Source organism: Schistocerca cancellata, unplaced genomic scaffold, assembly GCF_023864275.1.
Source record: "Schistocerca cancellata isolate TAMUIC-IGC-003103 unplaced genomic scaffold, iqSchCanc2.1 HiC_scaffold_718, whole genome shotgun sequence".
Taxonomy (NCBI): Eukaryota; Metazoa; Arthropoda; class Insecta; order Orthoptera; family Acrididae; genus Schistocerca; species Schistocerca cancellata.
Window position 1 is genome coordinate 2,316,275 of NW_026046729.1, and position 1,153,433 is coordinate 3,469,707.

Sequence of the window (1,153,433 nt, forward strand, 5' to 3'; positions counted from 1 at the left end):
CTTCTTTGCTGCATTCCTCGCGCCCTCGAATTGACGAATAAACACAGAAATTGCGTTATTATGAAAAACTATGGATTCTATGACGTCTCCTTCTAAATCGAGGAACGTTTCTATGGAAACGACAGGATTTTCTTTAGGGATACGACTATCTCCTGTCCGATGCACTATTCCTTCTTTACTGCATTACTCGCGCCCTCACACTGACGAATAAACACAATAATAGCGTCCCTATGAATAAATATGGTTTCTACGATGTCTCCTTCTAAATCGAGGAACGTTTCTATGGGAACGAGAGATTTTTCTTTTGAGATACGGCTATCTCCTTTCCGATGCACTATTCCTTCTTTACTGCATTCCTCGCGCCCTCACTTTGTCGAATAAACACAGAAATTGCGTCCCTATGGAAAACTATGGATTCTATGACGTCTCCTTCTAAATCGAGGAACGTTTCTATAAAAACGACAGGATTTTCTTTTGGGATACGATTATCGCCTTTCCGATGACTATTCCTTCTTTACTGCATTCCTCGCGCCCTCACATTGACGAATAAACACAGAAATTGCGTCCCTATGAAAAACTGTGGATTCTATGACGTCTCGTTGTTAATCGAGGAACGCTTCTATGGAAGCGACAGGATCTTCTTTCGGGATACGGCTATCTCCTTTCCGATGCACAATTCCATCTTTGCTGCATTCCTCGCGCCCTCGAATTGACGAATAAACACAGAAATTGCGTTATTATGAAAAACTATGGATTCTATGACGTCTCCTTCTAAATCGAGGAACGTTTCTATGGAAACGACATGATTTTCTTTAGGGATACGACTATCTCCTTTCCGATGGTCTATTCCTTCTTTACTGCATTCCTCGCACCCTCACACTGACGTATATACACAATAATAGCGTCCCTATGAAAAAATATGGCTTCTATGACGTCTCCTTCTAAATAGCGGAACGTTTCTATGGAAACGATAGATTTATCTTTTGGGATACGGCTATCTCCTTTCCGATGCACTATTCCTTCCTTACTACATTCCTTGCGCCCTCACATAGACGAATAAACACAGAAATTGCGTCCCTATGAAAAGTATGGACTCTTAGAAGTCTCCTTCTAAATCGAGGAACGTTTCTATGGAGTCGACAGGATTTTCTTTTGTGATACGACTATCTCCTTTCCGATGCACTATTCCTTCTTTACTGCATTCCTCGCGCCCTCGAATTCACGAATAAACACAGAAATTGCGTCCCTATGAACAACTATTAATTCTATGACGTCTCCTTCTAAATCGAGGAACGTTTCTATGGAAACTACAGGATTTTCTGTTGTGATACGGTTATCTCCTTTCCGATGCACTATTCCTTCTTTACTGCATTCTTCGCGCCCTAACATTGACGAATAAACACAGAAATTGAGTTCCTATGAAAAACTATGGATTCTATGACGTCTCCTTCTAAATCGAGGAACGTTTCTATGGAAACGACAGGATTTTCTTTTGGGATACGACTATCTCCTTTCCGATGCACTATCCATTCTTTACTGCACTCCTCGCGCCCTCACACTAACGAATAAACACAATAATAGCGTCCTTATGAAAAAATATGTTTTCTATGACGTCTCCTTCCAAATCGAGGAACGTTTATATGGAAACGAGAGATTTTACTTTTGGGATACGGCTATCTCCTTTCCGATGCATTATTCCTTTTTTACTGCATTCCTCGCGCCCTCACATTGACGAATAAACACAGAAATTGCGTCCGTATGAAAAACTATGGATTCTATGACGTCTCCTTCTAAATCGAGGAACGTTTCTAGGGAAACCACAGGTTTCCTTTTGGGATACGACTATCTCCTTTCCGATGCACTATTCCTTCTTTACTGCATTCCTCGCGCCCTCACACTGAGGATTAAACACAATAATAGCGTCCCTATGAAAAAATATGGTTTCTATGACGTCTCCTTCTAAATCGAGGAACGTTTCTATAAAAACGACAGGATTTTCTTTTGGGATACGAGTATCTCCTTTCCGATGACAATTCCTTCTTTACTGCATTCCTCGCGCCCTCACATTGACGAATAAACACTGAAATTGCGTCCCTATGAAAAACTGTGGATTCTATGACGTCTCGTTCTAACTCGAGGAACGTTTCTATGGAAACGAGAGATTATTTTTTTTTTTTTTTTTGGGATACGGCTATCTCCTTTCCGATGCACTATTCCTTCTTCACTGCATTCCTCGCGCCCTCACTTTGACGAATAAACACAGAAATTGCGTCCCTATGGAAAACTATGGATTCTATGACGTCTCCTTCTAAATCGAGGAACGTTTCTATAAAATCGACAGGATTTTCTTTTGGGATACGATTATCGCCTTTCCGATGACTATTCCTTCTTTACTGCATTCCTCGCGCCCTCACATTGACGAATAAACAAAGAAATTGCGTCCCTATGAAAAATTGTGGATTCTATGACGTCTCGTTGTAAATCGAGGAACGCCTCTATGGAGGCGACAGGATCTTCTATCGGGATACGGCTATCTCCTTTCCGATGCACTATTCCTTATTTGCTGCATTCCTCGCGCCCTCGAATTGACGAATAAACACAGAAATTGCGTTATTATGAAAAACTATGGATTCTATGACGTCTCCTTCTAAATCGAGGAACGTTTCTATGGAAACGACAGGATTTTCTTTAGGGATACGACTATCTCCTGTCCGATGCACTATTCCTTCTTTACTGCATTACTCGCGCGCTCACACTGACGAATAAACACAATAATAGCGTCCCTATGAAAAAATATGGTTTCTACGATGTCTCTTTCTAAGTCGAGGAACGTTTCTATGGGAACGAGAGATTTTTCTTTTGAGATACGGCTATCTCCTTTCCGATGCACTATTCCTTCTTTACTGCATTCCTCGCGCCCTCACTTTGTCGAATAAACACAGAAATTGCGTCCCTATGGAAAACTATGGATTCTATGACGTCTCCTTCTAAATCGAGGAACGTTTCTATAAAAACGACAGGATTTTCTTTTGGGATACGATTATCGCCTTTCCGATGACTATTCCTTCTTTACTGCATTCCTCGCGCCCTCACATTGACGAATAAACACAGAAATTTCGTCCCTATGAAAAACTGTGGATTCTATGACGTCTCGTTGTTAATCGAGGAACGCTTCTATGGAGGCGACAGGATCTTCTTTCGGGATACGGCTATCTCCTTTCCGATGCACAATTCCTTCTTTGCTGCATTCCTCGCGCCCTCGAATTGACGAATAAACACAGAAATTGCGTTATTATGAAAAACTATGGATTCTATGACGTCTCCTTCTAAATCGAGGAACGTTTCTATGGAGACGACAGGATTTTCTTTTGTGATACGACTATCTCCTTTCCGATGCACTATTCCATCTTTACTGCATTCGTCGCGCCCTCGAATTCACGAATACACACAGAAATTGCGTCCCTATGAACAACTATTAATTCTATGACGTCCCCTTCTAAATCGAGGAATGTTTCTAGGGAAACCACAGGATTTCCTTTTGGGATACGACTATCTCCTTTCCGATGCACTATTCTTTCTTTACTGCATTCCTCGCGCCCTCACACTGACGAAAAAACACAATAATAGCGTCCCTATGAAAAAATATGGTTTCTATGACGTCTCCTTCTAAATCGAGGAACGTTTCTATGGGAACGAGAGATTTTTCTTTTGGGATACGGCTATCACCTTTCCGATGCACTATTCCTTCTTTACTGCATTCCTCGCGCCCTCACATTGACGAATAAACACAGAATTTGCGTCCCTATGAAAAACTACGGATTCTATGACGTCTCCTTCTAAATCGAGGAACGTTTCCATGGAAACGACAGGATTTTCTTTTGGGATACGACTATCTCCTTTCCGATGCACTATTCCTTCTTTACTGCATTCCTCGCGCCCTAACAATGACGAATAAACAAAGAAATTGCGTTATTATGAAAAACTATGGATTCTATGACGTCTCCTTCTAAATCGAGGAACGTTTCTGTGGAAACGACAGGAATTTCTTAAGGGATACGTCTATCTCCTTTCCGATGCACTATTCCTTCTTTACTTCATTCCTCGCGCCCTCACATTGACGAATAAACACAGAGATAGCGTCCCTATGAAAAACTATGGATTCTATGACGTCTCCTTCTAAATCGAGGAACGTTTCTATGGAAACGACAGGATTTTCGTTTGGGGTACGATTATCTCCTTTCCGATGCACTATTCCTTCTTGACTGCATTCCTCGCGCCCTCACACTGACGAATATACACAATAATAGCGTCCGTATGAAAAAATATGGCTTCTATGACGTCTCCTTCTAAATCGAGGAACATTTCTATGGGAACGAGAGATTTTTCTTTTGGGATACGTCTATCTCCTTTCCGATGCACTATTCCTTCTCTACTGCATTCCTCGCGCCCTCACATTGGCGAAGAAACACAGAAATTGCGTCCCTATGAAAATCTATGGATTCTATGACGTCTCCTTCTAAATCGAGGAACGTTTCTAAAAAAACGACAGGATTTTCTTTTGGGATACGATTATCGCCTTTCCGATGACTATTCCTTCTTTACTGCATTCCTCGCGCCCTCACATTGACGAATAAACACAGAAATTGCGTCCCTATGAAAAACTGTGGATTCTATGACGTCTCGTTGTAAATCGAGGAACGCTACTATGGAGGCGACAGGATCTTCTTTCGGGATACGGCTATCTCCTTTCCGATGCACTATTCCTTCTTTGCTGCATTCCTCGCGCCCTCGAATTGACGAATAAACACAGAAATTGCGTTATTATGAAAAACTATGGATTCTATGACGTCTCCTTCTAAATCGAGGAACGTTTCTATGGAAACGACAGGATTTTCTTTAGGGATACGACTATCTCCTTTCCGATGCACTATCCCTTCTTTACTGCATTCCTCGCGCCCTCACACTGAGGAATAAACACAATAATAGCGTCCTTATGAAAAAATATGTTTTCTATGATGTCTCCTTCTAATTCGAGGAACGTTTCTATGGAAACAAGAGATTTTACTTTTGTGATACGGCTATCTCCTTTCCGATGCATTATTCCTTCCTTACTGCATTCCTCGTGCCCTCACATTGACGAATAAACACAGAAATAGCGTCCCTATGAAAAACTATGGATTCTATGATGCCTCCTTGTAAATCGAGGAACGTTTCTATGGAAACGACAGGATTTTCTTTTGGGATACGACTATCTCCTTTCCGATGGTCTATTCCTTCTTTACTGCATTCCTCGCACCTTCACAGTGACGTATATACACAATAATAGCGTCCCTATGAAAAAATATGGTTTCTATGACGTCTCCTTCTAAATAGAGGAACGTTTCTATGGAAACGATAGATGTATCATTTGGGATACGGCTATCTCCTTTCTGATGCACTATTCCTTCATTACTGCATTCCTCGCGCCCTCGAATTCACGAATAAACACAGAAATTGTGTCCTTATGAACAACTATTAATTCTATGACGTCTCCTTCTAAATCGAGGAACGTTTCTATGGAAACTACAGGATTTTCTGTTGTGATACGGTTATCTCCTTTCTGATGCACTATTCCTTCTTTACTGCATTCTTCGCGCCCCAACATTGACGAATAAACACAGAAATTGAGTTCCTATGAAAAACTATGGATTCTATGACGTCTCCTTCTAAATCGAGGAACGTTTCTATGGAAACGACAGGATTTTCTTTTGGGATACGACTATCCCCTTTCCGATGCACTATCCATTCTTTACTGCACTCCTCGCGCCCTCACACTAACGAATAAACACAATAATAGCGTCCTTATGAAAAAATATGTTTTCTATGACGTCTCCTTCTAAATCGAGGAACGTTTCTATGGAAACGAGAGATTTTACTTTTGGGATACGGCTATCTCCTTTCCGATGCATTATTCCTTCTTTACTGCATTCCTCGCGCCCACACATTGATGAATAAACACAGATATTGCGTCCCTATGAAAAACTATGGATTCTATGACGTCTCCTTCTAAATCGAGGAACGTTTCTAGGGAAACCACAGGATTTCCTTTTGGGATACGACTATCTCCTTTCCGATGCACTATTCCTTCTTTACTGCATTCCTCGCGGTCTCACACTGACGAATAAACACAATAATAGCGTCCCTATGAAAAAATATGGTTTCTATGACGTCTCCTTCTAAATCGAAGAACGTTTCTATAAAAACGACAGGATTTTCTTTTGGGATACAAGTATCTCCTTTCCGATGACAATTCCTTCTTTACTGCATTCCTCGCGCCCTCACATTGACGAATAAACACTGAAATTGCGTCCCTATGAAAAACTGTGGATTCTGTGACGTCTCGTTCTAAATCGAGGAATGTTTCTATGGAAACGAGAGATTTTTTTGTTTTTTTTGGGATACGGCTATCTCCTTTCCGATGCACTATTCCTTCTTTACTTCAATCCTCGCGCCCTCACATTGACGAATAAACACAGAAATTGCGTCCCTATGAAAAAATATGGCTTCTATGACGTCTCCTTGTAAATTGAGGAACGTTTCTATAATAACGAGAGACTTTTTTTTTTTTTTTTGGATACGGCTCTCTCCTTTCCGATGCACTATTCCTTCTTTACTTCATTCCTCGCGCCCTCACATTGACGAATAAACACAGAAATAGCGTCCCCATGAAAAACTATGGATTCTATGACGTCTCCTTCTAAATCGAGGAACGCTTCTATGGAAACGACAGGATTTTCTTTTGGGGTACGACTATCTCCTTTCCGATGCACTATTCCTTCTATACTGCATTCCTCGTGCCCTCACTCTGATGTATATACACAATAATAGCGTCCCTATGAAAAAATATGGCTTCTATGACGTCTCCTTCTAAATAGAGGAACGCTTCTATGGAAACGATAGATTTATCTTTTGGGATACGGCTATCCCCTTTCTGATGCACTATTCCTTCTTTACTGCATTCCTCGCGCCCTCACATTGACGAATAAACACAGAAATTGCGTCCCTATGAATACTATGGATTCTATGAAGTCTCCTTCTAAATCGAGGAACGTTTCTATTGAAACGACATAATTATCTTTTGTGATACGGGTATCTCCTTTCCGATGCACTATTCCTTCTTTACTGCATACCTCGCGCCTTCGAATTCACGAATAAACACAGAAATTGCGTCCCTATGAAAAACTATGCATTCTATGACGTCTCCTTCTAAATCGAGGAACGTTTCTATGGAAACGACAGGATTTTCTTTAGGGATACGACTATCTCCTTTCCGATGCACTATTCCTTCTTTACTTCATTCCTCGCGCCCACACATTGACGAATAAACACAATAATAGCGTCCCTATGAAAAACTATGGATTCTATGACGTCTCCTTCTAAATCGAGGAACGTTTCTATGGGAACGAGAGATTTTTCTTTTGGGATACGTCTATCTCCTTTCCGATGCACTATTCCTTCTCTACTGCATTCCTCGCGCCCTCACATTGGCGAATAAACACAGAAATTGCGTCCCTATGAAAAACTATGGATTCTATGACGTATCCTTCTAAATCGAGGAACGTTTCTATAAAAACTACAGGATTTTCTTTTGGGATACGATTATCTCCTTTCCGATGACTATTCCTTCTTTACTGCATTCCTCGCGCCCTCACATTGACGAATAAACACAAAAATTGCGTCCCTATGAAACACTGTGGATTCTATGACGTCTCGTTCTAAATCGAGGAACGCTTCTATGGAAGCGACGGGATCTTCTTTCGGGATACGGCTATCTCCATTCTGATGCACTATTCCTTCTTTGCTGCATTCCTCGCGCCCTCGAATTGACGATTAAACACAGAAATTGCGTCCCTATAAAAAACTATTAATTCTTTGGCGTCTCCTTCTAAATCGAGGAACGTTTCTATGGAAACGACAGGATTTTCTTTTGGGATACGGCTATCTCCTTTCCGATGCACTATTCCTTCTTTACTGCATTCCTCGCGCCCTCGAATTGACGAATAAACACAGAAATTGCGTTATTATGAAAAACTATGGATTCTATGACGTCTCCTTCTAAATCGAGGAATCTTTCTATTGAAACGACAGGATTTTCTTTTGGGATACGATTATCTCCTTTCCGATTACTATTCCGTCTTTACTGCATTCCTCGCGCCCTAACAATGATGAATAAACACAGAAATTGCGTTATTATGAAAAACTATGGATTCTATGACGTCTCCTTCTAAATCGAGGAACGTTTCTATGGAAACGACAGGAATTTCTTAAGGGATACGTCTATCTCCTTTCCGATGCACTATTCCTTCTTTACTTCATTCCTCGCGCCCTCACATTGACGAATAAACACAGAGATAGCGTCCCTATGAAAAACTATGGATTCTATGACGTCTCCTTCTAAATCGAGGAACGTTTCTATGGAAACGACAGGATTTTCTTTTGGGGTACGATTATCTCCTTTCCGATGCACTATTCCTTCTTGACTGCATTCCTTGCGCCCTCACACTGACGAATATACACAATAATAGCGTCCGTATGAAAAAATATGGCTTCTATGACGTCTCCTTCTAAATCGAGGAACGTTTCTATGGGAACGAGAGATTTTTCTTTTGGGATACGTCTATCTCCTTTCCGATGCACTATTCCTTCTCTACTGCATTCCTCGCGCCCTCACATTGGCGAAGAAACACAGAAATTGCGTCCCTATGAAAATCTATGGCTTCTATGACGTCTCCTTCTAAATCGAGGAACGTTTCTAAAAAAACGACAGGATTTTCTTTTGGGATACGATTATCGCCTTTCCGATGACTATTCCTTCTTTACTGCATTCCTCGCGCCCTCACATTGACGAATAAACACAGAAATTGCGTCCCTATGAAAAACTGTGGATTCTATGACGTCTCGTTGTAAATCGAGGAACGCTACTATGGAGGCGACAGGATCTTCTTTCGGGATACGGCTATCTCCTTTCCGATGCACTATTCCTTCTTTGCTGCATTCCTCGCGCCCTCGAATTGACGAATAAACACAGAAATTGCGTTATTATGAAAAACTATGGATTCTATGACGTCTCCTTCTAAATCGAGGAACGTTTCTATGGAAACGACAGGATTTTCTTTAGGGATACGACTATCTCCTTTCCGATGCACTATCCCTTCTTTACTGCATTCCTCGCGCCCTCACACTGACGAATAAACACAATAATAGCGTCCTTATGAAAAAATATGTTTTCTATGACGTCTCCTTCTAAATCGAGGAACGTTTCTATGGAAACAAGAGATTTTACTTTTGTGATACGGCTATCTCCTTTCCGATGCATTATTCCTTCTTTACTGCATTCCTCGTGCCCTCACATTGACGAATAAACACAGAAATAGCGTCCCTATGAAAAACTATGGATTCTATGATGCCTCCTTGTAAATCGAGGAATGTTTCTATGGAAACGACAGGATTTTCTTTTGGGATACGACTATCTCCTTTCCGATGGTCTATTCCTTCTTTACTGCATTCCTCGCACCTTCACAGTGACGTATATACACAATAATAGCGTCCCTATGAAAAAATATGGTTTCTATGACGTCTCCTTCTAAATAGAGGAACGTTTCTATGGAAACGATAGATGTATCATTTGGGATACGGCTATCTCCTTTCCGATGAACTATTCCTTCCTTACTGCATTCCTCGCGCCCTCACATTGACGAATAAACACAGAAATTGCGTCCCTATGAAAAGTATGGATTCTATGAAGTCTCCGTCTAAATCGAGGAACGTTTCTATGGAGGCGACAGGATTTTCTTTTGTGATACGGCTATCTCCTTTCCGATGCACTATTCCTTCATTACTGCATTCCTCGCGCCCTCGAATTCACTAATAAACACAGAAATTGTGTCCTTATGAACAACTATTAATTCTATGACGTCTCCTTCTAAATCGAGGAACGTTTCTATGGAAACTACAGGATTTTCTGTTGTGATACGGTTATCTCCTTTCTGATGCACTATTCCTTCTTTACTGCATTCTTCGCGCCCCAACATTGACGAATAAACACAGAAATTGAGTTCCTATGAAAAACTATGGATTCTATGACGTCTCCTTCTAAATCGAGGAACGTTTCTATGGAAACGACAGGATTTTCTTTTGGGATACGACTATCCCCTTTCCGATGCACTATCCATTCTTTACTGCACTCCTCGCGCCCTCACACTAACGAATAAACACAATAATAGCGTCCTTATGAAAAAATATGTTTTCTATGACGTCTCCTTCTAAATCGAGGAACGTTTCTATGGAAACGAGAGATTTTACTTTTGGGATACGGCTATCTCCTTTCCGATGCATTATTCCTTCTTTACTGCATTCCTCGCGCCCACACATTGATGAATAAACACAGATATTGCGTCCCTATGAAAAACTATGGATTCTATGACGTCTCCTTCTAAATCGAGGAACGTTTCTAGGGAAACCACAGGATTTCCTTTTGGGATACGACTATCTCCTTTCCGATGCACTATTCCTTCTTTACTGCATTCCTCGCGGTCTCACACTGACGAATAAACACAATAATAGCGTCCCTATGAAAAAATATGGTTTCTATGACGTCTCCTTCTAAATCGAGGAACGTTTCTATAAAAACGACAGGATTTTCTTTTGGGATACAAGTATCTCCTTTCCGATGACAATTCCTTCTTTACTGCATTCCTCGCGCCCTCACATTGACGAATAAACACTGAAATTGCGTCCCTATGAAAAACTGTGGATTCTATGACGTCTCGTTCTAAATCGAGGAACGTTTCTATGGAAACGAGAGATTTTTTTGTTTTTTTTGGGATACGGCTATCTCCTTTCCGATGCACTATTCCTTCTTTACTTCAATCCTCGCGCCCTCACATTGACGAATAAACACAGAAATAGCGTCCCCATGAAAAACTATGGATTCTATGACGCCTCCTTATAAATCGAGGAACGCTTCTATGGAAACGACAGGATTTTCTTTTGGGGTACGACTATCTCCTTTCCGATGCACTATTCCTTCTATACTGCATTCCTCGTGCCGTCACACTGATGTATATACACAATAATAGCGTCCCTATGAAAAAATATGGCTTCTATGACGTCTCCTTCTAAATAGAGGAACGCTTCTATGGAAACGATAGATTTATCTTTTGGGATACGGCTATCTCCTTTCTGATGCACTATTCCTTCTTTACTGCATTCCTCGCGCCCTCACATTGACGAATAAACACAGAAATTGCGTCCCTATGAATACTATGGATTCTATGAAGTCTCCTTCTAAATCGAGGAACGTTTCTATTGAAACGACATAATTATCTTTTGTGATACGGGTATCTCCTTTCCGATGCACTATTCCTTCTTTACTGCATACCTCGCGCCTTCGAATTCACGAATAAACACAGAAATTGCGTCCCTATGAAAAACTATGCATTCTATGACGTCTCCTTCTAAATCGAGGAACGTTTCTATGGAAACGACAGGATTTTCTTTAGGGATACGACTATCTCCTTTCCGATGCACTATTCCTTCTTTACTTCATTCCTCGCGCCCACACATTGACGAATAAACACAATAATAGCGTCCCTATGAAAAACTACGGATTCTATGACGTCTCCTTCTAAATCGAGGAACGTTTCTATGGGAACGAGAGATTTTTCTTTTGGGATACGTCTATCTCCTTTCCGATGCACTATTCCTTCTCTACTGCATTCCTCGCGCCCCCACATTGGCGAATAAACACAGAAATTGCGTCCCTATGAAAAACTATGGATTCTATGACGTATCCTTCTAAATCGAGGAACGTTTCTATAAAAACTACAGGATTTTCTTTTGGGATACGATTATCTCCTTTCCGATGACTATTCCTTCTTTACTGCATTCCTCGCGCCCTCACATTGACGAATAAACACAAAAATTGCGTCCCTATGAAAAACTGTGGATTCTATGACGTCTCGTTCTAAATCGAGGAACGCTTCTATGGAAGCGACGGGATCTTCTTTCGGGATACGGCTATCTCCATTCTGATGCACTATTCCTTCTTTGCTGCATTCCTCGCGCCCTCGAATTGACGAATAAACACAGAAATTGCGTCCCTATAAAAAACTATTAATTCTTTGGCGTCTCCTTCTAAATCGAGGAACGTTTCTATGGAAACGACAGGATTTTCTTTTGGGATACGGCTATCTCCTTTCCGATGCACTATTCCTTCTTTACTGCATTCCTCGCGCCCTCGAATTGACGAATAAACACAGATATTGCGTTATTATGAAAAACTATGGATTCTATGACGTCTCCTTCTAAATCGAGGAATCTTTCTATTGAAACGACAGGATTTTCTTTTGGGATACGATTATCTCCTTTCCGATTACTATTCCGTCTTTACTGCATTCCTCGAGCCCTCACATTGACGAATAAACACAGAAATTGCGTCCCTATGAAAAACTGTGGACTCAATGACGTCTCCTTCTAAATCGAGGAACGTGTCCATGGAAACGACAGGATTTTCTTTTGGGATACGACTATCTCCTCTCCGATGCACTGTTCCTTCTTTACTGCATTCCTCGCGCCCTAACATTGACGAATAAGCACAGAAATTGCGTTATTATGAAAAACTATGGATTCTATGACGTCTCCTTCTAAATCGAGGAACGTTTCTATGGAAACGACAGGATTTTCTTTAGGGATACGACTATCTCCTGTCCGATGCACTATCCCTTCTTTACTGCATTCATCGCGCCCTCACACTGACGAATAAACACAATAATAGCGTCCTTATGATAAAGTATGTTTTCTATGACGCCTCCTTCTAAATCGAGGAACGTTTCTATGGAAACGAGAGATTTTACTTTTGGGATACGGCTATCTCCTTTCCGATGCACTATTCCTTCTTTACTGCATTCCTCGCACCCTCACACTGACGTATATACACTATAATAGCGTCCCTATGAAAAAATATGGCTTCTATGACGTCTCCTTCTAAATAGAGGAACGTTTCTATGGAAACGACAGGATATTCTTTTGTGATACGGCTATTTCCTTTCCGATGCACTATTCCTTCTTTACTGCATTCCTCGCGCCCTCGAATTCACGAATAAACACAGAAATTGCGTCCCTATAAACAACTACTAATTCTATGACGTCTCCTTCTAAAACGAGGAACGTTTCTATGGAAACTACAGGATTTTCTGTTGGGATACGGCTATCTCCTTTCCGATGCACTGTTCATTCTTTACTGCATTCTTCGGCCCTTACATTGACGAAAAAACACAGAAATTGGGTCCCTATGACAACTATGGATTCTATGAAGTCTCCTTCTAAATCGAGGAACGTTTCTATGGAAACGACAGGATTTTCTTTTGTGATACGGCTATCTCCTTTCCGATGCACTATTCCTTCTTTACTGTATTCCTCGCGCCCTCGAATTCACGAATAAACACAGAAATTGCGTCCCTATAAACAACTACTAATTCTATGACGACTCCTTCTAAATCGAGGAACGTTTCTATGGAAACTACAGGATTTTCTGTTGGGATAAGGCTATCTCCTTTCCGATGCACTATTCCTTCTTTACTGCATTCCTCGCGAACTCACATTGTCGAATAAACACAGAAATTGCGTCCCTATGAAAAACTGTGGATTCTATGACGTCTCGTTCTAAATCGAGGAACGCTTCTATGGAAGCGACAGGATTTTCTTTCGGGATACGGCTATCTCTCTTTCGATGCACTATTCCTTCTTTGCTGCATTCCTCGCGCCCTCGAATTGACGAATAAACACAGAAACTGCGTCCCTATAAAAAACTATTAATTCTTTGGCGTCTCCTTCTAAATCGAGGAACGTTTCAATGAAAAGGACAGGATTTTCTTTTGGGATACGATTATCTCTTTTCCGATTACTATTCCTTCTTTACTGCATTCCTCGCGCTCTCACATTGACGAATAAACACAGAAATTGCGTACCTATGAAAAACTACGGTTTCTATGACGTCTCCTTCTAAATCGAGGTACGTTTCCATGGAAACGACAGGATTTTCTTTTTGGATACGACTATCTCCTTTCCGATGCACTGTTCCTTCTTTACTGCATTCCGCGCGCCCTAACATTGAGGAATAAACACAGAAATTGCGTTATTAAGAAAAACTATTGATTCTATGACGTCTCCTTCTAAATCGAGGAACGTTTCCATGGAAACGACAGGATTTTCTTTTGGGATACGACTATCTCCTGTCCGATGCACTATCCCTTCTTTACTGCATTTCTCGCGCCCTCACACTGACGAATAATCACAATAATAGCGTCCTTATGAAAAAATATGTTTTCTATGACGTCTCCTTCTAAATCGAGGAACGTTTCTATGGAAACGAGAGATTTTACTTTTGGGATACGGCTATCTCCTTTCCGATGCATTATTCCTTCTTTACTGCATTCCTCGCGCACTCACATTGACGAATAAACACAGAAATTGCGTCCCTATGAAATACTACGGATTCTATGACGTCTCCTTCTAAATCGAGGAACATTTCTATAAAAACGACAGGATTTTCTTTTGGGATACGATTATCTCCTTTCCGATGACTATTCCTTCTTTACTGCATTCCTCGCGATCTCACATTGACGAATAAACACAGAAATTGCGTCCCTATGAAAAACTGTGGATTCTATGACGTCTCGTTCTAAATCGAGGAACGCTTCTATGGAGGCGACAGGATTTTCTTTCGGGATACGGCTATCTCCTTTGCGATGCACCATTCCTTCTTTGCTGCATTCCTCGCGCCCTCGAATTGACGAATAAACACAGAAATTGCATCCCTATAAAAAACTATTAATTCTTTGGCGTCTAATTCTAAATCGAGGAACGTTTCTATGGAAACGACAGGATTTTCTTTTGGGATACGGCTATCTCCTTTCCGATGCACTATTCCTTCTTTACTGCATTCCTCGCACCCTCGAATTGACGAATAAACACAGAAATTGCGTCACTTTGAAAAACTATGGATTCAATGACGTCTCATTCTAAATCGAGGATTGTTTCTATTGAAACGACAGGATTTTCTTTTAGAATACGTTTATGTCCCTTCCGATTACTATTCCTTCTTTACTGCATTCCTCGCGCCCTCACATTGACGAATAAACACAGAAATTGCGTACCTATGAAAAACTACGGATTCTATGACGTCTCCTTCTAAATCGAGGAACGTATCCATGGAAACGACAGGATTTTCTTTTGGGATACGACTATCTCCTTTCCGATGCACTGTTCCTTCTTTACTGCATTCCTCGCGCCCTAACATTGACGAATAAACACAGAAATTGCGTTATTATGAAAATCTATGGATTCTATGACGTCTCCTCCTAAATCGAGGAACGTTTCCATGGAAACGACAGGATTTTCTTTTGGGATACGACTATCTCCTGTCCGATGCACTATCCCTTCTTTACTGCATTTCTCGCGCCCTCACACTGACGTATATACACAATAATAGCGTCCCTATGAAAAAATATGGCTTCTATGACATCTCCTTCTAATTTGAGGAACGTTTCTATGGAAACGATAGATTTATCTTTTGTGATACGGCCACCTCCTTTCCGATGCACTATGCCTTCTTTACTGCATTCCTCGCGCCCTCGAATTCACGAATAAACACAGAAATTGCGTCCCTATGAACCACTATTAATTCTATGACGTCTCCTTCTAAATCGAGGAACGTTTCTATGGAAACTACAGGATTTTCTGTTGGGATACGGCTATCTCCTTTCCGATGCACTATTCCTTCTTTACTGCATTCTTCGCGCCCTAACATTGACGAATAAGCACAGAAATTGCGTTATTATGAAAAACTATGGATTCTATGACGTCTCCTTCTAAATCGAGGAACGTTTCTATGGAAACGACAGGATTTTCATTAGGGATACGACTATCTCCTGTCCGATGCACTATCCCTTCTTTACTGCATTCCTCGCGCCCTCACACTGACGAATAAACACAATAATAGCGTCCTTATGATAAAGTATGTTTTCTATGACGCCTCCTTCTAAATCGAGGAACGTTTCTATGGAAACGAGAGATTTTACTTTTGGGATACGGCTATCTCCTTTCCGATGCACTATTCCTTCTTTACTGCATTCCTCGCACCCTCACACTGACGTATATACACTATAATAGCATCCCTATGAAAAAATATGGCTTCTATGACGTCTCCTTCTAAATAGAGGAACGTTTCTATGGAAACGACAGGATTTTCTTTTGTGATACGGCTATTTCCTTTCCGATGCACTATTCCTTCTTTACTGCATTCCTCGCGCTCTCGAATTCACGAATAAACACAGAAATTGCGTCCCTATAAACAACTACTAATTCTATGACGTCTCCTTCTAAATCGAGGAACGTTTCTATGGAAACTACAGGATTTTCTGTTGGATACGGCTATCTCCTTTCCGATGCACTGTTCATTCTTTACTGCATTCTTCGCGCCCTTACATTGACGAAAAAACACAGAAATTGGGTCCCTATGAAAACTATGGATTCTATGAAGTCTCCTTCTAAATCGAGGAACGTTTCTATGGAAAGGACAGGATTTTCTTTTGTGATACGGCTATCTCCTTTCCGATGCACTATTCCTTCTTTACTGCATTCCTCGCGCCCTCGAATTCACGAATAAACACAGAAATTGCGTCCCTATAAACAACTACTAATTCTATGACGTCTCCTTCTAAATCGAGGAACGTTTCTATGGAAACTACAGGATTTTCTGTTGGGATAAGGCTATCTCCTTTCCGATGCACTATTCCTTCTTTACTGCATTCTTCGCGCCCTAGCATTGACGAATAAACACAGAAATTGCGTTCCTATGAAAAACTATGGATTCTATGACGTCTCCTTCTAAATCGAGGGACGTTTCTATGGAAACGACAGGATTTTTTTTGGGATACGACTATCTCCTTTCCGATACACTATCCCTTCTTTACTGCATTCCTCGTGCCCTCACACTGACGAATAAACACAATAATAGCGTCTTTATGGAAAAATATGTTTTCTATGACGTCTCCTTCTAAATCGAGGAACGTTTCTATGGTAACGAGAGATTTTACTTTTGGGATACGGCTATCTCATTTCCGATGCATTATTCCTTCTTTACTGCATTCCTCGCGCCCTCACATTGACGAATAAACACAGAAATTGCGTCCCTATAAACAACTACTAATTCTATGACGTCTCCTTCTAAATCGAGGAACGTTTCTATGGAAACCACAGGATTTCCTTTTGGGATACGACTATCTCCTTTCCGATGCACTATTCCTTCTTTACTGCATTCCTCGCGCCCTCACACTGAGGAATAAACACAATAATAACGTCCCTATGAAAAAATATGGTTTCTATGACATCTCCTTCTAAATCGAGGAACGTTTCTATGGGACCGAGAGATTTTTCTTTTGGGATACGTCTATCTCCTTTCCGATGCACTATTCCTTCTTTACTGTATTCCTCGCGCCCTCACATTGACGAATAAACACAGAAATTGCGTCCCTATGAAAAACTATGGATTCTATGACGTCACCTTCTAAATCGAGGAACGTTTCTATAAAAACGACAGGATTTTCTTTTGGGATACGATTATCTCCTTTCCGATGACTATTCCTTCTTTACTGCATTCCTCGCGAACTCACATTGTCGAATAAACACAGAAATTGCGTCCCTATGAAAAACTGTGGATTCTATGACGTCTCGTTCTAAATCGAGGAACGCTTCTATGGAAGCGACAGGATTTTCTTTCGGGATACGGCTATCTCTCTTTCGATGCACTATTCCTTCTTTGCTGCATTCCTCGCGCCCTCGAATTGACGAATAAACACAGAAATTGCGTCCCTATAAAAAACTATTAATTCTTTGGCGTCTCCTTCTAAATCGAGGAACGTTTCAATGAAAAGGACAGGATTTTCTTTTGGGATACGATTATCTCTTTTCCGATTACTATTCCTTCTTTACTGCATTCCTCGCGCTCTCACATTGACGAATAAACACAGAAATTGCGTACCTATGAAAAACTACGGTTTCTATGACGTCTCCTTCTAAATCGAGGAACGTTTCCATGGAAACGACAGGAACTTCTTTTGGGATACGACTATCTCCTTTCCGATGCACTGTTCCTTCTTTACTGCATTCCTCGCGCCCTAACATTGACGAATAAACACAGAAATTGCGTTATTATGAAAATCTATGGATTCTATGACGTCTCCTCCTAAATCGAGGAACGTTTCCATGGAAACGACAGGATTTTCTTTTGGGATACGACTATCTCCTGTCCGATGCACTATCCCTTCTTTACTGCATTTCTCGCGCCCTCACACTGACGAATAATCACAATAATAGCGTCCTTATGAAAAAATATGTTTTCTATGACGTCTCCTTCTAAATCGAGGAACGTTTCTATGGAAACGAGAGATTTTACTTTTGGGATACGGCTATCTCCTTTCCGATGCATTATTCCATCTTTACTGCATTCCTCGCGCACTCACATTGACGAATAAACACAGAAATTGCATCCCTATGAAATACTACGGATTCTATGACGTCTCCTTCTAAATCGAGGAACATTTCTATAAAAACGACAGGATTTTCTTTTGGGATACGATTATCTCCTTTCCGATGACTATTCCTTCTTTACTGCATTCCTCGCGATCTCACATTGACGAATAAACACAGAAATTGCGTCCCTATGAAAAACTGTGGATTCTATGACGTCTCGTTCTAAATCGAGGAACGCTTCTATGGAGGCGACAGGATTTTCTTTCAGGATACGGCTATCTCCTTTGCGATGCACCATTCCTTCTTTGCTGCATTCCTCGCGCCCTCGAATTGACGAATAAACACAGAAATTGCATCCCTATAAAAAACTATTAATTCTTTGGCGTCTCCTTCTAAATCGAGGAACGTTTCTATGGAAACGACAGGATTTTCTTTTGGGATACGGCTATCTCCTTTCCGATGCACTATTCCTTCTTTACTGCATTCCTCGCACCCTCGAATTGACGAATAAACACAGAAATTGCGTCACTTTGAAAAACTATGGATTCAATGACGTCTCCTTCTAAATCGAGGAATGTTTCTATTGAAACGACAGGATTTTCTTTTAGAATACGATTATCTCCTTTCCGATTACTATTCCTTCTTTACTGCATTCCTCGCGCCCTCACATTGACGAATAAACACAGAAATTGCGTACCTATGAAAAACTACGGATTCTATGACGTCTCCTTCTAAATCGAGGAACGTTTCCATGGAAACGACAGGAACTTCTTTTGGGATACGACTATCTCCTTTCCGATGCACTGTTCCTTCTTTACTGCATTCCTCGCGCCCTAACATTGACGAATAAACACAGAAATTGCGTTATTATGAAAATCTATGGATTCTATGACGTCTCCTCCTAAATCGAGGAACGTTTCCATGGAAACGACAGGATTTTCTTTTGGGATACGACTATCTCCTGTCCGATGCACTATCCCTTCTTTACTGCATTTCTCGCGCCCTCACACTGACGTATATACACAATAATAGCGTCCCTATGAAAAAATATGGCTTCTATGAGATCTCCTTCTAATTTGAGGAACGTTTCTATGGAAACGATAGATTTATCTCTTGTGATACGGCTACCTCCTTTCCGATGCACTATGCCTTCTTTACTGCATTCCTCGCGCCCTCGAATTCACGAATAAACACAGAAATTGCGTCCCTATGAACCACTATTAAATCTATGACGTCTCCTTCTAAATCGAGGAACGTTTCTATGGAAACTACAGGATTTTCTGTTGGGATACGGCTATCTCCTTTCGATGCACTATTCCTTCTTTACTGCATTCTTCGCGCCCTAACATTGGCGAATAAACACAGAAATTGCGTTCCTATGAAAAACTATGGATTCTATTACGTCTCCTTCTAAATCGAGGAACGTTTCTATGGAAACGACAGGATTTTTTTTGGGATACGACTATCTCCCTTCCGATGCACTATCCCTTCTTTACTGCATTCCTCGCGCCCACACACTGACGAATAAACACAATAATAGCTTCCTTATGAAAAAATATGTTTTCTATGACGTCTCCTTCTAAATCGAGGAACGTTTCTATGGAAACGAGAGATTTTACTTTTGGGATACGGCTATCTCCTTTCCGATGCATTATTCCTTCTTTACTGCATTCTTCGCGCCCTCACATTGACGAATAAACACAGAAATTGCGTCCCTATGGAAAACTATGGATTCTATGATGTCTCCTTCTAAATCGAGGAACGTTTCTATGGTAACGAGAGATTTCACTTTTGGGATACGGCTATCTCTTTTCCGATGTATTATTCCTTCTTTACTGCATTCCTCGCGCCCTCACATTGACGAATAAACACAGAAATTGCGTCCCTATGAAAAACTATGGATTCTATGATGTCTCCTTGTAAATCGAGGAACGTTTCTAGGGAAACCACAAGATTTTCTTTTGGGATACGACTATCTCCTTTCCCATGCACTATTCCTTCTTTACTGCATTCCTCGCGCCCTCACATTGACGAATAAACACAGAAATTGCGTCCCTATGAAAAACTATGGATTCTATGACGTCTCCTTCTAAATCGAGGAACGTTTCTATAAAAACTACAGGATTTTCTTTTGGGATACGATTATCTCCATTCCGATGACTATTCCTTCGTTACTGCATTCCTCGCGCCCTCACATTGACGAATAAACACAGAAATTGCGTCCCTATGAAAAACTGTGGATTCTATGACGTCTGCTTCTAAATCGAGGAACGTTTCTATGGAAACGACAGGATTATCTTTTGGGATACAACTATCTCCTTTCCGATGCACTATCCCCTCTTTACTGCATTCCTCGCTCCCTCACACTGACGAATAAACACAATAATAGCGTCCTTATGAAAAAATATGGCTTCTATGACGTCTCCTTCTACATCGAGGAACGTTTCTATGGAAACGAGAGGTTTTACTTTTGGGATACGGCTATCTCCTGTCCGATGCATTATTCCTTCTTTACTGCATTCCTCGCGCCCTCACATTGACGAATAAACACAGAAATTGCGTCCCTATGACTAACTATGGATTCCATGATGTCTGCTTCTAAATCGAGGAACGTTTCTATGGAAACGAGAGATTTTACTTTTGGGATACGGCTATCTCCTTTCCGATGCATTATTCCTTCTTTACTGCATTCTTCGCGCCCTCACATTGACGAATAAACACAGAAATTGCGTCCCTATGGAAAACTATGGATTCTATGATGTCTCCTTCTAAATCGAGGAACGTTTCTATGGTAACGAGAGATTTCACTTTTGGGATACGGCTATCTCATTTCCGATGTATTATTCCTTCTTTACTGCATTCCTCGCGCCCTCACATTGACGAATAAACACAGAAATTGCGTTATTATGAAAATCTATGGATTCTATGACGTCTCCTCCTAAATCGAGGAACGTTTCCATGGAAACGACAGGATTTTCTTTTGGGATACGACTATCTCCTGTCCGATGCACTATCCCTTCTTTACTGCATTTCTCGCGCCCTCACACTGACGTATATACACAATAATAGCGTCCCTATGAAAAAATATGGCTTCTATGAGATCTCCTTCTAATTTGAGGAACGTTTCTATGGAAACGATAGATTTATCTTTTGTGATACGGCTACCTCCTTTCCGAAGCACTATGCCTTCTTTACTGCATTCCTCGCGCCCTCGAATTCACGAATAAACACAGAAATTGCGTCCCTATGAACCACTATTAATTCTATGACGTCTCCTTCTAAATCGAGGAACGTTTCTATGGAAACTACAGGATTTTCTGTTGGGATACGGCTATCTCCTTTCGATGCACTATTCCTTCTTTACTGCATTCTTCGCGCCCTAACATTGGCGAATAAACACAGAAATTGCGTTCCTATGAAAAACTATGGATTCTATTACGTCTCCTTCTAAATCGAGGAACGTTTCTATGGAAACGACAGGATTTTTTTTGGGATACGACTATCTCCTTTCCGATGCACTATCCCTTCTTTACTGCATTCCTCGCGCCCACACACTGACGAATAAACACAATAATAGCTTCCTTATGAAAAAATATGTTTTCTATGACGTCTCCTTCTAAATCGAGGAACGTTTCTATGGAAACGAGAGATTTTACTTTTGGGATACGGCTATCTCCTTTCCGATGCATTATTCCTTCTTTACTGCATTCTTCGCGCCCTCACATTGACGAATAAACACAGAAATTGCGTCCCTATGGAAAACTATGGATTCTATGATGTCTCCTTCTAAATCGAGGAACGTTTCTATGGTAACGAGAGATTTCACTTTTGGGATACGGCTATCTCATTTCCGATGTATTATTCCTTCTTTACTGCATTCCTCGCGCCCTCACATTGACGAATAAACACAGAAATTGCGTCCCTATGAAAAACTATGGATTCTATGATGTCTCCTTGTAAATCGAGGAACGTTTCTAGGGAAACCACAAGATTTTCTTTTGGGATACGACTATCTCCTTTCCCATGCACTATTCCTTCTTTACTGCATTCCTCGCGCCCTCACATTGACGAATAAACACAGAAATTGCGTCCCTATGAAAAACTATGGATTCTATGACGTCTCCTTCTAAATCGAGGAACGTTTCTATAAAAACTACAGGATTTTCTTTTGGGATACGATTATCTCCATTCCGATGACTATTCCTTCGTTACTGCATTCCTCGCGCCCTCACATTGACGAATAAACACAGAAATTGCGTCCCTATGAAAAACTGTGGATTCTATGACGTCTGCTTCTAAATCGAGGAACGTTTCTATGGAAACGACAGGATTATCTTTTGGGATACAACTATCTCCTTTCCGATGCACTATCCCCTCTTTACTGCATTCCTCGCTCCCTCACACTGACGTATATACACAATAATAGCGTCCCTATGAAAAAATATGTCTTCTATGACGTCTTCTTCTAAATAGAGGAGCGTTTCTATGGAATCGATAGATTTATATTTTGGGATACGGCTATCTCCTTTCCGATGCACTATTCCTTCTTTACTGCATTCCTCGCGCCCTCACATTGACGAATAAACACAGAAATTGCGTCCCTATGAAAAACTATAGATTCTATGACGTCTCCTTCTAAATCGAGGAACGTTTCTATGGAAACGAGAGGTTTTACTTTTGGGATACGGCTATCTCCTGTCCGATGCATTATTCCTTCTTTACTGCATTCCTCGCGCCCTCACATTGACGAATAAACACAGAAATTGCGTCCCTATGACTAACTATGGATTCCATGATGTCTGCTTCTAAATCGAGGAACGTTTCTATGGAAACGAGAGATTTTACTTTTGGGATACGGCTATCTCCTTTCCGAAGCATTATTCCTTCTTTACTGCATTCTTCGCGCCCTCACATTGACGAATAAACACAGAAATTGCGTCCCTATGAAAAACTATGGATTCTATGACGTCTCCTTCTAAATCGAGGAACGTTTCCATGGTAACAACAGGTTTTCTTTTGGGATACGACTATCTCCTTTCCGATGCACTATTCCTTCTTTACTGCATTCCTCGCGCCCTCACATTGACGAAGAATTACAGAAATTGCGTCCCTATGAAAAACTAGGGATTCTATGAAGTCTCCTTCTAAATCGAGGAACGTTTCTATGGAAACGACTTGATATTCTTTTGTGATACGGCTATCTCCTTTCCGATGCACTATTCCTTCTTTACTGCATTCCTCGCGCCCTAACATTGACGAATAAACACAGAAATTGCGTTCCTATGAAAAACTATGGATATTTTGACGTCTGATTCTAAATCGAGGAACGTTTCTATGGAAACGACAGGATTTTCTTTTGGGACACAACTATCTCCTTTCCGATGCACTATCCACTCTTTACTGCATTCCTCGCTCCCTCACACTGACGATTAAACACACTAATAGCGTCCTTATGAAAAAATATGGTCTCTATGACGTATCCTTCTAAATCGAGGAACGTTTCTATGGAAACGACAGGATTTTCTTTAGGGATACGACTATCTCATTTCCGATGCAGTATTCCTTCTTTACTGCATTCCTCGCGCCCTCACATTGACGAATAAACACAGAAATTGCGTAACTATGAAAAACTATGGATTCTATGACGTCTGCTTCTAAATCGAGGAACTTTTCTATGGAAACGTTAGGATTTTCTTTTGGGATACGACTATCTCCTTTCCGATGCATTATCCCCTCTTTACTGCATTCCTCGCGCCCTCACATTGACGAAGAATTACAGAAATTGCGTCCCTATGAAAAACTGTGGATTCTATGACGTCTCCTTCTAAATCGAGGAACGCTTCTATGGACGCGACAGGATTTTCTTTCAGGATACAGCTATCTAATTTCCGATGCACTATTCCTTCTTTGCTGCATTCCTCGCGCCCTCGAATTGACGAATAAACACAGAAATTGCGTCCCTATATAAAACTATTAATTCTTTGGCGTCTCCTTCTAAATTGAGGAACATTTCTATGGAAACGACAGGATTTTCTTTTGGGATACGACTATCTCATTTCCGATGCACTATTCCTTCTTTACTGCATTCCTCGCGCCCTCTAATTGACGAATAAATACAGAAATTGCGTCCCTCTGAAAAACTATGGACTCTATGATGTCTCCTTCTAAATCGTGGAATGTTTCTATTGAAACGACAGGTTTTTCTTTTGGAATACGATTATCTCCTTTCCGATTACTATTCGTTCTTTACTGCATTCCTCGTGCCTTCACATTTTCGAATAAACACAGAAATTGCGTACCTATGAAAAACTACGGATTCTATGACGTCTCCTTCTAAATCGAGGAACGTTTCCATGGAAACGACAGGATTTTCTTTTGGGATACGACTATCTCCTTTCCGGTGCACTATTCCTTCTTTACTGCATTCCTCGCGCTCTAACATTGACGAATAAACACAGAAATTGCGTTATTATGAAAAACTGTGGATTCTATGACGTCTCCGTCTAAATCGTGGAACGTTTCTATGGAGACGACAGGATTTTCTTTTGGGATACGACTATCTCCCTTCCGATGCACTATCCCTTTTTACTGCATTCCTGGCGCCCTCACACTGACAAATAAACACAATAATAGCGTCCATATGAAAAAGTATGGTTTCTACGACGTCTCCTTCTAAATCGAGGAACGTTTCTATGGAAACGAGAGATTTTACTTTTGGGATACGGCTATCTCCTTTCCGATGCATTATTCCTTCATTACTGCATTCCTCGTGCCCTCACAGTGACGTATATACACAATATTAGAGTCCCTATGAAAAAATATGGCTTCTATGACGTCTCCTTCTAAATAGAGGAACGTTTCTATGGAAACGAGAGATTTTTTTTTTTTTTTGGATACGTCTATCTCCTTTCCGATCCACTATTCCTTCTTTTCTTCATTCCTGGCGCCCTCACATTGACGAATAAACACAGAAATAGCGTCCCTATGAAAAACTAAGGATTCTATGACGTCTACTTCTAAATCGAGGAACGTTTCTATGGAAACGACAGGATTTTCTTTTGGGGTACGACTATCTCCTTTCCGATGCACTATTCCTTCTTTACTGCATTCCTCGCGCCCTCACACTGACGTATATACACAATAATAGCGTCCCTATGAAAAAATATGGCTTCCATGACGTCTCCGTCTAAATAGAGGAACGTTTCTATGGAAACGACAGGATTTTCTTTTGTGATACGGCTATCTCTTTTCCGAAGCACTATTCCTTCTTTACTGCATTATTCGCGCCCTCGAATTCACGAAGGAACACAGATATTGCGTCCCTATGAAAATCTATTAATTCTATGACGTCTCCTCCTAAATCGAGGAACGTTCCTATGGTAACGACAGGATTTTCTTTTGGGATACGATTACCTCGTTTCCGATGACTATTCCTTCTTTACGGCACTTCTCGCTCCATCACATTGACGAATAAACTCAGAAATTGCGTCCCTATGAAAAACTATGGATTCTATGACGTCTTCTTCTAAATCGAGGAACGTTTCTATTGAAACGACAGGATTTTCTTTTGGGATACGACTATCTCCTTTCCGATGCACTATTCCTTCTTTACTGCATTCCTCGCGCCCACACATTGACGAATAAACACAGAAATTGCGTTCCTATGAAAAATTATGGATTCTATGACATCTCTTTCTAAGTCGAATAACGTTTCTAGGCAAACGACAGGATTTTGTTTTTGCGATACGACTATCTCCTTTCCGATGCACAATTCCTTCTTTACTGCATTCCTCGCGCCCTCACACTGACGAATAAACACAATAATAGCGTCCCTATGAAAAAATATGGTTTCTATGACGTCTCCTTCTAAATAAAGGAACGTTTCTATGGAAACGAGAGATTTTTCTTTTGGGATACGACTATCTCCTTTCCGATGCACTATTCCTTCTTTACTGCATTCCTCGCGCCCTCACATTGACGAATAAACACAGAAATTGCGTCCCTATCAAAAACTATGGGTTCTATGACGTCTCCTTCTACATCGAGGCACGTCTCTATGGAAACGACAGGATTTTCTTTTGTGATACGACTGTCTCCTTTCCGAAGCACTGGTCCTTCTTTACTGCATTCCTCGCGCCCTCACACTGACGAATAAACACAATAATAGCGTCCCTATGAAAAAATATGGTTTCTATGACGTCTCCTTCTAAATCGAGGAACGTTTCTATGGATACGAGAGATTTTTCATTTGGGATACGGCTATCTCCTTTCCGATGCACTATTCCATCTTTACTGCATCCTCGCGCCCTGACATTGACGAATAAACACAGAGATTGCGTCCCTATGAAAAACTATGGATTCTATGACGTCTGCTTCTAAATCGAGGAACGTTTCTATGGAAACGACAGGATTAATTTTTGGGATATGATTATCTCCTTTCTGATGACTATTCCTTCATTACTGCAGTCCTCGCGCGCTCACATTGACGAATAAACACAGAAATTGCGTCCCTATGAAAAACTGTGGATTCCATGACGTCTCCTTCTAAATCGAGGAACGCTTCTATGGAAACGACAGGATTTTCTTTCGGGATACGGCTATCTCCATACCGATGCACTATTCCTTCTTTGCTGCATTCCTCGCGCCCTCGAATTGACGAATAAACACAGAAATTGTGTCCCTATGAAAAACTATTAACTCTATGGCGTCTCCTTCTAAATCGAGGAACGTTTCTATGGAAACGACAGGATTTTCTTTTGTGATACGGCTATCTCCTTTCCGATGCACTATTCCTTCTTTACTGCATTCCTCGCGCCCTCACATTGACGAATAAACACAGAAATTGCGCTCCTTTGAAAAACTATGGATTCTATGACGTGTCCTTCTAAATCGAGGAACGTTTCTATGGAAACGACAGTATTTTCTTTTGGGCTACGACTATCTCCTTTCCGATGCACTATTCCTTTTTTACTGCATTCCTCGCGCCCTCGAATTGACGAAAAAACACAGAAATTGCGTCCATATGAAATACTATGGATTCTGTGACATCTCCTTCTAAATCGAAGAACGTTTCTATGGAAACGACAGGATTTTCGTTTGTGATACGGCTATATCATATCCGATGCACTATTCCTTCTTTACTGCATTCCTCGCACCCTCACATGGACGAATAAACACAGAAATTGCGTCCTATGAAAAACTATGGATTCTATGACGTCTCCTTCTAAATCGGGGAACGTTTCTATGGAAACGTCAGGATTTTCTTTTGGGATGCAACTATCTCCTTTCCGATGCACTATTCCTTCTTTACTGCTTTCCTCGCGCCCATACATTGACGAATAAACACAGAAATTTCGTACCAATGAAATACTATGGATTCTATGACGTCTCCTTCTAAATCGAGGAACGTTTCTATGGAAACGACAGGATTTTCTTTTGAGATACGGCTATCTCCTTTCCGATGCACAATTCCTTCTTTACTGCATTCCTCGCGCCCTCGAATTGACGAAGAAACACAGAAATTGCGTCCCTGTGAAAAACTATTAATTCTATGGCGTCTCTATCTAAATCGAGGAACGTTTGTATGGAAACGAAAGGATTTTCTTTTGGGATACGGCTAACTCCTTTCCGATGCACTATTCCTTCTTTACTGCATACCACGCGCCCTAGAATTGACGAATAAACACAGAAATTGCGTTCCTATGAAAAACTATTAATTCTATTGCGTCTCTAACTAAACCGAGGAACGTTTCTATGGAAACGACAGGATTTTCTTTTGGGATACGGCTATCTCCTTTCCGATGCACAATTCCTTCTTTACTGCATTCCTCGCGATCTCGAATTGACGAATAAACACAGAAATTGCGTCCCTATGAAAAACTATTAATTCTATGGCGTCTCTATCTAAATCGAGGAAAGTTTGTATGGAAACGAAAGGATTTTCTTTTGGGATACGGCTAACTCCTTTCCGATGCACTATTCCTTCTTTACTGCATTCCTTGCGCCCTCACATTGACGAATAAACACAGAAATTGCGTCCCTATGAAACACTATGGATTCTATGATGTCTCCTTCTAAATCGTGGAATGTTTCTATTGAAACGACAGGTTTTTCTTTTGGAATACGATTATCTCCTTTCCGATTACTATTCGTTCTTTACTGCATTCCTCGTGCCTTCACAATTTCGAATAAACACAGAAATTGCGTACCTATGAAAAACTACGGATTCTATGACGTCTCCTTCTAAATCGAGGAACGTTTCCGTGGAAACGACAGGATTTTCTTTTGGGATACGACTATCTCCTTTCCGGTGCACTATTCCTTCTTTACTGCATTCCTCGCGCCCTAACATTGACGAATAAACACAGAAATTGCGTTATTATGAAAAACTGTGGAATCTATGACGTCTCCTTCTAAATCGAGGAACGTTTCTATGGAGACGACAGGATTTTCTTTTGGGATACGACTATCTCCCTTCCGATGCACTATCCCTTTTTACTGCATTCCTGGCGCCCTCACACTGACAAATAAACACAATAATAGCGTCCATATGGAAAAGTATGGTTTCTACGACGTCTCCTTCTAAATCGAGGAACGTTTCTATGGAAACGAGAGATTTTACTTTTGGGATACGGCTATCTCCTTTCCGATGCATTATTCCTTCTTTACTGCATTCCTCGTGCCCTCACAGTGACGTATATACACAATATTAGAGTCCCTATGAAAAAATATGGCTTCTATGACGTCTCCTTCTAAATAGAGGAACGTTTCTATGGAAACGAGAGATTTTTTTTTTTTGGATACGTCTATCTCCTTTCCGATCCACTATTCCTTGTTTTCTTCATTCCTGGCGCCCTCACATTGACGAATAGACACAGAAATAGCGTCCCTATGAAAAACTAAGGATTCTATGACGTCTACTTCTAAATCGAGGAACGTTTCTATGGAAACGACAGGATTTTCTTTTGGGGTACGACTATCTCCTTTCCGATGCACTATTCCTTCTTTACTGCATTCCTCGCGCCCTCACACTGACGTATATACACAATAATAGCGTCCCTATGAAAAAATATGGCTTCCATGACGTCTCCTTCAAAATAGAGGAACGTTTCTATGGAAACGACAGGATTTTCTTTTGTGATACGGCTATCTCTTTTCCGAAGCACTATTCCTTCTTTACTGCATTATTCGCGCCCTCGAATTCACGAAGAAACACAGATATTGCGTCCCTATGAAAATCTATTAATTCTATGACGTCTCCTCCTACATCGAGGAACGTTCCTATGGTAACGACAGGATTTTCTTTTGGGATACGATTACCTCGTTTCCGATGACTATTCCTTCTTTACGGCACTTCTCGCTCCATCACATTGACGAATAAACTCAGAAATTGCGTCCCTATGAAAAACTATGGATTCTATGACGTCTTCTTCTAAATCGAGGAACGTTTCTATTGAAACGACAGGATTTTCTTTTGGGATACGACTATCTCCTTTCCGATGCACTATTCCTTCTTTACTGCATTCCTCGCGCCCTCACATTGACGAATAAACACAGAAATTGCGTCCCTATCAAAAACTATGGGTTCTATGACGTCTCCTTCTACATCGAGGAACGTCTCTATGGAAACGACAGGATTTTCTTTTGTGATACGACTGTCTCCTTTCCGAAGCACTGGTCCTTCTTTACTGCATTCCTCGCGCCCTCACACTGACGAATAAACACAATAATAGCGTCCCTATGAAAAAATATGGTTTCTATGACGTCTCCTTCTAAATCGAGGAACGTTTCTATGGATACGAGAGATTTTTCTTTTGGGATACGGCTATCTCCTTTCCGATGCACTATTCCATCTTTACTGCATCCTCGCGCCCTGACATTGACGAATAAACACAGAGATTGCGTCCCTATGAAAAACTATGGATTCTATGACGTCTCCTTCTAAATCGGGGAACGTTTCTATGGAAACGTCAGGATTTTCTTTTGGGATGCAACTATCTCCTTTCCGATGCACTATTCCTTCTTTACTGCATTCCTCGCGATCTCGAATTGACGAATAAACACAGAAATTGCGTCCCTATGAAAAACTATTAATTCTATGGCGTCTCTATCTAAATCGAGGAACGTTTGTATGGAAACGAAAGGATTTTCTTTTGGGATACGGCTAACTCCTTTCCGATGCACTATTCCTTCTTTACTGCATTCTTCGCGCCCTGACATTGACGAATAAACACAGAAATTGCGTCCCTATGAAACACTATGGATTCTGTGACGTCTCCTTCTAAATCGAGGAACGTTTCCATGGAAACGACAGGATTTTCTTTTGGAATACGATTATCTCCTTTCCGATTACTATTCGTTCTTTACTGCATTCCTCGTGCCTTCACATTTTCGAATAAACACAGAAATTGCGTACCTATGAAAAACTACGGATTCTATGACGTCTCCTTCTAAATCGAGGAACGTTTCCATGGAAACGACAGGATTTTCTTTTGGGATACGACTATCTCCTTTCCGGTGCACTATTCCTTCTTTACTGCATTCCTCGCGCTCTAACATTGACGAATAAACACAGAAATTGCGTTCTTATGAAAAACTGTGGATTCTATGACGTCTCCGTCTAAATCGTGGAACGTTTCTATGGAGACGACAGGATTTTCTTTTGGGATACGACTATCTCCCTTCCGATGCACTATCCCTTTTTACTGCATTCCTGGCGCCCTCACACTGACAAATAAACACAATAATAGCGTCCATATGAAAAAGTATGGTTTCTACGACGTCTCCTTCTAAATCGAGGAACGTTTCTATGGAAACGAGAGATTTTACTTTTGGGATACGGCTATCTCCTTTCCGATGCATTATTCCTTCATTACTGCATTCCTCGTGCCCTCACAGTGACGTATATACACAATATTAGAGTCCCTATGAAAAAATATGGCTTCTATGACGTCTCCTTCTAAATAGAGGAACGTTTCTATGGAAACGAGAGATTTTTTTTTTTTTTTTGGATACGTCTATCTCCTTTCCGATCCACTATTCCTTCTTTTCTTCATTCCTGGCGCCCTCACATTGACGAATAAACACAGAAATAGCGTCCCTATGAAAAACTAAGGATTCTATGACGTCTACTTCTAAATCGAGGAACGTTTCTATGGAAACGACAGGATTTTCTTTTGGGGTACGACTATCTCCTTTCCGATGCACTATTCCTTCTTTACTGCATTCCTCGCGCCCTCACACTGACGTATATACACAATAATAGCGTCCCTATGAAAAAATATGGCTTCCATGACGTCTCCGTCTAAATAGAGGAACGTTTCTATGGAAACGACAGGATTTTCTTTTGTGATACGGCTATCTCTTTTCCGAAGCACTATTCCTTCTTTACTGCATTATTCGCGCCCTCGAATTCACGAAGGAACACAGATATTGCGTCCCTATGAAAATCTATTAATTCTATGACGTCTCCTCCTAAATCGAGGAACGTTCCTATGGTAACGACAGGATTTTCTTTTGGGATACGATTACCTCGTTTCCGATGACTATTCCTTCTTTACGGCACTTCTCGCTCCATCACATTGACGAATAAACTCAGAAATTGCGTCCCTATGAAAAACTATGGATTCTATGACGTCTTCTTCTAAATCGAGGAACGTTTCTATTGAAACGACAGGATTTTCTTTTGGGATACGACTATCTCCTTTCCGATGCACTATTCCTTCTTTACTGCATTCCTCGCGCCCACACATTGACGAATAAACACAGAAATTGCGTTCCTATGAAAAATTATGGATTCTATGACATCTCTTTCTAAGTCGAATAACGTTTCTAGGCAAACGACAGGATTTTGTTTTTGGGATACGACTATCTCCTTTCCGATGCACAATTCCTTCTTTACTGCATTCCTCGCGCCCTCACACTGACGAATAAACACAATAATAGCGTCCCTATGAAAAAATATGGTTTCTATGACGTCTCCTTCTAAATAAAGGAACGTTTCTATGGAAACGAGAGATTTTTCTTTTGGGATACGACTATCTCCTTTCCGATGCACTATTCCTTCTTTACTGCATTCCTCGCGCCCTCACATTGACGAATAAACACAGAAATTGCGTCCCTATCAAAAACTATGGGTTCTATGACGTCTCCTTCTACATCGAGGCACGTCTCTATGGAAACGACAGGATTTTCTTTTGTGATACGACTGTCTCCTTTCCGAAGCACTGGTCCTTCTTTACTGCATTCCTCGCGCCCTCACACTGACGAATAAACACAATAATAGCGTCCCTATGAAAAAATATGGTTTCTATGACGTCTCCTTCTAAATCGAGGAACGTTTCTATGGATACGAGAGATTTTTCATTTGGGATACGGCTATCTCCTTTCCGATGCACTATTCCATCTTTACTGCATCCTCGCGCCCTGAATTTTGACGAATAAACACAGAGATTGCGTCCCTATGAAAAACTATGGATTCTATGACGTCTGCTTCTAAATCGAGGAACGTTTCTATGGAAACGACAGGATTAATTTTTGGGATATGATTATCTCCTTTCTGATGACAATTCCTTCATTACTGCAGTCCTCGCGCGCTCACATTGACGAATAAACACAGAAATTGCGTCCCTATGAAAAACTGTGGATTCCATGACGTCTCCTTCTAAATCGAGGAACGCTTCTATGGAAACGACAGGATTTTCTTTCGGGATACGGCTATCTCCATACCGATGCACTATTCCTTCTTTGCTGCATTCCTCGCGCCCTCGAATTGACGAATAAACACAGAAATTGTGTCCCTATGAAAAACTATTAACTCTATGGCGTCTCCTTCTAAATCGAGGAACGTTTCTATGGAAACGACAGGATTTTCTTTTGTGATACGGCTATCTCCTTTCCGATGCACTATTCCTTCTTTACTGCATTCCTCGCGCCCTCACATTGACGAATAAACACAGAAATTGCGCTCCTTTGAAAAACTATGGATTCTATGACGTGTCCTTCTAAATCGAGGAACGTTTCTATGGAAACGACAGTATTTTCTTTTGGGCTACGACTATCTCCTTTCCGATGCACTATTCCTTTTTTACTGCATTCCTCGCGCCCTCGAATTGACGAAAAAACACAGAAATTGCGTCCATATGAAATACTATGGATTCTGTGACATCTCCTTCTAAATCGAAGAACGTTTCTATGGAAACGACAGGATTTTCGTTTGGGATACGGCTATATCATATCCGATGCACTATTCCTTCTTTACTGCATTCCTCGCACCCTCACATGGACGAATAAACACAGAAATTGCGTCCTATGAAAAACTATGGATTCTATGACGTCTCCTTCTAAATCGGGGAACGTTTCTATGGAAACGTCAGGATTTTCTTTTGGGATGCAACTATCTCCTTTCCGATGCACTATTCCTTCTTTACTGCTTTCCTCGCGCCCATACATTGACGAATAAACACAGAAATTTCGTACCAATGAAATACTATGGATTCTATGACGTCTCCTTCTAAATCGAGGAACGTTTCTATGGAAACGACAGGATTTTCTTTTGAGATACGGCTATCTCCTTTCCGATGCACAATTCCTTCTTTACTGCATTCCTCGCGCCCTCGAATTGACGAAGAAACACAGAAATTGCGTCCCTGTGAAAAACTATTAATTCTATGGCGTCTCTATCTAAATCGAGGAACGTTTGTATGGAAACGAAAGGATTTTCTTTTGGGATACGGCTAACTCCTTTCCGATGCACTATTCCTTCTTTACTGCATACCACGCGCCCTAGAATTGACGAATAAACACAGAAATTGCGTTCCTATGAAAAACTATTAATTCTATTGCGTCTCTAACTAAACCGAGGAACGTTTCTATGGAAACGACAGGATTTTCTTTTGGGATACGGCTATCTCCTTTCCGATGCACAATTCCTTCTTTACTGCATTCCTCGCGATCTCGAATTGACGAATAAACACAGAAATTGCGTCCCTATGAAAAACTATTAATTCTATGGCGTCTCTATCTAAATCGAGGAAAGTTTGTATGGAAACGAAAGGATTTTCTTTTGGGATACGGCTAACTCCTTTCCGATGCACTATTCCTTCTTTACTGCATTCCTTGCGCCCTCACATTGACGAATAAACACAGAAATTGCGTCCCTATGAAACACTATGGATTCTATGATGTCTCCTTCTAAATCGTGGAATGTTTCTATTGAAACGACAGGTTTTTCTTTTGGAATACGATTATCTCCTTTCCGATTACTATTCGTTCTTTACTGCATTCCTCGTGCCTTCACAATTTCGAATAAACACAGAAATTGCGTACCTATGAAAAACTACGGATTCTATGACGTCTCCTTCTAAATCGAGGAACGTTTCCGTGGAAACGACAGGATTTTCTTTTGGGATACGACTATCTCCTTTCCGGTGCACTATTCCTTCTTTACTGCATTCCTCGCGCCCTAACATTGACGAATAAACACAGAAATTGCGTTATTATGAAAAACTGTGGAATCTATGACGTCTCCTTCTAAATCGAGGAACGTTTCTATGGAGACGACAGGATTTTCTTTTGGGATACGACTATCTCCCTTCCGATGCACTATCCCTTTTTACTGCATTCCTGGCGCCCTCACACTGACAAATAAACACAATAATAGCGTCCATATGGAAAAGTATGGTTTCTACGACGTCTCCTTCTAAATCGAGGAACGTTTCTATGGAAACGAGAGATTTTACTTTTGGGATACGGCTATCTCCTTTCCGATGCATTATTCCTTCTTTACTGCATTCCTCGTGCCCTCACAGTGACGTATATACACAATATTAGAGTCCCTATGAAAAAATATGGCTTCTATGACGTCTCCTTCTAAATAGAGGAACGTTTCTATGGAAACGAGAGATTTTTTTTTTTTGGATACGTCTATCTCCTTTCCGATCCACTATTCCTTGTTTTCTTCATTCCTGGCGCCCTCACATTGACGAATAAACACAGAAATAGCGTCCCTATGAAAAACTAAGGATTCTATGACGTCTACTTCTAAATCGAGGAACGTTTCTATGGAAACGACAGGATTTTCTTTTGGGGTACGACTATCTCCTTTCCGATGCACTATTCCTTCTTTACTGCATTCCTCGCGCCCTCACACTGACGTATATACACAATAATAGCGTCCCTATGAAAAAATATGGCTTCCATGACGTCTCCTTCAAAATAGAGGAACGTTTCTATGGAAACGACAGGATTTTCTTTTGTGATACGGCTATCTCTTTTCCGAAGCACTATTCCTTCTTTACTGCATTATTCGCGCCCTCGAATTCACGAAGAAACACAGATATTGCGTCCCTATGAAAATCTATTAATTCTATGACGTCTCCTCCTACATCGAGGAACGTTCCTATGGTAACGACAGGATTTTCTTTTGGGATACGATTACCTCGTTTCCGATGACTATTCCTTCTTTACGGCACTTCTCGCTCCATCACATTGACGAATAAACTCAGAAATTGCGTCCCTATGAAAAACTATGGATTCTATGACGTCTTCTTCTAAATCGAGGAACGTTTCTATTGAAACGACAGGATTTTCTTTTGGGATACGACTATCTCCTTTCCGATGCACTATTCCTTCTTTACTGCATTCCTCGCGCCCTCACATTGACGAATAAACACAGAAATTGCGTCCCTATCAAAAACTATGGGTTCTATGACGTCTCCTTCTACATCGAGGAACGTCTCTATGGAAACGACAGGATTTTCTTTTGTGATACGACTGTCTCCTTTCCGAAGCACTGGTCCTTCTTTACTGCATTCCTCGCGCCCTCACACTGACGAATAAACACAATAATAGCGTCCCTATGAAAAAATATGGTTTCTATGACGTCTCCTTCTAAATCGAGGAACGTTTCTATGGATACGAGAGATTTTTCTTTTGGGATACGGCTATCTCCTTTCCGATGCACTATTCCATCTTTACTGCATCCTCGCGCCCTGACATTGACGAATAAACACAGAGATTGCGTCCCTATGAAAAACTATGGATTCTATGACGTCTCCTTCTAAATCGGGGAACGTTTCTATGGAAACGTCAGGATTTTCTTTTGGGATGCAACTATCTCCTTTCCGATGCACTATTCCTTCTTTACTGCATTCCTCGCGATCTCGAATTGACGAATAAACACAGAAATTGCGTCCCTATGAAAAACTATTAATTCTATGGCGTCTCTATCTAAATCGAGGAACGTTGGTATGGAAACGAAAGGATTTTCTTTTGGGATACGGCTAACTCCTTTCCGATGCACTATTCCTATTTTACTGCATTCCTCGCGCACTCGAATTGACGAATAAACACAGAAATTGCGCCCCTATGAAAAAACCATGGATTCTATGACATATCCTTCTAAATCGAAGACCGTTTCTATGGAAACGACAGGTTTTTCATTTGGGATACGGCTATCTCCTTTCCGATGCACTATTCCTACTTTACTGCATTCCCAGCACACTCACATGGACGAATAAACACAGAAATTGCGTCCTATGAAAAACTATGGATTCTATGTCGTCTCCTTCTAAATCGGGGAACGTTTCTATGGAAACGTCAGGATTTTCTTTTGGGATGCGACTAATTCCTTTCCGATGCACTATTCCTTCTTTACTGCTTTCCTCGCGCCCACACATTGACGAATAAACACAGAAATTGCGTCCCTATGAAAAACTATGGATTCTATGACGTCTCCTTCTAAATCGAGGAATGTTTCTTTTGAAACGACAGGATTTTCTTTTGGAATACGATTATCTCCGTTCCGATTACTATTCCTCCTTTACTGCATTCCTCGCGCACTCACATTGACGAATAAACACAGAGATTGCGTACCATTTAAAAACTATGGATTCTATGACGTCTCCATCTAAATCGAGGAACGTTTCTATGGTAACGACAGGATTTTCTATTGGGATACGACTATCTCCTTTCCGATGCACTATTCCTTCTTTACTGCATTCCTCGCGCACTCACAACGATGAATAAACACATAAATTGCGTACCAATGAAATACTATGGATTCTATGACGTCTCCTTCTAAATCGAGGAACGTTTCTATGGAAACGACAGGATTTTCTTTTGGGCTACGACTATCTCCTTTCTGATGCACTATTCCTTCTTTACTGCATTCCTCGCGCCCTCACATTGGCGAATAAACACAGAAATTGCGTTGCTATGAAAAACTATGGATTTTATGACATCTCCTTCTAAATCGAAGAACATTTCTATGGAAACGACAGGATTTTCTTTTGTGATACGTCTATCTCCTTTCCGATGCACTATTCCTTCTTTACTGCTTTCCTCACGCCCTCACATTGACGAATAAACATAGAAATTGCGTCCCTATGAAACACTATGTATTCTGTGACGACTCCTTCTAAATCGAGGAACGTTTCTATTGAAACGACAGGATTTTCTCTTGGGCTACGACTAACTCCTTTCCGATGCACTATTCCTTCTTTACTGCATTCCTCGCGCCCTCGAATTGACGAATAAACACAGAAATTGCGTCCCTATGAAAAACTATGGATTCTATGACATCTCCTTCTAAAAAGAAGAACGTTTCTATGGAAACGACAGGATTTTCTTTTGGGATGCGACTGTCTCCTTTCCGATGCACTATTCCTTCTTTACTGCTTTCCTCGCGCCCACACATTGACGAATAAACACAGAAATTCCGTCGCTATAAAAAACTATGGATTCTATGACGTCTCCTTCTAAATCGAGGAATGTTTCTATTGAAACGACAGGATTTTCTTTTGGAATACGATTATCTCCTTTCCGATTACTATTCCTTCTTTACTGCATTCCTCGCGCCCTCACATTGACGAATAAACACAGAAATTGCGTACCAATGAAAAACTATGGATTCTATGACGTCTCCTTCTAAATCGAGGAACGATTCTATGGAAACGACAGGATTTTCTTTTGGGATGCGGCTATCTCCTTTCCGATGCACTATTCCTTCTTTACTGCATTCCTCGCGCCCTCGAATTGACGAATTAACACAGAAATTGCGTCCCTATGATAAACTATGGATTCTATGGCATCTCCTTCTAAATCGAAGAACGTTTCTATGGATACGACAGGATTTTCGTTTGGGATACGGCTATCTCCTTTCCGATGCACTATTCCTTCTTTACTGCTTTCCTCGCGCCCACCCATTGACGAATAAACATAGAAATTACGTCCCTATGAAAAACTATGGATTCTATGACGTCTCCTTCTATATCGAGGAATGTTTCTATTGAAACGACAGGATTTTCTTTTGGAATACGATTATCTCCTTTCCGATTACTATTCCTACTTTACTGCATTCCTCGCGCCCTCACATTGACGAATAAACACGGAAATTGCGTACCATTGAAAAACAATGGATTCTATGACGTCTCCTTCTAAATCGAGGAACGTTTCTATGGAAACGGCAAGATTTTCTTTTGGGATACGACTATCTCCTTTCCGATGCACTATACCTTCTTTACTGCATTCCTCGCGCCCTCACATTGACGAATAAACACAGATATTGCGTTCCTATGAAAAACTATGGATTTTATGACATCTTCTTCTAAATCGAAGAACATTTCTATGGAAACGACAGGATTTTCTTTTGGGTTACGGCTATCTCCTTTATGATGCACTATTCCTTCTTTACTGCATTCCTCGCGCCCTCACATTGACGAATAAACACAGAAATTGCGTCCCTATGAAACACTATGGATTCTGTGACGTCTCCTTCTAAATCGAGGAACGTTTCTATGGAAACGACAGGATTTTCTTTTGGGATACGACTATCTCTTTTCCGATGCACTATTCCTTCTTTACTGCATTCTTCGCGCCCTCGAATTCACGAATAAACACAGAAATTGCGTCCCTATGAAAAACTATTAACTCTATGACGTCTCCTTCTAAATCGAGGAACGTTTCTATGGAACCTACAGGATTTTCTGTTGGGATACGGCTATCTCCTTTCCGATGCACTATTCCTTCTTTACTGCATTCCTCGCGCCCTCACATTGACGAATAAACACAGATATTGCGGCCCTATGAAAAACTATGGATTCTATGACGTCTCCTTTTAATCGAGGAACGTTTCTATGGAAACGACAGGATTTTCTTTTGCAATACGATTATCTCCTTTCCGATTACTATTCCTTCTTTACTGCATTCCTAGCACCCTCACATGGACGAAGAATCACAGAAATTGCGTCCTATGAAAAACTATGGATTCTATGTCGTCTCCTTCTAAATCGGGGAACGTTTCTATGGAAACGTCAGGATTTTCTTTTGGGATGCGACTATCTCCTTTCCGATGCACTATTCATTCTTTACTGCTTTCCTCGCGCCCACACATTGACGAATAAACACAGAAATTGCGTCCCTATGAAAAACTATGGATTCTATGACGTCTCCTTCTAAATCGAGGAATGTTTCTTTTGAAACGACAGGATTTTCTTTTGGAACAAGATTATCTCCTTTCCGATTACTATTCCTTCTTTACTGCATTCCTCGCGCCCTCACATTGACGAATAAACACAGAAATTGCGTACCATTGAAAAACTATGGATTCTATGACGTCTCCTTCTAAATCGAGGAACGTTTCTATGGAAACGACAGGATTTTCTTTTGGGATACGACTATCTCCTTTCCGATGCACTATTCCATCTTTACTGCATTCCTTGCGCCCTCACATTGCCGAATAAACACAGAAAAAGCGTCCCTATGAAAAACTATTAATTCTATGGCGTCTCTATCTAAATCGAGGAACGTTTGTATGTTAACGAAGGATTTTCTTTTGGGATATGGCTAACTCCTTTCCGATGCACTATTCCTTCTTTACTGCATTCCTCGCGCACTCACAACGATGAATAAACACATAAATTGCGTACCAATGAAATACTATGGATTCTATGACGTCTCCTTCTAAATCGAGGAACGTTTCTATGGAAACGACTGGACTTTCTTTTGGGCTACGACTATCTCCTTTCCGATGCACTATTCCTTCTTTACTGCATTCCTCGCGCACTCACATTGGCGAATAAACACAGAAATTGCGTTGCTATGAAAAACTATGGATTTAATGACATCTCCTTCTAAATCGAAGAACATTTGTATGGAAACGACAGGATTTTCTTTTGTGATACGGCTATCTCCTTTCCGATGCACTATTCCTTCTTTACTGCTTTCCTCACGCCCTCACATTGACGAATAAACACAGAAATTGCGTCCCTATGAAATACTATGTATTCTGTGACGACTCCTTCTAAATCGAGGAACGTTTCTATGGAAACGACAGGATTTTCTTTTGGGCTACGACTATCTCCTTTCCGAAGCACTATTCCTTCTTTACTGCATTCCTCGCGCCCTCGAATTGACGAATAAACACAGAAATTGCGTCCCTATGAAAAACTATGGATTCTATGACATCTCCTTTTAAACCGAAGAACGTTTCTATGGAAACGACAGGATTTTCTTTTGGGATGCGACTGTCTCCTTTCCGATGCACTATTCCTTCTTTACTGCTTTCCTCGCGCCCACACATTGACGAATAAACACAGAAATTCCGTCCCTATGAAAAACTATGGAATCTATGACGTCTCCTTCTAAATCGAGGAATGTTTCTATTGAAACGACAGGATTTTCTTTTGGAATACGATTATCTCCTTTCCGATTACTATTCCTTCTTTACTGCATTCCTCGCGCCCTCACATTGACGAATAAACACAGAAATTGCGTACCAATGAAAAACTATGGATTCTATGACGTCTCCTTCTAAATCGAGGAACGATTCTATGGAAACGACAGGATTTTCTTTTGGGATGCGGCTATCTCCTTTCCGATGCACTATTCCTTCTTTACTGCATTCCTCGCGCCCTCGAATTGACGAATTAACACAGAAATTGCGTCCCTATGATAAACTATGGATTCTATGGCATCTCCTTCTAAATCGAAGAACATTTCTATGGATACGACAGGATTTTCGTTTGGGATACGGCTTTCTCCTTTCCGATGCACTATTCCTTCTTTACTGCTTTCCTCGCGCCCACCCATTGACGAATAAACATAGAAATTACGTCCCTATGAAAAACTATGGATTCTATGACGTCTCCTTCTATATCGAGGAATGTTTCTATTGAAACGACAGGATTTTCTTTTGGAATACGATTATCTCCTTTCCGATTACTATTCCTACTTTACTGCATTCCTCGCGCCCTCACATTGACGAATAAACACGGAAATTGCGTACCATTGAAAAACAATGGATTCTATGACGTCTCCTTCTAAATCGAGGAACGTTTCTATGGAAACGGCAGGATTTTCTTTTGGGATACGACTATCTCCTTTCCGATGCACTATACCTTCTTTACTGCATTCCTCGCGCCCTCACATTGACGAATAAACACAGAAATTGCGTTCCTATGAAAAACTATGGATTTTATGACATCTTCTTCTAAATCGAAGAACATTTCTATGGAAACGACAGGATTTTCTTTTGGGTTACGGCTATCTCCTTTCCGATGCACTATTCCTTCTTTACTGCATTCCTCGCGCCCTCACATTGACGAATAAACACAGAAATTGCGTCCCTATGAAAAACTATGGATTCTATGACGTCTCCTTCTAAATCGAGGAATGTTTCTTTTGAAACGACAGGATTTTCTTTTGGAATAAGATTATCTCCTTTCCGATTACTATTCCTTCTTTACTGCATTCCTCGCGCCCTCACATTGACGAATAAACACAGATATTGCGTACCATTGAAAAACTATGGATTCTATGACGTCTCCTTCTAAATCGAGGAACGTTTCTATGGAAACGACAGGATTTTCTTTTGGGATACGACTATCTACTTTCCGATGCACTATTCCATCTTTACTGCATTCCTTGCGCCCTCACATTGCCGAATAAACACAGAAAAAGCGTCCCTATGAAAAACTATTAATTCTATGGCGTCTCTATCTAAATCGAGGAACGTTTGTATGTTAACGAAGGATTTTCTTTTGGGATATGGCTAACTCCTTTCCGATGCACTATTCCTTCTTTACTGCATTCCTCGCGCACTCACAACGATGAATAAACACATAAATTGCGTACCAATGAAATACTATGGATTCTATGACGTCTCCTTCTAAATCGAGGAACGTTTCTATGGAAACGACTGGACTTTCTTTTGGGCTACGACTATCTCCTTTCCGATGCACTATTCCTTCTTTACTGCATTCCTCGCGCACTCACATTGGCGAATAAACACAGAAATTGCGTTGCTATGAAAAACTATGGATTTAATGACATCTCCTTCTAAATCGAAGAACATTTGTATGGAAACGACAGGATTTTCTTTTGTGATACGGCTATCTCCTTTCCGATGCACTATTCCTTCTTTACTGCTTTCCTCACGCCCTCACATTGACGAATAAACACAGAAATTGCGTCCCTATGAAATACTATGTATTCTGTGACGACTCCTTCTAAATCGAGGAACGTTTCTATGGAAACGACAGGATTTTCTTTTGGGCTACGACTATCTCCTTTCCGATGCACTATTCCTTCTTTACTGCATTCCTCGCGCCCTCGAATTGACGAATAAACACAGAAATTGCGTCCCTATGAAAAACTATGGATTCTATGACATCTCCTTTTAAACCGAAGAACGTTTCTATGGAAACGACAGGATTTTCTTTTGGGATGCGACTGTCTCCTTTCCGATGCACTATTCCTTCTTTACTGCTTTCCTCGCGCCCACACATTGACGAATAAACACAGAAATTCCGTCCCTATGAAAAACTATGGAATCTATGACGTCTCCTTCTAAATCGAGGAACGTTTCTATGGAAACGACAGGATTTTCTCTTGGGCTACGACTATCTCCTTTCCGATGCACTATTCCTTCTTTACTGCATTCCTCGCGCCCTCGAATTGACGAATAAACACAGAAATTGCGTCCCTATGAAAAACTATTGATTCTATGACATCTCCTTCTAAAAAGAAGAACGTTTCTATGGAAACGACAGGATTTTCTTTTGGGATGCGACTGTCTCCTTTCCGATGCACTATTCCTTCTTTACTGCTTTCCTCGCGCCCACACATTGACGAATAAACACAGAAATTCCGTCCCTATAAAAAACTATGGATTCTATGACGTCTCCTTCTAAATCGAGGAATGTTTCTATTGAAACGACAGGATTTTCTTTTGGAATACGATTATCTCCTTTCCGATTACTATTCCTTCTTTACTGCATTCCTCGCGCCCTCACATTGACGAGTAAACACAGAAATTGCGTACCAATGAAAAACTATGGATTCTATGACGTCTCCTTCTAAATCGAGGAACGTTTCTATGGAAACGACAGGATATTCTTTTGGGATGCGGCTATCTCCTTTCCGATGCACAATTCCTTCTTTACTGCATTCCTCGCGCCCTCGAATTGACGAATTAACACAGAAGTTGCGTCCCTATGATAAACTATGGATTATATGACATTTCCTTCTAAATCGAAGAACGTTTCTATGGATACGACAGGATTTTCGTTTGGGATACGGCTATCTCCTTTCCGATGCACTATTCCTTCTTTACTGCTTTCCTCGCGCCCACACATTGACGAATAAACATAGAAATTACGTCCCTATGAAAAACTATGGATTCTATGACGTCTCCTTCTATATCGAGAAATGTTTCTATTTAAACGACAGGATTTTCTTTTGGAATACGATTATCTCCTTTCCGATTACTATTCCTACTTTACTGCATTCCTCGCGCCCTCACATTGACGAATAAACACGGAAATTGCGTACCATTGAAAAACTATGGATTCTATGACGTCTCGTTCTAAATCGAGGAACGTTTCTATGGAAATGGCAGGATTTTCTTTTGGGATACGACTATCTCCTTTCCGATGCACTATTCCTTCTTTACTGCATTCCTCGCGCCCTCACATTGCCGAATAAACACAGAAATAGCGTCCCTATGAAAAACTATTAATTCTATGGCGTCTCTATCTAAATCGAGGAACGTTTGTATGTTAACGAAAGGATTTTCTTTTGGGATATGGCTAACTCCTTTCCGATGCACTATTCCTTCTTTACTGCATTCCTCGCGCACTCACAACGATGAATAAACACATAAATTGCGTACCAATGAAATACTATGGATTCTATGACGTCTCCTTCTAAATCGAGGAACGTTTCTATGGAAACGACAGGATTTTCTTTTGGGCTACGACTATCTCCTTTCCGATGCACTATTCCTTCTTTACTGCATTCCTCGCGCCCTCACATTGGCGAATAAACACAGAAATTGCGTTGCTATGAAAAACTATGGATTTTATGACATCTCCTTCTAAATCGAAGAACATTTCTATGGAAACGACAGGATTTTCTTTTGTGATACGGCTATCTCCTTTCCGATGCACTATTCCTTCTTTACTGCTTTCCTCACGCCCTCACATTGACGAATAAACATAGAAATTGCGTCCCTATGAAACACTATGTATTCTGTGACGACTCCTTCTAAAACGAGGAACGTTTCTATGGAAACGACAGGATTTTCTCTTGGGCTACGACTATCTCCTTTACGATGCACTATTCCTTCTCTACTGCATTCCTCGCGCCCTCGAATTGACGGATAAACACAGAAATTGCGTCCCTATGAAAAACTATGGATTCTATGACATCTCCTTCTAAAAAGAAGAACGTTTCTATGGAAACGACAGGATTTTCTTTTGGGATGCGACTGTCTCCTTTCCGATGCACTATTCCTTCTTTACTGCTTTCCTCGCGCCCACACATTGACGAATAAACACAGAAAGTCCGTCCCTATAAAAAACTATGGATTCTATGACGTCTCCTTCTAAATCGAGGAATGTTTCTATTGAAACGACAGGATTTTCTTGTGGAATACGATTATCTCCTTTCCGATTATAATTCCTTCTTTACTGCATTCCTCGCGCCCTCACATTGACGAATAAACACAGAAATTGCGTACCAATGAAAAACTATGGATTCTATGACGTCTCCTTCTAAATCGAGGAACGTTTCTATGGAAACGACAGGATTTTCTTTTGGGCTACGACTATCTCCTTTCCGATGCACTATTCCTTCTTTACTGCATTCCTCGCGCCCTCGAATTGACGAATAAACACAGAAATTGCGTCCCTATGAAAAACTATGGATTCTATGACACCTCCTTTTAAACCGAAGAACGTTTCTATGGAAACGACAGGATTTTCTTTTGGGATGCGACTGTCTCCTTTCCGATGCACTATTCCTTCTTTACTGCTTTCCTCGCGCCCACACATTGACGAATAAACACAGAAATTCCGTCCCTATGAAAAACTATGGAATCTATGACGTCTCCTTCTAAATCGAGGAACGTTTCTATGGAAACGACAGGATTTTCTCTTGGGCTACGACTATCTCCTTTCCGATGCACTATTCCTTCTTTACTGCATTCCTCGCGCCCTCGAATTGACGAATAAACACAGAAATTGCGTCCCTATGAAAAACTATTGATTCTATGACATCTCCTTCTAAAAAGAAGAACGTTTCTATGGAAACGACAGGATTTTCTTTTGGGATGCGACTGTCTCCTTTCCGATGCACTATTCCTTCTTTACTGCTTTCCTCGCGCCCACACATTGACGAATAAACACAGAAATTCCGTCCCTATAAAAAACTATGGATTCTATGACGTCTCCTTCTAAATCGAGGAATGTTTCTATTGAAACGACAGGATTTTCTTTTGGAATACGATTATCTCCTTTCCGATAACTATTCCTTCTTTACTGCATTCCTCGCGCCCTCACATTGACGAGTAAACACAGAAATTGCGTACCAATGAAAAACTATGGATTCTATGACGTCTCCTTCTAAATCGAGGAACGTTTCTATGGAAACGACAGGATATTCTTTTGGGATGCGGCTATCTCCTTTCCGATGCACTATTCCTTCTTTACTGCTTTCCTCACGCCCTCACATTGACGAATAAACACAGAAATTGCGTCCCTATGAAATACTATGTATTCTGTGACGACTCCTTCTAAATCGAGGAACGTTTCTATGGAAACGACAGGATTTTCTTTTGGGCTACGACTATCTCCTTTCCGATGCACTATTCCTTCTTTACTGCATTCCTCGCGCCCTCGAATTGACGAATAAACACAGAAATTGCGTCCCTATGAAAAACTATGGATTCTATGACATCTCCTTTTAAACCGAAGAACGTTTCTATGGAAACGACAGGATTTTCTTTTGGGATGCGACTGTCTCCTTTCCGATGCACTATTCCTTCTTTACTGCATTCCTCGCGCCCTCGAATTGACGAATAAACACAGAAATTGCGTCCCTATGAAAAACTATGGATTCTATGACACCTCCTTTTAAACCGAAGAACGTTTCTATGGAAACGACAGGATTTTCTTTTGGGATGCGACTGTCTCCTTTCCGATGCACTATTCCTTCTTTACTGCTTTCCTCGCGCCCACACATTGACGAATAAACACAGAAATTCCGTCCCTATAAAAAACTATGGATTCTATGACGTCTCCTTCTAAATCGAGGAATGTTTCTATTGAAACGACAGGATTTTCTTTTGGAATACGATTATCTCCTTTCCGATTACTATTCCTTCTTTACTGCATTCCTCGCGCCCTCACATTGACGAGTAAACACAGAAATTGCGTACCAATGAAAAACTATGGATTCTATGACGTCTCCTTCTAAATCGAGGAACGTTTCTATGGAAACGACAGGATATTCTTTTGGGATGCGGCTATCTCCTTTCCGATGCACAATTCCTTCTTTACTGCATTCCTCGCGCCCTCGAATTGACGAATTAACACAGAAGTTGCGTCCCTATGATAAACTATGGATTATATGACATTTCCTTCTAAATCGAAGAACGTTTCTATGGATACGACAGGATTTTCGTTTGGGATACGGCTATCTCCTTTCCGATGCACTATTCCTTCTTTACTGCTTTCCTCGCGCCCACACATTGACGAATAAACATAGAAATTACGTCCCTATGAAAAACTATGGATTCTATGACGTCTCCTTCTATATCGAGAAATGTTTCTATTTAAACGACAGGATTTTCTTTTGGAATACGATTATCTCCTTTCCGATTACTATTCCTACTTTACTGCATTCCTCGCGCCCTCACATTGACGAATAAACACGGAAATTGCGTACCATTGAAAAACTATGGATTCTATGACGTCTCGTTCTAAATCGAGGAACGTTTCTATGGAAATGGCAGGATTTTCTTTTGGGATACGACTATCTCCTTTCCGATGCACTATTCCTTCTTTACTGCATTCCTCGCGCCCTCACATTGCCGAATAAACACAGAAATAGCGTCCCTATGAAAAACTATTAATTCTATGGCGTCTCTATCTAAATCGAGGAACGTTTGTATGTTAACGAAAGGATTTTCTTTTGGGATATGGCTAACTCCTTTCCGATGCACTATTCCTTCTTTACTGCATTCCTCGCGCACTCACAACGATGAATAAACACATAAATTGCGTACCAATGAAATACTATGGATTCTATGACGTCTCCTTCTAAATCGAGGAACGTTTCTATGGAAACGACAGGATTTTCTTTTGGGCTACGACTATCTCCTTTCCGATGCACTATTCCTTCTTTACTGCATTCCTCGCGCCCTCACATTGGCGAATAAACACAGAAATTGCGTTGCTATGAAAAACTATGGATTTTATGACATCTCCTTCTAAATCGAAGAACATTTCTATGGAAACGACAGGATTTTCTTTTGTGATACGGCTATCTCCTTTCCGATGCACTATTCCTTCTTTACTGCTTTCCTCACGCCCTCACATTGACGAATAAACATAGAAATTGCGTCCCTATGAAACACTATGTATTCTGTGACGACTCCTTCTAAAACGAGGAACGTTTCTATGGAAACGACAGGATTTTCTCTTGGGCTACGACTATCTCCTTTACGATGCACTATTCCTTCTTTACTGCATTCCTCGCGCCCTCGAATTGCCGGATAAACACAGACATTGCGTCCCTATGAAAAACTATGGATTCTATGACATCTCCTTCTAAAAAGAAGAACGTTTCTATGGAAACGACAGGATTTTCTTTTGGGATGCGACTGTCTCCTTTCCGATGCACTATTCCTTCTTTACTGCTTTCCTCGCGCCCACACATTGACGAATAAACACAGAAAGTCCGTCCCTATAAAAAACTATGGATTCTATGACGTCTCCTTCTAAATCGAGGAATGTTTCTATTGAAACGACAGGATTTTCTTGTGGAATACGATTATCTCCTTTCCGATTATAATTCCTTCTTTACTGCATTCCTCGCGCCCTCACATTGACGAATAAACACAGAAATTGCGTACCAATGAAAAACTATGGATTCTATGACGTCTCCTTCTAAATCGAGGAACGTTTCTATGGAAACGACAGGATTTTCTTTTGGGCTACGACTATCTCCTTTCCGATGCACTATTCCTTCTTTACTGCATTCCTCGCGCCCTCGAATTGACGAATAAACACAGAAATTGCGTCCCTATGAAAAACTATGGATTCTATGACACCTCCTTTTAAACCGAAGAACGTTTCTATGGAAACGACAGGATTTTCTTTTGGGATGCGACTGTCTCCTTTCCGATGCACTATTCCTTCTTTACTGCTTTCCTCGCGCCCACACATTGACGAATAAACACAGAAATTCCGTCCCTATGAAAAACTATGGAATCTATGACGTCTCCTTCTAAATCGAGGAACGTTTCTATGGAAACGACAGGATTTTCTCTTGGGCTACGACTATCTCCTTTCCGATGCACTATTCCTTCTTTACTGCATTCCTCGCGCCCTCGAATTGACGAATAAACACAGAAATTGCGTCCCTATGAAAAACTATTGATTCTATGACATCTCCTTCTAAAAAGAAGAACGTTTCTATGGAAACGACAGGATTTTCTTTTGGGATGCGACTGTCTCCTTTCCGATGCACTATTCCTTCTTTACTGCTTTCCTCGCGCCCACACATTGACGAATAAACACAGAAATTCCGTCCCTATAAAAAACTATGGATTCTATGACGTTTCCTTGTAAATCGAGGAATGTTTCTATTGAAACGACAGGATTTTCTTTTGGAATACGATTATCTCCTTTCCGATTACTATTCCTTCTTTACTGCATTCCTCGCGCCCTCACATTGACGAGTAAACACAGAAATTGCGTACCAATGAAAAACTATGGATTCTATGACGTCTCCTTCTAAATCGAGGAACGTTTCTATGGAAACGACAGGATATTCTTTTGGGATGCGGCTATCTCCTTTCCGATGCACTATTCCTTCTTTACTGCTTTCCTCACGCCCTCACATTGACGAATAAACACAGAAATTGCGGCCCTATGAAATACTATGTATTCTGTGACGACTCCTTCTAAATCGAGGAACGTTTCTATGGAAACGACAGGATTTTCTTTTGGGCTACGACTATCTCCTTTCCGATGCACTATTCCTTCTTTACTGCATTCCTCGCGCCCTCGAATTGACGAATAAATACAGAAATTGCGTCCCTATGAAAAACTATGGATTCTATGACATCTCCTTTTAAACCGAAGAACGTTTCTATGGAAACGACAGGATTTTCTTTTGGGATGCGACTGTCTCCTTTCCGATGCACTATTCCTTCTTTACTGCTTTCCTCGCGCCCACACATTGACGAATAAACACAGAAATTCCGTCCCTATGAAAAACTATGGAATCTATGACGTCTCCTTCTAAATCGAGGAACGTTTCTATGGAAACGACAGGATTTTCTCTTGGGCTACGACTATCTCCTTTCCGATGCACTATTCCTTCTTTACTGCATTCCTCGCGCCCTCGAATTGACGAATAAACACAGAAATTGCGTCCCTATGAAAAACTATTGATTCTATGACATCTCCTTCTAAAAAGAAGAACGTTTCTATGGAAACGACAGGATTTTCTTTTGGGATGCGACTGTCTCCTTTCCGATGCACTATTCCTTCTTTACTGCTTTCCTCGCGCCCACACATTGACGAATAAACACAGAAATTCCGTCCCTATAAAAAACTATGGATTCTATGACGTCTCCTTCTAAATCGAGGAATGTTTCTATTGAAACGACAGGATTTTCTTTTGGAATACGATTATCTCCTTTCCGATTACTATTCCTTCTTTACTGCATTCCTCGCGCCCTCACATTGACGAGTAAACACAGAAATTGCGTACCAATGAAAAACTATGGATTCTATGACGTCTCCTTCTAAATCGAGGAACGTTTCTATGGAAACGACAGGATATTCTTTTGGGATGCGGCTATCTCCTTTCCGATGCACAATTCCTTCTTTACTGCATTCCTCGCGCCCTCGAATTGACGAATTAACACAGAAGTTGCGTCCCTATGATAAACTATGGATTATATGACATTTCCTTCTAAATCGAAGAACGTTTCTATGGATACGACAGGATTTTCGTTTGGGATACGGCTATCTCCTTTCCGATGCACTATTCCTTCTTTACTGCTTTCCTCGCGCCCACACATTGACGAATAAACATAGAAATTACGTCCCTATGAAAAACTATGGATTCTATGACGTCTCCTTCTATATCGAGAAATGTTTCTATTTAAACGACAGGATTTTCTTTTGGAATACGATTATCTCCTTTCCGATTACTATTCCTACTTTACTGCATTCCTCGCGCCCTCACATTGACGAATAAACACGGAAATTGCGTACCATTGAAAAACTATGGATTCTATGACATCTCGTTCTAAATCGAGGAACGTTTCTATGGAAATGGCAGGATTTTCTTTTGGGATACGACTATCTCCTTTCCGATGCACTATTCCTTCTTTACAAAAATTCCTCGCGCCCTCACATTGCCGAATAAACACAGAAATAGCGTCCCTATGAAAAACTATTAATTCTATGGCGTCTCTATCTAAATCGAGGAACGTTTGTATGTTAACGAAAGGATTTTCTTTTGGGATATGGCTAACTCCTTTCCGATGCACTATTCCTTCTTTACTGCATTCCTCGCGCACTCACAACGATGAATAAACACATAAATTGCGTACCAATGAAATACTATGGATTCTATGACGTCTCCTTCTAAATCGAGGAACGTTTCTATGGAAACGACAGGATTTTCTTTTGGGCTACGACTATCTCCTTTCCGATGCACTATTCCTTCTTTACTGCATTCCTCGCGCCCTCACATTGGCGAATAAACACAGAAATTGCGTTGCTATGAAAAACTATGGATTTTATGACATCTCCTTCTAAATCGAAGAACATTTCTATGGAAACGACAGGATTTTCTTTTGTGATACGGCTATCTCCTTTCCGATGCACTATTCCTTCTTTACTGCTTTCCTCACGCCCTCACATTGACGAATAAACATAGAAATTGCGTCCCTATGAAACACTATGTATTCTGCGACGACTCCTTCTAAAACGAGGAACGTTTCTGTGGAAACGACAGGATTTTCTCTTGGGCTACTACTATCTCCTTTACGATGCACTATTCCTTCTTTACTGCATTCCTCGCGCCCTCGAATTGACGGAAAAACACAGAAATTGCGTCCCTATGAAAAACTATGGATTCTATGACATCTCCTTCTAAAAAGAAGAACGTTTCTATGGAAACGACAGGATTTTCTTTTGGGATGCGACTGTCTCCTTTCCGATGCACTATTCCTTCTTTACTGCTTTCCTCGCGCCCACACATTGACGAATAAACACAGAAATTCCGTCCCTATAAAAAACTATGGATTCTATGACGTCTCCTTCTAAATCGAGGAATGTTTCTATTGAAACGACAGGATTTTCTTGTGGAATACGATTATCTCCTTTCCGATTATTATTCCTTCTTTACTGCATTCCTCGCGCCCTCACATTGACGAATAAACACAGAAATTGCGTACCAATGAAAAACTATGGATTCTATGACGTCTCCTTCTAAATCGAGGAACGTTTCTATGGAAACGACAGGATTTTCTTTTGGGATGCGGCTATCTCCTTTCCGATGCACTATTCCTTCTTTACTGCATTCCTCGCGCCCTCGAATTGACGAATTAACACAGAAATTGCGTCCCTATGATAAACTATGGATTCTATGACATCTCCTTCTAAATCGAAGAACGTTTCTATGGATACGACAGGATTTTCGTTTGGGATACGGCTATCTCCTTTCCGATGCACTATTCCTTCTTTACTGGTTTCCTCGCGCCCACACATTGACGAATAAACATAGAAATTACGTCCCTATGAAAAACTATGGATTCTATGACGTCTCCATCCATATCGAGGAATGTTTCTATTGAAACGACAAGATTTTCTTTTGGAATACGATTATCTCCTTTCCGATTACTATTCCTACTTTACTGCATTCCTCGCGCCCTCACATTGACGAATAAACACGGAAATTGCGTACCATTGAAAAACTATGGATTCTATGACGTCTCCTTCTAAATCGAGGAACGTTTCTATGGAAACGTCAGGATTTTCTTTTGGGATACGACTATCTCCTTTCCGATGCACTATACCTTCTTTACTGCATTCCTCGCGCCCTCACATTGACGAATAAACAGAGAAATTGCGTTCCTATGAAAAACTATGGATTTTATGACATCTCCTTCTAAATCGAAGATCATTTCTATGGAAACGACAGGATTTTCTTTTGGGTTACGGCTATCTCCTTTCCGATGCACTATTCCTTCTTTACTGCATTCCTCGCGCCCTCACATTGACGAATAAACACAGAAATTGCGTCCCTATGAAACACTATGTATTCTGTGACGTCTCCTACTAAATCGAGGAACGTTTCTATGGAAACGACAGGATTTTCTTTTGGGATACGACTATCTCTTTTCCGATGCACTATTCCTTCTTTACTGCATTCTTCGCGCCCTCGAATTCACGAATAAACACAGAAATTGCGTCCCTATGAAAAACTATTAACTCTATGACGTCTCCTTCTAAATCGAGAAACGTTTCTATGGAACCCACAGGATTTTCTGTTGGGATACGGCTATACCCTTTCCGATGCACTATTCCTTCTTTACTGCATTCCTCGCGCCCTCACATTGACGAATAAACACAGATATTGCGGCCCTATGAAAAACTATGGATTCCATGACGTCTCCTTTTAATCGAGGAACGTTTCTATGGAAACGACAGGATTTTCTTTTGGGATACGACTATCTCCTTTCCGATGCACTATTCCTTCTTTACTGCATTCCTTGCGCCCTCACATTGCCGAATAAACACAGAAATTGCGTACCATTGAAAAACTATGGATTCTATGACGTCTCCTTCTAAATCGAGGAACGTTTCTATGGAAACGACAGGATTTTCTTTTGGGATACGACTATCTCCTTTCCGATGCACTATTCCTTCTTTACTGCATTCCTTGCGCCCTCACATTGCCGAATAAACACAGAAAAAGCGTCCCTATGAAAACCTATTAATTCTATGTCGTCTCTATCTAAATCGAGGATCGTTTGTATGTTAACGAAGGATTTTCTTTTGGGATATGGCTAACTCCTTTCCGATGCACTATTCCTTCTTTACTGCATTCCTCGCGCACTCACAACGATGAATAAACACATAAATTGCGTACCAATGAAATACTATGGATTCTATGACGTCTCCTTCTAAATCGAGGAACGTTTCTATGGAAACGACTGGACTTTCTTTTGGGCTACGACTATCTCCTTTCCGATGCACTATTCCTTCTTTACTGCATTCCTCGCGCACTCACATTGGCGAATAAACACAGTAATTGCGTTGCTATGAAAAACTATGGATTTAATGACATCTCCTTCTAAATCGAAGAACATTTCTATGGAAACGACAGGATTTTCTTTTCTGATACGGCTATCTCCTTTCCGATGCACTATTCCTTCTTTACTGCTTTCCTCACGCCCTCACATTGACGAATAAACACAGAAATTGCGTCCCTATGAAATACTATGTATTCTGTGACGACTCCTTCTAAATCGAGGAACGTTTCTATGGAAACGACAGGATTTTCTTTTGTGATACGGCTATCTCCTTTCCGATGCACTATTCCTTCTTTACTGCTTTCCTCACGCCCTCACATTGACGAATAAACACAGATATTGGGGCCCTATGAAAAACTATGGATTCCATGACGTCTCCTTTTAATCGAGGAACGTTTCTATGGAAACGACAGGATTTTCTTTTGTGATACGGCTATCTCCTTTCCGATGCACTATTCCTTCTTTACTGCATTCCTCGCGCCCTCGAATTGACGAATAAACACAGAAATTGCGTCCCTATGAAAAACTATGGATTCTATGACATCTCCTTTTAAACCGAAGAACGTTTCTATGGAAACGACAGGATTTTCTTTTGGGATGCGACTGTCTCCTTTCCGATGCACTATTCCTTCTTTACTGCTTTCCTCGCGCCCACACATTGACGAATAAACACAGAAATTCCGTCCCTATAAAAAACAATGGATTCTATGACGTCTCCTTCTAAATCGAGGAATGTTTCTATTGAAACGACAGGATTTTCTTTTGGAATACGATTATCTCCTTTCCGATTACTATTCCTTCTTTACTGCATTCCTCGCGCCCTCACATTGACGAATAAACACAGAAATTGCGTACCAATGAAATACTATGGATTCTATGACGTCTCCTTCTAAATCGAGGAACGTTTCTATGGAAACGACAGGATTTTCTTTTGGGATGCGGCTATCTCCTTTCCGATGCACTATTCCTTCTTTACTGCATTCCTCGCGCCCTCGAATTGACGAATTAACACAGAAATTGCGTCCCTATGATAAACTATGGATTCTATGACATCTCCTTCTAAATCGAAGAACGTTTCTATGGATACGACAGGATTTTCGTTTGGGATACGGCTATCTCCTTTCCGATGCACTATTCCTTCTTTACTGCATTCCTCGCGCCCTCACATTGACGAATAAACACAGATATTGCGGCCCTATGAAAAACTATGGATTCTATGACGTCTCCTTTTAATCGAGGAACGTTTCTATGGAAACGACAGGATTTTCTTTTGGAATACGATTATCTCCTTTCCGATTACTATTCCTTCTTTACAGCATTCCTAGCACCCTCACATGGACGAAGAATCACAGAAATTGCGTCCTATGAAAAACTATGGATTCTATGTCGTCTCCTTCTAAATCTTGGAACGTTTCTATGGAAACGTCAGGATTTTCTTTGGGGATGCGACTATCTCCTTTCCGATGCACTATTCATTCTTTACTGCTTTCCTCGCGCCCACACATTGACGAATAAACACAGAAATTGCGTCCCTATGAAAAACTATGGATTCTATGACGTCTCCTTCTAAATCGAGGAATGTTTCTTTTGAAACGACAGGATTTTCTTTTGGAAAACGATTATCTCCTTTCCGATTACTATTCCTTCTTTACTGCATTCCTCGCGCCCTCACATTGACGAATAAACACAGAAATTGCGTACCATTGAAAAACTATGGATTCTATGACGTCTCCTTCTAAATCGAGTATCGTTTCTATGGAAACGACAGGATTTTCTTTTGGGATACGACTATCTCCTTTCCGATGCACTATTCCTTCCTTACTGCATTCCTTGCGCCCTCACATTGCCGAATAAACACAGAAAAAGCGTCCCTATGAAAAACTATTAATTCTATGGCGTCTCTATCTAAATCGAGGAACGTTTGTATGTTAACGAAGGATTTTCTTTTGGGATATGGCTAACTACTTTCCGATGCACTATTCCTTCTTTACTGCATTCCTCGCGCACTCACAACGATGAATAAACACATAAATTGCGTACCAATGAAATACTATGGATTCTATGACGTCTCCTTCTAAATCGAGGAACGTTTCTATGGAAACGACTGGACTTTCTTTTGGGCTACGACTATCTCCTTTCCGATGCATTATTCCTTCTTTACTGCATTCCTCGCGCACTCACATTGGCGAATAAACACAGAAATTGCGTTGCTATGAAAAACTATGGATTTAATGACATCTCCTTCTAAATCGAAGAACATTTCTATGGAAACGACAGGATTTTCTTTTGTGATACGGCTACCTCCTTTCCGATGCACTATTCCTTCTTTACTGCTTTCCTCACGCCCTCACATTGACGAATAAACACAGAAATTGCGTCCCTATGAAATACTATGTATTCTGTGACGACTCCTTCTAAATCGAGGAACGTTTCTATGGAAACGACAGGATTTTCTTTTGGGCTACGACTATCTCCTTTCCGATGCACTATTCCTTCTTTACTGCATTCCTCGCGCCCTCGAATTGACGAATAAACACAGAAATTGCGTCCCTATGAAAAACTATGGATTCTATGACATCTCCTTTTAAACCGAAGAACGTTTCTATGGAAACGACAGGATTTTCTTTTGGGATGCGACTGTCTCCTTTCCGATGCACTATTCCTTTTTTACTGCTTTCCTCGCGCCCACACATTGACGAATAAACACAGAAATTCCGTCCCTATGAAAAACTATGGAATCTATGACGTCTCCTTCTAAATCGAGGAATGTTTCTATTGAAACGACAGGATTTTCTTTTGGAATTCGATTATCTCCTTTCCGACTACTATTCCTTCTTTACTGCATTCCTCGCGCCCTCACATTGACGAATAAACACAGAAATTGCGTACCAATGAAAAACTATGGATTCTATGACGTCTCCTTCTAAATCGAGGAACGTTTCTATGGAAACGACAGGATTTTCTTTTGGGATGCGGCTATCTCCTTTTCGATGCACTATTCCTTCTTTACTGCATTCCTCGCGCCCTCGAATTGACGAATTAACACAGAAATTGCGTCCCTATGGAAAACTATGGATTCTATGACATCTCCTTCTAAAAAGAAGAACGTTTCTATGGAAACGACAGGATTTTCGTTTGGGATACGGCTATCTCCTTTCCGATGCACTATTCCTTCTTTACTGCTTTCCTCACGCCCACACATTGACGAATAAACACAGAAATTACGTCCCTATGAAAAACTATGGATTCTATGACGTCTCCTTCTATATCGAGGAATGTTTCTATTGAAACGACAGGATTTTCTTTTGGAATACGATTATCTCCTTTCCGATTACTATTCCTTCTTTACTGCATTCCTAACGCCCTCACATTGACGAATAAACACAGAAATTGCGTACCATTGAAAAACTATGGATTCTATGACGTCTCCTTCAAAATCGAGGAACGTTTCTATGGGAACGACAGGACATTCTTTTGGGATACGACTATCTCCTTTCCGATGCACTATTCCTTCTTTACTGCATTCCTCGCGCCCTCACATTGACGAATAAACACAGAAATTGCGTCATTATGAAACACTATGGATTCTGTGACGTCTCCTTCTCAATCGAGGAACGTTTCTATGGAAACGACAGGATTTTCTTTTGGGATACGACTATCTCTTTTCCGAGGCACTATTCCTTCTTTACTGCATTCTTCGCGCCCTCGAATTCACGTAGAAACACAGAAATTGCGTCCCTATGAAAAACTATGAATTCTATGACGTCTCCTTCTAAATCGAGGATCGTTTCTATCGAACCTACAATATTTTCTGTTGGGATACGGCTATCTCCTTTCCGATGCACTATTCCTTCTTTTCTGCATTCTTCGCGCCCTCACATTGACGAATAAACACAGAAATTGCGGCCCTATGAAAAACTATGGATTCTATGACGTCTCCTTCAAAATCGAGGAACGTTTCTATGGAAACGACAGGACATTCTTTTGGGATACGACAATCTCCTTTCCGATGAACTATTCCTTCTTTACAGCATTCCTCGCGCCCTCACATTGACGAATAAACACAGAAATTGCGTCCCTATGAAAATCTATGGATTCTATGACGTCTCCTTCTAAATCGAAGAACGTTTCCCTGGAAACGAAAGAATTTTCTTTTGGGATACGGCTTTCTCCTTTCCGATGCACTATTCCTTCTTTACTGCATTCCTCGCGCCCTCACATTGACGAATAAACACAGAAATTGCGTTCCTATGAAAAACTATGGATTTTATGACATCTCCTTCTAAATCGAAGAACATTTCTATGGAGACGACAGGATTTTCTTTTGGGTTACGGCTATCTCCTTTCCGATGCACTATTCCTTCTTTACTGCATTCCTCGCGCCCTCACATTGACGAATAAACACAGAAATTGCGTCCCTATGAAACACTATGGATTCTGTGACGTCTCCTTCTAAATCGAGGTACGTTTCTATGGAAACGACAGGATTTTCTTTTGGGATACGACCATCTCTTTTCCGATGCACTATTCCTTCTTTACTGCATTCTTCGCGCCCTCGAATTGACGAATAAACACAGAAATTGCGTCCCTATGAAAAACTATTAACTCTATGACGTCTCCTTCTAAATCGAGGAACGTTTCTATGGAACCTACAGGATTTTCTGTTGGGATACGGCTATCTCCTTTCCGATGCACTATTCCTTCTTTACTGCATTCCTCGCGCCCTCACATTGACGAATAAACACAGATATTGCGGCCCTATGAAAAACTATGGATTCTATGACGTCTCCTTTTAATCGAGGAACGTTTCTATGGAAACGACAGGATTTTCTTTTGGAATACGATTATCTCCTTTCCGATTACTATTCCTTCTTTACAGCATTCCTAGCACCCTCACATGGACGAAGAATCACAGAAATTGCGTCCTATGAAAAACTATGGATTCTATGTCGTCTCCTTCTAAATCTTGGAACGTTTCTATGGAAACGTCAGGATTTTCTTTTGGGATGCGACTATCTCCTTTCCGATGCACTATTCATTCTTTACTGCTTTCCTCGCGCCCACACATTGACGAATAAACACAGAAATTGCGTCCCTATGAAAAACTATGGATTCTATGACGTCTCCTTCTAAATCGAGGTATGTTTCTTTTGAAACGACAGGATTTTCTTTTGGAATACGATTATCTCCTTTCCGATTACTATTCCTTCTTTACTGCATTCCTCGCGCCCTCACATTGACGAATAAACACAGAAATTGCGTACCATTGAAAAACTATGGATTCTATGACGTCTCCTTCTAAATCGAGTAACGTTTCTATGGAAACGACAGGATTTTCTTTTGGGGTACGACTATCTCCTTTCCGATGCACTATTCCTTCTTTACTGCATTCCTTGCGCCCTCACATTGCCGAATAAACACAGAAAAAGCGTCCCTATGAAAAACTATTAATTCTATGGCGTCTCTATCTAAATCGAGGAACGTTTGTATGTTAACGAAGGATTTTCTTTTGGGATATGGCTAACTCCTTTCCGATGCACTATTCCTTCTTTACTGCATTCCTCGCGCACTCACAACGATGAATAAACACATAAATTGCGTACCAATGAAATACTATGGATTCTATGACGTCTCCTTCTAAATCGAGGAACGTTTCTATGGAAACGACTGGACTTTCTTTTGGGCTACGACTATCTCCTTTCCGATGCATTATTCCTTCTTTACTGCATTCCTCGCGCACTCACATTGGCGAATAAACACAGAAATTGCGTTGCTATGAAAAACTATGGATTTAATGACATCTCCTTCTAAATCGAAGAACATTTCTATGGAAACGACAGGATTTTCTTTTGTGATACGGCTACCTCCTTTCCGATGCACTATTCCTTCTTTACTGCTTTCCTCACGCCCTCACATTGACGAATAAACACAGAAATTGCGTCCCTATGAAATACTATGTATTCTGTGACGACTCCTTCTAAATCGAGGAACGTTTCTATGGAAACGACAGGATTTTCTTTTGGGCTACGACTATCTCCTTTCCGATGCACTATTCCTTCTTTACTGCATTCCTCGCGCCCTCGAATTGACGAATAAACACAGAAATTGCGTCCCTATGAAAAACTATGGATTCTATGACATCTCCTTTTAAACCGAAGAACGTTTCTATGGAAACGACAGGATTTTCTTTTGGGATGCGACTGTCTCCTTTCCGATGCACTATTCCTTCTTTACTGCTTTCCTCGCGCCCACACATTGACGAATAAACACAGAAATTCCGTCCCTATGAAAAACTATGGAATCTATGACGTCTCCTTCTAAATCGAGGAATGTTTCTATTGAAACGACAGGATTTTCTTTTGGAATTCGATTATCTCCTTTCCGACTACTATTCCTTCTTTACTGCATTCCTCGCGCCCTCACATTGACGAATAAACACAGAAATTGCGTACCAATGAAAAACTATGGATTCTATGACGTCTCCTTCTAAATCGAGGAACGTTTCTATGGAAACGACAGGATTTTCTTTTGGGATGCGGCTATCTCCTTTTCGATGCACTATTCCTTCTTTACTGCATTCCTCGCGCCCTCGATTTGACGAATTAACACAGAAATTGCGTCCCTATGGAAAACTATGGATTCTATGACATCTCCTTCTAAAAAGAAGAACGTTTCTATGGAAACGACAGGATTTTCGTTTGGGATACGGCTATCTCCTTTCCGATGCACTATTCCTTCTTTACTGCTTTCCTCACGCCCACACATTGACGAATAAACACAGAAATTACGTCCCTATGAAAAACTATGGATTCTATGACGTCTCCTTCTATATCGAGGAATGTTTCTATTGAAACGACAGGATTTTCTTTTGGAATACGATTATCTCCTTTCCGATTACTATTCCTTCATTACTGCATTCCTAACGCCCTCACATTGACGAATAAACACAGAAATTGCGTACCATTGAAAAACTATGGATTCTATGACGTCTCCTTCAAAATCGAGGAACGTTTCTATGGGAACGACAGGACATTCTTTTGGGATACGACTATCTCCTTTCCGATGCACTATTCCTTCTTTACTGCATTCCTCGCGCCCTCACATTGACGAATAAACACAGAAATTGCGTCATTATGAAACACTATGGATTCTGTGACGTCTCCTTCTCAATCGAGGAACGTTTCTATGGAAACGACAGGATTTTCTTTTGGGATACGACTATCTCTTTTCCGAGGCACTATTCCTTCTTTACTGCATTCTTCGCGCCCTCGAATTCACGTATAAACACAGAAATTGCGTCCCTATGAAAAACTATGAATTCTATGACGTCTCCTTCTAAATCGAGGATCGTTTCTATCGAACCTACAATAATTTCTGTTGGGATACGGCTATCACCTTTCCGATGCACTATTCTTTCTTTTCTGCATTCTTCGCGCCCTCACATTGACGAATAAACACAGAAATTGCGGCCCTATGAAAAACTATGGATTCTATGACGTCTCCTTCAAAATCGAGGAACGTTTCTATGGAAACGACAGGACATTCTTTTGGGATACGACAATCTCCTTTCCGATGAACTATTCCTTCTTTACAGCATTCCTCGCGCCCTCACATTGACGAATAAACACAGAAATTGCGTCCCTATGAAAATCTATGGATTCTATGACGTCTCCTTCTAAATCGAAGAACGTTTCCCTGGAAACGAAAGAATTTTCTTTTGGGATACGGCTTTCTCCTTTCCGATGCACTATTCCTTCTTTACTGCATTCCTCGCGCCCTCACATTGACGAATAATCACAGAAATTGCGTCCCTATGAAAAACTATGGATTCTATGACGTCTCCTTCTAAATCGAGGAACGTTTCTATGGGAACGACAGGATTTTCTTTTGGGATACGACTATCTCCTTTCCGATGCATTATTCCTTCTTTACTGCATTCCTCGCGCCCTCACATTGACGAATAAACACAGAAATTGCGTCCCTATGAAAAACTATGGATCCTATGACGTCTCCTTCTCAATCGAGGAACGTTTCTATGGAAACGACAGGATTTTATTTTGGGATACGATTATCTCCTTTCCGATGACTATTCCTTCTTTACTGCATTCTTCGCGCCCTCACATTGACGAATAAATACAGAAACTGCGTCCCTATAAAAAACTATGGATTCTATGACGTCTCCTTCTAAATCGAGGAACGTTTCCATGGAAACGACAGTATTTTCTTTTGGGATACGGCTATCTCCTTTCCGATACACTATTCCTTCTTTACTGCATTCCTCGCGCCCTCACATTGACGAATAAACACAGAAATTCCGTCCCTATGAAAAACTATAGATTCTATGGCGTCTCCTTCTAAATCGAGGAACGATTCTATGGGAACGACAGGATTTTCTTTTGGGATACGACTATCTCCTTTCCGATGCTCTATTCCTTCCTTACTGCATTCCTCGCGCGCTCACACTGACATATATACACAATAATATCGTCCCTATGAAAAAATATGTTTTCTATGACGTCTCCTTCTAAATAGAGGAACGTTTCTATGGAAACGAGAGATTTATCTTTTGGGATGCTGCTATCTCCTTTCCGATGCACTATTCCTTCTTTACTGCGTTCCTCGCGCCCTCACATTGACGAATAAACACAGAAATTGCGTCCCTATGAAAAACTATGGATTCTATGACGTCTCCTCCTAAGTCGAGGTACGTTTCTATGGAAACGACAGGATTTTCTTTTCGGATACGATTATCTAGTTTCCGCTTACTATTCTTTCAATACTGCATTCCTCACGCCCTCACATTAACGAATAAACACATAAATTGCGTACCTATGAAAAACTATTGATTCTATGACGTCTCCTTCTAAATCGATGGACGGCTCCATGGAAACGAGAGGATTTTCTGTTGGGATACGACTATCTCCTTTCCGATGCGCTATTCCTTCTTTACTGCATTCCTCGCGCACTCTCATTGATGAATAAACACAGATATTGCGTCCCTATGAAAAACTATGGATTCTATGACGTCTCCTTCTAAATCGAGGAACGTTTCTATGGAAACGACAGGATTTTCTTTTGGGATACGTTACCTCCTCTCCGCTTACTATTCCTTCAATACTGCATTCCTCACGCCCTCACATTGACGAATAAACACATAAATTGCGTACCTATGAAAAACTATGGATTCTATGACGTCTCCTTCTAAATCGATGAACGGCTCCATGGAAACGTCAGGATTTGTTTTGGGATACGACAATCTCCTTTCCGATGCACTATTCCTTCTTAACTGCATTCCTCGCCCCCTCACATTGACGAATAAACACAGAAATTGCGTAGCTATGAAAAACTATTAATTCTATGACGTCTCCTTCTAATTCGAGGAACGTTTATATGGAAACATGAGTATTATCTTTTGGGATACGGCTTTCCGATTCACTATTCCTTCTTTACTGCATTCCTCCCGCCCTCACATTGACGAATAAACACAGAAATTGCGCTCCTACGAAAAACTATGGATTCAATGACGTCTCCTCCTAAATCGAGGAACGTTTCTATGGAAACGAGAGGATTTTATTTTGGGATACGGCTATCTCCTTTCCGATTCACTATTCCTTCTATTCTGCATTCCTCGTCCCCTCACATTGACGAATAAACACAGAAATTGCGTACCTATGAAAAACTATGGATTCTATGACGTCTCCTTCAAAATCGAGGAACGTTTCCATGGAAACGACAGGATTTTCTATCGGGATACGACTAACTCCTTACCGATGCACTATTCCTTCTTTACTGCATTCCTCGCGCCCTCACATAGACGAATAAACACAGATATTGCGTCCCTATGAAAAACTATGAATTCTATGACGTCTCCTTCAAATTCGAGGAACGTTTCTATGGAAACAAGAGGATTGTCTTTTAGGATACGCCTATCTCCTTTCCGATTCACTATTCCTTCATTACTGCGTTCCTCGCGCCCTCACATTGACGAATAAACACAGAAATTGCGTCCCTACGAAAAACTATGGATTCTATGACGTCTCCTTCTAAATCGAGGAACTTTAATATGGAAACGACAGGATTTTCTTTTGGGATACGGCTATCTCCTTTCTGATGCACTATTCCTTCTTTACTGCATCCCTCGCGCCCTCACATTGACGAATATACACAGAAATTGCGTCCATATTAAACACTATGGATTCTATGACGTCTCCTTCTAAACCGAGGTACGTTTCTATGGAAACGACAGGATTTTCTTTTGGGATACGACTATCTCCTTCCCGATGCACTATTCCTTCATTACTGCAAGCCTTGCGCCTTCACACTGACGAATAAACACAATAATAGCGTCCCTATGAAAAAATATGGTTTCTATGACGTCTCCTTCTTAATCGAGGAACGTTTCCATGGAAACGACAGGATTTTCTATCGGGATACGACTATCTCCTTATCGATGTACTATTCCTTCTTTACTGCATTCCTCGCGCCCTCACATAGACGAATAAACACAGAAATTGCGTCCCTATGAAAAACTATGGATTCTATGACGTCTCCTTCAAATTCGGGGAACGTTTCTATGGAAACGACAGGATTTTCTTTTAGGATACGATTATCTCCTTTCCGATGTACTATTCCTTCTTTACTGCATTCCTCGCGCCCTCACATAGACGAATAAACACAGAAATTGCGTCTCTATGAAAAACTATGGTTTCTATGACGTCTCCTTCTACATCGAGTAATGTTTCTATTGAAACGACAGGATTTTCTTTTGGAATACGATTATCTCCTTTCCGATTACTATTCCTTCTTTACTGCATTCCTCGCGCCCTCACATTGACGAATAAACACAGAAATTGCGTACCAATGAAAAACTATGGATTCTATGACGTCTCCTTCTAAATCGAGGAACGTTTCTATGGAAACGACAGGATTTTCTTTTGGGATGCGGCTATCTCCTTTCCGATGCACTATTCCTTCTTTACTGCATTCCTCGCGCCCTCGAATTGACGAATTAACACAGAAATTGCGTCCCTATGATAAACTATGGACTCTATGACATCTCCTTCTAAATCGAAGAACGTTTCTATGGATACGACAGGATTTTCTTTTAGGATACGATTATCTCCTTTCCGATGTACTATTCCTTCTTTACTGCATTCCTCGCGCCCTCACATAGACGAATAAACACAGAAATTGCGTCTCTATGAAAAACTATGGATTCTATGACGTCTCCTTCTAAATCGAGTAATGTTTCTATTGAAACGACAGGATTTTCTTTTGGTATACGATTATCTCCTTTCCGATTACTATTCCTTCTTTACTGCATTCCTCGCGCCCTCACATTGACGAATAAACACAGAAATTGCGTACCAATGAAAAACTATGGATTCTATGACGTCTCCTTCTAAATCGAGGAACGTTTCTATGGAAACGGCAGGATTTTCTTTTGGGATACGACTATCTCCTTTCTGATGCACTATACCTTCTTTACTGCATTCCTCGCGCCCTCACATTGACGAATAAACACAGAAATTGCGTCCCTATGAAAAACTATTAACTCTATGACGTCTCCTTCTAAATCGAGGAACGTTTCTATGGAACCTACAGGATTTTCTGTTGGGATACGGCTATCTCCTTTCCGATGCACTATTCCTTCTTTACTGCATTCCTCGCGCCCTCACATTGACGAATAAACACAGAAATTGCGTCCCTATGAAAAACTATGGATTCTATGACGTCTCCTTCTAAATCGAGGAACGTTTCTATGGGAACGACAGGATTTTCTTTTGGGATACGACTATCTCCTTTCCGATGCATTATTCCTTCTTTACTGCATTCCTCGCGCCCTCACATTGACGAATAAACACAGAAATTGCGTCCCTATGAAAAACTATGTATTCTATGACGTCTCCTTCTCAATCGAGGAACGTTTCTATGGAAACGACAGGATTTTATTTTGGGATACGATTATCTCCTTTCCGATGACTATTCCTTCTTTACTGCATTCTTCGCGCCCTCACATTGACGAATAAATACAGAAACTGCGTCCCTATGAAAAACTATGAATTCTATGACGTCTCCTTCAAATTCGAGGAACGTTTCTATGGAAACAAGAGGATTGTCTTTTAGGATACGCCTATCTCCTTTCCGATTCACTATTCCTTCATTACTGCGTTCCTCGCGCCCTCACATTGACGAATAAACACAGAAATTGCGTCCCTATGAAAAACTATGGATTCTATGACGTCTCCTTCTAAATCGAGGAACTTTAATATGGAAACGACAGGATTTTCTTTTGGGATACGGCTATCTCCTTTCTGATGCACTATTCCTTCTTTACTGCATCCCTCGCGCCCTCACATTGACGAATATACACAGAAATTGCGTCCATATTAAACACTATGGATTCTATGACGTCTCCTTCTAAACCGAGGTACGTTTCTATGGAAACGACAGGATTTTCTTTTGGGATACGACTATCTCCTTCCCGATGCACTATTCCTTCATTACTGCAAGCCTTGCGCCTTCACACTGAAGAATAAACACAATAATAGCGTCCCTATGAAAAAATATGGTTTCTATGACGTCTCCTTCTTAATCGAGGAACGTTTCCATGGAAACGACAGGATTTTCTATCGGGATACGACTATCTCCTTATCGATGCACTATTCCTTCTTTACTGCATTCGACGCGCCCTCACATTGACGAATAAACACAGAAATTGCGTCCCTATGAAAAACTATGGATTCTATGTCGTCTCCTTCAAATTCTGGGAACGTTTCTATGGAAACGACAGGATTTTCTTTTAGGATACGATTATCTCCTTTCCGATGTACTATTCCTTCTTTACTGCATTCCTCGCGCCCTCACATAGACGAATAAACACAGAAATTGCGTCTCTATGAAAAACTATGGTTTCTATGACGTCTCCTTCTAAATCGAGTAATGTTTCTATTGAAACGACAGGATTTTCTTTTGGTATACGATTAACTCCTTTCCGATTACTATTCCTTCTTTACTGCATTCCTCGCGCCCTCACATTGACGAATAAACACAGAAATTGCGTACCAATGAAAAACTATGGATTCTATGACGTCTCCTTCTAAATCGAGGAACGTTTCTATGGAAACGACAGGATTTTCTTTTGGGATGCGGCTATCTCCTTTCCGATGCACTATTCCTTCTTTACTGCATTCCTCGCGCCCTCGAATTGACGAATTAACACAGAAATTGCGTCCCTATGATAAACTATGGATTCTATGACATCTCCTTCTAAATCGAAGAACGTTTCTATGGATACGACAGGATTTTCTTTTTGGATACGATTATCTCCTTTCCGATGCACTATACCTTCTTTACTGCATTCCTCGCGCCCTCACATTGACGAATAAACACAGAAATTGCGTCCCTATGAAAAACTATTAACTCTATGACGTCTCCTTCTAAATCGAGGAACGTTTCTATGGAACCTACAGGATTTTCTGTTGGGATACGGCTATCTCCTTTCCGATGCACTATTCCTTCTTTACTGCATTCCTCGCGCCCTCACATTGACGAATAAACACAGATATTGCGGCCCTATGAAAAACTATGGATTCTATGACGTCTCCTTTTAATCGAGGAACGTTTCTATGGAAACGACAGGATTTTCTTTTGGAATACGATTATCTCCTTTCCGATTACTATTCCTTCTTTACTGCATTCCTAGCACCCTCACATGGACGAAGAATCACAGAAATTGCGTCCTATGAAAAACTATGGATTCTATGTCGTCTCCAACTAAATCGGGGAACGTTTCTATGGAAACGTCAGGATTTTCTTTTGGGATGCGACTATCTCCTTTCCGATGCACTATTCATTCTTTACTGCTTTCCTCGCGCCCACACATTGACGAATAAACACAGAAATTGCGTCCCTATGAAAAACTATGGATTCTATGACGTCTCCTTCTAAATCGAGGAATGTTTCTTTTGAAACGACAGGATTTTCTTTTGGAATACGATTATCTCCTTTCCGATTACTATTCCTTCTTTACTGCATTCCTCGCGCCCTCACATTGACGAATAAACACAGAAATTGCGTACCATCGAAAAACTATGGATTCTATGACGTCTCCTTCTAAAACGAGGAACGTTTCTATGGAAACGACAGGATTTTCTTTTGGGATACGACTATCTCCTTTCCGATGCACTATTCCTTCTTTACTGCATTCCTTGCGCCCTCACATTGCCGAATAAACACAGAAAAAGCGTCCCTATGAAAAACTATTAATTCTATGGCGTCTCTATCTAAATCGAGGAACGTTTGTATGTTAACGAAGGATTTTCTTTTGGGATATGGCTAACTCCTTTCCGATGCACTATTCCTTCTTTACTGCATTCCTCGCGCACTCACAACGATGAATAAACACATAAATTGCGTACCAATGAAATACTATGGATTCTATGACGTCTCCTTCTAAATCGAGGAACGTTTCTATGGAAACGACTGGACTTTCTTTTGGGCTACGACTATCTCCTTTCCGATGCACTATTCCTTCTTTACTGCATTCCTCGCGCACTCACATTGGCGAATAAACACAGAAATTGCGTTGCTATGAAAAACTATGGATTTAATGACATCTCCTTCTAAATCGAAGAACATTTCTATGGAAACGACAGGATTTTCTTTTGTGATACGGCTATCTCCTTTCCGATGCACTATTCCTTCTTTACTGCTTTCCTCACGCCCTCACATTGACGAATAAACACAGAAATTGCGTCCCTATGAAATACTATGTATTCTGTGACGACTCCTTCTAAATAGAGGAACGTTTCTATGGAAACGACAGGATTTTCTTTTGGGCTACGACTATCTCCTTTCCGATGCACTATTCCTCCTTTACTGCATTCCTCGCGCCCTCGAATTGACGAATAAACACAGAAATTGCGTCCCTATGAAAAACTATGGATTCTATGACATCTCCTTTTAAACCGAAGAACGTTTCTATGGAAACGACAGGATTTTCTTTTGGGATGCGACTGTCTCCTTTCCGATGCACTATTCCTTCTTTACTGCTTTCCTCGCGCCCACACATTGACGAATAAACACAGAAATTCCGTCCCTATGAAAAACTATGGAATCTATGACGTCTCCTTCTAAATCAGGGAATGTTTCTATTGAAACGACAGGATTTTCTTTTGGAATTCGATTATCTCCTTTCCGACTACTATTCCTTCTTTACTGCATTCCTCGCGCCCTCACATTGACGAATAAACACAGAAATTGCGTACCAATGAAAAACTATGGATTCTATGACGTCTCCTTCTAAATCGAGGAACGTTTCTATGGAAACGACAGGATTTTCTTTTGGGATGCGGCTATCTCCTTTTCGATGCACTATTCCTTCTTTACTGCATTCCTCGCGCCCTCGAATTGACGAATTAACACAGAAATTGCGTCCCTATGGAAAACTATGGATTCTATGACATCTCCTTCTAATTCGAAGAACGTTTCTATGGAAACGACAGGATTTTCGTTTGGGATACGGCTATCTCCTTTCCGATGAACTATTCCTTCTTTACTGCTTTCCTCGCGCCCACACATTGACGAATAAGCACAGAAATTACGTCCCTATGAACAACTATGGATTCTATGACGTCTCCTTCTATATCGAGGAATGTTTCTATTGAAACGACAGGATTTTCTTTTGGAATACGATTATCTCCTTTCCGATTACTATTCCTTCTTTACTGCATTCCTAACGCCCTCACATTGACGAATAAACACAGAAATTGCGTACCATTGAAAAACTATGGATTCTATGACGTCTCCTTCAAAATCGAGGAACGTTTCTATGGGAACGACAGGACATTCTTTTGGGATACGACTATCTCCTTTCCGATGCACTATTCCTTCTTTACTGCATTCCTCGCGCCCTCACATTGACGAATAAACACAGAAATTGCGTCATTATGAAACACTATGGTTTCTGTGACGTCTTCTTCTCAATCGAGGAACGTTTCTATGGAAACGACAGGATTTTCTTTTGGGATACGACTATCTCTTTTCCGAGGCACTATTCCTTCTTTACTGCATTCTTCGCGCCCTCGAATTCACGTATAAACACAGAAATTGCGTCCCTATGAAAAACTATGAATTCTATGACGTCTCCTTCTAAATCGAGGATCGTTTCTATCGAACCTACAGGATTTTCTGTTGGGATACGGCTATCTCCTTTCCGATGCACTATTCCTTCTTTTCTGCATTCGTCGCGCCCTCACATTGACGAATAAACAAAGAAATTGCGGCCCTATGAAAAACTATGGATTCAATGACGTCTCCTTCAAAATTGAGGAACGTTTCTATGGAAACGACAGGACATTCTTTTGGGATACGACAATCTCCTTTCCGATGAACTATTCCTTCTTTACAGCATTCCTCGCGCCCTCACACTGTCAAATAAACACAATAATAGCGTCCCTATGAGGTAATATGGTTTCTATGACGTCTCCTTCTAAATCGAGGAACGTTTCCATGGAAACGACAGGATTTTCTTTTGGGATACGGCTATCTCCTTTCCGATGCACTATTCCTTCTTTACTGCATTCCTCGCGCCCTCACATTGACGAATAAACACAGAAATTGCGTCCCTATGAAAAACTATGGATTCTATGACGTCTCCTTCTAAATCGAGGAACGTTTCTATGGAAACGACAGGATTTTCTTTTGGGATACGACTATCTCGTTTCCGATGCACTATTCCTTCTTTACTGCATTCCTCGCACCCTCACAATGACGAATAAACACAGAAATTGCGTCCCTATGAAAAACTATGGATCCTATGACGTCTCCTTCTAAATCGAGGAACGCTTCTATTGAAACGACAGGATTTTCTTTCGGGATACGGCTATCTCCTTTCCGATGCACTATTCCTTCTTTGCTGCATTCCTCGCGCCATCGAATTGCGAATAAACACAGAACTTGCGTCCCTATGAAAAACTATTAGTTCTATGGCGTCTCCTTCTAAATCGAGGAACGTTTCTATGGAAACGACAGGATTTTCTTTTGAGATACGTCTATCTCCTTTCCGATGCACTATTCCTTCTTTACAGCATTCCCCGCGCCATCTAATTGACGAATAAACACAGAAAGTGCGCCCCTTTGAAAAACTATGTATTCTATGACGACTCCCTCTAAATCGAGGAACGTTTCTATGGAAACGACAGGATTTTCTTTTGGGCTACGACTATCTCCTTTCCGATGCACTATTCCTTCTTTACTGCATTCCTCGCGCCCTCGAATTGACGAATAAACACAGAAATTGCGTCCCTATGAAAAACTATGGATTCTATGACATCTCCTTCTAAATCGAAGAACGTTTCTATGGAAACGACAGGATTATCTTTTAGGATCCAGCTATCTCCTTTCCGATGCACTATTCCATCTTTACTGCATTCCTCGCGCCCTCACACTGACATATATACACAATAATATCGTCCCTATGAAAAAATATGTTTTCTATGACGTCTCCTTCTAAATAGAGGAACGTTTCTATGGAAACGAGAGATTTATCTTTTGGGATGCTGCTATCTCCTTTCCGATGCACTATTCCTTCTTTACTGCATTCCTCGCGCCCTCACATTGACGAATAAACACAGAAATTGCGTCCCTATGAAAAACTATGGATTCTATGACGTCTCCTCCTAAATCGAGGTACGTTTCTATGGAAACGACAGGATTTTCTTTTCGGATACGATTATCTAGTTTCCGCTTACTATTCTTTCAATACTGCATTCCTCACGCCCTCACATTAACGAATAAACACATAAATTGCGTACCTATGAAAAACTATTGATTCTATGACGTCTCCTTCTAAACCGATGGACGGCTCCATGGAAACGAGAGGATTTTCTGTTGGGATACGACTATCTCCTTTCCGATGCGCTATTCCTTCTTTACTGCATTCCTCGCGCACTCTCATTGATGAATAAACACAGAAATTGCGTCCCTATGAAAAACTATGGATTCTATGACGTCTCCTTCTAAATCGAGGAACGTTTCTATGGAAACGACAGGATTTTCTTTTGGGATACGTTACCTCCTCTCCGCTTACTATTCCTTCAATACTGCATTCCTCACGCCCTCACATTGACGAATAAACACATAAATTGCGTACCTATGAAAAACTATGGATTCTATGACGTCTCCTTCTAAATCGATGAACGGCTCCATGGAAACGTCAGGATTTGTTTTGGGATACGACAATCTCCTTTCCGATGCACTATTCCTTCTTAACTGCATTCCTCGCCCCCTCACATTGACGAATAAACACTGAAATTGCGTACCTATGAAAAACTAATAATTCTATGACGTCTCCTTCTAATTCGAGGAACGTTTATATGGAAACATGAGTATTATCTTTTGGGATACGGCTTTCCGATTCACTATTCCTTCTTTACTGCATTCCTCGCGCCCTCACATAGACGAATAAACACAGAAATTGCGTCTCTATGAAAAACTATGGATTCTGTGACGTCTCATTCGAAATCGAGGAACGTTTCTATGGAAACGACAGGAGTTTCTTTTGGGATACGATTATCTCCTTTCCGATGACTATTCCTTCTCTACTGCATTCCTCGCGCCCTCACATTGACGAATAAACTCAGAAATTGCGTCCCTATGAAAAACTATGGATTCTATGACGTCTCCTTCTAAATCGAAGAACAGTTCCATGGAAACGACAATATTTTCTTTTGGGATACGGGTGTCTCCTTTCCGATGCACTATTCCTTCTTTACTGCATTCCTCGCGCCCTCACATTGACGAATAAACACAGAAATCGCGTCCCTATGAAAAACTATGGATTCTATGACGTCTCCTTCTAAATCGAGTAACGTTTCTATGGAAACGACAGGATTTTCTTTCCGGATACGACTATCTCCTTTCCGATGCGCTATTCCTTCTTTACTGCATTCCTCGCGCCCTCACATTGAAGAATAAACACATAAATTGCGTATCTATGAAAAACAATGGAATCTATGACGTCTCATTAAATCGATGAACGGCTCCATGGAAACGACAGGATTTTCTTTTCGGATACGACTATCTCCTTTCCGATGCACTATTCCTTCATTACTGCATTCCTCGCGCCCTCGAATTGACGAATAAACTCAGAAATTGCGTCCCTATGAAAAACTATGAATTCTATGACGTCTCCTTCAAAATCGAGGAACGTTTCTATGGAAACGACAGGATTTTCTTTTAGGATACGATTATCTCCTTTCCGATGTACTATTCCTTCTTTACTGCATTCCTTGCGCCCTAGAATTAACGAATAAACTCAGAAATTGCGTCCCTTGAAAAACTATGGATTCTATGACGTCTCCTTCTAAATCGAGGAACGTTTCCATGGAAACAAAAGGCTTTTCTTTCGGTATACGACTATCTCCTTTCCGATGCACTATTACTTCTTTACTGCATTCCTCGCTCTCACATTGACGAATAAACCCAGAAATTGCGTCCCTATGAGAAACTATGGATTCTGTGACGTCTCATTCGAAATCGAGGAACGTTTCTATGGAAACGACAGGATTTTCTTTTAGGATACGACTATCTCCTTTCCGATGCACTATTCCTTCTTTACTGCATTCGTCGCTCTCACATTGACGAATAAACCCAGAAATTGCGTCCCTATGAGAAACTATGGATTCTGTGACGTATCATTCGAAATCGAAAAACGTTTCTATGGAAACGACAGGATTTACTTTTAGGATACGACTATCTCCTTTCCGATGCACTACTCCTTCTTTACTGCATTCTTCGCGCCCTCGAATTCACGAATAAACACAGAAATTGCGTCCCTATGAAAAACTATTAATTCTATGACGTCTCCTTCTAAATCGAGGAACGTTTCTATGGAAACGACAGGATTTTCTGTTGGGATACGGCTATCTCCTTTCCGATGCACTATTCCTTCTTTACTTCATTCCTCGTGCCCTCACATTGACGAATAAACACATAAATTGCGTATCTATGAAAAACTATGGATTCTATGACGTCTCATTAAATCGATGAACGGCTCCATGGAAACGACAGGATTTTCTTTTCGGATACGACTATCTCCTTTCCGATGCACTATTCCTTCTTTACTGCATTACTCGCGCCCTCACATTGACGAATAAACACAGAAATTGCGTCCATATGAAACACTATGGATTCTATGACGTCTCCTTCTAAACCGAGGAACGTTTCTATGGAAACGACAGGAATTTCTTTTGGGACACGACTATCTCCTTCCCGATGCACTATTCCTTCATTACTGCAAGCCTTGCGCCCTCACACTGAAGAATATACACAATAACAGCGTCCCTATGAAAAAATATGGTTTCTATGACGTCTCCTTCTTAATCGATGAACGTTTCTATGGAAACGAGAGATTTTTCTTTTGGGATACAGCTATCTCCTTTCCGATGCACTATTCCTTCTTTACTGCATTCCTTGCGCCCTAGAATTGACGAATAAACTCAGAAATTGCGTCCCTATGAAAAACTATGGATTCTATGACGTCTCCTTCTAAATCGAGGAACGTTTCCATGGAAACAAATGGCTTTTCTTTCGGTATACGACTATCTCCTTTCCGATGCACTATTCCTTCTTTACAGCATTCCTCGCTCTCACATTGACGAATAAACCCAGAAATTGCGTCCCTATGAGAAACTATGGATTCTGTGATGTCTCATTCGAAATCGACGAACGTTTCTATGGAAACGACAGGATTTTCTTTTAGGATACGACTATCTCCTTTCCGATGCACAATTCCTTCTTTACTGCATTCTTCGCGCCCTCGAATTCATCAATAAACACAGAAATTGCGTCCCTATGAAAAACTATGCATTCTATGACGTCTCCTTCTAAATCGAGGAACGTTTCTATGGAAACGACAGGATTTTCTTTTGGGATACGACTATCACCTTTCCGATGCACTATTCCTTCTTTACTGCATTCCTCGCGCCCTCACGCTGACGAATAAACACAATAATAGCGTCCCTATGAAATAATATGGTTTCTATGACGTCTCCTTCTAAATAGAGGAACGTTTCTATGGAAACGAGAGATTTTTCTTTTGGGATACGGCTATCTCCTTCCCGATACACTATTCCTTCTTTACTGCATTCCTCGCGCCCTCACATTGACGAATATACACAGAAATTGCGTCCCTATGAAAAACTATGGATTCTATGACGTCTCCTTCTAAATCGAGGAACGTTTCTATGGAAACGACAGGATTTTCTATTGGGATACGATTATCTCCTTTCCGATGAATATTCCTTCTTTACGGCATTTCTCGCAGTTTCGAATTGACGAATAAACACAGAAATATCGTCACTATGAAAAACGATGGATTCTATGACGACACTTCTAAATCGAGGAACGTTTCTATGGAAACGACAGGATTTTCTTTTGGGATACGACTATCTCCTTTCCGATGCACTATTCCTTCTTTACTGCATTCCTTGCGCCCTCACATTGCCGAATAAACACAGAAAAAGCGTCCCTATGAAAAACTATTAATTCTATGGCGTCTCTATCTAAATCGAGGAACGTTTGTATGTTAACGAACGGATTTTCTTTTGGGATACGGCTAACTCCTTTCCGATGCACTATTCCTTCTTTACTGCTTTCCTCACGCCCTCACATTGACGAATAAACACAGAAAGTGCGTCCCTATGAAACACTATGTTTTCTGTGACGACTCCTTCTAAATCGAAGAACGTTTCAATGGAAACGACAGGATTTTCTTTTGGGCTACGACTATCTCCTTTCCGATGCACTATTCCTTCTTTACTGCATTCCTCGCGCCCTCGAATTGACGAATAAACACAGAAATTGCGTCCCTATGAGAAACTATGGATTCTATGACATCTCCTTTTAAACCGAAGAACGTTTCTATGGAAACGACAGGATTTTCTTTTGGGATGCGACTGTCTCCTTTCCGATGCACTATTCCTTCTTTACTGCTTTCCTCGCGCCCACACATTGACGAATAAACACAGAAATTCCGTCCCTATGAAAAACTATGGATTCTATGACGTCTCCTTCTAAGTCGAGGTACGTTTCTATTGAAACGACAGGATTTTCTTTTGGAATACGATTATCACCTTTCCGATTACTATTCCTTCTTTACTGCATTCCTCGCGCCCTCACATTGACGAATAAACACAGAAATTGCGTACCAATGAAAAACTATGGATTCTATGACGTCTCCTTCTAAATCGAGGAACGTTTCTATGGAAACGACAGGATTTTCTTTTGGGATGCGGCTATCTCCTTTCCGATGCACTATTCCTTCTTTACTGCATTCCTCGCGCCCTCGAATTGACGAATTAACACAGAAATTGCGTCCCTATGGAAAACTATGGATTCTATGACATCTCCTTCTAAATCGAAGAACGTTTCTATGGAAACGACAGGATTTTCGTTTGGGATACGGCTATCTCCTTTCCGATGCACTATTCCTTCTTTACTGCTTTCCTCGCGCCCACACATTGACGAATAAACACAGATATTACGTCCCTATGAAAAACTATGGATTCTATGACGTCTCTTTCTATATCGAGGAATGTTTCTATTGAAACGACAGGATTTTCTTTTGGAATACGATTATCTCCTTTCCGATTACTATTCCTTCTTTACTGCATTCCTCACGCCCTTACATTGACGAATAAACACAGAAATTGCGTACCATTGAAAAACTATGGATTCTATGACGTCTCCTTCTAAATCGAGGAACGTTTCTATGGAAACGACAGGATTTTCTTTTTTGATACGACTATCTCCTTTCCGATGCACTATTCCTTCTTTACTGCATTCCTCGCGCCCTCACATTGACGAATAAACACAGAAATTGCGTCCCTATGAAACACTATGGATTCTGTGACGTCTCCTTCTAAATCGAGGAACGTTTCTATGGAAACGACAGGATTTTCTTTTGGGATACGACTATCTCTTTTCCGATGCACTATTCCTTCTGTACTGCATTCTTCGCGCCCTCGAATTCACGTATAAACACAGAAATTGCGTCCCTATGAAAAACTATGAATTCTATGACGTCTCCATCTAAATCGAGGAACGTTTCTATCGAACCTACCGGATTTTCTGTTGGGATACGGCTATCTCCTTTCCGATGCACTATTCCTTCTTTTCTGCATTCCTCGCGCCCTCACATTGACGAATAAACACAGAAATTGCGGCCCTATGAAACACTATGGATTCTGTGACGTCTCCTTCTAAATCGAGGAACGTTTCTATGGAAACGACAGGATTTTCTTTTCGGATACGACTATCTCCGTTCCGATGCACTATTCCTTCTTTACTGCATTACTCGCGCCCTCACATTGACGAATAAACACAGAAATTGCGTCCATATGAAACACTATGGATTCTATGACGTCTCCTTCTAAACCGAGGAACGTTTCTATGGAAACGACAGGAATTTCTTTTGGGACACGACTATCTCCTTTCCGATGCACTATTCCTTCTTTACTGCATTCCTCGCGCCCTCACGCTGACGAATAAACACAATAATAACGTCCCTATGAAATAATATGGTTTCTATGACGTCACCTTCTAAATAGAGGAACGTTTCTATGGAAACGAGAGATTTTTCTTTTGGGATACGGCTATCTCCTTCCCGATGCACTATTCCTTCATTACTGCAAGCCTTGCGCCCTCACACTGAAGAATATACACAATAACAGCGTCCCTATGAAAAAATATGGTTTCTATGACGTCTCCTTCTTAATCGATGAACGTTTCTATGGAAACGAGAGATTTTTCTTTTGGGATACAGCTATCTCCTTTCCGATGCACTATTCCTTCTTTACTGCATTCCTTGGGCCCTAGAATTGACGAATAAACTCAGAAATTGCGTCCCTATGAAAAACTATGGATTCTATGACGTCTCCTTCTAAATCGAGGAACGTTTCCATGGAAACAAATGGCTTTTCTTTCGGTATACGACTATCTCCTTTCCGATGCACTATTCCTTCTTTACTGCATTCCTCGCTCTCACATTGACGAATAAACCCAGAAATTGCGTCCCTATGAGAAACTATGGATTCTGTGACGTCTCATTCGAAATCGACGAACGTTTCTATGGAAACGACAGGATTTTCTTTTAGGATACGACTATCTCCTTTCCGATGCACAATTCCTTCTTTACTGCATTCTTCGCGCCCTCGAATTCATGAATAAACACAGAAATTGCGTCCCTATGAAAAACTATGCATTCTATGACGTCTCCTTCTAAATCGAGGAACGTTTCTATGGAAACGACAGGATTTTCTTTTGGGATACGACTATCTCCTTTCCGATGCACTATTCCTTCTTTACTGCATTCCTCGCGCCCTCACGCTGACGAATAAACACAATAATAACGTCCCTATGAAATAATATGGTTTCTATGACGTCACCTTCTAAATAGAGGACGTTTCTATGGAAACGAGAGATTTTTCTTTTGGGATACGGCTATCTCCTTCCCGATACACTATTCCTTCTTTACTGCATTCCTCGCGCCCTCACATTGACGAATATACACAGAAATTGCGTCCCTATGAAAAACTATGGATTCTATGACGTCTCCTTCTAAATCGAGGAACGTTTCTATGGAAACGACAGGATTTTCTATTGGGATACGATTATCTCCTTTCCGATGAATATTCCTTCTTTACGGCATTTCTCGCAGTTTCGAATTGACGAATAAACACAGAAATATCGTCACTATGAAAAACGATGGATTCTATGACGACACTTCTAAATCGAGGAACGTTTCTATGGAAACGACAGGATTTTCTTTTGGGATACGACTATCTCCTTTCCGATGCACTATTCCTTCTTTACTGCATTCCTTGCGCCCTCACATTGCCGAATAAACACAGAAAAAGCGTCCCTATGAAAAACTATTAATTCTATGGCGTCTCTATCTAAATCGAGGAACGTTTGTATGTTAACGAACGGATTTTCTTTTGGGATATGGCTAACTCCTTTCCGATGCACTATTCCTTCTTTACTGCATTCCTAGCGCACTCACAACGATGAATAAACACATAAATTGCGTACCAATGAAATACTATGGATTCTATGACGTCTCCTTCTAAATCGAGGAACGTTCCTATGGAAACGTCAGGACTTTCTTTTGGGCTACGACTATCTCCTTTCCGATGCACTATTCCTTCTTTACTGCATTCCTCGCGCACTCACATTGGCGAATAAACACAGAAATTGCGTTGCTATGAAAAACTATGGATTTAATGACATCTCCTTCGAATTCGAAGAACATTTCTATGGAAACGACAGGATTTTCTTTTGTGATACGGCTATCTCCTTTCCGATGCACTATTCCTTCTTTACTGCTTTCCTCACGCCCTCACATTGACGAATAAACACAGAAAGTGCGTCCCTATGAAACACTATGTATTCTATGACGACTCCTTCTAAATCGAAGAACGTTTCTATGGAAACGACAGGATTTTCTTTTGGGCTACGACTATCTCCTTTCCGATGCACTATTCCTTCTTTACTGCATTCCTCGCGCCCTCGAATTGACGAATAAACACAGAAATTGCGTCCCTATGAGAAACTATGGATTCTATGACATCTCCTTTTAAACCGAAGAACGTTTCTATGGAAACGACAGGATTTTCTTTTGGGATGCGACTGTCTCCTTTCCGATGCACTATTCCTTCTTTACTGCTTTCCTCGCGCCCACACATTGACGAATAAACACAGAAATTCCGTCCCTATGAAAAACTATGGATTCTATGACGTCTCCTTCTAAGTCGAGGTACGTTTCTATTGAAACGACAGGATTTTCTTTTGGAATACGATTATCACCTTTCCGATTACTATTCCTTCTTTACTGCATTCCTCGCGCCCTCACATTGACGAATAAACACAGAAATTGCGTACCAATGAAAAACTATGGATTCTGTGACGTCTCCTTCTAAATCGAGGAACGTTTCTATGGAAACGACAGGATTTTCTTTTGGGATGCGGCTATCTCCTTTCCGATGCACTATTCCTTCTTTACTGCATTCCTCGCGCCCTCGAATTGACGAATTAACACAGAAATTGCGTCCCTATGGAAAACTATGGATTCTATGACATCTCCTTCTAAATCGAAGAACGTTTCTATGGAAACGACAGGATTTTCGTTTGGGATACGGCTATCTCCTTTCCGATGCACTATTCCTTCTTTACTGCTTTCCTCGCGCCCACACATTGACGAATAAACACAGATATTACGTCCCTATGAAAAACTATGGATTCTATGACGTCTCTTTCTATATCGAGGAATGTTTCTATTGAAACGACAGGATTTTCTTTTGGAATACGATTATCTCCTTTCCGATTACTATCCTTCTTTACTGCATTCCTCACGCCCTCACATTGACGAATAAACACAGAAATTGCGTACCATTGAAAAACTATGGATTCTATGACGTCTCCTTCTAAATCGAGGAACGTTTCTATGGAAACGACAGGATTTTCTTTTTTGATACGACTATCTCCTTTCCGATGCACTATTCCTTCTTTACTGCATTCCTCGCGCCCTCACATTGACGAATAAACACAGAAATTGCGTCCCTATGAAACACTATGGATTCTGTGACGTCTCCTTATAAATCGAGGAACGTTTCTATGGAAACGACAGGATTTTCTTTTGGGATACGACTATCTCTTTTCCGATGCACTATTCCTTCTGTACTGCATTCTTCGCGCCCTCGAATTCACGTATAAACACAGAAATTGCGTCCCTATGAAAAACTATGAATTCTATGACGTCTCCATCTAAATCGAGGAACGTTTCTATCGAACCTACCGGATTTTCTGTTGGGATACGGCTATCTCCTTTCCGATGCACTATTCCTTCTTTTCTGCATTCCTCGCGCCCTCACATTGACGAATAAACACAGAAATTGCGGCCCTATGAAAAACTATGGATTCTATGACGTCTCCTTCAAAATCGAGGAACGTTTCTATGGAAACGACAGGATATTCTTTTGGGATACGACAATCTCCTTTCCGATGAACTATTCCTTCTTTACAGCATTCCTCGCGCCCTCACACTGTCAAATAAACACAATAATAGCGTCCCTATGAGGTAATATGGTTTCTATGACGTCTCCATCTAAATCGAGGAACGTTTCCATGGAATCGAAAGGATTTTCTTTTCGGATACGGCTATCTCCTTTCCGATGCACTATTCCTTCTTTACTGCATTCCTCGCGCCCTCACATTGACGAATAAACACAGAAATTGCGTCCCTATGAAAAACTATGGATTCTATGACGTCTCCTTCTAAATCGAGGAAAGTTTCTATGGAAACGACAGGATATTCTTTTGGGATACGACTATCTCCTTCCCGATGCACTACTCCTTCATTACTGCAAGCCTTGCGCCCTCACACTGAAGAATAAACACAATAATGGCGTCCCTATGAAAAAAAATGGATTCTATGACGTCTCCTTCTTAATCGAGGAACGTTTCTATGGAAACGAGAGATTTTTCTTTTGGGATACGGCTATCTCCTTTCCGATGCACTATTCCTTCTTTACTGCATTCCTTGCGCCCTAGAATTAACGAATAAACTCAGAAATTGCGTCCCTTGAAAAACTATGGATTCTATAACGTCTCCTTCTAAATCGAGGAACGTTTCCATGGAAACAAAAGGCTTTTCTTTCGGTATACGACAATCTCCTTTCCGATGCACTATTCCTTCTTTACTGCATTCCTCGCTCTCACATTGACGAATAAACCCAGAAATTGCGTCCCTATGAGAAACTATGGATTCTGTGACGTCTCATTCGAAATCGAGGAACGTTTCTATGGAAACGACAGGATGTTCTTTTAGGATACGACTATCTCCTTTCCGATGCACTATTCCTTCTTTACTGCATTCGTCGCTCTCACATTGACGAATAAACCCAGAAATTGCGTCCCTATGAGAAACTATGGATTCTGTGACGTCTCATTCGAAATCGAAAAACGTTTCTATGGAAACGACAGGATTTACTTTTAGGATACGACTATCTCCTTTCCGATGCACTATTCCTTCTTTACTGCATTCTTCGCGCCCTCGAATTCACGAATAAACACAGAAATTGCGTCCCTATGAAAAACTATTAATTCTATGACGTCTCCTTCTAAATCGAGGAACGTTTCTATGGAAACGACAGGATTTTCTGTTGGGATACGGCTATCTCCTTTCCGATGCACTATTCCTTCTTTACTTCATTCCTCGTGCCCTCACATTGACGAATAAACACATAAATTGCGTATCTATGAAAAACTATGGATTCTATGACGTCTCATTAAATCGATGAACGGCTCCATGGAAACGAAAGGATTTTCTTTTCGGATACGACTATCTCCTTTCCGATGCACTATTCCTTCTTTACTGCATTACTCGCGCCCTCACATTGACGAATAAACACAGAAATTGCGTCCATATGAAACACTATGGATTCTATGACGTCTCCTTCTAAACCGAGGAACGTTTCTATGGAAACGACAGGAATTTCTTTTGGGATACGACTATCTCCTTCCCGATGCACTATTCCTTCATTACTGCAAGCCTTGCGCCCTCACACTGAAGAATATACACAATAACAGCGTCCCTATGAAAAAATATGGTTTCTATGACGTCTCCTTCTTAATCGATGAACGTTTCTATGGAAACGAGAGATTTTTCTTTTGGGATACAGCTATCTCCTTTCCGATGCACTATTCCTTCTTTACTGCATTCCTTGAGCCCTAGAATTGACGAATAAACTCAGAAATTGCGTCCCTATGAAAAACTATGGATTCTATGACGTCTCCTTCTAAATCGAGGAACGTTTCCATGGAAACAAATGGCTTTTCTTTCGGTATACGACTATCTCCTTTCCGATGCACTATTCCTTCTTTACTGCATACCTCGCTCTCACATTGACGAATAAACCCAGAAATTGCGTCCCTATGAGAAACTATGGATTCTGTGACGTCTCATTCGAAATCGACGAACGTTTCTATGGAAACGACAGGATTTTCTTTTAGGATACGACTATCTCCTTTCCGATGCACAATTCCTTCTTTACTGCATTCTTCGCGCCCTCGAATTCATGAATAAACACAGAAATTATGTCCCTATGAAAAACTATGGATTCTATGACGTCTCCTTCTAAATCGAGGAACGTTTATATGGAAACGACAGGATTTTCTTTTGGGATACGACTATCTCCTTTCCGATGCACTATTCCTTCTTTACTGCATTCCTCGCGCCCTCACGCTGACGAATAAACACAATAATAGCGTCCCTATGAAATAATATGGTTTCTATGACGTCTCCTTCTAAATAGAGGAACGTTTCTATGGAAACGAGAGATTTTTCTTTTGGGATACGGCTATCTCCTTCCCGATACACTATTCTTTCTTTACTGCATTCCTCGCGCCCTCATATTGACGAATATACACAGAAATTGCGTCCCTATGAAAAACTATGGATTCTATGACGTCTCCTTCTAAATCGAAGAACGTTTCTATGGAAACGACAGGATTTTCTATTGGGATACGATTATCTCCTTTCCGATGAATATTCCTTCTTTACGGCATTTCTCGCAGTTTCGAATTGACGAATAAACACATAAATTGCGTACCAATGAAATACTATGGATTCTATGACGTCTCCTTCTAAATCGAGGAACGTTTCTATGGAAACGTCAGGACTTTCTTTTGGGCTACGACTATCTCCTTTCCGATGCACTATTCCTTCTTTACTGCATTCCTCGCGCACTCACATTGGCGAATAAACACAGAAATTGCGTTGCTATGAAAAACTATGGATTTAATGACATCTCCTTCTAATTCGAAGAACATTTCTATGGAAACGACAGGATTTTCTTTTGTGATACGGCTATCTCCTTTCCGATGCACTATTCCTTCTTTACTGCTTTCCTCACGCCCTCACATTGACGAATAAACACAGAAAGTGCGTCCCTATGAAACACTATGTATTCTGTTACGACTCCTTCTAAATCGAGGAACGATTCTATGGAAACGACAGGATTTTCTTTTGGGCTACGACTATCTCCTTTCCGATGCACTATTCCTTCTTTACTGCATTCCTCGCGCCCTCGAATTGACGAATAAACACAGAAATTGCGTCCCTATGAAAAACTATGGATTCTATGACATCTCCTTTTAAACCGAAGAACGTTTCTATGGAAACGACAGGATTTTCTTTTGGGATGCGACTGTCTCCTTTCCGATGCACTATTCCTTCTTTACTGCTTTCCTCGCGCCCACACATTGACGAATAAACACAGAAATTCCGTCCCTATGAAAAACTATGGATTCTATGACGTCTCCTTCTAAGTCGAGGTACGTTTCTATTGAAACGACAGGATTTTCTTTTGGAATACGATTATCACCTTTCCGATTACTATTCCTTCTTTACTGCATTCCTCGCGCCCTCACATTGACGAATAAACACAGAAATTGCGTACCAATGAAAAACTATGGATTCTATGACGTCTCCTTCTAAATCGAGGAACGTTTCTATGGAAACGACAGGATTTTCTTTTGGGATGCGGCTATCTCCTTTCCGATGCACTATTCCTTCTTTACTGCATTCCTCGCGCCCTCGAATTGACGAATTAACACAGAAATTGCGTCCCTATGGAAAACTATGGATTCTATGACATCTCCTTCTAAATCGAAGAACGTTTCTATGGAAACGACAGGATTTTCGTTTGGGATACGGCTATCTCCTTTCCGATGCACTATTCCTTCTTTACTGCTTTCTGCGCCCACACATTGACGAATAAACACAGAAATTACGTCCCTATGAAAAACTATGGATTCTATGACGTCTCTTTCTATATCGAGGAATGTTTCTATTGAAACGACAGGATGTTCTTTTGGAATACGATTATCTCCTTTCCGATTACTATTCCTTCTTTACTGCATTCCTCACGCCCTCACATTGACGAATAAACACAGAAATTGCGTACCATTGAAAAACTATGGATTCTATGACGTCTCCTTCTAAATCGAGGAACGTTTCTATGGAAACGACAGGATTTTCTTTTTTGATACGACTATCTCCTTTCCGATGCACTATTCCTTCTTTACTGCATTCCTCGCGCCCTCACATTGACGAATAAACACAGAAATTGCGTCCCTATGAAACACTATGGATTCTGTGACGTCTCCTTCTAAATCGAGGAACGTTTCTATGGAAACGACAGGATTTTCTTTTGGGATACGACTATCTCTTTTCCGATGCACTATTCCTTCTGTACTGCATTCTTCGCGCCCTCGAATTCACCTATAAACACAGAAATTCCGTCCCTATGAAAAACTATGAATTCTATGACGTCTCCATCTAAATCGAGGAACGTTTCTATCGAACCTACAGGATTTTCTGTTGGGATACGGCTATCTCCTTTCCGATGCACTATTCCTTCTTTTCTGCATTCCTCGCGCCCTCACATTGACGAATAAAAACAGAAATTGCGGCCCTATGAAAAACTATGGATTCTATGACGTCTCCTTCAAAATCGAGGAACGTTTCTATGGAAACGACAGGATATTCTTTTGGGATACGACAATCTCCTTTCCGATGAACTATTCCTTCTTTACAGCATTCCTCGCGCCCTCACACTGTCAAATAAACACAATAATAGCGTCCCTATGAGGTAATATGGTTTCTATGACGTCTCCTTCTAAATCGAGGAACGTTTCCATGGAAACGAAAGGATTTTCTTTTGGGATACGGCTATCTCCTTTCCGATGCACTATTCCTTCTTTACTGCATTCCTCGCGCCCTCACATTGACGAATAAACACAGAAATTGCGCCCCTATGAAAAACTATGGATTCTATGACGTCTCCTTCTAAATCGAGGAAAGTTTCTATGGAAACGACAGGATTTTCTTTTGGGATACGATTATCACCTTTCCGATGACTATTCCTTTTTTACTGCATTCTCCCTGCCCTCACATTGACGAATAAACACAGAAATTGCGTCCCTATGAAAAACTATGGATCCTATGACGTCTCCTTCTAAATCGAGGAACGTTTCTATGGAGGCGTCAGGATTTTCTTTTGGGTTCCGATTATCTCCTTTCCGATGACTATTCCTTCTTTACGGCACTTCTCGCGCCCTCACATTGACGACTAAACTCAGAATGTGAGTCCCTATGAAAAACTATGGATTCTATGACGTCTTCTTCTAAATCGAGGAACATTTCTATGGAAACGACAGGAATTTCTTTTGGGATACGACTATCTCCTTTCCGATGCACTATTCCTTCTTTACTGCATTCCTCGCACCCACACATTGACGAATAAACACAGAACTTGCGTCCCTATGAAAAACTATTAATTCTATGGCGTCTCCTTCTAAATCGAGGAACGTTTCTATGGAAACGACAGGATTCTCTTTTGGGCTACGACTATCTCCTTTCCGATGCACTATTCCTTCTTTACTGCATTCCTCGCGCACTCACAACGATGAATAAACACATAAATTGCGTACCAATGAAATACTATGGATTCTATGACGTCTCCTTCTAAATCGAGGAACGTTTCTATGGAAACGACAGGACTTTCTTTTGGGCTACGACTATCTCCTTTCCGATGCACTATTCCTTCTTTACTGCATTTGTCGCGCACTCACATTGGCGAATAAACACAGAAATTGCGTTGCTATGAAAAACTATGGAATTAATGACATCTCCCTCTAAATCGAAGAACATTTCTATGGAAACGACAGGATTTTCTATTGTGATACGGCTATCTCCTTTCCGATGCACTATTCCTTCTTTACTGCTTTCCTCACGCCCTCACATTGACGAATAAACACAGAAAGTGCGTCCCTATGAAACACTATGTATTCTGTGAGGACTCCTTCTAAATCGAGGAACGTTTCTATGGAAACGACAGGATTTTCTTTTGGGCTACGACTATCTCCTTTCCGATGCACTATTCCTTCTTTACTGCATTCCTCGCGCCCACACATTGAAGAATAAACACAGAAATTGCGTCCCTATGAAAAACTATGGATTCTATGACATCTCCTTTTAAACCGAAGAACGTTTCTATTGAAACGACAGGATTTTCTTTTGGAATACGATTATCTCCTTTCCGATTACTATTCCTTCTTTACTGCATTCCTCGCGCCCTCACATTGACGAATAAACACAGAAATTGCGTACCATTGAAAAACTATGGATTCTATGACGTCTCCTTCTAAATCGAGGAACGTTTCTATGGAAACGACAGGAATTTCTTTTGGGATGCGGCTATCTCCTTTCCGATGCACTATTCCTTCTTTACTGCATTCCTCGCGCCCTCGAATTGACGAATTAACACAGAAATTGCGTCCCTATGGAAAACTATGGATTCTATAACATCTCCTTCTAAATCGAAGAACGTTTCTATGGAAACGACAGGATTTTCGTTTGGGATACGGCTATCTCCTTTCCGATGCACTATTCCTTCTTTACTGCTTTCCTCGCGCCCACACATTGACGAATAAACACAGAAATTACGTCCCTATGAAAAACTATGGATTCTATGACGTCTCCTTCTATATCGAGGAATGTTTCTATTGAAACGACAGGATTTTCTTTTGGAATACGATTATCTCCTTTCCGATTACTATTCCTTCTTTACTGCATTACTCACGCCCTCACATTGACGAATAAACACAGAAATTGCGTACCATTGAAAAACTATGGATTCTATGACGTCTCCTTCTCAATCGAGGAACGTTTCTATGGAAACGACAGGATCTTCTTTTTTGATACGACTATCGCCTTTCCGATGCACTATTCCTTCTTTACTGCATTCCTCGCGCCCTCACATTGACGAATAAACACAGAAATTGCGTCCCTATGAAACACTATGGATTCTGTGACGTCTCATTCGAAATCGAGGATCGTTTCTATGGAAACGACAGGATTTACTTTTAGGATACGACTATCTCCTTTCCGACGCACTATTCCTTCTTTACTGCATTCTTCGCGCCCTCGAATTCACGAATAAACACAGAAATTGCGTCCCTATGAAAAACTATTAATTCTATGGCGTCTCCTTCTAAATCGAGGAACGTTTCTATGGAAACGACAGGATTTTCTGTTGGGATACGGCTATCTCCTTTCCGATGCACTATTCCTTCTTTACTTCATTCCTCGCACCCTCACATTGACGAATAAACACATAAATTGCGTATCTATGAAAAACTATGGATTCTATGACGTCTCATTAAATCGATGAACGGCTCCATGGAAACGACAGGATTTTCTTTTCGGGTACGACTATCTCCTTTCCGATGCACTATTCCTTCTTTACTGCATTACTCGCGCCCTCACATTGACGAATAAACACAGAAATTGCGTCCATATGAAACACTATGGATTCTATGACGTCTCCTTCTAAACCGAGGAACGTTTCTATGGAAACGACAGGAATTTCTTTTGGGATACGACTATCTCCTTCCCGATGCACTATTCCTTCATTACTGCAAGCCTTGCGCCCTCACACTGAAGAATATACACAATAACAGCGTCCCTATGAAAAAATATGGTTTCTATGACGTCTCCTTCTTAATCGATGGACGTTTCTATGGAAACGAGAGATTTTTCTTTTGGGATACAGCTATCTCCTTTCCGATGCACTATTCCTTCATTACTGCATTCCTTGCGCCCTAGAATTGACGAATAAACTCAGAAATTGCGTCCCTATGAAAAACTATGGATTCTATGACGTCTCCTTCTAAATCGAGGAACGTTTCCATGGAAACAAATGGCTTTTCTTTTGGTATACGACTATCTCCTTTCCGATGCACTATTCCTTCTTTACTGCATTCCTCGCTCTCACATTGACGAATAAACCCAGAAATTGCGTCCCTATGAGAAACTATGGATTCTGTGACGTCTCATTCGAAATCGACGAACGTTTCTATGGAAACGACAGGATTTTCTTTTAGGATACGACTATCTCCTTTCCGATGCACAATTCCTTCTTTACTGCATTCTTCGCGCCCTCGAATTCATGAATAAACACAGAAATTGCGTCCCTATGAAAAACTATGGATTCTATGACGTCTCCTTCTAAATCGAGGAACGTTTCTATGGAAAACAACAGGATTTTCTTTTGGGATACGACTATCTCCTTTCCGATGCACTATTCCTTCTTTAGTGCATTCCTCGCGCCCTCACGCTGACAATTAAACACAATAATAGCGTCCCTATGAAATAATATGGATTCTATGACGTCTCCTTCTAAATAGAGGAACGTTTCTATGGAAACGAGAGATTTTTCTTTTGGGATACGGCTATCTCCTTCCCGATACACTATTCCTTCTTTACTGCATTCCTCGCGCCCTCACTTTGACGAATATACACAGAAATTGCGTCCCTATGAAAAACTATGGATTCTATGACGTCTCCTTCTAAATCGAGGAACGTTACTATGGAAACGACAGGATATTCTATTGGGATACGATTATCTCCTTTCCGATGAATATTCCTTCTTTACGGCATTTCTCGCGGTTTCGAATTGACGAATAAACACAGAAATATCGTCACTATGAAAAACGATGGATTCTATGACGACACTTCTAAATCGAGGAACGTTTCTATGGAAACGACAGGATTTTCTTTTTGGATACGCTTATCTCCTTTCCGATGCACAATTCCTTCTTTACTGCATTCTTCGCGCCCTCGAATTCATGAATAAACACAGAAATTGCTTCCCTATGAAAAACTATGGATTCTATGACGTCTCCTTCTAAATCGAGGAACGTTTCTATGGAAACGACAGGATTTTCTTTTGGGATACGACTATCTCCTTTCCGATGCACTATTCCTTCTTTAGTGCATTCCTCGCGCCCTCACGCTTGCGAATAAACACAATAATAGCGTCCCTATGAAATAATATGGATTCTATGACGTCTCCTTCTAAATACAGGAACGTTTCTATGGAAACGAGAGATTTTTCTTTTGGGATACGGCTATCTCCTTCCCGATACACTATTCCTTCTTTACTGCATTCCTCGCGCCCTCACATTGACGAATAAACACAGAAATTGCGTACCATTGAAAAACTATGGATTCTATGACGTCTCCTTCTAAATCGAGGAACGTTTCTATGGAAACGACAGGATCTTCTTTTTTGATACGACTATCGCCATTCCGATGCACTATTCCTTCTTTACTGCATTCCTCGCGCCCTCACATTGACGAATAAACACAGAAATTGCGTCCCTATGAAACACTATGGATTCTGTGACGTCTCATTCGAAATCGAGGATCGTTTCTATGGAAACGACAGGATTTACTTTTAGTATACGACTATCTCCTTTCCGATGCACTATTCCTTCTTTACTGCATTCTTCGCGCCCTCGAATTCACGAATAAACACAGAAATTGCGTCCCTATGAAAAACTATTAATTCTATGGCGTCTCTATCTAAATCGAGGAACGTTTGTATGTTAACGAACGGATTTTCCTTTGGGATATGGCTAACTCCTTTCCGATGCACTATTCCTTCTTTACTGCATTCCTCGCGCACTCACAACGATGAATAAACACATAAATTGCGTACCAATGAAATACTATGGATTCTATGACGTCTCCTTCTAAATCGAGGAACGTTTCTATGGAAACGACAGGACTTTCTTTTGGGCTACGACTATCTCCTTTCCGACGCACTATTCCTTCTTTACTGCATTCCTCGCCCACTCACATTGGCGAATAAACACAGAAATTGCGTTGCTATGAAAAACTATGGATTTAATGACATCTCCTTCTAAATCGAAGAACATTTCTATGGAAACGACAGGATTTTCTTTTGTGATACGGCTATCTCCTTTCCGATGCACTATTCCTTCTTTACTGCTTTCCTCACGCCCTCACATTGACGAATAAACACAGAAAGTGCGTCCCTATGAAACACTATGTATTCTGTGACATCTCCTTTTAAACCGAAGATTGTTTCTATGGAAACGACAGGATTTTCTTTTGGGATGCGACTGTCTCCTTTCCGATGCACTATTCCTTCTTTACTGCTTTCCTCGCGCCCACACATTGACGAATAAACACAGAAATTCCGTCCCTATGAAAAACTATGGATTCTATGACGTCTTCTTCTAAATCGAGGTACGTTTCTATTGAAACGACAGGATTTTCTTTTGGAATACGATTATCTCCTTTCCGATTACTATTCCTTCTTTACTGCATTCCTCGCGCCCTCACATTGACGAATAAACACTGAAATTGCGTACCAATAAAAACTATGGATTCTATGACGTCTCCTTCTAAATCGAGGAACGTTTCTATGGAAACGACAGGATTTTCTTTTGGGATGCGGCTATCTCCTTTCCGATGCATTATTCCTTCTTTACTGCATTCCTCGCGCCCTCGAATTGACGAATTAACACAGAAATTGCGTCCCTATGGAAAACTATGGATTCTATGACATCTCCTTCTAAATCGAAGAACGTTTCTATGGAAACGACAGGATTTTCGTTTGGGATACGGCTATCTCCTTTCCGATGCACTATTCCTTCTTTACTGCTTTCCTCGCGCCCACACATTTACGAATAAACACAGAAATTACGTCCCTATGAAAAACTATGGATTCTATGACGTCTCTTTCTATATCGAGGACTGTTTCTATTGAAACGACAGGATTTTCTTTTGGAATACGATTATCTCCTTTCCGATTACTATTCCTTCTTTACTGCATTCCTCACACCCTCACATTGACGAATAAACACAGAAATTGCGTACCATTGAAAAACTATGGATTCTATGACGTCTCCTTCTAAATCGAGGAACGTTTCTATGGAAACGACAGGATTTTCTTTTTTGATACGACTATCTCCTTTCCGATGCACTATTCCTTCTTTACTGCATTCCTCGCGCCCTCACATTGACGAATAAACACAGAAATTGCGTCCCTATGAAACACTATGGATTCTGTGACGTCTCCTTCTAAATCGAGGAACGTTTCTATGGAAACGACAGGATTTTCTTTTGCGATACGACTATCTCTTTTCCGATGCACTATTCCTTCTTTACTGCATTCTTCGCGCCCTGGAATTCACGTATAAACACAGAAATTGCGTCCCTATGAAAAACTATGAATTCTATGACGTCTCCTTCTAAATCGAGGAACGTTTCTATCGAACCTACAGGATTTTCTGTTGGGATACGGCTATCTCCTTTCCGATGCACTATTCCTTCTTTTCTGCATTCCTCGCGCCCTCACATTGACGAATAAACACAGAAATTGCGGCCCTATGAAAAACTATGGATTCTATGATGTCTCCTTCAAAATCGAGGAACGTTTCTATGGAAACGACAGGATATTCTTTTGGGATACGACAATCTCCTTTCCGATGAACTATTCCTTCTTTACAGCATTCCTCGCGCCCTCACACTGTCAAATAAACACAATAATAGCGTCCCTATGAGGTAATATGGTTTCTATGACGTCTCCTTCTAAATCGAGGAACGTTTCCATGGAAACGACAGGATTTTCTTTTGGGATACGGCTGTCTCCTTTCCGATGCACTATTCCTTCTTTACTGCATTCCTCGCGCCCTCACATTGACGAATAAACACAGAAATTGCGTCCCTATGAAAAACTATGGATTCCATGACGTCTCCTTCTAAATCGAGGAAAGTTTCTATGGAAACGACAGGATTTTCTTTTGGGATACGATTATCTCCTTTCCGATGACTATTCCTTTTTTACTGCATTCTTCGCGCCCTCACATTGACGAATAAACACAGAAATTGCGTGCCTATGAAAAACTATGGATCCTATGACGTCTCCTTCTAAATCGAGGAACGTTTCTATGGAGGCGTCAGGATTTTCTTTTGGGTTCCGATTATCTCCTTTCCGATGACTATTCCTTCTTTACGGCACTTCTCGCGCCTTCACATAGACGACTAAACTCAGAATGTGAGTCCCTATGAAAAACTATGGATTCTATGACGTCTTCTTCTAAATCGAGGAACATTTCTATGGAAACGACAGGAATTTCTTTTGGGATACGACTATCTCCTTTCCGATGCACTATTGCTTCTTTACTGCATTCCTCGCACCCACACATTGACGAATAAACACAGAACTTGCGTCCCTATGAAAAACTATTAATTCTATGGCGTCTCCTTCTAAATCGAGGAACGTTTCTATGGAAACGACAGGATTTTCTTTTGAGATACGGCTATCTCCTTTCCGATGCACTATTCCTTCTTTACTGCATTCCTCGCGCACTCACAACGATGAATAAACACATAAATTGCGTACCAATGAAATACTATGGATTCTATGACGTCTCCTTCTAAATCGAGGAACGTTTCTATGGAAACGACAGGACTTTCTTTTGGGCTACGACTATCTCCTTTCCGATGCACTATTCCTTCTTTACTGCATTCCTCGCGCACTCACATTGGCGAATAAACACAGAAATTGCGTTGCTATGAAAAACTATGGAATTAATGACATCTCCTTCTAAATCGAAGAACATTTCTATGGAAACGACAGGATTTTCTTTTGTGATACGGCTATCTCCTTTCCGATGCACTATTCCTTCTTTACTGCTTTCCTCACGCCCTCACATTGACGAATAAACACAGAAAGTGCGTCCCTATGAAACACTATGTATTCTGTGACGACTCCTTCTAAATCGAGGAACGTTTCTATGGAAACTACAGGATTTTCTTTTGGGCTACGACTATCTCCTTTCCGATGCACTATTCCTTCTTTACTGCATTCCTCGCGCCCACACATTGGCGAATAAACACAGAAATTGCGTCCCTATGAAAAACTATGGATTCTATGACATCTCCTTTTAAACCGAAGAACGTATCTATGGAAACGACAGGATTTTCTTATGGGATGCGACTGTCTCCTTTCCGATGCACTATTCCATCTTTACTGCTTTCCTCGCGCCCACACATTGACGAATAAACACAGAAATTCCGTCCCTATGAAAAACTATGGATTCTATGACGTCTCCTTCTAAATCGAGGTACGTTTCTATTGAAACGACAGGATTTTCTTTTGGAATACGATTATCTCTTTTCCGATTACTATTCCTTCTTTACTGCATTCCTCGCGCCCTCACATTGACGAATAAACACAGAAATTGCGTACCATTGAAAAACTATGGAATCTATGACGTCTCCTTCTAAATCGAGGAACGTTTCTATGGAAACGACAGGAATTTCTTTTGGGATGCGGCTATCTCCTTTCCGATGCACTATTCCTTCTTTACTGCATTCCTCGCGCCATCGAATTGACGAATTAACACAGAAATTGCGTCCCTATGGAAAACTATGGATTCTATGACATCTCCTTCTAAATCGAAGAACGTTTCTATGGAAACGACAGGATTTTCGTTTGGGATACGGCTATCTCCTTTCCGATGCACTATTCCTTCTTTACTGCTTTCCTCGCGCCCACACATTGACGAATAAACACAGAAATTACGTCCCTATGAAAAACTATGGATTCTATGACGTCTCCTTCTATATCGAGGAATGTTTCTATTGAAACGAAAGGATTTTCTTTTGGAATACGATTTTCTCCTTTCCGATTACTATTCCTTCTTTACTGCATTCCTCACGCCCTCACATTGACGAATAAACACAGAAATTGCGTACCATTGAAAAACTTTGGATTCTATGACGTCTCCTTCTAAATCGAGGAACGTTTCTATGGAAACGACAGGATTTTCTTTTTTGATACGACTATCTCCTTTCCGATGCACTATTCCTTCTTTACTGCATTCCTCGCGCCCTCACATTGACGAATAAACACAGAAATTGCGGCCCTATGAAAAACTATGGATTCTATGACGTCTCCTTCTAAATCGAGGAACGTTTCTATGGAAACGACAGGATTTTCTTTTGGGATACGACTATCTCGTTTCCGATGCACTATTCCTTCTTTACTGCATTCCTCGCACCCTCACAATGACGAGTAAACACAGAAATTGCGTCCCTATGAAAAACTATGGATCCTATGACGTCTCCTTCTAAATCGAGGAACGTTTCTATGGAGGCGTCAGGATTTTCTTTTGGGTTCCGATTATCTCCTTTCCGATGACTATTCCTTCTTTACGGCACTTCTCGCGCCCTCACATTGACGACTAAACTCAGAAAGTGAGTCCCTATGAAAAACTATGGATTCTATGACGTCTTCTTCTAAATCGAGGAACATTTCTATGGAAACGACAGGAATATCTTTTGGGATACGACTATCTCCTTTCCGATGCACTATTCCTTCTTTACTGCATTCCTCGCACCCACACATTGACGAATAAACACAGACCTTGCGTCCCTATGAAAAACTATTAATTCTATGGCGTCTCCTTCTAAATCGAGGAAAGTTTCTATGGAAACGACAGGATTTTCTTTTGAGATACGGCTATCTCCTTTCCGATGCACTATTCCTTCTTTACTGCATTCCTCGCGCCATCGAATTGACGAATAAACACAGAAAGTGCGCCCCTTTGAAAAACTATGTATTCTATGACGTCTCCTTCTAAATCGAGGAACGTTTCTATGGAAACGACAGGATTCTCTTTTGGGCTACGACTATCTCCTTTCCGATGCACTATTCCTTCTTTACTGCGTTCCTCGCGCCCTCGAATTGACGAATAAACACAGAAATTGCGTCCCTATGAAAAACTATGGATTCTATGACATCTCCTTCTAAAACGAAGAACGTTTCTATGGAAACGACAGGATTATCTTTTAGGATACGGCTATCTCCTTTCCGATGCACTATTCCATCTTTACTGCATTCCTCGCACCCTCACATGGACGAATAAACACAGAAATTGCGTCCCTATGAAAAACTATGAATTCTATGACATCTCCTTCTAAATCGAGGAACGTTTCTATCGAACCTACAGGAATTTCTGTTGGGATACGGCTATCTCCTTTGCGATGAACTATTCCTTCTTTTCTGCATCCCTCGCGCCCTCACATTGACGAATAAACACAGAAATTGCGGCCCTATGAAAAACTATGGATTCTATGACGTCTCTTTCAAAATCGAGGAACGTTTCTATGGAAACGTCAGGATATTCTTTTTGGATACGACAATCTCCTTTCCGATGAACTATTCCTTCTTTACAGTATTCCTCGCGCCCTCACACTGTCAAATAAACACAATAATAGCGTCCCTATGAGGTAATATGTTTTCTATGACGTCTCCTTCTAAATCGAGGAACGTTTCCATGGAAACGACAGGATTTTCTTTTGGGATACGGCTATCTCCTTTCCGATGCACTATTCCTTCTTTACTGCATTCCTCGCGCCCTCACATTGACGAATAAACACAGAAATTGCGTCCCTATGAAAAACTATGGATTCTCTGACGTCTCCTTCTAAATCGAGGAACGTTTCTATGGAAACGACAGGATTTTCTTTTGGGATACGACTATCTCGTTTCCGATGCACTATTCCTTCTTTACTGCATTCCTCGCACCCTCACAATGACAAATAAACACAGAAATTGCGTCCCTATGAAAAACTATGGATCCTATGACGTCTCCTTCTAAATCGAGGAACGTTTCTATGGAAGCGTCAGGATTTTCTTTTGGGTTCCGATTATCTCCTTTCCGATGACTATTCCTTCTTTACGGCACTTCTCGCGCCCTCACATTGACGACTAAACTCAGAAAGTGAGTCCCTATGAAAAACTATGGATTCTATGACGTCTTCTTCTAAATCGAGGAACATTTCTATGGAAACGACAGGAATTTCTTTTGGGATACGACTATCTCCTTTCCGATGCACTATTCCTTCTTTACTGCATTCCTCGCACCCACACATTGACGAATAAACACAGAACTTGCGTCCCTATGAAAAACTATTAATTCTATGGCGTCTCCTTCTAAATCGAGGAACGTTTCTATGGAAACGACAGGATTTTCTTTTGAGATACGGCTATCTCCTTTCCGATGCACTATTCCTTCTTTACTGTATTAATCGCGCCATCGAATTGACGAATAAACACAGAAAGTGCGCCCCTTTGAAAAACTATGTATTCTATGACGTCTCCTTCTAAAACGAGGAACGTTTCTATGGAAACGACAGGATTTTATTTTGGGCTACGACTATCTCCTTTCCGATGCACTATTCCATCTTTACTGCATTCCTCGCGCCCTCGAACTGACGAATAAACACAGAAATTGCGTCCCTATGAAAAACTATGGATTCTATGACATCTCCTTCTAAATCGAAGAACGTTTCTATGGAAACGACAGGATTATCTTTTAGGATACGGCTATCTCCTTTCCGATGCACTATTCCATCTTTACTGCATTCCTCGCACCCTCACATGGACGAATAAACACAGAAATTGCGTCCCTATGAAAAACTATGTATTCTATGACGTCTCCTTCTCAATCGAGGAACGTTTCTATGGAAACGACAGGATTTTATTTTGGGATACGATTATCTCCTTTCCGATGACTATTCCTTCTTTACTGCATTCTTCGCGCCCTCACATTGACGAATAAATACAGAAACTGCGTCCCTATAAAAAACTATGGATTCTATGACGTCTCCTTCTAAATCGAGGAACGTTTCCATGGAAACGACAGTATTTTCTTTTGGGATACGGCTATCTCCTTTCCGATACACAATTCCTTCTTTACGGCATTCCTCGCGCCAAAACATTGACGAATAAACACAGAAATTGCGTCCCTATGGAAAACTATGAAACCTATGACGTCTCCTTCTAAATCGAGGAACGTTTCTATGGGAACGACAGGATTTTCTTTTGGGATACGACTATCTCCTTTCCGATGCTCTAATCCTTCCTTACTGCCTTCCTCGCGCCCTCACACTGACATATATTCACAATAATATCGTCCCTATGAAAAAATATGTTTTCTATGACGTCTCCTTCTAAATAGAGGAACGTTTCTATGGAAACGAGAGATTTATCGTTTGGGATACTGCTATCTCCTTTCCGATGCACTATTCCTTCTTTACTGCATTCCTCGCGCCCTCACATTGACGAATAAACACAGAAATTGCGTCCCTATGAAAAACTATGGATTCTATGACGTCTCCTTCTAAATCGAGGTACGTTTCTATGGAAACGACAGGATTTTCTTTTCGGATACGATTATCTAGTTTCCGCTTACTATTCCTTCTATACTGCATTCCTCACGCCCTCACATTAACGAATAAACACATAAATTGCGTACCTATGAAAAACTATTGATTCTATGACGTCTCCTTCTAAATCGATGGACGGCTCCATGGAAACGACAGGATTTTCTGTTGGGATACGACTATCTCCTTTCCGATGCGCTATTCCTTCTTTACTGCATTCCTCGCGCACTCTCATTGATGAATAAACACAGATATTGCGTCCCTATGAAAAACTATGGATTCTATGACGTCTCCTACTAAATCGAGGAACGTTTCTATGGAAACGACAGGATTTTCTTTTGGGATACGTTACCTCCACTCCGCCTACTTATCCTTCAATACTGCATTCCTCACGCCCTCACATTGACGAATAAACACATAAATTGCGTACCTATGAAAAACTATGGATTCTATGACGTCTCCTTCTAAATCAATGAACGGCTCCATGGAAACGTCAGGATTTTCTTTTAGGATACGACAATCTCCTTTCCGATGCACTATTCCTTCTTAACTGCATTCCTCGCCCCCTCACATTGACGAATAAACACAGAAATTGCGTCCCTATGAAAAACTATGGATTCTATGACGTCTCCTTCAAATTCGGGGAACGTTTGTATGGAAACGACAGGATTTTCTTTTAGGATACGATTATCTCCTTTCCGATGTACTATTCCTTCTTTACTGCATTCCTCGCGCCCTCACATAGACGAATAAACACAGAAATTGCGTCTCTATGAAAAACTATGGATTCTGTGACGTCTCATTCGAAATCGAGGAACGTTTCTATGGAAACGACAGGAGTTTCTTTTGGGATACGATTATCTCCTTTCCGATGACTATTCCTTCTTTACTGCATTCCTCGCGCCCTCACGTTGACGAATAAACACATTTATTGCGTATCTATGAAAAACTATGGAATCTATGACGTATCATTAAATCGATGAACGGCTCCATGGAAACGACAGGATTTTCTTTTCGGATACGACTATCTACTTTCCGATGCACTATTCCTTCTTTACTGCATTCCTCGCGCCCTCACATTGACGAATAAACTCAGAAATTGCGTCCCTATGAAAAACTATGAATTCTATGACGTCTCCTTCAAATTCGAGGAACGTTTCTATGGAAACGACAGGATTTTCTTTTAGGATACGATTATCTCCTTTCCGATGTACTATTCCTTCTTTACTGCATTCCAAGCGCCCTCACATTGACGAATAAACACAGAAATTGCGTCCATATGAAACACTATGTATTCTATGACGTCTCCTTCTAAACTGAGGAACGTTTCTATGGAAACGACAGAATTTTCTTTTGGGATACGACTATCTCCTTCCCGATGCACTATTCCTTCATTACTGCAAGCCTTGCGCCCTCACACTGAAGAATAAACACAATAATAGCGTCCCTATGAAAAAAAATGGATTCTATGACGTCTCCTTCTTAATCGAGGAACGTTTCCATGGAAACGAGAGATTTTTCTTTTGGGATACGGCTATCTCCTTCCCGATACACTATTCCTTCTTTACTGCATTCCTCGCGCCCTCACATTGACGAATATACACAGAAATTGCGTCCCTACGAAAAACTATGGATTCTATGACGTCTCCTTCTAAATCGAGGAACGTTTCTATGGGAACGACAGCATTTTCTTTTGGGATACGACTATCTCCTTTCCGATGCACTATTCCTTCTTTACTGCATTCCTCGCGCCCTCACATTGACGAGTAAACACAGAAATTGCGTCCCTATGAAAAACTATGTATTCTATGACGTCTCCTTCTCAATCGAGGAACGTTTCTATGGAAACGACAGGATTTTATTTTGGGATACGATTATCTCCTTTCCGATGACTATTCCTTCTTTACTGCATTCTTCGCGCCCTCACATTGACGAATAAATACAGAAACTGCGTCCCTATAAAAAACTATGGATTCTATGACGTCTTCTTCTAAATCGAGGAACGTTTCCATGGAAACGACAGTATTTTCTTTTGGGATACGGCTATCTCCTTTCCGATACACTATTCCTTCTTTACTGCATTCATCGCGCCCTCACATTGACGAATAAACACTGAAATTGCGTCCCTATGAAAAACTATGGATTCTATGACGTCTCCTTCTAAATCGAGGAACGTTTCTATGGGAACGACAGGATTTTCTTTTGGGATACGACTATCTCCTTTCCGATGCTCTATTCCTTCCTTACTGCATTCCTCGCGCCCTCACACTGACATATGTACACAATAATATCGTCCCTATGAAAAAATATGTTTTCTATGACGTCTCCTTCTAAATAGAGGAACGTTTCTATGGAAACGAGAGATTTATCTTTTGGGATGCTGCTATCTCCTTTCCGATGCACTATTCCTTCTTTACTGCATTCCTCGCGCCCTCACATTGACGAATAAACACAGAAATTGCGTCCCTATGAAAAACTATGGATTCTATGACGTCTCCTTCTAAATCGAGGAACGTTTCTATGGAAACGACAGGACTTTCTTTTGGGCTACGACTATCTCCTTTCCGATGCACTATTCCTTCTTTACTGCATTCCTCGCGCACTCACATTGGCGAATAAACACAGAAATTGCGTTGCTATGAAAAACTATGGAATTATTGACATCTCCTTCTAAATCGAAGAACATTTCTATGGAAACGACAGGATTTTCTTTTGTGATACGGCTATCTCCTTTCCGATGCACTATTCCTTCTTTACTGCTTTCCTCACGCCTTCACATTGACGAATAAACACAGAAAGTGCGTCCCTATGAAACACTATGTATTCTGTGACGACTCCTTCTAAATCGAGGAACGTTTCTATGGAAACGACAGGATTTTCTTTTGGGCTACGACTATCTCCTTTCCGATGCACTATTCCTTCTTTACTGCATTCCTCGCGCCCACACATTGACGAATAAACACAGAAATTGCGTCCCTATGAAAAACTATGGATTCTATGACATCTCCTTTTAAACCGAAGAACGTTTCTATGGAAACGACAGGATTTTCTTTTGGGATGCGACTGTCTCCTTTCCGATGCACTATTCCATCTTTACTGCTTTCCTCGCTCCCACACATTGACGAATAAACACAGAAATTCCGTCCCTATGAAAAACTATGGATTCTATGACGTCTCCTTCTAAATCGAGGTACGTTTCTATTGAAACGACAGGATTTTCTTTTGGAATACGATTATCTCCTTTCCGATTACTATTCCTTCTTTACTGCATTCCTCGCGCCCTCACATTGACGAATAAACACAGAAATTGCGTACCATTGAAAAACTATGGAATCTATGACGTCTCCTTCTAAATCGAGGAACGTTTCTATGGAAACGACAGGAATTTCTTTTGGGATGCGGCTATCTCCTTTCCGATGCACTATTCCTTCTTTACTGCATTCCTCGCGCCCTCGAATTGACGAATTAACACAGAAATTGCGTCCCTATGGAAAACTATGGATTCTATGACATCTCCTTCTAAATCGAAGAACGTTTCTATGGAAACGACAGGATTTTCGTTTGGGATACGGCTATCTCCTTTCCGATGCACTATTCCTTCTTTACTGCTTTCCTCGCGCCCACACATTGACGAATAAACACAGAAATTACGTCCCTATGAAAAACTATGGATTCTATGACGTCTCCTTCTATATCGAGGAATGTTTCTATTGAAACGAAAGGATTTTCTTTTGGAATACGATTTTCTCCTTTCCGATTACTATTCCTTCTTTACTGCATTCCTCACGCCCTCACATTGACGAATAAACACAGAAATTGCGTACCATTGAAAAACTTTGGATTCTATGACGTCTCCTTCTAAATCGAGGAACGTTTCTATGGAAACGACAGGATTTTCTTTTTTGATACGACTATCTCCTTTCCGATGCACTATTCCTTCTTTACTGCATTCCTCGCGCCCTCACATTGACGAATAAACACAGAAATTGCGGCCCTATGAAAAACTATGGATTCTATGACGTCTCCTTCTAAATCGAGGAACGTTTCTATGGAAACGACAGGATTTTCTTTTGGGATACGACTATCTCGTTTCCGATGCACTATTCCTTCTTTACTGCATTCCTCGCACCCTCACAATGACGAATAAACACAGAAATTGCGTCCCTATGAAAAACTATGGATCCTATGACGTCTCCTTCTAAATCGAGGAACGTTTCTATGGAGGCGTCAGGATTTTCTTTTGGGTTCCGATTATCTCCTTTCCGATGACTATTCCTTCTTTACGGCACTTCTCGCGCCCTCACATTGACGACTAAACTCAGAAAGTGAGTCCCTATGAAAAACTATGGATTCTATGACGTCTTCTTCTAAATCGAGGAACATTTCTATGGAAACGACAGGAATATCTTTTGGGATACGACTATCTCCTTTCCGATGCACTATTCCTTCTTTACTGCATTCCTCGCACCCACACATTGACGAATAAACACAGACCTTGCGTCCCTATGAAAAACTATTAATTCTATGGCGTCTCCTTCTAAATCGAGGAAAGTTTCTATGGAAACGACAGGATTTTCTTTTGAGATACGGCTATATCCTTTCCGATGCACTATTCCTTCTTTACTGCATTCCTCGCGCCATCGAATTGACGAATAAACACAGAAAGTGCGCCCCTTTGAAAAACTATGTATTCTATGACGTCTCCTTCTAAATCGAGGAACGTTTCTATGGAAACGACAGGATTCTCTTTTGGGCTACGACTATCTCCTTTCCGATGCACTATTCCTTCTTTACTGCGTTCCTCGCGCCCTCGAATTGACGAATAAACACAGAAATTGCGTCCCTATGAAAAACTATGGATTCTATGACATCTCCTTCTAAAACGAAGAACGTTTCTATGGAAACGACAGGATTATCTTTTAGGATACGGCTATCTCCTTTCCGATGCACTATTCCATCTTTACTGCATTCCTCGCACCCTCACATGGACGAATAAACACAGAAATTGCGTCCCTATGAAAAACTATGAATTCTATGACATCTCCTTCTAAATCGAGGAACGTTTCTATCGAACCTACAGGAATTTCTGTTGGGATACGGCTATCTCCTTTGCGATGCACTATTCCTTCTTTTCTGCATCCCTAGCGCCCTCACATTGACGAATAAACACAGAAATTGCGGCCCTATGAAAAACTATGGATTCTATGACGTCTCCTTCAAAATCGAGGAACGTTTCTATGGAAACGACAGGATATTCTTTTGGGATACGACAATCTCCTTTCCGATGAACTATTCCTTCTTTACAGCATTCCTCGCGCCCTCACACTGTCAAATAAACACAATAATAGCGTCCCTATGAGGTAATATGTTTTCTATGACGTCTCCTTCTAAATCGAGGAACGTTTCCATGGAAACGACAGGATTTTCTTTTGGGATACGGCTATCTCCTTTCCGATGCACTATTCCTTCTTTACTGCATTCCTCGCGCCCTCACATTGACGAATAAACACAGAAATTGGTTCCCTATGAAAAACTATGGATTCTCTGACGTCTCCTTCTAAATCGAGGAACGTTTCTATGGAAACGACAGGATTTTCTTTTGGGATACGACTATCTCGTTTCCGATGCACTATTCCTTCTTTACTGCATTCCTCGCACCCTCACAATGACAAATAAACACAGAAATTGCGTCCCTATGAAAAACAATGTATTCTATGACGTCTCCTTCTCAATCGAGGAACGTTTCTATGGAAACGACAGGATTTTATTTTGGGATACGATTATCTCCTTTCCGATGACTATTCCTTCTTTACTGCATTCTTCGCGCCCTCACATTGACGAATAAATACAGAAACTGCGTCCCTATAAAAAACTATGGATTCTATGACGTCTCCTTCTAAATCGAGGAACGTTTCCATGGAAACGACAGTATTTTCTTTTGGGATACGGCTATCTCCTTTCCGATACACAATTCCTTCTTTACGGCATTCCTCGCGCCAAAACATTGACGAATAAACACAGAAATTGCGTCCCTATGGAAAACTATGAAACCTATGACGTCTCCTTCTAAATCGAGGAACGTTTCTATGGGAACGACAGGATTTTCTTTTGGGATACGACTATCTCCTTTCCGATGCTCTAATCCTTCCTTACTGCATTCCTCGCGCCCTCACACTGACATATATACACAATAATATCGTCCCTATGAAAAAATATGTTTTCTATGACGTCTCCTTCTAAATAGAGGAACGTTTCTATGGAAACGAGAGATTTATCGTTTGGGATACTGCTATCTCCTTTCCGATGCACTATTCCTTCTTTACTGCATTCCTCGCGCCCTCACATTGACGAATAAACACAGAAATTGCGTCCCTATGAAAAACTATGGATTCTATGACGTCTCCTTCCAAATCGAGGTACGTTTCTATGGAAACGACAGGATTTTCTTTTCGGATACGATTATCTAGTTTCCGCTTACTATTCCTTCTATACTGCATTCCTCACGCCCTCACATTAACGAATAAACACATAAATTGCGTACCTATGAAAAACTATTGATTCTATGACGTCTCCTTCTAAATCGATGGACGGCTCCATGGAAACGACAGGATTTTCTGTTGGGATACGACTATCTCCTTTCCGATGCGCTATTCCTTCTTTACTGCATTCCTCGCGCACTCTCATTGATGAATAAACACAGATATTGCGTCCCTATGAAAAACTATGGATTCTATGACGTCTCCTACTAAATCGAGGAACGTTTCTATGGAAACGACAGGATTTTCTTTTGGGATACGTTACCTCCACTCCGCCTACTTATCCTTCAATACTGCATTCCTCACGCCCTCACATTGACGAATAAACACATAAATTGCGTACCTATGAAAAACTATGGATTCTATGACGTCTCCTTCTAAATCAATGAACGGCTCCATGGAAACGTCAGGATTTTCTTTTGGGATACGACAATCTCCTTTCCGATGCACTATTCCTTCTTAACTGCATTCCTCGCCCCCTCACATTGACGAATAAACACAGAAATTGCGTACCTATGAAAAACTATTAATTCTATGACGTCTCCTTCTAATTCGAGGAACGTTTATATGGAAACATGAGTATTATCTTTTGGGATACGGCTTTCCGATTCACTATTCCTTCTTTAATGCATTCCTCGCGCCCTCACATTGACGAATAAACACAGAAATTGCGCTCCTACGAAAAACTATGGATTCAATGACGTCTCCTCCTAAATCGAGGAACGTTTCTGTGCAAACGAGTGGATTTTATTTTGGGATACGGCTATCTCCTTTCCGATGCACTATTCCTTCTATACTGCATTCCTCGCTCCCCCACATTGACGAATAAACACAGAAATTGCGTACCTATGAAAAACTATGGATTCTATGACGTCTCCTTCAAAATCGAGGAATGATTACATGGAAACGACAGGATTTTCTATCGGGATACGACTATCTCCTTACCGATGCACTAATCCTTCTTTACTGCATTCCTCGCGCCCTCACATAGACGAATAAATCAGAAATTGCGTCCCTATGAAAAACTATGAATTCTATGACGTCTCCTTCAAATTCGAGGAACGTTTCTATGGAAACAAGAAGATTGTCTTTTAGGATACGCCTATCTCCATTCCGCTTCACTATTCCTTCATTACTGCGTTCCTCGCGCCCTCACATTGACGAATAAACACAGAAATTGCGTCCCTATGAAAAACTATGGATTCTATGACGTCTCCTTCTAAATCGAGGAACTTTAATATGGAAACGACAGGATTTTCTTTTGGGATACGGCTATCTCCTTTCTGATGCACTATTCCTTCTTTACTGCATCCCTTGCGCCCTCACATTGACGAATAAACACAGAAATTGCGTCCATATTAAACACTATGGATTCTATGACGTCTCCTTCTAAACCGAGGTACGTTTCTATGGAAACGACAGGATTTTCTTTTGGGATACGACTATCTCCTTCCCGATGCACTATTCCTTCATTACTGCAAGCCTTGCGCTTTCACACTGACGAATAAACACAATAATAGCGTCCCTATGAAAAAATATGGTTTCTATGACGTCTCCTTCTTAATCGAGGAACGTTTCCATGGAAACGACAGGATTTTCTATCGGGATACGGCTATCTCCTTACCGATGCACTATTCCTTCTTTACTGCATTCCTCGCGCCCTCACATAGACGAATAAACACAGAAATTGCGTCCCTATGAAAAACTATGGATTCTATGACGTCTCCTTCAAATTCGGGGAACGTTTGTATGGAAACGACAGGATTTTCTTTTAGGATACGATTATCTCCTTTCCGATGTACTATTCCTTCTTTACTGCATTCCTCGCGCCCTCACATAGACGAATAAACACAGAAATTGCGTCTCTATGAAAAACTATGGATTCTGTGACGTCTCATTCGAAATCGAGGAACGTTTCTATGGAAACGACAGGAGTTTCTTTTGGGATACGATTATCTCCTTTCCGATGACTATTCCTTCTTTACTGCATTCCTCGCGCCCTCACGTTGACGAATAAACACATTTATTGCGTATCTATGAAAAACTATGGAATCTAAGACGTATCATTAAATCGATGAACGGCTCCATGGAAACGACAGGATTTTCTTTTCGGATACGACTATCTACTTTCCGATGCACTATTCCTTCTTTACTGCATTCCTCGCGATCTCACATTGACGAATAAACTCAGAAATTGCGTCCCTATGAAAAACTATGAATTCTATGACGTCTCCTTCAAATTCGAGGAACGTTTCTATGGAAACGACAGGATTTTCTTTTAGGATACGATTATCTCCTTTCCGATGTACTATTCCTTCTTTACTGCATTCCAAGCGCCCTCACATTGACGAATAAACACAGAAATTGCGTCCATATGAAACACTATGTATTCTATGACGTCTCCTTCTAAACCGAGGAACGTTTCTATGGAAACGACAGAATTTTCTTTTGGGATACGACTATCTCCTTCCCGATGCACTATTCCTTCATTACTGCAAGCCTTGCGCCCTCACACTGAAGAATAAACACAATAATAGCGTCCCTATGAAAAAAAATGGATTCTATGACGTCTCCTTCTTAATCGAGGAACGTTTCCATGGAAACGAGAGATTTTTCTTTTGGGATACGGCTATCTCCTTCCCGATACACTATTCCTTCTTTACTGCATTCCTAACGCCCTCACATTGACGAATATACACAGAAATTGCGTCCCTACGAAAAACTATGGATTCTATGACGTCTCCTTCTAAATCGAGGAACGTTTCTATGGGAACGACAGGATTTTCTTTTGGGATACGACTATCTCCTTTCCGATGCACTATTCCTTCTTTACTGCATTCCTCGCGCCCTCACATTGACGAGTAAACACAGAAATTGCGTCCCTATGAAAAACTATGTATTCTATGACGTCTCCTTCTCAATCGAGGAACGTTTCTATGGAAACGACAGGATTTTATTTTGGGATACGATTATTTCCTTTCCGATGACTATTCCTTCTTTACTGCATTCTTCGCGCCCTCACATTGACGAATAAATACAGAAACTGCGTCCCTATAAAAAACTATGGATTCTATGACGTCTCCTTCTAAATCGAGGAACGTTTCCATGGAAACGACAGTATTTTCTTTTGGGATACGGCTATCTCCTTTCCGATACACTATTCCTTCTTTACTGCATTCATCGCGCCCTCACATTGACGAATAAACACTGAAATTGCGTCCCTATGAAAAACTATGGATTCTATGACGTCTCCTTCTAAATCGAGGAACGTTTCTATGGGAACGACAGGATTTTCTTTTGGGATACGACTATCTCCTTTCCGATGCTCTATTCCTTCCTTACTGCATTCCTCGCGCCCTCACACTGACATATATACACAATAATATCGTCCCTATGAAAAAATTTGTTTTCTATGACGTCTCCTTCTAAATAGAGGAACGTTTCTATGGAAACGAGAGATTTATCTTTTGGGATGCTGCTATCTCCTTTCCGATGCACTATTCCTTCTTTACTGCATTCCTCGCGCCCTCACATTGACGAATAAACACAGAAATTGCGTCCCTATGAAAAACTATGGATTCTATGACGTCTCCTTCTAAATCGAGGTACGTTTCTATGGAAACGACAGGATTTTCTTTTCGGATACGATTATCTAGTTTCCGCTTACTATTCCTTCTATACTGCATTCCTCACGCCCTCACATTAACGAATAAACACATAAATTGCGTACCTATGAAAAACTATTGATTCTATGACGTCTCCTTCTAAATCGATGGACGGCTCCATGGAAACGACAGGATTTTCTGTTGGGATACGACTATCTCCTTTCCGATGCGCTATTCCTTCTTTACTGCATTCCTCGCGTACTCTCATTGATGAATAAAGACAGATATTGCGTCCCTATGAAAAACTATGGATTCTATGACGTCTCCTTCTAAATCGAGGAACGTTTCTATGGAAACGACAGGATTTTCTTTTAAGATACGTTACCTCCTCTCCGCTTACTATTCCTTCAGTACTGCATTCCTCACGCCCTCACATCGACGAATAAACACATAAATTGCATACCTATGAAAAACTATGGATTCTATGACGTCTCCTTCTAAATCGATGAACGGCTCCATGGAAACGTCAGGATTTTCTTTTGGGATACGACAATCTCCTTTCCGATGCACTATTCCTACTTAACTGCATTCCTCGCCCCCTCACATTGACGAATAAACACAGAAATTGCGTACCTATGAAAAACTATTAATTCTATGACGTCTCCTTCTAATTCGAGGAACGTTTATATGGAAACATGAGTCTTATCTTTTGGGATACGGCTTTCCGAATCACTATTCATTCTTTACTGCATTCCTCGCGCCCTCACAAAGACGAATAAACACAGAAATTGCGTCCCTATGAAAAACTATGGATTCTATGACGTCTCCTTCAAATTCGGGGAACGTTTCTATGGAAACGACAGGATTTTCTTTTAGGATACGATTATCTCCTTTCCGATGTACTATTCCTTCTTTACTGCATTCCTCGCGCCCTCACATAGACGAATAAACACAGAAATTGCGTCTCTATGAAAAACTATGGATTCAGTGACGTCTCATTCGAAATCGAGGAACGTTTCTATGGAAACGACAGGAGTTTCTTTTGGGATACGATTATCTCCTTTCCGATGACTATTCCTTCTTTACTGCATTCCTCGCGCCCTCACATTCACGAATAAACACAGAAATTGCGTCCCTATGAAAAACTATGGCTTCTATGACGTCTCCTTCTAAATCGAAGAACAGTTCCATGGAAACGACAATATTTTCTTTTGGGATACGGCTATCTCCTTTCCGATGCACTATTCCTTCTTTACTGCATTCCTCGCGCCCTCACATTGACGAATAAACACAGAAATCGCGTCCGTATGAAAAACTATGGATTCTATGACGTCTCCTTCTAAATCGAGGAACGTCGCTATGGAAACGACAGGATTTTCTTTCCGGATACGACTATCTCCTTTCCGATGCACTATTCCTTCTTTACTGCATTCCTCGCGCCCTCACATTGACGAAGAAACACATATATTGCGTATCTATGAAAAACTATGGAATCTATGACGTCTCATTAAATCGATGAACGGCTCCATGGAAACGACAGGATTTTCTTTTCGGATACGACTATCTTCTTTCCGATGCACTATTCCTTCTTTACTGCATTCCTCGCGCCCTCACATTGACGAATAAACTCAGAAATTGCGTCCATATTAAACACTATGGATTCTATGGCGTCTCCTTCTAAACCGAGGTACGTTTCTATGGAAACGACAGGATTTTCTTTTGGGATACGACTTTCTCCTTCCCGATGCACTATTCCTTCATTACTGCAAGCCTTGCGCCTTCACACTGACGAATAAACACAATAATAGCGTCCCTATGAAAAAATATGGTTTCTATGACGTCTCCTTCTTAATCGAGGAACGTTTCCATGGAAACGACAGGATTTTCTATCGGGATACGACTATCTCCTTACCGATGCACTATTCCTTCTTTACTGCATTCCTCGCGCCCTCACATAGACGAATAAACACAGAAATTGCGTCCCTATGAAAAACTATGGATTCTTTGACGTCTTCTTCAAATTCGGGGAACGTTTCTATGGAAACGACAGTATTTTCTTTTAGGATACGATTATCTCCGTTCCGATGTACTATTCCTTCTTTACTGCATTCCTCGCGCCCTCACATAGACGAATAAACACAGAAATTGCGTCTCTATGAAAAACTATGGATTCTGTGACGTCATATTCGAAATCGAGAAACGTTTCTATGGAAACGACAGGAATTTTTTTTTGGGATACGACTATCTCCTTTCCGATGCACTATTCCTTCTTTACTGCATTCCTCGCGCCCTCACATTGACGAAGAAACACATATATTGCGTATCTATGAAAAACTATGGAATCTATGACGTCTCAATAAATCGATGAACGGCTCCATGGAAACGACAGGATTTTCGTTTCGTGTACGACTATCTCCTTTCCGATGCACTATTCCTTCTTTACTGCATTCCTCGCGCCCTCACATTGACGAATAAACTCAGAGATTGCGTCCCTACGAAAAACTATGAATTCTATGACGTCTCCTTCAAATTCGAGGAACGTTTCTATGGAAACGACAGGATTTTCTTTTAGGATACGATAATCTCCTTTCCGATGTACTATTCCATCTTTACTGCATTCCAAGCGCCCTCACATTGACGAATAAACACAGAAATTGCGTCCATATGAAACACTATGGATTCTATGACGTCTCCTTCTAAACCGAGGAACGTTTCTATGGAAACGACAGGATTTTCTTTTGGGATACGACTATCTCCTTCCCGATGCACTATTCCTTCATTACTGCAAGCCTTGCGCCCTCACACTGAAGAATAAACACAATAATAGCGTCCCTATGAAAAAAAATGGATTCTATGACGTCTCCTTCTTAATCAAGGAACGTTTCTATGGAAACGAGAGATTTTTCTTTTGGGATACGGCTATCCCCTTCCCGATACACTATTCCTTCTTTACTGCATTCCTCGCGCCCTCACATTGACGAATATACACAGAAATTGTGTCCCTATGAAAAGCTATGGATTCTATGACGTCTCCTTCTAAATCGAGGAACGTTTCTATGGGAACGACAGGATTTTCTTTTGGGATACGACTATCTCCTTTCCGATGCACTATTCCTTCTTTACTGCATTCCTCGCGCGCTCACATTGACGAGTAAACACAGAAATTGCGTCCCTATGAAAAACTATGTATTCTATGACGTCTCCTTCTCAATCGAGGAACGTTTCTATGGAAACGACAGGATTTTATTTTGGGATACGATTATCTCCTTTCCGATGACTATTCCTTCTTTACTGCATTCTTCGCGCCCTCACATTGACGAATAAATACAGAACCTGCGTCCCTATAAAAAACTATGGATTCTATGGCGTCTTTTACTAAATCGAGGAACGTTTCCATGGAAACGAAAGTATTTTCTTTTGGGATACGGCTATCTCGTTTCCGATACACTATTCCTTCTTTACTGCATTCATCGCGCCCTCACATTGACGAATAAACACAGAAATTGCGTCCCTATGAAAAACTATGGATTCTATGACGTCTCCTTCTAAATCGAGGAACGTTTCTATGGGAACGACAGGATTTTCTTTTGGGATACGACTATCTCCTTTCCGATGCTCTATTCCTTCCTTACTGCATTCCTCGCGCCCTCACACTGACATATATACACAATAATATCGTCCCTATGAAAAAATTTGTTTTCTATGACGTCTCCTTCTAAATAGAGGAACGTTTCTATGGAAACGAGAGATTGATCTTTTGGGATGCTGCTATCTCCTTTCCGATGCACTATTCCTTCTTTACTGCATTCCTCGCGCCCTCACATTGACGAATAAACACAGAAATTGCGTCCCTATGAAAAACTATGGATTCTATGACGTCTGCTTCTAAATCGATGGACGGCTCCATGGAAACGACAGGATTTTCTGTTGGGATACGACTATCTCTTTTCCGATGCGCTATTCCTTCTTTACTGCATTCCTCGCGCACTCTCATTGATGAATAAACACAGATATTGCGTCCCTATGAAAAACTATGGATTCTATGACGTCTCCTTCTAAATCGAGGAACATATCTATGGAAACGACAGGAATTTCTTTTGGGATACGACTATCTCCTTTCCGATGCTCTATTCTTCGTTACTGCATTCCTCGCACCCACACATTGACGAATAAACACAGAACTTGCGTCCCTATGAAAAACTATTAATTCTATGGCGTCTCTTCTAAATCGAGGAACGTTTCTATGGAAACGACAGGATTTTCTTTTGAGATACGGCTATCTCCTTTCCGATGCACTATTCCTTCTTTACTGCATCCCTCGCGCCATCGAATTGACAAATAAACACAGAAAGTGCGCCCCTTTTGAAAAACTATGTATTCTATGACGTCTCCTTCTAAATCGAGGAACGTTTCTATGGAAACGACAGGATTCTCTTTTGGGCTACGACTATCTCCTTTCCGATGCACTATTCCATCTTTACTGCATTCCTCGCGCCCTCGAATTGACGAATAAACACAGAAATTGCGTCCCTATGAAAAACTATGGATTCTATGACATCTCCTTCCAAATCGAAGAACGTTTCTATGGAAACGACAGGATTATCTTTTAGGATACGGCTAACTCCTTTCCGATGCACTATTCCATCTTTACTGCATTCCTCTCACCCTCACATGGACGAATAAACACAGAAATTGCGTCCCTATGAAAAACTATGAATTCTATGACGTCTCCTTCTAAATCGAGGAACGTTTCTATCGAACCTACAGGAATTTCTGTTGGGATACGGCTATCTCCTTTCCGATGCACTATTCCTTCTTTTCTGCATCCCTCGCGCCCTCACATTGACGAATAAACACAGAAATTGCGGCCCTATGAAAAACTATGGATTCTATGACGTCTCCTTTAAAAATCGAGGAACGTTTCTATGGAAACGACAGGATATTCTTTTGGGATACGACAATCTCCTTTCCGATGAACTATTCCTTTTTTACAGCATTCCTCGCGCCCTCACACTGTCAAATAAACACAATAATAGCGTCCCTATGAGGTAATATGGTTTCTATGACGTCTCCTTCTAAATCGAGGAACGTTTCCATGGGAACGACAGGATTTTCTTTTGGGATACGGCTATCTCCTTTCCGATGCACTATTCCTTCTTTACTGCATTCCTCGCGCCCTCACATTGACGAATAAACACAGAAATTGCGTCCCTATGAAAAACTATGGATTCTCTGACGTCTCCTTCTAAATCGAGGAACGTTTCTATGGAAACGACAGGATTTTCTTTTGGGATACGGCTATCTCCTTTCCGATGCACTATTCCTTCTTTACTGCATTCCTCGCACCCTCACAATGACAAATAAACACAGAAATTGCGTCCCTATGAAAAACTATGGATCCAATGACGTCTCCTTCTAAATCGAGGAACGTTTCTATGGAAGCGTCAGGATTTTCTTTTGGGTTCCGATTATCTCCTTTCCGATGACTATTCCTTCTTTACGGCACTTCTCGCGCCCTCACATTGACGACTAAACTCAGAAAGTGAGTCCCTATGAAAAACTATGGATTCTATGACGTCTTCTTCTAAATCGAGGAACATTTCTATGGAAACGACAGGAATTTCTTTTGGGATACGACTATCTCCTTTCCGATGCACTATTCCTTCTTTACTGCATTCCTCGCACCCACACATTGACGAATAAACACAGAACTTGCGTCCCTATGAAAAACTATTAATTCTATGGCGTCTCCTTCTAAATCGAGGAACGTTTCTATGGAAACGACAGGATTTTCTTTTGAGATACGGCTATCTCCTTTCCGATGCACTATTCCTTCTTTACTGCATTAATCGCGCCATCGAATTGACGAATAAACACAGAAAGTGCGCCCCTTTGAAAAACTATGTATTCTATGACGTCTCCTTCTAAAACGAGGAACGTTTCTATGGAAACGACAGGATTTTCTTTTGGGCTACGACTATCTCCTTTCCGATGCACTATTCCTTCTTTACTGCATTCCTCGCGCCCTCGAACTGACGAATAAACACAGAAATTGCGTCCCTATGAAAAACTATGGATTCTATGACATCACCTTCTAAATCGAAGAACATTTCTATGGAAACGACAGGATTATCTTTTAGGATACGGCTATCTCCTTTCCGATGCACTATTCCATCTTTACTGCATTCCTCGCACCCTCACATGGACGAATAAACACAGAAATTGCGTCCCTATGAAAAGCTATGTATTCTATGACGTCTCATTCTCAATCGAGGAACGTTTCTATGGAAACGACAGGATTTTATTTTGGGATACGATTATCTCCTTTCCGATGACTATTCCTTCTTTACTGCATTCTTCGCGCCCTCACATTGACGAATAAATACAGAAACTGCGTCCCTATAAATAACTATGGATTCTATGACGTCTCCTTCTAAATCGAGGTACGTTTCTATGGAAACGACAGGATTTTCTTTTCGGATACGATTATCTAGTTTCCGCTTACTATTCCTTCTATACTGCATTCCTCACGCCCTCACATTAACGAATAAACACATAAATTGCGTACCTATGAAAAACTATTGATTCTATGACGTCTCCTTCTAAATCGATGGACGGCTCCATGGAAACGACAGGATTTTCTGTTGGGATACGACTATCTCCTTTCCGATGCGCTATTCCTTCTTTACTGCATTCCTCGCGCACTCTCATTGATGAATAAACACAGATATTGCGTCCCTATGAAATACTATGGATTCTATGACGTCTCCTTCTAAATCGAGGAACGTTTCTATGGAAACGACAGGATTTTCTTTTGGGATACGTTACCTCCACTCCGCTTACTATTCCTTCAATACTGCATTCCTCACGCCCTCACATTGACGAATAAACACATAAATTGCGTACCTATGAAAAACTATGGATTCTATGACGTCTCCTTCTAAATCAATGAACGGCTCCATAGAAACGTCAGGATTTTCTTTTGGGATACGACAATCTCCTTTCCGATGCACTATTCCTTCTTAACTGCATTCCTCGCCCCCTCACATTGACGAATAAACACAGAAATTGCGTACCTATGAAAAACAATTAATTCTATGACGTCTCCTTCTAATTCGAGGAACGTTTATATGGAAACATGAGTATTATCTTTTGGGATACGGCTTTCCGATTCACTATTCCTTCTTTAGTGCATTCCTCGCGCCCTCACATTGACGAATAAACACAGAAATTGCGCTCCTACGAAAAACTATGGATTCAATGACGTCTCCTCCTAAATCGAGGAACGTTTCTGTGCAAACGAGAGGATTTTATTTTGGGATACGGCTATCTCCTTTCCGATGCACTATTCCTTCTATACTGCATTCCTCGCCCCCCCCACATTGACGAATAAACACAGAAATTGCGTACCTATGAAAAACTATGGATTCTATGACGTCTCCTTCAAAATCGAGGAATGTTTATATGGAAACGACAGGATTTTTTATCGGGATACGACTATCTTCTTACCGATGCACTATTCCTTCTTTACTGCATTCCTCGCGCCCTCACATAGACGAATAAATCAGAAATTGCGTCCCTATGAAAAACTATGAATTCTATGACGTCTCCTTCAAATTCGAGGAACGTTTCTATGGAAACAAGAGGATTGTCTTTTAGGATACGCCTATCTCCATTCCGATTCACTATTCCTTCATTACTGCGTTCCTCGCGCCCTCACATTGACGAATAAACACAGAAATTGCGTCCCTATGAAAAACTATGGATTCTATGACGTCTCCTTCTAAATCGAAAAACTTTAATATGGAAACGACAGGATTTTCTTTTGGGATACGGCTATCTCCTTTCTGATGCACTATTCCTTCTTTACTGCATCCTTCGAGCCCTCACATTGACGAATAAACACAGAAATTGCGTCCATATTAAACACTATGGATTCTATGACGTCTCATTCTAAACCGAGGTACGTTTCTATGGAAACGACAGGATTTTCTTTTGGGATACGACTATCTCCTTCCCGATGCACTATTCCTTCATTACTGCAAGCCTTGCGCCTTCACACTGACGAATAAACACAATAATAGCGTCCCTATAAAAAAATATGGTTTCTATAACGTCTCCTTCTTAATCGAGGAACGTTTCCATGGAAACGACAGGATTTTCTATCGGGATACGGCTATCTCCTTACCGATGCACTATTCCTTCTTTACTGCATTCCTCGCGCCCTCACATAGACGAATAAACACAGAAATTGCGTCCCTATGAAAAACTATGGATTCTATGACGTCTCCTTCAAATTCGGGGAACGTTTCTATGGAAACGACAGGATTTTCTTTTAGGATACGATTATCTCCTTTCCGATGTACTATTCCTTCTTTACTGCATTCCTCGCGCCCTCACATAGACGAATAAACACAGAAATTGCGTCTCTATGAAAAACTATGGATTCTGTGACGTCTCATTCGAAATCGAGGAACGTTTCTATGGAAACGACAGGAGTTTCTATTGGGATACGATTATCTCCTTTCCGATGACTATTCCTTCTTTACTGCATTCCTCGCGCCCTCACATTGACGAATAAACACAGAAATCGCGTCCGTATGAAAAACTATGGATTCTATGACGTCTCCTTCTAAATCGAGGAACGTTTCTATGAAACGACAGGATTTTCTTTCCGGATACGACTATCTCCTTTCCGGTGCACTATTCCTTCTTTACTGCATTCCAAGCGCCCTCACATTGACGAATAAACACAGAAATTGCGTCCATATGAAACACTATGGATTCGATGACGTCTCCTTCTAAACCGAGGAACGTTTCTATGGAAACGACAGAATTTTCTTTTGGGATACGACTATCTCCTTCCCGATGCACTATTCCTTCATTACTGCAAGCCTTGCGCCCTCACACTGAAGAATAAACACAATAATAGCGTCCCTATGAAAAAAATTGGTTTCTATGACGTCTCCTTCTTAAACGAGGAACGTTTCTATGGAAACGAGAGATTTTTCTTTTGGGATACGGCTATCTCCTTCCCGATACACTATTCCTTCTTTACTGCATTCCTCGCGCCCTCACATTGACGAATATACACAGAAATTGCGTCCCTACGAAAAACTATGGATTCTATGACGTCTCCTTCTAAATCGAGTAACGTTTCTATGGGAACGACAGGATTTTCTTTTGGGATACGACTATCTCCTTTCCGATGCACTATTCCTTCTTTACTGCATTCCTCGCGCCTTCACATTGACGAGTAAACACAGAAATTGCGTCCCTATGAAAAACTATGTATTCTATGACGTCTCCTTCTCAATCGAGGAACGTTTCTATGGAACCGACAGGATTTTATTTTGGGATACGATTATCTCCTTTCCGATGACTATTCCTTCTTTACTGCATTCTTCGCGCACTCACATTGACGAATAAATACAGAAACTGCGTCCCTATAAAAAACTATGGATTCTATGACGTCTCCTTCTAAATCGAGGAACGTTTCCATGGAAACGACAGTATTTTCTTTTGGGATACGGCTATCTCCTTTCCGATACACTATTCCTTCTTTACTGCATTCATCGCGCCCTCACATTGACGAATAAACACAGAAATTGCGTCCCTATGAAAAACTATGGATTCTATGACGTCTCCTTCTAAATCGAGGAACGTTTCTATGGGAACGACAGGATTTTCTTTTGGGATACGACTATCTCCTTTCCGATGCACTATTCCTTCCTTACTGCATTCCTCGCGCCCTCACACTGACATATATACACAATAATATCGTCCCTATGAAAAAATATGTTTTCTATGACGTCTCCTTCTAAATAGAGGAACGTTTCTATGGAAACGAGAGATTTATTTTTGGGATGCTGCTATCTCCTTTCCGATGCACTATTCCTTCTTTACTGCATTCCTCGCGCCCTCACATTGACGAATAAACACAGAAATTGCGTCCCTATGAAAAACTATGGTTTCTATGACGTCTCCTTCTAAATCGAGGTACGTTTCTATGGAAACGACAGGATTTTCTTTTCGGATACGATTATCTAGTTTCCGCTTACTATTCCTTCTATACTGCATTCCTCACGCCCTCACATTAACGAATAAACACATAAATTGCGTACCTATGAAAAACTATGGATTCTATGACGTCTCCTTCTAAATCGATTAACGTTTCTATGGAAACGACAGGATTTTCTTTTGGGATACGTTACCTCCTCTCCGCTTACTATTCCTTCAATACTGCATTCCTCACGCCCTCACATTGACGAATAAACACATAAATTGCGTACCTATGAAAAACTATGGATTCTATGACGTCTCCTTCTAAATCGATGAACGGCTCCATGAAAACGTCAGGATTTTCTTTTGGGATACGACAATCTCCTTTCCGATGCACTATTCATACTTAACTGCATTCCTCGCCCCCTCACATTGACGAATAAACACAGAAATTGCGTAGCTATGAAAAACTATTAATTCTATGACGTCTCCTTCTAATTCGAGGAACGTTTATATGGAAACATGAGTATTATCTTTTGGGATACGGCTTTCCGATTCACTATTCCTTCTTTACTGCATTCCTCGCGCCCTCACATAGACGAATAAACACAGAAATTGCGTCCCTATGAAAAACTATGGATTCTATGACGTCTCCTTCAAATTCGGGGAACGTTTCTATGGAAACGACAGGATTTTCTTTTAGGATACGATTATCTCCTTTCCGATGTACTATTCCTTCTTTACTGCATTCCTCGCGCCCTCACATAGACGAATAAACACAGAAATTGCGTCTCTATGAAAAACTATGGATTCTGTGACGTCTCATTCGAAATCGAGGAACGTTTCTATGGAAACGACAGGAGTTTCTTTTGGGATACGATTATCTCCTTTCCGATGACTATTCCTTCTTTATTGCATTCCTCGCGCCCTCACATTCACGAATAAACACAGAAATTGCGTCCCTATGAAAAACTATGGATTCTATGACGTCTCCTTCTAAATCGAAGAACAGTTCCATGGAAACGACAATATTTTCTTTTGGGATACGGCTATCTCCTTTCCGATGCACTATTCCTTCTTTACTGCATTCCTCGCGCCCTCACATTGACGAATAAACACAGAAATCGCGTCCGTATGAAAAACTATGGAATCTATGACGTCTCCTTCTAAATCGAGGAACGTTTCTATGGAAACGACAGGATTTTCTTTCCGGATACGACTATCTCCTTTCCGATGCACTATTCCTTCTTTACTGCATTCCTCGCGCCCTCACATTGACGAAGAAACACATATATTGCGTATCTATGAAAAACTATGGAATCTATGACGTCTCATTAAATCGATGAACGGCTCCATGGAAACGACAGGATTTTCTTTTCGGATACGACTATCTCCTTTCCGATGCACTATTCCTTCTTTACTGCATTCCTCGCGCCCTCACATTGACGAATAAACTCAGAAATTGCGTCCATATTAAACACTATGGATTCTATGACGTCTCCTTCTAAACCGAGGTACGTTTCTATGGAAACGACAGGATTTTCTTTTGGGATACGACTATCTCCTTCCCGATGCACTATTCCTTCATTACTGCAAGCCTTGCGCCTTCACACTGACGAATAAACACAATAATAGCGTCCCTATGAAAAAATATGGTTTCTATGACGTCTCCTTCTTAATCGAGGAACGTTTCCATGGAAACGACAGGATTTTCTATCGGGATACGACTATCTCCTTACCGATGCACTATTACTTCTTTACTGCATTCCTCGCGCCCTCACACAGACGAATAAACACAGAAATTGCGTCCCTATGAAGAACTATGGATTCTATGACGTCTCCTTCAAATTCGGTGAACCTTTCTATGGAAACGACAGGATTTTCTTTTAGGATACGATTATCTCCTTTCCGATGTACTATTCCTTCTTTACTGCATTCCTCGCGCCCTCACATAGACGAATAAACACAGAAATTGCGTCTCTATGAAAAACCATGGATTCTGTGACGTCTCATTCGAAATCGAGGAACGTTTCTATGGAAACGACAGGAGTTTCTTTTGGGATACGATTATCTCCTTTCCGATGACTATTCCTTCTTTACTGCATTCCTCGCGCCCTCACATAGACGAATAAACACAGAAATTGCGTCTCTATGAAAAACTATGGATTCTGTGACGTCTCATTCGAAATCGAGGAACGTTTCAATGGAAACGACAGGAGTTTCTTTTGGGATACGATTATCTCCTTTCCGATGTCTATTCCTTCTTTACTGCATTCCTCGCGCCCTCACATTGACGAATAAACACATAAATTGCGTACCTATGAAAAACTATGGATTCTATGACGTCTCCTTCTAAATCGATGAACGGCTCCATGGAAACGCCAGGATTTTCTTTTGGGATACGACAGTCTCCTTTCCGATGCACTATTCCTTCTTAACTGCATTCCTCGCCCCCTCACATTGACGAATAAACACAGAAATTGCGTACCTATGAAAAACTATTAATTCTATGACGTCTCCTTCTAATTCGAGGAACGTTTATATGGAAACATGAGTATTATCTTTTGGGATACGGCTTTCCGATTCACTATTCCTTCTTTACTGCATTCCTCGCGCCCTCACATTAACGAATAAACACAGAAATTGCGCTCCTACGAAAAACTATGGATTCAATGACGTCTCCTCCTAAATCGAGGAACGTTTCTATGCAAACGAGAGGATTTTATTTTGGGATACGGCTATCTCCTTTCCGATGCACTATTCCTTCTATACTGCATTCCTCGCCCCCCCCACATTGACGAATAAACACAGAAATTGCGTACCTATGAAAAACTATGGATTCTATGACGTCTCCTTCAAAATCGAGGAATGTTTACATGGAAACGACAGCATTTTCTATCGGGATACGACTATCTCCTTACCGATGCACTATTCCTTCTTTACTGCATTCCTCGCGCCCTCACATAGACGAATAAACACAGAAATTGCGTCCCTATGAAAAACTATGAATTCTATGACGTCTCCTTCAAATTCGAGGAACGTTTCTATGGAAACAAGAGGATTGTCTTTTAGGATACGCCTATCTCCTTTCCGATTCACTATTCCTTCATTACTGCGTTCCTCGCGCCCTCACATTGACGAATAAACACAGAAATTGCGTCCCTATGAAAAACTATGGATTCTATGACGTCTCCTTCTAAATCGAGGAACTTTAATATGGAAACGACAGGATTTTCTTTTGGGATACGGCTATCTCCTTTCTGATGCACTATTCCTTCTTTACTGCATTCCTCGCGCCCTCACATTGACGAATAAACACAGAAATTGCGTCCATATTAAACACTATGGATTCTATGACGTCTCCTTCTAAACCGAGGAACGTTTCCATGGAAACGACAGGATTTTCTATCGGGATACGACTATCTCCTTACCGATGCACTATTCCTTCTTTACTGCATTCCTCGCATCCTCACATAGACGAATAAACACAGAAATTGCGTCCCTATGAAAAACTATGGATTCTATGACGTCTCCTTCAAATTCGGGGAACGTTTCTATGGAAACGACAGGATTTTCTTTTAGGATACGATTATCTCCTTTCCGATGTAATATTCCTTCTTTACTGCATTCCTCGCGCCCTCACATAGACGAATAAACACAGAAATTGCGTCTCTATGAAAAACTATGGACTCTGTGACGTCTCATTCGAAATCGAGAAACGTTTCTATGGAAACGACAGGAGTTTCTTTTGGGATACGATTATCTCCTTTCCGATGACTATTCCTTCTTTACTGCATTCCTCGCGCCCTCACCATGACGAATAAACACAGAAATTGCGTCCCTATGAAAAACTATGGATTCTAAGACGTCTCCTTCTAAATCGAAGAACAGTTCCATGGAAACGACAATATTTTCTTTTGGGATACGGCTATCTCCTTTCCGATGCACTATTCCTTCTTTACTGCATTCCTCGCGCCCTCACATTGACGAATAAACACAGAAATCGCGTCTGTATGAAAAACTATGGATTCTATGACGTCTCCTTCTAAATCGAGGAACGTTTCTATGGAAACGACAGGATTTTCTTTCCGGATACGACTATCTCCTTTCCGATGCACTATTCCTTCTTTACTGCATTCCTCGCGCCCTCACATTGACGAAGAAACACATATATTGCGTATCTATGAAAAACTATGGAATCTATGAAGTCTCATTAAATCGATGAACGGCTCCATGGAAACGACAGGATTTTCTTTTCGGATACGACTGTCTCCTTTCCGATGCACTATTCCTTCTTTACTGCAATCCTCGCGCCCTCACATTGACGAATAAACTCAGAAATTGCGTCCATATTAAACACTATGGATTCTATGACGTCTCCTTCTAAACCGAGGTACGTTTCTATGGAAACGACAGGATTTTCTTTTGGGATACGACTATCTCCTTCCCGATGCACTATTCCTTCATTACTGCAAGCCTTGCGCCTTCACACTGACGAATAAACACAATAATAGCGTCCCTATGAAAAAATATGGTTTCTATGACGTCTCCTTCTTAATCGAGGAACGTTTCCATGGAAACGACAGGATTTTCTATCGGGATACGACTATCTCCTTACCGATGCACTATTCCTTCTTTACTGCATTCCTCGCGCCCTCACATAGACGAATAAACACAGAAATTGCGTCCCTATGAAGAACTATGGATTCTATGACGTCTCCTTCAAATTCGGTGAACCTTTCTATGGAAACGACAGGATTTTCTTTTAGGATACGATTATCTCCTTTCCGATGTACTATTCCTTCTTTACTGCATTCCTCGCGCCCTCACATAGACGAATAAACACAGAAATTGCGTCTCTATGAAAAACAATGGATTCTGGGACGTCTCATTCGAAATCGAGGAACGTTTCAATGGAAACGACAGGAGTTTCTTTTGGGATACGATTATCTCCTTTCCGATGACTATTCCTTCTTTACTGCATTCCTCGCGCCCTCACATTGACGAATAAACACATAAATTGCGTACCTATGAAAAACTATGGATTCTATGACGTCTCCTTCTAAATCGATGAACGGCTCCATGGAAACGTCAGGATTTTCTTTTGGGATACGACAGTCTCCTTTCCGATGCACTATTCCTTCTTAACTGCATTCCTCGCCCCCTCACATTGACGAATAAACACAGAAATAGCGTACCTATGAAAAACTATTAATTCTATGACGTCTCCTTCTAATTCGAGGAACGTTTATATGGAAACATGAGTATTATCTTTTGGGATACGGCTTTCCGATTCACTATTCCTTCTTTACTGCATTCCTCGCGCCCTCACATTGACGAATAAACACAGAAATTGCGCTCCTACGAAAAACTATGGATTCAATGACGTCTCCTCCTAAATCGAGGAACGTTTCTATGCAAACGAGAGGATTTTATTTTGGGATACGGCTATCTCCTTTCCGATGCACTATTCCTTCTATACTGCATTCCTCGCCCCCCCACATTGACGAATAAACACAGAAATTGCGTACCTATGAAAAACTATGGATTCTATGACGTCTCCTTCAAAATCGAGGAATGTTTACATGGAAACGACAGCATTTTCTATCGGGATACGACTATCTCCTTACCGATGCACTATTCCTTCTTTACTGCATTCCTCGCGCCCTCACATAGACGAATAAACACAGAAATTGCGTCCCTATGAAAAACTATGAATTCTATGACGTCTCCTTCAAATTCGAGGAACGTTTCTATGGAAACAAGAGGATTGTCTTTTAGGATATGCCTATCTCCTTTCCGATTCACTATTCCTTCATTACTGCCTTCCTTGCGCCCTCACATTGACGAATAAACACAGAAATTGCGTCCCTATGAAAAACTATGGATTCTATGACGTCTCCTTCTAAATCGAGGAACATTAATATGGAAACGACAGGATTTTCTTTTGGGATACGGCTATCTCCTTTCTGATGCACTATTCCTTCTTAACTGCATTCCTCGCGCCCTCACATTGACGAATAAACACAGAAATTGCGTCCATATTAAACACTATGGATTCTATGACGTCTCCTTCTAAACCGAGGTACGTTTCTATGGAAACGACAGGATTTTCTTTTGGGATACGACTATCTCCTTCCCGATGCACTATTCCTTCATTACTGCAAGCCTTGCGCCTTCACACTGACGAATAAACACAATAATAGCGTCCCTATGAAAAAATATGGTTTCTATGACGTCTCCTTCTTAATCGAGGAACGTTTCCATGGAGGCGACAGGATTTTCTATCGGGATACGACTATCTCCTTACCGATGCACTATTCCTTCTTTACTGCATTCCTCGCGCCCTCACATAGACGAATAAACACAGAAATTGCGTCCCTATGAAAAACTATGGATTCTATGACGTCTCCTTCAAATTCGGGGAACGTTTCTATGGAAACGACAGGATTTTCTTTTAGGATACAATTATCTCCTTTCCGATGTACTATTCCTTCTTTACTGCATTCCTCGCGCCCTCACATAGACGAATAAACACAGAAATTGCGTCTCTATGAAAAACTATGGACTCTGTGACGTCTCATTCGAAATCGAGAAACGTTTCTATGGAAACGACAGGAGTTTCTTTTGGGATACGATTATCTCCTTTCCGATGACTATTCCTTCTTTACTGCATTCCTCGCGCCCTCACCATGACGAATAAACACAGAAATTGCGTCCCTATGAAAAACTATGGATTCTATGACGTCTCCTTCTAAATCGAAGAACAGTTCCATGGAAACGACAATATTTTCTTTTGGGATACGGCTATCTCCTTTCCGATGCACTATTCCTTCTTTACTGCATTCCTCGCGCCCTCACATTGACGAATAAACACAGAAATTGCGTCTCTATGAAAAACTATGGATTCTGTGACGTCTCATTCGAAATCGAGGAACGTTTCTATGGAAACGACAGGAGTTTCTTTTGGGATACGATTATCTCCTTTCCGATGACTATTCCTTCTTTACTGCATTCCTCGCGCCCTCACATTGACGAATAAACACATAAATTGCGTACCTATGAAAAACTATGGATTCTATGACGTCTCCTTCTAAATCGATGAACGGCTCCATGGAAACGTCAGGATTTTCTTTTGGGATACGACAGTCTCCTTTCCGATGCACTATTCTTTCTTAACTGCATTCCTCGCCCCCTCACATTGACGAATAAACACAGAAATTGCGTACCTATGAAAAACTATTAATTCTATGACGTCTCCTTCTAATTCGAGGAACGTTTATATGGAAACATGAGTATTATCTTTTGGGATACGGCTTTCCGATTCACGATTCCTTCTTTACTGCATTCCTCGCGCCCTCACATTGACGAATAAACACAGAAGTTGCGCTCCTACGAAAAACTATGGATTCAATGACGTCTCCTCCTAAATCGAGGAACGTTTCTATGCAAACGAGAGGATTTTATTTTGGGATACGGCTATCTCCTTTCCGATGCACTATTCCTTCTATACTGCATTCCTCGCCCCCCCCACATTGACGAATAAACACAGAAATTGCGTACCTATGAAAAACTATGGATTCTATGACGTCTCCTTCAAAATCGAGGAATGTTTACATGGAAACGACAGCATTTTCTATCGGGATACGACTATCTCCTTAACGATGCACTATTCCTTCTTTACTGCATTCCTCGCGCCCTCACATAGACGAATAAACACAGAAATTGCGTCCCTATGAAAAACTATGAATTCTATGACGTCTCCTTCAAATTCGAGGAACGTTTCTATGGAAACAAGAGGATTGTCTTTTAGGATACGCCTATCTCCTTTCCGATTCACTATTCCTTCATTACTGCGTTCCTCGCGCCCTCACATTGACGAATAAACACAGAAATTGCGTCCCTATGAAAAACTATGGATTCTATGACGTCTCCTTCTAAATCGAGGAACTTTAATATGGAAACGACAGGATTTTCTTTTGGGATACGGCTATCTCCTTTCTGATGCACTATTCCTTCTTTACTGCATTCCTCGCGCCCTCACATTGACGAATAAACACAGAAATTGCGTCCATATTAAACGCTATGGATTCTATGACGTCTCCTTCTAAACCGAGGTACGTTTCTATGGAAACGACAGGATTTTCTTTTGGGATACGACTATCTCCTTCCCGATGCACTATTCCTTCATTACTGCAAGCCTTGCGCCTTCACACTGACGAATAAACACAATAATAGCGTCCCTATGAAAAAATATGGTTTCTATGACGTCTCCTTCTTAATCGAGGAACGTTTCCATGGAAACGACAGGATTTTCTATCGGGATACGACTATCTCCTTACCGATGCACTACTCCTTCTTTACTGCATTCCTCGCACCCTCACATAGACGAATAAACACAGAAATTGCGTCCCTATGAAAAACTATGGATTCTATGACGTCTCCTTCAAATTCGGGGAACGTTTCTATGGAAACGACAGGATTTTCTTTTAGGATACGATTATCTCCTTTCCGATGTACTATTCCTTCTTTACTGCATTCCTCGCGCCCTCACATAGACGAATAAACACAGAAATTGCGTCTCTATGAAAAACTATGGATTCTGTGACGTCTCATTCGAAATCGAGAAACGTTTCTATGGAAACGACAGGAGTTTCTTTTGGGATACGATTATCTCCTTTCCGATGACTATTCCTTCTTTACTGCATTCCTCGCGCCCTCACATTGACGAATAAACACAGAAATTGCGTCCCTATGAAAAACTATGGATTCTATGACGTCTCCATCTAAATCGAAGAACAGTTCCATGGAAACGACAATATTTTCTTTTGGGATACGGCTATCTCCTTTCCGATGCACTATTCCTTCTTTACTGCATTCCTCGCGCCCTCACATTGACGAATAAACACAGAAATCGCGTCCCTATGAAAAACTATGGATTCTATGACGTCTGCTTCTAAATCGAGGAACGTTTTTATAGAAACGACAGGATTTTCTTTCCGGATACGACTATCTCCTTTCCGATGCACTATTCCTTCTTTACTGCATTCCTCGCGCCCTCACATTGACGAATAAACACATATATTGCGTATCTATGAAAAACTATGGAATCTATGACGTCTCAATAAATCGATGAACGGCTCCATGGAAACGACAGGATTTTCTTTTCGGATACGACTATCTCCTTTCCGATGCACTATTCCTTCTTTACTGCATTCCTCGCGCCCTCACATTGACGAATAAACTCAGAAATTGCGTCCCTATGAAAAACTATGAATTCTATGACGTCTCCTTCAAATTCGAGGAACGTTTCTATGGAAACGACAGGATTTTCTTTTAGGATACGATTATCTCCTTTCCGATGTACTATTCCATCTTTACTGCATTCCAAGCGCCCTCACATTGACGAATAAACACAGAAATTGCGTCCATATGAAACACTATGGATTCTATGACGTCTCCTTCTAAACCGCGGAACGTTTCTATGGAAACGACAGGATTTTCTTTTGGGATACGACTATCTCCTTCCCGATGCACTATTCCTTCATTACTGCAAGCCTTGCGCCCTCACACTGAAGAATAAACACAATAATAGCGTCCCTATGAAAAAAAATGGATTCTATGACGTCTCCTTCTTAATCGAGGAACGTTTCTATGGAAACGAGAGATTTTTCTTTTGGGATACGGCTATCTCCTTCCCGATACACTATTCCTTCTTTACTGCATTCCTCGCGCCCTCACATTGACGAATATACACAGAAATTGTGTCCCTATGAAAAACTATGGATTCTATGACGTCTCCTTCTAAATCGAGGAAAGTTTCTATGGGATCGACAGGATTTTCTTTTGGGATACGACTATCTCCTTTCCGATGCACTATTCCTTCTTTACTGCATTCCTCGCGCCCTCACATTGACGAGTAAACACAGAAATTGCGTCCCTATGAAAAACTATGTATTCTATGACGTCTCCTTCTCAATCGAGGAACGTTGCTATGGAAACGACAGGATTTTATTTTGGGATACGATTATCTCCTTTCCGATGACTATTCCTTCTTTACTGCATTCTTCGCGCCCTCACATTGACGAATAAACACAGAAATTGCGTCCCTATGATAAACTATGGATTCTATGACGTCTCTTTTTTAAATCGAGGAACGTTTCCATGGAAACGACAGTATTTTCTTTTGGGATACGGCTATCTCCTTTCCGATACACTATTCCTTCTTTACTGCATTCATCGCGCCCTCACATTGACGAATAAACACAGAAATTGCGTCCCTATGATAAACTATGGATTCTATGACGTCTCCTTCTAAATCGAGGAACGTTTCTATGGAAACGACAGGATTATCTTTTGGGATACGTTACCTCCTCTCCGCTTACTATTCCTTCAATACTGCATTCCTCACGCCCTCACATTGACGAATAAACACATAAATTGCGTACCTATGAAAAACTATGGATTCTTTGACGTCTCCTTCTAAATCGATGAACGGCTCCATGGAAACGTCAGGATTTTCTTTTGGGATACGACAATCTCCTTTCCGATGCACTGTTCCTTCTTAACTGCATTCCTCGCCCCCTCACATTGACGAATAAACACAGAAATTGCGTACCTATGAAAAACTATTAATTCTATGACGTCTCCTTCTAATTCGAGGAACGTTTATATGGAAACATGAGTATTATCTTTTGGGATACGACTTTCCGATTCACTATTCCTTCTTTATTGCATTCCTCGCGCCCTCACATAGACGAATAAACACAGAAAATGCGTCCCTATGAAAAACTATGGATTCTATGACGTCTCCTTCAAATTCGGGGAACGTTTCTATCTAAACGAGAGGATTTTCTTTTAGGATACGATTATTTCCTTTCCGATGTACTATTCCTTCTTTACTGCATTCCTCGCGCCCTCACATAGACGAATAAACACAGAAATTGCGTCTCTATGAAATACTATGGATTCTGTGACGTCTCATTCGACATCGAGGAACGTTTCGATGGAAACGACAGGAGTTTCTTTTGGGATACGATTATCTCCTTTCCGATGACTATTCCTTCTTTACTGCATTCCTCGCGCCCACACATTGACGAATAAACACAGAAATTGCGTCCCTATGAAAAACTATGGATTCTATGACGTCTCCTTCTAAATCGAAGAACAGTTCCATGGAAACGACAATATTTTCTTTTGGGATACGGCTATCTCCTTTCCGATGCACTATTCCTTCTTTACTGCATTCCTCGCGCCCTCACATTGACGATTAAACACAGAAATCGCGTCCGTATGAAAAACTATGGATTCTATGATGTCTCCTTGTAAATCGAGGAACGTTTCCATGGAAACGACAGGATTTTCTTTTGGGATACGACTATCTCCTTTCCGATGCTCTATTCCTTCCTTACTGCATTCCTCGCGCCCTCACACTGACATATATACACAATAATATCGTCCCTATGAAAAAATTTGTTTTCTATGACGTCTCCTTCTAAATAGAAGAACGTTTCTATGGAAACGAGAGATTTATCTTTTGGGATGCTGCTATCTCCTTTCCGATGCACTATTCCTTCTTTACTGCATTCCTCGCGCCCTCACATTGAGGAATAAACACAGAAATTGCGTCCCTATGAAAAACTATGGATTCTATGACGTCTCCTTCTAAATCGAGGTACGTTTCTATGGAAACGACAGGATTTTCTTTTCGGATACGATTATCTAGTTTCCGCTTACTATTCCTTCTATACTGCATTCCTCACGCCCTCACATTAACGAATAAACACATAAATTGCGTCCCTATGAAAAACTATGGATTCTATGACATCTCCTTCTAAATCGAGGAACGTTTCTATGGAAACGACAGGATTTTCTTTTGGGATACGTTACCTCCTCTCCGCTTACTATTCCTTCAATACTGCATTCCTCACGCCCTCACATTGACGAATAAACACATAAATTGCGTACCTATGAAAAACTATGGATTCTATGACGTCTCCTTCTAAATCGAGGAACATTTCCATGGAAACGTCAGGATTTTCTTTTGGGATACGACAATCTCCTTTCCGATGCACTGTTCCTTCCTAACTGCATTCCTCGCCCCCTCACATTGACGAATAAACACAGAAATTGCGTACCTATGAAAAACTATTAATTCTATGACGTCTCCTTCTAATTCGAGGAACGTTTATATGGAAACATGAGTATTATCTTTTGGGATACGACTTTCCGATTCACTATTCCTTCTTTACTGCATTCCTCGCGCCCTCACATAGACGAATAAACACAGAAAATGCGTCCCTATGAAAAACTATGGATTCTATGACGTCTCCTTCAAATTCGGGGAACGTTTCTATGGAAACGAGAGGATTTTCTTTTAGGATACGATTATCTCCTTTCCGATGTACTATTCCTTCTTTACTGCATTCCTCGCGCCCTCACATAGACGAATAAACACAGAAATTGCGTCTCTATGAAATACTATGGATTCTGTGACGTCTCATTCGAAATCGAGGAACGTTTCGATGGAAACGACAGGGGTTTCTTTTGGGATACGATTATCTCCTTTCCGATGACTATTCCTTCTTTACTGCATTCCTCGCGCCCTCACATTGACGAATAAACACAGAAATTGCGTCCCTATGAAAAACTATGGATTCTATGACGTCTCCTTCTAAATCGAAGAACAGTTCCATGGAAACGACAATATTTTCTTTTGGGATACGGCTATCTCCTTTCCGATGCACTATTCCTTCTTTACTGCATTCCTCGCGCCCTCACATTGACGATTAAACACAGAAATCGCGTCCGTATGAAAAACTATGGATTCTATGACGTCTCCTTGTAAATCGAGGAACGTTTCTATGGAAACGACAGGATTTTCTTTCCGGATACGACTATCTCCTTTCCGATGCACTATTACTTCTTTACTGCATTCCTCGCGCCCTCACATTGACGAATAAACACATATATTGCGTATCTATGAAAAACTATGGAATCTATGACGTCTCATTAAATCGATGAACGGCTCCATGGAAACGACAGGATTTTCTTTTCGGATACGACTATCTCCTTTCCGATGCACTATTCCCTCTTTACTGCATTCCTCGCGCCCTCGAATTGACGAATAAACTCAGAAATTGCGTCCCTATGAAAAACTATGAATTCTATGACGTCTCCTTCTCAATCGAGGAACGTTTCTATGGAAACGACAGGATTTTATTTTGGGATACGATTATCTCCTTTCCGATGACTATTCCTTCTTTACTGCATTCTTCGCGCCCTCACATTGACGAATAAATACAGAAACTGCGTCCCTATAAAAAACAATGGATTCTCTGACGTCTCCTTCTAAATCGAGGAACGTTTCCATGGAAACGACAGTATTTTCTTTTGGGATACGACTATCTCCTTTCCGATGCTCTATTCCTTCCTTACTGCATTCCTCGCGCCCTCACACTGACATATATACACAATAATATCGTCCCTATGAAAAAATTTGTTTTCCATGACGTCTCCTTCTAAATAGAGGAACGTTTCTATGGAAACGAGAGATTTATCTTTTGGGATGCTGCTATCTCCTTTCCGATGCACTATTCCTTCTTTACTGCATTCCTCGCGCCCTCACATTGACGAATAAACACAGAAATTGCGTCCCTATGAAAAACTATGGATTCTATGACGTCTCCTTCTAAATCGAGGTACGTTTCTATGGAAACGACAATATTTTCTTTTCGGATACGATTATCTAGTTTCCGCTTACTATTCCTTCTATACTGCATTCCTCACGCCCTCACATTAACGAATAAACACATAAATTGCGTACCTATGAAAAACTATTGATTCTATGACGTCTCCTTCTAAATCGATGGACGGCTCCATGGAAACGACAGGATTTTCTGTTGGGATACGACTATCTCCTTTCCGATGCGCTATTCCTTCTTTACTGCATTCCTCGCGCACTCTCATTGATGAATAAACACAAATATTGCGTCCCTATGAAAAACTATGGATTCTATGACGTCTCCTTCTAAATTGAGGAACGTTTCTATGGAAACGACAGGATTTTCTTTTGGGATACGTTACCTCCTCTCCGCTTACTATTCCTTCAATACTGCATTCCTCACGCCCTCACATTGACGAATAAACACATAAATTGCGTACCTATGAAAAACTATGGATTCTATGACGTCTCCTTCTAAATCGATGAACGGATCCATGGAAACGTCAGGATTTTCTTTTGGGATACGACTATCTCCTTTCCGATGCACTATTCCATCTTTACTGCATTCCTCGCGCCCTCACATTGACGAATAAACACAGAAATTGCGTCCCTATGAAAAACTATGGATTCTATGACGTCTCCTTCTAAATTGAGGAACGTTTCTATGGAAACGACAGGATTTTCTTTTGGTATACGTTACCTCCTCTGCGCTTACTATTCCTTCAATACTGCATTCCTCGCCCCCTCACATTGACGAATAAACACAGAAATTGCGTACCTATGAAAAACTATTAATTCTATGACGTCTCCTTCTAATTCGAGGAACGTTTATATGGAAACATGAGTATTATCTTTTGGGATACGGCTTTCCGATTCACTATTCCTTCTTTACTGCATTCCTCGCGCCCTCACATTGACGAATAAACACAGAAATTGCGCTCCTACGAAAAACTATGGATTCAATGACGTCTCCTCCTAAATCGAGGAACGTTTTTATGGAAACGAGAGGATTTTATTTTGGGATACTGCTATCTCCTTTCCGATGCACTATTCCTTCTATACTGCATTCCTCGCCCCCTCACATTGACGAATAAACACAGAAATTGCGTACCTATGAAAAACTATGGATTCTATGACGTCTCCAACAAAATCGAGGAACGTTTCCATGGAAACGACAGGATTTTCTATCGGGATACGACTATCTCCTTACCGATGCACTATTCCTTCTTTACTGCATTCCTCGCGCCCTCACATAGACGAATAAACACAGAAATTGCGTCCCTATGAAAAACTATGAATTCTATGACGCCTCCTTCAAATTTGAGGAACGTTTCTATGGAAACAAGAGGATTGTCTTTTAGGATACGCCTATCTCCTTTCCGATTCACTATTCCTTCATTACTGCGTTCCTCGCGCCCTCACATTGACGAATAAACACAGAAATTGCGTCCCTATGATAAACTATGGATTCTATGACGTCTCCTTCTAAATCGAGGAACTTTAATATGGAAACGACAGGATTTTCCTTTGGGATACGGCTATCTCCTTTCTGATGCACTATTCCTTTTCTACTGCATTCCTCGCGCCCTCACATTGACGAATAAACACAGAAATTGCGTCCATATTAAACACTATGGATTCTATGTCGTCTCCTTCTAAACCGAGGTACGTTTCTATGGAAACGACAGGATTTTCTTTTGGGATACGACTATCTCCTTCCCGATGCACTATTCCTTCATTACTGCAAGCCTTGCGCCTTCACACTGACGAATATACACAATAATAGCGTCCCTATGAAAAAATATGGTTTCTATGACGTCTCCTTCTTAATCGAGGAACGTTTCCATGGAAACGACAGGATTTTCTATCGGGATACGACTATCTCCTTACCGATGCACTATTCCTTCTTTACTGCATTCCTCGCGCCCTCACATAGACGAATAAACACAGAAATTGCGTCCCTATGAAAAACTATGGATTCTATGACGTCTCCTTCAAATTCGGGGAACGTTTCTATGGAAACGACAGGATATTCTTTTAGGATACGATTATCTCCTTTCCGATGTACTATTACTTCTTTACTGCATTCCTCGCAACCTCACATAGACGAATAAACACAGAAATTGCGTCTCTATGAAAAACTATGGATTCTGTGACGTCTCATTCGAAATCGAGGAACGTTTCTATGGAAACGACAGGAGTTTCTTTTGGGATACGATTATCTCCTTTCCGATGACTATTCCTTCTTTACTGCATTCCTCGCGCCCTCACATTGACGAATAGACACAGAAATTGCGTCCCTATGAAAAACTATGGATACTATGACGTCTCCTTCTAAATCGAGGAACAGTTCCATGGAAACGACAATATTTTCTTTTGGGATACGGCTATCTCCTTTCCGATGCACTATTCCTTCTTTACTGCATTCCTCGCGCCCTCACATTGACGAATAAACACAGAAATTGCGTCCCTATGAAAAACTATGAATTCTATGACGTCTCCTTCAAATTCGAGGAACGTTTCTATGGAAACGACAGGATTTTCTTTTAGGATACGATTATCTCCTTTCCGATGTACTATTCCTTCTTTACTGCATTCCTCGCGCCTTCACATTGACGAATAAACACAGAAATTGCGTCCATATGAAACACTATGGATTCTATGACGTCTCCTTCTAAACCGAGGAACGTTTCTATGGAAACGACAGGATTTTCTTTAGGGATACGACCATCTCCTTCCCGATGCACAATTCCTTCATTACTGCAAGCCTAGCGCCGTCACACTGAAGAATATACACAATAACAGCGTCCCTATGAAAAAATATGGTTTCTATGACGTCTCCTTCTTAATCGATGAACGTTTCTATGGAAACGAGAGATTATTCTTTTGGGATACGGCTATCTCCTTTCCGATGCACTATTCCTTCTTTACTGCATTCCTTGCGCCCTAGAATTGACGAATAAACTCAGAAATTGCGTCCCTATGAAAAACTATTGATTCTATGACGTCTCCTTCTAAATCGAGGAACAGTTCCATGGAAACGACAATATTTTCTTTTGGGATACGGCTATCTCCTTTCCGATGCACAATTCCTTCTTTACTGCATTCCTCGCGCCCTCACATTGACGAATAAACACAGAAATCGCGTCCCTATGAAAAACTATGGATTCTATGACGTCTCCTTCTAACTCGAGGAACGTTTCTATGGAAACGACAGGATTTTCTTTCCGGATACGACTATCTCCTTTCCGATGCACTATTTCTTCTTTACTGCATTCCTCGCGCCCTCACACTGACGAATAAACACATAAATTGCGTATCTATGAAAAACTATGGAATCTATGACAACTCATTAAATCGATGAACGGCTCCATGGAAACAACAGGATTTTCTTTTCGGATACGACTATCTCCTTTCCGATGCACTATTCCTTCTTTACTGCATTCCTCGCGCCCTCACATTGACGAATAAACTCAGAAATTGCGTCCCTATGAAAAACTATGAATTCTATGACGTCTCCTTCAAATTCGAGGAACGTTTCTATGGAAACGACAGGATTTTCTTTTAGGATACGATTATCTCCTTTCCGATGTACTATTCCTTCTTTACTGCATTCCTCGCGCCCTCACATTGACGAATAAACACAGAAATTGCGTCCATATAAAACACTATGGATTCTATGACGTCTCCTCCTAAACCGAGGAACGTTTCCATGGAAACGACAGGATTTTCTTTTGGGATACGGCTATCTCTTCCCGATGCACTATTCCTTCATTACTGCAAGCCTTGCGCACTCACACTGAAGAATAAACACAATAATAGCGTCCCTATGAAAAAAATGGATTCTATGACATCTCCTTCTTAATCGAGGAACGTTTCTATGGAAACGAGAGATTTTTCTTTTGGGATACGGCTATCTCCTTTCCGATGCACTAATCCTTCTTTACTGCATTCCTTGCGCCCTAGAATTGACGAATAAACTCGGAAATTGCGTCCCTATGAAAAACTATGGATTCTATGACGTCTCCTTCTAAATCGAGGAACGTTTCCATGGAAACAAAAGGCTTTTCTTTCGGTATACGACTATCTCCTTTCCGATGCACTATTCCTTCTTTACTGCATTCCTCGCTCTCACATTGACGAATAAACCCAGAAATTGCGTCCCTATAAGAAACTATGGATTCTGTGACGTCTCATTCGAAATCGAGGAACGTTTCTATGGAAACGACAGGATTTTCTTTTAGGATACGACTATCTCCTTTCCGATGCACTATTCCTTCTTTACTGCATTCCTTGCTCTCACATTGACGAATAAACCCAGAAATTGCGTCCCTATGAGAAACTATGGATTCTGTGACGTCTCATTCGAAATCGAGGAACGTGTCTATGGAAACGACAGGATTTTCTTTTAGGATACGACTATCTCCTTTCCGATGCACTATTCCTTCTTTACTGCATTCTTCGCGCCCTCGAATTTACGAATAAACACAGAAATTGCGTCCCTATGAAAAACTATTAATTCTATGACGTCTCCTTCTAAATCGAGGAACGTTTCTATGGAAACTACAGGATTTTCTGTTGGGATACGGCTATCTCCTTTCCGATGCACTATTCCTTCTTTACTTCATTCCTCGCGCCCTCACATTGACGAATAAACACATAAATTGCGTATCTATGAAAAACTATGGATTCTATGACGTCTCATTAAATCGATGAACGGCTCCATGGAAACGAAAGGACTTTCTTTTCGCATACGACTATCTCCTTTCCGATGCACTATTCCTTCTTTACTGCATTACTCGCGCCCTCACATTGACGAATAAACACAGAAATTGCGTCCCTATGAAAAACTATGAATTCTATGACGTCTCCTTCAAATTCGAGGACCGTTTCTATGGAAACGACAGGATTTTCTTTTAGGATACGATTATCTCCTTTCCGATGTACAATTCCTTCTTTACTGCATTCCTCGCGCCCTCACATTGACGAATAAACACAGAAATTGCGTCCATATGAAACACTATGGATTCTATGACGTCTCCTTCTAAACCGAGGAACGTTTCTATGGAAACGAGAGGATTTTCTTTAGGGATACGACCATCTCCATCCCGATGCACTATTCCTTCATTACTGCAAGCCTTGCGCCCTCACACTGAAGAATATACACAATAACAGCGTCCCTATGAAAAAATATGGTTTCTATGACGTCTCCTTCTTAATCGATGAACGTTTCTATGGAAACGAGAGATTTTTCTTTTGGGATACGGCTATCTCCTTTCCGATGCACTATTCCTTCTTTACTGCATTCCTTGCGCCCTAGAATTGACGAATAAACTCAGAAATTGCGTCCCTATGAAAAACTATGGATTCTATGACGTCTCCTTCTAAATCGAGGAACGTTTCCATGGAAACAAAAGGCTTTTCTTTCGGTATACGACTATCTCCTTTCCGATGCACTATTCCTTCTTTACTGCATTCCTCGCTCTCACATTGACGAATAAACCCCGAAATTACGTCCCTATGAGAAACTATGGATTCTGTGACGTCTCATTCGAAATCGACGAGCGTTTCTATGGAAACGACAGGATTTTCTTTTAGGATTCGACAATCTCCTTTCCGATGCACAATTCATTCTTTACTGCATTCTTCGCGCCCTCGAATTCACGAATAAACACAGAAATTGCGTCCCTATGAAAAACTATGGATTCTATGACGTCTCCTTCTAAATCGAGGAACGTTTCTATGGAAACGACAGGATTTTCTTTTGGGATACGGCTATCTCCTTTCCGATGCACTATTCCTTCTACACTGCAGTCGTCGCGCCCTCACATTGACGAATAAACACAGAAATTGCGTACCTATGAAAAACTATTAATTCTATGACGTCTCCTTCTAATTCTAGGAACGTTTATATGGAAACATGAGTATTATCTTTTGGGATACGGCTTTCCGATTCACTATTCCTTCTCTACTGCATTCCTCGCGCCCTCACATTGACGAATAAACACAGAAATTGCGCTCCTACAAAAAACGTATGGATTCAATGACGTCTCCTCCTAAATCGAGGAACGTTTCTATGGAAACGAGAGGATTTTATTTTGGGATACGGCTATCTCTTTTCCGATGCACTATTCCTTCTATACTGCATTCCTCGCGCCCTCACATTGACGGATAAACACAGAAATTGCGTCCATATTAAACACTATCGATTCTATGACGTCTCCTTCTAAACCGAGGTACGTTTCTATGGAATCGACAGGATTTTCTTTTGGGATACGACTATTTCCTTCCCGATGCACTTTTCCTTCATTACTGCAAGCCTTGCGAGTTCACACGACGAATATACACAATAATAGCGTCCCTATGAAAAAATATGGTTTCTATGACGTCTCCTTCTTAATCGAGAAACGTTTCCATGGAAACGACAGGATTTTCTATCGGGATACGACTATCTCCTTACAGATGCACAATTCCTACTTTACTGCATTCCTCGCGCCCTCACATAGACGAATAAACACAGAAATTGCGTCCCTATGAAAAACTATGGATTCTATGACGTCTCCTTCAAATTCGGGGAACGTTTCTATGGAAACGACAGGATTTTCTTTTAGGATACGATTATCTCCTTTCCGATGTACTATTCCTTCTTTACTGCATTCCTCGCGCCCTCACATAGACGAATAAACACAGAAATTGCGTCTCTATGAAAAACTATGGATTCTGTGACGTCTCATTCGAAATCGAGGAACGTTTCTATGGAAACGACAGGAGTTTCTTTTGGGATACGATTATCTCCTTTCCGATGACTATTCCTTCTTTACTGCATTCCTCGCGCCTTCACATTGACGAATAAACACAGAAATTGCGTCCCTATGAAAAACTATGGATTCTATGACGTCTCCTTCTAATTCGAGGAACAGTTCCATGGAAACGACAATATTTTCTTTTGGGATATGGCTATCTCCTTTCCGATGCACTATTCCTTCTTTACTGCATTCCTCGCGCCCTCACATTGACGAATAAACACAGGAATCGCGTCCCTATGAAAAACTATGGATTCTATGACGTCTCCTTCTAAATCGAGGAACGTTTCCATGGAAACCAAAGGCTTCTCTATCGGTATACGACTATCTCCTTTCCGATGCACTATTCCTTCTTTACTGCATTCCTCGCTCTCACATTGACGAATAAACCCAGAAATTGCGTCCCTATGAGAAACTATGGATTCTGTGACGTCTCATTAAATCGATGAACGGCTCCATGGAAACGACAGGACTTTCTTTTCGGATACGACTATCTCCTTTCCGATGCACTATTCCTTCTTTACTGCATTACTCGCGCCCTCACATTGACGAATAAACACAGAAATTGCGTCCCTATGAAAAACTATGAATTCTATGACGTCTCCTACAAATTCGAGGAACGTTTCTATGGAAACGACAGGATTTTCTTTTAGGATACGATTATCTCCTTTCCGATGTACTATTCCTTCTTTACTGCATTCCTCGCGCCCTCACATTGACGAATAAACACAGAAATTGCGTCCATATGAAACACTATAGATTCTATGACGTCTCCTTCTGAACCGAGGAACGTTTCTATGGAAACGACAGGATTTTCTTTAGGGATACGACCATCTCCTTCCCGATGCACTATTCCTTCATTACTGCAAGCCTTGCGCCCTCACACTGAATAATATACACAATAACAGCGTCCCTATGAAAAAATATGGTTTCTATGACGTCTCCTTCTTAATCGATGAACGTTTCTATGGAAACGAGAGATTTTTCTTTTGGGATACGGCTATCTCCTTTCCGATGCACTATTCCTTCTTTACTGCATTCCTTGCGCCCTAGAATTGACGAATAAACTCAGAAATTGCGTCCCTATGAAAAACTATGGATTCTATGACGTCTCCTTCTAAATCGAGGAACAGTTCCATGGAAACGACAATATTTTCTTTTGGGATACGGCTATCTCCTTTCCGATGCACTATTCCTTCTTTACTGCATTCCTCGCGCCCTCACATTGACGAATAAACACAGAAATCGCGTCCCTATGAAAAACTATGGATTCTATGACGTCTCCTTCTAAATCGAGGAACGTTTCTATGGAAACGACAGGATTTTCTTTCCGGATACGACTATCTCCTTCCCGATGCACTATTCCTTCATTACTGCAAGCCTTGCGCCCTCACACTGAAGAATAAACACAATAATAGCGTCCCTATGAAAAAAAATGGATTCTATGACGTCTCCTTCTTAATCGAGGAACGTTTCTATGGAAACGAGAGATTATTCTTTTGGGATACGGCTATCTCCTTTCCGATGCACTATTCCATCTTTACTGCATTCCTTGCGCCCTAGAATTGACGAATAAACTCAGAAATTGCGTCCCTATGAAAAACTATGGATTCTATGACGTCTCCTTCTAAATCGAGGAACGTTTCCATGGAAACAAAAGGCTTTTCTTTCGGTATACGACTATCTCTTTTCCGATGCACTATTCCTTCTATACTGCATTCCTCGCGCCCTCACATTGACGGATAAACACAGAAATTGCGTCCATATTAAACACTATCGATTCTATGACGTCTCCTTCTAAACCGAGGTACGTTTCTATGGAAACGACAGGATTTTCTTTTGGGATACGACTATCTCCTTCCCGATGCACTTTTCCTTCATTACTGCAAGCCTTGCGCCTTCACACGACGAATATACACAATAATAGCGTCCCTATGAAAAAATATGGTTTCTATGACGTCTCCTTCTTAATCGAGAAACGTTTCCATGGAAACGACAGGATTTTCTATCGGGATACGACTATCTCCTTACAGATGCACAATTCCTACTTTACTGCATTCCTCGCGCCCTCACATAGACGAATAAACACAGAAATTGCGTCCCTATGAAAAACTATGGATTCTATGACGTCTCCTTCAAATTCGGGGAACGTTTCTATGGAAACGACAGGATTTTCTTTTAGGATACGATTATCTCCTTTCCGATGTACTATTCCTTCTTTACTGCATTCCTCGCGCCCTCACATAGACGAATAAACACAGAAATTGCGTCTCTATGAAAAACTATGGATTCTGTGACGTCTCATTCGAAATCGAGGAACGTTTCTATGGAAACGACAGGAGTTTCTTTTGGGATACGATTATCTCCTTTCCGATGACTATTCCTTCTTTACTGCATTCCTCGCGCCTTCACATTGACGAATAAACACAGAAATTGCGTCCCTATGAAAAACTATGGATTCTATGACGTCTCCTTCTAAATCGAGGAACAGTTCCATGGAAACGACAATATTTTCTTTTGGGATATGGCTATCTCCTTTCCGATGCACTATTCCTTCTTTACTGCATTCCTCGCGCCCTCACATTGACGAATAAACACAGGAATCGCGTCCCTATGAAAAACTATGGATTCTATGACGTCTCCTTCTAAATCGAGGAACGTTTCCATGGAAACCAAAGGCTTCTCTATCGGTATACGACTATCTCCTTTCCGATGCACTATTCCTTCTTTACTGCATTCCTCGCTCTCACATTGACGAATAAACCCAGAAATTGCGTCCCTATGAGAAACTATGGATTCTGTGACGTCTCATTAAATCGATGAACGGCTCCATGGAAACGACAGGACTTTCTTTTCGGATACGACTATCTCCTTTCCGATGCACTATTCCTTCTTTACTGCATTACTCGCGCCCTCACATTGACGAATAAACACAGAAATTGCGTCCCTATGAAAAACTATGAATTCTATGACGTCTCCTACAAATTCGAGGAACGTTTCTATGGAAACGACAGGATTTTCTTTTAGGATACGATTATCTCCTTTCCGATGTACTATTCCTTCTTTACTGCATTCCTCGCGCCCTCACATTGACGAATAAACACAGAAATTGCGTCCATATGAAACACTATGGATTCTATGACGTCTCCTTCTGAACCGAGGAACGTTTCTATGGAAACGACAGGATTTTCTTTAGGGATACGACCATCTCCTTCCCGATGCACTATTCCTTCATTACTGCAAGCCTTGCGCCCTCACACTGAATAATATACACAATAACAGCGTCCCTATGAAAAAATATGGTTTCTATGACGTCTCCTTCTTAATCGATGAACGTTTCTATGGAAACGAGAGATTTTTCTTTTGGGATACGGCTATCTCCTTTCCGATGCACTATTCCTTCTTTACTGCATTCCTTGCGCCCTAGAATTGACGAATAAACTCAGAAATTGCGTCCCTATGAAAAACTATGGATTCTATGACGTCTCCTTCTAAATCGAGGAACAGTTCCATGGAAACGACAATATTTTCTTTTGGGATACGGCTATCTCCTTTCCGATGCACTATTCCTTCTTTACTGCATTCCTCGCGCCCTCACATTGACGAATAAACACAGAAATCGCGTCCCTATGAAAAACTATGGATTCTATGACGTCTCCTTCTAAATCGAGGAACGTTTCTATGGAAACGACAGGATTTTCTTTCCGGATACGACTATCTCCTTTCCGATGCACTATTCCTTCTTTACTGCATTCCTCGCGCCCTCACATTGACGAATAAACACATAAATTGCGTATCTATGAAAAACTATGGAATCTATGACGTCTCATTAAATCGATGAACGGCTCCATGGAAACGACAGGATTTTCTTTTCGGATACGACTATCTCCTTTCCGATGCACTATTCCTTCTTTACTGCATTCCTCGCGCCCTCACATTGACGAATAAACTCAGAAATTGCGTCCCTATGAAAAACTATGAATTCTATGACGTCTCCTTCAAATTCGAGGAACGTTTCTATGGAAACGACAGGATTTTCTTTTAGGATACGATTATCTCCTTTCCGATGTACTATTCCTTCTTTACTGCATTCCTCGCGCCCTCACATTGACGAATAAACACAGAAATTGCGTCCATATGAAACACTATGGATTCTATGACGTCTCCTTCTAAACCGAAAAACGTTTCTATGGAAACGACAGGATTTTCTTTTGGGATACGACTATCTCCTTCCCGATGCACTATTCCTTCATTACTGCAAGCCTTGCGCCCTCACACTGAAGAATAAACACAATAATAGCGTCCCTATGAAAAAAAATGGATTCTATGACGTCTCCTTCTTAATCGAGGAACGTTTCTATGGAAACGAGAGATTATTCTTTTGGGATACGGCTATCTCCTTTCCGATGCACTATTCCATCTTTACTGCATTCCTTGCGCCCTAGAATTGACGAATAAACTCAGAAATTGCGTCCCTATGAAAAACTATGGATTCTATGACGTCTCCTTCTAAATCGAGGAACGTTTCCATGGAAACAAAAGGCTTTTCTTTCGGTATACGACTATCTCTTTTCCGATGCACTATTCCTTCTATACTGCATTCCTCGCGCCCTCACATTGACGGATAAACACAGAAATTGCGTCCATATTAAACACTATCGATTCTATGACGTCTCCTTCTAAACCGAGGTACGTTTCTATGGAAACGACAGGATTTTCTTTTGGGATACGACTATCTCCTTCCCGATGCACTTTTCCTTCATTACTGCAAGCCTTGCGCCTTCACACGACGAATATACACAATAATAGCGTCCCTATGAAAAAATATGGTTTCTATGACGTCTCCTTCTTAATCGAGAAACGTTTCCATGGAAACGACAGGATTTTCTATCGGGATACGACTATCTCCTTACAGATGCACAATTCCTACTTTACTGCATTCCTCGCGCCCTCACATAGACGAATAAACACAGAAATTGCGTCCCTATGAAAAACTATGGATTCTATGACGTCTCCTTCAAATTTGGGGAACGTTTCTATGGAAACGACAGGATTTTCTTTTAGGATACGATTATCTCCTTTCCGATGTACTATTCCTTCTTTACTGCATTCCTCGCGCCCTCACATAGACGAATAAACACAGAAATTGCGTCTCTATGAAAAACTATGGATTCTGTGACGTCTCATTCGAAATCGAGGAACGTTTCTATGGAAACGACAGGAGTTTCTTTTGGGATACGATTATCTCCTTTCCGATGACTATTCCTTCTTTACTGCATTCCTCGCGCCTTCACATTGACGAATAAACACAGAAATTGCGTCCCTATGAAAAACTATGGATTCTATGACGTCTCCTTCTAAATCGAGGAACAGTTCCATGGAAACGACAATATTTTCTTTTGGGATATGGCTATCTCCTTTCCGATGCACTATTCCTTCTTTACTGCATTCCTCGCGCCCTCACATTGACGAATAAACACAGGAATCGCGTCCCTATGAAAAACTATGGATTCTATGACGTCTCCTTCTCAATCGAGGAACGTTTCCATGGAAACCAAAGGCTTCTCTATCGGTATACGACTATCTCCTTTCCGATGCACTATTCCTTCTTTACTGCATTCCTCGCTCTCACATTGACGAATAAACCCAGAAATTGCGTCCCTATGAGAAACTATGGATTCTGTGACGTCTCATTAAATCGATGAACGGCTCCATGGAAACGACAGGACTTTCTTTTCGGATACGACTATCTCCTTTCCGATGCACTATTCCTTCTTTACTGCATTACTCGCGCCCTCACATTGACGAATAAACACAGAAATTGCGTCCCTATGAAAAACTATGAATTCTATGACGTCTCCTACAAATTCGAGGAACGTTTCTATGGAAACGACAGGATTTTCTTTTAGGATACGATTATCTCCTTTCCGATGTACTATTCCTTCTCTACTGCATTCCTCGCGCCCTCACATTGACGAATAAACACAGAAATTGCGTCCATATGAAACACTATGGATTCTATGACGTCTCCTTCTGAACCGAGGAACGTTTCTATGGAAACGACAGGATTTTCTTTAGGGATACGACCATCTCCTTCCCGATGCACTATTCCTTCATTACTGCAAGCCTTGCGCCCTCACACTGAATAATATACACAATAACAGCGTCCCTATGAAAAAATATGGTTTCTATGACGTCTCCTTCTTAATCGATGAACGTTTCTATGGAAACGAGAGATTTTTCTTTTGGGATACGGCTATCTCCTTTCCGATGCACTATTCCTTCTTTACTGCATTCCTTGCGCCCTAGAATTGACGAATAAACTCAGAAATTGCGTCCCTATGAAAAACTATGGATTCTATGACGTCTCCTTCTAAATCGAGGAACAGTTCCATGGAAACGACAATATTTTCTTTTGGGATACGGCTATCTCCTTTCCGATGCACTATTCCTTCTTTACTGCATTCCTCGCGCCCTCACATTGACGAATAAACACAGAAATCGCGTCCCTATGAAAAACTATGGATTCTATGACGTCTCCTTCTAAATCGAGGAACGTTTCTATGGAAACGACAGGATTTTCTTTCCGGATACGACTATCTCCTTTCCGATGCACTATTCCTTCTTTACTGCATTCCTCGCGCCCTCACATTGACGAATAAACACATAAATTGCGTATCTATGAAAAACTATGGAATCTATGACGTCTCATTAAATCGATGAACGGCTCCATGGAAACGACAGGATTTTCTTTTCGGATACGACTATCTCCTTTCCGATGCACTATTCCTTCTTTACTGCATTCCTCGCGCCCTCACATTGACGAATAAACTCAGAAATTGCGTCCCTATGAAAAACTATGAATTCTATGACGTCTCCTTCAAATTCGAGGAACGTTTCTATGGAAACGACAGGATTTTCTTTTAGGATACGATTATCTCCTTTCCGATGTACTATTCCTTCTTTACTGCATTCCTCGCGCCCTCACATTGACGAATAAACACAGAAATTGCGTCCATATGAAACACTATGGATTCTATGACGTCTCCTTCTAAACCGAAAAACGTTTCTATGGAAACGACAGGATTTTCTTTTGGGATACGACTATCTCCTTCCCGATGCACTATTCCTTCATTACTGCAAGCCTTGCGCCCTCACACTGAAGAATAAACACAATAATAGCGTCCCTATGAAAAAAAATGGATTCTATGACGTCTCCTTCTTAATCGAGGAACGTTTCTATGGAAACGAGAGATTATTCTTTTGGGATACGGCTATCTCCTTTCCGATGCACTATTCCATCTTTACTGCATTCCTTGCGCCCTAGAATTGACGAATAAACTCAGAAATTGCGTCCCTATGAAAAACTATGGATTCTATGACGTCTCCTTCTAAATCGAGGAACGTTTCCATGGAAACAAAAGGCTTTTCTTTCGGTATACGACTATCTCCTTTCCGATGCACTATTCCTTCTTTACTGCATTCCTCGCTCTCACATTGACGAATAAACCCAGAAATTGCGTCCCTATGAGAAACTATGGATTCTGTGACGTCTCATTCGAAATCGAGGAACGTGTCTATGGAAACGACAGGATTTTCTTTTAGGATACGACTATCTCCTTTCCGATGCACAATTCCTTCTTCACTGCATTCTTCGCGCCCTCGAATTCACGAATAAACACAGAAATTGCGTCCCTATGAAAGACTATGGATTCTATGACGTCTCCTTCTAAATCGAGGAACGTTTCTATGGAAACGACAGGATTTTTTTTGGGATACGACTACCTCCTTTCCGATGCACTATTCCTTCTTTACTGCATTCCTCGCGCCCTCACACTGACGAATAAACACAATAATAGCGTCCCTATGAAATAATATGGTTTCTATGACGTCTCCTTCTAAATAGAGGAACGTTTCTATGGAAACGAGAGATTTTTCTTTTGGGATACGGCTATCTCCTTTCCGATGCACTATTCCTTCTATACTGCAGTCGTCGCGCCCTCACATTGACGAATAAACACAGAAATTTCGTCCCTATGAAAAACGATGGATTCTATGACGTCTCCTTCTAAAACGAGGAACGTTTCTATGGAAACGACAGGATTTTCTATTGGGATACGATTATCTCCTTTCCGATGAATATTCCTTCTTTACGGCATTTCTCGCGGTTTCGAATTGACGAATAAACACAGAAATATCGTCACTATGAAAAACGATGGATTCTATGACGACACTTCTAAATGGAGGAACGTTTCGATGGAAACGACAGGATTTTCTTTTGGGATACGTCTATCTCCTTTCCGATGCACAATTCCTTCTTTACTGCATTCTTCGCGCCCTGGAATTCAAGAATAAACACAGAAATTGCGTCCCTATGAAAGACTATGGATTCTATGACGTCTCCTTCTAATTCGAGGAACGTTTCTACGGAAACGACGGGATTTTTTTTTGGGATACGGCTATCTCCTTTCCGATGCACTATTCCTTCTTTATTGTATTCCTCGCGCCTTCACATTGACGAATAAACACAGAAATTGCGTCCCTATGGAAAACTATGGATTCTATGACGACTCATTCGAAATCGTGGAACGTTTCTAGGGAAACGACAGGAGTTTCTTTTGGGATACGCCTATCTCCTTTCCGATGCACTATTCCTTCTTTACTGCATTCCTCTCGCCCTCACATAGACGAATAAACACAGATATTGCGTCCCTATGAAAAACTATGAATTCTATGACGTCACCTTCAAATTCGAGGAACGTTTCTCTGGAAACAAGAGGATTATCTTCTGGGATACGTCTATCTACTTTCCGAATCACAATTCCTTCTTTACTGCATTCCTCCCGCCCTCACATTGACGAATAACCTCAGAAATAGCGTCCCTATGAAGAACTATGGATTCTATGACATCTCCTTCTAAATCGAGGAAAGTCAGGATATTTTTTTTAAGATACGGCTATCTACTTTCCGATGCACTATTCCTTCTTTACTGCATTCCTTGCGCCCTCACATTGACGAATAGACACAGAAATTGCGTACCTATGAAATACTATGGTTTCTATGACGTCTCCTTCTAATTCGAGGAACGTGTCTATGGAAACGACACGATTTTCTTTCGTGATACGGCTATTTCCTTTCCGATGCACTAATCCTTCTTTACTGCATTCTTCGCGCCCTCGAATTCACGAATAAACACAGAAATTGCGTCCCTATGAAAAACTATTAATTCTATGACGTCTCCTTCTAAAGCGAGAAACGTTTCCATGGAAACGACAGGATTTTCTTTCGGGTTACGACTATCTCCTTTCCGATGCACTATTCCTTCTTTATTGCATTCCTCGCTCTCACATTGACGAATAAACACAGAAATTGCGTCTCTATGAAAAACTATGGATTCTGTGACGTCTCATTGGAAATCGAGGAACGTTTCTATGGAAACGACAGGATTTTCTTTTGGGATACGATTATCTCCTTTCCGATGACTATTCCTTCTTTACTGCATTCCTTGCGCCTTCACATTGACGAATAAACACAGAAATTGCGTCCCTATGAAAATCTATGGATTCTATGACGTCTCCTTCTAAATCGAAGAACGTTTCCCTGGAAACGAGAGAATTTTCTTTTGGGATACGGCTATCTCCTTTCCGATGCACTATTCCTTCTTCACTGCTTTCCTCGCGCCATCACATTGACGAATAAACACAGAAATTGCGTCCCTATGAAAAACTACGGATTCTATGACGTCTCCTTCTAAACCGAGGAACGTTTCTATGGAAACGACAGGATTTTCTTTTGGGATACGACTATCTTCTTTCCGATGCACTATTCCTTATTTACTGCATTCCTCGCGCCCTCACATTGACGAATAAATACAGAAATTGCGTCCCTATGAAAAACTACGGATTCTATGACGTCTCCTTCTAAATCGAGGAACGTTTCTATGGAAACGACAGGATTTTCTTTTGGGGTACGGCTATCTCCTTTCCGATTCACTATTCCTTCTTTACTGCATACCTCGCGCCCTCACATTGACGAATAAACACAGAAATTGCGTCCCTATGAAAAACTATGGATTCTATGACGTCTCCTTCTAAATCGAGGAACTTTTATATGGAAACCACAGGATTTTCTTTTGGGAAACGGCTATCTCCTTTCTGATGCACTATTCCTTGTTTACTGCATACCTCGCGCCCTCACATTGACGAATAAACACAGAAATTGCATCCCTATGAGAAACTATGTATTCTATGACGTCTCCTTCTAAATCGAGGAATGTTTCTATGGAAACGACAGGATTTTCTTTTAGGATACGATTATCTCCTTTCCGATGACTATTCCTTCTTTACTGCATTCCTCGCGCCCTCACATTGACGAATAAACACAGAAATTGCGTCCATATGAAACACTATGGATTCTATGGCGTCTCCTTCTAAACCGAGGAACGTTTCTATGGAAACGACAGGATTTTCTTTTGGGATACGACTATCTCCTTCCCGATGCACTATTCCTTCATTACTGCACGCCTTGCGCCCTCACACTGATGAATAAACACAATAATAGCGTCCCAATGAAAAAAGATAGTTTCTATGACGTCTCCTTCTTAATCGAGGAACGTTTCTATGGAAACGAGAGATTTTTCTTTTGGGATACGGCTATCTCCTTTCCGATGCACTATTCCTTCTTTATTGTATTCCTCGCGCCCTCACATTGACGAATAAACACAGAAATTGCGTCCCTATGGAAAACTATGGATTCTATGACGTCTCATTCGAAATCGTGGAACGTTTCTATGGAAACGACAGGAGTTTCTTTTGGGATACGCCTATCTCCTTTCCGATGCACTATTCCTTCTTTACTGCATTCCTCGCGCCCTCACATAGACGAATAAACAAAGAAATTGCGTCCCTATGAAAAACTATGAATTCTATGACGTCTCCTTCTAAATCGTGGAACGTTTCTATGGAATCGACAGGATTTTCTCTTGGGATACGACTATCAACTTCCCGATGCACTATTCCTTCATTAGTGCAATCCTTGCGCCCTCACACTGACGAATAAGCACAATAATAGCGTCCCTATGAAAAAATATGGTTTCTATGACGTCTCCTTCTTAATCGAGGAACGTTTATATGGAAACGAGAGTTTTTTCTTTTGCGATACGGCTATCTCCTTTCCGATGCACTATTCCTTCTTTAGTGCATTCCTCGCGCCCTCACATTGACGAATAAACACAGAAATTGCGTCCCTATGAAAAACTATGGATTCTATGTCGTCTCCTTCTAAATTGGGGCATAGTTTATATGGAAACGAAAGGATTTTCTTTTGGGATACGGCTATCTCCTTTCAGATGCACTATTCCTTCTTTACTGCGTTCCTCGCGCCCTCACATTGACGAATAAACACAGAAATCGCGTCCCTATGAAAAACTATGGATTCTATGACGTCTCCTTCTAAATCGAGGAACGTTTCTATGGAAACGACAGGATTTTCTTTCCGGATACGACTATCTCCTTTCCGATGCACTATTCCTTCTTTACTGCATTCCTCGCGCCCTCACATTGAGGAATAAACACATAAATTGCGTATCTATGAAAAATTATGGAATCTATGACGTCTCATTAAATCGATGAACGGCTCCATGGAAACGACAGGATTTTCTTTTCGGATACGACTATCTCCTTTCCGATGCACTATTCCTTCTTTACTGCATTCCTCGCGCCCTCACATTGACGAATAAACTCAGAAATTGCGTCCCTATGAAAAACTATGAATTCTATGACGTCTCCTTCAAATTCGAGGAACGTTTCTATGGAAACGACAGGATTTTCTTTTAGGATACGATTATCTCCTTTTCGATGTACTATTCCTTCTTTACTGCATTCCTCGCGCCCTCACATTGACGAATAAACACAGAAATTGCGTCCATATGAAACACTATGGATTCTATGACGTCTCCTTCTAAACCGAGGAACGTTTCTATGGAAACGACAGGATTTTCTTTTGGGATACGACTATCTCCTTCCCGATGCACTATTCCTTCATTACTGCAAGCCTTGCGCCCTCACACTGAAGAATAAACACAATAATAGCGTCCCTATGAAAAAAAATGGATTCTATGACGTCTCCTTCTTAATCGAGGAACGTTTCTATGGAAACGAGAGATTTTTCTTTTGGGATACGGCTATCTCCTTTCCGATGCACTATTCCTTCTTTACTGCATTCCTTGCGCCCTAGAATGGACGAATAAACTCAGAAATTGCGTCCCTATGAAAAACTATGGATTCTATGACGTCTCCTTCTAAATCGAGGAACGTTTCCATGGAAACAAAAGGCTTTTCTTTCGGTATACGACTATCTCCTTTCCGATGCACTATTCCTTCTTTACTGCATTCCTCGCTCTCACATTGACGAATAAACCCAGAAATTGCGTCCCTATGAGAAACTATGGATTCTGTGACGTCTCATTCGAAATCGAGGAACGTTTCTATGGAAACGACAGGATTTTCTTTTAGGATACGACTATCTCCTTTCCGATGCACTATTCCTTCTTTACTGCATTCCTCGCTCTCACATTGACGAATAAACCCAGAAATTGCGTCCCTATGAGAAACTATGGATTCTGTGACGTCTCATTCGAAATCGAGGAACGTGTCTATGGAAACGACAGGATTTTCTTTTAGGATACGACTAGCTCCTTTCCGATGCACTATTCCTTCTTTACTGCATTCTTCGCGCCCTCGAATTTACGAATAAACACAGAAATTGCGTCCCTATGAAAAACTATTAATTCTATGACGTCTCCTTCTAAATCGAGGAACGTTTCAATGGAAACTACAGGATTTTCTGTTGGGATACGGCTATCTCCTTTCAGATGCACTATTCCTTCTTTACTTCATTCCTCGCGCCCTCACATTGACGAATAAACACATAAATTGCGTATCTATGAAAAACTATGGATTCTATGACGTCTCATTAAATCGATGAACGGCTCCATGGAAACGACAGGACTTTCTTTTCGGATACGACTATCTCCTTTCCGATGAACTATTCCTTCTTTACTGCATTACTCGCGCCCTCACATTGACGAATAAACACAGAAATTGCGTCCCTATGAAAAACTATGAATTCTATGACGTCTCCTTCAAATTCGAGGAACGTTTCTATGGAAACGACAGGATTTTCTTTTAGGATACGATTATCTCCTTTCCGATGTACTATTCCTTCTTTACTGCATTCCTCGCGCCCTCACATTGACGAATAAACACAGAAATTGCGTCCATATGAAACACTATGGATTCTATGACGTCTCCTTCTAAACCGAGGAACGTTTCTATGGAAACGACAGGATTTTCTTTAGGGATACGACCATCTCCTTCCCGATGCACTATTCCTTCATTACTGCAAGCCTTGCGCCCTCACACTGAAGAATATACACAATAACAGCGTCCCTATGAAAAAATATGGTTTCTACGACGTCTCCTTCTTAATCGATGAACGTTTCTATGGAAACGAGAGATTTTTCTTTTGGGATACGGCTATCTCCTTTCCGATGCACTATTCCCTCTTTACTGCATTCCTTGCGCCCTAGAATTGACTAATAAATTCAGAAATTGCGTCCCTATGAAAAACTATGGATTCTATGTCGTCTCCTTCTAAATCGAGGAACGTTTATATGGAAACGAGAGTTTTTTCTTTTGGGATACGGCTATCTCCTTTCCGATGCACTATTCCTTCTTTAGTGCATTCCTCGCGCCCTCACATTGACGAATAAACACAGAAATTGCGTCCCTATGAAAAACTATGGATTCTATGTCGTCTCCTTCTAAATCGAGGAACGTTTATATGGAAACGACAGGATTTTCTTTTGGGATACGGCTATCTCCTTTCCGATGCACTATTCCTTCTTTACTGCATTCCTCGCGCCCTCACATTGACGAATAAACACAGAAATCGCGTCCCTATGAAAAACTATGGATTCTATGACGTCTCCTTCTAAATCGAGGAACGTTTCTATGGAAACGACAGGATTTTCTTTCCGGATACGACTATCTCCTTTCCGATGCACTATTCCTTCTTTACTGCATTCCTCGCTCTCACATTGACGAATAAACCCAGAAATTGCGTCCCTATGAGAAACTATGGAATCAATGACGTCTCATTAAATCGATGAACGGCTCCATGGAAACGACAGGATTTTCTTTTCGGATACGACTATCTCCTTTCCGATGCACTATTCCTTCTTTACTGCATTCCTCGCGCCCTCACATTGACGAATAAACTCAGAAATTGCGTCCCTATGAAAAACTATGAATTCAATGACGTCTCCTTCAAATTCGAGGAACGTTTCTATGGAAACGACAGGATTTTCTTTTAGGATACGATTATCTCCTTTCCGATGTACTATTCCTTCTTTACTGCATTCCTCGCGCCCTCACATTGACGAATAAACACAGAAATTGCGTCCATATGAAACACTATGGATTCTGTGACGTCTCCTTCTAAACCGAGGAACGTTTCTATGGAAACGACAGGATTTTCTTTAGGGATACGACCATCTCCTTCCCGATGCACTATTCCTTCATTACTGCAAGCCTTGCGCCCTCACACTGAAGAATATACACAATAACAGCGTCCCTATGAAAAAATATGGTTTCTATGACGTCTCCTTCTTAATCGATGAACGTTTCTATGGAAACGATAGATTTTTCTTTTGGGATACGGCTATCTCCTTTCCGATGCACTATTCCTTCTTTACTGCACTCCTTGCGCCCTAGAATTGACGAATAAACTCAGAAATTGCGTCCCTATGAAAAACTATGGATTCTATGACGTCTCCTTCTAAATCGAGGAACGTTTCCATGGAAACAAAAGGCTTTTCTTTCGGTATACGACTATCTCCTTTCCGATGGACTATTCCTTCTTTACTGCATTCCTCGTTCTCATATTGACGAATAAACCCAGAAATTACGTCCCTATGAGAAACTATGGATTCTGTGACGTCTCATTCGAAATCGACGAACGTTTCTATGGAAACGACAGGATTTTCTTTTAGGATACGACTATCTCCTTTCCGATGCACAATTCCTTCTTTACTGCATTATTCGCGCCCTCGAATTCACGAATAAACACAGAAATTGCGTCCCTATGAAAGACTATGGATTCTATGACGTCTCCTTCTAAATCGAGGAACGTTTCTATGGAAACGAGAGATTTTTCTTTTGGGATACGGCTATCTCCTTTCCGATGCACTATTCCTTCTTTATTGTATTCCTCGCGCCCTCACATTGACGAATAAACACAGAAATTGCGTCCCTATGGAAAACTATGGACTCTATGACGTCTCCTTCTAAATCGTGGAACGTTTCTATGGAATCGACAGGATTTTCTCTTGGGATACGACTATCAACTTCCCGATATACTATTCCTTCATTACTGCGATCCTTGCGCCCTCACACTGACGAATAAACACAATAATAGCGTCCCTATGAAAAAATATGGTTTCTATGAGGTCTCCTTCTTAATCGAGGAACGTTTATATGGAAACGAGAGATTTTTCTTATGGGATACGGCTATCTCCTTTCCGATGCACTATTCCTTCTTTAATGCATTCCTCGCTCCCTCACATTGACGAATAATCACAGAAATTGCGTCCCTATGAAAAACTATGGATTCTATGACGATTCCTTCTAAATCGAGGAACGTTTATATGGAAACGACAGGATTTTCTTTTGGGCTACGAACATCGCCTTTCCGATGCACTATTCCTTCTTTACTGCATTCCTCCCGCCCTCACATTGACGAATAAACTCAGAAATAGCGTCCCTATGAAGAGCTATGGATTCTATGACATCTCCTTCCAAATCGAAGAACGTTTCTATGGAAACGACAGGAAATTTTTTTTAAGATACGGCTATCTACTTTCCGATGCACTAATCCTTCTTTACTGCATTCTTCGCGCCCTCGAATTCACGAATAAACACGGAAATTGCGTCCCTATGAAAAACTATTAATTCTATGACGTCTCCTTCTAAAACGAGGAACGTTTCCATGGAAACGACAGGATTTTCTTTCGGGTTACGACTATCTCCTTTCCGATGCACTATTCCTTCTTTATTGCATTCCTCGCTCTCACATTGACGAATAAACACAGAAATTGCGTCTCTATGAAAAACTATGGATTCTGTGACGTCTCATTGGAAATCGAGGAACGTTTCTATGGAAACGACAGGATTTTCTTTTGGGATACGATTATCTCCTTTCCGATGACTATTCCTTCTTCACTGCATTCCTTGCGCCCTCACATTGACGAATAAACACAGAAATTGCGTCCCTATGAAAATCTATGGATTCTATGACGTCTCCTTCTAAATCGAAGAACGTTTCCCTGGAAACGAGAGAATTTTCTTTTGGGATATGGCTATCTCCTTTCCGATGCAATATTCCTTCTTTACTGCATTCCTCGCGCCATCACATTGACGAATAAACACAGAAATTGCGTCCCTATGATAAACTATGGATTCTATGACGTCTCCTTCTAAATCGAGGAACGTTTCTATGGAAACGACAGGATTTTCTATTGGGATACGACTATCTTCTTTCCGATGCACTATTCCTTATTTACTGCATTCCTCGCGCCCTCACATTGACGAATAAATACAGAAATTGCGTCCCTATGAAAAACTACGGATTCTATGACGTCTCCTTCTAAATCGAGGAACGTTTCTATGGAAACGACAGGATTTTCTTTTGGGGTACGGCTATCTCCTTTCCGATTCACTATTCCTTCTATACTGCATACCTCGCGCCCTCACATTGACGAATAAACACAGAAATTGCGTCCCTATGAAAAACTATGGATTCTATGACGTCTCTTTCTAAATCGAGGAACGTTTCTATGGAAACGACAGGATTTTCTTTTAGGATACGATTATCTCCTTTCCGATGTACTATTCCTTCTTTACTGCATTCCTCGCGCCCTCACATTGACGAATAAACACAGAAATTGCGTCCATATGAAACACTATGGATTCTATGGCGTCTCCTTCTAAACTGAGGAACGTTTCCATGGAAACGACAGGATTTTCTTTTGGGATACGACTATCTCCTTCCCGATGCACTATTCCTTCATTACTGCACGCCTTGCGCCCTCACACTGAAGAATATACACAATAATAGCGTCCCAATGAAAAAATATGGTTTCTATGACGTCTCCTTCTTAATCGAGGAACGTTTCTATGGAAACGAGAGATTTTTCTTTTGGGATACGGCTATCTCCTTTCCGATGCACTATTCCTTCTTTACTGCATTCCTTGCGCCCTAGAATTGACGAATAAACTCAGAAATTGCGTCCGTATGAAAAACTATTAATTCTATGACGGCTCCTTCTAAATCGAGGAACGTTTCTATGGAAACTACAGGATTTTCTGTTGGGATACGGCTATCTCCTTTCCGATGCACTATTCCTTCTTTACTGCATTCGTCGCGCCCTCACATAGACGAATAAACACAGAAATTGCGTCCCTATGAAAAACTATGAATTCTATGACGTCTCCTTCTAATTCGAGGAACGTTTATATGGAAACAAGAGGATTATCTTTTGGGATACGCCTATCTCCTTTCTGATTCACTATTCCTTCTTTACTGTATTCCTCGCGCCCTCACATTGACGAATAAACACAGAAATAGCGTCCCTATGAAAAACTTAGGTTTCTATGACGTCTCCTTCTAAATCGAGGAACGTTTCTATGGAAACGACAGGATTTTCTTTTGGGGTATGGCTATCTCCTTTCCGATGCACTATTCCTTCTTTCCTGCATTCCTCGCTATCACATTGACGAATAAACACAGAAATTGCGTCCCTATGGAAAACTATGGACACTATGACGTCTCCTTCTAATTCGAGGAACGTTTCTACGGAAACGACGGGATTTTTTTTTGGGATACGGCTATCTCCTTTCCGATGCACTATTCCTTCTTTATTGTATTCCTCGCGCCCTCACATTGACGAATAAACACAGAAATTGCGTCCCTATGGAAAACTATGGATTCTATGACGTCTCATCCGAAATCGTGGAACGTTTCTATGGAAACGACAGGAGTTTCTTTTGGGATACGCCTATCTCCTTTCCGATGCACTATTCCTTCTTTACTGCATTCCTCGCGCCCTCACATAGACGAATAAACACAGAAATTTCGTCCCTATGAAAAACTATGAATTCTATGACGTCTCCTTCTAAATCGTGGAACGTTTCTATGGAATCGACAGGATTTTCTCTTGGGATACGACTATCAACTTCCCGACGCACTATTCCTTCATTAGTGCAATCCTTGCGCCCTCACACTGACGAATAAGCACAATAATTGCGTCCCTATGAAAAAATATGGTTTCTATGACGTCTCCTTCTTAATCGAGGAACGTTTATATGGAAACGAGAGTTTTTTCTTTTGGGATACGGCTATCTCCTTTCAGATGCACTATTCCTTCTTTAGTGCATTCCTCGCGCCCTCACATTGACGAATAAACACAGAAATTGCGTCCCTATGAAAAACTATGGATTCTATGTCGTCTCCTTCTAAATCGAGGAACGTTTATATGGAAACGACAGGATTTTCTTTTGGGATACGGCTATCTCCTTTCCGATGCACTATTCCTTCTTTACTGCATTCCACGCGCCCTAGAATTGACGAATAAACACAGAAATTGCGTCCCTATGAAAAACTATGGATTCTATGACGTCTCCTTCTAAATCGAGGAACGTTTCTATGGAAACGACAGGATTTTCTTTTGGGCTACGAATATCTCCTTTCCGATGCACTACTCCTTCTTTACTGCATTCCTCCCGCCCTCACATTGAGGAATAAACACAGAAATTGCGTCCCTATGAAGAACTATGGATTCTATGACATCTCCTTCTAAATCGAAGAACGTTTCTATGGAAACGACAGGATATTTTTTTTAAGATACGGCTATCTCCTTTCCGATACACTATTCCTTCTTTACAGCATTCCTTGCGCCCTCACATTGACGAATAGACACAGAAATTGCGTACCTATGGAAAACTATGGATTCTATGACGTCTCCTTCTAAATAGAGGAACGTTTCTATGGAAACGACAGGATTTTCTTTCGTGATACGGCTATCTCCTTTCCGATGCACTAATCCTTCTTTACTGCATTCTTCGCGCCCTCGAATTCACGAATAAACACACAAATTGCCTCCCTATGAAAGACTATTAATTCTATGACGTCTCCTTCTAAAGCTAGGAACGTTTCCACGGAAACGACAGGATTTTCTTTCGGGTTACGACTATCTCCTTTCCGATGCACTATTCCTTCTTTACTGCATTCCTCGCGCCCTCTCATTGACGAATAAACACAGAAATTGCGTCCCTATGAAAAACTATGGATTCTATGACGTCTCCTTCTTAATCGAAGAACGTTTTCATGGAAACGAGAGGATTTTCTTTTGGGATACGGCTATCTCCTTTCCGATGCACTATTCCTTCTTTACTGCATTCCTCGCGCCCTCTCATTGACGAATAAACACAGAAATTGCCCCCCTATGAAAAACTATGGATTCTATGACGTCTCCTTCTAAATCGAGGAACGTTTCTATGGAAACGACAGGATTTTCTTTTGGGATACGACTATCTTCTTTCCGATTCACTATTCCTTCTTTACTGCATTCCTCGCGCCCTCACTTTGACGAATAAACACAGAAATTGCGTCCCTATGAAAAACTATGGATTCTATGACGTCTCCTTCTAAATCGAGGAACTTTTGTATGGAGACCACAGGATTTTCTTTTGGGATACGGCTATCTCCTTTCTGATGCACTATTCCTTGTTTACTGCATACCTCGCGCCCTCACATTGACGAATAAACACAGAAATTGCGTCCCTATGAAAAACTATGGATTCTATGACGTCTCCTTCTAAATCGAGGAACGTTTCTATGGAAACGACAGGATTTTCTTTTAGGATACGATTATCTCCTTTCCGATGTACTATTCCTTCTTTACTGCATTCCTCGCGCCCTCACATTGACGAATAAACACAGAAATTGCGTCCATATGGAACACTATGGATTCTATGGCGTCTCCGTCTAAACCGAGGAACGTTTCTATGGAAACGACAGGATTTTCTTTTTTGATACGACTATCTCCATCCCGATGCACTATTCCTTCATTACTGCACGCCTTGCGCCCTCACACTTAAGAATATACACAATAATAGCGTCCCAATGAAAAACTATGGATTCTATGATGTCCCCTTCTTAATCGAAGAACGTTTTCATGGAAACGAGAGGATTTTCTTTTGGGATACGGCTATCTCCTTTCCGATGCACTAATCCTTCTTTACTGCATTCTTCGCGCCCTCGAATTCACGAATAAACACACAAATTGCCTCCCTATGAAAGACTATTAATTCTATGACGTCTCCTTCTAAAGCTAGGAACGTTTCCACGGAAACGACAGGATTTTCTTTCGGGTTACGACTATCTCCTTTCCGATGCACTATTCCTTCTTTACTGCATTCCTTGCGCCCTAGAATTGACGAATAAACTCAGAAATTGCGTCCCTATGAAAAACTATTAATTCTATGACGTCTCCTTCTAAATCGAGGAACGTTTCTATGGAAACTACAGGTATTTCTGTTGGGATACGGCTATCTCCTTTCCGATGCACTATTCCTTCTTTTCTTCGTTCCTCGCGCCCATACATTGACGAATAAACACCGAAATTGCGTCCCTATGAAAAACTATGGATTCTATGACGTCTCCTTCTAAATCGAGGAACGTTTCTATGGAAACGACAGGATTTTCTTCTGGGATACGACTATCTCCTTTCCGATGCACTATTCCTTCTTTACTGCATTCCTCGCGCTCTCACACTGACGAATAAACACAATAATAGCGTCCCTATGAAATAATATGGTTTCTATGACGTCTCCTTCTAAATAGAGGAACGTTTCTATGGAAACGAGAGATTTTTCTTTTGGGATACGGCTATCTCCTTTCCGATGCACTATTCCTTCTTTACTGCAGTCGTCGCACCCTCACATTGACGAATAAACACAGAAATTGCGTCCCTATGAAAAACGATGGATTCTATGACGTCTCCTTCTAAATCGAGGAACGGTTCTATGGAAACGACAGGATTTTCTATTGGGATACGATTATCTTCTTTCCGATGAATATTCCTTCTTTACGGCATTTCTCGCGGCCTCGAATTGACGAATAAACACAGAAATATCGTCCCTATGAAGAACGATTGATTCTATGACGACACTTCTAAATCGAGGAACGTTTCAATGGAAACGACCGGATTTTCTTTTGGGATACGGCTATCTCCTTTCCGATGCACTATTCCTTCTTTCCGCATTCCTCGCTCTCACAATGACGAATAAACACAGAAATTGCGTCCCTATGGAAAACTATGGACTCTATGACGTCTCCTTCTAATTCGAGGAACGTTTCTATGGAAACGACAGGATTTTCTTTCGTGATACGGCTATCTCCTTTCCGATGCACTAATCCTTCTTTACTGCATTCTTCGCGCCCTCGAATTCACGAATAAACACAGAAATTGCCTCCCTATGAAAAACTATTAATTCTATGACGTCTCCTTCTAAAGCGAGGAACGTTTCCACGGAAACGACCGGATTTTCTTTCGGGTTACGACTATCTCCTTTCCGATGCACTATTCCTTCTTTACTGCATTCCTCGCGCCCTCTCATTGACGAATAAACACAGAAATTGCGTCCCTATGAAAAACTATGGATTCCATGACGTCTCCTTCTTAATCGAAGAACGTTTCCATGGAAACGAGAGGATTTTCTTTTGGGATACGGCTATCTCCTTTCCGATGCACTATTCCTTCTTTACTGCATTCCTCGCGCCCGCACATTGACGAATAAACACAGAAATTGCGTCCCTATGAAAAACTATGGATTCTATGACGTCTCCTTCTAAATCGTGGAACGTTTCTATGGAATCGACAGGATTTTCTCTTCGGATACGACTATCAACCTCCCGATGCACTATTCCTTCATTAGTGCAATCCTTGCGCCCTCACACTGACGAATAAACACAATAATAGCGTCCCTATGAAAAAATATGGTTTCCATGACGTCTCCTTCTTAATCGAGGAACGTTTATATGGAAACGAGAGCTTTTTCTTTTGGGATACGGCTATCTCCTTTCCGATGCACTATTCCCTCTTTAGTGCATTCCGCGCGCCCTCACATTGACGAATAAACACAGAAATTGCGTCCCTATGAAAAACTATGGATTCTATGTCGTCTCCTTCTAAATCGAGTAACGTTTATATGGAATCGACAGGATTTTCTTTTGGGCTACGAATATCGCCTTTCCGATGCACTATTCCTTCTTTACTGCATTCCTCCCGCCCTCACATTGACGAATAAACTCAGAAATAGCGTCCCTATGAAGAGCTATGGATTCTATGACATCTCCTTCCAGATCGAAGAACGTATCTATGGAAACGACAGGATATTTTTTTTAAGATACGGCTATCTCCTTTCCGATGCACTAATCCTTCTTTACTGCATTCTTCGCGCCCTCGAATTCACGAATAAACACAGAAATTGCGTCCCTATGAAAAACTATTAATTCAATGACGTCTCCTTCTAAAGCGAGGAACGTTTCCATGGAAACGACAGGATTTTCTTTCGGGTTACGACTATCTCCTTTCCGATGCACTATTCCTTCTTTATTGCATTCCTCGCTCTCACATTGACGAATAAACACAGAAATTGCGTCCCTATGAAAAACTATGGATTCTGTGTCGTCTCATTGGAAATCGAGGAACGTTTCTATGGAAACGACAGATTTTCTTTTGGGATACGATTATCTCCTTTCCGATGACTATTCCTTCTTTACTGCATTCCTTGCGCCCTCACATTGACGAATAAACACAGAAATTGCGTCCCTATGAAAATCTATGGATTCTATGACGTCTCCTTCTAAATGTAAGAACGTTTCCCTGGAAACGAGAGAATTTTCTTTTAGGATACGGCTATCTCCTTTCCGATGCACTATTCCTTCTTTACTGCATTCCTCGCGCCATCACATTGACGAATAAACACAGAAATTGCGTCCCTATGAAAAACTATGGATTCTATGACGTCTCCTTCTAAATCGAGGAACGTTTCTATGGAAACGACAGGATTTTCTATTGGGATACGACTATCTTCTTTCCGATGCACTATTCCTTCTTTACTGCATTCCTCGCGCCCTCACATTGACGAATAAATACAGAAATTGCGTCCCTATGAAAAACTACGGATTCTATGACGTCTCCTTCTAAATCGAGGAACGTTTCTATGGAAACGACAGGATTTTCTTTTGGGATACGACTATCTTCTTTCCGATGCACTATTCCTTATTTACTGCATTCCTCGCGCCCTCACATTGACGAATAAATACAGAAATTGCGTCCCTATGAAAAACTACGGATTCTATGACGTCTCCTTCTAAATCGAGGAACGTTTCTATGGAAACGACAGGATTTTCTTTTGGGGTACGGCTATCTCCTTTCCGATTCACTATTCCTTCTTTACTGCATACCTCGCGCCCTCACATTGACGAATAAACACAGAAATTGCGTCCCTATGAAAAACTATGGATTCTATGACGTCTCCTTCTAAATCGAGGAACTTTTATATGGAAACCACAGGATTTTCTTTTGGGATACGGCTATCTCTTTCTGATGCACTATTCCTTGTTTACTGCATACCTCGCGCCCTCACATTGACGAATAAACACAGAAATTGCGTCCCTATGAAAAACTATGAATTCTATGACGTCTCCTTCTAAATCGAGGAACGTTTGTATGGAAACGACAGGATTTTCTTTTAGGATACGATTATCTCCTTTCCGATGTACTATTCCTTCTTTACTGCATTCCTCGCGCCCTCACATTGACGAATAAACACAGAAATTGCGTCCATATGAAACACTATGGATTCTATGGCGTCTCCTTCTAAACCGAGGAACGTTTCAATGGAAACGACAGGATTTTCTTTTGGGATACGACTATCTCCTTCCCGATGCACTATTCCTTCTTTACTGCATTCCTTGCGCCCTAGAATTGACGAATAAACTCAGAAATTGCGTCCCTATGAAAAACTATTAATTCTATGACGTCTCCTTCTAAATCGAGGAACGTTTCTATGGAAACTACAGGATTTTCTGTTGGGATACGGCTATCTCCTTTCCGATGCACTATTCCTTCTTTTCTTCGTTCCTCGCGCCCATACATTGACGAATAAACACCGAAATTGCGTCCCTATGAAAAACTATGGATTCTATGACGTCTCCTTCTAAATCGAAGAACGTTTCTATGGAAACGACAGGATTTTCTTTTGGGATACGACTATCTCCTTTCCGATGCACTATTCCTTCTTTACTGCATTCCTCGCGCTCTCACACTGACGAATAAACACAATAATAGCGTCCCTATGACATAATATGGTTTCTATGACGTCTCCTTCTAAATAGAGGAACGTTTCTATGGAAACGAGAGATTTTTCTTTTGGGATACGGCTATCTCCTTTCCGATGCACTATTCCTTCTTTACTGCAGTCGTCGCGCCCTCACATTGACGAATAAACACAGAAATTGCGTCCCTATGAAAAACGATGGATTCTATGACGTCTCCTTCTAAATTGAGGAACGTTTCTATGGAAACGACAGGATTTTCTATTGGGATACGATTATCTCCTTTCCGATGAATATTCCTTCTTTACGGCATTTCTCGCGGCCTCGAATTGACGAATAAACAAAGAAATATCGTCCCTATGAAAAACGATTGATTCTATGACGACACTTCTAAATCGAGGAACGTTTCTATGGAAACGACCGGATTTTCTTTTGGGATACGACTATCTCCTTTCCGATGCACTATTCCTTCTTTACTGCATTCGTCGCGCCCTTACATAGACGAATAAACACAGAAATTGCGTCCCTATGAAAAACTATGAATTCTATGACGTCTCCTTCTAATTCTAGGAACGTTTATATGGAAACAAGAGGATTATCTTTTGGGATACGCCTATCTCCTTTCCGATTCACTATTCCTTCTTTACTGTATTCCTCGCGCCCTCACATTGACGAATAAACACAGAAATTGCGTCCCTATGAAAAACTAAGGTTTCTATGACGTCTCCTTCTAAATCGAGGAACGTTTCTATGGAAACGACAGGATTTTCTTTTGGGATACGGCTATCTCCTTTCCGATGCACTATTCCTTCTTTCCTGCATTCCTCGCTCTCACATTGACGAATAAACACAGAAATTGCGTCCCTATGGAAAACTATGGACTCTATGACGTCTCCTTCTAATTCGAGGAACGTTTCTACGGAAACGACGGGATTTTTTTTTGGGATACGGCTATCTCCTTTCCGATGCACTATTCCTTCTTTATTGTATTCCTCGCGCCCTCACATTGACGAATAAACACAGAAATTGCGTCCCTATGGAAAACTATGGATTCTATGACGTCTCATTCGAAATCGTGGAACGTTTCTATGGAAACGACAGGAGTTTCTTTTGGGATACGCCTATCTCCTTTCCGATGCACTATTCCTTCTTTACTGCATTCCTCGCGCCCTCACATAGACGAATAAACACAGAAATTGCGTCCCTATGAAAAACTATGAATTCTATGACGTCTCCTTCTAAATCGTGGAACGTTTCTATGGAATCGACAGGATTTTCTCTTGGGATACGACTATCAACTTCCCGATGCACTATTCCTTCATTAGTGCAATCCTTGCGCCCTCACACTGACGAATAAGCACAATAATAGCGTCCCTATGAAAAAATATGGTTTCTATGACGTCTCCTTCTTAATCGAGGAACGTTTATGTGGAAACGACAGGATTTTCTTTTGGGATACGGCTATCTCCTTTCCGATGCACTATTCCTTCTTTACTGCATTCCACGCGCCCTAGAATTGACGAATAAACACAGAAATTGCGTCCCTATGAAAAACTATGGATTCTATGACGTCTCCTTCTAAATCGAGGAACGTTTCTATGGAAACGACAGGATTTTCTTTTGGGCTACGAATATCTCCTTTCCGATGCACTACTCCTTCTTTACTGCATTCCTCCCGCCCTCACATTGAGGAATAAACACAGAAATTGCGTCCCTATGAAGATCTATGGATTCTATGACATCTCCTTCTAAATCGAAGAACGTTTCTATGGAAACGACAGGATATTTTTTTTAAGATACGGCTATCTCCTTTCCGATACACTATTCCTTCTTTACTGCATTCCTTGCGCCCTCACATTGACGAATAGACACAGAAATTGCGTACCTATGGAAAACTATGGATTCTATGACGTCTCCTTCTAAATAGAGGAACGTTTCTATGGAAACGACAGGATTTTCTTTCGTGATACGGCTTTCTCCTTTCCGATGCACTAATCCTTCTTTTCTGCATTCTTCGCGCCCTCGAATTCACGAATAAACACAGAAATTGCCTCCCTATGAAAAACTATGGATTCTATGACGTCTCCTTCTAAATCGTGGCACGTTTCTATGGAATCGACAGGATTTTCTCTTGGGATACGACTATCAACCTCCCGATGCACTATTCCTTCATTAGTGCAATCCTTGCGCCCTCACACTGACGAATAAACACAATAATAGCGTCCCTATGAAAAAATATGGTTTCTATGACGTCTCCTTCTTAATCGAGGAACGTTTATATGGAAACGAGAGCTTTTTCTTTTGGGATACGGCTATCTCCTTTCCGATGCACTATTCCTTCTTTAGTGCATTCCTCGCGCCCTCACATTGACGAATAAACACAGAAATTGCGTCCCTATGAAAAACTATGGATTCTATGTCGTCTCCTTCTAAATCGAGGAACGTTTATGTGGAAACGACAGGATTTTCTTTTGGGATACGGCTATCTCCTTTCCGATGCACTATTCCTTCTTTACTGCATTCCACGCGCCCTAGAATTGACGAATAAACACAGAAATTGCGTCCCTATGAAAAACTATGGATTCTATGACGTCTCCTTCTAAATCGAGGAACGTTTCTATGGAAACGACAGGATTTTCTTTTGGGCTACGAATATCTCCTTTCCGATGCACTATTCCTTCTTTACTGCATTCCTCCCGCCCTCACATTGACGAATAAACACAGAAATTGCGTCCCTATGAAGAACTATGGATTCTATGACATCTCCTTCTAAATCGAAGAACGTTTCTATGGAAACGACAGGATATTTTTTTTAAGATACGGCTATCTCCTTTCCGATGCACTATTCCTTCTTTACTGCATTCCTTGCGCCCTCACATTGACGAATAGACACAGAAATTGCGTACCTATGGAAAACTATGGATTCTATGACGTCTCCTTCTAAATAGAGGAACGTTTCTATGGAAACGACAGGATTTTCTTTCGTGATACGGCTATCTCCTTTCCGATGCACTAATCCTTCTTTACTGCATTCTTCGCGCCCTCGAATTCAAGAATAAACACAGAAATTGCGTCTCTATAAAAAACTATTAATTCTATGACGTCTCCTTCTAAAGCGAGGAACGTTTCCATTTAAATGACAGGATTTTCTTTCGGGTTACGACTATCTCCTTTCCGATGCACTATTCCTTCTTTACTGCATTCCTCGCGCCCTCTCATTGACGAATAAACACAGAAATTGCGTCCCTATGAAAAACTATGGATTCTATGACGTCTCCTTCTTAATCGAAGAACGTTTCCATGGAAACGAGAGGATTTTCTTTTGGGACACGGCTATCTCCTTTCCGATGCACTATTCCTTCTTTACTGCATTCCTCGCGCCCTCTCATTGACGAATAAACACAGAAATTGCCCCCCTATGAAAAACTATGTATTCTATGACGTCTCCTTCTAAATCGAGGAACGTTTCTATGGAAACGACAGGATTTTCTTTTGGGATACGACTATCTTCTTTCCGATGCACTATTCCTTCTTTACTGCATTCCTCGCGCCCTCACATTGACGAATAAATACAGAAATTGCGTCCCTATGAAAAACTACGGATTCTATGACGTCTCCTTCTAAATCGAGGAACGTTTCTATGGAAACGACAGGATTCTCTTTTGGGTTACGACTATCTTCTTTCCGATGCAATATTCCTTCTTTACTGCATTCCTCGCGCCCTCACATTGACGAATAAATACAGAAATTGCGTCCCTATGAAAAACTACGGATTCTATGACGTCTCCTTCTAAATCGAGGAACGTATCTAGGGAAACGACAGGATTTTTTTTGGGGTACGGCTATCTACTTTCCGATTCACTATTCCTTCTTTACTGCATTCCTCGCGCCCTCACATTGACGAATAAACACAGAAATTGCGTCCCTATGAAAAACTATGGATTCTATGACGACTCCTTCTAAATCAAGGAACTTTAATATGGAAACCACAGGATTTTCTTTTGGGATACGGCTATCTCCTTTCCGATGCACTATTCCTTCTTTACTGCATTCCACGCGCCCTAGAATTGACGAATAAACACAGAAATTGCGTCCCAATGAAAAACTATGGTTTCTATGACGTCTCCTTCTAAATAGAGGAACGTTTCTATGGAAACGAGAGATTTTTCTTTTGGGATACGGCTATCTCCTTTCCGATGCACTATTCCTTCTTTACTGCATTCCTCGCGCCCTCGAATTGACGAATAAACTCAGAAATTGCGTACCTATGGAAAACTATGGATTCTATGACGTCTCCTTCTAAATCGAGGAGCGTTTCTATGAAAACGACAGGATTTTCTTTCGTGATACGGCTATCTCCTTTCCGATGCACTAATCCTTCTTTACTGCATTCTTCGCGCCGTCGAATTCACGAATAAACACAGAAATTGCGTCCCTATGAAAAACTATTAATTCTATGACGTCTCCTTCTAAATCGAGGAACGTTTCTATGGAAACGACAGGATTTTCTGTTGGGATTCTGCTATCTCCTTTCCGATGCACTATTCGTTCTTTACTGCATTCCTCGCGCCCTCACATTGACGAATAAACACCGAAATTGCGTCCCTATGAAAAACTATGGATTCTATTACGTCTCCTTCTAAATCGAGGAACGTTTCTATGGCAACGACAGGAATTTCTTTTGGGATACGACTATCTCCTTTCCGATGCACTATTCCTTCATTACTGCAATCCTTGCGCCCTCACACTGACGAATAAACATAATTATAGCGTCTCTATGAAAAAATAGGGATTCTATGACATCTCCTTCTTAATCGAGGAACGTTTCTATGGAAACGAAAGGATTTTCTTTTGTGATACGGCTATCTCCTTTCCGATGCACTATTCCTTCTTTACTGCATTCAGTGCGCCCTAGAATTGACGAATAAACACAGAAATTGCGTCCCAATGAAAAACTATGGATTCTATGACGTCTCCTTCTAAATCGAGCAACATTTCTATGGAAGCGACAGGATTTTCTTTTGGGCTACGAATATCTCCTTTCCGATGCACTATTCCTTCTTTACTGCATTCCTCGCGCCCTCACATTGACGAATAAACACAGAAATTAAGACCCTATGAAAAACTATGGATTCTATGTCATCTCCTTCTAAATCGAAGAACGTTTCTATGGAAACGACAGGATATTTTCTTTAAGATACGGCTATCTCCTTTCCGATGCACTATTCCTTCTTTACTGCATTCCTCGCGCCCTCACATTGACGAATAAACACAGAAATTGCGTCCCTATGAAAAAATATGGTTTCTATGACGTCCCCTTCTAAATAGAGGAACGTTTCTATGGAAACGAGAGATTTTTCTTTTGGGATACGGCTATCTCCTTTCCGATGCACTAATCCTTCTTTACTGCATTCCTCGCGCCCTCACATTGACGAATAAACACAGAAATTGCGTCCCAATGAAAAAATATGGTTTCTATGACGTCTCCTTCTAAATAGAGGAACGTTTCTATGGAAACGAGAGATTTTTCTTTTGGGATACGGCTATCTCCTTTCCGATGCTCTAATCCTTCTTTACTGCATTCCTTGCGCCCTCACATTGACGAATAAACACAGAAATTAAGACCCTATGAAAAACTATGGATTCTATGACATCTCCTTCTAAATCGAAGAACGTTTCTATGGGAACGAAAGGATATTTTCTTTAAGATACGGCTATCTCCTTTCCGATGCACTATTCCTTCTTTACTGCAATCCTCGCCCCCTCACATTGACGAATAAACACAGAAATTGCGTCCCTATGAAAAAATATGGTTTCTATGACGTCTCCTTCTAAATCGAGGAACGTTTCTATGGAAACGAGAGATTTTTCTTTTGGGATACGGCTATCTCCTTTCAGATGCACTAATCCTTCTTTACTGCATTCGTCGCGCCCTCATATAGACGAATAAACACAGAAATTGCGTCCCTATAAAAAACTATGAATTCTATGACGTCTGCTTCTAATTCGAGGAACGTTTATATGGAAACAAGAGGATTATCTTTTGGGATACGGCTATCTCCTTTCCGATGCACTATTCCTTCTTTCCTGCATTCCTCGCTCTCACATTGACGAATAAACACAGAAATTGCGTCCTCATGGGAAACTATGGATTCTATGACGTCTCCTTCTAAACCGAGGAACGTTTCTATGGAAACGACAGGATTTTGTCTTGGGATACGACTATCTCCTTCCCGATGCACTATTCCTTCATTACTGCAAACCTTGCGCACTCACATTGACGAATAAACACAATAATAATGTCCCTATGAAAAAATAAGGTTTCTATGACGTCTCCTTCTTAATCGAGGAACGTTTATATGGAAACGAGGGATTTTTCTTTTGGGATACGGCTATCTCCTTTCCGATGCACTATTCCTTCTTTACTGCATTCCTCGCGCCCTCGAATTGACGAATAAACACAGAAATTGCGTCCCTATGAAAAACTATGGATTCTATGACGTCTCCTTCTAAATCGAGGAAAGTTTCTATGGAAACGACAGGATTTTCTTTTGGGCTACGACTATGTCCTTTCCGATGCTCTATTCCATCTTTACTGCATTCCTTGCGCCCTCACATTGACGAATAAACACAGAAATTGCGTTCCTATGAAAAACTATAGATTTTATGACATCTCCTTCTAAATCGAAGAACGTTTCTATGGAAACGACAGGATTTTCATTTGGGATACGGCTATCACCTTTCCGATGCACTATTCCTTCTTTACTGCATTCTTCGCGCCCTCACATTGACGAATAAACACCGAAATTGCGTCCCTATGAAAAACTATGGATTCTATGACGTCTCCTTCTAAATCGAGGAACGTTGCTATGGAAACGACAGGAATTTCTTTTGGGATACGACTATCTCCTTTCCGATGCACTATTCCTTCATTACTGCAATCCTTGCGCCCTCACACTGACGAATAAACATAATAATAGCGTCTCTATGAAAAAATAGGGTTTCTATGACATCTCCTTCTTAATCGAGGAACGTTTCAATGGAAACGACAGGATTTTCATTTGGGATACGGCTATCTCCTTTCCGATGCACTATTCCTTCTTTACTGCATTCCTCGCGCCCTCACATTGACGAATAAACACAGAAATTGCGTCCCTATGAAAAAATATGGTTTCTATGACGTCTCCTTCTAAATAGAGGAACGTTTCTATGGAAACGAGAGATTTTTCTTTTGGGATACGGCTATATCCTTTCCGATGCACTAATCCTTCTTTACTGCATTCGTCGCGCCCTCACATTGACGAATAAACACAGAAATTGCGTCGCTATGAAAAACGATGGATTCTATGTCGTCTCCTTCTAAATCGAGGAACGTTTCATTGGAAACGACAGGATTTTCTATTGGGATACGATTATCTCCTTTCCGATGAAAATTCCTTCTTTACGGCATTTCTCGCGGCCTCGAATTGACGAATAAACACAGAAATATCGTCCCTATGAAAAACGATGGATTCTATGACGACTCCTTCTAAATCGAGGAACGTTTCTATGGAAACGACAGGATTTTCTTTTGGGATACGACTATCTCCTTTCAGATGCACTAATCCTTCTTTACTGCATTCGTCGTGCCCTCATATAGACGAATAAACACAGAAATTGCGTCCCTATGAATAACTATGAATTCTATGACGTCTCCTTCTAATTCGAGGAACGTTTATATGGAAACAAGAGGATTATCTTTTGGGATACGCCTATCTCCTTTCCGATTCACAATTCCTTCTATACTGCATTCCTCGCGCCCTCACATTGACGAGTAAACACAGAAATTGCGTCCCTATGATAAACTATGGATTCTATGACGTCTCCTTCTAAATCGAGGAACGTTTCTATGGAAACGACAGGATTTTCTTTTGGGATACGGCTATCTTCTTTCCGATGCACTATTCCTTCTTTCCTGCATTCCTCGCTCTCACATTGACGAATAAACACAGAAATTGCGTCCCTATGGGAAACTATTGATTCTATGACGTCTCCTTCTAAACCGAGGAACGTTTCTATGGAAACGACAGGATTTTCTCTAGGGATACGACTATCTCCTTCCCGATGCACTATTCCTTCATTACTGCAATCCTTGCGCCCTCACACTGACGAATAAACACAATAATAGCGTCCCTATGAAAAAATAAGGTTTCTATAACGTCTCCTTCTTAATCGAGGAACGTTTATATGGAAACGAGAGATTTTTCTTATGGGATACGGCTATATCCTTTCCGATGCACTATTCCTTCTTTAGTGCATTCCTCGCGCCCTCACATTGACGAATAAACACAGAAATTGCGTCCCTATGAAAAACTATGGATTCTATGACGTCTCCTTCTAAATCGAGGAACGTTTATATGGAAACGACAGGATATTTTTTTTAAGATACGGCTATCTCCTTTCCGATGCACTATCCCTTCTTTGCTGCATTCCTCGCGCCCTCACATTGACGAATAAACGCAGAAATTACGTCCCTATGAAAAAATATGGTTTCTATGACGTCTCCTTCTAAATAGAGGAACGTTTCTATGGAAACGAGAGATTTTTCTTTTGGGATACGGCTATCTCCTTTCCGATGCACTATTCCTTCTTTAGTGCATTCCTCGCGCCCTCACATTGACGAATAAACACAGAAATTGCGTTCCTATGAAAAACTATAGATTTTATGACATCTCCTTCTAAATCGAAGAACGTTTCTATGGAAACGACAGGATTTTCATTTGGGATACGGCTATCTCCTTTCCGATGCACTATTCCTACTTTAATGCATTCCTTGCGCCCTCACAGTGACGAATAGACACAGAAATTGCGTACCTATGGAAAACTATGGATTCTGTGAGGTCTCCTTCTAAATCGAGGAACGTTTCTATGGAAAGGACAGGATTTTCTTTCGTGATACGGCTATCTCCTTTCCGATGCACTAATCCTTCTTTACTGCATTCTTCGCGCCCTGGAATTCACGAATAAACACAGAAATTGCGTCCCTATGAAAAACTGTTAATTCTATGACGTCTCCTTCTAAATCGAGGAACGTATCTATGGAAACGACAGGATTTTCTGTTGGGATACGGCTATCTCCTTTCCGATGAACTATTCCTTCTTTACTGCATTCCTCGTGCCCTCACATTGGCGAATAAACACAATAATAGCGTCCCTATGAAAAAATATGGTTTCTATGACGTCTCCTTCTTAATCCAGGAACGTTTATATGGAAACGAGAGATTTTTCTTTTGGGATACGGCTATCTCCTTTCCGATGCACTATTCCTTCTTTACTGCATTCCTCGCGCCCTCACATTGACGAATACACAGAAATTGCGTCCCTATGAAAAACTATGGATTCTATGACGTCTCCTTCTAAATCGAGGAACGTTTATATGGAAACGACAGGATTTTCTTTTGGGATACGTCTATCTCCTTTCCGATGCACTATTCCTTCTTTACTGCATTCCACGCGCCCTAGAATTGACGAATAAACACAGAAATTGCGTCCCTATGAAAAACTATGGATTCTATGACGTCTCCTTCTAAATCGAGGAACGTTTATATGGAAACGACAGGATTTTCTTTCGTGATACGGCTATCTCCTTTCCGATGCACTAATCCTTCTTTACTGCATTCTTCGCGCCCTCGAGTTCACGAATAAACACAGAAATTGCGTCTCTATAAAAAACTATTAATTCTATGACGTCTCCTTCTAAATCGAGGAACGTTTATATGGAAACTACAGGATTCTCTGTTGGGATACGGCTATCTCCTTTCCGATGCACTATTCCTTCTTTACTGCATTCCTCGCGCCCTCACATTGACGAATAAACACAGAAATTGCTTCCCTATGAAAAACTATGGAATCTATGACGTCCCCTTCTAAATCGAGGAACGTTTCTATGGAAACGACAGGATTTTCTTTTGGGATACGGCTATCTCCTTTCCGATGCACTATTCCTTCTCTACTGCATTCGTCGCGCCCTCACATTGACGAATAAACACAGAAATTGCGTCCCTATGAAAAACGATGGATTCTATGACGTCTCCTTCTAAATCGAGGAACGTTGCTATGGAAACGACAGGAATTTCTTTTGGGATACGGCTATCTCCTTTCCGATGCACTATTGCTTCTTTACTGCATTCCTCGCGCCCTCACATTGACGAATAAACACAGATATTGCGTCCCTATGAAAAAATATGGTTTCTATGACGTCTCCTTCTAAATAGAGGAACGTTTCTATGGAAACGAGAGATTTTTCTTTTGGGATACGGCTATATCCTTTCCGATGCACTAATCCTTCTTTACTGCATTCGTCGCGCCCTCACATTGACGAATAAACACAGAAATTGCGTCGCTATGAAAAACGATGGATTCTATGTCGTCTCCTTCAAAATCGAGGAACGTTTCATTGGAAACGACAGGATTTTCTATTGGGATACGATTATCTCCTTTCCGATGAAAATTCCTTCTTTACGGCATTTCTCGCGGCCTCGAATTGACGAATAAACACAGAAATATCGTCCCTATGAAAAACGATGGATTCTATGACGACTCCTTCTAAATCGAGGAACGTTTCTATGGAAACGACAGGATTTTCTTTTGGGATACGACTATCTCCTTTCAGATGCACTAATCCTTCTTTACTGCATTCGTCGCGCCCTCATATTGACGAATAAACACAGAAATTGCGTCCCTATGAATAACTATGAATTCTATGACGTCTCCTTCTAATTCGAGGAACGTTTATATGGAAACAAGAGGATTATCTTTTGGGATACGCCTATCTCCTTTCCGATTCACTATTCCTTCTATACTGCATTCCTCGCGCCCTCACATTGACGAGTAAACACAGAAATTGCGTCCCTATGAAAAACTATGGATTCTATGACGTCTCCTTCTAAATCGAGGAACGTTTCTATGGAAACGACAGGATTTTCTTTTGGGATACGGCTATCTCCTTTCCGATGCACTATTCCTTCTTTCCTGCATTCCTCGCTCTCACATTGACGAATAAACACAGAAATTGCGTCCCTATGGGAAACTATTGATTCTATGACGTCTCCTTCTAAACCGAGGAACGTTTCTATGGAAACGACAGGATTTTCTCTTGGGATACGACTATCTCCTTCCCGATGCACTATTCCTTCATTACTGCAATCCTTGCGCCCTCACACTGACGAATAAACACAATAATAGCGTCCCTATGAAAAAATAAGGTTTCTATAACGTCTCCTTCTTAATCGAGGAACGTTTATATGGAAACGAGAGATTTTTCTTATGGGATACGGCTATATCCTTTCCGATGCACTATTCCTTCTTTAGTGCATTCCTCGCGCCCTCACATTGACGAATAAACACAGAAATTGCGTCCCTATGAAAAAACTATGGATTCTATGACGTCTCCTTCTAAATCGCGGAACGTTTATATGGAAACGACAGGAAATTTTTTTTAAGATACGGCTATCTCCTTTCCGATGCACTATCCCTTCTTTGCTGCATTCCTCGCGCCCTCACATTGACGAATAAACGCAGAAATTACGTCCCTATGAAAAAATATGGTTTCTATGACGTCTCCTTCTAAATAGAGGAACGTTTCTATGGAAACGAGAGATTTTTCTTTTGGGATACGGCTATCTCCTTTCCGATGCACTAATCCTTCTTTACTGCATTCTTCGCGCCCTCGAGTTCACGAATAAACACAGAAATTGCGTCTCTATAAAAAACTATTAATTCTATGACGTCTCCTTCTAAATCGAGGAACGTTTCTATGGAAAATACAGGATTCTCTGTTGGGATACGGCTATCTCCTTTCCGATGCACTATTCCTTCTTTACTGCATTCCTCGCGCCCTCACATTGACGAATAAACACAGAAATTGCTTCCCTATGAAAAACTATGGAATCTATGACGTCCCCTTCTAAATCGAGGAACGTTTCTATGGAAACGACAGGATTTTCTTTTGGGATACGGCTATCTCCTTTCCGATGCACTATTCCTTCTCTACTGCATTCGTCGCGCCCTCACATTGACGAATAAACACAGAAATTGCGTCCCTATGAAAAACGATGGATTCTATGACGTCTTTTTCTAAATCGAGGAACGTTGCTATGGAAACGACAGGAATTTCTTTTGGGATACGACTATCTCCTTTCCGATGCACTATTCCTTCATTACTGCAATCCTTGCGCCCTCACACTGACGAATAAACATAATAATAGCGTCTCTATGAAAAAATAGGGTTTCTATGACATCTCCTTCTTAATCGAGGAACGTTTCAATGGAAACGACAGGATTTTCATTTGGGATACGGCTATCTCCTTTCCGATGCACTATTCCTTCTTTACTGCATTCCTCGCGCCCTCACATTGACGAATAAACACAGAAATTGCGTCCCTATGAAAAAATATGGTTTCTATGACGTCTCCTTCTAAATAGTAGAACGTTTCTATGGAAACGAGAGATTTTTCTTTTGGGATACGGCTATATCCTTTCCGATGCACTAATCCTTCTTTACTGCATTCGTCGCGCCCTCACATTGACGAATAAACACAGAAATTGCGTCGCTATGAAAAACGATGGATTCTATGTCGTCTCCTTCTAAATCGAGGAACGTTTCATTGGAAACGACAGGATTTTCTATTGGGATACGATTATCTCCTTTCCGATGAAAATTCCTTCTTTACGGCATTTCTCGCGGCCTCGAATTGACGAATAAACACAGAAATATCGTCCCTATGAAAAACGATGGATTCTATGACGACTCCTTCTAAATCGAGGAACGTTTCTATGGAAACGACAGGATTTTCTTTTGGGATACGACTATCTCCTTTCAGATGCACTAATCCTTCTTTACTGCATTCGTCGCGCCCTCATATAGACGAATAAACACAGAAATTGCGTCCCTATGAATAACTATGAATTCTATGACGTCTCCTTCTAATTCGAGGAACGTTTATATGGAAACAAGAGGATTATCTTTTGGGATACGCCTATCTCCTTTCCGATTCACTATTCCTTCTATACTGCATTCCTCGCGCCCTCACATTGACGAGTAAACACAGAAATTGCGTCCCTATGAAAAACTATGGATTCTATGACGTCTCCTTGTAAATCGAGGAACGTTTCTATGGAAACGACAGGATTTTCTTTTGGGATACGGCTATCTCCTTTCCGATGCACTATTCCTTCTTTCCTGCATTCCTCGCTCTCACATTGACGAATAAACACAGAAATTGCGTCCCTATGGGAAACTATTGATTCTATGACGTCTCCTTCTAAACCGAGGAACGTTTCTATGGAAACGACAGGATTTTCTCTTGGGATACGACTATCTCCTTCCCGATGCACTATTCCTTCATTACTGCAATCCTTGCGCCCTCACACTGACGAATAAACACAATAATAGCGTCCCTATGAAAAAATAAGGTTTCTATAACGTCTCCTTCTTAATCGAGGAACGTTTATATGGAAACGAGAGATTTTTCTTATGGGATACGGCTATATCCTTTCCGATGCACTATTCCTTCTTTAGTGCATTCCTCGCGCCCTCACATTGACGAATAAACACAGAAATTGCGTCCCTATGAAAAAACTATGGATTCTATGACGTCTCCTTCTAAATCGAGGAACGTTTATATGGAAACGACAGGATATTTTCTTTAAGATACGGCTATCTCCTTTCCGATGCACTATCCCTTCTTTGCTGCATTCCTCGCGCCCTCACATTGACGAATAAACGCAGAAATTACGTCCCTATGAAAAAATATGGTTTCTATGAGGTCTCCTTCTAAATAGAGGAACGTTTCTATGGAAACGAGAGATTTTTCTTTTGGGATACGGCTATCTCCTTTCCGATGCACTATTCCTTCTTTACTGCATTCCTCGCGCCCTCGAATTGACGAATAAACACAGAAATTGCGTCCCTATGAAAAACTATGGATTCTATGACGTCTCCTTCTAAATCGAGGAAAGTTTCTATGGGAACGACAGGATTTTCTTTTGGGCTACGACTATGTCCTTTCCGATGCTCTATTCCATCTTTACTGCATTCCTTGCGCCCTCACATTGACGAATAAACACAGAAATTGCGTTCCTATGAAAAACTATAGATTTTATGACATCTCCTTCTAAATCGAAGAACGTTTCTATGGAAACGACAGGATTTTCATTTGGGATACGGCTATCTCCTTTCCGATGCACTATTCCTACTTTAATGCATTCCTTGCGCCCTCACATTGATGAATAGACACAGAAATTGCGTACCTATGGAAAACTATGGATTCTATGAGGTCTCCTTCTAAATCGAGGAACGTTTCTATGGAAACGACAGGATTTTCTTTCGTGATACGGCTATCTCCTTTCCGATGCACTAATCCTTCTTTACTGCATTCTTCGCGCCCTGGAATTCACGAATAAACACAGAAATTGCGCCCTATGAAAAACTGTTAATTCTATGACGTCTCCTTCTAAATCGAGGAACGTATCTATGGAAACGACAGGATTTTCTGTTGGGATACGGCTATCTCCTTTCCGATGCACTATTCCTACTTTACTGCATTCCTCGTGCCCTCACATTGGCGAATAAACACAATAATAGCGTCCCTATGAAAAAATATGGTTTCTATGACGTCTCCTTCTAAATCGAGGAACGTTTATATGGAAACGACGGGATTTTCTTTTGGGATACGTCTATCTCCTTTCCGATGCACTATTCCTTCTTTACTGCATTCCACGCGCCCTAGAATTGACGAATAAACACAGAAATTGCGTCCCTATGAAAAACTATGGATTCTATGACGTCTCCTTCTAAATCGAGGAACGTTTCTATGGAAACGACAGGATTTTCTTTTGGGATACGACTATCTCCTTTCAGATGCACTAATCCTTCTTTACTGCATTCGTCGCGCCCTCATATTGACGAATAAACACAGAAATTGCGTCCCTATGAATAACTATGAATTCTATGACGTCTCCTTCTAATTCGAGGAACGTTTATATGGAAACAAGAGGATTATCTTTTGGGATACGCCTATCTCCTTTCCGATTCACTATTCCTTCTATACTGCATTCCTCGCGCCCTCACATTGACGAGTAAACACAGAAATTGCGTCCCTATGAAAAACTATGGATTCTATGACGTCTCCTTCTAAATCGAGGAACGTTTCTATGGAAACGACAGGATTTTCTTTTGGGATACGGCTATCTCCTTTCCGATGCACTATTCCTTCTTTCCTGCATTCCTCGCTCTCACATTGACGAATAAACACAGAAATTGCGTCCCTATGGGAAACTATTGATTCTATGACGTCTCCTTCTAAACCGAGGAACGTTTCTATGGAAACGACAGGATTTTCTCTTGGGATACGACTATCTCCTTCCCGATGCACTATTCCTTCATTACTGCAATCCTTGCGCCCTCACACTGACGAATAAACACAATAATAGCGTCCCTATGAAAAAATAAGGTTTCTATAACGTCTCCTTCATAATCGAGGAACGTTTATATGGAAACGAGAGATTTTTCTTATGGGATACGGCTATATCCTTTCCGATGCACTATTCCTTCTTTACTGCATTCCTCGCGCCCTCACATTGACGAATAAACACAGAAATTGCGTCCCTATGAAAAAACTATGGATTCTATGACGTCTCCTTCTAAATCGCGGAACGTTTATATGGAAACGACAGGAAATTTTTTTTAAGATACGGCTATCTCCTTTCCGATGCACTATCCCTTCTTTGCTGCATTCCTCGCGCCCTCACATTGAAGAATAAACGCAGAAATTACGTCCCTATGAAAAAATATGGTTTCTATGACGTCTCCTTCTAAATAGAGGAACGTTTCTATGGAAACGAGAGATTTTTCTTTTGGGATACGGCTATCTCCTTTCCGATGCACTAATCCTTCTTTACTGCATTCTTCGCGCCCTCGAGTTCACGAATAAACACAGAAATTGCGTCTCTATAAAAAACTATTAATTCTATGACGTCTCCTTCTAAATCGAGGAACGTTTCTATGGAAACTACAGGATTCTCTGTTGGGATACGGCTATCTCCTTTCCGATGCACTATTCCTTCTTTACTGCATTCCTCGCGCCCTCACATTGACGAATAAACACAGAAATTGCTTCCCTATGAAAAACTATGGAATCTATGACGTCCCCTTCTAAATCGAGGAACGTTTCTATGGAAACGACAGGATTTTCTTTTGGGATACGGCTATCTCCTTTCCGATGCACTATTCCTTCTCTACTGCATTCGTCGCGCCCTCACATTGACGAATATACACAGAAATTGCGTCCCTATGAAAAACGATGGATTCTATGACGTCTTTTTCTAAATCGAGGAACGTTGCTATGGAAACGACAGGAATTTCTTTTGGGATACGACTATCTCCTTTCCGATGCACTATTCCTTCATTACTGCAATCCTTGCGCCCTCACACTGACGAATAAACATAATAATAGCGTCTCTATGAAAAAATAGGGTTTCTATGACATCTCCTTCTTAATCGAGGAACGTTTCAATGGAAACGACAGGATTTTCATTTGGGATACGGCTATCTCCTTTCCGATGCACTATTCCTTCTTTACTGCATTCCTCGCGCCCTCACATTGACGAATAAACACAGAAATTGCGTCCCTATGAAAAAATATGGTTTCTATGACGTCTCCTTCTAAATAGTAGAACGTTTCTATGGAAACGAGAGATTTTTCTTTTGGGATACGGCTATATCCTTTCCGATGCACTAATCCTTCTTTACTGCATTCGTCGCGCCCTCACATTGACGAATAAACACAGAAATTGCGTCGCTATGAAAAACGATGGATTCTATGTCGTCTCCTTCTAAATCGAGGAACGTTTCATTGGAAACGACAGGATTTTCTATTGGGATACGATTATCTCATTTCCGATGAAAATTCCTTCTTTACGGCATTTCTCGCGGCCTCGAATTGACGAATAAACACAGAAATATCGTCCCTATGAAAAACGATGGATTCTATGACGACTCCTTCTAAATCGAGGAACGTTTCTATGGAAACGACAGGATTTTCTTTTGGGATACGACTATCTCCTTTCAGATGCACTAATCCTTCTTTACTGCATTCGTCGCGCCCTCATATAGACGAATAAACACAGAAATTGCGTCCCTATGAATAACTATGAATTCTATGACGTCTCCTTCTAATTCGAGGAACGTTTATATGGAAACAAGAGGATTATCTTTTGGGATACGCCTATCTCCTTTCCGATTCACTATTCCTTCTATACTGCATTCCTCGCGCCCTCACATTGACGAGTAAACACAGAAATTGCGTCCCTATGAAAAACTATGGATTCTATGACGTCTCCTTCTAAATCGAGGAACGTTTCTATGGAAACGACAGGATTTTCTTTTGGGATACGGCTATCTCCTTTCCGATGCACTATTCCTTCTTTCCTGCATTCCTCGCTCTCACATTGACGAATAAACACAGAAATTGCGTCCCTATGGGAAACTATTGATTCTATGACGTCTCCTTCTAAACCGAGGAACGTTTCTATGGAAACGACAGGATTTTCTCTTGGGATACGACTATCTCCTTCCCGATGCACTATTCCTTCATTACTGCAATCCTTGCGCCCTCACACTGACGAATAAACACAATAATAGCGTCCCTATGAAAAAATAAGGTTTCTATAACGTCTCCTTCTTAATCGAGGAACGTTTATATGGAAACGAGAGATTTTTCTTATGGGATACGGCTATATCCTTTCCGATGCACAATTCCTTCTTTAGTGCATTCCTCGCGCCCTCACATTGACGAATAAACACAGAAATTGCGTCCCTATGAAAAAACTATGGATTCTATGACGTCTCCTTCTAAATCGAGGAACGTTTATATGGAAACGACAGGATATTTTTTTTAAGATACGGCTATCTCCTTTCCGATGCACTATCCCTTCTTTGCTGCATTCCTTGCGCCCTCACATTGACGAATAAACGCAGAAATTACGTCCCTATGAAAAAATATGGTTTCTATGAGGTCTCCTTCTAAATAGAGGAACGTTTCTATGGAAACGAGAGATTTTTCTTTTGGGATACGGCTATCTCCTTTCCGATGCACTATTCCTTCTTTACTGCATTCCTCGCGCCCTCGAATTGACGAATAAACACAGAAATTGCGTCCCTATGAAAAACTATGGATTCTATGACGTCTCCTTCTAAATCGAGGAAAGTTTCTATGGAAACGACAGGATTTTCTTTTGGGCTACGACTATGTCCTTTCCGATGCTCTATTCCATCTTTACTGCATTCCTTGCGCCCTCAAATTGACGAATAAACACAGAAATTGCGTTCCTATGAAAAACTATAGATTTTATGACATCTCCTTCTAAATCGAAGAACGTTTCTATGGCAACGACAGGATTTTCATTTGGGATACGGCTATCTCCTTTCCGATGCACTATTCCTACTTTAATGCATTCCTTGCGCCCTCACATTGATGAATAGACACAGAAATTGCGTACCTATGGAAAACTATGGATTCTATGAGGTCTCCTTCTAAATCGAGGAACGTTTCTATGGAAACGACAGGATTTTCTTTCGTGATACGGCTATCTCCTTTCCGATGCACTAATCCTTCTTTACTGCATTCTTCGCGCCCTGGAATTCACGAATAAACACAGAAATTGCGCCCAATGAAAAACTGTTAATTCTATGACGTCTCCTTCTAAATCGAGGAACGTATCTATGGAAACGACAGGATTTTCTGTTGGGATACGGCTATCTCCTTTCCGATGCACTATTCCTTCTTTACTGCATTCCTCGTGCCCTCACATTGGCGAATAAACACAATAATAGCGTCCCTATGAAAAAATATGGTTTCTATGACGTCTCCTTCTAAATCGAGGAACGTTTATATGGAAACGACAGGATTTTCTTTTGGGATACGTCTATCTCCTTTCCGATGCACTATTCCTTCTTTACTGCATTCCACGCGCCCTAGAATTGACGAATAAACACAGAAATTGCGCCCCTATGAAAAACTATGGATTCTATGACGTCTCCTTCTAAATCGAGGAACGTTTCTATGGAAACGACAGGATTTTCTTTCGTGATACGGCTATCTCCTTTCCGATGCACTAATCCTTCTTTACTGCATTCTTCGCGCCCTCGAGTTCACGAATAAACACACAAATTGCGTCTCTATAAAAAACTATTAATTCTATGACGTCTCCTTCTAAATCGAGGAACGTTTCTATGGAAACTACAGGATTCTCTGTTGGGATACGGCTATCTCCTTTCCGATGCACTATTCCTTCTTTACTGCATTCCTCGCGCCCTCACATTGACGAATAGACACAGAAATTGCTTCCCTATGAAAAACTATGGAATCTATGACGTTCCCTTCTAAATCGAGGAACGTTTCTATGGAAACTACAGGATTCTCTGTTGGGATACGGCTATCTCCTTTCCGATGCACTATTCCTTCTTTACGGCATTTCTCGCGGCCTCGAATTGATGAATAAACACAGAAAAATCGTCCCTATGAAAAACGATGGATTCTATGACGACTCCTTCTAAATCGAGGAACGTTTCTATGGAAACGACAGGATTTTCTTTTTGGATACGCCTATCTCCTTTCCGATGCACTATTCCTTCTTCACTGCATTCCTCGCGCCCTCACATTGGCGAATAAACACAGAAATTGCGTCCCTATGAAAAACTATGGATTCTATGACGTCTCCTTCTAAATCGATGAACGTTTATATGGAAACGACAGGATATTTTATTTAAGATACGGCTATCTCCTTTCCGATGCACTATTCCTTCTTTACTGCATTCCTCGCGCCCTCACATTGACGAATAAACACAGAAATTACGTCCCTATGAAAAAATATGGTCATTATGACGTCTCCTTCTAAATAGAGGAACGTTTCTATGGAAACGAGAGATTTTTCTTTTGGGATGCGGCTATCTCCTTTCCGATGCACTATTCCTTCTTTACTGCATTCCTCGCGCCCTCGAATTGACGAATAAACACAGAAATTGCGTCCCTATGAAAAACTATTTATTCTATGACGTCTCCTTCTAAATCGAGGAACGTTTATATGGAAACGACAGGATTTTCTTTTGGGATACGGCTATCTCCTTTCCGATGCACTATTCCTTCATTTCTGCATTCCACGCGCCGTAGAATTGATGAATAAACACAGAAATTGCGTCCCTATGAAAAACTATAGATTCTATGACGTCTCCTTCTAAATCGAGGAACGTGTCTATGGAAACGACAGGATTATCTTTCGTGATACGGCTATCTCCTTTCCGATGCACTAATCCTTCTTTACTGCATTCTTCGCGCCCTCGAATTCACGAATAAACACAGAAATTGCGTCTGTATAAAACCATTAATTCTATGACGTCTCCTTCTAAATCGAGGAACGTTTCTATGGAAACTACAGGATTTTCTGTTGGGATACGGCTATCTCCTTTCCGATGCACTATTCCTTCTTTACTGCATTCCTCGCGCCCTCACATTGACGAATAAACACAGAAATTGCGTCCCTATGAAAAACTATGGATTCTATGACGTCCCCTTCTAAATCGAGGAACGTTTCTATGGAAACGACAGGATTTTCTTTTGGGATACGACTATCTCCTTTCCGATGCACTATTCCTCCTTTACTGCATTTCTCGCGCCCTCACACTGACGAATAATCACAATAATAGCGTCCCTATGAAAAAATATGGTTTCTATGACGTCTCCTTCTAAATAGAGGAACGTTTCTATGGAAACGAGAGATTTTTCTTTTGGGATACGGCTATCTCGTTTCCGATGCACTATTCCTTCTCTACTGCATTCGTCGCGGCCTCACATTGACGAATTAACACAGAAATTGCGTCCCTATGAAAAACGATGGATTATATGACGTCTCCTTCTAAATCGAGGAGCGTTTCTATGGAAACGACATGATTTTCTTTTGGGATACGATTATCTCCTTTCCGATGAATATTCCCTCTTTACGGCATTTCTCGCGGCCTCGAATTGATGAATAAACACAGAAATTGCGTCCCTATGAAAAACTATTTATTCTATGACGTCTCCTTCTAAATCGAGGAACGTTTATATGGAAACGACAGGATTTTCTTTTGGGATACGGCTATCTCCTTTCCGATGCACTAATCCTTCTTTACTGCATTCTTCGCGCCCTCGAATTCACGAATAAACACAGAAATTGCGTCTGTATAAAACCATTAATTCTATGACGTCTCCTTCTAAATCGAGGAACGTTTCTATGGAAACTACAGGATTTTCTGTTGGGATACGGCTATCTCCTTTCCGATGCACTATTCCTTCTTTACTGCATTCCTCGCGCCCTCACATTGACGAATAAACACAGAAATTGCGTCCCTATGAAAAACGATGGATTATATGACGTCTCCTTCTAAATAGAGGAACGTTTCTATGGAAACGAGAGATTTTTCTTTTGGGATACGGCTATCTCCTTTCCGATGCACTAATCCTTCTTTACTGCATTCTTCGCGCCCTCGAGTTCACGAATAAACACAGAAATTGCGTCTCTATAAAAAACTATTAATTCTATGACGTCTCCTTCTAAATCGAGGAACGTTTCTATGGAAACTACAGGATTCTCTGTTGGGATACGGCTATCTCCTTTCCGATGCACTATTCCTTCTTTACTGCATTCCTCGCGCCCTCACATTGACGAATAAACACAGAAATTGCTTCCCTATGAAAAACTATGGAATCTATGACGTCCCCTTCTAAATCGAGGAACGTTTCTATGGAAACGACAGGATTTTCTTTTGGGATACGGCTATCTCCTTTCCGATGCACTATTCCTTCTCTACTGCATTCGTCGCGCCCTCACATTGACGAATATACACAGAAATTGCGTCCCTATGAAAAACGATGGATTCTATGACGTCTTTTTCTAAATCGAGGAACGTTGCTATGGAAACGACAGGAATTTCTTTTGGGATACGACTATCTCCTTTCCGATGCACTATTCCTTCATTACTGCAATCCTTGCGCCCTCACACTGACGAATAAACATAATAATAGCGTCTCTATGAAAAAATAGGGTTTCTATGACATCTCCTTCTTAATCAAGGAACGTTTCAATGGAAACGACAGGATTTTCATTTGGGATACGGCTATCTCCTTTCCGATGCACTATTCCTTCTTTACTGCATTCCTCGCGCCCTCACATTGACGAATAAACACAGAAATTGCGTCCCTATGAAAAAATATGGTTTCTATGACGTCTCCTTCTAAATAGTAGAACGTTTCTATGGAAACGAGAGATTTTTCTTTTGGGATACGGCTATATCCTTTCCGATGCACTAATCCTTCTTTACTGCATTCGTCGCGCCCTCACATTGACGAATAAACACAGAAATTGCGTCGCTATGAAAAACGATGGATTCTATGTCGTCTCCTTCTAAATCGAGGAACGTTTCATTGGAAACGACAGGATTTTCTATTGGGATACGATTATCTCATTTCCGATGAAAATTCCTTCTTCACGGCATTTCTCGCGGCCTCGAATTGACGAATAAACACAGAAATATCGTCCCTATGAAAAACGATGGATTCTATGACGACTCCTTCTAAATCGAGGAACGTTTCTATGGAAACGACAGGATTTTCTTTTGGGATACGACTATCTCCTTTCAGATGCACTAATCCTTCTTTACTGCATTCGTCGCGCCCTCATATAGACGAATAAACACAGAAATTGCGTCCCTATGAATAACTATGAATTCTATGACGTCTCCTTCTAATTCGAGGAACGTTTATATGGAAACAAGAGGATTATCTTTTGGGATACGCCTATCTCCTTTCCGATTCACTATTCCTTCTATACTGCATTCCTCGCGCCCTCACATTGACGAGTAAACACAGAAATTGCGTCCCTATGAAAAACTATGGATTCTATGACGTCTCCTTCTAAATCGAGGAACGTTTCTATGGAAACGACAGGATTTTCTTTTGGGATACGGCTATCTCCTTTCCGATGCACTATTCCTTCTTTCCTGCATTCCTCGCTCTCACATTGACGAATAAACACAGAAATTGCGTCCCTATGGGAAACTATTGATTCTATGACGTCTCCTTCTAAACCGAGGAACGTTTCTATGGAAACGACAGGATTTTCTCTTGGGATACGACTATCTCCTTCCCGATGCACTATTCCTTCATTACTGCAATCCTTGCGCCCTCACACTGACGAATAAACACAATAATAGCGTCCCTATGAAAAAATAAGGTTTCTATAACGTCTCCTTCTTAATCGAGGAACGTTTATATGGAAACGAGAGATTTTTCTTATGGGATACGGCTATATCCTTTCCGATGCACTATTCCTTCTTTAGTGCATTCCTCGCGCCCTCACATTGACGAATAAACACAGAAATTGCGTCCCTATGAAAAAACTATGGATTCTATGACGTCTCCTTCTAAATCGAGGAACGTTTATATGGAAACGACAGGATATTTTTTTTAAGATACGGCTATCTCCTTTCCGATGCACTATCCCTTCTTTGCTGCATTCCTTGCGCCCTCACATTGACGAATAAACGCAGAAATTACGTCCCTATGAAAAAATATGGTTTCTATGAGGTCTCCTTCTAAATAGAGGAACGTTTCTATGGAAACGAGAGATTTTTCTTTTGGGATACGGCTATCTCCTTTCCGATGCACTATTCCTTCTTTACTGCATTCCTCGCGCCCTCGAATTGACGAATAAACACAGAAATTGCGTCCCTATGAAAAACTATGGATTCTATGACGTCTCCTTCTAAATCGAGGAAAGTTTCTATGGAAACGACAGGATTTTCTTTTGGGCTACGACTATGTCCTTTCCGATGCTCTATTCCATCTTTACTGCATTCCTTGCGCCCTCAAATTGACGAATAAACACAGAAATTGCGTTCCTATGAAAAACTATAGATTTTATGACATCTCCTTCTAAATCGAAGAACGTTTCTATGGCAACGACAGGATTTTCATTTGGGATACGGCTATCTCCTTTCCGATGCACTATTCCTACTTTAATGCATTCCTTGCGCCCTCACATTGATGAATAGACACAGAAATTGCGTACCTATGGAAAACTATGGATTCTATGAGGTCTCCTTCTAAATCGAGGAACGTTTCTATGGAAACGACAGGATTTTCTTTCGTGATACGGCTATCTCCTTTCCGATGCACTAATCCTTCTTTACTGCATTCTTCGCGCCCTGGAATTCACGAATAAACACAGAAATTGCGCCCAATGAAAAACTGTTAATTCTATGACGTCTCCTTCTAAATCGAGGAACGTATCTATGGAAACGACAGGATTTTCTGTTGGGATACGGCTATCTCCTTTCCGATGCACTATTCCTTCTTTACTGCATTCCTCGTGCCCTCACATTGGCGAATAAACACAATAATAGCGTCCCTATGAAAAAATATGGTTTCTATGACGTCTCCTTCTAAATCGAGGAACGTTTATATGGAAACGACAGGATTTTCTTTTGGGATACGTCTATCTCCTTTCCGATGCACTATTCCTTCTTTACTGCATTCCACGCGCCCTAGAATTGACGAATAAACACAGAAATTGCGCCCCTATGAAAAACTATGGATTCTATGACGTCTCCTTCTAAATCGAGGAACGTTTCTATGGAAACGACAGGATTTTCTTTCGTGATACGGCTATCTCCTTTCCGATGCACTAATCCTTCTTTACTGCATTCTTCGCGCCCTCGAGTTCACGAATAAACACACAAATTGCGTCTCTATAAAAAACTATTAATTCTATGACGTCTCCTTCTAAATCGAGGAACGTTTCTATGGAAACTACAGGATTCTCTGTTGGGATACGGCTATCTCCTTTCCGATGCACTATTCCTTCTTTACTGCATTCCTCGCGCCCTCACATTGACGAATAGACACAGAAATTGCTTCCCTATGAAAAACTATGGAATCTATGACGTTCCCTTCTAAATCGAGGAACGTTTCTATGGAAACTACAGGATTCTCTGTTGGGATACGGCTATCTCCTTTCCGATGCACTATTCCTTCTTTACGGCATTTCTCGCGGCCTCGAATTGATGAATAAACACAGAAATATCGTCCCTATGAAAAACGATGGATTCTATGACGACTCCTTCTAAAACGAGGAACGTTTCTATGGAAACGACAGGATTTTCTTTTTGGATACGCCTATCTCCTTTCCGATGCACTATTCCTTCTTCACTGCATTCCTCGCGCCCTCACATTGGCGAATAAACACAGAAATTGCGTCCCTATGAAAAACTATGGATTCTATGACGTCTCCTTCTAAATCGATGAACGTTTATATGGAAACGACAGGATATTTTATTTAAGATACGGCTATCTCCTTTCCGATGCACTATTCCTTCTTTACTGCATTCCTCGCGCCCTCACATTGACGAATAAACACAGAAATTACGTCCCTATGAAAAAATATGGTCATTATGACGTCTCCTTCTAAATAGAGGAACGTTTCTATGGAAACGAGAGATTTTTCTTTTGGGATGCGGCTATCTCCTTTCCGATGCACTATTCCTTCTTTACTGCATTCCTCGCGCCCTCGAATTGACGAATAAACACAGAAATTGCGTCCCTATGAAAAACTATTTATTCTATGACGTCTCCTTCTAAATCGAGGAACGTTTATATGGAAACGACAGGATTTTCTTTTGGGATACGGCTATCTCCTTTCCGATGCACTATTCCTTCATTTCTGCATTCCACGCGCCGTAGAATTGATGAATAAACACAGAAATTGCGTCCCTATGAAAAACTATAGATTCTATGACGTCTCCTTCTAAATCGAGGAACGTGTCTATGGAAACGACAGGATTATCTTTCGTGATACGGCTATCTCCTTTCCGATGCACTAATCCTTCTTTACTGCATTCTTCGCGCCCTCGAATTCACGAATAAACACAGAAATTGCGTCTGTATAAAACCATTAATTCTATGACGTCTCCTTCTAAATCGAGGAACGTTTCTATGGAAACTACAGGATTTTCTGTTGGGATACGGCTATCTCCTTTCCGATGCACTATTCCTTCTTTACTGCATTCCTCGCGCCCTCACATTGACGAATAAACACAGAAATTGCGTCCCTATGAAAAACTATGGATTCTATGATGTCCCCTTCTAAATCGAGGAACGTTTCTATGGAAACGACAGGATTTTCTTTTGGGATACGACTATCTCCTTTCCGATGCACTATTCCTCCTTTACTGCATTTCTCGCGCCCTCACACTGACGAATAATCACAATAATAGCGTCCCTATGAAAAAATATGGTTTCTATGACGTCTCCTTCTAAATAGAGGAACGTTTCTATGGAAACGAGAGATTTTTCTTTTGGGATACGGCTATCTCGTTTCCGATGCACTATTCCTTCTCTACTGCATTCGTCGCGGCCTCACATTGACGAATTAACACAGAAATTGCGTCCCTATGAAAAACGATGGATTATATGACGTCTCCTTCTAAATCGAGGAGCGTTTCTATGGAAACGACATGATTTTCTTTTGGGATACGATTATCTCCTTTCCGATGAATATTCCCTCTTTACGGCATTTCTCGCGGCCTCGAATTGATGAATAAACACAGAAATATCGTCCCTATGAAAAACGATGGATTCTATGACGACTCCTTCTAAATCGAGGAACGTTTCTATGGAAAAGACAGGATTTTCTTTTGGGATACGACTATCTCCTTTCCGATGCACTATTCCTTCTTTACTGCATTCGTCGCGCCCTCACATACACGAATAAACACAGAAATTGCGTCCCTATGAAAATCTATGAATTATATGACGTCTCCTTCTAATTCGAGGAACGTTTATATGGAAACAAGAGGATTATCTTTTGGGATACGCCTATCTCCTTTCCGATTCACTATTCCTTCTTTACTGCATTCCTCGCGCTCTCACATTGACGAATAAACACAGAAATTGCGTCCCTATGAAAAACTATGGAATCTATGACGTCTCCTTCTAAATCGAGGAACGTTTCTATGGAAACGACCGGATTTTCTTTTGGGATACGGCTATCTCCTTTCCGATGCACTATTCCTTCTTTATTGTTTTCCTCGCGCCCTCACATTGACGAATAAACACAGAAATTGAGTCCCTATGAAAAACTATGGATTCTATTACGTCTCATACGAAATCGAGGATCGTTTCTATGGAAACGACAGGAGTTTCTTTTGGGATACGCCTATCTCCTTCCGATGCACTATTCCTTCTTTACTGCATTCCTCGCGCCCTCACATAGACGAATAAACACAGAAATTGCGTTCCTTTGAAAAACTATGAAATCTATGACGTCTCCTTCAAATTCGAGGAAGGTTTCTATGGAAACAAGATGATTATCTTTTGGGATACGCCTATCTACTTTCCGATTCACTAATCCTTCTTTACTGCATTCCTCGCGCCCTCACATTGACGAATAAACACAGAAATTGCGTCCCTATGAAAAACTATGGATTCTATGACTTCTCCTTCTAAATCGTGGAACGTTTATATGGAAACGACAGGATTTTCTTTTGGGACATGGCTATCTCCTTTCTGATGCACTATTCCTTCTTTACTGCATTCCTCGCGCCCTCACATTGACGAATAAACACAGAAATTGCGTCCCTATGAAAAACTATGGATTCTATGACGTCTCCTTCTAAATCGAGGAACGTTTCTATGGAAACGACTGGACTTTCTTTTGGGATAAAGCTATCTCCTTTCCGATGCACTATTCCTTCTTTCCTGCATTCCTCGCTCTCACATTGACGAATAAACACAGAAATTGCGTCCCTATGGGAAACTATGGATTCTATGACGTCTCCTTCTAAACCGAGGAACGTTTCTATGGAAACGACAGGATTTTCTCTTGGGATACGACTATCTCCTTCCCGATGCACTATTCCTTCATAACTGAAATCCTTGCGCCCTCACACTGACGAATAAACACAATAATAGCGTCCCTATGAAAAAATATGGTTTCTATGACGTCTCCTTCTTAATCGAGGAACGTTTATATGGAAACGAGAGATTTTTCTTTTGGGATACGGCTATCTCCTTTCCGATGCACTAATCCTTCTTTAGTGCATTCCTCGCGCCCTCACATTGACGAATAAACACAGAAATTGCGTCCCTATGAAAAACTATGGATTCTATGACGTCTCCTTCTAAATCGAGGAACGTTTATATGGAAACGACAGGATTTTCTTTTGGGATACGGCTATCTCCTTTCCGATGCATTATTCCTTCATTACTGCATTCCACGCGCCCTAGAATTGACGAATAAACACAGAAATTGCGTCCCTATGAAAAGCTATGGATTCTATGACGTCTTCTAAGTCGAGGAACGTTTCTATGGAAACGACAGGATTTTCTTTCGTGATACGGTGCATTCTTCGCGCACTCGAATTCACGAATAAACACAGAAATTGCGTCCCTATGAAAAACTATGAATTCTATGACGTCTCCTTCAAATTCGAGGAACGTTTCTATGGAAGCAAGATGATTATCTTTTGGGATACGCCTATCTACTTTCCGATTCACTAATCCTTCTTTACTGCATTCCTCGCGCCCTCACATTGATGAATAAACACAGAAATTGCGTCCCTATGAAAGACTATGGATTCTATGACTTCTCCTTCTAAATCGTGGAACGTTTATATGGAAACGACAGGATTTTCTTTTGGGACATGGCTATCTCCTTTCTGATGCACTATTCCTTCTTTACTGCATTCCTCGCGCCCTCACATTGACGAATTAACACAGAAATTGCGTCCCTATGAAAAAGTATGGATTCTATGACGTCTCCTTCTAAATCGAGGAACATTTCTATGGAAACGACAGGATTTTCTTTCGTGATACGGCTATCTCCTTTCCGATGCACTAATCCTTCTTTACTGCATTCTTCGCGCCCTCGAATTCACGAATAAACACAGAAATTGCGTCTCTATAAAAAACTCTTAATTCTATGACGTCTCCTTCTAAATCGAGGAACGTTTCTTTGGAAACTACAGGATTTTCTGTTGGGATACGGCTATCTCCTTTCCGATGCACTATTCCTTCTTTACTGCATTCCTCGCTCTCACATTGACGAATAAACACAGAAATTGCGTCCCTATGAAAAACTATGGATTCTATGACGTCCCCTTCTAAATCGAGGAACGTTTCTATGGAAACGACAGTATTTTCTTTTGGGATACGGCTATCTCCTTTCCGATGCACTATTCCTTCTCTACTGCATTCGTCGCGCCCTCACATTGACGAATAAACATAGAAATTGCGTCCCCATGAAAAACGATGGATTCTATGACGTCTCCTTCTAAATCGAGGAACGTTTCTACGGAAACGACATGATTTTCTTTTGGGATACGATTATCTCCTTTCCGATGAATATTCCCTCTTTACGGCATTTCTCGCGGCCACGAATTGATGAATAAACACAGAAATATCGTCCCTATGAAAAACGATGGATTCTATGACGACTCCTTCTAAATCGAGGAACGTTTCTATGGAAACGACAGGATTTTCTTTTGGGATACGACTATCTCCTTTCCGATGCACTATTCCTTCTTTACTGCATTCGTCGTGCCCTCACATAGACGAATAAACACAGAAATTGCGTCCCTATGAAAAACTATGAATTCTATGACGTCTCCTTTTAATTCGAGGAACGTTTATATGGAAACAAGAGGATTATCTTTTCGGATACGCCTATCTCCTTTCCGATTCACTATTCCTTCTTTACTGCATTCCTCGCGCCCTCACATTGATGAATAAACACAGAAATTGCGTCCCTATGAAAAACTATGGATTCTATGACGTCTCCTTCTAAATCGAGGAACGTTTCTATGGAAACGACGGGATTTTCTTTTGGGATACGGCTATCTCCTTTCCGATGCACTATTCCTTCTTTATTGTTTTCCTCGCGCCCTCACATTGACGAATAAACACAGAAATTGAGTCCCTATGAAATACTATGGTTCTATTACGTCTCATTCGAAATCGAGGAACGTTGCTATGGAATCGACAGGAGTTTCTTTTGGGATACGCCTATCTCCTTTCCGATGCACTGTTCCTTCTTTACTGCATTCCTCGCGCCCTCACATTGACGAATAAACACAGAAATTGCGTCCCTATGAAAAACTATGGATTCTATGACTTCTCCTTCTAAATCGTGGAACGTTTATATGGAAACGACAGGATTTTCTTTTGGGACATGGCTATCTCCTTTCTGATGCACTATTCCTTCTTTACTGCATTCCTCGCGCCCTCACATTGACGAATAAACACATAAATTGCGTCCCTATGAAAAACTATGGATTCTATGACGTCTCCTTCTAAATCGAGGAACGTTTCTATGGAAACGACAGGATTTTCTTTTGGGATAAAGCTATCTCCTTTCCGATGCACTATTCCTTCTTTCCTGCATTCCTCGCTCTCACATTGACGAATAAACACAGAAATTGCGTCCCTATGGGAAACTATGGATTCTATGACGTCTCCTTCTAAACCGAGGAACGTTTCTATGGAAACGACATGATTTTCTTTTGGGATACGATTATCTCCTTTCCGATGAATATTCCCTCTTTACGGCATTTCTCGCGGCCACGAATTGATGAATAAACACAGAAATATCGTCCCTATGAAAAACGATGGATTCTATGACGACTCCTTCTAAATCGAGGAACGTTTCTATGGAAACGACAAAATTTTCTTTTGGGATACGACTATCTCCTTCCCGATGCACTATTCCTTCATTACTGCAATCCTTGCGCCCTCACACTGACGAATAAACACAATAATAGCGTTCCTATGAAAAAATATGGTTTCTGTTATGTGTCGACAGAAGTGCCGACACAGTGTTATTTAGAAGGGCCGAATAGGCACGCTATCAGCTCCCCCAGAATATCGTGAAGTCTGAAACAGGATGCTCAATGAATGCTAATAAGAAAAGAACGGAGCGTCTCATATACTTAACTTTATTCTCTTGTGTGGTACATCTCTATGGTGAATACAAGTAAGACTCTCTCCAGATATGGTTAACTGCGCCTTGCTAGGTCGTAGCTATGGACTTAGCTGAAGGCTATTCTAACTGTCTCTCGGCAAATGAGAGGAAGGCTTCGTACGTCTAGTCGCTAGCAATGTCGTCCGTACAACTGGGGCGAGTGCTAGTCCGTCTTTCTAGACCTGCCATGTGGTGGCGCTAGGTCTGCAAGTACTGATGGCGGCGACACGCGGGTCCGACATGTACTAATGGACCGCGGCCGATTTAAGCTACCACCTAGCAAGTGTGGTGTCTGGCGGTGACACCACAGTTTCTATGACGTCTCCTTCTTAATCGAGGAACGTTAATATGGAAACGAGAGATTTTTCTTTTGGGATACGGCTACCTCCTTTCCGATGCACTATTCCTTCTTTATTGTATTCCTCGCGCCCTCACATTGACGAATAAACACAGAAATTGAGTCCCTATGAAATACTATGGTTCTATTACGTCTCATTCGAAATCGAGGAACGTTTCTATGGAAACGACAGGATTTTCTCTTGGGATACGGCTATCTCCTTTCCGATGCACTATTCCTTCTTTACTGCATTCCTCGCGCCCTCACACTGACGAATAAACACTATAATAGCGTCCCTATGAAAAAATATGATTTCTATGACGTCTCCTTCTAAATAGAGGAACGTTTCTATGGAAACGAGAGTTTTCTTTTGGGATACGGCTATCTCGTTTCCGATGCACTATTCCTTCTCTACTGCATTCGTCGCACCCTCACATTGACGAATAAACACAGAAATTGCGTCCCTATGAAGAACGATGTATTCTATGACGTCTCCTTCTAAATCGAGGAACGTTTCTATGGAAACGACATGATTTTCTTTTGGGATACGATTATCTCCTTTCCGATGAATATTCCTTCTTTACGGCATTTCTCGCGGCCTCGAATTGATGAATAAACACAGAAATATCGTCCCTATGAAAAACGATGGATTCTATGACGACTCCTTCTAAATCGAGGAACGTTTCTATGGAAACGACAGGATTTTCTTTTGGGATACGACTATCTCCTTTCCGATGCACTATTCCCTCTTTACTGCACACTTCGCGCCCTCGAATTCACGAACAAACACAGAAATTGCGTCCCTATGAGAAACTAATAATTCTATGCCGTCTCCTTCTAAATCGAGGAACGTTTCTATGGAAACTACAGGATTTTCTGTTGGGATACGGCTATCTTCTTTCCGATGCACTATTCCTTCTTTACTGCATTCCTCGCGCCCTCACATTGACGACTAAACACAGAAATTGCGTCCCTATGAAAAACTATGGATTCTATGACGTCTCCTTCTAAATCGAGGAACGTTTCTATGGAAACGACAGGATTTTCTTTTGGGATACGACTATCTCCTTTACGACGCATTATTCCTTCTTTATTGCATTTCTCGCGCCCTCACACTGACGAATAAACACAATAATAGCGTCCCTATGAAAAAATATGGTTTCCATGACTTCTCCTTCTAAATAGAGGAACGTTTCTATGGAAACAGGAGATTTTTCTTTTGGGATACGGCTGTCTCCTTTCCGATGCACTATTGCTTCTTTAGTGCATTCCTCGCGCCCTCACATTGAAGAATAAACTCAGCAATTGCGTCCCTATGAAAAACTATGGATTCTATGACGTCTCCTTCTAAATCGAGGAACGTCTCTATGGAAACGACAGGATTTTCTTTCGGGATACGGCTATCTCCTTTCCGATGCACTATTCCTTCTTTACTGCACTCCTCGCGCCCTCGAATTGACGAATTAACACAGAAATTGCGTCCCTATGAAAAACTATTAATTCTATGGCGTCTCTATCTAAATCGAGGAACGTTTCTATGGAAACGACAGGATTTTCTTTTGGGATACGGCTATCTCCTTTCCGATGCACTATTCCTTCTTTACTGCATTCCTCGCGCCCTCGAATTGACGAATAAACACAGAAATTGCGTCCCTATGAAAAACTATGGATTCTATGACGTCTCCTTCTAAATCGAGGAAAGTTTCTATGGAAACGACAGGATTTTCTTTTGGGCTACGACTGTCTCCTTTCCGATGCTCTATTCCATCTTTACTGCATTCCTCGCGCCCTCACATTGACGAATAAACACAGAAATTGCGTTCCTATGAAAAACTATGGATTTTATGACGTCTCCTTCTAAATCTCGGAACGTTTCTATGGAAACGACAGGATTTTCTTTCGTGATACGGCTATCTCTCCTTTCCGATGCACAATTCCTTCTTTACTGCATTCCTCGCGCCCTCGAACTGACGAATAAACACAGAAATTGCGTCCCTATGAAAAACTATTAATTCTATGGCGTCTCTATCTAAATCGAGGAACGTTTCTATTGAAACGACAAGATTTTCTCTCGTGATACGTTTATCTCTCCTTTCCGATGCACTATTCCTTCTTTACTGCATTCCTCGCGCCCTCGAATTGACGAATAAACACAGAAAATGCGTCCCTATGAAAAACTATGGATTCTATAACGTCTCCTTCTAAATCGAGGAACGTCTCTATGGAAACGACAGGATTTTCTTTTGGGATACGACTATCTCCTTTCCGATGCACTATTCCTTCTTTACTGCATTCCTCGCGCCCTCACTCTGACGAATAAACACAATAATAGCGTCCCTATGAAAAAATATAATCTCTATGACGTCTGCTTCTAAATAGAGGAACGTTTCTATGGATACGAGAGATTTTTCTTTTGGGATACGTCTATCTCCTTTCCGATGCACTATTCCTTCTTTACTGCATTCGTCGCGCCCTCACATTGACGAATAAACACAGTAATTGCGTCCCAATGAAAAAATATGGATTCTATGACGTCTGCTTCTAAATCGAGGAACGTTTCTATGGAAACGACAGGATTTTCTTTTGGGCTACGAATGTCTCCTTTCCGATGCACTATTCCTTCTTTACTGCATTCCTCGCGCCCTCACATTGACGAATGAACACAGAAATTGTGTCCCTATGAAAAACTATGGATCCTATGACATTTCCTTCGAAATCGAAAACGTTTCTATGGAAACGACAGGATATTTTTTTTAAGATACGGCTATCTCCTTTCCGATGCACTATTCCTTCTTTACTGCATACCTCGCGCCCTCACATTGATGAATAAACACAGAAATTGCGTCCCTATGAAAAACTATGGATTCTTTGACGTACCCTTCTAAATCGAAGAACGTTTCTATGGAAACGACAGGATTTTCTTTTGGGATACGACTATCTCCATTACGATGCACTAATCCTTCTTTACTGCATTCCTCGCGCCCTCACACTGACGAATAAACACAATAATAGCGTCCCTATGAAGAAATAAGGGTTCCATGACGTCTCCTTCTAAATAGAGGAACGTTTCTTTGGAAACGAGAAATTTTTCCTTTGGGATACGGCTATCTCCTTTCCGATGCACTATTCCTTCTTTAGTGCATTCCTCGCGCCCTCACATTGACGAATAAACACAATAATAGCGTCCCTATGAATAAATATGGTTTCTATGACGTCTCCTTCTAAATCGAGGAACGTTACTGTGGAAACGACAGGATTTTCTTTTGGGATACGATTATCTCCTTTCCGATGAATATTCCTTCTTTACGGCATTTCACGCGCCCTCGAATTGGCGAATAAACACAGAAATTGCGTCCCTATGAAAAACTATGGATTGTATGACGTCTCCTTCTAAATCGAGGAACGTTTCTATGGAAACGACAGGATTTTCTTTTGGGATAAAGCTATCTCCTTTCCGATGCACTATTCCTTCTTTCCTGCAATCCTCGCTCTCACATTGACGAATAAACACAGAAATTGCGTCCCTATGGGAAACTATGGATTGTATGACGTCTCCTTCTAAACCGAGGAACGTTTCTATGGAAACGACAGGATTTTGTCTTGGGATACGACTATCTCCTTCCCGATGCACTATTCCTTCGTTACTGCAATCCTTGCGCCCTCACACTGACGAATAAACACAATAATAGTTTCCCTATGAAAAAATATGGTTTCTATGACGTCTCCTTCTTAATCGAGGAACGTTTATATGGAAACGAGAGATTTTTCTTTTGGGATACGGCTATCTCCTTTCCGATGCACTAATCCTTCTTTACTGCATTCTTCGCGCCCTCGAATTCACGAATAAACACAGAAATTGCGTCTCTATATAAAACTATTAATTCTATGACGTCTCCTTCTAAATCGAGGAACGTTTCTTTGGAAACTACAGGATTTTCTGTTGGGATACGACTATCTCCTTTCCGATGCACTATTCCTTCTTTACTGCAATCCTCGCGCCCTCACACTGACGAATAAACACAATAATGGCGTCCCTATGAAAAAATATGGTTTCTATGTCGTCTCCTTCTAAATAGAGGAACGTTTCTATGGAAACGAGAGATTTTTCTTTTGGGATACGGCAATCTCGTTTCCGATGCGCTATTCCTTCTCTACTGCATTCGTCGCGCCCTCACATTGACGAATAAACACAGAAATTGCGTTCCTATGAAAAACGATGGATTCTATGACGTCTCCTTCTAAATCGAGGAACGTTTCTACGGAAACGACATGATTTTCTTTTGGGATACGATTATCTCCTTACCGATGAACATTCCTTCTTTACGGCATTTCTCGCGGTCTCGAATTGATGAATAAACACAGAAATATCGTCCCTATGAAAAACGATGGATTCTATGACGACTCCTTCTAAATCGAGGAACGTTTCTATGGAAACGACAGGATTTTCTTTTGGGATACGACTATCTCCTTTCCGATGCACTATTCCTTCTTTACTGCATTCGTCGCGCCTTCACATAGACGAATAAACACAGAAATTGCGTCCCTATGAAAAACTATGAATCCTAAGACGTCTCTTTCTAATTCGAGGAACGATTATATGGAAACAAGAGGATTATCTTTTGGGATACGCCTATCTCCTTTCCGATTCGCTATTCCTTCTATACTGCATTCCTCGCGCCCTCACATTGACGAATAAACACAGAAATTGCGTCACTATGAAAGACTATGGATTCTATGACGTCTCCTTCTAAATCGAGGAACGTTTCAATGGAAACGACCGGATTTTCTTTTGGGATACGGCTATCTCCTTTCCGATGCACTATTCCTTCCTTATTGTATTCCTCGCGCCCTCACATTGACGAATAAACACAGAATTTGAGTCCCTATGAATAACTATGGATTCTATTACGTCTCATTCGAAATCGAGGAACGTTTCTATGGAAACGAGAGGAGTTTCTTTTTGGATACGCCTATCTCCTTTCCGATGCACTGTTCCTTCTTTACTGCATTCCTCGCGCCCTCACATAGACGAATAAACACAGAAATTGCGTCCCTATGAAAAACTATGAATTCTATGACGTCTCCTTCAAATTCGAGGAACGTTTCTATGGAAGCAAGATGATTATCTTTTGGGATACGCCTATCTACTTTCCGATTCACTAATCCTTCTTTACTGCATTCCTCGCGCCCTCACATTGACGAATAAACACAGAAATTGCGTCCTTATGAAAAACTATGGATTCTATGACTTCTCCTTCTAAATCGTGGAACGTTTATATGGAAACGACAGGATTTTCTTTTGGGACATGGCTATCTCCTTTCTGATGCATTATTCCTTCTTTACTGCATTCCTCGCGCCCTCACATTGACGAGTTAACACAGAAGTTGCGTCCCTATGAAAAAGTATGGATTCTATGACGTCTCCTTCTAAATCGAGGAACATTTCAATTTAAACGACAGGATTTTCTTTCGTGATACGGCTATCTCCTTTCCGATGCACTAATCCTTCTTTACTGCATTCTTCGCGCCCTCGAATTCACGAATAAACACAGAAATTGCGTCTCTATAAAAAACTATTAATTCTATGACGTCTCCTTCCAAATCGAGGAACGTTTCTTTGGAAACTACAGGAATTTCTGTTGGGATACGGCTATCTCCTTTCCGATGCACTATTCCTTCTTTACTGCATTCCTCGCTCTCACATTGACGAATAAACACAGAAATTGCGTCCCTATGAAAAACTATGGATTCTATGACGTCCCCTTCTAAATCGAGGAACGTTTCTATGGAAACGACAGTATTTTCTTTTGGGATACGGCTATCTCCTTTCCGATGCACTATTCCTTCTCTACTGCATTCGTCGCGCCCTCACATTGACGAATAAACATAGAAATTGCGTCCCCATGAAAAACGATGGATTCTATGACGTCTCCTTCTAAATCGAGGAACGTTTCTATGGAAACGACATGATTTTCTTTTGGGATACGATTATCTCCTTTCCGATGAATATTCCCTCTTTACGGCATTTCTCGCGGCCACGAATTGATGAATAAACACAGAAATATCGTCCCTATGAAAAACGATGGATTCTATGACGACTCCTTCTAAATCGAGGAACGTTTCTATGCAAACGACAGGATTTTCTTTTGGGATACGACTATCTCCTTTCCGATGCACTATTCCTTCTTTACTGCACTCCTCGCGCCCTCGAATTGACGAATTAACACAGAAATTGCGTCCCTATGAAAAACTATTAATTCTATGGCAACTCTATCTAAATCGAGGAACGTTTCTATGGAAACGACAGGATTTTCTTTTGGGATACGGCTATCTCCTTTCCGATGCACTATTCCTTCTTTACTGCATTCCTCGCGCCCTCGAATTGACGAATAAACACAGAAATTGCGTCCCTATGAAAAACTATGGATTCTATGACGTCTCCTTCTAAATCGAGGAAAGTTTCTATGGAAACGACAGGATTTTCTTTTGGGCTACGACTGTCTCCTTTCCGATGCACTATTCCATCTTTACTGCATTCCTCGCGCCCTCACATTGACGAATAAACACAGAAATTGCGTTCCTATGAAAAACTATGGATTTTATGACGTCTCCTTCTAAATCTCGGAACGTTTCTATGGAAACGACAGGATTTTCTTTCGTGATACGGCTATCTCTCCTTTCCGATGCACAATTCCTTCTTTACTGCATTCGTCGCGCCCTCGAACTGACGAATAAACACAGTAATTGCGTCCCTATGAAAAACTATTAATTCTATGGCGTCTCTATCTAAATCGAGGAACGTTTCTATTGAAACGACAAGATTTTCTTTCGTGATACGTTTATCTCTCCTTTCCGATGCACTATTCCTTCTTTACTGCATTCCTCGCGCCCTCGAATTGACGAATAAACACAGAAAATGCGTCCCTATGAAAAACTATGGATTCTATGACGTCTCCTTCTAAATCGAGGAACGTCTCTATGGAAACGACAGGATTTTCTTTTGGGATACGACTATCTCCTTTCCGATGCACTATTCCTCCTTTACTGCATTCCTCGCGCCCTCACTCTGACGAATTAACACAATAATAGCGTCCCTATGAAAAAATATGGTTTCTATGACGTCTGCTTCTAAATAGAGGAACGTTTCTATGGAAACGAGAGATTTTTCTTTTGGGATACGGCTATCTCCTTTCCGATGCACTATTCCTTCTTTACTGCATTCGTCGCGCCCTCACATTGACGAATAAACACAGTAATTGCGTCCCTATGAAATACTATGGATTCTATGACGTCTCCTTCTAAATCGAGGAACGTTTCTATGGAAACGAGAGGATTTTTTTTCGGGATACGGCTGTCTCCTTTCCGATGCACTATTCCTTCATTACTGCATTCCTCGCGCCCTCGAATTGACGAATAAACACAGAAATTGCGTCCCTATGAAAAACTATTAATTCTATGGCGACTCTATCTAAATCGAGGAACGTTTCTATTGAAACGACAAGATTTTCTTTCGTGATACGTTTATCTCTCCTTTCGATGCACTATTCCTCCTTTGCTGCATTCCTCGCGCCCTAGAATTGACGAATAAACGCAGAAATTGCGTCCCAATGAAAAAATATGGATTCTATGACGTCTGCTTCTAAATCGAGGAACGTTTCTATGGAAACGACAGGATTTTCTTTTGGGCTACGAATGTCTCCTTTCCGATGCACTATTCCTTCTTTACTGCATTCCTCGCGCCCTCACATTGACGAATGAACACAGAAATTGTGTCCCTGTGACAAACTATGGATCCTATGACATTTCCTTCGAAATCGAAGAGCGTTTCTATGGAAACGACAGGATATTTTTTTTAAGATACGGCTATCTCCTTTCCGATGCACTGTTCCTTCTTTACTGCATTCCTCGCGCCCTCACATTGACGAATAAACACAGAAATTGCGTCCCTATGAAAAACTATGGATTCTTTGACGTACCCTTCTAAATCGAAGAACGTTTCTATGGAAACGACAGGATTTTCTTTTGGGATACGACTATCTCCATTACGATGCACTATTCCATCTTTACTGCATTCCTCGCGCCCTCACACTGACGAATAAACACAATAATAGCGTCCCTATGAAGAAATAAGGGTTCCATGACGTCTCCTTCTAAATAGAGGAACGTTTCTTTGGAAACGAGAAATTTTTCCTTTGGGATACGGCTATCTCCTTTCCGATGCACTATTCCTTCTTTAGTGCATTCCTCGCGCCCTCACATTGACGAATAAACACAATAATAGCGTCCCTATGAATAAATATGGTTTCTAGGACGTCTCCTTCTAAATCGAGGAACGTTACTGTGGAAGCGACAGGATTTTCTTTTGGGATACGATTATCTCCTTTCCGATGAATATTCCTTCTTTACGGCATTTCACGCGCCCTCGAATTGGCGAATAAACACAGAAATTGCGTCCCTATGAAAAACTATGGATTGTATGACGTCTCCTTCTAAATCGAGGAACGTTTCTATGGAAACGACAGGATTTTCTTTTGGGATAAAGCTATCTCCTTTCCGATGCACTATTCCTTCTTTCCTGCAATCCTCGCTCTCACATTGACGAATAAACACAGAAATTGCGTCCCTATGGGAAACTATGGATTGTATGACGTCTCCTTCTAAACCGAGGAACGTTTCTATGGAAACGACAGGATTTTGTCTTGGGATACGACTATCTCCTTCCCGATGCACTATTCCTTCTTTACTGCAATCCTTGCGCCCTCACACTGACGAATAAACACAATAATAGTTTCCCTATGAATAAATATGGTTTCTATGACGTCTCCTTCTTAATCGAGGAACGTTAATATGGAAACGAGAGATTTTTCTTTTGGGATACGGCTATCTCCTTTCCGATGCACTAATCCTTCTTTACTGCATTCTTCGCGCCCTCGAATTCACGAATAAACACAGAAATTGCGTCTCTATAAAAAACTATTAATTCTATGACGTCTCCTTCTAAATCGAGGAACGTTTCTTTGGAAACTACAGGATTTTCTGTTGGGATACGTCTATCTCCTTTCCGATGCACTATTCCTTCTTTACTGCAATCCTCGCGCCCTCACACTGACGAATAAACACAATAATGGCGTCCCTATGAAAAAATATGGTTTCTATGTCGTCTCCTTCTAAATAGAGGAACGTTTCTATGGAAACGAGAGGTTTTTCTTTTGGGATACGGCAATCTCGTTTCCGATGCGCTATTACTTCTCTACTGCATTCGTCGCGCCCTCACATTGACGAATAAACACAGAAATTGCGTTCCTATGAAGAACGATGGATTCTATGACGTCTCCTTCTAAATCGAGGTACGTTTCTATGGAAACGACATGATTTTCTTTTGGGATACGATTATCTCCTTTCCGATGAACATTCCCTCTTTACGGCATTTCTCGCGGCCTCGAATTGATGAATAAACACAGAAATATCGTCCCTATGAAAAACGATGGATTCTATGACGACTCCTTCTAAATCGAGGAACGTTTCTATGGAAACGACAGGATTTTCTTTTGGGATACGACTATCTCCTTTCCGATGCACTATTCCTTCTTTACTGCATTCGTCGCGCCCTCACATAGACGAATAAACACAGAAATTGCGTCGCTATGAAAAACTATGAATCCTAAGACGTCTCCTTCTAATTCGAGGAACGTTTATATGGAAACAAGAGGATTATCTTTTGGGATACGCCTATCTCCTTTCCGATTCGCTATTCCTTCTATACTGCATTCCTCGCGCCCTCACATTGACGAATAAACACAGAAATTGCGTCCCTATGAAAAACTATGGATTCTTTGACGTACCCTTCTAAGTCGAAGAACGTTTCTATGGAAACGACAGGATTTTCTTTTGGGATACGACTATCTCCATTACGATGCACTATTCCTTCTTTACTGCATTCCTCGCGCCCTCACACTGACGAATAAACACAATAATAGCGTCCCTATGAAGAAATAAGGGTTCCATGACGTCTCCTTCTAAATAGAGGAACGTTTCTTTGGAAACGAGAAATTTTTCCTTTGGGATACGGCTATCCCCTTTCCGATGCACTATTCCTTCTTTAGTGCATTCCTCGCGCCCTCACATTGACGAATAAACACAATAATAGCGTCCCTATGAATAAATATGGTTTCTATGACGTCTCCTTCTAAATCGAGGAACGTTGCTGTGGAAACGACAGGATTTTCTTTTGGGATACGATTATCTCCTTTCCGATGAATATTCCTTCTTTACGGCATTTCACGCGCCCTCGAATTGGCGAATAAACACAGAAATTGCGTCCCTATGAAAAACTATGGATTGTATGACGTCTCCTTCTAAATCGAGGAACGTTTCTATGGAAACGACAGGATTTTCTTTTGGGATAAAGCTATCTCCTTTCCGATGCACTATTCCTTCTTTCCTGCAATCCTCGCTCTCACATTGACGAATAAACACAGAAATTGCGTCCCTATGGGAAACTATGGATTGTATGACGTCTCCTTCTAAACCGAGGAACGTTTCTATGGAAACGACAGGATTTTGTCTTCGGATACGACTATCTCCTTCCCGATGCACTATTCCTTCTTTACTGCAATCCTTGCGCCCTCACACTGACGAATAAACACAATAATAGTTTCCCTATGAAAAAATATGGTTTCTATGACGTCTCCTTCTTAATCGAGGAACGTTTATATGGAAACGAGAGATTTTTCTTTTGGGATACGGCTATCTCCTTTCCGATGCACTAATCCTTCTTTACTGCATTCTTCGCGCCCTCGAATTCACGAATAAACACAGAAATTTCGTCTCTATAAAAAACTATTAATTCTATGACGTCTCCTTCTAAATCGAGGAACGTTTCTTTGGAAACTACAGGATTTTCTGTTGGGATACGACTATCTCCTTTCCGATGCACTATTCCTTCTTTGCTGCAATCCTCGCGCCCTCACACTGACGAATAAACACAATAATGGCGTCCCTATGAAAAAATATGGTTTCTATGTCGTCTCCTTCTAAATAGAGGAACGTTTCTATGGAAACGAGAGATTTTTTTTTTCTGATACGGCAATCTCGTTTCCGATGCGCTATTCCTTCTCTACTGCATTCGTCGCGCCCTCACATTGACGAATAAACACAGAAATTGCGTTCCTATGAAAAACGATGGATTCTATGACGTCTCCTTCTAAATCGAGGAACGTTTCTATGGAAACGACATGATTTTCTTTTGGGATACGATTATCTCCTTTCCGATGAACATTCCCTCTTTACGGCATTTCTCGCGGCCTCGAATTGATGAATAAACACAGAAATATCGTCCCTATGAAAAACGATGGATTCTATGACGACTCCTTCTAAATCGAGGAACGTTTCTATGGAAACGACAGGATTTTCTTTTGGGATACGACTATCTCCTTTCCGATGCACTATTCCTTCTTTACTGCATTCGTCGCGCCCTCACATAGACGAATAAACACAGAAATTGCGTCCCTATGAAAAACTATGAATCCTAAGACGTCTCCTTCTAATTCGAGGAACATTTATATGGAAACAAGAGGATTATCTTTTGGGATACGCCTATCTCCTTTCCGATTCGCTATTCCTTCTATACTGCATTCCTCGCGCCCTCACATTGACGAATAAACACAGAAATTGCGTCCCTATGAAAAACTATGGATTCTATGACGTCTCCTTCTAAATCGAGGAACGTTTCTATGGAAACGACCGGATTTTCTTTTGGGATACGGCTATCTCCTTTCCGATGCACTATTCCTTCTTTATTGTATTCCTCGCGCCCTCACATTGACGAATAAACACAGAAATTGAGTCCCTATGAATAACTATGGATTCTATTACGTCTCATTCGAAATCGAGGAACGTTTCTATGGAAACGAGAGGAGTTGCTTTTTGGATACGCCTATCTCCTTTCCGATGCACTGTTCCTTCTTTACTGCATTCCTCGCGCCCTCACATAGACGAATAAACACAGAAATTGCGTCCCTATGAAAAACTATGAATTCTATGACGTCTCCTTCAAATTTGAGGAACGTTTCTATGGAAGCAAGATGATTATCTTTTGGGATACGCCTATCTACTTTCCGATTCACTAATCCTTCTTTACAGCATTCCTCGCGCCCTCACATTGACGAATAAACACAGAAATTGCGTCCCTATGAAAAACTATGGATTCTATGACTTCTCCTTCTAAATCGTGGAACGTTTATATGGAAACGACAGGATTTTCTTTTGGGACATGGCTATCTCCTTTCTGATGCACTATTCCTTCTTTACTGCATTCCTCGCGCCCTCACATTGACGAATTAACACAGAAATTGCGTCCCTATGAAAAAGTATGGATTCTATGACGTCTCCTTCTAAATCGAGGAACATTTCTATGGAAACGACAGGATTTTCTTTCGTGATACGGCTATCTCCTTTCCGATGCACTAATCCTTCTTTACTGCATTCTTCGCGCCCTCGAATTCACGAATAAACACAGAAATTGCGTCTCTATAAAAAACTATTAATTCTATGACGTCTCCTTCTAAATCGAGGAACGTTTCTTTGGAAACTACAGGATTTTCTGTTGGGATACGACTATCTCCTTTCCGATGCACTATTCCTTCTTTACTGCAATCCTCGCGCCCTCACACTGACGAATAAACACAATAATGGCGTCCCTATGAAAAAATATGGTTTCTATGTCGTCTCCTTCTAAATAGAGGAACGTTTCTATGGAAACGAGAGATTTTTCTTTTGGGATACGGCAATCTCGTTTCCGATGCGCTATTCCTTCTCTACTGCATTCGTCGCGCCCTCACATTGACGAATAAACACAGAAATTGCGTTCCTATGAAAAACGATGGATTCTATGACGTCTCCTTCTAAATCGAGGAACGTTTCTATGGAAACGACATGATTTTCTTTTGGGATACGATTATCTCCTTTCCGATGAACATTCCCTCTTTACGGCATTTCTCGCGGCCTCGAAATGATGAATAAACACAGAAATATCGTCCCTATGAAAAACGATGGATTCTATGACGACTCCTTCTAAATCGAGGAACGTTTCTATGGAAACGACAGGATTTTCTTTTGGGATACGACTATCTCCTTTCCGATGCACTATTCCTTCTTTACTGCATTCGTCGCGCCCTCACATAGACGAATAAACACAGAAATTGCGTCCCTATGAAAAACTATGAATCCTAAGACGTCTCCTTCTAATTCGAGGAACATTTATATGGAAACAAGAGGATTATCTTTTGGGATACGCCTATCTCCTTTCCGATTCGCTATTCCTTCTATACTGCATTCCTCGCGCCCTCACATTGACGAATAAACACAGAAATTGCGTCCCTATGAAAAACTATGGATTCTATGACGTCTCCTTCTAAATCGAGGAACGTTTCTATGGAAACGACCGGATTTTCTTTTGGGATACGGCTATCTCCTTTCCGATGCACTATTCCTTCTTTATTGTATTCCTCGCGCCCTCACATTGACGAATAAACACAGAAATTGAGTCCCTATGAATAACTATGGATTCTATTACGTCTCATTCGAAATCGAGGAACGTTTCTATGGAAACGAGAGGAGTTTCTTTTTGGATACGCCTATCTCCTTTCCGATGCACTGTTCCTTCTTTACTGCATTCCTCGCGCCCTCACATAGACGAATAAACACAGAAATTGCGTCCCTATGAAAAACTATGAATTCTATGACGTCTCCTTCAAATTCGAGGAACGTTTCTATGGAAGCAAGATGATTATCTTTTGGGATACGCCTATCTACTTTCCGATTCACTAATCCTTCTTTACAGCATTCCTCGCGCCCTCACATTGACGAATAAACACAGAAATTGCGTCCCTATGAAAAACTATGGATTCTATGACTTCTCCTTCTAAATCGTGGAACTTTTATATGGAAACGACAGGATTTTCTTTTGGGACATGGCTATCTCCTTTCCGATGCACTATTCCTTCTTTACTGCATTCCTCGCTCTCACATTGACGAATAAACACAGAAATTGCGTCCCTATGAAAAACTATGGATTCTATGACGTCCCCTTCTAAATCGAGGAACGTTTCTATGGAAACGACAGTATTTTCTTTTGGGATACGGCTATCTCCTTTCCGATGCACTATTCCTTCTCTACTGCATTCGTCGCGCCCTCACATTGACGAATAAACATAGAAATTGCGTCCCCATGAAAAACGATGGATTCTATGACGTCTTCTTCTAAATCGAGGAACGTTTCTATGGAAACGACATGATTTTCTTTTGGGATACGATTATCTCCTTTCCGATGAATATTCCCTCTTTACGGCATTTCTCGCGGCCACGAATTGATGAATAAACAAAGAAATATCGTCCCTATGAAAAACGATGGATTCTATGACGACTCCTTCTAAATCGAGGAACGTTTCTATGGAAACGACAGGATTTTCTTTTGGGATACGACTATCTCATTTCCGATGCACTATTCATTCTTTACTGCAATCCTTGCGCCCTCACACTGACGAATAAACACAATAATAGTTTCCCTATGAAAAAATATGGTTTCTATGACGTCTCCTTCTTAATCGACGAACGTTTATATGGAAACGAGAGATTTTTCTTTTGGGATACGGCTATCTCCTTTCCGATGCACTAATCCATCTTTACTGCATTCTTCGCGCCCTCGAATTCACGAATAAACACAGAAATTGCGTCTCTATAAAAAACTATTAATTCTATGACGTCTCCTTCTAAATCGAGGAACGTTTCTTTGGAAACTACAGGATTTTCTGTTGGGATACGACTATCTCCTTTCCGATGCACTATTCCTTCTTTACTGCAATCCTCGCGCCCTCACACTGACGAATAAACACAATAATAGCATCCCTATGAAAAAATATGGTTTCTATGTCGTCTCCTTCTTAATAGAGGAACGTTTCTATGGAAACGAGAGATTTTTCTTTTGGGATACGGCTATCTCGTTTCCGATGCGCTATTCCTTCTCTACTGCATTCGTCGCGCTCTCACATTGACGAATAAACACAGAAATTGCGTTCCTATGAAAAACGATGGATTCTATGACGTCTCCTTCTAAATCGAGGAACGTTTCTATGGAAACGACATGATTTTCTTTTGGGATACGATTATCTCCTTTCCGATGAACATTCCCTCTTTACGGCATTTCTCGCGGCCTCGAATTGATGAATAAACACAGAAATATCGTCCCTATGAAAAACGATGGGTTCTATGACGACTCCTTCTAAATCGAGGAACGTTTCTAATGGAAACGACCGGATTTTCTTTTGGGATACGGCTATCTCCTTTCCGATGCACTATTCCTTCTATATTGTATTCCTCGCGCCCTCACATTGACGAATAAACACAGAAATTGAGTCCCTATGAATAACTATGGATTCTATTACGTCTCCTTCGAAATCGAGGAACGTTTCTATGGAAACGAGAGGAGTTTCTTTTTGGATACGCCTATCTCCTTTCCGATGCACTGTTCCTTCTTTACTGCATTCCTCGCGCCCTCACATAGACGAATAAACACAGAAATTGCGTCCCTATGAAAAACTATGAATTCTATGACGTCTCCTTCAAATTCGAGGAACGTTTCTATGGAAGCAAGATGATTATCTTTTGGGATACGCCTATCTACTTTCCGATTCACTAATCCTTCTTTACTGCATTCCTCGCGCCCTCACATTGACGAATAAACACAGAAATTGCGTCCCTATGAAAAACTATGGATTCTATGACTTCTCCTTCTAAATCGTGGAACGTTTATATGGAAACGACAGGATTTTCTTTTGGGACATGGCTATCTCCTTTCTGATGCACTATTCCTTCTTTACTGCATTCCTCGCGCCCTCACATTGACGAATTAACACAGAAATTGCGTCCCTATGAAAAAGTATGGATTCTATGACGTCTCCTTCTAAATCGAGGAACATTTCTATGGAAACGACAGGATTTTCTTTCGTCATACGGCTATCTCCTTTCCGATGCACTAATCCTTCTTTACTGCATTCTTCGCGCCCTCGAATTCACGAATAAACACAGAAATTGCGTCTCTATAAAAAACTATTAATTCTATGACGTCTCCTTCTAAATCGAGGAACGTTTCTTTGGAAACTACAGGATTTTCTGTTGGGATACGGCTATCTCCTTTCCGATGCACTATTCCTTCTCTACTGCAATCGTCGCGCCCTCACATTGACGAATAAACATAGAAATTGCGTCCCCATGAAAAACGATGGATTCTATGACGTCTCCTTCTAAATCGAGGAACGTTTCTATGGAAACGACATGATTTTCTTTTGGGATACGATTATCTCCTATCCGATGAATATTCCCTCTTTACGGTATTTCTCGCGGCCACGAATTGATGAATAAACACAGAAATATCGTCCCTATGAAAAACGATGCATTCTATGACGACTCCTTCTAAATCGAGGAACGTTTCTATGGAAAAGACAGGATTTTCTTTTGGGATACGACTATCTCCTTTCCGATGCACTATTCCTTCTTTACTGCATTCGTCGCGCCCACACATAGACGAATAAACACAGAAATTGCGTCCCTATGAAAAACTATGAATTCTATGACGTCTCCTTCTAATTCGAGGAACGTTTATATGGAATCAAGAGGATTATCTTTTCGAATACGCTTATCTCCTTTCCGATTCACTATTCCTTCTTTACTGCATTCCTCGCGCCCTCGCATTGACGAATAAACACAGAAATTGCGTCCATATGAAAAACTATGGATTCTATGACGTCTCCTTCTAAATCGAGGAACGTTTCTATGGAAACGACCGGATTTTCTTTTGGGATATGGCTATCTCCTTTCCGATGCACTATTCCTTCTTTATTGTTTTCCTCGCGCCCTAACATTGACGAATAAACACAGAAATTGAGTCCCTATGAAATACTATGGTTCTATTACGTCTCATTCGAAATCGAGGAACGTTTCTATGGAAACGACAGGAGTTTCTTTTGGGATACGCCTATCTCCTTTCCAATGCACTGTTCCTACTTTACTGCATTCCTCGCGCCCTCACATTGACGAATAAACACAGAAATTGCGTCCCTATGAAAAACTATGGATTCTATGACTTCTCCTTCTAAATCGTGGAACGTTTATATGGAAACGACAGGATTTTCTTTTGGGACATGGCTATCTCCTTTCTGTTGCACTATTCCTTCTTTACTGCATTCCTCGCGCCCTCACATTGACGAATAAACACATAAATTGCGTCCCTATGAAAAACTATGGATTCTATGACGTCTCCTTCTAAATCGAGGAACGTTTCTATGGAAACGACAGGATTTTCTTTTGGGATAAAGCTATCTACTTTCCGATGCACTATTCCTTCTTTCCTGCATTCCTCGCTCTCACATTGACGAATAAACACAGAAATTGCGTCCCTATGGGAAACTATGGATTCTATGACGTCTCCTTCTAAACCGAGGAACGTTTCTATGGAAACGACAGGATTTTCTCTTGGGATACGACTATCTCCTTCCCGATGCACTATTCCATCATTACTGCAATCCTTGCGCCCTCACACTGACGAATAAACACAATAATAGCGTTCCTATGAAAAAATATGGTTTCTATGACGTCTCCTTCTTAATCGAGGAACGTTAATATGGAAACGAGAGATTTTTCTTTTGGGATACGGCTACCTCCTTTCCGATGCACTATTCCTTCTTTATTGTATTCCTCGCACCCTCACATTGACGAATAAACGCAGAAATTGAGTCCCTATGAAATACTATGGTTCTATTACGTCTCATTCGAAATCGAGGAACGTTTCTATGGAAACGACAGGATTTTCTCTTGGGATACGGCTATCTCCTTTCCGATGCACTATTCCTTCTTTACTGCATTCCTCGCGCCCTCACACTGACGAATAAACACTATAATAGCGTCCCTATGAAAAAATATGATTTCTATGACGTCTCCTTCTAAATAGAGGAACGTTTCTATGGAAACGAGAGTTCTCTTTTGGGATACGGCTATCTCGTTTCCGATGCACTATTCCTTCTCTACTGCATTCGTCGCGCCCTCACATTGACGAATAAACACAGAAATTGCGTCCCTATGAAGAACGATGGATTCTATGACGTCTCCTTCTAAATCGAGGAACGTTTCTATGGAAACGACATGATTTTCTTTTGGGATACGATTATCTCCTTTCCGATGAATATTCCTTCTTTACGGCATTTCTCGCGGCCTCGAATTGATAAATAAACACAGAAATATCGTCCCTATGAAAAACGATGGATTCTATGACGACTCCTCCTAAATCGAGGAACGTTTCTATGGAAACGACAGGATTTTCTTTTGGGATACGACTATCTCCTTTCCGATGCACTATTCCTTCTTTACTGCACACATCGCGCCCTCGAAATCACGAATAAACACAGAAATTGCGTCCCTATGAGAAACTAATAATTCTATGACGTCTCCTTCTAAATCGAGGAACGTTTCCATGGAAACTACAGGATTTTCTGTTGGGATACGGCTATCTTCTTTCCGAAGCACTATTCCTTCTTTACTGCATTCCTCGCGCCCTCACATTGACGACTAAACACAGAAATTGCGTCCCTATGAAAAACTATGGATTCTATGACGTCTCCTTCTAAATCGAGGAACGTTTCTATGGAAACGACAGGATTTTCTTTTGGGATACGACTATCTCCTTTACGACGCATTATTCCTTCTTTATTGCATTTCTTGCGAACTCACACTGACGAATAAACACAATAATAGCGTCCCTATGAAAAAATATGGTTTTCATGACTTCTCCTTCTAAATAGAGGAACGTTTCTATGGAAACGGGAGATTTTTCTTTTGGGATACGGCTGTCTCCTTTCCGATGCACTATTGCTTCTTTAGTGCATTCCTCGCGCCCTCACATTGAAGAATAAACTCAGCAATTGCGTCCCTATGAAAAACTATGGATTCTATGACGTCTCCTTCTAAATCGAGGAACGTTTCTATGGAAACGACAGGATTTTCTTTCGGGATACGGCTATCTCCTTTCCGATGCACTATTCCTTCTTTACTGCATTCCTCGCGACCTCGAATTGACGAATTAACACAGAAATTGCGTCCCTATGAAAAACTATGGATTCTATGACGTCTCCTTCTAAATCGAGGAACGTTTCTATGGAAACGACAGGATTTTCTTTCGTGATACGGCTATCTCCTTTCCGATGCACTATTCCTTCTTTACTGCATTCCTCGCGCCCTCAGACTGACGAATAAACACTATAATAGCGTCCCTATGAAAAAATATGATTTCTATGACGTCTCCTTCTAAATAGAGGAACGTTTCTATGGAAACGGGAGATTTTTCTTTTGGGATACGGCTATCTCGCTTCCGATGCACTATTCCTTCTCTACTGCATTCGTCGCGCCCTCACATTGACGAATAAACACAGAAATTGCGTCCCTATGAAGAACGATGGATTTCATGACGTCTCCTTCTAAATCGAGGAACGTTTCTATGGAAACGACAGGATTTTCTTTCGGGATACGGCTATCTCCTTTCCGATGCACTATTCCTTCTTTACTGCATTCCTCGCGCCCTCGAATTGACGAATTAACACAGAATTTGCGTCCCTATGAAAAACTATTAATTCTATGTCGTCTCTATCTAAATCGAGGAACGTTTCTATGGAAACGACAGGATTTTCTTTTGGGATACGGCTATCTCCTTTCCGATGCACTATTCCTTCTTTACTGCATTCCTCGCGCCCTCGAATTGACGAATAAACACCGAAATTGCGTCCCTATGAAAAACTATGGATTCTATGACTTCTCCTTCTAAATCGAGGAAAGTTTCTATGGAAACGACAGGATTTTCCTTTGGGCTACGACTGTCTCCTTTCCGATGCACTATTCCATCTTTACTGCATTCCTCGCGCCCTCACATTGACGAATAAACACAGAAATTGCGTTCCTATGAAAAACTATGGATTTTATGACGTCTCTTCCTAAATCTCGGAACGTTTCTATGGAAACGACAGGATTTTCTTTCGTGATACGGCTATCTCCTTTCCGATGCACTATTCCTTCTTTACTGCATTCCTCGCGCCTTCGAATTCACGAATAAACACAGAAATTGCGTCCCTATGAAAAACTATTAATTCTATGACGTCTCCTTCTAAATCGAGGAACGTTTCTATGGAAACTACAGGATTTTCTGTTGGGATACGGCTATCTCAATTCCGATGCACTATTGCTTCTTTACTGCTTTCCTCGCGTCCTCACATTGACGAATAAACACAGATATTGCGTCCCTATGAATAACTATGGATTCTATGACGTCTCCTTCTAAATCGAGGAACGTTTCTATGGAAACGACAGGATTTTCTTTTGGGATACGACTATCTCCTTTCCGATGCACTATTCCTTCTTTACTGCATTCCTCGCGCCCTCACACTGACGAATAAACACAATAACAGTGTCCCTATGAGAAAATATGGTTTCTATGACGTCTGCTTCTAAATAGAGGACCGTTTCTATGGAAACGAGAGATTTTTCTTTTGGGATACGGCTATCTCATTTCCGATGCACTATTCCTTCTTTACTGCATTCGTCGCGCCCTCACATTGACGAATAAACACAGAAATTGCGTCCCTATGAAAAACTACGGATTCTATGACGTCTCCTTCTAAATCGAGGAACGTTTCTATGGAAACGACAGGATTTTCTTTTGGGATACGATTATCCCCTTTCCGATGAATATTCCTTCTTTACGGCATTTCTCACGCCCTCGAATTGACGAATAAACACAGAAATTGCGTCCCTATGAAAAACGATGGATTCTATGACGACTCCTTCTAAATCGAGGAACGTTTCTATGGAAACGACAGCATTTTCTTTTGGGATACGTCTATCTCCTTTCCGAAGCACTATTCCTTCTTTACTGCATTCCTCGCGCCCACACATTGACGAATAAAAACAGAAATTGCGTCCCTATGAAAAACTATGGATTCTATGACCTCTCCTTCTAAATCGAGGAACGTTTCTATGGAAACGAGAGGATTTTTTTTCGGGATACGGCTATCTCCTTTCCGATGCACTATGCCTTCTTTACTGCATTCCTCGCGCCCTCGAATTGACGAATAAACACAGAAATTTCTTCCCTATGAAAAACTATTAATTCTATGACGTCTCCTTCTAAATCGAGGAACGTTTCTATGGAAACTACAGGATTTTCTGTTGGGATACGGCTATCTCCTTTCCGATGCACTATTGCTTCTTTACTGCATTCCTCGCGTCCTCACATTGACGAATAAACACAGAAATTGCGTCCCTATGAATAACTATGGATTCTATGACGTCTCCTTCTAAATCGAGGAACGTTTCTATGGAAACGACAGGATTTTCTTTTGGGATACGACTATCTCCTTTCCGATGCACTATTCCTTCTTTACTGCATTCCTCGCGCCCTCACACTGACGAATAAACACAATAACAGTGTCCCTATGAAAAAATATGGTTTCTATGACGTCTGCTTCTAAATAGAGGACCGTTTCTATGGAAACGAGAGATTTTTCTTTTGGGATACGGCTATCTCATTTCCGATGCACTATTCCTTCTTTACTGCATTCGTCGCGCCCTCACATTGACGAATAAACACAGAAATTGCGTCCCTATGAAAAACTACGGATTCTATGACGTCTCCTTCTAAATCGAGGAACGTTCCTATGGATACGACAGGATTTTCTTTTGGGATACGATTATCTCCTTTCCGATGAATATTCCTTCTTTACGGCATTTCTCACGCCCTCGAATTGACGAATAAACACAGAAATTGCGTCCCTATGAAAAACGATGGATTCTATGACGACTCCTTCTAAATCGAGGAACGTTTCTATGGAAACGACAGCATTTTCTTTTGGGATATGTCTATCTCCTTTCCGAAGCACTATTCCTTCTTTACTGCATTCCTCGCGCCCACACATTGACGAATAAAAACAGAAATTGCGTCCCTATGAAAAACTATGGATTCTATGACCTCTCCTTCTAAATCGAGGAACGTTTCTATGTAAACGAGAGGATTTTTTTTCGGGATACGGCTATCTCCTTTCCGATGCACTATTCCTTCCTTACTGCATTCCTCGCGCCCTCGAATTGACGAATAAACACAGAAATTGCTTCCCTATGAAAAACTATTAATTCTATGGCGTCTCCTTCTAAATCGGGAAACGTTTCTATGGAAACGACAGGATTTTCTTTTGGGATACGGCCCTCTCCTTTCGATGCACTATTCCTTCTTTACTGCATTCCTCGCGCCCTCACATTGACGAATAGACACAGAAATTGCGTCCCTATGAAAAACTATGGATTCTATGATGTCTCCTTCTAAATCGAGGAACGTCTCTATGGAAACGACAGGATTTTCTTTCGTGATACGGCTATCTCCTTTCCGATGCACTATTCCTTCTTTACTGCATTCTTCGCGCCCTCGAATTCACGAATAAACACAGAAATTGCGTCCCTATGAAAAACTATTAATTCTATGACGTCTCCTTCTAAATCGAGGAACGTTTCTATGGAAACTACAGGATAGTCTGTTCGGATAGGACTATCTCCATTCCGATGCACTAATCCTTCTTTACTGCATTCCTCGCGCCCTCACATTGACGAATAAACACAGAAATTGCGTCCCTATGAAAAACTATGGATTCTATGACGACTCCTTCTAAATCGAGGAACGTTTCTATGGAAACAACTGGATTTTCTTTGGGATACGACTATCTCCTTTCCGATGCACTATTCCTTCTTTACTGCATTCCTCGTGCCCTCACACTGACGAATGAACACAATAATAGCGTCCCTATGAAAAAATATGGATTCCATGACGTCTGCTTTTAAATAGAGGAACGTTCCTATGGAAACAAGAGATTTTTCTTTTGGAATACGGCTATCTCATTTCCGATGTACTATTCCTTCTTTACTGCATTCGTCGCGCCCTCACATTGACGAATCAACACGGAAATTGCGTCCCTATGAAAAACTATGGATTCTATGACGTCTCCTTCTAAATAGAGGAACGTTTCTATGGAAACGACAGGATTTTCTTTTGGGATACGATTATTTCCTTTCCGATGAATATTCCTTCTTTACGGCATTTCTCGCGCCCTCGAATTGACGAATAAACACAGAAATTGCGTCCCTATGAAAAACGATGGATTCTATGACGACTCCTTCTAAATCGAGGAACGGTTCTATGGAAACGACAGCATTTTCTTTTGGGATACGTCTATCTCCTTTCCGAAGCACTATTCCTTCTTTACTGCATTCCTCGCGCCCACACATTGACGAATAAAAACAGAAATTGCGTCCCTATGAAAAACTATGGATTCTATGACCTCTCCTTCTAAATCGAGGAACGTTTCTATGGAAACGAGAGGATTTTTTTTCGGGATACGGCTATCTCCTTTCCGATGCACTATTCCTTCTTTACTGCATTCCTCGCGCCCTCGAATTGACGAATAAACACAGAAATTGCTTCCCTATGAAAAACTATTAATTCTATGGCGTCTCCTTCTAAATCGGGAAACGTTTCTATGGAAACGACAGGATTTTCTTTTGGGATGCGGCTATCTCCTTTCGATGCACTATTCCTTCTTTACTGCATTCCTCGCGCCCACACATTGACGAATAAAAACAGAAATTGCGTCCCTATGAAAAACTATGGATTCTATGACCTCTCCTTCTAAATCGAGGAACGTTTCTATGGAAACGAGAGGATTTTTTTTCGGGATACGGCTATCTCCTTTCCGATGCACTATTCCTTCTTTACTGCATTCTTCGCGCCCTCGAATTCACGAATAAACACAGAAATTGCGTCCCTATGAAAAACTATTAATTCTATGACGTCTCCTTCTAAATCGAGGAACGTTTCTATGGAAACTACAGGATTTTCTGTTGGGATAGGACTATCTCCATTCCGATGCACTAATCCTTCTTTACTGCATTCCTCGCGCCCTCACATTGACGAATAAACACAGAAATTGCGTCCCTATGAAAAACTATGGATTCTATGACGTCTCCTTCTAAATCGAGGAACGTTTCTATGGAAACAACAGGATTTTTTTTGGGATACGACTATCTCCTTTCCGATGCACTATTCCTTCTTTACTGCATTCCTCGTGCCCTCACACTGACGAATGAACACAATAATAGCGTCCCTCTGAAAAAATATGGATTCTATGACGTCTGCTTCTAAATAGAGGAACGTTTCTATGGAAACAAGAGATTTTTCTTTTGGGATACGGCTATCTCATTTCCGATGTACTATTCCTTCTTTACTGCATTCGTCGCGCCCTCACATTGACGAATCAACACGGAAATTGCGTCCCTATGAAAAACTATGGGTTCTATGACGTCTCCTTCTAAATCGAGGAACATTTCTATGGAAACGACAGGATTTTCTTTTGGGATACGATTATTTCCTTTCCGATGAATATTCCTTCTTTACGGCATTTCTCGCGCCCTCGAATTGACGAATAAACACAGAAATTGCGTCTCTATGAAAAACGATGGATTCTATGACGACTCCTTCTAAATCGAGGAACGTTTCTATGAAAACGACAGGATTTTCTTTTGGGATACGGCTATCTCCTTTCCGATTCACTATTCCATCTTTACTGCATTCCTCGCGCCCTCGAATTGACGAAGAAACACAGAAATTGCGTCCCTATGAAAAACTATTAATTCTATGGCGTCTCCTTCTAAATCGGGGAACGTTGCAATGGAAACGACAGGATTTTCTTTTGGGATACGGCTATCTCATTTCGATGCACTAATCCTTCTTTGCTGCATTCCTTGCGCCCTAGAATTGACGAATAAACACAGAAACTGCGCCCCTATGAAAAAATATGGATTCTATGACGTCTCCTTCTAAATCGAGGAACGTTTCTATGGAAACGACAGGATTTTCTTTTGGGATACGATTATCTCCTTTCCGATGAATATTACTTCTTTACGGCATTTCTCACGCCCTCGAATTGACGAATAAACACAGAAATTGCGTCCCTATGAAAAACGATGGATTCTATGACGACTCCTTCTAAATCGAGGAACGTTTCTATGGAAACGACAGCATTTTCTTTTGGGATATGTCTATCTCCTTTCCGAAGCACTATTCCTTCTTTACTGCATTCCTCGCGCCCACACATTGACGAATAAAAACAGAAATTGCGTCCCTATGAAAAACTATGGTTTCTATGACCTCTCCTTCTAAATCGAGGAACGTGTCTATGGAAACGAGAGGATTTTTTTTCGGGATACGGCTATCTCCTTTCCGATGCACTATTCCTTCTTTACTGCATTCCTCGCGCCCTCGAATTGACGAATAAACACAGAAATTGCTTCCCTATGAAAAACTATTAATTCTATGGCGTCTCCTTCTAAATCGGGAAACGTTTCCATGGATACGACAGGATTTTCTTTTGGGATACGGCTATCTCCTTTCGATGCACTATTCCTTCTTTACTGCATTCCTCGCGCCCTCACGTTGACGAATAGACACAGAAATTGCGTCCCTATGAAAAACTATGGATTCTGTGATGTCTCCTTCTAAATCGAGGAACGTCTCTATGGAAACGACAGGATTTTCTTTCGTGATACGGCTATCTCCTTTCCGATGCACTATTCCTTCTTTACTGCATTCTTCGCGCCCTCGAATTCACGAATAAACACAGAAATTGCGTCCCTATGAAAAACTATTAATTCTATGACGTCTCCTTCTAAATCGAGGAACGTTTCTATGGAAACTACAGGATTTTCTGTTGGGATAGGACTATCTCCATTCCGATGCACTAATCCTTCTTTACTGCATTCCTCGCGCCCTCACATTGACGAATAAACACAGAAATTGCGTCCCTATGAAAAACTATGGATTCTATGACGTCTCCTTCTAAATCGAGGAACGTTTCTACGGAAACAACAGGATTTTTTTTGGGATACGACTATCTCCTTTCCGATGCACTATTCCTTCTTTACTGCATTCCTCGTGCCCTCACACTGACGAATGAACACAATAATAGCGTCCCTATGAAAAAATATGGATTCTATGAGGTCTGCTTCTAAATAGAGGAACGTTTCTATGGAAACAAGAGATTTTTCTTTTGGGATACGGCTATCTCATTTCCGATGTACTATTCCTTCTTTACTGCATTCGTCGCGCCCTCACATTGACGAATCAACACGGAAATTGCGTCCCTATGAAAAACTATGTGTTCTATGACGTCTCCTTCTAAATCGAGGAACGTTTCTATGGAAACGACAGGATTTTCTTTTGGGATACGATTATTTCCTTTCCGATGAATATTCCTTCTTTACGGCATTTCTCGCGCCCTCGAATTGACGAATAAACTCAGAAATTGCGTCCCTATGAAAAACGATGGATTCTATGACGACTCCTTCTAAATCGAGGAACGTTTCTATGGAAACGACAGGATTATCTTTTGGGATACGTCTATCTCCTTTCCGAAGCACTATTCCTTCTTTACTGCATTCCTCGCGCCCACACATTGACGAATAAAAACAGAAATTGCGTCCCTATGAAAAACTATGGATTCTATGACCTCTCCTTCTAAATCGAGGAACGTTTCTATGGAAACGAGAGGATTTTCTTTCGGGATACGGCTATCTCCTTTCCGATGCACTATTCCATCTTTACTGCATTCCTCGCGCCCTCGAATTGACGAAGAAACACAGAAATTGCGTCCCTATGAAAAACTATTAATTCTATGGCGTCTCCTTCTAAATCGGGGAACGTTGCTATGGAAACGACAGGATTTTCTTTTGGGATACGGCTATCTCATTTCGATGCACTAATCCTTCTTTGCTGCATTCCTTGCGCCCTAGAAATGACGAATAAACACAGAAATTGCGCCCCTATGAAAAAATATGGATTCTATGACGTCTCCTTCTAAATCGAGGAACGTTTCTATGGAAACGACAGGATTTTCTTTTGGGATACGATTATCTCCTTTCCGATGAATATTCCTTCTTTACGGCATTTCTCACGCCCTCGAATTGACGAATAAACACAGAAATTGCGTCCCTATGAAAAACGATGGATTCTATGACGACTCCTTCTAAATCGAGGAACGTTTCTATGGAACCGACAGCATTTTCTTTTGGGATATGTCTATCTCCTTTCCGAAGCACTATTCCTTCTTTACTGCATTCCTCGCGCCCACACAGTGACGAATGAAAACAGAAATTGCGTCCCTATGAAAAACTATGGATTCTATGACATCTCCTTCGAAATCGAAGAACGTATCTATGGAAACGACAGGATATTTTTTTTAAGATACGGCTATCACCTTTCCGATGCACTATTCCTTCTTTACTGCATTCCTCGCGCCGTCACATTTACGAATAAACTCAGAAATTGCGTCCCTATGAAAAACTATGGATTCTATGACGTCTCCTTCTAAATCGAAAAACGTTTCTATGGAAACGACAGGATTTTCTTTTGGGATACGACTATCTCCTTTACGATGCACTATTCCCTCTTTACTGCATTCCTCGCGTCCTCACACTGACGAATAAACACAATAATAGCGTCCCTATGAAGAAATATGGTTTCCATGACGTCTCCTTCTAAATAGAGGAACGTTTCTATGGAAACGAGAAATTTTTCGTTTGGGATACGGCTATCTCCTTTCCGATGCACTATTCCTTGTTTAGTGCATTCCTCGCGCCCTCACATTGTCGAATAAACACAGAAAATGCGTCCCTATAAAAAACTGTGGATTCTATGACGTCTCCTTCTAAATCGAGTAACGTTCCTATGGAAACGACAGGATTTTCTTTCGGGATTCGGCTATCTCCTTTCCGATGCACTATTCCTTCTTTACTGCATTCCTCGCGCCCTCACACTGACGAATGAACACAATAATAGCGTCCCTATGAAAAAATATGGTTCCTATGACGTCTGCTTATAAATAGAGGAACGTTTCTATGGAAACAACAGATTTTTCTTTTGGGATACGGCTATCTCATTTCCGATGCACTATTCCTTCCTTACTGCATTCGTCGCGCCCTCACATTGACGAATCAACACAGAAATTGCGTCTCTATGAAAAACTATGGGTTCTATGACGTCTCCTTCTAAATCGAGGACCGTTTCTATGGAAACGAGACGATTTTTTTTCGGGATACGGCTATCTCCTTTCCGATGCACTATTCCATCTTTACTGCATGCCTCGCGCCCTCACACTGACGAATAAACACAATAATAGCGTCCCTATGAAAAACTATTAATTCTATGACGTCTCCTTCTAAATCGGGGAACGTTTCAATGGAAACGACAGGATTTTCTTTTGGGATACGGCTATCTCATTTCGATGCACTATTCCTTCTTTGCTGCATTCCTCGCGCCCTAGAATTGACGAATAAACACAGAAATTGCGTCCCTATGAAAAAATATGGATTCTATGACGTCTCCTTCTAAATCGAGGAACGTTTCTATGGAAACGACAGGATTTTCTTTTGGGCTACGAATATCTCCTTTCCGATGCACTATTCCTTCTTTACTGCTTTCCTCGCGCCCTCACATTGACGAATAAACACAGAAATTGTGTCCCTATGAAAAACTATGGATTCTATGACGTCTCCTTCTAAATCGAAGAACGTTTCTATGGAAACGACAGGATTTTCTTTTGGGATACGACTATCTCCTTTACGATGCACTATTCCTTCTTTACTGCATTCCTCGCGCCCTCACACTGACGAATAAACACAATAATAGCGTCCCTATGAAGAAATATGGTTTCCATGACGTCTCCTTCTAAATAGAGGAACGTTTCTATGGAAACGAGAAATTTTTCCTTTGGGATACGGCTATCTCCTTTCCGATGCACTATTCCTTCTTTAGTGCTTTCCTCGCGCCCTCACATTGACGAATAAACACAGAAATTGCGTCCCTATGAAAAAATATGGTTTCCATGACGTCTGCTTCTAAATAGAGGAACGTTTCTATGGAAACAAGGGATTTTTCTTTTGGGATACGGCTATCTCATTTCCGATGCACTATTCCTTCTTTACTGCATTCGTCGTGCCCTCACATTGACGAATCAACACAGAAATTGCGTCCCTATGAAAAACTATGGGTTCTATGACGTCTCCTTCTAAATCGAGGAACGTTTCTATGGAAACGACAAGATTTTCTTTTGGGATACGTCTATCTCCTTTCCGATGCACTATTACCTCTTTACTGCATTCCTCGCGCCCACACATTGACGAGTAAACACAGAAATTGCGTCCCTATGAAATACTATGGATTCTATGACCTCTCCTTCTAAATCGAAGAACGTTTCTATGGAAACGAGAGGATTTTTTTTCGGGTTACGGCTATCTCCTTTCCGATGCACTATTCCATCTTTACTGCATTCCTCGCGCCCTCACACTGACGAATAAACACAATAATAGCGTCCCTATGAAGAAATATGGTTTCCATGACGTCTCCTTCTAAATAGAGGAACGTTTCTATGGAAACGAGAAATTTTTCCTTTGGGATACGGCTATCTCCTTTCCGATGCACTATTCCTTCTTTAGTGCTTTCCTCGCGCCCTCACATTGACGAATAAACACAGAAAATGCGTCCCTATGAAAAAATATGGTTTCCATGACGTCTGCTTCTAAATAGAGGAACGTTTCTATGGAAACAAGGGATTTTTCTTTTGGGATACGGCTATCTCATTTCCGATGCACTATTCCTTCTTTACTGCATTCGTCGTGCCCTCACATTGACGAATCAACACAGAAATTGCGTCCCTATGAAAAACTATGGGTTCTATGACGTCTCCTTCTAAATCGAGGAACGTTTCTATGGAAACGACAAGATTTTCTTTTGGGATACGTCTATCTCCTTTCCGATGCACTATTCCTTCTTTACTGCTTTCCTCGCGCCCTCACATTGACGAATAAACACAGAAATTGCGTCCCTTAGAAAAACTATGGATTCTATGACATCTCCTTCGAAATCGAAGAACGTTGCTATCGAAACGACAGGATATTTTTTTTAAGATACGGCTACCTCCTTTCCGATGCACTATTCCTTCTTTACTGCATTCCACGCGCCCTCACATTAACGATTAAACACAGAAATTGCGTCCCTATGAAAAACTATGGATCTATGACGTCTCCTTCTAAATCGAAGAACGTTTCTATGGAAACGAGAGGATTTTCTTTCGGGATACGGCTATCTCCTTTCAGATGCACTATTCCATCTTTACTGCATTCCTCGCGCCCTCACACTGACGAATAAACACAATAATAGTGTCCCTATGAAAAACTATAAATTCTATGGTGTCTCCTTCTAAATCGGGGAACGTTTCTATGGAAACGACAGGATTTTCTTTTGGGATACGTCTATCTCCTTTCCGATGCACTATTCCTTCTTTACTGCATTCCTCGCGCCCACACATTGACGAGTAAACACAGAAATAGCGTCCCTATGAAAAACTATGGATTCTATGACCTCTCCTTCTAAATCGAGGAACGTTTCTATGGAAACGAGAGGATTTTTTTTCGGGATACGGCTATCTCCTTTCCGATGCACTATTCCATCTTTACTGCATTCCTCGCGCCCTCACACTGACGAATAAACACAATAATAGCGTCCCTATGAAAAACTATTAATTCTATGGTGTCTCCTTCTAAATCGGGGAACGTTTCTATGGAAACGACAGGATTTTCTTTTGGGATACGGCTATCTCATTTCGATACACTATTCCTTCTTTGCAGCATTCCTCGCGCCCTAGAATTGACGAATAAACACAGAAATTGCGTCCCTATGAAAAAATATGGATTCTATGACGTCTCCTTCTAAATCGAGGAACGCTTCTTTGGAAGCGACAGGATTTTCTTTTGGGCTACGAATATCTCCTTTCCGATGCACTATTCCTTCTTTACTGCTTTCCTCGTGCCCTCACATTGACGAATAAACACAGAAAGTGTGTCCCTATGAAAAACTATGGATTCTATGACATCTCCTTCGAAATCGAAGAACGTTTCTATGGAAACGACAGGATATTATTTTTAAGATACGGCTATCTCCTTTCCGATGCACTATTCCTTCTTTACTGCATTCCTCGCTACCCTCACATTGACGAATAAACACAGAAATTGCGTCCCTATGAAAAACTATGGATTCTATGACGTCTCCTTCTAAATCGAAGAACGTTTCTATGGAAACGACAGGATTTTCTTTTGGGATACGACTATCTCCTTTACGATGCACTATTCCTTCTTTACTGCATTCCTCGCGCCCTCACACTGACGATTAAAAACAATAATAGCGTCCCTATGAAGAAATATGGTTTCCATGACGTCTCCTTCTAAATAGAGGGACGTTTCTATGGAAACGAGAAATTTTTCCTTTGGGATACGGCTATCTCCTTTCCGATGCACTATTCCTTCTTTAGTGCTTTCCTCGCGCCCTCACATTGACGAAAAAACACAGAAATTGCGACCCTATGAAAAATTATGGTTTCTATGACGTCTGCTTCTAAATAGAGGAACGTTTCTATGGAAACAAGAGATTTTTCTTTTGGGATACGGCTATCTCATTTCCGATGCACTATTCCTTCTTTACTGCATTCGTCGCGCCCTGACATTGACGAATCAACACAGAAATTGCGTCCCTATGAAAAACTATGGGTTCTATGACGTATCCTTCTAAATCGAGGAACGTTTCTATGGAAACGACAGGATTTTCTTTTGGGATACGACTATCTCCTTTCCGATGCACTATTCCGTCTTTACTGCATACCTCGCGCCCTCACACTGACGAATAAACGCAATAATAACGTCCCTATGAAAAACTATTAATTCTATGTCGTCTCCTTCGAAATCGAAGATCGTTTCTATGGAAACGACAGGATATTTTTTTTAAGATACGGCTATCTCCTTTCCGATGCACTATTCCTTCTGTACTGCATTCCTCGCTACCCTGACATTGACGAATAAACACAGATATTGCGTCCCTATGAAAAACTATGGATTCTATGACGTCTCCTTCTAAATCGAAGAACGTTTCTATGGAAACGACAGGATTTTCTTCTGGGATACGACTATCTCCTTTACGATGCACTATTCCTTCTTTACTGCATTCCTCGCGCCCTCACACTGACGAATAAACACAATAATAGCGCCCCTATGAAGAAATATGGTTTCCATGACGTCTCCTTCTAAATAGAGGAACGTTTCTATGGAAACGAGGAATTTTTCCTTTGGGATACGGCTATCTCCTTTCCGATGCACTATTCCTTCTTTAGTGCTTTCCTCGCGCCCTCACATTGACGAATAAACACAGAAATTGCGTCCCTATGAAAAACTGTGGATTCTATGACGTCTCCTTCTAACTCGAGGAACGTTTCTATGGAAACGACAGGATTTTCTTTTGGGATACGAGTATCTCCTTTCCGATGAATGTTCCTTCTTTACGGCATTTCTCGCGCCCTAGAATCGACGAATAAACACAGAAATTGCGTCCCTATGAAAAAATATGGATTCTATGACGTCTCCTTCTAAATCGAGGAACGTTTCTATGGAAACGACAGGATTTTCTTTTGGGCTACGAATATCTCCTTTCCGATGCACTATTCCTTCTTTACTGCTTTCCTCGCGCCCTCGAATTGACGAATAAACACAGAAATTGTGTCCCTATGAGAAACTATGGATTCTATGACATCTCCTTCGAAATCGAAGAACGTTTCTATGGAAACGACAGGATATTTTTTTTAAGATACGGCTATCTCCTTTCCGATGCACTATTCCTTCTTTACTGCATTCCTCGCTACCCTCACATTGACGAATAAACACAGAAATTGCGTCCCTATGAAAAACTATGGATTCTATGACGTCTCCTTCTAAATCGAAGAACGTTTCTATAGAAACGACAGGATTTTCTTTTGGGATACGACTATCTCCTTTACGATGCACTATTCCTTCTTTACTGCATTCCTCGCGCCCTCACACTGACGAATAAACACAATAATAGCGTCCCTATGAAGAAATATGGTTTCCATGACGTCTCCTTCTAAATAGAGGAACGTTTCTATGGAAACGAGAAATTTTTCCTTTGGGATACGGCTATCTCCTTTCCGATGCACTATTCCTTCTTTAGTGCTTTCCTCGCGCCCTCACATTGACGAATAAACACAGAAATTGCGTCCCTATGAAAAAATATGGTTTCTATGACGTCTGCTTCTAAATAGAGGAACGTTTCTATGGAAACAAGAGATTATTCTTTTGGGATACGGCTATCTCATTTCCGATGCTTTATTCCATCTTTATTGCATTCGTCGCGCCCTCACATTGACGAATCAACACAGAAATTGCGTCCCTATGAAAAACTATGGGTTCTATGACGTATCCTTCTAAATCGAGGAACGTTTCTATGGAAACGACAGGATTTTCTTTTGGGATACGAGTATCTCCTTTCCGATGAATGTTCCTTCTTTACGGCATTTCTCGCGCCCTCGAATTGACGAATAAACACAGAAATTGCGTCCCTATGAAAAACGATCGATTCTATGACGTCTCCTTCTAAATCGAGGAACGTTTCTATGGAAACGACAGGATTTTCTTTTGGGATACGTCTATCTCCTTTCCAATGCACCATTCCTTCTTTACTGCATTCCTCGCGCCCACACATTGACGAGTAAACACAGAAATTGCGTCCCTATGAAAAACTATGGATTCTATGACCTCTCCTTCTAAATCGAGGAACGTTTCTATGGAAACGAGAGGATTTTTTTTCGGGATACAACTATCTCCTTTCCGATGCACTATTCCGTCTTTACTGCATACCTCGCACCCTCACACTGACGAATAAACACAATAATAGCGTCCCTATGAAAAACTATTAATTCTATGGCGTCTCCTTCGAAATCGAAGATCGTTTCTATGGAAACGACAGGATATTTTTTTTTAAGATACGGCTATCTCCTTTCCGATGCACTATTCCTTCTTTACTGCATTCCTCGCTAACCTCTCATTGACGAATAAACACAGAAATTGCGTCCCTATGAAAAACTATGGATTCTATGACGTCTCCTTCTAAATCGAAGAACGTTTCTATGGAAACGACAGGATTTTCTTTTGGGATACGACTATCTCCTTTACGATGCACTATTCCTTCTTTACTGCATTCCTCGCGCCCTCACACTGACGAATAAACACAATAATATCGTCCCTATGAAGAAATATGGTTTCCATGACGTCTCCTTCTAAACAGAGGAACGTTTCTATGGAAACGAGAAATTTTTCCTTTGGGATACGGCTATCTCCTTTCCGATGCACTATTCCTTCTTTAGTGCATTCCTCGCGCCCTCGAATTGACGAATAAACACAGAAATTGCGTCCCTATAAAAAACTATGGATTCTATGACGTCTCCTTCTAAATCGAAGAACGTTTCTATGGAAACGAGAGGATTTTTTTTCGGGATACGGCTATCTCCTTTCCGATGCACTATTCCTTCTTTACTGCATTCCTCGCGCCCTCGAATTGACGAATAAACACAGAAATTGCGTCCCTATGATAAACTATTAATTCTATGGCGTCTCTATCTAAATCGAGGAACGTGTCTATGGAAACGACAGGATTTTCTTTTGGGATAAGGCTATCTCATTTCGATGCACTATTCCTTCTTTACTGCATTCCTCGCGCCCTCACACTGACGAATAAACACAATAATAGCGTCCCTATGAAGAAATATGGTTTCCATGACGTCTCCTTCTAAATAGAGGAACGTTTCTATGGAAACGAGAAATTTTTCCTTTGGGATACGGCTATCTCCTTTCCGATGCACTATTCCTTCTTTAGTGCTTTCCTCGCGCCCTCACATTGACGAATAAACACAGAAATTGCGTCCCTATGAAAAAATATGGTTTCTATGACGTCTGCTCCTAAATAGAGGAACGTTTCTATGGAAACAAGAGATTATTCTTTTGGGATACGGCTATCTCATTTCCGATGCTTTATTCCATCTTTATTGCATTCGTCGCGCCCTCACATTGACGAATCAACACAGAAATTGCGTCCCTATGAAAAACTATGGGTTCTATGACGTATCCTTCTAAATCGAGGAACGTTTCTATGGAAACGACAGGATTTTCTTTTGGGATACGAGTATCTCCTTTCCGATGAATGTTCCTTCTTTACGGCATTTCTCGCGCCCTCGAATTGACGAATAAACACAGAAATTGCGTCCCTATGAAAAACGATCGATTCTATGACGACTCCTTCTAAATCGAGGAACGTTTCTATGGAAACGACAGTATTTTCTTTTGGGATACGTCTATCTCCTTTCCAATGCACTATTCCTTCTTTACTGCATTCCTCGCGCCCACACATTGACGAGTAAACACAGAAATTGCGTCCCTATGAAAAACTATGGATTCTATGACCTCTCCTTCTAAATCGAGGAACGTTTCTATGGAAACGAGAGGATTTTTTTTCGGGATACAACTATCTCCTTTCCGATGCACTATTCCGTCTTTACTGCATACCTCGCACCCTCACACTGACGAAGAAACACAATAATAGCGTCCCTATGAAAAACTATTAATTCTATGGCGTCTCCTTCGAAATCGAAGATCGTTTCTATGGAAACGACAGGATATTTTTTTTAAGATACGGCTATCTCCTTTCCGATGCACTATTCCTTCTTTACTGCATTCCTCGCTACCCTCACATTGACGAATAAACACAGAAATTGCGTCCCTATGAAAAACTATGGATTCTATGACGTCTCCTTCTAAATCGAAGAACGTTTCTATGGAAACGACAGGATTTTCTTTTGGTATACGACTATCTCCTTTACGTTGCACTATTCCTTCTTTACTGCATTCCTCGCGCCCTCACACTGACGAATAAACACAATAATATCGTCCCTATGAAGAAATATGGTTTCCATGACGTCTCCTTCTAAACAGAGGAACGTTTCTATGGAAACGAGAAATTTTTCCTTTGGGATACGGCTATCTCCTTTCCGATGCACTATTCCTTCTTTAGTGCTTTCCTCGCGCCCTCACATTGACGAATAAACACAGAAATTGCGTCCCTATAAAAAACTATGGATTCTATGACGTCTCCTTCTAAATCGAAGAACGTTTCTATGGAAACGAGAGGATTTTTTTTCGGGATACGGCTATCTCCTTTCCGATGCACTATTCCTTCTTTACTGCATTCCTCGCGCCCTCGAATTGACGAATAAACACAGAAATTGCGTCCCTATGATAAACTATTAATTCTATGGCGTCTCTATCTAAATCGAGGAACGTGTCTATGGAAACGACAGGATTTTCTTTTGGGATAAGGCTATCTCATTTCGATGCACTATTCCTTCTTTACTGCATTCCTCGCAGCCCTCACACTGACGAATAAACACAATAATTGTGTCCCTATGAAAAACAATGGATTCTATGACGTCTCCTTCTAAATCGAGGAACGTTTCTATGGAAACGAGAGGATTTTTTTTCGGGATACGGCTATCTCCTTTCCGATGCACTGTTCCACTTTTACTGCATTCCTCGCGCCCTCACACTGACGAATAAACATAATAATAGCGTCCCTATTAAAAACTATTAATTCTATGGCGTCTCCTTCTAAATCGGGGAACGTTTCTATGGAAACGACAGGATTTTCTTTTGGGATACGGCTATCTGATTTCGATGCACTAATCCTTCTTTGGTGCATTCCTCGCGCCCTAGAATTGACGAATAAACACAGAAATTGCGTCCCTATGAAAAAATATGGATTCTATGACGTCTCCTTCTAAATCGAGGAACGTTTCTATGGAAACGACAGGATTTTCTTTTGGGCTACGAATATCTCCTTTCCGTTGCACTATTCCTTTTTTACTGCATGCCTCGCGCCCGCACATTGACGAATAAACACAAAAATTGCGTCCCTATGAATAACTATGGAGTCTATGACATCTCCTTCGAAAACGAAGAACGTTTCTATGTAGACGACAGGATATTTTTTTTAAGATACGGCTATCACCTTTCCGATGCACATTTTCTTCTTTACTGCATTCCTCGCGCCCTCACATTGACGAATAAACACAGAAATTGCGTCCGTATGAAAAACTATGGATTCTATGACGTCTCCTTCTAAATCGAATAACGTTTATATGGAAACGACAGGATTTTCTTTTGGGATACGACTATCTCCTTTACGATGCACTATTCCCTCTTTACTGCATTCCTCGCGTCCTCACACTGACGAATAAACACAATAATAGCGTCCCTATGAAGAAATATGGTTTCCATGACGTCTCCTTCTAAATAGAGGAACGTTTCTATGGAAACAAGAAAAATTTTTCCTTTGGGATACGGCTATCTCCTTTCCGATGCACTATTCCTTCTTTAGTGCATTCCTCGCGCCCTCACATTGTCGAATAAACACAGAAATTGCGTCCCTATGAAAAACTATTAATTCTATGACGTCTCCTTCTAAATCGAGGAACGTTCCTATGGAAACGACAGGATGTTCTTTTGGGATACGACTATCTCCTCTCAGATGCACTTATCCTTCTTTACTGCATACCTCGCGCCCTCACACTGAGGAATGAACACAATAATAGCGTCCCTATGAAAAAATATGGTTTCTATGACGTCTGCTTATAAATAGAGGAACGTATCTATGGAAACAAGAGATTATTCTTTTGGGAAACGGCTATCTCATTTCCGATGCACTATTCCTTCTTTACTGCATTCGTCGCGCCCTCACATTGTCGAATCAACACAGAAATTGCGTCCCTATGAAAAACTATGGGTTCTATGGCGTCTCCCTCTAAATCGAGGAACGTTTCTATGGAAACGACAGGAATTTCTTTTGGGATACGATTATCTCCTTTCCGAAGAATATTCCTTCTTTACGGCATTTCTCGCGCCCTCGAATTGACGAATAAACACAGAAATTGCGTCCCTATGAAAAACGATGGATCCTATGACGACTCCTTCTAAATCGAGGAACGTTTCTATGGAAACGACAGGATTTTCTTTTGGGATACGTCTATCTCCTTTCCGATGCACTATTCCTTCTTTACTGCATTCCTCGCTACCCTCACATTGACGAATAAACACAGAAATTGCGTCCCTATGAAAAACTATGGATTCTATGACGTCTCCTTCTAAATCGAAGAACGTTTCTATGGAAACGACAGGATTTTCTTTTGGGATACGACTATCTCCTTTACGATGCACTATTCCTTCTTTACTGCATTCCTCGCGCCCTCACACTGACGATTAAAAACAATAATAGCGTCCCTATGAAGAAATATGGTTTCCATGACGTCTCCTTCTAAATAGAGGGACGTTTCTATGGAAACGAGAAATTTTTCCTTTGGGATACGGCTATCTCCTTTCCGATGCACTATTCCTTCTTTAGTGCTTTCCTCGCGCCCTCACATTGACGAAAAAACACAGAAATTGCGACCCTATGAAAAATTATGGTTTCTATGACGTCTGCTTCTAAATAGAGGAACGTTTCTATGGAAACAAGAGATTTTTCTTTTGGGATACGGCTATCTCATTTCCGATGCACTATTCCTTCTTTACTGCATTCGTCGCGCCCTGACATTGACGAATCAACACAGAAATTGCGTCCCTATGAAAAACTATGGGTTCTATGACGTATCCTTCTAAATCGAGGAACGTTTCTATGGAAACGACAGGATTTTCTTTTGGGATACGACTATCTCCTTTCCGATGCACTATTCCGTCTTTACTGCATACCTCGCGCCCTCACACTGACGAATAAACGCAATAATAACGTCCCTATGAAAAACTATTAATTCTATGTCGTCTCCTTCGAAATCGAAGATCGTTTCTATGGAAACGACAGGATATTTTTTTTAAGATACGGCTATCTCCTTTCCGATGCACTATTCCTTCTGTACTGCATTCCTCGCTACCCTGACATTGACGAATAAACACAGATATTGCGTCCCTATGAAAAACTATGGATTCTATGACGTCTCCTTCTAAATCGAAGAACGTTTCTATGGAAACGACAGGATTTTCTTCTGGGATACGACTATCTCCTTTACGATGCACTATTCCTTCTTTACTGCATTCCTCGCGCCCTCACACTGACGAATAAACACAATAATAGCGCCCCTATGAAGAAATATGGTTTCCATGACGTCTCCTTCTAAATAGAGGAACGTTTCTATGGAAACGAGGAATTTTTCCTTTGGGATACGGCTATCTCCTTTCCGATGCACTATTCCTTCTTTAGTGCTTTCCTCGCGCCCTCACATTGACGAATAAACACAGAAATTGCGTCCCTATGAAAAACTGTGGATTCTATGACGTCTCCTTCTAACTCGAGGAACGTTTCTATGGAAACGACAGGATTTTCTTTTGGGATACGAGTATCTCCTTTCCGATGAATGTTCCTTCTTTACGGCATTTCTCGCGCCCTAGAATCGACGAATAAACACAGAAATTGCGTCCCTATGAAAAAATATGGATTCTATGACGTCTCCTTCTAAATCGAGGAACGTTTCTATGGAAACGACAGGATTTTCTTTTGGGCTACGAATATCTCCTTTCCGATGCACTATTCCTTCTTTACTGCTTTCCTCGCGCCCTCGAATTGACGAATAAACACAGAAATTGTGTCCCTATGAGAAACTATGGATTCTATGACATCTCCTTCGAAATCGAAGAACGTTTCTATGGAAACGACAGGATATTTTTTTTAAGATACGGCTATCTCCTTTCCGATGCACTATTCCTTCTTTACTGCATTCCTCGCTACCCTCACATTGACGAATAAACACAGAAATTGCGTCCCTATGAAAAACTATGGATTCTATGACGTCTCCTTCTAAATCGAAGAACGTTTCTATAGAAACGACAGGATTTTCTTTTGGGATACGACTATCTCCTTTACGATGCACTATTCCTTCTTTACTGCATTCCTCGCGCCCTCACACTGACGAATAAACACAATAATAGCGTCCCTATGAAGAAATATGGTTTCCATGACGTCTCCTTCTAAATAGAGGAACGTTTCTATGGAAACGAGAAATTTTTCCTTTGGGATACGGCTATCTCCTTTCCGATGCACTATTCCTTCTTTAGTGCTTTCCTCGCGCCCTCACATTGACGAATAAACACAGAAATTGCGTCCCTATGAAAAAATATGGTTTCTATGACGTCTGCTTCTAAATAGAGGAACGTTTCTATGGAAACAAGAGATTATTCTTTTGGGATACGGCTATCTCATTTCCGATGCTTTATTCCATCTTTATTGCATTCGTCGCGCCCTCACATTGACGAATCAACACAGAAATTGCGTCCCTATGAAAAACTATGGGTTCTATGACGTATCCTTCTAAATCGAGGAACGTTTCTATGGAAACGACAGGATTTTCTTTTGGGATACGAGTATCTCCTTTCCGATGAATGTTCCTTCTTTACGGCATTTCTCGCGCCCTCGAATTGACGAATAAACACAGAAATTGCGTCCCTATGAAAAACGATCGATTCTATGACGACTCCTTCTAAATCGAGGAACGTTTCTATGGAAACGACAGGATTTTCTTTTGGGATACGTCTATCTCCTTTCCAATGCACCATTCCTTCTTTACTGCATTCCTCGCGCCCACACATTGACGAGTAAACACAGAAATTGCGTCCCTATGAAAAACTATGGATTCTATGACCTCTCCTTCTAAATCGAGGAACGTTTCTATGGAAACGAGAGGATTTTTTTTCGGGATACAACTATCTCCTTTCCGATGCACTATTCCGTCTTTACTGCATACCTCGCACCCTCACACTGACGAATAAACACAATAATAGCGTCCCTATGAAAAACTATTAATTCTATGGCGTCTCCTTCGAAATCGAAGATCGTTTCTATGGAAACGACAGGATATTTTTTTTTAAGATACGGCTATCTCCTTTCCGATGCACTATTCCTTCTTTACTGCATTCCTCGCTAACCTCTCATTGACGAATAAACACAGAAATTGCGTCCCTATGAAAAACTATGGATTCTATGACGTCTCCTTCTAAATCGAAGAACGTTTCTATGGAAACGACAGGATTTTCTTTTGGGATACGACTATCTCCTTTACGATGCACTATTCCTTCTTTACTGCATTCCTCGCGCCCTCACACTGACGAATAAACACAATAATATCGTCCCTATGAAGAAATATGGTTTCCATGACGTCTCCTTCTAAACAGAGGAACGTTTCTATGGAAACGAGAAATTTTTCCTTTGGGATACGGCTATCTCCTTTCCGATGCACTATTCCTTCTTTAGTGCATTCCTCGCGCCCTCGAATTGACGAATAAACACAGAAATTGCGTCCCTATAAAAAACTATGGATTCTATGACGTCTCCTTCTAAATCGAAGAACGTTTCTATGGAAACGAGAGGATTTTTTTTCGGGATACGGCTATCTCCTTTCCGATGCACTATTCCTTCTTTACTGCATTCCTCGCGCCCTCGAATTGACGAATAAACACAGAAATTGCGTCCCTATGATAAACTATTAATTCTATGGCGTCTCTATCTAAATCGAGGAACGTGTCTATGGAAACGACAGGATTTTCTTTTGGGATAAGGCTATCTCATTTCGATGCACTATTCCTTCTTTACTGCATTCCTCGCGCCCTCACACTGACGAATAAACACAATAATAGCGTCCCTATGAAGAAATATGGTTTCCATGACGTCTCCTTCTAAATAGAGGAACGTTTCTATGGAAACGAGAAATTTTTCCTTTGGGATACGGCTATCTCCTTTCCGATGCACTATTCCTTCTTTAGTGCTTTCCTCGCGCCCTCACATTGACGAATAAACACAGAAATTGCGTCCCTATGAAAAAATATGGTTTCTATGACGTCTGCTCCTAAATAGAGGAACGTTTCTATGGAAACAAGAGATTATTCTTTTGGGATACGGCTATCTCATTTCCGATGCTTTATTCCATCTTTATTGCATTCGTCGCGCCCTCACATTGACGAATCAACACAGAAATTGCGTCCCTATGAAAAACTATGGGTTCTATGACGTATCCTTCTAAATCGAGGAACGTTTCTATGGAAACGACAGGATTTTCTTTTGGGATACGAGTATCTCCTTTCCGATGAATGTTCCTTCTTTACGGCATTTCTCGCGCCCTCGAATTGACGAATAAACACAGAAATTGCGTCCCTATGAAAAACGATCGATTCTATGACGACTCCTTCTAAATCGAGGAACGTTTCTATGGAAACGACAGTATTTTCTTTTGGGATACGTCTATCTCCTTTCCAATGCACTATTCCTTCTTTACTGCATTCCTCGCGCCCACACATTGACGAGTAAACACAGAAATTGCGTCCCTATGAAAAACTATGGATTCTATGACCTCTCCTTCTAAATCGAGGAACGTTTCTATGGAAACGAGAGGATTTTTTTTCGGGATACAACTATCTCCTTTCCGATGCACTATTCCGTCTTTACTGCATACCTCGCACCCTCACACTGACGAAGAAACACAATAATAGCGTCCCTATGAAAAACTATTAATTCTATGGCGTCTCCTTCGAAATCGAAGATCGTTTCTATGGAAACGACAGGATATTTTTTTTAAGATACGGCTATCTCCTTTCCGATGCACTATTCCTTCTTTACTGCATTCCTCGCTACCCTCACATTGACGAATAAACACAGAAATTGCGTCCCTATGAAAAACTATGGATTCTATGACGTCTCCTTCTAAATCGAAGAACGTTTCTATGGAAACGACAGGATTTTCTTTTGGTATACGACTATCTCCTTTACGTTGCACTATTCCTTCTTTACTGCATTCCTCGCGCCCTCACACTGACGAATAAACACAATAATATCGTCCCTATGAAGAAATATGGTTTCCATGACGTCTCCTTCTAAACAGAGGAACGTTTCTATGGAAACGAGAAATTTTTCCTTTGGGATACGGCTATCTCCTTTCCGATGCACTATTCCTTCTTTAGTGCTTTCCTCGCGCCCTCACATTGACGAATAAACACAGAAATTGCGTCCCTATAAAAAACTATGGATTCTATGACGTCTCCTTCTAAATCGAAGAACGTTTCTATGGAAACGAGAGGATTTTTTTTCGGGATACGGCTATCTCCTTTCCGATGCACTATTCCTTCTTTACTGCATTCCTCGCGCCCTCGAATTGACGAATAAACACAGAAATTGCGTCCCTATGATAAACTATTAATTCTATGGCGTCTCTATCTAAATCGAGGAACGTGTCTATGGAAACGACAGGATTTTCTTTTGGGATAAGGCTATCTCATTTCGATGCACTATTCCTTCTTTACTGCATTCCTCGCAGCCCTCACACTGACGAATAAACACAATAATTGTGTCCCTATGAAAAACAATGGATTCTATGACGTCTCCTTCTAAATCGAGGAACGTTTCTATGGAAACGAGAGGATTTTTTTTCGGGATACGGCTATCTCCTTTCCGATGCACTGTTCCACTTTTACTGCATTCCTCGCGCCCTCACACTGACGAATAAACATAATAATAGCGTCCCTATTAAAAACTATTAATTCTATGGCGTCTCCTTCTAAATCGGGGAACGTTTCTATGGAAACGACAGGATTTTCTTTTGGGATACGGCTATCTGATTTCGATGCACTAATCCTTCTTTGGTGCATTCCTCGCGCCCTAGAATTGACGAATAAACACAGAAATTGCGTCCCTATGAAAAAATATGGATTCTATGACGTCTCCTTCTAAATCGAGGAACGTTTCTATGGAAACGACAGGATTTTCTTTTGGGCTACGAATATCTCCTTTCCGTTGCACTATTCCTTTTTTACTGCATGCCTCGCGCCCGCACATTGACGAATAAACACAAAAATTGCGTCCCTATGAATAACTATGGAGTCTATGACATCTCCTTCGAAAACGAAGAACGTTTCTATGTAGACGACAGGATATTTTTTTTAAGATACGGCTATCACCTTTCCGATGCACATTTTCTTCTTTACTGCATTCCTCGCGCCCTCACATTGACGAATAAACACAGAAATTGCGTCCGTATGAAAAACTATGGATTCTATGACGTCTCCTTCTAAATCGAATAACGTTTATATGGAAACGACAGGATTTTCTTTTGGGATACGACTATCTCCTTTACGATGCACTATTCCCTCTTTACTGCATTCCTCGCGTCCTCACACTGACGAATAAACACAATAATAGCGTCCCTATGAAGAAATATGGTTTCCATGACGTCTCCTTCTAAATAGAGGAACGTTTCTATGGAAACAAGAAAAATTTTTCCTTTGGGATACGGCTATCTCCTTTCCGATGCACTATTCCTTCTTTAGTGCATTCCTCGCGCCCTCACATTGTCGAATAAACACAGAAATTGCGTCCCTATGAAAAACTATTAATTCTATGACGTCTCCTTCTAAATCGAGGAACGTTCCTATGGAAACGACAGGATGTTCTTTTGGGATACGACTATCTCCTCTCAGATGCACTTATCCTTCTTTACTGCATACCTCGCGCCCTCACACTGAGGAATGAACACAATAATAGCGTCCCTATGAAAAAATATGGTTTCTATGACGTCTGCTTATAAATAGAGGAACGTATCTATGGAAACAAGAGATTATTCTTTTGGGAAACGGCTATCTCATTTCCGATGCACTATTCCTTCTTTACTGCATTCGTCGCGCCCTCACATTGTCGAATCAACACAGAAATTGCGTCCCTATGAAAAACTATGGGTTCTATGGCGTCTCCCTCTAAATCGAGGAACGTTTCTATGGAAACGACAGGAATTTCTTTTGGGATACGATTATCTCCTTTCCGAAGAATATTCCTTCTTTACGGCATTTCTCGCGCCCTCGAATTGACGAATAAACACAGAAATTGCGTCCCTATGAAAAACGATGGATCCTATGACGACTCCTTCTAAATCGAGGAACGTTTCTATGGAAACGACAGGATTTTCTTTTGGGATACGTCTATCTCCTTTCCGATGCACTATTCCTTCTTTACTGCATTCCTCGCGCCCACACATTGACGAGTAAACACAGAAATAGCGTCCCTATGAAAAACTATGGATTCTATGACCTCTCCTTCTAAATCGAGGAACGTTTCTATGGAAACGAGAGGATTTTTTTTCGGGATACGGCTATCTCCTTTCCGATGCACTATTCCATCTTTACTGCATTCCTCGCGCCCTCACACTGACGAATAAACACAATAATAGCGTCCCTATGAAAAACTATTAATTCTATGGCGTCTCCTTCTAAATCGGGGAACGTTTCTATGGAAACGACAGGATTATCTTTTGGGATACGGCTATCTCATTTCGATGAACTATTCCTTCTTTGCTGCATTCCTCGCGCCCTCACACTGACGAATTAACACAATAATAGTGTCCCTATGAAGAAATATGGTTTCCATGACGTCTCCTACTAAATACAGGAACGTTTCTATGGAAACGAGAAATTTTTCCTTTGGGATACGGCTATCTCCTTTCCGATGCACTATTCCTTCTTTAGTGCATTCCTCGCGCCCTCACATTGACAAATAAACACAGAAATTGCGTCCCTATGAATAACTATGGATTCTATGACGTCTCCTTCTAAATCGAGGAACGTTTCTATGGAAACGAAAGGATTTTCTTTCGGGATACGGCTATTTCTTTTCCGATGCACTATTCCTTCTATGCTGCATTCCTCGCGCCCTAGAATTGACGAATAAACACAGAAATTGCGTCCCTATGAAAAAATATGGATCTATGACGTCTCTATCTAAATCGAGGAACGTTTCTATGGAAACGACAGGATTTTCTTTTGGGATACGTCTATCTCCTTTCCGATGCACTATTCCTTCTTTAGTGCTTTCCTCGCGCCCTCGAATTGACGAATAAACACAGAAATTGCGTCCCTATGAAAAACGATGGATTCTATGACGACTCCTTGTAAATCGAAGAACGTTTCTATGGAAACGACAGGATTTTCTTTTGGGCTACGACTATCTCCTTTACGATGCACTATTCCTTCTTTACTGCATTCCTCGCGCCCTCACACTGACGAATAAACACAATAATAGTGTCCCTATGAAGAAGTATGCTTTCCATGACGTCTCCTTCTAAATACAGGAACGTTTCTATGGAAACGAGAAATTTTTCCTTTGGGATACGGCTATCTTCTTTCCGATGCACTATTCCTTCTTTAGTGCATTCCTCGCGCCCTCACATTGTCGAATAAACACAGAAATTGCGTCCCTATGAAAAACTATTAATTCTATGACGTCTCCTTCTAAATCGAGGAACGTTTCTATGGAAACGACAGGATTTTCTTTTGGGATACGTCTATCTCCTTTCCGATGCACTATTCCTTCTTTAGTGCTTTCCTCGCGCCCTCACATTGACGAATCAACACAGAAATTGCGTCCCTATGAAAAACTATGGGTTCTATGACGTCTCCTTCTAAATCGAGGAACGTTTCTATGGAAACGACAGGAATTTCTTTTGGGATACGATTATCTCCTTTCCGATGAATATTCCTTCTTTACGGCATTTCTCGCGCCCTCGAATTGACGAATTAACACAGAAATTGCGTCCCTATGAAAAACGATGGATCCTATGACGACTCCTTCTAAATCGAGGAACGTTTCTATGGAAACGACAGGATATTCTTTTGGGATACGTCTATCTCCTTTCCGATACACTATTCCTTCTTTACTGCATTCCTCGCGCCCACACATTAACGAGTAAACAGAGAAATAGCGTCCCTATGAAAAACTATGGATTCTATGACCTCTCCTTCTAAATCGAGGAACGTTTCTATGGAAACGAGAGGATTTTTTTTCGGGATACGGCTATCTCCTTTCCGATGCACTATTCCATCTTTACTGCATTCCTCGCGCCCTCACACTGACGAATAAACACAATAATAGCGTCCCTATGAAAAACTATTAATTCTATGGCGTCTCCTCCTATATCGGGGAACGTTTCTATGGAAACGACAGGATTTTCTTTTGGGCTACGAATATCTCCTTTACGATGCACTAATCCTTCTTTACTGCTTTCCTCGCGCCCTCACATTGACGAATAAACACAGAAATTGTGTCCCTATGAAAAACTATGGATTCTATGGCATCTCCTTCGAAATCGAAGAACGTTTCCATGGAAACGACAGGATTTTCTTTTGAGATACGACTATTTCCTTTACGATGCACTATTCCTTCTTTACTGCATTCCTCGCGCCCTCACACTGACGAAGAACCACAATAATAGCCTCCCTATGAAGAAATATGGTTTCCATGACGTCTCCTTCTAAATACAGGAACGTTTCTATGGAAACGAGAAATTTTTCCTTTGGGATACGGCTATCTCCTTTCCGATGCACTATTCCTTCTTTAGTGCATTCCTCGCGCCCTCACATTGACAAATAAACACAGAAATTGCGTCCCTATGAAAAACTATGGAGTCTATGACGTCTCCTTCTAAATCGAGGAACGTTTCTATGGAAACGAGAGGATTTTCTTTCGGGATACGGCTATTTCCTTTCCGATGCCCTATTCCTTCTTTGCTGCATTCCTCGCGCCCTATAATTGACGAATAAACACAGAAATTGCGTCCCTATGAAAAAATATGGATTCCATGCCGTCTCTATCTAAATCGAGGAACGTTTCCATGGAAACGACAGGATTTTCTTTTGGGATACGTCTATCTCCTTTCCGATGCACTATTCCTTCTTTAGTGCTTTCCTCGCGCCCTCACATTGACGAATAAACACAGAAATTGCGTCCCTATGAAAAAATATGGTTTCTATGACGTCTGCTTCTAAATAGAGGAACGTCTCTATGGAAACAAGAGCTTTTTCTTTTGGGATACGGCTATCTCATTTCCGATGCACTAATCCTTCTTTACTGCATTCGTCGCGCCCTCACACTGACGAATCAACACAGAAATTGTGTCCCTATGAAATACTATGGGTTCTATGACGTCTCCTTCTAAATCGAGGAACGTTTCTATGGAAACGACAGGATTTTCTTTTGGGCTACGAATATCTCCTTTCCGATGCACTATTCCTTCTTTACTGCTTTCCTCTCGCCCTCACATTGACGAATAAACACAGAAATTGTGTCCCTATGAAACACTATGGATTCTATGACATCTCCTTCGAAATCGAATGACGTTTCTATGGAAATGACAGGATATTTTTTTTAAGATACGGCTATCTCCTTTCCGATGCACTATTCCTTCTTTACTGCATTCCTCGCTACCCTCACATTGACGAATGAACACAGAAATTGCGTCCCTATGAAAAACTGTGGATTCTATGACGTCTCCTTCAAAATCGAGGAACGTTTCTATGGAGACGCAGGATTTTCTTTCGGGATACGGCTATCTCCTTTCCGATGCACTATTCCTTCTTTATTCCATTCCTCGCGCCCTCGAATTGACGAATAAACACAGAAATTGCGTCCCTATGAAAAACTATTAATTCCATGGCGTCTTCTTCTAAACCGGGGAACGTTTCTATGGAAACATCAGGATTTTCTTTTGGGATACGGCTATCGCCTTTCGATGCACTATTCCTTCTTTGCTGCATTCCTCGCGCCCTAGAATTGACGAATAAACACAGAAATTGCGTCCCTATGAAAAAATATGGATTCTATGACGTCTCCTTCTAAATCGAGGAACGTTTCTATGGAAACGACAGGATTTTCTTTTGGGCTACGAATATCTCCTATCCGATGCAATATTCCTTCTTTACTGCATTCCTCGCGCCCTCACATTGACGAATAAACACAGAAATTGCGTCCCTATGAAAAACTATGGATTCTATGACATCTCCTTCGAAATCGAAGAACGTTGCTATGGAAACGACAGGATATTTTTTTTAAGATACGGCTATCTCCTTTCCGATGCACTATTCCTTCTTTACTGCATTCCTCGCGCCCTCACATTGACGAATAAACACAGAAATTGCGTCGCTATGAAAAACTATGGATTCTATGACGTCTCCTTCTAAATCGAAGAACGTTTCTATGGAAACGTCAGGATTTTCTTTTGGGATACGACTATCTCCTTTACGATGCACTATTCCTTCTTTAATGCATTCCTCGCGCCCTCACACTGACGAATAAACACAATTATAGCGTCCCTATGAAGAAATATCGTTTCCATGACGTCCCCTTCTAAATAGAGGAACGTTTCTATGGAAACGAGAAATTTTTCCTTTCGGATACGGCTATCTCCTTTCCGATGCACTATTCCGTCTTTAGTGCATTCCTCGCGCCCTCACATTGACAAATAAACACAGAAATTGCGTCCCTATGAAAAACTATGGAATCTATGACGTCTCCTTCTAAATCGAGGAACGTTTCTATGGAAACGACAGGATTTTCTTTCGGGATACGGCTATTTCCTTTCCGGTGCACTATTCCTTCTTTGCTGCATTCCTCGCGCCCTAGAATTGACGAATAAGCACAGAAATTGCGTCGCTATGAAAAAATATGGATCTATGACGTCTATCTAAATCGAGGAACGTTTCTATGGAAACGACAGGATTTTCTTTTGGGATACGTCTATCTCCTTTCCGATGCACTATTCCTTCTTTAGTGCTTTCCTCGCGCCCTCGAATTGACGAATAAACACAGAAATTGCGTCCCTATGAAAAACGATGGATTCTATGACGTCTCCTTCTAAATCGAGGAACGTTTCTATGGAAACGACAGGATTTTCTTTTGGGCTACGAATATCTCCTTTCCGATGCACTATTCCTTCTTTACTGCTTTCCTCTCGCCCTCACATTGACGAATAAACACAGAAATTGTGTCCCTATGAAAAACTATGGATATTATGACATCTCCTTCGAAATCGAATGACGTTTCTATGGAAATGACAGGATATTTTTTTTAAGATACGGCTATCTCCTTTCCGATGCACTATTCCTTCTTTACTGCATTCCTCGCTACCCTCACATTGACGAATGAACACAGAAATTGCGTCCCTATGAAAAACTGTGGATTCTATGACGTCTCCTTCAAAATCGAGGAACGTTTCTATGGAGACGCAGGATTTTCTTTCGGGATACGGCTATCTCCTTTCCGATGCACTATTCCTTCTTTACTGCATTCCTCGCGCCCTCGAATTGACGAATAAACACAGAAATTGCGTCCCTATGAAAAACTATTAAATCTATGGCGTCTCTATCTAAATCGAGGAACGTTTCTAAGGAAACGACAGGATTTTCTTTTGGGATACGTCTATCTCCTTTCCGATGCACTATTCCTTCTTTACTGCATTCCTCGCGCCCACACATTGACGAATAAACACAGAAATTGCGTCCCTATGAAAAACTATGGATTCTATGACGTCTCCTTCTAAATAGAGGAACGTTTCTATGGAAACGAGAGGATTTTTTTTCGGGATACCGCTATCTCCTTTCCGATGCACTATTCCTTCTTTATTCCATTCCTCGCGCCCTCGAATTGACGAATAAACACAGAAATTGCGTCCCTATGAAAAACTATTAATTCTATGGCGTCTCCTTCTAAACCGGGGAACGTTTCTATGGAAACATCAGGATTTTCTTTTGGGATACGGCTATCACCTTTCGATGCACTATTCCTTCTTTGCTGCATTCCTCGCGCCCTAGAATTGACGAATAAACACAGAAATTGCGTCCCTATGGAAAACTATGGATTCTATGACATCTCATTCGAAATCGAAGAACGTTGCTATGGAAACGACAGGATATTTTTTTTAAGATACGGCTATCTCCTTTCCGATGCACTATTCCTTCTTTACTGCATTCCTCGCGCCCTCACATTGACGAATAAACACAGAAATTGCGTCCCTATGAAAAATTATGGATTCTATGACGTCTCCTTCTAAATCGAAGAACGTTTCTATGGAAACGTCAGGATTTTCATTTGGGATACAACTATCTCCTTTACGATGCACTATTCCTTCTTTACTGCATTCCTCGCGCCCTCACACTGACGAATAAACACAATTATTGCGTCCCTATGAAGAAATATCGTTTCCATGACGTCCCCTTCTAAATAGAGGAACGTTTCTATGGAAACGAGAAATTTTTCCTTTCGGATACGGCTATCTCCTTTCCGATGCACTATTCCGTCTTTAGTGCATTCCTCGCGCCCTCACATTGACAAATAAACACAGAAATTGCGTCCCTATGAAAAACTATGGAAATATGACGTCTCCTTCTAAATCGAGGAACGTTTCTATGGAAACGACAGGATTTTCTTTCGGGATACGGCTATTTCCTTTCCGGTGCACTATTCCTTCTTTGCTGCATTCCTCGCGCCCTAGAATTGACGAATAAACACAGAAATTGCGTCGCTATGAAAAAATATGGATCTATGACGTCTATCTAAATCGAGGAACGTTTCTATGGAAACAATAGGATTTTCTTTTGGGATACGTCTATCTCCTTTCCGATGCACTATTCCTTCTTTAGTGCTTTCCTCGCGCCCTCGAATTGACGAATAAACACAGAAATTGCGTCCCTATGAAAAACGATGGATTCTATGACGTCTCCTTCTAAATCGAGGAACGTTTCTATGGAAACGACAGGATTTTCTTTTGGGCTACGAATATCTCCTTTCCGATGCACTATTCCTTCTTTACTGCTTTCCTCTCGCCCTCACATTGACGAATAAACACAGAAATTGTGTCCCTATGAAAAACTATGGATATTATGACATCTCCTTCGAAATCGAATGACGTTTCTATGGAAATGACAGGATATTTTTTTTAAGATACGGCTATCTCCTTTCCGATGCACTATTCCTTCTTTACTGCATTCCTCGCTACCCTCACATTGACGAATGAACACAGAAATTGCGTCCCTATGAAAAACTTTGGATTCTATGACGTCTCCTTCAAAATCGAGGAACGTTTCTATGGAGACGCAGGATTTTCTTTCGGGATACGGCTATCTCCTTTCCGATGCACTATTCCTTCTTTACTGCATTCCTCGCGCCCTCGAATTGACGAATAAACACAGAAATTGCGTCCCTATGAAAAACTATTAAATCTATGGCGTCTCTATCTAAATCGAGGAACGTTTCTAAGGAAACGACAGGATTTTCTTTTGGGATACGTCTATCTCCTTTCCGATGCACTATTCCTTCTTTACTGCATTCCTCGCGCCCACACATTGACGAATAAACACAGAAATTGCGTCCCTATGAAAAACTATGGATTCTATGACGTCTCCTTCTAAATAGAGGAACGTTTCTATGGAAACGAGAGGATTTTTTTTCGGGATACCGCTATCTCCTTTCCGATGCACTATTCCTTCTTTATTCCATTCCTCGCGCCCTCGAATTGACGAATAAACACAGAAATTGCGTCCCTATGAAAAACTATTAATTCTATGGCGTCTCCTTCTAAACCGGGGAACGTTTCTATGGAAACATCAGGATTTTCTTTTGGGATACGGCTATCACCTTTCGATGCACTATTCCTTCTTTGCTGCATTCCTCGCGCCCTAGAATTGACGAATAAACACAGAAATTGCGTCCCTATGAAAAAATATGGATTCTATGACGTCTCCTTCTAAATCGAGGAACGTTTCTATGGAAACGACAGGATTTTCTTTTTGGCTACGAATATCTCCTTTCCGATGCAATATTCCTTCTTTACTGCATTCTTCGCGCCCTCACATTGACGAATATACACAGAAATTGCGTCCCTACGAAAAACTATGGATTCTATGACATCTCCTTCGAAATCGAAGAACGTTGCTATGGAAACGACAGGATATTTTTTTTAAGATACGGCTATCTCCTTTCCGATGCACTATTCCTTCTTTACAGCATTCCTCGCGCCCTCACATTGACGAATAAACACAGAAATTGCGTCCCTATGAAAAACTATGGATTCTATGACGTCTCCTTCTAAATCGAAGAACGTTTCTATGGAAACGTCAGGATTTTCTTTTGGGATACAACTATCTCCTTTACGATGCACTATTCCTTCTTTACTGCACTCCTCGCGCCCTCACACTGACGAAGAAACACAATAATAGCGTCCCTATGAAGAAATATGGTTTCCATGACGTCTCCTTCTAAATACAGGAACGTTTCTATGGAAACGAGAAATTTTTCCTTTGGGATACGGCTATCTCCTTTCCGATGCACTATTCCTTCTTTAGTGCATTCCTCGCGCCCTCACATTGACAAATAAACACAGAAATTGCGTCCCTATGAAAAACTATGGATTCTATGACGTCTCCTTCTAAATCGAGGAACGTTTCTATGGAAACGACAGGATTTTCTTTCGGGATACGGCTATTTCCTTTCCGATGCACTATTCCTTCTTTGCTGCATTCCTCGCGCCCTAGAATTGACGAATAAACACAGAAATTGCGTCGCTATGAAAAAATATGGATCTATGACGTCTATCTAAATCGAGGAACGTTTCTATGGAAACGACAGGATTTTCTTTTGGGATACGTCTATCTCCTTTCCGATGCACTATTCCTTCTTTACTGTATTCCTCGCGCCCACACATTGACGAGTAAACACAGAAATTGCGTCCCTATGAAAAACGATGGATTCTATGACGTCTCCTTCTAAATCGAGGAACGTCTCTATGGAATCTTGAGGAATTTTTTTCGGGATACGGCTATCTCCTTTCCGATGCACTATTCCATCTTTACTGCATACCTCGCGCCCTCACACTGGCGAATAAACACAATAATAGCGTCCCTATGAAAAACTATTAATTCTATGGCGTCTCCTTCTAAATCGGGGAACGTTTCTATGGAAACGACAGGATTTTCTTTTGGGGTACGGCTATCTCATTTCGATGCACTATTCCTTCTTTGCTGCATTCCTCGCGCCCTAGAATTGACGAATAAACACAGATATTGCGTCCCTATGAAAAAATATGGATTCTATGACGTCTCCTTCTAAATACAGGAACGTTTCTATGGAAACGACAGGATTTCTTTTGGGCTACGAATATCTCCTTTCCGATGCACTATTCCTTCTTTACTGCTTTCCTCTCGCCCTCACATTGACGAATAAACACAGAAATTGTGTCCCTATGAAAAACTATGGATTCTATGACGTCTCCTTCTAAATCGAAGAACGTTTCTATGGAAACGACAGGATTTTCTTTTGGGATACGACTATCTCCTTTACGATGCACTATTCCTTCTTTACTGCATTCCTCGCTACCCTCACATTGACGAATAAACACAGATATTGCGTCCCTATGAAAAACTATGGATTCTATGACGTCTCCTTCTAAATCGAAGAACGTTTCTATGGAAACGACAGGATTTTCTTTTGGGATACGACTATCTCCTTTACGATGCACTATTCCTTCTTTACTGCATTCCTCGCGCCCTCGAATTGACGAATAAACACAGAATTGCGTCCCTATGAAAAACTATTAATTCTATGGCGTCTCTATCTAAATCGAGGAACGTTTCTATGGAAACGACAGGATTTTCTTTTGGGATACAACTATCTTCTTTTTCGATGCACTATTCCTTCTTTACTGCACTCCTCGCGCCCTCACACTGACGAAGAAACACAATAATAGCGTCCCTATGAAGAAATATGGTTTCCATGACGTCTCCTTCTAAATACAGGAACGTTTCTATGGAAACGAGAAATTTTTCCTTTGGGATACGGCTATCTCCTTTCCGATGCACTATTCCTTCTTTAGTGCATTCCTCGCGCCCTCACATTGACGAATAAACACAGAAATTGCGTCCCTATGAAAAAATATGGTTTCTATGACGTCTGCTTTTAAATAGAGGAACGTTTCTATGGAAACAAGAGATTTTTCTTTTGGGATACGGCAATCTCATTTGCGATGCACTATTCCTTCTTTACTGCATTCGTCGCGCCCTCACATTGACGAATCAACACAGAAATTGCGTCCCTATGAAATACTATGGGTTCTATGACGTCTCCTTCTAAATCGAGGAACGTTTCTATGGAAACGACAGGATTTTCTTTTGGGATACGATTATCTCCTTTCCGATGAATATTCCTTCTTTACGGCATTTCTCGTGCCCTCGAATTGACGAATAAACACAGAAATTGCGTCCCTATGAAAAACGATGGATTCTATTACGACTCCTTCTAAATCGAGGAACGTTTCTATGGAAACGACAGGATTTTCTTTTGGGATACGGCTATCTCCTTTCCGATGCACTATTCCTTCTTTAGTGCATTCCTCGCGCCCTCACATTGACAAATAAACACAGAAATTGCGTCCCTATGAAAAACTATGGATTCTATGACGTCTCCTTCTAAATCGAGGAACGTTTCTATGGAAACGACAGGATTTTCTTTCGGGATACGGCTATTTCCTTTCCGATGCACTATTCCTTCTTTGCTGCATTCCTCGCGCCCTACAATTGACGAGTAAACACAGAAATTGTGTCCCTATGAAAAAATATGGATCTATGACGTCTCTATCTAAATCGAGGAACGTTTCTATGGAAACGACAGGATTTTCTTTTGGGATACGTCTATCTCCTTTCCGATGCACTATTCCTTCTTTAGTGCTTTCCTCGCGCCCTCACATTGACGAATAAACACAGATATTGCGACCCTATGAAAAAATATGGTTTCTATGACGTCTGCTTTTAAATAGAGGAACGTTTCTATGGAAACAAGAGATTTTTCTTTTGGGATACGGCTATCTCATTTGCGATGCACTATTCCTTCTTTACTGCATTCGTCGCGCCCTCACATTGACGAATCAACACAGAAATTGCGTCCCTATGAAATACTATGGGTTCTATGACGTCTCCTTCTAAATCGAGGAACGTTTCTATGGAAACGACAGGATTTTCTTTTGGAATACGATTATCTCCTTTCCGATGAATATTCCTTCTTTACGGCATTTCTCGTGCCCTCGAATTGACGAATAAACACAGAAATTGCGTCCCTATGAAAAACGATGGATTCTATGACGACTCCTTCTAAATCGAGGAACGTTTCTATGGAAACGACATGATTTTCTTTTGGGATACGTCTATCTCCTTTCCGATGCACTATTCCTTCTTTACTGTATTCCTCGCGCCCACACATTGACGAGTAAACACAGAAATTGCGTCCCTATGAAAAACTATGGATTCTATGACCTCTCCTTCTAAATCGAGGAACGTTTCTATGGAAACGAGAGGATTTTTTTTCGGGATACGGCTATCTCCTTTCCGATGCACTATTCCATCTTTACTGCATACCTCGCGCCCTCACACTGACGAATAAACACAATAATAGCGTCCCTATGAAAATCTATTAATTCTATGGCGTCTCCTTCTAAATCGGGGAACGTTTCTATGGAAACGACAGGATTTTCTCTTGGGGTACGGCTATCTCATTTCGATGCACTATTCCTTCTTTGCTGCATTCCTCGCGCCCTAGAATTGACGAATAAACACAGATATTGCGTCCCTATGAAAATATATGGATTCTATGACGTCTCCTTCTAAATCGAGGAACGTTTCTATGGAAACGACAGGATTTCTTTTGGGCTACGAATATCTCCTTTCCGATGCACTATTCCTTCTTTACTGCTTTCCTCTCGCCCTCACATTGACGAATAAACACAGAAATTGTGTCCCTATGAAAAACTATGGATTCTATGACATCTCCTTCGAAATCGAATGACGTTTCTATGGAAACGACAGGATATTTTTTTTAAGATACGGCTATCTCCTTTCCGATGCACTATTCCTTCTTTACTGTATTCCTCGCGCCCACACATTGACGAGTAAACACAGAAATTGCGTCCCTATGAAAAACTATGGATTCTATGACCTCTCCTTCTAAATCGAGGAACGTTTCTATGGAAACGAGAGGATTTTTTTTCGGGATACGGCTATGTCCTTTCCGATGCACTATTCCATCTTTACTGCATACCTCGCGCCCTCACACTGACGAATAAACACAATAATAGCGTCCCTATGAAAAACTATTAATTCTATGGCGTCTCCTTCTAAATCGGGGAACTTTTCTATGGAAACGACAGGATTTTCTTTTGGGGTACGGCTATCTCATTTCGATGCACTATTCCCTCTTTGCTGCATTCCTCGCGCCCTAGAATTGACGAATAAACACAGATATTGCGTCCCTATGAAAAAATATGGATTCTATGACGTCTCCTTCTAAATACAGGAACGTTTCTATGGAAACGACAGGATTTCTTTTGGGCTACGAATATCTCCTTTCCGATGCACTATTCCTTCTTTACTGCTTTCCTCTCGCCCTCACATTGACGAATAAACACAGAAATTGTGTCCCTATGAAAAACTATGGATTCTATGACATCTCCTTCGAAATCGAAGAACGTTTCTATGGAAACGACAGGATATTTTTTTTTAAGATACGGCTATCTCCTTTCCGATGCACTATTCCTACTTTACTGCATTCCTCGCTACCCTCACATTGACGAATAAACACAGATATTGCGTCCTTATGAAAAACTATGGATTCTATGACGTCTCCTTCTAAATCGAAGAACGTTTCTATGGAAACGACAGGATTTTCTTTTGGGATACGACTATCTCCTTTACGATGCACTATTCCTTCTTTACTGCATTCCTCGCGCCCTCACACTGACGAATAAACACAATAATAGCGTCCCTATGAAGAAATTTGGTTTCCACGACGTCTCCTTTTAAATAGAGGAACGTTTCTATGGAAACGGGAAATTTTTCCTTTGGGATACGGCTATCTCCTTTCCGATGCACTATTCCTTCTTTAGTGCATTCCTCGCGCCCTCACATTGACAAATAAACACAGAAATTGCGTCCCTATGAAAAACTATGGATTCTATGACGTCTCCTTCTAAATCGAGGAACGTTTCTATGGAAACGACAGGATTTTCTTTCGGGATACGGCTATTTCCTTTCCGATGCACTATTCCTTCTTTGCTGCATTCCTCGCGCCCTAGAATTGACGAGTAAACACAGAAATTGTGTCCCTATGAGAAAATATGGGTCTATGACGTCTCTATCTAAATCGAGGAACGTTTCTATGGAAACGACAGGATTTTCTTTTGGGATACGTCTATCTCCTTTCCGATGCACTATTCCTTCTTTAGTGCTTTCCTCGCGCCCTCACATTGACGAATAAACACAGAAATTGCGTCCCTATGAAAAAATATGGTTTCTATGACGTCTGCTTTTAAATAGAGGAACGTTTCTATGGAAACAAGAGATTTTTCTTTTGGGATACGGCTATCTCATTTGCGATGCACTATTCCTTCTTTACTGCATTCGTCGCGCCCTCACATTGACGAATCAACACAGAAATTGCGTCCCTATGAAATACTATGGGTTCTATGACGTCTCCTTCTAAATCGAGGAACGTTTCTATGGAAACGACAGGATTTTCTTTTGGGATACGTCTATCTCCTTTCCGATGCACTATTCCTTCTTTACTGTATTCCTCGCGCCCACACATTGACGAGTAAACACAGAAATTGCGTCCCTATGAAAAACTATGGATTCTATGACCTCTCCTTCTAAATCGAGGAACGTTTCTATGGAAACGAGAGGATTTTTTTTCGGGATACGGCTATCTCCTTTCCGATGCACTATTCCATCTTTACTGCATACCCCGCGCCCTCACGCTGACGAATAAACACAATAATAGCGTCCCTATGAAAAACTATTAATTCTATGGGGTCTCCTTCTAAATCGGGGAACGTTTCTACGGAAACGACAGGATTTTCTCTTGGGGTACGGCTATCTCATTTCGATGCACTATTCCTTCTTTGCTGCATTCCTCGCGCCCTAGAATTGACGAATAAACACAGATATTGCGTCCCTATGAAAATATATGGATTCTATGACGTCTCCTTCTAAATCGAGGAACGTTTCTATGGAAACGACAGGATTTCTTTTGGGCTACGAATATCTCCTTTCCGATGCACTATTCCTTCTTTACTGCTTTCCTCTCGCCCTCACATTGACGAATAAACACAGAAATTGTGTCCCTATGAAAAAATATGGATTCTATGACATCTCCTTCGAAATCGAATGACGTTTCTATGGAAACGACAGGATATTTTTTTTAAGATACGGCTATCTCCTTTCCGATGCACTATTCCTTCTTTACTGTATTCCTCGCGCCCACACACTGACGAATAAACACAATAATAGCGTCCCTATGAAAAACTATTAATTCTATGGCGTCTCCTTCTAAATCGGTGAACGTTTCTATGGAAACGACAGGATTTTCTTTTGGGGTACGGCTATCTCATTTCGATGCACTATTCCTTCTTTGCTGCATTCCTCGCGCCCTAGAATTGACGAATAAACACAGATATTGCGTCCCTATGAAAAAATATGGATTCTATGACGTCTCCTTCTAAATACAGGAACGTTTCTATGGAAACGACAGGATTTCTTTTGGGCTACGAATATCTCCTTTCCGATGCACTATTCCTTCTTTACTGCTTTCCTCTCGCCCTCACATTGACGAATAAACACAGAAATTGTGTCCCTATGAAAAACTATGGATTCTATGACATCTCCTTCGAAATCGAAGAACGTTTCTATGGAAACGACAGGATATTTTTTTTTAAGATACGGCTATCTCCTTTCCGATGCACTATTCCTTCTTTACTGCATTCCTCGCTACCCTCACATTGACGAATAAACACAGATATTGCGTCCCTATGAAAAACTATGGATTCTATGACGTCTCCTTCTAAATCGAAGAACGTTTCTATGGAAACGACAGGATTTTCTTTTGGGATACGACTATCTCCTTTACGATGCACTATTCCTTCTTTACTGCATTCCTCGCGCCCTCACACTGACGAATAAACACAATAATAGCGTCCCTATGAAGAAATATGGTTTCCACGACGTCTCCTTCTAAATAGAGGAACGTTTCTATGGAAACGGGAAATTTTTCCTTTGGGATACGGCTATCTCCTTTCCGATGCACTATTCCTTCTTTAGTGCTCTCCTCGCGCCCTCACATTGACGAATAAACACAGAAATTGCGTCCCTATGAAAAACTGTGGATTCTATGACGTCTCCTTCTAAATCGAGGAACGTTTCTATGGAAACGCAGGATTTTCTTTCGGGATACGGCTATCTCCTTTCCGATGCACTATTCCTTCTTTACTGCATTCCTCGCGCCCTCGAATTGACGAATAAACACAGAAATTGCGTCCCTATGAAAAACTATTAATTCTATGGCGTCTCTATCTAAATCGAGGAACGTTTCTATGGAAACGACAGGATTTTCTTTTGGGATACAACTATCTTCTTTTTCGATGCACTATTCCTTCTTTACTGCACTCCTCGCGCCCTCACACTGACGAAGCAACACAATAATAGCGTCCCTATGAAGAATATGGTTTCCATGACGTCTCCTTCTAAATACAGGAACGTTTCTATGGAAACGAGAAATTTTTCCTTTGGGATACGGCTATCTCCTTTCCGATGCACTATTCCTTCTTTAGTGCATTCCTCGCGCCCTCACATTGACAAATAAACACAGAAATTGCGTCCCTATGAAAAACTATGGATTCTATGACGTCTCCTTCTAAATCGAGGAACGTTTCTATGGAAACGACAGGATTTTCTTTCGGGATACGGCTATTTCCTTTCCGATGCACTATTCCTTCTTTGCTGCATTCCTCGCGCCCTAGAATTGACGAGTAAACACAGAAATTGTGTCCCTATGAAAAAATATGGATCTATGACGTCTCTATCTAAATCGAGGAACGCTTCTATGGAAACGACAGGATTTTCTTTTGGGATACGTCTATCTCCTTTCCGATGCACTATTCCTTCTTTAGTGCTTTCCTCGCGCCCTCACATTGACGAATAAACACAGAAATTGCGTCCCTATGAAAAAATATGGTTTCTATGACGTCTGCTTTTAAATAGAGGAACGTTTCTATGGAAACAAGAGATTTTTCTTTTGGGATACGGCTATCTCATTTGCGATGCACTATTCCTTCTTTACTGCATTCGTCGCGCCCTCACATTGACGAATCAACACAGAAATTGCGTCCCTATGAAATACTATGGGTTCTATGACGTCTCCTTCTAAATCGAGGAACGTTTCTATGGAAACGACAGGATTTTCTTTTGGGATACGATTATCTCCTTTCCGATGAATATTCCTTCTTTACGGCATTTCTCGTGCCCTCGAATTGACGAATAAACACAGAAATTGCGTCCCTATGAAAAACGATGGATTCTATGACGTCTCCTTCTAAATCGAGGAACGTTTCTATGGAAACGACATGATTTTCTTTAGGGATACGTCTATCTCCTTTCCGATGCACTATTCCTTCTTTACTGTATTCCTCGCGCCCACACATTGACGAGTAAACACAGAAATTGCGTCCCTATGAAAAACTATGGATTCTATGACCTCTCCTTCTAAATCGAGGAACGTTTCTATGGAAACGAGAGGATTTTTTTTCGGGATACGGCTATCTCCTTTCCGATGCACTATTCCATCTTTACTGCATACCTCGCGCCCTCACACTGACGAATAAACACAATAATAGCGTCCCTATGAAAAACTATTAATTCTATGGCGTCTCCTTCTAAATCGGGGAACGTTTCTATGGAAACGACAGGATTTTCTCTTGGGGTACGGCTACCTCATTTCGATGCACTATTCCTTCTTTGTTGCATTCCTCGCGCCCTAGAATTGACGAATAAACACAGATATTGCGTCCCTATGAAAATATATGGATTCTATGACGTCTCCTTCTAAATCGAGGAACGTCTCTATGGAAACGACAGGATTTCTTTTGGGCTACGAATATCTCCTTTCCGATGCACTATTCCTTCTTTACTGCTTTCCTCTCGCCCTCACATTGACGAATAAACTCAGAAATTGTGTCCCTATGAAAAACTATGGATTCTATGACATCGCCTTCGAAATCGAATGACGTTTCTATGGAAACGACAGGATATTTTTTTTAAGATACGGCTATCTCCTTTCCGATGCACTATTCCTTCTTTACTGCATTCCTCGCGCCCTCACATTGACGAATAAACACAGAAATTGCGTCCCTATGAAAAACTATTTATTCTATGACGTCTCCTTCTAAATCGAAGAACGTTCCTATGGAAACGACAGGATTTTCTTTTGGGATACAACTATCTCCTTTACGATGCACTATTCCTTCTTTACTGCACTCCTCGCGCCCTCACACTGACGAAGAAACACAATAATAGCGTCCCTATGAAGAAATATGGTTTCCACGACGTCTCCTTCTAAATACAGGAACATTTGTATGGAAATGAGAAATTTTTCCTTTGGGATACGGCTATCTCCTTTCCGATGCACTATTCCTTCTTTAGAGCATTCCTCGCGCCCTCACATTGACAAATAAATACAGAAATTGCGTCCCTATGAAAAACTATGGATTCTATGACGTCTCCTTCTAAATCGAGGAACGTTTCTATGGAAACGACAGGATTTTCTTTCGGGATACGGCTATTTCCTTTCCGATGCACTATTCCTTCTTTGCTGCATTCCTCGCGCCGTAGAATTGACGAATAAACACAGAAATTGCGTCCCTATGAAAAAATATGGATCTATGACGTCTCTATGTAAATCGAGGAACGTTTCTATGGAAACGACAGGATTTTCTTTTGGGATACGTCTATCTCCTTTCCGATGCACTATTCCTTCTTTAGTGCATTCCTCGCGCCCTAGAATTGACGAATAAACACAGAAATTGCGTCCCTATGAAAAACTATGGATTCTATGACGTCTCCTTCTAAATCGAGGAACGTTTCTATGGAAACGAGAGGATTTTTTTTCGGGATACGGCTATCTCCTTTCCGATGCACTATTCCTTCTTTATTCCATTCCTCGCGCCCTCGAATTGACGAATAAACACAGAAATTGCGTCCCTATGAAAAACTATTAATTCTATGGCGTCTCCTTCTAAATCGGGGAACGTTTCTATGGAAACATCAGGATTTTCTTTTGGGATACGGCTATCTCCTTTCGATGCACTATTCCATCTTTGCTGCATTCCTCGCGCCCTTGAATTGACGAATAAACACAGAAATTGCGTCCCTATGAAAAAATATGGATTCTATGTCGTCTCCTTCTAAATCGAAGAACGTTTCTATGGAAACGACAGGATTTTCTTTTGGGATACGACTATCTCCTTTACGATGCACTATTCCTTCTTTACTGCATTCCTCGCGCCCTCACACTGACGAATAAACACAATAATAGCGTCCCTATGAAGAAATATGGTTTCCACGACGTCTCCTTCTAAATAGAGGAACGTTTCTATGGAAACGGGAAATTTTTCCTTTGGGATACGGCTATCTCCTTTCCGATGCACTATTCCTTCTTTAGTGCTCTCCTCGCGCCCTCACATTGACGAATAAACACAGAGATTGCGTCCCTATGAAAAACTGTGGATTCTATGACGTCTCCTTCTAAATCGAGGAACGTTTCTATGGAAACGCAGGATTTTCTTTCGGGATACGGCTATCTCCTTTCCGATGCACTATTCCTTCTTTACTGCATTCCTCGCGCCCTCGAATTGACGAATAAACACAGAAATTGCGTCCCTATGAAAAACTATTAATTCTATGGCGTCTCTATCTAAATCGAGGAACGTTTCTATGGAAACGACAGGATTTTCTTTTGGGATACAACTATCTTCTTTTTCGATGCACTATTCCTTCTTTACTGCACTCCTCGCGCCCTCACACTGACGAAGAAACACAATAATAGCGTCCCTATGAAGAAATATGGTTTCCATGACGTCTCCTTCTAAATACAGGAACATTTCTATGGAAACGAGAAATTTTTCCTTTGGGATACGGCTATCTCCTTTCCGATGCACTATTCCTTCTTTAGTGCATTCCTCGCGCCCTCACATTGACAAATAAACACAGAAATTGCGTCCCTATGAAAAACTATGGATTCTATGACGTCTCCTTCTAAATCGAGGAACGTTTCTATGGAAACGACAGGATTTTCTTTCGGGATACGGCTATTTCCTTTCCGATGCACTATTCCTTCTTTGCTGCATTCCTCGCGCCCTAGAATTGACGAGTAAACACAGAAATTGTGTCCCTATGAAAAAATATGGATCTATGACGTCTCTATCTAAATCGAGGAACGCTTCTATGGAAACGACAGGATTTTCTTTTGGGATACGTCTATCTCCTTTCCGATGCACTATTCCTTCTTTAGTGCTTTCCTCGCGCCCTCACATTGACGAATAAACACAGAAATTGCGTCCCTATGAAAAAATATGGTTTCTATGACGTCTGCTTTTAAATAGAGGAACGTTTCTATGGAAACAAGAGATTTTTCTTTTGGGATACGGCTATCTCATTTGCGATGCACTATTCCTTCTTTACTGCATTCGTCGCGCCCTCACATTGACGAATCAACACAGAAATTGCGTCCCTATGAAATACTATGGGTTCTATGACGTCTCCTTCTAAATCGAGGAACGTTTCTATGGAAACGACAGGATTTTCTTTTGGGATACGATTATCTCCTTTCCGATGAATATTCCTTCTTTACGGCATTTCTCGTGCCCTCGAATTGACGAATAAACACAGAAATTGCGTCCCTATGAAAAACGATGGATTCTATGACGTCTCCTTCTAAATCGAGGAACGTTTCTATGGAAACGACATGATTTTCTTTTGGGATACGTCTATCTCCTTTCCGATGCACTATTCCTTCTTTACTGTATTCCTCGCGCCCACACATTGACGAGTAAACACAAAAATTGCGTCCCTATGAAAAACTATGGATTCTATGACCTCTCCTTCTAAATCGAGGAACGTTTCTATGGAAACGAGAGGATTTTTTTTCGGGATACGGCTATCTCCTTTCCGATGCACTATTCCATCTTTACTGCATACCTCGCGCCCTCACACTGACGAATAAACACAATAATAGCGTCCCTATGAAAAACTATTAATTCTATGGCGTCTCCTTCTAAATCGGGGAACGTTTCTATGGAAACGACAGGATTTTCTCTTGGGGTACGGCTATCTCATTTCGATGCACTATTCCTTCTTTGTTGCATTCCTCGCGCCCTAGAATTGACGAATAAACACAGATATTGCGTCCCTATGAAAATATATGGATTCTATGACGTCTCCTTCTAAATCGAGGAACGTTTCTATGGAAACGACAGGATTTCTTTTGGGCTACGAATATCTCCTTTCCGATGCACTATTCCTTCTTTACTGCTTTCCTCTCGCCCTCACATTGACGAATAAACACAGAAATTGTGTCCCTATGAAAAACTATGGATTCTATGACATCTCCTTCGAAATCGAATGACGTTTCTATGGAAACGACAGGATATTTTTTTTAAGATACGGCTATCTCCTTTCCGATGCACTATTCCTTCTTTACTGCATTCCTCGTGCCCTCACATTGACGAATAAACACAGAAATTGCGTCCCTATGAAAAACTATTTATTCTATGACGTCTCCTTCTAAATCGAAGAACGTTTCTATGGAAACGACAGGATTTTCTTTTGGGATACAACTATCTCCTTTACGATGCACTATTCCTTCTTTACTGCACTCCTCGCGCCCTCACACTGACGAAGAAACACAATAATAGCGTCCCTATGAAGAAATATGGTTTCCACGACGTCTCCTTCTAAATACAGGAACATTTGTATGGAAATGAGAAATTTTTCCTTTGGGATACGGCTATCTCCTTTCCGATGCACTATTCCTTCTTTAGAGCATTCCTCGCGCCCTCACATTGACAAATAAATACAGAAATTGCGTCCCTATGAAAAACTATGGATTCTATGACGTCTCCTTCTAAATCGAGGAACGTTTCTATGGAAACGACAGGATTTTCTTTCGGGATACGGCTATTTCCTTTCCGATGCACTATTCCTTCTTTGCTGCATTCCTCGCGCCGTAGAATTGACGAATAAACACAGAAATTGCGTCCCTATGAAAAAATATGGATCTATGACGTCTCTATGTAAATCGAGGAACGTTTCTATGGAAACGACAGGATTTTCTTTTGGGATACGTCTATCTCCTTTCCGATGCACTATTCCTTCTTTACTGCATTCCTCGCGCCCTAGAATTGACGAATAAACACAGAAATTGCGTCCCTATGAAAAACTATGGATTCTATGACGTCTCCTTCTAAATCGAGGAACGTTTCTATGGAAACGACAGGATTTTCTTTCGGGATACGGCTATTTCCTTTCCGATGCACTATTCCTTCTTTGCTGCATTCCTCGCGCCCTAGAATTGACGAGTAAACACAGAAATTGCGTCCCTATGAAAAAATATGGATCTATGACGTCTCTATCTAAATCGAGGAACGTTTCTATGGAAACGACAGGATTTTCTTTTGGGATACGTCTATCTCCTTTCCGATGCACTATTCCTTCTTTAGTGCTTTCCTCGCGCCCTCACATTGACGAATAATCACAGAAATTGCGTCCCTATGAAAAAATATGGAGTCTATGACGTCTCCTTCTAAATCGAGGAACGTTTCTATGGAAACGACAGGATTTTCTTTTGGGCTACGTATATCTCCTTTCCGATGCAATATTCCTTTTTTACTGCATTCCTCGCGCCCTCACATTGACGAATAAACACAGAAATTGCGTCCCTATGAAAAACTATGGATTCTATGACATCTCCTTCGAAATCGAAGAACGTTGCTATGGAAACGACAGGATATTTTTTTTTAAGATACGGCTATCTCCTTTCCGATGCACTATTCCTTCTTTACTGCATTCCTCGCGCCCTCACATTGACGAATAAACACAGAAATTGCGTCCCTATGAAAAACTATTTATTCTATGACGTCTCCTTCTAAATCGAAGAACGTTTCTATGGAAACGACAGGATTTTCTTTTGGGATACAACTATCTCCTTTACGATGCACTATTCCTTCTTTACTGCACTCCTCGCGCCCTCACACTGACGAAGAAACACAATAATAGCGTCCCTATGAAGAAATATGGTTTCCACGACGTCTCCTTCTAAATACAGGAACATTTGTATGGAAATGAGAAATTTTTCCTTTGGGATACGGCTATCTCCTTTCCGATGCACTATTCCTTCTTTAGTGCATTCCTCGCGCCCTAGAATTGACGAATAAACACAGAAATTGCGTCCCTATGAAAAACTATGGATTCTATGACGTCTCCTTCTAAATCGAGGAACGTTTCTATGGAAACGAGAGGATTTTTTTTCGGGATACGGCTATCTCCTTTCCGATGCACTATTCCTTCTTTATTCCATTCCTCGCGCCCTCGAATTGACGAATAAACACAGAAATTGCGTCCCTATGAAAAACTATTAATTCTATGGCGTCTCCTTCTAAATCGGGGAACGTTTCTATGGAAACATCAGGATTTTCTTTTGGGATACGGCTATCTCCTTTCGATGCACTATTCCATCTTTGCTGCATTCCTCGCGCCCTTGAATTGACGAATAAACACAGAAATTGCGTCCCTATGAAAAAATATGGAGTCTATGACGTCACCTTCTAAATCGAGGAACGTTTCTATGGAAACGACAGGATTTTCTTTTGGGCTACGTATATCTCCTTTCCGATGCAATATTCCTTCTTTACTGCATTCCTCGCGCCCTCACATTGACGAATAATCACAGAAATTGCGTCCCTATGAAAAACTATGGATTCTATGACATCTCCTTCGAAATCGAAGAACGTTGCTATGGAAACGACAGGATATTTTTTTTTTTAAGATACGGCTATCTCCTTTCCGATGCACTATTCCTTCTTTACTGCACTCCTCGCGCCCTCACACTGACGAAGAAACACAATAATAGCGTCCCTATGAAGAAATATGGTTTCCACGACGTCTCCTTCTAAATACAGGAACATTTGTATGCAAATGAGAAATTTTTCCTTTGGGATACGGCTATCTCCTTTCCGATGCACTATTCCTTCTTTAGTGCATTCCTCGCGCCCTCACATTGACAAATAAATACAGAAATTGCGTCCCTATGAAAAACTATGGATTCTATGACGTCTCCTTCTAAATCGAGGAACGTTTCTATGGAAACGACAGGATTTTCTTTCGGGATACGGCTATTTCCTTTCCGATGCACTATTCCTTCTTTGCTGCATTCCTCGCGCCCTAGAATTGACGAATAAACACAGAAATTGCGTCCCTATGAAAAAATATGGATCTATGACGTCTCTATGTAAATCGAGGAGCGTTTCTATGGAAACGACAGGATTTTCTTTTGGGATACGTCTATCTCCTTTCCGATGCACTATTCCTTCTTTACTGCATTCCTCGCGCCCTAGAATTGACGAATAAACACAGAAATTGCGTCCCTATGAAAAACTATGGATTCTATGACGTCTCCTTCTAAATCGAGGAACGTTTCTATGGAAACGACAGGATTTTCTTTCGGGATACGGCTATTTCCTTTCCGATGCACTATTCCTTCTTTGCTGCATTCCTCGCGCCCTAGAATTGACGAGTAAACACAGAAATTGCGTCCCTATGAAAAAATATGGATCTATGACGTCTCTATCTAAATCGAGGAACGTTTCTATGGAAACGACAGGATTTTCTTTTGGGATACGTCTATCTCCTTTCCGATGCACTATTCCTTCTTTAGTGCTTTCCTCGCGCCCTCACATTGACGAATAAACACAGAAATTGCGTCCCTATGAAAAAATATGGTTTCTATGACGTCTGCTTTTAAATAGAGGAACGTTTCTATGGAAACAAGAGATTTTTCTTTTGGGATACGGCTATCTCATTTGCGATGCACTATTCCTTCTTTACTGCATTCGTCGCGCCCTCACATTGACGAATCAACACAGAAATTGCGTCCCTATGAAATACTATGGGTTCTATGACGTCTCCTGCTAAATCGAGGAACGTTTCTGTGGAAACGACAGGATTTTCTTTTGGGATACGATTATCTCCTTTCCGATGAATATTCCTTCTTTACGGCATTTCTCGTGCCCTCGAATTGACGAATAAACACAGAAATTGCGTCCCTGTGAAAAACGATGGATTCTATGACGACTCCTTCTAAATCGAGGAACGTTTCTATGGCAACGTCATGATTTTCTTTTGGGATACGTCTATCTCCTTTCCGATGCACCAATCCTTCTTTACTGTATTCCTCGCGCCCACACATTGACGAGTAAACACAGAAATTGCGTCCCTATGAAAAACTATGGATTCTATGACCTCTTCTTCTAAATCGAGGAACGTTTCTATGGAAACGAGAGGATTTTTTTTCGGGATACGGCTATCTCCTTTCCGATGCACTATTCCATCTTTACTGCATACCTCGCGCCCTCACACTGACGAATAAACACAATAATAGCGTCCCTATGAAAAACTATTAATTCTATGGCGTCTCCTTCTAAATCGGGGAACGTTTCTATGGATACGACAGGATTTTCTCTTGGGGTACGGCTATCTCATTTCGATGCACTATTCCTTTTTTGCTGCATTCCTCGCCCCCTAGAATTGACGAATAAACACAGATATTGCGTCCCTATGAAAATATATGGATTCTATGACGTCTCCTTCTAAATCGAGGAACGTTTCTATGGAAACGACAGGATTTCTTTTGGGCTACGAATATCTCCTTTCCGATGCACTATTCCTTCTTTACTGCTTTCCTCTCGCCCTCACATTGACGAATAAACACACATATTGTGTCCCTATGAAAAACTATGGATTCTATGACATCTCCTTCGAAATCGAATGACGTTTCTATGGAAACGACAGGATATTTTTTTTAAGATACGGCTATCTCCTTCCCGATGCACTATTCCTTCTTTACTGCATTCCTCGCTGCCCTCACATTGACGAATAAACACAGATATTGCGTCCCTATGAAAAACTATGGATTCTATGACGTCTCCTTGTAAATCGAAGAACGTTTCTATGGAAACGACAGGATTTTCTTTTGGTATACGACTATCTCCTTTACGATGAACTATTCCTTCTTTACTGCATTCCTCGCGCCCTCACACTGACGAATAAACACAATAATAACGTCCCTATGAAGAAATATGGTTTCCATGACGTCTCCTTCTAAATAGAGGAACGTTTCTATGGAAACGGGAAATTTTTCCTTTGGGATACGGCTATCTCCTTTCCGATGCACTATTCATTCTTTAGTGCTTTCCTCGCGCCCTCACATTGACGAATAAACACAGAAATTGCGTCCCTATGAAAAACTGTGGATTCTATGACGTCTCCTTCTAAATCGAGCAACGTTTCTATGGAAACGCAGGATTTTCTTTCGGGATACGGCTATCTCCTTTCCGATGCACTATTCCTTCCTTACTGCATTCCCCGCGCCCTCGAATTGACGAATAAACACAGAAATTGCGTCCCTATGAAAAACTATTAATTCTATGGCGTCTCTATCTAAATCGAGGAACGTTTCTATGGAAACGACAGGATTTTCTTTTGGGTTACGTCTATCTCCTTTCCGATGCACTATTCCTTCTTTACTGCATTCCTCGCGCCCACACATTGACGAATAAACACAAAAATTTCGTCCCTATGAAAAACTATGGATTCTATGACGTCTCCTTCTAAATCGAGGAACGTTTCTATGGAAACGACAGGATTTTCTTTCGGGATACGGCTATTTCCTTTCCGATGCACTATTCCTTCTTTGCTGCATTCCTCGCGCCCTAGAATTGACGAGTAAACACAGAAATTGTGTCCCTATGAAAAAATATGGATCTATGACGTCTCTATCTAAATCGAGGAACGTTTCGATGGAAGCGACAGGATTTTCTTTTGGGATACGTCTATCTCCTTTCCGATGCACTATTCCTTCTTTAGTGCTTTCCTCGCGCCCTCACATTGACGAATAAACACAGAAATTGCGTCCCTATGAAAAAATATGGTTTCTATGACGTCTGCTTTTAAATAGAGGAACGTTTCTATGGAAACAAGAGATTTTTCTTTTGGGATACGGCTATCTCATTTGCGATGCACTATTCCTTCTTTACTGCATTCGTCGCGCCCTCACATTGACGAATCAACACAGAAATTGCGTCCCTATGAAATACTATGGGTTCTATGACGTCTCCTTCTAAATCGAGGAACGTTTCTATGGAAATGACAGGATTTTCTTTTGGGATACGATTATCTCCTTTCCGATGAATATTCCTTCTTTACGGCATTTCTCGTGCCCTCGAATTGACGAATAAACACAGAAATTGCGTCCCTATGAAAAACTATTAATTCTATGGCGTCTCTATATAAATCGAGGAACGTTTCTATGGAAACGACAGGATTTTCTTTTGGGATACGTCTGTCTCCTTTCCGATGCACTATTCCTTCTTTACTGCATTCCTCGCGCCCACACATTGACGAATAAACACAGAAATTGCGTCCCTATGAAAAACTATGGATTCTATGACGTCTTCTTCTAAATCGAGGAACCTTTCCATGGAAACGAGAGGATTTTTTTTCGGGATACGGCTATCTCCTTTCCGATGCACTATTCCTTCTTTATTCCATTCCTCGCGCCCTCGAATTGACGAATAAACACAGAAATTGCGTCCCTATGAAAAACTATTAATTCTATGGTGTCTCCTTCTAAATCGGTGAACGTTTTATGGAAACATCATGATTTTCTTTTGGGATACGGCTATCTCCTTTCGATGCACTATTCCTTCTTTGCTGCATTCCTCGCGCCCTTGAATTGACGAATAAACACAGAAATTGCGTCCCTATGAAAAAATATGGAGTCTATGACGTCTCCTTCTAAATCGAGGAAAGTTTCTATAGAAACGACAGGATTTTCTTTTGGGCTACGTATATCTCCTTTCCGATGCAATATTCCTTCTTTAGTGCATTCCTCGCGCCCTCACATTGACGAATAAACACAGAAATTGCGTCCCTATGAAAAACTATGGATTCTATGACATCTCCTTCGAAATCGAAGAACGTTGCTATGGAAACGACAGGATATTTTTTTTTAAGATACGGCTATCTCCTTTCCGATGCAGTATTCCTTCTTTACTGCATTCCTCGCGCCCTCACATTGACGAATAAACACAGAAATTGCGTCCCTATGAAAAACTATTTATTCTATGACGTCTCCTTCTAAATCGAAGAACGTTTCTATGGAAACGACAGGATTTTCTTTTGGGATACAACTATCTCCTTTACGATGCACTATTCCTTCTTTACTGCACTCCTCGCGCCCTCACACTGACGAAGAAACACAATAATAGCGTCCCTATGAAGAAATATGGTTTCCACGACGTCTCCTTCTAAATACAGGAACATTTGTATGGAAATGAGAAATTTTTCCTTTGGGATACGGCTATCTCCTTTCCGATGCACTATTCCTTCTTTAGTGCATTCCTCGCGCCCTCACATTGACAAATAAATACAGAAATTGCGTCCCTATGAAAAACTATGGATTCTATGACGTCTCCTTCTAAATCGAGGAACGTTTCTATGGAAACGACAGGATTTTCTTTCGGGATACGGCTATTTCCTTTCCGATGCACTATTCCTTCTTTGCTGCATTCCTCGCGCCGTAGAATTGACGAATAAACACAGAAATTGCGTCCCTATGAAAAAATATGGATCTATGACGTCTCTATGTAAATCGAGGGACGTTTCTATGGAAACGACAGGATTTTCTTTTGGGATACGTCTATCTCCTTTCCGATGCACTATTCCTTCTTTACTGCATTCCTCGCGCCCTAGAATTGACGAATAAACACAGAAATTGCGTCCCTATGAAAAACTATGGATTCTATGACGTCTCCTTCTAAATCGAGGAACGTTTCTATGGAAACGACAGGATTTTCTTTCGGGATACGGCTATTTCCTTTCCGATGCACTATTCCTTCTTTGCTGCATTCCTCGCGCCCTAGAATTGACGAGTAAACACACAAATTGCGTCCCTATGAAAAAATATGGATCTATGACGTCTCTATCTAAATCGAGGAACGTTTCTATGGAAACGACAGGATTTTCTTTTGGGATACGTCTATCTCCTTTCCGATGCACTATTCCTTCTTTAGTGCTTTCCTCGCGCCCTCACATTGACGAATAAACACAGAAATTGCGTCCCTATGAAAAAATATGGTTTCTATGACGTCTGCTTTTAAATAGAGGAACGTTTCTATGGAAACAAGAGATTTTTCTTTTGGGATACGGCTATCTCATTTGCGATGCACTATTCCTTCTTTACTGCATTCGTCGCGCCCTCACATTGACGAATCAACACAGAAATTGCGTCCCTATGAAATACTATGGGTTCTATGACGTCTCCTTCTAAATCGAGGAACGTTTCTATGGAAACGACAGGATTTTCTTTTGGGATACGATTATCTCTTTTCCGATGAATATTCCTTCTTTACGGCATTTCTCGTGCCCTCGAATTGACGAATAAACACAGAAATTGCGTCCCTATGAAAAACTATGGATTCTATGACGACTCCTTCTAAATCGAGGAACGTTTCTATGGAAACGACATGATTTTCTTTTGGGATACGTCTATCTCCTTTCCGATGCACTATTCCTACTTTACTGTATTCCTCGCGCCCACACATTGACGAGTAAACACAGAAATTGCGTCCCTATGAAAAACTATGGATTCTATGACCTCTCCTTCTAAATCGAGGAACGTTTCTATGGAAACGAGAGGATTTTTTTTTCGGGATACGGCTATCTCCTTTCCGATGCACTATTCCATCTTTACTGCATACCTCGCGCCCTCACACTGACGAATAAACACAATAATAGCGTCCCTATGAAAAACTATTAATTCTATGGCGTCTCCTTCTCAATCGGGGAACGTTTCTATGGAAACGACAGGATTTTCTCTTGGGGTACGGCTATCTCATTTCGATGCACTATTCCTTTTTTGCTGCATTCCTCGCGCCCTAGAATTGACGAATAAACACAGATATTGCGTCCCTATGAAAATATATGGATTCTATGACGTCTCCTTCTAAATCGAGGAACGTTTCTATGGAAACGACAGGATTTCTTTTGGGCTACGATTATCTCCTATCCGATGCACTATTCCTTCTTTACTGCTTTCCTCTCGCCCTCACATTGACGAATAAACACAGAAATTGTGTCCCTATGAAAAACTATGGATTCTATGACATCTCCTTCGAAATCGAATGACGTTTCTATGGAAACGACAGGATATTTTTTTTAAGATACGGCTATCTCCTTCCCGATGCACTATTCCTTCTTTACTGCATTCCTCGCTGCCCTCACATTGACGAATAAACACAGAAATTGCGTCCCTATGAAAAACTCTGGATTCTATGACATCTCCTTCGAAATCGAAGAACGTTGCTATGGAAACGACAGGATATTTTTTTTTTAGATACGGCTATCTCCTTTCCGATGCAGTATTCCTTCTTTACTGCATTCCTCGCGCCCTCACATTGACGAATAAACACAGAAATTGCGTCCCTATGAAAAACTATTTATTCTATGACGTCTCCTTCTAAATCGAAGAACGTTTCTATGGAAACGACAGGATTTTCTTTTTGGGATACAACTATATCCTTTACGATGCACTATTCCTTCTTTACTGCACTCCTCGCGCCCTCACACTGACGAAGAAACACAATAATAGCGTCCCTATGAAGAAATATGGTTTCCACGACGTCTCCTTCTAAATACAGGAACATTTGTATGGAAATGAGAAATTTTTCCTTTGGGATACGGCTATCTCATTTCCGATGCACTATTCCTTCTTTAGTGCATTCCTCGCGCCCTCACATTGACAAATAAATACAGAAATTGCGTCCCTATGAAAAACTATGGATTCTATGACGTCTCCTTCTAAATCGAGGAACGTTTCTATGGAAACGACAGGATTTTCTTTCGGGATACGGCTATTTCCTTTCCGATGCACTATTCCTTCTTTGCTGCATTCCTCGCGCCGTAGTATTGACGAATAAACACAGAAATTGCGTCCCTATGAAAAAATATGGATCTATGACGTCTCTATGTAAATCGAGGAACGTTTCTATGGAAACGACAGGATTTTCTTTTGGGATACGTCTATCTCCTTTCCGATGCACTATTCCTTCTTTACTGCATTCCTCGCGCCCTAGAATTGACGAATAAACACAGAAATTGCGTCCCTATGAAAAACTATGGATTCTATGACGTCTCCTTCTAAATCGAGGAACGTTTCTATGGAAACGACAGGATTTTCTTTCGGGATACGGCTATTTCCTTTCCGATGCACTATTCCTTCTTTGCTGCATTCCTCGCGCCCTAGAATTGACGAGTAAACACAGAAATTGCGTCCCTATGAAAAAATATGGATCTATGACGTCTCTATCTAAATCGAGGAACGTTTCTATGGAAACGACAGGATTTTCTTTTGGGATACGTCTATCTCCTTTCCGATGCACTATTCCTTCTTTAGTGCTTTCCTCGCGCCCTCACATTGACGAATAAACACAGAAATTGCGACCCTATGAAAAAATATGGTTTCTATGACGTCTGCTTTTAAATAGAGGAACGTTTCTATGGAAACAAGAGATTTTTCTTTTGGGATACGGCTATCTCATTTGCGATGCACTATTCCTTCTTTACTGCATTCGTCGCGCCCTCACATTGACGAATCAACACAGAAATTGCGTCCCTATGAAATACTATGGGTTCTATGACGTCTCCTTCTAAATCGAGGAACGTTTCTATGGAAACGACAGGATTTTCTTTTGGGATACGATTATCTCTTTTCCGATGAATATTCCTTCTTTACGGCATTTCTCGTGCCCTCGAATTGACGAATAAACACAGAAATTGCGTCCCTATGAAAAACGATGGATTCTATGACGACTCCTTCTAAACCGAGGAACGTTTCTATGGAAACGACATGATTTTCTTTTGGGATACGTCTATCTCCTTTCCGATGCACTATTCCTTCTTTACTGTATTCCTCGCGCCCACTCATTGACGAGTAAACACAGAAATTGCGTCCCTATGAAAAACTATGGATTCTATGACCTCTCCTTCGAAATCGAATGACGTTTCTATGGAAACGACAGGATATTTTTTTTAAGATACGGCTATCTCCTTCCCGATGCACTATTCCTTCTTTACTGCATTCCTCGCTGCCCTCACATTGACGAATAAACACAGATATTGCGTGCCTATGAAAAACTATGGATTCTATGACGTCTCCTTCTAAATCGAAGAACGTTTCTATGGAAACGACAGGATTTTCTTTTGGTATACGACTATCTCCTTTACGATGAACTATTCCTTCTTTACTGCATTCCTCGCGCCCTCACACTGACGAATAAACACAATAATAACGTCCCTATGAAGAAATATGGTTTCCATGACGTCTCCTTCTAAATAGAGGAACGTTTCTATGGAAACGGGAAATTTTTCCTTTGGGATACTGCTATCTCCTTTCCGATGCACTATTCATTCTTTAGTGCTTTCCTCGCGCCCTCACATTGACGAATAAACACAGAAATTGCGTCCCTATGAAAAACTGTGGATTCTATGACGTCTCCTTCTAAATCGAGCAACGTTTCTATGGAAACGCAGGATTTTCTTTCGGGATACGGCTATCTCCTTTCCGATGCACTATTCCTTCCTTACTGCATTCCCCGCGCCCTCGAATTGACGAATAAACACAGAAATTGCGTCCCTATGAAAAACTATTAATTCTATGGCGTCTCTATCTAAATCGAGGAACGTTTCTATGGAAACGACAGGATTTTCTTTTGGGTTACGTCTATCTCCTTTCCGATGCACTATTCCTTCTGTACTGCATTCCTCGCGCCCACTCATTGACGAATAAACACAGAAATTGCGTCCCTATGAAAAACTATGGATTCTATGACGTCTCCTTCTAAATCGAGGAACGTTTCTATGGAAACGACAGGATTTTCTTTCGGGATACGGCTATTTCCTTTCCGATGCACTATTCCTTCTTTGCTGCATTCCTCGCGCCCTAGAATTGACGAGTAAACACAGAAATTGTGTCCCTATGAAAAAATATGGATCTATGACGTCTCTATCTAAATCGAGGAACGTTTCTATGGAAGCGACAGGATTTTCTTTTGGGATACGTCTATCTCCTTTCCGATGCACTATTCCTTCTTTAGTGCTTTCCTCGCGCCCTCACATTGACGAATAAACACAGAAATTACGTCCCTATGAAAAAATATGGTTTCTATGACGTATGCTTTTAAATAGAGAAACGTTTCTATGGAAACAAGAGATTTTTCTTTTGGGATACGGCTATCTCATTTGCGATGCACTATTCCTTCTTTACTGCATTCGTCGCGCCCTCACATTGACGAATCAACACAGAAATTGCGTCCCTATGAAATACTATGGGTTCTATGACGTCTCCTTCTAAATCGAGGAACGTTTCTATGGAAATGACAGGATTTTCTTTTGGGATACGATTATCTCCTTTCCGATGAATATTCCTTCTTTACGGCATTTCTCGTGCCCTCGAATTGACGAATAAACACAGAAATTGCGTCCCTATGAAAAACGATGGATTCTATGACGTCTCCTTCTAAATCGAGGAACGTTTCTATGGAAACGACATGATTTTCTTTTGGGATACGTCTATCTCCTTTCCGATGCACTATTCCTTCTTTACTGTATTCCTCGCGCCCACACATTGACGAGTAAACACAAAAATTGCGTCCCTATGAAAAACTATGGATTCTATGACCTCTCCTTCTAAATCGAGGAACGTTTCTATGGAAACGAGAGGATTTTTTTTCGGGATACGGCTATCTCCTTTCCGATGCACTATTCCATCTTTACTGCATACCTCGCGCCCTCACACTGACGAATAAACACAATAATAGCGTCCCTATGAAAAACTATTAATTCTATGGCGTCTCCTTCTAAATCGGGGAACGTTTCTATGGAAACGACAGGATTTTCTCTTGGGGTACGGCTATCTCATTTCGATGCACTATTCCTTCTTTGTTGCATTCCTCGCGCCCTAGAATTGACGAATAAACACAGATATTGCGTCCCTATGAAAATATATGGATTCTATGACGTCTCCTTCTAAATCGAGGAACGTTTCTATGGAAACGACAGGATTTCTTTTGGGCTACGAATATCTCCTTTCCGATGCACTATTCCTTCTTTACTGCTTTCCTCTCGCCCTCACATTGACGAATAAACACAGAAATTGTGTCCCTATGAAAAACTATGGATTCTATGACATCTCCTTCGAAATCGAATGACGTTTCTATGGAAACGACAGGATATTTTTTTTAAGATACGGCTATCTCCTTTCCGATGCACTATTCCTTCTTTACTGCATTCCTCGTGCCCTCACATTGACGAATAAACACAGAAATTGCGTCCCTATGAAAAACTATTTATTCTATGACGTCTCCTTCTAAATCGAAGAACGTTTCTATGGAAACGACAGGATTTTCTTTTGGGATACAACTATCTCCTTTACGATGCACTATTCCTTCTTTACTGCACTCCTCGCGCCCTCACACTGACGAAGAAACACAATAATAGCGTCCCTATGAAGAAATATGGTTTCCACGACGTCTCCTTCTAAATACAGGAACATTTGTATGGAAATGAGAAATTTTTCCTTTGGGATACGGCTATCTCCTTTCCGATGCACTATTCCTTCTTTAGAGCATTCCTCGCGCCCTCACATTGACAAATAAATACAGAAATTGCGTCCCTATGAAAAACTATGGATTCTATGACGTCTCCTTCTAAATCGAGGAACGTTTCTATGGAAACGACAGGATTTTCTTTCGGGATACGGCTATTTCCTTTCCGATGCACTATTCCTTCTTTGCTGCATTCCTCGCGCCGTAGAATTGACGAATAAACACAGAAATTGCGTCCCTATGAAAAAATATGGATCTATGACGTCTCTATGTAAATCGAGGAACGTTTCTATGGAAACGACAGGATTTTCTTTTGGGATACGTCTATCTCCTTTCCGATGCACTATTCCTTCTTTACTGCATTCCTCGCGCCCTAGAATTGACGAATAAACACAGAAATTGCGTCCCTATGAAAAACTATGGATTCTATGACGTCTCCTTCTAAATCGAGGAACGTTTCTATGGAAACGACAGGATTTTCTTTCGGGATACGGCTATTTCCTTTCCGATGCACTATTCCTTCTTTGCTGCATTCCTCGCGCCCTAGAATTGACGAGTAAACACAGAAATTGCGTCCCTATGAAAAAATATGGATCTATGACGTCTCTATCTAAATCGAGGAACGTTTCTATGGAAACGACAGGATTTTCTTTTGGGATACGTCTATCTCCTTTCCGATGCACTATTCCTTCTTTAGTGCTTTCCTCGCGCCCTCACATTGACGAATAATCACAGAAATTGCGTCCCTATGAAAAAATATGGAGTCTATGACGTCTCCTTCTAAATCGAGGAACGTTTCTATGGAAACGACAGGATTTTCTTTTGGGCTACGTATATCTCCTTTCCGATGCAATATTCCTTTTTTACTGCATTCCTCGCGCCCTCACATTGACGAATAAACACAGAAATTGCGTCCCTATGAAAAACTATGGATTCTATGACATCTCCTTCGAAATCGAAGAACGTTGCTATGGAAACGACAGGATATTTTTTTTTAAGATACGGCTATCTCCTTTCCGATGCACTATTCCTTCTTTACTGCATTCCTCGCGCCCTCACATTGACGAATAAACACAGAAATTGCGTCCCTATGAAAAACTATTTATTCTATGACGTCTCCTTCTAAATCGAAGAACGTTTCTATGGAAACGACAGGATTTTCTTTTGGGATACAACTATCTCCTTTACGATGCACTATTCCTTCTTTACTGCACTCCTCGCGCCCTCACACTGACGAAGAAACACAATAATAGCGTCCCTATGAAGAAATATGGTTTCCACGACGTCTCCTTCTAAATACAGGAACATTTGTATGGAAATGAGAAATTTTTCCTTTGGGATACGGCTATCTCCTTTCCGATGCACTATTCCTTCTTTAGTGCATTCCTCGCGCCCTAGAATTGACGAATAAACACAGAAATTGCGTCCCTATGAAAAACTATGGATTCTATGACGTCTCCTTCTAAATCGAGGAACGTTTCTATGGAAACGAGAGGATTTTTTTTCGGGATACGGCTATCTCCTTTCCGATGCACTATTCCTTCTTTATTCCATTCCTCGCGCCCTCGAATTGACGAATAAACACAGAAATTGCGTCCCTATGAAAAACTATTAATTCTATGGCGTCTCCTTCTAAATCGGGGAACGTTTCTATGGAAACATCAGGATTTTCTTTTGGGATACGGCTATCTCCTTTCGATGCACTATTCCATCTTTGCTGCATTCCTCGCGCCCTTGAATTGACGAATAAACACAGAAATTGCGTCCCTATGAAAAAATATGGAGTCTATGACGTCACCTTCTAAATCGAGGAACGTTTCTATGGAAACGACAGGATTTTCTTTTGGGCTACGTATATCTCCTTTCCGATGCAATATTCCTTCTTTACTGCATTCCTCGCGCCCTCACATTGACGAATAATCACAGAAATTGCGTCCCTATGAAAAACTATGGATTCTATGACATCTCCTTCGAAATCGAAGAACGTTGCTATGGAAACGACAGGATATTTTTTTTTTTAAGATACGGCTATCTCCTTTCCGATGCACTATTCCTTCTTTACTGCACTCCTCGCGCCCTCACACTGACGAAGAAACACAATAATAGCGTCCCTATGAAGAAATATGGTTTCCACGACGTCTCCTTCTAAATACAGGAACATTTGTATGCAAATGAGAAATTTTTCCTTTGGGATACGGCTATCTCCTTTCCGATGCACTATTCCTTCTTTAGTGCATTCCTCGCGCCCTCACATTGACAAATAAATACAGAAATTGCGTCCCTATGAAAAACTATGGATTCTATGACGTCTCCTTCTAAATCGAGGAACGTTTCTATGGAAACGACAGGATTTTCTTTCGGGATACGGCTATTTCCTTTCCGATGCACTATTCCTTCTTTGCTGCATTCCTCGCGCCCTAGAATTGACGAATAAACACAGAAATTGCGTCCCTATGAAAAAATATGGATCTATGACGTCTCTATGTAAATCGAGGAGCGTTTCTATGGAAACGACAGGATTTTCTTTTGGGATACGTCTATCTCCTTTCCGATGCACTATTCCTTCTTTACTGCATTCCTCGCGCCCTAGAATTGACGAATAAACACAGAAATTGCGTCCCTATGAAAAACTATGGATTCTATGACGTCTCCTTCTAAATCGAGGAACGTTTCTATGGAAACGACAGGATTTTCTTTCGGGATACGGCTATTTCCTTTCCGATGCACTATTCCTTCTTTGCTGCATTCCTCGCGCCCTAGAATTGACGAGTAAACACAGAAATTGCGTCCCTATGAAAAAATATGGATCTATGACGTCTCTATCTAAATCGAGGAACGTTTCTATGGAAACGACAGGATTTTCTTTTGGGATACGTCTATCTCCTTTCCGATGCACTATTCCTTCTTTAGTGCTTTCCTCGCGCCCTCACATTGACGAATAAACACAGAAATTGCGTCCCTATGAAAAAATATGGTTTCTATGACGTCTGCTTTTAAATAGAGGAACGTTTCTATGGAAACAAGAGATTTTTCTTTTGGGATACGGCTATCTCATTTGCGATGCACTATTCCTTCTTTACTGCATTCGTCGCGCCCTCACATTGACGAATCAACACAGAAATTGCGTCCCTATGAAATACTATGGGTTCTATGACGTCTCCTGCTAAATCGAGGAACGTTTCTGTGGAAACGACAGGATTTTCTTTTGGGATACGATTATCTCCTTTCCGATGAATATTCCTTCTTTACGGCATTTCTCGTGCCCTCGAATTGACGAATAAACACAGAAATTGCGTCCCTGTGAAAAACGATGGATTCTATGACGACTCCTTCTAAATCGAGGAACGTTTCTATGGCAACGTCATGATTTTCTTTTGGGATACGTCTATCTCCTTTCCGATGCACCATTCCTTCTTTACTGTATTCCTCGCGCCCACACATTGACGAGTAAACACAGAAATTGCGTCCCTATGAAAAACTATGGATTCTATGACCTCTTCTTCTAAATCGAGGAACGTTTCTATGGAAACGAGAGGATTTTTTTTCGGGATACGGCTATCTCCTTTCCGATGCACTATTCCATCTTTACTGCATACCTCGCGCCCTCACACTGACGAATAAACACAATAATAGCGTCCCTATGAAAAACTATTAATTCTATGGCGTCTCCTTCTAAATCGGGGAACGTTTCTATGGATACGACAGGATTTTCTCTTGGGGTACGGCTATCTCATTTCGATGCACTATTCCTTTTTTGCTGCATTCCTCGCCCCCTAGAATTGACGAATAAACACAGATATTGCGTCCCTATGAAAATATATGGATTCTATGACGTCTCCTTCTAAATCGAGGAACGTTTCTATGGAAACGACAGGATTTCTTTTGGGCTACGAATATCTCCTTTCCGATGCACTATTCCTTCTTTACTGCTTTCCTCTCGCCCTCACATTGACGAATAAACACACATATTGTGTCCCTATGAAAAACTATGGATTCTATGACATCTCCTTCGAAATCGAATGACGTTTCTATGGAAACGACAGGATATTTTTTTTAAGATACGGCTATCTCCTTCCCGATGCACTATTCCTTCTTTACTGCATTCCTCGCTGCCCTCACATTGACGAATAAACACAGATATTGCGTCCCTATGAAAAACTATGGATTCTATGACGTCTCCTTGTAAATCGAAGAACGTTTCTATGGAAACGACAGGATTTTCTTTTGGTATACGACTATCTCCTTTACGATGAACTATTCCTTCTTTACTGCATTCCTCGCGCCCTCACACTGACGAATAAACACAATAATAACGTCCCTATGAAGAAATATGGTTTCCATGACGTCTCCTTCTAAATAGAGGAACGTTTCTATGGAAACGGGAAATTTTTCCTTTGGGATACGGCTATCTCCTTTCCGATGCACTATTCATTCTTTAGTGCTTTCCTCGCGCCCTCACATTGACGAATAAACACAGAAATTGCGTCCCTATGAAAAACTGTGGATTCTATGACGTCTCCTTCTAAATCGAGCAACGTTTCTATGGAAACGCAGGATTTTCTTTCGGGATACGGCTATCTCCTTTCCGATGCACTATTCCTTCCTTACTGCATTCCCCGCGCCCTCGAATTGACGAATAAACACAGAAATTGCGTCCCTATGAAAAACTATTAATTCTATGGCGTCTCTATCTAAATCGAGGAACGTTTCTATGGAAACGACAGGATTTTCTTTTGGGTTACGTCTATCTCCTTTCCGATGCACTATTCCTTCTTTACTGCATTCCTCGCGCCCACACATTGACGAATAAACACAAAAATTTCGTCCCTATGAAAAACTATGGATTCTATGACGTCTCCTTCTAAATCGAGGAACGTTTCTATGGAAACGACAGGATTTTCTTTCGGGATACGGCTATTTCCTTTCCGATGCACTATTCCTTCTTTGCTGCATTCCTCGCGCCCTAGAATTGACGAGTAAACACAGAAATTGTGTCCCTATGAAAAAATATGGATCTATGACGTCTCTATCTAAATCGAGGAACGTTTCGATGGAAGCGACAGGATTTTCTTTTGGGATACGTCTATCTCCTTTCCGATGCACTATTCCTTCTTTAGTGCTTTCCTCGCGCCCTCACATTGACGAATAAACACAGAAATTGCGTCCCTATGAAAAAATATGGTTTCTATGACGTCTGCTTTTAAATAGAGGAACGTTTCTATGGAAACAAGAGATTTTTCTTTTGGGATACGGCTATCTCATTTGCGATGCACTATTCCTTCTTTACTGCATTCGTCGCGCCCTCACATTGACGAATCAACACAGAAATTGCGTCCCTATGAAATACTATGGGTTCTATGACGTCTCCTTCTAAATCGAGGAACGTTTCTATGGAAATGACAGGATTTTCTTTTGGGATACGATTATCTCCTTTCCGATGAATATTCCTTCTTTACGGCATTTCTCGTGCCCTCGAATTGACGAATAAACACAGAAATTGCGTCCCTATGAAAAACTATTAATTCTATGGCGTCTCTATATAAATCGAGGAACGTTTCTATGGAAACGACAGGATTTTCTTTTGGGATACGTCTGTCTCCTTTCCGATGCACTATTCCTTCTTTACTGCATTCCTCGCGCCCACACATTGACGAATAAACACAGAAATTGCGCCCCTATGAAAAACTATGGATTCTATGACGTCTTCTTCTAAATCGCGGAACCTTTCCATGGAAACGAGAGGATTTTTTTTCGGGATACGGCTATCTCCTTTCCGATGCACTATTCCTTCTTTATTCCATTCCTCGCGCCCTCGAATTGACGAATAAACACAGAAATTGCGTCCCTATGAAAAACTATTAATTCTATGGTGTCTCCTTCTAAATCGGTGAACGTTTTATGGAAACATCATGATTTTCTTTTGGGATACGGCTATCTCCTTTCGATGCACTATTCCTTCTTTGCTGCATTCCTCGCGCCCTTGAATTGACGAATAAACACAGAAATTGCGTCCCTATGAAAAAATATGGAGTCTATGACGTCTCCTTCTAAATCGAGGAAAGTTTCTATAGAAACGACAGGATTTTCTTTTGGGCTACGTATATCTCCTTTCCGATGCAATATTCCTTCTTTAGTGCATTCCTCGCGCCCTCACATTGACGAATAAACACAGAAATTGCGTCCCTATGAAAAACTATGGATTCTATGACATCTCCTTCGAAATCGAAGAACGTTGCTATGGAAACGACAGGATATTTTTTTTTAAGATACGGCTATCTCCTTTCCGATGCAGTATTCCTTCTTTACTGCATTCCTCGCGCCCTCACATTGACGAATAAACACAGAAATTGCGTCCCTATGAAAAACTATTTATTCTATGACGTCTCCTTCTAAATCGAAGAACGTTTCTATGGAAACGACAGGATTTTCTTTTGGGATACAACTATCTCCTTTACGATGCACTATTCCTTCTTTACTGCACTCCTCGCGCCCTCACACTGACGAAGAAACACAATAATAGCGTCCCTATGAAGAAATATGGTTTCCACGACGTCTCCTTCTAAATACAGGAACATTTGTATGGAAATGAGAAATTTTTCCTTTGGGATACGGCTATCTCCTTTCCGATGCACTATTCCTTCTTTAGTGCATTCCTCGCGCCCTCACATTGACAAATAAATACAGAAATTGCGTCCCTATGAAAAACTATGGATTCTATGACGTCTCCTTCTAAATCGAGGAACGTTTCTATGGAAACGACAGGATTTTCTTTCGGGATACGGCTATTTCCTTTCCGATGCACTATTCCTTCTTTGCTGCATTCCTCGCGCCGTAGAATTGACGAATAAACACAGAAATTGCGTCCCTATGAAAAAATATGGATCTATGACGTCTCTATGTAAATCGAGGGACGTTTCTATGGAAACGACAGGATTTTCTTTTGGGATACGTCTATCTCCTTTCCGATGCACTATTCCTTCTTTACTGCATTCCTCGCGCCCTAGAATTGACGAATAAACACAGAAATTGCGTCCCTATGAAAAACTATGGATTCTATGACGTCTCCTTCTAAATCGAGGAACGTTTCTATGGAAACGACAGGATTTTCTTTCGGGATACGGCTATTTCCTTTCCGATGCACTATTCCTTCTTTGCTGCATTCCTCGCGCCCTAGAATTGACGAGTAAACACACAAATTGCGTCCCTATGAAAAAATATGGATCTATGACGTCTCTATCTAAATCGAGGAACGTTTCTATGGAAACGACAGGATTTTCTTTTGGGATACGTCTATCTCCTTTCCGATGCACTATTCCTTCTTTAGTGCTTTCCTCGCGCCCTCACATTGACGAATAAACACAGAAATTGCGTCCCTATGAAAAAATATGGTTTCTATGACGTCTGCTTTTAAATAGAGGAACGTTTCTATGGAAACAAGAGATTTTTCTTTTGGGATACGGCTATCTCATTTGCGATGCACTATTCCTTCTTTACTGCATTCGTCGCGCCCTCACATTGACGAATCAACACAGAAATTGCGTCCCTATGAAATACTATGGGTTCTATGACGTCTCCTTCTAAATCGAGGAACGTTTCTATGGAAACGACAGGATTTTCTTTTGGGATACGATTATCTCTTTTCCGATGAATATTCCTTCTTTACGGCATTTCTCGTGCCCTCGAATTGACGAATAAACACAGAAATTGCGTCCCTATGAAAAACTATGGATTCTATGACGACTCCTTCTAAATCGAGGAACGTTTCTATGGAAACGACATGATTTTCTTTTGGGATACGTCTATCTCCTTTCCGATGCACTATTCCTACTTTACTGTATTCCTCGCGCCCACACATTGACGAGTAAACACAGAAATTGCGTCCCTATGAAAAACTATGGATTCTATGACCTCTCCTTCTAAATCGAGGAACGTTTCTATGGAAACGAGAGGATTTTTTTTTCGGGATACGGCTATCTCCTTTCCGATGCACTATTCCATCTTTACTGCATACCTCGCGCCCTCACACTGACGAATAAACACAATAATAGCGTCCCTATGAAAAACTATTAATTCTATGGCGTCTCCTTCTCAATCGGGGAACGTTTCTATGGAAACGACAGGATTTTCTCTTGGGGTACGGCTATCTCATTTCGATGCACTATTCCTTTTTTGCTGCATTCCTCGCGCCCTAGAATTGACGAATAAACACAGATATTGCGTCCCTATGAAAATATATGGATTCTATGACGTCTCCTTCTAAATCGAGGAACGTTTCTATGGAAACGACAGGATTTCTTTTGGGCTACGATTATCTCCTATCCGATGCACTATTCCTTCTTTACTGCTTTCCTCTCGCCCTCACATTGACGAATAAACACAGAAATTGTGTCCCTATGAAAAACTATGGATTCTATGACATCTCCTTCGAAATCGAATGACGTTTCTATGGAAACGACAGGATATTTTTTTTAAGATACGGCTATCTCCTTCCCGATGCACTATTCCTTCTTTACTGCATTCCTCGCTGCCCTCACATTGACGAATAAACACAGAAATTGCGTCCCTATGAAAAACTCTGGATTCTATGACATCTCCTTCGAAATCGAAGAACGTTGCTATGGAAACGACAGGATATTTTTTTTTTAGATACGGCTATCTCCTTTCCGATGCAGTATTCCTTCTTTACTGCATTCCTCGCGCCCTCACATTGACGAATAAACACAGAAATTGCGTCCCTATGAAAAACTATTTATTCTATGACGTCTCCTTCTAAATCGAAGAACGTTTCTATGGAAACGACAGGATTTTCTTTTTGGGATACAACTATATCCTTTACGATGCACTATTCCTTCTTTACTGCACTCCTCGCGCCCTCACACTGACGAAGAAACACAATAATAGCGTCCCTATGAAGAAATATGGTTTCCACGACGTCTCCTTCTAAATACAGGAACATTTGTATGGAAATGAGAAATTTTTCCTTTGGGATACGGCTATCTCATTTCCGATGCACTATTCCTTCTTTAGTGCATTCCTCGCGCCCTCACATTGACAAATAAATACAGAAATTGCGTCCCTATGAAAAACTATGGATTCTATGACGTCTCCTTCTAAATCGAGGAACGTTTCTATGGAAACGACAGGATTTTCTTTCGGGATACGGCTATTTCCTTTCCGATGCACTATTCCTTCTTTGCTGCATTCCTCGCGCCGTAGTATTGACGAATAAACACAGAAATTGCGTCCCTATGAAAAAATATGGATCTATGACGTCTCTATGTAAATCGAGGAACGTTTCTATGGAAACGACAGGATTTTCTTTTGGGATACGTCTATCTCCTTTCCGATGCACTATTCCTTCTTTACTGCATTCCTCGCGCCCTAGAATTGACGAATAAACACAGAAATTGCGTCCCTATGAAAAACTATGGATTCTATGACGTCTCCTTCTAAATCGAGGAACGTTTCTATGGAAACGACAGGATTTTCTTTCGGGATACGGCTATTTCCTTTCCGATGCACTATTCCTTCTTTGCTGCATTCCTCGCGCCCTAGAATTGACGAGTAAACACAGAAATTGCGTCCCTATGAAAAAATATGGATCTATGACGTCTCTATCTAAATCGAGGAACGTTTCTATGGAAACGACAGGATTTTCTTTTGGGATACGTCTATCTCCTTTCCGATGCACTATTCCTTCTTTAGTGCTTTCCTCGCGCCCTCACATTGACGAATAAACACAGAAATTGCGACCCTATGAAAAAATATGGTTTCTATGACGTCTGCTTTTAAATAGAGGAACGTTTCTATGGAAACAAGAGATTTTTCTTTTGGGATACGGCTATCTCATTTGCGATGCACTATTCCTTCTTTACTGCATTCGTCGCGCCCTCACATTGACGAATCAACACAGAAATTGCGTCCCTATGAAATACTATGGGTTCTATGACGTCTCCTTCTAAATCGAGGAACGTTTCTATGGAAACGACAGGATTTTCTTTTGGGATACGATTATCTCTTTTCCGATGAATATTCCTTCTTTACGGCATTTCTCGTGCCCTCGAATTGACGAATAAACACAGAAATTGCGTCCCTATGAAAAACGATGGATTCTATGACGACTCCTTCTAAACCGAGGAACGTTTCTATGGAAACGACATGATTTTCTTTTGGGATACGTCTATCTCCTTTCCGATGCACTATTCCTTCTTTACTGTATTCCTCGCGCCCACTCATTGACGAGTAAACACAGAAATTGCGTCCCTATGAAAAACTATGGATTCTATGACCTCTCCTTCGAAATCGAATGACGTTTCTATGGAAACGACAGGATATTTTTTTTAAGATACGGCTATCTCCTTCCCGATGCACTATTCCTTCTTTACTGCATTCCTCGCTGCCCTCACATTGACGAATAAACACAGATATTGCGTGCCTATGAAAAACTATGGATTCTATGACGTCTCCTTCTAAATCGAAGAACGTTTCTATGGAAACGACAGGATTTTCTTTTGGTATACGACTATCTCCTTTACGATGAACTATTCCTTCTTTACTGCATTCCTCGCGCCCTCACACTGACGAATAAACACAATAATAACGTCCCTATGAAGAAATATGGTTTCCATGACGTCTCCTTCTAAATAGAGGAACGTTTCTATGGAAACGGGAAATTTTTCCTTTGGGATACTGCTATCTCCTTTCCGATGCACTATTCATTCTTTAGTGCTTTCCTCGCGCCCTCACATTGACGAATAAACACAGAAATTGCGTCCCTATGAAAAACTGTGGATTCTATGACGTCTCCTTCTAAATCGAGCAACGTTTCTATGGAAACGCAGGATTTTCTTTCGGGATACGGCTATCTCCTTTCCGATGCACTATTCCTTCCTTACTGCATTCCCCGCGCCCTCGAATTGACGAATAAACACAGAAATTGCGTCCCTATGAAAAACTATTAATTCTATGGCGTCTCTATCTAAATCGAGGAACGTTTCTATGGAAACGACAGGATTTTCTTTTGGGTTACGTCTATCTCCTTTCCGATGCACTATTCCTTCTGTACTGCATTCCTCGCGCCCACTCATTGACGAATAAACACAGAAATTGCGTCCCTATGAAAAACTATGGATTCTATGACGTCTCCTTCTAAATCGAGGAACGTTTCTATGGAAACGACAGGATTTTCTTTCGGGATACGGCTATTTCCTTTCCGATGCACTATTCCTTCTTTGCTGCATTCCTCGCGCCCTAGAATTGACGAGTAAACACAGAAATTGTGTCCCTATGAAAAAATATGGATCTATGACGTCTCTATCTAAATCGAGGAACGTTTCTATGGAAGCGACAGGATTTTCTTTTGGGATACGTCTATCTCCTTTCCGATGCACTATTCCTTCTTTAGTGCTTTCCTCGCGCCCTCACATTGACGAATAAACACAGAAATTACGTCCCTATGAAAAAATATGGTTTCTATGACGTATGCTTTTAAATAGAGAAACGTTTCTATGGAAACAAGAGATTTTTCTTTTGGGATACGGCTATCTCATTTGCGATGCACTATTCCTTCTTTACTGCATTCGTCGCGCCCTCACATTGACGAATCAACACAGAAATTGCGTCCCTATGAAATACTATGGGTTCTATGACGTCTCCTTCTAAATCGAGGAACGTTTCTATGGAAATGACAGGATTTTCTTTTGGGATACGATTATCTCCTTTCCGATGAATATTCCTTCTTTACGGCATTTCTCGTGCCCTCGAATTGACGAATAAACACAGAAATTGCGTCCCTATGAAAAACTATTAATTCTATGGCGTCTCTATCTAAATCGAGGAACGTTTCTATGGAAACGACAGGATTTTCTTTTGGGATACGTCTATCTCCTTTCCGATGCACTATTCCTTCTTTACTGCATTCCTCGCGCCCACACATTGACGAATAAACACAGAAATTGCGTCCCTATGAAAAACTATGGATTCTATGACGTCTTCTTCTAAATCGAGGAACCTTTCCATGGAAACGAGAGGATTTTTTTTCGGGATACGGCTATCTCCTTTCCGATGCACTATTCCTTCTTTATTCCATTCCTCGCGCCCTCGAATTGACGAATAAACACAGAAATTGCGTCCCTATGAAAAACTATTAATTCTATGGTGTCTCCTTCTAAATCGGTGAACGTTTTATGGAAACATCATGATTTTCTTTTGGGATACGGCTATCTCCTTTCGATGCACTATTCCTTCTTTGCTGCATTCCTCGCGCCCTTGAATTGACGAATAAACACAGAAATTGCGTCAATATGAAAAAATATGGAGTCTATGACGTCTCCTTCTAAATCGAGGAAAGTTTCTATAGAAACGACAGGATTTTCTTTTGGGCTACGTATATCTCCTTTCCGATGCAATATTCCTTCTTTAGTGCATTCCTCGCGCCCTCACATTGACGAATAAACACAGAAATTGCGTCCCTATGAAAAACTATGGATTCTATGACATCTCCTTCGAAATCGAAGAACGTTGCTATGGAAACGACAGGATATTTTTTTTTAAGATACGGCTATCTCCTTTCCGATGCAGTATTCCTTCTTTACTGCATTCCTCGCGCCCTCACATTGACGAATAAACACAGAAATTGCGTCCCTATGAAAAACTATTTATTCTATGACGTCTCCTTCTAAATCGAAGAACGTTTCTATGGAAACGACAGGATTTTCTTTTGGGATACAACTATCTCCTTTACGATGCACTATTCCTTCTTTACTGCACTCCTCGCGCCCTCACACTGACGAAGAAACACAATAATAGCGTCCCTATGAAGAAATATGGTTTCCACGACGTCTCCTTCTAAATACAGGAACATTTGTATGGAAACGAGAAATTTTTCCTTTGGGATACGGCTATCTCCTTTCCGATGCACTATTCCTTCTTTAGTGCATTCCTCGCGCCCTCACATTGACAAATAAATACAGAAATTGCGTCCCTATGAAAAACTATGGATTCTATGACGTCTCCTTCTAAATCGAGGAACGTTTCTATGGAAACGACAGGATTTTCTTTCGGGATACGGCTATTTCCTTTCCGATGCACTATTCCTTCTTTGCTGCATTCCTCGCGCCGTAGAATTGACGAATAAACACAGAAATTGCGTCCCTATGAAAAAATATGGATCTATGACGTCTCTATGTAAATCGAGGGACGTTTCTATGGAAACGACAGGATTTTCTTTTGGGATACGTCTATCTCCTTTCCGATGCACTATTCCTTCTTTACTGCATTCCTCGCGCCCTAGAATTAACGAATAAACACAGAAATTGCGACCCTATGAAAAACTATGGATTCTATGACGTCTCCTTCTAAATCGAGGAACGTTTCTATGGAAACGACAGGATTTTCTTTCGGGATACGGCTATTTCCTTTCCGATGCACTATTCCTTCTTTGCTGCATTCCTCGCGCCCTAGAATTGACGAGTAAACACAGAAATTGCGTCCCTATGAAAAAATATGGATCTATGACGTCTCTATCTAAATCGAGGAACGTTTCTATGGAAACGACAGGATTTTCTTTTGGGATATGTCTATCTCCTTTCCGATGCACTATTCCTTCTTTAGTGCTTTCCTCGCGCCCTCACATTGACGAATAAACACAGAAATTGCGTCCCTATGAAAAAATATGGTTTCTATGACGTCTGCTTTTAAATAGAGGAACGTTTCTATGGAAACAAGAGATTTTTCTTTTGGGATACGGCTATCTCATTTGCGATGCACTATTCCTTCTTTACTGCATTCGTCGCGCCCTCACATTGACGAATCAACACAGAAATTGCGTCCCTATGAAATACTATGGGTTCTATGACGTCTCCTTCTAAATCGAGGAACGTTTCTATGGAAACGACAGGATTTTCTTTTGGGATACGATTATCTCTTTTCCGATGAATATTCCTTCTTTACGGCATTTCTCGTGCCCTCGAATTGACGAATAAACACAGAAATTGCGTCCCTATGAAAAACGATGGATTCTATGACGACTCCTTCTAAATCGAGGAACGTTTCTATGGAAACGACATGATTTTCTTTTGGGATACGTCTATCTCCTTTCCGATGCACTATTCCTTCTTTACTGTATTCCTCGCGCCCACACATTGACGAGTAAACACAGAAATTGCGTCCCTATGAAAAACTATGGATTCTATGACCTCTCCTTCTAAATCGAGGAACGTTTCTATGGAAACGAGAGGATTTTTTTTTCGGGATACGGCTATCTCCTTTCCGATGCACTATTCCATCTTTACTGCATACCTCGCGCCCTCACACTGACGAATAAACACAATAATAGCGTCCCTATGAAAAACTATTAATTCTATGGCGTCTCGTTCTAAATCGGGGAACGTTTCTATGGAAACGACAGGATTTTCTCTTGGGGTACGGCTATCTCATTTCGATGCACTATTCCTTTTTTGCTGCATTCCTCGCGCCCTAGAATTGACGAATAAACACAGATATTGCGTCCCTATGAAAATATATGGATTCTATGACGTCTCCTTCTAAATCGAGGAACGTTTCTATGGAAACGACAGGATTTCTTTTGGGCTACGATTATCTCCTATCCGATGCACTATTCCTTCTTTACTGCTTTCCTCTCGCCCTCACATTGACGAATAAACACAGAAATTGTGTCCTTATGAAAAACTATGGATTCTATGACATCTCCTTCGAAATCGAATGACGTTTCTATGGAAACGACAGGATATTTTTTTTAAGATACGGCTATCTCCTTCCCGATGCACTATTCCTTCTTTACTGCATTCCTCGCTGCCCTCACATTGACGAATAAACACAGAAATTGCGTCCCTATGCAAAACTATGGATTCTATGACGTCTCCTTCTAAATCGAAGAACGTTTCTATGGAAACGACAGGATTTTCTTTTGGTATACGACTATCTCCTTTACGATGAACTATTCCTTCTTTACTGCATTCCTCGCGCCCTCACACTGACGAATAAACACAATAATAACGTCCCTATGAAGAAATATGGTTTCCATGACGTCTCCTTCTAAATAGAGGAACGTTTCTATGGAAACGGGAAATTTTTCCTTTGGGATACGGCTATCTCCTTTCCGATGCACTATTCCTTCTTTAGTGCTTTCCTCGCGCCCTCACATTGACGAATAAACACAGAAATTGCGTCCCTATGAAAAACTGTGGATTCTATGACGTCTCCTTCTAAATCGAGCAACGTTTCTATGGAAACGCAGGATTTTCTTTTGGGATACGGCTATCTCCTTTCCGATGCACTATTCCTTCCTTACTGCATTCCCCGCGCCATCGAATTGACGAATAAACACAGAAATTGCGTCCCTATGAAAAACTATTAATTCTATGGCGTCTCTATCTAAATCGAGGAACGTTTCTATGGAAACGACAGGATTTTCTTTTGGGATACGTCTATCTCCTTTCCGATGCACTATTCCTTCTTTACTGCATTCCTCGCGCCCACACATTGACGAATAAACACAGAAATTGCGTCCCTATGAAAAACTATTAATTCTATGGCGTCTCCTTCTAAATCGGGGAACGTTTCTATGGAAACATCAGGATTTTCTTTTGGGATACGGCTATCTCCTTTCGATGCACTATTCCTTCTTTGCTGCATTCCTCGCGCACTAGAATTGACGAATAAACACAGAAATTGCGTCCCTATGAAAAAATATGGAGTCTATGACGTCTCCTTCTAAATCGAGGAACGTTTCTATGGAAACGACAGGATTTTCTTTTGGGCTACGTATATCTCCTTTCCGATGCAATATTCCTTCTTTACTGCATTCCTCGCGCCCTCACATTGACGAATAAACACAGAAATTGCGTCCCTATGAAAAACTATGGATTCTATGACATCTCCTTCGGAATCGAAGAACGTTGCTATGGAAACGACAGGATATTTTTTTTAAGATACGGCTATCTCCTTTCCGATGCACTATTCCTTCTTTACTGCATTCCTCGCGCCCTCACATTGACGAATAAACACAGAAATTGCGTCCCTATGAAAAACTATTTATTCTATGACGTCTCCTTCTAAATCGAAGAACGTTTCTATGGAAACGACAGGATTTTCTTTTGGGATACAACTATCTCCTTTACGATGCACTATTCCTTCTTTACTGCACTCCTCGCGCCCTCACACTGACGAAGAAACACAATAATAGCGTCCCTATGAAGAAATATGGTTTCCACGACGTCTCCTTCTAAATACAGGAACATTTGTATGGAAATGAGAAATTTTTCCTTTGGGATACGGCTATCTCCTTTCCGATGACTATTCCTTCTTTAGTGCATTCGTCGCGCCCTCACATTGACAAATAAATACAGAAATTGCGTCCCTATGAAAAACTATGGATTCTACGACGTCTCCTTCTAAATCGAGGAACGTTTCTATGGAAACGACAGGATTTTCTTTCGGGATACGGCTATTTCCTTTCCGATGCACTATTCCTTCTTTGCTGCATTCCTCGCGCCCTAGAATTGACGAATAAACACAGAAATTGCGTCCCTATGAAAAAATATCGATCTATGACGTCTCTATGTAAATCGAGGAACGCTTCTATGGAAACGACAGGATTTTCTTTTGGGATACGTCTATCTCCTTTCCGATGCACTATTCCTTCTTTACTGCATTCCTCGCGCCCTAGAATTGACGAATAAACACAGAAATTGCGTCCCTATGAAAAACTATTAATTCTATGGCGTCTCTATCTAAATCGAGGAACGGTTCTATGGAGACGACAGGATTTTCTTTTGGGATACCTCTATATACTTTCCGATGCACTATTCCTTCTTTACTGCATTCCTCGCGCCCACACATTGACGAATAAACACAGAAATTGCGTCCCTATGAAAAACTATGGATTCTACGACGTCTCCTTCTAAATCGAGGAACGTTTCTATGGAAACGACAGGATTTTCTTTTGGGATACGTCTATCTCCTTTCCGATGCACTATTCCTTCTTTACTGCATTCCTCGCGCCCTAGAATTGACGAATAAACACAGAAATTGCGTCCCTATGAAAAACTATTAATTCTATGGCGTCTCTATCTAAATCGAGGAACGGTTCTATGGAGACGACAGGATTTTCTTTTGGGATACCTCTATATACTTTCCGATGCACTATTCCTTCTTTACTGCATTCCTCGCGCCCACACATTGACGAATAAACACAGAAATTGCGTCCCTATGAAAAACTATGGAATCTATGACGTCTCCTTCTGAATCGAGGAACGTTTCTATGGAAACGACAGGATTTTCTTTTGGGCTACGAATATCTCCTTTCCGATGCACTATTCCTTCTTTACTGCATTCCTCGCGCCCTCACATTGACGAATAAACACAGAAATTGCGTCCCTATGAAAAGCTATGGATTCTATGACGTCTCTTTCTAAATCGAAGAACGTTTCTATGGAAACGACAGGATTTTCTTTTGGGATACGACTATCTCCTTTACGATGCACTATTCCTTCTTTACTGCATTCCTCGCGCCCTCACACTGACGAATAAACACAATAATAGCGTCCCTATGAAGATATATGGTTTCCATGACGTCTCCTTCTAAATAGAGGAACGTTTCTATGGAAACGGGAAATTTTTCCTTTGGGATACGGCTATCTCCTTTCCGATGCACTATTCCTTCTTTAGTGCTTTCCTCGCGCCCTCACATTGACGAATAAACACAGAAATTGCGTCCCTATGAAAAACTGTGGATTCTAAGACGTCTCCTTCTAAATCGAGGAACATTTCTATGGAAACGCAGGATTTTCTTTCGGGATACGGCTATCTCCTTTCCGATGCACTATTCCTTCTTTACTGCATTCCTCGCGCCCTCGAATTGACGAATAAACACAGAAATTGCGTCCCTATGAAAAACTATTAATTCAATGGCGTCTCTATCTAAATCGAGGAACGTTTCTATGGAAACGACAGGATTTTCTTTTGGGATACGTCTATCTCCTTTCCGATGCACTATTCCTTCTTTACTGCATTCCTCGCGCCCACACATTGACGAATAAACACAGAAAATGCGTCCCTATGAAAAACTATGGATTCTATGACGTCTCCTTCTAAATCGAGGAACGTTTCTATGGACACGAGAGGATTGTTTTTCGGGATACGGCTATCTCCTTTGCCGATGCACTATTCCTTCTTTATTCCATTCCTCGCGCACTCGAATTGACGAATAAACACAGAAATTGCGTCCCTATGAAAAACTATTAATTCTATGGCGTCTCCTTCTAAATCGGGGAACGTTTCTATGGATACATCAGGATTTTCTTTTGGGATACGGCTATCTCCTTTCGATGCACTATTCCTTCTTTGCTGCATTCCTCGCGCCCTAGAAGTGACGAATAAACACAGAAATTGCGTCCCTATGAAAAAATATGGATTCTATGACGTCTCCTTCTAAATCGAGGAACGTTTCTATGGAAACGACAGGATTTTCTTTTGGGATACGATTATCTCTTTTCCGATGAATATTCCTTCTTTACGGCATTTCTCGTGCCCTCGAATTGACGAATAAACACAGAAATTGCGTCCCTATGAAAAACGATGGATTCTATGACGACTCCTTCTAAATCGAGGAACGTTTCTATGGAAACGACATGATTTTCTTTTGGGATACGTCTATCTCCTTTCCGATGCACTATTCCTTCTTTACTGTATTCCTCGCGCCCACACATTGACGAGTAAACACAGAAATTGCGTCCCTATGAAGAACTATGGATTCTATGACCTCTCCTTCTAAATCGAGGAACGTTTCTATGGAAACGAGAGGATTTTTTTTTCGGGATACGGCTATCTCCTTTCCGATGCACTATTCCATCTTTACTGCATACCTCGCGCCCTCACACTGACGAATAAACACAATAATAGCGTCCCTATGAAAAACTATTAATTCTATGGCGTCTCCTTCTAAATCGGGGAACGTTTCTATGGAAACGACAGGATTTTCTCTTGGGGTACGGCTATCTCATTTCGATGCACTATTCCTTTTTTGCTGCATTCCTCGCGCCCTAGAATTGACGAATAAACACAGATATTGCGTCCCTATGAAAATATATGGATTCTATGACGTCTCCTTCTAAATCGAGGAACGTTTCTATGGAAACGACAGGATTTCTTTTGGGCTACGATTATCTCCTATCCGATGCACTATTCCTTCTTTACTGCTTTCCTCTCGCCCTCACATTGACGAATAAACACAGAAATTGTGTCCCTATGAAAAACTATGGATTCTATGACATCTCCTTCGAAATCGAATGACGTTTCTATGGAAACGACAGGATATTTTTTTTAAGATACGGCTATCTTCTTCCCGATGCACTATTCCTTCTTTACTGCATTCCTCGCTGCCCTCACATTGACGAATAAACACAGAAATTGCGTCCCTATGCAAAACTATGGATTCTATGACGTCTCCTTCTAAATCGAAGAACGTTTCTATGGAAACGACAGGATTTTCTTTTGGTATACGACTATCTCCTTTACGATGAACTATTCCTTCTTTACTGCATTCCTCGCGCCCTCACACTGACGAATAAACACAATAATAACGTCCCTATGAAGAAATATGGTTTCCATGACGTCTCCTTCTAAATAGAGGAACGTTTCTATGGAAACGGGAAATTTTTCCTTTGGGATACGGCTATCTCCTTTCCGATGCACTATTCCTTCTTTAGTGCTTTCCTCGCGCCCTCACATTGACGAATAAACACAGAAATTGCGTCCCTATGAAAAACTGTGGATTCTATGACGTCTCCTTCTAAATCGAGCAACGTTTCTATGGAAACGCAGGATTTTCTTTTGGGATACGGCTATCTCCTTTCCGATGCACTATTCCTTCCTTACTGCATTCCCCGCGCCATCGAATTGACGAATAAACACAGAAATTGCGTCCCTATGAAAAACTATTAATTCTATGGCGTCTCTATCTAAATCGAGGAACGTTTCTATGGAAACGACAGGATTTTCTTTTGGGATACGTCTATCTCCTTTCCGATGCACTATTCCTTCTTTACTGCATTCCTCGCGCCCACACATTGACGAATAAACACAGAAATTGCGTCCCTATGAAAAACTATTAATTCTATGGCGTCTCCTTCTAAATCGGGGAACGTTTCTATGGAAACATCAGGATTTTCTTTTGGGATACGGCTATCTCCTTTCGATGCACTATTCCTTCTTTGCTGCATTCCTCGCGCACTAGAATTGACGAATAAACACAGAAATTGCGTCCCTATGAAAAAATATGGAGTCTATGACGTCTCCTTCTAAATCGAGGAACGTTTCTATGGAAACGACAGGATTTTCTTTTGGGCTACGTATATCTCCTTTCCGATGCAATATTCCTTCTTTACTGCATTCCTCGCGCCCTCACATTGACGAATAAACACAAAAATTGCGTCCCTATGAAAAACTATGGATTCTATGACATCTCCTTCGGAATCGAAGAACGTTGCTATGGAAACGACAGGATATTTTTTTTAAGATACGGCTATCTCCTTTCCGATGCACTATTCCTTCTTTACTGCATTCCTCGCGCCCTCACATTGACGAATAAACACAGAAATTGCGTCCCTATGAAAAACTATTTATTCTATGACGTCTCCTTCTAAATCGAAGAACGTTTCTATGGAAACGACAGGATTTTCTTTTGGGATACAACTATCTCCTTTACGATGCACTATTCCTTCTTTACTGCACTCCTCGCGCCCTCACACTGACGAAGAAACACAATAATAGCGTCCCTATGAAGAAATATGGTTTCCACGACGTCTCCTTCTAAATACAGGAACATTTGTATGGAAATGAGAAATTTTTCCTTTGGGATACGGCTATCTCCTTTCCGATGACTATTCCTTCTTTAGTGCATTCCTCGCGCCCTCACATTGACAAATAAATACAGAAATTGCGTCCCTATGAAAAACTATGGATTCTACGACGTCTCCTTCTAAATCGAGGAACGTTTCTATGGAAACGACAGGATTTTCTTTCGGGATACGGCTATTTCCTTTCCGATGCACTATTCCTTCTTTGCTGCATTCCTCGCGCCCTAGAATTGACGAATAAACACAGAAATTGCGTCCCTATGAAAAAATATCGATCTATGACGTCTCTATGTAAATCGAGGAACGCTTCTATGGAAACGACAGGATTTTCTTTTGGGATACGTCTATCTCCTTTCCGATGCACTATTCCTTCTTTACTGCATTCCTCGCGCCCTAGAATTGACGAATAAACACAGAAATTGCGTCCCTATGAAAAACTATTAATTCTATGGCGTCTCTATCTAAATCGAGGAACGGTTCTATGGAGACGACAGGATTTTCTTTTGGGATACCTCTATATACTTTCCGATGCACTATTCCTTCTTTACTGCATTCCTCGCGCCCACACATTGACGAATAAACACAGAAATTGCGTCCCTATGAAAAACTATGGAATCTATGACGTCTCCTTCTGAATCGAGGAACGTTTCTATGGAAACGACAGGATTTTCTTTTGGGCTACGAATATCTCCTTTCCGATGCACTATTCCTTCTTTACTGCATTCCTCGCGCCCTCACATTGACGAATAAACACAGAAATTGCGTCCCTATGAAAAGCTATGGATTCTATGACGTCTCTTTCTAAATCGAAGAACGTTTCTATGGAAACGACAGGATTTTCTTTTGGGATACGACTATCTCCTTTACGATGCACTATTCCTTCTTTACTGCATTCCTCGCGCCCTCACACTGACGAATAAACACAATAATAGCGTCCCTATGAAGATATATGGTTTCCATGACGTCTCCTTCTAAATAGAGGAACGTTTCTATGGAAACAGGAAATTTTTCCTTTGGGATACGGCTATCTCCTTTCCGATGCACTATTCCTTCTTTAGTGCTTTCCTCGCGCCCTCACATTGACGAATAAACACAGAAATTGCGTCCCTATGAAAAACTGTGGATTCTAAGACGTCTCCTTCTAAATCGAGGAACATTTCTATGGAAACGCAGGATTTTCTTTCGGGATACGGCTATCTCCTTTCCGATGCACTATTCCTTCTTTACTGCATTCCTCGCGCCCTCGAATTGACGAATAAACACAGAAATTGCGTCCCTATGAAAAACTATTAATTCAATGGCGTCTGTATCTAAATCGAGGAACGTTTCTATGGAAACGACAGGATTTTCTTTTGGGATACGTCTATCTCCTTTCCGATGCACTATTCCTTCTTTACTGCATTCCTCGCGCCCACACATTGACGAATAAACACAGAAAATGCGTCCCTATGAAAAACTATGGATTCTATGACGTCTCCTTCTAAATCGAGGAACGTTTCTATGGACACGAGAGGATTGTTTTTCGGGATACGGCTATCTCCTTTGCCGATGCACTATTCCTTCTTTATTCCATTCCTCGCGCACTCGAATTGACGAATAAACACAGAAATTGCGTCCCTATGAAAAACTATTAATTCTATGGCGTCTCCTTCTAAATCGGGGAACGTTTCTATGGATACATCAGGATTTTCTTTTGGGATACGGCTATCTCCTTTCGATGCACTATTCCTTCTTTGCTGCATTCCTCGCGCCCTAGAAGTGACGAATAAACACAGAAATTGCGTCCCTATGAAAAAATATGGATTCTATGACGTCTCCTTCTAAATCGAGGAACGTTTCTATGGAAACGACAGGATTTTCTTTTGGGCTACGAATATCTCCTTTCCGATGCAATATTCCTTCTTTAGTGCATTCCTCGCGCCCTCACATTGACGAATAAACACAGAAATTGCGTCCCTATGAAAAACTATGGATTCTATGACATCTCCTTCGAAATCGAATGACGTTTCTATGGAAACGACAGGATTTTCTTTTGGGATACAACTATCTCCTTTACGATGCACTATTCCTTCTTTACTGCACTCCTCGCGCCCTCACACTGACGAAGAAACACAATAATAGCGTCCCTATGAAGAAATATGGTTTCCACGACGTCTCCTTCTAAATACAGGAACATTTGTATGGAAATGAGAAATTTTTCCTTTGGGATACGGCTATCTCCTTTCCGATGCACTATTCCTTCTTTAGTGCATTCCCTGCGCCCTCACATTGACAAATAAATAAAGAAATTGCGTCCCTATGAAAAACTATGGATTCTATGACGTCTCCTTCTAAATCGAGGAACGTTTCTATGGAAACGACTGGATTTTCTTTCGGGATACGGCTATTTCCTTTCCGATGCACTATTCCTTCTTTGCTGCATTCCTCGCGCCCTAGAATTGACGAATAAACACAGAAATTGCGTCCCTATGAAAAAATATGGATCTATGACGTCTCTATGTAAATCGAGGAACGTTTCTATGGAAACGACAGGATTTTCTTTTGGGATACGTCTATCTCCTTTCCGATGCACTATTCCTTCTTTACTGCATTCCTCGCGCCCTAGAATTGACGAATAAACACAGAAATTGCGTCCCTATGAAAAACTATTAATTCTATGACGTCTCTATCTAAATCGAGGAACGGTTCTATGGAGACGACAGGATTTTCTTTTGGGATACGTCTATATACTTTCCGATGCACTATTCCTTCTTTACTGCATTCCTCGCGCCCACACATTGACGAATAAACACAGAAATTGCGTCCCTATGAAAAACTATGGAATCTATGACGTCTCCTTCTGAATCGAGGAACGTTTCTATGGAAACGACAGGATTTTCTTTTGGGCTACGAATATCTCCTTTCCGATGCACTATTCCTTCTTTACTGCATTCCTCGCGCCCTCACATTGACGAATAAACACAGAAATTGCGTCCCTATGAAAAGCTATGGAGTCTATGACGTCTCTTTCTAAATCGAAGAACGTTTCTATGGAAACGACAGGATTTTCTTTTGGGATACGACTATCTCCTTTACGATGCACTATTCCTTCTTTACTGCATTCCTCGCGCCCTCACACTGACGAATAAACACAATAATAGCGTCCCTATGAAGAAATATGGTTTCCATGACGTCTCCTTCTAAATAGAGGAACGTTTCTATGGAAACGGGAAATTTTTCCTTTGGGATACGGCTATCTCCTTTCCGATGCACTATTCCTTCTTTAGTGCTTTCCTCGCGCCCTCACATTGACGAATAAACACAGAAATTGCGTCCCTATGAAAAACTGTGGATTCTAAGACGTTTCCTTCTAAATCGAGGAACGTTTCTATGGAAACGCAGGATTTTCTTTCGGGATACGGCTATCTCCTTTCCGATGCACTATTCCTTCTTTACTGCATTCCTCGCGCCCTCGAATTGACGAATAAACACAGAAATTGCGTCCCTATGAAAAACTATTAATTCAATGGCGTCTCTATCTAAATCGAGGAACGTTTCTATGGAAACGACAGGATTTTCTTTTGGGATACGTCTATCTCCTTTCCGATGCACTATTCCTTCTTTACTGCATTCCTCGCGCCCACACATTGACGAATAAACACAGAAAATGCGTCCCTATGAAAAACTATGGATTCTATGACGTCTCCTTCTAAATCGAGGAACGTTTCTATGGAAACGAGAGGATTTTTTTTCGGGATACGGCTATCTCCTTTGCCGATGCACTATTCCTTCTTTATTCCATTCCTCGCGCCCTCGAATTGACGAATAAACACAGAAATTGCGTCCCTATGAAAAACTATTAATTCTATGGCGTCTCCTTCTAAATCGGGGAACGTTTCTATGGATACATCAGGATTTTCTTTTGGGATACGGCTATCTCCTTTCGATGCACTATTCCTTCTTTGCTGCATTCCTCGCGCCCTAGAATTGACGAATAAACACAGAAATTGCGTCCCTATGAAAAAATATGGATTCTATGACGTCTCCTTCTAAATCGAGGAACGTTTCTATGGAAACGACAGGATTTTCTTTTGGGCTACGAATATCTCCTTTCCGATGCAATATTCCTTCTTTAGTGCATTCCTCGCGCCCTCACATTGACGAATAAACACAGAAATTGCGTCCCTATGAAAAACTATGGATTCTATGACATCTCCTTCGAAATCGAAGAACGTTTCTATGGAAACGACAGGATTTTCTTTTGGGATACAACTATCTCCTTTACGATGCACTATACCTTCTTTACTGCACTCCTCGCGCCCTCACACTGACGAAGAAACACAATAATAGCGTCCCTATGAAGAAAAATGGTTTCCACGACGTCTCCTTCTAAATACAGGAACGTTTGTATGGAAACGAGAAATTTTTCCTTTGGGATACGGCTATCTCCTTTCCGATGCACTATTCCTTCTTTAGTGCATTCCTCGCGCCCTCACATTGACAAATAAATACAGAAATTGCGTCCCTATGAAAAACTATGGATTCTATGACGTCTCCTTCCAAATCTAGGAACGTTTCTATGAAAAAGAGAGATTTTGTTTTGGGATGCGATTATCTCCTTTCCGATGACTATTCCAACTTTACTGCATTACTCGCGCCCTCACATTGAATAATAAACACAGATATTGCGTACCTATGAAAAACTATGGATTCTATGACGTCTCCTTCTAAATGGAGGAACGTTTCCATGGAAACGACAGGATTTTCTTTTGGGGTACTACTATCTCCTTTCCGATGCACTATTCCTTCTTTACTGCATTCCTCGCGCCCTCACATTGACGAATAAACACAGAAATTGCGTCCCTATGAAAAACTGTGGATTCTACGACGTCTCCTTCTAAATCGAGGAACGCTTCTATGGAAAGAACAGGATTTTCCTTCGGGATACGGCTATCTCCTTTGCGATGCACTATTCCTTTTTAGCCGCATTCCTCTCGCCCTTGAATTGAAGAATAAACACAGAAATTGCGTCCCTATGAAAAACTATTAATTCTATTGCGTCTCCTTCTAAATCGAGGAACGTTTCTATGGAAACGACAGGATTTTCTTTTGGGATACGGCTATCTCGTTTCCGATGCACTATTCCTTCATTACTGCATTCCTCGCGCCCTCACATTGATGAATAAACACAGAAATTGCGTCCCAATGAAAAACTATGGATTCTATGACGTCTCCTTCTAAATCGAAGAACGTTTCTATGGAAACTACAGGGTTTTCTGTTTGGATACGGCTATCTCCTTTCCGATGCACTATTCCTTCTTTACTGCATTCCTCGCGCCCTCACACTGACGAATAAACACAATAATAGCGTCAATATAAAATAATATCGTTTCTATGACGTCTCCTTCTAAATAGAGGAACGTTTCTATGGAAACGAGAGATTTTTCTTCTGGGATACGGCTATCTCCATTCCGATGCACTAAACCTTCTGTACTGCATTCCTCTTACCCTCACATTGACGAATAAACACAGAAATAGCGTCCCTATGAAGAACTATCGATTCTATGACGTCTCCTTCTAAATCGAGGTAAGTTTCTATGGAAGCGAAAGGATTTTCTTTTGGGATACGATTATCTCCTTTCCGATGACTATTCCTTCTTTACGGCATTTCTCGCGCCCTCACATTGACGAATAATCTCAGAAATTGCGTCCCTATGAAAAACTATGGATTCTATGACGTCTCCTTCTAAATCGAGGAACGTTTCTATGAAAACGAAACGATTTTATTTCGTGATGCGGCTATCTGCTTTCCGATGCACTATTCCTTCTTTACTGCATTCTTCGCGCCCTCGAATTCACGAATAAACACAGAAATTGCGTCCCTATGAAAAACTGTTAATTCTATGGCGTCTCCTCCTAAATGTAGGAACGTTTCTATGGAAACTACAGGGTTTTCTGTTTGGATACGGCTATCTACTTTCCGATGCACTATTCCTTCTTTACTGCATTCCTCGCGCCCTCACATTGACGAATAAACACACATACTGCGTCCCTATGAAAAACTATGGATTCTATGACGTCTCCTACTAAATCAAGGAACGTTTCTGTGGAATCGACAGGATTTTATTTGGGATACGACTATCTCCTTTCCGATGCACTATTCCTTCTTTACTGCATTCCTCGCGCCCTCACATTGACGAATAAACACAGAAATTGCGTCCCCATGAAAAACTATGTATTCTATGACATCTCCTTCGAAATTGAAGAACGTTTGTAGGGAAATGACTGGATTTTCTTTTGGGATACGACTATCTCCTTTCCGACGCACTATTCCTTCTTTACTGCATTCCTCGCGCCCTTACACTGACGAATAAACACAATAATAGCGTCCCTATGAAAAAATATGGTTTCTATGACGTCTCCTTCTAAATAGAGGAACGTTTCTATGGAAACGAGAGATTTTTCTTTCGGGATACGGCTATCTCCTATCCGATGCACTAGTCCTTCATTACTGCATTCCTCGCGCCCTCACATTGACGAATAAACACAGAAATTGCGTCCTTATCAAAAACTATGGATTCTATGACGTCTCCTTCTAAATCGAGGAACGTTTCTATGGAAACGACAGGATTTCCTTTTGGGATACGACTATCTCCTTTCCGATGCACTGGTCCTTCTTTACTGCATTCCTCGCGCCCTCACACTGACGCATAAACTCAATGATAGCGTCCCTATGAAAAAATATCGTTTCTATGACTTCTCCTTCTAAATCGAGGAACGTTTCTATGGAACCGAGAGATTTTTCTTTTGGGATACCACTATCTCCTTTCCGATGCACTATTCCTTCTTTACTGCATTCCTCGCGCCCTCACATTGACGAATAAACACAGAAATTGCGTCCCTATGAAAAACTATGGATTCTATGACGTCTCCTTCTAAATCGAGGAACGTTTCTATAAAAACGACAGGATTTTCTTTTGGGTTACGATTATCTCCTTTCCGATGTGTATTCCTTCTTTACTGCATCCCTCGCGCCCTCGAATTGACGAATATACACAGAAATTGCGTCCCTATAAAAAACTATTAATTCTTTGGCGACTCCTTCTAAATCGAGGAACGTTTCTATGGAAACGACAGGATTTTCTTTTGGGATACGGCTATCTCCTTTCCGATGCACTATTCCTTTCTTACTGCATTCCTCGCGCCCTCGAATTGACGAATAAGCACAGAAATTTCGTCCCTTTGAAAAACTATGGATTCTATGACGTCTCCTTCTAAATCGAGGAATGTTTCTATTGAAACGACAGGATTTTCTTTTGGAATACGATTATCTCCTTTCCGACTACTATTCCTTCTTTACTGCATTCCTCGCGCCCTCACATTGACGAATAAACACGGAAATTGCGTACTTATGAAAAACTATGGACTCTATGACGTCTCCTTCTAAATCGAGGAATGTTTCTATTGAAACGACAGGATTTTCTTTTGGGATACGACTATCTCCTTTTCGATGCACTATCCCTTCTTTACTGCATTCCTCGCGCCCTCACACTGACGAATAAACACAATAATAGCGTCCCTATGAAAAAATATGGTTTCTACGATGTCTCCTTCTAAATCGAGGAACGTTTCTATGGGAACGAGAGTTTCTCTTTTGAGATACGGCTATCTCCTTTCCGATGCACTATTCCTTCTTTACTGCATTCCTCGCGCCCTCACATTGCCGAATGAACACAGAAATTGCGTCCCTATGGAAAACTATGGATTCTATGACGTCTCCTTCTAAATCGAGGAACGTTTCTATGGAAACAAGAGATTTTACTTTTGGGATACGGCTATCTCCTTTCCGATGCGTTATTCCTTCTTTACTGCATTCCTCGCGCCCTCACATTGACGAATAAACACAGAAATTGTATCCCTATAAAAAACTATGGATTCTATGATGTCTCCTTCTAAATCGAGGAACGCTTCTAGGGAAACCACAGGATTTCCTTTTGGGATACGACTATATCCTTTCCGATGCACTATTCCTTCTTTACTGCATTACTCGCGCCCTCACACTGACGAATAAACACAATAATAGCGTCCCTATGAAGAAATATGGTTTCTATGACGTCTCCTTCTAAATCGAGGAACGTTTCTATGGGAACGAGAGATTTTTCTTTTGGGATACGGCTATCACCTTTCCGATGCACTATTCCTTCTTTAATGCATTCCTCGCGCCCTCACATTGACGAATAAACACAGAAATTGCGTCCCTATGAAAAACTATGGATTCTATGACGTCTACTTCTAAATCGAGGAACGTTTCTATAAAAACGACAGGATTTTCTTTTGGGATACGATTATCTCCTTCCCATGACAATTCCTTCTTTACTGCATTCCTCGCGCCCTCACATTGACGAATAAACACAGAAATCGCGTCCCTATGAAAAACTGTGGATTCTATGACGTTTCGTTCTAAATGGAGGTACGTTACTATGGAAACGAGAGATTTTTTTTTTTTTGGGATACGGCTATCTCCTTTCCGATGCACTATTCCTTCTTTACTTCATTCCTCGCGCCCTCACATTGACGAATAAACACACAAATTGCGTCCCTATGAAAAAAATATGGCTTCTATGGCGTCTCCTTCTAAATAGAGGAACGTTTCTATGGAAACGAGAGATTTTTTTTTTTTTTGGATACGGCTATCTCCTTTCCGATGCACTATTCCTTCTTGACTGCATTCCTCGCGCCCTCACACTGACGTATATACACAATAATAGCGTCCCTATGAAAAAATATGGCTTCTATGACGTCTCCTTCTAAATCGAGGAACGTTTCTATGGGAACGAGAGATTTTTCTTTTGGGATACGTCTATCTCCTTTCCGATGCACTATTCCTTCCCTACTGCATTCCTCTCGCCCTCACATTGACGAATAAACACAGAAATTGCGTCCCTATAAAAAACTATTAATTCTTTGGCGTCTCCTTCTAAATCGAGGAACGTTTCTATGGAGACGACAGGATTTTCTTTTGGGAGACGGCTATCTCCTTTCCGATGCACTATTCCTTCCTTACTGCATTCCTCGCACCCTCGAATTGACGAATAAACACAGAAATTGCGTCCGTTTGAGAAACTATGGATTCTATGACGTCTCCTTCTAAATCGAGGAATGTTTCTATTGAAACGACAGGATTTTCTTTTGGAATACGATTATCTCCTTTCCGATGACTATTCCTTCTTTACTGCATTCCTCGCGCCCTCACATTGACGAATAAACACAGAAATCGCGTCCCTATGAAAAACTGTGGATTCTATGACGTCTCGTTCTAAATCGAGGTACGTTTCTATGGAAACGAGAGATTTTTTTTTTTTTTGGGATACGGCTATCTCCTTTCCGATGCACTATTCCTTCTTTACTTCATTCCTCGCGCCCTCACATTGACGAATAAACACACAAATTGCGTCCCTATGAAAAAATATGGCTTCTATGACGTCTCCTTCTAAATAGAGGAACGTTTCTATGGAAACGAGATATTTTTTTTTTTTTTGGATACGGCTATCTCCTTTCCGATGCACTATTCCTTCTTTACTTCATTCCTCGCGCCCTCACATTGACGAATAAACACAGAAATAGTGTCCCTATGAAAAACTATGGATCCTATGACGTCTCCTTCTAAATCGAGGAACGTTTCTATGGAAACGACAGGATTTTCTTTTGGGGTACGACTATCTCCTTTCCGATGCACTGTTCCTTCTTGACTGCATTCCTCGCGCCCTCACACTGACGTATATACATAATAATACCGTCCCTATGAATAAATATGGCTTCTATGACGTCTCCTTCTAAATCGAGGAACGTTTCTATGGGAACGAGAGATTTTTCTTTTGGGATACGTCTATCTCCTTTCCGATGCACTATTCCTTCTCTACTGCATTCCTCGCGCCCTCACATTGACGAATAAACACAGAAATTGCGTCCCTATAAAAAACTATTAATTCTTTGGCGTCTCCTTCTAAATCGAGGAACGTTTCTATGGAAACGACAGGATTTTCTTTTGGGATACGGCTATCTCCTTTCCGATGCACTATTCCTTCCTTACTACATTCCTCGCGCCCTCGAATTGACGAATAAACACAGAAATTGCGTCCGTTTGAAAAACTATGGATTCTATGACGTCTCCTTCTAAATCGAGGAATGTTTCTATTGAAACGACAGGATTTTCTTTTGGAATACGATTATCTCCTTTCCGATGACTATTCCTTCTTTACTGCATTCCTCGCGCCCTCACATTGACGAATAAACACAGAAATTGCGTACTTATGAAAAACTATGGATTCTATGACGTCTCCTTCTAAATCGAGGAACGCTTATATGGAAACGACAGGATTCTCTTTCGGGATACGGCTAACTCCTTTCCGATGCACTGTTCCTTCTTTACTGCATTCCTCGCGCCCTCGAATTGACGAATAAACACAGAATTTGCGTCCCTTTGAAAAACTATGGATTCTATGACGTCTCCTACTAAATCGAGGAACGTTTCCATGGAAACGACAGGATTTTATTTTAAGCTACGACTATCTCCTTTCCGATGCACTATTCCTTCATTATTGCATTCCTCGCGCCCTCACATTGTCGAATAATCACAGAAATGCGTCCCTATGAAAAAATATGGATTCTATGACGTCTCCATCTAAATCGAGGAACGTAACTGTGGAAACGACAGGATTTTCTTTTGGGATACGATTATCTCCTTTCCGATGAATATTCCTTCTTTACGGCATTTCTCGCGCCCACGAATTGACGAATAAACACAGAAATTGCGTCCCTATGAAAAACGATGGATTCTATGACGACTCCTTCTAAATCGAGGAACGCTTATATGGAAACGACAGGATTCTCTTTCGGGATACGACTATCTCCTTTACGATGCAGTATTCCTTCTTTACTGCATTCCTCGCGCCCTCACACTGACGAATAAACACAATAATAGCGTCCCTATGAAAACATATGGTTTCCATGACGTCTCATTCTAAATAGAGGAACGTTTCTATGGAAACGGGAGATTTTTCTTTCGGGATACGGCTATCTCCTTTCCGATGCACTATTCCTACTTTTCTGCATTCCTCGCTCCCTCACATTGTTGAATTAACACAGAAATTGCGTCCCTATGAAAAACTATTAATTCTATGGCGTCTCTATCTAAATCGAGGAACGTTTCTATGGAAACGACAGGATTTTCTTTTGGGATACGGCTATCTCCATTCCGATGCACTATTCCTTCTTTACTGCATTCCTCGCGCCCTCACATTGACGAATAAACACAGAAATTGCGTCCCTATGAAAAACTGTGGGTTCTACGCCGTCTCCTTCTAAATCGAGGAACGCTTCTATGGAAACAACAGGATTTTCCTTCGGGATACTGCTATCTCCTTTCCGATGTACTATTCCTTTTTAGCTGCATTCCTCTCGCCCTTGAATTGAAGAATAAACACAGAAATTGCGTCCCTATGAAAAACTATTAATTCTATTGCGTCTCCTTCTAAATCGAGGTACGTTTCTATGGAAACTACAGGGTTTTCTGTTTGGATACGGCTATCTCCTTTCCGATTCACTATTCCTTCTTTACTGCATTCCTCGCGCCCTCACACTGACGAATAAACACAATAATAGCGTCCCTATAAAAAAATATCGTTTCTATGACGTCTCCTTCTAAATAGAGGAACGTTTCTATGGAAACGAGAGATTTTTCTTCTGGGATACGGCTATCTCCATTCCGATGCACTAAACCTTCTGTACTGCATTCCTCGCACCCTCACATTGACGAATAAACACAGAAATAGCGTCCCTATGAAGAACTATGGATTCTTCTAAATCGAGGTAAGTTTCTATGGAAGCGAAAGGATTTTCTTTTGGGATACGATTATCTCCTTTCCGATGACTATTCCTTCTTTACGGCATTTCTCGCGCCCTCACATTGACGAATAATCTCAGAAATTGCGTCCCTATGAAAAACTATGGATTCTATGACGTCTCCTTCTAAATCGAGGAACGTTTCTATGGAAACGAAACGATTTTATTTCGTGATGCGGCTATCTGCTTTCCGTTGCACTATTCCTTCTTTACTGCATTCTTCGCGCCCTCGAATTCACGAATAAACACAGAAATTGCGTCCCTATGAAAAACTGTTAATTCTATGGCGTCTCCTCCTAAATCTAGGAACGTTTCTATGGAAACTACAGGGTTTTCTGTTTGGATACGGCTATCTATTTTCCGATGCACTATTCCTTCTTTACTGCATTCCTCGCGCCCTCACATTGACGAATAAACACACATTCTGCGTCCCTAAGCAAAACTATGGATTTTATGACGTCTCCTACTAAATCAAGGAACGTATCTATGGAATCGACAGGATTTTGTTTTGGGATACGACTATCTCCTTTCCGATGCCCTATTCCTTCTTTACTGCATTCCTCGCCCCCTCACACTGACGAATAAACACAATAATAGCGTCCCTATGAAAAAATATGGTTTCTATGACGTCTCCTTCTAAATAGAGGAACGTTTCTATGGAAACGAGAGATGTTTCTTCAGGGATACGGCTAACTCCATTCCGATGCACTAAACCTTCTGCACTCCATTCCTCGCGCCCTCACATTGACGAATAAACACAGAAATAGCGTCCCTATGAAGAACTATCGATTCTATGACGTCTCCTTCTAAATCGAGGTATGTTTCTATGGAAGCGAATGGATTTTCTTCTGGGATACGATTGTCTCCTTTCCGATGACTATTCCTTCATTACGGCATTTCTCGCGAACTCACATTGACGAATAAACTCAGAAATTACGTCCCTATGAAAAACTATGGATTCTATGACGTCTCCTTCTAAATCGAGGAACGTTTCTATGGAAACGACAGGATTTTCTTTTAGGATACGGTTATCTCCTTTCCGATGCACTATTCCTTCTTTACTGCATTCCTCGCGCCCTCGAATTGACGAATAAACACAGAAATTGCGTCCCTATGAAAAACGATGTATTCTATGACGACTCCTTCTAAATCGAGGAACGTTTCTATGGAAAACACAGGATTTTCTTTTGGGATACGACTATCTCCTTTCCGATGCACTATTCCTTCTTTACTGCATTCCTCGCGCCCACACATTGACGAATAAACACAGAAATTGCGTCCCTATGAAAAACTATGTATTCTATGACATCTCCTTCGAAATTGAAGAACGTTTGTAGGGAAATGACAGGATTTTCTTTTGGGATACGACTATCTCCTTTCCGACGCACTATTCCTTCTTTACTGCATTCCTCGCGCCCTTACACTGACGAATAAACACAATAATAGCGTCCCTATGAAAAAATATGGTTTCTATGACGTCTCCTTCTAAATCGAGGTACGTTTCTATAAAAACGACAGGATTTTCTTTTGGGATACGATTATCTCCTTTCCGATGTGTATTCCTTCTTTACTGCATTCCTCGCGCCCTCGAATTGACGAATATACACAGAAATTGCGTCCCTATAAAAAACTATTAATTCTTTGGCGACTCCTTCTAAATCGAGGAACGTTTCTATGGAAACGACAGGATTTTCTTTTGGGATACGATTATCTCCTTTCCGATGTACTATTCCTTTCTTACTGCATTCCTCGCGCCCTCGAATTGACGAATAAGCACAGAAATTGCGTCCCTTTGAAAAACTATGGATTCTATGACGTCTCCTTCTAAATCGAGGAATGTTTCTATTGAAACGACAGGATTTTCTTTTGGAATACGATTATCTCCTTTCCGACTACTATTCCTTCTTTACTGCATTCCTCGCGCACTCACATTGACGAATAAACACAGAAATTGCGTACTTATGGAAAACTATGGATTCAATGACGTCTCCATCTAAATCGAGGAATGTTTCTATTGAAACGACAGGATTTTCTTTTGGGATACGACTATCTCCTTTCCGATGCACTATCCCTTCTTTACTGCATTCCTCGCGCCCTCACACTGACGAATAAACACAATAATAGCGTCCTTATGAAAAAATATGTTTTCTATGACGTCTCCTTCTAAATCGAGGAACGTTTCTATGGAAACAAGAGATTTTACTTTTGGGATACGGCTATCTCCTTTCCGATGCGTTATTCCTTCTTTACTGCATTCCTCGCGCCCTCACATTGACGAATAAACACAGAAATTGCATCCCTATAAAAAACTATGGATTCTATGATGTCTCCTTCTAAATCGAGGAACGCTTCTAGGGAAACCACAGGAATTCCTTTTGGGATACGACTATATCCTTTCCGATGCACTATTCCTTCTTTACTGCATTACTCGCGCCCTCACACTGACGAATAAACACAATAATAGCGTCCCTATGAAAAAATATGGCTTCTATGACGTCTCCTTCCAAATAGAGGAACGTTTCTATGGAAACGATAGACTTATCTTTTGGGATACGGCTATCTCCTTTCCGATGCACTATTCCTTCCTTACTGCATTCCTCGCGCCCTCACATTGACGAATAAACACAGAAATTGCGTCCCTATGAAAAGTATGGATTCTATGAAGTCTCCTTCTAAATCGAGGAACGTTTCTATGGAAACGACAGGATTTTCTTTTGTGATACGGCTATCTCCGTTCCGATGCACTATTCCTTCTTTACTGCATTCCTCGCGCCCTCGAATTCACGAATAAACACTTAAATTGCGTCCCTATGTACAACTATTAATTCTATGACGTCTCCTTCTAAATCGAGGAACGTTCCTAAGGAAACTACAGGATTTTCTGTTGGGATACGGCTATCTTCTTTCCGATGCACTATTCCTCCTTTACTGCATTCCTCGCGCCCTCACCCTGACGAATAACCACAATAATAGCGTCCCTATGAAGAAATATGGTTTCTATGACGTCTCCTTCTAAATCGAGGAACGTTTCTATGGGAACGAGAGGATTTTCTTTTGGGATACGGCTATCACCTTTCCGATGCACTATTCCTTCTTTACTGCATTCCTCGCGCGCTCACATTGACGAATAAACACAGAAATTGCGTCCCTATGAAAAATTATGGATTCTATGACGTCTACTTCTAAATCGAGGAACGTTTCTATAAAAACGACAGGATTTTCTTTTGGGATACGATTATCTCCTTCCGATGACAATTCCTTCTTTACTGCATTCCTCGCGTTCTCACATTGACGAATAAACACAGAAATCGCGTCCCTATGAAAAACTGTGGATTCTATGACGTCTCGTTCTAAATCGAGGTACGTTTCTATGGAAACGAGAGATTTTTTTTTTTTTTGGGATACGGCTATCTCCTTTCCGATGCACTATTCCTTCTTTACTTCATTCCTCGCGCCCTCACATTGACGAATAAACACACAAATTGCGTCCCTATGAAAAAATATGGCTTCTATGACGTCTCCTTCTAAATAGAGGAACGTTTCTATGGAAACGAGAGATTTTTTTTTTTTTGGATACTTCTATCTCCTTTCCGATGCACTATTCCTTCTTGACTGCATTCCTCGCGCCCTCACACTGACGTATATACACAATAATAGCGTCCCTATGAAAAAATATGGCTTCTATGACGTCTCCTTCTAAATCGAGGAACGTTTCTATGGAAACAAGAGATTTTACTTTTGGGATACGGCTATCTCCTTTCCGATGCGTTATTCCTTCTTTACTGCATTCCTCGCGCCCTCACATTGACGAATAAACACAGAAATTGCATCCCTATAAAAAACTATGGATTCTATGATGTCTCCTTCTAAATCGAGGAACGCTTCTAGGGAAACCACAGGATTTCCTTTTGGGATACGACTATATCCTTTCCGATGCACTATTCCTTCTTTACTGCATTACTCGCGCCCTCACACTGACGAATAAACACAATAATAGCGTCCCTATGAAAAAATATGGCTTCTATGACGTCTCCTTCCAAATAGAGGAACGTATCTATGGAAACGATAGATTTATCTTTTGGGATACGGCTATCTCCTTTCCGATGCACTATTCCTTCTTTACTTCATTCCTCGCGCCCTCACATTGACGAATAAACACAGAAATAGTGTCCCTATGAAAAACTATGGATTCTATGACGTCTCCTTCTAAATCGAGGAACGTTTCTATGGAAACGACAAGATTTTCTTTTGGGGTACGACTATCTCCTTTCCGATGCACTATTCCTTCTTGACTGCATTCCTCGCGCCCTCACACTGACGTATATACACAATAATAGTGTCCCTATGAAAAAATATGGCTTCTATGACGTCTCCTTCTAAATCGAGGAACGTTTCTATGGGAACGAGGGATTTTTCTTTTGGGATACGTCTATCTCCTTTCCGATGCACTATTCCATCTCTACTGCATTCCTCGCGCCCTCACATTGACGAATAAACACAGAAATTGCGTCCCTATAAAAAATTATTAATTCTTTGGCGTCTCCTTCTAATACGAGGAACGTTTCTATGGAAACGACAGGATTTTCTTTTGGGATACGGCTATCTCCTTTCCGATGCACTATTCCTTCCTTACTGCATTCCTCGCGCCCTCGAATTGACGAATAAACACAGAAATTGCGTCCGTTTGAAAAACTATGGATTCTATGACGTCTCCTTCTAAATCGAGGAATGTTTCAATTGAAACGACAGGATTTTCTTTTGGAATACGATTATCTCCTTTCCGATGACTATTCCTACTTTACTGCATTCCTCGCGCCCTCACTTTGACGAACAAACACAGAAATTGCTTCCCTATGGAAAACTATGGATACTATGACGTCTCCTTCTAAATCGAGGAACGTTTCTATAAAAACGACAGGATTTTCTTTTGGGATACGATTATCGCCTTTCCGATGACAATTTCTTCTTTACTGCATTCCTCGCGCCCTCACATTGACGAATAAACACATAAATTGCGTCCCTATGAAAAACTGTGGATTCTATGACGTCTTGTTGTAAATCGAGGAACGTTACTATGGAGGCGACAGGATCTTCTTTCGGGATACGGCTATCTCCTTTCCGATGCACTATTCCATCTTTGCTGCATTCCTCGCGCCCTCGAATTGACGAATAAACACAGATATTGCGTTATTATGAAAAAACTATGGATTATATGACGTCTTTTTCTAAATCGAGGAACGTTTCTATGGAAACGACAGGATTTGCTTTAGGGATACGACTATCTCCTTTCCGATGCACTATCCCTTCTTTACTGCATTCCTCGCGCCCTCACACTGACGAATAAACACAATAATAGCGTCCTTATGAAAATATATGTTTGCTATGACGTCTCCTTCTAAATCGAGGAACGTTTCTATGGAAACAAGAGATTTTACTTTTGTGATACGGCTATCTCCTTTCCGGTGCATTATTCCTTCTTTACTGCATTCCTCGCGCCCTCGCAATGACGAATAAACACAGAAATTGCGTCCCTATGAAAAACTATGGGTCTATGATGTCTCCTTCTAAATCGAGGAACGCTTCTAGGGAAACCACAGGATTTCCTTTTGGGATACGACTATATCCTTTCCGATGCACTATTCCTTCTTTACTGCATTACTCGCGCCCTCACACTGACGAATAAACACAATAATAGCGTCCCTATGAAGAAATATGGTTTCTACGATGTCTCCTTCTAAATCGAGGAACGTTTCTATGGGAACGAGAGTTTCTCTTTTGAGATACGGCTATCTCCTTTCCGATGCACTATTCCTTCTTTACTGCATTCCTCGCGCCCTCACATTGCCGAATGAACACAGAAATTGCGTCCCTATGGAAAACTATGGATCCTATGACGTCTCCTTCTAAATCGAGGAACGTTTCTATGGAAACAAGAGATTTTACTTTTGGGATACGGCTATCTCCTTTCCGATGCGTTATTCCTTCTTTACTGCATTCCTCGCGCCCTCACATTGACGAATAAACACAGAAATTGCATCCCTATAAAAAACTATGGATTCTATGATGTCTCCTTCTAAATCGAGGAACGTTTCTAGGGAAACCACAGGATTTCCTTTTGGGATACGACTATATCCTTTCCGATGCACTATTCCTTCTTTACTGCATTACTCGCGCCCTCACACTGACGAATAAACACAATAATAGCGTCCCTATGAAAAAATATGGCTTCTATGACGTCTCCTTCCAAATAGAGGAACGTTTCTATGGAAACGATAGATTTATCTTTTGGGATACGGCTATCTCCTTTCCGATGCACTATTCCTTCCTTACTGCATTCCTCGCGCCCTCACATTGACGAATAAACACAGAAATTGCGTCCCTATGAAAAGTATGGATTCTATGAAGTCTCCTTCTAAATCGAGGAACGTTTCTATGGAAACGACGGGATTTTCTTTTGTGATACGGCTATCTCCTTTCCGATGCACTATTCCTTCTTTACTGCATTCCTCGCGCCCTCGAATTCACGAATAAACACAGAAATTGCGTCCCTATGTACAACTATTAATTCTATGACGTCTCCTTCTAAATCGAGGAACGTTCCTAAGGAAACTACAGGATTTTCTGTTGGGATACGGCTATCTTCTTTCCGATGCACTATTCCTTCTTTACTGCATTCCTCGCGCCCTCACCCTGACGAATAACCACAATAATAGCGTCCCTATGAAGAAATATGGTTTCTATGACGTCTCCTTCTAAATCGAGGAACGTTTCTATGGGAACGATAGATTTTTCTTTTCGGATACGGCTATCACCTTTACGATGCACTATTCCTTCTTTACTGCATTCCTCGCGCCCTCACATTGACGAATAAACACAGATATTGCGTCCCTATGAAAAATTATGGATTCTATGACGTCTACTTCTAAATCGAGGAACGTTTCTATAAAAACGACAGGATTTTCTTTTGGGATACGATTATCTCCTTCCGATGACAATTCCTTCTTTACTGCATTCCTCGCGCCCTCACATTGACGAATAAACACAGAAATCGCGTCCCTATGAAAAACTGTGGATCCTATGACGTCTCCTTCTAAATCGAGGAATGTTTCAATTGAAACGACAGGATTTTCTTTTGGAATACGATTATCTCCTTTCCGATGACTATTCCTTCTTTACTGCATTCCTCGCGCCCTCACTTTGACGAACAAACACAGAAATTGCTTCCCTATGGAAAACTATGGATACTATGACGTCTCCTTCTAAATCGAGGAACGTTTCTATAAAAACGACAGGATTTTCTTTTGGGATACGATTATCGCCTTTCCGATGACAATTTCTTCTTTACTGCATTCCTCGCGCCCTCACATTGACGAATAAACACAGAAATTGCGTCCCTATGAAAAACTGTGGATTCTATGACGTCTTGTTGTAAATCGAGGAACGTTTCTATGGAGGCGACAGGATCTTCTTTCGGGATACGGCTATCTCCTTTCCGATGCACTATTCCTTCTTTGCTGCATTCCTCGCGCCCTCGAATTGACGAATAAACACAGATATTGCGTTATTATGAAAAACTATGGATTATATGACGTCTCCTTCTAAATCGAGGAACGTTTCTATGGAAACGACAGGATTTCCTTTTGGGATACGACTATATCCTTTCCGATGCACTATTCCTTCTTTACTGCATTACTCGCGCCCTCACACTGACGAATAAGCACAATAATAGCGTCCCTATGAAAAAATATGGTTTCTACGATGTCTCCTTCTACATCGAGGAACGTTTCTATGGGAACGAGAGTTACTCTTTTGAGATACGGCTATCTCCTTTCCGATGCACTATTCCATCTTTACTGCATTCCTCGCGCCCTCACATTGCCGAATGAACACAGAAATTGCGTCCCTATGGAAAACTATGGATCCTATGACGTCTCCTTCTAAATCGAGGAACGTTTCTATGGAAACAAGAGATTTTACTTTTGGGATACGGCTATCTCCTTTCCGATGCGTTATTCCTTCTTTACTGCATTCCTCGCGCCCTCACATTGACGAATAAACACAGAAATTGCATCCCTATAAAAAACTATGGATCCAATGATGTCTCCTTCTAAATCGAGGAACGTTTCTAGGGAAACCACAGGATTTCCTTTTGGGATACGACTATATCCTTTCCGATGCACTATTCCTTCTTTACTGCATTACTCGCGCCCTCACACTGACGAATAAACACAATAATAGCGTCCCTATGAAAAAATATGGCTTCTATGACGTCTCCTTGCAAATAGAGGAACGTTTCTATGGAAACGATAGATTTATCTTTTGGGATACGGCTATCTCCTTTCCGATGCACTATTCCTTCCTTACTGCATTCCTCGCGCCCTCACATTGACGAATAAACACACAAATTGCGTCCCTATGAAAAAATATGGCTTCTATGACGTCTCCTTCTAAATAGAGGAACGTTTCTATGGAAACGAGAGATTTTTTTTTTTTGATACTTCTATCTCCTTTCCGATGCACTATTCCTTCTTTACTTCATTCCTCGCGCCCTTACATTGACGAATAAACACAGAAATAGTGTCCCTATGAAAAACTATGGATTCTATGACGTCTCCTTCAAAATCGAGGAACGTTTCTATGGAAACGACAAGATTTTCTTTTGGGGTACGACTATCTCCTTTCCGATGCACTATTCCTTCTTGACTGCATTCCTCGCGCCCTCACACTGACGTATATACACAATAATAGCGTCCCTATGAAAAAATATGGCTTCTATGACGTCTCCTTCTAAATCGAGGAACGTTTCTATGGGAACGAGAGATTTTTCTTTTGGGATACGTCTATCTCCTATCCGATGCACTATTCCTTCTCTACTGCATTCCTCGCGCCCTCACATTGACGAATAAACACAGAAATTGCGTCCCTATGAAAAGTATGGATTCTATGAAGTCTCCTTCTAAATCGAGGAACGTTTCTATGGAAACGACAGGATTTTCTTTTGTGATAAGGCTATCTCCTTTCCGATGCACTATTCCTTCTTTACTGCATTCCTCGCGCCCTCGAATTCACGAATAAACACAGAAATTGCGTCCCTATGTACAACTATTAATTCTATGACGTCTCCTTCTAAATCGAGGAACGTTCCTAAGGAAACTACAGGATTTTCTGTTGGGATACGGCTATCTTCTTTCCGATGCACTATTCCTTCTTTACTGCATTCCTCGCGCCCTCACCCTGACGAATAACCACAATAATAGCGTCCCTATGAAGAAATATGGTTTCTATGACGTCTCCTTCTAAATCGAGGAACGTTTCTATGGGAACGAGAGATTTTACTTTTGGGATATGGCTATCACCTTTCCGATGCACTATTCCTTCTTTACTGCATTCCTCGCGCCCTCACATTGACGAATAAACACAGATATTGCGTCCCTATGAAAAATTATGGATTCTATGACGTCTCCTTCTAAATCGAGGAACGTTTCTATAAAAACGACAGGATTTTCTTTTGGGATACGATTATCTCCTTCCGATGACAATTCCTTCTTTACTGCATTCCTCGCGCCCTCACATTGACGAATAAACACAGAAATCGCGTCCCTATGAAAAACTGTGGATTCTATGACGTCTCGTTCTAAATCGAGGTACGTTTCTATGGAAACGAGAGATTTTTTTTTTTTTGGGATACGGCTATCTCCTTTCCGATGCACTATTCCTTCTTTACTTCATTCCTCGCGCCCTCACATTGACGAATAAACACACAAATTGCGTCCCTATGAAAAAATATGGCTTCTATGACGTCTCCTTCTAAATAGAGGAACGTTTCTATGGAAACGAGAGATATTTTTTTTTTTTTTGGATACTTCTATCTCCTTTCCGATGCACTATTCCTTCTTTACTTCATTCCTCGCGCCCTCACATTGACGAATAAACACAGAAATAGTGTCCCTATGAAAAACTATGGATTCTATGACGTCTCCTTCTAAATCGAGGAACGTTTCTATGGAAACGACAAGATTTTCTTTTGGGGTACGACTATCTCCTTTCCGATGCACTATTCCTTCTTGACTGCATTCCTCGCGCCCTCACACTGACGTATATACACAATAATAGCGTCCCTATGAAAACATATGGCTTCTATGACGTCTCCTTCTAAATCGAGGAACGTTTCTATGGGAACGAGAGATTTTTCTTTTGGGATACGTCTATCTCCTTTCCGATGCACTATTCCTTCTCTACTGCATTCCTCGCGCCCTCACATTGACGAATAAACACAGAAATTGCGTCCCTATAAAAAAACTATTAATTCTTTGGCGTCTCCTTCTAATACGAGGAACGTTTCTATGGAAACGACAGGATTTTCTTTTGGGATACGGCTATCTCCTTTCCGATGCACTATTCCTTCCTTACTGCATTCCTCGCGCCCTCGAATTGACGAATAAACTCAGAAATTGCGTCCGTTTGAAAAACTATGGATTCTATGACGTCTCCTTCTAAATCGAGGAATGTTTCTATTGAAACGACAGGATTTTCTTTTGGAATACGATTATCTCCTTTCAGATGACTATTCCTCCTTTACTGCATTCCTCGCGCCCTCACTTTGACGAACAAACACAGAAATTGCTTCCCTATGGAAAACTATGGATTCTATGACGTCTCCTTCTAAATCGAGGAACGTTTCTATAAAAACGACAGGATTTTCTTTTGGGATACGATTATCGCCTTTCCGATGACTATTCCTTCTTTACTGCATTCCTCGCGCCCTCACATTGACGAATAAACACAGAAATTGCGTCCCTATGAAAAACTGTGGATTCTATGACGTCTTGTTGTAAATCGAGGAACGCTTCTATGGAGGCGACAGGATCTTCTTTCGGGATACGGCTATCTCCTTTCCGATGCACTATTCCTTCTTTGCTGCATTCCTCGCGCCTGACGTCTCCTTCTAAATCGAGGAACGTTTCTATGGAAACGACAGGATTTTCTTTAGGGATACAACTATCTCCTTTCCGATGCACTATCCCTTCTTTACTGCATTCCTCGCGCCCTCACACTGACGAATAAACACAATAATAGCGTCCCTATGAAAAAATATGGTTTCTACGATGTCTCCTTCTAAATCGAGGAACGTTTCTATGGGAACGAGAGTTTCTGTTTTGAGATACGGCTATCTCCTTTCCGATACACTATTCCTTCTTTACTGCATTCCTCGCGCCCTCACATTGCCGAATGAACAGAGAAATTGCGTCCCTATGGAAAACTATGGATTCTTTGACGTCTCCTTCTAAATCGAGGAACGTTTCTATGGAAACAAGAGATTTTACTTTTGGGATACGGCTATCTCCTTTCCGATGCGTTATTCCTTCTTTACTGCATTCCTCGCGCCCTCACATTGACGAATAAACACAGAAATTGCATCCCTATAAAAAACTATGGATTCTATGATGTCTCCTTCTAAATCGAGGAACGCTTCTAGGGAAACCACAGGATTTCCTTTTGGGATACGACTATATCCTTTCCGATGCACTATTCCTTCTTTACTGCATTACTCGCGCCCTCACACTGACGAATAAACACAATTATATCGTCCCTATGAAAAAATATGGCTTCTATGACGTCTCCTTCCAAATAGAGGAACGTTTCTATGGAAACGATAGATTTATCTTTTGGGATACGGCTATCTCCTTTCCGATGCACTATTCCTTCCTTACTGCATTCCTCGCGCCCTCACATTGACGAATAAACACAGAAATTGCGTCCCTATGAAAAGTATGGATTCTATGAAGTCTCCTTCTAAATCGAGGAACGTTTCTATGGAAACGACAGGATTTTCTTTTGTGATACGGCTATCTCTTTTCCGATGCACTATTCCTTCTTTACTGCATTCCTCGCGCCCTCGAATTCACGAATAAACACAGAAATTGCGTCCCTATGTACAACTATTAATTCTATCACGTCTCCTTCTAAATCGAGGAACGTTCCTAAGGAAACTACAGGATTTTCTGTTGGGATACGGCTATCTTCTTTCCGATGCACTATTCCTTCTTTACTGCATTCCTCGCGCCCTCACCCTGACGAATAACCACAATAATAGCGTCCCTATGAAGAAATATGTTTTCTATGACGTCTCCTTCTAAATCGAGGAACGTTTCTATGGGAACGAGAGATTTTTCTTTTGGGATACGGCTATCACCTTTCCGATGCACTATTCCTTCTTTACTGCATTCCTCGCGCCCTCACATTGACGAATAAACACAGAAATTGCGTCCCTATGAAAAATTATGGATTCTATGACGTCTACTTCTAAATCGAGGAACGTTTCTATAAAAACGACAGGATTTTCTTTTGGGATACGATTATCTCCTTCCGATGACAATTCCTTCTTTACTGCATTCCTCGCGCCCTCACATTGACGAATAAACACAGAAATCGCGTCCCTATGAAAAACTGTGGATTCTATGACGTCTCGTTCAAAATCGAGGTACGTTTCTATGGAAACGAGAGATTTTTTTTTTTTTTTGGGATACGGCTATCTCCTTTCCGATGCACTATTCCTTCTTTACTTCATTCCTCGCGCCCTCACATTGACGAATAAACACACAAATTGCGTCCCTATGAAAAAATATGGCTTCTATGACGTCTCCTTCTAAATAGAGGAACGTTTCTATGGAAACGATAGATTTATCTTTTGGGATACGGCTATCTCCTTTCCGATGCACTATTCCTTTCTTACTGCATTCCTCGCGCCCTCACATTGACGAATAAACACAGAAATTGCGTCCCTATGAAAAGTATGGATTCTGTGAAGTCTCCTTCTAAATCGAGGATCGTTTCTATGGAGACGACAGGATTTTCTTTTGTGATACGGCTATCTCCTTTCCGATGCACTATTCCTTCTTTACTGCATTCCTCGCGCCCTCGAATTCACGAATAAACACAGAAATTGCGTCCCTAGGAACAACTATTAATTCTATGACGTCTCCTTCTAAATCGAGGAACGTTTCTATGGAAACTACAGGATTTTCTGTTGTGATACGGTTATCTCCTTTCCGATGCACTATTCCTACTTTACTGCATTCTTCGCGCCCTAACATTGACGAATAAACACAGAAATTGAGTTCCTATGAAAAACTATGGATACTATGACGTCTCCTTCTAAATCGAGGAACGTTTCTATGGAAACGACAGGATTTTCTTTTGGGATACGACTGTCTCCTTTCCGATGCACTATCCATTCTTTACTGCACTCCTCGCGCCCTCACACTAACGAATAAAGACAATAATAGCGTCCTTATGAAAAAATATGTTTTCTATGACGTCTCCTTCTAAATCGAGGAACGTTTATATGGAAACGAGAGATTTTACTTTTGGGATACGGCTATCTCCTTTCCGATGCATTATTCCTTCTTTACTGCATTCCTCGCGCCCTCACATTGACGAATAAACACAGAAATTTCGTCCCTATGAAAAACTATGGATTCTATGACGTCTCCTTCTAAATCGAGGAACGTTTCTAGGGAAACCACAGGATTTCCTTTTGGGATACGACTATCTCCTTTCCGATGCACTATTCCTTCTTTACTGCATTCCTCGCGCCCTCACACTGACGAATAAACACAATAATAGCGTCCCTATGAAATAATATGGTTTCTATGACGTCTCCTTCTAAATCGAGGAACGTTTCTATGGGAACGAGAGATTTTTCTTTTGGGATACGGCTATCACCTTTCCGATGCACTATTCCTTCTTTACTGCATTCCTCGCGCCCTCACATTGACGAATAAACACAGAAATTGCGTCCCTATGAAAAACTATGGATTCTATGACGTCTACTTCTAAATCGAGGAACGTTTCTATAAAAACGACAGGATTTTCTTTTGGGATACGATTATCTCCTTTCCGATGACAATTCCTTCTTTACTGCATTCCTCGCGCCCTCACATTGACGAATAAACACAGAAATTGCGTCCCTATGAAAAACTGTGGATTCTATGACGTCTCGTTCTAAATCGAGGAACGTTTCAATGGAAAGGAGAGGTTTTTTTTTTTGGGATACGGCTATCTCCTTTCCGATGCACTATTCCTTCTTTACTTCATTCCTCGCGCCCTCACATTGACGAATAAAAACAGAAATTGCGTCCCTATGAAAAAATATGGCTTCTATGACGTCTCCTTTTAAATAGAGGAACGTTTCTATGGAAACGAGAGATTTTTTTTTTTTTTTTTGATACGGCTATCTCCTTTCCGATGCACTATTCCATCTTTACTTCATTCCTCGCGCCCTCACATTGACGAATAAACACAGAAATAGCGTCCCTATGAAAAACTATGGATTCTATGACGTCTCCTTCTAAATCGAGGAATGCTTCTATGGAAACGACAGGATTTTCTTTTAGGGTACGACTATCTCCTTTCCGATGCACTATTCCTTCTTTACTGCATTCCTCGCGCCCTCACACTGACGTATATACACAATAATAGCGTCCCTATGAAAATATATGGCTTCTATGACATCTCCTTCTAAATAGAGGAACGCTTCTATGGAAACGATAGATTTATCTTTTGGGATACGGCTATCTCCTTTCCGATGCACTATTCCTTCTGTACTGCATTCCTCGCGCCCTCACATTGACAAATAAACACAGAAATTGCGTCCCTATGAAAACTATGGATTCTATGAAGTCTCCTTCTAAATCGAGGAACGTTTCTATTGAAACGACAGGATTTTCTTTTGTGATACGGCTATCTCCTTTCCGATGCACTATTCCTTCTTTACTGCATACCTCGCGCCCTCGAATTCACGAATAAACACAGAAATTGCGTCCCTATGAACAACTATTAATTCTATGACGTCTCCTTCTAAATCGAGGAACGTTTCTATGGAAACTACAGGATTTTCTGTTGTGACACGGTTATCTCCTTTCCGATGCACTGTTCCTTCTTTACTACATTCTTCGCGCCCTAACATTGACGAATAAACACAGAAATTGAGTTCCTATGAAAAACTATGGATTCTATGACGTCTCCTTCTAAATCGAGGAACGTTTCTAAGGAAACGACAGGACTCTCTTTTGGGATACGACTATCTCCTTTCCGATGCACTATCCATTCTTTACTGCACTCCTCGCGCCCTCACACTAACGAATAAACACAATAATAGCGTCCTTATGAAAAAATATGTTTTCTATGACGTCTCCTTCTAAATCGAGGAACGTTTATATGGAAACGAGAGATTTTACTTTTGGGATACGGCTATCTCCTTTCCGATGCATTATTCCTTCTTTACTGCATTCCTCGCGCCCTCACATTGACGAATAAACACAGAAATTTCGTCCCTATGAAAAACTATGGATTCTATGACGTCTCCTTCTAAATCGAGGAACGTTTCTAGGGGAACCACAGGATTTCCTTTTGGGATACGACTATCTCCTTTCCGATGCACTATTCCTTCTTTACTGCATGCCTCGCGCCCTCACACTGACGAATAATCACAATAATAGCGTCCCTATGAAAAAATATGGTTTCTATGACGTCTCCTTCTAAATCGAGGAACGTTTCTATGGGAACGAGAGATTTTTCTTTTGGGATACGGCTATCACCTTTCCGATGCACTATTCCTTCTTTACTGCATTCCTCGCGCCCTCACATTGACGAATAAACACAGAAATTGCGTCCCTATGAAAAACTATGGATTCTATGACGTCTACTTCTAAATCGAGGAACGTTTCTATAAAAACGACAGGATTTTCTTTTGGGATACGATTATCTCCTTTCCGATGACAATTCCTTCTTTACTGCATTCCTCGCGCCCTCACATTGACGAATAAACACTGAAATTGCGTCCCTATGAAAAACTGTGGATTCTATAACGTCTCGTTCTAAATCGAGGAATGTTTCTATGGAAACGAGAGTTTTTTTTTTTTTTTTGGGATACGGCTATCTCCTTTCCGATGCACTATTCCTTCTTTACTTCATTCCTCGCGCCCTCACATTGACGAATAAACACAGAAATTGCGTCCCTATGAAAAAATATGGCTTCTATGACGTCTCCTTCTAAATAGAGGAACGTTTCTATGGAAACGAGAGATTTTTTTTTTTTTTGATACGGCTATCTCCTTTCCGATGCACTATTCCTTCTTTACTTCATTCCTCGCGCCCTCACATTGACGAATAAACACAGAAATAGCGTCCCTATGAAAAAATATGGCTTCTATGACATCTCCTTCTAAATAGAGGAACGCTTCTATGGAAACGATAGATTTATCTTTTGGGATACGGCTATCTCCTTTCCGATGCACTATTCCTTCTTTACTGCATTCCTCGCGCCCTCACATTGACAAATAAACACAGAAATTGCGTCCCTATGAAAACTATGGATTCTATGAAGTCTCCTTCTAAATCGAGGAACGTTTCTATTGAAACGACAGGATTTTCTTTTGTGATACGGCTATCTCCTTTCCGATGCACTATTCCTTCCTTACTGCATACCTCGCGCCCTCGAATTCACGAATAAACACAGAAATTGCGTCCCTATGAACAACTATTAATTCTATGACGTCTCCTTCTAAATCGAGGAAAGTTTCTATAGGAACGAGAGATTTTTCTTTTGGGATACGGCTATCTCCTTTCCGATCCACTATTCCTTCTTTACTGCATTCCTCGCGCCCTCACATTGACGAATAAAAACAGAAATTGCGTCCCTATGAAAAACTATGCATTCTATGACGTCTCCTTCTAAATCGAGGAACGTTTCTATAAAAACTACAGGATTTTCTTTTGGGATACGATTATCTCCTTTCCGATGACTATTCCTACTTTACTGCATTCCTCGCGCCCTCACACTGACGAATAAACACAATAATAGCGTCCCTATGAAAAAATACGGTTCCTATGATGTCTCCTTCTAAATCGAGGAACGTTTCTATAAAAACGACAGGATTTTCTTTTGGGATACGATTATCTCCTTTCCGATGACTATTCCTTCTTTACTGCATTCCTCGCGCCCTAACATTGACGAATAAACACAGAAATTGCGTTATTATGAAAAACTATGCATTCTATGACGTCTCCTTCTAAATCGAGGAACGTTTCTATGGAAACGACAGGATTTTCTTAAGGGATACGACTATCTCCTTTCCGATGCACTATTCCTTCTTTACTTCATTCCTCGCGCCCTCATATTGACGAATAAACACAGAGATAGCGTCCCTATGAAAAACTATGGATTCTATGACGTCTCCTTCTAAATCGAGGAACGTTTCTATGGAAACGACAGGATTATCTTATTGGATACGACTATCTCCTTTCCGATGCACTATTCCTTCTTGACTGCATTCCTCGCGCCCTCACACTGACGTATATACACAATAATAGCGTCCCTATGAAAAAATATGGCTTCTATGACGTCTCCTTCTAAATCGAGGAACGTTTCTATTGGAACGAGAGATTTTTCTTTTGGGATACGTCTATCTCCTTTCCGATGCACTATTCCTTCTCTACTGCATTCCTCGCGCCCTCACATTGGCGAATAAACACAGAAATTGCGTCCCTATGAAAAACTATGGCTTCTATGACGTCTCCTTCTAAATCGAGGAACGTTTCTATAAAAACTACAGGATTTTCTTTTGGGATACGATTATCTCCTTTCCGATGACTATTCCTTCTTTACTGCATTCCTCGCGCCCTCACATTGACGAATAAACACAGAAATTGCGTCCCTATGAAAAACTGTTGATTCTATGACGTCTCGTTTTAAATCGAGGAACGCTTCTATGGAAGCTACAGGATCTTCTTTCGGGATACGGCTACCTCCTTTCCGATGCACTATTCGTTCTTTGCTGCATTCCTCGCGCCCTCGAATTGACGAATAAACACAGAAATTGCGTCCCTATAAAAACTATTAATTCTTTGGCGTCTCCTTCTAAATCGAGGAACGTTTCTATGGAAACGACAGGATTTTCCTTTGGGATACGGCTATCTCCTTTCCGATGCACTATTCCTTCTTTACTGCATTCCTCGCGCCCTCGAATTGACGAATAAACACAGAAATTGCGTCCCTTTGAAAAACTATGGATTCTATGACGTCTCCTACTAAATCGAGGAATGTTTCTATTGAAACGACAGGATTTTCTTTTGGAATACGATTATCTCCTTTCCGATTACTATTCCTTCTTTACTGCATTCCTCGTGCCCTCACATTGACGAATAAACACAGAAATTGCGTCCCTATGAAAAACTGTGGACTCTATGACGTCTCCTTCTAAATCGAGGAACGTTTCCATGGAAACGACAGGATTTTCTTTTGGGATACGACTATCTCCTCTCCGATGCACTGTTCCTTCTTTGCTGCATTCCCCGCGCCCCAACATTGACGAATAACCACAGAAATTGCGTTATTATGAAAAACTATGGATTCTATGACGTCTCCTTCTAAATCGAGGAACGTTTCTATGGAAACGACAGGATTTTCTTTAGGGATACGACTATCTCCTGTCCGATGAACTATTCCTTCTTTACTGCATTACTCGCGCCCTGTCACTGACGAATAAACACAATAATAGCTTCCCTATGAAAAAATATGGTTTCTACGATGTCTCCTTCTAAATCGAGGAACGTTTCAATGTGACCGAGAGATTTTTCTTTTGAGATACGGCTATCTCTTTTCCGATGCACTATTCCTTCTTTACTGCATTCCTCGCGCCCTCACTTTGACGAATAAACACAGAAATTGCGTCCCTATGGAAAACTATGGATTCTATGACGTCTCCTTCTAAATCGAGGAACGTTTCTATAAAAACGACAGGATTTTCTTTTGGGATACGATTATCGCCTTTCCGATGACTATTCCTTCTATACTGCATTCCTCGCGCCCTCACATTGACGAATAAACACAGAAATTGCGTCCCTATGAAAAACTGTGGATTCTATGACGTCTCGTTGTTAATCGAGGAACGCTTCTATGGAGGCGACAGGATCTTCTTTCGGGATACGGTTATCTCCTTTCCGATGCACAATTCCTTCTTTGCTGCATTCCTCGCGCCCTCGAATTGACGAATAAATACAGAAATTGCGTTATTATGAAAAACTGTGGTTTCTATGACGTCTCCTTCTAAATCGAGGAACGTTTCTATGGTAACGACAGGATTTTCTTTAGGGATACGACTTTCTCCTTTCCGATGCACTATCCCTTCTTTACTGCATTCCTCGCGCCCTCACACTGACGAATAAACACAATAATAGCGTCCCTATGAAAAAATATGGCTTCTATGACGTCTCCTTCTAAATAGCGGAACGTTTCTATGGAAACTATAGATTTATCTTTTGGGATACGGCTATCTCCTTTCCGATGCACTATTCCTTCCTTACTGCATTCCTCGCGCCCTCACATAGACGAATAAACACAGAAATTGCGTCCCTATGAAAAGTATGGATTCTATGAAGTCTCCTTCTAAATCGAGGAACGTTTCTATGGAGGCGACAGGATTTTCTTTTGTGATGCGACTATCTCCTTTCCGGTGCACTATTCCTTCTTTACTGCATTCCTCGCGCCCTAGAATTCACGAATAAACACAGAAATTGCGTCCCTATGAACAACTATTAATTCTATGACGGCTCCGTCTAAATCGAGGAACGTTTCTATGGAAACTACAGGATTTTCTGTTGTGATACGGTTATCTCCTTTCCCATGCACTATTCCTCCTTTACTGCATTCTTCGCGCCCTAACATTGACGAATTAACACTGAAATTGCGTCCCTATGAAAAACTGTGGATTCTATGACGTCTCCTTCTAAATCGAGGAACGTTTCTATGGAAACGAGAGATTTTTTTTTTTTTGGGATACGGCTATCTCCTTTGCGATGCACTATTCCTTCTTTACTTCATTCCTCGTGCCCTCACATTGACGAATAAACACAGAAATTGCGTCCCTATGAAAAAATATGGCTTCTATGACGTCTCCTTCTAAATAGAGGAACGTTTCTATGGAAACGAGAGATTTTTTTTTTTTTTTGGATACGGCTATCTCATTTCCGATGCACTATTCCTTCTTTACTTCATTCCTCGCGCCCTCACATTGACGAATAAACACATAAATAGCGTCACTATGAAAAACTATGGATTCTATGTCGTCTCCTTCTAAATCGAGGAATGCCTCTATGGAAACGACAGGATTTTCTTTTGGGGTACGACTATCTCCTTTCCGATGCACTATTCCTTCTTTACTGCATTCCTCGCGCCCTCACACTGACGTATATACACATTAATAGCGTCCCTATGAAAAAATATGGCTTCTATGACATCTCCTTCTAAATAGAGGAATGCTTCTATGGAAACGATAGATTTATCTTTTGGGATACGGCTATCTCCTTTCCGATGCACTATTCCTTCTTTACTGCATTCCTCGCGCCCTCACATTGACGAATAAACACAGAAATTGCGTCCCTATGAAAACTGTGGATTCTATGAAGTCTCCTTCCAAATCGAGGAACGTTTCCATTGGAACGACAGGATTTTCTTTTGTGATACGGCTATCTCCTTTCCGATGCACTATTCCTTCTTTACTGCATACCTCGCGCCCTCGAATTCACGAATAAACACAGAAATTGCGTCCCTATGAACAACTATTAATTCTATGACGTCTCCTTCTAAATCGAGGAACGTTTCTATGGAAACTACAGGATTTTCTGTTGGGATACGACTATCTCCTTTCCGATGCACTATCCCTTCTTTACTGCATTCCTCTCGCCCTCACACTGACGAATAAACACAATAATAGCGTCCCTATGAAAAAATATGGTTCCTATGATGTCTCCTTCTAAATCGAGGAACGTTTATATGGGAACGCGAGATTTTTCTTTTGGGATACGGCTATCTCCTTTCCGATGCACTATTCCTCCTTTACTGCATTCCTCGCGCCCTCACATTGAGGTATAAAAACAGAAATTGCGTCCCTATGAAAAACTATGCATTCTATGACGTCTCCTTCTAAATCGAGGAACGTTTCTATAAAAACGACAGGATTTTCTTTTGGGATACGATTATCTCCTTTCCGATGACTACTCCTTCTTTACTGCATTCCTCGCGCCCTCACATTGACGAATAAACACAGAAATTGCGTCCCTATGAAAAACTACGGATTCTATGACGTCTCCTTCTAAATCGAGGAACGTTTCCATGGAAACGACAGGATTTTCTCTTGGGATACGACTATCTCCTTTCCGATGCACTATTCCTACTTTACTGCATTCCTCGCGCTCTAACATTGACGAATAAACACAGAAATTGCGTTATTATGAAAAACTATGGATTCTATGACGTCTCCTTCTAAATCGAGGAACGTTTCTATGGAAACGACAGGATTTTCTTAAGGGATACGTCTATCTCCTTTCCGATGCACTATTCCTTCTTTACTTCATTCCTCGCGCCCTCACATTGACGAATAAACACAGAGATAGCGTCCCTATGAAATACTATGGATTCTATGACGTCTCCTTCTAAATCGAGGAACGTTTCTATGGAAACGACAGGATTTTCTTTTGGGGTACGACTATCTCCTTTCCGATGCACTATTCGTCCTTGACTGCATTCCTCGCGCCCTCACACTGACGTATATACACAATAATAGCGTCCCTATGAAAAAATATGACTTCTATGACGTCTCCTTCTAAATCGAGGAACGTTTCTGTGGGAACGAGAGATTTTTCTTTTGTGATACGTCTATCTCCTTTCCGATGCACTATTCCCCCTCTACTGCATTCCTCGCGCCCTCACATTGGCGAACAAACACAGAAATTGCGTCCCTATGAAAATCTATGGATTCTATGACGTCTCCTTCTAAATCGAGGAATGTTTCTATTGAAACGACAGGATTTTCTTTTGGGGTACGATTATCTCCTTTCCGATGACTATTCCTTCTTTACTGCAATCCTCGCGCCCTCACATTGACGAATAAACACAGAAATTGCGTCCCTATGAAAAACTGTGGATTCTATGACGTCTCGTTCTAAATCGAGGAACGCTTCTATGGAAGCGACAGGATCTTCTTTCGGGATACGGCTATCTCCTTTCCGATGCACTATTCCTTCTTTGCTGCATTCCTCGCGCCCTCGAATTGACGAATAAACACAGAAATTGCGTCCCTATAAAAACTATTAATTCATTGGCGTCTCCTACTAAATCGAGGAACGTTTCTATGGAAACGACAGGATTTTCTTTTGGGATACGGCTATCTCCTTTCCGATGCACTATTCCTTCTTTACTGCATTCCTCGCGCTCTCGAATTGACGAATAAACTCAGAAATTGCGCCCCTTTGAAAAACTATGGATTCTATGACGTCTCCTTCTAAATCGAGGAATGTTTCTATTGAAACGACAGGATTTTCTTTTTGAATACGATTATCTCCTTTCCGATTACTATTCCTTCTTTACTGCATTCCTCGAGCCCTCACATTGACGAATAAACACAGAAATTGCGTCCCTATGAAAAACTGTGGACTCTATGACGTCTCCTTCTAAATCGAGGAACGTTTCCATGGAAACGACAGGATTTTCTTTTGGGATACGACTATCTCCTCTCCGATGCACTGTTCCTTCTTTACTGCATTCCACGCGCCCCAACATTGACGAATAACCACAGAAATTGCGTTATTATGAAAAACTATGGATTCTATGACGTCTCCTTCTAAATCGAGGAACGTTTCTATGGAAACGACAGGATTTTCTTTAGGGTACGACTATCTCCTGTCCGATGCACTATTCCTTCTTTACTGCATTACTCGCGCCATCACACTGACGAATAAACACAATAATAGCGTCACTATGAAAAAATATGGTTTCTACGATGTCTCCTTCTCAATCGAGGAACGTTTCTATGGGACCGAGAGATTTTTCTTTTGAGATACGGCTATCTCCTTTCCGATGCACTATTCCTTCTTTACTGCATTCCTCGCGCCCTCACTTTGACGAATAAACACTGAAATTGCGTCCCTATGGAAAACTATGGATTCTATGACGTCTCCTTCTAAATCGAGGAACGTTTCTATAAAAACGACAGGATTTTCTTTTGGGATACGATTATTGCCTTTCCGATGACTATTCCTTCTTTACTGCATTCCTCGCGCCCTCATACTGACGTATATACACAATAATAGCGTCCCTATGAAAAAATATGGTTTCTATGACGTCTCCTTCTAAATAGAGGAACGTTTCTATGGAAACGATAGATTTATCTTTTGGGATACGGCTATCTCCTTTCCGATGAACTATTCCTTCCTTACTGCATTCCTCGCGCCCTCACATTGACGAATAAACACAGAAATTGCGTCCCTATGAAAAGTATGGATTCTATGAAGTCTCCTTCTAAATCGAGGCACGTTTCTATGGAGGCGACAGGATTTTCTTTTGTGATACGGCTATCTCCTTTCCGATGCACTATTCCTTCATTACTGCATTCCTCGCGCCCTCGAATTCACGAATAAACACAGAAATTGCGTCCCTATGAGCAACTATTAATTCTATGACGTCACCTTCTAAATCGAGGAACGTTTCTATGGAAACTACAGGATTTTCTGTTGTGATACGGTTATCTCCTTTCCGATGCACTATTCCTTCTTTACTGCATTCTTCGCGCCCTAACATTGACGAATAAACACAGAAATTGAGTTCCTATGAAAAACTATGGATTCCATGACGTCTCCTTCTAAATCGAGGAACGTTTCTATGGAAACGACAGGATTTTCTTTTGGGATACGGTTATCTCCTTTCCGATGACTATTCCTTCTTTACTGCATTCCTCGCGCCCTCACTTTGACGAATAAACACAGATATTGCATCCCTATGAACAACTATTAATTCTATGACGTCACCTTCTAAATCGAGGAACGTTTCTATGGAAACTACAGGATTTTCTGTTGTGATACGGTTATCTCCTTTCCGATGCACTATCCATTCTTTACTGCACTCCTCGCGCCCTCACACTAACGAATAAACACAATAATAGCGTCCTTACGAAAAAATATGTTTTCTATGGCGACTCCTTCTAAATCGAGGAACGTTTCTATGGAAACGGGAGATTTTACTTTTGGGATACGGCTATCTCCTTTCCGATGCATTATTCCTTCTTTACTGCATTCCTCGCGCCCTCACATTGATGAATAAACACAGATATTGCGTCCCTATGCAAAACTATGGATTCTGTGACGTCTCCTTCTAAATCGAGGAACGTTTCTAGGGAAACCACAGGATTTCCTTTTGGGATACGACTATCTCCTTTCCGATGCACTATTCCATCTTTACTGCATTCCTCGCGCCCTCACACTGAAGAATAAACACAATAATAGCGTCCCTATGAAAAAATATGGTTTCTATGACGTCTCCTTCTAAATCGAGGAACGTTTCTATAAAAACGACAGGATTTTCTTTTGGGATACGAGTATCTCCTTTCCGATGACAATTCCTTCTTTACTGCATTCCTCGCGCCCTCACATTGACGAATAAACACTGAAATTGCGTCCCTATGAAAAACTGTGGATTCTATGACGTCTCGTTCTAAATCGAGGAACGTTTCTATGGAAACGAGAGATTTTTTTTTTTTTTTTGGGATACGGCTATCTCCTTTCCGATGCACTATTCCTTCTTTACTTCATTCCTCGCGCCCTCACATTGACGAATAAACACAGAAATAGCGTCCCTATGAAAAACTATGGATTCTATGACGTCTCCTTCTAAATCGAGGAACGCTTCTATGGAAACGACAGGATTTTCTTTTGGGGTACGACTATCTCCTTTCCGATGCACTATTCCTTCTATACTGCATTCCTCGCGCCCTCACACTGACGTATATACACAATAATAGCGTCCCTATGAAAAAATATGGCTTCTATGACGTCTCCTTCGAAATAGAGGAACGCTTCTATGGAAACGATAGATTTATCTTTTGGGATACGGCTATCTCCTTTCCGATGCAATATTCCTTCTTTACTGCATTCCTCGCGCCCTCACATTGACGAATAAACACAGAAATTGCGTCCCTATGAATACTATGGATTCTATGAAGTCTCCTTCTAAATCGAGGAACGTTTCTATTGAAACGACATAATTATCTTTTGTGATACGTCTATCTCGTTTCCGATGCACTATTCCTTCTTTACTGCATACCTGGCGCCCTCGAATTCACGAATAAACACAGAAATTGCGTCCCTATGAACAACTATTAATTCTATGACGTCTCCATCTAAATCGAGGAACGTTTCTATGGAAACTACAGGATTTTCTGTTGGGATACGACTATCTCCTTTCCGATGCACTATTCCTTCTTTACTGCATTCCTCGCGCCCTAACATTGACGAATATACACAGAAATTGCGTTATTATGAAAAACTATGGATTCTATGACGTCTCCTTCTAAATCGAGGAACGTTTCTATGGAAACGACAGGATTTTCTTTTGGGGTACGACAATCTCCTTTCCGATGCACTATTCCTTCTTGACTGCATTCCTCGCGCCCTCACACTGACGTATATACTCAATAATAGCGTCCCTATGAAAAAATATGGCTTCTATGACGTCTCCTTCTAAATCGAGGAACGTTTCTATGGGAACGAGAGATTTTTCTTTGGGGATACGTCTATCTCCTTTCCGATGCACTATTCCTTCTCTACTGCATTCCTCGCGCCCTCACATTGGCGAGTAAACACAGAAATTGCGTCCCTATGAAAAACTATGGATTCTATGACGTCTCCTTCTAAATCGAGGAACGTTTCTATAAAAACTACAGGATTTTCTTTTGGGATACGATTATCTCCTTTCCGATGACTATTCCTTCTTTACTGCATTCCTCGCGCCCTCACATTGACGAATAAACACAGAAATTGCGTCCCTATGAAAAACTGTGGATTCTATGACGTCTCGTTCTAAATCGAGGAACGCTTCAATGGAAGCGACAGGATCTTCTTTCGGGATACAGCTATCTCCTTTCCGATGCACTATTCCTTCTTTGCTGCATTCCTCGCGCCCTCGAATTGACGAATAAACACAGAAATTGCGTCCCTATAAAAAACTATTAATTCTTTGGCGTCTCCTTCTAAATCGAGGAACGTTTCTATGGAAACGACAGGATTTTCTTTTGGGGTACGACTATCTCCTTTCCGATGCACTATTCCTTCTATACTGCATTCCTCGTGCCGTCACACTGACGTATATACACAATAATAGCGTCCCTATGAAAAAATATGGCTTCTATGACGTCTCCTTCTAAATAGAGGAACGCTTCTATGGAAACGATAGATTTATCTTTTGGGATCCGGCTATCTACTTTCCGATGCACTATTCCTTCTTTACTGCATTCCTCGCGCCCTCACATTGACGAATAAACACAGAAATTGCGTCCCTATGAATACTATGGATTCTATGAAGTCTCCTTCTAAATCGAGGAACGTTTCTATTGAAACGACATAATTATCTTTTGTGATACGGCTATCTCCTTTCCGATGCACTATTCCTTCTTTACTGCATACCTCGCGCCCTCGAATTCACGAATAAACACAGAAATTGCGTCCCTATGAACAACTATTAATTCTATGACGTCTCCATCTAAATCGAGGAACGTTTCTATGGAAACTACAGGATTTTCTGTTGGGATACGACTATCTCATTTCCGATGCACTATCCCTTCTTTACTGCATTCCTCGCGCCCTCACACTGACGAATAAACACAGAAATTGCGTCCCTATGAAAAACTATGGATTCTATGACGTCTCCTTCTAAATGGAGGAACGTTTCTATGGAAACGACAGGATTTTCTTTTGGGGTACGACAATCTCCTTTCCGATGCACTATTCCTTCTTGACTGCATTCCTCGCGCCCTCACACTGACGTATATACACAATAATAGCGTCCCTATGAAAAAATATGGCTTCTATGACGTCTCCTTCTAAATCGAGGAACGTTTCTATGGGAACGAGAGATTTTTGTTTTGGGATACGTCTATCTCCTTTCCGATGCACTATTCCTTCTCTACTGCATTCCTCGCGCCCTCACATTGGCGAATCAACACAGAAATTGCGTCCCTATGATAAACTATGGATTCTATGACGTCTCCTTCTAAATCGAGGAAAGTTTCTATAAAAACTACAGGATTTTCTTTTGGGATACGATTATCTCCTTTCCGATGACTATTCCTTCTTTACTGCATTCCTCGCGCCCTCACATTGACGAATAAACACAGAAATTGCGTCCCTATGAAAAACTATTAATTCTTGGGCGTCTCCTTCTAAATCGAGGAACGTTTCAATGGAAACGACAGGATTTTCTTTTGGGATACGACTATCTCCTTTCCGATGCACTATTCCTTCTTTACTGCATTCCTCGCGCCCTCGAATTGACGAATAAACACAGAAATTGCGTCCCTTTGAAAAAACTATGGATTCTATGACGTCTCCTTCTAAATCGAGGAATGTTTCTATTGAAACGACAGGATTTTCTTTTGGAATACGATTATCTGCTTTCCGATTACTATTCCTTCTTTACTCCATTCCTCGAGCCCTCACATTGACGAATAAACACAGAAATTGCGTCCCTATGAAAAACTGTGGACTCTATGACGTCTCCTTCTAAATCGAGGAACGATTCCATGGAAACGACAGGATTTTCTTTTGGGATACGACTATCTCCTCTCCGATGCACTGTTCCTTCTTTACTGCATTCCTCGCGCCCTAACATTGACGAATAAACACAGAAAATGCGTTATTATGAAAAACTATGGATTCTATGACGTCTCCTTCTAAATCGAGGAACGTTTCTATAAAAACTACAGGATTTTCTTTTGGGATACGATTATCTCCTTTCCGATGACTATTCCTTCTTTACTGCATTCCTCGCGCCCTCACATTGACGAATAAACACAGAAATTGCGTCCCTATGAAAAACTATTAATTCTTGGGCGTCTCCTTCTAAATCGAGGAACGTTTCTATGGAAACGACAGGATTTTCTTTTGGGATACGGCTATCTCCTTTCCGATGCACTATTCCTTCTTTACTGCATTCCTCGCGCCCTCGAATTGACGAATAAACACAGAAATTGCGTCCCTTTGAAAAAACTATGGATTCTATGACGTCTCCTTCTAAATCGAGGAATGTTTCTATTGAAACGACAGGATTTTCTTTTGGAATACGATTATCTCCTTTCCGATTACTATTCCTTCTTTAGTCCATTCCTCGAGCCCTCACATTGACGAATAAACACAGAAATTGCGTCCCTATGAAAAACTGTGGACTCTATGACGTCTCCTTCTAAATCGAGGAACGATTCCATGGAAACGACAGGATTTTCTTTCGGGATACGAATATCTCCTCTCCGATGCACTGTTCCTTCTTTACTGCATTCCTCGCGCCCTCACATTGACGAATAAACACAGAAAATGCGTCCCTATGAAAAAATATGGCTTCTATGACGTCTCCTTCTAAATCGAGGAACGTTTCTATGGGAACGAGAGATTTTTCTTTTGGAATACGTCTATCTCCTTTCCGATGCACTATTCCATCTCTACTGCATTCCTCGCGCCCTCACATTGGCGAATAAACACAGAAATTGCGTCCCTATGAAAAACTATGAATTCTATGACGTCTCCTTCTAAATCGAGGAACGTTTCTATAAAAACTACAGGATTTTCTTTTGGGATACGATTATCTCCTTTCCGATGCACTATCCCTTCTTTACTGCATTCCTCGCGCCCTCACACTGACGAATAAACACAATAATAGCGTTCTTATGGAAAAATATGTTTTCTATGACGTCTCCTTCTAAATCGAGGAACGTTTTTATGGAAACGATAGATTTTACTTTTGGGATACGGCTATCTCCTTTCCGATGCATTATTCCTTCTTTACTGCATTCCTCGCGCCCTCACATTGACGAATAAACACAGAAAATGCGTCCCTATGAAAAACTATGGATTCTATGATATCTCCTTCTAAATCGAGGAACGTTTCTATGGAAACCACAGGATTTCCTTTTGGGATACGACTATCTCCTTTCCGATGCACTATCCCTTCTTTACTGCATTCCTCGCGCCCTCACACTGAGGAATAAACACAATAATAGCGTCCCTATGAAAAAATATGGTTTCTATGACATCTCCTTCTAAATCGAGGAACGTTTCTATGGGAACGAGAGATTTTTCTTTTGGGATACGTCTATCTCCTTTCCGATGCACTATTCCTTCTTTACTGCATTCCTCGCGCCCTCACATTGACGAATAAACACAGAAATTGCGTCCCTATGAAAAACTATTAATTCTATGACGTCTCCTTCTAAATCGAGGAACGTTTCTATAAAAACGACAGGATTTTCTTTTGGGATACGATTATCTCCTTTCCGATGACTATTCCTTCTTTACTGCATTCCTCGCGAACTCACATTGTCGAATATACACAGAAATTGCGTCCCTATGAAAAACTGTGGATTCTATGACGTTTTGTTCTAAAGCGAGGAACGCTTCTATGGAAGCGACAGGATTTTCTTTCGGGATACGGCTATCTCCTTTCCGATGCACTATTCCTTCTTTGCTGCAATCCTCGCGCCCTCGAATTGCCGAATAAACACAGAAATTGCGTCCCTTTAAAAAACTATTAATTCTTTGGCGTCTCCTTCTAAAACGAGGAACGTTTCTATGAAAAGGACAGGATTTTCTTTTGGGATACGATTATCTCCTTTCCGATTACTATTCCTTCTTTACTGCATTCCTCGCGCTCTCACATTGACGAATAAACACAGAAATTGCGTACCTATGAAAAACTACGGATTCTATGACGTCTCCTTCTAAATCGAGGAACGTTTCCATGGAAACGACAGGATTTTCTTTTGGGATACGACTATCTCCTTTCCGATGCACTGTTCCTTCTTTACTGCATTCCTCGCGCCCTAACATTCAGGAATAAACACAGAAATTGCGTTATTATGAAAAACTATGGATTCTATGACGTCTCCTTCTAAATCGAGGAACGTTTTCATGGAAACGACAGGATTTTCTTTTGGGATACGACTATCTCCTGTCCGATGCACTATCCCTTCTTTACTGCTTTTCTCGCGAGCTCACACTGACAAATAAACACAATAATAGCGCCTTATGAAAAAATAGGTTTTCTATGACGTCTCCTTTTAAATCGAGGAACGTTTCTATGGAAACGAGAGATTTTACTTTTGGGATACGGCTATCTCCTTTCCGATGCATTATTCCTTCTTTACTGCATTCCTCGCGCACTCACATTGACGAATAAACACAGAAATTGCGTCCCTATGAAATACTATGGATTCTATGACGTCTCCTTCTAAATCGAGGAACATTTCTATTAAAACGACAGGATTTTCTTTTGGGATACGATTATCTCCTTTCCGATGACTATTCCTTCTTTACTGCATTCCTCGCGAACTCACATTGACGAATAAACACAGAAATTGCGTCCCTATGAAAAACTGTGGATTCTATGACGTCTCGATCTAAATCGAGGAACGCTTCTATGGAAGCGACAGGATTTTCTTTCGGGATACGGCTATCTCCTTTCCGATGCACTATTCCTTCTTTGCTGCATTCCTCGCGCACTCGAATTGACGAATAAACACAGAAATTGCGTCCCTATAAAAAACTATTAATTCTTTGGCATCTCCTTCTAAATCGAGGAACGTTTCTATGGAAACGACAGGATTTTCTTTTGGGATACGGCTATCTCCTTTCCGATGCACTATTCCTTCTTTACTGCATTCCTCGCACCCTCGAATTGACGAATAAACACAGAAATTGCGTCACTTTGAAAAACTATGGATTCAATGACGTCTCCTTCTAAATCGAGGAATGTTTCTATTCAAACGACAGGATTTTCTTTTGGAATACGATTATCTCCTTTCCGATTACTATTCCTTCTTTACTGCATTCCTCGTGCCCTCACATTGACGAATAAACACAGAAATTGCGTACCTATGAATAACTACGGATTCTATGACGTCTCCTTCTAAATCGAGGAACGTTTCCATGGAAACGACAGGATTTTCTTTTGGGATACGACTATCTCCTTTCCGATGCACTATTCCTTCTTTACTGCATTCCTCGCGCCCTAACATTGACGAATAAACACAGAAATTGCGTTATTATGAAAAACTATGGATTCTATGACGTCTCCTTCTAAATCGAGGAACGTTTCTATGGAAACGACAGGATTTTCTTTTGGGGTACGACAATCTCCTTTCCGATGCACTATTCCTTCTTGACTGCATTCCTCGCGCCCTCACACTGACGTATATACTCAATAATAGCGTCCCTATGAAAAAATATGGCTTCTATGACGTCTCCTTCTAAATCGAGGAACGTTTCTATGGGAACGAGAGATTTTTCTTTGGGGATACGTCTATCTCCTTTCCGATGCACTATTCCTTCTCTACTGCATTCCTCGCGCCCTCACATTGGCGAGTAAACACAGAAATTGCGTCCCTATGAAAAACTATGGATTCTATGACGTCTCCTTCTAAATCGAGGAACGTTTCTATAAAAACTACAGGATTTTCTTTTGGGATACGATTATCTCCTTTCCGATGACTATTCCTTCTTTACTGCATTCCTCGCGCCCTCACATTGACGAATAAACACAGAAATTGCGTCCCTATGAAAAACTGTGGATTCTATGACGTCTCGTTCTAAATCGAGGAACGCTTCAATGGAAGCGACAGGATCTTCTTTCGGGATACAGCTATCTCCTTTCCGATGCACTATTCCTTCTTTGCTGCATTCCTCGCGCCCTCGAATTGACGAATAAACACAGAAATTGCGTCCCTATAAAAAACTATTAATTCTTTGGCGTCTCCTTCTAAATCGAGGAACGTTTCTATGGAAACGACAGGATTTTCTTTTGGGGTACGACTATCTCCTTTCCGATGCACTATTCCTTCTATACTGCATTCCTCGTGCCGTCACACTGACGTATATACACAATAATAGCGTCCCTATGAAAAAATATGGCTTCTATGACGTCTCCTTCTAAATAGAGGAACGCTTCTATGGAAACGATAGATTTATCTTTTGGGATCCGGCTATCTACTTTCCGATGCACTATTCCTTCTTTACTGCATTCCTCGCGCCCTCACATTGACGAATAAACACAGAAATTGCGTCCCTATGAATACTATGGATTCTATGAAGTCTCCTTCTAAATCGAGGAACGTTTCTATTGAAACGACATAATTATCTTTTGTGATACGGCTATCTCCTTTCCGATGCACTATTCCTTCTTTACTGCATACCTCGCGCCCTCGAATTCACGAATAAACACAGAAATTGCGTCCCTATGAACAACTATTAATTCTATGACGTCTCCATCTAAATCGAGGAACGTTTCTATGGAAACTACAGGATTTTCTGTTGGGATACGACTATCTCATTTCCGATGCACTATCCCTTCTTTACTGCATTCCTCGCGCCCTCACACTGACGAATAAACACAGAAATTGCGTCCCTATGAAAAACTATGGATTCTATGACGTCTCCTTCTAAATGGAGGAACGTTTCTATGGAAACGACAGGATTTTCTTTTGGGGTACGACAATCTCCTTTCCGATGCACTATTCCTTCTGGACTGCATTCCTCGCGCCCTCACACTGACGTATATACACAATAATAGCGTCCCTATGAAAAAATATGGCTTCTATGACGTCTCCTTCTAAATCGAGGAACGTTTCTATGGGAACGAGAGATTTTTGTTTTGGGATACGTCTATCTCCTTTCCGATGCACTATTCCTTCTCTACTGCATTCCTCGCGCCCTCACATTGGCGAATAAACACAGAAATTGCGTCCCTATGAAAAACTATGGATTCTATGACGTCTCCTTCTAAATCGAGGAAAGTTTCTATAAAAACTACAGGATTTTCTTTTGGGATACGATTATCTCCTTTCCGATGACTATTCCTTCTTTACTGCATTCCTCGCGCCCTCACATTGACGAATAAACACAGAAATTGCGTCCCTATGAAAAACTATTAATTCTTGGGCGTCTCCTTCTAAATCGAGGAACGTTTCAATGGAAACGACAGGATTTTCTTTTGGGATACGACTATCTCCTTTCCGATGCACTATTCCTTCTTTACTGCATTCCTCGCGCCCTCGAATTGACGAATAAACACAGAAATTGCGTCCCTTTGAAAAAACTATGGATTCTATGACGTCTCCTTCTAAATCGAGGAATGTTTCTATTGAAACGACAGGATTTTCTTTTGGAATACGATTATCTCCTTTCCGATTACTATTCCTTCTTTACTCCATTCCTCGAGCCCTCACATTGACGAATAAACACAGAAATTGCGTCCCTATGAAAAACTGTGGACTCTATGACGTCTCCTTCTAAATCGAGGAACGATTCCATGGAAACGACAGGATTTTCTTTTGGGATACGACTATCTCCTCTCCGATGCACTGTTCCTTCTTTACTGCATTCCTCGCGCCCTAACATTGACGAATAAACACAGAAAATGCGTTATTATGAAAAACTATGGATTCTATGACGTCTCCTTCTAAATCGAGGAACGTTTCTATAAAAACTACAGGATTTTCTTTTGGGATACGATTATCTCCTTTCCGATGACTATTCCTTCTTTACTGCATTCCTCGCGCCCTCACATTGACGAATAAACACAGAAATTGCGTCCCTATGAAAAACTATTAATTCTTGGGCGTCTCCTTCTAAATCGAGGAACGTTTCTATGGAAACGACAGGATTTTCTTTTGGGATACGGCTATCTCCTTTCCGATGCACTATTCCTTCTTTACTGCATTCCTCGCGCCCTCGAATTGACGAATAAACACAGAAATTGCGTCCCTTTGAAAAAACTATGGATTCTATGACGTCTCCTTCTAAATCGAGGAATGTTTCTATTGAAACGACAGGATTTTCTTTTGGAATACGATTATCTCCTTTCCGATTACTATTCCTTCTTTAGTCCATTCCTCGAGCCCTCACATTGACGAATAAACACAGAAATTGCGTCCCTATGAAAAACTGTGGACTCTATGACGTCTCCTTCTAAATCGAGGAACGATTCCATGGAAACGACAGGATTTTCTTTCGGGATACGAATATCTCCTCTCCGATGCACTATCCCTTCTTTACTGCATTCCTCGCGCCCTCACACTGACGAATAAACACAATAATAGCGTCCTTATGGAAAAATATGTTTTCTATGACGTCTCCTTCTAAATCGAGGAACGTTTCTATGGAAACGATAGATTTTACTTTTGGGATACGGCTATCTCCTTTCCGATGCATTATTCCTTCTTTACTGCATTCCTCGCGCCCTCACATTGACGAATAAACACAGAAAATGCGTCCCTATGAAAAACTATGGATTCTATGATATCTCCTTCTAAATCGAGGAACGTTTCTATGGAAACCACAGGATTTCCTTTTGGGATACGACTATCTCCTTTCCGATGCACTATCCCTTCTTTACTGCATTCCTCGCGCCCTCACACTGAGGAATAAACACAATAATAGCGTCCCTATGAAAAAATATGGTTTCTATGACATCTCCTTCTAAATCGAGGAACGTTTCTATGGGAACGAGAGATTTTTCTTTTGGGATACGTCTATCTCCTTTCCGATGCACTATTCCTTCTTTACTGCATTCCTCGCGCCCTCACATTGACGAATAAACACAGAAATTGCGTCCCTATGAAAAACTATTAATTCTATGACGTCTCCTTCTAAATCGAGGAACGTTTCTATAAAAACGACAGGATTTTCTTTTGGGATACGATTATCTCCTTTCCGATGACTATTCCTTCTTTACTGCATTCCTCGCGAACTCACATTGTCGAATATACACAGAAATTGCGTCCCTATGAAAAACTGTGGATTCTATGACGTTTTGTTCTAAAGCGAGGAACGCTTCTATGGAAGCGACAGGATTTTCTTTCGGGATACGGCTATCTCCTTTCCGATGCACTATTCCTTCTTTGCTGCAATCCTCGCGCCCTCGAATTGCCGAATAAACACAGAAATTGCGTCCCTTTAAAAAACTATTAATTCTTTGGCGTCTCCTTCTAAAACGAGGAACGTTTCTATGAAAAGGACAGGATTTTCTTTTGGGATACGATTATCTCCTTTCCGATTACTATTCCTTCTTTACTGCATTCCTCGCGCTCTCACATTGACGAATAAACACAGAAATTGCGTACCTATGAAAAACTACGGATTCTATGACGTCTCCTTCTAAATCGAGGAACGTTTCCATGGAAACGACAGGATTTTCTTTTGGGATACGACTATCTCCTTTCCGATGCACTGTTCCTTCTTTACTGCATTCCTCGCGCCCTAACATTCAGGAATAAACACAGAAATTGCGTTATTATGAAAAACTATGGATTCTATGACGTCTCCTTCTAAATCGAGGAACGTTTTCATGGAAACGACAGGATTTTCTTTTGGGATACGACTATCTCCTGTCCGATGCACTATCCCTTCTTTACTGCTTTTCTCGCGAGCTCACACTGACAAATAAACGCAATAATAGCGCCTTATGAAAAAATAGGTTTTCTATGACGTCTCCTTTTAAATCGAGGAACGTTTCTATGGAAACGAGAGATTTTACTTTTGGGATACGGCTATCTCCTTTCCGATGCATTATTCCTTCTTTACTGCATTCCTCGCGCACTCACATTGACGAATAAACACAGAAATTGCGTCCCTATGAAATACTATGGATTCTATGACGTCTCCTTCTAAATCGAGGAACATTTCTATTAAAACGACAGGATTTTCTTTTGGGATACGATTATCTCCTTTCCGATGACTATTCCTTCTTTACTGCATTCCTCGCGAACTCACATTGACGAATAAACACAGAAATTGCGTCCCTATGAAAAACTGTGGATTCTATGACGTCTCGATCTAAATCGAGGAACGCTTCTATGGAAGCGACAGGATTTTCTTTCGGGATACGGCTATCTCCTTTCCGATGCACTATTCCTTCTTTGCTGCATTCCTCGCGCACTCGAATTGACGAATAAACACAGAAATTGCGTCCCTATAAAAAACTATTAATTCTTTGGCATCTCCTTCTAAATCGAGGAACGTTTCTATGGAAACGACAGGATTTTCTTTTGGGATACGGCTATCTCCTTTCCGATGCACTATTCCTTCTTTACTGCATTCCTCGCACCCTCGAATTGACGAATAAACACAGAAATTGCGTCACTTTGAAAAACTATGGATTCAATGACGTCTCCTTCTAAATCGAGGAATGTTTCTATTCAAACGACAGGATTTTCTTTTGGAATACGATTATCTCCTTTCCGATTACTATTCCTTCTTTACTGCATTCCTCGTGCCCTCACATTGACGAATAAACACAGAAATTGCGTACCTATGAATAACTACGGATTCTATGACGTCTCCTTCTAAATCGAGGAACGTTTCCATGGAAACGACAGGATTTTCTTTTGGGATACGACTATCTCCTTTCCAATGCACTGTTCCTTCTTTACTGCATTCCTCGCGCCCTAACATTGACGAATAAACACAGAAATTGCGTTATTATGAAAAACTATGGATTCTATGACGTCTCCATCTAAATCGAGGAACGTTTCCATGGAAACGACAGGATTTTCTTTTGGGATACGACTATCTCCTGTCCGATGCACTATCCCTTCTTTACTGCATTTCTCGCGCACTCACACTGACGTATATACACAATAATAACGTCCCTATGAAAAAATATGGCTTCTATGACGTCTCCTTCTAATTAGAGGAACGTTTCTATGGAAACGATAGATTTATCTTTTGTGATACGGCTACCTCCTTTCCGATGCACTATTCCTTCTTTACTGCATTCCTCGCGCCCTCGAATTCACGAATAAACACAGAAATTGCGTCCCTATGAACCACTATTAATTCTATGACGTCTCCTTCTAAACCGAGAAACGTTTCTATGGAAACTACAGGATTTTCTGTTGGGATACGGCTATCTCCTTTCCGATGCACTATTCCTTCTTTACTGCATTCTTCGCGCCCTAACATTGGCGAATAAACACAGAAATTGCGTTCCTATGAAAAACTATGTATTCTATGATGTCTCCTTCTAAATCGAGGAACGTTTCTATGGAAACGACAGGATTTTTTTTGGGATACGACTATCTCCTTTCCGATGCACTATCCCTTCTTTACTGCATTCCTCGCGCCCACACACTCACGAATAAACACAATAATTGCTTCCTTAAGAAAAAATATGTTTTCTATGACGTCTCCTTCTAAATCGAGGAACGTTTCTATGGAAACGAGAGATTTTACTTTTGGGATACGGCTATCTCCTTTCCGATGCATTATTCCTTCTTTACTGCATTCTTCGCGCCCTCACATTGACGAATAAACACAGAAATTGCGTCCCTATGAAAAACTATGGATTCTATGATGTCTCCTTCTAAATCGAGGAACGTTTCTATGGTAACGAGAGATTTCACTTTTGGGATACGTCTATCTCATTTCCGATGTATTATTCCATCTTTACTGCATTCCTCGCGCCATCACATTGACGAATAAACACAGAAATTGCGTCCCTATGAAAAACTATGGATTCTATGATGTCTCCTTGTAAATCGAGGAACGTTTCTAGGGAAACCACAAGATTTTCTTTTGGGATACGACTATCTCCTTTCCCATGCACTATTCCTTCTTTACTGCATTCCTCGCGCCCTCACATTGACGAATAAACACAGAAATTGCGTCCCTATGAAAAACTATGGATTCTATGACGTCTCCTTCTAAATCGAGGAACGTTTCTATAAAAACTACAGGATTTTCTTTTGGGATACGATTATCTCCATTCCGATGACTATTCCTTCGTTACTGCATTCCTCGCGCCCTCACATTGACGAATAAACACAGAAATTGCGTCCCTATGACTAACTATGGATTCCATGATGTCTGCTTCTAAATCGAGGAACGTTTCTATGGAAACGCCAGGATTTTTTTTTGTGATACGGCTATCTCTTTTACGATGCACTATTCCTTCTTTACTGCATTCCTCGCGCCTTCACACTGACGAATAAACATAATAATGGCGTCCCTATAAAAAAATATGGTTTCTATGACGTCTCCTTCCAAATCGAGGAACGTTTCTATGGAAAAGGGAGATTTTGTTTTGGGATACGATTGTCTCCTTTCCGATGACTATTCCATCTTTACTGCATTACTCGCGCCCTCACATTGAATAATAAACACAGAAATTGCGTACCTATGAAAAACTATGGATTCTATGACGTCTCCTTCTAAATCGAGGAACGTTTCCAAGGTAACAACAGGTTTTCTTTTGGGATACGACTATCTCCTTTCAGATGCACTATTCCTTCTTTACTGCATTCCTCGCGCCCTCACATTGACGAAGAATTACAGAAATTGCGTCCCTATGAAAAACTAGGGATTCTATGAAGTCTCCTTCTATATCAAGGAACGTTTCTATGGAAACGACGGGATATTCTTTTGTGATACGGCTATCTCCTTTCCGATGCACTATTCCTTCTTTACAGCATTCCCCTCGCCCTCGAATTCACATATAAACACAGAAATGTCGTCCCTATGAAAAACTATTAATACTATGACGTCTCCTTCTAAATCGAGGAACGTTTCTATGGAAACTACAGGACTTTCTGTTGGGATACGGCTATCTCCTTTCCGATGCACTATTCCTTCTTTACTGCATTCCTCGCGCCCTAACATTGACGAATAAACACAGAAATTGCGTTCCTATGAAAAACTATGGATATTTTGACGTCAGCTTCTAAATCGAGGAACGTTTCTATGGAAACGACAGGATTTTCTTTTGGGATACAACTATCTCCTTTCCGATGCACTATCCCCTCTTTACTGCATTCCTCGCTCCCTCACACTGACGATTAAACACAATAATAGCGTCCTTATGAAAAAATATGGTTTCTATGACGTATCCTTCTAAATCGAGGAACGTATCTATGGAAACGAGAGATTTCACTTTTGTGTTACGACTATCTCATTTCCGATGCATTATTCCTTCTTTACTGCATTCCTCGCGCCCTCACATTGACGAATAAACACAGAAATTGCGTAACTATGAAAAACTATGGATTCTATGACGTCTGCTTCTAAATCGAGGAACTTTTCTATGGAAACGTTAGGATTTTCTTTTGGTGTACGACTATCTCCTTTCCGATGCACTATCCCCTCTTTACTGCATTCCTCGCTCCCTCACACTGACGAATAAACACAATAATAGCGTCCATATGAAAAAATATGGTTTCTATGACGTCTCCTTCTTAATCTAGGAACGTTTCTATGGAATCGAGAGATTTCACTTTTGGGATACGGCTATCTCATTTCCGATGCATTATTCCTTGTTTACTGCATTCCTCGCGCCCTCACATTGACCAATAAACACAGAAATTGCGTCCCTATGAAAAACTATGGATTCTATGTTGTCTCCTTCTAAATCGAGGAACGTTTCTAGGGAAACCACAGGATTTTCTTTTGGGATACGACTATCTCCTTTCCCATGCAATATTCCTTCTTTACCTCATTCCTCGCGCCCTCACATTCACGAATAAACACAGAAATTGCGTCCCTATGGAAAACTATGTATTCTATGACGTCTCCTTCTAAATCGAGGAACGTTTCTATAACAGCGACAGGATTTTCTTTTGGGATACGATAATCTCCATTCCGATGACTATTCCTTCTTTACTACATTCCTCGCGCCCTCACATTGACGAATAAACACAGAAATTGCGTCCCTATGAAAAACTATGGATTCTATGACGTCTCCTTCTAAATCGAGTAACGTTTCTATGGAAACGACAGGATTTTCTTTTGTGTTACGGCTATCTCTTTTCCGATGCACTATTCCTTCTTTACTGGATTCCTCGCGCCCTCGAATTCACGAAGAAACACAGATATTGCGTCCCTATGAAAATCTATTAATTCTATGACGTCTCCTCCTAAATCGAGGAACGTTTCTATGGAAACGACAGTATTTTCTTTTGTGATACGAATATCTCCTTTCCGATGCACTATTCCTTCTTTACTGCATTCCTCGCGCCCACGAATTCACGAATAAACACAGAAATTGCGTCCCTATCAAAAACTATTAATTCTATGACGTCTCCTTCTAAATCGAGGAACGTTTCTATGGAAACTACAAGATTTTCTGTCGGGATACGGCTATCTCCTTTCCGATGCACTATTCCTTCTTTACTGCATTCCTCGCGCCCCAACATTGAAGAATTAACACAGAAATTGCGTCCCTATGAAAATCTATGGATTCTATGACGTCTCCTTCTAAATCGAGGAACGTTTCTATGGAAACGACAGGATTTTCTTTTGTGATACGGCTATCTCTTTTCCGATGCACTATTCCTTCTTTACTGCATTCCTCGCGCACTCACACTGACGAATAAACATAATAATAGCGTCCCTATAAAAAAATATGGTTTCTATGACGTCTCCTTCCAAATCGAGGAACGTTTCTATGAAAAGGAGAGATTTTGTTTTGGGATGCGATTATCTCCTTTCCGATGACTATTCCAACTTTACTGCATTACTCGCGCCCTCACATTGAATAATAAACACAGAAATTGCGTACCTATGAAAAACTATGGATTCTATGACGTCTCCTTCTAAATCGAGGAACGTTTCCATGGAAACGACAGGATTTTCTTTTGGGATACGACTATCTCCTTTCCGATGCACTATTCCTTCTTTACTGCATTCCTCGTGTCCTAACATTGAAGAATAATTACAGAAATTGCGTCCCTATGAAAAACTATAGATTCTATGTTGTCTCCTTCTAAATCGAGGAACGTTTCTACGTTTCTAGGGAAACCACAGGATTTTCTTTTGGGATACGACTATCTCCATTCCCATGCACTATTCCTTCTTTACTGCATTCCTCGCGCCCTCACATTGACGAATAAACACAAGAATTGCGTCCCTATGAAAAACTATGGATTCTATGACGTATCCTTCTAAATCGAGGAACGTTTCAATAAAATCGACAGGAATTTCCTTTTGGGGTACGATTAACTCCATTCCGATGACTATTCCTTCGTTACTGCATTCCCCCTCACATTGACGAATAAACACAGAAATTGCGTCCCTGTGAAAAACTGTGGATTCTATGACGTCTGCTTCTAAATCGAGGAACGTTTCTATGGAAACGACAGGATTTTCTTTTGGGATACAACTATTTCCTTTCCGATGCACTATCCCCTCTTTACTGCATTCCTCGCTCCCTCACACTGACGAATAAACACAATAATAGCGTCCTTATGAAAAAATATGGTTTCCATGACGTCTCCTTCTAAATCGAGGAACGTTTCTATGGAAACGAGAGGTTTTACTTTTGGCATACGGCTATCTCCTTTCCGATGCATTATTCCTACTTTACTGCATTCCTCGCGCTTTCACATTGACGAATAAACACTGAAATTGCGTCCCTATGACTAACTATGGTTTCCATGATGTCTCCTTCTAAATCGAGGAACGTTTCTATGGAAACGACAGGATTTTCTTTTGTGATACGGCTATCTCTTTTCCGATGCACTATTCCTTCTTTACTGCATTCCTCGCGCCCTCGACTTCACGAAGAAACACAGATATTGCGTCCGTATGAAAAACTATTAATTCTATGACGTCTCCTCCTAAATCGACGAACGTTTCTATGGAAACGACAGGATTTGCTTTTGGGATACGGCTATCTCCTTTCCGATGCACTATTCCTTCTTTACTGCATTCCTCACGCCCTCACATTGACGAATAAACAAAGAAATTGCGTTCCTATGAAAAACTATGGATTCTATGACGTATCATTCTAAATCGAGGAACGTATCTATGGAAACGAAAGGATTTTCTTTTGGGATACGTCTATCTCTTTTCCGATGCACTATTCCTTCCTTACTGCATTCCTCGCGCCCTCACACTGACGAATAAACATAATAATAGCGTCCCTATAAAAAAATATGGTTTCTATGACGTCTCCTTCCAAATCGAGGAACGTTTCTATGGAAAAGAGAGATTTTGTTTTGGGATACGATTATCTCCTTTCCGATGACTACTCCATCTTTACTGCATTACTCGCGCCCTCACATTGAATAATAAACACAGAAATTGCGTACCTATGAAAAACTATGGATTCTATGACGTCTCCTTCTAAATCGAGGAACGTTTCCATGGAAACGACAGGATTTTCTATTGGGATACGACTATCTCCTTTCCGATGCACTATTCCTTCTTTACTGCATTCCTCGCGCCCTCACATTGACGAAGAAATACAGAAATTGCGTCCTTATGAAAAACTATTAATTCTATGACGTCTCCTCCTAAATCGACGAACGTTTCTATGGAAACTACAGGATTTTCTGTTGGGATACGGCTATCTCCTTTCCGATGCACTATTCCTTCTTTACTGCATTCCTCGCGCCCTGACATTGAAGAATAAATACAGAAATTGCGTCCCTATGAAAAACTATGGATTCTATGACGTCTCCTTCTAAATCGAGGAACGTTTCCATGGAAAGGACAGGATTTTCTTTTGGGATATGACTATCTCCTTTCCGATGCACTATCCCTTCTTTACTGCATTCCTCGCACCCTCCCACTGACGAATAAACACAATAATATCGTCCTTATGAAAATATATGGTTTCAATGACGTCTCCTTCTAAATCGAGGAACGTTTCTATGGAAACGAGAGATTTTTCTTTTAGGATACGGCTATCTCCTTTCCGATGCACTATTCCTTCTTTACTGCATTCCTCGCGCCCTCACACTGACGAATAAACACAAAAATAGCGTCCCTATAAAAAAATATCGTTTCTATGACGTCTCCTTCTAAATCGAGGAACGTTTCTATTGAAACGACAGGATTTTCTTTTGGGGTACGACTATGTCCTTTCCGATGCACTATTCCTTCTTTACTGCATTCCTCGCGCCCTCACATTGACGAATAAACACAGAAATTGTGTCCCTATGAAAACCATAGATTCTATGACGTCTCCTTCTAAATCGAGGAACGTTTCTATGGAAACGACAGGATTTCTTTTTGTGATACGGCTATCTCTTTTCCGATGCACTATTCCTTCTTTACTGCATTCCTCGCGCCCTCACACTGACGAATAAACATAATAATGGCGTCCCTATAAAAAAATATGGTTTCTATGACGTCTCCTTCCAAATCGAGGAACGTTTCTATGGAAAAGGGAGATTTTGTTTTGGTATACGATTATCTCCTTTCCGATGACTATTCCATCTTTACTGCATTACTCGCGCCCTCACATTGAATAATAAACACAGAAATTGCGTACCTATGAAAAACTATGGATTCTATGACGTCTCCTTCTAAATCGAGGAACGTTTCCATGGTAACAACAGGTTTTCTTTTGGGATACGACTATCTCCTTTCCGATGCACTATTCCTTCTTTACTGCATTCCTCGCGCCCTCACATTGACGAAGAATTACAGAAATTGCGTCCCTATGAAAAACTAGGGATTCTATGAAGTCTCCTTCTATATCGAGGAACGTTTCTATGGAAACGAGGGATTTTACTTTTGGGATACGGCTATCTCCTTTCCGATGCATTATTCCTTCTTTACTGCATTCCTCGCGCACTCACATTGACGAATAAACACAGAAATTGCGTCCCTATGAAATACTATGGATTCTATGACGTCTCCTTCTAAATCGAGGAACATTTCTATAAAAACGACAGCATTTTCTTTTGGGATACGATTATCTCCTTTCCGATGACTATTCCTTCTTTACTGCATTCTTCGCGAACTCACATTGACGAATAAACACAGAAATTGCGTCCCTATGAAAAACTGTGGATTCTATGACGTCTCGTTCTACATCGAGGAACGCTTCTATGGAAGCGACAGGATTTTCTTTCGGGATACGGCTATCTCCTTTCCGATGCACTATTCCTTCTTTGCTGCATTCCTCGCGCCCTCGAATTGACGAATAAACTCAGAAATTGTGTCCCTATAAAAAACTATTAATTCTTTGGCGTCTCCTTCTAAATCGAGGAACGTTTCTATGGAAACGACAGGATTTACTTTTGGGATACGGCTATCTCCTTTCCGATGCACTATTCCTTCTTTACTGCATTCCTCGCACCCTCGAATTGACGAATAAACACAGAAATTGCGTCACTTTGAAAAACTATGGATTCAATGACGTCTCCTTCTAAATCGGGGAACGTTTCTATTGAAACGACAGGATTTTCTTTTGGGGTACGACTATGTCCTTTCCGATGCACTATTCCTTCTTTACTGCATTCCTCGCGCCCTCACACCGACGTATATACACAATAATAGCGTCCCTATGAAAAAATATGGCTTCTATGACGTCTCCTTCTAATTAGAGGAACGTTTCTATGGAAACGATAGATTTATCTTTTGTGATACGGCTACCTCCTTTCCGATGCACTATTCCTTCTTTACTGCATTCCTCGCGCCCTCGAATTCACGAATAAACACAGATATTGCGTCCCTATGAACCACTATTAATTCTATGACGTCTCCTTCTAAATCGAGGAACGTTTCTATGGAAACTACAGGATTTTCTGTTGGGATACGCCTATCTCCTTTCCGATGCATTATTCCTACTTTACTGCATTCTTCGCGCCCTCACATTGACGAATAAACACAGAAATTGCGTTCCTATGAAAAACTATGGATTCTATGATGTCTCCTTCTAAATCGAGGAACGTTTCTATGGTAACGAGAGATTTCACTTTTGGGATACGGCTATCTCATTTCCGATGTATTATTCCTTCTTTACTGCATTCCTCGCGCCCTCACATTGACGAATAAACACAGAAATTGCGTCCCTATGAAAAACTATGGATTCTATGATGTCTCCTTCTAAATCGAGGAACTTTTCTATGGAAACGTTAGGATTTTCTTTTGGGATACGACTATCTCCTTTCCGATGCACTATTCCTTCTTTATTGCATTCCTCGCGCCCTCACACTGACGTATATACACAATAATAGTGTCCCTATGAAAAAATATGTCTTCTATGACGTCTTCTTCTAAATAGAGGAGCGTTTCTATGGAAACGATAGATTTATATTTTGGGATACGGCTATCTCCTTTCCGATGCACTATTCCTTCTTTACTGCATTCCTCGCGCCCTCACATTGACGAATAAACACAGAAATTGCGTCCCTATGAAAAACTATAGATTCTATGACGTCTCCTTCTAAATCGAGGAACGTTTCTATGGAGACGACAGGATTTTTTTTTGTGATACGGCTATCTCTTTTCCGATGCACTATTCCTTCTTTACTGCATTCCTCGCGCCCTCACACTGACGAATAAACATAATAATGGCGTCCCAATAAAAAAATATGGTTTCTATGACGTCTCCTTCCAAATCGAGGAACGTTTCTATGGAAAAGGGAGATTTTGTTTTGGGATACGTTTATCTCCTTTCCGATGACTATTCCATCTTTACTGCATTACTCGCGCCCTCACATTGAATAATAAACACAGAAATTGCGTACCTATGAAAAACTATGGATTCTATGACGTCTCCTTCTAAATCGAGGAACGTTTCCATGGTAACAACAGGTTTTCTTTTGGGATACGACTATCTCCTTTCCGATGCACTATTCCTTCTTTACTGCATTCCTCGCGCCCTCACATTGACGAAGAATTACAGAAGTTGCGTCCATATGAAAAACTAGGGATTCTATGAAGTCTCCTTCTATATCGAGGAACGTTTCTATGGAAACGACGGGATATTCTTTTGTGATACGGCTATCTCCTTTCCGATGCACTATTCCTTCTTTACTGCATTCCTCGCGCCCTAACATTGACGAATAAACACAGAAATTGCGTTCCTATGAAAAACTATGGATATTTAAACGTCTGCTTCTAAATCGAGGAACGTTTCTATGGAAACGACATGATTTTCTTTTGGGATACAACTACCTCCTTTCGATGCACTATCCCCTCTTTACTGCATTCCTCGCTCCCTCACACTGACGATTAAACACAATAATAGCGTCCTTATGGAAAAATATGATATCTATGACGTATCCTTCTAAATCGAGGAACGTTTCTATGGAAACAAGAGATTTCACTTTTGTGATACGACTATCTCATTTCCGATGCAGTATTCCTTCTTTACTGCATTCCTCGCGCCCTCACATTGACGAATAAACACAGAAATTGCGTAACTATGAAAAACTATGGATTCTATGACGTCTGCTTCTAAATCGAGGAACTTTTCTATGGAAACGTTAGGATTTTCTTTTGCGATACTACTATCTCCTTTCCGATGCACTATCCCCTCTTTACTGCATTCCTCGCTCCCTCACACTGACGAATAAACACAATAATAGCGTCCATATGAAAAAATATGGTTTCTATGACGTCTCCTTCTAAATCCAGGAACGTTTCTATGGAAACGAGAGATTTCACTTTTGGGATACGGCTATCTCATTTCCGATGCATTATTCCTTGTTTACTGCATTCCTCGCGCCCTCACATTGACCAATAAACACAGAAATTGCGTCCCTATGAAAAACTATGGATTCTATGATGTCTCCTTCTAAATCGAGGAGTTTCTGGGGAAACCACAGGATTTTCTTTTGGGATACGACTATCTCCTTTCCCATGCAATATTCCTTCTTTACCTCATTCCTCGCGCCCACACATTGACGAATAAACACAGAATTTGCGTCCCTATGAAAAACTATGTATTCTATGACGTCTCCTTCTAAATCGAGGAACGTTTCTATAAAAACGACAGGATTTTCTTTTGGGATACGATTATCTCCATTCCGATGACTATTCCTTCTTTACTACATTCCTCGCGCCCACACATTGACGAATAAACACAGAAATTGCGTCCCTATGAAAAACCATGGATTCTATGACGTCTCCTTCTAAATCGAGTAACGTTTCTATGGAAACGACAGGATTTTCTTTTGTGATACGGCTATCTCTTTTCCGATACACTATTCCTTCTTTACTGCATTCCTCGCGCCCTCGAATTCACGAAAAAACACAGATATTGCGTCCCTATGAAAATCTATTAATTCTATGACGTCTCCTCCTAAATCGCGGAACGTTTCTATGGAAACGACAGGATTTTCTTTTGTGATACGAATATCTCCTTTCCGATGCACTATTCCTTCTTTACTGCATTCCTCGCGCCCACGAATTCACGAATAAACACAGAAATTGCGTCCCTATCAAAAACTATTAATTCTATGACGTCTCCTTCTAAATCGAGGAACGTTTCTATGGAAACTACAGGATTTTCTGTTGGGATACGGCTATCTCCTTTCCGATGTACTATTCCTTCTGTACTGCATTCCTCGCGCCCCAACATTGAAGAATAAACACAGAAATTGCGTCCCTATGAAAATCTATGGATTCTATGACGTCTCCTTCTAAATCGAGGAACGTTTCTATGGATACGACAGGATTTTCTTTTGTGATACGGCTATCTCTTTTCCGATGCACTATTCCTTCTTTACTGCATTCCTCGCGCACTCACACTGACGAATAAACATAATTATAGCGTCCCTATAAAAAAATATGGTTTCTATGACGTCTCCTTCCAAATCTAGGAACGTTTCTATGAAAAAGAGAGATTTTGTTTTGGGATGCGATTATCTCCTTTCCGATGACTATTCCAACTTTACTGCATTACTCGCGCCCTCACATTGAATAATAAACACAGAAATTGCGTACCTATGAAAAACTATGGATTCTATGACGTCTCCTTCAAATCGAGGAACGTTTCCATGGAAACGACAGGATTTTGTTTTGGGATACGACTATCTCCATTCCCATGCACTATTCCTTCTTTACTGCATTCCTCGCGCCTTCACATTGACGAATAAACACAGAAATTGCGTCCCTATGAAAAACTGTGGATTCTATGACGTATCCTTCTAAATCGAGGAACGTTTCTATAAAAACGACAGGATTTTCTTTTGGGGTACGATTATCTCCATTCCGATGACTATTCCTTCGTTACTGCATTCCTCGAGCCCTCACATTGACGAATAAACACAGAAATTGCGTCCCTGTGAAAAACTGTGGATTCTATGACGTCTGCTTCTAAATCGAGGAACGTTTCTATAGAAAAGTTAGGATTTTCTTTTGGGATACGACTATCTCCTTTCCGATTCACTATCCCCTCTTTACTGCATTCCTCGCTCCCTCACACTGACGAATAAACACAATAATAGCGTCCATATGAAAAAAAATATGGTTTCTATGACGTCTCCTTCTAAGTCCAGGAACGTTTCTATGGAAACGAGAGATTTCACTTTTGGGATACGGCTAGCTCATTTCCGATGCATTATTCCTTGTTTACTGCATTCCTCGCGCCCTCACATTGACCAATAAACACAGAAATTGCGTCCCTATGAAAAGCTATTGATTCTATGATGTCTCCTTCTAAATCGAGGAACGTTTCTAGGGAAACCACAGGATTTTCTTTTGGGATACGACTATCTCCTTTCCCATGCAATATTCCTTCTTTACCTCATTCCTCGCGCCCTCACATTGACGAATAAACACAGAATTTGCGTCCCAATGAAAAACTATGTATTCTATGACGTCTCCTTCTAAATCGAGGAACGTTTCTATAAAAACGACAGGATTTTCTTTTGGGATACGATTATCTCCATTCCGATGACTATTCCTTCTTTACTACATTCCTCGCGCCCACACATTGACGAATAAACACAGAAATTGCGTCCCTATGAAAAACTATGGATTCTATGACGTCTCCTTCTAAATCGAGGAACGTTTCTATTGAAACGACAGGATTTTCTTTTGTGATACGGCTATCTCTTTTCCGATGCACTATTCCTTCTTTACTGCATTCCTCGCGCCCTCGAATTCACGAAGAAACACAGATATTGCGTCCCTATGAAAATCTATTAATTCTATGACGTCTCCTCCTAAATCGAGGAACGTTTCTATGGAAACGACAGGATTTTCTTTTGTGATACGAATATCTCCTTTCCGATGCACTATTCCTTCTTTACTGCATTCCTCGCGCCCACGAATTCACGAATAAACACAGAAATTGCGTCCCTATCAAAAACTATTAATTCTATGACGTCTCCTTCTAAATCGAGGAACGTTTCTATGGAAACTACAGGATTTTCTGTTGGGATACGGCTATCTCCTTTCCGATGCACTATTCCTTCTTTACTGCATTCCTCGCGCCCCAACATTGAAGCATAAACACAGAAATTGCGTCCCTATGAAAATCTATGGATTCTATGACGTCTCCTTCTAAATCGAGGAACGTTTCTATGGAAACGACAGGATATTCTTTTGTGATACGGCTTTCTCTTTTCCGATGCACTATTCCTTCTTTACTGCATTCCTCGCGCACTCACACTGACGAATAAACATAATAATAGCGTCCCTATAAAAAAATATGGTTTCTATGACGTCTCCTTCCAAATCTAGGAACGTTTCTATGAAAAAGAGAGATTTTGTTTTGGGATGCGATTATCTCCTTTCCGATGACTATTCCAACTTTACTGCATTACTCGCGCCCTCACATTGAATAATAAACACAGAAATTGCGTCCCTATCAAAAACTATTAGTTCTATGACGTCTCCTTCTAAATCGAGGAACGTTTCCATGGAAACGACAGGATTTTGTTTTGGGATACGACTATCTCCTTTCCGATGCACTATTCCTTCTTTACTGCATTCCTCGTGTCCTAACATTGAAGAATAATTACAGAAATTGCGTCCCTATGAAAAACTATGGATTCTATGATGTCTCCTTCTAAATCGAGGAACGTTTCTACGTTTCTAGGGAAACCACAGGATTTTCTTTTGGGATACGACTATCTCCATTCCCATGCACTATTCCTTCTTTACTGCATTCCTCGCGCCCTCACATTGACAAATAAACACAGAAATTGCGTCCCTATGAAAAACTATGGATTCTATGACGTATCCTTCTAAATCGAGGAACGTTTCTATAAAAACGACAGGATTTTCTTTTGGGGTACGATTATCTCCATTCCGATGACTATTCCTTCGTTACTGCATTCCTCGAGCCCTCACATTGACGAATAAACACAGAAATTGCGTCCCTGTGAAAAACTGTGGATTCTATGACGTCTGCTTCTAAATCGAGGAACGTTTCTATGGAAACGACAGGATTTTCTTTTGGGATACAACTATTTCCTTTCCGATGCACTATCCCCTCTTTACTGCATTCCTCGCTCCCTCACACTGACGAATAAACACAATAATAGCGTCCTAATGAAAAAATATGGTTTCTATGACGTCTCCTTCTAAATCGAGGAACGTTTCTATGGAAACGAGAGGTTTTACTTTTGGCATACGGCTATCTCCTTTCCGATGCATTATTCCTTCTTTACTGCATTCCTCGCGCTTTCACATTGACGAATAAACACAGAAATTGCGTCCCTATGACTAACTATGGTTTCCATGATGTCTCCTTCTAAATCGAGGAACGTTTCCATGGAAACGACAGGATTTTCTTTTGTGATACGGCTATCTCTTTTCCGATGCACTATTCCTTCTTTACTGCATTCCTCGCGCCCTCGACTTCACGAAGAAACACAGATATTGCGTCCGTATGAAAAACTATTAATTCTATGACGTCTCCTCCTAAATCGAGGAACGTTTCTATGGAAACGACAGGATTTGCTTTTGGGATACGGCTATTTCCTTTCCGATGCACTATTCCTTCTTTACTGCATTCCTCACGCCCTCACATTGACGAATAAACAAAGAAATTGCGTTCCTATGAAAAACTATGGATTCTAAGACGTCTCCTTCTAAATCGAGGAACGTTTCTATGGAAACGAAAGGATTATGTTTTGGGATACGGCTATCTTTTTTCCGATGCACTATTCCTTCCTTACTGCATTCCTCGCGCCCTCACACTGACGAATAAACATAATAATAGCGTCCCTATAAAAAAATATGGTTTCTATGACGTCTCCTTCCAAATCGAGGAACGTTTCTATGGAAAACAGAGATTTTGTTTTGGGATACGATTATCTCCTTTCCGATGACTATTCCATCTTTACTGCATTACTCGCGCCCTCACATTGAATAATAAACACAGAAATTGCGTACCTATGAAAAACTATGGATTCCATGACGTCTCCTTCTAAATCGAGGAACGTTTCTATGGAAACGACAGGATTTTCTATTGGGATACGACTATCTCCTTTCCGATGAACTATTCCTTCCTTACTGCATACCTCGCGCCCTCGAATTCACGAATAAACACAGAAATTGCGTCCCTATGAAAATCTATTAATTCTATGTCGTCTCCTTCTAAATCGAGGAACGTTTCTATGGAAACTACAGGATTTTCTGTTGGGATACGGCTATCTCCTTTCCGATGCACTATTCCTTCTTTACTGCATTCCTCGCGCCCTGACATTGAAGAATAAATACAGAAATTGCGTCCATATGAAAACTATGGATTCTATGACGTCTCCTTCTAAATCGAGGAACGTTTCCTTGGAAACGACAGGATTTTCTTTTGGGATATGACTATCTCCTTTCCGATGCACTATCCCTTCTTAACTGCATTCCTCGCACCCTCCCACTGACGAATAAACACAATTATATCGTCCTTATGAAAAAATAAGTTTTCAATGACGTCTCTTTCTAAATCGAGGAACGTTTCTATGGAAACGAGAGGTTTTTCTTTTAGGATACGGCTATCTCCTTTCCGATGCACTATTCCTTCTTTGCTGCATTCCTCGCGCCCTCGAATTGACGAATAAATACAGAAATTGCGTCCCCATAAAAAACTATTATTTCTTTGGCGTCTCCTTCTAAATCGAGGAACATTTCTATGGAAACGACAGGATTTTCTTTTGGGATACGGCTATCTCATTTCCGATGCACTATTCCTTCTTTAGTGCATTCCTCGCGCCCTCTAATTGACGAATAAACACAGAAATTGCGTCCCTTTGAAAAACTATGGATTCTATGACGTCTCCTTCTAAATCGAGGAACGTTTCCATGGAAACGACAGGATTTTCTTTTGGGACACGACTATCTCCTTTCCGGTGCACTATTCCTTCTTTACTGCATTCCTCGCGCCCTAACATTGACGAATAAACACAGAAATTGCGTTATTATGAAAAACTATGGATTCTATGACGTCTCCTTCTAAATCGAGGAACGTTTCTATGGAGACGACAGGATTTTCTTTTGGGATACGACTATCTCCCTTCCGATGCACTATCCCTTTTTACTGCATTCCTGGCGCCCTCACACTGACAAATAAACACAATAATAGCGTCCATATGAAAAAGTATGGTTTCTACGACGTCTCCTTCTAAATCGAGGAACGTTTCTATGGAAACGAGAGATTTTACTTTTGGGATACGGCTATCTCCTTTCCGATGCATTATTCCTTCTTTACTGCATTCCTCGCGCCCTCACATTGACGAATAAACACAGAAATAGCGTCCCTATGAAAAACTATGGATTCTATGATGTCTCCTTGAAAATCGAGGAACGTATCTATGGAAACGACAGGATTTTCTTTTGGGGTACGACTATCTCCTTTCCGATGCACTATTCCTTCTTTACTGCATTCCTCGCGCCCTCACACTGACGTATATACACAATAATAGCGTCCCTATGAAAAAATATGGCTTCCATGACGTCTCCTTCTAAATAGAGGAACGTTTCTATGGAAACGACAGGATTTTCTTTTGTGATACGGCTATCTCTTTTCCGAAGCACTATTCCTTCTTTACTGCATTCCTCGCGCCCTCGAATTCACGAAGAAACACAGATATTGCGACCCTATGAAAATCTATTAATTCTATGACGTCTCCTCCTAAATCGAGGAACGTATCTATGGAAACGACAGGATTTGCTTTTGGGATACGACTATCTCCTTTCCGATGCACTATTTCTTCTTTACTGCATTCCTCACGCCCTCACATTGACGAATAAACACAGAAATAGCGTCCCTATGAAAAACTATGGATTCTATGACGTCTCCTTCTAAATCGAGGAACGTTTCTATGGAAACGACAGGATTTGCTTTTGGGATACGACTATCTCCTTTCCGATGCACTATTTCTTCTTTACTGCATTCCTCACGCCCTCACATTGACGAATAAACACAGAAATAGCGTCCCTATGAAAAACTATGGATTCTATGACGTCTCCTTCTAAATCGAGGAACGTTTCTATGGAAACGACAGGATTTTCTTTTGGGGTACGACTATCTCCTTTCGGTGCACTATTCCTTCTTTACTGCATTTCTCGCGCCATCACAGTGACGTATATACACAATATTAGATTCCCTATAAAAAATATGGCTTCTATGACGTCTCCTTCTAAATAGAGGCACGTTTCTATGGAAACGAGAGATTTTTTTTTTTTTTGGGATAAGTCTATCTCCTTTCCGATCCACTATTCCTTCTTTTCTTCATTCCTGGCGCCCTCACTTTGACGAATAAACACAGAAATTGCGTCCCTATGAAGAAATGTGGATTCTATGACGTCTCCTTCTAAATCGAGGAACGCTTCTGTGGAAGCGACAGAATTTTCTTTCGGGATACGGCTATCTCTTATCTGATGCACTATTCCTTCTTTGCTGCATTCCTCGCGCCCTCGAATTGACGAATAAACACAGAAATTGCGTCCCAATAAAAAACTATTAATTCTTTGGCGTCTCCATCTAAATCGAGGAACGTTTCTATGGAAACGACAGGATTTTCTTTTGGGATACGGCTATCTCCTTTCCGATGCACTATTCCTTCTTTACTGCATTCCTCGCGCCCTCGACTTCACGAAGAAACACAGATATTGCGTCCGTATGAAAAACTATTAATTCTATGACGTCTCCTCCTAAATCGAGGAACGTTTCTATGGAAACGACAGGATTTGCTTTTGGGATACGGCTATCTCCTTTCCGATGCACTATTCCTTCTTTACTGCATTCCTCACGCCCTTACATTGACGAATAAACAAAGAAATTGCGTTCCTATCAAAAAGTATGGATTCTATGACGTCTCCTTCTAATTCGAGGAACGTTTCAAAGGAAACGAAAGGATTTTCTATTGGGATACGGCTATCTCTTTTCCGATGCACTATTCCTTCCTTACTGCATTCCTCGCGCCCTCACACTGACGAATAAACATAATAATAGCGTCCCTATAAAAAATATGGTTTCTATGACGTCTCCTTCCAAATCGAGGAACGTTTCTATGGAAAAGAGAGATTTTGTTTTGGGATACGATTATCTCCTTTCCGATGACTATTCCATCTTTACTGCATTACTCGCGCCCTCACATTGAATAATAAACACAGAAATTGCGTACCTATGAAAAACTATGGATTCTATGACGTCTCCTTCTAAATCGAGGAACGTTTCCATGGAAACGACAGGATTTTCTTTTGGGATACGACTATCTCCTTTCCGATGCACTATTCCCTCTTTACTGCATTCCTCGCGCCCTCACATTGACAAAGAAATACAGAAATTGCGTCCTTATGAAAAACTATGGATTCTATGAAGTCTCCTTCTAAATCGAGGAACGTTTCTATGGAAACGACAGGATTTTCTTTTGTGATACGGCTACCTCCTTTCCGATTCACTATTCCTTCTTTACTGCGTTCCTCGCGCCATCGAATTCACGAATAAACACAGAAATTGCGTCCCTATGAAAATCTATTAATTCTATGTCGTCTCCTGCTAAATCGAGGAACGTTTCTATGGAAACTACAGGATTTTCTGTTGGGATACGGCTATCTCCTTTCCGATGCACTATTCCTTCTTTACTGCATTCCTCGCGCCCTGACAATGAAGAATAAATACAGAAATTGCGTCCCTATGAAAAACTATGGATTCTATGACGTCTCCTTCTAAATCGAGGAACGTTTCCGTGGAAACGACAGGATTTTCTTTTGGGTTATGACTATCTCCCTTCCGATGCACTATCCCTTCTTTACTGCATTCCTCGCACCCTCCCACTGACGAATAAACACAATAATATCGTCCTTATGAAAAAATATGCTTTCTATGACGTCTCCTTCTAAATCGAGGAACGTTTCAATGGAAACGAGAGATTTTTCTTTTAGGATACGGCTATCTCCTTTCCGATGCACTATTCCTTCTTTACTGCATTCCTCGCGCCCTCACATTGACGAATAAACACAGAAATTGCGTCCCTATGAAGAACTATGGTTTCTATGACGTCTTCTTCTGAATCGAGGAACGTTTCTATGGAAACGAGAGATTTTTCTTTTAGGATACGGCTATCTCCTTTCCGATGCTCTATTCCTTCTTTACTGCATTCCTCGCGCCCTCACACTGACGTATATACACAACAATAGCGTCCCTATGAAAAAATATGGCTTCTGTGACGTCTCCTTCTAAATCGAGGAACATTTCTATGAGAACGAGGGTTTTTTCTTTTGGGATACGGCAATCTCCTTTCCGATGCACTAATCCTTCTTTACTGCATTCCTCGCGCTCTCACATTGACGAATAAACACAGAAATTGCGTCCCTATGAAAAACTACGGATTCTATGACGTATCCTTCTAAATCGAGGAACGTTTCTATAAAAACGACAGGATTTTCTTTTGGGATACGATTATCTCCTTTCCGATGACTATTCCTTCTATACTGCATTCCTCGCGCTCTCACATTGACGAATAAACACAGAAATTGCGTCCCTATGAAAAACTGTGGATTCTATGACGTCTCCTTCTAAATCGAGGAACGCTTCTATGGAAGCGACAGGATTTTCTTTCAGGATACAGCTATCTCCTTTCCGATGCACTATTCCTTCTTTGCTGCATTCCTCGCGCCCTCGAATTGACGAATAAACACAGAAATTGCGTCCCTATAAAAAAACTATTAATTCTTTGGCGTCTCCTTTTAATCGAGGAACATTTCTATGGAAACGACAGGATTTTCTTTTGGGATACGGCTATCTCATTTCCGATGCACTATTCCTTCTTTAGTGCATTCCTCGCGCCCTCACACTGACGTATATACACAACAATAGCGTCCCTATGAAAAAATATGGCTTCTGTGACGTCTCCTTCTAAATCGAGGAACGTTTCTATGAGAACGAGGGCTTTTCCTTTTGGGATACGATTATCTCCTTTCCGATGACTATTCCTTCTTTACTGCATTCCTCGCGCCCTCACATTGTCGAATAAACACAGAAATTGCGTCCCTATGAAAAACTGTGGATTCTATGACGTCTCCTTCTAAGTCGAGGAACGCTTCAATGGAAGCGACAGGATTTTCTTTCAGGATACAGCTATCTCCTTTCCGATGCACTATTCCTTCTTTGCTGCATTCCTCGCGCCCTCGAATTGACGAATAAATACAGAAATTGCGTCCCCATAAAAAACTATTATTTCTTTGGCGTCTCCTTCTAAATCGAGGAACATTTCTATGGAAACGACAGGATTTTCTTTTGGGATACGGCTATCTCATTTCCGATGCACTATTCCTTCTTTAGTGCATTCCTCGCGCCCTCTAATTGACGAATAAACACAGAAATTGCGTCCCTTTGAAAAACTATGGATTCTATGACGTCTCCTTCTAAATCGAGGAACGTTTCCATGGAAACGACAGGATTTTCTTTTGGGACACGACTATCTCCTTTCCGGTGCACTATTCCTTCTTTACTGCATTCCTCGCGCCCTAACATTGACGAATAAACACAGAAATTGCGTTATTATGAAAAACTATGGATTCTATGACGTCTCCTTCTAAATCGAGGAACGTTTCTATGGAGACGACAGGATTTTCTTTTGGGATACGACTATCTCCCTTCCGATGCACTATCCCTTTTTACTGCATTCCTGGCGCCCTCACACCGACAAATAAACACAATAATAGCGTCCATATGAAAAAGTATGGTTTCTACTACGTCTCCTTCTAAATCGAGGAACGTTTCTATGGAAACGAGAGATTTTACTTTTGGGATACGGCTATCTCCTTTCCGATGCATTATTCCTTCTTTACTGCATTCCTCGCGCCCTCACATTGACGAATAAACACAGAAATAGCGTCCCTATGAAAAACTAAGGATTCTATGATGTCTCCTTGAAAATCGAGGAACGTATCTATGGAAACGACAGGATTTTCTTTTGGGGTACGACTATCTCCTTTCCGATGCACTATTCCTTCTTTACTGCATTCCTCGCGCCCTCACACTGACGTATATACACAATAATAGCGTCCCTATGAAAAAATATGGCTTCCATGACGTCTCCTTCTAAATAGAGGAACGTTTCTATGGAAACGACAGGATTTTCTTTTGTGATACGGCTATCTCTTTTCCGAAGCACTATTCCTTCTTTACTGCATTCCTCGCGCCCTCGAATTCACGAAGAAACACAGATATTGCGACCCTATGAAAATCTATTAATTCTATGACGTCTCCTCCTAAATCGAGGAACGTTTCTATGGAAACGACAGGATTTGCTTTTGGGATACGACTATCTCCTTTCCGATGCACTATTTCTTCTTTACTGCATTCCTCACGCCCTCACATTGACGAATAAACACAGAAATAGCGTCCCTATGAAAAACTATGGATTCTATGACGTCTCCTTCTAAATCGAGGAACGTTTCTATGGAAACGACAGGATTTTCTTTTGGGGTACGACTATCTCCTTTCCGATGCACTATTCCTTCTTTACTGCATTCCTCGCGCCCTCACACTAACGAATAAACACAATAATAGCGTCCTCATGAAAAAATATGTTTTCTAAGACGTCTCCTTCTAAATCGAGGAACGTTTCTATGGACACGAGAGATTTCACTTTTGGGATACGGCTAACTCATTTCCGATGCATTATTCCTTCTTTACTGCATTCCTCGCGCCCTCACATTGACGAATAAACACAGAAATTGCGTCCCTATGAAAAACTATGGATTCTATGATGTCCCCTTCTAAATCGAGGAACGTTTGTAGGGAAACCGCAGGATTTTCTTTTGGGATACGACTATCTCCTTTCCCATGCACTATTCCTTCTTTACTGCATTCCTCGCGCCCTCACATTGACGAATAAACACAGAAATTGCGTCCCAATGAAGAACTATGCTTTCTATGACGTCTTCTTCTGAATCGAGGAACGTTTCTATGGAAACGAGAGATTTTTCTTTTAGGATACGGCTATCTCCTTTCCGATGCACTATTCCTTCTTTACAGCATTCCTCGCGCCCTCACACTGACGAATAAACACAATAATAGCGTCACTATAAAAAAATATCGTTTCTATGACGTCTCCTTCTAAATCGTGGAACGTTTCTGTGGAAACGACAGGATTTTCTTTTGGAATACGACTATCTCCTTTCCGATGCTCTATTCCTTCTTTACTGCATTCCTCGCGCACTCACACTGACGTATATACACAACAATAGCGTCCCTATGAAATAATATGGCTTCTGTGACGTCTCCTTCTAAATCGAGGAACGTTTCTATGAGAACGAGGGCTTTTTCTTTTGGGATACGGCTATCTCCTTTCCGATGCACTAATCCTTCTTTACTGCATTCCTCGCGCTCTCACATTGACGAATAAACACAGAAATTGCGTCCCTATGAAAAACTACGGATTCTATGACGTCTCCTTCTAAATCGAGGAACGTTTCTATAAAAACGACAGGATTTTCTTTTGGGATACGATTATCTCCTTTGCGATGACTATTCCTTGTGTACTGCATTCCTCGCGCCCTCACATTGACGAATAAACACAGAAATTGCGTCCCTATGAAAAACTGTGGATTCTATGACGTCTCCGTCTAAATCGAGGAACGCTTCTATGGAAGCGACAGGATTTTCTTTCAAGATACAGCTATCTCCTTTCCGATGCACTATTCCTTCTTTGCTGCATTCCTCGCGCCCTCGAATTGACGAATAAACACAGAAATTGCATCCCTATAAAAAACTATTAATTCTTTGGCGTCTCCTTCTAAATCAAGGAACATTTCTATGGAAACGACAGGATTTTCTTATGGGATACGGCTATCTCATTTCCGATGCACTATTCCTTCTTTACTGCGTTCCTCGCGCCCTCTAATTGACGAATAAACACAGAAATTGCGTCCCTTTGAAAAACTATGGATTCTGTGATGTCTCCTTCTAAATCGTGGTATGTTTCTATTGAAACGACAGGATTTTCTTTTGGAATACGATTATCTCCTTTCCGATTACTATTCGTTCTCTACTGCATTCCTCGTGCCTTCACATTTTCGAATAAACACAGAAATTGCGTACCTATGAAAAACTGCGGATTCTATGACGTCTCCTTCTAAATCGAGGAACGTTTCCATGGAAACGACAGGATTTTCTTTTGGGATACGACTATCTCCTTTCGGTGCACTATTCCTTCTTTACTGCATTTCTCGCGCCATCACAGTGACGTATATACACAATATTAGAGTCCCTATGAAAAAATATGGCTTCTATGACGTCTCCTTCTAAATAGAGGCACGTTTCTATGGAAACGAGAGATTTTTATTTTTTTTTGGGATAAGTCTATCTCCTTTCCGATCCACTATTCCTTCTTTTCTTCATTCCTGGCGCCCTCACTTTGACGAATAAACACAGAAATTGCGTCCTTATGAAGAAATGTGGATTCTATGACGTCTCCTTCTAAATCGAGGAACGCTTCTGTGGAAGCGACAGAATTTTCTTTCGGGATACGGCTATCTCTTATCTGATGCACTATTCCTTCTTTGCTGCATTCCTCGCGCCCTCGAATTGACGAATAAACACAGAAATTGCGTCCCAATAAAAAACTATTAATTCTTTGGCGTCTCCATCTAAATCGAGGAACGTTTCTATGGAAACGACAGGATTTTCTTTTGGGATACGGCTATCTCCTTTCCGATGCACTATTCCTTCTTTACTGCATTCCTCGCGCCCTCGACTTCACGAAGAAACACAGATATTGCGTCCGTATGAAAAACTATTAATTCTATGACGTCTCCTCCTAAATCGAGGAACGTTTCTATGGAAACGACAGGATTTGCTTTTGGGATACGGCTATCTCCTTTCCGATGCACTATTCCTTCTTTACTGCATTCCTCACGCCCTTACATTGACGAATAAACAAAGAAATTGCGTTCCTATCAAAAACTATGGATTCTATGACGTCTCCTTCTAATTCGAGGAACGTTTCAAAGGAAACGAAAGGATTTTCTATTGGGATACGGCTATCTCTTTTCCGATGCACTATTCCTTCCTTACTGCATTCCTCGCGCCCTCACACTGACGAATAAACATAATAATAGCGTCCCTATAAAAAATATGGTTTCTATGACGTCTCCTTCCAAATCGAGGAACGTTTCTATGGAAAAGAGAGATTTTGTTTTGGGAAACGATTATCTCCTTTCCGATGACTATTCCATCTTTACTGCATTACTCGCGCCCTCACATTGAATAATAAACACAGAAATTGCGTACCTATGAAAAACTATGGATTCTATGACGTCTCCTTCTAAATCGAGGAACGTTTCCATGGAAACGACAGGATTTTCTTTTGGGATACGACTATCTCCTTTCCGATGCACTATTCCTTCTTTACTGCATTCCTCGCGCCCTCACATTGACAAAGAAATACAGAAATTGCGTCCTTATGAAAAACTATGGATTCTATGAAGTCTCCTTCTAAATCGAGGAACGTTTCTATGGAAACGACAGGATTTTCTTTTGTGATACGGCTACCTCCTTTCCGATTCACTATTCCTTCTTTACTGCGTTCCTCGCGCCATCGAATTCACGAATAAACACAGAAATTGCGTCCCTATGAAAATCTATTAATTCTATGTCGTCTCCTGCTAAATCGAGGAACGTTTCTATGGAAACTACAGTATTTTCTGTTGGGATACGGCTATCTCCTTTCCGATGCACTATTCCTTCTTTACTGCATTCCTCGCGCCCTGACAATGAAGAATAAATACAGAAATTGCGTCCCTATGAAAAACTATGGATTCTATGACGTCTCCTTCTAAATCGAGGAACGTTTCCGTGGAAACGACAGGATTTTCTTTTGGGATATGACTATCTCCCTTCCGATGCACTATCCCTTCTTTACTGCATTCCTCGCACCCTCCCACTGACGAATAAACACAATAATATCGTCCTTATGAAAAAATATGCTCTCTATGACGTCTTCTTCTGAATCGAGGAACGTTTCTATGGAAACGAGAGATTTTTCTTTTAGGATACGGCTATCTCCTTTCCGATGCACTAATCCTTCTTTACTGCATTCCTCGCGCTCTCACATTGACGAATAAACACAGAAATTGCGTCCCTATGAAAAACTACGGATTCTATGACGTCTCCTTCTAAATCGAGGAACGTTTCTATAAAAACGACAGGATTTTCTTTTGGGATACGATTATCTCCTTTGCGATGACTATTCCTTGTGTACTGCATTCCTCGCGCCCTCACATTGACGAATAAACACAGAAATTGCGTCCCTATGAAAAACTGTGGATTCTATGACGTCTCCGTCTAAATCGAGGAACGCTTCTATGGAAGCGACAGGATTTTCTTTCAAGATACAGCTATCTCCTTTCCGATGCACTATTCCTTCTTTGCTGCATTCCTCGCGCCCTCGAATTGACGAATAAACACAGAAATTGCATCCCTATAAAAAACTATTAATTCTTTGGCGTCTCCTTCTAAATCAAGGAACATTTCTATGGAAACGACAGGATTTTCTTTTGGGATACGGCTATCTCATTTCCGATGCACTATTCCTTCTTTACTGCGTTCCTCGCGCCCTCTAATTGACGAATAAACACAGAAATTGCGTCCCTTTGAAAAACTATGGATTCTGTGATGTCTCCTTCTAAATCGTGGTATGTTTCTATTGAAACGACAGGATTTTCTTTTGGAATACGATTATCTCCTTTCCGATTACTATTCGTTCTCTACTGCATTCCTCGTGCCTTCACATTTTCGAATAAACACAGAAATTGCGTACCTATGAAAAACTGCTGATTCTATGACGTCTCCTTCTAAATCGAGGAACGTTTCCATGGAAACGACAGGATTTTCTTTTGGGATACGACTATCTCCTTTCGGTGCACTATTCCTTCTTTACTGCATTTCTCGCGCCATCACAGTGACGTATATACACAATATTAGAGTCCCTATGAAAAAATATGGCTTCTATGACGTCTCCTTCTAAATAGAGGCACGTTTCTATGGAAACGAGAGATTTTTATTTTTTTTTGGGATAAGTCTATCTCCTTTCCGATCCACTATTCCTTCTTTTCTTCATTCCTGGCGCCCTCACTTTGACGAATAAACACAGAAATTGCGTCCCTATGAAGAAATGTGGATTCTATGACGTCTCCTTCTAAATCGAGGAACGCTTCTGTGGAAGCGACAGAATTTTCTTTCGGGATACGGCTATCTCTTATCTGATGCACTATTCCTTCTTTGCTGCATTCCTCGCGCCCTCGAATTGACGAATAAACACAGAAATTGCGTCCCAATAAAAAACTATTAATTCTTTGGCGTCTCCATCTAAATCGAGGAACGTTTCTATGGAAACGACAGGATTTTCTTTTGGGATACGGCTATCTCCTTTCCGATGCACTATTCCTTCTTTACTGCATTCCTCGCGCCCTCGACTTCACGAAGAAACACAGATATTGCGTCCGTATGAAAAACTATTAATTCTATGACGTCTCCTCCTAAATCGAGGAACGTTTCTATGGAAACGACAGGATTTGCTTTTGGGATACGGCTATCTCCTTTCCGATGCACTATTCCTTCTTTACTGCATTCCTCACGCCCTTACATTGACGAATAAACAAAGAAATTGCGTTCCTATCAAAAACTATGGATTCTATGACGTCTCCTTCTAATTCGAGGAACGTTTCAAAGGAAACGAAAGGATTTTCTATTGGGATACGGCTATCTCTTTTCCGATGCACTATTCCTTCCTTACTGCATTCCTCGCGCCCTCACACTGACGAATAAACATAATAATAGCGTCCCTATAAAAAATATGGTTTCTATGACGTCTCCTTCCAAATCGAGGAACGTTTCTATGGAAAAGAGAGATTTTGTTTTGGGATACGATTATCTCCTTTCCGATGACTATTCCATCTTTACTGCATTACTCGCGCCCTCACATTGAATAATAAACACAGAAATTGCGTACCTATGAAAAACTATGGATTCTATGACGTCTCCTTCTAAATCGAGGAACGTTTCCATGGAAACGACAGGATTTTCTTTTGGGATACGACTATCTCCTTTCCGATGCACTATTCCTTCTTTACTGCATTCCTCGCGCCCTCACATTGACAAAGAAATACAGAAATTGCGTCCTTATGAAAAACTATGGATTCTATGAAGTCTCCTTCTAAATCGAGGAACGTTTCTATGGAAACGACAGGATTTTCTTTTGTGATACGGCTACCTCCTTTCCGATTCACTATTCCTTCTTTACTGCGTTCCTCGCGCCATCGAATTCACGAATAAACACAGAAATTGCGTCCCTATGAAAATCTATTAATTCTATGTCGTCTCCTGCTAAATCGAGGAACGTTTCTATGGAAACTACAGGATTTTCTGTTGGGATACGGCTATCTCCTTTCCGATGCACTATTCCTTCTTTACTGCATTCCTCGCGCCCTGACAATGAAGAATAAATACAGAAATTGCGTCCCTATGAAAAACTATGGATTCTATGACGTCTCCTTCTAAATCGAGGAACGTTTCCGTGGAAACGACAGGATTTTCTTTTGGGATATGACTATCTCCCTTCCGATGCACTATCCCTTCTTTACTGCATTCCTCGCACCCTCCCACTGACGAATAAACACAATAATATCGTCCTTATGAAAAAATATGCTTTCTATGACGTCTCCTTCTAAATCGAGGAACGTTTCAATGGAAACGAGAGATTTTTCTTTTAGGATACGGCTATCTCCTTTCCGATGCACTATTCCTTCTTTACTGCATTCCTCGCGCCCTCACATTGACGAATAAACACAGAAATTGCGTCCCTATGAAGAACTATGGTTTCTATGACGTCTTCTTCTGAATCGAGGAACGTTTCTATGGAAACGAGAGATTTTTCTTTTAGGATACGGCTATCTCCTTTGCGATGCACTATTCCTTCTTTACTGCATTCCTCGCGCCCTCACACTGACGTATATACACAACAATAGCGTCCCTATGAAAAAATATGGCTTCTGTGACGTCTCCTTCTAAATCGAGGAACATTTCTATGAGAACGAGGGTTTTTTCTTTTGGGATACGGCAATCTCCTTTCCGATGCACTAATCCTTCTTTACTGCATTCCTCGCGCTCTCACATTGACGAATAAACACAGAAATTGCGTCCCTATGAAAAACTACGGATTCTATGACGTATCCTTCTAAATCGAGGAACGTTTCTATAAAAACGACAAGATTTTCTTTTGGGATACCATTATCTCCTTTCCGATGACTATTCCTTCTTTACTGCATTCCTCGCGCCCTCACATTGACGAATAAACACAGAAATTGCGTCCCTATGAAAAACTGTGGATTCTATGACGTCTCCTTCTAAATCGAGGAACGCTTCTATGGAAGCGACAGGATTTTCTTTCAGGATACAGCTATCTCCTTTCCGATGCACTATTCCTTCTTTGCTGCATTCCTCGCGCCCTCGAATTGACGAATAAACACAGAAATTGCGTCCCTATAAAAAAACTATTAATTCTTTGGCGTCTCCTTCTAAATCGAGGAACATTTCTATGGAAACGACAGTATTTTCTTTTGGGATACGGCTATCTCATTTCCGATGCACTATTCCTTCTTTACTGCAATCCTCGCGCCCTCTAATTGACGAATAAACACAGAAATTGCATCCCTTTGAAAAACTATGGATTCTATGATGTCTCCTTCTAAATCGTGGAATGTTTCTATTGAAACGACAGGATTTTCTTTTGGAATACGATTATCTCCTTTCCGATTACTATTCGTTCTTTACTGCATTCCTCGTGCCTTCACATTTTCGAATAAACACAGAAATAGCGTACCTATGAAAAACTACGGATTCTATGACGTCTCCTTCTAAATCGAGGAACGTTTCCATGGAAACGACAGGATTTTCTTTTGGGATACGACTATCTCCTTTCCGGTGCACTATTCCTTCTTTACTGCATTCCTCGCGCCCTAACATTGACGAATAAACACAGAAATTGCGTTATTATGAAATACTATGGATTCTATGACGTCTCCTTCTAAATCGAGGAACGTTTCTATGGAGACGACAGGATTTTCTTTTGGGATACGACTATCCCCCTTCCGATGAACTATCCCTTTTAACTGCTTTCCTGGCGCCCTCACACTGACAAATAAACACAATAATAGCGTCCATATGAAAAAGTATGGTTTCTACGACGTCTCCTTCTAAATCGAGGAACGTTTCTATGGACACGAGAGATTTCACTTTTGGGATACGGCTAACTCATTTCCGATGCATTATTCCTTCTTTACTGCATTCCTCGCGCCCTCACATTGACGAATAAACACAGAAATTGCGTCCCAATGAAGAACTATGCTTTCTATGACGTCTTCTTCTGAATCGAGGAACGTTTCTATGGAAACGAGAGATTTTTCTTTTAGGATACGGCTATCTCCTTTCCGATGCACTATTCCTTCTTTACAGCATTCCTCGCGCCCTCACACTGACGAATAAACACAATAATAGCGTCACTATAAAAAAATATCGTTTCTATGACGTCTCCTTCTAAATCGTGGAACGTTTCTGTGGAAACGACAGGATTTTCTTTTGGAATACGACTATCTCCTTTCCGATGCTCTATTCCTTCTTTACTGCATTCCTCGCGCACTCACACTGACGTATATACACAACAATAGCGTCCCTATGAAATAATATGGCTTCTGTGACGTCTCCTTCTAAATCGAGGAACGTTTCTATGAGAACGAGGGCTTTTTCTTTTGGGATACGGCTATCTCCTTTCCGATGCACTAATCCTTCTTTACTGCATTCCTCGCGCTCTCACATTGACGAATAAACACAGAAATTGCGTCCCTATGAAAAACTACGGATTCTATGACGTCTCCTTCTAAATCGAGGAACGTTTCTATAAAAACGACAGGATTTTCTTTTGGGATACGATTATCTCCTTTGCGATGACTATTCCTTGTGTACTGCATTCCTCGCGCCCTCACATTGACGAATAAACACAGAAATTGCGTCCCTATGAAAAACTGTGGATTCTATGACGTCTCCGTCTAAATCGAGGAACGCTTCTATGGAAGCGACAGGATTTTCTTTCAAGATACAGCTATCTCCTTTCCGATGCACTATTCCTTCTTTGCTGCATTCCTCGCGCCCTCGAATTGACGAATAAACACAGAAATTGCATCCCTATAAAAAACTATTAATTCTTTGGCGTCTCCTTCTAAATCAAGGAACATTTCTATGGAAACGACAGGATTTTCTTATGGGATACGGCTATCTCATTTCCGATGCACTATTCCTTCTTTACTGCGTTCCTCGCGCCCTCTAATTGACGAATAAACACAGAAATTGCGTCCCTTTGAAAAACTATGGATTCTGTGATGTCTCCTTCTAAATCGTGGTATGTTTCTATTGAAACGACAGGATTTTCTTTTGGAATACGATTATCTCCTTTCCGATTACTATTCGTTCTCTACTGCATTCCTCGTGCCTTCACATTTTCGAATAAACACAGAAATTGCGTACCTATGAAAAACTGCGGATTCTATGACGTCTCCTTCTAAATCGAGGAACGTTTCCATGGAAACGACAGGATTTTCTTTTGGGATACGACTATCTCCTTTCGGTGCACTATTCCTTCTTTACTGCATTTCTCGCGCCATCACAGTGACGTATATACACAATATTAGAGTCCCTATGAAAAAATATGGCTTCTATGACGTCTCCTTCTAAATAGAGGCACGTTTCTATGGAAACGAGAGATTTTTATTTTTTTTTGGGATAAGTCTATCTCCTTTCCGATCCACTATTCCTTCTTTTCTTCATTCCTGGCGCCCTCACTTTGACGAATAAACACAGAAATTGCGTCCCTATGAAGAAATGTGGATTCTATGACGTCTCCTTCTAAATCGAGGAACGCTTCTGTGGAAGCGACAGAATTTTCTTTCGGGATACGGCTATCTCTTATCTGATGCACTATTCCTTCTTTGCTGCATTCCTCGCGCCCTCGAATTGACGAATAAACACAGAAATTGCGTCCCAATAAAAAACTATTAATTCTTTGGCGTCTCCATCTAAATCGAGGAACGTTTCTATGGAAACGACAGGATTTTCTTTTGGGATACGGCTATCTCCTTTCCGATGCACTATTCCTTCTTTACTGCATTCCTCGCGCCCTCGACTTCACGAAGAAACACAGATATTGCGTCCGTATGAAAAACTATTAATTCTATGACGTCTCCTCCTAAATCGAGGAACGTTTCTATGGAAACGACAGGATTTGCTTTTGGGATACGGCTATCTCCTTTCCGATGCACTATTCCTTCTTTACTGCATTCCTCACGCCCTTACATTGACGAATAAACAAAGAAATTGCGTTCCTATCAAAAACTATGGATTCTATGACGTCTCCTTCTAATTCGAGGAACGTTTCAAAGGAAACGAAAGGATTTTCTATTGGGATACGGCTATCTCTTTTCCGATGCACTATTCCTTCCTTACTGCATTCCTCGCGCCCTCACACTGACGAATAAACATAATAATAGCGTCCCTATAAAAAATATGGTTTCTATGACGTCTCCTTCCAAATCGAGGAACGTTTCTATGGAAAAGAGAGATTTTGTTTTGGGATACGATTATCTCCTTTCCGATGACTATTCCATCTTTACTGCATTACTCGCGCCCTCACATTGAATAATAAACACAGAAATTGCGTACCTATGAAAAACTATGGATTCTATGACGTCTCCTTCTAAATCGAGGAACGTTTCCATGGAAACGACAGGATTTTCTTTTGGGATACGACTATCTCCTTTCCGATGCACTATTCCTTCTTTACTGCATTCCTCGCGCCCTCACATTGACAAAGAAATACAGAAATTGCGTCCTTATGAAAAACTATGGATTCTATGAAGTCTCCTTCTAAATCGAGGAACGTTTCTATGGAAACGACAGGATTTTCTTTTGTGATACGGCTACCTCCTTTCCGATTCACTATTCCTTCTTTACTGCGTTCCTCGCGCCATCGAATTCACGAATAAACACAGAAATTGCGTCCCTATGAAAATCTATTAATTCTATGTCGTCTCCTGCTAAATCGAGGAACGTTTCTATGGAAACTACAGGATTTTCTGTTGGGATACGGCTATCTCCTTTCCGATGCACTATTCCTTCTTTACTGCATTCCTCGCGCCCTGACAATGAAGAATAAATACAGAAATTGCGTCCCTATGAAAAACTATGGATTCTATGACGTCTCCTTCTAAATCGAGGAACGTTTCCGTGGAAACGACAGGATTTTCTTTTGGGATATGACTATCTCCCTTCCGATGCACTATCCCTTCTTTACTGCATTCCTCGCACCCTCCCACTGACGAATAAACACAATAATATCGTCCTTATGAAAAAATATGCTCTCTATGACGTCTTCTTCTGAATCGAGGAACGTTTCTATGGAAACGAGAGATTTTTCTTTTAGGATACGGCTATCTCCTTTCCGATGCACTAATCCTTCTTTACTGCATTCCTCGCGCTCTCACATTGACGAATAAACACAGAAATTGCGTCCCTATGAAAAACTACGGATTCTATGACGTCTCCTTCTAAATCGAGGAACGTTTCTATAAAAACGACAGGATTTTCTTTTGGGATACGATTATCTCCTTTGCGATGACTATTCCTTGTGTACTGCATTCCTCGCGCCCTCACATTGACGAATAAACACAGAAATTGCGTCCCTATGAAAAACTGTGGATTCTATGACGTCTCCGTCTAAATCGAGGAACGCTTCTATGGAAGCGACAGGATTTTCTTTCAAGATACAGCTATCTCCTTTCCGATGCACTATTCCTTCTTTGCTGCATTCCTCGCGCCCTCGAATTGACGAATAAACACAGAAATTGCATCCCTATAAAAAACTATTAATTCTTTGGCGTCTCCTTCTAAATCAAGGAACATTTCTATGGAAACGACAGGATTTTCTTTTGGGATACGGCTATCTCATTTCCGATGCACTATTCCTTCTTTACTGCGTTCCTCGCGCCCTCTAATTGACGAATAAACACAGAAATTGCGTCCCTTTGAAAAACTATGGATTCTGTGATGTCTCCTTCTAAATCGTGGTATGTTTCTATTGAAACGACAGGATTTTCTTTTGGAATACGATTATCTCCTTTCCGATTACTATTCGTTCTCTACTGCATTCCTCGTGCCTTCACATTTTCGAATAAACACAGAAATTGCGTACCTATGAAAAACTACGGATTCTATGACGTCTCCTTCTAAATCGAGGAACGTTTCCATGGAAACGACAGGATTTTCTTTTGGGATACGACTATCTCCTTTCGGTGCACTATTCCTTCTTTACTGCATTTCTCGCGCCATCACAGTGACGTATATACACAATATTAGAGTCCCTATGAAAAAATATGGCTTCTATGACGTCTCCTTCTAAATAGAGGCACGTTTCTATGGAAACGAGAGATTTTTATTTTTTTTTGGGATAAGTCTATCTCCTTTCCGATCCACTATTCCTTCTTTTCTTCATTCCTGGCGCCCTCACTTTGACGAATAAACACAGAAATTGCGTCCCTATGAAGAAATGTGGATTCTATGACGTCTCCTTCTAAATCGAGGAACGCTTCTGTGGAAGCGACAGAATTTTCTTTCGGGATACGGCTATCTCTTATCTGATGCACTATTCCTTCTTTGCTGCATTCCTCGCGCCCTCGAATTGACGAATAAACACAGAAATTGCGTCCCAATAAAAAACTATTAATTCTTTGGCGTCTCCATCTAAATCGAGGAACGTTTCTATGGAAACGACAGGATTTTCTTTTGGGATACGGCTATCTCCTTTCCGATGCACTATTCCTTCTTTACTGCATTCCTCGCGCCCTCGACTTCACGAAGAAACACAGATATTGCGTCCGTATGAAAAACTATTAATTCTATGACGTCTCCTCCTAAATCGAGGAACGTTTCTATGGAAACGACAGGATTTGCTTTTGGGATACGGCTATCTCCTTTCCGATGCACTATTCCTTCTTTACTGCATTCCTCACGCCCTTACATTGACGAATAAACAAAGAAATTGCGTTCCTATCAAAAACTATGGATTCTATGACGTCTCCTTCTAATTCGAGGAACGTTTCAAAGGAAACGAAAGGATTTTCTATTGGGATACGGCTATCTCTTTTCCGATGCACTATTCCTTCCTTACTGCATTCCTCGCGCCCTCACACTGACGAATAAACATAATAATAGCGTCCCTATAAAAAATATGGTTTCTATGACGTCTCCTTCCAAATCGAGGAACGTTTCTATGGAAAAGAGAGATTTTGTTTTGGGATACGATTATCTCCTTTCCGATGACTATTCCATCTTTACTGCATTACTCGCGCCCTCACATTGAATAATAAACACAGAAATTGCGTACCTATGAAAAACTATGGATTCTATGACGTCTCCTTCTAAATCGAGGAACGTTTCCATGGAAACGACAGGATTTTCTTTTGGGATACGACTATCTCCTTTCCGATGCACTATTCCTTCTTTACTGCATTCCTCGCGCCCTCACATTGACAAAGAAATACAGAAATTGCGTCCTTATGAAAAACTATGGATTCTATGAAGTCTCCTTCTAAATCGAGGAACGTTTCTATGGAAACGACAGGATTTTCTTTTGTGATACGGCTACCTCCTTTCCGATTCACTATTCCTTCTTTACTGCGTTCCTCGCGCCATCGAATTCACGAATAAACACAGAAATTGCGTCCCTATGAAAATCTATTAATTCTATGTCGTCTCCTGCTAAATCGAGGAACGTTTCTATGGAAACTACAGTATTTTCTGTTGGGATACGGCTATCTCCTTTCCGATGCACTATTCCTTCTTTACTGCATTCCTCGCGCCCTGACAATGAAGAATAAATACAGAAATTGCGTCCCTATGAAAAACTATGGATTCTATGACGTCTCCTTCTAAATCGAGGAACGTTTCCGTGGAAACGACAGGATTTTCTTTTGGGATATGACTATCTCCCTTCCGATGCACTATCCCTTCTTTACTGCATTCCTCGCACCCTCCCACTGACGAATAAACACAATAATATCGTCCTTATGAAAAAATATGCTTTCTATGACGTCTCCTTCTAAATCGAGGAACGTTTCAATGGAAACGAGAGATTTTTCTTTTAGGATACGGCTATCTCCTTTCCGATGCACTATTCCTTCTTTACTGCATTCCTCGCGCCCTCACATTGACGAATAAACACAGAAATTGCGTCCCTATGAAGAACTATGGTTTCTATGACGTCTTCTTCTGAATCGAGGAACGTTTCTATGGAAACGAGAGATTTTTCTTTTAGGATACGGCTATCTCCTTTGCGATGCACTATTCCTTCTTTACTGCATTCCTCGCGCCCTCACACTGACGTATATACACAACAATAGCGTCCCTATGAAAAAATATGGCTTCTGTGACGTCTCCTTCTAAATCGAGGAACATTTCTATGAGAACGAGGGTTTTTTCTTTTGGGATACGGCAATCTCCTTTCCGATGCACTAATCCTTCTTTACTGCATTCCTCGCGCTCTCACATTGACGAATAAACACAGAAATTGCGTCCCTATGAAAAACTACGGATTCTATGACGTATCCTTCTAAATCGAGGATCGTTTCTATAAAAACGACAAGATTTTCTTTTGGGATACGATTATCTCCTTTCCGATGACTATTCCTTCTTTACTGCATTCCTCGCGCCCTCACATTGACGAATAAACACAGAAATTGCGTCCCTATGAAAAACTGTGGATTCTATGACGTCTCCTTCTAAATCGAGGAACGCTTCTATGGAAGCGACAGGATTTTCTTTCAGGATACAGCTATCTCCTTTCCGATGCACTATTCCTTCTTTGCTGCATTCCTCGCGCCCTCGAATTGACGAATAAACACAGAAATTGCGTCCCTATAAAAAAACTATTAATTCTTTGGCGTCTCCTTCTAAATCGAGGAACATTTCTATGGAAACGACAGTATTTTCTTTTGGGATACGGCTATCTCATTTCCGATGCACTATTCCTTCTTTACTGCAATCCTCGCGCCCTCTAATTGACGAATAAACACAGAAATTGCATCCCTTTGAAAAACTATGGATTCTATGATGTCTCCTTCTAAATCGTGGAATGTTTCTATTGAAACGACAGGATTTTCTTTTGGAATACGATTATCTCCTTTCCGATTACTATTCGTTCTTTACTGCATTCCTCGTGCCTTCACATTTTCGAATAAACACAGAAATAGCGTACCTATGAAAAACTACGGATTCTATGACGTCTCCTTCTAAATCGAGGAACGTTTCCATGGAAACGACAGGATTTTCTTTTGGGATACGACTATCTCCTTTCCGGTGCACTATTCCTTCTTTACTGCATTCCTCGCGCCCTAACATTGACGAATAAACACAGAAATTGCGTTATTATGAAATACTATGGATTCTATGACGTCTCCTTCTAAATCGAGGAACGTTTCTATGGAGACGACAGGATTTTCTTTTGGGATACGACTATCCCCCTTCCGATGAACTATCCCTTTTAACTGCTTTCCTGGCGCCCTCACACTGACAAATAAACACAATAATAGCGTCCATATGAAAAAGTATGGTTTCTACGACGTCTCCTTCTAAATCGAGGAACGTTTCTATGGACACGAGAGATTTCACTTTTGGGATACGGCTAACTCATTTCCGATGCATTATTCCTTCTTTACTGCATTCCTCGCGCCCTCACATTGACGAATAAACACAGAAATTGCGTCCCTATGAAAAACTATGGATTCTATGATGTCCCCTTCTAAATCGAGGAACGTTTGTAGGGAAACCGCAGGATTTTCTTTTGGGATACGACTATCTCCTTTCCCATGCACTATTCCTTCTTTACTGCATTCCTCGCGCCCTCACATTGACGAATAAACACAGAAATTGCGTCCCAATGAAGAACTATGCTTTCTATGACGTCTTCTTCTGAATCGAGGAACGTTTCTATGGAAACGAGAGATTTTTCTTTTAGGATACGGCTATCTCCTTTCCGATGCACTATTCCTTCTTTACAGCATTCCTCGCGCCCTCACACTGACGAATAAACACAATAATAGCGTCACTATAAAAAAATATCGTTTCTATGACGTCTCCTTCTAAATCGTGGAACGTTTCTGTGGAAACGACAGGATTTTCTTTTGGAATACGACTATCTCCTTTCCGATGCTCTATTCCTTCTTTACTGCATTCCTCGCGCACTCACACTGACGTATATACACAACAATAGCGTCCCTATGAAATAATATGGCTTCTGTGACGTCTCCTTCTAAATCGAGGAACGTTTCTATGAGAACGAGGGCTTTTTCTTTTGGGATACGGCTATCTCCTTTCCGATGCACTAATCCTTCTTTACTGCATTCCTCGCGCTCTCACATTGACGAATAAACACAGAAATTGCGTCCCTATGAAAAACTACGGATTCTATGACGTCTCCTTCTAAATCGAGGAACGTTTCTATAAAAACGACAGGATTTTCTTTTGGGATACGATTATCTCCTTTGCGATGACTATTCCTTGTGTACTGCATTCCTCGCGCCCTCACATTGACGAATAAACACAGAAATTGCGTCCCTATGAAAAACTGTGGATTCTATGACGTCTCCGTCTAAATCGAGGAACGCTTCTATGGAAGCGACAGGATTTTCTTTCAAGATACAGCTATCTCCTTTCCGATGCACTATTCCTTCTTTGCTGCATTCCTCGCGCCCTCGAATTGACGAATAAACACAGAAATTGCATCCCTATAAAAAACTATTAATTCTTTGGCGTCTCCTTCTAAATCAAGGAACATTTCTATGGAAACGACAGGATTTTCTTATGGGATACGGCTATCTCATTTCCGATGCACTATTCCTTCTTTACTGCGTTCCTCGCGCCCTCTAATTGACGAATAAACACAGAAATTGCGTCCCTTTGAAAAACTATGGATTCTGTGATGTCTCCTTCTAAATCGTGGTATGTTTCTATTGAAACGACAGGATTTTCTTTTGGAATACGATTATCTCCTTTCCGATTACTATTCGTTCTCTACTGCATTCCTCGTGCCTTCACATTTTCGAATAAACACAGAAATTGCGTACCTATGAAAAACTGCGGATTCTATGACGTCTCCTTCTAAATCGAGGAACGTTTCCATGGAAACGACAGGATTTTCTTTTGGGATACGACTATCTCCTTTCGGTGCACTATTCCTTCTTTACTGCATTTCTCGCGCCATCACAGTGACGTATATACACAATATTAGAGTCCCTATGAAAAAATATGGCTTCTATGACGTCTCCTTCTAAATAGAGGCACGTTTCTATGGAAACGAGAGATTTTTATTTTTTTTTGGGATAAGTCTATCTCCTTTCCGATCCACTATTCCTTCTTTTCTTCATTCCTGGCGCCCTCACTTTGACGAATAAACACAGAAATTGCGTCCCTATGAAGAAATGTGGATTCTATGACGTCTCCTTCTAAATCGAGGAACGCTTCTGTGGAAGCGACAGAATTTTCTTTCGGGATACGGCTATCTCTTATCTGATGCACTATTCCTTCTTTGCTGCATTCCTCGCGCCCTCGAATTGACGAATAAACACAGAAATTGCGTCCCAATAAAAAACTATTAATTCTTTGGCGTCTCCATCTAAATCGAGGAACGTTTCTATGGAAACGACAGGATTTTCTTTTGGGATACGGCTATCTCCTTTCCGATGCACTATTCCTTCTTTACTGCATTCCTCGCGCCCTCGACTTCACGAAGAAACACAGATATTGCGTCCGTATGAAAAACTATTAATTCTATGACGTCTCCTCCTAAATCGAGGAACGTTTCTATGGAAACGACAGGATTTGCTTTTGGGATACGGCTATCTCCTTTCCGATGCACTATTCCTTCTTTACTGCATTCCTCACGCCCTTACATTGACGAATAAACAAAGAAATTGCGTTCCTATCAAAAACTATGGATTCTATGACGTCTCCTTCTAATTCGAGGAACGTTTCAAAGGAAACGAAAGGATTTTCTATTGGGATACGGCTATCTCTTTTCCGATGCACTATTCCTTCCTTACTGCATTCCTCGCGCCCTCACACTGACGAATAAACATAATAATAGCGTCCCTATAAAAAATATGGTTTCTATGACGTCTCCTTCCAAATCGAGGAACGTTTCTATGGAAAAGAGAGATTTTGTTTTGGGATACGATTATCTCCTTTCCGATGACTATTCCATCTTTACTGCATTACTCGCGCCCTCACATTGAATAATAAACACAGAAATTGCGTACCTATGAAAAACTATGGATTCTATGACGTCTCCTTCTAAATCGAGGAACGTTTCCATGGAAACGACAGGATTTTCTTTTGGGATACGACTATCTCCTTTCCGATGCACTATTCCTTCTTTACTGCATTCCTCGCGCCCTCACATTGACAAAGAAATACAGAAATTGCGTCCTTATGAAAAACTATGGATTCTATGAAGTCTCCTTCTAAATCGAGGAACGTTTCTATGGAAACGACAGGATTTTCTTTTGTGATACGGCTACCTCCTTTCCGATTCACTATTCCTTCTTTACTGCGTTCCTCGCGCCATCGAATTCACGAATAAACACAGAAATTGCGTCCCTATGAAAATCTATTAATTCTATGTCGTCTCCTGCTAAATCGAGGAACGTTTCTATGGAAACTACAGGATTTTCTGTTGGGATACGGCTATCTCCTTTCCGATGCACTATTCCTTCTTTACTGCATTCCTCGCGCCCTGACAATGAAGAATAAATACAGAAATTGCGTCCCTATGAAAAACTATGGATTCTATGACGTCTCCTTCTAAATCGAGGAACGTTTCCGTGGAAACGACAGGATTTTCTTTTGGGATATGACTATCTCCCTTCCGATGCACTATCCCTTCTTTACTGCATTCCTCGCACCCTCCCACTGACGAATAAACACAATAATATCGTCCTTATGAAAAAATATGCTCTCTATGACGTCTTCTTCTGAATCGAGGAACGTTTCTATGGAAACGAGAGATTTTTCTTTTAGGATACGGCTATCTCCTTTCCGATGCACTAATCCTTCTTTACTGCATTCCTCGCGCTCTCACATTGACGAATAAACACAGAAATTGCGTCCCTATGAAAAACTACGGATTCTATGACGTCTCCTTCTAAATCGAGGAACGTTTCTATAAAAACGACACGATTTTCTTTTGGGATATATTATCTCCTTTGCGATGACTATTCCTTGTGTACTGCATTCCTCGCGCCCTCACATTGACGAATAAACACAGAAATTGCGTCCCTATGAAAAACTGTGGATTCTATGACGTCTCCGTCTAAATCGAGGAACGCTTCTATGGAAGCGACAGGATTTTCTTTCAAGATACAGCTATCTCCTTTCCGATGCACTATTCCTTCTTTGCTGCATTCCTCGCGCCCTCGAATTGACGAATAAACACAGAAATTGCATCCCTATAAAAAACTATTAATTCTTTGGCGTCTCCTTCTAAATCAAGGAACATTTCTATGGAAACGACAGGATTTTCTTTTGGGATACGGCTATCTCATTTCCGATGCACTATTCCTTCTTTACTGCGTTCCTCGCGCCCTCTAATTGACGAATAAACACAGAAATTGCGTCCCTTTGAAAAACTATGGATTCTGTGATGTCTCCTTCTAAATCGTGGTATGTTTCTATTGAAACGACAGGATTTTCTTTTGGAATACGATTATCTCCTTTCCGATTACTATTCGTTCTCTACTGCATTCCTCGTGCCTTCACATTTTCGAATAAACACAGAAATTGCGTACCTATGAAAAACTACGGATTCTATGACGTCTCCTTCTAAATCGAGGAACGTTTCCATGGAAACGACAGGATTTTCTTTTGGGATACGACTATCTCCTTTCGGTGCACTATTCCTTCTTTACTGCATTTCTCGCGCCATCACAGTGACGTATATACACAATATTAGAGTCCCTATGAAAAAATATGGCTTCTATGACGTCTCCTTCTAAATAGAGGCACGTTTCTATGGAAACGAGAGATTTTTATTTTTTTTTGGGATAAGTCTATCTCCTTTCCGATCCACTATTCCTTCTTTTCTTCATTCCTGGCGCCCTCACTTTGACGAATAAACACAGAAATTGCGTCCCTATGAAGAAATGTGGATTCTATGACGTCTCCTTCTAAATCGAGGAACGCTTCTGTGGAAGCGACAGAATTTTCTTTCGGGATACGGCTATCTCTTATCTGATGCACTATTCCTTCTTTGCTGCATTCCTCGCGCCCTCGAATTGACGAATAAACACAGAAATTGCGTCCCAATAAAAAACTATTAATTCTTTGGCGTCTCCATCTAAATCGAGGAACGTTTCTATGGAAACGACAGGATTTTCTTTTGGGATACGGCTATCTCCTTTCCGATGCACTATTCCTTCTTTACTGCATTCCTCGCGCCCTCGACTTCACGAAGAAACACAGATATTGCGTCCGTATGAAAAACTATTAATTCTATGACGTCTCCTCCTAAATCGAGGAACGTTTCTATGGAAACGACAGGATTTGCTTTTGGGATACGGCTATCTCCTTTCCGATGCACTATTCCTTCTTTACTGCATTCCTCACGCCCTTACATTGACGAATAAACAAAGAAATTGCGTTCCTATCAAAAACTATGGATTCTATGACGTCTCCTTCTAATTCGTGGAACGTTTCAAAGGAAACGAAAGGATTTTCTATTGGGATACGGCTATCTCTTTTCCGATGCACTATTCCTTCCTTACTGCATTCCTCGCGCCCTCACACTGACGAATAAACATAATAATAGCGTCCCTATAAAAAATATGGTTTCTATGACGTCTCCTTCCAAATCGAGGAACGTTTCTATGGAAAAGAGAGATTTTGTTTTGGGATACGATTATCTCCTTTCCGATGACTATTCCATCTTTACTGCATTACTCGCGCCCTCACATTGAATAATAAACACAGAAATTGCGTACCTATGAAAAACTATGGATTCTATGACGTCTCCTTCTAAATCGAGGAACGTTTCCATGGAAACGACAGGATTTTCTTTTGGGATACGACTATCTCCTTTCCGATGCACTATTCCTTCTTTACTGCATTCCTCGCGCCCTCACATTGACAAAGAAATACAGAAATTGCGTCCTTATGAAAAACTATGGATTCTATGAAGTCTCCTTCTAAATCGAGGAACGTTTCTATGGAAACGACAGGATTTTCTTTTGTGATACGGCTACCTCCTTTCCGATTCACTATTCCTTCTTTACTGCGTTCCTCGCGCCATCGAATTCACGAATAAACACAGAAATTGCGTCCCTATGAAAATCTATTAATTCTATGTCGTCTCCTGCTAAATCGAGGAACGTTTCTATGGAAACTACAGGATTTTCTGTTGGGATACGGCTATCTCCTTTCCGATGCACTATTCCTTCTTTACTGCATTCCTCGCGCCCTGACAATGAAGAATAAATACAGAAATTGCGTCCCTATGAAAAACTATGGATTCTATGACGTCTCCTTCTAAATCGAGGAACGTTTCCGTGGAAACGACAGGATTTTCTTTTGGGATATGACTATCTCCCTTCCGATGCACTATCCCTTCTTTACTGCATTCCTCGCACCCTCCCACTGACGAATAAACACAATAATATCGTCCTTATGAAAAAATATGCTTTCTATGACGTCTCCTTCTAAATCGAGGAACGTTTCAATGGAAACGAGAGATTTTTCTTTTAGGATACGGCTATCTCCTTTCCGATGCACTATTCCTTCTTTACTGCATTCCTCGCGCCCTCACATTGACGAATAAACACAGAAATTGCGTCCCTATGAAGAACTATGGTTTCTATGACGTCTTCTTCTGAATCGAGGAACGTTTCTATGGAAACGAGAGATTTTTCTTTTAGGATACGGCTATCTCCTTTGCGATGCACTATTCCTTCTTTACTGCATTCCTCGCGCCCTCACACTGACGTATATACACAACAATAGCGTCCCTATGAAAAAATATGGCTTCTGTGACGTCTCCTTCTAAATCGAGGAACATTTCTATGAGAACGAGGGTTTTTTCTTTTGGGATACGGCAATCTCCTTTCCGATGCACTAATCCTTCTTTACTGCATTCCTCGCGCTCTCACATTGACGAATAAACACAGAAATTGCGTCCCTATGAAAAACTACGGATTCTATGACGTATCCTTCTAAATCGAGGAACGTTTCTATAAAAACGACAAGATTTTCTTTTGGGATACGATTATCTCCTTTCCGATGACTATTCCTTCTTTACTGCATTCCTCGCGCCCTCACATTGACGAATAAACACAGAAATTGCGTCCCTATGAAAAACTGTGGATTCTATGACGTCTCCTTCTGAATCGAGGAACGCTTCTATGGAAGCGACAGGATTTTCTTTCAGGATACAGCTATCTCCTTTCCGATGCACTATTCCTTCTTTGCTGCATTCCTCGCGCCCTCGAATTGACGAATAAACACAGAAATTGCGTCCCTATAAAAAAACTATTAATTCTTTGGCGTCTCCTTCTAAATCGAGGAACATTTCTATGGAAACGACAGTATTTTCTTTTGGGATACGGCTATCTCATTTCCGATGCACTATTCCTTCTTTACTGCAATCCTCGCGCCCTCTAATTGACGAATAAACACAGAAATTGCATCCCTTTGAAAAACTATGGATTCTATGATGTCTCCTTCTAAATCGTGGAATGTTTCTATTGAAACGACAGGATTTTCTTTTGGAATACGATTATCTCCTTTCCGATTACTATTCGTTCTTTACTGCATTCCTCGTGCCTTCACATTTTCGAATAAACACAGAAATAGCGTACCTATGAAAAACTACGGATTCTATGACGTCTCCTTCTAAATCGAGGAACGTTTCCATGGAAACGACAGGATTTTCTTTTGGGATACGACTATCTCCTTTCCGGTGCACTATTCCTTCTTTACTGCATTCCTCGCGCCCTAACATTGACGAATAAACACAGAAATTGCGTTATTATGAAATACTATGGATTCTATGACGTCTCCTTCTAAATCGAGGAACGTTTCTATGGAGACGACAGGATTTTCTTTTGGGATACGACTATCCCCCTTCCGATGAACTATCCCTTTTAACTGCTTTCCTGGCGCCCTCACACTGACAAATAAACACAATAATAGCGTCCATATGAAAAAGTATGGTTTCTACGACGTCTCCTTCTAAATCGAGGAACGTTTCTATGTAAACGAGAGATTTTACTTTTGGGATACGGCTATCTCCTTTCCGATGCATTATTCCTTCCTTACTGCATTCCTCGCGCCCTCACATTGACGAATAAACACAGAAATTGCGTCCCTATGAAAAACTATGGATTCTATGATGTCTCCTTGAAAATCGAGGAACGTTTCTATGGAAACGACAGGATTTTCTTTTGGGTTACGACTATCTCATTTCTGATGCTCTATTCCTTCTTTACTGCATTCCTCGCGCCCTCACAGTGACGTATATACACAATATTAGAGTCCCTATGAAAAAATATGGCTTCTATGACGTCTCCTTCTAAATAGAGGAACGTTTCTATGGAAACGAGAGATTTTTTTTTTTTTGATACGTCTATCTCCTTTCCGATCCACTATTCCTTCTTTTCTTCATTCCTGGCGCCCTCACATTGACGAATAAACACAGAAATAGCGTCCCTATGAAAAACTATGGATTCTATGACGTCTCCTTCTAAATCGAGGAACGTTTCTATGGAAACGACAGGATTTTCTTTTGGGGTACGACTATCTCCTTTCCGATGCACTATTCCTTCTTTACTGCATTCCTCGCGCCCTCACACTGACGTATATACACAATAATAGCGTCCCTATGAAAAAATATGACTTCCATGACGTCTCCTCCTAAATCGAGGAACGTTTCTATGGAAACGACAGGATTTGCTTTTGGGATACGACTATCTCCTTTCCGATGCACTATTCCTTCTTTACTGCATTCCTCAAGCACTCACATTGACGAATAAACACAGAAGTTGCGTTCCTATGAAAAACTATAGATTCTATGACGTCTCCTTCTAAATCAAGGAACGTTTCCATGGAAACGACAGGATTTTCTTTTGGGATACGACTATCTCCTTTCCGATGCACTATTCCTTCTTTACTGCATTCCTCGCGCCCTCACATTGACGAAGAAATACAGAAATTGCGTCCTTATGAAAAACTATAGAATCTATGAAGACTCCTTCTAAATCGAGGAACGTTTCTATGGAAACGACAGGAATTTCTTTTGTGATACGGCTATCTCCTTTCCGATTCACTATTCCTTCTTTACTGCATTCCTCGCGCCCTCGAATTCACGAATAACCACAGAAATTGCGTCCCAATGAAAAACTATTAATTCTATGACGTCTCCTTCTAAATCGAGGAACGTTTCTATGGGAACTACAGGATTTTCTGTTGGGATTCGGCTATCTCCTTTCCGATGCACTATTCCTTCTTAACTGCATTCCTCGCGCCCCAACATTGAAGAATAAACACAGAAATTGCGTCCCTATAAAAAACTATTAATTCTTTGGCGTCTCCATCTAAATCGAGGCACGTTTCTATGGAAACGACAGGATTTTCTTTTGGGATACGGCTATCTCCTTTCCGATGCACTATTCCTTCTTTACTGCATTCCTCGCGCCCTCGAATTGACGAATAAACACAGAAATTGCGTCCCTTTGAAAAACTATGGATTCTATGACGTCTCCTACCAAATCGAGGAATGTTTCTATTGAAACGACAGGATTTTCTTTTGGAATACGATTAGCTCCTTTCCGATTACTATTCCTTCTTTACTGCATTCCTCGCGCCCTCACATTGACGAATAAACACAGAAATAGCTTAACTATGAAAAACGATGGACTCTATGACGCCTCCTTCTAAATCGAGGAACGTTTCTATGGAAACGACAGGATTTTCTTTTAGGATACGACTATCTCCTTTCCGATGCACTATTCTTTTTTTACTGCATTCCTCGCGCCCTCACATTGACGAAGAAATACAGAAATTGCGTCCCTATGAAAAACTATGGTTTCTATGACGTCTCCTTCTAAATCGAGGAACGTTTCTATGGAAACGAGGGGTTTTACTTTTGGGATAAGGCTATCTCCTTTCCGATGCATTATTCCTTCTTTACTGCATTCCTCGCGCCCTCACATCGACGAATAAACACAGGTATTGCGTCCCTATGAAAAACTATTAATTCTATGACGTCTCCTCCTAAATCGAAGAACGTTTCTATGGAAACGACAGGATTTTTTTTGGGATACGGCTATCTCCTTTCCGTTGCACTATTCCTTCTTTACTGCATTCCTCACGCCCTCACATTGACGAATAAACACAGAAATTGCGTTCCTATGAAAAACTATGGATTCTATGACGTCTCCTTCTAAATCGAGGAACGTTTCTATGGAAACGAAAGGATTTTCTTTTGGGATACGGCTATCTCCTTTCCGATGCACTATTCCTTCTTTACTGCATTCCTCGCGCCCTCACACTGACGAATAAACATAATAATAGCGTCCCTATAAAAAAATATGGTTTCTATGACGTCTCCTTCTAAATCGAGTAACGTTTCTATGGAAACGACAGTATTTTCTTTTGGGATACGACTATCTCCTTTCCGATGCACTATCCCTTCTTTACTGCATTCTACGCGCCCTCCCACTGACGAATAAACACAATAATAGCGTCCTTATGAAAAAATATGGTTTCTATGACGTCTCCTTCTAAATCGAGGTACGTTTCTATGGATACGAGGGATTTTTCTTTTAGGATACGGCTATCTCCTTTCCGATGCAGTATTCCTCTTTTACTGCATTCCTCGCGCCATCACATTGACGAATAAACACAGAAATTGGGTCCCTATGAAAACCTATGGATTCTATGACATCTCCTTCTAAATCGAAGAACGTTCCTAGGGAAACGAAAGGGTTTTCATATGGGATACGGCTATCTCCTTTCCGAAGCACTATTCATTCTTTACTGCATTCATCGCGCCCTCACATTGACCAATAAACACAGAAATTGCGCCCCTATGAAAAACTATGGATTCTATGACGTCTCCTTCTAATTCGAGGAACGTTTCTATGGAGACGACAGGTTTTTCTTTTGGGACACGGCTATCTCCTTTCCGATATACTATTCCTTCATTACTGCATTCCTCGCTCCCTCACATTGACGAATAAACACAGAAATTGCGTCCCTATGAAAAACTATGGAATCTGTGACGTCTCATTCGAAATCGAGGAACGTTTCTATGGAAACGACAGGATTTTCTTTTAGGATACGATTATCTCCTTTCCGATGCACTATTCCTTCTTTACTGCATACCTCGCGCCCTCACGTAGACGAATAAACACAGAAATTGCGTCCCTATGAAAAACTATGTATTCTATGACGTCTCCTTCTAATTCGAGGAACGTTAATATGGAAACAAGAGGATTATATTTTGGGATACGCCTATCTCCTTTCCGATTCACTACTCATTCTTTACTGCATTCTTCGCGCACACACATTGACGAATAAACACAGAAATTGCGTCCCTATGAAAAACTATGGATTCTATGACGTCTCCTTCTAAATCGAGGAACGTTTCTATGGAAACGACAGGATTTTCTTTTGGGATATGACTATCTCCTTTCCGATGCACTATCCCTTCTTTACTGCATTCCTCGCGCCCTCCAACTGACGAATAAACATAATAATATCGTCCTTATGAAAAAATATGGTTTCTATGACGTCTCCTTCTAAATCGAGAAACGTTTCTATGGAAACGAGGGATTTTTCTTTTAGGATACAGCTATCTACTTTCCGATGCACTATTCCTTCATTACTGCATTCCTCGCGCCCTAACATTGACGAATAAACACAGAAATTGCGTCCCTATGAAAAACTATGTATTCTATGACGTCTCCTTCTAAATCGAGGAACGTCTCTATGGAAACGACAGGATTTTCTTTTGGGATACGGCTATCTCCTTTCCGATGCACTATTCCTTCTTTACTGCATTCCTCGCGCCCTAACATTTACGAATAAACACAGAAATTGCGTTCCTATGAAAAACTATGGTTTCTATGACGTCTCCTTCTAAATCGAGGAACGTTTCTATGGAAACGAGAGATTTTTCTTTTAGGATACGGCTATCTCCTTTCCGATGCACTATTCCTTCTTTACTGCATTCCTCGCGCCCTCACATTGACGAATAAACACAGATATTGCGTCCCTATGAAAAACTATTTATTCTATGATGTCCCCTTCTAAATCGAGGAACGTCTCTATGGAAACGACAGGATTTTCTTTTGGGATACGGCTATCTCCTTTCCGAAGCACTATTCATTCTTTACTGCATTCCTCGCGCCCTCACATTGACGAATAAACACAGATATTGCGTCCCTATGAAAAACTATTTATTCTATGATGTATCCTTCTAAATCGAGGAACGTCTCTATGGAAACGACAGGATTTTCTTTTGGGATACGGCTATCTCCTTTCCGATGCACTATTCCTTCTTTACTGCATTCCTCGCGCCCTCACATTTACGAATAAACACAGAAATTGCGTTCCTATGAAAAACTATGGTTTCTATGTTGTCTCCTTCTAAATCGAGGAACGTTTCTATGGAAACGAGAGATTTTTCTTTTAGGATACGGCTATCTCCTTTCCGAAGCATTCTTCATTCTTTACTGCATTCATCGCGCCCTCACATTGACGAATAAACACAGAAATTGCGTCCCTGTGAAAAACTATGGATTCTGTGACGTCTCATTCGAAATCGAGGAATGTTTCTATGGAAACGACAGGATTTTCTTTTAGGATACGATTATCTCCTTTCCGATGCACTATTCCTTCTTTACTGCTTTCCTCGCGCCCTCACGTAGACGAATAAACACAGAAATTGCGTCCCTATGAAAAACTATGAATTCTATGACGTTTCCTTCTATTTCGAAGAACGTTAATATAGAAACAAGAGGATTATATTTTGGGATACGCCTATATCCTTTCCGATTCACTATTCCTTCTTTACTGCATTCCTCGCGCACTCACATTGACGAATAAACACAGAAATTGCGTCCCTATGAAAAACTATGGATTCTATGACGTCTCCTTCTGAACCGAGGATCGTTTCTATGGAAACGACAGGATTTTCTTTTGGGATACGACTATCGCCTTTCCGATGCACTATTCCTTCTTTACTGCATTCTTCGCGCCCTCACATTGACGAATAAACACAGAAATTGCGTCCCTATGAAAAACTATGGATTCTATGACGTCTCCTTCTAAATGGAGGAACGTTTCTATGGAAACGAAAGGATTTTCTTTTGGGATACGACTCTCTCCTTTCCGATGCACTATTCCTTCTTTTCTGCATTCCTCACGCCCTCACACTGACGAATAAACACAGAAATTGCGTCCCTATGATAAAATATGGGATCTATGACGTCTCCTTCTAAATCGAGGAACGTATCTGTGCCAACGACAGGATTTTCTTTTGGGATATGACTATCTCTTTCCGATGCACTATTCCTTCTTTACTGCATTCCTCGAGCCCTCACATTGACGAATAATCACAGAAATTGCGTCCCTACGGAAAACTATGGATTTTATGACATCTCCTTCTAATTCGAGGAACGTTTCTATGGATACGAGAGGTTTATCTTTTGGGATACGCCTATCTCCTTTCTGATGCACTATTCCTTCTTTACTGCTTTCCTCGCGCCCTCACATTGACGAATAAACACAGAAATTGCGTCCATATGAAACTCTATGGATTCTATGACGTCTCCTTCTAAACCGAGGAACGTTTCTATGGAAACGACTGGATTTTCTTTTGGGATACGACTGTCTCCTTTCCGATGCACTATTCCTTCTTTACTGCATTCCTCGCTCTAACATTGACGAATAAACACAGAAATTGTGTCCCTATGGAAAACTATGGATTCTATGACGTCTCCTTCTGAAACGAGGAACGTTTCTATGAAAACGAAAGGATTTTCTTTTGTGATACGACTATCTCCTTTCCGATGCACTATTCCTTCTTTACTGCATTCCTCGCGCCCTCACATTGACGAATTAACACAGAAATTGCGTCCCTATGAAAAACTATGGATTCTATGACGTTTCCTTCTAATTCGAGAAAGTTTCTATGGAAACGACAGGATTTTCTTTTGGGATATGGCTATCTCCGTTCCGATGCACTATTCCTTCTTTGCTGCATTCCTCGCGCCCTCACATTGACGAATAAACACAGAAATGGCGTCCCTATGAACAACTATGGATTCTATGACGTCTGCTTCTAAATCGAGGAACGTTTCTATGGTAACGACAGGATTTTCTTATGGGATATGACTATCCCCTTTCCGATGCGCTATTCCTTCTTTTCTACATTCTTCGCGCCCTCACATTGAAGAATAACACAGAAATTGCGTCCCTATGAATAACTATGGATTCTATGACGTCTCCTTCTAAATCGAGGAACGTTTCCATGGAAACGACAGGATTTTCTTTTGGGATATGACTATCTCCTTTCCCATGCAATATTCCTTCTTTACTGCATTCCTCGCGCACTCACATTGACGAATAAACACAGAAATTGCGCCCCTAACAAAAACTATGGATTCTTTGACGTCTCCTTCTTAATCGAGGAACGTTCCTATGGAAACGACTGGATTTTTTTTTGGCATTCGACTATCTCCTCACCGAAGCACTATTCCTTCTTTACTGCATTCCTCGCACCCTCACACTGACGAATATACACAATAATAGTGTCCTTATAAAAAACTATGGTTTCTATGACGTCTCCTTCTAAATCGAGGAACGTTTCTATGGAAACGGCAGATTTTTCTTTTGGGATACGGCTATCTCCTTTCCGATGCACTATTCCTTCTTTACTGCATTCCTCGCTCCCTCACATTGACGAATAAACACAGAAATGGCGTCCCTATGTACAACTATGGATTCTATGACGTCTCCTTCTAAATCGAGGAACGTTTCCATGGAAACGACAGGATTTTCTTTTGAGATACCACTATCTCGGTTCCGATGCACTATGCCTTCTTTACTGCATTCCTCGCGCCCTCACATAGTCGAATAAACACAGAAATTGCGTCCCTATGAAAAACTATGAATTCTATGACGTCTCCTTCAAATTCGAGGAACGTTTCTATGGAAACAAGAGGATTATCTTTTGGGATACGCCTATCTCCTTTCCGATTCACTATTCCTTCTTTACTTCATTCCTCGCGCCCTCACATTGACGAATAAACACAGAAATTGCGTCTCTATGAAGAACTATGGATTCTATGACGTCTCCTTCTAAATCGAGGAACGTTTATATGGAAACGACAGGATTTTCTTTTGGGATACGACTATTTCCTTTCCGATGCACTATTCCTTCTTTACTGCATTTCTCGCTCTAACATTGACGAATAAACACAGAAATTGCGTCCCTATGGAAAACTATGGATTCTATGACGTCTCCTTCTAAATCGAGGAACGTTTCCATGGAAACGACAGGATTGTCTTTTGGGATACGACTATCTCCTTTCCGATGCACTATGCCTTCCTTACTGCATTCCTCGCGCCCTCACATTGACGAATAAACACAGAAATTGCGTCCCTATGAAAAACTATGGATTCTATGACGGCTCATTCGAAATCGAGGAGCGTTTCTATGGAAACGACAGGATTTTCTTTTGGGATACGACTATCTCCTTTCCGATGGACTATTCCTTCTTTACTGCATTCCTCGCGCCCTCACATTGACGAATAAACACAGAAATTGCGTACCTATGAAAAACTATGGATTCTATGACGTCTCCTTCTAATTTGAGGAAAGTTTCTATGGAAACGACAGGATTTTCTTTTGGGATACGGCTATCTCCGTTCCGATGCACTATTCCTTCTTTCCTGCATTCCTCGCGCCCTCACATTGACGAATAAACACAGACATGGCATCCCTGTGAACAAGTATGGATTCTATGACGTCTGCTTCTAATTCGAGGAACGTTTCTATGGAATCGACAGGATTTTCTTTTGGGATACGACTATCTCCTTTCCGATGCGCTATTCCTTCTTTTCTACATTCATCGCGCCCTCACATTGACGAATAACACAGAATTTGCGTCCCTATGAATAACTATGGATTCTATGACGTCTCCTTCTAAATCGGGGAACTTTTCCATGGAAACGACAGGATTTTCTTTTGGGATATGACAATCTCCTTTCCGATGCACTATTCCTTCTTTACTGCATTCCTCGCGCACTCACATTGACGAATTAACACAGAATTTGCGTCCCTATGAAAATCTATGGATTCTATGACGTCTCCTTCTTAATCGAGGAACGTTTCTATGGGAACGACTGGATTTTCTTTTGGCATACGACTATCTCCACACCGATGCACTATTCATTCTTTACTGCATTCCTCGCGCCCTCACACTGACGAATATACACAATAATAGTGTCCTTTTAAAAAACTATGATTTCTATGACGTCTCCTTCTAAATCGAGGAACGATTCTATGGAAACGACAGATTTTTCTTTTGGGATACGGCTATCTCCTCTCCGATGCACTATTCCTTCTTTACTGCACTCCTCGCTCCCTCACATTGACGAATAAACACAGAAATGGCATCCCTATGAACAACTATGCATTCTATGACGTCTCCTTCTAAATCGAGGAACGTTTCCATATAAACGACAGAATTTTCTTTTGGGATACGAATATCTCCTATCCGATGCGCTATTCCTTCTTTACTGCATTCCTCGCTCTCACATTGACGAATAAACACAGATATTGTGTCCCTATGGAATACTATGGATTCTATGACGTCTCCTTCTAATTCGAGGAACGTTTCTATGGAAACGACAGGATTTTTTTTTTGGGACACGGCTTTTTCCTTTCCGATGCACTATTCCTTCTTAACTGTATTCCTCGCGCCCTCACATTGACGAATAAACACAGAAATTGCGTCCCTATGAAAAACTATGGATTCTATGACGTCTCATTCGAAATCGAGGAACGTTTGTATGGAAACGAAAGGATTTTCTTTTGGGATACGACTATCTCCTTTCCGATGCACTATTCCTTCTTTACTGCCTTCGTCGCGCCCTCACATAGTCGAATAAACACAGAAATTGCGTCCCTAAGAAAAACTATGATTTCTATGACGTCTCCTTCAAATTCGAGGAACGTTTCTATGGAACCAAGAGGATTATCTTTTGGGATACGCCTATCTCCTTTCCGATTCACTATTCCTTCTTTACTGCATTCCTCGCGCCCTCACATTGACAAATAAACACAAAATTGCGTCCCTATGAAAAACTATGGATTCTATGACGTCTCCTTCTAAATCGTGGAACGTTTATATGGAAACGACAGGATTTTCTTTTGGGATACGGCTATCTCCTTTCTGATGCACTATTCCTTCTTTACTGCATTCCTCGCGCCCTCACATTGACGAATAAACACAGAAATTGCGTCCATATGAAACACTATGGATTCTATGACGTCTCCTTCTAAACCGAGGAACGTTTCTATGGAAACGACAGGATTTTGTTTTTGGATACGACTATCTCCTTTCCGAAGCACTATTCCTTCTTTACTGCATTCCTCGCTCTAACATTGACGAATAAACACAGAAATTGTGTCCCTATGGAAAACTATGGATTCTATGCCGTCTCCTTCTAATTCGAGGAACGTTTGTATGGAAACGACAGGATTTTTTTTTTGGGACACGGCTATCCTCTCTCCGATGCACTATTCCTTCTTTATTGTATTCCTCGCGCCCTCACATTGACGAATATTCACAGAAATTGGGTCCCTATGAAAAACTATGGATTCTATGACGTCTCATTCGAAATCGAGGAACGTTTCTATGGAAACGACAGGATCTTCTTTTGGGATGCGACTATCTCCTTTCCGATGCACTATTCCTTCTTTACTGCATTCCTCGCGCCCTCACATTGACGAATAAACACAGAAATTGCGTCCCTATGAAAAACTATGGATTCTATGACGTCTCCTTCTAAATCGAGGAACGTTTCCATGGAAACGACAGGATTTTCTTTTGGGATATGACTGTCTCCTTTCCGATGCACTATTCTTTCTTTACTGCATTCCTCGCGCACTCACATTGACAAATAAACATAGAAATTGCGTCCCTATGAAAAACTATGAATTCCTTGACGTCTCCTTTTAAATCGAGGAACGTTTCTATGGAAACGACAGGATTTTCTTTTGGGATACAACTATCTCCTTTCCGATGCACTATTCCTTCTTTACTGCATTCCTCGCGCACTCACATTGACGAAATAACACAGAATTTGCGGCCCTATGAAAATCTATGGATTCTATGACGTATCCTTCTTAATCGAGGAACGTTTCTATGGAAACGACTGAATTTTCTTTTGGCATACGACTATCTCCTCACCGATGCACTATTCCTTCTTTACTGCATTCCTCGCGCCCTCACACTGACGAATATACACAATAATAGTGTCCTTATAAAAAACTATGGTTTCTATGACGTCTCCTTCTAAATCGAGGAACGTTTCTATGGAAACGGCAGATTTTTCTTTTGGGATACGGCTATCTCTCTTTCCGATGCGCTATTCCTTCTTTACTGCATTCCTCGCTCTCACATTGACGAATAAACACAGAAATTGTGTCCCTATGGAAATCTATGGATTCTATGACGTCTCCTTCTAATTCGAGGAACGTTTCTATGGAAACGACAGGATTATTTTTTGGGACACGGCCATCTCTTTTCCGATGCACTATTCCTTCTTAACTGTATTCCTCGCGCCCTCACATTGACGAATAAACACAGAAATTGCGTCCCTATGAAAAACTATGGATTCTATGACGTCTCCTTCTAACTCGAGGAACGTTTGTATTTAAACGACAGGATAATTTTTGGGACACGGCTATCCTCTCTCCGATGCACTATTCCTTCTTTATTGTATTCCTCGCGCCCTCACATTGACGAATAAACACAGGAATTGCGTCCCTATGAAAAACTATGGATTCTATGACGTCTCATTCGAAATCGAGGAACGTTTCTATGGAAACGACAGGATTTTCTTTTGGGATACGACTATCTCCTTTCCGATGCACTATTCCTTCTTTACTGCATTCCTCGCGCCCTCACATTGACGAATAAACACAGAAATTGCGTCTCTATGAAAAACTATGGATTCTATGACGTCTCCTTCTAAATCGAGGAACGTTTATATGGAAACGACAGGATTTTCTTTTGGAATACGGCTATCTCCTTTCTGATGCACTATTCCTTCTTTACTGCATTCCTCGCACCCTCACATTGACGAATAAACACAGAAATTGCGTCCATATGAAACACTGTGGATTCTATGACGTCTCCTTCTAAACCGAGGAACGTTTCTATGGAAACGACAGGATTTTGTTTTTGGATACGACTATCTCCTTTCCGAAGCACTATTCCTTCTTTACTGCATTCCTCGCTCTAACATTGACGAATAAACACAGAAATTGCGTCCCTATGAAAAACTATGAATTCCTTGACGTCTCCTTTTAAATCGAGGAACGTTTCTATGGAAACGACAGGATTTTCTTTTGGGATACAACTATCTCCTTTCCGATGCACTATTCCTTCTTTACTGCATTCCTCGCGCACTCACATTGACGAATTAACACAGAATTTGCGTCCCTATGAAATTCTATGGATTCTATGACGTATCCTTCTTAATCGAGGAACGTTTCTATGGAAACGACTGAATTTTCTTTTGGCATACGACTATCTCCTCACCGATGCACTATTCCTTCTTTACTGCATTCCTCGCGCCCTCACATTGACGAATAAACACAGAAATTGCGTCTCTATGAAAAACTATGGACTCTATGACGTCTCCTTCTAAATCGAGGAACGTTTATATGGAAACGACAGGATTTTCTTTTGGGATACGGCTATCTCCTTTCTGATGCACTATTCCTTCTTTACTGCATTCCTCGCGCCCTCACATTGACGAATAAACACAGAAATTGCTCCCATGGATTCTATGACGTCTCCTTCTAAACCGAGGAACGTTTCTATGGAAACGACAGGATTTTGTTTTTGGATACGACTATCTCCTTTCCGAAGCACTATTCCTTCTTTACTGCATTCCTCGCTCTAACATTGACGAATAAACACAGAAATTGTGTCCCTATGGAAAACTATGGATTCTATGACGTCTCCTTCTAATTCGAGGAACGTTTGTATGGAAACGACAGGATTTTTTTTTTTGGGTCACGGCTATCCCCTCTCCGTTGCACTATTCCATCCTTATTGTATTCCTCGCGCCCTCACATTGACGAATAAACACAGAAATTGCGTCCCTATGAAAAACTATGGATTCTATGACGTCTCATTCGAAATCGAGGAACGTTTCTATGGAAACGACAGGATTTTCTTTTGGGATACGACTATCTCCTTTCCGATGCACTATTCCTTCTTTACTGCATTCCTCGCGCCCTCACATTGACGAATAAACACAGAGATTGCGTCTCTATGAAAAACTATGGATTCTATGACGTCTCCTTCTAAATCGAGGAACGTTTCTATGGAAACGACAGGATTTTCTTTTGGGATACGACTATCTCCTTTCCGATGCCCTATTCCTCCTTTACTGCATTTCTCGCGCCCTCACATTGACGAATAAGCACAGAGAGTGCGTCCCTAGGAAAAACTATGGATTCTATGACGTCTCCTTCTAAATCGAGGAACGTTTCTATGGAAACGACAGGATTTTCTTTTGGGATACAACTATCTCCTTTCCGATGCACTATTCCTTCTTTACTGCATTCCTCGCGCACTCACATTGACGAATTAACACAGAATTTGCGCCCCTATGAAAATCTATGGATTCTATGACGTATCCTTCTTAATCGAGGAACGTTTCTATGCAAAAACGACTGAATTTTCTTTTGGCATACGACTATCTCCTCGCCGATGCACTATTCCTTCTTTACTGCATTCCTCGCGCCCTCACACTGACGAATATACACAATAATAGTGTCCTTATAAAAAACTATGGTTTCTATGACGTCTCCTTCTAAATCGAGGAACGTTTCTATGGAAACGGCAGATTTTTCTTTTGAGATACGGCTATCTCCTCTCCGATGCACTATTCCTTCTTTACTGCATTCCTCGCTCTCACATTGACGAATAAACACAGAAATTGTGTCCCTATGGAAATCTATGGATTCTATGACGTCTCCTTCTAATTCGAGGAACGTTTCTATGGAAACGACAGGATTTTTTTTTGGGACACGGCCATCTCCTTTCCGATGCACTATTCCTTCTTAACTGTATTCCTCTCGCCCTCACATTGACGAATAAACACAGAAATTGCGTCCCTATGAAAAACTATGGATTCTATGACGTCTCCTTCTAATTCGAGGAACGTTTGTATGGAAACGACAGGATTTTTTTTTGGGACACGGCTATCCCCTCTCCGATGCACTATTCCTTCTTTATTGTATTCCTCGCGCCCTCACATTGACGAATAAACACAGAAATTGCGTCCCTATGAAAAACTATGGATTCTATGACGTCTCATTCGAAATCGAGGGACGTTTCTATGGAAACGAAAGGATTTTCTTTTGGGATAACTTTATCTCCTTTCAGATACACTATTCCTACATTACTGCATTTCTCGCGCCCTCACATTGACGAATAAACACAGAAATGGCGTCCCTATGAACAAGTATGGATTCTATGACGTCTGCTTCTAATTCGAGGAACGTTTCTATGGAAACGACAGGATTTCCTTTTGGGATACAACTATCTCCTCACCGATGCACTATTCCTTCTTTACTGCATTCCTCGCGCCCTCACACTGACGAATATACACAATAATAATGTCCTTATAAAAAATTATGGTTTCTATGACGTCTCCTTCTAAATCGAGGAACGTTTCTATGGAAACGGCAGATTTTTCTTTTGGGATACGGCTATCTCCTTTCCGATGCACTATTCCTTCTTTACTGCATTCATCGCTTCCTCACATTGAAAAATAAACACAGAAATGGCGTCCCTATGAACAACTATGGATTCTATGACGTCTCCTTCTAAATCGAGGAACGTTTCTATGGAAACGACAGGATTTTCTTTTGGGAAACGGCTATCTCCTCTCCGATGCACTATTCCTTCTTTACTGCATTCTTCGCTCTAACATTGACGAATAAACACAGAAATTGTGTCCCTATAGTAAACTATGGATTCTATGACGTCTCCTTCTAATTCGAGGAACGTTTCTATGGAAACGACTGGATTTTTTTTTTGGGAGACGGCTATCTCCTCTCCGATGCACTATTCCTTCTTTATTGTATACCTCGCGCCCTCACATTGACGAATAAACACAGAAATTGCGTCCCTATGAAAAACAATGTATTCTATGACGTCTCCTTCTAAATCGAGGAACGTTTATATGGAAACGACAGGATGTTCCTTTGGGATACGACTATCTCCTTTCTGATGCACTATTCCTTCTTTACTGCATTCCTCGCGCCCTCACATTGACGAATAAACACAGAAATTGGGACCATATGAAACACTATGGATTCTATGACGTCTCCTTCTAAACCGAGGAACGTTTCTATGGAAACGACAGGATTTTCTTTTGGGATACGACTATCTCCTTTCCGATGCACTATTCCTTCTTTACTGCATTCCTCGATCCGCCACATCGACGAATAAACACATAAATTGCGTCCCTATGAAAAACTATGGATTCTACGACGTCTCCTTCTAAATCGAGGGACGTTTCTATGGAAACGAAAGGATTTTCTTTTGGGATAACTTTATCTCCTTTCAGATACACTATTCCTACATTACTGCATTTCTCGCGCCCTCACATTGACGAATAAACACAGAAATTGCGTCCCTATGAAAAACTATGGATTCTATGACGTCTCCTTCTAAATCGAGGAACGTTTCCATGGAAACGACAGGATTTTCTTTTGTGATACGACTATCTCCTTTCCGATGTACTATTCCTTCTTTACTGCATTCCTCGCGCCCTCGCATTGACGAATAAACATAGAAATTGCGTCCCAATGAAAAACGATGGATTCTATGACGTCTCCTTCTAATTCGAAGAAAGTTTCTATGGGAACGACAGGATTTTCTTTTGGGTTACGACTATCTCCTTTCCGATGCACTATTCCTTCTTCACTGCATTCCTCGCTCTAACATTGACGAATAAACACAGAAATTGTGTCCCTATGGCAAACTATGGATTCTATGACGTCTCCTTCTAATTCGAGGAACGTTTCTATGGAAACGACAGGAATTTTTTTTGGACACGGCTATCTCCTTTCCGATGCACTATTCCTTCTTTACTGTATTCCTCGTGCCCTCACATTGACGAATAAACACAGAAATTGCGTCCCTATGAAAAACTATGGATTCTATGACCTCTCATTCGAAATCGAGGAACGTTTCTATGGAAACGACAGGATTTTCATTTGGGATACGACTATCTCCTTTCCGATGCACTATTCCTTCTTTAATGCATTCCTCGCTTCCTCACATAGACGAATAAAAACAGAAATTGCGTCCATATGAAACACTATGGATTCTATGACGTCTCCTTCAAATACGAGGAACGTTTCTTTGGAAACAAGAGGATTATCTTTTGGGATACGCCTATCTCCTTTCCGATTCACTATTCCTTCTTTACTGCATTCCTCGCGCCCTCACATTGACAAAGAAACACAGAAATTGCGTCCCTATGAAAAACTATGGATTCTATGTCGTCTCCTTCTAAATCGAGGAACGTTTATATGGAAACGACATAATTTTCTTTTGGGATACGGCTGTCTCCTTTCTGATGCATTATTCCTTCTTTACTGCATTCCTCGCACCCTCACATTGACGAATAAACACAGAAATTGCGTCTATATGAAACACTATGGATTCTATGACGTCTCCTTATAAACCGAGGAACGTTTCTATGGAAACGACTGGATTATCTTTTGGGATACGACTGTCTCCTTTCCGATGCACTATTCCTTCTTTACTGCATTCCTCGCGTCCTCACATTGACGAATAAACACAGAAATTGCGTTCATATGAAACACTATGGATTCTATGACGTCTCCTTCTAAACCGAGGAACGTTTCTATGGAGACGACAGGATTTTCTTTTGGGATACGACTATCTCCTTTCCGATGAACAATTCCTTCTTTACTGCATTCCTCGATCCCCCACATTGACGAATAAACGCAGAAATTGCGTCCCTATGAAAAAATATGGTTTCTAAGACGTCTCCTAAATCGAGGAACGTTTCTGTGGATACGAGAGATATTTCTTTTGGGGTACGGCTATCTCCTTTCCGATGCACTATTTCTTCTTTATTGCATTCCTCGCTCCCTCACATTGACGAATTAACACAGAAATTGCGTCCCTATGAAAAACTATGGATTCTATGACGTCTCCTTCTAAACCGAGGAACGTTTCTATGGAGACGACAGGATTTTCTTTTGGGATACGACTATCTCCTTTCCGATGCACTATTCCTTCTTTACTGCATTCCTCGATCCCCCACATTGACGAATAAACACATAAATTGCGTCCCTATGAAAAACTATGGATTCTACGACGTCTCCTTCTAAATCGAGAGACGTTTCTATGGAAACGAAAGGATTTTCTTTTGGGATAACTTTATCTCCTTTCAGATACACTATTCCTACATTACTGCATTTCTCGCGCCCTCACATTGACGAATAAACACAGAAATTGCGTCCCTATGAAAAACTATGGATTCTATGACGTCTCCTTCTAATTCGAAGAAAGTTTCTATGGGAACGACAGGATTTTCTTTTGGGTTACGACTATCTCCTTTCCGATGCACTATTCCTTGTTTACTGCATTCCTCGCGCTCTCACGTAGACGAATAAACACAGAAATTGCGTCCCTATGAAAAACTATGAATTCTATGACGTTTCCTTCTAATTCGAAGAACGTCTATATAGAAACAAGAGGATTATATTTTGGGATACGCCTATATCCTTTCCGATTCACTATTCCTTCTTTACTGCATTCCTCGCGCACTCACATTGACGAATAAACACAGAAATTGCGTCCCTATGAAAAACTATGGATTCTATGACGTCTCCTTCTAAATCGAGGAACGTTTCTATGGAAACGACAGGATTTTCTTTTGGGATACGGCTATCTCCTTTCTGATGCACTATTCCTTCTTTACTGCATTCCTCGCGCCCTCACATTGACGAATAAACACAGAAATTGCGTCCATATGAAACACTATGGTTTCTATGACGTCTCCTTCTGAACATAGGAACGTTTCTAAGTAAACGACAGGATTTTCTTTTGGGATATGACTATCTCTTTACGATGCACTATTCCTTCTTTACTGCAGTCCTAGCGCCCTCACATTGACGAATAAACACAGAAATTGCGTCCCTATGGAAAACTACGGATTTTATGACGTCTCCTTCTAATTCGAGGAACGTTTCTATGGAAACGAGAGGTTTATCTTCTGGGATACGCCTATCTCCATTCCGATTCACTATTCCTTCTTTACTGCATTCCTCCCGCCCTCACATTGACGAATAAACACAGAAATTGCGTCCCTATGAAAAAATGTGGTTTGTATGACGTATCCTTCTAAATCGAGGAACGTTTCTATGGAAACGAGAGATTTTTCTTTTGGGATACGGCTATCTCCTTTCCGATGCACTATTCCTGCTTTACTGCATTCGTCGCGCCCTCACATTGACGAATTAACACAGAAATTGCGTCCCTATGATAAAGTATTGATTCTATGACGTCTCCTTCTAAATCGTGGAACGTTTCTATGGAAACGACAGGATTTTCTTTTGGGATACGACTATCTCCTTTGCGATGCACTATTCCTTCTTTACTGCATTCCTCGCGCCCTCACATAGACGAATAAACACAGAAATTGCGTCGCTATGAACAATTATGAATTGCATGACGTCTCCTTCAAATTCGAGGAACGTTTCTATGGAAACAAGTGGATTATCTTTTGGGATACGCCTATCTCCTTTCCGATTCACTATTCCTTCTTTACTGCATTCCTCGCTCCCTCACATTGACGAATAAACACAGAAATTGCGTCCCTATGAAAAACTATCGATTCTATGACGTCTCCTTCTAAATCGAAAAACGTTTATATGGAAACGACAGGATATTCTTTTGGGAAACTGCTATCTCCTTTCTGATGCACTATTCCTTCTTTACTGCATTCCTCGCGCCCTCACATTGACGAATAAACACATAAATTGCGTCCATATGAAACACTATGGATTCTATGACGTCTCCTTCTAAACCGAGGAACGTTTCTATGGAAACGACTGGATTTTCTTTTGGGATACCTTTATCCCCTTTCAGATACACTATTCCTTCTTCACTGCATTTCTCGCGCCCTCACATTGACGAAAAAACACAGAAATTGCGTCCCTATGAAAAACTATGGATTCTATGACGTCTCCTTCTAAATGGAGGAACGTTTCTATGGAAACGACAGGATTTTCTTTTGGGATACGACTATCTCCTTTCCGATGCACTATTCCTTCTTTTCTGCATTCCTCACGCCCTCACACTGACGAATAAACACAGAAATTGCGTCCCTATGATAAAATATGGTATCTATGACGTCTCCTTCTAAATCGAGGAACGTATCTATGACAACGACAGGATTTTCTTTTGGGATATGACTATCTCTTTCCGATGCACTATTCCTTCTTTACTGCATTCCTCGAGCCCTCACATTGACGAATAATCACAGAAATTGCGTCCCTACGGAAAACTATGGATTTTATGACATCTCCTTCTAATTCGAGGAACGTTTCTATGGAAACGAGAGGTCTATCTTTTGGGATACGCCTATCTCCTTTCCGATTCACTATTCCTTCGTTACTGCATTCCTCGCGCCCTCACATTGACGAATAAACACAGAAATTGCGTTACTATGAGAAACTATCGATTCTATGACGTCTCCTTCTAAATCGAAAAACGTTTATATGGAAACGACAGGATTTTCTTTTGGGATACGGCTATCTCCTTTCTGATGCACTATTCCTTCTTTACTGCATTCCTCGCGCCCTCACATTGACGAATAAACACAGAAATTGCGTCCATATGAAACTCTATGGAATCTATGACGTCTCCTTCTAAACCGAGGAACGTTTCTATGGAAACGACTGGATTTTCTTTTGGGATACGACTGTCTCCTTTCCGATGCACTATTCCTTCTTTACTGCATTCCTCGCGCCCTCACATTGACGAATAAACACAGAAATTGCGTCCCTATGAAAAACTATGGATTCTATGACGTCTCCTTCTAAATCGCAAGACGTTTCTATGGAAACGAAAGGATATTCTTTTGGGATACCTTTATCCCCTTTCAGATACACTATTCCTCCTTAACTGCATTTCTCGCTCCCTCACATTGACGAATTAACACAGAAATTGCGTCCCTATGAAAAACTATGGATTCTATGACGTCTCCTTCTAAACCGAGGAACGTTTCTATGGAGACGACAGGATTTTCTTTTGGGATACGACTATCTCCTTTCCGATGCACTATTCCTTCTTTACTGCATTCCTCGATCCCCCACATTGACGAATAAACACATAAATTGCGTCCCTATGAAAAACTATGGATTCTACGACGTCTCCTTCTAAATCGAGAGACGTTTCTATGGAAACGAAAGGATTTTCTTTTGGGATAACTTTATCTCCTTTCAGATACACTATTCCTACATTACTGCATTTCTCGCGCCCTCACATTGACGAATAAACACAGAAATTGCGTCCCTATGAAAAACTATGGATTCTATGACGTCTCCTTCTAAATCGAGGAACGTTTCCATGGAAACGACAGGATTTTCATTTGGGATACGGCTATCTCCTTTCCGATGCACTATTCCTTCTTTACTGCATTCCTCGCGCCCTCACATTGACGAATGAACACAGAAATTGCGTCCATATGAAACTCTATGGAATCTATGACGTCTCCTTCTAAACCGAGGAACGTTTCTATGGAAACGACTGGATTTTCTTTTGGGATACGACTGTCTCCTTTCCGAAGCACTATTCCTTCTTTACTGCATTCCTCGCGCCCTCACATTGACGAATAAACACAGAAATTGCGTCCCTATGAAAAACTATGGATTCTATGACGTCTCCTTCTAAATCGCAAGACGTTTCTATGGAAACGAAAGGATATTCTTTTGGGATACCTTTATCCCCTTTCAGATACACTATTCCTTCTTAACTGCATTTCTCGAGCCCTCACATTGACGAATAAACACAGAAATGGCGTCCCTATTAAAAACTATGGATTCTATAACGTCTCCTTCATAATCGAGGAACGTTTACCATGGAAACGACAGGATTTTCTTTTGGGATATGACTATCTCTTTCCGATGCACTATTCCTTCTTTACTGCATTCCTCGCGCCCTCACATTGACGAATAATCACAGAAATTGCGTCCCTACGGAAAACTATGGATTTTATGACGTCTCCTTGTAATTCGAGAACCGTTTCTATGGAAACGAGAGGTTTATCTTTTGGGATACACCTATCTCCATTCCGATTCACTATTCCTTTTTTAATGCATTACTCCCGCCCTCACATTGACGAATAAACACAGAAATTGCGTCCCTATGAAAAAATGTGGTTTTTATGACGTCTCCTTCTAAATCGAGGAACGTTTCTATGGAAACGAGAGATTTTTCGTTTGGGATACGGCTATCTCCTTTCCGATGCACTATTCCTTCTTTACTGCATTCGTCGCGCCCTCACATTGACGGATTAACACAGAAATTGCGTCCCCATGAAAAACTATTGATTCTATGGCGTCTCCTTCTAAATCGAGGAACGTTTCTATGGAAACGACAGGATTTTCTTTTGGGATACGATTATCTCATTTCCGATGACTATTCCATCTTTGCTGCATTCCTCGCGCCCTCACATTGACGAATAAACACAGAAATTACGTCCCTATGAAAAACTATGGATTCTATGACGTCTCCTTCTAAATCAAGGAACGTTTCAATGAAAACGACAGGATTTTTTATTTGTGATACGACTATCTCCTTTCCGATGCACTATTCCTTCTTTACTGCATTCCTCGCGCCCTCACATTGACGAATTAACACAGAAATTGCGTCCCTATGAAAAACTATGGTTTCTATGACGTCTCCTTCTAAATCGAGGAACGTTTCCATGGAAACCACAGGATTTTCTTATGGGATATGTCTATCTCCTTTCCGATGCACTATTCCTTCTATACTGCTTTCCTCGCGCCCTCACATTGACGAATAATCACAGAAATTGCGTCCCTATGGAAAACTATGGATTCCATGACGTCTCCTTCTAAATCGAGGAACGTTTCTATGGAAACGACAGGATTTTCTTTTGGGATACGACTATCTCCTTTGCGATGCACTACTCCTTCTTTACTGCATTCCTCGTGCACTCACATTGACGAATTAACACAGAATTTGCGTCAATATGAAAAACTATGGATTCCAACACGTCTCCTTCTAAATCGAGGAACGTTTCTATGGAAACGACAGGATTTTCATTTGGGATACGGCTATCTCCTTTCTGATGCACTAATCCTTCTTTACTGCATTCCTCGCGCCCTCACATTGACGAATAAACACAGAAATTGCGTCCATATGAAACACTATGGTTTCTATGACGTCTCCTTCTGAACATAGGAACGTTTCTAAGTAAACGACAGGATTTTCTATTGGGATACGACTATCTCCTTTCCGATGCACTATTCCTTCTTTACTGCATTCCTCGCGCCCTCTCATTGACGAATAAACACATAAATTGCGTCCCTATGAAAAACTATGGATTCTATGACGTCTCCTTCTAAATCGAGAGACGTTTCTATGGAAACGAAAAGATTTTCTTTTGGGATACCTTTATCTCCTTTCAGATACACTATTCCTACTTAACTGCATTTCTCGCGCCCTCACATTGACGAATAAACACAGAAATTGCGTCCCTATGAAAAACTATGGATTCTATAACGTCTCCTTCTTAATCGAGGAACGTTTCCATGGAAACGACAGGATTTTCTTTTGGGATATGACTATCTCTTTCCGATGCACTATTCCTTCTTTACTGCATTCCTCGCGCCCTCACATTGACGAATAATCACAGAAATTGGGTCCCTACGGAAAACTATGGATTTTATGACGTCTCCTTCTAATTCGAGGATCGTTTCTATTCCGATTCACTATTCCTTCTTTACTGCATTCCTCCCGCCCTCACATTGACGAATTAACTCAGAAATTGCGTCCCTATGAAAAACTATGGATTCTATGACGTCTCCTTCTAAATCGAGGAACGTTTCTATGGAAACGACAGGATTTTCTTTTGGGATACGACAATCACCTTTGCGATGCACTATTCCTTCTTTACTGCATTCCTCGCTCACTCACATTGACGGATTAACACAGAATTTGCGTCCCTATGAAAAACTATGAATTCTATGACGTCTCCTTCTTAATCGAGGAACGTAACTATGGAAACGACTGGATTTTCTTTTGGCATACGACTATCTCCTTTCCGATGACTATTCCACCTTTGCTGCATTCCTCGCGCCCTCACATTGACGAATAAACACAGAAATTGCATCCCTATGAAAAACTATGGATTCTATGACGTCTCCTTCTAATTCGAGAAAGTTTCTATGGAAACGACAGGATTTTCTTTTGGGATACGGCTATCTCCGTTCCGATGCACTATTCCTTCTTTGCTGCATTCCTCGCGCCCTCACATTGACGAATAAACACAGAAATGGCGTCCCTATGAACAACTATGTATTCTATGACGTCTGCTTCTAAATCGAGGAACGTTTCTATGGTAACGACAGGATTTTCTTATGGCACATGACTATCCCCTTTCCGATGCGCTATTCCTTCTTTTCTACATTCTTCGCGCCCTCACATTGACGAATAACACAGAAATTGCGTCCCTATGAATAACTATGGATTCTATGACGTCTCCTTCTAAATCGAGGAACGTTTCCATGGAAACGACAGGATTTTCTTTTGGGATATGACTATCTCCTTTCCGATGCACTATTCCTTCTTTACTGCATTCCTCGCGCACTCACATTGACGAATAAACACAGAAATTGCGCCCCTAACAAAAACTATGGATTCCTTGACGTCTCCTTCTTAATCGAGGAACGTTTCTATGGAAACGACTGGATTTTTTTTTGGCATTCGACTATCTCCTCACCGAAGCACTATTCCTTCTTTACTGCATTCCTCGCACCCTCACACTGACGAATATACACAATAATAGTGTCCTTATAAAAAACTATGGTTTCTATGACGTCTCCTTCTAAATCGAGGAACGTTTCTATGGAAACGGCAGATTTTTCTTTTGGGATACGGCTATCTCCTTTCCGATGCACTATTCCTTCTTTACTGCATTCCTCGCTCCCTCACATTGACGAATAAACACAGAAATGGCGTCCCTATGAACAACTATGGATTCTATGACGTCACCTTCTAAATCGAGGAACGTTTCCATGGAAACGACAGGATTTTCTTTTGGGATACGACTATCTCCTTTCCGATGCACTATTCCTTCTTTACTGCATTCCTCGCGCCCTCACATAGTCGAATAAACACAGAAATTGCGTCCCTATGAATACTATGAATTCCATGACGTCTCCTTCAAATTCGAGGAACGTTTCTATGGAAACAAGAGGATTATCTTTTGGGATACGCTTATCTCCTTTCCGATTCACTATTCCTTCTTTACTTCATTCCTCGCGCCCTCACATTGACGAATAAACACAGAAATTGCGTCTCTATGAAGAACTATGGATTCTATGACGTCTCCTTCTAAATCGAGGAACGTTCATATGGAAACGACAGGATTTTCTTTTGGGATACGACTATTTCCTTTCCGATGCACTATTCCTTCTTTACTGCATTCCTCGCTCTAACATTGACGAATGAACACAGAAATTGTGTCCCTATGGAAAACAATGGATTCTATGACGTCTCCTTCTATTTCGAGGAACGTTTGTATGGAAACGACAGGATGTTTTTTTTGGGACACGGCTATCCCCTCTCCGATGCACTATTCCTTCTTTATTGTATTCTTCGCGCCCTCACATTGACGAATAAACACAGAAATTGCGTCCCTATGAAAAACTATGGATTCTATGACGGCTCATTCGAAATCGAGGAGCGTTTCTATGGAAACGACAGGATTTTCTTTTGGGATACGACTATCTCCTTTCCGATGGACTATTCCTTCTTTACTGCATTCCTCGCGCCCTCACATTGACGAATAAACACAGAAATTGCGTCCCTATGAAACACTATGGATTCTATGACGTCTCCTTTTAATTCGAGGAAAGTTTCTATGGAAACGACAGGATTTTCTTTTGGGATACGGCTATCTCCGTTCCGATGCACTATTCCTTCTTTCCTGCATTCCTCGCGCCCTCACATTGACGAATAAACACAGAAATGGCATCCCTATGAACAAGTATGGATTCTATGACGTCTGCTTCTAATTCGAGGAACGTTTCTATGGAATCGACAGGATTTTCTTTTGGGATACGACTATCTCCTTTCCGATGCGCTATTCCTTCTTTTCTACATTCATCGCGCCCTCACATTGACGAATAACATAGAAATTGCGTCCCTATGAATAACTATGGATTCTATGACGTCTCCTTCTAAATCGAGGAACGTTTCCATGGAAACGACAGGATTTTCTTTTGGGATACGACTATCTCCTTTCCGATGCACTATTCCTCCTTTACTGCATTTCTCGCGCCCTCACATTGACGAATAAGCACAGAAAGTGCGTCCCTAGGAAAAACTATGGATTCTATGACGTCTCCTTCTAAATCAAAGAACGTTTCTATGGAAACGACAGGATTTTCTTCTGGGATACAACTATCTCCTTTCCGATGCACTATTCCTTCTTTACTGCATTCCTCGCGCACTCTCATTGACGAATTAACACAGAATTTGCGTCCCTATGAAAATCTATGGATTCTATGACGTCTCCTTCTTAATCGAGGAACGTTTCTATGGAAACGACTGGATTTTCTTTTGGCATACGACTATCTCCTCACCGATGCACTATTCCTTCTTTACTGCATTCCTCGCGCCCTCACACTGACGAATATACACAATAATAGTGTCCTTTTAAAAAACTATGATTTCTATGACGTCTCCTTCTAAATCGAGGAACGTTTCTATGGAAACGGCAGATTTTTTTTTGGGATACAGCTATCTCCTCTCCGATGCACTATTCCTTCTTTACTGCATTCCTCGCTCCCTCACATTGACGAATAAACACAGAAATGGCGTCCCTATGAACAACTATGGATTCTATGACGTCTCCTTCTAAATCGAGGAACGTTTCCATATAAACGACAGAATTTTCTTTTGGGATACGAATATCTCCTATCCGATGCGCTATTCCTTCTTTACTGCATTCCTCGCTCTCACATTGACGAATAAACACAGAAATTGTGTCCCTATGGAAAACTATGGTTTCTATGACGTCTCCTTCTAATTCGAGGCACGTTTCTATGGAAACGACAGGATTTTTTTTTGGGACACGGCTATCTCCTTTCCGATGCACTTTTCCTTCTTAACTGTATTCCTCGCGCCCTCACATTGACGAATAAACACAGAAATTGCGTCCCTATGAAGAACTATGGATTCTATGACGTCTCATTCGAAATCGAGGAACGTTTGTATGGAAACGAAAGGATTTTCTTTTGGGATACGCCTATCTCCTTTCCGATTCACTATTCCTTCTTTACTGCATTCCTCGCGCCCTCACATTGACGAATAAACACAAAATTGCGTCCCTATGAAAAACTATGGATTCTATGACGTCTCCTTCTAAATCGAGGAACGTTTATATGGAAACGACAGGATTTACTTTTGGGATACGGCTATCTCCTTTCTGATGCACTATTCCTTCTTTACTGCATTCCTCGCGCCCTCACATTGACGAATAAGCACAGAAATTGCGTCCATATGAAACACTATGGATTCTATGACGTCTCCTTCTAAACCGAGGAACTTTTCTATGGAAACGACAGGATTTTGTTTTTGGATACGACTATCTCCTTTCCGAAGCACTATTCCTTCTTTACTGCATTCCTCGCTCTAACATTGACGAATAAACACAGAAATTGTGTCCCTATGGCAAACTATGGATTCTATGACGTCTCCTTCTAATTCGAGGAACGTTTGTATGTAAACGACAGGATTTTTTTTTTGGGACACGGCTATCCCCTCTCCGATGCACTATTCCTTCTTTATTGTATTCCTCGCGCCCTCACATTGACGAATAAACACAGAAATTGAGTCCCTATGAACAACTATGGATTCTATGACGTCTCATTCGAAATCGAGGAACGTTTCTATGGAAACGACAGGATCTTCTTTTGGGATGCGACTATCTCCTTTCCGATGCACTATTCCTTCTTTACTGCATTCCTCGCGCCCTCACATTGACGAATAAACACAGAAATAGCGTCCCTATGGAAAACTATGGATTCTATGACGTCTCCTTCTAATTCGAGGAAAGTTTCTATGGAAACGACAGGATTTTCTTTTGGGATACGGCTATCTCCGTTCCGATGCACTATTCCTTCTTTCCTGCATTCCTCGCGCCCTCACATTGACGAATAAACACAGAAATGGCATCCCTATGAACAGGTATGGATTCTATGACGTCTGCTTCTAATTCGAGGAACGTTTCTATGGAATCGACAGGATTTTCCTTTGGGATACGACTATCTCCTTTCCGATGCGCTATTCCTTCTTTTCTACATTCATCGCGCCCTCACATTGACGAATAACATAGAATTTGCGTCCCTATGAATAACTATGGATTCTATGACGTCTCCTTCTAAATCGAGGAACGTTTCCATGGAAACGACAGGATTTTCTTTTGGGATATGACTATCTCCTTTCCGATGCACTATTCCTTCTTTACTGCATTCCTCGCGCACTCACATTGACAAATAAACATAGAAATTGCGTCCCTATGAAAAACTATGAATTCCTTGACGTCTCCATTTAAATCAAGGAACGTTTCTATGGAAACGATGGGATTTTCTTTTGGGATACGACTATCTCCTTTCCGATGCACTATTCCTCCTTTACTGCATTTCTCGCGCCCTCACATTGACGAATAAGCACAGAAAGTGCGTCCCTAGGAAAAACCATGGATTCTATGACGTCTCCTTCTAAATCAAAGAACGATTCTACGGAAACGACAGGATTTTCTTTTGGGATACAACTATCTCCTTTCCGATGCACTATTCCTTCTTTACTGCATTTCTCGCGCACTCTCATTGACGAATTAACACAGTATTTGCGTCCCTATGAAAATCTATGGATTCTATGACGTCTCCTTCTTAATCGAGGAACGTTTCTATGGAAACGACTGGATTTTCTTTTGGCATACGACTATCTCCTCACCGATGCACTATTCCTTCTTTACTGCATTCCTCGCGCCCTCACACTGACGAATATACACAATAATAGTGTCCTTTTAAAAAACTATGATTTCTATGACGTCTCCTTCTAAATCAAAGAACGTTTCTACGGAAACGACAGGATTTTCTTTTGGGATACAACTATCTCCTTTCCGATGCACTATTCCTTCTTTACTGCATTTCTCGCGCACTCTCATTGACGAATTAACACAGTATTTGCGTCCCTATGAAAATCTATGGATTCTATGACGTCTCCTTCTTAATCGAGGAACGTTTCTATGGAAACGGCAGATTTTTCTTTTGGGATACGGCTATCTCCTCTCCGATGCACTATTCCTTCTTTACAGCATTCCTCGCTCCCTCACATTGACGAATAAACACAGAAATGGCGTCCCTATGAACAACTATGGATTCTATGACGTCTCCTTCTAAATCGAGGAACGTTTCCATATAAACGACAGAATTTTCTTTTGGGATACGAATATCTCCTATCCGATGCGCTATTCCTTCTTTACTGCATTCCTCGCTCTCACATTGACGAATAAACACAGAAATTGTGTCCCTATGGAAAACTATGGATTCTATGACGTCTCCTTCTAATTCGAGGAACGTTTCTATGGAAACGACAGGATTTTTTTTTGGTACACGGCTATCTCCTTTCCGATGCACTATTCCTTCTTAACTGTATTCCTCGCGCCCTCACATTGACGAATAAACACAGAAATTGCGTCCCTATGAAAAACTATGGACTCTATGACGTCTCATTCGAAATCGAGGAACGTTTGTATGGAAACGAAAGGATTTTCTTTTGGGATACGCCTATCTCCTTTCCGATTCACTATTCCTTCTTAACTGCATTCCTCGCGCCCTCACATTGACGAATAAACACAAAATTGCGTCCCTATGAAAAACTATGGATTCTATGACGTCTCCTTCTAAATCGAGGAACGTTTATATGGAAACGACAGGATTTTCTTTTGGGATACGGCTATCTCCTTTCTGATGCACTATTCCTTCTTTACTGCATTCCTCGCGCCCTCACATTGACGAATAAGCACAGAAATTGCGTCCATATGAAACACTATGGATTCTATGACGTCTCCTTCTAACCCGAGGAACGTTTCTATGGAAACGACAGGATTTTGTTTTTGGATACGACTATCTCCTTTCCGAAGCACTATTCCTTCTTTACTGCATTCCTCGCTCTAACATTGACGAATAAACACAGAAATTGTGTCCCTATGGAAAACCATGGATTCTATGACGTCTCCTTCTAATTCGAGGAACGGTTGTATGGAAACGACAGGATTTTTTTTTTTGGGACACGGCTATCCCCTCTCCGATGCACTATTCCTTCTTTATTGTATTCCTCGCGCCCTCACATTGTCGAATAAACACAGAAATTGACTCCCTATGAAAAACTATGGATTCTATGACGTCTCATTCGAAATCGAGGAACGTTTCTATGGAAACGACAGGATCTTCTTTTGGGATGCGACTATCTCCTCTCCGATGCACTATTCTTTCTTTACTGCATTCCTCGCGCACTCACATTGACAAATAAACATAGAAATTGCGTCCCTATGAAAAACTATGAATTCCTTGTCGTCTCCTTTTAAATCGAGGAACGTTTCTATGGAAACGACAGGATTTTCTTTTGGGATACGGCTATCTCCTTTCCGATGCACTATTCCTCCTTTACTGCATTTCTCGCGCCCTCACATTGACGAATAAGCACAGAAAGTGCGTCCCTAGGAAAAACTATGGATTCTATGACGTCTCCTTCTAAATCGAGGAACGTTTCTATGGAAACGACAGGATTTTCTTTTGGGATACAACTATCTCCTTTCCGATGCACTATTCCTTCTTTACTGCATTCCTCGCGCACTCACATTGACGAATTAACACAGAATTTGCGTCCCTATGGAAATCTATGGATTCTATGACGTCTCCTTCTAATTCGAGGAACGTTTCTATGGAAACGACAAGATTTTTTTTTGGGACACGGCCATCTCCTTTCCGATGCACTATTCCTTCTTAACTGTATTCCTCGCGCCCTCACATTGACAAATAAACACAGAAATTGCGTCCCTATGAAAAACTATGGATTCTATGACGTCTCCTTCTAATTCGAGGAACGTTTGTATGGAAACGACAGGATTTTTTTTTGGGACACGGCTATCCCCTCTCCGATGCACTATTCCTTCTTTATTGTATTCCTCGCGCCCTCACATTGACGAATAAACACAGAAATTGCGTCCCTGTGAAAAACTATGGATTCTATGACGTCTCATTCGAAATCGAGGAACGTTTCTACGGAAACGACAGGATTTTCATTTGGGATACGACTATCTCCTTTCCGATGCACCATTCCTTCTTTACTGCATTCCTCGCCCCCTCACATTGACGAATAAACACAGAAATTGCGTCCCTATGAAAAACTATGGATTCTATGACGTCTCCTTCTAATTCGAGGAAATTTCTATGGAAACGACAGGATTTTCTTTTGAGATACGGCTATCTCCGTTCCGATGCACTATTCCTTCTTTCCTGCATTCCTCGCGCCCTCACATTGACGAATAAACACAGAAATTGTGTCGATATGAAACACTATGGATTCTAGGACGTCTCCTTCTAAACCGAGAAACGTTTCTATGGAATCGACAGGATTTTCTTTTGGGATACGACTATCTCCTTTCCGATGCACTATTCCTTCTTTACTGCATTCCTCGATCCCTCACATTGACGAATAAACACATAAATTGTGTCCCTATGAAAAACTATGGTTTCTCGACGTCTCCTTCTAAATCGAGAGACGTTTCTATGGAAACGAAAGGATTTTCTTTTGGGATAACTTTATCTCCTTTCAGATACACTATTCCTACATTACTGCATTTCTCGCGCCCTCACATTGACGAATAAACACAGAAATTGCGTCCCTATGAAAAACTATGGATCCTATGACGTCTCCTTCTAAATCGAGGAACGTTTCCATGGAAACGACAGGATTTTCTTTTGTGTTACGACTATCTCCTTTCCGATGTACTATTCCTTCTTTACTGCATTCCTCGCGCCCTCGCATTGACGAATAAACACAGAAATTGCGTCCCAATGAAAAACGATGGATTCTATGACGTCTCCTTCTAATTCGAAGAAAGTTTCTATTGGAACGACAGGATTTTCTTTTGGGAAACGGCTATCTCCTTTCCGATGCACTATTCCTTCTTTACTGCATTCCTCGCTCTAACATTGACGAATAAACACAGAAATTGTGTCCCTATAGCAAACTATGGATTCTATGACGTCTCCTTCTAATTCGAGGAACGTTTCTATGGAAACGACAGGAATTTTTATGGGACACGGCTATCTCCTTTCCGATGCACTATTCCTTCTTTACTGTATTCCTCGTGCCCCCACATTGACGAATAAACACAGAAATTGCGTCCCTATGAAAAACTATGGATTCTGTGACCTCTCATTCGAAATCGAGGAACGTTTCTATGGAAACGACAGGATTTTCATTTGGGATACGACTATCTCCTTTCCGATGCACTATTCCTTCTTTAATGCATTCCTCGCTTCCTCACATAGACGAATAAACACAGAAATTGCGTCCATATGAAACACTATGGATTCTATGACGTCTCCTTCAAATTCGAGGAACGTTTCTTTGGAAACAAGAGGATTATCTTTTGGGATACGCCTATCTCCTTTCCGATTCACTATTCCTTCTTTACTGCATTCCTCGCGCCCTCACATTGACAAATAAACACAGAAATTGCGTCCCTATGAAAAACTATGGATTCTATGTCGTCTCCTTCTAAATCGAGGAACGTTTATATGGAAACGACATAATTTTCTTTTGGGATACGGCTGTCTCCTTTCTGATGCATTATTCCTTCTTTACTGCATTCCTCGCACCCTCACATTGACGAATTAACACAGAAATTGCGTCCATATGAAACACTATGGATTCTATGACGTCTCCTTCTAAACCGAGGAACGTTTCTATGGAAACGACTGGATTTTCTTTTGGGATACGACTGTCTCCTTTCCGATGCACTATTCCTTCTTTACTGCATTCCTCGCGCCCTCACATTGACGAATAAACACAGAAATTGCGTCCATATGAAACACTATGGATTCTATGACGTCTCCTTCTAAACCGAGGAACGTTTCTATGGAAACGACAGGATTTTCTTTTGGGATACGACTATCTCCTTTCCGATTCACTATTCCTTCTTTACTGCATTCCTCGCGCCCTCACATTGACAAATAAACACAGAAATTGCGTCCCTATGAAAAACTACGGATTCTACGACGTCTGCTTCTAAATCGAGAGACGTTTCTATGGAAACGAAAGGATTTTCTTTTGGGATACCTTTATCTGGTTCAAATGGCTCTGAGCACTATGGTACTCAACATCTTAGGTCATAAGTCCCCTAGAACTTAGAACTACTTAAACCTAACTAACCTAAGGACATCACACACACCCATGCCCGAGACAGGATTCGAACCTGCGACCGTAGCAGTCCCGCGGTTCCGGACTGCAGCGCCAGAATCGCTAGACCACCGCGGCCGGCTACCTTTATCTCCTTTCAGATACACTATTCCTAATTTACTGCATTTCTCGCGCCCTCACATTGACGAATAAACACAGAAATTGCGGCCCTATGAAAAACTATGGAATCTATGACGTCTCCTTCTAAATCGAGGAACGTTTCTATGGAAACGACAGGATTTTCTTTTGGGATACGACTATCTCCTTTCCGATGCACTATTTCTTCTTTATTGCATTCCTCGCTCCCTCACATTGACGAATTAACACAGAAATTGCGTCCCTATGAAAAACTATGGATTCTATGACGTCTCCTTGTAAATCGAGGAACGTTTCTACGGAAACGACAGGATTATCTTTTGGTATACGATTATCTCCTTTCCGATGACTATTCCTTCTTTACTGCATTCCTCACGCCCTCACATTGATGAATAAACACAGAAATTACTTCCCTAAGATAAACTATGGATTCAATGACGTCTCCTTCTAAATCGAGAACGTTTTTATGGAAACGAAAGGAATTTCTTTTTGGATACGACTATCTCCTTTCCGATGCACTATTCCTTCTTTACTGCATTCCTCGCGCCCTCACATTGACGAATAAACACAGAAATTGCGTCCCTATGAAAAACTATGGATTCTATGACGTCTCCTTCTAAATCGAGGAACGTTTCTATGGAAACGAGAGGATTTTCTTTTGGGATACGGCTATCTCCGTTCCGATGCACTATTAATACTTTCCTGCATTCCTAGCGCCCTCACATTGTCGAATAAACACAGAAATTGCGTCACTATTAAAAACTATGGATTCTATGACGTCTCCTTCTAAATCGAGGAACGTTTCTATGGAAACGACAGGATTTTCTTTAGGGATACGACTATCTCTCTTTTCTGATGCACTATTCCTTTTTTACTGCATTCCTCGCGCTCTCACATTGACGAATAAACACAGAAATTACGTCCCTATAAAAAACTAAGGATTCTATGACGTCTCCTTCTAAATCGAGGAACGTTTCTATGGAAACGACGGGATTTTCTTTTGGGTTACGACTATCTCCTTTCCGATGCACTATTCCTTGTTTACTGCATTCCTAGCTCCGTCACATTGACGAATTAACACAGAAATTGCGTCCCTATGAAATACTATGGTTTCTATGACGTCTACTTCTAAATCGCGGAACGTTTCTATGGAAACGACAGGATTTTCTTTTGGGATACGACTATCTCCTTTCCGATGCACTATTTCTTCTTTACTGCATTCCTCGTGTCCTCACATTGACGAATAAACACAGAAATTGCGTCCCTATAAAAAACTATGGATTCCATGGCGTTTCCTTCTAAAACGAAGAACGTTTCTATGGAAACGTCACGATTTCTTTTGGGATACGACTATCTCCTTTCCGAAGCACTATTCCTTCTATACTGCATTTCCCGCGCCCTTACATTGACTAAAAAAGACAGAAATTGCGTCCCTATGAAAAACTATGCATCCTAGGAAGTCTCCTTCTAAATAGAGTAACGTTTCTGTGGAAACGACAGGATATTCTTTTGGGATACGACTATCTCAATTCCGATGGACTATACCATCTTTACTGCAATCCTCGCGCCCTCACATTGACGAATAAACACAGAAATTGCGTCCCTGTGATAAACTATGGATTCTATGACGTCTCCTTGTAAATCGAGGAACGTTTCTATGGAAACGACAGGATTTTCTTTAGGGATACGACTATCTCTCTTTTCTGATGCACTATTCCTTTTTTACTGCATTCCTCGCGCTCTCACATTGACGAATAAACACAGAAATTACGTCCCTATAAAAAACTAAGGATTCTATGACGTCTCCTTGTAAATCGAGGAACGTTTCTACGGAAACGACAGGATTATCTTTTGGTATACGATTATCTCCATTCCGATGACTATTCCTTCTTTACTGCATTCCTCACGCCCTCACATTGATGGTTAAACACAGAAATTACTTCCCTAAGATAAACTATGGTTTCAACGACGTCTCCTTCTAAATCGAGGTACGTTTCTATGGAAAGGAAAGGAATTTCTTTTGGGATACGACTATCTCCTTTCCGATGCACTATTCCTTCTTTACTGCATTCCTCGCGCCCTCACATTGACGAATAAACACAGAAATTGCGTCCCTATGAAAAACTATGGATTCTATGACGTCTCCTTCTAAATCGAGGAACGTTTCTATGGAAACGAGAGGATTTTCTTTTGGGATATGGCTATCTCCGTTCCGATGCACTATTAATACTTTCGTGCATTCCTAGCGCCTTCACATTGACGAATTAACACAGAAATTGCGTCACTATAAAAACTATGGATTCTATGACGTCTCCTTCTAAATCGAGGAACGTTTCTATGGAAACGACAGGATTTTCTTTAGGGATACGACTATCTCTCTTTTCTGATGCACTATTCCTTTTTTACTGCATTCCTCGCGCTCTCACATTGACGAATAAACACAGAAATTACGTCCCTATAAAAAACTAAGGATTCTATGACGTCTCCTTCTAAATCGAGGAACGTTTCTATGGAAACGTCACGATTTCTTTTGGGATACGGCTATCTCCTTTCCGATGCACTATTCCTTGTTTACTGCATTCCTAGCTCCGTCACATTGACGAATTAACACAGAAATTGCGTCCCTATGAAATACTATGGTTTCTATGACGTCTACTTCTAAATCGCGGACGTTTCTATGGAAACGACAGGATTTTCTTTTGGGATACGACTATCTCCTTTCCGATGCACTATTTCTTCTTTACTGCATTCCTCGTGACCTCACATTGACGAATAAACATAGAAATTGCGTCCCTATAAAAAACTATGGATTATATTACGTTTCCTTCTAAATCGAGGAACGTTTCTATGGAAACGACTGGATTTTCTTTTGGGATACGGCTATCTCCGTTCCGATGCAGTATTAATTCTTTCCTGCATTCCGAATGCTCTCGCATTGACGAATAAACACAGAAATTGCGACCCTATGAAAAACTATGGATTCTATGACGCCTCCGTCTAAATCGAGGAACGTTTCTATGGAAACGACAGGATTTTCTTTTGGGATACGTCTATCTCCTTTCCGATGCGCTATTCCTTCTTTACTGCATTCTTCGCGCCTTCACATTGACGAATAAACACAGACATTGCGTCCCTATGAAAAACTATTGATTCTATGACGTCTCCTTCTAATCCAGGAACGTTTCTATGGAAACGACAGAATTTTCTTTTGGGATACCACTATCTCCATTCAAATGCACTATTCTTTCTTTACTGCATTCCTCGCTCCCTCACTTTGACGAATTAACACAGAAATAGCGTCCCTATGAAAAACTATGGATTCTATGACGTCTCCTTCTAAATCGAGGAACGTTTCTATGGAAACAACAGGATTTTCTTTTGGGGTACGACTATCTCCTTTCCGATGCACTATTCCTTCTTTTCTGCATTCCTCGCTCCCTCACATTGACGAATAAACACAGAAATTGCGTCCCTGTGATAAACTATGGATTCTATGACGTCACCTTCTAAATCGAGGAACGTTTCTATGGAAACGACGGGATTTTCTTTTGGGATACGACTATCTACTTTCCGATGCACTATTCCTTCTTTACTGCATTCCTCGCTCCCACACTTCGAAGAATTAACACAGAAATTGCGTCCCTATGAAATACTATGGTTTCAATGACGTCTCCTTCTAAATCGCGGAACGTTTCTATGGATACAACAGGATTTTCTTTCGAGATACGACTATCTCTTTTCCGAATCACTATTCCTCCTTTACTGCATTCCTCGCCTCCTCACATTGACGAATAAAAACAGAAATTGCGTCCCCATGAAAAACTATGGATTCTATGACGTCTCGTTCTAAATCGAGGAAAGTTTCTATGGAAACGACATGATTTTCTTTTGGGATACGACTATCTCCTTTACGAAGCACTATTCCCTCTATACTACATTTCTCGCGCCCTTACGTTGACGAATAAACACACTAATTGGGTCCCAAAGAAAAACTAAGGATTCTATGACGTCTCCTTCTAAATCGAGAAACGTTTGTATGGAATCGACGGGATTTTCATTAGGGATACGATTATCTCCTTTCCGATGCACTATTCCTTCTTTACTGCATTCCTCGCGCCCTCACACTGACGAATATACACAATAATAGTGTCCTTTTAAAAAACTATGATTTCTATGACGTCTCTTTCTAAATCGAGGAACGTTTCTATGGAAACGGCAGATTTTTCTTTTGGGATACGGCTATCTCCTCTCCGATGCACTATTCCTTCTTTACTGCATTCCTCGCTCCCTCACATTGACGAATAAACACAGAAATGGCGTCCCTATGAACAACTATGGATTCTATGACGTCTCCTTCTAAATCGAGGAACGTTTCCATATAAACGACAGAATTTTCTTTTGGGATACGAATTTCTCCTATCCGATGCGCTATTCCTTCTTTACTGCATTCCTCGCTCTCACATTGACGAATAAACACAGAAATTGTGTCCCTATGGAAAACTATGGATTCTATGACGTCTCCTTCTAATTCGAGGAACGTTTCTATGGAAACGACAGGATTTTTTTTTGGGACACGGCTATCTCCTTTCCGATGCACTATTCCTTCTTAACTGTAATCCTCGCGCCCTCACATTGACGAATAAACACAGAAATTGCGTCCCTATGAAAAACTATGGATTCTATGACGTCTCATTCGAAATCGAGGAACGTTTGTATGGAAACGAAAGGATTTTCTTTTGGGATACGACTATCTCCTTTCCGATGCACTATTCTTTCTTTACTGCATTCCTCGCGCCCTCACATAGTCGAATAAACACAGAAATTGCGTCCCTAAGAAAAACTATGATTTCTATGACGTCTCCTTCAAATTCGAGGAACGTTTCTATGGAACCAAGGAGATTATCTTTTGGGATACGCCTATCTCCTTTCCGATTCACAATTCCTTCTTTACTGCATTCCTCGCGCCCTTACATTGACGAATAAACACAAAATTGCGTCCCTATGAAAAACTATGGATTCTATGACGTCTCCTTCTAAATCGAGGAACGTTTCTATGGAAACGACAGGATTTTCTTTTGGGATACGGCTATCTCCTTTCTGATGCACTATTCCTTCTTTACTGCATTCCTCGCGCCCTCACATTGACGAATAAACACAGAAATTGCGTCCATATGAAACACTATGGATTCTATGACGTCTAATTCTAAACCGAGGAACGTTTCTATGGAAACGACAGGATATTGTTTTTGGATACGACTATCTCCTTTCCGAAGCACTATTCCTTCTTTACTGCATTCCTCGCTCTAACATTGACGAATAAACACAGAAATTGTGTCCCTATGGAAAACTATGGATTCTATGACGTCTCCTTCTAATTCGAGGAACGTTTGTATGGAAACGACAGGATTTTTTTTTTGGGACACGGCTATCCCCTCTCCGATGCACTATTCCTTCTTTATTGTATTCCTCGCGCCCTCTCATTGACGAATAAACACAGAAATTGAGTCCCTATGAAAAACTATGGATTCTATGACGTCTCATTCGAAATCGAGGAACGTTTCTATGGAAACGACAGGATCTTCTTTTGGGATGCGGCTATCTCCTTTCCGATGCACTATTCCTTCTTTACTGCATTCCTCGCGCCCTCACATTGACGAATAAACACAGAAATTGCGTTCGTATGAAAAACTCTGGATTCTATGACGTCTCCTTCTAATTCGAGGAAAGTTTCTATGGAAACGACAGGATTTTCTTTTGGGATACGGCTATCTCCGTTCCGATGCACTATTCCTTCTTTCCTGCAATCCTCGCGCCCTCACATTGACGAATAAACACAGAAATGGCGTCCCTATGAACAAGTATGGATTCTATGACGTCTGCTTCTAATTCGAGGAACGTTTCTATGGAAACGACAGGATTATCTTTTGGGATACGCCTATCTCCTTTCCGATGCGCTATTCCTTCTTTTCTACATTCTTCGCGCCCTCACATTGACGAATAACACAGAATTTGCGTTCCTATGAATAACTATGGATTCTATGACGTCTCCTTCTAAATCGAGGAACGTTTCCATGGAAACGAGAGGATTTTCTTTTGGGATATGACTGTCTCCTTTCCGATGCACTATTCTTTCTTTACTGCATTCCTCGCGCACTCACATTGACGAATTAACACAGAATTTGCGTCCCTATGAAAATCTATGGATACTATGACGTATCCTTCTTAATCGAGGAACGTTTCTATGGAAACGACTGAATTTTCTTTTGGCATACGACTATCTCCTCACCGATGCACTATTCCTTCTTTACTGCATTCCTCGCGCCCTCACACTGACAAATATACACAATAATAGTGTCCTTATAAAAAACTATGGTTTCTATGACGTCTCCTTCTAAATCGAGGAACGTTTCTATGGAAACGGCAGATTTTTCTTTTGGGTTACGGCTATCTCCTCTCCGATGCACTATTCCATCTTTACTGCATTCCTCGCTCCCTCACATTGACGAATAAACACAGAAATGGCGTCCCTATGAACAACTATGGTTTCTATGACGTCTCCTTCTAAATCGAGGAACGTTTCCATGGAAACGACAGGATTTTCTTTTGGGATACGACTATCTCCTTTCCGATGCGCTATTCCTTCTTTACTGCATTCCTCGCTCTTACATTGACGAATAAACACAGAAATTGTGTCCCTATGGAAATCTATGGATTCTATGACGTCTCCTTCTAATTCGAGGAACGTTTCTATGGAAACGACAGGATTTTTTTTTGGGACACGGCCATCTCCTTTGCGATGCACTATTCCTTCTTAACTGTATTCCTCGCGCCCTCACATTGACGAATAAACACAGAAATTGCGTCCCTATGAAAAACTATGGATTCTATGACGTCTCCTTCTAATTCGAGGAACGTTTGTATGGAAACGACAGGATTTTTTTTTGGGACACGGCTATCCCCTCTCCGATGCACTATTCCTTCTTTATTGTATTCCTCGCGCCCTCACATTGACGAATAAACACAGAAATTGAGTCCCTATGAAAAACTATGGATTCTATGCCGTCTCATTCGAAATCGAGGAACGTTTCTATGGAAACGACAGGATTTTCTTTTGGGATACGACTATCTCCTTTCCGATGCACTATTCCTCATTTACTGCATTCCTCGCGCCCTCACATTGACGAATAAACACAGAAATTGCGTCCCTATGAAAAACTATTAATTCTATGACGTCTCCTTCTAATTCGAGGAATGTTTCTATGGAGACGACAGGATTTTTTTTTGGGACACGGCTATCTCCTTTCCGATGCACTATTCCTTCTTAACTGTAATCCTCGCGCCCTCACATTGACGAATAAACACAGAAATTGCGTCCCTATGAAAAACTATGGATTCTATGACGTCTCATTCGAAATCGAGGAACGTTTGTATGGAAGCGAAAGGATTTTCTTTTGGGATACGACTATCTCCTTTCCGATGCACTATTCCTTCTTTACTGCATTCCTCGCGCCCTCACATAGTCGAATAAACACAGAAATTGCGTCCCTAAGACGAACTATGATTTCTATGACGTCTCCTTCAAATTCGAGGAACGTTTCTATGGAACCAAGGGGATTATCTTTTGGGATACGCCTATCTCCTTTCCGATTCACAATTCCTTCTTTACTGCAATCCTCGCGCCCTCACATTGACGAATAAACACAAAATTGCGTCCCTATGAAAAACTATGGATTCTATGACGTCTCCTTCTAAATCGAGGAACGTTTATATGGAAACGACAGGATTTTCTTTTGGGATACGGCTATCTCCTTTCTGATGCACTATTCCTTCTTTACTGCATTCCTCGCGCCCTCACATTGACGAATAAACACAGAAATTGCGTCCATATGAAACACTATGGATTCTATGACGTCTCCTTCTAAACCGAGGAACGTTTCTATGGAAACGACAGGATTTTGTTTTTGGATACGACTATCTCCTATCCGAAGCACTATTCCTTCTTTACTGCATTCCTCGCTCTAACATTGACGAATAAACACAGAAATTGTGTCCCTATGGAAAACTATGGATTCTATGACGTCTCCTTCTAATTCGAGGAACGTTTGTATGGAAACGACAGGATTTTTTTTTTTGGGACACGGCTATCCCCTCTCCGATGCACTATTCCTTCTTTATTGTATTCCTCGCGCCCTCTCATTGACGAATAAACACAGAAATTGAGTCCCTATGAAAAACTATGGATTCTATGACGTCTCATTCGAAATCGAGGAACGTTTCTATGGAAACGACAGGATCTTCTTTTGGGATGCGGCTATCTCCTTTCCGATGCACTATTCCTTCTTTACTGCATTCCTCGCGCCCTCACATTGACGAATAAACACAGAAATTGCGTCCCTATGAAAAACTATGGATTCTATGACGTCTCCTTCTAATTCGAGGAAAGTTTCTATGGAAACGACAGGATTTTCTTTTGGGATACGGCTATCTCCGTTCCGATGCACTATTCCTTCTTTCCTGCATTCCTCGCGCCCTCACATTGACGAATAAACACAGAAATGGCGTCCCCATGAACAAGTAATAATTCTATGACGTCTGCTTCTAATTCGAGGAACGTTTCTATGGAAACGGCAGGATTATCTTTTGGGATACGCCTATCTCCTTTCCGATGCGCTATTCCTTCTTTTCTACATTCTTCGCGCCCTCACATTGACGAATAACACAGAATTTGCGTTCCTATGAATAACTATGGATTCTATGACGTCTCCTTCTAAATCGAGGAACGTTTCCATGGAAACGAGAGGATTTTCTTTTGGGATATGACTGTCTCCTTTCCGATGCACTATTCTTTCTTTACTGCATTCCTCGCGCACTCACATTGACGAATTAACACAGAATTTGCGTCCCTATGAAAATCTATGGATTCTATGACGTATCCTTCTTAATCGAGGAACGTTTCTATGGAAACGACTGAATTTTCTTTTGGCATACGACTATCTCCTCACCGATGCACTATTCCTTCTTTACTGCATTCCTCGCGCCCTCACACTGACAAATATACACAATAATAGTGTCCTTATAAAAAACTATGGTTTCTATGACGTCTCCTTCTAAATCGAGGAACGTTTCTATGGAAACGGCAGATTTTTCTTTTGGGTTACGGCTATCTCCTCTCCGATGCACTATTCCTTCTTTACTGCATTCCTCGCTCCCTCACATTGACGAATAAACACAGAAATGGCGTCCCTATGAACAACTATGGTTTCTATGACGTCTCCTTCTAAATCGAGGAACGTTTCCATGGAAACGACAGGATTTTCTTTTGGGATACGACTATCTCCTTTCCGATGCGCTATTCCTTCTTTACTGCATTCCTCGCTCTTACATTGACGAATAAACACAGAAATTGTGTCCCTATGGAAATCTATGGATTCTATGACGTCTCCTTCTAATTCGAGGAACGTTTCTATGGAAAAGACAGGATTTTTTTTTTGGGACACGGCCATCTCCTTTCCGATGCACTATTCCTTCTTAACTGTATTCCTCGCGCCCTCACATTGACGAATAAACACAGAAATTGCGTCCCTATGAAAAACTATGGATTCTATGACGTCTCCTTCTAATTCGAGGAACGTTTGTATGGAAACGACAGGATTTTTTTTTGGGACACGGCTATCCCCTCTCCGATGCACTATTCCTTCTTTATTGTATTCCTCGCGCCCTCACATTGACGAATAAACACAGAAATTGAGTCCCTATGAAAAACTATGGATTCTATGCCGTCTCATTCGAAATCGAGGAACGTTTCTATGGAAACGACAGGATTTTCTTTTGGGATACGACTATCTCCTTTCCGATGCACTATTCCTCATTTACTGCATTCCTCGCGCCCTCACATTGACGAATAAACACAGAAATTGCGTCCCTATGAAAAACTATTAATTCTATGACGTCTCCTTCTAATTCGAGGAATGTTTCTATGGAGACGACAGGATTTTTTTTTGGGACACGGCTATCTCCTTTCCGATGCACTATTCCTTCTTAACTGTAATCCTCGCGCCCTCACATTGACGAATAAACACAGAAATTGCGTCCCTATGAAAAACTATGGATTCTATGACGTCTCATTCGAAATCGAGGAACGTTTGTATGGAAGCGAAAGGATTTTCTTTTGGGATACGACTATCTCCTTTCCGATGCACTATTCCTTCTTTACTGCATTCCTCGCGCCCTCACATAGTCGAATAAACACAGAAATTGCGTCCCTAAGACGAACTATGATTTCTATGACGTCTCCTTCAAATTCGAGGAACGTTTCTATGGAACCAAGGGGATTATCTTTTGGGATACGCCTATCTCCTTTCCGATTCACAATTCCTTCTTTACTGCAATCCTCGCGCCCTCACATTGACGAATAAACACAAAATTGCGTCCCTATGAAAAACTATGGATTCTATGACGTCTCCTTCTAAATCGAGGAACGTTTATATGGAAACGACAGGATTTTCTTTTGGGATACGGATATCTCCTTTCTGATGCACTATTCCTTCTTTACTGCATTCCTCGCGCCCTCACATTGACGAATAAACACAGAAATTGCGTCCATATGAAACACTATGGATTCTATGACGTCTCCTTCTAAACAGAGGAACGTTTCTATGGAAACGACAGGATTTTGTTTTTGGATACGACTATCTCCTATCCGAAGCACTATTCCTTCTTTACTGCATTCCTCGCTCTAACATTGACGAATAAACACAGAAATTGTGTCCCTATGGAAAACTATGGATTCTATGACGTCTCCTTCTAATTCGAGGAACGTTTGTATGGAAACGACAGGATTTTTTTTTTTGGGACACGGCTATCCCCTCTCCGATGCACTATTCCTTCTTTATTGTATTCCTCGCGCCCTCTCATTGACGAATAAACACAGAAATTGAGTCCCTATGAAAAACTATGGATTCTATGACGTCTCATTCGAAATCGAGGAACGTTTCTATGGAAACGACAGGATCTTCTTTTGGGATGCGGCTATCTCCTTTCCGATGCACTATTCCTTCTTTACTGCATTCCTCGCGCCCTCACATTGACGAATAAACACAGAAATTGCGTCCCTATGAAAAACTATGGATTCTATGACGTCTCCTTCTAATTCGAGGAAAGTTTCTATGGAAACGACAGGATTTTCTTTTGGGATACGGCTATCTCCGTTCCGATGCACTATTCCTTCTTTCCTGCATTCTTCGCGCCCTCACATTGACGAATAAACACAGAAATGGCGTCCCCATGAACAAGTATGGATTCTATGACGTCTGCTTCTAATTCGAGGAACGTTTCTATGGAAACGGCAGGATTATCTTTTGGGATACGCCTATCTCCTTTCCGATGCGCTATTCCTTCTTTTCTACATTCTTCGCGCCCTCACATTGACGAATAACACAGAATTTGCGTTCCTATGAATAACTATGGATTCTATGACGTCTCCTTCTAAATCGAGGAACGTTTCCATGGAAACGAGAGGATTTTCTTTTGGGATATGACTGTCTCCTTTCCGATGCACTATTCTTTCTTTACTGCATTCCTCGCGCACTCACATTGACGAATTAACACAGAATTTGCGTCCCTATGAAAATCTATGGATTCTATGACGTATCCTTCTTAATCGAGGAACGTTTCTATGGAAACGACTGAATTTTCTTTTGGCATACGACTATCTCCTCACCGATGCACTATTCCTTCTTTACTGCATTCCTCGCGCCCTCACACTGACAAATATACACAATAATAGTGTCCTTATAAAAAACTATGGTTTCTATGACGTCTCCTTCTAAATCGAGGAACGTTTCTATGGAAACGGCAGATTTTTCTTTTGGGTTACGGCTATCTCCTCTCCGATGCACTATTCCTTCTTTACTGCATTCCTCGCTCCCTCACATTGACGAATAAACACAGAAATGGCGTCCCTATGAACAACTATGGTTTCTATGACGTCTCCTTCTAAATCGAGGAACGTTTCCATGGAAACGACAGGATTTTCTTTTGGGATACGACTATCTCCTTTCCGATGCGCTATTCCTTCTTTACTGCATTCCTCGCTCTTACATTGACGAATAAACACAGAAATTGTGTCCCTATGGAAATCTATGGATTCTATGACGTCTCCTTCTAATTCGAGGAACGTTTCTATGGAAACGACAGGATTTTTTTTTTGGGACACGGCCATCTCCTTTCCGATGCACTATTCCTTCTTAACTGTATTCCTCGCGCCCTCACATTGACGAATAAACACAGAAATTGCGTCCCTATGAAAAACTATGGATTCTATGACGTCTCCTTCTAATTCGAGGAACGTTTGTATGGAAACGACAGGATTTTTTTTTGGGACACGGCTATCCCCTCTCCGATGCACTATTCCTTCTTTACTGCATTCCTCGCTCCCTCACATTGACGAATAAACACAGAAATGGCGTCCCTATGAACAACTATGGTTTCTATGACGTCTCCTTCTAAATCGAGGAACGTTTTTCATGGAAACGACAGGATTTTCTTTTGGGATACGACTATCTCCTTTCCGATGCGCTATTCCTTCTCTACTGCATTCCTCGCTCTTACATTGACGAATAAACACAGAAATTGTGTCCCTATGGAAATCTATGGATTCTATGACGTCTCCTTCTAATTCGAGGAACGTTTCTATGGAAACGACAGGATTTTTTTTTGGGACACGGCCATCTCCTTTCCGATGCACTATTCCTTCTTAACTGTATTCCTCGCGCCCTCACATTGACGAATAAACACAGAAATTGCGTCCCTATGAAAAACTATGGATTCTATGACGTCTCCTTCTAATTCGAGGAACGTTTGTATGGAAACGACAGGATTTTTTTTTGGGACACGGCTATCCCCTCTCCGATGCACTATTCCTTCTTTATTGTATTCCTCGCGCCCTCACATTGACGAATAAACACAGAAATTGAGTCCCTATGAACAACTATGGATTCTATGACGTCTCCTTCTAAATCGAGGAACGTTTCCATATAAACGACAGAATTTTCTTTTGGGATACGAATATCTCCTATCCGATGCGCTATTCCTTCTTTACTGCATTCCTCGCCCTCACATTGACGAATGAACACAGAAATGGCGTCCCTATGAACAAGTATGGATTCTATGACGTCTGCTTCTAATTCGAGGAACGTTTCTATGGAAACGACAGGATTTTCTTTTGGGATACGACTATCTCCTTTCCGATGCGCTATTCCTTCTTTTCTACATTCTTCGCGCCCTCACATTGACGAATAACACAGATTTTGCGTCCCTATGAATAACTATGGATTCTATGACGTCTCTTTCTTAATCGAGGAACGTTTCTATGGAAACTACAGGATTTTCTTTTGGGATACAACTATCTCCTCACCGATGCACTATTCCTTCTTTACTGCATTCCTCGCGCCCTCACACTGACGAATATACACAATAATAGTGTCCATATAAAAAACTATGGTTTCTATGACGTCTCCTTCTAAATCGAGGAACGTTTCTATGGAAACGACAGATTTTTCTTTTGGGATACGGCTATCTCCTTTCCGATGCACTATTCCTTCTTTACTGCATTCCTCGCTTCCTCACATTGAAAAATAAACACAGAAATGGCGTCCCTATGAACAACTATGGATTCTATGACGTCTCCATCTAAATCGAGGAACGTTTCTATGGAAACGACAGGATTTTCTTTTGGGAAACGGCTATCTCCTCTCCGATGCACTATTCCTTCTTTACTGCATTCTTCGCTCTAACATTGACGAATAAACACAGAAATTGTGTCCCTATAGTACACTATGGATTCTATGACGTCTCCTTCTAATTCGAGGAATGTTTCTATGGAAACGACAGGATTTTTTTTGAGACACGGCTATCTCCTCTCCGATGCACTATTCCTTCTTTATTGTATTCCTCGCGCCCTCACATTGACGAATAAACACAGAAATTGCGTCCCTATGAAAAACAATGGATTCTATGACGTCTCATTCGAAATCGAGGAACGTTTCTATGGAAACGACATGATTTTCTTTTGGGATACTACTATCTCCTTTCCGAAGCACTATTCCTTCTTTACTGCATTCCTCGCGCCCTCACATAGACGAATAAACACAGAAATTGCGTCCATATGAAACACTATGGATTCTATGACGTCTCTTTCTAAACCGAGGTACGTTTCAATGGAAACGAGAGGATTTTCATTTGGGATACGACTATCTCCTTTCCGATGCACTATTCCTTCTTTACTGCACTCTTCGCTCTAACATTGACGAATAAACACAGAAATTGTGTCCCTATGTTAAACTATGGATTCTATGACGTCTCCTTCTAATTCGAGGAACGTTTCTATGGAAACGACAGGATTTTTTTTTTGGGAGACGGCTATCTCCTCTCCGATGCCCTATTCCTTTTTTATTGTATTCCTCGCGCCCTCACATTGACGAATAAACACAGGAATTGCGTCCCTATGAAAAACAATGTATTCTATGACGTCTCCTTCTAAATCGAGGAACGTTTATATGGAAACGACAGGATTTTCTTTTGGGATACGGCTATCTCCTTTCTGATGCACTATTCCTTCTTTACTGCATTCCTCGCGCCCTCACATTGACGAATAAACACAGAAATTGCGTCCATATGAAACACTATGGATTCTATGACGTCTCCTTCTAAACCGAGGAACGTTTCTATGGAAACGACAGGATTTTGTTTTTGGATACGACTATCTCCTTTCCGAAGCACTATTCCTTCTTTACTGCATTCCTCGCTCTAACATTGACGAATAAACACAGAGATTGTGTCCCTATGGAAAACTACGTATTCTATGACGTCTCCTTCTAATTCGAGGAACGTTTGTATGGAAACGACAGGATATTTTTTTTTGTGACACGGCTATCCCCTTTCCGATGCACTATTCCTTCTTTATTGTATTCCTCGCGCCCTCACATTGACGAATAAACACAGAAATTGAGTCCCTAAGAAAAACTATGGATTCTATGACGTTTCATTCGAAATCGAGGAACGTTTCTATGGAAACGACAGGATCTTCTTTTGGGATGCGGCTATGTCCTTTCCGATGCACTATTCCTTCTTTACTGCATTATTCGCGCCCTCACATTGACGAATAAACACAGAAATTGCGTCCCTATGAAAAACTATGGATTCTATGACGTCTCCTTCTAATTCGAGGAAAGTTTCTATGGAAACGACAGGATTTTCTTTTGGGATACGGCTATCTCCGTTCCGATGCACTATTCCTTCTTTCCTGCATTCCTCGCGCCCTCACATTGACGAATAAACACAGAAATGGCGTCCCTATGAACAAGTATGGATTCTATGACGTCTGCTTCTAATTCGAGGAACGTTTCTATGGAAACGGCAGGATTATCTTTTGGGATACGCCTATCTCCTTTCCGATGCGCTATTCCTTCTTTTCTACATTCTTCGCGCCCTCACATTGACGAATAACACAGAATTTGCGTTCCTATGAATAACTATGGATTCTATGACGTCTCCTTCTAAATCGAGGAACGTTTCCATGGAAACGAGAGGATTTTCTTTTGGGATATGACTGTCTCCTTTCCGATGCACTATTCTTTCTTTACTGCATTCCTCGCGCCCTCACATTGACGAATTAACACAGAATTTGCGTTCCTATGAAAATCTATGGATTCTATGACGTATCCTTCTTAATCGAGGAACGTTTCTATGGAAACGACTGAATTTTCTTTTGGCATACGACTATCTCCTCACCGATGCACTATTCCTTCTTTACTGCATTCCTCGCGCCCTCACACTGACAAATATACACAATAATAGTGTCCTTATAAAAAACTATGGTTTCTATGACGTCTCCTTCTAAATCGAGGAACGTTTCTATGGAAACGGCAGATTTTTCTTTTGGGTTACGGCTATCTCCTCTCCGATGCACTATTCCTTCTTTACTGCATTCCTCGCTCCCTCACATTGACGAATAAACACAGAAATGGCGTCCCTATGAACAACTATGGTTTCTATGACGTCTCCTTCTAAATCGAGGAACGTTTCCATGGAAACGACAGGATTTTCTTTTGGGATACGACTATCTCCTTTCCGATGCGCTATTCCTTCTTTACTGCATTCCTCGCTCTTACATTGACGAATAAACACAGAAATTGTGTCCCTATGGAAATCTATGGATTCTATGACGTCTCCTTCTAATTCGAGGAACGTTTCTATGGAAACGACAGGATTTTTTTTTTGGGACACGGCCATCTCCTTTCCGATGCACTATTCCTTCTTAACTGTATTCCTCGCGCCCTCACATTGACGAATAAACACAGAAATTGCGTCCCTATGAAAAACTATGGATTCTATGACGTCTCCTTCTAATTCGAGGAACGTTTGTATGGAAACGACAGGATTTTTTTTTGGGACACGGCTATCCCCTCTCCGATGCACTATTCCTTCTTTACTGCATTCCTCGCTCCCTCACATTGACGAATAAACACAGAAATGGCGTCCCTATGAACAACTATGGTTTCTATGACGTCTCCTTCTAAATCGAGGAACGTTTTTCATGGAAACGACAGGATTTTCTTTTGGGATACGACTATCTCCTTTCCGATGCGCTATTCCTTCTTTACTGCATTCCTCGCTCTTACATTGACGAATAAACACAGAAATTGTGTCCCTATGGAAATCTATGGATTCTATGACGTCTCCTTCTAATTCGAGGAACGTTTCTATGGAAACGACAGGATTTTTTTTTGGGACACGGCCATCTCCTTTCCGATGCACTATTCCTTCTTAACTGTATTCCTCGCGCCCTCACATTGACGAATAAACACAGAAATTGCGTCCCTATGAAAAACTATGGATTCTATGACGTCTCCTTCTAATTCGAGGAACGTTTGTATGGAAACGACAGGATTTTTTTTTTGGGACACGGCTATCCCCTCTCCGATGCACTATTCCTTCTTTATTGTATTCCTCGCGCCCTCACATTGACGAATAAACACAGAAATTGAGTCCCTATGAACAACTATGGATTCTATGACGTCTCCTTCTAAATCGAGGAACGTTTCCATATAAACGACAGAATTTTCTTTTGGGATACGAATATCTCCTATCCGATGCGCTATTCCTTCTTTACTGCATTCCTCGCCCTCACATTGACGAATGAACACAGAAATGGCGTCCCTATGAACAAGTATGGATTCTATGACGTCTGCTTCTAATTCGAGGAACGTTTCTATGGAAACGACAGGATTTTCTTTTGGGATACGACTATCTCCTTTCCGATGCGCTATTCCTTCTTTTCTACATTCTTCGCGCCCTCACATTGACGAATAACACAGATTTTGCGTCCCTATGAATAACTATGGATTCTATGACGTCTCCTTCTTAATCGAGGAACGTTTCTATGGAAACTACAGGATTTTCTTTTGGGATACAACTATCTCCTCACCGATGCACTATTCCTTCTTTACTGCATTCCTCGCGCCCTCACACTGACGAATATACACAATAATAGTGTCCATATAAAAAACTATGGTTTCTATGACGTCTCCTTCTAAATCGAGGAACGTTTCTATGGAAACGACAGATTTTTCTTTTGGGATACGGCTATCTCCTTTCCGATGCACTATTCCTTCTTTACTGCATTCCTCGCTTCCTCACATTGAAAAATAAACACAGAAATGGCGTCCCTATGAACAACTATGGATTCTATGACGTCTCCATCTAAATCGAGGAACGTTTCTATGGAAACGACAGGATTTTCTTTTGGGAAACGGCTATCTCCTCTCCGATGCACTATTCCTTCTTTACTGCATTCTTCGCTCTAACATTGACGAATAAACACAGAAATTGTGTCCCTATAGTAAACTATGGATTCTATGACGTCTCCTTCTAATTCGAGGAATGTTTCTATGGAAACGACAGGATTTTTTTTGAGACACGGCTATCTCCTCTCCGATGCACTATTCCTTCTTTATTGTATTCCTCGCGCCCTCACATTGACGAATAAACACAGAAATTGCGTCCCTATGAAAAACAATGGATTCTATGACGTCTCATTCGAAATCGAGGAACGTTTCTATGGAAACAACATGATTTTCTTTTGGGATACTACTATCTCCTTTCCGAAGCACTATTCCTTCTTTACTGCATTCCTCGCGCCCTCACATAGACGAATAAACACAGAAATTGCGTCCATATGAAACACTATGGATTCTATGACGTCTCTTTCTAAACCGAGGTACGTTTCAATGGAAACGAGAGGATTTTCTTTTGGGATACGACTATCTCCTTTCCGATGCACTATTCCTTCTTTACTGCACTCTTCGCTCTAACATTGACGAATAAACACAGAAATTGTGTCCCTATGTTAAACTATGGATTCTATGACGTCTCCTTCTAATTCGAGGAACGTTTCTATGGAAACGACAGGATTTTTTTTTTTGGGAGACGGCTATCTCCTCTCCGATGCCCTATTCCTTTTTTATTGTATTCCTCGCGCCCTCACATTGACGAATAAACACAGGAATTGCGTCCCTATGAAAAACAATGTATTCTATGACGTCTCCTTCTAAATCGAGGAACGTTTATATGGAAACGACAGGATTTTCTTTTGGGATACGGCTATCTCCTTTCTGATGCACTATTCCTTCTTTACTGCATTCCTCGCGCCCTCACATTGACGAATAAACACAGAAATTGCGTCCATATGAAACACTATGGATTCTATGACGTCTCCTTCTAAACCGAGGAACGTTTCTATGGAAACGACAGGATTTTGTTTTTGGATACGACTATCTCCTTTCCGAAGCACTATTCCTTCTTTACTGCATTCCTCGCTCTAACATTGACGAATAAACACAGAAATTGTGTCCCTATGGAAAACTATGGATTCTATGACGTCTCCTTCTAATTCGAGGAACGTTTGTATGGAAACGACAGGATATTTTTTTTTGTGACACGGCTATCCCCTTTCCGATGCACTATTCCTTCTTATTTGTATTCCTCGCGCCCTCACATTGACGAATAAACACAGAAATTGAGTCCCTATGAAAAACTATGGATTCTATGACGTTTCATTCGAAATCGAGGAACGTTTCTATGGAAACGACAGGATCTTCTTTTGGGATGCGGCTATGTCCTTTCCGATGCACTATTCCTTCTTTACTGCATTATTCGCGCCCTCACATTGACGAATAAACACAGAAATTGCGTCCCTATGAAAAACTATGGATTCTATGACGTCTCCTTCTAATTCGAGGAAAGTTTCTATGGAAACGACAGGATTTTCTTTTGGGATACGGCTATCTCCGTTCCGATGCACTATTCCTTCTTTCCTGCATTCCTCGCGCCCCCACATTGACGAATGAACACAGAAATGGCGTCCCTATGAACAAGTATGGATTCTATGACGTCTGCTTCTAATTCGAGGAACGTTTCTATGGAAACGACAGGATTTTCTTTTGGGATACGACTATCTCCTTTCCGATGCGCTATTCCTTCTTTTCTACATTCTTCGCGCCCTCACATTGACGAATAACACAGATTTTGCGTCCCTATGAATAACTATGGATTCTATGACGACTCCTTCTTAATCGAGGAACGTTTCTATGGAAACTACAGGATTTTCTTTTGGGATACAACTATCTCCTCACCGATGCACTATTCCTTCTTTACTGCATTCCTCGCGCCCTCACACTGACGAATATACACAATAATAGTGTCCTTATAAAAAACTATGGTTTCCATGACGTCTCCTTCTAAATCGAGGAACGTTTCTATGGAAACGGCAGATTTTTTTTTTGGGATACGGCTATCTCCTTTCCGATGCACTATTCCTTCTTTACTGCATTCCTCGCTTCCTCACATTGAAAAATAAACACAGAAATGGCGTCCCTATGAACAACTATGGATTCTATGACGTCTCCTTCTAAATCGAGGAACGTTTCTATGGAAACGACAGGATTTTCTTTTGGGAAACGGCTACCTCCTCTCCGATGCACTATTCCTTCTTTACTGCATTCTTCGCTCTAACATTGACGAATAAACACAGAAATTGTGTCCCTATAGTAAACTATGGATTCTATGACGTCTCCTTCTAATTCGAGGAACGTTTCTATGGAAACGACAAGATTTTTTTTTGAGACACGGCTATCTCCTCTCCGATGCACTATTCCATCTTTATTGTATTCCTCGCGCCCTCACATTGACGAATAAACACAGAAATTGCGTCCCTATGAAAAACAATGGATTCTATGACGTCTCATTCGAAATCGAGGAACGTTTCTATGGAAATGACATGATTTTCTTTTGGGATACTACTATCTCCTTTCCGATGCACTATTCCTTCTTTACTGCATTCCTCGCGCCCTCACATAGACGAATAAACACAGAAATTGCGTCCATATGAAACACTATGGATTCTATGACGTCTCTTTCTAAACCGAGGTACGTTTCAATGGAAACGACAGGATTTTCTTTTGGGATACGACTATCTCCTTTCCGATGCACTATTCCTTCTTTACTGCACTCTTCGCTCTAACATTGACGAATAAACACAGAAATTGTGTCCCTATGTTAAACTATGGATTCTATGACGTCTCCTTCTAATTCGAGGAACGTTTCTATGGAAACGACAGGATTTTTTTTTTGGGAGACGGCTATCTCCTCTCCGAAGCCCTATTCCTTTTTTATTGTATTCCTCGCGCCCTCACATTGACGAATAAACACAGGAATTGTGTCCCTATGAAAAACAATGTATTCTATGACGTCTCCTTCTAAATCGAGGAACGTTTATATGGAAACGACAGGATTTTCTTTTGGGATACGGCTATCTCCTTTCTGATGCACTATTCCTTCTTTACTGCATTCCTCGCGCCCTCACATTGACGAATAAACACAGAAATTGCGTCCATATGAAACACTATGGATTCTATGACGTCTCCTTCTAAACCGAGGAACGTTTCTATGGAAACGACAGGATTTTGTTTTTGGATACGACTATCTCCTTTCCGAAGCACTATTCCTTCTTTACTGCATTCCTCGCTCTAACATTGACGAATAAACACAGACATTGTGTCCCTATGGAAAACTATGGATTCTATGACGTCTCCTTCTAATTCGAGGAACGTTTGTATGGAAACGACAGGATATTTTTTTTTTGTGACACGGCTATCCCCTCTCCGATGCACTATTCCTTCTTTATTGTATTCCTCGCGCCCTCACATTGACGAATAAACACAGAAATTGAGTCCCTATGAAAAACTATGGATTCTATGACGTCTCATTCGAAATCGAGGAACGTTTCTATGGAAACGACAGGATCTTCTTTTGGGATGCGGCTATGTCCTTTCCGATGCACTATTCCTTCTTTACTGCATTCCTCGCGCCCTCACATTGACGAATAAACACAGAAATTGCGTCCCTATGGAAATCTATGGATTCTATGACGTATCCTTCTTAATCGAGGAACGTTTCTATGGAAACGACTGAATTTTCTTTTGGCATACGACTATCTCCTCACCGATGCACTATTCCTTCTTTACTGCATTCCTCGCGCCCTCACACTGACAAATATACACAATAATAGTGTCCTTATAAAAAACTATGGTTTCTATGACGTCTCCTTCTAAATCGAGGAACGTTTCTATGGAAACGGCAGATTTTTCTTTTGGGTTACGGCTATCTCTTCTCCGATGCACTATTCCTTCTTTACTGCATTCCTCGCTCCCTCACATTGACGAATAAACACAGAAATGGCGTCCCTATGAACAACTATGGTTTCCATGACGTCTCCTTCTAAATCGAGGAACGTTTCCATGGAAACGACAGGATTTTCTTTTGGGATACGACTATCTCCTTTCCGATGCGCTATTCCTTCTTTACTGCATTCCTCGCTCTTACATTGACGAATAAACACAGAAATTGTGTCCCTATGGAAATCTATGGATTCTATGACGTCTCCTTCTAATTCGAGGAACGTTTCTATGGAAACGACAGGATTTTTTTTTTGGGACACGGCCATCACCTTTCCGATGCACTATTCCTTCTTAACTGTATTCCTCGCGCCCTCACATTGACGAATAAACACAGAAATTGCGTCCCTATGAAAAACTATGGATTCTATGACGTCTCCTTCTAATTCGAGGACCGTTTGTATGGAAACGACAGGATTTTTTTTTGGGACACGGCTATCCCCTCTCCGATGCACTATTCCTTCTTTATTGTATTCCTCGCGCCCTCACATTGACGAATAAACACAGAAATTGCGTCCCTATGAAAAACTATGGATTCTATGACGTCTCATTCGAAATCGAGGAATGTTTCTATGGAAACGACAGGATTTTCTTTTGGGATACGACTATCTCCTTTCCGATGCACTATTCCTCCTTTACGGCATTCCTCGCGCCCTCACATTGACGAATAAACACAGAAATTGCGTCCCTATGAAAAACTATGGATTCTATGACGTCTCCTTCTAATTCGAGGAAAGTTTCTATGGAAACGACAGGCTTTTCTTTTGGGATACGGCTATCTCCGTTCCGATGCACTATTCCTTCTTTCCTGCATTCCTCGCGCCCCCACATTGACGAATGAACACAGAAATGGCGTCCCTATGAACAAGTATGGATTCTATGACGTCTGCTTCTAATTCGAGGAACGTTTCTATGGAAACGACAGGATTTTCTTTTGGGATACGACTATCTCCTTTACGAAGCACTATTCCTTCTTTTCTACATTCTTCGCGCCCTCACATTGACGAATAACACAGAATTTGCGTCCCTATGAATAACTATGGATTCTATGACGTCTCCTTCTTAATCGAGGAACGTTTCTATGGAAACGACAGGATTTTCTTTTGGGATACAACTATCTCCTCACTGATGCACTATTCCTTCTTTACTGCATTCCTCGCGCCCTCACACTGACGAATATACACAATAATAGTGTCCTTATAAAAAAACTATGGTTTCTATGACGTCTCCTTCTAAATCGAGGAACGTTTCTATGGAAACGGCAGATTTTTCTTTTGGGATACGGCTGTCTCCTTTATGATGCATTATTCCTTCTTTACTGCATTCCTCGCACCCTCACATTGACGAATAAACACAGAAATTGCGTCCATATGAAACACTATGGATTCTATGACGTCTCCTTCTAAACCGAGGAACGTTTCTATGGAAACGACAGGATTTTCTTTTGGGATACGGCTATCTCCGTTCCGATGCACTATTAATACTTTCCTGCATTCCTAGCGCCCTCACATTGACGAATAAACACAGAAATTGCGTCACTATTAAAAACTATGGATTCTATGACGTCTCCTTCTAAATCGAGGAACGTTTCTATGGAAACGAAAGGAATTTCTTTTGGGATACGACTATCTCCTTTCCGATGCACTATTCCTTCTTTACTGCATTCCTCGCGCCATCACATTGACGAATTAACACAGAAATTGCGTCCCTATGAAAAACTATGGATTTTATGACGTCTCCTTGTAAATCGAGGAACGTTTCTACGGAAACGACAGGATTATCTTTTGGTATACGATTATCTCCTTTCCGATGACTATTCCTTCTTTACTGCATTCCTCACGCCCTCACATTGATGAATAAACACAGAAATTCCTTCCCTAAGATAAACTATGGATTCAATGACGTCTCCTTCTAAATCGAGGAACGTTTCTATGGAAACGAGAGGATTTTCTTTTGGGATACGACTATCTCTCTTTTCCGATGCACTATTCCTTCTTTACTGCATTCCTCGCGCCCTCAAATTAACGAATAAACACAGACATTGCGTCCCTATGAAAAACTATTGATTCTATGACGTCTCCTTCTAAATCGAGGAACGTTTGTATGGAAACGATGGGATTTTCATTTGGGATACGACTATCTCCTTTCCGATGCACTATTCCTTCTTTACTGCATTCCTCGCTCCCTCACGTTGACGAATATACACAGAGATTGCGTCCCTATTAAATACAATGGCTTCTAGGATGTCTCCTTCTAAATCGAGGGACGTTTCTATGGAAACGACAGGATTTTCTTTTGGGATACGACTATCTACTTTGCGATGCACTATTCCTTCTTTACTGCATTCTCGCTCACTCACATTGACGAATTAACACAGAAATTGCGTGCCTATGAAATACTACGGCTTCTATGACGTATCCTTCTAAATCGAGGAACGTTTCTATTTAAACGACAGGATTTTCTTTTGGGATACGACTATCTCCATTTCGATGCACTATTCCTTCTATACTGCATATCTCGAGCCCTTACATTGACGAATAAACACAGAAATTGCGTCCCTATAAAAAACTATGGATTCCATGACGTTTCCTTCTAAAACGAAGAACGTTTCTATGGAAACGTCACGATTTCTTTTGGGATACGACTATCTCCTTTCCGAAGCACTATTCCTTCTATACTGCATTTCCCGCGCCCTTACATTGACGAATAAAGACAGAAATTGCGTCCCTATGAAAAACTATGGATCCTAGGAAGACTCCTTCTAAATTGAGTAACGTTTCTGTGGCAACGACAGGATATTCTTTTGGGATACGACTATCTCAATTCCGATGCACTATACCATCTTTACTGCATTCCTCGCGCCCTCACATTGACGAATAAACACAGAAATAGCGTCCCTGTGATAAACTATTTATTCTATGACGTCTCCTTCTAAATCGAGGAACGTTTCTATGAAAATGACATGATATTCTTTTGGGTTCCGCCTATCCCCTTTCCGAAGCACTATTCCTTCTTTACTGCATTCCTCGCTCCCTCACATTGACGAATTAACACAGAAATTGCGAACCTATGAGAAACTATGGCTTCTATGACGTCTCCTTCTAAATCGAGGAACGTTTCCATGGAAAAGACAGGATCTTCCTTTGGGATACGACTATCTCCTTTCCGATGCACTATTCCTACTTTACTGCATTCCTCGCGCCCTCACATTGACGAATTAACACAGAAATTGCGTCCCTATGAAATACTATGGTTTCTATGACGTCTACTTCTAAATCGCGGAACGTTTCTATGGAAACGACATGATTTTCTTTTGGGATACGACTATCTCCTTTCCGATGCACTATTTCATCTTTACTGCATTCCTCGTGCCCTCACATTGACGAATAAACACAGATACTGCGTCCCTATGAAAAACTATGGATTCTATGAAGTCTCCTTCAAAATCGCGGGACTTTTCTATGGAAACGACTGGATTTTCTTTTGGGATACGGCTATCTCCGTTCCGATGCAGTATTAATTCTTTCCTGCATTCCTAATGCTCTCGCATTGACGAATAAACACAGAAATTACGACCCTATGAAAAACTATGGATTCTATGACGCCTACGTCTAAATCGAGGAACGTTTCTATGGAAACGACAGAATTTTCTTTTGGGATACGACTATCTCCTTTCCGATGCGCTATTCCTTCTTTACTGCATTCATCACGCCTTCACATTGAGGAATAAACACAGAAATTGCGTACCAATGAAAAATTGTCGATTCAGTGACGTCTCCTTCTAATTCGAGGAACGTTTCTATGGAAACGACAGAATTTTCTTTTGGGATACGACTATCTCCTTCCCGATGCAGTATTCCTACTTTACTGCGTTCCTCGTGCCCTCACTTTTGACTAATAAACACAGAAATTGCCTCCCTATGAAAAACTATGGATTCTATGACGTCTCCTTCTAAATCGAGGAACGTTTCTATGTAAACGACAGGATTTTCTTTTGGGATACGACTATCTCTCTTTTCCGATGCACTATTCCTTCTTTACTGCATTCCTCGCGAACCCAAATTAACGAATAAACACAGAAATTGCGTCCCTATTAAAAACTATGGATTCTATGACGTTTCCTTCTAAATCGAGAAACGTTTCTATGGAAACGCCTGGATTTTCTTTTGCCATACGACTATCTCCTTTCCGATGCACTATTCCTTCTCTATTGCATTCCTCGCGCCCTCACACTGACGAATAAACACAATAATAGCGTCGCTATGGAAAACTATGGTTTCTATGACGTCTCCTTCTAAATCGAGGAACGTTTCTATGGAAACGGCAGATTTTTCTTTTGGGATACCACTATCTCCTTTCCAATGCACTATTCTTTCTTTACTGCATTCGTCGCTCCCTCACATTGACGAATAAACACAGAAATTGCGTCCCTGTGATAAACTATGGATTCTATGACGTCTCCTTCTAAATCGAGGAACGTTTCTATGGAAACGACGGGATTTTCTTTTGGGATACGACTATCTCCTTTCCGATGCACTATTCCTTCTTTACTACATTCCTCGCGCCCTCACATTGACGAATAAACACAGAAATTGCGTCCCTACGGAAAACTACGGATTCTATGACGTCTCCTTCTAAATCGAGGAACCTTTCTATGGAAGCAACAGGATTTTCTTTTGGGATACGACTATCTCTTTTCCGATGCACTATTCCTTTTTTATTGCATTCCTCGCTCCCTCACAATGACGAATTAACACATAAATTGCGTCCCTATGATATACTATGGTTTCTATGACGCCTCCTTCTAAATCAAGGAACGTTTCTATGCAAACGACAGGATTTTCTTTTGGGATACGACTATCTCTTTTCCGAATCACTATTTCTCCTTTACTGCATTCGTCGCTCTTTCACATTGTCGAATAAACACAGGAATTGCGTCCCTATCAAAACTATTAATTCTATGACGTGTCCTTCTAAATCGAGGAAAGTTTCTATGGAAACGACATGATTTTCTTTTGGGATACGGCTATCTCCTTTCCGATGCACTATTCCTTCTTTACTACATTCCTCGCGCCCTCACATTGACGAATAAACACAGAAATTGCGTCCCTACGGAAAACTACGGATTCTATGACGTCTCCTTCTAAATCGAGGAACCTTTCTATGGAAGCAACAGGATTTTCTTTTGGGATACGACTATCTCCTTTCCGATGCACTATTCCTTTTTTACTGTATTCCTCGCGCCTTCACATTGACGAATAAACACACAAATAGATTCCCAATGAAAAACTAAGGATTCTATGACGTCTCTTTCTAAATCGAGGAACGTTTCTATGGAAACGAAGGGATTTTCATTTGGGATACGACTATCTACTTTCCGATGCACTATTCCTTCTTTACTGCATACCTCGCTCCCTCATTTTGAAGAATTAACACATAAATTGCGTCCCTATGAAATACTATGGTTTCTATGACGTCTCCTTCTAAATCGCGGAACGTTTCTATGGATACGACAGGATTTTCTTTTGGGATACGACTATCTACTTTCCGTTGCACTATTCCATCTTTACTGCATTCTCGCTCACTCTCATTGACGAATTAACACAGAAATTTCGTGCCTATGAAATACTATGGCTTCTATGACGTATCCTTCTAAATCGAAGAACGTTTCTATGGAAACGACAGGATTTTCTTTTGGGATACGACTATCTCCTTTTCGATGCACTATTCCTTCTATACTGCATATCTCGAGCCCTTACATTGACGAATAAACACAGAAATTGCGTCGCTATGAAAAACTATGGATTCTAGGAAGTCTCCTTGTAAATCGAGGAACGTTTCTATGTAAACGACAGGATTTTCTTTTGGGATACGACTATCTCGTTACCGATGGACTATTCCTTCTTTACTGCATACCTCGCACCCTCACATTGACGAATAAACTCAGAAATTGCGTCCCTACGAAAAACTATGGATTCTATGACGTCTCCTTCTAAATCGAGGAACATTTCTATGGAAGCAACAGGATTTTCTTTTGGGATACGACTATCTCCCTTCCGATGCACAATTCCTTCTTTTCTGCATGCCTCGCTCCCTCACACTGACGAATTAACACAGAAAATGCGTCCCTATGAAAAACTATTGTTTCTATGACGTCTCCTTCAAAGTCGAGGAACGTTTCTATGGAGACAACTTGATTTTCTTTTGGTATACGACTATCTCCTTTCTGATGCACTATTCCTTCTTTACTGCATTCCTCGCGCACTCACATTGACGAATTAACACAGATATTGCGTCCCTATGAAAAACTATGGATTCTATGACGTCTCCTTCTAAATCGAGGAACGTTTCTATGGAAACGACGGAATTTTCATTTGGGATACGACTATCTCCTTTCCGATGCACTATTCCTTCTTTACTGCATTCCTCGCTCCCTCACATTGACGAATTAACACAGAAATTCCGTCCCTTTGAAATACTATGGTTGCTATGACGTCTCCTTCTAAATCGCGGAACGCTTCTATGGGAACGACAGGATTTTCATTTGGGAACCGACCATCTCCTTTCCGAATCACTATTCCTCCTTTACTGCATTCCTCGCTCCCTCACATTGACGAATAAACACACAAATTGATTCCCAATGAAAAACTAAGGATTCTATGACGTCTCTTTCTAAATCGAGGAACGTTTCTATGGAAACGAAGGGATTTTCATTTGGGATACGACTATCTCCTTTCCGATGAACTATTCCTTCTTTACTGCATTCCTCGATCCGTCACATTGACGAATTAACACAGAAATTGCGGCTCTATTAAATACTTTGGTTTCTATGGCGTCTCCTAAATCGAGGAACGTTTCTATGGAAACGACAGGATTTTCTTTTGGGATACGACTATCTCCTTTGTGATGCACTATTCCTTCTTCACTGCATTCCTCGTTCCCTCACATTGACGAATAAACACAGAAATTGCGTCCCTATGAAATACTATGGATTCTAGGAAGTCTCCTTCTAAATCGAGGATCGTTTCTATGGAAACGACAGGATTTTCTTTTGGGATACGACTATATCCTTTCCGATGCACTCTTCCTTCTTTACTGCATTTTTCGCGCCCTCACATTGACATATAAACACAGAAATTGCGACCGTATGAAAAACTATGGATTCTATGACGTCTCCTTCTAAATCGAGGAACGTTTCTATGGAAACGACAGGATTTACGTTTGGGATATGACTATCTCCTTTCCGATGCACTATTCCATCTTTACTGCATTCTCGCTCCCTCAAATTGACGAATTAACACAGAAATTGCGTCCTATGAAATACTATTGTCTCTATGACGTCTCATTCTAAATCGAGGAACGTTCCTTAGGAAAAGACAGGATTTTCTTTTGGGATACGACTATCTCCTTTCCGATGCACTATTCCTTCTTTACTGCATTCCTCGCTCCCCCACATTGACGAATTAACACAGAAATTGCGTGGCTATGAAAAACTTTGTGTTCTATGACGTCTCCTTCTAAATCGAGTAACGTTTCTATGGAAACGACAGGATTTTCTATTGGGATACGACTATATCCTTTCGAAAGCACTATTCCTTCTTTACTGCATTCCTTTCGCCCTCACATTGACGAATAAACACAGAAATTGCGTCCCTACGAAAAGCTATGTATTCTATGACGTCTCCTTCCATATCGAGGAACGTTTCTATGGAAGCAACAGGATTTTCTTTTGGGATACGACTTTCTCGTATCCGATGCACTATTCCATCTTTACTGCATTCTCGCTCCCTCAAATTGACGAATTAACACAGAAATTGCGTCCCTATGAAATACTATTGTTTCTATGACGTCTCATTCTAAATCGAGGAACGTTCCTTAGGAAAAGACAGGATTTTCTTTTGGGATACGACTATCTCCTTTCCGAGGCACTATTCCTTCTATACTCCATTTCTCGCGCCCTTACATTGACAATTAAACACAGAAATTGCGTCCCTATGAAAAACTATGGATTCTATTAAATCTCCTTCTAAATCGAGGAACCTTTCTACGGAAACGACAGGATTTTCTTTTGGGATACGACTATCTCCTTTCCAAAGCACTATTCCTTCTTTACTGCATTCCTTTCGCCCTCACATTGATGAATAAACTCAGAAACTGCGTCCCTACGAAAAGCTATGGATTCTGTGACGTCTCCTTCCAAATCAAGGAACGTTTCTATGGAAGCAACAGGATTTTCTTTTGGGATACGACTTTCTCCCATCCGATGCACTATTCCTTCTTTTCTGCATTCCTCGCTCCCTCACATTGTTGAATTAACACAGAAATTGCGTCCCTATTAGATACTATGATTTCTATGACGTCTCCTTCTCAATCGAGGGACGTTTCTGTGGAAACGACAGTATTTTCTTTTGGGATACGACTATATCCTTTCCGATGCACTCTTCCTTCGTTACTGCTTTTCTCGCGCCCTCACATTGACATATAAACACAGAAATTGCGACCCTATGAAAAACTATGGCTTCTATGACGTCTCCATCTAAATCGAGGAACGTTTCCATGGAAAAGACAGATTTATCTTTTGGGATACGACTATCTCCTTTTCGATCCACTATTCTTTCTTTACTGCATTCCTCGATCCCTCACATTGACGAATTAACAAAGAAAATGCGTCCCTATTAAATACTATGGTTTCTATGGCGTCTCCTAAAACGAGGAACGTTTCTATGGAAACGACAGGATTTTCTTTTGGGATACGACTATCTCCTTTGCGATGCACTATTCCTTCTTCACTGCATTCCTCGTTCCCTCACATTGACGAATAAACACAGTAATTGCGTCCCTGTGAAAAACTATGGATTCTAGGAAGTCTCCTTCGAAATCGAGGAACGTTTCTATGGAAACGACAGGATTTTCTTATGGGATACGACTATATCCTTTCCGATGCACTCTTCCTTCGTTACTGCTTTTCTCGCGCCCTCACATTGACATATAAACACAGAGATTGCGACCCTATGAAAAACTATGGCTTCTATGACGTCTCCTTCTAAATCGAGGAACGTTTCCATGGTAAAGACAGGATTTTCTTTTGGGATACGACTATCTCCTTTCCGATGCACTATTCCTTCTTTACTGCATTTCTCGCTCCCTCACATTGACGAATTAACAGAGAAATTGCGTAGCTATGAAAAACTATGGATTCTATGACGTCTCCTTCTAAATCGAGTAACGTTTCTATGGACACGACAGGATTTTCTTTTGGGATACGACTATCTCCTTTCCGATGCTCTATTCCTTCTTTACTGCATTCCTCGCTGTCTCACATTGACGAATTAACACAGAACTTGCGTCCCTATGAAATAGTATGGTTGCTATGACGTCTCCTTCTAAATCGCGGAACGCTTCTATGGGAACGACAGGATTTTCTTTTGGGAAACGACTATCTCCTTTCCGAATCACTATTCCTCCTTTACTGCATTCCTCGCTCCCTCACATTGACGAATAAACACAAAAATTGCGTCCCTATGAGAAACTATGGATTCTATGACGTCTCCTTCTAAATCGAGGGACGTTTCTATCGAAACGACAGTATATTCTTTTGGGATACGGCTATCTCCTTTCCGATGAACTATTCCTTCTTTACTGCATTCCTCGCTCCGTCACATTGACGAATTAACACAGAAATTGCGTCTCTATTAAATACTTTGGTTTCTATGGCGTCTCCTAAATCGAGGAACGTTTCTATGGAAACGACAGGATTTTCTTTTGGGATACGACTATATCCTTTCCGATGCACTCTTCCTTCTTTACTGCATTTTTCGCGCCCTCACATTGACATATAAACACAGAAATTGCGACCCTATGAAATACTATTGTCTCTATGACGTCTCATTCTAAATCGAGGAACGTTCCTTAGGAAAAGACAAGATTCTCTTTTGGGATACGACTATCTCCTTTCCGATGCACTATTCCTTCTTTACTGCATTCCTCGCTCCCTCACATTGACGTATTAACACAGAAATTGCGTGGCTATGAAAAACTATGTGTTCTATGACGTCTCCTTCTAAATCGAGTAACGTTTCTATGGAAACGACAGGATTTTCTATTGGGATACGACTATATCCTTTCCAAAGCACTATTCCTTCTTTACTGCATTCCTTTCGCCCTCACATTGACGAATAAACACAGAAATTGCGTCCCTACGAAAAGCTATGGATTCTATGACGTCTCCTTCCAAATCGAGGAACGTTTCTATGGAAGCAACAGGATTTTCTTTTGGGATACGACTTTCTCCTATCCGATGCACTATTCCATCTTTACTGCATTCTCGCTCCCTCAAATTGACGAATTAACACAGAAATTGCGTCCCTATGAAATACTATTGTTTCTATGACGTCTCATTCTAAATCGAGGAACGTTCCTTAGGAAAAGACAGGATTTTCTTTTGGGATACGACTATCTCCTTTCCGAGGCACTATTCCTTCTATACTCCATTTCTCGCGCCCTTACATTGACAATTAAACACAGAAATTGCGTCCCTATGAAAAACTATGGATTCTATTAAATCTCCTTCTAAATCGAGGAACCATTCTACGGAAACGACAGGATTTTCTTTTGGGATACGACTATCCCCTTTCCAAAGCACTATTCCTTCTTTGCTGCATTCCTTTCGCCCTCACATTGATGAATAAACACAGAAACTGCGTCCCTACGAAAAGCCATGGATTCTATGACGTCTCCTTCCAAATCAAGGAACGTTTCTATGGAAGCAACAGGATTTTCTTTTGGGATACGACTTTCTCCTTTCCGATGCACTATTCCTTCTTTTCTGCATTCCTCGCTCCCTCACATTGTTGAATTAACACAGAAATTGCGTCCCTATTAGATACTATGATTTCTATGACGTCTCCTTCTCAATCGAGGGACGTTTCTGTGGAAACGACAGTATTTTCTTTTGGGATACGACTATATCCTTTCCGATGCACTCTTCCTTCGTTACTGCTTTTCTCGCGCCCTCACATTGACATATAAACACAGAAATTGCGACCGTATGAAAAACTATGGCTTCTATGACGTCTCCTTCTAAATCGAGGAACGTTTCCATGGTAAAGACAGGATTTTCTTTTGGGATACGACTATCTCCTTTCCGATGCACTATTCCTTCTTTACTGCATTCCTCGCTCCCTCACATTGACGAATTAAGAGAGAAATTGCGTAGCTATGAAAAACTATGGATTCTATGACGTCTCCTTCTAAATCGAGTAACGTTTCTATGGATACGACAGGATTTTCTTTTGGGATACGACTATCTCCTTTCCGATGCACTATTCCTTCTTTACTGCATTCCTCGCTGTCTCACATTGACGAATTAACACAGAAATTGCGTCCCTATGAAATACTATGGTTCGTATGACGTCTCCTTCTAAATCGAGTAACGTTTCTATGGAACCGACAGGATTTTCTTTTGAGATACGACTATCACCCTTCCGATGCACTATTCCTTCTTTACTGCATTCCTCGCTACCTCACATTGACGAATTAACACAGAAATAGCGTCGCTATGATAAACTATGGATTCTATGACGTCTCCTTCTAAATCGAGGAACGTTTCTATGGAAACGACAGGATTCTCTTTTGGGATACGACTTTCTCCTATCCGATGCACTATTCCTTCTTTTCTGCATTCCTCGCTGCCTCACATTGTTGATTTAACATTGAAATTGCGTCCCTATGAAAAACTATGGATTCTATGACGTCTCCTTCTAAATCGAGGAACGTTTCTATGGAAACGATAGGATTTTATTTTGGGATACGACTATCTCCTTTCCGATGCATTATTCCTTCTTTACTGCATTCCTCGCGCCCTCACATTCACGAACAAACACAGAAATTGCGTCCCTATGAAATCTACGCATTCTATGTCGTCTCCTTCTTAATCGTGGAACATTTCAATGGAAACGTCAGGTTTTTCTTTTGGGATACGACTATCTCCTCTCCGATGCACTATTCCTTCTTTACTGCATTCCTCGCTCCCCCACATTGACGAATTAACACAGAAATTGCGTCCCTATGAAATACTATGGTTGCTATGACGTCTCCTTCTAAATCGCGGAACGCTTCTATCGGAACGACAGGATTTTCTTTTGGGAAACGACTATCTCCTTTCCGAATCACTATTCCTCCTTTACTGCATTCCTCGCTCCCTCACATTGACGAATAAACACAAAAATTGCGTCCCTATGAAAAACTATGGATTCTATGACGTCTCCTTCTAAATCGAGGGACGTTTCTATCGAAACGACAGTATTTTCTTTTGGGATACGGCTATCTCCTTTCCGATGAACTATTCCTTCTTTATTGCAATCCTCGCTCCGTCACATTGACGAATTAACACAGAAATCGCGTCTCTATTAAATACTTTGGTTTCTATGGCGTCTCCTAAATCGAGGAACGTTTCTATGGAAACGACAGGATTTTCTTTTGGGATACGACTATCTCCTTTGCGATGCACTATTCCTTCTTCACTGCATTCCTCGTTCCCTCACATTGACGAATAAACACAGAAATTGCGTCCCTATGAAATACTATGGATTCTAGGAAGTCTCCTTCTAATCGGGGATCGTTTCTATGGAAACGACAGGATTTTCTTTTTGGATACGACTATATCCTTTCCGATGCACCCTTCCTTCTTTACTGCATTTTTCGCGCCCTCACATTGACATATAAACACTGAAATTGCGACCCTATGAAAAACTATGGATTCTATGACGTCTCCTTCTAAATCGAGGAACGTTTCTATGGAAACGACAGGATTTACGTTTGGGATATGACTATCTCCTTTCCGATGCACTCTTCCATCTCTACTGCGCTCTCGCTCCCTCAAATTGACGAATTAACACAGAAATTGCGTCCCTATGAAATACTATTGTCTCTATGACGTCTCATTCTAAATCGAGGAACGTTCCTTAGGAAAAGACAGGATTTTCTTTTGGGATACTACTATCTCCTTTCCGATGCACTATTCCTTCTTTACTGCATTCCTCGCTCCCTCACATTGACGAATTAACACAGAAATTGCGTGGCTATGAAAAACTATGTGTTCTATGACGTCTCCTTCTAAATCGAGTAACGTTTCTATGGAAACGACAGGATTTTCTATTGGGATACGACTATATCCTTTCCAAAGCACTATTCCTTCTTTACTGCATTCCTTTCGCCCTCACATTGACGAATAAACACAGAAATTGCGTCCCTACGAAAAGCTATGGATTCTATGACGTCTCCTTCCAAATCGAGGAACGTTTCTATGGAAGCAACAGGATTTTCTTTTGGGATACGACTTTCTCCTATCCGATGCACTATTCCATCTTTACTGCATTCTCGCTCCCTCAAATTGACGAATTAACACAGAAATTGCGTCCCTATGAAATACTATTGTTTCTATGACATCTCATTCTAAATCGAGGCACGTTCCTTAGGAAAAGACAGGATTTTCTTTTGGGATACGACTATCTCCTTTCCGAGGCACTATTCCTTCTATACTCCATTTCTCGCGCCCTTACATTGACAATTAAACACAGATATTGCGTCCCTATGAAAAACTATGGATTCTATTATATCTCCTTCTAAATCGAGGAACCTTTCTACGGAAACGACAGGATTTTCTTTTGGGATACGACTATCTCCTTTCCAAAGCACTATTCCTTCTTTACTGCATTCCTTTCGCCCTCACATTGACGAATAAACACAAAAATTGCGTCCCTGCGAAAAGCTATGGATTCTATGACGTCTCCTTCCAAATCAAGGAACGTTTCTATGGAAGCAACAGGATTTTCTTTTGGGATACGACTTTCTCCTATCCGATGCACTATTCCTTTTTTTCTGCATTCCTCGCTCCCTCACATTTTTGAATTAACACAGAAATTGCGTCCCTATGAAAAACTATGGATTCTACGACGTCTCCTTCTAAATCGAGGAACGTTTCTATGGAACGATAGGAATTTCTTTTGGGATACGACTATCTCCTTTATGATGCACTATTTATTCTTTACCGCCTTCCTCGGTCCCTCACATTGACGAATTAACACAGAAATTGCGTCCCTATGAAATACTGTGGTTTCTATGACGTCTCCTTCTAAATCGCGCAACGTTTCTATGGAAGCGACAGGATTTTCTTTTGTGATACGACTATCTCCCTTCCGAATCACTATTCCTCCCTTACTGCATTCCTCGCTCCCTCACATTGAGGAATTAACACAGAAATTGCGTCTCTATTAAATACTATGGTTTCTATGGCGTCTCCTAAATCGAGGAACGTTACTATGGAAACGACGGAATTTTCATTTGGGATACGACTATCTCCATTCCGATGCACAATTCCTTCTTTAATGCATTCCTCGCTCCCTCACATTGACGAATTAACACAGAAATTCCGTTCCTATGAAATACTATGGTTGCTATGACGTCTCCTTCTAAATCGCGGAACGTTTCTATGGGAACGACAGGATTTACTTTTGGGATACGACTATCTCCTTTCCGATGAACTATTCCTACTTTACTGCATTCCTCGCTCCGTCACATTGACGAATTAACACCGAAATTGCGTCTCTATTAAATACTATGGTTTCTATGGCGTCTCCTAAATCGAGGAACGTTTCTATGGAAACGACAGGATTTTCTTTTGGGATACGACTATCTCCCTTGCGATGCACTATTCCATCTTCACTGCATTCCTCGTTCCCTCACATTGACGAATAAACACAGAAATTGCGTACCTATGAAATACTATGGATTCTAGGAAGTCTCCTTCTAAATCGAGGACCGTTACTATGGAAACGACAGGATTTTCTTTTGGGATACGACTATAACCTTTCCGATGCACTCTTCCTTCTTTACTGCTTTTTTCGCGCCCTCACATTGACATATAAACACAGAAATTGCGACCCTATGAAAAACTATAGATTCTATGACGTCTCCTTCTAAATCGAGGAACGTTTCTATGGAAACGACAGGATTTTCTTTCGGTATATGACTATCTCCTTTCCGAATCACTATTCCTCCTTTACTGCATTCCTCGCTCCCTCACATTGACGAATAAACACAAATATGGCGTCCCTATGAAAAACTATGGATTCTATGACGTCTCCTTCTAAATCGAGAGACGTTTCTATGGAGACGACAGGATTTTCTTTTGGGATACGGCTATCTCCTTTCCGATGAACTACTCCTTCTTTACTGCATTCCTCGCTCCGTCACTTTTTTTTTGGGATACGACTATCTCCTTTGCGATGCACTATTCCTTCTTCACTGCATTCCTCGTTCCCTCACATTGACGAATAAACACAGAAATTGCGTCCCTATGAAATACTATGGATTCTAGGTAGTCTCCTTCTAAATCGAGGAACGTTTCTATGGAAACGACAGGATTTTCTTTTGGGATACGACTATAACCTTTCCGATGCACTCTTCGTTCTTTACTGCTTTTTTCGCGCCCTCACATTGACATATAAACACAGAAATTGCGACCTTATGAAAAACTATGGATTCTATGACGTCTCCTTCAAAATCGAGGAACGTTTCTATGGAAACGTAAGGATTTTCTTTTGGGATATGACTATCTCCTTTCCGATGCACTATTCCTTCTTTCCTGCATTCTCGCTTCCTCAAATTGACGAATTAAAACAGAAATTGCGTCCCTATGAAATACTATTGTTTCTATGACGTCTCATTCTAAATCGAGGAACGTTTCTTAGGAAAAGACAGGATTTTCTTTTGGGATACGACTAGCTCCTTTCCGATGCACTATTCCTTCTTTACTGCATTCCTCGCACTGTCACATTGACGAATTATCACAGAAATTGCGTCTCTATTAAATACTATGGTTTCTATGGCATCTCCTAAATTGAGGAACGTTTGAATGAAAACGACAGGATTTTCTTTTGGGTTACGAATATCTCCATTCCGATGCACTATTCCTTCTTTACTGCATTCCTCGCGCCCTCACATTGACGAATAAACACAGAAATTGCGTCCCTACGAAAAACTATGGATTCTATGACGTCTCCTTCTAAATCGCGTAACGTTTCTATGGGATCGACAGGATTTTCTTTTGGGATACGACTATCTCCCTTCCGAATCACTGTTCCTCCTTTACTGCATTCCTCGCTCCCTCACACTGACGAATAAACACAGAAATTGCGTCCCTATGAAAAACTATGGATTCTAAGACGTCTCCTTCTAAATCGCGTAACGTTTCTATGAAAACGACAGGATTTTCCTTTGGGATTCGACTATCTCCTTTCCGATGCACTATTCCTTCTTTACTGCATTCCTCGCTCCATCACTTTGACGAATTAACACAGAAATTGCGTCCCTATTAAATACTATGGTTTCTATGGCATCTCCTAAATCGAGGAACGTTTGAATGGAAACGACAGGATTTTCGTTTGGGCTACGAATATCTCCTTTCCGATGCACTATTCCTTCTTTACTACATTCCTCGCGTCCTCACATTGACGAATACACACAGAAATTGCGTCCCTACGAAAAACTATGGATTCTATGACGTCTCCTTCTAAATCGAGGAACATTTCTATGGAAGCAACAGGATTTTCTTTTGGGATACGTCTATCTCCTTTCCGATGCACTATTCCTTCTTTACTGCATTCCTCGCTCCCTCACACTGACGAATTAACACAGAAATCGCGTCCCTATGAAATACTATTGTTTCTATGACGTCTCCTTCTAAATCGAGGAACGTTTCCATGGAAACGACAGGATTCTCTTTTGGGATACGACTATCTCCTTTCCGAAGAACTATTCCTTCTATACTGCATTTCTCGCGCCCTTAGATTGACAAAGAAACACAGAAATTGCGTCCCTATGAAAAACTATGGATTCTAGGAAGTCTCCTTCTAATACCAGGAACCTTTCTATGAAAAAGACAGGATTTTCTTTTGGGATACGACTATCTCCGTACCGTGCACTATTCCATCTTTACTGCATTCCTCGCGCCCTCACATTGACGAATAAACACAGAAATTGCGTCCCTACGAAAAGCTATGAATTCTATGACGTCTCCTTCTAAATCGAGGAACGTTTCTATGGAAGCAACAGGATTTTCTTTTGAGATACGACTTTCTCCAATCCGATGCACTATTCCTTCTTTTCTGCATTCCTCGCTCCCTCACATTGTTGAATTAACACAGAAATTGCGTCCCTATGAAAAACTATGGATTCTACGACTTCTCCTTCTAAATCGAGGAACGTTTCTATGGAACGAAAGGAATTTCTTTTGGGATTCGACTATCTCCTTTATGATGCACTATTCCTTCTTTACCGCCTTCCTCGTTCCCTCACATTGACGAATTAACACAGAAATTGCGTCCGTATGAAATACTGTGGTTTCTATGACGTCTCATTCTATATCGCGCAACGTTTCTATGTAAACGACAGGATTTTCTTTTGGGATACGACTTTCTCCATTCCGAATCACTATTCCTCCTTTACTGCATTCCTCGCTCCCTCACACTGACGAATAAACACAGAAATTGCGTCCCTATGGAAAACTATGGATTCTATGACGACTCCTTCTAAATCGAGGGACGTTTCTATGGAAACGACAGGATTTTCTTTTGGGATACGACTATAACCTTTCCGATGCACTCTTCCTTCTTTACTGGTTTTTACGCGCCCTCACATTGATATATAAACACAGAAATTGCGACCCTATGAAATATTATGGATTCTATGACCGCTCCTTCTAAATCGAGGATCGTTTCTATGGAAACGACAGGATTTTCTTTTGGGATACGACTATCTCCTTTCCGATGCACTATTCCTTCTTTACTGCATTCCTCGCTCCCTCACACTGACGAATTAACACAGAAATCGCGTCCCTATGAAATACTATTGTTTCTATGACGTCTCCTTCTAAATCGAGGAACGTTTCCATGGAAACGACAGGATTTTCTTTTAGGATACGACTATCTCCTTTCCGAAGAACTATTCCTTCTATACTGCAATTCTCGCGCCCTTAGATTGCCAAATAAACACAGAAATTGCGTCCCTATGAAAAACTATGGATTCTAGGAAGTCTCCTTCTAAAACCAGGAACCTATCTATGGATAAAACAGGATTTTCTTTTGGGATACGACTATCTCCGTACCGTGCACTATTCCTTCTTTACTGCATTCGTCGCGCCTTCACATTGACGAATTAACACAGAAATTGCGTCCCTACGAAAAGCTATGAATTCTAAGACGTCTCCTTCTAAATCGAGGAACGTTTCTATGGAAGCAACAGGATTTTCTTTTGGGATACGACTTTCTCCAATCCGATGCACTATTCCTTCTTTTCTGCATTCCTCGCTCCCTCACATTGTTGAATTAACACAGAAATTGCGTCCCTATGAAAAACTATGGATTCTACGACGTCTCCTTCTAAATCGAGGAACGTTTCTATGGAACGATAGGAATTTCTTTTGGGATACGACTATCTCCTTTATGATGCACTATTCCTTCTTTACCGCCTTCCTCGGTCCCTCACATTGACGAATTAACACAGAAATTGCGTCCCTATGGAAAACTGTGGATTCTATGACGTCTCCTTCTAAATCGAGGGACGTTTCTATGGAAACGACAGGATTTTCTTTTGGGATACGACAATAACCTTTCCGATGCACTCTTCTTTCTTTACTGCTTTTTACGCGCATTCACATTGACATATAAACACAGAAATTGCGACCCTATGAAAAAATATGGATTCTATGTCCGCTCCTTCTAAATCGAGGAACGTTTCAATGGAAACGACAGGATTTTCTTTTGGGATACGACTATCTCCCTTCCGAATCACTATCCCTCCTTTACTGCATTCCTCGCTTCCGTTTCTATGGAGACGACAGGATTTTCTTTTGGGATACGACTATCTCCTTTCTGATGCACTATTCCTTCTTTACTGCATTCCTCGCGCACTCACATTGACGAATAAACACAGATATTGCGTCTATATGAAAAACTATGGATTCTATGACGTCTCCTTCTAAATCGAGTAACGTTTCTATGGAACCGACAGGATTTTCTTTTGAGATACGACTATCTCCTTTCCGATGCACTATTCCTTCTTTACTGCATTCCTCGCTACCTCACATTGACGAATTAACACAGAAATAGCGTCGCTATGATAAACTATGGATTCAATGACGTCTCCTTCTAAATCGAGGAACGTTTCTATGGAAACGACAGGATTCTCTTTTCGGATACGACTTACTCCTATCCGATGCACTATTCCTTCTTTTCTGCATTCCTCGCTGCCACACATTGTTGAATTAACATTGAAATTGCGTCTCTATGGAAAACTATGGATTCTATGACGTCTCCTTCTAAATCGAGGAACGTTTCTATGGAAACGATAGGATTTTATTTTGCGATACGACTATCTCCTTTCCGATGCATTATTCCTTCTTTACTGCATTCCTCGCGCCCTCACATTCACGAATAAACACAGAAATTGCGTCCCTATGAAAACTACGCATTATATGTCGTCTCCTTCTTAATCGAGGAACATTTCAATGGAAACGACAGGATTTTCTTTTGGGATACGACTATCTCCTTTGCGATGCACTATTCGTTCTTCACTGCATTCCTCGTTCCCTCACATTGAGGAATAAACACAGTAATTGCGTCCCTATGAAAAACTATGGATTCTAGGAAGTCTCCTTCAAAATTGAGGAACGTTTCTATGGAAACGACAGGATTTTCTAATGGGATACGACTATATCCCTTCCGATGCACTCTTCCTTCGTTACTGCTTTTCTCGCGCCCTCACATTGACATATAAACATAGAAATTGCGACCCTATGAAAAACTATGGATTCTATTACGTCTCCTTCTAAAACGAGGAACGTTTCTATGGAAGCAACAGGATTTTCTTTTGGGATACAACTTTCTCCTATCCGATGCACTATTCCTTCTTTTCTGCATTCCTCGGTCCCCCACATTGTTGAATTAACACAGAAATTGCGTCCCTATGAAAAACTATGGATTCTACAACGTCTCCTTCTAAATCGAGGAACGTTTCTATGGAACGATAGGAATTTCTTTTGGGATACGACTATCTCCTTTATGATGCACTATTCCTTCTTTACCGCCTTCCTCGGTCCCTCACATTGACGAATTAACACAGAAATTGCGTCCCTATGAAATACTGTGGTTTCTATGACGTCTCCTTCTAAATCGCGCAACGTTTCAATGGAAACGACAGGATTTTCTTTTGGGATACGACTATCTCCCTTCCGAAACACTATTCCTCCTTTACTGCAGTCCTCGCTCCCTCACACTGACGAATAAACACAGAAATTGCGTACCTATGGAAAACTATGGATTCTATGACGTCTCCTTCTAAATCGAGGGACGTTTCTATGGAAACGACAGGATTTTCTTTTGGGATACGACTATAACCTTTCCGATGCACTCTTCCTTCTTTACTGCTTTTTACGCGCCCTCACATTGACATATAAACACAGAAATTGCGACCCTATGAAAAAATAAGGATTCTATGACCGCTCCTTCTAAATCGAGGAACTTTTCTATGGAAACAAAAGGATTTTCTTTTGGGATACGACTATCTCCATTCCGAATCACTATTCCTCCTTTACTGCATTCCTCGTTCCCGTTCCTATGGAGACGACAGGATTTTCTTTTGGGATACGACTATCTCCTTTCTGATGCACTATTCCTTCTTTACTGCATTCCTCGCTCCGTCACATTGACGAATTAACACAGAAATGGCGTCTCTATTAAATACTATGGTTTCTATGGCGTCTCCTAAATCGAGGAACGTTACTATGGAAACGACGGAATTTTCATTTGGGATACGACTATCTCCTTTCCGATGCACTATTCCTTCTTTACTGCATTCCTCGCTCCGTCACATTGACGAATTAACACAGAAATGGCGTCTCTATTAAATACTATGGTTTCTATGGCGTCTCCTAAATCGAGGAACGTTACTATGGAAACGACGGAATTTTCATTTGGGATACGACTATCTCCTTTCCGATGCACTATTCCTTCTTTAATGCATTCCTCGCTCCCTCACATTGACGAATTAACACAGAAATTCCGTCCCTATGAAATACTATGGTTGCTATGACGTCTCCTTCTAAATCGCGGAACGTTTCTATGGAAACGACAGGATTTTCTTTTGGGATACGACTATCTCCTTTCCGAATCACTATTCCTCCTTTACTGCATTCCTCGCTCCCTCACATTGACGAATAAACACAAAAATGGCGTCCCTATGAGAAACTATGGATTCTATGCCGTCTCCTTCTAAATCGAGAGACGTTTCTATGGAAACGACAGGATTTTCTTTTGGGATATGGCTATCTCCTTTCCGATGAACTATTCCTACTTTACTGCATTCCTCGCTCCGTCACATTGGCGAATTAACACAGAAATTGCGTCTCTATTAAATACTATGGTTTCTATGGCGTCTCCTAAATCGAGGAACGTTTTTATGGAAACGACAGGATTTTCTTTTGGGATACGACTATCTCCTTTGCGATGCACTATTCCTTCTTCACTGCATTCTTCGTTCCCTCACATTGACGAATAAACACAGAAATTGCGTACCTATGAAATACTATGGATTCTAGGAAGTCTCCTTCTAAATCGAGGAACGTTTCTATGGAAACGACAGGATTTTCTTTTGGGATACGACTATAACCTTTCCGATGCACTCTTCCTTCTTTACTGCTTTTCCGCGCCCTCACATTGACATATAAACACAGAAATTGCGACCCTATGAAGAACTATGGATTCTATGACGTCTCCTTCTAAATCGAGGAACGTTTTTATGGAAACGACAGGATTTTCTTTTGGGATTTGACTATCTCCTTTCCGATGCACTATTCCTTCTTTCCTGCATTCCTCGCTCTGTCACATTGACGAATTTACACAGAAATTGCGTCTCTATTAAATACTATGGTTTCTATGGCATCTCCTAAATCGAGGAACGTTTGAATGGAAACGACAGGATTTTCGTTTGGGCTACGAATATCTCCTTTCCGATGCACTATTCCTTCTTTACTGCATTCCTCGCGTCCTCACATTGACGAATAAACACAGAAATTGCGTCCCTACGAAAAACTATGGATTCTATGACGTCTCCTTCTAAATCGAGGAACATTTCTATGGAAGCAACAGGATTTTCTTTTGGGATAAGTCTATCTCCTTTCCGAATCACTATTCCTCCTTTACTGCATTCCTCGCTCCCTCATATTGACGAATAAACACAAAAATGGCGTCCCTATGAGAAACTATGGATTCTATGACGTCTCCTTCTAAATCGAGAGACGTTTCTATGGAAACGACAGGATTTTCTTTTGGGATATGGCTATCTCCTTTCCGATGAACTATTCCTACTTTACTGCATTCCTCGCTCCGTCACATTGGCGTATTAACACAGAAATTGCGTCTCTATTAAATACTATGGTTTCTATGGCGTCTCCTAAATCGAGGAACGTTTTTATGAAAACGACAGGATTTTCTTTTGGGATACGACTATCTCCTTTGCGATGCACTATTCCTTCTTCACTGCATTCATCGTTCCCTCACATTGACGAATAAACACAGAAATTGCCTACCTATGAAATACTATGGATTCCAGGAAGTCTCCTTCTAATTCGAGGAACGTTTCTATGGAAACGACAGGATTTTCCTTTGGGATACGACTATAACCTTTCCGATGCACTCTTCCTTCTTTACTGCTTTTTTCGCGCCCTCACATTGACATATAAACACAGAAATTGCGACCCTATGAAGAACTATGGATTCTATGACGTCTCCTTCTAAATCGAGGAACGTTTCTACGGAAACGACAGGATTTTCTTTTGGGATTTGACTATCTCCTTTCCGATGCACTATTCCTTCTTTCCTGCATTCTCGCTCCCTCAAATTGACGAATTAAAACAGAAATTGCGTCCCTATGAAATACTATTGTTTCTATGACGTCTCATTCTAAATCGAGGAACGTTTCTTAGGAAAAGACAGGATTTTCTTTTGGGGTACGACTAGCTCCTTTCCGATGCACTATTCCTTCTTTACTGCATTCCTCGCTCTGTCACATTGACGAATTTACACAGAAATTGCGTCTCTATTAAATACTACGGTTTCTATGGCATCTCCTAAATCGAGGAACGTTTGAATGAAAACGACAGGATTTTCTTTTGGGCTACGAATATCTCCTTTCCGATGCACTATTCTTTCTTTACTGCATTCCTCGCGCCCTCACATTGACAAATAAACACAGAAATTGCGTCCCTACGAAAAACTATGGATTCTATGACGTCTCCTTCTAAATCGCGTAACGTTTCTATGGGAACGACAGGATTTTCTTTTGGGATATGACTATCTCCCTTTCGAATCACTATTCCTCCTTTACTGCATTCCTCGCTCCCTCACACTGACGAATAAACACAGAAATTGCGTCCCTATGAAAAACTATGGATTCTATGACGTCTCCTTCTAAATCGCGTAACGTTTCTATGAAAACGACAGGATTTTCTTTTTTGATTCGACTATCTCCTTTCCGATGCACTATTCCTTCTTTACTGCATTCCTCGCTCCCTCACATTGACGAATTAACACAGAAATTGCGTCCCTATTAAATACTATGGTTTCTATGGCATCTCCTAAATCGAGGAACGTTTGTATGGAAACGACAGGATTTTCTTTTGGGATACGACTATCTCCTTTCTGATGCTCTATTCCTTCTTTACTGCATTCCTCGCGCACTCACATTGACGAATAAACGCAGATATTGCGTCCCTATGAAAAACTATGGATTCTATGACGTCTCCTTCTAAATCGAGGAACGTTTCTATGGAAACGACGGAATTTTTATTTGGGATACGACTATCTCCTTTCCGATGCACTATTCCTTCTTTAATGCATTCCTCGCTCCCTCACATTGACGAATTAACACAGAAATTCCGTCCCTATGAAATACTATGGTTGCTATGACGTCTCCTTCTAAATCGCGGAACGTTTCTATGGGAACGACAGGATTTTCTTCTGGGATACGACTATCTCCTTTCCGAATCACTATTCCTTCTTTACTGCTTTTTTCGCGCCCTCACATTAACATATAAACACAGAAATTGCGACCCTATGAAAAACTATGGATTCTATGATGTCTCCTTCTAAATCGAGGAACGTTTCTATGGAAACGACAGGATTTTCTTTTGGGATATGACTATCTCCTTTCCGATGCACTATTCCATCTTTACTGCATTCTCGCTCCCTCAAATTGACGAATTAAAATAGAAATTGCGTCCCTATGAAATACTATTCTTTCTATGACGTCTCATTCTAAATCGAGGAACGTTTCTTTAGAAAAGACAGGATTTTCTTCTGGGATACGACTATCTGATTTCCGATGCACTATTCCTTCTTACTGCATTCCTCGCCCCCTCACTTTGACGAATTAACACAGAAATTGCGTCCCTATGAAAGACTATTGTTTCTATGACGTCTCCTTCTAAATCGAGGAACCTTTCTATGGAAACGATAGGATTTTATTTTGGGATACTACTATCTCTTTTCCGTGCATTGTTCCTTCTTTACTGCATTCCTCGCGCCCTCACATTAACGAATAAACACAGAAATTGCGTCCCTATGAAAAACTACGCATTCTATGTCGTCTCCTTCTTAATCGAGGGACATTTCAATGGAAACGTCAGGATTTTCTTTTGGGATCCGAGTATCTCCTTTCCGAGGCACTATTCCTTCTATACTGCATTTCTCGCGCCCTTACATTGACAAATAAACACAGAAATTGCGTCCCTATGAAAAACTATGGATTCTAGGAAATCTCCTTCTAAATCGAGGAACCTTTCTACGGAAACGACAGGATTTTCTTTTGGGATACGACTATCTCCTTTCCAAAGCACTATTCTTTCTTTACTGCATTCCTTTCGCCCTCACAATGACGAATAAACACAGAAATTGCGTCCCTACGAAAAGCTTTGGATTGTATGACCTCTCCTTCTAAATCGGGGAACGTTTCCATGGAAAAGACAGGATTTTCTTTTGGGATACGACTATCTCCTTTTCGATGCACTATTCTTTCTTTAGTGCATTCCTCGCTCCCTCACATTGACGAATTAACACAGATATTGCGTCTCTATTAAATACTATGGTTTCTATAGCGTCTCCTAAAACGAGGAACGTTTCTATGGAAACGACAGGATTTTCTTTTGGGATACGTCTATCTCCTTTCCGATGCACTATTCCTTCGTTACAGCATTCTCGCTCCCTAAAATTGACGAATTAACACAGAAATTGCGAAACTATGAAATACTATTGTTTCTATGACGTCTCCTTCTAAATCGAGGAACGTTTCCATGGAAAAGACAGGATTTTCTTTTGGGATACGACTATCTCCTTTCCGAAGACTATTCCTTCTATACTGCATTTCTCGCGCCCTTAGATTGACAAATAAACACAGAAATTGCGTCCCTATGAAAAACTATGGATTCTAGGAAGTCTCCTTCTAAAACCAGGAACCTTTCTATGGAAAAGACAGGATTTTCTTTTGGGATACGACTATCTCCGTACCGTGCACTATTCCTTCTTTACTGCATTCCTCGCGCCCTCACATTGACGAATAAACACAGAAATTGCGTCCCTACGAAAAGCTATGAATTCTATGACGTCTCCTTCTAAATCGAGGAACGTTTCTATGGAAAGATTGGAATTTCTTTTGGGATACGACTATCTCTTTATGATGCACTATTCCTTCTTTATCGCCTTCCTCGGTCCCTCACATTGACGAATTAACACAGAAATTGCGTCCCTATGAAATACTGTGGTTTCTATGACGTCTCCTTCTAAATCGCTCAACGTTTCTATGGAAACGACAGGATTTTCTTTTGGGATATGACTATCTCCCTTCCGAATCACTATTACTCCTTTACCGCATTCCTCGCTCCCTCACATTGACGAATAAACACAGAAATTGCGTCCCTATGGAAACCTATGGATTCTATGACGTCTCCTTCTAAATCGAGGGACGTTTCTATGGAAACGACAGGATTTTCTTTTGGGATACGACTATAACCTTTCCGATGCACTCTTCCTTCTTTACTGCTTTTTACGCGCCCTCACATTGACATATAAACACAGAAATTGCGACCCCATGAAAAAATATGGATTCTATGACCGCTCCTTCTAAATCGAGGAACGTTTCAATGGAAACGACAGGATTTTCTTTTGGGATACGACTGTCTCCCTTCCGAATCACTATCCCTCCTTTACTGCATTCCTCGCTTCCGTTTCTATGGAGACGACAGAATTTTCTTTTGGGATACGACTATCTCCTTTCTGATGCACTATTCCTTCTTTACTGCATTCCTCGCGCACTCACATTGACGAATAAACACAGATATTGCGTCTATATGAAAAACTATGGATTCTATGACGTCTCCTTCTAAATCGAGGAACGTTTCTATGGAAACGGCGGAATTTTCATTTGGGATACGACTATCTCCTTTCCAATGCACTATTCCTTCTTTACTGCATTCCTTGCTCCGTCACATTGACGAATTAACACAGAAATTGCGTCTCTATTAAATACTATGGTTTCTATGGCGTCTCCTAAATCGAGGAACGTTACTGTGGAAACGACGGAATTTTCATTTGGGATACGACTATCTCCTTTCCGATGCACTATTCCTTCTTTAATGCATTCCTCGCTCCCTCACATTGACGAATTAACACAGAAATTCCGTCCCTATGAAATACTATGGTTGCTATGACGTCTCCTTCTAAATCGCGGAACGTTTCTATGGGAACAACAAAATTTTCCTTTGGGATTCGACTATCTCCTTTCCGAATCACTATTCCTCCTTTACTGCATTCCTCGCTCCCTCACATTGACGAATAAACACAAAAATAGCGTCCCTATGAGAAACTATGGATTCTATGACATCTCCTTCTAAATCGAGAGACGTTTCTATGGAAACGACAGGATTTTCTTTTGGGATATGGCTATCTCCTTTCCGATGAACTATTCCTACTTTACTGCATTCCTCGCTCCGTCACATTGACGAATTAACACAGAAATTGCGTCTCTATTAAATACTATGGTTTCTATGGCGTCTCCTATATCGAGGAACGTTTCTATGGAAACGACAGGATTTTCTTTTGGGATACGACTATCTCCTTTGCGATGCACTATTCCTTCTTCACTGCATTCCTCGTTCCCTCACATTGACGAATAAACACAGAAATTGCGTACCTATGAAATACTATGGATTCTCGGAAGTCTCCTTCTAAATCGAGGAACGTTTCTATGGAAACGACAGGATTTTCTTTTGGGATACGACTATAACATTTCCGATGCACTCTTCCTTCTTTACTGCTTTTTTCGCGCCCTCACATTGACATATAAACACAGAAATTTCGACCCTATGAAAAACTATGGATTCTATGACGTCTCCTTCTAAATCGATGAACGTTTCTATGGAAACGTCAGTATTTTCTTTTGGGATATGACTACCTCCTTTCCGATGCACTATTCCTTCTTTCCTGCATTCTCGCTCCCTCAAATTGACGAATTAAATCAGAAATTGCGTCCCTATGAAATACTATTGTTTCTATGACGTCTCATTCTAAATCGAGGAACGTTTCTTAGGAAAAGACAGGATTTTCTTTTGGGATACGACTAGTTCCTTTCCGATGCACTATTCCTTCTTTACTGCATTCCTCGCTCTGTCACATTGACGAATTAACACAGAAATTGCGTCTCTATTAAATACTATGGTTTCTATGGCATCTCCTAAATCGAGGAACGTTTGAATGAAAACAACAGGATTTTCTGTTGGGCTACGAATATCTCCTTTCCGATGCACTATTCCTTCCTTACTGCATTCCTCGCGCCCTCACATTGACGAATAAACACAGAAATTGCGTCCCTACGAAAAACTATGGATTCTATGACGTCTCCTTCTAAATCGCGTAACGTTTCTATGGGAACGACAGGATTTTCTTTTGGGATACGACTATCTCCCTTCCGAATCACTATTCCTCCTTTACTGCATTCCTCGCTCCCTCACACTGACGAATAAACACAGAAATTGCGTCCCTATGAAAAACTATGGATTCTATGACGTCTCCTTCTAAATCGCGTAACGTTTCTATGAAAACGACAGGATTTTCTTTTGGGATTCGACTATCTCCTTTCCGATGCACTATTCTTTCTTTACTGCATTCCTCGCTCCCTCACATTGACGAATTAACACAGATATTGCAACCCTATTAAATACTATGGTTCCTATGGCATCTCCTAAATCGAGGAACGTTTGAATGGAAACGACAGGATTTTCGTTTGGGCTACGAATATCATCTTTCCGATGCACTATTCCTTCTTTACGGCATTCCTCGCGCCCTCACATTGACGAATAAACACAGAAATTGCGTCCCTACGAAAAACTATGGATTCTATGACGTCTCCTTCTAAATCGAGGAACATTTCTATGGAAGCAACAGGATTTTCTTTTGGGATACGACTATCTCCTTTCCGATGCACTATTCCTTCCTTACTGCATTCTCGCTCCCTCAAATTGACGAATTAACACAGAAATTGCGTCCCTATGAAAAACTATGGATTCTATGACGTCTCATTCTAAATCGAGGAACGTTTCTATGGAAACGAAAGGATTTTCTTTCGGGATATGACTATCCCCATTCCGAATCACTATTCCTCCTTTACTGCATTCCTCGCTCCCTCACATGGACGAATAAACACAAAAATGGCGTCCCTATGAAAAACTATGAGTTCTATGACGTCTCCTTCTAAATCGAGAGACGTTTCTATGGAGACGACAGGATTTTCTTTTGGGATACGGCTATCACCTTTCCGATGAACCATTCCTTCTTTACCGCATTCCTCGCTCAGTCACTTTTTTTTTTGGGACACGACTATCTCCTTTGCGATGCACTATTCCTTCTTCACTGCATTCCTCGTTCCCTCACATTGACGAATAAACACAGAAATTGCGTCTTTATTAAATACTATGGTTTCTATGGCATCTCCTAAATCGAGGAACGTTTGAATGAAAACGACAGGATTTTCTTTTGGGCTACGAATATCTCCTTTCCGATGCACTATTCCTTCTTTACTGCATTCCTCGCGCCCTCACATTGACGAATAAACACAGAAATTACGTCCCTACGAAAAACTATGGATTCTATGACGTCTCCTTCTAAATCGCGTAACGTTTCTATGGGAACGACAGGATTTTCTTTTGGGATATGACTATCTCCCTTCCGAATCACTATTCCTCGTTTACTGCATTCCTCGCTCCCTCACACTGACGAATAAACACAGAAATTGCGTCCCTATGAATAACTATGGATTCTATGACGTCTCCTTCTAAATCGCGTAACGTTTCTATGAAAGCGACAGGATTTTCTTTTGGGATTCGACTATCTCCTTTCCGATGCACTATTCCTTCTTTACTGCATTCCTCGCTCCCTCACATTGACGAATTAACACAGAAATTGCGTCCCTATTAAATACTATGGTTTCTATGGCATCTCCTAAATCGAGGAACGTTTGAATGGAAACGACAGGATTTTCGTTTGGGCTACGAATATCTCCTTTCCGATGCACTATTCCTTCTTTACTGCATTCCTCGCGCCCTCACATTGACGTATAAACACTGAAATTGCGTCCCTACGAAAAACTATGGATTCTATGACGTTCCTTCTTAATCGAGGAACATTTCTATGGAAGCAACAGGATTTTCATTTGGGATACGACTATCTCCTTTCCGATGCACTATTCCTTCCTTACTGCATTCTCGCTCCCTCAAATTGACGAATTAACACAGAAATTGCGTCCCTATGAAAAACTATTGTATCTATGACGTCTCCCTCTAAATCTAGGAATGTTTCTATGGAGACGACAGGATTTTCTTGTGGGATACGACTATCTCCTTTCTGATGCATTATTCCTTCTTTACTGCATCCCTCGCGCACTCACATTGACGAATAAACACAGATATAGCGTACCTATGAAATACTATGGATTCTATGACGTCTCCTTCTAAATCGAGGAACGTTTCTATGGAAACGACGGGATTTTCTTTTGGGATACGGCTATCTCCTTTCCGATGAACTATTCCTTCTTTACTGCATTCCTCGCTCCGTCACATTGACGAATTAACACAGAAATTGCGTCTCTATTAAATACTATGGTTTCAATGGCATCTCCTAAATCGAGGAACGTTTGAATGAAAACGAGAGGATTTTCTTTAGGGCTACGAATATCTCCTTTCCGATGCACTATTCCTTCTTTACTGCATTCCTCGCGCCCTCACATTGACGAATTAACACAGAAATTGCGTCCCTATTAAATACTATGGTTTCTATGGCATCTCCTAAATCGAGGAACGTTTGAATGGAAACGACAGGATTTTCGTTTGGGCTACGAATATCTCCTTTCCGATGCACTATTCCTTCTTTACTGCATTCCTCGCGCCCTCACATTGACGTATAAACACAGAAATTGCGTCCCTATGAATAATTATGGATTCTATGACGTCTCCTTCTAAATCGCGTAACGTTTCTATGAAAACGACAGGATTTCCTTTGGGATTCGACTATCACCTTTCCGATGCACTATTCCTTCATTACTGCATTCCTCGCGCCCTCACATTGACGTATAAACACTGAAATTGCGTCCCTACGAAATACTATGGATTCTATGACGTCTCCTTCTAAATCGAGGAACATTTCTATGGAAGCAACAGGATTTTCTTTTGGGATACGACTATCTCCTTTCCGATGCACTATTCCTTCTTTACTGCATTCCTCGCTCCCTCACACTGACGAATTAACACAGAAATCGCGTCCCTATGAATAACTATGGATTCTATGACGTCTCCTTCTAAATCGCGTAGCGTTTCTATGAAAACGACAGGATTTTCTTTTGGGATTCGACTATCTCCTTTCCGATGCACTATTCCTTCTTTACTGCATTCCTCGCTCCCTCACTTTGACGAATTAACACAGAAATTGCGTCCCTATTAAATACTATGGTTTCTATGGCATCTCCTAAATCGAGGAACGTTTGAATGGAAACGACAGGATTTTCGTTTGGGCTACGAATATCTCCTTTCCGATGCACTATTCCTTCTTTACTGCATTCCTGGCGCCCTCACATTGACGAATAAACACAGAAATTACGTCCCTACGAAAAACTATGGATTCTATGACGTCTCCTTCTAAATCGCGTAACGTTTCTATGGGAACGACAGGATTTTCTTTTGGGATATGACTATCTCCCTTCCGAATCACTATTCCTCCTTTACTGCATTCCTCGCTCCCTCACACTGACGAATAAACACAGAAATTGCGTCCCTATGAATAACTATGGATTCTATGACGTCTCCTTCTAAATCGCGTAACGTTTCTATGAAAACGACTGGATTTTCTTTTGGGATTCGACTATCTCCTTTCAGATGCACTATTCCTTCTTTACTGCTTTCCTCGCTCCCTCACATTGACGAATTAACACAGAAATTGCGTCCCTATTAAATACTATGGTTTCTATGGCATCTCCTAAATCGAGGAACGTTTGAATGGAAACGACAGGATTTTCGTTTGGGCTACGAATATCTCCTTTCCGATGCACTATTCCTTCTTTACTGCATTCCTCGCGCCCTCACATTGACGTATAAACACTGAAATTGCGTCCCTACGAAAAACTATGGATTCTATGACGTCTCCTTCTAAATCGCGTAACGTTTCTATGAAAACCACAGGATTTTCTTTTGGGATTCGACTATCTCCTTTCCGATGCACTATTCCTTCTTTACTGCATTCCTCGCTCCCTCACACTGCCGAATTAACACAGAAATCGCGTCCCTATGAAATACTATGGTTTCTATGACGTCTCCTTCTAAATAGTGGAACGTTTCTATGGAAACGACAGGATTTTCTTTTGGGATACGACTATCTCCTTTCCGATGCACAATTCCTTCCTTACTGCATTCTCGCTCCCTCAAATTGACGAATTAACACAGAAATTGCGTCCCTATGAAAAACTATTGTTTCTATGACGTCTCCCTCTAAATCGAGGAACGTTTCTATGGAGACGACAGGATTTTCTTTTGGGATACGACTATCTCCTTTCAGATGCACTATTCCTTCTTTACTGCATTCCTCGCGCACTCACATTGACGAATAAACACAGATATTGCGTCCCTGTGAAAAACTATGGATTCTATGACGTCTCCTTCAAAAATCGAGGAACGTTTCTATGGAAACGACGGAATTTTCATTTGGGATACGACTATCTCCTTTCTGATGCACTAGTCCTTCTTTAATGCATTCCTCGCTCCCTCACATTGACGAATTAACACAGAAATTCCGTCCCTAAGAAGTACTATGGTTGCTATGACGTCTCCTTCTAAATCGCGGAACGTTTCTATGGGAACGACAGGATTTTCTTCTGGGATACGACTATCTCCTTTCCGAATCACTATTCCTCCTTTACTGCATTCCTCGCTCCCTCACATTGACGAATAAACACAAAAATGGCGTCCCTATGAAAAACTATGGATTCTATGACGTCTCCTACTAAATCGAGAGACGTTTCTATGGAAACGACAGGATTTTCTTTAGGGATACGGCTATCTCCTTTCCGATGAACTATTCCTTTTTTACTGCATTCCTCGCTCCGTTACATTGAGGAATTAACACAGAAATTGCGTCTCTATTAAATACTATTGTTTCTATGGCGTCTCCTAAATCGAGGAACTTTTCTATGGAAACGACAGGATTTTCTTTTGGGATATGACTATCTCCTTTCCGATGCAATTTTCCTTCTTTACTGCATTCTCGCTCCCTCAAATTGACGAATTAAAACAGAAATTGCGTCCCTATGAAATACTATTGTTCCTATGACGTCTCATTCTAAATCGAGGAACGTTTCTTAGGAAAAGACAGGATTTTCTTCTGGGATAAGACTATCTCATTTCCGATGCACTATTCCTTCTTACTGGATTCCTCGCCCCCTCACTTTGACGAATTAACACAGAAATTGCGTCCCTATGAAAAACTATTGTTTCTATGACGTCTCCTTCTAAATCGTCGAACGTTTCTATGGAAACGATAGGATTTTATGTTGGGATACTACTATCTCTTTTCCGTGCATTATTCCTTCTTTACTGCATTCCTCGCGCCCTCTCATTAACGAATAAACACAGAATTTGCGTCCCTATGAAAAACTACGCATTCTATGTCGTCTCCTTCTTAATCGAGGAACATTTCAATGGACACGTCTGCATTTTCTTTTGGGATCCGAGTATCTCCTTTCCGAGGCACTATTCCTTCTATACTGCATTTCTCGCGCCCTTACATTGACAAATAAACACAGAAATTGCGTCCCTATGATAAGCTATTGTTTCTATGACGTCTCCTTCTAAAACGAGGAACCTTTCTACGGAAACGACAGGATTTTCTTTTGGGATACGACTATCTCCTTTCCAAAGCACTATTCTTTCTTTACTGCATTCCTTTCGCCCTCACATTGACGAATAAACACAGAAATTGCGTCCCTACGAAAAGCTATGAATTCTATGACGTCTCCTTCTAAATCGAGGAACGTTTCTATGGACGCAACAGGATTTTCTTTTGGGATACGTCTTTCTCCTATCCGATGCACTATTCCTTCTTTTCTGCATACCTCGCTCCCTCACATTGTTGAATTAACACAGAACTTGCGTCCCTATTAAATACTATGGTTTCTATGACGTCCCCTTCTCAATCGAGGGACGTTTCTATGGAAACGACAGGATTTTCTTTTGGGATACGACTATCTCCTTTTCGATGCACTATTCTTTCTTTACTGCATTCCTCGCTCCCTCACATTGACGAATTAACACAGAAATTGCGTCCCTATTAAATACTATGGTTTCTATGGCGTCTCCTAAAACGAGGAACGTCTCTATGGAAACGACAGGATTTTCTTTTGGGATACGACTATCTCCTTTGCGATGCACTATTCCTTTTTCTCTGCATTCCTCGTGCCCTCACATTGACGAATAAACACAGTAATTGCGTCCCTATGAAAAACTATGTATTCTATGACGTCTCCTTCTAAATCGAGTAACGTTTCTATGGACACGACAGGATTTTCTTTTGGGATACGACTATCTCCTTTCCGATGCACTATTCCTTCTTTACTGCATTCCTCGCTGCCTCACATTGACGAATTAACACAGAAATTGCGACCCTATGAAATACTATGGTTTGGATGACGTCTCCTTCTAAATCGAGTAACGTTTCTATGGAAACGACAGGATTTTCTTTTGAGATACGACTATCTCCTTTCCGATGCACTATTCCGTCTTTACTGCATTCCTCGCTGCCTCACATTCACGAATTAACACAGAAATAGCGTCGCTATGGTAAACTATGTATTCTATGACGTCTCCTTCTAAATCGAGGAACGTTTCTATGGAAACGACAGGATTCTCTTTTGGGATACGACTTTCTCCTATCCGATGCACTATTCCTTCTTTTCTTCATTCCTCGCTGCCTCACATTGTTGAATTAACACAGAAATTGCGTCCCTATGAAAAACTATGGATACTATGACGTCTCCTTCTAAATCGAGGAACATTTCTTTGGAAAAGATAGGATTTTATTTTGGGATACGACTATCTCTTTTGGATGCACTATTCTTTCTTTACTGCATTCCTCGCTCCCTCACATTGACGAATTAACACAGAAATTGCGTCCCTGTTAAATACTATGGTTTCTATGGCGTCTCCTAAAATGAGGAACGTTTCTATGGAAACGACAGGATTTTCTTTTGGGATACGACTATATCCTTTCCGATGCACTCTTCCTTCGTTACTGCTTTTCTCGCGCACTCACATTGACATATAAACACAGAAATTGCGACCCTATGAAAAACTATGGATTCTAATACGTCTCCTTCTAAATCGAGGAACGTTTCCATGGAAAAGACAGGATTTTCTTTTGGGATACGACTGTCTCCTTTCCGAAGAACTATTCCTTCTATACTGCATTCCTCGCGCACTCACATTGACGAATAAACACAGATATTGCGTCCCTGTGAAAAACTATGGATTCTATGACGTCTCCTTCTAAATCGAGGAACGTTTCTATGGAAACGACGGAATTTTCATTTGGGATACGACTATCTCCTTTCCGATGCACTAGTCCTTCTTTAATGCATTCCTCGCTCCCTCACATTGACGAATTAACACAGAAATTCCGTCCCTATGAAGTACTATGGTTGCTATGACGTCTCTTTCTAAATCGTGGAACGTTTCTATGGGAACGACAGGATTTTCTTCTGGGATACGACTATCTCCTTTCCGAATCACTATTCCTCCTTTACTGCATTCCTCGCTCCCTCACATTGACGAATAAACACAAAAATGGCGTCCCTATGAAAAACTATGGATTCTATGACGTCTCCTACTAAAGCGAGAGACGTTTCTATGGATACGACAGGATTTTCTTTTGGGATACGGCTATCTCCTTTCCTATGAACTATTCCTTTTTTACTGCATTCCTCGCTCCGTTACATTGACGAATTAACACAGAAATTGCGTCTCTATTAAATACTATTGTTTCTATGGCGTCTCCTAAATCGAGGAACTTTTCTATGGAAACGACAGGATATTCTTTTGGGATATGACTATCTCCTTTCCGATGCAATTTTCCTTCTTTACTGCATTCTCGCTCCCTCAAATTGACGAATTAAAACAGAAATTGCGTCCCTATGAAATACTATTGATCCTATGACGTCTCATTCTAAATCGAGGAACGTTTCTTAGGAAAAGACAGGATTTTCTTCTGGGATACGACTATCTCCTTTGCGATGCACTATTCCTTCTTCTCTGCATTCCTCGTTCCCTCACATTGACGAATAAACACAGTGATTGCGTCCCTATGAAAAACTATGTATTCTATGACGTCTCCTTCTAAATCGAGTAACGTTTCTATGGACACGACAGGATTTTCTTTTGGGATACGACTATCTCCTTTCCGATGCACTATTCCTTCTTTACTGCATTCCTCGCTGCCTCACATTGACGAATTAACACAGAAATTGCGTCCCTATTTAATACTATGGTTTGGATGACTTCACCTTCTAAATCGAGTAACGTTTCTATGGAAACGACAGGATTTTCTATTGAGATACGACTATCTCCTTTCCGATGCACTATTCCGCCTTTACTGCATTCCTCGCTGCCTCACATTGACGAATTAACACAGAAATAGCGTCGCTATGGTAAACAATGTATTCTATGACGTCTCCTTCTAAATCGAGGAACGTTTCTATGGAAACGACAGGATTCTCTTTTGGGATACGACTTTCTCCTATCCGATGCACTATTCCTTCTTTTCTGCATTCCTCGCTGCCTCACATTGTTGAATTAACACAGAAATTGCGTCCCTAAGAAAAACTATGGATTCTATGACGTCTCCTTCTAAATCGTGGAACATTTCTATGGAAAAGATAGGATTTTATTTTGGGATACGACTATCTCTTTTGGATGCACTATTCTTCCTTTACTGCATTCCTCGCTCCCTCACATTGACGAATTAACAAAGAAATTGCGTCCCTGTTAAATACTATGGTTTCTATGGCGTCTCCTAAAACGAGGAACGTTTCTATGGAAACGACAGGATTTTCTTTTGGGATACGACTATCTCCTTTGCGATGCACTATTCCTTCTTCACTGCATTCCTCGTTCCCTCACATTGACGAATAAACACAGTAATTGCGTCCCTATGAAAAACTATGGATTCTAGGAAGTCTCCTTCTAAATCGATGAACGTTCTATGGAAACGACAGTATTTTCTTATGGGATACGACTATATCCTTTCCGATGCACTCTTCCTTCGTTACTGCTTTTCTCGCGCACTCACATTGACATATAAACACAGAAATTGCGACCCTATGAAAAACTATGGATTCTATTACGTCTCCTTCTAAATCGAGGAACGTTTCTATGGAAACGACAGGATTTTCTTTTGGGATACGACTATCTCCTTTCCGATGCACTATTCATTCTTTGCTGCATTCTCGCTCCCTAAATTTGACGAATTAACACAGAAATTGCGTCCCTATGAAATACTATTGTTTCAATGATGTCTCCTTCTAAATCGAGGAACATTTCCATGGAAAAGACGGGATTTTCTTTTGGGATACGACTGTCTCCTTTCCGAAGAACTATTCCTTCTATACTGCATTTCTCGCGCCCTTAAATTGACAAATAAACACAGAAATTGCGTCCCTATGAAAAACTATGGATGCTAGGAAGTCTCCTTCTAAATCCAGGAACCTTTCTATGGAAACGACAGGATTTTCTTTTGGGATACGACTATCTCCGTACCGTGCACTATTCCTTCTTTACTGCATTCCTCGCGCCCTCACATTGACGAATAAAAACAGAAATTGCGTCCCTACTAAAAGCTATGGATTCTATGCCGTCTCCTTCTAAATCGAGGAACGTTTCTAAGGAAGCAACAGGATTTTCTTTTGGGATACGACTTTCTCCTATCCGATGCACTATTCCTTCTTTTCTGCATTACTCGCTCCCTCACATTGTTGAATTAACACAGAAATTGCGTCCCTATGGAAAACTATAGTTTCTACGACGTCTCCTTCTAAATCGAGGAACGTTTATATGGAACGATAGGAATTTCTTTTGGGATACGTCTATCTCCTTTATGATGCACTATTCCTTCTTTACTGCATTCCTCGGTCCCTCACATTGACGAATTAACACAGAAATTGCGTCCCTATGAAATACTGTGGTTTCTATGACGTCTCCTTCTAAATCGCGCAACGTTTCTGTGGAAACGACAGGATTTTCTTTTGGGATACGACTATCTCCCTTCCGAATCACTATTCCTCCTTTACTGCATTCCTCGCTCCCTCACACTGACGAATAAACACAGAAATTGCGTCCCTATGAAAAACTATGGATTCCATGACGTCTCCTTCTAAATCGAGGGACGTTTCTATGGAAACGAGAGGATTTTTTTTTTGGGATTCGACTATCTCCTTTCCGATGCACTGTTCCTTCTTTACTGCATTCCTCGCTCCCTCACATTGACGAATTAACACAGAAATTGCGTTCCTATTAAATACTATGGTTTCTATGGCATCTCCTAAATCGAGGAACGTTTGAATGGAAACGACAGGATTTTCTTTTGGGCTACGAAAATCTCTTTCCGATGCACTATTCCTTCTTTACTGCATTCCTCGCGCCCTCACATTGACGAATAAACACAGAAATTGCGTCCCTACGAAAAACTATGGATTCTATGACGTCTCCTTCTAAATCGAGGAACATTTCTATGGAAGCAACAGGATTTTCTTTTGGGATACGACTATCTGCTTTCCGATGCACTATTCCTTCTTTACTGCATTCCTCGCTCCCTCACATTGACGAATAAACACAGAAATTGCGTCCCTATTAAATACTATGGTTTCTATGGCATCTCCTAAATCGAGGAACGTTTCAATGGAAACGACAGGATTTTCTTTTGGGATACGACTATCTCCTTTGCGATGAACTATTCCTTCTTCACGGCATTCCTCGTTCCCTCACATTGGCGAATAAACACAGTAATTGCGTCCCTATGAAAAACTACGGATTCTAGGAAGTCTATGGAAGTTTCTATGGAAACGACAGGATTTTCTTTTGGGATACGACTATCTCCTTTCCGATGCACTGTTCCTTCTTTACTGCATTCTCCTTCCCTCAAATTGACGAATTAACACAGAAATTGCGTAGCTATGAAAAACTGTGGATTCTATGACGTCTCCTTCTAAATCGAGTAACGTTTCTATGGAAACGACAGGATTTTCATTTGGGATACGACTATATCCTTTCCGATGCACTATTCCTTCTTTACTGCATTCCTCGCTGCCTCACATTGACGAATTAACACAGAAATTGCGTCCCTATGAAATACTATGGTTTGTATGACGTCTCCTTCCAAATCGAGTAACGTTTCTATGGAAACGAAATGATTTTGTTTTGGGATACGACTATCTCCATTCCGATGCATTATTCCTTCTTTACTGCATTCCTCGCGCCCTCACATTCACGAATAAACACAGAAATTGCGTCCCTATGAAATACTATGGTTTGTATGACGTCTCCTTCTAAATCGAGTAACGTTTCTATGGAAACGACAGGATTTTCGTTAGAGATTCGACTATCTCCTTTCCGCCGCACTATTCCTTCTTTACTGCATTCCTCGCTACCTCACACTGACGAATTAACACAGAAATAGCGTCGCTATGAATAACTATGGATTCTATGACGTCTCCTTCTAAACCGAGGAACGTTTCTATGGAAACGATGGGATTTTTTTTTTTTTGGGATACGAATATCTCCTTTTCGATGCATTATTCCTTCTTTACTGCATTCCTCGCGCCCTCACATTCACGAATATACACAGAAATTGCGTCTCTATGAAAAACTACGCATTCTATGTCGTCTCCTTCTTAATCGAGGAACATTTCATTGGAAACGTCAAGTTTTTCTTTTGGGATACGGCTATCTCCATTCCGATGCACTATTCCTTCTTTACTGCATTCCTCACGCCCTCTCAGTGACGTTTAAACACAGAATTTGCGTCCCTATTAAGTACTATGGTTTCTATGGCGTCTCCTAAATCGAGGAACGTTTCTATGGAAACGACAGGATTCTCTTTTGGGATACGACTATCTCCTTTGCGATGAACTATTCCTTTTTCACTGCATTCCTCGTTCCCTCACATTGACGAATAAACACAGTAATTGCGTCCCTATGAAAAACTATGGATTCTAGGAAGTCTCCTTCTAAATCGAGGAACGTTTCTATGGAAACGACAGGATTTTCTTTTGGGATACGACTATCCCCTTTCCGATGCACTGTTCCTTCTTCACTGCATTCTCGTTCCCTCAAATTGACGAATTAACACAGAAATTGCGTAGCTATGAAAAACTGTGGATTCTATGACGTCTCCTTCTAAATCGAGTAACGTTTCTATGGAAACGACAGGATTTTCTTTTGGGATAAGACTATATCCTTTCCGATGCACTATTCCTTTTTTACTGCATTCCTCGCTGCCTCACATTGACGAATTAACACAGAAATTGCGTCCCTATGAAATACTATGGTTTGTATGACGTCTCCTTCCAAATCGAGTAACGTTTCTATGGAAACGACAGGATTTTCCTTTGGGATACGACTATCTCCTTTCCGGTGCACTATTCCTTCTTTACTGCATTCCTCGCTGCATCACATTGACGAATTAACACAGAAATTGCGTCCCTATGAAAAACGATTGTTTCCATGACGTCTCCTTCTAAATCGAGGAACGTTTCTATGGAGACGACAGGATTTTCTTTTGGGATACGACTATCTCCTTTCTGATGCACTATTCCTTCTTTACTGCATTCCTCGCTCCCTCACACTGACGAATAAACACAGAAATTGCGTCCCTATGAAATACTATGGTTTCTATGACGTCTCGTTCTAAATCGTGGAACGTTTCTATGGAAACGACAGGATTTTCTTTTGGGATACGACTATCTCCTTTCCGATGCACAATTCCTTCTTTACTGCATTGTCGCTCCCTTAAATTGACGAATTAACGCAGAAATTGCGTCCCTATGAAAAACTATTGATTCTATGACGTCTCCTTCTAAATCGAGGATCGTTTCTATGGAAGCAACAGGAGTTTCTTTTGGGATACGACTTTCTCCTATCCGATGCACTATTACTTCTTTTCTGCATTCCTCGCTCCCTCACATTGTTGAATTAACACAGAAATTGCGTCCCTATGAAATACTATGGTTTGTATGACGTCTCCTTCTAAATCGAGTAACGTTTCCATGGAATCGACAGGATTTACTTTTGGGATACGACTATCTCCTTTCCGATGCACTATTCCTTCTTTACTGCATTCCTCGCTGCCTCACATTGACGAATTAACACAGAAATTGCGTCCCTATGAAATACTATGGTTTGTATGACGTCTCCTTCTAAATCGAGGGACGTTTCTATGGAAACGACAGGATTTTCTTATGGGATTCAACTGTCTCCTTTCCGAAGAACTATTCCTTCTTTACTGCATTCCTGGCTCCCTCACATTGACGAATTAACACAGAAATTGCGTCCCTATTAAATACTATGGTTTCTATGGCATCTCCTAAATCGAGGAACGTTTGAATGGAAACGACTGGATTTTCTTTTGGGCTACGAATTTCTTCTTTCCGATGCACTATTCCTTCTTTACTGCACTCCTCGCGCCCTCACATTGACGAATTAACACAGAAATTGCGTCCCTATGAAATACTATGGTTTCTATGACGTCTCGTTCTAAATCGTGGAACGTTTCTATGGAAACGACAGGATTTTCTTTTGGGATACGACTATCTCCTTTCCGATGCACTATTCCTTCTTTACTGCATTCCTCGCTGCCTCATATTGACGAATTAACACAGAAATTGCGTCCCTATGAAATACTATGATTTGTATGACGTCTCCTTGTAAATCGAGTAACGTTTCCATGGAAAAGACAGGATTTACTTTTGGGATACGACTATCTCCTTTCCGATGCACTATTACATCTTTTCTGCATTCCTCGCTCCCTCACATTGTTGAATTAACACAGAAATTGCGTCCCTATGAAATACTATGGTTTGTATGACGTCTCCTTCTAAATCGAGTAACGTTTCCATGGAATCGACAGGATTTACTTTTGGGATACGACTATCTCCTTTCCGAATCACTATTCCTCCTTTACTGCATTCCTCGCTCCCTCACACTGACGAATAAACACAGAAATTGCGTCCCTATGAAAAACTATGGATTCTATGACGTCTCCTTCTAAATCGAGGATCGTTTCTATGGAAGCAACAGGAGTTTCTTTTGGGATACGACTTTCTCCTATCCGATGCACTATTACTTCTTTTCTGCATTCCTCGCTCCCTCACATTGTTGAATTAACACAGAAATTGCGTCCCTATGAAATACTATGGTTTGTATGCCGTCTCCTTCTAAATCGAGTAACGTTTCCATGGAATCGACAGGATTTACTTTTGGGATACGACTATCTCCTTTCCGATGCACTATTCCTTCTTTACTGCATTCCTCGCTGCCTCACATTGACGAATTAACACAGAAATTGCGTCCCTATGAAATACTATGGTTTGTATGACGTCTCCTTCTAAATCGAGGGACGTTTCTATGGAAACGACAGGATTTTCTTATGGGATTCAACTGTCTCCTTTCCGAAGAACTATTCCTTCTTTACTGCATTCCTGGCTCCCTCACATTGACGAATTAACACAGAAATTGCGTCCCTATTAAATACTATGGTTTCTATGGCATCTCCTAAATCGAGGAACTTTTGAATGGAAACGACAGGATTTTCTTTTGGGCTACGAATATCTCCTTTACGATGAACTATTCCTTCTTTACTGCATTCCTCGCGCCCTCACATTGACGAATAAACACAGAAATTGCGTACCCACGAAAAACTATGGATTCCATGACGTCTCCTTCTAAATCGAGGAACTTTTCTATGGAAGCAACAGGATTTTCTTTTGGGATACGACTATCTCCTTTCGATGCACTATTCCTTCTTTACTGCATTCCTCGCTCCCTCACATTGACGAATTAACACAGAAATTGCGTCCCTATGAAATACTATGGTTTCTATGACGTCTCGGTCTAAATCGTGGAACGTTTCTATGGAAACGACAGGATTTTCTTTTGGGATACGACTATCTCCTTTCCGATGCACAATTCCTTCTTTACTGCATCCTCGCTCCCTTAAATTGACGAATTAACGCAGAAATTGCGTCCCTATGAAAAACTATTGATTCTATGACGTCTCCTTCTAAATCGAGGGTCGTTTCTATGGAAACGACAGGATATTCTTTTGGGATTCGACTATCTCCTTTCCGAAGCACTATTCCTTCTTTACTGCATTCCTCGGTCCCTCACATTGACGAATTAACGCAGAAATTGCGTCCCTATTAAAAACTATGGTTTCTATGGCATCTCCTAAATCGAGGAACGTTTGAATGGAAACGACAGGATTTTCTTTTGGGCTACGAATATCTCCTTTCCGATGCACTATTCCTACTTTACTGCATTCCTCGCGCCCTCACATTGACGAATAAACACAGAATTTGCGTCCCTATGAAAAACAATGGATTCTATGACGTGTCCTACTAAATCGAGGAACGTTTCTTTGGAAACGACAGGATTTTCTTTTGGGATACGACTATCTCCTTTCTGATGCACTATTCCTTCTTTACTGCGTTCCTCGCGCACTCACATTGACGAATAAACACAGAAATTGCGTCCCTATGAAAAACTATGGATTCTATGACGTCTCCTTCTACATCGAGGCACGTTTCTATGGAATCGACGGAATTTTCATTTGGGATACACCTCCTTTCCGAAGCACTATTCCTTCTTTACTGCATTCCTCGGTCCCTCACATTGACGAATTAACGCAGAAATTGCGTCCCTATGAAATACTATGATTTGTATGACGTCTCCTTGTAAATCGAGTAACGTTTCCATGGAAAAGACAGGATTTTCTTTTGGGATACGACTATCTCCTTTCCGATGCACTATTCTTTCTTTACTGCATTCCTCGCTACCTCACATTCACGAATTAACACAGAATTAGCGTCGCTATGAAAAACTATGGATTCTATGACGTCTCCTTCTAAATCGAGTAACGTTTCTATGGAAACGACAGGATTTTCTTTTGGGACACAACTATCTCCTTTCCGATGCACTATTTCTTCTTTACTGCATTCCTCGCTGCCTCACATTGACGAATTAACACAGAAATTGCGTCCCTATGAAATACTATGGTTTGTATGACGTCTCCTTCTAAATCAAGTAACGTTTCTATGGAAACGACAGGATTTTCTTTTGAGATACGACTATCTCCTTTCCGGTGCACTATTCCTTCTTTACTGCATTCCTCGCTACCTCACATTGACGAATTAACACAGAAATAGCGTCGCTATGAAAAACTATGGATTCTACGACGTCTCCTTCTAAATAGAGGAACGTTTCTATGGTAACGATAGGATTTTATTTTGGGATACGAATATCTCCTTTCCGATGCATTATTCCTTCTTTACTGCATTCCTCGCTCCCTCACATTCACGAATAAACACAGAAATTGCGTCTCTAAGAAATACTACGCATTCTATGTCGTCTCCTTTTTAATCGAGGAACATTTCATTGGAAACGTCAAGTTTTTCTTTTGGGATCCGACTATCTCCTTTCCGAAGAACTTTTCCTTCTTTTCTGCATTCCTCGCTCCCTCACATTGTTGAATTAACACAGAAATTGCGTCCCTATGAAATACTATGGATTCTATGACGTCTCCTTCTAAATCGCGTAACGTTTCTATGGATGCGACAGGATTTTCGTTTGGGATACGACTATCTCCTTTCCGAATCACTATTCCTCCTTTACTGCATTCCTCGCTCCCTCACACTGACGAATAAACACAGAAATTGCGTCCCTATGAAAAACTATGGATTCTATGACGTCTCCTTCTAAATCGAGGAACGTTTCTATGGAAGCAACAGGAGTTTCATTTGGGATACGACTTTCTCCTATCCGATGCACTATTACTTCTTTTCAGCATTCCTCGCTCCCTCACATTGTTGAATTAACAGAGAAATTGCGTCCCTATGAAATACTATGGTTTGTATGACGTCTCCTTCTAAATCGAGTAACGTTTCCATGGAATCGACAGGATTTACTTTTGGGATACGACTATCTCCTTTCCTATGCACTATTCTTTCTTTACTGCATTCCCCGCTACCTCACATTCACGAATTAACACAGAATTAGCGTCGCTATGAAAAACTATGGATTCTATGACGTCTCCATCTAAATTGAGTAACGTTTCTATGGAAACGACAGGATTTTTTTTTTGGAATACGACTTTCTCCTATCCGATGCACTATTACTTCTTTTCAGCATTCCTCGCTCCCTCACATTGTTGAATTAACACAGAAATTGCGTCCCTATGAAATACTATGGTTTGTATGACGTCTCCTTCTAAATCGAGTAACGTTTCCATGGAATCGACAGGATTTACTTTTGGGATACGACTATCTCCTTTCCGATGCACTATTCTTTCTTTACTGCATTCCCCGCTACCTGACATTCACGAATTAACACAGAATTAGCGTCGCTATGAAAAACTATGGATTCTATGACGTCTCCTTCTAAATCGAGGAACGTTTCTATGGAAGCAACAGGAGTTTCATTTGGGATACGACTTTCTCCTATCCGATGCACTATTACTTCTTTTCAGCATTCCTCGCTCCCTCACATTGTTGAATTAACACAGAAATTGCGTCCCTATGAATACTATGGTTTGTATGACGTCTCCTTCTAAATCGAGTAACGTTTCCATGGAATCGACAGGATTTACTTTTGGGATACGACTATCTCCTTTCCGATGCACTATTCCTGCTTTACTGCATTCCTCGCTGCCTCACATTGACGAATTAACACAGAAATTGCGTCCCTATGAAATACTATGGTTTGTATGACGTCTCCTTCTAAATCGAGGGGCGTTTCTATGGAAACGACAGGATTTTCTTATGGGATTCAACTATCTCCTTTCCGAAGAACTATTCCTTCTTTACTGCATTCCTGGCTCCCTCACATTGACGAATTAACACAGAAATTGCGTCCCTATTAAATACTATGGTTTGTATGGCATCTCCTAAATCGAGGAACGTTTGAATGGAAACGACAGGATTTTCTTTTGGGCTACGAATATCTCCTATACGATGCACTATTCCTTCTTTACTGCATTCCTCGCTCCCTCACATTGACGAATTAACACAGAAATTGCGCCCCTATGAAATACTATGGTTTCTATGTCGTCTCGTTCTAAATCGTGGAACGTTTCTATGGAAACGACAGGATTTTCTTTTGGGATACGACTATATCCTTTCCGATGCACAATTCCTTCTTTACTGCATTGTCGCTCCCTTAAATTGACGAATTAACGCAGAAATTGCGTCCCTATGAAAAACTATTGATTCTATGACGTCTCCTTCTAAATCGAGGGTCGTTTCTGTGGAAACGAACAGGATATTCTTTTGGGATTCGACTATCTCCTTTCCGAAGCTCTATTCCTTCTTTACTGCATTCTCGTTCCCTCAAATTGACGAATTAACACAGAAATTGCGTAGCTATGAAAAACTGTGGATTCTATGACGTCTCCTTCTAAATCGTGTAACGTTTCTATGGAAACGAATGGATTTTCATTTGGGATACGACTATATCCTTTCCGATGCACTATTCCTTCTTTACTGCATTCCTCGCTGCCTCACATTGACGAATTAACACAGAAATTGCGTCCCTATGAAATACTATGGTTTGTATGACGTCTCCTTCCAAATCGAGTAACGTTTCTATGGAAACGACAGGATTTTCTTTTGGGATACGACTATCTCATTTCCGGTGCACTATTCCTTCTTTACTGCATTCCTCGCTACATCACATTGACGAATTAACACAGAAATAGCGTCGCTATGAAAAACTATGGATTCTATGACGTCTCCTTCTAAATCGAGGAACGTTTCTATGGAAACGAAATGATTTTGTTTTGGGATACGACTATCCCCTTTCCGATGCATTATTCCTTCTTTACTGCATTCCTCGCGCCCTCACATTCACGAATAAACACAGAAATTGCGTCCCTATGAAAAACTACGCATTCTATGTCGTCTCCTTCTTAATCGAGGAACATTTCAATGGAACCGTCAAGTTTTCCTTTTGGGATCCGACTATCTCCTTTCCGATTCACTATTCCTCCTTTACTGCATTCCGCGCTCCCTCACACTGACGAATAAACACAGAAATTGCGTCCTATGAAAAACTATGGATTCTATGACGTCTGCTACTAAATCGAGGGACGTGTCTATGAAAAGGACAGGATTTTCTTTTGGGATACGGCTATCTCCATTCCGATGCACTATTCCTTCTTTACTGCATTCCTCACGCCCTCTCAGTGACGTTTAAACACAGAATTTGCGTCCCTATTAAGTACTATGGTTTCTATGGCGTCTCCTAAATCGAGGAACGTTTCTATGGAAACGACAGGATTTTCTTTTGGGATACGACTATCTCCTTTGGGATGAACTATTCCTTTTTCACTGCATTCCTCGTTCCCTCACATTGACGAATAAACACAGTAATTGCGTCCCTATGAAAAACTATGGATTCTAGGAAGTCTCCTTCTAAATCGAGGAACGTTTCTATGGAAACGACAGGATTTTCTTTTGGGATACGACTATCCCCTTTCCGATGCACTGTTCCTTCTTCACTGCATTCTCGTTCCCTCAAATTGACGAATTAACACAGAAATTGCGTAGCTATGAAAAACTGTGGATTCTATGACGTCTCCTTCTAAATCGAGTAACGTTTCTATGGAAACGACAGGATTTTCTTTTGGGATAAGACTATATCCTTTCCGATGCACTATTCCTTCTTTACTGCATTCCTCGCTGCCTCACATTGACGAATTAACACAGAAATTGCGTCCCTATGAAATACTATGGTTTGTATGACGTCTCCTTCCAAATCGAGTAACGTTTCTATGGAAACGACAGGATTTTCCTTTGGGATACGACTATCTCCTTTCCGGTGCACTATTCCTTCTTTACTGCATTCCTCGGTCCCTCACATTGACGAATTAACGCAGAAATTGCGTCCCTATTAAATACTATGGTTTCTATGGCATCTCCTAAATCGAGGAACGTTTGAATGGAAACGACAGGATTTTCTTTTGGGCTACGAATTTCTTCTTTCCGATGCACTATTCCTTCTTTACTGCACTCCTCGCGCCCTCACATTGACGAATTAACACAGAAATTGCGTCCCTATGAAATACTATGGTTTCTATGGCATCTCCTAAATCGAGGAACGTTTGAATGGAAACGACAGGATTTTCTTTTGGGCTACGAATTTCTTCTTTCCGATGCACTATTCCTTCTTTACTGCACTCCTCGCGCCCTCACATTGACGAATTAACACAGAAATTGCGTCCCTATGAAATACTATGGTTTCTATGACGTCTCGTTCTAAATCGTGGAACGTTTCTATGGAAACGACAGGATTTTCTTTTGGGATACGACTATCTCCTTTCCGATGCACTATTCCTTCTTTACTGCATTCCTCGCTGCCTCATATTGACGAATTAACACAGAAATTGCGTTCCTATGAAATACTATGATTTGTATGACGTCTCCTTGTAAATCGAGTAACGTTTCCATGGAAAAGACAGGATTTACTTTTGGGATACGACTATCTCCTTTCCGATGCACTATTACTTCTTTTCTGCATTCCTCGCTCCCTCACATTGTTGAATTAACACAGAAATTGCGTCCCTATGAAATACTATGGTTTGTATGACGTCTCCTTCTAAATCGAGTAACGTTTCCATGGAATCGACAGGATTTACTTTTGGGATACGACTATCTCCTTTCCGAATCACTATTCCTCCTTTACTGCATTCCTCGCTCCCTCACACTGACGAATAAACACAGAAATTGCGTCCCTATGAAAAACTATGGATTCTATGACGTCTCCTTCTAAATCGAGGATCGTTTCTATGGAAGCAACAGGAGTTTCTTTTGGGATACGACTTTCTCCTATCCGATGCACTATTACTTCTTTTCTGCATTCCTCGCTCCCTCACATTGTTGAATTAACACAGAAATTGCGTCCCTATGAAATACTATGGTTTGTATGACGTCTCCTTGTAAATCGAGTAACGTTTCCATGGAATCGACAGGATTTACTTTTGGGATACGACTATCTCCTTTCCGATGCACTATTCCTTCTTTACTGCATTCCTCGCTGCCTCACATTGACGAATTAACACAGAAATTGCGTCCCTATGAAATACTATGGTTTGTATGACGTCTCCTTCTAAATCGAGGGACGTTTCTATGGAAACGACAGGATTTTCTTATGGGATTCAACTGTCTCCTTTCCGAAGAACTATTCCTTCTTTACTGCATTCCTGGCTCCCTCACATTGACGAATTAACACAGAAATTGCGTCCCTATTAAATACTATGGTTTCTATGGCATCTCCTAAATCGAGGAACTTTTGAATGGAAACGACAGGATTTTCTTTTGGGCTACGAATATCTCCTTTACGATGAACTATTCCTTCTTTACTGCATTCCTCGCGCCCTCACATTGACGAATAAACACAGAAATTGCGTACCCACGAAAAACTATGGATTCTATGACGTCTCCTTCTAAATCGAGGAACATTTCTATGGAAGCAACAGGATTTTCTTTTGGGATACGACTATCTCCTTTCGATGCACTATTCCTTCTTTACTGCATTCCTCGCTCCCTCACATTGACGAATTAACACAGAAATTGCGTCCCTATGAAATACTATGGTTTCTATGACGTCTCGTTCTAAATCGTGGAACGTTTCTATGGAAACGACAGGATTTTATTTTGGGATACGACTATCTCCTTTCCGATGCACAATTCCTTCTTTACTGCATTCTCGCTCCCTTAAATTGACGAATTAACGCAGAAATTGCGTCCCTATGAAAAACTATTGATTCTATGACGTCTCCTTCTAAATCGAGGGTCGTTTCTATGGAAACGACAGGATATTCTTTTGGGATTCGACTATCTCCTTTCCGAAGCACTATTCCTTCTTTACTGCATTCCTCGGTCCCTCACATTGACGAATTAACGCAGAAATTGCGTCCCTATTAAATACTATGGTTTCTATGGCATCTCCTAAATCGAGGAACGTTTGAATGGAAACGACAGGATTTTCTTTTGGGCTACGAATATCTCCTTTCCGATGCACTATTCCTACTTTACTGCATTCCTCGCGCCCTCACATTGACGAATAAACACAGACTTTGCGTCCCTATGAAAAACAATGGATTCTATGACGTGTCCTACTAAATCGAAGAACGTTTCTTTGGAAACGACAGGATTTTCTTTTGGGATACGACTATCTCCTTTCCGATGCACTATTCCTTCTTTACTGCATTACTCGCTGCCTCATATTGACGAATTAACACAGAAATTGCATCCCTATGAAATACTATGATTTTATTGACGTGTCCTTCTAAATCGAGTAACGTTTCCATGGAAACGACAGGATTTACTTTTGGGATACGACTATCTCTTTTCCGATGCACTATTCTTTCTTTACTGCATTCCTCGCTACCTCACATTCACGAATTAACACAGAATTAGCGTCGCTATGAAAAACTATGGATTCTATGACGACTCCTTCTAAATCGAGTAACGTTTCTATGGAAACGACAGGATTTTCTTTTGGGATACGACTATCTCCTTTCCGATGCACTATTTCTTCTTTACTGCATTCCTCGCTGCCTCACATTGACGAATTAACACAGAAATTGCGTCCCTATGAAATACTATGGTTTGTATGACGTCTCCTTCTAAATCGAGTAACGTTTCTATGGAAACGACAGGATTTTCTTTTGAGATTCGACTATCTCCTTTCCGCCGCACTATTCCTTCTTTACTGCATTCCTCGCTACCTCACACTGACGAATTAACACAGAAATAGCGTCGCTATGAAAAACTATGGATTCTATGACGTCTCCTTCTAAACCGAGGAACGTTTCTATGGAAACGATGGGATTTTTTTTTTGGGATACGAATATCTCCTTTTCGATGCATTATTCCTTCTTTACTGCATTCCGCGCGCCCTCACATTCACGAATACACACAGAAATTGCGTCTCTATGAAAAACTACGCATTCTATGTCGTCTCCTTCTTAATCGAGGAACATTTCATTGGAAACGTCAAGTTTTTCTTTTGGGATACGGCTATCTCCATTCCGATGCACTATTCCTTCTTTACTGCATTCCTCACGCCCTCTCAGTGACGTTTAAACACAGAATTTGCGTCCCTATTAAGTACTATGGTTTCTATGGCGTCTCCTAAATCGACGAACGTTTCTATGGAAACGACAGGATTTTCTTTTTAATACGACTATCTCCTTTGCGATGAACTATTCCTTTTTCACTGCATTCCTCGTTCCCTCACATTGACGAATAAACACAGTAATTGCGTCCCTATGAAAAACTATGGATTCTAGGAAGTCTCCTTCTAAATCGAGGAACGTTTCTATGGAAACGACAGGATTTTCTTTTGGCATACGACTATCCCCTTTCCGATGCACTGTTCCTTCTTCACTGCATTCTCGTTCCCTCAAATTGACGAATTAACACAGAAATTGCGTAGCTATGAAAAACTGTGGATTCTATGACGTCTCCTTCTAAATCGAGTAACGTTTCTATGGAAACGACAGGATTTTCTTTTGGGATAAGACTATATCCTTTCCGATGCACTATTCCTTCTTTACTGCATTCCTCGCTGCCTCACATTGACGAATTAACACAGAAATTGCGTCCCTATGAAATACTATGGTTTGTATGACGTCTCCTTCCAAATCGAGTAACGTTTCTATGGAAACGACAGGATTTTCCTTTGGGATACGACTATCTCCTTTCCGGTGCACTATTCCTTCTTTACTGCATTCCTCGCTACATCACATTGACGAATTAACACAGAAATTGCGTCCCTATGAAAAACTATTGTTTCCATGACGTCTCCTTCTAAATCGAGGAACGTTTCTATGGAGACGACAGGATTTTCTTTTGGGAAACGACTATCTCCTTTCTGATGCACTAGTCCTTCTTTACTGCATTCCTCGCGCAGTCACATTGACGAATAAACACAGAAATTGCGTCCCTATGAAAAACTATGGATTCTATGACGTCTCCTTCTAAATCGAGGCACGTTTCTATGGAATCGACGGAATTTTTTATTTGGGATACGACTACCTCCTTTCCGAAGCACTATTCCTTCTTTACTGCATTCCTCGGTCCCTCACATTGACGAATTAACGCAGAAATTGCGTCCCTATTAAATACTATGGTTTCTATGGCATCTCCTAAATCGAGGAACGTTTGAATGGAAACGACTGGATTTTCTTTTGGGCTACGAATTTCTTCTTTCCGATGCACTATTCCTTCTTTACTGCACTCCTCGCGCCCTCACATTGACGAATTAACACAGAAATTGCGTCCCTATGAAATACTATGGTTTCTATGACGTCTCGTTCTATATCGTGGAACGTTTCTATGGAAACGACAGGATTTTCTTTTGGGATACGACTATCTCCTTTCCGATGCACTATTCCTTCTTTACTGCATTCCTCGCTGCCTCATATTGACGAATTAACACAGAAATTGCGTCCCTATGAAATACTATGATTTGTATGACGTCTCCTTGTAAATCGAGTAACGTTTCCATGGAAAAGACAGGATTTACTTTTGGGATACGACTATCTCCTTTCCGATGCACTATTACTTCTTTTCTGCATTCCTCGCTCCCTCACATTGTTGAATTAACACAGAAATTGCGTCCCTATGAAATACTATGGTTTGTATGACGTCTCCTTCTAAATCGAGTAACGTTTCCATGGAATCGACAGGATTTACTTTTGGGATACGACTATCTCCTTTCCGAATCACTATTCCTCCTTTACTGCATTCCTCGCTCCCTCACACTGACGAATAAACACAGAAATTGCGTCCCTATGAAAAACTATGGATTCTATGACGTCTCCTTCTAAATCGAGGATCGTTTCTATGGAAGCAACAGGAGTTTCTTTTGGGATACGACTTTCTCCTATCCGATGCACTATTACTTCTTTTCTGCATTCCTCGCTCCCTCACATTGTTGAATTAACACAGAAATTGCGTCCCTATGAAATACTATGGTTTGTATGACGTCTCCTTCTAAATCGAGTAACGTTTCCATGGAATCGACAGGATTTACTTTTGGGATACGACTATCTCCTTTCCGATGCACTATTCCTTCTTTACTGCATTCCTCGCTGCCTCACATTGACGAATTAACACAGAAATTGCGTCCCTATGAAATACTATGGTTTGTATGACGTCTCCTTCTAAATCGAGGGACGTTTCTATGGAAACGACAGGATTTTCTTATGGGATTCAACTGTCTCCTTTCCGAAGAACTATTCCTTCTTTACTGCATTCCTGGCTCCCTCACATTGACGAATTAACACAGAAATTGCGTCCCTATTAAATACTATGGTTTCTATGGCATCTCCTAAATCGAGGAACTTTTGAATGGAAACGACAGGATTTTCTTTTGGGCTACGAATATCTCCTTTACGATGAACTATTCCTTCTTTACTGCATTCCTCGCGCCCTCACATTGACGAATAAACACAGAAATTGCGTACCCACGAAAAACTATGGATTCTATGACGTCTCCTTCTAAATCGAGGAACATTTCTATGGAAGCAACAGGATTTTCTTTTGGGATACGACTATCTCCTTTCGATGCACTATTCCTTCTTTACTGCATTCCTCGCTCCCTCACATTGACGAATTAACACAGAAATTGCGTCCCTATGAAATACTATGGTTTCTATGACGTCTCGTTCTAAATCGTGGAACGTTTCTATGGAAACGACAGGATTTTCTTTTGGGATACGACTATCTCCTTTCCGATGCACAATACCTTCTTTACTGCATTCTCGCTCCCTTAAATTGACGAATTAACGCAGAAATTGCGTCCCTATGAAAAACTATTGATTCTATGACGTCTCCTTCTAAATCGAGGGTCGTTTCTATGGAAACGACAGGATATTCTTTTGGGATTCGACTATCTCCTTTCCGAAGCACTATTCCTTCTTTACTGCATTCCTCGGTCCCTCACATTGACGAATTAACGCAGAAATTGCGTCCCTATTAAAAACTATGGTTTCTATGGCATCTCCTAAATCGAGGAACGTTTGAATGGAAACGACAGGATTTTCTTTTGGGCTACGAATATCTCCTTTCCGATGCACTATTCCTACTTTACTGCATTCCTCGCGCCCTCACATTGACGAATAAACACAGAATTTGCGTCCCTATGAAAAACAATGGATTCTATGACGTGTCCTACTAAATCGAGGAACATTTCTTTGGAAACGACAGGATTTTCTATTGGGATACGAATATCTCCTTTCCGATGCACTATTCCTTCTTTACTGCATTCCTCGCTGCCTCATATTGACGAATTAACACAGAAATTGCGTCCCTATGAAATACTATGATTTGTATGACGTCTCCTTCTAAATCGAGTAACGTTTCCATGGAAACGACAGGATTTACTTTTGGGATACGACTATCTCTTTTCCGATGCACTATTCTTTCTTTACTGCATTCCTCGCTACCTCACATTCACGAATACACACAGAAATTGCGTCTCTATGAAAAACTATGCATTCTATGTCGTCTCCTTCTTAATCGAGGAACATTTCATTGGAAACGTCAAGTTTTTCTTTTGGGATCCGACTATCTCCTTTCCGAAGAACTATTCCTTCTACACTGTATTTCTCGCTCCCCTACATTGACAAATAAACACAGAAATTGCGTCCCTATGAAAAACTATGGATTCTAGGTTGTGTCCTTAAAATCGAGGAACCTTTCTATGGAAACGACAGGATTTTCATTTGGGATACGACTATCTCCGTACCGTGCACTATTCCTTCTTAACTGCATTCCTCGCGCACTCACATTGACGAATAAACACAGAAATTGCGTCCCTACGAAAAGCTATGGATTCTATGACGTCTCCTTCTAAATCGAGGAACGTTTCTATGGAAGCAACAGGATTTTCTTTTGGGATACGACTTACTCCTATCCGATGCACTATTCCTTCTTTTCTGCATTCCTCGCTCCCTCACATTGTTGAATTAACACAGAAATTGCGTCCCTATGAAAAACAATGGATTCTATGACGTCTCCTTCTAAATCGAAGAACGTTTCTATGAAACGAGAGGATTTTCTTTTGGGATACGACTATCTCCTATCCGATGCACTATTCCTTCTTTACTGCAATCCTCGCACCCTCACATTGACGAATTAACACAGAAATTGCGTCCCTATGAAATAGTATGGTCTCTATGACGTCTCCTTCTAAATCGCGTAACGTTTCTATGGAAACGACAGGATTTTCGTTTGGGATACTACTATCTCCTTTCCGAATCACTATTCCTCCTTTACTGCATTCCTCGCTCCCTCACACTGACGAATAAACACAGAAATTGCGTCCCTATGAAAAACTATGGATTCTATGACGTCTCCTTCTAAATCGAGGAACGTTTCTATGGAAGCAACAGGATTTTCTTTTGGGATACGACTTTCTCCTATCCGATGCACTATTACTTCTTTTCTGCATTCCTCGCTCCCTCACATTGTTGAATTAACACAGAAATTGCGTCCCTATGAAATACTATGGCTTGTATGACGTCTCCTTCTAAATCGAGTAACGTTTCCATGGAATCGACAGGATTTACTTTTGGGATACGACTATCTGCTTTCCGATGCACTATTCTTTCTTTACTGCATTCCTCGCTACCTCACATTCACGAATTAACACAGAATTAGCGTCGCTATGAAAAACTATGGATTCTATGACGTCTCGTTCTAAATCGTGGAACGTTTCTATGGAAACGACAGGATTTTCTTTTGGGATACGACTATCTCCTTTCCGATGCACAATTCCTTCTTTACTGCATTCTCGCTCCCTTAAATTGACGAATTAACACAGAAATTGCGTCTCTATGAAAAACTATTGTTTCTATGACGTCTCCTTCTAAATCGAGGAACGTTTCTATGGAGACGACAGGATTTTCTTTTGGGTTACGGCTACCTCCTTTCCGATGAACTATTCCTTCTTTACTGCATTCCTCGCTCCGTCATATTGACGAATTAACACAGAAATTGCGTCTCTATTAAATACTATGTTGTCTATGGGGTCTCCTAAATCGAGGAACGTTTCTATGGAAACGACAGGAAATTTCTTTTGGGATACGACTATCTCCTTTGCGATGCACTACTCCTTCTTCACTGCATTCCTCGTTCCCTCACATTGACGAATATACACCGAAATTGCGTCCCTATGAAATACTATGGATTCTAGGAAGTCTCCTTCTAAATCGAGGAACGTTTCTATTGAAACGACAGGGTTTTCTTTTGGGATACGACTATATCCTTTCCGATGCACTCTTACTTCTTTACTGCTTTTTTCGCGCCCTCACATTGACATATAAACACAGATATTGCGACCGTATGAAAAACTATGGATTCTATGACGTCTCCTTCTAAATCGAGGAACGTTTCTATGGAAACGACAGGATTTTATTTTGGGATACGACTATCTCCTTTCCGATGCACTATTCCTTCTTTACTGCATTTTCGCTCCCTCAAATTGACGAATTAACAATGAATTTGCGTCCCTATTAAATACTATGGTTTCTATGGCATCTCCTAAATCGAGGAACGTTTGAATGGAAACGACAGGATTTTCTTTTGGGCTACGCATATCTCATTTACGATGCACTATTCCTTCTTTACTGCATTCCTCGCGCCCTCACATTGACGAATAAACACAGAAATTGCGTACCCACGAAAAACTATGGATTCTATGACGTCTCCTTCTAAATCGAGGAACATTTCTAAGGAAGCAACAGGATTTTCTTTTGGGATACGACTATCTCCTTTCGATGCACTATTCCTTCTTTACTGCATTCCTCGCTCCCTCACATTGACGAATTAACACAGGAATTGCGTCCCTATGAAATACTATCGTTTCTATGACGTCTCGTTCTAAATCGTGGAACGTTTCTATGGAAACGACAGGATTTTCTTTTGGGATACGACTATCTCCTTTCCGATGCACAATTCCTTCTTTACTGCATTCTCGCTCCCTTAAATTGACGAATTAACACAGATATTGCGTCTCTATGAAAAACTATTGTTTCTATGACGTCTCCTTCTAAATCGAGGAACGTTTCTATGGAGACGACAGGATTTTCTTTTGGGATACGACTATCTCCTTTCTGATGCACTATTCCTTCTTTACTGCATTCCTCGCGCCCTCACATTGACGAATAAGCACAGAAATTGCGTACCCACGAAAAACTATGGATTCTATGACGTCTCCTTCTAAATCGAGGAACATTTCTATGGAAGCAACAGGATTTTATTTTGGGATACGTCTATCTCCTTACGATGCACTATTCCTTCTTTACTGCATTCCTCGCTCCCTCACATTGACGAATTAACACAGAAATTGCGTCCCTATGAAATACTATGGTTTCTATGACGTCTCGTTCTAAATCGTGGAACGTTTCTATGGAAACGAAAGGATTTTCTTTTGGGATACGACTATCTTCTTTCCGATGCACAATTCCTTCTTTACTGCATTCTCGCTCCCTTAAATTGACGAATTAACACAGAAATTGCGTGTCTATGAAAAACTATTGTTTCTATGACGTCTCCTAAATCGAGGAACGTTTCTATGGAGACGACAGGATTTTCTTTTGGGATACGGCTACCTCCTTTCCGATGAACTATTCCTTCTTTACAGCATTCCTCGCTACGTCACATTGACGAATTAACACAGAAATTGCGTATCTATTATATACTATGTTTTCTATGGGGTCTCCTAAATTGAGGAACGTTTCTATGGAAACGACAGGAAATTTCTTTTGGGATACTACTATCTGCTTTGCGATGCACTATTCCTTCTTCACTGCATTCCTCGTTAACTCACATTGACGAATATACACCGAAATTGCGTCCCTATGAAATACTATGGATTCTAGGAAGTCTCCTTCTAAATCGAGGAACGTTTCTATTGAAACGACAGGGTTTTCTTTTGGGATACGACTATATCCTTTCCGATGCACTCTTCCTTCTTTATTGCTTTTTTCGCGCCCTCACATTGACATATAAACACAGAAATTGCAACCTTAAAAAACTATGGATTCTATGACGTCTCCTTCTAAATCGAGGAACGTTTCCATGGAAACGACAGGATTTTCTTTTGGGATACGACTATCTCCTTTCCGATGCACTATTCCTTCTTTACTGCATTTTCGCTCCCTCAAATTGACGAATTAACACAGAAATTGCGTCTTTATGAAATACTATTGTTTCTATGACGTCGCCTTCTAAATCGAGGAACGTTTCTATGGAAAAGACAGGATTTTCTTTTGGGATACGACTATCTCCTTTCCGATGCACTATTCCTTCTATACTGCATTCCTCGCTCCCTCAAATTGACGAATTAACACAGAAATTGCGTCTTTATGAAATACTATTGTTTCTATGACGTCTCCTTCTAAATCGAGGAACGTTTCTATGGAAAAGACAGGATTTTCTTTTGGGATACGACTATCTCCTTTCCGATGTACTATTCCTTCTTACTGCATTCCTCGCCCCCTCACTTTGACGAATTAACACAGAAATTGCGTCCCTATGAAAAACTATTGTTTCTATGACGTCTTCTTCTAAATCGAGGAACATCTCTATGGAGACGACAGAATTTTCTTTTGGGATACGACTATCTCCTTTCCGATGAACTATTCCTTCTTTACTGCATTCCTCGCTCCGTCACATTGACGAATTAACACAGAAATTGCGTCCCTATGAAAAACCACGCATTCTATGGCGTGTCCTTCTTAATCGAGGAACATTTCAATGGAAACGTCAGGATTTTCTTTTGGGATACGACTATCTTCTTTCCGATGCACATTTCCTTCTTTACTGCATTCCTCGCGCCCTCACATTGACGGATAAACACAGAAATTGTGTCCCTATGAAAGACTATGGATTCTATGACGTCTCCTTCTAAATCGAGGTACGTTTCTATGGAAACGACAGGATTTTCTTTTGGGATACGACTATCTCCTTCCGATGCACTATTCCTTCTTCACTGCATTCCTCGCGCCCTTACATTGACGAATAAACACAGAAATTGTGTCCCTACGAAAAATTATGGATTCTTAAACGTCTCCTTCTAAATTTAGGAACGTTTCTATTGAAGCAACAGGATTTTGTTTTGGGATACGACTATCTCCTTTCCGATGCGCTATTCCTTCTTTACTGCATTCCTCGCGCCCTTACATTGATGAATAAATACAGAAATTGCGTCCCTATGAAAAACTATGGATTCTATGACGTCTCCTTCTAAATCGAGGATCGTTTCTATGGAAACAACAGGATTTTAATTTGGGATACGACTATCTCCTTTCCGATGCACTATTCCTTCTTTACTGCATTCCTCGCGCCCTCACATTGACGAATAGACACAGAAATTGCGTCCCTATGAAAAACTATGGTTTCTAAGACGTCTCCTTCTAAATCGAGGAACACTTCTTTGGAAGCGACAGGATTTTCTTTTGGGATACGACTATCTCCTTTCCGATGCACTATTCCCTGGTTACTGCATTCCTCGCGCTCTCACATTGACGAATAAACACAGAAATTTCGTTCCTATGAAAAACTATGTATTCTATGACGTCTCCTTCTAAATCGAGGAACGTTTCTATGGAAACGACAGGATTTTCTTTTGGGATACGACTATCTCCTTTCCAAAGCACTATTCCTTCTTTACTGCATTCCTCGCGCCCTCACATTGACGAATAAACACAGAAATTGCGTCCCTATGAAAAACTATGGATTCTATGACGTCTCCTTCTAAATCGAGGAACGTTTCTATATAAACGACCGGATTTTCGTTTGGGATACGACTATCTCCTTTCCGATGCACTATTCCTTCTTTACTGCACTCCTCGCGCCCTCACATTGACGAATAAACACAGAAATTGCGTCCCAATGAAAAACTATGGATTCTATGACGTCTCCTTCTAAATCGAGGAACGTTTCGATGGAGACGACAGGATTTTCTTTTGGGATACCGCTACCCACTTTCCGATGCACTATTCCTTCTTTACTACGTTCCTCGCGCCCTCACATTGACGATTTAACAGAGAAATTGCGTCGCTATGAAAAACTATTGATTCTATGACGGCTCTTTCTAAATCGAGGAACGTTTCTATGGAAACGACAGGATTTTCTTTTGGGATACGACTATCTCCTTTCCGATGCACTGTTCCTTCTTTACTGCATTCCTCGCGCCCTCACATTGACGAATAAACACAGAAATTGCGTCCCTATGAAAAACTATGGATTCTATGGCGTCTCCTTCTAAATCGAGGAACGTTTCTATATAAACGACCGGATTTTCGTTTGGGATACGACTATCTCCTTTCCGATGCACTATTCCTTCTTTACTGCACTCCTCGCGCAATCACATTGACGAATAAACACAGACATTGCGACCCAATGAAAAACTATTGTTTCTATGACGTCAGCTTCTAAATCGAGGAACGTTTCTATGGAGACGACAGGATTTTCTTTTGGGATACCGCTATCCCCTTTCCGATTCACTATTCCTTCTTTACTGCGTTCCTCGCGCCCTCACATTGACGATTTAACAGAGAAATTGCGTCGCTATGAAAAACTATTGAATCTATGACGGCTCTTTCTAAATCGAGGAACGTTTCTATGGAAACGACAGGATTTTCTTTTGGGATACGACTATCTCCTTTCCGATGCACTGTTCCTTCTTTACTGCATTCCTCGCGCCCTCTCATTGACGAATAAACACAGAAATTGCGTCCCTATGAAAAACTATGGATTCTATGGGGTCTCCTTCTAAATCGAGGAACGTTTCTATATAAACGACCGGATTTTCTTTTGGTATACGACTATCTTCTTTGTGATGCACTATTCCTTCTTTACTGCACTCCTCGCGCCCTCACATTGACGAATAAACACAGAAATTGCGTCCCAATGAAAAACTATTGTTTCTATGACGTCTCCTAAATCGAGGAACGTTTCTATGGAGACGACAGGATTTTCCTTTGGGATACGACTATCTCCTTTCCGATGCACTATTCCTTCTTTACTGCATTCCTCGCGCCCTCACATTGACGAATAAACACAGAAATTGAGCCCATATGAAAAACTATGGATTCTATGACATCTCCTTCTAAATCGAGGAACGTTTCTATAGAAACTACGGGATTTTCTTTAGGGATACCGCTATCCCCTTTCCGATGCACTATTCCATCTTTACTGCATTCCTCGCGGCCTTGCATTGACGAATAAACACAGAAATTGCATCCCTTTGAAATACTATAGTTTCTATGAAGTCTCCTTCTAAATCGAGGAACACTTCTATGGAAACGACAGGATTTTCTTTTGGGATACGACTATCTCCTTTCCAAAGCACTATTCCTTCTTTACTGCATTCCTCGCGCCATCAAATTGACGAATAAACACAGAAATTGCGTCCCTATGAAAAACGATTGATTCTATGTCTCCTTCTAAATCGAGGTACGTTTCTATGGAAACGACAGAATTTTCTTTTGGGATACGACTATCTCCTTCCGATGCACTATTCCTTCTTTACTGCAATCCTCGCTCCCTCACATTGACGAATAAACACAGAAATTTCATCCCTTTGAATTACTATGGTTTCTATGAAGCCTCCTTCTAAATCGAGGAACACTTCTATGGAAACGACAGGATATTCTTATGGGATACGACTATATCCTTTCCGATAAACTCTTCCTTCTTTACTGCTTTTCTTGCGCCCTCACATTGACATATAAACACAGAAATTGCGACCCTATGAAAAACTATGGATTCTATGACGTCTCCTTCTAAATCGAGGATCGTTTCTATGGAAACGACAGGATTTTCTTTTGGGATACGACTATCTCCTTTCCGATGGACTATTTCTTCTTTACTGCATTCTCGTTCCCTAAAATTGACGAATTAACACAGAAATTGCGTCCCTATGAAATACTATTGTTACTATGACGTCTCCTTCTAAATCGAGGAACGTTTCTATGGAACAGACAGGATTTTCTTTTGGGATACGACTATCCCCTTTCCAAAGAACTATTCCTTCTATACTGCATATCTCGCGCTCTTACATTGACAAATAAACACAGAAATTGCGTCCCTATGAAAAACTATGGATTCTATGACTTCTCCTTCTAAATCGAGGAACGTTTCTATGGAAACGATAGGATTTTCTTTTGGGATACGACTATCTCCTTTCCGATGCATTATTCCTTCTTTACTGCATTCCTCGCGCCCTCACATTGACGAATAAACACAGAAATTGCGTCCCTATGAAAAACCACGCATTCTATGTCGTCTCCTTCTTAATCGAGGAACATTTCAATGGAAACGTCAGGATTTTCTTTTGGGATACGACTATCTTCTTTCCGATGCACTTTTCCTTCTTTACTGCATTCCTCGCGCCCTTACATTGACGAATAAACACAGAAATTGTGTTCCTACGAAAAACTATGGATTCTATAACGTCTCCTTCTAAATTTAGGAACGTTTCTATGGGAGCAACAGGATTTTGTTTTGGGATACGACTATCTCCTTTCCGATGCTCTATTCCTTCTTTACTGCATTCCTCGCGCCCTCACATTGACGAATAGACCCAGAAATAGCGTCCCTATGAAAAACTATGGCTTCTAAGACGTCTCCTTCTAAATCGAGGAACACTTCTTTGGAAACGACAGGATTTTCTTTTGGGAAACGACTATCTCCTTTCCGATGCACTAATCCCTGGTTATTGCATTCCTCGCGCTCTCACATTGACGAATAAACACAGAAATTGCGTCCCTATGTTAAACTATGGATTCTATGACGTCTCCCTCTAAAACGAAGAACGTTTCTATGGAAACAACTGGATTTTCTTTTGGGATACGACTATCTCCTTTCCGATGCACTATTCCTTCTTTACTGCATTCCTCGCGCCCTAGCATTGACGAATAAGCACAGAAATTGCATCCCTTTGAATTACTATGGTTTCTATGAAGTCTCCTTCTAAATCGAGGAACACTTCTATGGAAACGACAGGATTTTCTTTTGGGATACGACTATCTCCTTTCCAAAGCACTATTCCTTCTTTACTGCATTCCTCGCGCCCTCACATTGACGAATAAACACAGAAATTGCGTCCCTATGAAAAACTATGGATTCTATGACGTCTCCTTCTAAATCGAGGAACGTTTCTATATAAACGACCGGATTTTCGTTTGGGATACGACTGTCTCCTTTCCGATGCACTATTCCTTCTTTACTGCACTCCTCGCGCCCTCACATTGACGAATAAACACAGAAATTGCGTCCCAATGAAAAACTATTGTTTCTATGACGTCTCCTTCTAAATCGAGGAACGTTTCTATGGAGACGACCGGATTTTCTTTTGGGATACCGCTATCCACTTTCCGATGCACTATTCCTTCTTTACTACGTTCCTCGCGCCCTCACATTGACGATTTAACAGAGAAATTGCGTCGCTATGAAAAACTATTGATTCTATGACGGCTCTTTCTAAATCGAGGAACGTTTCTATGGAAACGACAGGATTTTCTTTTGGGATACGACTATCTAATTTCTGATGCACTGTTCCTTCTTTACTGCATTCCTCGCGCCCTCAAATTGACGAATACACACAGAAATTGAGTCCCTATGAAAAACTATTGTTTCCATGACGTCTCCTTCTAAATCGAGATACATTTCTATGGAGACGACAGGATTTTCTTTTGGGATACGACTATCTCCTTTCCGATGCACTATTCCTTCTTTACTGCATTCGTCGCGCCCTCTCATTGACGAATAAACACAGAAATTGAGTCCCTATGAAAAACTATGGATTCTATGACGTCTCCTTCTAAATCGAAGAACGTTTCTATAGAAACTGCAGGATTTTCCTTTGGGATACCGCTATCCTCTTTCCGATGCACTATTCCTTCTTTAATGCATTCCTCGCGCCCTCACATTGACGAATTAACACAGAAATTGCGTCCCTATGAAAAACTATTGATTCTATGACGGCTCTTTCTAAATCGAGGAACGTTTCTATGGAGACGACAGGATTTTCTTTTGGGATACGACTATCTCCTTTCCAAAGCACTATTCCTTCTTTACTGCATTCCTCGCGCCCTCACATTGACGAATAAACACAGAAATTGCGTCCCTATGAATAACTATGGATTCTATGACGTCTCCTTCTAAATCGAGGTAAGTTTCTATGGAAACGACAGGATTTTCTTTTGGGATACGACTATCTCCTTTCCGATGCACTATTCCTTCATTACTGCATTCCTCGTGCCCTTACATTGACGAATAAATACAGAAATTGCGTCCCTATGAAAAACTATTGATTTTATGTCTTCTTCTTATAAATCGAGGAACGTTTCTATGGAAACAACAGAATTTTCTTTTGGGATACGACTATCTCCTTTCCAATGCACTATTCCTTCTTTACTGCATCCCTCGCGCCCTCGCATTTGCGAATAAACACAGAAATTGCATTCCTTTGTAATACTATGGTTTCTATGACGTCTCCTTCTATATCGAGGAACGTTTCTATGGAAACGACAGGATTTTCTTTTGGGATACGATTATCTCCTTTCCGATGCACTATTCCTTCTTTGCTGCACTCCACACGGCCTTGCATTGACTAATAAACACAGAAATTGCATCCCTTTGAAATACTATGGTTTCTATGACGTCTCCTTCTATATCGACGAACTCTTCAATGGAAACGACAGGATTTTCTTTTGGGATACGACCATCTCCTTTCCGATGCACTATTCCTTGTTTACTGCATTCCTCGCTCCCTCACATTGACGAATTAACACAGAAATTGCGTCCCAACGAAATAGTATGGCTTCTATGACGTCTCCTTCTAAATCGAGGAACGATTCTATGGAAACGACAGGATTTTCTTTTGGGATACGACTATCTCCTTTCCGATGCACTATTCCTTCCTTACTGCATTACTCGCGCCCTCACATTGACGAATTAACAGAGAAATTGCGTCCCTATGACAAACTATTGATTCTATGACGTCTCCTTCTAAATCGAGGAACGTTTCTATGGAGACGACAGGATTTTCTTTTATGATACCGCTATCCACTTTCCGATACACTATTCCTTCTTTACTGCGTTCCTCGCGCCCTCACATTGACGATTTAACAGAGAAATTGCGTCGCTATGAAAAACTATTGATTCTATGACGGCTCTTTCTAAATCGAGGAACGTTTCTATGGAAACGAGAGGATTTTCTTTTGGGATACGACTATCTCCTTTCCGATGCACTGCTCCTTCTTTACTGCATTCCTCGCGCCCTCACATTGACGAATAAACACAGAAATTGCGTCCCTATGAAAAACTATGGATTCTATGGCGTCTCCTTCTAAATCGAGGAACGTTTCTATATAAACGACCGGATTTTCTTTTGGGATACGACTATCTTCTTTCTGATGCACTATTCCTTCTTTACTGCACTCCTCGCGCCCTCACATTGACGAATAAACACAGAAATTGCGTCCCTATGAAAAACGATTGATTCTATGTATCCTTCTAAATCGAGGTACGTTTCTATATAAACGACCGGATTTTCGTTTGGGATACGACTATCTCCTTCCGATGCACTATTCCTTCTTTACTGCATTCCTCGCGCCCTCGCTTTGACGAATAAACACAGGAATTGCGTCCCTGTGAAAAACGATTGATTCTATGACGTCTCCTTCTAAATCGTGGAACGTTTCTATGGAAACAACAGGATTTTCTTTTGGGATACGACTATCTCCTTTCCGATGCACTATTCCTTCTTTACTGCATTCCTCGCGCCCTAGCATTGACGAATAAACACAGAAATTGCATCCCTTTGAATTACTATGGTTTCTATGAAGCCTCCTTCTAAATCGAGGAACACTTCTATGGAATCGACAGGATTTTCTTTTGGGATACGACTATCTCCTTTCCAAAGCACTATTCCTTCTTTACTGCATTTCTCGCGCCCTCACATTGACGAATAAACACAGAAATTGCGTCCCTATGAAAAACTATGGATTCTATGACGTCTCCTTCTAAATCGAGGAACGTTTCTATATAAACGACCGGATTTTCTTTTGGGATACGACTATCTCCTTTCCGATGCACTATTCCGTCTTTCCTGCACTCCTCGCGCCCTCACATTGACGAATAAACACAGAAATTGCGTCCCAATGAAAAACTGTTGTTTCTATGACGTCTCGTTCTAAATCGAGGATCGTTTCTATGGAGACCACAGGATTTTCTATTGGGATACGACTATCTCCTTTGCGATGCACTATTCCTTCTTTACTGTATTCGTCGCGCCCTCACATTGACGAATACACACAGAAATTGAGTCCCTATGAAAAACTATTGTTTCCATGACGTCTCCTTCTAAATCGAGATACATTTCTATGGAGACGACAGGATTTTCTTTTGGGATACGACTATCTCCTTTCCGATGCACTATTCCTTCTTTACTGCATTCGTCGCGCCCTCTCATTGACGAATAAACACAGAAATTGAGTCCCTATGAAAAACTATGGATTCTATGACGTCTCCTTCTAAATCGAAGAACGTTTCTATAGAAACTGCAGGATTTTCCTTCGGGATACCGCTATCTCCTTTCCGATGCACTATTCCTTCTTTAATGCATTCCTCGCGCCCTCACATTGACGAATTAACACAGAAATTGCGTCCCTATGAAAAACTATTGATTCTATGACGGCTCTTTCTCAATCGAGGAACGTTTCCATGGAGACGACAGGATTTTCTTTTGGGATACGACTATCTCCTTTCCAAAGCACTATTCCTTCTTTACTGCATTCCTCGCGCCCACACATTGACGAATAAACACAGAAATTGCGTCCCTATGAAAAACTATGGATTCTATGACGTCTCCTTTTAAATCGAGGTAAGTTTCTATGGAAACGACAGGATTTTCTTTTGGGATACGACTATCTCCTTTCCGATGCACTATTCCTTCATTACTGCATTCCTCGTGCCCTTACATTGACGAATAAATACAGAAATTGCGTCCCTATGATAAACTATTGATTTGATGACTTCTCCTTATAAATCGAGGAACGTTTCTATGGAAACAACAGAATTTTCTTTTGGGATACGACTATCTCCTTTCCGATGCACTATTCCTTCTTTACTGCATTCCTCGCGCCCTCGCATTTGCGAATAAACACAGAAATTGCATTCCTTTGTAATACTATGGTTTCTATGACGTCTCCTTCTATATCGAGGAACGTTTCTATGGAAACGACAGGATTTTCTTTTGGGATACGATTATCTCCTTTCCGATGCACTATTCCTTCTTTGCTGCACTCCACACGGCCTTGCATTGACGAATAAACACAGAAATTGCATCCCTTTGAAATACTATGGTTTCTATGACGTCTCCTTCTATATCGAGGAACTCTTCAATAGAAACGACAGGATTTTCTTTTGGGATACGACCATCTCCTTTCCGATGCACTATTCCTTGTTTACTGCATTCCTCGCTCCCTCACATTGACGAATTAACACAGAAATTGCGTCCCTACGAAATACTATGGCTTCTATGAAGTCTCCTTCTCAATCGAGGAACGATTCTATGGAAACGACAGGATTTTCTTTTGGGATACAACTATCTCCTTTCCGACGCACTATTCCTTCTTTACTGCTTTCCTCGCTCCCTCACATTGACGAAATAACACAGAAATTGCGTCCCTATGAAATACTATGGTTTCTGTGACGTCTCCTTCTAAATCGAGGAACGTTTCTATGGAAACGACAGGATTTTCTTTTGGCATACAACTATCTCCTTTTCGACGCACTATTCCTTCTTTACTGCATTCCTCGCGCCCTCACATTGACGAACAAACACAGAAATTCAGACCCTACGAAAAACTATGGATTCTATGACGTCTCCTTCTAAATCGAGGAACGTTTCTATGGAAGGAACAGGATTGTCTTTTGGGATTCGACTATCTCCTTTCCGATGCACTATTCCTTTTTAACTGCATTCCTCGCGCCCTCACATTGACGAATAAACACAGAAATTGCGTCCCTACGAAAAACTATGGCTTCTATGACGTCTCATTCTAAATCGAGGAACCTTTCCATGGAAACGACAGGATTTTCTTTTGGGATACGACTATCTCCTTTCCGATGCACTGTTCCTTCCTTACTGCATTCCTCGCGCGTTCACATTGACGAATTAACACAGATATTGCGTCCCTATGATAAACTATTGAATCTATGACGTCTCCTTCTAAATCGAGGAACGTTTCTATGGAAACGACAGGATTTTCTTTTGGGATACGACTATCTCCTTTCCGATGCACTATTCCTTCTTTACTGCATTCCTCGCGCCCTCACATTGCCGAATTAACACAGAAATTGCGTCCCTATGATAAACTATTGATTCTATGACGTCTCCTTCTAAATCGAGGAACGTTTCTATGGAAACGACAGGATTTTCTTTTGGGATACGATTATCTCCTTTCCGATGAACTATTCCTTCTTTACTGCATTTCTCGCGCCCTCACATTGACGAATAAACAAAGAAATTGCGTCCCTATGAAAAACTATTGATTCTATGACGTCTCCTTCTAAATCGAGGAACGTTTCTATGGAAACGACAGGATTTTCTTTTGGGATACGACTATCTCCTTTCCGATGCACTATTCCTCCTTTACTGCATTCCTCGCGCCCTGTCATTGACGAATAAACACAGAAATTGCGTCCCTATGAAAAACTATGGTTTCTATGACGTCTCCTTCAAAATCGAGGAACACTTCTATTGAAACGACAGGATTTTCTTTTAGGATACGACTATCTCCTTTCCGATGCACTATTCCTTCTTTACTGCATTCCTCGCGCCCTCACATTGACGAATAAACACAGAAATTCAGACCCTACGAAAAACTATGGATTCTATGACGTCTCCTTCTAAATCGAGGAACGTTTCTATGGAAGGAACAGGATTGTCTTTTGGGATTCGACTATATCCTTTCCGATGCACTATTCCTTCTTCACTGCATTCCTCGCGCCCTCACATTGACGAATAAACACAGAAATTGCGTCCCTATGAAAAACTATTGTTTCTAGGACGACTCCTTCTAAATCGAGGAACGTATCTATAGAAACTACAGGATTTTCTTTTGGGATACCGCTATCCCCTGTCCGATGCACTATTCCTTCTTTACTGCATTCCTCGCGGCCTTGCATTGACGAATAAACACAGAAATTGCATCCCTTTGATATAATATGGTTTCTATGACGTCTCCTTCTATATCGAGGAACTTTTCAATGGAAACGACAATATTTTCCTTTGGGATACGACCATCTCCTTTCTGATGCACTATTCCTTGTTTACTGCATTCCTCGCTCCCTCACATTGACGAATTAACACAGAAATTGCGTCCCTACGAAATACTATGGCTTCTATGACGTCTCATTCTAAATCGAGGAACCTTTCCATGGAAACGACAGGATTTTCATTTGGGATACGACTATCTCCTTTCCGATGCACTATTCCTTCCTTACTGCATTCCTCGCGCCCTCACATTGACGAATTAACACAGAAATTGCGTCCCTATGATAAACTATTGATTCTATGACGTCTCCTTCTAAATCGAGGAACGTTTCTATGGAAACGACAGGATTTACTTTTGGGATACGACCATCTCTTTCCGATGCACTATTCCTTCTTTACTGCATTCCTCGCGCCCTCACATTGACGAATTAACACAGAAATTGCGTCCCTATGATAAACTATTGATTCTATGACGTCTCCTTCTAAATCGAGGAACGTTTCTATGGAAACGACAGGATTTTCTTTTGGGATACGATTATCTCCTTTCCGATGCACTATTCCTTCTTTACTGCATTCCTCGCGCCCTCACATTGACGAATAAACACAGATATTTCGTCCCTATGAAAAACTATAGATTCTATGACGTCTCCTTCTAAATCGAGGTACGTTTCTATGGTAACAACAGGATTTTCTTTTAGGATACGACTATCTCCTTTCCGATGCACTATTCCTTATTTACTGCATTCCTCGCGGCTTTACATTGTCGAATAAAAACAGAAATTGCGTCCCTATGAAAAACTATTGATTCTATGACGTCTCCTTCTAAATCGAGAAACGTTTCTATGGAAACAACTGTATTTTCTTTTGGGACACGACTATCTCCTTTCCGATGCACTATTCCTTCCTTACTGCTTTCCTCGCGCCCTCACATTGACGAATAAACTCAGAAATTGCGTTCCAATGAAAAACTATGGATTCTATGACGTCTCGTCCTAAATCGAGGAACGTTTCTATGGAAACGACAGGATTTTCTTTTGGGATACAACTATCTCCTTTCCGACGCACTATTCCTTCTTTACTGCTTTCCTCGCTCCCTCACATTGTGGAATTAACACAGAGATGGCGTCCCTATGAAATACTATGGCTTCTATGACGTCTCCTTCTAAATCGAGGAACGTTTCTATGGCAACGACAGGATTTTCTTTTGGGATACAACTATCTCCTTTCCGACGCACTATTCCTTCTTTACTGCTTTCCTCGCTCCCTCACATTGTGGAATTAACACAGAAATTGCGTCCCTATGAGAAACTATGGATTCTATGACGTCTCCTTCTAAATCGAGGTACGTTTCTATGGCAACGACATGATTTTCTTTTGGGATACGACTATCTCTTTTCTGATTCACTATTCCTTCTTTACTGCACTCCTCGCGCCCTCACAATGACGAATAAACACAGAAATTGCGTCCCTATGAAAAACTATTGTTTCTATGACGTCTCCTTCTAAATCGAGGAACGTATCTATAGAAACTACAGGATTTTCTTTTGGGATACCGCTATCCCCTGTCCGATGCACTATTCCTTCTTTACTGCATTCCTCGCGGCCTTGCATTGACGAATAAACACAGAAATTGCATCCCTTTGAAATACTATGGTTTCTATGACGTCTCCTTCTATATCGAGGAACTCTTCAATGGAAACGACAATATTTTCTTTTGGGATACGACTATCTCCTTTCCGATGCACTATTCCTTGTTTACTGCATTCCTCGCTCCCTCACATTGGCGAATTAACACAGAAATTGCGTCCCTACGAAATACTATGGCTTCTATGACGTCTCATTCTAAATCGAGGAACCTTTCCATGGAAACGACAGGATTTTCATTTGGGATACGACTATCTCCTTTCCGATGCACTATTCCTTCCTTACTGCATTCCTCGCGCCCTCACATTGACGAATTAACACAGAAATTGCGTCCCTATGATAAACTAATGATTCTATGACGTCTCCTTCTAAATCGAGGAACGTTTCTATGGAAACGACAGGATTTTCTTTTGGGATACGACTATCTCCTTTCCGATGCACTATTCCTCCTTTACTGCATTCCTCGCGCCCTCACATTGACGAATTAACACAGAAATTGCGTCCCTATGATAAACTATTGATTCTATGACGTCTCCTTCTAAATCGAGGAACGTTTCTATGGAAACGACAGGATTTTCTTTTGGGATACGATTATCTCCTTTCCGATGCACTATTCCTTCTTTACTGCATTCCTCGCGCCCTCACATTAACGAATAAACACAGATATTTCGTCCCCATGAAAAACTATAGATTCTATGACATCTCCTTCTAAATCGAGGTACGTTTCTATGGAAACAACAGGATTTTCTTTTAGGATACGACTATCTCCTTTCCGATGCACTATTCCTTATTTACTGCATTCCTCGCGACTTTACATTGTCGAATAAATACAGAAATTGCGTCCCTATGAAAAACAATTGATTCTATGACGTCTCCTTCTAAATCGAGAAACGTTTCTATGGAAACAACTGTATTTTCTTTTGGGACACGACTATCTCCTTTCCGATGCACTATTCCTTCTTTACTGCTTTCCTCGCGCCCTCACATTGACGAATAAACTCAGAAATTGCGTTCCTATGAAAAACTATGGATACTATGACGTCTCGTCCTAATTCGAGGAACGTTTCTATGGAAACGACAGGATTTTCTTTTGGGATACAACTATCTCCTTTCCGACGCACTATTCCATCTTTACTGCTTTCCTCGCTCCCTCACATTGTGGAATTAACACAGAAATTGCGTCCCTATGAAATACTATGGCTTCTATGACGTCTCCTTCTAAATCGAGGAACGTTTCTATGGCAACGACAGGATTTTCTTTTGGGATACGACTATCTCCTTACCGATGCACTATTCCTTCTTTACTGCATTCCTCGCGCCCTCACATTGACGAATTAACACAGAAATTGCGTCCCTATGAAATACTATGGTTTCTATGACGTCTCCTTCTAAATCGAGGAACGTTTCTATGGCAACGACAGGATTTTCTTTTGGGATACGACTATCTCCTTTCCGATGCACTATTCCTTGTTTACTGCATTCCTCGCTCCCTCACATTGACGAATAAACACAGAAATTGTGTCACTACGAAAGACAATGGATTCTATGACGTCTCCCTCTAAATCGAGGAACGTTTCAATGGAAGCAACAGAATTGTCTTTTGGGATACAACTATCTCCTTTCCGATGCACTATTCCTTCTTTACTGCATTCCTCGCGCCCTCACATTGACGAATTAACACAGAAATTGCGTCCCTATGAAATACTATGGTTTCTATGACGTCTCCTTCTAAATCGAGGAACGTTTCTATGGAAACGACAGGATTTTCTTTTGGCATACAACTATCTCCTTTTCGATGCACTATTCCTTCTTTACTGCATTCCTCGCGCCCTCACATTGACGAATAAACACAGAAATTGCGTCCCTATGAGAAACTATGGATTCTATGACGTCTCCTTCTAAATCGAGGTACGTTTCTATGGAAACGACTGGATTTTCTTTTAGGATACGACTATCTCCTTTCCGATGCACTATTCCTACGTTACTGCATTCCTCGCGCCCTGACATTGACGAATAAACACAGAAATTGCGTCCCTATGAAAAACTATGGTTTCTATGACGTCTCCTTCTAAATCGAGGAACACCTCTATGGAAACGACAGGATTTTCTTTTAGGATACGACTATCTCCTTTCCGATGCACTATTCCTTCTTTACTGCATTCCTCGCGCTCTCACATTGACGAATAAACACAGAAATTCAGACCCTACGAAAAACTATGGATTCTATGACGTCTCCTTCTAAATCGAGGAACGTTTCTATGGAAGGAACAGGATTGTTTTTTGGGATTCGACTATCTCCTTTCCGATGCACTATTCCTTCTTCACTGCATTCCTCGCGCCCTCACATTGGCGAATAAACACAGAAATTGTGTCCCTACGAAAAACTATGGATTCTATGACGTCTTTTCTAAATCGAGGAACGTTTCTATGGAAACGACAGGATATTCTTTTGGGATACGACTATCTCCTTTCTGATTCACTATTCCTTCTTTACTGCACTCCTCGCGCCCTCACATTGACGAATTAACACAGAAATTGCGTCCCTATGATAAACTATTGATTCTAAGACGTCTCCTTGTAAATCGAGGAACGTTTCTATGGAAACGACAGGATTTTCTTTTGGGATACGATTATCTCCTTTCCGATGCACTATTCCTTCTTTACTGCATACCTCGCGCCCTCACATTGACGAATAAACACAGAAATTTCGTCCCTATGAAAAACTATGGATTCTATGACGTCTCCTTCTAACTCGAGGTACGTTTCTATGGAAACGACAGGATTTTCTTTTAGGATACGACTATCTCCATTCCGATGCACTATTCCTACGTTACTGCATTCCTCGCGCCCTGACATTGACGAATAAACACAGAAATTTCGTCCCTATGAAAAAGGATGGTTTCTATGACGTCTCTTTCTAAATCGAGGAACACTTCTATGGAAACGACAGGATTTTCTTTTAGGATACGACTATCTCCTTTCCGATGCACTATTCCTTCTTTACTGCATTCCTCGCGCCCTCACATTGACAAATAAACACAGAAATTGCGTCCCTACGAAAAACTATGGATTCTATGACGTCTCCTTCTAAATCGCGTAACGTTTCTATGGGAACGACAGGATTTTCTTTTGGGATATGACTATCTCCCTTTCGAATCACTATTCCTCCTTTACTGCATTCCTCGCTCCCTCACACTGACGAATAAACACAGAAATTGCGTCCCTATGAAAAACTATTGATTCTATGACGTCTCCTTCTAAATCGAGGAACGTTTCTATGGAAGGAAAAGGATTGTCTTTTGGGATTCGACTATCTTATTTCCGATGCACTATTCCTTCTTCACTGCATTCCTCGCGCCCTCACATTGACGAATAAACACAGAAATTGTGTCCCTACGAAAAACTATGGATTCTATGACGTCTCCTTCTAAATCGAGGAACGTTTCTATGGAAACGACAGGATTTTCTTTTGGGATACGACTATCTTCTTTCTGATTCACTATTCCTTCTTTACTGCACTCCTGGCGTCCTCACATTGACGAATAAACACAGAAATTGCGTCCCTATGACAAACTATTGTTTCTATGACGTCTCCTACTAAATCAAGGAACGTTTCTATAGAAACTACAGGATTTTCTTTTGGGATACCGCTATCCCCTGTCCGATGCACTATTCCTTCTTTACTGCATTCCTCGCGGCCTTGCACTGACGAATAAACACAGAAATTGCATCCCTTTGAAATACTATGGTTTCTATGACGTCTCCTTCTATATTGAGGAACTCTTCAATGGAAACGACAATATTTTCTTTTGGGATACAACCATCTCCTTTCCGGTGCACTAATCCTTGTTTACTGCATTCCTCGCTCCCTCACTTTGACGAATTAACACAGAAATTGCGTCCCTACGAAATACTATGGCTTCTATGACGTCTCATTCTAAATCGAGGAACCTTTCCATGGAAACGACAGGATTTTCTTTTGGGATACGACTATCTCCTTTCCGATGCACTGTTCCTTCCTTACTGCATTCCTCGCGCGTTCACATTGACGAATTAACACAGATATTGCGTCCCTATGATAAACTATTGAATCTATGACGTCTCCTTCTAAATCGAGGAACGTTTCTATGGAAACGACAGGATTTTCTTTTGGGATACGACTATCTCCTTTCCGATGCACTATTCCTTCTTTACTGCATTCCTCGCGCCCTCACATTGCCGAATTAACACAGAAATTGCGTCCCTATGATAAACTATTGATTCTATGACGTCTCCTTCTAAATCGAGGAACGTTTCTATGGAAACGACAGGATTTTCTTTTGGGATACGATTATCTCCTTTCCGATGAACTATTCCTTCTTTACTGCATTTCTCGCGCCCTCACATTGACGAATAAACAAAGAAATTGCGTCCCTATGAAAAACTATTGATTCTATGACGTCTCCTTCTAAATCGAGGAACGTTTCTATGGAAACGACAGGATTTTCTTTTGGGATACGACTATCTCCTTTCCGATGCACTATTCCTCCTTTACTGCATTCCTCGCGCCCTGTCATTGACGAATAAACACAGAAATTGCGTCCCTATGAAAAACTATGGCTTCTATGACGTCTCCTTCAAAATCGAGGAACACTTCTATTGAAACGACAGGATTTTCTTTTAGGATACGACTATCTCCTTTCCGATGCACTATTCCTTCTTTACTGCATTCCTCGCGCCCTCACATTGACGAATAAACACAGAAATTCAGACCCTACGAAAAACTATGGATTCTATGACGTCTCCTTCTAAATCGAGGAACGTTTCTATGGAAGGAACAGGATTGTCTTTTGGGATTCGACTATATCCTTTCCGATGCACTATTCCTTCTTCACTGCATTCCTCGCGCCCTCACATTGACGAATAAACACAGAAATTGCGTCCCTATGAAAAACTATTGTTTCTAGGACGACTCCTTCTAAATCGAGGAACGTATCTATAGAAACTACAGGATTTTCTTTTGGGATACCGCTATCCCCTGTCCGATGCACTATTCCTTCTTTACTGCATTCCTCGCGGCCTTGCATTGACGAATAAACACAGAAATTGCATCCCTTTGATATAATATGGTTTCTATGACGTCTCCTTCTATATCGAGGAACTTTTCAATGGAAACGACAATATTTTCCTTTGGGATACGACCATCTCCTTTCTGATGCACTATTCCTTGTTTACTGCATTCCTCGCTCCCTCACATTGACGAATTAACACAGAAATTGCGTCCCTACGAAATACTATGGCTTCTATGACGTCTCATTCTAAATCGAGGAACCTTTCCATGGAAACGACAGGATTTTCATTTGGGATACGACTATCTCCTTTCCGATGCACTATTCCTTCCTTACTGCATTCCTCGCGCCCTCACATTGACGAATTAACACAGAAATTGCGTCCCTATGATAAACTATTGATTCTATGACGTCTCCTTCTAAATCGAGGAACGTTTCTATGGAAACGACAGGATTTACTTTTGGGATACGACCATCTCTTTCCGATGCACTATTCCTTCTTTACTGCATTCCTCGCGCCCTCACATTGACGAATTAACACAGAAATTGCGTCCCTATGATAAACTATTGATTCTATGACGTCTCCTTCTAAATCGAGGAACGTTTCTATGGAAACGACAGGATTTTCTTTTGGGATACGATTATCTCCTTTCCGATGCACTATTCCTTCTTTACTGCATTCCTCGCGCCCTCACATTGACGAATAAACACAGATATTTCGTCCCTATGAAAAACTATAGATTCTATGACGTCTCCTTCTAAATCGAGGTACGTTTCTATGGTAACAACAGGATTTTCTTTTAGGATACGACTATCTCCTTTCCGATGCACTATTCCTTATTTACTGCATTCCTCGCGGCTTTACATTGTCGAATAAAAACAGAAATTGCGTCCCTATGAAAAACTATTGATTCTATGACGTCTCCTTCTAAATCGAGAAACGTTTCTATGGAAACAACTGTATTTTCTTTTGGGACACGACTATCTCCTTTCCGATGCACTATTCCTTCCTTACTGCTTTCCTCGCGCCCTCACATTGACGAATAAACTCAGAAATTGCGTTCCAATGAAAAACTATGGATTCTATGACGTCTCGTCCTAAATCGAGGAACGTTTCTATGGAAACGACAGGATTTTCTTTTGGGATACAACTATCTCCTTTCCGACGCACTATTCCTTCTTTACTGCTTTCCTCGCTCCCTCACATTGTGGAATTAACACAGAGATGGCGTCCCTATGAAATACTATGGCTTCTATGACGGCTCCTTCTAAATCGAGGAACGTTTCTATGGCAACGACAGGATTTTCTTTTGGGATACAACTGTCTCCTTTCCGACGCACTATTCCTTCTTTACTGCTTTCCTCGCTCCCTCACATTGTGGAATTAACACAGAAATTGCGTCCCTATGAGAAACTATGGATTCTATGACGTCTCCTTCTAAATCGAGGTACGTTTCTATGGCAACGACATGATTTTCTTTTGGGATACGACTATCTCTTTTCTGATTCACTATTCCTTCTTTACTGCACTCCTCGCGCCCTCACAATGACGAATAAACACAGAAATTGCGTCCCTATGAAAAACTATTGTTTCTATGACGTCTCCTTCTAAATCGAGGAACGTATCTATAGAAACTACAGGATTTTCTTTTGGGATACCGCTATCCCCTGTCCGATGCACTATTCCTTCTTTACTGCATTCCTCGCGGCCTTGCATTGACGAATAAACACAGAAATTGCATCCCTTTGAAATACTATGGTTTCTATGACGTCTCCTTCTATATCGAGGAACTCTTCAATGGAAACGACAATATTTTCTTTTGGGATACGACTATCTCCTTTCCGATGCACTATTCCTTGTTTACTGCATTCCTCGCTCCCTCACATTGGCGAATTAACACAGAAATTGCGTCCCTACGAAATACTATGGCTTCTATGACGTCTCATTCTAAATCGAGGAACCTTTCCATGGAAACGACAGGATTTTCATTTGGGATACGACTATCTCCTTTCCGATGCACTATTCCTTCCTTACTGCATTCCTCGCGCCCTCACATTGACGAATTAACACAGAAATTGCGTCCCTATGATAAACTAATGATTCTATGACGTCTCCTTCTAAATCGAGGAACGTTTCTATGGAAACGACAGGATTTTCTTTTGGGATACGACTATCTCCTTTCCGATGCACTATTCCTCCTTTACTGCATTCCTCGCGCCCTCACATTGACGAATTAACACAGAAATTGCGTCCCTATGATAAACTATTGATTCTATGACGTCTCCTTCTAAATCGAGGAACGTTTCTATGGAAACGACAGGATTTTCTTTTGGGATACGATTATCTCCTTTCCGATGCACTATTCCTTCTTTACTGCATTCCTCGCGCCCTCACATTAACGAATAAACACAGATATTTCGTCCCCATGAAAAACTATAGATTCTATGACATCTCCTTCTAAATCGAGGTACGTTTCTATGGAAACAACAGGATTTTCTTTTAGGATACGACTATCTCCTTTCCGATGCACTATTCCTTATTTACTGCATTCCTGGCGACTTTACATTGTCGAATAAATACAGAAATTGCGTCCCTATGAAAAACAATTGATTCTATGACGTCTCCTTCTAAATCGAGAAACGTTTCTATGGAAACAACTGTATTTTCTTTTGGGACACGACTATCTCCTTTCCGATGCACTATTCCTTCTTTACTGCTTTCCTCGCGCCCTCACATTGACGAATAAACTCAGAAATTGCGTTCCTATGAAAAACTATGGATACTATGACGTCTCGTCCTAATTCGAGGAACGTTTCTATGGAAACGACAGGATTTTCTTTTGGGATACAACTATCTCCTTTCCGACGCACTATTCCATCTTTACTGCTTTCCTCGCTCCCTCACATTGTGGAATTAACACAGAAATTGCGTCCGTATGAAATACTATGGCTTCTATGACGTCTCCTTCTAAATCGAGGAACGTTTCTATGGCAACGACAGGATTTTCTTTTGGGATACGACTATCTCCTTACCGATGCACTATTCCTTCTTCACTGCATTCCTCGCGCCCTCACATTGACGAATAAACACAGAAATTGTGTCACTACGAAAGACAATGGATTCTATGACGTCTCCCCCTAAATCGAGGAACGTTTCAATGGAAGCAACAGAATTGTCTTTTGGGATACAACTATCTCCTTTCCGATGCACTATTCCTTCTTTACTGCATTCCTCGCGCCCTCACATTGACGAATTAACACAGAAATTGCGTCCCTATGAAATACTATGGTTTCTATGACGTCTCCTTCTAAATCGAGGAACGTTTCTATGGAAACGACAGGATTTTCTTTTGGCATACAACTATCTCCTTTTCGATGCACTATTCCTTCTTTACTGCATTCCTCGCGCCCTCACATTGACGAATAAACACAGAAATTGCGTCCCTATGAGAAACTATGGATTCTATGACGTCTCCTTCTAAATCGAGGTACGTTTCTATGGAAACGACTGGATTTTCTTTTAGGATACGACTATCTCCTTTCCGATGCACTATTCCTACGTTACTGCATTCCTCGCGCCCTGACATTGACGAATAAACACAGAAATTGCGTCCCTATGAAAAACTATGGTTTCTATGACGTCTCCTTCTAAATCGAGGAACACCTCTATGGAAACGACAGGATTTTCTTTTAGGATACGACTATCTCCTTTCCGATGCACTATTCCTTCTTTACTGCATTCCTCGCGCTCTCACATTGACGAATAAACACAGAAATTCAGACCCTACGAAAAACTATGGATTCTATGACGTCTCCTTCTAAATCGAGGAACGTTTCTATGGAAGGAACAGGATTGTTTTTTGGGATTCGACTATCTCCTTTCCGATGCACTATTCCTTCTTCACTGCATTCCTCGCGCCCTCACATTGGCGAATAAACACAGAAATTGTGTCCCTACGAAAAACTATGGATTCTATGACGTCTTTTCTAAATCGAGGAACGTTTCTATGGAAACGACAGGATATTCTTTTGGGATACGACTATCTCCTTTCTGATTCACTATTCCTTCTTTACTGCACTCCTCGCGCCCTCACATTGACGAATTAACACAGAAATTGCGTCCCTATGATAAACTATTGATTCTAAGACGTCTCCTTGTAAATCGAGGAACGTTTCTATGGAAACGACAGGATTTTCTTTTGGGATACGATTATCTCCTTTCCGATGCACTATTCCTTCTTTACTGCATACCTCGCGCCCTCACATTGACGAATAAACACAGAAATTTCGTCCCTATGAAAAACTATGGATTCTATGACGTCTCCTTCTAACTCGAGGTACGTTTCTATGGAAACGACAGGATTTTCTTTTAGGATACGACTATCTCCATTCCGATGCACTATTCCTACGTTACTGCATTCCTCGCGCCCTGACATTGACGAATAAACACAGAAATTTCGTCCCTATGAAAAAGGATGGTTTCTATGACGTCTCTTTCTAAATCGAGGAACACTTCTATGGAAACGACAGGATTTTCTTTTAGGATACGACTATCTCCTTTCCGATGCACTATTCCTTCTTTACTGCATTCCTCGCGCCCTCACATTGACAAATAAACACAGAAATTGCGTCCCTACGAAAAACTATGGATTCTATGACGTCTCCTTCTAAATCGCGTAACGTTTCTATGGGAACGACAGGATTTTCTTTTGGGATATGACTATCTCCCTTTCGAATCACTATTCCTCCTTTACTGCATTCCTCGCTCCCTCACACTGACGAATAAACACAGAAATTGCGTCCCTATGAAAAACTATTGATTCTATGACGTCTCCTTCTAAATCGAGGAACGTTTCTATGGAAGGAAAAGGATTGTCTTTTGGGATTCGACTATCTTATTTCCGATGCACTATTCCTTCTTCACTGCATTCCTCGCGCCCTCACATTGACGAATAAACACAGAAATTGTGTCCCTACGAAAAACTATGGATTCTATGACGTCTCCTTCTAAATCGAGGAACGTTTCTATGGAAACGACAGGATTTTCTTTTGGGATACGACTATCTTCTTTCTGATTCACTATTCCTTCTTTACTGCACTCCTGGCGTCCTCACATTGACGAATAAACACAGAAATTGCGTCCCTATGACAAACTATTGTTTCTATGACGTCTCCTACTAAATCAAGGAACGTTTCTATAGAAACTACAGGATTTTCTTTTGGGATACCGCTATCCCCTGTCCGATGCACTATTCCTTCTTTACTGCATTCCTCGCGGCCTTGCACTGACGAATAAACACAGAAATTGCATCCCTTTGAAATACTATGGTTTCTATGACGTCTCCTTCTATATTGAGGAACTCTTCAATGGAAACGACAATATTTTCTTTTGGGATACAACCATCTCCTTTCCGGTGCACTAATCCTTGTTTACTGCATTCCTCGCTCCCTCACTTTGACGAATTAACACAGAAATTGCGTCCCTACGAAATACTATGGCTTCTATGACGTCTCATTCTAAATCGAGGAACCTTTCCATGGAAACGACAGGATTTTCTTTTGGGATACGACTATCTCCTTTCCGATGCACTATTCCTTCTTTACTGCATTCCTCGCGCCCTCACATTGACGAATTAATACAGAAATTGCGACCCTATGATAAACTATTGATTCTATGACGTCTCCTTCTAAATCGAGGAACGTTTCTATGGAAACAACAGGATATTCTTTTGGGACACGACTATCTCCTTTCCGATGCGCTATTCCTTCTTTACTGCATTCCTCGCGCCCTCGCATTGACGAATAAACACAGAAATTGCGTCCCTATGAGAAACTATGGATTCTATGACGTCTCCTTCTAAATCGAGGAACACTTCTATGGAAACGACAGGATTTTCTTTTGGGATACGACTATCTCCTTTCCGATGCACTATTCCTTCTTTACTGCATTCCTCGCGCCCTCACATTGACGAATAAACACAGACATTCAGACCCTACGAAAAACTATGGATTCTATGACGTCCCCTACTAAATCGAGGAACGTTTCTATGGAAGGAACAGGTTTGTCTTTTGGGATTCGACTATCTCCTTTCCGATTCACTATTCCTTCATTATTGCATTCCTCGCTCCCTCACATTGTCGAATTAACACAGAAATTGCGTCCCTATGAAATACTATGGTTTCTATGACGTCTCCTTCTAAATCGAGGAACGTTTCTATGGAGACGACAGGATTTTCTTTTGGGATACGACTATCTCCTTTCCGATGCACTATTCCTTCTTAACTGCATTCCTCGCGCCCTCACATTGACGAATAAGCACAGAAATTGAGTCCCTATGAAAAACTATGGATTCTATGACGTCTCCTTCTAAATTGAGGAACGTTTCTATGGAGACGACAGGGTTTTCTTTTGGGATACGACCATCTCCTTTCCGATGCACTATTCCTTCTTAACTGCATTCCTCGCGCCCTCACATTGACGAATAAGCACAGAAATGGAGTCCCTATGAAAAACTATGGATTCTATGACGTCTCCTTCTAAATCGAGGAACGTTTCTATAGAAACTACAGGATTCTCTTTTGGGATACCGCTATCCCCTTTCCGATGCACCATTCCTTCTTTTCTGCATTCCTCGCGGCCTTGCATTGACGAATAAACACAGAAATTGCATCCCTTTGAAATACTATGGTTTCTATGACGTCTCCTTCTAGATCGAGGAAAACACTTCTGTGGAAACGACAGGATTATCTTTTGGGATACGACCATCTCCTTTCCGATGCACTATTCCTTGTTTACTGCATTCCTCGCTCCCTCACATTGACGAATTAACACAGAAATTGCATCCCTAAGATAAACTATTGATTCTATGACGTCTCCTTCTAAATCGAGGTACGTTTCAATGGAAACGACTGGATTTTCTTTTGGGATACGACTATCTCCTTTCCGATGCACTATTCCTTCTTAACTGCATTCCTCACGCCCTCACATTGACGAATAAGCACAGAAATTGAGTCCCTATGAAAAACTATGGATTCTATGACGTCTCCTTCTAAATCGAGGAACGTTTCTATGGAGACGACAGGATTTTCTTTTGGGATACGACCATCTAATTTCCGATGCACTATTCCTTCTTAACTGCATTCCTCGCGCCCTCACATTGACGAATAAGCACAGAAATTGAGTCCCTATGAAAAACTATGGATTCTATGATGTCTCCTTCTAAATCGAGGTACGTTTCTATGGAAACGACTGGATTTTCTTTTGGGATACGACTATCTCCTTTCCGATGCACTATTCCTTCTTTACTGCATTCCTCGCGCCCTTACATTGACGAATAAATACAGAAATTGCGTCCCTCTGAAAAACTATTGATTCTATGGCGTCTCCTTCTAAATCGAGAAACGTTTCTATGGAAACAACAGGATTTTCTTTTGGGATACGACTATCTGCATTCCGATGCTCTAATCCTTCTTTACTGAATTCCTCGCGCCCTCGCATTGACGAATAAACACAGAAATTGCATCCCTTTGAAATACTATAGTTTCTATGACGTCTCCTTCTAAATCGAGGAACACTTCTATGGAAATGACAGGATTTTCTTTTGGGATACGTCTATCTCCTTTCCGATGCACTATTCCTTCTTTACTGCATTCCTCGCGCCCTCACATTGACGAATAAACACAGAAAATGCGTTCCTATAAAAAACTATGGATTCTATGACGTCCCGTCCTAAATCGAGGAACGTTTCTATGGAAACGACAGGATTGTCTTTTGGGATACAACTATATCCTTTCCGATGCACTATTCCTTCTTTACTGCTTTCCTCGCTCCCTCCCATTAACGAATTAACACAGAAATTGCGTCCCTATGAAATACTATGGCTTCTACGACGTCTCCTTCTAAATCGAGGAACGTATCTATGGAAACGTGAGGTTTTTCTTTTGGGATTCGACTATCTCCTTACCGATGCACTATTCCTTCTTCACTGCATTCCTCGCGCCCTCACATTGACGAATTAACACAGAAATTGCGTCCCTATGAAATACTATGACTGCTATGACGTCTCCTTCTAAATCGAAGAACGTTTCTATGGAAACGACAGGATTTTCTTTTCGGATACGACTATCTCCTTTCCGATGCACTATTCCTTCTTTACTGCATTCCTCGCGCACTTACATTGACGAATAAATACAGAAATTGCGACCCTATGAAAAACTATTGTTTCTATGACTTCTTCTTCTAAATCGAGGAACGTTTCTTTGGAAACTACAGGATTTTCTTTTGGGATACCGCTATCCCCTTCCCGATGCACTATTCCTTCTTTACTGCAGTCCTCACGGCCTTGCATTGACGAATAAACACAGAAATTTCGTCCCTATGAAAAACTATGGATTCTATGGCGTCTCCTTTTAAATAGAGGTACGTTTCTATGGAAACGACAGGATTTTCTTTTAGGATACGACTATCTCCTTTCCGATGCGCTATTCCTTCTTTACTGCATTCCTCGCGCCCTCGCATTGACGAATAAACAGAGAAATTGCATCCCTTTGAAATACTATGGTTTCTATGACGTCTCCTTCTAAATCGAGGTACGTTTCTATGGAAACGGCAGGATTTTCTTTTGGGATACAACTATCACCTTTCAGATGCACTATTCCTACGTTACTGCATTCCTCGCGCCCTCACATCGACGAATAAACACAGAAATTGCGTCCCTATGAGATACTATGAATTCTGTGACGTCTCCTTCTAAATCGAGGTACGTTTCTATGGAAACTAAAGGACTTTCTTTTGGGATACGACTATCTCCTTTCCGATGCACTATTCCTACGTTACTGCATTCCTCGCGCCCTCACATTGACGAATAAACACAGAGATTGCATCCCTTTGAAATACTATGGTTTCTATGACGTCTCCTTCTAAATCGAGGTACGTTTCTATGGAAACGACAGGATTTTCTTTTAGGATACGACTATCTCCTTTCCGATGCGCTATTCCTTCTTTACTGCATTCCTCGCACCCTCACATTGACGAATAAACACAGAAATTGCGTCCCTATGAAAAAATATGGTTTCTATGACGTCTCCTTCTAAATCGAGGAACTCTTCTATGGAAACGACAGGATTTTCTTTTGGGATACGACTATCTCCTTTCCGATGCACTATTCCTTCTTAACTGCATTCCTCGCGCCCTCACATTGACGAATAAGCACAGTAATTGAGTCCCTATGAAAAACTATGGATTCTATGACGTCTCCTTCTAAATCGAGGAACGTTTCTATGGAGACGACAGGATTGTCTTTTGGGATACGACTATCTCCATTCCGATGCACTATTCCTTCTTAACTGCATTCCTCGCGGCCTTGCATTGACGAATAAACACAGAAATTGCATCCCTTTGAAATACCATTGTTTCTATGACGTCTCCTTCTATATCGAGGAAAACACTTCTGTGGAAATGACAGGATTTTCTTTTGGGATACGACCATCTCCTTTCCGATGCACTATTCCTTGTTTACTGCATTCCTCGCTCCCTCACATTGACGAATTAACACAGAAATTGCGTCACTATGAAAAACTATGGATTCTATGACGTCTCCTTCTAAATCGAGGTACGTTTCTATGGAAACGACAGGATTTTCTTTTAGGATACGACTATCTCCTTTCCGATGCACTATTCCTTCTTTACTGCATTCCTCGCGCCCTCGCATTGACGAATTAACACAGAAATTGCATCCCTCTGAAATACTATGGTTTCTATGACGTCTCCTTCTAAATCGAGGTACGTTTCTATGGAAACGACAGGATTTTCTTTTGGGGTACGACTATCACCTTTCCGAAGCACTATTCCTACGTTACTGCATTCCTCGCGCCCTCACATTGACGAATAAACACAGTAATTGCGTCCCTATGAGAAACTATGGATTCTATGACGTCTCCTTCTAAATCGAGGTACGTTTCTATGGAAACGACAGGATTTTTTTTTGGGATACGACTATCTCCTTTCCGATGAACTATTCCTACGTTACTGCATTCCTCGCGCCCTCACATTGACGAATAAACACAGAGATTGCATCCCTTTGATATACTATGTTTTCTATGACGTCTCCTTCTTAATCGAGTAACACTTCTATGGAAACGACAGGATTTTTTTTTGGGATACGACTATCTCCTTTCCGATGCACTATTCCTTCTTTACTGCATTCCTCGCGCCCTCACATTGACGAATAAACACAGAAATTGCGTCCCTAAAAAAAACTATGGTTTCTATGACGTCTCCTCCTAAATCGTGGAACACTTCTATGGAAACGACAGGATTTCCTTTTGGGATACGACTATCTCCTTTCCGATGCACTATTCCTTCTTTACTGCATTCCTCGCGCCCTCACATTGACGAATAAACACAGCAATTCAGAGCCTACGAAAAACTATGGATTCTATGACGTCCCCTTCTAAATCGAGGAACGTTTCTATGGAAGGAACAGGATTGTCTTTTGGGATTCGACTATCTCCTTTCCGATGCACTATTCCTTCTTTACTGCATTCCTCGCTCCCTCACATTGACGAATTAACACAGAAATTGCGTCCCTATGAAATACTATGGTTTGTATGACGTCTCCTTCTAAATCGAGGAACGTTTCTATGTAGACGACAGGATTTTCTTTTGGGATACGACTATCTCCTTTCCGATGCACTATTCGTTCTTAACTGCATTCCTCGCGCCCTCTCATTGACGAATAGCCACAGAAATTGAGTCCCTATGAAAAACTATGGATTCTATGACGTCTCCTTCTAAATCGAGGAACGTTTCTATGTAGACGACAGGATTTTCTTTTGGGATACGACTATCTCCTTTCCGATGCACTAATCCTTCTTAACTGCATTCCTCGTTCCCTCACATTGACGAACAAGCACTGAAATTGAGTCCCTATGAAAAACTATGGATTCTATGACGTCTCCTTCTAAATCGAGGAACGTTTCTATAGAAACTACAGGATTCTCTTTTGGGATACCGCTATCCCCTTTCCGATGCACTATTCCTTCTTTACTGCATTCCTCGCGCCCTTACATTGACGAATAAACACAGAAATTCAGAGCCTACGAAAAACTATGGATTCTATGATGTCCCCTTCTAAATCGAGGAACGTTTCTATGGAAGGAACAGGATTGTCTTTTGGGATTCGACTATCTCCTTTCCGATGCACTATTCCTTCTTTACTGCATTCCTCGCTCCCTCACATTGACGAATTAACACAGAAATTGCGTCCCTATGAAAAACTATGGATTCTATGACGTCTCCTTCTAAATCGAGGAACGTTTCTATAGAAACAAAAGGATTTTCTTTTGGGATACGACTATCTGCTTTCCGATGCACTATTCCTTCTTTACTGCATTCCTCGCGCCCTCGCATTGACGGATAAACACAGAAATTGCACCCTTGGAAATACTATGGTTTCTATGACGTCTCCTTCCAAATCGAGGAACACTTCCATGGAAACGACAGGATTTTCTTTTGGGATACGACTATCTCCTTACCGATGCATTATTCCTTCTTCACTGCATTCCTCGCTCCCTCTCATTGACGAATTAACACAGAAATTTCATCCCTTTGAAATAATATGGTTTCTATGACGTCTCCTTCTAAATCGAGGTACGTTTCTATGGAAACGACAGGATGTTCTTTTGGGGTACGACTATCACCTTTCCGATGCACTATTCCTACGTTACTGCATTCCTCGCGCCCTCACATTGACGAATAAACACAGTAATTGCGTCCCTATGAGAAACTATGGATTCTATGACGTCTCCTTCTAAATCGAGGTACGTTTCTATGGAAACGACAGGATTTTTTTTGTGATACGACTATCTCCTTACCGATGCACTATTCCTTCTTCACTGCATTCCTCGCGCCCTCACAATGACGAATAAACACAGAAATTCAGACCCTACGAAAAACTATGGATTCTATGACGTCCCCTTCTAAATCGAGGAACGTTTCTATGGAAGGAACAGGATTGTCTTTTGGGATTCGACTATCTCCTTTCCGATGCACTATTCCTTCTTTACTGCATTCCTCGCTCCCTCACATTGACGAATTAACACAGAAATTGCGTCCCTATGAAATACTATGGTTTGTATGACGTCTCCTTCTAAATCGAGGAACGTTTCTATGGAGACGACAGGATTTTCTTTTGGGATACGACTATCTCCTTTCCGATGCACTATTCGTTCTTAACTGCATTCCTCGCGCCCTCACATTGACGAATAACCACAGAAATTGAGTCCCTATGAAAAACTATGGATTCTATGACGTCTCCTTCTAAATCGAGGAACGTTTCTATGTAGACGACAGGTTTTTTATTTTGGGATACGACTATCTCCTTTCCGATGCACTATTCCTTCTTAACTGCATTCCTTGCGCCCTCACATTGACGAATAAGCACTGAAATTGAGTCCCTATGAAAAACTATGGATTCTATGACGTCTCCTTCTATATCGAGGAACGTTTCTATAGAAACTACAGGATTCTCTTTTGGGATACCGCTATCCCCTTTCCGATGCACTATTCCTTCTTTACTGCATTCCTCGCGCCCTTACATTGACGAATAAATACAGAAATTGCGTCCTTATGAAAAACTATTGATTCTATGACGTCTCCTTCTAAATCGAGAAACGTTTCTATGGAAACAACAGGATTTTCTTTTGGGACACGACTATCTCCTTTCCGATGCACTATTCCTTCTTTACTGCATTCCTCGCGCCCTCGCATTGACGAATAAACACAGAAATTGCATCCCTTGGAAATACTATGGTTTCTATGACGTCTCCTTCTAAATCGAGGAACACTTCTATGGAAACGACAGGATTTTCTTTTGGGATACGACTATCTCCTTACCGATGCACTATTCCTTCTTCACTGCATTCCTCGCGCCCTCACAATGACGAATAAACACAGAAATTGCGTCCCTATGAAATACTATGCTTTCTATGACGTCTTCTTCTAAATCGAGGAACACGTCTATGGAAACGACAGGATTTTCTTTTGGGGTACGACTATCACCTTTCCGATGCACTATTCCTACGTTACTGCATTCCTCGCGCCCTCACATTGACAAATAAACACAGTAATTGCGTCCCTATGAGAAACTATGGATTCTATGACGTCTCCTTCTAAATCGAGGTACGTTTCTATGGAAACGACAGGATTTTTTTTTGGGATACGACTATCTCCTTTCCGATGAACTATTCCTACGTTACTGCATTCCTCGCGCCCTCACATTGACGAATAAACAAAGAGATTGCAACCCTTTGATATACTATGTTTTCTATGACGTCTCCTTCTAAATCGAGTAACACTTCTATGGAAACGACAGGATTTTCTTTTGGGATACGACTATCTCCTTTCCGATGCACTATTCCTTCTTTACTGCTTTCCTCGCGCCCTCACATTGACGAATAAACACAGAAATTGCGTCCCTATGAATAACTATGGTTTCTATGACGTCTCCTTCTATATCGAGGAACACTTCTATGGAAACGACAGGATTCTCTTTTGGGATACGACTATCCCCTTTCCGATGCACTATTCCTTCTTTACTGCATTCCTCGCGCCCTCACATTGACGAATAAACACAGAAATTCAGACCCTACGAAAAACTATGGATTCTATGACGTCCCCTTCTAAATCGAGGATCGTTTCTACGGAAGGAACAGGATTGTCTTTTGGGATTCGACTATCTCCTTTCCGATGCACTATTCCTTCTTTACTGCATTCCTCGCTCCCTCACATTGACGAATTAACACAGAAATTGCGTCCCTATGAAATACTATGGTTTGTATGACGTCTCCTTCTAAATCGAGGAACGTTTCTATGGAGACGACAGGATATTCTTTTGGGAAACGACAATCTCCTTTCCGATGCACTATTCGTTCTTAACTGCATTCCTCGCGCCCTCACATTGACGAATAAGCACAGAAATTGAGTCCCAATGAAAAACTATGGATTCTATGACGTCTCCTTCTAAATCGAGGAACGTCTCTATGTAGACGACAGGATTTTCTTTTGGGATACGACTATCTCCTTTCCGATGCACTATTCCTTCTTAACTGCATTCCTCGCGCCCTCACATTGACGAATAAGCACTGAAATTGAGTCCCTATGAAAAACTACGGATTCTATGACGTCTCCTTCTAAATCGAGGAACGTTTCTATAGAAACTACAGGATTCTCTTTTGGGATACCGCTATCCCCTTTCCGATGCACTATTCCTTCTTTACTGCATTCCTCGCGCCCTTACATTGACGAATAAATACAGAAATTACGTCCCTATGAAAAACTACTGATTCTATGACGTCTCCTTCTAAATCGAGAAACGTTTCTATGGAAACAAAAGGATTTTCTTTTGGGATACGACTATCTGCTTTCCGATGCACTATTCCTTCTTTACTGCATTCCTCGCGCCCTCGCATTGACGAATAAACACAGAAATTGCATCCCTTGGAAATACTATGGTTTCTATGACGTCTCCTTCTAAATCGAGGAACACTTCTATGGAAACGACAGGATTTTCTTTTGGGATACGACTATCTCCTTACCGATGCACTATTCCTTCTTCACTGCATTCCTCGCGCCCTCACAATGACGAATAAACACAGAAACTGTGTCCCTACGAAAAACTATGGATTCTATGACGTCTCCTTCTAAATCGAGGAACGTTTCTATGGATGCAACAGGATTGTCTTTTGGGATACGACTATCTCCTTTCCGATGCACTATTCCTTCTTTACTGCATTCCTCGCTCCCTCTCATTGACGAATTAACACAGAAATTGCGTCCCTATGAAATACTATGCTTTCTATGACGTCTTCTTCTAAACCGAGGAACACGTCTATGGAAACAATAGGATTTTCTTTTGGGATACGACTATCTCATTTCCGATGCACTATTCCTTCTTTACTGCATTCCTCGCGCCCTCACATTGACGAATAAACACAGAAATTGCGTCACTATGAACAACTATGGTTTCTATGACGTCTTCTTCTAAATCGAGGAACACTTCTATGGAAACGACAGGATTTTCTTTTGGGATACGACTATCTCCTTTCCGATGCACTATTCCTTCTTTACTGCGTTCCTCGCGCCCTCATGTAGACGAATAAACACAGAAATTGCGTCCCTATGAAAAACTATGGATTATATGGCGTCTCCTTCTAAATCGAGGAACGTTACTATATAAACGACCGGATTTTCTTTTGGGATACAACTATCTCCTTTCTGATGCACTATTCCTTCTTTATTGCACTCCTCGCGCCCTCACATTGACGAATAAACACAGAAATTTCGTCCCTATGAAAAATTATTGTTTTTATGACGTCTCCTTCTAAATCGAGGAACGTTTCTATGGAGACGACAGGATTTTCTTTTGGGATACGACTATCTCCTTTCCGATGCACTATTCCTTCTTCACTGCATTCCTCGCGCCCTCACATTGACGAATAAACACAGAAATTGAGTCACTATGAATAACTATGGATTCTATGACGTCTCCTTCTAAATTGAGGAACGTTTCTATAGAAACTACGGGATTTTCTTTTGGGATACCGCTATCCCCTTTCCGATGCACTATTCCTTCTTTACTGCATTCCTCGCGGCCTTGCATTGACGAATAAACACAGAAGTTGCATCCCTTGGAAATACTATGGTTTCTATGACGTCTCCTTCTATATCGAGGAACACTACTATGGAAACGACAGGATTTTCTTTTGGGATACGACCATCTCCTTTCCGATGCGCTATTGCTTGTTTACTGCATTCCTCGCTCCCTCACATTGTTGAATTAACACAGAAATTGCGTCCCTATGAAATACTATGGCTTCTATGACGTCTCCTTCTAAATCGAGGAACGTTTCAATGGAAACGACAGGATTTTCTTTTGGGATACGACTATCTCCTTTCCGATGCACTATTCCTTCTCTACTGCATTCCTCACGCCCTCACATTGACGAATTAACACAGAAATTGCGTCCCTATGATAAACTATTGTTTCTATGACGTCTCCTCCTAAATCGAGGAACGTTTCTATGGAAACGAGAGGATTTTCTTTTGGGATACGATTATCTCCTTTCCGATGCACTATTCCTTCTTTACTGCATTCCTCGCGCCCTAACATTGACGAATAAACACAGACATTTCGTTCCTATGAAAAACTATGGATTCTATGACGTCTCCTTCTAAATCGAGGTACGTTTCTATGGAAACGACAGGATTTTCTTTTAGGATACGACTATCTCCTTTCCGATGCACTATTCCCTCTTCACTGCATTCCTCGCGCCTTTACATTGTCGATTAAATACAGAAATTGCGTCCCTATGAAAAACTATTGATTCTATGACGTCTCCTTCTAAATCGAGAAACGTTTCTATGGAAACGACAGGATTTTCTTTTGGGGTACGACTATCACCTTTCCGATGCACTATTCCTACGTTACTGCATTTCTCGCGCCCTCACATTGACGAAAAAACACAGTAATTGCGTCCCTATGAGATACTATGGATTCTATGACGTCTCCTTCTAAATCGAGGTACGTTTCTATGGAAACGACAGGATTTTTTTTTGGGATACGACTATCTCCTTTCCGATGAACTATTCCTACGTTACTGCATTCCTCGCGCCCTCACATTGACGAATAAACACAGAGATTGCATCCCTTTGATATACTATGTTTTCTATGACGTCTCCTTCTAAATCGAGTAACACTTCTATGGAAACAACAGGATTTTCTTTTGGGATACGACTATCTCCTTTCCGATGCACTATTCCTTCTTTACTGCATTCCTCGCGCCCTCACATTGACGAATAAACACAGAAATTGCGTCCCTATGAAAAACTATGGTTTCTATGACGTCTCCTTCTAAATCGAGGAACACTTCTATGGAAACGAAAGGATTTTCTTTTGGGATACGAATATCTCCTTTCCGATGCACTATTACTTCATTACTGCATTCCTCGCGCCCTCACATTGACGAATAAACACAGAAATTCAGACTCTACGAAAAACTATGGATTCTACGACGTCCCCTTCTAAATCGAGGAACGTTTCTATGGAAGGAACAGGATTGTCTTTTGTGATTCGACTATCTCCTTTCCGATGCACTATTCCTTCTTTACTGCATTCCTCGCTCCCTCACATTGACGAATTAACACAGAAATTGCGTCCCTATGAAATACTATGGTTTGTATGACGTCTCCTTCTAAATCAAGGAACGTTTCTATGGAGACGACAGGATTTTCTTTTGGGATACGACTATCTCCTTTCCGATGCACTATTCGTTCTTAACTGCATTCCTCGTGCCCTCACATTGACGAATAAGCACAGAAATTGAGTCCCTATGAAAAACTATGGATTCTATGACGTCTTCTTCTAAATCGAGGAACGTTTCTATGTAGACGACAGGATTTTCTTTTGGGTTACGACTATCTCCTTTCCGATGCACTATTCCTTTTTAACTGCATTCCTCGCGCCCTCACATTGACGAATAAGCACTGAAATAGAGTCCCTATGAAATACTATGGATTCTATGACGTCTCCTTCTAAATCGAGGAACGTTTCTATAGAAACTACAGGATTCTCTTTTGGGATACCGCTATCCCCTTTCCGATGCACTATTCCTTCTTTACTGCATTCCTCGCGCCCTTACATTGACGAATAAATACAGAAATTGCGTCCCTATGAAAAACTATTGATTCTATGACGTCTTCTTCTAAATCGAGAAACGTTTCTATGAAAACAAAAGGATTTTCTTTTCGGATACGACTATCTGCTTTCCGATGCACTATTCCTTCTTTACTGCATTCCTCGCTCCCTCTCATTGACGAATTAACACAGAAATTGCGTCCCTATGAAATACTATGCTTTCTATGACGTCTTCTTCTAAATCGAGGAACACGTCTATGGAAACGACAGGATTTTCTTTTGGGATACGACTATCTTCTTTCCGATGCACTATTCCTTCTTCACTGCATTCCTCGCGCCTTTACATTGTCGAATAAATACAGAAATTGCGTCCCTATGAAAAACTATTGATTCTATGACGTCTCCTTCTAAATCGAGAAACGTTTCTATGGAAACAACAGGATTTTCTTTTGGGACACGACTACCTCCTTTCCGATGCACTATTCCTTCTTTACTGCATTCCTCGTGCCCTCGCATTGACGAATAAACACAGAAATTGCATCCCTTTGAAATACTATGGTTTCTATGACGTCTCCTTCTAAATCGAGGTACGTTTCTATGGAAACGACAGGATTTTCTTTTGGGGTACGACTATCAACTTTCCGATGCACTATTCCTACGTTACTCCAATCCTCGCGCCCTCACATTGACGAATAAACACAGTAATTGCGTCCCTATGAGAAACTATGGATTCTATGACGTCTCCTTCTAAATCGAGGTACGTTTCTATGGAAACGACAGGATTTTTTTTTGGGATACGACTATCTCCTTTCTGATGAACTATTCTTACGTTACTGCATTCCTCGCGCCCTCATATTGACGAATAAACACAGAGATTGCATCCCTTTGATATACTATGTTTTCTATGACGTCTCCTTCTAAATCGAGTAACACTTCTATGGAAACGACAGGATTTTCTTATAGGATACGACTATTTCCTTTCCGATGCACTATTCCTTCTTTACTGCATTCCTCGCGAGCTCACATTGACGAATAAACACAGAAATTGCGTCCCTATGAATAACTATGGTTTCTATGACGTCTCCTTCTAAATCGAGGTAAGTTTCTATGGAAACGACAGGATTTTCTTTTGGGATACGACCATCTCCTTTCCGATGCACTATTCCTTCTTTACTGCATTCCTCGCGCCCTCACATTGACGAATAAACACAGAAATTCAGACCCTACGAAAAACTATGGATTCTATGACGTCCCCTTCTAAATCGAGGAACGTTTCTACGGAAGGAACAGGATTGTCTTTTGGGATTCGACTATCTCCTTTCCGATGCACTATTCCTTCTTTACTGCATTCCTCGCTCCGTCACATTGACGAATTAACACAGAAATTGCGTCCCTATGAAATACTATGGTTTGTATGACGTCTCCTTCTAAATCGAGGAACGTTTCTATGGAGACGACATGATTTTCTTTTGGGATTCGACTATCTCCTTTCCGATGCACTATTCCTTCTTAACTGCATTCCTCGCGCCCTCACATTGACGAATAAGCACAGAAATTGAGTTCCTATGAAAAACTATGGATTCTATGACGTCTCCTTCTAAATCGAGGAACGTTTCTATGTAGACGACAGGATTTTCTTTTGGGATACGACTATCTCCTTTCCGATGCACTATTCCTTCTTAACTGCATTCCTCGCGCACTCACATTGAAGAATAAGCACTGAAATTGAGTCCCTATGAAAAACTATGGATTCTATGACGTCTCCTTCTAAATCGAGGAACGTTTCTATAGAGACTACAGGATTCTCTTTTGGGATACCGCTATCCCCTTTCCAATGCACTATTCCTTCTTTACTGCATTCTTCGCGCCCTTACATTGACGAATAAATGCAGAAATTACGTCCCTATGAAAAACTATTGATTCTATGACGTCTCCTTCTAAATCGAGAAACGTTTCTATGGAAACAAAAGGATTTTATTTTGGGATACGACTATCTGCTTTCCGATGCACTATTCCTTCTTCACTGCATTCCTCGCGCCCTCGCATTGACGAATAAACACAGAAATTGCATCCCTTGCAAATACTATGGTTTCTATGACGTCTCCTTCTAAATCGATGAACACCTCTATGGAAACGACTGGATTTTCTTTTGGGATACGACTATCTCCTTACCGATGCACTATTCCTTTTTCACTGCATTCCTCGCTCCCTCACAATGACGAATAAACACAGAAATTGTGTCCCTACGAAAAACTATGGATTCTATGACGTCTCCTTCTAAATCGAGGAACGTTTCTATGGATGCAACAGGATTGTCTTTTGGGATACGACTATCTCCTTTCCGATGCACTATTCCTTCTTTACTGCATTCCTCGCTCCCTCTCATTGACGAATTAACACAGAAATTGCGTCCCTATGAAATACTATGCTTTCTATGACGTCTTCTTCTAAATCGAGGAACACGTCTATGGAAACGACAGGATTTTCTTTTGGGATACGACTATCTCATTTCCGATGCACTATTCCTTCTTTACTGCATTCCTCGCGCCCTCACATTGACGAATAAACACAGAAATTGAGTCACTATGAAAAACTATGGTTTCTATGACGTCTTCTTCTAAATCGAGGAACACTTCTATGGAAACGACAGGATTTTCTTTTGGGATACGACTATCTCCTTTCCGATGCACTATTCCTTATTTACTGCGTTCCTCGCGCCCTCACGTAGACGAATAAATACAGAAATTGCGTCACTATGAAAAACTATGTATTCTATGACGTCTCCTAAATCGAGGTACGTTTCTATGGAAACGACAGGATTTTCTTTTCGGTTACGACTATCTCCTTTCCGATGAATTATTCCTTCTTTACTGCATTCCTCGCGCACTTACATTGACGAATAAATACAGAAATTGCGTCCCTATGAAAAACTATTGATTCTATGACTTCTCCTTCTAAATCGAGGAACGTTTCTATGGAAACGACAGGATTTTCTTTTGGGATACGACTATCGCCTTTCCAAAGCACTATTCCTTCTTTACTGTATTCCTCGCGCCCTCACATTGACGAATAAACACAGAAATATCGTCCCTATGAAAAATTATGGATTATATGGCGTCTCCTTCTAAATCGAGGAACGTTTCTATATAAACGACCGGATTTTCTTTTAGGATACAACTATCTCCTTTCTGATGCACTATTGCTTCTTTACTGCACTCCTCGCGCCCTCACATTGACGAATAAACACAGAAATTGCGTCCCTATGAAAAACTATTGTTTTTATGACGTCTCCTTCTAAATCGAGGAACGTTTCTATGGAGACGACAGGATTTTCTTTTGGGATACGACTATCTCCTTTCCGATGCACTATTCCTTCTTTACTGCATTCATCGCGCCCTCACATTTACGAATAAACACAGAAATTGTGTCACTATGAAAAACTATGGATTCTATGACGTCTCCTTCTAAATCGAGGAACGTTTCTATAGAAACTACAGGATTTTCTTTTGGGATACCGCTATCCCCTTTCCGATGCACTATTCCTTCTTTACTGCATTCCTCGCGGCCTTGCATTGACGAATAAACACAGAAATTGCATCCCTTTGAAATACTATGGTTTCTATGACGTCTCCTTCTACACTCCTGGAAATGGAAAAAAGAACACATTGACACCGGTGTGTCAGACCAACCATACTTGCTCCGGACACTGCGAGAGTGCTGTACAAGCAATGATCACACGCACGGCACAGCGGAAACACCAGGAACCGCGGTGTTGGCCGTCGAATGGCGCTAGCTGCGCAGCATTTGTGCACCGCCGCCGTCAGTGTCAGCCTGTTTGCCGTGGCATACGGAGCTCCATCGCAGTCTTTAACACTGGTAGCATGCCGCGACAGCGTGGACGTGAACCGTATGTGCAGTTGACGGACTTTGAGCGAAGGCGTATAGTGGGCATGCGGGAGGCCGGGTGGACGTACCGCCGAATTGCTCAACACGTGGGGCGTGTGGTCTCCACAGTACATCGATGTTGTCGCCAGTGGTCGGCGGAAGGTGCACGTGCCCGTCGATCTGGGACCGGACCGCAGCGACGCACGGATGCACGCCAAGACCGTAGGATCCTACGCAGTGCCGTAGGGGACCGCACCGCCACTTCCCAGCAAATTGGGGACACTGTTGCTCCTGGGGTATCGGCGAGGACCATTCGCAACCATCTCCATGAAGCTGGGCTACGGTCCCGCACACCGGTAGGCCGTCTTCCGCTCACGCCCCAACATCGTGCAGCCCGCCTCCAGTGGTGTCGCGACAGGCGTGAATGGAGGGACGAATGGAGACGTGTCGTCTTCAGCGATGAGAGTCGCTTCTGCCTTGGTGCCAATGATGGTCGTATGCGTGTTTGGCGCCGTGCAGGTGAGCGCCACAATCAGGACTGCATACGACCGAGGCACACAGGGCCAACACCCGGCATCATGGTGTGGGGAGCGATCTCCTACACTGGCCGTACACCACTGGTGATCGTCGAGGGGACGCTGAATAGTGCACGGTACATCCAAACCGTCATCGAACCCATCGTTCTACCATTCCTAGACCGGCAAGGGAACTTGCTGTTCCAACAGGACAATGCACGTCCGCATGTATCCCGTGCCACCGAACGTGCTCTAGAAGGTGTAAGTCAACTACCCTGTCCAGCAAGATCTCCGGATCTGTCCCCCATTGAGCATGTTTGGGACTGGATGAAGCGTCGTCTCACGCGGTCTGCACGTCCAGCACGAACGCTGGTCCAACTGAGGCGCCAGGTGGAAATGGCATGGCAAGCCGTTCCACAGGACTACATCCAGCATCTCTACGATCGTCTCCATGGGAGAATAGCAGCCTGCAATGCTGCGAAAGGTGGATATACACAGTACTAGTGCCGACATTGTGCATGCTCTGTTGCCTGAGTCTATGTGCCTGTGGTTCTGTCAGTGTGATCATGTGATGTATCTGACCCCAGGAATGTGTCAATAAAGTTTCCCCTTCCTGGGACAATGAAGTCACGGCGTTCTTATTTCAATTTCCAGGAGTGTATATCGAGGAACACTTCTATGGAAACGACAGGATTTTCTTTTGGGATACGACCATCTCCTTTCCGATGCACTATTGCTTGTTTACTGCATTCCTCGCTCCCTCACATTGTTGAATTAACACAGAAATTGCGTCCCTATGAAATACTATGGCTTCTATGACGTCTCCTTCTAAATCGAGGAACGTGTCAATGGAAACGACAGGATTTTCTTTTGGGATACGACTATTTCCTTTCCGATGCACTATTCCTTCCTTACTGCATTCCTCGCGCCCTCACATTGACGAATTGACACAGAAATTGCCACCCTATGATAAACTATTGATTCTATGACGTCTCCTTCTAAATCGAGGAACGTTTCTATGGAAATGACAGGATTTTCTTTTGGGGTACGACTATCTCCTTTCCGATGCACTATTCCTTCTTTACTGCATTCCTCGCGCCCTCACATTGACGAATTAACACAGATATTGCGTCCCTATGATAAACTATTGATTCTATGACGTCTCCTTCTAAATTAAGGAACGTTTCTATGGAAACGACAGGATTTTCTTTTGGGGTACGACTATCTCCTTTGCGATGCACTATTCCTGCCTTACTGCATTCCTCGCGCCCTCACATTGACGAATAAACACAGAAATTTCGTCCCTATGAAAAACTATGGATTCTATGACGTCTCCTTCTAAATCGAGGTACGTTTCTATGGAAACGACAGGATTTTCTTTTGGGATACGACTATTTCCGTTCCGATGCACTATTCCTACGTTACTGCATTCCTCGCGCCCTCACATTGACGAATAAACACAGAGATTGCACCCCTTTGAAATACTATGTTTTCTATGACGTCTCCTTCTAAATCGAGTAACACTTCTATGGAAACGACAGGATTTTCTTTTGGGATACGACTATCTCTTTCCGATGCACTATTCCTTCTTCACTGCATTCCTCGCGCCCTCACATTGACGAATAAACACAGAAATTGCGTCCCTATGAAAAATTACGGTTTCTATGACGTCTCCTTCTAAATCGAGGAACACTTCTATGGAAACGACAGGATTTTCTTTTGGGATACGACTATCTCCTCCCGATGCACTATTCCTACTTTACTGCATTCCTCGCGCCCTCACATTGACGAACAAACACAGAAATTCAGACCCTAAGACAAACTATGGATACTATGACGTCTCCTTCTAAATCGAGGAACGTTTCTATGGAAACGACAGGATTTTCTTTTGGGATACGACTATCTCCTTACCGATGCAATATTCCTTCTTCACTGCATTCCTCGTGCCTTCACATTGACGAATAAACACAGAAATTGTGTCCCTACGAAAAACTATGGGTTCTATGACGTCTCCTTCTAAATCGAGGAACGTTTCTATGGAAGGAACAGGATTGTCTTTTGGGATTCGACTATCCCCTTTCCGATGCACTATTCCTTCTTTACTGCGTTCCTCGCTCCCTCACATTGACGAATTCACACAGAAATTGCGTCCCTATGAAATACTATGGATTCTATGACGTCTCCTTCTAAATCGAGGAACACTTCTATAGAAACGATAGGATTTTCTTTAGGGATACGACTATCTCCTTTCCGATGCACTATTCCTTCTTTACTGCATTCCTCGCGCCCTCACATTATCGAATAAACACAGAAATTGCGTCCCTATGAGGAACTATTGATTCATGACGTCTCCTACTAAATCGAGGTACGTTTTTATGGAAACGACAGGATTTTCTTTTGGGATACGACTATCTCCGTTCCGATGCACTATTCCTACGTTACCGCATTCCTCGCGCCCTCACATTGACGAATAAACACAGAAATTGCATCCCTTTAAAATACTGTGGTTTCTATGACGTCTCATTCTAAATCGAGAAACACTTCTATGGAAACGACAGGATTTTCTTTTGGGATACGACTATCTCCTTTCCAATGCACTATCCCTTCTTTACTGCATTCCTCGCGCCCTCACATTGACGAATAAACACAGAAATTGCGTCCCTATGAAAAACTATGTTTTCTATGACGTCTCCTTCTAAATCGAGGAACACTTGTATGGAAACGACAGGATTTTCTTTTGGCATACGACTATCTCCTTTCCGATGTTCTATTCCTTCTTTATTGGATTCCTCGCGCCCACACATTGACGAATAAACACAGAAATTGCGTCTCTATGAATAACTATGGTTTCAATGACGTCTCCTTCTAAATCGAGGAACGTTTCTATGGAAACGAAAGGATTTTCTTTTGGGATACGACTATCTCCTTTCCGATGCACTATTCCTCCTTTACTGCATTCCTCGCGCCCTCACATTGACGAATAAACACAGAAATTGCGTCCCTATGAAAAACTATGGTTTCTATGACGTCTTCTTCTAAATCGAGGAACACTTCTATGGAAACGACAGGATTTTCTTTTGGGATACGACTATCTCCTTTCCGATGCACTATTTCTTCTTTAATGCATTCCTCGCTCCCTCACATTGACAAAGAAACACAGAAATTGCGTCACTATGAAAAACTATGGATTCTATGACGTTTCCTAAATCGAGGTACTTTTCTATGGAAACGACAGGATTTTCTTTTGGGATACGACTAACTCCTTTCCGATGCACTATTCCTTCTTTACTGCACTCCTCGCGCGCTCACATTGACGAATAAACACAGAAATAGCGTCCCTATGAGAAACTATTGTTTTTATGACGTCTCCTTCTAAGTCGAGGAACGTTTCTATGGAGACGACAGGATTTTCTTTTGTGATACGACTATCTCCTTTCCGATGCACTATTCCTTCTTTACTGCATTCCTCGCGCCCTCACATTTACGAATAAAGACAGAAATTGCGTCCCTATGAAAAACTATGGTTTCTATGACGTCTTCTTCTAAATCGAGGAACACTTCTATGGAAACGACAGGATTTTCTCTTGGGATACGACTATCTCCTTTCCGATGCACTATTCCTTCTTTACTGCATTCCTCGCGCCCTCACATTGACTAATAAACACAGAAATTGAGTCCCTATGAAAAACTATGGATTCTATGACGTCTCCTTCTAAATCGAGGAACGTTCTATGGAAACGACAGGATTTTCTTTTGGGATACGACCATCTCCTTTCCGATGCACTATTCCTTCTTTACTGCATTCCTCGCTCCCTCTCATTGACGAATTAACACAGAAATTGCGTCCCAATGAAATACTATGGCTTCTATGACGTCTTAATCGAGGATCGATCCTATGGAAACGACAGGATTTTCTTTTGGGATACGACTATCTCTGTTCCGATGCACTATTCCTACGTTTCTGCATTCCTCGCGCCCTCACATTGACGAATAAACACAGAAATTGCATCCCTTTGAAATTCTATGGTTTCTATGACGTCTCCTTCTATATCGAGGAACACTTCTATGGAAACGACAGTATTTTCTTTTGGGATACGACTATCTCCTTTCCGATGCACTATTCCTTCTTTATTGGATTCCTCGCACTCTCACATAGACGAATAAACACAGAAATTGCGTCCCTATGAAAAACTGCGTATTCTATGACGTCTCCTTGTAAATCGAGGAACGTTTCTATGGAAACAACAGAATTTTCTTTTGCGATACGGCTATCTCCTTTCCGATGCACTATTCCTTCTTTACTGCATTCCTCGCGCCCTCACATTGACGAATAAACACAGAAAATGCGTCACTATGAATAACTATGGATTCTATGACGTCTCCTAAATCGAGGTATGATTCAATGGAAACGGCAGGATTTACTTTTGGGATACGACTATCTCCTTTCCGATGCACTATTCCTTCTTTACTGCATTCCTCGCGCCCTTACATTGACGAATAAATACAGAAATTGCGTCCCTATGTAAAACTATTGATTCTATGACTTCTCCTTCTAAATCGAGGAACGTTTCTATGGAAACGACAGGATTTTTTCTGGGATACGACTATCTCCTTTCCAAAGCACTATTCCTTCTTTACTGCATTCCTCGCGCCCTCACATTGACGAATAAACACAGAAATTGCGTCCCTATGAAAAACTATGGATTCTATGGCGTCTCCTTCTAAATCGAGGAACGTTTCTATAGAAACGTACGGATTTTCTTTTGGGATACAACTATCTCCTTTTTGATGCACTATTCCTTCTTTACTGCACTCCTCGCGCCCTCACATTGACGAATAAACACAGAGATTGCGTCTCTATGAAAAACTATTGTTTTTATGACGTCTCCTTCTAAATCTAGGAACGTTTCTATGGAGACGACAGGATTTTCTTTTGGGATACGACTATCTCCTTTCCGATGCACTGTTCCTTCTTTACTGCATTCCTCGCGCCCTCACATTGACGAATAAACACAGAAATTGCGTCCCTATGAAAAACTATGGATTCTATGACGTCTTCTTGTAATTTGAGGACCGTTTCTATAGAAACTACAGGATTTTCTTTTGGGATACCGCTACCCCCTTTCCGATGCGCTATTCCATCTTTACTGCATTCCTCGCGGCCTTCCATTGACGAATAAACAAAGAAATTGCATCCCTTTCAAATACTATGGCTTCTATGACGTCTCCTTCTATATCGAGGAACACTTCAATGGAAACGACAGGATTTTCATTTGGGATACGACTAACTCCTTTTCGATGCACTATTCCTTCTTTACTGCATTCCTCGCGCCCTCTCATTGACGAATTAACACAGAAATTGCGTCCCTATGATAAACTATTGATTCTATTACGTCTCCTTCTAAATCGAGGAACGTTTCTATGGAAACGACTGAATTTTCTTTTGGGATACGACTATCTCCGTTCCGATGCACTATTCCTACGTTTCTCCATTCCTCGCGCCCTCACATTGACGAATAAACACAGAAATTGCATCCCTTTAAAATACTATGGTTTCTATGAAGTCTCCTTCTATATCGAGGAACAGTTCTATGGAAACGACAGGATTTTCTTTTGGGATACGACTATCTCCTTTCCGATGCACTATTCCTTCTTTACTGCATTCCTTGCGCCCTCAAATTGACGAATAAACACAGAAATTGAGTCCCTATGAAAAACTATGGATTCTATGACGTCTCCTTCTAAATTGAGGAACGTTTCTATGGAAACGACAGGATTTTCTTTTGGGATACGATCATCTCCTTTCCGATGCATTATTCCTTGTTTACTGCATTCCTCGCTCCCTCTCATTGACGAATTAACACAGAAATTGCGTCCCTATGAAATACTATGGCTTCTATGACGTCTCCTTCTAAATCGAGGAACGTTTCTATGGAAACGACAGGATTTTCTTTTGGGATACGACTATCTCCTTTCCGAAGCACTATTCCTTCCTTACTGCATTCCTCGCGCCCTCACATTGACGAATTAACACAGAAATTGCGTCACTATGATAAACTATTGATTCTATGACGTCTCCTTCTAAATCGAGGAAGGTTTCTATGGAAACGACAAGATTTTCTTTTGGGATACGACTATCTCCTTTCCGATGCACTATTCATTCTTTACTGCATTCCTCGCGCCCTCACATTAACGAATAAACACAGAAATTTAGTCCCTATGAAAAACTATGGATTCTATGACATCTCCTTCTAAATCGAGGTACGTTTCTATGGAAACGACAGGATTTTCTTTTGGGATACGACTATCTCCTTTCCGATGCACTATTCCTTCTTTACTGCATTTCTCGCGCCCTTACTTTGACGAATAAATACAGAAATTGCGTCCCTATGAAATACTATGGCTTCTATGTCGTCTCGTTCTAAATCGGGGAACGTTTCTATGGAAACGACAGGATTTTTTTTTGAGATACGACTATCACCTTACCGATGCACTATTCCTTCTTCACTGCATTCCTCGCGCCTCACATTGACGAATAAACACAGAAATTGTGTCCCTACGAAATACTATGGATTCTATGACGTCTCCTTCTAAATCGAGGAACGTTACTATGGAAGCAACAGGATTGTCTTTTGGGATACGACTATCTCCTTTCTGACGCACTATTCCTTCTTTATTGGATTCCTCGCGCCCACACATTGACGAATAAACACAGAAATTGCGTCTCTATGAATAACTATGGTTTCAATGACGTCTCCTTCTAAATCTAGGAACGTTTCTATGGAAACGACAGGATTTTCTTTTGGGATACGACTATCTCCTTTCCGATGCACTATTCCTCCTTTACTGCATTCCTCGCGCCCTCACATTGACGAATAAACACAGAAATTGCTTCCCTATGAATAACTATGGTTTCTATGACGTCTTCTTCTAAATCGAGGAACACTTCTACGGAAACGACAGGATTTTCTTTTGGGATACGACTATCTCCTTTCCGATGCACTATTTCTTCTTTAATGCATTCCTCGCTCCCTCACATTGACAAAGAAACACAGAAATTGCGTCACTATGAAAAACTATGGATTCTATGACGTTTCCTAAATCGAGGTACGTTTCTATGGAAACGACAGGATTTTCTTTTGGGATTCGACTAACTCCTTTCCGATGCACTATTCCTTCTTTACTGCATTCCTCGCGCCCTTACATTGACGAATAAATACAGAAAATGCGTCCCTATGAAAAACTATTGATTCTATGACTTTTCCTTCTAAATCGAGGAACGTTTCTATGGAAACGACTGGATTTTCTTTTGGGATACGACTATCTCCTTTCCAAAGCACTATTCCTTCTTTACTGCATTCCTTGCGCCCTCAAATTGACGAATAAACACAGAAATTGAGTCCCTATGAAAAACTATGGATTCTATGACGTCTCCTTCTAAATTGAGGAACGTTTCTATGGAAACGACAGGATTTTCTTTTGGGATACGATCATCTCCTTTCCGATGCATTATTCCTTGTTTACTGCATTCCTCGCTCCCTCTCATTGACGAATTAACACAGAAATTGCGTCCCTATGAAATACTATGGCTTCTATGACGTCTCCTTCTAAATCGAGGAACGTTTCTATGGAAACGACAGGATTTTCTTTTGGGATACGACTATCTCCTTTCCGAAGCACTATTCCTTCCTTACTGCATTCCTCGCTCCCTCTCATTGACGAATTAACACAGAAATTGCGTCCCTATGAAATACTATGGCTTCTATGACGTCTCCTTCTAAATCGAGGAACGTTTCTATGGAAACGACAGGATTTTCTTTTGGGATACGACTATCTCCTTTCCGAAGCACTATTCCTTCCTTACTGCATTCCTCGCGCCCTCACATTAACGAATAAACACAGAAATTTAGTCCCTATGAAAAACTATGGATTCTATGACGTCTCCTTCTAAATCGAGGTACGTTTCTATGGAAACGACAGGATTTTCTTTTGGGATACGACTATCTCCTTTCCGATGCACTATTCCTTCTTTACTGCATTTCTCGCGCCCTTACATTGACGAATAAATACAGAAATTGCGTCCCTATGAAATACTATGGCTTCTATGTCGTCTCCTTCTAAATCGGGGAACGTTTCTATGGAAACGACAGGATTTTTTTTTGAGATACGACTATCACCTTACCGATGCACTATTCCTTCTTCACTGCTAACCTCGCGCCTCACATTGACGAATAAACACAGAAATTGTGTCCCTACGAAAAACTATGGATTCTATGACGTCTCCTTCTAAATCGAGGAACGTTACTATGGAAGCAACAGGATTGTCTTTTGGGATACGACTATCTCCTTTCTGACGCACTATTCCTTCTTTATTGGATTCCTCGCGCCCACACATTGACGAACAAACACAGAAATTGCGTCTCTATGAATAACTATGGTTTCAATGACGTCTCCTTCTAAATCGAGGAACGTTTCTATGGAAACGACAGGATTTTCTTTTGGGATACGACTATCTCCTTTCCGATGCACTATTCCTCCTTTACTGCATTCCTCGCGCCCTCACATTGACGAATAAACACAGAAATTGCTTCCCTATGAAAAACTATGGTTTCTATGACGTCTTCTTCTAAATCGAGGAACACTTCTATGGAAACGACAGGATTTTCTTTTGGGATACGACTATCTCCTTTCCGATGCACTATTTCTTCTTTAATGCATTCCTCGCTCCCTCACATTGACAAAGAAACACAGAAATTGCGTCACTATGAAAAACTATGGATTCTATGACGTTTCCTAAATCGAGGTACGTTTCTATGGAAACGACAGGATTTTCTTTTGGGATACGACTAACTCCTTTCCGATGCACCATTCCTTCTTTACTGCATTCCTCGCGCCCTTACATTGACGAATAAATACAGAAAATGCGTCCCTATGAAAAACTATTGATTCTATGACTTTTCCTTCTAAATCGAGGAACGTTTCCATGGAAACGACTGGATTTTCTTTTGGGATACGACTATCTCCTTTCCAAAGCACTATTCCTTCTTTACTGCATTCCTCGCGCCCTCAGATTGACGAATATACACAGAAATTGCGTCCCTATGAAAAACTATGGATTCTATGGCGTCTCCTTCTAAATCAAGGAACGTTTCTATATAAACGACCGGATTTTCTTTTGGGATACAACTATCTCCTTTCTGATGCACTATTCCTTCTTTACTGCACTCCTCGCGCGCTCACATTGACGAATAAACACAGAAATAGCGTCCCTATGAGAAACTATTGTTTTTATGACGTCTCCTTCTAAGTCGAGGAACGTTTCTATGGAGACGACAGGATTTTCTATTGTGATACGACTATCTCCTTTCCGATGCACTATTCCTTCCTTACTGCATTCCTCGCGCCCTCACATTTACGAATAAAGACAGAAATTGCGTCCCTATGAAAAACTATGGATTCTATGACGTCTTCTTGTAAATTGAGGACCGTTTCTATAGAAACTACAGGATTTTCTTTTGGGATACCGCTACCCCCTTTCCGATGCGCTATTCCATCTTTACTGCATTCCTCGCGGCCTTCCATTGACGAATAAACAAAGAAATTGCATCCCATTCAAATACTATGGCTTCTATGACGTCTCCTTCTATATCGAGGAACACTTCTATGGAAACGACAGGATTTTCTTTTGGGATACGACTAACTCCTTTTCGATGCACTATTCCGTCTTTACTGCATTCCTCGCGCCCTCTCATTGACGAATTAACACAGAAACTGCGTCCCTATGATAAACTATTGATTCTATTACGTCTCCTTCTAAATCGAGGAACGTTTCTATGGAAACGACTGAATTTTCTTTTGGGATACGACTATCTCCGTTCCGATGCACTATTCCTACGTTTCTCCATTCCTCGCGCCCTCACATTGACGAATAAACACAGAAATTGCATCCCTTTAAAATACAATGGTTTCTATGACGTCTCCTTCTATATCGAGGAACACTTCTATGGAAACGACAGGATTTTCTTTTGGGATACGACTATCTCCTTTCCGATGCACTATTCCTTCTTTACTGCATTCCTTGCGCCCTCAAATTGACGAATAAACACAGAAATTGAGTCCCTATGAAAAACTATGGATTCTATGACGTCTCCTTCTAAATTGAGGAACGTTTCTATGGAAACGACAGGATTTTCTTTTGGGATACGATCATCTCCTTTCCGATGCATTATTCCTTGTTTACTGCATTCCTCGCTCCCTCTCATTGACGAATTAACACAGAAATTGCGTCACTATGATAAACTATTGATTCTATGACGTCTCCTTCTAAATCGAGGAAGGTTTTTATGGAAACGACAAGATTTTCTTTTGGGATACGACTATCTCCTTTCCGATGCACTATTCATTCTTTACTGCATTCCTCGCGCCCTCACATTAACGAATAAACACAGAAATTTAGTCCCTATGAAAAACTATGGATTCTATGACGTCTCCTTCTAAATCGAGGTACGTTTCTATGGAAACGACAGGATTTTCTTTTGGGATACGACTATCTCCTTTCCGATGCACTATTCCTTCTTTACTGCATTTCTCGCGCCCTTACATTGACGAATAAATACAGAAATTGCGTCCCTATGAAATACTATGGCTTCTATGTCGTCTCCTTCTAAATCGGGGAACGTTTCTATGGAAACGACAGGATTTTTTTTTGAGATACGACTATCACCTTACCGATGCACTATTCCTTCTTCACTGCATTCCTCGCGCCTCACATTGACGAATAAACACAGAAATTGTGTCCCTACGAAAAACTATGGATTCTATGACGTCTCCTTCTAAATCGAGGAACGTTACTATGGAAGCAACAGGATTGTCTTTTGGGATACGACTATCTCCTTTCTGACGCACTATTCCTTCTTTACTGCATTCCTCGCTCCCTCACATTGACGAATTAACACAGAAATTGCGTCCCTATGAAATACTATGGTTTCTATGACGTCTTCTTCTAAATCGAGGAACACTTCTATGGAAACGACAGGATTTTCTCTTGGGATACGACTATCTCCTTTCCGATGCACTATTCCTTCTTTACTGCATTCCTCGCGCCCTCACATTGACTAGTAAACACAGAAATTGAGTCCCTATGAAAAACTATGGATTCTATGACGTCTCCTTCTAAATCGAGGAACGTTCTATGGAAACGACAGGAATTTTCTTTTGGGATACGACCATCTCCTTTCCGATGCACTATTCCTTCTTTACTGCATTCCTCGCTCCCTCTCATTGACGAATTAACACAGAAATTGCGTCCCTATGAAATACTATGGCTTCTATGACGTCTTAATCGAGGATCGATCCAATGGAAACGACAGGATTTTCTTTTGGGATACGACTATCTCCGTTCCGATGCACTATTCCTACGTTTCTGCATTCCTCGCGCCCTCACATTGACGAATAAACACAGAAATTGCATCCCTTTGAAATTCTATGGTTTCTATGACGTCTCCTTCTATATCGAGGAACACTTCTATGGAAACGACAGTATTTTCTTTTGGGATACGACTATCTCCTTTCCGATGCACTATTCCTTCTTTATTGGATTCCTCGCACTCTCACATAGACGAATAAACACAGAAATTGCGTCCCTATGAAAAACTGCGTATTCTATGACGTCTCCTTGTAAATCGAGGAACGTTTCTATGGAAACAACAGAATTTTCTTTTGGGATACAACTATCTCCTTTCCGATGCACTATTCCTTCTTTACTGCATTCCTCGCGCCCTCACATTGACGAATAAACACAGAAAATGCGTCACTATGAATAACTATGGATTCTATGACGTCTCCTAAATCGAGGTATGATTCAATGGAAACGGCAGGATTTACTTTTGGGATACGACTATCTCCTTTCCGATGCACTATTCCTTCTTTACTGCATTCCTCGCGCCCTTACATTGACGAATAAATACAGAAATTGCGTCCCTATGTAAAACTATTGATTCTATGAGTGCTCCTTCTAAATCGAGGAACGTTTCTATGGAAACGACAGGAGTTTTTCTGGGATACGACTATCTCATTTCCAAAGCACTATTCCTTCTTTACTGCATTCCTCGCGCCCTCACATTGACGAATAAACACAGAAATTGCGTCCCTATGAAATACTATGGTTTCTATGACGTCTCCTTCTAAATCGAGGAACGTTACTATGGAAGCAACAGGATTGTCTTTTGGGATACGACTATCTCCTTTCTGACGCACTACTCCTTCTTTACTGCATTCCTCGCTCCCTCACATTGACGAATTAACACAGAAATTGCGTCCCTATGAAATACTATGGTTTCTATGACGTCTGCTTCTAAATCGAGGAACTTTTCTATGGAAACGACAGGATTTTCTTTTGGGATACGACTATCTCCTTTCCGATGCACTATTCCTGCGTTACTGCATTCCTCGCACCCTCACATTGACGAATAAACACAGAGATTGCATCCCTTTGAAATACTATGTTTTCTATGACGTCTCCTTCTACATCGAGTAACACTTCTATGGAAACGACAGGATTTTCGTTTGGGATACGACTATCTCCTTTCCGATGCACTATTCCTTCTTTACTGCATTCCTCGCGCCCTCACATTGACGAATAAACTCAGAAATTGCGTCCCAATGAAAAACTATTGTTTCTATGACGTCTCCTTCTAAATCGAGGTACACTTCTATGGAAACGACAGGATTTTCTTTTGGGATACGACTATCTCCTTTCCGATGCACTATTCCTTCATTACAGCTTTCCTCGCTCCCTCACATTGACGAATAAACACAGAAATTGCGTCCCTACGGAATACTATTGTTTTTATGACGTCTCCTTCTAAATCGAGGAACGTTTCTATGGAGACGACAGGATTTTCTTTTGGGATACGACTATCTGTTTTCCGATGCACTATTCGTTCTTTACTGCATTCCTCGCGGCCTTGCATTGACGAATAAACACAGAAATTGCATCCCTTTCAAATACTATGGTTTCTATGACGTCTCCTTCTATATCGAGGAACACTTCTATGGAAACGACAGTATTTTCTTTTGGGATACGACTATCTCCTTTCCGATGCACTATTCCTTCTTTATTGGATTCCTCGCACTCTCACATAGACGAATAAACACAGAAATTGCGTCCCTATGAAAAACTGCGTATTCTATGACGTCTCCTTGTAAATCGAGGATTGTTTCTATGGAAACAACAGAATTTTCTTTTGCGATACGGCTATCTCCTTTCCGATGCACTATTCCTTCTTTACTGCATTCCTCGCGCCCTCACATTGACGAATAAACACAGAAAATGCGTCACTATGAATAACTATGGATTCTATGACGTCTCCTAAATCGAGGTATGATTCAATGGAAACGGCAGGATTTACTTTTGGGATACGACTATCTCCTTTCCGATGCACTATTCCTTCTTTACTGCATTCCTCGCGCCCTTACATTGACGAATAAATACAGAAATTGCGTCCCTATGTAAAACTATTGATTTTATGACTTCCCCTTCTAAATCGAGGAACGTTTCTATGGAAACGACAGGATTTTTTCTGGGATACGACTATCTCATTTCCAAAGCACTATTCCTTTTTTACTGCATTCCTCGCGCCCTCACATTGACGAATAAACACAGAAATTGCGTCCCTATGAAAAACTATGGATTCTATGGCGTCTCCTTCTAAATCGAGGAACGTTTCTATAGAAACGTACGGATTTTCTTTTGGGATACAACTTTCTCCTTTTTGATGCACTATTCCTTCTTTACTGCACTCCTCGCGCCCTCACATTGACGAATAAACACAGAGATTGCGTCTCTATGAAAAACTATTGTTTTTATGACGTCTCCTTCTAAATCTAGGAACGTTTCTATGGAGACGACAGGATTTTCTTTTGGGATACGACTATCTCCTTTCCGATGCACTGTTCCTTCTTTACTGCATTCCTCGCGCCCTCACATTGACGAATAAACACAGAAATTGCGTCCCTATGAAATACTATGGATTCTATGACGTCTTCTTGTAAATTGAGGACCGTTTCTATAGAAGCTACAGGATTTTCTTTTGGGATACCGCTACCCCCTTTCCGATGCGCTATTCCATCTTTACTGCATTCCTCGCGGCCTTCCATTGACGAATAAACAAAGAAATTGCATCCCTTTCAAATACTATGGCTTCTATGACGTCTCCTTCTAAATCGAGGAACGTTTCTATGGTAACGACAAGATTTTCTTTTGGGATACGACTATCTCCTTTCCGATGCACTATTCATTCTTTACTGCATTCCTCGCGCCCTCACATTAACGAATAAACACAGAAATTTAGTCCCTATGAAAAACTATGGATTCTATGACGTCTCCTTCTAAATCGAGGTACGTTTCTATGGAAACGACAGGATTTTCTTTTGGGATACGACTATCTCCTTTCCGATGCACTATTCCTTCTTTACTGCATTTCTCGCGCCCTTACATTGACGAATAAATACAGAAATTGCGTCCCTATGAAATACTATGGCTTCTATGTCGTCTCCTTCTAAATCGGGGAACGTTTCTATGGAAACGACAGGATTTTTTTTTGAGATACGACTATCACCTTACCGATGCACTATTCCTTCTTCACTGCATTCCTCGCGCCTCACATTGACGAATAAACACAGAAATTGTGTCCGTACAAAAAACTATGGATTCTATGACGTCTCCTTCTAAATCGAGGAACGTTACTATGGAAGCAACAGGATTGTCTTTTGGGATACGACTATCTCCTTTCTGACGCACTATTCCCTCTTTACTGCATTCCTCGCTCCCTCACATTGACGAATTAACACAGAAATTGCGTCCCTATGAAATACTATGGTTTCTATGACGTCTCCTTCTAAATCGAGGAACTTTTCTATGGAAACGACAGGATTTTCTTTTGGGATACGACTATCTCCTTTCCGATGCACTATTCCTGCGTTACTGCATTCCTCGCACCCTCACATTGACGAATAAACACAGAGATTGCATCCCTTTGAAATACTATGTTTTCTATGACGTCTCCTTCTACATCGAGTAACACTTCTATGGAAACGAGAGGATTTTCGTTTGGGATACGACTATCTCCTTTCCGATGCACTATTCCTTCTTTACTGCATTCCTCGCGCCCTCACATTGACGAATAAACACAGAAATTGCGTCCCAATGAAAAACTATGGTTTCTATGACGTCTCCTTCTAAATCGAGGTACACTTCTATGGAAACGACAGGATTTTCTTTTGGGATACGACTATCTCCTTTCCGATGCACTATTCCTTCATTACTGCATTCCTCGCGCCCTCACATTGACGAATAAACACAGAAATTCAGACCCTATGAAAAACTATGGATTCTATAACGACTCCTTCTAAATCGAGAAACGTTTCTATGGAAACGACAGGATTTTCTTTTGGGATACGACTATCTCCTTTCCGATGCACTATTCCTTCATTACAGCTTTCCTCGCTCCCTCACATTGACGAATAAACACAGAAATTGCGTCCCTACGGAATACTATTGTTTTTATGACGTCTCCTTCTAAATCGAGGAACGTTTCTATGGAGACGACAGGATTTTCTTTTGGGATACGACTATCTGTTTTCCGATGCACTATTCGTTCTTTACTGCATTCCTCGCGGCCTTGCATTGACGAATAAACACAGAAATTGCATCCCTTTCAAATACTATGGTTTCTATGACGTCTCCTTCTATATCGAGGAACACTTCTATGGAAACGACAGGATTTTCTTTTGGGATACGACTATCTCCTTTCCGATGCACTATTCCTTCTTTACTGCATTCCTTGCGCCCTCAAATTGACTAATAAACACAGAAATTGAGTCCCTATGAAAAACTATGGATTCTATGACGTCTCCTTCTAAATCGAGGAACGTTTCTACTTAAATGACAGGATTTTCTTTTGGGATACGACTATCTCCATTCCGATGCACTATTCCTTCTTTACAGCATTCCTCGCGCCCTTACATGACGAATAAATACAGAAATTGCGTCCCTATGAAAAACTATTGATTCTATGACGTCTCCTTCTAAATCGAGGAACGTTTCTATGGAAACGACAGGATTTTCTTTTGGGATACGACTATCTCCTTTCCGAAGCACTATTCCTTCCTTACTGCATTCCTCGCGCCGTCACATTGACGAATTAACACAGAAATTGCGTCCCTATGATAAACTATTGATTCTATGACGTCTCCTTCTAAATCGAGGAACGTTTCTATGGGAACGACAGGATTTTCTTTTGGGATACGACTATCTCCTTTCCGATGCACTATTCCTTCATTACTGCATTCCTCGCGCCCTCACATTGACGAATTAACACAGAAATTGCGTCACTATGATAAACTATTGATTCTATGACGTCTCCTTCTAAATCGAGGAACGTTTCTATGGAAACGACAAGATTTTCTTTTGGGATACGACTATCTCCTTTCCGATGCACTATTCCTTCTTTACTGCATTCCTCGCGCCCTCACATTAACGAATAAACAAAGAAATTTAGTCCCTATGAAAAACTATGGATTCTATGACGTCTCCTTATAAATCGAGGTACGTTTCTATGGAAACGACAGGATTTTCTTTTGGGATACGACTATCTCCTTTCCGATGCACTATTCCTTCTTTACAGCATTTCTCGCGCGCTTACATTGACGAATAAATACCGAAATTGCGTCCCTATGAAATACTATGGCTTCTATGACGTCTCCTTCTACATCGAGTAACACTTCTATGGAAACGACAGGATTTACGTTTGGGACACGACTATCTCCTTTTCGATGCACTATTCCTTCTTTACTGCATTCCTCGCGCCCTCACATTGACGAATAAACACAGAAATTGCGTCCCAATGAAAAACTATGGTTTCTATGACGTCTCCTTCTAAATCGAGGAACACTTCTATGGAAACGACAGGATTTTCTTTTGGGATACGACTATCTCCTTTCCGATGCACTATTCCTTCATTACTGCATTCCTCGCGCCCTCACATTGACGAATAAACACAGAAATTCAGACCCTATGAAAAACTATGGATTCTATGACGACTCCTTCCAAATCGAGGAACGTTTCTATGGAAACGACAGGATTTTCTTTTGGGATACGACTATCTCCTTACCGATGCACTATTCCTTCTTTACTGAATTCCTCGCGCCCTCACATTGACGAATAAACACAGAAATTGTGTCCCTACGAAAAACTATGGATTCTATGACGTCTGCTTCTAAATCGAGGAACGTTTCTATGGAAGCAATAGGATTGTCTTTTGGGATACGACTATCTCCTTTCCGATGCACCATTCCTTCTTTATTGGATTCCTCGCGCCCTCACATAGACGAATAAACACAGAAATTGCGCCCCTACGAGAGACTATGGATTCTATGACGTCTCCTGCTAAATCGGGTACGTATCTATGGAAACGACAGGATTTTCTTTTGGGATAGGTCTATGTCCTTTCCGATGCGCTATTCCTTCTTTACTGCATTCCTCGCGCCCTTACATTGACGAATAAATACAGAAAATGCGTCCCTATGAAAAACTATTGATTCTATGACGTCTCCTTCTAAATCGAGGAACGTTTCTATGGAAATAACAGAATTTACTTTTGGGATACGACTATCTCCTTCCCGATGCACCATTCCTTCTTTACTGCATTCCTCGCGCCCTCACGTTAACGAATAAACTCAGAAATTGCGTCCCTTTGAAAAACTATGGATTCTATGACGTCTCCTTCTAAATCGAGGAACGTTCCTATGGAAACAACAGGATTTTCTTTTGGGATACGACTATCTCCTTTCCGATGCACTATTCCTTCTTTACTGCCTTCCTCGCTCCAACACATTGACGAATTAACACAGAAATTGCGTCCCTATGAAAAACTATGTGTCCTATGACGTCTCCTTCTAAATCGAGGAACGTATCTATGGAAACAACAGGATTTTCTTTTGGGATACGACTATCTCCTTTCCGATGCACTATTCCTTCTTTACAGCATTCCTCGCGCCCTCACATTGCGAATAAACACAGAAATTGCGTCCCTATGAAAAACTATGGATTCTATGACGTCTCCTACTAAATCGAGGTACGTTTCTATGGAAACGACAGGATTTTCTTTTGGGTTACGACTATCTCCTTTCCGATGCACTATTCCTTCTTTACTACATTCCTCGCGCCCTTACATGACGAAGAAATACAGAAATTGCGTCCCTATGAGAAAACTATTGATTCTATGAATTCTCCTTCTAAATCGAGGAACGTTTCTACGGAAACGACAGGATTTTCTTTTGGGTTACGATTATCTCCTTCCGACACACTATTCCTTCTTTACTGCATTCCTCGCGCCCTCACATTGACGAATAAACTCAGAAATTGCGTCCCTATGAAAAACTATGGATTCTATGACGTCTCCTTCTAAATCGAGGAACGTTTCTATTTAAATGACAGGATTTTCTTTTGGGATACGACTATCTCCTTTCCGATGCACTATTCCTTCTTTACAGCATTCCTCGCGCCCTTACATGACGAATCAATACAGAAATTGCGTCCCTATGAAAAACTATTGATTCTATGACGTCTCCTTCTAAATCGAGGAACGTTTCTATGGAAACGAGGGGATTTTCTTTTGGGATACGACTATCTCCTTTCCGAAGCACTATTCCTTCCTTACTGCATTCCTCGCGCCCTAACATTGACGAATTAACACAGAAATTGCGTCCCTATGATAAACTATTGATTCTATGACGTCTCCTTCTAAATCGAGGAACGTTTCTATGGAAACGACAGGATTTTCTTTTGGGATACGACTATCTCCTTTCCGATGCACTATTCCTTCATTACTGCATTCCTCGCGCCCTCACAATGACGAATAAACTCAGAAATTTCGTCCCTATGAAAAACTATGTCTTCTATGACGTCTCCTTCTAAATCGAGGTACGTTTCTATGGAAACGATAGGATTTTCTTTTGGGATACGACTATCTCCTATCCGATGCACTATTCCTTCCTTACTACATTCCTCGCGCCCTTACATTGACGAATACATACAGAAATTGCGTCCGTATAAAAAAGTATTGATTCTATGACGTCTCCTTCTAAATCGAGGAACGTTTCTATGGAAACGACAGGATTTTCTTTTGGGATACGACTATCTCCTTCCGATGCACTATTCCTTCTTTACTGCTTTCCTCGCGCCCTCACGTTAACGAATAAACTCAGAAAATGCGTCCCTATAAAAAAGTATTGATTCTATGACGTCTCCTTCTAAATCGAGGAACATTTCCATGGAAACGACAGGATTTTCTTTTGGGATACGACTATCTTCTTTCCGATGCACTATTCCTTCTTTACAGCATTCCTCGCGCCCTCACATTGCGAATAAACACAGAAATTGCGTCCCTATGAAAAACTATGGATTCTATGACGTCTCCTTCTAAATCCAGGAACGTTTCTATTTAAATGACAGGATTTTCTTTTGGGATACGACTATCTCCTTTCCGATGCACTATTCCTTCTTTACAGCATTCCTCGCGCCCTTACATGACGAATAAATACAGAAATTGCGTCCCTATGAAAAACTATTGATTCTATGACGTCTCCTTCTAAATCGAGGTACGTTTCTATGGATACGATAGGATTTTCTTTTGGGATACGACTATCTCCTATCCGATGCACTATTTCTTCCTTACTACATTCCTCGCGCCCTTACAGTGACGAATAAATACAGAAATTGCGTCCGTATGAAAAAGTATTGATTCTATGACGTCTCCTTCTAAATCGAGGAACGTTTCTATGGAAACGACGGGATTTTCTTTTGGGATACGACTATCTCCTTCCGATGCACTATTCCTTCTTTACTGCATTGCTCGCGCCCGGACATTAACGAATAAACTCAGAAATTGCGTCCCTATGAAAAACTATGGATTCTATGACGTCTCCTTTTAAATCGAGGAACGTTTCTATGGAAATGACAGGATTTTCATTTGGGCTACGACTATCTACTTTCCGATGCACTATTCTTTCTTTACTGCATTCCTCGCTCCATCACATTGACGAATTAACACAGAAATTGCGTCCCTAAGAAAAACTATGTGTCCTATGACGTCTCCTTCTAAATCGAGGAACGTTTCTATGGAAACGACAGGATTTTATTTTGGGATACGACTATCTCCTTTCCGATGCACTATTCCTTCTTTACAGCATTCCTCGCGCCCTCACATTGACGAATAAACACAGAAATTGCGTCCCTATGAAAAACAATGGATTCTATGACGTCTCCTTCTAAATCGAGGTACGTTTCCATGGAAACGACAGGATTTTCTTTTGGGATACGACTATCTCCTTTCCGATGCACTATTCCTTCTTTACTACATTCCTCGCGCCCTTACATGACGAATAAATACAGAAATTGCGTCCCTATGAAAAACTATTGATTCTATGACGTCTCCATCTTAATCGAGGAACGTTTCTATGGAAACGACAGGATTTTCTTTTGGGTTACGACTATCTCCTTCCGACGCATTATTCCTGCTTTACTGCATTCCTCGCGCCCTCACATTGACGAATAAACTCAGAAATTGCGTCCCTAGGAAAAACTATGGATTCTATGACGTCTCCTTCTAAATCGAGGAACGTTTCTATGGAAACTACCGGATTTTCTTTTGGGATACGACTATCTCCTTTCCGATGCACTATTCCTTCTTTACTGCACTACTCGCGCCCTCACATTGACGAATAAACACAGAAATTGCGTCCCTATAAAAAAATTTGGGTTCCATGACGTCTCCTTCTAAATCGAGGAACGTTTCTATGGCGACGACAGGATTTTCTTTTGGGATACGACTATCTCCTTCCGATGCACTATTCCTTGTATATTGCATTCCTCGCGCCCTTACATTTACGAATAAATATAGAGATTGCGTCCCTATGAAAAACTGTTGATCTATGACGACTCCTTCTAAATAGAGGAACGTTTCTATGGAAACGAGAGGATTTTCTTTTGGGATACGACTATCTCCTTTCCGATGCACTATTCCTTCTTTACTGCCTTCCCCGCGCCCTCGCATTGACGAATAAACACAGAAATTGCATCCCTTTGAAATACTGTGGTTTCTATGACGTCTCCTTCAAAATCGAAGAACGTTTCTATGGAGACCAAAGGATTTTCTTTTGGGATACGACTATCTCCTTTCCGATGCACTATTCCTTCTTTACTGCATTCCTCGCGCCCTCACATTGACGAATAAACACAGAAATTGCGTCCCTATGAAAAACTATGGTTTCTATGACGTCTCCTTCTAAATCGAGGAACACTTCTATGGAAACGACGGGTATTTCTTTTGGGATACGACTATCTAATTTACGATACGCTTTTCCTTTATTAATGCATTCTTCGCGCCCTCACATTGACGAATAAACACAGAAATTGCGTCGCTATGAAAAACTATGAATTCTATGGCGTCACTATCTAAATCGAGGAACGTTTCTATGGAAATGACAGGATTTTCTTTTGGGATACGGCTTCTCTTTTCCGATGCACTATTCCGTCTTTACTGCATTCCTCGCGCCCTCACATTGACAAGTAAACACAGAAATTGCGTCCCTATGAAAAACTATGGATACTATGACGTCTCCTTCTAAATCGAGGTACGTTACTATGGAAACAACAGGATTTTCTTTTGGGATACGGCTTCTCTTTTCCGATGCACTATTCCTTCTTTACTGCATTCCTCGCGCCCTCACATTAACGAATAAACTCAGAAATTGCGTCCCTATGAAAAACTATGAATTCTATGACGTCTCCTTCCAAATCGAGGAACGTTTCTATGGAAACAACAGGATTTTCTTTTGGGGTACGACTATCCCCTTTCCGATGCATGATTCCTTCTTTACTGCCTTCCTCACGCCCTAGCATTGATGAATAAACACAGAAATTGCATCCCATTGAAATACTATGGTTTCTATGACGTCTCCTTCTAAATCGAGGAACACTTCTATGGAAACGACAGGATTTTCTTTTGGGATACGACCATCTCCTTTCCGATGCACTATTCCTTCTTTACTGCATTCCTCGCGCCCTCACATTGACGAATAAACACAGAAATTGTGTCCGTATGAAAAACTATGGTTTCTATGACGTCTCCTTCGAAATCGAGGAACGTTTCTATGGAAACTACCGGAATTTATTTTGGGATACCGCTATCCCCTTTCCGATGCACTATTCCATCTTTACTGCATTCCTCGCGGCCTTGCATTGACGAATAAACACAGAAATTGCGTCCCTATGAAAAACTATGGATTCTATGACGTCTCCGTCTAAATCGAGGATCGTTTCTATGGAAATGACAGGAATTTCATTTGGGATACGACTATCTCCTTTCCGATGCACTATCCTTTCTTTACTGCATTCCTCGCTCCATCACATTGACGAATTAACACAGAAATTGCGTCCCTAAGAAAAACTATGTGTCCTATGACGTCTCCTTCTAAATCGAGGAACGTTTCTATGGAAACGACAGGATTTTATTTTGGGATACGACTATCTCCTTTCCGATGCACTATTCCTTCTTTACAGCATTCCTCGCGCCCTCACATTGACGAATAAACACAGAAATTGCGTCCCTATGAAAAACAATGGATTCTATGACGTCTCCTTCTAAATCGAGGTACGTTTCCATGGAAACGACAGGATTTTCTTTTGGGATACGACTATTTCCTTTCCGATGCACTATTCCTTCTTTACTACATTCCTCGCGCCCTTACATGACGAATAAATACAGAAATTGCGTCCCTATGAAAAACTATTGATTCTATGACGTCTCCTTCTTAATCGAGGAACGTTTCTATGGAAACGACAGGATTTTCTTTTGGGTTACGACTATCTCCTTCCGACGCATTATTCCTGCTTTACTGCATTCCTCGCGCCCTCACATTGACGAATAAACTCAGAAATTGCGTCCCTATGAAAAACTATGGATTCTATGACGTCTCCTTCTAAATCGAGGAACGTTTCTATGGAAACTACCGGATTTTCTTTTGGGATACGACTATCTCCTTTCCGATGCACTATTCCTTCTTTACTGCACTACTCGCGCCCTCACATTGACGAATAAACACAGAAATTGCGTCCCTATAAAAAAATTTGGGTTCCATGACGTCTCCTTCTAAATCGAGGAACGTTTCTATGGCGACGACAGGATTTTCTTTTGGGATACGACTATCTCCTTCCGATGCACTATTCCTTGTATACTGCATTCCTCGCGCCCTTACATTTACGAATAAATATAGAGATTGCGTCCCTATGAAAAACTGTTGATCTATGACGACTCCTTCTAAATAGAGGAACGTTTCTATGGAAACGAGAGGATTTTCTTTTGGGATACGACTATCTCCTTTCCGATGCACTATTCCTTCTTTACTGCCTTCCCCGCGCCCTCGCATTGACGAATAAACACTGAAATTGCATCCCTTTGAAATACTGTGGTTTCTATGACGTCTCCTTCAAAATCGAAGAACTTTTCTATGGAGACCAAAGGATTTTCTTTTGGGATACGACTATCTCCTTTCCGATGCACTATTCCTTCTTTACTGCATTCCTCGCGCCCTCACATTGACGAATAAACACAGAAATTGCGTCCCTATGAAAAACTATGGTTTCTATGACGTCTCCTTCTAAATCGAGGAACACTTCTATGGAAACGACGGATATTTCTTTTGGGATACGACTATCTAATTTACGATACGCTTTTCCTTTATTAATGCATTCCTCGCGCCCTCACATTGACGAATAAACACAGAAATTGCGTCGCTATGAAAAACTATGAATTCTATGGCGTCACTATCTAAATCGAGGAACGTTTCTATGGAAATGACAGGATTTTCTTTTGGGATACGGCTTCTCTTTTCCGAAGCACTATTCCGTCTTTACTGCATTCCTCGCGCCCTCACATTGACAAATAAACACAGAAATTGCGTCCCTATGAAAAACTATGGATACTATGACGTCTCCTTCTAAATCGAGGTACGTTACTATGGAAACAACAGGATTTTCTTTTGGGATACGGCTTCTCTTTTCCGATGCACTATTCCTTCTTTACTGCATTCCTCGCGCCCTCACATTAACGAATAAACTCAGAAATTGCGTCCCTATGAAAAACTATGAATTCTATGACGTCTCCTTCCAAATCGAGGAACGTTTCTATGGAAACAACAGGATTTTCTTTTGGGGTACGACTATCCCCTTTCCGATGCATGATTCCTTCTTTACTGCCTTCCTCACGCCCTAGCATTGATGAATAAACACAGAAATTGCATCCCATTGAAATACTATGGTTTCTATGACGTCTCCTTCTAAATCGAGGAACACTTCTATGGAAACGACAGGATTTTCTTTTGGGATACGACCATCTCCTTTCCGATGCACTATTCCTTCTTTACTGCATTCCTCGCGCCCTCACATTGACGAATAAACACAGAAATTGTGTCCGTATGAAAAACTATGGTTTCTATGACGTCTCCTTCGAAATCGAGGAACGTATCTATGGAAACTACCGGAATTTATTTTGGGATACCGCTATCCCCTTTCCGATGCACTATTCCATCTTTACTGCATTCCTCGCGGCCTTGCATTGACGAATAAACACAGAAATTGCGTCCCTATGAAAAACTATGGATTCTATGACGTCTCCGTCTAAATCGAGGATCGTTTCTATGGAAATGACAGGAATTTCATTTGGGATACGACTATCTCCTTTCCGATGCACTATCCTTTCTTTACTGCATTCCTCGCTCCATCACATTGACGAATTAACACAGAAATTGCGTCCCTAAGAAAAACTATGTGTCCTATGACGTCTCCTTCTAAATCGAGGAACGTTTCTATGGAAACGACAGGATTTTATTTTGGGATACGACTATCTCCTTTCCGATGCACTATTCCTTCTTTACAGCATTCCTCGCGCCCTCACATTGACGAATAAACACAGAAATTGCGTCCCTATGTAAAACTATGGATTCTATGACGTCTCCTTCTAAATCGGGGTACGTTTCCATGGAAACGACAGGATTTTCTTTTGGGATACGACTATCTCCTTTCCGATGCACTATTCCTTCTTTACTACATTCCTCGCGCCCTTACATGACGAATAAATACAGAAATTGCGTCCCTATGAAAAACTATTGATTCTATGACGTCTCCTTCTTAATCGAGGAACGTTTCTATGGAAACGACAGGATTTTCTTTTGGGTTACGACCATCTCCTTCCGACGCATAATTCCTGCTTTACTGCATTCCTCGCGCCCTCACATTGACGAATAAACTCAGAAATTGCGTCCCTATGAAAAACTATGGATTCTATGACGTCTCCTTCTAAATCGAGGAACGTTTCTATGGAAACTACCGGATTTTCTTTTGGGATACGACTATCTCCTTTCCGATGCACTATTCCTTCTTTACTGCACTACTCGCGCCCTCACATTGACGAATAAACACAGAAATTGCGTCCCTATAAAAAAATTTGGTTTCTATGACGTCTCCTTCTAAAACGTGGAACGTTTCTATGGCGACGACAGGATTTTCTTTTGGGATACGACTATCTCCTTCCGATGCACTGTTCCTTGTTTACTGCATTCCTCGCGCCCTTACATTTACGAATAAATATAGAATTTGCGTCTCTATGAAAAACTATTGATCTATGACGTCTCCTTCTAAATCGAGGAACGTTTCTATGGAAACGACAGGATTTTCTTTTGGGATACGACTATCTTCTTTCCGATGCACTATTCCTTCTTTACAGCATTCCTCGCGCCCTCACATTGACGAATAAATACAGAAATTGCGTCCCTATGAAATACTATGGCTTCTATGTCGTCTCCTTCTAAATCGGGGAACGTTTCTATGGAAACGACAGGATTTTTTTTTTAGATACGACTATCACCTTACCGATGCACTATTCCTTCTTCACTGCATTCCTCGCGCCTCACATTGACGAATAAACACAGAAATTGTGTCTCTACGAAAAACTATGGATTCTATGACGTCTCCTTCTAAATCGAGGAACGTTACTATGGAAGCAACAGGATTGTCTTTTGGGATACGACTATCTCCTTTCTGACGCGCTATTCCTTCTTTACTGCATTCCTCGCTCCCTCACATTGACGAATTAACACAGAAATTTCGTCCCTATGAAATACTATGGTTTCTATGACGTCTCCTTCTAAATCGAGGAACTTTTCTATGGAAACGACAGGATTTTCTTTTGGGATACGACTATCTCCTTTCCGATGCACTATTCCTGCGTTACTGCATTCCTCGCACCCTCACATTGACGAACAAACACAGAGATTGCATCCCTTTGAAATACTATGTTTTCTATGACGTCTCCTTCTACATCGAGTAACACTTCTATGGAAACGACAGGATTTTCGTTTGGGATACGACTATCTCCTTTCCGATGCACTATTCCTTCTTTACTGCATTCCTCGCGCCCTCACATTGACGAATAAACACAGAAATTGCGTCCCAATGAAAAACTATGGTTTCTATGACGTCTCCTTCTAAATCGAGGTACACTTCTATGGAAACGACAGGATTTTCTTTTGGGATACGACTATCTCCTTTCCGATGCACTATTCGTTCATTACTGCATTCTTCGCGCCCTCACATTGACGAATAAACATAGAAATTCAGACCCTATGAAAAACTATGGATTCTATGACGACTCCTTCTAAATCGAGGAACGTTTCTATGGAAACGACAGGATTTTCTTTTGGGATACGACTATCTCCTTTCCGATGCACTATTCCTTCATTACAGCTTTCCTCGCTCCCTCACATTGACGAATAAACACAGAAATTGCGTCCCTACATAATACTATTGTTTTTATGACGTCTCCTTCTAAATCGAGGAACGTTTCTATGGAGACGACAGGATTTTCTTTTGGGATACGACTATCTGTTTTCCGATGCACTATTCGTTCTTTACTGCATTCCTCGCGGCCTTGCATTGACGAATAAACACAGAAATTGCATCCCTTTCAAATACTATTGTGTCTATGACGTCTCCTTCTATATCGAGGAACTCTTCTATGGAAACGACAGGATTTTCTTTTGGGATACGACTATCTCCTTTCCGATGCACTATTCCTTCTTTACTGCATTCCTTGCGCCCTCAAATTGACTAATAAACACAGAAATTGAGTCCCTATGAAAAACTATGGATTCTATGACGTCTCCGTCTAAATTGAGGAACGTTTCTATGGAAACGACAGGATTTTCTTTTGGGATACGACTATCTCCTTTCCGAAGCACTATTCCTTCCTTACTGCATTCCTCGCGCCCTCACATTGACGAATTAACACAGAAATTGCGTCCCTATGATAAACTATTGATTCTATGACGTCTCCATCTAAATCGAGGAACGTTTCTATGGAAACGACAGGATTTTCTTTTGGGATACGACTATCTCCTTTCCGATGCACTATTCCTTCATTACTGCATTCCTCGCGCCCTCACATTGACGAATTAACACAGAAATTGCGTCACTATGATAAACTATTGATTCTATGACGTCTCCTTCTAAATCGAGGAACGTTTCTATGGAAACGACAAGATTTTCTTTTGGGATACGACTATCTCCTTTCCGATGCACTATTCCTTCTTTACTGCATTCCTCGCGCCCTCACATTAACGAATAAACACAGAAATTTAGTCCCTATGAAAAACTATGGATTCTATGACGTCTCCTTATAAATCGAGGTACGTTTCTATGGAAACGACAGGATTTTCTTTTGGGATACGACTATCTCCTTTCCGATGCACTATTCCTTCTTTACTGCATTTCTCGCGCGCTTACATTGACGAATAAATACAGAAATTGCGTCCCTATGATATACTATGGCTTCTATGTCGTCTCCTTCTAAATCGGGGAACGTTTCTATGGAAACGACTGTATTTTTTTTGAGATACGACTATCACCTTACCGATGCACTATTCCTTCTTCACTGCATTCCTCGCGCCTCACATTGACGAATAAACACAGAAATTGTGTCCCTACGAAAAACTATGGATTCTATGACGTCTCCTTCTAAAACGAGGAACGTTACTATGGAAGCAACAGGATTGTCTTTTGGGATACGAGTATCTCCTTTCTGACGCACTATTCCTTCTTTACTGCATTCCTCGCTCCCTCACATTGACGAATTAACACAGAAATTGCGTCCCTATGAAATACTATGGTTTCTATGACGTCTCCTTTTAAATCGAGGAACTTTTCTATGGAAACGACAGGATTTTCTTTTGGGATACGACTATCTCCTTTCCGATGCACTATTCCTGCGTTACTGCATTCCTCGCACCCTCACATTGACGAATAAACACAGAGATTGCATCCCTTTGAAATACTATGTTTTCTATGACGTCTCCTTCTACATCGAGTAACACTTCTATGGAAACGACAGGATTTTCGTTTGGGATACGACTATCTCCTTTCCGATGCACTATTCCTTCTTTACTGCATTCCTCGCGCCCTCACATTGACGAATAAACACAGAAATTGCGTCCCAATGAAAAACTATGGTTTCTATGACGTCTCCTTCTAAATCGAGGAACACTTCTATGGAAACGACAGGATTTTCTTTTGGGATACGACTATCTCCTTTCCGATGCACTATTCCTTCATTACTGCATTCCTCGCGCCCTCACATTGACGAATAAACACAGAAATTCAGACCCTATGAAAAACTATGGATTCTATGACGTCTCCTTCTAAATCGAGGAACGTTTCTATGGAAACGACAGGATTTTCTTTTGGGATACGACTATCTACTTACCGATGCACTATTCCTTCTTTACTGCATTCCTCGCGCACTCACATTGACGAATAAACACAGAAATTGTGTCCCTACGAAAAACTATGGATTCTATGACGTCTGCTTCTAAATCGAGGAACGTTTCTATGGAAGCAATAGGATTGTCTTTTGGGATACGACTATCTCCTTTCCGATGCACCATTCCTTCTTTATTGGATTCCTCGCGCCCTCACATAGACGAATAAACACAGAAATTGCGCCCCTACGAGAAACTATGGATTCTATGACGTCTCCTGCTAAATCGGGTACGTATCTATGGAAACGACAGGATTTTCTTTTGGGATAGGTCTATGTCCTTTCCGATGCGCTATTCCTTCTTTACTGCATTCCTCGCGCCCTTACATTGACGAATAAATACAGATATTGCGTCCCTATGAGAAACTATGGATTCTATGACGTCTCCATCTAAATCGGGGTACGTTTCTATGGAAACGACAGGATTTTCTTTTATGATAGGACTATCTCCTTTCCGATGCGCTATTCCTTCTTTGCTGCATTTCCTCGCGCCCTTACATTGACGAATAAATACAGAAAATGCGTCCCTATGAAAAACTATTGATTCTATGACGTCTCCTTCTAAATCGAGGAACGTTTCTATGGAAATAACAGAATTTTCTTTTGGGATACGACTATCTCCTTTCCGATGCACCATTCCTTCTTTACTGCATTCCTCGCGCCCTCACGTTAACGAATAAACTCAGAAATTGCGTCCCTTTGAAAAACTATGGATTCTATGACGTCTCCTTCTAAATGGAGGAACGTTCCTATGGAAACAACAGGATTTTCTTTTGGGATACGACTATCTCCTTTCCGATGCACTATTCCTTCTTTACTGCCTTCCTCGCTCCATCACATTGACGAATTAACACAGAAATTACGTCCCTATGAAAAACTATGTGTCCTATGACGTCTCCTTCTAAATCGAGGAACGTATCTATGGAAACAACAGGATTTTCTTTTGGGATACGACTATCTCCTTTCCGATGCACTATTCCTTCTTTACAGCATTCCTCGCGCCCTCACATTGCGAATAAACACAGAAATTGCGTCCCTATGAAAAACTATGGATTCTATGACGTCTCCTACTAAATCGAGGTACGTTTCTATGGAAACGACAGGATTTTCTTTTGGGATACGACTATCTCCTTTCCGATGCACTATTCCTTCTTTACTACATTCCTCGCGCCCTTACATGACGAATAAATACAGAAATTGCGTCCCTATGAAAAACTATTGATTCTATGACGTCTCCTTCTAAATCGAGGAACGTTTCTATGGAAACGACAGGATTTTCTTTTGGGTTACGATTATCTCCTTCCGATGCACTATTCCTTCTTTACTGCATTGCTCGCGCCCTGACATTAACGAATAAACTCAGAAATTGCGTCCCTATGAAAAACTATGGATTCTATGACGTCTCCTTTTAAATCGAGGAACGTTTCTATGGAAATGACAGGATTTTCACTTGGGCTACGACTATCTCCTTTCCGATGCACTATTCTTTCTTTACTGCATTCCTCGCTCCATCACATTGACGAATTAACACAGAAATTGCGTCCCTATGAGAAACTATGTGTCCTATGACGTCTCCTTCTAAATCGAGGAACGTTTGTATGGAAACGACAGGATTTTCTTTTGGGATACGACTATCTCCTTCCGACGCATTATTCCTGCTTTACTGCATTCCTCGCGCCCTTACATTTACGAATAAATATAGAGATTGCGTCCCTATGAAAAACTGTTGATCTATGTCGTCTCCTTCTAAATCGAGGAACGTTTCTATTGAAACGAGAGGATTTTCTTTTGGGATACGACTATCTCCTTCCGATGCACTATTCCTTCTTAACCGCATTCCTCGCGCCCTCACATTGACAAATAAACACAGAAATTGCGTCCCTATGAAAAACTATGGATACTATGACGTCTCCTTCTAAATCGAGGTACGTTACTATGGAAACAACAGGATTTTCTTTTGGGATACGGCTTCTCTTTTCCGATGCACTATTCCTTCTTTACTGCATTCCTCGCGTCCTCACATTAACGAATAAACTCAGGAATTGCGTCCCTATGAAAAACTATGAATTCTATGACGTCTCCTTCCAAATCGAGGAACGATTCTATGGAAACAACAGGATTTTCTTTTGGGGTACGACTATCCCCTTTCCGATGCATGATTCCTTCTTTACTGCCTTCCTCACGCCCTCGCATTGATGAATAAACACAGAAATTGCATCCCATTGAAATACTATGGTTTCTATGACGTCTCCTTCTAAATCGAGGAACACTTCTATGGAAACGACAGGATTTTCTTTTGGGATACGACCATCTCCTTTCCGATGCACTATTCCTTCTTTACTGCATTCCTCGCGCCCTCACATTGACGAATAAACACAGAAATTGTGTCCGTATGAAAAACTATGGTTTCTATGACGTCTCCTTCGAAATCGAGGAACGTTTCTATGGAAACTACCGGAATTTATTTTGGGATACCGCTAGCCCCTTTCCGATGCACTATTCCATCTTTACTGCATTCCTCGCGGCCTTGCATTGACGAATAAACACAGAAATTGCGTCCCTATGAAAAACTATGGATTCTATGACGTCTCCGTCTAAATCGAGGATCGTTTCTATAAAATGACAGGAATTTCATTTGGGATACGACTATCTCCTTTCCGATGCACTATCCTTTCTTTACTGCATTCCTCGCTCCATCACATAGACGAATTAACACAGAAATTGCGTCCCTAAGAAAAACTATGTGTCCTATGACGTCTCCTTCTAAATCGAGGAACGTTTCTATGGAAACGACAGGATTTTATTTTGGGATACGACTATCTCCTTTCCGATGCACTATTCCTTCTTTACAGCATTCCTCGCGCCCTCACATTGACGAATAAACACAGAAATTGCGTCCCTATGTAAAACTATGGATTCTATGACGTCTCCTTCTAAATCGGGGTACGTTTCCATGGAAACGACAGGATTTTCTTTGGGATACGACTATCTCCTTTCCGATGCACTATTCCTTCCTTACTACATTCCTCGCGCCCTTACATGACGAATTAATACAGAAATTGCGTCCCTATGAAAAACTATTGATTCTATGACGTCTCCTTCTTAATCGAGGAACGTTTCTATGGAAACGACAGGATTTTCTTTTGGGTTACGACCATCTCCTTCCGACGCACTATTCCTTATTTACTGCATTCCTCGCCCCCTCACATTGACGAATAAACTCAGAAATTGCGTCCCTATGAAAAACTATGGATCGTATGACGTCTCCTTCTAAATCGAGGAACGTTTCTATGGAAACTACCGGATTTTCTTTTGGGATACGACTATCTCCTTTCTGATGCTCTATTCCTTCTTTACTGCACTCCTCGCGCCCTCACATTGACGAATAAACACAGAAATTGCGTCCCTATAAAAAAATTTGGTTTCTATGACGTTTCCTTCAAAATCGTGGAACGTTTCTATGGCGACGACAGGATTTTCTTTTGGGATACGACTATCTCCTTCCGATGCACTATTCCTTGTTTACTGCATTCCTCGCGCCCTTACATTTACGAATAAATATAGAAATTGCGTCCCTATGAAAAACTATTGATCTATGACGTCTCCTTCTAAATCGAGGAACGTTTCTATGGAAACGAGAGGATTTTCTTCTGGGATACGACTATCTCCTTCCGATGCACTATTCCTTCTAAACCGCATTCCTCGCGCCCTTACATTGACGAATAAACTCAGAAATTGCGTCCCTATGAAAAACTATGGATTTTATGTCTCTATGGAAACAACAGGATTTTCTTTTGGGATACGACTATCTTCTTTCCGATGCACTATTCCTTCTTTACTGCCTTACTCGCGCCCTCGCATTGACGAATAAACACAGAAATTGCATCCCTTTGAAATACTATGGTTTCTATGACGTCTCCTTCTAAATCGAAGAACGTTTCTATGGAAACTACCGGATTTTCTTTTGGGATACGACTATCTCCTTTCCGATGCACTAGTCCTTCTTTACTGCATTCCTCGCGCCCTCACGTTAACGAATAATCTCAGAAATTGCGTCCCTATAAAAAAGTATTGATTCTATGACGTCTCCTTCTAAATCGAGGGACGTTTCTATGGAAACGACAGGATTTTCTTTTGGGATACGACTATCTTCTTTCCGATGCACTATTCCTTCTTTACAGCATTCCTCGCGCCCTCACATTGCGAATAAACACAGAAATTGCGTCCCTATGAAAAACTATGGATTCTATGACGTCTCCTTCTAAATCGAGGAACGTTTCTATTTAAATGACAGGATTTTCTTTTGGGATACGACTATCTCCTTTCCGATGCACTATTCCTTCTTTACAGCATTCCTCGCGCCCTTACATGACGAATAAATACAGAAATTGCGTCCCTATGAAAAACTATTGATTCTATGACGTCTCCTTCTAAATCGAGGTACGTTTCTATGGAAACGATAGGATTTTCTTTTGGGATACGACTATCTCCTATCCGATGCACTATTTCTTCCTTACTACATTCCTCGCGCCCTTACATTGACGAATTAACACAGAAATTGCGTCCCTATGAAAAACTATGGATTCTATGACGTCTGCTTCTAAATCGAGGAACGTTTCTATGGAAATGACAGGATTTTCATTTGAAATACGACTATCTCCTTTCCGATGCTCTATTCTTTCTTTACTGCATTCCTCGCTCCATCACATTGACGAATTAACACAGAAATTGCGTCCCTATGAGAAACTATGTGTTCTATGACGTCTCCTTCTAAATCGAGGAACGTTTCTATGGAATCGAAAGGATTTTCTTTTGGGATACGACTATCTCCTTTCCGATGCACTATTCCTTCTTTACAGCATTCCTCGCGCCCTCACAGTGACGAATAAACACAGAAATTGCGTCCCTATGAAGAACTATGGATTCTATGACAGCTCCTTCTAAATCGAGGTACGTTTCCATGGAAACGACAGGATTTTCTTTTGGGATACGACTATCTCCTTCCGACGCATTATTCCTGCTTTACTGCATTCCTCGCGCCCTCACATTGACGAATAAACTCAGAAATTGCGTCCCTATGAAAAACTATGGATTCTATGAAGTCTCCTTCTAAATCGAGGAACGTTTCTATGGAAACTACCGGATTTTCTTTTGGGATACGACTATCTCCTTTCCGATGCACTATTCCTTCTTTACTGCACTCCTCGCGCCCTCACATTGACGAATAATCACAGAAATTGCGTCCCTATAAAAAAATTTGGGTTCCATGACGTCTCCTTCTAAATCGAGGAAAGTTTCTATGGCGACGACAGGATTTTCTTTTGGGATACGACTATCTCCTTCCGATGCACTATTCCTTGTATACTGCATTCCTCGCGCCCTTACATTTACGAATAAATATAGAAATTGCGTCCCTATGAAAAACTGTTGATCTATGACGTCTCCTTCTAAATCGAGGAACGTTTCTATGGAAACGAGGGGATTTTCTTTTGGGATACGACTATCTCCTTCCGATGCACTATTCCTTCTTAACCGCATTCCTCGCGCCCTCACATTGACGAATAAACTCAGAAATTGCGTCCCTATGAAAAACTATGGATTCTATGACGTCTCCTTCTAAATCGAGGAACGTTTCTATGGAAACAACAGGATTTTCTTTTGGGATACGGCTTCTCTTTTCCGATGCACTATTCCTTCTTTACTGCATTCCTCGCGCCCTCACATTAACGAATAAACTCAGAAATTGCGTCCCTATGAAAAACTATGAATTCTATGACGTCTCATTCTAAAGCGAGGAACGTTTCTATGGAAACTACAAGATTTTCATTTCGGATACCGCTATCCCTTTTCCGATGCATGATTCCTTCTTTACTGCCTTCCTCACGCCCTCGCATTGATGAATAAACACAGAAATTGCATCCCATTGAAATACTATGGTTTCCATGACGTCTCCTACTAAATCGAGGAACACTTCTATGGAAACGAAAGGAATTTCTTTTGGGATACGACCATCTCCTTTCCGATGCACTATTCCTATTTTACTGCATTCCTCGCGCCCTCACATTGACGAATTAACACAGAAATTGCGTCCCTATGAGAAACTATGTGTTCTATGACGTCTCCTTCGAAATCGAGGAACGTTTCTATGGAAACTACCGGAATTTATTTTGGGATACCACTATCTATTTCCGATGCACTATCCCTTCTTTACTGCACTCCTCGCGCCCTCACATTGACGTATAAACACAGAAATTGAGTCCCTATGAAAAACTGTGAATTCCATGACGTCTCATTCTAAAGCGAGGAACGTTTCTATGGAAACTACAGGATTTTCATTTGGGATACCGCTATCCCCTTTCCGATGCACTATTCCTTCTTTACAGCATTCCTCGCGCCCTCACATTGACGAATAAACACAGAAATTGCGTCCCTATGAAAAACTATGGATTCTATGACGTCTCCTTCTAAATCGAGGATCGTTTCTATGGAAATGACAAGAATTTCATTTGGGATACGACTATCTCCTTTCCGATGCACTATCCTTTCTTTACTGCATTCCTCGCTCCATCACATTGACGAATTAACACAGAAATTGCGTCCCTATGAAAAACTATGTGTCCTATGACGTCTCCTTCTAAATCGAGGAACGTTTCTATGGAAACGACAGTATTTTATTTTGGGATACAACCATCTCCTTTCCGATGCACTATTCCTCCTTTACAGCATTCCTCGCGCCCTCACATTGACGAATAAACACAGAAATTGCGTCCCTATGTAAAACTATGGATTCTATGACGTCTCCTTCTAAATCGAGGTACGTTTCCATGGAAACGACAGGATTTTCTTTTGGGATACGACTATCTCCTTTCCGAAGCACTATTCCTTCTTTACTACATTCCTCGCGCCCTTACATGACGAATAAATACAGAAATTGCGTCCCTATGAAAAACTATGGATTCTATGACGTCTCCTTCTAAATCGAGGAACGTTTCTATGGAGACTACCGGATTTTCTTTTGGGATACGACTATCTCCTTTCCGATGCACTATTCCTTCTTTACTGCACTCCTCGCGCCCTCACATTGACGAATAAACACAGAAATTCCGTCCCTATAAAAAAATTTGGTTTCTATGACGTCTCTTACTATTTCGTGGAACGTTTCTATGGCGACGACAGGATTTTCTTTTGGGATACGACTATCTCCTTCCGATGCACTATTCCTTGTTTACTGCATTCCTCGCGCCCTAACATTTACGAATAAATATAGAAATTGCGTCCCTATGAAAAATTATTGATCTATGACGTCTCCTTCTAAATCGAGGAACGTTTCTATGGGAACGAGAGGATTTTCTTCTGGGATACGACTATCTCCTTTCCGATGCACTATTCCTTCTTAACCGCATTCCTCGCGCCCTCACATTGACGAATAAACTCAGAAATTGCGTCCCTATGGAAAACTATGGATTTTATGTTTCTATGGAAACAACAGGAATTTCTTTTGGGATACGACTATCTTCTTTCCGATGCACTATTCCTTCTTTACTGCCTTCCTCGCGCCCTCGCATTGACGAATAAACACAGAAATTGCATCCCTTTGAAATACTATGGTTTCTATGACGTCTCCTTCTAAATCGAAGAACGTTTCTATGGAGACGAAAGGATTTTCTTTTGGGATACGACTATCTCCTTTCCGATGCACTATTCCTTCTTTACTGCATTCCTCGCGCCCTTACATTGACGAATAAACACAGAAATTGAGTCCCTATAAAAAAACTGTGGATTCCATGACGTCTCCTTCTAAATCGAGGAGCGTTTCTAGGGAAACGTCAGGATTTCCTTTTGGGATCAGACTATCTCCTTCCGATGCACTATTCCTTCTTTACTGCATTAAACGCGCCCTCACATTGACGAATAAACACAGTAATTGCGTCCCTATGAAAAACTATGGTTTCTATGACGTCTTCTTCTAAATCGAGGAACACTTCTATGGAAACGACAGGATTTTCTTTTGGGATACGACTATCTCCTTTCCGATGCACTAATCCTTCTTTACTACATTCCTCGCGCCCTTACATGACGAATAAATACAGAAATTGCGTCCCTATGAAAAACTATTGATTCTATGACGTCTCCTTCTTAATCGAGTAACGTTTCTATGGAAACGACAGGATTTTCTTTTGGGTTACGACTATCTCCTTCCGACGCACTATTCCTTATTTACTGCATTCCTCGCGCCCTCACATTGACGAATAAACTCAGAAATTGCGTCCCTATGAAAAACTATGGATTCTATGACGTCTCCTTCTAAATCGAGGAACGTTTCTATGGCGACGACAGGATTTTCTTTTGGGATACGACTATCTCCTTCCGATGCACTATTCCTTGTTTACTGCATTCCTCGCGCCCTTACATTTACGAAAAAATATAGAAATTGCGTCCCTATGAAAAACTATTGATCTATGACGTCTCCTTCTAAATCGAGGAACGTTTCTATGGAAACGAGAGGATTTTCTTCTGGGATACGACTATCTCCTTCCGATGCACTATTCCTTCTTAACCGCATTCCTCGCGCCCTCACATTGACGAATAAACTCAGAAATTGCGTCCCTATGAAAAACTATGGATTCTATGTTTCTATGGAAACAACAGGATTTTCTTTTGGGATACGACTATCTCCTTTCCGATGCACTATTCCTTCTTTACTGCCTTCCACGCGCCCTCGCATTGACGAATAAACAAAGAAATTGCATCCCTTTGAAATACTATGGTTTCTATGACGTCTCCCTCTAAATCGAAGAACGTTTCCATGGAGACGACAGGATTTTCTTTTGGGATACGACTATCTCCTTTCCGATGCACTATTCCTTCTTTACTGCATTCGTCGCGCCCTCACATTGACGAATAAACACAGAAATTGAGACCCTATGAAAAACTGTGGATTCCATGACGTCTCCTTCTAAATCGAGGCGCGTTTCTAGGGAAACGACAGGATTTTCTTTTGGGATCCGACTATCTCCTTCCGATGCACTATTCCTTCTTAACTGCATTAAACGCGCCCTCACATTGACGAATAAACACAGTAATTGCGTCCCTATGAGAAACTATGGATTCTATGACGCCTCCGTCTAAATCGAGTTACGTTTCTATGGAAACGACAGGATTTTCTTTTGGGATATGACTATCGCCTTTCCGATGCTTTATTCCTTCTTTACTGCATATCTCGCGCCCTCACATTGACGAATATAGACAGAAATTGCGACCCTATGATAAACTATGGATTCTATGACGTCTCCTTCTAAATCGAGGAACGTTTCTATGGAAATAACAGGATTTTCTTTTGGGATAGGACTATCTCCTTTCCGATGCGCTATTCCTTCTCTCCTGCATTCCCCGCGCCCTTTCATTGACGAATAAATACAGAAATTGCGTCCCTATGAATAACTATGGATTCTATGACGACTCCCTCTAAATCGAAAAACGTTTCTATGGAAATAACAGAATTTTCTTTTGGGATACGAATATCTCCTTTACGATGCACTATTCCTTCATTACTGCATTCCTTGCGCCCTCACATTGACAAATAAACACAGAAATTGTATCCCGTTGATATACTATGGTTTCTATGACGTCTCCTTCTAAATCGAGGAACACCTCTATGGAAACAACAGGATTTTCTTTTGGGATACGACTATCTCCTTTCCGATGCACTATTCCTTCTTTACTGCATTCCTCGCGTCCTCACATTGACGAATAAACACAGAAATTGCGTCCCTATGAAAAACTATGGTTTCTATGACGTCTCCTTCTAAATCGAGGAACACTTCTATGGAAACGAAGGGTATTTCTTTTGGGATACGACTATTTAATTTCCGATGCACTATTCCTTCTTTAATGCATTCCTCGCGCCCTCAAATTGACAAATAAACACAGAAATTGCGGCGCTATGAAAAACTATGAATTCTATGGCGTCACTATCTAAATCGAGGAACGTTTCTATGGAAACGACAGAATTTTCTTTTGGGATACGGTTTCTCTTTTCCTATGCACTATTCCGTCTTTACTGCATTCCTCGCGTCCTCACATTGACGAATAAACACAGAAATTGCGTCCCTATGAAAAACTAAGGATACAATGACGTCTCCTTCTAAATCGAGGTACGTTGCTATGGAAACAACAGGATTTTCTTTTGGGATACGGCTTCTCTTTTCCAATGCTCTATTCCTTCTTTACTGCATTCCTCGCGCCCTCACATTGACGAATAAACACAGAAATTGCGTCCCTATGAAAAACTATGGATACTATGACGTCTCCTTCTAAATCGAGGTACGTTACTATGGAAACGACAGGATGTTCTTTTGGGATATGACTATCTCCGTTCCGATGCACTATTCCTACGTTTCTGCATTCCTCGCGCCCTCGCATTGACGAATAAACACAGAAGTTGCATCCCTTTGAAATACTATGGTTTCTATGACGTCTCCTTCTAAATCGACGAACACTACTATGGAAACGACAGGATATTCTTTTGGGATACGACAATCTCCTTTCCGATGCACTATTTCCTCTTTACTGCCTTCCTCGCGCCCTCGCATTGACGAATAAACACAGAAAATGCATCCCTTTGAAATTCTATGGTTTCTATGACGTCTCCTTCTAAACCGAGGAACGCTTCTATGGAGACGACAGGATTTTCTTTTGGGGTACGACTATCTCCTTTCCGATGCACTATTCCTTCTTTACTGCATTCCTCGCGTCCTCACACTGACGAATAAACACAGAAATTGCGTCCCTATGAAAAACTATGGAATGAATGACGTCCCCTTCTAAATCTAGGAACGTTTCTATGGAAACGACCGGATGTTCTTTTGGGATACGACTATCTCCTTTCCGATGCACTATTTCTTCTTTGCTGCATTCCTCGCGCCCTCACATTGACGAATAAACACAGAAATTGAGTCCCTATGAAAAACTGTGGATTCCATGACGTCTCCTTCTAAATCGAGGAACGTTTCTATGGAAACGACAGGATTTTCTTTTGGCATTCGACTATCTCCTTTCCGATGCACTATTACTTCTTTACTGCATTCCTCGCGCCCTCACATTGACGAATAAACACTGAAACTCCGTACCCTATGAGAGACTATGGATTCTATGACGTCTCCTTCTAAATCGAGGTACGTTTCTATGGAAACGACAGGATTTTCTTTTGGGATACGACTATCTCCATTCCGATGCACTATTTCTACGTTACTGCATTCCTCGCGCCCTCACATTGATGCTAAAACACAGAAATTGCATCCCCTTAAAATACTATGGTTTCTAAGACGTCTCCTTCTAAATCGAGGAACACTTCTATGGAAACGACAGGATTTTCTTTTCGGATACGACTATCTAATTTCCGATGCACTATTCCTTCTTTACTGCATTCCTCGCGCCCCCACATTGACGAATAAACACAGAAATTGCGTTCCTATGATAAACTACGGATTCTATGACGTCTCCTACTAAATCGAAGAACGTTTCTATGGAAATGACAGGATTTTCTCGTGGGATACGACTATCTTCTTTCCGATGCACTATTCCTTCTTTACTGCATTCCGCGCGCCCTCGCATTGACGAATAAACACAGTAATTGCATCCCTTTGAAATACTATGGTTTTATATGACGTCTCCTTCTAAATCGAGGAACACTTCTATGGAAACGACAGGATTTTCTTTTGGGATACGACTATCTCCTTTCCGATGCACTATTCCTTCTTTACTGCATTCCTCGCGATCTCACATTGACGAATAAACACTGGAATTGAGACCCTAGGAAAAACTATGGATCCTATGACGTCTCCTTCTAAATCGAAGAACGTTTCTATGGAAACGACAGGATTTTCTTTTGGGATACGACAATCTTCTTTCCGATGCACTATTCCTTCTTTACTGCTTCCCTCGCTCCCTCACATTGACGAATTAACACAGAAATTGCGTCCCTATGAAATACTATGGCTCCTATGTCGTCTCCTTCTAAATCGAGGAACGTTTCTATGGAAACGACAGGATTTTCTTTTGGGATACGACTATCTCCTTTCCGATGCACTATTCCTTCTTTACTGCAATTCTCGCTCTCACATTGACGAATAAACACAGAAATTGTCTCTCTATGAAAAACTATGGATTCTATGACGTCTCCTTCTAAATCGAGGAACGTTTCTATGGAAATGATAGAAATTTCTTTTGTGATACGACTATCTCCTTACCGATGCACTACTCCTTCTTCACTGCATTCCTCGCGCCCTCACATTGACGAATAAACACAGAAATTGTGTCCCTACGAAAAACTATGGATTCTATGACGTCTCCTTCTAAATCGAGGAACGTTTCTATGGAAGCAACAGGATTGTCTTTTGGGATACGACTATCTCCTTTCCGATGCACTATTCCTTCTTTACTGCATTCCTCGCTCACTCACATTGACGAATTAACACAGAAATTGCGTCCCTATGAAAAACTATGGATTCTATGACGTCTCCTTCTAAATCGAGGAACGTTTCTATGGAAACTACCGGATTTTCTTTTGGGATACGACTATCTCCTTTCCGATGCACTATTCCTTCTTTACTGCAATTCTCGCTCTCACATTGACGAATAAACACAGAAATTGTCTCTCTATGAAAAACTATGGATTCTATGACAGCTCCTTCTAAATCGAGGTACGTTTCCATGGAAACGACAGGATTTTCTTTTGGGATACGACTATCTCCTTTCCGATGCACTATTCCTTCTTTACTACATTCCTCGCGCCCTTACATGACGAATAAATACAGAAATTGCGTCCCTATGAAAAACTATTGATTCTATGACGTCTCCTTCTTAATCGAGGAACGTTTCTATGGAAACGACAGGATTTTCCTTTGGGTTACGACTATCTCCTTCCGACGCATTATTCCTGCTTTACTGCATTCCTCGCGCCCTCACATTGACGAATAAACTCAGAAATTGCGTCCCTATGAAAAACTATGGATTCTATGAAGTCTCCTTCTAAATCGAGGAACGTTTCTATGGAAACTACCGGATTTTCTTTTGGGATACGACTATCTCCTTTCCGATGCACTATTCCTTCTTTACTGCACTCCTCGCGCCCTCACATTGACGAATAATCACAGAAATTGCGTCCCTATAAAAAAATTTGGGTTCCATGACGTCTCCTTCTAAATCGAGGAACGTTTCTATGGCGACGACAGGATTTTCTTTTGGGATACGACTATCTCCTTCCGATGCACTATTCCTTGTATACTGCATTCCTCGCGCCCTTACATTTACGAATAAATATAGAAATTGCGTCCCTATGAAAAACTGTTGATCTATGACGTCTCCTTCTAAATCGAGGAACGTTTCTATGGAAACGAGGGGATTTTCTTTTGGGATACGACTATCTCCTTCCGATGCACTATTCCTTCTTAACCGCATTCCTCGCGCCCTCACATTGACGAATAAACTCAGAAATTGCGTCCCTATGAAAAACTATGAATTCTATGACGTCTCATTCTAAAGCGAGGAACGTTTCTATGGAAACTACAAGATTTTCATTTCGGATACCGCTATCCCTTTTCCGATGCATGATTCCTTCTTTACTGCCTTCCTCATGCCCTCGCATTGATGAATAAACACAGAAATTGCATCCCATTGAAATACTATGGTTTCCATGACGTCTCCTACTAAATCGAGGAACACTTCTATGGAAACGAAAGGAATTTCTTTTGGGATACGACCATCTCCTTTCCGATGCACTATTCCTATTTTACTGCATTCCTCGCGCCCTCACATTGACGAATAAACACAGAAATTGTGTTCGTATGAAAAACTATGGTTTCTATGACGTCTCCTTCGAAATCGAGGAACGTTTCTATGGAAACTACCGGAATTTATTTTGGGATACCACTATCTATTTCCGATGCACTATCCCTTCTTTACTGCACTCCTCGCGCCCTCACATTGACGTATAAACACAGAAATTGAGTCCCTATGAAAAACTGTGAATTCCATGACGTCTCATTCTAAAGCGAGGAACGTTTCTATGGAAACTACAGGATTTTCATTTGGGATACCGCTATCCCTTTTCCGATGCACTATTCCTTCTTTACAGCATTCCTCGCGCCCTCACATTGACGAATAAACACAGAAATTGCGTCCCTATGAAAAACTATGGATTCTATGACGTCTCCTTCTAAATCGAGGATCGTTTCTATGGAAATGACAAGAATTTCATTTGGGATACGACTATCTCCTTTCCGATGCACTATCCTTTCTTTACTGCATTCCTCGCTCCATCACATTGACGAATTAACACAGAAATTGCGTCCCTATGAAAAACTATGTGTCCTATGACGTCTCCTTCTAAATCGAGGAACGTTTCTATGGAAACGACAGTATTTTATTTTGGGATACAACTATCTCCTTTCCGATGCACTATTCCTCCTTTACAGCATTCCTCGCGCCCTCACATTGACGAATAAACACAGAAATTGCGTCCCTATGTAAAACTATGGATTCTATGACGTCTCCTTCTAAATCGAGGTACGTTTCCATGGAAACGACAGGATTTTCTTTTGGGATACGACTATCTCCTTTCCGAAGCACTATTCCTTCTTTACTACATTCCTCGCGCCCTTACATGACGAATAAATACAGAAATTGCGTCCCTATGAAAAACTATGGATTCTATGACGTCTCCTTCTAAATCGAGGAACGTTTCTATGGAGACTACCGGATTTTCTTTTGGGATACGACTATCTCCTTTCCGATGCACTATTCCTTCTTTACTGCACTCCTCGCGCCCTCACATTGACGAATGAACACAGAAATTCCGTCCCTATAAAAAAATTTGGTTTCTATGACGTCTCTTTCTAATTCGTGGAACGTTTCTATGGCGACGACAGGATTTTCTTTTGGGATACGACTATCTCCTTCCGATGCACTATTCCTTGTTTACTGCATTCCTCGCGCCCTAACATTTACGAATAAATATAGAAATTGCGTCCCTATGAAAAATTATTGATCTATGACGTCTCCTTCTAAATCGAGGAACGTTTCTATGGGAACGAGAGGATTTTCTTCTGGGATACGACTATCTCCTTTCCGATGCACTATTCCTTCTTAACCGCATTCCTCGCGCCCTCACATTGACGAATAAACTCAGAAATTGCGTCCCTATGGAAAACTATGGATTTTATGTTTCTATGGAAACAACAGGAATTTCTTTTGGGATACGACTATCTTCTTTCCGATGCACTATTCCTTCTTTACTGCCTTCCTCGCGCCCTCGCATTGACGAATAAACACAGAAATTGCATCCCTTTGAAATACTATGGTTTCTATGACGTCTCCTTCTAAATCGAAGAACGTTTCTATGGAGACGAAAGGATTTTCTTTTGGGATACGACTATCTCCTTTCCGATGCACTATTCCTTCTTTACTGCATTCCTCGCGCCCTTACATTGACGAATAAACACAGAAATTGAGTCCCTATAAAAAAACTGTGGATTCCATGACGTCTCCTTCTAAATCGAGGAGCGTTTCTAGGGAAACGTCAGGATTTCCTTTTGGGATCAGACTATCTCCTTCCGATGCACTATTCCTTCTTTACTGCATTAAACGCGCCCTCACATTGACGAATAAACACAGTAATTGCGTCCCTATGAAAAACTATGGTTTCTATGACGTCTTCTTCTAAATCGAGGAACACTTCTATGGAAACGACAGGATTTTCTTTTGGGATACGACTATCTCCTTCCGACGCACTATTCCTTATTTACTGCATTCCTCGCGCCCTCACATTGACGAATAAACTCAGAAATTGCGTCCCTATGAAAAACTATGGATTCTATGACGTCTCCTTCTAAATCGAGGAACGTTTCTATGGAAACTACCGGATTTTCTTTTGGGATACGACTATCTCCTTTCCGATGCACTATTCCTTCTTTACTGCACTCCTCGCGCCCTCACATTGACGAATAAACACAGATATTGCGTCCCTATAAAAAAATTTGGTTTCTATGACGTCTCCTTCTAAATCGAGGAACGTTTCTATGGCGACGACAGGATTTTCTTTTGGGATACGACTATCTCCTTCCGATGCACTATTCCTTGTTTACTGCATTCCTCGCGCCCTTACATTTACGAAAAAATATAGAAATTGCGTCCCTATGAAAAACTATTGATCTATGACGTCTCCTTCTAAATCGAGGAACGTTTCTATGGAAACGAGAGGATTTTCTTCTGGGATACGACTATCTCCTTCCGGTGCACTATTCCTTCTTAACCGCATTCCTCGCGCCCTCACATTGACGAATAAACTCAGAAATTGCGTCCCTATGAAAAACTATGGATTCTATGTTTCTATGGAAACAACAGGATTTTCTTTTGGGATACGACTATCTCCTTTCCGATGCACTATTCCTTCTTTACTGCCTTCCACGCGCCCTCGCATTGACGAATAAACACAGAAATTGCATCCCTTTGAAATACTATGGTTTCTATGACGTCTCCCTCTAAATCGAAGAACGTTTCCATGGAGACGACAGGATTTTCTTTTGGGATACGACTATCTCCTTTCCGATGCACTATTCCTTCTTTACTGCATTCGTCGCGCCCTCACATTGACGAATAAACACAGAAATTGAGACCCTATGAAAAACTGTGGATTCCATGACGTCTCCTTCTAAATCGAGGAGCGTTTCTAGGGAAACGACAGGATTTTCTTTTGGGATCCGACTATCTCCTTCCGATGCACTATTCCTTCTTAACTGCATTAAACGCGCCCTCACATTGACAAATAACCACAGTAATTGCGTCCCTATGAGAAACTATGGATTCTATGACGCCTCCGTCTAAATCGAGTTACGTTTCTATGGAAACGACAGGATTTTCTTTTGGGATATGACTATCGCCTTTCCGATGCTTTATTCCTTCTTTACTGCATATCTCGAGCCCTCACATTGACGAATATAGACAGAAATTGCGACCCTATGATAAACTATGGATTCTATGACGTCTCCTTCTAAATCGAGGAACGTTTCTATGGAAATAACAGGATTTTCTTTTGGGATAGGACTATCTCCTTTCCGATGCGCTATTCCTTCTCTCCTGCATTCCCCGCGCCCTTTCATTGACGAATAAATACAGAAATTGCGTCCCTATGAAAAACTATGGATTCTATGACGACTCCCTCTAAATCGAAAAACGTTTCTATGGAAATAACAGAATTTTCTTTTGGGATACGAATATCTCCTTTACGATGCACTATTCCTTCATTACTGCATTCCTTGCGCCCTCACATTGACAAATAAACACAGAAATTGTATCCCGTTGATATACTATGGTTTCTATGACGTCTCCTTCTAAATCGAGGAACACCTCTATGGAAACAACAGGATTTTCTTTTGGGATACGACTATCTCCTTTCCGATGCACTATTCCTTCTTTACTGCATTCCTCGCGTCCTCACATTGACGAATAAACACAGAAATTGCGTCCCTATGAAAAACTATGGTTTCTATGACGTCTCCTTCTAAATCGAGGAACACTTCTATGGAAACGAAGGGTATTTCTTTTGGGATACGACTATTTAATTTCCGATGCACTATTCCTTCTTTAATGCATTCCTCGCGCCCTCAAATTGACAAATAAACACAGAAATTGCGGCGCTATGAAAAACTATGAATTCTATGGCGTCACTATCTAAATCGAGGAACGTTTCTATGGAAACGACAGAATTTTCTTTTGGGATACGGTTTCTCTTTTCCTATGCACTATTCCGTCTTTACTGCATTCCTCGCGTCCTCACATTGACGAATAAACACAGAAATTGCGTCCCTATGAAAAACTAAGGATACAATGACGTCTCCTTCTAAATCGAGGTACGTTGCTATGGAAACAACAGGATTTTCTTTTGGGATACGGCTTCTCTTTTCCAATGCTCTATTCCTTCTTTACTGCATTCCTCGCGCCCTCACATTGACGAATAAACACAGAAATTGCGTCCCTATGAAAAACTAAGGATACAATGACGTCTCCTTCTAAATCGAGGTACGTTACTATGGAAACGACAGGATGTTCTTTTGGGATACGACTATCTCCGTTCCGATGCACTATTCCTACGTTTCTGCATTCCTCGCGCCCTCGCATTGACGAATAAACACAGAAGTTGCATCCCTTTGAAATACTATGGTTTCTATGACGTCTCCTTCTAAATCGACGAACACTACTATGGAAACGACAGGATATTCTTTTGGGATACGACAATCTCCTTTCCGATGCACTATTTCCTCTTTACTGCCTTCCTCGCGCCCTCGCATTGACGAATAAACACAGAAAATGCATCCCTTTGAAATTCTATGGTTTCTATGACGTCTCCTTCTAAACCGAGGAACGCTTCTATGGAGACGACAGGATTTTCTTTTGGGGTACGACTATCTCCTTTCCGATGCACTATTCCTTCTTTACTGCATTCCTCGCGTCCTCACATTGACGAATAAACACAGAAATTGCGTCCCTATGAAAAACTATGGAATGAATGACGTCCCCTTCTAAATCTAGGAACGTTTCTATGGAAACGACCGGATGTTCTTTTGGGATACGACTATCTCCTTTCCGATGCACTATTTCTTCTTTGCTGCATTCCTCGCGCCCTCACATTGACGAATAAACACAGAAATTGAGTCCCTATGAAAAACTGTGGATTCCATGACGTCTCCTTCTAAATCGAGGAACGTTTCTATGGAAACGACAGGATTTTCTTTTGGCATTCGACTATCTCCTTTCCGATGCACTATTACTTCTTTACTGCATTCCTCGCGCCCTCACATTGACGAATAAACACTGAAACTCCGTACCCTATGAGAGACTATGGATTCTATGACGTCTCCTTCTAAATCGAGGTACGTTTCTATGGAAACGACAGGATTTTCTTTTGGGGTACGACTATCTCCATTCCGATGCACTATTTCTACGTTACTGCATTCCTCGCGCCCTCACATTGATGCTAAAACACAGAAATTGCATCCCCTTAAAATACTATGGTTTCTAAGACGTCTCCTTCTAAATCGAGGAACACTTCTATGGAAACGACAGGATTTTCTTTTCGGATACGACTATCTAATTTCCGATGCACTATTCCTTCTTTACTGCATTCCTCGCGCCCCCACATTGACGAATAAACACAGAAATTGCGTTCCTATGATAAACTACGGATTCTATGACGTCTCCTACTAAATCGAAGAACGTTTCTATGGAAATGACAGGATTTTCTCGTGGGATACGACTATCTTCTTTCCGATGCACTATTCCTTCTTTACTGCATTCCGCGCGCCCTCGCATTGACGAATAAACACAGTAATTGCATCCCTTTGAAATACTATGGTTTTATATGACGTCTCCTTCTAAATCGAGGAACACTTCTATGGAAACGACAGGATTTTCTTTTGGGATACGACTATCTCCTTTCCGATGCACTATTCCTTCTTTACTGCATTCCTCGCGATCTCACATTGACGAATAAACACTGGAATTGAGACCCTAGGAAAAACTATGGATCCTATGACGTCTCCTTCTAAATCGAAGAACGTTTCTATGGAAACGACAGGATTTTCTTTTGGGATACGACAATCTTCTTTCCGATGCAGTATTCCTTCTTTACTGCTTCCCTCGCTCCCTCACATTGACGAATTAACACAGAAATTGCGTCCCTATGAAATACTATGGCTCCTATGTCGTCTCCTTCTAAATCGAGGAACGTTTCTATGGAAACGACAGGATTTTCTTTTGGGATACGACTATCTCCTTTCCGATGCACTATTCCTTCTTTACTGCAATTCTCGCTCTCACATTGACGAATAAACACAGAAATTGTCTCTCTATGAAAAACTATGGATTCTATGACGTCTCCTTCTAAATCGAGGAACGTTTCTATGGAAATGATAGAAATTTCTTTTGTGATACGACTGTCTCCTTACCGATGCACTACTCCTTCTTCACTGCATTCCTCGCGCCCTCACATTGACGAATAAACACAGAAATTGTGTCCCTACGAAAAACTATGGATTCTATGACGTCTCCTTCTAAATCGAGGAACCTTTCTATGGAAGCAACAGGATTGTCTTTTGGGATACGACTATCTCCTTTCCGATGCACTATTCCTTCTTTACTGCATTCCTCGCTCACTCACATTGACGAATTAACACAGAAATTGCGTCCCTATGTTATACTATGGTTTCTATAACGTCTCCATCTAATTCGAGGAACGGTTCTATGGAAACGACAGGATTTTCTTTTGGGATACGTCTATCTCCTTTCCGATGCACTATTACTTCTTTACAGCATTCCACGCGCCCTCACATTGACGAATAAACACAGAAATTGCGTCCCAATGAAAAACTATAGATTCTATGACGTACCCTTCTAAATCGAGGTACGTTTCCATGGAAACGACAGAATTTTCTTTTGGGATACGACTATCTCCTTTCCTATGCACTATTCCGTCTTTACTGCATTCCTCGCGTCCTCACATTGACGAATAAACACAGAAATTGCGTCCATATGAAAAACTATGGATACTATGACGTCTCGTTCTAAATCGAGGTACGTTGCTATGGAAACAACAGGATTTTCTTTTGGGATACGGCTTCTCTTTTCCGATGTTCTATTCCATCTTTACTGCATTCCTCGCGCCCTCACATTGACGAATAAACTCAGAAATTGCGTCCCTATGAAAAACTATGGGTTGTATGACGTCTCCTTCTAAATCGAGGAACGTTTCTATGGAAACTACGGTATTTTCTTTTGGGTTACGACTATCTCCTTTCCGATGCACTATTCCTTCTTTACTGCACTCCTCAAGCCCTCACATTGACGAATAAACACAGAAATTGCGTCCCTATAAAAAAATTTGGTTTCTATGACGTCTCCTTCTAAATCGAGGAACGTTTCTATGGCGACGACAGGATTTTCTTTTGGGATACGACTATCTCCTTCCGATGCACTATTCCTTGTTTACTGCATTCCTCGCGCCATTACATTGACGAATAAATATAGAAATTTCGTCCCTATGAAAAACTATTGATCTATGACGTCTCCTTCTAAATCGAGGTACGTTGCTATGGAAACAACAGGATTTTCTTTTGGGATACGGCTTCTCTTTTCCAATGCTCTATTCCTTCTTTACTGCATTCCTCGCGCCCTCACATTGACGAATAAACACAGAAATTGCGTCCCTATGAAAAACTATGGATACTATGACGTCTCCTTCTAAATCGAGGTACGTTACTATGGAAACGACAGGATGTTCTTTTGGGATACGACTATCTCCGTTCCGATGCACTATTCCTACGTTTCTGCATTCCTCGCGCCCTCGCATTGACGAATAAACACAGAAGTTGCATCCCTTTGAAATACTATGGTTTCTATGACGTCTCCTTCTAAATCGACGAACACTACTATGGAAACGACAGGATATTCTTTTGGGATACGACAATCTCCTTTCCGATGCACTATTTCCTCTTTACTGCCTTCCTCGCGCCCTCGCATTGACGAATAAACACAGAAAATGCATCCCTTTGAAATTCTATGGTTTCTATGACGTCTCCTTCTAAACCGAGGAACGCTTCTATGGAGACGACAGGATTTTCTTTTGGGGTACGACTATCTCCTTTCCGATGCACTATTCCTTCTTTACTGCATTCCTCGCGTCCTCACACTGACGAATAAACACAGAAATTGCGTCCCTATGAAAAACTATGGAATGAATGACGTCCCCTTCTAAATCTAGGAACGTTTCTATGGAAACGACCGGATGTTCTTTTGGGATACGACTATCTCCTTTCCGATGCACTATTTCTTCTTTGCTGCATTCCTCGCGCCCTCACATTGACGAATAAACACAGAAATTGAGTCCCTATGAAAAACTGTGGATTCCATGACGTCTCCTTCTAAATCGAGGAACGTTTCTATGGAAACGACAGGATTTTCTTTTGGCATTCGACTATCTCCTTTCCGATGCACTATTACTTCTTTACTGCATTCCTCGCGCCCTCACATTGACGAATAAACACTGAAACTCCGTACCCTATGAGAGACTATGGATTCTATGACGTCTCCTTCTAAATCTAGGTACGTTTCTATGGAAACGACAGGATTTTCTTTTGGGATACGACTATCTCCATTCCGATGCACTATTTCTACGTTACTGCATTCCTCGCGCCCTCACATTGATGCTAAAACACAGAAATTGCATCCCCTTAAAATACTATGGTTTCTAAGACGTCTCCTTCTAAATCGAGGAACACTTCTATGGAAACGACAGGATTTTCTTTTCGGATACGACTATCTAATTTCCGATGCACTATTCCTTCTTTACTGCATTCCTCGCGCCCCCACATTGACGAATAAACACAGAAATTGCGTTCCTATGATAAACTACGGATTCTATGACGTCTCCTACTAAATCGAAGAACGTTTCTATGGAAATGACAGGATTTTCTCGTGGGATACGACTATCTTCTTTCCGATGCACTATTCCTTCTTTACTGCATTCCGCGCGCCCTCGCATTGACGAATAAACACAGTAATTGCATCCCTTTGAAATACTATGGTTTTATATGACGTCTCCTTCTAAATCGAGGAACACTTCTATGGAAACGACAGGATTTTCTTTTGGGATACGACTATCTCCTTTCCGATGCACTATTCCTTCTTTACTGCATTCCTCGCGATCTCACATTGACGAATAAACACTGGAATTGAGACCCTAGGAAAAACTATGGATCCTATGACGTCTCCTTCTAAATCGAAGAACGTTTCTATGGAAACGACAGGATTTTCTTTTGGGTACGACAATCTTCTTTCCGATGCAGTATTCCTTCTTTACTGCTTCCCTCGCTCCCTCACATTGACGAATTAACACAGAAATTGCGTCCCTATGAAATACTATGGCTCCTATGTCGTCTCCTTCTAAATCGAGGAACGTTTCTATGGAAACGACAGGATTTTCTTTTGGGATACGACTATCTCCTTTCCGATGCACTATTCCTTCTTTACTGCAATTCTCGCTCTCACATTGACGAATAAACACAGAAATTGTCTCTCTATGAAAAACTATGGATTCTATGACGTCTCCTTCTAAATCGAGGAACGTTTCTATGGAAATGATAGAAATTTCTTTGTGATACGACTATCTCCTTACCGATGCACTACTCCTTCTTCACTGCATTCCTCGCGCCCTCACATTGACGAATAAACACAGAAATTGTGTCCCTACGAAAAACTATGGATTCTATGACGTCTCCTTCTAAATCGAGGAACGTTTCTATGGAAGCAACAGGATTGTCTTTTGGGATACGACTATCTCCTTTCCGATGCACTATTCCTTCTTTACTGCATTCCTCGCTCACTCACATTGACGAATTAACACAGAAATTGCGTCCCTATGTTATACTATGGTTTCTATAACGTCTCCATCTAATTCGAGGAACGGTTCTATGGAAACGACAGGATTTTCTTTTGGGATACGACTATCTCCTTTCCGATGCACTATTACTTCTTTACAGCATTCCACGCGCCCTCACATTGACGAATAAACACAGAAATTGCGTCCCAATGAAAAACTATAGATTCTATGACGTACCCTTCTAAATCGAGGTACGTTTCCATGGAAACGACAGAATTTTCTTTTGGGATACGACTATCTCCTTTCCTATGCACTATTCCGTCTTTACTGCATTCCTCGCGTCCTCACATTGACGAATAAACACAGAAATTGCGTCCATATGAAAAACTATGGATACTATGACGTCTCGTTCTAAATCGAGGTACGTTGCTATGGAAACAACAGGATTTTCTTTTGGGATACGGCTTCTCTTTTCCGATGTTCTATTCCATCTTTACTGCATTCCTCGCGCCCTCACATTGACGAATAAACTCAGAAATTGCGTCCCTATGAAAAACTATGGGTTGTATGACGTCTCCTTCTAAATCGAGGAACGTTTCTATGGAAACTACGGTATTTTCTTTTGGGTTACGACTATCTCCTTTCCGATGCACTATTCCTTCTTTACTGCACTCCTCAAGCCCTCACATTGACGAATAAACACAGAAATTGCGTCCCTATAAAAAAATTTGGTTTCTATGACGTCTCCTTCAAAATCGAGGAACGTTTCTATGGCGACGACAGGATTTTCTTTTGGGATACGACTATCTCCTTCCGATGCACTATTCCTTGTTTACTGCATTCCTCGCGCCATTACATTGACGAATAAATATAGAAATTTCGTCCCTATGAAAAACTATTGATCTATGACGTCTCCTTCTAAATCGAGGAACGTTTCTATGGAAACGAGATGATTTTCTTCTGGGATACGCCTATCTCCTTCCGATGCACTATTCCTTCTTAACCGCATTCCTCGCGCCCTCACATTGACGAATAAACTCAGAAATTGCGTCCCTATGAAAAACTATGGATTTTATGTTTCTATGGAAACAACAGGATTTTCTTTTGGGATACGACTATCTCCTTTCCGATGCACTATTCCTTCATTACTGCCTTCCTCGCGCCCTCGCATTGACGAATAAACACAGAAATTGCATCCCTTTGAAATACTATGGTTTCTATGACGTCTCCTTCTAAATCGAGGAACGTTTCTATGGAAATGACAGGATTTTCATTTGGGATACGACTATCTCCTTTCCGATGCACTATTCTTTCTTTACTGCATTCCTCACTCCATCACATTGACGAATTAACACAGAAGTTGCGTCCCTATGAGAAACTATGTGTCCTATGACGTCTCCTTCTAAATCGAGGAACGTTTCTATGGAAACGACAGGATTTTCTTTTGGGATACGACTATCTCCTTTCCGATGCACTATTACTTCTTTACAGCATTCCACGCGCCCTCACATTGACGAATAAACACAGAAATTGCGTCCCTATAAAAACTATAGATTCTATGACGTCTCCTTCTAAATCGAGGAACGTTTCTATGGAAACTACCGGATTTTCTTTTGGGATACGACTATTTCCTTTCCGATGCACTGTTCCTTCTTTACTGCACTCCTCGCGCCCTCACATTGACGAATAAACACAGAAATTGCGTCCCTATAAAAAAATTTGGTTTCTATGACGTCTCCTTCTAAATCGAGGAACGTTTCTATGGCGACGACAGGATTTTCTTTTGGGATACGACTGTCTCCTTCCGATGCACTATTCCTTGTTTACTGCATTGCTCGCGCCCTTACATTTACGAAACAATATAGAAATTGCGTCCCTATGAAAAACTATTGATCTATGACGTCTCCTTCTAAATCGAGGAACGTTTCTATGGAAACGAGAGGATTTTCTTCTGGGATACGACTATCTCCTTCCGATGCACTATTCCTTCTTTACTGCCTTCCCCGCGCCCTCGCATTGACGAATAAACACAGAAATTGCATCCCTTTGAAATACTATGGTTTCTATGACGTCTCCTTCTAAATCGAAGAACGTTTCTATGGAGACGACAGGATTTTCTTTTGGGATACGACTATCCGATGCACTATTCCTTCTTTACGGCATTCCTCGCGCCCTCACATTGACGAATAAACACAGAAATTGAGTCCCTATGAAAAACTGTGGATTCCATGACGTCTCCTTCTAAATCGAGGAGCGTTTCTAGGGAAACGACAGGATTTTCTTTTGGGATCCGACTATCTCCTTCCGATGCACTATTCCTTCTTTACTGCATTAAACGCGCCCTCACATTGACGAATAAACACAGTAATTGCGTCCCTATGAGAAACTATGGTTTCTATGACGCCTCCGTCTAAATCGAGTAACGTTTCTATGGAAACGACAGGATTTTCTTTTGGGATATGACTATCGCCTTTCCGATGCACTATTCCTTCTTTACTGCATATCTCGCGCCCTCACATTGACGAATATAGACAGAAATTGCGACCCTATGATAAACTATGGATTCTATGACGTCTCCTTCTAAATCGAGGAACGTTTCTATTGAAATAACAGGACTTTCTTTTGGGATACGACTATCTTCTTACCGATGCACTACTCCTTCTTCACTGCATTCCTCGCACCCTCACATTGACGAATAAACACAGAAATTGTGTCCCTACGAAAAACTATGGATTCTATGACGTCTCCTTCTAAATCGAGGAACGTTTTTAAGGAAGCAACAGGATTGTCTTTTGGGATACGACTATCTCCTTTCCGATGCACTATTCCTTCGTTACTGCATTCCTCGCTCCCTCACATTGACGAATAAACACAGAAATTGCGTCCCTATGAGAAACTGTGGATTCTATGACGTCTCCTTCTAAATCGAGGTACGTTTCAATGGAAACGAGAGGATTTTCTTTTGGGATAGGACTATCTCCTTTCCGATGCGCTATTCCTTCTCTCCTGCATTCCCCGCGCCCTTACATTGACGAATAAATACAGAAATTGCGTCCCTATGAAAAACTATGGATTCTATGACGTCTCCATCTAAATCGAGGAACGTTTCTATGGAAATAACCGAATTTTCTTTTGGGATACGACTATCTCCTTTCCGATGCACTATTCCTTCATTACTGCATTCTTCGCGCCCTCACATTGACGAATAAACACAGATATTGTATCCCGTTGATATACTATGGTTTCTATGACGTCTCCTTCTAAATCGAGGAACACCTCTATGGAAACAACAGGATTTTCTTTTGGGATACGACTATCTCCTTTCCGATGCACTATTCCTTCTTTACTGCATTCCTCGCGTCCTCACATTGACGAATAAATACAGAAATTGCGTCCCTATGAAAAACTATGGTTTCTATGACGTCTCCTTCTAAATCGAGGAACACTTCTATGGAAACGAAGGGTATTTCTTTCGGGATACGACTATCTAATTTCCGATGCACTATCCCTTCTTTACTGCACTCCTCGCGCCCTCACATTGACGAATAAACACAGAAATTGAGTCCCTATGAAAAACTGTAAATTCCATGACGTCTCATTCTAAATCGAGGAACGTTTCTATGGAAAATACAGGATTTTCATTTGGGATACCGCTATCCCCTTTCCGATGCACTATTCCTTCTTAACCGCATTCCTCGCGCACTCACATTGACGAATAAACTCAGAAATTGCGTCCCTATGAGAAACTATGGATTCTAAGTTTCTATGGAAACAACAGGATTTTCTTTTGGGATACGACTATCGCCTTTCCGATGCACTATTCCTTCTTTACTGCACTCCTCGCGCCCTCACACTGACGAATAAACACGATAATAGCGTCCTTATGAAATAATATGTTTTCTATGACGTGTCCTTCTAAATCGAGGAACGTTTCTATGGAAACAAGAGATTTTACTTTTGTGATACGGCTATCTCCTTTCCGATGCACTATTCCTTCTTTACTGCCTTCCTCGCGCCCTCGCATTGACGAATAAACACAGATATTGCATCCCTTTTAAATACTATGGTTTCTCTGACGTCTCTTTCTAAATCGACGAACACTACTATTGAAACGACAGGATATTCTTTTGGGATACGACAATCTCCTTTCCGATGCACTATTCCCTCTTTACTGCCTTCCTCGCGCCCTCGCATTGACGAATAAACACAGAAATTGCATTCCTTTGAAATACTATGGTTTCTATGACGTATCCTTCTAAATCGAGGAACACTTCTATGGAAACGACAGGATTTTCTTTTGGGATACGACTATCTCCTTTCCGATGCACTATTCCTTCTTTACTGCATTCCTCGCGCCCCCACATTGACGAATAAACACATAAATTGCGTTCCTATGAGAGACTATGGATTCTATGACGTCTCCTTCTAAATCGAGGAACGTTTCTATGGAAATGACAGGATTTTCTTTTGGGATACGACTATCTCCATTCCGATGCACTATTTCTACGTTACTGCATTCCTCGCGCCCTCACATTGACGATAAAACACAGAAATTGCATCCCCTTAAAATACTATGGTTTCTATGACGTCTCCTTCTAAATCGAGGAACACTTCTATGGAAACGACAGGATTTTCTTTTCGGATACGACTATCTCCTTTCCGAAGCACTATTCCTTCTTTACTGCATTCCTCGCGCCCTCGCATTGACGAATAAACACAGTAATTGCATCCCTTTGAAATACTGTGATTTCTATGACGTCTCCTTCTAAATCGAGGAACACTTCTATGGAAACGACAGGATTTTCTTTTGGGATACGACTATCTCCTTTCCGATGCACTATTCCTTCTTTACTGCATTCCTCGCGACCTCACATTGACGAATAAACACTGGAATTGAGACCCTAGGAAAAACTATGGATTCTATGTCGTCTCCTTCTAAATCGAAGAACGTTTCTATGGAAACGACAGGATTTTCTTTTGGGATACGACTATCTCCTTTCCGATGCACTATTCCTTCTTTACTGCATTCCTCGCGCCCTCACATTGACGAATAAACACAGAAATTGTCTCTCTATGAAAAACTATGGATTCTATGACGTCTCCTTCTAAATCGAGGAATGTTTCTATGGAAATGACAGAAATTTCTTTTGTGATACGACTATCTCCTTACCGATGCACTATTCCTTCTTCACTGCATTCTTCGCGCCCTCGCATTGACGAATAAACACAGAAATTGTGTCCCTACGAAAAACTATGGATCCTATGACGTCTCCTTCTAAATCGAGGAACGTTTCTATGGAAGCAACAGGATTGTCTTTTGGGATACGACTGTCTCCTTTCCGATGCACTATTCCTTCTTTACTGCATTCCTCGCTCCCTCACATTGACGAATTAACACAGAAATTGCGTCCCTATGATATACTATGGTTTCTATAACGTCTCCTTCTAAATCGAGGAACACTTCTATGGAAACGACAGGATTTTCTTTTGGCATACGACTATCTCCTTTCCGATGCACTATTCCTTCTTTACCGCATTCCTCGCGCCCTCACATTGACGAATAAACACAGAAATTGCGTCCCTATGAGAAACTATGTATTCTATGACGTCTCCTTCTACAGCGAGTTACGTTTCTATGGAAACGACGGGATTTCCTTTTATGATAGGACTATCTCCTTTCCGATGCGCTATTCCTTCTTACTGCATTATTCGCACCCTTACATTGACGAATAAATACAGAAATTGCGTCCCTATGAAAAACTATGGATTCTATGACGTCTCCTTCTAAATCCAGGAACGTTTCTATGGAATTAACAGAATTTTCTTTTGGGATACGCCAATATCCTTTCCAATGCACTATTCCTTCATTACTGCATTCCTCGCGCCCTCACATTGACGAATAAACACAGAAATTGCGTTCCTATGAAAAACTATGGATTCTATGACGTCTCCTTCTAAATCGAGGAACGTTTCTATGGAAACAGCAGGATTTTCATTTGCGATACGACTGTGTCCTTTCCGATGCACTATTCCTTCTTTACTGCATTCCTCGCTCCCTCACATTGACGAATTAACACAGCAATTGTGTCCCTATGAAAAACTATGGATTCCATGACGTCTCCTTCTAAATCGAGTAACGTTTCTATGGAAACGACAGTAATTTATTTGGGATACGACTATCTACTTTCCGATGCACTATTCCTTCTTTATTGGATTCCTCGCGCCCTCACATAGACGAATAAACACAGAAATTGCGTCGCTATGAAAAACTGCATACTCTACGACGTCTCCTTCTAAATCGAGGAACGTTTCTATATAAACGACAGAATTTTCTTTTGCGATACGACTATCTCCTTTCCGATGCACTATTCCTTCTTTACTACATTCCTCGCCCCTCACATTGACGAATAAATACAGAAATTGCGTCCATATGAAAATCTATGGATTCTTTGACGTCTCCATCAAAATCGTGCAACGTTGCTATGGAAACGACAGGATTTTCTTTTGGGATACGGCTATCTCCTTTCCGATGCACTATTCCTTCTTTACAGCATTCCTCGCGCCCTAACACTGACGAATAAACACAGAAATTGCGTCCCTATAAAAAACTAAGGATTCTATGACGTCTCCTTCTAATTCGAGGAACGTTTCTATGGAAACGACAGGATTTACTTTTGGCATACGACTATCTCCTTTCCGATGCACTATTCCTTCTTTACTGCATTCCTCGCGCCCTCACATTGACGAATAAACACAGAAATTGCGTCCCCATATGAAACTATGTATTCTATGACGTCTGCTTCTACATCGAGGTACGTTTCTATGGAAACGACGGGATTTCCTTTTGGGATAAGACTATCTCCTTTCCGATGCGCTATTCCTTCTTTACTGCATTCCTCGCGCCCTTACATTGACGAATAAATACAGAAATTGCGTCCCTATGAAAGACTATGGATTCTATGACGTCTCCTTCTAAATCGAGGAACGATTCTATGGAAACGACAGAATTTTCTTTTGGGATACGACAATATCCTTTCCGATGCACTATTCCTTCATTACTGCATTCCTCGCGTCCTCACATTGACGAATAAACACAGAAATTGCGTCCCTATGAAAAACTATGCTTTCCATGACGTCTCCTAAATCGAGGAACACTTCTATGGAAACGACAGGATTTTCTTTTGGGATACGACTGTCACCTTTCCGATGCACTATTCCTTCTTTACTGCATTCCGCGCTCCCTCACATTGACGAATTAACACAGTAATTGCGTCCCTATGAAAAACTATGGATTCTATGACGTCCCCTTCTAAATCGAGGAACGTTTCTATGGAAACGACAGGATTTTCATTTGGGATACGACTGTCTCCTTTCCGATGCACTATTCCTTCTTTACTGCATTCCGCGCTCCCTCACACTGACGAATTAACACAGTAATTGCGTCCCTATGAAAAACTATGGATTCTATGACGTCTCCTTCTAAATCGAGTTACGTTTCTATGGAAACGACATTTATTTTTTTGGGATACGACTATCTCCTTTCCGATGCACTTTTCCTTCTTTACTGGATTCCTCGTGCCCTCACATAGACGAATAAACACAGAAATTGCGTCCCTATGAAAAACTGCATATTCTATGACGTCTCCTTCTAAATCGAGGAACGTTTCTATGGAAACGACAGAATTTTCTTTTGCGATACGACTATCTCCTTTCCGATGCACTATTCCTTCTTTACTGCATTCCTCGCCCCTCACATTGACGAATAAATACAGAAATTGCGTCCATATGAAAATCTATGGATTCTATGACGTCTCCTTCTAAATCGAGGAACGTTTCTATGGAAACGACAGGATTTTCTTTTGGGATACGGCTATCTCCTTTCCGATGCACCATTCCTTCTTTACAGCTTTCCTCGCGCCCTCACATTGGCGACTAAACACAGAAATTGCGTCCCTATAAAAAACTAAGGATTCTATGACGTCTCCTTCTAATTCGAGGAACGTTTCTATGGAACCGACAGGATTTTCTTTTGGCATACGACTATCTCCTTTCCGATGCACTATTCCTTCTTTACTGCATTCCTCGCGCCCTCACATTGACGAATAAACACAGAAATTGCGTCCCTATGAGAAACTATGGATTCTACGACGTCTCCTTTATGAAGGCACATTTGCATGCCGAGCGTGAGTTTCCTCGGAAACGCGAAATATTAATTAAATAAATAATCAGTGACAAATAAATAAAGCCTATGGCACACAACTGCAGCGCTGTGTCGCTGATGAAACAAAACACAATTACGTTACTCTAATGTTTGATTAAGAAAAGGGAGAGCTCTGGTAGAAGTGGTGCAAGAAGCACGTATTTCATTCTATTGTCTGGCACACCGCCATATTTCATGTTATAGAAGAATACTGCGAGTTGCAACCAGACTAGGCACTCGATTCTGTAAAGAATTTATATTAATAAAAGTAAGTAGAATTATGAACTGTAGGCTTGTTCATTGAGTATATCTGATTTAACTAACTGTGTAACTTTTTTATGTTTAGTAGACAATCACCTCTGTACGACGTATTGGCATGGCTGGCAAATTATTGAAATATTGAGATTTGGATTATGAGTCCGCACCTACCGCAGCAGTCTTTGGAAACGGTTTAATTACGAAGTCCGATTATTTCAGTTTTATTTCACGGTCAACTACGAGTAACATTGCCTTTACGAAAAAGACATTGTCAAGCGTCTGATACCGAATAATTAAACGTCCACGTTCCAGATAAGCAAATATCAATTACAATTACAATCACCATCATACAGATAGAATAATTAATATTTAAACAATATTTTTATTTTATTTATTTTATATTGGCGACCGTGACAGGACGTTGTTCAGTTTTGTCATTTGTTACATTGCTGTCTTTGTTTCATGTGAAAAATCAACTTTCTGGACCTGGACGTGAATGTATGGGAGATAACAAAAAATCTGAAGATATTTTCCAATTCTAAAATTTTGCGGGAAGACGCAATGAAACTTCCAGCAAAATAATGTAAGACGCAGCATCTTTGCATTAGCAGGCTTGACCAGACGTATAATTCAGTGTATTAGCTTTTCAGTAGATTCTGTAGTGTTTCTTTCGCACATAACAGTTTTCAGTGATAAATTTCATTCTCAGTACTTTTCCTTAAACAATAACGTATGCAACAATACCAATACACGAGTGTACAATATGGCCGACTTCTGTACGATACGTAGTAACATGGACAGCAGCCATTACCAATAATCTCAAATTCAGTTTATATTTTTAAATTAACAGACAGCCATTGTTGCTACGAGTGATTCATGCTCAACTGCATTTTATTTTAAAATCAGTGTCAAATATTTTCTTGAAACATATATCACGTGTGGCATGGTAATAACTAGAAATCAATACGCAAAAATGGAACAGCAAAGACGTACTATTCAGACGCAATCCGACTCGGACGAGAGACAAATGTTAGAAAATGACTTTACAACAGCAACAGGTAGTGACGATTTATCAAACATTGACGCAAGTGTTGACGGAAATTTTGGCAATAGGCCGTCCACTACAAAAATTTCAAAGTCTCAGTCAGAGCCCATGTTGATGCATGACGTCACGTCTAATGACGCGACGGGGGCACAGACCTTGCAAACAGTAAACATTGCCGACATGTTACAAATGCTAATGAAACAAAAGGCAGAAAATATGGCATACATAAGGAAACAAAACGCCGAAAACATGGCAACCTTACAGACACAAAATGACGCAATTAAATGTGACCTCATAGCACTCAAGACAGGTAATGACACTTTATGTAAACGTATGGAACTTATAGAGGCCACACTGACCAAATACATGACTGAACTCAGTACTAAATTTTCCCAGCTTAATACGAGACAAGAAAAGACTACAACTGACATAGCACTTTTACAGACACAAGTAAAAAACCTTAATGTCACGTGTGAAGTTCTTACTGAACAAATTCAAACATATCCTTCAGTACATGACAACCTTGAAAAACGAATTACTGACGTACAGAATAAATTTGACAATGTTGAACAACACCTGACTGACATCTTACAATCTGATGGCACAGCTCATTTTCAAAATATTAATAAAGAATTTCATGATTGGGTAGTGAACAAAGACAAACATTTTGATAGATGCTTACGTGAAAATTTACCAACAATTGTGCACGACTCCGTAGCGCAATACATTACTAATAACAAACAGCTGATCAGTGACGCAGTACAATCCGTCACTGCACCCATGAGACAATTCACCGATCGACCACAGTCTGAATGTAACGAAAATATCAGTCAAAATGCACAGTTCAGGAACCAATATACATTCGAGTATGACACACACATACCGCACACGACAAACACACAAGAACAAAACACACCACGACTACAACACATACCACGATGTGCAAACACAAACACAAGCTATTATCATGGTAAACCACAGCAACATTATCGTAATTACTCGCCAGCTGAACATACCAGTAATTACAGTGGAATAAATCCATATCACAATACGAAGGAAGAAGAAAGCTTAATGAAACACTGGCAATTTCAGATTTTTATCCCAGAAAAACGAACCATTCATCCGGTGATTTTTCTTAAATCTTTTAGTAACGCATTTCCACGCACTTGGAGTGACCGGAAAAAGATTTCATATATTGTCGGTTACATCCAAGGCGATGCAGCTGTCTGGGCATACAGTCAAGCTGACGTATGTAGCACGTACAGTGAGTTTGAGCGTGCTTTTCTGAACAAATTCTGGTCGCAATCCGTCCAGGAGCGACTCAGAAGACAAATTTTAGAACCTGAAACTTTTAACAGTAAAAATGGCAACTTACGCAGATATTTTGAAAAATACTTGAACATGGGACACTTTTTAGACGAACCAGTCGCAACGCGTGATATACTCCGTGTGTTGAAGGCCAAATTGCCTTTCAACATTAAAGAAAAACTCCTACATATCCCGGATGACGATTCAGATTATTTTTTAACAGCCTTAGATTCGGTTGACATGTTACTTGAAGATCAGCGCTTTGCGTGGCAAAACAGCAGCCACAATGTTTACACTAGTGGTATGCAAAACATGCAGGCTTGCCAACTCAATTCTGGCGCGCCCACAGTTGGATACGCGGTACAGCAAAAACAGCAAACTCACATGCCGTTTCAATACGAAAATCAAAATCAACACGCGTATTCCAATACAAACAATAGTTACAACAGTAATAACACTTCATGCGGCAATCCAAACAAAAGGCACCGCGGTAATAACTACAACGGTAACAACGGATACAAAGGCAACAACAAAAACACAAACAGAAATAGAAATAATAATAACTACGAGCCAAGACAGCATCAAGGTTGGACTCGTAACGATCAGTACTTTCATTCAAACTCTGCTTTACCACAGCAGCCACCAGGAAAAAATTGGAGCATACCTTACGACCGACAGGTAAGTTATAATGCGCAACAGCAACAACAACCGCAAAAGTTTGGAGATCATAATAGGCAATATCCGAATGTGAATATAATAGAAATGACACCTGATGCACAACCTCAATCTGTGTCAGTACCTAGTACAAATGCTAATCCGACAAACTAGAAACAGTCACTTCTATGCCCCAGGTCGTGGCTGAAGAATTCTTGCGGGGCGACTGCAATGTTAATCAGTTATTTGACACCACATTTGAACAACAGAATAATGATATGCCGAATAGTTCTAAACAAAAATTACCTGTTTTATTTATAAGATACAACCACAATGAGAATATATCAGATGAACTTTTACAAGACAGTACACAATGTCGTTCAAACACAAATGAAATTGTTTTAGCATCTACTACTGGTGTAGTAGGTGGGATTCCAACTACTATTATCCTAGATACAGGTGCAGCTGTGAGCGTTTTGTCTTTTAATTTCTATAAAAAGATGTGTGAATTGGAACCTGTGCCTGAGTTTCCTGCCCAAAACTGTAAAATAACTACTGCACTAGGTAATAAGTCATGTAGGGTTACGAAGCAAGTTTTTGTAAACATTAAAATAGGTAATGGAACCGTACAATGGCCATTCCTGGTTGTACAAAACCTTGTGACAAATTGGATATTAGGAATAGATATTATGAGCGAGAAGGACTCTATTATAGACTTCTCCAAAGGTAAATGTATTTTAAATGATAAAGGCAGTGTAATTATTATTGATTTGGACAGGAGAACTCTAAAGCATGACAAACACTGTACAGGGTACAAGGTTCAGTTAGTACTTGACAATGACATTCAAGATATGCAAACACACTCATCTGACACAGAGCTAATGGACTTGAAAACATTGCTTGATCATAAGATAAGTGAAGCTACAGCTCTCAGTGTACATGAACGTATAAAACTACAGGAAGTGTTATCCAAATATTTACAAGTTTTTACCAAACGATTAGGTGTTATCAACACGTATGTGTACAAGATTGAAGTTAAGCCTCACAAGATCTTCTACCACAAGACATATAACGTACCGTTATCTCAACGACCTGCTGTGTGGCAAGAATTAAAACAAATGTTAGACTGGAAGGTCATTGAACCATCCACCTCACCTTATTGTAGTCCTCTACTTGTTGTCAAAAAATCAAATGGAAGCATTAGGTTAGTGTTAGACGCACGAGCAATTAATGAAATAATTTTACCGGTTCACACAAAACCCGAAAATTTAGAAGAGCAATTACAGAAATTTCTAGATGCAAAATATTTTTCCACAATAGATCTCGCTAATTCGTTTTGGCAGGTGGGTATCACTCCTGATTCGCGGAAATATACTCCATTTATGTTCGGGGGGCGAACCTATCAGTTTTGTGTTCTACCCTTTGGACTGAATGTCAGCTCTGGGGTATTCATTACAGCCCTGGATACCGTGCTTGGCGATGATTTAGTTGAGACAGTCACACACTATGTAGATGATATACTGATAGCTACACAGTCTTGGAAGGAACACGTTGGCACACTTCAAAGAATTTTAGAAAAATACGCACACCGAGATCTTAGAGCATTTTATGCTGAATAATGTCAAAGTCATACCCATCAAAAAATTGCTAAGCAACTCGAAAAACTCTGTTGTTACAACACAGATAATAAGTAGTGTAGAAATTTTCATTTGAGCGGTTCCAGGGTCGCAGTTGAGGGCAGAAGAACTCTTCTTTCAGCGCGCGCCACCACCTGGAAGACGGAATATCAAAATGAAATTTATGATTACGTAGCACTGAATGATATATTAATTTTTCACGCAACATTTGTTATTGTAGGTACCACTGACTTGGTATGACACCTGACGAACCGACAGACGTCATCTGTGAAGCGATCTTTTACTTTGAGAAATAGATTAGACGCACATCTCTCAACACGAAAAGCATCTATCAGTAGTCAAGGCCACACAGACACTCTACACACACGCACAAAACGCGAGGAATCGAACATTTTCTCTCTCTTACTATTTTGAATATTTATTGAGTAGTGAAAACGCCTGGTCTTGCCTACTGATGTAATGAATGTTGTGTCTAACCTATCTTAATTTCAGATGACATCACGTGACACAATGTAATAACCTATAGCTATGTAATGATGATGCAAACATGTTTATGTGCAACTGTATTATGTTTATGCTAAGAAAATATGTGACGTGTGTATGTATAATTACTTATTTTTTTAACTGATGTATCATGTAACTGTTGCTATGTAAAAATTTGAACAAAACGAGTGCCAAAAAGACATTGCATAGTGAACCTCTGTTCACGGACATTAACGAACATTACTAACTCTGCAACTACGCAGAAACCTATGTGAAAGAAATGGTTAATGCCATTCATTATGCAGCGTATCTATGTAAACGCGATGAATGATTTCTTTGATTAATAACTACGAACATTTAGGTGAGCTATATTCAGCAAAAAACTGAAAATGTGAAGGGCATAATTCGTGCATCGTCTAGTGACATTACTACAGTTCCTAACTTCAAGATGTTAACTGGATTAAATGGACACAAAGTGCCTGTCCAGAAAACAACACGACGGGTGGAAGAATTTTGGTTGGAACTTCAGGGAATGAAATGTTCTCGATATGTGACGGACACTCTTACCTGGACTGTCCAAGGATCGACGCCAGCTATGTGCCGTCCGAGGTTCTGCAACAAAGCTTCCACGGAATGTAAAAAAAAAAACGAACTGCACATGGACCAATTACTCGACGAGTCACGTCTGATCTGAAATGAGCAATGCCTTTAGTCACAACGAACTGCATCACAACGACTATAATGGAAATGGGAAATGGACACGCTTATGTATTAATCACGTTGTTATACAACGATGTAACTGTGATCAAAAAAAACTTTACCACGACGATACTAACCTGTAAAAAAAAATTATTGTGCAGCAGATGAATATGAACTGTAATAACGACACGATGTGTATAGGTCAACGCACCTGAAACATACGGACATTTTTCTTTGAAGTATTTCAAAACAATACTATGTAACTAAGAACATTCAACAATCTAATTTGTATTGTGTTATAACAAATATTGTAAATTTAAAACTAAGTTACCTGTCATAGAATGTAGTCTTCATATGTAATCTTGGTTGAATATTTTCTTTGTGCAACGACTGAGAAACGCGTGCACACGAACAATATGAACTGCAATACTGTGCCGCGTGATCTAACTGTACGATATAACGGCAGTGCCGGAGTCACACAGACGCTTCTGCGCATGCGCGCACTCTATCTGCCAACATAAGAACTTTTACTGCGCACCCGCGTCATTCAAATTTTGTATATAATGTGTATAATGTAAGTCATGTAAATAGTTGTAGATAACTTAGATTTTCTTGTGCCTTTAGGTGAATTGCTCGCCTGCAGGTGTGTCCTTTCGCCTCGCAATTCAGGGGGCAATATAAAGGCACATTTGCATGCCGAGCGTGAGTTTCCTCGGAAACGCGAAATATTAATTAAATAAATAATCAGTGACAAATAAATAAAGGCTATGGCACACAACTGCAGCGCTGTGTCGCTGATAAAACAAAAGCACAATTACGTTACTCTTATGTTTGATTAAGAAAAGGGAGAGCTCTGGTAGAAGTGGTGCGAGAAGCACGTATTTTATTCTACTGTCTGGCACACCGCCATATTTCATGTTATAGAAGAATACTGCGAGTTGCAACCAGACTAGGCACTCGATTCTGTAAAGAATTTATATTTATAAAAGTAAGTAGGATTATGAACTGTAGGCTTGTTCATTGAGTATATCTGATTTAACTAACTGTGTAACTTTTTTATGTTTAGTAGACAATCACCTCTGTACGACGTATTGGCATGGCTGTCAAATTATTGAAATATTGAGATTTAGATTATGAGTCCGCACCTACCGCAGCAGTCTTTGGAAACGATTTAATTACGAAGTCCGATTAATTCAGTTTTATTTCACGGTCAACTACGAGTAACATTGCCTTTACGAAAAAGCCATTGTCAAGCGTCTGATACCGAATAATTAAACTTCCACGTTCCAGATAAGCAAATATCAATTCCAATTACAATCACCATCTTACAGATAGAATAATAAATATTTAAACAATATTTTTATTTTATTTATTTTATACCTTCTAAATCGAGGTACGTTTCTATGGAAACGACAGAATCTTCTTTTGCGATACGACTATCTCCTTTCCGATGCACTATTCCTTCTTTACTGCATTCCTCGCCCCTCACATTGACGAATAAATACAGAAATTGCGTCCATATGAAAATCTATGGATTCTATGACGACTCCTTCTAAATCGAGGAACGTTTCTATGGAAACGACAGGATTTTCATTTGGTATACGACTGTCTCCTTACGATGCACTATTCCTTCTCTACTGCATTCCTCGCTCCCTCACATTGACGAATTAACACAGAAATTGCGTCCCTATGAAAAACTATGGATTCTATGACGTCTCCTTCTAAATCGAGGAACGTTTCTATGGAAATAACAGAATTTTCTTTTGGGATACGACAATATCCTTTCCGATGCACTATTCCTTCATTAGTGCATTCCTCGCGCCCTCACATTGACGAATAAACACAGAAATTGCGTCCCTATGAAAAACTATGCTTTCTATGACGTCTCCTAAATCGAGGAACACTTCTATGGAAACGACAGGATTTTCGTTTGGGATACGACTATCTCCTTTCCGATGCACTGTTCCTTCTTTACTGCATTCCTCGCGCCATTACATTGACGAATAAACACAGAAATTACGTTCCTATGAAAAACTATGGATTCTATGACGTCTCCTTCTAAATCGAGGAACGTTTCTATGGAAACGACAGGATTTTCATTTGGGATACGACTGTCTCCTTTCCGATGCACTATTCCTTCTTTACTGCATTCCTCGCTCCCTCACATTGACGAATTAACACAGAAATTGCGTCCCTATGAAAAACAATGGATTCTATGACGTCTCCTTCTAAATCGAGTAACGCTTCTATGGAAACGACATTAATTTTTTTGGGATACGACCTTCTCCTTTCGATGCACTATTCCTTCTTTATTGAATTCCTCGCGTCCTCACATAGACGAATAAACACAGAATTTTCGTCCCTATGAAAAACTGCATATTCTATGACGTCTCCTTCTAAATCGAGGGACGTTTCTATGGAAACGACAGAATTTTCTTTTGCAATACGACTATCTCCTTTCCGATGCACTATTCCTTCTTTACTGCATTCCTCCCCCCTCACATTGACGAATAAATGCAGAAATTGCGTCCATATGAAAATCTATGGAATTTATGACGTCTCCTTCTAAATCGAGGAACGTTTCTATGGAAACGACAGGATTTTCTTTTGGGATACGGCTATCTCCTTTCCGATGCACTATTCCTTCTTTACAGCATTACTCGCGCCCTCACATTGACGAATAAACACAGAAATTGCGTCCCTATAAAAAACTAAGGATTCTATGACGTCTCCTTCTAATTCGAGAAACGACAGGATTTTCTTTTGGCATACGACTATCTCCTTTCCGATGCACCATTCCTTCTATACTGCATTCCTCGCGCCCTCACATTGACGAATAAACACAGAAATTGCGTCCCTATAAGAAACTATGGATTCTACGACGTCTCCTTCCAAGTCGAGGTACGTTTCTATGGAAAATACAGGATTTCCTTTTGGGTTAGGACTATCTCCTTTCCGATGCACTATTCCTTCTTTAATGCATTCCTCGCGCCCTTACATTGACGAATAAACACAGAAATTGCGTCCCTATGAAAAACTATGGATTCTATGACGTCTCCTTCTAAATCGAGGAACGTTTCTATGGAAATAACAGAATTTTCTTTTGTAATACGACAATATCCTTTCCGATGCAATATTCCTTCATTACTGCATTCCTCGCGCCCTCACATTGACGAATAAACACAGAAATTGCATCCCGTTGAAATACTATGGTTTCTATGACGTCTACTTCTAAATCGAGGAACACTTCTATGGAAACGACAGGATTTTCTTTTGGGATACGACTATCTTCTTTCCGATGCACTATTCGTTCTTTACTGCATTCCTCGCGCCCACACATTGACGAATAAACACAGATATTGCGTCCCTATGAAAAACTATGCTTTCTATGACGTCTCCTAAATCGAGGAACACTTCTGTGAAACGACAGGATTTTCTTTTGGGATAGGACTATCTCCTTTCCGATGCACTATTCCTTCTTTACTGCATTCCTCGCGCCATTACATTGACGAATAAACACAGAAATTGCGTTCCTATGAAAAACTATGGATTCTATGACGTCTCCTTCTAAATGGAGGAACGTTTCTATGGATATGACAGGATTTTCTTTTGGGATACGACCGTCTCCTTTCCGATGCACTATTCCTTCTTTACTGCATTCCTCGCTCCCTCACATTGACGAATTAACACAGATATTGCGTCCCTATGAAACACTATGGATTCTATGACGTCTCCTTCTGAATCGAGTAACGTTTCTATGGAAACGACATTAATTTTTTTGTGGATACGACTATCTCCTTTCCGATGCACTATTCCTTCTTTATTGGATTCCTCGCGCCCTCACATAGACGAATAAACACAGAAATTGCGTCCCTATGAAAAACTGCATATTCTATTACATCTCCTTCTAAATCGAGGAACGTTTCTATGGAAACGACAGAATTTTCTTTTGCGATACGACTATCTCCTTTCCGATGCACTATTCCTTCTTTACTGCATTCCTCGCCCCTCACATTGATGAATAAATACAGAAAATGCGTCCATATGAAAATCTATGGATTCTATGACGTCTCCTTGTAAATCGAGGAACGTTTCTATGGAAACGACAGGATTTTCTTTTGGGATAGGACTATCTCCTTTCCGATGCGCTATTCCTTCTTTACTGCATTCCTCGCGCCCTTACTTTGACGAATAAACACAGAAATTGCGTCGCTATGAAAAACTATGGATTCTATGACGTCTCCTTCTAAATCGAGGAACGTTTTTATGGAAATAACAGAATTTTCTTTTGGGATACGACAATATCCATTCCGATGCACTATTCCTTCATTAGTGCATTCCTCGCGCCCTCACATTGACGAATAAACGCAGAAATTGCGTCCCTATGAAAAACTATGGATCCTATGACGTCTCCTTGTAAATCGAGGAACGTTTCTACGGAAACGAAAGGATTTTCATTTGGGATACGACTGTCTCCTTTCCGCTGCACTATTCCTTCTTTACTGCATTCCTCGCGCCATTACATTGACGAATAAACAGAGAAATTGCGTTCCTATGAAAATCTATGGATTCTATGACGTCTCCTTCTAAATCGAGGAACGTTTCTATGGAAACGACAGGATTTTCATTTGGGATACGACTGTCTCCTTTCCGATGCACTATTCCTTCTTTACTGCATTCCTCGCTCCCTCACATTGACGAATTAACACAGAAATTGCGTCCCTATGAAAAACTATGGATTCTATGACGTCTCCTTCTAAATCGAGGAACGTCTCTATGGAAATAACAGAATTTTCTTTTGTAATACGACAATATCCTTTCCGATGCAATATTCCTACAATACTGCATTCCTCGCGCCCTCACATTGACGAATAAACACAGAAATTGCATCCCGTTGAAATACTATGGTTTCTATGACGTCTACTTCTAAATCGAGGAACACTTCTATGGAAACGACAGGATTTTCTTTTGGGATACGACTATCTTCTTTCCGATGCACTATTCGTTCTTTACTGCATTCCTCGCGCCCACACATTGACGAATAAACACATAAATTGCGTCCCTATGAAAAACTATGCTTTCTATGACATCTCCTAAATCGAGGAACACTTCTGTGAAACGACAGGATTTTCTTTTGGGATAGGACTATCTCCTTTCCGATGCACTATTCCTTCTTTACTGCATTCCTCGCGCCATTATATTGACGAATAAACACAGAAATTGCGTTCCTATGAAAAACTATGGATTCTATGACGTCTCCTTCTAAATGGAGGAACGTTTCTATGGATACGACAGGATTTTCTTTTGGGATACGACTGTCTCCTTTCCGATGCACTATTCCTTCTTTACTGCATTCCTCGCTCCCTCACATTGACGAATTAACACAGAAATTGCGTCCCTATGAAACACTATGGATTCTATGACGTCTCCTTCTAAATCGAGTAACGTTTCTATGGAAACGACATTAATTTTTTTGTGGATACGACTATCTCCTTTCCGATGCACTATTCCTTCTTTATTGGATTCCTCGCGCCCTCACATAGACGAATAAACACAGAGATTGCGTCCCTATGAAAAACTGCATATTCTATGACGTCTCCTTCTAAATCGAGGAACGTTTCTATGGAAACGACAGGATTTTCTTTTGGGATACGGCTATCTCCTTTCCGATGCACTATTATTTCTTTACAGCATTCCTCGCGCCCTCACATTGACGAATAAACACAGAAATTGCGTCCCTATAAAAACTAAGGATTCTATGACGTCTCCTTCTAATTCGAGGAACGTTTCTATGGGAACGACAGGATTTTCTTTTGGCATACGACTATCTCCTTTCCGATGCACCATTCCTTCTTTACTGCATTCCTCGCGCCCTCACATTGACGAATAAACACCGAAACTGCGTCCCTATAAGAAACTATGGATTCTACGACGTCTCCTTCTAAATCGAGGTACGTTTCTATGGAAAGGCCAGGATTTCCTTTTGGGATAGGACTATCTCCTTTCCGATGCACTATTCCTTCTTTACTGCATTCCTCGCGCCCTTACATTGACGAATAAACACAGAAATTGCGTCCCTATGAAAAACTATGGATTCTATGACGTCTCCTTCTAAATCGAGGAACTTTTGTATGGTAATAACAGAATTTTATTTTGGGATACGACAATACCCATTCCGATGCACTATTCCTTCATTAGTGCATTCCTCGCGCCCTCACATTGACGAATAAACACAGAAATTGCGTCCCTATGAAAAACTATGGATTCTATGACGTCTCCTTGTAAATCGAGGAACGTTTCTATGGAAACGACAGGATTTTCATTTGAGATACGACTGTCTCCTTTCCGATGCACTATTCCTTCTTTACTGCATTCCTCGCTTCCTCACATTGACGAATTAACACAGAAATTGCGTCCGTATGAAAAACTATGGATTCTATGACGTCTCCTTCTAAATCGAGTAACGTATCTATGGAAACGACATTAATTTTTTTGGGATACGACTATCTCCTTTCGATGCACTATTCCTTCTTTATTGGATTCCTCGCGCCCTCACATAGACGAATAAACACAGAAACTTCGTCCCTATGAAAAACTGCATAATCTATGACGTCTCCTTCTAAATCGAGGAACGTTTCTATGGAAACGACAGAATTTTTTTTTGCGATACGACTATCTCCTTTCCGATGCACTATTCCTTCTTTACTGCATTCCTCGCCCCTCACATTGACGAATAAATACAGAAATTGTGTCCATATGAAAATCTATGGATTTTACGACGTCTCCTTCTAAATCGAGGAACGTTTCTATGGAAACGACAGGATTTTCTTTTGGGATATGGCTATCTCCTTTCCGATACACTATTCCTTCTTTACAGCATTCCTCGCGCCCTCACATTGACGAATAAACACAGAAATTGCGTCCCTATTAGAAACTATGGATTCTACGACGTCTCCTTCTAAATCGAGGTACGTTTCTATGGAACCGACAGGATTTCCTTTTGGGATAGGACTATCTCCTTTCCGATGCACTATTCCTTCTTTACTGCAATCAGCGCCATTACATTGACGAATAAACACAGATATTGCGTCCCTATGAAAAACTATGGATTCTATGACGTCTCCTTCTAAATCGAGGAACGTTTCTATGGAAATAACAGAATTTCCTTTTGTAATACGACAATATCCTTTCCGATGCACTATTCCTTCATTTCTGCATTCCTCGCGCCCTCACATTGACGAATAAACACAGAAACTGCATCCCGTTGAAATACTTTGGTTTCTATGGCGTCTACTTCTAAATCGAGGAACACTTCTATGGAAACGACAGGATTTTCTTTTGCGATACGACTATCTTCTTTCCGATGCACTATTCGTTCTTTACTGCATTCCTCGCGCCCTCACATTGACGAATAAACACAGAAATTGCGTCCCTATGAAAAACTATGCTTTCTATGACGTCTCCTAAATCGAGGAACACTTCTATGGAAACGACAGGATTTTCTTTTGGGATAGGACTATCTCCTTTCCGATGCACTATTCCTACTTTACTGCATTCCTCGCGCCATTACATTGACGAATAAACACAGAAATTGCTTTCCTATGAAAAACTATGGATTCTATGACGTCTCCTTCTAAATCGAGGAACGTTTCTATGGATATTTCAGAATTTTCTTTTGGGATACGACTGTCTCCTTTCCGATGCACTATTCCTTCTTTACAGCATTCCTCGCGTCCTCACATTGACGAATAAACACAGAAATTGCGTCCCTATAAAAAACTAAGGATTCTATGACGTCTCCTTCTAATTCGAGAAACGACAGGATTTTCTTTTTTCATACGACTGTCTCCTTTCCGATGCACTATTCCTTCTTTATTTAATTCCTCGCGCCCTCACATTGACGAATAAACACAGAAATTTCGTCCCTATGAAAAACTGCATATTCTATGACGTCTCCTTCTAAATCGAGGAACGTTTCTATGGAAACGACAGAATTTTCTTTTGCGATACGACTATCTACTTTCCGATGCACTATTCCTTCTTTACTGCATTCCTCCCCCCTCACATTGACGAATAAATGCAGAAATTGCGTCCATATGAAAATCTATGGATTTTATGACGTCTCCTTCAAAATCGAGGAACGTTTCTATGGAAACGACAGGATTTTCTTTTGGGATACGGCTATCTCCTTTCCGATGCACTATTCCTTCTTTACAGCATTCCTCGCGCCCTCACATTGACGAATAAACACAGAAATTGCGTCCCTATAAAAAACTAAGGATTCTATGACGTCTCCTTCTAATTCGAGAAACGACAGGATTTTCTTTTGGCATACGACTATCTCCTTTCCGATGCACCATTCCTTCTATACTGCATTCCTCGCGCCCTCACATTGACGAATAAACACAGAAATTGCGTCCCTATAAGAAACTATGGATTCTACGACGTCTCCTTCCAAATCGAGGTACGTTTCTATGGAAACTACAGGATTTCCTTTTGGGTTAGGGCTATCTCCTTTCCGATGAACTATTCCTTCTTTAAGTCATTCCTCGCGCCCTCACATTGACGAATAAACACAGAAATTGCTTTCCTATGAAAAACTATGGATTCTATGACGTCTCCTTCTAAATCGAGGAACGTTTCTATGGATATTTCAGGATTTTCTTTTGGGATACGACTGTCTCCTTTCCGATGCACTATTCCTTCTTTGCTGCATTCCTGGCTCCCTCACATTGACGAATTAACACAGAAATTGCGTCCCTATGACAAACTATGGATTCTATGACGTCTCCTTCTAAATCGAGTAACATTTCTATGGAAACGACATTAATTTTTTTGTGGATACGACTATCTCCTTTCCGATGCACTATTTCTTCTTTATTGGATTCCTCGCGCCCTCACATAGACGAATAAATATAGAAATTGCGTCCCTATGAAAAACTGCATATTTTATGACGTCTCCTTCTAAATCGAGGAACGTTTCTATGGAAACGACAGAATTTTCTTTTGCGATACGACTATCTCCTTTCCAAAGCACTATTCTTTCTTTACTGCATTCCTCGCCCCTCACATTGACGAATAAATACAGAAATTGCGTCCATATGATAATCTATGGATTCTATGACGTCGCCTTCTAAATCGAGGAACGTTTCTATGGAAACGAGAGGATTTTCTTTTGGGATACGGCTATCTCCTTTCCGATGCACTATTCATGCTTTACAGCATTCCTCACGCCCTCACATTGACGAATAAACACAGAAATTGCGTCCCTATAAAAAACTAAGGTTCTATGACGTCTCCTTCTAAATCGAGGTACGTTTCTATGGAAACGACAGGATTTCCTTTTGGGATAGGACTATCTCCTTTCCGATGCGCTATTCCTTCTTTACTGCATTCCTCGCGCCCTTACATTGACGAATAAATTCAGAAATTGCGTCCATATGAAAAAATATGGATTCTATGACGTCTCCTTCTAAATCGAAGAACGTTTCTATGGAAATAACGGAATTTTCGTTTGTAATACGACAATATCCTTTCCGATGCTCTATTCCTTCATTACTGCATTCCTCGCGACCTCACATTCACCAATAAACACAGAAATTGCATCTCGTTGAAATACTATGGTTTCTATGACGTCTACTTCTAAATCGGGAAACACCTCTATGGAAACGATAGGTTTCTCTTTTGGGGTACGACTATCTCCTTTCCGATGCACTATTCCTTCTTTACTGCATTCCTCGCGCCATTACATTCACGAATAAACACATAAATTGCGTTCCTATGAAAAACTATGGATTCTATGACGTCTCCTTCTAAATCGAGGAACGTTTCTATGGATATGACAGGATTTTCTTTTGGGATACGACTGTCTCCTTTCCGATGCACTATTCCTTCTTTACTGCATTCCTCGCTCCCTCACATTGACGAATTAACACAGAAATTGCGTTCCTATGAAAAACTATGGATTCTATGACGTCTCCTTCTAAATCGAGTAACGTTTCTATGGAAACGACATTAATTTTTTTTGGGATACGACTATCTCCTTTCCGATGCACTATTCCTTCTTTAATGGATTCCTCGCGCCCTCACATAGACGAATAAACTTAGAAATTGCGTCCCTATGAAAAACTGCATATTCTATGACGTCTCCTTCTAAATCGAGGTACGTTTCTGTGGAAACGACAGAATTTTCTTTTGCGATACGACTATCTCCGTTCCGATGCACTATTCCTTCTTTAATACATTCCTCGCGAACTAACATTGACAAATAAACACAGGAATTGCGTTCCTATGAAAAACTATGGATTCTACGACATCTCCTTCTAAATCGAGGAACATTTCTATGGAAACGACAGGATTTTCATTTGGGATACGACTGTCTCCTTTCCGATGCACTATTCCTTCTTTACTGCATTCCTCGCTCCCTCACATTGACGAATTAACACAGAAAATGCGTCCCTATGAAAAACTATGGATTGTATGACGTCTCCTTCTAAATCGAGTAACGTTTCTATGGAAACGACATTAATTTTTTTGGGATACGACTATCTCCTTTCCGATGCACTAATCCTTCATTAGTGCATTCCTCGCGCCCTCACATTGACGAATAAACACAGAAATTGCGTCCCTATGAAACACTATGCTTTCTATGACGTCTCCTAAATCGAGGAACACTTCTATGGAAACGACTGGATTTTCGTTTGGGATACTACTATCTCCTTTCCGATGCACTGTTCCTTCTTTAATGCATTCCTCGCGCCATTACATTGACGAATAAACACAGAAATTGCGTCCCTATGAAAAACTATGGATTCTATGACGTCTCCTTCTCAATCGAGTAACGCTTCTATGGAAACGACATTAATTTTTTTGGGATACGACTATCTCCTTTCGATGCACTATTCCTTCTTTATTGGATTCCTCCCGTCCTCACATAGACGAATAAACACAGAAATTTCGACCCTATGAAAAACTGCATATTCTATGACGTCTCCTTCTAAATCGAGGAACGTTTCTATGGAAACGAAAGAATTTTCTTTTGCGATACGACTATCTCCTTTCCGATGCACTATTCCTTCTTTACTTCATTCCTCCCCCCTCACATTGACGAATAGATGCAGAATTTGCGTCCATATGAAAATCTATGGATTGTATGACGTCTCCTTCTAAATCGAGGAACGTTTCTATGGAAACGACAGGATTTTCTTTTGGGATACGGCTATCTCCTTTCCGATGCACTATTCCTTCTTTACAGCATTGCTCGCGCCCTCACATTGACGAATAAACACAGAAATTGCGCCCCTATAAAAAACTAAGGATTCTATGACGTCTCCTTCTAATTCGAGAATCGACAGGATTTTCTTTTGGCATACGACTATCTCCTTTCCGACGCACCATTCCTTCTTTACTGCATTCCTCGCGCCCTCACATTGACGAATAAACACAGAAATTGCGTCCTTATAAGAAACTATGGATTCTACGACGTCTCCTTCCAAATCGAGGTACGTTTCTATGGAAACTACAGGATTTCCTTTTGGGTTAGGACTATCTCCTTTCCGATGCACTATTCCTTCTTTACTGCATTCCTCGCGCCCTTACATTGACGAATAAACACAGAAATTGCGTCCCTATGAAAAACTATGGATTCTATGACGTCTCCTTCTAAATCGAAGAACGTTTCTATGGAAATAACAGAATTTTCTTTTGTAATACGACAATATCCTTTCCGATGCACTATTCCTTCATTGCTGCATTCCTCGCGCCCTCACATTGACGAATAAGCACAGAAATTGCATCCCGTTGAAATACTATGGTTTCTATGACCTCTACTTCTAAATCGAGGAACACTTCTATGGAAACGAAAGGATTTTCTTTTGGGATACGACTATCTTCTTTCCGATGCACTATTCGTTCTTTACTGCATTCCTCGCGCCCTCACATTGACGAATAAACACAGAAATTGCGTCCCTATGAAAAACTATGCTTTCTATGACGTCTCCTAAATCGAGGAACACTTCTATGGAAACGAGAGGAATTTCATTGGGATAAAACTTTGAGGTTCGCCGATGACATTGTAATTCTGTCAGAGACAGCAAAGGACTTGGAAGAGCAGTTGAACGGAATGGACAGTGTCTTGAAAGGAGGGTATAAGATGAACATCAACAAAAGCAAAACGAGGATATTGGAATGTAGTCAAATTAGGTCGGGTGATGCTGAGGGAATTAGATTAGGAAATGAGACACTTAAAGTAGTAAAGGAGTTTTGCTATTTAGGGAGTAAAATAACCAATGATGGTCGAAGTAGAGAGGATATAAAATGTAGACTGGCAATGGCAAGGAAAGCGTTTCTCAAGAAGAGAAATTTGTTAAGATCGAATATAGATTTAGGTGTCAGGAAGTCGTTTCTGAAAGTATTTGTATGGAGTGTAGCCATGTATGGAAGTGAGACATGGACGATAACTAGTTTGGACAAGAAGAGAATAGAAGCTTTCGAAATGTGGTGCTACAGAAGAATGCTGAAGATAAGGTGGGTAGATCAAGTAACTAATGAGGAGGTATTGAATAGGATTGGGGAGAAGAGAAGTTTGTGGCACAACTTGACTAGAAGAAGGGATCGGTTGGTAGGACATGTTCTGAGGCATCGAGGGATCACAAATTTAGCATTGGAGGGCAGCGTGGAGGGTAAAAATCGTAGAGGGAGACCAAGAGATCAATACACTAAGCAGATTCAGAAGGATGTAGGTTGCAGTAGGTACTGGGAGATGAAGAAGCTTGCACAGGATAGAGTAGCATGGAGAGCTGCATCAAACCAGTCTCAGGACTGAAGACCACAACAACAACAACGACTATCTCCTTTCCGATGCACTATTCCTTCTGTACTGCATTCCTCGCTCCCTCACATTGACGAATTAACACAGAAATTGCGTCCCTATGAGAAAACTATGGATTCTATAACGTCTCAGTCTAAATCGAGTAACGTATCTATGGAATCGACATTAATTTTTTTGAGATACGACTGTCTCCTTTCCGATGCACTATTCCTTCTTTATTGGATTCCTCGCGCCCTCACATAGACGAATAAACACAGAAATTGCGTCCCTATGATAGACTGCATATTCTATGACGTCTCCTTCTAAATCGAGGAACGTTTCTATGGAAACACAGAAATTGCGTCCCTATGAAAAACTGCATATTCTATGACGTCTCCTTCTAAATCGAGGTACGTTTCTGTTGAAACGACAGAATTTTCTTTTGCGATACGACTATCTCCGTTCCGATGCACTATTCCTTCTTTAATGCATTCCTCGCGCCCTAACATTGACAAATAAACACAGAAATTGCGTTCCTAGGAAAAACTATGAATTCTACGACGTCTCCTTCTAAATCGAGGAACATTTCTATGGAAACGACAGGATTTTCATTTGGGATACGACTGTGTCCTTTCCGATGCACTATTCCTTCTTTACTGCATTCCTCGCTCCCTCACATTGACGAATTAACACAGAAATTGCGTCCCTATGAAAAACTATGGATTCTATGACGTCTCCTTCTAAATCGAGTAACGTTTCTATGGAAACGACATTAATTTTTTTGGGATACGACTATTTCCTTTCCGATGCACTATTCCTTCTTTACTGCATAACTCGCTCCCTCACATTGACGAATTAACACAGACATTGATCCCTATGAAATACTGTGGTTTCTATGACATCTCTTTCTAATTCGAGGAACGTTTCTATGGAAACGACAGGATTTTCTTTTGGCATACGACTATCTGCTTTCCGATGCACTATTCCTTCTTTACTGCATTCCTCGCGCCCTCACATGGACGAATAAACACAGAAATTGCGTCCCTATGAGAAACTATGTATTCTATGACGTCTCCTTCTAAATCGAGGTACGTTTCTATGGAGACGACAGGATTTCCTTCTGGGATAGGACTATCTCCTTTCCGATGCGCTATTCCATCTTTACTGCATTCCTCGCGCCCTTACATTGACGAATAAATACAGAAATTGCGTCCCTATGAAAAACTATGGATTCTATGACGTCTCCTACTAAATCGAAGAACGTTTCAATGGAAATATTGGAATTTTCGTTTGTAATACGACAATATTCTTTCCGATGCACTATGCCTTCATTACTGCATTCCTCGCGACCTCACATTGACGAATAAACACAGAAATTGCATCTCGTTGAAATACTATGGTTTCTATGACGTCTACTTCTAAATCGGGGAACACCTCTATGGAAACGATAGGATTTTCTTTTGGGGTACGTATATCTCCTTTCCGATGCACTATTCCTTCTTTACTGCATTCCTCGCGCCATTACATTCACGAATAAACACAGAAATTGCGTTCCTATGAAAAACTATGGATTCTATGCCGTCTCCTTCTAAATCGAGGATCGTTTCTATGGATATGACAGGAATTTCTTTTGGGATACGACTATCTCCTTTCCGATGAACTATTCCTTCTTTAATGCATTCCTCGCGCCCTCACATTGACGAATAAACACAGAAATTGTGTTCCTATGAAAAACTATGGATTCTATGACGTCTCCTTCTAAATCGAGGAACGTTTCTATGGAAACGACAGGATTTTCATTTAGAATACGACTGTCTCCTTTCCGATGCACTATTCCTTCTTTACTGCATTCCTCGCTCCCTCACATTGACGAATTAACACAGAAATTGCGTCCCTATGAAAAACTATGGATTCTATGACGTCTCCTTCTAAATCGAGTAACGTTTCTATGGAAACGACATTAATTTTTTTGGGATACGACTATCTCCTTTCCGATGCACTATTCCTTCTTTACTGCATAACTCGCTCCCTCACATTGACGATTTAACACAGAAATTGCTCCCTATGAAATACTGTGGTTTCTATGACATCTCTTTCTACTTCAAGGAACGTTTCTATGGAAACGACAGGATTTTCTTTTGGCATACGACTATCTGCTTTCCGATGCACTATTCCTTCTTTACTGAATTCCTCGCGCCCTCACATTGACGAATAAACACAGAAATTGCGTCCCTATGAGAAACTATGTATTCTATGACGACTCCTTCTAAATCGAGGTACGTTTCTATGGAAACGACAGGATTTCCTTCTGGGATAGGACTATCTCCTTTCCGATGCGCTATTCCTTCTTTACTGCATTCCTCGCGCCCTTACATTGACGAATAAATACAGAAATTGCGTCCCTATGAAAAACTATGGATTCTATGACGTCTCCTTCTAAATCGAAGAACGTTTCTATGGAGCCGACAGGATTTTCTTTTGGGATACGACTATCTCCTTTCCGATGCACTATTCCTGCTTTACTGCATTCCTCGCGCCCTCACATTGCCGAATAAACACAGAAATTGAGTCCCTATGAAAAACTGTGGATTCCCTGACGTCTCCTTCTAAATCGAGGAACGTTTCTATGGAAACGACAGGATTTTCTTTTGTGATACGGCTATCTCCTGTCCGATGCACTATTCCTTCTTCACTGCATTCCTCGCGCCCTCACATTGACGAAAAAACACAGAAATTGCGTTCCTATGAAAAACTATGGATTCTATGACGTCTCCTTCTAAATCGCGGAACGTTTCTATGGAAACGACAGGATTTTCATTTGGGATACGACTGTCTCCTTTCCGATGCACTATTCCTTCTTTACTGCATTCCTCGCGCCCTCACATTGACGAATTAACACAGAAATTACATCCCTATGAAAAACTATCTATTCTATGACGTCTCCTTCTAAATCGAGTGACGTTTCTATGGAAACGACATTAATTTATTTGGGATACGACTATCTCCTTTCCGATGCACTATTCCTTCTTTATTGGATTCCTCGCGCCCTCACATAGACGAATAAACACAGAAATTGCGTCACTATGAAAAACTGCATAATCTATGACGTCTCCTTCTAAATCGAGGAACGTTTCTATGGAAATAACAGAATTTTCTTATGCGATACGACTATCTCCTTTCCGATGCACTACTCCTTCCTTAATGCATTCCGCGCGACCTCACATTGACGAATAAACACAGAATTTGCGTTCCTATGAAAAACCATGGATTCTATGACGTCTCCTTCTAAATCGAGGAACGTTTCTATGGAAACGACAGGATTTTCATTTGGGATACGACTGCCTCCTTTCCGATGCACTATTCCTTCTTTACTGCATTCCTCGCTCCCTCACATTGACGAATTAACACAGAAATTGCGTCCCTATGAAAAACTATGGATTCTATGACGTCTCCTTCTAAATCGAGGAACGTTTCTATGGGAATAACAGAATTTTCTTTTGGTATACGACTATCTCCTTTCCGATGCACTATTCCTTCTTTATTGGATTCCTCGCGCCCTCACATAGCCGAATAAACACAGAAATTGCGTCCCTATGAAAAACTGCATATTCTATGACGTCTCCTTCTAAATCGAGGAACGTTTCTATGGAAATAAGAGAATTTTCTTTTGCGATACGACTATCTCCTTTCCGATGCACTATTCCTTCCTTAATGCATTCCGCGCGACCTCACATTGACGAATAAACACAGAATTTGCGTTCCTATGAAAAACTATGGATTCTATGACGTCTCCTTCTAAATCGAGGAACGTTTCTATGGAGACGACAGGATTTTCATTTGGGATACGACTGCCTCCTTTCCGATGCACTATTCCTTCTTTACTGCATTCCTCGCTCCCTCACATTGACGAATTAACACAGAAATTGCGTCCCTATGAAAAACTATGGATTCTATGACGTCTCCTTCTAAGTCGAGGAACGTTTCTATGGGAATAACAGAATTTTCTTTTAGGGATACGACTATCTCCTTTCCGATGCACTATTCCTTCTTTATTGGATTCCTCGCGCCCTCACATAGCCGAATACACACAGAAATTGCGTCCCTATGAAAAACTGCATATTCTATGACGTCTCCTTCTAATTCGAGGAACGTTTCTATGGAAACGACAGGATTTCCTTCTGGGATAGGACTATCTAATTTCCGATGCGCTATTCCTTCTTTACTGCATTCCTCGCGCCCTTACATTGACGAATAAATTCAGAAATTGCGTCCCTATGAAAAACTATGGATTCCATGACGTCTCCTTCTAAATCGACGAACGTTTCTATGGAGACGACAGGATTTTCTTTTGGGACACGACTATCTCCTTTCCGATGCACTATTCCTTCTTTACTGCATTCCTCGCGCCCTCACATTGACGAATAAACACAGAAATTGAGTCCCTATGAAAAACTGTGGATTCCATGAAGTCTCTTCTAAATCGAGGAACGTTTCTATGGAAACGACAGGGTTTTCTTTTGGGATACTACTATCTCCTTCGGATGCACTATTCCTTCTTTACTGCATTCCTCGCGCCCTCACATTGACGAATAAACACAGTAATTGCGTCCCTATGAGAAACTATGGATTCTATGACGCTTCCTTCTAAATCGAGGAACGTTTCTATGGAAACGATAGGATTTTCTTTTGTGATACGGCTATCTCCTTTCCGATGCACTATTCCTATTTCACTGCATTCCTCGCGCCCTCACTTTGACGAATAAACACAAAAATTGCGTTCCTATGAAAAACTATGGATTCTATGACGTATCCTTCTAAATCGCGGAACGTTTCTATGGAAACGACAGGATTTACATTTGGGATACGACTGTCTCCTTTCCGATGCACTATTCCTTCTTTACTGCATTCCTCGCTCCCTCACATTGACGAATTAACACAGAAATTGCGTCCCAATGAAAAACTATCTATTCTATGACGCCTCCTTCTAAATCGAGTAACGTTTCTATGGAAACGACATTAATTTTTTTGGGATACGACTATCTCCTTTCCGATGCACTATTCCTTCTTTATTGGATTCCTCGCGCCCTCACATAGACGAATAAACACAGAAATTGCGTCCCTAAGAAAACCTGCATATTCTATGACGTCTCCTTCTAAATCGAGGAACGTTTCTATGGAAACGATAGAATATTCTTTTGCGATACGACTATCTCCTTTCCGATGCACTATTCCTTCTTTTATGCATTCCTCGAGCCCTCACATTGACGAATAAACACAGAAATTGCGTTCCTATGAAAAACTATGGATTCTATGACGTCTCCTTCTAAATCGAGGAACGTTTCTATGGAAACGACAGGATTTTCAATTGGGATACGACTGCCTCCTTTCCGATGCACTATTCCTTCTTTACTGCATTCCTCGCTCCCTCACATTGACGAATTAATACAGAAATAGCGTCCCTATGAAAAACTATGGATTCTATGACGTCTCCTTCTAAATCGAGGAACGTTTCTATGGGTATAACATAATTTTCTTTTGAGATACGACTATCTCCTTTCCGATGCACTATTCCTTCTTTATTGGATTCCTCGCGCCCTCAAATAGACGAATAAACACAGAAATTGCGTCCCTATGAAAAACTGCATATTCTATGACGTCTCCTTCTAAATCGAGGAACGTTTCTATGGAAACGACAGGATTTTCTTTTGGAATACGACTATCTCCTTTCCGATGCACTATTCCTCCTTTATTGGATTCCTCGCGCCCTCACATAGACGAATAAACACAGAAATTGCGTACCTATGAAAAACTGCATATTCTATGACGTCTCCTTCTAAATCGAGGTACGTTTCTATGGAAACGACAGGATTTCCTTCTGGGATAGGACTATCTCCTTTCCGATGCACTATTCCTTCTTTACTGCATTCCTCGCGCCCTTACATTGACGAATAAATACAGAAATTGAGTCCCTATGAAAAACTGTGGATTCCATGACGTCTAATTCTAAATCGAGGAACGTTTCTATCGAAACGACAGGATTTTCTTTTGGGATACGGCTATCTCCTTTCCGATGCACTATTCCTTCTTTACTGCATTCCTCTCGCCCTCACATTGACGAATAAACACAGAAATTGCGTCCCTATGAAAAACTAGGGATTCTATGACGTCTCCTTCTAAAACGAACGTTTCTATGGAAACGACAGGATTTTCATTTGGGATACGACTGTCTCCTGTATGATGCACTATTCCTTCTTTACTGCATTCCTCGCTCCCTCACCTTGACGAATTATCACAGAAATTGCGTCCCTATGAAAACCTATGGATTCTATGACGTCTCCTTCTAAATCGAGTATCGTTTCTATGGAAACGACATTAATTTTTTTCGGATACGACTATCTCCTTTCCGATGCGCTATTCCTTCTTTACTGCATTCCTCGCGCCCTTACATTGACGAATAAACACAGAAATTGCGTCCCTATGAAAAACTATGGATTCTATGACGTCTCCTTCTAAATCGAGTAACGTTTCTATGGAAACGACATTAATTTTTTTCGGATACGACTATCTCCTTTCCGATGCACTATTCCTTCATTACTGCATTCCTCGCGCCCTCACATTGACGAATAAACACAGAAATTGCATCCCGTTGAAATATTATGGTTTCTATGACGTCTACTTCTAAATCGAGGAACACTTCTATGGAAACGACAGGATTTTCTTTTGGGATACGACTATCTTCTATCCTATGCACTATTCGTTCTTTACTGCATTCCTCGCGCCCTCACATTGACGAATAAACACAGTAATTGCGTCTCTATGAAAAACAATGCTTTCTATGACGTCTCCTAAATCGAGGAACACTTCTATGGAAACGACAGGATTTTCTTTTGGGATAGGACTATCTCCTTTCCCATGCACTATTCCTTCTTTACTGCATTCCTCGCGCCATTACATTGACGAATAAACACAGAAATTGCGTTCCTATGAAAAACTATGGATTCTATGACGTCACTTTCTAAATCGAGGAACGTTTCTATGGATATGACAGGATTTTCTTTTGGGATACGACTATCTCCTTTCCGATGCACTATTCCTTCCTTATTGGATTCCTCGCGCCCTCACATAGAAGAATAAACACAGAAATTGCGTACCTATGGAAAACTGCATATTCTATGACGTCTCCTTCTAAATCGAGTAACGTTTCTATGGAAACGACAGGATTTCCTTTTGGGATAGGACTATCTCCTATCCGATGCGCTATTCCTTCTTTACTGCATTCCTCGCGCCCTTACTTTGACGAATAAATACTGAAATTGCGTCCCTATGAAAAACTATGGATTCTATGACGTCTCCTTCTAAATCGAAGAACGTTTCTATGGAAATAACGGAATTTTCTTTTGTAATACGACAATGTCCTTTCCGATGCACTATTCCTGCATTACTGCATTCCTCGCGACCTCACATTGACGAATAAACACAGAAATTGCATCCCATTGAAATACTATTGTTTCTATGAGGTCTACTTCTAAATCGGGGAACACCTCTATGGAAACGACAGGATTTTCTTTTGGGGTACGACTATCTTCTCTCCCATGCACTACTCCTTCTTTACTCCTTTCCTCGCGCCCTCACATTGACGAATAAACACAGAAATTGCGTCCCCATGAGAAACTATGGTTTCTATGACGACTCCTAAATCGAGGAACACTTCTATGGAAGCGACAGGATTTTCTTTTGGCATACGGCTATCTCCTTTCCGATGCACTATTCCTTCTTTACTGCATTCCACGCGCCATTACATTGACGAATAAACACAGAAATTGCGTTCCTATGAAAAACTATGGATTCTATGACGTCTCCTTCTAAATCGAGGAACGTTTCTATGGATATGACAGGATTTTCTTTTGGGATACGACTATCTCCTTTCCGATGCACTATTCCTTCTTTAATGCATTCATCGCGCCCACACATTGACGAATAAACACAGAAATTGCGTTCCTATGAAAAACTATGGATTCTATGACGTCTCCTTCTAAATCGAGGAACGTTTCTATAGAAACGACAGGATTTTCATTTGGGATACGACTGTCTCCTTTCCGATGCACTATTCCTTCTTTACTGCATTCCTCGCTCCCTCACATTGACGAATTAACACAGAAATTGCGTCCCTATGAAAAACTATGGATTCTATGACGTCTCCTTCTAAATCGAAGAACGTTTCTATGGAAATAACGGAATGTTCTTTTGTAATACGAGAATATCCTTTCCGATGCACTATTCCTTCATTACTGCATTCCTCGCGACCTCACATTGTCGAATAAACACAGAAATTGCATCCCGTTGAAATACTATGGTTTCTATGACGTCTAGTTCTAAATCGGGGAACACCTCTATGGAAACGACAGGATTTTCTTTTGGGGTACGACTATCTTCTCTCCGATGCACCATTCCTTCTTTTCTGCTTTCCTCGCGCCCTCACATTGACGATAAACACAGAAACTGCGTCCCTATGAAAAACTATGTTTTCTATGACGTCTCCTAAATCGAGGAACACTTCTATGAAAGCGACAGGATATTCTTTTGGGATACGACTATCTCCTTTCCGATGCACTATTCCTTCTTTACTACATTCCTCGCGCCATTACGTTGACGAATAAACACAGAAATTGCGTTCCTATGAAAAACAATGGATAGTATGACGTCTCCTTCTAAATCGAGGAACGTTTCTATGGATATGACAGGATTTTATTTTGGGATACGACTACCTCCTTTCCGATGCACTATACCTTCTTTAATGAATTCATCGCGCCCTCACATTGAAGAATAAACACAGAAATTGCGTTCATATGAAAAACAATGGATTCTATGACGTCTAAATCGAGGAACGTTTGTATGGAAACGACAGGATTTTCATTTGGGATACGACTGTCTCCTTTCCGATGCACTATTCCTTCTTTACTGCATTCCTCGCTCCCTCACATTGACGAATTAACACTGAAATTGCGTCCCTATGAAAAACTATGGATTCTATGACGTCTCCTGCTAAATCGAGTAACGTTTCTATGGAAACGACAGTTATTTTTTTGGGATACGACTATCTCCTTTCCGATGCACTATTCCTTCTTTACTGCATAACTCGCTCCCTCACATTGACGATTTAACACTAAAATTGCTCCCTATGAATTACTATGGTTTCTATGACGTCTCCTTCTAAATCGAGGAACACTTCTATGGAAACGACAGGATTTTGTTTTGGGATACGACTATCTCCTTTCCGATGCACTATTCCTTCTTCACTGCATTCCTCGCGCCCTCACAATGACGAATAAACACAGAAATTGCGTTCCTATGGAAAACTATGGATTCTATGACGTCTCCTTCTAAATGGAGAAACGTTTCTATGGAAATAACAGAATTTTTTTTTGGGATACGACAATATCCTTTCCGATGCACTATTCCTTCATTACTGCATTCCTCGCGCCCTCACATTGACGAATAAACACCGAAATTGAGTCCCTATGAAAAACTGTGGATTCCATGACGTCTCATTCTAAATCGATGAACGTTTATATGGAAACGACAGGATTTTCTTTTGGCATTCGACTATCTCCTTTCCGATGCACTATTCCTTCTTTACTGCATTCCTCGCGCCCACACATTGACGAATAAACACAGAAATTGCGTCCCTATGAAAATCTATGGATTCTATGACGTCTCCTTCTAAATCGAGGAACGTTTCTATAGAAACGACAGGATTTTCTTTTGGGATACGGCTATCTCCTTTCCGATGCATAATTCCTTCTTTACTGCATTCCTCGCGCCCTCACATTGACGAATAAACACAGAAATTGCGTCCCTATGAAAATGTATTAATTCTATGGCGTCTCTGTCTAAATCGAGGAACGTCTCTATGGAAACGACAGGATTTTCTTTTGGAATACGACTATCTCCTTTCCGATGCACTATTCCTTCTTTAATGCATTCCTCGCGACCTCACATTGACGAATAGACACAGAAATTGCGTCCCTATGAAAAACTATGGTTTCTATGACGTGTCCTTCTAAATCGATTAACGTTTCTATGGAAACGACAGGATTTTATTTTGGGATGCGACTATCTCCTTTCCGATGCGCTATTCCTTCTTTACTGCATTCCTCGCTCCCTCACATTGACGAATTAACACAGAAATTGCGTCCCTGTGAAAAACTGCGTATTCTATGACGTCTCCTTCTTAATCGAGGAACGTTTCTATGGAAACGCCAGAATTTTCTTTTGCGATACGACTATCTCCTTTCCGATGCACTATTCCTTCTTTACTGCATTCCTCGCGCCCTCACATTGACGAATAAACACAGAAATTGCGTCCCTATTAAAAAAGTAAGGATTCTATGACGTCTCCTTCTAAATCGAGGTACGTTTCTATGGAAACGACATGATTTTTTTTGGGATACGACTATCTCCTTTCCGATGCACTATTCCTTCTTTACTGCAATCCTCGCGCCCACACATTGACGAATAAACACAGAAATTGCGTCCCTATGAAAATCTATGGATTCTATGACGTCTCCTTCTAAATCGAGGAATGTTTCTATGGAAACGACAGGATTTTCTTTTGGGAAACGGCTATCTCCTTTCCGATGCACTATTCCTTCTTTACTGCATTCCTCGCGCCCTCACATTGATGAATAGACACAGAAATTGCGTCCCTATGAAAAACTATGCTTACTATGACGTCTCCTTCTAAATCGAGGAACACTTCTATGGAAACGACAGGATTTTCTTTTGGGATACGACTATCTCCTTTCCGATGCACTATTCCTTCATTACTGCATTCCTCGCGCCCTCACATTGACGAATAAACACAGAAATTGAGTCCCTATGAAAAACTGTGGATTCCATGACGTCTCATTCTAAATCGAGGAACGTTTATATGGAAACGACAGGATTTTCTTTTGGCATACGACTATCTCCTTCCGATGCACTATTCCTTCTTTACTGCATTCCTCGCGCCCTGCATTGACGAATAAACTCAGAAATTGCGTCCCTATGAAAAACTATGGTTTCTATGACGTCTCCTTCTAAATCGAGGAACACTTCTATGGAAACGACAGGATTTTCTTTTGGGATACGACTATCTCCTTTCCGATGCACTATTCCTTCTTTACTGCCCTCGCGCAATCACATTGACGAATAAACTCAGAAATTCCGTCCCTATGAAAAACTATTGTTTCTACGTCGTCTCCTTCTAAATCGAGGAACGTTTTTATGGAGACGACAGGATTTTATTTGGGATACGACTATCTCTTTTCCGATGCAGTATTCCTTCGTTACTGCGTTCCTCGCGCCCTCACATTGACGAATAAACACAGAAATTAAAACCCTATGAAAAACTGAGGATTCCATGACGTCTCCTTCTAAATCGAGGAACGTTTCTATGGAAACTACAGGATTTTCATTTGGGATACCGCTATCCACATTCCGATGCACTATTCCTTCTTTACTGCATTTCTCGCGCCCTCACATTGACGCACAAACACAGAAATTGCGTCCCTATGAAAAACTATGGATTGTATGACGTCTCCTTCTAAATTGAGGAACGTTTCTATGGAAACGACAGGATTTTCTTTTGGGATACGACCATCGCCTTTCAGATGCACTACTCGTTCTTTACAGCATTCCTCGCGCCCTCACAATGACGGATAAACACAGATATTGCGTCCCTATGAAAAAACTATGGATACTATGACGTCTCCTTTTAAATCGAGGTACGTTTCAATGGAATCGACAGGATTTTCTTTTGGGATACGACTGTCTCCTTTCCGATGCACTATTCCTTCTTTACTACATTCCTCGCGCCCTTACATTGACGAATACATACAGAAATTGCGTCCCTATGAAAAACTATGGATTCTATGACGTCTCCTTCTAAATGGAGGAACGTTTCTATGCAAATAACAGAATTTTCTTTTGGGATACGACAATATCCTTTCCGATGCACTATTCCTTCATTACTGCATTCCTCGCGCCCTCACATTGACGAATAAACACAGAAATTGCATCTCGTTGAAATACTATGGTTTCTATGACGTCTCCTTCTAAATCGAGGAACACTTCTATGGAAACGACAGGATTTTCTTTTGGGATACGACTATCTCCTTTCCGATGCACTATTCCTTCTTTAATGCATACCTCGAGCCCTCACATTGACGAATAAACACAGAAATTGCGTCCCTATGAAAAAGTATTAATTCTATGACGTCTCTATCTAAATCGAGGATCGTTTCTATGGAAACGACAGGATTTTCTTTTGGGATACGACTATCTCCTTTCCGATGCACTATTCCTTCTTTAATGCATTCCTCGCGACCTCACATTGACGATCAAACACAGAAATTGCGTCCCTATGACAAACCATGGCTTCTATGACGTGTCCTTCTAAATCGAATAACGTTTCTATGGAAACGACAGGATTTTATTTTGGGATGCGACTGTCTCCTTTCCGATGCACTATTCCTTCTTTACTGCATTCCTCGCTCCCTCACATTGACGAATTAACACAGAAATTCCGTTCCTATGAAAAACTATGGATTCTATGACGTCTCCTTCTAAATCGAATAACATTTCTATGGAAACGACATTAATTGTTTTGGTATACGACTATCTCCTTTCCGATGCACTATTCCTTCTTTATTGGATTCCTCGCGCCCACACATAGACGAATAAACACAGAAATTGCGTCCCTATGAAAAACTGCGTCTTCTATGACGTCTCCTTCTAAATCGAGGAACGTTTCTATGGAAACGCCAGAATTTTCTTTTGCGATACGACTATCTCCTTTCCGATGCACTATTCCTTCTTTACTGCATTGCTCGCGCCCTCACATTGACGAATAAACACAGAAATTGCGTCCCTATTAAAAAACTAAGGATTCTATGACGTCTCCTTCTAAATCGAGGAACGTTTCTATGGAAACGACAGGATTTTCTTTTGGGATACGACTCTCTCCTTTCAGATGCACTACTCCTTCTTTACAGCATTCCTCGCGCCCTCACATTGACGAATAAACACAGATATTGCGTCCCTATGAAAAACTATGGATACTATGACGTTTCCTTTTAAATCGAGGTACGTTTCAATGGAAACGACAGGATTTTCTTTTGGGATACGACTGTCTCCTTTCCGATGCACTATTCCTTCTTTACTACATTCCTCGCGCCCTCACATTGACGAATAAACACAGAAATTGAGTCCCTATGAAAAACTACGGATTTTATGACGTCTCCTTCTAAATCGAAGAACGTTTCTATGGAGACGACAGGATTTTCTTTTGGGATAAAACTATCTCCTTTCCGATGCACTATTCCTTCTTTATTGGGTTCCTCGCGCCCTCACATAGACGAATAAACACAGAATTTGCGTCCCTATGAAAAACTGCGTATTCTCTGACGTCTCCTTCTAAATCGAGGAACGTTTCTATGGAATCGCCAGATTTTTCTTTTGCGATATGACTATCTCCTGTCCGATGCACTATTCCTTCTTTACTGCATTCCTCGCGCCCTCACATTGACGAATAAACACAGAAATTGCGTCCCTATTAAAATACTAAGGATTCTGTGACGTCTCCTTCTAATTCGAGGTACGTTTCTATGGAAACGACAGGACTTTCTTTTGCGATACGACTATCTCCTTCCGATGCACTATTCCTTCTTTACTGCCCTCGCTCAATCACATTGACGAATAAACTCAGAAATTGCGTCCCTATGAAAAACTATTGTTTCTACGTCGTCTCCTTCTAAATCGACGAACGTTTTTATGGAGACGACAGGATTTTATTTGGGATACGACTATCTCCTTTCCGATGCAGTATTCCTTCGTTACTGCGTTCCTCGCGCCCTCACATTGACGAATAAACACAGAAATTAAAACCCTATGAAAAACTGAGGATTCCATGACGCCTCCTTCTAAATCGGGGAACGTTTCTATGGAAACTACAGGATTTTCATTTGGGATACCGCTATCCACTTTCCGATGCACTATTCCTTCTTTACTGCATTTCTCGCGCCCTCACATTGACGCACAAACAGAGAAATTGCGTCCCTATGAAAAACTATGGATTGTATGACGTCTCCTTCTAAATTGAGGAACGTTTCTATGGAAACGACAGGGTTTTCTTTTGGGATACGACCATCTCCTTTCAGATGCACTACTCCTTCTTTACAGCATTCCTCGCGCCCTCACATTGACGGATAAACACAGATATTGCGTCCCTATGAAAAAACTATGGATACTATGACGTCTCCTTTTAAATCGAGGTACGTTTCAATGGAATCGACAGGATTTTCTTTTGGGATACGACTGTCTCCTTTCCGATGCACTATTCCTTCTTTACTACATTCCTCGCGCCCTTACATTGACGAATACATACAGAAATTGCGTCCCTATGAAAAACTATGGCTTCTATGACGTGTCCTTCTAAATCGAATAACGTTTCTATGGAAACGACAGGATTTTATTTTGGGATGCGACTGTCTCCTTTCCGATGCACTATTCCTTCTTTACTGCATTCCTCGCTCCCTCACATTGACGAATTAACACAGAAATTCCGTTCCTATGAAAAACTATTGATTCTATGACGTCTCCTTCTAAATCGAATAACGTTTCTATGGAAACGACATTAATTGTTTTGTTATACGACTATCTCCTTTCCGATGCACTATTCCTTCTTTATTGGATTCCTCGCGCCCTCACATAGACGAATAAACACAGAAATTGCGTCCCTATGAAAAACTGCGTCTTCTATGACGTCTCCTTCTAAATCGAGGAACGTTTCTATGGAAACGCCAGAATTTTCTTTTGCGATACGACTATCTCCTTTCCGATGCACTATTCCTTCTTTACTGCATTGCTCGCGCCCTCACATTGACGAATAAACACAAAAATTGCGTCCCTATTAAAAAACTAAGGATTCTATGACGTCTCCTTCGAAATCGAGGAACGTTTCTATGGAAACGACAGGATTTTCTTTTGGGATACGACTATCTCCTTTCCGAAGCACCATTCCTTCTTTACTGCATTCCTCGCGCCCTCACTTTGACGAATAAACACAGAAATTGAGTCCCTATGAAAAACTATGGATTCTATGACATCTCTTCTAAATCGAGGAACGTTTCGATGAAGACGAGAGGATTTTCTTTTGGGATACGACTATCTCCTTTCCGATGCACTATTCCTTCTTTACTGCATTCCTCGCGCCCTCACATTGACGAATAAACACAGAAATTGCGTCCCTATGAAAAACTATTGATTCTATGACGTCTCCTTCTAAACAGAGCAACGTTTCTATGGAAACGACAGGACATTCTTTTGGGATACGACTATCTCCTTCCGATGCACTATTCCTTCTTTACTGCAATTCTCGCGTCCTCACATTGACGAATAAACTCAGAAATTGCGTCCCTATGAAAAACTATGGTTTCTATGACGTCTCCTTCTAAATCGAGGAACGTTTCTATGGAAACTACAGGATTTTCATTTGGGATACGACTATCTCCTTTCCGATGCACTATTCCTTCTTTACTGCATTCCTCGCTCCCTCACATTGACGAATTAACACAGAAATTGCGTTCCTATGAAAAACTATGGATTCTATGACGTCTCCTTCTAAATCGAATAACGTTTCAATGGAAACGACATAATTTTTTTTGGGATACGACTATCTCCTTTCCGATGCACTATTCCTTCTTTATTGGGTTCCTCGCGCCCTCACATAGACGAATAAACACAGAAATTGCGTCCCTATGAAAAACTATTGTTTCTACGTCGTCTCCTTCTAAATCGAGGAACGTTTTTATGGAGACGACATGATTTTATTTGGGATACGACTATCTCCTTTCCGATGCAGTATTCCTTCGTTACTGCGTTCCTCGCGCCCTCACATTGACGAATAAACACAGAAATTAAAACCCTATGAAAAACTGAGGATTCCATGACGTCTCCTTCTAAATCGAGGAACGTTTCTATGGAAACTACAGGATATTCATTTGGGATACCGCTATCCACTTTCCGATGCACTATTCCTTCTTTACTGCATTTCTCGCGCCCTCACATTGACGCACAAACACAGAAATTGCGTCCCTATGAAAAACTATGGATTGTATGACGTCTCCTTCTAAATTGAGGAACGTTTCTATGGAAACGACAGGGTTTTCTTTTGGGATACGACCATCTCCTTTCAGAAGCACTACTCCTTCTTTACAGCATTCCTCGCGCCCTCACATTGACGGATAAACACAGATATTGCGTCCCTATGAAAAAACTATGGATACTATGACGTCTCCTTTTAAATCGAGGTACGTTTCAATGGAATCGACAGGATTTTCTTTTGGGATACGACTGTCTCCTTTCCGATGCACTATTCCTTCTTTACTACATTCCTCGCGCCCTTACATTGACGAATACATACAGAAATTGCGTCCCTATGAAAAACTATGGATGCTATGACGTCTCCTTCTAAATGGAGAAACGTTTCTATGCAAATAACAGAAATTTCTTTTGGGATTCGACAATATCCTTTCCGATGCACTATTCCTTCATTACTGCATTCCTCGCGCCCTCACATTGACGAATAAACACAGAAATTACATCTCGTTGAAATACTATGGTTTCTATGACGTCTCCTTCTAAATCGAGGAACACTTCTATGGAAACGACAGGATTTTCTTTTGGGATACGACTATCTCCTTTCCGCTGCACTATTCCTTCTTTAATGCATACCTCGAGCCCTCACATTGACGAATAAACACAGAAATTGCGTCCCTATGAAAAAGTATTAATTCTATGACGTCTCTATCTAAATCGAGGAACGTTTCTATGGAAACGACAGGATTTTCTTTTGGGATACGACTATCTCCTTTCCGATGCACTATTCCTTCTTTAATGCATTCCTCGCGACCTCACATTGACGATCAAACACAGAAATTGCGTCCCTATGAAAAACTATGGCTTCTATGACGTGTCCTTCTAAATCGAATAACGATTCTATGGAAACGACAGGATTTTATTTTGGGATGCGACTGTCTCCTTTCCGATGCACTATTCCTTCTTTACTGCATTCCTCGCTCCCTCACATTGACGAATTAACACAGAAATTCCGTTCCTATGAAAAACTATGGATTCTATAACGTCTCCTTCTAAATCGATTAACGTTTCTATGGAAACGACATTAATTGTTTTGGTATACGACTATCTCCTTTCCGATGCACTATTCCTTCTTTATTGGATTCCTCGCGCCCTCACATAGACGAATAAACACAGAAATTGCGTCCCTATGAAAAGCTGCGTCTTCTATGACGTCTCCTTCTAAATCGAGGAACGTTTCTATGGAAACGCCAGAATTTTCTTTTGCGATACGACTATCTCCTTTCCGATGCACTATTCCTTCTTTACTGCATTGCTCGCGCCCTCACATTGACGAATAAACACAGAAATTGCGTCCCTATTAAAAAACTAATGATTCTATGACGTCTCCTTCTAAATCGAGGAACGTTTCTATGGAAACGACAGGATTTTCTTTTGGGATACGACTCTCTCCTTTCAGATGCACTACTTCTTCTTTACAGCATTCCTCGCGCCCTCACATTGACGAATAAACACAGATATTGCGTCCCTATGAAAAACTGTGGATACTATGACGTTTCCTTTTAAATCGAGGTACGTTTCAATGGAAACGACAGGATTTTCTTTTGGGATAAGACTGTCTCCTTTCCGATGCACTATTCCTTCTTTACTACATTCCTCGCGCCCTCACATTGACGAATAAACACAGAAATTGAGTCCCTATGAAAAACTATGGATTTTATGACGTCTCCTTCTAAATCGAAGAACGTTTCTATGGAGACGACAGGATTTTCTTTTGGGATACGACTATCTCCTTTCCGAAGCACCATTCCTTCTTTACTGCATTCCTCGCGCCCTCACATTGACGAATAAACACAGAAATTGAGTCCCTATGAAAAACTATGGATTCTATGACATCTCTTCTAAATCGAGGAACGTTTCTATGAAGACGAGAGGATTTTCTTTTGGGATACGACTATCTCCTTTCCGATGCACTATTCCTTCTTTACTGCATTCCTCGCGCCCTCACATTGACGAATAAACACAGAAATTGCGTCCCTATGAAAAACTATGCTTTCTATGACGTCTCTTTCTAAATCGAGGAACACTTCTATAGAAACGAAAGGATTTTGTTTTGGGATAGGACTATCCCCTTTCCGATGCACTATTCTTTCTTTACTGCATTCCTCGCGCCCTCACATTGTCGAATAACACAGAATTTGCGTCCCTATTAAAAAACTAAGGATTCTATGACGTCTCCTTCTAAATCGAGGTACGTTTCTATGGAAACGACAGGATTTACTTTTGGGATACGACTATCTCCTTTCCGATGCACTATTCCTATTTTACTACATTCCTCGCGCCCTTACATTGACGAATAAATACAGAAATTGTGTCCCTATGAAAAACTATTGATTCTATGACGTCTCCTTCTAAACAGAGGAACGTTTCTATGGAAACGAATGGACATTCTTTTGGGATACGACTATCTCCTTCCGATGCACTATTCCTTCTTTACTGCAATCCTCGCGTCCTCACATTGACGAATAAACTCAGAAATTGCGTCCCTATGAAAAACTATGGTTTCTATGACGTCTCCTTCTAAATCGAGGAACGTTTCTATGGAAACTACAGGATTTTCTTTTGGGATACGACTATCTCCTTTCCGACGCACTATTCCTTCTTTACTGCACTCCTCGCGCCCTCACATTGACGAATATACTCAGAAATTGAGTGCCTATGAAAAACTATTGTTTCTATGTCGTCACCTTCTAAATCGAGGAACGTTTTTATGGAGACGGCAGGATCTTCTTTTGGGATACGACTATCTCCTTTCCGATGCACTATTCCCTCTTTACTGCGTTCCTCGCGAAATCACATTGACGAATAAACACAGAAATTAAGTCCCTATGAAAAACTGAAGATTCCATAACGTCTCCTTCTAAATCGAGGTACGTTTCTATGGAAACTACAGGATTTTCATTTGGGATACCGCTATCCCCTTTCCGATGCACTATTCCGTCTTTACTGCATTTCTCACGCCCTCACATTTACGAACGAACAAACACAGAAATTGCGTCCCTATGAAAAACTATGGATTGTATGACGTCTCCTTCTAAATTGAGGAACGTTTCTATGGAAACGACAGGATTTTCTTTTGGGATACGACCATCTCCTGTCCGATGCACTATTCCTTCTTTACTGCATTCCTCGCTCCCTCACATTGACGAATGAACACAGAAACTACGTCCCTATGAAATTCTATGGTTTCTATGACGTCTCCTTCTAAATCGAGGAACGTTTCTATGGAAACGACAGGATTTTCTTTTAAGATACGACTATCTCCTTTCCGATGCACTATTCACTTCTTTAATCCATTCCTCGCACCTCACATTGACGAATAAATACAGGAATTGCGTCCATATGAAAATCTATGAATTCTATGACGTCTCCTTCTAAATCGAGGAACGTTTCTATGGAAACGACAGTATTATCTTTTGGGATACGGCTATATCCATTCCGATGCACTATTCCTTCTTTACTGCATTCCTCGCGCCCTCACATTGACGAATAAACACAGAAATTGCGTCCCTATGAAATTCTATGGATTGTATGACGTCTCCTTCTAAATCGAGGAACGTTTCTGTGGAAACGACAGGATTTTCTTTTGGGTTACGACTATACCCTTCCCGATGCACTATTCCTTCTTTACTGCCTTCCTCGCGCCCTCGCATTGACGAATAAACACAGAAATTGCAACCCTTTGGAATACTATGGTTTCTATGACGTCTCCTTCTAAATCGAGGAACAATCCTATGGAAACGACAGGATTTTCTTTTGGGATACGACTATCTCCTTTCCGATGCACTATTCCTTCTTTACTGCATTCCTCGCGCCCTCACATTGACGACTAAACACAGAAATTGAGTCCCTATGACAAACTATGGAATCTATGACGTCTCCTTCTAAATCGAAGAACGTTTCTATGGAGACGACAGGATTTTCATTTGGGATACGACTATCTCCTTTCCGATGCACTATTCCGTATATACTGCATTCCTCGCGCCCTCACTTTGACGAATAAACACAGAAATTGAGTCCCTATGAAAAACTGTGGATTCCATGACGTCTCCTTCTAAATCGAGGAACGTTTCTATGGGAACGACAGGATTTTCTTCTGGGATACGACTATCTCCTTCCGATGCACTATTCCTTCTATACTGCATCCGTCGCGCCTTACATTGACGAATAAACACAGTAATTGCGTACCTATGAGAAACTATGGATTGTATGACGTCTCCTTCTGAATCGAGGAACGTTTCTATGGAAACGACAGGATTTTCTTTTGGGATACGGCTATCCCCTCTCCGATGAACTATTTTTTCTTTACTGCATTCCTCGCTCCCTCACATTGACGAATTAACACAGAAATTGCGTTCCTATGAAAAACTATTGATTCTATGACGTCTCCTTCTAAATCGAAGAACCTTTCTATGGAAACGACAGGATTTTCTTTTGGAATACGACAATATCCTTTCCGATGCACTATCCACTTCTTTACTGCATTCCTCGCCCCTCACAATGACGAATAAATACAGAAATTGCGTCCATAAGAAAATCTATGGATTCTATGACGTCTCCTTCTAAATCGAGGAACGTTTCTATGGAAACGACAGAATTTTCTTTTGGGATACGGCTATCTCCTTTCCGATGCACTATTCCTTCTTTACAGCTTTCCTCGCGCCCTCACATTGACGAATAAACACAGAAATAGCGTCCCTATGAAATACTATGGATTCTATGACGTCTCCTTCTAAATCGAGGAACGTTTCTATGGAAATGACAGGATTTTCATTTGGGATACGACTATCTCATTTCCGATTCACTATTCCTTCTTTACTGCATTCCTCGCTCCATCACATTGACGAATTAACACAGAAGTTGCGTCCCTATGAAAAACTATGGATTCTATGACGTCTCCTTCTAAATCGAGGATCGTTTCTATGGAAACACAGGATTTTCTTTTGGGATACGACTATCTCTTTTCCGATGCACTATTCCCTCTTTACTGAATTCCTCGCGCCCTCACATTGACGAATAAACACAATAATTGCGTCCCTATGAGAAACTATGGATTGTATGACGTTTCCTTCTAAATCGAGGAACGTTTTTATGGAGACGACAGGATTTTATTTGGGATACGACTATCTCCTTTCCGATGCAGTATTCCTTCGTTACTGCGTTCCTCGCGCCCTCACATTGACGAATAAACACAGAAATTAAAACCCTATGAAAAACTGAGGATTCCATGACGTCTCCTTCTAAATCGAGGAACGTTTCTATGGAAACTACAGGATATTCATTTGGGATACCGCTATCCACTTTCCGATGCACTATTCCTTCTTTACTGCATTTCTCGCGCCCTCACATTGACGCACAAACACAGAAATTGCGTCCCTATGAAAAACTATGGATTGTATGACGTCTCCTTCTAAATTGAGGAACGTTTCTATGGAAACGACAGGGTTTTCTTTTGGGATACGACCATCTCCTTTCAGATGCACTAATCCTTCTTTACAGCATTCCTCGCGCCCTCACATTGACGGATAAACACAGATATTGCGTCCCTATGAAAAAACTATGGATACTATGACGTCTCCTTTTAAATCGAGGTACGTTTCAATGGAATCGACAGGATTTTCTTTTGGGATACGACTGTCTCCTTTCCGATGCACTATTCCTTCTTTACTACATTCCTCGCGCCCTTACATTGACGAATCCATACAGAAATTGCGTCCCTATGAAAAACTATGGATTCTATGACGTCTCCTTCTAAATGGAGAAACGTTTCTATGCAAATAACAGAATTTTCTTTTGGGATTCGACAATATCCTTTCCGTTGCACTATTCCTTCATTACTGCATTCCTCGCGCCCTCACATTGACGAATAAACACAGAAATTACATCTCGTTGAAATACTATGGTTTCTATGACGTCTCCTTCTAAATCGAGGAACACTTCTATGGAAACGACAGGATTTTCTTTTGGGATACGACTATCTCCTTTCCGCTGCACTATTCCTTCTTTAATGCATACCTCGGGCCCTCACATTGACGAATAAACACAGAAATTGCGTCCCTATGAAAAAGTATTAATTCTATGACGTCTCTATCTAAATCGAGGAACGTTTCTATGGAAACGACAGGATTTTCTTTTGGGATACGACTATCTCCTTTCCGATGCACTATTCCTTCTTTAATGCATTCCTCTCGACCTCACATTGACGATCAAACACAGAAATTGCGTCCCTATGAAAAACTATGGCTTCTATGACGTGTCCTTCTAAATCGAATAACGTTTCTATGGAAACGACAGGATTTTATTTTGGGATGCGACTGTCTCCTTTCCGATGCACTATTCCTTCTTTACTGCATTCCTCGCTCCCTCACATTGACGAATTAACACAGAAATTCTGTTCCTATGAAAAACTATGGATTCTATAACGTCTCCTTCTAAATCGATTAACGTTTCTATGGAAACGACATTAATTGTTTTGGTATACGACTATCTCCTTTCCGATGCACTATTCCTTCTTTATTGGATTCCTCGCGCCCTCACATAGACGAATAAACACAGAAATTGCGTCCCTATGAAAAACTGCGTCTTCTATGACGTCTCCTTCTAAATCGAGGAACGTTTCTATGGAAACGCCAGAATTTTCTTTTGCGATACGACTATCTCCTTTCCGATGCACTATTCCTTCTTTACTGCATTGCTCGCGCCCTCACATTGACGAATAAACACAGAAAATGCGTCCCTATTAAAAAACTAAGGATTCTATGACGTCTCCTTCTAAATCGAGGAACGTTTCTATGGAAACGACAGGATTTTCTTTTGGGATACGACTCTCTCCTTTTAGATGCACTACTCCTTCTTTACAGCATTCCTCGCGCCCTCACATTGACGAATAAACACAGATATTGCGTCCCTATGAAAAACTATGGATACCATGACGTTTCCTTTTAAATCGAGGTACGTTTCAATGGAAACGACAGGATTTTCTTTTGGGATAAGACTGTCTCCATTCCGATGCACTATTCCTTCTTTACTACATTCCTCGCGCCCTCACATTGACGAATAAACACAGAAATTGAGTCCCTATGAAAAACTATGGATTTTATGACGTCTCCTTCTAAATCGAAGAACGTTTCTATGGAGACGACAGGATTTTCTTTTGGGATACGACTATCTCCTTTCCGAAGCACCATTCCTTCTTTACTGCATTCCTCGCGCCCTCACATTGACGAATAAACACAGAAATTGAGTCCCTATGAAAAACTATGGATTCTATGACATCTCTTCTAAATCGAGGAACGTTTCTATGAAGACGAGAGGATTTTCTTTTGGGATACGACTATCTCCTTTCCGATGCACTATTCCTTCTTTACTGCATTCCTCGCGCCCTCACATTGACGAATAAACACAGAAATTGCGTCCCTATGAAAAACTATGCTTTCTATGACGTCTCTTTCTAAATCGAGGAACACTTCTATAGAAACGAAAGGATTTTGTTTTGGGATAGGACTATCCCCTTTCCGATGCACTATTCTTTCTTTACTGCATTCCTCGCGCCCTCACATTGTCGAATAACACAGAATTTGCGTCCCTATTAAAAAACTAAGGATTCTATGACGTCTCCTTCTAAATCGAGGTACGTTTCTATGGAAACGACAGGATTTACTTTTGGGATACGACTATCTCCTTTCCGATGCACTATTCCTATTTTACTACATTCCTCGCGCCCTTACATTGACGAATAAATACAGAAATTGTGTCCCTATGAAAAACTATTGATTCTATGACGTCTCCTTCTAAACAGAGGAACGTTTCTATGGAAACGAATGGACATTCTTTTGGGATACGACTATCTCCTTCCGATGCACTATTCCTTCTTTACTGCAATCCTCGCGTCCTCACATTGACGAATAAACTCAGAAATTGCGTCCCTATGAAAAACTATGGTTTCTATGACGTCTCCTTCTAAATCGAGGAACGTTTCTATAGTAACTACAGGATTTTCTTTTGGGATACGACTATCTCCTTTCCGACGCACTATTCCTTCTTTACTGCACTCCTCGCGCCCTCACATTGACGAATATACTCAGAAATTGAGTGCCTATGAAAAACTATTGTTTCTATGTCGTCACCTTCTAAATCGAGGAACGTTTTTATGGAGACGGCAGGATCTTCTTTTGGGATACGACTATCTCCTTTCCGATGCACTATTCCCTCTTTACTGCGTTCCTCGCGCAATCACATTGACGAATAAACACAGAAATTAAGTCCCTATGAAAAACTGAAGATTCCATAACGTCTCCTTCTAAATCGAGGTACGTTTCTATGGAAACTACAGGATTTTCATTTGGGATACCGCTATCCCCTTTCCGATGCACTATTCCGTCTTTACTGCATTTCTCACGCCCTCACATTTACGAACGAACAAACACAGAAATTGCGTCCCTATGAAAAACTATGGATTGTATGACGTCTCCTTCTAAATTGAGGAACGTTTCTATGGAAACGACAGGATTTTCTTTTGGGATACGACCATCTCCTTTCCGATGCACTATTCCTTCTTTACTGCATTCCTCGCTCCCTCACATTGACGAATGAACACAGAAACTACGTCCCTATGAAATTCTATGGTTTCTATGACGTCTCCTTCTAAATCGAGGAACGTTTCTATGGAAACGACAGGATTTTCTTTTAAGATACGACTATCTCCTTTCCGATGCACTATTCACTTCTTTAATCCATTCCTCGCACCTCACATTGACGAATAAATACAGGAATTGCGTCCATATGAAAATCTATGAATTCTATGACGTCTCCTTCTAAATCGAGGAACGTTTCTATGGAAACGACAGTATTATCTTTTGGGATACGGCTATATCCATTCCGATGCACTATTCCTTCTTTACTGCATTCCTCGCGCCCTCACATTGACGAATAAACACAGAAATTGCGTCCCTATGAAATTCTATGGATTGTATGACGTCTCCTTCTAAATCGAGGAACGTTTCTGTGGAAACGACAGGATTTTCTTTTGGGTTACGACTATACCCTTCCCGATGCACTATTCCTTCTTTACTGCCTTCCTCGCGCCCTCGCATTGACGAATAAACAGAGAAATTGCAACCCTTTGGAATACTATGGTTTCTATGACGTCTCCTTCTAAATCGAGGAACAATCCTATGGAAACGACAGGATTTTCTTTTGGGATACGACTATCTCCTTTCCGATGCACTATTCCTTCTTTACTGCATTCCTCGCGCCCTCACATTGACGACTAAACACAGAAATTGAGTCCCTATGACAAACTATGGAATCTATGACGTCTCCTTCTAAATCGAAGAACGTTTCTATGGAGACGACAGGATTTTCATTTGGGATACGACTATCTCCTTTCCGATGCACTATTCCGTATATACTGCATTCCTCGCGCCCTCACTTTGACGAATAAACACAGAAATTGAGTCCCTATGAAAATCTGTGGATTGCATGACGTCTCCTTCTAAATCGAGGAACGTTTCTATGGGAACGACAGGATTTTCTTCTGGGATACGACTATCTCCTTCCGATGCACTATTCCTTCTTTACTGCATCCGTCGCGCCTTACATTGACGAATAAACACAGTAATTGCGTACCTATGAGAAACTATGGATTGTATGACGTCTCCTTCTGAATCGAGGAACGTTTCTATGGAAACGACAGGATTTTCTTTTGGGATACGGCTATCCCCTCTCCGATGAACTATTTTTTCTTTACTGCATTCCTCGCTCCCTCACATTGACGAATTAACACAGAAATTGCGTTCCTATGAAAAACTATTGATTCTATGACGTCTCCTTCTAAATCGAAGAACCTTTCTATGGAAACGACAGGATTTTCTTTTGGAATACGACAATATCCTTTCCGATGCACTATCCACTTCTTTACTGCATTCCTCGCCCCTCACAATGACGAATAAATACAGAAATTGCGTCCATAAGAAAATCTATGGATTCTATGACGTCTCCTTCTAAATCGAGGAACGTTTCTATGGAAACGACAGAATTTTCTTTTGGGATACGGCTATCTCCTTTCCGATGCACTATTCCTTCTTTACAGCTTTCCTCGCGCCCTCACATTGACGAATAAACACAGAAATAGCGTCCCTATGAAATACTATGGATTCTATGACGTCTCCTTCTAAATCGAGGAACGTTTCTATGGAAATGACAGGATTTTCATTTGGGATACGACTATCTCATTTCCGATTCACTATTCCTTCTTTACTGCATTCCTCGCTCCATCACATTGACGAATTAACACAGAAGTTGCGTCCCTATGAAAAACTATGGATTCTATGACGTCTCCTTCTAAATCGAGGATCGTTTCTATGGAAACACAGGATTTTCTTTTGGGATACGACTATCTCTTTTCCGATGCACTATTCCCTCTTTACTGAATTCCTCGCGCCCTCACATTGACGCATAAACACAATAATTGCGTCCCTATGAGAAACTATGGATTGTATGACGTTTCCTTCTAAATCGAGGAACGTTTTTATGGAGACGACAGGATTCTATTTGGGATACGACTTTCTCCTTTCCGATGCAGTATTCCTTCGTTACTGCGTTCCTCGCGCCCTCACATTGACGAATAAACACAGAAATTAAAACCCTATGAAAAACTGAGGATTCCATGACGTCTCCATCTAAATCGAGGAACGTTTCTATGGAAACTACAGGATATTCATTTGGGATACCGCTATCCACTTTCCGATGCACTATTCCTTCTTTACTGCATTTCTCGCGCCCTCACATTGACGCACAAACACAGAAATTGCGTCCCTATGAAAAACTATGGATTGTATGACGTCTCCTTCTAAATTGAGGAACGTTTCTATGGAAACGACAGGGTTTTCTTTTGGGATACGACCATCTCCTTTCAGATGCACTAATCCTTCTTTACAGCATTCCTCGCGCCCTCACATTGACGGATAAACACAGATATTGCGTCCCTATGAAAAAACTATGGATACTATGACGTCTCCTTTTAAATCGAGGTACGTTTCAATGGAATCGACAGGATTTTCTTTTGGGATACGACTGTCTCCTTTCCGATGCACTATTCCTTCTTTACTACATTCCTCGCGCCCTTACATTGACGAATACATACAGAAATTGCGTCCCTATGAAAAACTATGGATTCTATGACGTCTCCTTCTAAATGGAGAAACGTTTCTATGCAAATAACAGAATTTTCTTTTGGGATTCGACAATATCCTTTCCGATGCACTATTCCTTCATTACTGCATTCCTCGCGCCCTCACATTGACGAATAAACACAGAAATTACATCTCGTTGAAATACTATGGTTTCTATGACGTCTCCTTCTAAATCGAGGAACACTTCTATGGAAACGACAGGATTTTCTTTTGGGATACGACTATCTCCTTTCCGCTGCACTATTCCTTCTTTAATGCATACCTCGAGCCCTCACATTGACGAATAAACACAGAAATTGCGTCCCTATGAAAAAGTATTAATTCTATGACGTCTCTATCTAAATCGAGGAACGTTTCTATGGAAACGACAGGATTTTCTTTTGGGATACGACTATCTCCTTTCCGATGCACTATTCCTTCTTTAATGCATTCCTCTCGACCTCACATTGACGATCAAACACAGAAATTGCGTCCCTATGAAAAACTATGGCTTCTATGACGTGTCCTTCTAAATCGAATAACGTTTCTATGGAAACGACAGGATTTTATTTTGGGATGCGACTGTCTCCTTTCCGATGCACTATTCCTTCTTTACTGCATTCCTCGCTCCCTCACATTGACGAATTAACACAGAAATTCCGTTCCTATGAAAAACTATGGATTCTATAACGTCTCCTTCTAAATCGATTAACGTTTCTATGGAAACGACATTAATTGTTTTGGTATACGACTATCTCCTTTCCGATGCACTATTCCTTCTTTATTGGATTCCTCGCGCCCTCACATAGACGAATAAACACAGAAATTGCGTCCCTATGAAAAACTGCGTCTTCTATGACGTCTCCTTCTAAATCGAGGAACGTTTCTATGGAAACGCCAGAATTTTCTTTTGCGATACGACTATCTCCTTTCCGATGCACTATTCCTTCTTTACTGCATTGCTCGCGCCCTCACATTGACGAATAAACACAGAAAATGCGTCCCTATTAAAAAACTAAGGATTCTATGACGTCTCCTTCTAAATCGAGGAACGTTTCTATGGAAACGACAGGATTTTCTTTTGGGATACGACTCTCTCCTTTCAGATGCACTACTCCTTCTTTACAGCATTCCTCGCGCCCTTACATTGACGAATAAACACAGATATTGCGTCCCTATGAAAAACTATGGATACTATGACGTTTCCTTTTAAATCGAGGTACGTTTCAATGGAAACGACAGGATTTTCTTTTGGGATAAGACTGTCTCCTTTCCGATGCACTATTCCTTCTTTACTACATTCTTCGCGCCCTCACATTGACGAATAAACACAGAAATTGAGTCCCTATGAAAAACTATGGATTTTATGACGTCTCCTTCTAAATCGAAGAACGTTTCTATGGAGACGACAGGATTTTCTTTTGGGATACGACTATCTCCTTTCCGAAGCACCATTCCTTCTTTACTGCATTCCTCGCGCCCGCACATTGACGAATAAACACAGAAATTGAGTCCCTATGAAAAACTATGGATTCTATGACATCTCTTCTAAATCGAGGAACGTTTCTATGAAGACGAGAGGATTTTGTTTTGGGATACGACTATCTCCTTTCCGATGCACTATTCCTTCTTTACTGCATTCCTCGCGCCCTCACAATGACGAATAAACACAGAAATTGCGTCCCTATGAAAAACTATGCTTTCTATGACGTCTCTTTCTAAATCGAGGAACACTTCTATGGAAACGAAAGGATTTTGTTTTGGGATAGGACTATCCCCTTTCCGATGCACTATTCTTTCTTTACTGCATTCCTCGCGCCCTCACATTGTCGAATAACACAGAATTTGCGTCCCTATTAAAAAACTAAGGATTCTATGACGTCTACTTCTAAATCGAGGTACGTTTCTATGGAAACGACAGGATTTTCTTTTGGGATACGACTATCTCCTTTCCGATGCACTATTCCTATTTTACTACATTCCTCGCGCCCTTACATTGACGAATAAATACAGAAATTGTGTCCCTATGAAAAACTATTGATTCTATGACGTCTCCTTCTAAACAGAGGAACGTTTCTATGGAAACGAATGGACATTCTTTTGGGATACGACTATCTCCTTCCGATGCACTATTCCTTCTTTACTGCAATCCTCGCGTCCTCACATTGACGAATTAACTCAGAAATTGCGTCCCTATGAAAAACTATGGTTTCTATGACGTCTCCTTCTAAATTGAGGAACGTTTCTATGGAAACTACAGGATTTTCATTTGGGATACCGCTATCCCCTTTCCGATGCACTATTCCGTCTTTACTGCATTTCTCACGCCCTCGCTTTGACGAATGAACACAGAAACTACGTCCCTATGAAATTCTATGGTTTCTATGACGTCTCCTTCTAAATCGAGGAACGTTTCTATGGAAACGACAGGATTTTCTTTTAAGATACGACTATCTCCTTTCCGATGCACTATTCACTTCTTTAATCCATTCCTCGCACCTCACATTGACGAATAAATACAGGAATTGCGTCCATATGAAAATCTATGAATTCTATGACGTCTCCTTCTAAATCGAGGAACGTTTCTATGGAAACGACAGTATTATCTTTTTGGGATACGGCTATATCCATTCCGATGCACTATTCCTTCTTTACTGCATTCCTCGCGCCCTCACATTGACGAATAAACACAGAAATTGCGTCCCTATGATATTCTATGGATTGTATGACGTCTCCTTCTAAATCGAGGAACGTTTCTGTGGAAACGACAGGATTTTCTTTTGGGTTACGACTATACCCTTCCCGATGCACTATTCCTTCTTTACTGCCTTCCTCGCGCCCTCGCTTTGACGAATAAACACAGAAATTGCAACCCTTTGGAATACTATGGTTTCTATGACGTCTCCTTCTAAATCGAGGAACAATCCTATGGAAACGACAGGATTTTCTTTTGGGATACGACTATCTCCTTTCCGATGCACTATTCCTTCTTTACTGCATTCCTCGCGCCCTCACATTGACGACTAAACACAGAAATTGAGTCCCTATGAAAAACTATGGAATCTATGACGTCTCCTTCTAAATCGAAGAACGTTTCTATGGAGACGACAGGATTTTCTTTTGGGATACGACTATCTCCTTTCCGATGCACTATTCCGTCTATACTGCATTCCTCGCGCCCTCACATTGACGACTAAACACAGAAATTGAGTCCCTATGAAAAACTATGGAATCTATGACGTCTCCTTCTAAATCGAGGAACGTTTCTATGGAAACGACAGGATTTTCTTCTGGGATACGACTATCTCCTTCCGATGCACTATTCCTTCTTTACTGCATCCGTCGCGCCTTACATTGACGAATAAACACAGTAATTGCGTACCTATGAGAAACTATGGATTGTATGACGTCTCCTTCTGAATCGAGGAACGTTTCTATGGAAACGACAGGATTTTCTTTTGGGATACGGCTATCTCCTTTCCGATGCACTATTCCTTCTTTACTGCATTCCTCGCACCCTCACATTGACGAATAAACACAGAAATTGCGTCCCTATGAAAAACTATGGTATCTATGACGTCTCCTTCTAAACCGAGGGACTTTTCTATGGAAACGACAGAATTTTCTTATGGGATACGACTATCCCCTCTCCGATGAACTATTTTTTCTTTACTGCATTCCTCGCTCCCTCACATTGACGAATTAACACAGAAATTGCGTTCCTATGAAAAACTATTGATACTATGACGTCTCCTTCTAAATCGAAGAACGTTTCTATGGAAACGACAGGATTTTCTTTTGGAATACGACAATATCCTTTCCGATGCACTATCCACTTCTTTACTGCATTCCTCGCCCCTCACAATGACGAATAAGTACAGAAATTGCGTCCATAAGAAAATCTATGGATTCTATGACGTCTCCTTCTAAATCGAGGAACGTTTCTATAGAAACGACAGAATTTTCTTTTGGGATACGGCTATCTCCTTTCCGATGCACTATTCCTTCTTTACAGCTTTCCTCGCGCCCTCACATTGACGAATAAACACAGAAATAGCGTCCCTATGAAATACTATGGATTCTATGACGTCTCCTTCTAAATCGAGGAACGTTTCTATGGAAATGACAGGATTTTCATTTGGGATACGACTATCTCATTTCCGATTCACTATTCCTTCTTTACTGCATTCCTCGCTCCATCACATTGACGAATTAACACAGAAGTTGCGTCCCTATGAAAAACTATGTGATCTATGACGTCTCCTTCTAAATTGAGGAACGTTTCTATGGAAACGACAGGATTTTCTTTTGGGATACGACTATCCCCTTCCCGATGCACTATTCCTTCTTTACTGCCTTCCTCGCGCCCTCGCATTGACGAATAAACACAGAAATTGCATCCCTTTGAAATACTGTGGTTTCTATGACGTCTCCTTCTAAATCGAGGAACAATCGTATGGAAACACAGAAATTGAGTCCCTATGAAATACTATGGATTCTATGACGTCTCCTTCTAAATCGAAGAACGTATCTATGGAGACGACAGAATTTTCTTTTGGGATACGACTATCTCCTTTCCGATGCACTATTCCTTCTTTACTGCATTCCTCGCGCCCTCACATTGACGAATAAACTCAGAAATTGCGTCCCTATGAAAAACTATGGATTCTATGACGTCTCCTTCTAAATCGAGGATCGTTTCTATGGAAACACAGGATTTTCTTTTGGGATACGACTATCTCTTTTCCGATGCACTATTCCATCTTTACTGAATTCCTCGCGCCCTCACATTGACGAATAAACACAGTAATTGCGTCCCTATGAGAAACTATGGATTGTATGACGTTTCCTTCTAAATCGAGGAACGTTTCTATGGAAACGACAGGATTTTCTTTTGGGATACGGCTATCTCCTTTCCGATGCACTATTCTTCCTGTTCTGCATTCCTGGCGCTCTCACATTGACGAAAAAACTCAGAAATTGCGTCCCTATGAAAAACTATGGTTTCTATGACGTCTCCTTCTAAATCGAGGAACACTTCTATGGACACGACAGGATTTTGTTTTGGGATACGACTATCTCCTTTCCGATGCCCTATTCCTTCTTTACTGCATTCCTCGGGCCCTCACATTGACGAATAAACACAGAAATTGCGTCCCTATGAGAAACTATGGATTGTATGACGTCTCCTTCTAAATCGAGGAATGTTTCCATGGAAACGATAGGATTTTCATTTGGGATACGACTGTCTCCATTATGATGCACTATTCCTTCTTTACTGCATTCCTCGCTCCCTCACATTGACGAATTATCACAGAAATTGCGTCCCTATGAAAAACTATGGATTCTATGGCGTCTCCTTCTAAATCGAGTAACGTTTCTATGGAAACGACATTGATTTTTTTCGGATACGACTATCTCCTTTCCGATGCACTATTCCTTCTTTATTGGATTCCTCGCGCCCTCACATAGACGAATAAACACAGAAATTGCGTCCCTATGAAAAATTGCATATTCTATGACGTCTCCTTCTAAATCGAGAAATGTAACTATGGAAACGACAGAATTTTCTTTTGCGATACGACTATTTTCTTTGCGATGCACTATTCCTTCTTTACTTCATTCCTCGCTCCCTCACATTGACGAATAAACACAGAAATTGCGTCTCTATGAAAAACTATGGTTTCTATGACGTCTCCTTCTAAATCGAGGAACGTTTCTATGGAAACGACAGAATTTTCTTATGGGATACGACTATCCCCTCCCCGGTGATCTATTTTTTCTTTACTGCATTCCTCGCTCCCTCACATTGACGAATTAACACAGAAATTGCGTTCCTATGAAAAACTATTGATTCTATGACGTCTCCTTCTAAATCGAGGAACGTTTCTATGGAAACGACAGGAATTTCTTTTGGAATACGACAATATCCTTTCCGATGCACTATCCACTTCTTTACTGCATTCCTCGCCCCTCATATTGACGAATAAATACAGAAATTGCGTCCATATGAATATCTATGGATTCTATGACGTCTCCTTCTAAATCGAGGAACGTTTCTATGGAAACGACAGAATTTCCTTTTGCGATTCGACTATCTCCTTTCCGATGCACTATCCCTTTATTACTGCATTCCTCGCGCCATCACATTGACGAATAAACTCAGAAATTGCATCCCGTTGAAATACTATGATTTCTATGACGACTCCTTCTAAATCGAGGAACACTTCTGTGGAAACGACAGGATTTTCTTTTAGGGTACGACTATCTATTTTCCGAGGCACTAATCCTTCTTTACTGCATTCCTCGCGCCCACACATTGACGAATAAATACAGAAATTGCGTCCCTACGAAAATCTATGGATTCTATGACGTCTCCTTCTAAATCGAGGAACACTTCTATGGAAACAACAGGATTTTCTTTTGGGATACGACTATCTCCTTTCCGATGCACTATTCCTTCTTTACTGCGTTCCTCGCGCCCTCACATTGACGAATAAATACAGAAATTGTGTCCCTATGAAAAACTGCGGATTCCATGACGTCTCCTTCTAAATCGAGGAACGTTTCTATGGAAACTACAGGATTTTCATTTGGGATACAGCTATCCCCTTTCCAATGCACTATTCCTTCTTTACTGCACTCCTCGCGCCCTCACATTGACGAATAAACTGAGAAATTGCGTCCCTATGAAAAACTATTGTTTCTATGTCGTCTCCTTCTAAATCGAGGAACGTTTTTTTGGAGACGACAGGATTTTCTTTTGGGATACGACTATCTCCTTTCCGATGCACTATTCCTTCTTTACTGCGTTCCTCGCGCCCTCACATTGACGAGTAAACACAGATATTGAGTCCCTATGAAAAACTGAGGATTCCATGACGTCTCCTTCTAAATCGAGGAACGTTTCTATGGAAACTACAGGATTTTCATTTGGGATACAGCTATCCCCTTTCCGATGCACTATTCCTTCTTTCCTGCATTCCTCGCGCCCTCACATTGACGAACAAACACAGAAATTGGGTCCCTATGAAAAACTATGGATTCTATGACGTCTCCTTCTAAATCAAGAAACGTTTCTATGGAAATAACAGAATTTTCTTTTTGGGATACAACTATATCCTTTCCGATCCACTATTCCTTCATTAATGCATTCCTCGCGCCCTCACATTGACGAATAAACACAGAAATTGCATCCCGTTGAAATACTATGGTCTCTTGACGTCTCCTTCTAAATCGAGGAACACTTCCATGAAAATGACAGGATTTTCTTATGGGATACGACTATCTCCTTTCCGATGCACTATTCCTTCTTCACTGCATTCCTCGCGCCCTCACATTGACGAATAAACACAGAAATTGCGTCCCTGTTAAAAAATTAAGGATTCTATGACGTCTCCTTCTAAATCGAGGTACGTTTCTATGGAAACGGCAGGATTTTCTTTTGGGATACGACTATTACCTTTCCGATGCACTATTCCTTCTTTACTACATTCCTCGCGCCCTTACATTGACGAATGAATACAGAAATTGTGTCCCTATGAAAAACTATTGATTCTATGACGTCTCCCTCTAAATCGAGGAACGTTTCTATGGAAACGACAGGTCTTTCTTTTGGGATACGACTGTCCCCTTCCGATGCACTATTCCTTCTTTACTGCATTCCTCGCGCCCTCACATTGACGAATAAACTCAGAAATTGCGTCCCTATGAAAAACTATGTTTTCTATGTTGTCTCCTTCTAAATCGAGGAACACTTCTATGGAAACGACAGGATTTTGTTTTGGGATACGACTATCTCCTTTTCGATGCACTATTCCTTCTTTACTGCATTCCTCGCGCCCTCACATTGACGAATAAAGACAGAAATTGAGTTCCTATGAAAAACTATGGACACTATGACGTCTCCTTCTAAATCGAGGAACGTTTCTGTGGAAATGACAGGATTTTCTTTTGGGATACGACTATCTCCTTTCCGATGCACTATTCCTTCTTTAATGCATACCTCGCGACCTCACATTGACGAATAAACACAGAAATTGCGTCCCTATGAAAAAGTATTAATTCTAAGACGTCTCTATCTAAATCGCGGAACGTTTCTATGGAAACGACAGGATTTTCTTTTGGGATAGGACTATCTCCTTTCCGATGCACTATTAATTCTTTACTGCACTCCTCGCGCCCTCACATTGACGAATAAATTGAGAAATTGCGTCCCTATGAAAAACTATTGTTTCTATGTCGTCTCCTTCTAAATCGAGGAACGTTTTTATGGAGACGACAGGATTTTCTTTTGGGATAAAACTATCTCCTTTCCGATGCACTATTCCTTCTTTACTGCGTTCCTCGTGCCCTCACATTGACGAATGAACACAGAAATTGAGTCCCTATGAAAAACAGAGGATTCCATGACGTCTCCTTCTAAATCGAGGAACGTTTCTATGGAAACTACAGGATTGTCATTTGGGATACAGCTATCCCCTTTCCGATGCACTATTCCTTCTTTACTGCATTCCTCGCGCCCTCACATTGACGAACAAACACAGATATAGCGTCCCTATGAAAAACTATGGATTCTATGACGTCTCCTTCTAAATCGAGAAACGTTTCTATATAAATAACAGAATTTTCTTTTGGGATACGACACTACCCTTTCTGATGCACTATTCCTTCATTACTGCATTCCTCGCGCCATCAAATTGACGAATAAACACAGAAATTGCATCCTGTTGAAATACTATGGTTTCTATGACGTCTCCTTCTAAATGGAGGAACGTTTCTATGGAAACGACAGGATTTTCTTTTGGGATACGGTTATCTCTTTTCCGATGCACTATTCCTTCTTTACTGCATTCCTCGCTCCCTCACATTAACGATTTAACACAGAAATCGCGTCCCTATGAAATACTATGGTTTTTATAACGTCTCCTCCTAATTCGAGGAACGTTTCTATGGGAACGACAGGCTGTTCTTTTGGCATACGACTATCTCCTATCCGATGCACTATTCCTTCTTTACTGCATTCCTCGCTCCCTCACATTGACGAATTAACACAGAAACTACGTCCCTATGAAATTCTATGGTTTCTATGACGTCTCCTTCTAAATCGAGGAACGTTTCTATGGAAACGACAGGATTTTCTTTTGGGATACTACTATCTCCTTTCCGATGCACTATTCACTTCTTTACTCCATTCCTCGCACCTCACATTGACGAATAAATACAGAAATTGCGTCCATATGAAAATCTATGGATTCTATGACGTCACCTTCTAAATCGAGGAACGTTTCTATGGAAACGACAGGATTTCCTTATGGGATACGGCTATCTCCATTCCGATGCTCTATTCCTTCTTTACAGCATTCCTCGCGCCCTCACATTGACGAATAAACACAGAAATTGCGCCCATAAGAAATACTATGGATTCTATGACGTCTCCTTTAAAATCGAGGAACGTTTCTATGGAGATGACAGAATTTTCATTTGGGATACGACTATCTCACTTCCGATGCACTATTCCTTCTTTACTGCATTCCTCGCTCCATCACATTGACGAATAAACACAGAAATTGTGTCCCTATGAGAAACTATGGATTGTATGACGTCTCCTTCTAAATCGAGGAACGTTTCCATGGAAACGATAGGATTTTCATTTGGGATACGACTATCTCCTTTCCGATGCACCATTCCTTCTTTACTGAATTCCTCGGGCCCTCACATTGACGAATAAACACAGAAATTGCGTCCCTATGAGAAACTATGGATTGTATGACGTCTCCTTCTAAATCGAGGAACGTTTCCATGGAAACGATAGGATTTTCATTTGGGATACGACTGTCTCCATTATGATGCACTATTCCTTCTTTACTGCATTCCTCGCTCCCTCACATTGAGGAATTATCACAGAAATTGCATCCCTATGAAAAACTATGGATTCTATGGCGTCTCCTTCTAATTCAAGTAACGTTTCTATGGAAACGACATTAATTTTTTTCGGATACGACTATCTCCTTTCCGATGCACTATTCCTTCTTTATTGGTTTCGTCGCGCCCTCACATAGACGAATAAACACAGATATTGCGTCCCTATGAAAAACTGCATATTCTATGACGTCTCCTTCTAAATCGAGAAACGTATCTATGGAAACGACAGAATTTTCTTTTGCGATACGACTATCTTCTTTCCGATGCACTATTCCTTCTTTACTTCATTCCTCGCTCCCTCACATTGACGAATAAACACAGAAATTGCGTCTCTATGAAAAACTATGGTTTCTATGACGTCTCCTTCCAAATCGAGGAACGTTTCTATGGAAACGACAGGATTTTCTTTTGGAATACGACAAAATCCTTTCCGATGCACTATCCACTTCTTTACTGGATTCCTCGCCCCTCATATTGACGAATAAATACAGAAATTGCGTCCATATGAATATCTATGGATTCTATGACGTCTCCTTCTAAATCGAGGAACGTTTCTATGGAAACGACAGAATTTTCTATTGCGATTCGACCATCTCCTTTCCGATGCACTATCCCTTCATTACTGCATTCCTCGCGCCATCACATTGACGAATAAACTCAGAAATTGCATCTCGTTGAAATACTATGGTTTCTATGACGACTCCTTCTAAGTCGAGGAACACTTCTGTGGAAACGACAGGATTTTCTTTTAGGGTACGACTATCTATTTTCCGAGGCACTATTCCTTCTTTACTGCATTCCTCGCGCCCACACATTGAAGAATAAATACAGAAATTGCGTCCCTACGAAAATCTATGGATTCTATGACGTCTCCTTCTAAATCGAGGAACAATTTTTATGGAAACAACAGGATTTTCTTTTGGGATACGACTATCTCCTTTCCGATGCACTATTCCTTCTTTACTGCGTTCCTCGCGCCCTCACATTGACGAATAAATACAGAAATTGTGTCCCTATGAAAAACTGAGGATTCCATCACGTCTCCTTCTAAATCGAGGAACGTTTCTATGGAAACTACAGGATTTTCATTTATGATACAGCTATTCCCTTTCCGATGCACTATTCCTTCTTTACTGCACTCCTCGCGCCCTCACATTGACGAATAAACTGAGAAATTGCGTCCCTATGAAAAACTATTGCTTCTATGTCGTCTCCTTCTAATTCGAGGAACGTTTCTATGGAGACGACAGGATTTTCTTTTGGGATACGACTATCTCCTTTCCGATGCACTATTCCGTCTATACTGCATTCCTCGCGCCCTCACATTGACGACTAAACACAGAAATTGAGTCCCTATGAAAAACTATGGAATCTATGACGTCTCCTTCTAAATCGAGGAACGTTTCTATGGAAACGACAGGATTTTCTTCTGGGATACGACTATCTCCTTCCGATGCACTATTCCATCTTTACTGCATCCGTCGCGCCTTACATTGACGAATAAACACAGTAATTGCGTACCTATGAGAAACTATGGATTGTATGACGTCTCCTTCTGAATCGAGTAACGTTTCTATGGAAACGACAGGATTTTCTTTTGGGATACGGCTATCTCCTTTCCGATGCACTATTCCTTCTTTACTGCATTCCTCGCACCCTCACATTGACGAATAAACACAGAAATTGCGTCTCTATGAAAAACTATGGTATCTATGACGTCTCCTTCTAAACCGAGGGACTTTTCTATGGAAACGACAGAATTTTCTTATGGGATACGACTATCCCCTCTCCGATGAACTATTTTTTCTTTACTGCATTCCTCGCTCCCTCACATTGACGAATTAACACAGAAATTGCGTTCCTATGAAAAACTATTGATACTATGACGTCTCCTTCTAAATCGAAGAACGTTTCTATGGAAACGACAGGATTTTCTTTTGGAATACGACAATATCCTTTCCGATGCACTATCCACTTCTTTACTGCATTCCTCGCCCCTCACAATGACGAATAAATACAGAAATTGCGTCCATAAGAAAATCTATGGATTCTATGACGTCTCCTTCTAAATCGAGGAACGTTTCTATGGAAACGACAGAATTTTCTTTTGGGATACGGCTATCTCCTTTCCGATGCACTATTCCTTCTTTACAGCTTTCCTCGCGCCCTCACATTGACGAATAAACACAGAAATAGCGTCCCTATGAAATACTATGGATTCTATGACGTCTCCTTCTAAATCGAGGAACGTTTCTATGGAAATGACAGGATTTTCATTTGGGATACGACTATCTCATTTCCGATTCACTATTCCTTCTTTACTGCATTCCTCGCTCCATCACATTGACGAATTAACACAGAAGTTGCGTCCCTATGAAAAACTATGTGATCTATGACGTCTCCTTCTAAATTGAGGAACGTTTCTATGGAAACGACAGGATTTTCTTTTGGGATACGACTATCCCCTTCCCGATGCACTATTCCTTCTTTACTGCCTTCCTTGCGCCCTCGCATTGACGAATAAACACAGAAATTGCATCCCTTTGAAATACTGTGGTTTCTATGACGTCTCCTTCTAAATCGAGGAACAATCGTATGGAAACACAGAAATTGAGTCCCTATGAAATACTATGGATTCTATGACGTCTCCTTCTAAATCGAATGCACTAAATCCGATGCACTATTCCTTCTTTACTGCGTTCCTCGTGCCCTCACATTGACGAATGAACACAGAAATTGAGTCCCTATGAAAAACAGAGGATTCCATGACGTCTCCTTCTAAATCGAGGAACGTTTCTATGGAAACTACAGGATTGTCATTTGGGATACAGCTATCCCCTTTCCGATGCACTATTCCTTCTTTACTGCATTCCTCGCGCCCTCACATTGACGAACAAACACAGATATAGCGTCCCTATGAAAAACTATGGATTCTATGACGTCTCCTTCTAAATCGAGAAACGTTTCTATATAAATAACAGAATTTTCTTTTGGGATACGACAATACCCTTTCTGATGCACTATTCCTTCATTACTGCATTCCTCGCGCCATCAAATTGACGAATAAACACAGAAATTGCATCCTGTTGAAATACTATGGTTTCTATGACGTCTCCTTCTAAATCGAGGAACACTTCTATGGACACGACAGGATTTTGTTTTGGGATACGACTATCTCCTTTCCGATGCCCTATTCCTTCTTTACTGCATTCCTCGGGCCCTCACATTGACGAATAAACACAGAAATTGCGTCCCTATGAGAAACTATGGATTGTATGACGTCTCCTTCTAAATCGAGGAATGTTTCCATGGAAACGATAGGATTTTCATTTGGGATACGACTGTCTCCATTATGATGCACTATTCCTTCTTTACTGCATTCCTCGCTCCCTCACATTGACGAATTATCACAGAAATTGCGTCCCTATGAAAAACTATGGATTCTATGGCGTCTCCTTCTAAATCGAGTAACGTTTCTATGGAAACGACATTGATTTTTTTCGGATACGACTATCTCCTTTCCGATGCACTATTCCTTCTTTATTGGATTCCTCGCGCCCTCACATAGACGAATAAACACAGAAATTGCGTCCCTATGAAAAATTGCATATTCTATGACGTCTCCTTCTAAATCGAGAAATGTAACTATGGAAACGACAGAATTTTCTTTTGCGATACGACTATTTTCTTTGCGATGCACTATTCCTTCTTTACTTCATTCCTCGCTCCCTCACATTGACGAATAAACACAGAAATTGCGTCTCTATGAAAAACTATGGTTTCTATGACGTCTCCTTCTAAATCGAGGAACGTTTCTATGGAAACGACAGAATTTTCTTATGGGATACGACTATCCCCTCCCCGATGATCTATTTTTTCTTTACTGCATTCCTCGCTCCCTCACATTGACGAATTAACACAGAAATTGCGTTCCTATGAAAAACTATTGATTCTATGACGTCTCCTTCTAAATCGAGGAACGTTTCTGTGGAAACGACAGGAATTTCTTTTGGAATACGACAATATCCTTTCCGATGCACTATCCACATCTTTACTGCATTCCTCGCCCCTCATATTGACGAATAAATACAGAAATTGCGTCCATATGAATATCTATGGATTCTATGACGTCTCCTTCTAAATCGAGGAACGTTTCTATGGAAACGACAGAATTTCCTTTTGCGATTCGACTATCTCCTTTCCGATGCACTATCCCTTCATTACTGCATTCCTCGCGCCATCACATTGACGAATAAACTCAGAAATTGCATCCCGTTGAAATACTATGATTTCTATGACGACTCCTTCTAAATCGAGGAACACTTCTGTGGAAACGACAGGATTTTCTTTTAGGGTACGACTATCTATTTTCCGAGGCACTAATCCTTCTTTACTGCATTCCTCGCGCCCACACATTGACGAATAAATACAGAAATTGCGTCCCTACGAAAATCTATGGATTCTATGACGTCTCCTTCTAAATCGAGGAACACTTCTATGGAAACAACAGGATTTTCTTTTGGGAAACGACTATCTCCTTTCCGATGCACTATTCCTTCTTTACAGCGTTCCTCGCGCCCTCACATTGACGAATAAATATAGAAATTGTGTCCCTATGAAAAACTGCGGATTTTATGACGTCTCCTTCTAAATCGAGGAACGTTTCTATGGAAACTACAGGATTTTCATTTGGGATACAGCTATCCCCTTTCCAATGCACTATTCCTTCTTTACTGCACTCCTCGCGCCCTCACATTGACGAATAAACTGAGAAATTGCGTCCCTATGAAAAACTATTGTTTCTATGTCGTCTCCTTCTAAATCGAGGAACGTTTTTATGGAGACGACAGGATTTTCTTTTGGGATACGACTATCTCCTTTCCGATGCACTATTCCTTCTTTACTGCGTTCCTCGCGCCCTCACATTGACGAGTAAACACAGATATTGAGTCCCTATGAAAAACTGAGGATTCCATGACGTCTCCTTCTAAATCGAGGAACGTTTCTATGGAAACTACAGGATTTTCATTTGGGAAACCGCTATCCACTTTCCGATGCACCATTCCTTCTTTACTGCATTCCTCGCGCCCTCACATTGACGAATAAACTCAGAAATTGCGTCCCTATGAAAAACTATGTTTTCTATGTTGTCTCCTTCTAAATCGAGGAACACTTCTATGGAAACGACAGGATTTTGTTTTGGGATACGACTATCTCCTTTCCGATGCACTATTCCTTCTTTACTGCATTCCTCGCGCCCTCACATTGACGAATAAAGACAGAAATTGAGTTCCTATGAAAAACTATGGACACTATGACGTCTCCTTCTAAATCGAGGAACATTTCTGTGGAAATGACAGGATTTTCTTTTGGGATACGACTATCTCCTTTCCGATGCACTATTCCTTCTTTAATGCATACCTCGCGACCTCACATTGACGAATAAACACAGAAATTGCGTCCCTATGAAAAAGTATTAATTCTAAGACGTCTCTATCTAAATCGCGGAACGTTTCTATGGAAACGACAGGATTTTCTTTTGGGATAGGACTATCTCCTTTCCGATGCACTATTAATTCTTTACTGCACTCCTCGCGCCCTCACATTGACGAATAAATTGAGAAATTGCGTCCCTATGAAAAACTATTGTTTCTATGTCGTCTCCTTCTAAATCGAGGAACGTTTTTATGGAGACGACAGGATTTTCTTTTGGGATAAAACTATCTCCTTTCCGATGCACTATTCCTTCTTTACTGCGTTCCTCGTGCCCTCACATTGACGAATGAACACAGAAATTGAGTCCCTATGAAAAACAGAGGATTCCATGACGTCTCCTTCTAAATCGAGGAACGTTTCTATGGAAACTACAGGATTGTCATTTGGGATACAGCTATCCCCTTTCCGATGCACTATTCCTTCTTTACTGCATTCCTCGCGCCCTCACATTGACGAACAAACACAGATATAGCGTCCCTATGAAAAACTATGGATTCTATGACGTCTCCTTCTAAATCGAGAAACGTTTCTATATAAATAACAGAATTTTCTTTTGGGATACGACAATACCCTTTCTGATGCACTATTCCTTCATTACTGCATTCCTCGCGCCATCAAATTGACGAATAAACACAGAAATTGCATCCTGTTGAAATACTATGGTTTCTATGACGTCTCCTTCTAAATGGAGGAACGTTTCTATGGAAACGACAGGATTTTCTTTTGGGATACGGTTATCTCTTTTCCGATGCACTATTCCTTCTTTACTGCATTCCTCGCTCCCTCACATTAACGATTTAACACAGAAATCGCGTCCCTATGAAATACTATGGTTTTTATAACGTCTCCTCCTAATTCGAGGAACGTTACTATGGGAACGACAGGCTGTTCTTTTGGCATACGACTATCTCCTATCCGATGCACTATTCCTTCTTTACTGCATTCCTCGCTCCCTCACATTGACGAATTAACACAGAAACTACGTCCCTATGAAATTCTATGGTTTCTATGACGTCTCCTTCTAAATCGAGGAACGTTTCTATGGAAACGACAGGATTTTCTTTTGGGATACTACTATCTCCTTTCCGATGCACTATTCACTTCTGTACTCCATTCCTCGCACCTCACATTGACGAATAAATACAGAAATTGCGTCCATATGAAAATCTATGGATTCTATGACGTCACCTTCTAAATCGAGGAACGTTTCTATGGAAACGACAGGATTTCCTTATGGGATACGGCTATCTCCATTCCGATGCTCTATTCCTTCTTTACAGCATTCCTCGCGCCCTCACATTGACGAATAAACACAGAAATTGCGCCCATAAGAAATACTATGGATTCTATGACGTCTCCTTTAAAATCGAGGAACGTTTCTATGGAGATGACAGAATTTTCATTTGGGATACGACTATCTCACTTCCGATGCACTATTCCTTCTTTACTGCATTCCTCGCTCCATCACATTGACGAATAAACACAGAAATTGCGTCCCTATGAGAAACTATGGATTGTATGACGTCTCCTTCTAAATCGAGGAACGTTTCCATGGAAACGATAGGATTTTCATTTGGGATACGACTATCTCCTTTCCGATGCACCATTCCTTCTTTACTGCATTCCTCGGGCCCTCACATTGACGAATAAACACAGAAATTGCGTCCCTATGAGAAACTATGGATTGTATGACGTCTCCTTCTAAATCGAGGAACGTTTCCATGGAAACGATAGGATTTTCATTTGGGATACGACTGTCTCCATTATGATGCACTATTCCTTCTTTACTGCATTCCTCGCTCCCTCACATTGAGGAATTATCACAGAAATTGCATCCCTATGAAAAACTATGGATTCTATGGCGTCTCCTTCTAATTCAAGTAACGTTTCTATGGAAACGACATTAATTTTTTTCGGATACGACTATCTCCTTTCCGATGCACTATTCCTTCTTTATTGGTTTCCTCGCGCCCTCACATAGACGAATAAACACAGATATTGCGTCCCTATGAAAAACTGCATATTCTATGACGTCTCCTTCTAAATCGAGAAACGTATCTATGGAAACGACAGTATTTTCTTTTGCGATACGACTATCTTCTTTCCGATGCACTATTCCTTCTTTACTTCATTCCTCGCTCCCTCACATTGACGAATAAACACAGAAATTGCGTCTCTATGAAAAACTATGGTTTCTATGACGTCTCCTTCCAAATCGAGGAACGTTTCTATGGAAACGACAGGATTTTCTTTTGGAATACGACAAAATCCTTTCCGATGCACTATCCACTTCTTTACTGGATTCCTCGCCCCTCATATTGACGAATAAATACAGAAATTGCGTCCATATGAATATCTATGGATTCTATGACGTCTCCTTCTAAATCGAGGAACGTTTCTATGGAAACGACAGAATTTTCTATTGCGATTCGACCATCTCCTTTCCGATGCACTATCCCTTCATTACTGCATTCCTCGCGCCATCACATTGACGAATAAACTCAGAAATTGCATCTCGTTGAAATACTATGGTTTCTATGACGACTCCTTCTAAGTCGAGGAACACTTCTGTGGAAACGACAGGATTTTCTTTTAGGGTACGACTATCTATTTTCCGAGGCACTATTCCTTCTTTACTGCATTCCTCGCGCCCACACATTGAAGAATAAATACAGAAATTGCGTCCCTACGAAAATCTATGGATTCTATGACGTCTCCTTCTAAATCGAGGAACAATTTTTATGGAAACAACAGGATTTTCTTTTGGGATACGACTATCTCCTTTCCGATGCACTATTCCTTCTTTACTGCGTTCCTCGCGCCCTCACATTGACGAATAAATACAGAAATTGTGTCCCTATGAAAAACTGAGGATTCCATCACGTCTCCTTCTAAATCGAGGAACGTTTCTATGGAAACTACAGGATTTTCATTTGGGATACAGCTATCCCCTTTCCGATGCACTATTCCTTCTTTACTGCACTCCTCGCGCCCTCACATTGACGAATAAACTGAGAAATTGCGTCCCTATGAAAAACTATTGCTTCTATGTCGTCTCCTTCTAATTCGAGGAACGTTTTTATGGAGACGACAGGATTTTCTTTTGGGATACGAATATCTCCTTTCCGATGCACTATTTATTCTTTACTGCGTTCCTCGCGCCTTCACATTGACGAGTAAACACAGAAATTGCGTCCCTATGAAAAACTATGGATTCTATGACGTCTCCTTCTAAATCAAGAAACGTTTCTGTGGAAATAACAGAATTTTCTTTTTGGGATACAACAATATCCTTTCCGATCCACCATTCCTTCATTAATGCATTCCTCGCGCCCTCACATTGACGAATAAACACAGAAATTGCAGCCCGTTGAAATACTATGGTTTCTATGACGTCACCTTCTAAATCGAGGAACACTTCTATGAAAACGACAGGATTTTCTTATCGGATACGACTATCTCCTTTCCGATGCACCATTCCTTCTTTACTGCATTCCTCGCGCCCTCACATTGACGAATAAACACAGAAATTGCGTCCCAGTTAAAAAACTAAGGATTCTGTGACGTCTCCTTCTAAATCGCGGTACGTTTCTATGGAAACGGCAGGATTTTCTTTTGGGATACGACTATTACCTTTCCGATGCACTATTCCTCTTTACTACATTCCTCGCGCCCTTACATTGACGAATGAATACAGAAATTGTGTCCCTATGAAAAACTATTGATTCTATGACGTCTCCCTCTAAATCGAGGAAAGTTTCTATGGAAACGACAGGACTTTCTTTTGGGATACGACTGTCCCCTTCCGATGCACTATTCCTTCTTTACTGCATTCCTCGCGCCCTCACATTGACGAATAAACACAGAAATTGAGTTCCTATGAAAAACTATGGACTCTATGACGTCTCCTTCTAAATCGAGGAACGATTCTGTGGAAATGACAGGATTTTCTTTTGGGATACGACTATCTCCTTTCCGATGCATTATTCCTTCTTTAATGCATACCTCGTGACCTCACATTGACGAATAAACACAGAAATTGCGTCCCTATGAAAAAGTATTAATTCTAAGGCGTCTCTATCTAAATCGAGGAACGTTTCTATGGAAACGACAGGATCTTCTTTTGGGATAGGACTATCTCCTTTCCGATGCACTATTCCTTCCTTACTGCGTTCCTCGCGCCCTCACATTGACGAATGAACACAGAAATTGAGTCCCTATGAAAAACAGAGGATTCCATGACGTCTCCTTCTAAATCGAGGAACGTTTCTATGGAAACTACAGGATTGTCATTTGGGATACAGCTATCCACTTTCCGATGCACTATTCCTTCTTTACAGCATTCCTCGCGCCCTCACATTGACGAACAAACACAGAAATTGCGTCCCTATGAAAAACTATGGATTCTATGACGTCTCCTTCTAAATCGAGAAACGTTTCTATATAAATAACAGAATTTTCTTTTGGGATACGACACTACCCTTTCTGATGCACTATTCCTTCATTACTGCATTCCTCGCGCCATCAAATTGACGAATAAACACAGAAATTGCATCCTGTTGAAATACTATGGTTTCTATGACGTCTCCTTCTAAATGGAGGAACGTTTCTATGGAAACGACAGGATTTTCTTTTGGGATACGGCTATCTTCTTTCCGATGCACTATTCCTTCTTTACTGCATTCCTCGCGCCCACACATTGACGAATAAACACAGAAATTGCGTCCCTATGAAAATCTATGGATTCTATGATGTCTCCTTCTAAATCGAGGAACGTTTTTATGGAAACGACAGGATTTTCTTTTGGGATACGACTATCTCCTTTCCGATGCACTATTCCTACTGTAATGCATTCCTCGCGACGTCACATTGACGAATAAACACTGAAATTGCGTCCCTATGAAAAACTATGGTTTCTATGACGTGTCCTTCTAAATCGAATAACGTTTCTATGGAAACGACAGGATTTTATTTTGGGATGCGAGTGTCTCCTTTCCGATGCACTATTCCTTCTGTACTGCATTCCTCGCTCCCTCACATTGACGAATAACCACAGAAATTGCGTCCCTATTAAAAACTATGGATTCTATGACGTCTCCTTCTAAATCGATGAACGTTTCAATGGAAATGACAGGATTTTCTTTTGGCATACGACTATCTCCTTTCCGATGCACTATTCCTTCTTTACTCCATTCCTCATCCCTCACATTGACGAATTTACACAGAAACTTCGTCCCTTTGAAATTCTATGGTTTCTATGACGTCTCCTTCTAAATCGAGGAACGTTTCTATGGAAACGACAGGATTTTCTTTTGGGATACTACTATCTCCTTTCCGATACACTATTCACTTCTTTACTCCATTCCTCGCACCTCACATTGACGAATAAATACAGAAATTGCGTCGATATGAAAATCTATGGATTCTATGACATCTCCTTCTAAATCGAGGAACGTTTCTATGGAAACGACAGGATTTTCTTTTGGGATACTACTATCACCTTTCCGATGCACTATTCACTTCTTTACTCCATTCCTCGCACCTCACATTGACGAATAAATACAGAAATTGCGTCCATATGAAAATCTATGGATTCTATGACGTCTCCTTCTAAATCGAGGAACGTTTCTATGGAAACGACAGGATTTCCTTATGGGATACGGCTATCTCACTTCCGATGCACTATTCCTTCTTTACTGCATTCCTCGCTCCATCACATTGACGAATTAACACAGAAGTTACGTCCCTATGAAAAACTATGTGTTCTATGACGTCTCCTTCTAAATCGCGGAACGTTTCTATTTAAACGGCAGAATTTTCTTATGGGATACGAGTGTCTCCATTCAGATGCACTACTCCTTCTTTACAGCATTCCTCGCGCCCTCACATTGACGAATAAACACAGAAATTGCGACCCTATGAAAAACTATGGATACTATGACGTCTCCTTTTAAATCGAGGTACGTTTCAATGGAAACGACAGGATTTTCTTTTGGGATACGACTGTCTCCTTTCCGATGCACTATTCCTTCTTTACTACATTCCTCGCGCCCTTACATTGACGAATACATACAGAAATTGCGTCCCTATGAAAAACTATTGATTCTATGTCGTCTCCTTCTAAATCGAGGAACGTTTCTATGGAAACGACAGGATTTTCTTTTGGGAAACGACTATCTCCTTCCGATGCACTATTCCTTCTTTACTGCATTCCTCGCGCCCTCACATTGACGAATAAACTCAGACATTGCGTCCCTATGAAAAACTATGGATTCTATGACGTCTCCTTCTAAATCGGGGAACTTTTCTATGGAAACAACAGGATTTTCTTTTGGGGTACGACTATCCCCTTCCCGATGCACTATTCCTTCTTTACTGCATTCCTCGCGCCCTCACATTGACGAATAAACACAGAAATTGAGTCCCTATGAAAAACTGTGGTTTCCATGACGTCTCCTTCTAAATCGAGGAACGTTTCTATGGAAACGACAGGATTTTCTTTTGGGATACGACTATTTCCTTCCGATGCACTATTCCTTCTTTACTGCATTCCTCGCGCCCTCACATTGACAATTAAACACAGTAATTGCGTCCCTATGAGAAACTATGGATTGTATGAAGTCTCCTTCTAAATCGAGGAACGTTTCTATGGAAACGACAGGATTCTCTTTTGGGATACGGCTATCTCCTTTCCGATGCACAATTCCTTCTTTACTGCAATCCTCGCGCCGTCACATTGACGTATAAACACAGAAATTGCGTCCCTATGAAAAACTATGCTTTCTTTGACGTCTCCTTCTAAATCGAGGAACACTTCTATGGAAACGACAGGATTTTGTTTTGGGATACGACTATCTCCATTCCGATGCACTATTCCTTCTTTACTGCATTCCTCGCGCCCTCACATTGACGAATAAACACAGAAATTGCGTCCCTATGAGAAACTATGTATTCTATGACGTCTCCTTCTAAATCGAGGTACGTTTATATGGAAACGACAGGATTCCTTTTAGGGATAGGACTATCTCCTTTCCGATGCGCTATTCCTTCTTTACAGCATTCCTCGCGCCCTTACATTGACGAATAATTACAGAAATTGCGTCCCTATGAAGAACTATGGATTCTATGACGTCTCCTTCTAAATCGAGAAACGTTTCTATGGAAATAACAGAATTTTCTTTTGCGATACGACAATATACTTTCCGATGCACTATTCCTTCATTACTGCATTCCTCGCGCCCTCACATTGACGAATAAACACAGAAATTGCGTCCTTATAAAAAGTATTAATTCTAGGGCGTCTCTATCTAAATCGAGGAACGTTTCTATGGAAACGACAGGATTTTCTTTTGGGATACGACTATCTCCTTTCCGATGCACTATTCCTTCTTTAATGCATTCCTCGCGACCTCACATTGACGAATAAACACAGAAATTGCGTCCCTATGAGAAACTATGGTTTCTATGACGTGTCCTTCTAATTCGAATAACGTTTCTATGGAAACGACAGGATTTTATTTTGGGATACGACTGTCTCCTTTCCGATGCACTATTCCTTCTTTACTGCATTCCTCGCTCCCTCACATTGACGAATAAACACAGAAATTGCGTTCCTAAGAAAAACTATGGATTCTATGACGTCTCCTTCTAAATCGAATAACGTTTCTATGGAAACGACATTAATTTTTTTGGGATACGACTATCTCCTTTCCGATGCACTATTCCTTCTTTATTGGATTCCTCGCGCCCTCACATAGACGAATATACATAGAAATTGCGTCCCTATGAAAAACTGCGTTTTCTTTGATGTCTCTCTCTAAATCGAGGAACGTTTCTATGGAAACGCCAGAATTTTCTTTTGCGATACGACTATCTCCTTTCCGATGCACTATTCCTTCTTTACTGCATTCCTCGCGCCCTCACATTGACGAATAAACACAGAAATTGCGTCCCTATGAAAAACTAAGGATTCTATGACGTCTCCTTCTAAATCGAGGTACGTTTCTATGGAAACGACAGGATTTTCATTTGGGATACGACTATCTCCTTTCCAATGCACTATTCCTTCTTTACTACATTCCTCGCGCCCTTACATTAACGAGTAAATACAGAAATTGTGTCCCTCTGAAAAACTATTGATTCTATGACGTCTCCTTCTAAATCGAGGAACGTTTCTATGGAAACGACAGGATTTTCTTTTGGGATACGTCTATCTCCTTTCCGATGCACTATTCCTTCTTTACTGCGTTCCTCGCGCCCTCACATTGACGAATAAACACAGAAATTGAGTCCCTATGAAAAACTGAGGATTCCATGACGTCTTCTTCTAAATCGAGGTACGTTTCTATGGAAACTACAGGATTTTCATTTGGGGTACCGCTATCCACTTTCCGATGCACCAATCCTTCTTTACTGCATTCCTCGCGCCCTCACATTGACGAACAAACACAGAAATTGCGTCCCTATGAAAAACTATGGATTGTATGACGTCTCCTTCTAAATTGAGGAACGTTTCTATGGAAACGACAGGATTTTCTTTTGGGATACGACCATCTCCTTTCCGATGCACTATTCCTACTTTACTGCAATCCTCGCTCCCTCGCATTGACGAATTAACACAGAAACTACGTCCCTTTGAAATTCTATGGTTTCTATGGCGTCTCCTTCTATATCGAGGAACGTTTCTATGGATACGACAGGATTTTCTTTTCGGATACGACTATCTCCTTTCCGATGCACTAATCCTACTGTAATGCATTCCTCGCGACCTCACATTGACGAATAAACACTGAAATTGCGTCCCTATGAAAAACTATGGTTTCTATGACGTGTCCTTCTAAATCGAATAACGTTTCTATCGAAACGACAGGATTTTAATTTGGGATGCGAGTGTCTCCTTTCCGATGCACTATTCCTACTTTACTGCAATCCTCGCTCCCTCGCATTGACGAATTAACACAGAAACTACGTCCCTTTGAAATTCTATGGTTTCTATGACGTCTCCTTCTAAATCGAGTAACGTTTCTATGGATACGACAGGATTTTCTTTTGGGATACGACTATCTCCTTTCCAATGCACTATTCCTTCTTTACTATATTCCTCGCGCCCTTACATTAACGAGTAAATACAGAAATTGTGTCCCTCTGAAAAACTATTGATTCTATGACGTCTCCTTCTAAATCGAGGAACGTTTCTATGGAAACGACAGGATTTTCTTTTGGGATACGTCTATCTCCTTTCCGATGCACTATTCCTTCTTTACTGCGATCCTCGCACCTCACATTGACGCATAAATACAGATATTGCGTCCCTATGAAATACTATGGATTCTATGACGTCTCCATCTAAATCCAGGAACGTTTCTATGGAAACGACAGGATTTTCTTTTGGGATACGACTATCTCCTTTCCGATGCACTATTCCTACTGTAATGCATTCCTCGCGACCTCACATTGACGAATAAACACTGAAATTGCGTCCCTATGAAAAACTATGGTTTCTATGACGTGTCCTTCTAAATCGAATAACGTTTCTATGGAAACGACAGGATTTTATTTTGGGATGCGAGTGTCTCCTTTCCGATGCACTATTCCTTCTGTACTGCATTCCTCGCTCCCTCACATTGACGAATAACCACAGAAATTGCGTCCCTATTAAAAACTATGGATTCTATGACGTCTCCTTCTAAATCGAGGAACGTTTCAATGGAAATGACAGGATTTTCTTTTGGCATACGACTATCTCCTTTCCGATGCACTATTCCTTCTTTACTGCATTCCTCGTCTCTCACATTGACGAATTTACACAGAAACTTCGTCCCTTTGAAATTCTATGGTTTCTATGACGTCTCCTTCTAAATCGAGGAACGTTTCTATGGAAACGACAGGATTTTCTTTTGGGATACTACTATCTCCTTTCCGATGCACTATTCACTTCTTTACTCCATTCCTCGCACCTCACATTGACGAATAAATACAGAAATTGCGTCCATATGAAAATCTATGGATTCTATGACGTCTCCTTGTAAATCGAGGAACGTTTCTATGGAAACGACAGGATTTTCTTTTGGGATACTACTATCACCTTTCCGATGCACTATTCACTTCTTTACTCCGTTCCTCGCACCTCACATTGACGAATAAATACAGAAATTGCGTCCATATGAAAATCTATGGATTCTATGACGTCTCCTTCTAAATCGAGGAACGTTTCTATGGATACGACAGGATTTTCTTTTGGGATACGGCGATCTCACTTCCGATGCACTATTCCTTCTTTACTGCATTCCTCGCTCCATCACATTTACGAATTAACACAGAAGTTACGTCCCTATGAAAAACTATGTGTTCTATGACGTCTCCTTCTAAATCGCGGAACGTTTCTATTTAAACGGCAGAATTTTCTTTTGGGATACGAGTGTCTCCATTCAGCTGCACTACTCCTTCTTTACAGCATTCCTCGCGCCCTCACATTGACGAATAAACACAGAAATTGCGACCCTATGAAAAACTATGGATACTATGACGTCTCCTTTTAAATCGAGGTACGTTTCAATGGAAACGACAGGATTTTCTTTTGGGATACGACTGTCTCCTTTCCGATGCACTATTCCTTCTTTACTACATTCCTCGCGCCCTTACATTGTCGAATACATACAGAAATTGCGTCCCTATGAATAACTATTGATTCTATGTCGTCTCCTTCTAAATCGAGGAACGTTTCTATGGAAACGACAGGATTTTCTTTTGGGATACGACTATCTCCTTCCGATGCACTATTCCTTCTTTACTGCATTCCTCGCGCCCTCACATTGACGAATAAACTCAGACATTGCGTCCCTATGAAAAACTATGGATTCTATGACGTCTCCTTCTAAATCGGGGAACTTTTCTATGGAAACAACAGGATTTTCTTTTGGGGTACGACTATCCCCTTCCCGATGCACTATTCCTTCTTTACTGCATTCCTCGCGCCCTCACATTGACGAATAAACACAGAAATTGAGTCCCTATGAAAAACTGTTGTTTCCATGACGTCTCCTTCTAAATCGAGGAACGTTTCTTTGGAAACGACAGGATTTTCTTTTGGGATACGACTATTTCCTTCCGATGCACTATTCCTTCTTTACTGCATTCCTCGCGCCCTCACATTGACGATTAAACACAGTAATTGCGTCCCTATGAGAAACTATGGATTGTATGAAGTCTCCTTCTAAATCGAGGAACGTTTCTATGGAAACGACAGGATTCTCTTTTGGGATACGGCTATCTCCTTTCCGATGCACTATTCCTTCTTTACTGCATTCCTCGCGCCGTCACATTGACGAATAAACACAGAAATTGCGTCCCTATGAAAAACTATGCTTTCTATGACGTCTCCTTCTAAATCGAGGAACACTTCTATGGAAACGACAGGATTTTGTTTTGGGATACGACTATCTCCATTCCGATGCACTATTCCTTCTTTACTGCATTCCTCGCGCCCTCACATTGACGAATAAACACAGAAATGGCGTCCCTATGAAAAACTATGGATTCTATGACGTCTCCTTCTAAATCGAGAAACGTTTGCATGGAAATAACAGAATTTTCTTTTGCGATACGACAATATACTTTCCGATGCACTATTCCTTCATTACTGCATTCCTCGCGCCCTCACATTGACGAATAAACACAGAAATTGCGTCCCTATAAAAAGTATTAATTCTATGGCGTCTCTATCTAAATCGAGGAACGTTTCTATGGAAACGACAGGATTTTCTTTTGGGATACGACTATCTCCTTTCCGATGCACTATTCCTTCTTTAATGCATTCCTCGCGACCTCACATTGACGAATAAACACAGAAATTGCGTCCCTATGAAAAACTATGGTTTCTATGACGTGTCCTTCTAATTCGAATAACGTTTCTATGGAAACGACAGGATTATATTTTCGGATGCGACTTTCTCCTTTCCGATGCACTATTCCTTCTTTACTGCATTCCTCCCTCCCTCACATTGACGAATAAACACAGAAATTGCGTTCCTATGAAAAACTATGGATTCTATGACGTCTCCTTCTAAATCGAATAACGTTTCTATGGAAACGACATTAATTTTTTTGGGATACGACTATCTCCTTTCCGATGTACTATTCCTTCTTTACTGCATTCCTCGCGCCCTCACATTGACGAATAAACACAGAAATTGCGTCCCTATGAAAAACTAAGGATTCTATGACGTCTCCTTCTAAATCGAGGTACGTTTCTATGGAAACGACAGGATTTTCATTTGGGATACGACTATCTCCTTTCCAATGCACTATTCCTTCTTTACTACATTCCTCGCGCCCTTACATTAACGAGTAAATACAGAAATTGTGTCCCTCTGAAAAACTATTGATTCTATGACGTCTCCTTCTAAATCGAGGAACGTTTCTATGGAAACGACAGGATTTTCTTTTGGGATACGTCTATCTCCTTTCCGATGCACTATTCCTTCTTTACTGCGTTCCTCGCGCCCTCACATTGACGAATAAACACAGAAATTGAGTCCCTATGAAAAACTGAGGATTCCATGACGTCTTCTTCTAAATCGAGGTACGTTTCTATGGAAACTACAGGATTTTCATTTGGGAAACCGCTATCCACTTTCCGATGCACCATTCCTTCTTTACTGCATTCCTCGCGCCCTCACATTGACGAACAAACACAGAAATTGCGTCCCTATGAAAAACTAAGGATTCTATGACGTCTCCTTCTAAATCGAGGTACGTTTCTATGGAAACGACAGGATTTTCATTTGGGATACGACTATCTCCTTTCCAATGCACTATTCCTTCTTTACTATATTCCTCGCGCCCTTACATTAACGAGTAAATACAGAAATTGTGTCCCTCTGAAAAACTATTGATTCTATGACGTCTCCTTCTAAATCGAGGAACGTTTCTATGGAAACGACAGGATTTTCTTTTGGGATACGTCTATCTCCTTTCCGATGCACTATTCCTTCTTTACTGCGTTCCTCGCGCCCTCACATTGACGAATAAACACAGAAATTGAGTCCCTATGAAAAACTGAGGATTCCATGACGTCTTCTTCTAAATCGAGGTACGTTTCTATGGAAACTACAGGATTTTCATTTGGGATACCGCTATCCACTTTCCGATGCACCAATCCTTCTTTACTGCATTCCTCGCGCCCTCACATTGACGAACAAACACAGAAATTGCGTCCCTATGAAAAACAATGGATTGTATGACGTCTCCTTCTAAATTGAGGAACGTTTCTATGGAAACGACAGGATTTTCTTTTGGGATACGACCATCTCCTTTCCGATGCACTATTCCTACTTTACTGCAATCCTCGCTCCCTCGCATTGACGAATTAACACAGAAACTACGTCCCTTTGAAATTCTATGGTTTCTATGGCGTCTCCTTCTATATCGAGGAACGTTTCTATGGATACGACAGGATTTTCTTTTCGGATACGACTATCTCCTTTCCGATGCACTAATCCTACTGTAATGCATTCCTCGCGACCTCACATTGACGAATAAACACTGAAATTGCGTCCCTATGAAAAACTATGGTTTCTATGACGTGTCCTTCTAAATCGAATAACGTTTCTATCGAAACGACAGGATTTTATTTTGGGATGCGAGTGTCTCCTTTCCGATGCACTATTCCTACTTTACTGCAATCCTCGCTCCCTCGCATTGACGAATTAACACAGAAACTACGTCCCTTTGAAATTCTATGGTTTCTATGACGTCTCCTTCTAAATCGAGTAACGTTTCTATGGATACGACAGGATTTTCTTTTGGGATACGACTATCTCCTTTCCAATGCACTATTCCTTCTTTACTATATTCCTCGCGCCCTTACATTAACGAGTAAATACAGAAATTGTGTCCCTCTGAAAAACTATTGATTCTATGACGTCTCCTTCTAAATCGAGGAACGTTTCTATGGAAACGACAGGATTTTCTTTTGGGATACGTCTATCTCCTTTCCGATGCACTATTCCTTCTTTACTGCGATCCTCGCACCTCACATTGACGCATAAATACAGATATTGCGTCCCTATGAAATACTATGGATTCTATGACGTCTCCATCTAAATCCAGGAACGTTTCTATGGAAACGACAGGATTTTCTTTTGGGATACGACTATCTCCTTTCCGATGCACTATTCCTACTGTAATGCATTCCTCGCGACCTCACATTGACGAATAAACACTGAAATTGCGTCCCTATGAAAAACTATGGTTTCTATGACGTGTCCTTCTAAATCGAATAACGTTTCTATGGAAACGACAGGATTTTATTTTGGGATGCGAGTGTCTCCTTTCCGATGCACTAATCCTTCTGTACTGCATTCCTCGCTCCCTCACATTGACGAATAACCACAGAAATTGCGTCCCTATTAAAAACTATGGATTCTATGACGTCTCCTTCTAAATCGAGGAACGTTTCAATGGAAATGACAGGATTTTCTTTTGGCATACGACTATCTCCTTTCCGATGCACTATTCCTTCTTTACTGCATTCCTCGTCTCTCACATTGACGAATTTACACAGAAACTTCGTCCCTTTGAAATTCTATGGTTTCTATGACGTCTCCTTCTAAATCGAGGAACGTTTCTATGGAAACGACAGGATTTTCTTTCGGGATACTACTATCTCCTTTCCGATGCACTATTCACTTCTTTACTCCATTCCTCGCACCTCACATTGACGAATAAATACAGAAATTGCGTCCATATGAAAATCTATGGATTCTATGACGTCTCCTTGTAAATCGAGGAACGTTTCTATGGAAACGACAGGATTTTCTTTTGGGATACTACTATCACCTTTCCGATGCACTATTCACTTCTTTACTCCGTTCCTCGCACCTCACATTGACGAATAAATACAGAAATTGCGTCCATATGAAAATCTATGGATTCTATGACGTCTCCTTCTAAATCGAGGAACGTTTCTATGGATACGACAGGATTTTCTTTTGGGATACGGCGATCTCACTTCCGATGCACTATTCCTTCTTTACTGCATTCCTCGCTCCATCACATTTACGAATTAACACAGAAGTTACGTCCCTATGAAAAACTATGTGTTCTATGACGTCTCCTTCTAAATCGCAGAACGTTTCTATTTAAACGGCAGAATTTTCTTTTGGGATACGAGTGTCTCCATTCAGATGCACTACTCCTTCCTTACAGCATTCCTCGCGCCCTCACATTGACGAATAAACACAGAAATTGCGACCCTATGAAAAACTATGGATACTATGACGTCTCCTTTTAAATCGAGGTACGTTTCAATGGAAACGACAGGATTTTCTTTTGGGATACGACTGTCTCCTTTCCGATGCACTATTCCTTCTTTACTACATTCCTCGCGCCCTTACATTGTCGAATACATACAGAAATTGCGTCCCTATGAATAACTATTGATTCTATGTCGTCTCCTTCTAAATCGAGGAACGTTTCTATGGAAACGACAGGATTTTCTTTTGGGATACGACTATCTCCTTCCGATGCACTATTCCTTCTTTACTGCATTCCTCGCGCCCTCACATTGACGAACAAACTCAGACATTGCGTCCCTATGAAAAACTATGGATTCTATGACGTCTCCTTCTAAATCGGGGAACTTTTCTATGGAAACAACAGGATTTTCTTTTGGGGTACGACTATCCCCTTCCCGACGCACTATTCCTTCTTTACTGCATTCCTCGCGCCCTCACATTGACGAATAAACACAGAAATTGAGTCCCTATGAAAAACTGTTGTTTCCATGACGTCTCCTTCTAAATCGAGGAACGTTTCTATGGAAACGACAGGATTTTCTTTTGGGATACGACTATTTCCTTCCGATGCACTATTCCTTCTTTACTGCATTCCTCGCGCCCTCACATTGACGATTAAACACAGTAATTGCGTCCCTATGAGAAACTATGGATTGTATGAAGTCTCCTTCTAAATCGAGGAACGTTTCTATGGAAACGACAGGATTCTCTTTTGGGATACGGCTATCTCCTTTCCGATGCACTATTCCTTCTTTACTGCATTCCTCGCGCCGTCACATTGACGAATAAACACAGAAATTGCGTCCCTATGAAAAACTATGCTTTCTATGACGTCTCCTTCTAAATCGAGGAACACTTCTATGGAAACGACAGGATTTTGTTTTGGGATACGACTATCTCCATTCCGATGCACTATTCCATCTTTACTGCATTCCTCGCGCCCTCACATTGACGAATAAACACAGAAATGGCGTCCCTATGAAAAACTATGGATTCTATGACGTCTCCTTCTAAATCGAGAAACGTTTGCATGGAAATAACAGAATTTTCTTTTGCGATACGACAATATACTTTCCGATGCACTATTCCTTCATTACTGCATTCCTCGCGCCCTCACATTGACGAATAAACACAGAAATTGCGTCCCTATAAAAAGTATTAATTCTATGGCGTCTCTATCTAAATCGAGGAACGTTTCTATGGAAACGACAGGATTTTCTTTTGGGATACGACTATCTCCTTTCCGATGCACTATTCCTTCTTTAATGCATTCCTCGCGACCTCACATTGACGAATAAACACAGAAATTGCGTCCCTATGAAAAACTATGGTTTCTATGACGTGTCCTTCTAATTCGAATAACGTTTCTATGGAAACGACAGGATTTTATTTTGGGATGCGACTTTCTCCTTTCCGATGCACTATTCCTTCTTTACTGCATTCCTCGCTCCCTCACATTGACGAATAAACACAGAAATTGCGTTCCTATGAAAAACTATGGATTCTATGACGTCTCCTTCTAAATCGAATAACGTTTCTATGGAAACGACATTAATTTTTTTGGGATACGACTATCTCCTTTCCGATGCACTATTCCTTCTTTACTGCATTCCTCGCGCCCTCACATTGACGAATAAACACAGAAATTGCGTCCCTATGAAAAACTAAGGATTCTATGACGTCTCCTTCTAAATCGAGGTACGTTTCTATGGAAACGACAGGATTTTCATTTGGGATACGACTATCTCCTTTCCAATGCACTATTCCTTCTTTACTACATTCCTCGCGCCCTTACATTAACGAGTAAATACAGAAATTGTGTCCCTCTGAAAAACTATTGATTCTATGACGTCTCCTTCTAAATCGAGGAACGTTTCTATGGAAACGACAGGATTTTCTTTTGGGATACGTCTATCTCCTTTCCGATGCACTATTCCTTCTTTACTGCGTTCCTCGCGCCCTCACATTGACGAATAAACACAGAAATTGAGTCCCTATGAAAAACTGAGGATTCCATGACGTCTTCTTCTAAATCGAGGTACGTTTCTATGGAAACTACAGGATTTTCATTTGGGAAACCGCTATCCACTTTCCGATGCACCATTCCTTCTTTACTGCATTCCTCGCGCCCTCACATTGACGAACAAACACAGAAATTGCGTCCCTATGAAAAACTATGGATTGTATGACGTCTCCTTCTAAATTGAGGAACGTTTCTATGGAAACGACAGGATTTTCTTTTGGGATACGACCATCTCCTTTCCGATGCACTATTCCTACTTTACTGCAATCCTCGCTCCCTCGCATTGACGAATTAACACAGAAACTACGTCCCTTTGAAATTCTATGGTTTCTATGACGTCTCCTTCTAAATCGAGGAACGTTTCTATGGATACGACAGGATTTTCTTTTGGGATACGACTATCTCCTTTCCGATGCACTATTCCTTCTTTACTGCGATCCTCGCACCTCACATTGACGCATAAATACAGATATTGTGTCCCTATGAAATACTATGGATTCTATGACGTCTCCATCTAAATCGAGGAACGTTTCTATGGATACGACTGGATTTTCTTTTGGGATACGACTATCTCCTTTCCGAAGCACTATTCCTTCCTTACTGCACTCCTCGCGCCCTCACATTGACGAATTAACACAGAAATTGCATCCCTATGAAAAACTATGGATTCTATGACGTCTCCTTCTAAATCGAGTAACGTTTCTATGGAAACGACATTAATTTTTTTCGGATACGACAATCTCCTTTCCGATGCACAATTCCTTCTTTATTGGATTCCTCGCGCCCTCACATAGACGAATAAACACAGAAATTGCGTTCCTATGAAAAACTGCATATTCTATGATGTCTCCTTCTAAACCGAGGAACGTTTCTATGGAAACAACAGAATTTTCTTTTGCGATACGACTATCTCCTTTCCGATGCACTATTCCTTCTTTACTTCATTCCTCGCGCCCTCAAATTGACGAATAAACACAGAAATTGCGTCTCTATGAAAAACTATGTTTTCTATGACGTCTCCTTCTAAATCGACGAACGTTTCTAAGGAAACGAAAGGATTTTCTTATGTGATACGACTATCCCCTCTCCGATGAACTATTTTTTCTTTACTGCATTCCTCCCTCCTTCACATTGACGAATTAACACATAAATTGCGTTCTTATGAAAAACTATTGATTCTATGACGTCTCCTTCTAAATCGAGTAACGTTTCTATGGAAACGACAGGATTTTCTTTTGGTATACGACTATCTCCTTTCCGATGCACTATCCACCTCTTTACTGCATTCCTCGCCCTTCACATTGACGAATAAATACAGAAATTGCGTCCATTTGAAAATCTATGGATTCTATGACGTCTCCTTCTAAATCGAGGAACGTTTCTATGGAAACGACAGGATTTTCTTTTGGGATTCGGCTATCTCCATTCCGATGCCCTATTCCTTCTTTACAGCATTCCTCGCGCCCTCACATTGACGAATTAACACAGAAGTTACGTCCCTATGAAAAACTATGTGTTCTATGACGTCTCCTTCTAAATCGAGGAACATTTCTATGGAAACGACAGGATTTTCTTTTGGGATACGACTATCTCCTTTCAGATGCACTACTCCTTCTTTACAGCATTCCTCGCGCCCTCACATTGACGAATAAACATAGAAATTGCGTCCCTATGAAAAAGTATGGATACTATGACGTCTCCTTTTAAATCGAGGTACGTTTCAATGGAAACGACAGGATTTTCTTTTGGGATACGTCTGTCTCCTTTCCGATGCACTATTCCTTCTTTACTACATTCCTCGCGCCCTTACATTGACGAATACATACAGAAATTGCGTCCCTATGAAAAACTATTGATTCTATGTCGTCTCCTTCTAAATCTAGGAACGTTTCTATGGAAACGACAGGATTTTCTTTTGGGATACGACTATCTCCTTCCGATGCACTGTTCCTTCTTTACTGCATTCACCGCGCCCTCACATTGACTAATAAACTCAGAAATTGCGTCCCTATGAAAAACTATGGATTCTATGACGTCTCCTTCTAAATCGAAGAACTTTTCTATGGAAACAACAGGATTTTCTTTTGGGGTACGACTATCCCCTTCCCGATGCACTATTCCTTCTTTACTGCATTCCTCGCGCCCTCACATTGACGATTAAACACAGTAATTGCGTCCCTATGAGAGACTATGGATTGTATGAAGTCGCCTTCTAAATCGAGGAACGTTTCTATGGAAACGACAGGATTTTCTTTTGGGATACGGCTATCTCCTTTCCTATGCACTATTCCTTCTTTACTGCATTCCTCGCGCCCTCACATTGACGAATAAACACAGAAATTGCGTCCCTATGAAAAACTATGCTTTCTATGACGTCTCCTTCTAAATCGAGGAACACTTCTATGGAAACGACAGGATTTTGGTGTGGGATACGACTATCTCCTTTGCGATGCACTATTCCTTCTTTACTGCATTCCTCGCGGCCTCACATTGACGAATAAACTCAGAAATTGCGTTCCTATGAAAAGCTGTGGATTCTATGACGTCTTCTAGCGTTAAAAGTTTTTTGGCTTTTAACATTTAACCAAATATAACATTGATGTTGATAATTCATGGCAATGTTTGCCGACAAGATAAAGAATGCAACCTTTTAACACTAGATTGCGTACTCACGGCAGTTCTCCTTGGCCGTTTCTTGGTACGACTCGGAAAAAGAGAAAAATTAATGAATGATCGATGATGCGTCGGTTCTCGATTGTGTTTTGGAGACGTACGGATTGATTGCGTGAAAATAGTTTCTCAAATGACCTCTTAACCCGGATTGCTTTCACGCAATCAGACTCTTCAATGAAATTACCTATGGGACCTATTTGAATAATAAAAAAAAATTGGAAATGAATGCAAAACAGTGAAATTTTGTAAAAAAAGTTGTCAGATCGTAAACTGAACACGTTAATGGTCTCCCAAATACAATCGACACACCGCGATAAAGAGCGAACCTGTAACAAAGTTCATTTAAACATAAACATTATTTGTGGTTAATTTAAAGAAAAGAATAAGCATAGATTTTCTGTATAGTGGAGGAAAAGTATATTCTCAAAGAAGAAAGGCGTTAAACTATAAACATTACCAAATTTACAATGAATACAAAACTTACATTTTTATGTTTTTCTCATACATGGAGCAGTCCAACAATCGCTGCTTTTGTATGTGTGATATTTTGTAAAAATTAAATGTCCTGGCGTGCGCGTAAGTATTTTTTTTTTTTGTCACTAAGTTTACAAAAGCGTTTTTGTTTTCTTGGTGATAACGTGGTTTTTCACACCAAAAGAAATATAACTTGTAGCGGTGCTACACAACACGTCTTAACAAGTCGGCAACCAAACATCAAAGGTAATGAAGTACATGTTAACATATCGGCGACCAGAAGTACAACTAACTATAAAGACTCTAGAACTTTCCTAACAAATGATAAATTGTTCTTTCTTCTGTTTCGCAGCTTCTTGCTATCAAGCGCTGCGGCAATGATTTTAAATATCTGCGCCCAGCGAGTCATAGTGTTTAAAAGTACCTTTTAAACGCTGGCCGCGCGTCTTGGTATAGGCGAACGTTATAAACAGATTTCGTTTTCTTTTTTACTCTCGTGTTGTCATGCTTAGTATCACTGCAAACTACAGCTTGGTGGCTGTCCTTTTCTCATATGCAAAATGTCTGAAATCCAATAATATCACATTGCTTCCCGCGTGAGGAGCGATGACTCCGTCAGGATCATCGAGACTCACGCGTAGTCGTGATATTATTGCTTTCATGAAGCAAGTTAGTATTACTTGCAAAAATTCTATACAATAGATTTTACACATTACATCAAGCAAAGTGGTTAACATACAGAGTATCAGGCAAGTATATTCGTACGACTGAAATTGATAGTAATTTGTCCATAGGGTAACTACATGACAATTGAACTGTGCCCTTTCTAATGTATTGTACAAGGATAACAAATGTTCATTTCTCGGTAAAAGATAATGAAATTAAGATAAAGAGACACATACATAGATACATTATACATGGCATAATAAATATAAAAAAAACAAAGCAATAAATTACTTGACTTCACAGGAAGTCTGGGTGCTGTGTGCACTCGTGGAAAAAATATGTTACAAAAAATTGACATTCTTGTTTTACAGTGACATACTACAGGAATATTTTTGTCGTTGTTTCGTCGAAGATTTCTTGCAGTAAATACGTAGCACTTTACTTATTTGTGGCTTTTATGACCTGAAAAAAAAAATGTTTCATTACACTTGGGTAGGTATGAGTTGCACTGGGAATGGTAGAACTTCGGGTATAAATGAAAGCACTGCACTTGAGTGGGGAAATTGATTACACTTTCACAGTGGAGGAAAAGTAGGGCATCACTTTCACTGTGGAATTTGGAGTAGTTGTCGGGGTGTGATGTTGCGTTGGAAATACGTCGTGGGTCAGGAACTGGAAGACTGGTTCTGCAACATGTTGAGCCGTATGGTGGCGGTCTCTATTTCACTTGACGCATGTCCGTGCTTCCATTTATGTTTTCATACATGAAAAATACAGAAAAAAAATCGGTATTAGAATGTGCTTACTTACTAATAACTTAGTCTAAAAGAAAATTGGATTAGGTAAGGATAACAATTGTTTATGTACATAAGGTCTCATTCTCTTAGGAATGCTTAGTTCTCATATTTATCTACTTTTTTGGTTTTATTTGGTTCGACACGTTTTCGCCATTACTCGGCCTGGTCAGTAAATTCGGTAGCAATTGTGAAAATCGAGCTTAAGACTCTTCCGATTAGTGTCTTTATAATTTCACAAGGTACATGAGTGCTTAATTCATTGCTTTATCATATTTTATTTTGAATGCATTTCAAACACATTTGGCATCCGCGCTCGTTGTGCAAAGAAAAATTGATTGTTGAGCGCTCAGCGTACACAGTGTTACGTCCGTTGGTCACAATCACGTGATAATAACTTGACAGTTCCACAACGCTAGCAGCAGTATTCTGCGAGAAGCAGAGCGTTTGGTGTCTACTAGCCGTGGTGTGAGTTTTTACACAGTTCTTCATCGACTGGATTACGGAAGCAGCCAGATGCGGCGACTCCCGCAGCTGTTTCGAAGAATGTGTCCGTGGAAAGGCGTACAGTACCGTTTGTGGTAAGTACAACACTTATTCACTTTCACTCTTCGGCTTTCTACATCGTGGTTTCGTGGTACAAGTACTTATAACATTACTTCACACGCGGTATTTCACGCGTGTCCTTGGAGTTATCACCTTTTCAGTTCACACTTTATTATTAATTCGTGTTCACATTTATTTGGTCGTCATGTTAAGGTTCACACGCACCACTTTTATACGTGTCCATTAATTACTTGTCTATAGTCGGTTCACACGCAGCAGCACATACGTGTCCATTTATTACTGACTGCATTATTACTACAAAGTACAGTTAACATTTAGTATACATATCATGTCTAAAAATTATTTACAAAGAAAGATTTAGTCTCTGTGACTACAATGCCTGACGAAAAGCGTGTCTCTTGTTCGTAGTTTGTGCTTCCAAGGCACTTTAGGTTTACACTTTGTTCGAAATCTTGTTATTCTTTTCTTTTTACAATAGTTACTTTTTTCGCAAGTTCAGCTCTTTTATTTTCTCTCTATTACGTCGTTAGTTTGAAGACATAGTCAATGTGGCTTCGTTTACGTGATGAACAGTTCGTGTTCAAACTACCATTAGGGTTATTGGGAAGCTTGGTGTTCCCTGTCGTGCAATTGCGCATAACAAATCTTAATTGAACTCGCAATTTGCGAAGAATAAGCATAGCCCGTCGACAACCAATGTGTCACGACTATCCATTCGTATAGCCTGTATGTATCAATCATGCAACCAGCTCGTAAAATTCACTTCTCTACTGGATAAGGTAGGATGGTAAGGATACTGGTTAGAGGAAAACACAAAAGACTTTTATGGAGTGAAGAGATTTGAAGACACAGTGTTAATGACGTATGATATGATGAGCTTAACATAAATTATTATCACCTTAGTTTTTCATGACAAATAGTATAATTAAATCGATACAGTAGTTTCAGTGTCGTCTGATCCAGCTCTCTAAACAATTTTCTATGCATATCTAAAATTACTTAAACCATGCATTAGCAGTGAACTGTGTCTGTTAACTATCTCCTGTTCCATGTATCGTAAAATTGTTTTCTAAAAAAAAAAAAAAAAAAAAGTCGTATCTCGAGGACCTGAAATAGATATTTCTAGTACTAAACTAATTTATTTATAAATGATCTTTGTATTTCAGCTGCACTGTGCCATAAAATTGTTATGAGCGTATACGGTTTTCTCCGTATTATAATAAAATAATTGAGTTGCGCACTTCTTTCCTGCTACCTGGATCGTTACTGATTACTTGATTCTTATATGCTAAGCTGCTGCTTTTTTCCTGCTGCGTTTCATAGGTGGTCTCATAAAATTTGTTGTCACACACTCCTTATGCATAACATAACATTTACCTCATTAGAGTAAGCGACCTGGATAATTTTTATTTATTTATTTATTTATTTATTTTTTTTACCTACGAGCAATCATTCTGGTCTGAATGATCATTTTAATTTATTTCATTCAAGAGGAGAGAGCTTTGCTATACTTAAAACTAGTGGTAGCAGGTGGCACTTAGCACGTCCCTACTATAATATATGTCAGCTCTTTCGGCTGTGGCCGTTCATGGCTCAATTAACTTAAAACTAACTTACATCTAAGGCAAATCTTGCTCTCCTACAATAAATGTATTTTACTTAAGGTGCTCATATAAATTACTTATTTTGTTGTGGCAGGTCGACAGGGTGTTAGTCCTGTGCACTACTCTTACATACGTTGGTACTTCACACATAGTATGACAATTTATAGTGTGTGTGTATATTTTCTTTTAGCAGCTTAACTTAACAGATATTTTCAATGGTTGACTCGGTATTTCTTCAAGTCTGCGTGATGAAACAATCCTTTTATACGTCCAGATACAGGGTCAGCTAATAGATAGCAACCAATGTGCGGCTTTCTTAAGATAATATATGGTCCTTCATACAAGTGCTGCCACTTGCGATTCTTATGATGAATCAAAGATGGTTTGAAGTGGGTCTTTAATAGCACTCGTTCATTTATACGATACGATAAGACTTTGCTAATGTGTTTGTCATGCGCCTTTTTTCTTAGGTTGGCATGAGTTGTTAAAGATATGAGAGCTTGTCTTAACTTGTCGTCTAATGTTACTTCGGGGTGTTGTAATTTTGGGATGGGGTCTACCCATTCATTTCTTTCTAGTCGTTTAGAGACTAGTTCTGATGGTGTGAAACCAGTTGATGTGTGAGGTAAATTATTAACAATCTCTTCAAAGGGTGTGACGAAATCAATCCACCGTGTCTGCTGGTTTGGAATATACGTTCGTATGAAACGATTGAACTCTTTGAATACTCTTTCTGTGGGATTACTTTGCGGTCGATACCGGGATATCAAAATTTGTCTGATGTCGTTGGTTGCAAGGAAATTTCTCCATCGTTTCCCCACGAAAGTTGATGCGTTATCAGATAACATGGCTTCAGGCTTGCCAAAGCGAGGAAAATAGTCTTTCTCAATACGTCTAATTAGTGGAAGTATATTAGATGACTTCATTGCATAGAGTCTCACGTGTTTGGTAAAAAGATCTAACAATACGACCAGATACTTCACACCTCCTCTTCCCTGAGGAAGTGGACCTGCATAATCCAAACTGACGATTTGGTTTGGTCTTTCTGTACGTATCGGGTTTAAAGGTAAGGCATTTGACAAGTTGAAAGGCTTCGCCTTTTGGCAAATGGAACAATTTCTTAATAATTGGTGCACCTTCTTGTGAAGATTAGGTACATAGCAGTATGTTGAAATCTTGCGTTTGCATTTTTCTGGGCCATAGTGACCCCAGGAGAGGTGAGTGTACCAAATGAGATGTTCAACATAATCTTTAGGAATACAGACACACCACCTTCCTGTCAACAGAGAAGTTCGGTGAAACAAAACTCCATTGTGTACTTTATAAAATATTGACAACGAGTGATCAGGGTTGTCTTGAAGAAGCTGTTTAATTTCTAGCCAATTGCGATCTCTGTCTTGAAGAGTATTCATTTGACGGCAAAGACGCAGAAAGTAACTCCGATGTAGAGGATCTTTCATAAGAAGAATTTTGTGATTAGAAATCTGTTCTATTAATTCAGTAGGCTCCGGCAATCCTTCCGGCATACGTGACAATGCATCAGCAATGATGTTATTCTTGCCCTTTACGTAAATAATTTCAAAATCATACTCTTGTAGAAATAAACACCATCGAGTAAGCCGAGGATGATACAGTTTGCAAGAGAGTAAGAAGCTCAGTGCTTGATGATCTGAGTATACTCTGATTTTATGACCATAAATATAGTAATTAAAGCGGCGAAAAGCCTACACAACGGCTAATCCCTCTAATTCGGTTACCGAATATGATCTCTCACATTCGGTTAAGACTCGACTGGCAAAGCTGATTATTGTGACTTCCTCCTGCCCATCTGTTTTGTCTATTTGAAATAAACATGCATCTAATCCTTGAAACGATGCATCGCAAGAAATGCAGAAATCTAAACTCATGTTTGGATGACTTAAAATGTTACTCTTTAGAAGAGCTTCTTTGATCTTGTCAAAGGCTTTTTGGCATTCAGAAGTCCACATCCAGTGGACGTTTTTCTTGAGCAAATTTAACAATGCGGGATTGTTCATTGATTGATTCGGAATAAAGCGACGGAAGAATGAAGCTAATCCAATGAAACCTTTTAGTTGCCTTTTAGTGCAAGGCACAGGGAAATTTTCTATTGCTGTTAACTTGCTGGGATCAGGTGAGATTCCTTCCGAAGAAATTATATGTCCTAAAAACTTGACTTCTTTCTTGGCAAATTTGGATTTTTGTAAATTTGCGGTAACACCAAAATCAGAGAATCTTTGAAAGATCTTTTGTAGGAGAGTTAAATGTTCTTCCCAGGAAGTCGTTGCGATCAGTAAATCATCAACATAGACGGTGACTTGGTCAAGTAACTCTGGTCCTAACACATAATCAAGTGCTGCAATAAAAACACCAGAACTAATGTTGAGACCGAAAGGTACTACACGAAAATGATAGGATCTGCCGGCAAAGATAAAGGCTGTGTACTTCCTCGATGATGATGATAGTTTCACCTGCCAATAGCTACTTCGGAGGTCTATTGAGGATAAGAACCTCACACTATGGAATTTTTGTAGTTGTTCCTCCAGTGGTTCTGGTCTTGTGCATACTGGAATGATGATTTTATTAATATTCCTTGCGTCCAAGACAAGTCTGACGCTTCCATCGTTTTTGAAAACAGGTAACAATGGGCTACTGTAGGGAGAGTCGGACGGTTCTATGATTTTCCACTTAAGCATTTTACGTATGTCTTGTTTGACGGCTTCTTTACGGGACTGCGGAACTGAATAGGTTGTTTTGCAGAAAGTATCATGGGGTTTCACTCTCATGTTAAATTCATAGTCTGCTATGATACCTGGTTTTCTGGAAAAAATGTTCACAAATGTTGCTAATAGGTCGTGTAGTTCATACTTCTGTCTGTCGTCGAGTCCGTCTGTTTCCACAATTTTTATGCGTAACTCGTCGGCAGTTGGTAATAAGTCAGGGTCATTGTTGACGTCACTGAACTCGTCAACCGCACGGTGGTAATGTTGCCTGTCAGAAAGTCTACGTATTTTCACTTTACGTTCCAGGTTGGTTATCCTGACTCTGGTTCTCATTAGATGAATGACCAGTGTCCTATCATCTAGTCTTAACGTGCACTTACCTTCAGCTAAATCAATGATGGCACGATTTCTTCGTAGAAAGTCCATTCCTAACAAGCATGGCACTGACAGGTTCTTTACTACTAAAAATGTGCACGGTATACAGTCGGATTTAAATTGTATTGTTGCTTGTACTTGCAAGCTAACCTTCTGTACTAGGGAGCCTACTGCTCCGGATACAGTACATCCTTGTACAGGAAATGAAGGAATTTTTGTTACAGAGCAAACCTTTTTATATACACTCATAGACATAGCATTAATATTTGCACCTGTGTCGATGATAGCAATGATTGGTATATCATAAATGTGAATCAGAGTTGACGCTTGTACTTGGTTTTCCCAAAAGTCGTTGTTTTCGTAGGTGTTCTTTTCGTCTAATAGTTCGTCCCGTAAGTCTCTGTCGTCTTCGTATCTAATTACGTTGATATGTCTTTTAATGAAGTTGCCCCCCATGGGTTCCGCAGCTTCCCCGTGGAGGCCTAAAGAAGCTGCTAATGTTTTTCCGACTGGGGTGGAGCTGAAATGTCAGTTATTTTTACTTGACTAGTATTTTGCGACCTACCAGGTCGAAAATTTGCGTTCGTATCCCATACGACTTGTGCATCTGTTGATTGCGTGTTATTTGACATCGCGTTTGGTGCTTGGTTCGCCTGTGTGTAAAAAATAGTCGGATTTCCTTGGCTATTATAACCGGCGGAGTCAGGAAAAGCATCCGACGAACTGTCCTGACTATTTTTCCTGAACTGTTGGTTGCGTTGGTGAGAAAATGTCGCATTTTTCGGCTGTGAAAAATTTATTTGCTGAGAGGGAGTGAAGTGACTCGGCTGACTGTACTGTTGTGGTCTGTTATAATTGTTCCATTTCTTTCCCTTGTGACGACTTCCATTATTCGTCTTGTTGTTCTGGTACTGGTAATTACCGTTATGATTTATCGGTGGATTACCGTATTGTTGCTGTGTGTTTTGATAAATCGGATTGTACCTATTCTGGTGTGGATGTTTGTTATATTGTTTTCTATTACGGCGGTTGAAACTGTTATGATTGCCGTAAGGCTGAGCGTTTGGTTGTCCCGTGTTATGTTGGTACGACATTCCATTGACACAGTTTGTTATGTGCTGCTGCGGAGCGGGCGGTCCATTATTATAATTATTCCGCGCGCTCGCACGCACATCCTCATAGATCATATCCAAATTGTCAAGAACAGAAAGAAAGGCTTCTAGGTCTTCTTCACTCACATTAACTAGTTTTTCTCTTATTGACACAGGAAGTTTTGACTTTAAGATCATGATTACATCTTTGGTTGAAATGGGCGTGTCCCAATACTGAATTTTACGTAGATATTTTTCAAAATAACGTCTCAAGCCTCCTCCTTTGGTGTTGAAAGGTTCGGCGTTGTAAACCTCTTTTCGGAGTTGTATACCTGAACTCCAGAATTTATTCAAAAAATGCTTTTCAAAATCTGCATAGGTGTGACATTTGTCTATTATTTCTGTACCCCAAATTGATCCTTCACCGTGTACATAGCCTAAGATGAACTGTATCCGCTGCCTGTCGTTCCATGATTCCGGAAAAGCACCTGTGAATGATTTTAGAAATACCATGGGATGTATATTTCGTTTTTCAGGTATAAAAGGCTGAAAAACTCTGTGTTTTAGCACACTCTCGTCTCGCATTAGTTCAACGAGTGTTAGTTGATCGGCATGACTACGTGACGTAGAAGTTTCGCCACGCGTATTATTTACTGTTGGTGAGAATTGTACCTGACACTCGGGATATTGACGATTATCGTGTTCTGGCGGTAGCGAATACTCACTTTGATTGTCACCTTGCAATTCCGTAACTTGTCGTCTCAGTTGATCTATATCATTGCTTAGCTGACGTTTCCATTCCGGAAGATCGTGGCTAAATGCTCGTCTGATTTCACCTAATTCACTGGTTAAAGTGTCACCAGAAGTACCGGGAGCGGTTAAGATTTCTGCTGTAGCAGATTTAACCGTACCCTTTAGTTCAGCGTGTACCTTGCTGACAATGTACTGTTCTTTGGATTGCATCCACTCTTCAAATTCCCTATTAAGTGTATTGCTTATACCGGTGTTGACATCTGCGATCTTTTTGTCAATATTGACATCGGATATTTGCTGAGCAAGGTCTTCGACTCGCTCGCCAACGTGGTTGACACTTTCTGTCAATTGGCTTACTCTCTTTGAAACATCACTGTAATGTTTCAAAGAGTCACTCGCAGTTGATTTACACACATCTATTTGGGCCTGCATATCTATGAACTTGCTACCAATATTGGTCTCGGCGGATTCCACCATCGAAAGAACACTATCAATTTTTGCGTGTACGCTTGCGTTTAGCTCGCTTGCGTAAGCAGTGGTAATGGCTTTAATTTTTTCCTCCATGGTGTCATTCGATTTTTTGATTTGTGCTTGGATGTCGGTAATAACAGAATTTATATTGTTCATTCGCACTTGAGTGTCCTCTACCCTTGATTCTAAACTGTTGAACCTGCTGTCACTTTGATTAGCTAACTGACTGATTTGCGTTCCAAGATTGTCACTTTGGTTTGTTAACTGACTGATTTGCGTTCCAAGATTGTCACTTTGGTTTGTTAACTGACTGATTTGCGTTCCAAGATTATCACTTTGGTTTGTTAACTGACTGATTTGCGTTCCAAGATTGTCACTTTGGTTTGTTAACTGTGCCATTCGAGTATCAAGATTACCCATGTTTGCTTCAAAACTGGTTTTCATATCAGCAAACAATTTTAGTATATCTGATAGCGAGCATTCACGTGACTGCGACGCGGTCTGTGGCACCGACAGCTCACGTGTCGCTTCGTCCTGTATTGTTCCCTCACTACGAGATTCAGGTTTGTTTACACCCGCGCGCGGTCTAAGTTGCCTTGGTTGCTCATCAGCCATCGTAAATTTAAAGTAGTTACACTGCACGAGCTAGAAAAGATAATTTTTTTTTTAAATTATGATTTTCACTTGTCAGGTGCGCCAAGGATTTCGCGTCCTGATTTCTCAGATATTGCTTGCGCGTTATATACTATTGAAACTCTGACACACGAAAATACCAATATGGCAACGAGAGAGATAAAATAAATGAAAAACACTTATAGAGCACTGAAACTGGCGGCCATTGTGATTTACTAAAATGCACAACAATGGAATTCTTGCTAACTATTTCTAACTATTGTAAGCGAAATGATGTAATAGAGGCGGATCTAATAGCAAAAGGAAACAGAAATTTGGAAATTAAATTGCTTGAGGAAAAGGAAAAAAGCGTAGAGAGTGAATGTCACGAGCCGACTGAATGCTCGGTACGCAAAGCTTCAAACGTAATGAAAAATCGTACTCACATTAGTTGTCTTGCGCGCTGCTATTTATTGCTGTTGTGGATTCTTGCTGCGATTTTCTGCATATGCGTCCTTTTTTTATCACTGGTTTTGGCTTCCAATTTCCTCCAGATGGTAGCATGAAAATAAAAAGAACAAATTAGTTTTTTAGTTATGTCCCTGTTCGGGCGCCACATCTAGCGTTAAAAGGTTTTTTGGCTTTTAACATTTAACCAAATATAACATTGATGTTGATAATTCATGGCAATGTTTGCCGACAAGATAAAGAATGCAACCTTTTAACACTAGATTGGGTACTCACGGCAGTTCTCCTTGGCCGTTTCTTGGTACGACTCGGAAAAAGAGAAAAATTAATGAATGATCGATGATGCGTCGGTTCTCGATTGTGTTTAGGAGACGTACGGATTGATTGCGTGAAAATAGTTTCTCAAATGACCTCTTAACCCGGATTGCTTTCACGCAATCAGACTCTTCAATGAAATTACCTAAGGGACCTATTTGAATAATAAAAAAAAATTGGAAATGAATGCAAAACAGTGAAATTTTGTAAAAAAAGTTGTCAGATCGTAAACTGAACACTTTAATGGTCTCCCAAATACAATCGACACACCGCGATAAAGAGCGAACCTGTAACAAAGTTCATTTAAACATAAACATTATTTGTGGTTAATTTAAAGAAAAGAATAAGCATAGATTTTCTGTATAGTGGAGGAAAAGTATATTCTCAAAGAAGAAAGGCATTAAAATATAAACATTACCAAATTTACAATGAATACAAAACTTACATTTTTATGTTTTTCTCATACATGGAGCAGTCCAACGATCGCTGCTTTTGTATGTATGATATTTTGTAAAAATTAAATGTCCTGGCGTGCGCGTAAGTATTTTTTTTTTGTCACTAAGTTTACAAAAGCGTTTTTGTTTTCTTGGTGATAACGTGGTTTTTCACACCAAAAGAAATATAACTTGTAGCGGTGCTACACAACACGTCTTAACAAGTCGGCAACCAAACATCAAAGGTAATGAAGTACATGTTAACATATCGGCGACCAGAAGTACAACTAACTATAAAGACTCTAGAACTTTCCTAACAAATGATAAATTGTTCTTTCTTCTGTTTCGCAGCTTCTTGCTATCAAGCGCTGCGGCAATGATTTTAAATATCTGCGCCCAGCGAGTCATAGTGTTTAAAAGTACCTTTTAAACGCTGGCCGCGCGTCATGGTATAGGCGAACGTTATAAACAGATTTCGTTTTCTTTTTTACTCTCGTGTTGTCATGCTTAGTATCACTGCAAACTACAGCTTGGTGGCTGTCCTTTTCTCATATGCAAAATGTCTGAAATCCAATAATATCACAGTCTCCTTCTAAATCGAGGAACGTTTCTATGGAAACGACAGGATTTTCATTTGGGATACGACTGTCTCCTTTATGACGCACTATTCCTTCTTTACTGCATTCCTCGCTCCCTCACATTGACGAATTATCACAGAAATTGCGTCCCTATGAAAAACTACAGATTCTATGACGTCTCCTTCTAATTCGAGTAACGTTTCTATGGAAACGACATTAATTAATTTCGGATACGACTATCTCCTTTCCGATGCACTATTCCTTCTTTATTGGATTCCTCGCGCCCTCACATAGACGAATAAACACAGAAATTGCGTCCCTATGGAAAACTGCATATTCTATGACGTCTCCTTCTAAATCGAGGAACGTTTCTATGGAAACGACAGAATTTTCTTTTGCGATATGACTATCTCCTTTCCGATGCACTATTCCTTCTTTACTTCATTCCTCGCGCCCTCACATTGACGAATAAACACAGAAATTGCGTCTCTATGAAAAATTATGGTTTCTATGACATCTCCTTCTAAATCGAGGAACGTTTCTATGGAAACGACAGAATTTTCTTATGGGATACGACTATCCCCTCTCCGATGAACTATTTTTTCTTTAATGCATTCCTCGCTCTCTCACATTGACGATTTAACACAGAAATCGCGTCCCTATGAAATACTATGGTTTTTATAACGTCTCCTCCTAATTCGAGGAACGTTTCTATGGAAACGACAGGATTTTCTTTTGGCATACGACTATCTCCTTTCCGATGCACTATTCCTTCTTTACTGCATTCCTCGCGCCCTCACATTGACGAATAAACACAGAAATTGCGTCCCTATGAGAAACTATGTATTCTATGACGTCTCCTTCTAAATCGAGGTACGTTTCTATGGAAACGACAAGATTTCCTTTTGGGATAGGACTATCTCCTTCCCGATGCGCTATTCCTTCTTTACTGCATTCCTCGCGCACTTACATTGACGAATAAATACAGAAATTGCGTCCCTATGAGAAACTATGGATTCTATGACGTCTCCTTCTAAATTGAGAAACGTTTCTATGGAAATAACAGAATTTTCTTTTGGGATACGACAATATCCTTTCCGATGCACTATTCCTTCATTACTGCATTCCTCGCGCCCTCACATTGCCGAATAAACACAGAAATTGCATCCCGTTGAAATACTATGGTTTCCATGACGTCTCCTTCTAAATCGAGGAACACCCCTATGGAAACGACAGGATTTCCTTTTGGGATACGACTATCTCCCTTCCGATGTACTATTCCTTCTTTACTGCATTCCTCGCGCCCACACATTGATGAATAAACACAGAAATTGCGTCCCTATGAAAAACTATGGATTCTATGACGTCTCCTTCTAAATCGAGGAACGTTTCTATGGAAACGGCAGGATTTTCTTTTGGGATACGGCTATCTCCTTTCCGATGCACTATTCCTTCTTTACTGCATTCCTCGCGCCCTCACATTGACGAATAAACACAGAAATTGCGTCCCTATGAAAAACTATGATTTCTATGACGTCTCCTTCTAAATCGAGGAACAATTCAATGGAAGCGACAGGATTTTGTTTTGGGATACGACTATCTCCTTTCCGATGCGCTATTCCTTCTTTACTGCAATCCTCGCGCCCTCACATTGACGAATAAACACAGAAATTGCGTTCCTATGAAAAACTATGGATTCTATGACGTCTCCTTCTAAATCGAGTAACGTTTTCTATGGAAATAAAAGAATTTTCTTTTGGGATACGACAATATTCTTTCCGATGCACTATTCCTTCATTACTGCATTCCTCGCGCCCTCACATTGACGAATAAACACAGAAATTGCGTCCCTATGAAAAACTACGCTTTCTGTGACGTCTCCTTCTAAATCGAGGAACACTTCTATGGAAGCGACAGGATTTTCTTTTGGGATACGGCTATCTCCTTTCCGATGCACTATTCCTTCTTTAATGCATACCTCGCGCCCTCACATTGACGAATAAACACAGAAATTGCGACTCTATTAAACGTATTAATTCTGTGGCGTCTCTATCTAAATCGAGGAACGTTTCTATGGAAACGACAGGATTTTCTTTTGGGATACGACTATCTCCTTTCCGATGCACTATTCCTTCTTTAATGCATTCCTCGCGACCTCACATTGACGAATAAACACGGAAATTGCGTCCCTATGAACAACTATGGTTTCTATGACGTCTCCTTCTAAATTGAATAACGTTTCTATGGAAACGACAGGATTTTATTTTGGGATGCGACTGTCTCCTTTCCGATGCACTAATCCTTCTTTACTGCATTCCTCGCTCCCTCACATTGACGAATAAACACAGAAATTGCGTTCCTATGAAAAACTATGTATTCTATGACGTCTCCTTCTAAATCGAGGAACACTTCTATGGAAACGAAAGGATTTTGTTTTGGGATAGGACTATCTCCTTTCCGATGCACTATTCCTTCTTTATTGGATTCCTCGCGCCCTCACATAGACGAATAAACACAGAAATTGCGTCCCTATGAAAAACTGCGTATTCTATGATGTCTCCATCTAAATCGAGGAACGTTTCTATGGAAACGACAGGATTTTATTTTGGGATACGACTATCTCCTTTCCGATGCACTATTCCTTCTTTACTGCATTCCTCGCGCCCTCACATTGACGGATAAACACAGAAATTGCGTCCTATGAAAAACTAAGGATTCTATGACGTCTCCTTCTAAATCGAGGTACGTTACTATGGAAACGACAGGATTTTCATTTGGGATACGACTATCTCCTTTCCAATGCACTATTCCTTCTTTACTACATTCCTCGCGCCCTTACATTGACGAATAAATACAGAAATTGTGTCCCTCTGAAAAACTATTGATTCTATGACGTCTCCTTCTAAACCGAGGAACGTTTCTGTGGAAACGACAGGATTTTCTTTTGGGATACGACTATCTCCTTTCCGATGCACTATTCCTTTTTTACTGCGTTCCTCGCGCCCTCACATTGACGAATAAACTCAGAAATTGCGTCCCTATGAAAAACTATTGTTTCTATGTCGTCTACTTCTAAATCGAGGAACGTTTTTATGGAGACGACAGGATTTTCTTTTGGGATACGACTATCTCCTTTCCGATGCACTATTCCTTCTTTACTGCGTTCCTCGCGCCCTCACATTGACGAATAAACACAGAAATTGAGTCCCTATGAAAAACTGAGGATTCCATGACGTCTTCTTCTAAATCGAGGAACGTTTCTATGGAAACTACAGGATTTTCATTTGGGATACCTCTATCGACTTTCCGATGCAAAATTCCTTCTTTACTGCATTCCTCGCGCCCTCACATTGACGAACAAACACAGAAATTGCGTCCCTATGAAGAACTATGGATTGTATGACGTCTCCTCCTAAATCCAGGAACGTTTCTATGGAAATGACAGGATTTTCATTTGGGATACGACTATCTCATTTCCGATGCACTATTCCTCCTTTACTGCATTCCTCGCTCCATCACATTTACGAATTAACACAGAAGTTGCGTCCCTATGAAAAACTATGTGTTCTATGACGTCTCCTTCTAAATCGAGGAACGTTTCTATAGATACGACAGGATTTTCTTTTGGGATACGACTATCTCCTTTCCGATGCACTACTCACTTCTTTACTCCATTCCTCGCACCTCACATTGACGAATAAATACAGATAGTGCGTCCCTATGAAATGCTATGGATTCTATGACGTCTCCTTCTAAATCCAGGAACGTTTCTATGGAAATGACAGGATTTTCATTTGGGATACGACTATCTCATTTCCGATGCACTATTCCTCCTTTACTGCATTCCTCGCTCCATCACATTTACGAATTAACACAGAAGTTGCGTCCCTATGAAAAACTATGTGTTCTATGTCGTCTCCTTCTAAATCGAGGAACGTTTCTATGGAAACGACTGGATATTCTTTTGGGATGCGACTATCTCCTTTCCGATGCACTATCCACTTCTTTACTGCATTCCTCGCCCCACACATTGACGAATAAATACAGAAATTTCGTCCATATGAAAATCTATGGATTCTATGACGTCTCCTTCTAAATCGAGGAACGTTTCTATGGAAACGACAGGATTTTCTTTTGGGATACGGCTATCTCCTTTCCGATGCACTATTCCTTCTTTACAGCATTCCCCGCGCCCTCACATTGACGAATAAACACAGAAATTGCGTCCCTATGAAAAACTATGGATTCTATGACGTCTCCTTCTAAATCGAGGAACACTTCAATGGAAACGACAGGATTTTCTTTTGGGATACGGCTATCTCCTTTCAGAAGCACTATTCCTTCTTTACTGCATTCCTCGCGCCCTCACATTGACGAATAAACACAGAAATTGCGTCCCAATGAGAAACTATGTATTCTATGACGTCTCCTTTTAATCGAGGTACGTTTCTATGGAAACGACAGGATTTCCTTTTGGGATAGGACTATCTCCTTTCCGATGCGCTATTCCTTCTTTACTGCATTCCTCGCGCCCTTACATTGACGAATAAATACAGAGATTGCGTCCCTATGAAAAACTATGGATTCTATGACGTCTCCTTCTAAATCGAGAAACGTTTCTATGGAAATAACAGAATTTTCTTTTGGGATACGACAATATCCTTTCCGATGCACCTTCCTTCATTACTGCATTCCTCGCGCCCTCACGTTGCCGAATAAACACAGAAATTGCATCCCGTTGAAATACTATGGTTTCTATGACGTCTCCTTCTAAATCGAGGAACACTTCAATGGAAACGACAGGATTTTCTTTTAGGATACGTCTATCTCCTTTCCGATGCACTATTCCTTCTTTACTGCATTCCTCGCGCCCACATATTGACGAATAAACACAGAAATTGCGTCCCTATGAAAATCTATGGACTCTATGACGTCTCCTTCTAAATCGAGGAACGTTTCTATGGAAAGGACAGGATTTTCTTTTGGGATACGGCTATCTCCTTTCCGATGCACTGTTCCTTCTTTACAGCATTCCCCGCGCCCTCACATTGACGAATAAACACAGAAATTGCGTCCCTATGAAAAACTATGGATTCTATGACGTCTCCTTCTAAATCGAGGAACGTTTCTATAAAATTGACAGGATTTTCATTTGGGATACGACTATCTCTTTTCCGATGCACTATTCCTTCTTTACTACATTCCTCGCTCCCTCACATTGACGATTTAACACAGAAATCGCGGCCCTATGAAATACTATGGTTTCTATAACGTCACCTTCTAATTCGGGGAACGTTTCTATGGAAACGACAGGATTTTCTTTTGGCATACGACTTTCTCCTTTCCGATGCACTATTCCTTCTTTACTGCATTCCTCGCGCCCTCACATTGACGAATAAACACAGAAATTGCATCCCGTTGAAATACTATGGTTTCTATGACGTCTCCTTCTAAATCGAGGAACACTTCAATGGAAACGACAGGATTTTCTTTTAGGATACGTCTATCTCCTTTCCGATGCACTATTCCTTCTTTACTGCATTCCTCGCGCCCACATATTGACGAATAAACACAGAAATTGCGTCCCTATGAAAATCTGTGGACTCTATGACGTCTCCTTCTAAATCGAGGAACGTTTCTATGGAAAGGACAGGATTTTCTTTTGGGATACGGCTATCTCCTTTCCGATGCACTATTCCTTCTTTACTGCATTCCTCGCGCCCTCACATTGACGAATAAACACAGAAATTGCGTCCCCATGAAAAACTATGCTTTCTATGAAGTCTCCTTCTAAATCGAGGAACACTTCTATGGAAACGACAGGATTTTGTTTTGGGATACGACTATCTCCTTTCCGAGGCACAATTCCTTCTTTACTGCATTCCTCGCGCCCTCACATTGACGAATAAACACAGAAATTGCGTCCCTATGAAAAACTATGGATTCTATGACGTCTCCTTCTAAATCGAGGAACACTTCAATGGAAACGACAGGATTTTCTGTCAGGATACGACTATCTCCTTTCCGATGCACTATTCCTTCTTTACTGCATTCCTCTCGCCCACATATTGACGAATAAACACAGAAATTGCGTCCCTATGAAAATCTATGGACCCTATGACGTCTCCTTCTAAAACGAGGAACGTTTCTATGGAAACAACAGGATTTTCTTTTGGGATACGGCTATCTCCTTTCAGATGCACTATTCCTTCTTTACTGCATTCCTCGCGCCCTCACATTGACGAATAAACACAGAAATTGCGTCCCTATGAGAAACTATGTATTCTATGACGTCTCCTTTTAATCGAGGTACGTTTCTATGGAAACGACAGGATTTCCTTTTTTGATAGGACTATCTCCTTTCCGATGCGCTATTCCTTCTTTACTGCATTCCTCGCGCCCTTACATTGACGAATAAATACAGAAATTGCGTCCCTATGAAAAACTATGGATTCTATGACGTCTCCTTCTAAATCGAGAAACGTTTCTATGGAAATAACAGAATTTTCTTTTGGGATACGACTATCTCATTTCCGATGCACTATTCCTCCCATACTGCATTCCTCGCTCCATCACATTTACGAATTAACACAGACGTTGCGTCCCTATGAAAAACTATGTGTTCTATGACGTCTCCTTCTAAATCGAGGAATGTTTCTATAGATACGACAGGATTTTCTTTTGGGATACGACTATCTCCTTTCCGATGCACTACTCACTTCTTTACTCCATTCCTCGCACCTCACATTGACGAATAAATACAGATATTGCGTCCCTATGAAATGCTATGGATTCTATGACGTCTCCTTCTAAATCCAGGAACGTTTCTATGGAAATGACAGGATTTTCATTTGGGATACGACTATCTCATTTCCGATGCACTATTCCTCCTTTACTGCATTCCTCGCTCCATCACATTTACGAATTAACACAGAAGTTGCGTCCCTATGAAATACTATGCGTTCTATGTCGTCTCCTTCTAAATCGAGGAACGTTTCTATGGAAACGACTGGATATTCTTTTGGGATGCGACTATCTCCTTTCCGAAGCACTATCCACTTCTTTACTGCATTCCTCGCCCCTCACATTGACGAATAAATACAAAAATTTCGTCCATATGAATATCTATGGATTCTATGACGTCTCCTTCTAAATCGAGGAACGTTTCTATGGAAACGACAGGATTTTCTTTTGGGATACGGCTATCTCCTTTCCGATGTACTATTCCTTCTTTACAGCATTCCCCGCGCCCTCACATTGACGAATAAACACAGAAATTGCGTCCCTATGAAAAACTATGGATTCTATGACGTCTCCTTCTAAATCGAGGAACACTTCAATGGAAACGACAGGATTTTCTGTTAGGATACGACTATCTCCTTTCCGATGCACTATTCCTTCTTTACTGCATTCCTCTCGCCCACATATTGACGAATAAACACAGAAATTGCGTCCCTATGAAAATCTATGGACCCTATGACGTCTCCTTCTAAAACGAGGAACGTTTCTATGGAAACAACAGGATTTTCTTTTGGGATACGGCTATCTCCTTTCAGATGCACTATTCCTTCTTTACTGCATTCCTCGCGCCCTCACATTGACGAATAAACACAGAAATTGCGTCCGTATGAGAAACTATGTATTCTATGACGTCTCCTTTTAATCGAGGTACGTTTCTATGGAAACGACAGGATTTCCTTTTGGGATAGGACTATCTCCTTTCCGATGCGCTATTCCTTCTTTACTGCATTCCTCGCGCCCTTACATTGACGAATAAATACAGAAATTGCGTCCCTATGAAAAACTATGGATTCTATGACGTCTCCTTCTAAATCGAGAAACGTTTCTATGGAAATAACAGAATTTTCTTTTGGGATACGACTATCTCATTTCCGATGCACTATTCCTCCTTTACTGCATTCCTCGCTCCATCACATTTACGAATTAACACAGACGTTGCGTCCCTATGAAAAACTATGTGTTCTATGACGTCTCCTTCTAAATCGAGGAATGTTTCTATAGATACGACAGGATTTTCTTTTGGGATACGACTATCTCCTTTCCGATGCACTACTCACTTCTTTACTCCATTCCTCGCACCTCACATTGACGAATAAATACAGATATTGCGTCCCTATGAAATGCTATGGATTCTATGACGTCTCCTTCTAAATCCAGGAACGTTTCTATGGAAATGACAGGATTTTCATTTGGGATACGACTATCTCATTTCCGATGCACTATACCTCCTTTACTGCATTCCTCGCTCCATCACATTTACGAATTAACACAGAAGTTTCGTCCCTATGAAAAACTATGTGTTCTATGACGTCTCCTTCTAAATCGAGGAACGTTTCTATAGATACGACAGGATTTTCTTTTGGGATACGACGATCTCCTTTCCGTTGCACTACTCACTTCTTTACTCCATTCCTCGCACCTCACATTGACGAATAAATACAGATATTGCGTCCCTATGAAATGCTATGGATTCTTTGACGTCTCCTTCTAAATCCAGGAACGTTTCTATGGAAATGACAGGATTTTCTTTTGGGATACGGCCATCTCCTTTCCGAGGCACTATTCCTTCTTTACAGCATTCCCCGCGCCCTCACATTGACGAATAAACACAGAAATTGCGTCCCTATGAAAAACTATGGATTCTATGACGTCTCCTTCTAAATCGAGGAACACTTCAATGGAAACGACAGGATTTTCTTTTAGGATACGACTATCTCCTTTCCGATGCACTATTCCTTCTTTACTGCATTCCTCTCGCCCACATATTGACGAATAAACACAAAAATTGCGTCCCTATGAAAAGCTATGGACCCTATGACGTCTCCTTCTAAAACGAGGAACGTTTCTATGGAAACAACAGGATTTTCTTTTGGGATACGGCTATCTCCTTTCAGATGCACTATTCCTTCTTTACTTCATTCCTCGCGCCCTCACATTGACGAATAAACACAGAAATTGCGTCCCTATGAAAAACTGAGGATTCCATGACGTCTTCTTCTAAATCGAGGAACGTTTCTATGGAAACTACAGGATTTTCATTTGGGATACCTCTATCCACTTTCCGATGCAATATTCCTTCTTTACTGCATTCCTCGCGCCCTCACATTGACGAACAAACACAGATATTGCGTCCCTATGAAATGCTATGGATTCTATGACGTCTCCTTCTAAATCCAGGAACGTTTCTATGGAAATGACAGGATTTTCATTTGGGATACGACTATCTCATTTCCGATGCACTATTCCTCCTTTACTGCATTCCTCGCTCCATCACATTTACGAATTAACACAGAAGTTGCGTCCCTATGAAAAACTATGTGTTCTATGTCGTCTCCTTCTAAATCGAGGAACGTTTCTATGGAAACGACTGGATATTCTTTTGGGATGCGACTATCTCCTTTCTGATGCACTATCCACTTCTTTACTGCATTCCTCGCCCCTCACATTGACGAATAAATACAGAAATTTCGTCCATATAAAAATCTATGGATTCTATGACGTCTCCTTCTAAATCGAGGAACGTTTCTATGGAAACGACAGGATTTTCTTTTGGGATACGGCTATCTCCTTTCCTATGCACTATTCCTTCTTTACAGCATTCCCCGCGCCCTCACATTGACGAATAAACACAGAAATTGCGTCCCTATGAAAAACTATGGATTCTATGACGTCTCCTTCTAAATCGAGGAACACTTCAATGGAAACGACAGGATTTTCTTTTAGGATACGACTATCTCCTTTCCGATGCACTATTCCTTCTTTACGGCATTCCTCTCGCCCACATATTGACGAATAAACACAGAAATTGCGTCCCTATGAAAATCTATGGACCCTATGACGTCTCCTTCTAAAACGAGGAACGTTTCTATGGAAACAACAGGATTTTCTTTTGGGATAGGACTATCTCCTTTCCGATGCGCTACTCCTTCTTTACTGCATTCCTCGCGCCCTTACATTGACGAATAAATACAGAAATTGCGTCCCTATGAAAAACTATGGATTCTATGACGTCTCCTTCTTATTCGAGTAACGTTTCTATGGAAATAACAGAATTTTCTTTTGGGATACGACAATATCCTCTCCGATGCACCTTCCATCATTACTGCATTCCTCGCGCCCTCACATTGCCGAATAAACACAGAAATTGCATCCCGTTGAAATACTATGGTTTCTATGACGTCTCCTTCTAAATCGAGGAACGTTTCTATGGAAACGACAGGATTTTCTTTTGGGATACGGCTATCTCCTTTCCGATGCACTATTCCTTCTTTACAGCATTCCCCGCGCCCTCACATTGACGAATAAACACAGAAATTGCGTCCCCATGAAAAACTATGCTTTCTATGAAGTCTCCTTCTAAATCGAGGAACGTTTCTATGGAAACGGCAGAATTTTCTTTTGGGATACGGCTATATCCTTTCCGATGCACTATTCCTTCTTTACTGCATTCCTCGCGCCCTCACATTGACGAATAAACACAGAAATTGCGTCCCTATGAAAAACTATGCTTTCTATGACGTCTCCTTCTAAATCGAGGAACAATTCAATGGAAGCGACGGGATTTTGTTTTGGGATACGACTATCTCCTTTCCGATGCGCTATTCCTTCTTTACTGCATTCCTCGCGCCCTCACATTGACGAATAAACACAGAAATTGCGTTCCTATGAAAAACTATGGATTCTATGACGTCTCCTTCTAAATCGAGTAACGTTTTCTATGGAAATAACAGAATTTTCTTTTGGGATACGACAATATTCTTTCCGATGCACAATTCCTTCATTACTGCATTCCTCGCGCCCTCACATTGACGAATAAACACAGAAATTGCGTCCCTATGAAAAACTATTCTTTCTGTGACGTCTCCTTCTAAATCGAGGAACACTTCTATGGAAGCGACAGGATTTTCTTTTGGGATACGGCTATCTCCTTTCCGATGCACTATTCCTTCTTTAATGTATACCTCGCGCCCTCACATTGACGAATAAACACAGAAATTGCGTCCCTATGAAGAACTATGGATTGTATGACGTCTCCTTCTAAATCCAGGAACGTTTCTATGGAAATGACAGGATTTTCATTTGGGATACGACTATGTCATTTCCGATGCACTATTCCTCCTTTACTGCATTCCTCGCTCCATCACATTTACGAATTAACACAGAAGTTGCGTCCCTATGAAAAACTATGTGTTCTATGACGTCTCCTTCTAAATCGAGGAACGTTTCTATAGATACGACAGGATTTTCTTTTGGGATACGACTATCTCCTTTCCGATGCACTACTCACTTCTTTACTCCATTCCTCGCACCTCACATTGACGAATAAATACAGATATTGCGTCCCTATGAAATGCTATGGATTCTTTGACGTCTCCTTCTAAATCCAGGAACGTTTCTATGGAAATGACAGGATTTTCATTTGGGATACGACTATGTCATTTCCGATGCACTATTCCTCCTTTACTGCATTCCTCGCTCCATCACATTTACGAATTAACACAGAAGTTGCGTCCCTATGAAATACTATGTGTTCTATGTCGTCTCCTTCTAAATCGAGGAACGTTTCTATGGAAACGACTGGATATTCTTTTGGGATGCGACTATCTCCTTTCCGAAGCACTATCCACTTCTTTACTGCATTCCTCGCCCCTCACATTGACGAATAAATACAGAAATTTCGTCCATATGAATATCTATGGATTCTATGACGTCTCCTTCTAAATCGAGGAACGTTACTATGGAAACGACAGGATTTTCTTTTGGGATACGGCTATCTCCTTTCCGATGCACTATTCCTTCTTTACAGCATTCCCCGCGCCCTCACATTGACGAATAAACACAGAAATTGCGTCCCTATGAAAAACTATGGATTCTATGACGTCTCCTTCTAAATCGAGGAACACTTCAATGGAAACGACAGGATTTTCTGTTAGGATACGACTGTCTCCTTTCCGATGCACTATTCCTTCTTTACTGCATTCCTCTCGCCCACATATTGACGAATAAACACAGAAATTGCGTCCCTATGAAAATCTATGGACCCTATGACGTCTCCTTCTAAAACGAGGAACGTTTCTATGGAAACAACAGGATTTTCTTTTGGGATACGGCGATCTCCTTTCAGATGCACTATTCCTTCTTTACTGCATTCCTCGCGCCCTCACTTTGACGAATAAACACAGAAATTGCGTCCCTATGAGAAACTATGTATTCTATGACGTCTCCTTTTAGTCGAGGTACGTTTCTATGGAAACGACAGGATTTCCTTTTGGGATAGGACTATCTCCTTTCCGATGCGCTATTCCTTCTTTACTGCATTCCTCGCGCCCTGACATTGACGAATAAACTCATAAATTGCGTCCCTATGAAAAACTATTGTTTCTATGTCGTCTACTTCTAAATCGAGGAACGTTTTTATGGAGACGACAGGATTTTCTTTTGGGATACGACTATCTCCTTTCCGATGCACTATTCCTTCTTTACTGCGTTCCTCGCGCCCTCACATTGACGAATACACACAGAAATTGAGTCCCTATGAAAAACTGAGGATTCCATGACGTCTTCTTCTAAATCGAGGAACGTTTCTATGGAAACTACAGGATTTTCATTTGGGATACCTCTATCCACTTTCCGATGCAATATTCCTTCTTTACTGCATTCCTCGCGCCCTCACATTGACGAACAAACACAGAAATTGCGTCCCTATGAAGAACTATGGATTGTATGACGTCTCCTTCTAAATCCAGGAACGTTTCTATGGAAATGACAGGATTTTCATTTGGGATACGACTATGTCATTTCCGATGCACTATTCCTCCTTTACTGCATTCCTCGCTCCATCACATTTACGAATTAACACAGAAGTTGCGTCCCTATGAAAAACTATGTGTTCTATGACGTCTCCTTCTAAATCGAGGAACGTTTCTATAGATACGACAGGATTTTCTTTTGGGATACGACTATCTCCTTTCCGATGCACTACTCACTTCTTTACTCCATTCCTCGCACCTCACATTGACGAATAAATACAGATATTGCGTCCCTATGAAATGCTATGGATTCTTTGACGTCTCCTTCTAAATCCAGGAACGTTTCTATGGAAATGACAGGATTTTCATTTGGGATACGACTATCTCATTTCCGATGCACTATTCCTCCTTTACTGCATTCCTCGCTCCATCACATTTACGAATTAACACAGAAGTTGCGTCCCTATGAAATACTATGTGTTCTATGTCGTCTCCTTCTAAATCGAGGAACGTTTCTATGGAAACGACTGGATATTCTTTTGGGATGCGACTATCTCCTTTCCGAAGCACTATCCACTTCTTTACTGCATTCCTCGCCCCTCACATTGACGAATATATACAGAAATTTCGTCCATATGAATATCTATGGATTCTATGACGTCTCCTTCTAAATCGAGGAACGTTTCTATGGAAACGACAGGATTTTCTTTTGGGATACGGCTATCTCCTTTCCGATGCACTATTCCTTCTTTACAGCATTCCCCGCGCCCTCACATTGACGAATAAACACAGAAATTGCGTCCCTATGAAAAACTATGGATTCTATGACGTCTCCTTCTAAATCGAGGAACGTTTCTATGGAAACGACTGGATATTCTTTTGGGATGCGACTATCTCCTTTCCGAAGCACTATCCACTTCTTTACTGCATTCCTCGCCCCTCACATTGACGAATAAATACAGAAATTTCGTCCATATGAATATCTATGGATTCTATTACGTCTCCTTCTAAATCGAGGAACGTTTCTATGGAAACGACAGGATTTTCTTTTGGGATAGGACTATCTCCTTTCCGATGCGCTATTCCTTCTTTACTGCATTCCTCGCGCCCTGACATTGACGAATAAACTCATAAATTGCGTCCCTATGAAAAACTATTGTTTCTATGTCGTCTACTTCTAAATCGAGGAACGTTTTAATGGAGACGACAGGATTTTCTTTTGGGATACGACTATCTCCTTTCCGATGCACTATTCCTTCTTTACTGCGTTCCTCGCGCCCTCACATTGACGAATAAACACAGAAATTGAGTCCCTATGAAAAACTGAGGATTCCATGACGTCTTCTTCTAAATCGAGGAACGTTTCTATGGAAACTACAGGATTTTCATTTGGGATACCTCTATCCACTTTCCGATGCACTATTCCTCCTTTACTGCATTCCTCGCTCCATCACATTTACGAATTAACACAGAAGTTGCGTCCCTATGAAAAACTATGTGTTCTATGACGTCTCCTTCTAAATGAGGAACGTTTCTATAGATACGACAGGATTTTCTTTTGGGATACGCCTATCTCCTTTCCGATGCACTATTCCTTCTTTACAGCATTCCCCGCGCCCTCACATTGACGAATAGACACAGAAATTGCGTCCCCATGAAAAACTATGCTTTCTATGAAGTCTCCTTCTAAATCGAGGAACGTTTCTATGGAAACGGCAGGATTTTCTTTTGGGATACGGCTATCTCCTTTCCGATGCACTATTCCTTTTTTACTGCGTTCCTCGCGCCCTCACATTGACGAATAAACTCAGAAATTGCGTCCCTATGAAAAACTATTGTTTCTATGTCGTCTACTTCTATATCGAGGAACGTTTTTATGGAGACGACAGGATTTTCTTTTGGGATACGACTATCTCCTTTCCGATGCACTATTCCTTCTTTACTGCGTTCCTCGCGCCCTCACATTGACGAATAAACACAGAAATTGAGTCCCTATGAAAAACTGAGGATTCCATGACGTCTTCTTCTAAATCGAGGAACGTTTCTATGGAAACTACAGGATTTTCATTTGGGATACCTCTATCCACTTTCCGATGCAATATTCCTTCTTTACTGCATTCCTCGCGCCCTCACATTGACGAACAAACACAGAAATTGCGTCCCTATGAAGAACTATGGATTGTATGACGTCTCCTTCTAAATCCAGGAACGTTTCTATGGAAATGACAGGATTTTCATTTGGGATACGACTATCTCATTTCCGATGCACTATTCCTCCTTTACTGCATTCCTCGCTCCATCACATTTACGAATTAACACAGAAGTTGCGTCCCTATGAAAAACTATGTGTTCTATGACGTCTCCTTCTAAATCGAGGAACGTTTCTATAGATACGACAGGATTTTCTTTTGGGATACGACTATCTCCTTTCCGATGCACTACTCACTTCTTTACTCCATTCCTCGCACCTCACATTGACGAATAAATACAGATATTGCGTCCCTATGAAATGCTATGGATTCTATGACGTCTCCTTCTAAATCCAGGAACGTTTCTATGGAAATGACAGGATTTTCATTTGGGATACGACTATCTCATTTCCGATGCACTATTCCTCCTTTACTGCATTCCTCGCTCCATCACATTTACGAATTAACACAGAAGTTGCGTCCCTATGAAATACTATGTGTTCTATGTCGTCTCCTTCTAAATCGAGGAACGTTTCTATGGAAACGACTGGATATTCTTTTGGGATGCGACTATCTCCTTTCCGAAGCACTATCCACTTCTTTACTGCATTCCTCGCCCCTCACATTGACGAATAAATACAGAAATTGCGTTCCTATGAAAAACTATGGATTCTATGACGTCTCCTTCTAAATCGAGGAACGTTTCTATGGAAACGACAGGATTTTCTTTTGGGATACGGCTATCTCCTTTCCGATGCACTATTCCTTCTTTACAGCATTCCCCGCGCCCTCACATTGACGAATAAACACAGAAATTGCGTCCCCATGAAAAACTATGCTTTCTATGAAGTCTCCTTCTAAATCGAGGAACGTTTCTATGGAAACGGCGGGATTTTCTTTTGGGATACGACTGTCTCCTTTCCGATGCACTATTCCTTCTTTAATGCATTTCTCGCGACCTCACATTGACGAATAAACACGGAAATTGCGTCCCTATGAAAAACTATGCTTTCTATGAAGTCTCCTTCTAAATCGAGGGACGTTTCTATGGAAACGGCAGGATTTTCTTTTGGGATACGGCTATCTCCTTTCCGATGCACTATTCCTTTTTTACTGCGTTCCTCGCGCCCTCACATTGACGAATAAACTCAGAAATTGCGTCCCTATGAAAAACTATTGTTTCTATGTCGTCTACTTCTAAATCGAGGAACGTTTTTATGGAGACGGCAGGATTTTCTTTTGGGATACGACTATCTCCTTTCCGATGCACTATTCCTTCTTTACTGCGTTCCTCGCGCCCTCACATTGACGAATAAACACAGCAATTGAGTCCCTATGAAAAACTGAGGATTCCATGACGTCTTCTTCTAAATCGAGGAACGTTTCTATGGAAACTACAGGATTTTCATTTGGGATACCTCTATCCACTTTCCGATGCAATATTCCTTCTTTACTGCATTCCTCGCGCCCTCACATTGACGAACAAACACAGAAATTGCGTCCCTATGAAGAACTATGGATTGTATGACGTCTCCTACTAAATCCAGGAACGTTTCTATGGAAATGACAGGATTTTCATATGGGATACGACTATCTCATTTCCGATGCACTATTCCTCCTTTACTGCATTCCTCGCTCCATCACATTTACGAATTAACACAGAAGTTGCGTCCCTATGAAAAACTATGTGTTCTATGACGTCTCCTTCTAAATGGAGGAACGTTTCTATAGATACGACAGGATTTTCTTTTGGGATACGACTATCTCCTTTCCGATGCACTACTCACTTCCTTACTCCATTCCTCGCACCTCACATTGACGAATAAATACAGATATTGCGTCCCTATGAAATGCTATGGATTCTATGACGTCTCCTTCTAAATCCAGGAACGTTTCTATGGAAATGACAGGATTTTCATTTGGGATACGACTATCTCATTTCCGATGCACTATTCCTCCTTTACTGCATTCCTCGCTCCATCACATTTACGAATTAACACAGAAGTTGCGTCCCTATGAAATACTATGTGTTCTATGTCGTCTCCTTCTAAATCGAGGATCGTTTCTATGGAAACGACTGGATAGTCTTTTGGGATGCGACTATCTCCTTTCCGAAGCACTATCCACTTCTTTACTGCATTCCTCGCCCCTCACATTGACGAATAAATACAGAAATTTCGTCCATATGAATATCTATGGATTCTATGACGTCTCCTTCTAAATCGAGGAACGTTTCTATGGAAACGACAGGATTTTCTTTTGGGATACGGCTATCTCCTTTCCGATGCACTATTCCTTCTTTACAGCATTCCCCGCGCCCTCACATTGACGAATAAACACAGAAATTGCGTCCCTATGAAAAACTATGGATTCTATGACGTCTCCTTCTAAATCGAGGAACACTTCAATGGAAACGACAGGATTTTCTGTTAGGATACGACTGTCTCCTTTCCGATGCACTATTCCTTCTTTACTGCATTCCTCTCGCCCACATATTGACGAATAAACACAGAAATTGCGTCCCTATGAAAATCTATGGACCCTATGACGTCTCCTTCTAAAACGAGGAACGTTTCTATGGAAACAACAGGATTTTCTTTTGGGATACGGCTATCTCCTTTCAGATGCACTATTCCTTCTTTACTGCATTCCTCGCGCCCTCACATTGACGAATAAACACAGAAATTGCGTCCCTATGAGAAACTATGTATTCTATGACGTCTCCTTTTAATCGAGGTACGTTTCTATGGAAACGACAGGATTTCCTTTTGGGATAGGACTATCTCCTTTCCGATGCGCTATTCCTTCTTTACTGCATTCCTCGCGCCCTGACATTGACGAATAAACTCATAAATTGCGTCCCTATGAAAAACTATTGTTTCTATGTCGTCTACTTCTAAATCGAGGAACGTTTTTATGGAGACGACAGGATTTTCTTTTGGGATACGACTATCTCCTTTCCGATGCACTATTCCTTCTTTACTGCGTTCCTTGCGCCCTCACATTGACGAATACACACAGAAATTGAGTCCCTATGAAAAACTGAGGATTCCATGACGTCTTCTTCTAAATCGAGGAACGTTTCTATGGAAACTACAGGATTTTCATTTGGGATACCTCTATCCACTTTCCGATGCAATATTCCTTCTTTACTGCATTCCTCGCGCCCTCACATTGACGAACAAACACAGAAATTGCGTCCCTATGAAGAACTATGGATTGTATGACGTCTCCTTCTAAATCCAGGAACGTTTCTATGGAAATGACAGGATTTTCATTTGGGATACGACTATGTCATTTCCGATGCACTATTCCTCCTTTACTGCATTCCTCGCTCCATCACATTTACGAATTAACACAGAAGTTGCGTCCCTATGAAAAACTATGTGTTCTATGACGTCTCCTTCTAAATCGAGGAACGTTTCTATAGATACGACAGGATTTTCTTTTGGGATACGACTATCTCCTTTCCGATGCACTACTCACTTCTTTACTCCATTCCTCGCACCTCACATTGACGAATAAATACAGATATTGCGTCCCTATGAAATGCTATGGATTCTTTGACGTCTCCTTCTAAATCCAGGAACGTTTCTATGGAAATGACAGGATTTTCATTTGGGATACGACTATCTCATTTCCGATGCACTATTCCTCCTTTACTGCATTCCTCGCTCCATCACATTTACGAATTAACACAGAAGTTGCGTCCCTATGAAATACTATGTGTTCTATGTCGTCTCCTTCTAAATCGAGGAACGTTTCAATGGAAACGACTGGATATTCTTTTGGGATGCGACTATCTCCTTTCCGAAGCACTATCCACTTCTTTACTGCATTCCTCGCCCCTCACATTGACGAATAAATACAGAAATTTCGTCCATATGAATATCTATGGATTCTATGACGTCTCCTTCTAAATCGAGGAACGTTTCTATGGAAACGACAGGATTTTCTTTTGGGATACGGCTATCTCCTTTCCGATGCACTATTCCTTCTTTACAGCATTCCCCGCGCCCTCACATTGACGAATAAACACAGAAATTGCGTCCCTATGAAAAACTATGGATTCTATGACGTCTCCTTCTAAATCGAGGAACGTTTCTATGGAAACGACTGGATATTCTTTTGGGATGCGACTATCTCCTTTCCGAAGCACTATCCACTTCTTTACTGCATTCCTCGCCCCTCACATTGACGAATAAATACAGAAATTTCGTCCATATGAATATCTATGGATTCTATTACGTCTCCTTCTAAATCGAGGAACGTTTCTATGGAAACGACAGGATTTTCTTTTGGGATACGGCTATCTCCTTTCCGATGCACTATTCCTTCTTTACAGCATTCCCCGCGCCCTCACATTGACGAATAAACACAGAAATTGCGTCCCTATGAAAAACTATGGATTCTATGACGTCTCCTTCTAAATCGAGGAACACTTCAATGGAAACGACAGGATTTTCTGTTAGGATACGACTGTCTCCTTTCCGATGCACTATTCCTTCTTTACTGCATTCCTCTCGCCCACATATTGACGAATAAACACAGAAATTGCGTCCCTATGAAAATCTATGGACCCTATGACGTCTCCTTCTAAAACGAGGAACGTTTCTATGGAAACAACAGGATTTTCTTTTGGGATACGGCTATCTCCTTTCAGATGCACTATTCCTTCTTTACTGCATTCCTCGCGCCCTCACATTGACGAATAAACACAGAAATTGCGTCCCTATGAGAAACTATGTATTCTATGACGTCTCCTTTTAATCGAGGTACGTTTCTATGGAAACGACAGGATTTCCTTTTGGGATAGGACTATCTCCTTTCCGATGCGCTATTCCTTCTTTACTGCATTCCTCGCGCCCTGACATTGACGAATAAACTCATAAATTGCGTCCCTATGAAAAACTATTGTTTCTATGTCGTCTACTTCTAAATCGAGGAACGTTTTTATGGAGACGACAGGATTTTCTTTTGGGATACGACTATCTCCTTTCCGATGCACTATTCCTTCTTTACTGCGTTCCTCGCGCCCTCACTTTGACGAATAAACACAGAAATTGAGTCCCTATGAAAAACTGAGGATTCCATGACGTCTTCTTCTAAATCGAGGAACGTTTCTATGGAAACTACAGGATTTTCATTTGGGATACCTCTATCCACTTTCCGATGCACTATTCCTCCTTTACTGCATTCCTCGCTCCATCACATTTACGAATTAACACAGAAGTTGCGTCCCTATGAAAAACTATGTGTTCTATGACGTCTCCTTCTAAATGAGGAACATTTCTATAGATACGACAGGATTTTCTTTTGGGATACGCCTATCTCCTTTCCGATGCACTATTCCTTCTTTACAGCATTCCCCGCGCCCTCACATTGACGAATAAACACAGAAATTGCGTCCCCATGAAAAACTATGCTTTCTATGAAGTCTCCTTCTAAATCGAGGAACGTTTCTATGGAAACGGCAGGATTTTCTTTTGGGATACGGCTATCTCCTTTCCGATGCACTATTCCTTTTTTACTGCGTTCCTCGCGCCCTCACATTGACGAATAAACTCAGAAATTGCGTCCCTATGAAAAACTATTGTTTCTATGTCGTCTACTTCTAAATCGAGGAACGTTTTTATGGGGACGACAGGATTTTCTTTTGGGATACGACTATCTCCTTTCCGATGCACTATTCCTTCTTTACTGCGTTCCTCGCGCCCTCACATTGACGAATAAACACAGAAATTGAGTCCCTATGAAAAACTGAGGATTCCATGACGTCTTCTTCTAAATCGAGGAACGTTTCTATGGAAACTACAGGATTTTCATTTGGGATACCTCTATCCACTTTCCGATGCAATATTCCTTCTTTACTGCATTCCTCGCGCCCTCACATTGACGAACAAACACAGAAATTGCGTCCCTATGAAGAACTATGGATTGTATGACGTCTCCTTCTAAATCCAGGAACGTTTCTATGGAAATGACAGGATTTTCATTTGGGATACGACTATCTCATTTCCGATGCACTATTCCTCCTTTACTGCATTCCTCGCTCCATCACATTTACGAATTAACACAGAAGTTGCGTCCCTATGAAAAACTATGTGTTCTATGACGTCTCCTTCTAAATCGAGGAACGTTTCTATAGATACGACAGGATTTTCTTTTGGGATACGACTATCTCCTTTCCGATGCACTACTCACTTCTTTACTCCATTCCTCGCACCTCACATTGACGAATAAATACAGATATTGCGTCCCTATGAAATGCTATGGATTCTATGACGTCTCCTTCTAAATCCAGGAACGTTTCTATGGAAATGACAGGATTTTCATTTGGGATACGACTATCTCATTTCCGATGCACTATTCCTCCTTTACTGCATTCCTCGCTCCATCACATTTACGAATTAACACAGAAGTTGCGTCCCTATGAAATACTATGTGTTCTATGTCGTCTCCTTCTAAATCGAGGAACGTTTCTATGGAAACGACTGGATATTCTTTTGGGATGCGACTATCTCCTTTCCGAAGCACTATCCACTTCTTTACTGCATTCCTCGCCCCTCACATTGACGAATAAATACAGAAATTGCGTTCCTATGAAAAACTATGGATTCTATGACGTCTCCTTCTAAATCGAGGAACGTTTCTATGGAAACGACAGGATTTTCTTTTGGGATACGGCTATCTCCTTTCCGATGCACTATTCCTTCTTTACAGCATTCCCCGCGCCCTCACATTGACGAATAAACACAGAAATTGCGTCCCCATGAAAAACTATGCTTTCTATGAAGTCTCCTTCTAAATCGAGGAACGTTTCTATGGAAACGGCGGGATTTTCTTTTGGGATACGGCTATCTCCTTTCCGATGCACTATTCCTTCTTTACTGCATTCCTCGCGCCCTCACATTGACGAATAAACACAGAAATTGCGTCCCCATGAAAAACTATGCTTTCTATGAAGTCTCCTTCTAAATCGAGGAACGTTTCTATGGAAACGGCAGGATTTTCTTTTGGGATACGGCTATCTCCTTTCCGATGCACTAATCCTTCTTTACTGCATTCCTCGCGCCCTCACATTGACGAATAAACACAGAAATTGCGTCCCTATGAAAAACTATGCTTTCTATGACGTCTCCTTCTAAATCGAGGAACAATTCAATGGAAGCGACGGGATTTTGTTTTGGGATACGACTATCTCCTTTCCGATGCGCTATTCCTTCCTTACTGCATTCCTCGCGCCGTCACATTGACGAATAAACACAGAAATTGCGTTCCTATGAAAAACTATGGATTCTATGACGTCTCCTTCTAAATCGAGTAACGTTTTCTATGGAAATAACAGAATTTTCTTTTGGGATACGACAATATTCTTTCCGATGCACTATTCCTTCATTACTGCATTCCTCGCGCCCTCACATTGACGAATAAACACAGAAATTGCGTCCCTATAAAAAGTATTAATTCTATGGCGTCTCTATCTAAATCGAGGAACGTTTCTATGGAAACGACAGGATTTTCTTTTGGGATACGACTGTCTCCTTTCCGATGCACTATTCCTTCTTTAATGCATTTCTCGCGACCTCACATTGACGAATAAACACGGAAATTGCGTCCCTATGAAAAACTATGCTTTCTATGAAGTCTCCTTCTAAATCGAGGAACGTTTCTATGGAAACGGCAGGATTTTCTTTTGGGATACGGCTATCTCCTTTCCGATGCACTATTCCTTTTTTACTGCGTTCCTCGCGCCCTCACATTGACGAATAAACTCAGAAATTGCGTCCCTATGAAAAACTATTGTTTCTATGTCGTCTACTTCTAAATCGAGGAACGTTTTTATGGAGACGGCAGGATTTTCTTTTGGGATACGACTATCTCCTTTCCGATGCACTATTCCTTCTTTACTGCGTTCCTCGCGCCCTCACATTGACGAATAAACACAGCAATTGAGTCCCTATGAAAAACTGAGGATTCCATGACGTCTTCTTCTAAATCGAGGAACGTTTCTATGGAAACTACAGGATTTTCATTTGGGATACCTCTATCCACTTTCCGATGCAATATTCCTTCTTTACTGCATTCCTCGCGCCCTCACATTGACGAACAAACACAGAAATTGCGTCCCTATGAAGAACTATGGATTGTATGACGTCTCCTACTAAATCCAGGATCGTTTCTATGGAAATGACAGGATTTTCATTTGGGATACGACTATCTCATTTCCGATGCACTATTCCTCCTTTACTGCATTCCTGGCTCCATCACATTTACGAATTAACACAGAAGTTGCGTCCCTATGAAAAACTATGTGTTCTATGACGTCTCCTTCTAAATGGAGGAACGTTTCTATAGATACGACAGGATTTTCTTTTGGGATACGACTATCTCCTTTCCGATGCACTACTCACTTCCTTACTCCATTCCTCGCACCTCACATTGACGAATAAATACAGATATTGCATCCCTATGAAATGCTATGGATTCTATGACGTCTCCTTCTAAATCCAGGAACGTTTCTATGGAAATGACAGGATTTTCATTTGGGATACGACTATCTCATTTCCGATGCACTATTCCTCCTTTACTGCATTCCATCTCCATCACATTTACGAATTAACACAGAAGTTGCGTCCCTATGAAATACTATGTGTTCTATGTCGTCTCCTTCTAAATCGAGGACCGTTTCTATGGAAACGACTGGATATTCTTTTGGGATGCGACTATCTCCTTTCCGAAGCACTATCCACTTCTTTACTGCATTCCTCGCCCCTCACATTGACGAATAAATACAGAAATTTCGTCCATATGAATATCTATGGATTCTATGACGTCTCCTTCTAAATCGAGGAACACTTCAATGGAAACGACAGGATTTTCTGTTAGGATACGACTATCTCCTTTCCGATGCACTATTCCTTCTTTACTGCATTCCTCTCGCCCACATATTGACGAATAAACACAGAAATTGCGTCCCTATGAAAATCTATGGACCCTATGACGTCTCCTTCTAAAACGAGGAACGTTTCTATGGAAACAACAGGATTTTCTTTTGGGATACGGCTATCTCCTTTCAGATGCACTATTCCTTCTTTACTGCATTCCTCGCGCCCTCACATTGACGAATAAACACAGAAATTGCGTCCCTATGATATACTATGTATTCTATGACGTCTCCTTTTAATCGAGGTACGTTTCTATGGAAACGACAGGATTTCCTTTTGGGATAGGACTATCTCCTTTCCGATGCGCTATTCCTTCTTTACTGCATTTCTCGCGCCCTGACATTGATGAATAACCTCAGAAATTGCGTCCCTATGAAAAACTATTGTTTCTATGTCGTCTACTTCTAAATCGAGGAACGTTTTTATGGAGACGACAGGATTTTCTTTTGGGATACGACTATCTCCTTTCCGATGCACTATTCCTTCTTTACTGCGTTCCTCGCGCCCTCACATTGACGAATAAACACAGAAATTGAGTCCCTATGAAATACTGAGGATTCCATGACGTCTTCTTCTAAATCGAGGAACGTTTCTATGGAAACTACAGGATTTTCATTTGGGATACCTCTATCCACTTTCCGATGCAATATTCCTTCTTTACTGCATTCCTCGCGCCCTCACATTGACGAACAAACACAGAAATTGCGTCCCTATGAAGAACTATGGATTGTATGACGTCTCCTTCTAAATCCAGGAACGTTTCTATGGAAATGACAGGATTTTCATTTGGGATACGACTATCTCATTTCCGATGCACTATTCCTCCTTTACTGCATTCCTCGCTCCATCACATTTACGAATTAACACAGAAGTTGCGACCCTATGAAAAACTATGTGTTCTATGACGTCTCCTTCTAAATCGAGGAACGTTTCTATAGATACGACAGGATTTTCTTTTGGGATACGACAATCTCCTTTCCGATGCACTACTCACTTCTTTACTCCATTCCTCGCACCTCACATTGACGAATAAATACAGATATTGCGTCCCTATGAAATGCTATGGATTCTATGACGTCTCCTTCTAAATCCAGGAACGTTTCTATGGAAATGACAGGATTTTCATTTGGGATACGACTATCTCCTTTCCGATGCACTATCCACTTCTTTACTGCATTCCTCGCCCCTCACATTGACGAATAAATACAGAAATTTCGTCCATATGAAAATCTATGGATTCTATGACGTCTCCTTCTAAATCGAGGAACGTTTCTATGGAAACGACAGGATTTTCTTTTGGGATACGGCTATCTCCTTTCCGATGCACTATTCCTTCTTTACAGCATTCCCCGCGCCCTCACATTGACGAATAAACACAGAAATTGCGTCCCTATGAAAAACTATGGATTCTATGACGTCTCCTTCTAAATCGAGGAACACCTCAATGGAAACGACAGGATTTTCTTTTAGGATACGACTATCTCCTTTCCGATGCACTATTCCTTCTTTACGGCATTCCTCTCGCCCACATATTGATGAATAAACACAGAAATTGCGTCCCTATGAAAATCTATGGACCCTATGACGTCTCCTTCTAAAACGAGGAACGTTTCTATGGAAACAACAGGATTTTCTTTTGGGATACGGCTATCCCCTTTCAGATGCACTATTCCTTCTTTACTGCATTCCTCGCGCCCTCACATTGACGAATAAACACAGAAATTGCGTCCCTATGAGAAACTATGTATTCTATGACGTCTCCTTTTAATCGAGGTACGTTTCTATGGAAACGACAGGTTTTCCTTTTGGGATAGGACTATCTCCTTTCCGATGCGCTATTCCTTCTTTACTGCATTCCTCGCGCCCTTACATTGACGAATAAATACAGAAATATCGTCCCTATGAAAAACTATGGATTCTATGACGTCTCCTTCTAAATCGAGAAACGTTTCTATGGAAATAACAGAATTTTCTTTTGGGATACGACAATATCCTCTCCGATGCACCTTCCATCATTACTGCATTCCTCGCGCCCTCACATTGCCGAATAAACACAGAAATTGCATCCCGTTGAAATACTATGGTTTCTATGACGTCTCCTTCAATGGAAACGACAGGATTTTCTTTTGGGATACGGCTATCTCCTTTCCGATGCACTATTCCTTCTTTACAGCATTCCCCGCGCCCTCACATTGACGAATAAACACAGAAATTGCGTCCCTATGAAAAACTATGGATTCTATGACGTCACCTTCTAAATCGAGGAACGTTTCTATAAAATTCACAGGATTTTCATTTGGGATACGACTATCTCTTTTCCGATGCACTATTCCTTCTTTACTACATTCCTCGCTCCCTCACATTGACGATTTAACAAAGAAATCGCGGCCCTATGAAATACTATGGTTTCTATAACGTCACCTTCTAATTCGGGGAACGTTTCTATGGAAACGACAGGATTTTCTTTTGGCATACGACTTTCTCCTTTCCGATGCACTATTCCTTCTTTACTGCATTCCTCGCGCCCTCACATTGACGAATAAACACAGAAATTGCATCCCGTTGAAATACTATGGTTTCTATGACGTCTCCTTCTAAATCGAGGAACACTTCAATGGAAACGACAGGATTTTCTTTTAGGATACGTCTATCTCCTTTCCGATGCACTATTCCTTCTTTACTGCATTCCTCGCGCCCACATACTGACGAATAAACACAGAAATTGCGTCCCTATGAAAATCTATGGACTCTATGACGTCTCCTTCTAAATCGAGGAACGTTTCTATGGAAAGGACAGGATTTTCTTTTGGGATTGGCTATCTCCTTTCCGATGCACTATTCCTTCTTTACTGCATTACTCGCGCCCTCACATTGACGAATAAACACAGAAATTGCGTCCCCATGAAAAACTATGCTTTCTATGAAGTCTCCTTCTAAATCGAGGAACACTTCTATGGAAACGACAGGATTTTGTTTTGGGATACGACTATCTCCTTTCCGAGGCACAATTCCTTCTTTACTGCATTCCTCGCGCCCTCACATTGACGAATAAACACAGAAATTGCGTTCCTATGAAAAACTATGGATTCTATGACGTCTCCTTCTAAATCGAGGAACGTTTCTATGGAAACGACAGGATTTTCTTTTGGGATACGGCTATCTCCTTTCCGATGCACTATTCCTTCTTTACAGCATTCCCCGCGCCCTCACATTGACGAATAAACACAGAAATTGCGTCCCCATGAAAAACTATGCTTTCTATGAAGTCTCCTTCTAAATCGTGGAACGTTTCTATGGAAACGGCAGGATTTTCTTTTGGGATACGGCTATCTCCTTTCCGATGCGCTATTCCTTCTTTACTGCATTCCTCGCGCCCTCACATTGACGAATAAACACAGAAATTGCGTTCCTATGAAAAACTATGGATTCTATGACGTCTCCTTCTAAATCGAGTAACGTTTTCTATGGAAATAACAGAATTTTCTTTTGGGATACGACAATATTCTTTCCGATGCACTATTCCTTGATTACTGCATTCCTCGCGCCCTCACATTGACGAATAAACACAGAAATTGCGTCCCTATGAAAAACTATGCTTTCTGTGACGTCTCCTTCTAAATCGAGGAACACTTCTATGGAAGCGACAGGATTTTCTTTTGGGATACGGCTATCTCCTTTCCGATGCACTATTCCTTCTTTAATGCATACCTCGCGCCCTCACATTGACGAATAAACACAGAAATTGCGTCCCTATAAAAAGTATTAATTCTATGGCGTCTCTATCTAAATCGAGGAACGTTTCTATGGAAACGACAGGATTTTCTTTTGGGATACGACTATCTCCTTTCCGATGCACTATTCCTTCTTTAATGCATTCCTCGCGACCTCACATTGACGAATAAACACGGAAATTGCGTCCCAATGAACAACTATGGTTTCTATGACGTCTCCTTCTAAATCGAATAACGTTTCTATGGAAACGACAGGATTTTATTTTGGGATGCGACTGTCTCCTTTCCGATGCACTAATCCTTCTTTACTGCATTCCTCGCTCCCTCACATTGACGAATAAGAACAGAAATTGCGTTCCTATGAAAAATTGTGGATTCTATGACGTCTCCTTCTAAATCGAATAACGTTTCTATGGAAACGACATTAATTTTTTTGGGATACGACTATCTCCTTTCCGATGCACTATTCCTTCATTATTGGATTCCTCGCGCCCTCACATAGACGAATAAACACAGAAATTGCGTCCCTATGAAAAACTGCGTATTCTATGATGTCTCCTTCTAAATCGAGGAACGTTTCTATGGAAACGACAGGATTTTATTTTGGGATACGACTATCTCCTTTCCGATGCACTATTCCTTCTTTACTGCATTCCTCGCGCCCTCACATTAACGAATAAACACAGAAATTGCGTCCCTATGAAAAACTAAGGATTCTATGACGTCTCCTTCTAAATCGAGGTACGTTTCTATGGAAACGACAGGATTTTCATTTGGGATACGACTATCTCCTTTCCAATGCACTATTCCTTCTTTACTACATTCCTCGCGCCCTTACATTGATGAATAAATACAGAAATTGTGTCCCTCTGAAAAACTATTGATTCTATGACGTCTCCTTCTAAACCGAGGAACGTTTCTATGGAAACGACAGGATTTTCTTTTGGGATACGACTATCTCCTTTCCGATGCACTATTCCTTTTTTACTGCGTTCCTCGCGCCCTCACATTGACGAATAAACTCGAAAATTGCGTCCCCATGAATAACGGTTGTTTCTATGTCGTCTACTTCTAAATCGAGGACCGTTTTTATGGAGACGAGAGGATTTTCTTTTGGGATACGACTATCTCCTTTCCGATGCACCATTCCTTCTTTACTGCGTTCCTCGCGCCCTCACATTGACGAATAAACACAGAAATTGAGTCCCTATGAAAAACTGAGGATTCCATGACGTCTTCTTCTAAATCGAGGAACGTTTCTATGGAAACTACAGGATTTTCATTTGGGATACCTCTATCCACTTTCCGATGCAATATTCCTTCTTTACTGCATTCCTCGCGCCCTCACATTGACGAACAAACACAGAAATTGCGTCCCTATGAAGAACTATGGATTGTATGACGTCTCCTTCTAAATCCAGGAACGTTTCTATGGAAATGACAGGATTTTCATTTGGGATACGACTATCTCATTTCCGATGCACTATTCCTCCTTTACTGCATTCTTTGCTCCATCACATTTACGAATTAACACAGAAGTTGCGTCCCTATGAAAAACTATGTGTTCTATGACGTCTCCTTCTAAATCGAGGAACGTTTCTATAGATACGACAGGATTTTCTTTTGGGATACGACTATCTCCTTTCCGATGCACTACTCACTTCTTTACTCCATTCCTCGCACCTCACATTGACGAATAAATACAGATATTGCGTCCCTATGAAATGCTATGGATTCTATGACGTCTCCTTCTAAATCCAGGAACGTTTCTATGGAAATGACAGGATTTTCATTTGGGATACGACTATCTCATTTCCGATGCACTATTCCTCCTTTACTGCATTCCTCGCTCCATCACATTTACGAATTAACACAGAAGTTGCGTCCCTATGAAAAACAATGTGTACTATGTCGTCTCCTTCTAAATCGAGGAACGTTTCTATGGAAACGACTGGATATTCTTTTGGGATGCGACTATCTCCTTTCCGATGCACAATCCACTTCTTTACTGCATTCCTCGCCCCTCACATTGACGAATAAATACAGAAATTTCGTCCATATGAAAATCTATGGATTCTATGACGTCTCCTTCTAAATCGAGGAACGTTTCTATGGAAACGACAGGATTTTCTTTTGGGATACGGCTATCTCCTTTCCGATGCACTATTCCTTCTTTACAGCATTCCCCGCGCCCTCACATTGACGAATAAACACAGAAATTGCGTCCCTATGAAAAACTATGGATTCTATGACGTCTCCTTCTAAATCGAGGAACACCTCAATGGAAACGACAGGATTTTCTTTTAGGATACGACTATCTCCTTTCCGATGCACTATTCCTTCTTTACTGCATTCCTCTCGCCCACATATTGACGAATAAACACAGAAATTGCGTCCCTATGAAAATCTATGGACCCTATGACGTCTCCTTCTAAAACGAGGAACGTTTCTATGGAAACAACAGGATTTTCTTTTGGGATACGGCTATCTCCTTTCAGATGCACTATTCCTTCTTTACTGCATTCCTCGCGCCCTCACATTGACGAATAAACACAGAAATTGCGTCCCTATGAGAAACTATGTATTCTATGACGTCTCCTTTTAATCGAGGTACGTTTCTATGGAAACGACAGGATTTCCTTTTGGGATAGGACTATCTCCTTTCCGATGCGCTATTCCTTCTTTACTGCATTCCTCGCGCCCTTACATTGACGAATAAATACCGAAATTGCGTCCCTATGAAAAACTATGGATTCTATGACGTCTCCTTCTAAATCGAGAAACGTTTCTATGGAAATAACAGAATTTTCTTTTGGGATACGACAATATCCTTTCCGATGCACCTTCCTTCATTACTGCATTCCTCGCGCCCCCACATTGCCGAATAAACACAGAAATTGCATCCCGTTGAAATACTATGGTTTCTATGACGTCTCCTTCTAAATCGAGGAATACTTCAATGGAAACGACAGGATTTTCTTTTAGGATACGTCTATCTCCTTTCCGATGCACTATCCATTCTTTACTGCATTCCACGCGCCCACATATTGACGAATAAACACAGAAATTGCGTCCCTATGAAAATCTATGGACTCTATGACGTCTCCTTCTAAATCGAGGAACGTTTCTATGGAAAGGACAGGATTTTCTTTTGGGATACGGCTATCTCCTTTCCGATGCACTATTCCTTCTTTACAGCATTCCCCGCGCCCTCACATTGACGAATAAACACAGAAATTGCGTCCCTATGAAAATCTATGGACCCTATGACGTCTCCTTCTAAATCGAGGAACGTTTCTATGGAAAGGACAGGATTTTCTTTTGGGATACGGCTATCTCCTTTCCGATGCACTATTCCTTCTTTACAGCATTCCTCGCTCCCTCACATTGACGATTTAACACAGAAATCGCGGCCCTATGAAATACTGTGGTTTCTATAACGTCACCTTCTAATTCGGGGAACGTTTCTATGGAAACGACAGGATTTTCTTTTGGCATACGACTTCCTCCTTTCCGATGCACTATTCCTTCTATACTGCATTCCTCGCGCCCTCACATTGACGAATAAACACAGAAATTGCATCCCGTTGAAATACTATGGTTTCTATGACGTCTCCTTCTAAATCGAGGAACACTTCAATGGGAACGACAGGATTTTCTTTTAGGATACGTCTATCTCCTTTCCGATGCACTATTCCTTCTTTACTGCATTCCTCGCGCCCTCACATTGACGAATAAACACAGAAATTGCGTCCCCATGAAAAACTATGCTTTCTATGAAGTCTCCTTCTAAATCGAGGAACACTTCTATGGTAACGACAGGATTTTGTTTTGGGATACGACTATCTCCTTTCCGAGGCACAATTCCTTCTTTACTGCATTCCTCGCGCCCTCACATTGACGAATAAACACAGAAATTGCGTTCCTATGAAAAACTATGGATTCTATGACGTCTCCTTCTAAATCGAGGAACGTTTCTATGGAAACGACAGGATTTTCTTTTGGGATACGGCTATCTCCTTTCCGATGCACTATTCCTTCTTTACAGCATTCCCCGCGCCCTCACATTGACGAATAAACACAGAAATTGCGTCCCTATGACAAACTATGGATTCTATGACGTCTCCTTCTAAATCGAGGAACGTTTCTATAAAAATGACAGGATTTTCGTTTGGGATACGACTATCTCTTTTCCGATGCACTATTCCTTCTTTACTACATTCCTCGCTCCCTCACATTGACGATTTAACACAGAAATCGCGGCCCTATGAAATACTATGGTTTCTATAACGTCACCTTCTAATTCGGGGAACGTTTCTATGGAAACGACAGGATTTTCTTTCGGCATACGACTTTCTCCTGTCCGATGCACTATTGCTTCTTTACTGCATTCCTCGCGCCCTCACATTGACGAATAAACACAGAAATTGCGTCCCTATGAGTAACTATGTATTCTATGACGTCTCCTTTTAATCGTGGTACGTTTCTATGGAAACGACAGGATTTCCTTTTGGGATAGGACTATCTCCTTTCCGATGCACTATTCCTTCTTTACTGCATTCCTCGCGCCCTTACATTGACGAATAAATACAGAAATTGCGTCCCTATGAAAAACTATTGATTCTATGACGTCTCCTTCTAAATCGAGAAACGTTTCTATGGAAATAACAGAATTTTCTTTTGGGATACGACAATATCCATTCCGATGCACCTTCCTTCATTACTGCATTCCTCGCGCCCTCACATTGCCGAATAAACACAGAAATAACATCCCGTTGAAATACTATGGTTTCTATGACGTCTCCTTCTAAATCGAGGAACACTTCAATGGAAACGACAGGACTTTCTTTTAGGATACGTCTATCTCCTTTCCGATGCACTATTCCTTCTTTACTGCATTCCTCGCGCCCACATATTGACGAATAAACACAGAAATTGCGTCCCTATGAAAATCTATGGACTCTATGACGTCTCCTTCTAAATCGAGGAACGTTTCTATGGAAAGGACAGGATTTTCTTTTGGGATACGGCTATCTCCTTTCCGATGCACTATTCCTTCTTTACTGCATTCCTCGCGCCCTCACATTAACGAATAAACACAGAAATTGCGTCCCTATGAAAAACTATGCTTTCTATGAAGTTTCCTTCTAAATCGAGGAACACTTCTATGGAAACGACAGGATTTTGTTTTGGGATACGACTATCTCCTTTCCGAGGCACAATTCCTTCTTTACTGCATTCCTCGCGCCCTCACATTGACGAATAAACACAGAAATTGCGTTCCTATGAAAAACTATGGATTCTATGACGTCTCCTACTAAATCGAGGAACATTTTTATGGAAATGACAGGATTTTCTTTTGGGATACGACTATCTCCTTTCCGATGCACTATTCCTTCTTTAATGCATACCTCGCGCCCTCACATTGACGAATAAACACAGAAACTGCGTCCCTATGAAAAAGTATTAATTCTATGGCGTCTCTATCTAAATCGAGGAATGTTTCTTTGGAAACGACAGGATTTTCTTTTGGGGTACGACTATCCTCTTTCCGATGCACTATTCCTTCTTTAATCCATTCCTCGCGCCCTCACATTGACGAATAAACACAGAAATTGCGTCCCTATGAAAAACTATGGTTTCTATGACGTGTCGTCCTAAATCGAATAACGTTTCTGTGGAAACGACAGGATTTTATTTTGGGATGCGACTGTCTCCTTTCCGATGCACTATTCCTTCTTTACTGCATTCCTCGCTCCCTCACATTGACAAATTAACACAGAAATTGCTTTCCTATGAAAAACTATGGATACTATGACGTCTCCTTCTAAATTGAGGAACGTTTCTATGGAAACGACATTAATTTTTTTGGGATACGACTATCTCCTTTCCGATGCACTATTCCTTCTTTACAGCATTCCTCGCGCCCTCACATTGACGAATAAACACAGAAATTGCGTCCCTATGAAATACTATGGATTCTATGACGTCTCCTTCTAAATCGAGGAACGTTTCTATGGAAACGCCAGAATTTTCTTTTGCGATACGACTATCTCCTTTCCGATGCACTGTTCCTTCTTTACTGCTTTCCTCGCGCCCTCACATTGACGAATAAACACAGAAATTGCGTCCCTATGAAAAACTTAGGATTCTATGACGTATCCTCCTAAATCGAGGTACGTTTCTGTGGAAACGACAGGATTTTCTTTTGGGATACGACTATCTCCTTTCCGAGGCACTATTCCTTCTTTACTATATTCCTCGCGCCCTTACATTGACGAATAAATACAGAAATTGTGTCCCTATGAAAAACTATTGATTCTATGACGTCTCCTTCTAAATCGAGGAACGTCTCCATGGAAACGACAGGATTTTCTTTTGGGATACGACTACCTCCTTTCCGATGCACTATTCCTTCTTTACTGCATTCCTCGCGCCCTCAAATTGACGAATAAACACAGAAATTGCGTCCCTATGAAAAACTATGGATTCTATGACGTCTCCTTCTAAATAAAGGAACGGTTCTATGGAAACGACAGGATTTTCTTTTGGGATACGACTATCTTCTTTCCGATGCACTATTCCTTCTTTACTGCACTCCTAGCGCCCTGACATTGACGAATAAACACAGAAATTGCGTCCCTATGAAAAACTATTGTTTCTATGTCGTCTCCTTCTAAATCGAGGAACGTTTCTATGGAAACGACAGGATTTTCTTTTGGGATACGGCTATCTCCTTTCCGATGCACTATTCCTTCTTTACTGCATTCGTCGGGCCCTCATATTGACGAATAAACACAGAAATTGCGTCCCTATGAAAAACTAAACTTTCTATGACGTCTCCTTCTAAATCGAGGAACACTTCTATGCAAACGACAGGATTTTGTTTTGGGATACGACTATCTCCTTTCCGATGCACTATTCCTTCTTTACTGCATTCCTCGCGCCCTCACATTGACGAATAAACCCAGAAATTGCGTTACTATGAAAAACTATGGATTCTATGACGTCGCCTTCTAAATCGAGGAACGTTGCTATGGAAATAACAGGATTTTCATTTGGGATACGACTGTCTCCTTTCCTATGCACTATTCCTTCTTTATTGGATTTCTCGCGCCCTCACATAGACGAATAAACACAGAAATTGCGTCCCTATGAAGAACTGATTATTCTATGACGTCTCCTTCTAAATCGAGGAACGTTTCTATGGAAACGACAGAATTTTCTTTTGCGATACGACTATCTCCTTTCCGATGCACTATTCCTTCTATACTTCATTCCTCGCGCCCTCACATTGACGAATAAACACAGAAATTGCGTCTCTATGAAAAATTATGGTATCTATGACGTCTCCTTCTAAATCGAGGAACGTTTCTATGGAAACGACAAGATTTTCTTATGGGATACGACTAACCCCTCTCCGATGAACTATTTTTTCTTTACTGCATTCCTCGCTCCCTCACATTGACGAATTAACACATAAATTGCGTTCCTATGAAAAACTATGTATTCTATGACGTCTCCTTCTAAATCGAGGAACGTTTGTATGGAAACGACAGGATTTTCTTTTGGGATACGGCTATCTCCTTTCCGATGCACTATTCCTTTTTTACAGCATTCCTCGCGCCCTCACATTGACGATTTAACACAGAAATCGCGTCCCTACGAAATACTATGGTTTTTATAACGTCTCCTTCTAATTCTAGGAACGTTTCTATGGAAACGACAGAATTTTCTTTTGCGATACGACTATCTCCTTTCCGATGCACTACTCCTTCTTTACTTCATTCCTCGCGCCCTCACATCGACGAATAAACACAGAAATTGCGTCTCTATGACATATTATGGTTTCTATGACGTCTCCTTCTAAATCGAGGAACGTTTCTATGGAGACGACAAGATTTTCTTATGGGATACGACTAACCCCTCTCCGATGAACTATTTTTTCTTTACTGCATTCCTCGCTCCCTCACATTGACGAATAAACACAGAAATTGCGTCCCTATGAGAAACTATGTATTCTAAGACGTCTCCTTCTAAAGCGAGGTACGTTTCTATGGAAACGCCAGGATTTCCTTTTGGGATAGGACTATCTCCTTTCCGATTCGCTATTCCTTCTTTACTGCATTCCTCGCGCCCACACATTGACGAATAAACACAGAAATTGCATCCCGTTGAAATACTATGGTTTCTATGACGTCTCCTTCTAAATCGAGGAACATTTCTATGGATACGACATTAATTTTTTTGGGATACGACTATCTCCTTTCCGATGCACTATTCCTTCATTATTGGATTCCTCACGCCCTCACATAGACGAATAAACACAGATATTGCGTCCCTATGAAAAACTGCGTATTCTATGACGTCTCCTTCTAAATCGAGGAACTTTTCTATGGAAACGCCAGAATTTTCTTTTGCGATACGACTATCACCTTTGCGATGCACTACTCCTTCTTTACTGCATTCCTCGCGCCCTCACATTGACGAATAAACACAGAAATTGCGTCCCTCTGAAAAACTAAGAATTCTATGACGTCTCCTTCTAAATCGAGGTACGTTTCTATGGAAACGACAGGATATTCTTTTGGGACACGACTACCTCCTTTCCGATGCACTATTCCTTCTTTACTACATTCCTCGCGCCCTTACATTGACGAATAAATACAGAAATTGTGTCCCTATGAAAAACAATTGATTCTATGACGTCTCCTTCTAAATCGAGGAACGTTTCTTATGGAAACGACAGGACTTTCTTTTGGGATACGACCTTCTCCTTGCGATGCACTATTCCTTCTTAACTGCATTCTTCGCGCCCTCACATTGACGAATAAACCCAGAAAGTGCGTCCCTATGAAAAACCATTGTTTCTATGACGTCTCCTTCTAAATCGAGGAACTTTTCTATGGAAACGCCAGAATTTTCTTTTGCGATAAGACTATCACCTTTGCGATGCACTACTCCTTCTTTACTGCATTCCTCGCGCCCTCACATTGACGAATAAACACAGAAATTGCGTCCCTCTGAAAAACTAAGAATTCTATGACGTCTCCTTCTAAATCGAGGTACGTTTCTATGGAAACGACAGGATATTCTTTTGGGACACGACTATCTCCTTTCCGATGCACTATTCCTTCTTCACTGCGTTCCTCGCGCCCTCACATTGACGAATAAACACAGAAATTGAGTCCCTATGAAAAACTGAGGATTCCATGACGTCTCGTTCTAAATTGAGGAACGTTTCTATGGAAACTACAGGATTCTCTTTTGGGATACCGCTATCCCCTTTCCGATGCACTATTCCTTCATTTCTGCATTCCTCGCGCTCTCACATTGACGAACAAACACAGAAATTGCGTCCCTATGAAAAACTATGGATTGTATGACGTCTCCTTCTAAATTGAGAAACGTTCCTATGGAAACGACAGGATTTTCTTTTGGGATACGACCATCTCCTTTCCGATGCACTATTCCTTCTGTACTGCATTCCTCGCTCCCTCACATTGACGAATTAACACAGAAACTACGACCTTATGAATTTCTATGGTTTCTATGACTTCTCCTTCTAAATCGAGGAACGTTTCTATGGAAACGACAGGATTTTCTTTTGGGATACGACTATCTCCTTTCCGATGCACTATTCCTACTTTACTGCATGCCTCGCGCCCTCACATTGAAGAATAAACACAGACATTGCGTCCCTATGAAAAAATATGGATTCTATGACTTCTCCTTCTAAATCGAGGAACGTTTCTCTTGAAATGACAGGATTTTCATTTGGGATACGACTATCTCCTTTCCGATGCACTATTCACTTCTTTACTCCATTCCTCGCACCTCACATTGACGAATAAATAGAGAAATTGCGTCCATATGAAAATCTATGAATTCTATGACGTTTCCTATTAAATCTAGGAACGTTTCTATGGAAACGACAGGATTTTCTTTTTGGATACGATAATCTCATTCCGATGCACTATTCCTTCTTTACTGCATTCCTCGCTCACTCACATTGACGAATAAACTCAGAAATTGAGTCCCTATGAAAAACTATCGATTCTATGACGTCTCCTTCTAAATCGAGGAACGTTTCTATGGAAACAACAGGATTTTCTTTTGGGGTACGACTATCCCCTTCCCGATGCACTATTCCTTCTTTACTGCCTTCCTCGCGCCCTCGCATTGACGAATATACACAGAAATTGCATCCCTTTGAAATACTATGGTTTCTATGACGTCTCCTTCTAAATCGAGGAACACTTCTATGGCAACGACAGGATTTTCTTTTGGGATATGACTATCGCCTTTTCGATGGACTATTCCTTCTTTACTGCACTCCTCGCCCCCTCACATTGACGAATAAACACAGAAATTTCGTCCCTATGAAAAACTTTTGTTTCTATGTCGTCTCCTTCTAAATCGAGGAACGTTTCTATGAAGACGAAAGGATTTTCTTTTGTGATACGACTATCTCCTTTCCGATGCACTATTCCTTCTTTACGGCATTCCTCGCGCCCTCACATTGACGAATAAACACAGAAATTGCGCCCCCTGAAAAACTGAGGATTGTATGACGTCTCCTTCTAAATTGAGGAACGTTTCTATGGAAGCGACAGGATTTTCTTTTGGGTTACGACCATCTCCTTTCCGATGCACTATTCCTTCTTTACTGCATTCCTCGCTCCCTCACATTGACGAATTAACACAGAAACTACGTCCCTATGGAGTTCTATGTTTTCTATGACGTCTCCTCCTAAATCGAGGAACACTTCTATGGAAACGACAGGATTTCATTTTAGGATATGACTATCTCCTTTTCGATGCACTATTCCTTCTTTACTGCATTCCTCGCGCCCTCACATTGACGAATAAGAACAGAAATTGCGTCACTCTGAAAAACTATGCTTTCTATGAAGTCTCCTTCTAAATCGAGGAACACTTCTATGGAAACGACAGGATTTGGTTTTGGGATACGACTATCCCCTTCCCGATGCACTATTCCTTCTTTAATGCATTCCTCGCGCCCTCACATTGACGAATATACACAGAAATTGCGTCCCTATGAAAAACTATGATTTCTATGACGTGTCGTCCTAAATCGAATAACGTTTCTGTGGAAACGACAGGAATTTATTTTGGGATGCGACTGTCTCCTTTTCGATGCACTATTCCTTCTTTACTGCATTCCTCGCTCCCTCAGATTGACAAATTAACACAGAAATTGCGTTCCTATGAAAAACTGTGGATTCTATGACGCCTCCTTCTAAATTGAGGAACTTTTCTATGGAAACGACATTAGTTTTTTTGGGATACGACTATCTCCATTCCGATGCACTATTCCTTCTTTATTGGATTCCTCGCGCCCTCACATAGACGAATAAACACAGAAATTACGTCCCTATGAAAAACTGCGTATACTATGACGTCTCCTTCAAAATCGAGGAACGTTTCTATGGAAACGCAAGAATTTTCTTTTGCGATACGACTATCTCCTTTCCGATGCACTATTCCTTCTTTACTGCATTCCTCGCGCCCTCACATTGACGAATAAACACAGAAATTGCGTCCCTATGAAAAACTAAGGGTTCTATGACGTCTCCTTCTAAATCGAGGAACGTTTCTCTTGAAATGACAGGATTTTCATTTGGGATACGACTATCTCCTTTCCGATGCACTATTCACTTCTTTACTCCATTCCTCGCACCTCACATTGACGAATAAATACAGAAATTGCGTCCATATGAAAATCTATGAATTCTATGACGTTTCCTATTAAATCGAGGAACGTTTCTATGGAAACGACAGGATTTTCTTTTGGGATACGGCTATCTCCATTCCGATGCACTATTCCTTGTTTACAGCATTCCTCGCGCCCTCACATTGACGAATTAACACAGAAATTGCGTCCCTATGAAAAACTATGGATTCTATGACGTCTCCTTCTAAATCGAGTAAGGTTTCTATGTAAACGACATTAATTTTTTTCGGATACGACTATCTCCTTTCCGATGTACTATTCCTTCTTTTCTGCATTCCTCGCGCCCTCACATTGACGAACAAACACAGAAATTGCGTCCCTATGAAAAACTATGAATTCTATGACGTTTCCTTCTAAATTGAGAAACGTTTCTATGGAAACGACAGGATTTTCTTTTGGGATACGACCATCTCCTTTCCGATGCACTATTCCTTCTTTACTGCATTCCTCGCTCCCTCACATTGACGAATTAACACAGAAACTACGTCCTTATGAAATTCTATGGCTTCTATGACGTCTCCTTCTAAATCGAGGAACGTTTCTATGGAAACGAGAGGATTTTCTTTTGGGATACGACTATCTCCTTTCCGATGCACTATTCACTTCTTTACTCCTTTCCTCGCGCCTCACATTGACGAATAAATACAGAAATTGCGTCCATATGAAAATCTATGAATTCTATGACGTTTCCTTCTAAATCGAGTAACGTTTCTATGCAAACGACAGGATTTTCTTTTGGGATACGACTATCTCCTTTCCGATGCACTATTCACTTCTTTACTCCATTCCTCGCACCTCACATTGACGAATAAATACAGAAATTGCGTCCATATGAAAATCTATGAATTCTATGACGTTTCCTATTAAATCGAGGAACGTTTCTATGGAGACGACAGGATTTTCTTTTGGGATACGGCTATCTCCATTCCGATGCACTATTCCTTGTTTACAGCATTCCTCGCGCCCTCACATTGACGAATTAACACAGAAATTGCGTCCCTATGAAAAACTATGGATTCTATGACGTCTCCTTCTAAATCGAGTAAGGTTTCTATGTAAACGACATTAATTTTTTTCGGATACGACTATCTCCTTTCCGATGTACTATTCCTTCTTTTCTGCATTCCTCGCGCCCTCACATTGACGAACAAACACAGAAATTGCGTCCCTATGAAAAACTATGGATTGTATGACGTCTCCTTCTAAATTGAGAAACGTTTCTATGGAAACGACAGGATTTTCTTTTGGGATACGACCATCTCCTTTCCGATGCACTATTCCTTCTTTACTGCATTCCTCGCTCCCTCACATTGACGAATTAACACAGAAACTACGTCCTTATGAAATTCTATGGCTTCTATGACGTCTCCTTCTAAATCGAGGAACGTTTCTATGGAAACGACAGGATTTTCTTTTGGGATACGACTATCTCCTTTCCGATGCACTATTCACTTCTTTACTCCTTTCCTCGCGCCTCACAATGACGAATAAATACAGAAATTGCGTCCATATGAAAATCTATGAATTCTATGACGTTTCCTTCTAAATCGAGGAACGTTTCTATGGAAACGACAGGATTTTCTTTTGGGATACGACTATCTCCTTCCAATGCACTATTCCTTCTTTACTGCATTCCTCGCTCACTCACATTGACGAATAAACTCAGAAATTGCGTCCCTATGAAAAACTATGGATTCTATGACGTCTCCTTCTAAATCGAGGAACGTTTCTATGGAAACAACAGGATTTTCTTTTGGGGTACGACCATCCCCTGCCCGATGCACTATTCCTTCTTTACTGCCTTCCTCGCGCCCTCGCATTGACGAATATACACAGAAATTGCATCCCTTTGAAATACTATGGTTTCTATGACGTCTCCATCTAAATCGAGGAACACTTCTATGGAAACGACAGGATTTTCTTTTGGGATATGACTATCTCGTATTCGATGCACTATTCCTTCTTTACTGCACTCCTCGCGGCCTCACATTGACAAATAAACACAGAAATTTCGTCCCTATGAAAAACTATTGTTACTATGTCGTCTCCTTCTAAATCGAGGAACGTTTCTATGAAGACGAAAGGATTTTCTTTTGTGATACGACTATCTCCTTTCCGATGCACTATTCCTTCTTTACGGCATTCCTCGCGCCCTCACATTGACGAATAAACACAGAAATTGCGTCCCTATGAAAAACTGTGGATTGTATGACGTCTGCTTCTAAATTGAGGAACGTTTCTATGGAAGCGACAGGATTTTCTTTTGGGATACGACCATCTCCTTTCCGATGCACTATTCCTTCTTTACTGCATTCATCGCTCCCTCACATTGATGAATTAACACAGAAACTACGTCCCTATGGAATTCTATGTTTTCTATGACGTCTCCTTCTAAATCGAGGAACACTTCTATGGAAACGACAGGATTTCATTTTAGGATACGACTCTCTCCTTTCTGATGCACTATTCCTTCTTTACTGCATTCCTCGCGCCCTCACACTGACGAATAAACACAGAAATTGCGTCCCTATGAAAAACTATGGATACTATGACGTCTCCTTTTAAATCGAGGTACGTTTGAATGGAAACGACAGGATTTTCTTTTGGGATATGACTGTCTCCTTTCTGATGCACTATTCCTTCTTTACTGCATTCCTCGCGCCCTCATATTGACGAATAAACACAGAAATTGCGTCCCTATGAGAAACTATGGATTCTATGACGTCTCCTTCTAAATCGAGGTACGTTTCTATGGAAACCACAGGATTTTATTTTGGGATACGACTCTCTCCTTTCCGATGCACTATTCCTTCTTTACTGCATTCCTCGCGCCCTCACATTGAAGAATATACACAGAAATTGCGTCCCTATGAGAAACTATGGATTCTATGACGTCTCCTTCTAAATCGAGGAACGTTAATATGGAAACAACAGGATTTTCTTTTGGGGTACGACTATCCCCTTCCCGATGCACTATTCCTTCTTTACTGCCTTCCTCGCGCCCTCGCATTGACGAATATACACAGAAATTGCATCCCTTTGAAATACTATGGTTTCTATGACGTCTCCTCCTAAATCGAGGAACACTTCTATGGGAACGACAGGATTTACTTTTGGGATATGACTATCTCCTTTTCGATGCACTATTCCTTCTTTACTGCACTCCTCGCGCCCTCGCATTGACGAATAAACACAGAAATTTCGTCCCTATGAAAAACTATTGTTTCTATGTCGTCTCCTTCTTAATCGAGAAACGTTTCTATGAAGACGAAAGGATTTTCTTTTGTGATACGACTATCTCCTTTCCGATGCACTATTCCTTCTTTACGGCATTCCTCACGCCCTCACATTGACGAATAAACACAGAAATTGCGTCCTTCTGAAAAACTGTGGATTGGATGACGTCTCCTTCTAAATTGAGGAACGTTTCTATGGAAGCGACAGGATTTTCTTTTGGGATACGACCATCTCCTTTCCGATGCACTATTCCTTCTTTACTGCATTCCTCGCTCCCTCACATTGACGAATTAACACAGAAACTACGTCCCTATGGAATTCTATGTTTTCTATGACGTCTCCTTCTAAATCGAGGAACACTTCTATGGAAACGACAGGATTTCATTTTAGGATACGACTCTCTCCTTTTCGATGCACTATTCCTTCTTTACTGCATTCCTCGCGCCCTAACATTGACGAATAAACACAGAAATTGCGTCCCTATGAAAAACTATGGATACTATGACGTCTCCTTTTAAATCGAGGTACGTTTGAATGGAAACGACAGGATTTTCTTTTGGGATATGACTGTCTCCTTTCCGATGCACTATTCCTTCTTTACTACATTCCTCTCGCTCTTACATTGACGAATACATACAGAAATTGCGTCCCTATGAAAAACTATTGATTCTATGACGTCTCCTTCTAAATCGAGGAACGTTTCTATGGAAACGACAGGATTTTCTTTTGGGATACGACTATCTCCTTTCCGTTGCACTATTCCTTCTTTACTGCATTCCACGCGCCCTCACATTGACGAATAAATACAGAAATTGCGTCCCTATGAAAAACTATTGATTCTATGACGTCTCTTTCTAAATCGAGGAACTTTTCAATGGAAGCAACAGGATTTTCTTTTGGGATACGACTATATCCTTTCCGATCCACGATTCCTTCTTTACTGCCTTCCTCGTGCCCTCGCATTGACGAATAAACACAGAAATTGCATCCCTTTGTAATACTATGGTTTCTATGGCGTCTCCTTCTAAATCGAGGAACACTTCTATGGAAACGACAGGATTTTCTTTTGGGATACGGCTGTCTCCTTTCGGATGCACTATTCCTTCTTTACTGCATTCCTCGCGCCCTCACATTGACGAATAAACACAGAAATTGCGTCCCTATGAAAAACTATGGATTCTATGACGTCTCGTTCTACATCGAGGAACGTTTCTGTGGAAAGGACCGGATTTTCTTTTGGGGTACGACTATCTCCTTTCCGATGTACTATTCCTTCTTTACTGCATTCCTCGCTCCCTCACATTGACGAATTAACACGAAACTAGGTCCCTATGAAATTCTATGGTTTCTATGACGTCTCCATCTAAATCGAGGAACGTTTCTATGGAAACGACAGGATTTTCTTTTGGGGATACGACTATCTAATTTCCGTTGCACTATTCCTTCTTTACTGCATTCCTCGCGCCCTCACATTGACGAATAAACACAGAAATAGCGTCTCTATAAAAAACTATGGGTTCTATGACGTCTCCTTCTACATCGAGGAACGTTTCTATGGAAACGACAGGATTTTCATATGGGATACGACTATCTCCTTCCGATGCACTATTCCATCTTTACTGCATTCAACGCTCACTCACATTGACGAATAGACTCAGAAATTGCGTCCCTATGAAAAACTATTGTTTCTATGTCGTCTCCTGCTAAATCGAGGAACGTTTCTATGAAGACGAAAGGATTTTCTTTTGTGATACGACTATCTCCTTTCCGATGCACTATTCCTTCTTTACGGCATTCCTCGCGCCCTCACATTGACGAATAAACACAGAAATTGCGTCCCTATGAAAAACTGTGGATTGTATGACGTCTCCTTCTAAATTGAGGAACGTTTCTATGGAAGCGACAGGATTTTCTTTTGGGATACGACCATCTCCTTTCCGATGCACTATTCCTTCTTTACTGCATTCCTCGCTCCCTCACATTGACGAATTAACACAGAAACTACGTCCCTATGGAATTCTATGTTTTCTATGACGTCTCCTTCCAAATCGAGGAACACTTCTATGGAAACGACAGGATTTCATTTTAGGATACGACTCTCTCCTTTCTGATGCACTATTCCTTCTTTACTGCATTCCTCGCGCCCTCACACTGACGAATCAACACAGAAATTGCGTCCCTATGAAAAACTATGGATACTATGACGTCTCCTTTTAAATCGAGGTACGTTTGAATGGAAACGATAGGATTTTCTTTTGGGATATGACTGTCTCCTTTCCGATGCACTATTCCTTCTTTACTACATTCCTCGCGCCCTTACATTGACGAATACATACAGAAATTGCGTCCCTATGAAAAACTATTGATTCTATGACGTCTCCTTCTAAATCGAGGAACGTTTCTATGGAAACTACAGGATTTTCTTTTGGGATACGACTATCTCCTTCCGATGCACTATTCCATCTTTACTGCATTCCTCGCGCACTCACATTGACGAATAAACTCAGAAATTGCGTCCCTATGAAAAACTATGGATTCTATGACGTCTCCTTCTAAATCGAGGTACGTTTCTATGGAAACCACAGGATTTTCTTTTGGGATACGACTATCTCCTTCCGATGCACTAATCCTTCTTTACTGCATTCCTCGCTCACTCACATTGACGAATAAACTCAGAAATTGCGTCCCTATGAAAAACAATGGATTCTATGACGTCTCCTTCTAAATCGAGGAACGTCTCTATGGAAACAAAAGGATTTTCTTTTGGGGTACGACTATCCCCTTCCCAATGCACTATTCCTTCTTTACTGCCTTCCTCGCGCCCTCGCATTGACGAATATACACAGAAATTGCATCCCTTTGAAATACTATGGTTTCTATGACGTCTCCTTCTAAATCGAGGAACACTTCTATGGAAACGACAGGATTTTCTTTTGGGATATGACTATCTCCTTTTCGATGCACTATTCCTTCTTTACTGCACTCCTCGCGACCTCACATTGACGAATAAACACAGAAATTTCGTCCCTATGAAAAACTATTGTTTCTATGTCGTCTCCTTCTAAATCGAGGAACGTTTCTATGATGACGAAAGGATTTTCTTTTGTGATACGACTATCTCCTTTCCGATGCACTATTCCTTCTTTACTGCATTCCTCGCGCCCTCACATTGACGAATAAAGACAGAAATTGGGTCCCTATTAAAAACTGTGGATTGTATGACGTCTCCTTCTAAATTGAGGAACGTTTCTATGGAAGCGACAGGATTTTCTTTTGGGATACGACCATCTCCTTTCCGATGCACCATTCCTTCTTTACTGCATTCCTCGCTCCCTCACATTGACGAATTAACACAGAAACTACGTCCCTATGAAATTCTATGGTTTCTATGACGTCTCCTTCTAAATCGAGGAACACTTCTATGGAAACGACAGGATTTCATTTTAGGATACGACTCTCTCCTTTCCAATGCACTATTCCTTCTTTACTGCATTCCTCGCGCCCTCACATTGACGAATAAACACAGAAATTGCGTCCCTATGAGAAACTATGGATTCTATGACGTCTCCTTCTAAATCGAGGTACGTTTCTATGGAAACCACAGGATTTTCTTTTGGGATACGACTATCTCCTTCCGATGCACTATTCCTTCTTTACTGCATTCGTCATGCCCTTACATTTACGAATAAATACAGAAATTGCGTCCCTATGAAAAACTATTGATTCAATGTCGTCTCCTTCTAAATCGAGGAACGTTTCTATGGAAACAACAGGATTTTCTTTTGGGATACGACTATCTCCTTTCCGATGCACGAATCCTTCTTTACTGCCTTCCTCGCGCTCTCGCATTGACGAATAAACACAGAAATTGCATCCCTTTGAAATACTATGGTTTCTATGACGTCTCCTTCTAAATCGAGGAACACCTCTATGGAAACGACACTATTTTCTTTTGGGATACGACTATCTCCTCTCCCATGCACTATTCCTTCTTTACTGCAATCCTCGCGCCCTCAAATTGACGAATAAACACAGAAATTGCGTCCCTATGAAAAACTATGGATACTATGACGTCTCCTTTTAAATCAAGTTACGTTTGAATGGAAACGACAGGATTTTCTTTTGGGATATGACTGTCTCTTTTCCGATGCACTATTCCTTCTTTACTACATTCCTCGCGCCCTTACATTGACGAATACATACAGAAATTGCGTCCCTATGAAAAACTATTGATTCTATGACGTCTCCTTCTAAATCGAGGAACGTTTCTATGGAAACGACAGGATTTTCTTTTGGGTTACGACTATCTCCTTCCGATGCACTATTCCTTCTTTACTGCCTTCCTCGCGCCCTCGCATTGACGAATAAACACAGAAGTTGCATCCCTTTGAAATACTATGGTTTCTATGACGTCTCCTTCTAAATCGAGGAACGTTTCTATGGAAACAACAGGATTTTCTTTTGGGGTACGACTATCCCCTTCCCGATGCACTATTCCTTCTTTACTGCCTTCCTCGCGCCCTCGCATTGACGAATAAACACAGAAGTTGCATCCCTTTGAAATACTATGGTTTCTATGACGTCTCCTTCTAAATCGAGGAACACCTCTATGGAAACGACACTATTTTCTTTTGGGATACGACTATCTCCTCTCCGATGCACTATTCCCTCTTTACTGCAATCCTCGCGCCCTCACATTGACGAATAAACACAGAAATTGCGTCCCTATGAAAAACTATTGTTTCTATGACGTCTCCTTCTAAATCGGGGAACGTTTCTATGGAGACGAGAGGATTTTCTTTTGGGATACGACTATCTCCTTTCCGATGCACTATTCCTTCTTTACTGCATTCCTCGCGCCCTCGCATTGACGAATAAACACAGAAATTGCATCATTTTGATATACTATGTTTTCTATGACGTCTCCTTCTAAATCGAAGATCACTTCTATGGTAACGACAGGATTTTATTTTGGGATACGACTCTCTCCTTTCCGATGCACTATTCCTTCTTTACTGCATTCCTCGCGCCCTGACATTGAAGAATATACACAGAAATTGCGTCCCTATGAGAAACTATGGATTCTATGACGTCTCCTTCTAAATCGAGGAACGTTTCTATGGAAACAACAGGATTTTCTTTTGGGGTACGACTATCCCCTTCCCGATGCACTATTCCTTCTTTACTGCCTTCCTCGCGCCCTCGCATTGACGAATATACACAGAAATTGCATCCCTTTGAAATACTATGGTTTCTATGACGTCTCCTTCTAAATCGAGGAACACTTCTATGGAAACGACAGGATTTTCTTTTGGGATATGACTATCTTCTTTTGCGATGCACTATTCCTTCTTTACTGCACTCCTCGCGCCCTCGCATTGACGAATAAACACAGAAATTTCGTCCCTATGAAAAACTATTGTTTCTATGTCGTCTCCTTCTAAATCGAGGAACGTTTCAATGAAGACGAAAGGATTTTCTTTTGCGATACGACTATCTCCTTTCCGATGCACTATTCCTTCTTTACGGCATTCCTCACGCCCTCACATTGACGAATAAACACAGAAATTGCGTCCTTATGAAAAACAGTGGATTGTATGACGTCTCCTTCTAAATTGAGGAACGTTTCTATGGAAGCGACAGGATTTTCTTTTGGGATACGACCATCTCCTTTCCGATGCACTATTCCTTCTTTACTGCAGTCCTCGCTCCCTCACATTGACGAATTAACACAGAAACTACGTCCCTATGGAATTCTATGTTTTCTATGACGTCTCCTTCTAAATCGAGGAACGCTTCTATGGAAACGACAGGATTTCATTTTAGGATACGACTCTCTCCTTTCCGATGCACTAATCCTTCTTTACTGCATTCCTCGCGCCCTAACATTGACGAATAAACACAGAAATTGCGTCCCTATGAAAAACTATGGATACCAAGACGTCTCCTTTTAAATCGAGGTACGTTTGAATGGAAACGACAGGATTTTCTTTTGGGATATGACTGTCTCCTTTCCGATGCACTATTCCTTCTTTACTACATTCCTCTCGCTCTTACATTGACGAATACATACAGAAATTGCGTCCCTATGAAAAACTATTGATTCTATGACGTCTCCTTCTAAATCGAGGAACGTTTCTATGGAAACGACAGGATTTGCTTTTGGGATACGACTATCTCCTTCCGATGCACCATTCCATCTTTACTGCATTCCTCGCGCCCTCGCATTGACGAATTAACACAGAAATTGCATCATTTTGAAATACTATGATTTCTGTGACATCTCCTTCTGAATCGAGGAACGTTTCTATGGAAACAACAGGATTTTCTTTTGGGATACGACTATCTCCTTTCCGTCGCACTATTCCTTCTTTACTGCATTCCACGCGCCCTCACATTGACGAATAAATACAGAAATTGCGTCCCTATGAAAAACTATTGATTCTATGACGTCTCTTTCTAAATCGAGGAACTTTTCTATGGAAGCAACAGGATATTCTTTTGGGATACGACTATCTCCTTTCCGATGCACTATTCCATCTTTACTGCATTCCTCGCGCCCTCGCATTGACGAATTAACACAGAAATTGCATCATTTTGAAATACTATTTTTTCTGTGACATCTCCTTCTGAATCGAGGAACGTTTCTATGGAAACAACAGGATTTTCTTTTGGGATACGACTATATCCTTTCCGATCCACGATTCCTTCTTTACTGCCTTCCTCGCGCCCTCGCATTGACGAATAAACACAGAAATTGCATCCCTTTGAAATACTATGGTTTCTATGGCGTCTCCTTCTAAATCGAGGAACACTTCTATGGAAACGACAGAATTTTCTTTTGCGATACGGCTATCTCCTTTCGGATGCACTATTCCTTCTTTACTGCATTCCTCGCGCCCTCACACTGACGAATAAACACAGAAATTGCGTCCCTATGAAAAACTATGGATTCTATGACGTCTCGTTCTACATCGAGGAACGTTTCTATGGAAAGGACCGGATTTTCTTTTGGGGTACGACTATCTCCTTTCCGATGTACTATTCCTACTTTACTGCATTCCTCGCTCCCTCACATTGACGAATTAACACGAAACTAGGTCCCTATGAAATTCTATGGTTTCTATGACGTCTCCTTCTAAATCGAGGAACGTTTCTATGTAAACGACAGGATTTTCTTTTGGGGATACGACTATCTAATTTCCGATGCACTATTCCTTCTTTACTGCATTCCTCGCGCCCTCACATTGACGAATAAACACAGAAATAGCGTCTCTATAAAAAACTATGGGTTCTATGACGTCTCCTTCTACATCGAGGAACGTTTCCATGGAAACGACAGGATTTTCATATGGGATACGACTATCTCCTTTCCGATGCACTATTCCTTCTTTACTGCAATCCTCGCCCCCTCACATTGACGAATTAACACAGAAATTGCGTCCCTATGAAAAACTATTCATTCTATGACGTCTCCTCCTAAAACGAGGACCGTTTCTATGGAAAGGACCGCATTTTCTTTTGGGATACGACTATCTCCTTTCCGATGTACTATTCCTTCTTTACTGCATTCCTCGCTCCCTCACATTGACGAATTAACACGAAACTAGGTCCAAATAAAATTCTATGGTTTCTATGACGTCTCCTTCTAAATCGAGGAACGTTTCTATGGAAACGACAGGATGTTCATTTGGGGATACGACTATCTAATTTCCGATGCACTATTCCTTCTTTACTGCATTCCTGGCGCCCTAGCATTGACGAATAAACACAGAAATTGCGTCTCTATAAAAAACTATGGGTTCTATGACGTCTCCTTCTACATCGAGGAACGTTTCTATGGAAACGACAGGATTTTCATATGGGATACGACTATCTCCTTTCCGATGCACTATTCCTTCTTTACTGCATTCCTCGCCCCCTCACATTGACGAATTAACACAGAAATTGCGTCCCTATGAAAAACTATTGATTCTATGACGTCTCCTTCTAAATCGAGGAACGTTTCTGTGGAAACGACAGGATTTTCTTTTGGGATACGACTATCTCTTTTCCGATCCACTATTCCTTCTTAACTGCATTCCTCGCGCCCTCACATGGGCGAATAAACACAGAAATTGCGTCCCTATGAAAAACTATGGATTCTATGACGTCTCCTTCTAAATCGAGGTACGTTTCTATGGAAACCACAGGATTTTCTTTTGGGATACGACTATCTCCTTCCGATGCACTAATCCTTCTTTACTGCATTCCTCGCTCACTCACATTGACGAATAAACTCAGAAATTGCGTCCCTATGAAAAACAATGGATTCTATGACGTCTCCTTCTAAATCGAGGAACGTCTCTATGGAAACAAAAGGATTTTCTTTTGGGGTACGACTATCCCCTTCCCAATGCACTATTCCTTCTTTACTGCCTTCCTCGCGCCCTCGCATTGACGAATATACACAGAAATTGCATCCCTTTGAAATACTATGGTTTCTATGACGTCTCCTTCTAAATCGAGGAACACTTCTATGGAAACGACAGGATTTTCTTTTGGGATATGACTATCTCCTTTTCGATGCACTATTCCTTCTTTACTGCACTCCTCGCGACCTCACATTGACGAATAAACACAGAAATTTCGTCCCTATGAAAAACTATTGTTTCTATGTCGTCTCCTTCTAAATCGAGGAACGTTTCTATGATGACGAAAGGATTTTCTTTTGTGATACGACTATCTCCTTTCCGATGCACTATTCCTTCTTTACTGCATTCCTCGCGCCCTCACATTGACGAATAAAGACAGAAATTGGGTCCCTATTAAAAACTGTGGATTGTATGACGTCTCCTTCTAAATTGAGGAACGTTTCTATGGAAGCGACAGGATTTTCTTTTGGGATACGACCATCTCCTTTCCGATGCACCATTCCTTCTTTACTGCATTCCTCGCTCCCTCACATTGACGAATTAACACAGAAACTACGTCCCTATGAAATTCTATGGTTTCTATGACGTCTCCTTCTAAATCGAGGAACACTTCTATGGAAACGACAGGATTTCATTTTAGGATACGACTCTCTCCTTTCCAATGCACTATTCCTTCTTTACTGCATTCCTCGCGCCCTCACATTGACGAATAAACACAGAAATTGCGTCCCTATGAGAAACTATGGATTCTATGACGTCTCCTTCTAAATCGAGGTACGTTTCTATGGAAACCACAGGATTTTCTTTTGGGATACGACTATCTCCTTCCGATGCACTATTCCTTCTTTACTGCATTCGTCATGCCCTTACATTTACGAATAAATACAGAAATTGCGTCCCTATGAAAAACTATTGATTCAATGTCGTCTCCTTCTAAATCGAGGAACGTTTCTATGGAAACAACAGGATTTTCTTTTGGGATACGACTATCTCCTTTCCGATGCACGAATCCTTCTTTACTGCCTTCCTCGCGCTCTCGCATTGACGAATAAACACAGAAATTGCATCCCTTTGAAATACTATGGTTTCTATGACGTCTCCTTCTAAATCGAGGAACACCTCTATGGAAACGACACTATTTTCTTTTGGGATACGACTATCTCCTCTCCCATGCACTATTCCTTCTTTACTGCAATCCTCGCGCCCTCAAATTGACGAATAAACACAGAAATTGCGTCCCTATGAAAAACTATGGATACTATGACGTCTCCTTTTAAATCAAGTTACGTTTGAATGGAAACGACAGGATTTTCTTTTGGGATATGACTGTCTCTTTTCCGATGCACTATTCCTTCTTTACTACATTCCTCGCGCCCTTACATTGACGAATACATACAGAAATTGCGTCCCTATGAAAAACTATTGATTCTATGACGTCTCCTTCTAAATCGAGGAACGTTTCTATGGAAACGACAGGATTTTCTTTTGGGTTACGACTATCTCCTTCCGATGCACTATTCCATCTTTACTGCATTCCTCGCGCACTCACATTGACGAATAATCTCAGAAATTGCGTCCCTATGAAAAACTATGGATTCTATGACGTCTCTTTTCTAAATCGATGACCGTTTCTATGGAAACAACAGGATTTTCTTTTGGGGTACGACTATCCCCTTCCCGATGCACTATTCCTTCTTTACTGCCTTCCTCGCGCCCTCGCATTGACGAATAAACACAGAAGTTGCATCCCTTTGAAATACTATGGTTTCTATGACGTCTCCTTCTAAATCGAGGAACACCTCTATGGAAACGACACTATTTTCTTTTGGGATACGACTATCTCCTCTCCGATGCACTATTCCCTCTTTACTGCAATCCTCGCGCCCTCACATTGACGAATAAACACAGAAATTGCGTCCCTATGAAAAACTATTGTTTCTATGACGTCTCCTTCTAAATCGGGGAACGTTTCTATGGAGACGAGAGGATTTTCTTTTGGGATACGACTATCTCCTTTCCGATGCACTATTCCTTCTTTACTGCATTCCTCGCGCCCTCGCATTGACGAATAAACACAGAAATTGCATCATTTTGATATACTATGTTTTCTATGACGTCTCCTTCTAAATCGAAGATCACTTCTATGGTAACGACAGGATTTTATTTTGGGATACGACTCTCTCCTTTCCGATGCACTATTCCTTCTTTACTGCATTCCTCGCGCCCTGACATTGAAGAATATACACAGAAATTGCGTCCCTATGAGAAACTATGGATTCTATGACGTCTCCTTCTAAATCGAGGAACGTTTCTATGGAAACAACAGGATTTTCTTTTGGGGTACGACTATCCCCTTCCCGATGCACTATTCCTTCTTTACTGCCTTCCTCGCGCCCTCGCATTGACGAATATACACAGAAATTGCATCCCTTTGAAATACTATGGTTTCTATGACGTCTCCTTCTAAATCGAGGAACACTTCTATGGAAACGACAGGATTTTCTTTTGGGATATGACTATCTTCTTTTGCGATGCACTATTCCTTCTTTACTGCACTCCTCGCGCCCTCGCATTGACGAATAAACACAGAAATTTCGTCCCTATGAAAAACTATTGTTTCTATGTCGTCTCCTTCTAAATCGAGGAACGTTTCAATGAAGACGAAAGGATTTTCTTTTGCGATACGACTATCTCCTTTCCGATGCACTATTCCTTCTTTACGGCATTCCTCACGCCCTCACATTGACGAATAAACACAGAAATTGCGTCCTTATGAAAAACAGTGGATTGTATGACGTCTCCTTCTAAATTGAGGAACGTTTCTATGGAAGCGACAGGATTTTCTTTTGGGATACGACCATCTCCTTTCCGATGCACTATTCCTTCTTTACTGCAGTCCTCGCTCCCTCACATTGACGAATTAACACAGAAACTACGTCCCTATGGAATTCTATGTTTTCTATGACGTCTCCTTCTAAATCGAGGAACGCTTCTATGGAAACGACAGGATTTCATTTTAGGATACGACTCTCTCCTTTCCGATGCACTAATCCTTCTTTACTGCATTCCTCGCGCCCTAACATTGACGAATAAACACAGAAATTGCGTCCCTATGAAAAACTATGGATACCAAGACGTCTCCTTTTAAATCGAGGTACGTTTGAATGGAAACGACAGGATTTTCTTTTGGGATATGACTGTCTCCTTTCCGATGCACTATTCCTTCTTTACTACATTCCTCTCGCTCTTACATTGACGAATACATACAGAAATTGCGTCCCTATGAAAAACTATTGATTCTATGACGTCTCCTTCTAAATCGAGGAACGTTTCTATGGAAACGACAGGATTTGCTTTTGGGATACGACTATCTCCTTCCGATGCACCATTCCATCTTTACTGCATTCCTCGCGCCCTCGCATTGACGAATTAACACAGAAATTGCATCATTTTGAAATACTATGATTTCTGTGACATCTCCTTCTGAATCGAGGAACGTTTCTATGGAAACAACAGGATTTTCTTTTGGGATACGACTATCTCCTTTCCGTCGCACTATTCCTTCTTTACTGCATTCCACGCGCCCTCACATTGACGAATAAATACAGAAATTGCGTCCCTATGAAAAACTATTGATTCTATGACGTCTCTTTCTAAATCGAGGAACTTTTCTATGGAAGCAACAGGATATTCTTTTGGGATACGACTATCTCCTTTCCGATGCACTATTCCATCTTTACTGCATTCCTCGCGCCCTCGCATTGACGAATTAACACAGAAATTGCATCATTTTGAAATACTATTTTTTCTGTGACATCTCCTTCTGAATCGAGGAACGTTTCTATGGAAACAACAGGATTTTCTTTTGGGATACGACTATATCCTTTCCGATCCACGATTCCTTCTTTACTGCCTTCCTCGCGCCCTCGCATTGACGAATAAACACAGAAATTGCATCCCTTTGAAATACTATGGTTTCTATGGCGTCTCCTTCTAAATCGAGGAACACTTCTATGGAAACGACAGAATTTTCTTTTGCGATACGGCTATCTCCTTTCGGATGCACTATTCCTTCTTTACTGCATTCCTCGCGCCCTCACACTGACGAATAAACACAGAAATTGCGTCCCTATGAAAAACTATGGATTCTATGACGTCTCGTTCTACATCGAGGAACGTTTCTATGGAAAGGACCGGATTTTCTTTTGGGGTACGACTATCTCCTTTCCGATGTACTATTCCTACTTTACTGCATTCCTCGCTCCCTCACATTGACGAATTAACACGAAACTAGGTCCCTATGAAATTCTATGGTTTCTATGACGTCTCCTTCTAAATCGAGGAACGTTTCTATGTAAACGACAGGATTTTCTTTTGGGGATACGACTATCTAATTTCCGATGCACTATTCCTTCTTTACTGCATTCCTCGCGCCCTCACATTGACGAATAAACACAGAAATAGCGTCTCTATAAAAAACTATGGGTTCTATGACGTCTCCTTCTACATCGAGGAACGTTTCCATGGAAACGACAGGATTTTCATATGGGATACGACTATCTCCTTTCCGATGCACTATTCCTTCTTTACTGCAATCCTCGCCCCCTCACATTGACGAATTAACACAGAAATTGCGTCCCTATGAAAAACTATTCATTCTATGACGTCTCCTCCTAAAACGAGGACCGTTTCTATGGAAAGGACCGCATTTTCTTTTGGGATACGACTATCTCCTTTCCGATGTACTATTCCTTCTTTACTGCATTCCTCGCTCCCTCACATTGACGAATTAACACGAAACTAGGTCCAAATAAAATTCTATGGTTTCTATGACGTCTCCTTCTAAATCGAGGAACGTTTCTATGGAAACGACAGGATGTTCATTTGGGGATACGACTATCTAATTTCCGATGCACTATTCCTTCTTTACTGCATTCCTGGCGCCCTAGCATTGACGAATAAACACAGAAATTGCGTCTCTATAAAAAACTATGGGTTCTATGACGTCTCCTTCTACATCGAGGAACGTTTCTATGGAAACGACAGGATTTTCATATGGGATACGACTATCTCCTTTCCGATGCACTATTCCTTCTTTACTGCATTCCTCGCCCCCTCACATTGACGAATTAACACAGAAATTGCGTCCCTATGAAAAACTATTGATTCTATGACGTCTCCTTCTAAATCGAGGAACGTTTCTGTGGAAACGACAGGATTTTCTTTTGGGATACGACTATCTCTTTTCCGATCCACTATTCCTTCTTAACTGCATTCCTCGCGCCCTCACATGGGCGAATAAACACAGAAATTTCGTCCCTATGAAAAACTATGGATTCTATGACGTTTGCTTCTAAATCGAGGTACGTTACTTTGGAAACGACAGGATTTTCATATGGGATACGACTATCTCCTTTCCGATGGACTATTCCTTCTTTACTGCATTCCTCGCGCCCTTACATTGACGAATAAATTCAGAAATTGCGTCCCTATGAGAAACTATTGATTCTATGACGTCTCCTTCTAAATCAAGGAACGTTTCTATGGAAACAACAGGATTTTCTTTTGGGATACGACTATCTCCTTTCCGATGCACTATTCCTTCTTTAATGCATTTCTTGCGCCCTCGCATTGACGAATAAACACAGAAATCGCATCCCTTTGAAATACTTTGGTTTCTATGACGTCTCCTTCTAAATCAAGGAACACTTCTATGGAAACGACAGGATTTTATTTTGGGATACGACTCTCTCCTTTCCGATGCACATTTCCTTCTTTACTGCATTCCTCGCGCCCTCACATTGACGTATAAACACAGAAATTGCGTCCCCATGAAAAACTATGTATTTTATGACGTCTCCTTCTAAATCGAGGAACGTTTCTATGGAAGCGACAGGATTTTCTTTTGGGATACGACTATCTCCTTTCCGATGCACTATTCCTTCTTTACTAAACTCCTCGCGCCCTCACATTGACGAATAAACACAGAAATTGCTTTCCCATGAAAAATAATTGTTTCTATGACGTCTCCGTCTAAATCGAGGAACCTTTCTATGGAAACGACAGGATTTTCTTTTGGGGATACGACTATCTAACTTCCGATGCACTATTCCTACTTTACTGCTTTCCTCGCGCCCTCACATTGACGAATAAACACAGAAATTGCGTCTCTATAAAAAACTATGGGTTCTATGACGTCTCCTTCTACATCGAGGAACGTTTCTATGGAAATGACAGGATTTTCATATGGGATACGACTATCTGCTTTCCGATGCACTATTCCTTCTTTACTGCATTCCTCGCCCCCTGACATTGACGAATTAACACAGAAATTGCGTCCCTATGAAAAACTATTGATTCTATGACGTCTCCTTCTAAATCGAGGAACGTTTCTATGGAAACGATTGGATTTTCTTTTGGGACACGACTATCTCTTTTCCGATCCACTATTCCTTCTTTACTGCATTCCTCGCGCCCTCACATGGACGATTAAACACAGAAATTGAGTCCCTATGAAAAACTATGGATTCTATGACGTCTCCTTCTAAATTGAGGAACGTTTCTATGGAAGCGACAGGATTTTCTTTTGGGATACGACTAACTCCTTTCCGATGCACTATTCCTTCTTTACTTCATTCCTCGCGCCCTTACATTGACGAATAAATACAGAAATTGCGTCCCTATGAAAAACTATTGATTCTATGACTACTCCTTCTAAACCGAGGAACGTTTCTATGGAAACATCAGGATTTTGTTTTGGGATACGACTATCTCCTTTCCGATGCACTATTCCTTCTTTAATGCATTCCTCGCGCCCTCGCATTGACGAATAAACACAGAAATTGCATCCCTTTAAAATACTATGGTTTTTATGACGTCTCCATCTAAATCAAGGAACACTTCTATGGAAACGACAGGATTTTTTTTTGGGATACGACTCTCTCCTTTCCGATGCACTTTTCCTTCTTTACTGCATTCCTCGCGGCCTCACATTGACGAATAAACAACGAAATTGCGTCCCTATGAAAAACTATGGATTTTATGACGTCTCCTCCTAAATCGAGGAACGTTTCTATGGAAGCGAAAGGATTTTCTTTTGGGATACGACTATCTCCTTTCCGATGCACTATTCCTTCTTTACTGCACTACTCGCGCCCACACATTGATGAATAAACACAGAAATTGAGTCCCTATGAAGAACTATTGTTTCTGTGACGTCTCCTTCTAAATCGAGGAACGTTTGTATGGAGACGACAGGATTTTCTTTTGGGATACCGCTATCCCCTTTCCGATGCACTATTCCTTCTTTACTGCATTCCTCGCGCCTTCAAATTGACGAATAAACACAGAAATTGGGTCCCTATGAAAAAAAATGGATTCTATGACGTGTCCTTCTAAATTGAGGAACGTTTCTATGGAAACCACATGATTTTCTTTTGGGATACGACCATCTCCTTTCCGATGCACCATTCTTTTTTTACTGCATTCCTCGCTCCCTCACATTGACGAATTAACACAGAAATTGTGTCCCTATGAAAAACTATTGATTCTATGACGTCTCCTTGTAAATCGAGGATCGTTTCTATGGAAACGACAGAATTTTCATTTGGGATACGACTATCTCCATTCCGATGGGCTATTCAGTCTTTACTGCATTCCTCGCGCCCTCACATTGACGAATAAACACAGAAATTGCGTCCATATGTAAAACTATGGATTCTATGACGTCTCCTTCTAAATCGAGGAACGTTTCTATGGAAACGACATGATATTCTTTTGGGATACGGCTATCCCCTTTCCGATGCACTATTCCTTCTTTACTGCACTCCTCGCGCCCTCACATTGACGTATAAACGCAGAAATTGCGTCCCTATGAAACACTATGGATTCTATGACGTCTCCTTCTAAATCGAGGAACGTTTCTATGGAGACGACAGGATTTTCTTTTGGGATACGACTATCTGCTTTCCGATGCACTTTTCCTTCTTTACTGCATACCTCGCGCCCTTACTATGACGAATAAACACAGAAATTGAGTCCCTATGAAAAACTATGGATTGTATCACGTCTCTTTCTAAATCGAGGCACGTTTCTATGGAAACTACAGGATTTTCTTTCGGGATATGGCTTTCGCCTATCCGATGCACTATTCCTTCTTTACTGCATTCCTCACGCCCTCACATTGACGAATAAACACAGAATTTGCGTCCCTATGAAAAACTATGGATTCTATGACGTCTGCTTCTAAATCGAGGAACGTTTCTATGGAAACGACATGATTTTCTTTTGGGATACGATTATCTCCTTCCGATGCACTATTCCTTCTTTACTGCCTTCCTCGCGCCCTTGCATTGACGAATAAACACAGAAATTGCATCCCTTTGAAATACTATGGTTTCTATGACGTCTCCTTCTAAATCGAGGAACACCTCTATGGAAACGACACAATTTTCTTTTGGGATACGACTATCTCCTCTCCGATGCACTATTCCTTCTTTACTGCAATCCTCGCGACCTCACATTGACGAAAAAACACAGAAATTGCGTCCCTATGAAAAACTATTGATTCTATGACGTCTCTTCCTAAATCGAGGAACGTTTCTATGGATGCAACAGGATATTCTTTTGGGATACGACTATCTCCTTTCCGATGCACTATTCCTTCTTTACTGCATTCCTCGCGCCCTCGCATTGACGAATAAACACAGAAATTGCATCATTTTGAAAAACTATGTTTTCTATGACGTCTCCTTCTAAATCGAGGAACACTTCTATGGAAACGACAGGATTTTATTTTGGGATACGACTCTCCCTTTCCGATGAACTATTCCATCTTTACTGCATTCCTCGTGCCCTCACACTGAAGAATAAACACAGAAAGTGCGTCCCTAAGAAAAACTATGGATTCTATGACGTCTCCTTCTAAATCGAGGTACGTTTCTATGGAAACCACAGGATTTTCTTTTGGGATACGACTATCTCCTTCCGATGCACTATTCCTTCTTTACTGCATTCCTCGTGCCCTTACATTTACGAATAAATACAGAAATTGCGTCCCTATGAAAAACTATTGATTCAATGACGTCTCCTACTAAATGGAGGAACGTTTCTATGGAAACGACAGGATTTTCGATTTTGATACGACTATCTCCTTCCGATGCACTATACCTTCTTAACTGCATTCCTCGCGCCCTCACATTGACGAATAAACTCAGAAATTGCGTCCCTATGAAAAACTATGAATTCTGTGACATCTCCTTCTGAATCGAGGAACGTTTCTATGGAAACAACAGGATTTTCTTTTGGGATACGACTATATCCTTTCCGATGCACGATTCCTTCATTACTGCCTTCCTCGCGCCCTCGCATTGACGAATAAACACAGAAATTGCATCCCTTTCAAATACTATGGTTTCTATGGCGTCTCCTTCTAAATCGAGGAACACTTCTATGGAAACGACAGGATTTTCTTTTGGGATACGGCTATCTCCTTTCGGATGCACTATTCCTTCTTTACTGCATTCCTCGCGCCCTCACATTGACGAATAAACACAGAAAATGCGTCCCTATGAAAAACTATGGATTGTATGACGTCTCGTTCTAAATCGAGGAACGTTTCTATGGAAAGGACCGGATTTTCTTTTGGGGTACGACTATCTAATTTCCGATGCACTATTCCTTCTTTACTGCATTCCTCGCGCCCTCACAATGACGAATAAACACAGAAATTGCGTCTCTATAAAAAACTATGGGTTCTATGACGTCTCCTTCTACATCGAGGAACAATTCTATGGAAACGACAGGACTTTCATATGGGATACGACTATCTCCTTTCCGATGCACTATTCCTTCTTTACTGCCTTCCTCGCGCCCTTGCATTGACGAATAAACACAGAAATTGCATCCCTTTGAAATACTATGGTTTCTATGACGTCTCCTTCTAAATCGAGGAACACCTCTATGGAAACGACACTATTTTCTTTTGGGATACGACTATCTCCTCTCCGAAGCACTATTCCTTCTTTACTGCAATCCTCGCGCTCTCACATTGACGAAAAACCACAGAAATTGCGTCCCTATGAAAAACTATTGATTCTATGACGTCTCTTTCTAAATCGAGGAACGTTTCTATGGATGCAACAGGATATTCTTTTGGGATACGACTATCTCCTTTCCGATGCACTATTCCTTCTTTACTGCATTCCTCGCCCCCTCGCATTGACGAATAAACACAGAAATTGCATCATTTTGAAAAACTATGTTTTCTATGACGTCTCCTTCTAAATCGAGGAACACTTCTATGGAAACGACAGGATTTTATTTTGGGATACGACTCTCTCCTTTCCGATGCACTATTCCTTCTTTACTGCATTCCTCGCGCCCTCACATTGACGAATAAACACAGAAATTGCGTCCCTATGAGGAACTATGGATTCTATGACGTCTCCTTCTAAATCGAGGTACGTTTCTATGGAAACCACAGGATTTTCTTTTGGGATACGACTATCTCCTTCCGATGCACTAATCCTTCTTTACTGCATTCCTCGTGCCCTTACATTTACGAATAAATACAGAAATTGCGTCCCTATGAAAAACTATTGATTCAATGACGTCTCCTACTAAATCGAGGAACGTTTCTATGGAAACGACAGGATTTTCGATTTTGATACGACTATCTCCTTCCGATGCACTATTCCTTCTTAACTGCATTCCTCGCGCCCTCACATTGACGAATAAACTCAGAAATTGCGTCCCTATGAAAAACTATGAATTCTGTGACATCTCCCTCTGAATCGAGGAACGTTTCTATGGAAACAACAGGATTTTCTTTTGGGATACGACTATATCCTTTCCGATGCACGATTCCTTCATTTCTGCCTTCCTCGCGCCCTCGCATTGACGAATAAACACAGAAATTGCATCCCTTTCAAATACTATGGTTTCTATGGCGTCTCCTTCTAAATCGAGGAACACTTCTATGGAAACGACAGGATTTTCTTTTGGGATACGGCTATCTCCTTTCGGATGCACTATTCCTTCTTTACTGCATTCCTCGCCCCCTAACATTGACGAATTAACACAGAAATTGCGTCCCTATGAAAAACTATTGATTCTATGACGTCTCCTTCTAAATCGAGGAACGTTTCTATGGAAACGAAAGGATTTTCTTTTGGGATACGACTATCTCCTTTCCGATGCACTATTCCTTCTTTACTGCATTCCTCGCGCCCTTACATTGACAGATAAATACAGAAATTGCGTCACTATGAAAAACTATTGTTTCTATGACGTCTTTTCTAAATCGAGGAACGTTTCTTTGGAAACAACAGGATTTTCTTTTGGGATACGACTATCTCCTTTCCGATGCACTATTCCTTCTTTAATGCATTTCTCGCGCCCTCGCATTGACGAATAAACACAGAAATTGCGTCCCTATTAAAAACTATGGATTTTATGACGTCTCCTTCTAAATCAAGGAACGTTTGTATGGAAGCGACAGGATTTTCTTTTGGGATACGACTATCTCCTTTCCGATGCACTATTCCTTCTTTACTGCACTCCTCGCGCCCTCACATTGACGAATAAACACAGAAGTTGCGTTCCTAGGAAAAACTATTGTTTCTATGACGTCTCCTTCTAAATCGAGGAACGTTTCTATGGAAACGACAGGATTTTCTTTTGGGGATACGACTATCTAACTTCCGATGCACTATTCCTTCTTTACTGCATCCCTCGCGCCCTCACATTGACGAATAAACAGAGAAATTGCGTCTCTATAAAAAACTATGGGTTCTATGACGTCTTCTTCAACATCGAGGAACGTTTCTATGGAAATGACAGGATTTTCATATGGGATACGACTATCTCCTTTCCGATGCAATATTCCTTCTTTACTGCATTCCTCGCCCCCTGACATTGACGAATTAACACAGAAATTGCGTCCCTATAAAAACTATTGATTCTATGACGTCTCCTTCTAAATCGAGGAACGTTTCTATGGAAACGACTGGATTTTCTTTTGGGATACGACTATCTCCTTTCCGATGCACTATTCCTTCTTTAATGCATTCCTCGCGCCCTCGCATTGACGAATATACACAGAAATTGCATCCCTTTGAAATACTATTGTTTCTATGACGTCTCCTTCTAAATCGAGGAACGTTTCTATGGAGACGACAGGATTTTCTTTTATGATACCGCTATCCCCTTCCCGATGCACTATTCCTTCTTCACTGCATTCCTCGCGCCTTCACATTGACGAATAAACACAGAAACTGGGTCCCTATGAAAAAAAATGGATTCTATGACATGTCCTTCTAAATTAAGGAACGTTTCTATGGAAACGACATGATTTTCTTTTGTGATACGACCATCTCCTTTCCGATGCACCATTCTTTCTTTACTGCATTCCTCGTGCCCTTACATTTACGAATAAATACAGAAATTGCGTCCCTATGAAAAACTATTGATTCAATGACGTCTCCTACTAAATCGAGGAACGTTTCTATGGAAACGACAGGATTTTCGATTTTGATACGACTATCTCCTTCCGATGCACTATTCCTTCTTAACTGCATTCCTCGCGCCCTCACATTGACGAATAAACTCAGAAATTGCGTCCCTATGAAAAACTATGAATTCTGTGACATCTCCCTCTGAATCGAGGAACGTTTCTATGGAAACAACAGGATTTTCTTTTGGGATACGACTATATCCTTTCCGATGCACGATTCCTTCATTTCTGCCTTCCTCGCGCCCTCGCATTGACGAATAAACACAGAAATTGCATCCCTTTCAAATACTATGGTTTCTATGGCGTCTCCTTCTAAATCGAGGAACACTTCTATGGAAACGACAGGATTTTCTTTTGGGATACGGCTATCTCCTTTCGGATGCACTATTCCTTCTTTACTGCATTCCTCGCCCCCTAACATTGACGAATTAACACAGAAATTGCGTCCCTATGAAAAACTATTGATTCTATGACGTCTCCTTCTAAATCGAGGAACGTTTCTATGGAAACGACAGGATTTTCTTTTGGGATACGACTATCTCCTTTCCGATGCACTATTCCTTCTTTACTGCATTCCTCGCGCCCTTACATTGACAGATAAATACAGAAATTGCGTCACTATGAAAAACTATTGTTTCTATTACGTCTTTTCTAAATCGAGGAACGTTTCTTTGGAAACAACAGGATTTTCTTTTGGGATACGACTATCTCCTTTCCGATGCACTATTCCTTCTTTAATGCATTTCTCGCGCCCTCGCATTGACGAATAAACACAGAAATTGCGTCCCTATTAAAAACTATGGATTTTATGACGTCTCCTTCTAAATCAAGGAACGTTTGTATGGAAGCGACAGGATTTTCTTTTGGGATACGACTATCTCCTTTCCGATGCACTATTCCTTCTTTACTGCACTCCTCGCGCCCTCACATTGACGAATAAACACAGAAGTTGCGTTCCTAGGAAAAACTATTGTTTCTATGACGTCTCCTTCTAAATCGAGGAACGTTTCTATGGAAACGACAGGATTTTCTTTTGGGGATACGACTATCTAACTTCCGATGCACTATTCCTTCTTTACTGCATCCCTCGCGCCCTCACATTGACGAATAAACAGAGAAATTGCGTCTCTATAAAAAACTATGGGTTCTATGACGCGTTCTTCAACATCGAGGAACGTTTCTATGGAAATGACAGGATTTTCATATGGGATACGACTATCTCCTTTCCGATGCAATATTCCTTCTTTACTGCATTCCTCGCCCCCTGACATTGACGAATTAACACAGAAATTGCGTCCCTATAAAAACTATTGATTCTATGACGTCTCCTTCTAAATCGAGGAACGTTTCTATGGAAACGACTGGATTTTCTTTTGGGATACGACTATCTCCTTTCCGATGCACTATTCCTTCTTTAATGCATTCCTCGCGCCCTCGCATTGACGAATATACACAGAAATTGCATCCCTTTGAAATACTATTGTTTCTATGACGTCTCCTTCTAAATCGAGGAACGTTTCTATGGAGACGACAGGATTTTCTTTTATGATACCGCTATCCCCTTCCCGATGCACTATTCCTTCTTCACTGCATTCCTCGCGCCTTCACATTGACGAATAAACACAGAAACTGGGTCCCTATGAAAAAAAATGGATTCTATGACATGTCCTTCTAAATTGAGGAACGTTTCTATAGAAACGACATGATTTTCTTTTGTGATACGACCATCTCCTTTCCGATGCACCATTCTTTCTTTACTGCATTCCTCGCTCCCTCACATTGACGAATTAACACAGAAATTGCGTCCCTATGAAAAACAATTGATTCTATGACGTATGCTTGTAAATCGAGGAACGTTTCTATGGAAACGACAGAATTTTCTTTTGGGATACGACTATCTCCATTCCGATGCGCTATTCAGTCTTTACTGCATTCCTCGCGCCCTCACATTGACGAATAAACACAGAAATTGCGTCCCTATAAAAAACTGTGGATTTTATGACGTCTCCTTCTAAATCGAGGAACGTTACTATGGAAACGACCGGATTTTCTTTTGGGATACGACTATCTCTTTTCCGATGCACTATTCCTTCTTTACTGTATTTCTCGCGCCCTCACATTGACGAATAAACACAGAAATTGCGTCCCTATGAAAAACTATGGATTCTATGTCGTCTCCTTCTTAATCGAGGACCGTTTCTATGGAAACGACAGGATTTTCTTTTAAAATACGGCTATCTCCTTTCCGATGCACTATTCCTTCATTACTGCATTCCTCGCGCCCTCACATTGACGTATAAACACAGAAATTGCGTCCCTATGAAATACTATGGATACTATGACGTCTCCTTCTAAATCGAGGATCGTTACTATGGAACGACAGGATTTTCTTTTGGGATACGGCTATCTCCTTTCCGATGCACTATTCCTTCTTTACAGCATTCCTCGCGCCCTCACATTGACGAATAAACACAGAATTTGCGTCCCTATGAAAAACTATGGATTCTATGACGTCTGCTTCTAAATTGAGGAACGTTTCTATGGAAACGACAGGATTTTCTTTTGGGATAGGACCATCTCCTTTCCGATGCACTATTCTCTCTTTACTGCATTCCTCGCTCCCTTACATTGACGAATTAACACAGAAATTACGTCCCTATGAAATTCTATGGTTTCTATGACGTCTCCTTCTAAATCGAGGAACATTTCTATGGAAACGACAGGACTTTCATTTGGGATACGACTATCTACATTACGATGCACTATTCCTTCTTTACTGCATTCCTCGCGCCCTCACATTGGCGAATAAACACAGAAATTGCGTCCCTATGAAAAACTATGGATTCTATGACGTCTCCTTGTAAATAGAGTAATGTTCCTATGGAAACGACAGGATTATGTTTTGGGATACGCCTATCTCCTTTCCGAATCACTATTCCATGTTTACTGCATTACTCGCGCCCTCACATTGACGAATAAACACAGATATTGCGTCCCTATGAAAAACTGTGGATTCTATGACGTCTCCTTCTAAATCGAGTAACGTTTCTATGGAAACGACAGGATTTCCTTTTGGGATACGACTATCTCTTTTCCGATATACTATTCCTTCTTTACTGTATTTCTCGCGCCCTCACATTGTCGAATAAATACAGAAAATGCGTCCCTATGAAAAACTATGGATGCTATGTCGTCTCCTTCTTAATCGAGGACCGTTTCTATACAAACGACAGGATTTTCTTTTGGGATACGGCTATCTCCATTCCGATGCACTATTCCTTCTTTATTGCAATCCTCGCGCCCTCACGTTGACGTATAAACACAGAAATTGCGTCCCTATGTAATACTATGGATTTTATGACGTCTCCTTCTAAATCGAGGATCGTTACTATGGAAACGACAGGATTTTCTTTTGGGATTCGACTATCTCCTTTCCGATGCACCATTCCTTCTTTACTGCATTCCTCGCGCCCACACATTGATGGATAAACACAGAGATAGCGTCCCTATGAAAATCTATGGATTCTATGACGTCTCCTTCTAATCGAGGAACGTTTATACGGGAACGACAGGATTTTAATTTGGGATACGACTATCTCCTTTCCGATGCACTATTCCTTCTCTACGGGATACCTCGCGCCCACACATTGTCGAAAAAACACAGAAATTGCGTCCCTATGAAAAACTATGGATCTATGACGTCTCCTTCTAAATCGAGGAACGTTTCTATGGAAACGACAGGATTGTCTTTGGGGATACGGCTATCTCCTTTCCGATGCATTATTCTTTCTTTACTGCATTCCACCGCCCTCACATTGACGAATAAACACATAAATTGCGTCCCTATGAAAAACTATGGATTCTATGACGTCTCCTTCTAAATCGAGGAATGTTTCTATGGAAACGACAGGATTATATTTTGGGATACGGCTATCTCAATTCCGATGCACTATTCCTTATTTACTGCATTCCTCGCGCCCTCACATTGACGAATAAACACAGAAATTGCGTCTCTGTGAAAAACTATGGATTCTGTGACGTCTCATTCGAAATCGAGGAACGTTTCTATGGAAACGACAAGATTTTCTTTTGGGATACGACTATCTCCTTTCTGATGCACTATTCCTTCTTTACTGCATTCCTCGCGCCCACACATTGACGAATAAACACAGAAATGAGGTCCCGATGAAAATCTATGGATTCTATGACGTCTGATTCTAAATCGAGGAACGTTTCTACGGAAACGACAGGATTTTATTTTGGGATACGACTATCTCCTTTCCGATGCACTATTCCTTCTTTACTGCATCCCTCGTGCCCACACATTGTCGAATAAACACAGAAATTGCGTCCCTATGAAAAACTGTGGATCTATGAAGTCTCCTTCTAAATCGAGGAACGTTTCTATGGAAACGACAGTTTTGTCATTTCGGATACGGCTATCTCCTTTCCGATGCATTATTCCTTCTTTACTACATTCCTCGCGCCCTCACATTGACGAATAAACACAGAAATTGCGTCCCTATGAAAAACTATGGATTCTGTGACGTCTCATTCGAAATCGAGGAACGTTTCTATGGAAACGACAGGATTTTCTTTTGGGATACGATTATCTCCTTTCCGATGCTCTATTCCTTCTTTACTGCATTCCTCGAGCCCTCACATAGACCAATGAACACAGAAATTGCGTCCCTATGAAAAACTATGAATTCTATGACGTCTCCTAATTCGAGGAACGTTTATATGGAAACTACAGGATTATCTTTTGGGATACGCCTATCTCCTTTCCGATACACACTTCCTTCTTTACTGCAATCCTCGCGCACTCACATTGACGAATAAACACAGAAATTGCGTCCCTATGCAAAACTATGGATTCTATGACGTCCCCTTCTAAATCGAGGAACGTTTCTATGGAAACTACAGGATTATCTTTTGGGATACGCCTATCTCCTTTCCGATACACACTTCCTTCTTTACTGCAATCCTCGCGCCCTCACATTGACGAATAAACACAGAAATTGCGTCCCTATGAGAATCTATGGATTCTATGACGTCTCCTCCTAAATCGAGGAACATTTCTGTGGAATCGACAGGATTTTCTTTTGGGATACGACTATCTCCTTTCCGATGCACTATTCCATCTTTACTGAATTCCTCGCTCCCTCACATTGAAGAAAAAATACAGAAATTGCGTCACTATGAAAAACTATAGATTCTATGACGTCTCCTTCTAAATCGAGGAACGTTTCTATGGAAACGACAGGATTTTCTTTTGGGTACCTCTATCTCCTTTCCGATGCACTATGCCTTCTTTACTGCATTCCTCGCGCCCTCATATTTACGAATAAACACAGATATAGCGTCCCTATGAAAAACTATGGATTCTATGACGTCTCCTTCTAAATCGAAGAACGTTTCTACGGAAACGACAGGATTTTCTTTTGGGATACGACTATCTCCTTCCCGGTGCACTATTAGTTTTTTACTGCATTCCTCGCTCCCACACATTGTCGAATAACAGAGAAATTGCGTCCCTGTGAAAAACTATGGATCTATGACGACTCCTTCTAAATAGAGGAACGTTTCTATGGAAACGACAAGATTTTCTTTTGGGATACGACTATCTCCTTTCCGATGCACTATTCCTTCTTTACTGCATTCCTCCCGCCCTCATACTGAAGAATAAACACAGAAATTGCGTCCCAAAGAAAAACTATGGATTATATGACGTCTCCTTCTAAATCGAGGAACGTTTCTATGGAAACTACAGGATTATCTTTTGGGATACAGCTATCTCCTTTCCATTACACTATACCTTCTTTACTGCATTCCTCGCGCCCTCACATTGACGGATAAACACAGAAATATCGTCCCTATGAAAAACTATGGTTTCTATGACGGCTCCTTCTAAATCGTGGAAAGTTTCTATGGAAACGACAAGATTTTCTTTTGAGGTACGGCTATCTCCTTTCCGATGCATTATTCCTTCTTTACTGAATTCCTCGCGCCCTCACACTGAAGAATAAACACAGAAATTGCGTCCCTATGAAAAACTATGGATTCTATGACGTCTCCTTCTAAATCGAGGAACGTTTCTATGGAAACGACAGGATTTTCTTTTAAGATACGATTATCTCCTTTCCGATGCACTATTCCTTCTTTACTGCATTCCTCGCGCCCTCACATTGACGAATAATCGCAGAAATTGCGTCCCTATGAAAAACTATGGATTCTATGACGTCTCCTCCTAAATCGAGAAACGCTTCTATGGAAACGATAGGATTTTCTTTTGGGATACGACTAACTCCTTTCCGATGCACTATTCCTTCTTTAGTGCATTCCTCGCGCCTACACATTGTCGAATAAACACAGAAATTGCGTCACTATGAAAAACTATGAATCTATGACGTCTCCTTCTAAATCGAGGAACGTTTCTATGGAAACGACAGGATTTTCTTTTGGGATACGACTATCTCCTTTCCGATGCACTACTCCGTCGTTACTGAATTCCTCGCGCCCTCACATTGAAGAAAAAACACAGAAATTGCGTCTCTATGAAAAACTATGGATTCTATGACGTCTCCTTCTAAATCGAGGAATGTTTCTATGGAAACGACAGGATTTTCATTTGTGATACGACTATCTCCTTTCCGATGCACTATTCCTTCTTTACTGCATTCCTCGCGCCCTCACATTGACGAATTAACACAGAAATTGCGTCCTTATGAGAAACTATGGATTCTATGACGTCTCCTCCTAAAGCGAGGAACATTTCTGTGGAATCGACAGGATTTTCTTTTGGGATACGACTATCTCCTTTCCGATGCACTATTCCATCTTTACTGAATTCCTCGCTCCCTCACATTGAAGAAAAAATACAGAAATTGCGTCCCTATGAAAAACTATGGATTCTGTGACGTCTCCTTCTAAATCGAGGAACGTTTCTATGGAAACGACAAGATTTTCTTTTGGGATACGACTATCTCCTTTGCGATGCACTATTCCTTCTTTACTGCATTCCTCGCGCCCACACATTCACGAATAAACACAGAATTGCGTCCCTATGATAGACTATGGATTCCATGACGTCTCCTTCTAAATCGAGGAACGTTTCTATGGAAACGACAGGATTTTCTTTTGGGTACCACTATCTCCTTTCCGATGCACTATGCCTTCTTTACTGCATTCCTCGCGCCTTCATATTTACGAATAAACACAGATATTGCGTCCCTATGAAAAACTATGGATTCTATGACGTCTCCTTCTAAATCGAGGAACGTTTCCATGGAAACGACAGGATTTTCTTTTGGGATACGACTATCTCCTTTCCGATGCAATTTTCCTTCTTAACTGCATTCCTCGCGCCCTCACATTGACGAATAAACACAGAAATATCGTCCCTATGAAAAACTATGGATTCTATGACGTCTCCTTCTAAATCGTGGAAAGTTTCTATGGAAACGACAAGATTTTCTTTTGGGATACGGCTATCTCCTTTCCGATGCATTATTCCTTCTTTTCTGAATTCCTCGCGCCCTCACACTGAAGAATAAACACATAAATTGCGTTCCTATGAAAAACTATGGATTCTATGACGTTTCCTTCTAAATCGAGGAACGTTTCTATGGAAAAGACAGGATTTTGTTTTAAGATACGATTATCTCCTTTCCGATGCACTATTCCTTCTTTACTGCATTCCTCGCGCCCTCACATTGACGAATAATCGCAGAAATTGAGTCCTTATGAAAAACTATGGATACTATGACGTCTCCCTATAAATCGAGGAACGTTTCTATGGAAACAACAGGATTATCTTTTGGGATACGCCTATCTCCTTTCCGATACACTCTTCGTTCTTTACTGCATTCATCGCGCCCCCACATTGACGAATAAACACATAAATTGCGTCCCTATGAAATACTATGGATTCTATGACGTCTCCTTTTAAATCGAGGAACGTTTCAATGGAAACGACAGGATTTACTTTTGGGATACGACTACCTCCTTTCCGATGCACTATGCCTTCTTTACTGCATTCCTCGCGCCCTCACATTGACGAATAAACACAGAAATTGCGTCCCTATGAAAAACTATGGATTCTATGACGTCTCCTCCTAAATCGAGGAACGCTTCTATGGAAACGATAGGATTTTCTTTTGGGATACGACTATCTCCTTTCCAATGCACTATTCCTTCTTTACTGCTTTCCTCGCGCCCACACAATGACGAATAAACACAGAAATAGCGTCCGTATGAAAATCTATGAATTCTATGACGTCTCCTTCTAAATCGAGGAACGTTTCTACGGAAACGGCCGGATTTTATTTTGGGATACGACTATCTCCTTTCCGATGCACTATTCCTTCTTTACTGCATTAATCGCGCCCTCACATTGACGAAATAAAAAATTGCGTCCCTATGAAAAACAATGAAATCTATGACGTCTCCTTTTAAATCGAGGAACGTTTCTATGCAAACGACAGGATTTTCTTTTGGGATACGACTGTCTCTTTCCGATCCATTATTCCTTCTTACTGCATTCCTCGCGCCCTCACACTGAACAATAAATACAGAAATTGCGTCCCTATGAAAAACTATGGATTCTATGACGTCTCCTTCTAAATCGAGGAATGTTTTTATGGAAACGACAGGATTTTCTTTTGTGATACGACTATCTCCTTTCCGATGCACTATTCCTTCTTTACTGCATTCCTCGCGCCCACACATTGACGAATAAACACAGAAATTGCTTCCCTATTTAAATCTATGGATTCTATGACGTCTCCTTCTAAATCGAGGAACGTTTCTACGGAAATGACAGGATTTTCTTTTGGGATACGACTATCTCCTTTCCGATGCACTACTCCGTCGTTACTGAATTCCTCGCGCCCTCACATTGAAGAAAAAACACACAAATTGCGTCCCTATGAAAAACTATGTATTCTATGACGTCTCCTTCTAAATCGAGAAATGTTTCTATGGAAACGACAGGATTTTGTTTTGGGATACGACTATCTCCTTTCCGATGCACTATTAATTCTTTACTACATACCTCGCGCCCTCAGATTGACGAATAAACATAGAAATTGCATCCCTATGAAAAACTATGGATTCTATGACGTCTCCTTCTGAATCGACTAATTTTTCTATGGAAACGACAGGATTTTGTTATGGGATACGACTATCTCCTTTCCGATGAACTATTTCTTCTTTACTGCATTCCTCGCGCCCTCACATTGACGAATTGACACAGAAATTGCGTCCCTATGAAAAACTATGGATTCTATGAAGTCTCCTTTTAAATCGAGGAAGGTTTGTATGCAAACGACAGGATTATCTGTTGGGATACGACTATCTCGTTTCCGTTGCGCTATTCCTTCTTTACTGCATTCCTCGCGCCCTCACATTGACGAATAAGCACAGCAATTGACTCCCTATGAAGAACTATGGATTCTATTACGTCTCCTTCTAAATCGAGGAACGTTTCTATGGAAACGACAGGATTTTCTTTTGGGATACGACTATATCCCTTCCGATGCACTATTCCTTCTTTACTGCATTCCTCGCGCCCTCACATTGACGAATAAACACAGAAATTGCGTCCCTATGAAAAACTATGGATTCTATGACGTCTCCATCCAAATCGAGGATTGTCTTTTGGGATACGGCTATCTCGTTTCCGATGCACTATTCCTTCTTTACTGCATTCCTCGCGCACTCACATTGACGAATAGACACAGAAATTGCGTCCCTATGAGTAACAATTAATTCTATGACGTCTCCTCCTAAATCGAGGAACATTTCTATGGAAACGACAGGATTTTCTTTTGGGATACGACTATCTCCTTTCCGATGCACTACTCCGTCGTTACTGAATTCCTCGCGCCCTCACATTGAAGAAAAAATACAGAAATTGCGTCCCTATGAAAAACTATGGATTGTATGACGTCTCCTTCTAAATCGAGGAACGTTTCTATGGAAACGACAGGATTTTCTTTTGGGATACGAATATTCCTTTCCGATGCACTATTCCTTCTTTACTGCATTCCTCGCGCCCACACATTGACGAATAAACACAGAATTGCGTCCCTATGAAAAACTGTGGATTCCATGACGACTCCTTCTAAATCGAGGAACGTCTCTATGGAAACGACAGGATTTTCGTTTGGGATACGACTATCTCCTTTCCGATGCACTATGCCTTCTTTACTGCATTCCTCGCGCCCTCACATTGACGAATTAACAAAGAAATAGCGTCCCTATGAAAAACTATGGATTCTATGACGTCTCCTTCTAAATCGTGGAAAGTTTCTATGGAAACGACAAGATTTTCATTAGGGATACGGCTATCTCCTTTCCGATGCATTATTCCTTCTTTACTGAATTCCTCGCGCCCTCACACTGAAGAATAAACACAGAAATTGCGTCCCTATGAAAAACTATGGATTCTATGACGACTCCTTCTAAATCGAGGAACGTTTCTATGTAAACGACAGGATTTTCTTTTGGGGATACGACTATCTAATTTCCGATGCACTATTCCTTCTTTACTGCATTCCTCGCGCCCTCACATTGACGAATAAACACAGAAATAGCGTCTCTATAAAAAACTATGGGTCCTATGACGTCTCCTTCTACATCGAGGAACGTTTCCATGGAAACGACAGGATTTTCATATGGGATACGACTATCTCCTTTCCGATGCACTATTCCTTCTTTACTGCATTCCTCGCCCCCTCACATTGACGAATTAACACAGAAATTGCGTCCCTATGAAAAACTATTCATTCTATGACGTCTCCTCCTAAAACGAGGACCGTTTCTATGGAAAGGACCGGATTTTCTTTTGGGATACGACTATCTCCTTTCCGATGTACTATTCCTTCTTTACTGCATTCCTCGCTCCCTCACATTGACGAATTAACACGAAACTAGGTCCAAATAAAATTCTATGGTTTCTATGACGTCTCCTTCTAAATCGAGGAACGTTTCTATGGAAACGACAGGATGTTCATTTGGGGATACGACTATCTAATTTCCGATGCACTATTCCTTCTTTACTGCATTCCTGGCGCCCTAGCATTGACGAATAAACACAGAAATTGCGTCTCTATAAAAAACTATGGGTTCTATGACGTCTCCTTCTACATCGAGGAACGTTTCTATGGAAACGACAGGATTTTCATATGGGATACGACTATCTCCTTTCCGATGCACTATTCCTTCTTTACTGCATTCCTCGCCCCCTCACATTGACGAATTAACACAGAAATTGCGTCCCTATGAAAAACTATTGATTCTATGACGTCTCCTTCTAAATCGAGGAACGTTTCTGTGGAAACGACAGGATTTTCTTTTGGGATACGACTATCTCTTTTCCGATCCACTATTCCTTCTTTACTGCATTCCTCGCGCCCTCTCATGGGCGAATAAACACAGAAATTTCGTCCCTATGAAAAACTATGGATTCTATGACGTTTGCTTCTAAATCGAGGTACGTTACTTTGGAAACGACAGGATTTTCATATGGGATACGACTATCTCCTTTCCGATGGACTATTCCTTCTTTACTGCATTCCTCGCGCCCTTACATTGACGAATAAATTCAGAAATTGCGTCCCTATGAGAAACTATTGATTCTATGACGTCTCCTTCTAAATCAAGGAACGTTTCTATGGAAACAACAGGATTTTCTTTTGGGATACGACTATCTCCTTTCCGATGCACTATTCCTTCTTTAATGCATTTCTCGCGCCCTCGCATTGACGAATAAACACAGAAATTGCATCCCTTTGAAATACTTTGGTTTCTATGACGTCTCCTTCTAAATCAAGGAACACTTCTATGGAAACGACAGGATTTTATTTTGGGATACGACTCTCTCCTTTCCGATGCACATTTCCTTCTTTACTGCATTCCTCGCGCCCTCACATTGACGTATAAACACAGAAATGGCGTCCCTATGAAAAACTATGTATTTTATGACGTCTCCTTCTAAATCGAGGAACGTTTCTATGGAAGCGACAGGATTTTCTTTTGGGATACGACTATCTCCTTTCCGATGCACTATTCCTTCTTTACTAAACTCCTCGCGCCCTCACATTGACGAATAAACACAGAAATTGCTTTCCTATGAAAAATAATTGTTTCTATGACGTCTCCTTCTAAATCGAGAAACCTTTCTATGGAAACGACAGGATTTTCTTTTGGGGATACGACTATCTAACTTCCGATGCACTATTCCTACTTTACTGCTTTCCTCGCGCCCTCACATTGACGAATAAACACAGAAATTGCGTCTCTATAAAAAACTATGGGTTCTATGACGTCTCCTTCTACATCGAGGAACGTTTCTATGGAAATGACAGGATTTTCATATGGGATACGACTATCTGCTTTCCGATGCACTATTCCTTCTTTACTGCATTCCTCGCCCCCTGACATTGACGAATTAACACAGAAATTGCGTCCCTATGAAAAACTATTGATTCTATGACGTCTCCTTCTAAATCGAGGAACGTTTCTATGGAAACGATTGGATTTTCTTTTGGGCCACGACTATCTCTTTTCCGATCCACTATTCCTTCTTTACTGCATTCCTCGCGCCCTCACATGGACGAATAAACACAGAAATTGAGTCCCTATGAAAAACTATGGATTCTATGACGTCTCCTTCTAAATTGAGGAACGTTTCTATGGAAGCGACAGGATTTTCTTTTGGGATACGACTATCTCCTTTCCGATGCACTATTCCTTCTTTACTTCATTCCTCGCGCCCTTACATTGACGAATAAATACAGAAATTGCGTCCCTATGAAAATCTATTGATTCTATGACTACTCCTTCTAAATCGAGGAACGTTTCTATGGAAACATCAGGATTTTGTTTTGGGATACGACTATCTCCTTTCCGATGCACTATTCCTTCTTTAATGCATTCCTCGCGCCCTCGCATTGACGAATAAACACAGAAATTGCATCCCTTTAAAATACTATGGTTTCTATGACGTCTCCATCTAAATCAAGGAACACTTCTATGGAAACGACAGGATTTTATTTTGGGATACGACTCTCTCCTTTCCGATGCACTTTTCCTTCTTTACTGCATTCCTCGCGGCCTCACATTGACGAATAAACAACGAAATTGCGTCCCTATGAAAAACTATGGATTTTATGACGTCTCCTCCTAAATCGAGGAACGTTTCTATGGAAGCGACAGGATTTTCTTTTGGGATACGACTATCTCCTTTCCGATGCACTATTCCTTCTTTACTGCACTACTCGCGTCCACACATTGATGAATAAACACAGAAATTGAGTCCCTATGAAGAACTATTGTTTCTGTGACGTCTCCTTCTAAATCGAGGAACGTTTGTATGGAGACGACAGGATTTTCTTTTGGGATACTGCTATCCCCTTTCCGATGCACTATTCCTTCTTTACTGCATTCCTCGCGCCTTCAAATTGACGAATAAACACAGAAATTGGGTCCCTATGAAAAAAAAATGGATTCTATGACGTGTCCTTCTAAATTGAGGAACGTTTCTATGGAAACCACATGATTTTCTTTTGGGATACGACCATCTCCTTTCCGATGCACCATTCTTTTTTTACTGCATTCCTCGCTCCCTCACATTGACGAATTAACACAGAAATTGTGTCCCTATGAAAAACTATTGATTCTATGACGTCTCCTTGTAAATCGAGGAACGTTTCTATGGAAACGACAGAATTTTCATTTGGGATACGACTATCTCCATTCCGATGGGCTATTCAGTCTTTACTGCATTCCTCGCGCCCTCACATTGACGAATAAACACAGAAATTGCGTCCATATGTAAAACTATGGATTCTATGACGTCTCCTTCTAAATCGAGGAACGTTTCTATGGAAACGACATGATATTCTTTTGGGATACGGCTATCCCCTTTCCGATGCACTATTCCTTCTTTACTGCACTCCTCGCGCCCTCACATTGACGTATAAACGCAGAAATTGCGTCCCTATGAAACACTATGGATTCTATGACGTCTCCTTCTAAATCGAGGAACGTTTCTATGGAGACGACAGGATTTTCTTTTGGGATACGACTATCTCCTTTCCGATGCACTTTTCCTTCTTTACTGCATACCTCGCGCCCTCACTATGACGAATAAACACAGAAATTGAGTCCCTATGAAAAACTATGGATTGTATCACGTCTCTTTCTAAATCGAGGCACGTTTCTATGGAAACCACAGGATTTTCTTTCGAATTTATGGCTTTCGCCTATCCGATGCACAATTCCTTCTTTACTGCATTCCTCACGCCCTCACATTGACGAATAAACACAGAATTTGCGTCCCTATGAAAAACTATGGATTCTATGACGTCTGCTTCTAAATCGAGGTACGTTTCTATGGAAACGACAGGATTTTCTTTTGGGATACGACTATCTCCTTCCGATGCACTATTCCTTCTTTACTGCCTTCCTCGCGCCCTTGCATTGACGAATAAACACAGAAATTGCATCCCTTTGAAATACTATGGTTTCTATGACGTCTCCTTCTAAATCGAGGAACACCTCTATGGAAACGACACTATTTTCTTTTGGGATACGACTATCTCCTCTCCGATGCACTATTCCTTCTTTACTGCAATCCTCGCGCCCTCACATTGACGAAAAAACACAGAAATTGCGTCCCTATGAAAAACCATTGATTCTATGACGTCTCTTTCTAAATCGAGGAACGTTTCTATGGATGCAACAGGATATTCTTTTGGGATACGACTATCTCCTTTCCGATGCACTATTCCTTCTTTACTGCATTCCTCGCGCCCTCGCATTGACGAATAAACACAGAAATTGCATCATTTTGAAAAACTATGTTTTCTATGACGTCTCCTTCTAAATCGAGGAACACTTCTATGGAAACGACAGGATTTTATTTTGGGATACGACTCTCTCCTTTCCGATGCACTATTCCTTCTTTACTGCATTCCTCGCGCCCTCACATTGACGAATAAACACAGAAATTGCGACCCTATGAGGAACTATGGATTCTATGACGTCTCCTTCTAAATCGAGGTACGTTTCTATGGAAACCACAGGATTTTCTTTTGGGATACGACTATCTCCTTCCGATGCACTATTCCTTCTTTACTGCATTCCTCGTGCCCTTACATTTACGAATAAATACAGAAATTGCGTCCCTATGAAAAACTATTGATTCAATGACGTCTCCTACTAAATCGAGGAACGTTTCTATGGAAACGACAGGATTTTCGATTTTGATACGACTATCTCCTTCCGATGCACTATTCCTTCTTAACTGCATTCCTCGCGCCCTCACATTGACGAATAAACTCAGAAATTGCGTCCCTATGAAAAACTATGAATTCTGTGACATCTCCTTCTGAATCGAGGAACGTTTCTATGGAAACAACAGGATTTTCTTTTGGGATACGACTATATCCTTTCCGATGCACGATTCCTTCATTACTGCCTTCCTCGCGCCCTCGCATTGACGAATAAACACAGAAATTGCATCCCTTTCAAATACTATGGTTTCTATGGCGTCTCCTTCTAAATCAAGGAACGTTTCTATGGAAACGACAGGATTTTATTTTGGGATACGACTCTCTCCTTTCCGATGCACTATTCCTTCTTTACTGCATTCCTCGCGCCCTCACATTGACGAATAAACACAGAAATTGCGACCCTATGAGGAACTATGGATTCTATGACGTCTCCTTCTAAATCGAGGTACGTTTCTATGGAAACCACAGGATTTTCTTTTGGGATACGACTATCTCCTTCCGATGCACTATTCCTTCTTTACTGCATTCCTCGTGCCCTTACATTTACGAATAAATACAGAAATTGCGTCCCTATGAAAAACTATTGATACAATGACGTCTCCTACTAAATCGAGGAACGTTTCTATGGAAACGACAGGATTTTCGATTTTGATACGACTATCTCTTTCCGATGCACTATTCCTTCTTAACTGCATTCCTCGCGCCCTCACATTGACGAATAAACTCAGAAATTGCGTCCCTATGAAAAACTATGAATTCTGTGACATCTCCTTCTGAATCGAGGAACGTTTCTATGGAAACAACAGGATTTTCTTTTGGGATACGACTATATCCTTTCCGATGCACGATTCCTTCATTACTGCCTTCCTCGCGCCCTCGCATTGACGAATAAACACAGAAATTGCATCCCTTTCAAATACTATGGTTTCTATGGCGTCTCCTTCTAAATCGAGGAACACTTCTATGGAAACGACAGGATTTTCTTTTGGGATACGGCTATCTCCTTTCGGATGCACTATTCGTTCTTTACTGCATTCCTCGCGCCCTCACATTGACGAATAAACACAGAAAATGCGTCCCTATGAAAAACTATGGATTGTATGACGTCTCGTTCTAAATCGAGGAACGTTTCTATGGAAAGGACCGGATTTTCTTTTGGGGTATGACTATCTAATTTCCGATGCACTATTCCTTCTTTACTGCATTCCTCGCGCCCTCACAATGACGAATAAACACAGAAATTGCGTCTCTATAAAAAACTATGGGTTCTATGACGTCTCCTTCTACATCGAGGAACAATTCTATGGAAACGACAGGACTTTCATATGGGATACGACTATCTATTTTTCGATGCACTATTCCTTCTTTACTGCATTCCTGGCGCCCTCGCATTGACGAATAAACACAGAAATTGCGTCTCTATAAAAAACTATGGGTTCTATGACGTCTCCTTCTACATCGAGGAACGTTTCTATGGAAACGACAGGATTTTCATATGGGATACGACTATCTCCTTTCCGATGCACTATTCCTTCTTTACTGCATTCCTCGCGCCCTTACATTGACAGATAAATACAGAAATTGCGTCCCTATGAAAAACTATTGATTCTATGACGTCTTTTCTAAATCGAGGAACGTTTCTATGGAAACAACAGGATTTTCTTTTGGGATACGACTATCTCCTTTCCGATGCACTATTCCTTCTTCACTGCATTCCTCGCGCCCTCGCATTGACGAATAAACACAGAAATTGCATCATTTTGAAAAACTATGTTTTCTATGACGTCTCCTTCTAAATCGAGGAACACTTCTATGGAAACGACAGGATTTTATTTTGGGATACGACTCTCTCCTTTCCGATGCACTATTCCTTCTTTACTGCATTCCTCGCGCCCTCACATTGACGAATAAACACAGAAATTGCGACCCTATGAGGAACTATGGATTCTATGACGTCTCCTTCTAAATCGAGGTACGTTTCTATGGAAACCACAGGATTTTCTTTTGGGATACGACTATCTCCTTCCGATGCACTATTCCTTCTTTACTGCATTCCTCGTGCCCTTACATTTACGAATAAATACAGAAATTGCGTCCCTATGAAAAACTATTGATTCAATGTCGTCTCCTACTAAATCGAGGAACGTTTCTATGGAAACGACAGGATTTTCGATTTTGATACGACTATCTCCTTCCGATGCACTATTCCTTCTTAACTGCATTCCTCGCGCCCTCACATTGACGAATAAACTCAGAAATTGCGTCCCTATGAAAAACTATGAATTCTGTGACATCTCCTTCTGAATCGAGGAACGTTTCTATGGAAACAACAGGATTTTCTTTTGGGATACGACTATATCCTTTCCGATGCACGATTCCTTCATTACTGCCTTCCTCGCGCCCTCGCATTGACGAATAAACACAGAAATTGCATCCCTTTCAAATACTATGGTTTCTATGGCGTCTCCTTCTAAATCGAGGAACACTTCTATGGAAACGACAGGATTTTCTTTTGGGATACGGCTATCTCCTTTCGGATGCACTATTCCTTCTTTACTGCATTCCTCGCGCCCTCACATTGACGAATAAACACAGAAAATGCGTCCCTATGAAAAACTATGGATTGTATGACGTCTCGTTCTAAATCGAGGAACGTTTCTATGGAAAGGACCGGATTTTCTTTTGGGGTACGACTATCTAATTTCCGATGTACTATTCCTTCTTTACTGCATTCCTCGCGCCCTCACAATGACGAATAAACACAGAAATTGCGTCTCTATAAAAAACTATGGGTTCTATGACGTCTCCTTCTACATCGAGGAACAATTCTATGGAAACGACAGGACTTTCATATGGGATACGACTATCTCCTTTCCGATGCACTATTCCTTCTTTTTTGCATTCCTCGCGCCCTTACATTGACAGATAAATACAGAAATTGCGTCCCTATGAAAAACTATTGATTCTATGACGTCTTTTCTAAATCGAGGAACGTTTCTATGGAAACAACAGGATTTTCTTTTGGGATACGACTATCTCCTTTCCGATGCACTATTCCTTCTTTAATGCATTCCTCGCGCCCTCGCATTGACGAATATACAGAGAAATTGCATCCCTTTGAAATACTATTGTTTCTATGACGTCTCCTTCTAAATCAAGGAACACCTCTATGGAAACGACAGGATTTTCTTTTGGGATGCGACTATCTCCTTTCCGATGCACTATTCCTTCTTTACCGCACTCCTCGAGCCCACACATTGACGAATAAACACAGAAATTGCGTCCCTATGAAAAACTATTGTTTCTATGACGTCTCCTTCTAATTCGAGGAACGTTTCTATGGAGACGACAGGATTTTCTTTTATGATACCGCTATCCCCTTCCCGATGCACTATTCCTTCTTTACTGCATTCCTCGCGCCCTTACATTGACAGATAAATACAGAAATTGCGTCCCTATGAAAAACTATTGATTCTATGACGTCTTTTCTAAATCGAGGAACGTTTCTATGGAAACAACAGGATTTTCTTTTGGGATACGACTATCTCCTTTCCGATGCACTATTCCTTCTTTACCGCACTCCTCGCGCCCACACATTGACGAATAAACACAGAAATTGCGTCCCTATGAAAAACTATTGTTTCTGTGACGTCTCCTTCTAAATCGAGGAACGTTTCTATGGAGACGACAGGATTTTCATTTATGATACCGCTATCCCCTTCCCGATGCACTATTCCTTCTTCACTGCATTCCTCGCGCCTTCACATTGACGAATAAACACAGAAACTGGGTCCCTATGAAAAAAAATGGATTCTATGACATGTCCTTCTAAATTGAGGAACGTTTCTATGGAAACGACGTGATTTTCTTTTGTGATACGACCATCTCCTTTCCGATGCACCATTCTTTCATTACTGCATTCCTCACTCCCTCACATTGACGAATTATCACAGAAATTGCGTCCCTATGAAAAACTATTGTTTCTGTGACGTCTCCTTCTAAATCGAGGAACGTTTCTATGGAAACGACAGAATTTTCTTTTGGGATACGACTATCTCCATTCCGATGCGCTATTCAGTCTTTACTGCATTCCTCGCGCCCTCACATTGACGAATAAACACAGAAATTTCGTCCCTATAAAAAACTGTGGATTCTATGACGTCTCCTTCTAAATCGAGGAACGTTACTATGGAAACGACCGGATTTTCTTTTGGGATACGACTATCTCTTTTCCGATGCACTATTCCTTCTTTACTGTATTTCTCGCGCCCTCACATTGACGAATAAACACAGAAATTGCGTCCCTATGAAAAACTATGGATTCTATGTCGTCTCCTTCTTAATCGAGGACCGTTTCTATGGAAACGACAGGATTTTCTTTTGGGATACGGCTATCTCCTTTCCGATGCACTATTCCTTCATTACTGCATTCCTCGCGCCCTCACATTGACGTATAAACACAGAAATTGCGTCCCTATGAAATACTATGGATACTATGACGTCTCCTTCTAAATCGAGGATCGTTACTATGGAACGACAGGATTTTCTTTTGGGATACGGCTATCTCCTTTCCGATGAACTATTCCTTCTTTACAGCATTCCTCGCGCCCTCACATTGACAAATAAACACAGAAATTGCGGCCCTATGAAAAACTATGGATTCTATGACGTCTCCTTCTAAATCGGAGAACGTTTCTATGAAAACTACAGGATTTTCTTTTGGGATACGGCTATCCCCTTTCCGATGCACTATTCCTTCTTTACTGCACTCCTCACGCCCTCACATTGACGTATAAACGCAGAAATTGCGACCCTATGAAACACTATGGATTCTATGATGTCTCCTTCCAAATCGAGGAACGTTTCTATGGTGACGACAGGATTTTCTTTTGGGATACGACTATCTCCTTTCCGATGCACTTTTCCTTCATTACTTCATACCTCGCGCCCTCACATTGACGAATAAACACAGAGATTGAGTCCCTATGAAAAACTATGGATTGTATCACGTCTCTTTCTAAATCAAGGCACGTTTCTATGGAAACTACAGGATTTTCTTTCGGGATACGGCTATCGCCTATCCGATGCACTATTCCTTCTTTACTGCATTCCTCACGCCCTCACATTGACGAATAAACACAGAATTTGCGTCCCTATGAAAAACTATGGATTCTATGACGTCTGCTTCTAAATTGAGGAACGTTTCTATGGAAACGACAGGATTTTCTTTTGGGATAGGACCATCTCCTTTCCGATGCACTATTCCTTCTTTACTGCATTCCTCGCTCCCTTACATTGACGAATTAACACAGAAATTACGTCCCTATGAAATTCTATGGTTTCTATGACGTCTCCTTCTAAATCGAGGAACATTTCTATGGAGACGACAGGACTTTCATTTGGGATACGACTATCTACATTACGATGCACTATTCCTTCTTTACTGGATTCCTCGCGCCCTCACATTGGCGAATAAACACAGAAATTGCGTCCCTATGAAAAACTATGGATTCTATGACGTCTCCTTGTAAATAGAGTAATGTTTCTATGGAAACGACAGGATTATGTTTTGGGATACGCCTATCTCCTTTCCGAATCACTATTCCGTGTTTACTGCATTACTCGCGCCCTCACATTGACGAATAAACACAGATATTGCGTCCCTATGAAAAACTGTGGATTCTATGACGTCTCCTTCTAAATCGAGTAACGTTTCTATGGAAACGACAGGATTTTCTTTTGGGATACGACTATCTCTTTTCCGATGCACTATTCCTTTTTTACTGTATTTCTCGCGCCCTCACATTGTCGAATAAACACAGAAAATGCGTCCCTATGAAAAACTATGGATGCTATGTCGTCTCCTTCTTAATCGAGGACCGTTTCTATAGAAACGACAGGATTTTCTTTTGGGATACGGCTATCTCCATTCCGATGCACTATTCCTTCTTTACTGCAATCCTCGCGCCCTCACGTTGACGTATAAACACAGAAATTGCGTCCCTATGTAAAACTATGGATTTTATGACGTCTCCTTCTAAATCGAGGATCGTTACTATGGAAACGACAGGATTTTCTTTTGGGATTCGACTATCTCCTTTCCGATGCACCATTCCTTCTTTACTGCATTCCTCGCGCCCACACATTGATGGATAAACACAGAGATAGCGTCCCTATGAAAATCTATGGATTATATGACGTCTCCTTCTAATCGAGGAACGTTTATACGGGAACGACAGGACTTTAATTTGGGATACGACTATCTCCTTTCCGATGCACTATTCCTTCTTTACGGGATACCTCGCGCCCACACATTGTCGAAAAAACACAGAAATTGCGTCCCTATGAAAAACTATGGATCTATGACGTCTCCTTCTAAATCGAGGAACGTTTCTATGGAAACGACAGGATTGTCTTTGGGGATACGGCTATCTCCTTTCCGATGCACTATTCTTTCTTTACTGCATTCCACCGCCCTCACATTGACGAATAAACACATAAATTGCGTCCCTATGAAAAACTATGGATTCTATGACGTCTCCTTCTAAATCGAGGAATGTTTCTATGGAAACGACAGGATTATATTTTGGGATATGGCTATCTCAATTCCGATGCACTATTCCTTCTTTACTGCATTCCTCGCGCCCTCACATTGACGAATAAACACAGAAATTGCGTCTCTGTGAAAAACTATGGATTCTATGACGTCTGCTTCTAAATCGAGGAACGTTTCTATGCAAACGACAGGATTTTTTTTTTGGGATACGACTATCTCCTTTCCGATGCACTATTCCTTTTCTACTGCATTCCTCGCGCCCTCACATTGACGAATAAACACATAAATTGCGTCCCTATGAAAAACTATGGATTCTACGACGTCTCGTTCTATATCGAGGAATTTTTCTATGGAAACGACAGGATTTTCCTATGAGATACGACTATCTTCTTTCCGATACACTATTCCTTCTTTACTGCATTCCTCACGCCCTCAAATTGACGAACAAACACAGATACTGCGTCCCTATAAAAAACTATGGATTCTGTGACGTCTCATTCGAAATCGAGGAACGTTTCTATGGAAACGACAGGATTTTCTTTTGGGATACGATTATCTCCTTTCCGATGCTCTATTCCTTCTTTACTGCATCCCTCGTGCCCACACATTATCGAATAAACACAGAAATTAGGTCCCGATGAAAATCTATGGATTCTATGACGTCTGATTCTAAAACGAGGAACGTTTCTACGGAAACGACAGGATTTTATTTTGGGATACGACTATCTCCTTTCCGATGCACTATTCCTTCTTTACTGCATCCCTCGTGCCCACACATTGTCGAATAAACACAGAAATTGCGTCCCTATGAAAAACTGTGGATCTATGAAGTCTCCTTCTAAATCGAGGAACGTTTCTATGGAAACGACAGTTTTGTCATTTCGGATACGGCTATCTCCTTTCCGATGCATTATTCCTTCTTTACTACATTCCTCGCGCCCTCACATTGACGAATAAACACAGAAATTGCGTCCCTATGAAAAACTATGGATTCTGTGACGTCTCATTCGAAATCGAGGAACGTTTCTATGGAAACGACAGGATTTTCTTTTGGGATACGATTATCTCCTTTCCGATGCTCTATTCCTTCTTTACTGCATTCCTCGAGCCCTCACATAGACCAATGAACACAGAAATTGCGTCCCTATGAAAAACTATGAATTCTATGACGTCTCCTTCTAATTCGAGGAACGTTTATATGGAAACTACAGGATTATCTTTTGGGATACGCCTATCTCCTTTCCGATACACACTTCCTTCTTTACTGCAATCCTCGCGCCCTCACATTGACGAATAATCACAGAAATTGCGTCCCTATGCAAAACTATGGATTCTATGACGTCCCCTTCTAAATCGAGGAACGTTTCTATGGAAACTACAGGATTATCTTTTGGGATACGCCTATCTCCTTTCCGATACACACTTCCTTCTTTACTGCAATCCTCGCGCCCTCACATTGACGAATAAACACAGAAATTGCGTCCCTATGAGAAACTATGGATTCTATGACGTCTCCTCCTAAATCGAGGAACATTTCTGTGGAATCGACAGGATTTTCTTTTGGGATACGACTATCTCCTTTCCGATGCACTATTCCATCTTTACTGAATTCCTCGCTCCCTCACATTGAAGAAAAAATACAGAAATTGCGTCACTATGAAAAACTATAGATTCTATGACGTCTCCTTCTAAATCGAGGAACGTTTCTATGGAAACGACAGGATTTTCTTTTGGGTACCACTATCTCCTTTCCGATGCACTATGCCTTCTTTACTGCATTCCTCGCGCCCTCATATTTACGAATAAACACAGATATAGCGTCCCTATGAAAAACTATGGATTCTATGACGTCTCCTTCTAAATCGAAGAACGTTTCTACGGAAACGACAGGATTTTCTTTTGGGATAAGACTATCTCCTTTCCGGTGCGCTATTCGTTTTTTACTGCATTCCTCGCGCCCACACATTGTCGAATAACAGAGAAATTGCGTCCCTGTGAAAAACTATGGATCTATGACGACTCCTTCTAAATAGAGGAACGTTTCTATGGAAACGACAAGATTTTCTTTTGGGATACGACTATCTCCTTTCCGATGCACTATTCCTTCTTTACTGCATTCCTCCCGCCCTCATACTGAAGAATAAACACAGAAATTGCGTCCCAAAGAAAAACTATGGATTATATGACGTCTCCTTCTAAATCGAGGAACGTTTCTATGGAAACTACAGGATTATCTTTTGGGATACGGCTATCTCCTTTCCATTACACTATACCTTCTTTACTGCATTCCTCGCGCCCTCACATTGACGAATAAACACAGAAATATCGTCCCTATGAAAAACTATGGATTCTATGACGGCTCCTTCTAAATCGTGGAAAGTTTCTATGGAAACGACAAGATTTTCTTTTGGGATACGGCTATCTCCTTTCCGATGCATTATTCCTTCTTTACTGAATTCCTCGCGCCCTCACACTGAAGAATAAACACAGAAATTGCGTCCCTATGAAAAACTAAGGATTCTATGACGTCTCCTTCTAAATCGAGGAACGTTTCTATGGAAACGACAGGATTTTCTTTTAAGATACGATTATCTCCTTTCCGATGCACTATTCCTTCTTTACTGCATTCCTCGCGCCCTCACATTGACGAATAATCGCAGAAATTGCGTCCCTATGAAAAACTATGGATTCTATGACGTCTCCTCCTAAATCGAGCAACGCTTCTATGGAAACGATAGGATTTTCTTTTGGGATACGACTAACTCCTTTCCAATGCACTATTCCTTCTTTACAGCATTCCTCGCGCCCACACAATGACGAATAAACACAGAAATAGCGTCCCTATGAAAATCTATGAATTCTATGACGTCTCCTTCTAAATCGAGGAACGTTTCTACGGAAACGACCGGATTTTATTTTGGGATACGACTATCTCCTTTCCGATGCACTATTCCTTCTTTAGTGCATTCGTCGCGCCCACACATTGTCGAATAAACACAGACATTGCGTCACTATGAAAAACTATGAATCTATGACGTCTCCTTCTAAATCGAGGAACGTTTCTATGGAAACGACAGGATTTTCTTTTGGGATACGACTATCTCCTTTCCGATGCACTACTCCGTCGTTACTGAATTCCTCGCGCCCTCACATTGAAGAAAAAACACAGAAATTGCGTCACTATGAAAAACTATGTATTCTATGACGTCTCCTTCTAAATCGAGGAATGTTTCTATGGAAACGACAGGATTTTCATTTGTGATACGACTATCTCCTTTCCGATGCACTATTCCTTCTTTACTGCATTCCTCGCACCCTCTCATTGACGAATTAACACAGAAATTGCGTCCCCATGAGAAACTATGGATTCTATGACGTCTCCTCCTAAAGCGAGGAACATTTCTGTGGAATCGACAGGATTTTCTTTTGGGATACGACTATCTCCTTTCCGATGCACTATTCCATCTTTACTGAATTCCTCGCTCCCTCACATTGAAGAAAAAATACAGAAATTGCGTCCCTATGAAAAACTATGGATTCTGTGACGTCTCCTTCTAAATCGAGGAACGTTTCTATGGAAACGATAAGATTTTCTTTTGGGATACGACTATCTCCTTTGCGATGCACTATTCCTTCTTTACTGCATTCCTCGCGCCCACACATTCACGAATAAACACAGAATTGCGTCCCTATGATAGACTATGGATTCCATGACGTCTCCTTCTAAATCGAGGAACGTTTCTATGGAAACGACAGGATTTTCTTTTGGGTACCACTATCTCCTTTCCGATGCACTATGCCTTCCTTACTGCATTCCTCGCGCCTTCATATTTACGAATAAACACAGATATTGCGTCCCTATGAAAAACTATGGATTCTATGACGTCTCCTTCTAAATCGAGGAACGTTTACATGGAAACGACAGGATTTTCTTTTGGGATACGACTATCTCCTTTCCGATGCAATTTTCCTTCTTAACTGCATTCCTCGCGCCCTCACATTGACGAATGAACACAGAAATTGCGTCCCAATGAAAAACTATAGATTCTATGACGTCTCCTTCTAAATTGAGGAACGCTTCTATGGAAACTACAGGATTATCTTTTGGGATACGGCTATCTCCTTTCCGTTAGACTATACCTTCTTTACTGCATTCCTCGCGCCCTCCCATTGACGAACAAACACAGAAATATCGTCCCTATGAAAAACTATGGATTCTATGACGTCTCCTTCTAAATCGTGGAAAGTTTCTATGGAAACGACAAGATTTTCTTTTGGGATACGGCTATCTCCTTTCCGATGCATTATTCCTTCTTTTCTGAATTCCTCGCGCCCTCACACTGAAGAATAAACACAGAAATTGCGTCCCTATGAAAAACTATGGATTCTATGACGTTTCCTTCTAAATCGAGGAACGTTTCTATGGAAAAGACAGGATTTTGTTTTAAGATACGATTATCTCCTTTCCGATGCACTATTCCTTCTTTACTGCATTCCTCGCGCCCTCACATTGACGAATAATCGCAGAAATTGAGTCCTTATGAAAAACTATGGATACTATGACGTCTCCTTCTAAATCGAGGAACGTTTCTATGGAAACAACAGGATTATCTTTTGGGATACGCCTATCTCCTTTCCGATACACTATTCGTTCTTTACTGCATTCATCGCGCCCCCACATTGACGAATAAACACATAAATTGCGTCCCTATGAAATACTATGGATTCTATGACGTCTCCTTCTAAATCGAGGAACGTTTCAATGGAAACGACAGGATTTACTTTTGGGATACGACTACCTCCTTTCCGATGCACTATGCCTTCTTTACTGCATTCCTCGCGCCCTCACATTGACGAATAAACACAGAAATTGCGTCCCTATGAAAAACTATGGATTCTATGACGTCTCCTCCTAAATCGAGGAACGCTTCTATGGAAACGATAGGATTTTCTTTTGGGATACGACTATCTCCTTTCCAATGCACTATTCCTTCTTTACTGCTTTCCTCGCGCCCACACAATGACGAATAAACACAGAAATAGCGTCCGTATGAAAACCTATGAATTCTATGACGTCTCCTTCTAAATCGAGGAACGTTTCTACGGAAACGGCCGGATTTTATTTTGGGATACGACTATCTCCTTTCCGATGCACTATTCCTTCTTTAGTGCATTCCTCGCGCCCACACATTGTCGAATAAACACAGAAATTGCGTCACTATGAAAAACTATGAATCTATGACGTCTCCTTCTAAATCGAGGAACGTTTCTATGGAAACGACAGGATTTTCTTTTGGGATACGGCTATCTCCTTTCCGATGCACTATTCCTTCTTTACTGCATTCCTCGCGCCCACACATTGACGAATAAACACAGAAATTGCTTCCCTATGGATATCTATGGATTCTATGACGTCTCCTTCTAAATCGAGGAACGTTTCTACGGAAATGACAGGATTTTCTTTTGGGATACGACTATCTCCTTTCCCATGCACTACTCCGTCGTTACTGAATTCCTCGCGCCCTCACATTGAAGAAAAAACACAGAAATTGCGTCCCTATGAAAAACTATGTATTCTATGACGTCTCCTTCTAAATCGAGAAACGTTTCTATGTAAACGACAGGATTTTGTTTTGGGATACGACTATCTCCTTTCCGATGCACTATTAATTCTTTACTACATTCCTCGCGCCCTCAGATTGACGAATAAACATAGAAATTGCATCCCTATGAAAAACTATGGCTTCTATGACGTCTCCTTCTGAATCGAGTAATTTTTCTATGGAAACGACAGGATTTTGTTATGGGATACGACTATCTCCTTTCCGATGAACTATTTCTTCTTTACTGCATTCCTCGCGCCCTCACATTGACGAATTAACACAGAAATTGCGTCCCTATGAAAAACTATGGATTCTATGAAGTCTCCTTTTAAATCGAGGAAGGTTTGTATGCAAACGACAGGATTATCTGTTGGGATACGACTATCTCGTTTCCGTTGCGCTATTCCTTCTTTACTGCATTCCTCGCGCCCTCACATTGACGAATAGGCACAGCAATTGCCTCCCTATGAAGAACTATGGATTCTATTACGTCTCCTTCTAAATCGAGGAACGTTTCTATGGAAACGACAGGATTTTCTTTTGGGATACGACTATATCCCTTCCGATGCACTATTCCTTCTTTACTGCATTCCTCGCGCCCTCACATTGACGAATAAACACAGAAATTGCGTCCCTATGAAAAACTATGGATTCTATGACGTCTCCATCCAAATCGAGGAACGTTTCTATGGAAACGACAGGATTGTCTTTTGGGATACGGCTATCTCCTTTCCGATGCACTATTCCTTCTTTACTGCATTCCTCGCGCACTCACATTGACGAATAAACACAGAAATTGCGTCCCTATGAGTAACAATTAATTCTATGACGTCTCCTCCTAAATCGAGGAACATTTCTATGGAAACGACAGGATTTTCTTTTGGGATACGACTATCTCCTTTCCGATGCACTACTCCGTCGTTACTGAATTCCTCGCGCCCTCACATTGAAGAAAAAATACAGAAATTGCGTCCCTATGAAAAACTATGGATTGTATGACGTCTCCTTCTAAATCGAGGAACGTTTCTATGGAAACGACAGGATTTTCTTTTGGGATACGACTATTCCTTTCCGATGCACTATTCCTTCTTTACTGCATTCCTCGCGCCCACACATTGACGAATAAACACAGAATTGCGTCCCTATGAAAAACTGTGGATTCCATGACGACTCCTTCTAAATCGAGGAACGTCTCTATGGAAACGACAGGATTTTCGTTTGGGATACGACTATCTCCTTTCCGATGCACTATGCCTTCTTTACTGCATTCCTCGCGCCCTCACATTGACGAATTAACAAAGACATAGCGTCCCTATGAAAAACTATGGATTCTATGACGTCTCCTTCTAAATCGTGGAAAGTTTCTATGGAAACGACAAGATTTTCTTTAGGGATACGGCTATCTCCTTTCCGATGCATTATTCCTTCTTTACTGAATTCCTCGCGCCCTCACACTGAAGAATAAACACAGAAATTGCGTCCCTATGAAAAACTATGGATTCTATGACGACTCATTCTAAATCGAGGAACGTTTCTATGGAAACGACAGGATTTTCTTTTAAGATACGATTATCTCCTTTCCGATGCAATATTCCTTCTTTACTGCATACCTCGCGCCCTCACATTGACGAATAATCGAAGAAATTGTGTCCCTATGAAAAACTATGGATTCTATGACGTCTCCTTCTAAATCGAGGAACGTTTCTATGGAAACAACAGGATTATCTTTTGGGATACGCCTATCTCCTTTCCGATACACTATTCGTTCTTTACTGCATTCATCGCGCCCTCACATTGACGAATAAACACATAATTTGCGTCCCTATGAAATACTATGGATTCTAGGACGTCTCCTTCTAAATCGAGAAACGTTTCAATGGAAACGACATGATTTACTTTTGGGATATGACTATCTCCTTTCCAATGCACTATTCCTTCTTTACTGCATTCCTCGCGCCCACACAATGACGAATAAACACAGAAATAGCGTCCCTATGAAAATCTATGAATTCTATGACGTCTCCTAAATCGAGGAACGTTTCTACGGAAACGACCGGATTTTATCTTTGGATACGACTATCTCCTTTCCGATGCACTATTCCTTCTTTAGTGCATTCCTCGCGCCCACACATTGTCGAATAAACACAGAAATTGCGTCACTATGAAAAACTATGAATCTATGACGTCTCCTTCTAAATCGAGGAACGTTTCTATGGAAACGGCAGGATTTTCTTTTGGGATACGGCTATCTCCTTTCCGATGCACTATTCCTTCTTTACTGCATTAATCGCGCCCTCACATTGACGAAAAAAAAATTGCGTCCCTATGAAAAACAATGAAATCTATGACGTCTCCTTTTAAATCGAGGAACGTTTCTATGCAAACGACAGGATTTTCTTTTGGGATACGACTGTCTCTTTCCGATCCATTATTCCGTCTTTACTGCATTCCTCGCGCCCTCACACTGAACAATAAACACAGAAATTGCGTCCCTATGAAAAACTATGGATTCTATCACGTCTCCTTCTAAATCGAGGAATGTTTTTATGGAAACGACAGGATTTTCTTTTGTGATACGACTATCTCCTTTCCGATGCACTATTCCTTCTTTGCTGCATTCCTCGCGCCCACACATTGACGAATAAACACAGAAATTGCTTCCCTATGGAAATCTATGGATTCTATGACGTCTCCTTCTAAATCGAGGAACGTTTCTACGGAGACGGCAGGATTTTCTTTTGGGATACGACTATCTCCTTTCCGATGCACTACTCCGTCGTTACTGAATTCCTCGCGCCCTCACATTGAAGAAAAAACACAGAAATTGCGTCCCTATGAAAAACTATGGATTCTATGACGTCTCCTTCTAAATCGAGGAACGTTTCTATGGAAACGACAGGATTTTGTTTTGGGATACAACTATCTCCTTTCCGATACACTATTAATTCTTTACTACATTCCTCGCGCCCTCAGATTGACGAATAAACATAGAAATTGCATCCCTATGAAAAACTATGGATTCTATGACGTCTCCTTCTAAATCGAGTAATTTTTCTATGGAAACGACAGGATTTTGTTATGGGATACGACTGTCTCCTTTCCGATGCACTACTCCTTCTTTACTGCATTCCCGCGCCCACACATTGACTAATAAACACAGAAATTGCGTCCCTATGAAAATCTATGGATTCTATGACGTCTCCTTCTAAAGCGAGGAACGTTTCTACGGAAACGACAGGATTTTATTTTGGGATATGACTATCTCCTTTCCGATGCACTATTCCATCTTTACTGCATTCCTCGCGCCCTCACATTGACGAATAAACACAGAAATTGCGTCCCTATGATATACTATGGATTCTATGACGACTCCTCCTAAATCGAGGAACATTTGAATGGAAACGACAGGATTTTCTTTTGGGATACGACTGTCTCCTTTCCGATGCACTACTCCCAATTTACTGCATTCCTCGCGCCCTCACATTGAAGAATATGCACAGAAATTGCGTCCCTATGAAAAACTATGGATTCTATGACGTCTCCTTCTAAATGGAGGAACGTTTCTACGGAAACGAAAGGATTTTATTTTGGAATACGACTATCTCCTTTCCGATGCACTATTCCTTCTTTACTGCATTCTTCGCGCCCACATATTGTCGAATAAACACAGAAAATGCGTCCCTATGAAAAACTATGTATTTTATAACGTGTCCTTCTAAATCGTGGAACGTTTCTATGAAAACGACATGATTTTCTTTTGGGATACGGCTACCTCCTTTCGGATGCACTATTCCTTCTCTACTGCATTCCTCGCGCCCTCACACTGAAGAATAAACACAGAAATTGCGTCCCTAAGAAAAACTATGGATCTATGACGTCTCCTTCTAAATCGAGGAACTTATCTGTGGAAACGACATGATTTTCTTATGGGATGCGACTATCTCCTTTCCGATGCACTATTCCTTCTTTACTACATTCCTCCCGCCCTCAGATTGACGAATAAACATAGAAATTGCGTCCCTATGAGAAACTATGGATTCTATTACGTCTCCTTCTAAATCGAGGTATTTTGCTATGGAAACGACAGGGTTTTCTTTTTGGATACGACTATCTCCTTTCCGATGCACTATTCCTTCTTTAGTGCATTCCTCGCGCCCTCACATTGACGTATAAACACAGAAATTGCGTCCCTATGAAAAACTATGGAATCTATGACGTCTCCTTCTAAATCGAGGAACGTTTCAATGGAAACGATAGGATTGTCTTTTGGGATACGACAATCTCCTTTCCGATGCACTATTACTTCTTTACTGCATTCCCGCGCCCACACATTTACTAATAAACACAGAAATTGCGTCCCTATGAAAATCTATGGATTCTATGACGTCTCCTTCTAAAGCGAGGAACGTTTCTACGGGAACGAAAGGATTTTATTTTGGGATACGACTATCTCCTTTCCGATGCACTATTCCTTCTTTACTGCATTCTTCGCGCCCACACATTGTCGAATAAACACAGAAAATGCGTCCCTATGAAAAACTATGAATTTTATAACGTGTCCTTCTAAATCGTGGAACGTTTCTATGGAAACGACAAGATTTTCTTTTGGGATACGGCTACCTCCTTTCGGATGCACTATTCCTTCTTTACTGCATTCCTCGCGCCCTCACACTGAAGAATAAACACAGAAATTGCGTCCCTATGAAAAACTATGGATCTATGACGTCTCCTTCTAAATCGAGGAACTTATCTGTGGAAACGACATGATTTTCTTATGGGATACGACTATCTCCTTTCCGATGCAATTATCCTTCTTTACTACATTCCTCGCCCCCTCAGATTGACGAATAAACATAGAAATTGCGTCCCTATGAAAAACTATGGATTCTATTACGTCTCCTTCTAAATCGAGATATTTTCCTATGGAAACGACAGGATTTTCTTTTGGGATACGACTATCTCCTTTCCGATGCACTATTCCTTCTTTACTGCATTCCTCGCGCCCTCACATTGACGAATAAACACAGAAATTGCGTCCCTATGAAAAACAATGGATTTTATGACGTCTCCTTCTAAATCGAGGAACGTTTCTATGCAAACGACAGGATTGTCTTTTGGGATACGGCTATCTCCTTTCCGATGCACTATTCCTTCTTTACTGCATTCCTTGTGTCCTCACACTGAAGAATAAACACAGTAATTGCGTCCCTATGAAAAACTATGGATTCTATGACGTCTCCTTCTAAATCGAGGAACGTTTCAATGGAAACGACAGGATATTCTTTTGGGATACGACTATCTCCTTTCCGATGGACTATTCCTTCTTTACTGCATTCCTCGCGCCCTCACATTGACGAATAAACACAGAAATTGCGTCCCTATGAAAAACTATGGACACTATGACGTCTCCTTCTAAATCGAGGAACGTTTCTATGGAAACTATAGGATTATATTTTGGGATACAACTATCTCCATTCCGATGTACTATTCCTTCCTTACTGCATTCCTCGCGCCCTCACATTGACGATTAAACAGAGAAATTGCGTCCCTATGAAATATTATGGTTTTCATGACGTCTCCTTCTAAATCGAGTAATTTTTCTATGGAAACGACAGGATTTTCTTATGGGATACGTCTATCTCCTTTCCGATGCACTATTTCTTCTTTACTGCATTCCTCGCGCCCTCACATTGACGAATTAACACAGAAATTGCGTCCCTATGAAAAACTATGGATTCTATGAAGTCTCCTTTTAAATCGAGGAAGGTTTGTATGCAAACGACAGGATTTTCTTTTGGGATACGACTATCTCGTTTCCGATGCGCTATTCCTTCATTACTGCATTCCTCGCGCCCTCACATTGACGAATAAGCACAGCAATTGCCTCCCTATGAAGAACTATGGATTCTATTACGTCTCCTTCTAAATCGAGGAACGTTTCTATGGAAACGACAGGATTTTCTTTTGGGATACGACTATATCCCTTCCGATGCACTATTCCTTCTTTACTGCATTCCTCGCGCCCTCACATTGACGAATAAACACAGAAATAGCGTCCCTATGAAAAACTATGGATTCTATGACGTCTCCATCCAAATCGAGGAACGTTTCTATGGAAACGACAGGATTGTCTTTTGGGATACGGCTATCTCCTTTCCGATGCACTATTCCTTCTTTACTGCATTCCTCGCGCACTCACATTGACGAGTAAACACAGAAATTGCGTCCCTATGAGAAACAATTAATTCTATGACGTCTCCTCCTAAATCGAGGAACATTTCTATGGAAACGACAGGATTTTCTTTTAGGATACGACTATCTCCTTTCCGTTGCACTACTCCGTCGTTACTGAATTCCTCGCGCCCTCACATTGAAGAAAAAACACAGAAATTGCGTCCCTATTGAAAACAATGGATTGTATGACGTCTCCTTCTAAATCGAGGAACGTTTCTATGGAAACGACAGGATTTTCTTTTGGGATTCGACTATCTCCTTTCCGATGCACTATTCCTCCTTTACTGCATTCCTCGCGCCCACACATTGACGAATAAACACAGAAATTGCTTCCCTATGGAAATCTATGGATTCTATGACGTCTCCTTCTAAATCGAGGAACGTTTCTACGGAAACGACAGGATTTTCTTTTGGGATACGACTATCTCCATTCCGATGCACTACTCCGTCGTTACTGAATTCCTCGCGCCCTCACATTGAAGAAAAAACACAGAAATTGCGCCCCTATGAAAAACTATGGATTCTATGACGTCTCCTTCTAAATCGTGGAAAGCTTCTATGGAAACGACAAGATTTTCTTTTGGGATACGGCTATCTTCTTTCCGATGCATTATTCCTTCTTTACGGAATTCCTCGCGCCCTCACACTGAAGAATAAACACAGAAATTGCGTCCCTATGAAAAATTATGGATTGTATGACGTCTCTTTCTAAATCGAGGAACGTTTCTATGGAAACGACAGGATTTTCTTTTAAGATACGATTATCTCCTTTCCGATGCACTATTCCTTCTTTACTGCATTCCTGGCGCCCTCACATTGACGAATAATCGCAGAAATTGTGTCCCTATGAAAAACTATGGATTCTATGACGTCTCCTTCTAAATCGAGGAACGTTTCTATGGAAACGACAGGATTTACTTTTGGGATACGACTATCTCCTTTCCGATGCACTATGCCTTCTTTACTGCATTCCTCGCGCCCTCACATTGACGAATTAACACAGAAATTGCGTCCCTATGAAAAACTATGGATTCTATGAAGTCTCCTTTTAAATCGAGGAAGGTTTGTATGCAAACGACAGGATTTTCTTTTGGGATACGACTATCTCGTTTCCGATGCGCTATTCCTTCTTTACTGCATTCCTCGCGCCCTCACATTGACGAATAAGCACAGCAATTGCCTCCCTATGAAGAACTATGGATTCTATTACGTCTCCTTCTAAATCGAGGAACGTTTCTATGGAAACACAGGATTTTCTTTTGGGATACGACTATATCCCTTCCGATGCACTATTCCTTCTTTACTGCATTCCTCGCGCCTCACATTGACGAATAAACACAGAAATTGCGTCCCTATGAAAAACTATGGATTCTATGACGTCTCCATCCAAATCGAGGAACGTTTCTATGGAAACGACAGGATTGTCTTTTGGGATACGGCTATCTCCTTTCCGATGCACTATTCCTTCTTTACTGCTTTCCTCGCGCACTCACATTGACGAATAAACACAGAAATTGCGTCCCTATGAGAAACAATTAATTCTATGACGTCTCCTCCTTAATCGAGGAACATATCTATGGAAACGACAGGATTTTCTTTTAGGATACGACTATCTCCTTTCCGATGCACTACTCCGTCGTTACTGAATTCCTCGCGCCCTCACATTGAAGAAAAATCACAGAAATTGCGTCCCTATTGACATTTTTGGATTCTATGACGTCTCCTTCTAAAGCGAGGAACGTTTCTACGGAAACGACAGGATTTTATTTTGGGATATGACTATCTCCTTTCCGATGCACTATTCCATCTTTACTGCATTCCTCGCGCCCTCACATTGACGAATAAACACAGAAATTGCGTCCCTATGATATACTATGGATTCTATGACGACTCCTCCTAAATCGAGGAACATTTGAATGGAAACGACAGGATTTTCTTTTGGGATACGACTGTCTCCTTTCCGATGCACTACTCCCAATTTACTGCATTCCTCGCGCCCTCACATTGAAGAATATGCACAGAAATTGCGTCCCTATGAAAAACTATGGATTCTATGACGTCTCCTTCTAAATGGAGGAACGTTTCTACGGAAACGAAAGGATTTTATTTTGGAATACGACTATCTCCTTTCCGATGCACTATTCCTTCTTTACTGCATTCTTCGCGCCCACATATTGTCGAATAAACACAGAAAATGCGTCCCTATGAAAAACTATGTATTTTATAACGTGTCCTTCTAAATCGTGGAACGTTTCTATGAAAACGACATGATTTTCTTTTGGGATACGGCTACCTCCTTTCGGATGCACTATTCCTTCTCTACTGCATTCCTCGCGCCCTCACACTGAAGAATAAACACAGAAATTGCGTCCCTAAGAAAAACTATGGATCTATGACGTCTCCTTCTAAATCGAGGAACTTATCTGTGGAAACGACATGATTTTCTTATGGGATGCGACTATCTCCTTTCCGATGCACTATTCCTTCTTTACTACATTCCTCCCGCCCTCAGATTGACGAATAAACATAGAAATTGCGTCCCTATGAGAAACTATGGATTCTATTACGTCTCCTTCTAAATCGAGGTATTTTGCTATGGAAACGACAGGGTTTTCTTTTTGGATACGACTATCTCCTTTCCGATGCACTATTCCTTCTTTAGTGCATTCCTCGCGCCCTCACATTGACGTATAAACACAGAAATTGCGTCCCTATGAAAAACTATGGAATCTATGACGTCTCCTTCTAAATCGAGGAACGTTTCAATGGAAACGATAGGATTGTCTTTTGGGATACGACAATCTCCTTTCCGATGCACTATTACTTCTTTACTGCATTCCCGCGCCCACACATTTACTAATAAACACAGAAATTGCGTCCCTATGAAAATCTATGGATTCTATGACGTCTCCTTCTAAAGCGAGGAACGTTTCTACGGGAACGAAAGGATTTTATTTTGGGATACGACTATCTCCTTTCCGATGCACTATTCCTTCTTTACTGCATTCTTCGCGCCCACACATTGTCGAATAAACACAGAAAATGCGTCCCTATGAAAAACTATGAATTTTATAACGTGTCCTTCTAAATCGTGGAACGTTTCTATGGAAACGACAAGATTTTCTTTTGGGATACGGCTACCTCCTTTCGGATGCACTATTCCTTCTTTACTGCATTCCTCGCGCCCTCACACTGAAGAATAAACACAGAAATTGCGTCCCTATGAAAAACTATGGATCTATGACGTCTCCTTCTAAATCGAGGAACTTATCTGTGGAAACGACATGATTTTCTTATGGGATACGACTATCTCCTTTCCGATGCAATTATCCTTCTTTACTACATTCCTCGCCCCCTCAGATTGACGAATAAACATAGAAATTGCGTCCCTATGAAAAACTATGGATTCTATTACGTCTCCTTCTAAATCGAGATATTTTCCTATGGAAACGACAGGATTTTCTTTTGGGATACGACTATCTCCTTTCCGATGCACTATTCCTTCTTTACTGCATTCCTCGCGCCCTCACATTGACGAATAAACACAGAAATTGCGTCCCTATGAAAAACAATGGATTTTATGACGTCTCCTTCTAAATCGAGGAACGTTTCTATGCAAACGACAGGATTGTCTTTTGGGATACGGCTATCTCCTTTCCGATGCACTATTCCTTCTTTACTGCATTCCTTGTGTCCTCACACTGAAGAATAAACACAGTAATTGCGTCCCTATGAAAAACTATGGATTCTATGACGTCTCCTTCTAAATCGAGGAACGTTTCAATGGAAACGACAGGATATTCTTTTGGGATACGACTATCTCCTTTCCGATGGACTATTCCTTCTTTACTGCATTCCTCGCGCCCTCACATTGACGAATAAACACAGAAATTGCGTCCCTATGAAAAACTATGGACACTATGACGTCTCCTTCTAAATCGAGGAACGTTTCTATGGAAACTATAGGATTATATTTTGGGATACAACTATCTCCATTCCGATGTACTATTCCTTCCTTACTGCATTCCTCGCGCCCTCACATTGACGATTAAACAGAGAAATTGCGTCCCTATGAAATATTATGGTTTTCATGACGTCTCCTTCTAAATCGAGTAATTTTTCTATGGAAACGACAGGATTTTCTTATGGGATACGTCTATCTCCTTTCCGATGCACTATTTCTTCTTTACAGCATTCCTCGCGCCCTCACATTGACGAATTAACACAGAAATTGCGTCCCTATGAAAAACTATGGATTCTATGAAGTCTCCTTTTAAATCGAGGAAGGTTTGTATGCAAACGACAGGATTTTCTTTTGGGATACGACTATCTCGTTTCCGATGCGCTATTCCTTCATTACTGCATTCCTCGCGCCCTCACATTGACGAATAAGCACAGCAATTGCCTCCCTATGAAGAACTATGGATTCTATTACGTCTCCTTCTAAATCGAGGAACGTTTCTATGGAAACGACAGGATTTTCTTTTGGGATACGACTATATCCCTTCCGATGCACTATTCCTTCTTTACTGCATTCCTCGCGCCCTCACATTGACGAATAAACACAGAAATAGCGTCCCTATGAAAAACTATGGATTCTATGACGTCTCCATCCAAATCGAGGAACGTTTCTATGGAAACGACAGGATTGTCTTTTGGGATACGGCTATCTCCTTTCCGATGCACTATTCCTTCTTTACTGCATTCCTCGCGCACTCACATTGACGAGTAAACACAGAAATTGCGTCCCTATGAGAAACAATTAATTCTATGACGTCTCCTCCTAAATCGAGGAACATTTCTATGGAAACGACAGGATTTTCTTTTAGGATACGACTATCTCCTTTCCGTTGCACTACTCCGTCGTTACTGAATTCCTCGCGCCCTCACATTGAAGAAAAAACACAGAAATTGCGTCCCTATTGAAAACAATGGATTGTATGACGTCTCCTTCTAAATCGAGGAACGTTTCTATGGAAACGACAGGATTTTCTTTTGGGATTCGACTATCTCCTTTCCGATGCACTATTCCTCCTTTACTGCATTCCTCGCGCCCACACATTGACGAATAAACACAGAAATTGCTTCCCTATGGAAATCTATGGATTCTATGACGTCTCCTTCTAAATCGAGGAACGTTTCTACGGAAACGACAGGATTTTCTTTTGGGATACGACTATCTCCATTCCGATGCACTACTCCGTCGTTACTGAATTCCTCGCGCCCTCACATTGAAGAAAAAACACAGAAATTGCGCCCCTATGAAAAACTATGGATTCTATGACGTCTCCTTCTAAATCGTGGAAAGCTTCTATGGAAACGACAAGATTTTCTTTTGGGATACGGCTATCTTCTTTCCGATGCATTATTCCTTCTTTACGGAATTCCTCGCGCCCTCACACTGAAGAATAAACACAGAAATTGCGTCCCTATGAAAAATTATGGATTGTATGACGTCTCTTTCTAAATCGAGGAACGTTTCTATGGAAACGACAGGATTTTCTTTTAAGATACGATTATCTCCTTTCCGATGCACTATTCCTTCTTTACTGCATTCCTGGCGCCCTCACATTGACGAATAATCGCAGAAATTGTGTCCCTATGAAAAACTATGGATTCTATGACGTCTCCTTCTAAATCGAGGAACGTTTCTATGGAAACGACAGGATTTACTTTTGGGATACGACTATCTCCTTTCCGATGCACTATGCCTTCTTTACTGCATTCCTCGCGCCCTCACATTGACGAATTAACACAGAAATTGCGTCCCTATGAAAAACTATGGATTCTATGAAGTCTCCTTTTAAATCGAGGAAGGTTTGTATGCAAACGACAGGATTTTCTTTTGGGATACGACTATCTCGTTTCCGATGCGCTATTCCTTCTTTACTGCATTCCTCGCGCCCTCACATTGACGAATAAGCACAGCAATTGCCTCCCTATGAAGAACTATGGATTCTATTACGTCTCCTTCTAAATCGAGGAACGTTTCTATGGAAACACAGGATTTTCTTTTGGGATACGACTATATCCCTTCCGATGCACTATTCCTTCTTTACTGCATTCCTCGCGCCTCACATTGACGAATAAACACAGAAATTGCGTCCCTATGAAAAACTATGGATTCTATGACGTCTCCATCCAAATCGAGGAACGTTTCTATGGAAACGACAGGATTGTCTTTTGGGATACGGCTATCTCCTTTCCGATGCACTATTCCTTCTTTACTGCTTTCCTCGCGCACTCACATTGACGAATAAACACAGAAATTGCGTCCCTATGAGAAACAATTAATTCTATGACGTCTCCTCCTTAATCGAGGAACATATCTATGGAAACGACAGGATTTTCTTTTAGGATACGACTATCTCCTTTCCGATGCACTACTCCGTCGTTACTGAATTCCTCGCGCCCTCACATTGAAGAAAAATCACAGAAATTGCGTCCCTATTGACATTTTTGGATTGTATGACGTCTCCTTCTAAATCGAGGAATGTTTCTATGGAAACGACAGGATTTTCTTTTGGGATACGACTATTCCTTTCCGATGCACTATTCCTTCTTTACTGCATTCCTCGCGCCCACACATTGACGAATATACACAGAAATTGCGTCCCTACGAAAGACTATGGATTCTATGACGTCTCCTCCTAAATCGAGGAACGCTTCTATGGAAACGATAGGATTTTCTTTTGGGATACGACTATCTCCTTTCCAATGCACTATTCCTTCTTTACTGCATTCCTCGCGCCCACACAATGACGAATAAACACAGAAATAGCGTCCCTATGAATATCTATGAATTCTATGACGTCTCCTTCTAAATCGAGGAACGTTTCTACGGAAACGACCGGATTTTATTTTGGGATACGACTATCTCCTTTCCGATGCACTATTCCTTCTTTACTGCATTCCTCGCGCCCACACATTGTCGAATAAACACAGAAATTGCGTCACTATGAAAAACTATGAATCTATGACGTCTCCTTCTAAATCGAGGTACGTTTATATGGAAACGACAGGATTTTCTTTTGGGATATGGCTATCTCCTTTCCGATGCACTATTCCTTCTTTACTGCATTAATCGCGCCCTCACATTGACGAAAAAAAAAATTGCGTCCCTATGAAAAGCAATGAAATCTATGACGTCTCCTTTTAAATCGAGGACCGTTTCTATGCAAACGACAGGATTTTCTTTTGGGATACGACTGTCTCTTTCCGATACATTATTCCTTCCTTACTGCATTCCTCGCGCCCTCACACTGAACAATAAACACAGAAATTGCGTCCCTATGAAAAACTATGGATTCTATGACGTCTCCTTCTAAATCGAGGAATGTTTCTATGGAAACGACAGGATTTTCTTTTGTGATACGACTATCTCCTTTCCGATGCACTATTCCTTCTTTACTGCATTCCTGGCGCCCTCACATTGACGATTAAACACAGAAATAGCGTGCCTATGAAAAACTATGGATTCTATGACATCTCCTTCTAAATCGTGGAACGATTCTATGGAAACGACAGGATTTTCTTTTGGGATTCGACTATCTCCTTTCCGATGCACTATTCCTCCTTTACTGCATTCCTCGCGCCCACACATTGACGAATAAACACAGAAATTGCTTCCCTATGGAAATCTATGGATTCTATGACGTCTCCTTCTAAATCGAGGAACGTTTCTACGGAAACGACAGGATTTTCTTTTGGGATACGACTATCTCCATTCCGATGCACTACTCCGTCGTTACTGAATTCCTCGCGCCCTCACATTGAAGAAAAAACACAGAAATTGCGCCCCTATGAAAAACTATGGATTCTATGACATCTCCTTCTAAATCGAGGAACGTTTCTATGGAAACGACAGGATTTTCTTTTGGCATACGACTATCTCCTTTCCGGTGCACTATTCCTTCTTTGCTACATTCCTCGCGCCCTCAGATTGACAAATAAACATAGAAATTGCATCCCTATGAAAAACTATGAATTCTATGAAGTCTCCTTCTAAATCGAGTAATTTTTCTATGGAAACGACAGGATTTTCTTATGTGATACGACTATCTCCTTTCCGATGCACTATTTCTTCTTTACTGCATTCCTCGCGCCCTCACATTGACGAATTAACACAGAAATTGCGTCCCTATGAAAAACTATGGATTCTATGAAGTCTCATTTTAAATCGAGGAAGGTTTGTATGCAAACGACAGGATTTTCTTTTGGGATACGACTATCTCATTTCCGATGCGCTATTCATTCTTTACTGCATTCCTCGCGCCCTCACATTGACGAATAAGCACAGATATTGCCTCCCTATGAGGAACTATGGATTCTATTACGTCTCCTTCTAAATCGAGGAACGTTTCTATGGAAACGACAGGCTTTTCTTTTGGGATACGACTATATCCCTTCCGATGCACTATTTCTTCTTTACTGCATTCCTCGCGCCCTCACTTTGACGAATGAACACAGAAATTGCGTCCCTATGAAAAACTATGGATTCTATGACGACTCCTCCTAAATCGAGGAACATTTTAATGGAAACGACAGGATTTTCTTTATGGATACGACTGTCTCCTTTCCTATGCACTACTCCTTCTTTACTGCATTCCCGCGCCCACACATTGACTAATAAACACAGAAATTGCGTCCCTATGAAAATCTATGGATTCTATGACGTCTCCTTCTAAAGCGAGGAACGTTTCTACGGAAACGACAGGATTTTATTTTCGGATATGACTATCTCCTTTCCGATGCACTATTCCTTCTTTACTGCATTCTTCGCGCCCACCCATTGTCGAATAAACACAGAAAATGCGTCCCTATGAAAAACGATGTATTTTATGACGTGTCCTTCTAAATCGTGGAACGTTTGTATGGAAACGACAAGATTTTCTTTTGGGATACGGCTATCTCCTTTCCGATGCACTATTCCTTCTTTACTGCATTCCTCGCACCCACACATTGACGAATAAACACAGAAATTGCGTCCCTATGAAAAACTACGGATTCTGTGACGTCTCCTTCTAAATCGAGGAACGTTTCTACGGAAACGACCGGATTTTATTTTGGGATACGACTATCTCCTTTCCGATGCACTATTCCATCTTTACTGCATTCGTCGCGCCCACACATTGTCGAATAAACACAGAAAATGCATCCCTATGAAAAACTATGTATTTTATGACGTGTCCTTCTTAATCGTGGAACGTTTCAATGGAAACGACAAGATTTTCTTTTGGGATACGGCTATCTCCTTTCGGATGCACTATTCCTTCTTTACTGCATTCCTCGCGTCCTCACATTGACGAATAAACACAGAAATTGCGTCCCTATGATATACTATGGATTCTATGACGACTCCTCCTAAATCGAGGAACATTTTAACGGAAACGACAGGATTTTCTTTTGGGATACGACTGTCTCCTTTCCGATGCACTACTCCTACTTTACTGCTTTCCTCGCGCCCACACATTGAAGAATATGCACAGAAATTGCGTCCCTATGAAAAACTATGGATTCTATGACGTCTCCTTCTAAATCGAGGAACGTTTCTATGGAAACGACAGGATTTTCTTTTGGGATACGACTATCTCCTTTCCGATGCACTATTCCTTCTTTACTGCATTCCTCGCGCCCTCACATTGACGAATAATCGCAGATATTGTGTCCCTATGAAAAACTATGGATTCTATGAAGTATCCTACTAAATCGAGGAACGTTTCTATGGAAACAACAGGATTATCTTTTGGGATACGCCTATCTCCTTTCCGATACACTATTCGTTCTTTACTGCGTTCATCGCGCCCTCACATTGACGAATAAACACATAAATTGCGTCCCTATGAAATACTATGGATTCTATGACGTCTCCTTCTAAATCGAGGAACGTTTCTATGGAAACGACAGGATTTACTTTTGGGATACGACTATCTCCTTTCCGATGCACTATGCCTTCTTTACTGCATTCCTCGCGCCCTCACATTGACGAATAAACACAGAAATTGCGTCCCTACGAAAAACTATGGATTCTAAGACGTCTCCTCCTAAATCGAGGAACACTTCTATGGAAACGATAGGATTTTCTTTTGGGATACGACTATCTCCTTTCCAATGCACTATTCCTTCTTTACTGCATTCCTCGCGCCCACACAATGACGAATAAACACAGAAATAGCGTCCCTATGAAAGTCTATGAATTCTATGACGTCTCCTTCTAAATCGAGGAACGATTCTACGGAAACGACCGGATTTTATTTTGGGATACGACTATCTCCTTTCCGATGCACTATTCCTTCTTTACTGAATTCCTCGCGCCCACACATTGTCGAATAAACACAGAAATTGCGTCACTATGAAAAACTATGAAACTATGACGTGTCCTTCTAAATCGAGGAACGTTTCTATGGAAACGACAGGATTTTCTTTTGGGATTCGGCTATCTCCTTTCCGATGCACTATTCCTTCTTTACTGCATTAATCGCGCCCTCACATTGACGAAAAAAAAAATTGCGTCCCTATGAAAAACAATGAAATCTATGACGTCTCCTTTTAAATCGAGGAACGTTTCTATGCAAACGACAGGATTTTCTTTTGGGATACGACTGTCTCTTTCCGATCCATTATTCCTTCTTTACTGCATTCCTCGCGCCCTCACACTGAACAATAAACACAGAAATTGCGTCCCTATGAAAAACTATGGATTCTATGAAGTATCCTACTAAATCAAGGAACGTTTCTATGGAAACAACAGGATTATCTTTTGGGATACGCCTATCTCCTTTCCGATACACTATTCGTTCTTTACTGCGTTCATCGCGCCCTCACATTGACGAATAAACACATAAATTGCGTCCCTATGAAATACTATGGATTCTATGACGTCTCCTTCTAAATCGAGGAACGTTTCTATGGAAACGACAGGATTTACTTTTGGGATACGACTATCTCCTTTCCGATGCACTATGCCTTCTTTACTGCATTCCTCGCGCCCTCACATTGACGAATAAACACAGAAATTGCGTCCCTACGAAAAACTATGGATTCTAAGACGTCTCCTCCTAAATCGAGGAACGCTTCTATGGAAACGATAGGATTATCTTATGGGATACGACTATCTCCTTTCCGATGCACTATTTCTTCTTTACTGCATCCCTCGCGCCCTCAAATTGACGAATTAACACAGAAATTGCGTCCCTATGAAGAACTATGGATTCTATGAAGTCTCCTTTTAAATCGAGGGAGGTTTGTATGCAAACGACAGGATTTTCTTTTGGGATACGACTATCTCGTTTCCGATGCGCTATTCCTTCTTTACTGCATTCCTCGCGCCCTCACATTGACGAATAAGCACAGAAATTGCCTCCCTGTGAAGAACTATGGATTCTATTACGTCTCCTTCTAAATCGAGGAACGTTTCTATGGAAACGACAGGATTTTCTTTTGGGATACGACTATATCCCTTCCGATGCACTATTCCTTCTTTACTGCATTCCTCGCGCCCTCACATTGACGAATAAACACAGAAATTGCGTCCCTATGAAAAACTATGGATTCTATGACGACTCCTCCCTTAATCGAGGAACATTTTAATGGAAACGACAGGATTTTCTTTTGGGATACGACTGTCTCCTTTCCGATGCACTACTCCTTCTTTACTGCATTTCCGCGCCCACACATTGACTAATAAACACAGAAATTGCGTCCCTATGAAAATCTATGGATTCTATGACGTCTCCTTCTAAAGCGAGGAACGTTTCTATGGAAACGACAGGATTGTCTTTTGGGATACGGCTATCTCCTTTCCGATGCACTATTCCTTCTTTACTGCATTACTCGCGCCCACACATTGACGAATAAACACAGAAATTGCGTCCCTATGAAAAACTACGGATTCTGTGACGTCTCCTTCTAAGGCGAGGAACGTTTCTACGGAGACGACAGGATTTTATTTTGGGATACGACTATCTCCTTTCCGATGAACCATTCCATCTTTACTGCATTCTTCGCGCCCACACATTGTCGAATAAACACAGAAAATGCGTCCCTATGTAAAACTATGTACTTTATGACGTGTCCTTCTAAATCGTGGAACGTTTCTATGGAAACGACAAGATTATCTTTTGGGATACGGCTACCTCCTTTCGGATGCACTATTCCTTCTTTACTGCATTCCTCGCGCCCTCACACTGAAGAATAAACACAGAAATTGCGTCCCTATGAAAAACTATGGATCTATGACGTCTCCTTCTAAATCGAGGAACTTATCTGTGGAAACGACATGATTTTCTTATGGCATACGACTATCTCCTTTCCGATGCACTATTCCTTCTTTACTACATTCCTCGCGCCCTCAGATTGACGAATAAACATAGAAATTGCGTCCCTATGAAAAACTATGGATTCTATTACGTCTCCTTCTAAATCGAGGTATTTTGCTATGTACACGACAGGATTTTCTTTTGGGATACGACTATCTCCTTTCCGATGCACTATTCCTTCTGTACTGCATTCCTCGCGCCCTCACATTGACGAATAAACACAGAAATTGCGTCCCTATGATAAACTATGGATTCTATGACGACTCCTCCTAAATCGAGGAACATTTTAATGGAAACGACAGGATTTTCTTTTGGGATTCGACTGTCACCTTTTCGATGCACTACTCCTACTTTACTGGATTCCTCGCGCCCTCACATTGAAGAATATGCACAGAAATTGCGTCCCTATGAAAAACTATGGATTCTATGACGTCTCCTTCTAAATCGAGGAACGTTTCAATGGAAACGACAGGATTTTCTTTTGGGATACGACTATCTCCTTTCCGATGCACTATTCCTTCTTTACTGCATTACTCACGCCCACACATTGACGAATAAACACAGAAATTGCGTCCCTATGAAAAACTATGGATTCTATGACGTCTCCTTCTAAATCGAGGAACGTTTCTATGGAAACGACAGGATTTTCTTTTGGGATACGACTATCTCCTTTCCGATGCACTATTCCTTCCTTACTGCATTCCTCGCGCCCTCACATTGACGATTAAACAGAGAAATTGCGTCCCTATGAAATACTATGGTTTCCATGACGTCTCCTACTAAATCGAGTAATTTTTCTATGGAAACGACAGGATTTTCTTATGGGATACGACTATCTCCTTTCCGATGCACTATTTCTTCTTTACTGCATTCCTCGCGCCCTCACATTGACGAATTAACACAGAAATTGCGTCCTATGAAAAACTATGGATTCTGTGACGTCTCCTTCTAAATCGAGGAAGGTTTCTATGCAAACGAAAGGATTTTCTTTTGGGATACGACTATCTCGTTTCCGATGCGCTATTCCTTCTTTACTGCATTCCTCGCGCCCTCACATTGACGAATAAGCACAGAAATTGCCTCCCTATGAAAAACTATGGATTCTATTACGTCTCCTTCTCAATCGAGGAACGTTTCTGTGGAAACGACAGGAATTTCTTTTGGGATACGTCTATATCCCTTCCGATGAACTATTCCTTCTATACTGCATTCCTCGCGCCCTCACATTGACGAATATACACAGAAATTGCGTCCCTATGAAAAACTATGGAATCTATGACGTCTCCTCCTAAATCAAAGAACATTTCTATGGAAACGACACGATTTTCTTTTGGGACACGACTATCTCCTTTTCGATGCACTATTCCTTCTTTGCTGCATTCCTCGCGACCTCACGTTGAAGAATAAACACAGAAATTGCGTTCCTATGATAAACTATGGATTCTATGACGTCTCCATCCAAATCGAGGAACGTTTGGATGGAAACGACAGGATTGTCTTTTGGGATACGGCTATCTCCTTTCCGATGCACTATTCCTTCTTTACTGCATTCCTCGCGCACTCACATTGACGAATAAACACAGAAATTGCGTCCCTATGAAAAACTATGGATTCTAAGACGTCTCCTTCTAAATCGAGGAACGTTTCTATGGAAACTACAGGATTATATTTTGGGATACAACTATCTCCTTTCCGATGCACTATTCCTTCTTTACTGAATTCCTCGCGCCTTCACATTGAAGAAAAAACACAGAAATTGCGTCCCTATGAAAAACTATGGATACTATGACGTCTCCTTCTAAATCGAGGAACGTTTCTATGGAAACGAGAGGATTTTTTTTGGGATACGACTATCTCCTTTCCGATGCACTATTCCTTCTTTACTGAATTCCTCGCGCCCACACATTGACGAATAAATACAGAATTGCGTCCCTATGAAAAACTATTAATTCTATGACATCTCTTTCTAAATCGAGGAACGTATGTATGCCAATGACAGGATTTTCTTTTGGGATACGACTACCTCCTTTCCGCTGCACTATTCCTTCTTTACTGCATTCCTCGCGCCCTCACATTGACGAATAAACACAGAAATTGCGTCCCTATGAAAAACAATGGATTTTATGACGTCTCCTTCTAAATCGAGGAATGTTTCTATGCAAACGACAGGATTTTCTTTTGGGATACGGCTATCTCCATTCCGATGCACTATTCCTTCTTTACTGCATTCCTCGTGTCCTCACACTGAAGAATAAACACAGTAATTGCGTCCCTATGAAAAACTATGGATTCTATGACGTCTCCTTCTAAATCGAGGAACGTTTCAATGGAAACGACAGGATTTTCTTTTGGGATACGACTATCTCCTTTCCGATGCACTATTTCTTCTTTACTGCATTCCTCGCGCCCTCACATTGACGAATAAACACAGAAATTGCGTCCCTATGAAAAACTATGGATACTATGACGTCTCCTTCTAAATCGAGGAACGTTTCTATGGAAACTACAGGATTATATTTTGGGATACAACTATCTCCATTCCCAAGCACTATTCCTTCCTTACTGCATTCCTCGCGCCCTCACATTGACGATTAAACAGAGAAATTGCGTCCCTATGAAATACTATGGTTTCCATGACGTCTCCTACTAAATCGAGTAATTTTTCTATGGAAACGACAGGATTTTCTTATGGGATACGACTATCTCCTTTCCGATGCACTATTTCTTCTTTACTGCATTCCTCGCGCCCTCACATTGACGAATTAACACAGAAATTGCGTCCTATGAAAAACTATGGATTCTATGACGTCTCCTTCTAAATCGAGGAAGGTTTCTATGCGAACGAAAGGATTTTCTTTTGGGATACGACTATCTCGTTTCCGATGCGCTATTCCTTCTTTACTGCATTCCTCGCGCCCTCACATTGACGAATAAGCACAGAAATTGCCTCCCTATGAAAAACTATGGATTCTATTACGTCTCCTTCTCAATCGAGGAACGTTTCTGTGGAAACGACAGGAATTTCTTTTGGGATACGTCTATATCCCTTCCGATGAACTATTCCTTCTATACTGCATTCCTCGCGCCCTCACATTGACGAATATACACAGAAATTGCGTCCCTATGAAAAACTATGGAATCTATGACGTCTCCTCCTAAATCAAAGAACATTTCTATGGAAACGACACGATTTTCTTTTGGGACACGACTATCTCCTTTTCGATGCACTATTCCTTCTTTGCTGCATTCCTCGCGACCTCACGTTGAAGAATAAACACAGAAATTGCGTCCCTATGATAAACTATGGATTCTATGACGTCTCCATCCAAATCGAGGAACGTTTGGATGGAAACGACAGGATTGTCTTTTGGGATACGGCTATCTCCTTTCCGATTCACTATTCCTTCTTTACTGCATTCCTCGCGCACTCACATTGACGAATAAACACAGAAATTGCGTCCCTATGAAAAACTATGGATTCTAAGACGTCTCCTTCTAAATCGAGGAACGTTTCTATGGAAACTACAGGATTATATTTTGGGACAACTATCTCCTTTCCGATGCACTATTCCTTCTTTACTGAATTCCTCGCGCCTTCACATTGAATAAAAAACACAGAAATTGCGTCCCTATGAAAAACTATGGATACTATGACGTCTCCTTCTAAATCGAGGAACGTTTCTATGGAAACGAGAGGATTTTTTTTGGGATACGACTATCTCGTTTCCGATTCACTATTCCTTCTTTACTGAATTCCTCGCGCCCACACATTGACGAATAAATACAGAATTGCGTCCCTATGAAAAACTATTAATTCTATGACATCTCTTTCTAAATCGAGGAACGTATGTATGCCAATGACAGGATTTTCTTTTGGGATACGACTACCTCCTTTCCGCTGCACTATTCCTTCTTTACTGCATTCCTCGCGCCCTCACATTGACGAATAAACACAGAAATTGCGTCCCTATGAAAAACTATGGATTCTATGATATCTCTTTATAAATCGAGGAACGTATCTATGCAAATGACAGGATTTTCTTTTGGGATACGACTACCTCCTTTCCGTTGCACAATTCCTTCTTTACTGCATTCCTCGCGCCCTCACAATGACGAATAAACACAGAAATTTCGTCCCTATGAAACTCTATGGATTCTATGGCTTCTCCTTCTAAATCGAGTCACGTTTCTATAGAAACGACAGGATTATCTTTTGGTATCTGCCTATCTCCTTTCCGATTCACTATTCGTTCTTTACTGAATTCCTCGCGACCTCACATTGAAGAATAAACACAGAAATTGCCTCCCTATGAAAAACTATGGATTCTATTACGTCTCCTTCTAAATCGAGGAATTTTTCTTTGGAAACCACAGGATTATATTTTGGGATACAACTATCTCCATTCCGATGCACTATTCCTTCCTTACTGCATTCCTCGCGCCCTCACATTGACGATTAAACAGAGATATTGCGTCCCTATGAAATACTATGGTTTCCATGACGTCTCCTACTAAATCGAGTAATTTTTCCATGGAAACGACAGGATTTTCTTATGGGATACGACTATCTCCTTTCCGATGCACTATTTCTTCTTTACTGCATTCCTCGCGCCCTCACATTGACGAATTAACACAGAAATTGCGTCCTATGAAAAACTATGGATTCTATGACGTCTCCTTCTAAATCGAGGAAGGTTTCTATGCAAACGACAGGATTTTCTTTTGGGATACGACTATCTCGTTTCCGATACGCTATTCCTTCTTTACTGCATTCCTCGCGCCCTCACATTGACGAATAAGCACAGAAATTGCCTCCCTATGAAAAACTATGGATTCTATTACGTCTCCTTCTCAATCGAGGAAGGTTTCTATGCAAACGACAGGATTTTCTTTTGGGATACGACTATCTCGTTTCCGATGCGCTATTCCTTCTTTACTGCATTCCTCGCGCCCTCACATTGACGAATAAGCACAGAAATTGCCTCCCTATGAAAAACTATGGATTCTATTACGTCTCCTTCTCAATCGAGGAACGTTTCTATGGAAACGACAGGAATTTCTTTTGGGATACGACTATATCCCTTCCGATGAACTATTCCTTCTATACTGCATTCCTCGCGCCCTCACATTGACGAATATACACAGAATTTGCGTCCTTATGAAAAACTATGGAATCTATGACGTCTCCTCCTAAATCAAAGAACATTTCTATGGAAACGACACGATTATCTTTTGGGACACGACTATCTCCTTTACGATGCACTATTCCTTCTTTGCTGCATTCCTCGCGACCTCACGTTGAAGAATAAACACAGAAATTGCGTCCCTATGATAAACTATGGATTCTATGACGTCTCCATCCAAATCGAGGAACGTTTGTATGGAAACGACAGGATTGTCTTTTGGGATACGGCTATCTCCTTTCCGATGCACTATTCCTTCTTTACTGCATTCCTCGCGCCCACTCATTGACGAATAAACACAGAAATTGCGTCCCTACGAAAAGCTAGGGATTCTATGACGTCTCCTTCTAAATCGAGGAACGTTTCTATGGAAACGACAGGATTTTTTTTGGGATACGACTATCTCCTTTCCGATGCACTATTCCTTCTTTACTGCATTCCTCGCGGCAACACATTGACGAATAAACACAGAATTGCGTCCCTATGAAAAACTATGGATTCTATGACATCTCCTTCTAAATCGAGGAAGGTCTCTATGCAAACGACAGGATAATCTTTTGGTATACGACTATCTCGTTTCCGATGCGCTATTCCTTCTTTACTGCATTCCTCGCGCCCTCACAATGACGTATAAGCACAGAAATTGCCTCCTTATGAAAAACTATGGATTCTATTACGTCTACTTTTAAATCGAGGAACGTTTCTATGGAAACGGCAGGATTTTCTTTTGGGATACGACTATATCCCTTTCGATGCACTATTCCTTCTTTACTGCATTCCTCGCGCCCTCACATTGACGAATAAACACAGAAATTGCGTCACTATGAAAAACTATGGATTCTATGGCGTCTCCTTCCAAATCGAGTCACGTTTCTATGGAAACGACAGGATTAACTTTCGGTACCTGCCTATCTCCTTCCCGATCCACTATTCGTTCTTTACTGCATTCCTTGCGCCCTCACATTGACGACTAAACACAGAAATTGCGTCCCTATGAAAATCTAAGGATTCTATGACGTCTCCTCCTAAATCAAAGAACATTTCTATGGAAACGACAGGATTTTTCTTTTGGGACACGACTAACTCCTGTCCGATGCACTATTCTTTCTTTACTGCTTTCCTCGCGACCTCACATTTAAGAATAAACACAGAAATTGCGTCCCTATGAAAAACTATGGATTCTATGACGTCTCCTTCTAAATCGAGGAACGTTTCTATGGAAACGACAGGATGTTCTTATGGGATACGACTATCTCCTTTCCGATGCACTATTCCTTCTTCACTGCATTCCTCGCGCCCACACATTGACGAATGAACACATAAATTGCGTCCCAATGAAAAACTATGGATTCTATGACGTCTCCAACCAAATCGAGGAACGTTTCAATGGAAACGCCAGGATTGTCTTTTGGGATACGGCTATCTCCTTTCCGATGCACTATTCCTTCTTTACTGCATTCCTCCCGCCCTCACATTGACGAATAAACGCAGAAATTGCGTCTCTATGAAAAACTATGTATTCTATGACATCTCTTTCTAAATCGAGGAACGTATCTATGCAAATGACAGGATATTCTTTTGGGATACGACTACCTCCTTTCCGCTGCACTATTCGATTTTTACTGCATTCCTCGCGCCCTCACATTGACGAATAAACACAGAAATTACGTCCCTATGAGAAACTATGGATTCTATGACGTCTCCTTCTAAATCGAGGAACTTTTCTATGGAAACGACAGGATTTTCTTATGGGATACGGCTATCTCCTTTCGGATGCACTATTCCTTCTTTACTGCATTCCTCGCGCCCTCACATTGACGAATAAACACAGAAATTGCGACCCTATGATAAACTATGGATTCTATGACGACTCCTCCTAAATCGAGGAACATTTTAATGGAAACGACAGGATTTTCTTTTGGGATACGACTGTCTCCTTTTCGATGCACTACTCCTACTTTACTGGATTCCTCGCGCCCTCACATTGAAGAATATGCACAGAAATTGCGTCCCTATGAAAAACTATGGATTCTATGACGTCTCCTTCTAATTCGAGGAACGTTTCTATGGAAACGACAGCATTGTCCTTTGGGATACGGCTATCTCCTTTCCGATGGACTATTCCTTCTTTACTGCATTCCACGCGACCTCACATTGACGAATAAACACAGAAATTGCGTTCCCATGAAAAACTATGGATTCTATGAGGTCTCCTTCTAAATCGAGGAATATTTCTATGGAAACGATAGGATTTTCTTATGGGATACGACTATCTCCTTTCCGATGCACTATTCCTTCTTTACTGCATTCCTCGCGAACTCACATTGACGAATAAACACAGATATTGCGTCCCTATGAATAACTATGGATTCTATGTCATCCCCTTCTAAATCGAGGAACGATTCTATGCAAACGACAGGAATTTCTTTTGGGATACGACTATCTCCTTTTCGATGCACTATTATTTCTTCACTGCATTCCTCGCGCCCACACATTGACGAATAAACACAGAAATTGCGTCCCTATGAATAACTGTGGATTGTATGACGCCTCCTTCTAAATCGAGGAACGTTTCTATGGAAACGATAGGATTTTCTATTGGGATACGCCTATCTCCTTTCCGATTACCTATTCGGTCTTTACTGCATTCGTCGCGCCCTCACACTGACGAATAAACACAGAAATTGCGCCCCTATGCAAAACTATGGTATCTATGACGTCTCCTCTTAAATCGAGGAACATTTCTATGGAAACGACAGGATTTTCTTTTGGGATACGACTATCTCCTTTCCGATGCACTATTCCTTCTTTACTGCATTCCTCGCGCCCTCACATTGACGAATAAACACAGAAATTGCGTCCCTATGAAAAACTATGGATACTATGACGTCTCCTTCTAAATCGAGGAACGTTTCTATGGAAACTACAGGATTATATTTTGGGATACAACTATCTCCATTCCGATGCACTATTCCTTCCTTACTGCATTCCTCGCGCCCTCACATTGACGATTAAACAGAGAAATTGCGTCCCTATGAAATACTATGGTTTCCATGACGTCTCCTACTAAATCGAGTAATTTTTCTATGGAAACGACAGGATTTTCTTATGGGATACGACTATCTCCTTTCCGATGCACTATTTCTTCTTTACTGCATTCCTCGCGCCCTCACATTGACGAATTAACACAGAAATTGCGTCCTATGAAAAACTATGGATTCTATGACGTCTCCTTCTAAATCGAGGAAGGTTTCTATGCAAACGACAGGATTTTCTTTTGGGATACGACTATCTCGTTTCCGATGCGCTATTCCTTCTTTACTGCATTCCTCGCGCCCTCACATTGACGAATAAGCACAGAAATTGCCTCCCTATGAAAAACTATGGATTCTATTACGTCTCCTTCTCAATCGAGGAACGTTTCTAGGGAAACGACAGGAATTTCTTTTGGGATACGACTATATCCCTTCCGATGAACTATTCCTTCTATACTGCATTCCTCGCGCCCTCACATTGGCGAATATACACAGAAATTGCGTCCCTATGAAAAACTATGGAATCTATGACGTCTCCTCCTAAATCAAAGAACATTTCTATGGAAACGACACGATTTTCTTTTGGGACACGACTATCTCCTTTTCGATGCACTATTCCTTCTTTGCTGCATTCCTCGCGACCTCACGTTGAAGAATAAACACAGAAATTGCGTCCCTATGACAAACTATGGAGTCTGTGACGTCTCCATCCAAATCGAGGAACGTTTGTATGGAAACGACAGGATTGTCTTTTGGGATACGGCTATCTCCTTTCCGATGCACTATTCCTTCTTTACTGCATTCCTCGCGCCCACTCATTGACGAATAAACACAGAAATTGCGTCCCTATGAAAAGCTAGGGATTCTATGACGTCTGCTTCTAAATCGAGGAATTTTTCTATGGAAACCACAGGATTTTCATATGGGATACGACTAACTCTTTTCCGATGAACCATTCCTTCTTTACTGCATTCCTCGCGCCCTCACATTGACGAATAAACACAGAAATTGCGTCCCTATGAAAAACTATGGTTTCTATGATATCTCTTTATAAATCGAGGAACGTATCTATGCAAATGACAGGATTTTCTTTTGGGATACGACTACCTCCTTTCCGCTGCACAATTCCTTCTTTACTGCATTCCTCGCGCACTCACATTGACGAATAAACACAGAAATTGCGTCCCTATGAAAAACTATGGATTCTATGACGTCTCCTTCTAAATCGAGGAACGTTTCTATGGAAACTACAGGATTATATTTTGGGATACAACTATCTCCTTTCCGATGCACTATTCCTTCTTTACTGAATTCCTCGCGCCTTCACATTGAAGAAAAAACACAGAAATTGCGTCCCTATGAAAAACTATGGATACTATGACGTCTCCTTCTATTCGAGGAACGTTTCTATGGAAACTACAGGATTTTCTTTTGGGATACGACTACCTCCTTTCCGCTGCACAATTCCTTCTTTACTGCATTCCTCGCGCACTCACATTGACGAATAAACACAGAAATTGCGTCCCTATGAAAAACTATGGATACTATGACGTCTCCTTCTAAATCGAGGAACGTTTCTATGGAAACTACAGGATTATATTTTGGGATACAACTATCTCCATTCCGATGCACTATTCCTTCCTTACTGCATTCCTCGCGCCCTCACATTGACGATTAAACAGAGAAATTGCGTCCCTATGAAATACTATGGTTTCCATGACGTCTCCTACTAAATCGAGTAATTTTTCTATGGAAACGACAGGATTTTCTTATGGGATACGACTATCTCCTTTCCGATGCACTATTTCTTCTTTACTGCATTCCTCGCGCCCTCACATTGACGAATTAACACAGAAATTGCGTCCTATGAAAAACTATGGATTCTATTACGTCTCCTTCTCAATCGAGGAACGTTTCTAGGGAAACGACAGGAATTTCTTTTGGGATACGACTATATCCCTTCCGATGAACTATTCCTTCTATACTGCATTCCTCGCGCCCTCACATTGACGAATATACACAGAAATTGCGTCCCTATGAAAAACTATGGAATCTATGACGTCTCCTCCTAAATCAAAGAACATTTCTATGGAAACGACACGATTTTCTTTTGGGACACGACTATCTCCTTTTCGATGCACTATTCCTTCTTTGCTGCATTCCTCGCGACCTCACGTTGAAGAATAAACACAGAAATTGCGTCCCTATGATAAACTATGGATTCTATGACGTCTCCATCCAAATCGAGGTACGTTTGTATGGAAACGACAGGATTGTCTTTTGGGATACGGCTATCTCCTTTCCGATGCACTATTCCTTCTTTACTGCATTCCTCGCGCCCACTCATTGACGAATAAACACAGAAATTGCGTCCCTATGAAAAGCTAGGGATTCTATGACGTCTCCTTCTAAATCGAGGAATTTTTCTATGGAAACCGCAGGATTTTCATATGGGATACGACTAACTCTTTTCTGATGAACCATTCCTTCTTTACTGCATTCCTCGCGCCTTCACATTGACGAATAAACACAGAAATTGCGTCCCTATGAAAAACTATGGTTTCTATGATATCTCTTTATAAATCGAGGAACGTATCTATGCAAATGACAGGATTTTCTTTTGGGATACGACTACCTCCTTTCCGCTGCACAATTCCTTCTTTACTGCATTCCTCGCGCACTCACATTGACGAATAAACACAGAAATTGCGTCCCTATGAAAAACTATGGATTCTATGACGTCTCCTTCTAAATCGAGGAACGTTTCTACGGAAACTACAGGATTATATTTTGGGATACAACTATCTCCTTTCCGATGCACTATTCCTTCTTTACTGAATTCCTCGCGCCTTCACATTGAAGAAAAAACACAGAAATTGCGTCCCTATGAAAAACTATGGATACTATGACGTCTCCTTCTAAATCGAGGAACGTTTCTATGGAAACGAGAGGATTTTTTTTGGGATACGACTATCTCCTTTCCGATGCACTATTCCTTCTTTACTGCATTCCTCGCGGCCACACATTGACGAATAAACACGGAATTGCGTCCCTATGAAAAACTATTAATTCTATGACATCTCTTTCTAAATCGAGGAACGTATGTATGCAAATGACAGGATTTTCTTTTGGGATACGACTACCTCCTTTCCGCTGCACTATTCCTTCTTTACTGCATTCCTCGCGCCCTCACATTGACGAATAAACACAGAAATTTCGTCCCTACGAAACTCTAAGGATTCTATGGCTTCTCCTTCTAAATCGAGTCACGTTTCTATAGAAACGACAGGATTATCTTTTGGTATCTGCCTATCTCCTTTCCGATTCACTATTCGATCTTTACTGAATTCCTCGCGACCTCACATTGAAGAATAAACACAGAAATTGCCTCCCTATGAAAAACTATGGATTCTATTACGTCTCCTTCTAAATCGAGGAATTTTTCTTTGGAAACCACAGGATTTTCATATGGGTTACGACTAACTCCTTTCCGATGAACCATTCCTTCTTTACTGCATTCCTCGCGCCCTCATATTGACGAATAAAAACAGAAATTGCGTCCCTATGAAAAACTATGGATTCTATGACGTCTCCTTCTAAATCGAGGAACGTTTCTATGGAAACTACAGGATCATATTTTGGGATACGACTATCTCGTTTCCGATGCGCTATTCCTTCTTTACTGCATTCCTCGCGCCCTCACATTGACGTATAAGCACAGAAATTGCCTCCTTATGAAAAACTATGGATTCTATTACGTCTCCTTTTAAATCGAGGAACGTTTCTATGGGAACGGCAGGATTTTCTTTTAAGATACGACTATATGCCTTCCGATGCACTATTCCTTCTTTACTGCATTCCTCGCGCCCTCACATTGACGAATAAACTCAGAAATTGCGTCCCTATAAAAAACTATGGTTTCTATGACGTCTCCTTCTAAATCGATAACTGTTTCTATGGGAACGACAGGATTTTCTTTTGGGATACGACTATCTCCTTTCCGATGCACTATTCCTTCTTTACTGCATTCCTCGCGAACTCACATTGGCGAATAAACACAGATATTGCGTCCTTATGAAAAACTATGGATCTATGACGTCTCCTTCTATATCGAGGAACGTTCCTATGGAAACGACAGGATTGTCCTATGGGATACGGCTATCTCCTTTCCGATGCACTATTCCTCCTTTACTGCATTCCTCGCGCCCTCACATTGACGAATAAACACAGAAATTGCGCCCCTATGAAAAACTATGGATTCTATGACGTCTCCTTCTAAATCGAGAAACGTTTCTATGGAAACGACAAGATTTACTTTTGGGATACCGCTATCACGTTTCCGATGCACTATTCCTTCTTTACTGCATTCCTCGTGCGCCCACATTGAAGAATAAACACAGAAATTGCGTCCCTCTGAAAAACTATGGTCTCTATGACGTCTCCTTCTAAATCGATAAACGTTTCTATGGAAACGACAGTATTTTCTTTTGGGATACGACTATCTCCTTTCCGATGCACTATTCCTTCTTTACTGCATTCCACGCGCCAAAGACATTGACGAATAAACACAGAGATTGCGTCCCTATGAAAAACTATGGATTCCACGACGTCTCCTTCTAAATCGAGGTACGTTTCTATGGAATCTACAGGATTTTCTTTTGGGATACGACTACCTCCTTTCCGATGCTTTATTCCTTCTTTACTGCATTCCTCGCGCCCTCACATTGACGAATAAACACATAAATTGCGTCCCTATGAAAAACTATGGATTCTATGACGTCTCCTTCTAAATCGAGGAACGTTTCTATGGAAACGACAGGATTTTCTTTTGGGATACGGCTACCTCCTTTCCGATGCACTATTCCTTCTTTATTGCATTCCTTCCGCCCTCACATTGACGAATAAACACAGAAATTGCGTCCCTATGAAAAACTATGGACTCTATGACGTCTCCCACTAATTCGAGGTATATTTCTATGGATACGACAGGATTTTCTTTTGGGATACGACTACCTCCTTTCCGATGCTTTATTCCTTCTTTACTGCAATCCTCGCGCCCTCACATTCTCGAATAAACACAGAAATTGCGTCCCTATGAAAAACTATGGAATCAATGACGTCTCCTTCTGAATCTAGAAACGTTTCTATGGAAACGACAAGATTTACTTTTGGGATACCGCTATCTCGTTTATGATGCACTATTCCTTCTTTACTGCATTCCTCGCGCCCTAACACTGAAGAATAAACACAGAAATGGCGTCCCTATGAAAAACTGTGGATTCAATGACGTCTCCTTCTAAGTCGAGGAACGTTTCTATGGAAACGACAGGATTGTCTTTTGGGATACGGCTATCTCCTTTCTGACGCAATATTCCTTCTTTACTGCATTCCTCGCGCCCTCACATTGACGTATAAACACAGAAATTGCGTCCCTATGAAAAACTACGGATTCTATGAAATCTCCTTCTAAATCGAAGATTTTTTTTATGGAAACCACAGGATTATCATATGGGATACGACTAACTCCTTTCCGATGCACTATTCCTTCTTTACTGCATTCCTCGCGCCCTCACATTGACGAATAAACACAGAAATTGCGTCCCTATGAAAAACTATGGATTCTATGACATCTCTTTTTAAATCGAGGAACGTATCTATGCAAATGACAGGATTTTCTTTTGGGATACGACTACCTCTTTTCCGCTGCCCTATTCCTTCTTTACTGCATTCCTCGCGCCCTCACATTGACGAATAGACACAGAAATTGCGTTCCTATGAAAAACTATGGATTCTATGACGTCTTCTTCTAAATCGAGGAATTTTTCTATGGAAACGAAAGGATTTTCTTATGGGATACGACTATCTCCTTTCCGATGCACTATTCCTTCTTTACTGCATTCCTTGCGAACTCACATTGGCGAATAAACACAGAAATTGAGTCCCAATGAAAAACTATGGATTCTATGACGTCTTCTTCTAAATCGAGGAACGTTTCAATGCAAACGACAGCATTATGTTTTGGTATACGCCTTTCTCCTTTCCGACGCACTATTCCTTCTATACTGCATTCCTCGCGCCCACACATTGTCGAATAAGCACAGAAATTGCGTCCCTATGAAAAACTATGGATTCTATGACGACTCCTTCTAAATCAAGGAATTTTTCTATGGAAACGACTGGATTTTCTTATGGGATACGACTATCATCTTTCCGATGCTCTATTCCTTCTTTACTGCATTCCTCGCGAACTCACATTGACGAATAAACACAGAAATTGCGTCCCTATGAAAAACTATGGACTCTATGACGTGTCCTTCTAAATCGAGGTATATTTCTATGGAAACGACACGATTTTCTTTTGGGATACGAATATCTCCTTTCCGATGCGCAATTCCTTCTTTACTGCAATCCTCGCGCCCTCACATTGACGAAAAAACACAGAAATTGCGTCCCTATAAAAAACTATGGATTCAATGACGTCTCCTTCTAAATGGAGAAACGTTTCTATGGATACGACAAGATTTACTTTTGGGATACGGCTATCCCGTTTCCGATGCACTATTCCTTCTTTACTGCATTCCTCGCGCCCTCACACTGAAGAATAAACACAGAAATGGCGTCCCTATGAGAAACTGTGGAATCTATGACGTCTCCTTCTAAATGGAGGAACGTTTCTATGGAATCGACAGGATTTTCTTTTGGGATACGACTATCTCCTTTCCGATGCACTATTCCTTCTTTACTGCATTCCTCGGGCCCTCACATTGACGAATAAACACATAAATTGCGCCCCTACGAAAAACTATGGATTCTATGACGTCTTCTTCTAAATCGAGGAACGTTCCTATGCAAACGACAGGAGTATGATTTTGTATACGCCTATCTACTTTCCGACGCACTATTCCTTCTTTACTGGATTCCTGGCACCCACACATTGTCGAATAAACACAGAAATTGCGTTCCTATGATAAACTATGGATCTATGACGTCTCCTTCTATATCGAGAAACGTTTCTATGGAATCGACAGGATTGTCCTTTGGGATACGGCTATCTCCTTTCCGATGCACTATTCCTTCTTTACTGCATTCCTCGCGCCCTCACATTGACGAATAAACACAGGAATTGCGTCCCTATGAAAAACTATGGATTCTATGACGTGTCCTTCTAAATCGAGGAATTTCTCTATGGAAACGACAGGATTTTCTTATGGGATACGACCATCTCATTTCCGATGTACTATTCCTTCTTTACTGCATTCCTCGCGAACTCACATTGACGAATTAGAACAGAAATTGCGTCCCTATGAAAAACTATGGATTCTATGACATCTCGTTCTAAATCGAGGAACGTTTCTATGCAAACGACAGGAATTTCTTTTGGGATACGCCTATCTCCTTTTCGATGCACTATTCCTTCTTCACTGCATTCCTCTCGCCCTCACATTGACGAATAAACACAGAAATTGCGTCCCTATGAAAAACTGTGGATTGTATGACGCCTCCGTCTAAATCGAGGAACGTTTCTATGGAAACGACAGGATTATCTATTGGGATACGCCTATCTACTTTCGGATTCACTAGTCGTTCTTTACTGCTTTCCTCGCGCCCTCACACTGACGAATAAACACAGAAATTGCGTCCCTATGAAAAACTATGGATTCTATGACGTCTCCTCCTAAATCGAGGAACATTTCTATGGAAACACCAGGATTTTCTTTTGGGATACGACTATCTCCTTTCCGATGCACTATTCCTTCTTAACTGCATTCCTCGCGCTCTCACATTGAAGAATAAACACAGAAATTGCGTCCCTATGAAAAACTATGGTTTCTATGACGTCTCCTTCTAAATCGATAAACGTTTCTATGGAAACGACAGGATTTTCTTTTGGGATACGACTATCTCCTTTCCGATGCACTATTCCTTCTTTACTGCATTCCTCGCGCCCTCACATTGACGAATAAACACAGAAATTGCGTCCTTATGAAAAACTATGAACTCTATGACTTCTCCTTCTAAATCGAGGTATATTTCTATGGAAACGACAGGATTTTCTTTTGGGATACGAATATCTCCTTTCCGATGCGCAATTCCCTCTTTACTGCAATCCTCGCGCCCTCACATTGACGAATAAACACAGAAATTGCGCCCCTATGAAAAACCATGGATTCAATGACGTCTCCTTCTAAATCGAGAAACGTTTCTATGGAAACGACAAGATTTACTTTTGGGATACCGCTATCTCGTTTCCGGTGCACTATTCCTTCTTTACTGCATTCCTCGCGCCCTAACACTGAAGAATAAACACAGAAATGGCGTCCCTATGAAAAACTGTGGATTCTATGACGTCTCCTTCTAAATCGAGGAACGTTTCTATGGAAACGACAGGATTTTCTTTTGGGATACGTCTATCTCCTTTCCGATGCACTATTCCTTTGTTACTGCATTCCTCGCGCCCTCACATTGACGAATGAACACATAATTTGCGTCCCTATGAAAGACTATGGATTCTATGACGTCTCCATGCAAATCGAGGTACGTTTCTATGGAAACGACAGGGTTGTCTTTTGGGATACGGCTATCTCTTTTCCGATGCACTTTTCCTTCTTTACTGCATTCCTTGCGCCCTCACATTGACGAATAAACACAGAAATTGCGTCCCTATGAAAAACTACGGATTCTATGAGGTCTCCTTCTAAATCGGGGATTTTTTTTATGGAAACCACAGGATTTTCATATGGGATACGACTAACTCCTTTCCGATGCACTATTCCTTCTTTACTGCATTCCTCGCGCCCTCACATTGACGAATACACACAGAAATTGCGTCCCTATGAAAAACTATGGATTCTATGACATCTCTTTCTAAATCGAGGAACGTATCTATGCAAATGACAGGATTTTCTTTTGGGATACGACTACCTAATTTCCGCTGCACTATTCCTTCTTTACTGCATTCCTCGCGCCCTCATATTAAAGAATAAACACAGAAATGGCGTCCCTATGGAAAACTATGGTTTCTATGACGTCTCCTTCTAAATCGATAAACGTATCTATGGAAACGACAGGATTTTCTTTTGGGATACGACTATCTCCTTTCCGATGCACTATTCCTTCTTTACTGCATTCCTCGCGCCCAGACATTGACGAATAAACACAGAAATTGCGTCCCTATGAATTCTATGGATTCCACGACGTCTCCTTCTAAATCGAGGTACGTTTCTATGGAATCGACAGGATTTTCTTTTGGGATACGACTACCTCCTTTCCGTTGCACTATTCCTTCTTTACTGCATTCCTCGCGCCCTCACTTTGAAGAATAAACACATAATTTGCGTCCCTATGAAAAACTATGGATTCTATGACGTCTCCTTCCAAATCGAGGAACGTTTCTATGGAAACGACAGGATTTTCTTTTGGGATACGGCTACCTCCTTTCCGATGCACTATTCCTTCTTTACTGCATTCCTCGCGCCCTAACACTGAAGAATGAACACAGAAATGGCGTCCCTATGAAAAACTGTGGATTCTATGACGTCTCCTTCTAAATCGAGGAACGTTTCTATGGAAACGACAGGATTTTCTTTTGGGATACGACTAACTCCTTTCTGATGCCCTATTCGTTCTTTACTGCATTCCTCCCGCCCTCACATTGACGAATAAACACAGAAATTGCGTCCCTATGAAAAACTACGGATTCTATGACGTCTCCTTCTAAATCGAGGATTTTTTATGGAAACCACAGGATTTTCATATGGGATACGACTAACTCCTTTCCGATGCACTATTCCTTCTTTACTGCATTCCTCGCGCCCTCACATTGACGAATAAACACAGAAATTGCGTCCCTATGAAAAACTATGGATTCTATGACATCTCTTTCTAAATCGAGGAACGTTTCTATGGACACGACAGGATTTTCTTTTGGGACACGGCTATCTCCTTTCCGATGCACTATTCCTACTTTACTGCATTCCTCGCTCCCTCACATAGACGAATAAACACAGAAATTGCGTCCCTATTAAAAATTATGGATTCTATGACGTCTCCTTCTAAATCTAGGTATTTTTCTATGGACACGACAGGATTTTCTTTTGGGATAGGAATATCTCCTTTCCGATGCGCTATTCCTTCTTTACTGCAATCCTCGCGCCCTCACATTGACGAATAAACACAGAAGTTGCGTCCCTATGAAAAACTATGGATTCTATGACGTCTCCTTCTAAATCGAGGAACGTTTCTATGGAAACGACAGGATTATCTTTTGGGATACGCCTATCTCTTTTCCTATTCACAATTCCCTCTAAACTGCATTCCTCGCGCCCTCACATTGACGAATAAACACAGAAATTGCGGCCCTATGAAAATCTATTGATTCTATGACGTCTCCTTCAAATTAATGGAATTTTTTTATGGAAACGACAGGATTTTCTTTTGGGATAGGAATATCTCCTTTCCGATGCGCTATTCCTTCCTTACTGCTTCCCTCGCGCCCTCACATTAACGAATAAACACAGAAATTGCGTCCCTAAGAAAAACTATGGATTCTATGACGTCTCCTTCTAAATCGAGATACGTTTCTATATAAGTGACAGGATTTTCTTTTGGGATACGACTATCTCCTTTCCGATGCACTATTCCTTCTTTACTGCATTCCTCGCGCCCTCACATTGACGAATAAACACAGAAATTGCGTCCCTATGAAAAACTATGGACTCTATGATGTCTCCTTCTAAATTGAGGAACGGTTCTATTGAAACGACAAGATTTTCTTTTGTGATACGGCTATCTCGTTTCCGATGCACTATTCCTTCTTTACTGCATTCCTCGTGCCCTCACACTGAAGAATAAACACAGAAAGTGCGTCCCTAAGAAAAACTATGGATTCAATGACGTCTTCTTCTAAATCGAGAGACGTTTCTATATAAGTGACAGGATTTTCTTTTGGGATACGACTATCTCCTTTCCGATGCACTATTCCTTCTTTACTGCATTCCTCGCGCCCTCACATTGACGAATAAACACAGAAATTGCGTCCCTAAGAAAAACTATGGTTTCTATGACGTCTCCTTCTAAATCGAGATACGTTTCTATATAAGTGACAGGATTTACTTTTGGGATACGACTATCTCCTTTCCGATGCACTATTCCTTCTTTACTGCATTCCTCGCGCCCTCACATTGACGAATAAACACAGAAATTGCGTCCCTATGAAAAACTATGGATTCTATGACGTCTTCTTCTAAATCGAGGAATTTTTCTATGGAAACGACAGGATTTTCTTTTGGGACACGGCTATCTCCTTTCCGATGCACTATTCCTACTTTACTGCATTCCTCGCTCCCTCACATTGACGAATAAACACAGAAATTGCGTCCCTATTAGAAATTATGGATTCAATGACGTCTCCTTCTAAATCTAGGTATTTTTCTATGGACACGACAGGATTTTCTTTTGGGATAGGAATATCTCCTTTCCGATGCGCTATTCCTTCTTTACTGCAATCCTCGCGCCCTCACATTGACGAATAAACACAGAAATTGCGTCCCTATGAAAAACTATGGATTCTATGACGTCTCCTTCTAAATTGAGGAACGTTTCTATGGAAACGACAGGATTATCTTTTGGGTTACGCCTATCTCTTTTCCTATTCACAATTCCCTCTAAACTGCATTCCTCGCGCCCTCACATTGACGAATAAACACAGAAATTGCGGCCCTATGAAAATCTAATGATTCTATGACGTCTCCTTCAAATTAATGGAATTTTTCTATGGAGACGACAGGATTTTCTTATGGGATACGACTATCTCCTTTCCGATGCACTATTCCTTCCTTACTGCTTTCCTCGCGCCCTCACATTAACGAATAAACACAGAAAATGCGTCCCTAAGAAAAACTATGGATTCTATGACGTCTCCTTCTAAATCGAGATACGTTTCTATATAAGTGACATGATTTTCTTTTGGGATACGACTATCTCCTTTCCGATGAACTATTCCTTCTTTACTGCATTCCTCGCGCCCTCACATTGACGAATAAACACAGAAATTGCGTCCCTATGAAAAACTATGGATTCTATGATGTCTCCTTCTAAATTGAGGAACGTTTCTATTGAAACGACAAGATTTTCTTTTGTGATACGGCTATCTCGTTTCCGATGCACTATTCCTTCTTTACTGCATTCCTCGTGCCCTCACACTGAAGAATAAACACAGAAAGTGCGTCCCTAAGAAAAACTATGGATTCTATGACGTCTCCTTCTAAATCGAGGAACGTTTATATGGAAACGACAGGATTTTCTTTTGGGATATGGCTATCTCCTTTCCGATGCACTATTCCTTCTTTACTTCATTCCTTGCGCCCCCACATTGACGAATAAACACAGAAATTGCGTCCCTATGAAAAACTATGGATTCTATGACGTCTCCTTCTAAATTGAGGATCGTTTATATGGAAACGACAGGATTTTCTTTTGGGATATGGCTATCTCCTTTCCGATGCACTATTCCTTCTTTACTGCATTCCTCGCGCCCTCACAATAAGGAATAAACACAGAAATAGCGTCCCTAAGAAAAACTATGGATTCTATGACGTCTCCTTCTACATCGAGGAACGTTTATATGGAAACGACAGGATTTTCTTTTGGGATACGGCTATCTCCTTTCCGATGCACTATTCCTTCTTTACTGCATTCCTCGCGCCCTCACATTGACGAATAAACACAGAAATTGCGTCCCTATGAAAAACTATGGATCTATGACGTCTCCTTCTATATCGAGGAACGTTTCTATGGAAACGACAGGATTGTCTTTGGGATACGACTATCTCCTTTTCGATGCACTATTCCTTCTTTACTGCATTCCTCGCGCCCTCACATTGACGAATAAACACAGAAATTGCGTCCCTATGAAAAACTGTGGATTGTATGACGCCTCCTTCTAAATCGAGGAACGTTTCTATGGAAACGACAGGATTATCTATTGGGATACGCCTATCTCCTTTCCGATGCACTATTCCTTCTTTACTGCATTCCTCGCGCCCTCACATTGACGAATAAACACAGAAATTGCGTCCCTATGAAAAACTGTGGATTGTATGACGCCTCCTTCTATATCGAGGAACGTTTCTATGCAAACGACACCAAATTCTTTGGGATACGACTATCTCCTTTCCGATGCACTATTCCTTCTTTACTGCATTCCTCGCGCCCAGACATTGACGAATAAACACAGAAATTGCATCCCTATGAAAAACTATGGATTCCACGATGTCTCCTTCTAAATCGAGGAACGTTTCTATGGAATCGAAAGGATTTTCTTTTGGGATACGGCTATCTCCTTTCCGATGCACTATTCCTTCTTTACAGCATTCCCCGCGCCCTCACATTGACGAATAAACACAGAAATTGCGTCCCTATGAAAAACTATGGATTCTATGTCGTCTTCTTCTAAATCGAGGAACGTTTCTATGCAAACGACAGGATTATGTTTTGGTATAGGCCTATCTCCTTTCCGACGCACTATTCCTTCTTTACTGCATTCCTCGCGCCCAAACATTGTCGAATAAACACAGAAATTGCGTCCCTATGAAAAACTATGGATCTATGACGTCTCCTTCGACATCGAGGAACGTTACTATGGAAACGACAGGATTTTCTTTTGGGATACGACTACCTCCTTTCCGATGCACTATTCCTTCTTTACTGCATTCCTCGCGCCCTCACATTGACGAATAAACACAGAAATTGCGTCCCTATGAAAAACTATGGATTCCACGACGTCTCCTTCTAAATCGAGGTACGTTTCTATGCAATCGACAGGATTTTCTTTTGGGATACGACTACCTCCTTTCCGATGCACTATTCCTTCTTTACTGCATTCCTCGCGCCCTCACATTGACGAAAAAACACAGAAATTGCGTCCCTATGAAAAACTATGGATTCTATAACGTCTTCTTCTAAATCGAGGAATTTTTCTACGGAAACGACAGGATTTTCTTATTGGATTCGACTAACTTCTTTCCGATGCACTATTCCTTCTTTACTGCATTCCTCGCGAACTCACATTGGCGAATAAACACAGAAATTTAGTCCCTATGAAAAACTATGGATTCTATGACGTCTTCTTCTAAATCGAGGAACGTCTCTATGCAAACGACAGGATTATGTTTTGGTATACGCCTATCTCCTTTCGGACGCACTATTCCTTCCTTAGTGCATTCCTCGCGCCCACACATTGTCGAATAAACACAGAAATTGCGTCCCTATGAAAAACTATGGATTCTATGACGTCTCCTTCTAAATCGAGGAAATTTTATATGGAAACGACTGGATTTTATTATGGGATACGACAATCTCCTTTCCGATGCCCTATTCCTTCTTTACTGCATTCCTCGCGAACTCACATTGCCGAATAAACACAGAAATTTCGTCCCTATGAAAAACTTTGGATTCTATGACGTCTCCTCCTAAATCGAGGAACATTTCTATGGCAACGACAGGATTTTCTTTTTGGATCCGACTATCTGCTTTCCGATGCACTACACCTTCTTTACTGCATTCCTCGCGTCCACACATTGACGAATAAACACAGAAATTGCGTCCGTATGAAAAACTATTGTTTCTATGACGTCGCCTTCTAAAACGAGCAACGTTTCTACGGAAACGACAGGATTTTATTTTCGGTACGACGATCTCCTTTCCGATGCACTATTCCTTCCTTACTGCATTCCTCGTGCCCTCACATTGACGAATAAACACAGAAATTGCGTCCCTAAGAAAAACTATGGATTCTATGACGTCTAATTCTAAATCGAGGAACGTTTCTATATAAACGGCAGGATTTTCTTTTGGGATACGACTATCTCCTTTCCGATGCACTATTCCTTCTTTACTGCATTCCTCGCGCCCTCACATTGACGAATAAACACAGAAATTGCGTCCCTATGAAAAACTATGGATTATATGACGTCTCCTTCTAAATTAAGGGACATTTATATGGAAACGACATGATTTTCTTTTGGGATACGGCTATGTCCTTTCCGATGCACTATTCCTTCTTTACTGCATTCCTCGCGCCCTCACATTGACGAATAAACACAGAAATTGCGTCCCTATGAAAAACTATGGATTCTATGACGTCTCCTTCTAAATCGAGGCATTTTTCTATTGAAACGACAGAATTTTCTTATGGGATACGAATATCTCCTTTACGATGCACTATTATTTGTTTACTGCAATCCTCGCGCCTTCACATTGACGAATAAACACAGAAATTGCGTCCCTATGAAAAACTATGGATTCTATGACGTCTCCTCCTAAATCGAGGAACGTTTCCATGCAAACGAAAGGATTTTCTTTTGGGATACGACTATCTCCTTTCCGATGCAGCATTCCTTCTTTACTGCATTCCTCGCGCCCTCACATTGACGAATAAACACAGAAATAGCGTCATTATGAAAAACTATGAATTCCATGACGTCTCCTCCTAAATCGAGGAACATTTCTATGGAAACTACAGGATTTTCTTTTGGGATACGAATATCTCCTTTCCGATGCACTACTCCTTCTTTATTGCATTCCTCGCGCACTCACATTGAAGAATAAACACAGAAATTGCGTCCTTATGAAAAACTGTGGATTCTATGACGTCTCCTTCTAAATCGAGGAGCGTTCCTATGGAAACGACAGGATTTTCTTTTCGGATACGACTAGCTCCTTTCCGATGCACTATTCCTTCTTTACTGCATTTCTCGCGCCCACACATGGACGAATAAACACAGAAATTACGTCCCTATGAAAATCTATGGATTCTATGACGTCTCCTTCAAAATCGAGGAACGTTTCTGCGGAACCGACAGGATTTTATTTTGGGATACGACTATCACCTTTCCGATGCACTATTCCTTCTTTACTGCATTCCTCGCGCCCACACATTGTCGAATAAATACAGAAATAGCGTCCCGATGAAACTCTATGGATCTACCACGTCTCCTCCTAAATCGAGGAACGTTTCCATGCAAACGAAAGGATTTTCTTTTGGGATACGACTATCTCCTTTCCGATGCAGTATTCCTTCTTTACTGCATTCCTCGCGCCCTCACATTGACGAATAAACACAGAAATAGCGTCATTATGAAAAACTATGGATTCTATGACGTCTCCTCCTAAATCGAGGAACATTTCTATGGAAACGACAGGATTTTCTTATGGGATACGACTATCTCCTTTCCGATCACTATTCCTTCCTTATTGCATTCCTCGCGCCCACACATTGACGAATAAACACAGATATTGTGTCCCTATGAAAAACTATGGATTCCATGACGTCTCCTTCTAAATCGAGTAACGTTTCTATAGAAACGACAGGATTTTCTTTTGGGATAGGACTATCTTCTTTCCGATGCACTGTTCCTTCTTTACTGCATTCCTCGCGCACTCACATTAATGAATAAACACATAAATTGCGTCCCTAAGAAAAATTATGGATTCTATGACGTCTCCTTCTAAATCGAGGAACGTTTCTATGGAAACGAAAGGATTTTCTTTTGGGATACGACTATCTCCTTTCCGATGCAGTATTCCTTCTTTACTGCATTCCTCGCGCCCTCACATTGACGAATAAACACAGAAATAGCGTCATTATGAAAAACTATGGATTCCATGACGTCTCCTTCTAAATCGAGTAACGTTTCTATAGAAACGACAGGATTATCTTTTGGGATACGGCTATCTCCTTTCCGATGCGCTATTCCTTCCTTACTGCATTCCTCGCGCCATCACATTGACGAATGAACAAAGGAATTGCGTCCCTATGAAAAACTATGGATTCTATGACAACTCCTTCTAAATGAGGCATTTTTCTATGGAAACGACAGGAATTTCTTTTGGGATACGAATATCTCTTGCCGATGCACTATGCCTTCTATACTGCAATCCTCGCGCCCTCACATTGACGAATAAACACAGAAATTGCGTCCCTATGAAAAACTGTGGGTTCTATGACGTCTCCTTCTAAATCGGGGAACGTTTCTATGGAAACGACATGATTTTCTTTTGGGATACGGCTATCTCGTTTCCGATGCACTATTCCTTCTTTACTGAATTCCTCGCGCCCTCACACCGAAGAATAAACACAGAACTTGCTTCCCTATGAAAAACTATGAACTCTATGACGTTTTCTTCTAAATCGAGGAATGTTTCTATGGAAACGACAGGATTTTCTTTTGGGATACGAATATCTCCTATACGATTATCTATTCCTTATTTACTGCATTCCTCGCGCCCTCACATTAACGAATAAACACGGAAATTGCGAGCCAATGAAAAACTATGGATTCTATGACGTCTCCTTCTAAATCGAGGAACGTTTCTATGGAAACGACAGGATTATCTTTTGGGATACGCCTATCTCCTTTCCGATTCACTTTTCCTTCTTTACTGTATTCCTCGCGCCCTCACATTGACGAATAAACACAGAAATTGCGTCCCTATGAAGAACTATGGATTCTATGACGTCTCCTCCTAAATCGGAGAACATTTCTATGGCAACGACAGGATTTTCTTTTGGGATACGCCTATCTCCTTTCCGATGCACTATTCCTTCTTTACTGAATTCCTCGCGCCCTCACACCGAAGAATAAACACAGAACTTGCTTCCCTATGAAAAACTATGGACTCTATGACGTTTTCTTATAAATCGAGGAATGTTTCTATGGAAACGACAGGATTTTCTTTTGGGATACGAATAGCTCCTATACGATTATCTATTCCTTATTTACTGCATTCCTCGCGCCCTCACATTAACGAATAAACACGGAAATTGCGAGCCAATGAAAAACTATGGATTCTATGACGTCTCCTTCTAAATCGAGGAACGTTTCTATGGAAACGACAGGATTATCTTTTGGGATACGCCTATCTCCTTTCCGATTCACTTTTCCTTCTTTACTGTATTCCTCGCGCCCTCACATTGACGAATAAACACAGAAATTGCGTCCCTATGAAGAACTATGGATTCTATGACGTCTCCTTCTAAATCGAGGAACGTTTATATGGAAACGACAGGATTTTCTTTTGGGATACGGCTATCTCCTTTCCGATGCACTATTCCTTCTTTACTGCATTCCTCGCGCCCAGACATTGACGAATAAACACAAAAAATTGCATCCCTATGAAAAACTATGGATTTCACGATGTGTCATTCTAAATCGAGGAACGTTTCTATGGAATCGACAGGATTTTCTTTTGGGATACGACTACCTATGGAAACGACAGGATTTTCTTTTGGGATACGAATATCTCCTATACGATTATCTATTCCTTATTGGGATACGACTGCCTACTTTCCGATGCACTATTCCTTCTTTACTGCATTCCTCGCGCCCTCACATTGACGAATAAACACAGAAATTGCGTCCCTATGAAAAACTATGGACTCTATGACGTCTTCTTCTAAATCGAGGAATTTTTCTATGGAAACGACAGGATTTTCTTATGGGATACGACTATCTCCTTTCCGATGCACTATTCCTTCTTTACTGCATTTCTCGCGAACTCACATTGGCGAATAAACACAGAAATTGAGTCAGTATGAAAAACTATGGATTCCGATTCACTATTCGTTCTTTACTGCATTCCTCGCGCCCTCACACTGACGAATAAACACAGAAATTGCGTCCCTATGAAAAACTATGGATTCTATGACGTCTCTTCCTAAATAGAGGAACATTTCTGTGGAAACGCCAGGATTTTCTTTTGGGATACGACTATCTCCTTTCCGATGCACTATTCCTTCTTTACTGCATTCCTCGCGCCCTCACATTGAAGAATAATCGCAGAAATTGCGTCCGTATGAAAAACTACGGTTTCTATGACGTCTCCTTCTAAATCGATAAACGTTTCTATGGAAACGACAGGATTTTCTTTTGGGATACGACTATCTCCTTTCCGATGCACTATTCCTTCTTTACTGCATTCCTCGCGCCCAGACATTGACGAATAAACACAAAAAATTGCATCCCTATGAAAAACTATGGATTCCACGATGTGTCATTCTAAATCGACTAACGTTTCTATGGAATCGACAGGATTTTCTTTTGGGATACGACTACCTCCTTTCCGATGCACTATTCCTTCTTTACTGCATTCCTCGCGCCCTCACATTGACGAATAAACACATAAATTGCGTTCCTATGAAAAACTATGGATTCTATGACGTCTCCTCCTAAATCGAGGAACGTTTCTATGGAAACGACAGGATTTTCTTTTGGGATACGACTACCTCCTTTCCGATGCACTCTTCCTTCTTTACTGCAATCCTCGCGCCCTCACATTGACGAACAAACACAGAGATTGCGTCCCTATGAAAAACTATGGATTCAATGACGTCTCCTTCTAAATCGAGAAACGTTTCTATGGATACGACAAGATGTACTTTTGGGATACCGCTATCTCGTTTCCGATGCACTATTCCTTCTTTACTGCATTCCTCGCGCCCTAACACTGAAGAATAAACACAGAAATGGCGTCCCTATGAAAAACTGTGGATTCTATGACGTCTTCTTCTAAATCGAGGAACGTTTCTATGCACACGACAGGATTATGTTTTGGTATACGCCTATCTCCTTTCCGACGCACTATTCCTTCTTTACTGCATTTCTCGCGCCCAAACATTGTCGAATAAACACAGAAATTGCGTCCCTATGAAAAGCTATGGATTCCACGACGTCTCCTTCTAAATCGAGGTACGTTTCTATGCAATCGACAGGATTTTCTTTTGGGATACGACTACCTCCTTTCCGATGCACTACTCCTTCTTTACTGCATTCCTCCCGCCCTCACATTGACGAATAAACACAGAAATTGCGTCCCTATGATAAACTATGGATTCTATGACGTCTTCTTCTAAATCGAGGAATTTTTCTATGGAAACGACAGGATTTTCTTATGGGATACGACTATCTCCTTTCCGTTGCACTATTCCTTCTTTACTGCATTCCTCGCGAACTCACATTGGCGAATAAACACAGAAATTGAGTCCCTATGAAAAACTATGGATTCTATGACGTCTTCTTCTAAATCGAGGAACGTTTCTATGCAAACGACAGGATTATGTTTTGGTATACGCCTATCTCCTTTCGGACGCACTATTCCTTCTTTACTGCATTCCTCGCGCCCACACATTGTCGAATAAACACAGAAATTGCGTCCCTATGAAAAACTATGGATTCTATGACGTCTCCTTCTATATCGAGGAAATTTTCTATGGAAACGACTGGATTTTCTTATGGGATACGACTATCTCCTTTCCGATGCACTATTCCTTCTTTACTGCATTCCTCGCGAACTCACATTGACGAATAAACACAGAATCCGCGAGCCTATGAAAAACTATGGTTCTATGACGTCTCCATCTAAATCGAGGAGCGTTTCTATGGAAACAACAAGATTTTCTTTTGGGATACGGCTATCTCCTTCCCGATGCACTATTCCTTCTTAACTGCATTTCTCGCGCTCTGACACTGAAGAATAAACACAGATATTGCTTCCCTATGAAAAACTTTGTATTCTATGACGTCTCCTTCTAAATCGAGGAACGTTTCTATGGATACGACAGGATTATCTTTTGGGATTTGCCTATCTCCTATCCGATGCAGTATTCCTTCTTTACTGCATTCCTCGCGCCCTCACATTGACGAATAAACACAGAAATAGGGTCATTATGAAAAACTATGGATTCTATGACGTCTCCTCCTAAATCGAGGAACATTTCTATGGAAACTACAGGATTTTCTTTTGGGATACGAATATCTCCTTTCCGATGCACTACTCCTTCATTACTGCATTCCTCGCGCCCTCACATTGTAGAATAAACACAGAAATTACGTCCCTAAGAAAAACTATGGATTCTATGACGTCTCCTTCTAAATCGAGGAACGTTTCTATGGAAACGACAGGATTATCTTTTGGGATGTGCCTATCTCCTTTCCGATGCAGTATTCCTTCTTTACTGCATTCCTCGCGCCCTCACATTGACGAATAAACACAGAAATAGCGTCATTATGAAAAACTATGAATTCCATAACGTCTCCTCCTAAATCGAGGAACATTTCTATGGAAACTACAGGATTTTCTTTTGGGATACGAATATCTCCTTTCCGATGCACTACTCCTTCTTTATTGCATTCCTCGCGCACTCACATTGAAGAATAAACACAGAAATTGCGTCCTTATGAAAAACTATGGATTCTATGACGTCTCCTTCTAAATCGAGGAGCGTTCCTATGGAAACGACAGGATTTTCTTTTCGGATACGACTATCTCCTTTCCGAAGCACTATTCCTTCTTTACTGCATTTCTCGCGCCCACACATGGACGAATAAACACAGAAATTACGTCCCTATGAAAATCTATGGATTCTATGACGTCTCCTTCTAAATCGAGGAACGTTTCTGCGGAACCGACAGGATTTTATTTTGGGATACGACTATCACCTTTCCGATGCACTATTCCTTCTTTACTGCATTCCTCGCGCCCACACATTGTCGAATAAACACAGAAATAGCGTCCCTATGAAACTCTATGGATCTACCACGTCTCCTTCTAAATCGAGGAACGTTTCTATGGAAACGACAGGATTTTCTTTGGTGATACGACTATCTCCTTTCCGATGCACTATTCGTTCCTTACTGCATTCCTCGCGCCCACACATTGACGAATAAACACAGAAATTGTGTCCCTATGAAAAACTACGGATTCTATGACGTCTTCTTCTAAATCGAGGGACGTTTCTATGGAAACGACAGGATTTTCTTATGGGATACGACTCTCTCCTTTGACATGCACTATTCCTTCCTTACTGCATTCCTCGCGCCCTCACATTGACAATAAACACAGAAATTGCGTCTCTAAGAAAAACTGTGGATTCTATGACGTCCCCTTCTAAATCGAGAAACGTTTCTATGGAAACGACAGGATTATCTTATGGGATACGCCTATCTCCTTTCCGATACAGTATTCCTTATTTACTGCATTCCTCGCGCCTTCACATTGACGAATAAACACAGAAATTGCGTCCCTATGAAAAACTATGGATGCTTTGACGTCTCCTCCTACATCGAGGAACATTTCTATGGAAACGACAGGATTACTTTTGGGATACGACTACCTCCTTTCCGATGCACTATTCCTTCTTTACTGCATTCCTCGCGCCCACACATTGACGAATAAACACAGAAATTGCGTCCCTATGAAAAACTACGGATTCTCTGACGTCTCCTTCTAAAGCGAGGAGCGTTTCTACGGAAACGACAGGATTTTATTTTGGGATACGACTATCTCCTTTCCGATGCACTATTCCATCTTTACTGCTTTCTTCGCGCCCACACATTGTCGAATAAACACAGAAAATGCGTCCCTATGAAAAACTATGTACTTTATGACGTGTCCTTCTAAATCGTGGAACGTTTCTACGGAAACGACAAGATTTTCTTTTGGGATACGGCTATCTCCTTTCGGATGCACTATTCCTTCTTTACTGCATTCCTCGCGCCCTCACATTGACGATTTAACACAGAAATTGCGTCCCTATGATATACTATGGATTCTATGACGACTCCTCCTAAATCGAGGAACATTTTATTGGAAACGACAGGATTTTCTTTTGGGATACGACTGTCTCCTTTCCGATGCACTACTCCTTCTTTACTGCATTCCCGCGCCCACACATTGACTAATAAACACAGAAATTGCGTCCCTATGAAAATCTATGGATTCTATGACGTCTCCTTCTAAAGCGAGGAACGTTTCCACGGAAACGACAGGATTTTATTTTGGGATATGACTATCTCCTTTCCGATGCACTATTCCTTCTTTACTGCATTCTTCGCGCCCACATATTGTCGAATAAACACAGAAACTGCGTCCCTATGAAAAACTATGTATTTTATAACGTGTCCTTCTAAATCGTGGAACGTTTCTATGGAGACGACAAGATTTTCTTTTGGGATACGGCTACCTCCTTTCGGATGCACTATTCCTTCTTTACTGCATTCCTCGCGCCCTCACACTGAAGAATAAACACAGAAATTGCGTCCCTATGAAAAACTATGGATGTATGACGTCTCCTTCTAAATCGAGGAACTTATCTGTGGAAACGACATGATTTTCTTAAGGCATACGACTATCTCCTTTCCGATGCACTATTCCTTCTTTACTACATTCCTCGCGCCCTCAGATTGACGAATAAACATGGAAATTGCGTCCCTATGAAAAACTATGGATTCTATTACGTCTCCTTCTAAATCGAGGTATTTTGCTATGGACACGACAGGATTTTCTTTTGGGATACGACTATCTCCTTTCCGATGCACTATTTCTTCTTTACTGCATTTCTCGCGCACTCACATTGACGAATAAACACAGAAATTGCGTCCCTATGAAAAACTATGGAATCTATGACGTCTCCTTCTAAATCGACTAACGTTTCAATGGAAACGACAGGATTGTCTTTTGGGATACGGCTGTCTCCTTTCCGATGCACTATTCCTTCTTTACTGCATTCCTCGCGCCCACACATTGACGAATAAACACAGAAATTGCGTCCCTATGAAAAACTACGGATTCTGTGACGTCTCCTTCTAAAGCGAGGAACGTATCTACGGAAACGACAGGATTTTATATTGGGATACGACTATCTCCTTTCCGATGCACTATTCCATCTTTACTGCATTCTTCGCGCCCACACATTGTCGAATAAACACAGAAAATACGTCCCTATTAAAAACAATGTATTTTATGACGTGTCCTTCTAAAACGTGGAACGTTTCTATGGAAACTACGAGATTTTCTTTTGGGATACGGCTATCTCCTTTCGGATGCACTATTCTTTCTGTACTGCATTCCTCGCGCCCTCACATTGACGAATAAACACAGAAATTGCGTCCCTATGATAAACTATGGATTCTATGACGACTCCTCCTAAATCGAGGAACATTTTAATGGAAACGACAGGATTTTCTTTTGGGATATGACTGTCTCCTTTTCGATGCACTACTTTTACTTTACTGGATTCCTCGCGCCCTCACATTGAAGAATATGCACAGAAATTGCGTCCCTATGAAAAACTATGGATTCTATGACGTCTCCTTCTAAATCGAGGAACGTTTCTATGGAAACGACAGGATTTTCTTTTGGGATACGACATTCTCCTTTCCGATGCACTATTACTTCTTTACTGCATTCCCGCGCCCACACATTGAATAATAAACACAGGAATTGCGTCCCTATGAAAATCTATGGATTCTATGACGTCTCCTTCTAAAGCGAGGAACGTTTCTACGGAAACGAAAGGATTTTATTTTGGGATACGACTATCTCCTTTCCGATGCACTATTCCTTCTTTACTGCATTCTTCGCGCCCACACATTGTCGAATAAACAACAGAAAATGCGTCCCTATGAAAAACTATGTATTTTATAACGTGTCCTTCTAAATCGTGGAACGTTTCTATGGAAACGACAAGATTTTCTTTTGGGATACGGCTACCTCCTTTCGGATGCACTATTCCTTCTTTACTGCATTCCTCGTGTCCTCACACTGAAGAATAAACACAGTAATTGCGTCCCTATGAAAAACTATGGATTCTATGACGTCTCCTTCTAAATCGAGGAACGTTTCAATGGAAACGACACGATTTTCTTTTGGGATACGACTATCTCCATTCCGATGCACTATTCCTTCCTTACTGCATTCCTCGCGCCCTCACATTGACGATTAAACAGAGAAATTGCGTCCCTATGAAATACTACTAAATCGAGTAATTTTTCTATGGAAACGACAGGATTTTCTAATGGGATACGACTAACTCCTTTCCGATGCACTATTTCTTCTTTACTGCATTCCTCGCGCCCTCACATTGACGAATTAACACAGAAATTGCGTCCTATGAAAAACTATGGATTCTATGACGTCTCCTTCTAAATCGAGGAAGGTTTCTATGCAAACGACAGGATTTTCTTTTGGGATACGACTATCTCGTTTCCGATGCGCTATTCCTTCTTTACTGCATTCCTCGCGCCCTCACATTGACGAATGAGCACAGAAATTGCCTCCCTATGAAAAACTATGGATTCTATTACGTCTCCTTCTCAATCGAGGAACGTTTCTATGGAAACGACAGGAATTTCTTTTGGGATACGACTATATCCTTTCCGATGAACTATTCCTTCTATACTGCATTCCTCGCGCCCTCACATTGACGAATATACACAGAAATTGCGTCCCTATGAAAAACTATGGAATCTATGACGTCTCCTCCAAAATCAAGGAACATTTCTATGGAAACGACACGATTTTATTTTGGGACACGACTATCTCCTTTTCGATGCACTATTCCTTCTTTGCTGCATTCCTCGCGACCTCACGTTGAAGAATAAACACAGAAATTGCGTCCCTATGATAAACTATGGATTCTAAGACGTCTCCATCCAAATCGAGGAACGTTTGTATGGAAACGACAGGATTGTCTTTTTGGATACGGCTATCTCCTTTCCGATGCACTATTCCTTCTTTACTGCATTCCTCGCGCCCACTCATTGACGAATAAACACAGAAATTGCGTCCCTATGAAAAGCTAGGGATTCTATGACGTCTCCTTCTAAATCGAGGAATTTTTCTATGGAAACCACAGGATTTTCATATGGGATACGACTAACTCTTTTCCGATGAACCATTCCTCCTTTACTGCATTCCTCGCGCCCTCACATTGACGAATAAACACAGAAATTGCGTCCCTATGAAAAACTATGGATTCTATGATATCTCTTTATAAATCGAGGAACGTATCTATGCAAATGACAGGATTTTCTTTTGGGATACGACTACCTCCTTTCCGCTGCACAATTCCTTCTTTACCGCATTCCTCGCGCACTCACATTGACGAATAAACACAGAAATTGCGTCCCTATGAAAAACTATGGATTCTATGACGTCTCCTTCTAAATCGAGGAACGTTTCTATGGAAACTACAGGATTATATTTTGGGATACAACTATCTCCTTTCCGATGCACTATTCCTTCTTTACTGAATTCCTCGCGCCTTCACATTGAAGAAAAAACACAGAAATTGCGTCCCTATGAAAAACTATGGATACTGCGACGTCTCCTTCTAAATCGAGGAACGTTTCTATGGAAACGAGAGGATTTTTTTTGGGATACGAGTATCTCCTTTCCGATGCACTATTCCTTCTTTACTGCATTCCTCGCGCCCACACATTGACGAATAAACACAGAATTGCGTCCCTATGAAAAACTATTAATTCTATGACATCTCTTTCTAAATCGAGGAACGTATGTATGCAAATGACAGGATTTTCTTTTGGGATAAGACTACCTCCTTTCCGCTGCACTATTCCTTCTTTACTGCATTCCTCGCGCCCTCACATTGACGAATAAACACAGAAATTTCGTCCCTATAAAACTCTATGGATTCTATGACTTCTCCTTCTAAATCGAGTCACGTTTCTATAGAAACGACAGGATTATCTTTTGGTATCTGCCTATCTCCTTTCCGATTCACTATTCGTTCTTTACTGAATTCCTCGCGACCTCACAATGAAGAATAAACACAGATATTGTCTCACTATGAAAACCTATGGATTCTATTACGTCTCCTTCTAAATCGTGGAATTTTTCTTTGGAAACGACAGGATTTTTTTTGGGATACGACTATCTCCTTTCCGATGCACTATTCCTTCTTTACTGCATTCCTCGCGGCAACACATTGACGAATAAACACAGAATTGCGTCCCTATGAAAAACTATGGATTCTATGACATCTCCTTCTAAATCGAGGAAGGTTTCTATGCAAACGACAGGATTATCTTTTGGGATACGACTATCTCGTTTCCGATGCGCTATTCCTTCTTTACTGCATTCCTCGCGCCCTCACATTGACGTATAAGCACAGAAATTGCCTCCTTATGAAAAACTATGGATTCTATTACGTCTCCTTTTAAATCGAGGAACGTTTCTTTGGAAACGGCAGGATTTTCTTTTGGGATACGACTATACCCCTTCCGATGCACTATTCCTTCTTTACTGCATTCCTCGCGCCCTCACATTGACGAATAAACACAGAAATTGCGTCCCTATGAAAATCTAAGGATTCTATGACGTCTCCTCCTAAATCAAAGAACATTTCTATGGAAACGACAGGATTTTTCTTTTGGGACACGACTAACTCCTGTCCGATGCACTATTCTTTCTTTACTGCTTTCCTCGCGACCTCACATTTAAGAATAAACACAGAAATTGCGTCCCTATGAAAAACTAAGGATTCTATGACGTCTCCTTCTAAATCGAGGAACGTTTCTATGGAAACGACAGGATTAACTTTCGGTACCTGCCTATCTCCTTTCCGATCCACTATTCGTTCTTTACTGCATTCCTTGCGCCCTCACATTGACGACTAAACACAGAAATTGCGTCCCTATGAAAATCTAAGGATTCTATGACGTCTCCTCCTAAATCAAAGGACATTTCTATGGAAACGACAGGATTTTTCTTTTGGGACACGACTAACTCCTGTCCGATGCACTATTCTTTCTTTACTGCTTTCCTCGCGACCTCACATTTAAGAATAAACACAGAAATTGCGTCCCTATGAAAAACTAAGGATTCTATGACGTCTCCTTCTAAATCGAGGAACGTTTCTATGGAAACGACAGGATGTTCTTATGGGATACGACTATTGCCTTTCCGATGCACTATTCCTTCTTCACTGCATTCCTCGCGCCCTCACATTGACGAATGAACACATAAATTGCGTCCCAATGAAAAACTATGGATTCTATGACGTCTCCAACCAAATCGAGGAACCTTTCAATGGAAACGACAGGATTGTCTTTTGGGATACGGCTATCTCCTTTCCGATGCACTATTCCTTCTTTACTGCATTCCTCCCGCCCTCACATTGACGAATAAACACAGAAATTGCGTCCCTATGCAAGACTATGTATTCTATGACATCTCTTTCTAAATCGAGGAACGTATCTATGCAAATGACAGGATATTCTTTTGGGATACGACTACCTCCTTTCCGCTGCACTATTCGATCTTTACTGCATTCCTCGCGCCCTCACATTGACGAATAAACACAGAAATTGCGTCCCTATGAGAAACTATGGATTCTATGACGTCTCCTTCTAAATCGAGGAATTTTTCTATGGAAACGACAGGATTTTCTTATGGGATACGGCTATCTCCTTTCGGATGCACTATTCCTTCTTTACTGCATTCTTCGCGCCCTCACATTGACGAATAAACACAGAAATTGCGACCCTATGATAAACTATGGATTCAATGACGACTCCTCCTAAATCGAGGAACATTTTAATGGAAACGACAGGATTTTCTTTTGGGATACGACTGTCTCCTTTTCGATGCACTACTCCTACTTTACTGGATTCCTCGCGCCCTCACATTGAAGAATATGCACAGAAATTGCGTCCCTATGAAAAACTATGGATTCTATGACGTCTCCTTCTAATTCGAGGAACGTTTCTATGGAAACGACAGCATTGTCCTTTGGGATACGGCTATCTCCTTTCCGATGCACTATTCCTTCTTTACTGCATTCCACGCGACCTCACATTGACGAATAAACACAGAAATTGCGTTCCTATGAAAAACTATGGATTCTATGAGGTCTCCTTCTAAATCGAGGAATATTTCTATGGAAACGATAGGATTTTCTTATGGGATACGACTATCTCCTTTCCGATGCACTATTCCTTCTTTACTGCATTCCTCGCGAACTCACATTGACGAATAAACAAAGAAATTGCGTCCCTATGAAAAACTATGGATTCTATGACGTCTCCTTCTAATTCGAGGAACGTTTCTATGGAAACGACAGCATTGTCCTTTGGGATACGGCTATCTCCTTTCCGATGCACTATTCCTTCTTTACTGCATTCCTCGCGCCCTCACATTGACGAATAAACACAGAAATTGCGTCCCTATGAAAAACTATGGATACTATGACGTCTCCTTCTAAATCGAGGAACGTTTCTATGGAAACTACAGGAATATATTTTGGGATACAACTATCTCCATTCCGATGCACTATTCCTTCCTTACTGCATTCCTCGCGCCCTCACATTGACGATTAAACAGAGAAATTGCGTCCCTATGAAATACTATGGTTTCCATGACGTCTCCTACTAAATCGAGTAATTTTTCTATGGAAACAACAGGATTTTCTTATGGGATACGACTATCTCCTTTCCGATGCACTATTTCTTCTTTACTGCATTCCTCGCGCCCTCACATTGACGAATTAACACAGAAATTGCGTCCTATGAAAAACTATGGATTCCATGACGTCTCCTTCTAAATCGAGGAAGGTTTCTATGCAAACGACAGGATTTTCTTTTGGGATACGACTATCTCGTTTCCGATGCGCTATTCCTTCTTTACTGCATTCCTCGCGCCCTCACATTGACGAATAAGCACAGAAATTGCCTCCCTATGAAAAACTATGGATTCTATTACGTCTCCTTCTCAATCGAGGAACGTTTCTATGGAAACGACAGGAATTTCTTTTGGGATACGACTATACCCCTTCCGATGAACTATTCCTTCTATACTGCATTCCTCGCGCCCTCACATTGACGAATATACACAGAAATTGCGTCCCTATGAAAAACTATGGAATCTATGACGTCTCCTCCTAAATCAAGGAACATTTCTATGGAAACGACACGATTTTATTTTGGGACACGACTATCTCCTTTTCGATGCACTATTCCTTCTTTGCTGCATTCCTCGCGACCTCACGTTGAAGAATAAACACAGAAATTGCGTCCCTATGATAAACTATGGATTCTATGACGTCTCCATCCAAATCGAGGAACGTTTGTATGGAAACGACAGAATTGTCTTTTGGGATACGGCTATCTCCTTTCCGATGCACTATTCCTTCTTTACTGCATTCCTCGCGCTCACTCATTGACGAATAAACACAGAAATTGCGTCCCTATGAAAAGCTAGGGATTCTATGACGTCTCCTTCTAAATCGAGGAATTTTTCTATGGAAACCACAGGATTTTCATATGGGATACGACTATTTCTTTTCCGATGAACCATTCCTTCTTTACTGCATTCCTCGCGCCCTCACATTGACGAATAAACACAGAAATTGCGTCCCTATGAAAAACTATGGATTCTATGTTATCTCTTTATAAATCGAGGAACGTATCTATGCAAATGACAGGATTTTCTTTTGGGATACGACTACCTTCTTTCCGCTGCACAATTCCTTCTTTACCGCATTCCTCGCGCACTCACATTGACGAATAAACACAGAGATTGCGTCCCTATGAAAAACTATGGATTCTATGACGTCTCCTTCTAAATCGAGGAACGTTTCTATGGAAACTACAGGATTATATTTTGGGATACAACTATCTCCTTTCCGATGCACTATTCCTTCTTTACTGAATTCCTCGCGCCTTCACATTGAAGAAAAAACACAGAAATTGCGTCACTATGGAAAACTATGGATACTGTGACGTCTCCTTCTAAATCGAGGAACGTTTCTATGGAAACGAGAGGATTTTTTTTTGGGATACGAGTATCTCCTTTCCGATGCACTATTCCTTCTTTACTGCATTCCTCGCGCCCACACATTGACGAATAAACACAGAATTGCGTCCCTATGAAAAACTATTAATTCTATGACATCTCTTTCTAAATCGAGGAACGTATGTATGCAAATGACAGGATTTTCTTTTGGGATAAGACTACCTCCTTTCCGCTGCACTATTCCTTCTTTACTGCATTCCTCGCGCCCTCACATTGACGAATAAACACAGAAATTTCGTCCCTATAAAACTCTATGGATTCTATGGCTTCTCCTTCTAAATCGAGTCACGTTCCTATAGAAACGACAGGATTATCTTTTGGTATCTGCCTATCTCCTTTCCGATTCACTATTCGTTCTTTACTGAATTCCTCGCGACCTCACAATGAAGAATAAACACAGATATTGCCTCCCTATGAAAAACTATGGATTCTATTACGTCTCCTTCTAAATCGTGGAATTTTTCTTTGGAAACCACAGGATTTTCATATGGGTTACGACTAACTCCTTTCCGATGAACCATTCCTTCTTTACTGCATTCCTCGCGCCCTCATATTGACGAATAAAAACAGAAATTGCGTCCCTATGAAAAACTATGGATTCTATGACGTCTCCTTCTAAATCGAGGAACGTTTCTATGGAAACTACAGGATCAAATTTTGGGATACAACTATCTCCTTTCCGATGCACTATTCCTTCTTTACTGAATTCCTCGCGCCCTCACATTGAAGAAAAAACACAGAAATTGCGTCCCTATGAAGAACTTTGGATTCTATGACGTCTCCTTCTAAATCGAGGAACGTTTCTATGGAAACGACAGGATTTTTTTTGGGATACGACTAACTCTTTTCCGATGAACCATTCCTTCTTTACTGCATTCCTCGCGCCCTCACATTGACGAATAAACACAGAAATTGCGTCCCTATGAAAAACTATGGATTCTATGATATCTCTTTATAAATCGAGGAACGTATCTATGCAAATGACAGGATTTTCTTTTGGGATACGACTGCCTCCTTTCCGCTGCACAATTCCTTCTTTACTGCATTCCTCGCGCACTCACATTGACGAATAAACACAGAAATTGCGTCCCTATGAAAAACTATGGATTCTATGGCGTCTCCTTCTAAATCGAGGAACGTTTCTATGGAAACTACAGGATTATATTTTGGGATACAACTATCTCCTTTCCGATGCACTATTCCTTCTTTACTGAATTCCTCGCGCCTTCACATTGAAGAAAAAACACAGAAATTGCGTCCCTATGAAAAACTATGGATACTATGACGTCTCCTTCTAAATCGAGGAACGTTTCTATGGAAACGAGAGGATTTTTTTTGGGATACGACTATCTCCTTTCCGATGCACTATTCCTTCTTTACTGCATTCCTCGCGCCCACACATTGACGAATAAACACAGAATTGCGTCCCTATGAAAAACTATTAATTCTATGACATCCCTTTCTAAATCGAGGAACGTATGTATGCAAATGACAGGATTTTCTTTTGGGATACGACTACCTCCTTTCCGCTGCACTATTCCTTTTTTACTGCATTCCTCGCGCCCTCACATTGACGAGTAAACACAGAAATTTCGTCCCTATGAAACTCTATGGATTCTATGGCTTCTCCTTCTAAATCGAGTCACGTTTCTATAGAAACGACAGGATTATCTTTTGGTATCTGCCTATCTCCTTTCCGATTCACTATTCGTTCTTTACTGAATTCCTCGCGACCTCACATTGAAGAATAAACACAGAAATTGCCTCCCTATGAAAAACTATGGATTCTATTACGTCTCCTTCTAAATCGAGGAATTTTTCTTTGGAAACCACAGGATTTTCATATGGGTTACGACTAACTCCTTTCCGATGAAACATTCCTTCTTTACTGCATTCCTCGCGCCCTCATATTGACGAATAAAAACAGAAATTGCGTCCCTATGAAAAACTATGGATTCTATGACGTCTCCTTCTAAATCGAGGAACGTTTCTATGGAAACTACAGGATCATATTTTGGGATACAACTATCTCCTTTCCGATGCACTATTCCTTCTTTACTGAATTCCTCGCGCCCTCACTTTGAAGAAAAAACACAGAAATTGCGTCCCTATGAAGAACTTTGGATTCTATGACGTCTCCTTCTAAATCGAGGAACGTTTCTATGGAAACGACAGGATTTTTTTTGGGATACGACTATCTCCTTTCCGATGCACTATTCCTTCTTTACTGCATTTCTTGCGGCAACACATTGACGAATAAACACAGAATTGCGTCCCTATGAAAAACTATGGATTCTATGACATCTCCTTCTAAATCGAGGAAGGTTTCTATGCAAACGACAGGATTATCTTTTGGGATACGACTATCTCGTTTCCGATGCGCTATTCCTTCTTTACTGCATTCCTCGCGCCCTCACATTGACGTATAAGCACAGAAATTGCCTCCTTATGAAAAACTATGGATTCTATTACGTCTCCTTTTAAATCGAGGAACGTCTCTATGGAAACGGCAGGATTTTCTTTTGGGATACGACTATTCCCCTTCCGATGCACTGCGTCCCTATGAAAATCTAAGGATTCTATGACGTCTCCTCCTAAATCAAAGAACATTTCTATGGAAACGACAGGATTTTTCTTTTGGGACACGACTATCTCCTGTCCGATGCACTATTCTTTCCTTACTGCTTTCCTCGCGACCTCACATTTAAGAATAAACACAGAAATTGCGTCCCTATGAAAAACTATGGATTCTATGACGTCTCCTTCTAAATCGAGGAACGTTTCTATGGAAACGACAGGATGTTCTTATGGGATACGACTATCTCCTTTCCGATGCACTATTCCTTCTTCACTGCATTCCTCGCGCCCTCACATTGACGAATGAACACATAAATTGCGTCCCAATGAAAAACTATGGATTCTATGACGTCTCCAACCAAATCGAGGAACGTTTCAATGGAAACGACAGGATTGTCTTTTGGGATATGGCTATCTCCTTTCCGATGCACTATTCCTTCTTTACTGCATTCCTCGCGCCCTCACATTGACGAATAAACACAGAAATTGCGTCCCTATGAGAAACTATGGATTCTATGACGTCTCCTTCTAAATCGAGGAATTTTTTTATGGAAACGACAGGATTTTCTTAAGGGATACGGCTATCTCCTTTCGGATGCACTATTCCTTCTTTACTGCATTCCTCGCGCCCTCACATTGCCGAATAAACACAGAAATTGCGACCCTATGATAAACTATGGATTCTATGACGACTCCTCCTAAATCGAGGAAAATTTTAATGGAAACGACAGGATTTTCTTTTGGGATACGACTGTCTCCTTTTCGATGCACTACTCCTACTTTACTGGATTCCTCGCGCCCTCACATTGAAGAATATGCACAGAAATTGCGTCCCTATGAAAAACTATGGATTCTATGACGTCTCCTTCTAATTCGAGGAACGTTTCTATGGAAACGACAGCATTGTCCTTTGGGATACGGCTATCTCCTTTCCGATGCACTATTCCTTCTTTACTGCATTCCACGCGACCTCACATTGACGAATAAACACAGAAATTGCGTTCCTATGAAAAACTATGGATTCTATGAGGTCTCCTTCTAAATCGAGGAATATTTCTATGGAAACGATAGGATTTTCTTATGGGATACGACTATCTCCTTTCGGATGCACTATTCCTTCTTTACTGCATTCCTCACGCCCTCACATTGACGAATAAACACAGAAATTGCGACCCTATGATAAACTATGGATTCAATGACGACTCCTCCTAAATCGAGGAACATTTTAATGGAAACGACAGGATTTTCTTTTGGGATACGACTGTCTCCTTTTCGATGCACTACTCCTACTTTACTGGATTCCTCGCGCCCTCACATTGAAGAATATGCACAGAAATTGCGTCCCTATGAAAAACTATGGATTCAATGACGTCTCCTTCTAATTCGAGGAACGTTTCTATGGAAACGACAGCATTGTCCTTTGCGATACGGCTATCTCCTTTCCGATGCACTATTCCTTCTTTACTGCATTCCACGCGACCTCACATTGACGAATAAACACAGAAATTGCGTTCCTATGAAAAACTATGGATTCTATGAGGTCTCCTTCTAAATCGAGGAATATTTCTATGGGAACGATAGGATTTTCTTATGGGATACGACTATCTCCTTTCCGATGCACTATACCTTCTTTACTGCATTCCTCGCGAACTCACATTGACGAATAAACAATGAAATTGCGTCCCTATGAAAAACTATGGATTCTATGACGTCTCCTTCTAATTCGAGGAACGTTTCTATGGAAACGACAGCATTGTCCTTTGGGATACGGCTATCTCCTTTCCGATTCACTATTCGTTCTTTACTGCATTCGTCGCGCCCTCACACTGACGAATAAACACAGAAATTCCGTCCCTATGCAAAACTATGGTTTCTATGAAGTCTCCTCTTAAATCGAGGAACATTTCTATATAAACGACAGGATTTTCTTTTGGGATACGACTATCTCCTTTCCGATGCACTATTCCTTCTTTACTGCATTCCTCGCGCCCTCACATTGACGAATAAACACAGAAATTGCGTCCCTATGAAAAACTATGGATACTATGACGCCTCCTTCTAAATCGAGGAACGTTTCTATGGAAACTACAGGATTATATTTTGGGATACAACTATCTCCATTCCGATGCACTATTCCTTCCTTACTGCATTCCTCGCGCCCTCACATTGACGAATAACCACAGAAATTGCCTCCCTATGAAAAACTATGGATTCTATTACGTCTCCTTCTCAATCGAGGATCGTTTCTATGGAAACGACAGGAATTTTTTCTGGGATACGACTATATCCCTTCCGATGAACTATTCTTTCTATACTGCATTCCTCGCGCCCTCACATTGACGAATATACACAGAAATTGCGTCCCTATGAAAAACTATGGAATCTATGACGTCTCCTCCTAAATCAAAGAACATTTCTATGGAAACGACACGATTTTCTTTTGGGACACGACTATCTCCTTTTCGATGCACTATTCCTTCTTTGCTGCATTCCTCGCGACCTCACGTTGAAGAATAAACACAGAAATTGCGTCCCTATGATAAACTATGGATTCTATGACGTCACCATCCAAATCGAGGAACGTTTGTATGGAAACGACAGGATTGTCTTTTGGGATACGGCTATCTCCTTTCCGATGCACTATTCCTTCTTTACTGCATTCCTCGCGCCCACTCATTGACGAATAAACACAGAAATTGCGTCCCTATGAAAAGCTAGGGATTCTATGACGTCTCCTTCTAAATCGAGGAATTTTTCTATGGAAACCACAGGATTTTCATATGGGATACGACTAACTCTTTTCCGATGAACCATTCCTTCTTTACTGCATTCCTCGCGCCCTCACATTGACGAATAAACACAGAAATTGCGTCCCTATGAAAAACTATGGATTCTATGATATCTCTTTATAAATCGAGGAACGTATCTATGCAAATGACAGGATTTTCTTTTGGGATACGACTACCTCCTTTCCGCTGCACAATTCCTTCTTTACTGCATTCCTCGCGCACTCACATTGACGAATAAACACAGAAATTGCGTCCCTATGAAAAACTATGGATTCTATGACGTCTCCTTCTAAATCGAGGAACGTTTCTATGGAAACTACAGGATTATATTTTGGGATACAACTATCTCCTTTCCGATGCACTATTCCTTCTTTACTGAATTCCTCGCGCCTTCACATTGAAGAAAAAACACAGAAATTGCGTCCCTATGAAAAACTATGGATACTATGACGTCTCCTTCTAAATCGAGGAACGTTTCTATGGAAACGAGAGGATTTTTTTTGGGATACGACTATCTCCTTTCCGATGCACTATTCCTTCTTTACTGCATTCCTCGCGCCCACACATTGACGAATAAACAAAGAATTGCGTCCCTATGAAAAACTATTAATTCTATGACATCTCTTTCTAAATCGAGGAACGTATGTATGCAAATGACAGGATTTTCTTTTGGGATACGACTACCTCCTTTCCGCTGCACTATTCCTTTTTTACTGCATTCCTCGCGCCCTCACATTGACGAATAAACACAGAAATTTCGTCCCTATGAAACTCTATGGATTCTATGGCTTCTCCTTCTAAATCGAGTCACGTTTCTATAGAAACGACAGGATTATCTTTTGGTATCTGCCTATCTCCTTTCCGATTCACTATTCGTTCTTTACTGAATTCCTCGCGACCTCACATTGAAGAATAAACACAGAAATTGCCTCCCTATGAAAAACTATGGATTCTATTACGTCTCCTTCTAAATCGAGGAATTTTTCTTTGGAAACCACAGGATTTTCATATGGGTTACGACTAACTCCTTTCCGATGAACCATTCCTTCTTTACTGCATTCCTCGCGCCCTCATATTGACGAATAAAAACAGAAATTGCGTCCCTATGAAAAACAATGGATTCTATGACGTCTCCTTCTAAATCGAGGAACGTTTCTATGGAAACTACAGGATCATATTTTGGGATACAACTATCTCCTTTCCGATGCACTATTCCTTCTTTACTGAATTCCTCGTGCCCTCACATTGAAGAAAAAACACAGAAATTGCGTCCCTATGTAGAACTTTGGATTCTATGACGTCTCCTTCTAAATCGAGGAACGTTTCTATGCAAACGACAGGATTATCTTTTGGGATACGACTATCTCGTTTCCGATGCGCTATTCCTTCTTTACTGCATTCCTCGCGCCCTCACATTGACGTATAAGCACAGAAATTGCCTCCTTATGAAAAACTATGGATTCTATTACGTCTCCTTTTAAATCGAGGTACGTTTCTATGGAAACGGCAGGATTTTCTTTTGGGATACGACTATACCCCTTCCGATGCACTATTCCTTCTTTACTGCATTCCTCGCGCCCTCACATTGACGAATAAACACAGAAATTGCGTCCCTATGAAAAACTATGGATTCTATGGCGTCTCCTTCCAAATCGAGTCACGTTTCTATGGAGACGACAGGATTAACTTTCGGTACCTGCCTATCTCCTTTCCGATCCACTATTCGTTCTTTACTGCATTCCTTGCGCCCTCACATTGACGACTAAACACAGAAATTGCGTCCCTATGAAAATCTAAGGATTCTATGACGTCTCCTCCTAAATCAAAGAACATTTCTATGGAAACGACAGGATTTTTCTTTTGGGACACGACTAACTCCTGTCCGATGCACTATTCTTTCTTTACTGCTTTCCTCGCGACCTCACATTGAAGAATAAACACAGAAATTGCGTCCCTATGAAAAACTATGGATTCTATGACGTCTCCTTCTAAATCGAGGAACGTTTCTATGGAAACGACAGGATGTTCTTATGGGATACGACTATCTCCTTTCCGATGCACTATTCCTTCTTCACTGCATTCCTCGCGCCCTCACATTGACGAATGAACACATAAATTGCGTCCCAATGAAAAACTATGGATTCTATGACGTCTCCAACCAAATCGAGGAACGTTTCAATGGAAACGACAGGATTGTCTTTTGGGATACGGCTATCTCCTTTCCGATGCACTATTCCTTCTTTACTGCATTCCTCGCGCCCTCACATTGACGAATAAACACATAAATTGCGTCCCTATGAAAAACTATGGATTCTATGACGTCCCCTTCTAAATCGATAAACGTTCCTATGCAAACGACAGGAGTATGTTTTGGTATACGCTTATCTCCTTTCCGACGCACTATTCCTTCTTTACTGCATTCCTCGCGCCCTAACACTGAAGAATAAACACAGAAATGGCGTCCCTATGAATAACTGTGGATTGTATGACGCCTCCTTCTAAATCGAGGAACGTTTCTATGGAAACGACAGGATTTTCTATTGGGATACGCCTATCTCCTTTCCGATTCACTATTCGTTCTTTACTGCATTCGTCGCGCCCTCACACTGACGAATAAACACAGAAATTGCGTCCCTATGCAAAACTATGGTTTCTATGACGTCTCCTCTTAAATCGAGGAACATTTCTATGGAAACGACAGGATTTTTTTTTGGGATACGACTATCTCCTTTCCGATGCACTATTCCTTCTTTACTGCATTCCTCGCGCCCTCACATTGAAGAATAAACACAGAATTTGCGTCCCTCCGAAAAACTATGGTTTCTATGACGTCTCCATCTAAATCGATAAACGTTTCTATGGAAACGACAGTATTTTCTTTTGGGATACGACTATCTCCTTTCCGATGCACTATTCCTTCTTTACTGCATTCCACGCGCCCAGACATTGACGAATAAACACAGAAATTGCGTCCCTATGAAAAACTATGGATTCCACGACGTCTCCTTCTAAATCGAGGTACGTTTCTATGCAATCTACAGGATTTTCTTTTGGGATACGACTACCTCCTTTCCGATGCTTTATTCCTTCTTTACTGCAATCCTCGCGCCCTCACATTGACGAATAAACACATAAATTGCGTCGCTATGAAAAACTATGGATTCTATGACGTCTCCTTCTAAATCGAGGAACGTTTCTATGGAAACGACAGGATTTTTTTTTGGGATACGGCTACCTCCTTTCCGATGCACTATTCCTTCTTTATTGCATTCCTCCCGCCCTCACATTGACGAATAAACACAGAAATTGCTTCCCTATGAAAAACTATGGACTCTATAACGTCTCCCACTAAATCGAGGTATATTTCTATGGAAACGACAGGATTTTCTTTTGGGATACGAATAACTCCTTTCCGATGCGCAATTCCTTCTTTACTGCAATCCTCGCGCCCTCACATTGTCGAATAAACACAGAAATTGCGTCCCTATGAAAAACTATGGAATCAATGACGTCTCCTTCTGAATCTAGAAACGTTTCTATGGAAACGACAAGATTTACTTTTGGGATACCGCTATCTCGTTTCCGATGCACTATTCCTTCTTTACTGCATTCCTCGCGCCCTAACACTGAAGAATAAACACAGAAATGGCGTCCCTATGAAAAACTGTGGATTCAATGACGTCTCCTTCTAAGTCGAGGAACGTTTCTATGGAAACGACAGGATTGTCTTTTGGGATACGGCTATCTCCTTTCCGACGCAATATTCCTTCTTTACTGCATTCCTCGCGCCCTCACATTGTCGAATAAGCTCAGAAATTGCGTCCCTATGAAAAACTATTGATCTATGACGTCTCCTTCTACATCGAGGAACGTTACTATGGAAACGACAAGATTGTCCTTTGGGATACGGCTATCTCCTTTCCGATGCACTATTCCTTCTTTACTGCATTTCTCACGCCCTCACATTGACGAATAAGTACAGAAATTGCGTCCCTATGAAAAACTATGGATTCTATGACGACTCCTTCTAAATCAAGGAATTTTTCTATGGAAACGACTGGATTTTCTTATGGGATACGACTATCTCCTTTCCGATGCACTATTCCTTCATTACTGTATTCCTCGCGCCCTCACATTGAAGAATAAACACAGAAATTGCGTCCCTATAAAAAACTATGGTTTCTATGACGTCTCCTTCTAAATCGATAAACGTTTCTACGGAAACGACAGGATTTTCTTTTGGGATACGAATATCTCCTTTCCGATGCGCAATTCCTTCTTTACTCCATTCCTCGCGCCCTCACATTGACGTATAAGCACATAAATATCGTCCCTATGAAAAACTATGGATTCTATGACGTCTCTTTCTAAATCGAGGAACGTTTCTATGGAAACGACAGGATTTTCTTTTGGGATACGGCTACCTACTTTCCGATGCACTATTCCTTCTTTATTGCATTCCTCGCGCCCTCACATTGACGAATAAACACAGGAATTGCGTCCCTATGAAAAACTATGGATTCTATGACGTGTCCTTCTAAATCGAGGAATTTTTCTATGGAAACGACAGGATTTTCTTATGGGATACGACTATCTCATTTCCGATGTACTATTCCTTCTTTACTGCATTCCTCGCGAACTCACATTGACGAATTAGAACAGAAATTGCGTCCCTATGAAAAACTATGGATTCTATGACATCTCGTTCTAAATCGAGGAACGTTTCTATGCAAACGACAGGAATTTCTTTTGGGATACGACTATCTCCTTTTCGATGCACTATTCCTTCTTTACTGCATTCCTCTCGCCCTCACATTGACGAATAAACACAGAAATTGCGTCCCTATGAAAAACTGTGGATTGTATGACGCCTCCGTCTAAATCGAGGAACGTTTCTATGGAAACGACAGGATTATCTATTGGGATACGCCTATCTACTTTCGGATTCACTAGTCGTTCTATACTGCATTCCTCGCGCCCTCACACTGACGAATAAACACAGAAATTGCGTCCCTATGATAAACTATGGATTCTATGACGTCTCCTCCTAAATCGAGGAACATTTCTATGGAAACGCCAGGATTTTCTTTTGGGATACGACTATCTCCTTTCCGATGCACTATTCCTTCTTAACTGCATTCCTAGCGCTCTCACATTGAAGAATGAACACAGAAATTGCGTCCCTATGAAAAACTATGGTTTCTATGACGTCTCCTTCTAAATCGATAAACGTTTCTATGGAAACGACAGGATTTTCTTTTGGGATACGACTATCTCCTTTCCGATGCACTATTCCTTCTTTACTGCATTCCTCGCGCCCAGACATTGACGAATAAACACAGAAATTGCGTTCCTATGAAAAACTATGGATTCAACGACGTCTCCTTCTAAATCGAGGAACGTTTCTATGGAATCGACAGGACCTTTTTGGGATATGACTACCTCCTTTCCGATGCACTATTCCTTCTTTACTGCATTCCTCGCGCCCTCACATTGACGAATAAACACATAAATTGCGTCCCTATGAAAAACTATGGATTCTATGACGTCCCCTTCTAAATCGATAAACGTTCCTATGCAAACGACAGGAGTATGTTTTGGTATACGCTTATCTCCTTTCCGACGCACTATTCCTTCTTTACTGCATTCCTCGCGCCCTAACACTGAAGAATAAACACAGAAATGGCGTCCCTATGAAAAACTGTGGATTCTATGACGTCTCCTTTAAAAATCGAGGAACGTTTCTATGGAAACGACAGGATTTTCTTATGGGATACGTCTATCTCCTTTCCGATGCACTATTCCTTCTTTACTGCATTCCTCGCTCCCTCACATTGACAAATAAACACATAAATTAATCAAAATATCCACGGGTATGCTGCCGGACTATAGTGTCCAACGGGCACAATATTTCGGCGATCAAACATGTCGCCATCATCAGGTGAACTGACGGACTGAGCTCCTGTGAACGTGCCGGCACGGAGATCCGTACGCTATGGCTGCTCAGAGGGAACTGGGTTTGGTCGCGGCGGCGGCCGATTTAAATACCCTCCGCCCGCGGCGCGCTCCCTCCGATGTCCGCGCCCAGCGCCACGGTCGCGCGGTGGAACAGATTGCGACGGCGTCTGAGATGACGTCGGTGTGATGGCTCTGTCCGCCGTGGTCGTCACAACTATACGTCTGCTCGATTTACTCTTGATTAACCCGATCGCTGGTTCCCAAGCCTTGCTAAGATTATAGCCACAGTCCCGGTTTATGAGGTCGTCATTGGTGCGAATTTCGATGGCCTCTCTAACAACGCTGTCCCAGTATCTCGACGTCTGTACCAGAATCCTCGTGCGGTCATACTCCATGGCGTGATTTTCCGACAAACAATGTTCAGCGACCGCCGACTTGCTCGGATACATCAGTCGAGTGTGCCTCTGGTGTTCACGGCATCGATCCTCGACGGTACGCATCGTCTGACCAATATACGACTTGCCACATTGACACGGAATCTGGTACACGCCGGCCTTCCTCAAACCGAGGTCATCTTTGGCGCTCCCCACTAGTGCACGAGTTTTATTTGGAGGACAAAACACAGTTCCGACCCGGTGTTTCTTCAGAATGCGGGCGATTTTCCCCGAGAGTGCGCCTGTGTATGGAATAAATGCAGTGCCTACCTCCTCCCTCGTGACTTCATCCATCTCAACAGGTTGTGCTGCAGTGGTTGGGCGGAGAGCACGTTGAATCTGCCACTCTGAGTACCCATTTTTTCGAAATACAGTTCTCAGATGTTCCAATTCCTGGGGTAGACTCTCTGCGTCAGAGATAGTGCGCGCCCTATGTACTAGAGTTTTAAGTACCCCATTCCTCTGTGAAGGGTGGTGGCAGCTGTCTGCATGCAAATACAGATCAGTGTGCGTAGCCTTCCGATACACCCCATGACCTAGGGTGCCGTCAGCCCTTCTCTTGACCAAGACGTCAAGGAAAGGTAATTTACCCTCCGTTTCAGTCTCCATGGTGAATTTGATGTTGGGGTGTATGGAGTTTAGATGTGTAAGGAAGTCAAGGAGTTTATCCATACCATGTGGCCAGATGACGAACGTGTCGTCCACGTAACGGAAAAAGCAAGTAGGTTTCCATACGGATGACGACAGGGCTTCCTCCTCGAAGTTCTCCATGTACAAATTCGCTACCACCGGTGAGAGTGGGCTACCCATGGCGACTCCCTCCGTTTGCTCGTAGTATTCTCCATTAAAAAGAAAATACGTGGAAGTCAAGACATGCCTAAAAAGTTCAGTGGTCTTCTCATCAAACTTCTGACTAATCAATTCTAGTGACTCTCGCAGGGGTACCCTCGTAAACAAGGAAACGACATCAAAACTCACCATGATATCTGACTCATCCAACCTGAAGCTATCAAGGCGTTTAACAAAATCCACGGAATTACGGATGTGATGAGGGCATTTACCCACATAAGGACTTAATATTCCCGTCAGGTATTTGGCCAACAAATATGTAGGTGCCCTGATGTTGCTGACAATGGGGCGTAATGGTACCCCCTCTTTGTGAACCTTCGGGAGTCCATATAGACGCAGATTTACCGGAGGGTGACGCTAAGAAATTGTTACCCCAAGGTCCGGTACCGCCTAGACTATATGGACTCCCGAAGGTTCACAAAGAGGGGGTACCATTACGCCCCATTGTCAGCAACATCAGGGCACCTACATATTTGTTGGCCAAATACCTGACGGGAATATTAAGTCCTTATGTGGGTAAATGCCCTCATCACATCCGTAATTCCGTGGATTTTGTTAAACGCCTTGATAGCTTCAGGTTGGATGAGTCAGATATCATGGTGAGTTTTGATGTCGTTTCCTTGTTTACGAGGGTACCCCTGCGAGAGTCACTAGAATTGATTAGTCAGAAGTTTGATGAGAAGACCACTGAACTTTTTAGGCATGTCTTGACTTCCACGTATTTTCTTTTTAATGGAGAATACTACGAGCAAACGGAGGGAGTCGCCATGGGTAGCCCACTCTCACCGGTGGTAGCGAATTTGTACATGGAGAACTTCGAGGAGGAAGCCCTGTCGTCATCCGTATGGAAACCTACTTGCTTTTTCCGTTACGTGGACGACACGTTCGTCATCTGGCCACATGGTATGGATAAACTCCTTGACTTCCTTACTCATCTAAACTCCATACACCCCAACATCAAATTCACCATGGAGACTGAAACGGAGGGTAAATTACCTTTCCTTGACGTCTTGGTCAAGAGAAGGGCTGACGGCACCCTAGGTCATGGGGTGTATCGGAAGGCTACGCACACTGATCTGTATTTGCATGCAGACAGTTGCCACCACCCTTCACAGAGGAATGGGGTATTAAAACTCTAGTACATAGGGCGCGCACTATCTCTGACGCAGAGAGTCTACCCCAGGAATTGGAACATCTGAGAACTGTATTTCGAAAAAATGGGTACTCAGAGTGGCAGATTCAACGTGCTCTCCGCCCAACCACTGCAGCACAACCTGTTGAGATGGATGAAGTCACGAGGGAGGAGGTAGGCACTGCATTTATTCCATACACAGGCGCACTCTCGGGGAAAATCGCCCGCATTCTGAAGAAACACCGGGTCGGAACTGTGTTTTGTCCTCCAATTAAAACTCGTGCACTAGTGGGGAGCGCCAAAGATGACCTCGGTTTGAGGAAGGCCGGCGTGTACCAGATTCCGTGTCAATGTGGCAAGTCGTATATTGGTCAGACGATGCGTACCGTCGAGGATCGATGCCGTGAACACCAGAGGCACACTCGACTGATGTATCCGAGCAAGTCGGCGGTCGCTGAACATTGTTTGTCGGAAAATCACGCCATGGAGTATGACCGCACGAGGATTCTGGTACAGACGTCGAGATACTGGGACAGCGTTGTTAGAGAGGCCATCGAAATTCGCACCAATGACGACCTCATAAACCGGGACTGTGGCTATAATCTTAGCAAGGCTTGGGAACCAGCAATCGGGTTAATCAAGAGTAAATCGAGCAGACGTATAGTTGTGACGACCACGGCGGACAGAGCCATCACACCGACGTCATCTCAGACACCGTCGCAATCTGTTCCACCGCGCGACCGTGGCGCTGGGCGCGGACGGCGGAGGGAGCGCGCCGCGGGCGGAGGGTATTTAAATCGGCCGCCGCCGCGACCAAACCCAGTTCCCTCTGAGCACTCATAGCGTACGGATCTCCGTGCCGGCACGTTCACAGGAGCTCAGTCCGTCAGTTCACCTGATGATGGCGACATGTTTGATCGTCGAAATATTGTGCCCGTTGGACACTATAGACCGGCAGCATACCCGTGGATATTTTGATTATCAAATACGCCGGGAGAAACTCAAGAATCACAAACACATAAATTGCGTCCCTATGAAAAACTATGGATTCTATGATGTCTCCTTGTAAATCGAGGAGCGTTTCTACGGAAACGACAGGATTTTCTTTTGGGATACGGCTACCTCCTTTCCGATGCACTATTCCTTCTTTACTGCATTCCTCGCGCCCTCACATTGACGAATAAACACAGAAATTGCGTACTTATGAAAAACTATGGACTCTATGACTTCTCCTTCTTAATCGAGGTATATTTCTATGGAAACGACAGGATTTTCTTTTGGGATACGAATATCTCCTTTCCGATGCGCAATTCCTTCTTTACTGCATTCCTCGCGCCCTAACACTGAAGAATAAACACAGAAATGGCGTCCCTATGAAAAACTGTGGATTCTATGACGTCTCCTTTAAAAATCGAGGAACGTTTCTATGGAAACGACAGGATTTTCCTTTGGGATATGACTATCTCCTTTCCGATGCACTATTCCTTCTTTACTGCATTCCTCGCGCCGTCACATTGACGAATAAACACAGAAATTGCGTCCCTATGAAAAACTATGGATTCTATGACATCTCTTTCTAAATCGAGGAACGTATCTATGCAAATGACAGGATTTTCTTTTGGGATACGACTACCTAATTTCCGCTGCACTATTCCTTCTTTACTGCATTCCTCGCGAACTCACATTGGCAAATAAACACAGATATTGAGTCCCTATGAAAAACTATGGATTCTATGACGTCATCTTCTAAATCGAGGAACGTTTCTATGCAAACGACAGGATTATGTTTTGGTATACGCCTATGTCCTTTCCGACGCACTATTCCTTCTTTACTGCATTACTCGCGCCCACACATTGTCGAATAAACACAGAAATTGCGTCCCTATGAGAAACTATGGATCTATGACGTCTCCTTCTACATCAAGGAACGTTACTATGGAAACGACAGGATTGTCCTTTGGGATACGGCTATCTCCTTTCCGATGCACTATTCCTTCTTTACTGCATTCCTCGCGCCCTCACATTGAAGAATAAACACAGAAATGGCGTCCCTATGGAAAACTATGGTTTCTATGACGTCTCCTTCTAAATCGATAAACGTATCTATGGAAACGACAGGATTTCCTTTTGGGATACGACTATCTCCTTTCCGATGCACTATTCCTTCTTTACTGCATTCCTCGCGCCCAGACATTGACGAATAAACACAGAAATTGCGTCCCTATGAATTCTATGGATTCCACGACGTCTCCTTCTAAATCGAGGTACGTTTCTATGGAATCGACAGGATTTTCTTTTGGGATACGACTACCTCCTTTCCGATGCACTATTCCTTCTTTACTGCATTCCTCGCGCCCTCACTTTGACGAATAAACACATAAATTGCGTCCCTATGAAAAACTATGGATTCTATGACGTCTCCTTCCAAATCGAGGAACGTTTCTATGGAAACGACAGGATTTTCTTTTGGGATACGGCTACCTCCTTTCCGATGCACTAATCCTTCTTTACTGCATTCCTCGCGCCCTCACATTGACGAATAAACACAGAAATTGCGTCCCTATGAAAAACTATGGATTCAATGACGTCTCCTAAATCGAGAAATGTTTCTATGGAAACGACAAGATTTACTTTTGGGATACCGCTATCTCGTTTCCGATGCACTATTCCTTCTTTACTGCATTCCTCGCGCCCTAACACTGAAGAATGAACACAGAAATGGCGTCCCTATGAAAAACTGTGGATTCTATGACGTCTCCTTCTAAATCGAGGAACGTTTCTATGGAAACGACAGGATTTTCTTTTGGGATACGACTATCTCCTTTCTGATGCCCTATTCGTTCTTTACTGCATTCCTCCCGCCCGCACATTGACGAATAAACACAGAAATTGCGTCCCTATGAAAAACTACGGATTCTATGACGTCTCCTTCTAAATCGAGGATTTTTTATGGAAACCACAGGATTTTCAAATGGGATACGACTAACTCCTTTCCGATGCACTATTCCTTCTTTACTGCATTCCTCGCGCCCTCACATTGACGAATAAACACAGAAATTGCGTCCCTATGAAAAACTATGGATTCTATGACATCTCTTTCTAAATCGAGGAACGTATCTATGCAAATGATAGGATTTTCTTTTGGGATACGACTACCTCCTTTCCGCTGCACAATTCCTTCTTTACTGCATTCTTCCCGCCCTCACATTGACGAATAAACACAGAAATTGCGTCCCTATAATAACTATGGATTCTTTGACATCTCCTTCTAAATCGAATAACGTTTCTATGCAAACGACAGGAATTTCTTTTGGGATACGACTATCTCCTTTTCGATGCACTATTCCTTCTTTACTGATTTCCTCGCGCCCTCACATTGACGAATAAACACGGAAATTGCGTCCCTATGAAAAACTATGGATTCAATGACGTCTCCTTCTAAATCGAGAAACGTATCTATGGAAACGACAAGATTTACTTTTGGGATACCGCTATCTCGTTTCCGATGCACTGTTCCTTCTTTACTGCATTCCTCGCGCCCTAACACTGAAGAATAAACACAGAAATTGCGTCCCTATGAAAAACTGTGGATTCTATGACGTCTGCTTCTAAATCGAATAATGTTTCTAAGCAAGCAACAGGAATTTCTTTTGGGATACGAATATCTCCTATCCGATGCGCAATTCCTTCTTTACTGCATTCCTCGCGCCCTCACATTGATGTATAAACACATAAATATCGTCCCTATGAAAAACTATGGACTCTATGACGTCTCCTTCTAAATCGAGGAACGTTTCTATGGAATCGACAGGATTTTCTTTTGGGAATCGGCTACCTACTTTCCGATGCACTATTCCTTCTTTACTGCTTTCCTCGCGCTCTCACATTGACGAATAAACACAGAAATTGCGTCCCTATGAAGAACTATGGACTCTATGACGTGTCCTTCTGAATCGAGGTATATTTCTATGGAAACGACAGGATTTTCTTTTGGGATACGAATATCTCCTTTCCGATGCGCAATTCCTTCTTTACTGCAATCCTCGCGCCCTCACATTGACGAATAAACACAGAAATTGCGTCCCTATGAAAATCTATTGATTCTATGACGTCTCCTTCATAATAATGGAATTTTTCTATGGAAACGACAGGATTTACTTATGGGGTACGACTATCTCCTTTCCGATGCACTATTCCTTCTTTACTGCATTCCTCGCGCCCTCACATTGACGAATAAACACAGAAATTGCGTCCCTATGAAAAACTATGGATTCTATGATGTCTCCTTCTAAATTGAGGAACGTTTCTATTGAAACGACAAGATTTTCTTTTGTGATACGGCTATCTCGTTTCCGATGCACTATTCCTTCTTTACTGCATTCCTCGTGCCCTCACACTGAAGAATAAACACAGAAAGTGCGTCCCTAAGAAAAACTATGGATTCCATGACGTCTCCTTCTAAATCGAGGAACGTTTATATGGAAACGACAGGAATTTCTTTTGGGATATGGCTATCTCCTTTCCGATGCACTATTCCTTCTTTACTGCATTCCTTGCGCCCCCACATTGACGAATAAACACAGAAATTGCGTCCCTGTGAAAAACTATGGATCCTATGACGTCTCCTTCTAAATTGAGGAACGTTTCTATTGAAACGACAAGATTTTCTTTTGTGATACGGCTATCTCGTTTCCGATGCACTATTCCTTCTTTACTGCATTCCTCGTGCCCTCACACTGAAGAATAAACACAGAAAGTGCGTCCCTAAGAAAAACTATGGATTCTATGACGTCTCCTTCTAAATCGAGGAACGTTTATATGGAAACGACAGGATTTTCTTTTGGGATATGGCTATCTCCTTTCCGATGCACTATTCCTTCTTTACTGCATTCCTCGCGCCCTCACAATAAGGAATAAACACAGAAATTGCGTCCCTAAGAAAAACTATGGATTCTATGACGTCTCCTTCTAAATCGAGGAACGTTTATATGGAAACGACAGGATTTTCTTTTGGGATACGGCTATCTCCTTTCCGATGCACTATTCCTTCTTTACTGCATTCCTCGCGAACTCACATTGACGAATTAGAACAGAAATTGCGTCCCTATGAAAAACTATGGATTCTATGACATCTCGTTCTAAATCGAGGAACGTTTCTATGGAAACGACAGGAATTTCTTTTGGGATACGACTATCTCCTTTTCGATGCACTATTCCTTCTTTACTGCATTCCTCTCGCCCTCACATTGACGAATAAACACAGAAATTGCGTCCCTATGAAAAACTGTGGATTGTATGACGCCTCCGTCTAAATCGAGGAACGTTTCTATGGAAACGACAGGATTATCTATTGGGATACGCCTATCTACTTTCGGATTCACTAGTCGTTCTATACTGCATTCCTCGCGCCCTCACACTGACGAATAAACACAGAAATTGCGTCCCTATGATAAACTATGGATTCTATGACGTCTCCTCCTAAATCGAGGAACATTTCTATGGAAACGCCAGGGTTTTCTTTTGGGATACGACTATCTCCTTTCCGATGCACTATTCCTTCTTAACTGCATTCCTAGCGCTCTCACATTGAAGAATAAACACAGAAATTGCGTCCCTATGAAAAACTATGGTTTCTATGACGTCTCCTTCTAAATCGATAAACGTTTCTATGGAAACGACAGGATTTTCTTTTGGGATACGACTATCTCCTTTCCGATGCACTATTCCTTCTTTACTGCATTCCTCGCGCCCAGACATTGACGAATAAACACAGAAATTGCGTTCCTATGAAAAACTATGGATTCAACGACGTCTCCTTCTAAATCGAGGAACGTTTCTATGGAATCGACAGGACTTTTTTGGGATATGACTACCTCCTTTCCGATGCACTATTCCTTCTTTACTGCATTCCTCGCGCCCTCACATTGACGAATAAACACATAAATTGCGTCCCTATGAAAAACTATGGATTCTATGATGTCCCCTTCTAAATCGATAAACGTCCCTATGCAAACGACAGGAGTATGTTTTGGTATACGCCTATCTCCTTTCCGACGCACTATTCCTTCTTTACTGCATTCCTCGCGCCCTAACACTGAAGAATAAACACAGAAATGGCGTCCCTATGAAAAACTGTGGATTCTATGACGTCTCCTTTAAAAATCGAGGAACGTTTCTATGGAAACGACAGGATTTTCTTTTGGGATACGTCTATCTCCTTTCCGATGCACTATTCCTTCTTTACTGCATTCCTCGCCCACTCACATTGACGAATAAACACATAAATTGCGTCCCTATGAAAAACTATGGATTCTATGATGTCTCCTTGTAAATCGAGGAACGTTTCTACGGAAACGACAGGATTTTCTTTTGGGATACGGCTACCTCCTTTCCGATGCACTATTCCTTCTTTACTGCATTCCTCGCGCCCTCACATTGACGAATAAACACAGAAATTGCGTCCTTATGAAAAACTATGGACTCTATGACTTCTCCTTCTAAATCGAGGTATATTTCTATGGAAACGACAGGATTTTCTTTTGGGATACGAATATCTCCTTTCCGATGCGCAATTCCTTCTTTACTGCAATCCTCGCGCCCTCACATTGACGAATAAACACAGAATATGCGCCCCTATGAAAAACTATGGATTCAATGACGTCTCCTTCTAAATCGAGAAACGTTTCTATGGAAACGACAAGATTTACTTTTGGGATACCGCTATCTCGTTTCCGAAGCACTATTCCTTCTTTACTGCATTCCTCGCGCCCTAACACTGAAGAATAAACACAGAAATGGCGTCCCTATGAAAAACTGTGGATTCTATGACGTCTCCTTTAAAAATCGAGGAACGTTTCTATGGAAACGACAGGATTTTCCTTTGGGATACGACTATCTCCTTTCCGATGCACTATTCCTTCTTTACTGCATTCCTCGCGCCGTCACATTGACGAATAAACACAGAAATTGCGTCCCTATGAAAAACTATGGATTCTATGACATCTCTTTCTAAATCGAGGAACGTATCTATGCAAATGACAGGATTTTCTTTTGGGATACGACTACCTAATTTCCGCTGCACTATTCCTTCTTTACTGCATTCCTCGCGAACTCACATTGGCAAATAAACACAGATATTGAGTCCCTATGAAAAACTATGGATTCTATGACGTCATCTTCTAAATCGAGGAACGTTTCTATGCAAACGACAGGATTATGTTTTGGTATACGCCTATGTCCTTTCCGACGCACTATTCCTACTTTACTGCATTACTCGCGCCCACACATTGTCGAATAAACACAGAAATTGCGTCCCTATGAGAAACTATGGATCTATGACGTCTCCTTCTACATCAAGGAACGTTACTATGGAAACGACAGGATTGTCCTTTGGGATACGGCTATCTCCTTTCCGATGCACTATTCCTTCTTTACTGCATTCCTCGCGCCCTCACATTGAAGAATAAACACAGAAATGGCGTCCCTATGGAAAACTATGGTTTCTATGACGTCTCCTTCTAAATCGATAAACGTATCTATGGAAACGACAGGATTTTCTTTTGGGATACGACTATCTCCTTTCCGATGCACTATTCCTTCTTTACTGCATTCCTCGCGCCCAGACATTGACGAATAAACACAGAAATTGCGTCCCTATGAATTCTATGGATTCCACGACGTCTCCTTCTAAATCGAGGTACGTTTCTATGGAATCGACAGGATTTTCTTTTGGGATACGACTACCTCCTTTCCGATGCACTATTCCTTCTTTACTGCATTCCTCGCGCCCTCACTTTGACGAATAAACACATAAATTGCGTCCCTATGAAAAACTATGGATTCTATGACGTCTCCTTCCAAATCGAGGAACGTTTCTATGGAAACGACAGGATTTTCTTTTGGGATACGGCTACCTCCTTTCCGATGCACTATTCCTTCTTTACTGCATTCCTCGCGCCCCCACATTGACGAATAAATACAGAAATTGCGTCCCTATGAAAAACTATGGATTCAATGACGTCTCCTAAATCGAGAAATGTTTCTATGGAAACGACAAGATTTACTTTTGGGATACCGCTATCTCGTTTCCGTTGCACTATTCCTTCTTTACTGCATTCCTCGCGCCCTAACACTGAAGAATGAACACAGAAATTTCGTCCCTATGAAAAACTGTGGATTCTATGACGTCTCCTTCTAAATCGAGGAACGTTTCTATGGAAACGACTGGATTTTCTTTTGGGATACGACTATCTCCTTTCTGATGCCCTATTCGTTCTTTACTGCATTCCTCCCGCCCGCACATTGACGAATAAACACAGAAATTGCGTCCCTATGAAAAACTACGGATTCTATGACGTCTCCTTCTAAATCGAGGATTTTTTATGGAAACCACAGGATTTTCATATGGGATACGACTAACTAGTTTCCGATGCACTATTCCTTCTTTACTGCATTCCTCGCGCCCTCACATTGACGAATAAACACAGAAATTGCGTCCCTATGAAAAACTATGGATTCTATGACATCTCTTTCTAAATCGAGGAACGTATCTATGCAAATGATAGGACTTTCTTTTGGGATACGACTACCTCCTTTCCGCTGCACAATTCCTTCTTTACTGCATTCTTCCCGCCCTCACATTGACGAATAAACACAGAAATTGCGTCCCTATGAAAAACTATGGATTCTATGACGTCTTCTTCTAAATCGAGGAATTTTTCTATGGAAACGACTGGATTTTTTTATGGGATACGACTATCTCCTTTCCGATGCCCTATTCCTTCTTTACTGCATTCCTCGCGAACTCGCATTGACGAATAAACACAGAAATTGCGTCCCTATAATAACTATGGATTCTATGACATCTCCTTCTAAATCGAATAACGTTTCTATGCAAACGACAGGAATTTCTTTTGGGATACGACTATCTCCTTTTCGATGCACTATTCCTTCTTTACTGCATTCCTCGCGCCCTCACATTGACGAATACACACAGAAATAGCGTCCTTATGAATAACTGTGGATTGTATGACGTCTCCTTCTAAATCGAAGAACGTTTCTATGGAAACGACATGATTATCTATTGGGATACGCCTATCTCCTTTCCGATTCCCTATTCGTTCTTTACTGCATTCCTCGCGCCCTCACATTGACGAATAAACACAGAAATTACGTCCCTATGAAAAACTATGGATTCAATGACGTCTCCTTCTAAATCGAGAAATGTATCTATGGAAACGACAAGATTTACTTTTGGGATACCGCTATCTCGTATCCGATGCACTATTCCTTCTTTACTGCATTCCTCGCGCCCTAACACTGAAGAATAAACACAAAAATGGCGTCCCTATGAAAAACTGTGGATTCTAAGACGTCTGCTTCTAAATCGAATAACGTTTCTAAGCAAACAACAGGAATTTCTTTTGGGATACGAATATCTCCTTTCCGATGCGCAATTCCTTCTTTACTGCAATCCTCGCGCCCTCACATTAACGAATAAACACAGAAGTTGCGTCCCTAAGAAAAACTATGGATTCTATGACGTCTCCTTCTAAATCGAGATACGTTTCTATTGAAACGACAAGATTATCTTTTGTGATACGGCTATCTCGTTTCCGATGCACTATTCCTTCTTTACTGCATTCCTCGTGCCCTCACACTGAAGAATAAACACAGAAAGTGCGTCCCTAAGAAAAACTGTGGATTCTATGACGTCTCCTTCTAAATCGAGGAACGTTTATATGGAAACGACAGGATTTTCTTTTGGGATATGGCTATCTCCTTTCCGATGCACTATTCCTTCTTTACTGCATTCCTTGCGCCCCCACATTGACGAATAAACACAGAAATTGCGTCCCTGTGAAAAACTATGGATCCTGTGACGTCTCCTTCTAAATTGAGGAACGTTTCTATTGAAACGACAAGATTTTCTTTTGTGATACGGCTATCTCGTTTCCGATGCACTATTCCTTCTTTACTGCATTCCTCGTGCCCTCACACTGAAGAATAAACACAGAAAGTGCGTCCCTAAGAAAAACTATGGATTCTATGACGTCTCCTTCTAAATCGAGGAACGTTTATATGGAAACGACAGGATTTTCTTTTGGGATATGGCTATCTCCTTTCCGATGCACTATTCCTTCTTTACTGCATTCCTCGCGCCCTCACAATAAGGAATAAACACAGAAATTGCGTCCCTAAGAAAACTATGGATTCTAGGACGTCTCCTTCTAAATCGAGGAACATTTATATGGAAACGACAGGATTTTCTTTTGGGATACGGCTATCTCCTTTCCGATGCACTATTCCTTCTTTACTGCATTCCACGCGCCCTCACATTGACGAATAAACACAGAAATTGCGTCCCTATGAAAAACTATGGATCTATGACGTCTCCTTCTATATCGAGGAACGTTTCTATGGAAACGACAGGATTGTCCTTTGGGATACGGCTATCTCCTTTCCGATGCACTATTCCTTCTTTACTGCATTCCTCGGGCCCTCACATTGACGAATAAACACGTAAATTGCGTCCCTACGAAAAACTATGGATTCTATGACGTCAATTTCTAAATCGAGGAACGTTTCTATGGAAACGACAGGATTTTTTTTTGGGACACGGCTATCTCCTTTCCGATGCACTATTCCTACTTTACTGCATTCCTCGCTCCCTCAGATTGACGAATAAACACAGAAATTGCGTCCCTATTAAAAATTATGGATTCTATGACGTCTCCTTCTAAATCTAGTTATTTTTCTATGGACACGACAGGATTTTCTTTTGGGATAGGAATATCTCCTTTCCGATGCGCTATTCCTTCTTTACTGCAATCCTCGCGCACTCACATTGACGAATAAACACAGAAATTGCGTCCCTATGAAAAACTATGGATTCTATGACGTCTCCTTCTAAATCGAGGAACGTTTCTATGGAAACGACAGGATTATCTTTTGGGATACGCCTATCTCTTTTCCTATTCACAATTCCCTCTAAACTGCATTCCTCGCGCCCTCACATTGACGAATAAACACAGAAATTGCGGCCCTATGAAAATCTATTGATTCTATGACGTCTCCTTCAAAATAATGGAATTTTTCTATGGAAACGACAGGATTTTCTTATGGGATACGACTATCTCCTTTCCGATGCACTATTCCTTCCTTACTGCTTTCCTCGCGCCCTCACATTAACGAAAAACCACAGAAATTGCGTCCCTAAGAAAAACTATGGATTCTATGACGTCTCCTTCTAAATTGAGGAACGTTTCTATTGAAACGACAAGATTTTCTTTTGTGATACGGCTATCTCGTTTCCGATGCACTATTCCTTCTTTACTGCATTCCTCGTGCCCTCACACTGAAGAATAAACACAGAAAGTGCGTCCCTAAGAAAAACTATGGATTCTATGACGTCTCCTTCTCAATCGAGGAACGTTTATAAGGAAACGACAGGATTTTCTTTTGGGATATGGCTATCTCCTTTCCATTGCACTATTCCTTCTTTACTGCATTCCTCGCGCCCTCACAATAAGGAATAAACACAGAAATTGCGTCCCTAAGAAAAACTATGGATTCTATGACGTCTCCTTCTAAATCGAGGAACGTTTATATGGAAACGACAGGATTTTCTTTTGGGATACGGCTATCTCCTTTCCGATGCACTATTCCTTCTTTACTGCATTCCTCGCGCCCTCACATTGACGAATAAACACAGAAATTGCGTCCCTATGAAGAACTATGGATCTATGACGTCTCCTTCTATATCGAGGAACGTTTCTATGGAAACGAAAGGATTGTCCTTTGGGATACGGCTATCTCCTTTCCGATGCACTATTCCTTCTTTACTGCATTCCTCGCGCCCTCACATTGACGAATAAACACAGAAATTGCGTCCCTATGAAAAACTATGGATTCTATGACGTCTCCTTCTAAATCGAGAAATTTTTCTATGGAAACGACAGGATTTTCTTATGGGATACGACTATCTCATTTCCGATGCTCTATTCCTTCTTTACTGCATTCCTCGCGTACTCACATTGACGAATTAGAACAGAAATTGCGTCCCTATGAAAAACTATGGATTCTATGACATCTCCTTCTAAATCGAGGAACGTTTCTATGCAAACGACAGGAATTTCTTTTGGGATACGACTATCTCATTTTCGATGCACTACTCCTTCTTTACTGCATTCCTCGCGCCCTCACATTGACGAATAAACACAGAAATTGCGTCCCTATGAAAAACTATGGATCTATCACGTCTCCTTCTATATCGAGGAACGTTTCTATGGAAACGACAGGATTGTCCTTTGGGATACGGCTATCTCCTTTCCGATGCACTATTCCTTCTTTAATGCATTCCTCGCGCCCTCACATTGACGAATAAACACAGAAATTGCGTCCCTATGAAAAACTATGGATTCTATGACGTCTCCTTCTAAATCGAGGAATTTTTCTATGGAAACGACAGGATTTTCTTATGGGATACGACTATCTCCTTTCCGATGCACTATTCCTTCCTTACTGCATTCCTCGCGCCCTCACATTAACGAATAAACACAGAAATTGCGTCCCTAAGAAAAACTATGGATTCTATGACGTCTGTTTCTAAATCGAGGAACGTTTCTATATAAGCGACAGGATTTTCTTTTGGGATACGACTATCTCCTTTCCGATGCACTATTCCTTCTTTACTGCATTCCTCGCGCCCTCACATTGACTAATAAACACAGACATTACGTCCCTATGACAAATAATTGATTCTATGACGTCTCCTTCTAAATTGAGGAACGTTTCTATTGAAACGACAAGATTTTCTTTTGTGATACGGCTATCTCGTTTCCGATGCACTATTCCTTCTTTACTGCATTCCTCGTGCCCTCACACTGAAGAATAAACACAGAAATTGCGTCCCTAAGAAATACTATGGATTCTATGACGTCTCTTTCTAAATCGAGGAACGTTTATATGGAAACTACAGGATTTTCTTATGGGATACGACTATCTCATTTCCGATGCACTATTCCTTCTTTACTGCATTCCTCGCGTACTCACATTGACGAATTAGAACAGAAATTGCGGCCCTATGAAAAACTATGGATTCTATGAAATCTCCCTCTAAATCGAGGAACGTTTCTATGCAAACGACAGGAATTTCTTTTGGGATACGACTATCTCCTTTCCGATTCACTATTCGTTCTTTACTGCATTCCTCGCGCCCTCACACTGACGAATAAACACAGAAATTGCGTCCCTATGAAGAACTATGGATTCTATGACGTCTCCTTCTAAATCGAGGAATTTTTCTATGTTAACGACAGGATTTTCTTATGGGATACGCCTATCTCCTTTCCGATTCACTATTCCTTCTTTACTGCATTCCTCGCGCCCAGACATTGACGAATAAACACAAAAAATTGCATCCCTATGAAAAACTATGGATTCCACGATGTGTCATTCTAAATCGAGGAACGTTTCTATGGAATCGACAGGATTTTCTTTTGGAATACGACTACCTCCTTTCCGATGCACTATTCCTTCTTTACTACATTCCTCGCGCCCTCACATTGACGAATAAACACATAAATTGCGTCCCTATGAAAAACTATGGATTCTATGACGTCTCCTTCTAAATCGAGATATATTTCTATGGAAACGACAGGATTTTCTTTCGGATACGAATATCTCCTTTCCGATGCGCAATTCCTTCTTTACTGCAATCCTCGCGCCCTCACATTGACGAACAAACACAGAAATTGCGTCCCTATGAAAAACTATGGATTCAATGACGTCTCCTTCTAAATCGAGAAACGTTTCCATGGAAACGACAAGATGTACTTTTGGGATACCGCTATCTCGTTTCCGATGCACTATTCCTTTTTTACTGCATTCCTCGAGCCCTAACACTGAAGAATAAACACAGAAATGGCGTCCCTATGAAAAACTGTGGATTCTATGACGTCTTCTTCTAAATCGAGGAACGTTTCTATGCAAACGACAGGATTATGTTTTGGTATAGACCTATCTCCTTTCCGACGCACTATTCCTTTTTTACTGCATTCCTCGCGCCCAAACATTGTCGAATAAACACAGAAATTGCGTCCCTATGAAAAACTATGGATCTATGACGTCTCCTTCTACATCGTGGAACGTTACTATGGATACGACAGGATTTTCTTTTGGGATACGACTACCTCCTTTCCGATGCACTATTCCTTCTTTACTGCATTCCTCGCGCCCTCACATTGACGAATAAACACAGAAATTGCGTCCCTATGAAAAACTATGGATTCCACGACGTCTCCTTCTAAACCGAGGTACGTCTCTATGCAATCGACAGGATTTTCTTTTGGGATACGACTACCTCCTTTCCGATGCACTATTCCTTCTTTACTGCATTCCTCGCGCCCTCACATTGACGAATAAACACAGAAATTGCGTCCCTATGAAAAACTATGGATTCTATACCGTCTTCTTCTAAATCGAGGAATTTTTCTATGGAAACGACAGGATTTTCTTATGGGATACGACTCTCTCCTTTGACATGCACTATTCCTTCCTTACTGCATTCCTCGCGCCCTCACATTGACAAATAAACACAGAAATTGCGTCTCTAAGAAAAACTATGGATTCTATGACGTCCCCTTCTAAATCGAGAAACGTTTCTATGGAGACGACAGGATTATCTTTTGGGATACGCCTATCTCCTTTCCGATACAGTATTCCTTATTTACTGCATTCCTCGCGCCTTCACATTGACGAATAAACACAGAAATTGCGTCCCTATGAAAAACTATGGATTCAAAGACGTCTCCTTCTAAATCGAGGAAATTTTCTATGGAAACGACTGGATTTTCTTATGGGATACGACTATCTCCTTTCCGATGCCCTATTCCTTCTTTACTGCATTCCTCGCGAACTCACATTGACGAATAAACACAGAATCCGCGAGCCTATGAAAAACTATGGTTCTATTACGTCTCCATCTAAATCGAGGAGCGTTTCTATGGAAACAACAAGATTTTCTTTTGGGATACGGCTATCTCCTTCCCGATGCACTATTCCTTCTTAACTGCATTTCTCGCGCTCTGTCACTGAAGAATAAACACAGAAATTGCTTCCCTATGAAAAACTTTGTATTCTATGACGTCTCCTTCTAAATCGAGGAACGTTTCTATGGAAACGACAGGATTATCTTTTGGGATTTGCCTATCTCCTATCCGATGCAGTATTCCTTCTTTACTGCATTCCTCGCGCCCTCACATTGACTAATAAACACAGAAATAGCGTCATTATGAAAAACTATGGATTCTATGACGTCTCCTCCTAAATCGAGGACCGTTTCTATGGAAACTACAGGATTTTCTTTTCGGATACGAATATCTCCTTTCCGATGCACTACTCATTCTTTATTGCACTCCTCGCGCTCTCACATTGAAGAATAAACACAGAAATTGCGTCATTATGAAAAACTATGGATTCTATGACGTCTCCTTCTAAATCGAGGAGCGTTCCTATTGAAACGACAGGATTTTCTTTTCGGATACGACTATCTCCTTTCCGATGCACTATTCCTTCTTTACTGCATTTCTCGCGCCCACACATGGACGAATAAACACAGAAATTACGTCCCTATGAAAATCTATGGATTCTATGACGTCTCCTTCTAAATCGAGGAACGTTTCTGCGGAACCGACAGGATTTTATTTTGGGATACGACTATCGCCTTTCCGATGCACTATTCCTTCTTTACTGCATTCCTCGCGCCCACACATTGTCGAATAAACACAGAAATAGCGTCCCTATGATACTCTATGGATCTACCACGTCTCCTTCTAAATCGAGGAACGTTTCTATGGAAACGACAGTATTGTCTTTTGGGATCGGCTATCCCCTTTCCGATGCAGTATTCCTCCTTTACTGCATTCCTCGCGTTCTCACATTGACGAATAAAAACAGAAATTGCATCACTATGAAAAACTATGGTATCTATGACGTCTCCTTGTAAATCGAGAAAATTTTCTATGGAAACGACAGGATTTTCTTATGGGATACGACTATCTCCTTTCCGATGCACTATTCCTTCCTTACTGCATTCCTCGCGCCCTCACATTGACGAATAAACACAGAAATTGCGTCTCTATGAAAAACTATGGTTTCTATGACGTCTCCTTCTAAATCGAGGAACGTTTCTATGGAAACGACAGGATTTTCTTTGGTGATACGACTATCTCCTTTCCGATGCACTATTCCTTCCTTACTGCATTCCTCGCGCCCACACATTGACGAATAAACACAGAAATTGTGTCCCTATGAAAAACTACGGATTCTATGACGTCTTCTTCTAAATCGAGGAACGTTTCTATGGAAACGACAGGATTTGCTTTTGGGATACGACTATCTCCTTTCCGATGCACTATTCCTTCTTTACTGCATTTCTCGCACTCTCACATTGACGAATAAACACAGAAATTGAGTCCCTCTAAAAAACTATGGATTCTATGACGTCTCCTTCTAAATCGAGGAACGTTTCTATGGAAACGACAGGATTTTCTTTGGGGATACGACTATCTCTTTTGCGATGCACTATTCCTTCCTTACTGCATTCCTTGCGCCCACACATTGACGAATAAACCCAGAAATTGTGTCCCTGTGAAAAACTATGGATTCCATGACGTCTGCTTCTAAATCGAGGAACGTTTCTATGGAAACGACAAGATTTTCTTTTGGGATACGGCAAATCTGGTTTCCGATGCACTATTCCTTCTTTACTGCATTTCTCGCGCCCTCACATTGACGAATAAACACAGAAATTGCGTCCCAATTAAACACTATGGATTCTGTGACGTATCCTTCTAAATCGAGAAACGTTTCTATGGAAACGACAAGATTTTCTTTTGGGATACGGCTATCTCCTCTCCGATGCACTACTCCTTCTTTACTATAATCCTCGCGCCCTGACACTAAAGAATAAACACAGAAATTGCGTCTCTATGAAAAACTATAAATTCTATGACGTCTCCTTCTAAATCGAGGAACGTATCTATGGAAACGACAGGATTTTCTTTTGGGATACGTCTATCTCCTTTCCGATGCTCTATTCCTTCTTTACTGCATTCCTCACGCCCTCACATTGACGAATAAACACAGAAATTGCGTCCCTATGAAAAACTATGGATTCTATGACGTCTCCTTCTAAATCGAGGAACGTTTCTATGGAAACGACAGGATTATCTTTTGGGATACGCCTATCTCCTTTCCGATGCACTATTCCTTCTTTACTGCATTCCTCGCGCTCTCACACTGAAGAATGAACACAGAAGTTGCGTCCCTATGAAAAACTATGGATTCTATGACGTCTCATTCTAAATCGAGGTACGTTTCTATGGAAACGAAAGATTTTCTTTTGGGATACGAATATCTCCTTCATGATTATCTATTCCTTATTTACTGCATTCCTCGCCCCCTCACATTGACGAATAAACACAGAAATTGCGAGCCTATGAAAAACTATGGATTCTATGACGTCTCCTTCTAAATCGAGTAATTTTTCTATGGAAACGACAGGATTTTCTTATGGGATACGACTCTCTCCTTTGACATGCACTATTCCTTCCTTACTGCATTCCTCGCGCCCTCACATTGACAAATAAACACAGAAATTGCGTCTCTAAGAAAAACTATGGATTCTATGACGTCCCCTTCTAAATCGAGAAACGTTTCTATGGAGACGACAGGATTATCTTTTGGGATACGCCTATCTCCTTTCCGATACAGTATTCCTTATTTACTGCATTCCTCGCGCCTTCACATTGACGAATAAACACAGAAATTGCGTCCCTATGAAAAACTATGGATGCTTTGACATCTCCTCCTACATCGAGGAACATTTCTATGGAAACGTCGGGATTTTCTTTTGGGATACGACTATCGCCTTTCCGATGCACTACTCCTACTTTACTGCATTCCTTGCGCCCTCACATTGAAGAATAAACACAGAAATTGCTTCCCTATGAAAAACTATGGATTCTATGACGTCTCCTTCTAAATCGGGGAACGTTTCTATGGATACGACAGGTTTGTATTTTAGGATACGGCAATCTCCTTTCCAAAGCAGTCTTCCTTCTTTACTGCATTCCTCGCGCCCTCAAATTGACGAATAAACACAGAAATTGCGTCCCTATGGAAAACTATGAATTCTATGACGTCTCCTTCTAAATCGAGGAATTTTTCTATGGAAACGCCAGGATGTTCTTTTGGGATACGACTATCTCCTTTCCGATGCACTACTCCTTCTTCACTGCATTCCTCGCGCACTCACATTGAAGAATAAACACAGAAATTGCGGCCCTATAAAAACTACGGATTCTATGACGTCTTCTTCTAAATCGAGGAACCTTTCTATGGAAACGACTGGATTTGCTTTTGGGATACGACTATCTCCTTTCCGATGCACTATTACTTCTTTACTGCATTCCTCGCGCCCACACATTGACGAATAAACACAGGAATTGTGTCGCTATGAAAAACTATGGATTCCATGACGTCTCCTACTAAATCACGTAACGTTTCTATGGACACGACGGGATTTTCTTTTGGGATACGGCTATCTCGTTTCCGATGCACTATCCCTTCTTTACTGCATTCCTCGCGACCTCACACTGAAGAATAAACACAGAACTTGCGTCCCTATGAAAAACTATGGATTCTATGACGTTTTCTTCTAAATCGAGGAATGTTACTATGGAAACGACAGGATTTTCTTTTGGGATACGAATATCTCCTTCACGATTATCTATTCCTTATTTACTGCATTCCTCGCCCCCTCACATTGACGAATAAACACAGAAATTGCGAGCCTATGAAATACTATGGATTCTATGACGACTCCTTCTAAATCGAATAATTTGTCTATGGAAACGACAGGATTTTCTTATGGGATACGACTCTCTCCTTTGACATGCACTATTCCTTCCTTACTGCATTCCTCGCGCCCTCACATTGACAAATAAACACAGAAATTGCGTCTCTAAGAAAAACTATGGATTCTATGACGTCCCCTTCTAAATCGAGAAACGTTTCTATGGAAACGACAGGATTTTTTTATTTGATACGACTAACTCCTTTCCGATGCACTATTCCTTCCCTACTGCATTCCTCGCGCCCTCACTTTGACGAATAAACACACAAATTGCGTCCCTAAGAAAAACTATGGATTGTATGACGTCTCCTTCTAAATCGAGGAACGTTTCTATGCAAACGACAGAATTTTCTTTGGGATACGACTATCTCCTTTCCGATGCGCTATTCCTTCTTTACTGCATTCCTCGCGCCCTCACATTGACGAATAAACACAGAAATTGCGTCCCTATGAAAAACTATGGATTCTATTACGTCTCCTTCTATATCGAGGAACGTTTCTATGGAAACGACAGGATTTTCTTTTGGGATACGACTATCTCCTTTCCGATGCACTATTCCTTCTTTACTGCATTCCTCGCGCCCTCACATTGACGAATAAACACAGAAATTGCGTCCCTATGAAACACATTGGATTCTATGACGTCTCCTTCGAAATCGAGGAACGTTCCTATGGAGACGACAGGATTTTCTTTTGGGATACGAATATCTCCTTTCCGATGCACTAATCTTTCTTTACTGCAATCCTCGGGCCCTCACATTGACGAATAACCACAGAAATTGCGTCCCTATGAAAAACTGAAAAACTATGGATTCTATGACGTCTCCTTCGAAATCGAGGAACGTTCCTATGGAGACGACAGGATTTTCTTTTGGGATACGAATATCTCCTTTCCGATGCACTATTCTTTCTTTACTGCAATCCTCGGGCCCTCACATTGACGAATAACCACAGAAATTGCGTCCCTATGAAAAACTATGGATTCTATGACGTCTCCTTCGAAATCGAGGAACGTTCCTATGGAGACGACAGGATTTTCTTTTGGGATACGAATATCTCCTTTCCGATGCACTATTCTTTCTTTACTGCAATCCTCGGGCCCTCACATTGACGAATAACCACAGAAATTGCGTCCCTATGAAAAACTATGGATTCTATGACGTCTCCTTCTAAATCGAGGAACATTTCTATGGAAACGACAAGATTTCCTTTTGGGATACGGCAAATCTGGTTTCCGATGCACTATTCCTTCTTTACTGCATTTCTCGCGCCCTCACATTGACGAATAAACACAGAAATTGCGTCCCTATTAAACACTATGGATTCTGTGACGTATCCTTCTAAATCGAGAAACGTTTCTATGGAAACGACAAGATTTTCTTTTGGGATACGGCAAATCTGGTTTCCGATGCACTATTCCTTCTTTACTGCATTCCTCACGCCCTCACATTGACGAATAAACACAGAAATTGCGTCCCTATGAAAAACTATGGATTCTATGACGTCTCCTTCTAAATCGAGGAACGTTTCTATGGAAACGACAGGATTATCTTTTGGGATACGCCTATCTCCTTTACGATCCACTATTCCCTCTTTACTGCATTCCTCGCGCCTTCACATTGACGAATAAACACAGAAATTGCGTCCCTATGAAAAACTATGGATGCTTTGACGTCTCCTCCTACATCGAGGAACATTTCTATAGAAACGTCAGGATTTTCTTTTGGGATACGACTATCGCCTTTCCGATGCACTACTCCTTCTTTACTGCATTCCTTGCGCCCTCACATTGAAGAATAAACTCAGAAATTGCGTCCCTATAAAAAACTATGGATTCTATGACGTCTCCCTCTAAATCGGGGAACGTTTCTATGGAAACGACGGTATTTTCTTTTGGGATACGACTATCTTCTTTCCGATGCACAACTCCTTCTTTACTGCGTTCCTTGCGCCCTCACATTGAAGAATAAACACAGAAATTGCGTCCCTATGAAACACTATGCATTCTATGAGGTCTCCTTTTTAAATCGAGGAACATTTCTATGGAAACGACTGGATTTGCTTTTGGGATACGGCTACCTCCTTTCCGATGCAGTATTCCTTCTTTACTGCATTCCTCGCGTCATCACATTGACGAATAAACACAGAAATTGCGTCCCTATGAAACACATTGGATTCTATGACGTCTCCTTCGAAATCGAGGAACGTTTCTATGGAGACGACAGGATTTTCTTTTGGGATACGAATATCTCCTTTCCGATGCACTATTCTTTCTTTACTGCAATCCTCGGGCCCTCACATTGACGAATAAACACAGACATTGTGTCCCTATGAAAAACTATGGATTCTATGACGTCTCCTTCTAAATCGAGGAACGTTTCAATGGAATCGACAAGATTTTCTTTTGGGATACGGCAAATCTCGTATCCGATGCACTATTCCTTCTTTACTGCATTTCTCGCGCCCTCACATTGACGAATAAACACAGAAATTGCGTCCCTATGAAACACATTGGATTCTATGACGTCTCCTTCGAAATCGAGGAACGTTTCTATGGAAACGACAGGATTATCTTTTGGGATACGCCTATCTCCTTTCCGATACACTATTCCTTATTTACTGCATTCCTCGCGCCCTCACATTGACGAATATACACAGAAATTGCGTCCCTATGAAAAACTATGGATCCTTTGACGTCTCCTCCTACATCGAGGAACATCTCTATGGAAACGACGGGATTTTCTTTTGGGATACGACTATCTCCTTTCCGATGCACTACTCCTTCTTTACTGCATTCATTGCGCCCTCACATTGAAGAATAAACACAGACATTGCGTCCCTATGAAAAATTATGGATTCTTAGACGTCTCCTTTTTAAATCGAGGAACGTTTCCATGGAAACGACAGGATTTTCTTTTGGGATACGGCTATCTCGTTTCCGATGCACTATCCCTTCTTTACTGCATTCCTCGCGCCCTCACACTGAAGAATAAACACAGAACATGCGTCCCTATGAAAAACTATGGATTCTATGACGTTTTCTTCTAAATCGAGGAATGTTACTATGGAAACGACAGGATTTTCTTTTGGGATACGAATATCTCCTTCACGATTATCTGTTCCTTATTTACTGCATTCCTCGCCCCCTCACATTGACGAATAAACACAGAAATTGCGAGCCTATGAAAAACTATGGATTCTATGACGTCTCCTTCTAAATCGAGGAACGTTTCTATGGAAACGACAGGATTATATTTTGGGTACGCCTATCTCCTTTCCGATTCACTATTCCTTCTTTACTGCATTCCTCGCGCCCTCACATTGACGAATAAACACAGAAATTGCGTCCCTATGAAGAACTATGGATTCTATGACGTCTCCTCCTAAATCGAAGAACATTTCTATGGCAACGACAGGATTTTCTTTTGGGATACGACTATCTCCTTTCCGATGCACTACTCCTTCTTCACTGCATTCCTCGCGCCCTCACATTGAAGAATAAACACAGAAATTGCGCCCCTATGAAAAACTACGGATTCTATGACGTCTTCTTCTTAATCGAGGAACGTTTCTTAGGAAACGACAGGATAATCTTTTGGGATACGCCTATCTCCTTTCCGATACACTATTCCTTATTTACTGCATTCCTCGCGCCCTCACATTGACGAATAAACACAGAAATTGCGTCCCTATGAAAAACTATGGATGCTTTGACGTCTCCTCCTACATCGTGGAACATTTCTATGGAAACGGCGGGATTTTCTTTTGGGATACGACTATCGCCTTTCCGATGCACTACTCCTTCTTTACTGCATTCCTTGCGCCCTCACATTGAAGAATAAACACAGAAATTGCGTCCCTATGAAAAACTATGGATTCTATGACGTCTCCTTTTTAAATCGAGGAACGTTTCTATGGAAACGACAGGATTTTCTTTTGGGATACGGCTATCTTGTTTCCGATGCACTATTCCTTCTTTACTGCCTTCCTCGCGCCCACACATTGTCGAATAATCACAGATAATGCGTCCGTATGAAAAACTATGGATCTATCACGTATCCTTCTAAATCGGGGAACGTTTCTATGGAAACGACATGTTTGTCTTTTGGGATACTGCTATCTCCTTTCCGATGCTGTATTCCTTCTTTACTGCATTCCTCGCGCCCTCAAATTAACGAATAAACACAGAAATTGCGTCCCTATGGAAAACTATGGATTCTATGACGGCTTCTTCTAAATCGAGGAATTTTTCTATGGAAACGACAGGATTTTCTTTTGGGATACGACTATCTCCTTTCCGATGCACTACTCCTTCTTCACTGCATTCCTCGCGCACTCACATTGAAGAATAAACACAGATAATGCGCCCCTATGAAAAACTACGGATTCTATGACGTCTTCTTCTAAAACGAGGAACGATTCTATGGAAACGACAGGATTTGCTTTTGGGATACGACTATCTCCTTTCCGATGCACTATTCCTTCTTTACTGCATTCCTCGCGCCCACACATTGACGAATAAACACAGAAATTGTGTCCCTATGAAAAACTATGGATCTATCACGTCTCCTTCTAAATCGGGGAACGTTTCTATGGAAACGACAGGTTTGTCTTTTGGGATACGGCTAACTCCTTTCCGATGCAGTATTCCTACATTACTGCATTCCTCGCGCCCTCAAATTTACGAATAAACACAGAAATAGCGTGCTTATGAAAAACTATGGATGCTTTGACGTCTCCTCCTACATCGAGGAACGTTTCTATGGAAACGACGGGATTTTCTTTTGGGATACGACTATCTCCTTTCCGATGCACTACTCCTTCTTTACTGCATTCCTTGCGCCCTCACTTTGAAGATTAAACACAGAAATTGCGTCCCTATGTAAAACTATGGATCCTATGACGTCTCCTTTTTAAATCGAGGAACGTTTCTATGGAAACGACAGCATTTTCTTTTGGGATACGGCTATCTCCTTTCCGATGCACTATTCCTTCTTTACTGCATTCCTCGCGCCCTCACACTGAAGAATAAACACAGAAATTGCGTCCCTATGAAAAACTATGGATTCTATGACGTCTCCTCCTATATCGAGGAACATTTCTATGGAAACGATAGGATTTTCTTTTGGGATACGGCTACCTCCTTTCCGATGCAGTATTCCTTCTTTACTGCATTCCTCGCGCCATCACATTGACGAATAAACACAGATATTGCGTCCCCATGAAAAACTATGGATTCTATGACGTCTCCTTCTAAATCGAGGAATTTTTCTATGGAAACGACAGGATTTTCTGATTTGATACGACTAACTCCTTTCCGATGTACTATTCCTTCCCTACTGCATTCCTCGCGCCCTCACTTTGACGAATAAACACAGAAATTGCGTCCCTAAGAAAAACAATTGATTCTATGACGTATCCTTCTAAATCGAGGAACGTTTCGATGCAAACGACCGGGTTTTCTTTGGGATACGACTATCTCCTTTCCGATGCGCTATTCCTTCTTTACTGCATTCCTCGCGCCCACACATTGACGATAAACACAGAAATTGCGTCCCTATGAAAAACTATGGATTCTATTACGTCTCCTTCTAAATCGAGGAACGTTGCTATGGAAACGACAGGATTTTCTTTTGGGATACGACTATCTCCTTTCCGATGCACTATTCCTTCTTTACTGCATTCCTCGCGCCCTCACATTGACGGATAAACACAGAAATTGCGTCCCTATGAAACACATTGGATTCTATGACGTCTCCTTCGAAATCGAGGAACGTTTCTATGGAGACGACAGGATTTTCTTTTGGGATACGAATATCTCCTTTCCGATGCACTATTCTTTCTTTACTGCAATCCTCGGGCCCTCACATTGACGAATTAACACAGAAATTGCGTCCCTATGAAAAACTATGGATTCTATAACGTCTCCTTCTAAATCGAGGAACGTTTCTATGGAAACGACAAGATTTTCTTTTGGGATACGGCAAATCTCGTTTCCGATGCACTATTCCTTCTTTACTGCATTCCTCGCGCCCACACATTGACGAAAAAACACAGAAATTGCGTCCCTATTAAAAACAATGGATTCTGTGACGTATCCTTCTAAATCGAGGAACGTTTCTATGGAAACGACAGGATTTGCTTTTTGGATACGACTATCTCCTTTCCGATGCACTATTCCTTCTTTACTGCATTCCTCGCGCCCACACATTGACGAATAAACACAGAAATTGTGTCCCTATGAAAAACTATGGATCTATCACGTCTCCTTCTAAATTGGGGAACGTTTCTATGGAAACGACAAGATTTTCTTTTGGGATACGGCAAATCACGTTTCCGATGCACTATTCCTTCTTTACTGCATTCCTCGCGCCCTCACATTGACGAATAAACACAGAAATTGCGCCCCTATGAAAAACTACGGATTCTATGACGTCTTCTTCTAAAACGAGGAACGTTTCTATGGAAACGACAGGATTTGCTTTTGGGATACGGCTATCTCCTCTCCGATGCACTACTCCTTCTTTACTATAATCCTCGCGCCCTGACACTAAAGAATAAACACAGAAATTGCGTCTCTATGAGAAACTATGGATTCTATGACCTCTCCTTCTAAATCGAGGAACGTTTCTATGGAAACGACAGGATTATCTTTTGGGATACGACTATCTCCTTTCCCATGCACTACTCCTTCTTCACTGCATTCTCCGCGCACTCACATTGAAGAATAAACACAGAAATTGCGCCCCTATGAAAAACTACGGATTCTATGACGTCTTCTTCTAAACAGAGGAACGTTTCTGTGGAAACGACAGGATTTGCTTTTGGGATACGACTATCTCCTATCCGATGCACTATTCCTTCCTTACTGCATTCCTCGCGCCCACACATTGACGAATAAACACAGAAATTGCGTCCCTATGAAAAACTATGGATCTAATACGTCTCCTTCTAAATCGGGAAACGTTTCTATGGAGACGACAGGATTTGCTTTTGGGATACGACTATCTCCTATCCGATGCACTATTCCTTCTTTACTGCATTCCTCGCGCCCACACATTCACGAATAAACACAGAAATTGCGTCCCTATGAAAAACTATGGATCCTATGACGTCTCCTCCTAAATGGAGGAACGTTTCTATGGAAACGACAGGATTATCTTTTGGGATACGCCTATCTCCTCTACGATTCACTATTCCCTCTTTACTGCATTCCTCGCGCCCTCACATTCACAAATAAACACAGAAATTGCGTCCCTATGAAATACTATGGATTCTATGACGTCTCCTCCTAAATCGAGGAACATTTCTATGGAGACGACAGGATTTTCTTTTGGGATACGACTATCTCCTTTCCGATGCACTATTCCTTCTTTACTGCATTCCTCGCGCCACACATTGACGAATAAGCACAGAAATTGCGTCCCTATGAAAATCTATGGATTCTATGACGCCTCCTTCTGAATCGAGGAACGTTTCCACGGAAACGACAGGATTTTACTTTGGGAGACGACTATCTCCTTTCCGATGCACTATTCCTTCTTTACTGCATTCCTCGCGCCCTTAAATTGACAAATAAACACAGAAATTGCGTCCCTATGAAAAACTATGGATTCTATGACGTCTCCTTCTAAATCGAGGAACGTTTCTATGGAAACGACAAGATTTTCTTTTGGGATACGGCAAATTTCGTTTCCGATGCACTATTCCTTCTTTACTGCATTCCTGGCGCCCTCACATTGACGAATAAACACAGAAATTGCGTCCCTATTAAAAACTATGTATTCTGTGACGTATCCTTCTAAATCGAGGAACGTTTCTTTGGAAACGACAAGATTTTCTTTTGGGATACGGCTATCTCCTCTCCGATGCACTACTCCTTCTTTACAATAATCCTCGCGCCCTCACACATAAGAATAAACACAGAAATTGCGTCTCTATGAAAAACTATGGATTCTATGACGTCTCCTTCTAAATCGAGGAACGTTTCTATGGAAACGACAGGATTTTCTTTTGGGATGCCTCTATCTCCTTTCCGATGCTCTATTCCTTCTTTACTGCATTCCTCACGCCCTCACATTGACGAATAAACACAGAAATTGCGTCCCTATGAAAAACTATGGATTCTATGACGTCTCCTTCTAAATCGAGGAACGTTCCTATGGAAACGACAGGATTATCTTTTGGGATACGCCTATCTCCTTTACGATTCACTATTCCCACTTTACTGCATTCCTCGCGCCCTCATATTCACGAATAAACACAGAAATTGCGTCCCTATGAAAAACTATGGATTCTATGACGTCTCCTCCTAAATCGAGGAACGTTTCTATGGAAACGACAGGATTATCTTTTGGGATACGCCTATCTCCTCTACGATTCACTATTCCCTCTTTACTGCATTCCTCGCGCCCTCACATTCACGAATAAACACAGAAATTGCGTCCCTATGAAAAACTATGGATTCTATGACGTCTCCTCCTAAATCGAGGAACATTTCTATGGAAACGACAGGATTTTCTTTTGGGATATGGCTATCTCCTTTCCGAAGCACTATTCCTTCTTTACTGCATTCCTCGCGCCCACACGTTGACGAATAAGCACAGAAATTGCGTCCCTATGAAAATCTATGGATTCCATGACGCCTCCTTCGGAATCGAGGAACGTTTCCACGGAAACGACAGGATTTTATTTTGGGAGACGACTATCTCCTCTCCGATGCACTATTCCTTCTTTACTGCATTCCTCGCGGCCTTATATTGACAAATAAACACAGAAATTGCGTCCCTATGAAAAACTATGGATCTAATACGTCTCCTTCTAAATCGGGAAACGTTTCTATGGAAACGACAGGATTTGCTTTTGGGATACGACTATCTCCTATCCGATGCACTATTCCTTCTTTACTGCATTCCTCGCGCCCACACATTCACGAATAAACACAGATATTGCGTCCCTATGAAAAACTATGGATTCTATGACGTCTCCTCCTAAATCGAGGATCGTTACTATGGAAACGACAGGATTATATTTTGGGATACGCCTATCTCCTCTACGATACACTATTCCCTCTTTACTGCATTCCTCGCGCCCTCACATTCACGAATAAACACAGAAATTGCGTCCCTATGAAAATCTATGGAATCTATGACGCCTCCTTCTGAATCGAGGAACGTTTCCACGGAAACGACAGGATTTTATTTTGGGAGACGACTGTCTCCTTTCCGTTGCACTATTCCTTCTTTACTGCATTCCTCGCGCCCTTATATTGACAAATAAACACAGAAATTGCGTCCCTATGAAAAACTATGGATTCTATTACGTCTCCTTCTAAATCGAGGAACGTTTCTATGGAAACGACAAGTTTTTCTTTTGGGATACGGCAAATCTCGTTTCCGATGCACTATTCCTTCTTTACTGCATTCCTGGCGCCCTCACATTGACGAATAAACACAGAAATTGCGTCCCTATTAAAAACTATGTATTCTGTGACGTATCCTTCTAAATCGATGAACGTTTCTTTGGAAACGACAAGATTTTCTTTTGGGATACGGCTATCTCCTCTCCGATGCACTACTCCTTCTTTACAATAATCCTCGCGCCCTCACACATAAGAATAAACACAGAAATTGCGTCTCTATGAAAAACTATGGATTCTATGACGTCTCCTCCTAAATCGAGGAACGTTTCTATGGAAACGACAGGATTTTCTTTTGGGATACCTCTATCTCCTTTCCGATGCTCTATTCCTTCTTTACTGCTTTCCTCACGCCCTCACATTGACGAATAAACACAGAAATTGCGTCCCTATGAAAAACTATGGATTCTATGACGTCTCCTCCTAAATCGAGGAACATTTCTATGGAAACGACAGGATTTTCTTTTGGGATACGGCTATCTCCTTTCCGAAGCACTATTCCTTCTTTACTGCATTCCTCGCGCCCACACATTGACGAATAAGCACAGAAATTGCGTCCCTATGAAAATCTATGGATTCCATGACGCCTCCTTCTGAATCGAGGAACGTTTCCACGGAAACGACAGGATTTTATTTTGGGAGACGACTATCTCCTCTCCGATGCACTATTCCTTCTTTACTGCATTCCTCGCGGCCTTATATTGACAAATAAACACAGAAATTGCGTCCCTATAGAAAACTATGGATTCTATGACGTCTCCTTCTAAATCGAGGACTTTTCTATGGAAACGCCAGGATTTTCTTTTGGGATACGACTATCTCCTTTCCGATGCACTACTCCTTCTTCACTGCATTCTCCGCGCACTCACATTGAAGAATAAACACAGAAATTGCGCCCCTATGAAAAACTACGGATTCTATGACGTCTTCTTCTAAATAGAGGAACGTTTCTATGGAAACGACAGGATTTGCTTTTGGGATACGACTATCTCCTATCCGATGCACTATTCCTTCTTTACTGCATTCCTCGCGCCCACACATTGACGAATAAACACAGAAATTGCGTCCCTATGAAAAACTATGGATCTAATACGTCTCCTTCTAAATCGGGAAACGTTTCTATGGAAACGACAGGATTTGCTTTTGGGATACGACTATCTCCTATCCGATGCACTATTCCTTCTTTACTGCATTCCTCGCGCCCACACATTCACGAATAAACACAGAAATTGCGTCCCTATGAAAAACTATGGATTCTATGACGTCTCCTCCTAAATCGAGGAACGTTTCTATGGAAACGACAGGATTATCTTTTGGGATACGCCTATCTCATCTACGATTCACTATTCCCTCTTTACTGCATTCCTCGCGCCCTCACATTCACGAATAAACACAGAAATTGCGTCCCTATGAAAAACTATGGATTCTATGACGTCTCCTCCTAAATCGAGGAACATTTCTTTGGAAACGACAGGATTTTCTTTTGGGATACGACTATCTCCTTTCCGATGCACTATTCCTTCTTTACTGCATTCCTCGCGCCACACATTGACGAATAAGCACAGAAATTGCGTCCCTATGAAAATCTATGGAATCTATGACGCCTCCTTCTGAATCGAGGAACGTTTCCACGGAAACGACAGGATTTTATTTTGGGAGACGACTATCTCCTTTCCGATGCACTATTCCTTCTTTACTGCATTCCTCGCGGCCTTATATTGACAAATAAACACAGAAATTGCGTCCCTATGAAAAACTATGGATTCTATGACGTCTCCTTCTAAATCGAGGAACGTTTCTATGGAAACGACAAGTTTTTCTTTTGGGATACGGCAAATCTCGTTTCCGATGCACTATTCCTTCTTTAGTGCATTCCTGGCGCCCTCACATTGACGAATAAACACAGAAATTGCGTCCCTATTAAAAACTATGTATTCTGTGACGTATCCTTCTAAATCGATGAACGTTTCTTTGGAAACGACAAGATTTTCTTTTGGGATACGGCAATCTCCTCTCCGATGCACTACTCCTTCTTTACAATAATCCTCGCGCCCTCACACATAAGAATAAACACAGAAATTGCGTCTCTATGAAAAACTATGGATTCTATGACGTCTCCTCCTAAATCGAGGAACGTTTCTATGGAAACGACAGGATTATCTTTTGGGATACGCCTATCTCCTCTACGATTCACTATTCCCTCTTTACTGCATTCCTCGCGCCCTCTTATTCACGAATAAACACAGAAATTGCGTCCATATTAATAACTATGGATTCTATGACGTCTCCTCCTAAATCGAGGAACATTTCTATGGAAACGACAGGATTTTCTTTTGTGATACGGCTATCTCCTTTCCGATGCACTATTCCTTCTTTACTGTATTCCTCGCGCCCACACATTGACGAATAAGCACAGAAATTGCGTCCCTATGAAAATCTATGGATTCTATGACGTCTGCTTCTAAATCGAGGAACGTTTCTATGGAAACGACAAGATTTTCTTTTGGGATACGGCAAATCTGGTTTCCGATGCACTATTCCTTCTTTACTGCATTTCTCGCGCCCTCACATTGACGAATAAACACAGAAATTGCGTCCCAATTAAACACTATGGATTCTGTGACGTATCCTTCTAAATCGAGAAACGTTTCTATGGAAACGACAAGATTTTCTTTTGGGATACGGCTATCTCCTCTCCGATGCACTACTCCTTCTTTACTATAATCCTCGCGCCCTGACACTAAAGAATAAACACAGAAATTGCGTCTCTATGAAAAACTATAAATTCTATGACGTCTCCTTCTAAATCGAGGAACGTATCTATGGAAACGACAGGATTTTCTTTTGGGATACGTCTATCTCCTTTCCGATGCTCTATTCCTTCTTTACTGCATTCCTCACGCCCTCACATTGACGAATAAACACAGAAATTGCGTCCCTATGAAAAACTATGGATTCTATGACGTCTCCTTCTAAATCGAGGAACGTTTCTATGGAAACGACAGGATTATCTTTTGGGATACGCCTATCTCCTTTACGATTCACTATTCCCTCTTTACTGCATTCCTCGCGCCTTCACATTGACGAATAAACACAGAAATTGCGTCCCTATGAAAAACTATGGATGCTTTGACGTCTCCTCCTACATCGAGGAACATTTCTATAGAAACGTCAGGATTTTCTTTTGGGATACGACTATCGCCTTTCCGATGCACTACTCCTTCTTTACTGCATTCCTTGCGCCCTCACATTGAAGAATAAACACAGAAATTGCGTCCCTATGAAAAACTATGGATTCCATGACGTCTGCTTCTAAATCGAGGAACGTTTCTATGGAAACGACAAGATTTTCTTTTGGGATACGGCTATCTCCTTTCCGATGCACTATTCCTTCTTTACTGCATTCCTCGCGCTCTCACACTGAAGAATGAACACAGAAGTTGCGTCCCTATGAAAAACTATGGATTCTATGACGTCTCATTCTAAATCGAGGTACGTTTCTATGGAAACGAAAGATTTTCTTTTGGGATACGAATATCTCCTTCATGATTATCTATTCCTTATTTACTGCATTCCTCGCCCCCTCACATTGACGAATAAACACAGAAATTGCGAGCCTATGAAAAACTATGGATTCTATGACGTCTCCTTCTAAATCGAGTAATTTTTCTATGGAAACGACAGGATTTTCTTATGGGATACGACTCTCTCCTTTGACATGCACTATTCCTTCCTTACTGCATTCCTCGCGCCCTCACATTGACAAATAAACACAGAAATTGCGTCTCTAAGAAAAACTATGGATTCTATGACGTCCCCTTTTAAATCGAGAAACGTTTCTATGGAGACGACAGGATTATCTTTTGGGATACGCCTATCTCCTTTCCGATACAGTATTCCTTATTTACTGCATTCCTCGCGCCTTCACATTGACGAATAAACACAGAAATTGCGTCCCTATGAAAAACTATGGATGCTTTGACATCTCCTCCTACATCGAGGAACATTTCTATGGAAACGTCGGGATTTTCTTTTGGGATACGACTATCGCCTTTCCGATGCACTACTCCTTCTTTACTGCATTCCTTGCGCCCTCACATTGAAGAATAAACACAGAAATTGCTTCCCTATGAAAAACTATGGATTCTATGACATCTCCTTCTAAATCGGGGAACGTTTCTATGGATACGACAGGTTTGTATTTTAGGATACGGCAATCTCCTTTCCAAAGCAGTCTTCCTTCCTTACTGCATTCCTCGCGCCCTCACATTGACAAATAAACACAGAAATTGCGTCTCTAAGAAAAACTATGGATTCTATGACGTCCCCTTCTAAATCGAGAAACGTTTCTATGGAAACGACAGGATTTTTTTATTTGATACGACTAACTCCTTTCCGATGCACTATTCCTTCCCTACTGCATTCCTCGCGCCCTCACTTTGACGAATAAACACACAAATTGCGTCCCTAAGAAAAACTATGGATTGTATGACGTCTCCTTCTAAATCGAGGAACGTTTCTATGCAAACGACAGGATTTTCTTTGGGATACGACTATCTCCTTTCCGATGCGCTATTCCTTCTTTACTGCATTCCTCGCGCCCTCACATTGACGAATAAACACAGAAATTGCGTCCCTATGAAAAACTATGGATTCTATTACGTCTCCTTCTATATCGAGGAACGTTTCTATGGAAACGACAGGATTTTCTTTTGGGATACGACTATCTCCTTTCCGATGCACTATTCCTTCTTTACTGCATTCCTCGCGCCCTCACATTGACGAATAAACACAGAAATTGCGTCCCTATGAAACACATTGGATTCTATGACGTCTCCTTCGAAATCGAGGAACGTTCCTATGGAGACGACAGGATTTTCTTTTGGGATACGAATATCTCCTTTCCGATGCACTAATCTTTCTTTACTGCAATCCTCGGGCCCTCACATTGACGAATAACCACAGAAATTGCGTCCCTATGAAAAACTGAAAAACTATGGATTCTATGACGTCTCCTTCGAAATCGAGGAACGTTCCTATGGAGACGACAGGATTTTCTTTTGGGATACGAATATCTCCTTTCCGATGCACTATTCTTTCTTTACTGCAATCCTCGGGCCCTCACATTGACGAATAACCACAGAAATTGCGTCCCTATGAAAAACTATGGATTCTATGACGTCTCCTTCGAAATCGAGGAACGTTCCTATGGAGACGACAGGATTTTCTTTTGGGATACGAATATCTCCTTTCCGATGCACTATTCTTTCTTTACTGCAATCCTCGGGCCCTCACATTGACGAATAACCACAGAAATTGCGTCCCTATGAAAAACTATGGATTCTATGACGTCTCCTTCTAAATCGAGGAACATTTCTATGGAAACGACAAGATTTCCTTTTGGGATACGGCAAATCTGGTTTCCGATGCACTATTCCTTCTTTACTGCATTTCTCGCGCCCTCACATTGACGAATAAACACAGAAATTGCGTCCCTATTAAACACTATGGATTCTGTGACGTATCCTTCTAAATCGAGAAACGTTTCTATGGAAACGACAAGATTTTCTTTTGGGATACGGCAAATCTGGTTTCCGATGCACTATTCCTTCTTTACTGCATTCCTCACGCCCTCACATTGACGAATAAACACAGAAATTGCGTCCCTATGAGAAACTATGGATTCTATGACGTCTCCTTCTAAATCGAGGAACGTTTCTATGGAAACGACAGGATTATCTTTTGGGATACGCCTATCTCCTTTACGATCCACTATTCCCTCTTTACTGCATTCCTCGCGCCTTCACATTGACGAATAAACACAGAAATTGCGTCCCTATGAAAAACTATGGATGCTTTGACGTCTCCTCCTACATCGAGGAACATTTCTATAGAAACGTCAGGATTTTCTTTTGGGATACGACTATCGCCTTTCCGATGCACTACTCCTTCTTTACTGCATTCCTTGCGCCCTCACATTGAAGAATAAACTCAGAAATTGCGTCCCTATAAAAAACTATGGATTCTATGACGTCTCCTCCTATATCGAGGAACATTTCTATGGAAACGACTGGATTTGCTTTTGGGATACGGCTACCTCCTTTCCGATGCAGTATTCCCTCTTTACTGCATTCCTCGCGTCATCACATTGACGAATAAACACAGAAATTGCGTCCCTATGAAACACATTGGATTCTATGACGTCTCCTTCGAAATCAAAGAACGTTTCTATGGAGACGACAGGATTTTCTTTTGGGATACGAATATCTCCTTTCCGATGCACTATTCTTTCTTTACTGCAATCCTCGGGCCCTCACATTGACGAATAAACACAGACATTGTGTCCCTATGAAAAACTATGGATTCTATGACGTCTCCTTCTAAATCGAGGAACGTTTCTATGGAATCGACAAGATTTTCTTTTGGGATACGGCAAATCTCGTATCCGATGCACTATTCCTTCTTTACTGCATTTCTCGCGCCCTCACATTGACGAATAAACACAGAAATTGCGTCCCTATGAAACACATTGGATTCTATGACGTCTCCTTCGAAATCGAGGAACGTTTCTATGGAAACGACAGGATTATCTTTTGGGATACGCCTATCTCCTTTCCGATACACTATTCCTTATTTACTGCATTCCTCGCGCCCTCACATTGACGAATATACACAGAAATTGCGTCCCTATGAAAAACTATGGATCCTTTGACGGCTCCTCCTACATCGAGGAACATCTCTATGGAAACGACGGGATTTTCTTTTGGGATACGACTATCTCCTTTCCGATGCACTACTCCTTCTTTACTGCATTCATTGCGCCCTCACATTGAAGAATAAACACAGACATTGCGTCCCTATGAAAAATTATGGATTCTTAGACGTCTCCTTTTTAAATCGAGGAACGTTTCCATGGAAACGACAGGATTTTCTTTTGGGATACGGCTATCTCGTTTCCGATGCACTATCCCTTCTTTACTGCATTCCTCGCGCCCTCACACTGAAGAATAAACACAGAACATGCGTCCCTATGAAAAACTATGGATTCTATGACGTTTTCTTCTAAATCGAGGAATGTTACTATGGAAACGACAGGATTTTCTTTTGGGATACGAATATCTCCTTCACGATTATCTGTTCCTTATTTACTGCATTCCTCGCCCCCTCACATTGACGAATAAACACAGAAATTGCGAGCCTATGAAAAACTATGGATTCTATGACGTCTCCTTCTAAATCGAGGAACGTTTCTATGGAAACGACAGGATTATATTTTGGGTACGCCTATCTCCTTTCCGATTCACTATTCCTTCTTTACTGCATTCCTCGCGCCCTCACATTGACGAATAAACACAGAAATTGCGTCCCTATGAAGAACTATGGATTCTATGACGTCTCCTCCTAAATCGAAGAACATTTCTATGGCAACGACAGGATTTTCTTTTGGGATACGACTATCTCCTTTCCGATGCACTACTCCTTCTTCACTGCATTCCTCGCGCCCTCACATTGAAGAATAAACACAGAAATTGCGCCCCTATGAAAAACTACGGATTCTATGACGTCTTCTTCTTAATCGAGGAACGTTTCTTAGGAAACGACAGGATAATCTTTTGGGATACGCCTATCTCCTTTCCGATACACTATTCCTTATTTACTGCATTCCTCGCGCCCTCACATTGACGAATAAACACAGAAATTGCGTCCCTATGAAAAACTATGGATGCTTTGACGTCTCCTCCTACATCGTGGAACATTTCTATGGAAACGGCGGGATTTTCTTTTGGGATACGACTATCGCCTTTCCGATGCACTACTCCTTCTTTACTGCATTCCTTGCGCCCTCACATTGAAGAATAAACACAGAAATTGCGTCCCTATGAAAAACTATGGATTCTATGACGTCTCCTTTTTAAATCGAGGAACGTTTCTATGGAAACGACAGGATTTTCTTTTGGGATACGGCTATCTTGTTTCCGATGCACTATTCCTTCTTTACTGCCTTCCTCGCGCCCACACATTGTCGAATAATCACAGATAATGCGTCCGTATGAAAAACTATGGATCTATCACGTATCCTTCTAAATCGGGGAACGTTTCTATGGAAACGACATGTTTGTCTTTTGGGATACTGCTATCTCCTTTCCGATGCTGTATTCCTTCTTTACTGCATTCCTCGCGCCCTCAAATTAACGAATAAACACAGAAATTGCGTCCCTATGGAAAACTATGGATTCTATGACGGCTTCTTCTAAATCGAGGAATTTTTCTATGGAAACGACAGGATTTTCTTTTGGGATACGACTATCTCCTTTCCGATGCACTACTCCTTCTTCACTGCATTCCTCGCGCACTCACATTGAAGAATAAACACAGATAATGCGCCCCTATGAAAAACTACGGATTCTATGACGTCTTCTTCTAAAACGAGGAACGATTCTATGGAAACGACAGGATTTGCTTTTGGGATACGACTATCTCCTTTCCGATGCACGATTCCTTCTTTACTGCATTCCTCGCGCCCACACATTGACGAATAAACACAGAAATTGTGTCCCTATGAAAAACTATGGATCTATCACGTCTCCTTCTAAATCGGGGAACGTTTCTATGGAAACGACAGGTTTGTCTTTTGGGATACGGCTAACTCCTTTCCGATGCAGTATTCCTACATTACTGCATTCCTCGCGCCCTCAAATTTACGAATAAACACAGAAATAGCGTGCTTATGAAAAACTATGGATGCTTTGACGTCTCCTCCTACATCGAGGAACGTTTCTATGGAAACGACGGGATTTTCTTTTGGGATACGGCTACCTCCTTTCCGATGCAGTATTCCTTCTTTACTGCATTCCTCGCGCCCACACATTGACGATAAACACAGAAATTGCGTCCCTATGAAAAACTATGGATTCTATTACGTCTCCTTCTAAATCGAGGAACGTTGCTATGGAAACGACAGGATTTTCTTTTGGGATACGACTATCTCCTTTCCGATGCACTATTCCTTCTTTACTGCATTCCTCGCGCCCTCACATTGACGGATAAACACAGAAATTGCGTCCCTATGAAAAACTATGGATTCTATGACGTCTCCTCCTATATCGAGGAACATTTCTATGGAAACGATAGGATTTTCTTTTGGGATACGGCTACCTCCTTTCCGATGCAGTATTCCTTCTTTACTGCATTCCTCGCGCTATCACATTGACGAATGAACACAGATATTGCGTCCCCATGAAAAACTATGGATTCTATGACGTCTCCTTCTAAATCGAGGAATTTTTCTATGGAAACGACAGGATTTTCTGATTTGATACGACTAACTCCTTTCCGATGTACTATTCCTTCCCTACTGCATTCCTCGCGCCCTCACTTTGACGAATAAACACAGAAATTGCGTCCCTAAGAAAAACAATTGATTCTATGACGTCTCCTTCTAAATCGAGGAACGTTTCGATGCAAACGACCGGGTTTTCTTTGGGATACGACTATCTCCTTTCCGATGCGCTATTCCTTCTTTACTGCATTCCTCGCGCCCACACATTGACGATAAACACAGAAATTGCGTCCCTATGAAAAACTATGGATTCTATTACGTCTCCTTCTAAATCGAGGAACGTTGCTATGGAAACGACAGGATTTTCTTTTGGGATACGACTATCTCCTTTCCGATGCACTATTCCTTCTTTACTGCATTCCTCGCGCCCTCACATTGACGGATAAACACAGAAATTGCGTCCCTATGAAACACATTGGATTCTATGACGTCTCCTTCGAAATCGAGGAACGTTTCTATGGAGACGACAGGATTTTCTTTTGGGATACGAATATCTCCTTTCCGATGCACTATTCTTTCTTTACTGCAATCCTCGGGCCCTCGCATTGACGAATTAACACAGAAATTGCGTCCCTATGAAAAACTATGGATTCTATAACGTCTCCTTCTAAATCGAGGAACGTTTCTATGGAAACGACAAGATTTTCTTTTGGGATACGGCAAATCTCGTTTCCGATGCACTATTCCTTCTTTACTGCATTCCTCGCGCCCACACATTGACGAAAAAACACAGAAATTGCGTCCCTATTAAAAACAATGGATTCTGTGACGTATCCTTCTAAATCGAGGAACGTTTCTATGGAAACGACAGGATTTGCTTTTTGGATACGACTATCTCCTTTCCGATGCACTATTCCTTCTTTACTGCATTCCTCGCGCCCACACATTGACGAATAAACACAGAAATTGTGTCCCTATGAAAAACTATGGATCTATCACGTCTCCTTCTAAATTGGGGAACGTTTCTATGGAAACGACAAGATTTTCTTTTGGGATACGGCAAATCACGTTTCCGATGCACTATTCCTTCTTTACTGCATTCCTCGCGCCCTCACATTGACGAATAAACACAGAAATTGCGCCCCTATGAAAAACTACGGATTCTATGACGTCTTCTTCTAAAACGAGGAACGTTTCTATGGAAACGACAGGATTTGCTTTTGGGATACGGCTATCTCCTCTCCGATGCACTACTCCTTCTTTACTATAATCCTCGCGCCCTGACACTAAAGAATAAACACAGAAATTGCGTCTCTATGAGAAACTATGGATTCTATGACGTCTCCTTCTAAATCGAGGAACGTTTCTATGGAAACGACAGGATTATCTTTTGGGATACGACTATCTCCTTTCCCATGCACTACTCCTTCTTCACTGCATTCTCCGCGCACTCACATTGAAGAATAAACACAGAAATTGCGCCCCTATGAAAAACTACGGATTCTATGACGTCTTCTTCTAAACAGAGGAACGTTTCTGTGGAAACGACAGGATTTGCTTTTGGGATACGACTATCTCCTATCCGATGCACTATTCCTTCCTTACTGCATTCCTCGCGCCCACACATTGACGAATAAACACAGAAATTGCGTCCCTATGAAAAACTATGGATCTAATACGTCTCCTTCTAAATCGGGAAACGTTTCTATGGAGACGACAGGATTTGCTTTTGGGATACGACTATCTCCTATCCGATGCACTATTCCTTCTTTACTGCATTCCTCGCGCCCACACATTCACGAATAAACACAGAAATTGCGTCCCTATGAAAAACTATGGATCCTATGACGTCTCCTCCTAAATGGAGGAACGTTTCTATGGAAACGACAGGATTATCTTTTGGGATACGCCTATCTCCTCTACGATTCACTATTCCCTCTTTACTGCATTCCTCGCGCCCTCACATTCACAAATAAACACAGAAATTGCGTCCCTATGAAATACTATGGATTCTATGACGTCTCCTCCTAAATCGAGGAACATTTCTATGGAGACGACAGGATTTTCTTTTGGGATACGACTATCTCCTTTCCGATGCACTATTCCTTCTTTACTGCATTCCTCGCGCCACACATTGACGAATAAGCACAGAAATTGCGTCCCTATGAAAATCTATGGATTCTATGACGCCTCCTTCTGAATCGAGGAACGTTTCCACGGAAACGACAGGATTTTACTTTGGGAGACGACTATCTCCTTTCCGATGCACTATTCCTTCTTTACTGCATTCCTCGCGCCCTTAAATTGACAAATAAACACAGAAATTGCGTCCCTATGAAAAACTATGGATTCTATGACGTCTCCTTCTAAATCGAGGAACGTTTCTATGGAAACGACAAGATTTTCTTTTGGGATACGGCAAATCTCGTTTCCGATGCACTATTCCTTCTTTACTGCATTCCTGGCGCCCTCACATTGACGAATAAACACAGAAATTGCGTCCCTATTAAAAACTATGTATTCTGTGACGTATCCTTCTAAATCGAGGAACGTTTCTTTGGAAACGACAAGATTTTCTTTTGGGATACGGCTATCTCCTCTCCGATGCACTACTCCTTCTTTACAATAATCCTCGCGCCCTCACACATAAGAATAAACACAGATATTGCGTCTCTATGAAAAACTATGGATTCTATGACGTCTCCTTCTAAATCGAGGAACGTTTCTATGGAAACGACAGGATTTTCTTTTGGGATGCCTCTATCTCCTTTCCGATGCTCTATTCCTTCTTTACTGCATTCCTCACGCCCTCACATTGACGAATAAACACAGAAATTGCGTCCCTATGAAAAACTATGGATTCTATGACGTCTCCTTCTAAATCGAGGAACGTTCCTATGGAAACGACAGGATTATCTTTTGGGATACGCCTATCTCCTTTACGATTCACTATTCCCACTTTACTGCATTCCTCGCGCCCTCATATTCACGAATAAACACAGAAATTGCGTCCCTATGAAAAACTATGGATTCTATGACGTCTCCTCCTAAATCGAGGAACGTTTCTATGGAAACGACAGGATTATCTTTTGGGATACGCCTATCTCCTCTACGATTCACTATTCCCTCTTTACTGCATTCCTCGCGCCCTCACATTCACGAATAAACACAGAAATTGCGTCCCTATGAAAAACTATGGATTCTATGACGTCTCCTCCTAAATCGAGGAACATTTCTATGGAAACGACAGGATTTTCTTTTGGGATATGGCTATCTCCTTTCCGAAGCACTATTCCTTCTTTACTGCATTCCTCGCGCCCACACGTTGACGAATAAGCACAGAAATTGCGTCCCTATGAAAATCTATGGATTCCATGACGCCTCCTTCGGAATCGAGGAACGTTTCCACGGAAACGACAGGATTTTATTTTGGGAGACGACTATCTCCTCTCCGATGCACTATTCCTTCTTTACTGCATTCCTCGCGGCCTTATATTGACAAATAAACACAGAAATTGCGTCCCTATGAAAAACTATGGATCTAATACGTCTCCTTCTAAATCGGGAAACGTTTCTATGGAAACGACAGGATTTGCTTTTGGGATACGACTATCTCCTATCCGATGCACTATTCCTTCTTTACTGCATTCCTCGCGCCCACACATTCACGAATAAACACAGATATTGCGTCCCTATGAAAAACTATGGATTCTATGACGTCTCCTCCTAAATCGAGGAACGTTTCTATGGAAACGACAGGATTATATTTTGGGATACGCCTATCTCCTCTACGATTCACTATTCCCTCTTTACTGCATTCCTCGCGCCCTCACATTCACGAATAAACACAGAAATTGCGTCCCTATGAAAAACTATGGTTTCTATGACGTCTCCTCCTAAATCGAGGAACATTTCTTTGGAAACGATAGGATTTTCTTTTGGGACACGACTATCTCCTTTCCGATGCACTATTCCTTCTTTACTGCATTCCTCGCGCCACACATTGACGAATAAGCACAGAAATTGCGTCCCTATGAAAATCTATGGAATCTATGACGCCTCCTTCTGAATCGAGGAACGTTTCCACGGAAACGACAGGATTTTATTTTGGGAGACGACTATCTCCTTTCCGATGCACTATTCCTTCTTTACTGCATTCCTCGCGCCCTTATATTGACAAATAAACACAGAAATTGCGTCCCTATGAAAGACTATGGATTCTATTACGTCTCCTTCTAAATCGAGGAACGTTTCTATGGAAACGACAAGTTTTTCTTTTGGGATACGGCAAATCTCGTTTCCGATGCACTATTTCTTCTTTACTGCATTCCTGGCGCCCTCACATTGACGAATAAACACAGAAATTGCGTCCCTATTAAAAACTATGTATTCTGTGACGTATCCTTCTAAATCGATGAACGTTTCTTTGGAAACGACAAGATTTTCTTTTGGGATACGGCTATCTCCTCTCCGATGCACTACTCCTTCTTTACAATAATCCTCGCGCCCTCACACATAAGAATAAACACAGAAATTGCGTCTCTATGAAAAACTATGGATTCTATGACGTCTCCTCCTAAATCGAGGAACGTTTCTATGGAAACGACAGGATTTTCTTTTGGGATACCTCTATCTCCTTTCCGATGCTCTATTCCTTCTTTACTGCTTTCCTCACGCCCTCACATTGACGAATAAACACAGAAATTGCGTCCCTATGAAAAACTATGGATTCTATGACGTCTCCTCCTAAATCGAGGAACATTTCTATGGAAACGACAGGATTTTCTTTTGGGATACGGCTATCTCCTTTCCGAAGCACTATTCCTTCTTTACTGCATTCCTCGCGCCCACACATTGACGAATAAGCACAGAAATTGCGTCCCTATGAAAATCTATGGATTCCATGACGCCTCCTTCTGAATCGAGGAACGTTTCCACGGAAACGACAGGATTTTCTTATGGGAGACGACTATCTCCTCTCCGATGCACTATTCCTTCTTTACTGCATTCCTCGCGGCCTTATATTGACAAATAAACACAGAAATTGCGTCCCTATGAAAAACTTTGGATTCTATGACGTCTCCTTCGAAATAGAGGAATTTTTCTATGGGAACGAAAGGATTTTTTTATGGTATACGACTATCTCCTTTCCGATGCACTATTCCTCCTTTACTGCATTCCTCGCGCCCTCACATTGACGAATAAACACAGAAATTGCGTCCCTATGGAAAACTATGGATTCTATGACGTCTCCTTCTAAATCGAGGACTTTTCTATGGAAACGCCAGGATTTTCTTTTGGGATACGACTATCTCCTTTCCGATGCACTACTCCTTCTTCACTGCATTCTCCGCGCACTCACATTGAAGAATAAACACAGAAATTGCGCCCCTATGAAAAACTACGGATTCTATGACGTTTTCTTCTAAATAGAGGAACGTTTCTATGGAAACGACAGGATTTGCTTTTGGGATACGACTATCTCCTATCCGATGCACTATTCCTTCTTTACTGCATTCCTCGCGCCCACACATTGACGAATAAACACAGAAATTGCGTCCCTATGAAAAACTATGGATCTAATACGTCTCCTTCTAAATCGGGAAACGTTTCTATGGAAACGACAGGATTTGCTTTTGGGATACGACTATCTCCTATCCGATGCACTATTCCTTCTTTACTGCATTCCTCGCGCCCACACATTCACGAATAAACACAGAAATTGCGTCCCTATGAAAAACTATGGATTCTATGACGTCTCCTCCTAAATCGAGGAACGTTTCTATGGAAACGACAGGATTATCTTTTGGGATACGCCTATCTCATCTACGATTCACTATTCCCTCTTTACTGCATTCCTCGCGCCCTCACATTCACGAATAAACACAGAAATTGCGTCCCTATGAAAAACTATGGATTCTATGACGTCTCCTCCTAAATCGAGGAACATTTCTTTGGAAACGACAGGATTTTCTTTTGGGATACGACTATCTCCTTTCCGATGCACTATTCCTTCTTTACTGCATTCCTCGCGCCACACATTGACGAATAAGCACAGAAATTGCGTCCCTATGAAAATCTATGGAATCTATGACGCCTCCTTCTGAATCGAGGAACGTTTCCACGGAAACGACAGGATTTTATTTTGGGAGACGACTATCTCCTTTCCGATGCACTATTCCTTCTTTACTGCATTCCTCGCGGCCTTATATTGACAAATAAACACAGAAATTGCGTCCCTATGAAAAACTATGGATTCTATGACGTCTCCTTCTAAATCGAGGAACGTTTCTATGGAAACGACAAGTTTTTCTTTTGGGATACGGCAAATCTCGTTTCCGATGCACTATTCCTTCTTTAGTGCATTCCTGGCGCCCTCACATTGACGAATAAACACAGAAATTGCTCCCTATTAAAAACTATGTATTCTGTGACGTATCCTTCTAAATCGATGAACGTTTCTTTGGAAACGACAAGATTTTCTTTTGGGATACGGCTATCTCCTCTCCGATGCACTACTCCTTCTTTACAATAATCCTCGCGCCCTCACACATAAGAATAAACACAGAAATTGCGTCTCTATGAAAAACTATGGATTCTATGACGTCTCCTCCTAAATCGAGGAACGTTTCTATGGAAACGACAGGATTATCTTTTGGGATACGCCTATCTCCTCTACGATTCACTATTCCCTCTTTACTGCATTCCTCGCGCCCTCTTATTCACGAATAAACACAGAAATTGCGTCCATATTAATAACTATGGATTCTATGACGTCTCCTCCTAAATCGAGGAACATTTCTATGGAAACGACAGGATTTTCTTTTGTGATACGGCTATCTCCTTTCCGATGCACTATTCCTTCTTTACTGTATTCCTCGCGCCCACACATTGACGAATAAGCACAGAAATTGCGTCCCTATGAAAATCTATGGATTCCATGACGCCTCCTTCTGAATCGAGGAACGTTTCCACGGAAACGACAGGATTTTATTTTGGGAGACGACTATCTCCTCTCCGATGCACTATTCCTTCTTTACTGCATTCCTCGCGGCCTTATATTGACAAATAAACACAGAAATTGCGTCCCTATGAAAAACTTTGGATTCTATGACGTCTCCTTCTAAATAGAGGAATTTTTCTATGGGAGCGAAAGGATTTTTTTATGGTATACGACTATCTCTTTTCCGATGCACTATTCCTCCTTTACTGCATTCCTCGCGCCCTCACATTGACGAATAAACACAGAAATTGCGTCCCTATGGAAAACTATGGATTCTATGACGTCTCCTTCTAAATCGAGGAATTTTTCTATGGAAACGCCAGGATTTTCTTTTGGGATACGACTATCTCCTTTCCGATGCACTACTCCTTCTTCACTGCATTCTCCGCGCACTCACATTGAAGAATAAACACAGAAATTGCGCCCCTATGAAAAACTACGGATTCTATGACGTCTTCTTCTAAATAGAGGAACGTTTCTATGGAAACGACAGGATTTGCTTTTGGGATACGACTATCTCCTATCCGATGCACTATTCCTTCTTTACTGCATTCCTCGCGCCCACACATTGACGAATAAACACAGAAATTGCGTCCCTATGAAAAACTATGGATCTATTACGTCTCCTTCTAAATCGGGAAACGTTTCTATGGATATGGCAGGTTTGTCTTTTGGGATACGGCTATCTCCTTTCCGATGCAGTATTCCTACATTACTGCATTCCTCGCGACCTCAATTTTACGAATAAACACAGAAATTGCGTGCTTATGAAAAACTATGGATGCTTTGACGTCTCCTCCTACATCGAGGTACGTTTCTATGGAAACGACGGGATTTTCTTTTGGGATACGACTATCTCCTTTCCGTTGCACTACGCCTTCTTTACTGCATTCCTTGCGCCCTCACATTGAAGAATAAACACAGAAATTGCGTCCCTATGAGAAACTATGGATTCTATGACGTCTCCTTCTAAATCGAGGAATTTTTCTATGGAAACGACAGGATTTTCTTATTTGATACGACTAACTCCTTTCCGATGCACTATTCCTTCCCTACTGCATTCCTCGCGCCCTCACTTTGACGAATAAACACAGAGATTGCGTCCCTAAGAAAAACTATGGATTCCAAGACGTCTCTTCTAAATCGCGGAACGTTTCTATGCAAACGACAGGATTTTCTTTGGGATACGACTGTCTCCTTCCCGATGCACTATTCCTTCTTTACTGCATTCCTCGCACCCTCACATTGACGAATAAACACAGAAATTGCGTCCCTATGAAACACATTGGATTCTATGACGTCTCCTTCGAAATCGAGGAACGTTCCTATGGAAACGACAGGATTATCTTTTGGGATACGCCTATCTCCTTTACGATTCACTATTCCCTCTTTACTGCATTCCTCGCGCCCTCACATTCACGAATAAACACAGAAATTGCGTCCCTATGAAAAACTATGGATTCTATGACGTCTCCTCCTAAATCGAGGAACATTTCTATGGAAACGACAGGATTTTCTTTTGGGATACGACTATCTCCTTTCCGATGCACTATTCCTTCATAACTGCATTCCTCGCGCCACACATTGACGAATAAGCACAGAAATTGCGTCCCTATGAAAAACTATGGATTCTATGACGTCTCCTTCTAAATCGAGGAACGTTTCTATGGAAACGACAAGATTTTCTTTTGGGATACGGCAAATCTCGTTTCCGATGCACTATTCCTTCTTTACTGCATTCCTGGCGCCCTCACATTGACGAATAAACACAGAAATTGCGTCCCTATTAAAAACTACGTATTCTGTGACGTATCCTTCTAAATCGAGGAACGTTTCTATGGAAACGACAAGATTTTCTTTTGGGATACGGCTATCTCCTCTCCGATGCATTACTCCTTCTTTACTATAATCCTCGCGCCCTCACACATAAGAATAAACACAGAAATTGCGTCCCTACGAAAAACTATGCATTCTATGACGTCTCCTTCTAAATCGAGGAAATTTTTTATGGTAACGACAGGATTTTCTTATGGGATACGACTATCTCCTTTCCGATGCACTACTCCTTCTTCACTGCATTCTCCGCGCACTCACATTGAAGAATAAACACAGAAATTGCGCCCCTATGAAAAACTACGGATTCTATGACGTCTTCTTCTAAATAGAGGAACGTTTCTATGGAAACGACAGGATTTGCTTTTGGGATACGACTTTCTCCTATCCGATGCACTATTCCTTCTTTACTGCATTCCTCGCGCCCTGACATTCACGAAAAAACACAGAAATTGCGTCCCTATGAAAAACTATGGATTCTATGACGTCTCCACCTAAATCGAGGAACATTTCTATGGAAACGACAGGATTTTCTTTTGGGATACGGCCATCTCCTTTCCGATGCAGTATTCCTACATTACTGCATTTCTCGCGACCTCAAATTTTCGAATAAACACAGAAATTGCGTGCTTATGAAAAACTATGGATGCTTTGACGTCTCCTCCTACATCGAGGTACGTTTCTATGGAAACGACGGGATTTTCTTTTGGGATACGACTATCTCCTCTCCGTTGCACTACTCCTTCTTTACGGCATTCCTTGCGCCCTCACATTGAAGAATAAACACAGAAATTGCGTCCCTATGAAAAACTATGGATTCTATGACGTCTCCTTTTTAAATCGAGGAACGTTTCTATGGAAACGACAGCATTTTCTTTTGGGATACGGCTATCTCCTTTCCGATGCACTATTCCCTCTTTACTGCATTCCTCGCGCCCTCACACTGAAGAATAAACACAGAAATTGCGTCCCTATGAAAAACTATGGATTCTATTACGTCTCCTTCTAAATCGAGGAACGTTTGTATGGAAACGACAGGATTTTCTTATGGGATACGACTATCTCCTTTCCGATGCACTATTCCTTCTTTACTGCATTCCTCGCACCCTCACATTGACGAATAAACACAGAAATTGCGTCCCTATGAAACACATTGGATTCTATGACGTCTCCTTCGAAATCGAGGAACGTTTCTATGGAGACGACAAGATTTTCTTTTGGGATACGAATATCTCCTTTCCGATGCACTATTCCTTCTTTACTGCATTCCTGGCGCCCTCACATTGACGAATAAACACAGAAATTGCGTCCCAATTAAAAACTATGTATTCTGTGACGTATCCTTCTAAATCGAGAAACGTTTCTATGGAAACGACAAGATTTTCTTTTGGGATACGGCTATCTCCTCTCCGATGCACTACTCCTTCTTTACTATAATCCTCGCGCCCTCACACATAAGAATAAACACAGAAATTGCGTCCCTATGAAAAACTATGGATTCTATGACGTCTCCTTCTAAATCGAGGAACGTTCCTATGGAAACGACAGGATTATCTTTTGGGATACGCCTATCTCCTTTACGATTCACTATTCCCTCTTTACTGCATCCCTCGCGCCCTCACATTCACGAATAAACACAGAAATTGCGTCCCTATGAAAAACTATGGATTCTATGACGTCTCCTCCTAAATCGAGGAACATTTCTATGGAAACGACAGGATTTTCTTTTGGGATACGACTATCTCCTTTCCGATGCACTATTCCTTCTTTACTGCATTCCTCGCGCCACACATTGACGAATAAGCACAGAAATTGCGTCCCTATGAAAATCTATGGATTCTATGACGCCTCCTTCTGAATCGAGGAACGTTTCCACGGAAACGAGAGGATTTTATTTTGGGAGACGACTATCTCCTTTCCGATGCACTATTCCTTCTTTACTGCATTCCTCGCGCCCTTATATCGACAAATAAACACAGAAATTGCGTCCCTATGAAAAACTATGGATTCTATGACGTCTCCTTCTAAATCAAGGAATTTTTTATTAGAACGAAAGGATTTTCTTATGTTATACGACTATCTCCTTTCCGATGCACTATTCTTCCTTTACTGCATTCCTCGCGCCCTCACATTGACGAATAAACACAGAATTTGCGTCCCTATGAAAAACTATGGATTCTATGACGTCTCCTTGTAAATCGAGGCATTTTTCTATGGAAACGACAGGAATTTCTTTTCGGATACGAGTATCTATTTTCAGATGCACTATTCCTTCTTTACTGCAATCCTCGCGCCCTCACATTGACGAATAAACACAGAAATTGCGTCACTATGAAACACATAGGATTCTATGACGTCACCTTCGAAATCGAGGAACGTTTCTATGTAGACGACAGGATTTTCTTTTGGGATACGAATATCTCCTTTCCGATGCACTATTCCTTCTTTACTGCAAACCTCGGGCCCTCACATTGACGAATAAACATAGAAATTGCGTCCCTATGAAAAACTATGGATTCTATGACGTCTCCTCCTAAATCGAGGAACATTTCTATGGAAACGACAGGATTTTCTTTTGGGATACGACTATCTCCTTTCCGATGCACTACTCCTTCTTCACTGCATTCTCCGCGCACTCACATTGAAGAATAAACACAGAAATTGCGCCCCTATGAAAAACTACGGATTCTATGACGTCTTCTTCTAAATAGAGGAACGTTTCTATGGAAACGACAGGATTTGCTTTTGGGATACGACTTTCTCCTATCCGATGCACTATTCCTTCTTTACTGCATTCCTCGCGCCCTCACATTCACGAAAAAACACAGAAATTGCGTCCCTATGAAAAACTATGGATTCTATGACGTCTCCACCTAAATCGAGGAACATTTCTATGGAAACGACAGGATTTTCTTTTGGGATACGGCCATCTCCTTTCCGATGCAGTATTCCTACATTACTGCATTCCTCGCGACCTCAAATTTACGAATAAACACAGAAATTGCGTGATTATGAAAAACTATGGATGCTTTGACGTCTCCTCCTACATCGAGGTACGTTTCTATGGAAACGACGGGATTTTCTTTTGGGATACGACTATCTCCTCTCCGTTGCACTACTTCTTTACGGCATTCCTTGCGCCCTCACATTGAAGAATAAACACAGAAATTGCGTCCCTATGAAAAACTATGGATTCTATGACGTCTCCTTTTTAAATCGAGGAACGTTTCTATGGAAACGACAGCATTTTCTTTTGGGATACGGCTATCTCCTTTCCGATGCACTATTCCCTCTTTACTGCATTCCTCGCGCCCTCACACTGAAGAATAAACACAGAAATTGCGTCCCTATGAAAAACTATGGATTCTATTACGTCTCCTTCTAAATCGAGGAACGTTTGTATGGAAACGACAGGATTTTCTTATGGGATACGACTATCTCCTTTCCGATGCACTATTCCTTCTTTACTGCATTCCTCGCACCCTCACATTGACGAATAAACACAGAAATTGCGTCCCTATGAAACACATTGGATTCTATGACGTCTCCTTCGAAATCGAGGAACGTTTCTATGGAGACGACAAGATTTTCTTTTGGGATACGAATATCTCCTTTCCGATGCACTATTCCTGCTTTACTGCATTCCTGGCGCGCTCACATTGACGAATAAACACAGAAATTGCGTCCCTATTAAAAACTATGTATTCTGTGACGTATCCTTCTAAATCGAGAAACGTTTCTATGGAAACGACAAGATTTTCTTTTGGGATACGGCTATCTCCTCTCCGATGCACTACTCCTTCTTTACTATAATCCTCGCGCCCTCACACATAAGAATAAACACAGAAATTGCGTCCCTATGAAAAACTATGGATTCTATGACGTCTCCTTCTAAATCGAGGAACGTTCCTATGGAAACGACAGGATTATCTTTTGGGATACGCCTATCTCCTTTACGATTCACTATTCCCTCTTTACTGCATCCCTCGCGCCCTCACATTCACGAATAAACACAGAAATTGCGTCCCTATGAAAAACTATGGATTCTATGACGTCTCCTCCTAAATCGAGGAACATTTCTATGGAAACGACAGGATTTTCTTTTGGGATACGACTATCTCCTTTCCGATGCACTATTCCTTCTTTACTGCATTCCTCGCGCCACACATTGACGAATAAGCACAGAAATTGCGTCCCTATGAAAATCTATGGATTCTATGACGCCTCCTTCTGAATCGAGGAACGTTTCCACGGAAACGAGAGGATTTTATTTTGGGAGACGACTATCTCCTTTCCGATGCACTATTCCTTCTTTACTGCATTCCTCGCGCCCTTATATTGACAAATAAACACAGAAATTGCGTCCCTATGAAAAACTATGGATTCTATGACGGCTCTTCCTAAATCGAGGAACATTTCTATGGAAACGACAGGATTTTATTTTGGGAGACGACTATCTCCTTTCCGATGCACTATTCCTCCTTTACTGCATACCTCGCGCCCTCACATTGACGAATAAACACAGAATTTGCGTCCCTATGAAAAACTATGGATTCTATGACGTTTCCTTGTAAATCGAGGCATTTTTGTATGGAAACGACAGGAATTTCTTTTGGGATACGAATATCTCGTTTCCGATGCACTATTCCTTCTTTACTGCAATCCTCTCGCCCTCACATTGACGAATAAACACAGAAATTGCGTCACTATGAAAAACTATGGATTCTATGACGTCTCCTTCTAAATCGGGGAACGTTTCTATGGAAACGACAAGATATTCTTTTGTGATACGGCGATCTCGTTTCCGATGCACTATTCCTTCTTTACTGCATTCCTCGCGCCTTCACACTGAAGAATAAACACAGAACTTGCGTCCCTATGAAAAACTATGGATTCTATGACGTCTCCTTCTAAATCGAGGAATGTTTTTATGGAAACGACAGGATTTTCTTTTGGGATACGAATATCTCCTTTCCGATTATCTATTCCTTATCTACCGCATTCCTCGCGCCCTCACATTGACGAATAAACACAGAAATTGCGAGCCTATGAAAAACTATGGATTCTATGACGTCTCCTTCTAAATCGAGGATCGTTTCTATGGAAGCGACAGGATTATCTTTTGGGATACGCCTATCTCCTTTCCGATTCACTATTCCTTCTTTACTGCATTCCTCGCGCCCTCACACGACGAATAAACACAGAAGTTGCGTCCCTATGAAGAACTATGGATTCTATGACGTCACCTCCTAAATCGAGGAACATTTCTATGGCAACGACAGGATTACCTTTTGGGATACGACTGTCTCCTTTCCGATGCACTACTCCTTCTTCACTGCATTCCTCTCGCCCTCACATAGAAGAATAAACACAGAAATTGCGTCCCTATGAAAAACTATGGATTCTATGACGTCTCCTTCTAAATCGAGGAATGTTTTTATGGAAACGACAGGATTTTCTTTTGGGATACGAATATCTCCTTTCCGATTATCTATTCCTTATCTACCGCATTCCTCGCGCCCTCACATTGACGAATCAACACAGAAATTCCGTCCCTATGAAAATCAATGGATTCTATGACGTCTCTTACTAAATCGGGGAACGTTTCTATGGAAACGGCAGATTTGTCTTTTGGGATACGGCTATCCCCTTTCCGATGCAGTATTCCTTCTTTACTGCATTCCTCGTGCCCTCAAATTGACGAATAAACACAGAGATTGCGTCCCTATGGAAAACTATGGATTCTATGACGTCTCCTTGTAAATCAAGGAATTTTTCTATGGAAACGACAGGATTTTCTTATGGGATAATACTATCTCCTTTCCGATGCACTATTCCTTCCTTACTGCATTCCTCGCGCCCTCACATTGACGAATAAACACAGAAATTGCGTCCCTATAAAAACTATGGTTTCTATGACGTCTCCTTCTAAATCGAGGAACGTTTCTATGGAAACGACAGGATTTTCTTTGGGGATACGACTATCTCCTTTCCGATGCACTATTCCTTACTTACCGCATTCCTCGCGCCACACATTGACGAATAAACACAGAAATTGTGTCCCTATGAAAAACTATGGATTCCATGACGTCTCCATCTAAATCGAGGAACGTTTCTATGAAAACGAAAGGATTTTCCTTTGGGATACGACTATCTCCTTTCCGATGCACTATTCCTTCTTTACTGCATTCCTCGCGCACTCACAGCGATGAATAAACACATAAATTGCGTCCCTATGAAAAACTATTCATTCTATGACGTCTCCTTCTAAATCGAGGAACGTTTCTATGGAAACGACAGGATTATCTTTTGGGATACGGCTACCTCCTTTCCGATGCACTATTCCTTATTTACTGCGTTCCTCGCGCCATCACATTGACGAATAAACACAGAAATTGCGTCCATATGAAAAACTATGGATTCTATGACGTCTCCTTCTAAATGAGGCATTTTTCTATGGAAACGACAGGAATTTCTTTCGGGATACGAATATCTCCTTTCCCATGCACTATTCCTTCTTTACTGCAATCCTCGCGCCCTCACATTGACGAATTAAACACAGAAATTGCGTCCCTATGAAAAACTATGGATTCTATGACGTTTCCTTCTAAATCGAGGAACGTTTCTATGCAAACGACAGGATTTTCTTTGGGATACGCCTATCTCCTTTACGATGCACTATTCCTTCTTTACTGCATTCCTCGCGCCCTCATATTGAAGAATAAACACAGAAATTGCGTCCCTATGAAAAACTATGGATTCTATGGCGTCTCCTTTTTAAATCGAGGAACGTTTCTATGGAAACGACAGGATTGTCTTTTGGGATACGGCTATCTGCTTTCCGATGCAGTATTCCTTCTTTACTGCATTCCTCGCGCCCTCACATTGACGAATAAACACAGAAATTGCGTCCCTACGAAAAACTATGGATTCTATGACGTCTCCTTCTAAATCGAGGAATTTTTTTATGGAAACGACAGGATTTTCTTATGGGATACGACTATCTCCTTTCCGATGCACTATTCCTTCCCTACTGCATTCCTCGCGCCCTGACATTGACGAATAAACACAGAAATTGCGTCCCTAAGAAAACTTATGGATTCTATGACGTTTCCTTCTAAATCGAGGAACGTTTCTATGCAAACGACAGGATTTTCTTTGGGATACGCCTATCTCCTTTACGATGCACTATTCCTTCATTACTGCATTCCTCTCGCCATCACATTGGAGAATAAGCACAGAAATTGCGTCCCTATGAAAAACTATGGATTCTATGGCGTCTCCTTTTTAAGTCGAGGAACGTTTCTATGGAAACAACAGGATTTTCTTTTGGGATACGGCTATCTCCTTTCCGATGCACTATTCCTTCTTTACTGCATTCCTCGCGCCCTCACACTGAAGAATAAACACAGAAATTGCGTCCCTATAAAAAACTATGGATTCTATGACGACTCCTCCTATATCGAGGAACGTTTCTGTGGAAACGACAGGATTATTTTTTGGGATACGGCTACCTCCTTTCCGATGCACTATTCCTTCTTTACTGCGTTCCTCGCTCCATCACATTGACGAATAAACACAGAAAATGCGTCCCTATGAAAAACTATGGACTCTATGACGTCTCCTTCTAAATGAGGCATTTTTCTATGGGAACGACAGGAATTTCTTTCGGGATACGAATATATCCTTTCCGATGCAGTATCCCATCTTTACTGCATTCCTCGCGCCCTCAAATTGACGAATAAACACAGAAATTGCGTCCCTATGGAAAACTATGGATTCTATGACGTCTCCTTCTAAATCGAGGAGTTTATCTATGGAAACGACAGGATTTTCTTATGGGATACGACTGTCTCCTTTGCGATGCACTATTCCTTCCTTACTGCATTCCTCGCGCCCTCACATTGACAAATAAACACAGAAATTGCGTCCCTAAGAAAAACTATGGATTCTATGACGTCTCCTTCTAAATCGAGGAAAGTTTCTATGGAAACGACAGGATTATTATTTGGGATACGCCTATCTCCTTTCCGATTCACTATTCCTTCTTTACTGCATTCCTCGCGCCCTCACATTGATGAATAAACACAGAAATTGCGACCCTTTGAAAAACTATGGATGCTTTGACGTCTCCTCCTACATCGAGGAACATTTCTATGGAAACGACAAGATTTTCTTTTGGGATACGGCTATCTCGTTTCCGATGCACTATTTCTTCTTTACTGCATTCCTCGCGCCCTCACACAGAGGAATAAACACAGAACTTGCGTCCCTATGAAAAATTATGGACTCTATGACGTTTTCTTCTAAATCGAGGAATTTTTCTATTTAAACGACAGGATTTTTTTTGGGATACGAATATCTCCAATACGATTATCTATTCCTTATTTACTGCATTCCTCGCGCCCTCACATTGACGAATAAACACAGAAATTGCGTCCCTAAGAAGAACTATGGTTTCTATGACGTCTCCTTCTAAATCGAGGAACGTTTCTATGGAAACGACAGGATTATTTTTTGGGATACGGCTACCTCCTTTCCGACGCACTATTCCTTCTTTACTGCGTTCCTCGCGCCATCACATTGACGAATAAACACAGAAATTGCGTCCCTATGAAAAACTATGGACTCTATGACGTCTCCTTCTAAATGAGGCATTTTTCTATGGAAACGACAGGAATTTCTTTCGGGATACGAATATCTCCTTTCCGATGCAGTATCCCTTCTTTACTGCATTCCTCGCGCCCACAAATTGACGAATAAACACAGAAATTGCGTCCCTATGGAAAACTATGGATTCTATGACGTTTCCTTCTAAATCGAGGAATTTTTCTATGGAAACGACAGGATTTTCTTATGGGATACGACTGTCTCCTTTGCGATGCACTATTCCTTCCTTACTGCATTCCTCACGCCCTCACATTGACAAATAAACTCAGAATTTGCGTCCCTAAGAAAAACTATGGATTCTATGACGTCTTCTTCTAAATCGAGGAACGTTTCTATGGAAACGACAGGATTATCTTTTGGGATACGCCTATCTCCTTTCCGATTCACTATTCCTTCTTTACTGCATTCCTCGCGCCCTCACATTGATGAATAAACACAGAAATTGCGACCCTTTGAAAAACTATGGATGCTTTGACGTCTCCTCCTACATCGAGGAACATTTCTATGGAAACGACGGGATTTTCTTTTGGGATACGGTTATCTCCTTTCCGATGCACTATTCCTTCTTTACTGCATTCCTCGCGCCCTCACACAGAAGAATAAACACAGAACTTGCGTCCCTATGAAAAATTATGGACTCTATGACGTTTTCTTCTAAATCGAGGAATTTTTCTATTTAAACGACAGTATTTTTTTTGGGATACGAATATCTCCAATACGATTATCTATTCCATATTTACTGCATTCCTCGCGCCCTCACATTGACGAATAAACACAGAAATTGCTTCCCTATGAAGAACTATGGTTTCTATGACGTCTCCTTCTAAATCGAGGAACGTTTCTATGGAAACGACAGGATTATTTTTTGGGATACGGCTACCACCTTTCCGACGCACTATTCCTTCTTTACTGCGTTCCTCGCGCCATCACATTGACGAATAAACACTGAAATTGCGTCCCTATGAAAAACTATGGACTCTATGACGTCTCCTTCTAAATGAGGCATTTTTCTATGGAAACGACAGGAATTTCTTTCGGGATACGAATATCTCCTTTCCGATGCAGTATCCCTTCTTTACTGCATTCCTCGCGCCCACAAATTGACGAATAAACACAGAATTTGCGTCCCTAAGAAAAACTATGGATTCTATGACGTCTCCTTCTAAATCGAGGAACGTTTCTATGGAAACGACAGGATTATCTTTTGGGATACGCCTATCTCCTTTCCGATTCACTATTCCTTCTTTACTGCATTCCTCGCGCCCTCACATTGATGGATAAACACAGAAATTGCGACCCTTTGAAAAACTATGGATGCTTTGACATCTCCTCCTACATCGAGGAACATTTCTATGGAAACGACGGGATTTTCTGTTGGGATACGGCTATCCCCTTTCCGATGCACTATTCCTTCTTTACTGCATTCCTCGCGCCCTCACACTGAAGAATAAACACAGAAATTGCGTCCCTATAAAAAACTATGGATTCTATGACGACTCCTCCTATATCGAGGAACATTTCTATGGAAACGACAGGATTGTCTTTTGGGATACGGCTATCTGCTGTCCGATGCAGTATTCCTTCTTTACTGCATTCCTCGCGCCCTCACATTGACGAATAAACACAGAAATTGCGTCCCTACGAAAAACTATGGATTCTATGACGTCTCCTTCTAAATCGAGGAATTTTTTTATGGAAACGACAGGATTTTCTTATGGGATACGACTATCTCCTTTCCGATGTACTATTCCTTCCCTACTGCATTCCTCGCGCCCTGACATTGACGAATAAACACAGAAATTGCGTCCCTAATAAAACTTATGTATTCTATGACGTTTCCTTCTAAATCGAGGAACGTTTCTATGCAAACGACAGGATTTTCTTTGGGATACGCCTATCTCCTTTACGATGCACTATTCCTTCATTACTGCATTCCTCGCGCCCTCACATTGAAGAATAAACACAGAAATTTCGCCCCTATGAAAAACTATGGATTCTATGGCGTCTCCTTTTTAAATCGAGGAACGTTTCTATGGAAACAACAGGATTTGCTTTTGGGATACGGCTATCTCCTTTCCGATGCACTATTCCTTTTTTACTGCATTCCTCGCGCCCTCACACTGAAGAATAAACACAGAAAATGCGTCCCTATAAAAACTATGAATTCTATGACGACTCCTCCTATATCGAGGAACGTTTCTGTGGAAACGACAGGATTATTTTTTGGGATACGGCTACCTCCTTTACGATGCACTATTCCTTCTTTACTGCGTTCCTCGCGCCATCACATTGACGAATAAACACAGAAATTGCGTCCCTATGAAAAACTATGGACTCTATGACGACTCCTTCTAAATGAGGCATTTTTCTATGGAAACGACAGGAATTTCTTTCGGGATACGAATATCTCCTTTCCGATGCAGTATCCCATCTTTACTGCATTCCTCGCGCCCTCAAATTGACGAATAAACACAGAAATTGCGTCCCTATGGAAAACTATGGATTCTATGACGTCTCCTTCTAAATCGAGGAATTTTTCTATGGAAACGACAGGATTTTCTTATCAGATACGACTGTCTCCTTTGCGATGCACTATTCCTTCCTTACTGCATTCCTCGCGCCCTCACATTGACAAATAAACACAGAAATTACGTCCCTAAGAAAAACTATGGAGTCTATGACGTTTCCTTCTAAATCGAGGAACGTTTCTATGCAAACGACAGGATTTTCTTTGGGATACGCCTATCTCCTTTACGATGCACTATTCCTTCTTTACTGCATTCCTCGCGCCCTCATATTGAAGAATAAACACAGAAATTGCGTCCCTATGAAAAACTATGGATTCTATGGCGTCTCCTTTTTAAATCGAGGAACGTTTCTATGGAAACAACAGGATTTTCTTTTGGGATACGGCTATCTCCTTTCCGATGCACTATTCCTTCTTTACTGCATTCCTCGCGCCCTCACACTGGAGAATAAACACAGAAATTGCGTCCCTATAAAAAACTATGGATTCTATGACGTCTCCTTCTAAATCGAAGAACGTTTCAATGGAAACGACAAGATTTTCTTTAGGGATACGGCTATCTCCTTTCCGATGCACTATTCCTTCTTTACTGCATTCCTCGCGCACTCACTGCGATGAATAAACACATTAATTGCGTCCCTATGAAAAACTATGGATTCTATGACGTCTCCTTCTAAATCGAGGAACGTTTCTATGGAAATGACAGGATTTTCTTTTGGAATACGACTACCTCCTTACCGATGCACTATGCCTTCCTTACTTCGTTCCTCGCGCCATCACATTGACGAATAAACACAGAAATTGCGTCCCTATGAAAAACTATGGATTCTATGACGTCTCCTTCTAAATGAGGCATTTTTCTATGGAAACGACAGGAATTTCTATCGGGATACGAATATCTCCTTTCCGATGCACTATTCCTTCTTTACTGCAATCCTCGCGCCCTCACATTGACGAATAAACACAGAAATTGCGTCCCTATGAAAAACTATGGATTCTATGACGTCTCCTTCTGAATCAGGGAACGTTTCTATGGAAACGACAAGATTTTCTTTTAGGATACGGCTATCTCGTTTCCGATGCACTATTCCTTCTTTACTGCATTCCTCGCGCCCTCACACTGAAGAATAAACACAGAACTTGCGTCCCTATGAAAAACTATGGACTCTATGACGTTTTCTTCTAAATCGAGGAATGTTTCTATGGAAACGACAGGATTTTCTTTTGGGATACGAATATCTCCTATACGATTATCTATTCCTTACTTACTGCATTCCTCGCGCCCTCACATTGACGAATAAACACAGAAATTGCGAGCCAATGAAAAACTATGGATTCTATGACGTCTCCTTCTAAATCGAGGAACGTTTCTATGGAAACGACAGGATTATCTTTTGGGATACGCCTATCTCCTTTCCGATTCACTATTCCTTCTTTACTGCACTCCTCGCGCCCTCACATTGACGAATAAACACAGGAATTGCGTCCCTATGAAGAACTATGGAATCTATGACGTCTCCTCCTAAATCGAGGAACATTTCAATGGCAACGACAGGATTTTCTTTTGGGATATGACTATCTCCTTTCGAATGCACTACTCCTTCTTCACTGCATTCCTCGCGCCCTCACATTGAATAATAAACACAGAAATTGCGCCCCTATGAAAAACTACGGATTCTATGACGTCTTCTTCTAAATCGATGAACGTTTCTATGGAAACGACAGGATTTGCTTTTGGGATACGACAATCTCCTTTCCGATGCACTATTCCTTCTTTACTGCATTCGTCGCGCCCACACATTGACGAATAAACACAGAAATTGCGTTCCTATGAAAATCTAATGATTCTAAGACGTGCCCATCTAAATCGATGAACGTTTCTACGGAAACGACAGGATTTTATTTTGGGATACGACTATCTCTTTTCCGATGCACTATTCCTTCTTTACTGCATTCCTCGCTCCCACACATTGTCGAATAATCACAGACATTGCGTCCCTATGAAAAACTATGGATCTATCACGTCTCCTTCTAAATCGGGGAACGTTTCTATGGAAACGACAGGTTTGTCTTTTGGGATACGGCTATCTCCTTTCCGATGCAGTATCCCTTCTTTACTGCATTCCTCGCGCCCTCAAATTGACGAATAAACACAGATATTGCGTCCCTATGGAAAACTATGGATGCTTTGACATCTCCTCCTACATCGAGGAACATTTCTATGGAAACGACGGGATTTTCTTTTGGGATACGACTATCTCCTTTCCGATTCACTACTCCTTCTTTACTGCATTCCTCGCGCCCTCACGTTGAAGAATAAACACAGAAATTGTGTCCCTATGAAAAACTATGGATTCTATGGCGTCGCCTTTTTAAATCGAGGAACGTCCCTATGGAAACAACAGGATTTTCTTTTGGGATACGACTATCTCCTTTCCGATGCACTATTCCTTCTTTACTGCAATCCTCGCGCCCTCACATTGACGAATAAACACAGAAATTGCGTCCCTATGAAAAACTATGGATTCTATGACGGCTCCTTCTGAATCGGGGAACGTTTCTATGGAAACGACAAGATTTTCTTTTGGGATACGGCTATCTCGTTTCCGATGCACTATTCCTTCTTTACTGCATTCCTCGCGCCCTCACACAGAAGAATAAACACAGAAATTGCGTCCCTATGAAGAACTATGGATTCTATGACGTCTCCTTCTAAATCGAGGAACGTTTCTGTGGAAACGACAGGATTATTTTTTGGGATACGGCTACCTCCTTTCCGACGCACTATTCCTCCTTTACTGCGTTCCTCGCGCCATCACATTGACGAATAAACACAGAAATTGCGTCCCTATGAAAAACTATGGACTCTATGACGTCTCCTTCTAAATGAGGCATTTTTCTATGGAAACGACAGCAATTTCTTTCGGGATACGAATATCTCCTTTCCGATGCAGTATCCCTTCTTTACTGCATTCCTCGCGCCCTCACACTGAAGACTAAACACAGAAATTGCGTCCCTATAGAAAACTATGGATTCTATGACGACTCCTCTCATATCGAGGAACATTTCTATGGAAACGTCAGGATTGTCTTTTGGGATACGGCTATCTCCTTTCCGATGCACTACTCCTTTTTTACTGCATTCCTCGCGCCCTCACATTGACGAATAAACACAGGAATTGCGTCCCTACGAAAAACTATGGATTCTATGACGTCTCCTTCTAAATCGAGGAATTTTTTTATGGAAACGACAGGATTTTCTTATGGGATACGACTATCTCCTTTCCGATGCACTATTTCTACCCTACTGCATTCCTCGCGCCCTCACATTGACGAATAAACACAGAAATTGCGTCCCTAAGAAAACTTATGGATTCTCTGACGTTTCCTTCTAAATCGAGGAATTTTTCTATGGAAACGACAAGATTTTCTTATTTGATACGACTAACTCCTTTCCGATGTACTATTCCTTCCCTACTGCATTCCTCGCGCCCTCACTTTGACGAATAAACACAGAAATTGCGTCCCTAAGAAAAACAATTGATTCTATGACGTCTCCTTCGAAATCGAGGAACGTTTCTATGGAGACGACAGGATTTTCTTTTGGGATACGAATATCTCCTTTCCGATGCACTATTCTTTCTTTACTGCAATCCTCGGGCCCTCACATTGACGAATAAACACAGAAATTGCGTCCCTATGAAAAACTATGGATTCTATGACGTCTCCTTCTAAATCGAGGAACGTTTCTATGGAAACGACAAGATTTTCTTTTGGGATACGGCAAATCTCGTTTCCGATGCATTATTCCTTCTTTACTGCATTCCTCGCGCCCACACATCGACGAAAAAACACAGAAATTGCGTCCCTATTAAAAACAATGGATTCTGTGACGTATCCTTCTAAATCGAGGAACGTTTCTATGGAAACGACAGGATTTGCTTTTTGGATACGACTATCTCCTTTCCGATGCACTATTCCTTCTTTACTGCATTCCTCGCGCCCACACATTGACGAATAAACACAGAAATTGTGTCCCTATGAAAAACTATGGATCTATCACGTCTCCTTCTAAATTGGGGAACGTTTCTATGGAAACGACAAGATTTTCTTTTGGGATACGGCAAATCACGTTTCCGATGCACTATTCCTTCTTTACTGCATTCCTCGCGCCCTCACATTGACGAATAAACACAGAAATTGCGCCCCTATGAAAAACTACGGATTCTGTGACGTCTTCTTCTAAAACGAGGAACGTTTCTATGGAAACGACAGGATTTGCTTTTGGGATACGGCTATCGCCTCTCCGAAGCACTACTCCTTCTTTACTATAATCCTCGCGCCCTGACACTAAAGAATAAACACAGAAATTGCGTCTCTATGAGAAACTATGGATTCTATGACGTCTTCTTCTAAATCGAGGAACGTTTCTATGGAAACGACAGGATTATCTTTTGGGATACGACTATCTCCTTTCCCATGCACCACTCCTTCTTCACTGCATTCTCCGCGCACTCACATTGAAGAATAAACACAGAAATTGCGCCCCTATGAAAAACTACGGATTCTATGACGTCTTCTTCTCAATAGAGGAACGTTTCTGTGGAAACGACAGGATTTGCTTTTGGGATACGACTATCTCCTATCCGATGCACTATTCCTTCTTTACTGCATTCCTCGGGCCCACACATTCACGAATAAACACAGAAATTGCGTCCCTATGAAAAACTATGGATTCTATGACGTCTCCTCCTAAATCGAGGAACGTTTCTATGGAAACGACAGGATTTTCTTTTGGGATACGCCTATCTCCTCTACGATTCACTATTCCCACTTTACTGCATTCCTCGCGCCCTCACATTCACAAATAAACACAGAAATTGCGTCCCTATGAAAAACTATGGATTCTATGACGTCTCCTCCTAAATCGAGGAACATTTCTATGGAAACGACAGGATTTTCTTTTGGGATACGACTATCTCCTTTCCGATGCACTATTCCTTCTTTACTGCATTCCTCGCGCCACACATTGACGAATAAGCACAGAAATTGCGTCCCTATGAAAATCTATGGATTCTATGACGCCTCCTTCTGAATCGAGGAACATTTCCACGGAAACGACAGGATTTTATTTTGGGAGACGACTATCTCCTTTCCGATGCACTATTCCTTCTTTACTGCATTCCTCGCGCCCTTAAATTGACAAATAAACACAGAAATTGCGTCCCTATGAAAAACTATGGATTCTATGACGTCTCCTTCTAAATCGAGGAACGTTTCTATGGAAACGACAAGATTTTCTTTTGGGATACGGCAAATCTCGTTTCCGATGCACTATCCTTCTTTACTGCATTCCTGGCGCCCTCACATTGACGAATAAACACAGAAATTGCGTCCCTATTAAAAATTATGTATTCTGTGACGTATCCTTCTAAATCGAGGAACGTTTCTTTGGGAACGACAAGATTTTCTTTTGGGATACGGCTATCTCCTCTCCGATGCACTACTCCTTCTTTACAATAATCCTCGCGCCCTCACACATAAGAATAAACACAGAAATTGCGTCTCTATGAAAAACTATGGATTCTATGACGTCTCCTTCTAAATCGAGGAACGTTTCAATGGAAACGACAGGATTTTCTTTTGGGATGCCTCTATCTCCTTTCCGATGCTCTATTCCTACTTTACTGCATTCCTCACGCCCTCACATTGACGAATAAACACAGAAATTGCGTCCCTATGAAAAACTATGGATTCTATGACGTCTCCTTCTAAATCGAGGAACGTTCCTATGGAAACGACAGGATTATCTTTTGGGATACGCCTATCTCCTTTACGATTCACTATTCCCACTTTACTGCATTCCTCGCGCCCTCACATTCACGAATAAACACAGAAATTGCGTCCCTATGAAAAACTATGGATTCTATGACGTCTCCTCCTAAATCGAGGAACGTTTCTATGGAAACGACAGGATTATCTTTTGGGATACGCCTATCTCCTCTACGATTCACTATTCCCACTTTACTGCATTCCTCGCGCCCTCACATTCACAAATAAACACAGAAATTGCGTCCCTATGAAAAACTATGGATTCTATGACGTCTCCTCCTAAATCGAGGAACATTTCTATGGAAACGACAGGATTTTCTTTTGGGATACGACTATCTCCTTTCCGATGCACTATTCCTTCTTTACTGCATTCCTCGCGCCCTTAAATTGACAAATAAACACAGAAATTGCGTCCCTATGAAAAACTATGTATTCTATGACGTCTCCTTCTAAATCGAGGAACGTTTCTATGGAAACGACAAGATTTTCTTTTGGGATACGGCAAATCTCGTTTCCGATGCACTATTCCTTCTTTACTGCATTCCTGGCGCCCTCACATTGACGAATAAACACAGAAATTGCGTCCCTATTAAAAACTATGTATTCTGTGACGTATCCTTCTAAATCGAGGAACGTTTCTTTGGAAACAACAAGATTTTCATTTGGGATACGGCTATCTCCTCTCCGATGCACTACTCCTTCTTTACAATAATCCTCGCGCCCTCACACATAAGAATAAACACAGAAATTGCGTCTCTATGAAAAACTATGGATTCTATGACGTCTCGTTCTAAATCGAGGAACGTTTCTATGGAAACGACAGGATTTTCTTTTGGGATACCTCTATCTCCTTTCCGATGCTCTATTCCTACTTTACTGCATTCCTCACGCCCTCACATTGACGAATAAACACAGAAATTGCGTCCCTATGAAAAACTATGGATTCTATGACGTCTCCTTCTAAATCGAGGAACGTTCCTATGGAAACGACAGGATTATCTTTTGGGATACGCCTATCTCCTTTACGATTCACTATTCCCACTTTACTGCATTCCTCGCGCCCTCACATTCACGAATAAACACAGAAATTGCGTCCCTATGAAAAACTATGGATTCTATGACGTCTCCTCCTAAATCGAGGAACGTTTCTATGGAAACGACAGGATTATCTTTTGGGATACGCCTATCTCCTCTACGATTCACTATTCCCTCTTTACTGCATTCCTCGCGCCCTCACATTCACGAATAAACACAGAAATTGCGTCCCTATGAAAAACTATGGATTCTATGACGTCTCCTCCTAAATCGAGGAACATTTCTATGGAAACGACAGGATTTTCTTTTGGGATACGGCTATCTCCTTTCCGAAGCACTATTCCTTCTTTACTGCATTCCTCGCGCCCACACATTGACGAATAAGCACAGAAATTGCGTCCCTATTAAAATCTGTGGATTCCATGACGCCTCCTTCTGAATCGAGGAACGTTTCCACGGAAACGACAGGATTTTATTTTGGGAGACGACTATCTCCTCTCCGATGCACTATTCCTTCTTTACTGCATTCCTCGCGGCCTTATATTGACAAATAAACACAGAAATTGCGTCCCTATGAAAAACTTTGGATTCTATGACGCCTCCTTCTAAATAGAGGAATTTCTCTATGGGAACGAAAGGATTTTTTTATGGTATACGACTATCTCCTCTCCGATGCACTACTCCTTCTTTACTATAATCCTCGCGCCCTCACACATAAGAATAAACACAGAAATTGCGTCTCTATGAAAAACTATGGATTCTATGACGTCCCCTTCTAAATCGAGGAACGTTTCTATGGAAACGACAGGATTTTCTTTTGGGATACCTCTATCTCCTTTCCGATGCTCTATTCCTTCTTTACTGCATTCCTCACGCCCTCACATTGAAGAATAAACACAGAAATTGCGTCCCTATCAAAAACTATGGATTCTATGACGTCTCCTTCTAAATCGAGGAACGTTCCTATGGAAACGACAGGATTATCTTTTGGGATACGCCTATCTCCTTTACGATTCACTATTCCCTCTTTACTGCATTCCTCGCGCCCTCACATTCACGAAAAAACACAGAAATTGCGTCCCTATGAAAAACTATGGATTCTATGACGTCTCCACCTAAATCGGGGAACATTTCTATGGAAACGACAGGATTTTCTTTTGGGATACGACTATCTCCTTTCCGATGCACTATTCCTTCTTTACTGCATTCCTCGCGCCACACATTGACGAATAGGCACAGAAATTGCGTCCCTATGAAAATCTATGGATTCTATGACGCCTCCTTCTGAATCGAGGAACGTTTCCACGGCAAAGAGAGGATTTTATTTTGGCAGACGACTATCTCCTTTCCGATGCACTATTCCTTCTTTACTGCATTCCTCGCGCCCTTATATCGACAAATAAACACAGAAATTGCGTCCCTATGAAAAACTATGGATTCTATGACGTCTCCTTCTAAATCAAGGAATTTTTTATTGGAACGAAAGGATTTTCTTATGTTATACGACTATCTCCTTTCCGATGCACTATTCTTCCTTTACTGCATTCCTCGCGCCCTCACATTGACGAATAAACACAGAATTTGCGTCCCTATGAAAAACTATGGATTCTATGACGTCTCCTTGTAAATCGAGGCATTTTTCTATGGAAACGACAAAAATTTCTTTTCGGATACGAGTATCTCGTTTCCGATGCACTATTCCTTCTTTACTGCAATCCTCGCGCCCTCACATTGACGAATAAACACAGAAATTGCGTCACTATGAAACACATTGGATTCTATGACGTCTCCTTCGAAATCGAGGAACGTTTCTATGGAGACGACAGTATTTTCTTTTGGGATACGAATATCTCCTTTCCGATGCACTATTCCTTCTTTACTGCAATCCTCGGGCCCAAACATTGACGAATAAACACAGAAATTGCGTCCCTATGAAAAACTATGGATTCTATGACGTCTCCTCCTAAATCGAGGAACATTTCTATGGAAACGACAGGATTTTCTTTTTTGATACGACTATCTCCTTTCCGATGCACTACTCCTTCTTCACTGCATTCTCCGCGCACTCACATTGAAGAATAAACACAGAAATTGCGCCCCTATGAAAAACTACGGATTCTATGACGTCTTCTTCTAAATAGAGGAACGTTTCTATGGAAACGACAGGATTTGCTTTTGGGATACGACTTTCTCCTATCCGATGCACTATTCCTTCTTTACTGCATTCCTCGCGCCCACACATTGACGAATAAACACAGAAATTGCGTCCCTATGAAAAACTATGGATCTATTACGTCACCTTCTAAATCGGGGAATGTTTCTATGGAAACGACAGGTTTGTCTTTTGGGATACGGCCATCTCCTTTCCGATTCAGTATTCCTACATTACTGCATTCCTCGCGACCTCAAATTTCCGAATAAACACAGAAATTGCGTGCTTATGAAAAACTATGGATGCTTTGACGTCTCCTCCTACATCGAGGTACGTTTCTATGGAAACGACGGGATTTTCTTTTGGGATACGACTATCTCCTCACCGTTGCACTACTCCTTCTTTACTATAATCCTCGCGCCCTCACACATAAGAATAAACACAGAAATTGCGTCCCTATGAAAAACTATGGATTCTATGACGTCTCCTTCTAAATCGAGGAACGTTCCTATGGAAACGACAGGATTATCTTTTGGGATACGCCTATCTCCTTTACGATTCACTATTCCCTCTTTACTGCATCCCTCGCGCCCTCACATTCACGAATAAACACAGAAATTGCGTCCCTATGAAAAACTATGGATTCTATGACGTCTCCTCCTAAATCGAGGAACATTACTATGGAAACGACAGGATTTTCTTTTGGGATACGACTATCTCCTTTCCGATGCACTATTCCTTCTTTACTGCATTCCTCGCGCCACACATTGACGAATAAGCACAGAAATTGCGTCCCTATGAAAATCTATGGATTCTATGACGCCTCCTTCTGAATCGAGGAACGTTTCCACGGAAACGAGAGGATTTTATTTTGGGAGACGACTATCTCCTTTCCGATGCACTATTCCTTCTTTACTGCATTCCTCGCGCCCTTATATTGACAAATAAACACAGAAATTGCGTCCCTATGAAAAACTATGGATTCTATGACGTCTCCTCCTAAATCGAGGAACATTTCTATGGAAACGACAGGATTTTATTTTGGGAGACGACTATCTCCTTTCCGATGCACTATTCCTCCTTTACTGCATACCTCGCGCCCTCACATTGACGAATAAACACAGAAATTGCGTCCCTATGAAACACATTGGATTCTATGACGTCTCCTTCGAAATCGAGGAACGTTCCTATGGAGACGACAGGATTTTCTTTTGGGATACGAATATCTCCTTTCCGATGCACTATTCTTTCTTTACTGCAATCCTCGGGCCCTCACATTGACGAATAACCACAGAAATTGCGTCCCTATGAAAAACTATGGATTCTATGACGTCTCCTTCTAAATCGAGGAACATTTCTATGGAAACGACAAGATTTTCTTTTGGGATACGGCAAATCTGGTTTCCGATGCACTATTCCTTCTTTACTGCATTTCTCGCGCCCTCACATTGACGAATAAACACAGAAATTGCGTCCCTATTAAACACTATGGATTCTGTGACGTATCCTTCTAAATCGAGAAACGTTTCTATGGAAACGACAAGATTTTCTTTTGGGATACGGCAAATCTTGTTTCCGATGCACTATTCCTTCTTTACTGCATTCCTCACGCCCTCACATTGACGAATAAACACAGAAATTGCGTCCCTATGAAAAACTATGGATTCTATGACGTCTCCTTCTAAATCGAGGAACGTTTCTATGGAAACGACAGGATTATCTTTTGGGATACGCCTATCTCCTTTACGATCCACTATTCCCTCTTTACTGCATTCCTCGCGCCTTCACATTGACGAATAAACACAGAAATAGCGTCCCTATGAAAAACTATGGATGCTTTGACGTCTCCTCCTACATCGAGGAACATTTCTATAGAAACGTCAGGATTTTCTTTTGGGATACGACTATCGCCTTTCCGATGCACTACTCCTTCTTTACTGCATTCCTTGCGCCCTCACATTGAAGAATAAACTTAGAAATTGCGTCCCTATAAAAAACTATGGATTCTATGACGTCTCCCTCTAAATCGGGGAACGTTTCTATGGAAACGACGGTATTTTCTTTTGGGATACGACTATCTTCTTTCCGATGCACAACTCCTTCTTTACTGCGTTCCTTGCGCCCTCACATTGAAGAATAAACACAGAAATTGCGTCCCTATGAAAAACTATGCATTCTATGAGGTCTCCTTTTTAAATCGAGGAACGTTTCTATGGAAACGACAGCATTTTCTTTTGGGATACGGCTATCTCCTTTCCGATGCACTATTCCTTCTTTACAGCATTCCTCGCGCCCTCACACTGAAGAATAAACACAGAAATTGCGTCCCTATGAAAAACTATGGATTCTTTGACGTCTCCTCCTATATCGAGGAACATTTCTATGGAAACGACTGGATTTGCTTTTGGGATACGGCTACCTCCTTTCCGATGCAGTATTTCTTCTTTACTGCATTCCTCGCGTCATCACATTGACGAATAAACACAGAAATTGCGTCCCTATGAAAAACTATGGATTCTATGACGTCTCCTTCTAAATCGAGGAATTTTTCTATGGAAACGACAGGATTTTCTTATTTGATACGACTAACTACTTTCCGATGCACTATTCCTTCCCTACTGCATTCCTTGCGCCCTCACTTTGACGAATAAACACAGAAATTGCGTCCCTAAGAAAAACTATGGATTCTATTAAGTCTCCTTCTAAATCGAGGAACGTTTCTATGGAAACGACAGGATTTTCTTTTGGGATACGACTATCTCCTTTCCGATGCACTATTCCTTCTTTACTGCATTCCTCGCGCCCTCACATTGACGAATAAACACAGAAATTGCGTCCCTATGAAACACATTGGATTCTATGACGTCTCCTTCGAAATCGAGGAACGTTTCTATGGAGACGACAGGATTTTCTTTTGGGATACGAATATCTCCTTTCCGATGCACTATTCTTTCTTTACTGCAATCCTCGGGCCCTCACATTGACGAATAAACACAGACATTGTGTCCCTATGAAAAACTATGGATTCTATGACGTCTCCTTCTAAATCGAGGAACGTTTCTATGGAATCGACAAGATTTTCTTTTGGGATACGGCAAATCTCGTATCCGATGCACTATTCCTTCTTTACTGCATTTCTCGCGCCCTCACATTGACGAATAAACACAGAAATTGCGTCCCTATGAAACACATTGGATTCTATGACGTCTCCTTCGAAATCGAGGAACGTTTCTATGGAAACGACAGGATTATCTTTTGGGATACGCCTATCTCCTTTCCGATACACTATTCCTTATTTACTGCATTCCTCGCGCCCTCACATTGACGAATATACACAGAAATTGCGTCCCTATGAAAAACTATGGATCCTTTGACGTCTCCTCCTACATCGAGGAACATCTCTATGGAAACGACAGGATTTTCATTTGGGATACGATTATCTCCTTTCCGATGCACTACTCCTTCTTTACTGCATTCATTGCGCCCTCACATTGAAGAATAAACACAGATATTGCGTCCCTATGAAAAATTATGGATTCTTAGACGTCTCCTTTTTAAATCGAGGAACGTTTCCATGGAAACGACAGGATTTTCTTTTGGGATACGGCTATCTCGTTTCCGATGCACTATCCCTTCTTTACTGCATTCCTCGCGCCCTCACACTGAAGAATATACACAGAACATGCGTCCCTATGAAAAACTATGGATTCTATGACGTTTTCTTCTAAATCGAGGAATGTTACTATGGAAACGACAGGATTTTCTTTTGGGATACGAATATCTCCTTCACGATTATCTGTTCCTTATTTACTGCATTCCTCGCCCCCTCACATTGACGAATAAACACAGAAATTGCGAGCCTATGAAAAACTATGGATTCTATGACGTCTCCTTCTAAATCGAGGAACGTTTCTATGGAAACGACAGGATTATATTTTGGGTACGCCTATCTCCTTTCCGATTCACTATTCCTTCTTTACTGCATTCCTCGCGCCCTCACATTGACGAATAAACACAGAAATTGCGTCCCTATGAAAAACTATGGATGCTTTGACGTCTCCTCCTACATCGTGGAACATTTCTATGGAAACGGCGGGATTTTCTTTTGGGATACGACTATCGCCTTTCCGATGCACTACTCCTTCTTTACTGCATTCCTTGCGCCCTCACATTGAAGAATAAACACAGAAATTGCGTCCCTATGAAAAACTATGGATTCTATGACGTCTCCTTTTTAAATCGAGGAACGTTTCTATGGAAACGACAGGATTTTCTTTTGGGATACGGCTATCTTGTTTCCGATGCACTATTCCTTCTTTACTGCCTTCCTCGCGCCCACACATTGTCGAATAATCACAGATAATGCGTCCGTATGAAAAACTATGGATCTATCACGTATCCTTCTAAATCGGGGAACGTTTCTATGGAAACGACATGTTTGTCTTTTGGGATACTGCTATCTCCTTTCCGATGCTGTATTCCTTCTTTACTGCATTCCTCGCGCCCTCAAATTGACGAATAAACACAGAAATTGCGTCCCTATGGAAAACTATGGATTCTATGACGGCTTCTTCTAAATCGAGGAATTTTTCTATGGTAACGACAGGATTTTCTTTTGGGATACGACTATCTCCTTTCCGATGCACTACTCCTTCTTCACTGCATTCCTCGCGCACTCACATTGAAGAATAAACACAGATAATGCGCCCCTATGAAAAACTACGGATTCTATGACGTCTGCTTCTAAAACGAGGAACGTTTCTATGGAAACGACAGGATTTGCTTTTGGGAAACGACTATCTCCTTTCCGATGCACTATTCCTTCTTTACTGCATTCCTCGCGCCCACACATTGACGAATAAACACAGAAATTGTGTCCCTATGAAAAACTATGGATCTATCACGTCTCCTTCTAAATCGGGGAACGTTTCTATGGAAACGACAGGTTTGTCTTTTGGGATACGGCTAACTCCTTTCCGATGCAGTATTCCTACATTACTGCATTCCTCGCGCCCTCAAATTTACGAATAAACACAGAAATAGCGTGCTTATGAAAAACTATGGATGCTTTGACGTCTCCTCCTACATCGAGGAACGTTTCTATGGAAACGACGGGATTTTCTTTTGGGATACGACTATCTCCTTTCCGATGCACTACTCCTTCTTTACTGCATTCCTTGCGCCCTCACTTTGAAGATTAAACACAGAAATTGCGTCCCTATGAAAAACTATGGATCCTATGACGTCTCCTTTTTAAATCGAGGAACGTTTCTATGGAAACGACAGCATTTTCTTTTGGGATACGGCTATCTCCTTTCCGATGCACTATTCCTTCTTTACTGCATTCCTCGCGCCCTCACACTGAAGAATAAACACAGAAATTGCGTCCCTATGAAAAACTATGGATTCTATGACGTCTCCTCCTATATCGAGGAACATTTCTATGGAAACGATAGGATTTTCTTTTGGGATACGGCTACCTCCTTTCCGATGCAGTATTCCTTCTTTACTGCATTCCTCGCGCCATCACATTGACGAATAAACACAGATATTGCGTCCCTATGAAAAACTATGGATTCTATGACGTCTCCTTCTAAATCGAGGAATTTTTCTATGGAAACGACAGGATTTTCTGATTTGATACGACTAACTCCTTTCCGATGTACTATTCCTTCCCTACTGCATTCCTCGCGCCCTCACTTTGACGAATAAACACAGAAATTGCGTCCCTAAGAAAAACAATTGATTCTATGACGTCTCCTTCTAAATCGAGGAACGTTTCGATGCAAACGACCGGGTTTTCTTTGGGATACGACTATCTCCTTTCCGATGCGCTATTCCTTCTTTACTGCATTCCTCGCGCCCACACATTGACGAATAAACACAGAAATTGCGTCCCTATGAAAAACTATGGATTCTATTACGTCTCCTTCTAAATCGAGGAACGTTTCTATGGAAACGACAGGATTATCTTTTGGGATACGACTATTTCCTTTCCGATGCACTATTCCTTCTTTACTGCATTCCTCGCGCCCTCACATTGACGGATAAACACAGAAATTGCGTCCCTATGAAACACATTGGATTCTATGACGTCTCCTTCGAAATCGAGGAACGTTTCTATGGAGCCGACAGGATTTTCTTTTGGGATACGAATATCTCCTTTCCGATGCACTATTCTTTCTTTACTGCAATCCTCGGGCCCTCACATTGACGAATTAACACAGAAATTGCGTCCCTATGAAAAACTATGGATTCTATAACGTCTCCTTCTAAATCGAGGAACGTTTCTATGGAAACGACAAGATTTTCTTTTGGGATACGGCAAATCTCGTTTCCGATGCACTATTCCTTCTTTACTGCATTCCTCGCGCCCACACATTGACGAAAAAACACAGAAATTGCGTCCCTATTAAAAACAATGGATTCTGTGACGTATCCTTCTAAATCGAGGAACGTTTCTATGGAAACGACAGGATTTGCTTTTTGGATACGACTATCTCCTTTCCGATGCACTATTCCTTCTTTACTGCATTCCTCGCGCCCACACATTGACGAATAAACACAGAAATTGTGTCCCTATGAAAAACTATGGATCTATCACGTCTCCTTCTAAATTGGGGAACGTTTCTATGGAAACGACAAGATTTTCTTTTGGGATACGGCAAATCACGTTTCCGATGCACTATTCCTTCTTTACTGCATTCCTCGCGCCCTCACATTGACGAATAAACACAGAAATTGCGCCCCTATGAAAAACTACGGATTCTATGACGTCTTCTTCTAAAACGAGGAACGTTTCTATGGAAACGACAGGATTTGCTTTTGGGATACGGCTATCTCCTCTCCGATGCACTACTCCTTCTTTACTATAATCCTCGCGCCCTGACACTAAAGAATAAACACAGAAATTGCGGCTCTATGAGAAACTATGGATTCTATGACGTCTCCTTCTAAATCGAGGAACGTTTCTATGGAAACGACAGGATTATCTTTTGGGATACGACTATCTCCTTTCCCATGCACTACTCCTTCTTCACTGCATTTTCCGCGCACTCACATTGAAGAATAAACACAGAAATTGCGCCCCTATGAAAAACTACGGATTCTATGACGTCTTCTTCTAAACTGAGGAACGTTTCTGTGGAAACGACAGGATTTTATTTTGGGAGACGACTATCTCCTCTCCGATGCACTATTCCTTCTTTACTGCATTCCTCGCGGCCTTATATTGACAAATAAACACAGAAATTGCGTCCCTATGAAAAACTATGGATCTAATACGTCTCCTTCTAAATCGGGAAACGTTTCTATGGAAACGACAGGATTTGCTTTTGGGATACGACTATCTCCTATCCGATGCACTATTCCTTCTTTACTGCATTCCTCGCGCCCACACATTCACGAATAAACACAGATATTGCGTCCCTATGAAAAACTATGGATTCTATGACGTCTCCTCCTAAATCGTGGAACGTTTCTATGGAAACGACAGGATTATATTTCGGGATACGCCTATCTCCTCTACGATTCACTATTCCCTCTATACTGCATTCCTCGCGCCCTCACATTCACGAATAAACACAGAAATTGCGTCCCTATGAAAAACTATGGATTCTATGCTGTCTCCTCCTAAATCGAGGAACATTTCTTTGGAAACGACAGGATTTTCTTTTGGGACACGACTATCTCCTTTCCGATGCACTATTCCTTCTTTACTGCATTCCTCGCGCCACACATTGACGAATAAGCACAGAAATTGCGTCCCTATGAAAATCTATGGAATCTATGACGCCTCCTTCTGAATCGAGGAACGTTTCCACGGAAACGACAGGATTTTATTTTGGGAGACGACTATCTCCTTTCCGATGCACTATTCCTTCTTTACTGCATTCCTCGCGCCCTTATATTGACAAATAAACACAGAAATTGCGTCCCTATGAAAAACTATGGATTCTATGACGTCTCCTTCTAAATCGAGGAACGTTTCTATGGAAACGACAAGTTTTTCTTTTGGGATACGGCAAATCTCGTTTCCGATGCACTATTCCTTCTTTACTGCATTCCTGGCGCCCTCACATTGACGAATAAACACAGAAATTGCGTCCCTATTAAAAACTATGTATTCTGTGACGTATCCTTCTAAATCGATGAACGTTTCTTTGGAAACGACAAGATTTTCTTTTGGGATACGGCTATCTCCTCTCCGATGCACTACTCCTTCTTTACAATAATCCTCGCGCCCTCACACATAAGAATAAACACAGAAATTGCGTCTCTATGAAAAACTATGGATTCTATGACGTCTCCTCCTAAATCGAGGAACGTTTCTATGGAAACGACAGGATTTTCTTTTGGGATACCTCTATCTCCTTTCCGATGCTCTATTCCTTCTTTACTGCTTTCCTCACGCCCTCACATTGACGAATAAACACAGAAATTGCGTCCCTATGAAAAACTATGGATTCTATGACGTCTCCTCCTAAATCGAGGAACATTTCTATGGAAACGACAGGATTTTCTTTTGGGATACGGCTATCTCCTTTCCGAAGCACTATTCCTTCTTTACTGCATTCCTCGCGCCCACACATTGACGAATAAGCACAGAAATTGCGTCCCTATGAAAATCTATGGATTCCATGACGCCTCCTTCTGAATCGAGGAACGATTCCACGGAAACGACAGGATTTTATTTTGGGAGACGACTATCTCCTCTCCGATGCACTATTCCTTCTTTACTGCATTCCTCGCGGCCTTATATTGACAAATATACACAGAAATTGCGTCCCTATGAAAAACTTTGGATTCTATGACGTCTCCTTCTAAATAGAGGAATTTTTCTATGGGAACGAAAGCATTTTTTTATGGTATACGACTATCTCCTTTCCGATGCACTATTCCTCCTTTACTGCATTCCTCGCGCCCTCACATTGACGAATAAACACAGAAATTGCGTCCCTATGGAAAACTATGTATTCTGTGACGTCTCCTTCTAAATCGAGGACTTTTCTATGGAAACGCCAGGATTTTCTTTTGGGATACGACTATCTCCTTTCCGATGCACTACTCCTTCTTCACTGCATTCTCCGCGCACTCACATTGAAGAATAAACACAGAAATTGCGCCCCTATGAAAAACTACGGATTCTATGACGTCTTCTTCTAAATAGAGGAACGTTTCTATGGAAACGACAGGATTTGCTTTTGGGATACGACTATCTCCTATCCGATGCACTATTCCTTCTTTACTGCATTCCTCGCGCCCACACATTGACGAATAAACACAGAAATTGCGTCCCTATGAAAAACTATGGATCTAATACGTCTCCTTCTAAATCGGGAAACGTTTCTATGGAAACGACAGGATTTGCTTTTGGGATACGACTATCTCCTATCCGATGCACTATTCCTTCTTTACTGCATTCCTCGCGCCCACACATTCACGAATAAACACAGAAATTGCGTCCCTATGAAAAACTATGAATTCTATGACGTCTCCTCCTAAATCGAGGAACGTTTCTATGGAAACGACAGGATTATCTTTTGGGATACGCCTATCTCATCTACGATTCACTATTCCCTCTTTACTGCATTCCTCGCGCCCTCACATTCACGAATAAACACAGAAATTGCGTCCCTATGAAAAACTATGGATTCTATGACGTCTCCTCCTAAATCGAGGAACATTTCTTTGGAAACGACAGGATTTTCTTTTGGGATACGACTATCTCCTTTCCGATGCACTATTCCTTCTTTACTGCATTCCTCGCGCCAAACATTGACGAATAAGCACAGAAATTGCGTCCCTATGAAAATCAATGGAATCTATGACGCCTCCTTCTGAATCGAGGAACGTTTCCACGGAAACGACAGGATTTTATTTTGGGAGACGACTATCTCCTTTCCGATGCACTATTCCTTCTTTACTGCATTCCTCGCGCCCTTATATTGACAAATAAACACAGAAATTGCGTCCCTATGAAAAACTATGGATTCTATGACGTCTCCTTCTAAATCGAGGAACGTTTCTATGGAAACGACAAGTTTTTCTTTTGGGATACGGCAAATCTCGTTTCCGATGCACTATTCCTTCTTTAGTGCATTCCTGGCGCCCTCACATTGACGAATAAACACAGAAATTGCGTCCCTATTAAAAACTATGTATTCTGTGACGTATCCTTCTAAATCGATGAACGTTTCTTTGGAAACGACAAGATTTTCTTTTGGGATACGGCTATCTCCTCTCCGATGCACTACTCCTTCTTTACAATAATCCTCGCGCCCTCACACATAAGAATAAACACAGAAATTGCGTCTCTATGAAAAACTATGGATTCTATGACGTCTCCTCCTAAATCGAGGAACGTTTCTATGGAAACGACAGGATTATCTTTTGGGATACGCCTATCTCCTCTACGATTCACTATTCTCTCTTTACTGCATTCCTCGCGCCCTCTTATTCACGAATAAACACAGAAATTGCGTCCATATGAAAAACTATGGATTCTATGACGTCTCCTCCTAAATCGAGGAACATTTCTATGGAAACGACAGGATTTTATTTTGGGAGACGACTATCTCCTCTCCGATGCACTATTCCTTCTTTACTGCATTCCTCGCGGCCTTATATTGACAAATAAACACAGAAATTGCGTCCCTATGAAAAACTATGGATCTAATACGTCTCCTTCTAAATCGGGAAACGTTTCTATGGAAACGACAGGATTTGCTTTTGGGATACGACTATCTCCTATCCGATGCACTATTCCTTCGTTACTGCATTCCTCGCGCCCACACATTCACGAATAAACACAGATATTGCGTCCCTATGAAAAACTATGGATTCTATGACGTCTCCTCCTAAATCGTGGAACGTTTCTATGGAAACGACAGGATTATATTTTGGGATACGCCTATCTCCTCTACGATTCACTATTCCCTCTATACTGCATTCCTCGCGCCCTCACATTCACGAATAAACACAGAAATTGCGTCCCTATGAAAAACTATGGATTCTATGCTGTCTCCTCCTAAATCGAGGAACATTTCTTTGGAAACGACAGGATTTTCTTTTGGGACACGACTATCTCCTTTCCGATGCACTATTCCTTCTTTACTGCATTCCTCGCGCCACACATTGACGAATAAGCACAGAAATTGCGTCCCTATGAAAATCTATGGAATCTATGACGCCTCCTTCTGAATCGAGGAACGTTTCCACGGAAACGACAGGATTTTATTTTGGGAGACGACTATCTCCTTTCCGATGCACTATTCCTTCTTTACTGCATTCCTCGCGCCCTTATATTGACAAATAAACACAGAAATTGCGTCCCTATGAAAAACTATGGATTCTATGACGTCTCCTTCTAAATCGAGGAACGTTTCTATGGAAACGACAAGTTTTTCTTTTGGGATACGGCAAATCTCGTTTCCGATGCACTATTCCTTCTTTACTGCATTCCTGGCGCCCTCACATTGACGAATAAACACAGAAATTGCGTCCCTATTAAAAACTATGTATTCTGTGACGTATCCTTCTAAATCGATGAACATTTCTTTGGAAACGACAAGATTTTCTTTTGGGATACGGCTATCTCCTCTCCGATGCACTACTCCTTCTTTACAATAATCCTCGCGCCCTCACACATAAGAATAAACACAGAAATTGCGTCTCTATGAAAAACTATGGATTCTATGACGTCTCCTCCTAAATCGAGGAACGTTTCTATGGAAACGACAGGATTTTCTTTTGGGATACCTCTATCTCCTTTCCGATGCTCTATTCCTTCTTTACTGCTTTCCTCACGCCCTCACATTGACGAATAAACACAGAAATTGCGTCCCTATGAAAAACTATGGATTCTATGACGTCTCCTCCTAAATCGAGGAACATTTCTATGGAAACGACAGGATTTTCTTTTGGGATACGGCTATCTCCTTTCCGAAGCACTATTCCTTCTTTACTGCATTCCTCGCGCCCACACATTGACGAATAAGCACAGAAATTGCGTCCCTATGAAAATCTATGGATTCCATGACGCCTCCTTCTGAATCGAGGAACGATTCCACGGAAACGACAGGATTTTATTTTGGGAGACGACTATCTCCTCTCCGATGCACTATTCCTTCTTTACTGCATTCCTCGCGGCCTTATATTGACAAATATACACAGAAATTGTGTCCCTATGAAAAACTTTGGATTCTATGACGTCTCCTTCTAAATAGAGGAATTTTTCTATGGGAACGAAAGGATTTTTTTATGGTATACGACTATCTCCTTTCCGATGCACTATTCCTCCTTTACTGCATTCCTCGCGCCCTCACATTGACGAATAAACACAGAAATTGCGTCGCTATGGAAAACTATGTATTCTATGACGTCTCCTTCTAAATCGTGGACTTTTCTATGGAAACGCCAGGATTTTCTTTTGGGATACGACTATCTCCTTTCCGATGCACTACTCCTTCTTCACTGCATTCTCCGCGCACTCACATTGAAGAATAAACACAGAAATTGCGCCCCTATGAAAAACTACGGATTCTATGACGTCTTCTTCTAAATAGAGGAACGTTTCTATGGAAACGACAGGATTTGCTTTTGGGATACGACTATCTCCTATCCGATGCACTATTCCTTCTTTACTGCATTCCTCGCGCCCACACATTGACGAATAAACACAGAAATTGCGTCCCTATGAAAAACTATGGATCTAATACGTCTCCTTCTAAATCGGGAAACGTTTCTATGGAAACGACAGGATTTGCTTTTGGGATACGACTATCTCCTATCCGATGCACTATTCCTTCTTTACTGCATTCCTCGCGCCCACACATTCACGAATAAACACAGAAATTGCGTCCCTATGAAAAACTATGAATTCTATGACGTCTCCTCCTAAATCGAGGAACGTTTCTATGGAAACGACAGGATTATCTTTTGGGATACGCCTATCTCATCTACGATTCACTATTCCCTCTTTACTGCATTCCTCGCGCCCTCACATTCACGAATAAACACAGAAATTGCGTCCCTATGAAAAACTATGGATTCTATGACGTCTCCTCCTAAATCGAGGAACATTTCTTTGGAAACGACAGGATTTTCTTTTGGGATACGACTATCTCCTTTCCGATGCACTATTCCTTCTTTACTGCATTCCTCGCGCCAAACATTGACGAATAAGCACAGAAATTGCGTCCCTATGAAAATCTATGGAATCTATGACGCCTCCTTCTGAATCGAGGAACGTTTCCACGGAAACGACAGGATTTTATTTTGGGAGACGACTATCTCCTTTCCGATGCACTATTCCTTCTTTACTGCATTCCTCGCGCCCTTATATTGACAAATAAACACAGAAATTGCGTCCCTATGAAAAACTATGGATTCTATGACGTCTCCTTCTAAATCGAGGAACGTTTCTATGGAAACGACAAGTTTTTCTTTTGGGATACGGCAAATCTCGTTTCCGATGCACTATTCCTTCTTTAGTGCATTCCTGGCGCCCTCACATTGACGAATAAACACAGAAATTGCGTCCCTATTAAAAACTATGTATTCTGTGACGTATCCTTCTAAATCGATGAACGTTTCTTTGGAAACGACAAGATTTTCTTTTGGGATACGGCTATCTCCTCTCCGATGCACTACTCCTTCTTTACAATAATCCTCGCGCCCTCACACATAAGAATAAACACAGAAATTGCGTCTCTATGAAAAACTATGGATTCTATGACGTCTCCTCCTAAATCGAGGAACGTTTCTATGGAAACGACAGGATTATCTTTTGGGATACGCCTATCTCCTCTACGATTCACTATTCTCTCTTTACTGCATTCCTCGCGCCCTCTTATTCACGAATAAACACAGAAATTGAGTCCATATGAAAAACTATGGATTCTATGACGTCTCCTCCTAAATCGAGGAACATTTCTATGGAAACGACAGGATTTTCTTTTGTGATACGGCTATCTCCTTTCCGATGCACTATTCCTTCTTTACTGCATTCCTCGCGCCACACATTGACGAATAGGCACAGAAATTGCGTCCCTATGAAAATCTATGGAATCTATGACGCCTCCTTCTGAATCGAGGAACGTTTCCACGGAAACGACAGGATTTTATTTTGGGAGACGACTATCTCCTTTCCGATGCACTATTCCTTCTTTACTGCATTCCTCGCGGCCTTATATTGACAAATAAACACAGAAATTGCGTCCCTATGAAAAACTTTGGATTCTATGACGTCTCCTTCTAAATAGAGGAATTTTTCTATGGGAACGAAAGGATTTTTTTATGGTATACGACTATCTCTTTTCCGATGCACTATTCCTCCTTTACTGCATTCCTCGCGCTCTCACATTGACGAATAAACACAGAAATTGCGTCCCTATGGAAAACTATGGATTCTATGACGTCTCCTTCTAAATCGAGGAATTTTTCTATGGAAACGCCAGGATTTTCTTTTGGGATACGACTATCTCCTTTCCGGTGCACTACTCCTTCTTCACTGCATTCTCCGCGCACTCACATTGAAGAATAAACACAGAAATTGCGCCCCTATGAAAAACTACGGATTCTATGACGTCTTCTTCTAAATTGAGGAACGTTTCTATGGAAACGACAGGATTTGCTTTTGGGATACGACTATCTCCTATCCGATGCACTATTCCTTCTTTACTGCATTCCTCGCGCCCACACATTGACGAATAGACACAGAAATTGCGTCCCTATGAAAAACTATGGATCTATTACGTCTCCTTCTAAATCGTGAAACGTTTCTATGGATACGACAGGTTTGTCTTTTGGGATACGGCTATCTCCTTTCCGATGCAGTATTCCTACATTACTGCATTCCTTGCGCCCTCACATTGAAGAATAAACACAGAAATTGCGTCCCTATGAGAAACTATAGATTCTATGACGTCTCCTTTTTAATTCGAGAAACGTTTCTATGGAAACTACAGCATTTTGTTTTGGGATACGCCTATCTCCTTTCCGATGCACTATTCCTTCTTTACTGCATTCCTCGCGCCCTCACACTGAAGAATAAACACAGAAATTGCGTCCCTATGAAAAGCTATGGATTCTATGACGTCTCCTCCTATATCGAGGAACAATTCCATGGAAACGACAGGATTTTCTTTTGGGATACGGCTACCTCCTTTCCGATGCAGTACTCCTTCTTTACTGCATTCCTCGCGCCATCACATTGACGAATAAACACAGAAATTGCGTCCCTATGAAAAACTATGGATTCTATGACGTCTCCTTCTAAATCGAGGAATTTTTCTATGGAAACGACAGGATTTTCTTATTTGATACGACTAACTCCTTTCCGATGCACTATTCCTTCCCTACTGCATTCCTCGCGCCCTCACTTTGACGAATAAACACAGAGATTGCGTCCCTAAGAAAAACTATGGATTCCAAGACGTCTCTTCTAAATCGCGGAACGTTTCTATGCAAACGACAGGATTTTCTTTGGGATACGACTGTCTCCTTTCCGATGCACTATTCCTTCTTTACTGCATTCCTCGCACCCTCACATTGACGAATAAACACAGAAATTGCGTCCCTATGAAACACATTGGATTCTATGACGTCTCCTTCGAAATCGAGGAACGTTCCTATGGAAACGACAGGATTATCTTTTGGGATACGCCTATCTCCTTTACGATTCACTATTCCCTCTTTACTGCATTCCTCGCGCCCTCACATTCACGAATAAACACAGAAATTGCGTCCCTATGAAAAACTATGTATTCTATGACGTCTCCTCCTAAATCGAGGAACATTTCTATGGAAACGACAGGATTTTCTTTTGGGATACGACTATCTCCTTTCCGATGCACTATTCCTTCATAACTGCATTCCTCGCGCCACACATTGACGAATAAGCACAGAATTTGCGTCCCTATGAAAATCTATGGATTCTATGACGCCTCCTTCTGAATCGAGGAACGTTTCCACGGAAACGACAGGATTTAATTTTGGGAGACGACTATCTCCTTTCCGATGCACTATTCCTTCTTTACTGCATTCCTCGCGCCCTTATATTGACAAATAAACACAGAAATTGCGTCCCTATGAAAAACTATGGATTCTATGACGTCTCCTTCTAAATCGAGGAACGTTTCTATGGAAACGACAAGATTTTCTTTTGGGATACGGCAAATCTCGTTTCCGATGCACTATTCCTTCTTTACTGCATTCCTGGCGCCCTCACATTGACGAATAAACACAGAAATTGCGTCCCTATTAAAAACTACGTATTCTGTGACGTATCCTTCTAAATCGAGGATCGTTTCTATGGAAACGACAAGATTTTCTTTTGGGATACGCCTATCTCCTTTCCGATGCTCTATTCCTTCTTTACTGCATTCCTCACGCCCTCACATTGACGAATAAACACAGAAATTGCGTCCCTATGAAAAACTATGGATTCTATGACGTCTCCTTCTAAATCGAGGAACGTTCCTATGGAAACGACAGGATTATCTTTTGGGATACGCCTATCTCCTTTACGATTCACTATTCCCTCTTTACTGCATTCCTCGCGCCCTCACATTCACGAAAAAACACAGAAATTGCGTCCCCATGAAAAACTATGGATTCTATGACGTCTCCACCTAAATCGAGGAACATGTCTATGGAAACGACAGGATTTTCTTTTGGGATACGACTATCTCCTTTCCGATGCACTATTCCTTCTTTACTGCATTCCTCGCGCCACACATTGACGAATAGGCACAGAAATTGCGTCCCTATGAAAATCGATGGATTCTATGACGCCTCCTTCTGAATCGAGGAACGTTTCCACGGCAAAGAGAGGATTTTGTTTTGGCAGACGACTATCTCCTTTCCGATGCACTATTCCTTCTTTACTGCATTCCTCGCGCCCTTATATCGACAAATAAACACAGAAATTGCCTCCCTATGAAAAACTATGGATTCTATGACGTCTCCTTCTAAATCAAGGAATTTTTTATTAGAACGAAAGGATTTTCTTATGTTATACGACTATCTCCTTTCCGATGCACTATTCTTCCTTTACTGCATTCCTCGCGCCCTCACATTGACGAATAAACACAGAATTTGCGTCCCTATGAAAAACTATGGATTCTATGACGTCTCCTTGTAAATCGAGGCATATTTCTATGGAAACGACAGGAATTTCTTTTCGGATACGAGTATCTATTTTCAGATGCACTATTCCTTCTTTACTGCAATCCTCGCGCCCTCACATTGACGAATAAACACAGAAATTGCGTCACTATGAAACACATTGGATTCTATGACGTCTCCTTCGAAATCGAGGAACGTTTCTATGTAGACGACAGGATTTTCTTTTGGGATACGAATATCTCCTTTCCGATGCACTATTCCTTCTTTACTGCAATCCTCGGGCCCTCACATTGACGAATAAACATAGAAATTGCGTCCCTATGAAAAACTATGGATTCTATGACGTCTCCTCCTAAATCGAGGAACATTTCTATGGAAACGACAGGATTTTCCTTTGGGATACGACTATCTCCTTTCCGATGCACTACTCCTTCTTCACTGCATTCTCCGCGCACTCACATTGAAGAATAATCACAGAAATTGCGCCCCTATGAAAAACTACGGATTCTATGACGTCTTCTTCTAAATAGAGGAACGTTTCTATGGAAACGACAGGATTTGCTTTTGGGATACGACTTTCTCCTATCCGATGCACTATTCCTTCTTTACTGCATTCCTCGCGCCCTCACATTCACGAAAAAACACAGAAATTGCGTCCCTATGAAAAACTATGGATTCTATGACGTCTCCACCTAAATCGAGGAACATTTCTATGGAAACGACAGGATTTTCTTTTGGGATACGGCCATCTCCTTTCCGATGCAGTATTCCTACATTACTGCATTTCTCGCGACCTCAAATTTACGAATAAACACAGAAATTGCGTGCTTATGAAAAACTATGGATGCTTTGACGTCTCCTCCTACATCGAGGTACGTTTCTATGGAAACGACGGGATTTTCTTTTGGGATACGACTATCTCCTCTCCGTTGCACTACTCCTTCTTTACGGCATTCCTTGCGCCCTCACATTGAAGAATAAACACAGAAATTTCGTCCCTATGAAAAACTATGGATTCTATGACGTCTCCTTTTTAAATCGAGGAACGTTTCTATGGAAACGACAGCATTTTCTTTTGGGATACGGCTATCTCCTTTCCGATGCACTATTCCCTCTTTACTGCATTCCTCGCGCCCTCACACTGAAGAATAAACACAGAAATTGCGTCCCTATGAAAAACTATGGATTCTATTACGTCTCCTTCTAAATCGAGGAACGTTTGTATGGAAACGACAGGATTTTCTTATGGGATACGACTACCTCCTTTCCGATGCACTATTCCTTCTTTACTGCATTCCTCGCACCCTCACATTGACGAATAAACACAGAAATTGCGTCCCTATGAAACACATTGGATTCTATGACGTCTCCTTCGAAATCGAGGAACGTTTCTATGGAGACGACAAGATTTTCTTTTGGGATACGAATATCTCCTTTCCGATGCACTATTCCTTCTTTACTGCATTCCTGGCGCCCTCACATTGACGAATAAACACAGAAATTGCGTCCCTATTAAAAACTATGTATTCTGTGACGTATCCTTCTAAATCGAGAAACGTTTCTATGGAAACGACAAGATTTTCTTTTGGGATACGGCTATCTCCTCTCCGATGCACTACTCCTTCTTTACTATAATCCTCGCGCCCTCACACATAAGAATAAACACAGAAATTGCGTCCCTATGAAAAACTACGGATTCTATGACGTCTCCTTCTAAATCGAGGAACGTTCCTATGGAAACGACAGGATTATCTTTTGGGATACGCCTATCTCCTTTACGATTCACTATTCCCTCTTTACTGCATCCCTCGCGCCCTCACATTCACGAATAAACACAGAAATTGCGTCCCTATGAAAAACTATGGATTCTATGACGTCTCCTCCTAAATCGAGGAACATTTCTATGGAAACGACAGGATTTTCTTTTGGGATACGACTATCTCCTTTCCGATGCACTATTCCTTCTTTACTGCATTCCTCGCGCTACACATTGACGAATAAGCACAGAAATTGCGTCCCTATGAAAATCTATGGATTCTATGACGCCTCCTTCTGAATCGAGGAACGTTTCCACGGAAACGAGAGGATTTTATTTTGGGAGACGACTATCTCCTTTCCGATGCACTATTCCTTCTTTACTGCATTCCTCGCGCCCTTATATTGACAAATAAACACAGAAATTGCGTCCCTATGAAAAACTATGGATTCTATGACGTCTCTTCCTAAATCGAGGAACATTTCTATGGAAACGACAGGATTTTATTTTGGGAGACGACTATCTCCTTTCCGATGCACTATTCCTCCTTTACTGCATACCTCGCGCCCTCACATTGACGAATAAACACAGAATTTGCGTCCCTATGAAAAACTATGGATTCTATGACGTCTCCTTGTAAATCGAGGCATTTTTGTATGGAAACGACAGGAATTTCTTTTGGGATACGAATATCTCGTTTCCGATGCACTATTCCTTCTTTACTGCAATCCTCTCGCCCTCACATTGACGAATAAACACAGTAATTGCGTCACTATGAAAAACTATGGATTCTATGACGTCTCCTTCTAAATCGGGGAACGTTTCTATGGAAACGACAAGATATTCTTTTGTGATACGGCGATCTCGTTTCCGATGCACTATTCCTTCTTTACTGCATTCCTCGCGCCTTCACACTGAAGAATAAACACAGAACTTGCGTCCCTATGAAAAGCTATGGATTCTATGACGTCTCCTTCTAAATCGAGGAATGTTTTTATGGAAACGACAGGATTTTCTTTTGGGATACGAATATCTCCTTTCCGATTATCTATTCCTTATCTACCGCATTCCTCGCGCCCTCACATTGACGAATAAACACAGAAATTGCGAGCCTATGAAAAACTATGGATTCTATGACGTCTCCTTCTAAATCGAGGAACGTTTCTATGGAAGCGACAGGATTATCTTTTGGGATACGCCTATCTCCTTTCCGATTCACTATTCCTTCTTTACTGCATTCCTCGCGCCCTCACAGTGACGAATAAACACAGAAGTTGCGTCCCTATGAAGAACTATGGATTCTATGACGTCACCTCCTAAATCGAGGAACATTTCTATGGCAACGACAGGATTACCTTTTGGGATACGACTGTCTCCTTTCCGATGCCCTACTCCTTCTTCACTGCATTCCTCTCGCCCTCACATAGAAGAATAAACACAGAAATTGCGTCCCTATGAAAAACTATGGATTCTATGACGTCTCCTTCTAAATCGAGGAATGTTTTTATGGAAACGACAGGATTTTCTTTTGGGATACGAATATCTCCTTTCCGATTATCTATTCCTTATCTACCGCATTCCTCGCGCCCTCACATTGACGAATCAACACAGAAATTCCGTCCCTATGAAAATCAATGGATTCTATGACGTCTCTTTCTAAATCGGGGAACGTTTCTATGGAAACGGCAGATTTGTCTTTTGGGATACGGCTATCACCTTTCCGATGCAGTATTCCTTCTTTACTGCATTCCTCGTGCCCTCAAATTGACGAATAAACACAGAGATTGCGTCCCTATGGAAAACTATGGATTCTATGACGTCTCCTTGTAAATCAAGGAATTTTTCTATGGAAACGACAGGATTTTCTTATGGGATAATACTATCTCCTTTCCGATGCACTATTCCTTCCTTACTGCATTCCTCGCGCCCTCACATTGACGAATAAACACAGAAATTGCGTCCCTATGAAAAACTATGGTTTCTATGACGTCTCCTTCTAAATCGAGGAACGTTTCTATGGAAACGACAGGATTTTCTTTGGGGATACGACTATCTCCTTTCCGATGCACTATTCCTTACTTACCGCATTCCTCGCGCCACACATTGACGAATAAACACAGAAATTGTGTCCCTATGAAAAACTATGGATTCCATGACGTCTCCATCTAAATCGAGGAACGTTTCTATGGAAACGAAAGGATTTTCCTTTGGGATACGACTATCTCCTTTCCGATGCACTATTCCTTCTTTACTGCATTCCTCGCGCACTCACAGCGATGAATAAACACATAAATTGCGTCCCTATGAAAAACTATTCATTCTATGACGTCTCCTTCTAAATCGAGGAACGTTTCTATGGAAACGACAGGATTATCTTTTGGGATACGGCTACCTCCTTTCCGATGCACTATTCCTTATTTACTGCGTTCCTCGCGCCATCACATTGACGAATAAACACAGAAATTGCGTCCATATGAAAAACTATGGATTCTATGACGTCTCCTTCTAAATGAGGCATTTTTCTATGGAAACGACAGGAATTTCTTTCGGGATACGAATATCTCCTTTCCCATGCACTATTCCTTATTTACTGCAATCCTCGCGCCCTCACATTGACGAATTAAACACAGAAATTGCGTCCCTATGAAAAACTATGGATTCTATGACGTCTCCTTCTAAATCGAGGAATTTCTCTATGGAAACGACAGGATTTTCTTATGGGATACGACTGTCTCCTTTGCGATGCACTATTCCTTCTTTACTGCATTCCTCTCGCCCTCACATTGACAAATAAACACAGAATTTGCGTCCCTAATAAAAACTATGGATTCTATGACGTCTCCTTCTAAATCGAGGAACGTTTCTATGGAAATGACAGGATTATCTTTTGGGATACGCCTATCTCCTTTCCGATGCACTATTCCTTCTTTACTGCATTCCTCGCGCCCTTATATTGACAAATAAACACAGAAATTGCGTCCCTATGAAAAACTATGGATTCTATGACGTCTCCTTCTAAATCGAGGAACGTTTCTATGGAAACGACAAGATTTTCTTTTGGGATACGGCAAATCTCGTTTCCGGTGCACTATTCCTTCTTTACTGCATTCCTGGCGCCCTCACATTGACGAATAAACACAGAAATTGCGTCCCTATTAAAAACTACGTATTCTGTGACGTATCCTTCTAAATCGAGGAACGTTTCTATGGAAACGACAAGATTTTCTTTTGGGATACGGCTATCTCCTCTCCGATGCATTACTCCTTCTTTACTATAATCCTCGCGCCCTCACACATAAGAATAAACACAGAAATTGCGTCTCTATGAAAAACTATGGATTCTATGACGTCTCCTTCTAAATCGAGGAACGTTTCTATGGAAACGACAGGATTTTCTTTTGGGATACCTCTATCTCCTTTCCGATGCTCTATTCCTTCTTTACTGCATTCCTCACGCCCTCACATTGACGAATAAACACAGAAATTGCGTCCCTATGAAAAACTATGGATTCTATGACGTCTCCTTCTAAATCGAGGAACGTTCCTATGGAAACGACAGGATTATCTTTTGGGATACGCCTATCTCCTTTACGATTCACTATTCCCTCTTTACTGCATTCCTCGCGCCCTCACATTCACGAAAAGACACAGAAATTGCGTCCCCATGAAAAACTATGGATTCTATGACGTCTCCACCTAAATCGAGGAACATTTCTATGGAAACGAAGGGATTTTCTTTTGGGATACGACTATCTCCTTTCCGATGTACTATTCCTTCTTTACTGCATTCCTCGCGCCACACATTGACGAATAGGCACAGAAATTGCGTCCCTATGAAAATCGATGGATTCTATGACGCCTCCTTCTGAATCGAGGAACGTTTCCACGGCAAAGAGAGGATTTTGTTTTGGCAGACGACTATCTCCTTTCCGATGCACTATTCCTTCTTTACTGCATTCCTCGCGCCCTTATATCGACAAATAAACACAGAAATTGCCTCCCTATGAAAAACTATGGATTCTATGACGTCTCCTTCTAAATCAAGGAATTTTTTATTAGAACGAAAGGATTTTCTTATGTTATACGACTATCTCCTTTCCGATGCACTATTCTTCCTTTACTGCATTCCTCGCGCCCTCACATTGACGAATAAACACAGATTTTGCGTCCCTATGAAAAACTATGGATTCTATGACGTCTCCTCCTAAATCGAGGAACATTTCTATGGAAACGACAGGATTTTCTTTTGGGATACGACTATCTCCTTTCCGATGCACTACTCCTTCTTCACTGCATTCTCCGCGCACTCACATTGAAGAATAAACACAGAAATTGCGCCCCTATGAAAAACTACGGATTCTATGACGTCTTCTTCTAAATAGAGGAACGTTTCTATGGAAACGACAGGATTTGCTTTTGGGATACGACTTTCTCCTTTCCGATGCACTACTCCTTCTTCACTGCATTCTCCGCGCACTCACATTGAAGAATAAACACAGAAATTGCGCCCCTATGAAAAACTACGGATTCTATGACGTCTTCTTCTAAATAGAGGAACGTTTCTATGGAAACGACAGGATTTGCTTTTGGGATACGACTTTCTCCTATCCGATGCACTATTCCTTCTTTACTGCATTCCTCGCGCCCTCACATTCACGAAAAAACACAGAAATTGCGTCCCTATGAAAAACTATGGATTCTATGACGTCTCCACCTAAATCGAGGAACATTTCTATGGAAACGACAGGATTTTCTTTTGGGATACGGCCATCTCCTTTCCGATGCAGTATTCCTACATTACTGCATTTCTCGCGACCTCAAATTTACGAATAAACACAGAAATTGCGTGCTTATGAAAAACTATGGATGCTTTGACGTCTCCTCCTACATCGAGGTACGTTTCTATGGAAACGACGGGATTTTCTTTTGGGATACGACTATCTCCTCTCCGTTGCACTACTCCTTCTTTACGGCATTCCTTGCGCCCTCACATTGAAGAATAAACACAGAAATTGCGTCCCTATGAAAAACTATGGATTCTATGACGTCTCCTTTTTAAATCGAGGAACGTTTCTATGGAAACGACAGCATTTTCTTTTGGGATACGGCTATCTCCTTTCCGATGCACTATTCCCTCTTTACTGCATTCCTCGCGCCCTCACACTGAAGAATAAACACAGAAATTGCGTCCCTATGAAAAACTATGGATTCTATTACGTCTCCTTCTAAATCGAGGAACGTTTGTATGGAAACGACAGGATTTTCTTATGGGATACGACTATCTCCTTTCCGATGCACTATTCCTTCTTTACTGCATTCCTCGCACCCTCACATTGACGAATAAACACAGAAATTGCGTCCCTATGAAACACATTGGATTCTATGACGTCTCTTTCGAAATCGAGGAACGTTTCTATGGAGACGACAAGATTTTCTTTTGGGATACGAATATCTCCTTTCCGATGCACTATTCCTTCTTTACTGCATTCCTGGCGCCCTCACATTGACGAATAAACACAGAAATTGCGTCCCTATTAAAAACTATGTATTCTGTGACGTATCCTTCTAAATCGAGAAACGTTTCTATGGAAACGACAAGATTTTCTTTTGGGATACGGCTATCTCCTCTCCGATGCACTACTCCTTCTTTACTATAATCCTCGCGCCCTCACACATAAGAATAAACACAGAAATTGCGTCCCTATGAAAAACTATGGATTCTATGACGTCTCCTTCTAAATCGAGGAACGTTCCTATGGAAACGACAGGATTATCTTTTGGGATACGCCTATCTCCTTTACGATTCACTATTCCCTCTTTACTGCATCCCTCGCGCCCTCACATTCACGAATAAACACAGAAATTGCGTCCCTATGAAAAACTATGGATTCTATGACGTCTCCTCCTAAATCGAGGAACATTTCTATGGAAACGACAGGATTTTCTTTTGGGATACGACTATCTCCTTTCCGATGCACTATTCCTTCTTTACTGCATTCCTCGCGCCACACATTGACGAATAAGCACAGAAATTGCGTCCCTATGAAAATCTATGGATTCTATGACGCCTCCTTCTGAATCGAGGAACGTTTCCACGGAAACGAGAGGATTTTATTTTGGGAGACGACTATCTCCTTTCCGATGCACTATTCCTTCTTTACTGCATTCCTCGCGCCCTTATATTGACAAATAAACACAGAAATTGCGTCCCTATGAAAAACTATGGATTCTATGACGTCTCTTCCTAAATCGAGGAACATTTCTATGGAAACGACAGGATTTTATTTTGGGAGACGACTATCTCCTTTCCGATGCACTATTCCTCCTTTACTGCATACCTCGCGCCCTCACATTGACGAATAAACACAGAATTTGCGTCCCTATGAAAAACTATGGATTCTATGACGTCTCCTTGTAAATCGAGGCATTTTTGTGTGGAAACGACAGGAATTTCTTTTGGGATACGAATATCTCGTTTCCGATGCACTATTCCTTCTTTACTGCAATCCTCTCGCCCTCACATTGTCGAATAAACACAGAAATTGCGTCACTATGAAAAACTATGGATTCTATGACGTCTCCTTCTAAATCGGGCAACGTTTCTATGGAAACGACAAGATATTCTTTTGTGATACGGCGATCTCGTTTCCGATGCACTATTCCTTCTTTACTGCATTCCTCGCGCCTTCACACTGAAGAATAAACACAGAACTTGGGTCCCTATGAAAAACTATGGATTCTATGACGTCTCCTTCTAAATCGAGGAATGTTTTTATGGAAACGACAGGATTTTCTTTTGGGATACGAATATCTCCTTTCCGATTATCTATTCCTTATCTACCGCATTCCTCGCGCCCTCACATTGACGAATAAACACAGAAATTGCGAGCCTATGAAAAACTATGGATTCTATGACGTCTCCTTCTAAATCGGGGAACGTTTCTATGGAAACGGCAGATTTGTCTTTTGGGATACGGCTATCACCTTTCCGATGCAGTATTCCTTCTTTACTGCATTCCTCGTGCCCTCAAATTGACGAATAAACACAGAGATTGCGTCCCTATGGAAAACTATGGATTCTATGACGTCTCCTTGTAAATCAAGGAATTTTTCTATGGAAACGACAGGATTTTCTTATGGGATAATACTATCTCCTTTCCGATGCACTATTCCTTACTTACCGCATTCCTCGCGCCACACATTGACGAATAAACACAGAAATTGTGTCCCTATGAAAAACTATGGATTCCATGACGTCTCCATCTAAATCGAGGAACGTTTCTATGGAAACGAAAGGATTTTCGTTTGGGATACGACTATCTCCTTTCCGATGCACTATTCCTTCATTACTGCATTCCTCGCGCACTCACAGCGATGAATAAACACATAAATTGCGTCCCTATGAAAAACTATTCATTCTATGACGTCTCCTTCTAAATCGAGGAACGTTTCTATGGAAACGACAGGATTATCTTTTGGGATACGGCTACCTCCTTTCCGATGCACTATTCCTTATTTACTGCGTTCCTCGCGCCATCACATTGACGAATAAACACAGAAATTGCGTCCATATGAAAAACTATGGATTCTATGACGTCTCCATCTAAATGAGGCATTTTTCTATGGAAACGACAGGAATTTCTTTCGGGATACGAATATCTCCTTTCCCATGCACTATTCCTTCTTTACTGCAATCCTCGCGCCCTCACATTGACGAATTAAACACAGAAATTGCGTCCCTATGAAAAACTATGGATTCTATGACGTCTCCTTCTAAATCGAGGAATTTTTCTATGGAAACGACAGGATTTTCTTATGGGATACGACTGTCTCCTTTGCGATGCACTATTCCTTCTTTACTGCATTCCTCTCGCCCTCACATTGACAAATAAACACAGAATTTGCGTCCCTAATAAAAACTATGGATTCTATGACGTCTCCTTCTAAATCGAGGAACGTTTCTATGGAAACGACAGGATTATCTTTTGGGATACGCCTATCTCCTTCCCGATTCACTATTCCTTCTTTACTGCATTCCTCGCGCCCTCACATTGATGAATAAAAACAGAAATTGCGACCCTTTGAAAAACTATGGATGCTTTGACGTCTCCTCCTACATCGAGGAACATTTCTATGGAAACGACGGGATTTTCTTTTGGGATACGGCTATCTCCTTTCCGATGCACTATTCCTTCTTTACTGCATTCCTCGCGCCCTCACACTGAAGAATAAACACAGAAATTGCGTCCCTATAAAAAACTATGGATTCTATGACGACTCCTCCTATATCGAGGAACATTTCTATGGAAACGACAGGATTGTCTTTTGGGATACGGCTATCTGCTTTCCGATGCAGTATTCCTTCTTTACTGCATTCCTCGCGCCCTCACATTGACGAATAAACATAGAAATTGCGTCCCTACGAAAAACTATGGATTCTATGACGTCTCCTTCTAAATCGAGGAATTTTTTTATGGAAACGACAGGATTTTCTTATGGGATACGACTATCTCCTTTCCGATGCACTATTCCTTCCCTACTGCATTCCTCGCGCCCTGACATTGACGAATAAACACAGAAATTGCGTCCCTAAGAAAACTTATGGATTCTATGACGTTTCCTTCTAAATCGAGGAACGTTTCTATGCAAACGACAGGATTTTCTTTGGGATACGCCTATCTCCTTTACGATGCACTATTCCTTCATTACTGCATTCCTATCGCCATCACATTGGAGAATAAGCACAGAAATTGCGTCCCTATGAAAAACTATGGATTCTATGGCGTCTCCTTTTTAAATCGAGGAACGTTTCTATGGAAACAACAGGATTTTCTTTTGGGATACGGCTATCTCCTTTCCGATGCACTATTCCTTCTTTACTGCATTCCTCGCGCCCTCACAGTGAAGAATAAACACAGAAATTGCGTCCCTATAAAAAACTATGGATTCTATGACGACTCCTCCTATATCGAGGAACGTTTCTGTGGAAACGACAGGATTATTTTTTGGGATACGGCTACCTCCTTTCCGATGCACTATTCCTTCTTTACTGCGTTCCTCGCTCCATCACATTGACGAATAAACACAGAAAATGCGTCCCTATGAAAAACTATGGACTCTATGACGTCTCCTTCTAAATGAGGCATTTTTCTATGGAAACGACAGGAATTTCTTTCGGGATACGAATATATCCTTTCCGATGCAGTATCCCATCTTTACTGCATTCCTCGCGCCCTCAAATTGACGAATAAACACAGAAATTGCGTCCCTATGGAAAACTATGGATTCTATGACGTCTCCTTCTAAATCGAGGAGTTTATCTATGGAAACGACAGGATTTTCTTATGGGATACGACTGTCTCCTTTGCGATGCACTATTCCTTCCTTACTGCATTCCTCGCGCCCTCACATTGACAAATAAACACAGAAATTGCGTCCCTAAGAAAAACTATGGATTCTATGACATCTCCTTCTAAATCGAGGAAAGTATCTATGGAAACGACAGGATTATTATTTGGGATACGCCTATCTCCTTTCCGATTCACTATTCCTTCTCTACTGCATTCCTCGCGCCCTCACATTGATGAATAAACACAGAAATTGCGACCCTTTGAAAAACTATGGATGCTTTGACGTCTCCTCCTACATCGAGGAACATTTCTATGGAAACGACGGGATTTTCTTTTGGGATACGGCTATCTCCTTTCCGATGCACTATTCCTTCTTTACTGCATTCCTCGCGCCCTCACACAGAAGAATAAACACAGAACTTGCGTCCCTATGATAAATTATGGACTCTATGACGTTTTCTTCTAAATCGAGGAATTTTTCTATTTAAACGACAGTATTTTTTTTGGGATACGAATATCTCCAATACGATTATCTATTCCATATTTACTGCATTCCTCGCGCCCTCACATTGACGAATAAACACAGAAATTGCTTCCCTATGAAGAACTATGGTTTCTATGACGTCTCCTTCTAAATCGAGGAACGTTTCTATGGAAACGACAGGATTATTTTTTGGGATACGGCTACCACCTTTCCGACGCACTATTCCTTCTTTACTGCGTTCCTCGCGCCATCACATTGACGAATAAACACAGAAATTGCGTCCCTATGAAAAACTATGGACTCTATGACGTCTCCTTCTAAATGAGGCATTTTTCTATGGAAACGACAGGAATTTCTTTCGGGATACGAATATCTCCTTTCCGATGCAGTATCCCTTCTTTACTGCATTCCTCGCGCCCTCACATTGATGGATAAACACAGAAATTGCGACCCTTTGAAAAACTATGGATGCTTTGACATCTCCTCCTACATCGAGGAACATTTCTATGGAAACGACGGGATTTTCTTTTGGGATACGGCTATCTCCTTTCCGATGCACTATTCCTTCTTTACTGCATTCCTCGCGCCCTCACACTGAAGAATAAACACAGAAATTGCGTCCCTATAAAAAACTATGGATTCTATGACGACTCCTCCTATATCGAGGAACATTTCTATGGAAACGACAGGATTGTCTTTTGGGATACGGCTATCTGCTTTCCGATGCAGTATTCCTTCTTTACTGCATTCCTCGCGCCCTCACATTGACGAATAAACACAGAAATTGCGTCCCTACGAAAAACTATGGATTCTATGACGTCTCCTTCTAAATCGAGGAATTTTTTTATGGAAACGACAGGATTTTCTTATGGGATACGACTATCTCCTTTCCGATGCACTATTCCTTCCCTACTGCATTCCTCGCGCCCTGACATTGACGAATAAACACAGAAATTGCGTCCCTAATAAAACTTATGGATTCTATGACGTTTCCTTCTAAATCGAGGAACGTTTCTATGCAAACGACAGGATTTTCTTTGGGATACGCCTATCTCCTTTACGATGCACTATTCCTTCATTACTGCATTCCTCGCGCCCTCACATTGAAGAATAAACACAGAAATTTCGTCCCTATGAAAAACTATGGATTCTATGGCGTCTCCTTTTTAAATCGAGGAACGTTCCTATGGAAACAACAGGATTTTCTTTTGGGATACGGCTATCTCCTTTCCGATGCACTATTCCTTTTTTACTGCATTCCTCGCGCCCTCACACTGAGGAATAAACACAGAAAATGCGTCCCTATAAAAACTATGAATTCTATGACGACTCCTCCTATATCGAGGAACGTTTCTGTGGAAACGACAGGATTATTATTTGGGATACGGCTACCTCCTTTACGATGCACTATTGCTTCTTTACTGCGTTCCTCGCGCCATCACATTGACGAATAAACACAGAAATTGCGTCCCTATGAAAAACTATGGACTCTATGACGACTCCTTCTAAATGAGGCATTTTTCTATGGAAACGACAGGAATTTCTTTCGGGATACGAATATCTCCTTTCCGATGCAGTATCCCATCTTTACTGCATTCCTCGCGCCCTCAAATTGACGAATAAACACAGAAATTGCGTCCCTATGGAAAACTATGGATTCTATGACGTCTCCTTCTAAATCGAGGAATTTTTCTATGGAAACGACAGGATTTTCTTATCAGATACGACTGTCTCCTTTGCGATGCACTATTCCTTCCTTACTGCATTCCTCGCGCCCTCACATTGACAAATAAACACAGAAATTACGTCCCTAAGAAAAACTATGGAGTCTATGACGTTTCCTTCTAAATCGAGGAACGTTTCTATGCAAACGACAGGATTTTCTTTGGGATACGCCTATCTCCTTTACGATGCACTATTCCTTCTTTACTGCATTCCTCGCGCCCTCATATTGAAGAATAAACACAGAAATTGCGTCCCTATGAAAAACTATGGATTCTATGGCGTCTCCTTTTTAAATCGAGGAACGTTTCTATGGAAACAACAGGATTTTCTTTTGGGATACGGCTATCTCCTTTCCGATGCACTATTCCTTCTTTACTGCATTCCTCGCGCCCTCACACTGGAGAATAAACACAGAAATTGCGTCCCTATAAAAAACTATGGATTCTATGACGACTCCTCCTATATCGAGGAACATTTCTATGGAAACGACAGGATTGTCTTTTGGGATACGGCTATCTCCTTTCCGATGCAGTATTCCTTCTTTACTGCATTCCTCGCGCCCTCACACTGAAGAATAAACACAGAACTTGCGTCCCTATGAAAAACTATGGACTCTATGACGTTTTCTTCTAAATCGAGGAACGTTTCTGTGGAAACGACAGGATTATTTTTTGGGATACGGCTACCTCCTTTCCGACGCACTATTCCTTCTTTACTGCAATCCTCGCGCCCTCACATTGACGAATAAACACAGAAATTGCGTCCCTATGAAAAACTATGGATTCTATGACGTCTCCTTCTAAATCGAGGAACGTTTCTATGGAAACGACAGGATTATCTTTTGGGATACGACTATCTCCTTTCCGATGCACTATTCCTTCTTTACTGCAATCCTCGCGCCCTCACATTGACGAATAAACACAGAAATTGCGTCCCTATGAAAAACTATGGATTCTATGACGGCTCCTTCTGAATCGGGGAACGTTTCTATGGAAACGACAAGATTTTCTTTTGGGATACGGCTATCTCGTTTCCGATGCACTATTCCTTCTTTACTGCATTCCTCGCGCCCTCACACAGAAGAATAAACACAGAAATTGCGTCCCTATGAAGAACTATGGATTCTATGACGTCTCCTTCTAAATCGAGGAACGTTTCTGTGGAAACGACAGGATTATTTTTTGGGATACGGCTACCTCCTTTCCGACGCACTATTCCTTCTTTACTGCGTTCCTCGCGCCATCACATTGACGAATAAACACAGAAATTGCGTCCCTATGAAAACTATGGACTCTATGACGTCTCCTTCTAAATGAGGCATTTTTCAATGGAAACGACAGCAATTTCTTTCGGGATACGAATATCTCCTTTCCGATGCAGTATCCCTTCTTTACTGCATTCCTCGCGCCCTCACACTGAAGAATAAACACAGAAATTGCGTCCCTATAGAAAACTATGGATTCTATGACGACTCCTCCTATATCGAGGAACATTTCTATGGAAACGTCAGGATTGTCTTTTGGGATACGGCTATCTCCTTTCCGATGCACTACTCCTTTTTTACTGCATTCCTCGCGCCCTCACATTGACGAATAAACACAGGAATTGCGTCCCTACGAAAAACTATGGATTCTATGACGTCTCCTTCTAAATCGAGGAATTTATTTATGGAAACGACAGGATTTTCTTATGGGATACGACTAACTCCTTTCCGATGTACTATTTCTTCCCTACTGCATTCCTCGCGCACTCACTGCGATGAATAAACACATTAATTGCGTCCCTATGAAAAACTATGGATTCTATGACGTCTCCTTCTAAATCGAGGAACGTTTCTATGGAAATGACAGGATTTTCTTTTGGGATTCGACTATCTCCTTTCCGATGCACTACTCCTTCTTTACTGCATTCATTGCGCCCTCACATTGAAGAATAAACACAGAAATTGCGTCCCTATAAAAAACTATGGATTCTATGACGTCTCCATCTAAATTGAGGAACGTTTCTATGGAAACGACAAGATTTTCTTATTTGAAACGACTAACTCCTTTCCGATGTACTATTCCTTCCCTACTGCATTCCTCGCGCCCTCACTTTGACGAATAAACACAGAAATTGCGTCCCTAAGAAAAACAATTGATTCTATGACGTCTCCTTCGAAATCGAGGAACGTTTCTATGGACACGACAGGATTTTCTTTTGGGATACGAATACCTCCTTTCCGATGCACTATTCTTTCTTTACTGCAATCCTCGGGCCCTCACATTGACGAATAAACACAGAAATTGCGTCCCTATTAAAAACAATGGATTCTGTGACGTATCCTTCTAAATCGAGGAACGTTTCTATGGAAACGACAGGATTTGCTTTTTGGATACGACTATCTCCTTTCCGATGCACTATTCCTTCTTTACTGCATTCCTCGCGCCCACACATTGACGAATAAACACAGAAATTGTGTCCCTATGAAAAACTATGGATCTATCACGTCTCCTTCTAAATTGGGGAACGTTTCTATGGAAACGACAAGATTTTCTTTTGGGATACGGCAAATCACGTTTCCGATGCACTATTCCTTCTTTACTGCATTCCTCGCGCCCTCACATTGACGAATAAACACAGAAATTGCGCCCCTATGAAAAACTACGGATTCTGTGACGTCTTCTTCTAAAACGAGGAACGTTTCTATGGAATCGACAGGATTTGCTTTTGGGATACGGCTATCTCCTTTCCGAAGCACTACTCCTTCTTTACTATAATCCTCGCGCCCTGACACTAAAGAATAAACACAGAAATTGCGTCTCTATGAGAAACTATGGATTCTATGACGTCTTCTTCTAAATCGAGGAACGTTTCTATGGAAACGACAGGATTATCTTTTGGGATACGACTATCTCCTTTCCCATGCACCACTCCTTCTTCACTGCATTCTCCGCGCACTCACATTGAAGAATAAACACAGAAATTGCGCCCCTATGAAAAACTACGGATTCTATGACGTCTTCTTCTCAATAGAGGAACGTTTCTGTGGAAACGACAGGATTTGCTTTTGGGATACGACTATCTCCTATCCGATGCACTATTCCTTCTTTACTGCATTCCTCGGGCCCACACATTCACGAATAAACACAGAAATTGCGTCCCTATGAAAAACTATGGATTCTATGACGTCTCCTCCTAAATCGAGGAACGTTTCTATGGAAACGACAGGATTATCTTTTGGGATACGCCTATCTCCTCTACGATTCACTATTCCCACTTTACTGCATTCCTCGCGCCCTCACATTCACAAATAAACACAGAAATTGCGTCCCTATGAAAAACTATGGATTCTATGACGTCTCCTCCTAAATCGAGGAACATTTCTATGGAAACGACAGGATTTTCTTTTGGGATACGACTATCTCCTTTCCGATGCACTATTCCTTCTTTACTGCATTCCTCGCGCCACACATTGACGAATAAGCACAGAAATTGCGTCCCTATGAAAATCTATGGATTCTATGACGCCTCCTTCTGAATCGAGGAACGTTTCCACGGAAACGAGAGGATTTTATTTTGGGAGACGACTATCTCCTTTCCGATGCACTATTCCTTCTTTACTGCATTCCTCGCGCCCTTAAATTGACAAATAAACACAGAAATTGCGTCCCTATGAAAAACTATGGATTCTATGACGTCTCCTTCTAAATCGAGGAACGTTTCTATGGAAACGACAAGATTTTCTTTTGGGATACGGCAAATCTCGTTTCCGATGCACTATTCCTTCTTTACTGCATTCCTGGCGCCCTCACATTGACGAATAAACACAGAAATTGCGTCCCTATTAAAAACTATGTATTCTGTGACGTATCCTTCTAAATCGAGGAACGTTTCTTTGGAAACGACAAGATTTTCTTTTGGGATACGGCTATCTCCTCTCCGATGCACTACTCCTTCTTTACAATAATCCTCGCGCCCTCACACATAAGAATAAACACAGAAATTGCGTCTCTATGAAAAACTATGGATTCTATGACGTCTCCTTCTAAATCGAGGAACGTTTCTATGGAAACGACAGGATTTTCTTTTGGGATGCCTCTATCTCCTTTCCGATGCTCTATTCCTACTTTACTGCATTCCTCACGCCCTCACATTGACGAATAAACACAGAAATTGCGTCCCTATGAAAAACTATGGATTCTATGACGTCTCCTTCTAAATCGAGGAACGTTCCTATGGAAACGACAGGATTATCTTTTGGGATACGCCTATCTCCTTTACGATTCACTATTCCCACTTTACTGCATTCCTCGCGCCCTCACATTCACGAATAAACACAGAAATTGCGTCCCTATGAAAAACTATGGATTCTATGACGTCTCCTCCTAAATCGAGGAACGTTTCTATGGAAACGACAGGATTATCTTTTGGGATACGCCTATCTCCTCTACGATTCACTATTCCCTCTTTACTGCATTCCTCGCGCCCTCACATTCACGAATAAACACAGAAATTGCGTCCCTATGAAAAACTATGGATTCTATGACGTCTCCTCCTAAATCGAGGAACATTTCTATGGAAACGACAGGATTTTCTTTTGGGATACGGCTTTCTCCTTTCCGAAGCACTATTCCTTCTTTACTGCATTCCTCGCGCCCACACATTGACGAATAAGCACAGAAATTGCGTCCCTATTAAAATCTGTGGATTCCATGACGCCTCCTTCTGAATCGAGGAACGTTTCCACGGAAACGACAGGATTTTATTTTGGGAGACGACTATCTCCTCTCCGATGCACTACTCCTTCTTTACTATAATCCTCGCGCCCTCACACATAAGAATAAACACAGAAATTGCGTCTCTATGAAAAACTATGGATTCTATGACGTCTCCTTCTAAATCGAGGAACGTTTCTATGGAAACGACAGGATTTTCTTTTGGGATACCTCTATCTCCTTTCCGATGCTCTATTCCTTCTTTACTGCATTCCTCACGCCCTCACATTGAAGAATAAACACAGAAATTGCGTCCCTATGAAAAACTATGGATTCTATGACGTCTCCTTCTAAATCGAGGAACGTTCCTATGGAAACGACAGGATTATCTTTTGGGATACGCCTATCTCCTTTACGATTCACTATTCCCTCTTTACTGCATTCCTCGCGCCCTCACATTCACGAAAAAACACAGAAATTGCGTCCCTATGAAAAACTATGGATTCTATGACGTCTCCACCTAAATCGGGGAACATTTCTATGGAAACGACAGGATTTTCTTTTGGGATACGACTATCTCCTTTCCGATGCACTATTCCTTCTTTACTGCATTCCTCGCGCCACACATTGACGAATAGGCACAGAAATTGCGTCCCTATGAAAATCTATGGATTCTATGACGCCTCCTTCTGAATCGAGGAACGTTTCCACGGCAAAGAGAGGATTTTATTTTGGCAGACGACTATCTCCTTTCCGATGCACTATTCCTTCTTTACTGCATTCCTCGCGCCCTTATATCGACAAATAAACACAGAAATTGCGTCCCTATGAAAAACTATGGATTCTATGACGTCTCCTTCTAAATCAAGGAATTTTTTATTGGAACGAAAGGATTTTCTTATGTTATACGACTATCTCCTTTCCATTGCACTATTCTTCCTTTACTACATTCCTCGCGCCCTCACATTGACGAATAAACACAGAATTTGCGTCCCTATGAAAAACTATGGATTCTATGACGTCTCCTTGTAAATCGAGGCATTTTTCTATGGAAACGACAAAAATTTCTTTTCGGATACGAGTATCTCGTTTCCGATGCACTATTCCTTCTTTACTGCAATCCTCGCGCCCTCACATTGACGAATAAACACAGAAATTGCGTCACTATGAAACACATTGGATTCTATGACGTCTCCATCGAAATCGAGGAACGTTTCTATGGAGACGACAGGATTTTCTTTTGGGATACGAATATCTCCTTTCCGATGCACTATTCCTTCTTTACTGAAATCCTCGGGCCCTCACATTGACGAATAAACACAGAAATTGCGTCCCTATGAAAAACTATGGATTCTATGACGTCTCCTCCTAAATCGAGGAACATTTCTATGGAAACGACAGGATTTTCTTTTTTGATACGACTATCTCCTTTCCGATGCACTACTCCTTCTTCACTGCATTCTCCGCGCACTCCCATTGAAGAATAAACACAGAAATTGCGCCCCTATGAAAAACTACGGATTCTATGACGTCTTCTTCTAAATAGAGGAACGTTTCTATGGAAACGACAGGATTTGCTTTTGGGATACGACTTTCTCCTATCCGATGCACTATTCCTTCTTTACTGCATTCCTCGCGCCCACACATTGACGAATAAACACAGAAATTGCGTCCCTATGAAAAACTATGGATCTATTACGTCACCTTCTAAATCGGGGAATGTTTCTATGGAAACGACAGGTTTGTCTTTTGGGATACGGCCATCTCCTTTCCGATGCAGTATTCCTACATTACTGCATTCCTCGCGACCTCAAATTTACGAATAAACACAGAAATTGCGTGCTTATGAAAAACTATGGATGCTTTGACGTCTCCTCCTACATCGAGGTACGTTTCTATGGAAACGACGGGATTTTTTTTGGGATACGACTATCTCCTCACCGTTGCACTACTCCTTCTTTACTATAATCCTCGCGCCCTCACACATAAGAATAAACACAGAAATTGCGTCCCTATGAAAAACTATGGATTCTATGACGTCTCCTTCTAAATCGAGGAACGTTCCTATGGAAACGACAGGATTATCTTTTGGGATACGCCTATCTCCTTTACGATTCACTATTCCCTCTTTACTGCATCCCTCGCGCCCTCACATTCACGAATAAACACAGAAATTGCGTCCCTATGAAAAACTATGGATTCTATGACGTCTCCTCCTAAATCGAGGAACATTACAATGGAAACGACAGGATTTTCTTTTGGGATACGACTATCTCCTTTCCGATGCACTATTCCTTCTTTACTGCATTCCTCCCGCCACACATTGACGAATAAGCACAGAAATTGCGTCCCTATGAAAATCTATGGATTCTATGACGCCTCCTTCTGAATCGAGGAACGTTTCCACGGAAACGAGAGGATTTTATTTTGGGAGACGACTATCTCCTTTCCGATGCACTATTCCTTCTTTACTGCATTCCTCGCGCCCTTATATTGACAAATAAACACAGAAATTGCGTCCCTATGAAAAACTATGGATTCTATGACGTCTCCTCCTAAATCGAGGAACATTTCTATGGAAACGACAGGATTTTATTTTGGGAGACGACTATCTCCTTTCCGATGCACTATTCCTCCTTTACTGCATACCTCGCGCCCTCACATTGACGAATAAACACAGAATTTGCGTCCCTATGAAAAACTATGGATTCTATGACGTCTCCTTGTAAATCGAGGCATTTTTGTATGGAAACGACAGGAATTTCTTTTGGGGTACGAATATCTCGTTTCCGATGCACTATTCCTTCTTTACTGCAATCCTCTCGCCCTCACATTGAGGAATAAACACAGAAATTGCGTCACTATGAAAAACTATGGATTCTATGACGTCTCCTTCTAAATCGGGGAACGTTTCTATGGAAACGACAAGATATTCTTTTGTGATACGGCGATCTCGTTTCCGATGCACTATTCCTTCTTTACTGCATTCCTCGCGCCTTCACACTGAAGAATAAACACAGAACTTGCGTCCCTATGAAAAACTATTGATTCTATGACGTCTCCTTCTAAATCGAGGAATGTTTTTATGGAAACGACAGGATTTTCTTTTGGGATACGAATATCTCCTTTCCGATTATCTATTCCTTATCTACCGCATCCCTCGCGCACTCACATTGACGAATAAACACAGAAATTGCAAGCCTATGAAAAACTATGGATTCTATGACGTCTCCTTCTAAATCGAGGAACGTTTCTATGGAAACGACAGGATTATCTTTTGGGATACGCCTATCTCCTTTCCGATTCACTATTCCTTCTTTACTGCATTCCTCGCGCCCTCACAGTGACGGATAAACACAGAAGTTCCGTCCCTGTGAAGAACTATGGATTCTATGACGTCACCTCCTAAATCGAAGAACATTTCTATGGCAACGACAGGATTACCTTTTGGGATACGACTATCTCCTTTCCGATGCACTACTCCTTCTTCACTGCATTCCTCGCGCCCTCACATTGAAGAATAAACACAGAAATTGCGTCCCTATGAAAAACTATGGATTCTATGACGTCTCCTTCTAAATCGAGGAATGTTTTTATGGAAACGACAGGATTTTCTTTTGGGATACGAATATCTCCTTTCCGATTATCTATTCCTTATCTACCGCATTCCTCGCGCCCTCACATTGACGAATCAACACAGAAATTCCGTCCCTATGAAAAACTATGGATTCTATGACGTCTCCTCCTAAATCGAGGAACGTTTCTATGGAAACGACAGGATTATCTTTTGGGATACGCCTATCTCCTCTACGATTCACTATTCCCACTTTACTGCATTCCTCGCGCCCTCACATTCACAAATAAACACAGAAATTGCGTCCCTATGAAAAACTATGGATTCTATGACGTCTCCTCCTAAATCGAGGAACATTTCTATGGAAACGACAGGATTTTCTTTTGGGATACGACTATCTCCTTTCCGATGCACTATTCCTTCTTTACTGCATTCCTCGCGCCACACATTGACGAATAAGCACAGAAATTGCGTCCCTATGAAAATCTATGGATTCTATGACGCCTCCTTCTGAATCGAGGAACGTTTCCACGGAAACGAGAGGATTTTATTTTGGGAGACGACTATCTCCTTTCCGATGCACTATTCCTTCTTTACTGCATTCCTCGCGCCCTTAAATTGACAAATAAACACAGAAATTGCGTCCCTATGAAAAACTATGGATTCTATGACGTCTCCTTCTAAATCGAGGAACGTTTCTATGGAAACGACAAGATTTTCTTTTGGGATACGGCAAATCTCGTTTCCGATGCACTATTCCTTCTTTACTGCATTCCTGGCGCCCTCACATTGACGAATAAACACAGAAATTGCGTCCCTATTAAAAACTATGTATTCTGTGACGTATCCTTCTAAATCGAGGAACGTTTCTTTGGAAACGACAAGATTTTCTTTTGGGATACGGCTATCTCCTCTCCGATGCACTACTCCTTCTTTACAATAATCCTCGCGCCCTCACACATAAGAATAAACACAGAAATTGCGTCTCTATGAAAAACTATGGATTCTATGACGTCTCCTTCTAAATCGAGGAACGTTTCTATGGAAACGACAGGATTTTCTTTTGGGATGCCTCTATCTCCTTTCCGATGCTCTATTCCTACTTTACTGCATTCCTCACGCCCTCACATTGACGAATAAACACAGAAATTGCGTCCCTATGAAAAACTATGGATTCTATGACGTCTCCTTCTAAATCGAGGAACGTTCCTATGGAAACGACAGGATTATCTTTTGGGATACGCCTATCTCCTTTACGATTCACTATTCCCACTTTACTGCATTCCTCGCGCCCTCACATTCACGAATAAACACAGAAATTGCGTCCCTATGAAAAACTATGGATTCTATGACGTCTCCTCCTAAATCGAGGAACGTTTCTATGGAAACGACAGGATTATCTTTTGGGATACGCCTATCTCCTCTACGATTCACTATTCCCTCTTTACTGCATTCCTCGCGCCCTCACATTCACGAATAAACACAGAAATTGCGTCCCTATGAAAAACTATGGATTCTATGACGTCTCCTCCTAAATCGAGGAACATTTCTATGGAAACGACAGGATTTTCTTTTGGGATACGGCTTTCTCCTTTCCGAAGCACTATTCCTTCTTTACTGCATTCCTCGCGCCCACACATTGACGAATAAGCACAGAAATTGCGTCCCTATTAAAATCTGTGGATTCCATGACGCCTCCTTCTGAATCGAGGAACGTTTCCACGGAAACGACAGGATTTTATTTTGGGAGACGACTATCTCCTCTCCGATGCACTACTCCTTCTTTACTATAATCCTCGCGCCCTCACACATAAGAATAAACACAGAAATTGCGTCTCTATGAAAAACTATGGATTCTATGACGTCTCCTTCTAAATCGAGGAACGTTTCTATGGAAACGACAGGATTTTCTTTTGGGATACCTCTATCTCCTTTCCGATGCTCTATTCCTTCTTTACTGCATTCCTCACGCCCTCACATTGAAGAATAAACACAGAAATTGCGTCCCTATGAAAAACTATGGATTCTATGACGTCTCCTTCTAAATCGAGGAACGTTCCTATGGAAACGACAGGATTATCTTTTGGGATACGCCTATCTCCTTTACGATTCACTATTCCCTCTTTACTGCATTCCTCGCGCCCTCACATTCACGAAAAAACACAGAAATTGCGTCCCTATGAAAAACTATGGATTCTATGACGTCTCCACCTAAATCGGGGAACATTTCTATGGAAACGACAGGATTTTCTTTTGGGATACGACTATCTCCTTTCCGATGCACTATTCCTTCTTTACTGCATTCCTCGCGCCACACATTGACGAATAGGCACAGAAATTGCGTCCCTATGAAAATCTATGGATTCTATGACGCCTCCTTCTGAATCGAGGAACGTTTCCACGGCAAAGAGAGGATTTTATTTTGGCAGACGACTATCTCCTTTCCGATGCACTATTCCTTCTTTACTGCATTCCTCGCGCCCTTATATCGACAAATAAACACAGAAATTGCGTCCCTATGAAAAACTATGGATTCTATGACGTCTCCTTCTAAATCAAGGAATTTTTTATTGGAACGAAAGGATTTTCTTATGTTATACGACTATCTCCTTTCCATTGCACTATTCTTCCTTTACTACATTCCTCGCGCCCTCACATTGACGAATAAACACAGAATTTGCGTCCCTATGAAAAACTATGGATTCTATGACGTCTCCTTGTAAATCGAGGCATTTTTCTATGGAAACGACAAAAATTTCTTTTCGGATACGAGTATCTCGTTTCCGATGCACTATTCCTTCTTTACTGCAATCCTCGCGCCCTCACATTGACGAATAAACACAGAAATTGCGTCACTATGAAACACATTGGATTCTATGACGTCTCCATCGAAATCGAGGAACGTTTCTATGGAGACGACAGGATTTTCTTTTGGGATACGAATATCTCCTTTCCGATGCACTATTCCTTCTTTACTGAAATCCTCGGGCCCTCACATTGACGAATAAACACAGAAATTGCGTCCCTATGAAAAACTATGGATTCTATGACGTCTCCTCCTAAATCGAGGAACATTTCTATGGAAACGACAGGATTTTCTTTTTTGATACGACTATCTCCTTTCCGATGCACTACTCCTTCTTCACTGCATTCTCCGCGCACTCCCATTGAAGAATAAACACAGAAATTGCGCCCCTATGAAAAACTACGGATTCTATGACGTCTTCTTCTAAATAGAGGAACGTTTCTATGGAAACGACAGGATTTGCTTTTGGGATACGACTTTCTCCTATCCGATGCACTATTCCTTCTTTACTGCATTCCTCGCGCCCACACATTGACGAATAAACACAGAAATTGCGTCCCTATGAAAAACTATGGATCTATTACGTCACCTTCTAAATCGGGGAATGTTTCTATGGAAACGACAGGTTTGTCTTTTGGGATACGGCCATCTCCTTTCCGATGCAGTATTCCTACATTACTGCATTCCTCGCGACCTCAAATTTACGAATAAACACAGAAATTGCGTGCTTATGAAAAACTATGGATGCTTTGACGTCTCCTCCTACATCGAGGTACGTTTCTATGGAAACGACGGGATTTTTTTTGGGATACGACTATCTCCTCACCGTTGCACTACTCCTTCTTTACTATAATCCTCGCGCCCTCATACATAAGAATAAACACAGAAATTGCGTCCCTATGAAAAACTATGGATTCTATGACGTCTCCTTCTAAATCGAGGAACGTTCCTATGGAAACGACAGGATTATCTTTTGGGATACGCCTATCTCCTTTACGATTCACTATTCCCTCTTTACTGCATCCCTCGCGCCCTCACATTCACGAATAAACACAGAAATTGCGTCCCTATGAAAAACTATGGATTCTATGACGTCTCCTCCTAAATCGAGGAACATTACAATGGAAACGACAGGATTTTCTTTTGGGATACGACTATCTCCTTTCCGATGCACTATTCCTTCTTTACTGCATTCCTCGCGCCACACATTGACGAATAAGCACAGAAATTGCGTCCCTATGAAAATCTATGGATTCTATGACGCCTCCTTCTGAATCGAGGAACGTTTCCACGGAAACGAGAGGATTTTATTTTGGGAGACGACTATCTCCTTTCCGATGCACTATTCCTTCTTTACTGCATTCCTCGCGCCCTTATATTGACAAATAAACACAGAAATTGCGTCCCTATGAAAAACTATGGATTCTATGACGTCTCCTCCTAAATCGAGGAACATTTCTATGGAAACGACAGGATTTTATTTTGGGAGACGACTATCTCCTTTCCGATGCACTATTCCTCCTTTACTGCATACCTCGCGCCCTCACATTGACGAATAAACACAGAATTTGCGTCCCTATGAAAAACTATGGATTCTATGACGTCTCCTTGTAAATCGAGGCATTTTTGTATGGAAACGACAGGAATTTCTTTTGGGGTACGAATATCTCGTTTCCGATGCACTATTCCTTCTTTACTGCAATCCTCTCGCCCTCACATTGAGGAATAAACACAGAAATTGCGTCACTATGAAAAACTATGGATTCTATGACGTCTCCTTCTAAATCGGGGAACGTTTCTATGGAAACGACAAGATATTCTTTTGTGATACGGCGATCTCGTTTCCGATGCACTATTCCTTCTTTACTGCATTCCTCGCGCCTTCACACTGAAGAATAAACACAGAACTTGCGTCCCTATGAAAAACTATGGATTCTATGACGTCTCCTTCTAAATCGAGGAATGTTTTTATGGAAACGACAGGATTTTCTTTTGGGATACGAATATCTCCTTTCCGATTATCTATTCCTTATCTACCGCATCCCTCGCGCACTCACATTGACGAATAAACACAGAAATTGCAAGCCTATGAAAAACTATGGATTCTATGACGTCTCCTTCTAAATCGAGGAACGTTTCTATGGAAACGACAGGATTATCTTTTGGGATACGCCTATCTCCTTTCCGATTCACTATTCCTTCTTTACTGCATTCCTCGCGCCCTCACAGTGACGGATAAACACAGAAGTTCCGTCCCTGTGAAGAACTATGGATTCTATGACGTCACCTCCTAAATCGAAGAACATTTCTATGGCAACGACAGGATTACCTTTTGGGATACGACTATCTCCTTTCCGATGCACTACTCCTTCTTCACTGCATTCCTCGCGCCCTCACATTGAAGAATAAACACAGAAATTGCGTCCCTATGAAAAACTATGGATTCTATGACGTCTCCTTCTAAATCGAGGAATGTTTTTATGGAAACGACAGGATTTTCTTTTGGGATACGAATATCTCCTTTCCGATTATCTATTCCTTATCTACCGCATTCCTCGCGCCCTCACATTGACGAATCAACACAGAAATTCCGTCCCTATGAAAATCAATGGATTCTATGACGTCTCTTTCTAAATCGGGGAACGTTTCTATGGAAACGGCAGATTTGTCTTTTGGGATACGGCTATCACCTTTCCGATGCAGTATTCCTTCTTTACTGCATTCCTCGTGCCCTCAAATTGACGAATAAACACAGAGATTGCGTCCCTATGGAAAACTATGGATTCTATGACGTCTCCTTGTAAATCAAGGAATTTTTCTATGGAAACGACAGGATTTTCTTATGGGATAATACTATCTCCTTCCCGATGCACTATTCCTTCCTTACTGCATTCCTCGCGCCCTCACATTGACGAATAAACACAGAAATTGCGTCCCTATGAAAAACTATGGTTTCTATGACGTCTCCTTCTAAATCGAGGAACGTTTCTATGGAAACGACAGGATTTTCTTTGGGGATACGACTATCTCCTTTCCGATGCACTATTCCTTCCTTACTGCATTCCTCGCGCCACACATTGACGAATAAACACAGAAATTGTGTCCCTATGAAAAACTATGGATTCCATGACGTCTCCATCTAAATCGAGGGACGTTTCTATGGAAACGAAAGGATTTTCCTTTGGGATACGACTATCTCCTTTCCGATGCACTATTCCTTCTTTACTGCATTCCTCGCGCACTCACAGCGATGAATAAACACATAAATTGCGTCCCTATGAAAAACTATTCATTCTATGACGTCTCCTTCTAAATCGAGGAACGTTTCTATGGAAACGACAGGATTATCTTTTGGGATACGGCTACCTCCTTTCCGATGCACTATTCCTTATTTACTGCGTTCCTCGCGCCATCACATTGACGAATAAACACAGAAATTGCGTCCATATGAAAAACTATGGATTCTATGACGTCTCCTTCTAAATGAGGCATTTTTCTATGGAAACGACAGGAATTTCTTTCGGGATACGAATATCTCCTTTCCCATGCACTATTCCTTCTTTACTGGATTCCTCGCGCCCTCTCATTGATGAATAAAAACAGAAATTGCGACCCTTTGAAAAACTATGGATGCTTTGACGTCTCCTCCTACATCGAGGAACATTTCTATGGAAACGACGGGATTTTCTTTTGGGATACGGCTATCTCGTTTCCGATGCACTATTTCTTCTTTACTGCATTCCTCGCGCCCTCACACAGAGGAATAAACACAGAACTTGCGTCCCTATGAAAAATTATGGACTCTATGACGTTTTCTTCTAAATCGAGGAATTTTTCTATTTAAACGACAGGATTTTTTTTGGGATACGAATATCTCCTATACGATTATCTATTCCTTATTTACTGCATTCCTCGCGCCCTCACATTGACGAATAAACACAGAAATTGCGTCCCTAAGAAGAACTATGGTTTCTATGACGTCTCCTTCTAAATCGAGGAACGTTTCTATGGAAACGACAGGATTATTTTTTGGGATACGGCTACCTCCTTTCCGACGCACTATTCCTTCTTTACTGCGTTCCTCGCGCCATCACATTGACGAATAAACACAGAAATTGCGTCCCTATGAAAAACTATGGACTCTATGACGTCTCCTTCTAAATGAGGCATTTTTCTATGGAAACGACAGGAATTTCTTTCGGGATACGAATATCTCCTTTCCGATGCAGTATCCCTTCTTTACTGCATTCCTCGCGCCCACAAATTGACGAATTAACACAGAAATTGCGTCCCTATGAAAAACTATGGATTCTATGACGTCTCCTTCTAAATCGAGGAATTTTTCTATGGAAACGACAGGATTTTCTTATGGGATACGACTGTCTCCTTTGCGATGCACTATTCCTTCTTTACTGCATTCCTCGCGCCCTCACATTGACAAATAAACACAGAATTTGCGTCCCTAAGAAAAACTATGGATTCTATGACGTCTCCTTCTAAATCGAGGAACGTTTCTATGGAAACGACAGGATTATCTTTTGGGATACGCCTATCTCCTTTCCGATTCACTATTCCTTCTTTACTGGATTCCTCGCGCCCTCTCATTGATGAATAAAAACAGAAATTGCGACCCTTTGAAAAACTATGGATGCCTTGACGTCTCCTCCTACATCGAGGAACATTTCTATGGAAACGACGGGATTTTCTTTTGGGATACGGCTATCTCGTTTCCGATGCACTATTTCTTCTTTACTGCATTCCTCGCGCCCTCACACAGAGGAATAAACACAGAACTTGCGTCCCTATGAAAAATTATGGACTCTATGACGTTTTCTTCTAAATCGAGGAATTTTTCTATTTAAACGACAGGATTTTTTTTGGGATACGAATATCTCCTATACGATTATCTATTCCTTATTTACTGCATTCCTCGCGCCCTCACATTGACGAATAAACACAGAAATTGCGTCCCTAAGAAGAACTATGGTTTCTATGACGTCTCCTTCTAAATCGAGGAACGTTTCTATGGAAACGACAGGATTATTTTTTGGGATACGGCTACCTCCTTTCCGACGCACTATTCCTTCTTTACTGCGTTCCTCGCGCCATCACATTGACGAATAAACACAGAAATTGCGTCCCTATGAAAAACTATGGACTCTATGACGTCTCCTTCTAAATGAGGCATTTTTCTATGGAAACGACAGGAATTTCTTTCGGGATACGAATATCTCCTTTCCGATGCAGTATCCCTTCTTTACTGCATTCCTCGCGCCCACAAATTGACGAATAAACACAGAAATTGCGTCCCTATGGAAAACTATGGATTCTATGACGTCTACTTCTAAATCGAGGAATTTTTCTATGGAAACGACAGGATTTTCTTATGGGATACGACTGTCTCCTTTGCGATGCACTATTCCTTCCTTACTGCATTCCTCGCGCCCTCACATTGACAAATAAACTCAGAATTTGCGTCCCTAAGAAAAACTATGGATTCTATGACGTCTCCTTCTAAATCGAGGAACGTTTCTATGGAAACGACAGGATTATCTTTTGGGATACGCCTATCTCCTTTCCGATTCACTATTCCTTCTTTACTGCATTCCTCGCGCCCTCACATTGATGGATAAACACACAGAAATTGCGACCCTTTGAAAAACTATGGATGCTTTGACATCTCCTCCTACATCGAATAACATTTCTATGGAAACGACGGGATTTTCTTTTGGGATACGGCTATCTCCTTTCCGATGCACTATTCCTTCTTTACGGCATTCCTCGCGCCCTCACACTGAAGAATAAACACAGAAATTGCGTCCCTATAAAAAACTACGGATTCTATGCCGACTCCTCCTATATCGAGGAACATTTCTATGGAAACGACAGGATTGTCTTTTGGGATACGGCTATCTGCTTTCCGATGCAGTATTCCTTCTTTACTGCATTCCTCGCGCCCTCACATTGACGGATAAACACAGAAATTGCGTCCCTAATAAAACTTATGGATTCTATGACGTTTCCTTCTAAATCGAGGAACGTTCCTATGCAAACGACAGGATTTTCTTTGGGATACGCCTATCTCCTTTACGATGCACTATTCCTTCATTACTGCATTCCTCGCGCCCTCACATTGAAGAATAAACACAGAAATTTCGTCCCTATGAAAAACTATGGATTCTAAGGCGTCTCCTTTTTAAATCGAGGAACGTTTCTATGGAAACAACAGGATTTTCTTTTGGGATACGGCTATCTCCTTTCCGATGCACTATTCCTTTTTTACTGCATTCCTCGCGCCCTCACACTGAAGAATAAACACAGAAAATGCGTCCCTATAAAAACTATGGATTCTATGACGACTCCTCCTATATCGAGGAACGTTTCTGTGGAAACGACAGGATTATTTTTTGGGATACGGCTACCTCCTTTACGATGCACTATTCCTTCTTTACTGCGTTCCTCGCGCCATCACATTGACGAATAAACACAGAAATTGCGTCCCTATGAAAAACTATGGACTCTATGACGACTCCTTCTAAATGAGGCATTTTTCTATGGAAACGACAGGAATTTCTTTCGGGATACGAATATCTCCTTTCCGATGCAGTATCCCATCTTTACTGCATTCCTCGCGCCCTCAAATTGACGAATAAACACAGAAATTGCGTCCCTATGGAAAACTATGGATTCTATGACGTCTCCTTCTAAATCGAGGAATTTTTCTATGGAAACGACAGGATTTTCTTATGGGATACGACTGTCTCCTTTGCGATGCACTATTCCTTCCTTACTGCATTCCTCGCGCCCTCACATTGACAAATAAACACAGAAATTGCGTCCCTATGAAAAACTATGGATTCTATGACGTCTCCTCCTAAATCGAGGAACATTTCTATGGAAACGACAGGATTTTATTTTGGGAGACGACTATCTCCTTTCCGATGCACTATTCCTCCTTTACTGCATACCTCGCGCCCTCACATTGACGAATAAACACAGAATTTGCGTCCCTATGAAAAACTATGGATCTATCACGTCTCCATCTAAATCGGGTAACGTTTCTATGGAAACGGCAGGTTTGTCTTTTGGGTTACGGCTATCTCCTTTCCGATGCAGTATCCCTTCTTTACTGCATTCCTCGCGCCCTCAAATTGACGAATAAACACAGATATTGCGTCCCTATGGAAAACTATGGATGCTTTGACATCTCCTCCTACATCGAGGAACATTTCTATGGAAACGACGGGATTTTCTTTTGGGATACGACTATCTCCTTTCCGATTCACTACTCCTTCTTTACTGCATTCCTCGCGCCCTCACATTGAAGAATAAACACAGAAATTGTGTCCCTATGAAAAACTATTGATTCTATGGCGTCGCCTTTTTAAAACGAGGAACGTCCCTATGGAAACAACAGGATTTTCTTTTGGGATACGACTATCTCCTTTCCGATGCACTATTCCTTCTTTACTGCAATCCTCGCGCCCTCACATTGACGAATAAACACAGAAATTGCGTCCCTATGAAAAACTATGGATTCTATGACGTCTCCTTCTGAATCGGGGAACGTTTCTATGGAAACGACAAGATTTTCTTTTGGGATACGGCTACCTCCTTTCCGACGCACTATTCCTTCTTTACTGCGTTCCTCGCGCCATCACATTGACGAATAAACACAGAAATTGCGTCCCTAATAAAACTTATGGATTCTATGACGTTTCCTTCTAAATCGAGGAACGTTTCTATGCAAACGACAGGATTTTCTTTGGGATACGCCTATCTCCTTTACGATGCACTATTCCTTCATTACTGCATTCCTCGCGCCCTCACATTGAAGAATAAACACAGAAATTTCGTCCCTATGAAAAACTATGGATTCTAAGGCGTCTCCTTTTTAAATCGAGGAACGTTTCTATGGAAACAACAGGATTTTCTTTTGGGATACGGCTATCTCCTTTCCGATGCACTATTCCTTTTTTACTGCATTCCTCGCGCCCTCACACTGAAGAATAAACACAGAAAATGCGTCCCTATAAAAACTATGGATTCTATGACGACTCCTCCTATATCGAGGAACGTTTCTGTGGAAACGACAGGATTATTTTTTGGGATACGGCTACCTCCTTTACGATGCACTATTCCTTCTTTACTGCGTTCCTCGCGCCATCACATTGACGAATAAACACAGAAATTGCGTCCCTATGAAAAACTATGGACTCTATGACGACTCCTTCTAAATGAGGCATTTTTCTATGGAAACGACAGGACTTTCTTTCGGGATACGAATATCGCCTTTCCGATGCAGTATCCCATCTTTACTGCATTCCTCGCGCCCTCAAATTGACGAATAAACACAGAAATTGCGTCCCTATGGAAAACTATGGATTCTATGACGTCTCCTTCTAAATCGAGGAATTTTTCTATGGAAACGACAGGATTTTCTTATGGGATACGACTGTCTCCTTTGCGATGCACTATTCCTTCCTTACTGCATTCCTCGCGCCCTCACATTGACAAATAAACACAGAAATTGCGTCCCTAAGAAAAACTATGGATTCTATGACGTTTCCTTCTAAATCGAGGAACGTTTCTATGCAAACGACAGGATTTTCTTTGGGATACGCCTATCTCCTTTACGATGCACTGTTCCTTCTTTACTGCATTCCTCGCGCCCTCATATTGAAGAATAAACACAGAAATTGCGTCCCTATGAAAAACTATGGTTCTAGCACGTCTCCATCTAAATCGGGGAACGTTTCTATGGAAACGACAGGTTTGTCTTTTGGGTATCGGCTATCTCCTTTCCGATGCAGTATCCCTTCTTTACTGCATTCCTCGCGCCCTCAAATTGACGAATAAACACAGATATTGCGTCCCTATGGAAAACTATGGATGCTTTGACATCTCCTCCTACATCGAGGAACATTTCTATGGAAACGACGGGATTTTCTTTTGGGATACGACTATCTCCTTTCCGATTCACTACTCCTTCTTTACTGCATTCCTCGCGCCCTCACATTGAAGAATAAACACAGAAATTGTGTCCCTATGAAAAACTATGGATTCTATGGCGTCGCCTTTTTAAATCGAGGAACGTCCCTATGGAAACAACAGGATTTTCTTTTGGGATACGACTATCTCCTTTCCGATGCACTATTCCTTCTTTACTGCAATCCTCGCGCCCTCACATTGACGAATAAACACAGAAATTGCGTCCCTATGAAAAACTATGGATTCTATGACGTCTCCTTCTGAATCGGGGAACGTTTCTATGGAAACGACAAGATTTTCTTTTGGGATACGGCTACCTCCTTTCCGACGCACTATTCCTTCTTTACTGCGTTCCTCGCGCCATCACATTGACGAATAAACACAGAAATTGCGTCCCTATGAAAAACTATGGACTCTATGACGTCTCCTTCTAAATGAGGCAATTTTTCTATGGAAACGACAGCAATTTCTTTCGGGATACGAATATCTCCTTTCCGATGCAGTATCCCTTCTTTACTGCATTCCTCGCGCCCTCACACTGAAGAATAAACACAGAAATTGCGTCCCTATAGAAAACTATGGATTCTATGACGACTCCTCCTATATCGAGGAACATTTCTATGGAAACGTCAGGATTGTCTTTTGGGATACGGCTATCTCCTTTCCGATGCACTACTCCTTTTTTACTGCATTCCTCGCGCCCTCACATTGACGAATAAACACAGGAATTGCGTCCCTACGAAAAACTATGGATTCTATGACGTCTCCTTCTAAATCGAGGAATTTTTTTATGGAAACGACAGGATTTTCTTATGGGATACGACTATCTCCTTTCCGATGCACTATTTCTTCCCTACTGCATTCCTCGCGCCCTCACATTGACGAATAAACACAGAAATTGCGTCCCTAAGAAAACTTATGGATTCTCTGACGTTTCCTTCTAAATCGAGGAACGTTTCTATGCAAACGACAGGTTTTTCTTTGGGATACGCCTATCTCCTTTACGATGCACTATTCCTTCTTTACTGCATTCCTCGCGCCCTCACATTGAAGAATAAACACAGAAATTGCGTCCCTATGAAAAACTATGGATTCTATGGCGTCTCCTTTTTAAATCGAGGAACGTTTCTATGGAAACAACAGGATTTTCTTTTGGGATACGGCTATCTCCTTTCCGATGCACTATTCCTTCTTTACAGCATTCCTCGCGCCCTCACACTGAAGAATAAACACAGAATTTGCGTCCCTATAAAAAACTACGGACTCTATGACGTCTCCTTCTAAATGAGGCATTTTTCTATGGCAACGACAGGAATTTCTTTGGGGATACGCCTACCTCCTTTCCGATTCACTATTCCTTCTTTACTGCATTCCTCGCGCCCTCACATTGTTGAATAAACACAGAAATTGCGACCCTTTGAAAAACTATGGATGCTTTGACGTCACCTCCTACATCGAGGAACATTTCTATGGAAACGACGGGATTTTCTTTTGGGATACGGCTATCTCCTTTCCGATGCACTATTCCTTGTTTACTGCATTCCTCGCGCCCTCACATTGACGAATAAACACAGAAATTGCGTCCCTACGAAAAACTATGGATTCTATGACGTCTCCTTCTAAATCGAGGAACGTTTCTATGCAAACGACAGGATTTTCTTTGGGATACGCCTATCTCCTTTACGATGCACTATTCCTTCTTTACTGCATTCCTCGCGCCCTCACATTGACGAATAAACACAGAAATTGCGTCCCTATGAAAAACTATGGATTCTATGACGTCTCCTTCTAAATCGAAGAACGTTTCAATGGAAACGACAAGATTTTCTTTTGGGATACGGCTATCTCCTTTCCGATGCACTATTCCTTCTTTACTGCATTCCTCGCGCACTCACAGCGATGAATAAACACATTAATTGCGTCCCTATGAAAAACTATGGATTCTATGACGTCTCCTTCTAAATCGAGGAACGTTTCTATGGAAACGACAGGATTTTCTTTTGGAATACGGCTACCTCCTTACCGATGCACTATTCCTTCCTTACTGCGTTCCTCGCGCCATCACATTGACGAATAAACACAGAAATTGCGTCCCTATGAAAAACTATGGATTCTATGACGTCTCCTTCTAAATGAGGCATTTTTCTATGGAAACGACAGGAATTTCTTTCGGGAGACGAATATCTCCTTTCCGATGCACTATTCCTTCTTTACTGCAATCCTCGCGCACTCACATTGACGAATAAACACAGAAATTGCGTCCCTATGAAAAACTGTGGATTCTATGACGTCTCCTTCTGAATCGGGGAACGTTTCTATGGAAACGACAAGATTTTCTTTTGGGATACGGCTATCTCGTTTCCGATGCACTATTCCTTCTTTACTGCATTCCTCGCGCCCACACATTGTCGAATAATCACAGACATTGCGTCCCTATGAAAAACTATGGATCTATCACGTCTCCTTCTAAATCGGGGAACGTTTCTATGGAAATGACAGGTTTGTCTTTTGGGATACGGCTAACTCCTTTCCGATGCAGTATCCCTTCTTTACTGCATTCCTCGCGCCCTCAAATTGACGAATAAACACAGAAATTGCGTCCCTATGGAAAACTATGGAATCTATGACGTCTCCTTCTAAATCGAGGAATTTTTCTATGGAAACGACAGGATTTTCTTATGGGATACGACTGTCTCCTTTGCGATGCACTATTCCTTCCTTACTGCATTCCTCGCGCCCTCACATTGACAAATAAACACAGAAATTGCGTCCCTAAGAAAAATTATGGATTCTATGACGTCTCCTTCTAAATCGAGGAACGTTTCTACGGAAACAACAGGATTTTCTTTTGGGATACGGCTATCTCCTTTCCGATGGACTATTCCTTCTTTACTGCATTCCTCGCGCCCTCACACTTAAGAATAAACACAGAAATTGCGTCCCAATAAAAAACTATGGATTCTATGACGACTCCTCCTATATCGAGGAACATTTCTATGGTAACGACAGGATTTTCTTATGGGATACGACTATCTCCTTTCCGGTGCACTATTCCTTCTTTACTGCATTCCTCGCGCACTCACAGCGATGAATAAACACATAAATTGCGTCCCTATGAAAAACTATGGATTCTATGACGTCTCCTTCTAAATCGAGGAACGTTTCTATGGAAACGACAGGATTATCTTTTGGAATACGGCTACCTCCTTTCCGATGCACTATTCCTTCTTTACTGCGTTCCTCGCGCCATCACATTGACGAATAAACAGAGATATTGCGTCCCTATGAAAATCTATGGATTCTATGACGTCTCCATCTAAATGAGGCATTTTTCTATGGAAACGACAGGAATTTCTTTCGGGTTACGAATATTTCCTTTCCGATGCACTGTTCCTTCTTTACTGCAATCCTCGCGCCCTCACATTGACGAATAAACACAGAAATTGCGTCCCTATGAATAACTATGGATTCTATGACGTCACCTTCTGAATCGGGGAACGTTTCTATGGAAACGACAAGATTTTCTTTTGGGATCTGGCTATCTCGTTTCCGGTGCACTATTCCTTCTTTACTGCATTCCTCGCGCCCTCACACAGAAGAATAAACACAGAACTTGCGTCCCTATGAAATACTATGCACTCTATGACGTTTTCTTCTAAATCGAGGAATGTTTCTATGGAAACGATAGGATTTTCTTTTGGGATTTGAATATTTCCTATACGATTATCTATTCCTTAATTACTGCATTCCTTGCTCCCTCACATTGACAAATAAACACAGAAATTGCGTCCCTAAGAAAAAGTATGGATTCTATGACGTCCCCTTCTAAATCTAGGAACGTTTCTATGGAAACGACAGGATTATCTTTTGGGATACGCCTATCTCTTTCCGATTCACTATTTCTTCTTAACTGCATTCCTCGCGCCCTCACATTGACGAATAAACACAGAAATTGCGACCCTATGAAAAACTATGGATTCTTTGACGTCTCCTCCTACATCGAGGAAAATTTCTATGGAAACGACAGGATTGTCTTTTGGGATACGGCTATCTCCTTTCCGATGCACTACTCCTTCTTTACTGCATTCCTCGCGCCCTCACATTGACGAATAAACACAGGAATTGCGTCCCTACGAAAAACAATGGATTCTATGACGTCTCCTTCTAAATCGAGGAATTTTTTTATGGGAACGACAGGATTTTCTTATGGGATACGACTATCTCCTTTCCGATGCGCTATTCCTTCCCTACTGTATTCCTCGCGCCCTCACATTGACGAATAAACACAGAAATTGCGTCCCTATGAAAAACTATGGATTCTATGACGTCTCCTTCTAAATCGAGGAACGTTTCTATGCAAACGACAGGATTTTCTTTGGGATACGCCTAACTCCTTTACGATGCACAATTCCTTCTTTACTGCATTCCTGGCGCCCTCACATTGACGAATAAACTCAGAAATTGCGGCACTATTAAAAACTATGGATTCTATGACGTCTCCATCTAAATCGAGGAACGTTTCTATGGAATCGACAGGATTATCTTTTGGGATACGCCTATCTCCTTTCCGATTCACTATTCCTACTTTACTGCATTCCTCGCGCCCTCACATTGACGAATAAACACAGATATTGCGTCCCTATGAATAACTATGGATTCTATGACGTCTCCTCCTAAATCGAAGAACATTTCTATGGCAACGACAGGATTTTCTTTTGGGATACGACTATCTCCTTTCCGATGCACTACTCCTTCTACACTGCATTCCTCGCGCCCTCACATTGAAGAATAAACACAGAAATTGCGCCCCTATAAAAAACTACGGATTCTATGACGTCTTCTTCTAAATCGAGGAACGTTTCTATGGAAACGACAGGATTTGCTTTTGGGATACGTCTATCTCCTTTCCGATGCTCTATTCCTTCTTTACTGCATTCCTCGCGCCCTAACATTGACGAATAAATACAGAAATTGCGTCCCTATGAAAAACTATGGATTCTATGACGTTTTCTTCTAAATCGAGGAATGTTTCTATGGAAACGACAGGATTTTCTTTTGGGATACGGCTATCTCCTTTCCGATGCACTATTCCTTCTTTACTGAATTCCTCGCGCCCTCACATTGACGAATAAACACAGAAATTGCGTCCCTATGAAAAACTATGGATTCTATGACGTCTCCTTCTAAATCGAGGCATTTTTCTATGGAAACGACTGGAATTTCTTTTGGGATACGAATATCTCCTTTCCGATGCACTATTCCCTCTTTACTGCAATTCTCGCGCCCTCACATTGACGAATAAACACAGAAATTGCGTCCCTATGAAAAACTATGGATTCTATGACGTCTCCTTCTAAATCGAGGAACGTTTCTATGGAAACGACACGATTTTCGTTTGGGATACGGCTATCTCGTTTACGATGCACAATCCCTTCTTTACTGCATTCCTCGCGCCCTCAAACTGAAGAATAAACACGGAACTTGCGTCCCTATGTAAAACTATGGATTCTATGACATTTTCTTCTAAATCGAGGAATGTTACTATGGAAACGACAGGATTTTCTTTTGGGATACGAATATCTCCTTTACGATTATCTATTCCTTATTTACTGCATTCCTCGCGCCCTCACATTGACGAATAAACACAGAAATTGCGAGCCTATGAAAAACTATGGATTCTATGACGTCTCCTTCTAAATCGAGGAACGTTTCTATGGAAACGACAGGATTATCTTTTGGGATACGCCTATCTCCTTTCCGATTCACTATTCCTACTTTACTGCATTCCTCGCGCCATCACATTGACGAATAAACACAGAAATTGCGTCGCTATGAATAACTATGGATTCTATGACGTCTCCTCCTAAATCGAAGAACATTTCTATGGCTACGACAGGATTTTCTTTTGGGATACGACTATCTCCTTTCCGATGCACTACTCCTTTTTCACTGCATTCCTCGCGCCATCACATTGAAGAATAAACACAGAAATTGCGCCCCTATAAAAAACTACGGATTCTATGACGTCTTCTTCTAAATCGAGGAACGTTTCTATGGAAACGACAGGATTTGCTTTTGGGATACGACTATCTCCTTTCCGATGCACTATTCCTTCTTTACTGCATTCCTCGCGCCCTAACATTGACGAATAAACACAGAAATTGCGTCCCTATGAAAAACTATGGATTCTATGACGTTTTCTTCAAAATCGAGGAATGTTTCTATGGAAACGACAGGATTTCCTTTTGGGATACGAATATCTCCTTTACGATTATCTATTCCTTAGTTACTGCATTCCTCGCGCCCTCAAATTGACGAATAAACACAGAAATTGCGTCCCTATGGAAAACTATGGATTCTATGACGTCTCCTTCTAAATCGAGGAATTTTTCTATGGAATAGACAGGATTTTCTTATGGGATACGACTCTCCCCTTGCGATGCACTATTCCTTCCTTACTGCATTCCTCGCGCCCTCACATTGACAAATAAACACAGAAACTGCGTCCCTAAGAAGAACTATTGATTCTATGACGTCTCCTTCTAAATCGCGGAACGTTTCTATGGAAACGACAGGATTATCTTTTGGGATACGCCTATCTCCTATCTGATTCACTATTCATTATTTACTGCATTCCTCGCGCCCTCACATTGACGAATCAACACAGAAATTGCGTCCCTAAGAAAAACTATTGATCTATCACGTCTCCTTCTAAATCGGGGAACGTTTCTATGGAAACGACAGGTTTGTCTTTTGGGATACGGCTGTCTCTTTTCCGATGCAGTATTCCTTCTTTACTGCATTCCTCGCGCCCTCAAATTTACGAATAAACACAGGAATTGCGTGCCTATGAAAAACTATGGATGCTTTGACGTCTCCTCCTACATCAAGGAACATTTCAATGGAAACGACGGGATTTTCTTTTGGGATACGACTATCTCCTTTCCGAAGCACTATTCCTTCTTTACTACATTCCTCACGCCCTAAAATTGACGAATAAACACAGAAATTGCGTCCCTACGAAACACTATGGATACTATGACGTCTCCTTCTAAATCGAGGAACGTTTCTATGGAAACGACAGGATCATCTTTTGGGATACGCCAATCTCCATTACGATTCACAATTCCTTCTTCACTGCATTCCTCGCGCCCTCACATTGACGAATAAACACAGAAATTGCGGCACAATTAAAAACTATGGATTCTATGACGTCACCTTCTAAATCGAGGAACGTTACTATGGAAACGACAGGATTTTCTTTTGGGATACGACTACCTCCTTTCCGATGCACTACTCCTTCTTTACTGCATTCCTCGCGCCCTCACATTGACGAATAGACACAGAAGTTGCGTTCCTATGAAGAACTGTGGATTCTATGACGTCACCTCCTAAATCGAAGAACATTTCTATGGCAACGACAGGATTACCTTTTGGGATACGACTATCTCCTTTCCGATGCACTACTCCGTCTTCACTGCATTCCTCGCGCCCTCAAATTGAAGAATAAACAGAGAAATTGCGCCCCTATGAAAAACTACGGATTCTATGACGTCTTCTCTAAATCGAGTAACGTTTCTATGGAAACGACAGGATTTGCCTTTGGGACACGACTATCTCCTTTCCGATGCAGTATTCCTTCTTTACTGCATTCCTCGCGCCCTCAAATTGACGAATAAACACAGAAAATGCGTCCCTCTGGAAAACTATGGATTCTATGTCGTCTCCTTGTAAATCGAGGAACGTTTCTATGAAAACGACAGGATTTTCTTTTGGGATACGACTATCTCCTTTCCGATGCACTATTCCTTCTTTACTGCATTTCTCGCACTCTCACATTGACGAATAAACACAGAAATTGAGTCCCTCTGAAAAACTATGGATTCTATGACGTCTCCTTCTAAATCGAGGAACGTTTCTATGGAAACGACAGGATTTTCTTTGGGGATACGACTATCTCTTTTGCGATGCACTATTCCTTCCTTACTGCATTCCTTGCGCCCACACATTGACGAATAAACCCAGAAATTGTGTCCCTATGAAAAACTATGGATTCCATGACGTCTCCTACTAAATCGAGTAACGTTTCTATGGAAACGACAGGATTTTCTTTTGGGATACGACTATCTCCTTTCCGATGCACTATTCCTTCTTTACTGCATTCCTCGCGCACTCACAGCGATGAATAAACACATAAATTGCGTCCCTATGAAAAACTATGGATTCTATGACGTCTCCTTCTAAATCGAGGAACGTTTCTATGGAAACGACAGGATTATCTTTTGGGATACGGCTACCTCCTTTCCGATGCACTATTCCTTCTTTACTGCATTCCTCGCGCCATCACATTGACGAATGAACACAGAAATTGCGTCCCTATGAAATACTATGGATTGTATGACGTCTCCTTCTAAATGAGGCATTTTTCTATGGAAACGACAGGAATTTCTTTCGGGATACGAATATCTCCTTTCCGATGCACTATTCCTTCTTTACTGTAATCCTCGCGCCCTCACATTGACGAATAAACACAGAAATTGCGGCACTATTAAAAACTATGGATTCTATGACGTCTCCTTCTAAATCGGGGAACGTTTCTATGGAAACGAGCAGATTTTCTTTTGGGATACGGCTATCTCGTTTCCGATTCACTATTCCTTCTTTACTGCATTCCTCGCGCCCTCACACAGAAGAATAAACACCGAACTTGCGGCCCTATGAAAAACTATCGACTCTATGACGTTTTCTTTTAATCGAGGTATGTTTCTATGGAAACGACAGGATTTTCTTTTGGGATACGAATATCTCCTATACGATTATCTTTTCCTTATTTACTGCGTTCCTCGCGCCCTCACATTGACGAATAAACACAGAAATTGCGTCCCTATGAAGAACTATGGATTCTATGACGTCTCCTCCTAAATCGAGGAACATTTCTATGGCAACGACAGGATTTTTTTTTGGGATACGACTATCTCCTTTCCGATGCACTACTCCTTATTTACTGCATTCCTCGCGCCATCACATTGAAGAATAAACACAGAAATTGCGTCCCTATAAAAAACTATGGATTCTATGACGACTCCTCCTATATCGAGGAACATTTCTATGCAAACGACAGGATTGTCTTTTGGGATACGGCCATCTCCTTTCCGATGCAGTAATCCTTCTCTACTGCATTCCTCGCGCCCTCACATTGACGAATAAACACAGGAATTGCGTCCCTACGAAAAACTATGGATTCCATGACGTCTCCTACTAAATCGAGTAACGTTTCTATGGAAACGACAGGATTTTCTTTTGGGATACGACTATCTCCTTTCCGATGCACTATTCCTTCTTTACTGCATTCCTCGCGCACTCACAGCGATGAATAAACACATAAATTGCGTCCCTATGAAAAACTATGGATTCTATGACGTCTCCTTCTAAATCGAGGAACGTTTCTATGCAAACGACAGGATTTTCTTTGGGATACGCCTATCTCCTTTACGATGCACTATTCCTTCTTTACTGCATTCCTCGCGCCCTCACATTGACGAATAAACACAGAAATTGCGTCCCTATGAAAAACTATGGATTCTATGACGTCTCCTTCTAAATCAAGGCACTTTTTTATGGAAACGACAAGATTTTCTTTTGGGATACGGCTACCTCCTTTCCGATGCACTATTCCTTCTTTACTGCATTCCTCGCGCCCTCACACTGAAGAATAAACACAGAAATTGCGTCCCTATGAAAAAGTATGGATACTATGACGTCTCCTTCTAAATCGAGGTACGTCTCTATGGAAACGACAGGATTTTCTTTTGGGATATGACTATCTCCTTTCCGATTCACTATTCCTACTTTACTGCATTCCTCGCGCCCTCACATTGACGAATAAACACAGAAATTGCGTCCCTATGATAAACTATTGATAGTATGACGTCTCCTCCTAAATCGAGATACATTTCTATGGAAACGACAGGATTTTCTTTTGGGATATGACTATCTCCTTTCCGATTCACTATTCCTTCTTCACTGCATTCCTCGCGCCCTCACATTGAAGAATAAACACAGAAATTGCGCCCCTATGAATAACTACGGATTCTATGACGTCTTCTTCTAAATCGATGAACGTTTCTATGGAAACGACAGGATTTGCTTTTGGGATACGACCATCTCCTTTCCGATGCACTGTTCCTTCATTACTGCATTCCTCGCGCCCACACATTGACGATTAAACACAGAAAATGCGGCCCTATGAAAAACTATGTATCTTATAACGTGTCCTTCTAAATCGTGGAACGTTTCTATGGAAACGACAAGATTTTCTTTTGGGATACGGCTACCTCCTTTCCGATGCACTATTCCTTCTTTACTGCATTCCTCGCGCCCTCACACTGAAGAATAAACACAGAAATTGCGTCCCTATGAAAAACTATGGATTCTATGACGTCTCCTTCTAAATCGAGGTGCGTTTCTATGGAAACGACAGGATTTTCTTTTGGGATACGACTATCTCCTTTCCGAAGCACTATTCCTTCTTTACTACATTCTTCACGCCCTCACATAGACGAATAAACACAGAAATTGCGTCCCTATGAAAAACTATGGATTCTATGACGTCTCCTTCTAAATCGAGGAACGTTTCTATGGAAACGACAGGATTATCTTTTGGGATACGCCTATCTCCTTCCCGATTCACTATTCCTACTTTACTGCATTCCTCGCGCCCTCACATTGACGAATAAACACAGAAATTGCGTCCCTATGAAAAACTATTGATAGTATGACGTCTCCTCCTAAATCAAGATACATTTCTATGGAAACGACAGGATTTTCTTTTGGGATACGGCTATCTCCTTTCCGATGCACTATTCCTTCTTTACTGCATTCCTCGCGCCCTCACATTGACGAATAAACACAGAAATTGCGTCCCTATGAAAAACTATGTATTCTATGACGTCTTCTTCTAAATCGAGGAACGTTTCTATGGAAACGACACGATTTTCTTTTGGGATACGGCTATCTCGTTTACGATGCACAATCCCTTCTTTACTGCATTCCTCGCGCCCTCAAACTGAAGAATAAACACAGAACTTGCGTCCCTATGTAAAACTATGGATTCTATGACGTTTTCTTATAAATCGAGGAATGTTACTATGGAAACGACAGGTTTTTCTTTTGGGATACGAATATCTCCTTTACGATTATCTATTCCTTATTTACTGCATTCCTCGCGCCCTCACATTGACGAATAAACACAGAAATTGCGGGCCTATGAAAAACTATGGATGCTATGACGTCTCCATCTAAATCGAGGAACGTTTCTATGGAAACGACAGGATTATCTTTTGGGATACGCCTATCTCCTTTCCGATTCACTATTCCTACTTTACTGCATTCCTCGCGCCATCACATTGACGAATAAACACAGAAATTGCGTCCCTATGAATAACTATGGATTCTATGACGTCTCCTCCTAAATCGAAGAACATTTCTATCGCAACGACAGGATTTTCTTTTGGGATACGACTATCTCCTTTCCGATGCACTACTCCTTCTTCACTGCATTCCTCGCGCCCTCACATTGAAGAATAAACACAGAAATTGCGCCCCTATAAAAAACTACGGATTCTATGACGTCTTCTTCTAAATCGAGGAACGTTTCTATGGAAACGACAGGATTTGCTTTTGGGATACGTCTATCTCCTTTCCGATGCACTATTCCTTCTTTACTGCATTCCTCGCGCCCTAACGTTGACGAATAAATACAGAAATTGCGTCCCTATGAAAAACTATGGATTCTATGACGTTTTCTTCTAAATCGAGGAATGTTTCTATGGAAACGACAGGATTTTCTTTTGGGATACGGCTATCTCCTTTCCGATGCACTATTCCTTCTTTACTGCATTCCTCGCGCCCTCACATTGCCGAATAAACACAGAAATTGCGTCCCTATGAAAAACTATGGATTCTATGACGTCTCCTTCTAAATCGAGGCATTTTTCTATGGAAACGACTGGAATTTCTTTTGGGATACAAATATCTCCTTTCCGATGCACTATTCCCTCTTTACTGCAATTCTCGCGCCCTCACATTGACGAATAAACACAGAAATTGCGTCCCTATTAATAACTATGGATTCTATGACGTCTCCTTCTAAATCGAGGAATTTTTCTATGGAATAGACAGGATTTTCTTATGGGATACGACTCTCCCCTTGCGATGCACTATTCCTTCCTTACTGCATTCCTCGCGCCCACACATTGACAAATAAACACAGAAACTGCGTCCCTAAGAAGAACTATTGATTCTATGACGTCTCCTTCTAAATCGCGGAACGTTTCTATGGAAACGACAGGATTATCTTTTGGGATACGCCTATCTCCTATCTGATTCACTATTCATTATTTACTGCATTCCTCGCGCCCTCACATTGACGAATCAACACAGAAATTGCGTCCCTAAGAAAAACTATTGATCTATCACGTCTCCTTCTAAATCGGGGAACGTTTCTATGGAAACGACAGGTTTGTCTTTTGGGATACGGCTGTCTCTTTTCCGATGCAGTATTCCTTCTTTACTGCATTCCTCGCGCCCTCAAATTTACGAATAAACACAGGAATTGCGTCCCTATGGGAAACTATGGATTCTATGACGTCTCCTTCTAAATCGAGGAATTTTTCTATGGAAACGCAAGGATTTTCTTTTGGGATACGACAATCTCCTTTCCGATGCACTACTCCTTCTTCACTGCATTCCTCGCGCACTCACATTGAAGAATAAACACAGAGATTGCGCCCCTATGAAAAACTACGGATTCTATGACGTCTTCTATAAATCGAGGAACGTTTCTATGGAAACGACAGGATTTGCTTTTGGGATACGACTATCTCCTTTCCGATGCACTATTCCTTCTTTACTGCATTCCTCGCGCCCACACATTGACGAATAAACACAGAAATTGCGTCCCTATGAAAAACTATGGATTCTATGACGTCTCCTCCTATATCGAAGAACATTGCAATGGAAACGACAGGATTGTCTTTTATGATACGGCTATCTCCTTTCCGATGCACTATTCCTTATTTACTGCATTCCTCGCACCCTTACATTGACAAATAAACACAGAAATTGCGTCCCTATGAAAAACTATGGATTCTAAGACGTCTCTTTCTAAATCGAGGTATTTTTCTATGAAAACGACAGGATTTTCTTATGGTATACGACTATCTCCTTTCCGATGCACTATTCCTCCTTTACTGCATCCCTCGCGCCCTCACATTGACGAATAAACACAGAAATTGCGTCCCTATGAAACACATTGGATTCTATGACGTCTCCTTCGAAATCGAGGAACGTTTCTATGGAGACGACAGGATTTTCTTTTGGGATACGAATATCTCCTTTCCGATGCAGTATTCCTTCTTTACTGCAACACTCGCGCCCTCACATTGATGAATATACACAGAAATTGCGTCCCTATGAAAAACTATGGATTCTATGACGACTCCTTCTAAATCGAGGAACGTTTCTATGGAAACGACAAGATTTTCTTTTGGGATACGGCAAATCTCGTTTCCGATGCACTATTCTTTCTTTACTGCATTCCTCGCGCTCTCACATTGACGAATAAACACAGAAATTGCGGTCCTATGAAAAACTATGGATTCTATGTCGTCTCCTTCTAAATCGAGGAACGTTTCTATGGAAACGACAGGATTATCATTTGGGATACGCCTATCTCCTTTCCGATTCACTATTCCTACTTTACTGCATTCCTCGCGCCATCACATTGACGAATAAACACAGAAATTGCGTCCCTATGAATAACTATGGATTCTATGACGTCTCCTCCTAAATCGAAGAACATTTCTATGGCTACGACAGGATTTTCTTTTGGGATACGACTATCTCCTTTCCGATGCACTACTCCTTTTTCACTGCATTCCTCGCGCCCTCACATTGAAGAATAAACACAGAAATTGCGCCCCTATAAAAAACTACGGATTCTATGACGTCTTCTTCTAAATCGAGGAACGTTTCTATGGAAACGACAGGATTTGCTTTTGGGATACGACTATCTCCTTTCCGATGCACTATTCCTTCTTTACTGCATTCCTCGCGCCCTAACATTGACGAATAAACACAGAAATTGCGTCCCTATGAACAACTATGGATTCTATGACGTTTTCTTCTAAATCGAGGAATGTTTCTATGGAAACGACAGGATTTCCTTTTGGGATACGAATATCTCCTTTACGATTATCTATTCCTTAGTTACTGCATTCCTCGCGCCCTCAGATTGACGAATAAACACAGAAATTGCGTCCCTATGGAAAACTATGGATTCTATGACGTCTCCTTCTAAATCGAGGAATTTTTCTATGGAATAGACAGGATTTTCTTATGGGATACGACTCTCCCCTTGCGATGCACTATTCCTTCCTTACTGCATTCCTCGCGCCCTCACATTGACAAATAAACACAGAAACTGCGTCCCTAAGAAGAACTATTGATTCTATGACGTCTCCTTCTAAATCGAGGAACGTTTCTACGGAAACGACAGGATTATCTTTTGGGATACGCCTATCTCCTATCTGATTCACTATTCATTATTTACTGCATTCCTCGCGCCCTCACATTGACGAATCAACACAGAAATTGCGTCCCTAAGAAAAACTATTGATCTATCACGTCTCCTTCTAAATCGGGGAACGTTTCTATGGAAACGACAGGTTTGTCTTTTGGGATACGGCTATCTCTTTTCCGATGCAGTATTCCTTCTTTACTGCATTCCTCGCGCCCTCAAATTTACGAATAAACACAGGAATTGCGTGCCTATGAAAAACTATGATTGCTTTGACGTCTCCTCCTACATCAAGGAACATTTCAATGGAAACGACGGGATTTTCTTTTGGGATATGACTATCTCCTTTCCGAAGCACTATTCCTTCTTTACTACATTCCTCACGCCCTAACATTGACGAATAAACACAGAAATTGCGTCCCTACGAAACACTATGGATACTATGACGTCTCCTTCTAAATCGAGGAACGTTTCTATGGAAACGACAGGATCATCTAATGGGATACGCCAATCTCCTTTACGATTCACAATTCCTTCTTCACTGCATTCCTCGCGCCCTCACATTGACGAATATACACAGAAATTGCGTCCCTATGTGAAACTATGGATTCTATGACGTCTCCTTCTAAATCGAGGAATTTTTCTATGGAAACGCAAGGATTTTCTTTTGGGATACGACAATCTCCTTTCCGATGCACTACTCCTTCTTCACTGCATTCCTCGCGCACTCACATTGAAGAATAAACACAGAGATTGCGCCCCCATGAAAAACTACGGATTCTATGACGTCTTCTATAAATCGAGGAACGTTACTATGGAAACGACAGGATTTGCTTTTGGGATACGACTATCTCCTTTCCGATGCACTATTCCTTCTTTACTGCATTCCTCGCGCCCACACATTGACGAATAAACACAGAAATTGCGTCCCTATGAAAAACTATGGATTCTATGACGTCTCCTCCTATATCGAAGAACATTTCAATGGAAACGACAGGATTGTCTTTTATGATACGGCTATCTCCTTTCCGATGCACTATTCCTTCTTTACTGCATTCCTCGCACCCTTACATTGACAAATAAACACAGAAATTGCGTCCCTATGAAAAACTATGGATTCTAAGACGTCTCTTTCTAAATCGAGGTATTTTTCTATGAAAACGACAGGATTTTCTTATGGTATACGACTATCTCCTTTCCGATGCACTATTCCTCCTTTACTGCATCCCTCGCGCCCTCACATTGACGAATAAACACAGAAATTGCGTCCCTATGAAACACATTGGATTCTATGACGTCTCCTTCGAAATCGAGGAACGTTTCAATGGAGACGACAGGATTTTCTTTTGGGATACGAATATCTCCTTTCCGATGCAGTATTCCTTCTTTACTGCAACACTCGCGCCCTCACATTGATGAATATACACAGAAATTGCGTCCCTATGGAATACTATGGATTCTATGACGACTCCTTCTAAATCGAGGAACGTTTCTATGGAAACGACAAGATTTTCTTTTGGGATACGGCAAATCTCGTTTCCGATGCACTATTCCTTCTTTACTGCATTCCTCGCGCTCTCACATTGTCGAATAAACACAGAAATTGCGTCCCTATTAAAAACTATGGATTCTATGAAGTATCCATCTAAATCGAGGAACGTTTCTATGGAAACGAGAAGCTTTTCTTTTGGGATACGGCTATCTACTTTCCGATGCACTACTCCTTCTTTACTATATTCCTCGCGACCTCACACTGAAGAATAAACACAGAAATTGCGTCCCTATGAAAATCTATGGATTCTATGACGTCTCCTTCTGAATCGAGGAACGTTTCTATGGAAACGACAGGATTTTATTTTGGGATACGACTATTTCCTTTCCGATGCATTATTCGTTGTTTACTGCATTCCTCGCGCCTTTATATTGACAAATAAACACAGAAATTGCGTCCCTATGAAAAACTATGGATTCTATGACGTTTTCTTCTAAATCGAGGAATATTTCTATGGAAACGACAGGATTTTTCTTTGGGATACGGCTATCTCCTTTCCGATGCACTATTCCTTCTTTACTGCATTCCTCGCGCCCTCACATTGACGAATAAACACAGAAATTCCGTCCCTATGAAAAACTATGGATTCTATGACGTCTCCTTCTAAATCGAGGCATTTTTCTATGGAAACGACTGGAATTTCTTTTGGGATACGAATATCTCCTTTCCGATGCACTATTCCCTCTTTACTGCAATTCTCGCGCCCTCACATTGACGAATAATCACAGAAATTGCGTCCCTATGAAAATCTATGGATTCTATGACGTCTCCTTCTAAATCGAGGAACGTTTCTATGGAAACGACACGATTTTCGTTTGGGATACGGCTATCTCGTTTACGATGCACAATCCCTTCCATACTGCATTCCTCGCGCCCTCAAACTGAAGAATAAACACAGAACTTGCGTCCCTATGTAAAACTATGGATTCTATGACGTTTTCTTCTAAATCGAGGAATGTTACTATGGAAACGACAGGATTTTCTTTTGGGATACGAATATCTCCTTTACGATTATCTATTCCTTATTTACTGCATTCCTCGCGCCCTCACATTGACGAATAAACACAGAAATTGCGAGCCTATGAAAAACTATGGATTCTATGACGTCTCCTTCTAAATCGAGGAACGTTTCTATGGAAACGACAGGATTATCTTTTGGGATACGCCTATCTCCTTTCCGATTCACTATTCCTACTTTACTGCATTCCTCGCGCCATCACATTGACGAATAAACACAGAAATTGCGTCCCTATGAATAACTATGGATTCTATGACGTCTCCTCCTAAATCGAAGAACATTTCTATGGCTACGACAGGATTTTCTTTTGGGATACGACTATCTCCTTTCCGATGCACTACTCCTTTTTCACTGCATTCCTCGCGCCCTCACATTGAAGAATAAACACAGAAATTGCGCCCCTATAAAAAACTACGGATTCTATGACGTCTTCTTCTAAATCGAGGAACGTTTCTATGGAAACGACAGGATTTGCTTTTGGGATACGACTATCTCCTTTCCGATGCACTATTCCTTCTTTACTGCATTCCTCGCGCCCTAACATTGACGAATAAACACAGAAATTGCGTCCCTATGAACAACTATGGATTCTATGACGTTTTCTTCTAAATCGAGGAATGTTTCTATGGAAACGACAGGAGTTCCTTTTGGGATACGAATATCTCCTTTACGATTATCTATTCCTTAGTTACTGCATTCCTCGCGCCCTCAAATTGACGAATAAACACAGAAATTGCGTCCCTATGGAAAACTATGGATTCTATGACGTCTCCTTCTAAATCGAGGAATTTTTCTATGGAATAGACAGGATTTTCTTATGGGATACGACTCTCCCCTTGCGATGCACTATTCCTTCCTTACTGCATTCCTCGCGCCCTCACATTGACAAATAAACACAGAAACTGCGTCCCTAAGAAGAACTATTGATTCTATGACGTCTCCTTCTAAATCGAGGAACGTTTCTACGGAAACGACAGGATTATCTTTTGGGATACGCCTATCTCCTATCTGATTCACTATTCATTATTTACTGCATTCCTCGCGCCCTCACATTGACGAATCAACACAGAAATTGCGTCCCTAAGAAAAACTATTGATCTATCACGTCTCCTTCTAAATCGGGGAACGTTTCTATGGAAACGACAGGTTTGTCTTTTGGGATACGGCTATCTCTTTTCCGATGCAGTATTCCTTCTTTACTGCATTCCTCGCGCCCTCAAATTTACGAATAAACACAGGAATTGCGTGCCTATGAAAAACTATGATTGCTTTGACGTCTCCTCCTACATCAAGGAACATTTCAATGGAAACGACGGGATTTTCTTTTGGGATATGACTATCTCCTTTCCGAAGCACTATTCCTTCTTTACTACATTCCTCACGCCCTAACATTGACGAATAAACACAGAAATTGCGTCCCTACGAAACACTATGGATACTATGACGTCTCCTTCTAAATCGAGGAACGTTTCTATGGAAACGACAGGATCATCTTTTGGGATACGCCAATCTCCTTTACGATTCACAATTCCTTCTTCACTGCATTCCTCGCGCCCTCACATTGACGAATATACACAGAAATTGCGTCCCTATGTGAAACTATGGATTCTATGACGTCTCCTTCTAAATCGAGGAATTTTTCTATGGAAACGCAAGGATTTTCTTTTGGGATACGACAATCTCCTTTCCGATGCACTACTCCTTCTTCACTGCATTCCTCGCGCACTCACATTGAAGAATAAACACAGAGATTGCGCCCCCATGAAAAACTACGGATTCTATGACGTCTTCTATAAATCGAGGAACGTTACTATGGAAACGACAGGATTTGCTTTTGGGATACGACTATCTCCTTTCCGATGCACTATTCCTTCTGTACTGCATTCCTCGCGCCCACACATTGACGAATAAACACAGAAATTGCGTCCCTATGAAAAACTATGGATTCTATGACGTCTCCTCCTATATCGAAGAACATTTCAATGGAAACGACAGGATTGTCTTTTATGATACGGCTATCGCCTTTCCGATGCACTATTCCTTCTTTACTGCATTCCTCGCACCCTTACATTGACAAATAAACACAGAAATTGCGTCCCTATGAAAAACTATGGATTCTAAGACGTCTCTTTCTAAATCGAGGTATTTTTCTATGAAAACGACAGGATTTTCTTATGGTATACGACTATCTCCTTTCCGATGCACTATTCCTCCTTTACTGCATCCCTCGCGCCCTCACATTGACGAATAAACACAGAAATTGCGTCCCTATGAAACACATTGGATTCTATGACGTCTCCTTCGAAATCGAGGAACGTTTCAATGGAGACGACAGGATTTTCTTTTGGGATACGAATATCTCCTTTCCGATGCAGTATTCCTTCTTTACTGCAACACTCGCGCCCTCACATTGATGAATATACACAGAAATTGCGTCCCTATGGAATACTATGGATTCTATGACGACTCCTTCTAAATCGAGGAACGTTTCTATGGAAACGACAAGATTTTCTTTTGAGATACGGCAAATCTCGTTTCCGATGCACTATTCCTTCTTTACTGCATTCCTCGCGCTCTCACATTGTCGAATAAACACAGAAATTGCGTCCCTATTAAAAACTATGGATTCTATGATGTATCCATCTAAATCGAGGAACGTTTCTATGGAAACGAGAAGCTTTTCTTTTGGGATACGGCTATCTACTTTCCGATGCACTACTCCTTCTTTACTATATTCCTCGCGACCTCACACTGAAGAATAAACACAGAAATTGCGTCCCTATGAAAATCTATGGATTCTATGACGTCTCCTTCTGAATCGAGGAACGTTTCTATGGAAACGACAGGATTTTATTTTGGGATACGACTATTTCCTTTCCGATGCATTATTCGTTGTTTACTGCATTCCTCGCGCCTTTATATTGACAAATAAACACAGAAATTGCGTCCCTATGAAAAACTATGGATTCTATGACGTTTTCTTCTAAATCGAGGAATGTTTCTATGGAAACGACAGGATTTTCTTTTGGGATACGGCTATCTCCTTTCCGATGCACTGTTCCTTCTTTACTGCATTCCTCGCGCCCTCACATTGACGAATAAACACAGAAATTCCGTCCCTATGAAAAACTATGGATTCTATGACGTCTCCTTCTAAATCGAGGCATTTTTCTATGGAAACGACTGGAATTTCTTTTGGGATACGAATATCTCCTTTCCGATGCACTATTCCCTCTTTACTGCAATTCTCGCGCCCTCACATTGACGAATAATCACAGAAATTGCGTCCCTATGAAAATCTATGGATTCTATGACGTCTCCTTCTAAATCGAGGAACGTTTCTATGGAAACGACACGATTTTCGTTTGGGATACGGCTATCTCGTTTACGATGCACAATCCCTTCTTTACTGCATTCCTCGCGCCCTCAAACTGAAGAATAAACACAGAACTTGCGTCCCTATGTAAAACTATGGATTCTATGACGTTTTCTTCTAAATCGAGGAATGTTACTATGGAAACGACAGGATTTTCTTTTGGGATACGAATATCTCCTTTACGATTATCTATTCCTTATTTACTGCATTCCTCGCGCCCTCACATTGACGAATAAACACAGAAACTGCGAGCCTATGAAAAACTATGGATTCTATGACGTCTCCTTCTAAATCGAGGAACGTTTCTATGGAAACGACAGGATTATCTTTTGGGATACGCCTATCTCCTTTCCGATTCACTATTCCTACTTTACTGCATTCCTCGCGCCATCACATTGACGAATAAACACAGAAATTGCGTCCCTATGAATAACTATGGATTCTATGACGTCTCCTCCTAAATCGAAGAACATTTCTATGGCTACGACAGGATTTTCTTTTGGGATACGACTATCTCCTTTCCGATGCACTACTCCTTTTTCACTGCATTCCTCGCGCCCTCACATTGAAGAATAAACACAGAAATTGTGCCCCTATAAAAAACTACGGATTCTATGACGTCTTCTTCTAAATCGAGGAACGTTTCTATGGAAACGTCAGGATTTGCTTTTGGGATACGACTATCTCCTTTCCGATGCACTATTCCTTCTTTACTGCATTCCTCGCGCCCTAACATTGACGAATAAACACAGAAACTGCGTCCCTAAGAAAAACTATTGATTCTATGACGTCTCCTTCTAAATCGAGGCACGTTTCTATGGAAACGACAGGATTATCTTTTGGGATACGCCTATCTCCTTTCTGATTCACTATTCATTATTTACTGCATTCCACGCGCCCTCACATTGACGAATCAACACAGAAATTGCGTCCCTAAGAAAAACTATTGATCTATCACGTCTACTTCTAAATCGGGGAACGTTTCTATGGAAACGACAGGTTTGTCTTTTGGAATACGGCTATCTCTTTTCCGATGCAGTATTCCTTCTTTACTGCATTCCTCGCGCCCTCAATTTTACGAATAAACACAGGAATTGCGTGCCTATGAAAAACTATGGATGCTTTGACGTCTCCTCCTACATCAAGGAACATTTCAATGGAAACGACGGGATTTTCTTTTGGGATACGACTATCTCCTTTCCGAAGCACTATTCCTTCTTTACTACATTCCTCACGCCCTCACATTGACGAATAGACACAGAAATTGCGACCCTATGGGAAACTATGGATTCTATGACGTCTCCTTCTAAATTGAGGAATTTTTCTATGGAAACGCAAGGATTTTCTTTTGGGATACGACAATCTCCTTTCCGATGCACTACTCCTTCTTCACTGCATTCCTCGCGCACTCACATTGAAGAATAAACACAGAGATTGCGCCCCTATGAAAAACTACGGATTCTATGACGTCTTCTATAAATCGAGGAACGTTTCTATGGAAACGACAGGATTTGCTTTTGGGATATGACTATCTCCTTTCCGATGCACTATTCCTTCTTTACTGCATTCCTCGCGCCCACACATTGACGAATAAACACAGAAATTGCGTCCCTATGAAAAACTATGGATTCTATGACCACTCCTTCTAATTCGAGGAACGTTTCTATGGAAACGACAAGATTTTCTTTTGGGATACGGCAAATCTCGTTTCCGATGCACTATTCCTTCTTTACTGCATTCCTCGCGCTCTCACATTGTCGAATAATCACAGAAATTGCGTCCCTATTAAGAACTATGGATTCTATGACGTATCCATCTAAATCGAGGAACGTTTCTATGGAAACGAGAAGCTTTTCTTTTGGGATACGGCTATCTACTTTCCGATGCACTACTCCTTCTTTACTATATTCCTCGCGCCCTCACACTGAAGAATAAACACAGAAATTGCGTCCCTATGAAAATCTATGGATTCTATGACGTCTCCTTCTGAATCGAGGAACGTTTCTATGGAAACGACAGGATTTTATTTTGGGATACGACTATCTCCTTTCCGATGCCTATTCCTTTTTTACTGCATTACCCGCTCCCACACACTGTCGAATAAACACAGAAATTGCGTCCCTATGAAAAACTATGGATCTATGACGTCTCCTTCTAAATCGATGAACGTTTCTATGGAAACGACAGGATTGTCTTTTGGGATACGACTATTTCCTTTCCGATGCATTATTCGTTCTTTACTGCATTCCTCGCGCCTTTATATTGACAAATAAACACAGAAATAGCGTCCCTATGAAAAACTATGTATTCTATGACGTCTCCTTCTAAATCGAGGAATTTTTCTATGGGAATGACAGAATTTTCTTATGGTATACGACTATCTCCTTCCCGATGCACTATTCCTCCTTTACTGCATTCCTCGCGCCATCAGATTGACGAATAAACTCAGAATTTGCGTCCCAATGAAAATCTATGGATTCTATGACGTCTCCTTCTGAATCGAGGAACGTTTCTATGGAAACGAAAAGATATTCTTTTGGGATACGGCTGTTTCGTTTCCGATGCACTATTCCTTCTTTATTGCATTCCTCGCGCCCTCACACTGAAGAATAAACACAGAACTTGCGTCTCTATGAAAAACTACGGATTCTATGACGTCTCCTTCTAAATCGAGGAATGTTTTTATGGAAACGACAGGATTTTCTTTTGGGATTCGGATATCTCCTTTCCGATGCGCTATTCCCTCTTTACTGCATTCCTCGCGCCCTCACATTGACGAATAAACACAGAACTTGCGTCCCTATGAAAATCTATGGATTCTATGACGTCTCCTTCTAAATCGAGGAACGTTTCTATGGAAACGAAAAGATATTCTTTTGGGATACGGCTGTCTCGTTTCCGATGCACTATTCCTTCTTTATTGCATTCCTCGCGCCCTCACACTGAAGAATAAACACAGAACTTGCGTCCCTATGAAAAACTATGGATTCTATGACGTCTCCTTCTAAATCGAGGAATGTTTTTATGGAATCGACAGGATTTTCTTTTGGGATTCGGATATCTCCTTACCGATTCACTCTTCCTTCTTTACTGCATTCCTCACGCCCTCACATTGACGAATATACACAGATATTGCGTCCATATGAAAAACTATGGATTCTATGACGTCTCCTTCTAATTCGAGTAACGTTTCTATGGAAACGACAAGATTTTCTTTTGGGATACGGCTATCTCGTTTCCGATCCACTATTCCTTCTTTACTTCATTCCTCGCGCCCTCACTCTGAAGAATAAACACAGAACTTGCGTCCCTATGAAAAACTATGGATTCTATGACGTTTTCTTCTAAGTCGAGGAATGTTCTATGGAAACGACAGGATTTTCTTTTGGGATACGAATATCTCCTTTCCGATTATGTATTCCTTATTTACTGCATTCCTCGCGACCTCACATTGACGAATAAACACAGAAATTGCGAGCCTATGAAAAACTATGGATTCGTTTACGTCTCCTTCTAAATCGAGGAACGTTTCTATGGAAACGACAGTATTATCTTTTGGGATACGCCTATCACCTTTCCGATTCACTATTCCTTCTTTACTGTATTCCTCGCGCCCTCACATTGACGAATAAACACAGAAATTGCGTCCCTATGAAAACTATGGCTACTTTGACGTCTTCTCCTACATCGAGGACCATTTCTACGGTAACGATGGGATTTTCTTTTGGGATACGACTATCTCCTTTCCGATGCACTACTTTTTCTTTACTGCATTCCTCGCGCCCTCACATTAACGAATAAACACAGAAATTGCGTCCCTATGAAAAACGATGGATTCTATGACGTCTCCTTCTAAATCTACGAACGTCTCTATGGTAACGACAAGATTTTCTTTTGGGATACGGCTATCTCCTATCCGATGCACTATTCCTTCTTTACTGCATTCCTCGCGCCCTCACACTGAAGAATAAACACAGAAATTGCGTCCCTATGAAAAACTATGGATTCTATGACGTCTCCTTCTAAATCGAGGAACGTTTCTATGGAAACGACAGGATTTTCTTTTGGGATACGACTATCTCCTTTCCGATGCACTATTCCTTCTTTACTGCATTCCTCACGCCCACACATTGTCGAAAAACACAGAAATTGCGTCCCTATGAAAAACTATGGATCCTATGACGTCTCCTTCTAAATCGAGGAACGTATCTATGGAAACGACATTATTGTCTTTTGGGATACGACTATCTCCATTCCGATGAACTATTCCTTCTTTACTGCATTCCTCGCGCCCTTTCATTGACAAATAAACACAGAAATTGCGTCCCTATGAAAAACTATAGATTCTATGAAGTGTCCTTCTAAATCGAGGAACGTTTCTATGGAAACGATAAGATTTTCTTTTGGGATACGGCTATCTCCTTTCCGATGCACTATTCCTTCTTTACAATATTCCCCGCGCCCTCACACTGAAGAATAAACACAGAAATTGCGTCCCTATGAAAAACTATGGATTCTATGACGTCTCCATCTAAATCGAGGAACATTTCTATGGAAACGACAAGATTTTCTTTTGGGATACGGCTATCTCGTTTCCGATGCACCATTCCTTCTTTACTGCATTCCTCGCGCCCTCACATTGAAGAATAAACACAGAAATTGCGTCCCTTATTAAAAACTAAGGATTCTATGACGTCTCTTTCTAAACCGAGGTACGTCTCAATGGAAACGACAGGATTTTTTTTTGGGATACGACTATCTCATTTCCGATGCACTATTCCTTCTTTACTGCAATTTTCGCGCCCTCATATTGACGAATAAACACAGGAATTGGGTCCCTATGAAAAACTATGGATTCTATGACGTCTCCATCTAAATCGAGGAACATTTCTATGGAAACGACAAGATTTTCTTTTGGGATACGGCTATCTCGTTTCCGATGCACCATTCCTTCTTTACTGCATTCCTCGCGCCATCACATTGACGAATAAACACAGAAATTGCGTCCCTATTAAAAACTATGGATTCTACGACGTCTCCTTCTAAATCGAGGAACGTTTCTATGGAAACGATAAGATTTTCTTTTGGGATACGGCTGTTTCGTTTCCGATGCACTATTCCTTCTTTATTGCATTCCTCGCGCCCTCACACTGAAGAATAAACACAGAACTTGCGTCCCTATGAAAAACTACGGATTCTATGACGTCTCCTTCTAAATCGAGGAATGTTTTTATGGAAACGACAGGATTTTATTTTGGGATACGACTATCTCCTTTCCGATGCCTATTCCTTTTTTACTGCATTACCCGCTCCCACACACTGTCGAATATACACAGAAATTGCGTCACTATGAAAAACTATGGATTCTATGACGTCTCCTTCTAAATCGAGGAACGTTTCTATGGAAACGAAAAGATATTCTTTTGGGATACGGCTGTTTCGTTTCCGATGCACTATTCCTTCTTTATTGCATTCCTCGCGCCCTCACACTGAAGAATAAACACAGAACTTGCGTCCCTATGAAAAACTACGGATTCTATGACGTCTCCTTCTAAATCGAGGAATGTTTTTATGGAAACGACAGGATTTTCTTTTGGGATTCGGATATCTCCTTTCCGATGCGCTATTCCCTCTTTACTGCATTCCTCGCGCCCTCACATTGACGAATAAAGACAGAACTTTCGTCCCTATGAAAATCTATGGATTCTATGACGTCTCCTTCTAAATCGAGGAACGTTTCTATGGAAACGAAAAGATATTCTTTTGGGATACGGCTGTCTCGTTTCCGATGCACTATTCCTTCTTTATTGCATTCCTCGCGCCCTCACACTGAAGAATAAACACAGAACTTGCGTCCCTATGAAAAACTATGGATTCTATGACGTCTCCTTCTAAATCGAGGAATGTTTTTATGGAATCGACAGGATTTTCTTTTGGGATTCGGATATCTCCTTACCGATTCACTCTTCCTTCTTTACTGCATTCCTCACGCCCTCACATTGACGAATATACACAGATAATGCGTCCATATGAAAAACTATGGATTCTATGACGTCTCCTTCTAATTCGAGTAACGTTTCTATGGAAACGACAAGATTTTCTTTTGGGATACGGCTATCTCGTTTCCGATCCACTATTCCTTCTTTACTTCATTCCTCGCGCCCTCACTCTGAAGAATAAACACAGAACTTGCGTCCCTATGAAAAACTATGGATTCTATGACGTTTTCTTCTAAGTCGAGGAATGTTCTATGGAAACGACAGGATTTTCTTTTGGGATACGAATATCTCCTTTCCGATTATGTATTCCTTATTTACTGCATTCCTCGCGACCTCACATTGACGAATAAACACAGAAATTGCGAGCCTATGAAAAACTATGGATTCGATTACGTCTCCTTCTAAATCGAGGAACGTTTCTATGGAAACGACAGTATTATCTTTTGGGATACGCCTATCACCTTTCCGATTCACTATTCCTTCTTTACTGTATTCCTCGCGCCCTCACATTGACGAATAAACACAGAAATTGCGTCCCTATGAAAACTATGGCTACTTTGACGTCTTCTCCTACATCGAGGACCATTTCTACGGTAACGATGGGATTTTCTTTTGGGATACGACTATCTCCTTTCCGATGCACTACTTTTTCTTTACTGCATTCCTCGCGCCCTCACATTAACGAATAAACACAGAAATTGCGTCCCTATGAAAAACGATGGATTCTATGACGTCTCCTTCTAAATCTACGAACGTCTCTATGGTAACGACAAGATTTTCTTTTGGGATACGGCTATCTCCTTTCCGATGCACTATTCCTTCTTTACTGCATTCCTCGCGCCCTCACACTGAAGAATAAACACAGAAATTGCGTCCCTATGAAAAACTATGGATTCTATGACGTCTCCTTCTAAATCGAGGAACGTTTCTATGGAAACGACAGGATTTTCTTTTGGGATACGACTATCTCCTTTCCGATGCACTATTCCTTCTTTACTGCATTCCTCACGCCCACACATTGTCGAAAAACACAGAAATTGCGTCCCTATGAAAAACTATGGATCCTATGACGTCTCCTTCTAAATCGAGGAACGTATCTATGGAAACGACATTATTGTCTTTTGGGATACGACTATCTCCATTTCGATGAACTATTCCTTCTTTACTGCATTCCTCGCGCCCTTTCATTGACAAATAAACACAGAAATTGCGTCCCTATGAAAAACTATAGATTCTATGAAGTGTCCTTCTAAATCGAGGAACGTTTCTATGGAAACGATAAGATTTTCTTTTGGGATACGGCTATCTCCTTTCCGATGCACTATTCCTTCTTTACAATATTCCCCGCGCCCTCACACTGAAGAATAAACACAGAAATTGCGTCCCTATGAAAAACTATGGATTCTATGACGTCTCCATCTAAATCGAAGAACATTTCTATGGAAACGACAAGATTTTCTTTTGGGATACGGCTATCTCGTTTCCGATGCACCATTCCTTCTTTACTGCATTCCTCGCGCCCTCACATTGAATAATAAACACAGAAATTGCGTCCCTTATTAAAAACTAAGGATTCTATGACGTCTCTTTCTAAACCGAGGTACGTCTCAATGGAAACGACAGGATTTTTTTTTGGGATACGACTATCTCATTTCCGATGCACTATTCCTTCTTTACTGCAATTTTCGCGCCCTCATATTGACGAATAAACACAGGAATTGGGTCCCTATGAAAAACTATGGATTCTATGACGTCTCCATCTAAATCGAGGAACATTTCTATGGAAACGACAAGATTTTCTTTTGGGATACGGCTATCTCGTTTCCGATGCACCATTCCTTCTTTACTGCATTCCTCGCGCCATCACATTGACGAATAAACACAGAAATTGCGTCCCTATTAAAAACTATGGATTCTACGACGTCTCCTTCTAAATCGAGGAACGTTTCTATGGAAACGATAAGATTTTCTTTTGGGATACGGCTATCTCCTTTCCGATGCACTATTCCTTCTTTACAATATTCCCCGCGCCCTCACACTGAAGAATAAACACAGAAATTGCGTCCCTATGAAAAACTATGGATTCTATGACGTCTCCATCTAAATCGAGGAACTTTTCTATGGAAACGACAAGATTTTCTTTTGGGATACGGCTATCTCGTTTCCGATGCACCATTCCTTCTTTACTGCATTCCTCGCGCCCTCACATTGAAGAATAAACACAGAAATTGCGTCCCTTATTAAAAACTAAGGATTCTATGACGTCTCTTTCTAAACCGAGGTACGTCTCAATGGAAACGACAGGATTTTTTTTTGGGATACGACTATCTCATTTCCGATGCACTATTCCTTCTTTACTGCATTCCTCGCTCCCACACATTGTCGAATAACCACAGAAATTGGGTCCCTATGAAAAACTATGGATTCTATGACGACTCCTTCTAAATCGAGTAACGTTTCTATGGAGACGACAAGATTTTCTTTTGGGTTACGGCTATCTCGTTTCCGATGCACCATTCCTTCTTTACTGCATTCCTCGCGCCCTCACATTGACGAATAAACACAGAAATTGCGTTCCTATTAAAAACTATGGATTCTATGACGTCTCCTACTAAATCGAGGAACGTTTCTATGGAAACGATAAGATTTTCTTTTGGGATACGGCTATCTCCTTTCCGATGCACTATTACTTCTTTACTATATTCCTCGCGCCCTCACACTGAAGAATAAACACAGAAATTTGGTCCCTATGAAAATCTATGGATTCTATGACGTCTCCTTCTAAGTCGAGGAACGTTTCTATGGATACGAGAGGATTTTCTATTAGGATACGACTGTCTCCTTTCCGATGCACTATTCCTTCTTTACTACATACCTCGCGACCTCACATTGACGAATAAACACAGAAATTGCGAGCCTATGAAAAACTATGGATTCGATTACGTCTCCTTCTAAATCGAGGAACGTTTCTATGGAAACGACAGTATTATCTTTTGGGATACGCCTATCACCTCTCCGATTCACTATTCCTTCTTTACTGTATTCCTCGCGCCCTCACATTGACGAATAAACACAGAAATTGCGTCCCTATGAAAACTATTTCTACTTTGACGTCTTCTCCTACATCGAGGACCATTTCTACGGTAACGATGGGATTTTCTTTTGGGATACGGCTATCTCCTTTCCGATGCACTATTCCTTCTTTACTGCATTCCTCACGCCCACACATTGTCGAAAAACACAGAAATTGCGTCCCTATGAAAAACTATGGATACTATGACGTCTCCTTCTAAATCGAGGAACGTTTCTATGGAAACGACATTATTGTCTTTTGGGATACGACTATCTCCATTCCGATGCACTATTCCTTCTTTACTGCATTCCTCGCGCCCTTTCATTGACAAATAAACACAGAAATTGCGTCCCTATGAAAAACTATAGATTCTATGAAGTGTCCTTCTAAATCGAGGAATTTTTCTATGGGAACGACAGGATTTTCTAATGGTATACGACTATCTCCTTTTCCGATGCACTATTCCTCCTTTACTGCATTCCTCGCGCCCTCACATTGACGAATAAACACAGAAATTGCGTCCCTATGAAACACATTGGATTCTTAGACGTCTCCTTCGAAATCGAAGATCGTTTCTATGGAGACGACAGGATTTTCTTTTGGGATACGAATATCTCCTTTCCGATGCACTATTCCTTCTTTACTGCAATTTTCGCGCCCTCATATTGACGAATAAACACAGGAATTGGGTCCCTATGAAAAACTATGGATTCTGTGACGTCTCCATCTAAATCGAGGAACGTTTCTATGGAAACGACAAGATTTTCTTTTGGGATACGGCTATCTCGTTTCCGATGCACCATTCCTTCTTTACTGCATTCCTCGCGCCCTCACATTGACGAATAAACACAGAAATTGCGTCCCTATTAAAAACTATGGATTCTATGACGTCTCCTTCTAAATCGAGGAACGTTTCTATGGAAACGATAAGATTTTCTTTTTGGATACGGCTATCTCCTTTCCGATGCACTATTCCTTCTTTACAATATTCCCCGCGCCCTCACACTGAAGAATAAACACAGAAATTGCGTCCCTATGAAAAACTATGGATTCTATGACGTTTCCTTCTAAGTCGAGGAACGTTTCTATGGAAACGAGAGAATTTTCTTTTGGGATACGACTATCTCCTTTCCGATGCAGTATTCCTTCTTTACTACATTCCTCACGCCCTCATATTGACGAATTAACACAGAAATTGCGTCCCTATGAAAAGCTATGGGTTCTATGACGTCTCCTTCTAAATCGAGGAACGTTTCTATGGAAACGACAGGATTATCTTTTGGGATACGCCTATCTCCTTTACGATTCACTATTCCTTCTTTACTGCATTACTCGCGCCCTTATATTTACGAATAAACACAGAAATTGCGTCCCTATGAAAAACTATGTATTCTATGACGTCTCCTTCTAAATCGAGGATCATTTCTATGGAAACTACAGGATTTTCTTTTGGGATACGACTATCTCCTTTCCGATGCACCACCCCTTCTTTACTGCATTCCTCGCGCCCTCACATTGAAGAATAAACACAGAAATTGCGTCCCTTATTAAAAACTAAGGATTCTATGACGTCTCTTTCTAAACCGAGGTACGTCTCAATGGAAACGACAGGATTTTTTTTTGGGATACGACTATCTCATTTCCGATGCACTATTCCTTCTTTACTGCATTCCTCGCTCCCACACATTGTCGAATAACCACAGAAATTGGGTCCCTATGAAAAACTATGGATTCTATGACGTCTCCTTCTAAATCGAGTAACGTTTCTATGGAAACGACAAGATTTTCTTTTGGGTTACGGCTATCTCGTTTCCGATGCACCATTCCTTCTTTACTGCATTCCTCGCGCCCTCACATTGACGAATAAACACAGAAATTGCGTTCCTATTAAAAACTATGGATTCTATGACGTCTCCTACTAAATCGAGGAACGTTTCTATGGAAACTATAAGATTTTCTTTTGGGATACGGCTATCTCCTTTCCGATGCACTATTCCTTATTTACTATATTCCTCGCGCCCTCACACTGAAGAATAAACACAGAAATTTGGTCCCTATGAAAATCTATGGATTCTATGACGTCTCCTTCTAAGTCGAGGAACGTTTCTATGGAAACGAGAGGATTTTCTATTAGGATACGACTGTCTCCTTTCCGATGCACTATTCCTTCTTTACTACATTCCTCACGCCCTCACATTGACGAATAGACACAGAAATTGTGTCCCTATGAAAAACTATGGATTCTATGACGTCTCCTTCTAAATCGAGGAACGTTTCTATGGAAACGACAGGATTATCTTTTGGGATACGCCTATCTCCTTTACGATTCACTATTCCTTCTTTACTGCATTCCTCGCGCCCTCATATTCACGAATAAACACAGAAATTGCGTCCCTATGAAAAATTATGGATCCTATGACGTCTCCCCCTAAACCGAGGATCATTTCTATGGAAACGACAGGATTTTCTTTTGGGATACGACTATCTCCTTTCCGATGCACCACCCCTTCTTTACTGCATTCCTCGCGCCCTAACATTGACGAATAAATACAGAAATTGCGTCCCTATGAAATACTATGGATTCTATGACGTCTCCTCCTAAATCGAGGAACATTTCTATGGAAACGACAGGATTTTCTTTTGGGATACGACTATCTCCTTTCCGATGCACTATTCCTTTTTTAAAGCATTCCTCGCGCACTCTCATTGAAGAATAAAAACAGAAATTGCGTCCCTTATTAAAAACTAAAAATTCTATGACGTCATCTTCTAAATCAGGGAACGTTTCTATGGAAACGACAGGATTTTCTTTTGGGATTCAACTATCTCATTTCCGATGCACTATTCCTTTTTTACTGCATTCCTCGCGGCCACACATTGACGAATAAGCGCAGAAATTGTGTCCCTATGAAAATCTATGGATACTATGTCGTCTCCTTCTGAATCGAGGAACTTTTCTACAGAAAAGACAGGATTTTATTTTGGGATACGACTTTCTCCTTTCCGACGCCCTATTCCTTTTTTACTGCCTTCCTCGCTATCACACATTGTCGAATAAGCACAGAAATTGCATCTCTATGAAAAACTATGGATTCTATGACGTCTCCTTCTAAATCGAGGAACATTTTTATGGAATCGACATTATTGTCTTTTGGGATACGACTATCTCTTTTCCGATGCACTATTCCTTCTTTACTGCATTCCTCGCGCTCTTTCATTGACAAATAAACACAGAATTTGCGTCCCTATGAAAAACTGTGGATTCTATGAAGTGTCCTTCTAAATCGAGGAATTTTTCTATGGGAACGACAGGATTTTCTTATGGTATACGACTATCTCCTTTCCGATGCACTATTCCTCCTTTACTGCATTCCTCTCGCCCTCACATTGACGATAAACACAGAAATTGCGTCCCTATGAAACACATTGGATTCTATGACGTCTCTTCTAAATAGAGGAACGTTTCTATGGAAAAGAAAATATATTATTTTGGGATACGGCTGTCTCGTTTCCGATGCACTATTCCTTCTTTACTGCATTCCTCGCGCCCTCACACTGAAGAATAAACACAGAACTTGCGTCCCTATGAAAAACTATGGATTCTATGACGTCTCTTTCTAAATCGAGGAATGTTTTTACGGAAACGACAGGATTTTCTTTTGGGATTCGGATATCTCCTTACCGATGCGCTATTCCCTCTTTACTGCATTCCTCGCGCCCTCACATTGACGAATAAACACAGAAATTGCGAGCCTATGAAAAACTATGGATTCGATGACGTCTCCTTCTAATTCGAGGAACGTTTCTATGGAAACGACAGTATTATCTTTTGGGATACGCCTATCACTTTTCCGATTCACTATTCCTTCTTTACTTTATTCCTCGCGCCCTCACATTGACGAATAAACACAGAAATTGCGTCCCTATGAAAACTATGGATACTTTGACGTCTCCTCCTACATCGAGGACCATTTCTACGGGAACGATGGGATTTTCTTTTGGGATACGACTATCTCCTTTCCGATGCACTTCTCCTTCTTTACGGCATTCCTCGCGCCCTCACATTAACGAATAAACACAGAAATTGCGTCCCTATGAAAAACTATGGATTCTGTGACGTCTCCTTCTAAATCGAGGAACGTCCCTATGGAAACGACAAGATTTTCTTTTGGGATATGGCAATCTCCTTTCGGATGCACTACTCCTTCTTTACTGCATTCCTCGCACCCTCACATTGACGAATAAACACAGAAATTGCGTCCCTATGAAAAACTATGGATTCTATGACGTCTCCTTCTAAATCGAGGAACTTTTCTATGGAAACGACAGGATTATCTTTTGGGATACGCCTATCTTCTTTACGATTCACTATTCCTTCTTTACTGCATTCCCCGCGCCCTCACATTGACGAATAAATACAGAAATTGCGTCCCTATGAAAGACTATGGATTCTATGACGTCTCCTTCTAAATGGAGGAACGTTTCTATGGAAACGACAGGATTATCTTTTGGGATACGCCTAACTCCTTTACGATTCACTATTCCTTCTTTACTGCATTCATCGCGCTCTCACATTCACGAATGAACACAGATATTGCGTCCCTAGGAAAAACTAAGGATTCTATGACGTCTCCTCCTAAATCGAGGTACATTTCTATGGAAACGACAGGATTTTCTTTTGGGATACGACTATCTCCTTTCCGATGCACCACTCCTACTTTACTGCATTCCTCGCGCCCTCACATTGAAGAATAAACACAGAAATTGCGTCCCTTATTAAAAACTGAGGATTCTATGACGTCTCCTTCTAAATCGAGGAACGTTTCTATGGAAACGACAGGATTTTCTTTTGGGATACGACTACCACCTTTACGATGCCTATTCCTTTTTTACTGGATTACTCGCTCCCACACATTGTCGAATAAACACAGAAATTGCGTCCCTATGAAAAACTATGGATTCTATGACGTCTCCTTCTAAATCGAGGAACGTTTCTATGGAAAGGACATTATTGTCTTTTGGGATACGACTATCTCCTTTCCGATGCACTATTCCTCCTTTACTGCATTCCTCGCGCCCTTACATTGACAAATAAACACAGAAATTGCGTCCCTATGAAAAACTATGGATTCTATGAAGTGTCCTTCTAAATCGAGGAATTTTTCTATGGGAACGACAGGATTTTCTTATGGTATACGACTATCTCCTTTCCGATGCACTATTCCTCCTTTACTGCATTCCCGCGCCCTCACATTGACGAATAAAGACAGAAATTTCGTCCATATATAACACATTGGATTCTATGACGTCTCCTTCGAAACCGAGGAACGTTTCTATGGAGACGACAGGATTTTCTTTTGGGATACGAATATCTCCTTTCCGATGCACTATTCCTTCTTTACTGCAATCCTCGCTCCCTCATATTGACGAATAAACACAGGAATTGGGTCCCTATGAAAAACTATGGATTCTATGACGTCTCCATCTAAATCGAGGAACGTTTCTATGGAAACGACAAGATTTTCTTTTGGGATACGGCTATCTCGTTTCCGATGCACCATTCCTTCTTTACTGCATTCCTCGCGCCCTCACATTGACAAATAAACACAGAAATTGCTTCCCTATGAAAAACTATGGATTCTAAGACGTCTCTTTCTAAATCGAGGTATTTTTCTATGAAAACGACAGGATTTTCTTATGGTATACGACTATCTCCTTTCCGATGCACTATTCCTCCTTTACTGCATCCCTCGCGACCTCACATTGACGAATAAACACAGAAATTGCGTCCCTATGAAACACATTGGATTCTATGATGTCTCCTTCGAAATCGAGGAACGTTTCTATGGAGACGACAGGATTTTCTTTTGGGATACGAATATCTCCTTTCCGATGCAGTATTCCTTCTTTACTGCAACACTCGCGCCCTCACATTGATGAATATACACAGAAATTGCGTCCCTATGAAAAAGTATGGATTCTATGACGACTCCTTCTAAATCGAGGAACGTTTCTATGGAAACGACAAGATTTTCTTTTGGGATACGGCAAATCTCGTTTCCGATGCACTATTCCTTCTTTACTGCATTCCTCGCGCTCTCACATTGACGAATAAACACAGAAATTGCGAGCCTATGAAAAACTATGGATTCTATGACGTCTCCTTCTAAATCGAGGAACGTTTCTATGGAAACGACAGGATTATCTTTTGGGATACGCCTATCTCCTTTCCGATTCACTATTCCTACTTTACTGCATTCCTCGCGCCATCACATTGACGAATAAACACAGAAATTGCGTCCCTATGAATAACTATGGATTCTATGACGTCTCCTCCTAAATCGAAGAACATTTCTATGGCTACGACAGGATTTTCTTTTGGGATACGACTATCTCCTTTCCGATGCACTACTCCTTTTTCACTGCATTCCTCGCGCCCTCACATTGAAGAATAAACACAGAAATTGCGCCCCTATAAAAAACTACGGATTCTATGACGTCTTCTTCTAAATCGAGGAACGTTTCTATGGAAACGACAGGATTTGCTTTTGGGATACGACTATCTCCTTTCCGATGCACTATTCCTTCTTTACTGCATTCCTCGCGCCCTAACATTGACGAATAAACACAGAAATTGCGTCCCTATGAAAAACTATGGATTCTATGACGTTTTCTTCTAAATCGAGGAATGTTTCTATGGAAACGACAGGATTTCCTTTTGGGATACGAATATCTCCTTTCCGATTCACTATTCCTACTTTACTGCATTCCTCGCGCCCTCACATTGACAAATAAACACAGAAACTGCGTCCCTAAGAAGAACTATTGATTCTATGACGTCTCCTTCTAAATCGAGGAACGTTTCTATGGAAACGACAGGATTATCCTTTGGGATACGCCTATCTCCCATCTGATTCACTATTCATTATTTACTGCATTCCTCGCGCCCTCACATTGACGAATCAACACAGAAATTGCGTCCCTAAGAAAAAGTATTGATCTATCACGTCTCCTTCTAAATCGAGGAACGTTTCTATGGAAACGACAGGATCATCTTTTGGGATACGCCAATCTCCTTTACGATTCACAATTCCTACTTCACTGCATTCCTCGCGCCCTCACATTGACGAATATACACAGAAATTGCGTCCCTATGTGAAACTATGGATTCTATGACGTCTCCTTCTAAATCGAGGAATTTTTCTATGGAAACGCAAGGATTTTCTTTTGGGATACGACAATCTCCTTTCCGATGCACTACTCCTTCTTCACTGCATTCCTCGCGCACCCACATTGAAGAATAAACACAGAGATTGCGCCCCCATGAAAAACTACGGATTCTATGACGTCTTCTATAAATCGAGGAACGTTACTATGGAAACGACAGGATTTGCTTTTGGGATACGACTATCTCCTTTCCGATGCACTATTCCTTCCTTACTGCATTCCTCGCGCCCACACATTGACGAATAAACACAGAAATTGCGTCCCTATGAAAAACTATGGATTCTATGACGTCTCCTCCTATATCGAAGAACATTTCAATGGAAACGACAGGATTGTCTTTTATGATACGGCTATCTCCTTTCCGATGCACTATTCCTTCTTTACTGCATTCCTCGCACCCTTACATTGACAAATAAACACAGAAATTGCGTCCCTATGAAAAACTATGGATTCTAAGACGTCTCTTTCTAAATCGAGGTATTTTTCTATGAAAACGACAGGATTTTCTTATGGTATACGACTATCTCCTTTCCGATGCACTATTCCTCCTTTACTGCATCCCTCGCGACCTCACATTGACGAATAAACACAGAAATTGCGTCCATATGAAACACATTGGATTCTATGACGTCTCCTTCGAAATCGAGGAACGTTTCTATGGAGACGACAGGATTTTCTTTTGGGATACGAATATCTCCTTTCCGATGCAGTATTCCTTCTTTACTGCAACACTCGCGCCCTCACATTGATGAATATACACAGAAATTGCGTCCCTATGAAAAAGTATGGATTCTATGACGACTCCTTCTAAATCGAGGAACGTTTCTATGGAAACGACAAGATTTTCTTTTGGGATACGGCAAATCTCGTTTCCGATGCACTATTCCTTCTTTACTGCATTCCTCGCGCTCTCACATTGTCGAATAAACACAGAAATTGCGTCCCTATTAAAAACTATGGATTCTATGACGTATCCATCTAAATCGAGGAACGTTTCTATGGAAACGAGAGAATTATCTTTTGGGATACGCCTATCACCTTTCCGATTCACTATTCCTTCTTTACTGCATTCCTCGCGCCCTCACATTGACGAATAAACACAGAAATTGCGTCCCTATGAAAACTATGGATACTTTGACGTCTCCTCCTACATCGAGGACCATTTCTACGGGAACGATGGGATTTTCTTTTGGGATACGACTATCTCCTTTCCGATGCACTTCTCCTTCTTTACGGCATTCCTCGCGCCCTCACATTAACGAATAAACACAGAAATTGCGTCCCTATGAAAAACTATGGATTCTATGACGTCTCCTTCTAAATCGAGGAACGTCCCTATGGAAACGACAAGATTTTCTTTTGGGATACGGCAATCTCCTTTCCGATGCACTACTCCTTCTTTACTGCATTCCTCGCGCCCTCACATTGACGAATAAACACAGGAATTGCGTCCCTATGAAAAACTATGGATTCTATGACGTCTCCTTCTAAATCGAGGAACTTTTCTATGGAAACGACAGGATTATCTTTTGGGATACGCCTATCTTCTTTACGATTCACTATTCCTTCTTTACTGCATTCCTCGCGCCCTCACATTGACGAATAAATACAGAAATTGCGTCCCTATGAAAAACTATGGATTCTATGACGTCTCCTTCTAAATGGAGGAACGTTTCTATGGAAACGACAGGATTATCTTTTGGGATACGCCTAACTCCTTTACGATTCACTATTCCTTCTTTACTGCATTCATCGCGCTCTCACATTCACGAATGAACACAGAAATTGCGTCCCTATGAAAAACTAAGGATTCTATGACGTCTCCTCCTAAATCGAGGAACATTTCTATGGAAACGACAGGATTTTCTTTTGGGATACGACTATCTCCTTTCCGATGCACCACTCCTACTTTACTGCATTCCTCGCGCCCTCACATTGAAGAATAAACACAGAAATTGCGTCCCTTATTAAAAACTGAGGATTCTATGACGTCTCCTTCTAAATCGAGGAACGTTTCTATGGAAACGACAGGATTTTCTTTTGGGATACGACTACCACCTTTACGATGCCTATTCCTTTTTTACTGGATTACTCGCTCCCACACATTGTCGAATAAACACAGAAATTGCGTCCCTATGAAAAACTATGGATTCTATGACGTCTCCTTCTAAATCGAGGAACGTTTCTATGGAAAGGACATTATTGTCTTTTGGGATACGACTAACTCCTTTCCGATGCACTATTCCTCCTTTACTGCATTCCTCGCGCCTTTACATTGACAAATAAACACAGAAATTGCGTCCCTATGAAAAACTATGGATTCTATGAAGTGTCCTTCTAAATCGAGGAATTTTTCTATGGGAACGACAGGATTTTCTTATGGTATACGACTATCTCCTTTCCGATGCACTATTCCTCCTTTACTGCATTCCCGCGCCCTCACATTGACGAATAAACACAGAAATTGCGTCCATATATAACACATTGGATTCTATGACGTCTCCTTCGAAACCGAGGAACGTTTCTATGGAGACGACAGGATTTTCTTTTGGGATACGAATATCTCCTTTCCGATGCACTATTCCTTCTTTACTGCAATCCTCGCGCCCTCATATTGACGAATAAACATAGGAATTGGGTCCCTATGAAAAACTATGGATTCTATGACGTCTCCATCTAAATCGAGGAACGTTTCTATGGAAACGACAAGATTTTCTTTTGGGATACGGCTATCTCGTTTCCGATGCACCATTCCTTCTTTACTGCATTCCTCGCGCCCTCACATTGACAAATAAACACAGAAATTGCGTCCCTATGAAAAACTATGGATTCTAAGACGTCTCTTTCTAAATCGAGGTATTTTTCTATGAAAACGACAGGATTTTCTTATGGTATACGACTATCTCCTTTCCGATGCACTATTCCTCCTTTACTGCAACACTCGCGCCCTCACATTGATGAATATACACAGAAATTGCGTCCCTATGAAAAACTATGGATTCTATGACGACTCCTTCTAAATCGAGGAACGTTTCTATGGAAACGACAGGATTATCTTTTGGGATACGCCTATCTCCTTTCCGATTCACTATTCCTACTTTACTGCATTCCTCGCGCCATCACATTGACGAATAAACACAGAAATTGCGTCCCTATGAATAACTATGGATTCTATGACGTCTCCTCCTAAATCGAAGAACATTTCTATGGCTTCGACAGGATTTTCTTTTGGGATACGACTATCTCCTTTCCGATGCACTACTCCTTTTTCACTGCATTCCTCGCGCCCTCACATTGAGGAATAAACACAGAAATTGCGCCCCTATAAAAACCTACGGATTCTATGACGTCTTCTTCTAAATCGAGGAACGTTTCTATGGAAACGACAGGATTTGCTTTTGGGATACGACTATCTCCTTTCCGATGCACTATTCCTTCTTTACTGCATTCCTCGCGCCCTAACATTGACGAATAAACACAGAAATTGCGTCCCTATGAAAAACTATGGATTCTATGACGTTTTCTTCTAAATCGAGGAATGTATCTATGGAAACGACAGGATTTCCTTTTGGGATACGAATATCTCCTTTCCGATTCACTATTCCTACTTTACTGCATTCCTCGCGCCCTCACATTGACAAATAAACACAGAAACTGCGTCCCTAAGAAGAACTATTGATTCTATGACGTCTCCTTCTAAATCGAGGAACGTTTCTATGGAAACGACAGGATTATCTTTTGGGATACGCCTATCTCCCATCTGATTCACTATTCATTATTTACTGCATTCCTCGCGCCCTCACATTGACGAATCAACACAGAAATTGCGTCCCTAAGAAAAACTATTGATCTATCACGTCTCCTTCTAAATCGGGGAACGTTTCTATGGAAACGACAGGTTTGTCTTTTGGGATACGGCTATCTCTTTTCCGATGCAGTATTCCTTCTTTACTGCATTCCTCGCGCCCTCAAATTTACGAATAAACACAGGAATTGCGTGCCTATGAAAAACTATGGATGCTTTGACGTCTCCTCCTACATCAAGGAACATTTCAATGGAAACGACGGGATTTTCTTTTGGGATACGACTATCTCTTTTCCGAAGCACTATTCCTTCTTTACTACATTCCTCACGCCCTAACATTGACGAATAAACACAGAAATTGCGTCCCTACGAAACACTATGGATACTATGACGTCTCCTTCTAAATCGAGGAACGTTTCTATGGAAACGACAGGATCATCTTTTGGGATACGCCAATCTCCTTTACGATTCACAATTCCTTCTTCACTGCATTCCTCGCGCCCTCACATTGACGAATATACACAGAAATTGCGTCCCTATGTGAAACTATGGATTCTATGACGTCTCCTTCTAAATCGAGGAATTTTTCTATGGAAACGCAAGGATTTTCTTTTGGGATACGACAATCTCCTTTCCGATGCACTACTCCTTCTTCACTGCATTCCTCGCGCACTCACATTGAAGAATAAACACAGAGATTGCGCCCCCATGAAAAACTACGGATTCTATGACGTCTTCTATAAATCGAGGAACGTTACTATGGAAACGACAGGATTTGCTTTTGGGATACGACTATCTCCTTTCCGATGCACTATTCCTTCTTTACTGCATTCCTCGCGCCCACACATTGATGAATAAACACAGAAATTGCGTCCCTATGAAAAACTATGGATTCTATGACGTCTCCTCCTATATCGAAGAACATTTCAATGGAAACGACAGGATTGTCTTTTATGATACGGCTATCTCCTTTCCGATGCACTATTCCTTCTTTACTGCATTCCTCGCACCATTACATTGACAAATAAACACAGAAATTGCGTCCCTACGAAACACTATGGATACTATGACGTCTCCTTCTAAATCGAGGAACGTTTCTATGGAAACGACAGGATCATCTTTTGGGATACGCCAATCTCCTTTACGATTCACAATTCCTTCTTCACTGCATTCCTCGCGCCCTCACATTGACGAATATACACAGAAATTGCGTCCCTATGTGAAACTATGGATTCTATGACGTCTCCTTCTAAATCGAGGAATTTTTCTATGGAAACGCAAGGATTTTCTTTTGGGATACGACAATCTCCTTTCCGATGCACTACTCCTTCTTCACTGCATTCCTCGCGCACTCACATTGAAGAATAAACACAGAGATTGCGCCCCCATGAAAAACTACGGATTCTATGACGTCTTCTATAAATCGAGGAACGTTACTATGGAAACGACAGGATTTGCTTTTGGGATACGACTATCTCCTTTCCGATTCACTATTCCTACTTTACTGCATTCCTCGCGCCCTCACATTGACAAATAAACACAGAAACTGCGTCCCTAAGAAGAACTATTGATTCTATGACGTCTCCTTCTAAATCGAGGAACGTTTCTATGGAAACGACAGGATTATCCTTTGGGATACGCCTATCTCCCATCTGATTCACTATTCATTATTTACTGCATTCCTCGCGCCCTCACATTGACGAATCAACACAGAAATTGCGTCCCTAAGAAAAAGTATTGATCTATCACGTCTCCTTCTAAATCGAGGAACGTTTCTATGGAAACGACAGGATCATCTTTTGGGATACGCCAATCTCCTTTACGATTCACAATTCCTTCTTCACTGCATTCCTCGCGCCCTCACATTGACGAATATACACAGAAATTGCGTCCCTATGTGAAACTATGGATTCTATGACGTCTCCTTCTAAATCGAGGAATTTTTCTATGGAAACGCAAGGATTTTCTTTTGGGATACGACAATCTCCTTTCCGATGCACTACTCCTTCTTCACTGCATTCCTCGCGCACTCACATTGAAGAATAAACACAGAGATTGCGCCCCCATGAAAAACTACGGATTCTATGACGTCTTCTATAAATCGAGGAACGTTACTATGGAAACGACAGGATTTGCTTTTGGGATACGACTATCTCCTTTCCGATGCACTATTCCTTCTTTACTGCATTCCTCGCGCCCACACATTGATGAATAAACACAGAAATTGCGTCCCTATGAAAAACTATGGATTCTATGACGTCTCCTCCTATATCGAAGAACATTTCAATGGAAACGACAGGATTGTCTTTTATGATACGGCTATCTCCTTTCCGATGCACTATTCCTCCTTTACTGCATCCCTCGCGCCCTCACATTGACGAATAAACACAGAAATTGCGTCCATATGAAACACATTGGATTCTATGACGTCTCCTTCGAAATCGAGGAACGTTTCTATGGAGACGACAGGATTTTCTTTTGGGATACGAATATCTCCTTTCCGATGCAGTATTCCTTCTTTACTGCAACACTCGCGCCCTCACATTGATGAATATACACAGAAATTGCGTCCCTATGAAAAACTATGGATTCTATGACGACTCCTTCTAAATCGAGGAACGTTTCTATGGAAACGACAAGATTTTCTTTTGGGATACGGCAAATCTCGTTTCTGATGCACTATTCCTTCTTTACTGCATTCCTCGTGCTCTCACATTGTCGAATAAGCACAGAAATTGCGTCCCTATTAAAAACTATGGATTCTATGACGTATCCATCTAAATCGAGGAACGTTTCTATGGAAACGAGAAGCTTTTCTTTTGGGATACGGCTATCTACTTTCCGATGCACTACTCCTTCTTTACTATATTCCTCGCGCCCTCACACTGAAGAATAAACACAGAAATTGCGTCGCTATGAAAATCTATGGATTCTATGACGTCTCCTTCTGAATCGAGGAACGTTTCTATGGAAACGACAGGATTTTATTTTGGGATACGACTATTTCCTTTCCGATGCATTATTCGTTGTTTACTGCATTCCTCGCGCCTTTATATTGACAAATAAACACAGAAATTGCGTCCCTATGAAAAACTATGGATTCTATGACGTTTTCTTCTAAATCGAGGAATGTTTCTATGAAAACGACAGGATTTTCTTTTGGGATACGGCTATCTCCTTTCCGATGCACTATTCCTTCTTTACTGCATTCCTCGCGCCCTCACATTGACGAATAAACACAGAAATTCCGTCCCTATGAAAAACTATGGATTCTATGACGTCTCCTTCTAAATCGAGGCATTTTTCTATGGAAACGACTGGAATTTCTTTTGGGATACGAATATCTCCTTTCCGATGCACTATTCCCTCTTTACTGCAATTCTCGCGCCCTCACATTGACGAATAAACACAGAAATTGCGTCCCTATTATAAACTATGGATTCTATGACGTCTCCTTCTAAATCGAGGATCATTTCTATGGAAACTACAGGATTTTCTTTTGGGATACGACTATCTCCTTTCCGATGCACTATTCCTTTTTTAAAGCATTCCTCGCGCACTCTCATTGAAGAATAAAAACAGAAATTGCGTCCCTTATTAAAAACTAAGAATTCTATGACGTCTCCTTCTAAATCAGGGAACGTTTCTATGGAAGCGACAGGATTATCTTTTGGGATTCAACTATCTCATTTCCGATGCACTATTCCTTCTTTACTGCATTCCTCGCGGCCACACATTGACGAATAAGCACAGAAATTGTGTCCCTATGAAAAACTATAGATTCTATGAAGTGTCCTTCTAAATCGAGGAATTTTTCTATGGGAACGACAGGATTTTCTAATGGTATACGACTATCTCCTTTTCCGATGCACTATTCCTCCTTTACTGCATTCCTCGCGCCCTCACATTGACGAATAAACACAGAAATTGCGTCCCTATGAAACACATTGGATTCTTAGACGTCTCCTTCGAAATCGAAGAACGTTACTATGGAGACGACAGGATTTTCTTTTGGGATACGAATATCTCCTTTCCGATGCACTATTCCTTCTTTACTGCAATTTTCGCGCCCTCATATTGACGAATAAACACAGGAATTGGGTCCCTATGAAAAACTATGGATTCTATGACGTCTCCATCTAAATCGAGGAACGTTTCTATGGAAACGACAAGATTTTCTTTTGGGATACGGCTATCTCGTTTCCGATGCATTATTCCTTCTTTACTGCAATCCTCGCGCCCTCATATTGACGAATAAACACAGATATTGGGTCCCTATGAAAAACTATGGATTCTATGACGTCTTCTTCTAAATCGAGGAACGTTTCTATGGATTCGACATGATTTTCTTTTGGGATACGGCTATCTCGTTTCCGATGCACCAATCTTTCTTTACTGCATTCCTCGCGCCCTCACATTGACGAATAAACACAGAAATTGCGTCACTATTAAAAACTATGGATTCTATGACGTCTCCTTCTAAATCGAGGAACGTTTCTATGGAAACGATAAGATTTTCTTTTGGGATACGGCTATCACCTTTCCGATGCACTATTCCTTCTTTACTATATTCCTCGCGCCCTCACACTGAAGAATAAACACAGAACTTGCGTCCCTATGAAAAACTATGGATTCTATGACGTTTCCTTCTAAGTCGAGGAACGTTTCTATGGAAACGAGAGGATTTTCTATTGGGATACGACTATCTCCTTTCCGATGCACTATTCCTTCTTTACTACATTCCTCACGCCCTCACATTGACGAATAAACACAGAAATTGCGTCACTGTGAAAAACTATGGATTCTATGACGTCTCCTTCTAAATCGAGGAAAGTTTCTATGGAAACGACAGGATTATCTTTTGGGATACGCCTACCTCCTTTTACGATTCACTATTCCTTCTTTACTGCATTCCTCGCGCCCTCATATTCACGAATAAACACAGAAATTGCGTCCCTATGAAAAACTATGGATTCTATGACGTCTCCTCCTAAATCGAGGCTCATTTCTATGGAAACTACAGGATTTTCTTTTAGGGTACGACTATCTCCTTTCCGAAGCACCACCCCTTCTTTACTGCATTCCTCGCGCCCTCACATTGAAGAATAAACACAGAAATTGCGTCCCTTATTAAAAACTAAGGATTCTATGACGTCTCTTTCTAAACCGAGGTACGTTTCAATGGAAACGACAGGATTTTCTTGTCGGATACGACTATCTCCTTTCCGATGCACTATTCCTTCTATACTGCATTCCTCGCGACTTATATTGACAAATAAACACAGAAATTGCGTCCCTATGAAAAACCTTGGATTCTATGACGTCTCCTTCTAAATCCAGGAAAGTTTCAATGGAAACGACAGGATTATCTTTCGGGATACTCCTATCTCTTTGCGATGCACTATTCCTTTTTAAAAGCATTCCTCGCGCACTCTCATTGAAGAATAAAAACAGAAATAGCGACCCTTATTAAAAACTAAGAATTCTATGACGTCTCCTTCTAAATCAGGGAACGTTTCTATGGAAACGACAGGATTTTCTTTTGGGATACATCTATCTCATTTCCGATGCACTATTCCTTCTTTACTGCATTCCTCGCGGCCACACATTGACGAATAAGCACAGAAATTGTGTCCCTATGAAAATCTATGGATACTATGTCGTCTCCTTCTGAATCGAGGAACGTTTCTATGGATACGACAAGATTTTCTTTTGGGTTACGACTTTCTCCTTTCCGACGCCCTATTCCTTTTTTACTGCATTCCTAGCTATCACACATTGTCGAATAAACACGGAAATTGCGTCTCTATGAAAAACTATGGATTCTATGACGTCTCCTTCTAAATCGGGGAACGTTTCTAAGGAAACGACATTATTGTCTTTTGTTATACGACTATCTCCTTTCCGAAGCACTATTCCTTCTTTACTGCATTACTCGCGCCCTTACATTGACTAATAAACACAGAAATTGCATCCCCATGAAAAACTATGGATTCTATGAAGTAACCTTCTAAATCGAGGAATTTTTCTATGGGAACGACAGGATTATCTTTTGGGATACGCCTATCTCCTTTTACGATTCACTATTCCTTCTTTACTGCATTCCTCGCGCCCTCATATTCACGAATAAACACAGAAATTGCGTCCCTATGAAAAACTATGGATTCTATGACGTCTCCTCCTAAATCGAGGCTCATTTCTATGGAAACTACAGGATTTTCTTTTAGGATACGACTATCTCCTTTCCGATGCACCACCCCTTCTTTACTGCATTCCTCGCGCCCTCACATTGAAGAATAAACACAGAAATTGCGTCCCTTATTAAAAGCTAAAAATTCTATGACGTCTCTTTCTAAACCGAGGTACGTTTCAATGGAAACGACAGGATTTTCTTTTGGGATATCATTTCCGATGCACTATTCCTTCTTTACTGCATTCCTCGCTCCCACACATTGTCGAATAACCACAGAAATTGGGTCCCTATGAAAAACTATGGATTCTATGTCGTCTCCTTCTAAACTGAGGAACGTTTCTATGGAAACGACAAGATTTTCTTTTATGATACGGCTATCTCGTTTCCGATGCACCATTCCTTCTTTACTGCATTCCTCGCGCCCTCACATTGACGAATAAACACAGAAATTGCGTCTCTATTAAAAACTATGGATTCTATGACGTCTCCTTCTAAATCGAGAAACATTTCTATGGAAACGATAAGATTTTCTTTTGAGATACGGCTATCTCCTTTCCGATGCACTATTCCTACTTTACTACATTCCTCACGCCCTCACATTATCGAATAAACACAGAAATTGCGTCCCTATGAAAAACTATGGATTCTATGCCGTCTCCTTCTAAATCGAGGAACGTTTCTATGGAAACGACAGGATTATCCTTTGGGATACGCCTATCTCATTTACGATTCACTATTCCTTCTTTACTGCATTCCTCGCGCCCTCATATTCACGAATAAACACAGAAATTGCGTCCCTTATTAAAAACTAAGGATTCTGTGACGACTCCTTCTAAATCGAGGAACGTTTCTATGGAAACGACAGGATTGTCTTTTGCGATACGACTATCTCCTTTCCGATGCACTACTCCTTCTTTACTGCATTCCTCGCGCCCTTATATTGACAAATATACACAGAAATTGCGTCCCTATGAAAAACTATGGATTCTATGACGTCTCCTTCTAAATCCAGGAAAGTTTCTATGGAAACGACAGGATTATCTTTCGGGATACTCCTATCTCCTTTACGATTCACTATTCCTTCTTTACAGCATTCCTCGCGCCCTAACATTGACGAATAAATACAGAAATTGCGTCCCTATGAAATACTATGGATTCTATGACGTCTCCTCTTAAATCGAGGAACATTTCTATGGAAACGACAGGATTTTCTTTTGGGATACGACTATCTCCTTTCCGATGCACTATTCCTTTTTTAAAGCATTCCTCGCGCACTCTCATTGAAGAATAAAAACAGATATTGCGTCCCTTATTAAATACTAAGAATTCTATGACGTCTCCTTCTAAATCAGGGAAAGTTTCTATGGAACCGACAGGATTTTCTTTTGGGATACAACTATCTCATTTCCGATGCACTATTCCTTCTTTACTGCATTCCTCGCGGCCACACATTGACGAATAAGCTCATAAATTGTGTCCCTATGAAAATCTATGGATACTGTGTCGTCTCCTGCTGAATCGAGGAACTTTTCTACAGAAAAGACAGGATTTTATTTTGGGATACGACTTTCTCCTTTCCGACGCCCTATTCCTTTTTTACTGCATTCCTCGCTATCACACATTGTCGAATAAACACAGAAATTGGGTCTCTATGAAAAACTATGGATTCTATGACGTCTCCTTCTAAATCGAGGAACGTTTCTATGGATACGACAAGATTTTCTTTTGGGATACGGCTATCTCGTTTCCGATGCACCATTCCTTCTTTACTGCATTCCTCGCGCCCTCACGTTGACGAATAAACACAGAAATTGCGTCCCTATGAAACACATTGGATTCTATGACGTCTCTTCTAAATAGAGGAACGTTCTATGGAGACGACAGGATTTTCTTTTGGGATACGAATATCTACTTTCCGATGCACTATTCCTTCTTTACTGCAATCCTCGCGCCCACATATTGACGAATAAACACAGAAATTGGGTCCCTATGAAAAACTATGGATTCTATGACGTCTCCTTCTAAATCGAGGAACGTTTCTATGGATACGACAAGATTTTCTTTTGGGATACGGCTATCTCGATTCCGATGCACCATTCCTTCTTTACTGCTTTCCTCGCGCCCTCACATTGACGAATAAACACAGAAATTGCGTCCCTATTAAAAACTATAGATTCTATGACGTCTCCTTCTAAATCGAGGAACGTTTCTATGGAAACGATAAGATTTTCTTTTGGGATACGTCTATCTCCTTTCCGATGCACTATTTCTTCTTTACTATATTCCTCGCGCCCTCACACTGAAGAATAAACACAGAAATTGCGTCCCTATGAAAAACATTGGATTCTATGACGTCTCCTTCTAAATCGTGGAACGTTTCTATGGAAACGACAGGATTATCTTTTGGGATACGCCTATCTCTTTTACGATTCACCATTCCTTCTTTACTGCATTCCTCGCGCCCTCATATTCACGAATAAAGACAGAAATTGCGTCCCTATGAAAAACTATGGATTCTATGACGTCTCCTCCTAAATCGAGGATCATTTCTATGGAAACGACAGGATTTTCTTTTGGGATACGACTATCTCCTTTCCGATGCACCACCCCTTCTTTACTGCATTCCTCGCGCCCTCACATTGAAGAATAAACACATAAATTGCGTCCCTTATTAGAAACTAAGTATTCTATGACGTCTCCTTCTAAATCGAGGAACGTTTCTATGGAAACGACAGGATTTTCTTTTGGGATACGACTATCTCATTTCCGATGCACTATTCCGTCTTTACTGCATTCCTCGTTCCCACACATTGTCGAATAACCACAGAAATTGCGTCCCTATGAAAAACCATGGATCTATGACGTCTCCTTCTAAATCGAGGAACGTTTCTATGGAAACGACAGGATTGTCTTTTGGGATACGACTATCTCCTTTCCGATACACTATTCCTTCTTTACTGCATTCCTCGCGCCCTTATATTGACAAATAAACACAGAAATTGCGTCCCTATGAAAAGCTATGGATTCTATGACGTCTCCTTCTAAATCGAGGAATTTTTCTATGGGAACGACAGGATTTTCTTATGGTATACGACTATCTCCTTTCCGATGCACTATTCCTCCTTTACTGCATCCCTCGCGCACTCACATTGACGAATAAACACAGAAATTTCGTCCCCATGAAACACATTGGATTCTATGACGTCTCTTCTAAATAGAGGAACGTTCTATGGAGACGACAGGATTTCCTTTTGGGATACGAATAACTCCTTTCCGATGCACTATTCCTTCTTTACTGCAATCCTCGCGCCCTCATACTGACGAATAAACACAGAAATTGAGTCCCTATGAAAAACTATGGATTCTATGACGTGTCCTTCTAATTCGAGTAACGTTTCTGTGGTAACGACAAGATTTTCTATTTGGATACGGCTATCTCGTTTCCGATGCACTATTCCTTCTTAACTGCATTCCTCGCGCCCTCACACTGAAGAAAAAACACAGAAATTGCGTCCCTGTGAAAAACTATGGATTCTATGACGTCTCCTACGCATTCGAGGAACGTTTCTATGGAAACGACAGGATTATCTTTTGGGATACGCCTATCACCTTTCCGATTCACTATTCCTTCTTTACTGCATTCCTCGTGCCCTCACATTGACGAATAAACACAGAAATTGCGTCCCTATGAAAAACTATGGATACTTTGACGTCTCTTCCTACATCGAGGAACATTTCTACGGGAACGACGGGATTTTCTTTTGGGATACGCCTATCTCCTTTACGATTCACTATTCCTTCTTTACTGCATTCCTCGCGCCCTCACATTCACGAATAAACACAGAAATTGCGTCCCTATGAAAAACTATGGATTCTATGACGCCTCCTCCTAAATCGAGGAACATTTCTATGGAGACGACAGGATTTTCTTTTGGGATACGACTATCTCCTTTCCGATGCACCACTCCTTCTTTACTGCATTCCTCGCGCCCTCACATTGAAGAATAAACAGAGAAATTGCGTCCCTTATTAAAAATTAAGGATTCTAGACGTCTCCTTCTAAATCGAGGAACGTTTCTATGGAAACGACAGGATTTTCTTTTGGGATACGACTATCTCATTTCCGATGCACTATTCCTTCTTTACTGCATTCCTCGCTCCCACACATTGTCGAATAACCACAGAAATTGCGTCCCTATGAAAAACCATGGATCTATGACGTCTCCTTCTAAATCGAGAAACGTTTCTATGGAAACGACAGGATTGTCTTTTGGGATACGGCTATCTCGTTTCCGATGCACCATTCCTTCTTTACTGCATTCCTCGCGCCCTCACATTGACGTATAAACACTGAAATTGCGTCCCTATTAAAAACTATGGATTCTATGACGTCACCTTCTAAATCGAGGAACGTTTCTATGGAAACGATAAGATTTTCTTTTGGGATACGGCTATCTCGTTTCCGATGCACTATTCCTTCTTTACTATATTCCTCGCGCCCTCACACTGAAGAATAAACGCAGAAATTGCGTCCCTATGAAAAACTATGGATACTATGAAGTGTCCTTCTAAATCGAGGAATTTTTCTATGGGAACGACAGGTTTTTCATATGGTATACGACTATCTCCTTTCCGATGCACTATTCCTCCTTTACTGCATTCCTCGCGCCCTCACATTGACGAATAAACAGAGAAATTGCGTCCCTATGAAAGAAATTGGATTCTATGACGCCTCCTTCGAAATCGAGGAACGTTTCAATGAAGACGACAGGATTTTCTTTTGGGATACGAATATCTCCTTTCCGATGCACTATTCCTTCTTTACTGCAATCCTCGCGCCCTCATATTGACGTTTAAACACAGAAATTGGGTCCCTATGATAAACTATGGATTCTATGGCGTCTCCTTCTAAATCGACGAACGTTTCTATGGAAACGACAAGATTTTCTTTTGGGATACGGCTATCTCGTTTCCGATGCACCATTCCTTCTTTACTGCATTCCTCGCCCCCTCACATTGACGAATAAACACAGAAATTGCGTCCCTATTTAAAACTATGGATTCTATGACGTCTCCTTCTAAATCGAGGAACGTTTCTATGTAAACGGTAAGATTTTCTTTTGGGATACGGCTATCTCCTTTCCGATGCACTATTCCGTAGTTACTATATTCCTCGAGCCTTCACACTGAAGAATATCACAGTAATTGCGTTCCTATGAAAAACTATGGATTCTATGACGTCTCCTTCTAAGTCGAGGAACGTTTCTATGGAAACGAGAGGATTTTCTTTTGGGATACGACTATCTCCTTTCCGATGCACTATTCCTTCTTTACTAAATTCCTCACGCCCTCACATTGACGAATAAACACAGAAATTGCGTCCCTATGGAAAACTATGGATTCTATGACGTCTCCTTCTAAATCGAGGAACGTTTCTATGGAAACGACAGGAGTATCTTTTGGGATACGCCTATCTCCTTTACGATTCACTATTCTTTCTTTACTGCATTCCTCGCGCCCTCATATTCACGAATAAACACAGAAATTGCGTCCCTATGAAAATCTGTGGATACTATGTCGTCTCCTTCTGAATCGAGGAACTTTTCTACATATATGACAGGATTTTATTTTGGGATACGACTTCCTCCTTTCCGACGCCCTATTCCTTTTTTACTGCATTCCTCGCTATCACACTTTGTCGAATAAACACAGAAATTGCGTCCCTATGAAAAACTATGGATTCTATGACGTCTCCTTCTAAATCGAGGAACGTTTCTATGGAGACGACATTATTGTCTTTTGGGATACGACTATCTCCTTTCCGATTCACTATTCCTTCTTTACTGCATTCCTCGCGCCCTTACATTGACAAATAAACACAGAAATTGCGTCCCTATGAAACAAATTGGATTCTATGACGCCTCCTTCGAAATCGAGGAACGTTTCTATGGAAACGACAGGATTGTCTTATGGTATACCACTATCTCCTTTCCGATGCACTATTCCTCCTTTACTGCATTCCTCGCGCCCTCACATTGACGAATAAACACAGAAATTGCGTCCCTATGAAAAACTATGTATTCTATGACGTCTCCTTCTAAATCGAGTAACGTTTCTATGGAAACGACAAGATTTTCTTTTGGGTTACGGCTATCTCGTTTCCGATGCACCATTCCTTCTTTACTGCATTCCTCGCGCCCTCACATTGACGAATAAACACAGAAATTGCGTTCCTATTAAAAACTATGGATTCTATGACGTCTCCTACTAAATCGAGGAACGTTTCTATGGAAACGATAAGATTTTCTTTTGGGATACGGCTATCTCCTTTCCGATGCACTATTCCTTCTTTACTATATTCCTCGCGCCCTCACACTGAAGAATAAACACAGAAATTTGGTCCCTATGAAAATCTATGGATTCTATGACGTCTCCTTCTAAGTCGAGGAACGTTTCTATGGAAACGAGAGGATTTTCTATTAGGATACGACTGTCTCCTTTCCGATGCACTATTCCTTCTTTACTACATTCCTCACGCCCTCACATTGACGAATAAACACAGAAATTGTGTCCCTATGAAAAACTATGGATTCTATAACGTCTCCTTCTAAATCGAGGAACGTTTCTATGGAAACGACAGGATTATCTATTGGGATACGAATATCTCCTTTCCAATTATGTATTCCTTATTTACTGCATTCCTCGCGACCTCACATTGACGAATAAACACAGAAATTGCGAGCCTATGAAAAACTATGGATTCGATTACGTCTCCTTCTAAATCGAGGAACGTTTCTATGGAAACGACAGTATTATCTTTTGGGATACGCCTATCACCTCTCCGATTCACTATTCCTTCTTTACTGTATTCCTCGCGCCCTCACATTGACGAATAAACACAGAAATTGCGTCCCTATGAAAACTATTTCTACTTTGACGTCTTCTCCTACATCGAGGACCATTTCTACGGTAACGATGGGATTTTCTTTTGGGATACGACTATCTCCTTTCCGATGCACTACTTTTTCTTTACTGCATTCCTCGCGCCCTCACATTAACGAATAAACACAGAAATTGCGTCCCTATGAAAAACGATGGATTCTATGACGTCTCCTTCTAAATCTACGAACGTCTCTATGGTAACGACAAGATTTTCTTTTGGGTTACGGCTATCTCCTTTCCGATGCACTATTCCTTCTTTACTGCATTCCTCACGCCCACACATTGTCGAAAAACACACAAATTGCGTCCCTATGAAAAACTATGGATACTATGACGTCTCCTTCTAAATCGAGGAACGTTTCTATGGAAACGACATTATTGTCTTTTGGGATACGACTATCTCCATTCCGATGCACTATTCCTTCTTTACTGCATTCCTCGCGCCCTTTCATTGACAAATAAACACAGAAATTGCGTCCTTATGAAAAACTATAGATTCTATGAAGTGTCCTTCTAAATCGAGGAATTTTTCTATGGGAACGACAGGATTTTCTAATGGTATACGACTATCTCCTTTTCCGATGCACTATTCCTCCTTTACTGCATTCCTCGCGCCCTCACATTGACGAATAAACACAGAAATTGCGTCCCTATGAAACACATTGGATTCTTAGACGTCTCCTTCGAAATCGAAGAACGTTTCTATGGAGACGACAGGATTTTCTTTTGGGATACGAATATCTCCTTTCCGATGCACTATTCCTTCTTTACTGCAATTTTCGCGCCCTCATATTGACGAATAAACACAGGAATTGGGTCCCTATGAAAAACTATGGATTCTATGACGGCTCCATCTAAATCGAGGAACGTTTCTATGGAAACGACAAAATTTTCTTTTGGGATACGGCTATCTCGTCTCCGATGCACCATTCCTTCTTTACTGCATTCCTCGCGCCCTCACATTGACGAATAAACACAGAAATTGCGTCCCTATTAAAAACTATGGATTCTATGACGTCTCCTTCTAAATCGAGGAACGTTTCTATGGAAACGATAAGATTTTCTTTTGGGATACGGCTATCTCCTTTCCGATGCACTATTCCTTCTTTACAATATTCCCCGCGCCCTCACACTGAAGAATAAACACAGAAATTGCGTCCATATGAAAAACTATGGATTCTATGACGTTTCCTTCTAAGTCGAGGAACGTTTCTATGGAAACGAGAGAATTTTCTTTTGGGATACGACTATCTCCTTTCCGATGCACTATTCCTTCTTTACTACATTTCTCACGCCCTCATATTGACGAATTAACACAGAAATTGCGTCCCTATGAAAAGCTATGGGTTCTATGACGTCTCCTTCTAAATCGAGGAACGTTTCTATGGAAACGACAGGATTATCTTTTGGGATACGCCTATCTCCTTTACGATTCACTATTCCTTCCTTACTGCATTACTCGCGCCCTTATATTTACGAATAAACACAGAAATTGCGTCCCTATGAAAAACTATGTATTCTATGACGTCTCCTTCTAAATCGAGGATCATTTCTATGGAAACTACAGGATTTTCTTTTGGGATACGACTATCTCCTTTCCGATGCACCACCCCTTCTTTACTGCATTCCTCGCGCCCTCACATTGAAGAATAAACACAGAAATTGCGTCCCTTATTAAAAACTAAGGATTCTATGACGTCTCTTTCTAAACCGAGGTACGTCTCAATGGAAACGACAGGATTTTTTTTTTGGGATACGACTATCTCATTTCCGATGCACTATTCCTTCTTTACTGCATTCCTCGCTCCCACACATTGTCGAATAACCACAGAAATTGGGTCCCTATGAAAAACTATGGATTCTATGACGTCTCCTTCTAAATCGAGTAACGTTTCTATGGAAACGACAAGATTTTCTTTTGGGTTACGGCTATCTCGTTTCCGATGCACCATTCCTTCTTTACTGCATTCCTCGCGCCCTCACATTGACGAATAAACACAGAAATTGCGTTCCTATTAAAAACTATGGATTCTATGACGTCTCCTACTAAATCGAGGAACGTTTCTATGGAAACGATAAGATTTTCTTTTGGGATACGGCTATCTCCTTTCCGATGCACTATTCCTTCTTTACTATATTCATCGCGCCCTCACACTGAAGAATAAACACAGAAATTTGGTCCCTATGAAAATCTATGGATTCTATGACGTCTCCTTCTAAGTCGAGGAACGTTTCTATGGAAACGAGAGGATTTTCTATTAGGATACGACTGTCTCCTTTCCGATGCACTATTCCTTCTTTACTACATTCCTCACGCCCTCACATTGACGAATAAACACAGAAATTGTGTCCCTATGAAAAACTATGGATTCTATGACGTCTCCTTCTAAATCGAGGAACGTTTCTATGGAAACGACAGGATTATCTATTGGGATACGAATATCTCCTTTCCAATTATGTATTCCTTATTTACTGCATTCCTCGCGACCTCACATTGACGAATAAACACAGAAATTGCGAGCCTATGAAAAACTATGGATTCGATTACGTCTCCTTCTAAATCGAGGAACGTTTCTATGGAAACGACAGTATTATCTTTTGGGATACGCCTATCACCTCTCCGATTCACTATTCCTTCTTTACTGTATTCCTCGCGCCCTCACATTGACGAATAAACACAGAAATTGCGTCCCTATGAAAACTATTTCTACTTTGACGTCTTCTCCTACATCGAGGACCATTTCTACGGTAACGATGGGATTTTCTTTTGGGATACGACTATCTCCTTTCCGATGCACTACTTTTTCTTTACTGCATTCCTCGCGCCCTCACATTAACGAATAAACACAGAAATTGCGTCCCTATGAAAAACGATGGATTCTATGACGTCTCCTTCTAAATCTACGAACGTCTCTATGGTAACGACAAGATTTTCTTTTGGGTTACGGCTATCTCCTTTCCGATGCACTATTCCTTCTTTACTGCATTCCTCACGCCCACACATTGTCGAAAAACACACAAATTGCGTCCCTATGAAAAACTATGGATACTATGACGTCTCCTTCTAAATCGAGGAACGTTTCTATGGAAACGACATTATTGTCTTTTGGGATACGACTATCTCCATTCCGATGCACTATTCATTCTTTACTGCATTCCTCGCGCCCTTTCATTGACAAATAAACACAGAAATTGCGTCCTTATGAAAAACTATAGATTCTATGAAGTGTCCTTCTAAATCGAGGAATTTTTCTATGGGAACGACAGGATTTTCTAATGGTATACGACTATCTCCTTTTCCGATGCACTATTCCTCCTTTACTGCATTCCTCGCGCCCTCACATTGACGAATAAACACAGAAATTGCGTCCCTATGAAACACATTGGATTCTTAGACGTCTCCTTCGAAATCGAAGAACGTTTCTATGGAGACGACAGGATTTTCTTTTGGGATACGAATATCTCCTTTCCGATGCACTATTCCTTCTTTACTGCAATTTTCGCGCCCTCATATTGACGAATAAACACAGGAATTGGGTCCCTATGAAAAACTATGGATTCTATGACGGCTCCATCTAAATCGAGGAACGTTTCTATGGAAACGACAAAATTTTCTTTTGGGATACGGCTATCTCGTCTCCGATGCACCATTCCTTCTTTACTGCATTCCTCGCGCCCTCACATTGACGAATAAACACAGAAATTGCGTCCCTATTAAAAACTATGGATTCTATGACGTCTCCTTCTAAATCGAGGAACGTTTCTATGGAAACGATAAGATTTTCTTTTGGGATACGGCTATCTCCTTTCCGATGCACTATTCCTTCTTTACAATATTCCCCGCGTCCTCACACTGAAGAATAAACACAGAAATTGCGTCCATATGAAAAACTATGGATTCTATGACGTTTCCTTCTAAGTCGAGGAACGTTTCTATGGAAACGAGAGAATTTTCTTTTGGGATACGACTATCTCCTTTCCGATGCACTATTCCTTCTTTACTACATTCCTCACGCCCTCATATTGACGAATTAACACAGAAATTGCGTCCCTATGAAAAGCTATGGGTTCTATGACGTCTCCTTCTAAATCGAGGAACGTTTCTATGGAAACGACAGGATTATCTTTTGGGATACGCCTATCTCCTTTACGATTCACTATTCCTTCTTTACTGCATTACTCGCGCCCTTATATTTACGAATAAACACAGAAATTGCGTCCCTATGAAAAACTATGTATTCTATGACGTCTCCTTCTAAATCGAGGATCATTTCTATGGAAACTACAGGATTTTCTTTTGGGATACGACTATCTCCTTTCCGATGCACCACCCCTTCTTTACTGCATTCCTCGCGCCCTCACATTGAAGAATAAACACAGAAATTGCGTCCCTTATTAAAAACTAAGGATTCTATGACGTCTCTTTCTAAACCGAGGTACGTCTCAATGGAAACGACAGGATTTTTTTTTGGGATACGACTATCTCATTTCCGATGCACTATTCCTTCTTTACTGCATTCCTCGCTCCCACACATTGTCGAATAACCACAGAAATTGGGTCCCTATGAAAAACTATGGATTCTATGACGTCTCCTTCTAAATCGAGTAACGTTTCTATGGAAACGACAAGATTTTCTTTTGGGTTACGGCTATCTCGTTTCCGATGCACCATTCCTTCTTTACTGCATTCCTCGCGCCCTCACATTGACGAATAAACACAGAAATTGCGTTCCTATTAAAAACTATGGATTCTATGACGTCTCCTACTAAATCGAGGAACGTTTCTATGGAAACGATAAGATTTTCTTTTGGGATACGGCTATCTCCTTTCCGATGCACTATTCCTTCTTTACTATATTCATCGCGCCCTCACACTGAAGAATAAACACAGAAATTTGGTCCCTATGAAAATCTATGGATTCTATGACGTCTCCTTCTAAGTCGAGGAACGTTTCTATGGAAACGAGAGGATTTTCTATTAGGATACGACTGTCTCCTTTCCGATGCACTATTCCTTCTTTACTACATTCCTCACGCCCTCACATTGACGAATAAACACAGAAATTGTGTCCCTATGAAAAACTATGGATTCTATGACGTCTCCTTCTAAATCGAGGAACGTTTCTATGGAAACGACAGGATTATCTTTTGGGATACGCCTATCTCCTTTACGATTCACTATTCCTTCTCTACTGCATTCCTCGCGCCCTCATATTCACGAATAAACACAGAAATTGCGTCCCTATGAAAAATTATGGATCCTATGACGTCTCCCCCTAAACCGAGGATCATTTCTATGGAAACGACAGGATTTTCTTTTGGGATACGACTATCTCCTTTCCGATGCACCACCCCTTCTTTACTGCATTCCTCGCGCCCTAACATTGACGAATAAATACAGAAATTGCGTCCCTATGAAATACTATGGATTCTATGACGTCTCCTCCTAAATCGAGGAACATTTCTTTGGAAACGACAGGATTTTCTTTTGGGATACGACTATCTCCTTTCCGATGCACTATTCCTTTTTTAAAGCATTCCTCGCGCACTCTCATTGAAGAATAAAAACAGAAATTGCGTCCCTTATTAAAAACTAAAAATTCTATGACGTCATCTTCTAAATCAGGGAACGTTTCTATGGAAACGACAGGATTTTCTTTTGGGATACAACTATCTCATTTCCGATGCACTATTCCTTTTTTACTGCATTCCTCGCGGCCACACATTGACGAATAAGCGCAGAAATTGTGTCCCTATGAAAATCTATGGATACTATGTCGTCTCCTTCTGAATCGAGGAACTTTTCTACAGAAAAGACAGGATTTTATTTTGGGATACGACTTTCTCCTTTCCGACGCCCTATTCCTTTTTTACTGCATTCCTCGCTATCACACATTGTCGAATAAGCACAGAAATTGCATCTCTATGAAAAACTATGGATTCTATGACGTCTCCTTCTAAATCGAGGAACATTTTTATGGAATCGACATTATTGTCTTTTGGGATACGACTATCTCTTTTCCGATGCACTATTCCTTCTTTACTGCATTCCTCGCGCTCTTTCATTGACAAATAAACACAGAATTTGCGTCCCTATGAAAAACTGTGGATTCTATGAAGTGTCCTTCTAAATCGAGGAATTTTTCTATGGGAACGACAGGATTTTCCTATGGTATACGACTATCTCCTTTCCGATGCACTATTCCTCCTTTACTGCATTCCTCTCGCCCTCACATTGACGATAAACACAGAAATTGCGTCCCTATGAAACACATTGGATTCTATGACGTCTCTTCTAAATAGAGGAACGTTTCTATGGAAAAGAAAATATATTCTTTTGGGATACGGCTGTCTCGTTTCCGATGCACTATTCCTTCTTTACTGCATTCCTCGCGCCCTCACACTGAAGAATAAACACAGAACTTGCGTCCCTATGAAAAACTATGGATTCTATGACGTCTCCTTCTAAATCGAGGAACGTTTTTATGGAAAGGACATTATTGTCTTTTGGGATACGACTATCTCCTTTCCGATGCACTATTCCTCCTTTACTGCATTCCTCGCGCCCTTACATTGACAAATAAACACAGAAATTGCGTCCCTATGAAAAACTATGGATTCTATGAAGTGTCCTTCTAAATCGAGGAATTTTTCTATGGGAACGACAGGATTTTCTTATGGTATACGACTATCTCCTTTCCGATGCACTATTCCTCCTTTACTGCATTCCCGCGCCCTCACATTGACGAATAAAGACAGAAATTTCGTCCATATATAACACATTGGATTCTATGACGTCTCCTTCGAAACCGAGGAACGTTTCTATGGAGACGACAGGATTTTCTTTTGGGATACGAATATCTCCTTTCCGATGCACTATTCCTTCTTTACTGGAATCCTCGCGCCCTCATATTGACGAATAAACACAGGAATTGGGTCCCTATGAAAAACTATGGATTCTATGACGTCTCCATCTAAATCGAGGAACGTTTCTATGGAAACGACAAGATTTTCTTTTGGGATACGGCTATCTCGTTTCCGATGCACCATTCCTTCTTTACTGCATTCCTCGCGCCCTCACATTGACAAATAAACACAGAAATTGCGTCCCTATGAAAAACTATGGATTCTAAGACGTCTCTTTCTAAATCGAGGTATTTTTCTATGAAAACGACAGGATTTTCTTATGGTATACGACTATCTCCTTTCCGATGCACTATTCCTCCTTTACTGCATCCCTCGCGCCCTCACATTGACGAATAAACACAGAAATTGCGTCCCTATGAAACACATTGGATTCTATGACGTCTCCTTCGAAATCGAGGAACGTTTCTATGGAGACGACAGGATTTTCTTTTGGGATACGAATATCTCCTTTCCGATGCACTATTCCTTCTTTACTGCATTCCTCGCGCCCTAACATTGACGAATAAACACAGAAATTGCGTCCCGATGAAAAACTATGGATTCTATGACGTTCTCTTCTAAATCGAGGAATGTTTCTATGGAAGCGACAGGATTTACTTTTGGGATACGAATATCTCCTTTCCGATTCACTATTCCTACTTTACTGCATTCCTCGCGCCCTCACATTGACAAATAAACACAGAAACTGCGTCCCTAAGAAGAACTATTGGTTCTATGACGTCTCCTTCTAAATCGAGGAACGTTTCTATGGAAACGACAGGATTATCCTTTGGGATACGCCTATCTCCCATCTGATTCACTATTCATTATTTACTGCATTCCTCGCGCCCTCACATTGACGAATCAACACAGAAATTGCGTCCCTAAGAAAAAGTATTGATCTATCACGTCTCCTTCTAAATCGAGGAACGTTTCTATGGAAACGACAGGATCATCTTTTGGGATACGCCAATCTCCTTTACGATTCACAATTCCTTCTTCACTGCATTCCTCGCGCCCTCACATTGACGAATATACACAGAAATTGCGTCCCTATGTGAAACTATGGATTCTATGACGTCTCCTTCTAAATCGAGGAATTTTTCTATGGAAACGCAAGGATTTTCTTTTGGGATACGACAATCTCCTTTCCGATGCACTACTCCTTCTTCACTGCATTCCTCGCGCAATCACATTGAAGAATAAACACAGAGATTGCGCCCCCATGAAAAACTACGGATTCTATGACGTCTTCTATAAATCGAGGAACGTTACTATGGAAACGACAGGATTTGCTTTTGGGATACGACTATCTCCTTTCCGATGCACTATTCCTTCCTTACTGCATTCCTCGCGCCCACACATTGACGAATAAACACAGAAATTGCGTCCCTATGAAAAACTATGGATTCTATGACGTCTCCTCCTATATCGAAGAACATTTCAATGGAAACGACAGGATTGTCTTTTATGATACGGCTATCTCCTTTCCGATGCACTATTCCTTCTTTACTGCATTCCTCGCACCCTTACATTGACAAATAAACACAGAAATTGCGTCCCTATGAAAAACTATGGATTCTAAGACGTCTCTTTCTAAATCGAGGTATTTTTCTATGAAAACGACAGGATTTTCTTATGGTATACGACTATCTCCTTTCCGATGCACTATTCCTCCTTTACTGCATCCCTCGCGCCCTCACATTGACGAATAAACACAGAAATTGCGTCCATATGAAACACATTGGATTCTATGACGTCTCCTTCGAAATCGAGGAACGTTTCTATGGAGACGACAGGATTTTCTTTTGGGATACGAATATCTCCTTTCCGATGCAGTATTCCTTCTTTACTGCAACACTCGCGCCCTCACATTGATGAATATACACAGAAATTGCGTCCCTATGAAAAAGTATGGATTCTATGACGACTCCTTCTAAATCGAGGAACGTTTCTATGGAAACGATAAGATTTTCTTTTGTGATACGGCAAATCTCGTTTCCGATGCACTATTCCTTCTTTACTGCATTCCTCGCGCTCTCACATTGTCGAATAAACACAGAAATTGCGTCCCTATTAAAAACTATGGATTCTATGACGTATCCATCTAAATCGAGGAACGTTTCTATGGAAACGAGAGGATTATCTTTTGGGATACGCCTATCACCTTTCCGATTCACTATTCCTTCTTTACTGTATTCCTCGCGCCCTCACATTGACGAATAAACACAGAAATTGCGTCCCTATGAAAACTATGGATACTTTGACGTCTCCTCCTACATCGAGGACCATTTCTACGGGAACGATGGGATTTTCTTTTGGGATACGACTATCTCCTTTCCGATGCACTTCTCCTTCTTTACGGCATTCCTCGCGCCCTCACATTAACGAATAAACACAGAAATTGCGTCCCTATGAAAAACTATGGATTCTATGACGTCTCCTTCTAAATCGAGGAACGTCCCTATGGAAACGACAAGATTTTCTTTTGGGATACGGCAATCTCCTTTCCGATGCACTACTCCTTCTTTACTGCATTCCTCGCGCCCTCACATTGACGAATAAACACAGAAATTGCGTCCCTATGAAAAACTATGGATTCTATGACGTCTCCTTCTAAATCGAGGAACTTTTCTATGGAAACGACAGGATTATCTTTTGGGATACGCCTATCTTCTTTACGATTCACTATTCCTTCTTTACTGCATTCCTCGCGCCCTCACATTGACGAATAAATACAGAAATAGCGTCCCTATGAAAAACTATGGATTCTATGACGTCTCCTTCTAAATGGAGGAACGTTTCCATGGAAACGACAGGATTATCTTTTGGGATACGCCTAACTCCTTTACGATTCACTATTCCTTCTTTACTGCATTCATCGCGCTCTCACATTCACGAATGAACACAGAAATTGCGTCCCTATGAAAAACTAAGGATTCTATGACGTCTCCTCCTAAATCGAGGAACATTTCTATGGAAACGACAGGATTTTCTTTTGGGATACGACTATCTCCTTTCCGATGCACCACTCCTACTTTACTGCATTCCTCGCGCCCTCACATTGAAGAATAAACACAGAAATTGCGTCCCTTATTAAAAACTGAGGATTCTATGACGTCTCCTTCTAAATCGAGGAACGTTTCTATGGAAACGACAGGATTTTCTTTTGGGATACGACTACCACCTTTACGATGCCTATTCCTTTTTTACTGGATTACTCGCTCCCACACATTGTCGAATAAACACAGAAATTGCGTCCCTATGAAAAACTATGGATTCTATGACGTCTCCTTCTAAATCGAGGAACGTTTCTATGGAAAGGACATTATTGTCTTTTGGGATACGACTAACTCCTTTCCGATGCACTATTCCTCCTTTACTGCATTCCTCGCGCCCTCACGTTGACGAATAAACACAGAAATTTCGTCCCTATTAAAAACTACAGATTCTATGACGTCTCCTTCTAAATCGAGGAACGTTTCTATGGAAACGATAAGATTTTCTTTTGGGATACGGCTATCTCCTTTCCGATGCACTATTTCTTCTTTACTATATTCCTCGCGCCCTCACACTGAAGAATAAACACAGAAATTGCGTCCCTATGAAAAACATTGGATTCTATGACGTCTCCTTCTAAATCGTGGAACGTTTCTATGGAAACGACAGGATTATCTTTTGGGATACGCCTATCTCTTTTACGATTCACCATTCCTTCTTTACTGCATTCCTCGCGCCCTCATATTCACGAATAAAGACAGAAATTGCGTCCCTATGAAAAACTATGGATTCTATGACGTCTCCTCCTAAATCGAGGATCATTTCTATGGAAACGACAGGATTTTCTTTTGGGATACGACTATCTCCTTTCCGATGCACCACCCCTTCTTTACTGCATTCCTCGCGCCCTCACATTGAAGAATAAACACAGAAATTGCGTCCCTTATTAGAAACTAAGTATTCTATGACGTCTCCTTCTAAATCGAGGAACGTTTCTATGGAAACGACAGGATTTTCTTTTGGGATACGACTATCTCATTTCCGATGCACTATTCCGTCTTTACTGCATTCCTCGTTCCCACACATTGTCGAATAACCACAGAAATTGCGTCCCTATGAAAAACCATGGATCTATGACGTCTCCTTCTAAATCGAGGAACGTTTCTATGGAAACGACAGGATTGTCTTTTGGGATACGACTATCTCCTTTCCGATACACTATTCCTTCTTTACTGCATTCCTCGCGCCCTTATATTGACAAATAAACACAGAAATTGCGTCCCTATGAAAAGCTATGGATTCTATGACGTCTCCTTCTAAATCGAGGAATTTTTCTATGGGAACGACAGGATTTTCTTATGGTATACGACTATCTCCTTTCCGATGCACTATTCCTCCTTTACTCCATTCCTCGCGCACTCACATTGACGAATAAACACAGAAATTTCGTCCCTATGAAACACATTGGATTCTATGACGTCTCTTCTAAATAGAGGAACGTTCTATGGAGACGACAGGATTTTCTTTTGGGATACGAATAACTCCTTTCCGATGCACTATTCCTTCTTTACTGCAATCCTCGCGCCCTCATATTGACGAATAAACACAGAAATTGAGTCCCTATGAAAAACTATGGATTCTATGACGTCTCCTTCTAATTCGAGTAACGTTTCTGTGGTAACGACAAGATTTTCTATTTGGATACGGCTATCTCGTTTCCGATGCACTATTCCTTCTTAACTGCATTCCTCGCGCCCTCACACTGAAGAAAAAACACAGAAATTGCGTCCCTGTGAAAAACTATGGATTCTATGACGTCTCCTACTAAATCGAGGAACGTTTCTATGGAAACGACAGGATTATCTTTTGGGATACGCCTATCACCTTTCCGATTCACTATTCCTTCTTTACTGCATTCCTCGTGCCCTCACATTGACGAATAAACACAGAAATTGCGTCCCTATGAAAAACTATGGATACTTTGATGTCTCTTCCTACATCGAGGAACATTTCTACGGGAACGACGGGATTTTCTTTTGGGATACGCCGATCTCCTTTACGATTCACTATTCCTTCTTTACTGCATTCCTCGCGCCCTCACATTCACGAATAAACACAGAAATTGCGTCCCTATGAAAAACTATGGATTCTATGACGTCTCCTTCTAAATCGAGGAACGTTTCTATGGAAACGAGGAGATTTTCTTTTGGGATACGGCTATCTCCTTTGATGCACTATTCCTTCTTTACTATATTCCTCGCGCCCTCACACTGAAGAATAAACACAGAAATTGCGTCCCTATGAAATACTATGGATTCTATGACGTCTCCTTCTAAGTCGAGGAACGTTTCTATGGAAACGAGAGGATTTTCTTTGGGATACGACTATCTTCATTCCGATGCACTATTCCTTCTTTACTACATTCTTCACGCCCTCACATTGACGAATAAACACAGAAATTGCGTCCCTATGAAAAACTATGGATTCTATGACGTCTCCTTCTAAATCGAGGAACGTTTCTATGGAAACGACAGGATTATCCTTTGGGATACGCCTATCTCATTTACGATTCACTATTCCTTCTTTACTGCATTCCTCGCGCCCTCATATTCACGAATAAACACAGAAATTGCGTCCCTTATTAAAAACTAAGGATTCTATGACGTCTCCTTCTAAATCGAGGAACGTTTCTATGGAAACGACAGGATTGTCTTTTGGGATACGACTATCTCCTTTCCGATGCACTATTCCTTCTATACTGCATTCCTCGCGACTTATATTGACAAATAAACACAGAAATTGCGTCCCTATGAAAAACCTTGGATTCTATGACGTCTCCTTCTAAATCCAGGAAAGTTTCAATGGAAACGACAGGATTATCTTTCGGGATACTCCTATCTCTTTGCGATGCACTATTCCTTTTTAAAAGCATTCCTCGCGCACTCTCATTGAAGAATAAAAACAGAAATAGCGACCCTTATTAAAAACTAAGAATTCTATGACGTCTCCTTCTAAATCAGGGAACGTTTCTATGGAAACGACAGGATTTTCTTTTGGGATACAACTATCTCATTTCCGATGCACTATTCCTTCTTTACTGCATTCCTCGCGGCCACACATTGAGGAATAAGCACAGAAATTGTGTCCCTATGAAAATCTATGGATACTATGTCGTCTCCTTCTGAATCGAGGACCGTTTCTATGGATACGACAAGATTTTCTTTTGGGATACGACTTTCTCCTTTCCGACGCCCTATTCCTTTTTTACTGCATTCCTAGCTATCACACATTGTCGGATAAACACGGAAATTGCGTCTCTATGAAAAACCATGGATTCTATGACGTCTCCTTCTAAATCGGGGAACGTTTCTAAGGAAACGACATTATTGTCTTTTGTTATACGACTATCTCCTTTCCGAAGCACTATTCCTTCTTTACTGCATTACTCGCGCCCTTACATTGACTAATAAACACAGAAATTGCATCCCCATGAAAAACTATGGATTCTATGAAGTAACCTTCTAAATCGAGGAATTTTTCTATGGGAACGACAGGATTATCTTTTGGGATACGCCTATCTCATTTACGATTCACTATTCCTTCTTTACTGCATTCCTCGCGCCCTCATATTCACGAATAAACACAGAAATTGCGTCCCTATGAAAAACTATGGATTCTATGCCGTCTCCTCCTAAATCGAGGCTCATTTCTATGGAAACTACAGGATTTTCTTTTAGGATACGACTATCTCCTTTCCGATGCACCACCCCTTCTTTACTGCATTCCTCGCGCCCTCACATTGAAGAATAAACACAGAAATTGCGTCCCTTATTAAAAGCTAAAAATTCTATGACGTCTCTTTCTAAACCGAGGTACGTTTCAATGGAAACGACAGGATTTTCTTTTGGGATATCATTTCCGATGCACTATTCCTTCTTTACTGCATTCCTCGCTCCCACACATTGTCGAATAACCACAGAAATTGGGTCCCTATGAAAAACTATGGATTCTATGTCGTCTCCTTCTAAACCGAGGAACGTTTCCATGGAAACGACAAGATTTTCTTTTATGATACGGCTATCTCGTTTCCGATGCACCATTCCTTCTTTACTGCATTCCTCGCGCCCTCACATTGACGAATAAACACAGAAATTGCGTCTCTATTAAAAACTATGGATTCTATGACGTCTCCTTCTAAATCGAGGAACATTTCTATGGAAACGATAAGATTTTCTTTTGAGATACGGCTATCTCCTTTCCGATGCACTATTCCTACTTTACTACATTCCTCACGCCCCCACATTGACGAATAAACACAGAAATTGCGTCCCTATGAAAAACTATGGATTCTATGCCGTCACCTTCTAAATCGAGGAACGTTTCTATGGAAACGACAGGATTATCCTTTGGGATACGCCTATCTCATTTACGATTCACTATTCCTTCTTTACTGCATTCCTCGCGCCCTCATATTCACGAATAAACACAGAAATTGCGTCCCTTATTAAAAACTAAGGATTCTGTGACGACTCCTTCTAAATCGAGGAACGTTTCTATGGAAACGACAGGATTGTCTTTTGCGATACGACTATCTCCTTTCCGATGCACTACTCCTTCTTTACTGCATTCCTCGCGCCCTTATATTGACAAATAAACACAGAAATTGCGGCCCTATGAAAAACTATGGATTCTATGACGTCTCCTTCTAAATCCAGGAAAGTTTCTATGGAAACGACAGGATTATCTTTCGGGATACTCCTATCTCCTTTACGATTCACTAATCCTTCTTTACAGCATTCCTCGCGCCCTAACATTGACGAATAAATACAGAAGTTGCGTCCCTATGAAATACTATGGATTCTATGACGTCTCCTCTTAAATCGAGGAACATTTCTATGGAAACGACAGGATTTTCTTTTGGGATACGACTATCTCCTTTCCGATGCACTATTCCTTTTTTAAAGCATTCCTCGCGCACTCTCATTGAAGAATAAAAACAGATGTTGCGTCCCTTATTAAATACTAAGAATTCTATGACGTCTCCTTCTAAATCAGGGAAAGTTTCTATGGAACCGACAGGATTTTCTTTTGGGATACAACTATCTCATTTCCGATGCACTATTCCTTCTTTACTGCATTCCTCGCTGCCACACATTGACGAATAAGCACATAAATTGTGTCCCTATGAAAATCTATGGATACTGTGTCGTCTCCTGCTGAATCGAGGAACTTTTCTACAGAAAAGACAGGATTTTATTTTGGGATACGACTTTCTCCTTTCCGACGCCCTATTCCTTTTTTACTGCATTCCTCGCTATCACACATTGTCGAATAAACACAGAAATTGGGTCTCTATGAAAAACTATGGATTATGACGTCTCCTTCTAAATCGAGGAACGTTTCTATGGATACGACAAGATTTTCTTTTGGGATACGGCTATCTCGTTTCCGATGCACCATTCCTTCTTTACTGCATTCCTCGCGCCCTCACGTTGACGAATAAACACAGAAATTGCGTCCCTATTAAAAACTACAGATTCTATGACGTCTCCTTCTAAATCGTGGAACGTTTCTATGGAAACGACAGGATTATCTTTTGGGATACGCCTATCTCTTTTACGATTCACCATTCCTTCTTTACTGCATTCCTCGCGCCCTCATATTCACGAATAAAGACAGAAATTGCGTCCCTATGAAAAACTATGGATTCTATGACGTCTCCTCCTAAATCGAGGATCATTTCTATGGAAACGACAGGATTTTCTTTTGGGATACGACTATCTCCTTTCCGATGCACCACCCCTTCTTTACTGCATTCCTCGCGCCCTCACATTGAAGAATAAACACAGAAATTGCGTCCCTTATTAGAAACTAAGTATTCTATGACGTCTCCTTCTAAATCGAGGAACGTTTCTATGGAAACGACAGGATTTTCTTTTGGGATACGACTATCTCATTTCCGATGCACTATTCCGTCTTTACTGCATTCCTCGTTCCCACACATTGTCGAATAACCACAGAAATTGCGTCCCTATGAAAAACCATGGATCTATGACGTCTCCTTCTAAATCGAGGAACGTTTCTATGGAAACGACAGGATTGTCTTTTGGGATACGACTATCTCCTTTCCGATACACTATTCCTTCTTTACTGCATTCCTCGCGCCCTTATATTGACAAATAAACACAGAAATTGCGTCCCTATGAAAAGCTATGGATTCTATGACGTCTCCTTCTAAATCGAGGAATTTTTCTATGGGAACGACAGGATTTTCTTATGGTATACGACTATCTCCTTTCCGATGCACTATTCCTCCTTTACTCCATTCCTCGCGCACTCACATTGACGAATAAACACAGAAATTTCGTCCCTATGAAACACATTGGATTCTATGACGTCTCTTCTAAATAGAGGAACGTTCTATGGAGACGACAGGATTTTCTTTTGGGATACGAATAACTCCTTTCCGATGCACTATTCCTTCTTTACTGCAATCCTCGCGCCCTCATATTGACGAATAAACACAGAAATTGAGTCCCTATGAAAAACTATGGATTCTATGACGTCTCCTTCTAATTCGAGTAACGTTTCTGTGGTAACGACAAGATTTTCTATTTGGATACGGCTATCTCGTTTCCGATGCACTATTCCTTCTTAACTGCATTCCTCGCGCCCTCACACTGAAGAAAAAACACAGAAATTGCGTCCCTGTGAAAAACTATGGATTCTATGACGTCTCCTACTAAATCGAGGAACGTTTCTATGGAAACGACAGGATTATCTTTTGGGATACGCCTATCACCTTTCCGATTCACTATTCCTTCTTTACTGCATTCCTCGTGCCCTCACATTGACGAATAAACACAGAAATTGCGTCCCTATGAAAAACTATGGATACTTTGACGTCTCTTCCTACATCGAGGAACATTTCTACGGGAACGACGGGATTTTCTTTTGGGATACGCCGATCTCCTTTACGATTCACTATTCCTTCTTTACTGCATTCCTCGCGCCCTCACATTCACGAATAAACACAGAAATTGCGTCCCTATGAAAAACTATGGATTCTATGACGCCTCCTCCTAAATCGAGGAACATTTCTATGGAGACGACAGGATTTTCTTTTGGGATACGACTATCTCCTTTCCGATGCACCACTCCTTCTTTACTGCATTCCTCGCGCCCTCACATTGAAGAATAAACAGAGAAATTGCGTCCCTTATTAAAAATTAAGGATTCTAGACGTCTCCTTCTAAATCGAGGAACGTTTCTATGGAAACGACAGGATTTTCTTTTGGGATACGACTATCTCATTTCCGATGCACTATTCCTTCTTTACTGCATTCCTCGCTCCCACACATTGTCGAATAACCACAGAAATTGCGTCCCTATGAAAAACCATGGATCTATGACGTCTCCTTCTAAATCGAGAAACGTTTCTATGGAAACGACAGGATTGTCTTTTGGGATACGGCTATCTCGTTTCCGATGCACCATTCCTTCATTACTGCATTCCTCGCGCCCTCACATTGACGAATAAACACTGAAAATGCGTCCCTATTAAAAACTATGGATTCTATGACGTCTCCTTCTAAATCGAGGAACGTTTCTATGGAAACGATAAGATTTTCTTTTGGGATACGGCTATCTCCTTTCAGATGCACTATTCCTTCTTTACTATATTCCTCGCGCCCTCACACTGAAGAATAAACGCAGAAATTGCATCCCTATGAAAAACTATGGATTCTATGACGTCTCCTTCTGTCGAGGAACGTTTCTATGGAAACGAGAGGATTTTCTTTTGGGATACGGCTATCTCCTTTCCGATGCACTATTCCTTCTTTACTACATTCCTCGCGCCCTCACATTGACGAATAAACACAGATATTCCGTCCCTATGGAAAACTATGGATTCTATGACGTCTCCTTCTAAATCGAGGAACGTTTCTATGGAAGCGACAGGATTATCTTTTGGGATACGCCTATCTACTTTACGATTCACTATTCATTCTTTACTGCATTCCTCGCGCCCTCATATTTACGAATAAACACAGAAATTGCGTCCCTATGAAAATCTGTGGATACTATGTCGTCTCCTTCTGAATCGAGGAACTTTTCTACATATAAGACAGGATTTTATTTTGGGATACGACTTTCTCCTTTCCGACGCCCTATTCCTTTTTTACTGCATTCCTCGCTATCACACATTGTCGAATAAACACAGAAATTGCGTCCTTATGAAAAACTATGGATTCTATGACGTCTCCTTCTAAATCGAGGAACGTTTCTATGGAAACGACATTATTGTCTTTTGGGATACGACTATCTCCTTTCCGACTCACTATTCATTCTTTACTGCATTCCTCGCGCCCTTACATTGACAAATAAACACAGAAATTGCGTCCCTATGAAAAACTATGGATTCTATGAAGTGTCCTTCTAAATCGAGGAATTTTTCTATGGGAACGGCAGTTTTTTCATATGGTATACGACTATCTCCTTTCCGATGCACTATTCCTCCTTTACTGCATTCCTCGCGCCCTCACATTGACGAATAAACAGAGAAATTGCGTCCCTATGAAAGAAATTGGATTCTATGACGCCTCCTTCGAAATCGAGGAACGTTTCAATGGAGACGACAGGATTTTCTTTTGGGATACGAATATCTCCTTTCCGATGCACTATTCCTTCTTTACTGCAATCCTCGCGCCCTCATATTGACGTTTAAACACAGAAATTGGGTCCCTATGATAAACTATGGATTCTATGGCGTCTCCTTCTAAATCGACGAACGTTTCTATGGAAACGACAAGATTTTCTTTTGGGATACGGCTATCTCGTTTCCGATGCACCATTCCTTCTTTACTGCATTCCTCGCGCCCTCACATTGTCGAATAAACACAGAAATTGCGTCCCTATTTAAAACTATGGATTCTATGACGTCTCCTTCTAAATCGAGGAACGTTTCTATGTAAACGATAAGATTTTCTTTTGGGATACGGCTATCTCCTTTCCGATGCACTATTCCGTAGTTACTATATTCCTCGAGCCTTCACACTGAAGAATATCACAGTAATTGCGTTCCTATGAAAAACTATGGATTCTATGACGTCTCCTTCTAAGTCGAGGAACGTTTCTATGGAAACGAGAGGATTTTCTTTTGGGATACGACTATCTCCTTTCCGATGCACTATTCCTTCTTTACTAAATTCCTCACGCCCTCACATTGACGAATAAACACAGAAATTGCGTCCCTATGGAAAACTATGGATTCTATGACGTCTCCTTCTAAATCGAGGAACGTTTCTATGGAAACGACAGGAGTATCTTTTGGGATACGCCTATCTCCTTTACGATTCACTATTCTTTCTTTACTGCATTCCTCGCGCCCTCATATTCACGAATAAACACAGAAATTGCGTCCCTATGAAAATCTGTGGATACTATGTCGTCTCCTTCTGAATCGAGGAACTTTTCTACATATAAGACAGGATTTTATTTTGGGATACGACTTCCTCCTTTCCGACGCCCTATTCCTTTTTTACTGCTTTCCTCGCTATCACACTTTGTCGAATAAACACAGAAATTGCGTCCCTATGAAGAACTATGGATTCTATGACGTCTCCTTCTAAATCGAGGAACGTTTCTATGGAAACGACATTATTGTCATTTGGGATACGACTATCTCCTTTCCGATTCACTATTCCTTCTTTACTGCATTCCTCGCGCCCTTACATTGACAAATAAACACAGAAATTGCGTCCCTATGAAACAAATTGGATTCTATGACGCCTCCTTCGAAATCGAGGAACGTTTCTATGGAAACGACAGGATTGTCTTATGGTATACCACTATCTCCTTTCCGATGCACTATTCCTCCTTTACTGCATTCCTCGCGCCCTCACATTGACGAATAAACACAGAAATTGCGTCCCTATGAAAAACTATGTATTCTATGACGTCTCCTTCTAAATCGAGGAACGCATCTATGGAAACGACAAGATATTCTTTTGGGATACGGCTATCTCGTTTCCGATGCACTATTCCATCTTTACTGCATTCCTCGCGCCCTCACACTGAAGAATAAACACAGAACTTGCGTCCCTATGAAAAACTATGGATTCTATGACGTCTCCTTCTAAATCGAAGAATGTTTTTATGGAAACGACAGGATTTTCTTTTGGGATTCGAATATCTACTTTCCGAAGCGCTATTCCCTCTTTACTGCATTCCTCGCGCCCTCACATTGACGAATAAACACCGAAATTTCGTCCCTATGAAAAACTATGGATTCTATGACGTCTCCTTCTAATTCGAGTAACGTTTCTATAGTAACGACAAGATTTTCTTTTGGGATACGGCTATCTCGTTTCCGATGCACTATTCCTTCTTTTCTGCATTCCTCGCGCCCTCACACTGAAGAAAAAACACAGAAATTGCATCCCTATGAAAAACTTTGGCTTCTATGTCGTCTCCTTCTAAATCGAGGAACGTTTCTATGGAAACGACGTGATTATCTTTTGGGATACGCCTATCACCTTTCCGATTCACTATTCCTTCTTTACTGCATTCCTCGCGCCCTCACATTGACGAATAAACACAGAAATTGCGTCCCTATGTAAAACTATGGATACTTTGACGTCTCTTCCTACATCGAGGAACATTTCTACGGGAACGACGGGATTTTCTTTTGGGATACGACTATCTCCTTTCCGATGCACTACTCCTTCTTTACTGCATTCCTCGCGCCCTCACATTTACGAATAAACACAGAAATTGCGTCCCTATGAAAAACTATGGATTCTCTGACGTCTCCTTCTAAATCGAGGAACGTTTCTATGGAAACGACAATATTTTCCTTTGGGATACGGCTATCTCCTTTCCGATGCACTATTCCTTCTTTACTGCATTCCTCGCGCCGTGACACTGAAGAATAAACACTGAAATTGCGTCCCTATGAAAAACTAAGGATTCTATTACGTCTCCTTCTAAATCGAGGAACGTTTCTATGGAAACGAGAGGATTTTCTTTTGGGATACGACTATCACCTTTCCGAAGCCTATTCCTTTTCTACTGCATTCCTCGCGCCCTTATATTGACAAATAAACACAGAAATTGCGTCCCTATGATAAACTATGGATTCTATGACGTCTCCTTATAAATCGAGGCATTTTCTATGGAAACGACAGGAATTTCTTTTAGGGATACGAATATCTCGTTTCCGATGCACTATTCCTTCTTTACTGCAATCCTCGCGCCCTCATATTCACGAATGAACACAGAAATTGCGTCCCTATGAAAAACTTTGGATTCTATGACGTGTCCTTCTAAATCGAGGAACGTTTCTATGGAAACGACAGGATTATCTTTTGGGATACGCCTATCTCCTTTCCGATGCACTATTCCTTCTTTACTGCATTCCTCGCGCCCTCACATTGAAGAATAAACACTGAAATTGCGTCCCATATTAAAAAGTAAGGATTCTATGACGTCTCCTTCTAAATCGAGGAACGTTTCTATGGAAACGACAGGATTTTCTTTTGGGATACGACTATCTCATTTCCGATGCACTATTCCTTCTTTACTGCATTCCTCGCTCCCACACATTGTCGAATAACCACAGAAATTGGTCCCTATGAAAGACCATGGATCTATGACGTCTCCTTCTAAATCGAGGAACGTTTCAATGGAAACGACAGGGTTGTCTTCTGGGATACGACTATCTCGTTTGCGATGCACTATTCCTTCCTTACTGCAATCCTCGCGCCCTCACATTGACGAATAAACACAGAAATTGCGTCACTATGAAAAACTATGGATTCTAGGACGTCTCCTTCTAAATCGAGGAACGTTTCTATGGAAACGAAAGGATTATCTTTCGGGGTACGATTACCTCCTTTACGATTCACTATTCCTTCTTTACTGCATTTCTCGCGCCCTAACATTGATGAATAAATACAGAAATTGCGTCCCTATGAAATACTATGGATTCTATGACGTCTCCTTCTAAATCGAGGAACATTTCTATGGAAACGACAGGATTTTCTTTTGGGATACGATTATCTCCTTTCCGATGCACTATTCCTTTTTTACTGCATTCCTCGCGCACTCTCATTGAAGAATAAACACAGAAATTGCATCCCTTATTAAAAACTAAGAATTCTATGACGTCTCCTTCTAAATCAGGGAACGTTTCTATGGAAACGACAGGATTTTCATTTGGGATACAACTATCTCATTTCCGATGCACTATTCCTTATTAACTGCATTCCTCGCGGCCACACATTGACGAATAAGCACAGAAATTTTGTCCCTATGAAAATCTATGGATTCTATGACGTCTCCTACTGAATCGAGGAAGTTTTCTACAGAAACGACCGGATTTTATTTTGGGAAACGACTTTCTCCTTTCCGACGCCCTATTCCTTCTTTACTGCATTCCTCGCTATCACACATTGTCGAATAAACACAGAGATTGCGTCCCTATGAAAAACTATGGATTCTATGACGTCTCCTTCTAAATCGAGGAACGTTTCTATGCGAACGACAGGATTTTCTTATGGTATACGACTATCTCCTTTTGCGATGCACTATTCCTCCTTTTCTGCATTCCTCGCGCCCTCACATTGAGGAATAAACACAGAAATTGCGTCCCTATGAAAAACCATGGATCTATGACGTCTCCTTCTAAATCGAGGAACGTTTCTATGGAAACGACAGGATTGTCTTTTGGGATACGACTATCTCCTTTCCGATGCACTATTCCTTCTTTACTGTATTCCTCGCGCCCTTATATTGACAAATAAACACAGAAATTGCGTCCCTATGAAAAGCTATGGATTCTATGACGTCTCCTTCTAAATCGAGGAATTTTTCTTTGGGAACGAGAGGATTTTCTTATGGTATACGACTATCTCCTTTCCGATGCACTATTCCTCCTTTACTGCATTCCTCGCGCCCTCACATTGACGAATAAACACAGAAATTTCGTCCCTATGAAACACATTGGATTCTATGACGTCTCTTCTAAATAGAGGAACGTTCTATGGAGACGACAGGATTTTCTTTTGGTATACGACCATCTCCTTTCCGATGCACTATTCCTTTTTTACTGCATTCCTCGCGCCCTTAAATTGACAAATAAACACAGAAATTGCGTCCCTATGAAAAACTATGGATTCTATGACGTCTCCTTCTAAATCGAGGAACGTTTCTATGGAAACGAAAGGATTATCTTTCGGGGTACGCCTACCTCCTTTACGATTCACTAATCCTTCTTTACTGCATTCCTCGCGCCCTAACATTGATGAATAAATACAGAAATTGCGTCCCTATGAAATACTATGGATTCTATGACGTCTCCTTCTAAATCGAGGAACATTTCTATGGAAACGACAGGATTTTCTTTTGGGATACGACTATCTCCTTTCCGATGCACTATTCCTTTTTTACTGCATTCCTCGCGCACTCTCATTGAAGAATAAACACAGAAATTGCATCCCTTATTAAAAACTAAGAATTCTATGACGTCTCCTTCTAAATCAGGGAACGTTTCTATGGAAACGACAAGATTTTCATTTGGGATACAACTATCTCATTTCCGATGCACTATTCCTTATTAACTGCATTCCTCGCGGCCACACATTGACGAATAAGCACAGAAATTTTGTCCCTATGAAAATCTATGGATTCTATGACGTCTCCTTCTGAATCGAGGAACTTTTCTGCACAAACGACAGGATTTTATTTTGGGAGACGACTTTCTCCTTTCCGACGCCCTATTCCTTCTTTACTGCATTCCTCGCTATCACACATTGTCGAATAAACACAGAGATTGCGTCCCTATGAAAAACTATGGATTCTATGACGTCTCCTTCTAAATCGAGGAACGTTTCTATGGGAACGAGAGGATTTTCTTATGGTATACGACTATCTCCTTTCCGATGCACTATTCCTCCCTTTCTGCATTCCTCGCGCCCTCACATTGACGAATAAACACAGAAATAGCGTCCCTATGAAAAACCATGGATCTATGACGTCTCCTTCTAAATCGAGGAACGTTTCTATGGATACGACAGGAATGTCTTTTGGGATACGACTATCCCCTTTCCGATGCACTATTCCTTCTTTACTGCATTCCTCGCGCCCTTATATTGGCAAATAAACACAGAAATTGCGTCCCTATGAAAAGCTATGGATTCTATGACGTCTCCTTCTAAATCGAGGAATTTTTCTTTGGGAACGACAGGATTTTCTTATGGTATACGACTATCTCCTTTCCGATGCACTATTCCTCCTTTACTGCATTCCTCGCGCCCTCACATTGACGAATAAACACAGAAATTTCGTCCCCATGAAACACATTGGATTCTATGACGTCTCTTCTAAATAGAGGAACGTTCTATGGAGACGACAGGATTTTCTTTTGGGATACGAATACCTCCTTTCCGATGCACTATTCCTTCTTTACTGCAATCCTCGCGCCCTCATATTGACGAATAAACACAGAAATTGGGTCCCTATGAAAAACTATGGATTCTATGACGTCTCCTTCTAATTCGAGTAACGTTTCTGTGGTAACGACAAGATTTTCTTTTTGGATACAGCTATCTCGTTTCCGATGCACTATTCCTTCTTAACTGCATTCCTCGCGCCCTCACACTGAAGAAAAAACACAGAAATTGCGTCTCTGTGAAAAACTATGGATTCTATGACGTCTCCTTCTAAATCGAGGAACGTTTCTATGGAAACGACAGGATTATTTTTTGGGATACGCCTATCGCCTTTCCGATTCACTATTCCTTCTTTACTGCATTCCTCGTGCCATCACATTGACGAATAAACACAGAAATTGCGTCCCTATTAAAAACTATGGATTCCATGAGGTCTCCTTCTAAATCGAGAAACGTTTCTACGGGAACGACGGGATTTTCTTTTGGGATACGACTATCTCCTTTCCGATGCATTACTCCTTCTTTACTGCATTCCTCGCGCCCTCACATTAACGAATAAACACAGAAATTGCGTCCCTATGAAAAACTATGGATTCTATGACGCCTCCTCCTAAATCGAGGAACATTTCTATGGAAACGACAGGATTTTCTTTTGGGATACGACTATCTCCTTTCCGATGCACCACTCCTTCTTTACTGCATTCCTCGCGCCCTCACATTGAAGAATAAACAGAGAAATTGCGTCCCTTATTAAAAATTAAGGATTCTAGACGTCTCCTTCTAAATCGAGGAACGTTTCTATGGAAACGACAGGATTTTCTATTGGGATACGACTATCTCATTTCCGATGTGCTATTCCTTCTTTACTGCATTCCTCGCTCCCACACATTGTCGAATAACCACAGAAATTGCGTCCCTATTAAAAACTATGGATTCCATGACGTCTCCTTCTAAATCGAGGAACGTTTCTATGGATACGATAAGATTTTCTTTTGGGATACGGCTATCTCCTTTCCGATGCACTATTCCTTCTTTACTATATTCCTCGCGCCCTCACACTGAAGAATAAACACAGAAATTGCGTCCCTATGAAAAACTCTGGATTCTATGACGTCTCCTTCTAAGTCGAGGAACGTTTCTATGGAAACGAGAGGATTTTCTTTTGGGATACGACTATCTCCTTTCCGATGCACTATTCCTTCTTTACTACATTCCTCACGCCCTCACATTGACGAATAAACACAGAAATTCCGTCCCTATGGAAAACTATTGATTCTATGACGTCTCCTTCTAAATCGAGAACGTTTCTATGGAAACGACAGGATTATCTTCTGAGTTACGCCTATCTCCTTTACGATTCACTATTCTTTCTTTACTGCATTCCTCGCGCCCTCATATTCACGAATAAACACAGAAATTGCGTCCCTATGAAAAACTATGGATTCTATGACACCTCCGCCTAAATCGAGGATCATTTCTATGGAAACGACAGGATTTTCTTTTGGGATACGGCTATCTCCTTTCCGATGCACCACTCCTTCTTTACTGCATTCCTCGCGCCCTCAGATTGAAGAATAAACAGAGAGATTGCGTCCCTTATTAAAAATTAAGGATTCTATGACGTCTCCTTCAAAATCGAGGAACGTTTCTATGGAAACGACAGGAATTTCTTTTGGGATACGACTATCTCATTTCCGATGCACTATTCCTTCTTTACTGCATTCCTCGCTCCCACACATTGTCGAATAACCACAGAAATTGCGTCCCTATGAAAAACCATGGATCTATGACGTCTCCTTCTAAATCGAGGAACGTTTCTATGGAAACGACAGGATTGTCTTTTGGGATACGACTATCTCCTTTACGATTCACTATTCCTTCTTTACTGCATTCCTCGCTCCCACACATTGTCGAATAACCACAGAAATTGCGTCCCTATGAAAAACCATGGATCTATGACGTCTCCTTCTAAATCGAGGATCGTTTCTATGGATACGACAGGATTGTCTTTTGGGATACGACTATCTCCTTTCCGATGCACTATTCCTTCTTTACTAAATTCCTCACGCCCTCACATTGACGAATAAACACAGAAATTGCGTCCCTATGGAAAACTATGGATTCTATGACGTCTCCTTCTAAATCGAGGAACGTTTCTATGGAAACGACAGGAGTATCTTTTGGGATACGCCTATCTCCTTTACGATTCACTATTCTTTCTTTACTGCATTCCTCGCGCCCTCATATTCACGAATAAACACAGAAATTGCGTCCCTATGAAAATCTGTGGATACTATGTCGTCTCCTTCTGAATCGAGGAACTTTCCTACATATAAGACAGGATTTTATTTTGGGATACGACTTCCTCCTTTCCGACGCCCTATTCCTTTTTTACTGCGTTCCTCGCTATCACACTTTGTCGAATAAACACAGAAATTGCGTCCCTATGAAAAACTATGGATTCTATGACGTCTCCTTCTAAATCGAGGAACGTTTCTATGGAAACGACATTATTGTCTTTTGGGATACGACTATCTCCTTTCCGATTCACTATTCCTTCTTTACTGCATTCCTCGCGCCCTTACATTGACAAATAAACACAGAAATTGCGTCCCTATGAAACAAATTGGATTCTATGACGCCTCCTTCGAAATCGAGGAACGTTTCTATGGAAACGACAGGATTGTCTTATGGTATACCACTATATCCTTTCCGATGCACTATTCCTCCTTTACTGCATTCCTCGCGCCCTCACATTGACGAATAAACACAGAAATTGCGTCCCTATGAAAAACTATGTATTCTATGACGTCTCCTTCTAAATCGAGGAACGCATCTATGGAAACGACAAGATATTCTTTTGGGATACGGCTATCTCGTTTCCGATGCACTATTCCATCTTTACTGCATTCCTCGCGCCCTCACACTGAAGAATAAACACAGAACTTGCGTCCCTATGAAAAACTATGGATTCTATGACGTCTCCTTCTAAATCGAAGAATGTTTTTATGGAAACGACAGGATTTTCTTTTGGGATTCGAATATCTACTTTCCGAAGCGCTATTCCCTCTTTACTGCATTCCTCGCGCCCTCACATTGACGAATAAACACCGAAATTTCGTCCCTATGAAAAACTATGGATTCTATGACGTCTCCTTCTAATTCGAGTAACGTTTCTATAGTAACGACAAGATTTTCTTTTGGGATACGGCTATCTCGTTTCCGATGCACTATTCCTTCTTTTCTGCATTCCTCGCGCCCTCACACTGAAGAAAAAACACAGAAATTGCATCCCTATGAAAAACTATGGATTCTATGTCGTCTCCTTCTAAATCGAGGAACGTTTCTATGGAAACGACAGGATTATCTTTTGGGATACGCCTATCACCTTTCCGATTCACTATTCCTTCTTTACTGCATTCCTCGCGCCCTCACATTGACGAATAAACACAGAAATTGCGTCCCTATGTAAAACTATGGATACTTTGACGTATCTTCCTACATCGAGGAACATTTCTACGGGAACGACGGGATTTTCTTTTGGGATACGACTATCTCCTTTCCGATGCACTACTCCTTCTTTACTGCATTCCTCGCGCCCTCACATTTACGAATAAACACAGAAATTGCGTCCCTATGAAAAACTATGGATTCTATGACGTCTCCTTCTAAATCGAGGAACGTTTCTATGGAAACGACAATATTTTCCTTTGGGATACGGCTATCTCCTTTCCGATGCACTATTCCTTCTTTACTGCATTCCTCGCGCCGTGACACTGAAGAATAAACACTGAAATTGCGTCCCTATGAAAAACTAAGGATTCTATTACGTCTCCTTCTAAATCGAGGAACGTTTCTATGGAAACGAGAGGATTTTCTTTTGGGATACGACTATCACCTTTCCGAAGCCTATTCCTTTTTTACTGCATTCCTCGCGCCCTTATATTGACAAATAAACACAGAAATTGCGTCCCTATGATAAACTATGGATTCTATGACGTCTCCTTATAAATCGAGGCATTTTCTATGGAAACGACAGGAATTTCTTTTAGGGATACGAATATCTCGTTTCCGATGCACTATTCCTTCTTTACTGCAATCCTCGCGCCCTCATATTCACGAATGAACACAGAAATTGCGTCCCTATGAAAAACTTTGGATTCTATGACGTGTCCTTCTAAATCGAGGAACGTTTCTATGGAAACGACAGGATTATCTTTTGGGATACGCCTATCTCCTTTCCGATGCACTATTCCTTCTTTACTGCATTCCTCGCGCCCTCACATTGATAAATAAATACAGAAATTGCGTCCCTATGAAATACTATGGATTCTATGACGTCTCCTTCTAAATCGAGGAACGTTTCTATGGAAACGACAGGATTTTCTTTTGGGATACGACTATCTCATTTCCGATGCACTATTCCTTCTTTACTGCATTCCTCGCTCCCACACATTGTCGAATAACCACAGAAATTGCGTCCATATGAAAGACCATGGATCTATGACGTCTCCTTCTAAATCGAGGAACGTTTCAATGGAAACGACAGGGTTGTCTTTTGGGATACGAATATCTCCTTTCCGATGCACTATTCCTTCTTTACTGCATTCCTCGCGCCCTCACATTGACGAATAAACAAAGAAATTGCGTCCCTATGAAAAACAATGGAATCTATGTCGTCTCCTTCTAAATCGAGGAACGTCTCTATGGAAACGACAAGATATTCTTCTGGGATACGACTATCTCGTTTCCGATGCACTATTCCTTCCTTACTGCAATCCTCGCGCCCTCACATTGACGAATAAACACAGAAATTGCGTCACTATGATAAACTATGGATTCTAGGACGTCTCCTTCTAAATCGAGGAACGTTTCTATGGAAACGAAAGGATTATCTTTCGGGGTACGCCTACCTCCTTTACGATTCACTATTCCTTCTTTACTGCATTCCTCGCGCCCTAACATTGATGAATAAATACAGAAATTGCGTCCCTATGAAATACTATGGATTCTATGACGTCTCCTTCTAAATCGAGGAACATTTCTATGGAAACGACAGGATTTTCTTTTGGGATACGACTATCTCCTTTCCGATGCACTATTACTTTCTTACTGCATTCCTCGCGCACTCTCATTGAAGAATAAACACAGAAATTGCATCCCTTATTAAAAACTAAGAATTCTATGACGTCTCCTTCTAAATCAGGGAACGTTTCTATGGAAACGACAGGATTTTCATTTGGGATACAACTATCTCATTTCCGATGCACTATTCCTTATTAACTGCATTCCTCGCGGCCACACATTGACGAATAAGCACAGAAATTTTGTCCCTATGAAAATCTATGGATTCTATGACGTCTCCTACTGAATCGAGGAAGTTTTCTACAGAAACGACCGGATTTTATTTTGGGAAACGACTTTCTCCTTTCCGACGCCCTATTCCTTCTTTACTGCATTCCTCGCTATCACACATTGTCGAATAAACACAGAGATTGCGTCCCTATGAAAAACTATGGATTCTATGACGTCTCCTTCTAAATCGAGGAACGTTTCTATGCGAACGACAGGATTTTCTTATGGTTTACGACTATCTCCTTTCCGATGCACTATTCCTCCTTTTCTGCATTCCTCGCGCCCTCACATTGAGGAATAAACACAGAAATTGCGTCCCTATGAAAAACCATGGATCTATGACGTCTCCTTCTAAATCGAGGAACGTTTCTATGGAAACGACAGGATTGTCTTTTGGGATACGACTATCTCCTTTCCGATGCACTATTCCTACTTTACTGCATTCCTCGCGCCCTTATATTGACAAATAAACACAGAAATTGCGTCCCTATGAAAAGCTATGGATTCTATGACGTCTCCTTCTAAATCGAGGAATTTTTCTTTGGGAACGACAGGATTTTCTTATGGTATACGACTATCTCCTTTCCGATGCACTATTCCTCCTTTACTGCATTCCTCGCGCCCTCACATTGACGAATAAACACAGAAATTTCGTCCCTATGAAACACATTGGATTCTATGACGTCTCTTCTAAATAGAGGAACGTTCTATGGAGACGACAGGATTTTCTTTTGGGATACGACCATCTCCTTTCCGATGCACTATTCCTTTTTTACTGCATTCCTCGCGCCCTTAAATTGACAAATAAACACAGAAATTGCGTCCCTATGAAAAACTATGGATTCTATGACGTCTCCTTCTAAATCGAGGAACGTTTCTATGGAAACGAAAGGATTATCTTTCGGGGTACGCCTACCTCCTTTACGATTCACTAATCCTTCTTTACTGCATTCCTCGCGCCCTAACATTGATGAATAAATACAGAAATTGCGTCCCTATGAAATACTATGGATTCTATGACGTCTCCTTCTAAATCGAGGAACATTTCTATGGAAACGACAGGATTTTCTTTTGGGATACGACTATCCCCTTTCCGATGCACTGTTCCTTCTTTACTGCATTCCTCGCGCCCTTATATTGGCAAATAAACACAGAAATTGCGTCCCTATGAAAAGCTATGGATTCTATGACGTCACCTTCTAAATCGAGGAATTTTTCTTTGGGAACGACAGGATTTTCTTATGGTATACGCTATCTCCTTTCCGATGCACTATTCCTCCTTTACTGCATTCCTCGCGCCCTCACATTGACGAATAAACACAGAAATTTCGTCCCTATGAAACACATTGGATTCTATGACGTCTCTTCTAAATAGAGGAACGTTCTATGGAGACGACAGGATTTTCTTTTGGGATACGAATACCTCCTTTCCGATGCACTATTCCTTCTTTACTGCAATCCTCGCGCCCTCATATTGACGAATAAACACAGAAATTGGGTCCCTATGAAAAACTATGGATTCTATGACGTCTCCTTCTAATTCGAGTAACGTTTCTGTGGTAACGACAAGATTTTCTTTTTGGATACGGCTATCTCGTTTCCGATGCACTATTCCTTCTTTACTATATTCCTCGCGCCCTCACACTGAAGAATAAACACAGAAATTGCGTCCCTATGAAAAACTCTGGATTCTATGACGTCTCCTTCTAAGTCGAGGAACGTTTCTATGGAAACGAGAGGATTTTCTTTTGGGATACGACTATCTCCTTTCCGATGCACTATTCCTTCTTTACTACATTCCTCACGCCCTCACATTGACGAATAAACACAGAAATTCCGTCCCTATGGAAAACTATTGATTCTATGACGTCTCCTTCTAAATCGAGAACGTTTCTATGGAAACGACAGGATTATCTTCTGAGTTACGCCTATCTCCTGTACGATTCACTATTCTTTCTTTACTGCATTCCTCGCGCCCTCATATTCACGAATAAACACAGAAATTGCGTCCCTATGAAAAACTATGGATTCTATGACACCTCCGCCTAAATCGAGGATCATTTCTATGGAAACGACAGGATTTTCTTTTGGGATACGGCTATCTCCTTTCCGATGCACCACTCCTTCTTTACTGCATTCCTCGCGCCCTCACATTGAAGAATAAACAGAGAGATTGCGTCCCTTATTAAAAATTAAGGATTCTATGACGTCTCCTTCAAAATCGAGGAACGTTTCTATGGAAACGACAGGAATTTCTTTTGGGATACGACTATCTCATTTCCGATGCACTATTCCTTCTTTACTGCATTCCTCGCTCCCACACATTGTCGAATAACCACAGAAATTGCGTCCCTATGAAAAACCATGGATCTATGACGTCTCCTTCTAAATCGAGGAACATTTCTATGGAAACGACAGGATTGTCTTTTGGGATACGACTATCTCCTTTACGATTCACTATTCCTTCTTTACTGCATTCCTCGCTCCCACACATTGTCGAATAACCACAGAAATTGCGTCCCTATGAAAAACCATGGATCTATGACGTCTCCTTCTAAATCGAGGAACGTTTCTATGGAAACGACAGGATTGTCTTTTGGGATACGACTATCTCCTTTCCGATGCACTATTCCTTCTTTACTGCATTCCTCGCGCCCTTTTATTGACAAATAAACACAGAAATTGCGTCCCTATGAAAAACTATGGATTCTATGACATCTCCTTCTAAATCCAGGAAAGTTTCTATGGAAACGACAGGATTATCTTTCAGGATACTCCTATCTCCTTTACGATTCACTATTCCTTCTTTACTGCATTCCTCGCGGCCACGCATTGACGAATAAGCACAGAAATTGTGTCCCTATGAAAATCTATGGATACTATGTCGTCTCCTTCTGAATCGAGCAACTTTTCTACATAAAAGACAGGATTTTATTTTGGGATACGACTTTCTCCTTTCCGACGCCCTATTCCTTTTTTACTGCATTCCTCGCTATCACACATTGTCGAATAAACACAGAAATAGCGTCCCTATGAAAAACTGTGGATTCTATGACGTCTCCTTCTAAATCGAGGAACGTTTCTATGGAAACGACATTATTGTCTTTTGGGATACGACTATCTCCTTTCCGATTCACTATTCCTTCTTTACTGCATTCCTCGCGCCCTTACATTGACAAATAAACACAGAAATTGCGTCCCTATGAAAAACTATAGATACTATGAAGTGTCCTTCTAAATCGAGGAAATTTTCTATGGGAACGACAGGTTTTTCATATGGTATACGACTATCTCCTTTCCGATGCACTATTCCTCCTTTACTGCATTCCTCGCGCCCTCACATTGACGAATAAACTCAGAAATTGCGTCCCTATGAAACAAATTGGATTCTATGACGCCTCCTTCGAAATCGAGGAACGTTTCTATGGAGACGACAGGATTTTCTTTTGGGATACGAGTATCTCCTTTCCGATGCACTATTCCTTCTTTACTGCAATCCTCGCGCCCTCATATTGACGATTAAACACAGAAATTGGGTCCCTATGAAAAACTATGGATTCTATGGCGTCTCCTTCTAAATCGAGGAACGTTTCTATGGAAACGACAAGATTTTCTTTTGGGATACGGCTATCTCGTTTCTGATGCACCATTCCTTCTTTACTGCATTCCTCGCGCCCTCACATTGACGAATAAACACAGAAATTGCGTCCCTATGAAAAACTATGGATTCTATGACGTCTCCTTGTAAGTCGAGGAACGTTTCTATGGAAACGAGAGGATTTTCTTTTAGGATACGACTATCTCCTTTCCGATGCACTATTCCTTCTTTACTAAATTCCTCACGCCCTCACACTGACGAATAAACACAGAAATTGCGTCCCTATGGAAAACTATGGATTCTATGACGTCTCCTTCTAAATCGAGGAACGTTTCTATGGAAACGATAGTACTATCTTTTGGGATACGCCTATCTCCTTTACGATTCACTATTCTTTCTTTACTGCATTCCTCGCGCGCTCACATTGAAGAATAAACACAGAAATTGCGTCCCTTATTAAAAACTAAGGATTCTATGACGTCTCCTTCTAAATCGAGGAACGTTTCTATGGAAACGACAGGATTTTCTTTATGGATACGACTATCTCATTTCCGATGCACTAATCCTTCTTTAATGCATTCCTCGCTCCCACACATTGTCGAATAACTACAGAAATTGCGTCCCTATGAAAAACCATGGATTTATGACGTCTCCTTCTAAATCGAGGAACGTTTCTATGGAAACGACAGGATTGTCTTATGGTATACCACTATCTACTTTCCGATGCACTATTCCACCTTTACTGCACTCCTCGCGCCCTCACATTGACGAATAAACACAGAAATTGCGTCCCTATAAAAAACTATGGATTCTATGACGTCTCCTTCTAAATCGAGGCACGTCTCTATGGAAACGACAAGATATTCTTTTGGGATACGGCTATCTCGTTTCCGATGCACTATTCCATCTTTACTGCATTCCTCGCGCCCTCACACTGAAGAATAAACACAGAACTTGCGTCCCTATGAAAAACTATGGAATCTATGACGTCTCCTTCTATATCGAAGAATGTTTTTATGGAAACGACAGGATTTTCTTTTGGGATTCGACTATCTCCTTTCCGAAGCGCTATTCCTTTTTACTGCATTCCTCGCGCCCTCACATTGACGAATAAACACCGAAATTTCGTCCCTATGAAAAACTATGGATTCTATGACGTCTCCTTCTAATTCGAGTAACGTTTCTATGGTAACGACAAGATTTTCCTTTGGGATACGGCTATCTCCTTTCCGATGCACTATTCCATCTTTACTGCATTCCTCGCGCCGTCACACTGAAGAATAAACACAGAAATTGCGTCCCTATGAAAAACTATGGATTCTATTACGTCTCCTTCTAAATCGAGGAACGTTTCTATGGACACGACAGGATTTTATTTTGGGATACGACTATCTCCTTTCCGATCCACTGTTCCTTCTTTACTGCATTCCTCACGCCCTCACATTGACGAATAAACACAGAAATTGCGTCCCTATGAAAAACTATGGATTCTATGACATCTCCTTCTAAATCGGGGAACGTTTCTATGGAAACGACAGGATTATCTTTTGTAATACGCCTATCTTCTTTACGATTCACTATTCCTTCTTTACTGCATTCCCTGCTCCCTCACATTGACGAATAAATACAGAAATTGTGTCCCTTGAAAAACTATGGATTCTATGACGTCTCCTTCTAAATGGAGGAACGTTTCTATGGAAACGACAGGATTATCTTTTGGGATACGCCTATCTCCTTTACGATTCACTATTCCTTCTTTACTGCATTCCTCGCGCCCTCACATTTACGAATAAACACAGAAATTGCGTCCCAATTAAAAACTATGGATTCTATGCTGTCTCCTCCTAAATCGAGGAACATTTCTATGGAAACGACAGGATTTTCTTTTGGGATACGACTATCTCCTTTCCGATGCACTATTCCTCCTTTACTGCATTCCTCGCGCCCTCACATTGACGAATAAACACAGAAATTTCGTCCCTATGAAACACATTGGATTCTATGACGTCTCTTCTAAATAGAGGAACGTTCTATGGAGACGACAGGATTTTCTTTTGGGATACGACCATCTCCTTTCCGATGCACTATTCCTTTTTTACTGCATTCCTCGCGCCCTTAAATTGACAAATAAACACAGAAATTGCGTCCCTATGAAAAACTATGGATTCTATGACGTCTCCTTCTAAATCGAGGAACGTTTCTATGGAAACGAAAGGATTATCTTTCGGGGTACGCCTACCTCCTTTACGATTCACTAATCCTTCTTTACTGCATTCCTCGCGCCCTAACATTGATGAATAAATACAGAAATTGCGTCCCTATGAAATACTATGGATTCTATGACGTCTCCTTCTAAATCGAGGAACATTTCTATGGAAACGACAGGATTTTCTTTTGGGATACGACTATCCCCTTTCCGATGCACTGTTCCTTCTTTACTGCATTCCTCGCGCCCTTATATTGGCAAATAAACACAGAAATTGCGTCCCTATGAAAAGCTATGGATTCTATGACGTCACCTTCTAAATCGAGGAATTTTTCTTTGGGAACGACAGGATTTTCTTATGGTATACGCTATCTCCTTTCCGATGCACTATTCCTCCTTTACTGCATTCCTCGCGCCCTCACATTGACGAATAAACACAGAAATTTCGTCCCTATGAAACACATTGGATTCTATGACGTCTCTTCTAAATAGAGGAACGTTCTATGGAGACGACAGGATTTTCTTTTGGGATACGAATACCTCCTTTCCGATGCACTATTCCTTCTTTACTGCAATCCTCGCGCCCTCATATTGACGAATAAACACAGAAATTGGGTCCCTATGAAAAACTATGGATTCTATGACGTCTCCTTCTAATTCGAGTAACGTTTCTGTGGTAACGACAAGATTTTCTTTTTGGATACGGCTATCTCGTTTCCGATGCACTATTCCTTCTTTACTATATTCCTCGCGCCCTCACACTGAAGAATAAACACAGAAATTGCGTCCCTATGAAAAACTCTGGATTCTATGACGTCTCCTTCTAAGTCGAGGAACGTTTCTATGGAAACGAGAGGATTTTCTTTTGGGATACGACTATCTCCTTTCCGATGCACTATTCCTTCTTTACTACATTCCTCACGCCCTCACATTGACGAATAAACACAGAAATTCCGTCCCTATGGAAAACTATTGATTCTATGACGTCTCCTTCTAAATCGAGAACGTTTCTATGGAAACGACAGGATTATCTTCTGAGTTACGCCTATCTCCTGTACGATTCACTATTCTTTCTTTACTGCATTCCTCGCGCCCTCATATTCACGAATAAACACAGAAATTGCGTCCCTATGAAAAACTATGGATTCTATGACACCTCCGCCTAAATCGAGGATCATTTCTATGGAAACGACAGGATTTTCTTTTGGGATACGGCTATCTCCTTTCCGATGCACCACTCCTTCTTTACTGCATTCCTCGCGCCCTCACATTGAAGAATAAACAGAGAGATTGCGTCCCTTATTAAAAATTAAGGATTCTATGACGTCTCCTTCAAAATCGAGGAACGTTTCTATGGAAACGACAGGAATTTCTTTTGGGATACGACTATCTCATTTCCGATGCACTATTCCTTCTTTACTGCATTCCTCGCTCCCACACATTGTCGAATAACCACAGAAATTGCGTCCCTATGAAAAACCATGGATCTATGACGTCTCCTTCTAAATCGAGGAACATTTCTATGGAAACGACAGGATTGTCTTTTGGGATACGACTATCTCCTTTACGATTCACTATTCCTTCTTTACTGCATTCCTCGCTCCCACACATTGTCGAATAACCACAGAAATTGCGTCCCTATGAAAAACCATGGATCTATGACGTCTCCTTCTAAATCGAGGAACGTTTCTATGGAAACGACAGGATTGTCTTTTGGGATACGACTATCTCCTTTCCGATGCACTATTCCTTCTTTACTGCATTCCTCGCGCCCTTTTATTGACAAATAAACACAGAAATTGCGTCCCTATGAAAAACTATGGATTCTATGACATCTCCTTCTAAATCCAGGAAAGTTTCTATGGAAACGACAGGATTATCTTTCAGGATACTCCTATCTCCTTTACGATTCACTATTCCTTCTTTACTGCATTCCTCGCGGCCACGCATTGACGAATAAGCACAGAAATTGTGTCCCTATGAAAATCTATGGATACTATGTCGTCTCCTTCTGAATCGAGCAACTTTTCTACATAAAAGACAGGATTTTATTTTGGGATACGACTTTCTCCTTTCCGACGCCCTATTCCTTTTTTACTGCATTCCTCGCTATCACACATTGTCGAATAAACACAGAAATAGCGTCCCTATGAAAAACTGTGGATTCTATGACGTCTCCTTCTAAATCGAGGAACGTTTCTATGGAAACGACATTATTGTCTTTTGGGATACGACTATCTCCTTTCCGATTCACTATTCCTTCTTTACTGCATTCCTCGCGCCCTTACATTGACAAATAAACACAGAAATTGCGTCCCTATGAAAAACTATAGATACTATGAAGTGTCCTTCTAAATCGAGGAAATTTTCTATGGGAACGACAGGTTTTTCATATGGTATACGACTATCTCCTTTCCGATGCACTATTCCTCCTTTACTGCATTCCTCGCGCCCTCACATTGACGAATAAACTCAGAAATTGCGTCCCTATGAAACAAATTGGATTCTATGACGCCTCCTTCGAAATCGAGGAACGTTTCTATGGAGACGACAGGATTTTCTTTTGGGATACGAGTATCTCCTTTCCGATGCACTATTCCTTCTTTACTGCAATCCTCGCGCCCTCATATTGACGATTAAACACAGAAATTGGGTCCCTATGAAAAACTATGGATTCTATGGCGTCTCCTTCTAAATCGAGGAACGTTTCTATGGAAACGACAAGATTTTCTTTTGGGATACGGCTATCTCGTTTCTGATGCACCATTCCTTCTTTACTGCATTCCTCGCGCCCTCACATTGACGAATAAACACAGAAATTGCGTCCCTATGAAAAACTATGGATTCTATGACGTCTCCTTGTAAGTCGAGGAACGTTTCTATGGAAACGAGAGGATTTTCTTTTAGGATACGACTATCTCCTTTCCGATGCACTATTCCTTCTTTACTAAATTCCTCACGCCCTCACACTGACGAATAAACACAGAAATTGCGTCCCTATGGAAAACTATGGATTCTATGACGTCTCCTTCTAAATCGAGGAACGTTTCTATGGAAACGATAGTACTATCTTTTGGGATACGCCTATCTCCTTTACGATTCACTATTCTTTCTTTACTGCATTCCTCGCGCGCTCACATTGAAGAATAAACACAGAAATTGCGTCCCTTATTAAAAACTAAGGATTCTATGACGTCTCCTTCTAAATCGAGGAACGTTTCTATGGAAACGACAGGATTTTCTTTATGGATACGACTATCTCATTTCCGATGCACTAATCCTTCTTTAATGCATTCCTCGCTCCCACACATTGTCGAATAACTACAGAAATTGCGTCCCTATGAAAAACCATGGATTTATGACGTCTCCTTCTAAATCGAGGAACGTTTCTATGGAAACGACAGGATTGTCTTATGGTATACCACTATCTACTTTCCGATGCACTATTCCACCTTTACTGCACTCCTCGCGCCCTCACATTGACGAATAAACACAGAAATTGCGTCCCTATAAAAAACTATGGATTCTATGACGTCTCCTTCTAAATCGAGGCACGTCTCTATGGAAACGACAAGATATTCTTTTGGGATACGGCTATCTCGTTTCCGATGCACTATTCCATCTTTACTGCATTCCTCGCGCCCTCACACTGAAGAATAAACACAGAACTTGCGTCCCTATGAAAAACTATGGAATCTATGACGTCTCCTTCTATATCGAAGAATGTTTTTATGGAAACGACAGGATTTTCTTTTGGGATTCGAATATCTCCTTTCCGAAGCGCTATTCCTTTTTACTGCATTCCTCGCGCCCTCACATTGACGAATAAACACCGAAATTTCGTCCCTATGAAAAACTATGGATTCTATGACGTCTCCTTCTAATTCGAGTAACGTTTCTATGGTAACGACAAGATTTTCCTTTGGGATACGGCTATCTCCTTTCCGATGCACTATTCCATCTTTACTGCATTCCTCGCGCCGTCACACTGAAGAATAAACACAGAAATTGCGTCCCTATGAAAAACTATGGATTCTATTACGTCTCCTTCTAAATCGAGGAACGTTTCTATGGACACGACAGGATTTTATTTTGGGATACGACTATCTCCTTTCCGATCCACTGTTCCTTCTTTACTGCATTCCTCACGCCCTCACATTGACGAATAAACACAGAAATTGCGTCCCTATGAAAAACTATGGATTCTATGACATCTCCTTCTAAATCGGGGAACGTTTCTATGGAAACGACAGGATTATCTTTTGTAATACGCCTATCTTCTTTACGATTCACTATTCCTTCTTTACTGCATTCCCTGCTCCCTCACATTGACGAATAAATACAGAAATTGTGTCCCTTGAAAAACTATGGATTCTATGACGTCTCCTTCTAAATGGAGGAACGTTTCTATGGAAACGACAGGATTATCTTTTGGGATACGCCTATCTCCTTTACGATTCACTATTCCTTCTTTACTGCATTCCTCGCGCCCTCACATTTACGAATAAACACAGAAATTGCGTCCCAATTAAAAACTATGGATTCTATGCTGTCTCCTCCTAAATCGAGGAACATTTCTATGGAAACGACAGGATTTTCTTTTGGGATACGACTATCTCCTTTCCGATGCACCACTCCTTCTCTACTGCATTCCTCGCGCCCTCACATTGAAGAATAAACAGAGAAATTGCGTCCCGTATTAAAAATTAAGGATTCTATGACGTCTCCTTCTAAATCGAGGATCGTTTGTATGGACACGACAGGATTTTCTTTTGGGATACGACTATCTCATTTCCGATGCACTATTCCTTCTTTACTGCATTCCTAGCGCCCACACATTGACGAATAAGCACAGAAATTGCGACCGTATGAAAATCTATGGATTCAATGTCGTCTCCTTCTGAATCGAGGAACGTTTCTATGGAAACGACAGGATTTTATTTTGGGATACGACTATCACCTTTCTGAAGCCTATTCCTTTTTTACTGCATTCCTCGCGCCCTTATATTGACAAATAAACACAGAAATTGCGTCCCTATGAAAAACTATGGATTCTATGACGTCTCCTTCTAAATCAAGGAATTTTTCTATGGGAACGACAGGATTTTCTTATGGTATACGACTATCTCCTTTCCGATGCACTATTCCTCCTTTAATGCATTCCTCGCGCCCTTACATTGACGAATAAACACAAAATTTGCGTCCCTATGAAAAACTATGGATTCTATGACGTCACCTTCTAATTCGAGTAACGTTTCTATTGTAACGACAAGATTTTCTTTTGGGAAACGGCTATCTCGTTTCCGATGCACTATTCCTTCTTTACTGCATTCCTCGCGCCCTCACACTGAAGAATAAACACAGAAATTGCGTCCCTATGAAAAACTATGGATTCTATGACGTCTCCTTCTAAATCGAGGAACGTTTCTATGGAAACGACAGGATTTTCTTTTGGGATACGAATATCTCCTTTCCGATGCACTATTCCTTCTTTACTGCAATCCTAGCGCCCTCATATTGACGAATAAACACAGAAATTGGGTCGCTATGAAAAACTATGGATTCTATGACGTCTCCTTCTAAATCGAGGAACGTTTCTATGGAAACGACAAGATTTTCTTTTCGGATACGGCTATCTCGTTTCCGATGCACCATTCCTTTTTTACTGCATTCTTTGCGCCCTCACATTGACGAATAAACACAGATATTGCGTCCCTATTAAAAACTATGGATTCTATGACGTCTCCTTCTAAATCGAGGAACGTTTCTATGGAAAAGATAAGTTTTTCTTTTGGGATACGGCTATCTCCTTTCCGATGCACTATTCCCTCTTTACTATATTCCTCGCGCCCTCACACTGATGAATAAACACAGAAATTGCGTCCCTATGAAAAACTATGGATTCTATGAGGTCTCCTTCTAAGTCGAGGAACGTTTCTATGGAAACGAGAGGATTTTCTTTTGGGATACGAGGAGGAGGAGGAGATTAGTGTTTAACGTCCCGTCGACAACGAGGTCATTAGAGACGGAGCGGAAGCTCGGGTGAAGGAAGGATGGGGAAGGAAATCGACCGTGCCCTTTCAAAGGAACCATCCCGGCATTTGCCTGAAGCGATTTAGGGAAATCACGGAAAACCTAAATCAGGATGGCCGGAGACGGGATTGAACCGTCGTCCTCCCGAATGCGAGTCCAGTGTGCTAACCACTGCGCCACCTCGCTCGGTTTTGGGGATACGACTATCTCCTTTCCGATGCACTATTCCTTCTTTACTACATTCCTCACGCCAGCTCATTGACGAATAAACTCAGAAATTTAGTCCCTATGAAAAACTATGGATTCTATGACGTGTCCTTCTAAACCGAGGAACGTTTCTATGGAAACGACAGGATTATCTTTTGGGATACGCCTATCTCCTTTACGATTCACTATTCCTTCTTTACTGCATTCCTCGCGCCCTCATATTCACGAATAAACACAGAAATTGCGTCCCTATGAAATACTATGGATTCTATGACGTGTCCTTCTAAATCGAGGAACGTTTCTATGGAAACGACAGGATTATCTTTTGGGATACGCCTATCTCCTTTCCGATGCACTATTCCTTCTTTACTGCATTCCTCGCGCCCTCACATTGAAGAATATACACTGAAATTGCGTCCCATATTAAAAAGTAAGGATTCTATGACGTCTCCTTCTAAATCGAGGAACGTTGCTGTGGAAACGACAGGATTTTCTTTTGGGATACGACTATCTCATTTCCGATGCACTATTCCTTCTTTACTGCATTCCTCGCGCCCTCACATTGAAGAATAAACACTGAAATTGCGTCCCATATTAAAAAGTAAGGATTCTATGACGTCTCCTTCTAAATCGAGGAACGTCTCTATGGAAACGACAAGATATTCTTCTGGGATACGACTATCTCGTTTCCGATGCACTATTCCTTCCTTACTGCAATCCTCGCGCCCTCACATTGACAAATAAACACAGAAATTGCGTCACTATGAAAAACTATGGATTCTATGACGTCTCCTTCTAAATCGAGGAACGTCTCTATGGAAACGACAAGATATTTTTTTGGGATACGGCTATCTCGTTTCCGATTCACTATTCCTTCTTTACTGCATTCCTCGCGCCCTCACACTGAAGAATAAATACAGAACTTGCGTCCCTATGAAAAACTATGGATTCTATGACGTCTCCTTCTAAATCGAAGAATGTTTTTATGGAAACGACAGGATTTTCTTTTGGGATTCGAATATCTCCTTTCTGAAGCGCTATTCCCTCTTTACTGCATTCCTCGCGCCCTCACATTGACGAATAAACACAGAAATTTCGTCCCTATGAAAAACTATGGATTCTATGACGTCTCCTTCTAATTCGAGTAACGTTTCTATGGTAACGACAAGATTTTCTTTTGGGATACGGCTATCTCGTTTCCGATTCACTATTCCTTCTTTACTGCATTCCTCGCGCCCTCACACTGAAGAATAGACACAGAAATTGCGTCCCTATGTAAAACTATGGATTCTATGACGTCTCCCTCCAAATCGAGGAACGTTTCTATGGAAACGACAGGATTTACTTTTGGGATACGACTATCTCCTTTCCGATGCACTGTTCCTTCTTTACTGCATTCCTCACACCTTCACATTGAAGAATAAACACAGAAATTGCGTTCCTATGAAAAACTATGGATTCTATGACGTCTCCTTCTAAATCGAGGAACGTTTCTATGGAAACGAAAGGATTATCTTTCGGGGTACGCCTACCTCCTTTACGATTCACTATTCCTTCTTTACTGCTTTCCTCGCGCCCTAACATTGATGAATAAATACAGAAATTGCGTCCCTATGAAATACTATGGATTCTGTGACGTCTCCTTCTAAATCGAGGAACGTTTCTAAGGAAACGAGAGGATTTTCTTTCGGGATACGACTATCTCCTTTCCGATCCACTATTCCTTCTTTACTGCATTCCTCACGCCCTCACATTGACGAATAAACACAGAAATTGCGTCCCTATGAAAAATTATGGATCCTATGACGTCTCCTTCTAAATCGAGAAACGTTTCTATGGAAACGACAGTATTATCTTTTGGGATACGCCAATCTCCTTTACGATTCACTATTCCTTATTTACTGCATTCCTCGCGCCCTCATAATCACGAATAAACAAAGAAATTGCGTCCCTATGAAAAACTATGGATTCTATGACGGCTCCTCCTAAGTCGAGGATCATTTCTATGGAAACGACAGGATTTTCTTTTGGGATACGACTATCTCCAATCCGATGCACCACTCCTTCTTTACTGCATTCCTCGCGCCCTCACACTGAAGAATAAACACAGAACTTGCGTCCCTATGAAAAACTATAGATTCTATGACGTCTCCGTCTAAATCGAGGAATGTATTTGTGGAAACGACAGGATTTTCTTTTGGGATTCGAATATCTCCTTTCCGGCGCGCTATTCCTTCTTTACTGCATTCCTCGCGCCCTCACATTGACGAATAAACAAAGAAATTGCGAGCCTATGAAAAACTATGGATTCTATGACGTCTCCTTCTAAATCGAGGAACGTTTCTATGCAAAAAACAGGATTTTCTTTGGGATACTACTATCTCCTTTCCGATGCACTATTCCTTCTTTACTGCATTCCTCGCGCCCTCACATTGAAGAATAAACTCAGAAATTGCGTCCCCATGAACCATGGACCTTGCCGCCGGTGGGGAGGCTTGCGTGCCTCAGCGATACAGATGGCCGCTCCGTAGGTGCAACCACAACGGAGGGGTATCTGTTGAGAGGCCAGACAAACATGTGGTTCCTGAAGAGGGGCAGCAGCCTTTTCAGTAGTTGCAGGGGCAACAGTCTGGATGATTGACTGATCTGGCCTTGTAACATTAACCAAAACGTCCTTGCTCTGCTGGTACTGCGAACGGCTGAAAGCAAGGGGAAACTACAGCCGTAATTATTCCCGAGGACATGCAGCTCTACTGTATGATTAAATGATGATGGCGTCGTCTTGGGTAAAATATTCCGGAGGTAAAATAGTCCCCCATTCGGATCTCCGGGCGGGGACTATTCAGGAGGACGTCGTTATCAGGAGAAAGAAAACTGGCGTTCTACGGATCGGAGCGTGGAATGTCAGATCCCTTAATCGGGCAGGTAGGTTAGAAAATTTAAAAAGGGAAATGGATAGGTTAAAGTTAGATATAGTGGGAATTAGTGAAGTTCGGTGGCAGGAGGAACAAGACTTTTGGTCGGGTGATTACGGGGTTATAAATACAAAATCAAATAGGGGTAATGCAGGAGTAGGTTTAATAATGAATAAAAAAATAGGAGTGCGGGTTAGCTACTACAAACAGCATAGTGAACGCATTATTGTGGCCAAGATAGACACAAAGCCCATGCCTACTACAGTAGTACAAGTTTATATGCCAACTACCTCTGCAGATGATGAAGAAATAGATGAAATGTATGAGGAGATAAAAGAAATTATTGAGGTAGTGAAAGGAGACGAAAATTTAATAGTCATGGGTGACTGGAATTCGTCAGTAGGAAAAGGGATAGAAGGAAACATAGTAGTTGAATATGGATTGGGGGGAAGGAATGAAAGAGGAAGCCGCCTTGTAGAATTTTGCACAGAGCATAACTTAATCATAGCCAACACTTGGTTCAAGAATCATAAAAGAAGGTTGTATACCTGGAAGAATCCTGGAGATACTAGTAGGTATCAGATAGATTATATAATGGTAAGATAGAGGTTTAGGAACCAGGTTTTAAATTGTAAGACATTTCCTGGGGCAGAGGTGGATTCTGACCACAATCTATTGGTTATGAACTGCAGATTGAAACTGAAGAAACTGCAAAAAGGTGGGAATTTAAGGAGATGGGACCTGGATAAACTGAAAGAACCAGACGTTGTACAGAGTTTCAGGGAGAGCATAAGGGAGCAATTGAATGGGGGAAAGAACTACAGTAGAAGAAGAATGGGTAGCTCTGAGGGATGAAGTAGTGAAGGCAGCAGAGGATCAAGTAGGTAAAAAGACGAGGGCTAATAGGAATCCTTGGGTAACAGAAGAAATATTGAATTTAATTGATGAAAGGAGAAAATACAAATATGCAGTAAATGAAGCAGGCAAAAAGGAATACAGACGTCTCAAAAATGATATCGACAGGAAGTGCAAATTGGCTAAGCAGGGATGGCTAGAGGACAAATGTAAGGTTGTAGAGGCTTGTCTCACTAGGGGTAAGATAGATACTGCCTACAGGAAAATTAAAGAGACCTTTGGAGAGAAGAGAACCACTTGTATGAATATCAAGAGCTCAGATGGCAACCCAGTTCTAAGCAAAGAAGGGAAGGCAGAAAGGTGGAAGGAGTATATAGAGGTTTTATACAAGGGCGATGTACTTGAGGACAATATTATGGAAATGGAAGAGGATGTAGATGAAGACGAAATGGGAGATAAGATACTGCGTGAAGAGTTTGACAGAGCACTGAAAGACCTGAGTCGAAACAAGGCCCCGGGAGTAGACAACATTCCATTTCAACTACTGATGGCCTCGGGAGAGCCAGTCATGACAAAACTCTACCATCTGGTGAGCACGATGTATGAGACAGGCGAAATACCCTCAGACTTCAAGAAGAATATAATAATTCCAATCCCAAAGAAAGCAGGTGTTGACAGATGTGAAAATTACCGAACTATCAGTTTAATAAGTCACAGCTGCAAAATACTAACGCGAATTCTTTACAGACGAATGGAAAAACTGGTAGAAGCCGACCTCGGGGAAGATCAGTTTGGATTCCGTAGAAATGTTGGAACACGTGAGGCAATACTGACCTTACGACTTATCTTAGAAGAAAGATTAAGGAAAGGCAAACCTACGTTTCTAGCATTTGTAGACTTAGAGAAAGCTTTTGACAATGTTAACTGGAATACTCTCTTTCAAATTCTGAAGGTGGCAGGGGTAAAATACAGGGAACGAAAGGCTATTTACAGTTTGTACAGAAACCAGATGGCAGTTATAAGAGTCGAGGGGCATGAAAGGGAAGCAGTGGTTAGGAAAGGAGTAAGACAAGGTTGTAGCCTCTCCCCGATGTTATTAAATCTGTATATTGAGCAAGCAGTAAAGGAAACAAAAGAAAAATTCGGAGTAGGTATTAAAATTCATGGAGAAGAAGTAAAAACTTTGAGGTTCGCCGATGACATTGTAATTCTGTCAGAGACAGCAAAGGACTTGGAAGAGCAGTTGAACGGAATGGACAGTGTCTTGAAAGGAGGATATAAGATGAACATCAACAAAAGCAAAACGAGGATAATGGAATGTAGTCAAATTAAGTCGGGTGATGCTGAGGGAATTAGATTAGGAAATGAGACACTTAAAGTAGTAAAGGAGTTTTGCTATTTAGGGAGTAAAATAACCGATGATGGTCGAAGTAGAGAGGATATAAAATGTAGACTGGCAATGGCAAGGAAAGCGTTTCTCAAGAAGAGGAATTTGTTAACATCGAGTATAGATTTAAGTGTCAGGAAGTCGTTTCTCAAAGTATTTGTATGGAGTGTAGCCATGTATGGAAGCGAAACATGGACGATAACTAGTTTGGACAAGAAGAGAATAGAAGCTTTCGAAATGTGGTGCTACAGAAGAATGCTGAAGATAAGGTGGGTAGATGACGTAACTAATGAGGAGGTATTGAATAGGATTGGGGAGAAGAGAAGTTTGTGGCACAACTTGACTAGAAGAAGGGATCGGTTGGTAGGACACGTTCTGAGGCATCAAGGGATCACCAATTTAGTATTGGAGGGCAGCTTGGAGGGTAAAAATCGTAGGGGGAGACCAAGACATGAATACACTAAGCAGATTCAGAAGGATGTAGGTTGCAGTAGGTACTGGGAGATGAAGAAGCTTGCACAGGATAGAGTAGCATGGAGAGCTGCATCAAACCAGTCTCAGGACTGAACACCACAACAACAACAACAACATGAAAAACTATGGATTCTATGACGTTTCCTTCTAAATCGAGGAACGTTTCTATGGAAACGACAGGATTATCTTTTGGGATACGCCTATCTCCTTTACGATTCACTATTCCTTCTTTACTGCATTCCTCGCGCCCTCACATTGACGAATAAACACAGGAATTGCGTCCCTATGAAAAACTATAGATTCTATGACGTCTCCTCCTAAATCGAGGAACATTTCTATGGAAACGACAGGATTTTCTTTTGGGATACGACTATCTCCTTTCCGATGCACTACTCCTTCTTTACTGCATTCCTCGCGCCCTCTCATTGAAGAATAAACACAGAAATTGCGTCCCTTATTAAAAACTAAGGATTCTATGACGACTCCTTCTAAATCGAGAAACGTTTCTATGGAAACGACAGGATTTTATTTTGGGATACGACTATCTCCTTTCCGATTCACTATTCCTTTTTTTCTGCATTCCTCGCTCCCACACATTGCCGAATAAACACATAAATTGCGTCCCTATGAAACACAATGATCTATGACGTCTCCTTCTAAATCGAGGAACGTTTCTATGGAAACGACAGGATTGTCTTTTGGGATTTGACTATCTTCTTTCCGATGCACTATTCCTTCTTTACTGCATTCCTCGCGCCCTTACATTTACGAATAAACACAGAAATTGAGTCCCTATGAAAAACTATGGATTCTATGACGTCTCCTTCTAAATCGAGGAATTTTTCTATGGGAACGACAGGATTTTCTTATGGGATACGACTATCTCCTTTCCGATGCACTATTCCTCCTTTACTGCATTCCTCGCGCCCTCACATTGACGAATAAAAACAGAAATTGCGTCCCTATGAAAAACTATGGATTCTATGACGTCTCCTTCTAAATCGAGGAACGTTTCTATGGAAACGACAAGACATTCTTTTGGGATACGGCTATCTCCTTTCCGATGCACTATTCCTTCTTTACTGCATTCCTCACGCCCTCACACTGAAGAATAAACACAGAATTTGCGTCCGTATGAAAGACTATGGATTCTATGACGTCTCCTTCTAAATCGAGGAATTTTTCTATGGGAACGACAGGATTTTCTTATGGGATGCGACTATCTCCTTTCCGATGCACTATTCCTCCTTTACTGCATTCCTCGCGCCCTCACATTGAGGAATAAACACAGAAATTGCGTCCCTATGAAAAACTACGGATTCTATTACGTCTCCATCTAAATCGCGGAACGTTTCTATGGATACGACAGGATTTTCTTTTGGGATACGACTATCTTTTTCCGAATAACTATTCCTCCTTTACTGCATCCCTCTCTCCCTCACATTGACGAATAAACACAGAAATTGTGTCCCTATGAAAAACTATGGATTCTATGACATCTCCTCCTAAATCGAGGAACACTTCTATGGAAACGACAGGATTTTATTTTGGGATACGACTATCTCCTTTCTGATGCACTATTCCTTCTTTACTCCATTCCTCGCGCCCCCACATTGAAGAATAAACACAATAATAGCGTCCCCATGAAAAACTGCGGATCTATGACATCTCCTTCTAAATCGAGGAAAGTTTCTATGGAAACGACAGGATTCTCTTTTGGCATACGACTATATGTTTTCCGATGCACTATTTCTTCTTTACTGCATTCCTCGCAACCTCACATTGACGAATAACACAGAAATTGCGTCCCTATGAAAAACTGTGGATTCTATGACGTCTCCTTCTAAATCGAGGAACGTTTCTATGGAAACGACAAGATTTTCTTTTGGGATACGGCTATCTTCTTTCCGATGCCCTATTCCTTCTTTACTGCATTCCTCACGTCCTCACACTGAAGAATAAACACAGAAATTGTGTCCCTACGAAAAACTATGGATCTATGACGTCTCCTTCTAAATCGAGGAACGTTTCTATGGAAACGACAGGATTTTCTTTTGGCATACGACTATCTCCTTTCCGATGCACTATTCCTTCTTTACTGTATTCCTCGCAACCTCACATTGACGAATTAACACAGAAATTGCGTCCCTGTGAATAACTGTGGATTCTATGACGTCTCCTTCAAAATCGAGGAACGTTTCTATGGAAACGAAAAGATTTTCTTTTGGGATACGACTATCACCTTTCCGATGCACTATTCCTTTTTTACTGCATTCCTCGCGCCCTCACATTGAAGAATAAACACAGAAATTGCGTCCCTATGAAAAAAAATGGATTCTATGACGTCTCCTTCTAAATCGAGGAATTTTTCTATGGAAACGACAGGATTTTCTTATGGGATACGACTATCTCCTTTCCGATGAACTACTCCTTCTTTACTGCATTCCTCGCGCCCAGACATTGACGAATAAACACAGAAATTGCGTTCCTATGAAGAACTATGGTTTCCTTGACGTCTCCTTCTAAATCGAGGAACGTCTCTATGGAAACGACAGGCTTTTCTTTTGGGATCCGACTATCTCTTTTCCGATGCACTATTCCTTCTTTACTGCATTCCTCTCACCCTCACATTGACGTATAAACACATAAATTGCGTCCCTATTAGAAACTATGGATTCTATGACGTCTCCTTCTCAATCGAGGAACGTTTCTATGGAAACGACAGGATTGTCTTATGGGATACAACTATCTCCTTTCCGATGCACTATTCCTCCTTTACTGCATTCCTCGCGCCCTCACATTGACGAATAAAAACATAAATTGCGTCCCTATGAAAAACTATGGTTTCTATGACGTCTCCTTCTAAATCGAGGAACGTTTCTATGGAAACGACAAGATTTTCTTTTGGGATACGGCTATCTCCTTTCCGATGCACTATTCCTTCTTTACTGCATTCCTCACGCCCTCACACTGAAGAATAAACACAGAAATTGCGTCCCTATGAAAAACTACGGATTCTATTACGTCTCCTACTATATCGCGGAACGTTTCTATGGATACGACAGGATTTTCTTTTGGGATACGACTATCTTTTTCCGAATCACTATTCCTCCTTTACTGCATCCCTCGCTCCCTCACATTGACGAATAAACTCAGAAATTGTGTCCCTATGAAAAACTATGGATTCTATGACATCTCCTCCTAAATCGAGGAACACTTCTATGGAAACGACAGGATTTTATTTTGGGATACGACTATCTCCTTTCCGATGCACTACACCTTCTTTACTGCATTCCTCGCGCCCCCACATTGAAGAATAAACACAATATTAGCGTCCCTACGAAAAACTAAGGATCTATGACGTCGCCTTCTAAATCGTGAACGTTTCTATGGAAACGACAGGATTTTATTTTGGCATACGACTATCTCCTTTCCGATGCACTATTCCTTCTTTACTGTATTCCTCGCAACCTCACATTGACGAATTAACACAGAAATTGCGGCCCTATGAAAAACTGTGGATTCTATGACGTCTCCTTCAAAATCGAGGAACGTTTCTATGGAAACGACAAGATTTTCTTTTGGGATACGGCTATCTCCTTTCCGATGCACTATTCCTTCTTTACTGCATTCCTCACGCCCTCACACTGAAGAAATAACACAGAAATTGCGTCCCTATGAAAAACTATGGATCCTATGACGTCTCCTTCTAAATCGAGGAACGTTTCTATGTAAACGGCAGGATTTTCTTTTGGGATACGTCTATCTCTTTTCCGATGCACTATTCCTTATTTACTGCATTCCTCGCGCCCTCACATTGACGAATAAACACAGAAATTGCGTCCCTATAAAAATCTATGGATCCTATGACGTCTCCTCCTAAGTCGAGGAACGTTTCAATGGAAACGACGGGATTTTCTTTTGGGATACGCCTATCTCCTATCCCATTCACTATTCCTTCTTTACTGCATTCCTCGCGCCCTCACATTGACGAATAAACACAGAAATTGCGTCCCTATGAAAAACTATAGATTCTATGACGTTTCCTCCTAAATCGAGGAACATTTTTATGGAAACGACAGGATTTTCTTATGGGATACGACTATCTCCTTTCTGATGCACTATTCCTTCTTTACTGCATTCCTCGCGCCCCCACAGTGAAGAATAAACACAATAATAGCGTCCCTATGAAAAACTTTGGATCTATGACGTCTCCTTCTAAATCGAGGAACGTTCCTATGGAAACGACAGGATTTTCTTTTGGCATACGACTATATGTTTTCCGATGCACTATTCCTTCTTTACTGCATTCCTCGCGCCCTCACATTGACGAATAACACAGAAATTGCGTCCCTATGAAAAACTGTGGATTCTATGACGTCTCCTTCTAAATCGAGGAACGTTTCTATGGAAACGACAAGATTTTCTTTTGGGATACGGCTATCTCCTTTCCGATGCACTATTCCTTCTTTACTGCATTCCTCACGCCCTCACACTGAAGAATGAACACAGAAATTGTGTCCCTACGAAAAACTATGGATCTATGACGTCTCCTTCTAAATCGAGGAACGTTTCTATGGAAACGACAGGATTTTCTTTTTTCATACGACTATCTCCTTTCCGATGCACTATTCCTTCTTTACTGTATTCCTCGCAACCTCACATTGACGAATTAACACAGAAATTGCGTCCCTGAGAAAAACTGTGGATTCTATGACGTCTCCTTCAAAATCGAGGAACGTTTCCATGGAAACGACAAGATTTTCTTTTGGGATACGACTATCTCCTTTCCGATGCACTATCCTTTTTTTACTGCATTCCTCGCGCCTTCACATTGAAGAATAAACACAGAAATTGCGTCCCTATGAAAAAATATGGATTCTATGACGTCTCCTTCTAAATCCAGGAACGTTTCTATGGAAACGACAATGTTTTCTTTTGGGATACGACTATCTCCTTTCCAATGCACTATTCCTTCCTTACTGCATTCCTCGCGCCCAGACATTGACGAATAAACACCGAAATTGCGTCCCTATGAAGAACTATGGTTTCCATGACGTCTCCTTCTAAATCGAGGAACGTTTCTATGGAAACGACAGGCTTTTCTGTTGGGATACGACTATATCTTTTCCGATGCAATATTCCTATTTTACTGCATTCCTCGCACCCTCACATTGACGCATAAACACATAAATTGCGTCCCTATCAAAAGCTATGGATTCTATTACGTCTCCTTCTAAATCGAGGAATTTTTCTATGGAAACGACAGGATTTTCTTATGGGATACGACTATCTCCTTTCCGATGAACTACTCCTTCTTTACTGCATTCCTCGCACCCTCACATTGACGTATAAACACATAAATTGCGTCCCTATGAAAAACTATGGATTCTATGACGTCTCCTTCTAAATCAAGGAACGTTTCTATGGAAACGACAAGATTTTCTTTTGGGATACGGCTATCTCCTTTCCGATGCACTATTCCTTCTTTACTGCATTCCTCACGCCCTCACATTGACGAATAAAAACTGAAATTGCGTCCCTATGAAAAACTAAGGATTCTATGACGTCTCCTTCTAAATCAAGGAACGTTTCTATGGAAACGACAAGATTTTCTTTTGGGATACGGCTATCTCCTTTCCGATGCACTATTCCTTCTTTACTGCATTCGTCACGCCCTCACACTGATGAATAAACACAGAATTTGCGTCCCTATGAAAGACTATGGATTCTATGACGTCTCCTTCTAAATCGAGGAATTTTTCTATGGGAACGACAGGATTTTCTTATGGGATACGACTATCTCCTTTCCGATGCACTATTCCTCCTTTACTGCATTCCTCGCGACCTCACATTGAGGAATAAACACAGAAATTGCGTCCCTATGAAAAACTACGGATTCTATTACGTCTACTTCTAAATCGCGGAACGTTTCTATGGATATGACAGGATTTTCTTTTAGGATACGACTATCTTTTTCCGAATCACTATTCCTCCTTTACTGCATCCCTCGCTCCCTCACATTGACGAATAAACTCAGAAATTGTGTCCCTATGAAAAACTATGGATTCTATGACATCTCCTCCTAAATCGAGGAACACTTCTATGGATACGTCAGGATTTTATTTTGGGATACGACTATCTTCTTTCCGATGCACTACACCTTCTTTACTGCATTCGTCGCGCCCCCACATTGAAGAATAAACACAATAATAGCGTCCCTACGAAAAACTATGGATCGATGATGTCGCCTTCTAAATCGAGGAACGTTTCTATGCAAACGACAGGATTTTATTTTGGCATACGACTATCTCCTTTCCGATGCACTATTCCTTCTTTACTGTATTCCTCGCAACCTCACATTGACGAATTAACACAGAAATCGCGGCCCTATGAAAAACTGTGGATTCTATGACGTCTCCTTCAAAATCGAGGAACGTTTCTATGGAAACGACAAGATTTTCTTTTGGGATACGGGTATCTCCATTCCGATGCATTATTCCTTCTTTACTGCATTCCTCACACCCTCACACTGAAGAAATAACACAGAAATTGCGTCCCTATGAAAAGCTATGGATTCTATGACGTCTCCTTATAAATCGAGGAACGTTTCTATGTAAACGGCAGGATTTTCTTTTGGGATACGACTATCTCTTTTCCGATGCACTATTCCTTCCTTACTGCATTCCTCGCGCCCTCACATTGACGAATAAACACAGAAATTGCGTCCCTATGAAAAACTATAGTTTCAATTACGTTTCCTCCTAAATCGAGGAACATTTTTATGGAAACGACAGGATTTTCATTTGGGATACGACTATCTCCTTTCTGATGCACTATTCCATCTTTACTGAATTCCTCGCACCCCCACATTGAAGAATAAACACAATAATAGCGTCCCTATGAAAAACTGTGGATCTATGAAGTCTCCTTCTAAATCGAGGAACGTTTCTATGGAAACGACAGTATTTTCTTTTGGCATACGACTATATGTTTTCCGATGCACTATTCCTTCTTTACTGCATTCCTCGCAACCTCACTTTGACGAATAACACAGAAATTGCGTCCCTATGAAAAACTGTGGATTCTATGACGTCTCCTTCTAAATCGAGGAACGTTTCTATGGAAACGACAAGATTTTCATTTGGGATACGGCTATCTCCTTTCCGATGCACTATTCCTTCTTTACTGCATTCCTCACGCCCTCACACTGAAGAATAAACACAGAAATTGTGTCCCTACGAAAAACTATGGATCTATGACGTCTCCTTCTAAATCGAGGAACGTTTCTATGGAAACGACAGGATTTTCTTTTGGCATACGACTATCTCCTTTCCAATGCACTATTCCTTCTTTACTGCATTCCTCGCGCCCAGACTTTGACGTATAAACACATAAATTGCGTCCCTATGAAAAGCTATGGATTCTATGAAGTCTCCTTGTAAATCGAGGAATTTTTCTATGGAAACGACAGGATTTTCGTATGGGATACGACTATCTCCTTTCCGATGAACTATTCCTTCTTTACTGCATTCCTCGCACCCTCACATTGACGTATAAACACATAAATTGCGTCCCTATGAAAAACTATGGTTTCTATGTCGTCTCCTTCTAAATCGAGGAACGTTTCTATGGAAAGGACAGGGTTTTCTTTTGGGATACGACTATCTCCTTTCCGATGCACTATTCCTTCTTTACTGCATTCCTCGCGCCCAGACATTGACGAATAAACACAGAGAATGCGTTCCTATGAAGAACTATGGTTTCCATGACGCCTCCTTCTAAATCGAGGAACGTTTCTATGGAAACGACAGGCTTTTCTTTTGGGATACGACTATCTCTTTTCCGATGCACTATTCCTTCTTTACTGCATTCCTCTCACCCTCACATTGACGTATAAACACATAAATTGCGTCCCTATGAGAAACTATGGATTCTATGACGTCTCCTTCTAAATCGAGGAACGTTTCTATGGAAACGACAGGGTTTTCTTATGGGATACGACTATCTCCTTTCCTATGCACTATTTCTTCTTTACTGCATTCCTCGCGCCCAGACATTGACGAATAAACACAGAAATTGCGTTCCTATGAAGAACTATGGTTTCCAAGACGTCTCCTTCTAAATCGAGGAACGTTTCTATGGAAACGACAGGGTATTCTTTTGAGATACGACTATCTCTTTTCCGATGCACTATTCCTCCTTTACTGCATTCCTCGCACCCTCACATTGACGTATAAACACATAAATTGCGTCCTTATGAAAAACTATGGATTCTATGACGTCTCCTTCTAAATCGAGGAATTTTTCTATGGAAACGACAGCATTTTTTTGGGATACGACTATCTCCTTTCCGATGCACTATTCCTTCTTTACTGCATTCCTCGCGCCCACACATTGACGAATAAACACAGAAATTGCGTCCGTAAGAAAATCTATGGATTCTATGAAGTCTCCTTCTAAATCGAGGAACGTTTCAACGGAAACGACAGGATTTTGTTTTGGGATACGACTATCTCCTTTCCGATGCACTATTCCTTCTTTACTGCATTCCTCGCGCACACACATTGTCGAATAAGCACAATAATGGCGTCCCTATGAAATACTATGGATCTATGACGTCTCGTTCTAAATCGAGGAATGTTTCTATGGAAACGACAGGATTTTCTTTTGGGATACGTCTATCTCCTTTCCGGTGCACTATTCCTTCTTTACTGCAATCCTCGGACTCTCACATTGACGAATTAAAACAGAAATTGCGTCCCTATGGAAAACTGTGGATTCTATGACGTCTCGTTCTAAATCGAGGAACATTTCTGTGGAAACGACAAGATTTCCTTTTGGGATACGGCTATCTCCTTTCCGATGCACTATTCTTTCTTAGCTGCATTCCTCGCGCCCTCACACTGAAGAATAAACACAGAAAGTGCGTCCCTATGAAAGACTATGGATTCTATGACGTCTCCTTCTAAATCGAGGAACGTTTCTATGGAAACGGAATGATTTTCTTTTGGGATACGACTATCTCCTTTCCGATGACCTAGTCCTTCTTTACTGCATTCCTTGCGCCCAGACATTGACGAATAAACACAGAAATTGGGTCTCTATAAAAAACTATGGATTTCACGACGTCTCCTTCTAAATCGAGGAACGTTTCTATGCGAACGAGCGGCTTTTCTTTTGGGATACGACTATCTCTTTTCCGATGCACTATTCCTTCATTACTGCATTCCTCGCGCCCTCACATTAAAGTATAAACACATAAATTGCGTCCCTATGATAAACTATGGATTGTATGACGTCTCCTGCTAAATCGAGGAATTTTTCTATGGAAACGACAGGATTTTCTTATGGGATACGACTATCTCCTTTCCGATGCACTTCTCCGTCTTTACTGCATTCCTCGCGCCCTAACATTGAAGAATAAACACAGAAATTGCGTCCCTATGAAAAACTATGGATCTGTGTTGTCTCCTTCTAAATCGAGGAATTTCTCTACGGAAACGGCAGGATTTTCTTTTGGGATACGACTATCTCCTTTCCGATGCACTATTCCTTCTTTACTGCATTCCTCGCGCCCACACATTGTCGAATAAACACAGAAATTGCGTACCTAAGAAAATCTATGGATTCTATGACTTCTCCTTCTAAATCGAGGAACGTTTCTACGGAAATGACAGGATTTCATTTTGGGATACGACTATCTCCTTTCCGTTGCACTATTCCCTCTTTACTGCATTCCTCGCGCCCACACATTGTCGAATAAACACAATAATAGCGTCCCTATGAAAAACTATGGATCAATGACGTCTCCTTCTAAATCGAGGAACGTTTCTATGGGGACGACAGGAATTTCTTTTGGGATACGGCTATCTCCTTTCCGATGCACTATTCCTTCTTTACTGCATTCCTCATGCCCTCACACTGAAGAAATAACACAGAAATTGCGTCCCTATGAAAGACTATGGATTCTATGACGTCTCCTTCTAAATCGAGGAACGTTTCTATGTAAACGGCAGGATTTTCTTTTGGGATACGACTATCTCTTTTCCGATGCACTATTCCTTCCTTACTGCATTTCTCGCGCCCTCACATTGACGATTAAACACAGAAATTGCGTCCCTATGAAAATCTATGGATCCTATGACGTCTCCTCCTAAATCGAGGAACGTTTCAATGGAAATGACGTGATTTTCTTTTGGGATACGCCTATCTCCTATCCGATTCACTATTCCTTCTTTACTGCATTCCTCGCGCCCTCACATTGACGAATAAACACAGATATTGCGTCCCTATGAAAAACTATAGATTCTATGACGTTTCCTCCTAAATCGAGGAACATTTTTATGGAAACGACAGGATTTTATTTTGGGATACGACTATCTCCTTTCTGATGCACTATTCCTTCTTTACTGAATTCCTCGCGCCCCCACATTGAAGAATAAACACAATAATAGCGTCCCTATGGAAATCTATGGATCCTATGACGTCTCCTCCTAAATCGAGGAACATTTCAATGGAAACGACGGGATTTTCTTTTGGGATTCGCCTATCTCCTATCCGATTCACTATTCCTTCTTTACTGCATTCCTCGCGCCCTAACATTGAAGAATAAACACAGAAATTGCGTCCCTATGTAAAACTATGGATTCTATGACGTCTCGTTCAAAATCAAGGAATTTTTCTATGGAAACGACAGGATTTTTTTATGGGATACGACTATCTCCTTTCCGAATCACTACACCTTTTTTACTGCATTCCTCGCGCCCCCACATTGCAGAATAAACACAATAATAGCGTCCCTATGAAAAACTATGGATCTGTGTTGTCTCCTTCTAAATCGAGGAATTTCTCTACGGAAACGGCAGGATTTTCTTTTGGGATACGACTATCTCCTTTCCGATGCACTATTCCTTCTTTACTGCATTTCTCGCGCCCACACATTGTCGAATAAACACAATAATAGCGTCCCTATGAAGAACTATGGATCAATGACGTCTCCTTCTAAGTCGAGGAACGTTTCTATGGGGACGACAGGATTTTCTTTTGGGATACGGCTATCTCCTTTCCGATGCACTATTCCTTCTTTACTGCATTCCTCATGCCCTCACACTGAAGAAATAACACAGAAATTGCGTCCCTATGAAAGACTATGGATTCTATGACGTCTCCTTCTAAATCGAGGAACGTTTCTATGTAAACGGCAGGATTTTCTTTTGGGATACGACTAACTCTTTTCCGATGCGCTATTCCTTCCTTACTGCATTCCTCGCGCCCTCACATTGACGATTAAACACAGAAATTGCGTCCCTATGAAAATCTATGGATCCTATGACGTCTCCTCCTAAATCGAGGAACGTTTCAATGGAAACGACGGGATTTTCTTTTGGGATTCGCCTATCTCCTATCCGATTCACTATTCCTTCTTTACTGCATTCCTCGCGCCCTCACATTGACGAATAAACACAGATATTGCGTCCCTATGAAAAACTATATAAATTCTATGACGTTTCCTCCTAAATCGAGGAACATTCTTATGGAAACGACAGGATTTTCTTTTGGGATACGACTATCTCCTTTCTGATGCACTATTCCTTCTTTACTGAATTCCTCGCGCCCCCACATTGAAGAATAAACACAATAATAGCGTCCCTATGACAAACTGTGGATCAATGACGTCTCCTTCTAAATCGAGGAACGTTTCTATGGAAACGAAAGGATTTTCTTTTGGCATACGACAATATGTTTTCCGATGCACTATTCCTTCTTTACTGCATTCCTCGCAACCTCACTTCGACGAATAACACAGAAATTGCGTCCCTATGAAGAACTATGGTTTCTATGACGTCTCCTTCTAAATCGAGGAACGTTTCTATGGAAACGACAGGCTTTTCTTTTGGGATACGACTATCTCTTTTCCGATGCACTATTCCTTCTTTACTGCATGCCTCGCGCCCTCACTTTGACGTATAAACACATATATTGCGTCCCTATGAAAAACTATGGATTCTGTGACGTCACCTTCTAAATCGAGGAATTTTTCCATGGAAACGGCAGGATTTTCTTTTGGGATACGACTATCTCTTTTCCGATGCACTATTCCTTCTTTACTGCATTCCTCGCGCCCACACATTGACGAATAAACACAGAAATTGCGTACCTAAGAAAATCTATGGATTCTATGACTTCTCCTTCTAAATCGAGGAACGTTTCTACGGAAATGACAGGATTTCATTTTGGGATACGACTATCTCCATTCCGATGCACTATTCCTTCTTTACTGCATTCCTCGCGCCCACACATTGTCGAATAAACACAATAATAGCGTCCCTATGAAAAACTATTTATCAATGAGGTCTCCTTCTAAATCGAGGAACATTTCTATGGGAACGACAGGATTTTCTTTTGGGATACGACTATCTCCTTTCCGATGCACTATTCCTTCTTTACTGCATTCCTCGCGCCCACACATTGTCGAATAAACTCAATAATAGCGTTCCTATGAAAAACTATGGATCAATGACGTCTCCTTCTAAATCGAGGAACGTTTCTATGGGAACGACAGGATTTTCTTTTGGGATACGGCTATCTCCTTTCCGATGCACTATTCCTTTTTTACTGCATTCCTCGCGCCCTCACATTGAAGAATAAACATAAAAATTGCGTCCCTATGAAAAACTATGGATTCTATGACGTCTCCATCTAAATCGAGGAACGTTTCTATGTAAATGGCAGGATTTTCTTTTGGGATACGACTATCTCTTTTCCGATGCACTATTTCTTCCTTACTGCATTCCTCGCGCCCTCACATTGACGAATAAACACAGAAATTGCGTCCCTATGAAAATCTGTGGATCCTATGACGTCTCCTCCTAAATCGAGGAACATTTCAATGGAAACGACGGGATTTTCTTTTGGGATACGCCTATCTCCTATCCGATTCACTATTCCTTCTTTACTGCATTCCTCGCGCCCTCACATTGACGAATAAACACAGATATTGCGTCCCTATGAAAAACTACAGATTCTATGACGTTTCCTCCTAAATCGAGGAACATTTTTATGGAAACGACAGGATTTTCTTTTGGGATACGACTATCTCCTTTCTGATGCACCATTCCTTCTTTACTGAATTCCTCGCGCCCCCACATTGAAGAATAAACACAATAATAGCGTCCCTATGAAAAACTGTGGATCTATGACGTCTCCTTCTAAATCGAGGAACGTTTCTACGGAAACGAAAGGATTTTCTTTTGGCATACGACTATATGTTTTCCGATGCACTATTCCTTCTTTACTGCATTCCTCGCAACCTCACATTGACGAATAACACAGAAATTGCGTCCCTATGAGAAACTGTGGATTCTATGACGTCTCCTTCTAAATCGAGGAACGTTTCTATGGAAACGACAAGATTTTCTTTTGGGATACGGCTATCCCCTTTCCGATGCTCTATTCCTTCTTTACTGCATTCCTCACGCCCTCACACTGAAGAATAAACACAGAAATTGTGTCCCTACGAAAAACTATGAATCTATGACGTCTCCTTCTAAATCGAGGAACGTTTCAATGGAAACGACAGGATTTTCTTTTGGCATACGACTATCTCCTTTCCGATGCGCTATTCCTACTTTACTGTATTCCACGCAACCTCACATTGACGAATTAACACAGAAATTGCGACCCTATGAAAAACTGTGGATTCTATGACGTCTCCTTCAAAATCGAGGAACGTTTCTATCGAAACGACAAGATTTTCTTTTGGGATACGACTATCTCCTTTCCGATGCACTATTCCTTTTTTACTGTATTCCTCGTGCCCTCACATTGAAGAATAAACACAGAAATTGCGTCCCTATGGAAAAATATGGATTCTATGACGTCTCCTTCTAAATCGAGGAACGTCTCTATGGAAACGACAGGGTTTTCCTTTGGGATACGACTATCTCCTTTCCAATGCACTATTCCTTCTTTACTGCATTCCTCGCGCCCAGACATTGACGAATAAACACAGAAATTGCGTCCCTATGAAGAACTATGGTTTCCATGACGTCTCCTTCTAAATGGAGGAACGTTTCTATGGAAACGACAGGCTTTTCTTTTGGGATACGACTATCTCTTTTCCGATGCACTATTCCTTCTATACTGCATGCCTCGCGCCCTCACTTTGACGTATAAACACATATATTGCGTCCCTATGAAAAACTATGGATTCTGTGACGTCTCCTTCTAAATCGAGGAATTTTTCTATGGAAACGGCAGGATTTTCTTTTGGGATACGACTATCTCTTTTCCGATGCACTAATCCTTCTTTACTTCATTCCTTGCGCCCACACATTGACGAATAAACACAGAAATTGCGTACCTAAGAAAATCTATGGATTCTATGACTTCTCCTTCTAAATCGAGGAACGTTTCTACGGAAATGACAGGATTTCATTTTGGGATACGACTATCTCCTTTCCGATGCACTATTCCTTCTTTACTGCATTCCTCGCGCCCACACATTGTCGAATAAACACAATAACAGCGTCCCTATGAAAAACTATGGATCAATGACGTCTCCTTCTAAATCGAGGAACGTTTCTATGGGAACGACAGGATTTTCTTTTGGGATACGGCTATCTCCTTTCCGATGCACTATTCCTTCTTTACTGCATTCCTCATGCCCTCACACTGAAGAAATAACACAGAAATTGCGTCCCTATGAAAGACTATGGATTCTATGACGTCTCCTTCTAAATCGAGGAACGTTTCTATGTAAACGACAGGATTTTCTTTTGGGATACGACTATCTCCTTTCCGATGCACTATTCCTTTTTTACTGTATTTCTCGTGCCCTCACATTGAAGAATAAACACAGAAATTGCGTCCCTATGAAAAAATAAGGATTCTATGACGTCTCCTTCTAAATCGAGGAACGTTTCTATGGAAACGACAGGGTTTTCCATTGGGATACGACTATCTCCTTTCCAATGCACTATTCCTTCTTTACTGCATTCCTCGCGCCCAGACATTGACGAATAAACACAGAAATTGCGTCCCTATGAAGAACTATGGTTTCCATGACGTCTCCTTCTAAATCGAGGAACGTTTCTATGGAAACGACAGGCTTTTCTTTTGGGATACGACTATCTCTTTTCCGATGCACTATTCCTTCTATACTGCATGCCTCGCGCCCTCACTTTGACGTATAAACACATATATTGCGTCCCTATGAAAAACTATGGATTCTGTGACGTCTCCTTCTAAATCGAGGAATTTTTCTATGGAAACGGCAGGATTTTCTTTTGGGATACGACTATCTCTTTTCCGATGCACTAATCCTTCTTTACTGCATTCCTTGCGCCCACACATTGACGAATAAACACAGAAATTGCGTACCTAAGAAAATCTATGGATTCTATGACTTCTCCTTCTAAATCGAGGAACGTTTCTACGGAAATGACAGGATTTCATTTTGGGATACGACTATCTCCTTTCCGATGCACTATTCCTTCTTTACTGCATTCCTCGCGCCCACACATTGACGAATAAACACAGAAATTGCGTCCGTAAGAAAATCTATGGATTCTATGACGTTTCCTTCAAAATCGAGGAACTTTTCTACGGAAACGACAGGATTTTATTTTGGGATACGACTATCTCCTTTCCGATGCACTATTCATTCTTTACTGCATTCCTCGGACCCTCACATTGACGAATTAAAACAGAAATTGCGTCCCTATGAAAAACTGTGGATTCTATGACGTCTCCTTCTAAATCGAGGAACATTTCTATGGAAACGACAAGATTTTCTTTTGGGATACGAGTATCTCCTTTCCGATGCACTAGTCCTACTTTACTGTATTCCTCGCAACCTCACATTGACGAATTAACACAGAAATTGCGTCCCTATGAAAAACTGTGGATTCTATGACGTCTCCTTCAAAATCGAGGAACGTTTCTATCGAAACGACAAGATTTTCTTTTGGGATACGACTATCTCCTTTCCGATGCACTATTCCTTCTTTACTGCATTCCTCACGCCCTCACACTGAAGAATAAACACAGAAATTGTGTCCCTACGAAAAACTATGGATCTATGACGTCTCCTTCTAAATCGAGGAACGTTTCTATGGAAACGACAGGATTTTCTTTTGGCATACGACTATCTCCTTTCCAATGCACTATTCCTTCTTTACTGCATTCCTCGCGCCCAGACTTTGACGTATAAACACATAAATTGCGTCCCTATGAAAAGCTATGGATTCTATGAAGTCTCCTTGTAAATCGAGGAATTTTTCTATGGAAACGACAGGATTTTCGTATGGGATACGACTATCTCCTTTCCGATGAACTATTCCTTCTTTACTGCATTCCTCGCACCCTCACATTGACGTATAAACACATAAATTGCGTCCCTATGAAAAACTATGGTTTCTATGTCGTCTCCTTCTAAATCGAGGAACGTTTCTATGGAAAGGACAGGGTTTTCTTTTGGGATACGACTATCTCCTTTCCGATGCACTAATCCTTCTTTACTGCATTCCTCGCGCCCAGACATTGACGAATAAACACAGAGAATGCGTTCCTATGAAGAACTATGGTTTCCATGACGCCTCCTTCTAAATCGAGGAACGTTTCTATGGAAACGACAGGCTTTTCTTTTGGGATACGACTATCTCTTTTCCGATGCACTATTCCTTCTTTACTGCATTCCTCTCACCCTCACATTGACGTATAAACACATAAATTGCGTCCCTATGAGAAACTATGGATTCTATGACGTCTCCTTCTAAATCGAGGAACGTTTCTATGGAAACGACAGGGTTTTCTTATGGGATACGACTATCTCCTTTCCTATGCACTATTTCTTCTTTACTGCATTCCTCGCGCCCAGACATTGACGAATAAACACAGAAATTGCGTTCCTATGAAGAACTATGGTTTCCAAGACGTCTCCTTCTAAATCGAGGAACGTTTCTATGGAAACGACAGGGTATTCTTTTGAGATACGACTATCTCTTTTCCGATGCACTATTCCTCCTTTACTGCATTCCTCGCACCCTCACATTGACGTATAAACACATAAATTGCGTCCTTATGAAAAACTATGGATTCTATGACGTCTCCTTCTAAATCGAGGAATTTTTCTATGGAAACGACAGCATTTTTTTGGGATACGACTATCTCCTTTCCGATGCACTATTCCTTCTTTACTGCATTCCTCGCGCCCACACATTGACGAATAAACACAGAAATTGCGTTAGTAAGAAAATCTATGGATTCTATGAAGTCTCCTTCTAAATCGAGGAACGTTTCAACGGAAACGACAGGATTTTGTTTTGGGATACGACTATCTCCTTTCCGATGCACTATTCCTTCTTTACTGCATTCCTCGCGCACACACATTGTCGAATAAGCACAATAATGGCGTCCCTATGAAATACTATGGATCTATGACGTCTCGTTCTAAATCGAGGAATGTTTCTATGGAAACGACAGGATTTTCTTTTGGGATACGTCTATCTCCTTTCCGGTGCACTATTCCTTCTTTACTGCAATCCTCGGACTCTCACATTGACGAATTAAAACAGAAATTGCGTCCCTATGGAAAACTGTGGATTCTATGACGTCTCGTTCTAAATCGAGGAACATTTCTGTGGAAACGACAAGATTTCCTTTTGGGATACGGCTATCTCCTTTCCGATGCACTATTCTTTCTTAGCTGCATTCCTCGCGCCCTCACACTGAAGAATAAACACAGAAAGTGCGTCCCTATGAAAGACTATGGATTCTATGACGTCTCCTTCTAAATCGAGGAACGTTTCTATGGAAACGGAATGATTTTCTTTTGGGATACGACTATCTCCTTTCCGATGACCTAGTCCTTCTTTACTGCATTCCTTGCGCCCAGACATTGACGAATAAACACAGAAATTGGGTCTCTATAAAAAACTATGGATTTCACGACGTCTCCTTCTAAATCGAGGAACGTTTCTATGCGAACGAGCGGCTTTTCTTTTGGGATACGACTATCTCTTTTCCGATGCACTATTCCTTCATTACTGCATTCCTCGCGCCCTCACATTAAAGTATAAACACATAAATTGCGTCCCTATGATAAACTATGGATTGTATGACGTCTCCTGCTAAATCGAGGAATTTTTCTATGGAAACGGCAGGCATTTCTTTTGGGATACGACTATCTCTTTTCCGATGCACTATTCCTTCTTTACTGCATTCCTCGCGCCCACACATTGTCGAATAAACACAGAAATTGCGTACCTAAGAAAATCTATGGATTCTATGACTTCTCCTTCTAAATCGAGGAACGTTTCTACGGAAATGACAGGATTTCATTTTGGGATACGACTATCTCCTTTCCGTTGCACTATTCCCTCTTTACTGCATTCCTCGCGCCCACACATTGTCGAATAAACACAATAATAGCGTCCCTATGAAAAACTATGGATCAATGACGTCTCCTTCTAAATCGAGGAACGTTTCTATGGGGACGACAGGAATTTCTTTTGGGATACGGCTATCTCCTTTCCGATGCACTATTCCTTCTTTACTGCATTCCTCATGCCCTCACACTGAAGAAATAACACAGAAATTGCGTCCCTATGAAAGACTATGGATTCTATGACGTCTCCTTCTAAATCGAGGAACGTTTCTATGTAAACGGCAGGATTTTCTTTTGGGATACGACTATCTCTTTTCCGATGCACTATTCCTTCCTTACTGCATTTCTCGCGCCCTCACATTGACGATTAAACACAGAAATTGCGTCCCTATGAAAATCTATGGATCCTATGACGTCTCCTCCTAAATCGAGGAACGTTTCAATGGAAATGACGTGATTTTCTTTTGGGATACGCCTATCTCCTATCCGATTCACTATTCCTTCTTTACTGCATTCCTCGCGCCCTCACATTGACGAATAAACACAGATATTGCGTCCCTATGAAAAACTATAGATTCTATGACGTTTCCTCCTAAATCGAGGAACATTTTTATGGAAGCGACAGGATTTTCTTTTGGGATACGACTATCTCCTTTCTGATGCACTATTCCTTCTTTACTGAATTCCTCGCGCCCCCACATTGAAGAATAAACACAATAATAGCGTCCCTATGAAAATCTATGGATCCTATGACGTCTCCTCCTAAATCGAGGAACATTTCAATGGAAACGACGGGATTTTCTTTTGGGATTCGCCTATCTCCTATCCGATTCACTATTCCTTCTTTACTGCATTCCTCGCGCCCTAACATTGAAGAATAAACACAGAAATTGCGTCCCTATGTAAAACTATGGATTCTATGACGTCTCGTTCAAAATCAAGGAATTTTTCTATGGAAACGACAGGATTTTTTTATGGGATACGACTATCTCCTTTCCGAATCACTACACCTTTTTTACTGCATTCCTCGCGCCCCCACATTGCAGAATAAACACAATAATAGCGTCCCTATGAAAAACTATGGATCTGTGTTGTCTCCTTCTAAATCGAGGAATTTCTCTACGGAAACGGCAGGATTTTCTTTTGGGATACGACTATCTCTTTTCCGATGCACTATTCCTTCTTTACTGCATTTCTCGCGCCCACACATTGTCGAATAAACACAGAAATTGCGTACCTAAGAAAATCTATGGATTCTATGACTTCTCCTTCTAAATCGAGGAACGTTTCTACGGAAATGACAGGATTTCATTTTGGGATACGACTATCTCCTTTCCGTTGCACTATTCCCTCTTTACTGCATTCCTCGCGCCCACACATTGTCGAATAAACACAATAATAGCGTCACTATGAAGAACTATGGATCAATGACGTCTCCTTCTAAGTCGAGGAACGTTTCTATGGGGACGACAGGATTTTCTTTTGGGATACGGCTATCTCCTTTCCGATGCACTATTCCTTCTTTACTGCATTCCTCATGCCCTCACACTGAAGAAATAACACAGAAATTGCGTCCCTATGAAAGACTATGGATTCTATGACGTCTCCTTCTAAATCGAGGAACGTTTCTATGTAAACGGCAGGATTTTCTTTTGGGATACGACTAACTCTTTTCCGATGCACTATTCCTTCCTTACTGCATTCCTCGCGCCCTCACATTGACGATTAAACACAGAAATTGCGTCCCTATGAAAATCTATGGATCCTATGACGTCTCCTCCTAAATCGAGGAACGTTTCAATGGAAACGACGGGATTTTCTTTTGGGATTCGCCTATCTCCTATCCGATTCACTATTCCTTCTTTACTGCATTCCTCGCGCCCTCACATTGACGAATAAACACAGATATTGCGTCCCTATGAAAAACTATATAAATTCTATGACGTTTCCTCCTAAATCGAGGAACATTTTTATGGAAACGACAGGATTTTCTTTTGGGATACGACTATCTCCTTTCTGATGCACTATTCCTTCTTTACTGAATTCCTCGCGCCCCCACATTGAAGAATAAACACAATAATAGCGTCCCTATGACAAACTGTGGATCAATGACGTCTCCTTCTAAATCGAGGAACGTTTCTATGGAAACGAAAGGATTTTCTTTTGGCATACGACAATATGTTTTCCGATGCACTATTCCTTCTTTACTGCATTCCTCGCAACCTCACTTTGACGAATAACACAGACATTGCGTCCCTATGAAGAACTATGGTTTCTATGACGTCTCCTTCTAAATCGAGGAACGTTTCTATGGAAACGACAGGCTTTTCTTTTGGGATACGACTATCTCTTTTCCGATGCACTATTCCTTCTTTACTGCATGCCTCGCGCCCTCACTTTGACGTATAAACACATATATTGCGTCCCTATGAAAAGCTATGGATTCTGTGACGTCACCTTCTAAATCGAGGAATTTTTCCATGGAAACGGCAGGATTTTCTTTTGGGATACGACTATCTCTTTTCCGATGCACTATTCCTTCTTTACTGCATTCCTCGCGCCCACACATTGACGAATAAACACAGAAATTGCGTACCTAAGAAAATCTATGGATTCTATGACTTCTCCTTCTAAATCGAGGAACGTTTCTACGGAAATGACAGGATTTCATTTTGGGATACGACTATCTCCATTCCGATGCACTATTCCTTCTTTACTGCATTCCTCGCGCCCACACATTGTCGAATAAACACAATAATAGCGTCCCTATGAAAAACTATGGATCAATGAGGTCTCCTTCTAAATCGAGGAACATTTCTATGGGAACGACAGGATTTTCTTTTGGGATACGACTATCTCCTTTCCGATGCACTATTCCTTCTTTACTGCATTCCTCGCGCCCACACATTGTCGAATAAACTCAATAATAGCGTTCCTATGAAAAACTATGGATCAATGACGTCTCCTTCTAAATCGAGGAACGTTTCTATGGGAACGACAGGATTTTCTTTTGGGATACGGCTATCTCCTTTCCGATGCACTATTCCTTTTTTACTGCATTCCTCGCGCCCTCACATTGAAGAATAAACATAGAAATTGCGTCCCTATGAAAAACTATGGATTCTATGACGTCTCCATCTAAATCGAGGAACGTTTCTATGTAAATGGCAGGATTTTCTTTTGGGATACGACTATCTCTTTTCCGATGCACTATTTCTTCCTTACTGCATTCCTCGCGCCCTCACATTGACGAATAAACACAGAAATTGCGTCCCTATGAAAATCTGTGGATCCTATGACGTCTCCTCCTAAATCGAGGAACATTTCAATGGAAACGACGGGATTTTCTTTTGGGATACGCCTATCTCCTATCCGATTCACTATTCCTTCTTTACTGCATTCCTCGCGCCCTCACATTGACGAATAAACACAGATATTGCGTCCCTATGAAAAACTACAGATTCTATGACGTTTCCTCCTAAATCGAGGAACATTTTTATGGAAACGACAGGATTTTCTTTTGGGATACGACTATCTCCTTTCTGATGCACCATTCCTTCTTTACTGAATTCCTCGCGCCCCCACATTGAAGAATAAACACAATAATAGCGTCCCTATGAAAAACTGTGGATCTATGACGTCTCCTTCTAAATCGAGGAACGTTTCTACGGAAACGAAAGGATTTTCTTTTGGCATACGACTATATGTTTTCCGATGCACTATTCCTTCTTTACTGCATTCCTCGCAACCTCACATTGACGAATAACACAGAAATTGCGTCCCTATGAGAAACTGTGGATTCTATGACGTCTCCTTCTAAATCGAGGAACGTTTCTATGGAAACGACAAGATTTTCTTTTGGGATACGGCTATCCCCTTTCCGATGCTCTATTCCTTCTTTACTGCATTCCTCACGCCCTCACACTGAAGAATAAACACAGAAATTGTGTCCCTACGAAAAACTATGAATCTATGACGTCTCCTTCTAAATCGAGGAACGTTTCAATGGAAACGACAGGATTTTCTTTTGGCATACGACTATCTCCTTTCCGATGCGCTATTCCTACTTTACTGTATTCCACGCAACCTCACATTGACGAATTAACACAGAAATTGCGACCCTATGAAAAACTGTGGATTCTATGACGTCTCCTTCAAAATCGAGGAACGTTTCTATCGAAACGACAAGATTTTCTTTTGGGATACGACTATCTCCTTTCCGATGCACTATTCCTTTTTTACTGTATTCCTCGTGCCCTCACATTGAAGAATAAACACAGAAATTGCGTCCCTATGGAAAAATATGGATTCTATGACGTCTCCTTCTAAATCGAGGAACGTCTCTATGGAAACGACAGGGTTTTCCTTTGGGATACGACTATCTCCTTTCCAATGCACTATTCCTTCTTTACTGCATTCCTCGCGCCCAGACATTGACGAATAAACACAGAAATTGCGTCCCTATGAAGAACTATGGTTTCCATGACGTCTCCTTCTAAATGGAGGAACGTTTCTATGGAAACGACAGGCTTTTCTTTTGGGATACGACTATCTCTTTTCCGATGCACTATTCCTTCTATACTGCATGCCTCGCGCCCTCACTTTGACGTATAAACACATATATTGCGTCCCTATGAAAAACTATGGATTCTGTGACGTCTCCTTCTAAATCGAGGAATTTTTCTATGGAAACGGCAGGATTTTCTTTTGGGATACGACTATCTCTTTTCCGATGCACTAATCCTTCTTTACTTCATTCCTTGCGCCCACACATTGACGAATAAACACAGAAATTGCGTACCTAAGAAAATCTATGGATTCTATGACTTCTCCTTCTAAATCGAGGAACGTTTCTACGGAAATGACAGGATTTCATTTTGGGATACGACTATCTCCTTTCCGATGCACTATTCCTTCTTTACTGCATTCCTCGCGCCCACACATTGTCGAATAAACACAATAACAGCGTCCCTATGAAAAACTATGGATCAATGACGTCTCCTTCTAAATCGAGGAACGTTTCTATGGGAACGACAGGATTTTCTTTTGGGATACGGCTATCTCCTTTCCGATGCACTATTCCTTCTTTACTGCATTCCTCATGCCCTCACACTGAAGAAATAACACAGAAATTGCGTCCCTATGAAAGACTATGGATTCTATGACGTCTCCTTCTAAATCGAGGAACGTTTCTATGTAAACGACAGGATTTTCTTTTGGGATACGACTATCTCCTTTCCGATGCACTATTCCTTTTTTACTGTATTTCTCGTGCCCTCACATTGAAGAATAAACACAGAAATTGCGTCCCTATGAAAAAATAAGGATTCTATGACGTCTCCTTCTAAATCGAGGAACGTTTCTATGGAAACGACAGGGTTTTCCATTGGGATACGACTATCTCCTTTCCAATGCACTATTCCTTCTTTACTGCATTCCTCGCGCCCAGACATTGACGAATAAACACAGAAATTGCGTCCCTATGAAGAACTATGGTTTCCATGACGTCTCCTTCTAAATCGAGGAACGTTTCTATGGAAACGACAGGCTTTTCTTTTGGGATACGACTATCTCTTTTCCGATGCACTATTCCTTCTATACTGCATGCCTCGCGCCCTCACTTTGACGTATAAACACATATATTGCGTCCCTATGAAAAACTATGGATTCTGTGACGTCTCCTTCTAAATCGAGGAATTTTTCTATGGAAACGGCAGGATTTTCTTTTGGGATACGACTATCTCTTTCCGATGCACTAATCCTTCTTTACTGCATTCCTTGCGCCCACACATTGACGAATAAACACAGAAATTGCGTACCTAAGAAAATCTATGGATTCTATGACTTCTCCTTCTAAATCGAGGAACGTTTCTACGGAAATGACAGGATTTCATTTTGGGATACGACTATCTCCTTTCCGATGCACTATTCCTTCTTTACTGCATTCCTCGCGCCCACACATTGTCGAATAAGCACAATAATAGCGTCCCTATGAAAAACTATGGATCAATGACGTCTCCCTCTAAATCGAGGAACATTTCTATGGGAACGACAGGATTTTCTTTTGGAATACGACTATCTCCTTTCCGATGCACTATTCCTTCTTTACTGCATTCCTCGCGCCCACACATTGACGAATAAACACAGAAATTGCGTCCCTAAGAAAATCTATGGATTCTATGACTTCTCCTTCTAAATCGAGGAACGTTTCTACGGAAATGACAGGATTTCATTTTGGGATACGACTATCTCCTTTCCGATGCACTATTCCACCTTTACTGCATTCCTCGCGCCAACACATTGACGAATAAACACAGAAATTGCGTCCCTAAGAAAATCTATGGATTCTATGACTTCTCCTTCTAAATCGAGGAACGTTTCTACGGAAACGACAGGATTTTCTTTTGGCATACGACTATATGTTTTCCGATGCACTATTCCTTCTTTACTGCATTCCTCGGACCCTCACATTGACGAATTAAAACAGAAATTGCGTCCCTATGAAAAACTGTGGATTCTATGACGTCTCCTTCTAAATCGAGGAACATTTCTATGGAAACGACAAGATTTTCTTTTGGGATACGACTATCTCCTTTCCGATGCACTAGTCCTTCTTTACTGTATTCCTCGCAACCTCACATTGACGAATTAACACAGAAATTGCGTCCCTATGAAAAACTGTGGATTCTATGACGTCTCCTTCAAAATCGAGGAACGTTTCTATCGAAACGACAAGATTTTCTTTTGGGATATGACCATCTCCTTTCCGATGCACTATTCCTTTTTTACTATATTCCTCGCGCCCTCACATTGAAGAATAAACACAGAAATTGCGTCCCTATGAAAAAATATGGATTCTATGACGTCTCCTTCTAAATCGAGGAACGTTTCTATGGAAACGACAGGGTTTTCTTTTGGGATACGACTATCTCCTTTCCAATGCACTATTCCTTCTTTACTGCATTCCTCGCGCCCAGACATTGACGAATAAACACATAAATTGCGTCCCTATGAAGAACTATGGTTTCCATGACGTCTCCTTCTAAATCGAGGAACGTTTCTATGGAAACGACAGGCTTTTCTTTTGGGATACGACTATCTCTTTTCCGATGCACCATTCCTTCTTTACTGCATGCCTCGCGCCCTCACTTTGACGTATAAACACATATATTGCGTCCCTATGAAAAACTATGGATTCTGTGACGTCTCCTTCTAAATCGAGGAATTTTTCTATGGAAACGGCAGGATTTTCTTTTGGGATACGACTATCTCTTTTCCGATGCACTATTCCTTCTTTACTGCATTCCTCGTGCCAACACATTGACGAATAAACACAGAAATTGCGTCCCTATGAAAAAATATGGATTCTATGACGTCTCCTTCTAAATCGAGGAACGTTTCTATGGAAACGACAGGGTTTTCTTTTGGGATACGACTATCTCCTTTCCAATGCACTATTCCTTCTTTACTGCATTCCTCGCGCCCAGACATTGACGAATAAACACATAAATTGCGTCCCTATGAAGAACTATGGTTTCCATGACGTCTCCTTCTAAATCGAGGAACGTTTCTATGGAAACGACAGGCTTTTCTTTTGGGATACGACTATCTCTTTTCCGATGCACTATTCCTTCTTTACTGCATGCCTCGCGCCCTCACTTTGACGTATAAACACATATATTGCGTCCCTATGAAAAACTATGGATTCTGTGACGTCTCCTTCTAAATCGAGGAATTTTTCTATGGAAACGGCAGGATTTTCTTTTGGGATACGACTATCTCTTTTCCGATGCACTATTCCTTCTTTACTGCATTCCTCGTGCCAACACATTGACGAATAAACACAGAAATTGCGTACCTAAGAAAATCTATGGATCCTATGACGTCTTCTTCTAAATTGAGGAACGTTTCTACGGAAATGACAGGATTTCATTTTGGGATACGACTATCTCCTTTCCGATGCACTATTCCTTCTTTACTGCATTCCTCGCGCCCACACATTGTCGAATAAGCACAATAATAGCGTCCCTATGAAAAACTATGGATCAATGACGTCTCCCTCTAAATCGAGGAACATTTCTATGGGAACGACAGGATTTTCTTTTGGGATACGGCTATCTCCTTTCCGATGCACTATTCCTTCTTTACTGCATTCCTCATGCCCTCACACTGAAGAAATAACACAGAAATTGCGTCCCTATGAAAGACTATGGATTCTATGACGTCTCCTTCTATATCGAGGAACGTTTCTATGTAAACGGCAGAATTTTCTTTTGGGATACGACTATCTCTTTTCCGATGCACTATTCCTTCTTTACTGCTTTCCTCGCGCCCACACATTGTCGAATAAACACAATAATAGCGTCCCTATGAAAAACTATGGATCAATGACGTCTCCTTCTAAATCGAGGAAGGTTTCTATGGGAACGACAGGATTTTCTTTTGGGATACGGCTATCTCCTTTCCGATGCACTATTCCTTTTTTACTGCATTCCTCGCGCCCTCACATTGAAGAATAAACACAGAAATTGCGTCCCTATGAAAAACTATGGATTCTATGACGTCTCCTTCTAAATCGAGGAACGTTTCTATGTAAACGGCAGGATTTTCTTTTGGGATACGACTATCTCTTTTCCGATGCACTATTCCTTCCTTACTGCATTCCTCGCGCCCTCACATTGACGAATAAACACAGAAATTGCGTCCCTATGAAAATCTATGGATCCTATGACGTCTCCTTCTACATCGAGGAACATTTCAATGGAAACGACGGGATTTTCTTTTGGGATACGCCTATCTCCTATCCGATTCACTATTCCTTCTTTACTGCATTCCTCGCGCCCTCACATTGACGAATAAACACAGATATTGCGTCCCTATGAAAAACTATAGATTCTATGACGTTTCCTCCTAAATCGAGGAACATTTTTATGGAAACGACAGGATTTTCTTTTGGGATACGACTATCTCCTTTCTGATGCACTATTCCTTCTTTACTGAATTCCTCGCGCCCCCACATTGAAGAATAAACACAATAATAGCGTCCCTATGAAAAACTGTGGATCTATGACGTCTCCTTCTAAATCGAGGAACGTTTCTACGTAAACGACTGGATTTTCTTTTGGCATACGACTATATGTTTTCCGATGCACTTTTCCTTCTTTACTGCATGCCTCGCGCCCTCACTTTGACGTATAAACAAATATATTGCGTCCCTATGAAAAACTATGGATTCTGTGACGTCTCCTTCTAAATCGAGGAATTTTTCTATGGAAACGGCAGTATTTTCTTTTGGGATACGACTATCTCTTTTCCGATGCACTATTCCTTCTTTACTGCATTCCTCGTGCCAACACATTGACGAATAAACACAGAAATTGCGTACCTAAGAAAATCTATGGATCCTATGACTTCTTCTTCTAAATCGAGGAACGTTTCTACGGAAATGACAGGATTTCATTTTGGGATACGACTATCTCCTTTCCGATGCACTATTCCTTCTTTACTGCATTCCTCGCGCCCACACATTGTCGAATAAGCACAATAATAGCGTCCCTATGAAAAACTATGGATCAATGACGTCTCCCTCTAAATCGAGGAACATTTCTATGGGAACGACAGGATTTTCTTTTGGGATACGACTATCTCCTTTCCCATGCACTATTCCTTCTTTACTGCATTCCTCGCGCCCACACATTGACGTATAAACACAGAAATTGCGTCCCTAAGAAAATCTATGGATTCTATGACTTCTCCTTCTAAATCGAGGAACGTTTCTACGGAAATGACAGGATTTCATTTTGGGATACGACTATCTCCTTTCCGATGCACTATTCCATCTTTACTGCATTCCTCGCGCCCACACATTGTCGAATAAACACAATAATAGCGTCCCTATGAAAAACTATGGATCAATGACGTCTCCTTCTAAATCGAGGAACGTTTCTATGGGAACGACTGGATTTTCTTTTGGGATACGGCTATCTCCTTTCCGATGCACTATTCCTTCTTTACTGCATTCCTCATGCCCTCACACTGAAGAAATAACACAGAAATTGCGTCCCTATGAAAGACTATGGATTCTATGACGTCTCCTTCTATATCGAGGAACGTTTCTATGGAAACGACAAGATTTTCTTTTGGGATACGGCTATCTCCTTTCCGATGCACTATTCCTTCTTTACTGCATTCCTCACGCCCTCACACTGAAGAATGAACACAGAAATTGTGTCCCTACGAAAAACTATGGATCTATGACGTCTCCTTCTAAATCGAGGAACGTTTCTATGGAAACGACAGGATTTTCTTTTGGCATACGACTATCTCCTTTCCGATGCACTATTCCTTCTTTACTGTATTCCTCGCAACCTCACATTGACGAATTAACACAGTAATTGCGTCCCTGAGAAAAACTGTGGATTCTATGACGTCTCCTTCAAAATCGAGGAACGTTTCCATGGAAACGACAAGATTTTCTTTTGGGATACGACTATCTCCTTTCCGATGCACTATCCTTTTTTTACTGCATTCCTCGCGCCTTCACATTGAAGAATAAACACAGAAATTGCGTCCCTATGAAATAATATGGATTCTATGACGTCTCCTTCTAAATCGAGGAACGTTTCTATGGAAACGACAATGTTTTCTTTTGGGATACGACTATCTCCTTTCCAATGCACTATTCCTTCCTTACTGCATTCCTCGCGCCCAGACATTGACGAATAAACACCGAAATTGCGTCCCTATGAAGAACTATGGTTTCCATGACGTCTCCTTCTAAATCGAGGAACGTTTCTATGGAAACGACAGGCTTTTCTGTTGGGATACGACTATATCTTTTCCGATGCAATATTCCTATTTTACTGCATTCCTCGCACCCTCACATTGACGCATAAACACATAAATTGCGTCCCTATCAAAAGCTATGGATTCTATTACGTCTCCTTCTAAATCGAGGAATTTTTCTATGGAAACGACAGGATTTTCTTATGGGATACGACTATCTCCTTTCCGATGAACTACTCCTTCTTTACTGCATTCCTCGCACCCTCACATTGACGTATAAACACATAAATTGCGTCCCTATGAAAAACTATGGATTCTATGACGTCTCCTTCTAAATCAAGGAACGTTTCTATGGAAACGACAAGATTTTCTTTTGGGATACGGCTATCTCCTTTCCGATGCACTATTCCTTCTTTACTGCATTCCTCACGCCCTCACATTGACGAATAAAAACTGAAATTGCGTCCCTATGAAAAACTAAGGATTCTATGACGTCTCCTTCTAAATCAAGGAACGTTTCTATGGAAACGACAAGATTTTCTTTTGGGATACGGCTATCTCCTTTCCGATGCACTATTCCTTCTTTACTGCATTCGTCACGCCCTCACACTGATGAATAAACACAGAATTTGCGTCCCTATGAAAGACTATGGATTCTATGACGTCTCCTTCTAAATCGAGGAATTTTTCTATGGGAACGACAGGATTTTCTTATGGGATACGACTATCTCCTTTCCGATGCACTATTCCTCCTTTACTGCATTCCTCGCGACCTCACATTGAGGAATAAACACAGAAATTGCGTCCCTATGAAAAACTACGGATTCTATTACGTCTCCTTCTAAATCGCGGAACGTTTCTATGGATATGACAGGATTTTCTTTTGGGATACGACTATCTTTTTCCGAATCACTATTCCTCCTTTACTGCATCCCTCGCTCCCTCACACTGACGAATAAACTCAGAAATTGTGTCCCTATGAAAAACTATGGATTCTATGACATCTCCTCCTAAATCGAGGAACACTTCTATGGATACGTCAGGATTTTATTTTGGGATACGACTATCTTCTTTCCGATGCACTACACCTTCTTTACTGCATTCGTCGCGCCCCCACATTGAAGAATAAACACAATAATAGCGTCCCTACGAAAAACTATGGATCGATGATGTCGCCTTCTAAATCGAGGAACGTTTCTATGCAAACGACAGGATTTTATTTTGGCATACGACTATCTCCTTTCCGATGCACTATTCCTTCTTTACTGTATTCCTCGCAACCTCACACTGACGAATTAACACAGAAATCGCGGCCCTATGAAAAACTGTGGATTCTATGACGTCTCCTTCAAAATCGAGGAACGTTTCTATGGAAACGACAAGATTTTCTTTTGGGATACGGGTATCTCCATTCCGATGCACTATTCCTTCTTTACTGCATTCCTCACACCCTCACACTGAAGAAATAACACAGAAATTGCGTCCCTATGAAAAGCTATGGATTCTATGACGTCTCCTTATAAATCGAGGAACGTTTCTATGTAAACGGCAGGATTTTCTTTTGGGATACGACTATCTCTTTTCCGATGCACTATTCCTTCCTTACTGCATTCCTCGCGCCCTCACATTGACGAATAAACACAGAAATTGCGTCCCTATGAAAAACTATAGTTTCAATTACGTTTCCTCCTAAATCGAGGAACATTTTTATGGAAACGACAGGATTTTCATTTGGGATACGACTATCTCCTTTCTGATGCACTATTCCATCTTTACTGAATTCCTCGCACCCCCACATTGAAGAATAAACACAATAATAGCGTCCCTATGAAAAACTGTGGATCTATGAAGTCTCCTTCTAAATCGAGGAACGTTTCTATGGAAACGACAGTATTTTCTTTTGGCATACGACTATATGTTTTCCGATGCACTATTCCTTCTTTACTGCATTCCTCGCAACCTCACTTTGACGAATAACACAGAAATTGCGTCCCTATGAAAAACTGTGGATTCTATGACGTCTCCTTCTAAATCGAGGAACGTTTCTATGGAAACGACAAGATTTTCTTTTGGGATACGGCTATCTCCTTTCCGATGCACTATTCCTTCTTTACTGCATTCCTCACGCCCTCACACTGAAGAATAAACACAGAAATTGTGTCCCTACGAAAAACTATGGATCTATGACGTCTCCTTCTAAATCGAGGAACGTTTCTATGGAAACGACAGGATTTTCTTTTGGCATACGACTATCTCCTTTCCAATGCACTATTCCTTCTTTACTGCATTCCTCGCGCCCAGACTTTGACGTATAAACACATAAATTGCGTCCCTATGAAAAGCTATGGATTCTATGAAGTCTCCTTGTAAATCGAGGAATTTTTCTATGGAAACGACAGGATTTTCGTATGGGATACGACTATCTCCTTTCCGATGAACTATTCCTTCTTTACTGCATTCCTCGCACCCTCACATTGACGTATAAACACATAAATTGCGTCCCTATGAAAAACTATGTTTTCTATGTCGTCTCCTTCTAAATCGAGGAACGTTTCTATGGAAAGGACAGGGTTTTCTTTTGGGATACGACTATCTCCTTTCCGATGCACTATTCCTTCTTTACTGCATTCCTCGCGCCCAGACATTGACGAATAAACACAGAGAATGCGTTCCTATGAAGAACTATGGTTTCCATGACGCCTCCTTCTAAATCGAGGAACGTTTCTATGGAAACGACAGGCTTTTCTTTTGGGATACGACTATCTCTTTTCCGATGCACTATTCCTTCTTTACTGCATTCCTCTCACCCTCACATTGACGTATAAACACATAAATTGCGTCCCTATGAGAAACTATGGATTCTATGACGTCTCCTTCTAAATCGAGGAACGTTTCTATGGAAACGACAGGGTTTTCTTATGGGATACGACTATCTCCTTTCCTATGCACTATTTCTTCTTTACTGCATTCCTCGCGCCCAGACATTGACGAATAAACACAGAAATTGCGTTCCTATGAAGAACTATGGTTTCCAAGACGTCTCCTTCTAAATCGAGGAACGTTTCTATGGAAACGACAGGGTATTCTTTTGAGATACGACTATCTCTTTTCCGATGCACTATTCCTCCTTTACTGCATTCCTCGCACCCTCACATTGACGTATAAACACATAAATTGCGTCCTTATGAAAAACTATGGATTCTATGACGTCTCCTTCTAAATCGAGGAATTTTTCTATGGAAACGACAGCATTTTTTTGGGATACGACTATCTCCTTTCCGATGCACTATTCCTTCTTTACTGCATTCCTCGCGCCCACACATTGACGAATAAACACAGAAATTGCGTCCGTAAGAAAATCTATGGATTCTATGAAGTCTCCTTCTAAATCGAGGAACGTTTCTACGGAAACGACAGGATTTTGTTTTGGGATACGACTATCTCCTTTCCGATGCACTATTCCTTCTTTACTGCATTCCTCGCGCACACACATTGTCGAATAAGCACAATAATGGCGTCCCTATGAAATACTATGGATCTATGACGTCTCGTTCTAAATCGAGGAATGTTTCTATGGAAACGACAGGATTTTCTTTTGGGATACGTCTATCTCCTTTCCGGTGCACTATTCCTTCTTTACTGCAATCCTCGGACTCTCACATTGACGAATTAAAACAGAAATTGCGTCCCTATGGAAAACTGTGGATTCTATGACGTCTCGTTCTAAATCGAGGAACATTTCTGTGGAAACGACAAGATTTCCTTTTGGGATACGGCTATCTCCTTTCCGATGCACTATTCTTTCTTAGCTGCATTCCTCGCGCCCTCACACTGAAGAATAAACACAGAAAGTGCGTCCCTATGAAAGACTATGGATTCTATGACGTCTCCTTCTAAATCGAGGAACGTTTCTATGGAAACGGAATGATTTTCTTTTGGGATACGACTATCTCCTTTCCGATGACCTAGTCCTTCTTTACTGCATTCCTTGCGCCCAGACATTGACGAATAAACACAGAAATTGGGTCTCTATAAAAAACTATGGATTTCACGACGTCTCCTTCTAAATCGAGGAACGTTTCTATGCGAACGAGCGGCTTTTCTTTTGGGATACGACTATCTCTTTTCCGATGCACTATTCCTTCATTACTGCATTCCTCGCGCCCTCACATTAAAGTATAAACACATAAATTGCGTCCCTATGAAAAACTATGGATTGTATGACGTCTCCTGCTAAATCGAGGAATTTTTCTATGGAAACGACAGGATTTTCTTATGGGATACGACTATCTCCTTTCCGATGCACTTCTCCGTCTTTACTGCATTCCTCGCGCCCTAACATTGAAGAATAAACACAGAAATTGCGTCCCTATGTAAAACTATGGATTCTATGACGTCTCGTTCAAAATCAAGGACTTTTTCTATGGAAACGACAGGATTTTTTTATGGGATACTACTATCTCCTTTCCGAATCACTACACCTTTTTTACTGCATTCCTCGCGCCCCCACTTTGAAGAATAAACACAATAATAGCGTCCCTATGAAAAACTATGGATCTGTGTTGTCTCCTTCTAAATCGAGGAATTTCTCTATGGAAACGGCAGGATTTTCTTTTGGGATACGACTATCTCTTTTCCGATGCACTATTCCTTCTTTACTGCATTCCTCGCGCCCACACATTGTCGAATAAACACAGAAATTGCGTACCTAAGAAAATCTATGGATTCTATGACTTCTCCTTCTAAATCGAGGAACGTTTCTACGGAAATGACAGGATTTCATTTTGGGATACGACTATCTCCTTTCCGTTGCACTATTCCCTCTTTACTGCATTCCTCGCGCCCACACATTGTCGAATAAACACAATAATAGCGTCCCTATGAAAAACTATGGATCAATGACGTCTCCTTCTAAATCGAGGAACGTTTCTATGGGGACGACAGGAATTTCTTTTGGGATACGGCTATCTCCTTTCCGATGCACTATTCCTTCTTTACTGCATTCCTCATGCCCTCATACTGAAGAAATAACACAGAAATTGCGTCCCTATGAAAGACTATGGATTCTATGACGTCTCCTTCTAAATCGAGGAACGTTTCTATGTAAACGGCAGGATTTTCTTTTGGGATACGACTATCTCTTTTCCGATGCACTATTCCTTCCTTACTGCATTTCTCGCGCCCTCACATTGACGATTAAACACAGAAATTGCGTCCCTATGAAAATCTATGGATCCTATGACGTCTCCTCCTAAATCGAGGAACGTTTCAATGGAAATGACGTGATTTTCTTTTGGGATACGCCTATCTCCTATCCGTTTCACTATTCCTTCTTTACTGCATTCCTCGCGCCCTCACATTGACGAATAAACACAGATATTGCGTCCCTATGAAAAACTATAGATTCTATGACGTTTCCTCCTAAATCGAGGAACATTTTTATGGAAACGACAGGATTTTCTTTTGGGATACGACTATCTCCTTTCTGATGCACTATTCCTTCTTTACTGAATTCCTCGCGCCCCCACATTGAAGAATAAACACAATAATAGCGTCCCTATGAAAATCTATGGATCCTATGACGTCTCCTCCTAAATCGAGGAACATTTCAATGGAAACGACGGGATTTTCTTTTGGGATTCGCCTATCTCCTATCCGATTCACTATTCCTTCTTTACTGCATTCCTCGCGCCCTAACATTGAAGAATAAACACAGAAATTGCGTCCCTATGTAAAACTATGGATTCTATGACGTCTCGTTCAAAATCAAGGAATTTTTCTATGGAAACGACAGGATTTTTTTATGGGATACGACTATCTCCTTTCCGAATCACTACACCTTTTTTACTGCATTCCTCGCGCCCCCTATTGCAGAATAAACACAATAATAGCGTCCCTATGAAAAACTATGGATCTGTGTTGTCTCCTTCTAAATCGAGGAATTTCTCTACGGAAACGGCAGGATTTTCTTTTGGGATACGACTATCTCTTTTCCGATGCACTATTCCTTCTTTACTGCATTCCTCGCGCCCACACATTGTCGAATAAACACAGAAATTGCGTACCTAAGAAAATCTATGGATTCTATGACTTCTCCTTCTAAATCGAGGAGCGTTTCTACGGAAATGACAGGATTTCATTTTGGGATACGACTATCTCCTTTCCGTTGCACTATTCCCTCTTTACTGCATTCCTCGCGCCCACACATTGTCGAATAAACACAGATATTGCGTCCCTATGAAAAACTATATAAATTCTATGACGTTTCCTCCTAAATCGAGGAACATTTTTATGGAAACGACAGGATTTTCTTTTGGGATACGACTATCTCCTTTCTGATGCACTATTCCTTCTTTACTGAATTCCTCGCGCCCCCACATTGAAGAATAAACACAATAATAGCGTCCCTATGACAAACTGTGGATCAATGACGTCTCCTTCTAAATCGAGGAACGTTTCTATGGAAACGAAAGGATTTTCTTTTGGCATACGACAATATGTTTTCCGATGCACTATTCCTTCTTTACTGCATTCCTCGCAACCTCACTTTGACGAATAACACAGAAATTGCGTCCCTATGAAGAACTATGGTTTCTATGACGTCTCCTTCTAAATCGAGGAACGTTTCTATGGAAACGACAGGCTTTTCTTTTGGGATACGACTATCTCTTTTCCGATGCACTATTCCTTCTTTACTGCATGCCTCGCGCCCTCACTTTGACGTATAAACACATATATTGCGTCCCTATGAAAAACTATGGATTCTGTGACGTCACCTTCTAAATCGAGGAAATTTTCCATGGAAACGGCAGGATTTTCTTTTGGGATACGACTATCTCTTTTCCGATGCACTATTCCTTCTTTACTGCATTCCTCGCGCCCACACATTGACGAATAAACACAGAAATTGCGTACCTAAGAAAATCTATGGATTCTATGACTTCTCCTTCTAAATCGAGGAACGTTTCTACGGAAATGACAGGATTTCATTTTGGGATACGACTATCTCCATTCCGATGCACTATTCCTTCTTTACTGCATTCCTCGCGCCCACACATTGTCGAATAAACACAATAATAGCGTCCCTATGAAAAACTATGGATCAATGAGGTCTCCTTCTAAATCGAGGAACATTTCTATGGGAACGACAGGATTTTCTTTTGGGATACGACTATCTCCTTTCCGATGCACTATTCCTTCTTTACTGCATTCCTCGCGCCCACACATTGTCGAATAAACTCAATAATAGCGTTCCTATGAAAAACTATGGATCAATGACGTCTCCTTCTAAATCGAGGAACGTTTCTATGGGAACGACAGGATTTTCTTTTGGGATACGGCTATCTCCTTTCCGATGCACTATTCCTTTTTTACTGCATTCTTCGCGCCCTCACATTGAAGAATAAACACAGAAATTGCGTCCCTATGAAAAACTATGGATTCTATGACGTCTCCATCTAAATCGAGGAACGTTTCTATGTAAATGGCAGGATTTTCTTTTGGGATACGACTATCTCTTTTCCGATGCACTATTTCTTCCTTACTGCATTCCTCGCGCCCTCACATTGACGAATAAACACAGAAATTGCGTCCCTATGAAAATCTGTGGATCCTATGACGTCTCCTCCTAAATCGAGGAACATTTCAATGGAAACGACGGGATTTTCTTTTGGGATACGCCTATCTCCTATCCGATTCACTACTCCTTCTTTACTGCAATCCTCGCGCCCTCACATTGACGAATAAACACAGATATTGCGTCTCTATGAAAAACTATAGATTCTATGACGTTTCCTCCTAAATCGAGGAACATTTTTATGGAAACGACAAGATTTTCTTTTGGGATACGACTATCTCCTTTCTGATGCACCATTCCTTCTTTACTGAATTCCTCGCGCCCCCACATTGAAGAATAAACACAATAATAGCGTCCCTATGAAAAACTGTGGATCTATGACGTCTCCTTCTAAATCGAGGAACGTTTCTACGGAAACGAAAGGATTTTCTTTTGGCATACGACTATATGTTTTCCGATGCACTATTCCTTCTTTACTGCATTCCTCGCAACCTCACATTGACGAATAACACAGAAATTGCGTCCCTATGAGAAACTGTGGATTCTATGACGTCTCCTTCTAAATCGAGGAACGTTTCTATGGAAACGACAAGATTTTCTTTTGGGATACGGCTATCCCCTTTCCGATGCTCTATTCCTTCTTTACTGCATTCCTCACGCCCTCACACTGAAGAATAAACACAGAAATTGTGTCCCTACGAAAAACTATGAATCTATGACGTCTCCTTCTAAATCGAGGAACGTTTCAATGGAAACGACAGGATTTTCATTTGGCATACGACTATCTCCTTTCCGATGCGCTATTCCTACTTTACTGTATTCCACGCAACCTCACACTGACGAATTAACACAGAAATTGCGACCCTATGAAAAACTGTGGATTCTATGACGTCTCCTTCAAAATCGAGGAACGTTTCTATCGAAACGACAAGATTTTCTTTTGGGATACGACTATCTCCTTTCCGATGCACTATTCCTTTTTTACTGTATTCCTCGTGCCCTCACATTGAAGAATAAACACAGAAATTGCCTACCTATGGAAAAATATGGATTCTATGACGTCTCCTTCTAAATCGAGGAACGTCTCTATGGAAACGACAGGGTATTCCTTTGGGATACGACTATCTCCTTTCCAATGCACTATTCCTTCTTTACTGCATTCCTCGCGCCCAGACATTGACGAATAAACACAGAAATTGCGTCCCTATGAAGAACTATGGTTTCCATGACGTCTCCTTCTAAATGGAGGAACGTTTCTATGGAAACGACATGCTTTTCTTTTGGGATACGATTATCTCTTTTCCGATGCACTATTCCTTCTATACTGCATGCCTCGCGCCCTCACTTTGACGTATAAACACATATATTGCGTCCCTACGAAAAACTATGGATTCTGTGACGTCTCCTTCTAAATCGAGGAATTTTTCTATGGAAACGGCAGGATTTTCTTTTGGGATACGACTATCTCTTTTCCGATGCACTAATCCTTCTTTACTTCATTCCTTGCGCCCACACATTGACGAATAAACACAGAAATTGCGTACCTAAGAAAATCTATGGATTCTATGACTTCTCCTTCTAAATCGAGGAACGTTTCTACGGAAATGACAGGATTTCATTTTGGGATACGACTATCTCCTTTCCGATGCACTATTCCTTCTTTACTGCATTCCTCGCGCCCACACATTGTCGAATAAACACAATAATAGCGTCCCTATGAAAAACTATGGATCAATGACGTCTCCTTCTAAATCGAGGAACATTTCTATGGGAACGACAGGATTTTCTTTTGGGATACGACTATCTCCTTTCCGATGCACTATTCCTTCTTTACTGCATTCCTCGCGCCCACACATTGTCGAATAAACACAATAACAGCGTCCCTATGAAAAACTATGGATCAATGACGTCTCCTTCTAAATCGAGGAACGTTTCTATGGGAACGACAGGATTTTCTTTTGGGATACGGCTATCTCCTTTCCGATGCACTATTCCTTCTTTACTGCATTCCTCATGCCCTCACACTGAAGAAATAACACAGAAATTGCGTCCCTATGAAAGACTATGGATTCTATGACGTCTCCTTCTAAATCGAGGAACGTTTCTATGTAAACGACAGGATTTTCTTTTGGGATACGACTATCTCCTTTCCGATGCACTATTCCTTTTTTACTGTATTTCTCGTGCCCTCACATTGAAGAATAAACACAGAAATTGCGTCCCTATGAAAAAATAAGGATTCTATGACGTCTCCTTCTAAATCGAGGAACGTTTCTATGGAAACGACAGGGTTTTCCATTGGGATACGACTATCTCCTTTCCAATGCACTATTCCTTCTTTACTGCATTCCTCGCGCCCAGACATTGATGAATAAACACAGAAATTGCGTCCCTATGAAGAACTATGGTTTCCATGACGTCTCCTTCTAAATCGAGGAACGTTTCTATGGAAACGACAGGCTTTTCTTTAGGGATACGACTATCTCTTTTCCGATGCACTATTCCTTCTATACTGCATGCCTCGCGCCCTCACTTTGACGTATAAACACATATATTGCGTCCCTATGAAAAACTATGGATTCTGTGACGTCTCCTTCTAAATCGAGGAATTTTTCTATGGAAACGGCAGGATTTTCTTTTGGGATACGACTATCTCTTTTCCGATGCACTAATCCTTCTTTACTGCATTCCTTGCGCCCACACATTGACGAATAAACACAGAAATTGCGTACCTAAGAAAATCTATGGATTCTATGACTTCTCCTTCTAAATCGAGGAACGTTTCTACGGAAATGACAGGATTTCATTTTGGGATACGACTATCTCCTTTCCGATGCACTATTCCTTCTTTACTGCATTCCTCGCGCCCACACATTGACGAATAAACACAGAAATTGCGTCCGTAAGAAAATCTATGGATTCTATGACGTTTCCTTCAAAATCGAGGAACTTTTCTACGGAAACGACAGGATTTTATTTTGGGATACGACTATCTCCTTTCCGGTGCACTATTCATTCTTTACTGCATTCCTCGGACCCTCACATTGACGAATTAAAACAGAAATTGCGTCCCTATGAAAAACTGTGGATTCTATGACGTCTCCTTCTAAATCGAGGAACATTTCTATGGAAACGACAAGATTTTCTTTTGGGATACGAGTATCTCCTTTCCGATGCACTAGTCCTACTTTACTGTATTCCTCGCAACCTCACATTGACGAATTAACACAGAAATTGCGTCCCTATGAAAAACTGTGGATTCTATGACGTCTCCTTCAAAATCGAGGAACGTTTCTATCGAAACGACAAGATTTTCTTTTGGGATACGACTATCTCCTTTCCGATGCACTATTCCTTTTTTACTGTATTCCTCGCGCCCTCACATTGAAGAATAAACACAGAAATTGCGTCCCTATGAAAAAATATGGATTCTATGACGTCTCCTTCTAAATCGAGGAACGTTTCTATGGAAACGACAGGGTTTTCTTTTGGGATACGACTATCTCCTTTCCAATGCACTATTCCTCCTTTACTGCATTCCTCGCGCCCAGACATTGACGAATAAACACAGAAATTGCGTCCCTATGAAGAACTATGGTTTCCATGACGTCTCCTTCTAAATCGAGGAACGTTTCTATGGAAACGACAGCTTTTCTTTTGGGATACGACTATCTCTTTTCCGATGCACTATTCCTTCTTTACTGCATGCCTCGCGCCCTCACTTTGACGTATAAACACATATATTGCGTCCCTATGAAAAACTATGGATTCTGTGACGTCTCCTTCTAAATCGAGGAATTTTTCTATGGAAACGGCAGTATTTCCTTTTGGGATACGACTATCTCTTTTCCGATGCACTATTCCTTCTTTACTGCATTCCTCGTGCCAACACATTGACGAATAAACACAGAAATTGCGTACCTAAGATAATCTATGGATCCTATGACTTCTTCTTCTAAATCGAGGAACGTTTCTACGGAAATGACAGGATTTCAATTTGGGATACGACTATCTCCTTTCCGATGCACTATTCCTTCTTTACTGCATTCCTCGCGCCCACACATTGTCGAATAAGCACAATAATAGCGTCCCTATGAAAAACTATGGATCAATGACGTCTCCCTCTAAATCGAGGAACATTTCTATGGGAACGACAGGATTTTCTTTTGGGATACGACTATCTCCTTTCCGATGCACTATTCCTTCTTTACTGCATTCCTCGCGCCCACACATTGACGAATAAACACAGAAATTGCGTCCCTAAGAAAATCTATGGATTCTATGACTTCTCCTTCTAAATCGAGGAACGTTTCTATGGAAATGACAGGATTTCATTTTGGGATACGACTATCTCCTTTCCGATGCACTATTCCATCTTTACTGCATTCCTCGCGCCCACACATTGACGAATAAACACAGAAATTGCGTCCCTAAGAAAATCTATGGATTCTATGACTTCTCCTTCTAAATCGAGGAACGTTTCTACGGAAACGACAGGATTTTCTTATGGCATACGACTATATGTTTTCCGATGCACTATTCCTTCTTTACTGCATTCCTCGGACCCTCACATTGACGAATTAAAACAGAAATTGCGTCCCTATGAAAAACTGTGGATTCTATGACGTCTCCTTCTAAATCGAGGAGCATTTCTATGGAAACGACAAGATTTTCTTTTGGGATACGACTATCTCCTTTCCGATGCACTAGTCCTTCTTTACTGTATTCCTCGCAACCTCACATTGACGAATTAACACAGAAATTGCGTCCCTATGAAAAACTGTGGATTCTATGACGTCTCCTTCAGAATCGAGGAACGTTTCTATCGAAACGACAAGATTTTCTTTTGGGATATGACTATCTCCTTTCCGATGCACTATTCCTATTTTACTGTATTCCTCGCGCCCTCACATTGAAGAATAAACACAGAAATTGCGTCCCTATGAAAAAATATGGATTCTATGACGTCTCCTTCTAAATCGAGGAACGTTTCTATGGAAACGACAGGGTTTTCTTTTGGGATACGACTATCTCCTTTCCAATGCACTATTCCTTCTTTACTGCATTCCTCGCGCCCAGACATTGACGAATAAACACATAAATTGCGTCCCTATGAAGAACTATGGTTTCCATGACGTCTCCTTCTAAATCGAGGAACGTTTCTATGGAAACGACAGGCTTTTCTTTTGGGATACGACTATCTCTTTTCCGATGCACTATTCCTTCTTTACTGCATGCCTCGCGCCCTCACTTTGACGTATAAACACATATATTGCGTCCCTATGAAAAACTATGGATTCTGTGACGTCTCCTTCTAAATCGAGGAATTTTTCTATGGAAACGGCAGGATTTTCTTTTGGGATACGACTATCTCTTTTCCGATGCACTATTCCTTCTTTACTGCATTCCTCGTGCCAACACATTGACGAATAAACACAGAAATTGCGTACCTAAGAAAATCTATGGATCCTATGACGTCTTCTTCTAAATCGAGGAACGTTTCTACGGAAATGACAGGATTTCATTTTGGGATACGACTATCTCCTTTCCGATGCACTATTCCTTCTTTACTGCATTCCTCGCGCCCACACATTGTCGAATAAGCACAATATGAGCGTCCCTATGAAAAACTATGGATCAATGACGTCTCCCTCTAAATCGAGGAACATTTCTATGGGAACGACAGGATTTTCTTTTGGGATACAACTATCTCCTTTCCCATGCACTATTCCTTCTTTACTGCATTCCTCGCGCCCACACATTGACGAATAAACACAGAAATTGCGTACCTAAGAAAATCTATGGATCCTATGACTTCTTCTTCTAAACCGAGGAACGTTTCTACGGAAATGACAGGATTTCATTTTGGGATACGACTATCTCCTTTCCGATGCACTATTCCTTCTTTACTGCATTCCTCGCGCCCACACATTGTCGAATAAGCACAATAATAGGGTCCCTATGAAAAACTATGGATCAATGACGTCTCCCTCTAAATCGAGGAACATTTCTATGGGAACGACAGGATTTTCTTTTGGGATACGGCTATCTCCTTTCCGATGCACTATTCCTTCTTTACTGCATTCCTCATGCCCTCACACTGAAGAAATAACACAGAAATTGCGTCCCTATGAAAGACTATGGATTCTATGACGTCTCCTTCTATATCGAGGAACGTTTCTATGTAAACGGCAGGATTTTCTTTTGGGATACGACTATCTCTTTTCCGATGCACTATTCCTTCTTTACTGCTTTCCTCGCGCCCACACATTGTCGAATAAACACAATAATAGCGTCCCTATGAAAAACTATGGATCAATGACGTCTCCTTCTAAATCGAGGAAGGTTTCTATGGGAACGACAGGATTTTCTTTTGGGATACGGCTATCTCCTTTCCGATGCACTATTCCTTTTTTACTGCATTCCTCGCGCCCTCACATTGAAGAATAAACACAGAAATTGCGTCCCTATGAAAAACTATGGATTCTATGACGTCTCCTTCTAAATCGAGGAACGTTTCTATGTAAACGGCAGGATTTTCTTTTGGGATACGACTATCTCTTTTCCGATGCACTATTCCTTCCTTACTGCATTCCTCGCGCCCTCACATTGACGAATAAACACAGAAATTGCGTCCCTATGAAAATCTATGGATCCTATGACGTCTCCTTCTACATCGAGGAACATTTCAATGGAAACGACGGGATTTTCTTTTGGGATACGCCTATCTCCTATCCGATTCACTATTCCTTCTTTACTGCATTCCTCGCGCCCTCACATTGACGAATAAACACAGATATTGCGTCCCTATGAAAAACTATAGATTCTATGACGTTTCCTCCTAAATCGAGGAACATTTTTATGGAAACGACAGGATTTTCTTTTGGGATACGACTATCTCCTTTCTGATGCACTACTCCTTCTTTACTGAATTCCTCGCGCCCCCACATTGAAGAATAAACACAATAATAGCGTCCCTATGAAAAACTGTGGATCTATGACGTCTCCTTCTAAATCGAGGAACGTTTCTACGTAAACGACAGGATTTTCTTTTGGCATACGACTATATGTTTTCCGATGCACTATTCCTTCTTTACTGCATGCCTCGCGCCCTCACTTTGACGTATAAACAAATATATTGCGTCCCTATGAAAAACTATGGATTCTGTGACGTCTCCTTCTAAATCGAGGAATTTTTCTATGGAAACGGCAGTATTTTCTTTTGGGATACGACTATCTCTTTTCCGATGCACTATTCCTTCTTTACTGCATTCCTCGTGCCAACACATTGACGAATAAACACAGAAATTGCCTACCTAAGAAAATCTATGGATCCTATGACTTCTTCTTCTAAATCGAGGAACGTTTCTACGGAAATGACAGGATTTCATTTTGGGATACGACTATCTCCTTTCCGATGCACTATTCCTTCTTTACTGCATTCCTCGCGCCCACACATTGTCGAATAAGCACAATAATAGCGTCCCTATGAAAAACTATGGATCAATGACGTCTCCCTCTAAATCGAGGAACATTTCTATGGGAACGACAGGATTTTCTTTTGGGATACGACTATCTCCTTTCCCATGCACTATTCCTTCTTTACTGCATTCCTCGCGCCCACACATTGACGAATAAACACAGAAATTGCGTCCCTAAGAAAATCTATGGATTCTATGACTTCTCCTTCTAAATCGAGGAACGTTTCTACGGAAATGACAGGATTTCATTTTGGGATACGACTATCTCCTTTCCGATGCACTATTCCATCTTTACTGCATTCCTCGCGCCCACACATTGTCGAATAAACACAATAATAGCGTCCCTATGAAAAACTATGGATCAATGACGTCTCCTTCTAAATCGAGGAACGTTTCTATGGGAACGACTGGATTTTCTTTTGGGATACGGCTATCTCCTTTCCGATGCACTATTCCTTCTTTACTGCATTCCTCATGCCCTCACACTGAAGAAATAACACAGAAATTGCGTCCCTATGAAAGACTATGGATTCTATGACGTCTCCTTCTATATCGAGGAACGTTTCTATGTAAACGGCAGGATTTTCTTTTGGGATACGACTATCTCTTTTTCGATGCACTATTCCTTCTTTACTGCATTCCTCGCGCCCACACATTGTCGAATAAACACAATAATAGCGTCCCTATGAAAAACTATGGGAACAATGACGTCTCCTTCTAAATCGAGGAAGGTTTCTATGGGAACAACAGGATTTTCTTTTGGGATACGGCTATCTCCTTTCCGATGCACTATTCCTTTTTTACTGCATTCCTCGCGCCCTCACATTGAAGAATAAACACAGAAATTGCGTCCCTATGAAAAACTATGGATTCTATGACGTGTCCTTCTAAATTGAGGAACGTTTCTATGTAAACGGCAGGATTTTCTTTTGGGATACGACTATCTCTTTTCCGATGCACTATTCCTTCCTTACTGCATTCCTCGCGCCCTCACATTGACGAATAAACACAGAAATTGCGTCCCTATGAAAATCTATGGATCCTATGACGTCTCCTACTACATCGAGGTACATTTCAATGGAATCGACGGGATTTTCTTTTGGGATACGCCTATCTCCTATCCGATTCACTATTCCTTCTTTACTGCATTCCTCGCGCCCTCACATTGACGAATAATCACAGATATTGCGTCCCTATGAAAAACTATAGATTCTATGACGTTTCCTCCTAATTCGAGGAACATTTTTATGGAAACGACAGGATTTTCTTTTGGGATACGACTATCTCCTTTCTGATGCACTATTCCTTCTTTACTGAATTCCTCGCGCCCCCACATTGAAGAATAAACACAATAATAGCGTCCCTATGAAAAACTGTGGATCTATGACGTCTCCTTCTAAATCGAGGAACGTTTCTACGGAAACGACAGGATTTTCTTTTGGCATACGACTATATGTTTTCCGATGCACTATTCCTTCTTTACTGCATTCCTCGCAACCTCACATTGACGAATAACACAGAAATTGCGTCCCCATGAAAAACTGTGGATTCTATGACGTCTCCTTCTAAATCGAGGAACGTTTCTATGGAAACGACAAGATTTTCTTTTGGGATACGGCTATCCCCTTTCCGATGCTCTATTCCTTCTTTACTGCATTCCTCACGCCCTCACACTGAAGAATAAACACAGAAATTGTGTCCCTACGAAAAACTATGAATCTATGACGTCTCCTTCTAAATCGAGGAACGTTTCTATGGAAACGACAGGATTTTCTTTTGGCATACGGCTATCTCCTTTCCATTGCACTATTCCTTCTTTACTGCATTCCTCGCGCCCAGACATTGACGAATAAACACAGACATTGCGTCCCTATGAAGAACTATGGTTTCCATGACGTCTCCTTCTAAATCGAGGAACGTTTCTATGGAAACGATAGGCTTTTCTTTTGGGATACGACTGTCTCTTTTCCGATGCACTATTCCTTCTTTACTGCATTCCTCGCACCCTCACATTGACGTATAAACACATAAATTGCGTCCCTATGAAAAGCAATGGATTCTGTGACGTCTCCTTCGAAATCGAGGAATTTTTCTATGGAAACGACAGGATTTTCTTATGGGATACGACTATCTCCTTTCCGATGAACTACTCCTTCTTTACTGCAGTCCTCGCACCCTCACATTGACGTATAAACACATAAATTGCGTCCGTATGAAAAACTATGGTTTCTTTGACGTCTCCTTCTAAATCGACGAACGTTTCTATGGAAAGGACAGGGTTTTCTTTTGGGATACGACTATCTCCTTTCCGATGCACTATTCCTTCCTTACTGCATTCCTCGCGCCCAGACATTGACGAATAAACACATAAATTGCGTCCCTATGAAAAACTATGGATTCTGTGACGTCTCCTTCTAAATCGAGGAACGTTTCTATGGAAACGACAGGATTTTCTTATGGGATACGACTATCTCCTTTCCGATGCACTACTCCTTCTTTACTGCATTCCTCGCGCCCTAACATTGAAGAATAAACACAGAAATTGCGTCCCTATGTAAAACTATGGATTCAATGACGTCTCGTTCTAAATCAAGGAATTCTTCTATGGAAACGACAGGATTTTCTTATGGGATACGACTATCTCCTTTCCGAATCGCTACACCTTCTTTACTGCATTCCTCGCGCCCCCACATTGAAGAATAAACACAATTATAGCGTCCCTATGAAAAACTATGGATCTGTGAGGTCTAAACATATAAATTGCGTCCCTATGAAAAACTATGGATTCTGTGACGTCTCCTTCTAAATCGAGGAATTTCTCTATGGAAACGACAGAATTTTCTTATGGGATACGATAATCTCCTATCCGATGAACTACTCCTTCTTTACTGCATTCCTCGCGCCTTAACATTGAAGAATAAACTCAGAAATTGCGTACCTAAGAAAATCTATGGATTCTATGGCTTCTCCTTCTAATTCGAGGAACGTTTCTACGGAAATGACAGGATTTCATTTTGGGATACGACTATCTCCTTTCCGATGCACTATTCCTTCTTTACTGCATTCCTCGCGCCCACACATTGTCGAATAAACACAATAATAGCGTCCCTATGAAAAACTATGGTTCAATGACGTCTCCTTCTAAATCGAGGAACGTTTCTATGGGAAGGACAGGATTTTCTTATGGGAAACGACTATCTCCTTTCCGATGCACTATTCCTTCTTTACGGCATTCCTCGCGCCCAGACATTGACGAATAAACACAGAAATTGCGTTCCTATGAAGAACTATGGTTTCCAAGACGTCTCCTTCTAAATCGAGGAACGTTTCTATGGAAACGACAGGATTTTCTTTTGAGATACGACTATCTCTTTTTCGATGCACTATTCCTTCTTTACTGCATTCCTCGCGCCCAGACATTGAAGAATAAACACAGAAATTGCGTCCGTATGAAGAACTATGGATTCCATGACGTCTCCTTCTAAATCGAGGAACGTTTCTATGTAAACGACAGGCTTTTCTTTTGGGATACGACTATCTCTTTTCCGATGCACTATTCCTTCATTACTGCATTCCTCGCGCCCTCACATTAAAGTATAAACTCATAAATTGCGTCCCTATGAAAAACTATGGATTGGATGACGTCTCCTTCTAAATCGAGGAATTTTTCTATGGAAACGACAGGATTTTCTTTTGGGATACGACTATCTCCTTTCCGATGCACTATTCCTTCTTTACTGCATTCCTCGCGCTCACACATTGACGAATAAACACAGAAATTGCGTCCCTAAGAAAATCTATGGATTCTATGACTTCTCCTTCTAAATCGAGGAACGTTTCTACGGAAATGACAGGATTTCATTTTGGGATACGACTATCTCCTTTCCGATGCACTATTCCTTCTTTACTGCATTCCTCGCGCCCACACATTGTCGAATAAACACAATAATTGCGTCCCTATGAAAAACTATGGTTTCTATGACGTCTCCTTCTAAATCGAGGAACGTTTCTATGGAAACGACAGGGTTTTCTTTTGGGATACGACTATCTCCTTTCCGATGCACTATTCCTTCTTTACAGCATTCCTCGCGCCCAGACATTGACGAATAAACACAGAAAATGCGTTCCTATGAAGAACTATGGTTTCCATGACGTCTCCTTCTAAATCGAGGAACGTTTCTATGGAAACGTCAGGCTTTTCTTTTGGGATACGACTATCTCTTTTCCGATGCACTATTCCTTCTTTACTGCATTCCTCGCACCCTCACATTGACGTATAAACACATAAATTGCGTCCCTATGAAAAACTATGGATTCTATGACGTCTCCTTCTAAATCGAGGAATGTTTCTATTGAAACGACAGGGTTTTCTTTTGGGATACGACTATCACCTTTCCGATGCACTATTCCTTTTTTACTGCATTCCTCGCGCCCAGACATTGACGAATAAACACAGAAAATGCGTTCCTATGAAGAACTATGGTTTCCATGACGTCTCCTTCTAAATCGAGGAATTTTTTTATGGAAACGACAGCATTTTTTTGGGATACGACTATCTCCTTTCCTATGCACTATTCCTTCTTTACTGCATTCCTCGCGCCCACACATTTACGAATAAACACAGAAATTGCGTCCGTAAGAAAATCTATGGTTTCTATGACGTCTCTTTCTAAATCGAGGAACGTTTCTACGGAAACGACAGGATTTTCTTTTGGGATACGACTATCTCCTTTCCGATGCACTATTCCTTCTTTACTGCATTCCTCGCGCCCAGACATTGTCGAATAAACACAATAATAGCATCCATATGAAATACTATGGATCTATGACGTCTCCTTCTAAATCGAGGAACGTTTCTATGGAAACGACAGGGCTTTCTTTTGGGATACGACTATCTCCTTTCCGATGCACTATTCCTTCTTTACTGCATTCCTCGGAGCCTCACATTGACGAATTAAAACAGAAATTGCGTCCCTATGAAAAACTGTGGATTCTATGACGTTTCCTTCTAAATCGAGGAACATTTCTATGGAAACGACAAGATTTCCTTTTGGGATACGGCTATCTCCTTTCCGATGCACTATTCTTTCTTAGCTGCATTCCTCGGGCCCTCAAACTGAAGAATAAACACAGAAATTGCGTCCCTATGAAAGACGATGGATTCTATGACGTCTCCTTCTAAATCGAGGAACTTTTCAATGGAAACGGAATGATTTTCTTTTGGGATACGACTATCTCCTTTCCGATGCACTATTCCTTCTTTACTGCATTCCTCGCGCCCTAACATTGAAGAATAAACACAGAAATTGCGTCCCTATGAAAAACTATGGATTCTATGACGTCTCGTTCTATATCAAGGAATTTTTCTATGGAAACGACAGAATTTTCGTATGGGATTCGACTATCTCCTTTCCGAATCAGTACACCTTCCTTACGGCATTCGTCGCGCCCCCACATTGAAGAATAAACACAATAATAGCGTCCCTATGAAAAACTATGGATCTGTGAGGTCTCCTTCTAAATCAAGGATTTTTTCTATGGAAACGACAGGATTTTCTTATGGGATACGACTATCTCCTTTCCGATGCACTACTCCTTCTTTACTGCATTCCTCGCGCCCTAACATTGAAGAATAAACACAGAAATTGCGTCCCTATGAAAAACTATGGTTTCTATGACGTCTCCTTCTAAATCGAGGAACGTTTCCATGGAAACGACAGGATTTTCTTTTGGGATACGATTATCTCCTTTCCGATACACTATTCCTTCTTTACTGCATTCCTCGCGCCCTCACATTGATGAATAAACACAGAAATTGCGTCCCTAAGAAAATCTATGGATTCTATGACTTCTTCTTCTAAATCGAGGAACGTTTCTACGGAAACGAAAGGATTTCATTTTGGGATACGACTATCTCCTTTTTGATTCACTATTCCTTCTTTACTGCAATCCTCGCGCCCACATATTGTCGAATAAATACAATAATAGCGTCCCTATGAAAAACTATGGATCAATGACGTCTCCTTATAAATCGAGGAACGTTTCTAGGGGTACGACAGGATTTTCTTTTGGGATGCGACTATCTCCTTTCCGATGCACTATTCCTTCTTTACTGCATTCCTCGCACACTCGCATTGATGAATTAACACAGAAATTGCGTCCCTATTAAAAACTGTGGATTCTATGACGTCTCCTTCTAAATCGAGGAACGTTTCTATGGAAACGACAGGATTTTCTTTTGGGATACGATTATCTCCTTTCCGATACACTATTCCTTCTTTACTGCATTCCTCGCGCCCTCACATTGATGAATAAACGCAGAAATTGCGTCCCTATGAAAAACTATGTATTCTATGACGTCTCCTTCTAAATCGAGGAACGTTTCTATGGAAACGAAAAGATTTTCTTTTGGGTAACGGCTATCTCCTTTCCGATGCACTATTTCTTTTTTACTGCATTCCTCGCGCCCTCACATTGAAGAATAACTACAGAAATTGCGTCCCTATGAAGAACTTTGGTTTCCATGACGTCTCCTTCTAAATCGAGGAATGTTTCTATGGAAACGAAAGGCTTTTCTTTTGGGATACGACTATCTCTTTTCCGATGAACTACTCCTTATTTACTGCATTTCTCGCGCCCTCACATTGACCTATAAACACATAAATTGAGTCCCTATGAAAAACTATGGAGTCTATGACGTTCCTTCTAAATCGAGGAATTTTTCTAGGGAAACGACAGGATTTTCTTATCGGATACGACTGTCTCCTTTCCGATGAACTACTCCTTCTTTACTGCATTCCTCGCTCCCTAACATTGAAGAATAAACACAGAAATTGCGTCCCTCTGAAAAACTATGGATTCTATGACGTCCCCTTCTAATTCGAGGAATTTTTCTATGGAAACGACAGCATTTTCTTTTGGGATACGACTATCTCCTTTCCGATGAACTACTCCTTCTTTACAGCATTCCTCGCGCCCACACATTGACGAATAAACACAGAAATTGCGTCTGTAAGAAAATCTATGGATTCTATTACGTCTCCTTCTAAATCGAGGAACGTTTCTACGGAAACGACAGGATTTTATTTTAGGATACGACTATCTCCTTTCCGATGCACTATTCCTTCTTTACTGCATTCCTCGCGCCCACACATTGTCGAATTAACACAATAATAGCGTCCCTATGAAAAACTATGGATTTATGACGTCTCCTTCTAAATCGAGGAACGTTTCTATGGAAACGACAGGATTTTCTTTTGGGATACGACTATCTCCTTTCCGATGCACTATTCCTTCTTTACTGCATTCCTCGCGCCTTTACATTGACGAATAAACAAGGAAATTGCGTCCCTATGAAAAACTTCGGATTCAATTATGTCTCCTCCAATATCGAGGAACATTTTTATGGAAACGACAGGATTTTCTTTTGGGATACGACCATCTCCTTTCCGATGCACTATTCCTTCTTTACTGCATTCCTCGCGCCCACACATTGACGAATAAACACAGAAATTGCGTCCCTAAGAAAATCTATGGATTCTATGACTTCTCCTTCTAAATCGAGGAACGTTTCTACGGAAATGACAGGATTTCATTTTGGGATACGACTATCTCCTTTCCGATGCACTATTCCTTCTTTACTGCATTCCTCGCGCCCACACATTGTCGAATAAACACAATAATTGCGTCCCTATGAAAAACTATGGTTTCTATGACGTCTCCTTCTAAATCGAGGAACGTATCTATGGAAACGACAGGGTTTTCTTTTGGGATACGACTATCTCCTTTCCGATGCACTATTCCTTCTTTACAGCATTCCTCGCGCCCAGACATTGACGAATAAACACAGAAAATGCGTTCCTATGAAGAACTATGGTTTCCATGACGTCTCCTTCTAAATCGAGGAACGTTTCTATGGAAACGTCAGGCTTTTCTTTTGGGATACGACTATCTCTTTTCCGATGCACTATTCCTTCTTTACTGCATTCCTCGCACCCTCACATTGACGTATAAACACATAAATTGCGTCCCTATGAAAAACTATGGATTCTATGACGTCTCCTTCTAAATCGAGGAATGTTTCTATTGAAACGACAGGGTTTTCTTTTGGGATACGACTATCACCTTTCCGATGCACTATTCCTTTTTTACTGCATTCCTCGCGCCCAGACATTGACGAATAAACACAGAAAATGCGTTCCTATGAAGAACTATGGTTTCCATGACGTCTCCTTCTAAATCGAGGAATTTTTTTATGGAAACGACAGCATTTTTTTGGGATACGACTATCTCCTTTCCGATGCACTATTCCTTCTTTACTGCATTCCTCGCGCCCACACATTTACGAATAAACACAGAAATTGCGTCCGTAAGAAAATCTATGGTTTCTATGACGTCTCTTTCTAAATCGAGGAACGTTTCTACGGAAACGACAGGATTTTCTTTTGGGATACGACTATCTCCTTTCCGATGCACTATTCCTTCTTTACTGCATTCCTCGCGCCCAGACATTGTCGAATAAACACAATAATAGCATCCATATGAAATACTATGGATCTATGACGTCTCCTTCTAAATCGAGGAACGTTTCTATGGAAACGACAGGGCTTTCTTTTGGGATACGACTATCTCCTTTCCGATGCACTATTCCTTCTTTACTGCATTCCTCGGAGCCTCACATTGACGAATTAAAACAGAAATTGCGTCCCTATGAAAAACTGTGGATTCTATGACGTTTCCTTCTAAATCGAGGAACATTTCTATGGAAACGACAAGATTTCCTTTTGGGATACGGCTATCTCCTTTCCGATGCACTATTCTTTCTTAGCTGCATTCCTCGGGCCCTCAAACTGAAGAATAAACACAGAAATTGCGTCCCTATGAAAGACGATGGATTCTATGACGTCTCCTTCTAAATCGAGGAACTTTTCAATGGAAACGGAATGATTTTCTTTTGGGATACGACTATCTCCTTTCCGATGCACTGTTCCTTCTTTACTGCATTCCTCGCGCCCTAACATTGAAGAATAAACACAGAAATTGCGTCCCTATGAAAAACTATGGATTCTATGACGTCTCGTTCTATATCAAGGAATTTTTCTATGGAAACGACAGAATTTTCGTATGGGATTCGACTATCTCCTTTCCGAATCAGTACACCTTCTTTACGGCATTCGTCGCGCCCCCACATTGAAGAATAAACACAATAATAGCGTCCCTATGAAAAACTATGGATCTGTGAGGTCTCCTTCTAAATCAAGGATTTTTTCTATGGAAACGACAGGATTTTCTTATGGGATACGACTATCTCCTTTCCGATGCACTACTCCTTCTTTACTGCATTCCTCGCGCCCTAACATTGAAGAATAAACACAGAAATTGCGTCCCTATGAAAAACTATGGTTTCTATGACGTCTCCTTCTAAATCGAGGAACGTTTCCATGGAAACGACAGGATTTTCTTTTGGGATACGATTATCTCCTTTCCGATACACTATTCCTTCTTTACTGCATTCCTCGCGCCCTCACATTGATGAATAAACACAGAAATTGCGTCCCTAAGAAAATCTATGGATTCTATGACTTCTTCTTCTAAATCGAGGAACGTTTCTACGGAAACGAAAGGATTTCATTTTGGGATACGACTATCTCCTTTTTGATTCACTATTCCTTCTTTACTGCAATCCTCGCGCCCACATATTGTCGAATAAATACAATAATAGCGTCCCTATGAAAAACTATGGATCAATGACGTCTCCTTATAAATCGAGGAACGTTTCTAGGGGTACGACAGGATTTTCTTTTGGGATGCGACTATCTCCTTTCCGATGCACTATTCCTTCTTTACTGCATTCCTCGCACACTCGCATTGATGAATTAACACAGAAATTGCGTCCCTATTAAAAACTGTGGATTCTATGACGTCTCCTTCTAAATCGAGGAACGTTTCTATGGAAACGACAGGATTTTCTTTTGGGATACGATTATCTCCTTTCCGATACACTATTCCTTCTTTACTGCATTCCTCGCGCCCTCACATTGATGAATAAACGCAGAAATTGCGTCCCTATGAAAAACTATGTATTCTATGACGTCTCCTTCTAAATCGAGGAACGTTTCTATGGAAACGAAAAGATTTTCTTTTGGGTAACGGCTATCTCCTTTCCGATGCACTATTTCTTTTTTACTGCATTCCTCGCGCCCTCACATTGAAGAATAACTACAGAAATTGCGTCCCTATGAAGAACTTTGGTTTCCATGACGTCTCCTTCTAAATCGAGGAATGTTTCTATGGAAACGAAAGGCTTTTCTTTTGGGATACGACTATCTCTTTTCCGATGAACTACTCCTTATTTACTGCATTTCTCGCGCCCTCACATTGACCTATAAACACATAAATTGAGTCCCTATGAAAAACTATGGAGTCTATGACGTTCCTTCTAAATCGAGGAATTTTTCTAGGGAAACGACAGGATTTTCTTATCGGATACGACTGTCTCCTTTCCGATGAACTACTCCTTCTTTACTGCATTCCTCGCTCCCTAACATTGAAGAATAAACACAGAAATTGCGTCCCTCTGAAAAACTATGGATTCTATGACGTCCCCTTCTAATTCGAGGAATTTTTCTATGGAAACGACAGCATTTTCTTTTGGGATACGACTATCTCCTTTCCGATGAACTACTCCTTCTTTACAGCATTCCTCGCGCCCACACATTGACGAATAAACACAGAAATTGCGTCTGTAAGAAAATCTATGGATTCTATTACGTCTCCTTCTAAATCGAGGAACGTTTCTACGGAAACGACAGGATTTTATTTTAGGATACGACTATCTCCTTTCCGATGCACTATTCCTTCTTTACTGCATTCCTCGCGCCCACACATTGTCGAATTAACACAATAATAGCGTCCCTATGAAAAACTATGGATTTATGACGTCTCCTTCTAAATCGAGGAACGTTTCTATGGAAACGACAGGATTTTCTTTTGGGATACGACTATCTCCTTTCCGATGCACTATTCCTTCTTTACTGCATTCCTCGCGCCTTTACATTGACGAATAAACAAGGAAATTGCGTCCCTATGAAAAACTTCGGATTCAATTATGTCTCCTCCAATATCGAGGAACATTTTTATGGAAACGACAGGATTTTCTTTTGGGATACGACTATCTCCTTTCCGATGCACTATTCCTTCTTTACTGCATTCCTCGCGCCCTCACATTGAAGAATAAACACAGAAATTGCGTCCCTATGAAAAACTATGGATTTCATGACGTCTCCTTCTAAATCGAGGAACGTTTCTATGGAAACGACAGGCTTCTCTTTTGGGATACGACTATCTCTTTTCCGATGCACTACTCCTTCTTTACTGTATTCCTCGCACCCTCACATTGACATATAAACACAGAAATTGCGTCCCTTTGAAAAACTGTTGATTATATGACGTCTCCTTCTAAATCGAGGAACGTTTAAATGGAAACGACAGGATTTTCTTTTGGGATATGACTATCTCCTTTCCGATGCACTATTCCTTCTTTACTGCATTCCTCGCGCCCTCACATTGAAGAATAAACACAGAAATTGCTTCCCTATGAAAAACTACTGATTCTATGACGTCTCCTTCTGAATCGAGGTACGTTTCTATGGAAACGACAAGATTTTATTTTGGGATACCCCTATCTCCTTTCCGATGCACTATTCCTTCCTTACTGCATTCCTCGCGCCCTCGGACTGATGAATAAACACAGAAATTGCGTCTCTTTGAAAAACTATGGATTCTATGACGTCTCCTTCTCAATCGAGAAACGTTTCTATGGAAACGACAGGATTTTCTTTTGGGATACGACTGTCTCCTTTCCGATGCACTATTCCTTCTTTACTGCATTCCTCGCACCCTCACATTGACGAATAAACACAGAAATTGCGTCCTTATGAAAAACTATGGATTCTATGACGTCTCCTTCTAAATCGAGGAACGTTTCTATGGAAACGACAGGATTATCTTTTGGGATACGCCTTTCTCCTTTCCGATGCCTTATTCCTTCTTTACTGCATTGCTCGCGCCCTCACATTGACGAATAAACACAGAAATTGCGTCCCTATGGAAAACTATGGATTCCATAACGTCTCCTCCAAAATCGAGGTACATTTCTATGGAAACGACAGGAGTTTCTTTTGGGATACGACTATCTCTTTTCCGATGCACTATTCCTTCTTTACTGCATTCCTCGCGGCCTCACATTGACGTATGAACACATAAATTGCGTCCCTATGAAGAACTTTGGATTCTATGACGTCTCCCTCTAAATCGAGGAATTTTTCTATGGAAACAACAGGATTTTCTTATGGGATACGACTATCTCCTTTCCGATGCACTATTCCTTGAATACTGCATTCCTCGCGCCCACACATTCACGAATAAACACAGAAATTTTGTCTTTAAGAAAATCTATGTATTCTATGACGTCTCCTTCTAAATCGAGGAACGTTTCTACGGAAACGACAGGATTTTATTTTGGGATACGACAATCTCCTTTCCGATGCACTATTCCTTGTTTACTGCAGTCCTCGCGCCCACACATTGTCGAATAAACACAATAATAGCGTCTTTATGAAAATCTATGAAGCAATGACGTCACCTTCTAAATCAAGGAACGTTCGTATGGAAACGACAGGATTTTCTTTTGGGATACGTCTATCTCCTTTCCGATGCACTTTTCCTTCTTTACTGCGATCCTCGCACCCTCACATTGACGAATTAAAACAGAAATTGCGTCCCTATGAAAAACTGTGGATTCTGTGACATCTCTTTTTAAAATGAGGAACGTTTCAATGGAAACGACAAGATCTTCTTTTGGGATACGGCTATCTCCTTTCCGATGCACTATTCCTTCTTTACTGCATTCCTCGCGCCCTCACTCTGAAAAATAAACACAGAAATTGCGTCCCTATGAAAGACTATGGATTCTGTGACGTCTCCTTCTAAATCGAGGAACGTTACTATGGACACGGCAGGATTTTCTTTTGGGATATGACTATCTCTTTTCCGTTGCACTATTACTTCTTTACTGCATTCCTCGCGCCCTCACATTGACGAATAAACACAGAAATTGCGTCCCTATGAAAAACTACTGATTCTATGACGTCTCCTTCTAAATCGAGGAACGTTTCTATGGAAACGACAAGATTTTATTTTGGGATACCCCTATCTCCTTTCCGATGCACTATTCCTTTTTTACTGCATTCCTCGCGCCCTCGGACTGATGAATAAACACAGAAATTGCGTCTCTTTGAAAAACTATGGATTCTATGACGTCTCCTTCTCAATCGAGAAACGTTTCTATGGAAACGACAGGATTTTCTTATTGGATACGACTATCTCTATTCCGATGCACTATTCCTTCTTTACTGCATTCCTCGCGCCCTCACATTGACGTATAGACACATAAATGGCGTCCCTATAAAAAACTATGGATTCTATGACGTCTCCTTCTAAATCGAGGAAATTTTCTATGGAAACGAAAGGATTTTTTTATGGGATACGACTATCTCCTTTCCGATGCACTACTCCTTCTTCACTGCATTCCTCGCGCCCTAACATTGAACAATAAACACAGAAATTGCGTCCCTATGAAAAACTATGGATTCTATGACGTCTCCTTCTAAATCGAGGAACGTTTCTATGGAAACGACAGGATTTTCTTATTGGATACGACTATCTCCTTTCCGACGCACTATTCCTCCTTTACTGCATTCCTCGCGCCCTCACATTGACGAATAAACACAGAAATTTCGTCCTTATGAAAAACTATGGATTCTATGACGTCTCCTTCTAAATCGAGGAACGTTTCTACTGTAACGACAGAATTTCTTTTGGGAAACGGCTATCTCCTTTCCGATGCACTATTCCTTCTTTACTGCATTCCTCGCGCCCTCACATTGACGAATAAACACGGAAATTGCGTGCCTATGAAAACTTATGGATTCTATGACGTCTCCTTCTAAATCGAGGAACGTTTCTATGAAAACGACAGAATTTCTTTTGGGATACGACTATCTCCTTTCCGATGCACTATTCCTTCTTTACTGCATTCCTCGCGCCCAGACATTGCCGAATAAACACAGAAATTGCGTCCCTATGAAAAACTATGGATTTCATGACGTCTCCTTCTAAATCGAGAAACGTTTCTATGGAAACGACAGGCTTTTCTTTTGGGATACGACTATCTCTTTTCCGATGCACTATTCCTTCTTTACTGTATTCCTCGCGCCCTCACATTGACGTATAAACACATAAATTGCGTCCCTATGAAAAACTATGTATTCAATGACGTCTCCTTCTAAATCGAGGAATTTTTCTCTGGAAACGACAGGATTTTCTTATGGGGTACGACTATCTCCTTTCCGATGAACTACTCCTCTTTACTGCATTCCTCGCGCCCTAACATTGAAGAATAAACACAGAAATTGCGTCCCTATGAAAAACTATGGATTTCATGACGTCTCCTTTTAAATCGATGAATTTTTCTATGGAAACGACAGGATTATCTTATGGGATACGACTATATCCTTTCCGATGCACAACACCTTCTTTACTGCATTCCTCGCGCCCCCACGTTGAAGAATAAACACAATAATAGCGTCCCTATGAAAAACTGTAGATCTATGACGTTTCCTTCTAAATCGAGGAACGTTTCTATGGAAACGACAGGATTTTCTTTTGGGATACAACTATCTCCTTTCCGACGCACTATTCCATCTTTACTGCATTCCTCGCACCCTCAAATTGACGAATTAACACAGAAATTGCGTCCCTATGAAAAACTGTGGGTTCTATGACGTCTCTTCCTAAATCAAGGGACATTTCTATGGAAACGACAGGATTTTCCTTTGGGATACCACTGTCTCCTTTCCGATGAACTAATCCTCCTTTACTGCATTCCTCGCGCCCTAACATTAAAGAATAAACACAGAAATTGCGTCCCTATGAAAAACTATGGATTCTATGAGGTCTCCTTCTAAATCGAGGAACGTTTCTATGGAAACGACAGGATTTTCTTATGGGATACGACTATCTCCTTACCGATGCACTATTCCTTCTTTACTGCATTCCTCGCGCCATCACATTCACGAATAAACACAGAAATTGCGTCCCTATGAAATACTATGTATTCTATGACGTCTCCTTCTAAATCGAGGAACGTTTCTACTGAAACGACAGAATTTTCTTTTGGGATACGGCTATATCCTTTCCGATGCACCATTCCTCCTTTACTGCATTCCTCGCGCCCTCACATTGACGAATAAACTCGGAAATAGCGTCCCTATGATAAACTTCGGATTCTATTATGTCTCCTCCTATATCGAGGAACATTTTTATGGAGACGACAGGATTTTCTTTTGGGATACGACTATCTCCTTTCCGATGCACTATTCCTTCTTTACTGGATTCCTCGCGCCCTCACATTGAAGAATAAGCACAGAAATTGCGTCCCTATGAAAAATTATAAAATCTATGACGTCTCCTTGTAAATCGAGGAACGTTTCTATGGAAACGTCAGGATTGTCTTTTGGGATACGACTATCTCCTTTCCGATGCACTATTCCTTCTTTACTGCATTCCTCGCGCCCTTACATTGACGAATAAACACAGAAATTGCGTCCCTATGAAAAACTATGGATTCTATGATGTCTCCTCCAAAATCGAGGAACATTTCTATGGAATCGACAGGATTTTCTTTTGGGATATGACTATCTCCTTTCCGATGCACTACACCATCTTTACTGCATTCCTCGCGCCCCCTCGTTGAAGAATAAACACAATAATATCGTCCCTATGAAAAACTGTAGATCTATGACGTTTCCTACTAAATCGAAGAACGTTTCTATGGCAACGACAGGATTTTCTTTTGGGATACGACTATCTCCTTTCCGATGCACTATTCCTTCTTTACTGCATTCCTCGCACCCTCACATTGACGTATACACACATAAATGGCGTCCCTATAAAAAACTATGGATTCTAGGACGTCTCCTTCTAAATCGAGGAATTTTTCTATGGAAACGACAGGATTTTTTTATGGGATACGACTATCTCCTTTCCGATGAACAACTTTTCTTTTACTGCAGACCTCGCGCCCTAACATTGAAGAATAAACACAGAAATTGCGTCCTGATGAAAAACTATGGATTCTATGACGTCTCTTTCTAAACCGAGGAACGCTTATATGGAAACGGCAGGATTGTCTTTTGGGATACGACTATCTCCTATCCGATGCACTATTCCTTCTTTACTGCATTCCTCGCGAGCTCACATTGACGAATAAACACGGAAATTGCGTCCCTACGAAAAACTTCGGATTCTATTATGTCCCCTCCTATATCGAGGAACATTTTTATGGAGACGACAGGATTTTCTTTTGGGATACGACTATCTCCTTTCCGATGAACTACTCCTTGTTTACTGCATTCCTCGCGCCCTCACATTGAAGCATAAACACAGAAATTGCGTCCCTATGAAAAACTATGGATTTTATGACGTCTCCTTCTAAATCGATGAATTTTTCTATGGAAACGACAGGATTATCTTATGGGATACGACTATCTCCTTTCCGATGCACTATTCGTTCTTTACTGCATTCCTCGCGCCCTCACATTGACGAATAAACACAGAAATATCGTCCCTATGAAAAACTATGGAGTCTATGACGTCTCCTTCTAAATCGAGGAACATTTCTATGGAAACGACAGGATTTTATTTTGGGATACGACTATCTCCTTTCCGATGAACTACTCCTTGTTTACTGCATTCCTCGCGCCCTCACATTGAAGAATGTACACAGAAATTGCGTCCCTTATTAAAAACTAAGGATTCTATGACGTCTCCATCTAAATCGAGGAACGTTTCTATTGAAACGACAGGATTTTCTTTTGGGATACGACTATCTCATTTCCGATGCACTATTCCATCTTTACTGCATTCCTCGCGCCCACACATTGACGAATAAGCACAGAAATTGCGTCCCTATGAAAATCTATTGATTCTGTGACGTCTTCTTCTAAATCGAGGAACGCTCATATGGAAACGGCAGGATTGTCTTTTGGGATACGACTATCTCCTTTCCGATGCACTACACCTTCTTTACTGCATTCCTCGCGCCATCACATTGACGAATAAACACGGAAATTGCGTCCCTATGAAAAACTTCGGATGCTATTATGTCTCCTCCTATATCGAGGAACATTTTTATGGAGACGACAGGATTTTCTTTTGGGATACGACTATCTCCTTTCCGATGCACTATTCCTTCTTTACTGGATTCCTCGCGCTCTCACATTGAAGAAGAAACACAGAAATTGCGTCCCTATGAAAAATTATGGAATCTATGACGTCTCCTTCTAAATCGAGGAACGTTTCTATGGAAACGACAGGATTTTCTTTTGGGATACGGTTATCTCCTTTCGCTGCACTATTCCTTCTTTACTGCATTCCTCGCGCCCTTACATTGTCGAATAAACACAGAAACTGCGTCCCTATGAAAAACTATGGATTCTATGACGTCTCCACTTAAATTGAAGAACATTTCAATGGAAACGACAGGATTCTCTTTTGGGATACGCCTATCTCCTATCCGACTCACTATTCCTTCTTTACTGCATTCCTCGCGCCCTCAAATTGACGAATAAACACAGAAATTTCGTCCCTATGAAAAACTATGGATTCTATGACGTCTCCTCCTAAATCGAGTAACATTTTTGTGGAAACGACAGGAGTTTCTTTTGGGATACGACTATCTCCTTTCCGATGCACTATTCCTTCTTTACTGCATTCCTCGCGCCCTCATGTTGAAGAATAAACACAGAGATTGCGTCCCTATGAAAAATTATGGATTCAATACGTCTCCTTCTAAATCGAGGAACGTTTCTATGGAAACGACAGGATTTTCTTTTGGGATACGACTATCTCCTTTCCGATGCACTATTCCTTCTTTACTGCACTCCTCGCGCACAGACATTGACGAATAAACACAGAAATTGCGTCCCTATGAAGAACTATGAATTCCATGACGTCTCCTTCTAAATCGAGGAACGTTTCTATGGAAACGACAGTCTTTTCTTTTGGGATACGACTATCTCTTTGCCGATGCACTATTCCTTCTTTACTGCATTCCTCGCGCCATCACATTCACGAATAAACACAGAAATTGCGTCCCTATGAAAACCTATGGATTCTATGAGGTCTCCTTCTAAATCGAGGAACGTTTCTATGGAAACGACAGGATTTTCTTATGGGATACGACTATCTCCTTACCGATGCACTATTCCTTCTTTACTGCATTCCTCGCGCCATCACATTCACGAATAAACACAGAAATTGCGTCCCTATGAAATACTATGTATTCTATGACGTCTCCTTCTAAATCGAGGAACGTTTCTACTGAAACGACAGAATTTTCTTTTGGGATACGGCTATATCCTTTCCGATGCACTATTCCTCCTTTACTGCATTCCTCGCGCCCTCACATTGACGAATAAACTCGGAAATTGCGTCCCTATGATAAACTTCGGATTCTATTATGTCTCCTCCTATATCGAGGAACATTTTTATGGAGACGACAGGATTTTCTTTTGGGATACGACTATCTCCTTTCCGATGCACTATTCCTTCTTTACTGGATTCCTCGCGCCCTCACATTGAAGAATAAGCACAGAAATTGCGTCCCTATGAAAAATTATGGAATCTATACGTCTCCTTCTAAATCGAGGAACGTTTCTATTGAAACGTCAGGATTGTCTTTTGGGATACGACTATCTCCTTTCCGATGCACTATTCCTTCTTTACTGCATTCCTCGCGCCCTTACATTGACGAATAAACACAGAAATTGCGTCCCTATGAAAAACTATGGATTCTATGATGTCTCCTCCAAAATCGAGGAACATTTCTATGGAATCGACAGGATTTTCTTTTGGGATACGACTATCTCCTTTCCGATGCACTACACCATCTTTACTGCATTCCTCGCGCCCCCTCGTTGAAGAATAAACACAATAATAGCGTCCCTATGAAAAACTGTAGATCTATGACGTTTGCTACTAAATCGAAGAACGTTTCTATGGCAACGACAGGATTTTCTTTTGGGATACGACTATCTCCTTTCCGATGCACTATTCCTTCTTTACTGCATTCCTCGCACCCTCACATTGACGTATACACACATAAATGGCGACCCTATAAAACACTATGGATTCTAGGACGTCTCCTTCTAAATCAAGGAATTTTTCTATGGAAACGACAGGATTTTTTTATGGGATACGACTATCTCCTTTCCGATGAACAACTCCTCTTTTACTGCATACCTCGCGCCCTAACATTGAAGAATAAACACAGAAATTGCGTCCTGATGAAAAACTATGGATTCTATGACGTCTCTTTCTAAACCGAGGAACGCTTATATGGAAACGACAGGATTGTCTTTTGGGATACGACTCTCTCCTATCCGATGCACTATTCCTTCTTTACTGCATTCCTCGCGCCCTCACATTGACGAATAAACACGGAAATTGCGTCCCTATGAAAAACTTCGGATTCTATTATGTCTCCTCCTATATCGAGGAACATTTTTATGGAAACGACAGGATTTTCTTTTGGGATACGACTATCTCCTTTCCGATGAACTACTCCTTGTTTACTGCATTCCTCGCGCCCTCACATTGAAGAATGTACACAGAAATTGCGTCCCTTATTAAAAACTAAGGATTCTATGACGTCTCCATCTAAATCGAATAACGTTTCTATTGAAACGACAGGATTTTCTTTTGGGATACGACTATCTCATTTCCGATGCACTATTCCATCTTTACTGCATTCCTCGCGCCCACACATTGACGAATAAGCACAGAAATTGCGTCCCTATGAAAATCTATGGATTCTATGACGTCTTCTTCTAAATCGAGGAACGCTCATATGGAAACGGCAGGATTGTCTTTTGGGATACGACTATCTCCTTTCCGATGCACTACACCTTCTTTACTGCATTCCTCGCGCCCTCACATTGACGAACAAACACGGAAATTGCGTCCCTATGAAAAACTTCGGATCCTATTATGTCTCCTCCTATATCGAGGAACATTTTTATGGAGACGACAGGATTTTCTTTTGGGATACGACTATCTCCTTTCCGATGCACTATTCCTTCTTTACTGGATTCCTCGCGCTCTCACATTGAAGAAGAAACACAGAAATTGCGTCCCTATGAAAAATTATGGAATCTATGACGTCTCCTTCTAAATCGAGGAACGTTTCTATGGAAACGACAGGATTTTCTTTTGGGATACGGTTATCTCCTTTCGCTGCACTATTCCTTCTTTACTGCATTCCTCGCGCCCTTACATTGTCGAATAAACACAGAAACTGCGTCCCTATGAAAAACTATGGATTCTATGACGTCTCCACTTAAATTGAGGAACATTTCAATGGAAACGACAGGATTCTCTTTTGGGATACGCCTATCTCCTATCCGACTCACTATTCCTTCTTTACTGCATTCCTCGCGCCCTCAAATTGACGAATAAACACAGAAATTTCGTCCCTATGAAAAACTATGGATTCTATGACGTCTCCTCCTAAATCGAGTAACATTTTTGTGGAAACGACAGGAGTTTCTTTTGGGATACGACTATCTCCTTTCCGATGCACTATTCCTTCTTTACTGCATTCCTCGCGCCGTCATGTTGAAGAATAAACACAGAGATTGCGTTCCTATGAAAAATTATGGATTCAATACGTCTCCTTCTATATCGAGGAACGTTTCTATGGAAACGACAGGATTTTCTTTTGGGATACGACTATATCCTTTCCGATGCACTATTCCTTCTTTACTGCACTCCTCGCGCACAGACATTGACGAATAAACACAGAAATTGCGTCCCTATGAAGAACTATGATTTCCATGACGTCTCCTTCTAAATCGAGGAACGTTTCTATGGAAACGACAGTCTTTTCTTTTGGGATACGACTATCTCTTTGCCGATGCACTATTCCTTCTTTACTGCATTCCTCGCGCCCTCACTTTGACGTATAAACACATAAATTGCGTCCCTATGAAAACCTATGGATTCTATGACGTCTCCTTCTGAATCGAGGAACGTTTCTTCGGAAACGATACAATTCTATTTTGGGATACGACTATCTCCTTTCCGATGCACTATTCGTTCTTTACTGCATTCCTCGCGCCCTCACATTGACGGATAAACACAGAAATATCGTCCCTATGAAAAACTATGTATTCTATGACGTCTCCTTCTAAATCGAGGAGAGTTTCTCTGGAAACGACAGGATTTTCTTTTGAGATACGACTATCTCCTTTCCGATGCACTACTCTTTCTTTACTGCATTCCTCGCGCCCTCACATTGAATAATGTACACAGAAATTGCGTCCCTTATTAAAAACTAAGGATTCTATGACGTCTCCTTCTAAATCGAGGAACGTTTCTATTGAGACGACAGGATTTTCTTTTGGGATACGACTATCTCATTTCCGATGCACTATTCCATCTTTACTGCATTCCTCGCGCCCACACATTGACGAATAAGCACGGAAATTGCGTCCCTATGAAAATCTATGGATTCTATGACGTTTTCTTCTGAATCGAGGAACGTTTCTTCGGAAAGGATAGAATTTTATTTTGGGATACGACTATCTCCTTTCCGATGCCCTATTCCTTTTTTACTGCATTCCTCGCTCCCACACATTGTCGAATAAACACAGAAATTGCGTCCCTATGGAAAACTATGGCTCTATGACGTCTCCTTCTAAATCGAGGAACGCTTATATGGAAACGACAGGATTGTCTTTTGGGATACGACTATCTCCTTTCCAATGCACTATTCCTTCTTTACTGCATTCCTCGCGCCCTTACATTGACGAATAAACACAGAAATTGCGTCCCTATGAAAAACTATGGAATCTATGATGTCTCCTCCTAAATCGAGGAACATTTCTATGGAAACGACAGGATTTTCTTTTGGGATACGACTATCTCCTTTCCGATGCACTACACCTTCTATACTGCATTCCTCGCGCCCCCACGTTGAAGAATAAACACAATAATAGCGTCCCTATGAAAATCTGTAGATCCATGACGTTTCCTTCTAAATCGAGGAACGTTTCTATGGAAACGACAGGATTTTCTTTTTGGATACGACTATTTCCTTTCCGATGCACTATTCCTTCTTTACTGCACTCCTCGCGCCCAGACATTGACGAATAAACACAGAAATTGCGTCCCTATGAAGAACTATGGATTCCATGACGTCTCTTACTAAATCGAGGAACGTTTCTATGGAAACGACAGGCTTATCTTTTGGGATACGTCTATCTCTTTTCCGATGCACTATTCCTTCTTTACTGCATTCCTCGCGCCCTCACATTGACGTATAAACACATAAATTGCGTCCCTATGAAAAACTATGGATTCTATGACGTCTACTTCTAAATCGAGGAATTTTTCTATGGAAACGACAGGATTTTCTTATGGGATACGCCTATCTCCTTGCCGATGCACTATTCCTTCTTTACTGCATTCCTCGCGCCCTCACATTGACGTATAAACACATAAATTGCGTCCCTATGAAAAACTATGGATTCTATGACGTCTACTTCTAAATCGAGGAATTTTTCTATGGAAACGACAGGATTTTCTTATGGGATACGTCTATCTCCTTGGCGTTGCACTATTCTTTCTTTACTGCATTCCTCGCGCCCAGACAATGACGAATAAACACAGAAATTGCGTCCCTAAGAAAATCTATGGATTCTATGACGTCTCCTTCTAAATCGAGGAACGTTTCTACGGATACGACAGGATTTTATTTTGGGATACGACTATCTCCTTTCCGATGCACTATTCCTTCTATATTGCATTCCTCGCGCCCACACATTGTCGAATAAACACAATTATAACGTCCCTATGAAAAACTATGGATCTATGACGTATACTTCTAAATCGAGGAACGTTTCTATGGAAACGACAGGAATTTTTTTGGGATACGATATTCTCCTTTCCGATGCACTATTCCTTCTTTATGGCATTCCTTCGGCCCTCACACTGAAGAATAAACACAGAAATTGCGTCCCTATGATAGACTATGGATTCTATGACGTCTCCTTCTAAATCGAGGAACGTTTCTATGGAAACGGCAGGATTTTCTTTTGGGATACGACTATCTCTTTTCCGATGCACTATTCCTTCTTTACTGCATTCCTTTTTCCCTCACATTGACGAATAATCACAGAAATTGCGTCCCTATGAAAAACTATGGATTCTATGACGTCTCCTTCTAAATCAAGGAACATTTCTACTGAAACGACAGCATTTTCTTTTGGGATACGGCTATCTCCTTTCCGATGCACTATTCCTTCTTTACTGCATTCCTTGCGCCCTCACATTGACGAATAAACACGGAAATTGCGTGCCTATGAAAACTTATGGATTCTATGACGTCTCCTTCTAAATCGAGGAACGTTTCTATGAAAACGACAGAATTTCTTTTGCGATACGACTATCTCCTTTCCGATGCACTATTCCTTCTTTACTGCATTCCTCGCGCCCAGACATTGCCAAATAAACACTGAAATTGCGTCGCTATGAAAAACTATGGATTTCATGACGTCTCCTTCTAAATCGAGAAACGTTTCTATGGAAACGTCAGGCTTTTCTTTTGGGATACGACTATCTCTCTTCCGATGCACTATTCCTTCTTTACTGTATTCCTCGCGCCCTCACATTGACGTATAAACACATAAATAGCGTCCCTATGAAAAACTATGTATTCAATGACGTCTCCTTCTAAATCGAGGAATTTTTCTATGGTAACGACAGTATTTTCTTATGGGGTACGACTATCTCCTTTCCGATGAACTACTCCTCTTTACTGCATTCCTCGCGCCCTAACATTGAAGAATAAACACAGAAATTGCGTCCCTATGAAAAACTATGGATTTCATGACGTCTCCTTTTAAATCGATGAGTTTTTCTATGGAAACGACAGGATTATCTTATGGGATACGACTATCTCCTTTCCGATGCACTATTCGTTCTTTACTGCATTCCTCGCGCCCTCACATTGACGAATAAACACTGAAATATCGTCCCTATGAAAAACTATGGATTCTATGGCGTCTCCTTCTAAGTCGAGGAACATTTCTATGGAAACGACATGATTTTCTTTTGGGATACGACTATCTCCTTTCCGATGCACTACTCCTTCTTTACTGCATTCCTCGCGCCCTCACATTGAAGAATGTACACAGAAATTGCGTCCCTTATTAAAAACAAAGGATTCTATGACGTCTCCTTCTAAATCGAGGAACGTTTCTATTGAAACGACAGGATTTTCTTTTGGGATACGACTATCTCATTTCCGATGCACTATTCCTTTTTTACTGCATTCCTCGCTCCCACACATTGTCGAATAAACACAGAAATTGCGTCCCTATGGAAAACTATGGCTCTATGACGTCTCCTTCTAAATCGAGGAACGCTTATATGGAAACGACAGGATTGTCTTTTGGGATACGACTATCTCATTTCCGATGCACTATTCCTTCTTTACTGCATTCCTCGCGCCCTTAAAATGACGAATAAACACAGAAATTGCGTCCCTATGAAAAACTATGGATTCTATGATGTCTCCTCCTAAATCGAGGAACATTCCTATGGAAACGACAGGATTTTCTTTGGGTTACGACTATCTCCTTTCCGATGCACTACACCTTCTTTACTGCATTCCTCGCGCCCCCACGTTGAAGAATAAACACAATAATAGCGTCCCTATGAAAAACTGTAGATCTATGACGTTTCCTTCTAAATCGAGGAACGTTTCTATGGAAACGACAGGATTTTCATTTGGGATACGACTATCTCCTTTCCGATGCACTATTCCATCTTTACTGCATTCCTCGCACCCTCACATTGACGAATTAACACAGAAATTGCGTCCCTATGAAAAACTGTGGGTTCTATGACGTCTCCTCCTAAAGCAAGGAACATTTCTATGGAAACGACAGGATTTTCTTTTAGGGTACGGCTATATCCTTTCCGATGCACTATTCCTTCTTTACTGCATTCCTCGCGCCCTCACATTGACGAATAAACTCGGAAATTGCGTCCATATGAAAAACTTCAGATTCTATTATGTCTCCTCCTGTATCGGGAACATTTTTATGGAGACGACAGGATTTTCTTTTGGGATACGACTAACTCCTTTCCGATGCACTATTCCTTCTTTACTGGATTCCTCGCGCCCTCACATTGAAGAATAAACACAGAAATTGCGTCCCTATGAAAAATTGTGGAATCTATGTCTCCTTCTAAATCGAGGAACGTTTCTATGGAGACGACAGGATTTTCTTTTGGGATACGACTATCTCCTTTCCGATGCACTATTCCTTCTTTACTGGATTCCTCGCGCCCTCACATTGACGAATTAACACAGAAATTGCGTCCCTAAGAAAAACTATGTGTTCTATGACGTCTCCTTCTAAGTCGAGGAATTGTTCTATGGAAACGACAGGATTTTCTTATGGGGTACGACTATCTCCGTTCCGATGAACTACTCCTCTTTACTGCATTCCTCGCGCCCTACATTGACGAATAAACACAGAAATTGCGTCCCGATGAAAAACTATGGATCTATGACGTCTCCTTCTAAATCGAGGAACGTTTATATGGAAACGACAGGATTGTCTTTTGGGATACGAATATCTCCCTTCCGATGCACTATTCCTTCTTTACTGCATTCCTCGCGCCCTTACATTGACGAATAAACACAGAAATTGCGTCCCTATGAAAAACTATGGATTCAATGATGTCTCCTCCTAAATCGAGGAACATTTCTATGGTAACGACAGGATTTTCTTTTGGGATACGACTATCTCCTTTCCGATGCACTACACCTTCTTTACTGCATTCCTCGCGCCCCCTCGTTGAAGAATAAACTCAATAATAGCGTCCCTATGAAAAACTGTAGATCTATGACGTTTCCTTCTAAATCGAAGAACGTTTCTATGGAAACGACAGGATTTTCTTTTGGGATACGACTATCTCCTTTCCGATGCACTACACCTTCTTTACTGCATTCCTCGCGCCACCTCGTTGAAGAATAAACACAATAATAGCGCCCCTATGTAAAACTGTAGATCTATGACGTTTACTTCTAAATCGAAGAACGTTTCTATGGAAACGACAGGATTTTCTTTTGGGATACGACTATCTCCTTTCCGATGCACTATTCCTTCTTTACTGCATTCCTCGCGCCCTCACATTGACGAATAAACACGGAAATTGCGTCCCTATGAAAAACTTCGGATTCTATTATGTCTCCTCCTATATCGAGGAACATTTTTATGGAGAAGACAGGATTTTCTTTTGGGATACGACTATCTCCTTTCCGATGCACTATTCCTTCTTTACTGGATTCCTCGCGCCCTCACATTGAAGAATAAACACAGAAATTGCGTCCCTATGAAAAACTATGGATTTCATGACGTCTCCTTCAAATTCGATGACTTTTTCTATGGAAACGACAGGATTATCTTATGGGATACGACTATCTCTTTTCCGAAGCACTATTCGTTCTTTACTTCATTCCTCGCGCCCTCACATTGACGAATAAACACAGAAATACCGTCCCTATGAAAAACTATGGAGTCTATGACGTCTCCTTCTAAATCGAGGAACATTTCTATGGAAGCGACAGGATTTTATTTTGCGATACGACTATCTCCTTTCCGATGAACTACTCCTTGTTTACTGCATTCCTCGCGCCCTCACATTGAAGAATGTACACAGAAATTGCGTCCCTTATTAAAAACTAAGAATTCTATGACGTCTCCATCTAAATCGAGGAACGTTTCTATTGAAACGACAGGATTTTCTTTTGGGATACGACTATCTCATTTCCGATGCACAATTCCATTTTTACTGCATTCCTCGCGCCCACACATTGACGAATAAGCACAGAAATTGCGTCCCTATGAAAATCTATGGATTCTATGACGTCTTCTTCTAAATCGAGGAACGCTTATATGGAAACGGCAGGATTGTCTTTTGGGATACGACTATCTCCTTTCCGATGCACTACACCTTCTTTATTGCATTCCTCGCGCCCCCACGTTGAAGAATAATCACAATAATATCGTCCCTATGAAAAACTGTAGATCTATGACGTTTCCTTCTAAATCGAGGAACGTTTCTATGGAAACGACAGGATTTTCTTTTGGGATACGACTATCTCCTTTCCGATGCACTATTCCTTCTTTACTGCATTCCGCGCACCCTCACATTGACGAATTAACACAGAAATTGCGTCCCTATGAAAAACTGTGGGTTCTATGACGTCTCCTCCTAAATCGAGGAACAATCCTATGGAAACGACAGGATTTTCCTTTGGGATACGACTATCTCCTTTCCGATGCACTATTCCTTCTTTACTGCATTCCTCGCGCCCTCACATTGACGTATAGACACATAAATGGCGTCCCTATAAAAAACTATGGATTCTAGGACCTCCTTCTAAATCGAGTAATTTCTCTATGGAAACGACAGGATTTTTTTATGGGATACGACTATCTCCTTTCCGATGAACTACTCCTCCTTTACTGCATTCCTCGCTCCCTAACATTGAAGAATAAACACAGAAATTGCGTCCCGATGAAAAACTATGGATTCTATGACGTCTCCTTCTAAATCGAGGAACGTGTCTATGGAAACGACTGAATTTTCTTATGGGATACGACTTTCTCCTTTCCGATGCACTATTCCTTCTTTACTGCATTCCTCGCGCCCTCACATTGACGAATAAACACGGAAATTGCGTCCCTATGAAAAACTTCGGATCCTATTATGTCTCCTCCTATATCGAGGAACGTTTCTATGGAAACGACAGGATTTTCTTTTGGGATACGACTATCTCCTTTCCGATGCACTACTCCTTCTTTACTGCATACCTCGCGCCCTCACATTGAAGAATAGACACAGAAATTGCGTCCCTTATTAAAAACTAAGGATTCTATGACGTCTCCATCTAAATCGAGGAACGTTTCTATTGAAACGACAGGATTTTCTTTTGGGATACGACTATCTCATTTCCGATGCACAATTCCATTTTTACTGCATTCCTCGCGCCCACACATTGACGAATAAGCACAGAAATTGCGTCCCTATGAAAATCTATGGATTCTATGACGTCTTCTTCTAAATCGAGGAACGCTTATATGGAAACGGCAGGATTGTCTTTTGGGATACGACTATCTCCTTTCCGATGCACTACACCTTCTTTATTGCATTCCTCGCGCCCCCACGTTGAAGAATAATCACAATAATATCGTCCCTATGAAAAACTGTAGATCTATGACGTTTCCTTCTAAATCGAGGAACGTTTCTATGGAAACGACAGGATTTTCTTTTGGGATACGACTATCTCCTTTCCGATGCACTATTCCTTCTTTACTGCATTCCGCGCACCCTCACATTGACGAATTAACACAGAAATTGCGTCCCTATGAAAAAGTGTGGGTTCTATGACGTCTCCTCCTAAATCGAGGAACAATCCTATGGAAACGACAGGATTTTCCTTTGGGATACGACTATCTCCTTTCCGATGCACTATTCCTTCTTTACTGCATTCCTCGCGCCCTCACATTGACGTATAGACACATAAATGGCGTCCCTATAAAAAACTATGGATTCTAGGACTTCTCCTTCTAAATCGAGTAATTTCTCTATGGAAACGACAGGATTTTTTTCTGGGATACGACTATCTCCTTTCCGATGAACTACTCCTCCTTTACTGCATTCCTCGCGCCCTAACATTGAAGAATAAACACAGAAATTGCGTCCCGATGAAAAACTATGGATTCTATGACGTCTCCTTCTAAATCGAGGAACGTTTCTATGGAAACGACTGAATTTTCTTATGGGATACGACTTTCTCCTTTCCGATGCACTATTCCTTCTTTACTGCATTCCTCGCGCCCTCACATTGACGAATAAACACGGAAATTGCGTCCCTATGAAAAACTTCGGATCCTATTATGTCTCCTCCTATATCGAGGAACGTTTCTATGGAAACGACAGGATTTTCTTTTGGGATACGACTATCTCCTTTCCGATGCACTACTCCTTCTTTACTGCATACCTCGCGCCCTCACATTGAAGAATAGACACAGAAATTGCGTCCCTTATTAAAAACTAAGGATTCTATGACGTCTCCTTCCAAATCGAGGAATGTTTCTATGGAAACGACAGAAATTTATTTGGGATACGACTATCTCATTTCCGATGCACTATTCCGTCTTTACTGCATTCCTCGCGCCCCCACATTGACGAATAAGCACAGAAATTGCGTCCCTATGAAAACCTATGGATTCTATGACGTCTCCTTCTGAATCGAGGAACGTTTCTTCGGAAACGATACAATTCTATTTTGGGATACGACTATCTTCTTTCCGATGCCCCATTCCTTTTTTACTGCATTCCTCGCTCCCACACATTGTCGTATGAACACAATAATAGCGTCCCAATGAAACACTCTAGATCTATGACGTTTCCTTCTAAATCCAGGAACGTTTCTATGGAAACGACAGGATTTTCTTTTGGGATACGACTATCTCCTTTCCGATGCACTATTCCTTCTTTACTGCATTCCTCGCGCCCTCACACTGAAGAATAAACACAGAAATTGCGTCCCTTTGAAAGACTATGGATTCTATGACGGCTCCTTCTAAATCGAGGAAAGTTTTTCAGGAAACGGCAGGATTTTCTTTTGGGATACGACTATCTCTATTCCGATGCACTATTCCTTCTTTACTGCATTCCTCGCGCCCTTACATTGACGAATAAACACAGAAACTGCGTCCCTATGAAAAACTATGGATTCTATGACGTCTCCACTTAAATTGAGGAACGTTTCAATGGAAACGACAGGATTCTCTTTTGGGATACGCCTATCTCCTATCCGACTCACTATTCCTTCTTTACTGCATTCCTCGCGCCCTCAAATTGACGAATAAACACAGAAATTTCGTCCCTATGAAAAACAATGGATTCTATGACGTCTCCTCCTAAATCGAGTAACATTTTTGTGGAAACGACAGGAGTTTCTCTTGGGATACGACTATCTCCTTTCCGATGCACTATTCCTTCTTTACTGCATTCCTCGCGCCCTCACGTTGAAGAATAAACACAGAAATTGCGTCCCTATGAAAAATTATGGATTCAATACGTCTCCTTCTAAATCGAGGGACGTATCTATGGAAACGACAGGATTTTCTTTTGGGATACGACTATCTCCTTTCCGATGCACTATTCCTTCTTTACTGCATTCCTCGCGCCCTCACATTGACGTATAAACACATAAATTGTGTCCCTATGAAAACCTATGGATTCTATGACGTCTCCTTCTGAATCGAGGAACGTTTCTTCGGAAGCGATACAATTCTATTTTGGGATACGACTATCTCCTTTCCGATGCACTATTCGTTCTTTACTGCATTCCTCGCGCCCTCACATTGACGGATAAACACAGAAATATCGTCCCTATGAAAAACTATGGATTCTATGACGTCTCCTTCTAAAACGAGGAACGTTTCTATGGAAACGACAGGATTTTCTTTTGGGATACGACTATTTCCTTTCCGATGCACTATTCCTTCTTTACTGCACTCCTCGCGCCCAGACATTGACGAATAAACACAGAAATTGCGTCCCTATGAAGAACTATGGATTCCATGACGTCTCTTTCTAAATCGAGGAACGTTTCTATGGAAACGACAGGCTTATCTTTTGGGATACGTCTATCTCTTTTCCGATGCACTATTCCTTCTTTACTGCATTCCTCGCGCCCTCACATTGACGTATAAACACATAAATTGCGTCCCTATGAAAAACTATGGATTCTATGACGTCTGCTTCTAAATCGAGGAATTTTTCTATGGAAACGCCAGGATTTTCTTATGGGATACGACTATCTCCTTGCCGATGCACTATTCCTTCTTTACTGCATTCCTCGCACCCTCACATTGACGTATAAACACAGAAATTGCGTCCCTATGAAAAATTATGGATTCAATACGTCTCCTTCTAAATCGAGGAACGATTCTATGGAAACGGCAGGATTTTCTTTTGGGATACGACTATCTCTTTTCCGATGCACTATTCCTTCTTTACTGCATTCCTCGCGCCCTCACATTGACGAATAAAAACAGAAATTGCGTCCCTATGAAAAACTATGGAAAATATGACGTCTCCTCCAAAATAGAGGAACGTTTCAATGGAAACGACAGCATTTTTTTTGGGGATAGGCCTATCTCCTATCCGATTCACAATTCCTTCTTTACTGCATTCCTCGCGCCCTCACATTGACGAATAAACACAGAAATTGCGTCCCTATGAAAAACTATGAATTCTATGACGTCTCCTCCTAAATCGAGGTACATTTTTATGGAAACGACAGGATTTTCTTTTGGGATACGACTATCACCTTTCCGATGCACTATTCCTTCTTTACTCCATTCCTCGTATCCTCACATTGAAGAATAAACACAGAAATTGCGTCCCTATGAAAAACTGTGGATTCTATGACGTCTCCTTCTAAATCGAGGGATTTTTCTATGGAGACGACAGGATTTTCTTGTGGGATACGACTATCTCCATTCCGATGCACTATTCCTTGTTTACTGCATTCCTCGCGCCCTCACAATGAAGAATAATCACAGAAATTGCGTCCCTATGAAAAATTATGGATTCTATGATGTCTCCTTCTAAATCGAAGAACGTTTCTATGGAAACGACAGGATTTTCCTTTGGGATACGACTATCTCCTTGCCGATGCACTATTCCTTCTTTACTGCATTCCTCGCGCCCAGACAATGACGAATAGACACAGAAATATCGTCCCTATGAAAAACTATGGATTCTATGACATCTGCTTCTAAATCGAGGAACGTTTCTATGGAAACGACAGGCTTTTCTTTTGGGATACGACTATCTCTTTTCCGATGCACTATTCCTTCTTTACTGCATTCCTCGCGCCCTAACATTGAAGAATAAACACAGAAATTGCGTCCCTATGAAAAACTATGGATTCTATAACGTCTCCTTCTAAATCGAGGAATTTTTCTATGGAAACGACTGGATTTTCTTATGGGATACGACTCTCTCCTATCCGATGAACTACTCCTTCTTTACTGCATTCCTCGCGCCCTCACATTGACGAATAAACCCAGAAATTGCGTCCCTAAGAAAATCTTTGGATTCTATGACGTCTCCTTCTAAATCGAGGAACGTTACTATGGATACGACAGGATTTTATTTTGGGATACGACTATTTCCTTTCCGATGCACTATTCCTTCTTTATTGCATTCCTCGCGCCCACACATTGTCAAATAAACACAATAATAACGTCCCTATGAATAACTATGGATCTATGACGTCTCCTTCTAAATCGAGGAACGTTTCTATGGTAGCGGCAGGATTTTATTTTGGGATACGACTATCTCCTTTCCGATGAACTACTCCTTGTTTACTGCATTCCTCGCGCCCTCACATTGAAGAATGTACACAGAAATTGCGTCCCTTATTAAAAACTAAGGATTCTATGACGTCTCCATCTAAATCGAGGAACGTTTCTATTGAAACGACAGGATTTTCTTTTGGGATACGACTATCTCATTTCCGATGCACAATTCCATCTTTACTGCATTCCTCGCGCCCACACATTGACGAATAAGCACAGAAATTGCGTCCCTATGAAAATCTATGGATTCTATGACGTCTTCTTCTAAATCGAGGAACGCTTATATGGAGACGGCAGGATTGTCTTTTGGGATACGACTATCTCCTTTCCGATGCACTACACCTTCTTTATTGCATTCCTCGCGCCCCCACGTTGAAGAATAAACACAATAATAGCGTCCCTATGAAAAACTGTAGATCTATGACGTTTCCTTCTAAATCGAGGAACGTTTCTATGGAAACGACAGGATTTTCTTTTGGGATACGACTATCTCCTTTCCGATGCACTTTTCCTTCTTTACTGCATTCCTCGCACCCTCACATTGACGAATTAACACAGAAATTGCGTCCCTATGAAAAACTGTGGGTTCTATGACGTCTCCTCCTAAATCGAGGAACAATTCTATGGAAACGACAGGATTTTCCTTTGGGATACGACTATCTCCTTTCCGATGCACTATTCCTTCTTTACTGCATTCCTGGCGCCCTAACATTGAAGAATAAACACAGAAATTGCGTCCCGATGAAAAACTATGGATTCTATGACGTCTCCTTCTAAATCGAGGAACGTTTCCATGGAAACGACTGGATTTTCTTATGGGATACGACATTCTCCTTTCCGATGCACTATTCCTTCTTTACTGCATTCCTCGCGCCCTCACATTGACGAATAAACACGGAAATTGCGTCCCTATGAAAAACTTCGGATCCTATTATGTCTCGTCCTATATCGAGGAACATTTTTATGGAGACGACAGGATTTTCTTTTGGGATACGACTATCTCCTTTCCGATGCACTATTCCTTCTTTACTGGATTCCTCGCGCTCTCACATTGAAGAAGATACACAGAAATTGCGTCCCTATGAAAAATTATGGAATCTATGACGTCTCCTTCTAAATCGAGGAACGTTTCTATGGAAACGACAGAAATTTATTTGGGATACGACTATCTCATTTCCGATGCACTATTCCGTCTTTACTGCATTCCTCGCGCCTCCACATTGACGAATAAGCACAGAAATTGCGTCCCTATGAAAACCTATGGATTCTATGACGTCTCCTTCTGAATCGAGGAACGTTTCTTCGGAAACGATACAATTCTATTTTGGGATACGACTATCTTCTTTCCGATGCCCTATTCCTTTTTTACTGCATTCCTCGCTCCCACACATTGTCGTATAAACACAATAATAGCGTCCCTATGAAACACTGTAGGTCTATGACGTTTCCTTCTAAATCGAGGAACGTTTCTATGGAAACGACAGGCTTTTCTTTTGGGATACGACTATCTCTTTGCCGATGCACTATTCCTTCTTTACTGCATTCCTCGCGCCCTCACATTGACGTATAAACACATAAATTGCGTCCCTATGAAAACCTATGGATTCTATGACGTCTCCTTCTGAATCGAGGAACGTTTCTTCGGAAACTATACAATTCTATTTTGGGATACGACTATCTCCTTTCCGATGCACTATTCGTTCTTTACTGCATCCCTCGCGCCCTCACATTGACGGATAAACACAGAAATATCGTCCCTATGAAAAACTATGGATTCTATGACGTCTCCTTCTAAATCGAGGAGAGTTTCTATGGAAACGACAGGATTTTCTTTTGGGATACGACTATCTCCTTTCAGATGCACTACTCTTTCTTTACTGCATTCCTCGCGCCCTCACATTGAATAATGTACACAGAAATTGCGTCCCTTATTAAAAACTAAAGATTCTATGACGTCTCCTTCTAAATCGAGGAACGTTTCTATTGAGACGACAGGATTTTCTTTTGGGTTACGACTATCTCATTTCCGATGCACTATTCCATCTTTACTGCATTCCTCGCGCCCACACATTGACGAATAAGCACGGAAATTGCGTCCCTATGAAAATCTATGGATTCTATGACGTCTTCTTCTGAATCGAGGAACGTTTCTTCGGAAAGGATAGAATTTTATTTTGGGATACGACTATCTCCTTTCCGATGCCCTATTCATTTTTTACTGAATTCCTCGCTCCCACACATTGTCGAATATACACAGAAATTGCGTCCCTATGGAAAACTATGGCTCTATGACGTCTCCTTCTAAATCGAGGAACGCTTATATGGAAACGACAGGATTGTCTTTTGGGATACGACTATCTCCTTTCCGATGCACTATTCCTTCTTTACTGCATTCCTCGCGCCCTTACATTGACGAATGAACACAGAAATTGCGTCCCTATGAAAAACTATGGATTCTATGATGTCTCCTCCTAAATCGAGGAACATTTCTATGGAAACGACAGGATTTTCTTTTGGGATACGACTATCTCCTTTCCGATGCACTACACATTCTTTACTGCATTCCTCGCGCCCCCACGTTGTAGAATAAACACAATAATTGCGTCCCTATGAAAAACTGTAGGTCTATGACGTTTCCTTCTAAATCGAGGAACGTTTCTATGGAAACGACAGGATTTTCTTTTGGGATACGACTATTTCCTTTCCGATGCACTATTCCTTCTTTACTGCACTCCTCGCGCCCAGACATTGACGAATAAACACAGAAATTGCGTCCCTATGAACAACTATGGATTCCATGACGTCTCTTTCTAAATCGTGGAACGTTTCTATGGAAACGACAGGCTTATCTTTTGGGATACGTCTATCTCTTTTCCGATGCACTATTCCTTCTTTACTGCATTCCTCGCGCCCTCACATTGACGAATAAACACAT